A 1,153,433-nucleotide genomic window follows, 5' to 3' on the forward strand; every position below is an offset into this window, starting at 1 on the left:
AGTCTGAAGGACTTGCAGGTTAGGTGCATTGGCCATGCTAAATTCTCCTGTACCAGGCGCCGGAGTGTGGCGACTAGGGGATTTTCACAGTGACTTCATTGCAGTGTTAATATAAGCCTGCTTGTGACATTAATAAATAAACTTATCCAATTTTTTTGAAATCCACTTACAGGATTCCTCCCACAGTCCAACGATGTGCAGGGTAGATGGATTGGCCATGCTAAATTGCCCCTTAGCGTCAGGGAGACTAGCTAGGGTAAATGCATGGGGTTATAGGGATAGCGGCTGGGTGGGATTGTGGTTGGTGCAGACACAAAGGGCCGAATGGCCTCCTCCTGAACTGTAGGATTCTATGATTCGGGTACCACAGGCCCGGATACCCCTAGTTGCCCTTACAATTGTAGCTGGGTTATGGCCCGGTTTGTGCCCAGTGAAAAGCTACGCATTTCACCTCTCAAGCTGGATCTGTTCACGGTTTCATTTACTCAGAAGTATGAGGCGAGGAATTGGGTGAGGCACCGAGATATTGCGGCCTCTCTCTCCTGAGTGGAAAGGTATTTAAACTAAACCATTTCAGAAGCTTCAAACAAAGCCCTCAGACTGCACGCTTCATTCTTATTGAAATCATCTCATTAGACTGCTACCCTGTCATCCATTACAATTCTCCCTGTTATTTTGCTTCTGAGTAAACAAGTACAGCACCTTTAGTATTTTGTCTCCATAGCAACCGTGCCAGCTCACTTTGCCCGGTGTTAATCTCTCACCCCAGAACAAAGTGCCCTGGCTCCCTCTAATTAGAGCTGAACTTTACCACTGGAGAAATTAATTGGGATCAATGTTTATCCACTTTACTATGTGATTCTCTCCCTGTAGTGGAACCAAAGTGACAAGAATATGATACAGATTAGAGCTTCAGGTTGCAATCGGTAATTCAACGTTTCAGTTATCATAAAATGTGAGCACACAAGATGGCTAAATTGAGGGATCACCCCCTCCTGACACCTTGGTGCACTTAATGCATTTGTAGTTTTGAAGGTGATTTTAATCCGACCCACTTGGCGCGAGCTTTTCCCTTTTCCGCAGTTTTCTTGCCCACTCAGGAAGCAGCAAGATCTGACCGTTTTGGAATTTTGACCAGTGTTACTAATCAGGCGATAAGGACGCCCAAGGTTGGCAAGGGGCGTCTTTACATGCTCTTGTCTGGCCCTGATGACATCATTGACACCCGACGGCGATTTTAACTTAAAGGCCTGAGCGGGAAGGCCCGTTACAGCTTTCCCAGCAGGTGAAGGTGGGGTGGAGATGGAGCCATGGCCGGGAGAATCCCAATCCCATCAGGAAGGTTCATTTTGCTAAAACAGAAAACACAGAATTGCTCAAAACTCTCCACAGTTCAGACAGCACATCTGTGGAGAATAAAACAGGATTCCGGTCTGTGACCCTTCATCAGGGGTTCTCTTTGCTCCACCAAAACAGAAAATGTTGGAAAATCTCAGCAGGTCTGACAGCATCTGTGGAGAGAGAACAGAGCCAACGTTTCGAGTCAGGATGACTCTTTGTCAGAGCTATCGGAGTGAAGAGCAGTATTTCATCAGGGTTGGCATTCCTGGAAGAGAAGTGGCAGTGACTTTTCACTTTCCCCTGTGGCACTAATAGAAGCAGACCAGTGTTACTAATCAGGCGATAAGGACGCCCAAGGTTGGCAAGGGTCCTTCTTTACATGCTCATGTCTGGCCCTGATGACATCATTGACACCCAACGGCAATTTTAACTCCAAGGCCTGAGCGGGAAGGCCCGTTACAGCTTTCCCAGCAGGTGAAGATTGGGTGGAGACGGAGCCACGGCCAGGAGAATCCCAATCCCATCAGGGATGCCCCAGACACAACAAGAAAAGCTGAGGATTTCCCCAGTCACAGGGTTCACCCCCACGTCCATGAGGCCTCCAAGAGCGATCCCACCACCTGCCTGAGATCAGTGGGTACATTTTTCCACCAATCCTTCGCCATTCCAAGTAGGAAATAAATTGATGGGATTTAAATGAGGTCTGGATGTTAGAATTGACCCACCCACCAGCCAGCTAACGCTCGGGTGGACAATGAATTCAAGGCAATTACCGCGTTGGGAATGAAATTCATCACTTTATCACATTTGGCACTTTGATCTGCAGTTGGTTTTACAGCAGTTCTTCTGCATTGTCAGTGATTTCAATGGTTTTAAATGCAAGATTAAAGGAGTAGTGAAGGATGTAACGAGCACTATTAAAACAGAGGAGGTTTGTGTATGCTTTCAGGGTAAGGAAATAAATAGGACTGGAATCACTGGGCAATGAAGCTATTGCTCACATCTCTCACTGCAAGGTGTTCAGGCTTTTTAAAATTCTTCCACCGGGTGTGGGCATCACTGGCCAAGTGAGCATTTATTGCCCATTCCTAATTGCCCTTGAGAAGGTGATGGGCTGCTTCTTGAATCACGGCGGTCCATGTGGTGTCGGTACATCCACAGTGCTGTTAGGGAGGGAATTCCAGGATTTTGACCCAGTGACAGTGAAGGATCGGCGATACATTTCCAAGTCAGGATGGTGAGTGGCTTAGAGAGGAACGTCCAGGTGGTGGTGTTCCCATGTGTCTGCTGCCCTTGTCCTTCTAGGTGGAGGTAGCGGTTTGAAATGTAGCTGCCTGTCTTCTGCTGCTTCCTCTCCATCCCCATTCCTCCCATCCCATCTTCTTATCTAATGAAGACTCCTGCCGATGCCTCCTTCAAATGAGCAGGCATTTTGTGGTATGGTACACTATAGGCCCAATCCACCATGCAAACCAGCCTCCCATCCATTGACTCTGCCTATACTTCCTGCTGTCTTGGAAAAGCAGCCAGTATAATTAAGGACCCCATACACCCCAGGCATTTTTTCTCCCACCTTCTTCCTTCGAGAAAAAGATACAAAAGTCTGTGGTCACGTACCAACCGACTCAAGAACAGCTTCTTCCCTGCTGCCATCAGACTTTTGAATGGACCTGCCTCGCATTAAGTTGATCTTTCTCTACACCCTAGCTATGAGTTTAACACTACATTCTGCACTCTGTCCTTTCCTTCTCTATGAATGGTATGCTTTGTCTGTATAGCGCGTAAGAAACAATACTTTTCACTGGATACTAATACACGTGACAATAATAAATCAAATCAAATTAATTGGAAATGTGTATCAATGGTAAATACTGGACACTAAATTTGTCGGGGTGGGAAGGGAGAAGGAATTAACACAAGGCCAGAGAAAGCTTCCAAAGCTGAAGGAATACAATGGATTTTTCTAAGTAACCATCATGAAGCCCACGACTTGTTTAGCTGAGCAAAGCAATCAATGTCTGACCATGGTTACCCCCCCTGTCAACACTTTCAGAAGCAGGAAGTGGGCCTCAGAGTCAGCTTGCTTCAGTTGGTGGCACTCTCCTCGCTGGTGTAGAAGTTTGTGTTCAAGACTATATTTTTTTATTAATTCGCGCCACATGAGTGTCGCTGGCTGGCCAGCATTTATTGCCCATCCCCAGTTGGTGGAGGGCAACGGGGAAAAGGCAGGAGAATGGGGATGAGAAAAATATCAGCCATGATTGAAGGGCGGAACAGACTCAATGGGCCGAGTGGCCTACTTCTGCAGCTATGTCTTATGGGTCTTTTGGCCTTATGGCAGTTGAGAGTCAACCACATTGTTGTGGCTCTGGTGTCACATGATGGCCAGACCAGGAAAGGGTGGCAGATTTCCTTCCCTAAAGGACATCAGTGAACCAGATGGGTTCACAGATGCTCGGCTGATACTTCGGTACATCAGTGAGAAAATGCTACATTCACAAAGTGCCATCTTTTGGGTGAGAAATATAGTCAAGGCCTCTTCCTGCTCAGACGAAAGTAAAAGACCCCAGATCCTTACCAAAAGAAGGCCAACGTCACTGAAAACAGGTCATTTGTTCATGTGCTTATTCTGGTACACTGATGGGTGCAAACTGGCTGCCACGTTTGACTATGTAACAATGATTGCACTTCAGGAGTAATCCATCACTTGTAACCTGCTTTAGAATATCCCGAGGATGTGAACTGGAAATGGTGACTGAACCAGATAGACTATTTTAAACTTCAGAACGCAGGCTTCAAAAAGAAGCTTTCTTTCACTAATGCTGACAATTCAATCTTCGTGGACGAGGCACCGGCCAGGAAAGCAGCGATATTCGTGCGCACTGATTCACTCCTACTCGATCTAAATGCTGCATGAGCCTCTGAGGGCAATGACTAATGGCACAATATCGTGCTTAGCACCTGTGTAAGCAAGCAGGAGGCTAACTAACATTTCTATATTGTGAAAATAGCACAACAGAAACTGGCCTCCAACGCAGCTGGAGGTCAGTCCATTTAGCCTTGGGTAAAGCAAACAAGAAATTAATTTAAATGAGCGCCTTTGGCCTTGTCTTCCCTGCCGCATACATTTCTAATGAGCTGGAGTAATCTCTTTGCAGGTTACTCAGTACCAAGATTCTTTCACACTTTTTCCACTTTACAGAGGCTGAATCAGCAGGGTAGCTTATTTTTTATTCATCCATTGGATGTGGGCATCACTGGCTGGCCAGCATTTATTGCCCATCCCTAATTGCCCTTGAAATGATTGGCTCACTAGGCCATTTCAGAGGGCATTTAAGAGTGAACCGCGTTGCTGTGGGCCTGGAATCACATGCTGGCCAGACCAGGTAAGGATAGCAGATTTCCTTCCTTAAAGGGCATGAGTGAATCACAGGAGTTTTTACAAAAATCGACAATGGTCTCATGGTCATCATTAGGCTTTGGGTTCCAGGTTTGGTATTCAATTTAAATTTCACCGTCTCTTGTGGTGGGATTCAAATCCAGGGCCGCAGAGGATTACTCTGGGTCTCTGGATTACTAATCCAGTGACAATACCACTGCGCCTTTGCCTCCCGTGACATGGTGGCATAGTGGTTAGCACTGCTACCTCACAGTGTCAGGTACCCGGGTTCAATCCCGGCCTTGGGTCACTGTCTGCGTGGAGTTTGCACATTCTCCCCGTGTCTGCGTGGGTTTCCTCCGAGTGCTCCGGTTTTCTCCCACAGTCCAAAGATGTGCAGGTTAGGTTGATTGCCCATGCTAAATTGCCCCTTAGTGTCAGGGTGTTAACAGGGTAAATAAGTGGGGTTATGGGGATAGGACCTGGGTTGGATTGTCATCGGTGCAGGCTTGATGGGCCAAATGGCCTCCTCTGCACGGTAGGGATTCTATGGATTCTATTATTCCCCAGTGGTTCTTGCTCCTGGGAAGGACTCGCCAGAAGGACTGGACCAAATCCAACTACAAACCTCTTGGATCTTCTTTGCTTTGCTGCCTGCCACCCCGGGATTCCTGATTCAAAGTCCAGCACCAGTTCCTTGATGTGACACTGAAGTAGCCATAGTTTTGTGAAAGTGTGACAGGAGGACTGGAGCCTACGGCAAACCCCCCCACCCACACCCAGGCCCCATATGCAGTATTGCTGCACTGGATTAGCATCTCACTTGCGTAGAGCACAAAATGCTTTGGAAATGTAACGAGTCCTTCCCCGACTTCTTTTCCTCTTGATCACCTGAGGATTGCTAATTTGCCAGATGGCGCGGAGGAGTATCAAAGGCTATCTGCTGTGAGACAGAGTGTTCAAAATATAATTGGATGTTAGGCTATGAGAGTTTAAGTACGAGAAGATGTGAGAGTTAGGCTGTTAGCAAACGAGATACTCTTCCAATTTAAATAGCCAGGTCTCACGAATATGCAGTTGGCCAGTTTGGTTAGCACTGCTGCCTCACAGCGCCAGGGGCCAGGTTCGATTCCCGGCTTAGCTCACTGCCTGTGCGGAGTTTGCACGTTCTCCCCGTGCCTGCGTGGGATTCCTCCGGGTGCTTCGGTTTCCTCCCACAGTCCGAAAGACGTGCTGGTCAGGTGCATTGGCCATGCTAGGTTCTCCCACAGTGTACCTGAACAGGTTGCGGTGTGTGGCGACTAGGGGGTTTTCACAGTAACTTCATTTCAGCGTTCATGTAAGCCTTCTTGTGGCATTTAAATGGTCATTGGATAAACATATGGATGATATTGGAATAGTGTAGGTTAGATGGGCTTTAGATTGGTTTCACTGGTCGGCGCAACATCGAGGGCCGAAGGGCCTGTACTGCGCTGTAATGTTCTATGTTCTATTAATAAATAACTAAATTTAAAATGGTTAGGAATTTGATGGGAAGTGACAGAAATTTGACCAGCTTGGAAGTCCCATTCTAGCTTTGAGGTAAGCATTGCGATGGAGGGTGGGAAAATTTTCCCAATGATTAGTGCTTGACAACCAGGGGAAACCTACCTTTGCTTTGTGGGACCCCCCTGAGGTGTACTGCTTCCCCTCCTGGCCCATAAGGACATGTTTAGACATTACCTGAAAAAGCTGATGGGATTGGCTGGCTAGTTTTTGTCTGCACTGGGGGTGAGCTGCTTAATCCTAGGAAACGATTGCATCAATGTTTTAATAAAATAATTGGACCCGAAATGGGCATAAATTAACTCGACTCTCATTGACTCAGGCAGGTGGCTTTGACACCCCCAAAATGAGCAATTTTCAAATTGCGCCAATCCATTTGAACTGACCCCAGCTGGATGGGGATGGGGGGAAAGAATTAGAAATTCTCACCTCTGGTTTTGCTAATACAAAACCTTCCACATATTGGCACAACAGTTACTGATGTGCAGAGTAAGGAGGAGCATTCAGATCCACCCATTGCTACAATGTCACAGTGATGATGGATGGGAGTGAGTTGGGTGGCAGGGGCAGGTGTCTTGAAAAACTGGCTGAATGTCCCGACTTGTCGCTTTATTAGTCACAAGTCCTCAGTTGTCCGTATTTCTGAGTCTGAGCATTGCATTTTGGTCTTCGATTAGGCAATGGTAGTTGGGAAAATACCTGGGGCTGCTGGATGCTGAGGCGGGTTGTTTAAAAGGCTTGTCTTGGTGCTCTCGGTCCTAGTTATAATAAAAACAGTAAGGCCCCCACTCCCACGCTCCCTCAACCCATGCCCCTTCCATGTCACCCCATGCCCCCATCCACCCCCTTCCCCATGACTCCACAACCTCCCTCTCCACCCACATCACCTTGCTCCAATAGCCTCCATGCCAAGCTATGGCACTTACATGCCAATTCACCTAGATATCCATTAGACTGTTGAAACAGCTGAGCCCCAGGCAAAACATGGCATCTTTGACAGCTCTGTCCTAAAGAACAAAGAACAAAGAACAATACAGCACAGGAACAGGCCCTTCGGCCCTCCAAGCCCGTGCCGCTCCCTGGTCCAAACTAGACCATTCTTTTGTATCCCTCCATTCCCACTCCGTTCATATGGCTATCTAGATAAGTCTTAAACGTTCCCAGTGTGTCCGCCTCCACCACCTTGCCTGGCAGCGCATTCCAGGCCCCCACCACCCTCTGTGTAAAATATGTCCTGCTGATATCTGTGTTAAACCTCCCCCCTTCACCTTGAACCTATGACCCCTCGTGAACGTCACCACCGACCTGGGGAAAAGCTTCCCACCGTTCACCCTATCTATGCCTTTCATAATTTTATACACCTCTATTAAGTCTCCCCTCATCCTCCATCTTTCCAGGGAGAACAACCCCAGTTTACCCAATCTCTCCTCATAACTAAGCCCCTCCATACCAGGCAACATCCTGCTAAACCTCCTCTGTACTCTCTCCAAAGCCTCCACGTCCTCTGGTAGTGTGGTGACCAGAACTGGGCGCAGTATTCCAAATGCGGCCGAACCAACGTTCTATACATCTGCAACATCAGACCCCAACTTTTATCCTGATCTATTCTGTGAATCGCACTATGTTTATTTACATGATCCAGAGGTTTCAACTTGAAGTTTCTGATGCTGATACTTTAAAGTGTCTGGATGTTTGACACTTTTGTTGACTGCATTGAAAAGAGTTTTTAAGAAAGTGGAAATTTATGAATAAGTGACTGAATTTAATTTTGTGTTCAGACATCCCATCGTCACTATCAAGTTCATTTGTTCTTTAGAGCAGGGGTTCCCAAACTGGGTTCCACAGAACCTCAGGGTTCCTCAAGAGGCCTCCAGGGGTTCTGCTGAAGTTCTGGCAGCAGCTTTTTTTTAAACCCAAAATTAAATAGCACGACCTAAATTTCAACTTGATTGAAAAAGCAATGATTCGAGAAATAGCAACAAATCAAAGAAAAACCAAAAGTCAAATTAACCAATCAGAGTCCACACTCTCAGAGCATTGGTCTCTGATTGCCTCACTTGTCAGCCTATCAGCAGCCAATGATCAGAGAGGGGCGCCCGGCTCTGATTAGCCAATTTGATTTTCTTTCTGTCACTGGCCAATGAAAGCAGCTGAGTGTGCGGAGGAGTGGCCAATGCGGCGAAGGAGACCACGGGCGACGAGCGGTATTGCTCAGTGTTGATTTGCTATTTCTCGAATCTTTGCTTTTTCAACCAAGTTGAAATTTAGATCACGCTATTTTATTTTGGGTTTAAAAAAAACTGCTGCCAGAAATTCAGCAGAACCTCTGGAGGCCTCTTGAGGAACCCTGAGGTTCTGTGGAACCCAGTTTGGGAACCCCGGCTCTATAGAACAAATTAACCCGATAGTGACGATGGGATATGTGAAAAAAGTTTTTAAAAACAGCCACTTATCCACAAATTTCCACTTTCTTCAAAAGAAAACTCCTTTCAGGGCAGTCAACAAAAGTGACAATCATCCAGACACTTTAAAGTATCAGCATCACAAACTTCAAGTTGAAACCTCTGTATAATGTAAATAAACATAGTGCGGTTCGAGAAGTACAGCAGCGGGGAGATGGGAAGAGCGGAGGAATGGTGGTGGCGGGGCATTCATTTTCCTGTAGTCTCAGTGAGTTCACTCAGTGAATAGCTGAGCTGAACAAAACAGAAACTTGCTAGATTCGATGCCCGCTCTGGTGTCATGTACATGTCCCTGATGGCCTTGTCGAGGCTCCTTCCTACATAAGCAGGGACACATTGTAAAACTTAAACCAGATTTATATTAATAGGAACTGACTTCAGCAACCAAATTGCACAACTGCTCTGGCCCATTGCCAGCTTGAGTCGGCCTGATGTGGCACAGGTCAGATGCAACACAAAGTCCCTTCTGTCTCACTGCAGCAATATGTGCCTCAGCGTCAAAGTCATTTGCTCTGCGCAGTTCAAATTCTCTCTCTACAGTGCCCACGTTCCCTGTGTAAGCATAACTGCAGAGAGTGCTGCATCTGAGCGGTAATTTGATGAAGATGGTTAACAATAATTTCGCTTTTGCACCCGGATCAACTGTCAGGGAGAGGAATCATTTGTCTCCAATGACTGCACTGGAGCAGAACTCCGTTTCACAGGTGAAAGATCGTTGTTTATCCTGTAATTTTTCAACAATGTGACACTCTTTCTCCCAAACGTACAAAGCAAACTGTCAGGTCTCTCCCATTGATCTCACTGAATCTGATCACACTCACAGTCCTGATGTCCTGATTCTCACAACGGCTTGTTCTCAATATGTGTGTGTGTGTGTTTTTAAATTGTAATCTACATTCTATTTGTCACAATTGATGTATTGTGTATCACAGACAGAATGACCTTAGGACAACCCAACGTGCATGACAGCCAATGAAGTTGTTTCAAAGTGTGGTCACCCCTGTAATGTCGGAAATGCAGCAGCCAATTTGCAATGTCTCCCAAACAGCAACGAGATAATAATCAGATAATCCACTTTCATGAGGGATAATCCAGTTGAGGGATAAATATTGACCAGGACATCAAGCGCACCAGCCTGCTTTTCTCACTGCTTGTGGGATCTTTTACATCAGACAGGGCTGTGCTTTAGCTGACTGCAAACATTCATTTTTTTTTGTCACAGTGTCAGGCTAGATTTTCTGCTCAAGTCTCTAGAAATTGGGACTTGAACCCATTACTTCCCGACTCTGAGGCAAGCGTCCTACTGTGAGTCACAGCTGACTCCACACTCACTTTCTTCCACACTCACTGTATACCCTGGTTATCACAGTTGTTCAATTGAATATCCTATCTATTACACAAGTATCCTTTATTCTCTCTGTCACCTAACTATGTTCTTGGTCTGTATTTCCCTGCATTGAATATTCAGTTTCTCAGACTCATGGGCTGATGGCTAGTTTCGAATGCATAAAGTGGGGGTGGTGGGGGAAATGCGATGTTTAACAGTGATGCAGGGAATGGAAGTGCCATTGTAGTGCATCTGTGGATGTTCTTCAGAGTGTAAAGGGGAATATCATTGTGCATGTAATGTGTGGGCTTCTCAATAATTGCCAATGATTTAGGCTTGGGAATTGTAACATGGGTCATGATTCTCCCAAAAGCGCTGAATTGGCGGGAAAACTGCTCTAGATCCCGACTGTTTTCTCAGTTCAGCTTCTCACCTGAATCTGCTCGCTCTGTGCACTCAGAGGCCCGATCGTGAATCTCATTAAAAATCCAGGGGGTGGGGTCTATTTGGGCCAGAGCCTGGCAGTTCTGGAACTCTGCACGTTCGCAGTGGCCCCGATCTGTCAGTCTCCCCGTTTGCTGGCCAGCCCGATCGCTGGCCAGCCCGGAATCCCCGCGGTGCTGCCCCTCCAGCCCTCCCTCCATCCCAGACCAATCCTGTCTGCAGAGTGCCAGCGTGACCCCCCCCACCCCCATTGATTGCCCCTGGGCCCCGCCCACAATAGGCTCTGCCCCCTTGGCACTGCCCGTGCCTGCTGAGCAGTGCCAGGTACCCCCTGGGCATGGGCACTTCACCCCTTGGGCAGTGCCAGGGGCACAGGCTGGCACTACCAGGATGCCCATTCCCAGGGGGGCACCACCCCCCCACCACCTGACACCCTGGGGGGGGGTCCCGATTGCCCCCCCCCCTTCATTCCAGTGGGCTCTCCCGCTAGTTCCCTGAATGTGGGGAGCTAACCTGAACCCCGCCGGAATGAAGTACTCCTGGCGGGTTGGGAGATTCAATCGGGACAGATAAGTTCCTGATAATCACATTTAAAAGACACTTAAAACATATTTTAAAAAGATTCAAATTGCTTCCTGCTGGTTTCCAGTGCTCTAGATCTGGGAGATGCGCATGCATTCCCGGCGCATGTGCAAATCCTGGAACAAGGCCGGCGACGCACATCTCCCACCGCGACCCAACTGAAAAGTTGCGGGTCGGGATGGGAGAATCGTGGCCATGACCTCCAAATCTGCAGATGACACAAAATGTAAGTGGTTTGATAGACAGCAGAGTGAGGCATAATAGGCTTCAGAAGGACAAAGCTAGGGAAGTCGACTGGGGAAGGAATTGGTCCAATATAATTTAGAGAAATCATTTTGAGAGGGAAAAGAAGGAATGTGAATGCGGGGCACCATCTTACGGGCCATTCATGCCCCGCTGCCACAGCAGTGAGGATAGAGAACTTGACGCTCAGCCAAACCTCCGTTCACTGCAGCAGGACCAGAAAATCCCGCCGGCATGAAATCCGGGAAATTCCGCCCATAAACACAAGATAGTGGCACGGTGGCACAGTGGTTAGCACTGCTACCTCACAGCGCCAGGGACCGTGGTTCAATTCCCGGCTTGGGTCACTGTCTGTGCGGAATTTGCGTGTTCTCCCCAGTTTCCTCCAGGTGCCCCACATTCACGTTCCTCCCACAGTCCAAAGATGCGCGGGTTATGTGGATTGGCCATGCTAAATTGCCCCTTAGTGTCAGGGGGACTGGCTAGGGTAAATACATGGGGTTATGGGGATAGGGGTCTGGATGGGATTGTGGTTGGTGCAGACCAGATGGGCCTAATGGCCTCCTGCACTGTAGGGATTCAATGACTCTATGATAGTAGTAAATGTGGAGGAATAGAGAACCTGACGGGCACAAATGGATGGAAGACAGATTCATAAGGCCATGAAAAGGCCAGTGCACATTTGGGTTTCAGAAATAGGAGTGCTGAGGTCGAGATCCAAAAGGTTGTGGTAAGTTTGCACAAGGAAATGGTTAAGGCCACAGTGCTGTGCGCTGTAAACGTCCATGAATCTCTGGTAGGAGTTCTGGCATTGAAGCAGAACTCGCCTGTGCCCCCGGTATGTGCTGACACCATCACTATCTGTAAATGGGAAACATTTTTTATTGTGTTCTATACTCATCTTTCACCGAAATAAATAAATAACTTTTCAAAATTCAGAGGGAAAAAAAAACCTCCCACACTCTATGATCCGTAATGATTTGACTGACTCCAAGGTAACAGCAGCTTTGCTTCAGTCAGCCTCATAGATCAACTGGCTTCTGAGTGAAGCATAAGCAGTTCCACTGCCCTCTGACACCGTCTCAGCAATTCGTGGCTCCTTTTCCCCCCACCAACCAAACCGAGGTGGTGCCGTTTAATTATGATGAATGCGAGCCGCTTTTGTTCTTCTCTGTCCCTTCCTCCCTTCTCCTCTGACAGTAATCGTCTGGTGGTTTCACTCTGCACACTAACATGAAGCAATTAAATCTTGAATCACTAGGCATCCCTGTGGGGAATTTTTGTTCTTGTTTTTTATGACTTTGACAATACATGACACACATTGCTGAATGTTAGGGATTCTTGCCATGCTAAAGAGGCGGATGACGGTGCAGTGGAGTGATCTTAAATCAATGGATGGGGAGAATCAGACCCTTCAGGGTTCAGGTTGTCATACTTAGTTGGTGAGGGAAAAAAAAAGCCCTGTTAGTGTTCTGAGCGCTGACTGCACAGCTAATGAGGGAGAAATTGAATTGTTATGCATGGCCTGGTCTGAATTGTAATTACTTTTTTTTTATGTGGGATTTTTTTCACTTCAGCTTAACACCAGTCACTCTCTGGTGGGCATCAACATGGCACTGAATTTGATTCTAACTAATGTTCAACAATGCTGATTGGCTGTTGTTGCTTTTAAACAGAAACTAATTAAATTCCAAAGTAGAAATGGAAGCAAAAAATAGAGTTAAGGTACTCTTTGTGCCTTTAATAGGTTAGTTCCACACTGACTGCCTGAAAGTTGGGTTACCTGATTGAATATCTATCAGTCAGGTAGAACCATGTATTGAAGTGACTGATTGGATATCTTCAGCTGGGGTGGATGTGCATGGTTAGGTTTATGTGCGCAAAGAGCTCGATCAGCTACACTGTGCACAGGGCATGACTGAATAGCAATAAAGGACCGTCTACCTCTGTCTCTGAGGTATCGCTGCATTCAAATGGAGTGTGGGCGTCACTGTAGATTAGAGCGTGAATAAATGCTGCATGTACTGATGTTCATATGGTGTCATTCCAGGACCAGGAAGAGGAAGAAGAAAATCAAGTTCTGAAGATGAGTCATATTGGAATCAGAACATTTTCTGTTTCTCTGGGGCGGCACGGTGGCACAGTGGTTAACACTGCTGCCTCACAGTGCCAGGGACCCAGGTTCGATTCCTGGCTTGGGTCACTGTCTGTGTGGAGTTTGCACGTTCTCCCCGTGTCTGCGTGGGTTTCTTCCGGGTGCTCCGGTTTCCTCCCACAGTCCAACGATGTGCGGGTTAGGTGGATTGGCCATGCTAAATTGCCTCTTGGTGTCCCAAGATGTGTAGGTTAGGGGGATTAACGGGGTAAATACTTGGAGTCACGGGAACAGGTCTGGTGGGAATGCCCCTTTCGTGTCATGGGGTTTACGTGAGGTTACAAGGATAGTGCCTGGGTGGGATTGTTATCAGTGCAGACTCGATGGACCAAATGGTCTCCTTCTGCACTGTAGGGATTCCATGATTCTTTTCACGGATGCTGCCAGACCTGTTGAGTTTGTCCAGCAGTTTTTATTTCAGAGGAGACCCAAACTGTTTTACTTTGTAGAACTTGCTTTGAGGGGTCAGGAAGCGAAGTTGTGCTGTTGAGAGAGCTGGAACTGGAAGAGGTCATCGTGTAGATGGTGGCCTTTTTGCTGCTTCGCTGCACTGTCGTCACAGATCAGCTTTATGGCATTTACCAGGAACTGGAGGATGACATGAGTCCCAGGCTCCCCTGTTCCTTCCTGATTACAAGATCCCCGTGAAACTCCTTCCTTAATGTCCCAGAGTGAATACAGTCAGTCCTGGCTGCCAGTCTCCTGCCAGCTGTTATAATCCAGGGTGTTTTATGAATTCAGCCTAGACCATACATTTTGCACTTTAAATTTTTGCAAGGGTAAGCATAAGATGTTTCACTCCAGGTATGATTCAAATGACCCACGAGGGAGCTTTTATCAAACAAAGTTTATTTAAGAATACAGTTAACATATAATAAGAAAATTAGCAATAACTTTAACCAATTACAAACAAGAAAAGAAAATGATATTTTATATACTGTAACAGCTAAATGTACAATTCTAACTAAACAAACATTCTTACAAACATATGCCCGTCCTAGGTTTAGCACAGAAAATAACTTTGTTCACATGATGCTGGATCTTACAGCTTTGTAATTCCTATTGTGAATTAGTCATTTGACTAACCACTGACAGCAAAATTTCTACCCCATAGAGACAAGAAAGATTGCTTCCAGTCTGTAGCCCAAACAGCTTCTAACTAGCCAGCAGAATTTCCAATATCAGGGAGAGAGACAAACAAGGTTTTCAGTCTGGAGTCCAAACAGCTTCTACCCAAAACCGAAAGTAACTCTTGGATTTTCCTGGGAAGGAACCATCTGACCTTGACCTGCCAACCAGCCTTCCTCCAACAATTAAAATGGTTATAAACTCCAGGGCACTGCATTAGGCCCAGATTAAAATTGAACACGAGGCCCATTATAAAAGGACATCTACATGGCAGCTTGCTGCCACAATGAATAAAACAAGGCTGCTTACAACTGCAGAGGACATGCTTAAATACCTTTCTTAAAGGTACAGTGGCATCACACTCCCAGCATTCAGAGGGTCAGAGAAGATTCTGGCAGTCAGCCAAAGAGAAGTTAAGTTTAAAAAAGAAAATTCCAGAAACCAATGCAATCGTCAGCTTTTTGGGCTGCCTTGTTGAATGGCTGCACTCCTTTATCCATCCCCATTTTCAGATGTAAGATTGTGTCGATGTGTGACCAGAGGTTTTGAGTGAATCATTAAATTCAAGTGCAGCAAAGATTGGATAGATGCAAGCAGGAAAATCAGCCCCACTGGGTGGAACTGAAGATAAGTAATCCACCTGCACTGCCATTTTCCCTTTACTGATGTTGATTCGCACTAATTCATTAAGGACTATCTCAAATCTCAGCAGAGTGGTCATGTGCTAAGAACATTCAGTTCTCTCAGATCTGGGGGCCTGGGAGAGGTTCAGGGATCACACAAGTGGCATGAATAGAAAATTGTGCGTAGTAAGGCTTTAAAGGAAAGTGACATAATCAGGGGTATAAACGCTTTGGAAAAAACCTGAGAAGCATTGTCACTTATTGGAAGCCCTTGAAGAAGCTGAATGGAAAAAGGGTGAAAAGGTGATAGGCAAAAGGGAGAAGGAAAGGAGGTGCCAATGGGCAGACCTGAGTCTGCAGAGAAATAACAGAACAGCACAGCATCCATACCCTTGAATGATGGCAGCTCAGGTGGAGTTAGTGCTTGCATGGAGGGAGACCTATAGTTTGCCGCTTCACAACACCGTCCCCACAGGCTAGCTTAACAGCGATGATCACAAGGAGCTGGAGGGAGACTTGAGGCTAATCAATATTGACATTGCCTGTGCCAGGCTAAAGATGCATGTGGGTGAGTTTTTTCAGCGAGCAGTTTTGGCTCCAATGCTCTGTGGATCCGAACACAGACATTTCTCTACATTTACCGGTGGTAGCTGGGAGAATGCCTGGAAAACCTTGATGGGGGCACCTTTATGTGTGGGCAATTAAGCTTTGTTGACAGGTGATCAATCTGCCATGCCTTGATATATCCAGCACAACAGTAAGCATGACATGGCGTGTTTGAGATATGTCTGAAGATCCAATCAACATTCGAACTTTCAAATATTGCACCCGTATCCTCCGGTCCTTTGCCATGATTTATCTGGGGAGTTTTTTTATTGTGGAAAACCCCTAGTCACCACACTATGGCACAGTATACTGATGGAGAATTTAGCATGGCTGATGCACCTAACCAGCACATCTTTTGGACTGTGGGAGGAAACCGGAGCACCCGGAGGAAAACCACACAGACACGGGGAGAACGCGCAGACTCCAAGCTGGGAATTGAACCCGGGTCCCTGGCGATGTGAGGCAGCAGTGCTAACCACTGTGCCACCGTGTCGCTCCAGTGGTCATCTCCAGAGGACTATTAGCGTCCAGGCTGAGGTAGGTGCACCGCAAGTTTCTCCACATGGAGAACAGGGCGGGAGGGGGGTGGCAGGAGGGGACAGGAATGTAAGCATCGGACACTAAGCCTGGCCTTTCTTTCATCCGTCCCCAGCCCCCATTAGTCTGCTCTTCCCTCCTGTAAATAGCTGAGATGGGAGAATGTCCATTGAAAAATCAATTGGTGACAGTAATGAAGCTCGAAGAAAAACAAAGCAGCCACAAAGCAATTAACACAAAGGCTCATGAAAGTCAAAGTGACAGCAGCGAGAGAAAAGAATAAAAATCAGTGCCGAATAAGCCTTAAACTGCTAAATAAGTTTACTTACTGGGTCCTTTAAACTTTCATATACAGCTGAGTGCCACTGATCAAGCAGTATCGATCAAGCCTGGACGCCCATTATTTATGAGCATCTTCAGAATTTAGCACTGTGCTAATGCAAGGACTGGAAAATAACACTCTTGCAGCATTACCTATCATTGTAAAACATTTGTCTGCTTGTCCCAGACCTCAGTGAGAATCCGAGGGGGAAAACGGGCAGAAGGTCCATGGGGGTGCTTTTCCATCTGTCCTGAATTCTGGGATGTAGCGGATGCTAGATTCTGCCCTGGTCTCTACTGTTGGTGAGGTGTAAATAAATAATAGTAATGGGTTCTGTTACAGAGTTGGCCACCTTGGGGAGAATTTTGAGTAAAGAAATTATTAGTTTGGGTTAAGGGTGGCAGGGAAGGGGTTGGTGGGCAGGGGGGGGGCGGGTGGTGGTGGGGAAGAGTGGAGGGAGTGGGTGGGGAGGGGGTGTTAAAGTCTTAAAATTCAGATTCCAACCCAAACCCGACCCATACTTGGCTTTAACAATGCCACAGGGTGGCTGGGCTGCCAATGCACTCCAAGCAAACAAGATGGCTCTTCACATATGATAATGAGGTTGCAACATTGGTTGCTTGGTAAATCCAGGAGATGAGTACTGTTACATCCAGGTGTTGGAATGAACTTGTCTGCCTAGGCAATCCCCCACCCCATCAGGTCGAGAACCAGTCCCTGCCCTTGAGGTCTCTGGCCACCAACTCCCTGAACGTCCTCCAATTCCCTTCCTAGGTTTCCCATCACCTCAACTCCACCCCTCCTTTCCAAGGCCCCTGATCCCCTCCACAACCTACCCACCCACCTCTGACGCCTCCACCTTTTCTCAGAATCCCAGGATCATCAGTTGAGACCTTCTCCTCCTCCACCTGACCTCTTGTTACACTCACAGACTGATCTTCCTCAGTCATGGGGAAAGCAATGGCCTAGTGGTATTGTCACTATTAATCCAGAAACCCAGCGAATGTTCTGGGGGACCCAGGTTCGAATCCCACCACAGCAGATGGTGGAATTTGAATTGAATAAAAAAAATAATCTGAAATTAGAATCTACTGATGATTATTGTCGATTGTTGGAAAAACCCATCTGGTTCACTAATGTCCTTTAGGGAAGGAAATCTGCTGTCCTTACCTAGTCTGGCCTACATGTGACTCCAGAGCTACAGCAATGTGGTTGACTCTCAACTGCCCTGGGGCAATTAGGGATGGGCAATGCTGGCCAGCCAGAGATGCCCATGCCCCACGAATGAATAAAAATAAAAATAAACCACCACCGCCCCCCACCCCCAACCTGGGTGCGGACCAACCTTGTCCTACAGCCTCCACTAGCTGTTTCCTATTTGACTGGAGGTCAAGGTTGTCAATCAGTTACCTGCACAAGTTCCCTACATCTTTCCAATTCAACTCCGATGGCTCAAGTAAATGAAAATCTAGGTCACTGTCTCTTCTCCATTGATTTCGATGTTGCATGACTATCCTTTGGTTTCCATAGTAACCGGGTGGCCGGTGGCACAGTGGTTAGCACTGCTGCCTCACAGCACCAGACACCCGGGTTCGATTCCCGGCTTGGGTCACTGTCTGTGTGGAGTCTGCATCTTCTTGCCGTGTCTGCGAGGGTTTCCTCTGGGTGCTCCGGTTTCCTCTCACAGTCCAAAAGACCTGCAGGTTAGGTGCATTGGTCATGCTAAATTCCCCCTCAGTGTACTGGAATGGGCGCCGGTGTGGCGACTCGGGTATTGTCACAGTAACTTTATTGCAGTGTTAATGTAAACCCACTTGTGACTAATAAATAAATAAACTTTAAATTTATCTCCTTTGGACTGAAGTGTGGTCGATTTAATCAATAATCACAAGGCTCGCACTGTCATTTTCTCTGGTTAAATCGATTGATTCTGTGGTAAACTTTTTAGACAAAAGTAAACATTTTGTTGAGATACAACATTGGAGGAAATGAGGATAGGTGCTGATGAGATAAGCAATCTGCCTTGGGATACAGTGCTGTTGCTGGAGGTACGGGGATGGAAGTTGATGTTCCGGGGAGTATGAAAGGGTGGCCTGTGGGAAAGAAGGACTGGAAATGGGGAAGGATCGACATTTCTGGTTGAGAAAACGTACTGAAGACGTTCTGTCTGTCAAAAGGTTAAATGATCTTCAGACACGGCTGAATCATCTTTTCTTGTTCCATTGTTGATCTTCTTATCGCTTACATTTGAAGGCAACATTTATCTGGCTTACGTTACAATCTTAACACAATTCCTAAAGGTCACAATAGCAAGGTGTCAAACCTTTGGTAAGAAAATCTTCAGAATGAATGTTACAAGGATCTTCGGAAGGTTCGGGTTTGAAAGAGCAAAGAACTGTCCATCAGCACTGTGCACATGATAATCATTGCTGAGGTATTGATTTTCTGTGAGAATTCATGGCACTGATCGACACACTTAGCCTGACCTCAGTACTGACCACCTGCGACCATAGGAGCTTGGACTGCCAAAGACCCGATGAATCATTCAGGCTGGCACAATTCCCATGGCATCCTGACAACAAATTATCTGAAAATACTTTGGGTTGAAGTTCCATCTGGCTCAGGGAATGCAGCTTTGAATTGTTCAGGACCTGCTTTCAATAGAGGATGCAGTATCATTTAGCTGGAGTGATTGGAATCTGCATGGTGTGGCTGGAAGTAGGAGGGAGTCCGTCAGCTTGGATGGTGCAGTGATACAGGAAGGCTTTGTGGCACCACACTCTACTACAAAGAATGTGGCATCTACAGGGATCGCTGCCTTGGAGACCACCCTGATCCCACACGACTCCTCCCCTACCCAACAGCAGAGGTTATGCTGCCATTGGATCTCTGCTGAATATTCTTCCATGTAGACTTTCTGACTTCAACAGCATTGTGCCACCGCTGGGAATCATTCGGGGCCAACTCCCCTGACTTCATTGCTACCAGAGTTCATGCCCGTGCCGTGTCCAGTCGAAGGAGCGTAGCCAGGTTGCTACCCATGATACAGATATCACTCGAGATGACCCCGCCATTAGCCTCCCCCTTGGAAAACGGTAGTTGCTGTGCCATTATGTAGGCAGATTCAGCCAGTCACCACAGCTCCACATATGGCAGAGGCAATTGCCCAGGATGATTCAGCATAAGAAGGTACAGGACAATCCAAATCCCTGCCAGCTTCCATTCACATTGAGCAGGCAGCCAGCAGACTGACTCATTCCGCTGGGAAAGAAGATAAGGATTAGTGATGAAATGCTGCACACAGTAAACACAGCACAGATGGTATGGTCTATGTTTATCCTGGTGGTTGCACAGAGCTCACTGCATCTGAGTTCAGCTTGTGCCTGTTTGCCACACAAGGGACTATTAACCATATGGGGAGAGAAGCTATCTCTGCAATCTGTCTTGAGCGTCAAATAAAGGTGGCACCAATGATTAGGAGATATGCGTTGTGATTGTTGCCATTGCTCAGCGTGATCTGGTGTTGCTCCACCCTCACCAATTTGTCTCATGGAGAAAACGCTATGAACACTGGAGGCCCCGTGGCCATATTCATTTAATCCTCCATATTTTGTGATAACCAGCAATGCTTTGTAATTAGATATTCCTCTCAGGTTATTGCTCCTGTTCAGCGGGGAAGCCAATCCTGTTGAGCAATTACATCAGTCAGATGTTTGATAAATCTGTGGGCAGCAAATCGTTTTCTTTATAATACTGCGGATGCTGGAATCTGAAACAGAAAATGCTGGAAAATCTCAGCAGGTCTGACAGCATCTGTGGGGAGAGAAAAGAGCCAACGTTTCGCGTCCAGATGACCCTTCGTTAGAGCTGCTTGTTTTCATTTATTGAAGTATTTTCCTATTGTGGCCAGGAAACAACAGAAGGCATCAATCCTGAGCCAATGATGACTTTGAATGCCATTAATTGTGCTGTCTCTGTGGATGAGGTTATCTCCTGGGATTTTGTCAATAGCACGCCCATCCTGACATTGTAACCTGAACTGTGCACCAGTTAAGTACCTTCTCCTGTTACCCATGGGATTATCGAAATAAATTTCTAAGTCCATGTTGGGTCCATTCATTCGTTTGAAGAGACGAGAGGAGGGCACTGGTCTTAAAATGGTTTTCTTTTATTGAAAAGAGCTTAAAGAGTTAACATGACAGGCAAAGAAGCGAACTTGGAGACTGGCTTCTCAGCCAGGCCCTCTAATCTAAGAACTGAACTGAACTGAACACACACACTCTAAAATCAAAAATATATTTCAACCCTTATCTCGTTATTGGAAGTGTTTTTCGCATGCTGTCCCTGTCTACAAAAAACAATCCTCGCAGCTGCTGTTGTGGGAAACTGTTGTTTGCCTGCATTGTTTACCCTTCAGGAATGCAGCCAATTTTTAGCTAACCCATCATGCCTTCTGATTCTACATGCAGTCAAGTTAGCTACAGTTGTTCAGCTCAGCAGAGTTAGTTAACCCCTGCAGTCTAGCGTTTAAATGTAATTGTGCATAAGCAGAAATATCTTAAAATGAAATCTTCACATAGACTGAAGCAAACAGGGTGAAGCATACACAGGATCCCTCGGTCCCTGCAAATTATGTGCCATTGAGTAGCTAGGGAAGCTTTTAATTGGTCAGCTGACATCGCTCTAGCTATGGATGGGCTACAAAAGAGCCTCCTGGCGGGACAGGGAGGCTCCGCATCAACTTTCCTGCCCAATGACATTACCATTAACCTAAGATTTGAGAGCTGGTGTTTTTCAAAATTCAATTTCACTTGTAAATATTTCAAATCACTCTTGGTGATACTTGTGTCCAATCTTGTACTCGCCACTCCGTGGGATATGGCTAAACCTGCAAGCTCAGTTGGTCCTCCCTTCCATGCATTGTGAAAGACATTGTCGGAGATGAGTCACACCAAAAATAATTGAAATGTTGCAGGTGAACTCAAAGCCTTGTCAAGACTCTGCCAGCCAACATCCTGAGAAGGACACACATGTGGACAGTATAGACACCGCCATTTAGGCCCCTCATCGTTCTTACTTCGACTGATCATCCCCACCACATCACCTCATCGCATACAGGATACCAGGTCATTTGCTCTTCACTGTTCCATGCCCCTGACCCTAACCTCTATCCTCCCCTGGATCCCTCTTCCACCCTTCCATGTTCCAATCTTATTCAACAATTTTTCCTCCCATTACTGACTCACCTTGCTGCTCTTGCGTCCCCACGAAAGCTTTCTCGCTTCTGTCCCTTTATGCTGCAGAGTCAACCAAGGAAAACCACTGACCTTTGAACTACACAAAGACGACTGTTGCACGCTACATTTAAATGATCATGAACTTCGTGTAACAAGATTAATGTGGAAGATAGGAAAAAATGTTGAAAAGTTTTTCCCAATGAATATGCAAATATATTACAAGTATGAAGGCAGACTTCATTTCGGCGTCTGAACCTGCTGCCAGGAAAGAGAAATTTTGCATCTGATCTAATTAAGTCAAGCCACAACTCCCACTCTTGTGGGCTCCATATAGTTAGCCTCTTGTGTTTTCAACAAATGATGCAACGTCAATCTGCTGACAGCAATGCTGTTGTGATATTATGAGTAAGAAGTCTCACAACACCAGGTTAAAATCCAACAGGTTTATTTGGAATCATGAGCTTTTGCAGTGCTGCCCCTTCATCAGATGACTCACCTGATGAAAGAGCAGCACTCCGAAAGCTCGTGATTCCAAATAAACCTGTGGGATTTTCACCTGATATTGTGAAACTTCTTACTGTGCGCACCCCAGACCAATGCCGGCATCTCCACGTCGGTGATATAAAGAGGTGTCTATGCCCATCACCCCCTGTGCCTGCTGATCTACACTGGCTTCACCTCTCACCCTTATTTTCAGATCCATCACAGACTAGCTCCTTCCGAGCTCTGTCAGCTTTTCCAGCCCTACATTGCTCCCAAATATCTGTGCTCCTCCAATTGTGCAGTCCAGACTTTAACCATTACACCACTGATGAATGCACCTTCAGTTACTGAGACCTGGACTTTCCTTCTTAAACACTCCGTCCCTTTCCTCTCCCTTTCCTCTTTTAGGATGTGTGTTAAAATTTACCTCTTTGACAAAACTTTTTGTCCTCTGACCTAATAATACCACCTTATGTGACTCAGTGTTAAATTTTGCTTGATAATGCTCCAATAACCTGTTTCGGGGCAGCTTTTTATCTTAAAGGCGCTATATAAGTAACAAACTATTGTTGTTCAGCCTATGGGAATAGGTCTATGGGTGAGGTGTGAATAGTTAATCTCTGGTGCAATCACAACTCCCCTGGCTTTGGTTTTCTTACTCCTGTTTCATCAAATCTAGGCAAGAGGTCAGAACTGACTCCAATCCCTCTAACTTTGAAGAGAATCAAATCTAATGTACCAGTTCAATTCAGCCTTTAAGAAATCTCTTCCATTCAGGCCAAAATGTAGCCAGCATTGAATATCTAAGTTTAATGCTGAGAGAGTTTTTGCAACTTGGCCATTTTGACCTCCATTTACATAATTAAAAGCTTCAGTGAAGTTCCCGCATATATTGTTCAAAAGGTTAAAGTTTATTTATTAGTGTCACTGGTAGGCTTACAGTAACACTGCAATGAAGTTACTGTGAAAATCCCCGAGTTGCCACACTCTGGTGCCTGTTCGGGTACACTCAGGGGGAATTTAGCACGGCCAAATCACCAAACCAGCATGCCTTTCGGACTGTGGATGGAAACCGGAGCACTCGGAGGAAACCCACGCAGACACAGGGAGAACGTGCAGACTCCGCACAGACAGTGACCCAAGCTGGGAATCGAGCCCAGGTCCCTGGCGCCGTGAGGCAGCAGTGTTAACCACTGTGCCACTGTGCTGCTGGAAAGCATGGAATACTGGTGGATAGGCATGTCTGATTTCTAACAGCATTATTGGAATAAGGACCCAACAGCCTTAGTTCCCTTTCCAATTCAAACCTTCACTCTTCACTGCATATGGATGGATCAATGTGTTCTTATATATGCTACAGGAGAAGGTCCTTTTTGAAGCATATGGTCTATTGAAATACGCAACATCCACTCTTCCTCCAGCATATAGTCATAGAGCCATAGAGGTTTACAGCATGGAAACAGGCTCTTCGTCCCAACTTGTCCATGCCGCCCTTTTTTAAAAAAACACCTAAACTAATCCCAATTGCCTGCATTTGGCCCATATCCCTCTATATCCATCGTACCCATGTAACTATCTAAATGCTTTTTAAAAGATAAAATTGTACCCACCTCTACTACTACCTCTGGCAGCTTGTTCCAGACGCTCACCACCCTCTGTATGAAACAATTGCCCCTCTGGACACTTTTGTATCTCTCCCCTCTCACCTTAAACCTATGCCCTCTAGTTTTAGACTTTCCTACCTTTGGGAAAAGATGTTGACAATCTAGCTGATCTATGCCCCTCATTATTTTATAGACCTCTATAAGATCATCCCCTAAGCCTCCTACGCTCCAGGGAAAAAAGTCCCAGTCTATCCAGCCTCTCCTTATAACTCAAACCATTAAGTCCTGGTAACATCCTAGTAAATCTTTTCTGCACTCTTTTTAGTTTAATAATATCCTTTCTATAATAGGGTGACCAGAACTGTATACAGTTTTCCAAGTGTGGCCTTACCAATGTCTTGTACAACTTCAACAAGACGTCCCAACTCCTGTATTCAATGTTCTGACTGATGAAACCAAGCATGTCGAATGCTTTCTTCACCACTCTGCCCACCTGTGACTCCACTTTCAAGGAGCTATGAACATGTAGATCTCTTTGTTCTATAACTCTCCCCAACGCCCTACCATTAACTGAGTAAGTCCTGCCCTGGTTCAATCTACCAAAATGCATTACCTCGCATTTGTCTAAATTAAACTCCATCTGCCATTCGTCAGCCCACTGGCCCAATTGATCAAGATCCCGCTGCAATTGGAGATAACCTTCCTCACTGTCCACCATGCCACCAATCTTGGTGTCATCTGCAAACTTACTAACCATGCCCCCTATATTCTCATCCAAATCATTAATATAAATGACAAATAACAGTGGGCCCACCACTGATCCCTGAGGCACACCGCTAGTCACAGGCCTCCAGTTTGAAAAACAACTCTCTACAACCACCCTCTGGCTTCTGTCAAGAAGCCAATTTTGTATCCATTTAGATACCTCACCCTGGATCCCGTGAGATTTAACTTTATGCAACAACCTACCATGCGGTACCTGGTCAAAGGCCTTGCTAAAGTCCATGTAGACAACATCAACTGCACTGCCCTCATCTATCTTCTTGGTTCCCCCTTCAAAAAACTCGATTACATTTGTAAGACATGATTTTCCATTCACAAAGCCATGCTGACTGCCCTTAATCAGTCCTTGCATCTCTAAATGCCTGTAGATCCTGTCTCTCAAAATACCTTCCAACAATTTACCCACCACAGACATGTGAGGCTCACTGGCCTGTAGTTCCCAGGCTATTCCCTGCAGCCCTTTTTAAACAAAGGCACAACATTTGCCACTCTCCAATCTTCAGGCACCTTACCCGTGACTATCGATGATTCAGATATCTCGGCTAGGGGACCTGCAATTTCCTCCCTAGCCTCCCACAACGTCCTGGGATATACCTCATCAGGTCCCACAGATTTATCTACCTTGATGTGCTTTAAGACTTCCAGCACCTCCTTCTCTGTAATATGTACACTCCTCAAGACATCAATATTTATTTCCCCAAGTTCCCTAACATCCATACTTTTCTCAACAGTAAATACTGATGAGAAATATTCATTTAGGATCTCACCGTCTCTTTTGGGTCCGCACATAGATTACCTTGTTGATCCTTAAGAGGCCCTACTCTCTCCCTTGTTACTCTTTTGCCCTTTATGTATTTGTAGAAGCTCTTTGGATTCTCCTTTGCCTTATCTGCCAAAACAATTTCGTGTCCCCTTTTTGCCCTCCTGATTTCTCACTTAACTCTATTCCTACACCCTCTATACTCCTCAACAGATTCACCTCATCCCAGCTGCCTATGCACGTCATGTGCCTCTTTCTTCTTCTTGACCAGGGCCTCAATATCCCGAGTCATCCAGGGTTCCCGACTTCTGCCAGCCTTGCCCTTCACTCTAAGAGGAATGTGTTTACCCTGAACCCTGGTTAACCCACTTTTGAAAGCATGCCTCTTACCAGACGTCCCTCTGCCTTCCCACAGACTCCCCCGATTAACTTTTGAAAGTTCCTGCCTGATACCATCAAAATTGGCCTTGCCCTAATTTAGAATTTTAACTTTTGGGACAGACCTATCATTCTCCATAGCTATCTTAAAACTAATAGAATGATGGTCACTGGTCCCAAAGTGATCCCTCACTAACACTTCTGTCACCTGCCCTTTCTTATTTCCCAAGAGGAGGTCAAGTTTTGCCCCCTCTCTAGTCGGGCCATCCACATACTGAATGAGAAATTCCTCCTGAATACACTCAACAAATTTCTCTCCATCCAACCCTCTAATACTGTGGCTGTCCCAGTCAATGTTGGGAAAATTAAAATCTCCGACTATTACCACCCTATTTTTCTTGGAACTATCTGTAATCTCCTTACATATTTGCTCCTCAATTTCCCGCTGACTATTTGGGGGCCTATAATACAACCCTATCAAAGTGATTTCCCCCTTCTTATTTCTCAGTTCTACCCATGTAGACTCAGTGGCCGAACCCTCGGATATATCCCCTCTCAGTACGGTCGTGATGAAATCAAAAGTGCAACTCCCCATCCTCTCTTACCTCCTGTTCTATCTTTCCTATAGCATCTGTACCCTGGAACATTAAGCTGCCAGTCCTGTCCCTCCCTTAGCCATGTTTCAGTAATTGCTATAATATCCCAGTCCCACGTACCCATCCATGCCCTGAGTTCATCTGCCTTGCCCGTCAGGCCTCTTGCATTGAAATAAATGCAGTTTAATCTGGACTTCCCTTGCTCTCTGTCATGCTTCTGTCTGACCTGTCTGGTACTAGGATTACTGACACTGCCTTTACTAACTAATGTGCTCTCTTTAACTTCCGTGCTGTCCTCAAACTTCTCTTCTGTCTCCCTACTGCTTTGGATCCCACCCCCCTGCCAAACTAGTTTAAACCCTCCCGAGTGGCTCTAGCAAATCTCCCCGCCACGGTGTTAGTCCCCCTCCAGTTCAAATGTAACCCATCCCCCTTGAACAGATGAGCCCTTCCCCAGAAAAGATCCCAATGATCGAAAAATCTAAATCCTTGCCCCCTGCACCAGCTCTCAAGCCAAGCATTCGTCTGCTTAATCCTCCTATTCCTACTCTCACCAGCACGTGGTACCATAGTAGTCCTGAAATTACTACCTTCGAGGTCCTGCACTTTAGCCTTCTGCCTAACTCTCTATATTCACATTTCAGGACCTCATCCCTTTCTCACCATGTCGTTGGTACCAATATGTACAACGACCTCTGGCTGCTCACCCTCCCCCTTAAGAATGTCCTGCAATCGCTCAGAGACGTCCTTGACCCTGGCACCAGGGAGACAACACACCATCCTGGAGTCTCGATTGTGGCCACAGAAATGCCTGTCTGTGCCTCTAACTAGCGAGTCCCCTATTACTACTGCTCGCTTGCTCTTTGCCCGACCCTGTCCCACAGCAGAACCAGGTGTGGTGTCACAGGCCTGGCTGCTGCTGGTATCTCCCCCTGACAGGCTATCCCCCTCAACAGTATCCAAAATGGTATACCTGGTTTGAAAGGGGAATAGACACAGGAGACTCCTGCACCACCTGCCTGCCTCTCCTGGCAGTCACCCATCTACCTGTCTGAACCTGTGGTCTGACAACCTCCCTGTAACTAGTGTCTATCACACTCTCTGCCTCCTGTATGCTCCGCAGTGCATCCACCTGCCGCTCCAACCGAACAATGCGGTCTGTGAGGAGCTGCAAATGGACACACTTCCTGCAGACAAAGTTGTCAGGGAGACTAGATTGCTCCCTAATTGCCCACATCTGGCAAGAGGAGCATGCCACTGCCCTAGCTGCCATATTGCCCTTATATGGATAAAAGCATTGCAACTCACCTCTCCCTTGCTTGTGGTCCTCCTGCCGACTTTTTTTTTGGTTAGCGGAGGAGGGAGGGAAACATTGAAGTCGTCATAGAAACCCTACAGTACAGAAAGAGGCCATTCGGCCCATCGAGTCTGCACTGACCGCAATCCCACCCAGGCCTTACCCCCATATCCCTACATATTTTACCCACTAATCCCTCTAACCTACACATCTCAGGACACTAAGGGGCAATTTAAGCATGGCCAATCAACCTAACCCACACATCTTTGGAATGTGTGAGGAAATCGGAGCACCCGGAGGAAACCCACGCAGACATGAGGAGAATGTGCAAACTCCACACAGACAGTGACCTAAGCCGGGAATCGCACCCAGGTCCCTGGAGCTGTGAAGCAGCAGTGCTAACCACTGTGCTACCGTGCCGCCCCTTGTTTGGAGTTAAACTGTCCCCTCACAGCAGCTCCTCCACAAACCACCTTCTGGTCACAGTGATTCTTCTTTGCTTCCCTTAAGTTAAAAACATCCAGCACATTAAAGCTGAATCAACTTTGAAGCTGGACCTTTTCACCATATTTAACGATACCAGCATTCGTCAAATACATTTAACCATGTAACTTTATTTAATCAGTTAGCTTCACAGAAATCAAACAACTCTGCAATTCAAACAGTTAATTTACAGGTGCCAAAATGTACTCTCTTGATACAGTACATTCGACAAACACTTCAGAAGCTCAGACAGTCAGGTGCAGATTGTTAAAATTGAATAAAATGCAATATTAAGAAACATTGAGAGAAAAACCTGACACCTCAATTGAAGAAGCCTGATCTTAATTAGTCCTTTGATGAAAGAACTTCTCTGATATTCATCGGAATTCCCCAATGCTATTTCAATAAACCTGGCTGTCAGTCATCTAGGCCAGTCAATTTATGGCAAGGAAATCATTAGAAATGCAGTGTTTGTATTTATTTCTTCAATTAACAAAATAACAAGCAGGCTCACTGAAACAGCACTGGAGCCTTTGGGTCAGACTGTGACCAGAAGGAGAGAATTCTGCTCCCCTTAGCTAGAGATAGGTTTATTTATTCGTCACATGTAGGCTTACACTAACACTGCAATGAAGTCACTGTGAAAATCCCCCAGTCACCACACTCCGGCACCTGTTCGGATACACTGAGGGGGAATTTTAACATGGCCAATGCACCGAACCAGCACGTCTTTCGGATTGTCGGAGGAAACCAGAGCACCCGGAGGATACAGACACAGGGAGAATGTGCAGACTCCGCACAGACAGTGACCCAAGCCGGGAATCGAACCTGGGTCCCTAGCCTGTGAGGCAGCAATGCTCACCACTGTGCCACCGTGCCGCCTACTCCAGGTGACACGGTTACTGTCAGTGGGGAAGTTCACTGAGGAGGTCAACACCATGGAGTTTAGTCATCACATGCCTGCAATGACCTTAGCAAAGTTTTCAAAGTAAGACTTGGGTCTCTCAGCTTGATTACTCCTTTCTCACACTTGACTGCTGCAGCCACATGTTTGACAACAACCACCCTCCACCTCTTCCCTCAATCTCCAACAGCACCACACTGCACTCCACCTGCTTCTCTTTCTTACTCACACATGCTGCACCTCCTACTCTCAGGCACTTCTGCAACCCTCACACCCTTACATCTTTCACACAACATCTGATCACGACAGGTACATTTTCAAAACAGCTCACAGGGCTGTCACTAACACATTGCCTTCCTGTAGGAGTAGATTGCATAGAACATGAGACAGCAAGTGGCTGAGCCTACCTGTAACCACTGTCATGTTGTCATAATGATTCAATACCTCAGGCTTATTCATTGCACTCTCCTGAAAGTGTAATGCTGAAGCTCCCATGAAACTGCCAATTTTGTCGAAACATTCTGGATATTTCTACGTCAGGTCATGAACAGGTGTGATAGGAGTAGTTTCTGAGGTTGATCCGCCTTGTGGTATCTGACTGATTCCATGAATTGTTACTCGGATTCCATGAATCCGTCTACTCACGGATGCCAGTAGACCACCATGTGGAACATCTGTGACACTCAGGAGGACTGATTCCACTTCCACTTCAGGACTATGGAACCTGCACAAAGAATTAGTGAACTGTTACACACTGAAAGTTAGGCTGTAGTAGCCATGGCCTTCCACATCTGTGGATACGTCTTCTAGAACTCATAGGGGTAGTATGTTGGCCCTACGTCAATTTTGCCCAATAGTGAATAGTGACCAACTTTCTTAGGACAGATAACTTGAATCTTGGCAAACATTTTGGATGGTGTGACAGTAGTTATGTTTGACAGTGTGAAACATGTGTTCACCGCTCTTGGTCTTATTGGGCACAGCAATTTCTGGTTTGTCAATCACCTCATCTATATATTTCTGATGGGACACTGGATGGTCGTTCTTAATGTCTGAAGGTACTCATTGTATTTGGATCAGTTCATGGCTCTTTGTCGCTGCATCACCCTTTGCTCTAGCGCTCTGCCACTACCAATGGCCCTTTCTACCACACACTTTTCAGTATTGATAAAAAGCTGGGCATCCCCTTGGTGCATGCAGGAGGTCACATCTTCCACAGGTCTTGCTAGGTTTGGATGTTCGAGTGAATGTGTCAACAATTGAGATCGTACTTACGACCTGTAAGCTTGTTGACCTGTGAGGATCACTTGGTACTTGTGTCAATCCGTGTGTAACTCTTCAATGCTATTCATTTTGGGTTTGTCCAGCAGATCTTTCTGGAATGCTTCCTCGGCAGTGAATGCAATCACCAACTCAATAATTCTGTCTGCAAGTTCTGTGTCTGAAAAATGACAGTCCGTACTCTTACCCCTGCATCTACGGACAAAGTAGTTTATGGATTCAGCAGTCTGTGGCTGAAATGTCACGAAACCTAATCAATTATCCTGATTCTGAACAGGTCCCTCCAATGTAGTCCATATCTTTTGGGGATCCATTAACTCGACGTCTGTTAATCCTGATGGATGCAGCCTGTGTAGACCTTCAGTCCCAATTGCTAGGCAAACTTTTATGGTTTATTTGTCTGGGTCAGACAAACCTGAATTAAGAGACCAGAGCGCTGTATGCTGTTTAAATATTTTGACTGTGGATAGCAGGATAGCTGCATCCCAATTCAAACTGGGGAATTTTGTGGACACTCTCACAATACCCCCTTGACCTTCCTTCTTCTGAAGTCGTGTTGCAGTATTGGCTGTATCTGCTTTTCCAATGCTGTGTCCATGAAGATGGATTGTGTCAGGAATGCACCACAGAGTAATGGTGCTTTAGTACTCAATTTATTGGTGAGCAACTCCCGAAGCCACCCCATTACTGTGTTGAATTGACAATCTGTACGCTGCAATCTTACCACAAGGGAGGAGTCTGCTTACCAGCTCTTCACTTGAGCACTAGCTCAGTATTGTGTCTCCAAAGCTTTTCTTTGCAGACAATATGGTGAATTTTCAAAAACTCTCCAATGCTGTGATTACACTGGGGTGTTACCAAAACGCAAAGGGTCTTCTCATGCCATATAGCATGATTCAAGACTGTTCACTCTGTTGTACCTGTACTTAATCTTGCTGCCACCTATCTCACCATCATTATGTTGTTATTAGAACGATATAATATCTTGAGATTATTTACTGTACAAGACACAAGGCACTAATCACTCATGAGGGATTTGGTAAAACCATTGTGGGTTTATTTATTAAGACTAGGCATGTAAGTAGCTATATATAGATAGGAACCTTGATGACATCAGAGATGTGTGTCGGTGCTCCACACAAAGCAAAACTGAAACTAAGACTGGATTACATGACATGCTTCCCTTCTAGTGATGTAATGCTGATATCTCTTAAAGGCACATTACAACTGCTCCTTTGCTTATAGGAAGATGATGTGCTGGATGTCATGGGCAGGGAGGTGGGAGGAGGCAGCGGGCAATGAACCCTGGCTGTGACGAGTGACAGTGCTGGAGGAGATTGTTCCATATGGTGTGTAAAAATGGTTTTAACCCTCTGTTATATCTGAGATGATCTCAGAGATCACATGACTATGGCAAGCCACAGTACACAAAACGTAGCAGTGCACAAAGGCATTTCTCAAACATCCTCCTTTTCATAAAAATAAAAAAACACAATCAGTTGCAATTGCATGTTACCCACAGACCTGGACAATAAAGAAAATCATCATGGTGAACAGTAAACTATTCATTCTAGAGTGTTTCACTTTCATCTGTCTCCATGCACACAGTGCACACAATTTTTAAAGTGTTCAGGTCTTCGAATAATAAGTGTCGCGATTGTTTTTGGTTGTTCCTCTGGTTTCTGCTGGTTCCTGGGGTGGGGTTGTCTCCAGAGAATGTCATCGCCATGCTGAGTGCTGCTGATGACCCATCGAATTGGTCAAGGAGCAGTTGACCTCTGGGACTGATGGTCATTCCATTTCTTGTTCAGTTGGCATAATCAGCTCCTCCTCATCAGCTGCCTGCTGTGAAGGAGCAATTTCTCTACTTACAATTATGTGTCTGTATTTCTGATGATATATATATAAGAACTAAGGGCAGGAGTAGGCAATTTAGCCCCTCGAGCCTGCTTCGCCATTCATTACGATCATGGCTGACCTTGTCTCGGCCTCAACTCCACTTTTCTGCCCGTTCTCCATAACCATTCAACCCCATTACTAATTAAAAATCTGTCTGTCCCCTCCTTTAATTTACTCAACGTCCTGACATCCACTGCACTCTGGGGTAGTAAATTCCACAGATTCATGACCCTTTGAGAGAGATAATTTCTCCTCATCTCCATTTTAAATTTGCTCCCCCTTATCCTAAAACTGTTCTAGAATGCCCCACAAGCGGAAGCATCCACTCCATGTCGACTTTGTCATCTTAAATACCTCAATTAGATCTCCTCTCATTCTTCTAAACTCTAGACTGTATGGACCTAAACTGTTCAATCTCTCCCCATAAGAGAAACCCTTCATTTCAGGATTCAATCTAGTGCACCTCCTCTGAACAGTCTCCAAAGCAACTACATCCTTCCTCAAATAAGGGGACCAAAACTGTACACAGTACTCCAGGTGCGGCCTCACCAATGTCTTGTATAGTTGCAGCAACACTTTCTTACTTTTGTCCTCTATTCCTTCAACTATAAATGCCAAATTTCCACTTGCTTTCTTTATTACCTGCTGTACCTGTGTACCAGCTTTCTGCAAATCATGCATGGGGACACCCAGATCCCTCTGCATCGAAGCATCCCGAAGTTTCTCTCCATTTAGGTAGTAAGTTGCCTTTCCGTTTTTCCGACCAAAATGAATAACCTTACACATATCCACATTAAATTCCATCTGCCACATTTTGGCCCACTCACCTAACCTGTTGATATCCACTTGTAAATTTCTTATTTCCTCATTGCAACTTACTGTCCCGTTTATTTTAATGTCATCTGCAAATTTGGCTAGAGTACCTACTGTCCCTGCATCCAAGTCATTAATATAGATTGTAAATAGTTGGGGCCCTAGGATCGAACCCTGTGGCACCCCACTACTTACATCTTGCCAACCAGAAAAAGACTCATTTATCCCAACTCTCTGTGTTTTGCTAGTTAGCCAGTATTCTATCCAAGATAATAAATTACCCCAACCCCATGTGATCTTATCTTGTGTATTAAACTTCTGTGTGTCACCTGATCAAATACCTTCCTGAAGTCCAGATATACAACATCTACAGGACTCACATTATCCACTTGTTACATCTTCGAAGAACTCTAGCAAATTAGTCAAACACAATTTACCTTTCGTAAAACCATGCTGACTCTGATTTGATTTGATTTATTATTGTCACATGTATTAACATACAGTGAAAAATATTGTTTCTTGCGCGCTATATAGACAAAACATACCGTTCATAGAGAAGGAAACGAGAGAGTGCAGAATGTAGTGTTACAGTCATAGCTAGGGTGTAGAGAAAGATCAACTTAATGCAAGGTAGGTCCATTCAAAAGTCTGACAGCAGCAGGGAAGAAGCTGCTCTTGAGTCGGTTGGTACATGACCTCAGACTTTTGTATCTTTTTCCCCGAAGGAAGAAGGTGGAAGAAAGAATGTCCGGTGTGTGTGGGGTCCTTAATTATGTTGGCTGCTTTGCTGAGGCTGTGGGAAGTGAAGACAGAGCCAATGGATGGGAAGCTGGTTTGCATGATGGATTGGGCTATATTGGACGATCTTTTGTAGTTGGGCAGAGCAGGAGCCATACCAAGTTGTGATACAACCAGAAAGAATGCTTTCTATGGTGCATTTGTAAAAGTTGGTGAGAGTCATAGAACATAGAACATAGAACATAGAACATTACAGCGCAGAACAGGCCCTTCGGCCCACGATGTTGCACCGACCAGTTAAAAAAAAAAAAAAACTGTGACCCTCCAACCTAAACCAATTTCTTTTCGTCCATGAACCTATCTACGGATCTCTTAAACGCCCCCAAACTAGGCGCATTTACTACTGATGCTGGCAGGGCATTCCAATCCCTCACCACCCTCTGGGTAAAGAACCTACCCTTGACATCGGTTCTATAACTACCCCCCCTCAATTTAAAGCCATGCCCCCTCGTGCTGGATTTCTCCATCAGAGGAAAAAGGCTATCACTATCCACCCTATCTAAACCTCTAATCATCTTATATGTTTCAATAAGATCCCCTCTTAGCCGCCGCCTTTCCAGCGAAAACAATCCCAAATCCCTCAGCCTCTCCTCATAGGATCTCCCCTCCATACCAGGCAACATCCTGGTAAACCTCCTCTGCACCCTCTCCAAAGCCTCCACATCCTTCCTGTAATGTGGGGACCAGAACTGCACACAGTACTCCAAGTGCGGCCGCACCAGAGTTGTGTACAGTTGCAACATAACGCTACGACTCCTAAATTCAATCCCCCTACCAATAAACGCCAAGACACCATATGCCTTCTTAACAACCTTATCTACTTGATTCCCAACTTTCAGGGATCTATGCACACATACACCTAGATCCCTCTGCTCCTCCACACTATTCAAAGTCCTCCCGTTAGCCCTATACTCAACACATCTGTTATTCCTACCAAAGTGAATTACCTCACACTTCTCCGCATTAAACTCCATCCGCCACCTCTCGGCCCAACTTTGCAACCTGTCTAAGTCTTCCTGCAAACTACGACACCCTTCCTCACTGTCTACCACACCACCGACTTTGGTGTCATCAGCAAATTTGCTAATCCACCCAACTATACCCTCATCCAGATCATTAATAAATATTACAAACAGCAGTGGCCCCAAAACAGATCCCTGAGGTACACCACTTGTAACCGCACTCCATGATGAATATTTACTATCAACCACCACCCTCTGTTTCCTATCCGCTAGCCAATTCCTGATCCAATTTCCTAGATCACCCCCAATCCCATACATCTGCATTTTCTGCAGAAGCCTACCATGGTGAACCTTATCAAACGCCTTACTAAAATCCATATATACCACGTCCACTGCCTTGCCCCCATCCACCTCCTTGGTCACTTTCTCAAAAAACTCAATAAGGTTAGTAAGGCACGACCTACCTGCCACAAAACCATGCTGACTATCACCTATCAATTCATTACTCTCCAAATAACTATAAATCCTATCCCTTATAATTTTTTCCAACATCTTGCCGACAACAGAAGTGAGACTCACCGGTCTATAATTCCCGGGGAAGTCTCTGTTCCCCTTCTTAAACAATGGGACAACATTCGCTAACCTCCAATCTTCTGGTACTATACCAGAGGCCAACGACGACCTGAAGATCAGAGCCAGAGGCTCTGCAATCACTTCTCTTGCCTCCCAGAGAATCCTTGGATAAATCCCATCCGGACCAGGGGATTTATCTATTTTCAGACCCTCCAGAATATCCTGCACATCCTCCTTATCAACTGTAATACTGTCTATTCTACTCCCTTGCAACCCAGTGTCCTCCTCAGCTATATTCATGTCCCCTTGCGTGAACACCGAAGAGAAATATTGGTTCAATGCTTCACCAATCTCCTCCGGTTCCACACATAACTTCCCTCTGCCATCTATAACTGGCCCTAAACTTGCCCTAACCAACCTTCTGTTCTTGACATACCTATAGAACGCCTTAGGATTCTCTTTAACCCTATCCGCCAAAGTCTTCTCATGTCCCCTTTTAGCCCTTCTAAGCTCGCTCTTCAACTCCCTCTTAGCCAATCTAAAGCTTTCTAGTGCACTACCCGAGTGCTCACGTCTCATCCGAACATAAGCCTCCTTTTTCTTTTTAACCAACAAAGAAACTTTTTTGGTGCACCACGGTTCCCTAGCCCTACCAATTCCTCCTTGCCTGACAGGGACATACCTATCACAGACTCGCAGTAGCTGCTCCTTGAAAAAACTCCACATGTCGGACGTTCCCAGTCCCTGTAATCTCCTAGTCCAACCTATGTTTCCTAATTCTCTCCTAATAGCCTCATAATTACCCTTCCCCCAGCTAAAACCACTGGCCCGAGGTTCATGCCTATCCCTTTCCATCACTAAGGTGAACGTAACCGAATTGTGGTCACTATCACCAAAATGCACACCAACTTCCAAGTCTAGCACCTGGTCTGGCTCATTTCCCAGCACCAGATCCAATATAGCCTCACCTCTAGTTGGCCTGTCTACATACTGAGTCAAAAAACCTTCCTGCACGCTTTGAACAAAAACTGACCCCTCTAACGAGCTAGAGCTATAACAATTCCAGTCAATATTAGTCAAGTTAAAATCCCCCATAACAATTGCCCTATTACTTTCACTCCTAAGCAGGATTGACTCCGCAATCCTTTCCTCAACCTCTCTAGAACTTTTAGGAGGTCTATAAAAGACTCCCAACAGGGTGACCTCTCCTCTCCTATTTCTAATCTCCGCCCATACTACCTCAACAGATAAGTCCTCATCAAACCTCCTCTCTGACACTGTGATACAATCTCTGACCAATAATGCTACCCCTCCCCCTCTTCTACCTCCTTCCCTACTTCGACTCAAACATTTGAACCCCGGGACCTGCAGCATCCATTCCTGCCCCTGCTCTATCCATGTCTCTGAAATAGCCACAACATCGAAGTCCCAGGTACTGATCCACGCTGCAAGTTCACCCACTTCATAGCAGACAGTCGTAGCGTTGGCGGGCTTTCTTAACTATAGTGTCGGCATGGGGGGACCAGGACAGGTTATTGATGATCTGGACACCTAAAAACCTGAAGCTCTTGACCCTTTCTACTTTGTTCCCATTGATGAAGACAGGGGCATGTTCTCCTTTACGCTTCCTGAAGTCGATGACAATCTCCTTCATTTTGTTGACATTGAGGGAGAGATTATTGTTGCCGCATCAGTTCACCAGATTCTCTATCCCATTCCTGTACTCTGTCTCATCATTGTTTGAGATCCAACCCAGCAAACGTGAAAATCGAATTGGAGGGGAATTTGGCCACACAGTCATAGGTGTATTAGGAGTACGGTAGGGGGCTGAGAACACAGCCTTGTGGGGCACCAGTATTGAGGATGATCATGCAGGAGGTGTTGTTGCCTATCCTTACAGATTATGGTCTGTGAGTAAGGAAGTTCAGGATCCAGTCGCAGAGGGAGGCCACGGAGTTTGGAGATGAGTTTCATGGGAATAATAGTGTTGAAGGCTGAGCTGTAGTCAATAAATAGGAGTCTGACATAGATGTCCTTGCTGTCTAGGTGTTTCAGGGTTGAGTGCAGGGCCAGGGAGATGGTGTATGCTGTGGACCTGTTGCGGCGGTAGGCAAACTGTAGTGGATCCAGGTAGTCCGGGAGGCTGGAATTGATTTGTGCCATGACTAACCTTTCGAAGCACTTCATAATGATGGACGTCAGAGCCACCGGTCGATAGTCATTAAGGCACGTTGCCTGTTTTTTCTTAGGTACCGGGATGATGGTCGTCTTCTTGAAGCAGATAGGGACATCAGATTGTTGTAAAGAGAGGTTGAAGATGTCTGTGAATACCCCCGCCAGCTGATCCATGCAGGCCCCATTTGGGCCAGTCGCTTTCCGAGGGTTGACCTTCAAGAAGGCTGCTCTGACATCTGCAATGGTGACCCCAGGCACTGGTTCATCCAGGGCTTCCAGTGGGGAGGGCGTGCTCTCGCTGACCTCTTGCTCAAAACGGATGTCGAATGCATTGAGCTCATCAGGGAGGGGTGCGTTGAAGACAGCGATTTTACATGCCTTCATCTTGTAGCCTGTTATGTCTTGTAGACCTTGTCGGCGGGGGTCGATGCAGCTAGCCTGGGACTCTAGCTTGGTCCAGTACTGTCTTTTGGCATCTTTGATGGCTCTCCCTGGATTGTATCTGGCTTTCTTGTGTAGGTCAGTGTTGCCTGACTTGAACGCCTCAGACCTGGTCTTCAGCAAGCAGTGGATATCCCTGTTCATCCATGGTTTCCGGTTGGGGAACACACAGATTTGCTTCTTTGGCACACAGTCTTCTGCACACTTACTAATGAAGTTGGTTGCATTTTGACTTTCCAAATGTCCTGTTATTAATTCCTTAACAACGGATTCTAACAATTACCCAATAACAGAGGGTAAACTAACTGGTCTATAGTTTCCTACTTTCTGCCTCCTTCCCTTTTTGAGTAAGAGTGTTACATTAGCATTTTTCCAATCCACTGGAGCCTTGTTCACTTTCACCATGTCTGATCGACATGTATGGTGACATCTCCTTCACATAGGTTCCAAGTTGCCAAGTGGGCTAACTTTTGCTGAATGCGTTGAATGTTTGCACTCAGACTATCTCTCCAACTCCCAGCTCTGGCAATGTTATGGCCACTTTTCGAAGTGAAATTTGGCTTTGGGTGGTTTCACTTTGATTTTGTCACTCATGCCTGTTACTACTTTGGCTTCAGTATTTTTTTAACTATTGGAAGAGTAGTTTGGGTGCAACATGACATTAATCACTGGAGTGGACTACTTTCCATGTTTTCAGAAGGTAAGTTCTCCACTCTAAGATCACCTTACACACATCTGTGTTGGATCTAGTTGATTTTTTGATGATCCCTTTGGCAATTTTTATCACAGCCTCAGTCTTTCCATTTGAGTAGGGATAATGTGGATATAATATGTAGTGCTGTATCATTCATGAAATGCCTGAATTTTTCCCTTGTGAACTGAGGGCCATTGTCACCCATCACAATGTTGGGAATGCTGTGGTGGCTGAAATGCATTTTAGAATCTCACTCGTGGTCATTGGCATCAACCTGTCCAACTCCCAGTAGTCTGAATAGTAGTCAATGGTGATGAGATAATCAGTTCTAAAGCAGGTGGAGGGTTCTACGCCAAGCTTCATCCGTGATCTGTCTGGGATGTTGTGAGTAATGAGCAGTTCTTTAGCTTGTTTAGCTTGATGTTTATTCCAAGCACTGCAATGGCTGACGCGGCCTTCGATCTCTTGACATGTTTGGCCAGTACAGCACTTCTCTTGCCTTCCTCAGACTGGTCTTGATTCCTCAATAGCTTGCATGGAAGTACTTAACATCTCTTTCCTAATCTCCTAAGGGATGAAGACTTAGTTCCTTTGTACAAGATGTCACTTAATCGCAGGATTCCCAATACTCTCTTATCGCAACAGTTGTATCTTTGATGGTTTCAGGCCATCCTTTCATCACTTCTTCCTGTAACACTTGGAGATTTGCATCTCATTGTGTAGTTTGCTTGATCTGAGCAAGCTGCCTGTTTGTTAGACCCAATGGGTAGGATTAAGACCGGAAAATCCCACCTGAGGTCAATGCACCTTCGCATGGTCCGTATCCTGCCCGCTACGATTCCCGTGGTGGGCAGGATGGGAAAATTCCACCCAATGTCCCGACTGGGTCGCTTACTTCTGTGAACATGTGCTGTTGTTTCTCATAGAATCTGGGAGATTTCACACTCTGTTTTAACATCAACAACTTTGTTCAAAGGCATTGTGGCTCTCAACGGCATGTCGGTGATGTACATCTGCTTCCTCTGCTCGTGCTTCACTTCCGGGTGATATTTCTTCAAACAAACTAACATCCTTTGCAGACGCACTGCAGCTGATAGAAGTGGTTTAGGAAAGATGCCTTAAAGTGGCTGGTGGTCAGACTCTGCCCTCACTTTCTCCCAAACAAGTACTGATTAAAATGCTCAAGGCAAAGACAATAGCCGGGCAATCTTTCTCAATCAGTGTGTAATGTTGTTCAGTTTGTGTTAACCCTCTGGAGCAAACCTGACTTGTCTTGTTGTCCTTGCTGCATGAGGGTTGCTCCAAGTCCTGTTTCACCGGCTGTGGTGAACCATAGATGGTTACCACTATGGGTACTTGTACATATGTTACTCTTGTTACTGTTGGGGTTAGGGTTGGGGTGTTCCACCTGTTAGCATTGTTCTGTGGTACACTCCGTTTGGCTCCGCCTTCTTACAGGAGTATAAAGGTCACTGCTACTTCCTAGTAGCCCTTAGTCTGGGATAGTATTGTTAAGCAGTGTGCTCTATTCTTGTTGTGAATAAAAGCCTTTATTCCCGGGTACGTCCTAGCCTCCCGAGTGAATTAATCGCGCATCACCGGCATCATATTGCAGGGAGACTTCATCATTGATGTCACTGAACTTCAGCACTGGTGTTGTTATCACTGTTTGTTTGGTGTGTGTGTTCTGTGCTCCAATATCACTGAACAATCCTCACAATGAACTTGCAGAGTGGTTCACACGCTGATGACAAACTGGGCAAGAATATGGCTAGGTAGTTCACAACTCCATCAAATCGTTGAACTGCCCTCACATCTGTTGATTGCTGCACCTCTGCTCCAGCTCTCATTAGGGTGAACAGCTTTCATTATCAGTACATGACCTACATCCTCAGTCATCTTCAGCTGCAGATTTTTCTTCAAGTTCCCCTGACGAGTTCTCTCTAACAGTCTCACTAGATCCTTATCATGGTCTGCGATGGCTTCTTCCATTGTGTCTCCACATCCAGAGATGAACAGATGATCCACAATCGCTTCCAAACCTGCAAGATCATTGACTATCTCATGCGTCTGCAATATTTTTCCGGAGCAGTAGAAATGCCAAACAACATGCGCAGCCATCTGTACCCCCCAAATGGCATCCAGAACATTGTCAGAGAACTGCTGCTTTCAGCCAAATTCACTTGCTAATATCCATCCTTCACATCCAGCATGATAAAGACCTTTGCCTTGGCAAGTTGTGCCAATATATCTTCAATGGTTGGCATGGGTTAGTGAGATAGTAACATAGAAATTAGGAGCAGGAGTGGGCTGTTCAGCCAGATCGCTTCAAAGCTTTATGGAGGTCCTTTGGATCTCGGTGCTCTCAGCTTCCCATATGCTTCACAGCTAACGTGCTGCTAATCCAATCAGTAGGAGTTAGCACTTTCTTGACTACCCACATCTTTCAAACTCCTTTCTTTTGTCTTTCAGGCTGGACTTAAGAGCAGCTGGAACTCTCCTTGGAAATTGCTGTGTCAGTCTCCCTCTCATCTACTACAAGATGATGTACTTTTAGTATTATCTTTGTTCTTTTAGGATGGGAATGGAAGGATACGGACTCTGTAAGTGCATACGCTTTCAGCTTGGGCAGGCATCATGATCGGTGCAGGCTTGGTGGGCCTGTTCTTGTGCTGTATCTTTCTTTGTTCTTTGTTGAGATTCATCATAAAGGGGCCCGATACCCATGAAAACATCTTTGTAATTTGTCAGGATTGCTTCAGCAATCAATGGTTTAGTGCCATGTGAAATGTTGCAAATCTCTTCTGGTACATGGAGGGTCACCTGTCCAAAGTTTTGACTTGTTTGTGTTGAGATGAGAAAATTTTGCTTCGGATCCTCCTCTGGAGCTGTCAATCTTCTTTCTTCCCATTGCATTAGGCTCTCAGCTTCATTTGTCCATTTGGGGTGAGCATCGTTCCAGTATAAAGCCTCAACTTTACCTTTGATGGGAGGTCTTGTGATGCAGTGGGCAACATCCCTGCCTCTGAACCACAAACTCAGGTCTTCGAGTCTCACCCCAGGACTTGATGGCCAAAGGAAGGTGCGTTCGTAACGCGGCCAAATGGGTTGAGTGTGTCAACTTGCAAACCCTTCCAAACGTGCCAGGAGCTGGTGGTAAGAGTGGGAGAGACTCCTGGTCAGCCACACTTGGTGTGGAGTGGTACATCTCAAGCTCTAAGCCCCTGGTGAAAAGACTAGCGACCTGTTCCAGGAATGAACTAGCTATGGAAACAGACGGAAGTCCGTCTTAATGCGTCACTAAGTGCAGAAAGAGAATTGGATTTACATTCAATGACTTCATTTTCGGGTCACCATCTTGAGCACACAGCTCTGTGAAGCCCATGATGTTGCTTGCAGAACCAGTGTCTATCTGACATTTCACATTGATTACTTGCTCTCCTTCTGCAGCCAACATTCCAATAGTCACAAACCATTTTTTATCTTGAAATTTGACAGTGTCAACCTGTTATAGAGAATGGTTCATCAGAATCATTGTCCAGCATCTCTGCAGCAACCCCCCTTTATACGTTTGCTTTTCCTCTTTCCAGCAAAACATGTGTGTACAATGTCTCACAGCTCCTTGGAGTTAAAACACTGCTTTCCCCACGCCACACATGCTTCCTTCCTCTCACGTGGTGTCCTCCTTGAAAATAGCATCCAGTACTCTGGCCTTGGCCTTTCTGCCGGCCCTTGTGTAAATAGTTCTTCTTTTTCTCTACGTACTTAAAAGTCTGAATTGCCTCTCGGCATATTGCAAAACCTTGTCAGTTCTCTCATTAATACACTTCAGCTGATGATTAACAACCTCAGAGCTTCTACACATGCTGCTAGCTTTCTTGAGAGCAAGTAACTCTTCTCTCAATAGATGTTCCTTCATGGCAGGATCTCCTATTCCTAAGTCAATCCTATCTCTGAGGGGATCATCCTTCAGCTGTTCAAACTCACAAGATTCAGCTGGACGTTTCAGTGCCATCACATAATGATCAATGTTTTCCCCTCATTTTCTGAGCTCAGATGTTTAACTCAGAGAGTTCATAAATAACATTAGTAGAGGGTCCAAAGCAGGTCCTGAAAGCCTTGAAAATTTTGCAAGGCTGGCTGATGAGGAGATATTTCTTCACCCAAAGAGTGGTGAGCCTGTGGAATTCATTACCACAGGAAGTAGTTGATGCCAAAACATTGAATGTATTCAAGAGGCAGCTGGATATAGCACTTGGGGCGAACGGGTTCAAAGGTTATGGGGAGAAAGCAGGATTAGGCCATTGAGTTGGGCAATCAGCCATGATTGTGATGAATGGCGGAGCAGGCTCGAAGGGCCAAATGGCCTCCTCCTGCTCCTATCTTCTATGTTTTTTGCTCCTCAGCGAGGTCACGAGTAGAATCCAGCTTGTTGCACACTTTGCCCAGCGCTGATAACACTGTTGCTGCTCTTATTTGTTTAGATTTCTTATTTAACTCTGTGGTAACTTCATAGTTCTGTCAGTGGGACTGAAGGCATTTCCAATTCAGCCTCAAATCTGCCCTCACCTCCATCGGGGCCGCTACTGGAATATTCAAAGCCATGCAGACTCACCCAGCAACTAATGCCCCATGCAAAGTTGCGGACTGAAGTTTTAGTTATTCTCTGCTGCCTCTTAGGGCAGCTGGCTCTCTCACAGCTATCAAAATCCACTCATTTTCTGCTTCACACTCCTGGCACCATGTCGCACTTGATGTAAAAATAGCTTCTGCTTCACTCCAGATGACCTCCGAGGTCACATGATTATGGCAAGCCGCAGCACTCAAAAAGCAGCCTTACACCAAGGCTCTTCTCCAGAGATGTTTTTTCAGGGTTTCTGCTCACCATGTCTCCCATTTCTCTTCTCATTTCTGCCTCAGCCGAAACACTCTGCAAGGCAAACTGCAGCTGCTCTGAACGGCCACTCGTCACTCTGCTCTCTCACCACCAAAAAGTTCATTCTTGTCCGTCTCCTTCATATAAGGTGCTGAAATTCTCAAGGCAACACCTCCTGAGTATGACCACCACTCGATCTGGCCCTAGCAAGCACCAGCATAAATACTGGAGCAACGCAAATATTAAAATGTCATGAGAGGAAGAATCTTTTGCTTATTCATTCATTACCTATCCCTAAATTCCTCTTCAGAAAGTTGTGGTGATGATTGTATGGTTTGCTCCATCCCTCTCCTTGGCAACAGTCTTAGACCGTTCACAACCAGTGGTGTTAAATTGGACCCTGACATGAGCTACCAACCACATTTGCACAACTGTTCAGGAACAAGGGGAGGGTGATATGATGCTACAAGTGCCAGCACATTAGGGTCTGATGCCACATACAAGTTCTGCTTGGTATAATCCAGGTCAGAAACTCCAAGGTATTTTATGAAGTCAGCCTAGACCACATATTTTGCATTTTGAATTGTAGGAGCATACATGACGCAACCCAAGAGGATCATAGAATCCTACAGTGTAGCAGGAGGCCATTTGGCCCATCGAGTCTACACTGACCACAATCCCACCCAGGCCCTTTTCGCCATACCCCATGTGTTTTACCCTAGCTAGTCCCCCTGACACTAAGGGGAAATTTAGCATGGCCAATCCACCTAACGCGTACATCTTTGGACTGTGGGAGGAAACCGGAGCACCTGGAGGAAACACAGGGAGAATGTACAAACTCGACACAAACAGTGACCCAAGCCGGGAATCAAACCTGGGCCCCTGGTGCTGTGAGGCAGCAGTGATAACCACTGTGCCACCATGCCACCTGGGATAAACCAGCAATTAATCAACATCAAGTTCAGTCCTTTAAACAGGGCTCTTGCAGACATTTTTTTAACCATGATGTGTTGGTTGAGATTTACATGTGGTGAATCAGATGCTGGGGCAGTGAGTTCCCAGGTGTAGGCTGTTTGATTATGAAGCTTTCTAATACTTACAATGCGATGTAGGGGTGGCACGGTGGCACAATGGTTAGCACTGCTGCCTCACAGCGGCAGGGACCTGGGTTCGATTCCGGCCTTGGGTGACAGTCTGTTTGGAGTTTGTACGTTCTTCCCCATGCCTGCGTGGATTTCCTCTGGTTTCCTCCTGCAGCCCAAAAGATGTGGGGGTTAGGTTGATTGGCCGTGCTAAGTTGTCCCTTTTTGTCAGGGGGATTTGCAGGGTGATTACGGGGACAGGGCCTGGGTGGGATTACTGTCGGTGCAGGCTTGATGGGCCTCCTTCTGCACTGTGGGGATTGTGTGGGCGCCCACAGAACTATCCAATCCAATATGGCTGCCGGTGTTCTTCAGGTGCCCAAGGGCCTTCCACAATAGTGGATCCTCAGGCGTCTGTTTTGTGACGATAAAACAGGCGCAGTTGGATTTAAATTCTCAGTCGTTGCATTTTGAATGATTTGAATGGTGGTGGCTGTGTTACTTTGATATGCAAATTATTCCAAACCTCATCAAGTTTTGAATAGAGAAGTTCCTCCCGATACATTCTGAATTTACTTTTCACTGATCATTATTTACCTCCTCAGTCCTGATTTCTTGGTGCACTTTGAAGTAGTAATAATCTGAGTTTGCCTTATCTGTATCATCTGCTATAATTTGATAAGATCCGGCTTCACCGTTTGCTTTCTCAACTGTGAAGCTTAAGCTTTTTGACTTTTTCCTCATAGCTTATTTTAATTAATTTTGGGATTGGTCCTGTAGCTCACCTTTGTAATGCAAATGGATATTTTTAGTGCTGCGCAGAGCAAAACTGAATGCAGTGCTGCCAACACGGACTGCACAGCGTAAAGTGTGACTCCACTGTTCTAAACATACCTTCAAATTCCATAAGCATTTCAGATGCTTTGTCATACCAGTGCCTCAATATTAACCCCCGACGCACTACAGGTGGGTGAGGATTCACATTTTGAAATGGGAAATGTGCCCCCTCATGTATGACCATAAATCGAATTTTATGTCCTTGCCCCGAGGTGAGTTGATAGAATCCACAATGCAGTAGGAGGCCATTTGGCCCATCCAGCTTGCACTGACTACAATCCCACCCAGGTCCCAACCCCGTAACCCCACATATTTACAGTCCTAATCCCCCTGACACTAAGGGGCAATTTATCATGGCCAATCAACCTAACTTGCACATTTTTGGACTGTGGGAGGAAATCGGAGCAACGTGCCGGAAGTAGTTGTGGAGTTGCATAACTTAAGTTCATTTGAAGTTCAATGTCATTTAAATGTTATTAGCGGGCCCGGGAATGAAATCACTGGGCCCGCTAGCATCTCCCCTCCCCCCCGCCCCCCCTCCACCCTCCACCCTCCACCAGGGGTATTTCACTCCAGCGCGGTTTATGGTAGCTCCCCACTTTCAGGGAGCTGGCAGCCCGACCCCGCTGGAGTGAAGAGATGAAAATCGGGGCCCCTCAGAGGGTTGGGCGCTGAGGGGGGGGGGGGGGAAGGGGGAGTGGTGCCCGCTGGACATTGGAAGCTTGGCAGTGCATGCCTGTGCCCCCTGGCACTGCCCAAAGGGGGGATCGTAGAGGTGAGGGGTCCCGCTACCACTCTGCACTTTGGGATCACGAGCCGAGGGAGGGAGGTGAGCGATCGAGCTGGCCAGCATTTGGGAGGCCAGCAGGGAGGGGCCACTGCACATGCACTGATCTCGGCGTTGACAGATTGGCGCATGCGCAGTGGCCCATTGTTTAAAGCAATGTACATAATGCTGGTGGCTGTGATGTCACACAGTGCAGGTGGTAGGAAAAGGAAAGAGTTGAACTTTCTTACAGGAGCCATTTGGGGTTCTATTCTTTGCCGGTTTCCTGGGTAGAATAGGCCCCGCCCACTGATTTTTTACATGATTCACGCTGGTGCACTCAGCTGTGCACAGAGTGTGGGAGATTCTTCTCTGAACTCCCACTGAAAAAAACAGCATGATTTACTCCAGTTTTCACACAATTTCGACACTTAGAATTTATTTGGGAGAATCCCGGCCATTGTTTCCTGTGCGCTATACAGACAAAGCACATCGTTCATAGAGTACATAGAGGAGAAGGAAAGGAGAGGGTGCAGAATATGGTGTTACAGTCATAGCTAGGGTGTAAAGAAAGAACAACTTAATATAAGGTAGGAGGGACCTGTGATTGGTGTAAAGAGAGGTTGAAGATGTCTGCGAATACCCCTGCCAGCTGATTCATGCAGAATCTGAGTGCTCGTCCGGGTACCCCATACTGGCCAGTCACTTTCCATGGGTTAACTTTCAAAAAGGCCAGTGTGATGTCCGTGATGGTTACCTCAGAGACCAGTTTGTCCGAGGCTTCCGGGGCGGATGACATCCTCTCCCTGACCTCTTGCTCAAAATGGGTGTCGGCAATTCCACGTGCTACATTGCATAATTGATCAAATATTATTTTATAAGTCTTAGTTTCCTCTGTCTTTACTGCTCTCCCTATTGATCCCATTCTAAACAGTGATTTTCCCCACTTTGTGTATGTGTGTTCCTGCAATCCATTGTTTCCAGCCTGACACAACAGCCGACCTGCTGCTGCTGTATCTCTTTCAACGTTACTCTTGCTGCGGCCCTGAGGAGGTACGGGAAGATGGGTTGAGTTGCCCATTCACCTCCTGTTCACATGTGTAGGAAAGCACGTAGCTATTGCTCAGTTTAAGGACATCCTGAGACTGGTAACTCAGAGTGGAGAATTGCGAGCATGAATCCTATCCTGCACAGTAGTGCATGCTGCATTGCACCAGTCTGTGATTTTCCCAGAATACCAACTAATCCAGTGGCCTCAATATAATGGCTCAGAATGCACTGCGTAATGGAAGAGCCTCATATCTTACCTATTTTTAAAGGTAATATTAATTGCTTTAACGCCATTAAAGTTATTATTATGTTGATTACTTCCGAGCAATTACAAATGGTCATTTTGGGAGTGTGCATAGGTGACAAAACATCCACCAACAATTGTTTTTCAGAAATAGCAGAAAGCTTCACTTCAACTTTGATAACCATAGATCCTCAGTTCGATGGCCTCGAATGTTAGACATTAGACCGATGAAACAAGTGTTTATAAACATCAAAAAGATTCGACTCAGCGGCTGTTTCCAAGGGAACATGTGAAAAAAAAACACACTCACTTGCAATTATTTGCTGTGAGTTTGTCTAAGTACAACTGAACAGGACTACATTTGGTACATGATGTTACTGAGCACTGTCAAATTATAAAGCACCGAATGTTTTGTTTTTCCACAATCATTTGGAATGCTATCCAAAAGGGATTACTATTTAGCTATTCTGTTGTCCGTTAATAACTAATATTTCAGCATGAAACTTTTATTCAACTTTCAACAGGTTGGCATTCAAGCCTGACTTGTACCTTTGTGCTTCCTGTGGCATTTGATATATTCAACGTGTCATCTTGATTGATGATAACTTACTAAAACATATCAGTCGAGCTGGAGTCCGAGCTCCAGATACTGCAATGCATAGAGATCAGGGAGGTTACCCAAACACTGTTCCGGGAGGCAGTCATACCTCTTAGGCTAGGCACTTCCGATCAGGGACAGGTGCCAGTGACCATCAGTGAGGCAGATATGGGGACACAGAGGGCAGATACAAAGGAGCCCAGTCATTTGGCCTTCATAGCAAAAGGATTTGAGTATAGGAATAGGGATGTTTTACTGCAATTGTATAGGGTGTGGGTGAGGCCACACCTGGAATATTGTGTAAAGTTTTGGTGTCCTTATCTGAGGATGGATGTTCTTGCTATATAGATGGAGTTCAGGGAAGGTTTACCAGGCTGATTCCTGGGATGGCAGGTCTATCACCTGAGGAGAGATTAAATCGATTAGGATCATATTCACTGGAGTTTAGAGGAGTGAGAGGGAATCTCATAGAAACTTATAACATTCTAACCGAGTTAGACAGGGCAGATTCAGAAAGAACGATCTCTGCAGCTGACAGTACAAGTCCCAAAGGCTATGTTGTCTGCCGGGTGCCAAGGTTATGGACATCTCGAGGGTGGAGAGGAAACTGAGGTAGGAGGTTAAGGATCCAGTTGTCCTGGTGCAGGTACATATCAGTTAGGTCTAAGAAAGAGGTTCTGCTGATGGAATATGAGCAGCGAAGGAATAAATTAAAAAGCAGAACCACAGAAGTAACAACCTCTAGATTATTTTTGACATGTTGTGGAAGTTTTTTGTCTTGCGGTCATCGGAACAAATACAAGAATACCAAATTTTACAAATACCCGCTGGGGCTCACTATAATGAGGCTCAGCAGTGGTGCCACAGCCATTTATTATTAACTTGGACAGTGTATCTAAGGTTTCTGATGACACAAAGCAAGATGGCAAGCTGTGGAGTGGACACAAAGAGACTGCAAAGAGATAAGGGAGTAGACCAGGAAATGATAGGTCAGTGAGCCTTACGTCAGTGATAGGGAAATTATTGGAAAAGATTGCTTGGGACAGGATTTACTCACGTTTGGAAACAAATTGACTTATTAGTGATAGACAGCATGGTTTTGTGGAGGGGAGGTCATGCCTCACTAACTTGATCGGATTCTTTGAGGAAGTGACGAAGATGATAGATGAGGTAAAGGTAGTGGATGTTGTCTACATGGACTTCAGTAAAGCCTTTGACAAGGTCCCTCATGGTAGACTGGTATGAAAGGTGAAGTCACACGGGATCAGAGGAGAGCAGGCAAGATGGGTACAGAACTGGCTTGGCCATAGATGTGGAGATGTCGGCGTTGGACTGGGGTGAACACAGTAAGAGTTTAACAACACCAGGTTAAAGTCCAACAGGTTTATTTAATATTTATTTAATAAATAAACCTGTTGGACTTTAACCTGGTGCTGTTAAAACTCTTACTGTGTTGGCCATAGATGACAGGTGGTAGCAGTAGAGGGATGCTTTTCTGAATGGAAGGCTGTGACTAGCGGTGTTCCAAAGATTAGTTCTGGGACCTTTGTTGTTCATAGGAGGAAAATGTAGCTGGTCTTATTAGTAAGTTCGCAGGTGACACAAAAATTAATGGAGTTGCAGATAGTGAAGAGGATTGTCAGAGGATACAGCAAGATATGGACTGGTTGGAGGCTTGGGCAGAGAAATGGCAGATGGAGTTTAATCCGGACAAGTGTGAGATATTGCATTTTGGAAGGTCCAATGCATGTAGGAATTGTACAGTAAATGGTAGAACCCTTAGGAGTATTGACAGGCAGAGAGATCTGGGTGTACATGTCCACCAATCACTGAAAGTGGCAACGCAGATGGATAAGGTAATCAAGAAAGCATACAGCATTCTTGCCTTCATCAGTCAGGGCATTAAGTATAAAAATTGGCAGGTCATACTGCAGCTGTACAGAACCTTAGTTAGGTCTCATTTTGAATATTGTGTACAATTCTGGTCGCCACACTACCAGAAGGATGTGGATGCTTTGGAGAGGGTACAGAAGAGGTTTACCAGGATGTTGCCTGGTCTGGAGGGTATTAGCCAAGAGGAGAGGTTGGATAAACTTGGTTTGTTCTCACTGGAACGACGGAAGTTGAGGGGTGGCCTGATAGAAGTTTACAAGATTTTGAGTGGCATGGACAGAGTGGATAGTCAGATGGCCTTTCCTAGGGTAGAAAAGTCAAGTACTAGGGGACATAGATCTAAGGTGCAAAACTTTAGAGGAGATGTGCGAGGCAAATGTTTTACACAGAGGGTGGTGAATGTCTGCAACTCGCTGCCTGGGGAGGCGGTGGGAGCAGGTATGATAGCAACATTTAAGGGGAAACTAGATAAATACATGTTTAGGATGGGAATGGAAGGATACGGACTCTGTAAGTGCATGCAGTTTTATTTTAGGCAGGCATCATGATCGGCGCAGGCTTGGAGGGCCGAAGGGTCTGTTCCTGTGCTGTACTTTCTTTGTTCTTTGTTCTAGATAATAAATTAGCAAATGAAATATACTTGGGGGACATGTGAGGTTATTCACACCCATGTGAATAGAAAAGCAAAATACTCTTTAAAAACTGTGAATCTTCAAAATGTTGATTGTGAAATGAGACTTGAATGTATCATTCAAGGAACACAAAATGTTAACATGCAGGTACAGCAAACAATTAGGAAAGCAAATGGCACATGGGATTTATTGCAAAGGGATTGGATCATAAAGAAGTCTTGCTACAATTCTGCAGGGTTTATTCCAGATACATGGAATACTGCTGGGAATTTTATAACCGCCTTGTCAGCCTGCTTGAAGGTGGGGAGCATATAGACTAAAGCTGGTGGCTCGTCCACCACTTCCCTGCCCATCCCTGACCTGTCCAATGTTTTGCAATGGCAGACCACATACCCTTAGGCCTATTGAGGCCCTTCACTGGCCAAGCAATGACCAGCTAAAGACCACTTTCCACCTCTGATGGGTTGGGGAAGACAAAAGGAAAGTGGCCAGTCTGTCAGTTCTCCTACTCCAGTTACAAAGTAGGGAGGAAGGGGAGTACCTTTTAGGGAATCCCTGTGCCTATTTGGGGACAACCCTCCAAGTTGTTATCCCCCTCTGAGGCTCCCCTGGCATTTAAAACCCGACCTACCTTGCTAAGGTCTCCACTTCCTCCCTGACCAAAAAAAACCCCAGAATTAACTGTCTGGTGTCCAGTTTGTCTTCTTCCTGCAACACCCTTGTAGTTCCAGCTTTGGCCATAACTACATTCTGGCACTATTGGGACTACTGCTCTTGAGGTTTGAACTTATAAAGTTTCAACTTTATTTATTGGCGTCACAAGTAGGCTTACATTAACACTGCAATGAAGTTACTGTGAAATTCCCTAGTTGCCACACTCCAGCGCCTGTTCGGGTACACTGAGGGAGAATTTAGCATGGTCAATGCATTGTGGCACAGTGGTTAGCACTGCTGCCTCACAACGCCAGGGACCCGGGTTCGATTCTAGCCTTGGATGACGGTCTGTGTGGAGTTTGCACATTCTCCCTATGTCTGCGTGGGTTTCCTCCGGGTGCTCTGGTTTCCTCCCACAGTCCAAAGGTGTGCAGATTAGGGGATTGGTAGGGTGGGTACGTGGGGTTGTGGGAGGAGGGCCTGGGTGGGATCCTGTGTCGGAGAGTCGGTGCAGGCTCGATGGGCCAAGTAGCCTCCTTCTGCACTGTAGGGAACCTATCATTCTGTAAATTCTCAGCACACTGAATTCCTTCCCCCCCACCCCCACCACCTATCAGTCTGAGGCAGCAAAATGGAGTTACACCGAAATAAAAAGTTTGGGAAGCACTGCCTTAAAGGGTTCTGAATGCATCATCAATAAACATAGTTAAGGCTGAGATAGACAAATATTTGGCCCCTCGGAGAATCGAGGGATATGGGGTGGAGTAGAAGCCCAAGATTGGCCATGATCTGAATAATGGAGCAGGTTAGATGGGCTGAATGGCCTTCTCCTGCTCTCATTTCTCATGCTCTTATGAAGTTAGAAATATAGTTGTTGCTACTTTATTACAATCTACCTACGACTCATCACTATTGTAATATTAGGGTCAGAATTTTACACTTCTCCCACTGGCTGGATTTCCCAGTCCCACTAAAGCTGAAGGATATTTGAATGGCTCTTGGCATCTTCTGGCACCCCCACCCCACCTCTCCCCCCTCCGCGACAGGGTGGTCTTTATTACTCATGGCATTATTAAGTCTGTATTGCTACAATTGGAAGTATCTGCATCGTTCCACTGATCTACATGACTCTGGACGTTGAAGGAAATGCCCTTAGGACAAGCATAGTGGTTAGCCCTGCTGCCTCACAGCGCCAGGGACATGGGTTTGATTCCCGGCTTGGGTCACTGTCTGTGTGGAGTTTGCATGTTCTCCCGGTGTCTGCGTGGGTTGCCTCCGGGTGCTCTGGCTTCCTCACCCAGTCCGAAAGGCGTGCTGGGTAGGTGCATTGGCCATGCTAAATTCTCCCTCAGTGTACCCGAACGGGCACCGGAGTGTGGCGACTAGGGGATTTTCACAGTAACTTCATTGCAGTGTTAATGTAAGCCTACTTTTGACACAAATAAATAAACTTTAAACTTTAAATGAAGCATGATTTATTGGAAACTGCTTCTTCAAAAAAAAAATCATCTTGTGTCACTTTTATCCTGAAAAATTAACAGTTGGGAACAAGGTGACACAGAGCACAAGCGGGGATGGAATTCCTCGAAACATTACAGCTAATGTGCGTAAGTGTGTGTTAATGCGATTAATCTGGTTGGTCAGCACTAACAGAATATTAGCCCAGTTTTAGCTAATGCAGCTAAAATTCCTTGAGGGAGTAATCCGGGTTAATGTGCAGACCGTATATTAATATCTTTTTTGACTTGTTGAAGATATTTAATGCGCTAATTAAAGGGAACTGTGCTTATCTTTGCCTTGTAGCCCATTATTAAGATGATGTAATGTATGGGATGAAGAGTACAGAACAAATGGCATTTTGATGACTGTTTCATATCCACACAGCAGCGTTGGTACTAACATTTCCCCCATAATTATTATTCAGACTGAAGACAGGGCGGGATTTTCCAGCCATCCTCGCCCCAAAACTGGAAAATCCCACCCCCTCCACTGGGTGGAATCGTCTCGGAAATTGATAAAGTCCGATTCTGTGCCAGGAGAGTGGCATTTAACCCACCAGCGGCCAAGATGGCTTTTTCTGGCGTACTGTGCAGCACTTAGTGTAAAAAATGAGCAGGCACGAGTTCCACGTCCCGACACTGTGGGCGGGAGGCCTCTAATTCATCTGCCCCACCATCACCTCAGCGCTTCGATGAACGAGGCACCATATGTAAACACACACAGCTAGCTCACCTCAGAAACCATTGGGAGGTCATGGTTGCCAAACCTTGGCAGCTTGATATGGTACCACAGCTTGGCATGGCTCCTATTCTGCCCAAGACCGCAAGGAACTACAAAAGGTCATGAATGTAGCCCAATCCATCACGCAAACCAGCCTCCCATCCATTGACTCTGTCTACACTTCCCGCAAAGCAGCCAGCATAATTAAGGACCCCACGCACCTCGGACATTCTCTCTTTCACCTTCTTCTGTCGGGAAAAAGATACAAAAGTCTGAGGTCACGTACCAACCAACTCAAGAACAGCTTCTTCCCTTCTGCCATTAGACTTTTGAATGGACCTACCTGCATTAAGTTGATCTTTCTCTACACCCTAGATATGACTGTAACACTACATTCTGCAATCTCTCGTTTCCTTCTCTATGAACAGTACGCTTTGTCTGTATCGCGCGCAAGAAACAATACTTTTCACTGTATACTAATACATGTGACAATAATAAATCAAATCAAACTCAAATCAAACCTCGGAAGGAAATGGCACTGAATTTCACCGACACCTCCCTGGGGTGCCTGCTGAATGCAGTGGAAGCCCATCGCCATGTTTTATTCCCACCCTCTGGTTGAAGGCCCCGCATCCAAGGTGACAAATCCAGCATGGGAGGCACTGGCAGCCAACGTCCTGCAGAAGAGAAAAGCCATCCAATTCCATAAAAGAATGGATCCTCATCACTCACAACTCACAAACTCACAGACCCATCACACATCCACAGGGATCTCACTCACTGCCAGCTCAAGGGACACCACCACCCACTCTTCCGCACACATGTTCATCTCCCCTGTGGGTTTTGTCCTCATCACCTCGCTGCTCCCACTCACCACCCACACATGCCAGGCGTCCGTATCATCTGCCCTGGAAACGCATCCTGCTTACACTCTCTCCATCTGTCTTCATGCAGGACAAGCTGGCTCACAACAAACGGGAGAGATCCCAGACGAGCAGAGGGATGTCAGGGCTAAAGATCCTTGTGGACTTTGAGGACAGAGCCACCCAGGTGGCCAGGGAGGGTACTGACCGCTCCTGTGCTGAGGGTGAGGTTGGTGGCGAGGAGCCAGGTGAGGATCCAGCACTGCATCATTCATCAGATGACAATGCTGTGAGTCATGCCTCCTGTTTTTCAGGCTCCTGCCGTACACTAATGACCTCTCCCTTCTTTCAGAAAGCAGCACAGTGGGTCCACGAGCTAAGCCCTTGATTCCAGTCCCTGATAGAAGCAAGGAGAGGAATTCACAGATCCTGACAAAGCAGACCAGTCACAGCGCTTACCCACACCCTCCACATCACAGAGACACACACCTCATAGAATCATAGAATCCCTGCAATGCAGATGGAGGTCATTCAGCCCATCAAGTCTACACTGACCACAATCCCACCCAGGCCCTATTCCCGTAACTCCACATATTTACCCTGCTAGTCCCCCTGACACTAGGGTCAATTTAGCTTGGCCAACCAACCTAATCCATACATCTTTGGACTGTGGGAGGAAACGTGAGCACTCGGAGGAAATCCACGCAGACACGGGGAGAATGTGCAAACTCTGCACAGACAGTACCCCAGGCTGGAATTGAACCCGGTTCCCTGGCGCTGTGTGGCAGCAGTGCTAACCATTGTGCCACCGTGCTGCCCCTGCCACCGTGCCACCTCAGTGGGATGTGGTTCTAGACTATACTCAGGGTCATACTGTGGTGAATACATCACACTGTCTGATCCACGGCGAATGGAGTCAACCATCCAAGGGTGCTTGCACTCAGGGGATTGTTGGAAGCCGGGAATCTGCTGAGTCGCAGTCACATGACGAGTCACTGGATTTGGACATGCATCAGTTGCTGGAGCTCCACAGGCAAGGAAGGGAATATCAGGAAGGGATGTCTGCTATACTCCTCAGATTGTAAGGCTCGATGGAGGAGTCCATCTGCCTTCAGACTGAGGTGATAGGCCGACAGGCCAGTGCACCAAGGTCAATGCTGGTGGGGTGGTTGCTGCTGAGCAGACCTTGGTCCAAGACTCCTGTCCTGCACTGCTGCAGGAGCTGCACTCACGGCTGATGAACTTGCTGGCATCCATCGGTGTCAAGATCAGGGGAGGGGGGTATGGGGGGTGTTGCGAAGGGGCTTCTCTAGCTCACTCCAGCTGCCCCTCCCTCTTAAGGTGGTAGCCAGGGTCGCCTGGGCATCCATAGGGAGGAGGTTCAGCTAGTGCACACCCCGGGACCATCCATCCAGGTGACTCCAGGAGTGTCCTTCCAATGCCCTCTTCCTGTGATGGCTTTCACTGCAGCTGCACAGGCTGAGGAGGGTAGCACTGCCGCACTTGCAGCACCCCGATAGTAGGCCAAGGCCCCCAGTTCCAGGCCTGCCAGAGGTTGCCCGCCAAGGTCATCACAGACAACAGGGCAAGGCAGACAGCAGGCTGCCTCCACCTCCACCGTGGGTGTTGGGGATGCACCTAGACATAGTGGCAGGAGAAGAAAGGTTACGTAGGTGTTGTTGCACAGCGTGGGTGTTAATCGCGTCTACACAACATTCACTTCTGTAAATAAACTCCCACTAATTTCACCATTTCTATGGTTCCGTGTTATGATGAGCTGTGTTCCTGTCAGTCTGAAGTGAAAACTTGATTCCTGCACATGATAAAGGCAGGGTTCTCAGTCCAAGGCTTCCTCCCTGTGCTTTGTTCAAACTTCCCAGCACATTGATGGTGTTCTTTCACAACGACTGAACACATCGGCCATGCCTGCATCTCAATGGGAATTACAATGTCGGCCAGAATTTTGGTTTGATTTTATTATTGTCACATGTATTAGTATACAGTGGAAAATATTGTTTCTTGCGCGCTATACAGACAAAGCATACTGTACCTAGGGAAGGAAAGGAGAGAGTGCAGAATGTAATGTTACAGTCATAGCTAGGGTGTAGAGAAGGGTCAACTTAATGGTCAACTTTTGGCTCCTGCACTCCTTCTGTATCGTTGGAAACTCATGATGTGGAGATGCCGGCGTTGGACTGGGGTGAACACAGTAAGAAGTCTCACAACACCAGGTTAAAGTCCAACAGGTTTATTTGGTAGCAAATACCATAAGCTTTCGGAGCGCTGCTCCTTCGTCAGATGGAGCACATTTCCACTCCATCTGACGAAGGAGCAGTGCTCCGAAAGCTTATGGTATTTGCTACCAAATAAACCTGTTGGACTTTAACCTGGTGCTGTGAGACTTCTTACTCGTTGGAAACTGACAGGCTGATGTTGGATTGCTGACCTGACATGGGGGCTGGAATGGCGGGTGCACAGTGGCCTGGCCCGGCCTGCCCACTGTGCGGCTATAGAATCCAGCCCTGTGCCCCCATCTCAATGTACAGATAACAACACCATGTGGCAACATGTTCCAAGCTGCTTTGCAGTAATACCGTCAGCAGAATTTGATACCAAGCCACATAGGGAGATCTGGGGGCAGATAATGAAAAGCTTGGTTTTGAGGGATGTCTGAAAGGAGAAAAGAGAGGTGAAGGGGTTTCGTAGGGTGAATTCTAGAGCTTGGGGCCTCAGCAGCTGGAGGCATGGTCACCAGGAGCAATACAATTAAAAATGTTGGTTGCATTGCATTCAGTGCTGGAGCAGAAATAGCAGTTAGGGTTTTGCAGCATTCCCAAGATAGAGAGTGCCATCGATCCTCCCCGTGTAATCATTCAAGCAACTGTAAATATATTCTACGGTGTCCCTGAGCAGAAAATGATGTCGCTCTGTGACCGGGTGGGATAATTCTGCAACCCTGATTTTAACCCCGCTCAACACACAGTGCATGCCAGAGGTCAGTGTGGCACCAAGCCCTGCCCAATGTATTCTTCCAGTAGAACACCAGAGAAAAGTCCCGGTGAGAGCAGGTAAAAGGGGGGGGAGGGAATCCGAGCACTGAAACAGACGGTGGATCTGAATGCCACATCCTGACTAGAGCAACAATTTGATTGGATTTGATTTATTATTGTCACCTGTATTAGTACACAGTGAAAAGTATTGTTTCTTGAACGCTATGCAGACAAAGCATAACGTTCATAGAGTACATAGGGGAGAATGAAAGGAGAGGGTGCAGAATATAACATACCAGTCATGGCTAGGGTGTAGAGAAAGATCAGCTTAATATAAGGTAGGACCATCAAAAAGTCTGATGGCAGCAGGGAAGGACCTGTTCTTGAGTCGGTTGGTACGTTGGTCGGTTGGTATGGGCGGCACGGTGGCCCAGTGGTTAGCACTGCTGCTTCACAGCGCCAGGGACCCGGGTTCGATTCGTGGCTTGGGTCACTATCTGTGTGGAGTTTGCACATTCTCCTCGTGTCTGCGTGGGTTTTCTCCGGGTGCTCCAGTTTCCTCTCACATTCTGAAAGACGTGTTGGTTAGGTGCATTGACCCAAACAAGCGCCGGACTGTGGCGACTCGGGGAATTTTACAGTAACTTCCTTGCACTGTCAATGTAAGTCTTACTTGTGACTAATAAATAAAACTTTAACATGATTTCAGACCCTTTTCCCGACAGAAGAAGGTGGAAGAGAGAATGTCCAGGGAGCACAGGGTCCTTGATTATGCTGGCTGCTTTTCCGAGGTAGCGGGAAGTGTAGACAGTGTCAATGGATGGGAGGCTGGTTTGTATGATGGACTGGACTTCATTCACAACCCTTTGTAATTTCTTGCATTCTTGGACAGAGCAGGAGTCACACCAAGCTATGATACAACCAGAAAGGATGCTTTCTAGGTGCATCTGTAAAGGTTGGTGAGAGTCATAACGGACATGCCAAATTTCCTTAGCCTCTTGAGAAAGTTGGTGGGCTTTCTTAACTTTGGCGTCAGCATGGAGTGTAGCTCAGGAATAAAAGCTGAATACTCAGTTCTTTACTCGCATTTCAGTGTTTACCCACACGATTTCTGCTCTTGCCTACCCACGGGAGACAGCCCACTGAAATATAGCAATAGCAATGGGACAAGTTCACATCAGACATCCTGCTTCCATCCCAGTTGATTTTATACATATATCAGGTTGTTTATAGGATGAACGCTGCCACCAGCACTCAGACCCTGGCTGCAGGAGCACAGGCACAGAGGGACTTTTTGCAGCTTTTCCCATGGGCTATGACTGTTTATCTGCTACACTCAGAACTGAAAAGTAAAGCCTGACTTTAAGGCAACATTCCATGCCTCTGTTGAAAGCAACATTGACGGGATGCTCTGAATATAATTTGGAATGTTGTGTAGTGCCCCTGTGCAGTATATGTGTTAATGCAACTGGTCTATCTACAGTCCTGTTATGTGATGTACTGCAGGAGTGTGGAGCATTCACGAGAGGCCTGCCCGCTGGGGATATCCCTCTGATTCAGTTGACTGCCTTTCCTGCTGCACCGCAGCCTCTAAGGGTTCTCCATGCGTGCCAAAAATAATCGGTCCTCGCAACCCCCCCCCCCCAACCACCACCGACTTCTGGGCCATCTCCTGTCTCTTGTATAGTGGCAGGTGCAGGCAAGGGACTGACAATAGCTGGAGAGCCACCTGCCTATTTGTATGCCTGGCAGGCTATGTCAGAGCTAAGTTCGGAGATCAGCCCAATGATCCACTTAAGCACAGGCTGCTGCACTGCCACAAGGTCTCTGAATCCCTCGCTCATGTTGCCTACACTTGCACGGTCACTTAATCCCAGTGTTCAGAATTTGCATTGATTATTCTGTGCAAGCTCCCACCTGCGCAGGTAGGTGCCTAAAGGAGCGTTTGAATCAGGTTCACAGCAGAAAGAAATTGAAAGGGCTTAAAAAGTTAAAACCTCTTAAAACACTTTAGAAACATTTAAGCGGTTATTGGATAGGCACATGGAGCACACCAGGATGATAGGGAGTGGGATAGCTTGATCTTGGTTTGAGATAAAGCTCGGCACAACATCGTGGGCCGAAGGGCCTGTTCTGTGCTGTACTGTTCTCTCTTGTAACATAGGGGACTTGGTTTATGGAAAAATAAATCTTGCGCCTTGGAGGTACTTCACTCACGCACGGCCAATTTTACTGGTGGTATAATTAGAACTCCAGTTGGGCAATGTGAAACAAAGATTGTCATCTTTGGCACTAAGCGGCACCCCCTATCCCATAGGGTAATTGGTGGAACAGGTTTGGCATCAGATCATTCGTAAGGTGAATACTGCCACAGAATCTGATCTTAAATGCAGAACAGAGAAGACTTGGAGAAACCTCTTGAGGGGAGGTTATGCAGCAGTTCCTTTATCTCAAATACCCTATCTTAAATTCAGTTCTGGGACATGGGCGTCACTGACTGGCCAGCATTTGTACCCATCCCTAAATGCCCAAGAGCAGTTAAGAGTCAGTTCTGAAGTCACATGTAGGCTAGACCAGGTAAGGATGGCAGATTGCCTTCCTTAAAGGACAATAGTGGGTTTTCTGACAATCGACAATGCCTTTATGGTCATCAGTGGAGTAGATTCTTAATTCCAGATATTTTTTACTGAATGCAAATTCCACCATCTGCCCAGGCAGGATTCGAATCCGGGTCCCAGAACATTAGCTGAGTTTCTGGATAATAGCGATAATACCACTAGGCCATAGCCTCCCCTTAAAGCCTGCTTCTTCTTTTATCACTACTGTGCACAGAAAATTTAGATACCTAACAGCCCTTGTATATAGAGGTGGTGGCGTCATGGTTTTGTCACTGGCCAATAATCCAGAGTAAGAAGTCTCACAACTCCAGGTTAAAGTCCAACAGGTTTATTTGGTAGCACAAGCTTTCGGAGTGTTGCTCCTTCTTCAGGCGAGTGAGGAGTTGTGTTCACAAACAGGGCATATACAGACACAAACTCAATTTACAAGATAATGGTTGGAATGCGAGTTTTTACAGGTAATCAAGTCTTAAAGGTACAAACAATGTGAGTGGAGAGAGGGTTAAGCTCAGGTTAAAGAGGTGTGTGTTGTCCCCACCCAGGACAGTTAGTGAGATTTTGCAAGCCCAGGCAAGTCATAGGGGTTACAGATAGTGTGACATGAACCCAAGATCCCGGTTGAGGCTGTCCTCATGTGTGTGGAACTTGGCTATCAGTTTCTGCTCAGCGATTCTGCGTTGTTGTGTGAGACCTAGGGTCGAATCCCACCATGGCAGATGGTAAAGATTGAATTTAATAAATAACACTGCAATTAAAAATCTAATGATGACCATTAAATGATTGTTGTAAAAACCCATCTGGTTTACTAATGCCTTTTGGGGAAGGAAATGTGCCGTCTTTACCTGGTCTGGCCGACATGTGACCACATAGCAATATGGTTGACTATTAAATGCCCTTGTTCAAGAGCAATTAGGGTTGGGCAATAAATGTAAGCCCAGCCAGTAAAGTCCACATCTCATGAATCATAGAATAATAGAATTTTTACATGCAGAATGAGGCCATTTGGCCCATCATGTCTGCACCAACTGAGCATCTTATCCAGGCCCAAATACCCCCTGCCAACCCCTTATCCACCTAACCTGGGACATTAAGATGCAATTTATCATGGCCGATCCATCTAACCAGCACATCTTTGGACTGTGGGAGGAAACTGGAGCACCCGGAGGAAACCCACGCAGACACGGGGAGAACGTGCAGCCTCCACACAGACAGTGACCCAAGGCTGGAATCGATCCCGGGGTCCCTCGCACTGTGAGGCAGCATTGCTAACCACTGTGCCACCCTGCCACCCCAAATGAATGAATATTAAAAAGAATACTTGCACTAGTCGCTCTGTTTGGGTCTGATTTGCAGGTGATCAGGAGTTTCCAGGCTACGGTAAATTTGTGTGTGATACCATGTGGTTGTCGCATAATTTTTTTTTTCAGAATACCACATTCCTTAGCTGATCTGTAACTCCCAGGTGGCACTGGTGACCGTGAAGGTTTGTGGGCTCAGCTACACTGTCCCGGAATAAGTTTTCTGGCAGAGCAGCAGAGTCATGGTGGAAAATTGGCTGGGTCCAAGATACACTGGGTACCAGCCCAGGCTGCTCGTTTCTCACAAGGTGTGTTTTGTTAATTGTACATTTAATTGTGTTTAATTGTATGCAGGTGGTAAGCATTGGCTGGTGATTCACTTGAATTCCTCCATATCGACAGAGTCTGAAGCTGTGGTTGTTGGATTTGGCCGTGTAAGCTTTTTTGTTATTATTCGAGGGTCATGAGCATCAATGGCTGGCCAGCATTTATTGCCCATCCTTAGATGCCCGAGGTTGAGAGTCAACCTCATTGCTGTGGCTCTGGACTCACATGTAGGCCAGACCAGGTAAAGACGGCAGATTTCCTTCCCTAAAGGATATTAGTGAACCTTGTAATGTCTCCCTCTGTAAATAAAATATAAACATGTTGTAAAGTTTGGTTTCAGTTCGATTCTTTACCAACTGGCTTTCTGGAATATAACATGTTTGGGATGGATCGCTAACAGGGTAGTCATATCACTGGTGTTGGGGCTTGGGGGAGGAAATTCTAATCTGAAGCATTTCTTTGACCCCAGCGCCTGTTGCAGTGATTTGGAGACAGAATGCAGGTTTGGTCAGCAACTGATGCAGGGCCCATCTGGAGTCCAGGCCTGGACTTTCCATCAACCTTTAGAGTGGCATGCTGGCACAATGGTTAGCTCTGCGGCCTCACAATGTCAGGGACCCGAGTTCGATTCAGGCCTCGGGTGACCGTCTTTGCGGAGTCCGCACGTTCTCCCTGTGCCTGCGTGGATTTCCTCCGGGTGCTCCAGTTTCCTCCCACAGCCTGGAAGATGTGCTGGTTAGGTGCATTGGCCATGCTAAATTCTCCCTCGCTGTACCCGAACAGGCGCCTGAGTGTGGCGACTGGGGGATTTTCACAGTAACTTCATTGCGGTGTTAATGTTAGCCTAATTGTGACACTAATAAATAAACTTTAACTTTAACCTTAGTGTCACAAGATGTGTAGGTTAAGGGGGATTAGCAGGGTAAATGCATGGGGTTATGGATGTAGGGCCGGGGGGGGTGCGGGTTGAGCCTGGATAACATGCTCTGTTGGAGAGTTGGTGCAGATTCGGTGGGCTGAATGGCCTCCTTCTGCACTGTAGGGATTCTATGATTCTATGAACCTGCTGGTATAATTTGCCACCTTATTATTCAGAAATCCTGTTGTCTTGTTGCATTGGCTGGGATGCCAGGCACTTGCCAGTGGCATTTTTCCCACTTTCCCTCAGTGATGGGCGCCTGATCCGCGCTCATAGTGGTGTGGACACCCATTCAAACAAGACATCCTTCCCCCCCTGACTCAGGATATTTTGATGGGATCAAGATCAAAGGTCACCATGAATCGGTCCGCCGGTGACGGACTGAGCTTGTTTACCCCTGGGAAAATGGGACCTTGTTCTTCTTTAACTGAGGAGTATGGGAACAGGAATGGGTCATTCAGCCTCTTCGCAGGCCTGTACGGCCTTTCACCGAGATCACGGTTGATGTGTATTCTAAGCTTCTGCCTCTCCCTCTGTGTCCTGCCTTGAATCCAAGGACTCGCGCTATAACTTCTTCAAAAGGAAATATGGGCCTTTCCTGCCGCCACATTCTGCCTATCTGCTCATTGCCTTCTGTCACTTGCTGCTTTATTTTCCCCTGGAAGGTGAAGACCAATTACCGGATATTTTATGCTCTGCTGTTGCGGCTTCAGCGCACTTTTATCACTGTGTGCAAAAGGCTCGACAGAAGGTTTGAGAGCTAACTGATGCTTTCTAATTGTCAGCTTGTTGCAAGAATAATTACAGGCAGTCTTCGGGCTTTTGTAGCGGCATCATTCTCAGTTGTCCTTTCATTATTTCTCTTGTGTTACAACGGCAGCAAGCTACTCCTGACACTAATAACAGGAACTGCGGTCGCACTGTGGCTGACTCAGGAACAGAAATTTCAGTCCACTGGGCTCCAAAATGTTACAAGTAATTGGGGGAGCGGGGTGGGGGAGAGGAGCAAGAATGGGTGGTTTGGGTTAGGAACAGTCTTTGTGCTTGTCGGTAAAATTGAGCAGGGCGATGGCCCGGGAGAGTCGGTGAATGGACCTGTCCCCATTTTCCGGGTTGTCCCTCATTAGGTAAGCAAGCAGCCAGCAAGAAACACGTTGTTCTCATGAAGCCTGCCGATTCAGAGATGGCCAAAACAAAAACAGAAACTGCCGTGGTTTAAAGGAGGGGGTGTATTTTTGTTGCAACACAACAGGAAAGACACATTGGGCAGAATTCTCCCACTGGGAGAACTGGAACAACGGAGGTTGAGGGGCAACCTGATAGAAGTCTACAAGATTAAGAGGGGCATGGATAGAGTGGATAGTCAGAAGCTTTTTCCCAGGGTGGAAGAGTCAATTACTGGGGGGGGCATAGGTTTAAGGTGCGAGGGGCTCGGTTTAAAGGAGATGTACGAGGCAAGTTTTTTACACAGAGGGTGGTGGGTGCCTGGAACTCGCTGCCGGGGCAGGTAGTGGAAGCAGATGCGATAGTGACTTTTAAGGGGCGTCTGAACAAATGCATGAATAGCATGGGAATAGAGGGATATGGTCCCCGGAAGGGTAGGAGGTTTTAGATCAGTCGGGCAGCATGGTCGGTGAGACTTGGAGGGCCGAAGGGCCTGTTCCTGTGCTGTAATTTTCTTTGTTCTTCGTTCTTTATCCCGCCCGCCGCGGGGGTTGTAGTGGATGGGACACAGACCATGCAAAGATCCATTAACCTCAGGCGGGAATTTCTGGCCTTGGGGTGAGCGCGCCCGGAAAATCCCACCCATTGTGTGAATGCCTTCAGATGCTTGGTGGGTGGGGTTGAGGAGGCTGGATGCGAAGCCATGTGCAGGAAAAAGCACAAAGGCGGGGCTTAAAGGGTTAAATTATGGTTGTGAATCCTTGCTTTATATTTCCTTGAGTTTGGGAAAGGTTGTAGGTTGACCCAATCTGTGGTAAACCACTGTTAAGCTTATTGCCTGTGTGTGTGTGTGACATGCCTGGGCATGCCCCTGCTGGAGACTCCTCCCCAATGGTCCAGGTATAAAGGTGACTGCTCCATCCCAAAACTTTTTGCGAATAAAACTGATGCTCTATCAATCAAGCAAAGACTAGTTGGTACGCAAGAACAAATAGGCTTTTATTCACAAAAGACTTGGAGCACACCCATGCTGATGAACTGGTCCAGCAACTGAGGCAGGGGGGTGGGGAGGAGTCACCTTTATACCTGGACCAGGGGGGAGGAGTCTCAGGCAGGGCCGGCAGGGGCATGCCCAGGCATGTCACACACACACACACAGGCAATAAGCTTAACAGTGGTAAACCACTCAATCGCAATGTTTAAAATGATAAAGGCAAAAAAAAAAGGACGGCATGGTGGCACAGTGGTTAGCATGGCTGCATCACAACGCCAGGGACCCAGGTTCAATTCCGGCCTTGGGTCACTGTCTGTGTGGAGTTTGCACGTTCTCCCCGTGTGTGCGTGCGTTTTCTCCGGGTACTCCAGTTTCCTCCCACAGTCCAAGATGTGCGGGTTAGGGGGATTGGCCTTGCTAAATTGCCCCTTAGTGTCAGGGGGACTGGCCAGGGTAAATGCATGGGGTTATGGGGATCGGACCTGGGTGGGATTGTGGTTGGTGCAGACTCGATGGGCCAAATGGCTTCCGACTGCGTTGTAGGATTCTATGATTCTATGAAAAACGGTAAAAGCGGGGAAATTGGAATGCTGGTCTGAACTGCTTTCTCCTTCTGGTGAAGAAGGCAAGGCGGTAGATGTAAAGAAACTATTTCCTCCGGTGACAGAATCCCCACAGTGAGAGGGTGTCATCTTAAAAATAGAGCAAGGCAATTAATGAAATCAGGAAGCACTTGTTCACACCAACGATTGGGCAAATCTGGACTTTCTGCTCAAAAGGCCAGGGTGGATTTTGGGTCAGGTGAGGAGACCATAGGGGCGATTTTCCGACCACGCTGTGCTTGGGGCAGATTGCACCGATCCCGGAGAATAACGTGTGGTCCTAAAAACCCATCTCGCGCTTGGCACCAAATAGTTTGCGAAGTCTCCCAGCCCCTTCGTACTGGCACAACGCAGATCATGCCAGAAAGGGCGTGAGGCCGGTTCGCATATTTGAAGCAGCCTTTAAATATGCAAACCCATTCAAACCCCAGCACACAGAAGTCACACAGCCTTTTTGGGGGAAGCACTGAGGGAGTGCTGCACTGTTTTAGAGTCATAGAGTCATAGAGGTTTACAGCACGGAAACAGGCCCTTCGGCCCAACTTGTCCATGCCATTTTTTTTTAAACCCCTAAGCTAATCCCAATTGCCTGCATTTGGCCCGTATCCCTCTATACCCATCTTACCCATGCAGCTGTCTAAATACTTTTTATGTGGGGGCACTGAGGGACTGCAGCACTGTTTTATGGGGAGGCACGAGGGAGTGCTGCACTGTTTTATGGGGGGGGCACTGAGGGAGTGCTGCACTGTTTTATGGGGGGGGGGCACTGAGGGAGAGCTGCACTGTTGTATGGGGGAACACTGAGGGAGTGCTGCACTGTTTAATGGGGAGGCACGAGGGAGTGCTGCACTGTTTTATAGGGGAACACTGAGGGAGTGCTGCACTGTTTTATAGGGGAACACTGAGGGAGTGCTGCACTGTTTTATGAGGAACACTGAGGGAGAGCTGCACTGTTTTATGGGGAACACTGAGGGAGAGCTGCACTGTTTTATGGGGAACACTGAGGGAGAGCTGCACTGTTTTATAGGGGAACACTGAGGGAGTGCTGCACTGTTTTATGAGGAACACTGAGGGAGAGCTGCACTGTTTTATGGGGAACACTGAGGGAGAGCTGCACTGTTTTATGGGGAACACTGAGGGAGAGCTGCACTGTTTTATAGGGGAACACTGAGGGAGTGCTGCACTGTTTTATAGGGGGGCACTGAGGGAGAGCTGCACTGTTTTATAGGGGGGCACTGAGGGAGAGCTGCACTGTTTTATGGGGAACACTGAGGGAGAGCTGCACTGTTTTATGAGGAACACTGAGGGAGAGCTGCACTGTTTTATGGGGAGTACTGAGGGAGAGCTGCACTGTTTTATGAGGAACACTGAGGGAGAGCTGCACTGTTTTATGGGGAACACTGAGGGAATGCTGCACTGTTTTATGAGGAACACTGAGGGAGAGCTGCACTGTTTTATGAGGAACACTGAGGGAGAGCTGCACTGTTTTATGGGGAACACTGAGGGAGAGCTGCACTGTTTTATGGGGAACACTGAGGGAGAGCTGCACTGTTTTATGAGGAACACTGAGGGAGAGCTGCACTGTTTTATGGGGAACACTGAGGGAGAGCTGCACTGTTTTATGGGGAACACTGAGGGAGTGCTGCACTGTTTTATGGGGAGTACTGAGGGAGAGCTGCACTGTTTTATGAGGAACACTGAGGGAGAGCTGCACTGTTTTTTGGGGAACACTGAGGGAGTGCTGCACTGTTTTATGGGGAGTACTGAGGGAGAGCTGCACTGTTTTATGAGGAACACTGAGGGTGTGCTGCACTGTTTTATGGGGAACACTGAAGGAGTGCTGCACTGTTTTTTGGGGGGGGACTACAGAGGGAGTGTTGATTTTGATTTGATTTGATTTATTATTGCCACATGTATTAACATACAGTGAAAAGTATTGTTTCTTGCGCACAATGCAAACAAAACATACCGTTCATAGAGAAGGAAACGTGAGAGTGCAGAATGTAGTGTTACAGTCATAGATAGGGTGTAGAGAAAGATCAACTTAATGCAAGGTAAGTCCTTTCAAAAGTCTGACAGCAGCAGGGAAGAAGCTGTTCTTGAGTCGTTTGGTACGTGACCTCAGACTTTTGTACCTTTTTCCCGAAGAAGAAGGTGGAAGAGAGAATGTCCGGGTGCATGGGGTCCTTAATTATGCTGGCTGCTTTGCCGAGGCAGCGGGAAGTGTAGACAGAGTCAATGGATGGGAGGCTGGTTTGCGTGATGGATTGGGCTACATTCACGATCTTTTGTAGCTCCTTGTGGTCTTGATCAGAGCAGGAGCCATACCAACTGTGATACACCCAGAAAGAATGCTTTCTATGGTGCATCTGTAAAAGTTGGTGAGAGTCGTAGTTGACATGCCAAATTTCCTTAGTCTTCTGAGAAAGTAGAGGCGTGGTGGGCTTTCTTAGCTAGTGTTGGCATGGGGGGACCAGGACAGGTTGTTGGTGATCTGGACACCTAAAAACTTGAAGCTCTCGACTCTTTCTATTTCGTCCCTGTTGATGTAGACAGGGGCATGTTCTTCTTTTCCTGAACTCGATGATAATCTCCTTCGTTTTGTTGACATTGAGGGAGAGATTATTGTCACTGCACCAGTTCACAAGATTCTCGATCTCATTCCTGTACTCTGTCTCATCATTGTTTGAGATTCGACCCACTACGGTGGTGTCGTCAGCAAACTTGAAAATCGAGTTGGAGGGGATTTGGGCCACACAGTCATAGGTGTATAAGGGGGGTAAGTAGGGGGCTGAGAACACAGTCCTGTGGGGCGCTCGTGTTGAGGATTATCGTGGAGGAGGTGTTGTTGCCTATCCTTACTGATTGTGGTTGTAGTTTTATGGGGAGCACTGGGGGAGTGCTGCACTGTTTTAGGAGGGAGCATGGAGGGAGTGCTGCACTGTTTTATGGGGGGGGGGGGGGCGGGTATACTGAGAGAGTGCTGCACTGTTTTGGGGGGGAGCATTTGCTGCAATTCTTTTACTTATGTCCCAGATTCCTATTTTCCTGTGCTTATGCATTCTGATGTTCTTTTTCTTCAGTTGCAGTAGGGCCTACAGTGCAGGAAGTCATTGAGTAATCTCTGTTGGCAGGGTAAGGATTTCTCCAAGGATGCCTTCGCCTATTTGATGTCCCTTCACCTGAAGCTCTATTTATACCCCCACCGCCTCCCAGAGGGGAACTGGGCTGCAATGAATTCCAGACACGCCTTCCCAATCCTGGGCCTAGAATAGTAAATGATTTGCGAGCTTTAAGGACAGGCTACCAACAAACCTAGTGCAAACAAAAGCATCTGAAAGCTCACGCAAGAAAATATAGTCATCACCTCACTAAGGATTCCTCGGGATTGCTTCATATAGCATTTGAAATGGCCTAAATTGACTTTAAGCAAGTGGCATGGTCAGGAAATTGTTTTTGCATCTTATTTCTCTCACCATCCTCACTGGTGGACAGGCTTAGGGGAATCAGGAGGTGAGTTACTCACCACAGAGTTTCCAGCTTCTGACCTGCTCTTGCAGCCACAGTATTTATACGGTTGGATGTATCGATAGGATTTCACCCCGATTCAACTGCTGTCCATTTCCCACATGAGCTGCCAGGAAACTCTGTCCTCACTTAAGGAAGCCTGATGATCTCTGAAACTGATGCAAACTGGCATGGTGGCACAGTGGTTAGCACTGCTGCCTCACACCGCCAGGGACCTGGATTCAATTCCGGCCTCGGGTCACTGTCCGTGTGGAGTTTGCATGTTCTCCCCGTGTCTGTGTGGGTTTCCTCCGGGTGCTCCGGTTTCCTCCCAACGTCCAAAGACGTGCAGGTTAGGTTGATTGGCCATGCTAAATTGCACTTTAGTGCCCCAAGATGCACGTTCTCCCCGTGTCTGCGTGGGTTTCCGCCGGGTGCTCCAGTTTCCTCCCACAGTCCAAAGACGTGCTGGTTAGATGCATTGGGCCATGCTAAATTCTCCCTCAGTGTACCCGAACAGGTGGCGACTAGGGGATTTTCACAGTAACTTCATTGCAGTGTTAACGTAAGCCTACTTGTGACTAATAAATAAACTTTTACTTCAAGTTAGGAGGATTAGCGGGGTAAACATTTGGGGTTGGGTGGGATTGTTGTCGGTGCAGGCTCGATGGGCCGAATGGCCTCCTTCTGCACTGTCCGGATTCTATGAATGGCAACTTTTCTGGTTAAGTTGGATTCTTGCAGGTGCTTTCGGATTGGCCATTCCATTGTGCATTCATTTTAGTACATCCTAATACACACAGTAAGGTCAAATATTCCTGTGTGTCTGTCAGGAAAGGCAAACAATTTAACTCCCAATTAACATGCTGCCTGCGCACTATGAAGAATTTCAACTCAGGCTTAATTTAATATTTTCAGTGACATTGACCTCAATCATTGAAAATCCAGGCACAGAATATTTTATATGCACAACTCAAGGAGATTACTATCTTTTTCATCGCCTGACTGCCGCTCCTGTATTTCAGTGTGGCACTGCTGCTGTGCTGTTCCATACAGAATAGCATTAGCATCTCTTTACTCCGGGTAATTTGGGAGAATCTAAATCTTCTTGTTGACCACATTGGCGAGTTTCACCCTGCATTACAGAATCAAAGTTCTATTTTTTTTGTTTTTGGTTATATGACCGAAGATAGTCAGAATAAACTGCTTTTGAAATGAAGAAAATCAGCTTGGAAGCTATTTTTTTCTCATAAGGTGCGGACTGCCAAGCTCGCACGGATCTGTAGATGGGCCAGGATGTGGGAGTTGTGTCCCACACGCCAAAGTTACTGTATTTTATTAAAATATCACGAGCTATGCAAAGCCTGATCAAGGCACGAACCTCTACTTAATAAGTGGCTCTTTGTAGAGGATGGTGTCCTGTATTTGTTCAGAGGCTTTTTAAGCACTGCACTCTCCCCTTAATATCTTTGCTTCAATCTATGATGAATTTAAGATAAAGTATTGACTAATATGGGAATATCATGTCACCCATATACAGTCAGTGCCATGACATGAAGTGTAGACAGGCTGCTGTTCTCTAAAAGTGTTGCAAATTACCGGGCAACATGTTGCAAATGACTGTTTCAATGTCTGAGGAATGTCGTTAGAGGGGTCAGTTAGAGGGGTCAGTTTTTGGGGTCAGTTTTTGGGGTCAGTTTTTGGGGTCAGTTTTTGTTCAAAGCGTGCAGGAAGGTTTTTTGACTCAGTATGTAGACAGGCCAACTAGAGGTGAGGCTATATTGGATCTGGTGCTGGGAAATGAGCCAGACCAGGTGCTAGACTTGGAAGTTGGTGTGCATTTTGGTGATAGTGACCACAATTCGGTTACGTTCACCTTAGTGATGGAAAGGGATAGGCATGAACCTCGGGCCAGTGGTTTTAGCTGGGGGAAGGGTAATTATGAGGCTATTAGGAGAGAATTAGGAAACATAGGTTGGACTAGGAGATTACAGGGACTGGGAACGTCCGACATGTGGAGTTTTTTCAAGGAGCAGCTACTGCGAGTCTGTGATAGGTATGTCCCTGTCAGGCAAGGAGGAATTGGTAGGGCTAGGGAACCGTGGTGCACCAAAAAAGTTTCTTTGTTGGTTAAAAAGAAAAAGGAGGCTTATGTTCGGATGAGACGTGAGCACTCGGGTAGTGCACTAGAAAGCTTTAGATTGGCTAAGAGGGAGTTGAAGAGCGAGCTTAGAAGGGCTAAAAGGGGACATGAGAAGACTTTGGCGGATAGGGTTAAAGAGAATCCTAAGGCGTTCTATAGGTATGTCAAGAACAGAAGGTTGGTTAGGGCAAGTTTAGGGCCAGTTATAGATGGCAGAGGGAAGTTATGTGTGGAACCGGAGGAGATTGGTGAAGCATTGAACCAATATTTCTCTTCGGTGTTCACGCAAGGGGACATGAATATAGCTGAGGAGGACACTGGGTTGCAAGGGAGTAGAATAGACAGTATTACAGTTGATAAGGAGGATGTGCAGGATATTCTGGAGGGTCTGAAAATAGATAAATCCCCTGGTCCGGATGGGATTTATCCAAGGATTCTCTGGGAGGCAAGAGAAGTGATTGCAGAGCCTCTGGCTCTGATCTTCAGGTCGTCGTTGGCCTCTGGTATAGTACCAGAAGATTGGAGGTTAGCGAATGTTGTCCCATTGTTTAAGAAGGGGAACAGAGACTTCCCCGGGAATTATAGACCGGTGAGTCTCACTTCTGTTGTCGGCAAGATGTTGGAAAAAATTATAAGGGATAGGATTTATAGTTATTTGGAGAGTAATGAATTGATAGGTGATAGTCAGCATGGTTTTGTGGCAGGTAGGTCGTGCCTTACTAACCTTATTGAGTTTTTTGAGAAAGTGACCAAGGAGGTGGATGGGGGCAAGGCAGTGGACGTGGTATATATGGATTTTAGTAAGGCGTTTGATAAGGTTCACCATGGTAGGCTTCTGCAGAAAATGCAGATGTATGGGATTGGGGGTGATCTAGGAAATTGGATCAGGAATTGGCTAGCGGATAGGAAACAGAGGGTGGTGGTTGATAGTAAATATTCATCATGGAGTGCGGTTACAAGTGGTGTACCTCAGGGATCTGTTTTGGGGCCACTGCTGTTTGTAATATTTATTAATGATCTGGATGAGGGTATAGTTGGGTGGATTAGCAAATTTGCTGATGACACCAAAGTCGGTGGTGTGGTAGACAGTGAGGAAGGGTGTCGTAGTTTGCAGGAAGACTTAGACAGGTTGCAAAGTTGGGCCGAGAGGTGGCGGATGGAGTTTAATGCGGAGAAGTGTGAGGTAATTCACTTTGGTAGGAATAACAGATGTGTTGAGTATAGGGCTAACGGGAGGACTTTGAATAGTGTGGAGGAGCAGAGGGATCTAGGTGTATGTGTGCATAGATCCCTGAAAGTTGGGAATCAAGTAGATAAGGTTGTTAAGAAGGCATATGGTGTCTTGGCGTTTATTGGTAGGGGGATTGAATTTAGGAGTCGTAGCGTTATGTTGCAACTGTACACAACTCTGGTGCGGCCGCACTTGGAGTACTGTGTGCAGTTCTGGTCCCCACATTACAGGAAGGATGTGGAGGCTTTGGAGAGGGTGCAGAGGAGGTTTACCAGGATGTTGCCTGGTATGGAGGGGAGATCCTATGAGGAGAGGCTGAGGGATTTGGGATTGTTTTCGCTGGAAAGGCGGCGGCTAAGAGGGGATCTTATTGAAACATATAAGATGATTAGAGGTTTAGATAGGCTGGATAGTGATAGCCTTTTTTCTCTGATGGAGAAATCCAGCACGAGGGGGCATGGCTTTAAATTGAGGGGGGGTAGTTATAGAACCGATGTCAGGGGTAGGTTCTTTACCCAGAGGGTGGTGAGGGATTGGAATGCCCTGCCAGCATCAGTAGTAAATGCGCCTAGTTTGGGGGCGTTTAAGAGATCCGTAGATAGGTTCATGGACGAAAAGAAATTGGTTTAGGTTGGAGGGTCACAGTTTTTTTTTTTAACTGGTCGGTGCAACATCGTGGGCCGAAGGGCCTGTTCTGCGCTGTAATGTTCTATGTTCTATGTTCTATGAATGTGTTACAGACTGGAGGAGGATTAATTTTAACAGCCCTGATTTTTCCTCTGGCTACCCCTCCATGGTAAGAAGTCTCACAACACCAGGTTAAAGTCCAACAGGTTTATTTGGTAGCACAAGCTTTCGGAGTGCTGCTCCTTCATCAGGTGAGTGATGAAATGCGTTGGACTGTGCTTACCCCAGTCCAATGCCGGTATCTCCGCATCATGGCTACCCCTCCATAAGCAGAAAGGTGTTTTTGATTTCTGACTTTCTCCCTTTATCAGTGGTGCTGTATTTTTCCCAATCACTCGCAGAAATCATAGAATCCCTACAGTGCAGAAGGAGGCCATTTGGCCCCTAGAGTCTGAACTGACAGCAATCTCACCCAGGCCCTATCCCCGTAACCCCACATATTTACCCCACTAATCCCTCTAACCCACACACCCCGGGACACTAAGGGGCAATTTAGAATGGCCAATGCACCTCAGCTGCACATCTTTGGAGCATCCGGAGGAAACCTGCGCAGACATGGGGAGAATGTGCATACTCGACACAGACAGTGATCCCCAAGCTGGGGATTGAACCCAGGTCCCCGAAGCTGTGAGGCAGCAGTGCTAACCACTGTGCCACCATGCCACCCATTCAGTTTGGAGTATTCCAAATCTCTATGAATAAAGCATAGAATAGAATCCACAGATTCAACACAGTGCAGAAGGATGGTATTTGCCTCATCAAGTCTGCACTGACTCACTGAAAGTGCATCTATCACTATAATACCGTGCATATACCAGGGCTAATCCACCCAACCGACACGTCCTTGGACACAAAGGGGAAATTTAGCTTGGCCAATCTACCATCCTGCACATCTTTGGAGTGTGGGATGAAACCGAAGTCCCCGAAGGAAACCCACGCAGACACAGGGAGAACGTGCAAACTCCACACAGACAGTGACCCAAGGCTGCAATCGAACACAGGTCCCTGGCGCTGTGAGGCAGCAGTGCTAATCACTGTGCTGTCCCACAGTGAAATCAAGATAAGGGAAAATAAGAGGGTTAGGTATTTCACACACACGCACACAAAGCATGTCTGCCCCTTTTGCAATCATACAATATTAGAGCGATAAGGGAAAGAAAGGGGTGATCAGGGCAAGATGATAAAAATATGAGTTATGGTTTGACATAAGTCCAGAGTCCAGAATCTAAAGTCTAATTCCTTCAGAGGGTGGTTGGCTGCCTGTTGCAAGGTGATCCACCTTTCATGATAGGAGAAGGTACCTAGAGTTGAATTGGTCTTGAAGGCACAAGTTCTAATGTTCCAGTAGTTCACCATGTCGGTGAAGAACAGATTTCTTTCTGCTGCCACATGCTCGATGGTAAGATGGTCGACAGCGACAGGCTGCTTCCTTGGAGTACTGCTTCTCTTTGGAGGTCAAACAATAACTGAGGATAAGATCCAACAACTTATTAATGAAAGAACTTCACGCAGCTCCAATCGCCATCATGTGACAGGGTGGTTTTGGGTTGACTAATGAGCCCCCTGATTGAAGTGCACTGGGTGGAGTTTTCCAGCCCTTCCCACCAGTGGGATCTACTGTGGCAAGCTACGCAATATACTGGAGACACCGGTGGGACCAGAAGATTCCACTGGTAGCCAATGTTGAGCCTCCTCCGCTGCCAGAAAACAGGCTGCGGGATGGGCTGGAGAACCCAACACATTCGCCAGAACTCTATCACCTCGTCCGCCACGGCATCGAAGCGTAGAATCCATAGAATCCCACCCATTGTGTTTTGGGGCAAGTATTGGTCAGGCCGTTAACATCACATCAAAGGTTAGGAATCCCAAAGAGCTGCCTTTGTCCATCGACGTCTAGGGCAGAAACCTGATCTGCTGAACCATTGTGTGGGCTTGGCTGCAATGTTTATGTGACGCAAGGGCTTGTTACATTCCTGGAGGGGTGAGCTGTTCGCTTTTCTTCATTTTCAAACTGTTCGGAAATATCCAGAAGCCAGCACGTGACCAGCTGGAGCCATTTTATCAGCCCAGTAATTGTCCATTTCTAAAGAAAGAGAAAAACAAAACAAACTAATTTGATGATGTAGCCAGCTGACGGAGATGTATTATTTCTTCCTGTCTCCTGGCCCTGACAAGTGATTCAATCTTTATTATTTTTCAAGTAATTGCATCATCAGGTGCCTGATGTTTCTCTGCTTCTGCAGATATTTTACTGCAAACTCAATCCAATAATTGGTTCCGGCCTGAATCAAACGAGGTGAACTGATTGTCATTGGTGACAAACATGAAAGCAGAGAAAGAATTCAACATAGGCTCAAATTTTCACCATGCTGGAGAACCTCTCTGTCATGGCGAAAATGGCACAGGAGCCTGGAAATTCTAAGTCCCAACCCCAAAACACAGGAATTCCTATTTTCGCGGGATGGGGGACAGTGGGGGTGGTGGTGGGGGGTCGCAGTGCGGTGAAATGGCAGTGGGGATCAGAGTTGGACCAGGCATCACACATGCGCACTTTCCAGAGGCAGTTGACCACGGTGACACCGTGGTTAGCATCTGCCCAAGTGGTGGTGTAATGAAGTTTCTTTATTAAACCTTTTCTTTGATTTACTTTGTGAAGTTAGTTCTTTCATTGCTTGCTACTGGAGTGTCCTTACTGCTGGATAAACATGCAGAAGGAGGCCATTCGGCCCATTGAGTCTGCGTCAACTCTCCTCTGAAAGAGCACCTTACCTCAGCCCCACATCTCTGCCCTATCCCCGTAACCCCATACAGTTACCATAGCTAATCCACCTAACCTACACATCTTTGGGGCAATTTAGCATGGCCAATCCATCTAACTTGCACATCTTTGGAGTGTGGGAGGAAACTGGAGCACCCAGAGGAAACCCACGCAGACACGGGAAGAACGTGCAAACTCAGCACAGACAGTGACCCAAGGCCATAATTGAACCTGAGTCTTTGGTGCTGTGAGGCAGTAGTGCTAACCACTGTGCCACCGTGCGCCCTGTAGGTGAGGGAAATGAGGTGGCTTAGTGTGGCATGAATTGGGCACAGAGTGGCGGGGTGAGGGCTCTTCTTTGTTTTAATCTTTTTGTTTCATTCAACAAAGTGCCGGGGAACAGAGGCAGGCCTCCCAGCCTTTGCACCTGGCAGCCTCTGCACACATTCCAGTTATTATCGAATCATAGAATCCGTTCAGAGCAGAAGGAGACCATTTGGCCCATCGAGTCTGCACTGACCACAATCCCACGCAGGCCCTATCCCCGTAACCCCACATATTTACCCTGCTCATCCCCCTGACACTAAGGGGCAATTTTAGCATGGCCAATCAACCTTATCCGCACATCTTTGGACTGTGGGAGGAAACTGGGGCACCCGGAGGAAACCCACGCAAACAGAGGGAGAACGTGCAGACTTCGCACATACAGTGACCCAAGGCCGGAATTGAACCCGGGTCCCTGGCACTGTGAGGCAGCAGTGCTAACCACTGTGCTACTGTGCTGCCCCGTTGTGGCAGCTCTGAGTTCTCATCCAGCCTCCCCTCGCCCCCAAACAAAAATCTCACCAATGGGATTTTTAAAAGATCGGATTTGCAGGGCTGGGAAGTCTCTTGTTTCTGCACCTCAGCCTGGGAGTGGGAATCTGGGCCATAGTCTCTGGTTTGTCAAAATATTGGTATTTTTCAGCCTGGAATGCTGATATCATTCACGGCACACAAAAGTTTGGTTCATGGAAGAATCGGTGTGTTTTTTATATCTTTCTACTGAGCCAGTCCATTCTGGAGGGAAGTTGGAAAGCTCATCGTTACACAAAGGTGGTTGGAGTCCAGGACATTCTCCACAAAGAGAAGTAGGTGACAGCTCAATTAATAATTTGAAGTTTGAGATTGATAAAGTTTTGTTTGCTAAAGGTATTAAGGGATATGGGGGAGGGGTCGCGATTCTCCCCAAAAAGATTCTAAGTGCCGAATTTGCGTAAAAACTGGAATAAATCCCGGTTTTTCCGGCAGGATTTTCAAAATGAATCTCCCACACTCCGTGCACTGCAGAGTGCCCCAGCGTGAATCACGCTGAAAATCAGGGGTTGGGGCCTATTCCCACTGGAGAGGCCGGCAGCATAGCGCTGAGCGGACAACTGCGCATGCACCGATCTGCCAGAGCGGAGATTGGCGCATGTGCAGTGGCCCCACACTGCTGGCCTCCTGACTGCCGGGCAGCCCAATTGCTGGCCAGCACACCAACCCTGGAGTGCTGGCTCTACACCAGCAGCCACATCCCCCCGCCCCACCTCCCTCATTTGCAGTCCTGACCCCTTCCCTGGCAGCCCCGATGGCTGGCCCCCCCTCCATCTCTCACCGCCAAGTGGAGAGTGACAGCGGGACCCCTCACCCCCAATGATCATCCTCCTCCCCCACAGAGGCCATGCCACACCATTAGGTCCAGCCCCCTCTGGCCAACCCCCTTGGCACTGCCCGATGGCCAGTGGGTGGTGCCAAGGTACCCCTTGGGCATTGCCACCTTGCCCCTTGGATAGTTCCGGGGGAGGGGGGCAGGCTGGCATTGCCAAGCTGGCAATGCCCAGGAGGCAGCCCCCTTTCCCCCTTCCTGCTGGGGGTCTCTATGGCCCCCCCCCTTCACTCTAGCGGGGTGGGGCTGCCAGTTTCCCACTAGTGGAGAGCTGTTGTAAACCCTGCAGGACTGAAACACTCCTGGCCGGTGGGGAGAGGCTAATGGACCCGGAGATTTCAATCCCGGGCTCGCTAATGATAGTTAAATCCTCATCTATATAATTTATACAGATCTGCACCGATTCCTGATGACACCGGAAATCCTGCGGCTGGAGACTTGCAGAGGCCGTGACGCCCAGTGGGAAGCCTACTGCACGGCCTCTGCTTGAGTCTCCTGGACTGCTGGTCTAGCAGCACAGCGGGCTGGGAGAATTGCCCCCATGATGTCTAGTCAGGGGATTGGATACGGATCAGCCATGATCAATCTGAATGGTTGAACAAGCTTGAAAGTGTGCACGGCCTACTTCTGTTCCTACGTTCCTGTGAGTGTCAGAGGAAATTTAAACCAAAGCATTGACTTAAATGAGCAAGAATCTGGTGCTGAAATGTAATCAGCCACACGTCACCTCAAGCTTTCTGTAGTCATGTGACTATGCCATGAGGTTCTCTCTCTGGAGGCAGACATCTTCAGGCAGTTCATCAAGGACTGTCACTGAGAACACACTAATGAGGCAGTGCGGTCTTTAAACATGAAAGATGGTGTCAAGAAATGGGTGATGCAACAGATTTTTGAATCCTACGAACGCCGCAGAGGTGACACTGAGAACCCTGGCACAAGGAAATGTCTGAATTTGCAAAAAAAGCCGCTGAAAAAAGGCAAAGGGAAAACAAACAAAGTCTGCAAGTAAATTACTGAGTGAGTAAAATGGCTGTAGTGAATTTTCACATTCGCATTAACATTGAAAAGTGATTTGTGGCAGAATTGCTGTTTTTCCACTTGCAATGGCAAAATAATGAGATTCCAACAAAGTTCATTCACAAGCCGGAAGCAATAAGAATAATTATACTTGTAACGCTGCTGAGGAGAGACAACGAATCCTAAATCTGTCTGACAAATCAAGAAAAAAAATGGCGGAGATTTTGAAAGCCCTGAATGAACGCTTTGAACACAAAGTGAATATTACGTATGAACGCTATGTATTCAACACTGGAGTAAAAAATGCACAAGAAACTATTGAACGGTATGTGACTGCAGGGACATAGCTTTAAGAAGCACATGAATTCGGACAGCAAAGATGACTTGATTAAAGATGGAGTAGTCTAAGGCATGCAAGACCCCTCCATGTGAACAAGCCCGCTGAAAGATAAGAAACTGAAGCGAAATAAAGCGCTAACCATGTGTCGAAATGCGGAAGCTGCGAAACGTCAACTAAAGCATATGTATGGCAGAACAGTCGCAAAGGACGGGTGCAAATGCTGCAAATAACATCATACAAAGGAAAAGGAGGATTACTCAGCATGGGGAAAACAGTGTTTTAACTGCCAGAAGCAGATTCATTTTTGCACACCAGTGTTTGGCTCGAAAAAAAACTGAAAGGCCACTAGAGACAGTAAGAAATTTCAACACCAGGTTAAAGTCCAACAGGTTCATTTGGAATCATGATCTTTTGGAGCGCTGCTCCTTCATCAGGTGAATGGAGAGGTAGGTTTTACAAACAAGGCTTGCAAAACCTTACTAACTGCCCTGGCTTGAGACAATTCCCACCTCTTGAAACAGTGATTATCCCTCTCTCCATTTGCCCTGTCTGTACCTGTAAAGACTTGATTACTTATAAAGACTCACATTCCAACCATTGTCTTGCAATTGTGCCTTTGTCTATATATGCTGTGTTTGTGAAACCTACCTCTCCACTCACGTGATGAAGGAGCAGTGCTCCGAAAGCTCGTGATTCCAAATAAACCTGTTGGACTTTAATCTGGTGTTGTGAGACTTACTGTGCCCATCCCAGTCCAACGCCGGCATCTCCACACCATGGCCACTAGAGAGATATCAGCAACAGAGCCTGATGTAGATCTAACATCATACAACGTGCAAAGTTTTTCTGACCCACCCGCCACGGGAATCGTAGTGGACTGGACAGGATCGTGCAAATGTCTGTTGGCCTCGGGCGGGATTTTCTGGTATTGGGGTGAGCGCAGCTGGAAAATCCCACCCAACAGGTTGATTCAGTCAAGTCAACAGAAGATAAATGATTTGTGATTGTTACAGTAATGACCCCAGAAGGAGAATGTCAAATGAACACGAAATGTCAGATAGACACTCGTGCATCACGTGACATAATAACCTTGACAGACCTGTGCAAAATGGCACAACTTGGTGATCCAAAAATGAAATCTTTGAAAGTAAAGTTGAGACCATATGACAGCACAATATTCACACTGAGAGGACGAATTAGTCTGAGAGTCCAATGCAATGGCAAGGAGGATGATCTAGATTTCCAGTTCATAGATGGGATGCAATGGCCACTTATTTAATTGAACCACATCTAAAGCTTGGACTGGTAACCCTGAATATGCTAGCAGAGATTCACAATGTGTCACAGCGCACAAAAACCAGTGACGGCAGAACAAATTCTAAAACAGTATAAAGATGCGAATACAGGGTTGGGATATCTACCAGAACAATCTCATCCAAAACTGTCTGAGAGGGCAAGACTAATTCAGCATAGAATCATAGAATACCCACAATGCAGAAAGAGGCCATTTGGCCCATCAAGTCTGCACCGATTACAATCCCTCCCAGGCCCTTTCCCCATAACCCCACTGAGAAGATTTCTAGCTGCTCTCAAGTCAAGCCGAAAAGACAAGATTGAAGAGCTGGAAAAGAGGGGAATAATCAAAAATGTGACAACTCCTACTGACGGCATGGTAGCAATGAAACAACCTGGAGTGCCATGAGTATACTTAGTCCCAAAGGATCTAAATAAAGCATTGAAGAGAGCTCCCTACCCCATGCCAACCATCAAAGGGATTTTGCCACAACTTGCCAAGGCAAAGATATTCACTAGTCTGGTCACAAGCCCCTTCAAGGTTTTTTCCTCCAAACATTCTGCTCCAAAGAGTCTACAAAGAATGTTACAAGGTATCATTTGGACTTGACATAGAAGCAAGGAAAACAGATGTACATGGCAGACGTGCTGTCATGAGCAACACTCCCCATGAAGAAAGTTAAGGATACTACAACAGACTGCAAAATCTACCAGATTCAATGTTCAGCAGCAACTGGAAGCCGTCAACCCCGCAGTGACGTTGAATCTGATGAACAAATGCTTTGCTTCAATCAAGTGAACTGCCCGACAAGACGCAACTCTCCAGACACTGCAAGAAGTAATATTAAAGGATGGCTTGAGCGCATCAAGGATACACCTGTGATCACATGGGCAAACCGGGATGGATTGACAGCCCAAGATGACATCTTATACAAAGGAAATAGAGTCATTGTGCAGAATTTTACGACCTGCTCGAGGCCAACGGAGAATTCCCTTCTGCGAACCACGCCTGCTCCGATTCCGGGGCGAGCGAGGCGGTAAAATTCCGGCCAACATCTCTAAGGTGATGAGAGGAGAAATGCTGAAGCAGATCTGTGCAAGCCATCAGGGAATTGAATTGAATTTGAGAAAGGCAAGAGAAATGCTCCACTGCCCAAACATGAGCAATGAAATTAGAAATCTTATTAACCAGTGTGGTGAATGAAACAAGTACCAAGCTAAGAAAGCTAACTAACTGTTGATGATGCTTGACATCCCAGACAGACTATGGCTTTCTGCTTCAATAAATGAATTTAAAATATTCTCAATCGAGGTGTTGGGATGTCTTGGCAAGACGGTTCGCATGGGGTAGGGAGCTCTCTTCAATGCTTTATTATTAACCTTTCTGCTATCCTTTGATTTCTTAAGTTCTTGAAATAAGAAAAGTTCCTTTACTTAAGGTTTAAGGTTTGGTAACAAGATAATGGAGACAATTTCTAACCTGCAGGGGGAATCCTAGTATTTTAAACACGGTTTTCCCCTTCAACATGGAGACCTATTATTCGGGCCTCCACACAAAGAACCACTTAGGTTCCAGAAATTGTGGGACGTGCTTGTTCCTTAAGGTATCCCTCTGAATGATGCCTTTCTGAGCCTGAATACTGATGAGATAGTGTCTGAACACAGCAACTTTAGCAGAGATGACAATTATAGATAAAATACTTCTCTTTGATGCAGTCATCCAGGAATATCTTGTTGCTTCCCAAATTCATGCCATCTTTGTGAGGTCTGTGTTTGCATCTCAGACTTTCGACGTGCAATGGTACCAAACCAGCATGTATCAGTCCCAAACAACACCTTATGTGCCCTTTTGGCCTATCTGCATCCTAACCAGAATCCCATAAACCTAACGTCACTCTGTGTCTTCTGTGTCTTAATTTCTGAAAAGTCCTATTCACCGATCATCTCTGTGATTTTTGATCTGCACTGGCTCTTCCATCGGGAAAAAGATACAAAAGTCTGAGGTCATGTACCAACCGACACAAGAACAGCTTCTTCCCTGCTGCCACAGACTTTTGAATGGACCTATCTTGCATTAAGTTGATCTTTCTCTACACCCTAGCTATGACTGTGACACTACATTCTGCTCTCTCTCCTTTCCTTAGATCATAGAATAGAAACCCTACAGTGCAGAAGGAGGCCATTCGGCCCATCGAGTCTGCACCGACCACAATCCCACCCAGTCCCTACCCCCACATATTTTACCCACTGATCCCTCTAACCTACGCATCCCAGGACTCTAAGGGGCAATTTTTTTTTAACCTGGCCAATCAACCTAACCCGCACATCTTTGGACTGTGGGAGGAAACCGGAGCACCCGGAGGAAACCCACGCAGACACGAGGAGAATGTGCAAACTCCACACAGACAGTGACCCGAGCCGGGAATCGAACCCGGGACCCTGGAGCTGTGAAGCAGCAGTGCTAACCACTGTGCTACCGTGCCGCCCTTTCCTTCCCTATGAACGGTATGCTTTGTCTGTATAGCGCGCAAGAAACAATACTTTTCACTGCAGACTAATACATACGACAATAATAAATCAAATAAAATCAAATCAAATATAAGCACGATTTTGATTTTAAAAATAAATCCTAGTATCCAAATCTCTCTATCACCTCACCTCTCCCTATCTCATTAATCTTGTCTAGTCCTTCCAACCCACTGAGCTATCATCACTGTTCAAATTCTGGCTTCTTGAGCATCAAGTTTTTTAAACGCCTGCCCATTGACGGTTGTGCCTTCAGCTGCTGCAACAATAAGGAATTCCCTGCACAAATTTCTGTGCCTTTTGACCTCTTTCCTCTTTTAAGATGTACATTAGAATCTGCCCGCGTCATCCATCTTAATGTCTCCTTATCTAACTTGGTGTCAAGTAATGTTTGTATCCTGTGAAACAACATTGGTTGTTTTACTATGTTAAGCATGATGCATGTTGTTTGTTTAAAGTTTAAGGTTTTTTTATTAGTGTCACAAGTAGGCTTACATTAACACTGCAATGAAGTTAACTGTGAAAATCCAGTAGTCGCCACACTCCGGCGCCTGTTCGGGTACACTGAGGGAGAATTTAGCATGGCCAATGCACCTAACCAGCACGTCTTTCAGACTGTGGGAAGAAACCAGAGCACCCGGAGGAAACCCAGGCAGACACGGGGAGAATGTGCAGACTCCTCACAGACAGTGACCCAAGTCAGGAATCGAACCCAGTTCCCTGGCGGCTGTGAGGCAGCTGTGCTAAACACTGTGCCACCATGTTGTTTGTTGTACCCTTGTTTTGAACATCATGGCAAGGGAAATAAGGCAAAACTTTTACTCTTCGCAGATGTAATATAACAAATCAAATATTTGAGGAAGTTGTGATGGGAGACTCCAATCATTACTCCGTTAAGTAGAATTTTCTTGATCATAGATTCATAGAGTCATAGAGGTTTACAGCATGGAAACAGGTCCTTCGGCCCAAATTGTCCATGTCGCCCCTTTTTTAAACCTCTAAGCTAGTCCCAATTGCCCGCGTTTGGCCCATATCCCTCTTTACCCATCTTCCCCATGTAACTGTCTAAATGCTTTTTAAAAGACAAAATTGTACCAGCCTCTATTACTACCTCCGGCAGCTTGTTCCAGACACTCACCACCCTCTGTGTGAAAAAATTGCCCCTTTGGACCCTATTGTATCTCTCCCCATCACCTTAAACCTATGGCCTCCAGTTTTAGACTTTCCTACCTTTGGGAAAAGATGTTGACTATCTAGCTGATCTATGCCCCTCATTATTTTATAGACCTCTATAAGATCATCCCCTAAGCCTGCTACGCTCCAGGGAAAAAAGTCCCAGTCTATCCAGCCTCTCCTTATAACTCAAACCATTAAGTCCTGGTAACATCCTAGTAAATCTTTTCTGCACTATTTTTAGTTTAATAATATCCTTTCTATAATAGGGTGACCAGAACTGTATACAGTATTCCAGGTGTAGCCTTACCAATGTCTTGTACAACTTCAACAAGACGTCCCAACTCCTGTATTCAATGTTCTGACTGATGAAACCAAGCATGTCGAATGCTTTCTTCACCACTCTGTCCACCTGTGACTCCACTTTCAAGGAGTTATGAACATGTATCCCTAAATCTCTTTGTTCTATAACTCTCCCCAATGCCCTACCATTAACTGAGTAAGTCCTGCCCTGGTTCAATCTACCAAAATGCATCACCTCGCATTTATCTAAATTAAACTGCATCTGTCATTCGTCAGTCTACTGGCCCAATTGATCAAGATCCCGTTGCAATCTTAGATAACCTTCTTCACTGTCCACTATGCCACCAATCTCTATATTCTCATCCAAATCATTAACATAAATGCTAAATAACAGTGGACCCAGCACCGATCCCTGAGGCACATCACTGGTCACAGGCCTCCAGTTTGAAAAACAACACTTTACTACCACCCTCTGGCTTCTGTCGGTCACGGGCATTCGGCCTCTGATATTCGGGTAAGCGTTCTCCAAGGCGGCCTTCGCGACACACGACAGCGCAGAGTCGCTGAGCAGAAACTGATAGCCAAGTTCCGCACACACGAGGACGGCCTCAACCGGGATATTGGGTTCATGTCACACTATCTGTAACCCCCACAGTTGCGTGGACCTGCAGTGTTTCACTGGCTGTCTTGTCTGGAGACAATACACATCTTTTTAGCCTGTCTTGATGCTCTCTCCACTCACATTGTTTCGTTTCTTAAAGACTTGATTAGTTGTAAGTATTCGCATTCCAACCATTATTCATGTAAATTGAGTCTGTGCCTTTATAAGCTCTGTTTGTGAACAGAATTCCCACTCACCTGAAGAAGGGGCTTAGAGCTCCGAAAGCTTGTGTGGCTTTTGCTACCAAATAAACCTGTTGGACTTTAACCTGGTGTTGTTAAACTTCTTACTGTGGTTACCCCAGTCCAACGCCGGCATCTCCACATTCTGTCATCAAGCCAATGATCAGCCATCATTGGAAGCAAGTGAAGCCTGAAGTCAGACTGACTTCTTGAAATTAAACTTCTGTTAGCTTTCATCAATAGAACACCAAGCAATGCAATTAATACAGACAACAATATTGTCAAAGGCGTGGGTGAGGGTTTCAGCAGCATTTGAGCTGAGACTGGGAGAGAGTCAGGCAATGTTATCCATGTAGAAATAGCACACTTAGTGATGACATGGATATGTGGTCAGGAAATCATCTCAGTGTCAAATATGACACGAAGGTTGTTTGTAATCACCCTGCGTCAGCCTATGGACATTTGCCAGGGAGAAGGTTAGAGTAGATGGTGAGGGAGCAGTTTCTGGTAGAAATTGAAGGCAACTGATATTCGGGATTTATCCAAGGATTCTCTGGGAGGCAAGAGAAGTGATTGCAGAGCCTCTGGCTCTGATCTTCAGGTCGTCGTTGGCCTCTGGTATAGTACCAGAAGATTGGAGGTTAGCGAATGTTGTCCCATTGTTTAAGAAGGGGAACAGAGACTTCCCCGGGAATTATAGACCGGTGAGTCTCACTTCTGTTGTCGGCAAGATGTTGGAAAAAATTATAAGGGATAGGATTTATAGTTATTTGGAGAGTAATGAATTGATAGGTGATAGTCAGCATGGTTTTGTGGCAGGTAGGTCGTGCCTTACTAACCTTATTGAGTTTTTTGAGAAAGTGACCAAGGAGGTGGATGGGGGCAAGGCAGTGGACGTGGTATATATGGATTTTAGTAAGGCGTTTGATAAGGTTCACCATGGTAGGCTTCTGCAGAAAATGCAGATGTATGGGATTGGGGGTGATCTAGGAAATTAGATCAGGAATTGGCTAGCGGATAGGAAACAGAGGGTGGTGGTTGATAGTAAATATTCATCATGGAGTGCGGTTACAAGTGGTGTACCTCAGGGATCTTTTTTGGGGCCACTGCTGTTTGTAATATTTATTAATGATCTGGATGAGGGTATAGTTGGGTGGATTAGCAAATTTGCTGATGACACCAAAGTCGGTGGTGTGGTAGACAGTGAGGAAGGGTGTCGTAGTTTGCAGGAAGACTTAGACAGGTTGCAAAGTTGGGCCGAGAGGTGGCGGATGGAGTTTAATGCGGAGAAGTGTGAGGTAATTCACTTTGGTAGGAATAACAGATGTGTTGAGTATAGGGCTAACGGGAGGACTTTGAATAGTGTGGAGGAGCAGAGGGATCTAGGTGTATGTGTGCATAGATCCCTGAAAGTTGGGAATCAAGTAGATAAGGTTGTTAAGAAGGCATATGGTGTCTTGGCGTTTATTGGTAGGGGGATTGAATTTAGGAGTCGTAGCGTTATGTTGCAACTGTACACAACTCTGGTGCGGCCGCACTTGGAGTACTGTGTGCAGTTCTGGTCCCCACATTACAGGAAGGATGTGGAGGCTTTGGAGAGGGTGCAGAGGAGGTTTACCAGGATGTTGCCTGGTATGGAGGGGTGATCCTATGAGGAGAGGCTGAGGGATTTGGGATTGTTTTCGCTGGAAAGGTGGCGGCTAAGAGGGGATCTTATTGAAACATATAAGATGATTAGAGGTTTAGATAGGGTGGATAGTGATAGCCTTTTTCCTCTGATGGAGAAATCCAGCACGAGGGGGCATGGCTTTAAATTGAGGGGGGGTAGTTATAGAACCGATGTCAGGGGTAGGTTCTTTACCCAGAGGGTGGTGAGGGATTGGAATGCCCTGCCAGCATCAGTTGTAAATGCGCCTAGTTTGGGGGCGTTTAAGAGATCCGTAGATAGGTTCATGGACGAAAAGAAATTGGTTTAGGTTGGAGGGTCACAGTTTTTTTTTTTTTCTTAACTGGTCGGTGCAACATCGTGGGCCGAAGGGCCTGTTCTGCGCTGTAATGTTCTATGTTCTATGTTCTAACAGCTTTGGCCTTCCCAGTTTTTAATTGAAAGGAATTTCTGATTATCTAGTGCTGGACATCGCACAAGCAGTCTGACAATTTGGAGACAGTGAAAGAGTCAAGGGAAGTGGTGGTGAGGTAAAACAGGGTCAAAGGAAGCAACTTGTGCCATCCTTGACTGAAAGCTGTAGAACCTAAGGACTTGTTGATCATAAGGAACTCTCAACTAAATCCACCCCAATGCCCAATTTCTGAAAGATAAAAATGTTCATGCCAAACCGTTTTCTCTCTCTTTTTGCTTTGTATCAGAAACAACAGCTCATTTGAGTGGTTCTATAGATCAGTTAAATCCACAACGCAGCTCCTTCTTCAAACCAATGATTTCACTGCCTTCCATATTTACTTAAACTGACCAAGGTGGCCGAAACACTTGTAAATTAATTTCCATATATTAATTTAATCGACCAGACTGTGTTCCGGACATGACTGAAATAAAGATGATTTCAAATTTGCGAAAGAACAGTCTTTTTGCAACTGAGATTGTAGAAATATCATTCTATATGTGACATCAAGCATAGAGAGAACTGTATGTTTACCAAAACAATGTGCCGGCTGTTCACTGTGACCAAGTTATCCACAATGTTTGTCTATAATAGCGGTGGCTGCAACTTAACATGAACCCCCATTGCTAGTACAGCACTTTGGGAGATCTTGATGATGCGATAAGGTGCTATCTTATTCAGTTGCTTCCCCCCTCAGTCTTGTTTGTTAATTCCCGAGGAAGTTTTACAATGAATAATTTTCAGAAGTATGAAAGCTTGGAGCGTTCAGGGTGGCACAGTGGTTAGCACTGCTGCTTCACAGCGCCAGGGACTCGGGTTCGATCCCCGGCTTGGGTCACTGTCTGTGTGGAGTCTGCACGTTCTCCCCGTGTGTGCGTTGGCTTCCACTGGGTGCTCCGGTTTCCTCCCACAGTCCGAAAGACGTGCTGTTTAAGTGCATTGGCCATGCTAAATTCTCCCTCGGTGTACCCGAACAGGCGCCGGAGTGTGGCGGTTCAGGGATTTTCACAGTAGCTTCATTGCAGTGTTAATGTAAGCCTATTTATGACATGAATAATAATGAATATGATGAAATATGCTTCTGGCTTCCCAATATTTTCAATGCACTACAGCCTGTAACTGGTCCATGTTAGGCACTGAATGAGAAACCTTCAATGCTTCCTTTTCTGCTTCTTAAAATGGGATTGTGGCTTTGCCCTTTCGGTTTCAATGGGGAATGAAACGTGTGTCAAAATTTATGACTGTATATTAAGCACAGTGCTCCTGAAGTAGTATTATTCCAGATTCAGTAGAAAGCCAGGTCCCAAGCATGTTACGTTATTAGTTACGGTACTCCGAATTCACAGTTCCAGAAAGGGTGTGTACCCAGAGATGAACTGCTACTTTCAGACCCAGTATTCCACAGGACATATTCTGAAAATGGAAGGAACTCAACATTTTTTGCAGCTTTCAGATGCAGTATGTGACAAGCTGGATCTCTTAAGAATAATGGATTCCTGGTGAAGTGATATGAAGTCCTTTAAGCAGTTCCAGTTGCACCATTTCTTTAAAATTAACTGGTCCTTAATGCATACTTGGCTGACTCAATACCTTCCATCCGCATGTTTTATGACTCTTGTGAGTTGTGTGAAAAAAGGATATCTGTGGATTGTTAATGGTGATTGCTACATAGTGGCTTTGTGGAACTGCAGTGATTTATTTAATATATAGCGAACACTTGGTATAGAAAATGACAAATTAGAATCGTACTTCGGTGCACAAATGCGACTGCAATCCTTTGAGGATTAGCAGATATTCTGAGCTCATCGCAGCTATTATATACATGTCACTTCATCATGATTTATGAGAAAAGAAAGAAATCTGATGAACTGTGATGAGTAATGTCCTTTAGACACTCACCCTCAAAGAATCATTTTCTAATCATGGTATTATATAACAGGATAATTTCAAGAGACACTCAGTCTTCTGTTGTCTTCCATAACCTGAATGTTAAAAGCTATTTGAAAATAGGTATGCCCACTCCAGACATTATTGCATGCTCACGTTGTTTCATAAAATGTGCTTAAATCATCTGACTATATGGGCAGCACGGTGGCACAGTGGTTAGCATAGCTGCCTCACAGCGCCAGGGACCCGGGTTCGATTCCCGGCTTGGGTGACTGTCTGTGTGGTGTTTGCATGATCCCCCCGTGTCTGCATGGGTTCCCGCCGGGTGCTCCGGGTTTCCTCCCACAGTCCAAAAGTGTGCAGATTAGGTGGATTGGCCATGCTGAATTGTCCCTTAGTGTCCCAAGATGTGTAGGTTAGGGGGAGTTTAGCAGGGCAAATATGTGGGGTTACAGGGATAGGGCCTGGGTAAGATGCTCTCTCCGAGAGCCGGTTCAGGCACGATGGCCTCCTTCTGTACTGTGGGCATTCTCTGATTCAATGACATGTATGAACAAACTGCAGGCATATATGTCCCCTGCACACCTCACATACTGTCACATCTGTATTGGGTGAAAGATAAATGGCAGTAATATGCCTTTAAAGGACAACAGCATGCTATCACTGGAAGGGAAGTGTGTCTTGGGATCCAGCATCAGCTTCACTTTGGCCTGTGAGGAGAACAGTGCACACACAGCACAGCTCTGCTGCTGATGTCTTCAAGTTCTATATCCATGTATATCTGTTCTTACGTGCCTAGACTTAATAAATTAACCCACAATATTGTTCACCCAGTTCCTTCTGTGAGACTGGTGTTCGTATATCATTATAAAAACACAACATGGTGGGCAGCAGTATTCCTTCTAAATGTCATGGTGCTGAGCCTGAGAGTAAGATTCAGAATAGATGCAACATGATGATTTGATTTGATTGGATTCATTGTCACATGTATTAGTATACAGTGAAAAGTATTGTTTCTTGTGCGCTATACAGACAGAACATAAGAACTAAGAGCAGGAGTAGGCTATCTGGTCCCTCGAGCCTGCTCCACCATTCAATAAGATTGTGGCTGACCTATTCGTGGACTCAGCTCCACTTCCTCGCCCGCTCACCATAACCCTTAATTCCTTTACTGTTCAAAAATTTATCTATCCTTGCCTTAAAAATATTCAATGAGGTAGCCTCAAGTGCTTCACTGGGCAGGGAATTCCACAGATTCACAACCCTTTTGGTGAAGAAGTTCCTCCTTAACTCAGTACATACCGAGTACATACCGTACATGGACTATATAGGGAAGAAGGAAAGGAGAGGATGCGGAATGTACTGTTACAGTCACAGCAAGGGTGTAGAGAAAGATCAGCTTATTATATCGTAAGTCCATTCAAAAGTCTGATGGCAGCAGGGAAGAAGCTGTTCTTGAGTTGGTTAGTACGTGATCTCAGACTTTTATATCTTTTTCCTGACAGAGGACTCATAGAGTCACAGAGGTTTACAGCATAGAAACAGGCCCTTCGGCCCAACTTGTCCATGCCGCCCTTTTTTTAAAACCCCAAAGCTAATCCCAATTACCCACATTTGACCCATATCCCTCTATACCCATCATACCCATGTAACTATCTAAATGCTTTTTAAAAGATAAAATTGTACCCGCCTCTACTATTACCTCTGGCAGCTTGTTCCAGACACTCATCACCCTCTGTGTGAAAAAATTGCTCCTCTGGACACTTTTGTATCTCTCCCCTCAAACCTTAAACCTATGCCCTCTAGTTTTAGACTCCCCTACCTTTGGGAAAAGATATTGACTACCTTGTCTATGCCCCTCATTATTTTATAGACCTCTATAAGGTCACCCCTCAGCCTCCTACGCTCCAGAGAGAAAAGTCCCAGTCTATCCAGCCTCTCCTTATAACTCAAACCATCAAGTCCCAGTAGCATCCTAGTAAATCTTTTCTGCACTCTTTCTAGTTTAATGCTAGAAGGTGGAATGAAGGTGGAAGAGAGAATGTCCGGGGTGTGTGGGGTCCTTGATTATGCTGGCTACTTTTCCGAGACAGGGGGAAGTGTAGATGGAGTCAATGGATGGGAGGCTGGTTTGTGTGATGGATTGGGCTACGTTCACAACCCTCTATAGTTTCTTGCGGTCTTGGTCAGAGCAGGAGCCATACCAAGCTGTGATACATCCGGAAGGGATGAACAGCCTTATGCCATGTTACATGGCATGAGAAGACCCTCAACATATTGGTCAGACTGCAACAAAGCCACGGGGCTGGAGAGCATTGAAATTGCTGCGTTGTGACTGCACTGAAACGTTCTGAAGGCACAGTAACATAGTGCTCAAGTGAAGAGCCGGTAAGCAGACGGACCCCGCGTGGAGAGATTGTAGAGCACAGCCTATCAGCTTAGTGAGTGGGACAACACATCATGAGGACCAGCACCAGGTTTGCTTAGTCAGGAAGGCAAGTGACCAGGGTACGGATCGAAAGCAAGCAATGGCCTAGTGGTATTATTGCTAGAATATTAATCCAAAAACTCAGCTAATGTTCTGGGGACCCGGGTTCGAATCCCCGCCATGGCAGATTGTGGAATTTGAGTTCAATTAAAAATATCTGGAATTAAGAATCTACTGATGACCATGAAACCATTGTTGATTGTTGGAAAAACCCATCTGGTTCTCTAATGTCCTTCAGGGAAGGAAGTCTGCCAGTCCTTACCTGGTCTGGCCTACATGTGACTCCAGAGCCACAGCAATGTGGGTGGCTCTCAACTTCCCTCTGAAATGACCTCGCAAGCCACTCAGTTCAAGGGTGACTAGGGATGGGCAACAAATGCTGGCCAGCCAGTGACGCCCATGTCCCACGAATGAATTAAAGTGAGGGAGAGTCAAACAAAAAAAACACACAAAACCATCATAAAATTGGAGCAGAGAATGTTGTGCTTATAAGAGGTGGCTTTGGGAGTTGCTGAGCAATAAAATGAATAAAACAAGAAGGAAGATCATGGAGATACTGTCAAAATGTCCAAGGAATTCCCCAGTTTAAATTGTGAATGCAGCTGAGATGAAGCAAGTTCAGAATGTTTAAATGATGTAGGTGGTTTCTTGATTCAAATGTGACTGAACCAGGAAATCAAGCCATAAAAATTCACCTAGTAATTGGGAGTGAAGTTCTTCCCAGGCTGAACAAGTCATGATTAACAGCAGAAGAGCCAGGAACCCCCATATGGACTACATTGAAAAACCAGTTCAGAATCAAGTTAAACTTCTGCATTTATCGACTAGAGTTCATGAGATTTCATCAATAGTCTACAGAAGCTAGAGGTCACTTTGTCAGTAGATGCAGAGAAAAGGGTAGGTACTGTTACTATTCAGGCAGAGAACTACCAGACAGAATTAAACGCAAAATACTGCAGATGCTGGAATCTGAAACAAAAACAGAAAAATGTTGGAAAATCTCAGCAGGTCTGACAGCAACTGTGGAGAGAGAATAGAGTCAACGGGCCCGACTTTACCAAAACTTTGCGCCCGTTTTCGGGCGCGAAATCGCAGCAAAGTTGGGCGTCAGGCCTTTAACGCGGTGCGCACCCGATTCCTAGCAGAGTGCGGCTTTACCAACACCCGATTCGGGTGCGGGCAGCCTGCCGATTTAAATGCATTTGCATGCATTTAAGTCGACTTAATGAAGCGCGCGCCCAACTCCCACTTTACCACCGTGCAGCCCAATCCGCGTCCGCGTTTTTAACGACCTGGTAAATAAAAGTCGGAAGCCGATGCTTCCTCAGTGAGGGTTGGCAAGGAGGTAGGCGCGTTGGGTTCGGAGGCTCCCCGGTACTTACGTGTGTCTTGAGTCGCGGCCATTCCGCTGTCCCGGGTCCATGGTGTCTCTGCGAGTGTGTAGGGCGGGAGGGGGGGCTGTTGCTGTGCATGAACTCCGATGTCCGTGTGGCAGCATGGACCTCGGGTCCTGCAGTGCAGCTCACTTCAGGCTGAAGACTGAAGATGTGCACACAGTGCAGATAGCACTGCTGCAACCTTCCAATGTTACCAGGGGCTGCGACTGTGTGCTGCATGTGGCTGGGGGGGCTGGGGGGGCTGGGGGGGCTGTGACTGTGTGCTGCATGTGGCTGGGGGGGCTGGGGGGACTGCGGGGCATGGGGGGGCTGTGACTGTGTGCTGCATGTGGCTGGGAGGGCTGGGGGGACTGGGGGGGGGGGCAGTGACTGTGTGCAGCACATGGCTGGGGGGCTGGGGGGCTGTGACTGTCGATGGATCTCTGGTTGGGGGGGGAGGATGGGGGGGATGGATGGACTTGGGAGAATCTTGCAAACTGCAAATAATGTCGCATCCTCTTTGTGCTGCCTAATTATCTATGGGAAAGGTAATTAAACTACAGTGTCCTAGTGAGCAAGTAGTGGCCTGTATAATACATTTGTGATCTGTAACTGGATTGTTGATGCTCAAATGTTCAGAGTCCTGTGGTGAACTTGGCAGAATTGTCCCCGTGGTGGAACTTGGTTGGAAATAAGATTCAAGGAGATTACTACATCTGGGAAATCAACCAGAGTGAAAAGAAGTTTGTATTGGCAACTCTTCGCTCACATTCCATGGCAGATGTGCCCCTACTTATGAATATGACTTGCATGGGCAACGTTGGGTGCAGCTACTCTGCCTCTGGAACAGCCTTGGATCCTTTGTCATCTTGTTTCCATCTGAACATTGCACAGAATTAGAGGAATCCCCTTTGGAAGATAATATCAAAGTTATAATCGCAGGGACTACAAACCTGACAGTCAAAAATCTGGGATAGTATTTCAAAATGTATATCCCCCCATCCATGTTCTGGAATATTATCCCAGATTTCTGACTGTCAGATTTTCCAGCATTTTTCTGTTTTTGTAGCAGGCAGAATTGTTGAGTTGGTGATTGCATTCACTCCCATGGAAGCTTTCCAGAAAGACCTGCTAGACAAGCCTGAAATATATAGCATTGAAGATTGTCTTAAAGATGGATGTAAGTATGAAGTGATCCTCAGAGGTCAATGAGCAACCAGGTCCTAAGTGTTGGCAAATTCACTCAAACATCCAAACCTAGCAAGACTTGTTGAAGATGTGGAGTTCAGCATGAACCAGGGAAATGTCCAGCTTTTTATCAATACTGTAAAGCATGTGGCAGGAAGAGTTACTGGCAGCAGCAGTGCACTAGAGCAAAGACTGGTGTGTTACAAAGGTCTGTGCACTGATTTCACACAATGGGATCTTCAAACAATAAGAATGGCCACCCGGTATCCTGTAAGGAACACATACATATGGTGAATAATAACCCAGGAAGTGAAGATAATGTGCATGGTGCTGAGACAATGGGCAGTGAACACATGTTTCATACCCTCAATCCCATGGAAAACATAGGTACCATCACACGACCCAAGTGTTTGCCAAGATTTAAATTATCTGCCCCAGGAAAGCTGATAACTGCTCATTATTGGTCAAGATTGACACAGGAGCAAGTGTCAACATACTATCCTTATGAATTCTAAAATACATTTATCCACAGACATCAAGGGACATGGCAAAACCTCCTACTGCCTAACGTCAGCATACGACAGTTCACTAATTAATTCCATGTGCAAGATCCATAGTCCTGGAATGCAAGTAGAATCAATCCTCCTGTGTTCTACATTGTGGAGACTAAAGGCTCAGCTATTGTATGCCTACCAGCATGCTGTGACCTTGCACTAGTTTTTAAGTTTATTTAAAGGCTCATATTAACACTGCAATGAAGTCACTGTGAAAATCCCCGCGTTGCCACACTCCGGCGCCTGTTCGGGTACACTGAGGGAGAATTTAGCATGGCCAATACACCTAATCAGCACATCTTTTTGACTGTGGGAGGAAACCGGAGCACCCAGAGGAAACCCAGGCCGACATGGGGAGGACGTGCAGACTCTGCACAGACAGTAATCCAAGCAGGGAATCGAAGATGGGTCCTTGGCATTGTGAGGCAGCAGTGCTAACCACTGTGCCACCATGCTGTCCACTAGTTACAACTCATGGAGTCAGTCAGAGGCAGATCAACCTCAGAAACCTTTCCTATGACCTCGATTCATGACCTAACATTGAAATATCCAGAATGTTTTGACAACACTGACAGTTTCAAGGGAGCAGCAATGTTGCCCTTGCAGGAGAATGCAAGTTCATCAATTGATCGGGTAGATTTTGTGCAATGCAAATGCCAGCAGATACAAGAAGGAACTGTGAAGGATCCCACACTACAGAAACTATTGAAAACATCATTGAAGGGTGCCTGATTCAGTTCAGCATGTCCACAAACATGAGGCCATCTTGCCCTTACTGGGATGAGCCAGGATTCACCAGGGAGGCATTTTTAAAGGCCTGCTGGTCATCACACATGAATCTTTGCAACCTAATCTTCTTCAACAACTTCATCATGCACATAGGGACATGGATTGGATGAGAAGACTCAAAAGAGAGATGGCCTATTGACTGGGTATAAACATGTCATTGAAGTCATTGTCGAGAACTATGAAGCATGTCAAGAACATATGCCAAATCAACACAAAGAAGCACTAATTTTCCATGAAGTTCTTACCCATCTTTGTCCAAAATCACCTTCAACCTCTTTCATGCTCATGGCATTGACTTCATTGTCATCATTGACGATCTTCTGAAATACCCCATTATTCAGCAATTGCAGAATACGTCAAGCACAACTGCCATGCATGCGCAAAATGCGGTCTTCAGTTTATTTAGTGCGTCGAGAGAGATCATCACAGATAACAGTCTGCAATTTATGGGTAATCCATTTCAGCATGTGTGTGAAAGGTGAAATATTGATCACGCTACCTCTTCTTATCATCACTGTAGATCTAATGGCTTAGCTGAATGAATGATTCACAGAGTGAAATCCCTAATTCTCAAATGTAGACAGACTAAGCATGGTCCACGCATTGTTATGTTACATCTGAAAGCGACGCCTTTGAGTTCAACTATTCCATTGCCTGCACGGTTCATGTTTGGGAGATCAATGTGTCCCAACTTACCTACTCTTAACAATTCTACTCTCAGAAGCCAGGCAGCAATGTCTAGAGCTGCAAGGGAAGGTGATGCACATGCATGGTAAAAATGCAGATACAGAACTGCCATGTTAAGAGTTGGGACAACAAATTCGCATCCAGGATCCCACAGAAGATATGTGGCAACCAGCCAAGGTGACCAGGATTTGTTGAGAACCAAGATCCGATGGAGTTATTACACACAAAGGTGCAATGGTAAAGTGTAACTGAGGACAAATCAGATCAACTCAAGCTACACAATCATCATGCAGTCCTATTGCACGTAGAAGAAGTTTCAAAATGCAACCAGGAACAATATGACAACCCCACAGATCGCTGTGAGGCATTAAGGATACCTCCAGACAAGGTGACCATTATCAGATCGGGGTTTAGCAACTAGTTACCTCTCCACTTGAGACTAATATGGGTGGCACGGTCGCACAGTGGTTAGCGCTGTTGCCTCACAGTACCAGGGACCCGGGTTTGATTCCCAGCTTGGGTCACTGTCTGTGCGGAGTCTGCACGTTCTCCCGTGTCTGTGTGGGTTTCCTCCAGATGCTCCAGTTTCCTCCCACAGTCCGAAAGACGTGCTGGTTAGGTGCATTGGCCATGCTAAATTGTCTCTCGGTGTACCCGAACAGGTGCCGGAATGTGGCAGCTAGAGGATTTTCACAGTAACTTCATTGTAGTGTTAATGTCAGCCGACTTGTATCACTAATAAATACACATGAAACACAGATTCATCTGTCCTTTACATTGTGTATTGGTACTTAAACATGTATTGTAAATAGTTGTACTTCTTTGGAAGAGGGGAAGGTATCTTTAAAAAGAAAGAACAGATTGTTATGTGCCTTTAAGTATCAGCAGCATGTCATTACTGGAGGGGAAGTGTGTCATGTGATCCAGTCTCAGTTTTACTTTGGTCTGTGAGCAGAACACAGCACAGCCATGCTGCTGATTTTTTTTTTGCTTTATATCCAATCACATGTGGTCAGACCTAAGAAATGAATACCCTGACGTGTTTACGCAGTCCCTTCTGACTGATTGTTACTTTTATATCAGTATAAAAACCTGACAGTAAAAGGCTTTGATGTCATAAAGAAGAAAACAACTGTTTTGCTGCTGTGCCAGTGAGCTAGCATCTAAAATGTTCCTTGAAGTGTGAATGAGTTCTGATTTATTGCCTCTATTTCAAAGCCCTTGGTTGCTGTAAGAGGTTAACTAGACATTGAAGGAATACACAGTCTTAGATCGAGATTATTGAATTTGACAAACACATTTTATTCCCAGTTTATTAAAAAACATATTTTCACTTCAAGCATAGACAGATGAAAAACCAAATGGATTACTGCATGAATGTGAGATATTAAACTTCCTTACTATTTAGCATTTTCTTTTACCTTACTCCTGTCTTTAGTGATGTGTAGAAATTCTTCCAGGGCACATTGGCTCTTGTCTTCCTCAGTTTCTGGCTGGATTTCAATAAAACATTGTGTTTTAAACTCTCTCATTAATGTGTGGTGAGCCACGTTTAAATGTTGCCCTGAAACCAGAGGTTCTACATTTTAATGAGTGTTTTTAAAAATTTATCCATGTGACATAGGTGTTGCTAACTGGCCAGCATTTATTGTCCAGTTGCCCTTGAGGAAGTAGGCGATGGCCTAATGGCATTATCATTAGACTATTAATCCAGAAACTCAGCTAATGTTCTGGGGGACCCGTGTTCGAATCCCGCCACGGCAGCTGGTGGAATTTAAATTCAATTAAAAAAACCCGAAATCAAGAATGTACTGATGACCATGAAACCATTGTTGATTGTCAGGAAAAACCCATCTGGTTCACTAATTTCCCTTTAGGGAAGGAAATCTGCCGTCCTTACCTGGTCTGGCCTACATGTGACTCCAGAGACACAGCAATGTGGTTGACTCTCAACTGCTCTCCAAGAGCAACTAGGGATGGGCAATAAATGCTGTAAGAAGTCTCACAACACCAGGTTAAAGTCCAACAGGTCTCTAGCCAGTAAATTGGCTGGAGACAATAAACTACAGCTCTGTAGTGTCTTTCTTGCACCTCTGTGACATGCCAAAATTTTGCTTGGTCAGATATTGAACAGTTTGGTTCATTGATGACTTTAGTGTCTCATGCATTTCCAACGGTATACACTCAGCTTGAATCTTGAGTTTCAAAATCTTCCAATTCCATTCTGATACAAACTTTTTCCAACCTTATTTCACTTTTCTTTGCAACATTTGTTTATTTTGGGTTTCATCAGATAGCTGCTCACTCCACACTGTCACCTGCTGTTGCAGTTCAGATAATGGGTCAGTATTTCCAAAAATATATATTTTTGAGACCTCTGGCAAGTTCCCTGCCTCTCCAGCACCGTTGTGTGGTTTACTTGGGCATTACCTTTTTATCCTGTGGCATTTTACTAGGGGTTTTCTGTGCCTATTTTTAAGCTCATTGTGCTCCATAACTTGGAGATTAAAATATTGGTCGAAGGCTTTTAACATTTCATTGAAGCTGGCTAAGGATTCATTAAGGCATTGCATTAGGATTACTTCATCAGCAAGTTCACCAAACCAGTATAAAATGATACTAACCTTGACATTTTCTGACTTTCTACTTAGACCAGATGTACTCTAGTAGTTTAAAAATTCTCTTCTCTAAAACATTCAATTTTGCATTATGTTTGGCCCTTGGATGAGTCCTGGGATGATGTGATAAGTTGGACTTTTGATCCATGGTTAAAAAATGTTAAAGTCTTGGTTCAGCTTTAAGTAGTTGCTGAAATTCAAGATGGTGCCACTGTTCATTTGAAGACAAAGGGATCTCCTGCCCTTACCAGTTATGGTGGACTCCCATTGCAATGGTGCTTGTACTCAACCTTGGAGACATTTTAAATAATGGTTGCCTGGATTGATTAGCTGCAGACTTTTCCATTTCAGCACAATGCTTCAGGGCTGCAAAAATGTCAAATCCTGGCCTTTGCTGGTCTTTAAATCTTGATCCTTAGTTGTGATTCTTCCAAATTAATTAATTATTCCTCCCACCCCCTTTCCAGAGCAACATTGGACACCATGGAGGGAATTTTCCCATCCCGCCCACCACGGGAATTGTAGAAGACTGGGACAGGCCATTCAAAGGTCCATTGATCTTGGGCATGATTTTCTGGTTTTAGGGTGAGTGCGGCCAGAAAATCCCACCCCATGTGTTGAGGCATCAACTAGGGGACTTTGTTTTAAAAATCAAAGTTTTTAAACATTAATTTCTGACCACTCAACTATTTCAAAGTTTGCACTTGCTGTAGCCTGGAATTTAAATTTTTTTGTCTCACCTGTGCTAGGTCTGTTGACTCTGCACTCTGGGAATTGAGGCTGGACTTCCAAGAGATTCTATGGAGTCTTCTGCTGCAGTGAGGAATTTTACATTTCTGCCTTCAGCTTCCAAGCCTTTCTTTGGAGATTTTCCCTGGTGATTCTCCCTTGTGCATCTGCCTCTCAAGCTTCTCTGCAGATCAGAATGCTTCTTTGAATTTTTCTGTAGTATTGCAGGAATTTAGATTTTCTCTGCATTTTGTTTGTGAGGTTATGGGTTTGCCCATTTGCTACCACCATTTCGTAGGGCTTTAAATACCATCCAATAGGTCTTAATGAAGCCTTTGTTATCTTAAGCATTTAACTGTATGCATTTATGAACCACAAGAATTATGCACGTATACATAGTGACGTGTTCAAACTAAGAGCCGTTTCCAAGCTTGCTTGTGCACATGGATCTGTTCAACACTAGACTGACCCCTTGGTACAGGCCATGTTTTTGCTTACATCATTTAACCCTATGTATGCCAGACCCTTATAGTTAATCTCAGATTAACCCTATGCATGACTGACCCTTATAGCACAACTATAGCCACCAACCAGGAGCCTGGAAATTGAACTGCAGAGAAGGTTTGATATATAAGATCTCCTCACTTCAGTTCACTTCAGGGAAATGTTGGCTTGTGTGTATGTGTGTATGAACAAGCTGGCATATAATGTAGTAAGCTTGATTTGCAAAGCTCTTCATTAAGTCCTCAGTCTCCTGAGAAACCCTGTCATGTGTTAATTGAAGGAAAGGATTGGCTTTTGAGATTGCGGACGGCATGCAAGGGAAGAGGAAAAATCATTGAATTTCCTCTGAGAAACCTCACATTTGGTCGGCAGAAAGACTATATCCAGGTGGCCGTCTATTGAAAGCGTAAAATTGCATTTATTTGGAGTATTTGTTCAGGCCTGTAGTGACAGCAGCTCACAAAATGAATCCTCGCTGGAAACTCCATCCTACTGACAAGCACCACGACCGCACTGACAGCTACACAATACAGCAGTCAATATCTTTCACTGATCATTCGCTTCTCTAGTGTGGAAATCATCAATCTCTCATCTACAATACAACAGCTCAATGCACAAGACCAGATGTTTCAACGATCTGTACAAATTAGTCTGAGGATGGCCATTTTTAACTACACAGCCTGTGACAAACTGCTTTTCTTCAAGTTCGTTTATAGGTCTTCCGGCTCTCCTGTTTGTGCCCAGCTGGAGAGAGTAGATTTGTGTGTTTATAACAATCTTTGCAAATTACTCTTCAAGTGGCCTTTCTACTGCAATCTTTGTGACAAACTCTCTTTTTGAGTCCATTCTTGGTTTGATTCTACAGGTGTTATTGCTGACGATTGCTCATTAGAAGTAAAGGAGTTACACTGGTTCAATTGCATGGGGCAGCTTCAATTCCGGTCTATTTTTCCAGGCAGTCCCTCAGGATCGAGCTTGACTTGCTTCCACTCTGATTCGATGGGTTCCGAGTGTTGTGTTTTTATAATGATACAAATGCACCAATCACTCATAAGGGATTGGATAAATGGGGTGGCGATGGCCCAGTGGTATTACCGCTGGACTATTAATCCAGAAACTCAGCTGATGTTCTGGGGACCCAGGTTTGATTTCCACCATGGCAGGTGGTGGAATTTGAATTCAAGGAAAAAAAATGTGGAATTGAGAATCTACTGATGACCATGAAATCCATTGTCGATTGTCGGAAAAACCCACCTGGTTCACTAATGTCCATTAGTGATGAAGTCTGCCCTCCTTACCTGGTCTGGCCTACATGTGACTCCAGAGCCACAGCAATGTGGCTGACTCTTAACTGTCCTCTGAAATGGCCCAGCATGCCTCTCAGGGGACGATTTTACCATTTTGATTCTAAGTGCTGAATCTGGGCGTTATTCAGGTCCGACTTGGAAACCTGTTTTCAGGCACTCAGCCTGAAAAAAAAAATCCCGAGTCTGAATCACGCTGTGGGCGGGGCTTATCGCGCCCGAAACGCTGCAGCTCCGATCGGAGCTTTCAACTGCGCATGTGCAGTGAAAAAAAATTTGAGCAACGCTCCCCTGTCACATCGCTCCCCGGGCTGCAAAAAGCGGATAAAGCGGCCCGGAAGCAAGAAGCGGGTTCGATGGCCCCCATAGGTATCGCCTCACCCTCACAACATAGCTGTCCCCGTTATCCACCTACACCCCGCTACCCAGACCAATCACAACCACCTCCCCCTTTCCCCCTCACCGATCACCCACAGAGTGGCAGTGGACCCCCGCCGCCTTTGCCCCCCCCCCCCCCCCCACCAGAGATCCATCTCTAGCCTCCTCCTACCCTCCTCATCAGAGAATGATCGGGCCCTCCCTCCTCCTCCCCCCCAAAACCAGAGGACCATCTGACTTCCCTCCCCCCCCCCCCCAACAGAGATACATCTGACCCACTTCCTCCTACCCCCCCCCCCCTCCCCCACCAGAGAATGATCTGGCTCTCCCTCCTTCCCCCAACCCACCAGAAAATGATCTGCCCCCCGCTCCCCCTCACCACCGATCTGAGTCAGAGAGCCGCTGAAGCTCTGAATTTACCTCTTCAGAAGCTGGAGTGCCCGAAACAGACCTTTGCCGAGCCTATCTGTTTTGCGCCGAATCTGGACGTGCGAACGCGATGGTAAAGGAGGAAATGCAGGTATGATTGTGCGTCCAGCTCATTAAGTAAATTTAAATCCATGCAAATATATTTAAATTGACGTTGCGCCCGTTTTGGGTGCGGTTCCGATCGCGGCCATTTTCGGGCCTTGGTAAAGTGGGAATCTGCGTGGACACGGGCGCGGATCGCGCTATTCACCTCACCCCCGACTTTACCAAGTTTTCGCACCCGAAAATGGGCGCAGTGCAATGGTAAAATCGGGCCCTCAGTTCAAGGGCAACTAGGGATGGGCATTAAGTGCTGGCCAGCCAACAATGCCCATGTCCCATGAATGAATGACGGAAAATACGTTGTGGGTTAATTTATTTAAACTAGGCAAATGAGGACATATATACATGGATAGGAAGCCTGAAAATATCAGCAGCAGGGCTGTGTGTACACTGTTCTGCTCAGAGGCCAAAGGGATACGGAGATTGGGTTGCATGATACACTTCCCCTCTAGTGATGACATGCTACTATCCCTTGAAGGCATATTACAGCATCCTCTTTCTTTTTGAAGAAACCTGTCCCCCCGGCCCAAAGAAATATAACTATTTACAATACATGCTCATGTTTACTTCCTATTACATTAGGGTTCAGGACTAGTGAATCTATGAGTCTCTAAAGCATAGGAGTAATCTACTGCCATGCCTAGGTCTTGTAATGCTAACCTTGTTTGGAAGTTTCTAGCATTGCTCACAGTGATCTGTGGGATTACCTTTCTTGGATTTTGTTGAAGAATTCATTTTGTCCTGAAGTTCTGCTGCTTGAAGGTGGTTCTTTCTTTGCAGACTGCTGTGTGGAAGTCAGAAGGTAGGTGTCTTTCTGTTTCTGTCCAGGGAGATTAAGAGGCTGGAAATCTAGCATCCACATGAACATATCTGTTTTTGGTGCTAATTGGTTCTGAAATGGGATTTATGTCTTTGGGGATATTGCTTACATTGGAACTATAGAGACAGACAGCTGTTAAGAATAATTCTTGATTTATTTATTATTGTCCCTTGTATTGGGATACAGTGAAAAGTATTGGTTCTTGTGCGCTATGCAGAAAAAACATACAGTTCAGAGAGTACATTGGGGAGAAGGAAAGGAATACCGATTAAGTATTTTAATTGGTAAAAGTTATGCTAATTATTTTTGTTGTATTCTAACTGTGTTCTTAAATAAAGTTTGTTCTGATGAAAAAACTACCTTGGGAGTCAATAGAATCATACCTGGAGCACAACACCTTATGCTCGCACTAATGCCAAAATCAAATAAAGTTGGGCTAACTTCGTAATATACCTTGGAGTTTCTGATTTTGATTTGATTTGACTTGATTTATTTTTGTCACATGCATTGGTATACAGTGAAAAGTATTGTTCTTGTGCACTAAGCAGACAAAGCATACCATACATAGAGAAGGAAAGGAGAGAGGTCCTTAACACATGTAACCTAGTTAACCAATCAGGGATGAGGGTGAAGGATCAAACTAGCAAGCGCAGGCTTCTACGTAAATAAAAGTTGCTGTTGTGATTTACCTCACCGGTGAAAGGAATTATTGCAGACACATTTGTGAACAAATGAAGCAACGTCACTCCTCCCATTGAAAATGACAAAGAGAAGCGAAGACTAAATATTTGTTGAATACGAGAACATTTTATTTATAGTAACATATAGAAATAGAAAAGCCTTTTAACTGTTGTCGTATGCTTGTAACTATTGTGCAAAAATAATCTTTTTTTTTGTGGTTTAACTCTTCAACATGTTTCTTCTGTCAGTACTCTTGGAAGGTCAAAAGGATTCTATGGCTGGAAACGTTTGGGAAATCTTGCTTTAAATGTTGAGATGGCTGATAAATCCCATTAGTGATCTGCAGACTACCACATGCAAGGCAGGTGGTGCTTGAAGGGTTGGGTAGATGGTTTGTTTGAAGGTTGGTGCACCCCCTTTGACACCTTGACGTCACCTCTGAACGTTCCCAATGTACTCTCTTGACTTGTTCACGTCTTCCCCAATGTCCCTTCTCCATCTTACTCGGTCGCCAGCCAGGGTCTTCTTTAATTTGGTGGCAATTTCTCACCCAGGTATGCTTTGTGGTCATTCCTAAAGCTTTTCCCTCATCCTTCCAGCAAGGTTATTGCCACAACCAAATGCTGAGTAGTGCTTCAAGAATCTGGTGTCAGCCTTATGAATGATATGTCCTGCCCAGCAGAGCTGGTTTTGAGTGATTCGTGCCTTGAGACACATCAGCTTGGGATAGGACATTGCTGTTGTTGAGCCACCATTCTTGCCATCGGATTTGGAAGATTTTGCAAGGCACCATTGGTGGTGCTTCTCCAGTGTTTTGTGATGCCTGCTGTAGGTTGTCCAAGTATCTGAAGCATATAGAGAGCCCAGGGAGCACTGCGGCCCAGTAAACCATGACTTTAGTCTTGGGTTTGATATCCTTGACCTCAAATCCACTTTTCCTCAATTGGCTGAAAGCTGGGTTGGCACATGAGGAACATGATGTATTTCATCGTCTATGTCAGCCTTTATTGACAGGATGTCCCCATGATATGTAACATGATCCACATTTTCCAGGATCTCATTGTTGATCTTAAGTGACCAAGGGAATTATTTTGCTTTGGAACTGACTGGGAGGGGGTCATTAGTTTTCTGGCTGTTCAGTGAAAGGCCCATTTTCTCAGACGGTTCAGAGAAGGAGTCAACAATAAGCTGAAGTTCAGTTTCTGAGTGATCGCGTACACTAGCGTCAAGTACATTTCAAAGCTCTGATTGCTCACTCGAAGTACTGGAATTGCACTCTTTTGCCTGGCGTAGGTCCAGTTGCTGTGAACCTCCCTACCTCTTTAATTGAGCTATTTTAGGTTTAAGCAGTGGGGACAACCTGGCTGAATTTTTGAGTAGGCCTGCTTGCTTTCCTACCCTAAAGTGTTCGGGTAACTCTTTGCATTCAATTAAAATCACTACAACTATATCCTGCAAAAATAACTATTGAGTTGAACCTGAAACATTTATGTTATTCTCTTGTATTTTTGTCTTGCTACCATTCAGCTCAGTACCCCCAAGAGTCAGAGACTTTGAACAATTCAGAAGTACTTACCTGGATAGTTACCTCGGAAATGTTATACAGAAAAACCAGTGTAACTCCTGGGAAACTCCAAAACAGACTCCCCAATCACTTGTACTGACATCCTGCCTCCCACCATGACTCTCCCACAACTAATCTCCCACACCAAATCCCCAAACTGCACCTGATCCCCTTAACACTCACAAATACTGAACTGATTACCTCTCCCGAGCACCGGACTACCCAGATTACCCCCCAGGCTAATTCTGCAGACACCTTGATTAACCCCAATTCGACTACTCCATTACCTTCTGACCCCCCTCAACTACCCTCTGATCCAACCACCTGACTACCCCCACCAACCTGATGATTACCCAACTCTGGCCACCCAATATTCCCTCTGATCTCCTGACTACTCTCCTATCCTCTGACCCGGCTCCCTCTGACCCAGCTACCACCCTCCCCAACCATCTGATTACCCCACCCATCCAATGACTATCCACCCTGGCCACCAAATATTCCCTTTGATCTTCTGATTACCCCCCTGACCCACCTGCCACCTCAACAACCTACCCCTCCCTCACCCACTCTACCCACTTACCTCACACATTTGCCCACCCAACCACATTGCCCATTCACTCATTCCCCGACATTCACACTGATCTTTAATCTCACCATAAAAATGCGGAGTGCCCAATATGCCCCAGACTCTGCTGTGAACCGATGATGTTCTCCAAGGGGCGTTGGGCACCCGTGTTTCTGGGATAGCTGGACTCGGAAGACTCGACAATAAATGCGAAGCAGCGTTGGGGGAAGGGAAAGTTCGAGTGGACCAGCTGCCCAATGATAATAGCCACTCCTCAACAGAACCGGGTCATGATCGATGTATTTTCCTCACCATAAAGGTGCAATGTCTCCCTGCTTGAATAATGTTTTATCTGCCGAATAGAAAGCCATTGAAACTCATCAAGCTGAAAAAAACAGAACAGCCTTAAGGGTGGGGCTTATAGCTGCTGAGTTAGGAACTCAATGTTCAACCATGTGAGTCACTGGACAACTCAGATGACAATAATTGCTTTGTATCTCCGGCTGTGCAAATTTTAACATTACCGTCACTCTGCTATTTGCTATTGTAAAAAAATTGAATAGTACTTGCAAAAGGGGCTCTTAAAAACAGAGGGCTCCAAATCTTTGTGTCAATCATAGACTGGGTATTGATAGCTTGATAAAAGCTTTTGTTCACACACACAAAACCTCATTTAAAACATCAAAATATACAAAAAAAACTTGTGACATGTTTAGTGCTGCCTGGGATGGAGTAGCAGATTTCCCTGATTCTCCAGTATCCAGCTCTGTCCCCTTGACTTATACAACTGGAATTCTCAGTCGGCTGGATTTTCCCCTAGTCGGGATGATTCAAAGGTGTTTTAATATTCTAATAGCTGTCTGGGCTCTCAGCCAAGAATACATAATGAGGCTTGGCTGAGCGCTCAGGCATTGATAAGACTTGTTCAGACACCAAAGAGGAAATATTGCTTGATTGACAGCTCAGGCTCTCTGGCCTCTGCTGTCAAATTCACAATGTTTGTTTACACAGGTCAAGTGGTTTCAAGGGCTTATGATTTTTGCTATTGATACTTTGAAAGGTCTGGATGATTGGCATTTTTATTAACTTGTAGTGACTTTATTCAACATGGGAGAAAATCGTGAATTCATTATTTTTTATCAAAGCTTTTGTTTACACATCCCACCATCCACTATTGGGTTCATTGATGTCAAAGAGCGTATAGTGGGTAACTGGGCATGGAAACACAATAATTAAGCATAGGGGGCATTATGCGCCATGAGGGGTGGTTGGGGGGGCGGGGGGTCATGGAATGGGCTTAGGAAGTGTTGGAAGGGAGAGTGTGAGACTTAAGAGCCTTTGTGGTTTCATTTCAACTGGGACAAAATCCTCACAGTGAGGCAGGGCTTTTATACAGCCAGCCTCCACACCCAACAGCCCCTGTAGCTACCTTCAAACATTTTCCCGGGTTAACCGGTTTGATTCCAGCCTGCACCCACTCCCCCACCCCAGCATCCCCTCCACCACGGCAATGAAGGTCCTGCCTTTATGGGAAGACTGAGCTGGGAATTTCCAGACGCAAATCCAGGTCGCTGTTTATTTCCTCCCTGTGTTCATGGCTGGCTCACAAATATCTTGTTGTTGTTCTTGGGGAGGCCTGTCTTCGGAATTGTGCCATGCCTTGGGAAATAACTGGACTAGCTATGGCCGATTCCCTGATAATTTTGAGGAGTCTGATTGTTGATGGAGCCAGAACTCTGGCTTCTGATCGTCCAAATGCATGTGGGAATTGTGACCAAAGGTGGGAGCCTATTTGGCTGGGATGTCGCCAGTTTTAGATGCTTAGATGCACTTGAGGGAAATATGTATTCTATCTATTTTTCACACACATTCGCTCTTCTACATCTGTCCCACCCACCATTCGCACGTACATGCTCACTGACCCAAAATTCACAACACTGCAGATATGGGAAAAGTCTAAACACTAAGTGCTAGAAATCTGACTCTGTAGCAGAGTTGGAGCCAATGCTTTGAAAGCTGGATGCCCTCAGAACAGCAAACTGGGTGCTTCTGACTGCTTCCCTATGCTGGGGAAAAGGGCACAAGTATGTGTGTGCCACACGTGCAGCAGGAGCTTCCCAGCTGGCTAGATTGTAACATCAAACAGCTGATTTGATGCACACTCTGAAAACCTCATCACCGAGTTCGACTGAATCCATGCACTTTCCACTCACAAAAGAAAATGTGTTCAGCTGCAAGATGAAACCCCCACTGGAACTATTGTTTTAATATTCGTTCGTGGGGCATGGGCGTCGCTGGCTGTCCAGCATTTATTGCCCATCCCTAGTTGCCTGGGGACAGTTGAGAGTCAACCTCATTGCTGTGGCTCTGGAGTCACATGTAGACCAGACCAGGTAAGGGCGGCAGATTTCCTTCCCTAAAGGACATTAGTGAACCAGCTGGGTTTTTTCTGACAATTGGCAATAGTACAGCACAGGAAAAAACAGTACAGCACAGGAAACAGGCCCTTCGGCCCTCCAAATGGTTTCATGGTCATCAGTAGATACTTAATTTCAGATATTTTGTTTTTATCAAATTCAAAGTCACCATCTGGTTCAAAACCGGGTCTCTCGAACATTAGCTGAGTTGGCCATTACCTCCATGATAGAAAGAATGGACTCCGAGCTCAATGTGATGTCCTGTGCCAAGTTGGAGCTGGACCCCTCAATGGTCCTTGACAGCGACGCAACGCTCTGTGGCACGCCTGCCAACGTGCCAAGTAACTCTCAATGTGCATGTTCATCAGCCTTCTCTTGTAGGTTGCCCCATCAAAGTGCCCATCTGAATCCTCTGTTGCAGAACCCATCTGCAACCTTGCCCTCAAGTCAGCCGGCATCTGAGCTTTCCTTCCCCCCTGGTCTGCCTGCAGTCACTCATGATTGGTGACTCACCACGGGCTAATCCCGACTCTATACTACTCTCTAAAGCTCGTACTGTGCCAACCTCTGAGCTGCTGGCAGTGAGTGCAGACCAAGTAATGGAGCTTCTTCATCCATGGTATGGTGCTGATCTCTCTGTTCCCCCTGAGGATTCTAGGCCTGGGCAGGTGGAAGTTCTTGGGTAACTGACAGCATAAATTCTGAAGGAGAAAATTAATCTCTACTTGGCGAGATAAGGTTTGATCAGGGATAGTCAGCACGGCTTTGTGAGAGGGAGATCATGTCTAACGAATTTAATTGAATTTTTCAAAGAGGTAATCGGGTGTGGAGATGAGAATAGTACAGTTGATTATGGATTTCAGCAAAGCCTTTGACAAGGTGCCACGTAGGAGAGTGCTAAAGAAGTTAAATGCACATGGGATTCAGCGTATCTTGGCAAGTTGGATCCAAAACTGGTTTAGTCGCAGGAGACAGAGGGTGTTGGTAGAAGACTGTTTGTGTGACTGGAGGCTGTTGTTCAGTGGTGTATCACAGGGATCAGTGCTAAGTCACTGGTTTGTGATATATATAAATAATATAGATGAGAATGTGTTGGGGGGGAATGATAAACAAAGTTGCAAATGACCCAGAGATTGGTAGAGTGGTTAATAATGAGGCAAAAGGTATTAGGTTGCAGGAAGATATAGACGAGTTGACGTCAGATAGACAGATCAGTGGTAGATGGAACTTAACCCTGAAAAGTGCGAGGTGATGCACTTTGGAAGGAGTAACAATACAAGGGAGTACTCAATGAATAGCTGGACACGAGGAAACTCAGAATCACAGAGGGATCTTGGGGTGCTTGACCGCAGATCCTTGAAGGCGGCAGGGCAGGCTAATAGGATAGTTACAAAGGCATGCGAACACTTCCCTTTATCAGATATTGCATTGATTATAAGAACAGATAGGTTATGATGGAGCTGTGTAAAACTATGGTTAGGCCACAGCTAAAGTACTGTGTGCAGTTCTGGTTGGCTCACATTAGGAAGGAAGTGATTGCACCAGAGAGGGTACAGAGGAGATTCACAAGGATGTTGCCTGGGATGGACCATTTGAGTTATGAAGGGAGCCTGGATAGGCTTGGGTTGTTTTCTCTCGAGCAGAGAAAGCTGAGGGGGGACCTGATTGAAGTGTATAAGATTATGAGGGGCATGGACAGAGTAGATAGGAAGCAACCATTCCCTTTAGTTGAAGGGTCAATAATGAATGGGCATAATTTTGAGGTGAAGGGCATGATGTTTAGAGGGGACTTGAGGAAAAATCGTTTTCACCCAAAGTGTGCTGGGAGTCTGAAATGCACTGCCTGGGAGGATAGTAGAGGCAGGAAACCTCACAACCTTAAAATGGATGTGGATCGGCACTTGAAATGTCCTAACATTGAAGGTTATGGGCCAAGTACCAGAAAGAGGAACTAATGCCGATACAGTATAGTTTTGTCAGTGCAGGCTCAAGGAACCGAAGGGTCTCTTCTGTACTATATGATTCTATGATTATAAATTCAGAAGGGATGGGTTAGGGATGGTGGGGAGAGGGTTAGCAGTAATGGTGGTCAAGTGTAAAGCAATAATTCATGGTCAGACCATCCACAGCTTATACATCACATCACATTGCAGGACGAGGGTGAAGTAGTTGAGAAGGGCCCTGAGGCAGTAAACCTTTGCCATCATGAATGCTCTTGGTGATGCCGGACAGTACAAGGTTTTTCATCGTTGAATCTGTGATCTGGAGCACTGTCCTGACCGTCGGGCTTAATGGATGAAGGTATACTTGCAGCTTTATTCCCTTCGATTGTGGACAACCTTACCCCGCAGGGAAGAATGTCAGTGCCGCATCGCGTCTACCACAGTTCAATCGCTAAAAGTATGAGGACGTAGAAAGAAGTAGGAGTGAGGTTGGCATCATTGGAAGATGTGTTAGGATAGAGATGGAGTGTGTGAATGTTTTGCCTGAACCCATTAATGCCACCCCTGTGGTTGGGTGAGTGATGGTACTTTGGTGAAGCAGTATGTAAGTGGTACATTACCTAATCTTGACCACCCGTGCTAGTTAATTGAACTTGTTATCGTACTGCTGCATGTTTTATTTCCCTTCTTATTTTTTCATGGCACGTGGGCATCACTGGCAAGGCTAGCATTTTTTGCCCATCCCTATTGCCTTTGAACTGAGTGCCATAGAATCCCTACAGTTCAGAAGGGGGCTATTCGGCCCATCCAGTCTGCACTGACTCTCCGACAGAGCATCTTACCCAGGCCCTACCCCCATAACACCAAGTACTTAATCCACTAATCCCTCTAACCTACATACCTTGGGACATTAAGAGGCAATTTAGCATGGATAATCCACCTAACCTGCATATCTTTGGACTGTGGGAGAAAATCAGAGCACCCGGAGGAAACCCACGCAGACACAGGGAGAAGGTGCAAACTCCACACAGTCACCCAAGGCTGGAATTAAACCCAGGTCCCTGGTGCTGTGAGGCAGCAGTGTTAACTACTGTGCCACTGTGCCCACCTATATGTGCACCATACTGCCTTGACCTTGTTAGGCCATTGCAGAGGGCAGTGAAGAGTCAAATTACATTACTGTGGGTGGCACAGTGGTCAACACTACTGCCTCATAGCACCTAGCATCCAGGTTCAATTCCTGGCTCGGATCACTATCTGTGCGGAGTCTGCGCGTTCTCCCCATGTCTGCGTTTCCTCCGGGTGCTCCGGTTTCCTCCTACAGTCCGAAAGACGTGCAGGTTAGGTGCATTGGTAATGTAAAATTCTCCCTCAGTGTACCTGAACAGGCGCCAGAGTGTGGTGACTAGATTTTCATAGTAACGTCATTGCAGTGTTAATGTAAGCCTACTTGTAACTAATAAATAAACTTTAAAAATATTCCACCCTTGTTTGCGGCTGGGATTTTCCGGTGCCGTTGAAAATTAATGGAGCTTTGGCTGGAACTTCAAATTTTCTATTCTCACTGGCAATAAAGTCCCACCACGGACAAGACTGGGGAATCCCGCTCCTTGACCCAAATGGCCTGTTTCTGAGCACTGGTTAATTCAGTGCCCTCAATATTAAAGAAATCCATTGTGAAGCAGAAAGACACTCTCTCCATTGTTGTCATAAACTAGACATTTGATTGAGCGAATGATGCAGAGGGAAATTAGTTTTACCTTTTCCAGGAGGGAAATAAATATTCTGAAAAGGTTGGACTAAATGCACACACATCACCTGAAAAATGCTGTGACACGAATTTAATTTGGGGAATAGCACTTCATCGTGAGGACGAACTAAAGGTCTCCTGAGGGAAGCATTCTAAATAGCACACATATTAAAGTTTAATCCATTCCCTAATTCTTCTTAATTTCTTCTGGATGATTAGTCATTACTTCCATTGAGCACAGTGAACTTCTCACAACAACTACTTGCCAAACACGTCATAAATCAGACAGCCAGTGGTCAGTTAATCGAGCGGCAGAGACTTTCTCAGATATTGTGAATAGGTCCCTCATCCTCTGGCTTCTTATCTTCCTCCAATGCCCTAGTGCAGCTATTCAGACAAACTTGTTGTCATGACACACCAAAATTTCGGAAATCCCAGGGAATGTGAGTCGACCTTTCTGATCAGTGTTTGCTAAACCTCACGAAAATGTCAGCTGGTCATATGAAGTAGCTACAGCTGGGAGCCACAGGCTTGGGTACATCCTGGGAATTTATTTCTTAATTGAAGAGTCTTAGTCACTTTGAAGAAGCACAATGGTGAAGTGCGCAAAGTCTGACATTTGGATCTGGAAATCAAAAGCCTAACTCAGTTAAATGAGGAATTTGGTGAGAATGGGAACTCATACAGAGGGGAAAGGAAATTCTGCTTTTTACCTCCAATACTTAGAATCATAGAATCCCTGAAGTGCAGAAAGATAACGTTTATTTATTAGTCACAAGTAAGGCCCACATTAAGACTGCAATGAAGTTACAGTGAAATTCCCCTGGTCGCCACACTCTGACGCCTGTTTGGGTCAATGCACCTAACCAGCACGTCTTTCAGACAGAGTACAGGAATGAGATAGAGAATCTGGTGAACTGGTGCAGCAACAATAATCTCTCCCTCAGTGTCAATACAATGAAGGAGATTGTCATCGACTTCAGGAAGCGTAAAGGAGAACATGCCCCTATCTACATCAACGGGGATGAAGTAGAAAGGGTCGAGAGCTTCAAGTTTTTAGATATCCAGGTCACCAACAACCTGCCCTGGTCCCCCCATGCTGACACTATAGTTAAGAAAGCCCACCAATGCCTCTACTTACTCAGAAGACTAATGAAATTTGGCATGTCAGCTATGACTCTCGCCAATTTTTACAGATGCACCATAGAAAGCATTCTTTCTGGTTGTATCACAGCTTGGTATTGCTCCTGCTCTGCCCAAGACCACAAGGAACTACAAAAGGTCATGAATGTAGCCCAAACCATTATGCAAACCAGCCTCCCATCCATTGACTCTGTCTACACTTCCCACTGCCTCGGCAAAGCAGCCAGCATAATTAAAGACCCCACTCACCCCAGACATTCTCTCTTCCACCTTCTTCCATCAGGAAAAAGATACAAAAGTCTGAGGTCACGTACCAACCGACTCAAGAAGTGCTTCTTCCCTGCTGCTGTCAGACTTTTGAGTGGACTTACCTTGCATTAAGTTGATCTTCCTCTACACCCTAGCTATGACTCAGTAAGTAGGCTCACAACACCAGGTTAAAGTCCAATAGGTATCCAATGGGAACTCATACAGAGGGGAAAGGTAGCACGAACTTTTGGAGCGTTGCCCCTTCATCAGGTAAGTGAGGTAGGCACTCACCTGATCAAGGAGTGGCACTCCGAAAGCTTGTGCTACCAAATAAGCCTGTTGGACGTTAACCTTGTGAGACTACTTACTGTGCCTACCCCAGTCCAACGCCAGCAATTCCATATCATGCCTAGCTATGACTGCAACACTACATTCTTTCTCTATGAATGGTATGTTTTGTCTTATAGCACGCAAGAAACAATACTTTTCATTGTATGTTAATACAGGTGACAATAATAAATCAAATCAAATCAGACTGTGGGAGGAAACCAGAGCACCCGGTGGAAACCCACACAGACATGGGGAGAATGTGCAAACTCCACACAGAAAGTGACCCAAGCCGGGAATCGAACCCGGGTCCCTGAGGTGTGAGGCAGCAGTGTTAACCACTGTACCACCGTGCCGCCCCAGAAGGAGGCCATTTAGCCTGCATCAACAACAATCCCACTTAGACTCTATCCCCATAACCCCACATATTTACCCTGCTAATCCCCCTGACACTAAGGGGCAATTCAGCATGGCCAATCAACCTAACCTACACATCTTTGGGAGGAAACCAGAGCACCTGGAGGAAACCGACATCGACACAGGGAGAATGTGCAAACTCCACACAGACAGTGACCCGAGGCTGGAATTGAACCTGGGTCCATGGCGCTGTGAGGCAGCAGTGCTAACCACTTAATGCAAACTTTGGTCTGTAAGGATTTAAAATTTTGTCCAGTGTTTTAGTGCAAGCTTATGTGTAAAGAAAGATTATAATAGACTAAAATGTAGGTATAAATAATAGCCCAAATTTTCCCATGTCCGGATCAGTGAAACCTGGAGGTAAGCTGTGTTGTCCATCGGGACCCTGTGGCAGTCCTGGTGCACCCACATCCACTGAAATTTCCTGGCAAGTTACACTTTCAGTGGTCTGATTTACACTGCCCAAGAACTTCCATGAATGTCTCTGACCATGAATCCAGGTTGTGGAGATGCTGGCGTTGGACTGGGGTAAGCACAGTAAGAAGTCTCACAACACCAGGTTAAAGTCCAACAGGTTTATTTGGTAGCAAATACAATAAGCTTTCGGAGCACAGCTCCTTCGTCAGATGGGATCCAGGGTCAGGGAATTGGACCAGTCATGTGAGACTTACCTGGAAGCTTACCCTGGTTAATATCTGGTCTAATTCAGAGGTTAACCAGCGTGACTGAACAAAGTGTCACAACCAACCCCCCTGACAGACCCAACACTCTCTGTCCCACTACCACCCCAACCTGAATGACCCGTCTCCGACCCATCTACACCCCCTCCCAACCTGACTACAACCCTAATCTGACCTGACTACAGCCCTAAACTGACCCAACCATCCCTGACCTGACCGACCACCCTTGCCAGTCTTCCCACTCACCAACCCATTCATTCACCCACTCATTTGCTCATCCACTCACTCATCCAATCATGAGCCAACTCACTAAATGAATTGAGACGTTTAGAAACTTAGCTGAATTTGGCAGCTAATGTCCTAAAATGGAGGCATGTCCTTGTCTTTCTTTGACTCACCTGCACTCACTGGACTTATTTTGGACTGGCTTCACTGATCCACGGCCCAAAGGGCAGTTTCTTCAGGGCACAGAAAGGTTTGCAGGCTGTGACAATGTGTTCATATTGTGTGACTGGACTACCATCTGTAAGACTCTGTGGATAGTGTTACAATCCCAGTTGATGCTATAACTGGATGGTAAGATCCCAGAATGGAACACTACAACTTTTTCATCAAATGTTGAGGAACAGAATCACGGGACTGCTAATTAGTTTTAACAACAAGAAAAGGCATTTATTAAACATGGAAAAATTGATTATAATACAATAGTCCTGAACTCCCCCTTTACATTAATAAACACACACAGATGTTAAGATTAATACGGTTTACAAAGTGCACCTGAAGCTACAATAGTCTCATTGACACACAAAGTCCCTTTGACGCACACAAGATGCCTGTGGTCAAATATACATTTCACTCTGAAACCCCAAGTGAATGTCTGTAGATGCCTCTTCAGAATCCCCCCCCCCCAGTTGATTGTCATGTGAGAGTTTCCAAACTCCACTCCCAAAAACACGCTTTAAAATCTTCACTCATAATAATGCTTTCCATTGGTGGTTTGCCTTCCAAATACCAGTCCATGTTTTACAAATGACTCTTTTGAACAGAGATTCCACTCCATTTTTACCAGTGAATCCAGTCCAGGATTTTACATCAACCCTTTTTAGGATTTCTTTGTCGACACAAACTATGAGATCCAGCGACTGATTTACTCAATTGTATCAAATAATGTCTCACAAAATAATGTCTTGCAAACCTTAATCCTACTGCAGATGTTTCTGGGCTCTCATGATCCAATGCCTTTTCAACTCTCTGTGATTTTAGTGAACGGTGATCTGCTTTGGTTCCCAGTTTTTGTTCTGTTTAACTCCAGCCTTCTTAAGAAACTCTTTCTGTCCCAATTCTGGACTATAATCTGTTCTTTAGGAAGATTGCATCTTTGCAATCCCCTTTTCCTGTCCAGCTTCTCCCGGCAGGGTTAAGAGCTGTTCACTCCTCAGTGACGTGGCTCCAACTGCTCTGATTCCAGTTAAAACTAAGAACAAAAGAAGACTCTCCTCTCTGGGAAGTGGCCTCCTGTTGCTGAGCAACACCTGTTGATTTGTTTATTTTTCACCCTGTAGCCCTCTCTAAGCGCAATAGAAACCCAGTTGGAACTTAACCAACCCTCACATATACAAACATCTTTGCCCAGCATGATTCTAACTATAGTTCCCTTCCAAGTACAGAAATATTAAATTAAACCAACTTAAAACTGTGCCTTCTTTCTAATGTTTACCTATATATATCCAAATCTCTTAAAACTACCTTTGTTCGCCTAACAATAGTGTGATCGTCTTGAGTGAACACATCTGCGGTAGATATTTTTGTCTCAAATCTCTCTGGCTCAGACTCATTAAGCTGGAGTGCAAGTTTGGGGCATTCTGACATATAAGAGAAAGGAAGGGGTATTTGGACAATTTGCTCCAGATCTCTGTCACATCTTATAGAGAGGTGCAGGATTAGAATGGGCTTTGTGTGATCAATAACTACAGAGCTATGGGCCAGGTGCAGGAAGGTGGGATTAGAAAGGGCACCTGGATGCTTTTGGGCAGGCTAAAGATGGGCTAAATGGCCCCCTTCTGTGCTGTACCTTTTCTTTGGTTCTATATTGTTCAAGCTTCCACACAATCGCTCAGGTACCCAGCCATGCCAAAAAAACGCCACTGTTTAAGTTTTAAGTTTATTTATTGATTAGTGTCACAAGTAGGCTTACATTAACACTGCAATGAAGTTACTGTGAAAATCCGCTGGTCCCCACACTCCGGCGCCTGTTCGGGTGCACTGAGGGAGAATTTAGCATGGCCAATGCACCTAACCTGCAGGTCTTTTGGATCCTTCATCGAAGGGTCATCTAGACTCGAAACATTGGCTCTATTCTCTCCCCACAGATGCTGTCAGACCTGCTGAGAGTTTTCAGCATTTTCTGTTTTTGTTTCAGATTCTAGCATCCACAGTATTTTGCTTTTATCTTTCTGAATCTGCCCTGTCTAACCCTGTTAGAATTTTGTAAGTTTCTATGAGACCCCCTCTCACTGTTCTAAACTCCAATGTATACAATCCTAACTGACTGAGTCTCTTCTCATATGACAGACCTACCATCCCAGGAATCAGCCTAGTAAACCTTTGCTGTACACCCTCTATAGCAAGGACATCCTTCCTCAGATAAGGACACCAAAACTGCACACAGTACTCCAGGTGTGGCCTCACCAATGCCCTATACAATTGCAGTAAAACATTTCTATTCCTATACTCAAATACTCTCGTTATGAAGGCCAACATGCCAACTAAAATAGGTGGGAAAGCAGGCAGTGAAGAAGATGTAAAGATTTTACAGACAGATAGCTCATTGATCCACTGGAGCAAGCTGAGAGGGGTGATTGAAAGCAGCAGTGCTGGTAAGAGATTAATTGGATTAATTGAATTGTTTATTTATTTAATTAGTCAGCTAGTGTGTGTATTTTTTTGGCCTTTACTTTAACAGCAGTTTTTCAAGTTTAAAGTGAAAACTAGAAGTGGGCAGCAAAGGAGTCTGGGAAGGGTTTTTATTTTAACTTTAAAAGTCAGTTACCTGGGAGGTTCCCCCTCATTGATCCACTGGAGCAAGCTGAGAGGGGTGATTGAAAGCAGCAGTGCTGGTAAGAGATTAATTGGATTAATTGAATTGTTTATTTATTTAATTAGTCAGCTAGTGTGTGTATTTTTTTGGCCTTTACTTTAACAGCAGTTTTTCAAGTTTAAAGTGAAAACTAGAAGTGGGCAGCAAAGGAGTCTGGGAAGGGTTTTTATTTTAACTTTAAAAGTCAGTTACCTGGGAGGTTCCCCCTCATTGATCCACTGGGGCAAGCTGAGAGGGGTGATTGAAAGCAGCAGTGCTGGTAAGAGATTAATTGGATTAATTGAATTGTTTATTTATTTAATTAGTCAGCTAGTGTGTATTTTTTTGGCCTTTACTTTAACAGCAGTTTTTCAAGTTTAAAGTGAAAACTAGAAGTGGGCAGCAAAGGAGTCTGGGAAGGGTTTTTATTTTAACTTTAAAAGTCAGTTACCTGGGAGGTTCCCCCTCATTGATCCACTGGAGCAAGCTGAGAGGGGTGATTGAAAGCAGCAGTGCTGGTAAGAGATTAATTGGATTAATTGAATTGTTTATTTATTTAATTAGTCAGCTAGTGTGTATTTTTTTGGCCTTTACTTTAACAGCAGTTTTTCAAGTTTAAAGTGAAAACTAGAAGTGGGCAGCAAAGGAGTCTGGGAAGGGTTTTTTAAGCGCGTGAAGTATAAAAGGTAGGCTGCAGTATACGGCGGGCAGCGTCGGGAGTGGGCAGTGGAGTGTGTGGGAAGCAGAGTGTGAGCTATAAGACTTTGGCTCACAGGGCTTAGGCTGAAAGGGCGAGCAGGGGTGAGTTGAATTCATTTTTGCACTTTCTACCTGGTACTGGCAAGGTATCTAGAGGGGATGGGTGTGCAGGCAGTGCAATGTTCCTCTTGCACTATGTTTGAGGTGAGGGATGACGACAGTGTCCCTACTGATTACACCTGTGGGAAGTGCACCCATCTGCAGCTCCTCCAAAACCGTGTTAGGGAACTGGAGCTGGAGTTGGATGAACTTAGGATCGTAAGAAGTTTAACAACACCAGGTTAAAGTCCAACAGGTTTATTTGGTAGCAAAAGCCACACAAGCTTTCGAGGCTCTGAGCCCCTTCTTCAGGTGAGTGGGAATTCTGTTCACAAACAGAACTTATAAGACACAGACTCAATTTACATGAATAATGGTTGGAATGCGAATACTTACAACTAATCCAGTCTTTAAGAAACAAAACAATGGGAGTGGAGAGAGCATCAAGACAGGCTAAAAAGATGTGTATTGTCTCCAGACAAGACAGCCAGTGAAACTCTGCAGGTCCACGCAACTGTGGGAGTTACAAATAGTGTGACATAAATTCTGAGTCTAGGATCGCATGATAAAGACAAACAACCGCACAACCTCAAACAGACCATTGTCCGCAGCAAACTACCCAGCCTTCAGGAGAACAGTGACCAAGACACCACACAACCCTGCCACAGCAACCTCTGCAAGACGTGCCGGATCATCGACACAGATGCCATCATCTCACGTGAGAACACCATCCACCAGGTACACGGTACATACTCTTGCAACTCGGCCAACGTTGTCTACCTGATACGCTGCAAGAAAGGATGTCCCGAGGCATGGTACATTGGGGAAACTATGCAGACGCTGCGACAACGGATGAATGAACACCGCTCGACAATCACCAGGCAAGACTGTTCTCTTCCTGTTGGGGAGCACTTCAGCGGTCACGGGCATTCGGCCTCTGATATTCGGGTAAGCGTTCTCCAAGGCGGCCTTCGCGACACACGACAGCGCAGAGTCGCGGAGCAGAAACTGATAGCCAGGTTCCGCACACACAAGGACGGCCTCAACCGGGATATTGGGTTTATGTCACACTATTTCACATAAATATTTCTGCTTTTTTCCTCCTGAGTCTTTATCATGCGATCCTAGAATCAGAATTTATGTCACACTATTTGTAACTCCCACAGTTGCGTGGACCTGCAGAGTTTCACTGGCTGTCTTGTCTGGAGACAATACACATCTTTTTAGCCTGTCACACTATTTGTAACTCCCACAGTTGCGTGGACCTGCAGAGTTTCACTGGCTGTCTTGTCTGGAGACAATACACATCTTTTTAGCCTGTCTTGATGCTCTCTCCACTCCCATTGTTTTGTTTCTTAAAGACTGGATTAGTTGTAAGTATTCGCATTCCAACCATTATTCATGTAAATTGAGTCTGTGTCTTATAAGTTCTGTTTGTGAACAGAATTCCCACTCACCTGAAGAAGGGGCTCAGAGCCTCGAAAGCTTGTGTGGCTTTTGCTACCAAATAAACCTGTTGGACTTTAACCTGGTGTTGTTAAACTTCTTACTGTGTTTACCCCAGTCCAACGCCGGCATCTCCACATCATGACTACCATAGACACCGCAAACTGCCGGCTCCAAGTGGAGAGGATCGCCAAGAAGATCGCGCATATCGACACAGACATCAAGTTTCTACAAAGATGCAAGAAAGCAGACAAGATACCGAAAGGACTACAGATCACGAACCCACTCAGGTCAACCTATAACACAGACTACGCTGAGAGACTTTGCCGTCGCACCTCTCTCACCCTCCTCAACCACCTCATACACCAACTCTACAGCAAACGCCGCAGCCTGGAAACCAAGATCGAATCCATATTCTCAACTTGCGCTCAGGACGCAGACCAGCTGCGAAACTCTGCCAAGCAGACGAGACAAAGGAACTACACCATCTACATGCACACCAAGAACAGGAAACTTGAGAAACTCGGCATCACCACCAGCAGCAACCAAGCCTCCCCCGGTACCACAGTAGGAAACAGTCCCACTGCAGGGAAGTCCATTGTCAACTTGTCCGACTACACACTTCAACCAGATGAAATCGAAGTTCTCAGCCGAGGGCTTAATTTTTGCCCCACCACCAAAATAGACCCCATCAGTCTCGCAGCAGACACAGAGGAATTCATCAGGCGAATGAGGCTGAGGGAGTTCTTCCACAAACCCCAAGAGGCCAACAACGAACACAATGAGACAGCCAATGAACTGGAACAGCCGACAGAGAGATCCGCAGTGCATCCGAAGAGGAAAGAGTCGAATTGGACTCCTCCGGAAGGCCGCTGCCCTCGACTTGACATGTATGCCCAAGCCGTCAGGAGGTGCGTCAACACCAAATTCATCAGCCGCACTCACAAGACAGCCCCGAACATCACCCAAGCACAACGTAACGCCATCCACGCTCTCAAGACCAACCGCAACATTGTCATCAAACCAGCAGACAAAGGAGGGGCCATCGTCATACTGAACAGAACGGATTACTGCAAAGAAGTGTACCGACAACTCAACAACGAGGAACACTACAGACAGTTACCTGCAGATCCGACCAAAGAACACACCCGTCAACTCAACACTCTGATCAAGACCTTTGATCCGGACCTTCAGAACACCCTCCGTGCTCTCATCCCACGTACTCCCCGCGTTGGAGATCTCTACTGCCTCCCGAAGATACACAAGGCAAACACACCCGGCCGTCCCATCGTATCGGGCAATGGGACCCTGTGCGAGAACCTCTCCGGCTATGTCGAGGGCATCCTGAAACCCATTGTACAAAGAACCCCCAGCTTCTGTCGCGACACGACGGACTTCCTACAGAAACTCGGCACACATGGAGCAGTTGAACCAGGAGCGCTCCTCGTCACAATGGATGTCTCAGCACTCTACACCAGCATCCCCCATGACGATGGCATTGCTGCAACGGCCTCAGTGCTCAGCGCCAACAACTGCCAGTTTCCAGATGCAATTTTACATCTCATCCGCTTCATCCTGGACCACAATATCTTCACCTTCAACAACCAGTTCTTCATCCAGACACACGGAACAGCCATGGGGACCAAATTTGCACCTCAATATGCCAACATCTTCATGCACAGGTTCGAACAAGACTTCTTCACCGCACGGGACCTTCAACCGGTGCTATACACTAGATACATCGATGACATTTTCTTCCTTTGGACTCATGGTGAACAATCACTGAAACAACTCTATGATGACATCAACAAGTTCCATCCCACCATCAGGCTCACCATAGACTACTCTCCGGAATCGGTTGCATTCTTGGACACGCGCATCTCCATTAAGGACGGTCACCTCAGCACCTCACTGTACCGCAAGCCCACGGATAACCTCACGATGCTCCACTTCTCCAGCTTCCACCCTAAACACGTTAAAGAAGCCATCCCCTACGGACAAGCCCTCCGTATACACAGGATCTGCTCGGATGAGGAGGATCGCAACAGACACCTCCAGACGCTGAAAGATGCCCTCATAAGAACAGGATATGGCGCTAGACTCATTGATCAACAGTTCCAACGCGCCACAGCGAAAAACCGCACCGACCTCCTCAGAAGACAAACACGGGACACAGTGGACAGAGTACCCTTCGTTGTCCAGTACTTCCCCGGAGCGGAGAAGCTACGGCATCTCCTCCGGAGCCTTCAACATGTCATTGATGAAGACGAACATCTCGCCAAGGCCATCCCCACACCCCCACTTCTTGCCTTCAAACAACCGCACAACCTCAAACAGACCATTGTCCGCAGCAAACTACCCAGCCTTCAGGAGAACAGTGACCAAGACACCACACAACCCTGCCACAGCAACCTCTGCAAGACGTGCCGGATCATCGACACAGATGCCATCATCTCACGTGAGAACACCATCCACCAGGTACACGGTACATACTCTTGCAACTCGGCCAACGTTGTCTACCTGATACGCTGCAAGAAAGGATGTCCCGAGGCATGGTACATTGGGGAAACTATGCAGACGCTGCGACAACGGATGAATGAACACCGCTCGACAATCACCAGGCAAGACTGTTCTCTTCCTGTTGGGGAGCACTTCAGCGGTCACGGGCATTCGGCCTCTGATATTCGGGTAAGCGTTCTCCAAGGCGGCCTTCGCGACACACGACAGCGCAGAGTCGCGGAGCAGAAACTGATAGCCAGGTTCCGCACACACAAGGACGGCCTCAACCGGGATATTGGGTTTATGTCACACTATTTCACATAAATATTTCTGCTTTTTTCCTCCTGAGTCTTTATCATGCGATCCTAGAATCAGAATTTATGTCACACTATTTGTAACTCCCACAGTTGCGTGGACCTGCAGAGTTTCACTGGCTGTCTTGTCTGGAGACAATACACATCTTTTTAGCCTGTCTTGATGCTCTCTCCACTCCCATTGTTTTGTTTCTTAAAGACTGGATTAGTTGTAAGTATTCGCATTCCAACCATTATTCATGTAAATTGAGTCTGTGTCTTATAAGTTCTGTTTGTGAACAGAATTCCCACTCACCTGAAGAAGGGGCTCAGAGCCTCGAAAGCTTGTGTGGCTTTTGCTACCAAATAAACCTGTTGGACTTTAACCTGGTGTTGTTAAACTTCTTACTGTGTTTACCCCAGTCCAACGCCGGCATCTCCACATCAGAACTTAGGATCATCAGGGACGCAGAGATGGCCATAGACACAAGCTTTAGGAATACAGTTACTCCGAGGATTGAAAACAGATGGGTGACGGTGAGAGGGGCTGGGAGGAAGCAGTCCGTGCAGGGATCCCCGGTGGTCGTTCCCCTTAGCAACAAGTATTCCGCTTTGGATACGGTTGAGGGGGATGACATACCAGTGGGGAGCCGCAGTGAGAGGATCTCCAGCACTGTGTCCGTCTCTGTGGCTCGGGAGGGAAAGGGGGAGAGCGGGAGGGCGATAGTTATTGGGGACTCATTAGTTAGAGGGATAGATAGGAGGTTCTGTGGCAGCAAAAGAGACTCACGGATGGTATGTTGCCTACTGGATGCCAAGGTCCGTGATGTCTCAGACCGTGTTTTCCAGATTCTGAAGGGGGAGGGGAAACAGTCACAAGTCGTGGTGCACATTGGTACCAATGACATAGGTAAGAGAAGGGACGGGGATTTAAAGCAGGAATTTCTGGAGCTGGGCTGGAAGCTGAGAGCCAAGACGAAACATGTGGTCATCACTGGTACGTTGCCGGTACCACGTGATAGCGAGTTGAGGAACAGGGAGAGAGTGCAGTTAAATATGTGGTTGCAGGGATGGTGTAGGAGGGAGGGTTTCAGATACGTGGATAATTGGAACACGTTCTGGGTAAGGTGGGACCTGTACAAACAGGACGGGGTGCACCTGAACCAGAGGGGCACCAATATCCTCGGAGGGAAATTTGTTACGGCTCTTCAGGGGGGTTTAAACTAATTTGTCAGGGGAGTGGGAAAGGGAGTTGTAGTCCAGAAGTCAGTGAGGGTGGTGAGGTATTGGGGAAGGTATCAGGGTCAAGGGTGGGTACTGGTAGACAGGAAGGTGGGTTGAAGTGTGTCTACTTCAATGCAAGGAGCATCCGGAACAAGGTAGATGAACTTGGGGCGTGGATTGGTACTTGGGACTACGATGTTGTGGCCATTACGGAGACGTGGGTAGAACAAGGACAGGAATGGTTGTTGGACGTTCCGGGGTATAGATGTTTCACTAAGTGTAGGGAAGCTGGTAAAAGAGGTGGAGGAGTGGCATTGTTAATCAAGGATAGTTTAACGGCTGCGGAAAGGCACTTCGTGGGGGATCTGCACACTGAGGTAATATGGGCTGAAGTTAGAAATAGGAAAGGAGCGGTCACGTTGCTAGGAGTTTACTATAGGCCCCCAAATAGTAATAGAGATGTGGAGGAAGAAATTGCTAAGCAGATTATGGATACGTGTGGGGGTCACAGGGTAGTTGTCATGGGGGACTTTAACTTTCCAAATATTGATTGGAACCTTTGTAGGTCAAATAGTTTGGATGGGGCAGTTTTTGTGCAGTGTGTGCGGGAGGGTTTCCTGACACAATATGTGGATGGGCCGACTAGAGGTGAGGCCACATTGGATTTGGTACTGGGAAATGAACCGGGCCAAGTGTTAGATTTGGTTGTGGGAGAGCAATTTGGAGATAGGGACCACAATTCGGTGTCTTTTGTTATTGCAATGGAGAGGGATAGGGCCGTACGGCAGGGCAAGGTTTACAATTGGGGGAGGGGTAATTATGATGCGATTAGGCAAGAATTAGGGGGCATAAGTTGGGAACAGAAACTGTCAGAGAAAGGAACTAATGAAAAGTGGAATTTTTTCAAGGAACAAATACTGGATGTCCTTGATAGGTATGTTCCTGTCAGGCAGGGAGGAAATGGCCGAGTGAGGGAACCATGGTTCACAAAAGAGGTGGAATGTCTTGTGAAAAGGAAGAGGGAAGCTTATGTAGGGATGAGGAAACAAGGTTCAGATGGCTCGATTGAGGGTTACAAGTTAGCAAGGAATGAGCTGAAAAAGGGGCTTAGGAGAGCTAGGAGGGGACATGAGAAGTCCTTGGCGGGTTGGATCAAGGAAAACCCCAAGGCTTTTTACTCTTATGTGAGGAATAAAAGAATGACCAGGGTGAGGTTAGGGCCGGTCAAGGACAGTAGTGGGAACTTGTGTATGGAGTCAGTAGAGATAGGCGAGGTGATGAATGAATACTTTTCTTCAGTGTTCACCAAGGAGAGGGGCCATGTTTTTGAGGAAGAGAAGGTGTTACAGGCTAATAGGCTGGAGGAAATAGATGTTCGGAGGGAGGATGTCTTGGCAGTTTTGAATAAACTGAAGGTCGATAAGGCCCCTGGGCCTGATGAAATGTATCCTAGGATTCTTTGGGAGGCAAGGGATGAGATTGCAGAGCCTTTGGCGTTGATCTTTGGGTCCTCGCTGTCCACGGGGATGGTGCCAGAGGGCTGGAGAATGGCGAATGTTGTTCCTCTGTTTAAGAAAGGGAATAGAAATGACCCTGGTAATTATAGACCGGTTAGTCTTACTTCGGTGGTTGGTAAATTGATGGAAAGGGTCCTTAGGGATGGGATTTACGACCATTTAGAAAGATGCGGATTAATCCGAGATAGTCAGCACGGATTCGTGAAGGGCAAGTCGTGCCTCACAAATTTGATAGAATTTTTTGAGGAGGTAACTAAGTGTGTTGATGAAGGTAGGGCAGTTGATGTCATATACATGGATTTTAGTAAGGCGTTTGATAAGGTCCCCCATGGTCGGCTTATGATGAAAGTGAGGAGGTGTGGGATAGAGGGAAAGTTGGCCGATTGGATAGGTAACTGGCTGTCTGACCGAAGACAGAGGGTGGTGGTCGATGGAAAATTTTCGGATTGGAGGCAGGTTGCTAGCGGTGTGCCGCAGGGATCAGTGCTTGGTCCTCTGCTCTTTGTGATTTTTATTAATGACTTAGAGGAGCGGGCTGAAGGGTGGATCAGTAAATTTGCTGATGACACCAAGATTGGTGGAGTAGTGGATGAGGTGGAGGGCTGTTGTAGGCTGCAAAGAGACATAGATAGGATGCAAAGCTGGGCTGAAAAATGGCAAATGGAGTTTAACCCTGATAAATGTGAGGTGATTCATTTTGGTAGGACTAATTTAAATGTGGATTACAGGGTCAAAGGTAGGGTTCTGAAGACTGTGGAGGAACAGAGAGATCTTGGGGTCCATATCCACAGATCTCTAAAGGTTGCCAGTCAAGTGGATAGAGCTGTGAAGAAGGCCTATAGTGTGTTAGCTTTTATTAACAGGGGGTTGGAGTTTAAGAGCCGTGGGGTTATGCTGCAACTGTACAGGACCTTGGTGAGACCACATTTGGAATATTGTGTGCAGTTCTGGTCACCTCACTATAGGAAGGATGTGGAAGCGCTGGAAGGAGTGCAGAGGAGATTTACCAGGATGCTGCCTGGTTTGGAGGGTAGGTCATATGAGGAAAGGTTGAGGGAGCTAGGGCTGTTCTCTCTGGAGCGGAGGAGGCTGAGGGGAGACTTAATAGAGGTGTATAAAATGATGAAGGGGATAGATCGAGTGAACGTTCAAAGACTATTTCCTCGGGTGGATGGAGCTATTACAAGGGGGCATAACTATAGGGTTCATGGTGGGAGATACAGGACGGATATCAGAGGTAGGTTCTTTACGCAGAGAGTGGTTGGGGTGTGGAATGGACTGCCTGCAGTGATAGTGGAGTCAGACACTTTAGAAACATTTAAGCGGTTATTGGATAGGCACATGGAGCACACCAGGATGATAGGGAGTGGGATAGCTTGATCTTGGTTTCAGATAAAGCTCGGCACAACATCGTGGGCCGAAGGGCCTGTTCTGTGCTGTACTGTTCTATGTTCTATATAGATAGGCTAGGGTAATGGGCCAAAATCTTGCTGATGGAGTTTAATGTAGATAAGGATGAGGTTATCCATTTTGACAGAAGAAATGGTAAGGCAAATTATTATCTAAATGGAAAGCAGATTCAAAATGCATCTGGGCAGAGGGCTCTGGGTGTCTTTGATCATGAATCACAGAAAGTTAGTACGCAGATGCAGCATGTAATAAAAAAGGCAAATGGGATGTTGGCATTTATTATAAAAGGACTGGAGTATTAAAGTAGAGAAGTAGGGGTGACACTGGTTAGCACTGCTACCTTACAGTGCCAGAGACCCGGATTCGACTCCCGGGTTGTATCACTGTCTGTGTGGAGTTTGCACATTCTCCCCGTGTCTGCGTGGGTTTCTTTCGGGTGCTCCGGTTTCTTCCCACAGTCCAAAGATGTGCAGGTTAGGTGAATTGGCCATGCTAAATTCTCCCTTAGTGTGCCCAAACAGGCGATGGACTGTGGCGACTAGGGGATTTTCACAGTAACTTCATTGCAGTGTGAGTGTCAGCCTACTTGTGACTAACAAATAAACTCTACTTTTACTTTAGAGAAGTGTTGTAATTGTATAGGGTGTTGGTGAGACCCCCTGGAGTATTGTGTCCAGCTTTGGTCTCCTTATTTGAGGAAGGATGTGGTGGCATTGGAGGCAGTTCAGAGGAGGTTCACCAGATTGGTTGTGGGGATGAAGAGGTTGATGTATGAGGAGAGATTAAACAGTTTGAGTTTATACTTGCTGGAGTTTAGAAAGGTGAGAGGGGATCTGATCGAGATATATAAAATTTTAAAAGGGACTGATAAAGTAAATGTAGACCAACTGTTTCCTCTTACGGGACAATCTAGAACAAGCAGTCACGGGTATAGATTGAGAGGCGGTAGATTTAAAACTGAGATGAGGAGGAACTATGTCTCACAGAGGGTGGTGCATTTATGGATCTCACTGCCCCACAGTGCGATGGAGTCTGAATCATTGAATGGTTTCAAGAAGGAGATGGATATATTTCTAATAAAAAAGGGATAATGGGATAGAGGGAACATGTGGGGAGGTGGATTTAAGACGAGGGAGAGATCAGCCATGATCTGATTGAATGGCGGAGCAGGCTTGAAAGGCTGAATTTGCCAATTTCTGCTCCGAATTCCTATGTTCCTATTTGTTTGCTTTACTGCCTGTTGTACCTGCGCGCTCACTTTCAGCAACTGATGCACAAGGACACCAAGGTCTCGCTGAATATCCACCTCTCTCAATTTGCACTCATTCAAGTAATTATCTGTCTTCCTATCATTGCTACCAAAGTGGATAACATAATTCAGAATCAGTTGATACCTTAATAGGTCAGGAACCCTAGACTCGACATGTCCAAAGAGGTAAGAGGGTGAGAGATAACATGAAACTAAAAGAAAGTGAATACAAAAACTAGCATAGGTCCTGGCAAATGGGAGATACAAAGAACGACATCAGGTGACAAAAGAGATAGTACAAAAAAAGGAGTACAAAAAATAAACTTGCAAGGGATATCAAAATCAACGCAAAACATTTTTCCAATTATATAAGGGGAAAAAAGAGTGATCTTCACCCTGGAACTCAGCGAGTGCCTAGAACTCGCTGCCAGGGGAAGTAGTGGAAGCAGATATGATAGAGACGTTTAAGGGGCGTTTTGACAGATACATGATGGGAATAGAGGGATATGGTCCCCGGATGGGTAAGGGGTTTTAGTTCAGTCGGGCAGCATGGTCGGTGCAGGCTGAGAGGGCCAAAGGGCCTGTTCCTGTGCTGTAATTTTCTTTGTTCTTTGTTCAAATAAAGAACAAACCCAGTATCCCTTCAGCTTCCCGAAGGCTGTTCAACAATTTCAAACAATGAGTGAGTCATGACAATTTGGGACAGAAATTCCTGTGAAGTCCACGTGGGGTGCCTGCTTACAGAGTTTTATATTAATGCAAGTGCAACATTGCTGGAATTTTTCACTTTCTGTCCTGTACCACCCACCATTTCTGGGGTTGGTTCAAGAATTATCGGTGGCAACGTTGACTAGCTTGGAAATAATGTCTAGCTCCTAAATGTGCTGTTGGACTTTCAGGCAAGTAATGTTTTAATCTCCTGTCGGTTTCCTTTGTGGAAGCTGACTGTAGGATGGGGCTTTTTGAACATTGCGATAGGCAGAGCCTCTCTGGGAACTCAGCGATTTCTGATTTTTCTCTTGTGATTACTGAAAAATGAGGTTTTCGGCAGAGCAAAATTGTTCTCAGGGTTTCCATCCCATGAGCGCCAAAGTGTCGCCTGATCACAGAGGATCATTGTGACGCTGTCCAGGAAGCTTTCACTGTGTGGCATTCCACAGTGCTCACATCGCAGGAGGAGAAATGGTGGGTGGTTGGCTCATTAGGAGAACAAGGTGGACTTCTGCACGCATCGCTGCTCAAACTATTGAAAAATCCCCGACCAGCAGAAGAGCATCCCAGCCAGGATGCTCCAGCATCTGCTTCTTGTTCCTTGGCCGACACTTCTACCTTTCATGAAAAGCTTGCCATGTAGTAGAAGCAAAATAAACAAGATTGTGTGAAAGAGCAGATTGTGCGCGCTGCTTGAAATAATGTCTCCCAGAAGTTGGGGATGTTGTCAGCTGAGGTGTTCAAAATCGTGCTAATGGCCTTCATAAAAAGCGTGTACCAAACTGACAAGTACAACCGCACTCACCTTGATCCTAATTCCACCAATGATTTCTTCTTAATTCAGCCTGGTGAAAGGGAGTCGGGCGACTATAGTGACTCAGTCACCCTGCGCTTTTATTGGTAATTGCCATCAGCCCCAAATAGGAATAACTTCATTTGTTAATGATGTGGAGATGCCAGCGTTGGGCTAGGGTGAGTATAGTAAGAAGCGTTGGACTTTAACCTGGTGTTGTGAGACTTCTTACTGTTCCTTTGTTAAATCCCCTGGGCGGCACAGTGGCACAGTGGTGACCTGGATTTGACTCCCGGCTTGGGTCACTGTCTGTGTGGAGTTTGCACATTCTCCAGTGTCTGCGTGGGTCACCCCTGGGTGCTCCGGTTTCCTCCCACAGTCTGAAAGATGTGTTGGTTAGGTGCATTGGCCATGTTAAATTCCCCCAGAGTGTACCCGAACAGGCGCCGGAGTGTGGCGACAAGGGGATTTTCACTGTAACTTCATTGCAGTGTCAATGTCAGCCTACTTGTGACACTAATAAATAAACTTAAAGTCCCAAATCTTTGGTATTGAAGGCAGAAATGTCACCCACATTATGTCTGACATGTCATTGTGAACAGTTAGGCTATGCTTCAGTCTTCGCAGTCATTCCTTTTTTTTGATGAACTGTAGCCATTTAAGATTCAGCATCCTTAGTCACTCTGTGCTGCTGATTAAATGTATTCCTGGAGGTTTCATCACGTGACTTGCCCCACGATCCAGCCATTAGTCAGCCAACACATTCATCCTGATGACGCACTGCCTTCCCACACTAGCTGGAAAGCAAAAAGATTCATTACCCAACTGGATGATGATTGACTGTCAAGTTACTGCATCAAGCTTTAGCTGTGATTAACCTAGTTAAAAGAGAAGGTGGGTGCCAGACTGATACATTCAAGCCAACCCACCCCTGATGTGTGCATTGGCCCAGCATGATCTCATCCTGGTTGGTTTTGCAAACTTGAGATTTAGAAGTAAACTACTCTACATAATGGTTTCCACATGTGGATCCTAGTGCTCTGTTTCTCTTTCCCTTATTAACAAGGTGAATTACTTCCATTTGTCCCTGCAGCCCACCTACATTCGATCACAAGCAAGAACTGCCAACAATCTATAACATGCCCTTTCCGTTGGTCTCTGTTTCTGATGGCACGGTGGCACAGTGGTTCGCACTGCTACTTCACAGTGCTAGGGACCCGGGTTCTATTCCGACCTTGGGTCACTGTCTGTGTGGAGTTTGTACATTCTCCTCATGTCTGCGTGGGTTTCCTCCAGATGCTCCGGTTTCCTCCCACAGTCCAAATATGTGTAGTTAAGGTGGAGTGGCCATGCTAAAAGAGGGCATGGGATCCAAGGGGCTGTTGCCTTGTGGATCCAGAACTGGCTTGCCTGCAGAAGGCAGGGAGTGGCTGTGGAGGGGTCTTTCTCTGCATGGAGGTCAGTGACCAGTGGAGTGCCCCAGGGATCTGTTCTGGGACCCTTGCTGTTTGTCATTTTCATAAATGACCTGGATGAGGAAGTGGAGGGATGGGTTGGTAAGTTTGCTGACGACACCAAGGTAGGTGGTGTTGTGGATAGTTTGGAGGGATGTCAGAAGTTGCAGCGAGACATAGATAGAATGCAAGACTGGGCGGAGAAGTGGCAGATGGACTTCAACCCGGATAAGTGTGTGGTGATCCATTTTGGCAGATCCAATGGGATGAAGCAGCAGTATAATATGAAGGGTACCATTCTTAGCAGTGTAGAGGATCAGAAGGACCTTGGGGTCCGGGTCCATAGGACTCTTAAATCGGCCTCGCAGGTGGAGGATGCGGTCAAGAAGGCGTACGGCGTACTGGCCTTCATTAATCGAGGGATTGAGTTTAGGAGTCGGGAGATAATGCTGCAGCTTTATAGGACCCTGGTTAGACCCCACTTGGAGTACTGCGCGCAGTTCTGGTCACCTCATTACAGGAAAGATGTTGAAGCCATTGAAAGGGTGCAGAGGAGATTTACAAGGATGTTGCCTGGATTGGGGGGCATGCCTTATGAGGATAGGTTGAGGGAGCTTGGTCTCTTCTCCCTGGAGAGACGAAGGATGAGAGGTGACCTGATAGAGGTTTACAAGATGTTGAGAGGTCTGGATAGGGTAGACTCTCAGAGGCTATTTCCAAGGGCTGAAATGGTTGCTACGAGAGGACACAGGTTTAAGGTGCTGGGGGGTAGGTACAGAGGAGATGTCAGGGGTAAGTTTTTCACTCAGAGGGTGGTGGGTGAGTGGAATCGGCTGACGTCGGTGGTGGTGGAGGCAAACTCGTTGGGGTCTTTTAAGAGACTTCTGGATGAGTACATGGGATTTAATGGGATTGAGGGCTATAGATAGGACTAGAGGTGGGGATGTGATCGGCGCAACTTGTGGGCCGAAGGGCCTGTTTGTGCTGTGGCTTTCTATGTTCTATGTTCTAAAGTGCCCCTTAATGCCCCTAGATGGGTAGGTTAGAAGGGTTGGCGGGGTAAATATGTGGGGTTATGAGGATAGGGCCTCTATCAGAGAGTCAGTGCAGACTATATGGGCCGAATGGCCTCCTTCTGCACTGTGGAGCTTCTATGATTCTATTCTCTGATTCTATGAAAAGGCTCTCTGCTTCCCATCATAGATTCTATATCTATAAGTTTGTTCTCATCTTGATTACAATGTCCCCTCTATTTTTTCACCGGGGACAAACTTTGGTGGGGGTACAAAACGGGTGCCAGTGGATCGGCCATCTTCCATACACCCGGCCATTTTAAATCAAAGGCAATGAGATTCCTACTGGGCTGTAGTTCTGAATGGGTGAAAACACATAAGCAGTCCATTTTATATGCCACCAATCTTCTATTTCTCATTGTAAAATGGGCCCCCAAAGCACTATTATCTATTTTGCATCATCACCCAAGGCACATTTCACGCCCAATAGTTTTTTGGTGCGTTCCTTTCCCTATTGCTCCCTCTGTGCAAGCAGCAGGAAATTGCTGAATAAATAGTTAAAACTGCAAAGCAATTTATTTTCACTGAATCTGTTTTCCTCTGCAAGGGAGAAGGAATTTCCTGAAAATCACCAAAATCTTTTTTTGGAGCCAGTTCTATTAATGCCATGCGATCAGATCATTTGATCAAGTTAAGGGCTAGATATTTCAGTCTGACTTAGGGTTGTCAACCCTCCCGGACTGGCCTGGAGTCTCCTTAAATCAGAAATCAATCCCTCGTACACTGCTGTGTTGCAACCCCGGGGAAAAATCAAAGGCATATTGACAAAGATAGTTTCTTATTGACAATTCTTTGAACATTTCCCTTTATCAGATGTAGAGGTATTGAAAATGGGGCGGGCGCAAGGTTGTTTGGCTGACAGTCAATCATCATCCAACTGGGTATTGAATCCTTTTGCTTTCCAAGAGTCATAGGGCCCATTTTTACCATCGAATTGCACCCTTTTCGGGTGCGAAAACTTGGTAAAGTCGAGTGTGAGGCGAGTAGCGTGACCCGCACCCGCCTCCACGCTGGTCTCCCTAACCAAGGCCCGAAAATGGCTGCGATCGGGACCGCGCCCGAAAAGGTCACGACGGCCATTTAAATGTATCTGCTTGCGTTTCAATAGACTTAATGGGCTGCACGCCCTACTTTACTGGCACTCCCCCCTTTACCACCACGTTCGCCCATCCAGAATCGGCGCGAAACAGACATGCTCCATAAAAGTCCGATTCAGGCGCTCCATCAGTGAGGGTTAGTGAGGAGGTGAGTGTCTAGCCTCTGATGGCACTCTGCTGCTTACGGGGGTCCTTTAGTTGCGGTCATTTTGTTTCTTGGGTCGGGGGGGGGGGGGGGGGCTCAGCAAGTCTGTAGGGGGTTGGGGGCTGTTGCTCAGTGGGGTGTCCGATGTCTGATTTGCAAGGGCTTTGTGCAGCATCCACAAGACCCGGGACTCATCACTGACCTCGGATCTTGTGGATGCTGCTGGGTCCCAGTACACTCAGCACTCTTCCAGCTGAAGGATGTGCACAAAGCACTTGCAAATTGCACTGCTGCAGCCTCTGACCTTTTCAAGGAGATGAGATTCTGGGGAGCATGTGGGCGGGGGAAGGGAGGTCCACTGCCACTCTGCCTGAGATCGGTGGGGGGGAGGGGGTCATGATCGCTCTGGATGGTGGCGGGGTGGAGGGGTTTAAGGGGGTCAGTAATGTTAGGGGTGGCGGGGAAATGTCTGAGGGGGCCAGGGGAAGGCATTATCCGGCCCAGGAGGGAGGTGGCAGAGAAGCAGCATTCTATTCTTTATTTTTTGTACGTGCGCAGTTGAAGGCTCTGATTGGAGCTGCAGGATTTCGGGCATGTTAAGCCCCACCCACAGGCTTCTACAGCACGATTTGGACTCGCTGATATTTTTTCAGGCAGAGTGCGTCTTGGGGCGCCTGAAAATGGGCCTAAAAGTCGGATCTGAACCACTTCCAGTTTCAAGTCCGCCCAACACTTAGAATCAAAATGGTAAAATAGGGCCCACAGAGTCATACATGCAGAAAAGGCTCTTCAGCCCATCGAGTCTGCACTGACAATAACTACCACTAAAAGCATGCTAACCCCATTTTCCTATTCTGGTGGACTAGCATAGGAAGGCAGTGTGTCACCAGGATGAATGCTTTGGTTGACTAATGGCTGGACCATGGGGAAAGCCATGTGATGAATTCTCCAGGCTTGAGTCACTGTCTGTGTGGAGTCTGCACGTTTTCCCTGTGTCTGCGTGGGTTTCCTCCGAGTGCTCCGGTTTCCTCCCACAGTCCGAAAGACATGCTGGTTAGATGCAATTGCCGTGATAAATTCTACCTCAGGTGCTGGAGTCTGGCGACCAGGGGATTTTCACAGTAACTTCACTGCAATGTTAATGTAAGCCAACTTCTGACACTAATAAATAAACTTAAAGGAGGCACTGACTGGAACGGCAGGGTTGATGATATCTGATGCTTTGAATTATTTGCATTGGTCGATCCCCCCATGTATAAATGTACATACTGAGCTGAACCCTGGGAAGTTGCTGTGCATCAGACTGAACATCAAGTTGAAAATTCTCAATAAAAAGCTGGAATTCTCTGTCCGTTCATGTCCCCCCCCGCCGCTGCCAGTGGGAAGGGAGAATTTGGCGCTCAGCCAAATCTAACATTCGCAGCATCAGGACAGGAGAATTCCAGCTGTGGGTGAGGTCGGAGAATCCAAACTATTATTTTTAAAAAATTCACACAGAGATTTGTAGGGCGGGGAATGTCAACTCCATCAGCCCCATGAGTAACTAGGAAGTGGCAAAAAGAGGTCAAAAACCTTACCAGGTGAACTAAATAACAAAAAACTACAATATATTCCAAGAATAAAATAAGCATGCGTCACATAAAGTGGCCCACTCGCTATACTACGATTTTGTGTTATTTAATAAAGTGGCCAACTTCAGAAGTTGCAGCGAGACATAGATAGAATGCAAGACTGGGCGGAGAAGTGGCAGATGGACTTCAACCCGGATAAGTGTGTAGTGATCCATTTTGGCAGATCCAATGGGATGAAGCAGCAGTATAATATGAAGGGTACCATTCTTAGCAGTGTAGAGGATCAGAAGGACCTTGGGGTCCGGGTCCATAGGACTCTTAAATCGGCCTCGCAGGTGGAGGATGCGGTCAAGAAGGCGTACGGCGTACTAGCCTTCATTAATCGAGGGATTGAGTTTAGGAGTCGGGAGATAATGCTGCAGCTTTATAGGACCCTGGTTAGACCCCACTTGGAGTACTGCGCGCAGTTCTGGTCACCTCATTACAGGAAAGATGTTGAAGCCATTGAAAGGGTGCAGAGGAGATTTACAAGGATGTTGCCTGGATTGGGGGGCATGCCTTATGAGGATAGGTTGAGGGAGCTTGGTCTCTTCTCCCTGGAGAGACGAAGGATGAGAGGTGACCTGATAGAGGTTTACAAGATGTTGAGAGGTCTGGATAGGGTAGACTCTCAGAGGCTATTTCCAAGGGCTGAAATGGTTGCTACGAGAGGACACAGGTTTAAGGTGCTGGGGGGTAGGTACAGAGGAGATGTCAGGGGTAAGTTTTTCACTCAGAGGGTGGTGGGTGAGTGGAATCGGCTGACGTCGGTGGTGGTGGAGGCAAACTCGTTGGGGTCTTTTAAGAGACTTCTGGATGAGTACATGGGATTTAATGGGATTGAGGGCTATAGATAGGCCTAGAGGTAGGGATATGATCAGCGCAACTTGTGGGCCGAAGGGCCTGTTTGTGCTGTGGCTTTCTATGTTCTATGTTCTATGTTCGATATCCAAGAGAATGTCTACAGCATTCCTAAACCTGGTAACACATGCATTCATTCTGCAGAAGCTTGCATTGTTTGTTGCATACACCTATCTTTACCCTTATTGAGGCTGCAGGTTAGCTTGTAAATTTGTTTACAAGACGTGCTGGAAGACGTGCTGGTTAGGGTGCGTTGACCCGAACAAGCGTCGGAATGTGGCAACCAGTAGTTTCATTGCAGTGTTAATGTAAGCCTTACTTGTGACTAATAAATAAACTTTTTTAAAAAACTTTAAATTTTGCTGCATTTCACTGGTTCCCAATTTCGTTCTTTTTCCAAGAAATGAACTGACAGCACCAGAGAGAGAGCGAGGGAGCGAGCGGTGACAACTGATAGCCTCATGAATCTCATTGCTCTCCTCCCCTCTGAGCAACAGGCAAATCCTGTAGAGAGACGCTGCAGAAGATGTCAGAGATGGAGAGGTTGGAGTGGATGTGCCAAACGTAGATTCATTAAAAACATATGTCTCTCTTCCTCTCATCCTATCCGTGTAGCCGCTGTATCATTAAATCTTTATAGAACATAGAACATTACAGCACAGAACAGGCCCTTCGGCCCACGATGTTGTGCCGACCTTCATCTGAAACCAAGATCAAGCTATCCCACTCCCTACCATCCTGGTGTGCTCCATGTGCCTATCCAATAACCGCTTAAATGTTCCTAAAGTGTCTGACTCCACTATCACTGCAGGCAGTCCATTCCACACCTCAACCACTCTCTGCGTATAGAACCTACCTCTGATATCCTTCCTATATCTCCCACCATGAACCCTATAGTTATGCCCCCTTGTAATAGCTCCATCCACCCGAGGAAATAGTCTTTGAACGTTCACTCGATCTATCCCCTTCATCATTTTATAAACCTCTATTAAGTCTCCCCTCAATCTCCTCCGCTCCAGAGAGAACAGCCCCAGCTCCCTCAACCTTTCCTCATAAGACCGACACTCCAAACCAGGCAGCATCCTGGTAAATCTCCTCTGCACTCTTTCCAGCGCTTCCACATCCTTCTTACAGTGAGGTGACCAGAACTGCACGCAATATTCCAAATGCGGTCTCACCAAGGTCCTGTACAGTTGCAGCATAACCCCACGGCTCTTAAACTCCAACCCCCTGTTAATAAAAGCTAACACACTTTATGCCTTCTTCACAGCTCTATCCACTTGAGTGGCAACCTTTAGAGATCTGTGGATATGGACCCCAAGATCTCTCTGTTCCTCCACAGTCTTCAGAACCCTACCTTTGACCCTGTAATCCACATTTAAATTTGTCCTACCAAAATGAATCACCTCACATTTATCAGGGTTAAACTCCATTTGCCATTTTTCAGCCCAGCTTTGCATCCTATCTATGTCTCTTTGCAGCCTACAACAGCCCTCCACCTCATCCACTACTCCACCAATCTTGGTGTCATCAGCAAATTTACTGATCCACCCTTCAGCCCCCTCCTCTAAGTCATTAATAAAAATCACAAAGAGCAGAGGACCAAGCACCGATCCCTGCGGCACTCCGCTAGCAACCTGCCTCCAGTCCGAAAATTTTCCATCCACCACCACCCTCTGTCTTCGATCAGATAGCCAGTTACCTATCCAATCGGCCAACTTTCCCTCTATCCCACACCTCCTTACTTTCATCATAAGCCGACCATGGGGGACCTTATCAAACGCCTTACTAAAATCCATGTATATGACATCAACTGCCCTACCTTCATCAACACACCTAGTTACCTCCTCAAAAAATTCTATCAAATTTGTGAGGCACGATTTGCCCTTCACAAATCCGTGCTGACTATCCCGGATTAATCCGCATCTTTCTAAATGGTCGTAAATCCCATCCCTAAGGACCTTTTCCATCAATTTACCAACCACCGAAGTCAGACTAACCGGTCTATAATTACCAGGGTCATTTCTATTCCCTTTCTTAAACAGAGGAACAACATTCGCCACTCTCCAGTCCTCTGGCACCATCCCCGTGGACAGCGAGGACCCAAAGATCAAAGCCAAAGGCTCTGCAATCTCATCCCTCGCCTCCCAAAGAATCCTAGGATACATTTCATCAGGCCCAGGGGACTTATCGACCTTCAGTTTATTCAAAACTGCCAATACATCCTCCCTCCGAACATCTATTTCCTCCAGCCTATTAGCCTGTAACACCTTCTCTTCCTGAAAAACATGGCCCCTCTCCTTGGTGAACACTGAAGAAAAGTATTCATTCATCACCTCGCCTATCTCTACTGATTCCATACACAAGTTCCCACCACTGTCCTTGACCGGCCCTAACCTCACCCTGGTCATTCTTTTATTCCTCACATAAGAGTAAAAAGCCTTGGGGTTTTCCTTGATCCGACCCGCCAAGGACTTCTCATGTCCCCTCCTAGCTCTCCTCAGCCCCTTTTTCAGCTCATTCCTTGCTAACTTGTAACCCTCAATCGAGCCATCTGAACCTTGTTTCCTCATCCCTACATAAGCTTCCCTCTTCCTTTTCACAAGACATTCCACCTCTTTTGTGAACCACGGTTCCCTCACTCGGCCATTTCCTCCCTGCCTGACAGGGACATACCTATCAAGGACACCCAGTATTTGTTCCTTGAAAAAGTTCCACTTTTCATCAGTGCCTTTCCCTGACAGTTTCTGTTCCCATCTTATGCCCCCTAATTCTTGCCTAATCGCATCATAATTACCTCTCCCCCAATTGTAAGCCTTGCCCTGCCGTCCGGCCCTATCCCTCTCCATTGCAATAACAAAAGACACCGAATTGTGGTCACTATCTCCAAAGTTCTCTCCCACAACCAAATCTAACACTTGGCCCGGTTCATTTCCCAGTACCAAATCCAATGTGGCCTCACCCCTTGTCGGCCTATCCACATATTGTGTCAGGAAACCCTCCTGCACACACTGCACAAAAAGTGCCCCATCCAAACTATTCGACCTACAAAGGTTCCAATCAATATTTGGAAAGTTAAAGTCCCCCATGACAACTACCCTGTGACCCCCACACGTATCCATAATCTGCTTAGCAATTTCTTCCTCCACATCTCTATTACTATTTGGGGGCCTATAGTAAACTCCTAGCAACGTGACCGCTCCTTTCCTGTTTCTAACTGCAGCCCATATTACCTCAGTGTGCATATCCCCCTCAAAGTGCTTTTCCGCAGCCGTTAAACTATCCTTGATTAACAATGCTACTCCTCCACCACTTTTACCAGCTTCCCTACACTTACTGAAACATCTATACCCCGGAACGTCCAACAACCATTCCTGTCCTTGTTCTACCCACGTCTCCGTAATGGCCACAACATCGTAGTCCCAAGTAGCAATCCACGCCCCAAGTTCATCCACCTTGTTCCGGATGCTCCTTGCATTGAAGTAGACACACTTCAACCCATCTTCCTGTCTACCGGTACCCACCCTTGACCTTGATACCTTCCCCAATATCTCACCACCCTCAACACTGACTTCCGGACTACAACTCCTTTTCCCACTCCCCTGACAAATTAGTTTAAATCCCCCTGAAGAGCCGTAGCAAATTTCCCTCCGAGGATATTGGTGCCCCTCTGGTTCAGGTGCACCCCGTCCTGTTTGTAGAGGTCCCACCTTCCCCAGAACGTGTTCCAATTATCCACGTATCTGAAACCCTCCCTCCTGCACCATCCCTGCAACCACATGTTTAAGTGCACTCTCTCCCTGTTCCTCAACTCGCTATCACGTGGCACCGGTAGCGTACCAGTGATGACCACATGTTTTGTCTTTGCTCTCAGCTTCCAGCCCAGCTCCCGAAATTCCTGTTTTAAATCCCCGTCCCTTCTCTTACCTATGTCGTTGGTACCAATGTGTACCACGACTTGTGACTGTTTCCCCTCCCCCTTAAGAATCCGGAAAACACGGTCCGAGACGTCACGGACCCTGGCATCCGCTAGGCAACAAACCATCCTCGAGTCTCTTTTGCTGCCACAGAACCTCCTATCTATCCCTCTAACTAACGAGTCCCCAATAACTATTGCCCTCCCGCTCTCCTCCTTACCCTCCTGAGCCACAGGGACGGACTCAGTGCCGGAGATCCTCTCACTGCGGCTCACCACTGGTATGTCGTCCCCCTCAACCGTATCCAAAGCGGAATACTTATTGCTAAGGGGAACGACCACAGGGGATCCCTGCACCGACTGCTTCTTCCCAGCCCCTCTCACCGTCACCCATCTATTTTCATTCCTCGGAGTAACTGTATCCCTGAAGCTTCTGTCTATGGCCATCTCTGCATCCCTAATGATCCTAAGTTCCTCCAACTCCAGCTCCAGTTCCCTTACACGGTTTTGGAGGAGCTGCAGATGGATGCACTTCTCACAGGTATAATCAGCAGGGACACTGTCGTCGTCCCTCACCTCGAACATAGTGCAAGAGGAACATTGCACTGCCTTCACACCCATCCCCTCTAGATACCCTGCCAGTACCAGGTAGAAACAGCAAAAAATGAATTAACTCACCCAAGCCCTGTGAGCCAAAGCCCTACTGCTTTCACTCTGCCTCCTGCTCACTCTGCTGCCCGCTAACGACGCTGCCCGCTCAAAAGTGCGGCCTACTTTTAAACCCTCCAAAAACCTTCCCAGACTCCTGCTGGGCCCACTTCCTGTTTTAAAAAAAACCTCCGATTTTTTTACACAAATTTAACTTAAAATAAATAAATAAATGTAGTGAACAAACCAACTGCCTTCTCCTCAGCCTGGTCCTGTGGAACAATGAGGCTGAAAACTGCAAGTTAAGCACTTTTAAACCCTCCAAAAACCTTCCCAGACTCCTGCTGGGCCCACTTCCTGTTTTAAAAAAAAACCTCCGATTTTTTTACACAAATTTAACTTAAAATAAATAAATGTAGTGAACAAACCAACTGCCTTCTCCTCAGCCTGGTCCTGTCACTCCTTGCGCTGTAAATTACAGGTGAAGCCTCCATTATTCCTTCACGTGTTGCTGATAAAAAAACGTTTGATCCAAGCAGCATTCCAGAAGATATGGGGATGAATTATTTTTGTTTGGGGTTGGGACATTGGGATGAAATATGAGTTTCAACCCTGCACCATTTCGGGAATAGTCACCTGACAGGATTTTTGTAGAATTGACCAATTTATGACTAGCGCATTCATAGGCCACTCAATTAAGCATGGCTTTGGTTGCTGATAGGCCCAGAGGAAGTGCTAACTGGAAACATGCAGTCAACGCCAGAGAGGAATAATAATAGACCCCTTAATTGGCCCATTGGTTAACCGCTGCTTGTAATAGGGTAACTGTTCCAAACCCAACCCAACCGTCTGTCCAAAGATGTGCAGGTTAGGTTGATTGCCCATGCTAAATCGTCCCTAGTGTCAGGGGGATTAGTGGGATAAATTCATGAGGTTACGGGGATAGGGTCAGGGTGGGATTGTTGTCAGTGCAGGCTCGATGGATCAAATAGCCTCCTTCTGCACAGTAAATATTCTATGATTCTGGCAAATGGTCGGGACTCTGGGCTAAGCCGGGGAACTGGCATGCCGGTGGGAGGTGGGAAAATCTGCACCTGCCTGACTCTGGTCCCACTGCCATTCCACAATAGAATTCCTAGGCTTATACCAATCAAGGATTGGTATAAGCTGCATCAGACATGCCATACATTGGGCCTGATTTTACCATTTTGAATCCAAGTGCCGAATCTGGGCATCAAATAGATCCGAGCCTGGAATCCTCTTTGCAGCGCGCCCATATGCGTTTTGCCGGCTCCGGTCCGATTCGCACTGTGGGCGGGGCTTAGCGCTGGCGACCGATCGGAGCTCTGAACTGCGCATGCGCAGTTCAAAAAAAATCTGACAGAGCGCGCCCGGGCGCGAAAGAAAAAAAAAGCAGAAAGCGGAGAGAGCGGCTCTCTGATGGTCATCCTCTGGTCGGGGGGGCCGGGGGGGAGGGAGGGGGGGTGGGAGGAGGAGGGGGCGCAGGACCCAGATCATCCTCTGGTTGGGGGGGGGGGGGTCCACTGCCAGTCTGCGGCCGATCCCTCCTCCCAGAGTGGACGTGCAGCCATGCCATCCCACAAAACCTTCAGGATGAAGCGATTCCTCGCTAAGAAGATGAAGCAGAACCGGCCGAATCCACAGTGGATCCGCATGGAAACCGGCTACAAGATCAGTACAAGCCCAAGAGGAGACACTGGAGAAGGATCAAGCTGGGCCTGTAAAGGGATACACCATCACTGGTACACTACCAGCCACAGATTACTCTTCCCTGCAGGGGCAAGAGAGCAGGAGTGATGGCTGTGGCAGGTAGTGTACCAGTGATGGTGTATCCCTTTACAGGCCCAGCTTGGTCTCTTCTCCAGTGTCTCCTCTTGGACTTGTACTGATCTTGTAGCCAGTTTTCATGCGGATCCACTGTGGAATTGGCCGGTTCTGCTTCATCTTTTTAGCGAGGAATCGCTTCATCCTGAAGGTTTTGTGGGATGGCATGGCCGCACGTCCACTCCGGGAGGAGGGATCAGCCGCAGACTGGCAGTGGACCCCCCCCCCGCCCCCCCCCCCCACCGACCAGAAGATGATCTGGGTCCCGCCCCCCCTCCACCTCCCACCCCCCCCTCCTCCCATACCCCCCCCACCCCCCCCCTCCCCCCCCCCCCACCCCCCCCCCCCCCCCACCCCCCCCCGACCAGAGGACCCCACTCTTCGGAAGCTGCAGCGACGACTTCAGACTTTTATTTTGCAGGTCGATTAGAGCACGGATGCGGAACGGACCAGAAGACGGTAAAGTGGGATTTGGCGGTAGAGTTGGGCGCGCGGTTCATTAAGTTGATTTAAGTGCATGCAAATGCATTTAAATTGTCGGGCCGCCCGATTCGGGTGCGGGCCGGACCCGCGCCTGAATCGGGTGTTGGTAAAGCCACGATCTGCTCGGAATTGGGTGCAGATCGCGGTATAGACCCGATGCCCAACTTTACCACGATTTCACGCCCAAAAATGGGTGCGACGTTTTGGTAAAATCGGGCCCATTGTGTTGCAGTTGGTGGCATAGGCAGAAAGGACATTGAAGGGTGGCTGTATTACTCCACACATTATTTTGAGACAAATGGCAGCTTCATGAACGTCTGCAGCAGAATCCCCCATGCCAATTACAAAGGTGGTCTGTGCTTCTTTCATCATAGCTTAGACTATTGCTATAGAGGCCTGAGCTATCCCAGTGCTGGCTGAATTCAGCATGAACCAATTTAGTAGAATGGACACCAAGCAAGTCCTTTAAAGTTTCTTTATTAGTCACAAATAAGGCTTACATTAACACTACAATGAAGTTACTGTGAAATTCCCCTAGTTGCCACAGTCCAGTGCCTGTTCGGGTCAGTGCACCTAACCGGCACATCTTTCAGAATGTGGGAGGAAGCCAGGGTACCCGGAGGAAACCCACGCAGACATGGGGAGAATGTGCAAACTCCACACAGACAGTGACCCAAGCTGGGAATCCAACCCAGATCGCTGGTGCTGTGAAACAGCAGTGCTAACCACTGTGCCACCGTGCCACCCTTTTAATTTGCAAAGGTCCTAAATGCCTGTGAACCTTCAGACATCTCTGTCAAAACCAACAACAAAACTGGATGTGGCACACAGCTGATTTAGAATCTACCCATCTATGCCATCTGCCTCTAGTGGATATAGATCATTGATGACTACAGACACATTCACAGCAGTGAATCGGGCACTGCATTACTGAATTTCAAGATCGTTATCTTCAACCTGAGAGGAACTGCCTCGTTCGCAACAACAACAAAAAACGCCGAGTGCCAGACCCACCATTAAGATTGAAATAAGCTTTCAAGTGATGTCTCCATCACTGATGCACAGTTCTTAATTCGCCTAGGTCTCCTAGCAACTCTGGATACCTATTTTAAATGGGTAAAAAAAAAAGAAACTGGTGCAAATTAGTGTGAAGTATTAGAAAATCGGCAGATTATATGTGAAATTGGTTTTACCTAATTTACAAAGACAAGTACAGAAATGGGCAGACATTTCCTATGTTCCCAGGATGTGGAAATGAGTTGGTGGTTATCTGGTACAAAGAAACTCTTCTCAATTTTCTAATAGTTCCTTCTTGTTCATCAAATGTCTGAAAATCCAGAGCACAGGGCAAGATGGGAATGGCACTGATCTCATTCCCAGAAAAATGTATTTGACATTAAAATAAATAATTATGCTTCTCAACTGTGGCGAATTAATGATTCTAACTTGGGGTGGCACGGTGGCACAGTGGTTAGCACTGTAGCCTCACAGCATTAGGGACCTGGGTTCAATTCCAGCCTTGGGTGAATTTTCTTGTGGAGTTTGCACATTTTCCCCGTGTCTGCCGGAGTCCCCTGCGGGTCCCCCCACAGACTGGGGTGTGATGCACATTTGCAGAGCCGGTACAGGCTCGATGGGCCAAATGCACTGTAGGGGTTCTATGGATAAGGGATTTTATGGGTATCACTGCCTTTTGATTAATTGAAGATCTCCAAAATGGTGGATGATTGAAACTGGCAGATATTGCTACCTAGACTTTCAAAAGTGTTTTGATAAGGAAACAGATAACGTGGCCTCTCTAAGCCTTTTAACAGTTTGTTTTTGACAATCTACTACTCTAGATTGAGAACTAGTTGGAAGGTAGTTGTAGATAGACTTGGATCTGATTGGAGAACAGTCAGCAGTGGTGTCCTGTGGGGATTCGTGTTAGGAACAATGCTATTTATTATCTTCATTAATGATCTGGCTGTAGTGTTGCAGGAATGACCTGCAAATGTGCAGATGATACTAAGGTAAGTTTGAGGACTGTATATGATCCTTGATGACTGCAGATATAGACACTAGGGCTGGAATTTTATGAGCCTGCCCACCACTGGAATCGGAGCGGGCGAGGGACGGACAATGGGGAGGTCCATTGACTGTGGGTGTGATTTTACGGTTTCGGGACGAGCGAGGCCATAAAATCACACCCTAGGTGTTGTGTTTTATGTCTTGGAGGTATGCAAGATGAGAAATACCAGAGGCTGGATTTAACAGAGGTGATGGGGAAATGCCCACCAGCTGGGAACCAATGGGAACCCCATGTCAATGCCTTATCCATTTCATTGTTAAGGTTTGTTAATGTCAATTATATTGTTAAGATCAGGAAAAACAGGCAATGGATATTAATTTCCTTTGAGCTTATATAACTCGGGGATAGCTGGGACACTGGGTTGAGTTGGGGGAAAGCTGTGAGACTGAAGGGCTGGAGTTCTCCAACCGTTCACACCGGTGGGATTCTCCAGTCCCGCCGGCAACGCATCCCCACCCGCAGCTCTCCCGCCAACGTGGGGTGACGTCAATGCGAATTCTAGGCCATTTCGAGGGTAGTTAAGATTTGATGTGGATCTGGAGGCACATATAATCCAGGCCAGGTAAGGACAGCAGCTTCTTTCCCTAATTGGGTTTCTAACCCTCCAGGATTGGCTTGGAATCTCCCAGAATTGAAGGTCAATCTCCAGGACACTGCTGTGTGCAACCCTGGAGAAAGGTCATTGGGACATTGGAAAAGATTGTTTTTTTTGTCATTTCCTTTGAACTTTTCTCTTTACTGGGTATTGAAATCGGGAAAAAAGGCTGTTTTCCTGACAGTCAAACATCATCCAGTTGGTAATGAGTCTTTTTGCTTTCAAACTGGCGTAGGAAGATTGTATGTCACAAAGATGTATGTGTTGGCCAACTAATGGCTGGAGGGTAGGGGCAAGTCATGCGATGAAACCTTCAGGAATACAGCTGGTTACCTTATTCCTTAAAGGACATTAGTGAAGCAGGGGAGTTTATATAGGGGCAGGTGGTAGCCTAGTGATATTGTCATTGGATGAGTAATCCAGAGAGCCAGGCTAATGCTCTGGAGACCTGGTTTCAAATCTCACTACCTTAGATGGTGAAATTTCAATTTAATAAAAAAATCTGGAATTAAAAAGTCTAACGATGATCATGAAACCATTGTTGTAAAAACCCATCAGGTTGACTAATGCACTGTAGGGAAGGAAATCTGCCATTCTTATTTGATCTGGCCTACACGTGACTCCAGACTCACAGCAACATCTTAAATGCCCCTCTGAAATGGAAGGCAATTAGGCATGGGCAATAAATGTTGGGCCCAGCTGTGATGCCCAGATCCCGTGCGTGAATAAAAAATTGACAATCAATGATAGCTCCATGATCACCCTGACTGTGACAAGCTTTCAATTCCAGATTTTTGCAACCTGTGAGTTCTGTGCCTGTGCTCAGGAAGCATTGATCTGCACAAGTTGAAGAAAGAAGTCAACAGTTAAAATAAATATATCTTTTTAACAGTCAGTACTGAAGCTGCCTTGGTGCCCAGGGGAATTTGGCCTTTTTTGTTGAAGCCAAGCAGATACCTCCAACACCTTCAACTGAAAGCTCTGCAGCTGGTAGTGAAAACTGCCCAGTACATTATCGGCATTCTGCTGTCAGCCATCCAGGACATTTATCACAAACGCTATCTGCGGAGATCTCTTAGCATCACCAGAGATCTCACCCATCCCAGCCACAGACTGTTTGCCCCCCCTGCCATCTGGGAGGCACTACAGATGCATTCGAGCCCTTACGACCAGGCCCAGGAACAGCTTCTTCCCCAGAGCTGTTACCCAGCTGAACTCCGTCCTTTAACTTATTCCCAGGTGATGGGCATTGTGCAACATGCATGTATACACTTAATGACTAATGGCACTGTTTTAGAATGACTGCTGCATTTGCTTTTTTTTGGGAGCCTGCAAGCTCACTTCTTGTTGTATTTGAATTTGTGCACTATACAATGACAATAAAATTGAATTGAAATGAATTGAATTGAAATATAAGCTGTCTCAGGAAGGCAGTAGAGGCAGGCCTATGAATGGCAGATTAGGGTGTAGAATGGGACACAGGCTTTTTACATCAAGTCAGAGCCCCAGACATGTCTACATCAGCTGGCTTTGTAATAGAGCTATTAATTTGTACAGACACCTGCTTTACCATTTTATTCCTGTGAGCACATGATTAATGTACTCTCATCAGAATTTTTTAAAAATTCATTTGTAGGACATGGGCATCATTGGCTGACTAGCATTTATTGTCCATCCCTAGTCGCCCGGGGCAGTTGAGAGTCAACCACATTGCTGCGGCTCTGGAGCCACGTGTAGGCCAGGCCAGGTAAGGACAGCAAGTTTCCTTCTCCAAAGGACATTAGTGAACCAGATGGGTTTTTCTGACAATCGGCAATGGTTTCATGGTCATCAGTAGATTCTTAATTCCAGATTTTTTATTGAATTCAAATTCCACCATCTGCCGTGGCGGGATTTGAACCCGGGTGCCTAGAACATTAGCTGCGTTTATGGATTAATAGTCTAGTGATAATACCACTGGGCCATCGCCTCCCCTAAACAACACATTTAAAACAACACTTAATTCAAATTCCACGGCGGCACGGTGGCACAATGGTTAGCATTGCTGCCTCACAGCGCCAGGGAACCGGGTTCGATTCCAGTCTTGGGTGACTACATGGAGTTTACAGTTCCTGAGTGGGTTTCTTCCAGATGCTCCCACAATTTGCTCTCACAGTCCAAAGATGCGCAGATTAGATGAATTGGTATTGCTAAGTTTCCCCCAGTGTCCAAAGATGTGGAGGTTGGTAGATTGGCCATGATCAACGCGCAGAGTTACGGGGATAGAGTGGAGAGTGGGCCTAGGTAGAGTGCTCTTTCTGAGGGTCAGAGCGGAATCGATGGGCTGAATGGCCTCCTTCTGCATTGCTGGAATTCTGTCGATTCTATGGGTTCTTTTCTACAGTTAGAGGTGGGCAGCCAGTGGTATGGTGGCATTGTCACTGGATTGGTAATCGAGAAACCCAAGTTTGAACCCACAATGGTAGATTGTAAGATTTGAATTCAATTAGATTATATTTGATTTGATTTATTGTTGTCACACGTATTAGTATACGGTGAAAAGTATTGTTTCTTGCATGTTATACAGACAAAGCATACCATTCATAGAGAAGGAAAGGAGAGAGTGCAGAAAGTAGTGATACAGTCATAGCTAGGGTTTAGAGAAACAGTGGTTAGCATTGCTGCCAGGCACTTGAGTTAGATTCCAGCCTTGGGTGACTGTCTGTGTGGAGTTTGTGTGTTCTCCCTGCGTGGATTTCCTCTGGGTGCTCTGGTTTCCTCCCACAGTCCAAAGATGTGCGGGTTAGTTGGATTGGCCATGCTAAATTGCACCTCAGTGTCCAAAGATGTGTAGTTGGGTGGATTGGCCATGGGAAATGCACAGGGTTACGGGGAAAGGGCAGAGGGCCTGGGTGGGATGCTGTTTCGGAGAGTTGATGCAGACTCGATGGGCCAAATGGCCCCTTTCTGCACTGTGGGGATTCTATGGATTATTTTCAGGACTGAGTGGGGCGTGTTATCCGACTGCACCCTGGGGTATTCACTTTTCCCGCAGTGCGAATGGGGTGATTTTTTTTTGTTGCTGAAACGTGATTGGTTAAAATTTGAGTTATGTTTGGTACGAAGTGATGGAGGAGAAAGTTAAAAATAGAGGGGAGGTGGGGTGGGGGGGCCGGGGGACTTGTGTAGTAAGCTTAGTGAGTGATGACATTGGTCATTCTCCTTATTTACCAATAAGAAATTAGACGCTTCGATAAGACAATCCCTACAGGGGTGAGGTAGGAAGGAACTGAAACTCAAGTAGTGATACTTCCCCCGCATTCCAACCACGCCCCCCCCCCCCCCCACCCCCCACCCCCCCCACCTCCCAAATTTGGGAGAGGGAGAACACGGGCAAGCAGGCAGTTAAAATCACCCAAGTGATTTACCCACTGGCATCCCACACTGACCCTGCGGGTTATGATTTCAACTTGCTCTCCTGAACAGATGAGAGGGCCAGTATATGGAAGCTGGTGGGCTCCTTTTTAAAATATGCAGCCCAGGCTTCAGTTGGAGGTCTGACTGCTATTTTGACAGTAAGAAGTCTCACAACACCAGGTTAAAGTCCAACAGGTTTATTTGGTAGCACAAGCTTTCGGAGTGTTGTGGGAAAATCACCACTCGGAGTCAGACTTAAAGATTCAACACGCAGATTTATCGGACAAAGCTTTGGGAGAAGCGCTGGGCTCTCCGCAGTGAGCGCAGTCACCTTCTCAACTTTACAATGGCAGTTGAGCATCTTTTATGCATTTTCAAATAATGGACAAGTACGGACATTAGCCGTTAGCACATCGTTATACATAGAGTAGACAAGGATGGACATCGGCAGTTAACACATCGTTACACATAGAGTAGATACATTTATACATTTATTTCCCCCATCAAAGACTGACCTCGTTACAAAAACTAATTGTTTTGGTTCTGCTTTATCTCAAGCTAAGGTGCCTCAAGGTCTGATCTGTTTCCTGCAGCAATTTAAACACTAACAGGTTTTAACTTGCTGTGCACTGTCTGTGCCCAAGTCAGCACATCTTAATGTCTTTTCCCAGAGTCCATTTTGTGCCAGGTAACCATCTTGTGTCCTTTAATTTTGATTTCACTCCAACAGGAGTGTCACTCCTTCTTCACTCACCTGAAGAAGGAGTGACACTCCGAAAGCTTGTGCTACCAAATAAACCTGTTGGATTTTAACCTGGTGTTGTGAGACTTCTTACTATGCTTACCCCAGTCCAATGCCGGCATCTCCACATCAAACTATTTTGACAACCAGGGATCTGATTGGGAATGCAGTCATGGCTTCCCTGCCAGGTCAAGCTAGGTGAGAAATGAGTTGGGGTTGAATGAAGAGAGCTGAGAAGGCTAAGGGGGAGGCAAGATTAAGGAGTATCAGTTTATGAGGGGTATGGACAGGATGAATAGGAAGCAGATGTTCCTCCTGGTCGAGGGGCCAATCTCGAAAGGGGCATAATTTTCGGGCAAGGGGCAGGAGATTCAGAGAGGATTTGAGCAAAAGAAGTTGCACTCAGAGGGTGGTGGGAATCTGGAATGCATTAACTGGGAAGGTCGTGGAAGCCGGAAACCTTACAACCTTTAAAAAATAATTGGATGAGCACTTGAAACATAACATTCAAGGATGTAGGACAAGTGCAGCGATTAGCGCACTTTAGTGGTAGTTATTGTCGGTGCAGGCTCGATGGGCCGAAGGGCCTTTCCTGTGCTGTATCATAGAATCACAGAATCCCTACAGGGCGGAAAGAGGCCATTCGGCCCATCGAGCCTGCACCGACAACAATCCCACCCAGCCTCTATCCTGTAACCCCATGTATTTACCCTACTAATCTCTCTGACTCTAAGGGGCAATTTAGCATGGCCAATACACCTAACCCGCACATTTTTGGACTAAGTAAAATATGCACGACTGTACGACTCTAGGAAAAGGGCAGGTCTTTTTTTCTTTTTCCTGGAGGATTCAGGAGGGGAAAGAATGCCCCTTTGGGATCCACGAGGAAAGTTTTTGCCTCTCTTGTCCAGTCATCAACGCTCGGTCATGAGGCGTTCCCAGAAACCCCGTTCCAATGACTTGTCTGAGGGCTCACAGCCGACACATTGATGTTCCTGCTTCCTGACACTCCACACACTTACCTGCCAGCTGCCTCTTCCCATGACGTTTAAGCAGGATGACGGGCATGCGGATGAAGGAGAGGAGTTAAGATCTTGGTCTCCTCTTGTGTAATCTTCACCGCACGATAGAAACCAGGCTACAGACTCAGCACTAACCAAGTAAGTGATGGGCACAAAAATTATAATGATGTGGAACAAATTATAGTTTTATTGAAAGATCATACATTGAAAATGTTTCATAACAGCTTAATTATTAAAATTGAAGGTGGCTATACGTGTAATTTTAGCATCTTTGATTGCCACCGACTGTCAAATCATTGTTACAGCTCTTTTCCAGCTTGCAAGTTCCTGATAACAGCAGTTCTTTATAATAAAAAAAATGGATTGTCCTCATTTGTAGATAAGAAGCTTGGTGATGAAGCTTTGATAGAAAAACACAAGATCTTCAGAACAAGTGACAACACATGAGCTAGAATTGGAAAAGATTCACTGAAGGGAACGTATTCAGAAATGACTAATCTGTCAGAGCTGTAAAAAAAAATCATAAGGAAAGGTTAATTAGTCCATTGACTGACTGTTGTTGGAAAAGCTGCTGGGTTGGACTCAAAGCCAAAAACAGAAGATTCTCTTGAATAAGATAAGACTTCAAGCTGCTGCACCTAGTTACTCAATCATTGTGTTTTCCCCAACATTAGCCAAGAGATCATCGGGCCACCTTTGGAACAAAAGAAGCACATCACATCATTCGAAACTTCACTTTTCAAAAATTACCTTTTCCTCATACGTATTCCGCTTTCGTTGCTCAGCAATGTACGATGCCACTGAGGTACCTTTGGAGAAATTTTCTTTGGAAATCATTTGACGTTTGTCTGCGTGTGAAATCATTCTCAGCGCTGGGTTGCAATGCTCTTGTGCTTCCATCTATCCACAGTCCTTCCATTTCAGTACAAAACATTCTGCAATGCTGGTTATTACCACAGGAAAAGGGAGAATCAAAGTCGCCAGACATGATACAGACCTCACAACTTATGAGCATTATATAGGCATCATTATGATTGAACTAGAACATCATTAACAAATGGACGTTCTCCTTCAGCCCAGCATTAGAATCTCTGTTCCAGTTACGAATAACAGATTTTAAAAATTCTGACTTCTAGAAGCTTATGCAGCCTCACAGCCTGTCAGAGGATGAAAACTGAAAATTTCTGTGACACAATATAAATTAATTAGTTTGCAACCTTAGGAGGTCCCTCTTTCGAGCAGTGAAGCACTTAATCTCCAAAAGCAAGGACCTTTGAAGTCTAAATGTTGATCTATTAAAAGGTCTCACCTTTATGCTATCTGTGCTGAACATATGGTAAGCAATAATTAAACCCAGTAAACATTCATTCATTGACTATCTTTAAAATCCAGTCTTGTTCTGGCGCTGAATATTCTGTGTTATTTTGGAAATGTCCTACTGTACTTTCCTGACGAGAATGGTGTCTTAATTCAATTAATATCTGAGGAGGAGAGAAAGGCGAAGGCACAAACAATAGTTCAAATAAGCTAGAAATTAAATGTTTGATTGTATCGCATAATTGCAGAATGAAACCTCTAAAGACCAGTAAACCAATATAATTTAATCCTATTGGCATGTTACGAAAGGAGAACCCATACATAATAGTTTTAACTGGCACAGCAGGCTTTGTAATAAAAACTGATTCTTAAGTGCATTAATCCTTTTTATAACACAGGTTGTGCAAAGCCATTTTGAAACCTATTTTCAGCCTGCAATCAGGCCATTTACCAGAACAGAATTTAGTCTAATTAAAAAGTCCCTTTCACCGCCTCTGTTAAATCCCCAGTAGGATTGTTTTCATCACATTCAGTGTGTTTACAGGTTGTAGGATGAGCTGGCACGTTCTCGTGTTGGCACGCCATGCGCGAATTCCAGCCGGATGTTGAAAGGCTTATAGCGAGAACATGGCTGTTTGAGCATTCTCTACAAATTGAAAAAAAAAACGTCGTCAGGTCGTGGATTCGCCGTCTGCCGTCGTTTTGATTTTAAACTGTGCCTGTCCCAGGGCTGTCACAGTCCTCCTCACTGGGATGAATCATCACAGAATGACATAGCAAAGGTATTCTGCCCATCGTTCCCATGTAAGAGCCGTCCGACCTGCCCCAGTCCCCTCAAATCAAAGCAAAATGCCGCAGATGCTGGAAATCTGAAACAAAAAAAACCCGGAAAATGCTGGAAAAACTCAGCAGCCTAATAGTATTTGCGGACAGAGAAACAGAGTTAATGTTTCGTGTTCTGCTGCAGTGGTGGGATTTGAGCCCATGCCCCTAATCGGTGGAGAGAGAATAGAGATAAGAAACGTTGGCTCTATTCTCTCTCCACAGATGCTGTCAGACCTGCTGAGATTTTCCAGCATTCTCTGTTCTTGTTGTTGCAAACTGTCCACGGTGCTCCAATTGTGGTCTAACTAATGTTCTATGCACGTTTAATGCAATTCTTTTCGTTTTTAGTTCTCCAGAAAAAGAACCCTGGTGCATTGTTTACTGCGAAAGAAAGACTTTATTAATCTGCATCACAACATCTTGTGGTTTATAACCACATCTGGAGTGCAGTTTTGTTCTCCTTATTTAAGGAAAGATGCAATGACACTGGAAGCTGTTCAGAGAAAGTTTACGGGAGTCACACCTGGAAAAAGCAGGTTGCCTTTCGAGAAAAGGCTGGAGAATCTAGGCTTGTATCATAGAACATAGAACATAGAAAGCCACAGCACAAACAGGCCCTTCGGCCCACAAGTTGCGCTGATCATATCCCTACCTCTAGGCCTATCTATAGCCCTCAATCCCATTAAATCCCATGTACTCATCCAGAAGTCTCTTAAAAGACCCCAACGAGTTTGCCTCCACCACCACCGACGTCAGCCGATTCCACTCACCCATCACCCTCTGAGTGAAAAACTTACCCCTGACATCTCCTCTGTACCTACCCCCCAGCACCTTAAACCTGTGTCCTCTCGTAGCAACCATTTCAGCCCTTGGAAATAGCCTCTGAGAGTCTACCCTATCCAGACCTCTCAACATCTTGTAAACCTCTATCAGGTCACCTCTCATCCTTCGTCTCTCCAGGGAGAAGAGACCAAGCTCCCTCAACCTATCCTCATAAGGCATGCCCCCCAATCCAGGCAACATCCTTGTAAATCTCCTCTGCACCCTTTCAATGGCTTCAACATCTTTCCTGTAATGAGGTGACCAGAACTGCGCGCAGTACTCCAAGTGGGGTCTAACCAGGGTCCTATAAAGCTGCAGCATTATCTCCCGACTCCTAAACTCAATCCCTCGATTAATGAAGGCTAGTACGCCGTACGCCTTCTTGACCGCATCCTCCACCTGCGAGGCCGATTTAAGAGTCCTATGGACCCGGATCCCAAGGTCCTTCTGATCCTCTACACTGCTAAGAATGGTACCCTTCATATTATACTGCTACTTCATCCCATTGGATCTGCCAAAATGGATCACTACACACTTATCCGGGTTGAAGTCCATCTGCCACTTCTCCGCCCAGTCTTGCATTCTATCTATGTCTCGCTGCAACTTCTGACATCCCTCCAAACTATCCACAACACCACCTACCTTGGTGTCGTCAGCAAATTTACCAACCCATCCCTCCACTTCCTCATCCAGGTCATTTATGAAAATGACAAACAGCAAGGGTCCCAGAACAGATCCCTGGGGCACTCCGCTGGTCACTGACCTCCATGCAGAGAAAGACCCCTCCACAGCCACTCTCTGCCTTCTGCAGGCAAGCCAGTTCTGGATCCACAAGGCAACAGCCCCTTGGATCCCATGCCATCTCACTTTCTCAAGAAGTCTTGCATGGGGGACCTTCTCGAACGCCTTGCTGAAGTCCATATAGACCACATCCACCGCTCTTCCTTCGTCAATGTGTTTGGTCACATTTTCAAAGAACTCAACCAGGCTCGTAAGGCACGACCTGCCCTTGACAAAGCCGTGCTGACTACTTTTGATCATACTAAACTTCTCTAGATGATCATAAATCCTGTCTCTCAGGATCCTCTCCATCAACTTACCAACCACTGAGGTTAGACTCACCGGTCGGTAATTTCCCGGGCTGTCCCTGTTCCCTTTCTTGAATATAGGGACCACATCTGCAATCCTCCAATCCTCCGGAACCTCTCCCGTCTCCATCGACGATGCAAAGATCATCGCCAAAGGCTCCGCAATCTCCTCCCTCGCCTCCCACAGTAACCTGGGGTACGTCCCATCCGGTCCCGGCGACTTACCAACCTTGATGCCATTCAATAGTTCCAACACATCCTCTTTCTTTATGTCCACATGCTCGATCCTTTCTGTCCACCGCAAACCAGCAGTACAACCACCCAGATCCCTTTCCACCGTGAATACCGAGGTAAAGTATTCATTAAGCACCTCCGCCATTTCTAACGGTTCCGCACAAACTTTTCCCCCTTCACCTTTTAAGGGTCCTATGCCTTCACATCTCATCCTTTTACTCTTGACATATTTGTAGAAAGCCTTGGGATTCTCCTTAATCTTACCCACCAAGGTCTTCTCATGACCCCTTCTCGCTCTCCTAATTTCCTTTTTAAGCTCCTTCCTACATCCCGTATACTCCTCTAAATCCTTAACACCTCCTAGCTCTCTGAACCTTCTGTACGCCTCTCTTTTCTTATTCACCAGGTTCATCACAACCTTCGTGCACCACGGTTCCCGTACCCTACCAACACCCCCCTGTCTCATCGGAACGTTGTCATGCAGAGCTCCAGACAAACATTCCTTGAAAATCCTCCACTTTCCTTCGGTACTTTTCCCCAAGAATGCCTCCTTCCAATTTACCCATCTAATTTCCTCCCTGATGACACTGTATTTCCCTTTACTCCAGAGAAACACTTTCCTAGCCTGCCTGATCCTATCTCTTTCCAATGCTATCGTGAAGGAGATAGAATTATGATCGCTATCCCCAAGATGCTCACCCACCGAGAGATCCTCCACCTGTCCAGGTTCATTAGCCAGCACCAGATCAAGTACAGCCTCTCCTCTAGTAGGCTTATCCACATACTGTGTCAGGAAACTCTCCTGGACACACCTAACAAACTCCTCTCCATCCAAACCCCTAGCCCTAGGGATATTCCAATCTATGTTTGGGAAATTAAAATCTCCCATCACGACAACTCTGTTATTCCTACATCTCTCCAGGATCTGTTTCCCCATCTGCTCCTCCACATCTCTGTTACTATTGGGCGGCCTATAGAAAACACCCAGCAAAGTTACCGACCCCTTCCTGTTCCTAACCTCCACCCACAGAGACTCCGTAGTCAATCCCTCCACGGCGTCCACCTTCTCTACAGCCGTGACACTATCCCTGATCAACAGTGCCACTCCCCCCCCTCTCTTGCCTCCCTCCCTGTCCTTCCTGAAACATCTAAAACCCGGCACCTGAAGCACCCAGTCCTGTCCCTGAGACATCCAAGTCTCCGTAATGGCCACCACATCACAATTCGAAGCAGCAATCCACGCTCTAAGCTCATCCACTTTATTCACTACACTCCTGGCATTAAAATAGACACATCTCAGACCTTCAGCCTGAGCACTTCCCTTCTCCATCACTCGTCTAACCTCCCTCTTACCCTGTCTACATTCCTTATCTATTTGCGAGCTAACCTCCTCGCTCTCAGTCCCCTCATTTCGATTCCCTCCCCCCAACCTTTCTAGTTTAAAGTCTCTCCAGTAGCCTTAGCCAACCTTCCCGCCAGGATATTGGTCCCCCTGGGATTCAAGTGCCACCCGTCTTTTTTAAACAGGTCACACCTGCCCCTAAAGAGGTCCCAATGATCCAAGTACCCAAATCCTTGTCCCTTGCTCCAGTCTGGGATTCAAGGGAGTATGAGGCAATTTGATTGAAACCTTTCAGATCCTGAGGTGACTTAACCAGGTGATGTGGAGAGGATGTTTACTCTTGTGGGAGAATGTAGAACTAGTACTGTTTAAAATTAATGGACCACCTATTTAATACAGAGATGAGGGACAGAAAAGATCTCTTAGAGGGTTGTAAGACTTTGGAATTCACTTCTGCAAAAGATGGATGAAGTAGGGTCTTTGAATATATTTAAGGCAGACATAGATAGATGCTTGACAGAGGCAGTGAAAGGTTATCGAGGATAGGCAGGAATGTGAAGTTGAGGTTAAAATCAGATCAGCCACATTCGCATTTATTGCCCATCCCTAGTTACCCGAGGGCAGTTGAGAGTCAACCATGGCGGCACAGTGGCACAGTGGTTAGCACTGCTGCCTCACAGTGCCAGAGACCCGGGTTCAATTCCGGCCTCGGGTGACTGTCTACGTGGAGTTTGCACATTCTCGTTGTGCCTGTGTGGGTTTCCTCCGGGTGCCCCGGTTTCCTCCCACAGTCCAAAAGTGTGCAGGTTAGGTTGACTGACCATGCTAAATTGACCCGAGTGTCAGGGGGATTAGCAAGGTAAATATGTGGGATTACAGGGATAGGGCCTGAGTGGGATTGTGGTCGGTCAGACTCGATGGGCCGAATGGCCTCCTTCTGCACTGTAGGGATTCCAATCTAATCCTAATCAGACATTGCTGTGGCTTCAGAGTCACATGCAGGCCCGACTAGGTAAGGGTGGCAGATTTCTTTCCCTAAAGGATATTAGTGAACCAGATGGGTTTTCCTGACAATTGACAACCATTTCATGGTGATCCGTAGATTCTTAATTCCAGATTTTTAAAATTGAATTAAAATTCCACCATCTGCTGTGGCGGGATTCAAACCAAGGTTCCCAGAACATTAGGTGACTTTCTGGATTAATAGTCTAGCGATAATACCACTTGGCATCGCGCCCCCACCCCCCCCCCCCCCTTGAAGGCTCAACTGGCCAAGTGGCCTACTCCTGTTCTTAGTTTGTATGTATGTTCATGTGTACAACATTCCCTCCCCCAGTCTCTGCAGATTTGTTTCACCCTTGCTTTCTTCCCCTGTTTCTGCGTTAGCTTCTCTTTCCTTTTTGATATTCCTATTTATAACATTGCCAGAAGAAAGCTGAAATAAAGGGTTAGCTATTTTAGTGAAAAGCAATTACGGAAAACAATGTGACTGTTTGCTTCCTACTGTGAGAGTTTACTGTCATTTAACTACAGAATCCTGCCCACTGACACCCAGATAGATGGACAAGGACAGCTTAGTAATGGATCCTTTCAGGCCTCACTGTTCCAGGCATAGTTAGTCACTGACAGATAGACAAGACATCTTAATAAGGACTCCCTATCTGACCTTACTATTTCAGACAGTGACTCAAAGACTGATGGACAGGAAAAGCTTATCGCAGGGGCTTTTGATGCATCATGATAATTAACTCAGGTGACACAAATGGACAGGGGTAACCTGATAATAAGCCCATGCAGCTTTACTCTGAGACACACAAGGAACACCCAGTCGGGTGGAGGTGGGGCGAAGTTGCTAACATTTCCTTTTGAGGCTTTAATAGAATATATGCATCAGTACAGAATGAGTCTCTTCAGACTTTACTACTGGAGACATATTATGACAATGTTGAGTTCTCATAGGAGCTAAAAGGCCCATTTTAACCTTTTCTGCCCTTTAGATGGACTTGGGTTTGATTTGATTTGATTTGATTTGATTTATTATTGTCACATGTATTAGTATACGGTGAAAAGTATTGTTTCTTGAATGCTGTATAGAAAAGGCATACCGTTTATAGAGAAGGAAAGGAGAGAGTGCAGAATGTAGTGTTACAGTAATAGCTAGGAGGTAGAGAAAGATCAACTTAGTGCGAGGTAGGTTCATTCAAAAGAGTGATGGCAGCAAGGAAGAAGCTGTTCTTGGGTTGGTTGGTACGTGACCTCAGGCTTTTGTATCTTTTTCCCAATGGAAGAAGATGGAAGAGAGTACGTCCAGGGTGCATGGGGTCCTTAATTATGCTGGCAGTGGGAAGTGTAGACAGAGTCAATGGATGGGAGGCTGGTTTGAGTGATGGACTGGGCTTCATTCACAACCCTTTGTAGTTTCTTGCAGTTTTGGGCGGAGCAGGAGTCATGTCAACCTGTGATACAACCAGGAAGAATGCTTTCAATGGTGCATCTGTAAAGGTTGGTGAGAGTCTTGGCGGAAATGCCAAATTTCTTAGTCTTCTGAGAAAGTGGAGGCGTTGGTGGGCTTTCTTTACTGTAGTGTCAGCATGGAGGGACCAGGACAGGTTGTTGGTGATCTGCACACCTAGAAACTTGAAGCTCTCGACTATTTCTACTTCGTTTCCATTGATGTAGACTGGGGCATGTCCTCCACTATGCTTCTTGAAGTCGATGACGGCTTCAGGTGTTGAAGAAAAATAATTGTTCAAGAGGGAACTCAGCTTATTTAGTCTCATTCTAAAAACCGGTGAGATGGGGAGTTCTCGTTGTAATCATGGGAGGTTAACGGAACTGAAAGTCTTGCCTTTAAAAGTTTTAGTGAAAGGAAGTGAGTAACCAGGGATGGGAGGAGGTGGAAAAGGACCGCTCTGCTCATTCCAACCTCTTCAGAAATGGATTAGTGACCATTACCAGGAGATTGGTTCAACAGAGTTGATTGTTGCTTGTTCAAGTCATTGAATTAGGAAGTCATGCAGTATTGTGTCGATACACAATCAAATAAAAAAGTGGATCAAACAAGGCGCTAATGAGTTTACCCAAGGAAATGATTTCAAGAGGAGTAGTGGCAGGTTGGGAGCTGAAGAAGTCACTCTGTTGACCTTAAACGTATATATATATATATATATATATACATACACCCCACTTTGTCTCCGGTATCAAAGACTCATTCTTCAACTACTGTCATGCAACTCACCACTACCTTCTCAGGGGCAATTAGCGATGATTAATAAATACTGGCCTTAATTGCTAACGACACTCATTCCGTGAAAGAATACATTTCTAAACCTGGGCTGAAGTATATACACTGGGGAGAGAGGAGTAAAATAGAAATACACCGTCAATATCATTAGTAAGCTGATAATTACAACCTGCTTTTGTTAATATAAAATGTTAGCTCACATTTCTGTTAGCACAGTCATAAATGTCTGCCTGTGTGGAGTTTGCACATTCTCCCCTTGTTTGCGTGGGTTTCTTCCGCGTGCTCCAATTTCTTCCGACAGTCCAAAGATGTGCGGGTTAGGTTGTTTGGCCATTCTAAATTGCCCCTTAGTGTCAGGGGGATTAATAAGGTATACATGAGGTGACGGGGATAGGGCCTGGGTGGGATTGTTGTCGGTGCAGGCTCGATGGGCCGAATGGCCTCCTTCTGTACTGTACAGATTCTATGGTTCTATAATAATATTGGTGTCAATCAGCAGCACCTCTCCAGAAATTTGCATAGTTTTGTCGTTTGGTACAATTCCGAAGAAGTGAAAGAGGTGGGCCAAGCTTTGCTTTGATTGGTTGAATCAATAATAGGTCCGAACGGTTCAGTTACACATGAAAAGTCCCATCTGCACCTCTGTGAGAAAAAGGAGGCCGTTTTCCCAGTTCCCTAACCAATGCTGATTCCCCAATGCATAGAAACATAGAAAATAGGAGCAGGAGGAGGCCATTTGGCCCTTTGAGCCGGCTCCACCCACCGTTCATTATGTTCATGGCTGATCATCCAACTCAACAGCCTGATTCCTCCATATCCTTTGATCCCCTTTGCCTCAAGTATTATATCTAACTGCTTGATAAAAACATACAATGGGCGGGATTTTCTGGCTGCACTCGCCCCAAAACTGAAAAATCCCACCTAAGGTCAACAGACCTTTACATGGTTCACCCACCCACCCCTGCCCGCTACGATTCCCATGTTCCCATGTTGGGCAGGATGGGAAAATTCCCCCCAATGTTTTGGCCTCAACTACTTTCTATGGTAGCGAATTCCGCAGGCTGTCCACTCTCTGGGTGAAGGAATTTACCCTCATCACTGTCCTAAATGGTCTACCCTGTGTCCTCAGAGTGTGACCACTGGTTCTGGGCACCCCGCACCATCGGGAACATTCTTCTTGCATCTACCCTGTATAGTCCTGTTGGAACTTTATACATTTCTATGAGATTCCCCCTTCATTCTTCTGAACTCCAGCGAATGCAATCCTAACCGGCTTCATCACTCCTCATACGTCAGACCTGCCACCAAAATACATTAACTGATCATTCATCTCATTGCTGGTTATGGAGCTTTGTGGTTCACACATTGACTGCTGTGTTTAACCAATTAACAGTGATCATTACAATTCAATACGGTGATTCATTAGCTTTGAAGGGATATCCTGAGGATGTGAGAGCTCTCTTTAGATCTCTTCATTTCAGTTGAAATTAAGCAATTTTAACAATACATTACAGGGGTCGTTTTTGCATGATTTTAATTTAAATCAACAGATAATTAAAATTAAATGACTTTAAATTAAGAGTACACTAAATTATATTCTATTTTAAAAAAACAACTTACTAGCAACAGTGGACTTATTCATTTTTGAAGGGGGATGTGAGTAGCAATAGAGATTATTTCCCACCATGGGAATATCTCACACAAATGCATGCACAGAGGATATGGAGGCGTTGGGCTCTAATTCTAAAGTTGAGCCTTTAGTTCTGCTCCAACATGTTAGAGGATCAGACCCTTTACGCGCAGCTCTGCAAACCTCATTCGCCCCGAGAGTGCTGTTCCCACACACGTCAATGGAAATGGAACGGAAATGCCTGGCAGTGAGGGCATGGCTGCAGGGTTAGAGTAGGCATGATGACCCTGCCATCTCTCAGGATGGCACCACAATGCCCAACTAGCCCTCCCACTCCTCCTTGCACAATTAATAGGGAAACTACTGGAGAAAATTCTGAAGGAGAGAATCTATCTCCATTTGGAAAGGCAATGGTTGATAAGGGATAGTCAACTTGGCTTTGTCATGCTGAACAAATTTAATTTAATTTTTTTGAGGAGGTGACTAGGTGTGTAGATGAGGGTAGTGCAGATGATGTGGTCTATATGGATTTTAGCAAAGCCTTTGACAAGGTGGGAGACTTATAAAGAAGGCAAATACACATGGGATACAGGGTAATTTGATAGAATGGATTCAAAATTAGCTCAGTTGGAGGAGACAGTGGGTGATGAAAGGAGGCTCAATTGATACAAAGTGTGGTGGAAATTTGGCAAGACCAGGTGCCCACCACGGCAACTCTCTTTGCACCCAGACGGAAAAGACGAGTAGATTCTAGAAGACTCGGATTTTATCAAGGGGAAGTTCCAGATTGGAACATATTCTCTCATTCCCAGTGGTATGTCACTGGACACTTGCTTCCAATCTCTTCCGAAGCCAAGCTGACTATGCCTTTCCAAATGGGGACAGATTTTCACCGTCTGAATTTTCTCCAATATTTCCCTTACCACTGACATGAGACTCATTGGTCTATAGTTCCCTGGTTTATCTCTACAACGTGCACACTGTTAGCTGTCCTTTAAAGCTCCCTGCCCACTGCAATCTTAAGCGAAGTGTTAAGAATTGAGGAAAATTAAGTTTAAAACATGAAACTGGGATAAAATAAAGAAAGGGGATTGATAAGTGCAGCTCACTGAAGGGATGTTTTGATATGTGAATTAGCATACCAATGGAAAAAATATGTTTACCTATGTGCCTAGGACAAAAAAAATGGTGGAAAGAAGAGGTGAATTCAAAGTGGAGAGATGGGGGAATTGACATGCTAAAAGCCAGATCCACAAGGTGGGTAACATCAAAGGGTAAAAATATATATCCATAGAGATAACTGGAGAAAGGGACACAGTAGAAGCAGTTACATCATAGCCACAATTAGCTGTGGAAAACAGCTCTCCTGCAACAAGGTATTGCTAAAAGGTGGCTGGTTAAAATCCAAAACTTGAACATGGATGATAGGGAAGATTATTCCATTACTGAAACTGAAGCTAGATTTCCCAACGCGGACAAATAATTATCTACTAGATTTAGCTTGTAGAGTTATAAAAAATTGCGGATGTTGTTTGGGAAAAAGAGGCATTTCTCAGAGTTCAGGAAACGTAAGTTGTTGGGAAAAAGGGATAATGTCCTGGGATACTGAGTCTGTGTAGCCATCAGTGTAGCTGGGTATACTGTTGAAGTGTATGATAGCCCTTCTTGTCATTTAGAACCATAGAACCATAGAACATTACAGCACAGAAACAGGCCTTTTGGCCCTTCTTGGCTGTGCCGAGCCATTTTTCTGCCTAGTCTCACTGACCTGCACCTGGACCATATCCCTCCACACCCCTCTCATCCATGAACCCGTCCAAGTTTTTCTTAAATGTTAAAAGTGAGCCCGCATTCACCACTTCATCTGGCAGCTCATTCCACACTCCCACCAATCTCTGTGTGATTTGCCTCCTAAGTTAATAAATATTCTTTATTAATTGATCACAACAAGACCAAACTGTTCCTTCCCGGTTTGCATATCTTTTCTCACATTGTACCAAATTGAAAATATACATCACTAAGAAACTGGTGATCCAAGTTACGCTTTTGGGTTTTGGGATACCATCGCATTTAACATCAATGGGGTTCTTAAGAGTTGAAGAGCTCACCCTGCTCCCACACCCAGCCCCCCACCAGCCCCACACAGCTAGTGCTAGCTCCCACACCCAGCCCACCACCAGCCCCACACAGCTAGTGCTAGCTCCCACACCCAGCCCACCACCAGCCCCACACAGCTAGTGCTAGCTCCCACAGCCAGCCCCCCACCACCCCCACACAGCTAGTGCTAGCTCCCACACCCAGCCCCCCACCAGCCCCACACAGCTAGTGCTAGCTCCCACACCCAGCCCACCACCAGCCCCACACAGCTAGTGCTAGCTCCCACACCCAGCCCCCCACCACCCCCACACAGCTAGTGCTAGCTCCCACACCCAGCCCCCCACCAGCCCCACACAGCTAGTGCTAGCTCTCGCCTTTCTTATTGGTCTGTCACAAATCGGTCAGCAGCATGTGATTGACAGTTGGTGTTGGGCAGAGCGGGCATTACATCCACTCCTGGGAATGCTGATCAGGTACGTATGTCGAATGTAATATTATTTTTCCAGGATGCACTTTGGAAGGAGGAATGGAGGCATAGACTATTTTCTAAATGGAAAAATGCTCAGGAAATCAGAAACACAAAGGGACTTGGGAGTCATTGTTCAAGATCCTCTAAAGGTTAACGTGCAGGTTCAGTGGGCAGTTAGGAAGGCAAATGCAATGTTAGCATTCATGTCAAGAGGGCTGGAATACAAGAGCAGGGATGTACTTCTGAGGCTGTATAAGGCTCTGGTCAGACCCCATTTGGAGTATTGTGAGCAGTTTTGTGCCCCATATCTAAGGAAGGGTGTGCTGGCCTTGGAAAGGGTCCAGAGGAGGTTCACAAGAATGATCCCTGGAAAGAAGAGCTTATCGTATGAGGAACGGTTGAGGATTCTGGTCTGTACTCGTTGGAGTTTAGAAGGATAAGGGGGGCTCTTATTGAAACTTACCGGATACTGCGAGGCCTGGATAGAGTGGACATGGAGAGGATGTTTCCACTATTAGGAGAAACTCGAACCAGTGGGCACAACCTCAGGCTAAAGGGACGATCCTTTAAAACAGAGATGAGGAGGAATTTCTTCAGCCAGAGAGTGGTGAATCTGTGGAACTCTTTGCCACAGAAGGCTGTGGAGGCCAGTCATTGAGTATCTTTGAGACAGAGATGGATAGGTTCTTGATTAATAAGAGGATCAGGGGTTATGGGGAAAAGGCAGGAGAATGGGGATGAGAAAAATATCAGCCAGGATTGAATGGCGGAGCCGACTTAATGGGCCGAGTGGCCTAATTCTGCTCCTATGTCTTATGGTCTTATGGTCTAAGCCATTAACATCCAACTGACCCCAGTATGTGTATCCACTAGAATTGTTTTTTGGGTCTTAAAGGGAAAGGACGTGTTCAAACAAACCATGTGTCAAACATATATTGTGCCTTCCGCAGTAAAATGCCTTATTAAGCACTATTTTCGTGAATTTACCATGCGCAAAGTCTCAGATGGTTAACCACTATAACATGGAACAAAGTAACAAGCTCAAAATACGAATGAACAGCAGCTGAAGAGAACTATTTTCTCCCAGAGACAGTTATTTTTCCAACAATCCATCTGTAACACTGGGAGCTTCCCTCGAAAAGTAATAACGCTACTAAGGTATCTTTAATATTGTAATAATGTTACATTACTAAAACACACATTTTAAAACAATGAAGAAAAATAGAAAGTATTAATAATGTATGACCAATTTCTCCATTTTCTCACATCCCATTATTTCAATATTCAATAACTGGTGTTTTATTATTTTAACTTGTACCTTAGATCATTTCTTTTTTTTTAATGTTTGACAACAAACAATTGCCTTCCCTACTCAGTGACCATTGCCATGTGATCCATCCTATCATGAACTAAATGGCTTGGTCATTGTAAGCAGTATTTGCTTCTTTACAGTAATAGGACAAAACCTTTGACTCATTTTGCATGTGATATTTTACAGTCTGATCCCTTGCTGGAAATATTCATCTGTGGCACAGAGGATTGGACACTGCTAAAGTAGGCTACGCTTAAACTAACAGCTAAAATTCAAGAAAGCAAATAATGCACTTTATATGATATACTACCACAAAGTTGCAATGACATCTTAGAGTATCGATGTTGAGCATCTTCTTCACAATGTACACCACTAGGTTTTTTTTATTCATTTGTGGGACATGCATGTCACTGGCTGACCAACATTTATTGCCCATCCCTAGTTGCCTGTGTGCAATTAAGAGTCAACCACATTGGCTCTGGAGTCACATGTAGGCCAGACCAGGTAAAGACGGTAGGTTTCCTTCCCTGGAGGACGTTAGTGAAGCAGATGGGTTTTTCAGACAATGGTATCATGGTCATCAGTAGATTCTTAATTCTAAACTTTTTTTATTGGATTCAAATTCCACCCTCTGCCGTGGCGGAATTTGAACTGATCCCCAAAACATTAGCTGAGATTCTGAATTAATAGCTTGGCAATAATATCACTAGGCCATCGCATCTCCTGTACTCCCCCTTTCCCTCCAGAAAATACCAATTCCTTTCTGGGTTTGATTGTATAGGTGTCACTCACCCACCCTTACCTTGCCCAAGTGGTTATTATTTACACGTGATTGTTGTTAGTGTTATGGTTCAGGTCATAGAAACTCCAAAATGTTTTATGGAGCCCGCCTGGATCACAAGTTTCGCCTCTTAAATTTGGCTAGGATCGGCATGATATGTTTCACTTCAGATATGATTCAAATGGCCCACTAGGAAGCTTTTATCAAACAAAGTTTATTTAAGAATATAGTTAACATGTATAGTAAGAAAATTCACAAGAACTCTTATCAATTACAAACCACTATAATGTATAACCCTTAACAAATATATCTAATGTGTTCTAATCAAACCAATCCTGTAGACTAAAGACCCTTTTCACAGGTTTAACTGAGCAAAGACTGATGCTCACGTGATATTGGACTTGAGACTTTGGGTGGAGTCTGCAGTTCGCTGGATAGACTCAGAAAAGTTTGAAGTCAGAACAGCTTCCCAACACAAGAGGGACTCTAGGCAAGCCACCAACAGCTGATTTCCCCTTTCAGATGAGCAGCAGAATTTCCAAAACCAGGGGGAGGGAGAGAGAGAGAGACTTCCTTTCAGCTTGATGCTCTTTCTAAAACTAAAACTGAAACCTGCAGTTCCAAACTGAAAATGAAAAAAAAAACTCCTATCACCTGATCTGCCAACCAGTTTTTCTCCTAACAGCGCAGAGTCATAAACATCCCTGTAAAAATAAACAGATTCCCGTTTAAGCAGCAATAACAAGTCTCTCGTAGACAGACTAGCAACAATGAGAAAATCAAACAGAGGCTGTGAGCTGAGAAACATTGAAGCTGTGAGGGCTGCAGAGATCAGGATTTTTAAAAAAACATTTCTTAAAGGTACACTAACGTCACATCAGTGAATGCAGGTGAGTTTTTCCGCCACATCAGGCCTCACAGCTGAATCTGATATGTCTGCACCTGATGTCTACTTTGTGCATGGTGATCAAGTCGATGTTTTCCAACTTCACTCACTGTCCCAGCTAAAATAAAAAGTAAAACTTAAAAATAGGTAGCAGATTGTAAACTGGCTCCCCGCATCTGCCATTATCTTAATCTGAATGGTAATTTGCTGGAGTAGCCATGGAATAATTTGAAATTCCCTCCTACTAGAACAGTGCCAAGGCAATGGGTTTCCTGACTTCTCACTGCCCACCAATTATGCCATTTTAATGTAATTAACAAGCCATGAGGTTTAGTGTTGGATTTAACGCTCAACCCCACTCAGATTAGCTATCCCTTTGATTTAACTCTGAACTACATTTCTCACAATTAAAAAATTCAACTTTAGCTTGAACCTTACATGAGATTAACAACTTACCTTGAAATGGTCGGAGAATACTCACAGGGAAGGTTATCTTACCCATATTTTAAATAATTTCTGAATATGCTTGGTAATACTTCCATCTCGATGTAATTACTCATTTTCAACCCTATACTTCCACAGCATTACAGGAAAATGATTTTGATATTAAGGACATCTAGTTACCATAAAACCTAATTCTGTTAGATCATAACTGCCTTTGATTAAACTTAGAGGACAAGACACAGGCAACATTTTACTGTTGACTACAACAATGTTGTAGTAGGCACGGTGGCACAGTGATTAGCACTGCTGCCTCACAGTTCCAGGGACCTGGGTTTGATTCCTGGCTTGGGTCACAGTCTGTGTGGAGTCTGCACATTCTCCCAGTGTCTGCGTGGGTTTCCTCCGGGTGCTCGTTTCCTCCCACGGTCCAAAGATGTGCGGGTTAAGTTGATTGGCCATACTAAATTGTCCCTTAGGGTCATGGGATGTGTAGCTTAGAGGGATTGTCAGGGTAAATGTGTGGGGTTGTGGGGATAGGGCCTGGGGTGGGATTGTTTTCTGTGCAGACTCGATGGCCTCCTTCTGCACTGTAGAGTTTCTATAAATGTTAGGGCATCAATATTCACTGATGATCAACAAATTGTTAAAGGTCATCTCAATCTATAAACTAAAACAAGCCCAATATTAACATGGGAAGGCAGCGGTGCAGTAGCATTGTCACTGGACAGTAATCCAGAGACCCGGGGTGATGCTCTGGGGATCCAGGTTCAAATCCCACCAATAGAACTCTGGCATTAAAGGACCTAGTGAAGACCATGAAACCATTATCATAAAAACCCGCCTGATACACTCATATCCTGTCGGGGAGGAAATCTGCCATCCTTACCTGGTCTGACCTACATGTGATTCTAGATCCACAGTAATGTGGTTGACTCTTAAATGCCCTCTGAAATGGCTTACCTCTTGGTTCAAGGGCAATTCAGGATGCCCATGCCCATGACTGAATGAAAAAAATGTTCTAATTAAATAGTAACATTGGGAAGTAGCTTCTCTTTAACTGCCCTGGTAACTGCAGCGTGGCAATGGCAACCCAGTGTTTCACTGTAGGTATTTCCAATTTGGCAAGGTAGTTAAAATATAGACATCTGATGTTCTGGGTTGCAACTTCAGTCATAAAATGTACATATGTTGTGTACCATTTTATAAACAGTGGGATTAATTTTTTTCTGTGATTTGGAATTTCTGTACTTCAATCATCTGAATCCAACTGAGGTCTTTCTGAACCTTTTTGACAGCTGACTTCAAAAATATTCGCAGCTTCTGAGTCATGTCAGTAAAAACCTTGCTGTAAAAGTACCCAGTGGTAGTAATTTATGAATATGCAAAATAATTGTGAGAAATGTTCGAAATTGGCAAGCATAAAGGAGAAACTGCTCATTGTTAAACAGATGAAGAAGGAAATAATGATGAATGACAGAAAAAGTGTAAGCATGATTTGAACAAAATGATTCTTCCCAATTCATACAATGAACTTTATGAATAAGTGCATGAGGCTAGCACCGCTATCAGCATCCTGGGAACATGACTGCAAGTTGAAGATGTGCAAGGGGCGGAACTGAGAGGATGAAAGCAAAATACTGCGGAAGCTGCAAAGCTGAAGTAAAAGCAGAAAGTGCTGGAAGTACTCAGCAGGTCTGACCTGATTTGCGGAGAGAGAAACAGAGTTAACCTTTCAGGGCAATGACCTTCCCACCTCCCCTTGAACCATGTTTGTTTTCAGAGAATCATCGAATTCCTACAATGCAGAAGGAGGTCATTTGGCCCATCATGTGTGCACTGACTCACCGAAAGAGCATCATACCCCGGCCCTATCCCTGTAACCCCACAAATTTACCCCCCTAATTCGCCCCCCAACCTACACATCTTTGGACACTGAGGCATTTAGAATGGCTAATCCACCTAATCTTCACATCTTTGGGCTGTGGGAGGAAACTGGAGCACCTGGAGGAAATCTATGCAGACATGGGGAGAATGTGCAAACTCCACACAGACTGTCGCCCAAGGCTGGAATTGAACCCGGGTCCCTGGCTCTGGGAGGCAACAGTTCTAACCCCATGCCCCATTGTGTTGCCCACAATGATCCTACCACCTGTCATAGGTCAGGGCAGAAACTCTGAAGTATTTTAAGAAGCCCGCCTGGATCATAAACTTTGCACTTTGAATTTGGCTAGGATAAGCATGATATGTTTCACTTGAGGTATGATTCAACTGACCCACTAGGGAGCTTTTATCAAACAAAGTTTATTTAAGAATACAGTTAACATGTATAGAAAATTAGCAATAACTTTTACCAATTACAAACAAGAAAAAAAATCATGATATTGTATAACCCTTAACAAAATATCTCTGAAATGTTCCAATCAAACAAAACTTCCCATTGACAATAAAAACCTTTCTACAGGTTTAGAACAAGAACAAAGAACAAAGAACAATACAGCACAGGAACAGGCCCTTCGGCCCTCCAAGCCCACGCTGCTCCCTGGTCCAAACTAGACCATTCTTTTGTATCCCTCCATTCCCACTCCATTCATGTGGCTATCTAGATAAGTCTTAAATGTTCCCAGTGTGTCCGCCTCCACCACCTTGCCCGGCAGCGCATTCCAGGCCGCCACCACCCTCTGTGTAAAATATGTCCTTCTGATATCCGTGTTAAACCTCCCCCCCCTCACCTTGAACCTATGACCCCTCGTGAATGTCACCACCGATCTGGGAAAAAGCTTCCCACCGTTCACCCTATCTATGTCTTTCATAATTTCATACACCTCTATTAGGTCACCCCTCATCCTCCGTCTTTCCAGTGAGAACAACCCCAGTTTGCCCAATCTCTCCTCATAACTAAGCCCCTCCATACCAGGCAACATCCTGGTAAACCTCCTCTGTACTCTCTCTAAAGCCTCCACATCCTTCTGGTTGTGTGGTGACCAGAACTGGGCGCAGTATTCCAAATGCGGCCGAACCAACGTTCTATACAACTGCAACATCAGACCCCAACTTTTATACTCTATGCCCCGTCCTATAAAGGCAAGCATGCCATATGCCTTATTCACTACCTTCTCCACCTGTGACATCACTTTCAAGGATCTGTGGACTTGCACACCCAGGTCCCTCTGCGTATCTACACCCTTTATGGTTCTGCCATTTATCATATAGCTCCCCCCTACGTTAGTTCTACCAAAATGCATCACTTCGCATTTATCTGGATTGAACTCCATCTGCCATTTCTTTGCCCAAATTTCCAGCCTATCTATATCCTTCTGTAGCCTCTGACAATGTTCCTCACTTTCTGCAAGTCCAGCCATTTTCGTGTTGTCTGCAAACTTACTGATCACCCCAGTTACACCTTCTTCCAGATCATTTATATAAATCACAAACAATACAGAGCCCTGCGGAACACCACTAGTCACAGGCATCCAGCCGGAAAAAGATCCTTCCACTACCACCCTCTGTCTTCTGTGACCAAGCCAGTTCTCCACCCATCTAGCCATCACCCCCTTTATCCCATGAGATTCAACCTTTTGCACCAACCTACCATGAGGGACTTTGTCAAACGCTTTACTAAAGTCCATATAGACGACATCCACGGCTCTTCCCTCATCAACCATTCTAGTCACTTCTTCAAAAAACTCCACCAGGTTAGTGAGGCATGACCTCCCTCTCACAAAACCATGCTGACTATCGTTAATGAGTTTATTCCTTTCTAAATGCGCATATATCCTATCTCTAAGAATCCTCTCCAACAACTTCCCGACCATGGTCGCCAAGCTCACCGGCCTATAATTTCCCGGGTTATCCTTCCTACCCTTCTTAAATAACGGGACCACATTAGCTATCCTCCAATCCTCTGGGACCTCACCTGTGTCCAGTGATGAGACAAAGATTTGCGTCAGAGGCCCAGCGATTTCATCTCTCATCTCCCTGAGCAGCCTTGGATAGATTCCATCAGGCCCTGGGGATTTGTCAGTCTTTATATTCCCTAGAAAACCTAACACTTCCTCCCTTGTAATGGAGATTTTCTCTAACAGGTCAACACTCCCCTCCGAGACACTCCCAGTCAACACATCGCTCTCCTTTGTGAATACCGACGCAAAGTATTCATTTAGGATCTCCCCTACTTCTTTGGGCTCTAAGCATAATTCCCCACTTTTGTCCCTGAGAGGTTTAATACTGCAAAGACTAATGCTTACGTGCTTTTAGGACTGAGTCCTTTGGATTAATGCTGCAGTTCTCTTGAGGCACACGAAGACAACCTTGGAGTCAGAACAGCTTCCAAGAATACCGGGGAAAGTCTCTGGATGAGCCAACAACAGCAGATTCTCTACTCTAGAAAGGCAAGAAGCCATGCTCTCAGCTAACCATGATGTGGAGATGCCGGCGTTGGACTGGGGTAAACACAGTAAGAAGTTTAACAACACCAGGTTAAAGTCCAACAGGTTTATTTGGTAGCAAAAGCCACACAAGCTTTCGAGGCTCTGAGCCCCTTCTTCAGGTGAGTGGGAATTCTGTTCACAAACAGAACTTATAAGACACAGACTCAATTTACATGAATAATGGTTGGAATGCGAATACTTACAACTAATCCAGTCTTTAAGAAACAAAACAATGGGAGTGGAGAGAGCATCAAGACAGGCTAAAAAGATGTGTATTGTCTCCAGACAAGACAGCCAGTGAAACTCTGCAGGTCCACGCAACTGTGGGAGTTACAAATAGTGTGACATAAATTCTGATTCTAGGATCGCATGATAAAGACTCAGGAGGAAAAAAGCAGAAATATTTATGTGAAATAGTGTGACATAAACCCAATATCCCGGTTGAGGCCGTCCTTGTGTGTGCGGAACCTGGCTATCAGTTTCTGCTCCGCGACTCTGCGCTGTCGTGTGTCGCGAAGGCCGCCTTGGAGAACGCTTACCCGAATATCAGAGGCCGAATGCCCGTGACCGCTGAACGGTCACGGGCACGGGCATTCGGCCTCTGATATTCGGGTAAGCGTTCTCCAAGGCGGCCTTCGCGACACACGACAGCGCAGAGTCGCGGAGCAGAAACTGATAGCCAGGTTCCGCACACACAAGGACGGCCTCAACCGGGATATTGGGTTTATGTCACACTATTTCACATAAATATTTCTGCTTTTTTCCTCCTGAGTCTTTATCATGCGATCCTAGAATCAGAATTTATGTCACACTATTTGTAACTCCCACAGTTGCGTGGACCTGCAGAGTTTCACTGGCTGTCTTGTCTGGAGACAATACACATCTTTTTAGCCTGTCTTGATGCTCTCTCCACTCCCATTGTTTTGTTTCTTAAAGACTGGATTAGTTGTAAGTATTCGCATTCCAACCATTATTCATGTAAATTGAGTCTGTGTCTTATAAGTTCTGTTTGTGAACAGAATTCCCACTCACCTGAAGAAGGGGCTCAGAGCCTCGAAAGCTTGTGTGGCTTTTGCTACCAAATAAACCTGTTGGACTTTAACCTGGTGTTGTTAAACTTCTTACTCAGCTAACCAGCAGAATTGCCAAAATCAGGGAGAGAGAGGGAGACACTTATTTTCAACTTGATGTCCCTTCTAAGCTAACACTGCTGCCAGCCAAATCAGAAAATGAAACCTTAAATTCACTCAAGGAAATAAAAACTGTCCAAAACACATGACCTTCCTCCTAACAATGCAGGGTCATAAAAGATCCCAAAGTAAAAATAAACAAACCCCACTTAAGTAGCAATAAAAGGACTTCTACAGACAACTCAACAACAATAACATAAGCTGAGGCTGGGAGAGCTGCAGAGAACATGATTTTTTAAAAAAATTCTCACATTACATTAACGTCATGCACTAAACATCAAAACATTTTTCCAGGTCTGTCACTGACCAAATCCTGTCTGGAGATCTTGCTGCCATTGCTTATCATTTTGTTGTCACCTAACCCAGCTACCAGTTAGTACAGTAATCAGACCGTACAATGAATATATGTTCCTCTCACCGGGTCTTTAATCGCTGAAACTTTTATCATTAATGTTAAACAAGAGCATGTGCCTGGAATGTAACACTAATTGGTGACGATACCCAATCACAGCTGCCTTTCTGAATAATTGGCAGGTGTTGCCAAGAGGCAGACAGATGCAGCAAAATCCACTTCCACACATCCCAATAGTTTGAATTTTGCAAGTCCAGCCTTTTAGAAACCCTTCTTCTCAGTCTCCCTCCATTGGTAGAAAAATTCATGATCCAGCAATGAACGGCATTATGAACAAACAATTACCACACGTTCTGCTAATTTGAGAGAGAGATGAGCAATGCGTGTGCTAATTGCTTGTATGTAGTATGTGTGTAACTCTGGAGCAAATGAAACCACATTCCTGTAATAATCTCCGTGAGAACCCATCCCATATGCAGACACGTAAACATATGCTAATCACTTGGGTTCAAATAGTGGAGTGGAAAGGGGTGAATCTGTCCTTATTCCGTACAATTGTCCTCCACAAATCCCCACTGTTCGTGCCCAGAGCATTTGGAGTCTTGGCACAACTTTGGCTCAATTTGCAGTGTCTGATAGGTGGAGAGTCAGGCCAATGGGAGGCAGGGTTGACCTCCGCACCAGCCAATCAAATGCCGTACTGGTGGATGTGATGAGACCTCAATGAGAGGTGTAACAGCCAATGGAAAGATACACTTCAGGATTTTTTTATCCATTCAGGGGACATGGGGTTCGCTGGCTGGTCAGCATTTATTGCCTATCCCTAGTTGCTTTTGAGAAGGTGGGGGTGAGCTGCCTTCTTGAATCGCGGCAGGCCACGTGCTGTGGGTTCACCCACAATGCCGTTAGGGAGGAAATTCCAGGATTTTGACCCAGTGATTGCGAAGGAACGGAGATATATTTTCAAGTCAGGATGGTTTGGAGGGGAACTTGCAGTTGGTGGTGTTCCCATGTATCTGCTGCCCTTGTCATAGAATCATAGAATCATAGAAACCCTACAGTGCAGAAGGAGGCCATTCGGCCCATCGAGTCTGCACCGACCACAATCCCACCCAGGCCCTACCCCCATATACTTACCCGCGAATCCCTTTAACTACGCATCTCAGGGACAATTTTTAACCTGGCCAATCAACCTAACCCGCTCATCTTTGGACTGTGGGAGGAAACCGGAGCACCCGGAGGAAACCCACGCAGACACGAGGAGAATGTGCAAACTCCACACAGACAGTGACCCGAGCCGGGAATCAAACCCAGGACCCTGGAGCTGTGAAGCAGCAGTGCTAACCACTGTGCTACCGTGCCGCCCCTTCTAGATGGAAGTGGCCGTGGATTTGGAAAATGCTGTCTAAGGATCTTTGGTGAATTTCTGCAATGCATCTTGTAGATAGTACACACTGCTGCTACTGAGCGTCGGTGGTGGAGGGAGTGGATGTTTGTGGATGTGGTGCCAATCAAGTGGGCTGCTTTGTCCTTGATGGTGACAAACTTCTTGAGTGTTGTTGGAGCTGCACCCATCCAGGCAAGTATTCCATCACATTCCTGATTTATGCCTTGTAGATTGTAGACAGGCTTTGGCGAGTCAGGAGGTGAGTTACTAGCCACAGTATTCCGACCCTCTGACCTGGTCTTGTAGCCACTGTTTTTATATGGTGAGTCCAGTTGAGTTTCTGGTCAATGGTAAGATCAAGAATGTTGATGGTGGGGGATTCAGTGATGGTAACACCATTGAATGTCAAGGGGTGGTGGTTAGAGTGTCTCTTAACCAAGGAGTTCAAAGAGCTGGCAGAGAAGAGTTGCAGGGGAGTGATCAATGCTCTGAGATGGCAGGGTCTGCAACTTCATCCCCCATCACTCGCTCATCATTTTTGGGGTCCCCTGCATTTCTGGGTCCCTGTGCCATGGCATAGTGTGTTTCATTGTAAACCTGCCCCCCGGGGACAACCCTTCCAGTGGCAGTGCCAGTGTCGAGGGGGTGGCCTTTGCAGCTAGGGTCTCCTTTTTGGACCACAGAGCCTCCGGTTCCCTTGAGAAGCCAGAGGGACGCTGTGTCACTGCAACTGGGCAACTGGGTCACTGCAACTGGGCAACTGGGTCACTGCAACTCGTAGCCTCATGTGGATTGGGGATGGGGGGGGAGAGGGGTGGTATGGAAGGGGGGCAGAATGTGGTGTTGGATTGGGAAGGGGGGGGGGGTCACTACCCTCCTGGCAAAATGCTAGTGCCTGGAGAAGAGGGTCCTCAATGGGGGCTTTCATTCACCAAAATGGCTGGAAACCTTTGCTGAAGGGCAGCTGAGCCCCTGTTTCTGCTGCTGGGAAACCTCATGCATAGCTCTACATTATAAAGGCATCCCATGTGGCTCCCTGGCATTTTACTGCCACTGCCCTCCCCCGCATCACCTTGGGGGCTGCCCCAATTCTCACCCATTCCCTCATGCTGGACACTTTTTCAACTCTCTGCTCTGAACATTCATTTAATCAACTTCATTCCTTAATTAGTTCTTTGCTATTCTTGCCTTCTTCCTCCTTCTTATTCTGTCATGTTCCTACCGATTAGAGAACTGTCTCAGTCAATTTCATCTTGCTTCTTCGGAGGCAGAAGTTCCTTCACCAAAATCCCTTTATTTACAAACTCTAACAGCAGTACACAGAGTGCTGGCAGTTAGCAGTCTATCTCCGGGGGTGTCAGAGAAACTGATACTCCCAGTTAAGTACAAGGCCCATCAATTGGATCCTTATTCAGGGAGTTTGTCGAAACACAGAAGATAGGAGCAGGAGGAGGCCATTCGGCCCTTCGAGCCTGCTCCACCATTCATCACAATCATGGCTGATTGTCCAACCCAATATCCTAATCCTGCTTTTTCCCCATAACCTTTGATCTCATTCACCCCAAGTGCTATATCTAGCCACCTCTTGAATACATTCAATGTTTTGGCATCAATTACTTCCTGTGGTAATGAATTCCACAGGTTCACCATTCTTTGGGTGAAGAAATGTCTCCTCATCTCCGTCCAAATGGTCTACCCCGAATCCTCAGATTGTGACCCCTGGTTCTGACTCCCCCACTATCGGGAACATCCTCCCTGCATCTACTCTGTCTAGTCCTGTTCAAATTTTATAAGTCTCTATGAGATCCCCCCTCATTCATCTGAACTCCAGCAAAATATATATCCCCCCATCCATATTTTGAAATATATGTTCCCAAATTTTTGACTGTCAGGTTTTTAGTTCCTGCGATTATAGTTTTGACATTATCTTCCAAAGGGAATTTCTCTAATTCTCATCGAATCATAGAATCATAGAAACCCTACAGCACAGAAAGAGGCCATTCAGCCCATCAAGTCTGCACCGACCACAATCCCACCCAGGTCCTACCCCTATACCCCTACATATTTACCCACTAATCCCTCTAACCTACGCATCTCAGGACATTAAGGGCAATTTTAGCATGGCCAATCAACCTAACCCGCACATCTTTGGACTGTGGGAGGAAACCGGAGCACTCGGAGGAAACCCACGCAGACACGAGGAGAATGTGCAAACTCCACCCAGACAGTGACCCAAACTGGGAATAGTTTAATTCTGTGCAATGTTCAGATGGAAACAAGATGACAAAGGATCCAAGGCTGCTCCAGAGGCAGAGTAGCTGCACCCAACGTTGCCCATGCAAATCACATTCATAAGTTGGGGCACATCTGCCATGGAATGTGAGAGAAGAGTTGCCAATACAAACTTCTTTTCACTATGGTTGATTGCCCAGATTTAGTAATCTCCTTGAATCTTATTTCCAACCAAGTTCCACCATGGGGACAATTCTTCCAAGCTGGCTCATGGCTACAGGGACATCAACAATCCAGTTACAGATCACAAATGTATTATACAGGTCACTAATTGCTCACCAGGACACTGTAGTTTAATTACCTTTCCCATAGATAATTAGGCAGCACAAAGAAGATGTTACGTTATTTTCAGTTTGCAAGATTTTCCCAAGTCCATCCTCCCCCCCGCAACCAGCCATCCTTTGAGCCCGCCCCCCCCCTCCTCCGGCGGACGCCAGCGGAAGGCCAGGAAGGTGCTGCAGGCTCTCGAAGGACTGCAGGTCGGAAGGATGGTGGAGGGAGACCAGCGATCGAGGTAGGTTGGGGGTGTGCTCTGCCGGGGGGGCCTGCCTCCCAGGGGGGCCCGATCCCGCGGAGGGGGTCTGCCGAGGGGGGCCTGCCTCCCAGGGAGGTCCGAATCCGGTGCGGGGGGGGATGTCTGCTGAGCGGACCTGCCTCCCAGGGGGGTCTGATCCAGGGGGGCGGGTGGTCTGCCGGGGTGGTTAGCGGAGGGGTCTGCGAAGGATGTTCGAGGAGGATGGTGACTTCACAAGGGCAGAGAGGGCTTCGGAGATTCCCCTACAGAATAAAAATCCGCTTCGGACTTTTATTCGGCAGGTCGCTTACAGCGCGGATCCGGAACGGACCAGAAGACGGTAAAGTGGGATTTGGCGGTAGAGTTGGGCGCACGGTTCATTAAGTCGATTTAAATGCATGCTGATGCATTTAAATCGTCGGGCCGCCCGATTCGGGCGTGGACCGGACCCGCGCCCGAATCGGGTGTCGGTAAAGCCGCGATCTGCTCGGAATCGGGTGCAGATCACGTTAAAGGCCCGACTTTACCGCGATTTCGGGTGCGAATGTTTGGTAAAATAGGGCCCTGGGTACACAGAAATAATTTTAAAAAGCACAACCTATTCCAGGCTTCCTTAGCACTTAAAATCTGGACCTGTTAATCTGTAACACAAACATGTACATGTGAATTAATCACTGCCCATGGAGTCATCAGGTGGACATCTCTATCTCAATGGGCTGCGAAGATCTGAAGGGTAATAGCAAGCTGCCAAAATATATCTCTCCGCCTGAGAACTGGAGCTGTCTGTCAACTCCTCCCACAGATTCTTTTATCGACCATCAGCTGCTGTGAGAATCTGCCACTCTATATCAGTTCTCATAGGCACCTGGACGGTCAATTCGTACTGCAGATGAAATGGTGCATAGCCTGAGATACACAATAGCCCCAGACAGATGTATTTATCCTGGTCTTGAGGTACTTCATCCTTGGCTGGCTACTTCCAGGACAAAACAGACGTGGAGACAAGGGTGCAATTAACCCCGTGTCAATCTGAAGCCTTGCATCAGACATATTGTAATGTTATGCAAATGACGCTGAACCAGATTGTTTGCAACCTCGGGATATTTCATTACAGTATGTGCCGCTGCTGTTGTCTGTTACACGCATCCAGCAATACTGGACACAAAGCTGTGGTCAATTCCCCCCCCCCCGTGATCCAATCTCTCTCCGTTGCAATCTCTTTCCCTCCCCCAACACAGGATCTCACCCCACCCTACACGCTCTTCCCACATCTCTCCTCTGAAATCTCTCCCCCGATCGCTCCCTCCTTTCTCATTGTCCTCCCTGCTCACGATCCCCAATCTGCTCACTGCTGCCCACTGTCTCCCGTGGCACCTTGCCACATGTCCCACGGGCATTTCTACCCATCAGCAGGGCATCCGCTCAACCGGTCAACTACCAAGATTTAACAGCAAAAAAACCCCCTTATTTGCTCGTCTTTTGACGATGGCACAGTGGTTAGCACTGCTGCCTCACAGCGCCAGGGACCTGTGTTCGGTTCCTGGCTGAGGTCACTGTCTGTGTGAGTCCGCACGTTCTCCCCGTGTCTGTGTGGGTTTCCACCGGGCGCTCCGGTTTCCTCTCACAGTCCAAAAAATGTACTGGTTAGGTTGCATTGGCCATGCTAAATTCTCCCTCAGTGTACCTGAACAGGCACTGGAGTGTGGTGACTAGGGGATTTTCACGGTAACTTCATTGCAGTGTTAATGTAAGCCTAATTGTGACACTAATAAATAAACTTTTAAGCTTATTTTGTTCTATAGTCTATAATCCAGAAAAGGTTGACCTCTGATGCAAGGTGTCAATGTGCAATTTGCATTAATATAATTTATTTTTCACATTTCAACAGGCACTTAAGATAAAGGTTAAGAGAAGAAGGCACCTTTGCAATTGTGTAACAGCATGTTCATGCTCTGTTTCCTTTACAAATGCAATCACACAAAACTACAATGCTTGTCTTAATACGAGGACCCCTGAGAGCAACTGATTCCGGTTTTTGAATTGGCCTCAGGTGCATCTTGTGGAGTTACAACTTGCATCTCAGTTTGCTTCAAGCTCTCATCAGTACGAGTGCGGGCAACATCTGCCAAAATACTGATCTTAAACTCAAACCAACCTAGTTTCAGCTCACCTGGCTCACTTGGACAACTGCTGTCAGCTTCAGTAAGTTTATTGACTTTGATAACTTGTTTATTAAATGCTTCGACAAGACGCTCGGGAATAATTATCAGGGGCTTTGATCGTCTATTGATTTCTGCTTTGACAAACGTGTCTTAACGCATGGCGTCCTTTCATCTGTTGCTTGGCAAAAATTAAAATAGAAACTGAGGGTGCATGGCTTCACAGCTCATTAGTTTACTAATGCGGTTTGCCGGGGAGCGCTGCGATGCTGACTTTTATTTTTGATTTCTCTAATCTTAGCTAGGCTGTCAGCGAGTTTGTTGATTGGAGGCTTGTCCCCACAGGGAAGCAGAGAAAGAAAATTGGAGGGCCAGATAGCTCAAGGGTGACATTGGCAGTGGGTGGAAAGGAAATTGCTTGGCTGCTTACCCTCTCAGTCGGAAAGTGACGAGTGCTATCGGGGGGATTACATACAGAAGGAGGTAAAAAACAAAACCCCAGCAGCAAATTATTAAATTAAAAGTCCTCCTTTGCTTTGTCTAAACCACAGTTGAAAACTTTAGCCACTTAAGATCATTTGTTTCTTTAAAAAAAACACTCTTCCTCAGTTTTTGCTTTCTTCACTGGAATAAGGGAAGCATTTCCCTTTCCTTCCATGGCTGTCAAATTTTACAATACACCTGGCCTCCCTTATCTGGTGAGAACTAAATTAAAAGCAGCTTGTCAGTAAAGATGATCATACATGTGTACAACTTTGGGCCTTGTGTCGATACATCTTAGATTTAGTGAGGTTAATGACTCCTTAAATAATCTGAGTTTCCTACTTATATAGGAGTTGACTTGCACGTTTTATTAATTCATTTACAGGAGGCGGGCATAGCTGGCTACACCATGCCTAATTGCCCTTGTTCAGAAAGCATTTAAGAGTCAACCAGGTTGCTTTGAGTCTGGAGTCTCATGTAGGCCAGATGGGCTTTTGTGATAACTGACGCATGGACATAATTAGACTTTTAAATCAAGATTTTTAAAAATTCAATTCTAATTCCACCAGCTGCCATAGGATCCAAAGCAAAGTGCTTTACCTTGGGTCTTTAGGTTACCAGACCAGTGACACTATCACTATGCCACTGCCTCCCCATTGCCTGATATCTAGCTGATTTGATTTGATTTGATTTATTATTGTCACATGTATTAGTATACAGTGAAAAGTATTGTTTCTTGTGCGCTGTACAGACAAACAATTCATAGAGAAGGAAAGGAGAGCAGAATGTAGTGTTACAGTCATAGCTAGGCTGTAGAGAAAGATCAAAATTAGTGCAAGGTAGGTCCATTCAAAAGTCTGACCGCAGCAGGGAAGAAGCTGTTTGTGGTGAACCATAGATGGTTACCACTATGTCATCATAGAAACCCTACAGTGCAGAAGGAGGCCATTCGGCCCATCGAGTCTGCACCGACCACAATCCCACCCAGGCCCTACCCCCCACATATTTACCCACTAATCCCTCTAATTTACGCATCTCAGGGGCAATTTTAACCTGGCCAATCAACCTAACCCGCACATCTTTGGACTGTGGGAGGAAACTGGAGCACCCGGAGGAAACCCACGCAAACACGAGGAGAATGTGCAAACTCCACACAGACAGTGACCCGAGCCGGGAATCGAACCCGGGACCCTGGAGCTGTGAAGCAGCAGTGCTAACCACTGTGCTACCGGGTATTTGTACATATGTTACTCTTGTTACTGTTGGGGTTAGGGTTTGGGTGTTCCACCTGTTATTATTGTTTATGTGGTACACTCCGTTTGGCTCCGCCTTCTTACAGGAGTATAAAGGTCACTGCTACTTCCGAGTAGCCCTTAGTCTGGGATAATATTATTAAGTAGTGTGCTCCAATCTTGTTGTGAATAAAAGCTTTTATTCCTGGGTACGTCCTAGCCTCCCGTGTGAATCAATCGCGCATCAATTTTATTCACAACAAAATACTGAAAATTTTGTTCGAAAAAAAAATGGAGCGGATGCTAAAGCCCGATCGGCTAACCTTGGATCCGCGTGCCACTGGGGCATCGAATATTTTCGACCATTGGTTGAAGTGCTTCGAGGATTACGTTGAGGCCTCGACAGCAGTCCAGTCCGACGTCGACAGATTGCGGGTCCTCCACGCCAGGATGAGCGACACTGTGTATGCAACAATTCACAATTCCCAAAATTAGAAAGATGCTATCGAATTGCTCAAGAAACTGTACAATAAACAGCCGAACGAAATTCATGCTCATCACCTATTAGCCACTCGACGGCGGCAGCCCGGCGAAACTACGGGACAGTACCTGCGCGAACTTCAACAGCTAGCCAGAGCCTGCAACTGCAAGGAGGTGTCGGCTACTCAATACACCAACGACCTTATTCGGGACGCGTTTGTGGCGGGAATCGGCTCATCCTATATTCGCCTGCGGCTGCTAGAGCAGGGTAACCTGGACCTGGCCAAGACGGTAGAATTGGCCGATGCAATGGAAACGGCCTCCAGAAGCCTCGAAACCTACCCCACCGACCACGTGGGAACAGCGTGGCAAGCACAGCCACCGCCTCAACTGTACTCGGCGGCTCCTCGGAACTGCGCGATAATGCTCCCAACTTCAGACCTGACGGCTGCGGCAGCTCCTGGAGGCCCACGGTGCTATTTCTGCGGATTGGCGAAGCATCCTCGCCAGAGATGTCCGGCCAGGACGGTGTTTTGCTCCGCCTGTGGAAAGAAAGGGCACTATGCAAAAGTGTGCCGAGCGAAGACCCCTTCCAAGCCCAGCAGTGCTGCGTGCGACTCCCCAGGATCCATCTCCTTGTCTCCGGCCTCGTCGATGTCTTCAGCCACGTGCGATCCACGGGCGCCGCCATTTCCTATGATGACGATGCAAGCCACGTGCAACCGCCGCCGTTTTCAACATCATCAACCACGTGCGATTCATGGGCGCAGCCACTTTGGTCGATACTGGCCGCAGAAGACCAGCAGGGGTCCTCGTCGTCGGCTATCTCAGCTGCCTGCAGTTATGCTCGGGATCCAACAGTGGCGTCAATCATCCTGGACCAGGCCAAGCCTCACAGACTCGACAAGTCCATGATGGACATAGAGATAAACGGGCGCCTGGCGCATTGCCTGTTTGACAGCGGGAGCACGGAGAGCTTCATCCATCCGGATACAGTAAAACGGTGCGCTCTCCGTGTGCAAACTGTCAGGCAGACAATCTCCATGGCGTTGAGGTCCCGATCTGTCCTCGTTCTTGGGAGCTGTGTGGTAACCTAACGGTGCGGGGCACAGTCTACGAGAACTTCAGGCTCCTCGTGTTACCGCACCTTTGCGCTCCGGTACTCCTGGGGCTAGACTTCATGGTCCACCTGAAGAGTGTGACCCTGCAGTATGATGGGCCACTCCCTCCACTTTCAGTGGGAGAACAGCAGCCTCCAAATTGTCCAGCGCGCTCCACATGCGGCCTCTCAACACTCAAAATTACCCCGCCTTCCCTATTCGAAAATCTCGTGCCAAGCTGCAAGCCCATTGCGACTAAGAGCAGGCGTTACAGCACTGAGGATCGGATCTTTATTAGATCTGTGGTTCAGCGGCTCCTCAGGGAAGGGGTCATTCAACCTAGCACTAGCCCATGGAGAGCACAAGTCGTGGTGGTTAAGACTGGAGACAAGCCCCGGATGGTCATAGACTATAGTCAGACCATTAATAGGTACACGCAGCTGGACGCGTACCCTCTCCCGCGCATATCTGACATGGTCAACCAGATTGCGCAGTACCGGGTGTTCTCCACCATCGACTTGAAGTCAGCCTACCACCAGCTCCCCATTTGCCCAGAGGACCGCAAATACACGGCCTTTGAGGTGGATGGCCGTCTCTACCACTTTTTAAGAGTCCCTTTCGGCATCACTAATGGGGTCTCGGTCTTCCATCGTGAGATGGACCGAATGGTGGACCAAAACGGGCTACGGGCTACCTTCCCGTACCTGGACAACGTCACTATCTGCGGCCATGACCGGCATGACCACGACGCAAACCTCCAGAAGTTTTTACGCACTGCGTCTCTCCTGAACCTGACCTATAACAAGGAGAAGTGCGTATTTAGCAAGCACTGCCTAGCAATCCTCGGATACGTGGTGGAAAACGGGGTCATCGGCCCCGATCCAGACCGTATGCGTCCCCTCCTTGAACTTCCCCTACCCACTAGCATCAAAGCACTGAGAAGATGTTTAGGCTTCTTCTCATACTAGGCACAGTGGGTCCCCAATTACGCGGTCAAAGCCCGTCCGCTCATAAAATCTATCTCTTTTCCCCTGACAGCAGAGGCTCGCCTAGCCTTTGAAGGGATAAAAGCCGACATCGTGAAAGCCACGATGCACGCTGTCGATGAGTCCATCCCCTTTCAGGTGGAGAGTGATGCATCTGATTTCGCCCTGGCCGCCACACTTAACCAGGCGGGCAGGCCCGTCGTCTTTTTCTCTCACACCCTCCAAGGCCCTGAAATTCGGCACTCCTCTGAGGAGAAAGAGGCTCAGGCCATTGTGGAGGCCGTACGGCATTGGCGCCATTATTTGGCTGGCAAACGGTTTACCCTGCTCACAGACCAAAGGTGCGTGGCCTTCATGTTCAACAACACGTTAAAGGGAAAAATTAAGAATGATAAAATCTTGAGGTGGAGAATCGAACTCTCCACCTACAACTATGATATCATGTACCGTCCGGGGAAGCTCAATGAGCCCTCAGATGCCCTGTCGCATGGAACATGTGCCAGTGTGCAGGAGGACCGGTTACAGGCCCTCCACAATGATCTCTGCCATCTGGGGATCACTCGGTTTTTCCATTTTGTAAAGGCTCGGAATCTGCCCTACTCCATAGAGGATGTCAGGTCAATAACTCGAAGCTGCCAGGTTTGTGCAGAGTGCAAGCCGCACTTCTACCGGCCTGACAGGGCACACCTCATTAAGGCCACTCGCCCTTTTGAACGACTGAGTGTCGACTTCAAGGGGCCCCTTCCTTCAACAGATCGGAATGTGTACTTCCTCAACGTGGTTGACGAGTACTCCCGATTCCCCTTTGCCATCCCCTGTTCTGACATGTCCTCTGCCACGGTCATCAAAGCCCTGCGGAGTCTTTTTACCCTGTTCGGCTACCCCAGTTATATCCACAGTGATAGGGGTTCGTCGTTTATGAGCGACGACTTGAGGCAATACCTGCTCTCTAAGGGAATTGCCTCAAGTAGGACTACGAGTTCCAACCCCAGGGGTAACGGACAGGTCGAGAGAGAAAACGCTACAGTCTGGAAGGCTGTTTTACTGGCGCTAAGGTCTAGGGGTCTTCCAGTCACCCGTTGGCAAGAGGTACTTTCTGATGCGCTCCATTCAATCCGGTCCCTCCTGTGTACGGCAACCAACGCTACCCCACATGAGCGGATGTTTACCTTCCCTAGGAAGTCTTCCTCTGGGACCTCACTGCCGTCTTGGTTGATGTACTCAGGACCTGTCCTCCTGCAGCGGCATGTTAGGTCCCGCAAGTCCGACCCTTTGGTTGAACAGGTCCACCTCCTCCATGCCAACCCTCAATATGCCTATGTGGCATATCCTGATGGGCGAGAGGACACGGTCTCTATCAGAGATCTAGCGCCTGCAGGGGACCTGGAAACCCCCGTCACTCCCGCACCCCTGGTTAGGATTCCTTTGCCCATTCTCTCCCCTCCTGATACGGCGCGGGCAGCATCGGGACCTCAACTTAATCCTCTTACTCCCGTGTACAGCTTGCCTGAGTCCAGGAGATTGTCGCCACCTCGAGGTCGACAGGTGTGTGAGGAACTGGAGGAGTCAGTGGACACCACCTCGGAGAGAGGGTCGTCACCACGGTCACCAGAACTGGCACTGGAGCCAGTGCTGCGGAGGTCACAGAGACGGTGCGGACCCCCGACACGGCTGAACTTGTGAACATGTGGACAGTTCGTATTGTCTCCTTACCCCACCGGCCTTTGTTTTTAAAGGAGGGGTGCATGTGGTGAACCATAGATGGTTACCACTATGGGTACTTGTACATATGTTACTCTTGTTACTGTTGGGGTTAGGGTTTGGGTGTTCCACCTGTTATTATTGTTTATGTGGTACACTCCGTTCGGCTCTGCCTTCTTACAGGAGTATAAAGGTCACTGCTACTTCCTAGTAGCCCTTAGTCTGGGATAGTATTGTTAAGTAGTGTGCTCCAATCTTGTTGTGAATAAAAGCCTTTATTCCTGGGTACGTCCTAGCCTCCCGTGTGAATCAATCGCGCTTCACTGTCCTTGATTCGGTTGGTACGTGACCTCAGACTTTTGTATCTATTTCCCGACGGAAGAAGGTGGAAGAGAGAATGTCTGGGGCGCATGGGGTTCTTGATTATGCAGTGGCAGGGATGAATGAGAGCATCCCCATGTGATCTGAATTGGATACTTGTTCCCAAGGATGTTTGTTGCTTTCGAAAGGCTTACCACAATGCGAATAAAGGCCTGATATGATTTATTAAAATGCTTTATTTAAAGGAATGCGCAGAATGATAATCATGAAGATTTACGTAGTTCAACCAATGCAACTTACCTTTGCATTGCGAAACAGAATAAGGAACGTGTTATATGACCCCACATCAGTGGTTTGAATTCTACTGGATGTCTTTTACCTGAGGCTGAGGGGAGACCTGATAGAGGCCTACTAAATTATGAGAAGCATAGACAGGGTGGATAGTCACAGGCTTTTTCCCAGGGAGTAAGTGTTAATTACAAGGAGACACAGATTCAAGGTGAGAGGGGAAAAGTCTAAGGGAGATGTGTGGGGGAAGTTTTCAAGCAGAGAGTGCGGGTGCCTGGAACGCGCTGCCAGAGGAGGTGGTGGAAGCAGGCACATTAGCAACACTTAAGAGGCATCTGGATGGGTACATGAATAGGGAGGGAAGAGGGATACGGACTGAGTAAGGGCAGAAATCTTTTTAAAGTTTAGTTAGGGCATCATGATCGGCACAGGCTTGGAGGGCCGAAGGGCCTGTTCCTGTGCTGTACTTTTCTCTGTTCTTTGTTCTTTGTTCTGTTTCCACACCACATTTTACTTTCCAAGTTGCCTCAGTCAAGACCCTCACAACTTTGGGAGTAGTTGAAAGGAAAATATTGGTTTCATTCAACATGGAATCTCCACAATGCTGAAGGAGACCATTCAGCCCATTAAGTCTGCACCACAATCCCACCCAGGCCCTATTCCCGTAACTCCACATATTTACCCTGCTAAACCCCCTGACACGGGTCAATTCTGCATGACCAATCAACCTAACCCACACATCTTTGGAGTGTGGGAGGAAACTGGAGCACCCAGAGGAAACCCACACATACATGGGGAGAATGTGCAGACTCCACACAGACAGTGACCCGAGGCTGGAATTGAACCTGGGTCCCTGGCGCTGTGAGGCAGCAGTGCTAACCACTGTGCCACCGTGTCACCCATGCATGCTCTAATCGACTTGGTTAACTGCAAATTTCTAGCTTTCATGCACATTGAGTAAATTTGCTTTGCTTTTAAGACACATTGATTGGAAAAAATACATAGGAACATAGGACTTAAGAGCAGGAGCAGGCCATTTGGCCCTTTGATTGAACCTGGTCTGCCATTTGATAAGATCATGGCTGATTTGGTTGTGGCTCAACTCGACTTTCCTGAGTGACCCCTATAACCCATAAGAAATGTTATTTTTAAGCAATGTTCATAGAATCACACAGTGCAGACGAGGCCCTTTGGCCCTTTGAGTTCATACCAACACATTAGAAACACCTGAACTCCCATCTAATCCCATCTGCCAGCATAGCCTTGACCCATAGCCTTGAATATTATGACGCGCCAAGTGCTCATCCAGATACGTTTTAGAGGATGTGAGGCAACCCGCCTCCCCCACCTTCCCAAGCAGCGCATTCTAGACCATCTGGTTTATAAAGGTTTTTCCTCACATCCGCCCCCCCCCTAAACCTCTTGCCCCTCACCTTGAACCTATGTTCCCTCATGACTGATCCTTAAACTAAGAGAACAGCTGCTCCTTATCCAATCTGTCCATGTCCCTTATAATCATGCACAAAATTTGGGAACAAACCCTAAAATTGTACACCTTTCAATAACAGAATATATGAGTTTGCTAACATGGTGGTTAAGTTAATGGATTAGTAATCTTTACCCAAATTAATTGGCAACATAAGTTTGAATTTCACCATGACTTTTGGAGAATTTTATTCAGTTCATTGAAAAAATCTGCAATTAAAATCTTCTGGATTGTCGTTAAAACTATTGTCCTTTAGGGAAGGAAAGTTACCCTCCTTACCCACCCTGAATTAATGATGATTCCAGATTTGGGGTAGCATGGTGGCACAATGGTTAGCACTGCTGCCTCACAGCGCCATGGACCCAGGTTCAATTCTGGCCTTGGGTCACTGTCTGTGTGGAATTTGCACGTTCTCCCTGTGTCTGAGTGGGTTTCCTCCGGCTGCTCTGGTTTCCTCCCACACTTCAAAGATGTACGGATTAGGTTGATTGGCCATGCTAAATTGCCCCTTAGTGTCAGAGGGATTAGCAGGGTAAATAGGTGGGGTTACATGAATAGGGCCTGGGTGGGATTGTGGTCGGTGCAGACTTGATGGGCCGAATGGCCTCCTTCTGCGCTGTAGGGATTCTATGATGATGATCCACAGCAATATAGTTGTCTCTGATATGTTCTACAAGCATGTCAGTTGTATCAGAAACTACTACGGTGACTATAGTCAACACAGACCGCAGCAATTCAAGTTGATGGAGTGGAATTCTCCCAAAAAGATTCTAAGTGCCGAATTCGCGTAAACACTGGAGTAAATCCCGCTGCTTTTTTTAGCGGGATTTTCAAAATGAATCTCCCGCACTCTGTGCACTGCAGAGTGCCCGATCGTGATTCATGCTGAAAACCTGTGGCAGGACCTATTCCCGCTGGGGAGGTTGGCAGTATAGCGCTGAGCGGGCAAATGCACATGCCCCGATCTGTCATGGCGGAAATCGATGTATGCGCAGTAGCCCCGCTCTGCAGGTCTCCTGATTGCTGGCCAGCTCGATCGCTGGACAGCTCTGCAACCCCACAATGCTGCCCCTCCGATCCCCCCACCCTCCGACCGCTGGTCTCACAGATGTCTCAAGTCCAGCTCTGACCCCCTGCCCCCACCGGCCCACTTCAAACTCTACTCCCACCACCCCCGGCAGCCCCGATTTCCTGATTCCTCCCTCCCCTCCCCCCCCGCCCAACCCCACCCCACCGGCAGCCCCAACCCTCCCCACCCCGCAGTCCCGACCCCCAACCCCACCATGATCACTGTCCACCATCCTCCCTCTGCCTACAATCCCAAAGTGCAGAGTGGCAGCGGGACCCCCCCACCGCACACTAATTGCCCCCAGAGGCCTCGCCCACATTAGGCCCTGCCCACTCTGGCCACACCTCCTTGGCACTGCCTGATGCCCAATGGGCAGTGCCCAGGTGCCTCCTGGGTATTGTCACTTTGCTCCTCAGGCAGTGCCAGGAGGGCCAGGCAGCAATGCCCAGGGGCTTCACTCCAGTGGGTTCGGGCAGCCAGCTCCCCACTGGGAGCTGTTGTAAACCCTGCAGGAGTGAAACACTCCTGGTGGGGTGGGGGGATGCTCGCAGACCCAGAGACTTCAGCCCCAGGCCTGCTAATGATATGCTAATGCTTATTTAAATAATTCATACAGCTCCATGCCGATTTTTGGCGTGGAGTTAACGATGATGGAAATCCGGCAGCTGGAGGCCGTGGTGCCCAGCAGAAAGCCCGCTACATGGCCTCCGCTTATGTCTCCTGGTCTGCTGCTCTGCTAGGGTAGCCCACGCGCTGGGACAATCACCGCCATGATTCACCACAACCTTCAACTGGAGGTGGACAATAAAAGTTGACCTTGCGAGTGATGCCCACGTCCTGTGATTTAATAAAACAACAACTCAACGACAGAGACAGCAGCAGTCCTGAAAGAGAAAATAAAGATTTGCGTTTATATTAAGTTAACTTATTAGTGTCACAAGTAACTTTAACACTGCAATGAAGTTACTGTGAAAATCTCCCAGTCGCCACACTCTGGGAGGATTTAGCATGACCAAAGCACATAACCAGCACGTCTTTCAGACTGTGGGAGGAAACCGGAGCCTCCGGAGGAAACCCACACAGACACAGGGTGAATGTGCAGACGAAGCACAGACAGTGACCCAAACCGGGAATCAAACCCAGGTCCCTGGCATTGTGAGGCAGCAGTGCTAACCACTGTGTCACCGTGCTGCCTGCAGATAATGCCTTCCACGAGAACCAGACATCTCCAAGTGTTTGACAGTCAATGAAATACAAATTGCCCACAGCAATTGCCCACAGCAGCAATATGTCGGTGACCAGATAATCCTTTCTGACTGAGGGTGAAATATTGACCAGGAGAACAAGAATCTGTTCTTCTTCAAAATAGTGCCACGGGATTTTTCAAGTCTACCCGAGAAGAGGACTTAGTTTAATATCTCACCTGAACATTGGTACCTCTGTCTGTGCAGCACTCAGTCAGGATGTCAACCTAGATTTTTGCATAGCGGTCCTGGAGTGGGATTCGAACCCGCAACTTTTTGACTCAGCTGCTGGAATCAGGATCCAATTAAAAGTGTGCAGTTTGGAACTAAATTTTGAAATATGCAGCGTTTGATCTCTTGAAATATTTTTGTCAAATAATTGGACATATTTGTAAATATTAGATGAGGTGCTGCTTGTACATTCAGTCCATCAATCTTAGCTGTCAGAGCTCTGGATTCTGCTCAGGAAGTGCACATGTGTGATCATCTTCACTTAATTCTTTGATTCTGAATTTACAACCAACCATTCTGATCATGCAGAACCTTAACAGCTACCGAAGTCCATTTATAATCTGGGAATAATTTCCTCCTCTTGTTTTAATGTATTGCAATCTTTCCCCACACACGCATGCAACTGCTTCACTTTGCAAATAAATTCTCCTTTTTTTTAAAATAAAATCTCTGGTGACAGGGCATTACTTTACACTTTTATACTTTGTTCAGGCAAAATAAATAATTCGACGTCTGGGTAAAGTTGCGACGCATTGGGATTTAACGACTAGGAGAAAGCTATGTGACTGAGCGATAACATGCATTGAGGGGTTATAAAAAATAAAACAGCAAAACGATTCTAGTGTTACATGATTGATTATTCACATCTAAAGCCTGTCTGTTCGAGTATGTTGCCTTTCCATTAAAATATTTCTGTGAAATGAGAAAGACAGCTATACCAGGCATGAACCTTGCATGCTGTATTCCTCTAGGGAGCAGGTGTGAAAGGCAGCCACCTGCAACTCAGCCTTATTTGTATTGTACCTCTCGCACCATCTTAGTTTTGGTTGGGTCTTTCTTGGGCTTTGTTGAGATCTAAATGTTTGTTTTCACGTTCTACCTAAGATCTAGTTGACGCTCCCTCTCGACTGCTCAAGAAGGCAGCTCACACCATCTTCTCAAGGCCAATTCGGGATGGGCAATAAATGCTGGCCTAGACAGTGATGCGCACGTCCCACAAGGGAATGGGAAAAATATATATTTTGCCCGTCCGTCAATGAAGCCTCCTTCTGTCAGAAGGTTGGAGCAGTTGTCAAATGTTAGCTTGGTAACTGGCGAAAGCCTGTGGCTGATAGTCCTTTGGGACTGGCTGATGATCACAAGGAACATTTGCACCACACAAATGCCAGGCAATGACCATCACCAATAAGAGACACTCTAATCACCGCCCCTTGACGTTCAATGGTGTAACCATCACTGAGTCCCCCACTGTCAATATTCTTGGGGTTTCCATTAACGAAAAACTCAACTGGACTCGCCACATAAACACAGTGGCTACAAGAGCAGGTCAGGGGCGAGGAATATTGCGGTGTGTAACTCACCTCCTGACTCCCCAAAGCCTATACACCATCTAGAAGGCCAAGGGCAGCAGATAAATGGGGACACCACCACCTGAAAGTTCCCCTCCAAGCCACTCACCGTCCTGGCTTGGAAATATATCACTGCTCCTTCACAGTCGCTGGGTCAAAATCCTGAAATTCCCTCCCTAACGGCCTTGTGGGTGAACCCACAGCATGTGGACTGCAGCGATTCAAGAAGGCAGCTCACCACCACCTTCTCAAGGGCAATGAGGGATGGGCAATAAATGCTGGCCAGCCGGCGATGCGCAATAAAAATAAAATTGGCAATGTAATCTACAGGTTTTGAGGAAAAGAGTTATGGATAGATAGGTGAAGCTGAGGCTGTCCTCCTTTGAGAGGAGAAGATTAAGAGGAGATTAGTTTGAGGGGTCTAAGCAGAGAAGATAAGGAGAAAATGGGTCGTGTAGGCTGAAGGGTGAAGAACCAGAGGACAGTGGTTTATTAAGGTGATTGGCAGAAGAAGCAAAGGCGTAAGGAAAACGTGAGGTAAAGCTAATTTTACACAGCCTTGATTTAAAATTCTCATACTTGTTTTCAAATCGCAGGGCCCTACAACATTCTGTGATAGCTGTGCTCTGGTTCTGGTCTCCTGACCATCCTTGATTTTAGTGGCTGCACCATCGGTGTCCATGGCTTTAATTGCCAAAGTTCTAAGCTCTGGGATTTCCTCCCTAAACCTCTTCACATCTAGCACAGCGGTTAGCACTGCTGCCTCACAGCAACAGGGACTCGGGTTCGATTCCCGGCTTGGGTCACTGTCTGTGTGGAGTTTGCATGTTCTCCCTGTGTCTGCGTGAGTTTCCTCTGGGTGCTCCAGTTTCCTCCCACATTCTGAAAGACATGCTGGTGAGGTGCATTGACCTAAACAGGTGCCGGACCGTGGTGACTATGGGAATTTCACAGTAACTTCATTGCAGTGTTAATGTAAGCCTTACTTGTGACTAATAAATAAACTTTACTTTACTTCACTTTCTCCCTTTAAGACACTTCCTAAAACCCTTTGGTCAAACCTTTGGCCATCCGCCCTCATAAAGAAACATAGAAAATAGAAGCAGGAGAAGGCCATTTGGCCTTTCGAGCCTGCTCCACCATTCAGTATGATCATGACTGATCCTCAACACCATACTCCCATGCTCTCCCCTTGATGCCCTTAGAGTTTAGAAATCTATTTCCTTATTAAGTATATTCAGCAACTTGGCCTCCAGGGCCTTCTGTGGTAGAGAATTCCACAGGTTCACCACCCTTTGAGTGAAGAGGTTTCTCTTCAACTCAGTCCTAAATGGCCTATCCCATACGTTGGGACTGTGACCCCTCATACTAGACCCCCCCCCCAAAGAAAACAGCATCCTTTCATCCAGTCTGTCCAGGCGCTGTCAGAATTTCAATATGATCCTCTCGCATTCTTCTAAATTCCAGTGAATACAGGCAGAGTTGACCCAATCTTTCCTCACACAACAATCCTGCCATCTCAGGAATCAGTCTGGTGAACCTTCGTTGCACTCCCTCTTTGGCAACTACATCCTTTCTTAGAAAAGGATACCAATATTGCACACTGTACTCCAGTTGTGGTCTCACCATGGTCCTGTACAGCTACAGTAAAACATCCTTGCTCCTGTACTCAATTCCTCGTGCAATGAAGGCCAAAATACCATTTGTCTTTCTAACTGCTGTCTGTACCTGCATGCTTGCTTTCAGTGACTGGTGCACTGGGACACACGGGTCCCTTTGTCTGTCAACATTTCCCAACCTATCGCCATTTAAATAATGCTCTGCCATTCCATTTCTCTGTCCAAAGTGGATAACTTCTCATTTATCCACATTATACTGCATCTGCCATGTATTTTCCCACTCAGTAAGAAGTTTAACAACACCAGGTTAAAGTCCAACAGGTTTATTTGGTAGCAAAAGCCACACAAGCTTTCGAGGCTCTGAGCCCCTTCTTCAGGTGAGTGGGAATTCTGTTCACAAACAGAACTTATAAGACACAGACTCAATTTACATGAATAATGGTTGGAATGCGAATACTTACAACTAATCCAGTCTTTAAGAAACAAAACAATGGGAGTGGAGAGAGCATCAAGACAGGCTAAAAAGATGTGTATTGTCTCCAGACAAGACAGCCAGTGAAACTCTGCAGGTCCACGCAACTGTGGGAGTTACAAATAGTGTGACATAAATTCTGATTCTAGGATCGCATGATAAAGACTCAGGAGGAAAAAAGCAGAAATATTTATGTGAAATTTTTTGTGAACAGAATTCCCACTCACCTGAAGAAGGGGCTCAGAGCCTCGAAAGCTTGTGTGGCTTTTGCTACCAAATAAACCTGTTGGACTTTAACCTGGTGTTGTTAAACTTCTTACTGTGTTTACCCCAGTCCAACGCCGGCATCTCCACATCATTTTCCCACTCACTCAACTTGTCTAAATAGCCTTGAAGCCTCTTAAGATCCTCCTCACCACTCATGTTCCCACCAAGTTTCATATCATCAGCAAATTTGGAAATATTACTTTTGGTTCCCTCATCCAAATCATTGCTGTATATTGTGAATATCTGGGGCCCAAGCACTGATCGCTGGGCCCCACTGATCACTGCCTGCGATTTCAAAAAAGACCCATTTATCCCTATTCTCTGTTTCCTATCAGCTAACCAATTCTCAATCCATGCCAATATATTACCCTCAATCCCTTAATATCTCCTTTAAATGACTCAATGTCATAAATGGTGAAATTCCCTGCTGGTGAAATGGTGTGATGACAATAATCTCTCCCTCAATGTCAGCAGCACTGGTGTCAGTGAACAGCATAAGCAGCCAATTACAATGAAGTATTCTCACAGTCAGCAAACCAGGAAGTTAAAGACACAAATTATTCTTTGCCGTTAAGTTTAAGTGACACAGGAGGTGGTACGGTGGCACAGTGGTTAGCATTGCTGCCTGTCAGTGCTGGGGGCCCAGGTTCAATTCTAGCCTCGGGGGGGACTCTATGGAGTTTGTATGTTCTCCCAATGTCTGTATGCGTTTCCTCCAAGCGCTCCGGTTTCCTCCGACAGTCCAAAATGTGCAGATTAGGTGGATTGGCCATGCTAAATTGATGTCCAAAGATGTGAAGGTGAGGGGGATTAGCTATGATCAATGCGCGGAGTTATGGTGATGGGGTGGGGGAGTGGGCCTAGGTAGTGTGCTCTTTTGGACTGAGAGTCAATTGACTAAATGGCCTTCTCCTGCACTGTAGGGATTCAATGGAATAAATTAATTTGACATTTCAGCTGGTGAAATAAATGATTATGATTGAATTAAACTAAAATATCAAAAACAGACTTAAAAAAACTAAAAGTTCCACATATTTTATTGGAGAAATTTGATGGCTTTTCTGAGCCAGCGATGATGTTTAGCAGTCATTATGAACCTTAGTATACCATTAAAAACTCAATTACATCCTATTCAGAAAGATGTAACTTTTTCAAGGGTTCTCACAGCAAGACAACAGCATCAGCTCACTCATTATTTAGGAACTGCACTCTGGAGGAGTGTAGAATCCGTGACAGCAACTTAGATTTTCCACCTTATTCTGCACATATGCGGACCCACAAAGTTGCTGTTGGTTTCAGTGGAGCAATGATAGCAAAGCTGACAGATTCTGCATCATTAACACTTACAAATTCCTGCCGATTGTGCTTTTCGAGTAACGGTTTCGCATTCTTCAACAACACCATGAGAACCAATTTGGCACTTTGCGCAAGTCATGAAGTTGCCAAGCTGGCATCCTCCTGTGGGAGAACCTTTCATTAACATCATTCTACAATATGTTTTGCTAATGCTAATGAAATGTTCTTGCTTCTGGATCCTTTCAATATAAAAGTAAATGTGTGGGGATGGGAGTAACTGTGTGACTTATTCTTTCAGCTTGCATGTAATTAGAAGATATGCTTATGTATATTTGACATTAAAATAGTTAATCGCCCTATTACAAGTAATTGAGTGAATGAGAAAGTTGAGGTTTGAAACATATTAGAATTATAGAACCCCTACAGTGCAGAAGGAGGCCATTTGGCCCATCAAGTCTGCACTGACCACAATCCCACCCAGGCTCTATCCCCTTAAACCTATGCATTTACCCTAGCTAGATCCCCTGACACTAAGGGGAAATTTAGTATGGCCAATCCACCTAACCCGTACATTTTTGGACTGTGGGAGGAAACCAGAGCACCCGGAGGAAACCCACGCAGACACGGGGAGAATGTGCAAACTCCGCACAGACAATGATTCAAGCTGGGAATTGAACCCAGGTCCCTGGCACTGTGAGGCAGCCATGCTAACCACTGTGCCATTGTGCCCTTCCAAATTGAGAATATGATTCTGTCATTTGCTCAGTCTATCTATTCTTCCATGTGTTTGTGTGCAGAAGTAACCCTTCTTTCAGGATACCACAACAATAACACCATCTGCAGAAGCAAAGAAAAAAGAGTGCTCTTTCTATTAGGATACAGTCTACTTAACAGGGAGGTCAAGTCACAAAGGCCCCAAGAAGGGTTGTACGAAGACAGAGGAAGGCAGCAAGATGGCAGAGGGATGGTCAACCTCTTGTGAAAGCAACTCAAACTCAAGTTAAGAGAGACTGAGGGCAGGTCAGCGGTGAGATTGGGACCGTCCAGAGTAACAAAGGGCAGGTCTAGGGTGGCAGATGGAGGATCGAGGATGAAGCAGGTCCATGGTGCCTGGAAAGGGGCACCGTTTTGGTGATGGGGGAAGCTCTAGTGTAATGGAGAGTGGCTCATGGGTCACAGATGGAAGGGCTAAGATGATGAAAGGAACGTCAAAGGTGCCTGAGGCACGATGAGAGTTTGTAGCACCAGGGGTTCCATTGTGGCAGCAGTTTGGATTCAAAGGCTTCCTCTCTGACAGGCAAAATGATGTTGCCGACATGCAGGGAATGGACGCCTGTCCAGGTGCTTTTTTAGTATGACACCTAGAGCCATGATCTTACTGGCTGTTCACGCCACACTTCTGCTGCAGCGAGGTTGGAGAATTTGGCAGCCAGCTAAATCTTTGTTCACTGCAGCGAAATGGGAAAATCCCGCCAGTGTGAACGGTGATAAGACTCTGGCCCCAGACTTTCGAACAACATGAGGCAATGGCAGCATTCACGACTTCCTGCCCATACCCACTGCACAATTGGCTGGGCCCCTTGATTGTGCATAGCTAATTAGCTGGCCGCCTTGTGATTTTGCCATCGCCCCATTGTCAGAACACTTGCCTCTGCAACAATATTCCATTCTATACATTGACAGCAATATTCAGAGAAGATTTAAGAAGGAGCCATTAAATAGCAACAAGCCATTAAGTCAATGGTAACAAGGATATATAACGACAAGAAATAAGGGATGCCATAAAATGATGGTTCATATAATACTGCCACAATCTTCCAATTTGTGGTACCATTAGTGGCCATTTTGCACTTGCAGTAGAATGCCTATCTTGGGGCTGAAATTACCCAAGTGCTATTTATAACGACTCGTTTAATGAACTCGTAAAACTCTTATGTCACTATTTTTACAAAGTCATTAGTGCAATTAAAATAGTGCACGTAGGAATTTTATGAGCGTGCATTAACCAAATCATTAATAATAGCAGTCGAGCAATTTCAACCTCCAACACAAACATTAATATGCCAAACAGTCACAGAATCTATAATGACTGGATATAATCTCAAAACACAGAAGAAGTAGTGTTTAAATTTAACTACTTGCTGAACATATTGACTGGCCTGTCACGAGAGTTATTGGGGACTGATTATAGCAGCAATTTCAAAAGATATTTGGTTTAAAGACCAGAAGGAAAACTTGGTCAAAGATTGCTTGAAAGATTTGGGATATGATAATCCCTAATCCTTAGACCAGCCAGTTAGACTCTTCTTTGGTTGGCAATTTCCTTTCAGTATTTTTAAAATTCTTTTTCTTTATTCATTCGTTATTCATTAAATTGGCCAGCATTTTATGCCCATCCCTAGTTACCCCTGATAAGGTGATGGTGAGCTGCCTTCTTGACAACTGAGTGGCTTGCTCGGCCATTTCAGAGGGCAGTTGAGAGTCACCCGCTTTGCTGTGGCTCTGTAGTCACATGTAGGCCAGACCAGGTAAGGATGGCAGATTTCCTTCCCTAAAGGACATTAGTGAACCAGATGAGGTTTTCCGACAATTAACAACTGTTTCATTGTCATCAATTGATTGTTAATTCCAGATACTTTTTATTGAATTCAAATTCCACCATCTACCGTGGCAGGATTCGAACCCGGAACATTGGTTGAATTTCTGGATTAACAGTCTAGCGATAATGCCACTAAACCATCGCCTCCCCAAATTACCACAAATTCTAATTTTGCTTCATTGATTAATCAAACTTGATTCCATGCATTGTTGCCCAATGATCTGTTAAAATGCAGAGCTGTCCAACTGAGCCAACTGCCTTGACTTGCCAACTAAACAGTGTTTGAAATAAGGGTCTACACATACCCTGCTTCACAAATACTGAATCATAAATCTGGCATATATTCGCACAAACCTAGCATACATATTGGGCAATATACCAGAGTGCTGCGATTTATAGAACTAATAGAATTCATTACCATTAATGTGATGAAGTGATCGAGTGCTCATAAATTTTTTATCAACTAGTTACCACGAATATTGTCTCACATTTAACTATATGAGACTGTAACAAATATGAAATAAATGGAAATCACAGTCCATTGACTATTTTATTGATTCACCTGGTACATGTCAAGTCATTTTGTACATGCATAAATTAAGAAGACAAGGAGCTGGAATAAAGGACATGACGCATTTTCTAGAACAATCCGGGCCATTCCATAAGATTAACTCAATGTTTTTCTTTCTTTATTTTGAAATTGTCTTCCAACATCAAGGAAAAAAGGGAATATTCTTAAGTTTAAAGCTTATTTATCAGTGTCACAAGTAGGCTTACATGAACACTGCAATGAAGTTACAGCGAAATCTTTGAATATAAATTTTTCATCCTTGACTAAAACCCCTCCATTATTTCGGCTCTTCACAACTTTATAAGCTCCTCCATTCTCACAGATTTGTGGGACATCTGCACCTCTCTAACTCTGGCATCTTAAGCATCTCCAATTTTAATCATTCCACCATTGGTGACCCATGTCTTCAGTTGCCTGCAGGCTCTGGAATACCCTCAGTCACCACACTCCGGCGCCTGTTCGGGTACACTGAGGGAGAATTTTAGCATGACCAATGCACCTAATCAGCACGTCTTTTGGACTGTGGAAGGAAGCCAAAACACCCGAAGGAAATCCACACAGACACGGGGAGAACGTGCAGACTCCGCTAAGACATGAGTGACCCAAGCTGGGAATCGAACCCCAGTCCCTGGCGCTGTGAAGCAGCAGTGCTAACCACTGTGCCACTGAGGGAGAATTTAGCATGACATGCACATAACCAGCACGTTTTTCAGACTGTGGGAGGAAACTGGAGCACCAGAGGAAACTCACACAGACACAGAAAGAAAGTGCAGCCTCCGCACAGACAGTGACCCAAGCCGGAAATCGAACCTGTGTCCCTGTGACGCAGTAGTGTTAACCACTGTGCGACCATGCACTCGGTTAATATATTATTATTTTGTTTAAAGCAAACAAGTTTATAATTCGCTATGTTTAATGCAATAAGGAAACTTTCACCTAGCATGAAACAACATTGAGAACAAATGCCCAATTTTGTTAAGATTTTATAAAGCAAAAAAAAATCGGTCTTTTCCATAGTTAAAATGTAGGTGTTTAACTTTACTGCTGACTTGAAGGAAAACTCCAAAAATAACTTGGTAGATGACATAACAGGAATTGTCCACGAGGTCAGCTTTTGGCCAAAGTAGCACTGGAGGTGGAGATGTGCCAATGGATCTATTGTGGTGGTAGTCTAAAGACTCCAAGGAGGTCTGACTGTCGACATGCCTGTACTGGATGGCAGATGGTCTATTAATATAGTCAACAGATTAATGATAGAGACAGCCTGCTATTCTAATTGTGCCAACTCAGTTTACACGTATCGAGAAGGACACAATAGCATTATCAATAACAATAACCTCAACTTGTATCGCGCTTTTAACCTAATAAAATGTTCAAAGGCACTTCACAGGACTATTATGAAACTCAATTTGATACTGAATCAAATAAGGTCATATTAGGACGGATGACAAAGACCTCAAGGAGAGTCTTAAAAGAGGAAAGCGAGGTAGAGCAGTGGAGGGTTGTGGGGAGGGTATTCCAGAGCCTGCAGGCAACTGAAGACATGGGTCACCAATGGTGGAATGATTAAAATTGGAGATGCTTAAGATGCCAGAGTTAGAGAGGTGCAGATGTCCCACAAATCTGTGAGAATGGAGGAGCTTATAAAGTTGTGAAGAGCCGAAATAATGGAGGGGTTTTAGTCAAGGATGAAAAATTTATATTCAAAGATTTCGCTTGAGAGGAAGGCAATGTAGGTCAATAAGCACAATGATGACAGGTGAATGGGACTTGTGATTTAAAACACTGGGAGCAGACTCTTGGATGATCTTATATTTGGAGAGTGTAGAAGGTGGGAAACCACACAGGAGTGTTTTGAAATAATCAAGTCAAGAGGTAACAAAGGCATGAATGAGGATTTGATTTGATTTATTATTGTCACATATGTTAGTATACAGTGAAAAGTATTGTTTCTTGTGCTATACAGACAAAGCATACCGTACATAGAGTACATAGGGGAGAAGAAAAGGAGAGGGTGCATAATGTAATGTTACAGTCATAGCTAGGGTGTCGAGAAAGATCAACGCCAAATCTGTAAGAGATTGAAATAGAATATTATTATTTTATAAGAGTTAGAGTTTTAAAAGCATAGAATGAGAATAAAAGATAGAGTTTGAGGGTATGCTGGGGATAGCTCGCAAGAAATCGTCTCGCTCTGGCACCTTCAACAGTTGATGTGGGGGAAATGAAAAATGTCAAAGAGATGGAAATTGTTGTTCTTTGTGTTCGGAAGCTCATCTTGTGGTCAAATATGACACAAAGGGTGCCAAGGAGAATGATAGAATTGGTAGCGAGGAAATGGAGTTTGGAGTGGGGATGGAAAGAAATGGCTTAGAGGAAATTTCTGCTCACCCGGTATTTGATGTCGGATAAACAGTCTGGTAAGCCGGCAAGAGTGGAGGAGTCGAGAGAGGAAATGATGTGGAAGAGTTGAATGACATCAGTGTTTGTGTAAATAAAATTATTGTGATTTTGGATGATGTCGCAGAGGATAGAATGTAGGACAGGCCGAGATTTGACCCTTCGGCAATAGCAGAAATAATGGTTAAGGATCAGGAAGAGAAGCCATTGCAAGTGATACTCTGGCTGCAATTAGATAGATCAGCATGGAATCAGGTGAGAGCAGTTCCACTCGGCTGGATGACATTGGAGAGGCACTGCAGAAGGTGATATGGTCAAGTGTGTCAAAGACTGCAGATCGATCATGAAGAATGGGCAAAGATAATTTACCATTTTGCAGAATATGAGCATTGGTGGCTAGGCCAGCATTTATTGCCCATCCCTACTTACCCTTGAGAAGGTGTTGGTAAGTTGCCTTTCTGAACCCTGCAGATTATGTGGTGAAAGTAGACTGATGTACTGTTAGGGAGGGAGTTCCAGGATTTTTACCCAGTGACAATGAAGGAACGGCGATATAGTTCCATGTCATGATGGTGTATAGCTTGGAGGAGAATTTACAGGTGGTGGTGTTCCGATGTACCTGCTGCCCTGGTCATTCTAGGCGTAGAGTTCGCAAGGTTGGAAGGTGCTGTAGAAGAAGCCCTGGTCAAGTACAGCAATACAGCTTGTAGAATGGACACACTATTGCCACTGCCTATCAGTGGTGGAGGGAATGGATATTTAAAGTGATGGACAGATTGCCAATCTCTTGTTGGAGATGGTCATTGCCTGGAACTTGTATGTCGCACATATTGCTTGTGACTTGTCAGCCAAGGTCTGGATGTTGTCCAGGTCTTGTTGCATTTGGACATGGACTGCTTCAGTATCTGAGGAGTCATAAATGATACATTGTGCAGTCATCAGCAAACATCCCCACTTCTGACTTTATGATGGAAGGAAGGTCATTGATGAAGCAGCTGAAGATGGTTGGGCCTCGGACAATTGAAGGATGTAATTAATAATGCTCAGAAAAGATTTATCCCAGTGAGAAAGAAAAGCTCTTGAAGAAGAATGATTCATCCTTAACTAAGGAAGTTAAGGATAGTATTAATTTGAAACATTGTCCAAAAGATGTGCAGGTTAGGTTGATCAGCCATGCTAAATTGCCAAATTAATGTCCCAAAATGTGTGGATTAGGGGGATTAATGGGGTAAATACATGGGGTTACAGGGATAGGGCCTGGGTATGATGCTCTGTTGGAGAGTTGGTGAAGACTTGATGGGCTGAATGGTCTCTTTTTGCACTGTAGGGATTCTATGATTGTACAAATCTGCAAAGATTATTGTAGGCCAAAGGATTGGATAGTTGATAAGAACCAGCAAAGAATGACTAAAAAGACAATGAAGGGACAGAAAGCAGAATATGAGAGAAAGCTAGCTCGTAATATCGGCCAGGCTGGTGGAATGATCAGAGGTGTGGGGGGAGGAGTAGGGGCGGGGGGGGGGGGGGGGGGGTGGCATCCTGGCACAAATAGACTCCGTCCACGACCCCTATTGGCGCGGATCACACTTGGCCTCATTTTGTTTCCTAACTGGCATAAGATTTGAAAAAATGGGCGCGATTCTCTCTAGTTTCACGCTCGTTCGGCACTTAGAATGTTTTTGGTAAGATTGCCCCTGTGGAAACTCTTAGTGTGAGTATTTGAACAGGAAAAGAGTAACTAAGCTAGCATTGGTCCTCTAGAAAGCGAGTCTGGGCAATTGACAATGGAAATGGCAAGGCATTCTACACTTGCCTTCCTGACAGAGGACTTAGAAAACTTCCTGATGATTCTTGAAAATCAAGGGATGATAGGGAGGGATGAACTTCATACAATCGCCATCACCAGGGAAAGGGTGGCAGGAAAACTGTTAAATCTAAAGGCTAACCCTCACTCTGGTCTTAATGGCAAAGAAGCCTGTGATCTCCTCACACTGATTCATAGGAAGAAGTCTCACAACACCAGGTTAAAGTCCAACAGGTTTATTTGGTATCACGAACTTTCGGAGCATTGCTCCTTCATCAGGTGAGTCACATACCAAATAAACCTGTTGGATTTTAACCTGAAGTTGTGAAATTTCTTACTGTGCCCACCCTAGTCCAACGCCGGCATCTCCACATCATTCAGAGAATAGAATCATAGAATTCCTACAGTGCAGAAGGAGGCCATTCAGCCCATCGAGCCTGCACCGGCAACAATCCACCCTATCCCCGTAACCCCATATATTTACCCTGCTATTCGCCCCAAAACACAGGTCAAATTAGCATGGCCAATCAACCTAGCCCACACATCTTTGGACTGTGGGAGGAAACCGGAGGACCTGGAGGAAACCCACACAGATACAAGGAGAACGTGCAGACTCCACACAGACAGTGACCCAAGCCGGGAATCAAACCTGGGTCCCTGGTGCTGTGAGGCAGCAGTGCTAACCACTGTGCCACCGTGCTGCCCCAAATTGTTGGAGGTGAAGGTGGAAGTCGGAGGGATCAGTTAGGAGAAGCAGTTTACATATAGCATCAAAAGTATTTTTACTCCTCTGAGCCTTTGCAGCTCCCTCGTGCCTTGGTGTTGAGGAAGAGAAGTTGAAGAGGCTAACTGTTGCCTGGGCCCAACACAGGAAGATACCCCTGTGTGGGACCCGCGTACAAAAGGTGTATTCCACCAAGCTCTCCGATAGCTCTCTTGGCTATTGAAAAGTATTCGTGTGGGCGGCACGGTAGCACAGTGGTTAGCACTGCTGCTTTACAGCACCCGGGTTCAATTCCCGGCTTGGGTCACTGTCTGTGTGGAGTTTGCATGTTCTCCTTGTATCTGCGTGGGTTTCCTTCGGGTGCTCCGGTTTCCTCCCACATTCTGAAAAATGGGCTGGTTGGGTGCATTGACCCGAACAGGTGCCGGACTGTGGCGACGAGGGGAATTTCACAGTAACTTCATTGCAGTGTTAATGTGAGCCTTACTTGTGACTAATAAATAAACTTTACTTTACCTTGAAAAAGTATTCTTCAGTCGAAATGGTACTCAGGCTCTCTCCTTGGTCATCACAACTTAGCCCAACCCTGCTTTATAAATATTAGGTTGAGATACAGAGCTGGACACAGTTGGACATAACAAAAACAGCAATGATTACAGCTTGCATTAGGTATATCAACAGACATAATTAGACTGTTTTCTACAGGTTCCACATAATAGGTAATTAGACAGTTGGGATCAATTATTATGTGTTAGAAGGTATACAACAGCCCAGATTTCTCCCCAGCCTACAATGAGAAAAGCCACACTGAAATGAGGTACCCTGGAGTTGATCATACCCAAAAGGACATTTTCTTTTGAACTACCTTCTCAAGTAAATCCTGATTTTCTTTTCCTTAAATGTGTTGAACAAACACTTGACAGCCCTTCTTCAGGATAGCCGCTCCAATGGAAAGCATTTGAATGTACTTCTAACCTGACTTATGTGGCGTGTGTTTTGCATATAAAGAAGTTTCAGTAAATTGTAGTTCAGTTTACTTTAGTCATGGCTGCCCCTGAGTAATTGGTTTAGTTTGTGCTTCAGTCATTGTGTGGCAATTCATTAGTACCGCTGCATCACTGTCCAAAGCAGGGTTTGACTGTATCTGCTTTATTACTCTTTTTGTTTGGATTCGAAGATCTCTCCATCGTTGAAGTGACCCCCCTGTTTACAGTGTCTTACGACCAGGTGAGGAGTTGCAGGAGATGGCTTCCCTCATTTGCCACTCCATGTTTGACCGCAACAGGGCATTTTAAAAAAAGGTGTCTGCCGAGTCAGTGAGTGTTTAACTGTTTGCGCGCTGTGACCGTAAAATACACACATGGACAGGTTTGTATGAAAAGAGAATAGTGTTTATTATACTTAAATAGGTCGAAGGAAACATCATAAAATTTCTTCAACCTCTACACACGCCGAACATGCTCGAAGTTCACACTCTGACGATACTGTATCTTTAAGAAATGTATTTTAATTATGTCCCTTTACAGAATGTTTCTAGCAGGCCCTGGAAGTTGTCAGTGCCATTGTATGGGATGGGGGTAGGGCCTGGGTGGGATTGTGGTCGGTGCAGACCCGATGGGCCGAATGGCCTCTTTCTGTGCTGTAGGGTTTCTGAGATTTCTGAGATTCTGAGTATCTGTGACTAGTGTCCTTCATTGCTGCTGAGGCAATATAACTGACACTGTGTTGATTTTAATCTGGACTAATGCAATGCTTTGGAGTTTTAATGGTCCTTTGGGGATTGCTGAGTGGAGCTTGATTTGGGGATGATTGACAGGTCAGGTGATATGCATGGGGACAATTTTATTTCCACAGAAAGTCCAATTTTTAGTTTCATTTTCTCAGCTTCTGTTCGAAGCTAGTGGAAGAAGGCAGTGTTTCTGTCTCTCCAGAGGCTAGCTGGAAGTTCCAGGACTGGAGAGTCTCAGAGATTCGATCCAACATTCAAAGGACCAATTCATACCAGGTGTTAAAAAAGCTGAAAATCCAACATCACACGAGCATACTTGTTTCTGTGCCAAGTCTGAAGAGGGGTGTGTGTGTCTGTGGGATGGTGTTTGACTTGGAACAACATAGACAGCTAGCTGTTTAGGAGTTATACTGTGTTGTGTTTAGTTCTTGTAATTGGTAAAAGTTATGCTAATTTGTTTTGTTATATTTTTAACTGTGTTCTTAAATAAACTTTGTTTGATAAAAGTTTCCAAGTAGGTCACTTGAATCATACCTGGAGTTAAACACCTTCTACTTATAAAGTTCAAACAGGACTAGACAGGGTAGATACAGGAAGGATGTTCCCGATGGTGGGGGAGTCCAGAACCAGGGGTCACAGCCTGAGGATTCAGGGTAGACCATTCAGGACGGAGGTGAGGAGACATTTCTTCACCCAAAGTGTGGTGAGCCTGTGGAATTAATTACCACAGGAAGTAGTTGATGTCAAAACGTTGAATGTATTCAAGAGGCAGCTGGATATAGCACCTGGGGCAAATGGGTTCAAAGGTTATGAGGAGAAAGCAGGATTATGAGCCATGATTGTAATGAATGGCGGAGCAGGCTCGAAGGGCCAAATGGCCTCCTCCTGCTCCTATCTTCTATGTTTCTATGTTTCTTATGCTCACCCTAATGCCAAATTCAAATGTAAAAACTTCGGGCCCAATTTTACCATCACAATGCGCCTGTTTTCAGGCGCATAAAGTTGGTAAAGTTCAGCGTGAGGTGAGTAGCACGATCCACACTCCTCCGCACCGGTTCCCCCTTTACCAAGGCCCGAAAATGGCTGCAATCCAGACTGCGCCTGAAACGGGCGCAATCGGTGGGGGGTGGGGGGAGGGAGGTCCGCTGTTACTCTGCCTGAGATCAGAGGGGGAAGGGTGGGTCCGCTGCCACTGATCAGAACTGCACAGGTTTGGACGCATTAAGCCCCGCCCACAGGCTTCTTCAGGCAGAGTGCGTATGGGGATGCCTGAGAACGGGTCCAAAAGTTAGATTAGAAACACTCCCTTGCCAGAATTTAATCGACATGCCCGCTGCAAACAGCAGGCCCACCGCGAACGGCTCGCTGAACCCGCATTCTCCTTTGGCCTCGGGCAGGTGAGACGGTAAAATTCCAGCACCAGTTTCAAGTCCACCCAGCACTTAGAATCAAAATAGTAAAATAGGACCCTTAGGTTTGCTTCATGGGACACCTTGGAGTTTGTGGCCTGCGTCTTAATAACACACACAAATAGATTACAGAATGGTGGGATAGATTAAGTAATTTCAAGTCCAGTAATGTTAAAGGGCATGTGGTTGTTGAAGGCTGGTGACTGGGCTGGCTCCAGGCTGAACTCTTTGGTCCTTCTGGGGTCAATGTTGAAGTTAAAAGACGTAGATGGACAATGGCCAATGGGGTGGCACGGTAGCACAGTGGTTAGCACTGCTACCTCAAAGCACCAGGGACTTTGGTTCGATTCCTGGCTTGGGTCACTGTCTGTGTGGAGTTTGCACGTTCTCCCTGTGTCTGCATAGGTTTCCTCCCACAGTCTGAAAGACTTGTTGGTTAGGTGCATTGGCCATGCTAAATTTTCCCTCAGTGTACCCGAACAGGCACCAGAGTGTGGTGACTCGGGGATTTTCACAGTAGCTTCATTGCAGTTAATTTAAACCTACTTGTGACACTAATAAAAGAAAAAAAGTAAACTTTTAAACTTTATCTGTTCTTCTGCAGATAGCAGCTGCAGGGTTGCATTCTTTTTAACATCTTTGCTTGCGGCACACAGAGAGTCAGAAAACAGCAGACCGGGATTGGAACTTGCAGACGGTATGGAGCAAGGGAGCAAACCTACATGGGAGTCTTCATCCTTCAGCAGCTCATCGACAAGTGCTGGTCAGCAGAGAAAGTAAGTAGTGAAACGCACACAGGGTTCACTGGCTTGTCTCATGACCCTCGCTCTCCAACTGCCCTCTTACCCCACACACAGTTGTAATGTAATGGAGTTCAGGTGCATGATTTACATGATTAAATGATGTCTGGAAAAATTCCTTTCCCAGCCAGAGTCCCATTGTCCAAGTGATTATGTCTAATGGTTTGTCTGCACCCAGTTAGTTGAGTTGGCAACCCTGGAGAGGGAGTATGTAGTGTCCACAGGCACCGTTGAGGCCTCCAGCACTTGTTGGGCTCCACAAGGACTGGGGTGTATTATTGACCCCTTTAATCAGATTTTAGTTTGATGTTTTAAGTTTCCTTTACGCTTTGTTTTTTGTTTCAGGCGGTTCCCCCACCCCTCCCCCTTTAAGGGGCTGCCCCTTTTACTTTGTCCCTCAATTCATTTAATTTAGTTGATTTGATTTGCCAAAAAGAATGGCAATTGTCTGGATGCTTTGCTAATGAGTAGGAGAGGGACCCATTCCAGTCAAAGCAATTGTTCCTGGTGAGGCTTCGAAGACCAATTGTCCCCATTTCAATGGCTTTGGGATGTAGAATGTACGGTGATGCAAATGTGCAGCCATCTTTGACTGTCATTTCAAAACCTTGGAATGTGGGTTTACTCTTTTAATAAAAAAATCAATTTGTGGTTTCAAGTCAGTCAATCCATAAAATCTTATTAAATAATAAAGCATGGCTTCACAACAACTGTTAAATCTGTTTCACGTGATCTGGTGGAAGATTTGTGGATGCATTAAAGGAAGCACAATGGATCCCATGACACTATTCAATATAGAACAGGAGAGATTACCCTGGTGTCCTGACCAATATTTATCATTCAACAAACATCATTAATAGAGATCATCTGGATATTATCACATTGCTATTTGTGAGATTTTGATGAGTGCCAATTGACTGCCTCATTACCTACATTACAGGACTGACTACCCTTAAAAAGCTTAATTGACTGTAAACCATCTCAGATACCCTGGAGCAGTGGAAGGTGGTACATTCATACTATGTCTTTCTTTGTGCTTTAAGAAATGAGAATTTAACAGAACATTGACTACAACAGGTTGAGTACACAGATATTGAGTCGAGAAAGGTGCTTTTCATTCCAATTCCAAACACTGGCAGCAGTTAGGAAGATGCGGTTTAAAAATAAATGGACTGTTCTAACGGACAGTTTTTAAAAACATGATAAGTCCACCATTGGGATTTCCATTGGCTGCACATGCTCCTTCCTTTAGGAGCTAATGGCTTTAGCTCGGTGTATAAGTTTCTGAGCAGTCCTTCGTCATGTGTAGGGGATTATGTTGAAGGTTCATGAAGGAAGCTGCTCACAGCTGTTGGACATGGCAATGCCATTTTAAGCTTGCGTGTTCCCTTGGCATTTCAGGTGTTTGCCTTTTCAAGCTGTCCTGTCCAGGCAGACGAATTTCGTTGCCTGTTTAGATGATGGCACTTAACACTTTAAAAACGGAAACATTAGCCCTCTGTTGTGGATCCTGTAAGAAGTTTAACAACACCAGGTTAAAGTCCAACAGGTTTATTTGGTAGCAAAAGCCACACAAGCTTTCAGAGCTCTAAGAGCTCTAAGAGCTCCGAAAGCTTGTGTGGCTTTTGCTACCAAATAAACCTGTTGGACTTTAACCTGGTGTTGTTAAACTTCTTACTGTGTTTACCCCAGTCCAACGCCGGCACCTCCACATCGTGGATCCTGTGTACAGTTTGCTTCATTTATGTAAAGACTTCATTTTAAGATACTTCTGCCAATGCAATTACATTTAAATGCTAAGCTTTTAAAGTTAACTTAACCATATTTTAAACTCAGCAGACATGCTGGGATTAGCTTGAAAAATTGACTGCATTCTTTGAAAGTACAATGCTCGCAGAAACGGCTTTCTCACAGGCCAAAACAAAGCTTTTCATGGCCACAGCTGGAAATTGTTTATGAAAGTTAGAGAAAGCTTGTACCAAACAATTTCAACACCAGATAACGGAAAACCCTACAATTCTGTATTCAGCCGTATGTTTTTCAGTTAGTTTGGATCAAGTCTGTTTTCAAGACCAGTACAACACTGGCTTTTGCTAGTATTTCTTTTCTCTCTCTCCCAGTTTTTTCGCTCTCTGTAATTTGTTAATTTTAAATTCTGCTCAATAAAAGGAACTCAGCGTATCAGTGCCGTCTCCGTCTATTCTGAGGAATGAATGAACTCTGTGCCCTCTATTCTCAAAGGGCAGTTTTATCTCTAGCATTTTCTCCAACATTTTAATATACCCTGGCCTGTAATTCAACCAGGCCACACCTGTTTTATTCAGTATTCTGGACAGGAAGCACATATTCAGGAAAAATATATTGACGTGAGATAATGTGTCATGCTGGTAAGAAATAAATATTTGTAAGGTGTGGGTTGTCGATAATAATGGCAACACTGAGAAAGGAAAAGATAAAATTGATGGTTTGATAACCCCAATGACTTGCATGGGGGGTCACTGATTGACCTCCCATTAGGACTCGTTGAGTGGTAATTAACTCACCAGGTGGAGCTTGTATACCGAGCCCTATATAAAGCAGGCCCCTGAGTGGGTCCATTATTTATTTTGTCACCACAAGCTTGTGATTTTTGTTTTGCTTTATTTTGTGCAATAAAAGCAGTGTTCATAGATCATAGAAACCCTACAGTGCAGAAGGAGGCCATTCGGCCCATCGAGTCTGCACCAACCACAATCCCACCCAGGCCCTATCCCCACATATTTACCCGCTAATCCCTCTAACCTACGCATCTCAGGACTCTAAGGGGCAATTTTTAACCTGGCCAATCAACCTAACCCGCACATCTTTGGACTGTGGGAGGAAACTGGAGCACCCGGGGGAAACCCACGCAGACATGAGGAGAATGTGCAAACTCCACACAGACAGTGACCCAAGCCGGGAATCGAACCCAGGTCCTTGGAGCTGTGAAGCAGCAGTGCTAACCACTGTGCTACCGTGCCGCCCCGTGTTCCTTTGCAGCCGACTCCTTCAGCGGGATTTTCCGGCCGTGCTCGCCCCAAGACCAGAAAATCCCACCCGAGTTTAACAGACCTTTGAATTGTCCTACGATTCCCGTGGCGGGTGGGATGAGGAAATTCCGCTACTGGAGTTATTACTGATGGTAACCTACACAGTCGCTTAGCGTCCACTACATTATTTAATGGAACAGAAATGCCAATTAGTTTAAGGCCATTGAAAATTATGGACAGGGAAAAGAACAGGACATTTATTATGGTGAAAGACACAGTGCAATTGGTAAGAGTCTGGAATTTGCTATCATAGGGAATATTTGAGGACAATAGCATAGGTGCGCTTATGAAGAAGCTAAATAAATACTTTAGGGAGGACAAAAATACAAAGATATGCTTCATTGTGTTAACTGAAATAGGGTGGAAGGAGGCACCAACTTAGACCATTTCGGTCGAATGGCCATTGTCTGTGCTGTAAATTCTATGTGACATGAAAACAAAAAGCCCCGAGCAAAGGAATATCAATAGGGTATAATGTATGGCAAATAATTAAGGGTGATATTTAGAATCAGTCACATACATTGAGAGATAGACAAATAAGATTAGATAAATTGTGTACTTTAGGTCTACCAGGAGTTAAAGTAATCTATTATAGACTAAAGCGTACATTGAAATAAGGTGAAAAGTAGCTTGTGCTCCCTGTCTATGTGTTAAAATGAATAATATGAATAAAAATAAATGAATAATAATTGGGTGGCACGATGGCACAGTGGTTAGCACTGCTGTCTCACAGCTCCAAGGACCTGGGTTCAATTCTGGCCTCGGGTCACTGTCTGTGTGGAGTTTGCACATTCTCCCTGTGTCTGCGTGGGTTTCCTTCGGGTGCTTCGTTTCCTCCCACAGTCCAAAGATGTGCAGGTTAGGTTGATTGGCCATGCTAAATTGACCCTAGTGTCAGGGGGATTAGCAGGGTAAATATGTGAGGTTATGGGAATAGGGCCAAGGTGGGATTGTGGTCGGTACAGACACAATGGGCCGAATGGCCTCCTTCTGCACTGTAGGGATTCTACATAAACAACATCCAATCTGAAATTTGAGAAAAGGATTGTCAAAAAATTCTGAGGAATTTCCAAAATAGAGGGAAACAAATTTTTATTACCCGAGTTACTTTCAGTGTGAGGAGTAATAATGTATGCCTAGGGAAACTAGCTTTGAGTTAGGGCTGGTGGGGATTCTTAAATTAAGGAAGGAAGATTTTCCATTCTCAATTCTCTTCCCACACCTACTGGCGCGCTAAGGCAGACTTTCACCAGTTTCCATAGCTAGAAATTCCTGGAAAGGTCGCTAGTCTTGTTGCCGGGGGCTTCTAGCTTGAGGAACACAACTCCGCATCAAGCGTGGCTGACCAGGAGCCTCTCCTGCTCTTACCACCAGCCATTGGTGTGTTTGGAAGGGTGTGCAGGTTGGCCCACTACGAGGTTGACCGCATAATGAACGCACCTTCCTTGGCCATCAAGTCCTGGGGTGGAACTCGGAACCGGAGTTGTTGGCTCCGAGGCAAGGTTTTTGAAGCATACAAAACTCAGTAAATCAAAATAGCCAGGAGACTGTATGGAAACCAAAAGACTTAAAGACCCTCAATCATAATGATTGCCATTTTAACAACATGCATGGTTAATTTGCTCAATAATCTTTTTGGATTGGAATACCTTTCACTACCATCCTGTAGTGAAGTTTAGAATGTGGCCTCTACCGAACAGAAGGGTCCTAATTATATCATAATTATAATCTCCACATATTCATGCCAGTTCAGATTTCGGAGATTTGCATAATTGTTATCAATGGGCCTCATTTGTTAATTATCTTTTGTTTCTACATTTTGCATAATAATGTGATGAATTAGGCTTCCATTTAACGTGATTTAAAACTTTACGAGGAATAATTTTCTCCGGTGAATGACAAAACATTCCATAATTTCATTGACATACTGCTGACATGATGAATTAAGATGCAGGGTAATTTTTTTTCACTGGCATTGTCTGCTGCATGGCTGCGTGGAGCTCCTGAGGCTTGTTGAGGGCAACCCAGAACTCCAGTGCTGTAGTGACAGTAAAGATTTATGATTAGAATTCTTTCAGAAATGTTCTTGCTGCTATATAAAGCAGCTGGATGCCAGTCCCAATAAGCTACTCATTAGTAGTACACCAAGTTTGTACATTGAGAATCAGCAGCTCATTTTGACGCGGGATCTTAATGTAAGTTCTTTTTTCTTCTCTCATTAAATAATAAATGAAGAAATTAAGAGACTGCACCACTGTGCAGGGGGGGGGGGGGGGGAGGGGGTGGCAGGGTGGCACAGTGGTTAGCACTGTTGCCTCACAGGGACCCGGGTTCGATTCTGGCCTCGAGTCACTGCCTGTGTGGAGTCTGCATGTTCTCCCCGTGTCTGCGTGGGTTTCCTCTGGGTGCCCCGGTTTCCTCCCACAGTCCTAAGATGTGTGGGTTATGTTGATTGGCCATGCTAAATTGACCCTAGTATCAGGGATGTCAGCAGGGTAAATATGAGGGGTTATGGGAATAGAGTCTGGGTGGGATTGTGGTTGGTGCAGACTCGATGGGCTGAATGGCCTCCTTCTGCACTGTAGAGATTCTATGATTGTGCAATAAGTGGTTCCTGCTCAGCTTTGTGTGTCTGAGATAGGCTTTCTATGCTGAATACGTGTTAAAGTTCCAAATATTTAGCACTTCTGGTTTGAGAAATATGTATATTAAGCAAAACGAATACAAAATTAAAATCTAAAGCTTTCCAGCATTCATGATTATTGTTTGCATTGCATTCCATATTCTTGCATTTATTGTTTTGTGACTGTGCAGAGCCTGTGGTAATTGTGGAATAGAGAGCAATTCCATTACTTTTTAAATATTCTTTCACGGGACATGGGCACCATTGCCTCAGTCAGCACTTGGCTATTGAAGGAGTCTTGGTGAGTTGCTGCTGTGCATGGTACGCATTACTACTGCTATTGTGTGACACCAGGGCAGGGAGTGAATGCTAAGGTGGCAGTTTGGGTGCCAATCAAGGGCGCTGCTTTGTCGTGGATGGTGCCGAGTTTCTTGAGTGTTGTTGGAGGCACTCTCACCCAAACAACTGGAGAGTATTCCATTGCATACCTGACTTGTAAATGGTGGACAGACTTTGGAGAGAAGTGAGATGAGTTGCTCACCGCAGAATTCCCAGCCTCTGCATTTGGACAGTATCTGAGGAGATGCGAGTGGTAGTGAAAATTGTGAAACAACGATGGAGATCTCCATTTCTGACCTTGTGATGGAAGGCAGGTCATTGATGAAGCAGCTGAAAGTGGTTGGGCCAAGGATACTACCCTGAGGAACTCCTGCTGTGATGTCCTGGGACTGAGGTGATTGATCTCCAACAAGCATAACCTTGTTCCTTTGTGCCAGGTATAACTCAAACCAGTGGAGAGTTTCCCCTGATTCCTGTGACTTCAGTTTTGCTAGGGCTGCTTGACACGACACTCGGTCACATGCTGGCCTTGATGTCAGGCCCAGCCAGTCTCACCTTCTATGTTTGGTGCGTTGTATAGTGGTTTCTGTTTGCCAAAGTCTACAGAGACTGCAATGGTAAGTGCTGAAGAAGTTTCTGCTGATTTTAACCTTGATTCTGCATAAGTTACTTGCTCTCAGATAGGGGTGCACAAGTAACCATTCCCTTTAAAATGCACCATGACTTAGAGAATGAACAGAGGTCAAGCAGAGCAGGACATGTTACCGGAAGAGGGAGGAGGGGGGGCGGAGGAAGGACTCTCAGCAGGAGCCTATATCCACCCAGCATTTCCATGGAGCATGTCTCCAACCTGAACATCTGCAGGGAACAACATGTGAGATATTGGGCCCGTAACTTCCGGATCAAATGCTGACTTTACCAGATTGTGGCCTGCACATGCGTGTCAGGACCACACGGAAGTCCCAGTGCAGGCGCATGTGTGCTGAAAGAACACCAAGTTTGAACGTCTGATTTGGGTTCAGAACGCTGCAGGTATGGAAGCACTGAGCTGCAGTCTCGCCATAACTTCCGTCACTTGCGCTGAGGATCGGTGAGTTTTTGCCCTTATTTATTTGCACACTTATTTTTTGGTCTCGCTGCAGCAAGTAGAGGCAGCAGATATTCATTGGATGGGTTATTTTTAAGATATTTAACATATATTTAATGCACAGAAAGTGAAAGAAAGATTTATCTTTAAGTTTACAACTTTGTTATAACAACTAATCCCGGTACAAAGTGCATCCATATATAACAAGGTGGATGTTAGTGGCTGGAATAAATTTCTGGTGAAGTCCATTTGGATTTTGCGATATATTTTAAGCAGTGTTTCACCCAATTTTAAGAGTCTCCCTGATGTAATGTTGATCCTGATGCAAATTGACCAGTTCAAATCTTTTAGGTAAGTATATTCCTTAAGATGACATATGCAAGTCTCCTGGGAGCTGAGGTGAACTATCTCTCTGATAGACAAGACAGAGTACAGGAATGAGATCAAGAATCTGGTGATCTGGTGCGGAGATAATAATCTCTCCCTCAATGTCAAAGGAGATTGTCATCGACTTCAGGAGCATAGTGGAGAACATGCCCCTGTCTACATCAACGGGGATGAAGTAGAAATGGCCGAGAGCTTCAGGTCTTTTGGTGTCCAGACCACCAACAACCTACCCTGGTCCCCCCAGGCCGACACTATAGTTAAGAAAGTCCAACAATACCTCTACTTTCTCAGAAGATTAAGGAAATTTGGCATGTCCGCTACGGCTCTCACCAACCTTTACAGATGCACCATAGAAAGCATTCTTTCTGGTTGTATCATAGCTTGGTATGGCTCCTGCTCTGCCCAAGACTGCAAGAAACTACAAAGTGTCATGAATGAAGCCCAGTTCATCACGCAAACCAGCCTCCCATCCATTGACTCTATCTACACTTTCCGCTGCCTCGGAAAAGCAGCCAGCTTAATTAAGGACCCCACGCACCCCAGATATTCTCTCTTCCACCTTCTTCCATTGGGAAAAAGATCCAAAAGTCTGAGATGATGTACCAACCGATTCAAGAACTGCTTCTTCCCTGCTGCCATCAGACTTTTGAATGGACATACCTCACATTAATTTGATCTTTCTTTACACACTAGCTACGACTGTAACCCTCCATTCTGCACTCTCTCCTTTCCTTCTGTATGAACGGTATGCTTTGTCTGTATAACGTGCAAGAAACAATACTTTTCACTGTATATTAATACATGTGACAATAATAAATCAAATCAAATCAAATGATAGATATTGCAGAATCCAGTGAAGATTGAAAATATGGTGAATATTTTCCACCAGCGGTGATACATCATGCTATTAGCTTGGCTTCTTAACTGAAGTTCTTTTTGAGGCTTTGCTGTAGGTACGGAAGAGTCAGGCTACCTAGAAAATCCAAACCCTTCCCTCCGTCCCTCTCCCTCCTCTTCCCCTCCTTCCCTCACCTTCCCTCCTTATCCCTCCTCATATCCCTCCCTCACATCCTTGTTTAGAGACAACAGAACTGTTGTGTTAATGCATAAAAATATTTTAATGATTGTTGTGTTCGGGAAAAGTATATTTTGTAAGAAATTTGAAAAGATGAGGCAATTAAATAAAATGTCATGGTGCAGCTGCTAAAGTAAATGTTTAATTAAATGTTAACATGATATCAATGTTTTGTATTTATAACATTTTTATTAATAACTGTGTTCCATCAAACTACAAAATTCTACGAATGCTTTATTGAAACAAAACATTTAAATAAAAAATAATGCAAATGTTTTATTGAAACATACAGAACAGTTAAATATGAGAATTATAAATGAAGTAAGCAAGGCAGAAGAATACTAACGATAAACATATTTAGATTTTCCACCGCCCAAAATGTGAACTCTCCTTTGCTCAACCTCATGCAGGTATCCAAATCATTGTCCGAGATGTTCTGGCCACTTAAATTTTCGGTTTCCATATTCAAAATTAAAACATACAACACGGCTGCATGGTGGCACAGTGGTTGGCACTGCTGTCTCACAGCGCCAAGGACCTGGGTTCGAATCCCGGCTCAGGTCACTGTCTGTGCAGAATCTGTACATTCTCCCCGTGTCTGCATGGGTTTCTTCCGGGTGCTCCGGTTTCCTCCCTCGGCCCGAAAGATATGCTGGTTAGGTGCATTGGCCATGTTAAAGTCTCCCTCAGTGTGCCCGAACAGGTGCCGGAGTGTGGCAACTAGGGGATTTTCACAGTAACTTCATGTAAGCCTACTTGTGACACTAATAAATAAACTTAAAAACTTTAAATGAACTTATAAGCATGCCACACGTAAAGTTATATAATAATTTAATGCAGATTTAAATAATGGTTTCACAAAGTTAGAACAAATAACAAAACTGTGTGCATTTATACATTAAATAATACTCATCTTCAATCATAAGAAAAATAAAAGTTACATGTCAAATGAGCCAGTAACAATAGGATTAACTACTTAAAATAAATAGCAAAAAAAGATTTAAAAAGGCATCGACTTTCCTATTATAACAGCAGGGAAATCCTTTCAGTGCAAAACTGCTATTTCCAAGCTGGACCTCAATGGGCAGTCTCAGTCTGGCCGCGTCTTAAGAGGCCATAGTTAAGGTCCTCCTGCGTTGTGCTGGAGCCTGCGGAAATGGCTCTGCTGAAGGCCAAACGCTGCTGCTCCCATCAGAAGTTCAGGTGCCATTTCTCAAGGTGGATAAGTGCGCATTAATTTTTTTATTTCTGGTGGCCCGTGGCTTTCTGCCACTGACTGGAAGTTATGGGCCACTAACACTTCAGCAAGGCTGTCTTCCCTGAAATCTGCCCCTGCAGATACAACTCCAACCTCACGACAGGACAGGGACTGCACTACCAGTGGCTGTGTAGGTTAACCATGGTAGAAATGCGCAGGGTTAGGGGGATGGGCCTGTGTCAGATGCTCTTTGGGAGAGTCGGTTCTCATGTGATGGGCTGAATGGCCTCCTTCTGCACTGTAGAGATTCTATGATTCTATGAAATACAGGATATCACTCCTCCTTTGCAACTCCTCCACCAATGCTTCCGGTTTGTCACCTGCAAAGAATGGAGCCTGCTCTCTCCCATGCTGTGCCATTCCTCTGTCTTTCCCAGGTCAGAGTCAGCTCACCTGGATCTCCCAGCACCTGCTGCTTCCACATCCCCTCTAAGAACTGCAGGGTACCTGTAAGCAGATTAGCTTTAACTTGAGCTAGTCACTCATGATGTTGGCTCACGCACTCATGTCAACTAATCAACATCGCAGTTAGCAACGACATATACTGCAATCATTTAAAACAGCTCAGATTTCACATGCTGACTATTTACAATCAACTGGCAAGGGTTAATTACCCATAGCAATCCTGTGCACAGTCTCACAGGTCACTGAATTGAGCTAGCAACCAGTCTGAACAGAGGCAAGAGATTAGAGAACCTTTTTTATTGGAGGGATTGTACACGAAGCAAAGTCCTTGTTGACGCTCTGCTCTGTTGCTTAACTTCACCAGAAAAGGAGCAAGGTTGGAATTAGACCCAGTTTCCAGGAGTAGCTATGGATCAGAATAATCGGAGACAGGGTGGTTTGTGTGCAGCTGAAGATAAGTTAGGGGTAATGTTATCTGGCAAGCACAGTCGGCTGATGTTCAATAATGGAATTAAAATGAAAAGGAAAAGTAGCAAATCTTAAATAAGACCATAATATGCTGGAAATATGCAGCGGATTAGTCAGCACCTGGAAAGGACAAAGGCAGTTTATGATCCACTAAATATGTACCCCTCATCCTTACAGTGTGTAATATAACCATGTCATGGTGTGCATGGTATCTGAGATGTACAGTGCATCCACACAGATAAACCTCTTTTTCACTGTGTTTGGGTGGCTGGTTCAGTCTAAAATGACATTATACCAACAATTTGAAAGGATGGACTATGATTACATTGTGTCCTGGCTTTGAAACACATATGCAGTTTGATGCTAGTGTGAGGGGTTAAGGCCTCACCCTGTATATTTTTATTAAATTATATATAGATACCCTCCTCATTGCTATTTTGTAAGTTTAAAAACTGAACAAAGATCCTTAAAGTGGCTGAGCCCATGTCTGCCTGTGATCCCTGATAAAAAGAAGCCACTTTGCAGTTTCGGGGAATCCAGCGCCTTGTTATCTCTGAGAAGCTAAGAATGGTCACCTGTGGACTGTGCAGTCCAACTTCAAACAGAACTATACAAAGGCCATCTGTCTTTAATAACCCAGTCTGGCAGGAGACTTCTGATCTGCGAAGACAATACATACTACAACCGCTCTTTCAATTCTTAATGGCTGAGATATTTAGTAATCTTCAAAGCCCTGCTGTATTCCAACCATTGGATGCACATCTTTTGTCCGAGACTGGGTGGAGAAGTGGGGGGGGGGGGTCATGTGAGCTAGACTTCTGAATTGTTGAATAAATTAATATTGCCTTGCTGAGCTGAATGGCTCAGTTGCTCTTTATTATCTGACTAATGGCCTTACAACTCTGCCCTCATGACCCCATCCACACCACTTCTGCTGAAACTTCCGTACTATCACCTACCAGACTGATTCATCTTTGCATGCCTATCTCACCTTGTGAAGTCAGCCCCACCGGAAAAGTGAATTGTACAGCATCGGTTTTCAGCTGCCGACCTCCGTGAAGAAATACCTCATTGGAGTTTGATTCTGGATTCTGGAACGCACATGAAACAATATTCATTTTCTCTGTGGTCTTTTACTGTGAAACCTACTTCTTTCTGTCCATATTTTTACTGTATGAATGCAAAGTGTTGATGTTGCCACCCTCCTTTTTGCGTTTTGAGTGTGCAAAAATAAACTAACCCTTTGAGCTCATCCTATCTTGCACTTGCTATGGGATTAGTCCTAGTTCTGTTTTTGAATGGGTGGCGAGAGGAGAAATCAATGCTGTTTAAGTCAACCCTCCTCCTGTCCATAACAGTAGAATAGGCTTAACCCTAAATAATCATTTTAAAAATTCATTCGTGGGACATGGCCGTCGCTGGCTGGGCCAGCATTTATTGCCCATCCCCAGTTGCCCTTGAGAAGGTGGTGGTGAGCTGCCTTCTTGAATCGCTGCAGTCCATGTTCTGTGGGGTTGGCCCATGATGCCGTTCGGGAGGGAATTCCAGGATTTTGACCCAGCGACTGCGAAGGAATGACGATACATTTCCAAGTCAGGATGGTGAGTGGTTTGGAGGAGAACTTGTAGGTGGTGGTGTTCCCATGTATCTGCTGTCCTTGTCCTTCCAGATGGAAGTGGTCATGGGTTTGGAAGGTGCTGACTAAGGATCTTTGGTGAATTGCTGTAGTGCATCTTGTAGATAGTACACACTGCTGCTACTGAGCGTCAGTGGTGGAGGGATTGAATGTTTGTAGATGTGGTGCCAATCAAGTGGGCTGCTTTGTCCTGGATGGTGTCAAGCTTCTTGAATGTTGTTGGAGCTGCACCCATCCAGGTAAATGGGGAGTATTCCATCACACACCTGACTTGTGCCTTGTAGGTGGTGGATAGACTTTGGGGAGCCAGGAGATGAGTTACTTGCCACAGTATTCCCAGCTTTGACCTGCTCTTGTAGCCATTGTGTTTATGTGGTGAGTCCAGTTGAGTTTCGAGTCAATGGTAACCCCAACGATGTTGACAATGGGGGATTCAGTCATGGTACACTATTGAATGTCAAGGGGTGGTGGTTAGAGTGTCCTTATTGGTGATGGTCATTGCCTGGCATTTGTGTGGCGCGAATGTTACTTGCCACTTGCAGCCCAAGCCTGGATATTGCCCAGATCTTGTTGCATTTGAACATGGGCTGCTTCAGTATCTGAGGAGTCGCGAATAATACCCCAAACTTGACTTTAATTGAATCCAGCAGATACTGTGTATCAATATGGCTGATTTGAGGCCATGCGGGTCTTATCAATGCTCTACTGCAGCAACTTGGGGATATTGCAATACTGACAGATGCATTAAGTGTAACCTACTTCCTGTTTACCAATGCTGCCTTTGCAAAAATGCATCAGTCAAAGCTAGATTTGGCCCTCACAGCACCTCACAGAAAGATGTTTGATTTCAGGTTGTTCAGGACCAAGCAATTCCCATAACAATACGTCTGACTTATGGCAATTTGGTGTGTGTGTCTCATTGCATTGATTGGTACAGTCAGTTGCTATTTGAGTTGCAGTGAATACGTGGTGGAAAAATAATTGAAAAACAACACACAGAACGTGTTCTGATTCTACAAAACTTCCATATGGAAAATATTTGGAACTCTTGTCAATTATGGGCTGTACAGTCAAGTCATAATACCACAGTCAGTCAGCTGACATCTTCTGTTCATTTCACAGAAATTAAATAGAATCGCTCCAAAACGACCTTTCACACAGAGTGATTGATTTTTCCTTAAGATGGTTTTCTTTGGTAACTCTGTCGCAATTTCACGTGTCAATGTTTTACTGCTTTTTTTTCTTGAATCATTAAAATCAGGACAAACTTGATCGTTCTGAATCTGATCATTTTGAAGGCCTATCACCTTCAGAGAAAAAGCATTTAATATTTCCTCCTTTGGCTATATTTTGGATTTTTTCTGTGGTAATGTTACATTCAAGCAATGCGGAGATATGATTTTGGCTACTCTCCTTCAATATTTCCCTCCATGACACTGCTCTATCCTGTCCCAGCAATAGGAACGCTGGGCGTCACCAGCTGGGCAGTGTTTATTGCCCATCCCTTGTTGTCTTTGGAGGGCAGTTGAGAGTCAACCACATTGTTGTGGCTCTGGAATCGCATGTAGGCCAGACAGTGTAAGGACAGCAGATTTCCTTCCCTAAAGGACATGAGTGAACCAGATGATTTTTTTCCTGTGGTCATCAGTAGATTCTTAATTTCATATTTATTTTATTGAATACAAATTCCACCATCTGCCGTGGTAGGATTCGAACCCGGGTCATTAACTGAGTTTCTGGATTAATAGTCTAGCGATAATACCACTAGGCCATTGCCTTCCCCTAATTGGTGTAGCACTTTTAACATAACAGGACATCCTGAGGGGATTCACTGGAGCATTATAAAATAAAATATTAATGTTAATTAAAATAAGAAAAGACACATATGGCGGGACTTGCTCGATGTTGACAATTATCTGATTTTGGGGCGAGCATGGTCGCATATGGCGGCCATGTTCGCCCCAAAATCAGATGATCCCACCTGAGGTCAATAGGCCTTGGTCCGCCCCTCGCCTGCTCCGATTCCCATGGCGGGCGGAACCATAAAATTCACCCCCACAGTTTAAGTTTATTTATTAGTGTCACAAGTACACATTAACACTGCAATGAAGTTGCTGTGAATTCCCCCAGTCGCCACACTCCGGCGCTTGTTCAGGTACACTGAGAGAGAATTTAGTATGGCCAATAAACCTAACCAGCACGTTTTTTGGACTGTGGGAAGAAACTGGAGCACCCGGAGGAAACCCACACAGACATGGGGAGAATGTGTAGACTGCGCACAGACAGTGACCCAAACTGGGAATTGAACCCGGGTCCCTGGTGCTGTGAGGCAGCAGTGCTAACCACTGTGCCATTGGGTCAGATAACCCAGTTTTTGTCAAAAAGGTAGGTTTGAAGGAGCGTCTTAATGGAGGAAAGCAATGTAGAGAAGCGGAAGGGTATAGGGAGGGAATTCCAGACCTCGGGATCTTGGTAACTGGAGGCTTGGCCACCATTGATGGAGAGATTAAAATTGGGAAAATGCAAGATACCCGAATTAGAGGAGCGCAGGGTTGTGGGGCCACAGGAGACTACAGAGAAAGGGAGGGGTGAGGCCATGTGGGATTTAAAAACAAGGATGGGAATTTTAAAATCATGACTTTGCTTGACTGGGATCCAATGTAGGTCAGCGAATACATGAGTGACAGGGGAACTGGACTCAGTGCTGGTGAAGACACAGGCAGCAGAACCTTGGATGACCTCAAGTTTATCAAGAATAGAATGTGGGAGACCAGCCAGGAGCATATTGGAATAATCAAATCTGCAGATAACAAAGACACAAACAAAGCTTTCGGCTGCAGCTGAGCAGGAATGGGCAATGTTGGGTGACCCAATGGAGGTGGAAATGGACAGTCTTAATGGCAGCATGAATATGAGGTCCAAAGGTCAAATAAGACCCCAAGATAAACAAACAATCTGGTTCAGTCTTGGCTTGTTGCCGGGGAGAGGGACAATGCCAGTTGTTAGGAAAAGGAATTTGGAGCGGGGTCCCAATACAATGGCTTCAGTCCTCTCAGTATTTAATTGGAATAAATTCCTGCTCATCCAGGACTGGATGTCGGATAAGCAGCCTGATATTTTGAAAACATTGGACAGGTCGAGAGAGGTGAGGGAGAGAGCGGAATGGGCAGTGTACATGTGAAACTAACATTGCCAGGGAGCAGCATACAGATAAGAAATAGGAGGGACCAAGGATAGATTCTTGGGGACACCAGAGGTGACCATGTCGGAGCAGGAAGAGAAGCTAATGCGAGTGATAGTCTGGCATTGATTAGATAGATAAGATTGGAGGAGAGAGCAGTCCCACCTAACCAGATGACAGTGGAGAGGTGTTGGAGGAGGATGGTGTGGTCATCTGTGTCAAAGTCTGCAGACAGGTCAGAAAGGATGAGGAGGGAAAGTTTATCTTTGTGATGGTTAAATAGAATGTTATTTGTGGCTTTGATTAGCACTGTTTTGGTTCTGTTGGCAGAAACCTGATTGGAGGGATTCACTCCTGTAGATATGGGAAAGATGGGAATGGATCTGGTAACTCACTCAAGGACTTTGGAATGAAAAAGGACTTTGCTGATGGGATGGTTATTTGCAAGGATGGCAAGGTGCAGGGTTGAGTTTTTTTTGAGAAGCGTGATGATGGCAGATTTAAAGGAGAGAGCGGAAACACACCGACAGAGAGAACTGTTAACAATACTGGCTAACATGGGGGTCAAAAGGGGAAATAGGATAATCAGCATTTTAGAGCGGATGGGGTTGGGGGAGTAGTGGTGGGTCTCATGGATGAGGTGAGGTTGAAGAGGGAAAGAGGGGAGTTTGGAGAGAAACCTGGGAAAGATGTGAGTTCAGAGCTAGGAAAGGAGTCTATTGGAGAGAGTTAGGTCAGATAGGCTAGTGGAAGGGAGGAACAGACCAGTGGACACTCATCAAAAGTTCTGAGGTAATGACAAAGAAGTCCATGAGATGCTCGTACTAATTGTTGGATGTGAGAATGGAGGGACAGGGGAGAGGGGTTTAGAAGATAGTTTGCATTACAGCAATGAAGCTGAGGGCTCTGTTTGCATTCCAGGATGATCCTGCTATAGGCAGCAGCTTTAGCAGATGAGAATTTTTGGGACATCGAAGGATATCCCTGGTAGTGTTTTAAGTGGTCTAACCAGGTCTGCTGCTGATTGGCTAAACCAATTGTTCACCATATCCTTTCAAGTCTGAGTACCTTGGACATAAGAGATTGAGGATGAGGGCAGTACCAAGGGGAATGGCCAGGGGGGGAAGAAAGTAGAATCATAGAATCATAGAAACCCTACAGTGCAGAAGGAGGCCATTCGGCCCATCGAGTCTGCACCGACCACAATCCCACCCAGGCCCACATATTTTACCCGCTAATCCCTCTAACCTACGCATCCCAGGACTCTAAGGGGCAATTTTTTTTTAACCTGGCCAATCAACCTAACCCGCACATCTTTGGACTGTGGGAGGAAACCGGAGCACCCGGAGGAAACCCACGCAGACACGAGGAGAATGTGAAAACTCCACACAGAAGTAACAGATTTATTCAGGGCTAGGGCATCAAAGATGGAGATGAGGACCTGGTTCAGAAAATCAGTAGCTGCAGAAATGTTACGATCAAAGACTGGACAGTTTTTTTTAAAGTTTATTTTATTAATGTCATAAATAAGACCTACATTAACACTGCAATGAAGTTACTGTGAAAATCCCCTCGTCGCCACACTCCGGCACCTGTTCAGGTGCACTGAGGGAAAATTTAGCGTGGCCAATGCACCAACCAGCATGTCTTCTGGACTGTGGGAGGAAACCCATGCAGACATGAGGAGAACATGCAGACTTCACACAGACAGTAACCCAAGCCAGGAATCGAGCACAGGTCACTGGCGCTGTGAGGCAGCAGTGCTAACCACTGTACCACAGTGCCACCTTTAATTGGGATTTTGCTTGTAGATGTGCTGGGGGTAGTTTTTTTCCAGGGCGATGTAGGAGATATAGATAGAACATAGAACATAGAACATAGAAAAGCTACAGCACAAACAGGCCCTTCGGCCCACAAGTTGCGCCGAACATGTCCCTACCTACTAGGCTTACCTATAACCCTCTATCTTACTAACTTCCATGAACTTATCCAAAAGTCTCTTAAAAGACCCTATCGAATCCACCTCCACCACCACTACTGGCAGCCGATTCCACGCACCCACCACCCTCTGAGTGAAAAACTTATCCCTAACATCTCCTCTGTACCTACTCCCTAGCACCCTAAACCTGTGACCTCTTGTGGCAACCATTTCAGCCCTGGGTAAAAGCCTCTGAGAATTCACTCTATCAATACCTCTCAACATCTTATACACCTCTATCAGGTCACCTCTCATCCTTCGCCTCTCCAAGGAGAAAAGACCTAGCTCTCTCAACCTATCCTCATAAGGCATGCCACCTAATCCAGGCAACATCCTTGTAAATCTCCTCTGCACCCTTTCTATGGCTTCCACATCCTTTCTGTAATGAGGCGACCAGAACTGGGCACAGTACTCCAGGTAGGGCCTGACCAGGGTCCTATACAGCTGCAGCATTATCTCCCGATTTCTAAACTCAATTCCTCGATTGATGAAGGCCAGTATTCCATACGCCTTCTTAACCACAGCTTCCACCTGCGACGCTGCTTTGAGATCCTATGAACCTAGACCCCAAGATCCGGGTTCATAGGATGCTCAAAGCAGATGATCTGTGAAAGGTGGATGTGTTTGATGTGTGATATAAGGAAGTGCTGAGAGATGGTCTTATCTGTAATTGATACAATGAGGTTAGCAAGACCCCATAAATAGCAAGGTCAAGAGGATGGCCAACAATGTGGGCTCCATTGCAATCTGTCATGAGCAACCATCTGGTTTCAAGAACGTGTAGCAAGAGGGGAGAATCCAATCACACATATGCCAACCATTGGCTTTTAAACTGGCATCGAACCATGTGTCAGATTGTTAGCCTATCCTGAGGAAAACTAGCTTTGGCTCCTCCCTGCCATTCACCACCAGGGATCAAGGGTTGCCAATGTGAACCAATCAGACACAACTGGAGGCTGCCACAGTCAGTCTGGTCAGTTGGAGGTGGTGTGGATTTGAGGAGCCACTTGCTGCTTTCATAGTTGAGTAACTTGGACGTAACTCCTCAAAATCTGAAAAGAAGAATCCGTCGCTTCGTGCCTTGCATGACTGTTGATTTTCTTCAAGACTGGTCGCAGCTGCTCTTTTGAGATAAGCAGGACATTCTCTGATGTGAATGCATTAACCGGCTTTATTTAGCATCCTGTCCCCACAGATTATCAAGGTTGAAAAATAAAAGACCTGACTTTCACTGGGGATAGGGGGGAAGGGATGGTGGTGGTGGTGGTGTCAGTGGGTGACCCGTGGGAAGGGTCCCCAGCAGTCAGTTAAATGACCTGGGGGTGAGGCTAGGCAATTTGTTTTTTATGACATATTTTTGGGATGTGAGTGCCACTGGCTAGGCCAGCATTTATTGCCCAGCCCAAATTGCCCCTGAGAAGGTGGCGGAGCAGCCTTCTTGAACAGCTGCAGTCCCTGTACAGCTACAGATGCCTTGTGTGGAAATCATAGAAATCATAGAAACCCTACAGTGCAGAAGGAGGCCATTCGGCCCATCGAGTCTGCACCGACCACAATCCCACCCAGGCCCTACCCCGCACATTTACTCACTAATCCCTCTAACCTACGCATCTCAGGACTCTAAGGAGCAATTTTTAACCTGGCCAATCAACCTAACCCGCACATCTTTGGACTGTGGGAGGAAACCGGAGCACCTGGAGGAAACCCACGCAGACACGAGGAGAATGTGCAAACTCCACACAGACAGTGACCCGAGCCGGGAGTCGAACCCAGGTCGCTGGAGCTGTGAAGCAGCAGTGCTAACCACTGTGCTACCGTGCCGCCCATTGAATACTGACTAATTGGTTCCTCTCATACGCCGGAATTCTAACGTCCCACCCGCCACGGAATTGGAGCGGGCGAGGGGTGGACAACGGAAATGTCCGTTGACCTGGGGCAGGATTTTCCATTCTCGCTCGAGCGAGGCCACAAAATCCCTCCCATAAACTCAGAATAAAGGGTCACTCATTTAGTACAGAGATGAGGAGAAATTGCTTCTCAGAGGGTAGTGAATCTATGGAATCCTTCACTGTAGGGGGCTGTAAAGGCAACATTGTTAAGCGTGTTCAAGACAGAGATCAAGGTTGAGGATTATCAGATTTCATTGAATGGAGGAGCAGACTCAATGGGCTGAATGGCCTACTTCTGCTCCTATGTCTTATGGTCTCATGGTCTTGTGGTCGAAAGAGCAAACTAGAATTGCTGTTGATAAATGTGATAATACTCAATGGCCGGAATGTCACCATCCCGCCCGCCATGCGAATCGGAGCGGGCGAGGGGCGGACAATGAGAAAGTCCGTCGACCTCGGGTGGGATTTTACAGTTTCAGGATGAGCGAAGCCATACAATCCTGCCCAATATCTCTATCTGATATTCCTCTATCCATTATGTTAAAAGCGGGGCCATAACCCATTCATTTCAACTTTACCACGTACCAGATTAATGTCCATTTGGAATCATAGAATCCCCACAGTGCAGAAGGAGGCCCACTGAGTCCATATCATTCTCCGAAAGAGCATCCCACACAGGCTGTCCCTCGGTTCCACCCCCACAAACCTGCACAACTATCATGGCCAATCCATCTAACCTACACATCTTTAAATATTGAGGGGCAATTTAGCATGGCCAGTCCACCTAACCTGCACATCTTGGGAGGAAACCGGAGCACCCGGAGGAAACCCATGCAGACACGGGGAGAACGTGCAAGCTCCACACAGACAGTTACCCAAAGCCGGAATTGAACCCGGGTCCCTGGCGCTGTGAGGCAGCGGTGCTAACCACTGTGCCACCGTGCCGCCCTAACTATTTTGAGGAAAAAATGCTTGCATTTGGAAGGTAGCATTATGGTAAGCTGCCAGAAAATGCAGCAAACAAAGTATCATTGGTCCAAATCTCCCAGGATACAGTACTCAAATCCCCAAGAAATCTCTCACCTTCAGCCATTGGTTCAGCACCTCAGTGATTTCTAAATTCACTATTGCTCCAAGCAGTCCTTTTTTATACTCTTGAGGGTTTTTAGAACAAAGAACATACAAAGAAAATTACAGCACAGGAACAGGCCCTTCGGCCCTCTAAGCCTGTGCTGGAGATCATAATGCCCTAATTAAACTAGAGAAAACCTTCTGCCCTTACTCGGTCCGTATCCCTCTATTCCTTCCCCGTTCATGTACCCATCCATGTACCCATCCAGATGCCTCTTAAATGTTGTGCTTCCAACACCTCCTCTGGCAGCGCGTTCCAGGCACCCACCACTCTGTGCATGAAAAACATCCCTGCACATCTCTTTTAAACTTTCTCCCTCTCACCATGGACCTGTGCCCCTTGTAATTGACACTTCCACCCTGGGAAAAAGCCTCTGACTATCCACCCTGTCTGTGCCTCTCGTAATTTTGTGGACCTCTATCAGGTCTCCCCTCAGCCTCCGTCTTTCCATTGAAAACAATCCTAGTTTATTCAACCTCTCCTCATAGCCAATTCCCTCGAGACCAGGCAACATCCTGGTGAACCTTCTTTGCACTCTCTCCAAAGCTTCCATATCCTTCTGGTAGTGTGGTGACCAGAACTGCACACAATACTCCAAATGCAGCCTAACCATGGTTTTATATAGCTGCAACATGATTCGCCTTGTACTTAATATTCCATTTTCTATTACAATGAAACGATGAAAGGTTAGGGATACTCAGCAGCTTAATGTATAGCCTTCCTATGATTAAAAAAAGCTTCTGATGTCACCTCTTGTGTCATGTGATCTATACTCCGGACTATTTTCGAACTGTCAGGCATTCCAGGGCTGTGAAAACCTTTATTGAACTGTTGGTTCATTTTTGTTAGTTTTCTAGGTGACATGTATGCAACATTGAAGCTATGTTCCTGGTCTCTATTCTTGGCCTCTTTATTAACAAAACACTATCCTTTGGCAACATCATCCACAAGCATTGAGCTGGCTTTGAAATACATACCTATGACATCTAAATGTACCTTGCAACATCATTATGGCATAGTGATTAGCACTGATGCCTGACAGAGCCAGGCACCCGGGTTTAATTCCAGCCTTGGGTCACTGTCTGTATAGAGTTTGCACGTTCTCCCCCGTGTCTGCGTGGGTTTCCTCCGGGTGCTCCGGTTTCACCCCACACTCCAAAGATATGCAGGTTATGTTGATTGGCCATGCTATATTCTCTCTGTGTCAGGATGATTAGCAGGGTAAATATGTGGAGTCATGGGGATAGGGCCTGGGTGGGATTGTTGTCAGTGCAGGCTCGATGGGCTGAATGGCCTCTATCTGCACTGTAGGGATTCTATGATTATTGACTCTTAAGATATTACCACACTATACAACTGTTCCTGAGCTATGGAGCAGATGATTTTAACCCCAGTGATGGAAGCATGGTGAGTGGGCAATTTAATTGTCTGCGTTACTGACACACCATGGAACTGCCAGGAGCAGTTTCCGATCTGAACATGCTCCACTGAGCAGCCTGCAAGGCCACCTGACCAAAGCTGACAGGATCCCTTGTTTATCTTTGCATGTCAGATTCTGTTGCGGATATCAGGACTTTCACTTAAACTCACCAGCTGAACAGGGATGTCACAGTGGCTTTCACGCCTATTGAATTCACTGGAGTAGAGGATCCAAGGCCAGCAGAGGCCACACAGAAGTGAGCTTTGTGACTTTCTGTTTGACGCCAGGGGGACTGTGAATGCTTCCTGGCCCTACAGCATAGCCTTCCACTGGCTGTCACAGACTCACGCCACCACTTTTCCAGGTCTCTCCAAGGAATGGCTCCAGCCGTTGGTCCTGTTGCCAATGGATGACCTCCAGATTGCCTGCCATCACCCACCGTTGTTCTGCCTAGAACAGATGGGAAGTTGGCTGGCTTGTTTTCACTGCTGCCCACCAATTAAAATAACATGGGCTTCCTTTCTTCAATAGGAGCAAGAGTCCCTATTCTTTTTCATTTAGCGAATTACAAACTTCAAAGTTTATTTATTAGTGTCGCAAGTAGGTTTACATTAACACTGCAATGAAGTTACTGTGAAAATCTCCTAGTCACCACGCTCTGGTGCCTGTTTGGGTACACTGAGGGAGAATTTAGCACGGCCAATGCGACTAACCAGCACGTCTTTCGGACGGTGGGAGGAAACCGGAGCACCCGGGGGAAACCCACGCAGACACGAGGTGGACGTGCAGACTCTGCACAGACAGTGACCCGAACTGGGAATCGAACCCCGGCGCTGTGAAGCAGCAGTGCTAACCACTGTGGCACCGTGCCGTCATAACAATAAAATCCAACTGCACTGCATAAACATCAGCATGCCTTCGAGTTTTCAGAACTGCAGCTTTATCAGTCCACGGAACATTTTCAATTGCTTAGTGCATTTATGGAGACTTTTGTTGTCATTCCACAACCAGCTCTTGCTTGGAAGACCAAGACGTAATTAATGTGAACAATCTGTCAGAGCATTTTCATATGTTTCAGATGTTACCGGTTGAATTAGTCAGTTAGAAACCTTGATGAGGGATTAATGCCGCATCAGTTTTGCTGCCTTTATTTGTTTGTCAGTCATTCCACGTCGAGTTTAGTTGGGGGTAAGGGAGTTAGTAGCAGATTTTGCATTTTATGGAGAAGATCAAATCTCATCTGGAGCAAATCTGTGATCCACTTTATTGAGATTATCTCCCAAAGGAGAGTGAGCTTGACAGTCAGCATGAGAGGATTGGTTTCCAAGCATCAGAGTTTAATGCTTTTGCAAACCACGGAGAGCATTACCTTTAAAAAATTAATGAGGTTATTTAATTTCATTTAAGGGAAAGGGTGACTCTGACACATGAATGTTCAATTCCCAGGAGACATGAATTCCACCACCATGCAAAACGCTGTAAGAAATTTTATTCCAAAGATCCTGCAGTGCTGGACCCTCCTTTTCAAACACTAAGTGGCTAAAGGCAGTTTGTACCACAAAGGATACTGATTAGACAGGCCGATTTATAAAATACGTTTCCAAAACTAAACATGCACTAATGTTACGGTAATAATTCCACTTCAATCGCCTCCCTCTTATTTCTGTAATTTGAATCATTTCTGTGTTTAATTGACCCCCCCTCGCTTTTGTTTGAAAGAGAACTTTTCCCACTCTGCCTCTTTCGCCGCTGCCATTATTTATTGTGAAGATAGCAGCCAAAATTCCCCAAAAATACAAAGGTACGATCGATCATATGAATTAGAAGCAGGTGTCGGCCATTCTGCTCCTCAAGCCTGCTTCACCATTCAATCAGGTCATGGCTGATCTGATTGTGGCCTCAGCTTCACATTCTGCCTACTATCTTTGACTCCCTTGTTAGTCAAGCATCTATCTACCCCTGCCTTAAAAATATTCAATGACCCTACCTCCGCCACTCCCTCGGGAAGAGAGTTCCAAAGACCCTCTGAGAGATAAACGCCGGAATTCTATAGCCTTGCCTGCCACGAATTGCAGCAGGCCAGGGGAGGGTAATGGAAAGATCTGTTGACCTCAGGATGGAATTTACAGACTCGCTCGAGCAAGGCCGTAAAATCCCGTCCAAAATGTCTCCTCAACTCCATCTTAAATAATGGAAGACCCTTTAGTTTTAAACTTTGTCCCAGAGTTCTAGTTAAGGGGAAACATCCTTTTACCAGCCACCCTGTCAAATCTCATCAGGATCTTGTATGTTTCAATAAGATCACCTCTCAATTTTCTAAACTCCAATGGATATTGACCCAGCCTGTCCAACCTTTCCTCATATGAGATAACCCCTCCAGTATCAGTTGAGTGAACCTTTTCCGAACTGCTTCTAAAGCATTTATGTATTTTCTTAAATAAGGCGGCCAAAGCTATGCACAGTATCCTGGATGTGGTATCACCATCACCCAGAGGAAAACATCCCTACTTTCATATTACATTTCCCTTGCAATAAATGACAATGTTCCACTTGCCTTCCCAATCAGATGCTGTACTTACAAGCTAATGTTTTTGTGATCATGTACCAAGACAGCCACATCCTTCTGTACTTCGGAGTTCTGCATTCCCTCTCAATTCCAATAATATGCTGCTTTTTTGCATTCTTCCTGCCAAAGTGGAAACGTTCACATTTTCCCAAAATTTACTCCATTTGCCAAATGTTTGCTCATTCACTTAACCTACTTATGTCCCTTTGCAGTTCATAATATCCATCTCACAACTTAATTTCTTACCTATCTTTTGGAGTTTAGAAGAATGAAGGGGGATCTTATTGAAACTTACAGGGACACTGTGAGGCCTGGATAGAGTGGACGTGGAGCGGATGTTTCCACTAGTAGGAAAAACTAGAACCAGAGGGCACAACCTCAGGCTAAAGGGACGATCCTTTAAAACAGAGATGAGGAGGAATTTCTTCAGCCAGAGAGTGGTGAATCTGTGGAACTCTTTGCTGCAGAAGAATGTGGAAGCCAGGTCATTGAGTGTCTTTAAGACAGAGATAGAAAGGTTCTTGATTAATAAGGGGATCAGGGGCTATGGGGGAAAAGGCAGGAGAATGGGGATGAGAAAAATATCAGCCATGATTGAATGGCTGAGCAGACTCGATGGGCCGAGTGGCCTAATTCTGCTCCTATGTCTTATGGTCTTATGGTCTTAAACGTGGGCGTGAAGCTAAAATGAAAGCAAAGGACTGTGGATGCAGGAATCTGAAACAGAAAATGCTGGAAAAACTCAGCAGGTCTGGCAGCATCTGTGGAGAGAGAAAATAGAGTTACTGATAGAGTTACTGGGTGAGATTCTACAGCCTCCCTGCAGTGTGTTTCTCAGCGGCAGGAGACAGCACGCCATTGGCCATTGGCAGGATCTTCTGGTCCCATTGGTTTCACTGCTCACTAATGGGAAACCCCTAGCGGGGGGGGGAGGGGGGGGAGGGGTGGGGGGGGGGCATTGGGTGGCAGTGGTGGGACCAAAAGCCAAAAGATCCCACCAGCCTGAAGAGCTGAAAGATTGCGCCCAATATTTCGACTCCATGTGATTCTTTTTCAGAGCTCAAGAGAGTGAGAAATGGGTCGGATTTTATACTGTACAGGAGGGGATGGAGCAGCTGGAACAGAACAAGATCAGTGACTGGCGGGAGCTAGGAGAGATGTGCAACAGAGATGCATAAGTCACGTCTTTCTGGGCATTTCTGCCTCTGTCCAGGTGGCAAATGCACGGCACAATTCAACCACAGGGTAGTTGTCATGGGTGACTTTAACTTTCCAAATATTGATTGGACCCTTTATAGGTCGAATAGTTCGGATGGGGCAGTTTTTGTACAGTGTGTGCAGGAGGGTTTCCTGACACAATATGTGGATAGGCCGACAAGAGGTGGGGCCACATTGGATTTGGTACTGGGAAATGAACCGGGCCAAGTGTTAGATTTGGTTGTGGGAGAGCACTTTGGAGATAGCGACCACAATTCGGTGTCTTTCGTTATTGCAATGGAGAGGGTTAGGGCCGTACGGCAGGGCAAGGTTTATAATTGGGGGAGGGGTAATTATGATGCGATTAGGCAAGAATTAGGGAGCATAAGATTGGAACAGAAACTGTCAGGGAAAGGCGCAAATGAAAAGTGGAGCTTGTTCAAGGAACCAATACTGGGTGTCCTTGATAGGTATGTCCCTGTCAGGCAGGGAGGAAATGGCCGAATGAGGGAACCATGGTTCAGAAAAGAGGTTGAATGTCTTGTCAAGAGGAAGAAGGGAGTGTATGTAAGGATGAGAAAACAAGGTTCAGTTGGGTCCATTGAGGGTTACAAGGTAGCATGGAATGAGCTGAAAAAAGGGCTGAGGAGAGCTAGGAGGGGGCATGAGAAGTCCTTGGCGGGTCAGATCAAGGAAAACCCCAAGGCTTTTTACTCTTATGTGAGGAATAAACGAATGACCAGGGTGAGGTTAGGGCCGGTCAAGGACAGTAGTGGGAACTTGTGCATGGAGTCAGTAGAGATAGGCGAGGTGATGAATGAATACTTTTCTTCAGTATTCACCAAGGAGAGGGGCCATGTTTTTGAGGATGACAGTGTGATACAGGCTGATAGGCTGGAGGAGGCAGATGTTCTGAGGGAAGGTGTATTAGCAATTTTGAAAAACCTGAGGGTCGATAAGTCCCCTGGGCCAGATGAGATATATCCTAGGATTCTTTGGGAGGCAAGGGATGAGATTGCAGAGCCTTTGGCTTTGATCTTTGGGTCCTCACTGCCCACGGGGATAGTGCCAGAGGACTGGAGAGTGACGAATGTTGTTCCTCTGTTCAAGAAAGGAAATAGGAATGACACTGGTAATTATAGGCCGGTCAGTCTTACTTCGGTGGTCAGTAAGTTAATGGAAAAGGTCCTGAGGGATAGGATTTATGACCATTTAGAAAGATGCAGCTTAATCCGGGATAGTCAACATGGATTCGTGAAGGGTAAGTCTTGCCTCACAAACTTGATTGAATTTTTTGAGGAGGTAACTAAGTGTGTCGACGAAGGTAGAGCTGTTGATGTCGTATACAAGGATTTTAGTAAGGCGTTTGATAAGGTCCCCCATGGTCGGCTCATGAAGAAAGTAAGGAGGTGTGGTATAGGGGGAAATTTGGCCGATTGGATAAGTAACTGGCTATCTCATAGAAGACAGAGCGTGGTGGTGGATGGAAAATTTTCAGACTGGAGACCAGTTATCAGCAGTGTACCACAAGGATCAGTGCTGGGTCCTCTGCTATTTGTGATTTTTATAAATGACTTGGAGGAGGGGGCTGAAGGGTGGATCAGTAAATTTGCGGATGACACCAAGATTGGTGGAGTAGTGGATGAGGTGGAGGGCTGTTGTAGGCTGCAAAGAGACATTGATAGGATGCAGAGCTGGGCTGAAAAATGGCAGATGGAGTTTAACCCTGGTAAATGCGAGGTGATTCATTTTGGGAGGACAAATTTGAATGCGGATTACAGGGTCGAAGGTAGGGTTCTGAGGAATGTGGAGGAACAGAGAGATCTTGGGGTTCATATCCACAGATCTCTGAAGGTTGCCACTCAAGTGGATAGAGCCGTGAAGAAGGCCTATAGTGTGTTAGCGTTTATTAACAGGGGGTTTGAGTTTAAGAGCCGTGGGGTTATGCTGCAACTGTACAGGACCTTGGTGAGACCACATTTGGAATATTGTGTGCAGTTCTGGTCACCTCACTATAAGAAGGATGTGGAAGCACTGGAAAGAGTGCAAAGGAGATTTACCAGGATGCTGCCTGGTTTGGAGGGTAGGTCTTATGAGGAAAGGTTGAGAGAGCTGGGGCTTTTCTCTTTGGAGCGGAGGAGGTTGAGAGGCGACTGAATAGAGGTTTATAAGATGATAAGGGGGATAGATAGAGTGGACGTTCAGAGACTACTTCCTCGGGTGGATGTAGCTGTTACTGGGGGGCATAACTATAAGGTTTGTGGTGGAAGATATAGGAGGGATGTACGAGGTATGTTCTTTACTCAGAGAGTGGTTGGGGTGTGGAATGGACTGCCTGCTGTGATAGTGGAGTCGGACACTTTAGGAACTTTCAAGCGGTTATTGGATAGGCACATGGAGCACACCAGAATGATAGGGAGTGGGATGGCTTGATCTTGGTTTCGGAAAAGGTTCGGCACAACATCGTGGGCCGAAGGGCCTGTACTGTGCTGTACTGTTCTATCTTCTATCTAACTCAGCACAGCAATGAATACGACTAATCCAACTCAATCTGGTGCAACTTTCCATAGTAAGACACATCTCTGCATATTGGAGTGAAAATTAGCAGAGAAAACATCACTGCCCAGTGTTGCCTCATACAAATCATGCATGAACGAGGCTCAATTTAACTCATTTACATTGGCACCTGAAGGCTGCTAAGTTCAAGGAAGAGATTCGGGAGGGTTGCAAATCAGTGCAATCCTTTAAAACAGGGATGAGGAGGAACTTCTTCAGCCAGAGAGTGGGGAATCTGTGAAACTCTTTGCTGCAGAAGGCTGCAGAGACCAGGTCATTGAGTGTCTTTAAGACAGAGATAGATAGGTTCTTGATTAATAAGGGGATCAGGGTTTATGGGGAAAAGGCAGAAGAATAGGGATGAGAAAAATATCAGCCATGTTTGAATGGCGGAGCAGACTCGATGGGCCGAGTGGCCTAATTCTGCTCCTATGTCTTATGGTCTTTTGTATCATTAACAAAGTTAGGAACCAGTTATTTGGTTCCTTCATCTAAGTAATTGATATAAATTGCAAATAATTGAGGACCCAACACTGGTCCTAGTGGTACTCCACTTGTCACATCTTGCCAATCTGAAAAAGACCACAAGATCAAATGACCATAAGATATAGGAGCAGAATTAAGCCATTCAGTCCATCGGGTTTGCTCTGCCATTCAATAATGACTGATAAGTTTCTCATCCTCATTCTCCCACATTTTCCCCCATAACCTTTGATCCCCTTACCAATCAAGAACCTATCTATCTCTGTCTTAAATACACTTAATGACCTGGTCTCCACAACCTTCTGTGCCAATGAGTTCCATAGATTCACTGCCCTCTGGCTGAAGAAATTCCTCCTCATCTCAGTTCTAAAGGTTTGTCCCTTTACTCTGAGGCTGTGCCCTCGGATCCTAGCCTCTCTTAATAATGGAAGCACCTTCCCCCACACCCACTCTATCCAGGCCTTTCAGTATTCCCTAAGTTTCAAAGAGATCCCCCCCATTTATTCCTGCTTCCTGCAGGCTAAGCAATTGATTATTCATCCTCCATCGTGAGTTCGTAATTTGCGTGGTAACCTTTGAAGTGGCACCTTGTCAAATGCCCTCTAAGTACAGCACATCCACATGTTCCCCTCTTAACAATTACTCTGATTGGCTGTAAACAGACTTCTTCACCTAAATGCCAATGACTGGTTCCAGCCAACAAACAATGATCTCTGCCCAGTCAGTCACGCGTAAGCAAGATGGCACACCGATGAGAAAGCTCATCGGCTGCTCAGGAAAAGCTTTTGTTTGAAATAGAAGCTCTGTAGGGGACAAATGCAAGCACATCATCCACATAAAAGACATTCAGTCAGCCAAACAAAAAAAAAATGATTGTTAGAAGCACATTCTCTGATCCTTTTATGCTGATAGTATTCATTGGTTCTTCTTAAATTTACGAATAAATGAGATATAGCAATGTTCAGAGTGTTCTATAATGGCATGCCATTATAGCATTTTGAAAATCCCATGTGCAATGCCCTTTTATCTATAATTGATATCCTTGAAGTAAATAAATTACTTATTGTTTCTCTGACAGGAGCATTCTAGTTATTAAGAAAATTGAATATTTTAGGTGATATAAAATATTCCAAAATGTAATTAATGACTTTCATGTCTCTCCAGATGATTCCTTTCAACCCAGTTTCTCTGAGTTGCACGATGATGATCCCCATGGAGAAATGGAGAGAACTATTGTGAGATGCCTGCTAACACTTTGCTTGCTCCAGTTCAAATATATAATTTCGTGCGTAAACATTGCAGATCTGAAATCTTTTAGTGTCTATTGTAGAACAATGTGGTAAAGACTAAATAATGCAAAGATGATAATTGCACATAATTGACTAAGTGACAGGGTTTGTTAAAAGAAATCACTGTTATTGGTTCACAATCCTTCAGAGTGTACTGGCAACGTTTTAAAAACCCATTTATATCAGAAATGCTGTCATATTTAAAGGAGAAAAAATGGTAATGAAATCTGGTGCCTTAAGTTTGTCAACGCAAATAACATTTCAACTGTGATTTACCACATTAGTATCAAAAAAAGCGTCTGCGATATTTAAATAACAATTCTTATTTGTGTTAATTATGTTTGCCTTATGAAAATGGGACAAGGTGCTGTTTTAGCTTTTTCAAACAAATATTCAGGGGTGCAGACTATGCTCGCTGGGCCAGCATTCATTGCCCCTTCTGATTCGGTACATTGGCCATGCTCAATTCTCCCTCAGTGTACCCGAACAGGAGCCAGAGTGTGGCTGTGGTCACTGTCTGTGCGGAGTCTGCACGTTCTCCCTGTGTCTGCGTGGGTTTCCTCCCACAGTCCAAAAGACGTGCTAGTTAGGTGCATTGGCCATGCTAAATTCTCCCTCAGTGTACCTGAACAGGTGCCGGAGTGTGGCAACTCGGGGATTTTCACAGTAACATCATTGCAGTGTTAATGTATGCCTACTTGTGACACTGATAAATAAACTTAAACTTAATTGCCCTTGAGAAGGGCTTCCTAACAGCAATCACATACTAATGCGTTAATCCTATGTTGGAATGTCTGAAGTAAATTCCCCAATGTGTACCAGCCTGTAATATAATTCCCAGCATTCAGAATATCTGCCCCTGAGTTTAAGAAAAAGAGTTCTGGTGGTGTATCTCTCTCATTCAGGACTTGCGGCAAAGGGACAGGTAATGTTTGATATGCTTGTATGCGGAACACATAGCCATTCTTGTGCTCACCTTCTACTGATATACCCAGATGAAAAATGACAGAATACTCTATGGCGACTGTCACAGTCTGGTCCTCTTATGCACTGGAATAGGACCCACTGACATGGGAATATGGACAATTACAGATAAAGGGAGATGTGCACTTAAATATTAATATTTGCACCAACCTTCTGTATTCTGGTTGTGGCTTTATGCTGCCAATCATCAATATTTTCACTTGCAACAGGAGATAAAGGTTCATGAATAAAATGGACTAAAGGCTTCTCAGAATAAGGATAGAGCCATTCACCAAGTTCAGGCAGCACAATATGCTTAAGTAGATAACAGTTTTTCATTATTCACTTCAAAAGATTACACATAACTATTCAGAGAATTTAAAAATGAAGTAGAAGAATAGAAGTCGATGGAATGTCATGAATGTCTCCATTGCTTTGGTGAAGTTGCTTATGTTAGGTGAGACCTACCTTAGCAGATTAAATGAGCTACTCTCCTTCCATCGTCAGGAATGACAATGTTGCACGCTCAATATCAACCGGTATTTTTTGTGTTTAGGTATTTCATTGTGAGCAAGAATTATAATCCTTTGAGTTTGCCAATATAAACTGTGATCTGGCACAATGTTTCCTTTAAAGTTTAATTGTTGTGTACAGCTCCTGTTTTTAGTGCGCGGTCCGTTAAGTTATTTTTTTAACACAGTCACACGGTGCATTATCTATCACAGAACAAGGCCTGCGCAGTATCTGTCAGACTGCTGTGATTTTTTTTTATTATTCACTCGTGGGACATGGATGTCACTGGCTGGCCAGCATTTATTTACCATCCTTAGTTGTCCGAGGACAGTCAAGAGTCAACCACATCGCTGAGGCTCTGGAGTCGCATGTAGGCCAGGCCAGGTAAAGATGGCAGGTTTCCTTCCCTAAACGACATTAGTGAACCAGATGTTTTTTTTTCCAACAATCAACAATGGTTTCATGGTCATCAGTAGATTCTTAATTCCAGATTTTTTTTATTGAATTCACATTCCACCATCTGCCAGAGCAGGATTCGAACCCAAGTCCCCAGAACATTAGCTGAGTTGGATAGTCAGATGCTCTTTCTTAGGGTAGAAAAGCCAAGTACTAGGGGACATAAGTTTAAGGTGCATGGAGAAAAGTTCAGAGGAGATGTGCAAGGCAAGTTTTTATAACAGAGGGTGGTGAATGTCTGGAACACACTGCCCGGGGAGGTGGTTGGAGCAGGTATGATAGCGACATTTAAGGGCAACTAGACAAATACATGAATAGGATGGGAATGGAAGGATACGGACTTCGTAAGGGCATACGGTTTTAGTTTAGGCAGGCATCATGATCGGCGCAGGCTTGGAGGGCCAAAGGGCCTGTTCCGGTGCTGTACTTTTCTTTGTCCTTTGTTCTTTGTTGAGTTTCTGGATTAATAATCTAGCGATAATACCACGAGGCCATCACCATCCCTGTGATGGCCACATATGTGCGCAGCCTAGTGAAAACATTGGTCTTGAATTTATATTATTGGTTACTACCAATACACCCACACACCTATTGCATTTATAGGTAAATCTTCTCTCAACTACTTTGATAAACATAAAAGTCTGGCGCAAACAAATGAGTCGATACTTGTGCGAAAATAGTGAAAGACGAACTTGGAAAAATCCATAAAATATTTGTTCATTGGTATTGAGGGTATGGTGGACTATCTGTATATTAAGGGATTGACCTGAATGCTAGAGAGTGCCGCTGGGTGGGTGATGAGAGTGTAGCGCATCAGGCGACATGAGAAATTGGTTTTGTGGTCGGTGCGAGATGCCATGTGAGGCTGCATTCACTAACTTTGATCTCTTAAGTGAGGCCATCAGATTTCTTGTAGCACTTCTGCCAAGTCCCCAGGTATTCTAGCAGTATACCTTCCTGCTCCACTCCCTTCTGATGGTGATCCTCGAGGGTCCCTTGTGCCACCTCCTCCATCCCATGACTATGAAGTCACTGCTCCTGCTCACCTCCATCACCAATGCTTCCAGGACTGCATCTGTCAATCATCTCTCTGCCCTGTTGATTGTTTTGCCATTATTTAAACTCTACCACTATTACTCAGTGCAGCTTCTCTTGAAGAGGGACAGCATGCCTTTAAGAAGAGCAGACTGGTTGGACCATGCAGTTTCTGATCAAGACGACTGGGCTCCCCTACTGAGCATGGCGGCGGCTGGCAATGTTAGGAAGTGGACAAGAGTGAGATCTGTTTGCCCAGATGTGACAAATTACACCAGTGAGGTGGGTGCATCCGATTTAGATGCCATCCACTTCAACCTAGGCAGATGGGGGCGAGTCATTAATTGTGAAGACCCTGCTTGAAAATCAAGGTAATCCAAGTTCTAGCCCTGGGTCTTTTAGTTATAGTTCACTTAAAGTAAGAAAAAGATTCACTAAGAACAAGCACATACTGGATCTGTTGGTAATGGTCTGCTTATTGGTGTGACTGGGAAATCCAGCACAGTGGTAGTTCTCAGCACAATTGATATGCTATTGTCTGGAATATCAGTAAGTGCATTTTGCGAAGAGTATTTTTTTAAGTCACAGTTTATGGGCAGAATCTTAGCACCTGGTCCCTACCAGAACAGTGAGACCATTTGCTTACTGAATGGCACACCCAGCCTTTATCCAGCGTATGTCATCCCTTCTCCAGGCTCCTCAACTAAATAGGGAGAGCGGGCCAGTTGACACATTCATTCTGTCAAAGAAAGGATCTCTAATTAAAAGGATCAAGGCAGTTTTCAGAAATGCGAACCAGCACTTGGGTTTTTGAGGTTGCAGCAGCCACAGGAATGGCGAGGGGACTGGGGAAGGCTGTTTCCTCCTAGAGGGAGGTTCTTAAGGGGCTGCTGTGAAGTGAGAAGTCCCAAGGCCTGGAAGAAGACGGCAAATCTGTTCAATCAAGCATGGATGGATGGAAGTGGCGGAGGATGTAAGCTGCAGGAAAGTGATCCCTCAACCGAGAGACCTTAGAGTAAGAGGTTCGAGGAGCTAGGGAATGCATGGCTGGTGGGCGGGAGGACAATTTTTGCCCACACTCTGAGAATCTCGGCATTCTCCTGTCCAGAATGCCTCCAGATCAACCCCCCTTGCAGCGCCATTCATTCCTCTTCCTCCAGGCAACTCACATCCGCATTTGAGCAGCAAAAACTCACACTCGCTTTGATCCTAATGGCTTCTCACAACCGTTTCCTCTTCTCGGAAATATAGAAAACATAGCAAATTGGTGCAGGAATAGGCCATTCGGCCCTTTGCACCTCCGCCACCATTCAATATGATCATGGTTGATCATGCACTTTCAGTATATCCCACTCCCGCTTTTGCTCCATACTCGCTGATCCCTTTAGCCACAAGGGCCACGTCCAGCTCCCCCTTGAACATATCTAACAAACTGGCCCCAACTGCTTTCTGTGGTAGAGAATTCCACAGGTTCACAACTCTCTGAGTGAAGAAGTTCTTCCTCATCTCAGTCCTGAATGGCTTACCCCTTATTCTTAGACTGTGACCCCTAGTTCTGGACTGCGCAAACATCGGGAGCATTCTTCTTGCATCTACCCTGTCCAGTCCCATCAGGATTATATATGTTTCTATGAGATCCCCTCTCATTCTTCTAAATTCCAGTGAGTACAAGCCCAGTCGATCCAATCTCTCTTCATATGTCAGTCCCGCCATTCCAGGAATCAGTCTGGTGAACCTTCGCTAAACTCCCCCAATAGCAAGAATGTACTTCCTCAGACTAGGAGAACAAAACTGCACACAATACTCAAGGTGTGGCCTCACCAAGGCCGTGCAGCAAGACATCCTTACTCCTATACTCAAATCCTCTTGCTATGAAGTCAACATGCCATTAGCTTTCCTCTCCACCTGCTGTACCTGCATACCAACTTTCAGTGACTGTTCCATTGTGACACCCAGGTCACGTTGCACTTGCCCTTTTCCTAAAGTGCCACCATTCAGGTAATAATCTTCTTTCCTATTTTTGTCACCAAAGTGGATAACCTCACATTTATCCACATTATATTGCATTTGCCAAGTATTTTTTGATTTGATTTGATTTATTATTGTCACATGTATTAACATACAGTGAAAAGTATTGTTTCTTGCGCGCTATGCAGACAAAACATACCATTCATAGAGAAGGAAATGAGAGAGTGCAGAATGTAGTGTTACAGTCATGACCAGGGTGTGGAGAAAGATCAACTTAATACAAGGTAGGTCATCCAAAAGTCTAATGGCAGCAGGGAAGAAGCTGTTCTTGAGTCGGTTGGTACATGACTTTTGTATCTTTTTCCAACAGAGGAAGGTGGAAGAGTGTGTGTCTGGGGTGTGTGGAGTCTTTGATTATGCTGGCTGCTTTTCCGAGGCAGCGGGAAGCATAGACAGTGTCAATGGGTGGGAGGCTGGTTTGAGTGATGGACTGGGCTTTGTTCATGACCCTTTGTAGTTTTTGTGGTCTTGAGCAGAGCAGGAGGCATGCCAAGCTGTGATACAACCAGAAGAATGTTTTCTATGCTGCATCTGTAAAGGTTGGTGAGAGTCGTAGCGGACATGCCAAATCTCCTTAGGCTCCTGAGAAAGTAGAGGCGTTGATGGGCTTTCTTAATTATAGTGTCGGTATTGAGGGACCAGGACAGGTTGTTGGTGATCTGGACACCTAGAAATTTGCAGGTCTCAACCATTTCCACTTCATCCCCATTGATGTAGACAGGGGCATGTTCTCCACTATGCTTCCTGAAGTCAATGGCTATCTCCTTCATTTTGTTGACATTAAGGGAGAGATTATTGTCATCGCACCAGTTCACCAGATTCTCTATCTCATTCCTGTACTGTGTCTCGTCATTGGTTGAGATCCGACCCACTACAGTGATGTCATCAGCAAACTTGAAAATCAAGTTGGAGGGGAATTTGGCCACGCAGTCATAGATGTTTAAGGAGTATAGTAAGGGGCGGAGTACACAGCCGTGTGGGGCACCAGTGTTGAGGATGATCGTGGAGGAGGTGTTGTTGCCTATCCTTACTGATTGCGGTCTGTGGGTAAGGAAATCTCGGACCCAGTCGCAAACAGAGGAGCCAAGCCCCAGTTCATTACATTAGCTACCCTCCAATCCATTGGAACTCTTCCAGAGTCTATAGAATGCTGGAAAATGGTCACCAATGCATCCACTATTTCTCGGGCCACTTACATTAGTACTCTGGGATGCAGAGCATCAGGCCCTGGGGATTTATCGGGTTTTGATCCCAGCAATTTCCCCAATACAATTTCCTGACTAATAATGATTCCCTTCAATTCCTTGTTCATGCGAGGCCCTCTGTCCCCTAGTATTTCTGGAAGGTTATTTGTGTCCTCCTTAGTAAAGACAGATCCAAAGTATTTGTTCAGCTGGTCTGCCATCTCTTTGTTGCCCATTAAGAATTCGTCTGATTCTAACTGTAAGGAACCTACATTTGTCTTCACCAGTCTTTTTCTCTTCACATATCTATAGAAGCTTTTGCAGTCAGTTTTTATGTTTTCTGCAGGCTTACTCTTGTATTCTATTTTCCCTTTCTGAATTAAACTCTTTGTCCTCCTCTGCTTGATTTTAAATTTCTCCAGTCCTCAGGTTTGCTGCTTTTTCAGGCCAATTTATATGCCTCCTTTTTGGCTTTTAACACTATCCCTGATTTCCCTTGTTAGCCATGGATGAGCCACCTTCCCCATTTTACTCTTACACCAGACAGGGATGTACAGTTGTTGAAGTTCATCCATGTGTTCTTTAAATGTTTGCCATTGCCTATCCACTGTCAACCCCTCAAGTACCCTTTGCCAGCTTATCCTAGCCAATGCATGTCTCATGCCATCAAAGTTAGCTTTCCTTAAGTTCCGGACCCTCGTCTCAGACTTAACTGTGTCAATCTCCATTTTAATGAAGAATATGGTCACTTTTCCCCAAAGGATCTCGCACCACAAGGTTGCTAATTAATCCTCTCTCATTACACAATACCCCAATCTCGGATGGCCTGCTCTCCAGTTGGTTCCTCGACATATTGGTCGAGAGAAGCATCCCTTATACATTCCAGGAAACCCTCCTCCATCGCATTGCTACCAGTTTGGTGAGCCCAATCAATATGCAAATTGAAGTCACCCATAATAACTACTGTATCCTTACTGCACGCATCTCTAATTTCCTGTTTGGTGACATCCCCAACTTCACTACTACTGTTTTGTTGTCTGTGCACAACTCCCACTAGCGGTTTTTGGCATTTGCTGTTCCGCAGCTCCACCCATTCAGATTCCACATCGTCCAGACTAATGTCCTTCTTTACTATTGCGTTAATCTACGCTTTAACCAGCAACGCTACTCCACCCCCCTATCCTTTCCATCTATCTGTCCTAAATATTGAATACCCCTGGATGTTCCTTTCCCATCCTTGGTCACCCTGGGGCCAGGTCTCTCTGATCCCAATTATATCATATCCATTAATGACAGTGCAGTTAATTCATCCACTTTATTGCAAATGCTCCTCATACAAACCATCATGATTATTCACACCTCTCTGTTTTCTCTCCTTGCAGGAGAAGAGAGCAAAAAGCTAAAAAAAGGTTTAGAGGCTGAGGGGTAGGGAAAGTGGGAGAGTATTGTCCTCCAGTGACCAAAACCTTGTCAGTCATTGGTGATGTGTGTCCACCAGGAAGGGGTCTTGTTTCTGAAGGCTGTGATTGTGAAGAGGACATAAGGAGGCTACAAAGGGATACAGATAGGTTAAGTGAATGGGTAAAAATCTGGCAAACAGAGAGTAATGAAAGCAAATGTGAAATTGTAGGATAGGGTAGACAGTCAAAGGCTTTTCCCCAGGGTGGGAGGGTTGACTTCAAGAGGGCACAGGTTTAAGGTGGTAAGTTTAGGTGAGACATATGGGGAAAGTTTTTCACACAGAGGGTGCTGGGTGCCTGGAATGCACTGCCAGTGGAGGTGGTGGAAGCAGACACATTAGCAAGGTATACCTTGATAGACGCAGGAACAGGAGGCGAACAGAGGGATAGAAGCCACATAGCGGCACAGGCTTGGTGGGCCAAAGCGCTGTATTGTTCTTTACTCTTTGCCCATTTTGCCAGGTGGAATAAAAATGAAGTTGATTACCTAAATGGGGAGAGATTCAAGAGCTTGTAGTTTTTCTATGTTTCTATAGGAGACCTAATAGAGGTGTATAAGATGTTGAGAGGCATAGATTGGGTGGACTCTCAGAGGCTTTTTCCCAGGGTGGAAATGTCTGCTATGAGAGGACATAGGTTTAAGGTGCTGGGGGGTAGGTACAGGGGAGATGTTCGGGGTAAGTTTTTCACACAGAGGGTGGTGGGCGAGTGGAATCGGCTGCCATCAGTGGTGGTGTAGGCGAACTCAATAGGGTCTTTTAAGAGACTCCTGGATGAGTATATGGAACTTAATAGGATGGAGGGTTGTAGGTAGGTCTATAAGGTAGGGATGTGTTCGGCACAACTTGTGGGCCGAAGGGCTTGTTTGTGCTGTAGTTTTTCTATGTTTCTATGTTTCTTTTAGCTCGGAGGTGTAGAGGAATCTGGGTGTCTTAGTATATGAATTACAAAAGGCTAGTCCGCAGGTACAGCAAGTAATTCAGAAAGCCAATGGAATGTTGCCATCTATTGTGTGAGGAATTGATTACAAAAGTAGGGAGGTTATGCTTCAGCCGTACAAGGCGGTACCATATCTTCAGTCGTACCATATCTATAGAGTGTACTGTACTGTGTACAATATTGGTTTCCTTATTTAGGGAAAGACGTAAATGGATTGGGAGCAGTTCAGGGAAGGTTTATTAGACTAAACCTGGAATAGGTGTGTTATGAGGAAAGGTTGGATAGACTAGAACAAAGAATAAAGAACAGTATAGCACAGGAACAGGCCCTTTGGCCCTCCAAGCCCGCGCCAATCACATTGTCCTATTTAGACCAACCACTTATATCCTTCTATTCCCCATCTGTTCATGTGTATCTCCAGATAAGTCTTAAATCATAGAATCATAGAAACCCTACAGTACAGAAAGAGGCCATTCGGCCCATCGAGTCTGCACCGACCACAATCCCACCCAGGCCCTACCCTCATATCCCTACATATTTTACCCGCTAATCCCTCTAATCTACGCATCCCAGGACACTAAGGGCCAACTTTAGCATGGCCAATCAACCTAACCCGCACATCTTTGGACTGTGGGAGGAAACCGGAGCACCCAGAGGAAACCCACGCAGACACGAGGAGAATGTGCAAACTCCACACAGACAGTGACCCAAGCCGGGAATCGAACCCAGGTCCCTAGAGCTGTGAAGCAGCAATGCTAACCACTGTGCTACCGTGCCACCCACACATAAATGTCGCTAACGTATCTGCATCAACACCTCACTTGGCAGTGCATTCCAGGCCCCCACCACCCTCTGTGTAAAAAACTTTCCCCCGCGCATCTCTACTGAATCTATCCCCCCGAACCTTGAACTCGTGCTCCCTTGTAGTTGTCATTTCTGCCCTGGGTAAAAGCTTCCAACTGTTCACCCTGTCCATACCCCTCATCATTTTATAAACTTCTACCAGGTCGCCCCTCAGCCTCTGTCTTTCCAGGGAGAACAATCCCAGTTCATTCAATCTCTCCTCATAGCTAATGCCCTCCATATCAGGCAACATCCTGGTAAACCTTTTCTGTACTCTCTCCAAAGCCTCCACATCCTAGGCTTGCATAACTGAAGTTTAGAAGAGTAAGAGGCGATTTGATTGAAGAGCTTGAGGGGCATTGACAGGGTTGATGCAAAAAGGATGTTTCCTCTTGTCGGAGAATCTTGAACAAAAGTCACCATTTAAAAATAAGAGGTCGCTACTTGAAGACAAAGGTGAGGAGAAATATTTTCTCTCAGAGTTGAAAGTCTCTCGAACTCTCTGCCTAAGGAGGCAGTGAAAGCACAGTCTTATTTTAAAGATTTTTTTAAAGTCAGAGCTAGACAAACTCTGGATTAACAAGTGGGTGAAAGGTTATCGGGGTAGGCAGGAATGTGGAGTTGTGATTACAGTCAGATCAGCCATGATCTTATTGAATGACGGAGCAGGCCCACTGGGCCGAGTGGCCTACTCCTGCTCCTAATTCATATGTTTGTATGTAGGAGCCACCCCTCTCCCCCCCCCCCCCACAGTCAGGGAAAACATCATCCTTGTGAAGTGGGGAATTCTGTTTCGGTGGCCAGATATCTTTAGAAAAGTAAAGTAATTCTGAAAGTATAAACTTCGCAAAGGTAAAATGACTCCGTTTTTAGAGCGTAACAGAATTTATTTATTTAAAACTAGTTTATTAAAACATAGAAAAATCAAATAAGACGTACGGAACAACTGAACTTTAATGTTGGCGGAAGGGAGACCTCAGATATGCCTCGCAGTACAAGAAGGACCACAGAGCTTTCTCAAAGGTCCCGACTTTCGTGCCAAAATTCAATGCAATTATACCTTTCTGTCATCTTTAGTTCATAGTAAGGAGTCTAACAACACCAAGTTAAAGTCCAACAGGTTTGTTTGGTAGCAAATGCCACGAGCTTTCGGAGCGCTGCTCCTTCGTCAGGTGAGTGGGAGATCTGCTAACAAACAGCAAACAGGGCATATAAAGACACAAACTCAATTTACATGAATAATGATTGGAATGCGAGTCTTTACAGCTAATCAAGTCTTAAAGGTACAGACAATGTGAGTGGAGAGAGCATTAAGCACAGTTTAAAGAGATGTGTATTGTCTCCAGACATGGCAGCCAGTGAGATTTTGCAACTCCAGGCAAGTTGTGGGGGTTGCAGATAGTGTGACATGAACCCAAGATCCCGGTTGAGGCCGTCTTCATGTGTGTGGAACTTGGCTATCAGTCTTTGCTCACCGACTCTGCACTGTTGTGTGTCGTGAAGGCCGCCTTGGAGAATGCTTACCCGAATATCAGAGGCCGAATGCCTGTGACCGCTGAAGTGCTCCCCAACAGGAAGAGAACAGTCTTGCCTGGTGATTGTCGAGCGGTGTTCATTCATCCGTTGTCATAGCATCTGCATGGTTTCCCCTATGTACCATGCCTCGGGACATCCTTTCCTGCAGCGTATCAGGTAGACAACATTGGCCGAGTTGCAAGAGTATGTACCGTGTACCTGGTGAATGGTGTTCTCACGTGAGATGATGACATCCGTGTCAATGATCCGGCACACCTTCCAGAGGTTGCTGTGGCAGGATTGTGTGATGTCGTGGTCACTGTTCTCCTGAAGGCTGGGTAGGTTGCTGCGGACAATGGTCTGTTTGAGGTTGTGCGGTTGTTTGAAGGCAAGAAGTGGGGGTGCGGGGATGGCCTTGGCGAGATGTTCATCTGCATCAATGACATGTTGAAGGCTCCGGAGAAGATGTCGTAGCTTCTCTGCTCCAGGAAGTCCCCAAGCGGAGAAGCTACGACATCTTCTCTGAAGCCTTCAACATGTCATTAATGAAGACGAACATCTCACCAAGGCCATCCCCATGCCTTCAAACAACCGCACAACCTCAAACAGACCATTGTCTGCAGCAACCTAACCAGCCTTCAGGAGAACAGTGACCACGACACCACACAACCCTGCCACAGCAACCGCTGCAAGACGTGCCGGATCATCGATATGGATGCCATCAGTTCACGTGAGAACACCATCCACCAGGTACACGGTACATACTCTTGCAACTCGGCCAACATTGTCTACCTGATACACTGCAGGAAAGGATGTCCCGAGGCATGGTACATTGGGGAAACCATGCAGACGCTACGACAATGGATGAATGAACACCGCTCGACAATCACCAGGCAAGACTGTTCTCTTCCTGTTGGGGAGCACTTCAGCGGTCACGGGCATTCGGCCTCTGATATTCGGGTAAGCGCTCTCCAAGGCGGCCTTCACGACATACGACAGCGCAGAGTCGCTGAGCAGAGACTGATAGCCAAGTTCCGCACACATGAGGATGGCCTCAACCGGGATCTTGGGTTCATGTCACACTATCTGCAACCCCCACAACTTGCCTGGACTTGCAAAATCTCACTGGCTGTCCTGTCTGGAGACAATACACATCTCTTTAACCTGTGCTTAATGCTCTCTCCACTCACATTGTCTGTACCTTTAAGACTTGATTAGCTGTAAAGACTCGATTCCAATCATTATTCATTATTCTGTAAATTGAGTTTGTGTCTTTATATGCCCTGTTTGCTGTTTGTTAGCAGATCTCCCACTCACCTGACGAAGGAGCAGCGCTCTGAAAGCGAGTGGCGTTTGCTACCAAATAAACCTGTTGGATTTTAACCTGGTGTTGTTAGACTCTTTACTGTATTTACCCCAGTCCAACGCCGGCATCTCCACATCATCTTTAGTTCATCCCATTCATTAGCTAAATGTGATTTCATTTATTATTAATATGTCAATCCAATCATGACAGGATTGCTTCAATCAATTGCAATCTGCCACCTTAAATAATGATTTTCCATTAGTCCATTCCAATTAGCGGAAGTCCACCTCTTGGCATGGGTTTCTTCCTTGTTGCTGGGATATACAAGAAGCTATGTTTTATCCAGCTCAGCACTGGCTAAATGCCAAGCCTTGGTCTAATGGCAAAGACTTGGTCTAATAAGAACAAAGAACAAAGAACAATACAGCACAGGAACAGGCCCTTTGGCCCTCCAAGCCCGCGCCGCTCCCCGGTCCAGGATTGAATCCTGAATCCAGGATCCCCGCCCAATTTTCCAGCCTATCTACATCCTAATATCCTATCCACCGAGCTGTCCCTCACAGCTACGATGCTTTGTTCATCACAACCTATTAACTCACCCCCACCCCCCCATTCCAGACCATGTGATCTCCAGGGAGAGGCGAAAACCCAGAGTGAAAACCACAGGGCCAATATGGGGAAAAAAAATCTGGGAAATTCCTCTCCGACCCCCTGAGGCGATCGAAACGAGTCCAGGAGATCACACTGGCCCAATGTGGGCCCAACACCCGGCACCAGTCCAAGCCTGGACAGCTTGATTCTTCTACATGTGGTGAACCATTGTTGGTTACCACCAGGAGTGCTGAGCCATGGTTTGGCCAGCACTATGAGTCTGTAGATATGTTACTGTTGGGGTTAGGGTTGGGCTGTTCTACCTGTTAATATAGTCCTATGGTACACCCCAGTTGGCTCCGCCTTCCGGGAGAGGTATAAAGGTCACTGCTCTGCTTGGTGACCCTTTAGTCTGGGATTGTATATTGTATATAGTAGCTCCGTTATTGTTGGCAATAAAAGCCTTTATTTCCCGGGTACATCCAGCCTCCCGTGTGATTTATCGCGCATCAATTTTATTACCAACAATAATTTTTTTTTTGACAAAAAAAGCAAAAGAAAACCATGGAGCAAATGCTGAAACCCGAGCGGCTTACGTTGGACCCACGTGCGGCGGGAGCATCGAACACTTTCGACCACTGGTTGAAGTGTTTCCAAGATTACCTCGATGCCTCCACAGCGGTTCACAACGACGCCGACAGACTGCGGGTCCTCCACGCGAGGGTAAGCGACGCTGTATACTTGGCGATCCGTGAGGCCCAAGACTACAAAGGGGCCATCGAGCTTCTCAAAAAGCGATACAACAAACCGCCGAATGAGATCCATGCTCGACACCTTCTAGCCACTCGACGGCGGCAGCCCAGCGAAACGACGGAACAGTACCTGTGTGAACCTCAGCAGCTAGCCAGAGCCTGCAACTGCAAGCCAGTGTCGGCGGCCCAGTATATGAGCGACCTAGTTCGAGATGCGTTCGTGGCGGGAATCGGCTCGTCGTACATTCGCCTTCGGCTGCTGGAGCAAGGTAACCTCGACCTCACTAAAACCGTAGAATTAGCTGACGCTCTAGAAACGGCCTCCAAAAGTCTGGAGATGTACCCCGACGACCGCGTGGGGACATTGTGGCAGGTGCAGCCGCAGACTCCACTTTATTCAGTGGTTTCGAAAAACTGCGCGATTGCGTTTCCAGCCTCGGACCTGACGACGGCAGCAGCTCCAGGTGGCCCGCGGTGTTACTTCTGTGGGGGGGTGAAACACCCTCGGCAGCGATGTCCACCCTGACACTGTGAAGCGGTGCGGTCTCCAGATTCGGACTGTCAAGCAGACAATTTCGATGGCGTCAAGGTCCCGGTCTGTCACCGTGCTAGGGAGCTGCGTGGTCAACCTGATGGTGCAGGGCACGGTTTACGAGAACTTCAGGCTCCTTGTGTTACCGCACCTTTGCGCGCCGATACTCCTAGGACTAGATTTTATGGTCCACCTGAAGAGTGTAACCCTGCAGTACGATGGGCCACTCCCTCCGCTTTCAGTGGGAGCACTGCAGCCTCTAAATTGCCCAACGCGCTCCACATGTAGTCTCTCGACGCTCAGGATTACCCCTCCCTCCCTATTCCAGAATCTTGTGCCAGGCTGCAAACCCATCGCAACAAAGATCAGGCGTTACAGCGCTGAGTATCGGATCTTCATTCGATCTGAAGTTCAGCGGCTCCTCAAGGAAGGGATCATCCAAGCTAGCGCTAGTCCATGGAGAGTGCAAGTCGTGGTGGTTAAGAATGGGAACAAACCCCGGATGGTCATAGACTATAGTCAGACCATTAACAGATACACGCAGCTGGATGCGTATCCCCTCCCGCGCATATCTGACATGGTCAATCAGATTGCGCAGTACCGGGTGTTCTCCAACATCGACTTGAAGTCTGCTTACCACCAGCTCCCCATTCGCCCAGAGGACTGAAAATACACGGCCTTTGAGGCGGATGGTCGTCTGTACCACTTTTTAAGGGTTCCCTTTGGTGTCACGAATGGGGTCTCGGTCTTCCAGCGTGCTATGGACCGAATGGTGGACCAGAACGGGCTGCGGGCTACTTTCCCGTACCTGGATAACGTCACCATCTGCGGCCATGACCAGCAGGACCACGATGCCAACCTTCTTAGATTCTTACGCACTGCATCTTGCCTGAATCTGACCTACAACAGGGAGAAGTGTGTATTTCGCAAGCGCCGCCTAGCTATCCTCGGATACGTGGTGGAAAACGGGGTCCTTGGCCCTGATCCAGACCGTATGCGTCCCCTCCTCGAACTCCCCCTGCCCACTAGCATCAAAACACTGAGAAGATGCTTAGGCTTCTTCTCTTACTATGCACAGTGGGTTCCCAATTACGCGGACAAAGCCCGTCCGCTCATCAAGTCTACCTCCTTTCCCCTAACAACAGAGGCTCGCTTAGCCTTTGCAGGAATAAAAGCCGACATCGCGAAAGCCACGATGCACGCTATTGATGAGTCCATCCCCTTCCAGGTGGAGAGTGATGCATCTGATTTCGCCCTGGCCGCCACACTTAACCAGGCGGGCAGGCCCGTCGCCTTTTTCTCTCGCACCCTCCAAGGCCCTGAAATTCGGCATTCTGCGGTGGAAAAAGAGGCCCAGGCCATTGTGGAGGCCGTTCAGCATTGGCGCCATTACTTGGTGGGAAAACGGTTCACTCTGCTCACGGACCTGCGAGTCTGTGGCGTTCATGTTCAACAACACGTTACGGGGTAAGATCAAGAATGATAAAATCTTGAGGTGGAGAATCGAACTCTCCACCTACAATTATGATATCATGTACCGTCCAGGAAAGCTCAACGAGCCCTCGGACGCCCTGTCGCGTGGAACATGCGCTAGTATGCAGGAGAATCGATTACAGGCTCTCCACAATGACCTCTGCCATCCGGGGGTCACTCGGCTCTTCCACTTTATAAAGGCCCGGAGTCTACCCTACTCGGTGGAGGATGTCAGGTCCATAACCAGAAGCTGCCGGGTATGCGCGGAATGCAAACCGCACTTCTACCGACCTGACAGGGCACACCTCATTAAGGCCACTCGTCCTTTCGAAAGACTGAGTGTGGACTTCAAGGACCCCCTTCCCTCGACAGATCGGAACGTGTACTTCCTCAACGTGATTGACGAGTACTCACGATTCCCTTTTGTCATTCCCTGTTCTGATATGACCGCTGCCACGGTTATCAAAGCATTACGGGATCTTTTCACCCTGTTCGGTTACCCCTGTTATATCCACAGCGATAGGGGCTCGTCGTTCATGAGCGACGACTTGAGGCAATACCTGCTCTCACATGGGATTGCCTCTAGTAGAACCACGAGCTCCAACCCAAGGGGTAGCGGACAGGTTGAACGAGAGAATACTACAGTCTGGAAGGCTATCTTACTGGCGTTGAGGTCCAAAGGTCTTCCAGTCTCCCGTTGGCAAGAGGTACTCTCTGATGCGCTCCATTCCATCCGCTCACTCCTGTGTACGGCAACCAACGCTACTCCTCATGAGAGAATGTTTTCATTCCCTCGGAAGTCTTCCTCTGGGACCTCATTACCGTCTTGGTTGACGTACTCAGGACCTGTCCTCCTGCGGCGGCATGTTAGGACCGGCAAGTCCGACCCTTTGGTTGAACAGGTCCATCTCCTCCACGCCAACCCTCAATATGCCTATGTGGCATATCCTGGCGGGCGAGAGGACACGGTCTCGATTCGAGATCTGGCGCCGGCAGGGGGCTTGGAAACCCCAGTCGCTCCCACACCCCCAGTTAGGGACCCTCCGACCATTATCTCTTCTCCTGACACGGCGCGGGCAGTATCGGGACCACCACTTAACCCTCTTCCTCCCGTGTACAGCTTGCCTGAGTCCAGGAGATTGTCGCCACCTCGAGGCGTGCTCGAGTCCAGCGGATTGTCACCACCTCATGGTCTACCGGCCCGTGAGGAACTGGAGGAGTCACTGGGCACCGCCTTGGAGAGAAGGTCACCGCGATTGCCTGAACCGGCGTCATCGCCGGTGTTGAGGAGGTCGCAGCGACGGTGCGGTCCCCCAAACCGTTTGAACTTATAGACAGATGAACAGTTGTTCTGTTTTTTTTGTGCCCCGCCGGCCTTTGTTTTTAAAGGAGGGGTGAATGTGGTGAACCATTGTTGGTTACCACCAGGAATGCTGAGCCATGGTTTGGCCAGCACTATGAGTCTGTAGATATGTCATGCTTGACGAACATGTTGGATTTTTATGAAGATGTGACTAGGGCGGTTGATGGAGGAGAACCGGTGGATGCGGTGTTTTTGGATTTCCAAAAGGCGTTTGATAAGGTGCCCCATAAAAGGCTGCTGAAGAAGATTAGGGCACACGGAGTTGGGGGTAGTGTGTTAAAGTGGATTGGGGACTGGCTATCCGACAGGAAGCAAAGAGTCGGAATAAATGGGTGTTTTTCCGGTTGGAGGAAGGTAACTAGTGGCGTGCCGCAGGGATCGGTACTCGGGCCGCAACTGTTTACCATTTATATAGATGATCTGGAGGAGGGGACGGAGTGTAGGGTAACGAAGTTTGCAGACGACACAAAGATAAGTGGAAAAGTGAATCGTGTGGAGGACGGAGAAGATCTGCAGAGAGATTTGGACAGGCTGAGTGAGTGGGCGAGGATATGGCAAATGGAGTATAACGTTGATAAATGCGAGGTTATACACTTTGGAGGAAATAATAACAAATGGGATTACTATCTCAATGGAAACAAATTAAAACATGCTACCGTGCAAAGGGACCTGGGGGTCCTTGTGCATGAGACGCAAAAGCCCAGTCTGCAGGTACAACAGGTGATCAAGAAGGCAAATGGGATGTTGGCCTATATTGCGAGGGGGATAGAATATAAAAGCAGGGATGTCTTGATGCACCTGTACAGGGCATTGGTGAGGCCGCAGCTGGAATACTGTGTGCAGTATTGGTCCCCTTATATGAGGAAGGATATATTGGCATTGGAGGGAGTGCAGAGAAGGTTCACCAGGTTGATACCGGAGATGAGGGGTTTGGATTATGAGGAGAGGCTGAGGAGATTGGGTTTGTACTCATTGGAGTTTAGAAGGATGAGGGGGGATCTTATGGAGACTTATACGATAATGCGGGGGCTGGATAGGGTGGAGGCGGAGAGATTCTTTCCACTTAGTAAGGAAGTTAAAACTAGAGGACACAGCCTCAAAATAAAGGGGGGTCGGTTTAAGACAGAGTTGAGGAGGAACTTCTTCTCCCAGAGGGTGGTGAATCTCTGGAATTCTCTGCCCACTGAGGTGGTGGAGGCTACCTCGCTGAATATGTTTAAAGCGCGGATGGATGGATTCCTGATCGGTAAGGGAATTAAGGGTTATGGGGATCAGGCGGGTAAGTGGTAGTGATCCACGTCAGATCAGCCATGATCTTATTGAATGGCGGGGCAGGCTCGAGGGGCTAGATGGCCTACTCCTGCTCCTATTTCTTATGTTCTTATGTTCTTATGTTACTGTTGGGGTTAGGGTTGGGCTGTTCTACCTGTTAATATAGTCCTATGGTACACCCCAGTTGGCTCCGCCTTCCGGGAGAGGTATAAAGGTCACTGCTCTGCCTGGTGACCCTTTAGTCTGGGATTGTATATTGTATATAGTAGCTCCGTTATTGTTGGCAATAAAAGCCTTTATTTCCCGGGTACATCAAGCCTCCCGTGTGATTTATCGCGCATCACTACAATGTATCATCAAATGCTCTCGTTTTCAAGATATATTTTGAATATATCTGTTTGCAGTCTTTGCTTTTCTTACTGCTGGTTACATAAAGTTCATCAAATGTTGCAGAGTCTGTATTCTTTTCATTAATGTTGCTAATTCTTTTGCCATTCTGCTGAAATACTGCACGTTTGCTTTTTATAAACTTGATTGATACAATACAACGGATCATTTCAATACAACAGATTATTGCAAGATCATTATAATCGATTTTGTTCATATTAAGCACATAGATCATAATTCAATTTCATTACAAACTCTTTCACATATAATCAACTGCTTAAAACTGGGCGGCATGGTGGCACAGTGGTTAGCATTGCTGCCTCACAGCGCCAGGGACCTGAGTTCAATTCCTGGCTTAGGTCACTGTCTGTGTGGAGTTTGCACGTTCTCCCCGTGTCTGTGTGGGTTTCCTCCGGGTGCTCCAGTTTCCACCTTCAGTCTGAAAGACATGCTGGTTAGGTGCATTGAGCCGAACGGGCGCTGGACTGTGGCAATGAGGGGAATTTCACAGTAACTTCATTGCAGTGTTAATATAAGCCTTCCTTGTGACTAATAAATAAAAAATCATTGTGTTGGGTAAGATTGATTTATTTAATTCTCTCTTTCCAAATTGTTAGCTGTTAATGTCCATTAACTCGATCTGATTAGAATCCCTTTTCATATCCTGCAGCCAGTCTATCTAGCCCTGTCAGAATTTTATATGTTTCAATGAGATTCCCTCTCATTATTCTGAACTCCAGTGAATATAAGACTAGTCGACCCAATCTCCCCTCATATGACAATCCTGCCGTCCCAGGAGAGTCTTGATGTAGACCTCAAGGGATCTGTCTCGAGGCTATCTACACTCAGTGAGATATTGAGAGTGACAAGGGTACTGTTTGAACGCAATTACATGAAGTTTGTTACCAACAACAACTATATACAGCTCGGCACAAGCCTTGATCTAGCCTGGGTCCTAACAGCTACGTTGGCTGATTACGTGACTGTATGCCTGATTCATAAAGTATACATGAAGCCTTAATGATACAGAGTCACAGGCAACAGTGAACACCTGCAGTCAGGCTCATAGGCAATGGTGAACATGGAGGTTGTCTGTACCTTTTATCTTTGAGCCTTACACACGGTGATGACAAAATGATGTGACTGCGCAGTTTCTTAAAGGTCTCATCTCATTGTCTGCAATGGTATGTATACAATGAGCCATAACTTCCTCAGAATGACAATCAGTGTTGGATTACCAGTCCGTTACCCATTTACCCATGCTAAAGTTCTTCAGTGCCTGCCTTGCCCGACCTTCCTGACTCAGGCCGGTCTAAATTAGGCACCACAGTGCCTCCCTGCCTCCAGTGTCAAAGTGCAAAAGAAGAGGAGTGAAGGAGGACCAGCTGCAGGTAAGTAAAGCAGGTGAGTTTTTAAAGGTCCCATTGAAAATAACAGGCCAGGGAGAAGGTAAGTGTCTAAGGTAAGCAGAAGGGACGTTGGGTAGGGTGTTCAGAAATGGGAAGGGGTTTTCGGACAGCCGGGGGTGGGGAGCAGGGGAGGGTTTGGACATTGGGGAGAGTGGGGGTAAGATATTGGGGCGTGGGGGTCAGACATCAGGACATGGTGGTCAGCCATTTGAGGGGATGGGGGTGGAACATGTGGGTTGGGAGTTCAGACCTTCGAGGGGGGTCGAAAATTTGAGGGGTGTCATACATTGGGGGTGAGGAGGTCGAACATTGGGGGTGGGATTTGGGGGGTTTGGACATTTGAGAGTTGGGGACGTTGGACATCACAGCAATGGAGAGTCAGACATTGGTGAGATTGGGGTTGGGCATTGGGAGGGTTGGACATTCCAGTAACATTGGACATTGTGGGTGTGAGGTTCAGGCACTGGGAGAGTCAGAGTTCGGGGGTGGGTGTTTGGATGGGGGTCAGCACAGGTCAGGGTGGGTGAAGGTCAGGTTTTGGTGGGGGTGCAGGTATCAGGTCAGGTGGGGTTCTAGCCAGGTCGGCGGGGGGTGTCAGGTTGTGGGGGTTGGGAATCCCATATGGATGAGGTGTCAGGAATATCATGGATTGGCTGCTTAGTGTGGGGTTGTGGGGGTCCCCTGGGGAGTCAAGGGTATTGGTGGGGGGGGGGGTGGGGGGGGGTGGGGTCCCGTGTGGGGTTGGGTTTGGGTCGTTGAAGTCGCTATACTGAAGTTAGAAGTGTTTTTGTTTTTTCTACCTCTTTCAGAGTAACTATTAACGTGTTACTGGCAGAATCCAAAGTCAACAATTTAAATTGCTTTGTTGGGTGGTTCTCAGTGCATTGTAATTGCCCTGGGAAGTTCGCCATTCTGGACAATTGACTTGGAACTCCTTACCTGGGAACTTCCCAGAGGGATTCCCTAGCGCATCTTTACGGTACCCCCCAAATCCAATGCTGGGGAGCCAGAAAGTTATAGGCCAATGTCACAACATCCCTCTCTTTCCCTTTTGACTGAAGAAAACTCTGTGAGAACAGACATAACAGTGAATATAAAGCATAAGAAGATTGGGTCACACTATACAGTCGTTACGCATGATAATATCGTATTTGTGGGTATATGAGACAACCACATCTTGTTCTCATGTAGTTCACATGGTGTTGTGTGATGTTTTGTTATTCTACATTCTCAGTTGGGGTTTTTGATTTATCATTTGCGAGATTATGTGTTGATTCAGTTTATGTGCACTCTGTGTTAACTATTTTGGTCTCTGGTCATAATGCTGGGACATCCTTTTACTCCTTTCTAATAGAAAGTCATAAACTTCCATATGGATTGGGTGTGATTGGGATGGGCAACCTCCAATGCCTTCTTTAAAGTAATCTCTGCCTCCACTAATAATTTCTTATATTCTTATAGTTGTGTTGTTAGCACCACAGACTAGCCTGTCTCTCAACATGTCATTGAATGCAGACCTGAACTTGCATTGTTCAGCTGTTTGTCTAGGTGTGCCATGAATGCTGCTATCGACTCCTCTGGAGCTCTTGTCATTGAATTAAATTTGTATCGCTGCATTATCATCAAGGGCTTTGGGTGATAATATTCCTTGACTAATTCCACAAGTTCCTTGTAAGTTTTGGAGTTGGGTGCATCTGGAGGAGTCAGACTTCTTATCAGCCTATGCATTGGGACTCCATAGACTGTCAATAGGATTAGCCGCTGTTTATCTCACCCCCTCCCCTTCCCCGATTTCATTGGCATTAAAAAAAGCACAGGTTTTCGATATATTGCACCCACTGCTCTGTGATAGGGTCAAATGAGTCCAGTTTCCCAAAAAGGAGCATTTTAACACTCAGACTGCTGAATGAATTGGCTTCTAAAAGGATTCCACATGAGGTCTGCTCTCTTGATTCCTACAGCAATAGGAAGGCACTTCAATTGATTCTCATTGCCAAATGTGGTATCTTGCAAAGCTGGGTGACCACCAAGCCAATCAGTGAATAGATGATTTATGATGTACAGAGTGATATAATGGTGACCGTACTCCACAACTCCAGACTCCTAACTGGGAAGGAAAACCCGTGTTCAGCTCCAGGATTTGCGCTCTCCAGCCCGATTGTCCGAACAGGTCACGGGAGCTTGCCCGTTAAAGTGACACCATACCACAGTCAGGACAAATTCTGCAAGAGGACCTGCTTGCCAGTTCATGGTTAAGTTTCTGTTCGCCACTGCGATGTTCTTGGTTCTTAGCTGCACTGGGTGTTGCACAAATGTCATTGCTGTTTGCTGTGCCTCTTTGGACGAGAATTTTCACTTGCTGCCTGTCTAAAGAGCTGCTGTCATAATTAGACTTGCCAGTAGCAGTCTGAGGTGGAAACCCCACCATTCAAAAAAGCCTTCCCTCCCTAACTAGTCAGTTGTCACGGCACACTCATCCTGCTGAATACAGTGAGTTACTGAATGAACCACTTCTCATTATTCCTTGGGAAATCCAAGATTCATGTTTAAACAGCTCATAATTGGCTTCTCAATGACCTCAACAATTTCTATATTCCTTCATTGACAGGGCCAAGTTAGTTCCTCTCCCTCCTTCAATCCAATCCAAGGGAAAGTCAGATATTTAAGGGGAGGCGATTGCGTAGTGGTATTACTGCTTGACTATTAATCCAGAAACTCAGCTAATGTTCTGGGGACCCAGTTCGAAACCTGCCATGGCAGATGGTGGAATTTGAATTCAATAAAAAGTATCTAGAATTAGGAATCTACTGATGACCATGAAACTATTGTTGGAAAAACCCGTCTGGTTCACTAATGTCCTTAAAGGAAGAAAATCTGCCATCCTGACATTGTCTGGTATACATATGACTCCAGAGCCACAGAAATGTGGTTGACTCTCAATTGTCAACTAGGGAAACTAGGGATGGGCAATACATGCAGTGCAGCCAGCGACGCCTATATCCCACAAATAAATTAAAATTTGATTTGATTTGATTTATTATTGTCACATGTATTGGGATACAGTGAAAAGTATTGTTCCTTGTGTGCTATACAGGCATACCATTCATAGAGTACATAGGGGAGAAGGAAAGGAGAGGGTGCAGAATGTAGAGTTACAGTCATAGCTAGGGTGTAGAGAAAGATCAGCTTAATATATGGGCAGCACGGTGGCACAGTGGTTAGCATTGCTGCCTCACAGTGCCAGGGACCTGAGTTCGATTCCTGGCTTGAGTCACTGTCTGCGTGGAGTTTGCACATTCTCCCTGTTTCTGTGTGGGTTTCCTCCGGGTGCTCCGGATTCCTCCCAGTGTCCAAAGATGTGCGGGTTAGGTGGATTGGCCATGGTGTCAGGGGCACTAGCTAGGGTGAGATTGTGGTCAGTGCGGACTCGATGGACCAAATGGCCTCCTTCTGCACTGTAGGATTCTATGATATGATATGCATGGATGGGGACTGCAATGCACGGCATTGCAGAGGTGGGGTGGAGCAGGGTTTGAAATGTGTATACTTCAATGCCAGGAGTATTCGCAATAAAGTGGGTGAACTTGCAGCGTGGATCAGTACCTGGGACTTCGATGTTGTCGCTATTTCAGAGACATGGATAGAGCAGGGGCAGGAATGGATGCTGCAGGTCCCGGGGTTCAAATGTTTTAGTCGAAGTAGGGAAGGAGGTAGAAGGGGGGGAGGGGTAGCATTATTGGTCAGAGATTGTATCACAGTGTCAGAGAGGAGGTTTGATGAGGACTTATCTGTTGAGGTAGTATGGGCGGAGATTAGAAATAGGAGAGGAGAGGTCACCCTGTTGGGAGTCTTTTATAGACCTCCTAAAAGTTCTAGAGAGGTTGAGGAAAGGGCGGCACGGTAGCACAGTAGGGCGGCACGGTAGCACAGTGGTTAGCACTGCTGCTTCACAGCTCCAGGGTCCCAGGTTCGATTCCCGGCTCGGGTCACTGTCTGTGTGGAGTTTGCACATTCTCCTCGTGTCTGCGTGGGTTTCCTCCGGGTGCTCCGGTTTCCTCCCACAGTCCAAAGATGTGCGGGTTAGGTTGATTGGCCAGGTTTAAAAATTGCCCCTTAGAGTCCTGGGATGCGTATGTTAGAGGGATTAGCGGGTAAATATGTGGGGATAGGGCCTGGGTGGGATTGTGGTCGGTGCAGACTCGATGGGCCGAATGGCCTCCTTCTGCACTGTAGGGTTTCTATGATTCTATGATTCACAGGATTGCGGAGTCAATCCTGCTTAGGAGTGAAAGTAATAGGGCAATTGTTATGGGGGATTTTAACTTGACTAATATTGACTGGAATTGTTATAGCTCTAGCTCGTTAGAGGGGTCAGTTTTTGTTCAAAGCGTGCAGGAAGGTTTTTTGACTCAGTATGTAGACAGGCCAACTAGAGGTGAGGCTCTATTGGATCTGGTGCTGGGAAATGAGCCGGACCAGGTGCTAGACTTGGAAGTTGGTGTGCATTTTGGTGATAGTGACCACAATTCGGTTACGTTCACCTTAGTGATGGAAAGGGATAGGCATGAACCTCGGGCCAGTGGTTTTAGCTGGGGGAAGGGTAATTATGAGGCTATTAGGAGAGAATTAGGAAACATAGGTTGGACTAGGAGATTACAGGGACTGGGAACGTCCGACATGTGGAGTTTTTTCAAGGAGCAGCTACTGCGAGTCTGTGATAGGTATGTCCCTGTCAGGCAAGGAGGAATTGGTAGGGCTAGGGAACCGTGGTGCACCAAAAAAGTTTCTTTGTTGGTTAAAAAGAAAAAGGAGGCTTATGTTCGGATGAGACGTGAGCACTCGGGTAGTGCACTAGAAAGCTTTAGATTGGCTAAGAGGGAGTTGAAGAGCGAGCTTAGAAGGGCTAAAAGGGGCCATGAGAAGATTTTGGCGGATAGGGTTAAAGAGAATCCTAAGGCGTTCTATAGGTATGTCAAGAACAGAAGGTTGGTTAGGGCAAGTTTAGGGCCAGTTATAGATGGCAGAGGGAAGTTATGTGTGGAACCGGAGGAGATTGGTGAAGCATTGAACCAATATTTCTCTTCGGTGTTCACGCAAGGGGACATGAATATAGCTGAGGAGGACACTGGGTTGCAAGGGAGTAGAATAGACAGTATTACAGTTGATAAGGAGGATGTGCAGGATATTCTGGAGGGTCTGAAAATAGATAAATCCCCTGGTCCGGATGGGATTTATCCAAGGATTCTCTGGGAGGCAAGAGAAGTGATTGCAGAGCCTCTGGCTCTGATCTTCAGGTCGTCGTTGGCCTCTGGTATAGTACCAGAAGATTGGAGGTTAGCGAATGTTGTCCCATTGTTTAAGAAGGGGAACAGAGACTTCCCCGGGAATTATAGACCGGTGAGTCTCACTTCTGTTGTCGGCAAGATGTTGGAAAAAATTATAAGGGATAGGATTTATAGTTATTTGGAGAGTAATGAATTGATAGGTGATAGTCAGCATGGTTTTGTGGCAGGTAGGTCGTGCCTTACTAACCTTATTGAGTTTTTTGAGAAAGTGACCAAGGAGGTGGATGGGGGCAAGGCAGTGGACGTGGTATATATGGATTTTAGTAAGGCGTTTGATAAGGTTCACCATGGTAGGCTTCTGCAGAAAATGCAGATGTATGGGATTGGGGGTGATCTAGGAAATTGGATCAGGAATTGGCTAGCGGATAGGAAACAGAGGGTGGTGGTTGATAGTAAATATTCATCATGGAGTGCGGTTACAAGTGGTGTACCTCAGGGATCTGTTTTGGGGCCACTGCTGTTTGTAATATTTATTAATGATCTGGATGAGGGTATAGTTGGGTGGATTAGCAAATTTGCTGATGACACCAAAGTCGGTGGTGTGGTAGACAGTGAGGAAGGGTGTCGTAGTTTGCAGGAAGACTTAGACAGGTTGCAAAGTTGGGCCGAGAGGTGGCGGATGGAGTTTAATGCGGAGAAGTGTGAGGTAATTCACTTTGGTAGGAATAACAGATGTGTTGAGTATAGGGCTAACGGGAGGACTTTGAATAGTGTGGAGGAGCAGAGGGATCTAGGTGTATGTGTGCATAGATCCCTGAAAGTTGGGAATCAAGTAGATAAGGTTGTTAAGAAGGCATATGGTGTCTTGGCGTTTATTGGTAGGGGGATTGAATTTAGGAGTCGTAGCGTTATGTTGCAACTGTACACAACTCTGGTGCGGCCGCACTTGGAGTACTGTGTGCAGTTCTGGTCCCCACATTACAGGAAGGATGTGGAGGCTTTGGAGAGGGTGCAGAGGAGGTTTACCAGGATGTTGCCTGGTATGGAGGGGAGATCCTATGAGGAGAGGCTGAGGGATTTGGGATTGTTTTCGCTGGAAAGGCGGCGGCTAAGAGGGGATCTTATTGAAACATATAAGATGATTAGAGGTTTAGATAGGGTGGATAGTGATAGCCTTTTTCCTCTGATGGAGAAATCCAGCACGAGGGGGCATGGCTTTAAATTGAGGGGGGGTAGTTATAGAACCGATGTCAGGGGTAGGTTCTTTACCCAGAGGGTGGTGAGGGATTGGAATGCCCTGCCAGCATCAGTAGTAAATGCGCCTAGTTTGGGGGCGTTTAAGAGATCCGTAGATAGGTTCATGGACGAAAAGAAATTGGTTTAGGTTGGAGGGTCACAGTTTTTTTTTAACTGGTCGGTGCAACATCGTGGGCCGAAGGGCCTGTTCTGCGCTGTAATGTTCTATGTTCTATGTTCTATGTTCTAGATCCATTCAAAGGTCTGATAACAGCAGGGAAGCAGGGAAAAAGCTATGGGTGGGATCCTGATCGAACATCAATTTCCGAGTCTTTCCCATCCCACTTTTCCCTGGAATCAGCCTCCTAAGAAAGTTCGGTTTCTGGAGTTTGAGAGATGCAGGAATGTACATTTGAGTTTATTTCATTGCTAGTTTCCACATTCTAAGCAGCCAGAGTGGCCTGTGTTCATTTTGATGGTGTTTGAAATCAAGGGATATGTTGTGGAAAAAATGCACTAGCTTGCAGCCTTTCATTCCTGTCATGTTTTCACACATATTTTATTGGGGACATGCATCACACGGTTAGAAAGTTCAGCTAGCTCTGCAACAATGAGAAATAGGTGAGTTAAATTTCAAACAATGTGGCTCATTTAATTTAGACTTTGAAAAGCAAACATTTCACAGCTGATAAGACCCTGCTGCTGATTAATTGTCAGGGCTGATAAACAAGAGGAAACCAATTTCTTTTCCTCCAGCTCTCAACATCACCACAATAAAGATCTCAAACATATCTGAAGGTTTGTGCTTTGAGTAGCAACCAATGATATAGCCTTAGCCATATTCAGATCGCATCGAATAAACATTCACTCCTCAATAAGTGTACTTAAACCTCGGCTTGATATGTGGAATAAAATGGTGTGTAACCTAAAAGAATCCTCCAAAAAATAAATTTCAAATGAAATCCGCAGTTTCAATTGATTTGTACATAGGAAGTAGGAGTAGGCCATTCAGCCCCTCAAGCTCGCTCCGCCATTCAATAAGATCATTCTGGTCTGTGGCCTAACTCCATGTACCTGCCCTAGGCCCATATCCCTTGATACCTTGTTAGAAGCAATCCTAGACACTAATTCCAATGTAAGTTTACACAGAATCACAGAATTTTTACATGGGGCAGGATTTTCCGAATGCGTTCGCCCCTCAACTGGAAAATCCCACCCAAGGTTTCCATGGTCCGCCCCTCACCCACTCCAATTCCTGTGACGGACGGAATGGGAAAATTCACCCCATTGAGTTAGGCCACGCCCTAGGTCCATATCCCTTGACACCCCTGCTCAGTTTTGTTAAGATCCATTTGTCACAGCTTGGCCCATTCACCCAATCTAGAATCGTAGAATCTCTACAGTGCAGAAAGAGGCCATTCAGCCCATTGTGTCTGCATCGACAACAATCCCTCCCAGGTCCTATTCCCGTAAACTCACGTATTTACCCTGACACTAAGAGGCAATTTAGTATGGCCAATTAACCTAATCTGCACATGTTTGTACTGTGGGAGGATACCGGAGCACCCAGAGGAAACCCACGCAGACACGGGGAGAATGTACAAACTCCACATAGACAGCGACCCGAGGCTGGAATTGAACCCAGGTCCCTGGCGCTGTGAGGCAGCAGTGCCAGCCATTGTGCCTCCCACAATCAATATCCTGTTGTTGTTTTATGCTGTCCTCAACACTATCTACAATACTGCCCAATTTTGTTTCATCTGCAAATTTGAATATTTGTCATTTTATGCCGTTATCTAAGTCGTTAATGGATATGGTAAACAAAACAGACTTCTGAGGGACACAACTAGTCACATCTATTGTGCAAGCTGAACATAGTACTCCGGATTGTCTGAGACTGGAGGCATGATCCAAGATGCGTGTCAGGATCCTACGGAAGTCCCAATGTGGGAATTGCCTGGAGGTCTGAATTTCTGACAGAAAACTCCCCTGTTCCTTGGAACCTAATGCAATGTCTCAGAGTCTAAGCTAAATTCAGAAACTTTGGACAATTCCATGGAACTTACCGGAATAGTTATCTGGGAAATGTTGACAGAAAAATCCCAGTCGCAATCCTGGGTAACCACAGAACTGACCCCCCCACCCCCGGCACCCCCACTCTTCCCCCCCCACAACCACCACCCCATCCCACCAATTACTCTTGCTGACACCTTCCGAATACCTCCTCTTACACCCGGCTACCCTTGGCCCGACTCCTCCCCTCACTCACCTGTACCACCTCACTTACTTGCCACTCTACTCCCTGAGACCCTACCCACTTGTCCCTCTAACCACCTACATCCCTACCCAGCTGCCTGCCACCTTGCCCGCCTGCCACCTTGCCCACCTCCCATCTTGTCCACTTGCCACACGACTAACTCATCCACTTACTTCACTCACCCATAAACTTATGGCAGCTAATGCCATAAAAAGGAAGCATGTCGCATGCCTTCCCCACCTCGAAGCTACAACACAGATCCAGCTCTCTAACGGATGCTGCATTTCTCACTTCTGCAGAAGATCCCTTGGAACAAAAGAACATTGAATATAAGAACTGGGAGCAGGAGTAGGCAATTCAACCCCTTGAGTCTACTCCAGCATTCAATAAAAGTTTCAAGTTTATTCATTAGTGTCACAAGTAGGCTTACATTAACATTGCAGTGAAGTTACTGTGAAAATCCCCCCAGTCACCACACTCCGGCGCCTGTTCGGGTACACTGAGGGAGAATTTTGCATGGCCAATGCACCTAACCAGCATGTCTTTTGGAGTGTGGGAGGAAACCCACGCAGACATGGGGTGAACGTGCAGACATCGCACAGACAGTAACCCAAGCTGGGAATCGAACCCAGGTCCCTGGCAACAGTGCTAACCATTGTGCCACTGTGCCACCCACAATATAATCATGGCTTGGGGTAGCATGGTGGCATAGTAGTTAGCAATGCTGCCTCACAGTGCCAGGGACCTGGGTTCAATTCCAGCCTTGTCTGTGCCAAGTCTGCACGCTCTCCCTGTGGCTGCATGGGTTTCCTCTGGGTGCTCCAGTTTCCTCCAACAGTCCAAAGATGTGCAGGTTGGGTGGATCAGCCATGTTTAATTGCCACTTGGTGGGGTGGATATTTCCCATCCCGCCCGCCATGGGAATCGTAGTGGGTGGGGGGGGGGGGGGGGTGGACCATGCAAAGGGCAATCGAAGTCGGGCGGGATTTTCCTATTTTCGGGTGAAAATGGCTGAAAAATCCCACCCTTAGTATCCAAAGGTGTGTGTTTAAGTAGATTAGCCATGGTAAATAGATGGGGTTATGGGGATAGGCAGGAGCGGAGCGCTGGGTCTGATGCTCTTTCGGAGTGTCGGTGCTGACTCGATGGGCTGAATGGCCTCTTTCTGCAATGTAAGGATTCTGTGGTTTTATGGCTGATCTCATCTCGGCCTCAAACCCATCTTCCTGCTCGTTCATGATAGTTCTTCATCCCGCTACTAATTACAAACCTATCTATCTCCTCAATTTTTTTAGTGTTCTGGAGTCCAATGCACTCTGGTGTAGAGAATGGGTTCTGGCCCAGGTAAATTGGAATCAAAAGTGGCAGGCAAAACTGGAACAGAACAATGCCTTTGAGGGATCGTCTACGTCTAGTCCAAGTTCATTTCCATGGGGGCAAGCTGGGGAGGGATGGTAGGCCAAACAAATCCAGAGCTCCCTGGATGATGAAATAGATAGAGAGTAAGGTAAGGAGAAAAAGGATGCCAATGACAGATGTCGGGTGGATAATACAAGTGAGAACCTGACTAAATATAAAAGAAATAAAGAGGGAGTATGAGAAGAAAGTGACAGCTAACATAAAATGGAAGGTAAAAGTCTTCCATAAGTATTTAAACAATAGAACTAAGAACAAAGAAAATTACAGCACAGGAACAGGCCCTTCGTCCCTCCAAGCCTGCACCGACCATGCTGCCCGATTTAACTAAAACCCCCTACCCTTCTGGGGACCATATCCCTCTATTCCCATCCTATTCATATACTTGTCAAGATGCCCCTTAAAAGTCACTACCGTATCCGCTTCTACTACCTCCCCCGGCAATGAGTTCCAGGCACCCACTACTCTCTGTGTAAAAAAAATCTGCCTCGTATATCTCCTTTAAATCTTGCCCCTCGCACCTTAAACCTGTGCCCCCTAGTAATTGACTCTTCCACCCTGGGAAAAAGCTTCTGACTATCCACTCTGTCCATGCCCCTCATAATCTTGTAGACTTCTATGAGGTCTCCCCTGAACCTCCGTCGCACCAGTGAGAACAAACCAAGTTTCTCCAATCTCTCCTCGTAGCTAATGCCCTCCATACCAGGCAACATCCTGGTAAATCTTTTCTGTACCCTCTCCAAAGCATCCACATTCTTCTGGTAGTGTGGCGACCAGAATTGAACAATATATTCCAAGTGCGGCCCAACTAAGGTTCTATAAAGCTGCAACATGACTTGCCAATTTTTAAACTCAATACCCCAGCCGATGAAGGCAAGCATGCCGTATGCCTTCTTGACTACCTTCTCCACCTGCATTGCGATTTTCAGTGACCTGTGTACCTGTACACCCAGATCTCTCTGCCTATCAATACTCTTAAGGGTTCTGCCATTTACTGTATATTTCCTATCTGTGTTTGACCTTGCAAAATGCATTAGCTCACAATAGAATGAGGAGTGGGGTCAATTAAGGGGGGCATGGTTGAGGTATTAAATGAGTACTTGGGGCCGCACGGTGGCACAGTGGTTAGCACTGCTGACTCACAGCCCTAGGGACCTGGGTTCGATTCCCGGCTTGGGTCTGTGTGGAGTTTGCACGTTCTCCCCGTGTTTACATGGGTTTCCTTCGGGTGCTCCGGTTTCTTCCCACAGTCCGAAAGATGTGCTGGTAGGTGCATTGGCCATGCTAAATTCTCCCTCAGTATATCTGAACAGGCGCCGGAGTGTGACGACTAGGGGATTTTCACAGTAACTTCATTGCAGTGTGAATGTAATCCTACTTGTGACACTAATAAATAAACTTTACTTTACTTTGTATTTTGCTTTACCAAGGAAGGAAATGCTGTCTCAGTCGTAATGATAGAAAAGGTAGGTAAGACACTGGATGAGCTTCTGTACTTAAAGTTGATAAGTCACCAGGATCATATGAGATTCACCTAAGGATACTAACTGAGAGCAGTAAGGATGGGAGCTGGAGAGAACTGACCATAATCTTACAATTCTGGATACAGAGATGGTGCCGGAGAACTGCAGATTTGCAATTATTATATATATTTTTAAAATCCATCAACCTGGGCTGTTAAAGCATTTAAAAATGATAGTTTGAGACAAAATTAATAGTCACTTAGGCAGATGTGAATTAATTATTGAAGGCCGGCATGGATTTGTTAAGGGAAAATTGTGTTTAACTAACACAGTTGAGTTTTTGAAAAGGTAATAAAGGAAATTGATGAGAGTAATCCAGTTGAACTGGTGTGCATGGACTTGCAAAATCATAGAATCCCTACAGTGCAGAAGGAGGCCATTCGGCCCATCAAGCCTGCACTGGCAACAATCCCGCCCAGCCCCGTCCCCGTAACCCCTGCTAATCCCCCTGGCACTAAGGGCAATTTAGCATGGCCAATCCATCTAACCCACACATCTTTAGACTGTGGGTAGAAACTGGAGCACCTGGAGGAAGCCCATGCAGACATGGCGAGAATGTGCAAACTCCATACAGATAGTGGCCGAGGCTGGAATTGAACCCGGGTCTCTGGTGCTGTGAGGCAGCAGTGCTAACCACTGTACAACCGTGCCATCTCAAAAGGCATTGATAAAGTGCTACAGAAAGGATTTATCAATAAAGTTAGAACTCATGGAACAAAAGGGTCAGTTATCAAACTACGTGGATGCAAATTTGGCTTACCAACAGGAAAAGAGAATAGTGGTGAACAATTTTGTTTCAGATTGGAGGCAGGTGTTACTGGAGTTTCTCAGCAGTCACTGTTAAGATACCTGCTTTTAATAGACTTGGGGATACACAGGACGCAACTTCCGAATTTGAAGATGATACAAAATTTGGAAGTATTGTGAACTGTGAGGAGGATAGTGATAAAGTTCAAGAGGACATAGACAGGAGGGTGGAATGGGCAGATAAGTGCCAAGTTAAATTTAATGCAGAGAAGTGCGAAATGATTTGTTAAAGAATGAGGTTAAATAATGTAAAATAAGGGTTGTGAATGAAGCCCAGTCCATCACGCAAACCAGCCTCCCATCCATTGACTCTGTCTACACTTCCCGCTGCCTCAGGAAAAGCAGCCAGCATAATCAAAGATCCCAAGCACCCCGGACATTCTCTCTTCCACCTTCTTCCATCGGGAAAAAGATACAAAGGTCTGAGATGACGCACCAACCGACTCAAGAACAGCTTCTTCCCTGCTGCCATCAGACTTTTGAAGGGACCTACCTCGCATTAAGTTGATCTTTCTCTACACTCTAGCTATGACTGTAGCACTACATTCTGCACCCTGTCCTTTCCTTCTCTATATACGGTATGCTTTGTCCATATGGCAGCAAGAAACAATACCTTTCACTGTATACTAATCCATCTGACAATAAGAAATCAGATCAAATCAAAAATACAGAGCACAATTGTAATTGAGGTAGAGAGGCAGGGGGATCTGGGTATATCTCATTGGAGGTGACAGGGTAGGTTATGAAAAAGTGCAATAAAACAAACAAGGTGCAGGGCTTTATAAATAGGGCCATAAGGTACAAAAACAAAGGAGGCTGTGAAGTACACATATAAAAGTCTAGTTCAGCCTCAACTGGAATATTGTGGCCAACTCGAGGTACCATAATTTGGAATGATGTGTAGGAATTAGAGCAGGAGAGGAAAAGATTCATAAAAATAGCTCTGGGGTGAGGAATTTAAGTAACGTGGATTGGAGAACTTGGGACTGTCTTCCTTGGAGAAGAGAAGATTAAGACGAGATTTGATAGAAGTGTTCACAATCAGACAGTGCCAACCATAGGACACCAATTTAAAGTGATTGGCACAAGAAGCAAGGGCGAATGGGGAAAATCTTTTTAAAACTTCGAGTGGCTAGGATCTGGCACTGTCTGAGAATGTGCCGGAGGCAAGTTCAATTGATGCTTTCAAAAAGGAATTGGATAATTACCTGGAGAGAGAACATTTTCAGGGTTATGGGGAAAAGGTAGTGGGAGTGAGGCGTGATGATCTGCTGTTCCAGAGAGAGCTGGCATGGTCACAATGGAGTGAATGGCCTCCTTCTGGGCTGTAGCCGTTCCACAACTCTATTCTCAGTAATTATATAGACTGAAGCTGTTGAAATGAGATTGTAGAGACATTTGACTAGATCTTAGGAATTTTCCACTATTATGTTTAGTTAGCCCTTGCCTACATTCAGCATCATCCTTGGAGTATTCAAAGGAAAGAAGAACAAAGAACAAAGAAAAGTATAGCACAGGAACAGCCCTTCGGCCCTCCAAGCCTGTGCCGATCATGATGCCCTAACTAAAAAAAATACTTTCTGCTCTTACTCGGTCCTCTATTTCCTCTCTATTCAGGTTCCCATCCAGATGCCTCTTAAATATTGCTAATGTGCCTCCTTCCACCACATCCTCCGGAGTGTGTTGCAGGCACCCAACATTCTCTGAGTGCAAAACTTCCCCCGCACATCTCCCTTAAACTTTCCCCCCTCACCTTGAACCTGTGCCCCTTTGTAATTGACACTTCAACCCTGGGAAAAAGCTTCTAACTATCCACCCAGTCAATGTCTCTCATAATTTTGTAGACCTCTATCAGGTCTCCCCTCAGCCTCCGTCTTTCCAGTGAAAACAATCCTAGTTTATTCAACCTCTCCTCATAGCCAACACTCTCAAGAACAGGCAACATCCTGGTGAATCTTCTTTGCACTCTCTCCAAAGCTTCCATGTCCTTCTGATAATGTGGTGACCAGAACTGCATGCCATACTCCAAACGCGGCCTAATCAAGGTTTTATATAGCTGCAACATGATTTCCCAACTCCTGTATTCAGTGCCCTGGCTGACAAAGGCAAGCATGCCATAAGCTTCCTTAACCACCTTGGCCACCTGTGTTGCCACTTTTAGGGAACTGTGGAACTGCATGCCCAGGTCTCTCTGTATGTTAATGTTCCTAAGCTTTCTGTCATTTACAGTATAATTCACACCTAAATTTCATCAAGGAGGGAGATAATTGCTGGAATTCTTCCGTCCTGCCCGCAATGGGAATTATAGCACGTGGGGGAGCGGACCATTGGAAATTCCATCGATCTCAGGCTGAATGCTCCGGTTTTGAGGCGAGCGTGGCTGGAGAATCCCGTCCCCCATCTGACCAATAAGGTTCTTCTCAACAAGTATCCCATTTTATATGTCATTAATGCCGGAGGAAGAAGAATAGTTGGAGATGGTAAGGAAAGCCTGATTAATCAGGCAGAACCATAGGGAAGCCAGACTCTCCCAACAGCACCCATCCAGAATGATCTATTAGACAAGGAACATGTTCCAAACCCTTTCCCAGAAATTTGATGTCAGAAGGCTGCTCTACGAGGAGCTCTATTCATTGTTGCAGCCAGATTTTAACAACAGCTCACAGGGCGGATGTCACTGATGGTGGCTGAGAAAGTGTAAATAAGAAGTCACAGACTGATTTCGGGGAACCATAGCAGAAGTCAGCTGCACAATTCTTTAATAGGCAAGTTATCAAAGCCACATTGCCCGCCATATAATTTGACAGTGGTTCCAGACTGTGATTTTTCAGAATTGACGGATTCCCCAGGGTCATCAGGACTATGTTTTTTTATTCATTTGTGGGACATGGGTTTTGCCGGCTAGCCCGCATTTATTGTCCTAGTTGCCCTTGGCTAGGCCATTTCCAAGGGCAGTTGAGAGTTAACCACATTGCTCTGGCTCTGGAGTCACATGTAGGCCCGATCAGATAAGAACAGCAGATTTCCTTACCTAAAGGACATTAGTGAACCAGATGGGTTTTGCCGACAATTGACAATGGTGTCATGGTCATCAGTAGGTACTTAATTCCATATTTTTTAAATTGAATTCAAATTCCACCATCTGCCGTGGTGGGATTCGAACCCAGGTCCCCAGAAAATTCGCTGAGTTTTTGGATTAATAGTCTAGCAATAATACCACTAGGCCATCACCTCCCCTTGCACCTATGGGGACATTGTGTGTCCCAAATGTAAATCCCCAAATTATTATGAACCGCAAAGGATTCCTATCCTCAAATGTGCAGTTTATGTACAACAATAAGCACAGCTGCTTGCAAATGAATTTCTGATCTATTCTGGGAATTGTCATGTTGTCTCCCTGCTCCGTTTCAATGATAGCAGCAAAGACAGGATGGTTGCTGGGTGATGAAGGATGCACACTATTCCTATGGTTGATTATGCTAAATCATTGCACCAAGGAGGAGAATTGAACAAATTGTGAAAATGCTCAAAGGATGTACAGAGGGACCTGGGTGTCCTGGAACATGAACCAGGAAAGGTTAGTACGCAGGTACAGCAAGTGATTCGGAAGATAGGTGGAAGGTTGCTGTTTATTGGAAGGAGAATGCAATATATAGGTAGGGAAGTTTTGCAACAGCTGTACAGGGTGTTAGTGAGATCATATCTGGAGTACGGTTTTGGTCTCCTTATTTAAGAAAGAATCCCGACAGTACTGAAGGAGGCTATTCGGCCCGTCAAGTTTGCACCAACTACAATCCTACCCAGGCCCCATTCCAAAAACTGCACACATTTACCCTGTTAATGCCCCTGACACTAGGGCCAATTTAGCATGGCTAATCAACCTAACCGGCACATCTTTGGACAGTGGGAGGAAACCGGAGCACCCGAAGAAAACCCACGCAGACACAAAGAGAATGTACAAACTCCACACAGACAATAACCCAAGGCCGGATTTGAACCTGGGTCCCTGGCGCTGTGAGGCAGCAATGCTAACCACTGTGCCACCGTGCCACCCTTAAGGACATTAAGGACATAATTGAATTCAGAGAAGGTTCACCCGACTGATTCCTGGAATGAGGGGATTATCCGATGAAGAAAGTCTGGATAGGCTGGGACTGTACCCATTGGAGTTTAGAAGATTGAGGGGTGATCTTATTGAAACATATCAGATCCTGAGGGGACTTAACAAGGTGGATGCTGAGAGGATATTTCCCTGTGTGGGAGAGACTGGAACTAGGGAACACAGGTTAATAATAACGGGTGACCCATGTAAGATGGCGATGAGGAGAATTCTTTTCTCTCTGAGGGTTGTTAGTCTGTAGAACCTTCTTCCCCAGAGAGAGTGGAGGGCGGATTAATTGAATAGTTTTAAGGCTGAGTTTGATTTGGCATGCTGTTTATGAAGAACTTCTTTTATGAAAACTCTTTGTTTCAAAAATAATAAGCTGTACTCTGAGGATTTACTTATATTCCACACGTTCCACTTGTCTTGGCAATTGTTTCCATACAATATGGTGACATGTTCATAGTTTAGTCAATTAACACATTTAAATGTTTTCTCCTGCTACATTAGTCATTGGGCTCACTTACGGACTCACCATATTTTCCGCTTTTAAATTCCAATATAAAATGCTATGCATATCTCAGCATTAACTTTATTTGCTGTTTACTTGTCAGTTGCCATCGCCCCCCAAATTGATGGTGCAAAGAATGTATCCTGGTGATTTGTGTTACACCATCAGTAACAATGGCACGGTGGCACAGTGGTTAGCACTGCTGCCTCACAGCGTCAGGGACCCGGGTTCAATTCCAGGGTGACTGTCTGTGTGGAGTTTGCATGTTCTCCCTGTATCTGTGTGGGTTTCCTCCGGGTGCTCTGGTTTCTTCCCACAGTCCAAAGATCTGGATTGGATTGGCAATGCTAAATTGTCTCTCAGTGTCAGGGGATTAGCAAGGTAATTATGTGGGATTATGGGGATAGGGCCTGGGTGAGATTGTTGTCAGTGCAGGCTTGGTGAGCTGAATGGCCTCCTTCTGCATTGTAGGGATTCTATGATTCTGACGGAATCGTGTTAGTTGATGGATTTGAATGCAGTTGACTGCAAGGTAACTTGTGACCAGGACAATGTGTGTATTATGGAATGGTGGAAGTTAGCAAAGGAAGTGAATGAAACATTCTGGGTGTAATTCTTGCTCCCATATTGAAAATGTGTTAGTTGAAAGTGTTGTCAACAAAGCAAACAAAATCCTCTCATATATCTTGAGTTTTACCTACAAGTTTTAAAATGTGTTATCCAACCATGTTCACCGGAAAGGCCATATTGCTCTTGAATTTCAGAGCTTCTTACTTCCTACTTTCAAGACTTTAACAGGAATTTAATATCGGTGATGGGGTTGTAGTGGGCAGCAGGAGAGCCAGCGAAAGCCCGGTGTCGCCTCTTTTCGGGAAGGAACACCGCATTAAATGCCAATCAGGCACTTAACAAGCCTTCCCTGGGATCAAGGACCCCAGAGGGGAAACCGCGCTTGCTGAGAGCTAATAGCCAGTCAGAGATCGGAGGCTCTTCATTGGCTAGCAGCGCCACCTAGGAGGTCACAGGTGAGCGATAGCAGATGGGGAGTCATGAGGTGGGAGCCATCGGGCAGTGGTGGGAGCAGGGGTGTCGTCAGCAAGGGTAGGAGGGTGGCACTCAGCAGGCGCCTCATCTTCAGGCACTGAGTGTCGTTGAATGAGGGAACTACCCTTCATGAACACCCACCTCGTAAGCAACAGGGAGTGTTGCTTTTCAGGTTTCCCGCATGGTGAGTTCCCTTGGATGAGGCCATTATGTGGGCATTACTTTCCCACTTCGGGGCCTCAGTTGGCAGTGGGGTGAGGGGGCTCTCCTCGAGTTTTCCCAGGATGGAATTAATTGGGGCGGAGGTGGGTGCAGCATGATAGCACAATGGTTAGCACTGCTGCCTCACAGCTCCAGGGACCTGAATTCGATTCCTGGCTCTGTGGAGTTTGCACATTCTCCCCGTGTCTGCGTGGGTTTCCTCCGTGTGCTCTGGTTTCCACCTACAGTCCAAAGATATGCAGGTGAGGTGCATTGGCCATGCTAAATTGCCCCTTAGTGTCCCAGGATGCGTAGGTTAAAGGGATTAGCGGGGTAAATATGTGGGGATACGGGGATAGGGCCTGGGTGGGATTGTTGTCAGTGCAGACTCAATGGGCCGAATGGCCTCCTTCTGTACTGTAGGGATTCTATGGTTTCTATGGAAAGGTGACATGGTTCTCATCCTCCTGCCTAATCAAACCCCCCACTAGCACCAAACACACTCAGAGGGAGGGCATTAAATTCTGCCCTCTGTTTCTGACACAGAGTGAGTGGCTTGCCCAGCCTCTTCTGTTGCTTGATTGAGGATTTCTTGCCAAATATGACGGCAGACACTGAATATGGGGGTGGACATGTTCACAATAAAGGCTGATTTGGAAATGCTTCATCCATCAGAAGACTTAGCAACATTGGGCTAGCAAGATTGTTGTTGTGAAACCGCTATGTAAGTGATTGATTACAGTACACTGCCTGGTAATTTTTTTTGTTGCAAGAAATGAACTAAAATTTTTATTTTGCAGCCCTCCACCCCCTCCTCAGTAGCTCATTGTCCAGCACAGCCAGTCACTGTAGCATGTGTGATACACAACTTCTCTCCATTCCCCTGAATTCTGAGAAAAATGGACAGGTTGCCTTTTATAACTAGTACAAATAATTAGTTCACCTAGACATCCACCAGGGCCAGAGTGGGCTCAGATAGGAAGTTATTGAAGGCATCAACACAGCGTGACTCCGAGTGATTTAGCAGGTTTTGTCCATCCTGCATCATTTCAGCCACCCAGTGCCAAAATTTCCAGTTTAACAACTGGAAACATCAACCAGAAATGACTCCACCCTTAATGAGGAGAGACAGTGGCGGAGTGGTAATGTCACGGGTATAGTAATTCTGGGACTCAGGTTAAATCTTTGGGGGACATGGATTGAAATCCCATCTGGCAGCTAGAGCGATTTCAATTTAATTCACTAGGCGGCCTGGTGGCACAGTGGTTAGCACTGCTGCCTCACAGCGCCAGGGACCCGGGTTCAATTCCCAGCTTGTGTCGCTGTCTGTGTGGAGTTTGCCCATTCGCCCCGTGTCTGTGTGGGTTTCCTCCCACAGTCCAAAGATGTGTGGGTTAGGTTGATTGGCCATCCTAAATTGCCACTTAATGTGGGGAACTAGCAGCGTAAATACATGGGGCTACCGGGATAGGGGCTGGGTGGGATTGTGGTCGGTGCAGACTCGATGGGCCAATTGGCCTCCTTCTGCACTGTAGGAGTTTGAAATCTGGAATTGAAAATTCATCTCAGTGTGGTGACAACCATGAAACCTTCATCAATTGTAAAAACCCAACTGGTTCACTAAAGCTCGTTATGGAGGGAAATCTACAGCCCTGACCCAGCCTGGCCTACATGTGACTCCAGATGTGGTTGACTCGTAATTGCCCCATGGAATGGCCTGGCCATTCAGTTCAAGGGCAATTAGGAATGGGCAACAAGTTCTGGCCTTGCCAGCGGCACCCAAATCCCATGAAAAAAAAAGCACCAACATCTGGAATGGAGACATGTTTGTGTCAAATGTTTCCGAGCCATCGTGCTACTAATTATCCACCCAGTGAGGGCCCCGGATTTGTGAAACAACACCTTGTCACTGCATCTGTGTCTGACCAAAGAGAAAATCGTTTTGTGCTTCTGTAATATTTGCTCTTTTCCTTATAACAATGTGTCCAAGTGAGATCAGTTGCCATTGGGAAATGCCATCATGGGTCTTATTTATCACTGTCGCATTCCATGTTGGGCAGATCTGATGGAATTCCTGGGCAATCCTAAGTCTTCCAGCCCTACTTCCAAATGCTGTCGTGATGGTGAGGTTAGGTGAGAAAAGGCAAGATACATAGAATCATAGAATACCTACAGTGCAGAAGGAGGCCATTTGGCTCACTGAGTCTGCACCAACCACAATCCCATTCAGGTCCTATCCACATAACCCCATGCATTTACTCTAGCTAGTCCCCCTGACATTATGGGGCAATTTAGCATGGGCAATGCACCTAACCCGCATATCTTTGGACTGTGGGAATAAACCGGAACACCCGGAGGAAACCCACGCAGACACAGGGAGAATGTGCAAACTCTGCACAAACAGTGGCCCAAGCCGAGAATTAAGCCCGGGTTCCTGGCACTGTGAGGCAGCAGTGCTAACCACTGTGCCACCGTGCCGCACTATTATTGCACACTGTCATTGCTCATAACATGTGAATGTATTTCACTGCTTCCTCCTTTTTTAGAAAACCTTTTTAATAAACCATTTTTGGGCGGCACGGTAGCACAGTGGTTAGCACTGCTGCTTCACAGCTCCAGGGTCCCGGGTTCGATTCCCGGCTCAGGTCACTGTCTGTGTGGAGTTTGCACATTCTCCTTGTGTCTGCGTGGGTTTCCTCCGGGCGCTCCGGTTTCCTCCCACAGTCCAAAGATGTGCAGGTTAGGTTGATTGGCCAGGTTAAAAATTGTCCCTTAGAGTCCTGGGATGCGTGGATTAGCGGGTAAAATATGTGGGGGTAGGACCTGGGTGGGATTGTGGTCGGTGCAGACTCGATGGGCCGAATGGCCTCCTTCTGCACTGTAGGGTTTCTATAATTCTATAATTTCCAATTTCACTAATTAGACAACTTCAACCGTAAAAATCAAATAAATAATTCTTTGTGAATTTGCAAACTTGATAACAACGTACTTTTTCTAACCTACATGTACAAATGGAGTTTCGTAATTGGTCTCCTTGCGGTTTCTGGTGTAGAATCAGGTTTTGGACTGTTTGGGCGCGATCTTATCGGCCGTTCATGCCACATTCCCGCTGCAGCGAGGCGCCCAGCCAAATCTCTGTTCACTGCAGCGGGATGGGAAAATCCTGCCGGCGTGAACGGTGGTAAGATTCCGGCCTTTGACTTTGGTTCACTGGTCACAGAAAACCTTGCGTCCTTTAATCTCAGACACTTGCTCTGTTTGTTTTCTTTTAATCCAAGTCTACATCTTTTGTGGTTCTTCATTTCAGCAAGATTATTAACGGCCCGTGTTATCAGTTCCTGGTTAATTATCTTTTGATGATTAGCTTTCATGTTGTTTAGGTCTCCCTCCCACTCCTGGTTGAATTCCAGTTGCCATCTTTTGTTTTTCCTTTTTTTTTAACAGAAGTCTTCACGAGCTCTTTAAAATGGCCATGACCGCGGCTGCGAAGGAGATTTTGGCAGCTTATTTCTACTGTTTCTGCACATCGTACTTTAGCTTGCCATTGATTCTGGATCAGTGACTACAACAGACCAATGATTGCTCGCATCTGCCAACTTCTTCAGTACGAGCTGCAGCTGCAAGGACTCTGTCGGAGTAAAGCAGAGCTCCTGGCCTACAGTGAGTGAGTGTCTGGCCGGGTGCCTATTAAATATGGTGCCAGGATCTTACCATACACTAACCTGCTGCCTGCCCCCACCATGAGATTCACCAAGCTCCTGACAGATACTTAGTCAATGAGCTGAAAAGCAGAAGAATGTGCGTCAAAAACAGAAAATGCTGGAAAACCCCAGCAGGTCTGACAGCATCTGTGGAGAGAGAATAGAGCCAATGTTTCGAGTCTGGTTAACCCTTCATCAGAGCTTTTATATTATTACAGAAGAATGAGTGTGTTCACCTGCACGGCCGCCCAACAGGAATCATGCCGACTCTCCCACCGGAACTCCAGATGGAAAATTGTGCCCAGGGTTTCAATTGAACGGTGTTCTCTCCCAGAGGTTTGACCTTGAACTTTCTCTTGTAGGTGCCTCTACTCATGAGGGAGCAATCTGCCGTCGTAACGATGCTCATGGTGATGTACTGTGATTTACGCGTACCTTTGTAGAAAAGTCTGTCATTTGAATGATTGCGAGTGGCGTATGCACGTACACAACCCGAGCTCCTCTTCATTTCAGCAACTTTGAATTCACGTTAAGCTTGCGAACTTCGCCCTCGTGACATCACTGTTTTCCATTCCCTCTGGAATGCGTTCTCGTTGCTGTTTTGACCTTTCTTTGACAAGCAGCTGCAATATGGCTCATCTTTTGGCAATTAAAGCATTTGACGTTTCTGTACTAGTTGCCATTACAGCAATAAAAGTCACTAAACTGCTATCACCAACACTCATCTGACCAGGTCTCCCTATGCTTAAGGCTTGGCCGTCTATGAACAGAAGTTGTAGTTGTCGCTTGCCTCAGTCAGATTTGCCGAGTATTCTTTGAAGCTTCTCCACGTTAAAGACAATCTTACACAGCAGTTCCAAAGTAAGTTTCCACAGAATCACAGTATTGTTACAGCGCAGGAAGCGGCCATTTGGCCCCTCGTCTCTGCACCAGCTCTCTAAACGAGCATTATGGCTTAGTGCCATTTTCCTGCTTTTTCCCTCTGCCCTTGCACATTGTTACTATTCAAATAATCATCCAGTGCCCTCATAAATGCTTCAATTGAGCCTGCCTCCACCACGCTGCCAGGCAGTGCATTCCAGTCCCCCAACCACTTGCGATTCAGTAAATTCAATTAGATTATTTTGTCCACTGACACACACACAAATTTGTCTCGTAATGTACAGTGTAAGAATATGGTGAAGTTGATCAATTCTTCAGTGCCACTTAGCACCCACAAGCTGTTTCACTACTTTGAGAAAATACTGGAAAATCTCAGCAGGTCTGGCAGCATCTGGCAGCATCTGTAAGGAGCGAAAAGAGCTGACGTTTCGAGTCCAGATGACCCTTTGTCAAAACTTGTTCAAAGACTCAAAACGTCAGCTCTTTTCTCTCCTTACAGATGCTGCCAGATGCTGCCAGACCTGCTGAGATTTTCCAGCGTTTTTTCTTTCGGTTTCAGATTCCAGCACCCACAGTAATTTGCTTTTATCCAGTGCTTCACTACTTTTCTGGTTTCAGGTTCCAAATTTGTCGCTTTTTGCTATATCAAAGAACAAAGAACAACACAGCACAGGAACAGGCCCTTTGGCCCTCCAAGCCCGCACCGCTCCCTGGTCCAAACTAGATCAGGCAGCTCCAAAACGTAAAAGAGGAAGACCTCCAGGGTTGCAGAAAAATAAGTCTGAGGGAGCAATCACAAAACGAGGCAAAACAGAAGGGAAATCAGGGGGGAAGCAAGAAAAAATCACCATTGCTTTTAAAGTTACGAAAAGAAAAATTGATCGATTCAGTGGAACAACTGAAGCTGAGCTTTTAACAAAAACCTTACCGGATATATTGACCTATGGTTTAGACATTGTGATTATTGGAATTAACCCAGGGTTGATGGCAGCATACAAAGGACATCGTTACCCAGGACCAGGAAATCGTTTTTAGGAAAAAAAATCTGGTAACATGGGGTTGAAATGTATCCCACAGTTGTTGTTTGTTTTGAACAGTCCATGAATTGTTTTGTTGGGAGCAAGAAGCTTTGTTAGTGGGGAGGCGATGGCCTAGTGGTATTATCGCTGGACTATTAATCCAGAAACTCAGCTAATGTTCCGGGGATCCGAGTTCGAATCCTGCCCATGCCGTTGGTGGAATTCGAATTCAATAAAAAATATCTGGAATTTAGAATCTACTGATGACCATAAAACTGTTGTCGATTGTCGGAAAATCCATCTGGTTCACTAATGTCCTTTACAAAGAACAAAGAACAAACAAAGAACAAAGAACAAAACAGCACAGGAACAGGCCCTTCGGCCCTCCAAGCCCGCGCCGCTCCCCGGTCCAGGATTGAATCCTGAATCCAGGATCCCCGCCCAATTTTCCAGCCTATCTACATACCAATATCCTATCCACCGAGCTGTCCCTCACAGCTACGATGCTTTGTTCATTACAACCTATTAACTCACCCCCACCCCCCCATTCCAGACCATGTGATCTCCAGGGAGAGGCGAAAACCAGAGTGAAAAACCCCAGGGCCAATATGGGGAAAAAAAATCTGGGAAATTCCTCTCCGACCCCATGAGGCGATCGAAACGAGTCCAGGAGATCACAATGGCCCTGATCGGAAAATGCTTCCCAACCCTAGTCATTTCCACTTCCACGAACACCATATGAATTCCCTGCCCCCGAGACAGGTTCCCAACTATCCGCAGTCTCGCTCTGTACTGGCACCAGCAAGATGATCATAGAATGAGGCCTTGAAACGAGAAACAAGGAACAATTAGCCCGCGCCGCTCCCTGGTCCAAACTAGACCACTCTTTTGTATCCCTCCATTCCCACTCCGTTCATATAGCTGTCTAGATAAGTCTTAAACGTTCCCAGTGTGTCCGCCTCCACCACTTTGCCCGGCAACACATTCCAGGCCCCCACGACCCTCTGTGTGAAATATGTCCTTCTGATATCTGTGTTAAACCTCCCCCCCTTCACCTTGAACCTATGACCCCTCATGAACGTCACCACCGACCCGGGGAAAAGCTTCCCACCGTTCACCCTATCTATGCCTTTCATAATTTTATACACCTCTATTAAGTCTCCCCTCATCCTCTGTCTTTCCAAGGAGAACAACCCCAGTTTCCCCAATCTCTCCTCATAACCAAGCCCCTCCATACCAGGCAACATCCTAGTAAACCTCCTCTGTACTCTCTCCAAAGCCTCCACGTCCTTCTGGTAGTGTGGCGACCAGAACTGGACGCAGTATTCCAAATGCGGCCGAACCAACGTTCTATACATCTGCAACATCAGACCCCAACTTTTATACTCTATGCCCCGTCCTATAAAGGCAAGCATGCCATATGCCTTCTTCACCACCTTCTCCACCTGTGACGTCACCTTCAAAGATCTGTGGACTTGCACACCCAGATCCCTCTGCGTCTCTACACCCTTTATGGTTCTTCCATTTATCGTGTAGCTCCTCCCTACATTATTCCCACCAAAATGCATCACTTCGCATTTATCAGGATTGAACTCCATCTGCCATTTCCTTGCCCAAATTTCCAGCCTATCTATATCCTTCTGTAGCCTCTGACAATGTTCCTCACTATCTGCAAGTCCTGCCAGTTTTGTGTCGTCCGCAAACTTACTGATCACCCCAGTTACTCCTTCTTCCAGATCATTTATATAAATCACAAACAGCAGAGGTCCCAATACAGAGCCCTGCGGTACACCACTAGTCACAGGCCTCCAGCCGAAAAAGACCCTTCCACTACCACCCTCTGTTTTCTATGACCAAGCCAGTTCTCCACCCATCTAGCCACCTCCCCCTTTATCCCATGGGATCCAACCTTTTTCACTAGCCTACCATGAGGGACTTTAGGGAAGAAAATCTGCCATCCTTACCTGGCCTGGCCTGCATGTGACTCCAAACCCACAACAATGTGGTTGACTCTCTTTTGGGTGGGATTTTCAGGCCACGTTGCGCCTGGTGCAGATTGCACTGGGGCTGCATGAGGTTGAAGAATCAAGGGGGAGAGGACTAACACGTTTAGCACTGCCGAGAACCCCCTGTGGAATTCTCCCACACCCAGGCATGAACTGGTTCCCACTCAGAAAGGGCAAGAATCAGATTAGCATATTTAAATGTTCACTCATGCATATTTTTCTCTTCAAGCTGCATCCTCCCTACTCCTGGGATTCTCTAACCCTCGGGTGCAGGGGGAACCCGGCGAGAATCATAACTGGTCTCTACAAACAGAGACCAGGCATGATGGCTACACTGGGGAAGGGGTGGGGGGGGGATGAGGAGGGGGGGAGAGGGGGTGGTGGGGGGCGGTGGCTCGGAAGGCTTTGAAGCCCCTGGATGGTGGAGGACACGGCTGGGCAGTTGCCACCTGGCTTTGCGCCCTGGCATCCAGGTAGTGCTCACCTAGCAGTGCCAACTGGCACCTGGGCAAAGGCCACCTGGCAGTGCCAGACGAGTTGGGACCTGGGGAGGTGGGGACTGAGGGGGGTGCATGAAGAGGGTGAGGCATGAAGGGGGAGTCATAAAGGGGGAGCCCGAAGGGAAACCCATTGGGAGAGCCTTAAGCCCCGATGCTGGTTGCGGAGGCAGGGGTGGGGTGGGGGTGGGGGTGGAGGAACATGCCTTCAATGAGGGGTGGTGGGGGGGGGGGCAGGTCTCAATGTCTGTTGGAGGAGGGAGGGGAGTATTTAATTTCACTTTGAGATCAGGGAACCTTTTATAAATGAGGTCCGATCCCTGTGAAGCTGTGGTTGCCAGCGTGTTTAGGCCCTGCTCCTCTCAGAACCGGTGTAAAACACCCCACTGCCACAAAATGGCAAAGTGCTGGAAGATCGCCATCCGATTTGCGGCGGCCATGCCTTGGTTTTTTCGTCCGAAATGGCACCATTTTGGGAAATTTCTGCCAATTGACTCTGAAAATCATATATATTCTTTCAATGTATGAAGCGAAAGGTTTATGAGCTCTCTCATATGTTCCTAGCCTTCCTGCGTATCCTGCGGGCACAGCCACATTTGAGTGGAGCAGGGACACAGCACTGTGGTTGTCTGTTACAGCGGTACAGAAGCGAACTCAACCTCATCAGAGCAAACTCACCCAAAGCCAATGCCACGGGTAACTGAATCCGATGGACCCAAGGAGTCTGCATGAATGAGCGTGACCACACACCGTCAGGAACAGTGGGGCTCAGCACAGCGTCCAGTTGAAATCTTCAACATGCTTTAGGCGACATTCTCTTTTCAGCTGTTTAAAAAATGTTTTGTTACAGTTTAGTTTGCGGTTCAGCCCCACGCCCCTGTCAGGGCAGAGACGGGTGGGGAAGAAGGAGGGGGACCCTCTCATAAACCTGCTACTAGGCCTGAATAAACTCATCCAGGCAAAGGGCGACCGAAGGGGTTGTCCAACCCAATTGTCTGCCCCTCTAATGCTGGGTGTCCTTGGACAGGGAGCATGCAATGTCTACTGGCACCGTTGAGGCCTTCCATGCTCGGTGGGCACCGCAGGGACTGGGCTGCCTTATTGACCCTCTTAATCAGATTTTGGTTTGATAATTTGTTATTTGTTTTTGATGAAGGCAGGATCCCTTTAAGGGGCCACCAGTTTTATTTTTTTCCCTCAGTTTGTTTGAGTTGGCTGATACAAAAGAGTTGAAATCTTCAACATCCGAGCAGGTAGGCATCAGGAGCCAACGGATCTAATTCATCACAATCCCAACTGCTGCTTGATGCTAATATTTTTGCACTTTGATTCCATCGCATTGCTAAAATCTTGCCGCTCACCAAGATGACCAATTCATGTATTTAAGGATAATGTCATGTCCATTAAAGACATGCCATAAATACCAAATTTATTCAACGTGGGATCTTTGAATTGACTTTTTCCTTTGAAATGGGCAATGCCCTCTGACAAAATGGCTGCTGGAGGTCAGAGGTCAGATGTCCTGGTGTGTGTTTTCTCACTCGCTGGGCTGGATTCTACAGCCCCCTGCTGGGTGTGTTTTCAGCAGTGCGGGGGGATCGGCACACTAAATATTTAGGTGCTTAGCCCACCAACTTCACACCCATCTCTGAGCAGACCCTCACAATAGGCTAAGTGGGCGGACGCAGAAAGTGGCAGCTCAGCCACCATATTTAATTGAATAATTACAGGACAATTCGGGTTGTTAGCAAACTATTGGCTGAGACAATATGCTGCCCATGTCAGAATCTGGTTGAAATGGGCAGCCAGTGGGGAGTGAGCAGGCCATTTTCTATGGCCCTGATGAAAAATGCAGGAAGAAGCGGTGGTGCCGGGGGGAGGAGCGAGGGTGTAGTACTTTGTGTGCAGCAGGGGAACCTCCCCTCACTTCCTCTTCGTCCTTCTTGATCTCTGAGTTTCCCCCCCGCCGTTCGAGCCTGGAACTTACCATTCTGCGACAGCTATTGATTTGATTTGATTTGATTTATTATTGTCACCTGTATTAGCATACAATGAAAAGTATTGTTTCTTGCGCGCTATACAGACAGAGCATACCATTCATAGAGAAGGAAAGGAGAGAGTGCAGAATGTGGTGTTACAGTCATAGCTAGGGTGTAGAGAAAAATCAACTTAATGCAAGGTAAGTCCATTCAAAAGTCTGACGGCAGCAGGGAAGAAGCTGTTGAGTTGGTTGGTACGTGACCTCAGACTTTTGTATCTTTTTCCCGGCGGAAGAAGGTGGAAGAGAGTCTGTCTGGTGGGGGGGGGAGTGGGGGGGGGGGGGGGGGGGGGGAGTGGGGGGGGGGGGGGGGGGGGGAGTGCGGGGGGGGGAAGTGGGGGGGGTGACGTGGGGACCTTAATTATGCTGGCTACTTTGCCAAGGCAGCGGGAAGTGTAGACAGAGTCAATGGATGGGAGGCTGGTTTGCGTGATGGATTGGACTACATTCACAACCTTGTGTAGTTCCTTACGGTCTTAGACAGAGCAGGAGCCATACCAAGCTGTGATACAACCAGAAAGAATGCTTGCTATAATGCATCTGTAAAAGTTGGTGAGAGTCATAGCTGACATGCCAAATTTGCTTAGCCTTCTGAGGAAGTAGAGGCGTTGGCGGGTTCTGCATCATGCTCCATCAGTCCCCCTGAGCTCCGGTGTTGCCAGGACAACTAATCGCAACAGCTGAGAGAGCAGTGGTGGAATGTGAGTTTCGCATTTTGAGAAGTTAAATTTGGTAATGAAGAATGAGCTATACTGAGCATGTGGCAGCAGTCACATCTTCCAGCGGCAACAGCGATCTTCCAGGAGCGGTTTCCACACGGACTGCTTTCACAGCAAAGAGAGAAACAACACCTGGGGAGGGGTGGGGGGGAGTGGGGTGGGGGGGGGGGGATTTAGGGCCCATGTTGGCCATTAGCATAGACAGCACTGCCAGAGGTGCAGACTCTGGGAAGCCCCATTGGGGGAGGGTTCCCCATGTGTGTGTGTGTGTATGTGTGGAGAAGGGGGAGGGCAGCTTGTTGCTTGTGCTTGGGGGCGGGGGTTACTCAGATGCTTGTTGTTGTGGGGGGAGGAGGGAATTTCCTATGTCCATGAAGGTGGGGGGGCGGCGGGGGGGGGGGGGGGGGGGGGGGGTGGGGGGATGGGAGGAAGCTCATCTCAGACACAAATCGGGGCCCCTTTTAAAAATGGCCCCACCAGAGTAGTGTCCGAAACCACAACCCCGGATTCCCTGTGCACAGAGAAGCTGGAAAGAAAACTCGGCTGTGAAGCTGGAGAGCTACATTGCGGTTTTCCCACTGAAACTGATGCTGACAAGCTTATGAGAAGATTCCATCCGTGATGTGTGCCTGAGAAAGGTATGAAGACTACAACATCGTAAGATATTCAAGCTTGTTGCATTTCAGATCTCCACAAAAGAGCTCACCAACCCCCTGGTAAATGAGACTACGAGAGGGCGGCACGGTAGCACAGTGGTGAGGGCGGCACGGTAGCACAGTGGTTAGCACTGCTGCTTCACAGCTCCAGGGTCCCAGGTTCGATTCCTGGCTCGGGTCACTGTCTGTGTGGAGTTTGCACATTCTCCTCGTGTCTGCGTGGGTTTCCTCCGGGTGCTCCGGTTTCCTCCCACAGTCCAAAGATGTGCAGGTTAGGTTGATTGGCCAGGTTAAAAATTGCCCCGTAGAGTCCTGGGATGCGTAGATTAGAGGGATTAGCGGGTAAATATGTGGGGGTAGGGCCTGGGTGGGATTGTGGTCGGTGCAGACTCGATGGGCCGAATGGCCTCCTTCTGCACTGTAGGGTTTCTATGATTTCTATCTATGAAACTGACTTTGTAACTACAGTGTCCATCACTTAAAGGAAATCCTGCCAACAATTTCTGCAGATGACATAGCCTGCTGAGCTCACCAAGACTGCATTACAGGTGTGAAGAAAGCCTGCCGTCAGAATTGCAACAATACTTCTTCCAAAATAAAACATCCATTATGAAATTTTCTGTCAAAACTCATACACAAAGAACAAAGAACAGTACAGCACAGGAAACAGGCCCTTTGGCCTTCCAAGCCTGTGACACTCATTGGTCCAACTGGACCATTCGTTTGTATCCCTCCATTCCCAGACTGCTCATGTGACTATCCAGGTAAGTCTTAAACGATGCCAGCGTGTCTGCCTCCACCACCCTACTTGGCAGCGCATTCCAGGCCCCCACCACTTTTCTTGAGCGTGTCTGTGGGTGTGAATATGTGAGCTGTTGCTGTAACCGAATCTAAGAATCCCTACAGTGCAACCTGCATCGACAACAACCCACCTCAGCCCTATCCCTGTGACTCCACGTATTTACCCGAGCTAGTCCCCCTGACACTAAGGGGCAATTTAGCATGGCCAATCCACCTAACCCACACATCTTTGGACATTAAGAGGCAATTTAGCATGGCCAATCCACCTAACTTGCACAATTTGGAGTGTGGGAGGAAACTGGAGCACGGGGAGAACGTGCAAACTCCACACAGACACTGGCCCAAGTGAGGAATCAAATCTGGGTCATCGCACTGTGAGGCAGCAGTGCTAACCACTGTGCCATTGTGCCGCGGTGAAACGCCTGCTGCTGGTGATTCACATTGTTCACACTCGGGTAAAACATACATACCTCTTCCTCTCAAAAACTTACTGATTGCAGTCATTTGAGAAGGCGGCAAGGATTTCTGCAGTCCTCGCTCACCCAGTCCATCTCAATGTCGGTGTACACTGTACGCGCTCATAACATAGCAATGTATCACACCCTCTTGGCACAATTGTTACAAGTGGCCAGAATCCCAGCTGAGAAATTATTGGGCTTCAGTGCTTTGCCATCAGAAAAGTCGGAGATTTGAGCTCGGTGATTTCCTGAGCAGTATTCTCTTTGGGCGCTGTTCCTTTCTGGGAAATTAGTTTTTTCATGTTGGAAGGATGGATTTTCTTTTTCATTCATTTTACAGGTTGAATGTTCCCAAATTCTTCTTAGGCTGATCTAAGCCTTTTGTCAAGGAATGAAATTGTGCGGTTTGATGCCATCATTTTATTTTAATAATTCATGCGCCATAAAAATTGTTGGATTTTGTAGAATTAAATAACAGTGTTTGGTTTTTATTCTGAGTACTCTCTGTTCAACAGCAAGTATCTTAGAGGTTTAAGCTATAAATAATGAATAATGTAATAGACTATATATTGTAAGATATATTTATATATATATGAGTAGGCAGTACCTATAACCAAATATTTAAATTTTCTATTCCGCACTGATTTGCAACCCTCCCGAATCCCTTTCTTGAACTTAACAGCCTTCAGGTGCCAATGTAAATGAGTTAAATTGAACCTCGTTCATGCATGACTTGTATGAAACAACACTGGGCAGTGATGTTTTCTCTGCTAATTTTCACTCTAATATGCAGAGATGTGTCTTACTATGGAAAGTTGCACCAGATTGAGTTGGATTGGTCGTATTCACTGCTGTGCTGAGTTGAATTGTCCTGTGCATTTGCCACCTGCACAGAGGCAGAAATGCCCAGAAAGACGTGACCTACACATCCCTGTTACACGTCTCTCCGAGCTCCCGCCAGTCACTGATCTTCTATTCCAGCTGCTCCATCCCCTCCTGTAGAGTAGCAAATACAACCCATTTCTCACTCCCTTTAGCTCCGAAAAAGAATCACATGGACTCGAAATATTGGGTGAAATCTTTTGGCTCTTCATGCTGGCGGGATCTTTTGCCTTTTGGTCCCCCCATTGCCGCCCAACCACCACCCCTCCCCCTCTGCCTCCCACACTCCCCACTACGGATTTCCCGTGAGTGAGCAGTGAAGACAATGGGACCAGAAGATCCTGCCAATGGCAAATGGCTTGCTGTCTCCTGCTGCTGAGAAACACACTGCAGGGAGGCCGGAGAATCTCACCCAGTAACTCTATTTTCTCTCTCCACAAATGCTGTCAGACCTGCTGAGTTTTCCCAGCATTTTCTGTTTCTGTTTCAGATTCCTGCTTCCGCATTCCTTTGCTTTCATTTTAGTATCACGCCCATGTTTAAGACCATAAGACTTAGGAGCAGACTTAGACCACTTGGCCCACTGAGTCTGCTCCGCCATTCAGTCATGGCTGATATTTTTCTCATCCCAATTCTCCTGCCTTTTCCCCATAGCCCGTGATCCCCTTATTAATCAAGAACCTATCTATCTCTGTCTTAAAGACACTCAATGACCCGGCCTCCACAGCCTTCTGTGGCAAAGAGTTCCACAGATTCACCACTCTCTGGCTGAAGAAATTCCTCCTCATCTCTGCTTTAAAGGATCATTCCTTTAGCCTGAGGTTGTGCCCTCTGGTTCTAGTTTTTGCTATTAGTGGAAACATCCTCTCCTCATCCATTATATTCAGGCCTCGCAGTATCCTATAAGTTTCAATAAAATCCCCCCTCATCCTTCTAAACTTCAATGAGTACAGGCCCAGAGTTGTTGTCAAGGTGCACACTTTTCTAAACTGGAGAGCTTATCACGTCAAGGGATAAAACAGGAAGATGCCTTTACACTTTATAGAGCTGGCAATACATAGACGTACAGCAAAGAAAACACCCTAGCACTGGAGAACTGTCCATGCTCAAAGATCACATAGCAAGCACAATCAAGATTATACGTTTGCTTCAGAAAGCTGCCTGCTGACACAAAGTAATTGCAGCAGTGTGGGGATCTCTGGGCTATAAGACTTGTACATTGATAATGCGGCAAAAATTGAGGCAGATACACCTCAATCACAGAACAGTCAGGGCCTGTCCAGCTAGCATCAGAGATCTCTCTCATGTAGATGGCCAGCAATAACCCCCGATGATCAAATCGACTTGGCTACATGGATGAAAACTCAAAAAGGTAACACAGGGGTAGCGGACGCTGTTGATGGACGACATAAATGTGAAATACTCAGCAGGGATTGTTAACTGCAAATGCACTAAGGAATGAAAGTTCGATCTGAAACCAAAGTGCAGACCACAGGACCAAAATATATTGGTGTCATTCTGTGCTTCCTCTTAGTCCCGCAGTTATTAGAGAATTGTAAGGCTGGAAGGTGCTATGTGCTTCCAACCAATGGTATAACATTATAAGAATCATTAACACAAAGTTTAAGAGTGAACAGCTTAGACATTTACTGTTGAGTATCAGTAATATTTGAACGATGAATCTTGCCTCTATCCAAATGAACTGTGTGGCAAATAGAAAGCTATAATTTCCACTCTAATCATCAGTAAGTCTATTAATTTTAATACTGTAGGAAATTGGAGGTTACATTAAATTTTAGTTGGTGCTCCCATCAGTATTCAGCTCAAAATACACAACGCCCGCTAATCTGCAAATGAGATCAGACTTTCATATTCAATTGAACAGATAGGATGTTCTTCCTATGCAAATATATTTGTAAAACTTGTTAAGGGGCAGATTGCTTTTTGCTCTGGTACCAATTATACAGATATTGCAGACAGTTTGTGTTTTTAAAAATGTTTTTCTTTGGGGACTTAGTCATAGAGTCATAGTCAGAGAGGTTTAAAGCATGGAAACAGGCCCTTCAGCCCAACTTGTCCATGCTGCCCTTTTTTTTAAACCCCTAAGCTAATCCCAATTGCCTGCATTTGGCCCATATCCCTCTATACCCACCTTATCCCTGTAACTATCTAAATGCTTTTTAAAGGACAAAATTGTACCCACCTCTACTACTACCTCTGGCAGCTTGTTCCAGACACTCACCAACCTCTGTGTGAAAAAAATGTCCCCTCTGGAGACTTTTGTATCTCTCCCCTCTCACCTTAAACCAATGCCCTCTAGTTTTAGACTCCCCTACCTTTGGGAAAAGATATTGACTATCTAGCTGATCTGTGCCCCTCATTATTTTATAGCCCTCTTTAAGGTCACCCCTCAGCCTCCCATGCTCCAGAGAAAAAAGTCCCAGTCTACCCAGCCTCTCCTTATAACCAAAACCATCAAATCCCGGTAGCATCCGAGTAAATATTTTCTGCACTCTTTCTAGTTAATAATATCCTTTCTATAATAGGGTGACCAGAACTGCACACAGTATTCCAAGTGTGGCCTTACCAATGTCTTGTACAACTTCAACAAGACGTCCCAACTCCTGTACTCAACGTTCTGACCAATGAAACCAAGCATGCCGAATGCCTTCTTCACCACTCTGTCCACCTATGACTCCACTTTCAAGGAGCTATGAACATGTACCCCTAGATCTCTTTGTTCTGTAACTCTCCCCAACGCCCTACTATTAACTGAATAAGTCTTGCCCTGGTTCAATCTACCAAAATGCATCACCTCGCATTTGTTGAAAGATAGCTTTTGGATTTATTTTGTTACTTGCTGAAGTTCAAAGGGCCCCATCCCAGAAATTGTACTCTTATCCACCCATTCCTCTTCTTCCATTGGAGCAAGCGACTCTGTGGCCGCTGTTTTACCATTTTTTGTCTAAGTGCCGGGTTGTCTTGAAACTGGGAGAATTTCAGATCCGTGTTTTGGGTGTGTTTTTAGCGCCCCCCCCACCCCTCCCCACCGCCGCTGCCCCCTCCCACACCCCCCCCCCCTCCCCCACCCCCCACCACACGCACTCTGCCTGCAAAATTCTAAGCAAGCCTGTTGCTCGCTGCAGAAGCCTGTGGGCGGGGCTTATGCGTCCGAAGGCCTGCAGAGGGAGGTAGTGCGCATGTGCAGGCCTGTGATGCTGCACTGTGCATTAGCAGTAGCGGGGGTCTGACAGGCAAAGAGAGGGCTGTCATGCCTCTGCTAGTGCAAGCAGCCTGAAGCAGCTCCCCCCGCCCCTGCAAATGCGGAGGCCCATGGTCCAAGATACAACCCCTGCCGACCTCCCCGCCACCCAGACCGATTACAGACCCTCCCCCCCACTGATCGCTGCAGAGTGGCAGAGGGCCCCCTCCCTCCATTAACCCCATCCCCAATGGTCCCATCCCCAATAGCCCCCATTGGCCCCTCCCCATTAGCTTTCCCCATTGGCCCCTCCCCCATTAGCCCCACCCCCTGCCACTGCCCGGTGGGCATTGCCCAGGTGCCCAGTGGGCATTGCCCAGGTGCCAGGGTGGCACTGCCAGTTTGGCAGTGCCCAAGGGGCACGCCCTCCTTTCCCTCGGCCTCCCTGGGGGGGTTCCACCAGCAAGGTCAAGTCGGCTGCTCCCCATTCATGGGGAGCATGTCTATTCCTCGCTGGCGCAAACCTTTCCTGGAGAGGTCATAAAGGCAAGCGAGCCTGGACGATTGAGTGCCGGGCTCACTAATGACATGTAAATGCTTCTTCAAATAAATTTAAATATGCTAACCTGCCTCTCACCCATTTCCGGCGAGAGGCTGACTGCGCCGGAAATCTGGTGCTCATAAAATGGCGCCGGTCGTGAAAACCAGCGCCAGTCGCGCTAATTGCTTTACGCCCCACTTTACAACTGCGTCACGCCCAAAAACGGGCTCAATGCGATGGTATAATTGCTCCGAGTCCAACAAAATGCACAGATGGTTTCGCCCAGTGTGCCTTCAGTATCTGTGGAGTTTTCAAAGTGCAGCGTGCTTGTGTAACTCTCATTTTTACAAACCTTCTCTGTAATTTGTAGCCTAAGGGTTTGTCATGGTGTTTATTCTGCCATTTCTGAAGTCTCAGAGATCACACAGAGATCATAGCATTTCTAAAGATACAATAACAAGGGTATCAGTACCAGCCCTAGCTTAGCTCCAGGAATTGGCCATTTAACTGTACATTTTGCTTCAGTGGCTATGAGAGCTTCCTTACAGGATTGGCCTTTGATGTTAAATATGTAGAAAATACCTGAGTTAAAAACGTGATATACTGTTACGAGGATTTTCAGCTGTGAAGTACGTTACTGACAGACTTGTGGGATGGGATGTTTCAGGAAGCACTGTCTACACTATATTCATTGAAGCATTGCAGATACAACTCTGGCTCTCAAGAGGATAATATATATGAAGGCTTCAGCGGTCCTACTGGTTTGAAATGGCAACATCTTCATTACCTGGGATGGTTCGAAAACCCTTGCTGTGTCCTAAATTTGCACAAAAAAAATAAGCAGCTAATATAAGCAACAACATTTGTTAAGGTTGTTATTTATGAACAGGTCTGTGACGTGGGATAAGCTGCTTTTTATGCTGCTTTTGAAGGAACTTTAGGTGGACCATGTATTGACTAATGTTGAAAAGGACAAGCGTGCCCTAAGTATTCATGAATGTATTAGTCAAGCATATATTAATTGTAAAGGAATATCGTTTTTCCAATGGTACTGTGGGATACTGTGAAGCAGAATTGTGGGGTTGTATGCATGTTTGTGTGCATGTGTGTATGTGTAACTGAATTAATTAAACTGAAGACAGTCAGGCTGCAAGTTTTAAATCATCAAAAGTGTTAGGTGTTGTGAATGGAGAAAGAACGGCTGCAACAATAATTTAACGACAATAATGGCAATAGTGGCTTTAAAATGGCTATTCTGGCTGAGAGTGAAGCATGCTGAGAATTTTGGTCAACTTAGAGGTTAAAACCAGACACAGGTCGTAAAGAGGCTCTGGCCTGGGAGCTGTGACCTGAAGCTTCCTGTGTTGGTCAGATCAGGGAAGTTGTTTACATTAACTGAGACATTGTGGCTCCGAGTTTTATGGCTGCTATGCATGGGACATGTAAAATGAACTAAGCATCATGGCGTCGTTCAAAAGTAGTTTCACTGGATGTTCGAGCCATGTGATCAGTTTCTGGTTGCACAATTGGCTGGGTGACAGAGAATCTTCCAGAAGCAAGTGCAGAATTGTGGATAAAAGACATGTAAGTTCTTTGTTTGGCAGCGATAACTCGGAAGAGACCAACAAAGCTTGTACCCTGAAGAATGCTTCAGAGAGAAGGAGATAGATTCTACATCGAGGATATTTCTTGGCCAAGGTTTTCCTAAACCCGGCAGTATCTATTTTCAGTTAAATAGTTAAAATTGATGTCCAGTTAGTGTTAAAGTGCAGTTTAAGAGTTAATGTTTAGTTGAGAATTGATGTTTAGTTCAAGTTAAAGTTCAGTAAAGAGTTAATGAGTTGCAACTGTTTATGTTTGAGTTGATGCTAGAAGTGTTAAATAAAGAAATAATTGAATTACTTTCCTTGTTTGTCTCATTAAACTGGAATGCTTTGAAAGTGTTTAAATTAAAGCTGTATAACAGTGTAAACACAGATATTTGAACTGGAGATGAGCAAAGCTAGATTGGATTCAAGTGAACAACATGGATAGAAATTTGCATGAGGGGATAATTCATTTGTTGAGTTTCAAAGATAAATGAAAGAGATTTACAACCGGCAAAGATCATAAATGAATAAAGCAGAGTTATTAAATTTATTTTTCCCAGAAGTAGTGGCCATGAGGACAACATGAAGAATTTTATATTTTTGGAAAGGTAACTTCCGAAGGAAGTTAAGAACAATGGGTTTAAAGATGAAAGATAAAAACATTTTAGAGGAAAGATTGAGGAATGTATTGCAGGAGTGGATATGTGATGTCTTGCTGTGCCTTGACGGACTTGTGAAGTAAGCACCCCAGAAGAGAAGTGTTTATTTGTTCCAGAAAGCAAAGTTTTGTTACAAGCCTTGGATTTTTATTGTCAAGTGAGAGGGACAGAGAAGCCCTGTGAAATGCCATTCCTATAGACAGTCTGTGTCTTTCAGTTGTATTACTAGAGGTTGTATAGATTAAGAATCTATAAGAAATGTTGCCTGGAAAAGGGTGTTTATTTGTGGGTCAAGCTATTAGAGATTCTTCAGGAAATGTTGTAAGGTTAAATTTAACTCTGTAACTGCAATCTTGTGTGTTTAAGTTTTCCTTTCTTAATGAAGGTTTTAATTTAATATTTCAAATCTCCAAAAGTGATATTGAAATCTTTGCTTCTGATTTTAGTGCACATATCTTCTCGTAACAGATTACAAATTGTTGTGATGGCTTGATCAAGTTTCTCTTTGGGATTTGTCCAGCCCAGCATTTATCACCTGCCATATCATAAAATGACATATTGATATATTAGTCTAAAGCTTTAAGAGAAGTTGATTGAATACCAGTGCATTTTGAGTCTCTTTTTTGTTAAGAACAAAATGATCACAAGCTGTCTGAAGAAGGGTCATTCCAATATTTTTGGAACAATTTCAAATAATATCTGCGGAGTGTAAGTTGTTGTGATTAATGCTGCTGATTAATTCTGAGTTTTGAGTTTCAAGACCTTTAAAGTCAGAGAGCAATTTCAAAGGGCATGGAAGATTTGCTGTTGATATTTACAATACTGAAAAGATAAAACTGCACAGAAAGCCTGCCAATGCAGATTTAGCATGACCCAGTGAAAGGCGGATGCATAATAAGTTGAAAGTCTCTTTCATATCCTGTCTTTTCTTGTATTGTTCTTATGTCATATACACTAAAGTGGTTTGGCAGATAGCTGCAAAAAGAAAGACATGTATCTATGTAGTACCTCACGATCTAAGGATATTTCAAAATGCTGGACAGGTGATGAAATACTTCTGGGATATAAATATTGGAAACACAGCAGCCAATTTACACTGAACAAGCTCCACAAATAGCAAAGAAATAAGTGACAGGATTGTCTGTTTCAGCTGTTGGTTGAGGGGTTAGTGTTAACTGGGACCCTGCCCTCCTTTGAACAATGCCATGGGCCCTTGTATGCCCACCTGTTAAACTTGGCCCCCTTCGTTCAAGCATCACATCTGAAAGAGACAACCCTAAAATTTCGCACTTCCCAGCACTGTCCTGAAGTGATAGCCAGGACAGTGCCACCGAGACAATGCCTCCGGAATGGGATTTGAACCTCTGACTTTTTAAGTTAAAGATCGTTTCACTTGGCTCAGGACTGATATCACTCTTCTGATGATATCTCCTGAAGACTGTTCCAGAACAATTCACAGCTTCACTGGAGGAAATGGGGAATTTCCAATATCAAAATGGATCACCACGATGAAATTTTTGATCTTTAGAAATTTTTCTTCCGAACTAATGGTGAGAATTCTACTTCGTTAATAAACCCTTTGGTTTAATTGCATAAATCCATTCTGTTTAGAGAGGGTATTATAAGTGAGAGTGAACAGTTTCTTTAGAAATTTGGGACTGAAATATCCCGTTGCCGGCCAATAGTGGGCTATTTCTGCTGCCTCGAAACACGCTGTGTGGTAACGGAAAATCCCTCCAGAATTTTGAAAACTGATAATGGTGATATTTTGATGAAAATAAGGAAATTTGCACATTCTTTGTGCTAGTGTTGACAGCAGCAGATGAGGACATCTTGTCAGACATCCCAAGGGGCTAACACTGAATCAGGGACAACTTAGACTTATCACAATTAACATCAGCAAACTAACAAAAAACAATACAGCACAGGAACAGGCCCTTCAGCCCACCAAGCCTTTACCAATTCCTAATCCTTATTTAGACCCACTACTTATTGCCCATATGTGGTTGGTTTCTATCCCTTGCCTCCCATTCATGTGTCTATCAAGATAAGCCTAACGTGCCTGCTTCCAACACCTCCTCCGGAAGTTCATTCCAGGCACCCACCACCCTCTGTATGAAAAACTTTACCCACACATCTCCCCTGAACTTTCCCTCTCTCACCTTGAACCTGTGCCCTCTCGTAGTTGACCTTTCCATCCTGGGAAAAAGCCTCTGACTATTCACCCTATCCATGCCCCTTATACTTTTTTAGACCGCTTTCAGGTTGCCCCTCAGCCTCCATCTTTCCAGTGAAAACAATCCGAATTTATCCAACCCCACTTCATACCTAGAACCCTCCAGACTAGGCAACATCCTGGTAAACCTCTTTTGCACCCTCTCCACAGCATCCATGCCCTTCTGGCAATGAAGAAAATAATGGCACCCAAGAGTGAGTGACGAATCCCCATGTCCAGATGGTTTCCATCCCACTCAAAGGAAGTGGGTGAAAATATTGTCGATAACTGTAATGATCCAAATTTGGGAAAAGTTGCGTTAGATTGGAAAATTGAATATATCAACATCGTTCTGCTATTTAAGAAAGGTGCAAGAGTGAAATCCAGAAACTGTAAATCAATTTGCCTGGTATCATTGTTGTTGGGAAATTACAAAATTCTAACGAAGGATAGATTGACCGAGCACCTTCAAAATATTCAGTCAATTAGAAAGAGTTAGCATGGATTTTTAAAGGGGAGATCGTGCCTGACTAATTTGATTTTTTTTGTGTAAGAGGTGACTGAAGTAGCCGGCAGGGGAATGTCTGTGGGCGTTAATTATATAGACTTCCAGGAAACATTTGATTATGTTCTTCACAAGAGATTGTTAGCTAAGGTTCAGGCTCATGTAATTTGTGGCAAATTATTGTCCTGGTTATGGGAAACTAGTTATGTGACAAGAGATGAAAAGTAGGTATAATTGGCAGGTACTCTAACGGACTGGATGCAACATGCAATGTCCCACAAGGATCTGTGATGGAGCTCAACTATTACCATATTTATTGATAATTTAAATGATCGGTAGAAAGCCACATATCCAAATTTGGCAATGACACAAAGATAACATGAAAAGCAATGTAGATGTGTTATAATCCAGGTCAGAAACTCAAAAGTGTTTTCTGAAGTCAGCCTAGATCATAGGTTTTGCACTTTGAATTTGGCTAGCGTAAGCATAAAATGTTTCACTCCAGGTATGATTCAAATGACTGACTTGGGAGCTTTTACCAAACAAAGTTTATTTAAGAATACAGTTAACGTATAATAAGACAATTGGCAAAATCTTTTATCAGGTACAAAAGCATAACTATAACATTGTATAAACCTTAACAGTTAAGAATGCTGTTCCAACACAAGCATCCCTATCAACATACGTCCCCGTTCTAGGCTTAGCACAGGAAGTAAGTATGCTTACATGATGCTGGATCTTGCAGCTTTCCAACCCCTGCTGTGGATTATTCCTTTGGATGTTGAATTGAAAACACTGAGTCCTTCCGGCCCTGGAACTTTCAGCACACTTCGAGAGATAGCGACACTCAAAGAACAAAGAACAAAGAAAATTACAGCACAGGAACACACCCTTCGGCCCTCCAAGCCTGCACCGACCATGTTGCCTGACTTAACTAAAACCCCCTACCCTTCCGGGGGCCATATTCCTCTAATCCCATCTCATTCATGTACTTGTCAAGACGCCCCTTAAAAGTCACTACCGTATCCGCTTCCACTACCTCTCCCGGCAACGAGTTCCAAGCACCCACTATCTCTGTGTAAAAAATCTGCTTGTACATCTCTTTTAAACCTTGCCCCATACACTTTAAATCTATGCCCCATAGTAATTGACTCTTCCACCCCAGGGAAAAAGCTTCTGACTATCCACTCTGTCCATGCCTCTCATAATCTTGTAGACTTCTATCAGGTCTCCCCTCAACCTCCGTCACTCCAGTGAGAACAAACCAAGTTTCTCCAATCTCTCCTCATAGCTAATGCCCTCCATACTAGGCAACATCTTGGTAAATCTTTTCTGTACCCTTTCCAAAGCCTCCACATACTTCTGGTAGTGTGGCAACCAGAATTGAACACTATATTCCAAGTGCGGCCCAACTAAGGTTCTATAAAGCTGCAACATGACTTGCCAATTTTTAAACTCAATACCCCGGCCAATGAAGGCAAGCATGCAGTATGTCTTCTTGACTACCTTCTCCACTTGCATTGCCACTTTCAGTGACCTGTGTACCTGTACACCCAGATCCCTTTGCCTATCAATACTCTTAAGGGTTCTGCCATTTACTGTATTTTTCCTATCTGTATTAGACCTTCCAAAATGCGTTACCTCACATTTGTCCGGATTAAACTCCATCTGCCATCTCTCCGCCCAAGTCTCCAACTGATGTATATCCTGCTGTATCCTCTGATGATCCTCATCGCTATCCGCAAATCCACCAACTTTTGTGTTGTCCGCAAATTTACTAATCAATCCAGTTATATTTTCCTCCAAATCATTTATATATATTACAAACAGCAAAGGTCCCAGCACTGATCCCTGAGGAACACCACTTGTCACAGCCCGCCATTCAGAAATGCATCCTTCTACTGCTACCCTCTGTCTTCTTTGACCGAGCTACTTTTGTATCCATCTTGCCAGCTCACCTCTGATCCCATGCGACTTCACCTTTTGCACCAGTCTGCCATGATGGACCTTGTCAAAGGCCTTTCTGAAGTCCATGTAGACAGCATCCACTGTCCTACCCTCATCAATCATCTTCGTCACTTCCTCGAAAAACTCGATCAGGTTCGTGAGACACGATCTCCCCTTCACAAAACCATGTTGCCTTTCACTAATATGTCCACTTATTTCACAAATTATAAATAAACAAAAGGCCCATTATATGGCTGCAGCAACATTAAACAGACATCGGCTCAGAGAGCTCGGTGCCAATAACAAAATAAAAACACCTGCTTAAAAAACTGTAGAGAACATAATTAAAATAAGTTTCTTAAAGGCACAGGAGCATCACAGATGGATGCATAAAATTGCAAAGAGATATTGTTACATTATGTAAATGGGCAAAACTATGTCAAATGGATTCAATATAGACAGATGTGAGGTCATCCAGAATAGGATAGAATAGAATATTTCCTAAATATGGAACAATTCGAAAGAATGGAGACCCAAAGAGATTTGAAGGGCCAGGTCCATAGATTGTCAAAATATTATGAAGAGGTGCAGGAAATAATCAAAAAGATGAATGGAATTCTAGCCTTCATTCCTAGGGCCCAAGAATACAACAGGGTAGAAGCCAGGCTTCATCTATACAAAGCCCTGAGACCAAACCTAGAGTATTGGGAGCAATGCTGTTCACTACATCTTAGGAAGGATATATTGACCTTGAAGGGAGCACAGTGTAAATGTACTACAATTGTCCCTAGATCCCAAGGAGAGATTATATAAGACAAGGAAGTATTCCCTAGAATTTAAAAGGTTAAGGGTGATTTGCTTGAATTTTTCAATAGTTTAAGGGGAACAGAGAAGGTAGATAGAAATCAACTATTTCCATTGGTTGGGTAGTGTAGTATGAGGACTAAAAATTAGAGGCAGACCTTCGAGGAGTGAAATTCGGAAATGCTTCTACCCTCAAGAGGCAGCAGAAGTTTGGAACTCTCCTCTGCAAATGGTAATGATGCTAATCAACTGTTGCATTGAAATCAGAGATTGATAGTTTTTTGTTAGCTAAAGGCTAATGAGGAAAAGGCAAATACGTAGTTATATCGGCCATGATTTCATTGACTGGTGAATAGGCTTGGAGCGGGGGAACATTGCTGTTCCAATTTTCCTATAAATTTGTCAGAATGTTAGGACTTGCAGTCATAGAGGTCTACAGCAATAAAAAAGCCCTTTGGCCCATCGCATCTGCACCAGCCATAAACAACCACCTATCTATTCTAATCCCAGTTTCCAGCACTTGGCCCATAGCCTTGTATGCCTTGGCATTGCCAGTGCGCATTGAATAGTTCTAAAAGTTATGAGGGTCTCTGCCTCCACCACCCTTTCAGGCAGTGAGTTCCAGACACCCAACACCTTCTGGATGAGAAAGTTTTCCCTCACATCCCCTCTAAACCCTTTGCCTTAAATCTATGCCCCCTGGTCATTGATCCCTCCACCAAATAGAAACGTTCCTTTCTGTCTACTCTACCTATGCCCTTCATAAATGTGTATATCTCAATTATGTCCCCCCTCAGTCTCCTCTGCTCCAAGGAAAACAACCCCAGTCTACCCAATCTCTCTTCATAACGAAAACTCTCCAGCCTAGACAACATTCTGGTAAATCTCCTCTGCGCCCTTTCCAGTGCTATCACACCCCTCACATAATGTGGATTCCAGAACTGCACACAATACTCTAGTTGAGGCCTAACTAACATTTTATACAGTTCCAGCCTGCTCTTAAACTCTAAACCTTGGCTAATAATGGCAAGTATATAATAAGGGTGGCATGGTGGCATAGAACATAGAACAGTACAGCACAGAACAGGCCCTTCGGCCCACGATGTTGTGCCGAGCTTTATCTGAAACCAAAGTCAAGCTATCCCACTCCCTATCATCCTGGTGTGCTCCATGTGCCTATCCAATAATCGCTTAAATGTTCCTAAAGTGTCTGACTCCACTATCACTGCAGGCAGTCCATTCCACACCCCAACCACGCTCTGCGTAAAGAACCTACCTCTGATATCCTTCCTGTATCTCCCACCACGAACCCTATAGTTATGCCCCCTTGTAATAGCTCCATCCACCCGAGGAAATAGTCTTTGAACCTTCACTCTATCTATCCCCTTCATCATTTTATAAACCTCTATTAAGTCTCCCCTCAGCCTCCTCCGCTCCAGAGAGAACAGCCCTGAAGGAGTTAGCATTGTTGCCTCACAACGCCAGGGATCTGGGTTTGATTCTGGCCTTGGGTGACTCTGTAGAGTTTGCACATTCTCCCCTGTCTGTGTGGTTTTCCTCTGGGTGCTCCGGTTTCCTCCCACAGTCCACAGATGTGCAGGTTAGATGACTTGGCCATGCTAAATTGCCCCTTAGTGTCCCAAGATGTGTCGGTTAGGAAGAATAGCCGTCGGAAAAACAAAGTGTTACCGGGGTAGGGTGGGAGGGTGGGCATGGATAAGATACTCTGACAGAGAGTAAGCGTAGACTCGATGGTCCAAATGGCCTCCTTCTGCACTGTGATCCTATGGATTCTATTCCATGGTAAACCATTGTTATGTGTTTTGTTTTCAACTTTAGATTAATCCTCCAGGAACATTTAAGTGGTTCGCTTACCGTCATGTTAGTTTTTGTTTCAGCATCACAGTGCCCGAGGTAAACCTTAAGAAGCCAGCCAGTCGAGGGAGACAGACCCTTTGGATGGCTCTGGAATCTAAGGATTAATGGGAGTGTGTCAGACACAGTAATTATTGGATTACACCAGGAATAATGGATTAAATTGCCCAAAAAACAATGAATGCTAAAAATGAGTTACATGAAAATAATGGAAGGTTGAGCGTTGGTCAATGCCTTGTTAGAAAGATTGGCAATAACAGAATCAATGTAGATAAATAAGAATAAAACTGAAAGAGAGCTGTGGTCAGCAATAGGTATAATAAGAATCAATAATGCTATCCATTAGGTTTGACCATGATGTTATCTACTTCGATTCCGGATTCTCTTTAATCGCACATGTAATTTTAGCAGATGTAACTATATTCCAAGCAGCACCGGGGTAAAGAAGTGGAAAACAAGAAATGAACATTGGTAATGCTAGACCTATATTCGAAGATCAGCTGTTTCTGACGGCACGGCAGCACAGTGGTTAGCACTGCTGCTTCACAGCTCCAGGGTCCCGGGTTCGATTCCCGGCTCGGGTCACTGTCTGTGTGGAGTTTGCACATTCTCCTCGTGTCTGCGTGGGTTTTCTCCGGGTGCTCCGGTTTCCTCCCACAGTCCAAAGATGTGTGGGTTAGGTTGATTGGCCAGGTTAAAAATTGCCCCTTAGAGTCTTGGGATGTGTAGGTTAGAGGGATTAGCGGGTAAATATGTGGGGGTAGGGCCTGGGTGGGATTGTGGTCGGTGCAGACTCGATGGGCCGAATGGCCTCCTTCTGCACTGTAGGGTTTCTATGAATTATTGGCTCGAACAGGTTTCATGAAGCAGGCTTAGCTCTCACGGAGCAAAAGAAGGAACTTTTTAAGTATTTGTTAAATACTTGCCTGGCAGCCATGCAGCACATCATTTTCCATTTGTTAAACTTAATGGATTCCCTCCTCCCTTTCATTTCTTATTGTATGGCAACAATAACCATGACAACATGCAGCTCCCATGGATAAATACTGCCTTTAAGGCAGGTGTCAGTACCTTTGACAACAAAGGTTTATTTTGGGCCATGGACCGTGTATTCAGTCTAATGCTAATAATCTCTTTCCTCTCTTTCTCTCCGTTTCCTTCTCTTTGCTTTTTCTCTTTCCCTGTTCCAGATTGGACCAAAAAACACAATGTTAGACTATGCTCCCAAATTTCAGATCAATGACTGGGCTTCTCCAGCAACGCTGTGGGCTGGGAGACACCAGCAGGGGGACCAGTCTCCGAGGTGCTTCTTTGTAACGTAATCAACTCTGCGTCAAGTTCCGGTGCAGAGCTGATTATCATATGGAAATGTCATGAAATTCTCCAGGCCCTCTTACTGTCTCCCCCACTGCCGGGAGTGGTTCCCACCATTGGGATTTACAACTGCTCCCCACTAACAGGGAACAAGCGTTCCCACCTCACCAGTGGGGACAGAGGCCAATGAGGCCCCCCCCCGGGAGGTCGGGGGCAAAGTGGAGTGCCTCTTGGGCAGCACCAGCCTGGCAGTTCCAGCCTGGCACTACCCAAGGGGCAAATTGGCACTACCCATCAGACACCTTGGCACTGCCCACAGGGCACCGGGCTGTGCCAAAGGGGAAGGGCCAGAAAGGGCAGGGAATTCTGGGGGGGGTGGGGCTTGTTTGGGGAGTGGGGGGGCGATTGGTGGGGGGGGGGGGGGAACCAGCTGCCACTCTGCAAGCGGGATCGGTGAGAGGAGGCGGTCGGACCTGGCCATGGGGGATGTATCAGGCCTGGTCATCGGGGTGGGGGTTGGGGCTGGCCATGAAGTAGGGGGCGGTGATCGGGGTGGGAGATTGGGGCTGGCCGGGGAGGGTCTGGTAGGCCAGCGGTCAGGGGGTGGAGGAGGTCGGTAAAGACAGCGATCAGGGGAGTTGTGGGGAAGGCCAGTGATTGGAGGCCAGCGATTGGGAGGCAGGCATTAGGGGCCAGTGCATGTGCGCCAATCACCGCACTAATGCTGACGGCCTATCGGGCAGGAATAGGCCCCACCCACCTCTTTTCAGTGTGACTCACTCTACGGCATTCTGTATTGTTCAAAGTTTCGAAGATTCGTTCCGATAAGTATGCCCAAAAAGCGGGAAGGAAACTTTCCCGTCTGTTGTCACTTAGTTTTGGCTCGGGAGAATCCCGGCCAATGTACCTCGGTATATATTTGGCCTGGACCCTCCGTGGTGCATCAAGCAGAATTGAGCTGCCATTCCGCTCCTACTTACTGATCTGCAAATGAAGCCGTTCCTTTCTTAGCGCGGTGCAGCACTTTCCCAACGCCTGGTGTTGAGGCAGTTGAATCGGAGATAAGGAAGTCATGCATCCTTTCAAACAGCACTAGCTGCCATAAAAGAGGTACGTTTAAAGGTCCAGCTGCTTTGAGAAGCGAGGCAGAAGGTAAGATTGTGAAGTAAGTGGACAGGATTGGGGGTGAGGTGATCTGAGGGTCAGAAAAAGGGGGGTTAGGGTGGTCAGTGGGGGGCTGTGGCCTGCTGGCTGGTCAGGGGTATGGTCAGTAGGATTGTAGGGGGCATGCGCTCGTGGGGGATGGTCAGTGAGGGAGGGACAGTTGATCAGTAGGTGGATGTTGAGTGGTAATTGGGGTTGGTCAGTGGTAGAAGTTTGAGTGGTCAGTGGGGGGTGGCGGAGTGTTGGCTGGTCGGGGTATGGTCAGTAGGGTTGTGAGTGTGGGTGGTCACTGGGTTGTTCAGTGGCGGGGCTTTGGGTGGTCAGTGGGGGAGGGACATTTGGTCAGTGCGGAAGAGGGTTGGAGGTAGGGTGGGGGTAGAGTGATCAGTGGGAGTTGGTTAGTTATCGGAATTAGAAGTGATTTTAATTCTTTCAACTTTTTCTGGGTAACTGGGTACTAACTGGGTACTGTCAGAAGAAATAGAGGCAGAGGTTCCCAATCTGAAATTGTTGAGCCCAGTGTTGAGTTCAGGAGGCTGTGAAGTGTCTAATCAGAGGAAGAAATGCTGTCTCTTGAGTTTCTGCCAAGCTTCATTCGAAGGGACGGTGGCACACAATAGCTAGCACTGCTGCCTCATAGCCCCAGGGACCCGGGTTCAATTCCTGGCTTCGGTGACCGTGCTGAGTTTGCATGTTCTCCCCATGTCTGGGTGGGTTTCCTCCGGGTGCTCTGGTTTCCTCCCCATAGTGAGAAGCAGCAGATTGCAAGATAATATGAAATCAAATATTTTGACCCATAACCTCCAAGCTCCAGCGCATTGTAACAGGGGGCCACCTCAAATATGCACTGGTGAACCCCCTCCACCCTGGAATGATGATTACCGAGGGAGCTGAAACTTCCAGTGGGCAAATCCCTATCTGTAAGTACAATATAAAGCATTGATTTCTTTGGCTTGATGTTTTAAGTTTCCTTCGCAATTCTATTTCTTTTGTCACAGCATCCCTTTAAGGGGCTGCCTTTTTGTTTGCCAAAAATAGGATAAACTGCAACTTTTAAACAGTTTTGACTCTCTTGAAACAATAGTTCCAAAGAAAATTTTAAAGAACAACCTACATCGTGGCAAATCCACACAATATTACTTTATTTTGCGCTTACAATGGCCATTGGGAGTTATCAGAAGGATCTGCTCAAAGTTGTCCTGTTACAGACATCTTTTATACAGATCATATGAGTATATTAAATTCTGTACAGATCTAATCATATGGTATATTTAATTCTGTACAGATCAAATCACATTCCTCAATACAATGGATTTCCTACCTTGTTTACCCAACAGGTCTTTACCAGAATACAATTACACCCATAGCTAAATCACTTATGTGGTTTTAGCTTTCTTCCTAGAGCATTCCATTCTTTGTATGCCTTCATTTTATTTGAGTCATGCTATCCTCTTTAACCACTGTCAAGTCGTGCTAACCCATATTTTCTGAATTAACCCTTTATTTATATTCTACTTTCTCAGTCCCTCCGTTTGTGCTTTACAAGCATAACTTTACTTACTTAGTCCCTTAATAGCATCCTTTCTCTCGCCCTCAAAGTACCACTTAATTATCATTACTGAGTTTACGAGGTGTCGAATTTTACACCATTAGCAATAATCCAGTCACTATCATCATTACAACAATAGGATGCACAAGCAAGGATAATATTGCAGAGGCCGTTGGGGACCATCCCTTAAAACATGTCACACCAGTGAGGTACCGTCAGTGAGGATATTTCGTCAGACAAGCGTATACAAGTTCATTTTGTGAGTGGATGATTATAGTTCTGACTTCACTTAATTGTTTTCTTCTTTGTTGCAAGGCTTTGTTGATCTTTGCATTGCTCTTGAGAAATGTCTGTAGTCTGTCTCGGTTAACTATTGGTGGAAACATTTCAATCTGAGCTGCTATGCGATAGAGTTCAACATTCCTCCACCCACCAAGCCTGCAGGCTTGATCATCAAACGTGCCAAAAATAGTGTATATTTCATCGCAACATTCATTTATAGGTGGTTCTCATCGTTGTCCGTCCGTGTATATTTCATGCAAGCTGATGCAGGTTTTATTTTGTCTAATTTCCTAGACGGTGGCCTGGGGGTATATTACCCTGATCCATAAACAATTTCCTTCAGACTGATTAAAACTACATGGTTCATATACAGGAGAATATACAGGACACAGCATACAGTTAGGCCATTTCACACAGTCTTTTCCAATTTAAGTATTATTTTTCTCATCAGTCCAGTTTCCCTTTAAACTCAGGACTCCAAAAGGTTTCTCCAAACAAGTGAGGTAGAACTACAAACTCACACCATGTAGGAGCTTTTGTACCATTCACAACTTGCATAGTAAAATTACATCTTGAGGTATCACATCTTGTGTAATTAGACATAGCTCTAGGGGCTAAAGGGATCAAGGAATATGGGAGGAAGGGGGGAATCAGGATACTGAATTTGATGATCGGCCATGATCAAAATGAATGGCGGAGCAGGCTCGAAGGGCCGAATGGTCTACTCCTGTTTCTAGTTCCTATGTTTCTATGATTCTATGTAATGCCCTGGTGGGTAATCCAATTTTCGTTAGCTTCTCTTCTTTGGGGATTGACTGGGATCCCAACAGTGACCACCGCTTGATTCTGGCCCTGCTGGGGCAGCCAGTATCAATGGGGATGCTTCCCCGACTGACTGTTCAGATGGTGGAGCATCTGGTTAAGATGCTCTGTCAGAGAGTTGGTACCGACTCGATGGGCCGAATGGCCTCCTTCTACACTGTGAGGATTCTATGAAGGGTTCTATGAAAAGTTATTCTGCACCTGATCTGAAATTTACAGAAGTTGTTTTTGGAAACACTGACTGAATTTAGCATTAATGATTAAATTAGTCATGTTTTAAAAAGCCAAATCTTCTTTCTTTTCTGCAAACCTTACATTTTTTTTTAAAGATAATGGCTCTCAGCAAAGCTAAAGATATATATATATATTAGTGATAAGTCTCTGTGCTTCATTGTCTGCTGCCTGTTTTTGGCTGACATTGGTAAACACAGCAACTTGGAGCCTCAGATTTTGTCTATTGCGTGTTGTGACCAGAAAGCGATAATTCAGCTTCCAATATCTGAATCCATCTTTGTGAAAAAAATTGAGTCTGGTGAAGCAGGCCTGAAACAGCTTATTGTAAAATTGTCCACAGACTGATCCTGGTGCTACTGAAGCCAAGAATCGCGATAATGGTCAGTGTCTTGCTCAGGGACTACAGAGCCACAAACAACAGCAGGTCTGTTTAAGGGCCAGAGCTGAATGGAAGGCTGGTAGGAAATAAGGTCCAGGCCATGCTTTTCATGGTTGCAGTAAATGATTGGCAAATGAGCATGTTGTCATTGCCATACACCATGTAAAAACCTGCCATCCTTATGGTTTAGACCGACTGTTCAACTTGTTTGACATTCAAAGGTGGTAAAGGAGTGAAGGGAGGGGTCATAATCGGTGTGAAGCTATGGAAGGGGACTGTGTCGGTCCTAAATCATACAAAGTTTAAAGTTTATTTATTAGCGTCACGAGTAGGCTTACATTAACACTGCAATGAAGTCACTGTGAAAACCCCCTAGTCGCCACACTCCAGCGCCTGTTCGGGTACACCGAGGGAGAATTCAGCATGGCCAATGCACCAAACCAGCACGTCTTTCGGACTGTGGGAGGAAACCCACACAGACACGGGGAGAATGTGCAAACTCCACACAGACAGTCACCCAAGCCAGGAATCAAACCCGGGTCCCTGGCGCTTGCCAGGGTGTGCTAACCACTGGGTCACCGTGCCACCCCAAAGGTACATGCACTTATCTGTAATTTGGTCCATGTGCGTGAGTGGTGCACACTTAGGACTCTTTGCAGAGGTGCGGAGACTGGAAACTTGCAACAAACTTGAAAAGCAAAGCTGTTGCGTGCTGGCTGCTGCCTCCGATACAGAGGAGACTGCTGCATTATTCTTTGCGCTGTGCTTTCAGTGCTGCCAAATGGGCTGATTTGTTGTTCCTACCCATCAGGCACAATGCCTCAATGCCAGGCAGCATGTTGACGATTGTTATTAAACATTCTGTTCACTGCTCAGAGTGCCTCCCAGCTTGGCAGCGACAGGAGGTGGGTTCTTGAGGAATTCGACTGCACCAACAGCTGAGGCAAAGCAGAAGATTGCTTCTCTGTCAGGAACATTCAATTTTTTGGCAATGGCGCTTTGATGTTTAATCCAGGATGTTTGTTTCTGCATTTTGGGAATTAGGGTACTTGTAATTGAATGGAGCTATTTACTGGTGGAACTTTGTGCGCAGTTTTTACTCAATTCTGGAATACATTATGGTGACAGTTCTCTGCTCAGCATTTCACAAAGTGAACATCTGCTTAAAAAAACATGCAATAATTTTCTCCCATGCTGGTAATTCTTGCATCAGAGATCAATTTCACTAGAGGGTAAGACTTTACAATCCAAATATATTTGTGGTTGTATTTATTTTAACTGTACGTGATTGCCTTAATGTTAAATGTCCAATTTCTCTCCAGAGTTGTAAGGTATTTTAAGTTAAAATCATAGAATCAGAGAATCCCGACAGTGCAGAAGAGGCCATTCGATCCATCAAGTCTGTACCAACTCTCTGACAGAGTATCTTGCCCAGGCACTCTCCCCTGCCCTACCCCTGTAACCTCACATTTTTACCATGGCTAATCCATCTAACCTAAGTTGAAAGTTTATTTATTAGTGTCACCATTAGGCTTAAATTAACACTGCAATGAAGTTACTGTGAAAATCTCCTAGTCACCACACTCGGGTGCCTGTTCGGATACACTGAGGGAGAATTTAGCATGGCCAATGCACCTGACCAGCACATCTTAGGGACTGTGGGACAAAACCGGAGCACCCGGAGGAAACCCACGCAGATACGGCGACATTCTGCACAGACATCGACCCAAGCTGGGAATCGAACCCGGGTCCCTGGCGCTGTGAGGCAGCAGTACTAACGACTGTGCCACCGTGCCGCCCTACACATCTTGCAACAGTCAGGGGCAATTCAGCATGGCCAATTCACCTAAGACTTTACAATCAAAATATATTTGTGGTTGTATTTATTTTAACTGCATGTGGTTGCCTTAATGTTAAATTCCAATTTCTTTCCACAATATTTCAAGTTAAATTAAAACTTCCAACACTCATGTCCAAGGGTCACAGGTGTAAGTATATCTGGTGCCCACTTGATTTACACATTCATCCATTCTTGAATGTATTGTACTTTCCAAACTTGTGCATTTAATATCGAGACACTCACGTTCAGTTAAAATAAATACAACCACACCTATATTTGGATGTTAAAGTCTTCCCAGTGGTAAGATTCTGTGAAATCTCCTCTGCACCTTCTCAAGGACCCTTGTATTTTCCTAAATTATAGTGACCAGAACTGAACGCAACTGTGGCCTAACCACAATTATACATCGTTATACAGGTTCAGATCAACTTCCCCGTCTTGCACAAAATCTTCATTTATTAAGTTCAAGACCCTATATGATTTGCTAATGTCCTGCCACTTTCACGGATCTATGCACATGAACTCACCTATCCTACTGTCTCTGTACAATCTTTAGAATGGTGCCATTACCTTACCCTATCACCAGCCAAAATACCTCACCTCACGCTCCTCTGTACTAAATTACATCTGTCACTTGTCTGCCTATTCTGCAAGCCAATTCTGTAACCTCCTCCCCAAACTCCCTGATCCTGACTTGTGCCTTCAACCACCAAGGCTCCATGCTGTGGAATTCCCCCCCTGAACCCTTCTGCCTCCATCTCTCTCTCCTCGTTTAAGGCTTTCTTTAAAACCCACATTCTTGACCTACGTTGAGTCAGCCTGCTAATGCCTCCTACTTTGGCACAACACCATTTGTTGTCTGGTTATTCCCCTTAATTAACTTGGGCTGATTTTCACCCATAACAAATTCACATTACTGCCAGTTCTTGGTGTGTTGTCATAGTTGGCTTCATTGTGGTCATAGTTGGCTTCAATGTATCGTGCTGGTTGGAGTCATACCTAACACAAAGGAAGATGATTGTGGTGTCTGGTAGCCAATCATCTCAGTTCCACGACACTACTACAGGAGTTCCTCAGGCTAGTGTCCTCAGTCCAGCTATCTTCAGCTACTTTCTCATAAGGTTGGCACAGTGGCACAGTGGTTAGCACTGCTTCCTCACAGCACCAGGGATCCGGGCTCAATTCCCAGCTTGGGTCACTGTCTGTGTGGAGTCTGCATGTTCTCCCCGTATCTGCGTGGGTTTCCTCTGGGTGCTCCGGTTTTCTCCTCAGTCCAAAGATGTGCGAGTTAGGTTTATTGTCTATGCTAAATTGCCACTTAGTGTCAGGGGGACTAGCTAGGGTGAATGCGTGGGGTTATAGGGATGGGGCCTGGGTGGGATTGCGGTCGGTGCAGACTCGATAGGCCGAATGGCCTTCTTCTGCACTGTAGAGATTCTATGATCTATGATTCTATGATCTATGAGGTCAGAAGTGTTCAAAGTTAGTTTGAGCACTTCAAAGTTTATTTATTAGTCACAAGTAGGCTTACATTCACACTGCAATGAAGTTACTGTGAAAATCCCCTAGTCGCCACACTCCAATGCCTGTTCCGGTACACTGAGGAAGAATTTACCATTGCCAATTCACCTAACGTCCACATCTTTGGACTGTGGGAGGAAACTGTAGCACCTGAAGGAAACTCACACAGATACAGGAAGAACGTGCAAACTCCACACAGACAGTGACCCAAGCCGGGAATCGAACTCAAGTCCCTGGCATTGTGAGGCAGCATTGCTAACCACTGTGCCATCATGCCTCCCAAGTGACGATGTTTGCTGAAGATTGTACAATGTTCAGCACCATCCATGATTCCTCAGTTCCTGAAATAATCTATATCCAAATGCAGCAAGACCTGGACAATATTCAGGCTTAGGCTGATAAGGCAGTAGCATCCTGTCTGCATTTGTCCAAAATATTTTCATATTCCACAGACACTTCAGGCATGTAACAGAGAATAAGCATTTAATTGTGTAGCTATATCTATTTCATTTCAGTTTTAGTCATCAGTTATGAAGACTGACTATCTCCCACATGAGCAATGCTTCTTTCAGTGGCATCTAATCGAAAAAGACTTTGTTCTGTTTTACAAATCAGTCTTGAGTTGTTACCAATTTAAAACTGTTCCTAAGAGAGTGAGGAAAGGAATAAAGAGAACTTTATTGTCATTCAGGGAATGATAGCATGATAGTAATATTACTGGTAATATTCAGAGGCCAGGTCTAATGATCCTGAGATGGAGGACTGGATTTTATGGCCCCTCTGCCAGGCATGTTTTTGACGGTGGCACAAAAAATATGAGTTGGCAGGTCCAGTGCCCTTCTGCCCACCATTTTGAATAAAACAAATTATTGGGCAATTGAACTTGAAAGCAAGCCAACTGGCCCAGATTTCATGTTGCCCATTCCATAAAATGGCACTGACTGCTGGGAGGGTGGGGACAGGAAAGGTAGTGGGGAGAGAAGTGCTGGCTCTGATCGTGGGGCATGTATTCCAGCTCCAGTTGCTGGAGTGAATGCCGGCTCTGATCACGGGCTGGAGGTGGGATGGGAGCACTTGAGAGCTCCATATGGGATGTGAAAGTGGGGAGGTCATTTTTTGATCTGAATGGGGTGCCTTTTAAACATGACGTCCCAATCTCAGTGCAGCCAGACTTTGTTGGCTTGTTGAGGCCCCACCCCCCTACATGATGGCATGAAACACCCCCACCTGTTTTTTTGTGACAAAGTGTGATAAGACCTGGAGAGGCAATTTTTTCGCTGGAACCAACACTCTGCAAATTTTGTGGTAAGATTTCGCCCAATGAGGCTACAAGAGCAGGTCAAAGTCTTGGAATTCTGTGGCAAGTAACTTGGTTAGATTCTCTCTTGTTGGAGATGGTCATTGCCAGCAACGTGTGTGGCACACATGTAACTAGCCGCTTATCAGCCTGAGCCTGAATATTGTTCAGGTCTTGCTGCACATGGATACTTCAGTATCTGAGGACTCATGGATGATGCTGAACGATGTGCAGTCATCAAAAAACATCCTTACTTCTGACCTTATGATGAAGCAGCTGAAGATGGTTGGGCCTTGGACACTAACCCGGAGGAACTCCTGCAGTGATGTCCTGGAAGTGAGATGATTGACCTCCAACCAACACAATTGCCTTCCTTTGTGCCAGGTATGACTCCAATTAGTGGAGACTTGTCCCCCCGATTCCTATTGACTCCAGTTTTGCTCAGGCTCCTTGATGCCACACTCAGTTAAATGCTACCTTGATGTCAGGAGCAGTCACTCTCACCTCACCTCTGGAGTTCAGCTCTTCTGTCCATGTTTGAATCAAGGCAGTAATGAGGTCAAAAGCTGGGTAGCACTAATGGAGCCCAAATTGCATGTCAGTGAGCAGGTTATTGATTAGTAAGTGCCTCTTGTTAGCACTGCCGATGACAACATACATTACTTTGCTGAAGAATGATGTGGAGATGCCAGCGTTGGACTGGGGTGGGCACAGTAAGAAGTCTCACAACACCATATAGGCACAGACACAATTGCAAGATAATTGGCCATGCTAATTGCCCTATAGTGTCGGGGGAGATTCCAACCATTCTTCACATTCCAATCTGTAATTATCTTGTAATTGTGTCTTTGCCTGTATATGCCGTGTTTGTGAACCTAACTCTACTCATCTGATGAAGGAGCAGCGCTCTGAAAGCTCATGATTCTAAATAAACCTGTTGGACTTTAACTTGATGTGAGACTTTTTAACTTTGCTGATGAATGATAGTAGACTGATTGGTGGTAATCGGGTGGGCTGGATTTGTCTAGCTTTTTGTGTACAGGACATACCTGGGCAATTTTCCACATTGCTGGTTAGATGCCAATATTGTAGCTGTATTGGATAAACTTGAGTCGAGTGTGGCAAGTTCTCTGGAGCACAAATCTTCAGTATCATTGCTATAACGTTGTCAGGGCCTTTATCGTATCCAGTGATGTCAGCCATTTTCTGATTAAGCGAATCAAATTGGCTGAAGACTGGGATCAGTAATGCAGGGGACCTCAGGAGGAGGCCGAGATGGATTATCCACTCGGCACTCCTGGCTGACGATGGTTGCAAATGCTTCAGCCTTGTCAAAACTATGGGATTCATGCTTTAGCAAACAGTCGGTCTAAACACAATCATCCAGAGTCCTCTATGCTGTAAACCTCTATGTTTTATATTTTAGACTTATTTGGAAACACTTCTAAAGCCATCCAACCCTGGAAAAAAAATCACTGAGAAGTTACTGCTGAGCAATCTGCCAAACAAGTCAACAGTTCAATGGGCCTGTATTGCCTGTAGTTTAGGAAAATGAGAGTTGATTTAATTTTACTGTATGAACATCTTGGAGGGCTTGAAGGTGGATGCTGAGGGCTGGAGAGTCTAGAACCAGGGATCGTAGTCTGAGGATAAAGTGTTGGCCATTTAGGGCTGACCTGAGGGAAAATATCTTCCTTCAAGAGGGTTACAAATTGTGTTAACTTCACAAAGGTAGACAAATGTGTTTTGATGCTTATTCTTCTTTACTTACAAATATATAAAATAAACAGTACAGCATGGATGCAGAACCTGACAGCAGCCATGCACTGGTCCCTTGTGACTACAACAATAACCTGCGCGAGCCCACGCCCCTGATGAGGTTACCCGCGTGTGCTCACACTCACTAAAGACATCAGTGTACATATTCAAAGAGGGAGATTCTTAGTGTACCCACTATAACACTCTATATCACAAATCATTAGAATTTGTTACCTCAGAGGGTTATGGATGCTCAGTCAAACATATTCAAGGTTGAGGTTCACAGATTATTGGACACTAAGGGAATCAGGAATGTAGGAATTCTGCAGAAAAGTAGAAGGTCATGTAAAAATGTAGCCATGACCTTATTGAACATTGGAGCAGGCTCAAGTGGCTGGATGGTCTCTCCCGCTCCTATTTCTTAAGTTCTTATTCTCATGTACAGTATACAATCCTGTACCTAGCTATCTGATTACTTTTTTGTTTGGTAACACTCGTATCTCAGACCCATTTGGTCGTGGGCTGAAGCCACATTCCAGGAACTGAACAGATGAGATAAGCTGGTGCTTCATTGCTGATCTCTGAGGGATCGCGGTGTATCGGGAACCAACACTCTTTGAGCCAAGATCCATCAGTATGTACCATTGGTTCCTCTGGGATTTTAACATTCTGTGGCACTAACTGGAAAAAAAGTTCTCTCACTGTCGTAGTCAACCTATTCCTTCAGCTAAATATTAACTCATCATTCATCTCATTACTGCTGCTCCTCTGTGCAAAATGGCAGCTGTGGTCCTCTTTTCTGCTGTACTTCAGAGAATGCTGAGCTGAAGATGACTCCCCAGGAGCTGACAGGTTCTGGAGAGAACACCTGTACACATTCCTGCCCATACCACTCACGGGTAAAGGGTTATATCTGCTGCGGGTCATGGGGCATCATATCGTTGCCATCTCAATTCACTGTAGCATTGCATTCTCGGCTAGCCAATCATTTGAACCGCCTCAAGGGGCAATTAAGGCTGCAGCAAGATGCCTCAGACTCACTTTCCACTGACAAAGATTTTCGCCACTGTCTCTTGTTGGCGTACTTAGCATGGAAAGATTTACCTGCAATTTTCATCGCTTCATAGCTATGGGTGCCATAGCTGCTGCAGAGCAAACAATTGGATCCCAGGTTCATTCAAGTCATAGTAATTATTCTAGCAGACATTGGAAAAAAAATTACATGATAGTTTTAGGCCATGTCATGGGCCTTGCCCGCAGCTGGGATTCTCTGATCCCCTTGCAGTGAACGGCGATTTGCCTGAGTGCCAAATTTTCCGTTCTCGCTGGCAGCAGCGGCGGGGCGTGAACGGCCGGAGAATTCCAGCTCACACCTTTACAAGGCTGTCAGCCAGGGAAGTGGAATATCACCTAGGTACAACCGACGATAATGGGCAGAATTTATGATCAAAGATGTACTTTTATGTTATCGCGGAGCTCCATCTCTCGCAGGCCCCAGCCTTCCCCACATTACCAACAAAAGAGCATCAGCTTACAGATTTTATCTGGGAGCACATTAAACTTGAAGGAGTTGCACACGCCAACGTCTATTGTGCGGCCCAGTGACATTTCAAAATAAGATTACTGCTTGTCTGATCAGCAGCCTTGACGTACAAAGTGCTGCACCAAAAGTATAATTCCTTTTCCAAGGGGGAATTATTATTTTTTTATATTCGTCAAAGTAATAGGAGTGGCAGCATCAGCGAGCAACAGCGCCGAGTGCCTCCCAATGGATCAATTACACCCAGATACAGAGTCCACTGCTTTGCTGATGAAATATGTCACAATACAACTATCTTGTAGAACCTGATGGATCAGTTCAACTTTTAGCTTATTTTCCAGAACAACAGCCCTTGACTGAATGAGAATATGTCGAGGTGCAGTTTTCCTCTGTGGCCGCATCCCTGTTAAAGTAATGGATTCATCCGACACAACAGCTTTCATGTAGGCCTCGTACGTCCACCAGAGAGAGACTTTCAACACATCAGCACATTTCTGTGCAGCGTTTAAACCATATAAACTACTTGTGGCAAATTGTTCTTTTCGGAAAAGAATACGTTGATTACCCAGTCAACTGTAGGTCTCACAATCAGCAATTGAAATGGCAGTGTGTATGATTTTACTGTGGCCGCTCTTATACAAAAGTAATTTTGGTAATGATGATAATAGTACACTGGCGAGACACGATACGCCCCATACTTTTCAGACCACTGTCACGCCACCTAATTGGGGAAAATTTAGTTCAGCGAGCCGTGGCATGTGAAAATCTTTTCAGTCGTGGCTCAACATAAATTTTAAAAAGCCTTCTTTGCCAACCAGACCAGAGTGATAAAGCAGCGGGGGGGAGAAGTAAACATTCTGAGGTGGAGCAGAGCAGTCCATGGTGTTATAATCCAGGTCAGAAACTCCAAGCTGTTTTATGAAGTCAGCCAAGACCATAAGTTTTGCACTTGCAATTTTGGCGAGGGCAAGCATGAGATGTTTCACTCCACGTATGATTCAAATGACCCACTAGGGAGCTTTTATCAAGCAAAGTTTATTTAAAAACGCAGTTAACATATTATAAGACAATTAGCAATAACTTTTACCAATTACAAAAACACAACTATAACATTGTATAAACCTTAACAGCTAAGAATACTGTTCCAATACAAACACTCCAACAAACATACATCCCCGTTCTAGGCTTAGCACAGAAGGTAAGTATGTTCAGGTGATGCTGGATTTTGAAGCTCCGCAACACCTGCTGTGAATCAGTCCTTTGGATGGAGAATTGAAAATGTTGAGGCCTTCTGGCCCTGGAGCTCCCAGCACACCACAAGACAGAGATAGAGGCTGGGATTTTACTGGCTCGCATTGATGGACAGAGCAACCCGATAAGATTATGAGAGCTGAGAAATCAGGATCAGGCCTGATTTCTTGGCTTTCGTGATCTTATGAGAGCCAGACGTCCTGCAAGGTCAGCCTCTTGCCAGAAATGGGCGAGAGGCTGAATAAGTTATTTAAATACATTATAACATTAATTTACATGGCATTAGCAAGCCCAGTGCTCAATCGTCCGGGCGCACTTGCCTTTACGGCCTTGCCAGGAGAGGTTCCCTCTGGTGAGGAAAACACCTGCTCCCCATGAACAAGGAACAGTCAGATTGGCCTTGCCGGTAGAACCGGAGACCATTGAGGCCCCCGAGGAATGTCAAGGGGAAAGAGGTTGCCCATTGGCAGTGCCAGCCTGGCACCCTGGGATTGCCAGCCTGATACCTCGATAATGCCCAATGGGCACCTTGCCACAGCCCGTTGGACAGTGCCAGGTGGAAGGGTCTATGGGGGCGGGGCTTATAGGTGGCAGGGCCTATGAGGGGCAGGGCTTGAAGGGGCAGCCCAATCAGGGAGGGAGGGGAGCCCACTGCCACTTCCTGATCATGGGGGGGGCATGATTGGTCTGGGTGGCGGGGGGGGGGGGGGCAACATTTCGGGTCATCATAGAATCATAGAAACCCTACAGTACAGAAAGAGGCCATTTGGCCCATCGGGTCTGCACCGACCACAATCCCACCCAGGCCCAAACGCCATATCCCTACATATTTACCCGCTAATCCCTCTAACCTACCCATCTCAGGACTCTAAGGGGCAATTTTTAGCATGGCTAATCAACTTAACCCGCACATCTTTGGACTGTGGGAGGAAACCGGAGAACCCGGAGGAAACCCACGCAGACATGAGGAGAATGTGCAAACTCCACACAGACAGTGACCCAAGCCGGGAATCGAACCCAGGTCGCTGGAGCTGTGAAGCAGCAGTGCTAACCACTGTGCTACCGTGCCACCCGTGATGTGGGGCTTGCAATCGGCCACATGCCCCTGTGATTGTGGGGGTGGGGGGGAGTTTTCTCTGCTGCTGTTATTGCACATTTGCAGAATCAGAGGTCTGCGCGTGCACAATAGCTCCCTCTGCAGGCTGGCAGGTGAATTAAGCCCAGCCCACTGCCTGTCGCAGTTAGAAACAGTCTAGATCATTTTGTATGTGTGCATAAGATTGGGCATGAAAACCCGCCCAAAAAATGGATCTGCGACTCTCCCATTTTCATGCTAACTGGAGTGGAATGGTCTGCCACATGGAGGGGGACCTCAACATTTGGTGGCAGAGAGGCTGTCTATGGAGTGATTGAAAGCACCATGAAAAGCTGGCTGGAATCTTATGCCTCGCCCCAGGCTGCTGGGGGGGAGAATGGCACTGTGAGGTGCTATATCTGCCATCTATCTGCCTTGACTGGAATTTTATCAGTGTTCAACAGATGTCAGGTGGCCTGCCCACCTTTGTATCGATTGTGGTCGGCCACTTTAGGGCCAGTTCTTTCCACCTCTGGCATTTTACCAGTGGTGGGAGGGGGGGCCCACGTCACATGGCAGTGATTCAAAGGTAAACCCTGGGGCCCTGGCTGTGGTCTTTGTGGGGAGAAAGGTCTTCCATTTGGGAAGCCTTTGCCGAATGGAGTAATGGCCATTTCCATTTGTTCCCTTCTAGCCTTCCAGTCATGGCACCCCAGCCATTGGCCAGGGTTTGCCTGACTGCTTGGCCAGGGGAAGCTGCCCCAACTTACCATTCTCCTATATTTCTCCTTGTGAGGTACTGCCGCAGTGCCGCCTGTGACCACCGCTTCATGGTGGTGCTTCTGGGACTGTAGAACTGTCAGTTCTCTAACTAGCCAACAGCTCTCGGTGGGGGGAGGGGAGGGGGGGGCACCTTCCCAGATGGGAGGTGTAGCCACGGTCTCAGGAAGTTAACAGCCTGTGGATCATTAAATCTGGTCATGGCTTCCCAGTTGGGTGGAGGTGGGCTCACCCCCAGATGTTCAGCCAGAGATGGAACCACCACTTCGGTGGAAAACTCTGGCCAACATCTGGACATTGGTGCACATTAAGGATTAATTGTTTCTCATTTATTATGAGTGAAGATAGTTAGTTGAAAAGATGAGGCAATTTGAGGGCGGCATGGTGGCACAGTGGTTAGCACTGCTACCACACAGTGCCAGGGTCCCAGGTTCAATTCCAGCCTCAGTCACTGTCTGTGTGGAGTTTACACTTTCTCCCTGTGTCTGAGTGGGTTTCCTCCGAGTGCTCTGGTTTACTCCCACAGTCGAAAGATGTGTGGGTTAGGTTGATTGGCTGTGGTAAATTGACCCTAATGTAGGGTTACGGGAATAGGGCCTGGGTGGGATTGTGGTTGGTACAGACTCGATGGGCTGAATGGCCTCCTTCTGATTTGTAGTGATTCTATGATTCAGGTAGACCACAAGGTATGAATATTAAACTTGCAGTGATGTGGTACTGTGACTTTCTTCACAGTAACCTTTTTAGCTTACACCTCATCACGATGGAGCTAAGACATGACATGAAATCTAAAAACATTCACCTGATCTGACACATGAAAAAATACTTTTTTCTTCATGTTATCAGAAACACAACTTCATGTATCTATTATCTTTGAATTAAAAGGATCAATGAATTTGAGTCACACATTTCTAATAAACTTTCATACCCCTTTTACCTTAATAGCAGGATAACATTACCTATTGAATTCATATAAATGCCAGATTATTGTGCAAGAGTGCGGTAGATGAAGACCGTATTGATCTTAGCTACAGAGCAATCCATTGATACACTCCGCATTTAGTTATTAGGGAGACATTTGATCGCCACTTACCTTCACTGGAATGGATTGGTTTAGGCACTTTGATTGACATACAAGCGCCATGCAGTAAAGAAAATGAAGATTTACAGCAAGCCTTTCTTTGGTTCCTTAATCACCATGGTTTGCAGTCAGTCAGCTGGTGTTTCATTGTTATTACGTGTGTAGAGTTACAAGCTTAACCAGGTGAGGATATGGAAGTATTGAAAAATGAAACCTTTTCAATGTTGTACCCATCAGTGATCAGGTCAAATGCAATGTAGCAATTCTCCCACATATCCCCAGTTGTGCGTTCCTCCTTTACCTGATGCAAAAGAAAAAAATATATACAGCTTGCCTTTTGTGGCGATTGTGCCTTTAAGGGCAACACACCAGAGTGAGGGGTCACCCGGCCTGCGTGACCAACTGGGACTCAGAGTAGGGAATCACCCCAGGGGAATGGGTTCTCTTAGGCAAGAGGCATTCCAAGCAGACATGCCGCTACTCTTGTAGATCCTTCACTAATGAAGTCTCTGACAGTGCATCATTACATATGGCAACGAGGATAAACTATCCTGACACTGCCTTTGGCCCAACACCTGTGATTATCCTGAGAGAGAAAATGCTGGAAAATCTCAGCAGGTCTGGCAGCATCTGTAAGGAGAGAAAAGAGCTGACGTTTCGAGTCCAGATGACCCTTTGTCAAAGCCAGCATCTGCAGTAATTTGCTTTTATCTTGTGATTATCCTGTTTTGATCCAAGTCTGAGCAAAAGAAAAAAATATATACTCATCAGACGGCCTCTTTTTGTCGATTAGACCCATTTGACACCTTCATGATGGACTGGACACATTGGGCAGGATTTTACAGCCTTGCTCCTCCCAAAACCATAAATTCCTGCCCGCACGGACATACCCATGTTCCGTTCCGATTCCCATGGTGGGCTGGCCGGCAAAATTCTGGTCAATACATCGAGTGTCTTGGGTATAATTCCCAAGCAAACAAACTAGAAGTGGAGGCGAAATGCAAAGCAATTCTCCGAAGTGTTTGTGGAACTCAGACCTATAACTTTATTTGCAGTCCTTACAGCCCTAAGCACACCAACTCCAAACCATTTCGCGAGCTCATGGATTTAGCGAAGGCTCAATTACAAACTCAGCCATCAGCCATACTCCAGAGATTCAAATTTAATTCAAGGGTGAGAGCCACAGGCAAATTGATCATGACTTCCATTGCTAAACTGAAGCAATTATCAGAGTATTGTGATATTGGAACCACCATAAATGACATGTTACAGGATAGATTAGTCTGTGGCATTGGACAACGATGCTGTTCAATGCCTGCAGAGGATGACAGAAATGTTAAGCAAGCAATGGAGATAGCCCTGGCCATGGAAAATGCTGAAAAGGGTAAATAAGAGCGGCAGAGTGCGCACATTGGTGCTGGTTATCAGTTAGGGCAAGAACCTGGAGTCAGCCATGAGGGCAAAACTGCCAAAGCAGCCCTGAACTGGGGAACAATTTCAGCCATAAACAAAATATAAAGGTACAGAATAGGCAACCAGTCAGTAATGCTTATTGTGGAATGTTACAATTTAGAGGTAACCACAATCCTGAATCGTGTCGGCTTAAGAAGGGTGAGTGTTTTTATTGTCACAAAAGAGGACATTTGGTAAAGCAGTGCCAAGCTGAGTCAAGATCGCCGAGTATTTGATCAACCAAGATCTTACAAGCATACAATGTGGAAGAGCCTGTCACCAGTGATTCGAGCAGTCACGCTGTGTTTAATGTAAAAACAGGCAAGTCAGGCCCCATTACGATAATTCTCTGCGTAAATGCGAAGCCTCTTAAGCTGGAAGTGGATACAGGGGCATCAGCCACTTGTGATGAATGAGCATATATTTCAGTACCTGAGAGAGGGCACCCAACCATTGAACCTGAAGAGCACTTCTGCCAAGTTGAAGACTCATACGAGAGAAATGATAAAGTAAAAGGCACCGCAATGGTACCTGTAGGCTATGGGCAGCAGTCTATCCAATTCCCAGTGAATATAATGACGGGTGAAGGACAAAGACTTCTCAGCTATGATTGGCTTAAGGAATCAAGTTGAATTGGGCAGAGGTCTTTCAAGTGCAGGAAGGGGGATTGCCCGAACTGACAAGAAAATATCGCAACGTCTTTCTTGATGAATTAGGCAAAATCAAAGGGCTACAAGTTAAGATTTACATTCACCCAGCGGCGAATCCCAATTCTTTAGGCCAAACCGGTACCATATGCCTTACAAGAGAAAGTGGATACTGAGTTAAGCAGGTTGGAAGAGCTAGGCATTATCCAGCCGGTTCAGTTCTCAGAATGGGTAGCAGCGGTAGTCCCCGCATTGAAACTAAACACAAACATTCGCATTTGCGGAGATTAAGAGCTAGCAGTTAATCAGGCCGGCAAACTGGATAAATATCCAATCCCGACAATTAAAGGCCTGTATGCAAAGCTGGCTAGAGGTCAATCTTACACAAAACTAGATATGAGTCACACGTACCAACAACTTGAATTCGATACTGCTTCCCAGGGGTACGCTACGCTTCGTGGGGTACGCTATGATAAGCACACACAAAGGCCTATTCCAGTCTATAGGCCTGCCTTTTGGTGTGAATTTGGCATGTGCAATATTCCAAAGAACAATGGAGATTCTGCTACAGAGGCTACCATGGGTTGCAGAGCACCTTGGTATTGTCCTTAGAACTGGATCGACAGAGGTCAAGCATCTAGCAAACTTAGAAGAGGTGTTAAAGAGATTTCAGGAGGCTGGGGTTGACCTTAAGAAAGGTCAAGCCACTGGCCTTTCTGGGGCACCGCATAGATGCACAAGGATCACACCCCATGGAAGACAAGCCAAGTTGATAAAGGAGGTGCCTGCCCCCACAAACACAACTGAACTCAAGTCGTTTCTGCGGATGGTAAACTACTATGGATGATTTTTACCAAACTTATCAATGGTATTGACCCCGTGAATATTCCACTATAGAAAAACCATTGTTGGTCTTGGAAGATTCCTCAGGAAGAAGCTTTCAATAGAATGAAACAATTTCTGCATTCCTCAAACCCGTTAGTACACTTTGACCCATCTAAAGAACTGGTATTGACCTGAGATGCCTCTCCAATTGGCACTGGTGCAGTGTTGTCCCATGAGGTGGACAGCGGCTCAGAAAGGGCAATAGGATATGTGTCAAGAACCCTCTCAGAGGCAGAAAAAGGCTACTCACAAATCAAGAAAGAAGGACTATCAATAGTGTTTGGCATCAAGAAATTCAACCACTATTTGCATGGTAGACACTTTACCATCATTTCTGACCACAAGCCACTTTGACCTCTTCAGAGAGGACAAGGTTCGTCCGCCGATAGCCATGGCAAGAATTCAACAATGGACATTAATTTGGTCCGCTTATGAATATACTTTCAAGCACCGACCTGTCAACAATGGCAACTGCAACAAAGGCTGCCTGCTATAGGCCCTTGCACCCTTTGGAATGGCCCGGCCCACCATGGATACAAATCCATATCAATTATGTTGGTCCATACCTGGGCATAATATTTTTGCTTGATCCACACTCTAAATGGATTGACTTTTTTGAGGTGGAGTCACCTACATCACATACTACCGTTGAGAGATTACACCAATGCTTTCCAACTCATGATCACCTGAAGCCATGGATTCAGACAATGGAACCGTATTCACAAGTGCTGACTTTCAAAACTTCACCGCTCTCAATGGTATTAAACACATCAGAACTGTACCTTACAACTCAGCATCAAACGGACTAACTGAGAGAGACATCCAAACTTTCAAGTCTGGCCGAAAGAAAGTGGCAGAAGGAATCTTGGAACCAGGGTCTCATGATTCCTCTTCAGCTATTGTACCACTCCACATGCAACAATGGGAGTTCCACCAGTAGAACTGTTAATGAAGCAATGACTCGACTCAGAACGAGTCTGACCTTCATGTTTTCAAATTTGCTGTGGAGGGTGGAAGCCAGGCAAAGTAATCAGAAAGCAAACCACTATTCACCTAGTACAGCACAATCATTTGTGGTAAATGCAGACATATGCATGAGAAACTTCAGTCGTGAATCAAGTTGGATCCCAGCAATTGTTATCTCTAAGACCGGACTACCGCCCTATCATTCAGTGTTGCCAGTGTTCCCGAACCTGTAAACACCAGAGTACCTGATTGACCTGTTAGCAACATTACTGATGTCTCCATGGAAACGAGTAGTGATGCGCCTGAAGTTCCTGTTAACGTCGATCCTGTGGAAGCATCTCAAACTACAGAATTACACCACTCTTCAAGAAACAGAAAATCCCCTCAAAGGCTCCAGTTGTAATTGTCCAACTCATGTGCACAATGTCTAGTTAGAATTTAGGACTGAATAAATTAGTTACTGAAGATTGTATAAAGGAGTTAAAAGGAGAGAGATGTGGTGATTGTCCATTTAATGGAAATACAGCAGAGTAAGAGTCACCTGGCCTCAGTGACCAATCGGGGCTCAAGAGTGGTGAATCACTCCAGGGGAGGAGTTCTCTTAAGCAAGGGACATTCCAGAACTAGCTGCAGATATGCTGATGCTCTTGTAGACCATTGTAAATAAATCCTTTATTGTTCACTAATGAAGTCTCTGAAAGTGCATCAATATGCTTTTCTACATCTCTTACCACTGCCATGGGATTTCTCAAATCGGTTTATATCTAGTGAAATGCAGTCGCTGATTTTAATGCGGCAAATATGACAGTTAATGTGTACAGAGTGAGAACCCAAAAAGGCAAATGGCTGAAAACACCAATATCCTGTTTATTTTCTGGGGTTGGTTGGGGAAGAAATGTTTGCCAGAACACAAAGGAAAACACTTGGGTAGAATGTTATGGCCCCTCTGCTGGGTCATCTCATAGAGTTATATAATCATACAGTGCAGAAGAGGCCATTCGGCCTATCAAGTCTGTACAGACACGTGAGAAACACCTGAACTCCCACCTAATCCCATCTATAATCACTTGGCCCGTTGCCTTGAATGTTATGGAGTGCCAAGTGCTCTTCCAGGTACTTTCTAAAGGATGTAAGGCAACCCGCCTCTACCACCCTCCCAGGCAGCGCATTCCAGACCATCACCACCCTCTGGGTAAAAACGTTTATCCTCACATCCCCTGATTTTCCAGTCCTCACAACACTAAAGGACGTTGGAAGGGGTGCTGCATTATACAGTCCTGCCCCCGCCACAACAGACACATAAAATTCTGCCCTTTGTCCTCTTTCAAATAGTGCCACAGGCTCTTGTCCTCCACCTGCACAGGCTGACTTGAGTTTACAATCTTATCTGGAAAATGGCAACTCAGATAATGGAGCATATCATCAATGTTATTGTGTATTATTCGCTAGGGTGTATAATTCTCCATCTCACGAGATCTTCTCATGTTGCTTTGACATGATACCTTCAACCTAATGTTGTAACTACCCTTATTATTTCTGTGTTACCCTGGCAGTAGAGGGAGGATTTATTGCCTCCTGGTGAAATGTTAGGAGGGGAGGCTTTCTGCCTGATACAGCTTATTCACCCCAGCCTGACACATGGAACCCTACAGTGCAGAAGGAGGCCATTTGGTCCATCGAACTTGCACAGACAACAATCCCACCCAAGTCTTATCCCCGTAACCCAAAGTATTTACCCTGCGAGTCCCCCTGACGCTAAGGGGCAATTTATCATGGCCAATCAAGCTAATCCGCATAGTTTTGGAGTGTGAGAGGAAACCTGCGCATCCGGAGGAAACCCACGCAGACATGGAGAGAACATGCAAACTCCACAGTCACCCAACCCCTTCCTATAAAACACTCCCCATTCCCTGCTCACACCCCACATATTGTCCCCACATTGTGGCTTCCACCTTCTTCTTCGTGTCTTCAACACCCTTCCTTCATGTCTTCAACACCATCCCCCCACTCTCCACTTTGTGCCTTAAACATCCCTTTTCCTTTGAGCCTTCAACACCTTCCCCCCTGCTTGTTTACCATCTCTTGTGGCCGCCAATGGTGCAGATAGTATTGAGTAAGTCCAGTAAGTCTCCCTCATCGGGAGCACATCACGTTTACCAGCCGGGTAACTGAACGGCGTGAATTCCCACTGGCGGAGCGGAAGATTTGATGGGGCCACAAGATTCCCATCTATTGGCCTGCTAGTGAGCATTCATGAGACGCAAAATGCGTTCCCAATGACCTTCAGCAGGAATGTTGACTTGCCATTCACCCGCCATGGAAGTCGGGAGAACGCGATTCAGACCTGGCTTTTGAGCTCCCACCACATCCAACCCCACCCGCTATGATTCCTGCCTGATGGCAGGTGGGGAGGATTCTGCCCACTGTCACGTCTTTTAAAGTTTATTTATTAGTCACAAATATGGCTTACATTAACACTGCAATGAAGTTACTGTGAAATTCTCTCAATTCTACTTCTCTCAAGATGAAATTTTGAAATGTTGCAAGCCTGCAATTCACTTTAGATCCTCTGAGGAAAGAGAGTCTGAGGTTGATGAAGATGGATTGGCAATGGTTGCCCGCCTGTGGTAGTGGGTTTCTTTCGTTTTATTCTGGTTAAGATGCAGTTGAACCTCTGGAAGAAAAATCCTGGTTTCGTTCTTTAAGCAGGAAAAAGCAGCCCACATTCTGTGCTGATTGTCCTTCGTAAGAAGTTTAACAACACCAGGTTAAAATCCAACAGGTTTATTTGGTAGCAAAAGCCACACCTAACAAAAAGCTACCAAATAAACCTGTTGGACTTTAACCTGGTGTTGTTAAATTTCTTACTGTGTTTACCCCAGTCCAACGCCGGCATCTCCACATCCTGATTGTCCTTAGGCAGGATGCTGTATGGAACTCTTTCTTTCTTGCTTGTTGTTCCAAAATGTGCCTTATTAAATGTCCGCTAACGAAACCTGGGCCAGAATTCTCCCACCCTGCCTGCCACTGGAATTTTAGTGTGTGGGTTGCAGAGAATGTGAAACACCATTGACAGAATTCCGCCCCTGGTTTCTGTCATGTGACCATAGGAACTGTTTTCAATTGTCCCCATGAATGACTTCTGATAACCAGGCCATTGACAGATGATAGGGTCTAACTTTCACCCATTGGTGTCTCATTGTGATCGAATAGGATTCTTTCACCACTATTCTTTGATTTGATTTCATTTCATTTATTATTGTCGCATGTATTATTATACAGTGAAAAGTATTGTTTCTTGCACGCGATACAGACAAAACATACTGTTCATAGAGAAGGAAAGGAGAGGGTGCATTGTCACATGTATTGGTATACAGTGAAAAGTATTGTTCCCTACTCACTATACAAAGCATATCATTGATAGGACACATAGAGGAGAAGGAAAGGAGAGGGTGCAGAACATAGTGTTATAGTCATAGCTAGGGTGCAGAGAAAGATCAACTTATTAAAAGGTAGGTCCATTCAAAAGTCTGACAGCAGCAGGGAAGAAGCTTTTCTTGAGTCGGTTGGAATGTAACCTCAGACTTTTGTGTCTTTGTCCCGATGGAAGAAGGTGGAAGAGAGAATGTCCGGGGTGCGTGGGGTCCTTAATTATGCTGGCTGCTTTTCCGAGGCAGCGGGAAGTGTAGACAGAGTCAATGGATAGGAGGCTGGTTTGTGTGATGAATTGGGCTTCGTTCACAATCCTTTGTAGTTTCTTGTGATCTTGAACAGAGCAGGAGCCATACCAAGCTATGATACAACCAGAAAGGATGCTTTCTATTGTGCATCTATAAAAGTTGGTGAGAGTCATAGCTAACATTTCCAGAGTCTCCTGACGCTGAAGCCGAGAAGTTTGTAACTCTTCTATGAGCCAGTTTCTATAATTATTTGGAAAAGAATAATTGGATTATTCGGATAACTTCCTTCAAGTTTGCAATTACATTAATCCACAGGAAAGGTATGTCAGTCACATTTTAATGATTCCTCAGTGAGATGTTGCAAAGGTTCATTTACATTTTAATGTCTTGTCCAGGCATGCAGGCTAGTGCCAGAGACTTGTGTAATCCCATGCATATGACAAGAAAGAGAAAAGGTCACCTGACCTCACAACTCCATTTTGTTTTAAATTTAAAGTGCCCATTCTCCATCAATGCATGAGTCAGAATTGCATGAGTTTGACAGCAGTACAGAGATAGATAAACTGTGCAACCCAGAGATGAAGAGACACTGTGCAAAAAAACCCATTAGGCTTACCTGTTGCTTCATGTTATTTCTTCTATCATTTCATTGTTACTTGTGTCCAGCTGCCAATAAAGCAGGCAGGAGGTCCCATGTTAAATTATTTCACAGCGTTGATCGTTGAGTCTTTCTCGCTTCTCCAGATCAAAGTAATTTTTTTTGCACCTGCACTCCAAGTCAGGGTTGTCCATTAAGAAGAAAGCAGTGGCTGAAGTATAAACCTTTGGCAAGACATTGTCCTTGATCACAGTGATGGGAAACATGAATCGGCTTCTTTATCAGAAGTCTGATGGCTGTATAGTTTTTCCTCTGACCCTGCTAGTTGGTTCTTTTCCTTGTCAGAGTATATTGCAAAAAAAACTATCTTCACTGATAAGCCCAAGCAGAATGGTGGAAACAGTACATTTTGAGCAGCTTAGATCAGCCCTGCGTGAAATTGTCTTTTTTTTTCCCTCCTCTGTTTTAATTCTGTGGGCCGAAGAGTAGAAAGCGACATTTCCTAACATTCACTATTATAATATTGTGGGGGATTGAAATCTCTTCACAACAATGCTCTTGAACTGACGGGAATCACAGTCCTGAGGAACATTAAATGCAACAGCCCTGCAATGCCATTTTCCAATTTTAATAGGATCTTACAAATCTTATTATATAGATAATGTTTATATTTTTATTTCATGCTCATTGGAATAAAACCTGACTCAATTTAAGTGAATTAAACATTATCCCTCACCAGTAAATGTGAAATGAAATGTTCCACACAATTTCGACCCCCCCTAAGAATTGAAGCCATTGCACACAGCTGCTTTTGCATTTCAACTTACAGAGCTGTTTGGGGAAGGAAGTTGCGCTTTTTACAATGAGAGTACACGCACGCTTTTGAGTCTTTTTCATTCAGAAAACAAAATATGGATTAGTCCCCTCACTGTGACAGATTCAGCTGCCAAATAATTTGTTTACCTTTTACACAAAAAATGCCATAATTAAATGGTTGTGAAACTGTTACGAAATTATTATCACTCTCTGCAGGGTTCTCAGACTTTGGAAATGCAGGCTAGGTGTATGTGAATGCGCGACAGCATTTAGTTTTGGCATCTGCAGCATTACAACTTCTTGTCGTCGCGCTCAGAAAATCAATGAAGGCGGATGCTGGAAATCTGAAATGGAAAAAGGAAATGTTGGGTGCATTCAGCAGGTCTGGTGGCATCTGTCATACGGACTTCTAATGTTAACTCCGTTTTTCTCTCCCCCCTCGGTGCTGCCAGTCCTGCTGGGTTTACCCAGCATTTTATTTCAGCAAATGACTAAGTCAGTTCGAATGAGCACAAAGACGTTCCACTTTGCAGAACATTTAGCAGTCTACTCGCCTGCTCCTCTCTCCCCAGTAACTGGAGGAGACAGCCCCTCTAAACCTTAGGAACCCCATCTTAGAACGTGTAGTGAACTAACATAACCCTGCACCATGAGAACTCAGTGCCTGGGTTATCGTGAGAGGAAAATACTTACTGTATTTTCATTTGTAAATCCACTCGACAATATAGACTATGATATTGCAAATATACAGTTCTTAATGTTTTTAATCAAAGCAAGAAGTGTATCAGTAGAAATTTGAAATGTTATGGAAAGATCAGAACTTGTGTTGCAGAAAACTAGGATAGAAATTAAAATGTACTTAAACATAGAACACAGAATATGGAACATAGAACATAGAATATAGAACGTAGAACATAGAATATGGAACATAGAACATAGAATATAGAACGTAGAACATAGAATATAGAACATAGAACATAGAACATAGAATATAGAACGTAGAACATAGAATATAGAACATAGAACATAGAATATAGAACGGTACAGCACAGGACCAGATCCTTTGGCCCATGATGTTGTGCCAAACATGACGCCAAATTAAACTAATCTCTTCTGCCTGCCCTTGGCCCATATCCCTCTATTCCTGGTATATTCATGTGCTTATCCAAAAGCACTTTAAATGCCCCGATCATATCTGCCTGCACCACCACCCCTGGCAACGCGTTCCAGACACCTACCACTCTCTGTGTAAAAAACTTGCCCCCCACATCTCCTTTGAACTTTCCCTCTCTCACCTTAAGTGCATGTGCCCTAGCATTAGACATTTCAACTCTGGGAAAAAGATTTTGACTGTCAACCCGATCTATGCCTCTCATAATTTTATAGATTTCTATCAGGTCTCCCCTCAGTCTTTGCTGCTCTAGAGAAAGCAACCCTTGTTGTCCAGCTTCTCCTTATAGCTTATACCCTCTAATCCAGGCAGCAACCTGGTAAACTCTTCTGCACCCCCTCTGAAGCCTCCATATCCTTCCTATAATGTGGTGACCACAGTTGAATGCAATACAATTGAATGCAATAAATGCGGCCAATGCCCCGACCAATAAAGGCAAACATGCCATATGCTTTCTTTGCTACCCTATCTACTTGTGTGGCCACTTTCAGGGAGATATGGACTTGAACCACAAGATGCCTCTCTACATCAATGCTGTTCAGGGTTCTGCCATTAACTGTATAATTGCCCTCAACATTTGATCTCCCAAAGTACAGCCCCTCACACTTGCCCGGATTAAACTCCATCTGCCATTTGTCCACCCATATCTGCAACTGATCTATATCCCGCTGTATCCTTTGGCAACCTTCTACACTACCCACAACTCCAGCTATCTTTGTATCATCTACAAACTTACTAACCCACCCATTTACTTTTTCATCCAAGTCATTTATATATATCTCAAACAGCAGAGGTATAAGTACGGATCCCTGCGGAAGACCGCAAGTCATGAATCTCCAGCTGGAAAAACACCCTTCCACCACTACTGTCTGTCTTCTATGGGCAGAATTGTGGTAAGGGGGATGTCTTATGATGAAGTATATGGATTGATACTAAGAAACCTTTTCTAAAAGTGATTTCAGGTATCGTTGCTTGACTAAGGATCAGGATTCTATGTTGGATGGCTGAGGGAGATGTAGTCTTATTAGTGTTGGGTAACAAACATAGAAACATAGAAAATAGAAACAGGAGTAGGCCGTTTGGCTCTTTGAGCCTGTTATGCCTTTCATTTTGGTCATGGCAAGAGACAGTAACCATATCAACTAACTGATGGGGATTCACCAAAACCAGCATCCTGTGGGTTTGGAAACAGTAAGAAGTTTAACAACACCAGGTTAAAGTCCAACAGGTTTATTTGGTAGTAAAAGCCACACAAGCTTTCGGAGCTGCAAGCCCCTTCTTCAGGTGAGTGGGAATTCTGTTCACAAACAGAGCATATAAAGACACAAACTCAATTTACATGAATAATGGTTGGAATGCGAATACTTACAACGAATCAAGTCTTTAAGAAACAAAACAACATGAGTGGAGAGAGCATCAAGACAGGCTAAAAAGATGTGTATTGTCTCCAGACAAGACAGCCAGTGAAACTCTGTGGGGGTTACAAATAGTGGGACATGAACCCAATATCCCGGTTGAGGCCGTCCTCGTGTGTGCGGAACTTGGCTATCAGTTTCTGCTCAGCGACTCTGCGCCATCGTGTGTCGCGAAGGCCGCCTTGGAGAACGCTTACCCAAATATCAGAGGTCGAATGCCCGTGACCGCTGAAGTGCTCCCCAACAGGAAGAGAACAGTCTTGCCTGGTGATTGTCGAGCGGTGTTCATTCATCCGTTGTCGCAGCGTCTGCATAGTTTCCCCAATGTACCATGCCTCGGGACATCCTTTCTTGCAGCGTATCAGGTAGACAACGTTGGCCGAGTTGCAAGAGTATGTACCGTGTTTGGAAACAGGACAGGACAATAAGTCACAGAGGAGTGAATGAAGAGAAAGCAATGATGCAAGAGGATGGGACATGAAGTCATTGGTCTGAAACGGTTATCAACAACACAGCAAAGAGAACTGAACGCTGGTATGAGAGTGCTCAAGGAACCACAATGTGGCTCGAAGGTCATGGAATTTGGTGCAGATCTTAAAAGACCTTGTAGGATTTTCCGGTCCCCCCACAGCGTATTTTCCCGAGGCGGCTCACCATTGCCTGTCGCTGAGATCTTCCAGGACCAGCAAAGTTCCGCTGGCAGGAAGGGCCAGAAAATCCCACCCTTACTGATCTTAACAAGAAACAAACAGAGGGGCTATGTGCTGTGAATATTTTCTGACATCAATGCACTCATTTCTGGGAGGGGGGCAGGAGTACACACATTGTTGATATTTTGGAGACTGATATGTACCCGTAGCCAAAATGTGATGACAATACTCATTTTGGACAATGGTAAACAAGTAGGAATTTTAGTATAGTAGAAGGAGCTCATTCAGCCAATCGAGTCTGCACCGACCACAATTCCACCCAGGCCCTATTCCTATAACCCCACATATTTACCCTGCTACTCCCCCGGCACTAGGGGAAATTTAGCATGGCCAATCAACCTAACCCGCACATCTTTGGACTGTGGGAGGAAACTGGAGCACCCGGAGGAAACCCACGCAGTGACGGGGAGAACGTGCAGACTCCACACAGACAGTGACCCAAGGCCGGAATTGAACCCGGGTCTGTGGCACTGTGAGGCAGTGGTGCTAACCATTGTGTCACCGTGCCGCCCCTATTATGATTGAAGTATGATGCAATGATAGGGAATGATTTCAATATTACTATCTCGATTCTCCATGAGGTTACGACACAGGGCTGTAAAACTGAGCCAAATCACTGTAGGATCGACAAAACCATGGAGTCTGGTGGCCTTGAGTTGGGGCAGGCTGGTCACTAAGGTCAGCCTAGTCAGGAGGCAGGAGACATGTTGCATTAACTCAAAGCACAGCAAGGACAGATGCTGTCATTTGGGACTCAGTTGCTCATGGAAGCCTGAGATGTACGAAGGGAAAGGGATTTGTTTGGTGCAGGATGCTGAATCTAGATTAGAGTCCAAGTAAAGGCAGAATGCTGATCATAGGACTGTCTTATTTCAGTCAAGTTCATTTGCGACATCCAATGCGGCACAATAATGCGGCACAGAAATAGGCGTACACTATACCTCATATGCAATCAAGCACTCTTGTAATGTTACTTCTTCAAGTAGGGGATGTAAGAAATCACATAATTGGTCCATTACCTGAAAGTAAAGCAATTTTATCGGTGGGGCATGCTTTAGACAGACAGCTTAAGTATAGACACAGGCAGTGTGATGTGGAGTTCTTGCCTAGTTTTCAGCCACTATCACTGGTCATGTTTAGTTATATAAGGCTATTTAACTGAAGGACAAAAAACAGACATTTTGGCTCCTGTTCAGAAGCACTGACATCCCATGCTATGTGGTGTATAAGGCCATTACAAATGTAACTCAGAAGAGGTAATGATGATGGTAAAAGTGTACACTCAGGGCCATTTTCACTTGTGCACAGGTAGAAAACCGATTGTTGCGAATTATGCACTGAGTAAATTGGCTCAGGTTTCTAATGGGTGGCCAATCCAGCTTTCTGTAAATCCACAAGAAAACATCAGCTCATTTATGTGTCCTATGGTGCATTTTAACTGGAAAAAAATGTACCTTTTTATTTCACTGAAGCAAGATACTGGACAGATTCAAGCATTCATGCAACAACCCAAATTATTTACATTTGCCTATTATTGTGCCACTTTGAGTGATGAGAAGGGTGTCATCTTGACTGTCTTACATATGCAACAATTTCTCCTTAATCTGTAGCTGTAGTGAATTCCAGTTGATCATCTGTTGCTAATGCGATTGACTTCTGCTTGCGCAGAAAGATGCAATTTGAACCTCCTAGTAATGAAGGAATAATTAAGACTGATTTGCTTTGCCTATCCCTTCACTGATCTAATAAATTTGCCAGTGTTTGGTATGGATCCACATGCACCCGGTGCTAAGTCTTCTTGTTTACACTTTTGGAATCAGATTCTTAGAATCATGTAATCCCTACAGTGCAGAAGGAGGCCATTTGGCCCATCGAGCCTACACCGACAACAATCCCAGCCAGGCCCCTTCCCCGCAACCCCACGTATTTTTCCTGCTAATCCTCCTGACGGAATCGGGGCAGCTGCGACGCACATAATGGAATTCTCAGTTGGCCTCAGGCGGGATTTTATGAGCCTCGCCCGAGCGAGGTCGTAAAATACCAGCCTAAGGTCAATTGAGCATGGCCAATCAACCTAATCTGCAGCCTTTCACACAATTCTTCAGATTCCCTCAGGACTATCACATGAAGATTTTATGTACCAGAGATACCTAGGCTGGAATTTTACCGCCACACCTGCCACGGGAATTGGAGCAGGTGAGGGGCGGACAATGGAAAAGTCCGTTGACCTCGGGCGGAATTTTATGGTTTCGGGGCGTGAAACTCCGCCCATTGTTTATGCAGCGTACAAGGTAACTCGGAAATTGTGCTACCAGCAACATTGAAATGACTCATATGGAAGAAGAGGAAGACAACTTCAACCGAGACTGCGCCTGAGTGAGACAAAGATCGAGTGAGGAGTTGGCAATTCGGTTCAAGTGAGAACATGGGGCCGAGGTAGTGGGGAAAGAGGTGCTCCTTTCTCCACATTTTTTCAGCCTTCGGTAAATGGTGAGCCTCCTTCCTTGTCTCCAAGTTAGATGAGTGCAACTTTCTAGCCTGGATAAGGAATTCAAAGAATGTTTTAGGGATAGAACAGCACATTCTGGTGTCAACCAAAGAACAGGCTACACTCGGTAGTGCAGCAAGATAGAGGTAATTAATGACCTCATTGTGAAAGTGCCCCTCGGTAACATTGATCCCAACATTATTAAATTTTACATTCAGTTTAAGGGAGGTATGAGTGGGCCTAAGGATTTTAAACTTAAATTGGGGCAATTGTTAGGGCATGAAAATAGAGCTAGCTAAAGTGCGATCAGAATTAGGTTAAGGGATAGATCAACAGAGATGCAGCAACAATCTTTAAGTGGATATTTAGAATGAACAGTATAGGTGCTTTTCAATAAGAAAGAAAAATTCCAAGGAGAAGAGTCATGATTAACTAAAAAGGTTACAGATAGTTTCAAACTTATATAATTAACTTATATAAATAACTTAGAAAAAATATAATCATGCAAAAATTGGTGAGAGCTCAGAAGATTAGATGGAAATAAAAAACAGCAGAGAATGACTAAAAGATTAATAAGGAAAGAAAATTAGAAAATGAGAGAATAAAGCAGGTATTTCACATTGGTCGTCACTGTAAGGGTTAAGAGTAACATCCTGGAAATAGTTATAAATCAGGAAGCGGAATGGAGGGAGGACCTTAGGAAAATTACAATGATCAGCGAAGTGGTACTGAGCAATCCTTTGGAGCTATGGGCTGACAAACCCCTGGGCCTGGTAGACGCCTGATGGACAATGGTTAGCACTGCTGCCTCACAGACCAGGGACACGAGTTCGATTTCCGGCTCCCGGGTCACTGTCTGTGTGGAGTCTGCACGTTCACCCCATGTCTGCGTGGTTTTCCTTCGGGTGCTCCGGTTTCCTCCCACAGTCCAAAAGATGTGCTGATTGGGTACATTGGCCAGGCTAAATTCTCCCTCACCGTACCCAAACAGGTGCCGGAGTATGGCGACTAGTGGATTTTCTCAGTAACTTCATTGCAGTGTTAACGTAAGCCTACTTGTGACACTAATATATAAACTTTAAAAACGTCATCATAGGGTCTTAAAAGAATTGGCTCATGAGATAGTTGATGCTGGTTTAAATTTTTCAGAATTCCCTAGATTCAGGGGAGGTTCAATTAGATTGGAAAATAGTGAATGTAACTCCTTCATTCAAAAAGGAAGACAGAAAATGGGAAACTACAAGCTAGTTAGCTCAGCATCTGTCCGAGGGAAATGTTAGAAGCTATTATGATAAAGTGTTATTATGATTGTGTACAGTTTTGGTCACCTAGTTACAGGGAGGATGTAAATAAGATTGAAAGAGTGCAGAGAAGGTTCACAAGGATGTTGCCGGGACTTGAGAAGCTGAGTTACAGAGAGAGATTGAATAGGTTGGGACTTTATTCCCTGGAGCGTAGAAGAATGAGGGGAGATTTGATAGAGGTGTATAAGATTTTGATGGGTATAGATAGAGTGAATGCAAGCAGGCTTTTTCCACTCAGGCTAGGGGAGAAAAAAACCAGAGGGCATGGGTTAAGGGTGAAAGGAGAAAAGTTTAAAGGGAATATTAGGGGGGGCTTCTTCACGCAGAGAGTGGTGGGAGTGTGGAATGAGCTGCCAGATAAAGTGGTAAATGCGGGGTCACTTTTAACATTTAAGAAAAACTTGGACGGGTTCATGGATGAGAGGGGTGTGGAGGGATATGGTCCAAGTGCAGGTCAGTGGGACTAGGCATAAAATGGTTCGGCACAGACAAGAAGGGCCAAAAGGCCTGTTTCTGAGCTGTAATTTTCTATGGTTCTATGGTTCTAAAGGCGTTATGGCACAGCGATTAGAAAGGTTTAAGGTCATCAGTCAGAATCAACATGGTTTTGTGAAAATGAAATCATGCTTAACCAATTTATTGGAGCTCTATGGATGTACTGTACTTAGATTTCCAGAAGACATTTGATTAGGTGTGATATCAAAATCATTGCGGGAGATAAAAGTTCATGGTGCAGGGAGTAACATATTGGCATGGACAGAAGATTGGTTAATTAACAGAAAGTGGAGTTTTGATTTGATTTGATTTATCAGTGTCACATGTATTAGTACACAGTGAAAAGTATTGTTTCTTGCACGCTATACAGACAAACATAGCGTACATAGAGAAGGAAAAGAGAGAGTGCAGTATGTAGTGTTACAGACATAGTTAGGGTGTAGAGAAAAATCAACTTAATACAAAGTAGGTCCATTCAAAAGTCTGATGGCAGCAGGGAAGAAGCTATTCTTGAGTCGGTTGGTATGTGACCTCAGACTTTTGTATCTTTTTCCCAATGGAAGAAGGTGGAATAGAGAATGTCCGGGGTGCGTGGGGTCCTTGATTATGCCGGCTACTTTTCCGAGGCAGCAGCAAGTGTAGACAGTGTCAATGGACGGGAGGCTGGTTTGCGTGATAGACTGGGCTTCATTCCCGATCTTTTGTAGTTTCTTGCGGTCTTGGATAGAGCAGGAGCCATACCAAGCTGTGATACAACCAGGAAGAATGCTTTCTATGATGCATCTGTAGAAATTGGGCAAGAGTTAAAGCGGACATGCCCAGTTTCCTTAGTTTCCTGAGAAAGTAGAGGCGTTGGTGTGCTTTCTTAACTATAGCGTCCAGGACAGGTTGTTGGTGATCTGGATAGTAAAAACCTGTAGCTCTCGAATATTTCTACTTCAGCCCCATTGGTGTAGACAGCAGCATGCCCTCCACTATGCTTCCTGAAGTTGATGACTATCTCTTTCATTTTGTTGACATTGAGGGAGAGATTATTGTTGTCGCACCAGTTCACAAGATTCTCTATCTCTTTCCTGTACGCTATCTCTTTCCTTATTGTTTGAGATCTGACCCACAATGATGGTGTCATCAGCAAACTTGAAAATTGAGTTGGAGCGGAATTTGGCCATAGTGTCAAATGTGTATAAGGATTATAGTAGGGGGCTGAGGACACAGCCTTGCAAAGCACCGGTGTTGAAGATAATCATGGAGGAGGTGTTGTTGCCTATCCTTACTGACTGCAGTCGGTGGGTTAGGAAGTCTAGGATCCAGTTGCAGGGGGAGGAGCCAAGCCCCAGGCCATGAAGTTTGGAGATGAGTTTCTTGGGAATAATGGTGTTAAAGGCTGAGCTGTAGTCTATGAATAGGAGTCTGATATAGGTGTCTTTGTGTTCCAGAGTTGAATGTAGGGGCAGGGAGATGGTGCCTGCTGTGGACGTGTTGCGGAGTGTAGGCATCAATGGATCATTTTCTGATATGCAGAGTGTAATGTCTGATGTGCCACAGGGATCAGTGCTGAAGCCTCCACATTTTATAATGACTTGGCTGAGATGCAGAGGGATCTGGGTGTCCTGATGCATGAATTGCAAAACTTTAGTTTGCAGAAAGCAATCAGGGAAGCTAATAAAATGTTATCATTTATTATAAGGGGAATTGAATACGAAAGTCATGAGGCTATGCTTCAGTTATACAGGACATTGGTGAGATTGTATCTGAAGTACTGTGTACAGTATTGGGCTCCTTATTTAAGGAAGGATGTGAATCCATTGAAAGTAGTTCAGAGAAGATTTACTAGACTAATACAAGGAATGGGCAAGTTATCATATGAGGAAAGGTTGGACAAGTCAGGCTTGTATCCCCTGGAGTTTAGAAGAGTGAGAGCTGCTTGACTGAAGCATATAAGATCCATTCAGCCTATCGAGTCTGCATCGATTCTCCAAAAGAGCACCTTATCCAGGCCCACCCCTACCCTATCCCCATAACCCTAGTGTGGAGATGCCAGCGTTGGACTGGGGTAGGCACAGTAAGAAGTCTCACAACACCAAGTTAAAGTCCAACAGGTTTATTTGGAATCACAAGCTTTCGCAGTGCTCCTTGCTCAGGTGAGTGAGGAAGGAGCGGCGCTCTGAAAGCTCGTGATTCCAAATAAACCTGTTGGACTTTACCCTGGTGTTGTGAGACTTCTTACTGTGCCCATAAGCCTAAGCATTCACCATGGCCAATCCACCTAACCCACACATCTTTTGGACACTAAGGGACAACTTACCATGCCTAATTCACCTAACCTACACATCTTTTGACTGTGGGAGGAAACTGGAGCATCCGGAGAAAACCCACACAGTCATGGGGAAAACGTGCAAACTCCACACAGACAGTCACCCGTGGTTGAAATTGGACCTGGGTCCCTGGCGCTGTGAGGCAGCTGTGCTAACCACTGTGCCACTGTGCCTCCCCATTTAAAATGGAGATGAGGAGAATATTTTCTCTCAGTGGGTCATGAGTCTTTGAGACTCTTTTCCCCTAAAGATGGTGTGAGCAGAGCCTTTGGATAGTTTTAAGGCAGATAGAGATAGATTCTTGATAAGCAAGGGGGAGTGAATGGTTTATCAAGGGTTAGGCAGGAATGTGGGAGTGAGGTTACAATCAGATCAGCCATGATCCTATTGAATGGCGGAGCAAGCTGGAAGGGCCGAGTGGCCTACTCCTGCTTCTAATTTGTATGCTTGTGAGGACCTGTCTGAGATTGAACTAATTCTACAGTTTAGTGGAGGTGAAATGCTACTCAAGTGGTAACAGGAAACAGGTGATTATGAGTTGACAACCAGTTTTACAGATTTAATTATCCACAGAGAAGAAAATGGACCAGATGGTAAAATGGCCTGCTGACTCAGTGACGTACATTTTGCAATGCTGGCCAAGATTAATTTCCCCTTCACGTCTCTCAGTGGCATTATTTCTTATAAACCATGGTCAATAAAAAGTTACCCCTTTTCCTGTTCTGTGTATCAAGTTTAGAAACATTTATGCTTGAATATTTTTAATCTTATGCTTGGATTAGGGGTGGCACGGTGGTTAGCACCACTGCCTCACAGCGCTAGGGACCCGGGTCCAATTCCAGCCTCGGGTCACTGTTTGTGTGGAGTTTGCACATTCTCCCCATGTCTGCGTGGGTTTCCTCTGGGTGTTCTGGTTTACTCCCACAGTCCAAAGATGTGCAACTTCGGTGGATTGGCCATGCCCCTTAATGTCCAAAGGTGTGTTGGTTAGGGTGGATTAACCATGGTGAATGCATGGGGCTACGGGGATAGAGAGGAGAGGAGGGCACAGGTGGGATGCTCTTCCGGAGGGTTGGTGCAGACTTGATGGGCCGAATGGCCTTTTTCTGCACTGTGGGGCTTCTATGCTTCTATTCAATGATAGTCAATCAAGCAGAGGTTGAGTTAGATAGAGAATAAAATTTCCTTTGCAGTATCTGGCAACACCATCCTGCATCTAATTGAAAATCATCTTACTCCTGTTGGGTGGTTTGAATGAGCCTATCCAATTAGTGCTGAATAATACACAAATTGGTACTGTGAACTAGCTTGGTTGAGGTTGTCTCAATTCATGCCACTTAAAGATCCCCAACAGCAATTGGAAAGGAGAGACTTCCAATCCACCTAGCTGATTTCATTTCAAATCAAAGTGCAAGGGGGTTAAAGGACAGGCTGTACCCATTGTAAGTTCTCCGGATGGTTCGGCAGTGTAACATTACGATTATTAGCAGTCTGTATTCCTGGAAGTCCCTTGTCTGTTATCCTATTGCAACGTCAGTATATTTTGTATTTCAGATCATTGTGATAAAGCATAATGTAAGTATTACAAATTAAACATTCAAAAGCTTAAAATTCATATACCAAATGGTACAAAATGTCTGGTATTTTAACTCGCATGAAATCCAAATGGATTAAATTGATATCCTTTTACATAGCGTACTTTGATTTTCATTGGTAAGTTATTTTAATATTTTGTGCATTAGACATGATACAGTGACCTTGTGTCACGCATCATCTAAAGCAAGGAAGCAACCTGCCAATGATGCTCTGAAACTAGTCAATAATAGTTGCCTAGGAACATGTTGCTGATGGGTCCTTCTTCCCTGAGAAAAAATATCATACTTCTCCATTTATCTTCCCTGTGATTGGAAGTTAGCATGTGGGAAATATTGTCATGATTCTGGTGTCCTATTATTTGCTGCGACAGAATGTTGGAACTACAACATATTGCATCCTAATTCATTGAATGAGCCACAGGTCTCCCGCACCTTGAACTATTTTTTAAGATGGGTGAGCACCATGGAGGTAAAAAACAGAAAACCGGAGAGAGAGAAGCAGCTAATGCAGCAGATACCTGGGAACGCCACCACCTAGAGGTTCCCCTCCAAGTCACTCACCATCCTGACTTGGAAATGTATTGCCGTTCCTTCACTGTCACTGGGTCAAAGTCAAGGAACACCCTCCCTAACAGCACTGTGGGTGTACCTGCACCACATGAACTCCATGGTTCAAGAAGTCAGCTCACCACCACCTTCTCAAGAGTGAATAGAGATGGGCAATAAATGTTGACCTAACTGGCAAAGCCCACATCCCATAAATGGATTTTAAAAAAACTTGTACCTTTTTCTATCTCTGTTGAAGTATTGTCCCTGGGGCTGTTAAAGGATGTGGAGATGCCAGCGTTGGACTGGGGCAAGCACAGTAAGAAGTCTCACAAAACCAGGTTAAAGTCCAACTGGTTTATTTGGTAGCACAAGCCACAAGCTTTCAGAGCACTGCTCCTTCATCAGGTGAGTGGGAGTTCTGTTCACAAACAGGGCATATAAAGACACAAACTCAATTTACAAAATAATGGTTGGAATGCGAGTCTTTACAGTTAATCAAGTCTGGGCTTGTAAAACCTCACTAACTGTCCTGGCTGGAGACAATACACACCTCTTTAACCTGTGCTTAACCCTCTCTCCACTCACACTGTCTGTGCCTTTAAGACTTGATTACCTGTAAAGACTCGCATTCCAACCATTATTTTGTAAATTGAGTTTGTGCCTTTATATGCCCTGTTTGTGAACAGAACTCCCACTCACCTGATGAAGGAGCAGCGCTCTGAAAGCTTGTGGCTTGTGCTACCAAATAAACCTGTTGGACTTTACCCTGGTGTTGTGAGACTTCTTGCTGTTAAAGGAGTCGTAAGCTGGGATTCACTAAATAATCTTCCATTGAAAAATTAATGAAATCCCTGTTCTGGACAAATAATGCACATGCTACCTATTGACACAGCCTTGCCTTATGAGTAAGCAGGTCTAAGTTATCACTTGCCAATGACTCCTTTTATGTGCTTTTTACAAACTACCTCCCTACCTATTTTTGTGTCATCAGCATAATTAGCAATCACTTGCCATTGTTTGGAATGACCCAGTGGCATAAAAATCTCAGTAGTAGGTTTAGTGCAACAGGGCCGTTCTCTGTTATTGAATTGGTTTCAAGGTGAAACCATACCATTCTGCCAGGGGTTCTTTGTGAATTGTTGTCTCTGTGTGATGTGTGTGATCATATCAGACAATGGGTCACAGTACACTGGCAAATCTTTTAGAGAGAAGTGTGCTGAATAGAACCAAGACCATGTCATTACTTCACCATACTGTCCCAGATCCAACAATCTGGTCGCCTCACTATAGGAAGGATGTGGAAATGATTGAAAGGGTGCAGAGGAGATTTACAAGGATGTTGCCTGGATTGAGAGGCATGCCTTATGAGGATAGGCTGAGGGAGCTCGGTCTTTTCTCCTTGGAGAGACGAAGGATGAGAGGAGACCTAATAGAGGTGTATAAGATGTTGAGAGGCATAGATCGGGTGGACTCTCAGAGGCTTTTTCCCAGGGTGGAAATGTCTGCTACGAGAGGACACAGGTTTAAGGTGCTGGGGGGTAGGTACTGGGGAAATGTTAGGGGGAAGTTTTTCACACAGAGGGTGGTGGGCGAGTGGAATCGGCTGCCATCAGTGATGGTGGAGACAAACTCAATAGGGTCTTTTAAGAGACTCCTGGATGAGTACATGGAGCTTAATAGAATGGAGGGTTATAGGTAGGTCTAGAAGGTAGGGATGTGTTCGGCACAACTTGTGGGCCGAAGGGCCTGTTTGTGCTGTAGTTTTTCTATGTTTCTATGTAATAGGATGGAGGGTTATAGGTAGGTCTAGAAGGTAGGGATGTGTTCGGCACAACTTGTGGGCCGAAGGGCCTGTTTGTGCTGTAGTTTTTCTATGTTTCTATGTTTCTATGATCTGGCCGAACAAATGGTTCACATTTTAAGTCATTAATCATAAAATGCAGGCAAACAGAGCAAGGTCTCCATATTGTCATGTTACATTTAAGAGCAACATGCTTGGATATGAGCTTATAGTCACCAACAAAAATTATATTCATGAGACAGGTTAGGGCAACCTTGCTAAGTCATCACCTATCCCATTTCTCAGAAGCACAGGAAAAACTGCTTGAAAAACAAGGGAGAATGAAAACAGAATACAACTGATGCTGGAGCGGAACTGCCCATCCTGCACCTAGGACAGAAGGTTTGAGTCGTAACATCCTACCCAGGGAACTTGGGTACCTGCAGAAGGATCCAAAGTTTGCAGTAAGCCTGGATCCTATGAAGTCACAACACTGAATAGAATGGTGTGAAGAAGGGACAAGCTAGCTAGGGGAATTGTACAAGTACACAACACCAAGCAGTCCAAATGTGTCTAGAACACATCCAAACATGGACTCAGAGAGTGAAATTGTGGAAGACCACTGTGAAAACAATCAGCACTCTGACAATACTGGAGGTAATGGCCTAGTGATATTATCGCTAAATTATTAATCCAGAAACTCAGCTAATGCTCTGGGGACCCGGGTTCAAATCCTGCCACAGCAGATGGTGGAATTTGAATTCAATAAAAAATATCTGGAAGTACAAATCTACTGATGACCATGACACCATTACCAATTGTCAGAAAAACCCATCTGGTTCACTACTGTCCTTTAGGGAAGGAAATCTGCTGCCTTACCTGGCCTGGCCTCCATGTGACTCCAGATCCACAGCAATGTCATTGACTCTCAACTGCCCTCGGGCAACTAAGGGATGGACAATAAATGCTGGCCAGTCAGCGATGTCCATGTTCTACGAATGGATAAAAAAACATAAGATACCAAGACACCCACAAGTCAAGAATACCCAAATGATAAGGCTAGAACTCAGGAAGGTCAAACTATTATGAGATTCATGAGGATTGTTAAACTGTTATTATGCAGTTATATTATGCAGACTCCTAAACTCCAAATTTTTAAATTCTTGAACAGAGATTTATTTTTTATGTAAACAGTTATTGTAACTACCTTAACGTATATATATATTTTCACTCTTAATGTATGTATTGCTATCCTGGAAAAAAGGGGATGTTATGATATCACTTTAAGAGACAATATGCTAATTGGTAAGAAATCAGGGGTCTTTGCGAATTGTAGTCTCTGTGTGATGTATGTAGGTGACTCGGCCTTTGTGATATCGCTTTAAGAGATAATATGCTAATAAGTAAATAGCCAGGATGAAAACCATGTGATCAGCAGACATTGTTCAGAGGCATTTTCAGTTTCGCTAGCAGCATGTGGGATGAAAGCGTTGCTGCTGTACTTTCCTCTTAACAATAACTGTTGAATCTTTGCAGTAACTCTGTCTGCTGAGCAATCCTGCACTACATCTTCCAATAAACTAAATTACATTTACGTTACCAGTCCTGCATGAGATTGGTAAGCCTGTATTAAGTATACATCGAAATACACCAGCCTTCATGAACAATTGGCAGTGTCTTAATGACTCCAGGCAGGACTCTCTGATCTCGTCCGTACCCGCCCCGCGAGAATGGAGAATTTGGCGCTCAGCCATTCACTGCGCAGCACTGGAGAATCCCAGCCATGGATGATTTCAGAGGTTTTCAGTGTCTTTCTTTTGTGCCGAGGATGTGAATGTCATTTACCGTTTTTTAATATTGACTGATCAAAGAACAAAGAACAGTACAGCACAGGAGACAGGCCCTTCGGCCCTCCAAGCCTGTGCCGCTCCTTGGTCCAACTAGACCAATCGTTTGTATCCCTCCATTCCCAGGCTGCTCATGTGACTATGATCCTCCTCTCCTTCCGCTGGAATCTGCATATAGACAAGGTAGACTTTGGTACATTTATAGATCCTTTGCAGGAGCTTTATAATCATTTGTAGGAGCAATGTAAGGGTGGCACGGTGGTTAGCACTGCTGCCTGACAGCGCCAGTTCGATCCCCGGCTTGGGAGACTGTCTGTGTGGAGTTTGCACATTCTCCCCACATCTGCGTGGGTTTCCTCCGGGTGCTCTGGTTTCCTCCCACAGTCCAAAAGATGTGCTGGTTAGATGCATTGACCGTGTTAAATTCTCCCTCAGTGTGGAGTGTGGCAGCTGGAGTGTGGCAACTAGGGGATTTTCACAGTATCTTCACTGCAGGTGTTAATGTAAGTCTCCTTGTGACACTGATAAATAAACTATAATAATTACAGTTCTCTTGGCACTTGCCAATGACTGATATGGTGCAGTTTTAAAGAGATGCACAGATTTAGCCATTGGTAAGCAAAAAGCATGTAACAATAAGTTACACAGGGAGAAGTCATTGGGTCAAATTACAGCTACCAGCCACGACTACCAAGTTAAAAATGAAGAAGCAACATTATTGACTTTAATCATTTAATATAGAGAAATATAGCATACAGAAATCACAGGGCACTGTGCTCAGAATCCTCATGTGTACAAATATCAGCTATCTTGGATTTGTGGACTCAGTTTGAGGATTTTTATTGCACTGTATTACCATTATTGCTCAATTCCCTCCACTCTACATGGCAGATTCAGCACAACACGAGTGATAAATGAATTTGGGAGCCTCTCTAAGCATCTTATTCAAAAATGCAGACAGAAGATAAAAGCAGAATGTCGGTGAACCAGTGAGGAAGAGATAATGAAAAGCATCATCAATAAAGGCAATTCAGAATTCTACAAGCTGCTGGCAAACAAGTGAATTAATTGCAAAAGTATACAGAAGTTTCGATCCATACTTCAGGCCATTGACTGCAATTTATATTTACAATAAGGATAGGCATTTATATTTTCAAATCAATTTTTTAGCAAGTCATGAGAAAGTTATAACAAAACAGTTGCAAAATAAAACTCCTTGTGCCGTAACGTCCAAGCTCCCCAATGACACATGGGAGAGGGGGCGGGGGATTGGGGGAGTGGGTAGGAAGCAGGGCACAACCTAGTGGAGTACTGGGGAATCCCCTTCGCAAGTTCCCAGGTAAGATTTGCATGGTAATTGCCGAGAAGTGCAAACCTCCCCTGGACAATTGCCCTGCACTGGGCACCATCTAAAATTGCAATTTAAGTTGCAAAGCTCGGATGGTTCCAACCAATATTTAGACCCATATTTAGAACAAAGAACAGTACAGCACAAAACAGGCCCACAAGCCTGCGCCAATCACATTGTCCTATGTGGACCAACCGCCTGCATCCCTCTATTGCCTGTCTGTTCATGTGTCTATCTAGATAAGTCTTAAATGTCACTAATGTGTCTGCCTCAACCATCTCACTTGGTGTTCCAGGCCCCCACCACCCTCTGTGTAAAAAGCTTCCCTTGTACATCTCCACTGAACCTTTCCCCCCCTTACCTTTGTAGGAGGGCAAACCCAGGAGTGAGAGCTGCAGCAGGAGAGGAATGAATGGAAAGGGTTAAACAGACAGCCTGACTATAGTATTCACACTCACTGTGGGCAGAGAGGACAAATTACCATATCCCAGATGGCAGTAACATGGTCACACCCTAGGTGAGATCTTTCCGAGGTTACAGCAACAATAAGAGAATCGATATCTTATCAAGGCTCCACAATGTCTAGAGGAGTTTCGTGCCTCTGGAATACTAATCAAGTATCAGGGAAATGGGGACAATAAACACACCATCGAAATCGGCCTGACAAACACGATACTTTGATTTTGTAAACAGGTAAACAGGGATGTCCAGAAAACAATTAAAGTTAAAACACACAGGGCAATGGATCCGTATAATATGATCAAAAACAGAACTGTGACCAATTTAAAGTAACAATCTGATGACCCAATCGAAATGTAGCATTTTGTAACAGGAAGGATTATAAGAATATGCAAGAACCTATGATTGGCAGAGTAGCTCGGACGCAAGCTGGAATTACAACCACAAGTTCTGATCTCCCTCATGCATGTTGAATAAAGCCATTTTTGTTGAAGTTATACACGGTCTCTGAAGACTCAGTTTGTTCTTTCCCCCAACACCTTGGACTTGTGCTCCCTTGGAATTGTCATTTCTGCCCTGGGAGAAAGCTTCCAACTGTTCACCTTTTTTATGCCCCTCATAATTTTATAAACTTCTATCAGGTCGCCCCTCAGCCTCCGTCTTTCCAGGGAGAACAGTCCCAGTTTATTCAATCTCTCCTCATAGCTATTACCCTCCATACCAGCCAATATCCTGGTAAACCTTTTCTGCATTCCCTCCTAAGCCTCCATGTCTTCTGGTAGTGTGGCGACCAGAATTGGACACAGTATTCCGAATGTGGCCTAACCTATGTTTTATACAACTGTAACATAATTTGCCAACTTTTATACTCGATGCCCTGGCTGATGAAGGCAAGCATGCCATATGCTTTCTTCACTACCTTTTCCACCTGTGCTGCCGCTTTTAAGGATCTGTACTCCCCAATCTCTCTGTGTGTCTATGCATGGTTCTGATGGATCTGCCATTTATTTTATAGCTCCCACCTGAATTGGATCTACCAAATCACCTTGCATTTGTCCAGATTAAATTCGATCTTCCATTTCTCAGCCCAATTTTCCAGTCTATCTAAATACCCTGCTGTATTCTCTGACAATCTTCATCACTATCTGCAATTCCAGCAATCTTAGTATCATCCACAAACTTGGTAATCAGATCAGTTATGTTTTCTTCCAAGTCCTTTATATATATTACAAACAACAAAGGTCCCAGCACTGATCCCTGTGGAACACCACTAGTTACAGACCTCCATTCAGAAAAACACTCTTCCACCACTACCCTCTATTTTCTATGGCCAAGCCAGTTCTGGTTCCATCTAGTTAGTTCACCTTTGATCCCGTGTGATTTAACCTTTTGTACCAGCCTGCCATGAGGGACCTTGTCAAAAGCTTTATTAAAGGCAACATCCACAGCCCTTCCTTCGTCAATCGTTTTTGTCACCTCTTCAAAAAACTCAATCAAATTAGTGAGATATGACCTCCCTCATACAAAATCATGCGTCACTAATGAGATTATTCAGTTCCAAATGTGTATCGATCTTATCCCTAAGTATCTTCTCCAACAATTTCACTATCACTGACATCAAGTTCACTGGCCTATAATTATCTGAGTTATCCTTGCTACCCTTCTTAAATAATGGGACAACATTGGTTATCCACCAATCCTCTGGGACCTCACCTGTGCTAACAAGGAAACAAAGATTTCTGTTAGAGGCCCAGCAATTTCTTCTCTTGTCTACCTCAGTAATCTGGGATAGATGCCATGTGGCCCTGGGGATATATCTATCTTAATGCTTTTTAATACACCTACCACTTTCTCCTTCGTAATGGAGACTTGCTCTGGGCGATTACATACCGCTCCAAGACACCATCAATCAACGTGTCCTTCTCCTTTGTGAATACTGATGCAAAGTACTCATTAAGGATCTCACCCTTACATTGAAGCAAATGCACTCCAGACCTTCAGGCCCACTGAGTTCAACCTCCCCCAGCCTGCTCTTCCTCTTAGCTAGCCTGGCCTTGGTCCCATGCTCATCTCCAGTCTCTACACTTGCTGACCTACTGTTCTGATTTTCACCCCCCTGCCACACTAGTTTAAACCCACCCGAAATACACGAGCAAATCTCCCAGCCAGGATATTGGTCCCCCTCGGGTTCAGGTGTAACCCGTCCTTCTTGTACAGGCCTACCTTGCCAGGAAGACATCCCAGTGATCCACAAATCTGAAGCCCTCCCTCCTGCACCAGTTCTTTATCCACGTGTTCAGCTGCACTATCTCCCTGTTCCTAGCCTCACTAGCACGTGGCACGGGAACTAATCCTGGGATTACTACCCTAGAGGTCCTGCTTTTTAATCTTCTACCTAACTCCCTAAATTGCCAATGCAGGACCTCGCTACTCTTTCTACTTATGTCATTTGCGCCAATGTGGACAATGACATCTGTCTGATTTCCTTCCCATTTTAGGATGCTTTGTACCCATTCAGAGACATTCAGGCCCCTGACACCAGGGAGGTAAACTACCATCCTGGAGTCTCTTTCGCAGCCACAGAAGCACCTATCTGTGCCCCTGACTATTGAATCCATTACCACTATTGCTTTTCTACGCTTTATAACCCCACTCTGTGCAGCAGGGCTCGCTGTGGTGCCTTCACTCTGGCCATTGTTGTTGCTGTCCCCTGATGGACCTTCCTCCTCATCAGTATCCAAAGCAGCATTCTTGTTAGATGGGGGGACAGCCATAGGGGACTTCAGCACCGGATGCTTACTCCAGCTGTCGGTCATCCATCCATCTTCCTGCACCTTGTGTGTGACCACATCTCTATCGCTATTATTTATAACAATTTCAGCTAATTGCGTGCTCCTCAGTGCTGTTGCTCTAACCAATCCATGTTTTCGATGAGCATCTGCAACTGGATGCACTTCCCACAGATGTATGCCTGAGGGACACTCGAAGTATCCATGATACCCCACATCTCACAGGAGTAGCACACAGCCCCACCAATTGACATCTCTCTCCTTCTATTGGTTGTTAGATTAAACTGAATACTAGTTAGGCACTTGAAAATTACTGCTTCTGCTCTCACGAATAGGCCCCCTAAAGTTAGTGTGTCTCCTGAGTAGTACAGGTTGGTATAAATATTAAGTCTAGCTTGCTACCCTCTAGTAAGTGTAAAAAAAAATTCTTGACTTACAAAGATTAGCTCAGATTTTACTCCTGTGAACCTGGAAATGAACCTGGTCAAGGACATGGATCACCTGCTTAATAAAGAACCAATCTCTCTCTTTTGAAAGTCTGATGTCAGCAGGAAGTAATCCTGAAGGTTCTCCCGGTGCTGCTGAAAATGAGGATGTCGATTCAGGTCTCGCAGGCTGCTCCTCTCAGCTAGGCCTCCTGGAAAAGACTAGGCCGCGAATCCACCTCGAGCTCTATTTATACACTTACCACTCTCAGTCTCTGCCTCCTGGGTCTGACAGGCTGCTTCTCTCAGCTAGGCCTCCTTGCTTTTACTTTGCTTGTCCTCCTTTTTTTCGGTTAGAGGAGGAGGGAGGGAGGGAGGGAAACAGTAATGTAGTGTTTCGGGCTGAGCTGCTCCTTGATATCAGTTCTTCCACTACCCACAGTACAATTGAGGTGACTGAGTTGACTTCTGTCAGAATCCTCTTCTGTGCCTCTGCTGGATTTACCAGAAAACTTAAAAAAAAATAAAACCTCTTCGACCTTCTGGTTAAGTATTGTACAGACCTAGACTGACTCCCCCCACTTGACTCACTCCACACCCCTTCAACTCTCCCGGGGGACACCACCCACTCCCTGACTATCCCAGCCCCACAGGACATGCCCACCACCCAACCACCCCTGAGGTCTCCCCCAATCGTCAACTAACCAGCCCATAGGATTCCCTCCCAACCCACATGGAACTCCTACCCCCGGCACCTTCCCCATCCGGTGGGCCCGACTCCTGACTCTCACCCCCACCCACCACCCCGTGCTCACCGAACCCAATCTGGGGCCCTAACTGCACCTTCCCCGACACTGTGGCCAACAATTCCCTCACCCCAAACCCCTCCCCCAGGCTTGGCCAGACTCACAACATCCCTCTGACCCCCGATTTCGCCCCCCCCCCCAAACTCCCTTATATCCGAGCCGACCTCCAGACCTCCAATCACCTCCTTCGAACTCTTACTCCCCCACTATCCCCCAAATTCTATTCATTTACCTGAGACATTGACCTTCTCCCTGGCCTGTCAAACACCTTTACATTTCAATGGACCTTTAAATGTATCTGGTTTTACAAAAGTTAGTTTCGTAAAAAATACAGGGTGTGGCCCCCTTCAAATCGGCCCTGATGGACATATGAGGAATGTTTGAGGACTCTGGGTCTGTGCTCAGTGGAGTTTAGAAGGATCGGAGTGGGGGTGGGATCTTACACCCAACTTACAGAATACTGAAAGGTCTGGATAGAGTGGATGTGGGGAAGATGTTTCCATTAGTAGGAGAGATTAGGATCCAAGGACACAGCCTCAGAGCAAAGGGCTGGTTCCCTTTGGACCCAAAGTGAGGAGGAATTTCTTCAGCCAGAGGGTGGTGAATCTGTGGAATTCATTGCCACAGAAGATTGTGGAGGCCAGGTCATTGAGTGTATTAAAGACAGAGATAGGTTCTTGATTGGTAAGAGGAGCAAGGGTTATGGGGAAAAGGCGAGAGAATTGAGTTGAGAAATATATCACCCATGATCTAAAGGCCCAGCATACTCGATGGGCTGAATGGCCTAATTCTGCTCCTATATCTTATGGTCTTATGGACTTCAAGACTGGGCTCCGGGGACGCACTGTACTGCCTGGGTCTCGTTCAGCCTGAGTTAGTCGGATGGGATAGGAACGGGAAAAAAATTAAGGTAACAGATTCGGCACGGAACGGCAATCCACTGCTGATTGCCACTCCAAGGAAGGTCAGCCTCCTTGATTTCACATTTATTCTCTTCGTGTGAGGTGGTGAGTCTTGGCATATCATCCAGTTTTATAGCAGTTAAATCTGCTGGCTGCTAAATTATTGATTCCTCATCTGTTAGGTTGTTACTCACCAATTGCTTGTTACAGTCAAGATATGGACACAGGAAGAGCATTTAGTGGGAATCTCTTTGGGGCTAATTGGATAGATCTGACATGACCACGATGGTTTGAATGTCTATGGGGATAATTTTAACTGCCCAAGAATGTGGGTGTTGAAATGATGAATCTAATCTGGACTGAAACATCCCAACTCCAGTTTTAAAATTTGACAGGATAAGGGGAGGGTGACCAAGCTGCCCTCAGGATTTGTGCTTCCACTGTACAAAGCTCTGTTTAGCTCACACCTGGAGAGTTGGCCCTATTTTACCATTAAGTACTGGGTAGACTTGAAACTGGGAGTGTTTCAGATCCGATTTTTAGACCCTTTCTCCGGCGCCCCCATACACACTCAGCATGAAAAAATAGCAGCAATTCCAAATCGCGCTGCAGGAGCCTGTGGGCGGGGCTTAACGTGCCCAAAATGCTGCTGCTCCAATCGGAGCCTTCAACTGAGCATGCGCACTAAAAAAAATAGAAAAACACTCCTCTGCCACAAGGCTCCCGGGCCGGATAATCCCTCCCCCTACTTCCCACAGACATTGCCCCACCCCCATAACATTAATGACCCCCTTATCCCCCCACCCAGCTCCCTGCCCCTCTTCCCCCCAACTGATCACATGCAGAGTGGCAGCGGACCCCCCCATGTCCTCCCCCGCCCATCGATCTGAGTGGAGCCACTGACCCGCCTTCCTCCCCATTCTCCCCACCATCAGTCTGAGTCAGGGAGCCATCTGACCCCCCCCCCCCCCCACGATCTGAAGCAGAGAACCACCGGAAGCTCGGAACCTACTTCCTCAGAAGCTGGAGCGCCCGAACAAGATCTTTGCGGACCATATCTGTTTCGCGCCGAATTTAGACGGGCGAATGCGGTGGTAAAGGGAGAAATGCCGGTAAGTTTGGGCGTGCAGCCCATTAAGCCAATTTAAATGCATTTAAATTGACGTCGCGCCTGTTTTGGGCGCGGTCCCGACGGCAGCCATTTTCGGCCCTTGGTAAAGGGGGAACCGACGCGGAGGCGAGTGCGGATCGCACTACTCACCTCACGCCTGACTTTACCAAGTTTTTGCGCCTGAAAACAGGCGCAACCCGATGGTAAAATCAGGCCCACAGTGTGCAGTTCTGGACTCCACAGTTTAGGAAGGATATGTACACACTGGAGGAGGTGCAGGTAGACTTACTAGAATGACATTTAGACTCTAAGGGTTAAATTTTGAAGGGAAGTTACATAACCTCGCATTGAATTGAATTGATTGTCACATGTATTGAGATAAAGTGTAAAGTACTGTTTCCTGTGCGCTATACGGACAAATCATACCATTCATAGAGTACAAAGGGAAGAAGGAAAGGAGAGAGTGCAGAATATAGTGTAAGAGGGCATTATTAGAAAGTTTAAAAGAGTTGGAGTACAGTTTGAAGAGCGTAGGATAAAAGGTGGTATTAGAGGGCTTGCTGGCGACAGCTCGCAAGAACTCGTCACACTCCCACTTGTCGGTCTCAGTGCTTTTAGCGTCATATTCCCCAGAATTTAGAAGTTTGGTGTGATTTGATCAAAACTTCTAAGATATTAAGGGGATTAAGATATTGGAGATATGTAAAATAGAAAGAAACAATTTCCTATCATTGATTAGTCTAAAAATTCAAGCCAGATATTTCAGAAGTTAGATTTTAAAAATACATCGACATACAAAGGGTGGTAGAAGTTTGGAATTCTCCCCACAAACTGCAATTCAGGCAATTTTAAATTTAAGCTTGATTGGTTTTAGATTGATTAATTTAGGTTGATTGATAGACTACCCACAAAGCGATCAATACTTTTTAATATAGAAATTGTTATACATGTAATAGTGTGGTGAGGATCAGAGGCAGAAACACCAATGACATTTCAATGATGCTACTCATCTACCTAAGCATTTTTACTATCAGTAAGATGCTCCACTCGGTCCTTCTATTGCAGAAATTGTTGTGTGCAGGTTTCCAGGTTCAAAGGCATGGTGATCCAAGGGATCTGAGTGCCCTGGTACACAATCACAAAAAGTTAGTATGCAGGGACAGCAAATGATTCAGAGGACACAGAGAATGTTGGGGGTGATTCTCCCCAAACAATTCTAAGTGTCGAATTTGTGTAAAACCTGGAGTAAATCCCGCTGTTTTTTCAGCGGGATTTTCAAAATGAAACTCCCACACTTTGAATGCACCAGGGGGATCATGTGGAAAATCAGTGGACAAGGTCTATTTCCACTTGAAAGGCCAGCAGCATAGCGTTGAGTGGATCACTGTGCATGCGCGAATCTGTCAGAGCCGAGATCGGCGCATGAGCAGGGGCCCCGCACTGCCAGCCTCCCAATTGCTGGTCAACTCGATCACTGGCCAGCCACATGAACCCAACATCGCTGGGTGTGCAACCTCCCCGCCCCCACAGCCCGACCGTTGGCTCCCTGAACATGTCCGGGCCCAGCACCCTCCCCCCGCCCCCCAGATCCTCCCCAGCCCCCAGCCCACCTCGATGTTCCCCTCCCCCCCCCCCCAACCCACGCCTGCAGCCCCAATCTCCGGATCCACCCACTGGCTGCCTAGTAGCCCTGACCCCCCCTAACCCCCACCCCAAGCAGTCCCAACCCCCCGCCCCTGCAGCCCTGACCCCTCCCTCAGCAGGCTGACTCCTCCCCCCCCCCCCCTACCCAGCCCCGATCGCTTGCCTTTCTCCGTCTGTCACTCAGCCCAAGTACAGAGTGGCAGCAGAACCCCGCACCCCCACCCCCACTAATCACCCCTAGAGGCCATGCTCCCATCAGGCCATGTCCCATTAGGCCCCATTCCCTTGACACTGCCTGATGCCCGATGGGCCATTACTGAATCCCCTACTATCAACACTATGGGGGTTGCTATTGACCAGAAACTGAACTGGACGAGCCATATAAATACTGTGGCTACATGAACAGGTCAGAGGCGGAGAATCTTGTGGCGAGTAACTCACCTCCTGACTCCCTAACGTCTGTCCACCATCTACAAGGCACAAGTCAGGAGTTTAATGGAATACTCTACATTTTCCTCGATAAGTGCAGCCTTAGCAACTCTCGGGAAGTTCGACACTATCCAGGGCAAAGCAGCCCGCTTGATTGGCACCACATCCACAAATATTCATTCTCTCCACCACCAACAGACAGCGGCTGCAGTGTATGCCACCTATAAGGTACGCTGCATAACTCTCCAACTCACCTCCCAAACCCTGACCACTACTATCTAGCGGGACAATGGCAGCAGACACATGAGAGTACCAGCACCTGGAGGTTCCCCTCCAAGTCACTTAATTGGAAATATATCGCTGTTCTTTCACTGTCGCTGGGTCAAAATCTTGGAATTCCCTCTCTAACAGCACTGTGGATGTACCTACATACAGGGATGGCAGTGATTCAAGAAGGCAGCCACCACTATCTTCTCAAGGGCAGTTAGAGATGGGCAATAATTGCTGGCCAAACCAGCAGTGCCCATGTCACAGAAATGAATTTTAAGAAAGATTATAAAAGTAGGTATGTTTTGCTGCAGTCACGCAGGGTGTACTTAAGACCACATTTGTATTCCTGTGTAGTTTTGGTCTCCTTATTCAAGAAAAGAAAAGTGCATTAGAAACAGTTCAGAGAAGGTTCACTTGAGTGATAACTGGGATAGGGAAATTATCATCTGTGGACAGCTGGCAGAGACTAGAAAGAGGGCACACGATTTAAAAATAAGGGGTCTCCCATTTCAAATGGAGTTGAGGAGACATTTTTTCTCTCAGAGGGTTGTGAATCATTGGAAATCTCCTCCTCAGAGAGCGATGGAGGCAAGATCAATGAATTATTTAGGGCAGTGGAAGATAGATTCTTGACTAACAAGGGAGCCAAAGATTATTGGCCGATGGATGGGAATGTGGAGTTCGGACCTGTTATATATTTAAAAGGGTTGCATGATTGCTTTAAGGGCTGATCACATGACTTGTTGCTGATGTCATTAGGGTGTTGCCACAGGCTGCTGTTTTACATTCAGTTTGTACACAGTGCAGAGAACATTTCTTTCAGTAAAATCTGTTGTGTATTAGTTTGAATCGACATGTGCAAGTAACGGCTTTTCTTTCTGTTTAAAACCAATAACCCCTAACAGAGTTAGGATATTACAGAGCCACAATCAGATAAGCCATGATCCCATTGAATGGTGGAGGCTTGAGTGTCCAAATGGCCTATTTATTTTTCCTAATCAGTATATTCGTATATATTTCCATTTCAATGCCTGTCACATTGATGTAGCTTGAGCTATTGCTTGGTGCATTGCAGGAGATTCACATTCACTCTCGCCCTCTTCCTGGAGCCTTGTTCAAAGGCACATATTGTGGGATGCTGCATAAAACAGCTAATCGGTTAGCTCATTCTGGCTGTTGCTGTACAGTGCCACCAAAAGCAGTCAAAATATGGAAACGTTGCTCCAGGAGATCGAGTCACTTTATGCTCTGTTCTTGGGAGGGACTTGCTTGTGGGGCTCACAAGTACTGCAAACCTGTCATTGGCCCTTGTGCCCCTGAGGTTAAAAAATATAATCTTAATTCCTCCTTGAATAGTTCTGGAACCTTTGATGTCTATGTGATGAATAATCCCCAGACAACTCACTTTAACACACACAACTATTTCCACTTACGCCACACTATTCAAATCTTAAGGAAGCAGTAGTCCTTTATGTGATAAAAGGGAAGAATCCTGGCACATAAATATTAATGGTGGCTTGAGACAATTCACATCTCTTTAAGCTGTACTTAACACTCTCTCCACTCGCATTGTCTGTACCTGTAAAGACTTGATTACCTGTTAAGACTCGCATTCCAACCCTTATCTTGTAATTTCCTGTGGGAGGCACGGCATGGTAGCACAGTGGTTAGCACTGCTGCTTCACAGCTCCAGGGGGACCTGGGTTCGATTCCCGGCTTGGGTCACTGTCTGTGTGGAGTGATGCACCATCAATCGAGCAAAGACTAGTTTGTATGCAAGAACAAATAGGCTTTTATTAGCAAAAGACTTGGAGCACACCCATGCTGATGAACTGGTCCAGACTGAGGCAGGGGGGTGGGGAGCAGTCGCCTTTATACCTGGACCAGCGGGGGGGGGGAGGAGTCTCGGGTAGGGCTGGCAGGGATGTGTCCAGGCATGTCACATATACAGGTAATAAGCTAATAGTGGTTTACCACATGGAGTTTGCACATTCTCCTCGTGTCTGCTTGGGTTTCCTCAGGGTGCTCCGGTTTCCTCCCACAGTCCAAAGATGTGCGGGTTAGGTTGATTGGCCATGCTAAAATTGCCCCTTAGTGACCTGAGATGCGTAGGTTAGAGGGATTAGTGGGTAAATATGTTAGGATATGGGGGTAGGGCCTGGGGGGGGGGGGGGGGGGGGGGGGGATTGTGGCCGGTGCAGACTCGATGGGCCAAATGGCCTCTTTCTGCACTGTAGGGTTTCTATGACTCTCTATGATTCTATGAATTGAGTTTGTGTCTATATATGCCCTGTTTGTCAACCCAACTCCCACTCATCTGATGAAGGAGCGGTGCTCCGAAAGCTTGTGCTACCAAATAAACCTGTTGGACTTTAACCTGGTGTTGTGAGACTTCTTACTGTGCCCACCCCAGTCCAACGCACGCATCTCCACATCATAAATATTAATATGAGTACAAAGACACCTTTTATCCAGAGAATTCCAAATGGCTCATATCCTTTGGGGTTTAGAAGAATAAGAGGTGAACTTACTGAAACGTTTATGATTCTGATGGGACTTGAGAGAGTGGATGCTGAGAGAATGTGTGGGAGACTAGAAATAGCTATAAAAATAAGGAGTCTCCCACTTAGAATGGAGATGAGGAGAAATCTTCCCATCTTCATTCTAGATGGGAGACCCCTTATTTTTTTCTCGTTAATATATGGAATTCTCTTCCTGAGATAGCAGAGGGTCATTGAATATTTTTCAGGCTGAGTTAGATAATTTCTTGATTAACAAGTCAAAGGTTTTAGGAGGTAGGCAGGAAGGTAGTTTGGTGGGCATAATCAGATCAGCCATGATCTTATCAAATAGCAGAATAGGCTCAAGGGGCTGAATGGTCTTCTCCAGCTTTTCATTCACCTGTTCATATGACTGATAAAGTTCAGCCAGCCTGATCAGCTGTCGATGAGCTCCGATTGAAATTGACATACTCTGTCACATGACTGAAAAGACCACCTGCTACTCCTAGCAACGTGGGGATGAATGACCTTCTGGCTGATGTGACTGCTGTCTACACTTTGTTCCAGGAACCACCCAGTGCTATGGAAGTGAAATATACTGGCCACTTTCATTTCCGCTAAGAGAGTTGTATCCATTTTTTCTCCCTGTGGCTGATAGCTAAAGGCCAAAGTTTATTATAGTGCAGCCTCCTCACCGTTTACCACTGAGATTCAGATGGGTGAAACACTGGTGTTGCCACATTGCATTGGGTGACAGTGAGTCAGGTAATTCCAAACTCTTACTATCTCAAGCCTCCTCGATGGTGGTTTTTCTGGGACAGCCCCATTCACCTCCAAAGTACCTGGAAAACTTAATTCAACAAACGTCATTCAAGTCTCCTTGGGCAATACCTCTTGATCTAAATGCTTTTAGATCCCTCCAAACCTGAAATGGAAGAAATTAATACGATGTGGGAATAAAGGAAATCCTGAATAAATTTGTGCATTAATTCCTCATTAATTGCTTGTTAACAACCAAAATAACACATTGGGTGCATTAATATGCATTGCAACTGTTTGCTCCCAGGAGCAGGCTTAGAAATGCAGGTAGAAATATGTTAATAAACTATTAATTATAACACACTGTATTACGATACATTAGTGCACAATTAGTTAGTCATTATGCTTGGGGAAAATTAAAACTTGAATAGAGTCTTCTGCCACGTCAACTTTCAAATTTCCTTTGGTTATTATTGACTAAAAAAGAAATATGAGTTTGTGGTGAAGTCAGACCAAGTAGAAGTGGGAAGAGATTCTAAGCCATTAGGACTGCTGCTCTGAATCTTATTCTCAACCCAAGATGTGAGAAAGGATTAGAAAGGACTCGTGTTTATATACCGCCTTATCACATTCCTCAGAAGCATCTGTGTGTAGAATGAATTGCTTTGAAGTGCAGTGAATGATGTAATGTAGGTGTATGGCAACTGCTTTGCACACAGAAATATTCCTCAAAAATCACGGAAGTGGATGACTATTTAATCTGTTCTTGGATGGCATTAGTGATGGAGCAACGTTGGTGAGGACATCAGAGAACTCAAATAATGCCTTGGAATTTGTAATGTCCACCCAAACAGACGGGACTTTGGTTTAATGTCCCACCTAAAATGGCAGCATCTCTCTGACAATTCACTCGTTTCTAGTGCGGCACAGTGGCACAGTTGTTAGCACGGCTGCCTCACAGCGCCAGGGACCCGGGTTCAATTCCGGCCTCAGGTCATTGTCTGTGTGGAGTTTGCACATTCTCCCGGTGCCTGCGTGGGTTTCGTCCGGGTGCTCCAGTTTCCTCCCACAGTCCAAAGATGTGCGGTTAGGTTGATTGGCCATGCGAAATTGCCCTAGTGTCAGGGGGATTAGCAGGGAAAATGAAGGTTACGGGAATAAGGCCTGGGTGGGATTGTGGTCCGTCCAGTCTCGATGAGCAAAATGGCCTCCTTCTCTACTGTAGGGATTCTATGATTCTAAGTACCGCACTGGAGTAGATTACGGCTAGGACTTTATATCCCCACCTTGGCATGTTCCCTCCTCACCTCCCCCAGGGGATATGGCAGGACTGTAATACACCGTAATATCCCACTGGGCAGGAGAGGGCTGTAAAATCCTGGCCCATGTGTTCCAGTTACAGACTGGGGCCAGAATCTTATCACTGGCCACACCGGTGGGATGGTCCCATCCCGTTGAGGTGAACGGAGATCTGGCTGCCAAATTCTCCAACCTCGCTGCAGCAGGAGTGTGGCGTGAACGGCTGGTAAGATCGCAGAGGCTTTTGCCTGTAACTTCCTAACAAGTGTGAAAGTGATACAAACTTAACCAAACGTAATTAAAAATATTGTTAGTTATTAACTATAGAAACCTTAGTAAAAGCCTCCCTGGATAGACTCGAACAGATTTGCGATGGAAGGCAAACTAACCATGATCTAATGGAATGGAAGTACTGGTGGAGGAGCTGAATAGTCTCTCTCCCACTCCAATGCTCATAGTTAGCTACAAACTGATAATGGTTGAAATTAGATTGAACACAATGCAACAAAGGAATCATAGCTTGTCACCTTGAGCGCCAAAGCTTTCGAGCAGAATGCACTCTCAAGTGAAGACTAACCAAAGGAAGGAAAATCTTTCAAAGTAGCAACATTCCTAATGTTTTCTCTATCAATGTAGCCTAAATAGAGCACTGTCAGTTAACTATGATGCAAAAATATATTAATTCAGCTGGTTCATAATCACATTAATGTACTGAACATGTGCTTTTAGAACAGGCAATGCAGTTCTTATGTACTTCGTACATTGTAAAGGTTCAATTATATGTTGATGAAAATGTATGTCAGTTGGACTTGTGTTAAAACGCACTGATCTGATATAATAATCAATTGATTGCATTGGACGTGATTTGATTTCTAAATATTGCAAGCAATTATTTTTTGCTCGATGTTATGGTTAATTTCTAAGACCCAGCGACTGTTCATTGAAGTGGTCACTTTTTGCAAAGAAAAGAAAGGAATCCTGCACTTTGCTAAATAGGAACTGGGCTGATTCTGCTGGATTCCACATAGCGAGGGATAAAGCCCTCACACCATTCAGCACTATAACTTCACCCTCCAACACCATTAAGCACAGGAACCGGGGATACAGTTTCTGTCATTCTGTAAACATAATGAAAAATTCGATGTGAAAAAGATTAGAAGCTGTATACCCAGCAGTGTGCTCCACTTTTAATTCACATCAGCTCTTTTGCTGAAATTAGCAGACAGAGGAGGATATAATTTTATGTTCCTTCGCATTGTCAGGCTCAGTAATTCTTGAAACCAGGTTCTTGACAATTCCATTAGTCCTCACTGCTTGAGCTAAAATATTCAGAAAAATCAACTGAAATAGGGTGAAAAACGAGAGAAAGGATGAAGTTAATTATCATTCTTTGAATCAATTGTGGAAGCATAGAAATTTAATATACAGCAGGAGGCCATTTGGCTTATTACTATGCTCTTTGTAAGAGTCACCTACTTTGCCCTATTCCTGTGCACTTTCCTTTTCCTTTCTTATATTTTTATCTCCAAAATATTTATTCACTTCCTTTTTAGAAGTGATTATTATGGATTCTGTTTTCACCAGTCCCTCTGGTAGGAAATTACCCTCTGCATGTAAACAATTCTCCTCACCTCTCCCTCATCAGTTTAAGCTTATAAAGTTAAAGTTTATTTATTGGTGTCACAAGTAGGCTTACATTAACACTGCAATGAAGTTACTGTGAAAATCCCCCAGTCGCCACACTCTGTTCGGGTATACTGAGGGAGAATTTAGCATGGCCAATGCACCGAACCAGTACGTCTTTTGGGAGGAAACCAGAGCACCCGGAGGAAACCCACATAGACACGGGGAGAACGTGCAGACTCCGCATACACGGTGACCCAAGCCGTGAATCGAAGTCGGGTTGCTGGTGCTGTGAGCAAGTAAGAAGTCTCACAACGCCAGGTTAAAGTCCAACAGGTTTATTTGGTCACAAAAGCCACTAGCTTTCGGAGTGCTGCTCCTTCCAATCTAGCTAAATTGTACATCTTTGGGCGGTGGGAGTAAACTGAAGCATCCGGAGGAAACCCACGCAGACATGAGGAGGATGTGCAAACTCCACGCAGACAGTCATCCAAGGCTGAGAATTGAACCCGGGCCTCTGGCGCTGTGAGGCAGTAGTGCTAACCACTGTGCCACCATGCCGCCCCCATCATTGGATGATCTTAAATTTTGTGATGGAATACTTTCCACTTGCCTGGATGAGTGCAGCTCCAATAACACTCAAGAAGCTCAGCACCATCCAGGAAAAAGCAGCCCATTTGATTGGCACTTCATCCATCACCTTCAATGTTATATCCCTCCACCACCGATGCTCAGTAGCAGTAGTGTTTACCATTTACAAGATGCGCTGCAGCAACTTACCAAGGCTCCTTATGCAGCACCTTCCAAACCCCTGCCCACTACCAACTGGAAGGACAAGGGGAGCTGACACATGGGAACACCACCACCTGCAAGTTCCCCTCCAAGTCACCCACCATCCTGACTTGGAAATGTATCACCGTTCCTTCACTGGCATTGGGTCAAAATACCTTCACCTCAGAAAATGCAGCGGTTCAAGAAGACAGTTCACCGCCATCATCTCAGAGGCCTTTAAGAATGGGCAATGCAAGCCTAGCCAGTGATGCCCAGATCCTGTAAAATAATTTTTTTAAATTATGACGCTAATTACTGACAAGTGTCAGTCGATCATGGAGTCATACAACTGGATTTTCCATGCCCCCTGCTATGTATTTCACTGGCTGGTGGAGGGATTCATCTGGTCCAGCCATTATCACCTGGGTTTCTTGCCGAATGCACCCCCTCCCCCCCCCACCACCTGGAAACCCGCAGCAGGGCATGTACCGTTGATAGGACCGCAAGGTCCAGCTGGCGTGAATGGCCAGAAAAGTCCAGCCATAGAGTTGTACAGCACAGACAAAGGCCCTTTAAGCCATCATGTCTGCGCTGGCCATCTATCTATTGTAAGAAGCCTCACAACACCAGGCTAAAGTCCAACAGGTTTATTTGGTGGCACGAGCTTTCAGAGCGCTGCTCCTCCATCAGGTGAGTGGGAGTTGGGTTCACATACAGGGCCTATATAGACACAAAATCAATTATCAGATAATGGTTGGAATGCGAGACTTAACAGGTAATCAAGTCTTTACAAGTACAGACAATGCGAGTGGAGAGAGGGTTAAGTACAGGTTAAAGAGGTGTGAATTTTCTCAAGCCAGGACAGTCAGTGAGATTTTGCAAGCTCAGGCTTGCAAAATCTGGGGGTTACAGATAGTGTGGCACGAACCCAAGATCCCGGTTGAGGCCGTCCTCATGTGTGCGGAACTTGGCTATCAGTTTCTGCTCAGCGATTCTGCGTTGTCGTGAAGACCGCCTTGGAGAACACTTACCCGAAGATCAGAAGCTGAATGCCCATGACTGCTGAAGTGTTCCCCGACAGGAAGGGAACACACCTGCCTGGTGATTGTCGCACGGTGTCCATTCATCTGTTGTCGTAGCGTCTGCATGGTCTCCCCAATGTACCGTGCCTCGGGACATCCTTTCCTGCAGCGTATCAGGTAGAGAACATTGGCTGAGTCGCAAGAGTATGTACTGTGTACCTGGTGGATGGTGTTCTCACATATTTCAGCATTGCCTCAATCTCCTTTCTAAAGCTGGTCTTATTTGCTAAAACTTCCAGCCACTGAATTTCCATTTCAATGTTTTCAATTAATGAATTATTGAAATCAATAGTCAGGGAGGTCAGACAGGCGACTGATTCAATATCACCTGGTTTAGGAAGTTCACACAATATCCTATCTGTGCTTTAAACAGTGGTTTGCATAGTTGAAGCTTTGCCACTTTCCTTTTTTACTTGATGTCCTTATTAATAAAACCTAAAGTGCTGTATGATTCTTTGACAGGCTGCTATAACTTTTCCTCCCACTTTTAAAGGTCTCTGTAATTCATCAATGATATCTCTTTGCTTCCTCTTATTCTGTTAAAGCTCTCATGCATACATCCTCTCCTTATTCTTCTCCTCAAGATACACCATTTCTGAAATCTGCACATATAATGCCAATAGACATATTGATATATTTGACTAATCTGTCTCTATCCTCCGAAAGTCACCTTGGATGGGATTCTTTGGACTGGAGGAGGAAAACCAGAGCACCCAGAGGAAACCCACGCCGATGTGGGCAGAATGTGCAAACTCCACACAGACGGAAACCCAAGGCTGGAATCGAACCCAGGTTCCTGGTGCTGTGAGGCAGCAGTGCTAACCACTGTGCCACCGTGCCGCCCTGCCAGGGAGAAGGGACCTCACCAGCTTTATTGAGTACAGAACTACCATCAACCCCAGAGGTGAGTCCCTAACAACCTAAATGGAACAACAACCATCACCAAGGAAACAAACGCCATGGGAACGATAATTCAGGGGTAATATCCTCTTTCTGAGAGAAGGTGCAGATTCGATGGGCCGAACGGCCTCCTTCTGCACTCTGCATTATGGTGGCACAGCGGTTAGAACTGCTGCATCACAGCAGTGTTCTCTTCCTGTCAGGGAACACTTCAGCAGTCACGGGCATTCAGCCTCTGATCTTCGGGTAAGTGTTCTCCAAGGCGGCCTTCACGACAACGCAGAATCGCTGAGCAGAAACTGATAGCCAATGGGACACATGAGGACGGCCTCAACCGGGATCTTGGGTTCATGTCACACTATCTGTAACCCCCACAACTTGCCTGGGCTTGCAAAATCTCACTAACTGTCCTGGCTGGAGACAGTACACATCTCTTTAACCTGTGCTTAACCCTCTCTCCACTCGCATTGTCTGTACTTGTAAAGACTTGGTTACCTGTTAAGACTCGCATTCCAACCATTTTTGTGCTACCAAATAAACCTGTTGGACTTTAACCTGGTGTTGTGAGACTTCTTACTGTGTTTACCCCAGTCCAACGCCGGCATCTCCACATCATGCCTCACAGAGCCAGAGAGCTGGGCTTGATTCCCGGCTTGGATCACTGTTGGTGTTCCATTGAGGTTGTTAGGGACTCACCTCTGGGGTTGATGGTAGTTCTGTACTCAGTACAGCTGGTGAGGTCCCTTCTCCCTGACAGGGTGGCACGGTGGCACAGTGGTTAGCACTGCTGCCTCACAGCAGTCTGTGCAGAGTCTGCACTTTCTCCCCCTGTCTGCGTGGGTTTCCTCCGGGTGCTCCGGTTTCCTCCCATAGTCTAAAGATGTGCAGGTTAGGTGCATTGGTCATGCTAAATTCTCCCTCTGTGTACCCGAACAGGCGCCGGAGTGTGGTGACCAGGAGATTTTCACAGTAACTTCATGTGGTGAACCATCATTGGTTCCCACTAGGTAGTACTGAGCCAGGGTCTGGCCAGTACTACGAGTATGTATATATGTTGCTGTTGGGGTTAGGGATGGGTTGTTCTACTTGTTGCTGTTGGGGTTAGGGTTGGGCTGTTACACCTGTATTGTAGTTATTATGGTACATCCCAGTCGGGCTCCGCCTCCTGGGAGAGGTATGAAGGTCACTGCTCTGTCTGGGATCCCTCAGTCTGGGATCGTGTACTATACATGGTAGCTTCGTTGTAATAGTAAATAAAAGCCTTTATTTCCTTGAGCATCTCAAGCCTCGGGTGTGATAACGCGCATCACTTCATTGCAGTGTTAATGTAAGCCTTATTTGTGACTAATAAATAAACTTTAACTTTAGCGATTCATAGGTTCAACTGGTACCATTGCCCCAAAATAATATATTCTGGGCATTTATTTAATTGCTATCCACTTTTCTATGCAAATAGAGAGCTTCATTGGTCTACATAACAATAGTGATTGCATTTCAAAAAGCAATGCATCAGCTGTAAAGCCAGAAACACAGCCAATAATAGTCGAGTCAGGGATGTTGAGAATGTACCTGAGAGATTGACAATGTCAACAGCTTGTGTATGATTCGACCTGTACTGGATCATTGTCTCAGATACTTGACTTCATCTGTGGTTCTGCAAAACAAGAAACCTTATACTCAAAGGGAATGAACATTTTCTAATCCATATCCATAAAGACTGGTTATCAGGGCATTTGCAGCAAGCTTCAAAACTGAGAGTTATGATCCTTATATCAAATCCATTGTGCCAAATTATAGCAACTTAGTGATTTTAAACATTTCATGTCGCAGAGATGCCCAATTCTACTTGTGATGGTTTTGAATTATATGCTTAACCTTCCAAAAATAAATATTCTGTAAAATCAGAAACCTATAGTTGGAGTTGGTGCTGCTTTCATAGAATCATAGAAATCCTACAGTACAGAAGGAGGCCACTCAGCCCATCGAGTCTGCACCGACAACAGTGCCACCCAGACCCTGTCACCCCATATATTTACTCCACTAATCTCTCCAACCTACACATCCTGGGACACTAAGGGTCAATTTTAGCATGGCCAATCAATCTAACCCGCACATCTTTGGACTGTGGGAGGAAACAGGAGCACCCGGAGGAAACCCACACAGACATGGGGAGAACTTGCAAAGTCCACACAGACAGTGACCCAAGCCGGGAATCGAACCCAGGTTCCTGGAGCTATGAGGCAGCAGTGCTAACCACTGTGCCACCGTGCTGTCCTTATCATAATTTTGTTGCATTGAGTTCAGTTTAATGTAATCCATTCTCAGGTTATAGATAGAATTTGGCAGAAACCTATCCCTCGTTTTCAGTTACAGCAAAAGGGAAACACGGAAGTTACATGGAATTCCTGGTGATGATAGTCTGGAAATGTCGTCTTGGTTACAGATACCCTCACCCTGTATTACACTGTAAGAATCCCAGTACCGAATGGCCCATCAGTAGTTCAATCCACAAACCTGCTGTAGGATGGTGACAGTCCGAATCTCTCTCTAGCTGTAGGATGGTGACAGTCTGAATCTGTCTCTAGGTGTAGGATGGTGACAGTCTGAATCTCTCTCTAGGTATAGGATGGTGACAGTCTGAATCTCTCTCTCGGTGTAGGATGGGGACAGTCTGAATCTCTCTCTAGGTGTAGGATGGTGACAGTCTGAATCTCTCTCTAGGTGTAGGATGGTGACAGTCTGAATCTCTCTCTAGGTGTAGGATAGTGACAGTCTGAATCTCTCTCTAGCTGTAGGATGGTGACAGTCTGAATCTCTCTCGAGCTGTAGGATGGTGACGGTCTGAATCTCTTTCTAGCTGTAGGATGGTGACAGTCTGAATCTCTCTCTAGGTGTAGGATGGGGACAGTCTGAATCTCTCTCTAGGTGTAGGATGGGGACAGTCTGAATCTCTCTCTAGGTGTAGGATGGTGACAGTCTGAATCTCTCTCTAGGTGTAGGATGGTGACAGTCTGAATCTCTCTCTAGGTGTAGGATGGTGACAGTCTGAATCTCTCTCTAGGTATAGGATGGTGACAGTCTGAATCTCTCTCTAGGTGTAGGATGGGGACAGTCTGAATCTCTCTCTAGGTGTAGGATGGGGACAGTCTGAATCTCTCTCTAGGTGTAGGATGGTGACAGTCTGAATCTCTCTCTAGATGTAGGATGGTGACAGTCTGAATCTCTCTCTCGGTGTAGGATGGGGACAGTCTGAATCTCTCTCTAGCTGTAGGATGGTGACAGTCTGAATCTCTCTCTAGCTGTAGGATGGTGACAGTCTGAATCTCTCTCTAGCTGTAGGATGGTGACAGTCTGAATCTCTCTCTAGCTGTAGGATGGTGACAGTCTGAATCTCTCTCTAGGTGTAGGATGGGGACAGTCTGAATCTCTCTCTAGGTGTAGGATGGTGACAGTCTGAATCTCTCTCTAGATGTAGGATGGTGACAGTCTGAATCTCTCTCTAGGTGTAGGATGGTGACAGTCTGAATCTCTCTCTAGCTGTAGGATGGTGACAGTCTGAATCTCTCTCTAGGTGTAGGATGGTGACAGTCTGAATCTCTCTCTAGGTGTAGGATGGTGACAGTCTGAATCTCTCTCTAGCTGTACGATGGTGACAGTCTGAATCTCTCTCTAGCTGTAGGATAGTGACAGTCTGAATCTCTCTCTAGGTGTAGGATGGTGACAGTCTGAATCTCTCTCTAGCTGTAGGATGGTGACAGTCTGAATCTCTCTCTAGCTGTAGGATGGTGACAGTCTGAATCTCTCTCTAGCTGTAGGATAGTGACAGTCTGAATCTCTCTCGAGCTGTAGGATGGTGACGGTCTGAATCTCTCTCTCGGTGTAGGATGGTGAGTCTGAATCTCTCTCTAGGTGTAGGATGGGGACAGTCTGAATCTCTCTCTAGATGTAGGATTGTGACAGTCTGAATCTCTCTCTAGGTGTAGGATGGTGACAGTCTGAATCTCTCTCTAGGTGTAGGATGGTGACAGTCTGAATCTCTCTCTCTAGGTGTAGGATGGTGACAGTCTGAATCTCTCTCTAGGTGTAGGATGGTGACAGTCTGAATCTCTCTCTAGGTGTAGGATGGGGACAGTCTGAATCTCTCTCTAGCTGTAGGATGGTGACAGTCTGAATCTCTCTCTAGGTGTAGGATGGTGAGTCTGAATCTCTCTCTAGGTGTAGGATGGGGACAGTCTGAATCTCTCTCTAGCTGTAGGATGGTGACAGTCTGAATCTCTCTCTAGGTGTAGGATGGTGACAGTCTGAATCTCTCTCTAGCTGTAGGATGGTGACAGTCTGAATCTCTCTCTAGCTGTAGGATGGTGACAGTCTGAATCTCTCTCTAGCTGTAGGATGGTGACAGTCTGAATCTCTCTCTAGGTGTAGGATGGTGACAGTCTGAGCCTCTGCCAAATTGTAGAATAGGAAAAGCCAAAATTAGCAAGCAGACTGTGCTGTGTTTTGTGTCTTTGGAATATATGGAAATATAGAATTTATGGGGGGGATTCTCCCAAAAGTGCTGAATTGGCGGGAAACTGTTCTAAATCACGACAGTTTTCTCAGTTCAGCTTCTCACCTGAATCTCCGCACTCTGTGCAATGCAGAGGTCCCAGTCGTGAATCTCATTGAAAACCCGGGGAGGCGAGGCCTATTCACACCGGAATCCGATACTTCTGGAACTCTGCGCATGCGCAGTTGTCCCGATCTGTCAGACTCGGTTTGCTGGCCAGCCCGATCGCTGGTCAGCCCGGGACCCCTGCAGTGCTGCCCCTCCAGCCCCCCCACCCACGGCCCGATCACGTCCCCCACAACAATTCCTGGGCCAGCCCTGTCCGCCCCTCCCTGCCCCAATGTCTAGCCCAGCCCCCCAGTGGTGGCGATCCCCACACCCTCTTCACCCCGCTGACCTCCCAGGAGGCAGACCCCCTCCCCACCCCCCGGCAGACCACCACCCTCCCAGCCAACCCTAATCGCTGCCCTCCCTCCATCCCAACCGATCTCAATGCAGAGTGGCAGCAGGACCCCCCACCCCCACCAATCACCCCTAGGCCCTGCCCACTGTAGGCCCTGCCCCCTTGGCACTGCCCAATGCCCGGTGGGCAGTGCCAGGGTGCCCCCTGAGCATGGAGACTTTGCCCCTTGGGCAGTGCCAGGGGGCATTGGCTGGCCCTGCCAGGGTGCCCTTTCCCAGGGGGCACCACCACCCCCCCACCGCCCGATCCCTTGGGGGCCCCCGATTGCCCCCCCACTTCATTCTGGCGGGGTCTTCCGCTAGTTCCCTGAACGTGGGGAGCTAATCTGAATCCCGCCGGAATGAAGTACTCCTGGCGGGGTGGGAGATTCAATTGGGACCGGCAAGTTCCCGATAATGAAATGCAAAATATATTTAAACTATATTAAAAAAAGATTGAAATGACTTATCTGTTTTACCGCTGGTTTCCAGTGCGGTCTCGACTGTGTTCTCCGGCTCTGGGAGATGCGCATGCGTTCCCGGCACACGTGCAAATCCCGGAAAAAGGCCGACGACGCGATTCTTCCGACCGGACCCACCAGAAAAGTTGCGGGTCACGATGGGAGAATCGCCCTCTATATTTCTATAATGCTCTGCACATCCGTAGGATATTCTAAAGGACTCCACTTGACAAAGAGTCAGTATTCTTACTTAAGCATACACACACACCCTATTTGCACACAGCAAGGCCCCATGGATGGCAAATGACCCATTTACTCTGTTTTGCTTCAGGTATAAATGTTGCAGCAAAGAAAGTTCCTGTTCCTTTCCTCAGTAATGTCAAGGATATTACACAAAATTACTTAAGGCTATTTGGAGTGGAGTGTTATTAGTTAGACTTTTTCTTTCCCCTCCAGATTTTGACCTTTTTATGCCTTAACTTGTTGGAAATCTATGCTGATAAATTATAACTGGGACTTTTGTTAACTAGAGTCCATCTAATACTTGTTGAAATGAGACTCAATAGTTTCAGTTGCTCTTTTTCTGGGCCAACGAGATTGATTTGCCGCATTTTGAGGAAATATTATTTCATTAAAAGGTTCCTTCCATTAATTATGAATGTAACTTCCTGCAGCAAGTTTAATGAGCAAATTATGTACAAATCACAGTGGTTAGCACCGCTGCCTCACAGCTCCAGGGACCTGGGTTCGATTCCCGGTTTGGGTAACTGTGTAGACTCTTCACGTTCTCCCCATCTAGAACATAGAACATAGAACATAGAACATTACAGCGCAGAACAGGCCCTTCGGCCCACGATGTTGCACCGACCAGTTAAAAAAAAAAAAAAAAAACTGTGACCCTCCAACCTAAACCAATTTCTTTTCGTCCATGAACCTATCTACGGATCTCTTAAACGCCCCCAAACTAGGCGCATTTACTACTGATGCTGGCAGGGCATTCCAATCCCTCACCACCCTCTGGGTAAAGAACCTACCCCTGACATCGGTTCTATAACTACCCCCCCTCAATTTAAAGCCAATCTCTGAATGGGTTTCCTCCCACAGTCCAAAGGTGTGCGGGTTAGGTGGATTGGCCAAGTTAAATTGCCCCTTAGTGTTCCCAGATGCGTAGGTTAGAGGGATTAGTGGGGTAAATATGTGGGATTATGGGGATAGGGCCCGGGTGGGATTGTTGTCAGTGCAGATTCGATGGGCCGAATGGCCTCCTTCTGCACTGTAGGGTTTCTATGATTCTATGAAATCCAGCAATTTCCTAAAAATGATGAGGAGGCTCAGAGTGAGATGTTGTTTCTGTGAGAGGAAAATCCAGCAGCAAGCTCGAGAGATTCATAACTCATTGAGTATGTCTCTATTCCCTAAATTTGCTGGTTATAGAGTCATAGAGTCATATAGGTTTACAGCATGGCCCAACTTGTCCATGCCACCCTTTTTTTAAAACCACTAAGCTAGTCCCAATTGCCCATGTTTGGCCCATATCCCTCTATACCCATCTTACCCATGGAACTGTTGCTTTGTGTATCCACAATGTGTGTCATATAACACACTTTTATTTTGGAAACTTGGCTGTAAGAATTTACAGCACAGAGAAAGGTCATTTTTCCCAACTGCCCTCTGCTGGTGTTAATGCTACATGTGGATCGCCTCCTACCCTACTTCATCTAGGCCTATCTGCATAACTTTCTGTTTCCCTTCCCCCACATGTGCTATCTTCTGCACCTACAGACACAATAGATGGATCCTTCGTTCAATATTTCTTCTACAATGTGGTGTGGTATTCTTCCTGTACTACACTGACATCTCAGCAAAGATCATGTCCTGGAGAGAAGCATGAACTCATTTGACCCAGAGCAAAGGTGACAATACAGAAACTGTTCCAGGTCCTGATTTTAACTCTTGCTTTCTTTAACTTCCACCAATGAAGGTGGAAAGTGAATTGCCTAGATATTGTTGATCAATATTCATCGCTTTGATCTCACTCCCCATCACCCAACAGTCAGATGAGAAAACCGTGAAAGGGAAGAGAAGAAGAATTGTGCATTGATAAACTTGTTTGAGAAAGATAAACAAAAGAATTAGATAAAAGAGATCAAAAGACAGAAATATGTCTCCAAAAATGTGCGAGATAGGTTGATTTGCCAGGCTAAATTGCCCTTTGCTGTCCCGGGTTGCATAGGTTAGAGGGATTAACGGGGTAAATATGTGGGGTGATGGGGATAGGGCCTGGGTGGGATTGTTGTCGGTGCAGACTCTATGGGCTGAATGGCCTCCTCTGCATTGTAGGGTTTCTATGATTCTATGATGCTAATATGAAAACAGAACGATACCAACAGGCACAAACTATGAAGGGGTGTGTAAGCCGCGATTGCTCCAGCACACCCCTGGCTGATCTTTCACATTCTGCCCTCTGTAACTGGAAGTCACCTGAAACTCCACTGCCCCTGGCTTAATTCACACCAAGTCCCATTCCCCCAGCCACACCCTGTCCTGACTGACACACAGTGGTTTCCGGTCGCGCAACATTTTGATTTAAAAATTCTCATCCATTTTTTGCAGTTCGCTCCATCACCCTTCCTCTCCCCGGCTCTGCAATCTTCTTCAATCCCGCAAGCCTCTGGGGTGTCTGCACTCCTCCTGGCCACCAGTGGATCCCCAATTTTAATTACTCCGCCAATGGTGGGCATGCTTTAAGCCTGTGGTTCCCTCCCTATCCCTCTCTAACTCTCTATCCTGCTTTCCCCTTTAACATAGAAAATAGAAGCAGGAGTTGGCTCTGTGGCCCTTCGAGCCTGCTCCCCCATTAATCATCATGATGGCTGAATATCAAATTCAATACCCTGATCTCGCCTTCCCCCCCATTTCCCTCGACCGCTTCAGCTCCAAGAGCTAAATCTAATTCCTTCTTGAAATCAATTCAAGGCATTCCTTAAAACCTACATTTTCACCTGAAGCTTTTGGTCATTTGACCTCCTACCTTGCTTTGTCACTTGGTTATCATACTTTGTTTCATGATGGTGCCATGAGGCACCTTGGGACGTTTCAGTACATTATCGCTGTTTTATAAATGTTGCTGTTGTGAAAGTAGTACCTGGTGTAGTACTAAGTCAACATTTCCCAGCCTTCGCTGTGTGCGTTGAACTCATGTCAGGAAGCTGTCAGGTCAATCAAACAAGAGCCAGTTGATGTGTCTTTGAATCTACGAAGGCAGCTGTGGTACTACAACTTGTTCAGCAAACCCTTGACTAGTGTCAGAGACATTGGTCCACTTCTAATTCGGCTGTTGAATGGCGATGCCTTGTGGGAATAGGATTTAATTTGCTTGTGATACCGTCAAAACTTAAATTGCCAGAAGATCATCATTCCCTGGGCTTCCACATGAAGAAGAGTTCCCGGGTCAAAGCACTGGAAAGACGGGTCAGTGCCTGTAGAAACAATCACCAACCAATGTCAGTGCGAAGGAAGACTGAAGAGGGACAGTTATACTATAGAATATAAAGTGGTTTCACCTCAAATTAAGAGCACTTGGCATCTTTACAGAAAAGCTAGATCAGGAATTGTTGAGAAGGGGAATTGCTTATTCAGATTTTAATTATATTGCCTAATATTTTTCAGAGGGCAGGGCCAAAACCTCGAGATCCTAAAAGATTTTTTTTTCAGTTTATTTATTAGTGTCACAAGTCAGCTTACATTAACACTGCAATGAAGTTATTGCGAAAATCCCCGAGTCGCCACACTCGGGTGCCCGTTTGGGCACACTGAGGGAGAACTTAGCATGGCCAATGTATCTAATCAGCACGTCTTTCGTACTGTGGGAGGAAACCGGAGCACCCGAAGGAAACCCACGCAGACACGGGGAGAACGCACAGACTCCGCACAGACCCAAATCGGGAATCGAACACGGGTCCCTGGCACTGTGAGGCAGCAGTTCTAACCGCTGTGCCACTGTGGTGGTGAAAAAATGAATGGAAATCCATGACAGAGCGATCATATGTGGATTCCGAATGGAGTGGGTCTGAATGATGAATTGCCTTTTTCTCACTCGAGGCTTCAGTCTGTCTTTTATCAATCATGCCTAACTTTTTGTATTTTTTAAAAGAAGAGTTCCTGTCTCTTTAAGCTTGTGGAATGCCAGATAATACAATCATTCTCTCGCTAGCTGCGCTTCAGTCTAATGAACACCTCTTCTGCACAAGGCTCAACAATGGACAATAATGGACTTTGCAGACACAAAGATGGATCAGCAAGTCACTTGTTTAATCGACCAGACAGCAGGACTTAAAAGCTGCTGCTTGATGTCCAATCACGCTGACATTATTGCTACTTAATTGTACATTCCTCTTCTTTATCATTTTAATGAAGTGGTGTGCACGCTGTGTGTGGCTATTTATGGGTGTGAGTCTAGTGCGCGCCTGCATCTGTTTATTCTGAATGTGAGAGCATGCCTGCTCAAGTGCACAGCATTCACGTTCCTATTTTCTATTCACTGAATCAGTCTCCAGTTATTGCAAGATATTAATGCTGGAAGCTTTCTTTTCTTTAACAAACTAATCACCAATCTCGACAAGTCATTAGAGGGTAATAGCAATGCACCCCGTTTATAATCCTCACTGAAAGGTGACTCACTCACAGTTAAAGCCAATGATTCGTTAGAGCAAACATCTACTCAGAAACGTCCAGACCTTTTTTTTTTACAAAATAGAACTATAGAACCACGCAGCACAGATTTTAGCCCATTGTGTGGTGCCGGCTTTTCGCTGGGTTAATCCAAAACTAATCCCCTTGTCATGCTCTCTTCCCACAGACCAGTATCGCTCCCTGTATGCTTCAAATATTTATCCCATTTTCCATTAAAAGATGTAATGGTATATCCATCAGCCACTTCACGTGGCACAGTATTGTCCGCATCAACAGCCTCCTGGTAAAGATATCTTTCAGTGAGGATTTTAAATTGGTGATCTCTCATCAATGCGTTAATAGAGGTTACTGTAACCCCTTAGCACAGGGAAAAAGTAAAAAAGTTTATTTATTAGTGACACAAGTAGGCTTACATTAACACTGCAATGAAGTTGTTGTGAAAATCCCCGAGTCGCCACTCTCCGGCGCCGGTTCTGGTGCACTGAGGAAGAATTTAGCATGGCCTATCCACTATACCAGCATGTCTTTACGACTGTGGGAGGAAACCGGAGCACCTGGAGGAAACCCACGCAGACACGGGGAGAATGTGCAGACTCCACACAGACAGTGATCTGAGGATGGAATTGAACCCAGGTCCCTGGTGCTGTGAGGCTGCAGTGCTGCCACAGATGCTGCCAGACCTGCTGAGCTTTTCCAGCACTTTCTGTTTTTATTCCAGATCTCCAGCATCTGCTTTTATTTTTAAACCCACCAACTTGTGGTTTTAATGGAAGGGGATTTGGAACCAATTTGCTCTTAGTGATGCTGTCTCCAGTTTTATATACTGTTCATTTTTCATCCGTCAGCTGGATTCTTTTCAGGGAACCTGGCAGGTAAAAGGGGGCAAATAGGGCTGGATCCATTTAGTAAGTACCATTCCAGCACTGCGTCTACTTGAAGATGCAAAAATGCCCCTTCCATGGCAGCCATGCGTACCTACTTCCTTTCCCCTGATTGGCCGATCCCCTTCCACGACATCCAACAATAATCCCCTTCCCCTCCCGCCCACCACCTGATCTCCCTTCACACCCCAACCCTACAATATCCCCCCCAGATCGCAATCTCTCCACCCACAATCTCTCCACCTCGACCACAATCCACACCGATCTCCTCGCCGCCATCTCTCCATCTCCATTGACACTCTCTACACTTCCCGCTGCTTCAGAAAAGCAGCCAGCTTAATTAAGGACCCCACGCACCCCGGACATACTCTCTTCCACCTTCTTCCGTCGGGAAAAAGATACAAAAGTCTGAGATCATGTACCAAACGACTCAAGAGCAGCTTCTTCCCTGCTGCCATCAGACTTTTGACCATACATTTAAGTTAATCTTTCTCTACACCCTAGCTACAACTGTAACACTATATTCTGCATCCTCTCCTTTCCTTCAACGTATATACTCTATGAACAGTCTGAATAGCGCGCAAGAAACAATAATTTTCAGTTTATCCAATACATGTGACAAAAATAAATCAAATCAAATCTCAACCATGCAGACCCCAATCTGCCCTGCCCTGAACGCAATCTCTTCCCTCCAACCCGCGGTATTTCCTCTCCAACTGTAATCCCTCCTCCACACCTCCCTGTGACCGCAACCTCTCTACCCCACGATAACAAGGCCCTGCCTCCACGTCATCCGTTCCATGATATTTCCTGGCGCAAAGCCTGCCAATCAACTGGTGAGAAAGCTTAAGGTGGTTCCCACAATTAATTTCTGCAGCTTATCTGGGAGACTTGTACTTGAAACTCTAGGTCTGTCTGTTTTTATGGTCCTTTCAGCATCTTTTCAACAAATGTATAAAACCTTGCCTTGCTTTTGCTACTGACAAATATTATTTCATATTTAACCAGACTGGGTTGGAAGTCAAACCTGGTTTTCCCATTCTACTTATCCGTTGGCTCCTTGCAGTACTTTTTCCAGCCCTTCTCACTCAATCTTTGCTGCTCTCAGCAGATTTTCAACTTTTGCCAGCGGCCAAATATTTTTCTGTGTGGAAGACAAAAGTAGACCCATCGGTGGCCTTTGGGATGTATACTTTCAACCCAGCGTCAGTCTGAGCAACATCCATTAACCCTCATTTTTTATTCCCTATCTTCTTTCAAACGGTTTTCTATCCATTTCTTCTCATACCATACACTTGAGTTTTCCTCTGTTGATTACCTTCTGAAAATCAATTTAAGCAATGTCTGCTGCATTCCTTTTATCTGCTTGTTCTTTTCATAAAGCTCGATTAAACTTATCAAACGTGGCTAACCTTTAAAAAATTCCAAGCTGGCTCTCCCAAATTAAGTAACAGTTTTAACAACACCAGGTTAAAGTCCAACAGGTTTATTTGGTAGCAAATACCATTAGCTTTCGGAGCGCTGCTCCTTCGTCAGATGGAGTGGAAATCTGCTCTCAAACAGGGCACAGAGACACAAAATCAATATCCCAAATTAACTCATGCGTTTCTCAATGCTGGCTAATTTTATCTTGACTGCTCTCTGCCAAATCAATCCCATCCTCTCGAATATGGAGCCTCATTGACTGGTATCCTATTGTCGTTCACAGGCCAGAGAGCCAACGAGAACCCTTGTGGGGGAGGGAAACGGGTGGAGGTAGGGTGCAGAGCCAACAAAACCAAATGGCCTTCAGGCGCTAGTTGACCAGTGAAATTATGGCATGGAATGCCATTTGTCTGTTGCTGACTACAAGCCTAGGCAAAATGCTTTGGTCATACTGCATCACATCATTTGACACACGTACAGGGTTTGACAATAAAAGCAAAATACTGCGGATGCTGGATATCTGCAATAAAATTTATGACAGGGACTAACAACTTCTGTCTGATGGTTTTAACTACAACAGTTTGCAGAAAAAAGCTAAAAAGTCAACCATTGAAACAAAGCATCTCCTGGAGCATGGAGGTTTCATCAGCAGTTCAAACAGATGCAAAGGTTAGTAGGGTAGAAATTGGCTCATGGTGCAACCTTGCACCTGAACCCAGAGCCAGGGGAATCACATGGATTTGGCTGCATGGCAAGGGTGCTCAAGAGGCAGTCAACAGTACTGATGTGCATGTAGGTCAGCTGTTGGGGATGCCAGCACTAGACCCACTGTAAGTCCAGGGCAGGGGATAAGGTGGCTGGCAGCAGATGACAGTTTCAATGTGGAGCTGTGTAACAGCAGCCTCCATTTTAACAGCTGCTGCAATGGTTGCATCAAGGACAAAGAATGGCACATGTCAATCTAAATTGGCATAGAGGCCTGGGATGTATGATCCTCCCCTTCATTTCCTGAAGCAATGGGTTGAATATTCATTTCAGGTTAGTTCTTGGGGCAGCCAGCAGACAACTAACCAACAAGCTGAAGAGTGCACTTACTATATATTTTGACCACAAAAATTGATATTGTTTTCCAATCAAAAATTAGCCAAAGCAAGATGCAATTTCAACCCTAGTAACTGTCCAGGAGATTGGATCAATTAAACCATCTTGGGTGGGATTTTCCTGCCGCGCTCGCCCCAAGACCGAAAAACCCTGCCCAAGGTCGACGGACGTTTGCACGGTCCGTGTCCCGCCCGCTATGATTCCTGTGGCAGGACGGGAAAATTCCACCCCTTGTGTTTGAAATGCTCTTCCATCGTTGACATAATTTGTTTTACTCGTCTCTCTTTCTTGGTAGATTTACAATCATTTTACAATATGTGCGCACAACTGTATGAACCACGTTGTACTAGTTATGAATCAATTGCTCATTTTTTTACATGTTGTGAAGGATGCATGGACAGCTGCTGCAATGGTTGCATCAAGGACGAAGACATGCCAATCGAAATTGGCAAAGAGGCCTGGGAGGTATGATCCCCCCCATCATTTGCGGGGGCAATGGGACTGGCATGTACATGAACTCTACAGATCAGGTGTGAGTGAGTTGCCAGCTACTCTTTGTTATTTGTTCGTGGGACATGGGCATCACTGCCTGGCCAGCATTTATTGCCCATCCCTAGTTGAGAGTCAACCACATTGCTGTCACATGTAGTCCAGACCAGGTAAGGATGGCAGATTTCCTTCCCTAAAGAACATGAAATATGTTTCATTCCTTTAATTGGATGTGGGCGTCACCAGCATTTTTTGCCCATCTGGGAACTGAATGGCCATTTTAGAGTCAACCACATTGGTGCTATAGATCTGGAGTCAAATGTAGGCCAGACCAGGTAAGGATGGCAGATTTCCTTCCCTAACAACAATGATTTCCTGATCATCATTAGACTTGTCATTCCAATTTTTGTTGAATTCAGATTTCACCATCTGCCATGGTGGGTTTCGAACCCAGGTCCACAAAGCATTACCCAGGGTCCCTGGATTACAAGCCCAGTGACAATACCACTACGCCACCGCCTGCACATAGATCCCTATTATAACAGATTAAAACCCGAGAGAAAGATTTCTCTTGCTCTTGCAGGATCTTGCGATTGTCAGTAAAGGAGCTAGCACCAAGCTTAGATACACCTCTCATAAAGAGGAGAATTTTGTAAAATAATCAGGTTTAAGTGCACAATAAATTTAAATCCAGACCATATCAATCAATAGACACAGCTGCACAGCTATGGCTCCGTTTGTCAGTTGAGTTTCTTGGCCAATTTGCAGCACTAAGTACAATAATCACAGTTTATTATCCATCTGCTAGATCTGCTTTGTAAGATATTACACTACAAGCTTTAAATTAGCCCTGGGTCAGATAGCATCACAACAAACAAATCTGTGGATAATAAGGTAGTTTACTAGAGCACATTAGATGAGTACCTGACTGATGATGTGGCAGAATAATTTGATGTGAATAAGCATGCTAAGAATCTGGTTATGTGTAAATTCAGTGCTAATATCATGCCAGATATTATTCGACAAAACGATTCCTCAATTAATGGAATGATTTGTTTTAGAGAGATGATGCTGTGCATTTCCCAGAATGAATTCTCCATTTCTGGGGTATGACAGCAAATGATATTTCAGTCCATCTATGGTACTGAAACATTCTGGTAGGATCTTCACCACTACACATAGCAATAGTGTCATTTTGGTTCTTGTAGTCATTGTTGCGTGTTGGATTATTTTATAATGGTTGTTAATGGTATGACACAGATTTAATGTATGCTCCAGTTACACTCGAGGTGGTGTCTAGTGGAATGGAGAAGCATGATTACATGATTATCAAGATTCATGGCAATTCTTTTCAACACTCAGAGATGTCATTAAGGATTTGGGGGCCTCAGCAACGTTTGTCAACGTGTTGTCCTTATCCAATGTACCCCCATTGACTCCAAACTGTTACACACTGCTTACATGTAAAGTTCTCAGCACTTACCTATCATGTAATCATTCCTGAAAGGAGGGACTGTAACACTGTCAAAATAGAGTGTAAGGAACAATATTAAGGTACTAATAATGAGTATCTCAACTTCCAGAAGGTATTTTAAGATACTTTCTTATCTGATATGTGCCACTGTATAAGGAAATAGAGCTAGACTTTGTAGTTTGTTTCTTTTAAAACTTTTGAACGGATTGATAAAGTAAATGTAGACCAAATGTTTCCTCTTATGGGGCAATCTTGAACAAGAGGTCACAGGTATGGGTTGCGAGGTGGTAGATTTAAAACTGAGATGAGGAGGAATTACTTCTTGCAGAGGGTGGTGAATTTGTGGAACTCGTTGCCCCATAGCGCGGTGGAGTCTGAATCATTAAATGGTTTCAAGAGGGAGATAGCTTTATTTCTAATTTTAAAAAAGGGATAAGGGGACATGGGGAACAGGTGGAAGGTGGATTTGAGACCAGGGAGAGATCAGCCATGATCTGATCGAATGGCAGAGCAGGCTCAAAGGGCTGAATTTGCCTACTTCTGCTCCTAATTCCTATGATCCTATGTTCTCATGAAAAAGCAACTTTGATTCCCACATGGGATGATGTTAGCCTTCAATAAAGTAATTTCTAGTAATTGGAAGCCAGGTCATTTTTTTTTTGAAAATGCACCATGCTTCTGTTGGCAAACAAATCATGATTCAGAAACCAACTGAATATCCATGTCCATCATCATTATTTTATTCTCTCCTAATTCTCATCATTTAAGAGGTTTGACACGGGTTCATGTCTGTAGAGATTACTGGGAAGCGGTGATAGACGTGCCTTTGCATTGTGAATTATGACAGGTCTAACTCTAGATAATCCTGCAGAGGCCAAATAAAAAGGCCCAGGAATGGTGAGGTGAAGGAATGATGCTGGCCACTCACCTCATGGACAACTTCTCACAAAGTATTTGAGGGGTTTTGAGCAGAGATTTGTTCTAAATCGGCATCTGGTCCAATGCATTGTCCTTTAAAGAGGATCTGTGGGTGTCTGTGAGCAAAGCAAGAAACATCCATGCTTTCTAACTAATCAGATTGAAGAATCTTCACTGAGACACGCAGAGTTTCAACAAGGAAGTATTAAGATGGAAGTAAAGATTAGATTTAAATCATTTACAGAAAGTGAAATAAAAATTGGGATTAGGATTAAGTGGGAAAGACAAAGAGAAAGATAAAAGGGACAGGCAGAAAAATATACATATTTAATACATCTCCAACACTTATTAATTTATAGAGGGTTGAGACTCCATGCTTGTAAAATTACATGTTGAGGGTTTAAGAGATTGCTTGGCAGTAATTATCATTTATTGTCCTGTTAATAATTCAGTTACTCCTGAATGCATAAGCCCAGCCTTTTCTGTTTTAAGTTTTAAGCTTATTTATTAGTGCCACAAGTAGGCTTACATTAACACTGCAATGAAGTTACTGTGAAAATCCCCTAATCTCCACACTCCGGTACCTGTTCGGGTACACTGAGGGAGAATTTAGCATGGCCCAATGCACCTAACCAACACTGGATCAAAGCATGATGCCACCACCAAACACATCTTCCCTTCACTCCCTCTGTCAGCATTCCACAGAGACCGTTCCTTCCAGGATAACCTAGTCCACTCCTCCACTATACCCAACACCTCTCCCGTCACTTATGGCACCTTCCCATGCAATCACAGAAGGTGTAACACCTGCCCCTTTACCGTTTCCATGCTCACCATCCAAGGCCCAAAACACTCATTCCAGGTTAAGCAGCGTTTCACTTGCACCTCTTTCAATTTGTTCTATTGCATTCGCTGCTCCCAATGTGGTCTCCTCTATATCGGAGAGACCAAGCGTAGACTGGGTGATCGCCTTGCTGAGCACCTTTGGTCTGTGCACAATCAGGACCCTGACCTTCCGGTTGCTTGCCATTTTAACACATGATTCTGCTCCCATGCCCACATGTCTGTCCTTGGCCTGCTGCAATGTTCCAGTGAAGCTCAACGCAAACTGGAGGAACAGCATCTCATCTTCTGGCTAGGTACATTACAGCCTTCCGGTCTCAACTTTGAATTCAACAACTTCAGATGATTAGCTCTACCCCACCTCCACCCCTTTGTTTACATTTTATTTAATTTTTAGCTGTTCTCTACCTTTTACTTCTTTATTGTCTTTCTTTATTCCCCCCTCACTCTTCCCCCTATTTTATCCCCCTTTCCCAACCTTTTCTCCCCCTTTGCTTCCCCTTTACCTCAATTTTATCTCTCTCCCACCCATCTCCTCTCCCACCCCCCCCCCCCCCCCCCCCCGCCACCAAATCTTCATCTGCCACAGTTTACCCTCTGATTTCAGCTTCCCTGCCGTTTGGCCATTCACACCTTCTATTCTCTCTATGGACTGCCAATAGCAGCCTTTCACCTTGTTTTTGTGGCTGTGACTCATCTTTCACGGCACGGTAGCACAGTGGTTAGCACTGCTGCTTCACAGCTCCAGGGTCCTGGGTTCGATTCCCGGCTCGGGTCACTGTCTGTGTGGAGTTTGCACATTCTCCTCATGTCTGCGTGGGTTTCCTCCGGGTGCTCCGGTTTCCTCCCACAGTCCAAAGATGTGTGGGTTAGGTTGATTGGCCAGGTTAAAAATTGCCCCTTAGAGTCCTGAGATACGTAGGTTGGAGGGATTAGCGGGTAAATATGTGGGATAGGGCCTGGGTGGGATTGTGGTCGGTGCAGACTCGATGGGCCGAATGGCCTCCTTCTGCACTGTAGGGTTTCTATGATTCTATGATTCCCTCACACTGCGGTATAAATATCTCCCACTTTCTATGCCCTTGAGCTTTGACAAAGAGTCATCTGGACTCAAAACATCAGCTCTTTTCTCTCCTTACAGATGCTGCCAGACCTGCTGAGATTTTCCAGCGTTTTCTTTTTTGGTTTCACCTAACCAACACGTCTTTCGGACCGTGGGAGGAAACCGGAGCACCCGGAGGAAACCCATGCAGACACGGGGAGAACGTGCAGACTCCTCCGCACAGGCAGTGACCCAAGCCGGGAATCGAACACGGGTTCCTGACATTGTGGGGCAGCAGTGCTAACCACTGTGCCACTTTGATAGCAACCCCCCAGATTTCCATATTGAACTGTGCACGTGAGGACTCTGGAAGTTGTATTTAGATTTATTCTACAATAACGATGAGCATTGTTAGTCTCATAGTTATTACCTATACAAATGCGGGCAATTGAAATGCATTGGCTGATTAGAAATATTGGATATGACCTCTGGTAGCACTAGAATACAGCATGACTGCCTTGATTGATTTGCCAGTGGTCTTTCGCATCATTTTCAAACTGCATATTACATGGCTCACTATAAGCTGTTCATTAACATTTATCATGAAGGTCAATTCCTCATTCCACATCAGAAATTTGCTTCCCCTTATGACAGCAACTACCAGTGACCATTGTTTCAAGTTGAAGAACTAAATAGAAAGCTGTTTAAGGTAAGTTAGAAAGGTCTGTAGGAAATTGTAATGTGATAAACATACAGGATTTCTAATACACTGAGCAGAAACAACCAGAAGGCAGGAATGAAAGTACAGGTAATTTAATGGAGGTTTTTTAATAAAGCATATAAAAGAGAGCACTAGAGCAGATGTAATATGAAATATTGTTTCAGCAGTTTATCAGAATTGACTGATGTCCTGCAAGTAGATGAAGATTTGAGCTGTAGCAATCATGCGATTTAATTTGATGTTCTATTAAAGGCTATGATAAAAGATATCAAAATAGAGGTACACAATGTAAGAAGATCAAATCTTGAAGGCACAAATAAATCTCTAAGAATGATTAAGTTAGAAGTTGCGTTAAAGTAAGTAAGGCAGCTGAAGAAAAATGAGCGGTGTATAGAACTTTTGATGCACCGTCTTTAATTGGATTCATCCCCAGTTAACATGGCTAATTTGTATTTATAAAGCAACTTGCATGTCAGAAACTGATGATGCCTGTCCACAGCAAATGGCATTACAACAGCAATTCACTGGGAATCTTGAATAAAAGCTAAAAAATCTGGAAATACTCAATAGGCCTAGCATCTTCGCAGAGAGAAAGAGGCTGAAATTTCTCTGCAGGCTTCAGAGTCTTGTCATCAGGCTGAAATGGGTGTCAGGAACCAACTCTGTGATTTTCCCCAAATTGGTCAATTAATGGTCAGAGATCGGCAGGTTCAACATTCAGTAATGAACAGTAAGCTGTTCAAGCTAGAGGGCCAATCCAGTTTGAAAACTGCAGCAGGATATTTTTAAAAATTCATTTTAGGAACTTGAGCTTTGCTGCTCGGCCAACATTTATTGTCCATCCCTAGTTGCCCTTGTTCAGAGGGCAGCTGAGAGTCAAACACATTGCTCTGGCGTCAAATGTAGGCCAGACTGTAGATTTCTTTCCTTAAAGGACATTAGTGAATCAGATGGGTTTTTATGACAATCGATTCAGGATCATCAGTAGATTCTTAATTCCAGATTTTTTTTTATTGAATTCAAATTCCACCATCTGCCGTGGCGGGGATTCGAACCCGGGTCCCCAGAACATTAGCTGAGTTTCTGGATTAATAATCTATCGATAATACCACTAGGCCATCGCCACCCTGGATCCACTCGGATGCCACGTGAGGTAAGTGATGCATCCTGTCTCTGAGTTTTAAAACATTTTAAATAACAGAAGATCACCATTGTGGGGAGTGAATCCCTCCATGGGTCGGCCTGTGATTGCAGCACAGGCAGCTGGAGGGCATCTAAGCCTGCCTACTGGGAGGCCTTCTCCAGGCAGATGCCCTGATCCCCCGCCACTTGAGGTGACATAGATGCTGAATGGAAAATCCCAGTCGGCCTTCGACCGCAGCTAATGAATTGGCTTCAATCGGTACCGACTCAAAAGACGAGGGGTGAAATCTTGTGGAGGAGCTCTGGGGGTTCTTGTCACCTCTTTTTGGGAAGGCCTGCTGCTTCCTGTGCCAATCAGGCCTATAACAAGCCAGCAGTGGGCCAGGATGAAGGCCTGAGAGCTGCTAATTAGTGGGTCCTCTGTACTCAACAGTGCCAGTGGGAAGACAATGGCTGCAGCCAGTACTACACCCACCCAAGGTCTCAGATCAAGGAGGGACCCAGATACAGGTGAGTAACTGTGGGAAGGGCTCACAGGATGGCAGGGGGAGGGGGGGATGGAGGGTGGATGGGCGGGGGGGGGGATGGGGGGTGGATGGGCGGGGGGGGGATGGGGGGTGGATGGGCGGGGGGGGGATGGGGGGTGGATGGGCGGGGGGGGGATGGGGGATGGATGGGCGGGGGGGATGGGGGGTGGATGGGCGGGGAGGGATGGGGGTGGATGGGCGGGGGAGGGATGGGGGATGGATGGGCGGGGGTGGATGGGCGGGGGGGGATGGGCGGGGGGGTGGGGGGTGGATGGGCGGGGGGGTGGGGGGTGGATGGGCGGGGGGGGATGGGCGGGGTGGGTGGGGGGTGGATGGGCGGGGGGGTGGGGGGTGGATGGGCGGGGGGGAAGGGCGGGGGGGTGGGGGGTGGATGGGCGGAGGGTGGATGGGCGGAGGGTGGATGGGCGGAGGGTGGATGGGCGGGGGGTGGATGGGCAGGGGGGTGGGGGATGGGAGGGGGATGGGAGAGGGATGGGGGCATGGGGGGATTGGGGGGATTGGGGGGATGGGGGATGCGGGGGGGCAATGGGGAGATGGGGGGAGATGAGGGAGGATGGGGGCGATGGGGGTGATGGGGGGGAGGGGATGGGGGATGCGGAGGGGATGGGGGATGGGGAAGGGATGGGGAGAGGGGATAGGGAGAGGGGATGGGGGGAAGGGATGGGGGAGATGAGGGGGAAGATGGGGGATGGGGAGGGGATGGGGGGTGATGGGGAGTGGATGGGAGGGATGGGGGGATGGAGGGGGGTGATGGGGGGAAGGGGGAAATGGAGGGATGGGATGGGGAGGGGATATGGGGGGAGGGGATATGGGGGGATGGGGGAATGGGGGGATGGGAGGGGGTGGTGGGGGATGGGAGAGGGTGGTGGGGGATGGGAAGGGGTGGGGGGGATGGGAGGGGGTGAGGGGGATATGGGGGGGATGGGGTGGGGGGATGGGGAGGGATATGGGGGCAATGTGGGGGGAATGTGGGGGGATGGGGGGAACATGGGGGGATGCGGGAGGGGAGATTTGGGAAGGATGGTGGGAACTGTGAGGAGTAAGATCAGCGGTGTGGCTCTCAGTAGCCTCCCTTCTGATCTTGAGTCCCTCAATCAGGCTCTGTTAGCACCAAGGTTTGCTTGTCATGCTCCTTGCATGGTGTGTCCTCCACCCATCACTGGGTTAATACCAGTGAGTATTAATTGTCCATTTGAGGGTCTCAATTGATGCTAGCATGGCAAAGCTGTCCATGGGTCTTCCTGTCAGGGAGAGATGGCTGAGTCCCCACCTGTCACTCCCCTCACCGGATCGAATGCCTCCCCACAACCAAACTCACCATGGTGGATGAGGTGGGCATTAACCATAACAGTGGATTCCATGTGAGGCGCTGCTCCTTGAGCTTCCATTGAGCTTCAGTGGAGGAGGCTGAAAGCACTGAGGGAGTGGGATTGATTGATGCTGAGGATTAGGCCTGCAGACTGAATGGAGGTGTTTAACAAAGGAAGCTGTGTTTGGCCTCCTCTTTGTAGAAAATCCCAAATCCTGAGCAGTGAATATAGCAAAGTAAATGGAAAGAAATACGAGTAAAACAAAGCTTTACCTGTACTGGATAAATGTATTGGACCTTGCACTGTGGGAAAGGAGGAAGTTTTATAAAACTTTAGTTGGGCCGTACTTAGAGTATTGTGTAAGATTATACAGGGATATTATCTGAGCCCAGAATTAAATGATAGCCATACTCTGTAATTACTAGCATCTATTGTTTTCCATATGAACCAATTCATAGTCTAGTAATTGCTATTCTTACATTAGGGTAAGAATTTCCTGTCTTCAATGGTAATGGAGTGATGGCCTATTTTTCCAATTTAAGGACAGGATTTCATGTCAGTTCTTGTGCTATCATGACATCGATTTTGATAAGATTTCTTAACCAGAAAACCATTTTGATGAACTGTGAAGATTTCCCAGAAGAGAATTAGTACTGGAGGAACAACAAGTGGCTGGCTACTGTAACATCACAGCAACTGCTTATATGATGATTTTAACGTTAAGAGCCATTTTGGAGAGTTGGACAATGATCAGGTAGCAAAAGAATTTTGGGTAATGGTATAGAAATCAAAATAAGAAGTCTCACAACACCAGGTTAAAGTCCAATAGGTTTATTTGAAATCATGAGCTTTCGGAGCACTGCTCCTTCATCAGGTGAGTGGGATCAGCACTGTGCTTGGATGGGTTGGAGAGAAGTTGGCCAATCACCCACTCACCTGATGAAGGAGTAGCGCTCCGAAAGCTCGTGATTCCTAATAAACCTGTTGGACTTTAACCTGGTGTTGTGAGACATCTTATTGTGCCCACCCCAGTCCAACACCAGCATCTCCTCATCAAAGAAATCAAAGGAATGGTGCAAGAGATACATTTGTTTTGAAGCAAGGCAGCAGACAAAAAGTGGTTTCTGAAGAGGTTTCTGGTGGGAAGCTAGGTGGGCTCCCAGGATGGGGTGGAGGGAGCAGGGACAAGAAGCAATCTAGAAGAGCAGAAAGTATCTGTTGGGACATAATGGTTGAAGCATGTTAGCTAAGTAGTGTAGGATGTGTGGCAGTAGAAGAATTAGATCCTGAAATTAACAGGACAGCAGATCCGCATGAGGGTGGCTATGAACAGTGTGTTAGGGTAGACTTGGGCTACAATGTTTTGGACAGACTAACATTTTTGAAGTGTGGAATGTGGGTGGAGTTCAAGGACTTAGGCTGGGAAAGCATCAGGGAAGCTCAGTCCTCATGATTACAGAGGTTTGACAATAAAGGGAGTGAATGAGAAGTATAAACAGACAGTACTGTGGATATTGAAAGTGACAATTGTTAGAGTCAAGTGCATTGGTGTCAGAACAAATTCACATATAGGCCAGGCTGCACAAGGAAAGTAGGTTTCCTTCCCTAAAGCACATTGAAGGACCAGTTTTTTTTCATATAAGAATCTGACAGCTTTGTGGTTACATTTACCTAGATCAGCTTTTCATTTTCACATTTTTAAACCAAATTTTAATTCCCAAACTGCCCCAGTAGGATTTGAAAACATACTTGTGGGTTTTTGGGCCTAGTCTTCTGTTTCCAAGTCTATTGTCAGAACCACTACACTACCATGCACGGAATTTTTATGATATGTGAAGATATATAAGAATTGAGGCAGGATTTTTCAAATGGTGAGGTTTCCCACCCATCCGTTCATCTGGGACTGCGGCCCATAGAATCCTTACAGTGTGGAAGGAGGCCATTCGGTCCATTGAGCTTGCACCAACAACAATCCCACCCAGGCCCTATCCCCATAACCCCACATGTTTACCTTGCTAATCCACCTGATGATAAGAGGCAATTTAGCACGGCCAAATCAACCTAACCCAGACATCTTTGGAAATAGCCAGAGAAGGTTGGGTTTCCATCCACCCATGAGAGCTGTTAGCTAATCTGATTGGCCAACTTCTCTCCAACCCATCCAAGCACAGTGCTGCAGTGGCTAGAAGAGGTACCCATGATGTGGAGATGCCGACGTTGGACTGGGATAAACACAGTAAGAAGTCTCACAACACCAGGTTAAAGTCCAACAGGTTTATTTGGTAGCACAAGCCACTAGCTTTCGGAGCGCTGCCTCTTCATCAGGTGAGTGTGAGTTCTGTTCACAAACAGGGCATATAAAGACACAAACTCAATTTACAAAATAATGGTTGGAATGCGAGTCTTTACAGGTAATCAAGTCTTAAAGGTACAGACAATGTGAGTGGAGAGAGGGTTAAGCACAGATTGAAGAGATGTGTATTGTCTCCAGCAGGACAGTTAGTGTGATTTTGCAAGCCCAGGCAAATCGGGGGGGATTACAGATAGTGTGACATGAACCCAAGATCCCGGTTGAAGCCGTCCTCATGTGTGCGGAACTTGGCTATCAGTTTCTGCTCAGTGACTCTGTGTTGTCGTGTGTCGTGAAGGCCGCCTTGAAGAACGCTTACCCGAAGATCAGAGGCCGAATGCCTGTGACCGCTGAAGTGTTCCCCAACAGGAAGAGAACACTCTTGCCTGGTGGTTGTCGAGTGGTGTTCATTCATCCGTTGTCGTAGCATCTGCATGGTCTCCCCAATGTACCATGCCTTGGGACATCCTTTCCTGCAGCGTATCAGGTAGACAACGTTGGCCGAGTTGCAAGTGTATGTACTGTGTACCTGGTGGATGGTGTTCTGACGTGAGATGATGGCATCCGTATTGATGGTCCGGCACGTCATGCAGAGGTTGCTGTGGCAGAGTTGTTGGTGTTGTGGTCACTGTTCTCCTGAAGGCTGGGTAGTTTGCTGCGTACAATGTCTGTTTGAGGTTGTGCGGTTGTTTGAAGGCAAGAAGTGGGGGTGTGGGGATGGCCTTGGCGAGATGTTTGTCTTCATCAATGACATGTTGAAAGCTCCGGAGAAGATGTCGTAGCTTCTCCGCTCCGGGGAACGTGTCGGACTACACACTTCAACCAGATGAAATCGAAGTTCCCAGCCGAGGGCTCAATTTCTGCCCCACCACCAAAATATACCCCATTAGTCTCGCAGCGGACACAGAGGAATCCATCAGGCGAATGAGACTGCGGGAGTTCTTCCACAAACCCCAAGAGGCCAACAGCGAACACAATGAGACAGCCAATGAACCGGAACAGCCGACAGAGAGATCTGCAGTGCAGCAACCGAAGAGAAAAGAGTCGAATTGGACTCCTCCGGAAGGCCGCTGCCCTCGACTTGACATGCATGCCCAAGCCGTCAGGAGGGGTGTCAATGCCAGATTCATCAGCCGCATTCACAAGAGAGCCCCGAACATCACCCAAGCACAACGCAACTCCATCCACGCTCTCAGGATCCCTGGGGGAATCCTGTCAATTCAATTTTACCCTTCCCCCCACCTCCCAGAACCCACCTTAGGGGGAGGGTAAAATATGTATTTACAGCACGCAAAATGAACATTCAGCCAGCAGATCTGGGCTGGTGTTAATACTCCACATAAGCCTCATCTTATCCTGCCTCGTTCCGCCCTATCAAAATACCCTTGCATTCCTCTCACCCTCATGCACCTATCTGCTTCCCCAGGATTGAGAGGATGCTGTATACTTTGTTGTATCTATGTGGATTTTGTTCCCCCTCTCTGGCAGAGCATGTTTCATTTACATGTTATTCATATTTGCCACAACGTCTTTGTGACACCAATGGAGCATTTGGACCATAGTCTACAGATCTTTTCTCTTTGCTGTGTCTCAGCCTAAGAATGGGATTTCTTGAAAAATATGACTCTCAAAATGGCCTCTGCTCTCTGAGGGAGGAAGCCTCTATCTGTTTGCCATTGCGCACAGTATATAAGAATAAGGGAAAAGCAGTACAGTTGAATTTTAATATATGCATGCATCTGGGTAAGCAGTCACCAACCGCAGACATGCACTAAAAATAATGAATGTGTATTACTGGGCTATTAATACAGAGATCAATAAAAAGATCAAGTGGCCATTAGCATACTTTTGCCTATACGTAGGGAACTTTTAAATCAGTTTTTTAATTACCAAATATAAAAATAAAGCTTCTTATTTATCATGTGAAATAATGAGAGGATAATTGATGGAAGATAAAGCTCCATGCCGATAAAACCTCCTAATTTTCAAAGAAAATCAGTAAAGTTCATTTTTAAAAAAATGTAACCATCATTACATGTCAGGAAGGCAAGAAAACTATATGGTAGGATCGTGATCAATCTCTCACTTAGTACCTAGATTGTTTATTTTTAATTGGAGGTACGGCCGAAGGAAGCTGTGCTTATTTTTGTAGTTTGGTTGCCACTACGATAGTGAGATAATAAATATTTTTCAAGCTTATGCAGAGGAGAATAGTTACAATCTCGCTTTTAGTAAACGGGATCTTGATGTGTGATCTGAATCATCCTTTGATTAATGGTATGTCTTCAGGGAACTATTAGTGCAGTGACTGTTGGCAGCTCACCACTGTCCTTGTCCCATAACTAACTAGAGAATGACAAACTAACATTTGCCGCAGCATAAAGAGTAGAGTACTCACAGCAAAGACCCGAAGAAGATCCATGTCGCTGTAAAACAAAATCTAATTTGCACAGCCTTCATTTCTTTTCCGTCATAAATCAGATTCCGATCATGCGCGCACATCACCTCTTTGACACCAACACAGCATACTCAGCACAGATCCGAGGGTTGCTGAGTCTGGTTGGATGCATTCCTGGGAGCGACATTACATGAAATCCTGCTTTCTACCGCTGCATATTTGTTCCATATCCAATATAATGAATGAGTGCTGGTGGTCAAAAGAAAATGAAAACAGAAACAATAGGTGGAATTTTCCCGTCCCGCCCACTATGGGGATCGTGTAAAGGTCTGTTGACCTCGGGCATTATTTTCCAGTCTTAGAGTGAGCCTGGCTGGAAAATCCCGCCCACTGTTTTCAACACCAATTTGACACGAGTACTGCTGCTGAAACCTCCAGTCAGTGGCCCCTGAATCTACAGCAATTAACAGTAACATACATCTATACATACAGTGCAGAAGAAGGCCATTTGGCCCATCGAGCCTGCCCCAACAACAATCCCATCCAGGCCCAATCCCCGTAACCCCATGTATTTACCATGCTCGTCCCCCTGACACTAAGGGGCAATTTAGCATGGCCAATCAACCTAACCCGTGCATCTTTGGACTGTGAGGGGAATCTGGAGCATCCGGAGGACATCCACGCAGACAGTCACCCGAGGTCGGGATTGAACCTGGGTCCCTGCCATTGTGAGGCAGCAGTGCTAACCACTCTACCACCATGCTGCCAGGTCTGTTTAAAGGGATCAGTAACTACTTACAGATTAATTGCTGGTTTATTTCTCCTGGCTGTTGCTACGGTTCTACATGGTTTCTGCAGTGCTTTCTGAAGTTCTTTCAAGTTTCTGCAATTCTTTCAAGTTTTAAAATTCTCTCAGGAGTGTGTGGTACTTGTGGAAAGAGTGTTTAACCATCAGGGCTTCTGAACAAGTCAATTGCTCCATCAATTGGATGAACTGGTAGGCCTTCCTCTAGGGGTCAAGTGTCACTGGGTGAATGAGCAGAGGTTGTGCAGAGCATGATGAGTTGCTGGAAGAGGGAGGTGTAAGCCAACCTATTATTAACCTTTTTAATGTACAATCATGTAACCATCACATTGTCTTCTTAGACACAATGGAAACATAAAAGTCAACATAAAATATGCATTCCTGATGTGCCCAAAAGTGAATTGGAGACAGATTTAATTGTGACTTTCTGAAGAGAATTGGATCATTATCTGAAGAGGAAGACGTTGCAGGACCACAGGCAAAAGCAGGTGAATTGCACTAAGTGAATTGCTCTTGCGTGAGCCAGTACAGATACAATGGGCCAAATTGCTTCTTTCCGTGTCGTAACCATGCTAGGATTCTATGATGTTCTCACAAAACCTATAGATCAAATCGTGCTAAATCATAGCATCTCGAGGAGAATGTAAGAGGAGGACATTAGGACAGACAGTCAGCAGCACATTGAGGAGAGTGTGAGAGGAGGACACTGGGGCAGGTAATCAGCATGCAAAATTAAATTGATCACCTTTGGGTATTTCCTTAGTACCTGCTGTCCTTGGTGGAGGAGACTGCAGAAAGCTTTGGAGAATGACTTGGAACAGCTTTTGGCCGAGAAGGTCCAACTTCACATGCAGCACCCTGACTTGAAAGGCAGCAATCTGGGCAGGCTGGTTGATTGGCAAGGTGAGGGCAGTGTCAGTGTGACAGTGGTGGGAGGAAAAATGGTCTCATCCTGAGAGAGGACAGCAAGTTCACACTCTTCAAAGCCAATACCAGCTTCCCAGGGCAGCACCTCAGTAATCTTAATAACCTGTTGGAGGAAAAAGGTTGCTGGACTGCTTGAAGCCTTGCAGGATAATTTGAACACTATTATCCAGATAAATTGAGAGGAGAGCGCGAGAGGTACTGTGCAGCATGGTGGCACAGTGGTTAGAACTGTTGCTTCACAGCACCAGGGACCCAGGTTCAATTCCCGGCTTGGGTCACTGTCTGTGTGGAGTTTGCACATTCTCCCCGTCTCTGTGTGGGTTTTCTCCGGGAGCTCCGGTTTCCTCCCACAGTCCAAAGATGTATGGGTTAGGTTGATTGGCCATGCTAAATTGCCCCTTAGTGTCCCAGGATGTTAAGGGGGGGGGGGGGGCCTAAGCAAGGAGTCAGAGGAAGGACACACAAGGATAAGAGCAAAAGCCAGAAAGGGAAATCAGAAAAGGGGTTGGCAGAGAAACCAATGGCCAGAATCAAACAGGGCCACATTGAAAGTAATGGGAATAGGACAAGGAATGCTAAAAAGACAAGTCTTAAGGCTTTATGACAGGCCATTTGCAATAAACTGGACAACTTAATTGTGCAAATAGATGTACTAGTGCTGGTGGCCATGGCCTCACCAATGGCCCTTTCTCTATTGTCCTGTATCACATTCACTCTGGCTGTTAAGTCATGCAGGTGTGCCTTTGTCCATCCTGATGCCTCCAATTGTGCCTCACCTTCTCCTCCTGCACTGCAGGGATTCTATGATTCTATTCTATGATTCAACGATTCCTGTAACTGAGAGGGAAGTCTGTCTGTGAGGATGGCGTGATAAGCTTGAGTGATGTGGCTGTCATAGTTGAATAGCTGGTAGCATGTGCAAACGGCGAGATGTGGGTGTGAGCTTGCCACCGCATAAGGGGGTGAGGGAAGCTAATGAACATCAGGTATGAGTCCTAACTGATAGAGGTTAATGGTAGCTGAGTGATGGGTCTATGGTTAATTGAACATTGGTTCAGGCTCGTGGTGGGATATCTGAATGTGTGTTTGTTGACCTTGATGATACATGTGAGGTTATTCAAGTTCTTGTGGCACTATATCCGGGGCCTTTAGGCTGAATTCCTGGCATTGACCTAGGCTCCCACTGTCTTCCCCTTAGTTGAAGGGTCAGTCACAAGAGAAATAGATTCAAGATGAGGGGCAGGAGGTTTAAGGGGGATATGAGGAAATATTTTTTACCCAGAGGGTGGTGACAGTCTGGAATGCGCTGCCTGGGCGGGTGGTAAAGGCGGGTTGCCTCCCATCCTTTAAAAAGTATTTGGATAGGAACTTGGCCCATCATAACATTCGGGGCTATGGGCCAAGTACTGGTAAATGGGATTAGATGGGAGGTCAGGTGTTTCTCACATGTCAGGCGCAGACTTGATGGGCCAAAGGGCCTCTTTCACACTGTATGATCCTATGATTCATCATGTGCCTCGAGAACCTCCTGCCTCCCTTCAGATATAGGACATCTCCTTTTCACCTCTTCCACCAATATGACCTCCGGTACAGCATCTGGAAATCTTGATGTATGCAGTCGCCCGCGGTGAGTCATTGTTGATTTTGAATTCATTCTCAATGATCTCAGCACCTCCAGCAGCCTTCTCTTTAGGAGGTACAGGCTGGTTTTAACTACAATTAGAAAGTAATTATATCAGACCTCCTGCTGCTACCTGCAGACAATAACAGCGCAGTTAGTGCTGACTGCATGCAGAAATCCCAATAATGAGAGGCTGCATAAAGTTGGTGTGCTGCCCTGCATTACACTGAAAGAACTTGGGTTAATCATGCATTACGATCCCTGCGCCTGTTTTCAGGGGCTATACAATTTAACCCCGTGTCTTCATTCTTGATCAGATAGCTCCCATTCGACAAAACAATTGTCTTGTCTTTTTCAAAACAAAAGGCACCCTAATCAAAGGATAGGCTTTACCTGTTTAACCCTTTCATCCTCTGATTCATAGCTGCCGCTTACTATTAGAGTCACTTGCAAAAGTGAGTGGGTAACTCTTTGGAGAATTATTGCTAACTCCTGTAAATGACTTAACCTGCTTGACAGCTTAGTCTGTTATGTAAGTGCATGATGTGACTGGAATTAACCACCTCTGGCATAATATAGATGAGCAATGGAAAACCTTATTCATGATCTGAAGGCAGGAAACTTGTCTATTGTTCATATGTTCCAGGATACTTTGTCCTCAAGGCACTTGCAGTTCATAAGAAGCACTGACTCGGGAGCTGGCTTTGTGTTGGACCTTTTGTAAAGCCTTCATAGTTTTTTAAAAATACTTTTTGAGCTTAAGTTTATTTATTGGTGTCATAAGTAGGCTTACATTAACACTGCAATGAAGTTACTGTGAAAATCCCCTAGTCGCCACACTCCGGATACACTGAGAGAGAATATTTTTCAGCATGGCCAATGTACCTAATCAGCACATTTTTCAAAACGTGGGAGCAAACCGGAGGAAAGCCATGCCAACACAGGGAGGGAGTGCAGACTCCGCGCAGACACTAACGCAAGCCGGGAACTGAAGCCAGGATCTGAACCCGGGTCTCTATTGAGGCAATAGTACTATTGCCACCATGATGCCCCCAACCCTGGACAACACTGTCTAGCAACCAGATAAAACCAGTCTCCCTCTTTCGTTTCACCGAACATGAGCAGTTGATCCTTCGCCCCATTTCACCAGCAATTTGTTCAATTCATAATTGAGTTCATTTCTTTGGCTAATGCACCTCAAGAAACTCTTAGCTGCAGACACCGTTGAAGAATAAGGAGAGAACTTTACACAGACTGATGTAATTTCATCAGATGTTAATCGCAGAATCCTGCTGTTTTCTGATCGGAGGTGTTGGAATAATAGGGCAATTCTGTTGATAGCACCTTCAGGGCCCTGCTTAAAATTCTAACCCTTTATAAAAGTCATTTGAACAGCAGATTGTAGATTGTATAGACTGTGGATAGGGTGTGATTAAGATTCAGATTGTCAGAACATATTAGTTGTTCCATATTTGAATATGAAATAAAGCAAATGAGGTTGAAATAAATTAATGAAACGGATGACGCACTATGAGCCTGCGGCTGCTTTTTAACATCGCTCAGATACAAATCATCATCTCTGCACATGTGCATAGACTGAATAACTGATGCTTGTATTTTGTGGCGATCTTACTGTCAGGAGTTACGCAGCATTCTTTAATTCATTGTGTATATGAGTTTGTCAGAATGAGGAATGACTGTACTGGGAAATGAGGCATTTGTTCCACTTTCTGCTCACTAACAGTATCTATTAGTGTTTGGGAAAGACATCATCTTTGGAGCTGTGTGCATGGGTGTTTGATGCTTTGAGGCAGATGTGTGACTTTGCAGATCTCTGCATTAGATCTGTGTTGGCACTGGAGCAGTACGAGTATAAATGTTATAGGGCTGAGTTTATGAATAAAAGACTCCCAGCATTAAGCCTTGTTGACTTGAAGCACTAATTGACATATCGGCACATACCAGCTCTTTGCTAGTATTGTCGTGTGCCTTTCGAAAACTGGCCTTGCCCTCAGGACATGACTGTAAGGTAGGTTGTTATTGCTTTACGATTGTAGGATTGCAGGGCCACTGAAGCTTTGGTCTATAAATTCTAGCTTCCACTTCAGTATCACAAGTACAGCTCTGTCCTCCTGTGAGACCATCTCCTTAAAGCCGAATGTTAGAGGTTCCAACTCCCAAATTGTTATCGCCTGCTACCTGCAAAGGCTATGCGGTTTCCCTAATTCCCATTCTCCAATGGCGGGAATGCTATCCAAATGAAGCAAAATCCCTCTCATTCCATGTATGGCTGGGGTGAGAGGGTTAAGCTAGGTGTGTCTTTATAACTCTGAAGAGACAAATCGTGGCTGTGTAGCACAGTGACAATTTGGATAAAAATCGTCAGGGGGGAAAAGAGATGACAAAATATGACCCTGTAGTACCCGTTTATTTTGACACCACGATATTATTTTGCCTCCAAAATGGCGGCCGTGATGCATGTGCACACTTCTGGTGTGAGCTGCAACAGATACCATTTTGGTGAGTGTGTATTGGTGAGTGTGTATTGTCTGCATTGCGCAGAGTAGGCAGATTGTGGTGTCGGATAATATGTAACACTGATTCGACATCAGTGTCGCCATTTTGGAATTCAATGCTCCAGTTAACATTCTCCCTTGAACACTTACGACTGAACATGCTTTCAGGAAGGACACTACCCCCCCCCCCCCCCCCCCACACCCCCCCACCATTTAAAGGAATCATCAGCTACTTTTAGATGAGTGTTTCTTTCTGCAATTGTATTTTTAGTGGTTTTTAACAGTTCTTTGAAACTGTTAGAATCTACAGGGAATAGCGTGGCACATGCTGAAGGATGGTGAAAACTAATTGCTCCCAGTCGTGGTTGGTAGGCATTCTCTTTCGACAAGGATGGGGAGAGCCGGAAAGGGACAAGCTGCTGGAAGAGGGAGGAGGGGAAATGGGATCATGGTTCTCAACGGGAGACCTTATCTGTCCAGGGTGTCCAGGTAGCAATTCCTCTACTGGAACCTCAGCAAGGAACGGAGTGCCACATGTTTCAGTAAGGGTGTCCCCACGGAAACCGGCCACCAGCTATGACCTCAGAGCAGGGCAAGGGCAGCAGGTTGAGGAAGTGACAGTGGACATGCATTTTCATATTTCTAGGTGCTTCCACATCTGTACGTCGACCGGTTTAGGAGGAAGAGGAGGAAGGGACAAGGCAAGAACATGGAAGACACCACGGTAAAAGAATGTTTGAGTCCACTCTAACATTCTCTTCAGAAGGACTGAGATGAACCTTCAGTGTCTGGAAAAAGCAGACAAGCTGTTAACAAAGAGAAATGCAACTCAACCGAATGCAAAAGTGAATCGAATGGAAATATCCAAGTAGCACTAGCATTCCTCCAAACACATCACCTCACATTTGTTCGGGTTAAATTCCATCTGCCATGTTTCAGCCCAAGTCTTCAGCTGATTTATATCCTGCTGTATCCTCTGACAATCCTCCTCACTATCCACTACTCCCTCAATTTTTGTATCTATCATCTGCAAATTTACTAATCAGACTACCTACATTTTCCTCCAAATCATTTTACATATATTACAAACAACAGAGGCCCCAGCACTGATTCTTGTGGAACACCGCTTGTCACAGACCTCCAGTTAGAAAAGTACCCTTCCACTGCTACTCTCTGCTTTCTCTGTCCAAGCCAGTTTTGTATCCATTTTACCAGCTCACCTCGGAACCCATCTGACTTCACCTCCTGTATCAGCCTGCCATGAGGAATCTTACCGAAGGCTTTACTAAAGTCCATGTATACAACATCCACTGCCCTGCCCTGGTCAATTTTTTCTTGTCACTTCCTCAAAGAACTCAATCAAGTTTGTGTGACATGACCTTCCCTTCACAAAGCCAGGCTGCCTATTGCTAATAAGCCTATTCTCTTCCAGGTGTGAGTACATCCTGTCCCTGAGAATCTTCTCCAATAATTTCCCCACCACTGATGTAAGGCTCACAGGCCTGTAATTTCCTGGATTGTCTCTTCTGCCCTTCTTAAACAGAGGAACAATGTGAGCTACTCTTCAATCCTCTGGTACCTCGCCCGTGGCTAAAGAGGATACAAAGATTTTGGCCAAGGCCTCAGCAATTTCTTCCCTCATCTCAATAAATTTTGAATTCAATAAAAAATCTTGAATTACAAATCTAATGCTGACCATGAAACCAACATCGATTGTCGTAAAAACCTATCTGGTTCATTAATGTCCTTCAAGGAAGGAAATCTATCACTCTTACCTGGTCTCGCCTACATGTGACTCCAGACTTACTGCCCTCTCAAGAGCAATTAGGGATGGGCAATAAATGCTGGCCCACCCAGCCAACTCATTCTGTATTTCAATGCATCATTTCATTGCTACTGATATTTCCAATGCAGCTTTTTCTAAAGTAATATTCAATGTTCTTTTTAGCTCCTCAGGTTGTTCCATGGTGATATATTGATTCTTCAAGTAATCTTCCAGTGTCCTAACTTCTTTGCGTGCCTTTCTTGCCACTGTTTTGCCTGACTCTACATCTGGTTGAGTTTCCCAATCTCCTGCTTTGAATTGCCAAATGTAAAACCAAGGGTCATTATTTCCCACTGCTACTTTTGTGTTGTCTCTGAAGTTTCTTTGTTCAGATCTTGAACAGCTTGGTTGATTGAAGGTTTCAGTTCATTGTGCCTTTTCAAAGGTATATACTCCGCTTGAATCTTGTACTTTAAATCTTCCAGTTCAGCTCTGATGTGAACATTTTTCTGTAGAACAACTTAATTTACATTTTGCACCTTTTGCTTCTTTTGAGTTAACTCAGATAGCTTTCCTTCCCTCACAGCAATCTGCTCACTCCGCACAACCATCTGCTGTTGCAGGTTGGATACTGTCAGCATTTTCAAAAGATCTCTATTCAGCTTTTGATTGCATTTCAGTCACTTATTTTCTTCTGCACTAAACACTTCAGCTCATGTGTGTTGTTGCACTGATATGGTCTATAGCCATCTTGAGGTTTAATTGGATATTGTCTCCCGCTCTCTGGGTTTTTCTTTGCTTCCCTTTTGCTGGGGTTTTCTGTTGTCCTTGTTCTGGAGTCTTTATTACCCTCTCTCTAGAGTATTTTGCTGCTCTGCCTCTGTGATCTTTTGTTGCCTTTGGAGTTTTAACGGGGTTAAAACCGATAAGACACCAAAGGTGTGCTAAATTTCCCTCCAGGGTCTGCGGTCTCCACAACTTGGAGTTTAAGATATCTGTCAAAGCCTTTAATATCTTGCCAAATATTGTTGAATATTGATCTATACGTTGGCTGTTGAGTACTTCACCTGCAAATGAACCGAAGATGAACAAAAACTTATCAGCTTGTGTGTTTCCTGATTCCTGTAAGCTAAATGTTGTTTTTGGTCTGGTTGAGTTATTTCTTTATCCAAAATTAAGTTGGCTCATCTAATTTTCTGCCCATTGCTATTTATTTATCTTGTGGGCACAGCTTTAAAAGTCATTGCCCCTTTAAGGCTATCAGTGCAGTCACCATTTTATTTACCTCAGTCTGTCCGCAGCCTATTGATTTCACTCTCTGAGAGTTTTCCACGCATCTATGATTTTGGCAGGCTCCCTTACGATCGGCAGTTTAGTTTTTCTTAAGCTTTCTAAACTTTTAAATCTTCTCCTTTTAAGAAGGAAACTGCAGTAATTTCTTACATTCTACTCTGCAGGTTTCTTTCTTTTTTTTAATATTTCACACTCTGGGAGATTTGGCAGCCTTGCGTTCCGATGGGAACCCTTTTATTTATTAAACTTAGAGCAGCTGTGTTTCTTGTTGTTAGCTCTGCTTGACGGAAAGGGCTTTTTTAAAAACTGTTTTTTTAACAAACTGCATCAAGTTTTTACACAGCGGCAATTCATTCCAATAAGGTAAGAGCGAATGAAAAAGGTTTCCTTCCTCTTAAACACTGCAGGCATTTTCATTTTTTCTTCACTGTGCTTTCGTTAATTCTGCTGTTTTTCTTCTTAAACTTTAAACGTTCTTTAACTTCAGCCCGGCCACCATGTATTATGCTGCCACTGTGCAATATTCTGAGTGGCATGGACAGAGTGGATAGTCAGGTGCTCTTTCCTAGGGTGGAAAAGTCAAGTACTCGGGGAGACAGGTTTAAGGTGCGTGGGGAAAAGTTTAGAGGAGATGTGCGAGGCAAGTTTTTTACACAGGAGGGTGGTGAATGGCTGGAACATGCTGCTCAGTGAGGTGGTGGGAACAGGTACGATAGCGGCATTTAAGGGGCATCTAGACAAATACATGAATAGGATGGGAATGGAAGGATACAGACTCCATAAGTGCATACGGTTTTAGTTTAGGCAGGCATCATGATCGGTGCAGGCTTGGAGGGATGAAGAGCCTGTTCCTGCGCTGTACTGTTCTTTGTTCTTTCTAGATCCATTCTGCTCTTTCAGCTGCCCTCTGGGTGTTGAACACTGGAGCTACTGCATAATCGAAAATTATGCACCTTTCTTGTAATTTTGCTCACCCTCTTGTGAGCTGACCTGTTTCTTTGACTCTTCGTCACTTGGAGTCTTCAATTTGTTTCATATTTTTGCTCACTCAGCTTTGTGATCTGACCAGGTTTTTGTGCTTGCATCACTCTGGAACTTGATACTTCATTTGTAGTTTTCTCGCACGTTCTGTGATTTGACCAGATTTTTTTTAAACTCGGCATCCTTCAAGGGCCTTGCAATGGACTTCCGCTCACTCTGGTGGATTCCCCAACTTCTAATTCTGTAACAAAACTTATTCAACTGTATCTTCAATTTTTCTTTTTAGGCACACTTCTCTCTGGTCTAGCATCAGTGCTTTTAGTCTTTCTTATCTTGGGATTCTGTTTTTCTTCACTGTGCTTTCCTTCGTTAATTCTGCTGTTTTTCTTCTTAAACTTTAAACATTTTTCAACTTCAGCCCAGCCACCATGTATTATGCTGCCACTGTGCAATATTATGAGTGGCATGGACAGAGTGGATAGTCAGATGCTCTTTCCTAGGGTAGAAAAGTCAAGTACTAGGGAATATAGTTTTAAGGTACATGGGGAAAAGTTTAGAGGAGATGTGTGAGGCAATTTAAAATGCAACCTTTCATATCAATGCCAATCTCCATGTTGTGACATGATGCCACCACTGAGCACCATACAGCATACTGAATTTGCTTGTAGTGTCTCAGTGTTGAGATCTTGAAACTTGTATGGTTAAACATGAACCATTTGTTGTTAGTCTTTCACTTTAAACCATTCCAAGTTAATGCCATGATTGGTGCTACCTCTCCCATGCCCGTTGCTATTGCAGTATCTTACCATGTGATGCTATACATCATACAATGGGCAGTGCTATTTTCCAGTGCCATATTAATCCTTGCTCTGCTGAGCATCTTTTAATTAAAATAACATGCAGATATATAATAAAACAATGTCCTAGACCCAACCATCTTCAGCTGCTTCATCAATAACCTTCCCTTCATCAAAAGGCCAGAAGTGGGGATGTTCTCTGATGATTGCATAGTGTTCAGCACCATTTCTGACTCCTCAGATGCTCAAGCAGTCTGTATCAATATGTACTATGACCTGGACAATATTCAGGCCTAGGCTAACAAGTGGCAAGTAACATGCATGCCACATCAGTGCCAGTCAATAGCCATCTCCAACAAGAGAGTATCCAACCATTTACTCTGGACGTTCAGTGGCATTACCATCGCTGAATTATCAGCAATCAACAACTGATGACCTCGGAGCATAGTCCGAGGCCAATGATGGCCTTGAATTATGCTCCAACTTGTCCTGCAAGAGAAAGGGAAGTGTGTTGGTGGGATACGACATTTGAAAATAAATTAACTGACCTTGACCATTTACGCAGGCCATTCAATATTTTACAGCATTGTATCCAGATCCTCAGGACTTGACTCCTGCCATTGACCACTTTGGCTATCTTTGCCCAGTGCCTTTACAAAATTTATCTGGAGGACATTCTGGTCTGGCCCCCTGTGGATAGATCACCCTTTTCCTCCTCCTCTCGACCTTGGAGCATCCTCTTTTCCTGTTGCACCATAATTTGCTCTTCCTCCTGATCAGATTCTCTTCCGCAAACTGTTCCAGCACGTTCTCCAGTGAGAATGCATCTTCCCTTTAAGAGATGCAGTCTGACTTTAAATCCAGTCTAGCTTGAAATGGTGCCAACTGTGCACAAAAATGGACCTCCTGCTCAGGTGGGCAGCTATTCAACATTATATTTAGCACATTGCACCAAGCTGGCAGGCTGCCTGTATCAAAGGCAACGGTCACGGTGTAATCACGCAACATCTTTCCGTTCACCTTTCTGGGGGTTAATGAATTTTGGGCAGTACTGACTATGGGAGCATTGGCGAAAACTAATAAAATGTTAAAATTGAAAGCATGATACTTGAATGCACCGAGTATCCGCAAGGCAAACTGGAAAATGAGGGGAATAATCTTATACATCCCTGACATGTTTGCAGTCTCTGTCTCTCTATTGAAATGTTAATGTAGGGCAGCAATCCATTGTGCAAGTTGCTGTCTTTATTTTTCTTAGTTCATCTTCAAGTTTTATTTCTTTCCCCACTGGTCGTGTTTCATTAATCCACAAAACAACACAAGGCTCTAAATTAAGTTTAAGTTCATTTATTAGTGTCACACATAGGCTTACATTATCACTGCAACGAAGTTACTGTGAAAATCCCCCAGTCGCCACACTCCGGCATTTGTTCGGGTGCACTGAGGGAGAATTTAGCTTGGCCAATGCACCTAACCAGCACGTCTTTCAGACTACGGGAGGAAACCGGAGTACCCGGAGGAACTCCACTTAGACGTGGGGAGAACATGCAGAGTCCACACAGACGGTGACCTAAGCTGGGGATGGAACCTGGTTCCCTGGCATTGTGAGGCAGCAGTGTTAACCACTGTGCTACCGTACAGCCAAATATATGCAGCCAGTCCCCGCAACACAGGGAGTGAGGAGCGAATGGGGATGTAGTACTGATCTCACCGTGGATTCACCATATCCATGCTTCAAGATGGCGCCGGTGCATGGCGCCTCTTTGCGAGCTACGTATGGTATGATTTGTATGGCTAGCACACAAAACAGTACTTTTCACTGCATATCGATACATAGAACATAGAACATAGAAAGCCACAGCACAAACAGGCCCTTCGGCCCACAAGTTGCGCCGATCACATCCCCACCTCTAGGCCTATCTATAGCCCTCCATCCCATTAAATCCCATGTACTCATCCAGAAGTCTCTTAAAAGACCCCAACGAGTTTGCCTCCACCACCACCGACGTCAGCCGATTCCACTCACTCACCACCCTCTGAGTGAAAAACTTACCCCTGACATCTCCTCTGTACCTACCCCCCAGCACCTTAAACCTGTGTCCTCTCGTGGCAACCATTTCAGCCCTTGGAAATAGCCTCTGAGAGTCTACCCTATCCAGACCTCTCAACATCTTGTAAACCTCTATCAGGTCACCTCTCATCCTTCGTCTCTCCAGGGAGAAGAGACCAAGCTCCCTCAACCTATCCTCATAAGGCATGCCCCCCAATCCAGGCAACATGTGACAATAATAAATCAAATCAAGTCAAATAAAGGATGAGGTGAAAGTTGTATGGAGAAAGGTTCTTAGCTCAAATATCAGAATGTAAAAGAATGTCAGTCTGAAAAAATGAAGGGCAGAAATCACCAAGCGTACAAATTAGGAGCAGGAATAGGCAATTTGTCTCCTCAAGCCGAATGGTAACCAGAGTGTTGGACATAAATCGGGAAAATAGGAGTGCATATAACAAGGTTAATGCAGTAGTCAGAGTCAGAGATTTGCAGCATGGACACAGGCCCTTCGGCCCAACTTGTCCATGCTGTCCTTTTTTTAAACCATTAAGCTAGTGTCAATTGCCCGCACTTGGCCCATATCCCTCTATACCCATCTTACCCATGTGACTGTCTAAATGCTTTTTAAAAGACAAAATTGTACCCGCCTCTACTACTACCTCTGGCAGCTTGTTCCAGACACTCACCACCCTCTGCGTGAAAAAATTGCCTCTCTGGACCCTTTTGTATCTCTCTCATCTTACCTTAAACCTATACCCTCTAGTTTTAGACTCCCCTACCTTTGGGAAAAGATGTTGACTATCTAATTGATTTGTGCCCGTCATTATTTTATAAACCTCTATAAGTCCTGGGGAGTTTTAGCCTCCAAACAGACTGAACAAGCCAAAATGTGCAAAAGTGGATTGGAGGATTGTCATGCATGGGTCTAACAAGCAACACCCAGAATGTAACAAAACTAACAGGTAGAAGCCACCAGCATTTAAAAAGGCATTTCAGAGAATGTGAATCCCCCCCGAGATTAGCAGTTTTCGACAGACCAGGAGAATACAGCATGGTAGCACAGTGGTTAGCAGTGCTGCTTCACAGCTACAGGGACCTGGGTTTGATTCCCGGCTTGGGTCACTGTCTGTGTGGAGTTTGCACATTCTCCTCGTGTCTGCGTGGGTTTCCTCCGCGTGCTCCGGTTTCCTCCCACAGTCCAAAGATGTGCGGGTTAGGTTGATTGGCCATGCTAAAATTGTCCCTTAGTGTCCTGAGATGCATAGGTTAGAGGAATTAGTGGGTGGGATATGGGGGTAGGGCCCGGGTGGGATTGTGGTCGGAGCAGACTCGATGGGCCGAATGGCCTCTTTCTGTACTGTAGGGTTTCTATGATTCTATAATACATCATCCTGCTCATTAGAAACACCTTCATTCGACGATTGAACCATCAAGGGGAGGCATGCACATATGTTCATCTTTTTAGAACCACAGAAGCTGAGGGGACAGATAGCAAATATACAGAGAGAACCATCAAAGGGAAAAATTGCATAAGTGCCAAATTTTTATGGAATCAGAGAGGCAGTTTCTATCCAGCAGCTTGTAAGCTGGTTCTAGCTAACAGACCAGAAACACAAGTGCAGAAACCTTCATGGAGGCAGTTTCAACCATATATTCGCTCGCCTTTACTTATAGACCTATCAAAGTGGATGTTGTTTGGGAAGAGGGAAGTCCTGAAAGAGTTCAGATTTCATAAATGTACTTCAAAAGGGGTAATGTCTATATACACTGTGTGAGTCTGTTTAGTAGTTCTATACATAACTGTCTTAGATCGTTATAGTCCTGTTTGTGTATGTTTGATTTGATTTGATTTATTATTGTCACATGTATTAGGATACAGTGAAAAGTATTGTTTCCTGCTCGCTATACAGACAAAGCCTACTGTACATAGAGAATGAAAGGAGAGAGTGCAGAATGTAGTGTTACAGTCATAGCTAGGGTGTAGAGAAAGATCAACTTAATGCAAGGTAGGTCCATTCAAAAGTCTGATGGCAGCAGGGAAGAAGCTGTTCTTGAGTCAGTTGCTACATGACCTCAGACTTTTGTATCTTTTTCCCAACAGAAGAAGGTAGAAGAGAGAATGTCCGGGGTGCGTGGGATCCTTAATTATGCTGGCTGCATTTCCGGGGCAGTGGGAAGTGTAGACAGAGTCAATGGATGGGGAGGCTAGTTTGCATGATGGAGCAGCTGGTTCGCGTGATGGGGAGGCTGGTTTGTGTGATGGTGAGGCTGGTTTGCATGATGGAGCGGCTGGTTTGCGTGATGGAGCGGCTGGTTTGCGTGATGGAGCGGCTGGTTTGCATGATGGAGCGGCTGGTTTGCGTGATGGAGCGGCTGGTTTGCGTGATGGAGCGGCTGGTTTGCATGATGGAGCGGCTGGTTTGTGTGATGGTGAGGCTGGTTTGTGTGATGGGGAGCTGGTTTGCCTGATGGTGAGGCTGGTTTGCCTGATGGTGAGGCTGGTTTGCGTGATGGGGAGGCTGGTTTGCCTGATGGAGCGGCTGGTTTGTGTGATGGAGCGGCTGGTTCGTTTGATGGGGAGCTGATTTGTGTGATAGGGAGGCTGGTTTGTGTGATGGAGCAGCTGGTTTGTGTGATGGGGAGCTGATTTGTGTGATGGGGAGCTGATTTGTGTGATGGAGCGGCTGGTTTGCGTGATGGAGCGGCTGGTTTGTGTGATAGGGAGGCTGGTTTGTGTGATGGAGCGGCTGGTTTGTGTGATAGGGAGGCTGGTTTGTGTGATAGGGAGGCTGGTTTGTGTGATAGGGAGGCTGGTTTGTCTATGTGTGTCTTTTCCTTATTGTAATAAATAGTTTTTAATAAGTGATATACTACAACTGGGCTGGTTACTTTCTCACTGAGTCTTGCACGTGACCCCTCACACCATTCCTGTAAACTGCATTATACGCCGCACGAACCAGTGATCCAGGTTGGGACACCCTGGCAGGTGAAATCAGCTGGGTTCATGGCAAGGCTGGATTCACTGAATGATTTCAATTGCTCCACCGTTAGTGGTTGTACCTGAGCCTTAACCTCTGGAATTCCTGCCCTAAACCCCTCCACCTCACCTTCCTCATTGAAGATATTCCTCGAAACCTAATTCTTCGAACAAGCTTTTGGTCATCTCATCTGTTGAATATCTTCTTATGCGGCTTGGTGTTTTATTTTGTTGTACAATGGACCTGTGACGTTTTAATTGCATGGAAGTCGCAACATAAACATGAATTGTCGTTGGCTGCAGAAAATTTCCAGCCGTCTAGCCCTTGATTCTTAAGTTAAAGGACTGATTTCCAGTACATATTTAATTTCTTTCCCCCAGCATGTTCCTCTGATTCAGAATCATCGATACAGCCTGTACCTGATTAGAATGCGAAAATCAGGTTATTTTTGCATATTTGAATTTACGAGAAAGATGTGCGTAATCTTTTTTTAATGATATGAACAATGAACACAGTGTCAGGCCTGAGGGGCAGGTCATCAGTTCACCAGGTGTCCTGACTGCAGTTGCTACCATAACGTACAATAATGACATGCACAATACTGCTCTTCAACTAATTTACAAAGTTAGCGATGTGGTGATGAATTTGAATAGAAGTGAAGATGTAAATTTTATTAAGGTGATTAGATCTTGTTAAACAATGATGGACTCGCGCTGCCGAGGAGAGTATTAAATGCCGGGAAAGACACTATGATGTGCATCCATAACTTTGCCATAATATGCATCATAAAGTTAATACGATTTTACCATATATCCAACTGTACAAAATTAAATTGCCACAATCTAAAGCTTCAGCGGTTCATTAACATAAATTATTGGGGTTCATTTCTTGCTGCTGGTACTACGTTGTAGCTGGTAGCAATTTACCAGTTAGTTTAATTTAAAGCATTAATAATGTAAGTTTGCACATTCCACCATCGGTTTCACGTGGGCACATGTATTGCGATAGTGATAACTGCAAAGTGGTCAGTGGTCATTACTCCTCTGAAATAGACAGCAACTTCTGGAGTCTGCAGATGCAGAGTTAAATCTAGGAACTGCTGTCTGTGATTCTACGTGTCTCCGCAGAGTGTACTGTTGAAATTGCCTGTTGCCCTTTCAAGTCAGAGGAGAAACTTCTGCCGGATCAGCCGTTCTGCGGAGCACACATCTATCAAGCAAGTGCCATATGAAAAGCCTGCAAAGGACAGCACGATCATCAGTTTCCCCGAGGAAAGGATACATCAACTGGACAGGGCACCGAGTTTTTATCCAGCTGGCAGGGTTGTCTGGAGACCAGTGATCATCGATGGCAACGGTGGGATTAGAGTTTCTTTTATCAATTCCCCTGCTTTCAGAAGGAGATGGATTTCCTTCTGCTAATGTTCATAGGTTATCTGACCATATAAACATTATTATGTCCAGTGAAAGCCTGTTATCCAGAAACGGCCATGAGGCTTGTTTCTCTGCAGTTTGAAATGCGCAAGTACTGAGTGGTAGTATGAAATCCTCCAAACTCTCTTCACTGCCCTTTCCCCAGATTCCTGGCTTGAACCACTAAGAGCCATCCCCTACAGTCACCCCGGTACCCGCTCTCTCTTTAATGTTAGCGGTTATGCGCTCGCTTTGATTCCTCTTAGATAGCCAACATCTTTTCCAAAGGTAAGGGAGTCTAAAACTAGAGGGCATAGGTTTAAGGTGACAGGGGAGAGATACAAAAGGGGCAATTTTTTCACACAGAGGGTGGTGAGTGTCTGGAACCAGCTGCCAGAGGTGGTAGTAGAGGTGGGTACAATTTTGTCTTTTAAAAAGCATTTAGACAGTTACATGTGTAAGATGGGTATAGAGGGATATGGGCCAAGTGCAGGTAATTGGGACTAGCTTAGTGGTGAAAAAAAGGACGCATGGACAAGTTGGGCCAAAGGGCCTGTTTCCATGCTGTAAACCTCTAGGACTCTATGACAGAGCAGATATCCAGCTGTTAGAATTGACAGAGCATTCAGGGGGGCTGTTGCTTTTGGTCACTTAACAATCCTCCTCGTGATCATTCCAATGCAGTATGTGGACTGTTGCACTTGCCCCAGTCCTGGTTCTGTGAACTCTTCAGAATTCTTCCCTCTCGTGGTGCAAGCTATTTTGTTCCCAGCAAAAAGCTTTTCCGCAATAAGTTATTATGAATTATTATGAATGAGGGTAGCAGGCCTGGAGACTTCAGTCCTGGGCCCACTCATAGGGTGTAAATCTTCATTTTGATAATTTATTACTCAGCACGGAGCTGATGGCGCCGGAAATCACGGAGGCTGTGGCGCCCAGCGGGGAGCCTGCTAAATGGCCTCCGCTTGAGCAGCGGAGAATCTGGGAGAATCGCCCCCATTCTAGTTCATGATTCTTTTACTTTTACCATCTGTACTATATTTCAGTAATAATGGGCTGAATTCTTCATTTTTTGGGGCTAAATGTGGTGATGGGCAGTTCTAGCGGGGTCATTCCCTCTGGCTGGAATGGAGTGAACCCGTGCCCAATTCCGTGCTTGGAGCCTAATTGTGACGCTACTGTGCCTTTAAGAAATGTATTTTAATCATGCTCTCTGCAGTTTTTTTCAAGCAGGCCTGGAATTTTTGGTTTTGATGTTGTGCTGCCTGTGCCAGTATCTTTTATTGTTGCTGAAGCAACATAATGGGCATCTTATTTATTTTTAACCTGACCTAATGCAGTGTCCTGGAGTTTTATAACCCTTTTGGGAATTGTTGATTTGTGACCAATTGGCAGGTCTTTGGACAGTTTTCTTTTCTCACAGGAGAAATCCAAAGTTTTTACTTTCATTTTAAGTTTCTTTTTAAAGTTTAAAGTTCATTTATTAGTGTCACAAGTAGGCTTACATTAACACTGCAATGAAATTGCTACGAAAATCCCCTCGTCGCCACACTCTAGTGCCTGTCCGGGTACACTGTGGGCGCATTTAGTATGGCCAATGCACCTAACCAGCACGTCTTTCGGACTCTGGGAGGAAATCGGAGCACTCGGAGGAAAAGCCAGGCAGACACGGGGAGAATGTGCAGACTCCGCACAGACAGTGACCCAAGCTGGGAATTGAACCCAGGTCCCTGGTTGTGTGAGGCAGTAGTGCTAACCACTGTGCTACCATGCCAGCCCCAACACATTGATGGAACGGTAGCCTTTGTGGTTTATAAACATTAGGGGCTGCTGCCATGGAGCCCATAGAGCCACATGGCTGCAGTCTGTTGCTCTTGGGAAGCCTGAAAAGGCAGCAGAGCAAATGAATCCTACAGCCTGGCTATCGTCATCCGGAACAAACCTTACACAATGATGGGCGTTGATCACCTCCGTCATGCAGCAATGTGTTGCAGACTGAAAGATAATGCACAAGTCCCCTGTTGACCCCGAGGCAACATCACCTTCAAAGCCACTGGCAGGGGATAACCTCCAACCTGATGTGGCACCAGGTCTTCACAAAACATGTCACATATGTGATGAATCAGGTCTCTGGACAATCGCAGGCATGTCTGCCGCTGCCTCTCATCATTTGTAAGTAAGATGCTCTTCAATGATAAACCGTCAGCCTGGTGAGTTGCCTCCGCTGTCCGGGTCTCTCCTGCTCATCCTCCTGTTCATGTTCAGGCTCACGTTGGCCAAGTCCCCCAGGCCGTGCCATGTGGTGATACCTTGCCCTCATTTGCTTCCTCCATTGAATGAGGACTCTGTAAAATGTAATATTGAGCCCTGGGATCCATTAGTCCTTGCGCCTTTTCCTTATTTTATACATCAAACACTGCAATGGTTAAAGGACCCAGAAAGGGAACCTCTGATTGCGAGTCCTAGGGGAGTTGTGGGGGGCCCATATCTTTGGGTGCCTTGATTGCATTGTGTCTGATGCAGCCTTACCCCTGAGGCAGAAGCAACAGATATTCCACAGATATGACATCTGGAGCCTTCTGGGGAGTGAGAAGGTGTGAATAAAAAGATTAAAGCAAAGTAGGTCTGTACTTCATTCTTTAAAGTGACATACCAATGACCTTTCAGTTGTTGATGGTCAATGAGTGGAATCCATTTGGCCACTGATGAATGACATTCATTGTTAACCCATGACTCCCCTTCACTGATATGATGTAACTGTGCCCCTTTAATTCTAAGGCTGCATTCATACCTTAGATTCTGTCGATGTTGAAACTTTAATGTGACGCTTTTGAGTTCTGCCTTTCCCTTTAACAGCACTGAATGAAATTACTGACTTACTGCTGTTTACTGTGCAGCGAGATTCTCTCTTTTGTAACTGACCTGAATCCTATCCACTGTGGTGGCATCAACAAGTCAGTGCCCAGCCAAAATAAGAAGCCCCAAAACCCAGTTTAATGGTCCCCCCATACTGCCTCATATCCCTCCTGGACAAAACCAATCTTACTTTCAGTTTTGCTCAGTACCATTGTTTAAGATAGTGCTGCTGTACCTGTACCTACCCCTGTACCTCAGGACCCAGTTAAAGTTAAAGTTTATTTATTAGTCACAAGTAGGCTTACATTAACATTGCAATGAAGTTACTGTGAAATTCCCCTGATTGCCACACTCTGGCGACTGGTCGGGTACACTGAAGAAGAATTTAACACGGCCAATTCACCTAACCAGCACAGCTTTCAGACTGTGGGAGGAAACTGGAGCACCCGGAGGAAACCCACACAGATACAGGAAGAACGTACAAACTACACACAGACAGTGACCCAAGCCGGGAATTGAACCCGGGTCCCTGGCGCTGTGAGGCAGCAGTGCTAACCTCTGTGCCACCGTGCCACCCACTCTCTCCCTCACCCTCACTGGAGCTTCATGATGTTCAGGTAGAACTGTTTTCTCTTATTCTCCAACCTCCCCAACTGATACTAGCTCTGCTCATTGTTGTGGTGAACACTCCGATGCTCACCTAAACCCACCACCTGCAAGGTGCCCTATACCCCACGTAGACCCTTACCCACTCCATCTGGAGGCTGTGTGTACCATTAACTACAGAGTGAACCCCTCCACGAGCGCTTTACATACCTACCCCTGTGTTATGTCTTCCCTATCTACAGGCTGTAGATTCTCCAGTGACCATCACCATTCCCCCTGCAGTTCAGTACAGAGGCTGCCAAGCCCAGGGACTATGTGACCTTGCACATCAAGCAATGCTTTTCCCTTATGGAGTACACAGCCCTTGCCCCTCCCTGGGGTCCACCATGCTTCCAATGATTGCCCCTGCTGTCTGCCCGCTGCTCACCCGCACTGCCTCCTATCTCTGACTGTGAAGTTCCCATGGTCTCCTGGACTGCCTGTCATCTGTGAGTCCTTTCCATTTCACAGGTAGAATGTCTATACTCTGTGACCCCGTTGTCTGTCAGCCCCTGAACTTAAACGAGTACATAGTTCCCATTTCCAAAGAGGAGTAAGGACAATGGTTACTGTCCCAACAGCCCTGACTTCTGTGCTGGTGTGAACTATCCCCTTATTCTGCAGTCTGCATCCCCTTCCAGTAAACAGTGCAGTATCCCTTTGACTCCCTTGTTTGTCAAGGTTTCATGCAGCCTTGTTGAGGCTCAGCTTCCCAGCCCTCGGCCTTCCCCCTATCCTCTGCTGTTCGTTATCCTCATCCACCTCCTTGTTCCTCCCTCTGTTGGCAGGCCTCCTCACTCTTCCTCCCTCGCCTTTGCCCAGCCATCCCTTTTTTTATTCATTCATGGGACACAGGTGTCGCTGGCTGGCCATCCCTATTGCCCATCCCTTGAGATGGTGGTGAGCTGCCTTCTTGAATCGCTGCAGTCCATGTTCTGTGGGTTGACCCACAATGCGATTAGGGAGGGAATGTTAGGATTTTGACCCAGCGACTGCGAAGGAACGGAGATATATTTCCAAGTCAGGATGGTGAGTGTCTTGGAGGGCAACTTGCAGGTGGTGGTGCTCCCATATATTTGCTGCCCTTGTCCTTCTAGATGGAAGTGGTCATGGGTTTGGAAGGTGCTGTCTAAGGATCTTTGGTGAATTGCCGCAATGCATCTTGTAGATAGTTCACACTGCTGCTACTGAGCATCGGTAGAGATGGTACCAATCAAGCGGGCTGCTTTTTCCTGGATGGTGTCAAGCTTCTTGAGTGTTGTTGGAGTTGCACCCATTCAGGCAAGTGGGGGGTATTCAATCACACTCCTGACTTGTGATTGTAAATGGTGAATAGGCTTTGGGGAGTCAGGAGGTGAATTACTTACTGCAGTATTCCTAGCCTCTGACCTACTCTTATAGCCACTGTGTTTATGTGGTGAGTCCAGTTGAGTTTCTGGTCAATGGTAACCCCAAGGATGTTGACAGTGGGGGATTGAGTGATGGCAACACCATCGAATGTCAAGGGGCAGTGGTTAGAGTGTCTCTTATTGGTGACGGTCATTGCCTGGCATTTGTGTGGCACAAATGTTACTTGCCACTTGATAGCCCAAGCCTGGATTTTGTCCAGATCTTGTTGTATTTGAACGTGGACTGCTTCAGTATCTAAGGAGTCGCGAATGGTGCTGAACATTGTGCAATCATCGGCGAACATTCCCACTTCTGACCTTATGATGGAGGGAAGGTCATTGATGAAAAAGCTGAAGATTGTTGGGCCTAGGACACTACCCTGAGGGACTCCTGCAGAGATGTCCTGAAGCTGAGATGACTGACCCTCCACAACCACAACCATCTTCCTATGTACCAGGTAGGACTCCAACGAGCAGAGAGTTTGCGCCCTGATACCCATTGATTCCAGTTTTGCGAGGGTTCCTTGATGCCACAATTGGTCGAATGCAGCCTTGATGTCATGGGCAGTCACTCTCACCACACCCTCTCACCTTTGTCAGCCCCATCCTCACCTCGCACCCCACCCTTTCAGTCTGTCATCTGAGTCCCACAGCAAAGTACTGTCTAGATATACAATGGTGTCAGGCACCAGGAGCAGAAGATCCCTGCACTCCCCAACCCCAGGTGCAGTACTGATGCAAGTCGGTAAAATGGGAAGATCCATGAGTCCAGCAGTTTGATGCTGCCCATCAAGACCAGATTAGCGTGGAGCTGGAAGGCATGAGTTAGCCTGCCCCAGCAGAGTGGCATTCAGCACAACAGGAGTGGTGCAGTACTACAGCAGGTAAGCTATGTCTGTTGCACTCACCTTGAAGTCTTGGTCCGTCTTGGGCACTGTCACTTGTTTTCAAACTGGTTTGAGGCTGACGTAATTTCCCACTGGAATTAGAAGGCATGGAAAGATTCTGGAAAGCGACTGTTTCAATGAACATTGCTAAGATGCAAATAGCAATCACACCAACAGGCAGTGGGAAAGCCAAGCCATCATTAACCCGCCGCTGGGAGAATTGAGTGATTTTATGCCGGCAGGTTTTTGCCTTTTTGACTCTTGTTAGATTCTCCACTCCGACCAAACTCGCCGCAGGCGAGATGGAAGAATTGGTAACCCCAAAGATGTTGACAGTGGGGGATTCAGTTATGGTAACACCATCGAATGTCAAGGTGCAGTGGTTAGAATGTCTCTTATTGGTGATGGTCATTGCCTGGCATTTGTGTGGCATGAATGTTACTTGCCACTTGATAGCCCAAGCCTGGATTTTGTCCAGATCTTGTTGTATTTGAACATGGACTGCTTCAGTATCTAAGGAGTCGCGAGGTGTCAAGGTGGGTGTGTTTGGAAGTCAATCTCATATCATACAACTCCATTATTTTGATCCTGAGTGCAGCAGAAATGCGAGACTTTTGATCTGATTTGATTTATTATTGTCACATGTATTAGTATACAGTGAAAAGTATTGTTTCTTGTGCGTTATACAGACAAAGCATACCGTTCATAGAGAAGGAAACAAGAGAGTGCAGAATATAACGTTACAGTCATAGCGAGGGTGTAGAAAAAGATCAGCTTAGTGCGAGGTAGGTCCATTCACAAGTCTGACGGCAGCAGGGAAGAAGCTGTTCTTGAGTCAGTTGGTCCATGACCTCAAACTTTTGTATCTTTTTCCCGACAAAAGAAGGTGGAAAAGAGTATGCTCAGGGTACGTGAGGTCCTGGCTGCTTTTCCAAGGCAGCGGGAAGTGTAGAGGGAGTCAATGGATGGGAGGCTAGTTTGAGTGATGGATTGGGCTACATTCATGACCTTTTGTAGTTCCTTGCGGTCTTGGGCAGACCAGGAGCCACACCAAGCTGTGATACAACCAGAAAGAATGCTTTCTATGGTGCATCTGTAAAAGTTGGTGACAGTCGTAGCTGACATGCCAAATTTCCTTAGTCTTCTGAGAAAGTAGAGGCGTTGGTGGGCTTTCTTAACTATAGTGTTGGCATGGGGGGGGGGGGGGGGGAACCAGGACAGGCTGTTGGTGATCTGGACACCCAAAAACTTGAAGCTTTTTCCCGATGGTAGAAGGTGGAAGAGAGAATGTCTGGGGTGCGTGGGGTCCTTAATTACGCTGGCTGCTTTTCCGAAGCAGCGGGAAGCGTAGACAGTGTCAGTGGATGGGGGGCTGGTTTGCGTGATGGACTGGGCTTCATTCACAACTGTAAACACCAGTGGGCCACTTCTTTCTAAACAGTTAGCTCAGTGAAAGCCATGTCCTTTAAGGCAGTTCAGACAGCATAATCTCCAAAGTGTCATGGGAAAGTTGTGCTTTCATTTTTCATTGCCTCCATTATACTAGCAGCTAAAGTGGTTCCGAGAGGAAAAAAAAGTACACTCTCCTTTAAAGGCCAGCAATAAATACACTCTCCTTAAATACCATTAATACTATTGGATAAATGTGCTGCTCTAAAAGGGCGACACGGTGGCACAGTGGTTAGCACTCACAGTGCCAGGGATCCGGGTTCGATTCCGGCCTCGGGTCACTGTCTGTGCGGAGTTTGCACATTCTCCCCGAGTCTGCATGGGTTTCCTCCGGGTGCCCCGGTTTCCTCCCACAGTCCAAAAATGTGTGGATTAGGTGGATTGGCCATCCTAAATTGCCCCTTAGTGTCAGGGGGACTAGCTAGAGGAGTTATGAGGATAGGACCTGTGTGGGATTGTGGCCGGTGTAGACTCGATGGGCCAAATGGCCTCCTTCTGCACTGTAAGGACTCTATGATTCTATTGTGAGAGTTGTTCGCTTGGCTAAATTGGTGGCATTTCTGTCTTCTGTGTTCCGTCCAACAAGGATATAGAAGATATTTAGCGTATGAGATTCGGCATGGGGGAGGGACAAGAGAAACCTCTTCGCACCAAGTGACTCTGGAATTCATTTCCAGCTTCAGTGTCCGAGGCAGAAACTATGTCAACATTGAAGATTAGATTACATAGCCATGAAATTGGACAGGGCCAAAGTGCCGTGTTGCCTGCTAATTTAAATGTGTGCAGCAAGCATAAAGCCCACTGTTGAATGGTTAAATGACTGAGCAGAGAATGTAAAAAACTAGTACAAGTTCATAGAAATAGAGTTAAAGCGTGATTGAACTACTTAAAGAGCGATGTGATGCGGCTGGATGGAGCAGATGCTGGAAGTCATTATAAAAGGTGGATAAAGATAAAGGGGTGAAGAGATATGGGTATGTGGTGGCAAATAGTATTGGAACTAATTGCTCCCATGAATGGTAAATGCTAACATGGCCTGGGTTGCATGAAATGTTTGTTTCTATGTTGTAACCTTTACGTATACTACAGGCTGCTCCTCCAACATTGCATTGAAGGAATGTTATATTGTCTCAGATATTGCCCTTAGATTGAGGATTAAATTGAAGTCTTCTATAAGCATAAATTAAATATTCTGCATTATATTGTCATCCAAACTGCTACTGGCCATGTCTTACCTTGCACCAAGTCCCTGGTCAAGCAACAATTGGGTGTCATGATGGTACAGTGCTTAACACTGCTGTTTGACAGTGTCAGGATTCGATTCTGGTCTTGGGTGACTGTGTGTGGCGTCTGCACTTTCTCTCCATGTCTGTGTGGGTTTCCTCTGAGTGCTCCAGTTTCCTCCCACAGTCCAAAGATGTGCAGGTTTGGTGGATTGGCCAAGCTAAATTGACTCTTCGTGTCCAATGATGTGTAGGTTGGGTGGAATAGCCAATGGTAAATGCGTAGAGTTACAGGGATAGGGGTGGAGGGTAGGGCCTGGGTGGGATTTTTGCTCTTTTGGCGAGTCGATGCAGACTCAATGTGCCGAATGGCCTCTTCCTGCACTGATTCTATCTTGACTTTACAATTCTTGTCCTTGTTTTCAAATCCTTCTGTAGACCGAGTGACCACATGATGAATTGATGACATGGCTACAAAAAGGGTCACCTGATGTGAGTGCGGGAGTTCTCTCGCAGCACGGGCAGGAGCTTGGAGAAACTATTCAGCTGCTGAATAAAGTATTGTTTGTTACAAGTCTTCGTTTGGGAACCCAGTAACTCTACACCCTCCATGGCCTCGCCCTTCCCAATTTCCTTTAATCTGGAGCTTCTGACCCAGAGATAGGGATGTTACCACTACGCCGCAAAACCTTTCTTCTTTTCTGCAAGAACAATAAATGAACTGGCCACTGATCATCTCGTTGTTTCTGGGATGTTGTTGGGGCTGAGTGGCTGCTGCATTTGCTTACACAACAATGATCATAGAATATAGAACATAGAAAAAATACAGCACAAACAGGCCCTTCGGCCCACAAGTTGCGCCGGTCATGTCCCCACCTACCTAGGCTTATATATAGGCTTACCTATGACCCTCAATCCTATTAAGTCCCATGTACTCATCCAGAAGTCTCTTAAAAGACCCTATCGAGTTTGCCTCCACCACCACTGACGGCAGCCGATTCCACTCACCCACCACCCTCTGAGTGAAAAACGTACCCCTGACATCTCCTCTGTACCTACTCCCCAGCACCTTAAACTGTGTCCTCTCGTAGCAGCCATTTCAGCCCTTGGAAAAAGCCTCCGAGATTCCACCCGATCTATACCTCTCAACATCTTGTACACCTCTATCAGGTCACCTCTCATCCTTCGTCTCTCCAAGGAGAAAAGACCGAGCTCCCTCAACCTATCCTCATAAGGCATGCCAATCAATCCAGGCAACATCCTTGTAAATCTTCTCTGCACCCTTTCAATCATTTCCACATCCCTCCTGCAATGAGGCGACCAGAACTGAGCACAGTACTCCAAGTGGGGTCTGACGAGGGTCTAATAAAGCTGCATCATTATCTCCCGACTCCTAAACTCAATCCCTCAATTGATGAAGGCCAGCACACCATACGCCTTCTTAACCACCTCCTCTACCTGCAAGACCGATTTCAGAGTCCTATGGACCCGGACCCCAAGGTCCTTCTGATCCTCTACACTGCTAAGAGTCTTACCCTTGATATTATACTCCTTCATCCCATCTGACCTGCCAAAATGGACCACTACACATTTATCTGGGTTGAAGTCCATCTGCCACTTCTCCGCCCAGTCTTGCATCCTATCTGTGTCACGCTGCAGCTTCTGACATCCCTCCAACCTATCCACAACACCACCAACCTTCGTGTTGTCGGCAGACTTACCAACCCATCCCTCCACTTCCTCATCCAGGTCATTTATGAAAATGACAAACAGCAAGGGTCCCAGAACAGATCCCTGGGGCACTCCACTGGTGACCGACCTCCATTCAGAAAAAGACCCATCTACAACCACTCTCTGCCTTCTGCAGGCAAGCCAGTTCTGAATCCACAAGACAACAGCCCCTTGGATCCTATGCCCTCTCATTTTCTCGAGAAGTCTTGCATGGGGAACCTTATCGAACGCCTTGCTGAAGTCCATGTAAACCACATCTACCGCTTTTCCTTCATCAATGTGTTTAGTCACATTTTCAAAGAACTCCACCAGGCTCGTAAGGCACGATTGGCCTTTGACCAAGCTGTGCTGACTACTTTTGAGCATACTAAACTTCTAAATCACTGAATTCCAGCACGTAATTAATTGTTGGTGGCAATTTTAGAAATTCAGATGATATGATTAGATATTGCATTAATAGTCTTTTCTTTGCATACTTTTTTCATTTTGGAATCCAGCACTTCTAAGTCTCTCGTTCAGTGATGACTGGCATTTTAAAGGAGTTTATAACCTAATCCTTAATTGGCATACATTAAAAACAGTTCATTCTCATTACCATACTAATAGTTTTATCCGACAAAACAAATGGAATCTCTTCTCCCTCATGGTAAAATGTACCTTGCTCTGAAAAGTGAAGAGATTTTTGCCACTATTTGTTAACTGGTTCACTGACATTCAGCTAAAAATACTTGCACTGTACTTCAATTCACTTCATTAACCAATCTTGTGCGTTGACTGTAGTAATGATTTGATTGTATTAGCACAGTCAATCATTGATATGGCTGTACCTTCATTCTGCACATTACAAGGTGAGATTAGCTGCTATGATACAAGATGCATTGGGGCAGTTATGCCAGGATAGTACCCATTCCCCCTCCGTGAACTCTGTAGTGGATTCCACACAAAGTTCACTGCTTCTCCACTTAAAGTTTAAAGTTTATTTATTAGTGTCACAAGTAGGCTTATATTAACATTGCAATGAAGTTACTGTGAAAATCCCTTAGTCGCCACACTCCGGCACCTGTTCGGGTACACTGAAGGAGAATTTAGCATGGCTAATGCACCCGAACCAGCACGTCTTTCGGACTGTGGGAGGAAACCAGAGCACCCGGAGGAAACCCACACAGGCACGGGGAGAATGTGCAGACTTCACACAGACAGTTACCCAAGCCGGGAATCGAACCCAGGTGCCTGGCACTGTCTTGCAGCAGTGCTAACCACTGTGCCACCGTGCTGCCCAATCAATTCACTTCCCAGGAATCATTCTTGTAATTTTTTTCGACATCCTTTTAAAGCCTTTACATTCTTCCTAAAGTGCGGTGCCCAGAATTAGGCACAATACTCAGCTGAGGCCGAACTAGTATTTTCTAAAAGTTCAACATGACCTCCTTTCTTTTGTACTCCGTGCCTCTATTTACAAAACTCAAGGTCCGGAAGACTTTTTTAACCACTTTCTCAACCTACCTTGTCACCTTCAATGACTTGTGTACACCATGCCCCAGGTCCCCCTGCTCCTGCACCCGCTCTAGAATTGTACTCTTTAGTTTAAATAGCCTCTTCTGGCTCTTGAGACTGAAATGTATCACTTTATATTTCTCTGAATTCAATTTCATCTACTTTGTGTCTGTCCATTCTGGCTATGTCGTCTTGAGGTCTATCACCATCCTTCTCACAGTTTTGTGCCATCTTCGGTTAGGTTAGGTGGATTGGCCATGCTAAATTGCCCCTGAATGTCAGGGGGGATTAACAGGGTAAATACGCAGGGTTACGGGGATAGGGCCTGAGTGGGATTGTTGTCAGTGCAGGCTTGATGGATTGAATGGCTTCCTTCTGCACTGTAGGGAATCTATAATTCTATGATCTGCAAACTTTGTTATTGTGCCCTATTTAACAAGTCAAAACATTAATATGTATTTTAAAAAGCAGCTGTCCCTGTACTGACCCCTGCAGAACCCCACTCTATACCTTCCGCCAGTCTGCAACCAATCATTCATCACTGCTCACCGTACTTTGTCACATAGTCAACTTCTTATTCATGCTGCCCCTGTCCTCTTTATTCCAAGGGTTTTAGCTTTGCTGACAAGCCTGTTATGTGGTATTTCATCAAATGCCCTTATGAAAGTCCATATATACTTTGATTCAATGAGATGTCACTTCAAAGCTACACAATGTAAAAGCTCATGGTGGAGGGAGTAACATTAGTTTGGATAGAGGACTGGGTTAGCTAACAGGAAACAGAGTAGGCATAAATGGGTCACTTTTTGGGTTGGCAAAGTGTAACGAGCAGATTGTCACTGGGATCAGTGCTGGTGTCCGACTATTTAAAATCTATAGCTAATGAAAAGAAGGATAAGGGCATATGGGGAACAGGTGGGGAGGTAGAGACCAGGGAGAGGTCAGCCATGCCCTGATTGACTGGCAGAGCAGGCTCGAAGGGCACAATTTGCCTATATCTGCTCCGAATTCCTATGTTCCTATATCAATGACTTAGATGAAGGCACTGAATATACAGTTACTACATTTTCTGATGACACAAGATACGTAGAGAAGTAATTTATGAAGTGGACATGAACGCCGGAATTCTCCAGCCGTTCATGGCCCATCACGACTGCCAGCAAGAACGGAGAATTTGGCGCTCAGTTGGGGCAGTTATCCTATGAGTAAAGCTTGGACCAATTGGGCCTGTATCCACTGGAGATCAGAAGAATGAGAGGTGATCTTATTGAAACGTAAGATTCTGAGGGGACTTGATGGGGAGGGTGCTGAGAGGATATTTCCTTCCTGGGAGAGACTAGAACTGGGGGGCACAATTAGAAATAAGGGGGTCTCCCATTTAAAACAGAGATGAGGAGATTTCTTTTCTCTCAGGTGGTCATGGGTTGTGGGTGGCACAGTGGCACAGTGGTTAACACTACTCCCTCACAGCCCCAGGGTAACATTGTAAGACTGAAACACTACATTCTGCGCTCTCTCCTTTCCTTCTCTATGAACGGTATGCTTTGTCTGTATAGCATGCAAGAAACAATACTTTTCACTGTATACTAGTACATTTGACAATAATAAATCAAACCAAATCAAATCAGGAACCCGGGTTCGATTCCCGGCTTGGGTCACTGTCTGTGTGGAGTTTGCACATTCTCCCCGTGTCTGCGTGGGTTTCCTCCAGATGCTCCGGTTTCCTCCCACAGTCCGAAAGACGTACTGGTTCAGTGCATCGGCCATGCTAAATTCTCCCTCAGTGTATTCAAACAGGTGCCGGAGTGTGGCGACTAGGGGATTTTCACAGTAGCTTCGTTGCAATATTGATGTAAGTTTACTTGTGACAATAACAAATAAACTTTAAAACTTCATGGAAGTCTCTTTTCAGAGCACGGTGAATGTTGAACATTTTTAAGGCTGAGTTAGATAGATTTTCAATTGACAAGGGAGTCAAAGGGAACTGGGGAGGGGAAGGAAAGTGGAGTCAAGGCCACAGCCTGATCAGTCATGATTTACTGAATGGTGAAACATGTTTGAGGGGGCATATGGTGTACGCCTGCTCCTAATTCATATGTGGGTATGTATGCCACATCAACTGCGTTACCCTCATCAACGCATTGCTGTTACTGCATCAATAAACCCAGTTAGTTACAGTTAAACACGATTGGCCTTTTACAAACCTGTGCTAGCTTTCCTTAATTATTCCACTGTTCTCCTGCATTATTGTTTCTAATTATTTTCCCATCATGGAGGCTAATCTGACTGGCCTGTGGTTTATAATGTTATCTTTACACCTTCTTTTGTACAAGGGTAGAATATTTGCAGGAGAGGCTCTTAAGAAGCTGGATTGTATTTTTTTCCCCAGCTGGTCATATTGAAGGTATTGTGTATTGCAGAATCATAGAATAGAATCATAGAATTCCTTACAGTACAGAAGGAGGCTATTTGGCCCATCGAGTCCGTACCGACCACAATCCCACCCAGGCCCTGTTCCCGTAACCCCGCATATTTACCCTGCTAATCCCCCTGACACTGCAGTCAATTTAGCATGGTCAATCAATCTAACCTGCACATCTTTAGACTGTGGGAGGAAACTGGAGCAGCCGGAGGAAACCCACGCAGACCTGGGGATAATGTGCAGACTTCACGACAGATAGTGACCCAAGCCGGGAATTGAACCCGGATCCCTGGCGCTGTGAGACAGCAGTGCTAACTACTGTGCCACTGTGCCCTGATAAAAATTTGGGAGTAGGTTTCATCAAGCAGCATGAATGAAAGATTTATGAGTTTGTTTAAGCCTTTTAAGTAAGGCACATTTGTGAAGGAAAATCTAAGCAGGATATTAATGCTGTGGGCACATTTCCAAGTTAAATAATTCTGTATGAAAACTTGCCAACAACCTTTTGTGGCTTCCATCTGATTTCTCGCCCCTTCAGGTTCCTCCTGCTCCTTTTTCTCATTCTCTTACTCTTTTCAAGCCTAGCCAGAGCTTCCATCATTTGGCATCATTTCGGGGTGAGATTGTGCGCAGTGCACAAGTGCTATCCTTGCATGCCCTACACAAAAGAACAAAGGACAGTACAGCACAAGAACAGGCTCTTCGGCCCACCAAGCCTGCGCCAATCACCTTGTCTTATCTAGACCAACCGCTTGTATCTCTCTATTCCCCGCCTATTCATGTATCTATCCAGATAAGTCTTAAATGTCGCTAACGTGTCTACCTCAACAACCTCACTTGGCAATGCATTCCAGGCCCCACCACCCTCTAGATAAAAAAACTTCCCCTGCACATCTCTGAACCTCTCCCCCCTTATCTTGAACTTGTGCCCACTTGCAATTGTCATTTCTGTCCTGGGAAAAAGCTTCCAACTGTTCACCCTTATTTATGCCCCTCATAATTTTATAAACTTCTATCAGGTCGCCCCTCAGCCTTCGTCTTTCCAGGGAGGACAATCCCAGTTTATTCAATCTCTCCTCATAGCTAATACCCTCCATACCAGGCAACATCCTGGTAAACTTTTTCTGTACTCCCTCCTATACTGCTTCATGTGTCAGTGGTTAGCTATATGAACACTTGGGTGGGCACACATACCTCTTATACCTGCATTCAGCTGTGATATTGAGATACTAAAGAGGCATTGTGAGGCACAGTTCCAGCAAAATCTAACTGAGTGAATAAGAACAAAAAATCAAGGGGTTGCCAGCAGTAAAGAAGACCAAGTAATTTTAATAAGCAAAGGAACCTCAGTCCCACTTTATTCATCCAGGTACTGCCATTTAACTATTGTGCACGATGTTATCTGTGACATCTTGCAATGATCCAGGGATGTGGAAGTTAAGGGTGGTTGTGGCCTTTATAGTTATTGGCAGCAGGGGTACAGTGGATAAAATCCATCATGCAGCTGAGATGTCAAACCATACGACCATAAGATATAGGAGCAGAATTAGGCCATTTGGCCCATGGAGTCTGCTCCGCGATTGAATCATGGCTGATATGATTCTCATCCCCATTCTCCTGCCTTCCCCCTGTAACCCTTGATTCCCTTATTGATCAAGAACCTATCTATCTCTGTCTTAAAGACACTCAATGGCTTGGCCTCCACAGCCCTCTGTGGTAATGAGATTCTTACTGTGCTTACCCCAGTCCAACGCCGGCATCTCCACATCGTAATGAGATTCCACAGATTTACCATTCTCTGGCTGACGAAATTCCTCCTCATCTCAGTTTTAGAGGAGCGTCCTTTCACTCTGAGGTTGTGCCCTCGAGATCTAGTCTCTCCCACGAGTGGAAACATCCTCTCCATGTCCACTCTATCCAGGCCTCTCAGTATTCTGTAAATAAACCGAGGAGCCGTTTGCTCTCTGACATGGATATTAAATATTTCATAGCACCATTTCGAAGAAGAGCAAGAGAGTTTTTTCCCAGTGTTCTGGCTAATAGTTATCCAGTCAACAGCACTAAAGAACATCATCTGGTCCTTGTCCCACTGCTGTTGATAGGAACTTTCTATGCATAAATCAGCTGTCACATTCTTACATTTCAGCGACTGCATAAGAGTGAAAGAAAATTGTTGACATTGTGTATCAATTATTTTTGTTATCTTCAAAAAAGGCTTTTTAAAAGTACACCCTGAACCCAGCACCCAGCTCATCAATTTCACGTGGGCAGGTAGCGTAGAACTCAGTTGGCATTTGAAGCTTTTAAAAACCTTCCAAAAAATGGGGTTGACTTTTATGGCGAGTATAAATGTGAACAACTCGTGTTGTTGCAGCTGGGACCCATTTTGAAATGTGAAAAAAAATAACTTAACACTGGTACTTCAAATTAAATCATCATGGCACATTTTATAGATTGAATTAATTCTACAACAATACTGTGATGACCTTTGACTCCAAAGCAGTACAGTAAAAAAAAATAGTAATTACTTTAAAATATCTGTGGAATCTATCATTGTTTTTAAGATCATTCAAAAGAACAAAGAACAAAGAACAAAGAAAATTACACACACAGGAACAGGCCCTTCGGCCCTCCAAGCCTGCACCGACCATGCTGCCCGACTTAACTAAAACCCCCTACGCTTCCGGGGACCATATCCCTCTATTTCCATCTCATTCATGTACTTGTCAAGACGCCCCTTAACAGTCGCTACTGTATCCACTTCCACTACATCCCCCGGCAACGAGTTCCAGGCACCCACCACTCTCCGTGTAAAAAATCTGCCTCATACATCTCTTTTAAAACTTGCCCCTCGCACCTTAAACCTATGCCCCCTAGTAATTGACTCTTCCACCCTGGGAAAAAGCTTCTGACTATCCACTCTGTCCATGCCTCTCATAATCTTGTAGACTTCTATCAGGTCTTCCCTCAACCTCCGTCGCTCCAGTGAGAACAAACCAAGTTTCTCTAACCTCTCCTCATAGCTATTGCCCTCCATACCAGGCAACATCCTGGTAAGTCTTTTCTGTACTCTCTCCAAAGTCTCCATATCTTTCTGGTAGTGTGGCGGCCAGAATTGAACACTATATTCCAAGTGCTAAGGTTCTATAAAGCGTCAACATGACTTGCCAATTTTTAAACTTAATACCCTGGCCGATGAAGGCAGCAAAACTTGAAAGGGATCAATTGTAATTTTATTGAATCATCAGAATCATAGGGGCGGCACGGTGGCACAGTGGTTAGCACTGCTGCCTCACAGCGCCAGGGACCTGAGTTCAATTCCGGCCTTGGGTCACTGACTGTGTTGAGTCTCCCCGTGTCTGCGTGGGTTTCCTCCGGGTGGTCCGGTTTTCTCCCACAATCCAAAGATGTGCAGGTCAGGTTGATTGGCCATGCTAAATTGTCCCTAAGTAGGCTAAATACATCAAGTTACGAGGATAGGGCCTGGGTGGGATTGTTGTCAAGTTTCAAAGCAGTTAGAGTTATAGAGGTTTGCAGCATGGAAACAGACCCTTCGGCCTACCATGCCGTCCAGTTTTTACCACTAAGCTAGTCCCAATTGCCTGAGTTTGGCCCATATCCGTCAAAACCCATCTTACCCATGTAACTGTCTAAATGCTTTTCAAGAGACAAAATTGTACCCACCTCTACTACTGCCTCTGGCAGCTGGTTCCAGACACTCACCACCCTCTGAGTGAAAGAATTGCCCCTCTGGACCCTTTTGTATCTCTCCCCTCGCACCTTAAACCTATGCCCTCTAGTTTTAGACTCCATCTGCAGTGAAATCTTTAAGGAGTCCAGAGGATATGAAAGCTACTATTCAAATGCAAGATCTTGCTTTCCGTTACTGAGCACTCATACACATATGGAAATTAGTGGACACAGCTGCCAGTAGAAGGGAGTGGTGGCAGATACTTGCAGGGGGTAATCAATTGGAAAGAGGCGGTATGATTGCTCTCAGATTTGCTTTATTGTTGCCAACGCTCGACATCTACTTGTTTTTTGGGGGGGAAAAGTGTTTGGAAAATCTATGATTCATTTGCACATTAACACATCAAATTCAAAGCTTTAATAGAATAACACATTAATAATAATACTAATCAGAACTAAATTTTTCACTGTTCCAATAATCCTCACAAATGATGAGAGGAATAGAAGAATTGGCTGCTGCATTCATTCCAGTTACTGTGTTGCAAAGTAAGGCACTGCATGAAGGCAAAGTGTCATTCGGAATTATCAAAAAAAGAATTACAAAATACAACCATCCCGATGTACAAAGTAAGAAATAGGTGGTCCCTTACTGTAACATAGAATAAATAGACAGCCAGTCAGATGTCTGTACTCCATTTGGTATGTCAGCTATGACTCTCACCAACTTTTACAGATGCACAATAGAAAGCATTCTTTCTGGTTGTGTCACAGCTTGGTATGGCTCCTGCTCTGCCCAAGACCACAAGGAGCTACAAAAGATCGTGAATGTAGCCCAATCCATCACGCAAACCAGCCTCCCATCCATTGACTCTGTCTACACTTCCCGCTGTCTCGGCAAAGCAGCGAGCATAATTAAGGACCCCATGCACCCCAGACATTCTCTCTTCCACCTACTTCTGTTGGGAAAAAGATACAAAAGTCTGAGGACTTTTGAGTGGACCTACCTTGCATTAAGTTGATCTTTCTCTACACCCTAGCTATAACTGTAGCACTACATTCTGCACTCTCTCATTTCCTTCTCTATGAATGGTATGCTTTGTCTGTATAGCGCGCAAGAAATAATACTTTTTACTGTATGCTAATACATGTGACAATAATAAATCAAATCAAATCAAATCCAAGCTTTGAATTCCTGATAGTAACTTCTGAAATTCTTCTAAATTGCTTTTGGAATTTTGACTCAAAGAACAAAGAACAATACAGCACAGGAACAGGCCCTTCGGCCCTCCAAGCCCGCGCCGCTCCCTGGTCCAAACTAGACCATTCTTTTGTATCCCTCCATTCCCACTCCGTTCATATGGCTGTCTAGATAAGTCTTAAACGTTCCCAGTGTGTCTGCCTCCACCACCTTGCCTGGCAGCGCAATCCAGGCCCCCACCACCCTCTGTGTAAAATATGTCCTTCTGATATCTGTGTTAAACCTCCCCCCCTTCACTTTGAACCTATGACCCCTCGTGAACGTCACCACCGACCTGGGGAAAAGCTTCCCACCGTTCACCCTATCTGTGCCTTTCATAATTTTATACACCTCTATTAAGTCTCCCCTCATCCTCCGTCTTTCCAGGGAGAACAACCCCAGTTTACCCAATCTCTCCTCATAACTAAGCCCCTCCATACCAGGTAACATCCTGGTAAACCTCCTCTGTACTCTCTCCAAAGCCTCCACGTCCTTCTGGTAGTGTGGCGACCAGAACTGGACGCAGTATTCCAGATGCGGCCGAACCAACGTTCTATACATCTGCAACATCAGGCCGCAACTTTTATACTCTATGCCCCATCCTATAAAGGCAAGCGTGCCATATGCCTTCATGTTCCGTGATAATTCCTGCACCTTTGAAAGAATTAATAGATAAGAAAAAAGGGAGTTAAAATCTCATTTTGGCTGTTTAACATCATTGCCAAAGAGAGCTGTGGGGCAGAGTCCTTGTGTGTATTTAAGGCTGAGATAGATAGATTTTTGATCAGTAAGTGAATCAAGGGTTATGGGGGAAGAACAGGAAAGTGGACCTGAGGAATGTCGGATTAGCTATGATCCTATTGAATGGCCGAGCAGGCTCGAGGGGCCGAATGGCTTACTCCTGTTCCTGTTTCTTATGGTCTTAAAATATTAACTCTGTTTTTCTCTCCCCAGATGCTGCCTGACCTTTTCTGTGATTCAGATTTTCAGCGACGGCTGTAAATGTTTACCTGATTTTTTTAATTAAAAAGTTTTTACAATGTCCGTTCATCCAAGAATATTCTAGAGGCACCGCTTGTTATCGAAAGTTCAACTTTCTGTGCGTGGTCTGTCCAATATTAAGTAAAATATAGAAAGACTTTGAACATAACAATCAAAGGATTGTTTGATTTCCCCCTGAACAAATCTGGGGGAATTAATTGATTTTTAAAAAAGTTTATTTATTAGTGTCACAAGTCAGCTTACATTAACACTGAAATGAAGTTACCGTGAAAATCCCCTCGTTGCCACACTCATGCGGCTGTTCGGGTACACTGAGGGAGAATTTAACATGGCCAATGCACCCTAACCAGCACGTCTTTCGGAGCACCCGGAGGAAACCCACGCAGACACGGGGAGAATATGCAGATTCCGCGCAGACAGTGACCCAAGACGGGACTCGAACCTGGGTCCCTGGCACTGTGAGGCAGCAGTGCTAACCACTGTGCTACCGTGCCGCCCCATGCAATGACTGAAATGACTGAACATCCAAGCCTTATGGGTCTGTACAGCGATCGTCATTCTTCTAGATCTTCCCATTGTCTAACCTAAAATTAAATAGTCAATTTTCAATTTGACAGTGCAGTGCAGCTGCACAAGTTCATCATTAGCAACCTTTAAAAGACCTTGGATGGGTGAGGAATCCTGATATCAGCACTAAGGACAGACAAATATTCCATTAGCACCTCCTAGCAACATTACATGCCTTTTTACTCAGATCTATATTTTTTGTTAAAATTAATGATGAATCAAAATAAGGTCCTAAGCAGGTTAATATGTCAGTGTGAGCGTGTATTAAGGTTTCCATTACTAAGACTTTCACATTGCCACATGTTAATATATATATATTTGTGTCGTTATGTATTAATGTGGTCATTTATTTTGTACAGTAGATGATGGAACAACAGGATGTCAATGTATTAATGAGGCAGTGAAATAATAGGGAAGCGTGTATCCGTATATAATGGGTTATGATGCCATAGGAGCGAGTTACCATGTTTATATTTTTTATATTCACCCGTGGAACATGGCTGGCCAGCATTTATTGCCCATCCCTAGTTGCCCGAGGGCAGTTGAGAGTCAACAACATTGCTGTGGCTTTGGAGTCCCGTGTAGGCTAGACCGGGTAAAGATGGCAGATTTTTTTCCCTAAAGGACATTCGTGGACCAGATGTGTTTTTTCCGACAATCGACAATGGTTTCATGGTCATCAGTCGATTCTTAATTCCAGATATTTTTGATGGAATTCAAATTCCACCATCTGCCGTGGCGGGATTCGAACCTGGGTCCCCAGAACATTAGCTGAGTTACTGGGTTAATAGTCCAGCGACAATATTAGACCATCGCCTCCCCACTGTGAGTTTAGGTTTTGCGTGGCATGAAAATATGTTGATCTGGTAATATATAAATAGCGTATCTGTTAGCAGCGTTAGGAACTGTGGCAGGGTTATGTGGGCTCTGATGGTTGTCCCATATGGGTGGCACAGTGGTTAGCACTGCTACCTCACAGCGCTAGGGACCCAGGCTTGATTCCTGGCTTGGGTCTGTGCGGAGTCGGCACGTTCTCCCCGTGTCTGCGTGGGTTTCCTCTGGGTGCTCCGGTTTCCTCCCACAGTCCGAAAGATGTGCTGGTTAGGTGCATTGGCCATGCTAAATTCTCCCTCAGTGCACCCAGACAGGTGCCGGAGTATAGCAACTAGGGGATTTTCACAGTAACCTCATTGCAGTGTTAATGTAAGCCTACTTGTGACTAATAAGTAAACTTTACAGTGTGTAACTGGCATACAGCGGAGGCTGGTCAGATAGGGTGCAGCCGAGTATGACAGGCAAAGTTGAGGGATAGGTCGATATTAAGGCGAGATTGAGGCTGCATTCAAAGATGGCTCAGTGAGCACCTGATATTACACAGGAAGACATATTTGGTGAAGGGGAAGAGAACAAGGCAGCGAAAAAGAATACAAATCAAGCGACAGCTTCGAGCATGTAATTCAGAGGAAAGGAATCTGAGGGAAAATTTCTGTCAGCAGTGATAAAGGCAAAGTGAAGAGAAGAGAAACCGGTAGAAAATGGAAGGGGGTTAAGCTGGTAATTGAGAACCAATAGGAAATAACAGAGAGCGAAGGAAAATCCTATATGTGTCTAAAATAGGAAGGAGGTCATCAGTGACAGCTAACAGGAAGGCAATAAGTGCTGGAGAGCAAAGGGCAAAAGAACCAGAAGCAAAGGTTTGAAAAACATGCCTGTGCTCGGGACAAGCTGACACTTCAGGGAGAAGGTAAATAATCACTAACAACAGTAAATAAAGAACCAGAATGCAAGGAAACTGTAACGTTCTAAAGAAGGATTGCATGAGAGGACAGGAAACAATTTCAAGAGAAAAGCCATCACAAATCGAAGCAAAAAAAAGAGATTGAGAAGAAGTCGGAAGGTGTCGTTGTGTTTCCTGCACATTTTTTTCCATCTAGCTTTCAGACATAAATAATACCTTTCAATAACTTGTCCTTCATTCTTCAACCTGACAGCACGCATGAACATAAGAGAACATGCAGCTGTATTTAATAACGTAAGCCTGCCTCTTGGAACTCTCTAATGTGCCTTGATTAACAACTCTAATTGCAAAGTATATTAAACAAATCTTCTGAACCCTATCTTCAATCGATTCTTTCACAATGCGTTGAACATGGAGGAAAGCTTCCCCCTACATTTATGATACCATTAGTGTGTGGCAGTGTGAGATGCTTTCCCTGGTTGGTTTAAGATAAAACAGGGAAACAAAAGAAATGTAAATGTTATCTTAACACATGCTCTATTGTGACTGAATTGGCAGTAATTGATTGCAGTGTAGTTCAGTGGAAATTATTAAACTTTTAGCGACCATTCATCATGGTGTTTTGTGTATTTTATGTTCGTGTCAATGTACGTGTATGTTGACATAAACTCTTCTCCAGTGATTTTGGTCATGATTGTCTGGGAGCTAGAGGGGTGCGATCGCAGTGCTGGAGTAGGGAAGAACGTTAAAATGGGAATTTCAGAGGCAGTGAACCATACTCGTTTATTGGCATCAGAGATGGAATAACCTTTTATAGCAGCATTGCTGAGAAAGTTTGCGCACCAAATTCACACGGAGGACTACGGCTAGAATTTTACCGGCACGCCCGTCCTGATTCCAGGGGCGGGCGCGTTTTGGAGAACAGCATTTTCCATTGGCCTCGGGCGGAATCGTATGAACCTTGGACGGACGTGCCGGTAAAATTCCGCCCTACGCCTGGGAGAATCCTATCAAGCTAAATTACGTTTGATAGGATTGGCTTGTGGCTGCAGGGATTACAATGCGTGATTGCACCCTGAGCAGTCGAGGCAGAGTAAGCAGCACACAGACTTTGTGTTCATCACTATAATTGCAGCATTCAATGCAATGCTAAATGCCCCACCGACTGACTGCAGACTCATAAAGAGGGCCCAGGTTTCTGCAAGACTACAGTTTGCACCTGATAAACACGGATGCATTCTGGCTGCAGCAGTGGCTGGACCTGTCTCTGTAAGCATTTCTCACAGTAAGAAGTCTCACAACACCAGGTTAAAGTCCAACAGGTTTATTTGGTAGCAAAAGCCACTAGCTTTTGGAGCGCTGCTCCTTCGTCAGGTAAGTGGGAGTTCTGTTCACAAGCAGGGCATATGAAGACCCAAACTCAATTTACAAAATAATGGTTGGAATGCGAGTCTTTACAGGTAATCAAGTCTTAAAGGTACAGACAATGTGAGTGGAGAGAGGGTTAAGCACAGGTTAAAGAGATGTGTATTGTCTGCAGACAGGACAGTTAGTGAGATTTTGCAAGCCCAGGCAAAGTCGTGGGGCTTACAGATAGTGTGACATGAACCCAAGATCCCGGTTGAAGCCATCCTCATGTGTGCGGAACTTGGCTATCAGTTTCTGCTCAGCGACTCTGTGTTGTCGTGTGTCGTGAAGGCCGCCTTGGAGAACGTTTACCCAAAGATCAGAGGCCGAATGCCCGTGACCGCTGAAGTGTTCCCCAACAGGAAGAGAACACTCTTGCCTGGTGATTGTCGAGTGGTGTTCATTCATCCATTGTCGTAGTGTCTGCATGGTCTCCCCAATGTACCATGCCTCGGGACATCCTTTCCTGCAGCGTATCAGGTAGACAACGTTGGCCGAGTTGCAAGTGTATGTACCGTGTACCTGGTGGATGGTGTTCTCACGTGAGATGATGGCCTCCGTGTCGATGATCCGGCACGTCTTGCCGAGGTTGCTGCGGCAGGGTTGTGTGGTGTCCTGATCACTGTTCTCAGGATGCATTTCTCATATACAGCAATGGAGCTGCAGACCAGAGAAAGGTCTTCCTGATTCTCCAGTGCAGCACTGGAGACCTTAGTTTAGGAGATGGAGAGGAGGAGAGCTGTTGGGCGGAATTTTCTGGCCATTCACGCTGGACTGATTGTCTGGTTCCACTGCAGTGGACAAAGAGTTGGCCGAGAGCCAAATTCTCCATCCTCACTTGTCGCGGCGGCAGGGCGTCATTGATGCGCTATCAATAAGGCGAAAGACTACCGATATGCCAATATAAGTGTAGGCTTTTATTCACAACAGAATCAGGAGCAGATCCCAACATATAACCAACCTGGACTGAACAAGGGGGAGGAGACAGCCACCTTTATACTAGGTGCTGAGGGGAGGGCCCAAACTGGAAGGGGATGTGTCCAGGTATGACAAGCACACACAATGGTGGTCCATATAGGACAAAGGCACAACTGAGGTCCACCACAGTCATCTTTCTGCAGGGTGCTAAGTGGCATGCCAGGCTCATACTGTGAAGGGATTTTAAAAAATTCTTTCATGGGATGTGCACATCAATGCCAGCATTTGTTGCCCATCCTTATTTACCCTTGAACTGAGCGGCTTGCTTGGCCACTTCAGAGCGCAGTTGAGAGTCGACCAGATTGCTGTGGGTCTGGAGTCACATATGCACCAGACCAGGAAAGGATGGCAGATTTCCCTCCTTAAGGGGCATTAATGGATCAGATGGGTTTTTATGACAATCAAGATAGTTTCACATTACTGAGACTAGTTTCCAATTCCAGAGTGATTAATTGAATTTAAGTTCCATCAACCATGGTGGGATTTAGCAATACTCTTACAATCCTCTCGGGGGCCACAAATGGTGTAAGTCTGGGATGGTAGGTCAATTTGTTGAGGAAAGCAAACTGGCATTCAACTAACTTGCCAGAGCTTTTTGATGAGATAACAGAGAGGGTTGATGAGGCTAATGCCGTTGATGTGGTTTACATGGACTTCCAAAAAAAGGAAAGTGATCAAGTGCCACACAAAACCTTGTAAGTGGAATGAAAAACCATGGCGTGGTGGCATGAATACCAAATTGACTGAGTAATAAGAAAGAGAGAATAGTGATGCACGATTGTTTTTCAGACTGGAGTGAGTGATATAATGCTGCTCCCCAAGGGCTGGTGTTAAGAATTGGACACTTATCTAAAAAATATTTTTTAATTGCTTAGGTTCTTGGGAAGTGATAACCTGAAGCTACATTCTGAGAGTTGGAGTTCTCCAGGGTGACTTCTGCAGTGACAGTAGTGGATTCAGGAAATCAGTTAGCAAGTTCAGCCTCTTTATTCATGGTAACGTAGAATTGATACAGCCCAGAAAGGGGCCATTTGGCCCATTTTGTCCATGCTGACCAAAGGATAGGGGCAGCACAGTGGCCCAGTGGTTAGCACTGTTGCCTCACAGTGCCAGAAACCCAGGTTCAATTCCAGCCTCGGGTCACTGTCTGCGTGGAGTCTGCACGTTCTCCCCATGTCCACGTGGGTTTCCTCCGGGTGTTCTGGTATCCTCCCACAGTCCAAAAATGTGTGGGTTAGGTGGATTGGCCATGTTGTGTTGCCTATTAGTGTAAGGGGGACTAGCTAGGGTAAATGCATGGGGTTATGGGGATAGGGCCTGGGTGAGATTGTGGTCAGTGCAGACTCAATGGACCAAATGGCCTCCTTCTGCACTGTAGGATTCTATGATTTCTATGACATCCAACTGCCCTTTCTAATCCTAACGTCCTGCACATGGCCCATAGCCCTGCAAATTACAGCACTTAAGATCCAGGTACTTCTTAAACGAGTTCAGGATCTCCGCTTCCAACACCAAGTCAGGCAGCGAATTCCAGACACCCACCACTCTGTGCATAAAAAGGTTTTTTCCTCATGTCCCCTCTAAGCCTTGTTCCACTGAGCTTGAATCTATGACCAGTCAAGTAAGTAAGAACAACCACTGAACCCAAAGCAATATGACAGACCCAGCTGGTGGGATTTTTTCAGAAGCATTTTCTTATGGCTGGGAAAGTTTAATAATATGCAGAATAATTCAATGTTTTATAGATTTGTGACATTAATGTTAAGAGTAGGATTTGTGGGGAAACAAAATAGCTAAATCAAAGTAACTGGGGATTTTTTGAGGCATTTATAGGCTGGTTTAATGTTAAATATTGTTTCCTCTATGGCAGTCTTGTACTTACTCTTTGAAGGGTTTGATGAATAAATTCCCCATTGGTTGTTGGTTCCTCGGTGGTCATGGTACTTGAACCCAAGCATTAACATTTGATGGATAATTTATAAAGTTTTCGACAAACTTAAATTATGGAAGTTTTAAATGTATCAAGAGTAGTCCATCAATGTGTTAGTCTGTTGGTGATTCCAGAGATAAAGAAGTGTAGCTATGAAGTAAAGTAAAGTTAAAGTAAAATTTATTTATTAGTGTCACACGTAGGCTTACATTAACACCGCAATGAAGTTACTGTGAAAATTCCCTAGTCGCCACACTCTGGCACCTGTTCGGGTATACTGAGGGAGAATTTAGCATGGCCAATTCACCTAATCTGCACACAAAACTTAAGATAATCTAGGGGCGCACGGTGGCACAGTGGTTAGCACTGCTGCCTCACAGCACCAGGGACCCGGGTTCGATTCTGGCATCGGGTGACTGTGTGGAGTTTGCACATTCTCCCTGCATCAGCGTGTGTTTCCTCTGGGTGCTCTGGTTTCCTCCCACACTCCAAAGATGTGTGGGTTAGGCTGATTGGCTATGCTAAATTTCCCCTTCGTCTTAGGGGGATGAGCAGAGTAACTACGTTGGGTTACGGGGGTACGGCCTTGGTGGGATTGTTGTCGGTGCAGGCTAGATGGGCTGAATGGCTTCCTTTTGCACTGCAGAGATTCTATGATTCAACCAAGAAAAGATTAGAAGGTTATTCATCTCATTTGCTGATGGTGGAATCTGACTGTGTAGAAATTAGTTGCTGTGTTTACAACACAAGTTTGCATTCATATATCCCCTCGAACATAATAAAACATCCCATGCACTTTTCTGGGTGTTATCAGACATAATTGGACACCAAATCACGTGAGGAGGAAAAGCTTGGTCCAAGAGGTATGGAATGTCTTAAAGGAGGAATATGATGTGGAGAGATGGGCCAAACATGGGCAATTGGACTAGCTTAATGGTAGAAAGTGGGTGGCATGGACAAGTTGGGCCAAAGGGCCTGTTTCTATGCTGTAAATCCCTATGACTCTAGATGGAGAGGTTTAGGGAGAGAATTCCAAAGCTTATGGCCTAACCAGCTGAAGGAATATATGTCAATGGTAGAACAATTAAAATTGGGAATGCTGACTGAATGCAGAGATCTTGGGAGGTGGGGTGTGGGGGGAAGCAGTGTATTCAAGTGTATCCAAGAGGCGGCTAGATATAGCACGTGGGGTGAATGGGATCAAAGGTTATGGGGAGAAAGCAGGATAAGACTATTGAGTTGGACGATCAGCCAGGATCTTAATGAATGGCGGAGCAGGCTCAAAGGGCCAAATTGCCTCCTCCTGCTCTTATCTTCTATGTTTCTATGTTATTGCAATAGATTGCAGAGATCGAGATGGGCGAAGCCAAGAAGGGATTTGAAAACAAGGGTAAGAATTTTAAAACTGAGGTGTTGCTTAGCTGGGAGCCAAAGGGCAGCGCACGCAGGGGAGATGGCTGAGCAGGGTTTCATACAGTTAGGACATGGACAGATGAGCTTTGAATGACCTCACACTTAGCCACAACGATGGTGCACTCCAATAAAAAGAAGTCATTTTTTTGGATGTGAAGTTCTTTTGGACATTTTTGAGAAACGTGTCATGGCAACAGCAAAGGGTGAATTTGTTTATTAATTTGGTTTATGCTAATATGTTATGATGCTAATATTGAAATAATGTGTTCTGTTTTGTGTTAATGTGTTACCGCGTTAATATGTTATCGTGTTTTCGTGATGGCTTGCTTTTTTATTAGGATTAGATGATAAGGGTGTTACAGTGGGTGACTGCATGTTGTCAGCAAGGGGGTTATCAGAGTGTCACAGTTAGTGAGGTGAAATGTTAAAAAAAGTGACATTGCAGTGGAGAAGGTGTCAGAGCATTGTACCGAAGAATTACTTGCTATGGTTTTGCTTGCTTGCTTGCGACATTGTCCCCTTACCAGCAGAAAATCCAGCGCAAGTCGGAACTTTCACCTTCATGTGAATATCGAGTTGAATGGTTTGATGGAAAACCTGATTGTGTCTGCTGGATTTCCAGGAGTGACAGCGAACCGTTACAGCGAGAAGATAACTCACATCTCCAGGAGGAGCACTTGTTCATTTTATTCTCTTAAATATTTGATGTTAATTAGACAGTTGGATTCACTCTTCGATCTGTCACACATCACAAGCCAGGACAAACCAATGAACTGTAAGATCCAACAGCGGCTATCAAGTGAAATTAAAAAGCGTTTCGGAACTGGCGTGCAGTCTCCTGGGGGCAGGCAGAAAGTTATTTTACCAGCAAATAAATGAGTCAGGGGACAAATATGAAACATTCCGACCACCAAACCAAAGATCCTTATGGATGCAGTAATGTAAAAGTGTTTTCGGCGAATTGTTTTGCTGGTTTTCAGATAATTAGTTTTCTTTTAAATTCACTTGACGCTACACTTAATGCAGAGCCAACTGAAAGAAATGTACCCTTTTGGGAACAGCTCGTCTCCGTGAATACCTCAAACAACAGGAGCAGAATACAAAATCACTGAGCAGAATCTCAGTTAAAGTAATCCTCAACCTAAATTACAGACTACATAGTTTGAATTCTGAAACATAATGGAGCTCTAATTGAAATGGTAATGTTCAAATTACTGAACATGCCTTTAATTTATCTTCCACCTTGTTCCTTGGCTGTTGATGCCATGCTCCTTCAGTTATTTGTTCAAAGAATTATTTTATTAATAGAATATTTCATTTGAAATAAAAGAGAAGAATTAATTTGGGGAGTAACACTGAAACTCTCAGAGAGAAAATGCTGGAAAATCTCAGCAGGTCTGGCAGCATCTGTAAGGAGAGAAAAGAGCTGACGTTTCGAGTCCAGATGACATACAACATAGAAAAACTACAGCACAAACAGGCCCTTCGGCCCACAAGTTGCGCCGGTCATGTCCCTACCTACTTAGGCTTAAATATAGGCTTACCTATAACCCTCAATCCTACTAAGTCCCATGTACTCATCCAGAAGTCTCTTAAAAAACCCTATCGAGTTTGCCTCCACCACCATTGACGGCAGCCGATTCCACGCACCCACCACCCTCTGAGTGAAAAACTTACCCCTGAAGGAGAATCCCAAGGCATTTTATTCATACGTTAGGAACAAAAGGGTTGTCAGGGAAAAAATCGGACCTCTCAGGGACAAAAGTGGGGAATTATGCTTGGAGCCCAAAGAAGTAGGGGAGATCCTAAATGAATACTTTGCGTCGGTATTCACAAAGGAGAGGGATGTGTTGACTGGGAGTGTCTTGGAGGGGAGTGTTGAACTGTTGGAGAAAATCTCCATTACAAGGGAGGAAGTGTTAGGTTTGTTAGAGAATATAAAGACTGACAAATCCCCAGGGCCTGATGGACTCTATCCAAGGCTGCTCAGGGAGATGAGAGATGAAATCGCTGGGCCTCTGACGCAAATCTTTGTCTCGTCACTGGACGCAGGTGAGGTCCCAGAGGATTGGAGGATAGCTAATGTGGTCCCGTTATTTAAGAAGGGTAGGAAGGATAACCCGGGTAATTATAGGCCGGTGAGCTTGACGTCCGTGGTGGGGAAGTTGTTGGAGAAGATTCTTAGAGATAGGATGTATGCGCATTTAGAAAGGAATAAACTCATTAACGATAGTCAGCATGGTTTTGTGAGAGGGAGGTCATGCCTCACTAACCTGGTGGAGTTTTTTGAAGTAGTGACCAGAATGGTTGACGAGGGAAGGGCCGTGGATGTCGTCTATATGGACTTTAGTAAAGCGTTTGACAAAGTCCCTCATGGTAGGCTGGTGAAAAAGGTTGGATCTCATGGGGTAAAGGGGGAGGTGGCTAGATGGGTGGAGAACTGGCTTGGTCACAGAAGACAGAGGGTGGTAGTGGAAGGGTCTTTTTCCGGCTGGAGGCCTGTGACTAATGGTGTTCCGCAGGGCTCTGTATTGGGACCTCTGCTGTTTGTGATTTATATAAACGATCTGGAAGAAGGTGTAACTGGAGTGATCAGTAAGTTTGCGGACGACACAAAATTGGCAGGACTTGCAGATAGTGAGGAGCATTGCCAGAAGGTACAGAAGGATATAGATAGGCTGGAAATTTGGGCAAAGAAATGGCAGATGGAGTTCAATCCTGATAAATGCGAAGTGATGCATTTTGGTAGAAATAATGTAGGGAGGAGCTATACGATAAATGGCAGAACCATAAAGGGTGTAGATACGCAAAGGGACCTGGGTGTGCAAGTCCACAGATCCTTGAAGGTGACGTCACAGGTGGAGAAGGTGGTGAAGAAGGCATATGGCATGCTTGCCTTTATAGGACGGGGCATAGAGTATAAAAGTTGGGGTCTGATGTTGCAGATGTATAGAACGTTGGTTCAGCCGCATTTGGAATACTGCATCCAGTTCTGGTCGCCACACTACCAGAAGGACGTGGAGGCTTTGGAGAGAGTACAGAGGAGGTTTACCAGGATGTTGGCTGGTATGGAGGGGCTTAGTTATGAGGAGAGATTGGGTAAACTGGGGTTGTTCTCCCTGGAAAGACGGATGATGAGGGGAGACTTAATAGAGGTGTATAAAATTATGAAAGGCATAGATAGGGTGAACGGTGGGAAGCTTTTCCCCAGGTCGGTGGTGACGTTCACGAGGGGTCATAGGTTCAAGGTGAAGGGGGGAAGGTTTAACACAGATATCAGAAGGACATATTTTACACAGAGGGTGGTGGGGACCTGGAATGCGCTGCCAGGCAAGGTGGTGGAGGCGGACACACTGGGAACGTTTAAGACTTATCTAGACAGCCATATGAACGGAGTGGGAATGGAGGGATACAAAAGAATGGTCTAGTTTGGACCAGGGAGCGGCACGGGCTTGTTCTTTGTTTGTTCTTTGACATCTCCTCTGTACCTACTCCCCAGCACCTTAAACCTGTGTCCTCTCGTAGCAGCCATTTCAGCCCTGGGAAAAAGCCTCTGAGAATCCACCCGATCTATACCTCTCAACATCTTGTACACCTCTATCAGGTCACCTCTCATCCTTCGTCTCTCCAAGGAGAAAAGACCAAGCTCCCTCAACCTATCCTCATAAGGCATGCCTCTCAATCCAGACAACATCCTTGTAAATCTTCTCTGCGCCCTTTCAATCATTTCTACATCCTTCCTGTAATGAGGCGACCAGAACTGAGCACAGTACTCCAAGTGGGGTCTGACGAGGGTCTTATAAAGCTGCATCTTTATCTCCCGACTCCTAAACTCAATCCCTCAATTGATGAAGGCCAGCACACCATACGCCTTCTTAACCACCTCCTCTGCCTGCGAGGCCGATTTAAGAGTCCTATGGACCCGGACCCCAAGGTCCTTCTGATCCTCTACACTGCTAAGAGTCTTACCCTTGATATTATACTCCTTCATCCCATTTGACCTGCCAAAATGTACCACTGCACATTTATCTGGGTTGAAGTCCATCTGCCACTTCTCCGCCCAGTCTTGCATCCTATCTATGTCACGCTGCAGCTTCTGACATCCCTCCAACCTATCCACAACACCACCAACCTTCATGTTGTCGGCAAACTTACCAACCCATCCCTCCACTTCCTCATCCAGGTCATTTATGAAAATGACAAACAGCAAGGGTCCCAGATCCCAGATCCCTGGGGCACTCCACTGGTGACCGACCTCCATTCAGAAAAAGACCCATCTACAACCACTCTCTGCCTTCTGCAGGCAAGCCAACTCTGGATCCACAAGGCAACAGCCCCTTGGATCCCATGCCCTCTCACTTTCTCGAGAAGTCTTGCATGGGGTCCTTATCGAACGCCTTGCTGAAGTCCATGTAAACCACATCTACCGCTTTTCCTTCGTCAACGTGTTTAGTCACATTTTCAAAGAACTCCACCAGGCTCGTAAGGCACGATTTGCCTTTGACCCTTAGTCAAAGCCATCTGGACTCGAAAGGGCACAACCTCAGGCTAAAGGGACGATCCTTTAAATCACAGATGAGGAGGAATTTCTTCAGCCAGAGAGTGGTGAATCCGTGTAACTCTTTGCCGCAGAAGGCTGTGGAGGCCGGGTCATTGAGTGTCTTTAAGACAGAGATAGATAGGTCCTTGATTAATAAGGGGGTCAGGGGCTATGGGGAAAAGGAGAATGGGGATGAGAAAAATATCAGCCATGATTGAATGGCAGAGCAGACTCGATGGGCTGAGTGGCCTAATTCTGCTCCTATGTCTTATGGTCTTATTTTCCAGCATTTTCTCTTTTGGTTTCAGATTCCAGCATTCGCAGTAATTTGCTTTTAATACTGAAACTCTACCCGAAGGAGTTGCCTTTCAAGTCTGGGTTTTTTAAGAATAATTTTTCCTTCCATTCTGTTAGAAATGCAGGGGTGAGATACTCCGGCCTCCCAGCTGTGTGTTTCCTGCCGGCGCGAGGTGGCGCGTTGTCTGTTAGTGGCGGGATTCTCTGGTCCTGCCACTGTCAATGGGAATTCCCGTTGACATCACCCCACGCCAGCAGGAAGCTTACGGGCAGGGGTGTGCTGCCGGCGAGACTGGAGAATCCAACCAACGTGAATGGCTGGAGAATTCAGGCTCAGATCTCCATAAGAGTAAACCAGGACTCGCTTCACAGTGAATTCAGAGCAGCTGAACCTTGTATTTAGGAGCTGGGTTTTTCCTGCAGTGGCTTCTAAACAGGGAGAGGATCCAGAAGGGCGAGTAGATATCAGTGTTGTGTGCTGAACTATTGTATCACAATAAATCTGCAAACCTTTCCTGCGGCCTAATTTGATGAATGGGTATTAACGTGTTTGAAAACATCTCTTGATGGAATTGACTCCTTCAGGGATGGTTCTATGGGCATCAGTCACCCTCGCAGGCCCTGCCAAACTGGTTTCCTTCATACGCCAATCTTGATGATCAGTGTTTTCCTGCCATTTGACTGTGGAGCACCACTGTTTGATCCTAATCCCACAATGTCCCCTTTCATCACATTATGATCAGAGACTGGAAACACTGTGGCATCAGGGAGGTTTGAGGGCAGCACGGTGGCACAGTGGTTAGCGCTGCTGTCTCACAGCGCCAAGGACTTGGGTTCGATTCCCGGCTTGGGTCACTGTCTGTGTGGAGTTTGCACGTTCTCTCCGTGTCTGCGTGGGTTTCCTCCGGGTGCTCCGGTTTCCTCCCACAGTCTAAAAGACGTGCTGGCTAGGTGCATGGCTATGCTAAATTCCCCCCCTGTGTACCCGAACAGGTGCCTGAGTGTGGCGACTAAGTAACTTCACTGCGGTGTTAATGTAAGCCTACTTGTGACAATAATAAATAAACTTTAAAAACTTTAAATCCCACCTGACAAAAACGTTAACGCTGTTTCTCTCCCCACAGAAGCTGCCTGACCTTCTGATTATTTCCAGCATTCTCTGTTTTTATTTCAGATTTCCAGTATCTGCAGTATTCTGCTCTTCGAGTCGCAGTACCTGACCAAGATCTAACAAGGTGAAGACCTCTCAACCTTATGGAATGTAAAATCTAATACCAGTGTCTTGTGTTTAAACAAAGGAGACTACAACGGGATGAGGGAGGAGTTGGTTAAGGTGGACTGGGTGCAAAACCTTTATGGTGGGACAGTTGACAAACAGTGGAGGACTTTCAAAGCGATGTTTCTCAGTGCTGAACAAAGATATATATACCAGTGATAAGGAAGGACTGTTAAAAAAAGGGATAATCAGCCATAGATATCTAAGGAAATAAAGGAGGGGATCAAACTGAACGAAAATGCATACAAAGTGGCAGGGGAGTTGTTTCCACTGACAGGTGAAATTAGAACGAGGGGACATAGCCTCAAAATAAGGGGGAGCAGACTTAGGACTTAGTTGAGGAGGAACTTCTTCACCCAAATTGCTGTGAATCTGTGGAATTTCTTGTCTAGTGAAGCAGTTGAGACAACCTCATTGAATGTTTTAAGGCAAAGATAGATAGATTTTTGAACACTAAAGGAATTGAGGGTTATGGTGAGTGGGCGGGTAAGTGGAGCTGAGTCCACGAAAAGATCAGCCATGATCTTATTGAATAGCGGAGCAGGCTCGAGGGGCCAGGTGCTTCTTATGTTCACCATCCTGACTTGGAAATATATAATCATTCCTTCACTAGCTTTGGGGCAAAATCCTGCAACTCCTCTAACAGCACTGTGGGTGTACCTACACCACAGGGACTGCAGCAATTCAAGAAAACAGTGCACCACCTCCTTCTCAAGCGCAATCAGGGATGGACAATAAATACTGGCCTAGCCAGCAATGCCCACATCCTGTAAATGAATTTTAAAAATCATAAGGTCAAAATAGGGATGTTCACTGATGATTGCACAATATTCAGTACCATTCACAACTCCTCAGATCCTGAAGAAGTCAGTGCCCATATGCAACAAGATCTGGAAGACATTCAAACTTGGGATAATAAGTAGCAATTTGTTCCACACAAGTGCCAAGCAATCACTGTCTTCAACAAAAGAGAATCTAACCATGTGGCCTTGATATTACCATCGCTGAAGTCCCGCTATCAATGGGTGATTACCATTGACCAGAAACTGAACAGGACTAGCCATATAAACACTGTGGCCACCAGAGCAGATCAGAGGCTGAGAATCATGAAGTCTGTGACTCACCAAATCGTGTCATAGAAATCATAGAAATCATAGAAATGACAATAATAAATAAACTTTAAAAACTTTAAATCCCACCTGACAAAAACGTTAACGCTGTTTCTCTTCCCACAGAAGCTGCCTGACCTTCTGATTATTTCCAGCATTCTCTGTTTTTAGTCCACCATCTACAAGACACAGGTCAGGATTGTGATGGAATACTCTTTGTTTGTCTGGATGAGTGTGACTCCAACAACATTTAAAAAGCTTTACAACATCCAGGATAAAGCAGCTCACCTGATCGGCACCCCATCCAACAACTTAAATATTCACTCCCTCCCCTCTGATCCACAGCAGAGGTAGTGTGTACGATGTCCAAAATACAGTGCAGCAACTCACCAAGGATCTTCCCCCCAGACCCAGCACCTTCCAGAGCACAGCAGATGCATGGGAACATAACTACCGGCAAATTCACATTTAAGTACACACCATCCTGACTTGGGAAATATATCGCTGCTCCTTCATTCTATCTGTGGTCGGGTAAAAATCTGTGGACTCCCTGCCTAACAGCACTGTGGGTATGCCTACACCACATGGGCTGCAGTGGTTCAAGAAGGTGGCTCACGACCACTTTTTCAAGGGCAGTTAGGAATGGGCAGCAAATGCCAACCTAGCCAGCGACACCTACGTATCATGAAAAATTTAAATAATAAGATAGATGTAAACCTGGGAATGTTGAAATTCAATGCAAATCAACCCAATTTCAGTGCCCGCTTGAACCATATCCATTCGAGTGGGTTGATTTAGACACTGTTGCAATAAACAAGGCATGGATCCACATCCAGATCCCTCATGTCCATATGAGTGTACATTCTGTTTTTAATGTTCATTTGTTATTGCCACTAGTCGGCTTATCTTATCACTGCAATGAAGTTACTGTGAAAATCCCCTAGTTGCCACACTCCGGCACCTGTTCGGGTACACTGAGGGAGAATTTGGCATGGCCAATGTACCTGACCAGCACGTCTTTCAGACAGTGGGAGGAAACTGGAGCATGCGGAGGAAACCCACGCAGACATGGGGAGAACATGCATACTCCACACAGACAGTGACCCAAACTGGGAATCGAACCCAGGTCCCTGGCGTTGTGAGGCAGCAGTGCTAACCACTATGCCATCGTGCCGCACGTCTGCTCAATGTATCAGCTGTGTTTTATAAGATGTCCATTTTATTGTCAAGAGCTAAGGTGTGGCAAAGATGGGAAATGTTGTAGTAAAATAAATAGGTGGGTTCTGTGAGGTGAGGAAATAGAGTTTGAAAAATCACTTATTGTTGAACAAGACATCAGTGAATAGGATTGAGTTTACTAAAGGGCTGTGTCAGAGGATGGAGTTGGTGGTGTGAATATCTAGTTCATGGTTCATGTTAATATTTTAGAGATGTTTAGTTCTTGGAAGCCCGAAGGTAAGGTAACAAAAATGCTGGGCTTTAGAGATTGCCAAAACACCAGTGCCCGACAAGGCTGTGTCCTCAGCCCCCTACTATAGTCCTTATACACTAGGACTGTGTCGCCAAATTCCTCTCCAATTCCCATTTCAACTTTGTTGACGACACCACCATAGTGGGTCGGATCTCAAACAATGACGAGACAGAGTACAGGAATGAGATAGAGAGTCTGGTGAACTAACTACATTAACAGGGATGAAGTGGAGACATGGCATTGAACCCGGCTGCAGAGCACTTGGGTGAAGGTTTGCAAGGGTGCCCCGAACTCACAGTACACTGGGAAACCTCTCTTTCCCATGGACATTGGGAACCCCCACCCCTCCTGGTGGCATGTTCACTGACCCCTTCCCCAATTCGGGTCACTGGCATTGGGACCCTCATGATGGGTCCCCCTGCCATGTTCCCCATCATGACCCCCAACATGCCTCCCCGTCATAGCCCCCCCTCAGGCCCCACATCTACCCAAGCCCCACCCCATTGGCACTGCCCCAGCACAGTGGCAGTGCCAACTGCCACTACCAGGGTGTCCAGTGGGGACTGCCAGGGTGTCCAATGGGCACCGCCTGGGTTCCTGGTGGGCAGGGCCAGGTGGCGACAGCCTATGGGTAATGCCTGGCCATGCTCCCAATCACTCTGGTGCTTTAATGGCCTCCACACCTGCCCCCTATAGCGTGGTATCATGCCTGGTCTCCACTAGTGGGGACGAGTAGTGATTCTTGCTGTTCTCGCGCCCCACCTGAAGGTCAGAAGATCCCGGGAGCTGGGAGAATCCAATGCCAAATCGGTTGAGCATATTTTAAATATGCTAATAGACCTAGCACCCTTTCTGGGTGCCATTAGAAAGAGACTGGGGCGATTGCAAACTGTTTGGCCCCAGGCACAAAGTGAATTTTTAGGCCCATATGCTATTTTTGGAAAATTGCTCCCAAAGTCTTTTGACGAACTAGTTGAATTGGTGAAAAATCATTTCAACCCCCGACCCTCAATCATTACGTTGACATACAAATTTCATTCAGCAATCCGGAAACCAGGGGAGAAAGTCTCAGACTTTGTGGCCGGATTGAGAGGGTTAGCAGAGCACTGCGGATTTGGTCCAGCTTTCGGAGAAATGTTCAGAGACTGTTTGGTCTGTGGTATAAGCAGTCTCATCATACAGTTGCTGGCGAGACCAAACCTTCTTTAGAAAAAGCTTTGGAGTTGGTGCAGGTGACTGAATGCGCTGAGCAGGGTGTAAGCGAGTTACAAAGCGTGCCCAACGAGGGAAACCATTTCTGGTGAGAATGGGCTGCTGTGAGGAACAGGCCGAGTGAGGGAGCAGCAGAGCCTGAGAAGGAGTGTAGCAATGAGGGCAGAAGCTTGTTCTCGATCGAGGGAGAGCACTCCCAAGAAACATGGGAGTTTCTTGGGAGTGCAGAAATTATGTATGTTACAGGTGCAAGAAGAAGGGTCATTTACAAGCATGGGGTAGAGAGCAGGAATCAGGACAAAACATGCAGGGAAAAAACCCACAATGGTTAGAATCATAGAATCCCTACAGCGCAGAAGGTGCCATTCAGCCCATTGAGTCTGCACCAACTCTGACAGATTGTTTTACCCAGGCCCTTTTCTGCACCCTATCCCCATAAACCCAATATTTACCATGGCTAATCCATCTAACCTAGACATCTTTGGACACTAAGGGACAAGTTACGATGGCCAATCCACATAATTTGCACCTCTTTAGACTGTGAGATGAAATCAGAGCATAGAACATAGAACATTACAGCGCAGTACAGGCCCTTCGGCCGTCAATGTTGCGCCGACCAGTGAAACCAATCTAAAGCACCCGGAGGAAACTCATGCAGTAACAGGGAGAATGCGCCAACTCCACACAGACAGGCACCCAAGGCCGGAATTGAATTCGGGTTCCGAACACTGTGAGGCAGCAGTGCCAACCACTGTGCCACTGTGCCACCCTTTAACTCCTTTAGAAAAACTAGATGAGGTGCCCGATAAGGGACCCAAGTCAATTTCCTAACCAGGTCCAACAAAGTAAAGTCCCCCATATGGAGATAGCTTTGATGGTAAATATCAGATCTGTTAAAATGGAAGTTGACACAGGGGTTCTGGTCAGTTGTAGGGAAGCTGGCTTTTTGTTACCCTCAAAAAGGCCTCCAACCACTGAGGCCGAGCGAGTCAGGAGCCATATTGTCTACATGTACAGGAGAGACATTGAAGACAGTAGGGTCAGCAATAGTTGCTATGTCCTACAATAACCAAACGGTGCAATGAACTGTCCTGGTAACTGAAGGTTACATACCTTGCCTAATGAGCTACGAATTGGTTCAAGCAGATGAAAATAAATTGGTTGGAAATATTAAACCTACGGAATGGAGGTTTTCAGGAGCTGTTGTGTAAATATTCCAAAGTTTTCCAAAAAGGTTCGGATGTATAAGGGTGGCTAAAGCCAAAATTTATCTGAATCGTGCTGCAACACCTACATTTTTCCAGAGCCCGCCCAGTGCCCGATGCACTTCATCACAAAGTTAAGTCGAGCTCAGGAGATTGGAAGATTATAAAGCCAATACAGTTCTCCAAATGGACTGCACCCACAGTCCCTATCCTCAAACCGGATCATACTGTAAGAAGCTGTGGGGATTATAGACTAATCAAGGAGCTCAGATAGACAGAGCCCATTCCGAGAATCAAGGACCTCTGCGCCAAACTAGCCGGGGGCCTAAAATACACCAAGTTAGATCTCAGTCACGCCTAGCAGCAGCTGGGGTTGGACGAGGATTCACAGAGGTTGGTTAACATCAATACCCACAAGAGTTTATACCAGTACACACATTTACCTTTTGGAGTCTCATCAGCCTGTGCCATTTTCCAGCGTACGACGGAAAGTTTATAACAGGGCATCTCTAACGTTGTGGTTTATCTGGACGATGTCCTAATGACAGGAACCTCACCTGAGGAACACAGGTCAAACTTCGAGGAAGTTTTGAGAAGATTTAAAGAAGCGGGTGTCAGGTTAACATGGGAGAAATGCACTTTCCAGGCAGATGAAGTTACATATTTGGATTTCAGGATAGATGCTAAAGGCTTACATCCTTTGGAGGATTAAAGTTGAAGCCATTAATGAAGTTCCACAGCCAAACAAAACAATCAGAGTTAAAATGATTCCTAGGAATGGTGAATTGTTATGGTAGATTTTTACAAAATGTGCCTCCCACTTTAGCCCCACCACCAGCTGTTAAAGAAAAATCAGCATTGGCGGTGGGAAGGAGAACATAAAGAAGCTTTTACAAAAGAAGAAACAGGCTTTGAAGTCGTCGGCACTTTTGGTGCACTTTGATCCAACCCAGTAGTGACCTGCGATGCATCACCATATGGAGTGGGAGCAGCTTTATCCCACAGGCTGCCCGATGGAGTAGAAAGGCCAATTGCCTTTGCGTCGAGGACATTATCTGATGAGTAAAAAAAGGGATGAAGAAAACTTGGCAGCCATTTATGCGATCAAAAAGTTTCATCAGTATATTTTTGGATGACATTTCACAATCTTATTAGATCACAGACTGTTGTGAGGTTTATTCAGAGAAGATAAGCCAGTGTCGCTAGTTGCCTCTGCGAGGGTACAGAAGTGAGTTCTATTGTAAACAGCAGGCAATTATACATTCCAGCATCACCCAGGGACACAACGTCTCAAATGTGGATGCACTCAGCCGTTTGTCCTTGCTGCAGACAGTACCATCACCACAAGAGATAACTCTTGCACTCCACCTGACACAGACTTTGCCCGTCTCAGCTAAACGCATAAGGATGTGGACAGAAAGAGACCCAGTGTTATCAGCAGTTAAGATGATGGTGATGCAAGGGTGGTGATCTGATAAGTCAGAGCTACTAAACCCCTACCAACAAAGAAGAATGGAGATAATGGACAGGAATTTACGGCCTCGCTCGGACGAGATCGTAAAATCCCACCCGAGGCCAATGGAGGTTTCTGTCCTGGGATTTTGGCCAACATGTGAAGATGGTGTGTTGTTGTGGGGGTTCATGTTACAGTTCCACCGCAAGGCACATGACTTTTATTACAAGAATTACACAACTCACATCTAGGACAAAGCAGGATGAAAGCACTTGCCCAAAGTTATGTTTGGTTGGCTGCTCATCAATAAAGAAATCAAAAGAATGGTCTGACAATGCCCCAGTTGTGAAAGCCAACTGGGGAGAATATGCATCCTTGGGAGTGGCCAGGTAGTCCCTGGGCAAGAATACATATAGACTATGCAAGACCATTCATGGGCCACATGTTACCTATATTAGTAGATGCACATTCTAAATGATTGGCTGTCCAATTGAGAAATTCCACAATGGCCACTGTCACCATTGACAAATTGAGGAGAATTTTTGCTATCCAGGGCATCTCAGAGATCTTAGCGTCAGACAATGGCACATCATTCACAGCAGAGGAGTTTTGAAAATTTGTCAAGTCAAATGGTACTCACCATAAAAACATAACATAGAAGATAGGAGCTGGAGGAGGCCATTTGTCCCTTCGAGCCTGCTCCGCCATTCATTCCGATCATGGCTGATTATTCAACTCAATAGCCTAATCCTGCTTTTTCCCCATAACCTTTGATCGCATTCCCCCCAAGTGCTTTACCCATTCAATGTTTTGGCATCAACTACTTCCTGTGGTAATGAATTCCACAGGCTCACCACTCTTTGGGTGAAGAAATGTCTCTTCACCTCTGTCCTAAATGGTCTACCCTGAATCCTTAGACTGTGACCCCTGGTTCTTGACTCCCCCACCATCGGGAATATCCTCCCTGCAAACACCCTGTCCAGTCCTGTTAGAATTTTATCAGTCTCAATGAGATCCCCCCTCATTCGTCTGAACTCCAGTGAAAACAATCCTAACCTAGTCAATCTCTCTTCATACATCAGTCCCGCCATCCCCGGAATCAGCCTGGTAAACCTTCGCTGCACTCCCTCGAGAGCAAGAACATCCTTCCTCAGAAAAGGAGACCAAAACTGCACACAGTACTCTAGGTGTGGCCTCACCAAGGCCCTGTATAATTGCAACAACACATCCCTACTCCTGTACTCAAAACCTCTCGCAATGAAGGCCAACATACCATTTGCCTTCTTTACCGCCTGCTGCGCCTGCATGCTTACCTTCAGTGACTGGTGCACAAGAACACCCAGGTTCCGCTGCACACTCCCCTCTCCCAATTTACAGCCATTCAGGTAGTAATCTGCCTTCTTTTTTGCTTCCAAAGTGAATAACCTCACATTTATCCAAATTATATTGCATCTGCCATTGATTTGCCCACTCACCCAACCTGTCCAGATCATTCTGAAGGATATCTGCATCCTCATCACAGTTCACACTCCCACTCAACTTGGTATCATCTGCAAACTTTGAGATGTTACATTTTGTTCCCTCATCCAAATCATTAATATATATTGTGAATAGCTGGGGTCCAGCACTGATCCCTGTGGCACCCCAATAGTTACTGCCTGCCAATTTGAAAAGCACCCATTAATTCCTACTCTTTGTTTCCTCTCTGCCAACCAGTTTTCTATCCATCTCAATACACTTCCCCCAATCCCATGCGCTTTAATCTTGCACAATAATCTCTTGTGCAGGACTTTGTCAAATGCTTTCTGAAAGTCCAAATGTACCACATCGACTGGTTCCTCCTCGTCAACTCTACTAGTTACCTCTTCAAAGAATTCCAACAGATTTGTCAAGCATGATTTCCCCTTCATAAATCTATTCTGACTCTGTCTGATCCTGCCACTGCTTTCTAAATGCTCTGCTGTAAAGTCCTTGAGAATGGATTTGAGAATTTTCCCCACTACTGATGTTAGGCTTAATGATCTATAATTCCCTGTTTTCTCTCTACCTCCCTTTTTGAATATTGGAGTGACGTTAGCTACCCTCCAATCTGCAGGGACTGTTCCAGAGTCTATGGAATCCTGAAAGATGACCGCCAATGCATCCACTATTTCTAGAGCTACTTCCTTAAGTACTGTGGGATGTAGATTATCAGGCCATGTTCAGTTAGCACCTTACCACCCAGCCTTCAATGAGTTAGCAGGATGCGCTGTACAAAGGTTCAAATCATTAATAAAAACAAGTTAATAGGCCTCCATCTCCACTGGCCACCATTAAATTATCATTGATTGTTGTGGGAACAAAAATACCCATTTGTTTCACTAATGTCCCTTTAGGGAGGGAAATCTGTCACCCTTACCTGGTCTGGCCTACATGCGACTCCAAAGCCATTGTAATTGACTCTTAATTCCCCTCTGAACTGGCTCAGTGGGCCACTCAGTTCATGGGTAATAGATGCTGACCTAGCCAGTGATGCTCCCATCCTGTGACTGAATAATTAAAAGTAAAGGTTGGATGCTGCTCAAGCATTCTGACAGCGCAGAGAGTCAGGGAAACAACAGAAAAGTAGGATTAGATTTATTAGGTTGATGTCTGTAAATGATGTGATGGACAGGCAACACATACATGAGAAAAGCATAGGATCCTAGAATGGGTTCCTGGGGAATCCAGATTTCAAGAGCAATTTGATATTAACATGTCAAGTATCATGACAATAATAGGCTGGGTCTTACTGTGATAATGACAATGAAACTATCAGCATTCACTGTCACTATCCCACTGAAACTGACAGCAACTCCAGAAGCTCAGATCTGCACAGAACAATGTGGAAACCCAAAAGCTGCCACCAGCGAGACCATGCATCACCGTAGGGAGCATTGTAGAGCAAAGAACAAAGAACAAAGAACAATACAGCACAGGAATAGGCCCTTAGGCCCTCCAAGCCTGCACCGATCATGTGTTCCTAACTAGACCATCCGTTTGTATCCCTCTAGTCCCAGTCCGTTCATGTGGCTATCTAGATAAGTCTTAAATGATCCTAGTGTGTCTGCCTCAACCACCTTGCTTGGTAGTGCATTCCAGGCCCCCACCACCCTCTGTGTAAAATACATCCCCCGCATATCTGTATTGAACCTTGCCCCCCTTACCTTGCACTTGTGACCCCTTGTGTTTGTCATTTCTGACCTGGGAAAAAGCTTCCAACTGTTCACCCTATCTATGCCCCTCAACCTCCGTCTTTCCAGGGAGAACAACCCTATTTTACTCAATCTCACCTCATAGCTAATACCCTCTATACCAGGCAACATCCTGGTAAACCTTTTCTATACTCTCTCCAAAGCCTCCATGTCCTTCTGGTAGTGTGGCAACCAGAACTGGACGCAGTATTCCAAATGTGGCCTAACCAATGTTCTATATAACTGCAACATCATATGCCAACTTTTATACTCTATGCCCCGTCCAATAAAGGCAAGCATGCCATATGCCTTCTTCACCACCTTTTCCACCTGTGCTGCCACCTTTAAGGATCTGTGGACTTGCACACCCAGATCCCTCTGTGTGTCTACACTCCTGATGGTCCTGCCATTTATTGTATAGCTCCCCCCTGCATTAGATCTACCAAAATGCATCACTCCGCATTTATCTGGATTAAATTCCATCTGCCATTTCTCCGCCCAATTTTCCAGCCTATTTATAACCTGCTGTATTCTCTGACAATGTTCACCACTATCCGCAACTCCAGCAATCTTTGTGTCATCCGCAAACTTACTAATCAGACCAGCTACATCTTCTTCCAAATCATTTATATATATCACAAACAGCAGAGGTCCCAGTGCAGAGCCCTGCGGAACACCACTAGTCACAGACCTCCAATCAGAAAAAGACCCCTCCACTGCTACCCTCTGTCTTCTATGGCCAAGCCAGTTCTGTACCCATCTAGCTAGTTCACCTTTGATCCCGTGAGATTTAACCTTTTGCACCAGCCTGCCATGAGGGACTTTGTCAAATGCTTTACTAAAATCCATGTAGACGACATCCACGGGGCCCTTCCCTCGTCAATCAGTTTTGTCACCTCCTCAAAAAACTCAACCAAATTTGTGAGGCATGACCTCCCTCGTACAAAACCATGTTGTCTATCGCTAATGAGGCTATTCAGTTCTAAATGTGTATAGATCCTATCTCTAAGAATCTTCTCCAACAATTTCCCTACCATGGACGTCAAGCTCACTGGCCTATAATTACCCGGGTTATCCTTGCTACACTTCTGAAATAACGGCACCACATTTGCTATCCTTCAATCCTCTGGGACCTCACCTGTGTCCAATGAAGAAACAAAGATTTCTGTTATAGAGGCCCAGCAATTTCATCTCTTGTCTCTCTCTCAGTAACCTAGGCCAAATGCCATCTGGCCCTGGGTATTTGTCTACCTTAATGCTTCCTAAAACACCTAACACTTCCTCCCTTGTAATTGCTATTTGCTTTAACAGGTCTACACATCCCTCTGAGACACTACCAATCAATGTGTCCCTCTCCTTTGTGAATACTGATGCAAAGTATTCATTTAGGATCTCACCTACTCCCTTGGGTTCTAAGCATAATTCCCCTCCTTTGTTCTTGAGAGGTCCGAAGTTCCCACAAACTGCTTGAAATCATGAATTGACAAAGTTTTCACTCCAATTCTGTTAATCTTGTTGCAAAATCCCTGGAAGAAGTAGAATGAGATGTAGCTTCATTTTAAAGGGTGCACTAACTTCATAATTACTGATAAACACCCTCACTGGCCCTGAACATACTATATCTGTGGATTGTGAACTATCTGCACAATGGTTAAAAATTTCCGATACCTTCAAAACCATAAAATAATTTAGATGACTGTTTATCATTCAGAAACTCATTGAATCATAGAATGGTTACAGCACAGAAGGGAACCATGCAGCATATTATGGATATGACCAGAGGGTCAACTAAACAATGATTTCAGTAACAATAATGTCAATATTAGCTTTAAGAGCAATTGTGAAAATGAGAGTCAAGCATGCTGGGATTTTTGATTGAGTTATAATCAAAAACAGATGCAGGCCATAAAGGTGCTGCAAGCAGTGACCTGGCCTGTGGACTGTGACTTGACACTTCCTGAGTTGACCAAATAAGGATAGTTATTTGGACCAAGCTGGACATGTCGGAATCATACTCACATACGGGTTAAGGCTATGTGACCTACATGCCATATCAACTAAGCATTATGGAGTTGTTTGTAACTCTGTTGGTCTGGTCAAACAATGTGATCAGTTTTAGGTTACACCATTGGCTGAGTGCCAGAGTACTTTCTGGAAGATTGAGAAGTTTAGGATAAAGACATATGTTTCAGCCTTTGTCTTCAGGGAGACCAACCATCGCAAGTGCGCCCTGAAAGAACATCTTCAGAGAAGACAAAGAACCACATGGGAGAATCTGCATCGAGAACAGACCTGGCCAGTCCGCTCAAGAAACTGGATAGTATTCATTTCAGTTAAAGATTTAAAGTTCAGTTAAAGAGTTAGGATGGAAATTTTCCGTCCCGCCCGCCACGGGAATCATAGCAGGTGGAACGGGCATGCAAAGGTCCGTTGACCTCGGGCGGGATTTTCTGGTCTTGGGGCACGCTCGGCAGGAAAATCCCACTCTTAGCATTTCAGTTAAGAGTTAATGTTGAAGTGTAAGAGTTAAAGGGTGGAATTTTCCTCCCGCCTGCCACGGGAATCGTAGCCGGAGGGACAGGACCATACAAAGGTCCATTGACCTCAGGTGAGCTTTTCTGGTCTTGGGGCGAGCGTGGCCAGAAAATCCCACCCAAAGTGTTGCAACGGTTGTGAGTTTGAGTGGTATCTAAAGTGTTAAATAAACAAAAGTTTGTTTAAGAGAATTTGCGTCGACTGTTATCCTTTGGTTTTGTATTACTAAACACCTGAAAATTCAGAGCCAACAAACAGTGGGTATTCAGGATCTCTGCAAGATCAACTCTGCTAGTCACACTCCCTCCACACTTACCCCAAAACCCAGCATGTTTTTCCTTTATTTGATGTTCGATCTCAAAACAGTCATACATTTACAAAAAATAAAAAAGGACAAAGAACAATAGAGCAAATGAACAGGCCCTTCGGCCCACCAAGCTTGCACTGACATGCGGTTTCTACCTTTCTGTTTGCCTCCCGTTCATGTGTCTATCGGGTACACCTTGAAGGTTGGTAATGTACCTGCTTCCTCCACTTCCACTGGCAGTGTGTTCCAGGCACCCAACACCCTCTGTGTGAAAAACTTTCCTGCACGTCTCCCCTAAACTTACCACCTCTCACCTTAAATCTGTGCCCTCTTGTAGTCGACCCTTCCACCCTAGGAAAATGCCTCTGAATATCCACCCTATCTGTGCCTCTCATAATTTTGTAGACTTCTATTGGGTTGCCCCTCAGCCTCCGTACTTCCAGTGAAAACAATCCAAGTTTATTTAACCTAATACCTAAAGCCCTCCAGACCAGACATGTTGCCTGGTAAATCTTTTTTGCACTCTCTCCAAAGTATCCACATTCTTCTGGTAGTGACCAGAATTGCACGCAATATTCCAGATGTGGACTAACAAAATTTTATACAGCTGTAACATAACTTGCCAACTTTTATACTCAATGCCCTGGCCATTGAAGGCAAGCTGTGCGCCTTCTTGGCCACCTTATCCACCCGTGTTGCCACTTTTGGGATCTGTGGACTTATACACCCAGATCCCTCTGTATGTCAATGCTCCTAAGGGTTCTGCTATCTGAAAACATAAAATTGACGATTATTAAGTGCTTTAAACTTCCTGGTGTGCTGTCTATGAATACTTCAATGTGATTGTTGACATCATCGCTGCGGCACGATCTGATATCCAGTTGACTTGGTGATGGAATTAAACGGCCTTCAGGTAGTCCACTCCACAGAGAAGGCGAGATCCCTCTGGCCAGATTTGTTCAGGATCAATGGCAAGTGACCATACTTCACCACTGACAGAGAAACCCAGCCCATTGTCGAAAGCTTAATTGAAAGGCTATGCAGTTTGCTCAGAAGATAACTTCAGGAATGATGGGTTGTCTGGAAATTCATGGCCTGAAGAGAACAAATTGCCAATGGCATCACAGTAAAAGGAATTTGAGACAGTAAGAATAAGAACCATCACAACCATTAATTACCCTGTTGCTTTGACCTAACTGGAGGACACAGACAGACATTATGTTACCTTGGCATCAATGAATTAGGAACCTGTCACATTTTCACAGTTTGAACAATCATGGTGGCACAGCGGTTAGCACTGCTGCCTCTCAGTGCCAGGGACTCGGGTTCAATTCCAGCCTCCCTGTCTGTGCGGAGTTTGCACGTTCTCCCCATGTCTGCGCGGGTTTCGTCCGGGTGCTCCAGTTTCCTCCCACAGTCCGAAGGACGTGCTGTTTAGGTGCATTGGCCATGCTAAATTCTCCCTCAGTGTACCCGAACAGGCGTCGGAATGTGGTGACTAGGGGATTTTCACAGTAACTTCATTGCAGTGTTAATGTAAGCTCACTTGTGACCCTAATGAATAAAAGATATGTCAGCATTGACCATATTAGGTGGTAACCTATTCCATAAATTGAAAGATCCCAACAACCTTATGCTTACTAATCTTGGTAATAGAGCGGGCATGAGCAAAACATGATCATAAGTCAGTGGAAATAACAAATGGATGATGCTTCCGTACTTAGCAATGTTCTGAGCATTCTGACTCTTCCAGAAACACAAACAAAAAGATGAGACCTCAGGTAAGTATTTTACTTGATATTGCCTTAAGGTTCTAAATAATAAACCTGAACAACATTCAGCAGCTCCGCAATCACATCAAAACCTTAGGGTTCATTGCAGGAACCAATTTGGCTTTTGGACAACTGATACCTTTAATTTCCACAAAATGAAAGGAAGTAAGGTATCGTAAAAACAATTTAATTTTATCCGGTTGTGCAGTGCTAATCATGCTTTTATTTAATTAGTTTGGCTCATGTATTTGTCCCCGGTGTATCATTAACTTCCCAGTGTTTGGTTAGCAACTATTAACTGTCCCCTTAGCCGGAAGAGCAGTAAATGGCTAAATCCTTAACTGTGATAAAGAAGGCTATTTCTATATCAATGATTAACACTGACAGGCCTGTATCAATATAAATTATCTCCTTTGCTCAGGTCATTCGGAGCTCACTGCTTGTGAGAGCATGGCTCTGTGACACCAAGGAACGATTGCCAGCTCCTGTACTCCGAAAGGCATGTTTCTTTCTCCAGAAATACCCACTGATCTGTACAAGCCTAAAGAAATGGCCATCTATGAAGTTTTGGAATCCCTCTGTCATGAGTGCCTGTAACCATTCTCTGAGCAAGTTCGAACCAGTCAGAGTAAACATTCCTGAGAGCTGCCTTATTGAGCCTAATGTCTACATCAATGCAGCCTCTACTATCGAGGTCCCTGGCATTGCCATGGGCTTGATGCTGGATCGCAATGCACATGCTCTGTCTAGAACATCACTTATGAAGTATTTTGCAATGCATAACTGAGTGTTCCCCATTCCACACAGATTATCTTCCAATATAGTTAGTGTGGATACCATAGAATCCCTACAGTGCAGAAGGAGGCCATTCGGTCCATCACACCTGCACTGACAACACCCTCATCCACATAACCCCTCATGTTTACCCCCTGATGCTAAGGGGCAAATTAGCATGGCCAATCAACCCAACCCACACATCTTTGGAGTGTGGGAGGAAACCGGAGAACCCAGAGGAAACCCACACCGACACGGGGAGAACGTGCAAACACCACACAGGCAGTCACCCGAGGCCAGAATTGAACCCGGGTCCCTGGCGCTGTGAGGCAGCAGCACTAACCACTGTGCCATCGTGCCGCCCAATAGGCCCACTGTGTCGCCCACTGTGCAATCTGATGCAGCTGCTGCAGTAGCCTTTTTTAAAGGTAGATCCACCATGGTTTGTATCCTGGTACAACACAGTAAATAAACCTAACATATTGCACCCTGTTCTAGTCACAAACAGTACAGCAACAACACAATAACCACTCTCTTCTCCATCCTGGCATGCATAATACAGGATATATCATCCTGAAAGCTGCACTCCAACTTACTTTCTTGTCACGCTTTTACTAACATTTCCATGAGCTAATACAAAAATCTTGTTGCATACCAGTCAATCCTCTGCGGTATTGAGAGTTAGCAGTGGAGCCAGAATACCACCTGCCTGTGAGATTTCGCTACCATTAATCAGTGCTGCTTTGCTTGCTCCTCCTGCTGCAGTCCAGAGAGTGATGGACAACATGGACGAGGCTGACAAGGCATAGTGATGATATACCTCCGCTCTTTCATTCCTTTGCTGTGACTCGGCATAATTGTTTCACATTGAGGACAATAAGATTCAAATAAATAAACTAATCTTTGAAAATCAGAGCGGTAACAGTTGTTTGTGCTCTCATTGTCATCCGATATCACGTACTAGTTCCCCTTTACACCTCTGTTACTGTCCTTGCTTTACATATAACGGGGGTACGTATTCATCCCTGATCAATATTGGGTAGTTCATAGAATTATAGAAACCCTACAGTGCAGAAGGAACCCATTCAACCCATTGAGCCTGCACCGCCAACAATTCCACCCAGGCCTTCACCCCATAACCTCAAGTAATTACCCTGCCAGATGAAGAAAGATTAAGTCAGTGAGGATTGTATTCATTGGAGTTTAGATGAGTGAAAGGGGTCTCATAGAAGCTTATAAAATTCTAACAGGGTTAGACAGGGTGGATTCAGAAAGAATGTAGGGGAGTCCAGAACTAGGGGTCATTGCTTGAAGATAAGGATAAGTCCTAAACCTTTTAGGACTGAGGTGAGGAGAAATTTCTTCACCCAGAGAGTGGTGAATCTGTGGAATTCATTCCTACAGAATGTAGTTAAGGCGAAAACACTCTGTGATTTCAAGAAGAAATTAGATATAGTTCTTGGGGCTAAAGGGATCAAGAGATCTGGGGAGACACGGTAGCACAGTGGTTAGCACTGCTGCTTCACAGCTCCAGGGACCTGGGTTCGATTCTCGGCTTGGGTCACTGTCTGTGTGGAGTTTGCACAATCTTGCAGAGGTTGTTGTTCAAACAACCGCACAACCTCAAACAGACCATTGTCCGCAGCAAACTACCCAGCCTTCAGGAGAACAGTGACCACGACATCACACAACCCTGCCACAGCAACCTTTGCAAGACATGCTGGATCATTGACACGGACGCCATCATCTTACGTGAGAACACCATCCACCAGGTACACAGTACATACACTTGCAACTCGGCCAACGTTGTCTACCTGATACGCTGCAGGAAAGGATGTCCCGAGGCATGGTACACTGGGGAGACCATGCAGACGCTATGACAACGGATGAATGAACATCGCTTGACAATCACCAGGCAAGTGTGTTCTCTTCCTGTTGGGGAACACTTCAGCGGTCACGGGCATTCGGCCTCTGATCTTTGGGTAAGTGTTCTCCAAGGCGGCCTTCACGACACACGGCAACGCAGAGTCGCTGAGCAGCGACTGATAGCCAAGTTCCGCACACATGAGGACGGCCTCAACTGGGATCTTGGGTTCATGTCACACTATCTGTAACCCCCACGACTTGCCTGGGCTTGCAAAATCTCACTAACTGTCCGAGCTGGAGACAATACACATCTATTTAACCTGTGCTTAACTCTCTCTCCACTCACATTGTTTCTACCTTTAAGACTTGATTACCTGTAAAGACTCGCATTCCAACCATTATTTTGTAAATTGAGGTTGTGTCTTTATATGCCCTGTTTGTGAACAGAACTCCCACTTACTTGATGAAGGAGCAGCGCTCCGAAAGCAAGTGGCTTGTGCTACCAAATAAACCTGTTGGACTTTAACCTGGCGTTGTGGGACTTCTTACTGTGTTTACCCCAATCCAATGCTGGCATCTCCACATCATAAGAAAGAGAGTACCAGACATGCTTCCAGCTTAGCCAGGCCATAGCTAAGGACTCCAATACTGTGGATAATGATCTCCTTCAAGCTATTCCACACTTACCTTGTGAGTGAGCTGTGGAAGAAATAGTAGCAGCACTGATTAGGATATAAATGCCTCTGGGGATTGGCTGACAATGTCCTCACCTGATCCTGGTGGGTACACTGGCCGCCTAAGTCAAGCTCCCGATGAAACATCAGAATGCACATGCCTCCAGTGGTAAGGGAGCAATTTATTTTGCAAAAACTAGGGATCATTATCAGGAAAAGGGACCCATCAGTGTCTTTAGAAGTCGATACTGCAGAAGGCCATGGATGTTCAGTCATTGAGTACTCTCAAAACTGAGACAGATAGATTTTTGGAAACTATGTGAATCAAGGGATATAGGGAGAGGACAGGAAGGCAAGGTTGAGCTAGAAGATTGGTCATGATCTTATTGAATTGTGAAGGAACCTCTGTATAGCGCGCAAGAAACAATACCTTTCACTGTATCCAAATACATGTGACAATAATAAATCAAATCAAATTAAATTAAGTCACCCTCTGCTTTTTCCCCATTCCCCTGCAAAACCTTTCCCCTTTGGATATATATCTAATTTGCTGTCGAAATTTACTTTCAATCTTCCACTACCCTTCCATATCATAACAACCAGATTGTCAAAATAAGTTTATTCTGCTGGCCACTCAGTTCAACGGCTAGAAAAGGCACAGATTTTAGATACATTCTCCTAATGAATGAGCCTTTCTGCTGAGACAGTCTAGGAACTAGTATTACCCTTGGCACGAATGGATCTTTATTATCTTTCAATAAATGAAGCAAAGTGTTTCTAAAACTAAATCTCCTCAAAAAGTGCCTTCCTGAAAATGTGAGTAATTTCTTCTTCATAAAGTACAGCAGCCTTTACGTGAGGGAAGAACATCAACACCATGCATGCTGCAATAACATCTTTTCTCCTTAATTATATAACATATAGTCCACCCCGTTCAATTATGTAATGTAGGTCATTCTTTTTTGTTGTACATCCCTTCCTTAATTATTTCAATTACACATTGCACAGCATTTTAATTTTAATTTTACAATCCATCCCCTTCAATTATATAATTCACAATCCTCCTTTTCAATTGCATGACATTTAGCCTTGAGCTCTCTGCCAATGTTTATATAGATTGCGAGATGATTGACTTCGATTTGAAATGATGGATGTTGAGGTTCTCCTCATAATCGCTTAGTACAGCTACTTCCGTCTCTGCATCAGGTCCATTCAAAAAGAATTAACACAAAGCTTCAGAGGCAAGGCGGTTCTTTCCTTCTTGGGGGGTTTCTTCTTAGAACCATAGAACCATTGAAAATTACAGCTCAGAAACAGGCCTTTTGGCCCTTCTTGTCTGTGCCGAACCATTTTTCCCCTAGTCCCACTGACCTGCACTTGGACCATATCCCTCCGCACCGCTCTCATCCATGAACCCGTCCAAGTTTTTCTTAAATGTTATTTAAATTTACCACTTTATCCGGCAGCTCATTCCACACTCCCACCACTCTCTGCGTGAAGAAGCCCCCCCCTAATATTCCCTTTAAACTTTTCTCCTTTCACCCTTAACCCATGCCCTCTGGTTTTTTTCTCCCCTAGCCTCAGTGGAAAAAGCCTGCTTGCATTCACTCTATCTATACCCATCAAAATCTTATACACCTCTATCAAATCTCCCCTCATTCTTCTACGCTCCAGGGAATAAAGTCCCAACCTATTCAATCTCTCTCTGTAACTCATCTTCTCAAGTCCTGGCAACATCCTTGTGAACCTTCTCTGCACTCTTTCAACCTTATTTACATCCTTCCTGTAACTAGGTTCTTCTCTGACCATGTGAAACTTTTCTACTGTTATCAGGGCTTTAGGGATTTTGGCTGGTATGTGTTAGATGAAATGGGTAAGGTGAGATGAAATATGTATGGTATGACCCAAGACCTTAGACACACCTGTTTGCAATGTGCAAACCTCATTTTAAAAATGACCTTTCGTTGGTTGGCTTGTTGGCACAATAGTTAGCTGTCACAGGTAAGCATTTACAATGAAGCAACCAGGGCATTAGGCAGCACAAACTAATAGGCAAAGCCTCGTACAAGCTGCATAGTGGTGTGCCAATTCGAATCTGCTTCACCTGGAGAACAATGGCCTGTGGACAGGCAACTTCTCCTTGAAGATGTCTGCACATGCAGCCCATGTCAATCTTAAAGAGACCATACAGTGCAACAAACTGGCTGTGCATAACAAATAGAAGCTGGAGGGAATGCTAAATAAGTGCATTTTATAAGTGGAATGAATAAGTGTAGTTTAAAATTAAATGGCACCGGAGTGAGGCGACTTCTTGCAAGCTGTCCTCAGCATCCCCTCTAATTCCATCTTTTACTCCCATTCTATGCTTTTAAAACTGAACTCTGGCTCATTTAAATGTTCTGATAATGCTTTATAACTACAACACTTATTGTGCACCCTATCCTTTCCTTCTCCCCTGTGTACTCTATGAACAGTATATTTTGTCTGTATAGCGCGCAAGAAACAACACTTTTCACTGCTACATGTCCCAATACATGTGACAATAACAAATCAAATCATATCAAAAGTGGAATAAGACTGGAACCTCAAGTACCTGTAAAGGAGCAGTTCTAAAAGTAAATGCATTCAATTAACTAAGGTTCATTTCATTAATTATGTAAAAATATCAGGTATTGGGCTGAATAGTGCCTGCACTTTAAATGTAACACAGTCACCAAAGATTTTATAATTGTGTTCAGATACTGATCAAATTGTATGCATGCTTTAGAGGCTTTCTAGACTATAAAATATGTGGTCCATATCATCTTGCAATCTTGCTTGTGTCATTCATAAGAACATAAGCACTAGGAGCAGGAGTAGGCCATCTGACCCCTCGAGCCTGCTCCGCCATTCAATAAGATCACGGCTGACCTATTCGTGGACTCAGCTCCACTTCCCCGCCCGCTCACCATAACCCTTAATTCCTTTACTGTTCAAAAATGTATCTATCCTTGCCTTAAAAACATTCAATGAGATAGCCTCAACTGCTTCACTGAGCAGAGAATTCCACAGATTCACAGCCCTTTGTGTGAAGAAGTTCCTCCTCAGCTCAGTCCTAAATCTGCTCCCCCTTATTTTGAGGCTATGCCCCCTAGTTCTAGTTTCACCCGCCAGTGGAAACAACCTCCCAGCTTTATCTTATCTATTCCCTTTATAATTTTATATGTTTCTATAAGATCCCCCCTCATTCTTCTAAATTCCAATGAGTATAACCCCAGTCTACTCAGTCTATCCTCATAAGCCAACCCTCTCAACTCCGGAATCAACCAAGTGAATCTCCTCTGCACCCCCTCCAGTGCCAGTATATCCTTTCTCAAGTAAGGAAACCAAAACTGTACACAGTACTCCAGATATGGCCTCACCAGCACCTTATACAGCTGCAACATAACTTCACTGTTTTTAAACTCCATCCCTCTAAGAATGAAGGACAAAATTCCATTTGCCTTCTTAATTGCCTCCTGCACCTGCAAACCAACTTTTTGTGATTCATGCACAAGGACACCCAGGTTCCCTCTGCACAGCAGCATGCTGCAATTTTTTACCATTTAAATAATAGTCCATTTTGCTGTTATTCCTACCAGAATGGATGACCCCACATTTACCAACATTGTCCTCCATCTGCCAGACCCTCGCCCACTCACTTAGACTATCTATACCCCTTTGCAGACTTTCAGCATCCTCTGCATACTTTGCTCTGCCACTCATCTTCGTGTCGTCTGCGAACTTTGACACACTACGCTTTGTCCCCAACTCCAAATCATCTATGTAAATCGTAACCAATTGCGGCCATTGATCCCTGAGGCACACCACTCGTCACTGACTGCCAACTAGAAAAACACCCATTTATCCACACTCTTTGCTTTCTGTTAGTTAACCAATCCTCTACCCATGCTAATACATTACCCGAAATGCTGTGCACCTTTATCTTATGCAGCAGCCTTTTGTATGGCACCTTGTCAAATGCTTTCTGGAAATCCAGATGCACCACATCCACCAGTTCCTGTTATTCACCACATACATAATGTCCTCAAAGAATTCCAGTAAATTAATTAAACATGACCTGCCTTTCATGAACCCACGCTGCATCTTCCCAATAGAACAATTTCTATCCAGATGTTTTGCTATTTCTTCCTTGATGATAGATTCAAGCATTTTTCCCACTACAAAAGTTAAGCTAACCGGCCTATAGTTACCCATCTTTTGTCTACCGCCTTTTTTAAACAGTGGTGTCACATTTGCTGTTTCCTAATCTGCCAGAACCTTTCCAGAGTCCAGCGAATTTTGGTAAATTACGAATGTATTTGCTATTTCCCCGCCATCTCTTTTAGTACCCTGGGATGCATTCCATCAGGGCCAGGGGACTTGTCTACCTTTAGCCCCATTAGCTTGCCCAACACTACCTCTTTCGTGATAATGATTATTTATAGGTCCTCACCTGCCATAGCCTTCTTGTCATCAATTTTTGGCATGTTATTTGTGTCTTCCACTGTGAAGACCGACACAAAATGCCTGTTCAATGCCTCGGCCATTTCCTCATTTCCTGTTATTAAATCCCCCTTCTCATCCTCTAAAGGACCTTAGCCACTCTTTTGCATTTTATACATTTGTAGAAGCTTTTGCTATCTGCTTTTATATTCTGAGCTAGTTTGTTCTCATAATCTATCTTACTTTTCTTTACAGCTTTTTACGTGGCTTTCAGTTGACATTTAAAGATTTCCCAATCCTCTCATTTCCCACTAATCTTTGCCACTTTGTATGCATTTTCTTTCAATTTGATACCCTCCCTTATTTCCTTAGATATCCATGGCTGATTATCCCTTTTTCGACTGTCCTTCCTTATCACTGGTATATACTTTTGCTGAGCACTGTGAAAAATCGCTTTGAAAGTCCTCTATTGTTCCTCAATTGTCCCACAACAAAGTTTTTCCTCCAAGTCTACCTTAGCTAACTCCTCCCTCATCCCAAAAGAGAAAATGCTGGAAAATCTCAGCAGGTCTGGCAGCATCTGTAAGGAGAGAAAAGAGCTGACGTTTCGAGTCCAGATGACCCTTTGACAAAGCTAAAAGGTATTGAAAATGGGAGATATTTATGCTGTAGGGTGAGGGAATGAAAGATGAGTCATAGCCACAAAAACAAAAACTTTTTTCCTCCCTCATCCCATTGTAGTCTCCTAGGATACCTAACTGAAAGATCATTAATTAGGGTACCTAACTGAAAGATAATTAATTATTCCTGTCTCATTCTTGTCTCAAAGACCTAGGGTAGTTTGCTCCCTTGAAGCTTCCATTACATATTGTTCGAGGAAACTATCACAGATACTTTCCTCAAAGCTGCCTTGACCGATCTGGTTTGACCAGTCGACATGTAGATTAAAATCCCCCATGATAATTGCTGTACCCATTTTTACATGCATCAGTTTTTGCTTTGTTTATTGCTCGCCCCACTGTGATTCTAATTATTCTAGTGAGAAAAGAAGCTGATTCAGACTTGGGTGCCCTTGTAAGGGCTTCCTTTGGGAATTGAGTATGGCTGAGAGACTAAGAAAGATCACACAGAGTGGGGCAAGCTCCTAGAAGAGGTTGGAGAAGGAGAAGGAGAAGAGCTTTCAGCAGGAGGCCTGAACCACAGAGATCTTCAGGGAGAAATTTTCTGCCCTCAAGTTCAGAGATGATACGTGAATGAGACGCCTTTACTTCACGAATGAGGTTGTGATAAAAAGATGTCGGCTGCCAAACCCACAGCAGGACAGGAACTGTATTATCAATTGCTGTGAAGGTGAGCAGGGCTGTTAACTTTCACGGATCTGCCTCCTTCCAGGCTGCTACTGAAAATATCAGCAACATATCACAGCTCACAATGCACTGCTGCATAAGGAAGGTGAAGGAGGCTCTCAATGCAATCAGAAACATATATCACATTCCTACATGCCAGAGACTCACAGAAATGAGCACTCATTCCACCCATACACACTTATTGATTACACACACATTGCCTTGTGCAAACCTCATGTGAACTTTGCAATCTTTGTCAACAGAAAGATATTCCATTCTTTAATGTGCTTCTGACCACAGGCAGTACACAATGAAGGCCAATGCCTGATGTCCTGCAGGCAGTCATGCTTCTTCATTCTGCAATAATCCTCTCTCACCTGTATTTGAACCACCATTATGAGTCAAAAGCTGGCTACCGGGCGACAAATGATATGGCTTATGACTCTTATCCCCTCATGATATGGCTTAAGATTCTGATCAGGAACCAGCACACACATCGCAGCAGAATTCCAATTTGTTCCATGTTGCCCACGAGGAACATTGAAGAACAGACCATCAGCATCTTCAAACAACACTTTCACTGCCTGGACTGCTCTACAGGAACCCTGTGATTCTGAGTGGAGTGGGTATTGAGGTATCTGACAGTATGGTGAATGTTGCACAATCTGAACATTATGAGGGAACAGCCTTTGCCATCACCAATCTGGTGACTGGCTGAGGAACAGAAGCATGAGGAAGAGGATGTGGAGGAGGGAAGAGGAAGGAGGCTCCAATGTAGGCAGCCTGTTTCTGCTCGGTCTCTACATGACCAGTTTGTTCATGAACAATGCCAGTAACATCAAGCACACCTGCCCATTCACCAGGTCCCTCAGTTTTACCTTTGCATTCTCTCTGACCATCATCTTGTCCACTGTCTGATAAAAATTACTGGCACCTTCCTTGGTTCAGTATGGACATAAAAGCCAACACCAAATGTAAAGTCTGAGGATGCACTGGAGTTTGGAGGAGTGAGAGGGGATCGCATAGAAACTTATAAAATTCTAACAGGGTTAGACAGGGTAGATTCAGAAATTCAATGGTGGGAGAGTCCAGAACTAGGGGTCATAGATTGAGGGTAAGGGGTAAACCTTTTAGGACTGAGGTGAGGAGAAATTTCTTCATCCAGAGAGTGGTGAATAAGTGGAATTCACTACCACAGAAAGTAGTTGAGGACAAAATATTGTCTGATTTCAAGACGAAATTAGATCTAGCTCTAAGGACATCAAGGGATATGGGAGGAAGGGAGCATCAGGATATTGAATTCAATGATCGGCCATGATCAAAATGAATGGTAGAGTCGGCTCGAAGAGCCTAATGGCCAACTCCTCCTATTATGTGTCTATGAGGGTTTTTATGGCCTCGATGGGCAGCCTCAAGCTGCTCTGAGCCTTGAGATCCTGGATTCAGACAGCTGAGGTTGGGCTGTAGCAGTCTAGGCAAGCTGACTGACAACAGCAAGGACAAAGTGATAGGAGTGGGAGCAGGAATGCTGTCATCCTGAGAGTTGTGTGGATGGAAGTAATGACCTATTCAATGCTGGAAAGAATGGGCTCCAAGCTTTGTATAAAGTCCTGTGTTGAGATGGTGCTGGACTCTGTGTACATGGGGCCTGATTTTACCAAACCTTCATGCCCGTTTTCGAGCGTGAAATCGCGGTAAAGTTGGGCGTCGGGCCTTTCACGCGATCTGCACCCGAATCCGAGCAGATCGTGCCTTTACCGACACCCGATTCGGGCATTTAAATTGACTTAATGAACCGCGCGCCCAACTCTACCGCCAAATCCCACTTTACCGTCTTCTGGCCCGATCCGGGTCCGCGCTGTAACCGACCTGCAAAATAAAAGTCTGAAGTCGCCGCTGCAGCTTCCAAAGAGTGGGGTCAGAGACTGCAACGGCTCTCTGACCCAGGTCATCCTCTGGCCGGGCGGGAGGGGGGTGGGAGGAGGAGAGGGGGTGTGACGTCTCATCCCCTGGGTGGGGCGGGGGGGGGTGGAGGGGTGTGACGTCTCATCCTCTGGGGAGGTGGGAAGAGAGGGGGTGTGACGTATCATCCTCTGGTCGGGGGGGGGGGTCGGCTGCCAGTCTGCGGCCGATGTCTCCTGGCACCATCACTGGTACACTACCAGCCACAGATTACTCTTCCCTGCAGGTGCGAGAGAGCGGGAGAGATGGCTGTGGCTGGTAGTGTACCAGTGATGGTGTATCCCTTTACACTGTGGAATCGGCCACTGTGGAATCGGCTGGTTCTGCTTCATCTTCTTAGCGAGGAATCGCTTCGTCCTGAAGGTTTTGTGGGATGGCATGGCCGCACGTCCACTCCGGCAGGAGGCATCGGCCGCAGACTGGCAGCCGACACCCCCCCCCCCCCCACACCCCCCCCCCCCCCCCCCCCCGTCCCCCGTCCAAGGGGATGATACATCACACCCCATCTCCCCCCACCCCAGGGGATGATCGGTCACAACCCCTCCCCTCCACCCCCCCCTCCCCTCCCCCCCCCCCCGACCAGAGGATGAACGTCAGAGAGCCGCTCTCTCCGCCTTCTGCTTTTTCTTTCGAGCCCGGGCGCGCTCTGTCAGATTTCTTTCGAACTGCGCATGCACAGTTCAGAGCTCCGATCGGTCCGCCAGCGCTAAGCCCCGCCCACGGCGCAGATCGGACCGGAGCCGGCAAAACGCGTGTGGGTGCGCTGCAAAGAGGATTCCAGGCGTGGATCTATTTGACGCCCAGATTCGGCCCTCAGGCTCAAAATGGTAAAATTCCCCCCATGGTGTGCAAGCTGCTCAGGGAGCTTTCCAGTGCACCAAGCATTTGGTTATGTAAATCTATGAGCCTTCTTCTGTAGCCTGGCCCATCCAAGACATCACATAGCTAACATGCACCCTCACTCTCTGGCAAGCTGGTACCTCTGTTTTAAATTTTATTTATTAGTGTATCAACTAGGCTTACGTTAACACTGCAATGAAGTTACTGTGAAAATCCATTAATCGCCACACTCTGGCGCCTATTCGGGTACACTGAGGGAGGATTTAGCATGGCCAATGCACCTAACCAGCATGTCTTTCGGACTGTGGGAGGAAACCGGAGCACTTGGAGGAAGCCCACACAGACACAGGGAGAATGTGCAAACTCCGCACAGACAGTAACCCAAGCTGGGAATCGAACCCGGGTCCCTGGCGCTGTGAGGCAGCGGTGCTAACCACTGTGCCACCGTGCGGGCATTCGATGGTATCTCTTATCAAGTCATTAAACCTCTTCCTGCACTACATCCACGTTCTTGACAGTGACCTTTGATGTTCTTTCTTCCCATATGCCTCGAGGGACTTCTACCACCCCCATGCAAATACAGGACATTCCTCCATCTCTCCACTTCCTGCACCAAGATCTGCAATACATTATCAGACAACACTGGCATGTTGAGGCATTCTGTGTAATATTAAAGCACAGATTCAGTTCACCAAGGAAGTTCCTCCACTTCTACAGTGAACATATTGCCTTTTAATAGCAGAGTGCACCCACAATATGGGATGGCAAGCTGATGTGTGCTGTCTATCAGCAACACTGACTGCTCACATCAATAAGTCAATTCAGTAGATTTGATGTGGTACAATGAATAGGCATCAGTTCCTTCCATAACATGATCTCTGTGCCCATTTTCGGGAGTTATCCACGTGATTATGAATAATTAGAATGATCTAATTGCCACAATTAAGTAGACAGTGTGTTTGCATGTTGTATGGTGAAGTGGGTATTTATAAAATTCAGCCGGTCAATGCATTCCAGTGTTTTCTATTTAAAACGATCTTTCACTGCTTTAGGCTATTAGATAATCACCAGAATTCTACCACCCCACCTGCCACGGAATCAGGGCAGGCGAGGGGCGGACAGTGGGAAAGTCCATTAACCTCGGGCGGGATTTTCCGGTCTCGGGTCGAGCAAGGCCGTAAAATCCAGCCCTACGTATATTGTACTCTAAGGCAGGCTATGCATTTCTGAGCTTAAGCAGGCAATGAATTTTGTATGTCATGTAATATCCTGCTCTGTGCACTTATTTGCTGTGCAACTGAGCAGGTTAGATATTTATATATTAAGTATTAGGCAAGTCATGCATTTATACATCTTGTGCAGTGGGCCATTCAGAAGGTATGCAATTAAGTGGCTTCTTAGGTTTCTGTGCTCTGTTATATACAGTTTGCATCATTTAGCTGATACATGTGTGTGTTATGCAACTCACTTTGCCATTTAAAATGTGAAAGAGGGAAACGGGGGAATTATAGACCAGTTAGCCTAACATCTGTTGTCAGGAAATTACCAGAGTCTATAATTAAGGATTAATTATTGCCTGAACAACATGAACATTTTCAGCTGATCAGAGACAGCCAGCATGGATTTAGAAAGTATAGGGCACGTTTGACGAACTTGGATTTTTTTGAATAGATGAGTTAAGTAGTGGTCAGGGGAATGGCTATAAATGTTATTCTTATGCAACAAAAACAGAAACTGCTGGAAATTCTCAGCAGGTCTGACAGCATCTGTGGGGAGAGAATCGAGCCAATGTTTCGAGTCTAGATGACCCCTCATCAGAGCGGTTATTCTTTGTGTAGAATGTTATTCTTATGGACTGCTTCATAAAGTCCCTCGTAAGAGATTGTTAGTTAAAGTTAAAGCCAATAGAATTGAAGGCAAGTTATTGATCTTGTTAGGAAATTGACTGAGTGGCAGGAGACAGAGATGTAAATATTGAGATTGATCATCTTTTCAAGGGATAATGGACAGGTGGTCGAATTCACAGGATATGACTAGTAGGAAGTGTCTAGTGGTGTCCTACAAGGATTTGTTAGTTTCCTTCTGTGGTCCAGAGGTATAGCTTACTGTAGTGGTAAACCGCAAGCCTAGGGTAATGCTCTGGGGCACCAGGTTCAAATCCCATCCTTGGTGAACGGTTAAATTTGAAGTCTGAAATCAACCTACAAGGATCTGTGTTGGGTCCCTGGAGAGGGAGCACATGGTGTCCGAGGGCACAATGGAGGCCTTCCATAACTGCTAGGCACTGCAGGGGCTGGGATGTATTATAGACCCCTTCAATCTCATTTTAGTTTATTATCTATGCATTACAAGCATAGATAAAAGCATATTGTTACAAACTGCTAATGAGAAGATTAAGTGAATGAGCGAAACTGCAGCAATTAATTTTAATGTAGGCAAAGTTATTGATCATGCTTGAGGCTGAGATTGATTGACTTTTGAATTTCAAGGAATTAAGGCATCTGGGATCAGATGGGTAAGTGAAGTTGTGATCGAGGTCAACCATGATCTTACTGAACGGCAGAGTAGGCTTGAGGAGCCGTATGGTCTACTCCTGCTCCTATTTCTTAATGTCCCTGAATGTGGAGTCATCCGCTTGAGATTAAAAATTATGAAACAGAATACGTTCTAAATATTGCTGAGAAAGAGACATGAGCTGGAATTTTACCAGCCCACCCGTCATGGGAATCGGAGCGGATGAGGGACAGAGCATGGGAAGGTCCGTTGACCTTAGGTGGAATGTTACAGTTTCGGGACGAGCAAGGCTGTAAATCCCACCCATAATGTCAAAGAATTTTGTACTGCGCTCAGCAGGATAGATGCAAGAATACCAAATTTCAAAGGGAGAAAGAACTTATACTGCATGAGGAAAGGGTGCTGATTGGTTCACAGGTTGACTCTGATCAAATCGAGGCACTATCGAGCTATATAATTTCGAAAAGGTGAAATGCTCGAGCCGTGGAGGCTGAAGGAGACTTTTAGGTCCAGGTACATGGATCATTAAAATGTTATGAACAGGTATATAAAATAATCAGAAAGGCTAATGGAAGGTTGCTTTTATATTTAGAAGACAAGGAAGTAGAAGTTGTTCAGCTACACGAAGTCTTATATTGGATGACACCTGAAGTGCTGTGAACTGTTCAGGGCACCACATTTGAGGAAGAATTCCATGGATTTTAGATGGTTAAGATGTGATTTGATTGAAATTTTCAAGATATTAAGGGGAAGACACGGGGTAGGTCGAGGTAAGTTATTCCCACTGGTTGGTCTAGGCCAAAGGGGAAAACGCTAAAGATTAGAGCCAGAATTTTCAGGAGTAAAAGTCAGAAATACACAAGGAGAGGTAGAGATTTGGACCTCTCTTTGGCCAATGACAATTGATGCTAGATCATTGTTAATTTTAATTTCTGAGGTTAATGTCTCCGGTTAGCAAGAAGCTATCAAAGGATTGGGGTAAAAGTGGATACATGAAGTTAAGTTACAGATTATCCATGACCTCATTGAATGGTGAAACAGACTCAAGGAACCAAATGGCTGCCTCCTTTTCCTTTAGGCTGGGATTTTCTGTTCCCACCCGTGGCGATGCCAGCTGCTGGCAAGACTGGAGAATTCCGCGCTACATTGCTAACTAACCTTGCAGGCACGGTGGCACAGTGGTCAGCACTGCTGCTTCACAGCGCTTGGGACCCGGGTTCAATTTCAGCCTCAGGTGACTGCCTGTGTGGAGTTTGCACGTTCTCCCCGTGTCTGCGTGGGTTTCCTCCGGGTGCTCCTGTTTCCTCCCACACTCCAAAGTTGTGCAGGTTAGGTGGATTGGCCATGCTAAATTGCCCCTCAGTGTCAGAGGACTAATTGGGTAAATACAAGGGGTTACGGGGATGGGGCCTGGGTGGGATTGTTGTTGGTGCAGGCTCGATGGGCCGAATGGCCTTCTTCTGCACGGTAGGGATTCTATGATTTACCTAGACAATCTGTGGCTTAATATGTGGTGAAATGTCAATTGCCTCGATCTGTTATCTATTTCCTTCGCTTTGTCCTTTATAACACCCTAGTACTATTAATGAGGGAAATGTTAAAGAGTGTTTTGTAAGATGTTATCAATCTTCATCTGGAGAGTGTGGAGTCCATAAGGAGCATTTTTGTATGGATCCAGAAGTGATTGCACTGCATCATGAATCTACTCCTGAGTGGCCTGACGACTAGTGTGAGAAAACATGACAAGTAGTGGATAAATTTAATGGGGAGGCGATAGCCTAGTGGTACTATCGCTAGACCATTAATCCAAAAACTCAGCTAATGTTCTGGGGACCTGGGTTCGAATCCCACCACGGCAGATGGTGGAATTTGAATTCAATAAAAAATATCTGGAATGAATAATCTACTGGCAATGAAACCATTGTTGATTGTCGGAAAAACCCACCTGGTTCACTAACATCCTTTAGGGAAGGAAATCTGCCATCCTTATCTGGTCTGGCCTACATGTGACTCCAGAGCCACAGCAATGCGGTTGACTCTCAACTGCCCTCTGAACAAGGGCAACTAGGGATGGGTAATAAATACTGGCCTGACAGCTATGCCCATGTCCCATGTATGAATACAAAAAAATGGATGACTTAAAAAATATTTTAAATATGTGAACCAATGTAAGATGTTGGGCATTGGAATGGGAAACATTCTGCACAATGAATGGGTGTCCATTGGCTATAGTAGTAAAGGGTACAAGTGATGATTGAACGTTAACTGACCTTATCGTGTAAGCTAATCATGTGTTGGAATAATTCTTAATGGTATTTGATTATACAGGTAATTTTACCCCTGTCTTATTCATTCCTGAGGCTGCATTTAAAATATATTGTACAATTTGGAGAACCTTAGTTACAGAAGGATGTTACTGAATTGGAGATCATAGAAATCATAGAAACCCTACAGTGCAGAAGGAGGCCATTCGGCCCATCGAGTCTGCACCGACCACAATCCCACCCAGGCCCTACCCCCACATATTTTATCCGCTAATCCACACATCCCAGGACTCTACGGGGCAATTATTTTTAACCTGGCCAATCCACCTAACCCGCACATCTTTGGACTGTGGGAGGAAATCGGAGCACCCGGAGGAAACCCACGCAGACACGAGGAGAATGTGGAAACTCCACACAGTCAGTGACCCGAGCCAGGAATCGAACCCGGAACCCTGGAGCTGTGAAGCAGCAGTGCTAACCACTGTGCTACCGTGGATAATCCAATGATTAGGATGATTTTGAAATTGACAGGTGCCCCTCATGCAAAGCAACATAAAGAGCTGAACTTTGTTTTAATTGGAGAAGATAAATCCGCGAAAAGAAACTCGTGTCTTTGTTTAATGCCTTGTGCAAGAGCCAGACCAACTCTGATTGAGAACAGGTTAGAAGATTACACGGATAAATGCGGGTATAGCCTGCCACACACTTTCCTGGGCTGCTGGGTAAAATTGAAGTGGCATTTGTAGAATGCAACTGGTCAAAGTGTACAATGAAGATTGTGAATTCACGTTAATATCCTCAAGTTTTACTGGGAACCCAGGGAGTAGAATATTTTGTAAAGTATTATCTTGGAAATATTGCCGATGGTTAATGACCTTTAACACAGTAAATAGAGTGGACGCTATAATAGTGGAAATAATAAAAGGAGCTGCAGGGAGAAGATAAGTCATTTTCTCATAACTATGACTGATGGATGATTGCACCCAAACAGTTACTCCCCCTGAGCTGACAAAAGTAATTCAGGTATTGTAAAGGCATTAAGCATTAAAATCAGTCATTATTTTTGATTTACCACCAGATTGTAGCATGCAATACTGATCTCTGTTCATAATGCCCATGTGGGCAGCACGGTGGCACAGTGGTTAGCACTGCTGTCTCACAGTGCCAGGCACCCGGGTTCAATTCCATCCTTGGATGACTGTCTGTGTGGTGTTCGCACGTTCTCCCCGTGTCAGCATAGGTTTCCGTCGGGTGCTCCGGTTTCCTTCCACAGTCCAAATATGTGCAATTTAGGTGTATTGGCCAAACTAAATTGTCCTTTAGTATCCTAAGATGTGTAGGTTAGGAGATTAGAGTGGAAAATATATGGAGTTATGGGGATAGGGCCTGGGTGGGATTTATTGTCGGTGAGTTGGTGCAGACTTGACGGGCTGAATGGCCCCCTTCTGCACTGTAGGGATTCTATGAAGAACCTCCTCTCCTCCTTCTGTCCATGTCTAAAGACATTCTGTAGAAGGGTCATATCGACTCGAAACAATTAACTCTCTCTCCATAGATGCTGCCAGACCTGCTGAGTTTATCCAGCATTTTCTGCTTGTATTTCAGATTTCCAGGATCCACAGTATTTTATTTTTATCCAAAGACAGTTCATCGATCTTACAGGAATGAAAAGACTAAATAAATCATTGGAATTCCAATCAAGAGTTCTCGAATGTTCAGCCTACATATAACCAGCCAGCTAAGTTACCTGTGCTAGTGTCATCAATGAATGACAATACAATACCCATTCATAGTTCTAAAGTATGGCCTCTTGGCAATGATGTTATGTGCTTTATAGCTTCCAATTAGAACTATTTTTGTGATTGTTGTGTTGTTATAATGATATAAAGGCACCAATCACTCATCCGGGTTCATTTCTTTAGACTAGGCACATAGGAACATAAGTTTAAAGTTTATTTATTACTATCAACAAGTAGGCTTACATTAACACTGCAATGAAGTTACTGTGAAAATCCCCTAGTCGCTACACTCCAACATCTCCATGCACTGAGGGAGAATTCAGCATGGCCAATGCACCGAAACAGCACATCTTTCAGACTGAAGGAGGAACCGGAGCACCTGGAGGAAACCCACGCAGACAAGGGGAGAACGTGCAGACTCTGCACAGACAGTGACCCAAGCTGGGAATCAAACCTGGGTCCCTGGCACAATGAGGCAGCAGTGCTAACCACTGTGCAACATATAGATAAATATAAAGCGTGAAGGCACCAGCAGCAGAGCTGTGTGCTGTTCTCTGCTAAAGAAAAAGTAAAACTGAAACTGGATCACCTGACATGCTTCTTTTCAAGTGATGTCTTGCTGAAATCCCTTAAAGGCATATTACAACAGTGACACACCGGCATAATGTTATAATATCTCCAGTCACCGGATACAATACATTTTAAACCTGTGACGCCAAGGCCAATTACGTTGCAAACATGACAATCACATTGTATTTGTAATTATTCCCATTCCCATTGGCTCACTGGAGTTCTGCTGTATTGATGCATGCACTGGAAATGATGTAACAGACTTAGCACGGGAAACAGAGAGAGAAGCAGCAATGGAAGAGATCACACACCATGAATAAAGCTCCGTTCATTCTTAACCATTGTCTGTTCCGAGTATCACATCTCCCAATACACAACAAGGATGGAACTGCAGAAGTCTTCTAAGACTGAGAGAGAGACTGAAAATCAGGTATTGCTCAGGAGTGGGATGCTCTATCAGAGGGTCAGTGCAGAGTTGATGGGCCGAATGGTCTCCTTCTGCACTGTAGGGATTGTATGATTCTATGAAGTTTAGAATTCCAATTTTGCAGGGCGGGTTGGCATTTGCCTTTCAACCCAGATGATTTGAAGAAAATAAAGCTTTGGTTTAGACTTTGAATAAGCAACAAACTGAAAGAGTCAAGATTCAACTTCCATTGAGATGTGATGACAGGCAGGATCATAACACATGACCAAACAATGTGTATAAATTCACAAGGGAAGGCAGGAGCAAAATGTGTGGGGTCAATAATCTTAGCAAAATTAAAGGTGAGTATATGCACATCTAACTCTTTTTTGTAATATTTCATATTGCACTTATACATTATACACATTTACACAGACACACACAAAGACACACACACACACAGACACATACACACACACAAAGACACACACACAAAGACACGCACACAGAAAGACACACACATACATACACAAAGACACACACACGCACAAATACAGGCGCATACACATAGCCATACACAAAGACACACATGCAAAGACACACACACGAACACGCACAAAGGCACTCACAAAAACACATATACGCAAACACTCAAAGGAGCACACACAAAGATACACACACACGCACCCATACACAAAGACCCATACACACAAAGACATGTACACATGCATGCACCCACAAACAAAGACACACTCACAAAGACACACACGCACACACACAGACACACACACACAACACACACATAGACACACACACGAGTATCTATGCGTCAGGGTATATCTTATGTTATATCAGTTCTCAACGTATTTTTTACAGATTTATACAGGGTCCCAGTACCTTGTACTACTTCAGTAGGCTAGTTCTGGTCCAGTCAGGAACTTGAATGAAAATATAAAATGAGCCCATTTATTCTTTACAGAACTAATTGGAGGAAAGAATTGATTTTTAAGGAAAATTAGCTTTCTTATAGGAGTGTCACGGACAGCAATTCTTTAAGGCAATGGACCCCACTTCTTCCCTGATGACAGTGTGAAATATGTGTTGTATTATAGGGTCAAGTGTTCAACAGGAAGCAGCAGAGAGAAATGGACAAACCATATTCCACATGAATGGTGGGTGATGAATTGAGCAAGTGCCCGTACTTTGTAACTGATGAAAATGGGAGGTTATGTACTATAGCAAGGAGCACTACTTTGCTGGTGTCATGGCTGTATGGTAGGGGCATAATGTCTGGTGACTTGTGGCTGTATAATAATTCAGGATCATTGTCTGTGAAGCAGGAATCACTCCAACACACCAGCTTCATATAATGGTGTTCGCAAAGCTATAGGAAAACATTTATTAATTGAATTATTTATTTTCTTTGTTACACTTCAGTGGAGAAAGAAGAAGAATTTCTCAATAAGTAACTGCTCATGATGGTACTTACCCTTCGAGTAAATCACAGGATATCCTTGCCACAGATCGTGATCCAATGATTCTGGTTAGTTTCACCTATCTTGTCAGCAGCTTGCTAAAAATGGGTTATGTTGTTCGCAAGCCCAAGGGAGCCACAAATAAAATGGGTGAAAACAGAGACTCTTGCTGAATCTGCTATTTCGCAACCATGGAGCTGGGAAAATAATATTGCCGTGTGTGCTAAAAAGACGTCAAGTTGACGATGTCAAACACAATTATTTGGCTATGCTGTGTACATTCCAAGAGTGCTGCGCATCTTCTGAATGTGTTGTAGACTATTGAGTTGTTTTGTACGTTATTGTGATTTATCATTAACAAACATAAAGGAGAAAATGAGAAAATGTTGGAAATTCTCAACAGGTCTGGCAGCATCTGTAAGGAGAGTTCAACAACTTCAGATGATTAGCTCTACCCCACCTCGATCCATTTGTTTCCATTTTATTTAACTTTTAACTGTTCTCTACCTTTTATTTCTCTATTGTCTTTCTTTATTTTTCTCCCCTCCCCACACTTTCCCCCCTTTTTTATCCTCCCTTTTCTTACCTTTTCTCCCCTTTTGCTTCCCTTTTCTCCCTTTTTCTCCATTTTATCTCTCTCCCACCCATTCCACCCCTCCCCCGCATCTTCATCTGTCACAGTTTACCCTCTGATTTCAGTTTCTCTGCCTTTTGGCCATTCACACCTTCTATTCTCTCTATGGACTGCTACTAGCACCTCTTAGCCTTTCCCCTTGTTTTTGTGGCTATGACTCATCTTTCATTCCCTCACCCTACAGTATAAATATCTCCCACTTTCTATGCCTTTTAGCTTTGACAAAGGGTCATCTGGACTCGAAACGTCAGCTCTTTTCTCTTCTTACAGATGCTGCCTGACCTGCCGAGATTTTCCAGCTTTTTCCCTTCTCGTTTCAGATTCCAGCATCCAAAGTAATTTGTTTTTATATAAACGTGAAGGATAATTGGTGTCATTTCATCATTTAAATCAGTAATTCTCCAACTTGTGTGGAGTTTGCACATTGTCCCCCATGTCTGCATGGGTATCCTCCAGGTGCCCCAGTTTCCTCCCACAGTCAGAGAGATCATAGAATCCCTACAGTGCAGAAGGAGGCCATTCGGCCCATCGAGTCTGCACCGACAACAATCCCACCTAGGCCCTAGGCCCGTAACTCCACATATTTACCCTGCTATTCCCTCTAACCTACGCATCCCAGGTCACCAAGGGACAATTTAGCATACCAATGCACTTAACCTGCACATCTTTGGACTGACATGTTGGTTAGGTGGATTGGCCATGCTGAATTCTCCCTCAGTGTACTCGAACAGGCGCCGTGCTGTGGCGACCAGGAGGTTTTTATAGTAACTTCATTACAGTGTTAATGTAGGCTTACTTGTGAGACTGATAAATGGGGTTGAATGTAAATTCTGAAAAAATATCCCCTAGTCATCTATTGCCCACTATCAGCCTTGATAACTGAGGGTCTATCTGATGATCTCAGTGCTGCTCTCGGTGCTGCACTTTGAGGTGAGGCAGCCGCCCCTCTCCTCACTGCACATATTGTACCTGCAATCCACTGCTGCCTCCTGGTTTGGACCAAGCCCGCATCTGGCTGTTGTTGTTATTTTTGCAGCCCTTCTTAAATGTCTCTACGGAACCTCAGTCACCCTCAGGCACCAGTTGGACCACGGATTTTTCAGTAGTCCAGAAATCCTGTCAAATTGGTCAGAAATTATCATCTACGAATAAGGACATTTTCTGAGAACAGTGAAAACAATCATCAAAGGCAGGCAGTTGATTCACTGCCATCATAAATTGCTCTGACTTCACTGATTATTTAATAGGAAAATGAATGTGGACAAGCCTGAGGGATTCTGGCAGGCTCTGGATAGAGTTAAATAATTGTGACAGGCAATTGGTATGCCTTGGGGTCTGACAGACTGTGGCCAGCATTCAGAGTTTCGAGCAACTGTAAGAAAGCTTAGGGGAAAGACAGGTTTGGGGCTTGATCCAAACTGTAAATAAATCCTCGTTGGTATCATTATTAGGAATTGATCAAAGGTTACCAGCAGCGACCATGAATGATGGCACATCTGTACAGCCCCGATAAGCTTTTTGAGTGGTCTGCCCAAAGACAGGTCCAGCCCACAGCACTGCCACCTCCCACCATGGGTCAGGCAAGGAGGCAGGTCCTGAATCCAACCCAACTAGAATGGGATCAAACCTCGTGCTGACCCATACTAGCCATCCAGCCAACTGAGCCAATCACTACCACAAAGAAGTCCTTCCCACTCTTGCCTCCTGCCATTGGTGCGTGTTGGAAGGATTACAAGTTAATACTCAAGCTGTTTGGCCACGTTATAAATGCACCTTCAAGTCCTGGCGTGGGACTCGAACCAGGAGCTTCTGTTTCTGAGTGCTGTCCACTGGAACACAAACTTCCTCAAATCTAACAGAGATCATTAATGGTGAGACCCCCGGGTGATCCAAGTTTTCTTTGGCTGGGGGCAGAATGTTTTGTCACTGCTCACTGCCCGACCACCCAGTCCTGCCAAAATTCAATGCTGACCCGCAGCATCCCCCCACGGCGGGTCCCACCACGTCGGGGCTGGAAAGTCCCAGCCTAGGAATTTGCTAAAACGCTACCTGGAACCTTCTTGGAGGGGTTTCACCTTTTAGCTGGAGACGGGGCACCTGAAAGCCAAGGAAGGCCATTATGCCAATATTATACAGCAATCACCTTCAACAGACTAGTTATTGCAGACAGGAACATAGGAATTAGGAGCCTGCTCCACCATTCATTCAGATCATGGCTGATCTCTTCCTGGTCTCAAATCCACCTCCCCACCTGTTCCCCATATCCCTTTTTAAATCAGAAATATATCTATCTCCTTCTTGAAACCATTTAATGATTCAGACTCCACCGCACTATGGGGCATCGAGTTCTACAAATTCACCACCCTCTGTAGTTCCTCCTCATCTCAGTTTTAAATCTACCACCTCTCAACCAATACCTGTGACCTCTTGTTCCCTACATGGGGAAACAGTTGGTCTACATTTACTTTATCAGTCCCTTTTAATATTTTATATACCTCGATCAGATCTCCTCTCATCCTTCTAAACTCCAGCAAGTATAAGCCCAAACTGTTTAATCTCTCCTCATACGTCAACAGTTTCGTCCCTGGAATCGATCTGGTGAACTTCGTCTGAACTGCCTCCAAAGCCACCACATCCTGCCTCAAATAAGGAGACCAAAACTGGACACAAGACTTCAGATGTGGTCTCACCAACACCCTATGCAATTGCAATAACACTTCTCTACTTTTATGCGCCAGTCCTTTTGCAATAAATGCTAACATTCCATTTGCCTTTTTTATTACATGCTGCACTTGCATACTGACTTACTGTGGTTCATGAGCAAAGACACCCAGATCCCTCTGCCCAGATGCATCTTGAATCTGCTTTCCATTTGGATAATGATTTGCCTTAAAGCCAGCTTAGAGTCATCGGGTGGGATTTTCCGGCCATTCTCGCCCCAAATCCGGAAAATCCTGCCTGAGGTCAACAGACTTTTGCATGGACCCACTACGATTCCCATGACGAGCGGGACAGGAAAATTCCGCCCATAGAGTCACAGAGGTAGGCAGCACAGAAAAAGGCCCTTCAGCCCATTGCGTCTGCACTGGTCAAAGACAAGCGTCTTCGCCTCCTTCCTGCTTATATAGCCACTCTGTCTTCTGATTGGAGCTGCTCACCATCATGGATCTCCTCCTTATTTTCCCAACTTTAGTTTGTCCCTCCATATTCTTTGCCTCCCCCTTGCACATCCAGCACTATTTTTCTGCATGATTCTGGAATGCAAGCTGCATGAAAAGTGAATTAACTTTGCGCATGTAGTGTGTGAGTGTATGTGCTGCACACGCTCAGTGCAGCTTCCTCTATTCGATTTAGCCCACGCAGGTTGTAAGCTTCTGCATACCATTTCTCAGCATCCTGTTCCTGAGTGCTCCTTTTGCTCGGAGAATAGCAGTGCTGGATGATTGTTTACCTAACTGGAATCTGCTCCTAATATCTGTGTTTGACCTTGTTCCACTTGCATCAGTATCAAGAGCCTCTTTCTCCCGACGTGTTGAGGGCTCACTGTTTCAGAGGCAGTACTTGCAGTTACACATACACGATGGAATAGAATTGTGACTGACATGAGTGTCAAAAGACTGTTCCAATCATCCCCATGCATGCCAATGCTTATGCCTCCTTATGTAGCCTTCTGATGAGTCTGTGATCCGGAAATTGTTTTGATTTTAGTTACATATAATTGCATAACCTTTGATTTATGCAATTTTCCAATATTCAGTCCCAATGTCAGTGCTACCCACTTTTCCAATTAAATTGACAAGTATTCCAGAGCGTTTCCAGTTATTTTTCTCCACCATCTGTTTGATTCCATTCCTCTTGCTTATTTGCATATATTGCTTTTCAACATGTTAGCAGCGTGGGGTTACGGCAAATTGATTTAATTTTATTTCGTGTTTGCATGTAGTGTGTCAGCACATGGAGCGTGCAGGCTCACTGTGATTTTCCATTCTATTGAGCACAGACCATGTGGCAGAGTCCACACTGGATTCATCAGCCATTTAAGGTCTGCTTGAACCCGAGTGGAAGCAAGTCACCCTTGGCTCCGAGGGACTGGCGAAGGAGAAAAAGGTTAGTGGTGTGCCCAGAGGTGGGATCTTATGAGAATTGGTCAGGCAGCCTCCATGCTCACTGACCAATTAGCAACATGGGTGGGGTGGGTTGATGGAGGTGTGGCACTGCAGTGTGGGGAAGGAAGGAGGTACAATCAGTCGCCATTATGTTGGCATGGCAGCAAGCTCCATTTTGGGAGTGCGGGTACAGTGACTGAAATAGAGCATCATTACCAGGAGAACATGAGGAGGAAATGAGTGCAATGATTGTCTTCAGCCCCAGTGAGTTCAATGGCAGCAGGCATTTTGCACAAACCCCATAGAATCCCTACAGCGCAGTAGGAGGCCATTCGGCCCATCGAATCTGCACTGACTCTCCAACAGAGGGTGAGATTTTCCCATCCCATCCCCCCACAGGAATTGTAGCGGGCAGGACATGGACCATGCAAAGGTCCATTAATCTTGGGCAGGATTTTCCGACTTTGTGGGGAGTGCAGCTGGAAAATCTCGCCCAGACTGTCTTAACCAGGCCCTCTCACCCGCTCTATTCCCATAACTGTGCACATCTATCATGGCTACTCCATCTAATTTACCCTTTTTGAGACACTGAGGGGTGGTTCAGCACAGCCAATCCACCTAATCTGCACATCTTTGGAGTGTGGGAGGAAACTGGAGCACCCAGAGGAAACCCGCACAGATGCGGGGAGAACGTGCAAACTCCACACAGTCACCCAAGACTGGAATTGAATCCTTAGTGCTATGAGGCAGCAGTGCTAACCACCGTACCATCGTGCCACCCATTCCCCTGAATGCAGAAATCCATTTTCATGAGATGAATCCCAGCTGTGAAGCCATTGTGCACTCGCCGCCTTGCAGCCAGTGACGCATGCACACTGCGGGCATCCACGTTAGCTCTGGGAAATAAAAGTGTGGAGGGAAAATCCAGCTCAATTCCCTACTCAACTGTCGTAACTGGGTACTTGCCACTGCCGGGCAAGTTGCCAACAGCACCCTGATGCAACCCCACCAAAAGTGCACAGAAGAAGGGACATGTTGCACAGGCCCAACACATAGAATCATAGGATCCTTACAGTGCAGAAGGAGGCCATTCGGTCCATCAAGTCTGCATCGACCATAATCCCACCCAGGCACTATTCCCGTAACCCCAACATGTTTATCCTGCTAATCCCCTGACACTAGGGTCAATTTAGCATAGTCAATCAACCTAACCTGCATATCTTTGGTCTGTGGGAGGAAACCAGAGCACCCAGAGGAAACCCACGCAGGCATGGAGAGAATGTGCAAACTCCGCACAGACAGTGACCCGAGGCCGGAATTGAACCCGGATCCCTGGCACTGTGAGGCAGCAGTACTAACCACTGTGCCACCATGCCACCCCTGCGCACCTTTCCCACCCTCCCTCGCCCCTCTTTTTCTTCACCCTATCTGTAACTGCAACACTACATTTTGCACCCTCTCCTTTACTTCTCCCCTATGTACTCTATGAACGGTATGTTTTTGTCTGTATAGTGCACAAGAAACAATACTTTTCATTGTATAAGTTTATTTACTTGTGTCACAAGTAGGCTTACATTAACACTGCAGTGAAGTTATTGTGAAAATCCCACTGTATCCCATGGTGATCAGCCATGATCAAAATGAATGGCGGAGCAGGCTCAAAGAGCCTAATGACCTACTCCTGCTTCTATGTTTCTAAGTGACAATAATAAATCAACTGAAGATGCCTGAAAATGTGTGCAATGTCTGAGGAAAAAACCTCCTTCAGGTCGGCTCGGCAAGAGAGGTGACAGGTAGAGTCTGAAGCATTAAAAACAGGAAAAGTGTGATTCTCAGGGGTGAGGAGGGTGTTTAGGTAACATTGGGAAATAATTGACTTTGACTTTATTGGCTTGGATTGGCTTCCGAGGTGTGAAAGATAGTAAGGGAAAAAGTAAATATTTGAGGAAGAAGATCCCTTGTGAGGATTTGGGAGGTATTTAAATCTGAGCTCCGGGAAGACTCCTTTTGGAGATGTCAGGCTGCCTGCGTGAAGTGATTTTTTTTCTGATGGTGCGATATATTTCGATGTTAAGAAAGAGTCATCAGTGTTAATATAGGAGGCAGAAGCGTCTGTCTGGAAATGCTGGGTGTTCTTGGCATATCCTGCATACATTAATATCCAATTCCCTGTAACTTGCGCTGAAAGAAAACCTCACGCTACCATAAATCAAAGCAAGAGTCACAAAGCAGTTGATGTGAACATGGGTCCCTATCAACAATTACTGTCCATCAATGCACCCAATTCTAGGAAAACAAAGATAGCCATATATGGAATGAAGCCACACTGCTGAACCTGAGTCGTGTGCCCTTGTAATTAAAGTTACGCTATGATTGTTGTCGAATACATTATGATCCTCAAACCTGTCTTCGGTCCTTTCTCCCTCCATCTTCCTTTTTTTTTTCTTTTCCTTCTTTTTGTTTACTTTCAGCGATCAAATTCCTGTCGCCGCTATTTCAATTTTTCACCCCGATCACATTCCACCAAAAAAAAATAACATTCTACCTTCCTGATGGGAATGCTGGAGAGACAAAAAAGCATATTGCAACAAAAACTAAGATACCGCCACCACGGCATTTCCTATCAGGTTCAGATTTAGATGGAAGCTTCAGATAATATTGCTTGACATGTGAATTCTGAGCTGAGTGGATTCTCGTATGCTCCGAGGAATAAACTGGCAGAGGAATCTTCTGCAGAAATCTTTAATTCCATTTGCAGCATACTGATGTCGAAATGTTGAGCCTCCACAAACTTCGTACTTGACTTCGGAGTCCATGCTGCTCTGCCCTCACCTCCATTATATTTTACCGCTGAGAATGCCTGCATTCAATTTAATTTAATTATCCAAAATTGACCTCCCTCTTTGTGATGACTTAAGCCAAGCTAATGAGGTTGGCTTGCTACAGTATGAACTATCTAATGAGTCTTAATTGATGGCTAAGTCAGGGAGCCTCAGGCTCCCTATTTAAAGCAGGTGTGTCATCTCCCAGTCTGCAGTCAGCAGGGAGCAACTGGAAAGCTGGCTGTGTACAGATGTCTGCTGTAAATAAAGTAACTTGGTGACGGGACTTTCGCCTCCGTGGAATTATTACACTCTTCAAAAACTCAACCCCACCACCTGAACAACCCAAACTTCAACCCAGATCTCAACCTCAGGCTAGGCCCTGGTTCCAACATTCCACTATCATCGACGCCAGGAAGTGTAGTGGAGGACATGCCCCTGCCTAAATCACAGAGGTGAAGATGGTCGAGAGCTTCACGTTTCGAGGTGTTCAGATCACCAACAACTTGTCCTGATCCTTCCAGGCTGACGCTATAGTTAAGAAAGCTCACTAACGTCTCTACTTTCCCAGGAGGCTAAGGAAATTTGGCATGTCCATGACAACTCTCACCAATTTTTACAGATGCACCATAGAAAGCATCCTTTCCGGATATATCACAGCTTGGTATGGCACCTGTTCTGACCAAAACTGCAAGAAACTACAAAAAGTTGTGAACACAGCCCAGTCCATCACACAAACCATCCTGCCATCCATTGACTCGGTCCACATTTCCCACTGCCTCGGGAAAGCAGCCAGCACAATCAAAGACCCCACGCACCCTGGATATACTCTCTTCCACCTTCTTCTGTTGAGAAAAAGATATAACAATCCGAAAACATGTATCAACCGACTCAAGAATAGCTTCTTTCCTGCTGCCTTCAGTCTCTTGAATGGTCCTATCACATGTTAAGCTAATCTTTCTCCTCACCCTTTTGCTAACTGCAACATTATATTCTTCACCCTCTCCTTTACTCTCCCCTATGTACTCTATGAATGATATGCTTTGTCTTTATAGTTTGCAAGAAACAATACTTTTCACTGTATTCCAATACATGTGACAATAATAAATCAATCAATCAACTCAGGTTTGCCTCCCGATAGGCATATTTGATCTCCTTAGTCTGGTAGCCATGTGAATATACGAATTGGAAGCAGAGATAGGCCATTCGGCCCTCCAGCCTGTCCCTCTCATTCAATAAGATCCTGGCTGATCTGATTGTAACTTCACCCCCACATTCCTGCCTAAACCCGATACTCTTTCATCCCCTTGTTAATTAAGAATCTATCAACCTCTGCCTAGAATATTCAAAGGCTTTGCTCGCACTGCCTTTTGAGGAAGGGTATTCCAGAGACTCACGGCCCTCTGAGAGAGAGAAATTGTCCTCATCTGTCTGAAATAAGTGATCCCTTATTTTTAAAAAGTGATCCCTAGTTCCAGGTTCTACATGTCATTGGAAACTGTTAATGCAGAAAACTCACATTCCTGAAAAGCCCACTCATGGTCAGAACAGAAGCTAATCTAGAAAAACTCAATCCAAATAAAACATTCCCACTCGTGGAATACGCCCATACCAATTCTGATCTTCTGATCTTATAAGAACAGAAGAACATAAGAACTAGGAGCAGGAGTAGGCCATCTGGCCCCTTGAGCCTGCTCCACCATTCAATAAGATCGTGGTTGATCTTTGCGTGGACTAAGCTCCACTTACCCGCCCATTCACCATAGCCCTTAATTCCTTTACTGTTCAAAAATTTATCTATCCTTGCCTCAAAAACATTCAATGAGGTAGCCTCAACTGCTTCACTGGGCAGGGAATTCCACAGATTCACAACCCTTTTGTGTGAAGAAGTTCCTCCTCAGTTCAGTCCTAAATCTGCTTCCCCTTATTTTGAGGCCATGCCCCCTAGTTCTAGTTTCACCTGCCAGTGGAAACAACTTCCCTGCTTCTATTTTATCTATGCCCTTCATAATCTTATATGTTTCTATAAAGTCTCCTCTCATTCTTCTGAATTCCAATGAGTATAGCTCCAGTCTACTCAGTCTCAACTCATCAGCCAATCCTCTCAACTCCGGAATCAACCTAGTGAATCTCCTCTGCACCCCTTCCAGTGCCAGTATATCCTTTCTCAAGTAAGGAGACCAAAACTGTACACAGTACTCCAGGTGTGGCCTCACCAGCACCTTATACAGCTGCAACATAACCTCGCTGTTTTTAAACTCTATCCCTCTAGCGAATGAAGGACAAAATTCCATTTGCCTTCTTAATTACCTGCTGCACCTGCAAGCCAACTCCTGGTAACACTCCAGGCCCATATGAATTCCTGTATGTAAAGGGTGAGAATTCCCAATGGGATTATAATTCCCCTTTGCCAATAAAGGCAATGGATATGGATTGGTTGGAGACTTGGGCGGAGAGATGGCAGATAGAGTTAATCCGGACAAATGTGAGATAATGCATTTTGGAAGGTTTAATACAGATGGGAAATATCCAGTAAATGGTAAAACCTTGAAGAATATTGATAGGCAGAGGGATCTGGGTGTACAGAAAAAAAGGTCACTGAAAGTGGCAACGCAGATGGAGAAGGTAGTCAAGAAGGCATATGGCATGCTTGCCTTCATCGGCAGGGGCATTGAGTTTAAAAATTGGCAAGCCATGTTGCAGCTTTATAGAACGTTGGTTAGGCCGCACTTGGAATATAGTGTTCAATTCTGGTCGCCACACTACCAGAAGGATGTGGAGGCTTTGGAGAGGGTACAGAAAAGATTTACCAGGATGTAAAGTAAAGTTTATTTGTTTGCACTGCAATGAAGTTACTGTGAAATTCTCCTAAAATGTTGGCTGGTATGGAGAGCATTAGCTATGAGGAGAGGTTGGAGAAACTTGGGCTGCAATTCTCCCAAAAGTGCTGAATTGGCGAGAAAGCTGTTCTAAATCCCAGCTGTTCTGACAGTTCAGATTCTCACCTGAATCTTTGCACTCTGTGCACTGAAGAGGTCCCAGTTAGGAATCTCATTAAAAGCCCAGGGGGGCAGGGCCTATTTGTGCCAGAGTTTGACAGTTCTGGAACTCTGCGCATGCACAGTTGCCCCAAACTGTCAATCTCCCACTTGCTGGCCAGCCCGATCACTGGCCAGCCCGGGACCCCCGCAGTACTGCCCCTCCAGCCCCCCCACGGCCCGATTGCGGCCCCCACAACAATTCCCAGGCCAGCCCAGACCCTCTCCTGCCCCGGAGCGCCCCGATGTCCAGGCCCCACCCCCACCCCCAAGCTTGGCAATCCCCTCACCCCCCTCACCTCGGCAGAACCCCCCCACCCGCCGACCCCACCCCCGGGATCAGAACCCCCCCGGAGGCAGGCCCCCCCCCCCCCCCCCCCCCCCCGGCAGACCAACCCCCCCTCCCCCCAGCCCGCCTCAATCGTGCCCTCCCTCCATCCCAGACCGACCCCAGCTGGACCCCCCACCCCCACCAATCACACCTAGGCCCCGCCCACAGTAGACCCCGCCCCCTTGGCACCGCCCAATGCTCACTGGGCGGTGCCAAGGTGCCCCCTGGGCATGGGCACTTTGCCCCTTGGGCAGTGCCAGGGGGCACAGGCTGGCACTTCCAGCATGCCCATGCCCAAGGGGCACCACCCCCCACCGCCCAACCCCCTGGGGGGCCTCGATTGCCCACCCTTCATTCTGGCAGGGTCTCCTGCTAGTCCCTCGAACATGGGGAGCTAGTCTGAACCCCACCAGAATGAAGTACTCCTGGCGGGGTGGGAGATTCAATCAGGACCTGGAAGGTGCTGGCCAGCGACTGTTCGCCGGCTCTGGGAGATGCGCATGTGTTCCTGGCACATGCGCAAATCCCTGTTCAAGGCCGCAGACACACATCCCCCACCGCGACACGACAGAAAAGTTGCGGGTCGCGATGGGAGAATCGCAGCATTGATTTGTTCTCACTGGAACGACAGAAGTTGAGGGGCGATCTGATAGAAGTCTGCAAGATTATGAGGGCATGGAAAGAGTGGATAATTAGATGCTTTTACCCAGGGTGGAAGAGTCAATTACTCGGGAGTACAGGTTTAAGGTGCGAAGGCAAGGTTTAAAGGAGATGTACGAGGCAGGTTTTTTACACAGAGGGTGGTGGATGCCTGGAACTTGCTTCCGGGGGAGATAGTGGAAGCGGATACAATAGTGACTTTTAAGGGGCATCTGGACAAATACATGAATTGGATGGGAATAGAGGGATATGGTCCCCTGAACGGTAGGGGGTTTTAGTTCAGACGGGCAGCAGGTTCGGTGCAGGCTTGGAGGGCCAAAGGGCCTGTTCCTGTGCTGTAATTTTCTTTGTTCTTTGTTCTTTGGCTGTTTAATTCCCCCAAACCAGCAAAAACAAACCACTCTTTTATTTTAGGGAAAGTAGGATGGCACAGTGGCACAGTGGCACAGTGGCTCGCTCTGCTGCTTCACAGCTCCAAGGATCTGGGTTCAATTCCCGGCTTGGGTGACTGTCTGTGTGGAGTTTGCACTTTCTCCCAGCATCCTTGTGGGTCTCCGGCTTCCTCCCACAGTCCAAAGAATCATAGAATCCCTACAGTGCAGAAGGAGGCCATTCGGTCCATCGAGTCTACGCCAACCACGATCCCACGATGCACAGATTAGGTGGATTGGCCGTGCTAAATTGTCCCTTAATGTCCCAGGATGGATAGTTAGATGGATTAGCCATGGGAAATGTGTGGGGTTATGGGGACGGGGTGGGGGGTAAGGTACTCTGGCAGAGAGTTGGTGCTGACTCAATGGGCCGAATGGCTTCTTCTGCACTGTAGGGATTCAATGATTCTATGATAAAATAAAGCACCTACTTTTTAGAAAATACAAGAACAGAGGGATGTAAGGATGCAGGTGAATACATCATTAATAAGAGCAGACCAGCAAAACAACTGAAAATGCTAATAAAGCCCTGGGATTTATTTCTAGGGGTATAGAATTTAGAATCATAGAATCCTACAGTGCCAAAGGAGGCCATTCAGCCCATCATGTCTGCACCAACCACAATCCCACCCAGGCCCTATCCCCATGTATTTACTCTCGCTCGTCCCCCTGACACTAAGGGGCAATTTAGCATGGCCAATCCACCTAATCCGCACATCTTGGACTGTGGGAGGAAACCGGAGTGCCCAGAGGCAACCCATGCAGACAGGGGAGAATGTGCAAACTCCACACAGACAATGACCCCAGCCGGGAATCAAACCCAGGTCTCTGGCTCTGTGAGGCAGCAGTGCTAACCACTGTGTCACCGTGCCACCCCAAATTTGGAAGTAGTAAAGTTATGTTAAGTTTGTAGAGACCACTGACCTGGCTGCATTTGGAGTACTCTGCACAACTCGAGTTGCCACACTGTAGTAAGGATGCAGAAGCACAGGATAAATTTCAAAAAAAGATTTACCAGGGCGGGTGGCAGAATCAAAAGATTGTAGGCACCAGGAAAGATGGAAGAGATTATTCATTTGAAAGAAGAAGTGACCTGAGAGCATTCTTTAAAATTATGAATAGGCTGAACTGGATAGATATGGAGAGATTTGTGGGGGAATATATATACAAGACAGTCATACAATTACAAGTCCCCGAGAAGTCTAATAATTCACACGAAGCAGAAATGTGTTTACTCAGAGAGTAAACGTGGGACTCACTACCACAACACGGGCGGCACGGTAGCACAGTGGTTAGCACTGCTGCTTCACAGCTCCAGGGACCTGGGTTCGATTCCCGGCTCGGGTCACTGTCTGTGTGGAGTTTGCACATTCTCCTCGTGTCTGCGTGGGTTTCCTCCGGGTGCTCCGGTTTCCTCCCACAGTTCAAAGATGTGCGGGTTGGGTTGATTGGCCAAGTTTAAAAAAAAATTGCCCCTTAGAGTCCTGAGATGCGTAGGTTAGAGGGATTAGCGGGTACATATGTGGGGATAGGGCCTGGGTGGGATTGTGGTCGGTGCAGACTCGATGGGCTGAATGGCCTCCTTCTGCGCTGTCGGGTTTCTATGTAGTTGAGGTTAAAAAGCCGAAAATGCTTTCAGAAGGAAATCGGAGCGGGAATGAGAGAACGGAAGGATGAGCTGAAAGGTTGTGATGATGTGGATGGAATGGAAGGAAATTGGTGTTGAATCATCAGCGCACACTAGCTCGGCTGGATGGTTTCTCTCTGCGCTGTACATTGTTTTTGATGATGGAGCTGTAATGGGTACCAGAGGACCGAGCTTCATCGGATTGTGCCCCTTCCTTACTGTGCTGAATCTGTTGAGGCCTCGGGTTAATGCAGCTGGCTTTAAAAAGCGATTTTGCGCTTGAAATTTCCTGAACCCTGAACGTCCTTGGAAAGTTTGGAGGCCGAATAATGTGTTCAGCAGACCCTGGGAAAAGCACAATTTGGAATCACCGGAATGGAGCGCCTCTGTTCAACAAAGCAAATTTGAATGAAATAACTAAATGAACTGCGCTGCTGCTGTATCCCAGAGGTGGTTGGCTTGTACAAATGGATGTATTAGCTGTGCTGATTCTGTAAGTAGTACACAGCAGGAGCATCATAAATGCAGCAGAAACATGTTTGTTCCACGCTATAATCGCAGCTTTGCAAGCATTGCCTCACTCTCCTGGTCCCGTTCACTGGTCCCAGTGCACAAAAGACAAGGGAAAGAGAAAATGGAGAGATTTGATTTTGCATCGGGGGAATGGGCCCTGACTGGGAAGCTGTTTGGTGGAAGTACGCAGACTCTGATGCTGGAAATTTATGTGGCAAGAGCGATCAAAAGAAAAGTCAAAGCCTATTCTTCCTTGTTCAAGGTGCTTTTCAAAATACCACAAGAATATTTGCTGAGGCCGCAATTTGACTGCAGGTCTTCAGCCCACAGTATTGTGTTCAATAGGGGAGGCAGTGGCATAGTGGTATTGTGGTTGGCCTCGTAATCCAGAGACCCCGGGTAATGCTTTGGGCTCCCGGGTTCGAATATCGCCATGGCAGATGGTGAAATCTGAATTCCATAAAAATCCGGAGTTCAAAAGCCTAATGATGACCATGAAACCGTTGTCGATTGTTGTAAAAACCCCTCTGGTTCACTAATGTCCCTTTAGGGAAGGAAATCGGCTGCCCTTACCTGTTCTGGCCTACATTTTGGTAGGAATAACAGGAAAATGTACTGTTATTTAAATGGTAAAAAATTGCAGCATGCTGCTGTGCAAAGGGACCTGGGTGTCCTTGTGCATGAATCGCAAAAACGTTGGTTTGCAGGTGCAGCTAGTAATTAAGGCAGCAAATGGAATTTTGTCCTTCATTGCTAGAGGGATGGAGTTTAAAAACAGGGAGGCTATGTTGCAGCTGTATAAGGTGCTGGTGAGGCCACACCTGGACTCCTCGTGCTCCTAGTTCTTATGTTCTTATGTGGCTCCAGATCCACAGCAGTGTGGTTGACTCTTAATTTCTCCTCAGGAATGGGCAATAAATGCTCACCCAGCCAGCGACACCCATATCCCATGATTGTATTAAAAAATAAATCATAGTGTGTCTAAAGAACCTTCTGCGAACTTCTTAAGTAACACTAAAGAGATGTTTAACTCATTTGCGCATTGCCATGTTAATATTTGCCAACCAGATGTTCTAGTTCCTTGATTGGCTACTGGAAGTGCTGAGCAGGATTGTCAACTCTGGTTGGATGGATTCCTGGAGGATTCATCACATGACTTCCCACCTTCCTATCCGGTCAGCCTATTCCCATCTACAATATTTTTCAATATTTTTTCCAATGCTCCTATGTTTTGTTTTCCCCTTGCGGGCGATGGCCCAGTGGTATTATCGCTAGACTATTAATCCAGAAACTCAGCTAATGTTCAGGGGACCTGTGTTCAAATCCTGCCACAGCAGATGGTGGAATTTGAATTCGATAAAAAAAATCTGGAATTAAGAATCTACTGATGACGATGAAACTGTTGTCGATTGTCAGAAAAACCCACCTGGTTTACAAATGTCCTTTCGGGAAGGAAATCTGCCGTCCTTACCTGGACTGGCCTACACATGACTTCAGAGCCACAGAAATGTGATTAACTATCAACTGCCCTCCAAGGGCAACTAGGAAAGGGCAATAAACGCTGGCCAGCCAGCAACGCCCATGTCCCATGAATGAGAACTAAACCTTTACTTCCTGGAGCCTCCAGGAGAGTTCCGGGAGTTCCGGGAGAGTTGACAACTCCAGTCTGTAAGAGTGAGAAGGTTATTGACAAGGAAGCCAATCTAGTGTTATAATCCAGGTCAGAAACTCCAAGGTTATGAAGTCAGCCTAGACTAAAAGTTTTGCACCTTGAGCTTTGGCACGGGTAAGCATAAGATGTTTCACTCCAGGTATGATTCAAATGATCTATTAGGGAGCTTTTATCAAACAAAGTTTATTTAAGAATACGGTTAACATATAATAAAACAATTAACAATCACTTTTACCAATTACAAACAAGAAAAAAAAGCAACCATGATATTGTATCAACCTTAACAGCGAAAAATGCTGTTCCAACAAAAACAACTCTACAAACAAACACCCCTGTTCTAGGCTTAGCACATAAAGTAAGTATACTCACATGATGCTGGATTTTGCAACTTTGCAACTCCTGCTGTGGATATGAAATTGAAACTCTGATTTCCCCATCCTGGAACTCCCAGCACACCTCGAGGTAGAGGTAGAGCCACTGCTTGCCTCTAGCTTTTAGCTAGCAAACCATCGACAGCAAAATTTTCCCTCCAGAGACAAGAAAGACTGCGTCCAGCCTGCAGTCCAAACATCTTCTCACCAGCAAGCAGCCAGCAGAATTTCCAATACCAGTAAGAGAAACACAAACCGTTTTCAGTCTGGAGTCCAACAGCTTCTGTCCCAAACTGAAAGTAAAAAGCTCTGGATTTTCTCCAAAGCACCACCTGACCTTGACCTGTCAATCAACCTCCCCTAACAATTCAAATGGGTTGTAAAACTCTAGGAGATTGCATTAGGCCCAGATAAAAATAAACAAAAAGCCCATTCTATCATTTTAGCAGCAATAAAAGGACATCTACTCAGGCAGCTCATTACCACAATGGAAAAAAAAACAGGGCTACTTATAACTGCAGAGAACATGCTTAAAATACTTTTCTTAAAGGCACAGTAATGTCACCCGAGTCACTCATATAAACCTGAATACAAGACGATCAGGAGTCCTGCCAATAATGCAGCGGAATTGCTCAGGGAGGCCCAGAAAAACTAAGGGTGTGAGCATAGGAAAGTATATTGCATCATCAATACACTTAACCATGAGTGTTCTTATGCCTGAACTGAACATAGCAGAGTTGGGTAGAATTTTATGAGCCATTCAAGACTCCATCGACTTATTCCGCCCATTGAGTTTGCACGTCTCTTAAGCGAGGTGTCTGAGGAGAGATGAATGTTTGGTGTTAGATTGAAAAAAAGCTGCAACTTGTGCAGCAAGAGCATGCTGGAGAGATGAATCAATAGTTGCTAATGGAACCTTACTGACCACAAGGACACTCACTGTAATATAGAAAGAGGCTCAGCCTCGGGGCTTCTAGATAATGAGTCTATCTTCAAAACTAATTGGTGAGATGCTCTTTTGATGAGATAGTGCGGACTCGATGGGCCAAGTAGCCTTCTGCGCTGTAGGGATTCCATGGTTCTATGGTTCAAAGTACCTGCTATTGCTTGGTTCAACTCTAAACTAATTGGCTGTAACCAGGGCAGCTCCAACAATAGTTTATCTTCCCACCCCACTCTTCATTGACTTTTGGAGCATCCCGAGGATTCATCCTCCACACCTCCTCCTACTCTTAATCTGGATGTTGCCAGGTGACAACAGCATTTGCAAGTATTGGCGGAGGTGGTGGGGGGAGTCGGATGGTAGTTCACAGATGACACCCAGCTCTTAAAGGTGTTATGCAAACACAAGCCCTTTTGAAGACCTTAGGGTGCCCCAAAGCCCTTTGCAAGCAATAAAATATTTTTAAATTGCAGTCACTGTTGGGATATAGGACGTGTGGCAGCCAATTTGCACAGAGCAAGTCCCCATAAAAGATAATGAGATAATGATGAGGCATTGACAATGGTGGAACTCCCCTATTCTTCATTGAATAGTGTCATGGGATCATTTACTTCCATCTTGGATCAGAAAGGTGGCGCCTCTAACAGTTCAACATTCCCTCAGTGCTACAATTCAGTTTGAGCCTTTATTATGGGTTTCACTATTTCTCATGGCAATCAGAGGTCATTGTGACCTTTTAAAACACGGCAACCAATTTACAGAAAACTAAAATCTGACAAACTGCAATAAGATGAGTGATCAGTTCTTGGTGATGGTGTTGATAGAATCATTGAAAATAATCATAGAATCCTACAGTGCAGAAGGAGGTCATTGGTCCCATTGAGCCTGCACCGACCACAATCCCACCCATGCCCTATCCCCATAACCCCATGCATTTACCCTGCTAACTCCCCTGACACTAAAGGACAATTTATCATGGCCAATCCACCTAACATGCACATCTTTCGGACTGTGGGAAGAAACAGTAGCATGCAAAGGAAACCCACGCAGACACGGGGAGAACGTGCAAACTCCACACAAGACAGTCACCCAAGACTAGAATTGAACCCAGGTCCCTGGTGCTGTGAATCAGCAGTGCTAATCACTGTGCTACCATGCCACCCTATTAGTTGAAGGATAAAGTTAGGCCAAGACATGATAAAAATTCCTGAGCTTTTCTTGGAGCAGTGTCAATGGATCTTTAATGTCCAGTTGAAAAGGTAAAGGAGCTTCACTTTAACATCTCACCCAAAAGATTAGGATTGATAAATTAGGCTCAGTGGCCGTTGTTTTGTTGATGTTAGCAGCACCAATAGCAATCCAAAATGGTGTCCATGGTGTGCGCATACACTTCTGATGTGAAGTGCGTTAGATCAGGTGATCAGCATATTTATTTCCCATCAGCCATGATCGTATTGAATGGTGCAGTAGGCTCGATGGGCTGAATGGCCTATTCCTGCCCCTATGTTCCCATGAGAACTTGGGTAAAGATGTTAGCGTACATGCAGCATGTAATGCTCATTTGATGCCAGCGCTGTTCACACTCCAGCTGACATTGGGTCATAAACCCACACAGCTGAGCATGGCTCAAAAAGCAGGAAGGATCCCCAATCAGTACCATTTTAAAAGGCTCATCAACCAGATTAGTTGCTGGCTGATTTTGTCTGGCTGTTGTTATGATTCTACACCATTTTGATAATTTCCATATTTATTTCAAGTTTCATGCGCCTACAGAGAGTGAGTGATTTGGTTGTTCATAGAATCATAGAATCCCTACAGTGCTGAAGGAGGCCATACGAACCATCGAGTCTGCACCGATCATAATCCCACCCAGGCCCTATTCCCGTAACCCCACATATTTACCCTGCTAATCCCCCTGACACTAGGGTTAATTTAGCATGGCCAATCCACCTAACCCACACATCTTTGGACTGCTAGTTAATGAAGAACTTGTTGCTGACTTCAAGGTTTCTGCCCAAACTAATTGTTCCCAGACATGGCTGCATGAGTAATTCTCTCTCTAAGGAAGGCCACACAGAGTGAGACAAGCTTCTAGAAGATAGAGGGAGGAGGAGGAGAAGGGCTCTAATAAGGTTGCTTTATTCATCCAGTGTGTTCAAGGACCATTAATCCAACTTGAACCTCAGCAACACCCAATGTTTGAGATGCCTGTGTTTCACTAAGATTCTCACTGAAATCTGTCAAGGAGTATTACGTCTAAGAAAATAGTCGCCTTCAGTGGTTTCAACCCCACTGTAGAAAGCATCCTTTCCGGCTATATCACAGCTTGGTATGGCTCCTGCTCTGACCAAGGCCACAAGAAGCTACAAAGGGTTGTGAATGTAGCCCAGTCCATCACGCAAACCAGCCTCCAATCCATTGGCTCTATCTACACTTCCTACTGCCTCGGAAAAGTAGCCAGCATAATTAAGGACCCCACGCACCCCGGACATTCTCTCTTCCACCTTCTTTCATCGGGAAAAAGAAACAAAAGTCTAAGATCACATACCAACTGACTCAAGAATAGTTTCTTCCGTGCTGCCATTAGACTTTTGAATGGACCTATCTTACATTAAGTTGATCTTCCTCTACACCCTAGCTTTGAGTGTGACATTACATTTTGCACTCTCTCCTTTCCTTCTCTCTTATGTACTATATGAAATGTATGTTTTGTCTATATAGTGCGCTAGAAACAATACTTTTCACTGTTTACTAATACATGTGACAATAATAAATCAAATCAAATCAAAATTACTGCTGAACACAGTTTCAGCAATGACACCTCTAATAATGACCAGCATTGAGCCCTCTGGTGGGGGGGAGGGGAGTGGTCAGAGCTCAAAGGGCCATTCTCCCCTGTCCAATTAGTTCCCCCTGCCTTGATTCATGCCTCACCTCGTCCAGCAAGAAAGAAGAAGGCGTGCGAGTGACTGTGCTGCAGTCTGTTGTGTGAATGTGGCTGCCATTATTGAATATCTTTCTGCGTAACATTGCAATGAGCATGAGGTGATCTTGGAATCAGATGTCCCCCTCCCCCACCGCAATGCTCACATGCTTGTTTTCATGGTTTTAAAGTGAGGGGGGAGGGGAGAACGCGCACTATCAAATTTAACCTCCTTAACTTTGTCACTGCTCTCTTCAGCAGCTTTGAATGAATACAATTGGAAAATTAATGGGCAGGAAAATACTGTGGTACTTCAAATCTGCCCCACGCCATGTTGGTTGGAGCATTGTGAAGAAACAGCCCATGTGTCGATACCGCCCCCCCCTCCTTACCCGACTTCCACAGCCATGTTAAAGTCACGGAATCTATTGGGACAAGCATGAAAAGAGAAAACAATTACAGGCAATAAGGGAAAGGATTCCTCTCCAACTCCCTTGGCCAAAAAGAATCCCAAAAGTACTGGCCCATTGAGCCTGTACCGATAACAATCCCACCCAGTTGCTATTTCCATGACCCCACATATGTACCCTGCTAATCCCCCTGACACGAAGGGGAAATTCATTAAGGCCAATCAACCTGACCAGCACATCTTTGGAATGGACTAAGCATCATCTTTAAGGATACTTACCTTCTATGCGATATGTTCTCTGCCCCAGTCACAAGAACAGATCCAGCTCCATCTTGAATGCAGCGAGTCAGCATCTCTGACACCAGCTGGCATTATATTTTCACTACTCTCTGGGAAAAATGAAAGTGCCGAACATCCAGTCCATTCCTGCTCTTACATAGATTAAACTTGTAACACCAGGTCCTCCAGAGTCTGTTAAACTGGCATAATCTCTCAATAAGTATGCTATCTAGCCCTGTAATTATTTTATAGACGACTATCAGAAAATCCCACATTTCTATCTCACTATTCTTGCCAAGTCCCACTGGCTGCCTGTGCCCTATTGAATTGCTCTTAAGAACTTCATCCTCATTTTCTTAATCTCTTCCAGCCATACATCTCCATAAATGTCCTCTACTTATCCGACAGTGAAATGTCTCACATTAATTGGCCCCTGTGCTCTATCGCAATGATTCACAAATCATTTGCCGTAGCAACTTAGGTTAACAAAGTCATAAAAAGTGCAAACAAAGCACTTGGGTTTATTTCTAGAGGAGTTGAATTCAAAAGCAAGGAACTTATGTAGAACCTTGTTTGGACCAGACCTGGAATGTTATGCACAGTTCTGGTCTTCACACTGCAAAGTGATACTGCACAAAGTGCAAAATAGATTGACTGGGGTGAGATCTGGCAGTGTACTGCTAGGTGGAAGGACTGAAAAGCTGAGGCTCTTTACTGAGAAAAAGAGAAAACTTTTTTAAAATTCATTCGTGGGACATGTTGCTGGCTGGCCAGCATTTATTGCCCATCCCTGTTTGCCCTTGTCCGGAGGGCAGTTGAGGGTCAACCACATTGCTGCAGCTCTGGTGTCTCATGGAGGCCAGACCAGGTAAGGACAGCAGATTTCCTTCCCTAAAGGACATTAGTGAACCAGATGGGTTTTTACGTCAACAATGGTCGATTCATGGCTATCAGGCGATTCTTAATTCCAGATTTTTTAAAACATTGAATTCAAATTCTACCATCTGCTGTGGTGGGATTTGAACCCGGGTCCCCAGAACATTAGCTGAGCTTCTGGATTAATAGTCTGGTGATAATACCACGAGGCCATTGCCTCCCAGTGACAGGGGAATTGAGTCATAGCCCGGAATTTTACCGCCTCGTCCTCCCCAGAATTGGGGTGGGCAAGGCTCGCAGAACGATATTCTCCGTTGGCCTCTGACGGGATCTTACGAGCCTCGGGCGGGTGAGGCGGTAAAATTCCAGCAATAGAGTCATACAGCACGGAAAAGGCCCTTTGGCCCATTGCATTTGCACTGACAATATCTACTACTAAGGCACGCTAATCCCATTTTCTTGAACTTGCCCCATATCCTTGAATGTCATGATATTTCAAGTGGCCATCCAAATATGTTTTAAAGGTTTTAAGTTTCCGGCCTCCACCACCTTCCCAGGCAGAGCATTCCAGATTCCCACCACCCTCTGAGTGAAAACGTTTTTTCTCATGTCCCCTCTGAATCTCCTGCCCCTTATAGAGTCATAGAGGTTTACAGCATGGAAACAGGCCCTTCAGCCCAACTTGTCCATGCTGCCCTTATTTTTTTTTAAAAACCCCTAAAGCTAATCCCAATTAGCCTCATTTGGCCCATATCCCTCTATACCCATCGTACCCGTGTAACTATCTAAATGCTTTTTAAAAGATAAAATTGTACCCACCTCTACTACTACCTCTAGCAGCTCATTCCAGACACTCACCACCCTCTGTGTGAAATAAATTGCCCCTCTGGACACTTTTGTATCTCTCCCCTCTCACCTTAAACCTATGCCCTCTAGTTTTAGACTCCCCTACCTTTGGGAAAATATATTGACTATCTACCTTGTATATGCCACTCATTATTTTATAGACCTCTATAAGGTCACCCCTCAGCCTCCTACGCTCCAGAGAAAAAAGTCCCAGTCTATTCAGCCTCTCCTTATAACTCAATCCACCAAGTCCCGGTAGCATCCTAGTAAATCTTTTCTGCACTCTTTCTAGTTTAATAATATCCTTTCTATAATAGGGTGACCAGAATTGCACACAGTATTTCAAGTGTGGCCTTACCAATGTCTTGTACAACTTCAACAGGACATCCCAACTCCTGTATTCAATGTTCTGACCGATGAAACCAAGCATGCCGAATGCCTTCTTCACCACTCTGTCCACCTGTGACTACACTTTCATGGAGCTATGAACATGTACCCCTAGATCTCTTTGTTCTGTAAATCTCCCCAACGCCCTACCATTAACTGAGTAAGTCCTGGCCTGGTTCAATCTACAAAAATGCATTACCTCGCATTTGTCTAAATTAAACTCCATCTGCCATTCGTCAGCCCATTGGCCCAATTGATCAAGATCCCGCTGCAATTGGAGATAACCTTCCTCACTGTTCACCATGCCACCAATCTTGGTGTCATCTGCAAACTTACTAACCATGCCCCCTATATTCTCATCCAAATCATTAATATAAATGACAAATAACAGTGGGCCCAGCACTGATCCCTGAGGCACACCGCTGGTCACAGGCCTCCAGTTTGAAAAACAACTCTCTACAACCACCCTCTGGCTTCTGTCAAGAACAGTAAGAAGTTTAACAACACCAGGTTAAAGTCCAACAGGTTTATTTGGTAGCAAAAGCCACACAAGCTTTCGAGGCTCTGAGCCCCTTCTTACCTGAAGAAGGGGCTCAGAGCCTCGAAAGCTTGTGTGGCTTTTGCTACCAAATAAACCTGTTGGACTTTAACCTGGTGTTGTTAAACTTCTTACTGTGTTTACCCCAGTCCAACGCCGGCATCTCCACATTCTGTCAAGAAGCCAATTTTGTATCCATTTAGATACCTCACCCTGGATCCCGTGAGATTTAACTTTATGCAACAACCTACCATGCAGTACCTTGTCAAAGGCCTTGCTAAAGTCCATGAAGACGACATCAACTGCACTGCCCTCATCTACCTTCCTGGCTACCCTTTCAAAACACTCAATCAAATTTGTGAGACATGATTTTCCACTCACAAAGCTATGCTGACTCTCCCTAATCAGTCCTTGCACCTCTAAATGCCTGTAGATCTTGTCTCTCAAAATACCTTCCAACAATTTATCCACCACAGATGTGAGGCTCACTGGCCTGTAGTTCCCAGGCTTTGCCCTGCAGCCCTTTTTAAATAAAGGCACAACATTTGCCACTCTCCAATCTTCAGGCACCTCACCCGTGACTATCGATGATTCAAATATCTCGGCTAGGGGACCCGCAATTTCTTCCCTAGCCTCCCACAATGTCCTAGGATATACCTCATCAGGTTCCGCAGATTTATCTATCTTGATGCGCTTTAAGACTTCCAGCACCTCCTTCTCTGTAATATGTACACTCCTCAAGACATTAATATTTAATTCCCCAAGTTCCCTAACATCCATGCTTTTCTCAACAGTAAATACTGATGAGAAATATTCATTTTGGATCTCACCCATCTCTTGTGGATCCGCGCATAGATTACCTCGTTGATCCTTAAGAGGCCCTAGTCTCTCCCTTGTTACTCTTTTGCCCTTTGTGTATTTGTAGAAGCTCTTTGGATTCTCCTTTGCCTTATCTGCCAAAACAATTTTGTGTCCCCTTTGTGCCTCCTGATTTCTCTCTTAACTCTACTCCTACACCGCCAATACTCTTCAAGAGATTCACTTGATCCCAGCTGCCTATGCACGTCATGTGCCTCTTTCTTCTTCTTGACCAGGGCCTCAATATCCCGAGTCATCCAGGGTTCCTGACTTCTGCCAGCCTTGCCCTTCACTCTAAGAGGAATGTGTTTACCCTGAACCCTGGTTAACACACTTCTGAAAGCATGCCACTTACCAGACGTCCCTTTTCCTTCCCACAGACTCCCTCAATTAACTTTGAAAGTTCCTGCCTGATACCATCAAAATTGGCCTTGCCCCAATTTTGAATATTAACTTTTGGGACAGACCTATCATTCTCCGTAGCTATCTTAAAACTAATAGAATTATGGTCACTGGTCCCAAAGTGATCCCTCACTAACACTTCTGTCACCTGCCCTTCCTTATTTCCCAAGAGGAGGTCAAGTTTTGCCCCCCCTCCAGTCGGGCCATCCACACACTGAATGAGAAATTCCTCCTGAATACACTCAACAAATTTCTCTCCATCCAACCCTCTAATACTATTATATCCTATAATATATCCTAAAACTATGCTCCCTTGTGATTGAAGGGGTTGAATAAGGTAAATGTAGAGAATGTATGTTGCAGGATCCAAAGCTGGAGTTCATAACTATCAGATGCAGGTCCTGGACCCCTTATTCAGCCTCCCAAAATCTGGAAGCCCCCCAAAACAAGCTGCATTGAAGCTCGGACCCCGGATAGAAATTTGAATAAAGCCTTTTCTTCTTTACTTTTCATATTTTATTTTACGTATTAAAAGTACACGCTGGACCTAGGATCCAAAATCCTTAAATTCCCCAAATCTGGCATCATTCCAGCCTGGAGCTTCCTGGATATGGGGGCTGGTATCTGTAGTACATTTAATTAACAGCAGAGAAACAAATCATTCTGCCCAACCGGTCTAAGACAATGTTCATGCTCCACAGGAACAGGGCTGCATTTAATCCAAGATGAGAATTTGCCAGTACATTGCACTTTCTCTCTCCGCGTTTTTCAATCTCACGACTGCCTCATTTTTAGGTACAAAACACTGACTGACTGGGACAATACTGGGACAATACTGACACAAAAGTTGTCCCGCAAATCTTACATCTCTCTTTTCTTACCATAAACATACCAGTTTCATAATATCTCCAACTTCTAAATTAATCTGTCATTTCAATCAACGACAGGTTTTCATTTGTAAATTGGCCTCTTGTTATGATCCCAATGGAGACACAATAATGGTGAAAGAATCAACCGCCCATCATCCCAAGGGCACAACCCAACTTCACTTTTAAAAAATTTTACTGTAACAATTAAATCCAAAATCAACATAAATTAAACATGAATGCTGGTCGATTTTAACTGTAAATTATTCGGCACATTAGATAGCAGATACAACATAGACAGATCTCATAGACTTATTCGGCAGTTCATTTAATTGGCATAAATGGCAGTAATTTCAACCACAAAGTTCTTCAAAGCTCTGAACTTTCTCCAGTAGAATTCCAGTTCCTTTTCTTCAAGGATTTAGCCCGATCCCCAGCCAACTGCAGCACCCAGCCAGCCAAAGTTTCACAGGCATGGTCTTCAACAAAATGGCACGCATGTGAATAACTTCCTCTCCCTGATCAAGATGCATAAATCTACCAATGTTGCCATCAAATAACAGAAACAGCTGCAGCAGCTGTGCATTCGCTCATTCCCAGGCCCTGGATCCGGCCTCCATCTTTTTCAATGTACATGTATTGCACCACTGAGTACAAATGGCCTGGGTGCTTTTTTATGTGACTTCATTTTCAACTTCATTTCCCCCAAAAACCTACAGTTTCCCTTTCTGTTTCTGTTTCTGTTTCAATGGTAGTTCTTGCCAGAAACCTGAAGGCTCGGTTTCCCTTTGAGTTAGGTGAGGTTTCCGTTTTAGATCCAGTTTGAGTCCATCTCAAAACAAATACAAGCGTTTAAACCATGGAATCCATCGCAATGTAAGTAAATCCTTCATTTGTTTTGGAAAAGCAGAGCAATTGCACCTTCCAGCCTTAAACAAGATGTCGGCAATCCCTTTTATTCCATCAGCTTTAACTTTGCTCATCAGTCTGTTATGTGACATTGTGTCAAATGCATTTTGGAAGTCCATGTACGCCACATCAACAACACTGCCATCATTAACTGCTCCCATTCCCTTATAAGGGTGGTCCATCAGAGCCTCCTCCCCACCCACTCCCAGAAACGTGATCAAGGCGGCACGGTGGCACAGTGGTTAGCACTGCTGCCTCACAGCGCCAGGGACCTGGCTTCGATTCCTGGCTTGGATCACAGCTTGTGTGGAGTCTGCACGTTCTCCCCATGTCTGAGTATGTTTCCTCCGGTTGCTCCGGTTTCCTCCTACAGTCCAAAAGATGTGCTGGTTAGGTTGATTGTCCATGCTAAATTCTCTCTTTCTGTGTGGGTTTCCTCTGAGTGCTCTGGTTTCCTCCCAGAGTCCAAATATGTGCAGGTTAGGTTGATTGGCCATGATAAATTGCCCCTTAATGTCAGGGGGATTAGGAGGGTAAATATGTGGGGTTACGGGGATATAACAGGACCTGGGTGGGATTGTTGTTGGTGCAGACTTGACGGGCCAGATGGCCTCATTCTGCACTGTAGATTCTATGATTCTCAGTGTACCCAAACAGGTGCCGGAGTGTGACGACTCGGGGATTTTCACAGTAACTTCACTGCACTGTTAATGTAAGCCTACTTGTGACACAAATAAACTTTAAACTTTAAACTCTTCCCCCCGTCCACCTCCACCAACAAAACCTCCAGTGCTGCATCCGTGAACCTTGGAGCCTTCTGTTTTTTAATCTTGCGATCCACTTGCATGCAGCCAGTGTCAGTGCAGGCAGCCAGCAGTCACTCTCTTCCACTGATTGCAACTCCCCTTTTGAAGAGGACAGACTGCCTTTAAGAGGAGCAGGCGAGTTACACCACCTGCTAACACTGCAGGCTGCTCAACCCTCCTGCTAAGCGCCCCACTTTGACCAGTACTACAACTGGGTAAGTGAAGGGGGGCAGCACTGAGTTTGTGTGTTGCCTGTCACCCCAAAAATGTGCTTGGGCAGGCCACAACTCAAGACCTCCATGAACCAGGTCCAAAGGACGGGTGTAACTAAACTCATCTGGACTTAGAAGTAAAATCTGCTGATTTGAGAAGGTGAGAATGATCTGTGACTTGATTTCCGAGAATTGGTAACTCTGTGTGACAAGCATTGTGACAAAAATAAATAAGAGAAAATAGGGGCAGCTGCAGTTCTGTTCCAGCAGCCTTTCTTTAATTTCCCTGCATTCCAAGATTAAATCTTGGAATTAACGTCTCAAGAAAGGCTTCCTTGTGTTGAGCATATTAAGATTATGAAACCATCTAGTGGCTGCTTGTTTTAAGGTATCGCTCTTTTCCCCCTAAATTTACATTCAGTACATCTAGTTTTTCACCTTTATATTCTCTTTGTGGCTATATAAGTTAAATTTCTCCTTCTCATTTATATGTCGTAGGTTGAATTTCCACTTTAACGCTTTTACTTAAAAAGATCGTAAACATCTCTGAGAAAAAACACAATGAAACAACAACCTCACTGGTGCAAAGAAAAGGTGGAAAATGCATTGGGAGAATTGAGCATCACAGATAAATGAATAAATTGTACAGCAGTAAACATAACCATGGAAACTATGGCAGATTTCAATTTGTGTCTCAGCTCCAGCCTTGCATAAAACTACAATGAGATCACAACACATCTAATTCCCCCTTAAGGTGGTGCACAGTAACTTGGCCTAGTCTGCCTTCAGGGACAATTGCAATTCAGCTCCGTCTGAGTCGGAGAGCGTCCGCGCAATCATTCAACAGGGCTGGTTCCGCTGGATATTTCGCTCAACAATATTTTGCTTGCCTGAGAAATAGATCTATTGGTCAGTCTGTTCAGAGAACAGGAATTTAAACCGGCTCCTTTGTCAATGGCTAAGAGCAAAGCAGAAGGAGAGAAGAAATTGCCCGTATAGTAGGAAGTCCATCCTTCAGCCTCAGAGATACAGACAATCCTTGGGTGCTTTCTTTTATACGTATGGCTGGGGAAGCGGCAGTGGTTCGATGTTAAGGTTAATAATCCATTCAGTGGCTTCAGCTGGTGAAGTGTGAATGGTTGTGATGTCACCAGGAATGAATCCGTCAGGGTAGAAGTTCCGTATAAGTTTTATGAACATATTTCTGCCCGGTTTGTGATCCGGGGGCCTACCATGTGTGAAATGAACGTGCTCGCCACTACACTACAGAAACACTGCAACTATTTCTCCCAGGCAAGCACTGAGGTGCGATCATCCACGTGACAGACGGGGGTACTAACCATCATATCAACAAGGAATAAAAGTTGAGTATTTTTGCAATGGTCTGATTTAGATAGCCACAGTCATAATTTGAGCTGCACCTCATTTCCCATTCATAGACATAGACACCCTACAGTGCAGAAGGAGGCCATTCGGCCCATCGAGTCTGCACCGACCACAATCCCACCCAGGCCCTACCCCCCCATTTGTGGAGCAAATGGCCACCTCTTCCCTGACCCATCTTCAAGTGGTTTCCGGATTGTCCAGATTGTTAATGGAAGGTTGAAACCTGCGATGTCACTACTCAGGTCAACTCCCAGGTTGTGGTTGCTGATGTTAGCAAAGAATCAGGAGGACATGCGCCAAGGAGTGGTGGAGCTGTTGTTGGTTTCTGGGTGTGGAGTGTGTTCCAGAGTGGGATTTCAAATGAGTGTGTGGCTTTTTTTGAGGTCCTATGTTAATGGGAGCTCTTCATCAGCTGTCAGTGTTCTTTGAGGAGGCTGTTTTCTCTGTGGACATTAAGAAGTTTCATGTGTGCTGACACAGGAAGCCACTTGAGCTGTGTTGGTCCAATGTCCCAGAAACAATCGTCATGGCTTTCCAGAGATGAATATCTACGATGTTTGGCAGCTCCTGAGCAACAATACTCTGCTTTTGGGTAGAACAGGTTAAGTGAAGCAGTGTGTAGTCTGTTGGTTTTGCTGCCCAGGTGGTATTCCAACAGTTTCCATATGAGATTCAGCTTAACTTGCTCTTGGCTTTGATGTGCTGGAGCTGTTGCTGGTAAGTCAATGTATGCTCAAGAGTGATGCCAAGATAGTTTGGCATCAGTCAGCCACAGAACTGGACATGAAACTCTTCTCTCGCCTTTGAGTTGTTTAGGACAGACCCCCAGATGTGATGTTGGCAGTTGAAGTTACCAGTGCATAGAGTCATAGAGTCATTGAGGTTTACAGCATGGAAACAGGCCCTTCGGCCCAACTTGTCCATGCCACCCTTTTTTTTTACCACTAAACTAATCCCAATTGCCTGTGTTTGGCCCATATCCCTCGATACCCATCTTACCCATGTAACTGTCTAAATGCTTTTTAAAAGATAAAATTGTACCCGCCTCTGCTACTATCTCTGGCAGCTTATTTCAGACGCTCACCACCCTCTGTGTGAAAAAATTGCCCCTCTGGACCCTTTTGTATCTCTCCCTTCTCACCTTAAACCTATGCCCTCAAGTTTTAGACTTCCCTACCTTTAGGAAAAGGTGTTGACTATCTAGCTGATCTGTGCCTCTCATTATTTTATAGACCTCTATAAGATCATCCCTAAGCCTCCGATGCTCCAGGGAAAAAGGTCCCAGTCCCAGTGCAGGTGAATGGGTGTGATTCAGGTCGTATTACAATATCGGGTTACAGGTCATTTGACATTTGTTACTGTCAGGTTGCCGAAATTGATGGGAGGGGGTTATCTGATTTTTAGGTCTTCTGCACCTTTGGTAAGGCCTTCCTTGATGTAAGTGGCTAGGCGTATGCTCTGGGCCCAGGTAATCCAGCCTGAAAGTCCAGACAAGTATGCACTATTGTTTTTAGATTGCTTATTTGATTGTTTTGGGCTGTTTGGAATTTAAGGTTTGGAAAAGGCTGTTTTTGTACAATTACTTCATTTGGTACATACATCCTAATCAAAACACGTTTCCATTAACCTCCTCCATTAAGCTCCTTTCCCTCAACACTTTCACATGAAAATACTGGAGATGACCACACCTGCCCTTCCAACTCCTCATTCTTCATCATCCAGGGGCTCCAACATTCCTTCCAGGTGAAACTGACTTCAAAATGCATCCTTTTCGATATAGAATCATACAGTAAGGAGGCCACTGAGCCAATCATACCTGTGCCAGCTCTTTGAAAGAACTATTGAATTACTTCCACTGCCCCATTCTATCTCACTATACATTTTTCCACCTCCAACATTTATCCAAGCTCTTACTGAAAGTTAATATTGAATCTGCTCCCACCATCCTTTCAGGCAGTGCAATGTGGATTGTAATTGATAACATTCTATTAGCTTTCCTGGTTACTTGCTGCACCTATATACTAGCTTTTTGTGATTCATGCACTTGGCACCCAGATCTTGCTACATGTTGCACGTTGGCCTTCACTCTGCTGGTCTCCAATGATCAGACCTGCATCCCTGGGGCTGGAGCCTTCTCCGTCCCAGCTCTCTACCCCTCTGACCCGGAGAGCTGCAACCTCTTGCAGGCCCCAGGCGTTCCCCCCACTCCCCCCTTCTACAATCACCTCACACTCCTAAATATCAACTCCCATTGCTAAAAATCACCAACATTGCTCTTTTGAATTTACTTGCAGGTCTAGCGATCCTCCAACATCCGAAGGAAGACCCAGACCTGGCAGTGACCCTAAGTTCCCCAACACGTAGACTCGGCCATCGGCTCATCCACAATCACCATCCCAGAGACGTCATCCACTCACCGGCCTCCGACCCATCCACGCCGGAGCGTGGTCTGGCATCCACTGACCTCCAAAGCCAAACCGCAGCCCGACAGCAGCCCGGAATGCCCGGCCACACAGACCCATCCACCAACGCAGGAATCACAAACAAGACAACAAATCCTCCATCCACACATCGACCAGAGAGAAGAACTTCATTGGACACAACCATACCCTTAACACCGCAAACTACCCTCACCATCTCCCAGGCTTGAAAAGAAGCAGGAAGTGTGAGAAACATGCACGTTTGCAGGTCGCCCCCTCCCCAGCTTACTCCTGGCAAATGTCCGATCTCTGGAAAACTAGCTAGATGAACTTAAAGCCAGACTCACCTTTCAAATAGAACTGAGGGACAGCTGTGTGCTCTGTTTCACGGAGACGTCGCTCACTCCTGCTTCACCAGACTGTGCTCTACAACCAGATGGCTTCTCAATCCAATGAATGGACCATACAGTAGTCTCAGGCACGGCTAGGAGAGGTGGGGTCTGCCTCCTAATCAACACCTCGTGGTGTCTAAACATAGCAACACTGGTGAGTTTCTGCTCCCCGGACCTCGAAAACCTTACGCTAAAATACCACCCCTACTACTTTTAGTGGGAGTTCACCTCTGTTATCCTGACAGCAGTTTACATCCCACCCCACGCAGACGTGAAGACTGCGCTGGACGAAATATACACCATTACAAATAGCCTTGAGACGAAACATCCTGAGGCCTTGTTCACCGTGGCCGGGGCTCAAGAGCATCCTACCAAGTTACCACCAACACGTCTCCTTTTCCACCAGAGGCCCAAACATTCTAGACCACTGCTACATAAATATCAAACATGCTTACCGCTCTATCACTCACCCACACTTTGGCAAATCAGACCACAAGGCTGTGCTCCTGCTCCCGGCTTACAAGCAAAAACTAAAATGGGAGAATCCGCTAAAGAAAGTCATGCAATGTTGGTCTGAGGAATCAGATGATCTCATACGGGGCTGCTTAGAGTCAGTAGACTGGTCAGTATTTAAAAACTCTGCGACCAGCTTGAACGAGTACGCCACTACAGTAACTGACTTCATTAGTAAGTGTGTAGAAGACCGTGGGCCAAAGAAGCAAATCCGCGTGTTTCCCAACCGGAAACCATGGATGAACAGGGCTATCCACAGCTTGTTGAAGTCTGGGTCTGAAATGTTCAAGTCAGGTGACCCTGACTGATATAAGAAAGTAAGAAGTCTCACAACACCAGGTTAAAGTCCAACAGGTTTATTTGGTAGCAAATACCATAAGCTTTCGGAGCAATGCTCCTTCATCAGATGGAGTGGTCTCTGTTCTCAAGCATGGTGTATATCGAGAACAGAGACCACTCCATCTGACGAAGGAGCATTGCTCCGAAAGCTTATGGTATTTGCTACCAAATAAACCTGTTGGACTTTAACCTGGTGTTGTGAGACTTCTTACTGTGCTTACCCCAGTCCAACGCCGGCATCTCCACATCATGATATAAGAAACCCAGATATAGGCTAAGGAGATCCATCAAAGATGCCAAAAGACAGTACCGGCCAAAGCTAAAGTCCCAGGCTAGCAACATAGACCCCCGCTGACTGTGGCAAGGTCTGCAAAACATAACAGGCTACAGATGAAGGCATGTAAAATCACCGGCTCCAACGCACCCCTCCCCATTCTATACATGTTTCGAGCAAGACGTCAGCGAGAGCACGCCGGCAACCCTGGAAGCCTCGAACAAACCTATATCCGAGGTCACCATTGCAGACATCAGAGCAGCCTTCTCAAAAGTCAACGTACGGAAAGCGACTGGCCCAGATGGGGTACCTGGACGAGCAATCAGATCCTGCATGGATCAGCTGGCGGGGGTGTTCGCAGATATCTTCAACCTCTCTTTACAACAAGCTGAGGTCCCTATCTGCTTCAAGAAGACGACCATCATCCCGGTACCAAAGAAAAGACAAGCAGCGTGCCTTAATGATTATCGTTCCATCATTATGAAATGCTTTGAAAGGTTAGTCATGACACGAATCAATTCCGGCTTCCCAGATTGCCTGGATCCACTACAGTTTGCCGACTGCCGCAACAGGTCCACAGCAGATGCCATCTCCCGGGCCCTACACTCAACCCTAGAGTACCTAGATAACAAAGACACCTATGTCAGATTTCTATTTATCGACTACAGCTCAGGCTTCAACACTACTATTCCTATGAAACTCATCTCCAAACTCCATGGCCTGGGGCTCGGCTCCTCCATCTGTGACTGGATCTTGAACTTCCTAACCCACAGACTGCAGTCAGTAAGGATAGGCAACAACATCTCCTCCACGATCATCCTCAATACTGATACCCCACAAGGCTGTGTTCTCAGCCCCCTACTATACTCCTTATACACCTATAACTGTGTGGCCAAATTCCCCTCCAACTCGATTTTCAAGTTTGCTGATGACACCACCATAGTGGGTCAGATCTCAAACAATGATGACACAGAGTACAGGAATGAGATAGAGAATCTGGTGAACTGGTGCAGCAACAATAATCTCTCCCTCAATGTCAACAAAATGAAAGTGATAGTTAGTGACTTCAGGCAGTGTAGTGAAGGACGTGCCCCTGTCTACATCAAAGGGGACGAAGTAGAAAGGGTCGAGAGCTTCAGTTTTTAGGTGTCCAGATCATCAACAACCTGTCCTGGTCCCTCCATGCCGACACTATAGTTAAGAAAGCCCACCAATGCTTCTACTTTCTCAGAAGACTAAGGAAATTTGACATGTCAACTACAACTCTCACCAATGTTTACAGATGCACCATAGAAAGCATTCTTTCTGGTTGTATCAAAGCTTGGTATGGCTCCTGCTCTGTCCAAGACCGCAAGAAACTACAAAGGGTTGTGAACGAAGCCCAGTCCATCACTCAAACCAGCCTCCCATCCATTGACTCTGTCTACACTTCCCGCTGCCTCGGAAAACTGCCGGTATAATTAAGGGCCTCATGCACCCCGGACATTCTCTCTTCCACCTTCTTCTGTCGAGAAAAAGATACAAAAGTCTGAGGACAAGTACCAACGGTTTTAAGAACAGCTTCCTTGGAAGGTGCTGGTTAGGGAACTTTGGTGCGTTCCTCCAGTGCATCCTGTAGATGGTACACACTGCTATCACTGTGCATCAGTGCTGGAGGGATCGAATGTTTGTGGCAGGGATAGCAAGCTTCTTTGTCTTGGATGGGTGTCGAGCTTCTTTCGCATGGTTGAAGCTGCAGCCCAGGCAAGTGGAAAGCACTCCATCACATTCCTGACTGGTGCCTTGTAGATGGTGGACAGGAAGGGTGGGACATTGATGCACAACAGCCCAACGTCAGAGGAATGGTGAATTTGAGGGGAATGGTTGTAAGATGATTGAGGTATACAGGGGTGAGGACATGAAAAGATTGGCATTTCTTTATTTCTACGCTGCATACGATTTCAGCATTTGCTAGTATATTACTTACAAACTGCACATCTAATTATTATGCTGGATATTTAATAATTCTCTCACAATAATTCACAATATATACCAACAAATGCTCCTGCATACACTTTCACTTTAATCAGCCTTCTGTGAATTAAACTGGTTTTCCAGCCATCCTTCTGTGTATTTGCATTCTCCACATAGAATCAACTCAAAATCTGTTTTTTTTGTGTGTTGTATGTTTAATCTACTTGCTATTTATTTATGCAATGCAAAGTGAATATTATTAAAGTTATTGCAAATATAAAAATCTGAGGGCTGTTGTTCAGGGGTGTTTCACGAGTTCCATTTATCGTGGAGTGGGAAAAATCGCAGGGAAAGTTGAACTCGAAGAAATGGGATCGTTCAGAGGAAATCAGGAAAGATTACTTCTTTTATTTATGAATTAAGGGCAGGAGTCGGCCACTCGGGCCCTCGAGTCTGCTCCTCCATTCAATAAGATCATGGTTGATCTGACTGGGTTTTTGGTTCGGTTTGGATTATCATTTACTTTGGAGAATTCACTCAAAACTCAAGAACAAGAAAGCAAGAAGCTAAAGAGGGGAATGATAAAGCTAAATGGTAACTCACAATTATTTAGCCAGATTATGGGCACAATGGCCCCGATTTTCACGTAGAGCGAGAGGCAAAAATGACAGATGATGCCCAGATCAGAAAGTGGGCTTCGTTCATGACCCTTTGTAGTTTCTTGCGGTCTTGGGGCCCCTGACCCCCCCCCCCACCCACCACCCCCCCCACCCCCCAATTTATTGGAGGAGTGAGGAAAGTGGGCAAGTTCTAATTTACACATTCATTGTTCATGGAGGTGACTATACATGTTATAATGTTGCTGCCTCAATAAGATTTGATCTTGGCTACTGGAATGTCCACAACACGATGGATGAGATTCTCCTGCCTCCCAGCCACGTGTTTCCCGCCGGTGGGAGGTGGCGTGTTGTTTGCTGGCAGCAAGATTTCCCGCCGTTGTCAATGGTAATTCCCATTGAAGTCACCCCAAACCGGCAGGAAACTTACAGGCGGGTGTGCGCTGCCGGCAGGACAGGAGCATCCCGCTGGCGTGAACGACTGGAGAATTCCGGCCAAATCATGCACTTTAGACCATTTAGGAGAAGATCCTGCAATTGTCCCTGAAGATCTAAAGCTGCTGGAGTCCTTTTGAGAAGTGGGGTACTTTTGGAGAGGTAGGGTATCCTTCTGGATTTGGTTCCAATGCGCCTTTGGGAGAGATAGGATCTCCTTGGAGAATAGTAAGGCACCCTTTCAGAGTGGTAAGGTGCCCAATTGGGATTGTTAAAATTAGACATGACTGTGCATAAAAAGCGCATAAACTCAATGGAATTGTCAAACTCAATGGTACAAAGAGAACTGTCATGAGAAGGCTCTAGATAGCTATCAATCTGTCAAGGAAGTTAAATCTCCTGACCTTTAAATTTCAAAAGTAGTCTGCAGTGTTCAAAATTTCATGCTGTCTATTGAAATTGCCTGAGAGTTATTATTACAAAGTTAGCGCTGCATGATTGATTTCACAAACTTTCCTTATCAAGGTGGAGTGCCTATCAGTTCACAGTTTAATTGATAGCTTCAAGTGATTATAAACTTTTTGCAAGTGCAAATGCTTATGTTCAAAAGGGACTAAAGAAATGTATATGTAGTGAATGAGTTTTTATCACTGGGAGTATTTTTTCCAATTCATCATTAGACATTGGAACTTTATTTGATCTCAACATCGGTCCTGAGCTCTGCCCATGATGGATTCTGGGTGAGTTGGCATGATAGGTATAAGGGGAAAGGGTGGTGGGTGGAAAGCATGAGGTGGCATCAGTTGGCACTCTTAGCAGTTCATATGGACTAAAAAGTGCCAGAGGGGCCTATGTTGACATGGATGGTATGAAGGGCCATAGGGATGAGTGGAAGGGCATTGGTTGGCATGGGCGATATGAGAATGCATGGGGGGGGTGGGTTGGGGCATGATGTGGCATGGGTTGAGCATGGGGAGTGTGTGAGTGTGTGAGGGGTGAGGACTGGAAGGCTGTTTTTGTATTGTTGTTTATTTTCGTAACCTCAAATTCTCTCCTGAACTGCAAGCACACTGATCCGGCATGGACTGCCGCAGTTCAGGTTGGTCGCTCATCACCAACTTCTGAAGGCCAATTAGAAACAGGCAATAAATTCTGGCCTTGCCAGCAATGTCCACATCTAATAAGACAATTTAAAAAAGTATGGAGTAGAGTTTCTGCTAAGGATACAATTGGCAGTATTGGTTTAAATTGTACCCACAATTGCACCGACTTCAAAATGTACTTTTTTTGTGGACTTTCCAATCAAAGTATTCGCATATTGCTGAATGCAGAATCTGTCATAAACCAGCAAAATTGAGCAGCTTTACAAAAGTTTTTTTTTAAATGCCTTAAAATATTCATTGATGTATTTAAGAATGGTTAAGTGGTGAAGTTTGATCAATACCACCAGAAATGCAAAACAATAAACATTTTCGATCACTATCAGTGAGTGTAACCCAATTTTAAATGGCTGAAAGTATCCTTTGAAAAATATTTTCTCGTTACATTGGGTAGATTAGGCCTTTTATAAATAAATTGACAAAGAAACAAAAAGCAATGTCCTTGCATCCAAATGTTTCAGCTTAATGTTTCGAGTCTCCTCAAAGTGGATTTCCTCCGGGTGCTCCGGTTTCCTCCCACAGTCCAAAGATGTGCAGGTTGGGTGGATTGGCCATGCTAAGTTGCCTTTTAGTGCCCCTCGAAGTGTAGGTTAAATGGATTAGCCACGGGAACTGTGTGGGGTTACAGGGATAGGGCGGGGAAGAGGGCCTGGGTAAGGTACTCTCTAGAGATTCGGTGCAGACTCGATGGGCCGAATGGCCTAATCTGCAGTGAAGAGATTCTAAAATTTAAAGATGAGCGTAATTAGTGGAAACCTCCCAGTGGCGATCGATCCACTCGGGCAGTTTTGTGGATGAGGACTGCATTTGATGAGATTGATTCTAAAATAACCCTGGAAATACAAGTCGCATTGAACAACAATCTGTGCTTAAAATTCCAAGGTCCTTTTCACGGATTGCACCAATTTCAGGCACTGAAAACACCAGAGCAATTGGAAGGGAAACTCTTGTGCTAATAAATTAATAAGCCGACAAGTATATTTTTAGGCACCGTTGGTGCTCAGAATATTATCCGTCAGCACATATTTGCTTGTTAGTTGATCGTTAAAAACACATCGATTGGAAGTCTGAGATCTTGAATGGAAGTATTTATTTCCTGCAGAGGTGACCACGAGCTTTCAGAGGTCACCGTGGCTGAGATGCACTTGTGGAAGTAAATGCAGTGAAACCATCCCCCAACATTATCTCTTCATTATCGTCAGCAAACACTTGACCACAATGCCATTAGCAGCGTTTCAGTTGTACCTGGGCTTCTTCACATTCTAATTCCTCACGTTCGTACAAAATGTATTTCTGAAACCAGGGGATATTTTAGACCTATTTTTGCCTCATCTGATCAGAATCAGCAGCTCATTCATTCACCACTGAAGGAGAATAAGAGAACAGTTGAACAGTGGGTTTCCTCTGGGTGCTCCGGTTTCGTCCCAAAGATGTGCGGGTTAGGTGGATTGGCCGTGATAAATTGCCCCTTAGCGTCAGGGAGATTAGCAGGGTAAATACGTGGGGATAGGGCCTGGGTGGGATTGTTGTCAGTGCAGGCTCAATGGGCTGAATGGCCTCCTTCTGCACTGTAGCGATTCTATGATTCCATGATTCTATGAACAGTTGCTGCTTCAACTCAGTATTCACTTCAATTTGCCATTAAATGTAATGTTAAAAGGCAGGTCCCCAAATGAGTAGGCATGCTGGAACATGGTTTTTCACGCAATGAGTAGAAAAGAACTTCAGGGAGGATGTTGGCGATTGTTGCCAACAAACGGTGGCTGACAATCAGCTTTTATGATTCAAAAATTAATGGAATCATAGAATCCTACAGTGCAGAAGGGGGCCATTTGGCCCACATTCGCACCCAGGCCCTATCCTCCCAACTCCATGTATTTACCCTAGCTGTTCTCCCTGACACTAAAGGGTAATTTACCATGGCCAATCAGACTAGCCCACACATCTTTGGACTCTGGGAGGAAACTGGAACACCCGGAGGAAACCCACACAGACACAGGGAGAACGTGCAGACTCCACACAGACAGTGACTCAAGCCGGGAATCAAACCCAAGTCCCTTGTGCTGTGAGGCAGCAGTGTTAACCACTGTGCCACCCTGCCGCCCAAAAATTGTACTCTGGCAAAAGGTTGATGACCTGAAATGTGAACTCGTTCTCTCATCACCTGATTAGCTGGATGTGGCTGCCATTTTCTGCTTTCATTTCAGATTTCCAGAATCTGCAGCATTTTGTTTTTGGTCTATTTTAGTATTCCATACTTCATCTCACTTTCCTTTTGAAATGATTGCATATGGTGCATCTAATTATCCTTCTGTACAATTTCAGGTTGTGCTCCCAGTCATTCATTTTGTATTTACGCGATCAACATCTAATCATCCATTCTGTACATACTGTCAAGGTAACGGCATGGTGGCACAGTGGTTAGCACTGCTGCCTCACAGCGCTAGGGACCCGCGTTCAATTCTGGCCTTGGGTCACTGTCTGTGTGGATTTTTGCACTTTCTCCCTGTGTCTGTGTGAGTTTCCTCTGGGTGCTCTGGTTTCCTCCCACAGTCCAAAGATGGTTAGGTTGATTGGTCATGCTAACTTGCCCCTTGGTGTCAGGGGGATTAGCAAGGTAGATACGTAGGTTTACAAGGATAGGGCCTGGGTGGGGTTGTTGTCGGTGTTGACTTGATGGGCTGAATGGCCTCCTTCTGCAGTATCGGGATTCTATAGCAATTGTAGTAGCGTGTCCCTCTAAGGGGGGAGGGGGGGTTAGTCCCCGGTGGGTCATGTGACCCATTTTGCTCATTGGAGGGAGCGCACAAATCCTGTGGCTGAGCGCAGGTTAAGAGTCTGGGATCGTGGAGTACAGTAGCCTTTATATCGCTCTCTGTAAGTAGCAGATTTCCTCTAATAAATAGTTTATTAGTCAATCTGCTTGGTGGTCGCCCATCTTTGAAGATATTACAGCAATAATGTTGATTATTAAACTGTACTTTACAAGTCTATTCTGCAGTGGTGTATGTACATACCTCTAACGTGGATGGTTATGATAATTTACGCTTCATTTATACATTCTACACAGGGAGGTGAAATTTGATTACATTTCAAAAATACCCCATTGGCTGTAAAGTGCTTTGAGAGGGCCTGTGGTCATGAAAATGCTATATTAATGCAAGTCTTTCTTCTTTTAAGCAATTAAATGGGAATTCCCCTGTTTTCCTCTGCAGTTATCAATTCACTCGTAAAAGCACCATGGTGGGAAACTGCACATTTCAAAGCTACAGGATTTCATGGGTTTATTGACCTTTCTACTCAATTTCAGAATGTAGATTTTGATTGATTGCATTTATCAGTAAGTTGATACTGGTATGTTTTCGATTTATATTTCAGTTGATTCAATGCATGTAAGTGTGGTGCAGATATTCCGCAATGTTGATTTCTATTTTTTTAATTCATTCGTCGCTGGCTGGTCAGCATTTATTGCCCATCCCTAGTTGCCCGAGGGCATTTGAGAGTCAACCACATTGCTGTGGCTCTGGAGTCACATGTAGGCCAGATCAGGTAAGGATGGCAGATTTCCTTCCCTAAAGGGCATTAGTGAACCAGATGGGTTTTTCCGACAATCAACAGTGGTTTCAAAGTCATCAGTAGATTCTTAATTCCAGATTATTTTTTATTGAATTCAAATTGCATCACCTGCTGTGGCAGGGTTCGAACCCAAATCTCCAGAACATTAGCCGAGTTTCTGGATTAATAGTCTAGCGATAATGCCACTAGAACATAGAACATAGAACATAGAACATTACAGCGCAGAACAGGCCCTTCGGCCCACGATGTTGCACCGACCAGTTAAAAAAAAACTGTGACCCTCCAACCTAAACCAATTTCTTTTTGTCCATGAACCTATCTACGGATCTCTTAAACGCCCCCAAACTAGGCGCATTTACTACTGATGCTGGCAGGGCATTCCAATCCCTCACCACCCTCTGGGTAAAGAACCTACCCCTGACATCGGTTCTATAACTACCCCCCCTCAATTTAAAGCCATGCCCCCTCGTGCTGGATTTCTCCATCAGAGGAAAAAGGCTATCACTATCCACCCTATCTAAACCTCTAATCATCTTATATGTTTCAATAAGATCCCCTCTTAGCCGCCGCCTTTCCAGCGAAAACAATCCCAAATCCCTCAGCCTCTCCTCATAGGATCTCCCCTCCATACCAGGCAACATCCTGGTAAACCTCCTCTGCACCCTCTCCAAAGCCTCCACATCCTTCCTGTAATGTGGGGACCAGAACTGCACACAGTACTCCAAGTGCGGCCGCACCAGAGTTGTGTACAGTTGCAACATAACGCTACGACTCCTAAATTCAATCCCCCTACCAATAAACGCCAAGACACCATATGCCTTCTTAACAACCTTATCTACTTGATTCCCAACTTTCAGGGATCTATGCACACATACACCTAGATCCCTCTGCTCCTCCACACTATTCAAAGTCCTCCCGTTAGCCCTATACTCAACACATCTGTTATTCCTACCAAAGTGAATTACCTCACACTTCTCCGCATTAAACTCCATCCGCCACCTCTCGGCCCAACTTTGCAACCTGTCTAAGTCTTCCTGCAAACTACGACACCCTTCCTCACTGTCTACCACACCACCGACTTTGGTGTCATCAGCAAATTTGCTAATCCACCCAACTATACCCTCATCCAGATCATTAATAAATATTACAAACAGCAGTGGCCCCAAAACAGATCCCTGAGGTACACCACTTGTAACCGCACTCCATGATGAATATTTACTATCAACCACCACCCTCTGTTTCCTATCCGCTAGCCAATTCCTGATCCAATTTCCTAGATCACCCCCAATCCCATACATCTGCATTTTCTGCAGAAGCCTACCATGGTGAACCTTATCAAACGCCTTACTAAAATCCATATATACCACGTCCACTGCCTTGCCCCCATCCACCTCCTTGGTCACTTTCTCAAAAAACTCAATAAGGTTAGTAAGGCACGACCTACCTGCCACAAAACCATGCTGACTATCACCTATCAATTCATTACTCTCCAAATAACTATAAATCCTATCCCTTATAATTTTTTCCAACATCTTGCCGACAACAGAAGTGAGACTCACCGGTCTATAATTCCCGGGGAAGTCTCTGTTCCCCTTCTTAAACAATGGGACAACATTCGCTAACCTCCAATCTTCTGGTACTATACCAGAGGTCAACGACGACCTGAAGATCAGAGCCAGAGGCTCTGCAATCACTTCTCTTGCCTCCCAGAGAATCCTTGGATAAATCCCATCCGGACCAGGGGATTTATCTATTTTCAGACCCTCCAGAATATCCTGCACATCCTCCTTATCAACTGTAATACTGTCTATTCTACTCCCTTGCAACCCAGTGTCCTCCTCAGCTATATTCATGTCCCCTTGCGTGAACACCGAAGAGAAATATTGGTTCAATGCTTCACCAATCTCCTCCGGTTCCACACATAACTTCCCTCTGCCATCTATAACTGGCCCTAAACTTGCCCTAACCAACCTTCTGTTCTTGACATACCTATAGAACGCCTTAGGATTCTCTTTAACCCTATCCGCCAAAGTCTTCTCATGTCCCCTTTTAGCCCTTCTAAGCTCGCTCTTCAACTCCCTCTTAGCCAATCTAAAGCTTTCTAGTGCACTACCCGAGTGCTCACGTCTCATCCGAACATAAGCCTCCTTTTTCTTTTTAACCAACAAATAAACTTTTTTGGTGCACCACGGTTCCCTAGCCCTACCAATTCCTCCTTGCCTGACAGGGACATACCTATCACAGACTCGCAGTAGCTGCTCCTTGAAAAAACTCCACATGTCGGACGTTCCCAGTCCCTGTAATCTCCTAGTCCAACCTATGTTTCCTAATTCTCTCCTAATAGCCTCATAATTACCCTTCCCCCAGCTAAAACCACTGGCCCGAGGTTCATGCCTATCCCTTTCCATCACTAAGGTGAACGTAACCGAATTGTGGTCACTATCACCAAAATGCACACCAACTTCCAAGTCTAGCACCTGGTCTGGCTCATTTCCCAGCACCAGATCCAATATAGCCTCACCTCTAGTTGGCCTGTCTACATACTGAGTCAAAAAACCTTCCTGCACGCTTTGAACAAAAACTGACCCCTCTAACGAGCTAGAGCTATAACAATTCCAGTCAATATTAGTCAAGTTAAAATCCCCCATAACAATTGCCCTATTACTTTCACTCCTAAGCAGGATTGACTCCGCAATCCTTTCCTCAACCTCTCTAGAACTTTTAGGAGGTCTATAAAAGACTCCCAACAGGGTGACCTCTCCTCTCCTATTTCTAATCTCCGCCCATACTACCTCAACAGATAAGTCCTCATCAAACCTCCTCTCTGACACTGTGATACAATCTCTGACCAATAATGCTACCCCTCCCCCTCTTCTACCTCCTTCCCTACTTCGACTAAAACATTTGAACCCCGGGACCTGCAGCATCCATTCCTGCCCCTGCTCTATCCATGTCTCTGAAATAGCCACAACATCGAAGTCCCAGGTACTGATCCACGCTGCAAGTTCACCCACTTTATTGCGAATACTCCTGGCATTGAAGTATACACATTTCAAACCCTGCTCCACCCCACCTCTGCAATGCCGTGCATTGCAGTCCCCATCCATGCATCCCTCACTTTCAGCCCCACTACTCAGGATCCCTCCCCCCCCCCCGAATCAGTTTAAACTAGGCCATCCTCTCCCCACATGCACATTAATGCTCACGGTCGGTGGCTACCATAGATCTTTTATGCTATAGTTGGCCAGTGATTATTATAAATGCCTATTGACTTGGCTTGTCAATGCCAAATGTACATCTCAATTAACCTCTCTGATCATTGCCAAATTTAGATGACAATTGTCCCAGTCGATTATTGCAGGATACAGAATGCGATTGATTCATCCATGCAACACTAGGTATCCATTTGGTCAGAGTCAGAGATGTGGATGTTTCTTAAGCTCACTGAGCTGTGCTTGTTTTTGAAGTTTATAATGTTTACAATGCATAATCCTATTCAATCATTTAATGTAAATCTAATAGATCATTAATGATCAGTAACCTGAACACTTTATCCTTACCCAATTGATGAATGTTCAACAGAAGGAGGCAAAACTGTTTGTAAAGAAACACGTTTAGAAGGAAATTCCACACTATACGATTTGATAAACTATTTAAAGCAAAGTCAGGGCTAGCAAATGCATTAAAATAGCATCTAAAGGAATTTCACAACATAGACTTCAGTGTTAGTTTCAAATCCCGCTGAGAGTAATTTCACCCTCCCAAATTGTCGAATAAATTTTAGTCGGACTAACTGATTGATGTTTGCACTTGCTATTTATAGCTCTGATCAATATTCATGAAGTCTTGTCCTATTAGGTTCCCATTAGTAGCGATGGCCAGTGTCTGCGTGTAGACTGCTATTCATGTTGTTGCTTAATTTCCTCATGTAAATTTTAACAGATGTGGATTTCTGTAAATCAGTTTCTTGACGTTCATTCCTAACCATTCTTCGATCCGCTTTTGTGGCAATGCATTCAATTGACTCCCCTGTGGCCAAGATCTGTGAAGTGGATCTCTGTTAACTTCATGATCCAACTAACTGTAGTCCATGTAATGATCTATTGATCTGGTAGATTATTTTCCGATCAAGATTTGAATATCCATTCTAGAATGGAAATGCATTTCAAGAAGGAAAGACCAAGGGAGGCAATTTTCACTAAGGTGGCAAATGGGGTTTAAAGCTATAGCACCGGTTTAATCCATGTGCAGGCGGCACGGTAGCACAGTGGTTAGCACTGCCGCCTCACAGCGCCAGGGGCCCGGGTTCAATTCCAGCCTTGGGTCACTGTCTGTGTGGAGTTTGCACGTTCTGCCCGTGTCTGCGTGGGTTTCCTCCGAGTGCTCCGGTTTCCTCCCACAGTCCAAAGATGTGCGGGTTAGGTGGATTGTCCGTGGTAAATTGCCCGTCAGTGTCAGGTGAGCTAGCTAGTGTAAATGCATGGGGTTATGGGAATAGGGCCTGAGTGGGATTGTGGTTGGTGAAGACTCGATGGGCCGAATGGCCTCTTCTGCACTGTAGGATTCTATCTATGAACTTGTGCATCTTCCCCTCAATCCCTGAGCCATTCTACAATGCACTGCAATGTACCAGTCAGAGTATTCCACACTTTCAGTGGAATTGGGTGTGAGGAGCCAGCTTTAGTTTATCTCCACCTTTCCCAAGCCCTCCACTATCTCAATATTAATTGTAACACTTGGACATCCAGTACAGGCTGAGCAGGTACTTACTCCAATTGGATATTGGAAAGTCCTTTGTCTTCAGTCTCCGGCCCATTCTCCACTTCCTCACCACTGACTCCATCCCTCTTCCTGGAATCTGTCTGAGGCTGATCCAAACTGTTTGGTATCGTATTTGGCCCTGAGTTGAGCTTAGGACCATTTATACATAGCATGACAAAGACCACCTATTTCCAACTCTAACACTGCCCGACTGTACCCTGTGTCAGCTCATCTGCTGCTAAAACCCTCATTCATGCCTTTGCTGCCTCCAGACTTGACTATTCAAATGCATTCCTTGCTGGTCGCTGTCGCTGCCGGGGCGGCACGGTGGTGCAATGGTTAGCACTGCTGCCTTACAGCGCCAGGGACCCGGGTTCGATTCCCGGCTTGGGACACTGTCCACACGTTCTCCCCGTGTCTGTGTGGGTTTCCTTCGCATGCTCCAGTTTCCTTCCACAGTCCAAGGATGTGTGGGTTAGGAGGATTGGCCATGCTAAATTGCCCCTTAAAGTCAGGGGGACTAGCTAGGGTAAATGCATGGGGTTATGGGGATAGGGCCGGGTAGGATTGTGGTCAGTGCAGACTGAATAGGCCGAATGGCCTCCTTCTGCACTGTAGGATTCTATGATTCTAGCCTCTGTAACCTTGAGTTCATCCAATACTCTGCTGTCTGTATCCCTGAGCTCACTGACTTAGATTGGCTCCAGGTTAAGTAACACCTCAACTATAAAATTATCATCCTTGTTTTGAATCCTTCCGTCGCCTGTGTCCTCTCTATCTCTGTAATCTCCTCCTACCCTACAACCCTCTGAGATATATCAGTTCCTCTAATTCCGGCACCTTGAGCATCCCTGATTTTAATTGCTCCACCATTGATGGCCTTTGGCTGCCAAGACCCTAAGCTTTGAAATTCCCTCTCTAAACTTTCCTGACCTTTGCCTCACTTTCCACCTTTAAGACAATCCTTAAAACCTACTCGTTAACCAGTTCAGCTTCTGGTCATCTGCCCTAAGTGCTACATTTGATTATATAATTCCTCTGTGAAGCAACTTGGGGCCGGAACAACTTGGGGCCATACACTCCGCCACCGCTGCCGGTGAGAATAGGGAATTTGGCCCTCAGCCAGACCGGAGACTCCCAGCCATGGGCGAGATGGGGGAATTCCGGCCGGAATGTTTTAATATATTAAAAGCATTATATGATTACAAGTTGTTATTTAATTTCAGCAAATGTATATGCTGCACAAAAGTTGTGTCAGCACTTAATTGCTAAACCTGCAATGTTTTGGAGGAGCTCCTGCAGGTGATTTTAAACTGTGCTGATCAATGGGTAGGATTGAAAATTGCGTGCAAAATCCAGACAGACCTTACTAGACCTGCACCCGTTCAGTGCCAATTTTCACCCTTTGGCCAAAATAATCTCTTTTACATTTATAAAGTACCTTTCATGACCTTAGGATATACAAAAGCCCTTTAAAACCAATTAACTACTTTTGTTGTGAAGTTGAGTTTGTAAAAATATAAAGAATGTTTATAAAGATATAAAAGAATTGGAAAAGAAAAATTCGAGAGGGAAAGAAAACAGTGCGTGGTCCCTTTAAAAGCTGTTTTTGAGTTCTGTACTGAAATGCAGAGTACACACAGACTCCAGGTGGCAACACTTGTTTCAAAAGGACCAAACATCAGAGTTGCTTTGGCAAGCGGCCCTGCAAGGTTTTGCATTTTGTTAGCCGATGAATTTAAAGAAAACGCTGAGTTAAAGGGGGCCTATCAGATTTGAATTTACTGCTGCTATCAACCTCAGGCCAATCTGAGTACAGGGAATGCTGATAGGTCATAAGGATTATTAAAATAGAGCTCAACTGCTTTGAGTTCAGTTCCACCGGGGGTTGAGTTAGGAGTTCAACCAGAAGCAGGGCCAGACCACCTGAAGCAGTTAAGGACGGTTAGGTTAACTGGAGCAGTTGGTTCTGAACTCTGCCAGCTTCAGACAGGCCTAAAGATAAATCACCTCCTTACCAGTGAAAGGTACAAAATCAGACAGTGCTTACAGACAGCGGATAACTACCGAAGAACTCCAAATCTTTTCCAAGCCATCACACCTGGTTGTATATAATTCTTTGAGAGTGACTAAGATTCTGTTATTATTGTTTTGCTACTGTATGGTCTTTGTCTTTATTTGAACAGCATTTCAGTCGAACCATCTTTTAGTTAAAATGTTACTGGTTTAGTTAAAGTTCCCGGTTGGTTGGATAAAACAATTTGTTAATTATTCACTCAAAGCGAGTGTCAGGTCTTTATATCAATGAACCTATAAATGTTAAGGTAAAACAGTTAACACTTTCCCAAACACTTTAACAGATTACGAAGCGAGGGAAAGGGGATTAGTCTCTGCGTCGTAACACTGTGAAGTGTCGTCATTGTTGTAGTGTCGGAAATGTGGTGGATAAATTGTACACAGCAAGCTCCCATAAACAGCAGTGTGATAATGATATGGTTTAGTGATGCTGGTTGGGAGATGAATACTCGCCAGAACACAACGGAGACATCCGCAGCTGTTTTTCGGAAAAGGCGCCATGGAATATTTTGCATCCAGTTGGGAAGGCAGACCTTGCCCCTAAAAGATGAAAGCTCCGACAGTGTTCATCACTGCACTGATCTATCAACCTGGAATTTTGCACTGAATGGGGCTTGAACGCAATGCCTCTCTGCCTCAGGAGAGAGAACCATCACCGAGTATTAGCTGATGTAAATAACTACTGATGTGGTAGATTTGTATTGAACTCAATCGCTTTCGCAGTGTGGCCAATAATGCCTGTAGTCAGATATTGAGCCGTAAACTCAATAGAAATCTGCAACCGCCACAGAATTAGATGTGCAATTTGCACCTCGAATCAGTGTTTGATGTGCTTTTCTATTCATTTACCTGATGTGGATTGTAACTGCTCTCCAATAACACTTGATTTATTTCTGTAGTTGCATTTTGAAGTAAATAATGATCTCCCAGTGGTTGAATGGATTTCTTGGAGCAGGGAGTCATAGAGAGCAGAGGATATCAAGTTCCACCATACTGTGCTGGTGTCAATCAGGGCAGCGGTATAAGAGCCACGCTGGCATTTCAGCAAGATAAGGAATCAAACATGAATTTTGCCTCAGATCTCTCTATCGAATGATCTCAGCTGGAAAGTATGATATGATAGGGCGGCATGGTGGTACAGGGGTTAACACTGCTGCCTCACAGCACCAGGGGTCCTGGGTGTGCAAGTCCACAGATCCTTGAAAGTGACGTCACAGGTGGAGAAGGTGGTGAAGAAGGCATATGGCATGCTTGCCTTTATAGGACGGGGCATAGAGTATAAAAGTTGGGGTCTGATGTTGCAGATGTATAGAACGTTGGTTCGGTCGCATTTGGAATACTGCGTCCAGTTCTGGTCGCCACACTACCAGAAGGACGTGGAGGCTTTGGAGAGAGTACAGAGGAGGTTTACCAGGATGTTGCCTGGTATGGAGGGGCTTAGTTATGAGGAGAGATTGGGTAAACTGGGGTTGTTCTCCCTGGAAAGACGGAGGATGAGGGGAGACTTAATAGAGGTGTATAAAATTATGAAAGGCATAGATAGGGTGAATGGTGGGAAGCTTTTCCCCAGGTCGGTGGTGACGTTCACGAGGGGTCATAGGTTCAAGGTGAAGGGGGGGAGGTTTAACACAGATATCAGAAGGACATATTTTACACAGAGGGTGGTGGGGGCCTGGAATGCGCTGCCAGGCAAGGTGGTGGAGGCGGACACACTGGGAACGTTTAAGACTTATCTAGATAGCCATATGAACGGAGTGGGAATGGAGGGATACAAAAGAATGGTCTAGTTTAGACCAGGGAGCGGCGCGGGCTTGGAGGGCCGAAGGGCCTGTTCCTGTGCTGTATTCTTTGTTCTTTGTTCAATTCCGGCCTCGGGTGACTGTCTGCGTGGTGTTTGCACGTTCTCCCCGTGTCTGCGTGGGTTTCCTCCGGGTCCTCCCACACTCCAAAGATGTGTGGGTTAGGTTGATTGACCGTGCTAAATTGTCCCTTCGTGTCAGGGGGGGATTGCAGGGTACATACGAGGAGTTATGAGGATAGGGCCTGAGTGGAATTGTTGTTAGTGCAGGCTTGATGGGCCAAATGGCCTACTTCGACACCAGGGATTCAATGATGTCCATTGGAGGAACTTGATCAAAGATAGTTAAATTGCTTATCTAGCCACGTTAGATTCCCTAACCACAGCCAATTAATGAGCATAGAGTTTGCACAACTAGTCAGAAAAATGGACACAAATCTGCTGCCCCAGCTTTCTTTCAATTTAATGCCCCATCCAATTTTCCTGTAGAATTTATACTGACACAAGAAATAGTTAATTGTATTAGCGCAAGGTTCCAGTAATGTTAATGCAATTTCCCAGTACTTGCTCCTAACATAATGGCCAGTTCTTTAAAATTCTGGTGATGGGGTTCTATTTATGGAGTCATAACAAGATTTGCAGCAGCTTCTTAGAGGCTATTTCTGAATTTACTTTCTTGCTTATTCTCTGTTTCCCCTTTTTCGGTCAGCACTCTTGGTGTCGAATATTCAGGTAGACTTTTTTTATGAACAATAAACTGTCGGTTATCTGGCACTCTACTGACTGGAATTTCTGATCTTCACCTCATATAAATTGTCACTTTACCAAACAGAATTATTTAGAAGTTATGTGGAATCCGTGCCTGTAAAAGAACATTGTTCTTTACTGACTGAGTACTTGAATAGTGGTTCATGCTACAGCTGTAATGATAAAAGCAATCCCCCATTAACTAGCACCACCCATTCCCTGCACTTTTAAAGCATTCCTTTATGGGATGTGGGCACTGCTGGCAAGGCCAGTCATTGTTGCCCATTCTTAATTGCCCTTGGAGGTGGTGGTGATCTTCCTTCTTGAACCACTGCAGTCCTTGTGTTGTAGGTACACCCACAGTGCCCTTAGGGAGGGGCGATCAGGATTTTGACCCAGCCACGGTGAAGGAACGGCTGCGATATATTTCCAAGTCCGCTTGCAGGGGAACTTCCAGGTGGTGGTGTGTCTGCTGCCCTTGTCCTTCTAAATGGTAGTGATCATGGATTTGGAAGGTGCTGCCTTAGGAGGCGTGGTGAGTTCCTGCAGTGCATCTTGTCGATGGCATTCACTGATACTACTGTGCGTTGGTAGTGGAGGGAGTGAATACTTGTGGATGGGATGCCAATCAAGCAGACCGCTTTGTCCTGGATGGTGTTGAGCTTCTTGAGTGTTGCTGAAGCTGCACTCATCCAGGCAAGTATTCCATCACATTCCTGACCTGTGTCTTGTAGTTGGTGGACAGGCTTTGGGAGTCAGGAAGTGAGATTCCTGGCATAGCATGCCGAATAATTAAGATTTGACTGTATCTGTGATATTAGGAAAAATGTTTTCCAAATAGGATTCCCCTTTCAGACTTGCGTTTTGTGAAGGGAAAATGGCAGGAGTAGTGGAAGGATGTCTATAGATCAGGTTTAACCAAAGGCAAGCTTTTCCTATCTGCCAGTGTTCTCCCACCTACATTTATGGCTAGAAATACACCATAGCATCATAGAATCCCAACAGTGCAGAAGAGGCCATTTGGCCCATCGAATCTGCACTGACTCTCTGACAGAGTATCTTACCCAGACCTTGCCCAATCCCTATAACCTCACACAGTAACCATGGCTAATCCACTTAAACTACAGATTCTGGCAGTGACTGTGCATAAGACCATAAGACATCGGAGCAGAATTAGGCCACTCGGCTCAATGAGTCTGCTCCGCCATTCAATCATGGCTGATATTTTCCTCATCCCCATTCTCCTGCCTTTTCCCCATAACCCCTGATCCCCTTACTAATCAAGAACCTATCTATCTCTGTCTTAAAGACACTCAATGACCTGGCCTCCACAGCCTTCTGCGGCAAAGAGTTCCATAGGTTCACCACTCTCTGGCTGAAGAAATTCCTCCTCATCCCTGTTTTAAAGGATCATCCCTTTAGCCTGAGGTTGTGCCCTCTGGTTCCAGTTTTTCCTACTAGTGGTAACATCCTCTCCATGTCCATTCTATCCAGGTCTCACAGTAAACTGTAAGTTTCAATAAGATCCCCCCTCATCCTCCTAAACTCCAACAAGTACCGACCCAGAATCCTCAACCGGTCCTCATATGACAAGCTCTTCATGCAGAGATGGTTCTGCAGGCGATGGGTCAGCAGAGGGCCAGACATAAGGATAGTGATGGCTGTAGGGCTGTCATTCCCAGTGGCAGTAATGGCCCACCTTGTTCTCAGATTCTTTGACCCTGACTTCCTCTCGTTTTATTGCTCAGCTGGATTAAAGGCAGAGCTGGAATCCCTTTCTTTCTACTAGCTCATTCTAGACCACCTCCAGTTCACCAGCTATCAAGATGTAGTTGGAGTGTTCTCCTCCCCTCCTCTTCCTCCTGCCCAGTTAGCCCTTGTGGCAATGGCTGCATCTTCCTAATAACGAGGTGATGGAGGACGCAGCCAACCACCAAGAACTTGAAGACACACTCCAGCATGTAGTGTTATTCCCACCATCACCCAACCCCTCAATTCCACTCCAGTGGTCCAGGCAGTGAACTGTTCCTTAGGAATGCTGATCCACAGGGTTTCAGGTGGCAACATGGCTTTTATTGTTTCCCTGTTGTCCTCACATGGTTGGCTGGCAGAGGTGGAGTCATGAGTTACGGGCACAGGGTGATTCACAGAGCTAGTCTTTGTTGTCCAGCGATGACAGACTGCCCCAGGATGAAGGCATCAGAGCCGCTGCCAGGATAGCGGGCATTCAATCGATATGATGGTTTGGTGTGGTGGTACATTGACTGCACACTAATCGAGTTGAACCCTGTGTGATTCCTGTACCTCTCCCCATTGAGATGTGGAGCTTGCAGAGACACATGAATACAGTCAAGTGCGCCCGTCACCAATGGGCATCTCTCCTGGGTAAATCAGGATGCCCACCCAGCCTGCTGCTCTTTGGTTAGGGACTAAAGGATGAGTTTTGCTCTCCACGCATACATGAGCATCGCCACCTCTGGGATGTAGTGACAGATCGTGTGGACATATTCCAGTACGCTATGTCAGCTGCTCCCATTGGAAAGCATCTGGTCACGTAGAGGCTGACAGCGACAGTGACTGGCAGTGCCATCTCTGCCCGTTCTGTGGCTGCAGCTACTGTTGAGGGAGGTGGCACCATTCTGCTGTTGCTTTAATTGGCGGCCCAGACGTTGTTGCTGGGTGAGATGGAGGTAGGAGAAGTGCACCTTGAAAAGCCTCAGTGGGCTATGGCTGTGGACAGCCCTCCAACCCTTCCTCCTACACAGCGTTTCTCTCCTCTACAGCCTCTGCTCCATTTGCTTATTGTGTTGCCCAGAGGGACGGCAATTACAACCTCCTCAACTGCCGCAGCTTTTGTGTACAGATCATAAAACTCCTCTGCCCTCCCTGCGAGGATACAGCAGCACTCCCTGCCAAATCCAACATTGCAGAAAAACACGTCCCTAAACACCCCTCAGCGCTGCCATAAATTTTACAACAGCAGGAGTAAGTCAAAAGCACCTCAGTGCAAGCTGGATGGCTGCCCTTTAATTAACAATAGTGGCAGGTCCCTTATTCAGCTAAATACATCTTTAGCCATGTGTAATCAGCACAGACTTTCACTGGACCTGCACACTCCGAACTTTCCACAACATGTTTCAAATCGATCTCAAAAGCTGACTAACTTCGCCATCTTTTTTTAAAAATTGTTCATTTAGTTTTGTAGACCCAACACAACAATGTGTATCATCTCAGCTGCCCTCCAATCAACTCAACTCCCCGGGCTGCCAGTCCTGAGAAACCCTCGCGTAAGGAGAGAGATTGCAACAAGAAAGCTCCTGAAGAAGGTTTACATCAATCCCAGCTGGCTACAACACAAGGCCCTGACCAAACCGCCTGCTACTCACCTTCCAGCACGCCAGCCTGTATGTCGAAGGCCACTGTGCCAAGGAATAACAGCGCAGGCCCTATGGCAGCAGGAATGAAGAGGTTGGATAGACTAGGACCTTTTTCTCTGGAGCATAGGAGGCTTAGGGGTGATCTTATAGACGTCTATAGAATAATGAGGGACATAGACCAGGTAGATAGTCAATATCTTTTCCCAAAGGTAGGGGAATCTAAAACTAGTGGGCATAGGTTTAAGGTGAGAGGGGAGCGATACAAAAGGGTCCAGAGGGGCAATTCTTTCACACAGAGGGTGGGGAGTGTCTGGAACAAGCTGCCAGATGTGGTAGAAGCGGACACAATTTTGTCTTTTAAAAAGCATTCAGACAGTTACATGGGTAAGATGGGAATAGAGGGATATGGGCCAAGCGCCGGCAATTGGGACTAGTTTAGTGGTTAAAAAGTGTGGCATGGATAATTTGGGCCAAAGGGATTGTTTCCATGCTGTAAACCTCTATGATCTCATTAAAAGCCACTTCTTCATCACCTTTCCCACAGCCTGACCACCCAGCTTCAACCTGCTGCGCCAACATTGGGCACTCCTCAACCATTTTCGCACTGGCCAAGGCCTTTGTGCAGCAAATTGGCACAGGTGGGGCCTTGCAGGGAACCCAGACTGAAGCTATGATGCACCCCAATCAATGACTCACATCATTGAAAACTGCCTCCTGACAAAATTCAGTGGAGCGCTCATGGAGTTCCATTTAGTCACTGCAGAAGCTATTACCTGGTTTATTACTGCACACAGTAATAAACTGCACACACTGATAATAATATATTCACTCATAGGATCTGGGCATCACTGGCTAGGCAGCATTTATTGTCCACCCCTAATTGCCCTTGAGAAGGTGGTGGTGAGCTGCCTTTTTGAATCGCTGCAGTCCATGTGGTGTAGGGACACCCACAGTGCTGGTAAAAGAGGGATTTCCAGGATTTTGACCCAGCGACACTGAAGGAACGGCGATATAGTCCCAAGTCAGGATGGTGGGTGGCTTGGTGGGCAAGATTCATGTGGCGGTGTTCCCAAGAATCTTCCCCTGTAAAAGCTCCTTACATATGCATGGCATGCCCGCAGCTGGTGCCCCTGTCAGCATTACGTCTGTTCCAGAAGTGGTCGCATTTTCCCAGCCAATATTTGCAGCCGTGGATGTCACCAGAACTCGGACCCATAAATAAACATGTCCCAGAAAGTGACTAGGATGTGGAACTTACTACCATAGGGAATAACTGAGTCGAATAATATGGATGCATTCAAGGGGAAGTTAGATAAATCCATGAGGGAGAAAGCGGTGGAACGTCATGTTGATGGGATTGGGAAGAGGCTTGTGGGGAACATTAACACCGCGTGGGCATGTATTGCCAATTGGCCTATTTCTCTGCTATAAATACTTTGCAACACTTTGTAACACTTGGGGACTCCAACAAAATCAATATTGAGGATGTGAATCCTTAGTAAGAGCAATTTAATGCAGCACTATGTTATGTAGTATCACATGGTGCTATGATTTATTGATGTCTATGTAATGTATGCCATGTACTGTTATCCTATTCCATTAAATTGTGTTTTGCTGTATTATGTTATGCTACGTCGCATATTGAACAGCCATGTATTCAAACCAAATTTCTATGAACTCCTATCATCAGTGTCTGGAGTTGAGTTCTGTTGATGTCTGTAGGCAGTGCTGAATTGAGATGTGGCGCACTGTTTATTCTGTTACCCTGTGTTGTGTTGCTTTCAGCCGTATTCAGCATTGTACTTGGCCCAGAATCTGTGGAGCCACTGAACGTTTGCCAGGAAGATTGTCTCCCTCACCCTTCACCTTCGATTATTGTTCTATCGCGAGTTACTAAAAATGAAAATGTGTAAGTGGGTTAAAATGGCATCTGGGACCAAGGTGAATGATGGGACCAATATCTCCTTAACCAATTAGATTTAAGGGTAGGGAAAGAAACATAGGAAGAAGGAGAGAGATAGGGTGAATTAGCCTCAAATTGGATGAGGAAAATGAAGAGAAGGATCAGATTACGAAAGAGAGAAAAAGAGAAAGAAGGTTTAAAAAAAAATCAAAACACTCTGGGAGTTATTGTGGGAAAAGGTGTGAATACAGGTGTTAAATGGACACAATCCAAAAAGACACATGTTTGAAAGTCTCTTGATTTTGGGGCTTAATTATCATGATTTCTTTCCCGGAGCAACTCAAACACACACTAAACTCCACACTCAACGGTCAGTGCTGATTAGAAGCAACTTTCTCGGAATAGTAAATGTAGACTTCACACGTGCACTTTAAATGAAGGTATGGAGTGACAGACAACAGCACATACTAGAATGGCTCAGGGAATGAAGGAGAGGGCACACAGGTTTCCAGTGGCAATGGTACAGAGGGGGAGGGATGTCTTATACCTGTGCTGGGGTTTGGGAAACAAGGAAAGAGGGAAGGGAGGTGGGGGAGGAGGGAAGCAAGGAACCACATAAGCAAATATTGTAGTGAATGTTGGAGGAGACTGGCGAGTGGTGAGAGTCAAAAACAATCCCCCAAGGATATGTCTTCAATGATACAAAACAAATTGATGATTTGACATACGTGTCCGAAGTATGATCCCATCACACAAACACACTTCTTCATAACAGCACAACTAGCAGCATCACAACCTCAACACATTTCATCCAGCATCTCAATATACACTGACATTCACACACCCTTCAATCAACCTTCTAAAGCATTACTTCCACTTCACATTCCACAGCTCTTCAAACATGAGACATCATACACGCACACACATACATACATACATACACACACATACATATGCACACACACACAGATACATACATGTGCACACACACACTCACACACACACATAGATACATGCTCATACAACATACCTCTAAATACATCCACTCAAAATTACTGCTCCTTCTTTTCCAGGACAGGATAGCATGCAACAGGTGACAGCAGGACCTGACAGGGGAGGGGAAGCACAACTGCATGAGATCTCTTCTCCTGAGGAACAGAGATGTCAGTGACCGGGAAGTGGGTGACAGACAATGCTGTCACAAGCTGTGTTAAGGATATCTCGCCCAGAGGTAAGCGGCCACTCAAATTTCCTTACAAGTCAACAACTACTTCTGACCCTGAACACCCAAAACTATCTTGCTCCCAACTCCATTTGATATCATCACACACACCCTCCTTTAGTAACTACACACACTGCATTCTAACCCTCCTTGCAGCCTCCCAGGAGCAAGATCCACTTCACTACACCCAAAGAGAAAGTGGAGGAGTAGGCGAAATAGCCACCTTGCCCCTGATAAAAAGGAGAGTGAGGAAGAAAGTTACTAACATAGCTCAGAGACCGGCATCACATATAACTTAGAAGTTAGGCTGATCATGGGTCCTCATAGTGACATGCATCATCGGACACTAATGGGCAGAAGCCAGCTGGGTAGAAAGGACATTATGGTTACCACCTTGCTGGGATGCTAGGCTGCATATTATTTCTGCAGTAGAGGAGATGGATGAAGATTTTGCAGTGCCAAGCTTCAGAAGAAGATGATGGATTTAACAGAACCAAATGCACAAAACAATGGAGAGCCTGCTGTGGCCAGAGTGAAGGAGAAACCTGCTTCCTGTTTGGTCCAGGGCTTGATCCAGAGCCCAGAACCTATCCTCCATTATGGAGAGGCTAGTCAATTCCATTCAGTGACTTGTGGAACCCAATATCATGCAGTGTCTGATGACTGGGATAAAAAGTTGGGTTGTGGTCAGAACAGCTCCAATGCAATGGCAAACAGCTTCCATGGAACGGCACACTGCTGTCATGGAAGTTCAGGCAGCTGGCACGGTGGGTCTAAGCTCCTCGTTGAAAGGGGTTTCAGTGTTTTACTGACCAGTGATCTGATCTCCACCATCCCACAGTCCAGTATGAACAGATGCTCTGAGGTGATGGTGGGAATCATAGAGTGGGAAACTACTGGCCTCTCTCCAGATACCGGCTGCCTCTCTGCCACTCCACTGCTGCCCTTGCAGTTGCTTGACAGCCCAATGGGCAAGACTACTGCAAGCCAGGCTGAAATGCTGCAACCTGGACATGGAGAGTATCTGAACTGCCCTCGTCAGATTCTCAGCACTCAGCTACCTTGTGTGTGGCTGCTGCTGCCACTTGGGTTACACATCACAAAACACTTAAAGAAAAGCAACTATGGCTAAACACCAGGTGAATAGTTTAATGTGCTTGTGTCACATTTTCATTGTTTTGCTCTAGATAAAGAATGATTAAGATAATTGGCTACTTGTGGAATTGGTGGTCTACTTCTTGTGTTCTTTATGAAGAAGACATTGAAAGAATTGTGTGGAGATGATGGAATTCTCAGCTGTAGAAGGTAAAGCACGAGGCAACAGTGCTCCCAAGTCTGATGGTGGAGGACGTCTCTCAAAGTTGGTCTTCAATTAGACGGCAGCGAGCGCTCTTCTAGCTGCAAGCTGACCACCTGGAAACATCTGGTGCTCTCCTTTACCTCCTCATCTTCCTCTGCCTTAACCTCCTCCTCATCCTGTGGCTCGGGAGATTGGTGCCCTGGCACAAGTGCTGGTGGGAATGCCTGTTCTCTCACGATCTCAGATCATGTAATCATGTTAAATTTGGAAATCATGTTGAATTTGGAAACCTCCTCAGTCCCTGGTCTTTCTCTCCCCTGCAGCAACTGCTGTTCCTCTGTCTGATCCCAACTACTCCTCCTGACCACAGGGGACCCCGAGTAGAATCTCCACATCCAGGCTCCCACTTCCTCCTGCTGACTTCTATAAGATCTCCAGTGAAGTATAGTAACCCAGCACTCACTCTCTTTACATGAAGCCCTCAGATAATTTCAGGAATAAACATTGGTAAGAATGTTGATGATGTTTTGACAAAAAGCTCCAAAATCTCCCAATGTGCATCAGAAGTCCCTGTTTTGTTTTATTCAGTCATGGGACATGGGCGTCGCTGGATGGCCAGCATTTATTGCCCATCCTTTGTTGCCCTTGGAGGGCAGTTGAGAGTCAACCACATTGCTGTGGCTCTGGAGTCACATGTAGGCCAGACCAGATAACGATGGCAGATTTCCTTCCCTAAGGGACATTGGTGAACCAGAAGGGTTTTTTCTGACAATCAACAATGGTTTCATGGTCATCAGTAGAGTCTTAATTCGAGATTTTATTTATTGAATTCAAATTCCACCATCTGCCGTGGCGGGATTTGAACCCTGGGTCGCACAGAACATCAGCTGAGTTTCTGGATTAATAGCCTAGCGATAATACCACTAGGCCATCGGCTCCCTCACAAGTGGAATTTAAATGGAGTGTAGTCAGCCCATCTCAATCAGCAAGTGAACAGTCAAGGCTGAGCATGGCTTTAATTTGCTGCTCAATCTCACCAATGATTTCTTTACTCCTGTTCACTGGTCCATTCTTAGAAGAGTTTATGAATTGCATCTGTAGCCAGCAAAATATTAATGCCCTCTTTCATGAGTGCTGGAAGCTTAGTTAATCGGCCTCCAGAGTCTCAATCACCCTTAGCATATTCTCATGTGGTGTCCTTCTTTCCCAGGAAAGCATCTTTTGCTAATGGTGTGCCAATCAGTCAATGCAACTCAAGATCCCCATCTTGGCTCCTGTGGATATTCTTTAGTGCTTTAAAGTATGCTCTAACTTTTAACACCCTCTGACCTTAAACAAAAAATCTCTAAGAACAATTTACTACCAACAGGAGTGAGGCTCCATGGCCATGTTTTTACCAGCTCGCCCCACCCGATTTCTTGCTTCTTGCGATAACTGGCGCCGGTTATCCGGCACGTTTATGTAAATATATTTAAAACAGCATTAACATAGAATTAACAAGCCTGGGACGCAACCTTCCAGGATCACTTGCCTTTGTGGCCTCACCAGGAGAGATTCTCTTCAGCGAGGAAAGCACCTGGTCCCCATGAACGGGGAAAAGTCATGTCGGCCTTGCCGGTGGAAACGGAAGCCATTGAGGGCCTCCGGGGAGGTTGAGGGCAAGGGTAAGGTTTCCCCTTGGGCAGTGTCAAGCTGGCACCCTGGCATTGCGCAAAGGGCACTTTGGCATTGCCCACCAGGCTCCGATGGGACCTGAAGGGGTTGGGGCCTGAAGGAGGTGGAGCCAGGCCAGGGCGGTCCGGTCAGGTAGGGAAGGAGCGCCCCACTGTGCATTCTGCTTGCAATCAGTATGGGAAGGGTGAGGGGGCCCCGCTACCACTCTGCAGGTGAACGGTGGGTGGGGGGGGGAGGGGGGGGAGGGGACGCGATTGGTTTGGGCAGCAGGGGGGAGGCAGGGGCAATATTTCTGGGCGTTGTGGGGTTTGTGATCGGGCGCGGGACCCTGTGACAGCTGCGGGGAGGCTGGCTCGAGGCCTTCTGCAACAACAGAGGCCTGACAGATCTCTCTCTCAGACCTGTCTGGCCTCTGTTGTTACAATTGCGCATGTGCAACCACAGAGGTCTCCACATGCACAATGGCTCCCTCTCCTGCTACAGCAGGCTGACTGGCGAGTTAAGCCCCGTACACTCCATGTAGCGGCTGGAAACTATCTAGCCCATTTTTCACTTGTCTAAGTGCATAAGATTCAGAGAAAAGACCGCCCAAAAAATGGATCTGAAAGTCTCCTATGTTCATGCTAGCTGGGCACTTAGTGTTTTTCATGTAAAATGTCCCCCCATGATTTCAATTGTTTTGTTCCTGGGCCTCCAAGAGTGAGTTTGAGATTGGAACCATCATTGACTCCATTAACGGAGTATTTATGCCTCAAGAACAATCATTAATTGACACTCATGAGGAGGCTGATGGTGCGAGCTGCCATTTTGCAAGTCTATAGAATGGCACAAATTATCCAGCAATTTGTGGAGATTCATGATTTAAAAAATAGAAGCAACAGTGTGTACTCACCATAATCACAGCAAATTCTGGGCCATTAGGTTTTTCTCAGCTGTGCCAGAATATGGCACCAGTATTATCGAATTTTCTTATGTTGTGCTATCGAATAGAATCATTGAATTCCTACAGTGCAGAAGGAAGCTATTCGGCCCGTCGAGCCTGCACTGACCACAATCCCCGTAACCCCATGTATTCACCCTGCTAATCCCCCTAACAGTCAAGGGCAATTCATAGTCATAGAGTCATAGATTCATAGAGGTTTACAGCATGGAAACAGGCCCTTCGGCCTAACTTGTCCAAGACGCCTCTTTTTTTAACCCGTAAACTAGTCCCAAGTGCCCACGTTTTGGCCCATATCCCTCCAAATCCATCGTACCCATGTAATTGTCTAAACGCTTTTTAAAAGACAGAATTGGACCTGCCTCTACTCCTACCTCTCGCAGCTTGTTCCAGACACTCACCACCCTCTGTGTGAAAAAACTGCCCCTCTGGACACTTTTGTATCTCTCCCCTCTCACCTTAAACAGGAAAGCACCTGGTCCCCATGAACGGGGAAAAGTCATGTTGGCCTTACCGGTGGAAACAGAAGCCATTGAGGGCCCCCGGGGAGGTTGAGGGCAAGGGTAGGGTTTCCCCTTGGGCAGTGTCTCTAGTTTTAGACTCCCCTACCTTTGGGAAAAGATATTGACTATCTAGCTGATCTATGTCCCTCATTATTTTATAGACCTAACCCTCTACAACCACCTTCTTCTGTCATCAAGCCAATTTTGTATCCATTTGGCTACCTCACCCTGGATCCCATGAGATTTAACCTTATGCAACAACCTACCATGTGGTACCTTGTCAAAGGCCTTGCTAAAGTCAATGTAGACAATATCAACTGCACTGCCCTCATCTACCTTCTTGGTTACCCTTTCAAAACACTCAATCAAATTTGTGAGACATGATTTTCCACTCACAAAGCCACGCTGACTGTCCCTAATCAGTCCTTGTGTCTCTAAATGCCTGTAGATCCTGTCTCTCAAAATACCTTCTAACAACTTATCCACTACAGATGTGAGGCTCACCAGCCTGTAGTTCCCAAGTTTTTCCCTGCAGCCCTTCTTAAACAAAGGCACAACATTCGCCACCCTCCAATCTTCAGGCACCTCACCTGTGACTACTGGTGATTCAAATATCTCTGCCAGGGGACCTGCAATTTCCTCCCTAGCCTCCCACAATGTCCTGGGATACACTTCATCAGGTTCCAGGGATTTATCTACCTTGATGCGCTTTAAGCCGTCCAGCACCTCCTTCTCTGTAATATGCACACTCCTCAAGCCATCACTATTTATTTCCCCAAGTTCCCTAACATCCATGCTTTTCTCAACAGTGAATACAGATGAGAAATATTCATTTAGGACCTCACCTATCTCTTGTGGATCCAAACATAGATGACCTTGTTGATCCTTAAGAGGTTCTACTCTCTCCCTTGTTACTCTTTTGCCCTTTATGTATTTGTAGAAGCTCTTTGGATTCTCCTTTGCCTTATCTGCCAAAATAATCTCATGTCCCCTTTTTGCCCTGCTGATTTCTCTCTTAACTCTACTCCTACACCCTCCATACTCTTTAAGGGATCCATTTGATCCCAGCTGCCTAGGCATTTCATGTGCCTCTTTTTCTTCGTGACCAGGGCCTCAATATCCTGAGTCATCCAGGGTTCCCTACTTCTACCAGCCTTGCCCTTCACTCTAAGAGGAATGTGCTTACCCTGAACCCTGGTTAACACACTTTTGAAAGCCTCCCACTTACCAGCTGAGTCTTTGCCTTCCCACAGACTCCCCCAATCAACTGTTGAAAGTTCCTGCCTAATACCATCAAAATTGGCCTTGCCCCAATTTAGAATTTTAACTTTTGGGCCAGACCCATCATTCTCTATAGCTATTATTAAAACTAATGGAATTATGGTCACTAGTCCCAAAGTGATCCCTCACTAACACTTCTGTCACCTGCCCTTCTTTATTTCCCAAGAGGAGGTCAGGTTTTGCCCCCTCTCTAGTCGGGCCATCCACATACTGAATGAGAAATTCCTCCTGAATACACTCAACAAATTTAGCATGGCCAATCAACCTAACCCGCACATCTTTGGAGTGTGGAAGGAAACTGGAGCACCCGGAGGAAACCCACGCATTTATGAGGAGAACGTGCAAACCCCACATAGACAGTGACTCAAGGCCAGAATTGAACCCGGGTCTCTGGCGCTGTGAGGCATGATGTGGGGATGCCGGCGTTGGACTGGGGTAAACACAGTAAGAAATCTCACAACACCAGGTTAAAGTCCAACAGGTTTATTTGTAGCAAACGCCACACAAGCTTTCGGAACTGGCTGTTCCTTCGTCAGGTGGGTGGGAGTTCCGGAACTTCGTTAGGTGGGTGGGAGTTCCGGAACTCCCACCCACCTGACGAAGGAACAGCCAGTTCCGAAAGCTAGTGGCATTTGCTACAAATAAACCTGTTGGACTTTAACCTGGTGTTGTGAGATTTCTTGCTGTGAGGCAGCAGTGCTAACCATTGTGCCATCATGCCGCCCAAGTTATGTTTTGTTTACTGCACCTATGGCTTTCCTGTGATATACTTTGTTGAGGCAAGCAGTACTGAACTGTGTTGTATTGTACTGTGCTGTACTGTGTTAAAGTATGTTGTTTTATATTGGAATACAGTAAGAGCTTTAACAACACCAGGTTAAAGTCCAACAGGTTTATTTGGTAGCAAATGCCATTAGCTTTCGGAGCGCTGCTCCTTCGTCAGATGGAGTGGAAATCTGCTCCATCTGATGAAGGAGCAGCGCTCCGAAAGCTAATGGCATTTGCTACCAAATAAACCTGTTGGACTTTAACCTGGTGTTGTTAAAACTCTTACTGTGTTTACCCCAGTCCAACGCTGGCATCCCCACATCACATTTTATATTGGACCATACTGTGCTATGCTGTGCCACATTACAGCAGACTGTTCTGCACGCTCTTTCATTCATTGTCATTGCTTGCAGTCTACATATGCAAATTCCGGATATGTCATGAAACAATGTCCTGGTTCAGCAGCATTTTTAATTTTACACTAATTACATTTGCTACAGGCTTATTGCATCCTAATGAAAAGATATTTGTCTTGACACAGTCAAGCATTTTATGGTTGGAGAATTTTTTTAAATCCCAATCAAGAGCTTGGCACAAACCATGTAGCGGGCGTATTGCACACAACACATCAAATCACCAGCCCCAAAATTCCACACTAGAATTGACACTTAAATCCTGACTCAGCAGAAAAAGATGGATGGAAGCTGTTTGCACTGGTCTTCCTAAACAAAGGATCGTGGAATCTCTACAGTGCAGAAGGAGGCCATTTGGCCCATTGAGCCTGCAGCGACCACAATCCCACACAGGCCCCATTCCCATAATCCCACATATTTACCCTGCTGATCCCCTTGACACGAGGGTCAATTTAGCATGGCCAATCAACCTAATCCGCACATTTTTGGACTGTGGGAGGAAACTGGAACACCCGGAGGAAACCCACGCAGACACGGGGAGAATGTGCAAACTCCACACAGACAGTGACATGAGGCCGGAATTGAACCCAGGTCCCTGGTGCTGTGAGGCAGCAATGCTAACCACCGTGCCACCCAGCAATGTGTCAGAATTTATCAAAGCTATTTAGCCCTTCTTATAACCTGTCCACCAAAAATGAGGATCACTGATGCTCCAGCTCTGAATTGTCCACATTGTTTTTGTGAGCACGAGGTTAGATTGTGGAATATAAGTTTTGGCTGCAGCCATGCTCAACTGAGATTCGCCAAAGTGAGGGGATTTTGAGCCTGAAGGTTCAACCAGAAATTATTTCTAGAATGATTTTTTAAATTCATTCCTGGGACATGTGTGTCACTGGCTGGTCAGCATTTATTGCCCATCCCTAGTTGCTCCTGTTCAGAGGGCAGTTGAGAGTCAACCACATTGCTGTGACTCTGGAATCACATCTACGCCAGACCGGGTAAGGACGGCAGGTTTCCTTCCCTAAAGGACATTAGTGAACCAGATGGGTTTTTCCGACAATCGGCAATGGTTTAAGGATCATCGGTAGATTATTAATTCCAGATATTTTTTATTGAATTCAAATTCCACCATCTGCCTTGGAGGGATTCGAACCCAGGTCCCCAGAACATTAGCTGAGTTTCTGGATTAATAGTCTAGCACCAAGGCCACTAGGCCATTGCCTTCCTATTTCTGTCACTTTATAAGTCTAGACCGTCTTAGGCATGTGAGTGCCTGTGGGACTGTTGCCTATTTTGTCCCTGTTCCATTTGAAGTATGTTGGATCCTGAACAGTACTGACAAGATGGACATGAAAATGATGTTTCCTCCTGTGGGTGAGTCCAGAACTAGGGGGCATTGTTTTGAAATTAGGGGTCGCCCTTTTGGAACAGAGTTGAGGAGAAATCTTTTCTCAGAAGGTCGAGGACTTTGGAATTCTCTGCCTCGAAGGCAGTGAACCCCCCGCCCTCCCAGAGCTGGCTGCAGCCTTCACTACCTATCAAACTGGCCCCTGCGACAAGGAACCAGTCCAAAGATGTGCGATTAGGTTAATTTGGGCCTCTGTTGTTTGTAGTATAGATAAATGATTTGGAGGAAAATGTAGGTGGTCTGATTATAAATTTGCAGATGATACAAAAGTTGGGGGAAGTAGCAGATAATGAGGAGGATTGTCAGAGGATATGGCTGGATATAAATCGGCTGGAGACCTGGGCCAAAAGATGGCCCAGGACAAATGAGAGGTGATGCGATTTGGAAGGTCTACTGCAGAAGGAAAGTATACAGTAAATTATGGAGCCCTTAGAAATATTAGCTGTCAGAGGAATCTAGGTGTGCAGCTCCACAGTTCCCTGAAAGTCAGAACTCAGGTGGACAAGTTGGTGAAGAAGGCATATGGCGTGCTGGCCTTCAGCGGTAGGGGTGTTGAATATAGGTATTGGAAAATCAAGTTGCAGCTGTATAAGACTTTGGTTAGGCCACATTTGGAGTATTGTGTACAATTCTGGTCACCACACCACTGGAAGGATGTTGATACATTGGAAAGGGTGCAGAAGAGATTTACCAAGATGTTGCCTGGTTTGGAGGATATGGACTATGAAGAAAGATTGAACAAACTTGGATTGTTTTTATTGGAGCGTCAAAGGATGAGGGGAACCTGATAGAGATTTACAAGATTACGATAAGCTTGGATAGAGTGGATAATCAGAGTCTTTTTCCCAGGGTCGAAGGGCATAGGTTGAGAGTGAGAGGGGGAAAGTTTAAAAGAGATGTAAGGGGCAAGTTTTTCACACAAAGGGTGGTGAATGCCTGGAAGGCGCTGCCAGAGGAGGTGGTGGAAGCAGATTCCATAACAGTGTTCAAGAGGCATCTGGATAGATACATGAATAGGTCGGGAATAAAAGGATATGGACCAAGAAAATAGAGGCAAGAAAATATTAGATTAGAGAGGCATCTGCGTCGGCACAGATTTGGTGGGCCGAAGGGCCTGTTCCTGTGCTGTACTGTTCTTTGTTCTAAATCACCCCTTAGTATCAGGGGAATTAATAGGGTAAATATGTGAGGCTACGGGGATCGGGCCTGGGTGGGATTATTGTCAGTGTAGGCTCAATGGGCCAAAGGGCCTCTTTCTGCACTGTAGGGATTCTATGATTCTAACCAACAGGTGACATCACTGACTCACTGCAGAGTGAAATGTACATTGGAGATTCCTGACTTGCAGGTTCCATTTGACTTGATGACCAAGCCTGCTCCCTGCAGGTCAGTTCGGTAAATATTGCCATTCTCTTTTTCTGGGATTTACAGATTATTCGCCTGTCTTTGAGTATGAAACCAATCACACGTTTGAGGTTTAAACTCTGTGAAAATAGCCTGTGAAGGTTAGGCTATCATTAGGCTGCACTGGAACTGATTTATGTGAAGGAAAATTAAATCTTTATTTCAAAATGTTAAACCATAAACTCCTTTCAATTAGAGTGTATTAAGTCTGTGGAAAACTTAATTTAAAAGAAAACTGTCAAACTGTTAAAGCAATGAAACGTTCAATTAGCTTGTGGTGCCACCATATACCCCGCGGTATTGTTCGACTCTGACAAATGGATGAGACAGACAGATGTTTAGTCAGTTTTGTCTGTGTATTACCTCATTGTTGGGACTTTTTTTGAAATAATTGTACTAGGTTCTTTGAGTTCTTTCTCTTCTCATTTTCTTCTATTACCCGGGTTCCTGATAGAAGTCTATAAGTTTATGAGGGGCATGGACAGAGTGGATAGTCAGAAGCTTTTTCCCCAGGGTGGAAAAGTCAATTGCTGGAATGCATAGGTTTAAGGTGCGAGGGGCAAGATTTAAGAGATGTATGAGGCACGTTTTTTACACAGAGGGTGATGGGTGCCTGGAACTCACTGCCCAGAGACGTAGTGGAAGCAGATACGATAGTGACTTTTAAGGGGCGTCTGGACAAATGGATGGATAAGATGGGAATAGAGGGATATGGTCCCCAGAAGGGTAGGGGGTTTTAGTTCAGATGGGCTGCATGGTCGGTACAGGCTTGGAGGGCTGAAGGGCCTGTTCCTGTGCTGTAATTTTCTTTGTTCTTTGTACCCTACTGAAGGAGAACATTCCTGGTGGTGCTACATTCATCTTTCAACTCTGAGTTTGATCAGGAAGGCAACTTGGGCTGTCCAACCATGGGACGTTGTCAAAATTAAGCCTGATCCTGCCCTCCATGACAACCCACTCATACTAACTCTCCAAAGGATTCACTAGATAGAAGATAGAAATAGAATACTTCATCCTCCTTCATTTGGGATCTTGGGAGGAATTCAGTACAAACGGTGGAGGGCTCTCAACCTTCAGAAGGACAACTGGTGGCATCCTCCCCTGCCACCCCCCCGCACCCACCCCCCCCCCCCCTCCCATCTCCCCTACCAACCAAGTATCTGGGAGACCCAATGGAAAAATGAGCCTAGAGCAGATACTCAGCCATCAGGCCTTCCCGATGACCTGGAGGCATTATCGCTGGACTATTAATCCAGAAACTCAACTAATGTTCTGGGGACCTTGGTTCGAATCCCACCATGGCAGATGGTGGAATTTGAATTCAATAAAAAATATCTGGAATTAAGAGTTTACTGATGACCGTATTGTCGATTGTTGTAAAAACCCACCTGATTCACTAATATCCTTTAGGGAAGGAAATCTGCGGTCTTTACCAATCTGGCCTACATGTGACTCCAGAGCCACAGCAATGTGGTTGACTCTTAACTTCCCTCCAAGGGCAACTAGGGGTGGGCAATAAATGCTGGCCAGCCAGCGATGCCCATGCCCCATGAATGAAAAAATAATTTAAAAACTCAGGACATTAAATCGCCATTTCATTTAGGGTGGGGGCAGATAACCCACCCTCTGACAGTTGCTGGCTAATCCAAGGCTGGCAGCTCCCCATTACTCCCAGTGCCACAGGGATCGTTGATGAAGCCCTTACCCTTGCCTCTCCCCCGAACTGAGCATAATGGGGGGACTTGTGGAGGCGGTGGGAGATGGAGTTTCCTTCTTACCCAATAATACTGATCTCCCCCCATCGCCCTCAATCCTGCCTCCAGGGGAGCATTAGATTCCCACCCCTATAATTAACTGTCCTGTTCTCATTTGCCCTTGACTAACTCAGCAGAGCCCACAATTCTAAGCTAGGACCTTCCTAATCTGTAATTCATGCTGAAGTCCTGTTGTGTTCCTCACGTGTCAGTTCTGGATGTCAAAAGGTCTTTCAATCATCAGAAGCAGTAGAGCAGAGAGTACAATGATGCTGATTGTGGAGGTTAGAGGAGTGGACCATGAGATACAATTCACTAATAAAGCAGTCTTCCAAAACCAAGCAGATTTCAAAAGCGGGGTTTGTGACAAAAGCAATAGAATAATGAATGGGTTAGAAATATGTCACTGATTCGGTTTCTCTTCCTGATTACTTGCACAGTTTGAAATAAACAGTGTACTTCCCTGAAGCTTTGTTCAAGCTCCATATTCATAGAATCAGAGAATAGAATTATTGAATCCTCACAGTGCAGAAGGAGGCCATTCAGCCCATCGGGCCTGCACAATCCCACCCGGAACCTATCCCCGTAACCCCACCCATTTACCCTGGCTAGTCCCCCAAACAGGAAGGGAGAATTTATCATGGCCAATCCACCGAACCCACACATCTTTGGACTGTGGGAGGAAACCGGAGCACCTGGAGGAAACCCATGCAGACACGGGGAGACCGTGCAAACTCCACACTGACAGTGACCCAAAGCCGGAATTGAACCTGGGTTCCTGGCACTGTGAGGCAGCAGTGCTAACCGCTGTGCCACCGTGCCGCCCGCACTGCACTGAATTTCATTCACTGTCCAGAAACTGAGCTGAACCATTCACAAGATCGAGTCAGAGGCTGGGAATTCTGCAAAGGCTAACTTACCTCCTGACTCCCCAAAACCTGTCCACCATTTCTAAGGAGTTTGATGGAATACTCTCCACTTGTCTGGGTGAGAGCAGCTCCAACAAAATTCAAGAAGCTCAACCACACAGGACAAAGCAACCAGCTTGATTGGCACCCGTACACCACCTTCAGCATCCATTCCCCCTCACCACCAATGCACAGTGGCAGCAGTGTGTACCGTCTATAAGATGCACTGCAGCAACTCAGCAAGGCTCCTTCGACAGCACCTTCCAAAATCGTGACCTCTACCACCAAGAAAGACAAGGACAGGAAACACATGGGGACACCAGCACCTGCCATTCCTTCACTGTTGTTGGGTCAAAATCCTGGAACTCCATCCCTAACAGCACTGTGGGTGTACCTGCACTGCATGGACGACAGCGGTTCAAGATGGCAGCTCCCTACCAACTTCTCAAAGGCAATTTAAGCATGGGCGATAAATGCTAGCCTAGCCAGTGATGTCCACATCCCATGATAGAGTTTAAACAAATTCAAGCAACTATCTTGCATCTTCAGCAATTATTTCACCTGCCCCAGGCTTTCCTCATGATGTTTATGAGAGATGTAAAGATGAATCTCATCAAGTTTTAATCGATGATCTGTCTTTGTTAATTTCTTTGCACAAGTTCATCATTTAAGCATTTCAAGTCCTCTTATAAGAATTCTACTTCCTGTGGGTGACATTCCAGTGTTCTCATCAGTTCTCATCTTTCCTTATCAGACACATCTCTCAGATGTGGAAGCTGATCCTTTCCTCTGATCAGTTTTTCTTTGGCAGAGTATAATTCCTCTGTGCTATCCTTCAAGTTCACATTCAGTAACTGCGTTTCTGCCAATTGTTTTTGAATGACATCGCACTGTTTAGTGAGCTCTTGATTTGATTTGATTTATTATTGTCACATGTATTAGTATACAGTAAAAAGTGTTGCTTCTTGCCTGCTGCACACAGCATACCATTCATAGCAAAGGAAAGGAGAGGGTGCGGAATGTAGTGCTACAGTTATTGCTAGGGTGTAGAGAAAGATCAACTTAATGTAAGGCAGGTCCATTCAAAAGTCTGATGGCAGCAGGGAAGAAACTGTACTTGAGTCGGTTGGTACGTGACCTCCGACTTTTGTACTTTTCCCCGATGGAAGAAGGTGGCAGGGTGTATATCCGGGGTGCGTGGGATCCTTGATTATGCTGGCTGCTTTCCTGAGGCAGCAGGAAGTGTAGACAGAGTCAATGGATGGGAAGCTGGTTTGCTTGATGGACTGGGCTTTGTTCATGACCCTTTGTAGCTTCTTGCGGTGTTGGACAGAGCAGGAGCCATATTAAGCTGTAATACGACCAGAAAGGATGCTTTCTGTGGTGCATCTGTAAAGGTTGGTGAGAGTTGTAGCGGACCTGCCGGATTTCGTTAGCCTCCTGAGAAAGTAGAGGCGTTGGTGGGCTTTCCTAACTTTGGTGTCAGCATGGGGGGGCCAGGACAGGTTGTTGGTGATCGAGAAACCTAGAAACTTCAAGCTCTCGACCATTTCGACTTTGGCATCATTGATGTAGACAGGGGCATGTCCTTCACTACGCTTTCTGAAGTCGATGACTATCTCCTTCATTTTGTTGACATTGAGGGAGAGATTATTGTCATCGCACCAATTCACCAGATTCTCTATCTCTTTCCTGTATTCTGATTCATCATTGAGATCCGACCCACTACGGTGATGTCATCAGCAAACTTGAAAATCAACTTGGAGGGGAATTTAGCCGCAGTCAAAGATGTATAAGGAGTATAGTATGTGGTTGAGGGAACAGCCTTGCAGGGCACTGTTGTTGAGGACAATCGTGGAAGAGGTGTTGTTGCCTATCCTTACTGATTACGGTCTGTGGGTTTGGAAGTCTAGGATCCAGTCGTACAGGGAGGAGCCGAGCTCTCGGCCACAGAGTTTGGAGATGAGTTTTGTGGGAATAATGCTGTTTAAGGCTGATCTGTAGTCAATAAATAGGAGTCTGATATAAAAGCAAATTACTGCGGATGCTGGAATCTGAAACCAAAAGAGAAAATGCTGGAAAAGCTCAGCAGATCTGGCAGCATCTGTAAGAAGAGGAAAGAGCTGACGTTTCGAGTCCAGATGACCCTTTGTCAAAGAAGTGTCTTTGTTATCCAGATGTTCCAGGGTTGAGAGTAGGGCCAGGGAGGTTGCATCTGCTGTGCACCTGTTGCAGCGATAGGTGAACTGTAGTGGATCTAGGCAATCTGGGAGGCTGAAATTGATCTGTGCCATGACTAGCCTTTCGAAGCACTTCATGATGATAGATGTCAGATCCACCAGATGGTAGCTATCAAGGCACAGTGCCTGGCTTTTCTTTGGTACCAGGATGATGGTCATCTCCTTGAAGCAGGCAGGGATCTCAGGTTGGACCCCTGCCAGCTGGTCCATGCAGAATCTGAATGCTCGTCCGGGTACTCCATCGGACCAGTTGCTTTCTGTGGGTTGACTTTCGAGAAGGCTGATTTGGCGTCTGCGATGGTGACCTCGGATACAGGTTCATTTGAGGTTCTCTTGGCAGAAGGCGTGTTCTTGTTGATGTCTTGCTCAAAACAGGCATAGAATGCATTGAGCTCATTGGGGAGGGGTGCATTGTTACTGGCGATTCTACATGCCTTCATCTTGTAGCCTGTTATGTCTTGCAGACCTTGCCTGGGATTCTAGCTTGGTCCAGCACTGTCCCTTGGCAATGTTGATGGCTCTCCGTAGATCATATCTGGATTTCTTGTATAGGTCAGGGTCAGCTGACTTGAATGTCTCAAACCTGGACTTCAGCAAGCAGTGGATATCCCTGTTCATCCGTGGTTTCTGGTTAAAAACTTCTGCATTTGCCATTCCATGTTCTTGATTATTGTCTCTTTGTATACCTCCTTCAGGAATATAATGTTTTTCCAAGGTTCCTTCCAAATGTGGAACTGTTTCCTCCAGTGCTGTGGTCTCTTTCTTTGATCTCTTGACTTTCCACTGGAATATTGAACATTCCTGAGTCTTCTCTGTAAACTAATTGGTCAGTTCTTTCAGAGTGGCATTAAAATCATTTTGTTTCACTTTGTAATGTCTCAAGGGAACAAACTCTGGCTTGAGGGATCCTTGTGGCGTGTGAAGGTCTTTCAACAGGTTTTCCTTTTCATTGCAATGCTCAAATAGTTTATCTTGTAACTTATCCAAATCTCATGAAGTTTGGTCTGCTGTTGTGCCATCCTTTTGCTCAAGGTATTCTTTACTCCATTGTGTCACTGAAGGATGATGGACTCTTTTTGAACCTGATCTTGAAGGACAATTAATTGTTCTTTCAATTGTTTATTTTCTTGGTCAGGTCTTGGCCAAGATTCACCCAAATTGGAACTAAGTGCCCATGCCAGCGGGAAAACTGGAATGTTTCCTGTCGGTGCTGGAAGTGTCTGTAAGGTGGGATTCACCCTATGCAAATGAATGCTAATCAGGCCGGCCAGTCTGGCTGTTCAGAGGTTCGAGACCCATTTTTATAGGGTGCTCTGATCTCCGTGTTTGCACATCGGCACCTTCCTCCCAAAAATGGAAATGTTGCCCCCCCCCCAACCCCTCCCACCCCTCAAAGGGGAGCACCACCAACCCCTCAAACAGGAAGGGTATGCTCCCCGCACTACTGAAATGATGGGTTACCTTCCCTGACCACACCCCCCCACCCCCACCCCCGCCCTGACCCCCAACACACCATGAGGGTCTCGTAGCTGGCCTGCCCCTTCTACCTCAGTTCCAAGATGGTGAATTCAGACACCATCTTGGGGTAAATTGCTCATTTTTGTCTCTGTCCTCTGAAACCATTCCAATTCCCGGGTAATTTAAATCACCATTCTCCCTGGACAGCCCTGGACACCACAGCACACCATTCAGCAGAAAGGATTCCCCTTTCTCTGTCTCAGAAGCTGCAGGTGTGAGAAGATCCCTTTCATATCCTCTGACTGTCAAAAGACAGTCACTTTCGCTGGGGGTGAGGGAGTTGCCCTCTCCACAACTGTTTACTTAGCCCCATAACGCAGCATTTATTTCAAGTCTTCAAGCCTTTGAGGTTCTACGTTTTATTCTGGACCCTGACTCCTCAAACCTTCGTTGTAGACCTTCATTCCCAGTTCTACTTTGGTTCCAACATGAACGATGATGACTGAATCCTTGCCCTCCCACTCCAAGTGCTTTTCAAGCAAAGAGGAGCTGTCTTTGACCCTGGCACTGGGCAGGGAACGAAACCTCCCAATCATGGCAACAGACAGCAGTATCTATCTCCTTGATTATACCATTCCCATCACTACCACATTCCTTTCCACTCCCCCAAGTTGAATGAGCTCCTGCACCGTGGGTCTATGGTCAGTTTTTCCAATCATCCTGCTGTCCTTATTTTCATCTACACAGGTAGCAAGTACCTGTTAGTCAGTGACCAAGGCTTCCCCATCATTGCATCCTATATTCCCATACCATCCTGACTCACATCGCAACCCACCTGTCGCTGACCATTGGTTAACTCTAAAGTTCCACTCAACCTTAAGGGGTGTGACTGTCTCCTGGAGTGACATGTCCAGTTAACTCCCCGCCTCCTATTCCCCTCCCCCCCCCCCCCCCACCCCCCCTCCCCTGCAATGCCAATAATGGATGCAATCATCCCAAACATTCTTAGTGTGAAGCAGATTGGGCTGGAAAAACAGGGCTAGGAAGATGCCTTTCAGCGGGGGACCAGTTCACGTCCGGTGCAAAAACCTCGCGTGCTATCTTCCAGGCTCGCTGCACCGATCGATCAGTGCAGTGGGCTGGAAAGATCGCGGCCAGAACTCTACCTCGCCCACCAAGGAATTGGAGTGGGCGAGGGTCTGACAACGGAAATCTCCGTTGACCTCGGGCGGGTATTTCCGTTCTCGCCTGAGCAACGCCATAAAATCCTGCCCTGCATCTGCAACTTGGACTCCAGCTCAACAATTTGGAGCTTAAGTTCGTCCCACTGCAGATACTTATTGTAGATGTGGCTGTCTGGGATCTGGCACTCCACCAACTCCCACACCTTGCAGGAATGGCACATCAGCTGTCCGCCATGCCCATTCAACTCTGGTTACTTTTTTGATCAGTTAATTAGTTGCCAAACTGGTAAAGTAATAGAAAGTTACCATTCCTGAACTTAGAGATAAAGGAAAAGCATTCACCGGCTACTGGAGATAATTCATAAGGAATAAAATGGAGCACCTCCTTTCCCATAATTTGCTGGGCAGGATTCATTGGTTCACAAAGACCTCTGTTGAAAAACTAATTGCCGCAGCCTTGCCCAACCACTAAAATTGATGACAATTGCAAACTTGCTGCATTTTAAGCCCGCGTTTAAAACACCACCAGCTAAATTGAAAAATCATGGTGTTGGAGGCCGAGCAGCAGCCTGATTTATATGTTTATTTAAGACGGTTGCTTCTGATGCCTCATTATCCACACTTAAAGCAAACAAGATCAATCCAAAGAGAATCCTAGACTGGTCCTCATCAATCAACCTCAAAGCTACTTTTCGGAATATGCCACGAGACGTTAAATAAATATAAAGCTTTTATAATCCACCTTCTCATAGGTTTCTAGATCTCACAAGTAATGACAGAGAGTCATAGAATCACTACAGTGCAGAAGGAGGCCAGTTGGCCCATCGAGCCTGCACTGATAACAATCCCACCCAGGCTCTATCCCCATAACCGCATGTATTTACCCTACTAATCCCCCTGACCCTAAGAGACAATTTAGCACGGCCAATCCACCTAACCAATATATCTTTGGACAAAGGCAAGAGTTAAATTATGCATTCAGAGAAAGAGAAGAAAACACGCCCTTCGTTTAAAAAAAATGCATCAGATGCAACCAGAGACCAAGTTAGATATGGGTCACTGTCTGTGTGGGGTTTGCACATTCTCCCCGTGTCTGCGTGGGTTTCCTCCGGGTGCTCCGGTTTCCTCCCACAGTCCAAAAATGTGCGGGTTAGGTGGACTGGCCATTCTAAATTGCTCCTTAGTGTCAGGGGAGTAGATAAACTAGGAGGCTAAATATGTGGGGTGACAGGGATAGGGCCTGGGTGGGATTGTTGTCGGTGCAGACTCGATGGGCCAAATGGCCTCCTGCTGTACTGCAGAGATTCTATGATTCTAGTTGCATCCACCTTTTGAGTTTGTCGAGTTTGGAATATTTTTCTCACTTTCAGAAATGTAATTAAATGCCAGCAATATGTGTAGAATTGAAAATGAACTATTATCACTCGTAGAAATGCCACACAGCCATGTTTCACAGAGACTGCTCTCACCGTCGATCAGTTGAGTATTTTCCAATTATAATTTAAGCCTTGCTTAGCAAGTGGATTTCAGGGTTGCATCAGCAAAAAGGTGCCCGGTGGATAATTCTTGAACAATTACAATAATTTATCATGTGAAAGACCTCTTGGTGCCATGTAAAACATTTACAGGTGAGCATGGTTACAATCGCTGCATTTATATTATCATTTCATCTTTTAAACATAATAAGTAGATGTTGAAGTGGCAACACATTCTGCTGACCTGGAAGCAAATGATCTGCAAAAATCTAGTGATCTTTATGATCTTTCCTTACCTTTTCTCCCCCTTTGCTTCCCCTTTCTCCCTTTTTCTCAATTCTACCTCTCTCCCACCCATTCCCCCCTCTCCCCCTCATATCTTCATCTGTCACAGCTTACCCACTGATTTCAGCTTCTCTGCCGTTTGGCCATTCACACCCTTTATTCTCTCTATGGACTGCCATCAGCAGCCTTTCGCCTTGTTTTTGTGGCTATGACTCATCTTTCATTCCCTCACCCTACAGTATAAATATCTTCCACTTTCTATGCCTTTTAGCTTTGACAAAGGGTCACCTGGACTCGAAACATCAGCTCTTTTCTCTCCTTACAGATGCTGCCTGACCTGCTGAGATTTTCCAGCATTTTCTCTTTTGGTTTCAGATTCCAGCATCCGCAGTAATTTGCTTTTATCTAGTGATCTCTGTTCCAGGATTTTCCCTTTCTCAACATTAATTTGAACCTGTGTCCGAGTCATGGGGATCTCCCGACATCCAACGACACTGATGCCATCAAGCAAATCATATTGAAGAATTCTCACAGACAGCAAACCAGGAACAAAAATTATCCTTCTTGTTCAATTTTAGAGTGACATAAATAATGTTTTTTTTAATTCATTCAAGGAACAAGGGCGTCGCTGGCTGGCCAGTATTTATTGCTATCCCTAATTGCCCTTGTTCAGAGGGCAGTTGAGAGTCAACCACATTGCTGTGGCTCTGGAGTCACATATAGACCAGACCAGGTAAGGATGGCAAATTTCCTTCCCCAAAGGACATTAATCTGACAATCAAAAATGGTTTCATGGTCATCCACAGATTCTTAATTCCAGATTTTATTATTGAATTCAAATTCCACCATATATACATATTAGTAGCTGAAATATCAAACACATCAAACACATTTTTAAGAAAATTATAAGAAATCTGTGGAATTATTATCATAATGGAAAGGCATGATGCGGAGATGCTGGCGTTGGACTCGGGTAGGCACAGTAAGAAGTCTCACAACACCAGGTTATTTGGTAGTACGAGCTTTCGGAGCGCTGCCCCTTCATCAGGTGAGTGGAGGACTAGATTCACAAACAGGGCATATATAGACACAGACTCAATTTACAAGATAATGGTTGGAATGCAAGTCTTAAAAGGTAATCAAGTCTTTGCAGATGCAGACAATGCGAGTGGAGAGATGGTTAAGTACAGGTTAAAGAGGTGTGAATTGTCTCAAGCCAGAACAGTTAGTGAGATTTTGCAAGCCCAGGCAAGTCGTGGGGGTTACAATTAGTGTGACATGAATCCAAGATCCCGTTTGAGGCCATCCTCATGCGTGTGGAACTTGTCTATCAGTTTCTGCTCGGCGATTCTGTGTTGTCGTGTGTCTTGAAGGCCGCCTTGGAGAACACTTACCCGAAGATAATGCTCTTGACTGCTGAAGTGTTCCCCGACAGGAAGGGAACACTCCTGGCTGGTGATTGTCGAGCGGTGTCTATTCAACTGTTGTCGTAGCGTCTGCATGGTCTCGCCAATGTACCATGCCTCGGGACATCCTTTCCTCGAGCATTTAAGGTAGACAACATTGGTCGAGTCACAAGAGTATGTACCGTGTACCTGGTGGATGGTGTTCTCAGGAGAGATGATGGCATCCGTGTCGATGATCCAGCACGTCATGCAGAGATTGCTGTGGCAGGATTGTGTGGTGTCGTGGTCACTGTTCTCCAGAAGGCTGGGTAGTTTGCTGCAAACAATGGTCTGTTTGAGGTTGTGCGGTTGTTTGAAGGCAAGTAGTGGGGGTCTGTGAATGGCCTTAGCGAGATGTTCGTCTTCATCGATGACATGTTGAAGGCTCCGGATAAGATGTCGCAGCTTCTCCGCTCTGGGAAAGTACTGGATGACGAAGGTACTCTGTCCGCTGTGTCCCATGTTTGTCTTCTGAGGAGGTCGGTGTGGTTTTTCGCTGTGGTCCGTTGGAACTGTCGATCGATGAGTCGAGCACCATATCCTGTTCTTATGAGGGCATCTTTCAGCATCTGTAGGTGTCTGTTGCGATCCTCCTCATCTGAGCAGATCCTGTATATATGGAGGGCTTGTCCATTGAGGATGGCTTCTTTAACGTGTTTCGGGTGGAAGCTGGAGAAGTGGAGCATTATTCGTGGGCTTGCAGTACAGTGAGGTGCTGAGGTGACCGTTCGTGATGGAGATGCGTGAGTCCAAGAATGCAACCGCTTCTGGAGAGTAGTCCATGGTGAGTCTGATGGTGGGATGGAACTTGTTGATGTCATCATGTAGTTGTTCAGTGATTGTTCGCCGTGAGTCCAAAGGGAGAAAATGTCATTGATGTATCTAGTGTATAGTGTCAGTTGAGGTCCTGTGTGGTGAAGAGGGCTTGTTCGAACCTGTGCATGAAGATGTTGGCATATTAAGGTGCAAATTTGGTCCCCATGGCTGTTCCGTACGTCTGGATGAAGAACTGGTTGTTGAGGGTGAAGACGTTGTGGTCCAGGATGAAGCGGATGAATTGTAGAATTGTATCTGGAGATTGGCAGTTATTGGTGTTGAGTACTGAGGCAGTTGCAGCAATGCTGTCATCGTGGGGGATGCTGGTGTAGAGTGCCGAGACACCCATTGTGATGAGAAGTGTTCCTGGTTCAACTGCTCCATGTGTGCTGAGTTTCTGTATGAAATCCATAGTGTTGCGACAGAAGCTGGCGGTTCTTTGCATGATGGATTTCAGGATGCCCTCGACGTAGCCGGAGAGGTTCTCACACAGGGTCCCATTGCCTGATACGATGAGATGGCCGGATGTGTTGGCATTGTGTATCTTCAGGAGGCTGTAGAGATATCCAACCCGGGGAGTACGTGGGATGAGATCATGGAGAGCACCTGATATAGGGGCAGCGCTCCAAAAGCTCATGCTACCAAATAAACCTGTTGGACTTTAACCTGGTGTTGTGAGACTTCTCATTTTAAGATATTTACTGTAACCAAAAGACTAAAAGCTCTATTGACTAAACACTGGCGGATGGAGTTTAATGCGGAGAAGTGTGAGGTAATTCACTTTGGTAGGAATAACAGATGTGTTGAGTATAGGGCTAACGGGAGGACTTTGAATAGTGTGGAGGAGCAGAGGGATCTAGGTGTATGTGTGCATAGATCCCTGAAAGTTGGGAATCAAGTAGATAAGGTTGTTAAGAAGGCATATGGTGTCTTGGCGTTTATTGGTAGGGGGATTGAATTTAGGAGTCGTAGCGTTATGTTGCAACTGTACACAACTCTGGTGCGGCCGCACTTGGAGTACTGTGTGCAGTTCTGGTCCCCACATTACAGGAAGGATGTGGAGGCTTTGGAGAGGGTGCAGAGGAGGTTTACCAGGATGTTGCCTGGTATGGAGGGGAGATCCTATGAGGAGAGGCTGAGGGATTTGGGATTGTTTTCGCTGGAAAGGCGGCGGCTAAGAGGGGATCTTATTGAAACATATAAGATGATTAGAGGTTTAGATAGGGTGGATAGTGATAGCCTTTTTCCTCTGATGGAGAAATCCAGCACGAGGGGGCATGGCTTTAAATTGAGGGGGGGTAGTTATAGAACCGATGTCAGGGGTAGGTTCTTTACCCAGAGGGTGGTGAGGGATTGGAATGCCCTGCCAGCATCAGTAGTAAATGCGCCTAGTTTGGGGGCGTTTAAGAGATCCGTAGATAGGTTCATGGACGAAAAGAAATTGGTTTAGGTTGGAGGGTCACAGTTTTTTTTTAACTGGTCGGTGCAACATCGTGGGCCGAAGGGCCTGTTCTGCGCTGTAATGTTCTATGTTCTATGTTCTATGTTCTATTTATGCTTTAAGCCACAGAGCAGGATTTTCCACATGATCTGCCACATGTTTCACGGAGGTGGAGGTAGCCTGCCAATTCCTGATGTTGGGATCCTCTGGTCCCACCATTGTCAATGGAGTTTCCCGTTGAATGCACTCCTCATTGCTGGGTAAACCGTGGTTAACCGGAAAATCCCATCAATGTGAATGGCCGGAAAATTCTGGTCACAGAACGGACTATTCTTTCTTACTTTTGGCACAACTGACAAAACCTTATTATCAGGTTACACTGTCCTGTAGGAAGGCTTTCAATCTTCCTCAAAGCATTCTGAAATGATTATTAGCTCCCAGGGATTTACCTCTGTTCCTTTACTTTCTCAGCCTGGTAATTTCTATCTCCAGAACTGTCCAACAGTGGAGATTACTGGAGATCGTCCTTCTAGTACAAGCAAGGTGAACCTTACAGATTTATTTTAAGCTCCGTAAAAAATTGGTCTTTTCAATCAGAGTGTGAGCTTCATCCTGCTTTCTAGCATGGTGAACAGGAGAGACTTTTGGTCTCGAGCTGCTGTCTCCATCCCGAACCCTGGCAGATAGTCTGTCCGTGATATACGGTGATATTTTAGGAAAGCCTGTTACTTGATATCATAATAGCTTCCTCTGTACTCTTCCCATTTCAAAACCCATTACCATGGCATGGGCCTTGTATCCAGATGCTGATGAGTTATTCTTGAGAACTCAAGTCTCTTTTATCTTCACTGCTTACAACTGTTACGATGTGGAGATGCCGGCGTTGGACTGGGGTAAACACAGTAAGAGTTTTAACAACACCAGGTTAAAGTCCAACAGCTGCTCCTTCGTCAGATGGAGTGGATATCCACTCCATCTGACGAAGGAGCAGCGCTCCGAAAGCTAATGGCATTTGCTACCAAATAAACCTGTTGGACTTTAGCCTGGTGTTGTTAAAACTCTTACTGTGTTTACAACTGTTATGACCAGCCTCAGGTGGAGTTCCCCAAAAGATATTGAACTGGATGAGATCCCTCGATTTGTCACCATCCACCTGGGATACGCCCTAAGGGTCGCAAACTGATGTGAGGAGGGATGACTGGCTGTGTTTTTATTCAATGCATCCTCTGCTGGTAGCATCAAAAGTTTAATCTAACCAAGTTCTCTTTCCCTTGGATACCTTTTCAAATCATTATAGTTATGCTTAAAAAGGAATTAATTCAACCAGGCTTTCTTGAGTTAAGATAGAGTGAGTTTATTAACTATTAAAAGACAAAGAGAAATGGCAAAACAGATGCGTATATCGATTAGAAATAAAAATTGAATCTAATAGGATGTAGCAATATTAAAAAGTGACACTGAACAGTCTTTGAGTTGCAACGAGTAGATGATGACATGTTGCGGCCATTACAATAGTTGGATGCTGTTGGCAAACTGTTGATTCTTTGGTTCAGGTGTCCTATAGTTTGGTAGAGATTTCAGTTCTATTCCAGTTGTCATCCATAAGATAAGACCATAAGACATAGGAGCAGAATTAGGCCACTTGGCCCATCACGTCTGCTCTGCCATTCAATCATGGCTGATATTTTTCTCATCCCCATTCTCCTGCCTTTTCCCCATAATCCCTGATCCCCTTATTAGTCAAGAACCTATCTATCCCTGTCTTAAAGGCACTCAATGACCTGGCCTCCACAGCCTTCTGCGGCAAAGAGTTCCACAGATTCACCACTCTCTGGCTGAAGAAATTCCTCCTCATCTCTGTTTTAAAGGATCGTCCCTTTAGCCTGAGGTTGTGCCCACTGGTTCTAGTTTTTCCTACCAGTGGAAACATCCTCCCCACGTCCACTCTATCCAGGCCTCGCAGTATCCTGTAAGTTTCAATAAGATCCCCCCTCATCCTTCTAAACTCCAATGAGTACAGACCCAGAGTCCTCAACCGTTCCTCATACGACATGCTCTTCATTCCAGAGATTATTCTTGTGAACCTCCTCTGGGCCTTTTCCAAGGCCAGCACATCCTTCTTTAGATCATTCTGCTGGCTTATTGATTTCCACAGAAAGAGATCATTTAGATGATCCTGCAAGAGCTGGCTATCTTTGCAGGGGTCCTGCCTCAGTTATTGTATTCCCTTCAGTGTGGCAAACCTTCGGCTGCTTTTCTCACAGCACACACTGTGGCAAGAATTCTCCCATCCTGCCCGCCACTGGGATTTTAGTGAACGGGTTGCAGACCGTGTCAAACCCCATTGACAGGCGGACCAACCTTGCTGAAGAATTCCACCCTGTGAGACTGACACATGCACAGACAGTCAGAACAGCACAGGCTGGTAGCAAGCTGGTGGTAACCCCCAGATGTGTATATTCCAAGAGGAGCTGAATGTACTAGCCTGTCAGTAGGCCATTATACCCAGGATCTTGGAGATGAGAAGCCCAATATATCCCTTTGTCCTTACCGGAGATAGTAATCAGTATTTGGATGGTTTTACAAGTATCTTGTCTGGAAACGCGGGGAGGGGTTCCATTTTTCTTTAGTGAAAAATTTCCAGCTTTTCAACAAGGATCAGTGCAAAAATGCCAACACTTGACATCATTACAATTACAAAATCTTGGGCCATAGAATTTTGGGGCAGAAATTTGCAACCCTGTCACAGTGATGGTGGGGCTGGAAACACTTCTAGATATTCCTAAATGTCAGATTTACTGAATGACAATTTAGAAAAGCAAACACCATCCCTACTACTTTGGACTGGTGTCAAACATTGGTTGCTTCCGCTTGGTTCACTGTAGCTTATTCTAATTAATTCTCCAGAAAACTGTGGAATAGATTTGCCTTTGGAGGGTCAGGGAACAAAACAGCCGAACTTATGGCATTCATCAATCCCTCTTTCCTTTGTTTTTGAACACCAGTTCATTTTGCAAACTAGCCTCCCATCCATTGACTCCGTCTACACTTCCCGCTGCCTTGGAAAAGCGGACTGCATAATGAATGAGCCCTCGCACCTTAGACATACTCTCTTCTACCTTCTTCCGTTGGGAAAAAGATACAAAAGTCTGAGATCATTGACCAACTGACGCAAGAACAGCTTCTTCCCTGCTGCCATCAGACTTTTGAATGGACCTACTATACATCAAACTGATCTTTCTCTACACCTATCTGTAACATTATCTTCTGCACCCTCTCCTTTCCTTCTCCCCTATGTACTCTATGAACGGTAATGTGTTGTCTGTATAGCGCACAGGAAACAATACTTTTCACTGCATCCCAATACATGTGACAATAATAAATCAAATCAAATCAAGCCATACCTGGTTGTGTTACTCACAGCTAAACAAATTTGTGTCAAATGTATGCAGTTTAAGATGTATTCTGAAAATATTTGGGTGTATTAAAATTACTCATGCGCCAGAAGCAGTTTAGAATGACAGGCTCCCTGAGTCACACCAATGTGCTAATATGTATTTTAGTGGTGTTTTGCAAATCCGTTGCAATAATTCTACTGGGAAATATGGATGAGCAGTAATTACCTTGGGTGTTAAGTCATTATCAATGGAAAGACACAACTATACATGTTCTAAATATATAATTCCAGTACAGGTTTAATTATGAATTGCTGCTGAATTATAGAGTGCTAATTCCAGGATTTATATTCCTGAATATTGCTGAAAAAAGAGGCATGCTATCGGAGCTTTTCATCTTGCACTCATCAGGACAGAATTGCAAGAAGGGGCTGGCACGGTGGCACCTTGAGTATGCCACTGCTGCCTTACAAGGCCAAGGTCCCAGGTTCAATTCTGGCCTTGGGTTATTGTCTGTGTGGAGTTTGCATGTTCTTCCCAAGTCTGCGTGGGTTTCCTCCCACAAACCAAAGATGTGGATTCGCCATAGTAAAGTCATGATGTGGAGATGCCGGCGTTGGACTGGGGTGGTCACAGTAAGAAGTCTCACAACATCAGGTTATAGTCCAACAGGTTTATTTGGAATCATGAGCTTTCAGAGTGTTGCTCCTTCATCAGGTGAGTTGCCTGATGAAGGAGCAGTGCTCTGAAAGCTCATGATTCCAAATAAACCTGTTGGACTTTAACCTGGTATTGTGAGACTTCTTACTCTGGTAATGTCACCTCTTAGCTTCAGGGGGATTATCGATGGAAATACATGGGATAGGGCCTGGGTGGGAGTATTGTCGGTGCAGGCTTAATGAGCTGAATGGCCTCTTTTTGTGCTGTAGGGATTCTATGATTCAAAGGGAACAACAACTTACAGTGCATGAGAAGAGACTGCTGATTGGTTGGTGAGTGAACTCTGATTGGTAGAGGCATTGCCATGGAGAATGCACCAGGGAACTGTTAACTTCCAAGCTATTGTTTAAATTCAAACCAGTCAAATCGATTCTGATTGGTCAAGACATGGGGAATGAACCAGGGAATAGCTGTTTACTTTAGTTGAAATGTGTGCAGTGCATGAACATGTTAGTTCAGTTTGAAAAGGACAGGGCCTGTGAATGAATATATGCACCATCTAACACGTGTAAATGAGCCACACTGCGAGACTGACTGATAATCTTAAATTTGTTATTAGTGTAACTCTTAGTGCAAACAGGATTATTTAATAAGTGTTGTCTAACTGCACAATCACACTTAATGTTAAACACTGCTCTGAGTTTTGCAGGCAGAGGCTGGTCGAATATTGTCAGTACTTGGCTTGTTGTGAGCAGCCGACAGAAGGTTCTGTTTGATATAATCTATCAGTCACTGGGACATATGGCTTACATACCTGGCATCACACTGGCACTGAAATTAATCTATCACATTATTCATCTGTGTGATAGGAAGAATTTTGGGCTTGATGACGGCTACCAAACAGAAGAATATGTCCACGATTTGTACCTTTTTTTTAACTAGACAAAAGCTTGGCAGACAGCTATTTCTTGGTTCATTACTCATGATAATGCCTTGACCAGTCAGAGTCGGATTGCCGGCTTTGAATTTAAGCCTGGCCGTTACTGTTCCCTGGAGCGGCACGGTGGCACTGCTGCCTCACAGCGCCAGGAACCCGGATTCAATTCCGGCTTTGGATGACTGTCTGTGTGGAGTTTGCACGTTCTCCCCGTGTCTGCGTAGGTGATGCACCATTGATTGTGCAAAGACACGTTGTTGCGAAATAACTGGCTTTTACTAACGAAAGAATTGGAGCACACCGGACCCGATAGCTAATCCGAACTGAGGCAAAAGGGGCGGAGAGCAGTCGCCTTTATACCCAGAGAAGGGCGGAGTCCCGGATTGAGGCAGCAGGGGCGTGTCCAGGCATATCACACAAACAGACAATACTACAGTGGTTCACCACATTCACCCCCTGTTCAAAAAAAGGTTCGGCGGGGGCGAGGTGGTGGAACGACAGTCACAGAGTTACAAGTTCAGTCTCTCCGGGGGCTTGATCTGCCGCTGTGACCGCCGCAGCGTCAGCCGTGGTGCTGGTTCAGGAGGTCGCGGTGGTGAGTCAGACACCAGTCCGTAATCGGTGAAGCCGTCTGTAGCCCCTTCAGACTGGCGGGTGTGTGGAGACTGCTCTTGGGGCTCAGGCGTGCCGTACACGGGGGCTAGATGAACTTGCTGCGACCCTGGTGCACCATGGGCAACGTTGGGAGCTGGGGGTGAGGGGCCGTGGGACATAGTACCTGTGGGTGCCAGGTCGCGTATTGGGGGTTGGCGTGGAGGAGTTGGACCATTTCGACCAGGGGGTCCGATTTATGGGTCCGCACGTGCTTCCGGAGCAGGACAGGGCCTGGGGATGTCAGCCATGACGGTAGTGAGGTCCCCGAGGAGGACTTCCTGGGGAAAACAAACATTCGTTCATGAGGGGTGACGTTGGTAACCATGCACAGTAGTGACCTAATTGAGCGTAGCGCATCAGGGAGGACCTCTTGCCAGCGGGAGACTGGAAGACCCTTAGACCGGAGAGCTAATAAAACGGCCTTCCAGACTGTCGCGTTCTCCCTCTCCACCTGTCCGTTCCCCCTGAGGTTGTAGCTGGTGGTCCTACTCGAGGCTATACCTTTGGAGAGCAGGTACTGGCGCAGCTCCTCACTCTTAAAAGAGGAACCCCGGTCGCTATGAATATAGCTAGGGAAACCGAGCAGGGTGAAGAGGCTGTGCAGGGTCCTGACGACCATGGCCGAGGTCATATCCGGGCAGGTAATAGCGAAGGGGAACCGCGAATACTCATCGATGAAAGGAATAATTTGATTAGGGATAGTCAGCACGGTTTTGTGAAGGGTAGGTCGTGCCTCACAAATCTTATTGACTTCTTTGAGAAGGTGACCAAAGAGGTGGATGAGGGTAAAGCGGTTGATGTGGTGTATATGGATTTCAGCAAAGTGTTTGATAAGGTACCCCATGGTAAGCTTTTGCAGAAAATATGGACACACGGGATTGAGGGTGATTTAGTGGTTTGGATCAGGAATTGGCTAGCTGTAAGAAAACAGAGGGTGGTGGTTGATGGGAAATATTCATCCTGGAGTTCAGTTACTAGTGGTGGACCACAAGGATCTGTTTTGGGGCCACTGCTGTTTGTCATTTTTATTAATGACCTGGATGAGGACGTGGAAGGATGGATTAGTAAATTTGCAGATGACACTAAAGTCGGTGGAGTTGTAGACAGTGTGGAGGGAAGTGGCAGGTTACAGAGGGACATAGATAAGCTGCAGAGCTGGGCTGAGAGGTGGCAAATGGAGTTTAATGCGGAAAAGTGTGAGGTGATTCACTTTGGAAGGAGTAACAGGAATACAGAGTACTGGGCTAATGGTAAGATACTTGGTAGTGTGGATGAACAGAGGGACCTGGGTGTCCATGTGCATAGATCCCTGAAAGTTGGCACCCAGCTTGATAGGGTTGTTAAAAAGGCGTACGGTGTGTTAGCTTTTATTGGTAGAGGGATTGAGTTTCAGAGCCAGGAGGTCATGCTGCAACTGTACAAAACTCTGGTGCAGCCGCATTTGGAGTATTGCGTACAGTTCTGGTCACCGCATTATAGGAAAGATGTGGAAGTGTTGGAAAGGGTGCAGAGGAGATTTACCAGGATGTTGCCTGGTATGGTGGGAAAATCGTGTGAGGAAAGGCTGAGGAGCTTGAGGTTGTTTTCGTTAGAGAGAAGAAGGTTAAGAGGTGACTTAATCGAGGCATACAAGATGATCAGAGGATTAGATAGGGTGGATAGTGAGAGCCCTTTTCCTCGGATGGTGATGGCTAGCTCGAGGGGACATATCTTTAAATTGAGGGGTGAGAGATATAGGACAGATGTTAGAGATTCTTTACTCAGAGAGTAGTGGAATGCCCTGCCTGCAGCAGTAGTGGACTCATCAACATTAAGAGCATTCAAATGGTTATTGTATAAACATATGGATGATATTGGAATAGTGTAGATTAGAGGGGCTTTAGATTGGTTCCACTGGTCGGCGCAACATCGCGGACCAAAGGGCCTGTACTGCGCTGTAATTTTCTATGTTCTATGTAGTCGATAACCATGCGATGTTTCTCTCCAGTCTTAACAACCACCACTTGGGCTCTCCAGGGGCTGGTACTGGCCTCCATGATCCCCTCCCCCAGGAGGCGTCGCACCTCGGACTTAATAAACGCTCTATCTCCAGCGCTGTACCATCTGCTTTTGGTGGCAATGGGCTTGCAGTCGGGGGTGAGGTGTTCAAGGAGCGAGAGAGGGGCGACTTTAAGTGTCGAGAGACCACAGGTGGTGCGTGGTGGCTGGTCTACTAGCTGCAGATTGCGGACGGAGATTGGGGGAAAAGGCCCATTATATACCATGGTGACGCTCCCAAGGTGACACATGAAATCTAGCCCCAGTAGTACGGCAGCGCAGAGTTGTGGCAGCACGAGGAGCCTGCACTTATCGTACACTGTGCCCCATACAGTCAGAGTTGCCACACAGTAGCCGAGGACATTCACCGACTGGGACGTCGAAGCCATGGAGATTGATTGCTGCATTGGCAGTACTGACAGTGCGTAGCGACTCACTGTGTTAGGGTGGATAAAACTCTCCATACTCCTGCTGTCAAATAAACAGTTAGTAGTGTGACCGTTTACCTTGATGTCCATCATAGACCAGGTGAGTTGGTGAGGCCTGGACTGGTCCAACGCGACCGTTGGCCATCGTCGGATTAGGCGAGCAGCCGCATGCGGTGGACGGTTCCCAAAATGGCGGCCCGCGTGGCTCGCACGTGGCTGACGTCATCCAAGATGGCGGCCCCGTGGGTCGCACACGGCTGATGGCATCCAAGATGGCGGCCCCCGTGGGTCACACGTGGTCGATGGTGTCCAAAATGGCGGCTCCCGCAGATCGCACGCGGCCGATGGCGTCGAAGACGGTGCCTCCCGCGGATCGCACGCAGCCCTGCTGGGCCTGGAGACCCTCGTGGTCGGGGGTATAGGCCTCGAGATTCCGAAAAGCCACCTCCAGCAAGCCGGCAAGCTCCACAGTCTTCTGCAGGTCCAGCCCACCTTGTTCCAGCAGACGCTGCTGGATATAGGTCGACCTGATGCCCGCGACAAAGGCATCTCTGATCAGGTCGTCGGCGTTTTGGGTGGCACCTGCAGGCTCTGCCGAGTGCACGCAGTTCGTGCAAGAATTGTTCAGTCGATTCCCCCGGCTGCTGTCTGCGAGTGGCCAGCAGATGTCTGGTGTAGACCTCATTCGGCTGCCGGTTGTACTGGCCCTTTAGGAGATCGATTGCCTCCTGGTAAGTTTCTGCGTCTCGGATTATCGCGAAGACGTGAGCGCTGACGCGGGCGTGGAGCACGTGTAGTTTGTCGATGTCGGTTACAACGACGGCGGAGGAGGAGGCGATGAAGGTCTCGAAGCAGCGCAGCCAGTGATCAAAACAGTTTGAGGCCCCAACAGCCTGGGGATCCAAGTCCAGTTTATCAGGTTTTAAGAGTTGCTCCATCCCAAATACTTTCGTTAATAAAATTGATGCACCGTTGATTATGCAAAGACTCATTGTTGCGAAATAACAGGCTTTTATTAACGAAAGAATTGGAGCACCCGAACCAATAGCTAATCCGAACTGAGGCAAATGGGGCGGAGAGCAGTCGCCTTTATACCCAGAGAAGGGCGGAGTCCCGGATTGAGGCAGCAGGGGCGTGTCCAGGCATATCACACAAACAGACAATACTACAGTGGTTCACCACAGTAGGTTTCTTTCGGGTGCGCTGGTTTCCCCAACCATGTGCGGGTTTGGTTGATTGGCCATGCTAAATTGTCCCCTGGTGTTGGGGGATTTGCAGGGTCAATATGTGGGGTTACGGAAAAAGGGATAATGTGGGATTATTGTTGGTGCAGGCTCGATGGGCCGAATGGCCTCCTTCTGCACTATAGGGATTCTATGATTCTCCATGGCTACCAACCAGATTTCACTTACCAACCAATTAGCACCCTTTTCTCATGCAATATAAATTGTTGTTCCCTTTGAGATTTGGCGTTCTTGCGATTATGTCCTGATGAGAGCAAGATGAAAAGCTTCGACAGTATTTCTCTTTTCTCAGTGATATTTAAGCTCAGCGGTACCAAGCAACCGTTTACATTCCTGCTTTCCTTTCTACCCGAGATGAATACCTGTTTGTTTGACCAGCGTCAGAAGAGTGACCTACCATAGATAAAAGAGGTTATGGGTGACTGCAATCACATAATAGCCACACAGTTCATGCACAACTGCACTTGGCACAGACCTGCTCCGATGCCCACCAATACCTGGCATTTCAAAGCCTGAAACCATTGTGTAAATTGTTTATGTGTCTCTAGCTGTTGATTGCTTCCGTGCCGTGTGCTGCTTTGAATCAAGCCTGTGGGTGTGCTTATGGAGAAACAGGAATGAGGAGCAAAATTGTGGCTACAGGCATTGTAAAAGCTTTGCAATAAAGCTCCTGTTCTCACACGGAACCTGGCCTGTCATCTTTGTATATCTCTGAGGCACAAAATACAATAGAAATCACCCAAGATCAGAGATGTATATCTATTAAAATTATCTCTACAGAAACTCAAGTCCTTTTGACATTATGTTGGCTCCAACAGCAAGCGGTTTATCACAGGGCCTTCTGTAATGTAAACGGTCTGATGTCAAAGGAAGCATTGAAAATTCTCTTTGAATTGAGTGATGTCAAGAAAGTTAATTAGAATTATATGGTTGCAATTCTTATCGGAACTAACATCTTTGATCCCTTCTGTAAAAATGATTTCCACTGACAAAATTACTTAACAGAGCTTATTAAAACTGATTGCCTTGGCAATAATATTTACAAGCACAGTCCGACTTCACACTGCCATTCAATTAGCAGATTGTCCACGTGGAGGCACTTCCAATGCCCAGTACATCCTTGGGCGGCACGGTGGAACAGTGGTAAGCACTGCTGCCTCACAGCACCAGGCTCCCAGGTTTGATTCCTGGCTTGGGTCACTGTCTGTGCGGGGTCTGCACATTCTCCCCGTGTCTGTGTGGGTTTCCTCTGGGTGCTCTGGTTTCTTCCCACTGTCTAAAAGATGTGCTGGTTAGGTGCATTGGCCATGCTAAATTCTCCCTCAGTGTACCCGAACAGGTGCCTGAGTGTGACAACTAGGGTTTTTTACAGTAACTTCATTGCAATGTTAATGTAAGCCTACTTGTGACACTAATAATTAAACTTTAAACTTTGATTTGATCGTCACACTACTGCTGAAATTAGATGTACATCCCAACCCTTGTTTCACGCTCACTTAGTGAAGACAACATCAATTCTAAGTACAGTATCATGGAATTATACAGCATAGAAGGAGGCCATTCAATCCATCCTTTCGTTCCAACCCTTAGAAGGGGCTATTGAATTTGTCCTGCTGTGCCATGCTTTCCCCGATAGGCATATTCAATTCCCCCTTTGAAAGTTATTGCGTGATCCATGGTGGAAAAGATGGCACGTTGGCATAATGGTTAGCGCTGCTGCCTCACAGCGCCAGGGACCTGGGTTTGATTCCCGGCTTGGGTCATTGTCTGTATGGAGTCTGCACGTTCTTCCCGTGTCTGCGAGGGTTTCGTCCGGGTGCTCCAGTTTCCTCCCACAGTCCAAAGATGTGCAGGTTAGATTAATTGGCCATGCTAAATTGTCCCTTAGTGTCAGAGGAATTAGCAGGGTAAATACAGAGGTCTGCAGGGATAGGGCCTGGGTAGGATTGTTGTCGGTGCAGGCTCGATGAGCCGAATGGCCTCCTTCTACACTGCAGAGATTCTATGATAGACTTGCCTTCCAGGACAGTAGGCATAGCATTGCTGAGTGCAGCAGGCTGTGTCTGAGTGAAATCTATTGTGTAACACAATAGCATTCCTTTATTTTGAATCACCTTGTATGTATAATTTATCTACAATTGTTGCTGTTGCTGCATGGTTTAGTTGCTTGCATTATAATGCTAATGATGAGATCCATCTATCATAATTTAACTGAGTAATGGCAATGCCCCAGAATTCATCCCTGATAAAATACTGATCCAGGATATCAAACATAATAGTATACACATCAATCTATATTCCCCGTCAACAGACTGAACCCTCTGTAAATACCCGGAAAGCCATGGTGGAGCCACAATGTCAATGTTGTCTCTATCTGAGCTATGTTGGCTCCAGAAGTCAAAGTGAGTTGGACACAGGTCAGAAGCATTTATCACTAGAATTGAGCTGTTCTTTGGCTCTGTACCAGGGAGGTTCCTGCTGCCTAATCTGACATCTCTCCCTCTGTTCAATGGGAGCCTTCTGATTGATGGCACAGTTATACATATACTTGGAAACATTTATCAGATTGTTTAGGCTCCAGACACAGTAAATATCACTGTCTCCAAAGTAACTGACAGCTGGCACTTTCCAATTTTTTGTTTGCCCAGAAGTAGTTTACCCTCAGCGCACCCTTTTGGTTGCCACGCTACTTTTGTTGTGCCTGTGTCCAGAAAACCCATTTGTAATGCAGGGCAGAATAAATTATTTCTCCCTCATTTCATTTTCTAATTTACGAAAAAGACGCGACCAAATTGTACTAACTTTTTAACAGAAAATACATATTTAAAAATGACATTAACATGGATTTACCAACTGGTCTTATTTAATGAAAACCAGTCACCTTTATCAAAGTCAATTTTCAGAAAAACACTCTCTCGTGTAAGGTCTGTTGGGTCCAATTTTCGTGTTTACAGAGTTGAAATGAATATGAGTTGGCTCAGCAACAGTGTTTACTCTGAAAGGCCTTTATCAAAGTGTGTTAATATGATATGACATTCTGGGGTCAATGCTGCTCTGTTTATTACCTCCTGTTTTTGGTCTAAACAGGACTTTAGGGGAGTAAAATTAAAGAAAAGAATACTAGAGTAGGGATGTCCTTCTGAAGCTGTATAAAGCTCTGGTCAGACCCCATTTGGAGTATTGTGAGCAATTTTGGGTCCCATACCTAAGGAAGGATGTACTGGCCTTGGAAAGGGTCCAGATGAGGTTCACAAGAATGATCCTTGGAATGAAGAGCTTGTCATATGAGGAACAGTTGAGGGCTCTGGGTCTGTACTCGTTGGAGTTCAGAAGGATGCGGGGGGATCTTATTGAAACTTACAGGATACTGCGAGGTCTGGACAGAGTGGACGTGGAGAGGATGTTTTCATTGGTAGGAAAAACTAGAACCAGAGGGCACAACCTCAGGCTAAAGGGATGATCCTTTTAAAACAGAGATGAGGAGGAATTTCTTCAGCCAGAGAGTGGTGAATCTGTGGAGCTCTTTAATGCAGAAGGCTGTGGAGGCCAGGTTGTTAAGGCAGAGATAGATAGGCTCTTGATTAATAAGGGGATCTGAGGTTATGGGGAAAAGGCAGGAGATTGGGGATGAGAAAAAAATCAGCCATGATTGAACGGCGGAGCAGACTCGATGGGCCGAGTGGCCTAATTCTGCTCCTATGTCTTATCATAGAAATCATAGAAACCCTACAGTGCAGAAGGAGGCCATTCGGCCCATCGAGTCTGCACCGACCACAATCCCACCCGGCCCTACCCCCACATATTTTACCCGCTAATCCCTCTAACCTACACATCCCAGGACTCTAAGGGGCAATTTTTTAACCTGGCCAATCAACCTAACCCGCACATCTTTGGACTGTGGGAGGAAACCGGAGCACCCGGAGGAAACCCACGCAGACACGAGGAGAATGTGCAAACTCCACACAGACAGTGACCCGAGCCGGGAATCGAACCCGGGACCCTGGAGCTGTGAAGCAGCAGTGCTAACCACTGTGCTACCGTGCCGTCTAAAGTAATTTACTAACAGATACCGGGTTATTGAGCGTTTGGGGAGGCCTTGATATTTAAGACTGCAATGCCATTTTTATCAAACTCAGCATTGCCACCACTACTTCTGTGGTGATTGTTCCATTAAGGGTCCATCGGCAGGGTAATGGCCACGTGACCCGGAAAATCAATCTGGGAGCATGGTTGAGGGAATCACCCTGGTAAACGTGGGCTTTTGTACTCTGAGCCATCTCAGGAGCTGATTGCGGCCACGAGTCTGCAAACCTCTGTATTGTTTTACCCTGTAAATAAACAAACTGTGTTTTCCCTAAACTGGTGAACGAGCATTTTTACAAATTTTCAAACCCAACTACAACTCTTTGTCAGTAGAAGCATAGGACGTGACCAATTCCAGCTCTGCTGAAAGGGGATACTCAAGGCTGGCCTCCTGTCGTCAATCCTCCAGAAATCTAATCTCATTAAATCTGCTGCCCATATCCTAACTTGCAGCAAATCCCATTCCTCCTTCACTCATTATTTATGGTGGTCTCCAGTCCAACATTCTCATTATTGTTTTGAAATCCCACTAAGCTTGCCACTGCCTATCTCTGTTATCTCCTCCAGCCCTACAGTTATCCAATGTCTCCATTCTAGCATCGTGTTTAACCCCCATTTTAATCGTTCCATTATTGCCAACTATGCCTCCAATTGCCTGGGTCCCAGATTCTGACATTTTCTCCCTAAACTTCCCCACCTCTCTCTAAACACTTCTTGACATCTACTTTGGTCAAGTTTTTGATCACCTGTGCTCATATCTCCATGTCAAACAATGCTCCTGTGAGATTTGCGATATTAAAGGCATTATGGAAACATCCACTCACCTGCTCTCATTTAAATCATTGCCAACACATTACTCGTCAGTTTACTGTCGGACATCATGCTTGCAGAGTCATCTCTGTGTGCAGAATCATTGCTTTTGTCTTCGCAGTGGCTGAACAATCTTCAGCAAGGTTAAGGGGACGCTGGCGATTTCTGAAAATAGGATTTTGTTTGGCCATTCCATTCCGCCTGGAAGAAAAGCAGCAGCAACAGGTGGAAGGGCCAGAGGCCGGAGCTATAGAAACATGAAAAATAGGAGGAGGAGGAGGCTATTCGGCTCTTCGAGCCTGCTACGCTGCCATTCATTACGGTCATGGCTGATCATCCAACTCAATGGCCTGATCCCACCTTCGCCCTGTATCCTTCGATCCCAAGTGTTATATCTAACTTCTTCTTGAAAACTATTTTGGCCTCGACTACTTTCTGTGATAGTGAATTCCACAGGCTGACCACTCTCTGGATGAAGACATTTCTCCTCTTCTCTGTCCTACTCCATCTGCCCTGTATCCTCAGACTGTGACCCTTGGTTCTGGGCACTCCCACCAATGGGAACATCCTTCTTGCATTTACCCTGTCTTGTCCTGTTCGAATTTTATATGAGATCTGCCCTAATTCTTCTGAACTATCCACCGTAATCCTTTAAAGTAAAGTTTCCCAATCTATCGTAGCCACCTCAAACCCCCATATCATTGTAGTTTCCTTTATTAAGATTCAGGAGCCTAGTCTCAGAATCAACTACGTCACTTTCCATCTTGATGCAAAATGCTATCATGTCACAATTGCTCATCCTCAAGGGGTGTCGCACAACTAGATTGCCAATCATTCCTTTCTCATTACACAATACCCAATCTAGATTGGCCTGCTCTCTATTGGTTCCTCAACATATTGGTCCAGAAAACCATACCATATGCACTTCCAGGAATTCCTCCTCTATGGTACTGTGACTTGTCCAATTTGATTTGCCTAATTTCTTTGCAGACTAAAATCACCCATAACTTCAGATGTTCCTCTATCTCTAATTATCTGTTCAATATCATTCCCAACATCACAACTGATTTGATTTGATTTATTATTGTCACATGTATTAATATACAGTGAAAGGTGTTGTTTCTTGTGCGCTATACAGACAAAGCATACCATTCATAGAGAAGGAAAGGAGAGGGTGCAGAATGTAGTGTTACAGACATAGCTAGGGTGTAGAGAAAGATCAACTTAATATGAGGTAGATCCATTCAAAAATCTGATGGCAGCAGGGAAGAAGCTGTTCTTGAGTTGATTGGTACTCAAACTGCAGTTTGAGGGTCTATAAACAACCCCCCCAAAGTTCTTTTGCTCCTTGGTGTTTATTAGCTCGACCCATATAGATGCCACATTGCCGGTGCTAATATCCTTTTGATTTTGATTTGATTTGATTTGATTTATTATTGTCACATGTATTAATATACAGTGAAAAGTATTGTTTCTTGCGTGCTATACAGAAAAACATAATGTTCATAGAGAAGGAAACGAGAGAGTGCAGAATGTAGTGTTACAGTCATAGTTGGGGTGTAGAGAAAGATCAACTTAATACAAGGTAAATCCATTCAAAAGTCTGACAGCAGCATGGAAGAAGCTGTTCTTGAGTCGGTTGGTATGTGACCTCAGACTTTGTATCTTTTTCCCGAAGGAAGAAGGTGGAAGAGAGAATGTCCGGGGTGTGTGGCATCCTTAATTATGCTGGCTGCTTTGTCGAGGCAGCTGGAAGTGTAGACAGAGTCAATGGATGGGAGGCTGGTTTGCGTGATGGATTGGGCTACATTCACGACCTTTTGTAGTTCCTTGCGGTCTTGGGCAGAACAGGAGACATACCAAGCTGTGATACAACGAGAAAGAATGCTTTCTATGGTGCATCTGTAAAAGTTGGTGAGAGTCGTAGCTGACATGCCAAATTTCCTTAGTCTTCTGAGAAAGTAGAGGCGTTGGTGGGCTTTCTTAACTATAGTGTCAGCATGGGGGGGACCAGGACAGGTTGTTGGTGATCTGGACACCTAAACACTTGAAGCTCTCAACCCTTTCTACTTCGTCCCCATTGATGTGGACAGGGACGTGTTCTCCTTTACACTTCCTGAAGTCAATGACAATCTCCTTCATTTTGTTGACATTGAGGGAGAGATTATTGTTGCCGCATCAGTTCACCAGATTCTCTATCTCATTCCTGTACTCTGTCGCGTCACTGTTTGAGATCCGACCCACTATGATGGTGCCATCAGCAAAATCAAATTGGAGGGGAATTTGGCCACACAGTCATAGGTGTACAAGGAGTACAGTACGGGGTTGAGAACACAGCCTTGTGGGGCACCGGTGTTGAGGATAATCGTGGAAGAGGTCTTGTTGCCCATCCTTGCTGATTGTGGTCTGTGAGTTAGGAAGTTCAGGATCCAGTCACAGAGGGAGGTGCTGAGGCTCTGGCCATGGAGGTTGGAGATGAGTTTCATGGAAATAATAGTGTTGAAGGCTGAGCTGTAGTCAATTAAAAGGAGTCTGACATAGGTGTCCTTGTTATCTAGGTGTTCCAGGATTGAGTGCAGGGCCAGGGAAATGGCGTCTGCTATGGATCCAGGTGGTCCGAGAGGCTGGAATTGATTTGTGCCATGACTAACCTTTGGAAGCACTTCATAATGGTGGAGAATGATGTTCCTCAGTATGGTGTTAATTGCTCCTTTAACCAACAATGCAACTCAACCACCTTGAACTTTTGCCTGTCCTTCCTAAATATTGAATACCCCTGGATGTTCAGTTCCCACCCTGGTGACCCGGAAGCCATGTCTCCGTAGTCTCAACTGTATCACCCCTGTTACATCTATCTGCATGATAAATTCATCAGCTTTATTGAGAATGCCCTGCGCATTAAGGCACAAAGCCTTTAGGCTGGTCTTTTTAACATTACTGATCTCATTCCCATTATTGTTCACTGGGATCTAGGTTGAATCTGGCATTTGGTTTCTTATTTCCTTTTCTATCTTTGGTTTTTGTCCTTGATTCCCGCTCCTCAGACTCATTGCATAGGTTCCCATGCCCCTGCCATTTTAATTTAAACTCTCCCCAGCCACCTTAGCAAATATTCCCCTGAGGATCTCAGTCCAGTTTGTACTGGTCCCAACTCCACCAGACCCAGTCCTAATGCCCCAGGAATCTGAAACCCTCCCCCTCACACCATCTCTTCGGCCCCGTATTCATTCGATATATCCTGATATTTCTACACTGATTAGCGCATGGCACCAGTAGTAATCCTGAGATCACTACCACCGAGGTTCAACTTTTCAACTTTCTTTCTAACTTCCTATATTCTGCCTTGAGGGCCTCATCCTTTTTTTTAACCGATGAGTACCACGACAACTGGCTGTTCACCCTCCCTCTCCAGAATGTTCTGCAACCGCTCCAGGACATCCTTGATCCGAGCGCCAAGGAGGCATCATACCATCCTGGAATCTCATTTGTGGTCCCAGAAATGTCTATCTATCCCCCTGACAATTGAATCCCCTATAACTATTGCGGGGGCACTTCTCCCATCGGGAGGTTACAGCAGCGCCTGATCCACAGGATCCGCGCTGGGCATCCCACTCTGATAGCGTCTCCCAGCGCTAGATTTCCAACCCCATGCCGGAAAACAGCGGGAAGGTGCATAAATTATGAAAATGAGCATCTCCATATATTTGAAATACAATTAACGGACCCAGGACTGAAGTCTCCAGGCCCGCTAGCCTCTCCCCCCGCCACCAGAGTGGTTCACTCCCGCGGGGTTTAGAGTAGCTCCCACTCTCGAAGCGCTCACGACCTGACCCACTGGAGTAAAGGGGGGTAATTGGGGACCCCCAGAGTGTCAGACAGCCGGGGGGGGGGGGGGGGGGGGGGGGTGGTGCCCCCTGGACAAATGGGGGGGGGGGGTGCCCCCTGGACAAATGGCACCTTGGCTGTGCCAGCCTGTGCCCCCTGGTACTGCCCGAGGAGCAAAGTGCCAATTCCAAGGGGGGCTCCTTGGCACTGCCCATAGGGCATAGGGTAGTGCCAAGGGGTGGGGTCTAATAAGGGGTGGAGCCTGATGGGGATGGGTCCTAATAGGAGTGATTGGTGGGGGTGGGGGACATCCCGCTGCCACTTTGTACATTGGGATCAAGCAAAGGGAGGGAGGCCAGTGATCAGAGTGGGGGGCAAACTTCTGAGGGGTTCGGGTCTGCAGGGGGTGTCAGGACTGCGCAGGAGTCAGTATTGCAAAGGGGGGTTCAGGACTGCCAGTGGGAGGGGGGGGGTGGGGAGATCGGGGTTGGGGGTGGTGGCGGGAGATCGAGGCTGCGGGACGGTTCAAGGCTGGGCCCAGGCGTGCTTGGGGGCCAGCGATCGGGCTGTGGGGGGACAGAGGGCCAGCATTGCGGGGATCATGGGGCTGGCCAGCTGGCCAACAATCAGCAGGCTGGTAGACAGGGGCCATTGCGCATGTGCTGATCTCAAAACCGGCAGATCGGTCCTGTGGGCAGTGCCAAGGTGTCCCCTTGGAATTGGCACTTTGCCCCTTGGGCAGTGCCAGGGGGCACTGGCTGGCACTGCCAAGGTGCCATTTATCCAGGGGGCACCACCCCCCCTGCTGTCTGACCCTTTGGGGGTCCCCAATTATCCCCCTTCACTCCAACGGGTCAGTAGCCTGCTCAGCGCTATGCTCCAGCCTCTCCAGCGGGGATAGGCCCCACCCACTGAATACTGGAGTAATTCACGCTAGTGCACTCAGCAGTGCACAGAGTGTGGGAGATTCTTTTTAAACTCCCACTGAAAAAAAAGTGTGATTTACTCCAGTTTGCACACAAATTCAACACTTCTAATTTTTTTGGGATTCATGGAGGTGGCACGGTGGCACAGTGGTTAGCACTGCTGCCTCACAGTGCCAGGGACCCAGGTTCGATTCCTGGCTTGGGACACTGTCTGTGGGGAGTTTGCACATTCTCCCCGTGTCTGCGTGGGTTTCCCCCGGTTGCCTCCCACATTCTGAAAAATGTGCTGGTTAGGTGCATTGGCCGTGCTAAATTCTCCCTCAGTGTACCTAAACAGGCACCGGAGTGTGGCGACGAGAGGATTTTCACAGTAACTTCATTGCAGTGTTAATGTAAACCAACTTGTGACACTAATGAATAAACTTTTTTAAAAATTCCCACACTTTCTACTCCTACCCTTTGCAGCAGGACCAACCATGGTGCCATGGATTTGGCTCTTGCTGTTTTCCCCTGGGAGGCCATTCCCCTCAACAGTTTCCAAAACTGGATATTTGTTTTTCAGGGGAATGGCCATAGGAGATTCCTGCATTGCCTGCCTGGTCCTCTTGTTTTGCCTGGTGGTCACCCATTCCCTTCCTGCCTATGGAATCTGAGCCTGCGGTGTGACACTCTCTGTACATGCTATCCATGATACTGTCTGCCTTGCAGATGCTGTATAGTGTCCCCAGCCACCGCTCCAGCTCCGAACCCTGGGCTTCCAGGAACTGCAGCTGAAGACACTTCCTGTGCACATGCTGGCCCCAGGCACTGGAAATGTTCCCAGCTTCCCACATGGAGCACAAGGAGTACACCGAAACCTGGCGATCCCCTCCCATGGTTTACCCCTTTAAATTAAACCTTTGAAAGATGCTTGATATCGGATTATATCAAATTCTCTGGGGCTTGTTACTACCGAATATAACCTTTACGCACTATAAACCACTAAAGACCTCTGAAATCATAAGTGATAAAAGTAGCAAATACTCACCCCACTTTACCAGTCAGCTCTGTCCCTTGTGTCTTCTACTGCAGCAGGGCAAGACCACTCTCTAAAGATCTAAAAGTAAGAAAGCGAGGAGAAAAAGCAAAAAGCGCCTCTTTCCCCTCTGCAGCGAATTCCCACTCAGCTCCAAATCCCTGATACCCACAATCACTCTGGTTGTGTCCCACTCCGGATGGATGTCCTCTCCCACTGTTCGTGCGCATATAGCTCACTGTTACAACCAAAGTCACCATGTGTTGCCTCGTTCGTTGCCTCTGGAGGATAGAGGATACAGGCAACATCAGTCAGTCTACATTTTCTAAATGCATAAAGTGGATGACTGATGTCAAGTTGCTAAATCAAAAGAGTTCATCACATTCTCCATGGAAAGTCAGAAACAGCAGGACAATGCTTTGTACTTCACACATACTTCCCCCAAGTATACGGTGTCATTGACTGCCCACTGATCAACTTGAGCACTCCTGCAAATGAGCCTTCGCCTCATGGACTGCAGAAGTTGTTATTCCTGTAACTGGTCTGTGATTCCAGCAGCAGATCAGACATTTCAGCGTCCATTCTGCAGTGTTGCTTTCATATTGTACAATTCCTCTATTCCCTAAGACTCTGACCCTGCATAATCAGTGAGAGTCTGACTCCTTTGCTCTGCGCACTTGTGATTTCACGAAGGGAACTCATGATTACTGTCCGAACTATACTGCGAAGAGAATCGTACGTTGTACAGATACTAGGCATATTCGAAAGGCACTTTTGGCTGCCTAGGTTGCTCTGGTGGGGTGATGGAATGAATCGCTGAGTGGGTGTCGCGTATAATTGGTGATTTGCTGTGTACTGCACAACGTTTTCCTGCAATGGATAGCCAACATGCGTGACGATCGCCAACCAGATGACAAAGAGGACTCAGATGACTTCAAGGATGGTGAAGGGCACGAAGACCAGCCTGTAGCCTCTTTGGTAGCAACGCATTGAACAGTGCTTCAGTTGAACAATCCCTGCAAGGCAATAGCCGTCATATCTAACATCTCTGCTAGTCCTTCCATCCTCCTGCAAAGAACTTCCAAAATTGATACAGATATCTTTTGACATTGCAGGGTCAACAATTCCTGCATCAACACCCTGCACACAAAAGGGGCTTGTAATATTCCTGGCTTACACATATTACTGTGAACATAATTATTACCCAGGAATTATCGCATAATGCCCACCTTAAGTGATTTATATCGCTAAAGAAATTTTGATAGCATAAAGAAGAAGAAACCATTTCATTTGGCAGAAGGGTCAGCAGGCAGAGGACAAAGATTTCAGGTCATCGAGGAAACCTGACGTATAGGCCAAAATTTTCCGGCCGTTCCCACCGACGGTGACCCCTGCCGCAGGTTCCCTGATGTTGGAGGGCCAAGCAACGGGAAGACCCGGTGACAGAGGCACGAAGTTCATGACCACAAAGTACACCACAGTGGGGGAAATGGGGAGGGGGATAGGGAATGTAAAACCCACCTAACATGAAGAAAATAATTTTACACGGTGAGTTGTTATGCTCTGGAATGTGCAGCCTGAAAGCGTGACGGAAGCAAATTCAACAGTATCATTCGAGAGGGAATAGAAGTATTAGCAGGGTTATGGGGAAAGAGCAAGAGAGAGGGACGAATCAGAAAGTGCTTTAGAAGAGTTGGCACAGGCATGATGGGCTGAACAGCCTCCTTCTGTTCCCTGATTCTGTCAAGTAACAGGGAGGTGGAAAGCTGCTGTAGATCAATTAAGGGCTCTTGTGATTGTGGCTGGCAGACACTAGGAGTTCATCCCCAAGATCGCTCAGGGGCAGACTGAACTATCTCAACAGCTGCTGGGTCATTCTGGCCCAGCTGGCTGTTTGGCACCAGAGCTAAGGAATAGAGCTTGCCGCCATCTCTCAGGACGACAGCATATCTCTCAGGACGGCAGGTGTTGTTTGAGGTGGTAGGAGCTGGCGGGGGGAGATAGGCGTTGCGGGGGGTTCAAGTGCACAGTCGTCCTGAAAATGGCAAAATGTTCTATTCCCTCCATCAGTGCGCCAAGCTTTGACCCTTTGTCATTGAGATGAGACTTTAAACCGAGGCTCCAGCTACCCACTCAGGTGAGGTGAAAGGTTTCACAGCACCATTTGCAGCACAGCAAGAGTGTTCTCTCCTGGCCAACACTGTCCTGCATGCAACCAACATCACTAAAACTTCCTGGAATCGTAGAATCCTACAGTGCAGAAGGAGGCCATTTGGCCCATCGAGTCTGCACCGACTACAATCCCACCCAGGCCCTATCCCCTTAACCCTATGTATTAACCCTACTAATCCCCCGAAACTTGGGTCAATTTAGCGTGGCCAATCAACCGAACCCCCACATCTTTGGAGTCCTATCTGGTCATTGTTCTTTGTGAGAGCTTGTTATATCCAAATTGGCTGCTGTGTTTCCTACCGTTATAACAGTGACTACACTTCAAGAATATTTAGTGGCTGTAAAATACTTTGGGACATTCCAATGTTTTGTGTATAAACTCAAGTCTTTCTTTCTATTTGTATAGTCAAGGTAAGTAAGTACATTGTGCCTGAGAGGGGGTTTCAGTGGTGTCCACTCTGAACTTTAGAAAAATACCTCCCCACTCTAATGGCAGAAAAGAGGCCTGGCAAAGCCTGAGGAAATCCTCTCCACATTTACGCCCAAAAGAACAAGTGGGCCTCTAGGTGAGGCTAACTAGCTTGAGGTGGCATGGTGGTACAGTGGTTAGCGCTGCTGTCTCACAGTGCCAGGGACCCGGGTTCAATTCCCGGCTTGGGTCACTGTCTATGCGGAGTCTGCACATTCTCCCCGTGTCTGAGTGGGTTTCCTCCGGGTGCTCCGGTTTCCTCCCACAGTCCTAAAGATGTGCTGATTAGGGGCATTGGCCATGCTAAATTCCCCCTCAGTGTACCTGAACAAGCGCCGGAGTGTGGCGACTAGGGGATTTTCACAGTAACGTCATTGCAGTGTTAAGGTAAGCCGACTTATGACAATAATAAATAAACTTTAAAACTTTGATCTGAGTTCAATTACCTTCCCGGCCAAACATTTAGAGCCTGCTTTAGGCCCATCAGGATCATGTAAATGAATCTATCGAGAGGATTCTGGGAAAGTTTTCTTCAACAAACCAGGCCCTGGCTCAGACATAGCCCAGTAATGTAAGACAGGCGGACGGAAGATTTGCCTTACTGGAATTATAGAAATAGGGGACAGCACGGTGGCACAGTGATTAACACTGCTGTTTCACAACTCCAGGGACCCAGGTTTGATTCCAGCCTGGGGTGACTCTCTGTGTGGCGTTTGTACGTTCTCTCCGTGTCAGCGTGGGTTTCCTCCCACAGTCCAAAGATGTGCAGGTTAGGTGGATTGGCCGTGCTAAACTGCCCCTTAGTTAGATAGATTAGCAATAGGAAAGATGTGGTGTTACAGGGATAGGTCGGGGAGAGAGCCTGGGTAAGATACTATGTCAGAGAGTTGGTGCAGACTCGATGGGCTGAATGGCCTCTTCTGTACTGTCGGGATTCTATAATTCTATGACTCTTAGAGAAATTACAAAATGGGTGGAAACATGGTATAACTAAGTCCCATCGCAAATCCCAGGCCCAGTGGGCACAACTGGATCTTCCATTGCTTCAGGCATCAAGAGTCATGTAGCCATCACGTTTTGTAGTTGATTAGTAGCGACCACATCAAGAGCAGCAACAGCAAATTGCACAAAAGCAAAATGCTGAGGATGCTTTGAAAACAAAGCAAAAAAAAGTGCTGATCGCAGCTGGTCGGGCAGCGTCTGTGGAGAGAGAGAATTTCAGGTGGATGACCTTTCAATAGAACCGTTCTGCCAAAAGGTCATCTACTTGAAACAGCAAATTGGATTCATATGGCACTTTTAACAAAGTTCACCAATGGTGAACCCGTTGAAGTTTGGGGTGCTCATGAGGTCAGAATGGGAGGAGCATGGATATCTCAGAGGTTCTAGATCTGAAGGAGGTTGCAGAGATATTGAGGCAAATGAGGCACTGGAAGGATTTGAGAATGAATTACCTATGGAATAGATGTGAGATGTGTTTTCAGTCGTGAAGGACTGCAATGTGACTATAATCCAGCACAGGTTCTGGGTGGGGCACGGTGGCACAGAGGTTAGCACTGCTACCTCACAGCGCCAAGAACCCCGGGTTCAATTCCAGCCTTGAATGACTATCTGCGTGGAGTCTGCACATTCTCCCCATGTCTGCATGGATTTCCTCTAGTGCTCCGGTTTCCTCATCGCTCTAAAGATGTGTGGGTTAGGTTGATTGGCCATGCTAAATTGTCCCTTAGTGTCAGAGGGACTTGCAGAGTAGATTTGTGGGGTTACAGGGATGGAGCTTGGGTGGGATTGTTGTCGGTACAGACTTGATGGGCCCAGTGGCCTCTTTCTGCTGTAGGGATTCTATGATCTACACCTGTGTAAGTGCCATAATTGGTCAAATGCTGAAGCACCATTATTGCCAAACTACTTTTACCAGAACGTTAATTCTATTGAACGGGCTTTGAATTGTTTACAGGAATGCTGTAAAAACTCCAGTCTGATGACTAAGCCATAAAGATTGCTTTAGTCCCAAGCTGAACTGAATTCTAAATTCCTTCCAGGTCAATATTGTACTACTAGAGAAAACAATGAAGAACAAATTCTCGTGAGGCAGTATCTAATTTCAAATGCAGATCAGCCTTACTCTGCAGTGCTTTAATATTCTGTTTTCCCATCCAATACAACACATATTGTTTACAGCTCCCTTGCTAATGGGATAATAAGTTATACAAAACACAGACTCAGCCTCTAATATGCTGTCTATATCACATCATGTACCTTGGTGTGATGTATACACTTCCGCCTCTAATGTGAAGCATATTAATAATGGATTCCAAATTCACATTCATTTTGTTTCATGGGGTTGGATTATGTGCTGAAGTCAGGCTCCTCTCACCCGAGTGTAAAATGTCAGGGGCAAGCCCGCCTCTGCTTGGCCGACTCACTCCGCTTTAATTTTTTGGACGATGGCCCTTTAATTAGCATGAGCAGGGTACAGCAGGCGGTAAAGAAGACTAATGGTATGTTGGCCTTCATAGCGAGAGGATTTGAGTATAGGGATAGGGATGTTTTGCTGCAATTGTATAGGGCGTTGTTGAGCCCACACCTGGAGTTCTGTGTGCAGTCTTGGTGTCCTTATCTGAGGAAGGATATCCTTGCTATAGAGCGAGTACAGTGAAGGTTTACCAGGCTGATTCCTGGGATGGCAGGTCTGTCATATTGGGAGAGACTCAGTCGGTTAGGATTATATTCACTGGAGTTTAGAAGAGTGAGAGGGGATCTCTTAGAAACTTATAAAATTCTAACAGGGTAGATTCAGAAAGAATGTTCCCAATGGTATGGAATCCAGAACTGGGGGTCATAGTTTGGGGATAAGGGGTAAAACTTTTAGAACTGAGGTGAGGAGAAATTGCTTCACCCAGAGGGTGGTGAATGTGTGGAATTCACTACCACAGAATGTAGTTATGGACAAAACATTGTCTGATTTCAAGAAGAAATTCGATATATCTCTTGGGGCTAAAGGGATCGAGGGATATGAAGAGAAAGGGGGATCGGGATATTGAATTTGATCATCAGCCATGATCAAAACGAATGGGGGAGCAGGCTCGAAGGGCCGAATGGCCTACTCCTGCTTCTAGTTTCTATGTTTCTATGAGGCGGGTTTTCTGTCATTCCCCAAGAGGAAGCCCTGCCTCTCAGAGTTAACGGCTAGCTGGATGCCAGCAGCTCTGCACATCAACAGTGCCAGCCAAAGCAGCAACCACTGCTCGTGTTTCAAGTCAGCCGAGAGGGTGTTGTTCAGTGGGAGCCACTCACCTAAGAAAGGAGCTGCGCTCCGAAAGCTCGTGATTCCAAATAAACCTGTTGGACTTTAACCTGGCGTTGTGAGACTTCTTAATGTGCCCACCCCAGTCCAACGCCGGCATCTCCACTCATGGCAGGGGCAGGGGCAGGTGGGCCAGTGGTGGGCAAGCAGGCCGTAAATTAACCTGCTTTCCTGCCCTCAAGTAACCCGGAAAATTTAGCCCATGAGGTTTAGATTTAGTGAGGAACATCAATTTTTCGTGTCCAATCAGGTCATGTTGTGTTAGATGAACATCAGATCACAAACTAAAGGCACGACACGTATGCAAGAGGACACCTTTATCAGTTGTCTTCCTCTGTGACTATGTGGCTTCATGACCAATGCCAAATTATAAGGCCATTGCTGTCACTTATCCATTTCCATGGTATGATTAGAAAAGGAATGCCTCATATTCTTACGATTATGATGAGTCAGAGGCTAAAGCTCTTTCTCTACTACCCTTGCACACTCCACCCCCCTGCATCCTTACTAACACAAAGCGAACAGGAGGGACACACACAGTAGCTTGCACACATTTGCCCTGGGGTTAATATGAAGTTCTGCATGATATACAAATGACAGCATTGCCAGATGGGAAACTTAACTGCGGCAATGCTGTTTTGCCTCAGGGAATTGCAACCTCTGAATACCGAATGTCCTTTGCAGCTTTCAAAGTGCAGACATGGTTTCTAACGCAACATCTGTTTGTTCCATTTTCTAGACTTTCAAAAAAAAAATGTATCGCATTAATATTTTTCGATCGTTTGAGATTTCTCTTGACCCTGTTTGGCCGTTCTCTCACTCTCTCTGATGGCCTCTTCCACCCCAGACTGTAACATTACATTGGATATCCTTGCTGTTTCTGTAACTATGTGAAGATTGATTAACATTGTGTACCAGCTCGGAAAGATAGGCAACGTCAGCTTCCTTTCTCCTGCTGCTCCTGAACTAAAAAAAAAACCTCCTCGACTGAGGTAAGCGAGTTTAAGCGAGAGCGAGCTCCATTATTGCTATTATTAGCAGATATTTTACTAGGGCAACCGAGTGAAAATCTATATTAGGGACAGAAAGAAAGTCAGGAGACTGGAAGCTTTCTAGGGAATTATTATCCAGCTTGTCGGCGGGTCTTTGTTTTCTGTTTCCTGGGGGCGGGGGTACAACCAAAATGCCCTGAGAACTTTTAAGTCTGTCCCCAAGATGGGATCACTGGTAAGGCTGAAGGCAAGGTAAGGGCTAAGGCTAATCAAATCACCAAGACTCTTACAAACAGAACATTACTTGCAAGGACTGAAAAATAGCCATTAAGGGCACAGACAGTGTGTTAAGGACATATAAAGATTACTTGGACAGTATGTTACCTCTTTGTTTCAGTCAAATCCCAGGAAGCTTTGATTTGATTTGATTTGATTTATTATTGTCACATGCATTAGTATATAGTGAAAAGTATTGTTTCTTGCAGGCTATACAGACAAAGCATACCACTCATAGAGAAGGAAAGGAGAGAGTGCAGAATGTAGTGTTACAGTCATAGCTAGGGTGTAGAGAAAGATCAACTTAATGCGAGGTAGGTCCATTCAAAAGTCTGATGGCAGAAGGGAAGAAGCTGTTCTTTAGTCGGTTGGTACGTGACCTCAGACTTTTGTATCTTTTTCCCGACGGAAGAAGGTGGAAGGGAGTATGCCCGTGTGCGTGGGGTCCTCAATTATGCTGGCTGCTTTTCGGAGGCAGTGGGAAGTGTAGACAGAGTCAATGGATGGGAGGCTGGTTCGCCTGATGGATTGGGCTACATTCACGACCTTTTGTAGTTTCTTGCGGTCTTGGGCAGAGCAGGTGCCATACCAAACTGTGATATAATCAGAAAGAATGCTTTCTATGAACAAAATGAATAATCTACTAATGTTGCTGGTTCAATAATGTGGAGGTCATTCAGATTACGAACAGAACTGTGGCAGGCACCGGAAAGACTAAACCAATATACACATCACAGGGGATGGTTAATACAACTGAAGAAGTTCCTTTGGAAATTACAGATATTCATGGAAGTATTTTTGACACTAAAGTGCAGACATCAGTCATTTGCTTTAGTTGAGTTTCAGTTGTTTTAGTAACTTTTGCAGTCATTTGTGTAATAGATGGTGAGGCCACTTTGCAGTAGTTATTCCCTTCAGACCGAGTTTCATTGCCATGATTTTCAGGAGGCTAACACCATTGCACCATAGGCAACCATGTGAACATTGCTAACTTCAAGTAAATGGACCTTAATCTGTTCAGTAGGCTAGCTATCTTGAAGGATTGGAGTTTTCACCAGGAAATACAGAAATGTGACTTTGTAAAATCGGGGGAAGTGCCTCTCTGACAGATAGAAAGGTTTACAGAAGTTAAGATTGTACGGCCAAACCAACAATATGCAGAGATGGTTAGCACTGCTGCCTCATAGTGCCAGGAACCAGGCTTCAATTCCTGGCTTGGGTCACTGTCCGTGCAGAGTCTGCATAGGTATCCTCTGGGTGCTCTGGTTTCCTCCCACAGTCCAAAGAGGCGCTGGTTAGGTGTATTGGCCATGCTAAATTCTCCTTCAGTGTACCTGATCAGACGCTGGAGTGTGGCGACTAGGGGATTTCCAAAGTAACTTCATTGAAGTGTTAATGTAAGCCTACTGTGACTAATAAATAAATGTTACTTTACTTTAAATGTATATGTTTCCTATAATCAAGGAAAGCTAGATTAATGCCAGCTATTCCATCTATAGCTACTAGCGTAGAGGGTAAATCTACCCAGGAATAGAGGATCTCGGAGGAACAGCTAGCACAGGAGAAAGTTCATCATTTTGGTTTCACAGAAGACAAACAACATTGATCCATGGACGACCACTTCATCCACACCAAGTGGGTGGAATTCTCTCACCCAGACCATTGCTGCAATGAATCTGGCGGGAACCAAAAAACCAGAAACCTGCCCGTGTAAAATTATGTCGCAATTCTCCCAGTGACGGGTTAATGGGATGCCAGCCATCCCACTGGCAGGTGGTGTGAATCCATTTGCATTCATTTGCATCTCATGAATGCTCATTAAAACAGCTGCCCACCAGTGTCCCGTCAGACCTTTCAATCTTGCCTCAGGCCAGCGGGTATTTATGTTGACGTTAAACCCGATTGCTAATGGGTGGCGTGCACAAGGCATTCTTCAGTTCACCAGCGGCTTTGGGGCGTTGGACAACTGATGCGCTATTCACTACCTGCCAAAGCAGACTGGTTCCTGTCTCATAGAAATCATAGAAACCCTACAGTGCAGGAGGCCATTCGGCCCATCGAGTCTGCACCGACCACAATCCCACCTAGGCCCTACCCCCACATATTTACCCGCTAATCCCTCTAACCTACACATCCCAAGACTCTAAGGGGCAATTTTTAACCTGGCCAATCAACCTAACCCGCACATCTTTGGACTGTGGGAGGAAACCGGAGCACCCGGAGGAAACCCACGCAGACACAAGGAGAATGTGCAAACTCCACACAGACAGTGACCCGAGCCGGGAATCGAACCCGGGACCCTGGAGCTGTGAAGCAGCAGTGCTAACCACTGTGCCACCGTGCCGTCCATCCCCATGTTGAGTTAGTCTTCATTGACAACACCGTGCTGCTGGACCTTTAGGCTCTACTGTGTCACCAAGTCAGATCAGTACTGGGCCTGGGGTTAGAGAGTACAGGTGTCTCTACCCCTCCCCCCCGCCCCCTCACCGTTACTTCATACCAGTGTCTGTCTGGATGGGACTGTGATATGGGACTCATACAGCCAATGCAACAAAGGTCTAAAGTTCGACTGGGGGTAGGGTGCGAGGTGAGACTGGTGGGGGGGGGTGGGAGGTGGGTGGGCAGGGGGTGGGCGGGGGTGTGACCTAACAAAGACAAGGGGGTCAATGTGAAAGGAAGGTTGTACAAAGGAGTTGGGAAGGGCAAAAGATTCACAATGGCAAGCAGAGGGCAAGGAGGTGGATGAAGAAGTTGAACGATGGAAGGCAGAGGGAAGACTGAGGGGAGGGAAGCTGGATACCAACAAGGCTGCATGAGAAGCTCACAAACACTGGGGGTCAAAGGGATATCACATCGTTTACTGGAAGGGGATGCATTTGGAATACTGCGTCCAGTTCTGGTCGCCACACTACCAGAAGGACGTGGAGGCTTTGGAGAGAGTACAGAGGAGGTTTACCAGGATGTTGCCTGGTATGGAGGGGCTTGGTTATGAGGAGAGATTGGGGAAACTGGGGTTGTTCTCCTTGGAAAGACGGAGGATGAGGGGAGACTTAATAGAGGTGTATAAAATTATGAAAGGCATAGATAGGGTGAACGGTGGGAAGCTTTTCCCCGGGTCGGTGGTGACGTTCACGAGGGGTCATAGGTTCAAGGTGAAGGGGGGGAGGTTTAACACAGATATCAGAAGGACATATTTCACACAGAGGGTCGTGGGGGCCTGGAATGTGTTGCCGGGCAAGGTGGTGGAGGCGGACACACTGGGAACGTTTAAGACTTATCTAGACAGCTATATGAACGGAGTGGGAATGGAGGGATACAAAAGAGTGGTCTAGTTTGGACCAGGGAGCGGCGCGGGCTAATTGTTCCTGGTTTCTCGTTTCAAGGCTTCATTCTACGATCATCTTGCTGGTGCCAGTACAGAGTGAGACTGCGGATAGTTGGGAACCTGTCTCGGGGGCAGGGAATTCATATGGTGTTCGTGGAAGTGGAAATGACTAGGGTTGGGAAGCATTTTTCGATCGGGGCCATTGTGATCTCCTGGACTCGTTTCGATCGCCTCAGGGGGTCGGAGAGGAATTTCCCAGATTTTTTTTTCCCCATATTGGCCCTGGGGTTTTTCACTCTGGGTTTTCGCCTCTCCCTGGAGATCACATGGTCTGGAATGGGGGGGTGGGGGTAAGTTAATAGGTTGTAATGAACAAAGCATCGTAGCTGTGAGGGACAGCTCGGTGGATAGGATATTGGTATGTAGATAGGCTGGAAAATTGGGCGGGGATCCTGGATTCAGGATTCAATCCTGGACCGGGGAGCGGCGCGGGCTTGGAGGGCCGAAGGGCCTGTTCCTGTGCTGTATTGTTCTTTGGAAGAAGACTCCAGATGCTGTGGATAGAGGTCCAAGAGGGGCATGGGAACCTCGCAGGTGATGGGTTCACTGGGGGGGGGGGGGGGGGTGGCAGCGAATCATGAAACAGACTTCCTCGTGAAGTTGCTAGCCTTTTCCCTCTGGGTTGCTGACATCCCGCACGGTCTGGTGAAGAGAGGTGGGCTGGAGAGAGTGATAAATGAGTGTGCTGGGCTGGTATTTAAATATGACGCTGTGACCTTCAAACCCACCAGCTGCTGACCCGCAAGTACTCGGAGGGGAAAGCGCTTCTGCGTCATTAATGAGGTTCCAAGTACTGAATCTGGCGCAGGATCCTGCTGTTCTGGTTGGGCTTCAGAGCCGTCCACTGCCAAATTTAGACCGGAGTTCCCCGGCTGTTCGCCAGTGGCCGATTTTTTGGGACCACCGGCAGCGCATCCGCGCCATGGGTTTCCTGGCGGTGTGTGTGTGTGTGTGTGTGTGTGGAGGGGGGTGGGGGGGGGCAACAATGGGAAATCCCATTGACAGCGGATGGACCAGAAGATCCTGGCACTAGCAAACGGGGTGCCGCCTCTCACTGCCGAGAAGCCCGCTGATGGGAGGCCAGAGAATTCTGGCCTCAGTCTCAAAATGGTCGAATTTTGCCCCAACTCACAAGGATAAGCTTGCTAACATTCTGAGAACATTGCTAATCCCAAATATATGGACACTAATTTATTCTATAGGCCAGCTATCTCATGAGTTTAACTTGTCAGTTTAACTAAGGATTCTAATCCTAACGTAATCTCGTCAATTTATGTCAATTTCAGACACAATTCTCAACTGTAAATTAATAACCAGAAAGTAATCAGTGCTGAGTTATTTGAACATTGATTTGAATCCCCGTTATTAATTATTAACATACTCAGTATTTTAAGTGCTGTTAACTACGATTCTAATGCTAATAAACAATTGTTGGTTCATGACTTTGTTGTTTGACTTCTTTGTTAATTGGCAACAAAGGTTAATTAATTCACTTAGAAGCTTGTGCAGATCCTGCTGGGAGGCCGGTTACATAATCTGAGTTGTAAGAGGATTTTGAGCCACATTTCAGCACCATTAACTCCTAAATATAAACTGGTCACAGAATCACAGAATTATAACTGCACAGAAAGAGGCCATTTGGCTCATTGTGTCTGCACATGCTATCCAAAGAGCATTGTGACTTAATGCTATTCCTTTGCCTTTTCCCCATACCCTTCCACGTTGTTTCTATTCAAGTAATCATCTAACGCCCTCTTGACTGCCTCCATTGAACCTGCTGCCTCCACTGCTATTCCAGGCAGTGCGTTCCAAACCCGAACCACTCGCTGTGTGAAAACATTTTCTCACATCACAGATTGCTTCTTTTGCAAATCACTTGATCCTTTTATGAGCAGTTTCTCACTGTCACCTCTAGTGAACTGGTGCGATGACAAAAACCTCTCCCTCAATGTCTGTAAAACGAAAGAGATTGTCATCAACTTCAGAAAGTGTAGTGGAGGACTTGCCCCTGTCTACATCAATGGGGATGAAGTGGAAATGGTCGAGAGCTTCAAGTTTCTAGGTGTCTAGATCATCAACAACCTGTCCTGGTCCCTCCACGCTGAAGCTATAGTTAAGAAAGCCCGCCAACGCCTCTACTTTCTCAGGAGGCTAAAGAAATTTGGCATGTCTGCTACAACTCTCACCAACTTTTACAGATGCGCCATAGAAAGCATCCTTTCTAGTTGTATCACAGCTTGGTATGGCTCCTGCTCTGTCCAAGACCGCAAGAAATTACGAAGGGTCATGAACGAAGCCCGTTCATCATGCAAACCAGCTTCCCACCCATTAACTCTGTCCATACTGAGGAATATTCCTTCATGAGTACGTGTTTGAGTCTTGAGACATTGAGGTACTTCTGGAGGGAAAGAATTTATTGTTTAACCTTGAAATAATAAGAAGGTGATTAGTCCTGCAGTCAGTGCCTCACATGGCTTTCGTTACAGCACACCATGCCTGTCCCTCTAGAGCATTCATTGCCTCTGCTGAAGCCTGTTTGTCTTCTTATGTAGTTTCATGAATAGTTCATTCAATTTTATATTCCCTCCACTCAAAATTCTGCTGTTGGTCTAATTGTTGCAGCGACCCCTGATCCTCACCTGGATTGGTCCAGCCATCAAAGAGATTTACTGGAGTGTCGCTGCTGGAGCATGTTAACAACTACTTGGAACCACAGCTGAGAGCTGGGTAGAGGTGGGAACCAATACAACAAATGCGGCAAACCCACCTGTGAGAGGTGCTGCCCTTCCTTTATCCGTAACTTAGACTATGGAGGCATTGAAGATATAATTTATTCTACATATGTAGGGAGATGGATACTGGTCGGTCGGTCTTAATTAAATCTTCATAATCTAAGTAGGTTAACACTATGTATTCATTAACTCCATGAACAATGCACATATATACAGTAAAGTGTTCAAGCTGGGAGTTGTTTCCATTATTGCCCGTACCCACAGCTCTTGTCCAACACTAGACTGACTCCTAGATGCAGGTCATGTTTTCTCTCACATCACTGTGTGGGCGTTACTGTATTCAGTGTCACATTAACCCGATATGTGCCAGATCCTCATACTACAACACCATGTGTGGTATTAGTTCAATACTGAGAGAACACTAAGTTACATATTGTTTTTTCTTGGAGCACCAATTAGATGTACCTCTACAGAGCAACCAATTACAATTGATCCAAAATGCCACTTTAATACCGAACATTTTCAAAACAGAAACTGCGGCATTGCAAAGTTGAAGGTGCTGCCAAGAACAAAACTTATCCTCCACCTGGCAGCTGAATATGATGCACAGTTGATAAAGCGTAGAGTTTCATTAGTTTATCTCCTTATTTTGTACATCCCAAAAATGCTGTAAAAATAAACAGCAACGACACATCCCTTTTAGCCAGTCACACTTTCTTTCGTACTTTCATTGTCAATACCATCTTTTTCTCTTTTTCCTGCTTCCTGCGCCATTCAGAATCTCACTTAACACCTGCTAAGTCAAAACATGGCAAACTTTTCAATAAGAATTGGTAAGTAAAATTCTTACTTTCACCCGAGCATCCTAGTTTCTTCATGAACAATTATTTTAAGTCTCTGATGATTTTAAATTAACTTTGAATAGCAAGGCCTTGGCAACCAAACTCATCCTTATATTAACATGATTTAACAGAGCTTTTTACCGTTGTAGCTTCAACATTTTCATCAGTAAACTTAAATGTGAAATAATTTAAATTAAAAAGAGGAAAAATAAGGCGAGAATTTAATTGGAGTTCTGACATCAGTGAGGGCAGAATCCCTCGATTCAATTATTACACTGTATCTCAATATTATCTCTGACCTATCTGACATTAGGTATTGATTTTAACCCTGAGAATATTGTGTGCTGTTCTGGTCGCCACACTGCAGGAAGGATGTGATTGCACTAGAGAGGGCGCATCGGAGATTTACCAGGATGTTGCATGGGATGGAATATTTCAGCCGTGAAGAGAGGCTGGTTAGGCTGAGGTTGTTTTCCTTAGAGAAGGAAAGGCTGAGGGAGGCCTTGATCGGAGTGTACAAAATTATGCGGGACTTTTCCCCTCAGTAGAGGGGTCAACAACCAGAGGGCAGATTAAAGTTAAGGGGCAGGAGATTTAGAGGGGCTTTGAGGAAAAGCTTTTTCACCCAGAGGGTGGCGGGAATCTGGAACTCACTGCCTGAAAGGGCGGTAGAGGCGGGAACCCTCACAACATTTAAGAAGCATTTAGATGAGCACTTGAAACACCATGGCATACAGGGGTAAGGATCAAGTGCTGGAAAATGGGATTAGAATAAATAGGTACTTGATGGCTGGCACAGGCATGATGGGCCGAAGGGTCTCTTTTTGAGTTGTAAAACTCTTCTGTGAGATGTGGTGGAGCGAGAGCGAAACACACCAATTCATCTAAGTTTGAGGCCCACCCTTTATCTCTGTAGCCTCATCTATATGCTGCTGGCCCACTGCGCATCAGGAATGGCAGAAACAGTAGTTAGCTGATGGGTGGAGAAAGACTAAACACTAAAAAGAAAGATCACTGACCAGCAAGTTCTTCATGCTGAAAGGATTTTGGGAGTATCTTGCAGAGGCTGGGGAGGCTGTGGCTTTCCTCGTGGCTTAGAGGAGCATTCAAACTATTCTTTGACCCACAAAACAAAGTCTTCCATTTACCTTGGAAAGGCTCTTCTGTGCAAAAAGACATAATGAGGACTTGGAAGAGCAAAGCTTGTTGCAGCAAAGACAGTCATTGCAAAGACTGAGTTGAGTGATGACTGGAAGTGAACACTGAGCGTAGCAAGGACAGGCATTTCTTCCTCTTTTTCACATGACTTGCACAAGGCAACAGTCACGAAGATCAGGAGTCAACTTACTCTGTCAATGATGTTACTTAATGATATTCTGACAGTGTTCCCCTTTAGCAGAAATACCAAGTCCCCATTGGTCAGGCTGCAATTAGAAAGGCATTTGAATTGGTTTTAGCCTCCTTTATTAAGGAAGGACACTATTGCATTAGAAGCAGTTCAGAAAGGATTCACTCAACTACTTCCTGGGATGAGGGGGTTATCTTGCAAGGAAAGGTTGAACAGGTTTGGGTCTGTATCCACTGGAATTTAGAAGAATGAAAGATGATCTTATTGAAACATACAAAACATTCTGACGGGACTTAACAGGGTGCTGAAAGGGTGTTTCCCCTTGTGGGAGAGACGTGGTGTGGAATTGTCCAGCTGTTCACGCTGGGGGGATTCTCTGGTCCTGCTGCAGTGAATGGAGATTGGGTTAAGTGCCAAATTCTCCGTCCTCGCTGTTAGTGGTGGCGGGGCGTGAATGGCCGGAGAATTCCGGACGGGAACTAACAATTTAAAAATAATGAGTCTCCCATTGAAGAGGGAGATGAGGAGAATTGTTTTTCTCTCAGAGTCTTTGGAATTCTCTTCCCCTGAGTGTGGTGGAGGCAGGGTCATAAATATTTTGAAGGCGTTAGATAGATTATTGACTAACAAGGGGGGGTCAAAGCATATAGAGGGTATAGGCAGTAAAGTGGAGTTGAGGCTACAATGAGCAATGATCATATCAAATAATAAAGCAGGTTCAAGGGACCAAATTGACCTACTCCTGTTCCTAATTCGTTTGTGAAAAATCAGGTGTTCAAATTTGTATATTCATTGTACAGAGTCTAGTAGCATCAATAAGGATTGCAACGGGGTCTTGATCAATTGGGCCAGTGGGCTGACGAATGGCAGATGGAGTTTAATTTAGGTAAATGCGAGGGGATGCATTTTGGTAGATTGAACCAGGGCAGGGCTTACTCAGTTAATGGTAGGGCATTGGGGAGAGTTATTGAACAAAGAGATCTAAGGGTACAGGTTCATTGCTCCTTGAAAGTGAAGTCACAGATGGACAGAGTGGTGAAGAAGACATTCGGCATGCTTGGTTTCATTGGTCAGAACATTGAATACAGGAGTTCGGACGTCTTGTTGAAGTTGTACAAGACATTGGTAAGGCCACACTTGGAATACTGTGTACAGTTCTGGTCACCCTATTATAGAAAGGATATTTTTAAACGAGAGAGAGTGCAGAAAAGATTTATTAGGATGCTACCGGGACTTGATGGATTGAGTTATAAGAAGAGGCTGGATAGACTGGGACTCTTTTCTCTGGAACGTAGGAGACTTAGGGGTGACCTTATAGAGATGTATAAAATAATGAGGGGATAGATCAGTTAGATGGTCAATATCTTTTCCCAAAGGTAGGGGAGTCTAAAACTAGAGGGCATAGGTTTAAGGTGAGAGGGGAGAGATACAAAAGTGTCGAGAGGGGCATTTTTTCACACAGAAGATGGTGAGTGTCTGGAACAAGCTGCCAGAGTTATCATAGAAACCCTACAGTACAGAAAGAGGCCATTCGGCCCATCGAGTCTGCACCGAACACAATCCCATCCAGGCCCTACCCCATATCCCTACATATTTACCCACTAATCCCTCTAACCTACGCATCTCAGCACACAAAGGTAGTAATGGAGGCGGGTACAATTTTGTCTTTTAAAAAGCGTTTAGACAGTTACATGGATAAGATGGGTATGGAGGGATATGGGCCAAACACGGGCAATTGGGACCAGCTTAGTGGTTAAAAAAAAGGGCAGCATGGACAAGTTGGGCCAAAGGGTCTGTTTCCATGCTGTAAACCTCTATGACTCTATAATTACTCTATAATCTTGCATAGTGGGCGGCACAGTGGCACAGTGCCAGGAACCCACGTTCAATTCCAGCCTTGGATGACTCCCCGTATCTGTGTAGGTTTCCTACGGATGCTCTGGTGTTCTCCCATACTCCAAAGATGTGCAGATTAGCTGGATTGGCCTTGCCAAGTTGCCCCTTATTGTCCCAGGATGTGTAGGTTGGGGGGATTAGCAGGGTGGGGTTCTGGGGATAGGGCCCAGGTGAGATGCTCTGCTTGTGGGCCAAATGGCCTCCTTCTGCACTGTAGGGATTTGATGATATGTTAGAATGGCCAATAATAATATTTTCATCAAAGAGTTAAACAGAGGCAATGGTTTCAACCTTCATCAGTACGAGGTTCCTTCCTTCCGCACAGAAATGAGAATCTCTGTATCTTGGAAAACTAAGATGTGTTTTGCGAATGTTAAGTCATAAAATAACTGAGCTTTCTGTTGGATTCATAAAGTACCACACTGTTATGTGTCATGTTCCTGACAAAACGTTTTGATTGGCAATGACCTTATAATAGTGGGAATAAGAAAACATCTCCAAAGATCAAGCCTGTCATTATTTCATTGGGTCAAACATTCTTTTCAAATGTGCTTGACCACATGGTTCTCGGTTCGTAAATCGTTGAAGCTTCAGAATGTTATGCATCATTCGTGAAAATTTCACTGTCAAACTCATTCCATGATTCATGGTATGGATCAAATTTGATGTGTTATCAAAATTGCTTATTTATTTCAATGCAGGTAAACAGTTATCAACAGAAAACATCCAGTGTAGCTAATAATCACCTCTCGGAATGACTGAGTCACTCATGCAGGTGATAGTGATTAACTCTGAGGCAAAAGTTTCAGGATTCGAACCTGCTCCAGGCAGTTCCGGTGAGGGAGACTGATGTTCATTTACCATCTGCGAAGTCAAACCATGGCAAACCTTTTGATTTGATTTGATTTGGTTTATTATTGTCACTTGTATTAGTATACAGCGAAAAGTATTGTTTCTTACGCAGGATACAGACAAAGCATCCCATTCATAGAGTACTTGGAGGGAAGGAGAGGGTGCAGAATGTAGTGTTACAGTCATAGCTAGGGTGTAGAGGAAGATCAACTAAGTGCGAGGTGGGTCCATTCAAAGGTCTGGTGGCAGCAGTGAAGAAACTGTTCTTGAGTTGGTTGGTGCATGTCCTCAGGCTTTTGTATCTTTTTCCCAATGGAAGAAGGTGGAAGAGAGAATGTCCGGGGCATTTGGGGTCCTTCATTATGCTGGCTGCTTTTCCAAGGCAGCAGGAAGTATAGACAGTGTCAGTGGATGGGTGCTGGTTTGCGTGATGGACTGGACTGCATTCACAAACTTTTGTCGTTTTGTGTGGTCTTGTTCAGTGCAGGAGCCATACCAAGCTGTGATACAACTAGAAGGGATGCTTTCTATGGTGCATCTGTAAATATTGGTGAAAGTTGTAGCAGACATGCTGAATTTCCTTCGCTTCCTGAGAAAGTAGAGGGGTTGGTAGGTTTTCTTAACCATAGCATCAGTGTTTTGATTTGATTTGATTTATTATTGTCACCTGTATTAGTATACAATAAAAGATATTGTTTCCTGCACGCTATACAGACAAAACATACCATACATAGGGAAGGAAAGGAGAGAGTGCAGAACATAGTGTTACAGTCATAGCTCAGGTATAGAGAAAGATCAACTTAATGCGAGGCATGGGATGGTGGCACAGTGGTGAGCACGGCTGCCTCAAAACGCCAGGGACCTGGGTTCAATTCCGGCCTCGGGTCACAGTCTGCGTAGAGTTTGCACATTCTCCCTGTGTCTGCATGGGTTTCCTCTGGGTGCTCTGGTTTCCTCCCACAGTCCAAAGATGTTCAGGTTAGGTTGATTGGCCATGCTAAATTAACCCTAGTGTCAGGGGGATTAGCAGGGTAAATATGAAGGGTTATGGGAATAGGGCCTGGGTGAGATTGTGGTTGGTGCAGACTCGATGGGCCAAATGGCCTCCTTCTGCACTGTAGGATTCTATGATTCCCTGATGACAGCAGGGAAGAAGCTGTTTTTGGGTCAGTTGGTACGTGACCTCAGACTTTTGTATCTTTTTACCAATGGAAGAAGGTGGAAGAGAGAATGTCCGGTGTGCGTGGGGTCCTGTATTATGCTGGCTGTTTTCCCGAGGCAGCAGGAAGTATAGACAGAGTCAATGGATGGGAATGTGGAGGGAGCAGGACAAGTTGTTGGCCATCTGGACACCTAGAAAGACACCTTAATAAGAATTTTTAAGTGAAATTCTCGTTTCTCTTGCAGAGCAAACTGTTTTCTTCGATGATTGTTTGGTATAATTGGCTTTTGTAAATTATTTCTAAATGCAAACTTGCATTGCCATGGCAACCACACTGACTTCAGATCAACATGATCAGACCAACAGAGTCTCTGACTGTTGCAGCCACTTTGAACATTTTGTTGATAAATGTAAACAGGCTACTCACATACCCAACTCCACACTCATTGTACACGTTGTGGGAGACCATGAAACACACTTGCTGTTGAGGATGCTCCAATTGACTGGAATAAAGATAGGTACAGCCATAGGAGGCATGTTCTTGCCCTCGCCTGTCAGGCAGCTAATCAGTCTTCAAACCTGGCCATTACTTTCAACTACCTTCCAAGGGATAAGCGTGAAGGCATGAAAACAGCAAGCTCATGGAATGGTGACAGCGTGACACACTTGTAATTTAAGCTCTTGTATAGAATTGGCTCACAATATTGACTGAGCACTCCATCTTGTCCAATCGTAGAGGCACGCGTATGCCGTAAGTTAGGGCAAACTCTATAAACTACCAGAGTGTGTGAGACTGGAATATACATCCACAGAAAGCTTTTTGAAAAAGTGAACATCCATTAGCATAGCCTCACAGCGCCAGGGACCCGGCTTTGAGTCCCGAGTTGGGTCACTGTGTAGAGTTGCATGTTCTCCCCGTGTCTGTGTAGGTTTCATTCGGGTGCTCCAGTTTCCTCCCACAGTCTGAAAGACGTGCGGGTTAGGTGAATGGCGGCACGTTGGCACAATGGTTAGCACTGCTGCCTCACAGCATCAGGGACCCAGGTTCAAACCCCACCTTGTGTCTGTGCGGGGTCTGCATATTCTGCGCGGGTTTCCTCCGGGTGCTCTGGTTTCCTCCCGCAGTCTGAATGACGTGCTGGTTAGCCATGCTAGATTCTCCTCAGTCTACCCGAACAGACACTGGAGTGTGGCAATCAGGGGATTTTCACAGTAATCTCATTGCAGTGTTAATGTAAGCTTACTTGTGATACTAATAAATCAGACTTAAAAAAAACTTTTACTCCTACACAAACTTACAAATACGCACAATGGGGAGCTTTTTCCAACAGTGGGGAGTCAACCTCCAAGTGTGTTTACCAGAAATTCAAACCCTACATTGATCATTTAAATTAACTTTAGGAAAATCAGGCACTGTGCACACACATATCATAGCTTTCATTGTCGATGGACTGTGGGAGCATAAACATGGAAACTTATTCCAATCGAGCCAACCTGAATTGCACTTGAAGATACTTCTGTTCCGTTTGAACTCTGAACCTACTGCCTCCCTATTCTGCTGCAAGGTACACACCATTCTGACATACATCGCAGAACCTTCACCCTTGCTGGGTCAAATTCTGGGAATTACCCACTGAACACTGTCATGGGAATGTCACTTCCACAGGGAGCAGATCCACCAACATCTCTTCATAGAAACATAGAAACATAGAAACCCTACAGTGCAGAAGGAGGCCATTCGGCCCATCGAGTCTGCACCGACCACAATCCCACCCAGGCCCTACCCCCACATATTTACCTGCTAATCCCTCTAACCTATGCATCCCAGGACTCTAAGGGGCAATTTTTAACCTGGCCAATCAACCTAACCCGCACATCTTTTGGCCCATTCAGGACAGGAATGGGCAATTAATATGGTCTTGGTAACGTGGCCGACATCCCGAGGAGGTTTAAAGCAATCCTGGAAACACTCACTTTGTACAAACTGTAGCTGTCTTTAAAAGGGACATCATTACCATATCCTACTGCATTTCAGTAACACGCCATCTACTTGTTCCATATTAGACTCATTTTGGCAAATATCATATTCTATCAAATAGCTACAGAACCTTTCTTCTTTTAACAACAATTTCCATCAGAGGAGCACCCGATAATGTACGGCCTGAAACGGTAATTGCAGTCCTTCTAAGTCAGGTTTATTCTCCTGATTCAGTGATACACGCTGAGGCTCGCTTCAGATGGTTCACACAGTTTTCTGTTAGCCCAACGAAGTGGCCATCCTTCATTGGAAGAGCTGATCGGGAACAATCATTCCCAAGCCGGAAGTCAAACCCGGGTCCCTGGCGCTGTGAGGCAGCGGTGCTAACCACTGTGCCATTGTGCCGCCAACAGTCAGCGATCGGGCTACTACCTCAGAAACACTCAGGCCAATTATTGTGCCTTTGCTGTTTTCCTGTTTGAGATCAGACAACACTGGCACAAACTTTCCTGGTCCGTATGGACAATTGCTGCACCGCACAATCCATTTACCCGTTGCCAACATCATGGTGAGCGACACGGTAGCACAGTGATTAGCACTGCTGCTTCACAGCGCCAGGGACCCAGGTTCGATTCCCGGCTTGGGTCACTGTCTGTGTGGAGTTTGCATGTTCTCCCTGTGTCTGCGTTGGTTTCCTCCGGGTGCTCCGGTTTCCTCCCACGTTCTGAAAGATGTGCTGCTGAGGTGCATTGACCCGAACAGGTGCTGGACTCTGGTGACTAGGGGAATTTCACTGTAACTTCATTGCAGTGTTAATGTAAGCCTTACTTGTGACTAATAAATAAACTTTAACTAATCATAGAATCCCTACAGTGCAGAAGGAGGCCATTTGGCCCATCGAGTGTGCAATAACCACAATTCCACCCAGGCCCTATCCCCATAACCCCATGCATTTACCCTAGTTAGTCCCCCTGACACTGAGGAACAATTTAGCATGGCCAACCCACTGAACCCACACATCTTTGGACTGTGGGAGGAAACCGGAGCACCCGGAGGAAACCCACGCAGACATGGGGAGAACGGGGACATGGGGAGCCAGGAATCAAACCCGGGTCCCTGGCGCTGTGAGGCAGCAGTGCTAACCACTGTGCCACCGTGCCGCCAACAGTCAGTGATCAGGGCTACTACCTCAGAAACATTGAGGCCAGTTATAGTGCCTTTGCTGTTACCCTGTTTGAGATCAGACAACACTGGCACAAACTTTCCTGGTCCGTATGGACAATTGCTGCACCGCACAAGCCATTTACCCATTGCCAACATCACAGTACTGTTCTCAAACAAAGCGCACCGCCCTTTCTCTGCATATTCCAGTTGCACAGAACCTCATGAATTTACATGGCGGTCTGTCTGGCGTGCAGTTGCTGCGTAGCTGGGATTGTGCCTCACTGAAAAGAACTGGTGAAGTTACAGTTGAATTCATCGTGGGGACTGGCAAATTGGATCCAAGCAAGCTGCTCACTCTGGAGATGGTTCCAAAACTATTGGAAGGCAGTTTAAATATTAGTTGGAATTAAAAAAGAGAAGTCAAGCGGATAACCTTAATACACAGAACTCGTGGAGTAAGTTCCGCATGGAGGCGGAGAACAGGTGCGAGGCCCCGGGAGTGTTTAAATTAAGGGTATGGTACCTGTTAGAGGCCTTCCTTCAGACATTAGTCACCTCAGGAGTGGGGGCAGGTGTCAGATTGGCCCCTCTCAGGAGTTTTCAGCAGCTCCTGTGGCCAGCAACGACGCCAGGTTTTTTCAGAAACCCATTCCCCCCGGAGGAGTGTTCCCCCCAACTCCACAGTGGGAACCAAACCAGTCAATTATTTCTTTCTTTGTCGGTAATGTACTGCAGACTGCTCGAGCACACGGAACCAGAGCAGCATTTCCAGCAGGGCTCAGTAGAAAGAAAACACAAAGGGACTGATTTTGTGCGACAGCGTAGAACGGCTGTTGGCAAATTGACATCCCATTTTACATCAAATAAAAATCCATCGCGCCTTTGTACAGTCACAGACTTCAAGTTACCCCTTGTTTATTAGCTTTGTAACAAAGTACTACATTTGCAGGTAATTCGGGACATGTCGCATATAGAACAGAAACATTTGATTTTAATTGCCTTTCCGACAGAGGAGCTGTCTCACAAGGATCCTGATTCCTTCTAGTGAGGTGATGACACCTTGCTTGGCGTTGCAGACTGATCTGTAACCTTTCAAGTGGGTCTTGATGTCACAGTGCGAGTGTAAGCTGATATCCTTTTATTTTAATAAACGGCCTTCACTTTGTGGCCACTGGTGTTCAGCTTCATACCTGAACGGATGGCCAAAATAAGAGTGGCCTCTGTTTCGCATTCATTGTTTGACAGATTGAATGAATTGCTTTTTTAAAAAAAAATCCAAAAGTGCTTTCATGGCGGCTAGTGAAAACAGTGGCTGGTTTACAATGATTCAAATGTGGTCACTTGCAGTAATATAGGTTAAATGGTGCTGTTACCTATTGTAATGACTTTAATCAGGCAATTGAGGTGGGCCTGTTAGAATATGAACTCCCTGATTAAGGGCCAAATTGATGGGGGCAATCAGGGAGCCTCTTGCTTTGTACGTAACCAGGAGTGTCAGTTTCTCTGGGACTCTGAGTGTAGATTGAAAGCACTCTGTATGCTGTTGTCAGACTTGTAAATAAAGGGATGTTGGTGAAGGGACTTCTGCCTCTGAGAGCTTATTACACCTATCTAGCTTCCTTTTATGAAATGATGACAGAAATCGGCTCAAGTACAGCAAAACAATTAATCGCGTCTCCACGAAGTTTTAGGAGGAATATTTAAACTTAGTGTAAAGCGATAACACGTTTGTTGTTTGTCAAACAGACGGATGGCAGTAACTGATAAGGGAATATAATGCCCATTTACAGCTTATAACATCATCATTTACAATGTGTCCGAGTTAGTTGGCTCTCTTTGTATGACAGGTCCCTTCTCCACAGCACTAACCACAGATCTCAGCATTATCCACAGTCTATATAGCAACAGTGCCACACTTTCTTTGCACCATCTGTTCAGGGCACTGATGCAGAATGAAACGACCAGGGTAAATGCCAAAGACTAAGTAGATTTGTGATATGAGCCATGTTCGTCCCGAAGGAGTAAATAGAAGGATAAATAATCTTGAGTTATTCATTTGGATCTGAGTTGTCTCTTGGTACCCCGGCGAGGCTGGTGTGTTTTTTTTTGCACTGCTGAAGCAGCTTTACATTGATAATTCCCACTGCTTGTTCAAGTTCACTCACCATGGCAGGATTCGGCGATGACAATCCAGCTCGTTGTAACAGGGAGGTTCTCGAAGAGGGAAAAGCATTAAATACAGGCGGCTGGTCTCTGCAAGTTCCGATGCCACATTTACAGAAATAGGTTGGGGTTTCAGCGGATGCTGCGCCCAATCGGCACAAAGGCGATGGGCCCGTGTTGAAAGCACAGAGGAGTCTGCAAGGAATTGTGCGCATGTTCTGTTGGAGTATGTGGCAGAGCCTGTGTAGCAGGTTCTGTTGATAATCAAAAGAGAAAATGTTTGGAAAGGAAGCATGTGTGGAGAGTGAGAATCAGTTAACATTCCAGATCTTTCCTCAGAATTGGAAAATGTAACAGATTTTAGTCATGTACAGAGACAGGGAATGTGGCTAACAGGCCCACGATTCTATATGTCCTGTTTCCTGCCCTTCTACTTGCATCCTTTCCCCTCCCTCCCGGAACCATGATGGAGTTCTCCTCAATCTCACCTTCAACTGATCATCCTCCACAATTTCCTCCATTTCAGGGCAGCACGGTGGCACAGTGGTGAGCACCGCTGCCTCACAGTGCCAGGGACCCGGGTTCTATTCCAAGCTTGGGTCACACTCTGCGGAGTCTGCACATTCACCTCATGCCTGCCTGGATTTCCTCCGGGTGCTCCAGTTTCCTCCCACAGTCCAAAAGACGTGCTGGTTAGGTGCATTGGCCATGCTAAATTCTCCCCCAGTGTACCCGAACAGGTACCGGAGTGTGGCGACTAGGGAATTTTCACAGTAACTTCATTGCAGTATTAATGTAAGCCTGCTTGTGACACTAAAAAATAAACTTTAAACTTCAACTTCCAAACATACTTTTCTCTCCTCCCCTTGTTTTGAAGGAACTGTCCCTTGAGATACCATGTCTCTTCAGTCACTCCCAACACCCATTCCCCCTTTCCCATGGTATTTTCCCATACAAGCACAGGAGATACATAGAATCATAGAAAGAATCATAGAAACCCTACAGTGCAGAAGGAGGCCATTCGGCCCATCGAGTCTGCACCGACCACAATCCCACCCAGGCCCTACCCCCACATATTTTACCCGCTAATCCCTCTAACCTACACATCCCAGGACTCTAAGGGGCAATTTTTTTACCTGGCCAATCAACCTAACCCGCACATCTTTGGACTGTGGGAGGAAACCGGAGCACCCGGAGGAAACCCACGCAGACACGAGGAGAATGTGCAAACTCCACACAGACAGTGACCCGAGCCGGGAATCGAACCCGGGACCCTGGAGCTGTGAAGCAGCAGTGCTAACCACTGTGCTACCGTGCCGCCCCATGCCTGCCTGGATTTACAATGATTCAAATGTGGTCACTTGCAGTAATATAGGTTAAATGGTGCTGTTACCTATTGTAATGACTTTAATCAGGCAATTGAGGTGGGCCTGTTAGAATATGAACTCCCTGATTAAGGGCCAAATTGATGGGGGCAATCAGGGAGCCTCTTGCTTTGTACGTAACCAGGAGTGTCAGTTTCTCTGGGACTCTGAGTGTAGATTGAAAGCACTCTGTATGCTGTTGTCAGACTTGTAAATAAAGGGATGTTGGTGAAGGGACTTCTGCCTCTGAGAGCTTATTACACCTATCTAGCTTCCTTTTATGAAATGATGACAGAAATCGGCTCAAGTACAGCAAAACAATACAGCTCCTGCCCTTTAACCCCTTCCACTCGTCTTGTCCTGAGCCCCAAACTCTCCATGCAGGTAAAACAGTGGTTTACTCATTTCCGGTTGGGTATACTGTGTTCTCTGCTCATGCTACGATCACTTCTACATTGGGGAGACTAAATGTGGCTTGAGTGATCACTTTGGGGTGGCACGGTAGCACAGGGATGGCATGGTGGCACAGTGGTTAGCATTGTTGCCTCACAGCGTCAGGGATTCGAGTTCAATTCCCAGCTTGTGTCACTATGTGTGCAGAATCAACACGTTCTCCCTGTGTCTGAGTGGGTTTCCTCCGGGTGCTCCAGCTTCCTCTCACAGACTAAAAGATGTGCTAAACGGCCTCCATTGATATCTCCTGGCCCGTTGCACTGCTAGAGCCGCTCGGTGGGCTGGAAGAATCGCCCCCATAGTGTTCCAGTCATAGCTAGGGCGTAGAGAAAGATCAGTTTAGTATAAGGTAGAACCATCAAAAGTCTGATGGCAGCAGAGAAGAAGCTGTTCTTGAGTCAGTTGGTACATGATCTCACACTTTTGTATCTTTTTCCCAATGGAAGAAGGTGGAAGAGAGCATATCCGGGGTGCGTGGGATCCTTGATTTTGCTGGCTGCTTTTCTGAGGAAGCGGGAAGTGTAGACAAAGTCAATGGATGGGAGGCTGGTTTGCATGATGGACTGGGCTATGTTCACAACCCTTTGTAGTTTATTGCAGTCTTGGTTAGAGCAGGAGCCATTATTAAGCTGTGACACATCCTCTGTCAATCACTTGTTCAACCCCTTCTAACCCAGGTACCCAACATGTCAAGATGATCGCCTCTCCCCTTGCTTCCCTCAGACAAGAGACAGAGCAAGGAGGATAGAGGAAGACTGGGGGAAGAGATTTCCAGCATTTCAGCTGGAGAGCAGAATGCTGCCAATAAGATACAGAGATCAACACACTGTACAATCCATCGGTTTGTCCTCGTGGGGACTGGCAAATTGGATCCAAGCAAGCTGCTCACTCTGGCAATGGTTCCAACACTTAAACCATTCTCAACTGTCACGGGTCATGTGCTTTTCCCATCCCTTTCCTACTCCATCACTTTCGCTCGAGGTAACCTTTCAGCTTACCCCATGCTGATGCCATTGTTAACCATTATCAAGCACTGGGAAAGATGAGGGAGTACAAGATGCCATCCTAGCATCTTTGAAAGGTCAACGTGGGACTCTAAATCAGCAGATTAACATTTCCACATAGAAAAAAAACAGATTCTCCGTCAAGTTGGCCTTACGCTCTGCCTACCAATTCCATAAGAATCCCATAGTTTTTCTGAAAAGTCTCATTTGTCAAAGCTCCTGTTTCTCCTTACACCAATATAACTTGCAAATTGTTCTGTATCATTTTTAAATACAGTCCCAGTTGTTTAAAATCAGATTACCCACAAGTGCTGGATTAGACATGAATTAAAAAGAATTATTTTCATAAATCCAGTTTCAGCTGGTTGAAATCCAACATTAAAGCCTTGAGAACTCATAGAAACTCATAGAATCCCTACAGTGCAGAAGGAGGCCATTCAGCCCATCGAGTCTGCACTGACAACAATCCCACCCAGGCCCTATTCCCATAACCCCTCGTATTTACCCCTCTAACCTACGCATCCCGGGATGCTAAGGGGCCATTTAGCATGGCCAATCAACCTAACCTGTACATCTTTGGAGGGTGGGAGGAAACCGGAGCACCCGGAGGAAACCCACGCAGACACGAGGAGAATGTGCAAACTCCGCACAGACAGTGACCCAAGCTGGGAATTGAACCCAGGTCCCTGGAGCTGTGAGGCAGCAGTGCTAACCACCGTGCCACCCAGAATGTCAAGGAATATTTTGTTGACAAACTAACATAGGATGAACTTTATGTTCAACTGCTCTACTCAGCTCGGTAAGATCTGGCCAAACCCTGATAAGGTTTCAGAACCTGGGCCATCCCCTAGCATCATTCTGTCACAGGCGAAATAACACATTGCTTCAAAGTCAATTTCCTCCTTTGCTTTGGCAAGAGTGGATGGAAGTTTTTCTGGGTGCAAACGGACCACAGGTTTCATTTCAGGATTGAGGTGGCGTACGTCTTTAGCTTTCCTAGTCCTGTGAGCAGCTGTGGGTGTTCAGCTCTGACGTTTCTGGCTGTTCTTCTCGGCCTTCCAGTTTCTCTATTCCAAAAATCAGATGCAAGTTGATACAGGCTTTCCTGCTTAAGAGTCATTCGCACTGTTTCAGTGTCACATGAGGTTTGGGGCATTTTTCTCTCCCCACGTTGGAGTGTTGCATTCAAATTGTTCCGTGACCTTGAGTTCCGTGCCTCCTGGCCTGCATAGTTCTCTTCAACCAACATGCAGAGAAACCTTTCTGCAGCCACAATAAGGTTTCAGAAAGAACTGAAACTGCTGCACCTGCGTCTAAAGTGTGTCACGTTTCCCACCACTAGGATATCAGCACTCCAGCAGTATTCACTTGGATCCTGGGTCTCTCCAAAGCAAGGCTTCTCAATATCATTGGTATCTTCTATTTCATGGACTTTACATCTTTCAAAGGATTTTCTTTTTGCTTATCCCGTGCAGACTTCTTGCTGTAACACATAATCTGAAAGGGATCCTTCTTTCTGAAAAAATGGGGCAGCACGCTGGCACAGTGGTTAGCACGGCTGCCTCGCAACACTTGTGACCTGGGTTCAATTCCTAGCTTGGGTCACTGTCTGTGTGGAGTTTGCACGTTCTCCCCGTGTCTGCGTGGGTTTCCTCCGGGTGCTCCGGTTTCCTCCCACTGTCTGAAAGGCGTTCTGGTTGGGTGCATTGGCCATGCTAAATTATCCCTCAGTGAAACTGGACAGGCGCCAGAGTGTGGCGACTAGGGGATTTTCACAGGAGCTTCATTGCAGTGTTAATGCAAGCCTACTCGTGACAGTAATAAATACATTTTTTTCAAAACTTTAAATGGCATTCAGCCACCTTGGCAGGACAATTTTGAAGCTTGTGTTTTATTTCCCCTACTACACCAGCAACAGTTAGCTGGGGGGGGTTGATGGATGGATGCGGCCACCTCACTGCTATTAAATTTCACATACAGCACAGTATCTTTCATTTTTGGATTATGCTCCTTACTATCACCCCGAATCGCTGCTCAGTTTTGCTCCCTGACCTCAGCTTGTTTTCTCAGTTGAATTGCCTTTGTTAAGGCTGAATAATTTACAGACTGCAAGCAGTCAGACAGTGCTTCATCCAAGACTCGGGGAAACAATTCTGTCTTTAATTATTTAATCTTTTTAAGCTGCCATATTCACAGTTGACACATATATGAATCTTTCCCCTTGTATCTGGGTACGCCTGTTAAGTTTAGTCCGTTCGACAATTGTTACACCCAGGTGAGGAGGAATGAACTATCCAGCCTTCCCTGGCTGGTCACAACAAAGATTCTTAAATTCCTTTCCCTCATGGATGCTTTTTCCAAATCCAAATGTATCTCTTTACCATCTATGCAGTGAACAATAAAGGAGTTGTAGGAGGGAATGAACGAAGTGAGTCTTCCGAGACCACTAAAACGTCAACAAAAATGGCTTTATTCAACATGCACGAGGGAGAGCAGAACTCGTAGCTATAACTACAGCTTGCTTCCAAGCTACTCTACTGAGCATTGGCTCTTACAGATTCTTATACTTCTTTCTTGACATTACAAAGCATTACATTAACAACAGGTCATCATATTGTTACTTTGAATTGATTACAGTTCTGTTTTTGATTACATTGTATGGTTCCATTGTCTTGTGTGCTTTAGTTTTAATCATTTTTCCGGACATCTCCTGTCTACCTGTTTACAATATCAAAGCATTGCGTTTGTCAAACTGATTTCGATGGGGTGTTAATTGTCCCATCTCCTGGATATTTGGTTAAGTTTTCAGAGGCACAATGGTTCCTCTAGACCTTTTGGAGCCTTGATAACTGATATCAATTCTCAGATGGTTGTTGTAACCTTGGAGTGATACCCACCTAGGATTTGGCTGTCTTAGTCTGAGATATCGTCATTTGTATTTTGTCCTGAGTGTGGATGCTACAGTGCTGTCTGTTTAAGCCTTTCCATACATTCCTCTCCTGCTGCAGCCCACACTCCCTGGGTTTTGTCCTATTACAGAGTCAATCGCAAGTTTTCCTCATCTCAAAGCAAGAGCAAAGTTATTAGTCACTAAACCCGAGAAAAATAATAAAATATGCAACATTGCAAACAAACACAGAGGAATCAGAAATAAGGAACGTTAGAGTCCAAATTAAACTTAAAAGAATATATTGTTTAAACTTGTCTTTGAGGCACAGATTATTAAACATTGTGACTTGATTCAAGTTATTCCTTTGAGTAGGTAGGTGTAGAAAATGTTACAATTCTAACAAGATCTTGGTTTGTTGGTAGGTCTGAGGTTTGTGAATTTCTTGAACCCGGGTCTTGCGCTTATTCCCAGGGAGAGGGAGAGGGAGCAGCCTGTTTCTGTGCCAAAGTCCTTTTCCAAAATCTCTCCAATGGTGTCAGGCTTTGGCTTGGTAAAACATAGAATATAAGGACATAAGAAATAGGAGCAGGAGTAGGCCATCTAGCCCCTCGAGCCTGCCCCGCCATTCAATAAGATCATGGCTGATCTGATCGGGCACGATCTTACCGGCCATTCACGCCACGTTCCCGCTGCATGCAGCGAGGTTGGAGAATTTGGCGCCCAGTCAACTCTCCGTTCACTGCAGCGGGAGGGGAAAATCCTGCTGCCGTGAACGGTGGTAACACTCCGACCACAGTTCTTAAAGACTGGATAGCTGGTTCATGATGCAGAGTAACATCAGGTTCAATTCCTGAGGTTATTAGAGTCGTAGAGATATACAGCAGGAAACAGGCCCTTCGGCCCAACTCGCCCATGCCGACCAAGCTTGCTAAACTGAACTAGTCCTATTTGCCTGCATTTGGCCCATATCCCTCTAAACCTTTCCTATCCCTGTACCTGTCTGAATGTTTTTTAAATGTTGTAATTGATTTGATTTGATTTATTATTGTCACGTGTATTGGGATGCAGTGAAAAGTATTGTTTCTTGCGCGCTATACAGACAGAACATACAGTATATAGAGTACATAGCGGAGAAGGAAAGGAGAGGGTGCGGAACGTAGTGTTACAGTCATAGCTAGGCTGTAGAGAAAGCTAGGGTGTACCCGTCTCGACCACCTCCTCTGGCAACTCATCCCATATACGCACCACCCTCTGTGTGAAAAAGCTGCCCTTCAAATCTCTTTTAAATCTTTCTCCTCTCATCTTAAACCTATGCCCTCAGGTTTTTCACTCCCCTATCCTGGGGAAAAGATATGACTTGATTTGATTTATTATTGTCACATGTATGAACAGACAGTGAAAAGTATTGTTTCTTGCGCGCTATACAGACAAAGGGTACCGTTCATAGAGAAGGAAACGAGAGAGTGCAGAAGGTAGTGTTACAGTCATAGCTAGGGTGTAGAGAAAGATCAACTTAATGCAAGATAAGTCCATTCAAAAGTCTGATGGCAACAGGGAAGAAGTTGTTCTTGAGTCGGTTGGTACGTGACCTCGGACTTTTGTATTTTTTCCCGAAGGAAGAAGGTGGAAAAGAGAATGTCCGGGGTGCGTGGAGTGCTTAATTATGCTGGCTGCTTTGCCGAGGCAGCGGGAAGTGTAGACAGTCAATGGATGGGAGGCTGGTTTACGTAATGGATTGGGCTATACATGAAGGCCCTGCCTTCTCAACCTTGCCCCTCATCTGAAGTGTGATGATCCTCAGGTTAAATCACCACCAGCCAGCTCGCCCCCTCAAAGGGGACACCAGCCTATGGTCATCTGGGACTATGGCGACTTTACCTTTACCTGTAGATGTATATTCCAAAGGAATTTAATTGTCATGTTTGCTATCGTCATTGTTGTAGAACAAGTTGTGGAACATTTTTTGCTGTTTCATGTCAGAAACTTTGAGACACATTTCAATATAGTGAAACAAACAAGATGATGTGGTCTTTCATCCTCCACAGGGGGTTTGCTTGACTTAGAGTCATAGAGGTTTACAGCATGGAAACAGGCCCTTCAGCCCAACTTGTCCATGCCGTCCCTTTTGTTACCACTAAGCTAGTTCCAATTGCTCACGTTTGGCTCATATCCTGCTATACCAAATTTATCCATGCAATTATCTAAATGCTTTTTAAAAGACAAAGTTCGTTCCAGACACTCACCACCTTCTGAGTGAAAAAATTGCCCCTCTGGACCCTTTTGTATCTCTCCCTTCTCACCTTAAATCTTTGCGCTCTAGCTTTAGACGCCCCTACCTTTGGGAAAAAGGTGTTGACTATTTACCTAATCTCTGCCTCTCATTATTTTATAGGCCTCGATAAGATCACCCCTAAGCCTCCTACGCTCCAAATAAAAAGTCCCAGCCTACCCAGCCTCTCGTTATAACTCAAATCATTAAGTCCTGGTAGCATCCTAGTAAATCTTTTCTGCAATCTTTCTACTTTAATAATATCCTTTTTGTAATAGAGTGACCAGAACTGTACACACTACTCCAAGTGTGGTCTTACCAATGTCTTGTACAACTTCAACAAGACATCCCAACTCCTGTATTCAATGTTCTGACCATTGAAACCAAGCATGCTAAATGCCTTCTTCACCACTCTGTCCACCTGTGACTCCACTTTCAAGGAGCTATGAACCCGTACCCATAGATCTCTTTGCTCTGTAACTCTCCCCAAGACCCTACCATTAACTGAATAAGTCCTGCCCCGGTTCGAGATGCATCATCTCCCATTTCTTCTGCTAGTTGTATATCTTGGCTGCCAAGCAGTTCTCCTTTGTTTCAATAGAATTACAATGATTAAAGTCCCAGTTCTCAATATTTTTAATATCTTTGTCAGCGTTGAGTATCAAAGTTTGCAGATCACCAGAAGTCTCTCTCTCTCACACTTCCTTGTTGGGGTCTTCTTTGTTTGGGGCGAATGGGATCAAAAGTTATAGGGAGAAAGCAGGATTAGGTATTGAGTTGGACGATCAGCCATGATCGTGATGAATGGCAGAGCAGGCTCAAAGGGCCAAATGGCCTCCTCCTGCTCCTATCTTCCATCATTCTATGTTTTTCACCTTGGAAGATGGCCTCCCGTTTTAAAGCAGTTTCTTCAGTCTCATTTCAAATTCCAGCATTTCAACTGAAGATTTTGTAAAAAGGATTTTTTTTCCAATAAAAGCTGCAATTTCATAACACAATGGCATTCTTTCACAGATTGAAGTAAGCATCAAGTGCTTTGATTACTTCAACGCATGTGGCTTTATCTTCATCAATCTTTTACCTGATTAGGATATTGTGTTCACAGCCACCCATTGCTTATAATATCTAACTGACCTGCTCATTGCTTGGCTTTGCAGCAAGGCCACACGTGGTACAATATCTGGTCATTCTTTCGCACTACTTCTGCCAGGCTTCTGCTTGATTGAGGCCTGTGACCTGTTTAAAGTCTTCTCATAATGGCAGAGACATTTTCATGTGGGTTCTTTCACTCGCTGCCACCATGTAATATTCTTGGTCTCACGACAACCCAGATTATTTACAGTCTGCTGAGGTAAGGAAAACACCAACTTCGAGAAACAATTTACAGTGACTTTATCTCAGCATGGGAGAGCTGGATCATGAGACAGTGCATCACTTCCTGTGATGAAGTATAAGTTAAGTTTATTTATTAATGTCACAAGTAGGCTTACATTAACACTGCAACGAAGTTACTGTGAAAATCCCCGAGTCGCCACACTCTGGCACCTGTTCGGGTACACTGAGGGAGAATTTAGCATGTCCAATTCACCTAACCTGCACCTTTTTGGACTGTGGGAGGAAATCAGAGCACCCGGAGGAAACCCACGCAGACCCGGGGAGAATGTGCAAACTTCACACGGACAGTGACCCAAGTCGGGAATCGAACCCGGGTCCCTGGAGCTGTGAGGCAGCAGTGCTAACCATTGTGCCACCGTGCCACCCACGGTGTATACTGTGTACACTGTGCACTGTGTCTCATTAGCAAATCACAAAGTTAAAAGTAACCCTTATTCTAAAATTATTTTTAAATTCATTCGTGGGACACGGGTGTCGCAGGCTAGGCCAGCATTTATTGCTCATCCCTAGTTGCCTAAGGGCAGTTGAGAATCAACCACCTTGCTGTGGCTTTGGAGTCATGTGTAGGCCAGACCAGGTAAGGACGGCAGATTTCCTTCCCTAAAGAGCATCAATGAACAAGATGGGTTTTTCTGACAGTCGACAATGGTTTCATTATCACCAGCAGATTCTTAATTCCAGATATTAGCTTTTTACTGAATTCAAATTCCACCATCTGCCATGGCAGGAATTGAACCCGGGCCCCCAGAACATTAGCTGAGTTTCTGGATTAATAGTCCAGCAATAATATCACTAGGCCATTGCCTCTCCTAAATACTTGAGGATTACCCATGTCCAAGGAAGACTTTACTTTGTGCCACGTCAAATGAGTGTGAACGGAACCTGGAAAATAAGAACAAGAAGAAACTTGAAACAATTTGCCCCTAGATTGCCAATTATGCCCCAGCATAAATTCTGTCCTGCAATCAGCAATGGAGATGGGAATGGTGTCAACTCCGTCCAGTTGGTACCTCGACCCCCCCCATTGCACAAGAGAGGCACTTCGATATGGGGGGGAGGGTTAGGGGATGGACAGTCTCGCCCCTTTCAGCCCCCTCAGGCCCAGGGGCAGGGCCAACCTGGCACTTCCCCTGTCACTCTGGTAGTGCCATCCTCGCAGTAACACCCTAGCAACACTGCCAGGGTGGCATGAGGTAGAGCCAGGGCACTCTCCAGCCATGTACCTGACCTCCCAGGGACTCCAAAGGCCCCCAGCGTGGTCATAATCTCTATTCAAAGAAATAAACGGTAGCCGCTAGAAAGTTCTCATGAAGGACCTCTTAGAGGACAATCTCTGAGCTGTGCCAGCTCCTCCTATGGCTGAAAGCAACCTCCAGTGCAGTAAGCTGTTCCAGCATTAGAGGTTGTAAAAGACCCACTAAGAAATAAAAGCAATCAGGCTGTCTATCTGGTATTTTCAGAAAGGTCTTCAGAACAAAAAGAAATCCTGTTTGAAAAACTTGTGGTTAGAACCAGCAGCTGCTCAAACAAGACAGCACTCCAGTTCAAAGAGAAAGCCTGTTTAAAAATATTACAGTTAAAAACCGCAGCAGTTCAAAAGAGGAAGCACTTCCAATTTGATCGACCATGAAGGGGAAAACAAAACAAAGCTAATGCCTACTGTGAAATAGCCTGGGCCTGTCAATCAAGAGGCTTGTAAAAGATACTGAAGCGTGAAGTTGAATGCAAACAATCCAGTTCAAGGTTTTCAGGCTTCTAAGCATGGCCAGAGGCTTGGAAAACTTAAAGGAGAATGAAATTGAATGTGAAATAAGCACATCAAAGATTTCCAGCACATCAGAGGGAAGACTTTCACTTTCATCTGACAGATCTTTGAACTTTACAAGCTGGGAGGCACATCAAAGGATCTTGGGGATAGAGAGGGAAGACTTTTAACCACAACTTGAAATGCTAAAAGAGCCTTTAGTTGCTTTCATAGCTACAGAAGGAAGGCCTGACACCTGAGCCCCGACACCTGAGCCCCATCCCTTACACACTCAACGTGAGCCCCTCCAACCCAGCCTGATTCCTCCCCTGACCCCCACCTGCACTGAAGGAGCCATCTCAGCACCCTGGATATGAGTGTTGAGAGAGTACTCACCTCCTTGCTCCCCCTCAGTGTCCATGGCACCCAGTTCCCGTTCTTCAAGACCTGCACTAATTGACGCCCGTGTGACTTCCTGCTGTGGCACTTGGAGCAATCCAGGAGCTGGTGAATCTCGCTTCCAGCCTGGCAATTTAGTAAAATGAATTCAAATAGTAGTGGTCAGATTTTTGCCCGCTCTGGATGAGAACCTGATCGGGCTAGGGGCAGCAGGCTGGGAGATTCACAATGGGTTTGGCGCCCAGCAAAACTCCCATCATGACCTTCACGCTCGATGGCACAGTGACACAGTGGTCAGCACTGCTGCCTCACAGCGCCAGGGACCGGGGTTCAATTCCCGGCTTGGGTCATTATCTGTGTGGAATTTGCACATTCTCTCCGTGTTTGCGTGGGTTTCTTCCAGGTGCTCCAGTTTCCTCCCACAGTCTAAAAGATGTGCGGGTTAGGTGGATTGGCCATGTTAAATTGCCCCTTAGTATCAGGAGGACTAGCTTGGGTGGATGCATGGGGTTGTGGGGATGGGGCCTGGATGGGATTATGGTCGGTGCAGACTCGATGGACCAAATGGCCTCCTTCTGCACTATAGAGATTCTGTGATCCAACGAGCCATCGTGAGTGCTGACTGGGGCTAGCGACTCCAGAGAAATGCCCTCCTTGGTGTCAAGATTCTGTCCCCCAACCAGCATAAACAAAACAGAATTATTTGTTACTTGTGTAGGATCTCACTGTATGAAAATTGACTCCCTTATTTGTTGTACGTAATAATCCAGGCATTTTCAAAGAGATCATTGTGCTCTGGCAGCTGTACAAGTTGCTTATTCTGCTATTGGACTCAGGGGATGTAGGTGCTCCAGTCTGAGACAGGCGCACTGATTCAGTTTGTTTGAAAGAATGCCATTCTTTATATCAGTTCATGTTACAAATCTAGCGTTAAACTTCCGATGCAAAGTTTAAAGTTTATTTATTAGTGTCACAGGTAGGCGTACATTAACACTGCAATGAAGTTACTGTGAAAATCCCCTAGTCGCCAGCCTGTTCGGGTACACTGAGGGAGAATTCAGCATGGCCAATGTACCTAACCAGCATGTCTTTCAGACTGTGGGAGAAAACCAGAGCACCCAGAAAACACACGGGGAGAACGTGCAGACTCCGCACAGACAGTGACCCGAGACGGGAATCGAACCCGGGTCCTGGCGCTGTGAGGCAGTGCTAACCACTGTGCCAACGTGCCATCCACAAGTGAAGAAAGCCAGGATTTGTTTCTGTGAGAAACGTGCTTTGGCCCCAAGAAGTGGAGAGAATTTAAAATAACATTAAAGTCGCAGAATCACACAGGGAAAGATGCCTGGTTTTCCTCCGTAACAGTCAGGAGTTCATAACCTGCAGTATTAGTTGACTCTGTCTAACAAGCCAGGAGTCAACAGTGGCAGCTTTTATTCGAGTGGTGGTGTCAGGGGTCGCAGAGTAAAGAAGAAATTCAAGGTCTGATGGTTTCCACAGAGAATTTCACTCATCAATCAAACAGAGGTATAAATTGCAGTGGATGCTTTGTTGAAATAACTGACAGAAGGGGTAGAGGAGTGTTGTCGAGGCATTGTGGTAACCTGGAGTTGACAGCGTTTGTAAAGAACGTTGGAATTTCATCCTTCCTGCATTGGGCCCACATGGGACTGGAGAGGGGTTATAACTGGTGCAGCAATCTGCAGAGAGGTGAAGACAGGTTTTGGAGAGAAGTGTATCAGAACTTTCTCCACTGGCCTTTGAGAATTGACCCGAAACATTAATTCTGTTTGTCTCGTTACATAAAGCTGTCAAACCTGTTGAATATTTCAGGCATTTTTTTATTTTTATTTGAACTGAGCCAATTCCTTCTAAGTTTACATCAATGCACAATAACAGACTGACATCTGCTTTATTATCTCAGGCTTCCCTCCCTGTTTCACCCTGCACTTCTCAAAATTAAAGAGTCGCTTTTTTATTATAACTAACAACAGGTGAATTAACTCCTCAGTGGCTGGTGTCCCTTCACCAGATTCCCTTTATTTACAAACTTATTTCCACTCCTAAGAGAGCTTCTGATACAAAGTCAGGACCCGGAGTGCCAGTAAACCTGACGCTCCCATACTTATACACAGGTGAGGCTCCCTGACAGGCAATTACGGCATCAATGGAGGAGCTCATACTCCAAGAGGCCAATCCCACGGTCCTCGTTTAAGTTATTACACCTGGGATCCAGATATGGTGACTTAACCAATGGAATGTGTTTCCTGCAACAGCTCTCATCTAGGTGCACATGAAGTAATTTGCATAATTTTGGCATATTCACTTCTAAAACCTTCCTTCTGACATCCTTGCAAACATTCCTCTGCTGGTACAGCTTCTTTTTGCATCTTTCTAGCATGTACTTGTCTTTCATTCTGCTGGTTTACAGTATTTTTCTGGACTAATGTTCTTTCTTTATCTCATTCACCTACTTTCTCTCTTCCATGTGTTTTCATTCAGCAGTTGCTCCCAGGTAACATGGAGTCTGGCATCAGTACTACCTGGCCTTGTGAGCCTGTACACTTTTGTTACTCATTGCTTTGTTACTGTCCACCATCTACAAGGCAGAAGTCAAGGGTATGAAGGAATATTCTACACTCGCCTGGATGAGTGCAGCTCCAACAACACTCAAATAAGTTCAGCACCATCCAGGACAAAGCAACCCAGTGATCCGTTCGCTAGCTGAAACATTTACTCCTTCCATTCCAGTGTACAGTGACAGCACTATCAAATAGTACAGAGACACCTTTCCTGAAATTTGAGGATAAATTCTTGTCAATCATGGTACAATAGTCTAGACTTAAGAAGGAAAAGCCAAGAATGGATAAATACTGTATTCATTGAATTATAGGTGAGGGAAAAGCAAAACATTTTTTATTATTTCACGGGATGTAAGCATCACTGGCAAAGTCACCATTCGATGCCCATCCATAATTGCCCCTGAGGCGATGGTGAGCCACCTTTTTGAACTGTTGTAATCCATCTGGTGTGGGTAAAGCCACAATGATGTTAGGAAGTGAGTTCCAGATTTTTGACCCAGTGCTAGCGAAGGAACAGCAATACAGTGGGCGGCACGGTAGCACAGTGGTTAGGGCGGCACGGTAGCACAGTGGTTAGCACTGCTGCTTCACAGCTCCAGGGACCTGGATTCGATTCCCGGCTTGGGTCACTGTCTGTGTGGAGTTTGCACATTCTCCTCATGTCTGCGTGAGTTTCCTCCAGGTGCTCCGGTTTCCTCCCACAGTCCAAAGATGTGCGGGTTAGGTTGATTGGCCATGTTAAAATTGCCCCTTAGTGTCCTGAGATGCGTAGGTTAGAGGGATTAGTGGGTAAAATATGTAGGGATGTGGGGGTAGGGTCTGGGTGGGATTGTGGTCGGTGCAGACTCGATGGGCCGAATGGCCTCTTTCCGTACTGTAGGGTTTCTATGATTCTATGACAGTTGGAAATCAGGATAGTGTATCTTGGATGGGAACTTGCAGGTGGTGTTCCCATGTGCTGTTGTCTTCTAGGTGGTCGAGGTCGCGGGTTTGGAAGTTACTGTCGATGGAGGCTTGGCAGTTTGCAGCAGTGTATCTTACATATGGAGCACACTGCTGTCACTGTACGCTGGAGGTGGAAGGAGTAAATACTTCAGCTAGCGAATGGGTGCCAATCATATGAGTTGCTTTGACCTGGATGGTGCTAAACTTATTTGAGTGTTGCTGGAGCTGCACTCATCCAGACAAATATGACCTATTCCCTCACACTCCTGACTTCTGCCTTGTAGATGGTGGCCAGGCTTTAGGGAGTCAGGAGGTGAGATACTCTCCTCAGAATCCTACCTGCTGTGGTAGCTACAGTATTTATATGGCTGCTCCAGTTCAGTTTCTGGTCAATAGTAAACCCAGAATGTAGATAGTGGGAGATTCAGAGATTCAATGCCATTGAATATCAAAGGGAGATTATTAGAATCTCTCTTGTTGGAGATGGTCAATGCCTGGCACTTGTATGACATGAATGTTATTTGCAACTTGTCAGCCAAAGCCTGGATACTGTCCAGAGCGTGCTGCACTGGCCAAAGGCTGTTTTAGTATCTGAGGAATCAGGAATGGACTTTAACTCCACAGTCAGCAGCAAACATCCCCACTTCTGATGGAGGGAAGATGCAGCTGAAGATGATTGGGCCTAGGACCATGTTGGGCCTGAGGAACTCTTGCAGTAACTTGCTGGGGCTGAGATGATTGGCCTCCAACAACCACAGCCATCTTCATTTGTGCTTGGTATAACTCTAAGCAGTGAATGGTTCATCCCTGCTAAATAAATCTGGGCTGGGATTCTTCCAGCCCGCTGTGGCGCAGTGAGCCGGAAGACATTAACGGGGGGCCTCTAGCGGGACTCGTGACTGGCGTCTGGCTGATCATAAATCTCCCAGGCTCTTTTTTACTGCGTAATCAGCTCAGTACCGGAAATCTCAATTTCCCATGCAATTAGCGAGACTGTTAGGGGGTCTTTTACTCCACATGCGGTGGTCTCCGCTCCACCCGTGGACGTGTGTGTCTCTCCTGTAGGTGGAGGAAATGGTGGAAGTGTCACACTGGGACGACTTTGCAGGAGAGAGAGAAAGTGAGCCACTGTTTATGCCTGACCGCTGAACGCGCTTGAGTTAGTGCTTTCGAGGCGTTCAAACTCCTACAGTTCTAGACTTCGGGGAATTATGTTGTAGCTCCGTGATCCAACAGAATGAAAAGAGAGACACAAAAGGCCAAATTTTATTCAGGAAGGAATGTCAACATGCACACATAACCAGTTACTGTGCTCTGGAAGGAAGAGACTATAGCCACACAACGGATGTTTTCAGGTTTACACAATTTTATACAATTCCCAACCACCCTTCCTCAACACTTGGAGGTGTTGGAGGTGGAGGTGTTGAGGAACACTGGGCGGCACGGTAGCACAGTGGTTAGCACTGCTGCTTCACATCTTCAGGGACCTGGGTTCGAATCCCAGCTCGGGTTGCTGTCTGTGTGGAGTTTGCACATTCTCCCTGTGTCTGCGTGGGTTTCCTCCGGGTGCTCCGGTTTCCTCCCACAGTGTGGTGAACCATCGTTGGTTCACCACTGGGGGTTGTTACTATGTTACTGTTGGGCTAGGGTGTTGTTACTGTGGGGGTTGTACAATGTTGTTGGGTTAGGGTGTTTACCTGTTATAAGAGTTATCATGGCACATTCCAGTGGGGTCCCCCCTCCGGTGGCGAGGTATAAGACCCCCTGCTCCGGCAGGACCCCTTCAGTCTGAACTGGTGTATTCGTGTTAGTAGTTCCATTGTTACTCTATTAAAGCCTTCAATACCGAAGCCTTGGTTCCATGTGCTTATTGTCGCGCATCAATTTAATAGAGTAAACAGAAAACTCACAGCTGTACAACAAGAAAAGAAAAAAAACAGAGAGTATGGAACAGATTCTAAAACCGGATCGTCTGACACTGGACCCACGTGCGGTCGGTGCAGCTAACACATTCGACCATTGGTGGAAGTGCTTTGAGGACTACCTGGCAGCCTCGGTAGCTATCACTACAGACAGTGATAAACTCCAGGTCCTCCACGCAAGGGTAAGCGACACGATTTACCTAGCCATTCGTGCAGCTCCCACTTACCTGGGTGCCGTCGAGCTCCTAAAAAAAAGATACACTATGCCACCCAACGAGATACGTGCTAATTGGGGACTCTACGGTGAGGGGGTCAGATAGGCGTTTTTGCGGACACAGACGGGACTCTCGGATGGTGGTTTGCCTCCCTGGTGCAGGGGTCCGGGATGTCTCTGGTCGAGTCCCAGAAATCCTGAAGGGGGAGGGAGAGGAGCCGAAGGTCGTGATGCATATAGGTACTGCTGACATAGGTAGGAAGAGGGAAGGGGTCATGAAAAGAGAATATAGGGAGTTAGGTAGACAGCTGAGAAAGAGGAATGCAAAGGTAGTAATCTCGGGATTGCTGCCTGTGCCGCGGGAGAGTGAGAACAGGAATCGGTGGAGAATGAATGCGTGGCTGAGGGACTGGAGCAAGGGACAAGGATTTGGGTACTTGGATCATTGGGACCTCTTTAGGGGCAGGTGTGACCTGTTTAAAAAAGACAGGTGGCACTTGAATCCCAGGGGGACCAATATCCTGGCGGGAAGGTTGGCTAAGGCTACTGGAGAGACTTTAAACTAGAAAGGTTGGGGGGAGGGAATCGAAATGAGGGGACTGAGAGCGAGGAGGTTAGCTCGCAAATAGATAAGGAATGTAAACAGGGTAAGAGGGAGGTTAGACGAGTGATGGAGAAGGGAAGTGCTCAGGCTGAAGGTCTGAGATGTGTCTATTTTAATGCCAGGAGTGTAGTGAATAAAGTGGATGAGCTTAGAGCGTGGATTGCTGCTTCGAATTGTGATGTGGTGGCCATTACGGAGACTTGGATGTCTCAGGGACAGGACTGGGTGCTTCAGGTGCCGGGTTTTAGATGTTTCAGGAAGGACAGGGAGGGAGGCAAGAGAGGAGGGGGAGTGGCACTGTTGATCAGGGATAGTGTCACGGCTGTAGAGAAGGTGGACGCCGTGGAGGGATTGACTACGGAGTCTCTGTGGTGAGGAACAGGAAGGGGTCGGTAACGTTGCTGGGTGTTTTCTATAGGCCGCCCAATAGTAACAGAGATGTTGAGGAGCAGATGGGGAAACAGATCCTGGAGAGATGTAGGAATAACAGAGTTGTCGTGATGGGAGATTTTAATTTCCCAAACATAGATTGGAATATCCCTAGGGCTAGGGGTTTGGATGGAGAGGAGTTTGTTAGGTGTGTCCAGGAGAGTTTCCTCACACAGTATGTGGATAAGCCTACTAGAGGAGAGGCTGTACTTGATCTGGTGCTGGCTAATGAACCTGGACAGGTGGAGGATCTCTCAGTGGGTGAGCATCTTGGGGATAGCGATCATAATTCTATCTCCTTCACGATAGCATTGGAAAGAGATAGGATCAGGCAGGCTAGGAAAGTGTTTCTCTGGAGTAAAGGGAAATACAGTGTCATCAGGGAGGAAATTAGACGGGTAAATTGGAAGGAGGCATTCTTGGGGAAAAGTACCGAAGGAAAGTGGAGGATTTTCAAGGAATGTTTGTCTGGAGCTCTGCATGACAACGTTCCGATGAGACAGGGGGGTGTTGGTAGGGTACGGGAACCGTGGTGCACGAAGGTTGTGATGAACCTGGTGAATAAGAAAAGAGAGGCGTACAGAAGGTTCAGAGAGCTAGGAGGTGTTAAGGATTTAGAGGAGTATACGGGATGTAGGAAGGAGCTTAAGAAGGAAATTAGGAGAGCGAGAAGGGGTCATGAGAAGGCCTTGGCGGGTAAGATTAAGGAGAATCCCAAGGCTTTCTACAAATACGTCAAGAGTAAAAGGATGAGATGTGAAGGCATAGGACCCTTAAAAGGTGAAGGGGGAAAAGTTTGTGCGGAACCGTTAGAAATGGCGGAGCTGCTTAATGAATACTTTACCTCGGTATTCACGGTGGAAAGGGATCTGGGTGGTTGTACTGCTGGTTTGCGGTGGACAGAAAGGATCGAGCATGTGGACATAAAGAAAGAGGATGTGTTGGAACTATTGAATGGCATCAAGGTTGGTAAGTCGCCGGGACCGGATGGGATGTACCCCAGGTTACTGTGGGAGGCGAGGGAGGAGATTGCGGAGCCTTTGGCGATGATCTTTGCATCGTCGATGGAGACGGGAGAGGTTCCGGAGGATTGGAGGATTGCAGATGTGGTCCCTATATTCAAGAAAGGGAACAGGGACAGCCCGGGAAATTACCGACCGGTGAGTCTAACCTCAGTGGTTGGTAAGTTGATGGAGAGGATCCTGAGAGACAGGATTTATGATCATCTAGAGAAGTTTAGTATGATCAAAAGTAGTCAGCACGGCTTTGTCAAGGGCAGGTCGTGCCTTACGAGCCTGGTTGAGTTCTTTGAAAATGTGACCAAACACATTGACGAAGGAAGAGCGGTGGATGTGGTCTGTATGGACTTCAGCAAGGCGTTCGATAAGGTCCCCCATGCAAGACTTCTTGAGAAAGTGAGAGGGCATGGGATCCAAGGGGCTGTTGCCTTGTGGATCCAGAACTGGCTTGCCTGCAGAAGGCAGAGAGTGGCTGTGGAGGGGTCTTTCTCTGCATGGAGGTCAGTGACCAGTGGAGTGCCCCAGGGATCTGTTCTGGGACCCTTGCTGTTTGTCATTTTCATAAATGACCTGGATGAGGAAGTGGAGGGATGGGTTGGTAAGTTTGCTGACGACACCAAGGTAGGTGGTGTTGTGGATAGTTTGGAGGGATGTCAGAAGTTGCAGCGAGACATAGATAGAATGCAAGACTGGGCGGAGAAGTGGCAGATGGACTTCAACCCGGATAAGTGTGTGGTGATCCATTTTGGCAGATCCAATGGGATGAAGCAGCAGTATAATATGAAGGGTACCATTCTTAGCAGTGTAGAGGATCAGAAGGACCTTGGGGTCCGGGTCCATAGGACTCTTAAATCGGCCTCGCAAGTGGAGGATGCGGTCAAGAAGGCGTACGGCGTACTGGCCTTCATTAATCGAGGGATTGAGTTTAGGAGTCGGGAGATAATGCTGCAGCTTTATAGGACCCTGGTTAGACCCCACTTGGAGTACTGCGCGCAGTTCTGGTCACCTCATTACAGGAAAGATGTTGAAGCCATTGAAAGGGTGCAGAGGAGATTTACAAGGATGTTGCCTGGATTGGGGGGCATGCCTTATGAGGATAGGTTGAGGGAGCTTGGTCTCTTCTCCCTGGAGAGACGAAGGATGAGAGGTGACCTGATAGAGGTTTACAAGATGTTGAGAGGTCTGGATAGGGTAGACTCCCAGAGGCTATTTCCAAGGGCTGAAATGGTTGCTACGAGAGGACACAGGTTTAAGGTGCTGGGGGGTAGGTACAGAGGAGATGTCAGGGGTAAGTTTTTCACTCAGAGGGTGGTGGGTGAGTGGAATCGGCTGACGTCGGTGGTGGTGGAGGCAAACTCGTTGGGGTCTTTTAAGAGACTTCTGGATGAGTACATGGGATTTAATGGGATTGAGGGCTATAGATAGGCCTAGAGGTGGGGATGTGATCGGCGCAACTTGTGGGCCGAAGGGCCTGTTTGTGCTGTGGCTTTCTATGTTCTATGTTCTATGCTCGTTACCTCCTCGCTACACGACGTCGGCAGTCGGGCGAAACCATGGAGGACTATGCCAATGAGCTCCTGCAGCTTGCCAGGGGTTGCGATTGTAAGGACGTATCAGCCGAACAGTATATGTACGACCTCGCCCGAGACGCGTTCGTAGCAGGGGTAGGGTCCTCGTACATCAGGCTTAAATTGCTGGAAAAGGGGAAACTCAACTTGACCCAGGCAATGGAGATGGCCGTGAGGTTGGAGGCGGCGTCGAAGAGCTTGGCGCTGTACCCCGAGGACCACGTGCAGTCAACGTGGTTGGAGCAAGCTCAGCTCCCTCCTCGCCCCGCTAACCCGCGCTCCCAGATCGATTCGACGACGGCGGCAGCTCCAGGTGGCCAGCGATGCTATTTTTGTGGTGGGGCCAAGCATCCACGGCAACAGTGTCCGGCAAGAACGGCAATCTGCAGCCAGTGCGGTAAAAAAGGCCACTACGGCAAAGTCTGCAGGTCCAAACCTAAAAACGGCAGTGCAGCTTGGTCTAAGTCTAAAAACGGCAGTGCAGCTTGTAACCCTCCAGAACGGAGACAATCTCCTTCGGCATCGCAGTACCCACGAGGTCCGACCACGTGCGAATCCAGGACGGCGCCATTGTGGCTGACGGAGGAGGAGGAAGACCACCAGGAGTCGCTGCGCTTGGCGCCCTCGCCCACGTGCGATTCATGGGGGCGGCCATCATGGTCCACGACGACTAGGAGCGACCAGCAGGGGTCCTCAGCATCCACATCGGCAGCATGCAGTGGCGCCCAGGGGCCAACGGTGGCGTCGATCTCCCTGGATCAGACCAGGCACTACAGACTCGAACATTCTATGATGGATGTAAAGGTTAGTGGTAGAACTGTGAATTGTCTGTTTGACAGTGGGAGCACCGAAAGTTTCATACACCCTGAAACTGCTAAAAGGTGTGGACTCCGGGTTCTCCCTGCCAAGCAGACAATTTCCATGGCATCACGGTCCCGGTCTGTACCGATCCAAGGACGATGTATGGTGACTCTTGAGGTACAGGGCACAATTTACGAGCAATACAGGCTCCTTGTGTTACCTCACCTTTGCGCGCCAATTCTCCTCGGACTAAACTTTATGGCCCACATGAAGAGTGTGATCCTACAGTACGGTGGGCCACTCCCTTCACTGGGAGTAGGGAATCAGCCGCAGCCTCCAAATTGCCCAAAGCGCCCCGCATGCAATCTATCCACCCTGAAAATTACTACACCATCCCTTTTTAAAAATCTGGTTCCTGGCTGCAAGCCCATCGCTACTAAAAGTAGGCGTTACAGCGCTGAGGACCGGATCTTTATTAGATCTGAGGTTCAGCGGCTCCTCAAGGAAGGGATCATACAGGCCAGTGCTAGTCCGTGGAGAGCGCAGGTCGTGGTAGTTAAAAGCGGGAACAAACCTCGGATGGTCATCGACTATAGTCAGACCATTAATCGTTATACGCAGCTGGATGCGTATCCTCTCCCGCGCATTTCTGATATGGTCAATCAGATTGCGCAGTACCGAGTGTTTTCTACCATAGACCTTAAGTCTGCCTACCATCAACTCCCCATCCGCCCAGAGGACCGACAATATACGGCTTTTGAGGCGGATGGTCGTCTATACCAATTCCTCAGGGTTCCATTTGGTGTCACCAATGGGGTCTCGGTCTTCCAGCGTGCTATAGACCGAATGGTGGACCAGAACGGGTTGCGGGCTACCTTCCCGTACCTGGATAACGTCACCATCTGTGGCCATGACCAGCAGGACCACGACACGAATCTCCAACACTTTCTGCGCACTGCATCTCGCCTGAATCTGACGTATAACAGGGAGAAGTGCGTATTCCGTACGCGTAGGTTAGCCATCCTCGGATACGTGGTGGAAAACGGGGTCATTGGCCCTGATCCAGACCGTATGCGCCCACTCACTGAACTTCCCTTGCCCGCTAGCACGAAAGCACTGAGGAGATGCCTCGGGTTCTTTTCGTATTATGCACAGTGGGTCCCCAACTACGCGGACAAAGCTCGTCCGCTCATTAAGTCCACGACCTTCCCACTTACGCCGGAGGCCCAATTGGCCTTCAAGGTTTTGAAGAGCGACATCTCGAAAGCCACGATGCACGCGGTGGATGAATCCATTCCTTTCCAGGTGGAGAGTGATGCATCTGACTTCGCCCTAGCCGCCACACTAAACCAGGCAGGCAGGCCCGTCGCGTTCTTTTCCCGCACCCTTCAAGGCCCAGAAATTCGGCACTCAGCAGTGGAGAAGGAGGCTCAGGCCATTGTGGAGGCAGTCAGACACTGGCGCCATTACCTGGCAGGGAAGCGGTTCACCCTGATCACGGATCAACGATCCGTGGCGTTTATGTTCAGTAACACGCAGAGGGGCAAGATCAAGAACGATAAGATCTTGCGGTGGAGAATTGAGCTCTCCACCTATAATTACGATATTATGTATCGTCCAGGGAAGCTCAATGAGCCCTTGGATGCCCTCTCGCGTGGAACATGCGCCATCATGCAGGAGGACCGCTTGAAGGCTCTCCACAATGATCTGTGTCATCCTGGAGTCACCAGACTCTACCACTTCGTCAAAGCCCGCAACCTGCCTTACTCGGTGGAGGATGTCAGGTCAGTGACTAGAAGCTGTCGGGTTTGCGCAGAATGCAAACCACACTTTTATCGACCAGACCGGGCACAATTGGTCAAGGCCACTCGCCCTTTTGAGAGGCTGAGTGTGGATTTTAAGGGCCCCTTCCCTCAACGGACCGGAATGTCTATTTCCTCAACATAATAGACGAGTATTCCCGGTTTCCGTTTGTTGTCCCCTGTGCGGACACGTCGACTGCCACCGTCATCAAGGTTTTCAGTGAACTTTTTACCCTGTTCGGGTACCCCTGCTACATTCATAGCGACAGGGGCTCGTCGTTCATGAGCAACGACTTGAGGCAATTCCTGCTCTCATTCGGGATTGCCTCTAGTAGAACCACGAGCTACAACCCTAGGGGTAACGGACAGGTGGAAAGGGAGAATGCTACAGTCTGGAAGGCTGTCCTACTGGCACTGAAATCCAGGGGCCTTCCAGTCTCCCGTTGGCAGGAGGTCCTTCCAAATGCGCTCCATTCTATCCGCTCCCTCCTGTGTACGGCAACCAATGCTACTCCCCACGAGAGGATGTTCTCATTCCCTCGGAAGTCGTCCTCGGGAACCTCATTGCCAGCCTGGTTGACGTACCCAGGACCCGTCCTTCTGCGGCGACATGTGAGGGCTCGCAAGTCCGACCCCTTGGTCGAACCGGTCCAACTCCTCCACGCCAACCCTCAGTATGCCTATGTGGCATATCCTGACGGGCGAGAGGACACTGTCTCCATTAGAGACCTGGCGCCCGCAGGGGACGTAGCAACTCCTGTCGCTCCTATTCCCCCAGTCACGAATCCACTACTCCTCATTACTTCCCCAGACGTGGCGCGGTCAGCACCGGGACCAGTGCATAACACTTTTACTCCAATGTACAGCTTGCCTGAGACTCGGAGATCGGCGCCACCATCATCACCACCACCACTACCACCAAACGTTCCAGGATCCCCTGCACCATCGCCTCACCAGGGCCGGCCGGCCCGGGAGTCCTTGAGGGGACAGCCAGACGTTGCTTTGGAAAGAGCGCCACCACAAGCACCTGCTCCGGTTTCGCAACCCGTGTTGAGGAGATCGCAGCGTCGGTGCGGTCCTCCAGACCGTCTGGACTTGTGAATCCTGTGATTTGTCTGTTTATATGACCTGTTTTTCGTGCACCCCGCCACCTTTTGTTCTTAAAGGAGGGGTGAATGTGGTGAACCATCGTTGGTTCACCACTGGGGGTTGTTACTATGTTACTGTTGGGCTAGGGTGTTGTTACTGTGGGGGTTGTACAATGTTGTTGGGTTAGGGTGTTTACCTGTTATAAGAGTTATCATGGCACATTCCAGTGGGGTCCCGCCTCCGGTGGCGAGGTATAAGACCCCCTGCTCCGGCAGGACCCCTTCAGTCTGAACTGGTGTATTCGTGTTAGTAGTTCCATTGTTACTCTATTAAAGCCTTCAATACCGAAGCCTTGGTTCCATGTGCTTATTGTCGCGCATCACACAGTCCAAAGATGTGCGGGTTAGGTTGATTGGCCACTCTAAATTGCCCCTTAGTGTCCCGGGATGCATAGGTTAGAGGGGTTAGTGGGTAAAATATGTAGGGATATGTGGATAGGACCTGGGTGGGATTGTGGTCGGTGCAGACTCGATGGGCCGAATGGCCTCTTTCTGCATTGTAGGATTCTATGATTCTATAATTCTTCACTTGGCTAATTGGGGAATTTCTGGTGACTGTAGATTATACTCACCACTCCTGGGGTCAAAGAGGCAGGTCTGCCTTAAGAAAAGGTCAGGGCCATCTTGCCTTCAAGGGACACGCACCTTGGTCGTGTGGTCAGGTGGGTATAAAATTCTTTGCTGTGCAACCCCAGGCCTTCAGTCCGGGATTGTATCCAAAAATGCAGTTTCTTGTATCCTGGATCCTTGCTGGTAAATACTTGTTGAATTTCTTTCTTTGGTGGTTGAAGAGTAATTTTTGAGTCATTTCAATTATTGGAGCTGATAAGGAACTAGGCTGCGGCTCAGTCAGAGTTGGCTAGGTTTTCTTGGAGAGGAGTCCCTGGCAGTAGCTGCGGAGAAGTGAACCGCCTGTGTGCTCTGGCTAAGAGTCTCTTGTCCTTTGTCTTTATCCAATTTTAAAAAGATGCAGCCTTTGAATTTCTGGCAGGCTTCTTCCAACAGTCGGTTGAATTTTGATGTGTGCTTGGAGCTGGTGAGGTGCGAAATGGATTTTGATGGACCTCAGGAGGTGTTGATCGCTTTCCCTTCGAGATGGTTTTGCAATACACAGCTGGGCCCAAACTTGTTGGATTTCGCAGACAACTTGGAGTCTATAATGTGTGCTGTCCATAGATGCTGTAATACAAAGAACAAAGAAAATTGCAGCACAGAAACAGGCCCTTCGACCCTCCAAGCCTGTACCGACCATGCTGCCCAACTTAATTAAAACACCCTACCCTTCCGGGGACCATATCCCTCTATTCCTATCCTATTCATGTACTTGTTAAGATGCCCCTTAAAAGTCACTACCGTATCCGCTTCCACTATCTCCCCCAGCAACGAGTTCCAGGCACTCACTACTCTCTGTGTAATGTGTGGCTTTGTTAGCCAGGTCTAGCAGGGCCAGTTTTTGCATAACTGGCAGGCTAGTTTTGCCATGACTCATCGTCCTTTGTCTGCTCAAGAACTTCCAGATGGATTTGATAAGGCTGTGTATCTCTGTCTGTCGATGTCTTGCTTGCAGCCATTTTAAGTCCATGTGTTTTGAAACACAGAATTTTAAGTTTGTCAGTACTTCAGCCAGTTTTGTCCATGTCCCACATATTGTATTGATGTCCATTAAAAGGTGGATTTACCTCATCTTACAAGCCCAAGATGGCAGTCCCCGGGTCCCACCAGTGGGGTTTTTAACAGCTCCTCACCAACGGGGAACAGGCGGTAGGGACAGAGGCCATTGAGGCCCCCCAGGAAGATCAGAGGCAGGGGATGCCCCTTGGGCAGAGGCACCCTGACATCACCCAAGGGGCATTCTGGCACTGCCCACTGGGCACCAGGCAGAGCCAAGGGGCCGGCGGATCCAGAGGGGGCAGAGCATACTGGGTGGGTGATCGGCGGTGGTGGTGGGGACCCATCGCCACACTGCAATGGGATCAGTGGGGAGGGGTGAGGGGGCACTTGGGGCTGGCCGTCAGTTGGGGGGGAGAGGGGGGTGGCCATGGGGGGGGGGGGTGTTTCGGAGCTGGCCATGTGAAGGGCAGGTCAGGGCTGGTCATGGTGGGGGGCTTCGGGGCTGGCAGGAAGGTGTCAGGTAGGACAGCAGTCACAGGAGCAATCCGGTAGAGGCCACTGATTGTGGGGGGGGGGGAGCTGCCAAAGAAATCGGGAGGCCAGTGATGGGGGAACAGGGTGCGGGGGGGGGTGGGGGGGGGGAGCGGGGAGAGATGCGGGGATGCAGTGCACATGTACTGATCTCCCCACTGGCAGATCAGTGTAAGCGCAGTGGCCCACTCAGCGCACTGATTTCAGCCTCTCCAGTGGGATGAGGCCCTGCTCCTCAATGCCTGCATGAATCCCCTTGAGGCACTCCATGACGCGCAGTATGCTGGAGATTCGTTCAGCTAAGTGAGCCCAAAAAAACGGGTGGGAAATTCTCCTGTTTTCCCCCTCCCTGATTTAAGCCAGGATTCTCCCAAAAAAGTTCTAAGTGTTGAATTTGTGGGAAAACTGGAGTAAATCATGGTGTTTTTTTACAGGGAGTTCACACTAGAATTTCCCACACTGCAATGCAGGGGCCGCCAGTGTGAATATCATTAGATTTCAGGGGGCGGGGCCTATTCCCAGTCAGGAGATTGACAGTTCTGGGTCTCTGTGCATGCGCAGTGGCCCCGATCTGTCAGTCTCCTTCTTTGCTGACCAGCTCGATCACTGGCCAGCCCCGGGACCCCCGCAGTGCTGCCTCCCCAGCCCCCCCCACACAGCACGATCATGGACCCCCCAACCATTCCCGTCCTGGACCACCCGATCTCCAGCCCTTCCCCCTCAACGTGACGATCCCCCCCTACCCCTGGCAGACTCCCCCTCCCCCCGGGAGACAGATCCCTCCCAACAGATCCCCCCGGCTGAACCCCCCCCTCCCTCCCACCAGCTGACCACCCTCCCAGCTTGCTCCAATCGCTGGCCTCCCTCCTGCCCCGACCAGATCCCAATGCAGAGTGGCAGCGGGACCCCCCCAACCCCACCCCCACTAATTGCCCCTAAGGCTTGCCGCCAGCAGGCCCTGTCCCCCAATAGGCCCCACCCCCTTGGCATTGCTCCATGCCAGAAGGACAATGTGACGGTATCCCCGGGCATGGGCATTTTTGCCCCTTGGGCAGTCTGAGGGGGCACAGGCTGGCACTGCCAGGGTGCCCATTCTCAGGGGGCACCACCCCCGGCTGCCTAACCCCCTGGGGGGTACCCGATTGCCCCACATTCACTCCAGTGGAGTCGTCCCACTAGTTCCCAGAAAGTCTGAACCCTGCTGCAGTGGAACACTCTGGCGGGGTGGGAGATGTTCGCAGGCCCGGAGAATTCAGTCCCAGGCCTGCTAATAGCATTTAAATAGTATGCTAAATACGATTTAAATGCTGACACCGCCTCCCAGCTGATCTCCGGCGCCATGCAGATGCTACCGAATATCCACCCTGGGAGACGCAAGCACGGATCAACCACTCGTGGGAACCCCGCGAATCGGCCGACACGCGATTCTTGCGGCCCACTGCGCTAAAAAATTAGTGCATCGGGATGGTAGAATCACCCCCTTAGATTTTTTGGGGAGAATCGCGGCCCTTGACTTTGGGATGTATGAACGGTGCCCGATTTGATATCACCCACCGTACAGTGTAACTCAATGTCAAAATGCCCCCAACATAACCCGTTTCATAAGAATTTTCCAGTCAAACGATGGCATCAGGATTCCAATGGAAGATAATCGGATCAGGAGTGTAACTGAAGTCAGGTTGCTTGAAATGAGAATGTCCGTCATCAGTTTAAAATGATCAGTGATTATGATTGAGAATCAATCGAAATGAACTGGAGTCAGTCTCATGAAGGAAAGGAATCAAGATAAATAATGCTTGGAAACAGTAGGGGAAAACAAATCTGTGCCAATTAGAAAGCACCCATCAGTGATATGTTCAATAGCTATCAAGGATTAATATGAATCCGGTGTTATTCAGGAAGCATCAATTTGAGGACACTATCAGTCTTCGAGATGTAGCATGCAAAATTGAAATGATTGGTGTCTAATTTTTAACAACCGAGGATGCAGGAGCAGTTGCAGGCCATTCAGCCCTTTGAGCCTGCTCCTCTATTCAATAAGATCATGGCTCATCTAGCTGTGGCCTCGGCTCCACTTTTCTGTTTGCCCCCTCAACTCCCTTGTCTATCAAAATCCTGGGGGAATTTTCCTGTCCTGCCCGCCATGGGAATCGTAGTGGGTGTGAGGCAAACCATGCAAAGGTCCGCTGACCTTGGGTGGGATTTTCCGGTTTTGGGGCGAGTGTGGTGATGGAAAATTCCACCCTCTGTCTTACTCTGCCTTGAATAAATTCAATGAGCAGCCTCTATTGTTCTCTGGAAGAATATTCCACAGACAAACGACCCTGTGAGAGAAAAGAAATTCTCATCATCTCCATCTTAAATGGTGGATCCCTTATTCTTAAACCATTTCCCCTAGTTTCAGTCTTTCCCACAAGTGGAAATATTCTCCTGCTATCTACCCTATCAAATCCCTTCAGGATCTGATACGTTTCAATAAGATTACCTCTCATTCTTCTAAATCCCGATAGGTAGAGGCCCAACCTTTCTTCAGAGGCAAGACCTTCATCACATTAATGAGACAAGTGAGTCTTCTCCAAACTTCTTCGAACATAATTACATTATTTTTCAAATAAGGAGACCAAAAGTGTACGCAGTATTCCAGATGTGGGCCGAGATTCTCCCATCTTGTTCACCCTGCCACCAAAAATGGAGAATTTGGCACTCAGCCATCTCTCCATGCACAGCAGCGGCACTGGAGAATCCCAGCCGCGGGCAAGATCGGAGAATTCCAGCCGTGGTTTCACCAATGCCCTGAACAGCTGCTATAAGACCTCCCTACATTTATAAGCCATTCCCTTTTCAATAAATGCCACCAGTTGGCTTCCAAATCACTTGCTGTACCTGCATGCTAACCTTTTTGTAATTCATGTACCAGGACACCTGGATCCCTCTGTAACACCGGCTTTTACAATCTCCCTCCTTTTAAATGATGCGCTGCTTTTCGATTCTTCCTTTCAAAGTGCAGATGGGCTCGATGTTTGTTCTTAAAAGCTCCAAAATGGTATCCTTTCTGGTAAATCACATTGGATGACATGGTGGTGAGGCCATTAGTACGGTCGCAGTTATTGTCCCCAGGAAATAGGCAGAGCAGGCAGATGATATCAATGTTGTTACGATCCAGGCCAGAAGGAGTTTTATGAAGTGAGCCTACACCCTAAGGGCTGAATTTTCCCGTCTCACCCATCACAGAAATTGTAGCGGGCAGGGAGCGGACCATACAAAGGTCCCTTGACCTTGGGCGGGATGTTCTGTTCTTGGGCCAGAAAATCCCAGCCTAAGTTTTGCACTTTGAATTTGGTACGCGTGAGCATAAGATGTTTCATTCCAGATATGATTCAGGTGATGCACTGGGAAACTTTTATCAAACAACGTTTATTTAAGAACACAGTTGAACTATAATAAAAAGGTTTAGCATAAATTCTACCAATTACAAGCTTCAAGCATGATACAGTATAAACCTTAGCAAGCTAACTATGATGTTCCAAGTCTAACAACACCCGACAAATGTACACCTCTTCCTAGACTTGGCACAAAAAAACTACTATGCTCACGTGACACTGGGTTACGCAACTTTTTAACACTGGCTGTGAATTGGTCCTTTGAAATGTTGGGATGTACTCTCTGGACCTTCCCAGTCCTGGAACTTCCAGCGCACCTCTGGACAGAGAGACAGAGGGGCGAATTTTCCCATTCTGCCCACCACGGGAATTGTAGCAGGCGAGGGGCAGACCATGGAAAGATTCATTGACCTCGGGCGGGATTTTCCAGTTTTGGAGTGAGCACGGTCGGGAAATCCCAGAGACACTGCCTGTCTCCACCAACTTGTAGCGAGCAACTCACAGACAGCAGAAGTTCCAAGTCTGGAGAGAGAGAGGAACAGGAAACAATGCTTTCTGTCTCAAGTCCAAAGGGCTTCAGAGCAAAATTAAACTAAAACCTTGGACTTTTCTGTGGAATAAACTGTCCTCCAGGCATCAATTGATCTGTCAATCATTCCCTAATCAAGGCCCAATCAGCAATCCCAAGGGATCATTAAAACCCCAAGACACTGCATTAACCCAGATTAAAATAACCATGTTGTCCGTTATATTGTTTCAGCAACTATTAGAGATCACTAATTCCATTCAGTTTGCAACAATAAAATACCAGGGCCTGTTTAAAAAACCTGCAGAGAAACATGATGAAAATACATTTCTTAAAGGCACAGTAGCGTCACAGTGTGTGCTGTTGATTTGATGTCAGTGCTCCAGCTAACACTTCCTTAACCTCACATGGTTGAACACACACTGAGGAAGGACCACCCCACCAGCACTATTTAAAGAACCGTCAGATACTTATAGGTGAGCTGCTGATGCTTCCTATAGCTGGGTTAAGCTTGCAAAAATGTACAGCGGGTGGCATGGTGAGTACTGAAGGAGCTTTTTCTGACTACAAGGTCACTTCACTAACCAGTTGCTCACAGATATGATGCACTTGGTAGTCATTCTCCTTGAGAAGACAAGCTGCTGAAAGAAGGAGGAGCAAGAGAAATCATACCTGCCCAGGGTTAGCATTTCTCCTGCCTGAATCTTTGCAGAGATCCTCTTGTGAGAGATCTACCAGTTACTGCTGGCACAAGTGTGTAATAACTCAGGAGCCAGCTGTAGATGAACGGTGCTTTATTGCACAATGTAAAAGTGAAGCAAAACCACAAGCCTGTGGTGAACACAAACAGGTCCCAACCGGGATGTAATAACAATGGAGCCACTCAGGGGCCTGCTTTATAAAGGGCTCAGGATACAAGTTCTATCTGGTAAGGTAATTACCAATCACCCAGGAACTCATATTCTATGAGTCGTACTGGGATTCAATCAGGATTCCCCATGTAAATTCTGGGGCTTATCACAAAGTACAAACTCAGAGCAGGACAGGGACTGCACTGCCAATGGTTGTAATGAGTGGCAGTGACAATGAACAAGTCTGACTCCTCTCAGTGTGGATCAGGAGATATTTAGGGTTCGCTGTTCATTGTTGCACAAGTCACTGGGTGTCTCTCTCTTCTTGAGAGCCAACTACGCTTCATTCCTTCTTATCAAAGAGAAGTAGCCATGGAGACCACAGTCTCCACAGAATAGAAATCCCCACAGTGCAGAATAAGACCTTTTAGCCCATCAAGCCTGCTCCGGCAACAATCCCACCCAGGCCCTATCCCTGTAAACCTACTAGTCTCCCTGACACTGAGGGACAATTTAGCCTGGCCAATCAACCTAACCCACACATCTTTGGACTGAGGGAGGAAACAGGAGCACCCAGAGGAAACCCACGCAGACACGGGGAGAACCTGCAAACTCCACATAGCTAGCATTGCAGGCTTCACCAAGGTGCAGGGTAGCATTACTGGATGCACATTACTTTGTGATTAACACCAGTCAAGTCCGCCCTTTACTGGAACTGGAAGGAATTCCATTCCTTCAATATCCAGCTAGTGGGTGATCACTGGCAGAGATTCATGTAGGTCAGTGCTGGTGGCCTGGCTGCAGTCTTGATGCCTTCATTCTGCAGCAGTCCACTGTACCATTTGAGCACTATGCTAAACCACATGGTGGCTGTTGAAGGACAAGGGTTATCCACTGGCCACATGGCGCATAACTGATGCCCAACACATTGCAGATGGGCGGCAAGGAAGTATGAAGATCGGGCATCTGAATGGTCAACTGCCAGCATGAGGGAAAGACTGTTGGTAGCAAGGTGTATCTGGATATAAAACAAAACAAAGAATAAAGAACAATACAGCACAGGAACAGGCCCTTCGGCCCTCCAGGCCCGCGCCCCTCCCTGGTCCCAACTAGACCATTCTTTTGTATCCCTCCATTCCCACTCCGTTCATGTGGCTATCTAGATAAGTCTTAAACGTTCCCAGTGTGTCCGCCTCAATCACCTTGCCCGGCAGCGCATTCCAGACCCCCACCACCCTCTGTGTAAAATATGTCCTTCTGATATCTGTGTTAAACCTCCCCCCCTTCACCTTGAACCTATGACCCCTCGTGAACGTCACCACCAACCTGGGAAAAAGCTTCCCACGGTTCACCCTATCTATGCCTTTCATAATTTTATACACCTCTATTAGGTCTTCCCTCATCCTCCATCTTTCCAGTGAGAACAACCCCAGTTTATCCAATCTCTCCTCATAACTAAGCCCCTCCATGCCAGGCAACATCCTGGTAAACCTCCTCTGCACTCTCTCTAAAGCCTCCATGTCCTTCTGGTAGTGTGGCGACCAGAACTGGACGCAGTATTCCAAATGCGGCCGAACCAACGTTCTATACATCTGCAACATCAGACCCCAACTTTTATACTCTAATATATCTGGGGGGAGGGGGGCTTGTATTTTTAACGTGGGCAAGAGTACAAGGTAACTTTCTTGCTTCTTTCAAAGTGAAATGGATTCCCCTCTGTCCAAATGAATAGTGCACAGGAGTTTGATATAACATCTCATTCGAAGGATTGCACATCTGGCAGTGGAGGATACCTCGGTCAGAAGTCTCACAACACCAGGTTAAAGTCCAACAGGTTTATTTGGTAGCACAAGCCACATCAGTGGAGGATACTTGCCAGTGCTGAGCTGAAATGTCAGTCTATATTGTCACAGCTTGACATGGGGCTTGAACCCATAACTTTCTCTCTTAAGGTGAAAAGTCAAGCTGACATTTAAGTGTTTACAGTCTTGAACATATCTCATGTTAAGCTGGAAGTAAAGTATATTTACTTATTAGTGTTACAAGTAGACTTACATTAATGTACTGCAATGTGGCTGACTCTCAGCTGCCCTTGGGCAACTGGTGACAGGCAATAAGTGCTTTCCAGCCAGCGACGCCCATGTCCCACGAATAAAAAATAAATTAACACTGCAATGAAGTTGCTGTGAAAATCCCCTAGTCATCACACTCCCAGCACCTGTTCGGGTACACTGAAGGAGAATTTAGCATGGCCAATGCACCTGACCAGCACGTCTTTCAGACTGGGAGGAAACCGGAGCACCCTGAGGAAACCCACGCAGACATGGGGAGAATGTGCAGACTCCGCACAGACAGTGACCCAAGCCGGGAATCAAACCTGGGTCCCTGGCACTGTGAGGCAGCAGTGCTAACCACTGTGTCATCATGTCGTCAAGTCTAGTACAGGAAATCTGCATAATAGAAATCAATCAGCACTGAATTCACCGTCAAAAAAAGCAATAGGTAAAGATACAAGGCTGCCTAATGGCATAAATGCTCCACTTTCCCCAAAAGATATTCCCCAAAACACTCCTTTGACCAAGCTTTGCCACCTCTCCAGATATCTCCTTATGAGGTTTGGTGTCAATCTTTATTTGCTTGCGGCAATATGGCTCAGTGGTTAGCACTGCTGCCTCACAACACTAGGAGCACCAGGGGCAATTCCACTCTTGGGTCACAGTCTGTGTGGAGTTTGCACATTCTCCCTGTGTCTGCGTGGGTTTCCTTCGGGTGCGCTGGTTTCCTTCCACAGTCCAAAGATGTGCAGGTTGATTGGCCATGCTCAATTGCCCCTTAGTGTCAGGGAGACTAGCAGGGTAAAAACATGGGGTTACAGGGATAGGGCCTGGATTGGATTGTTGTCGGTGCAGGCTCGATGACCTCCTTCTGTGCTGTAGGGATTCTATGATTCTGCGATTAAGGTGCTGCAAAGCACACCGGTATGTTTTCCTGTGTTAAAGGTGCTATATAAATGTAAGTTGTTTTGTTATTAGGAAAAAAAAACAGATTAGAAATTGTCAATACAGTGTCCAATTTAAAAATGTGTTATGGCGCATCCGTGGTAGGAATATTGATATGGAATTTTTCCCAGTGGCCTGGGATTGGAGGCTTGATAAAGCAAAAAACCTATTTTGGAACTGGTTCACTCATTCCTTGAATCATTAAAAATAATTTAAACGAGTCTGAGAATTCAATTTGCTATCAATACACAGGTGACATAGTCATTGAAATGCCTTAGCCTGAACTTTCCTTGCTGGTCACAGTCATTGTCAAATATTCGGAGTGTAGTTAGCAAAACATATGGGATTCTGGACTCCATAAATAGAGGTATTGAGTACGAAAGCAGGGAAGTTATGCTGAACCCATATAAAGCTCTTGTTAGCCCTCAGTTAGAGTACTGCAGCCAGTTTGGGTCACCACATTTTGGGGAGGATATAGAAACATAGAAAAACTACAGCACAAACAGGCCCTTCGGCCCACAAGTTGTGCCAAACACGTCCCTACCTTTTAGGCCTACCTATAACCCTCCATCCTATTAAGCTCCATGTACTCATCCAGGAGTCTCTTAAAAGACCCTATTGAGTTCGCCTCCACCATCACTGACGGCAGCCAATTCCACTCGCCCACCACCCTCTGTGTGAAAAACTTACCCCGAACATCTCCCCTGTACCTACCCCCCAGCACCTTAAACCTGTGTCCTCTCATAGCAGCCATTTCCACCCTGGGAAAAAGCCTCTGAGAGTCCACCCGATCTATGCCTCTCAACATCTTATACACCTCTATTAGGTTTCCTCTCATCCTTCGTCTCTCCAAGGAGAAAAGACCGAGCTCCCTCAGCCTATCCTCATAAGACATGCCACTCAATCCAGGCAACATCCTTGTAAATCTCCTCTGCACCCTTTCAATCTTTTCCACATCCTTCCTATAGTGAGGTGACCAGAACTGAGCACAGTACTTATGAGGGCCCTTAAGAGGGGGCAGAGGAGATTTACCAGAATGATTCCAAGGAATGAGGGTTTTAGCCTCAGGTTTATTTTGGGGAAGCTGGGTTCGTTCACCTTAAAGTAAAAAAGTAAAAGAATCGTAGAGTCCCTGTGGTGCAGAAAGAATCTGCACCGACCACAATCCCACCCAGGCCCTATTCCCATAGCCCCATATATTTACTCAAAGGTAAAGTAAAGTTGATTTATTAGTCAGAAGTAAGGCTTACATTAACAGTGCAATGAAGTTACTGTGAAATTCCCCCAGTCGCCACACTCCGGCACCTGTTCGGGTCAATGCACCTAACCAGCACGTCTTTCAGACTGTGGGAGGAAACCGGAACACCGGGAGGAAACATGCGCAGACACAGAGAGAACGTGCAAACTCCACACAGACAGTGACCCAAGTCGGGAATCGAACTTGGGTCCCCGACGCTCTGAAGCAGCAGTGCTAACCACTGTGCCCACATATTTACTCTGCTAATCCCCTGATACTAGGATCAATTTAGCTTGGCCAATCAACCTAACCCACACATCTTTGGACTGTGGGAGGAAACCGGAGCACCCGGAGGAAACCCATGCAGACACAGGGAGAAGGTGCAGACTCTGCACAGGCAGTGACCCGAGGCTGGAATTGAACCCGAGTCCCTGGCGCTGTGAGGCAGCAGAGCTAACCACTGTGCCACCGTGCTGCCCCAAATATTTGATAGAGATGTAAAAGATTATGACAGGCTCATAAAAGATGGATAGAGAAAGGCTATTCCCATTAGCTGATGGTGCAAAGACTAAGGAACACAGCTTTAAGGTTTTGGGCAAGAGATACAGGGAGTTGTGTGTGGCAGAGTGCAAGGAAGAATGATTTTGTGCACAACTAGTGGTAACAACTAGGAAATGGATGCTTAACATGGCAATGGAAGTGGAGACAATCAATGATTTCTAAAGGAAATTGGGTGGGCACCTAAGGGAAATAGACTTGAATGACCAGGGGGATCGAATAAGGCAGTGGGACTAATTGGTTGGCTCTACAAAGACTCGGTAGGGATTTGATGGGCCGGACCACCTCCTTCTGTGCTGTAGTGACTTCATGTGGGATGAGATGGACTTCTCAACAGCACTAGGTCTGACTCCCATCCCCATCCCACCACTCCACCCCAGACCATTCCATCCCACAATTGTATTTTTCTGGATCAGCTTCAATGCACAATGATGTTAAAACCCAAATGTTGGAAACGCTTCTGGGCCGGAAACTCATCTGATTCTCGCCGTGGGATGATTCGACAACCTGCAGCAGGTTACAAATACATTTCACTGTAAGCCAGGAGTTTAATTGGCTGTAAAATGTCAAGTGTGTTTGCTGCAATATTCAGAGCCCTTACAACCTCCCCCCCCCTCCTCAACCCCTCACCATTCCCCTCCCACCCACCTCATGGGGAAGTGTTGTAGATAGATGGTTAGGGACACTTTCCCTCTCTGACACATTATACCTCAGAGACAGCGGCAACAGAAACGTGGCAAAGCTGGTTTCCAATGCATGGTGTCTCAAAGCTGAAAACATTTGAATGACTGTCAGTGAATGTACAGGGAGCCAGGTACATCTTTGAAGAATGTACTATAGTCAGCATGTCAATCATAGATGCCCCGCCTCCTTATTTAAATATATTAAAAGGTTCGAATTGCTTACTCATATCCGTGAGGTGTCAGTGTTATTTCGACAGTGAGCCTTCCCCTCCAGACGTTCCTTCTTTCTTGCATGCAAATAGCGTGGAATGTTGTTTTTTTTTGCATTGGTCTGTCAGTTCATTCATTATGTGTTTCTGTTTTTTCACCACTTTACATGGCTACAGAAGCAATCCTGAGTCTCCTCGCTGCTGCTTCTGACAGCGTACTGAGATTTTGTGGTCAAGGCACTGGAGTGGAACTTACAACTATGACTTTCTGGCTGAGACAAGCTGACACCTTGAAGGCACAATACGTTACACAGCCACCAGACGTACAGGCACGAAACAAGCAAGGCTGATGAGTGGGCATGGAATCGGAGCCTCTGTATCCTCTTCATGTTGCCATTACCTCTTCAGCCAATTCTCTGGCTTCCTCTGGGTGCCTTCTCTTTGAGTTCACCTTGATGCATGGTGACACAGTGGTTAGCACTGTTGCCACACAGTACCAGGGACCCAGGTTCGATTCCTGGCTTGGGTCACTGTGTGTGTGGAGTTTGCACGTTCTCCCCGTGTCTGCATGGGTTTCCTTCGGGTGCTCCGGTTCCTTCCCATAGTCCGAAAGATGTGTTGGTTAGGTCCATTGGCCATGCTAAATTCTCCCTCAGTGTGCTCGAATAGGTGCCGGAGTGTGGCGACTAGGGGATTTTCACAGTAACTTCATTGCAGTGTTAATGTAAGCCTACTTGTGACTAATAAATAAACTTTTTTGATATTTGTACCGCAGTCAACTTATTGTCATGATTCTGTAGACTCTAGTTGCACTAGAATGAAGGGAACCCCCAGCCTCATACAGGCACAGGTAATATGTTAAGCAGTTTGATCGGATGCTGAATGGCAAATCTGATGGATGAATGGACCTCAGCTGTTGACTTAGGAATGTGTAAAAGTAATCAGGCATAGCTGCAGAGGGTTCCCCCATCTTATTACATATCCCGCTGCCTTTGAAAAAGCAGCCAGCATTATCAAGGCCCCCATGCACACTGGGCATGCTCTCTTCCACCATCTTCCATCGGGAAAAAGATACAAAAGTCTGAGATCATGTACCAACCGACTCAAGAACAACTTCATTTTTTATTCATTCATGAGACATGGGCATCACTGGCTAGCCAACATTTATTGCCCATCCCTAGTTGCCCGAGGGCAGTTGGGAGTCAACCACATTGATGTGGCTCTGGAATTACATGTAGGCCAGACCAGGTAAGGACAGCAGATTTCCTTCCCCAAAAGACGTTAGTGAACCAGATGTGTTTTTCCGACAATTAACAATGGTTTCATGGTCATCAGTAGATTCTTAATTCCAGGTTTTTTTTATTGAATTAAAATTCCACCATCTGCATGGTGGGATTCAAACCCAGGTCCCCAGATTATTAGTAGTCACATAACAGACTATTGTGTAAAATTAAAGCACATGGGATTGCAGGTAATGTCTTGAGATGGATAGAAAGCTGGTTAGCAGATAGTAGCAGATAGCAGATGGTAGCAAAGAGTTGGCAGAAATGGGACTTTTTCTGATTGGCAGTCAGTGACTAGTGGGGTTCCACAGGGATCTGTGGGAGAACCCCAACTGTTCATATTATATATTAATGACTTGGAAGAGGGAACTGAATGTATTATCTCCAAATTTGCAGATGATACAAAGTTGGGTGGGAGGGTGAGCTGTGAAGAGGTGCAGAGATGCTTCAGTATGGACAGGCTGAGTGTGTGGGCAACTGCATAGCTCTTACAGTATAATGTGGAAAGACGTGAGGTTATCCACTTTGGTAGCAAAATAGGAAGACAGATTATTACTTGAATGGGTGTAAATTGAGGGAGGTAGATATTCAATGAGACTTTGGTGTCCTTATGCATCAGTCGCTGAAAGTTAGCACGCAGGTACAGCAGGCAGTAAAGAAGGGAAATGGTATTTTAGCCTTCACAGCAAGAGGATTTGAGTATAGGGATAGGGATGTTTTGTTGGAATTATTTAGGGCATTGGTGAGGCCACACCTGGAGTATTGTGTGCCGTTTTGGTGTTCTTATCGGAGGAAGGATGTCCTTGCTTTAGCGGGAGTACAGCAAAGGTTTACCAGGCTGATTCCCAGGGATGGCAGGTCTGACGTCTGAGGAGAGTTAGTTAGGATTATATTCACTGGAATTTAGAAGAGTGAGAGGGGATTTCATAGAAACTTATAAAATTCTAACAGGGTGAGACAGGGTAGATTCAGAAAGAATGTTCCCAATGGTGCAGGAGTCCTGAACTAGGGGACATAGTTTGAAGATAACCTTTCAGAACTGAGGTGAGGATAAATTTCTTCATGTGTGGAATTCACTGTCACAGAAAGTAGTTGAAGCCTAAACGTTGTCTGATTTCAAGAAGAAACTAAATATAGCTCCTGGGGCTAAATGGATTGAGGGATATGGGAGGAAGGGGGAGATCAGGATATTGAATTTGATGATCAGCCATGATCAAAATGAATGGCAAAGTGGGCTCAAAGGGCCAAATGGCCTATTCCTGCTTCTAGTTTCTATGTTTCTATTAGCTGAGTTTCTGGATTAATAGTTTAGCGATAATACCATTAGACGATCGCCTTCTTCCCTGCTACCACCAGACTTTTGAATGGACCTACCTTATGTTAAACTGATCTTTCTGTACACCCTAGCTATGACTCTAACACTATATTCTGCACCATCTCCTTTCCTTCTCTATGAATGGTATACTTTGCCTGTATAGCGCAGAACAATACTTTTCACTGTATATGTGACAATAATAAATCAAATCAAATCAAATATATCCGACCACCAACATGGCCACGGGATAGAGGCAGACAGTCGGCTTGACGGACCCTGGTCCCCCCCTCCCCCTGTCGATGTAAGTGATGGCAGTGACGCAGGGAAAACATAAATTCATGCGAGTGAAATCTGTGACTGCTTGGACTTTGGGGAAATCTCTCTTTCTGTAAAATTGAAATGCTCCATCTTACTGTCATTGGCTGTCAATGAGGGTGTAAATTAAATCACTCCTGGCAAATAATACGCATATGAACAACTTAATGCATTTATGCATAGCTGATTTACTAAAGTTGCTGATGTTTTTAGAGGCAGACTAAATGCTTTGGTAGAATAAAAGGTCAAGATATAAAAGAAATGTAGGGACAGCGGAATGGTTCCAGAACTGAAAGGTTATATCCATCAGGAAAGATTGAGTCTCTTCTTTCGAAAGGATTAACTGAGTAATGACCTCAGAAATGTTTAAGATTTTGGAAGGATTTTTTAGGGGAGACACAATGAAGGTGCTTCCATGTGTGTGAGAGACCAGAATGAGAGACATAAATATGAGACATTTATCAAGAAAACCAATAAGGAACTCCGGAGAAACCTCTTTACCTGGAGAGTGAACAAAGAACAAAGAAAATTACAGCACAGGAACAGGCCCTTTGGCCCTCCAAGCCTGCACCGACCATGCTGCCCGTCTGAACTAAAACCCCCTACCCTTCCGTGGACCATATCCCTCTATTCCGATCTTATTCATGTATTTGTCCAGGCGCCCCTTAAAAGTTATTGCCATATCCGCTTCCACTACCTCCCCCGGCAGCAGGTCCCAGGCACCTACCACCCTCTGTGCAAAAACTTGCCTTGTACATCTCCTTTAAACCTTTCCCCTCGCACCTTAAACCTGTGCCCCCTAGTAATTGACTTTTCCACCCTGGGAAAAAGCTTCTGACTATCCACTCTGTAGTGGTTAGGATGTGGAATTCATTGTCATGTGCAGAAATCCTGAGGCCCTCCAGGAACTGGAATTCTTGGCATCCAACTTGCTCCACTTCTCCCAACACCAGTCTTAGCCATTGTTTATCTCTCTAATATTATTTACCCTATGCCAATTATTACTCAGGTAATTATTACCATTGAGGTCCTTTTTTTTTAAGTTTAGTGCCTATCTGCTTATACTCCCTGTGCAGAACCTGTTTCCTAGTCTTACCTATGTCATTGGTACCTACATGGATCATGACAAGTGGATCCACCCCCTCCCGTTCCAAGCTTCTCTTTAGTTCCGAGCCCACATCCCAATTCCAGGCACCAACAACACAAGCTTCTGGCTTCTTGCTCTCAGCTGCAGAGAACAGTGTCTATTCCCCTGACTAATACATTCCCCTGTTACATCTACATTGCCCCCAATTTGAATGGATTCTTATACCATGGTCAGTCTGCTCATCCAGATCACAGTCTTTGCTCTTGTCCATACAAGCTCCAAGAACCTTAAAGTTGTTCCTTAACTGGAAGGGCTGTGGTTCCTCCACTCCCAACGTCTCAATACCCTTACCTGCCTGACTCACAGTCACACCATCCTGTCCCTGACAACTGACCAAATCAGATTACACTAACTTTACAGATGTAACTGCCTTCTAGAACAAAGTGTCCAGTGAACATTCCCCCTCCCCAATGCATTGCAGCGTCTGCAGCTCAACCTCCAGCTCATCAAATCTGAGCCAAAGCTCTTCAAACCACAGGCACTTGCTACAAATGTGGTTGCCATGGATTGCTGTGGCATCCAGGAGCTCCCACACGCTCCAGCATGTGGCACATCACTCATCCTGAAATCTTTACTGTGTTAATTAGATTTATTTCTCTTAATCAATTTATAGTTCCCCTCTTCACCAAACTCCGTCACTCACCAAACTCCCAGCTTCACACTCTGTGCACTCAGTGTAATTGAGGTCCACAGCATTGGCTCAAGGGACAGCTGGAAAAACACAAGAGGGAGAAATGAATAAAAGTTTTTATTGGTGGGGCTAGGTGAAGAAGGGTGGAAGGAGGCAGTATGTCATAAGTTATCAGCTTTCTTTCCTATTTGACTTGTACCTTGATGTTAATACTTGATCGCGCACAAATTAACATTATTACAAAGCATATTACAAACATTATTACATTACAAATGCTAGTATATTAAAACAATAAAGATAATCAGATTTTAAATTGCAGCCCAAAATGAACATGAGAGAAGCAGATTTCTTCCTAACATTCAGTAGTTTGTAAGTGGAAATGGCAAATATAGTGTGATTATGGCCAAACTATCAGGGAGATGATGGCCTCGCGGTATTATCGCTAGACTATTAATCCAGAAACTAAGCTAATGTTCTTGGGACCCGGGTTCAAATCCCGCCACGGCAAATGATGGAATTTGAATTCAATAAAAATAAATATCTGGAATTAAGAATTTAATGATGACCCTGAAACCATTGTCGAAAAGCGGATCTGGTTCACTAACATCCTTTCGGGAAGGAAATCTGCTGTCCTTACATGGTCTGGCCTGCATGTGACTCCAGAGTCACAGCAATGTGGTTGACTGCCAACTGCCCTCTGAACAAGGGCAACTACAAATGCTGGCCAGCCAGCAACGTCCATATCTAATGAATAAATAAGACAAAAACCCCCCTGCATATTCAATGGCAAAGGTTCAAGCTCACCAGTATGGACCTGTTTGGCTGAATAGCTTGTTTCCATGGGATAAATGCTATGTAGAATGATTGTAAACTTTTACTGTCACGAGCAAAAGAGTGTCCATAATGGAACTGGGTTTATGAGAGGGTCTAATACATAACTTATTAATGTCATCCGTTGAAAAGCACAACCTTCACAAGCATTGCTCCAGGGATTACCTCCGCAATTATTGCACCTGGACAGTTAGACGTAGAAAAGGTACCTTGTTCTGTATAATCACTAGTGCTGTCTGAACAACCTGATGTCTTCTTGCCCCCAAATCAATAATAAGGGAGATTCCCCAGTGGTAATCAAATCTACCCCTCCCAGCAACTGGGGTTGGGTAGAAAGGTAAGCCAAGAAAAGGACAGAAAAAACAAATAGTTAGGAACTCACAGGGAAAAATTCATTCATTCACCTTCGCTGTAATGTACAGCAATGCTGGACACTAATTGCTGGCTTATTTAATACTCCCAGCCATTTTAGATCAGGCACTTCTGTCACCTGCCAAAAAATTAGAACAGAAAATTAACCAGATGTTAAAATGGCAAGGAATTTAATTTTTAATTATTCATTTTCAGAATATCACTTACAAGGCTGGCATACATTTCCCATCGAGTTGTCTTGGTTTGATATGATTCAATGGCTTCCTAGGCTACTTCAGGGAGATGCTCAGTGCCAAGCCCACTGGTTCCCTGCTCCAGTGCTAATTCGCCATTGCAGAGTGATGTGTATGTGTATTTCTTACCCATGCTGGTACCCCACTGTTCAGTTATGGAGAAGACATGATCCAAGCGACTCACTGGAAGTTGTGAATGTCCGATCCCCAGCTGATCCCAGCTCAAACTGTGGATTAAGTTGATCCTAATCTTCATCGAGGTTTCAGTACTTGCCGGATGTTATGGGAGACTGCAATCCTGCAGTAATTTGTGTAGTCCCTCTGCCTGTGTGTGATACCACAGAACGAAACACTTGCAAACGCCCTGGTGTGGCCCTAGACGCACGGTGGGTATAAGTGCATGGCGCGAGCCATGACATTTTCCATGTGATTCATCAGGTGATTTTCTATTTTCTATTTTCTCTCTCTTTCTCCTCCAGTTTTGAGACAGTAAGCAGCAAAAACAGTAGCTCCCAGAAACTATTCTGAGTATTAGTGTTAGTTTATATTCTTAAATAATACGTTGATATTCTTTCAAACAAATCAAGGTTACACCTGCAATCTTATAGAGGTATTGAAGCGATTGTGGTGATTATTTGGAGTGATTTTCATTTTCTTTTTGTTTGATCATCAGCATATTTTTTAAAAGTTAAACAAAAACTGAAGTGTGTATGAATTGGGAGGTGTTGTACATAACAGTGATACAGATGGGTTGTGTCCAGTAGTGCCCACCTCACAAGAAACATGTGATCAAAGTCATATGATGCTGAAGGGTCCAAGTTCAACAGTATAACACAAGACTCACCTGTGTCTGGAATTGTGGATTCAAGGGTGAAAGTGCTTAGGGCTGGGGGTCTGGACGGGGAGGAATTTGTAAAATGCGTACTGGAAGGTTCTTTGGAACAGTATGTAGATAGCCCAACTAGAGAGGGGGCTATACTGGATCTAGTTCTGGGAAATGAGCCCGGTCAGGTCGTCAAAGTTTAGGTAGGGGAACATGTGGCAAATAGTGACCACAACTCTGTTAACTTTAGGATAGTAATGGACAAGGATGAGTGTTGTCCTAAGGGTAGGGTGCTAAATTGGGGGAAGGCTAACTATAGCCGGATTAGGCAGGAATTGGTGGCCGTTGATTGGGAGAGGCTGTTCGGGGGTAAGTCCACGTCTGGCATGTGGGAGTCTTTTAAGGAACAGTTGATAAGGCTGCAGGACAGGCATGTGCCTGTAAAAAGGAAGGATAGGAAAGGTAGGATTCGAGAGCCGTGGATAACCAGGGAAATTGAGGATCTGATCAAAAAGAAAAGAGAGGCGTACGTTAGGTCCAGGCAACTGAAAACAGATGGAGCTCTGGAGGAATACAGCGAGAGTAGGAAAGAACTCAAACGGGCAGTTAGAAGGGCAAAAAGAGGTCACGAAATGTTCTTGGCAGACAGGATTAAGGTGAATCCTAAGGCATTTTATTCATATGTTAGGAACAAAAGAGTTGTCGGAAAAAGTCGGACCTCTCAGGGACAAAGGAGGGGAATTATGCTTAGAACCCAAAGGAATAGGGGAGATCCTAAATGAATACTTTGCATCGGTATTCACAAAGGAGAGGGACTTGTTGACTGGGAGTGTCTCAGAGGGAGGTGTTGACCCGTTAGAGAGAATCTCCATTACAAGGGAGGAAGTGTTTGGTTTTTTAGGTAACATTAAAACTGACAAATCCCCAGGGCCTGATGGCATCTATCCTAGACTGCTCAGGGAGACAAGAAATGTAATTGCTGGGCCTCTGACGGAAATCTTTGTCTCTTCATTGGACACAGGTGAGGTCCCTGAGGATTGGAGGATAGCGAATGTGGTACCGTTATTTAAGAAGGATAGCAGGGATAACCCGGGTAATTATAGGCCAGAGAGCTTGACGTCCGTGGTAGGGAAGTTGTTGGAGAGGATTCTTAGAGACAGGATGTATGCGCATTTAGAACGGAACAATCTCATTAGTGACAGACAGCATGGTTTTGTAAGAGGGAGGTCGTGCCTTACAAATTTGGTGGAGTTTTTTGAGGAAGTGACAAAAATGGTTGACGAAGGAAAGGCCGTGGATGTCATCTCTATGGATTTCAGTAAGGCATTTGACAAAGTCCCTCATGGCAGGTTGGTTAAGAAGGTCTAGGCTCATGGGATACAAGGAGAGGTGGCTAGATGGGTGGAGAACTGGCTTGGCCATAGGAGACAGAGGGTAACAGTCGAAGGGTCTTTTTCCGGCTGGAGGTCTGTGACCAGTGGTGTTCCGCAGGGCTCTGTACTGGGACCTCTGCTATTTGTGATATATATAAATGATTTGGAAGAAGGTGTAACTGGTGTTATCAGCAAGTTTGCAGATGACACGAAGATGGCTGGACTTGCGGATAGCGATGAACATTGTCGGACAATACAGCAGGATGTAGGTAGGCTGGAAAATTGGGCGGAGAAATGGCAGATGGAATCTAATCCAGATAAACGTGAAGTGATGCATTTTGGAAGAACTAATGTAGGGGGGAGTTATACAATAAATGGCAGAGCCATCAAGAGTATAGAAACACAGAGGGACCTAGGTGTACAAGTCCACAAATCCTTGAAGGTGGCAGCACAGGTGGAGAAGGTGGTGAAGAAGGCATATGGTATGCTTGCCTTTATAGGACGGGGTATAGAGTATAAAAGCTGGAGTCTGATGTTGCAGTTGTATAGAACTCTGGTTAGGCCACATTTGGAGTACTGCGTCCAGTTCTGGTCGCCGCACTACCAGAAGGATGTGGAGGCTTTAGAGAGAGTGCAGAGAAGGTTTACTTTGCCTGGTATGGAGGGTCTTAGCTATGAGGAGAGATTGGGTAAACTGGGCTTGTTCTCCCTGGAAAGACGGAGAATGAGGGGAGACCTAATAGAGGTGTACAAAATTATGAAGGGCATAGATAGGGTGAACAGTGGGAAGCTTTTTCCCAGGTCGGAGGTGACGATCACGAGGGGTCACGGGCTCAAGGTGAGAGGGGCGAGGTATAACTCAGATGTCAGAGGGACGTTTTTTTACACAGAGAGTGGTGGGGGCCTGGAATGCGCTGCCAAGTAGGGTGGTGGAGGCAGACATGCTGGCATCGTTTAAGACTTACCTGGATAGTCACATGAGCAGTCTGGGAATGGAGGGATACACACAAATGATCTAGTTGGACCAATGAGCGGCACAGGCTTGGACTGCCGAAGGGCCTGTTTCCTGTGCTGTACTGTTCTTTGTTCTTTGTCTGCTTCGAGAGGCCAATCTAACATTGGTCATGACCGACAATGCCTTTCATGTGGCTGAGAGCATGGGTGGTGTAAATTGAAGTCATCTGGGAATTAAAATGACAGAATGTGAGTGAGGTACATATATAGTCAAGGAAACCCTTTAGTGTGACAGAGGCATGCTTTGGAGAATGTTAATGTTTGAAAGTGCTGGAACTGTGGAAAGAAACACGAGTTCCATAAAGGGAGAGCCATACCTAGCCTTTCAGAAGGTGTGTCGCAAGAGTAGCCATTTTTGCTTCAAGGTGTCATGGGAAACAAATTGCACACTGATGAACAATGAGAGCAATTGATGAAGAATCAAGGGAAAGAAACGGGTCTTTGTTATCATTAAGATCAGTGGATGGCTTGAAGCATGTTACTCATATTGGATTCTGGCAACTGATTTCAGACTGACATGGACACACAGTGTAGTATAATTCTGCTCCACATATTAAAAAGCAACAGGTGGGATTTTCCAGCCATGCTCACTCCAAAACTAGAAAATCTTGCCCGAGGTCAACGGACCTTTGCATGGTCCGCCCCCCGCCCGCTACGATTCCCGTGGCAGGTGGGATGGGAAAATTCCGCCCAACATATTTTAGGTCAGCAATAGTGGAACAACTTAAGCCAGCGATTATAGCTTACAGTGGATCAAATCTCTCTTACAGACAAGTATGAATTTTGTAGTTGTAAGTGTAAGTTGGACGGTAAGCTCATTGAAAGCAAGACAATAGGATCTCTACTGTTCATGAACATTATTAAGTATGCTGATAATGATGAAATGAATAGAATATAATTTACTCGAGTAATGATATATGCAAATCATTTCTACAAGCCACTGACCAATGAACGTCCAACATAGAAACATCCACAGATATGGAGTGATGAGGTAGGGCAAGCTGAAGGAGAATACCAAATCAGGTTTAACAAGGTTCTGGTCAACATGTCCTCTGCCATGTACAAATAGCTTTAAGGGATAAGTTAAGGAAACACAGATGATCTGATCAGTTCCTTTAAGAATAGCAACCTCATGGATCAGTTGAACGGTAGCCATACATAAGAAGGCTGGCACACTAAATAGAAGCTTTTCTATATAGAAACAATAATTATGATGTGATATTAAACATTAACAAAATGAATCACCTCAGGCAAGCAGTTCCATTTATAGCACATGTTGCTATGGATCCAGCTAATGTTAAAGTGGTTTTGCAGATGCCTACACTGACTGTGCAGTGATCCAGCAACTGCTTGGACTTACTCAACATCCAAGTAAATTTCTCCTGCATCTGTCTGACATAATAAAACATGATGTGGAGATGCCGGCGTTGGACTGGACTTACATAATAAAACATCTCAGAAGTTTAATGCAAGATGGTTTTGAGTCTCAAGAACAGGGGCTGCAAAGACACAAAGAAGACATCACCAACATCCCTATCCTGGTGTATTATAATGTGGAGATGCCGGTGTTGGACTGGGGTACGCACAGTCAGAAGTCTCACAACACCAGGTTAAATTCCAACAGGCTTATTTGGAATCACGAGCTTTTAGAGCGCTGCTCCTTCCTCAGGTGACTCATTTGATGAAGAAGCAGTGCTCCGAAAGCTCGTGATTCCAAATAAACCTTTTGGACTTTAACCTGGTGTTGTGAGACTTCTTACTTGTATATTCTAATCTTAAGGGAAAAGTTGCTCTACAATGGATCTTGGACTTAGAGCATGCAGCATGGATAACTGGACACATTTATATTGAGCTTCATGAGCAGCACAGACAAGATACTCATGGATCGAGAAAGAGCTTTTAGCAACATTGTTTGTCTGTGCTTATCTTGAACATTACATCTGTAGCCAGAATGTGCAGAACATTGAAATGAGGCAACCTCTGTCCATGTGCAGAGAAACATGGACAACTTCCAGGTTGGGCTGATGAGAGATATGTGATATTCACAGCATGTAAGTGCCAGACAATAGCCACCTCCATCAAGAAAGAAATGCCATCTCCTCCTCTGGCAGTAACATCCTGGGGGGCGGGGGTTGCCAGAAACTCAACTAGACCAGCCAAGTACATGCTGTAGTAACAGATCAGAGACTGAATATTTAGTGGCTCCCCAAAGCCTCTCCACGACCCACACAAGTCAGGAATATTATGAAAAACTCTCCACTTGCCTGGATGAATGCTGTAGTGTTTAATTATTCTGTGTTTGATTATGCAAGTCTAGTAATTAATCTATGCTCACTGCACTTGATTGGTTCGGCCTGGGTGTGGACTTAGAGCAAAGTTAACATACACCACAAAAGCGGAGATGTCAGCCTGAATGCAGACATTTTGTGATTGCAGAGAGATATTTTAAAACTTTCACAAATCATGTATTGCCCAGTTAGAAACCAGTGCTATTTCTGCATTGCCCTGATATATATAAAAGAAATAATAGCTTTAACTGCAATGACACTCAAAGTTCAATAGGATTCAGGACAAAGCAATCAACTTGATTAGCTTGCTATACCAGCTCAGACATCCAATCCATATATCATCAGTTTCCAGTAACTATGGTGGACAATTTGCCACATTGTTTTGTCAGCAGCAATTCCCAAATTTGCAACATAGAAACTAGGGACAGGAATAGGCACGTCATCCCTTCGAGCTGACTCCACCATTCAATATGATCATGGCTGATCCTCTCTTGCAACACCAACTCCTGCACTCTTCACATACCTCTTGACAATTTTAGAGTCTGGAAATCTATCTATTTTCTTCTTAGATAGTGACTTGGCCTCCACAGCCTTCAGTGGTAGAGAATTCCACAGGTTCACCATCCTCTGAGTGAACAAGTTGCTTCTCATCTCATTCCTAAATGGCCTACCCTGCATCCCAAGACTGTGCGCCCTTGTTCTAGACCCACCAGCCAGAGGAAACAACATCTCTGCACCCAGTCTTCCCAGCCCTGTAAGAATTTTATACGTTTCAATGAGATCTCTCATTCTTCTAAACTCCATTTAATACAGGCCCAGTCGACCCAATCTCTCCTCATATGACAATCCTGCCACCACAAGAATCTGGCTGGTGAGGCTTCACTGCACTCTCTCTTTGGCAAGTCTTCGATAAGGAGATTTCTACTCATAGATGGACAAGGGCAGATGATGAATGGGAACACCATGTCCTCCATATTCCCATTTAGGTATCCTGATTTGGACATATGCCATCATTCCTTCATTGTCACTGGGTCAAAACCCCAAAAACTTTCCACCTATTACTATCAAAGAGGCACTTACATGAGACAGATGACAATAATCTCTCCCTCAACAAAACAAAGGAGATAGTCATCAACTTCAGGAAACGCAGTGGAGGACATGCCCCTATCTACATCGATGGGACAAAGTGGAAATGATCAAAAGCTTCAAGTTTCTAGGTGTCCAGATCACCAAAACCTGTCCTGGTCCCCCCAGGCCGACGCTATAGTTAAGAAAGTCCACCAACGCCTCTACTTTCTCAGGACGCTAAGCAAATTTGGCATGTCCACTATGACTCTCACCAACGTTTACAGAAGCACCATAGAAAGCATTCTTTCTGGTTGTATCACAGCTTGGTATGGCTCCTGCTCTGCCCAAGACTGCAAGAAACTAAAAGGGGTCGTGAATGAAGCCCAGTCCATCACGCAAACCAGCCTCCCATCCATTGACTCTGTCTACACTTCCTGCTGCCTCGGAAAAGCAGCCAGCATAATCAAGAACCCCATGCACCCCGGACATTCTGTCTTCCACCTTCTTCCATTGGGAGAAAGATACAAAAGTCTGAAGAAACGTACTGACCGACTCAAGAACAGCTTCTTCCCTGCTGCCATCAGACTTTTGAATGGACCTACCTCGTATTAGGTTGATCTTTCTCTACACCCTAGCTATGACTGTAACACTACATTCTGCACTCTCTCCTTTCCTTCTCTATATACAGTATGTTTGTCTGTATAGCGTGCAAGAAACAATACTTTTCACTGTATACAGTAAAAGTCTCACAACACCAGGTTAAAGTCCAACAGATTTATTTGGAATCATGAGCTTTCGATACACTGCTCCTTCTGTGCCCATCCCAGTCCAATGTCGCTATAGAGTCGTAGAGGTTTACAGCATGAAAACAGGCCCTTCGGCCCAACTTATCCATGCCGCCCCTTTTTTTAACCCCTAAGCTAGTCCCAATTGCCCATGTTTGGCCCATATCCCTCTATATCCATCTTACCCATGTAACTGTCTAAATGCTTCTTAAGAGACAAAATTGTACCCGCCTCTATTACTACCTCTAGCAGTTTGTTCCACACACTCACCACTCTCTGTGTGAAAAGATTGCCCCTCTGCACCCTTTTGCATCTCCCCCCTCTCACCTTAAACCTATGCCCTCTAGTTTTAGGCTCCCCTACCTTTGGGAAAAGATATTGACTATCTAGCTGATCTATGCCTCTCATTATTTTATAGGCCTCTATAAAAGTTTAAAATGTATCTCCACATCATGGCTTTCACTTTATACTAATACATGTGACGATAATAAATCAAATCAAATTAAATAGATTGTATTGTTTCAAGGGCAACTAGGGATGTGTAATAAATGCTGATATTGTCACTGACAACCACAATATAGAAGCTGAATGTCATGCCAATCAGAGCATTATATTCCCCGCACATTTGAAGAGGAATGGAATTATCTTTAATTGATCTGAAAAAAGTCAGACATCACACATTTCAATTGAAATCCACGGGTAGAAGGGATGTACTGCACAGAAGCTAGCACCCAGGAAGATTACATGGATGAGTGTTAAATATTGCTCAATGTTTGTTTTAAGTTACTATTCTGATTAACATTATTCTGAAATATTCCAGCTTGCACCAGCTATGATTTATAAAATAATTAAACTTAATCATTACAATCTTCAAATGCAATGTTGATCCGTGTCCACACTAATTAGATTTACATGTTCAGAGCTACCTTCTCCAAAACACAGCTGTGTTTACTTCCGCACACAAACAGTGACTTCATTAGCAGTGTAGAAATGACTGTTTGGGGTTACTGTCTACTCATTGGCCTTGAATGCATTGGGATGGTAATTAAATTTCAAAATACAGATTCAAATGGCATCTCCCTTATTTTGAGTCTTCAACTCCTATGTTAGAAAACAGAAAAAAGCACACACAGCACCACAAGGACGCCCGACAAATATTTATTATGTTTAATTGATAAGGCAAAGTTCAAAATGTCTCAATATTAGTCATCTGTCAGCTCTTGAAGGAATGATTTTTCAGCCATCGATCACCTCTCCAGAGCAATGGTCTATTTAATTACAAATGTAAACAGTTCCCGGACAAAAAGGGTCAATGAATGTTAACATACATCACTCTGCTACAAAAGCAAATGTTCAGTTCCCTCTTCCTCCACCTCAGTAATAACAATACCTCTCTCCTCCCTTCAGGCAGCTGTTGACTTCGCTTGCACAGCCCTTCATTGGAAAATGACATTGAGAGTTCCAGGTCTTGCCTGCATCTAACATTTCGCTTCTGAACAGCACCATTGGTACAACACACTTTACATGCTAGCTTTTCATCCGAGCAGATTTTACCTGCAGCTGGAAAGTGTCGCATTTGTGTTCAGACAGAATTGTGGAGTCTTATTTGAACACCATGGGCTTGATTTCACGCCCCCCCCTCCCCCTCTTGCTGTTTGAAGGTGAGGAGCTTGCAAAATGCAGCACGTGGCCTGCCTGATGACTTCCTGCCTGACCCCCAACCTGTCTCTCATTTTAGGGGGCATGGTGGAGGCATCAGGAGGCCACCCACCCACCCTTGGGCTTATTAAGTGTATCATTTTGATTTGATTTATTATTGTCACATGTATTGGGATACAGTGAAAAGTATTGTTTTTTGCCAGCTATACGGACAAAGCAAACCGTTCATCGAGAAGGAAAGGAGAGAGTGCAGAATGTAGTGTTACAGTCATAGCTAGGGTGTAGAGAAAGATCAACTTAATGTGAGGTAGGGAGTTTAAAAGAGTTAGAATAGAGTTTTAGAAACATAGAACAAGAGTGGAAGATAGAATTAGAGGGTATGCTGGCAAGAAGTCGCCATCTTGAACTCGTTCATCCTATCTTTGCCACTATTTTACCCAGGGCAGGGTGAGTGGGCAAGTGGCTAGTCCAGCAGCCCATTGTTGCATGGGATGGTGTTGGGTAAGGGGATGGTTCCTGCTTCTAAGGGCCCCCGGTACTCATCATAGACACTCTGTCCCAAGGGTCGATGCATTGTTCATGCTAAATTCTCCCTCAGTGTACCCGATCAGGCGCCAGAGTGTGAAGACTAGGGGATTTTCACTATAACTTCATTGCAATGTTAATGTAAGCCCACTCATGACACTAATAAATAAACTTTTTAAAACTTTTTTTGCCTCCTCCTCCTCCTCCTCCCCCCCCGCCCCCCCCCCCCCCCCCCCCCCCCCCCCCCGCAACCTAATTTTCCCATGTGACTTCTCAAACCCAGCCAATGTCCTCTTCACTCCCCCCTTGCTAGGGTCTGCCAGTCAGGCACTATCGACGCCATAGAGTTATCTGAAATCCAGCCTCCATCACCTCCTCGTGATTGGGGACTGGCTGTAGTACCAGCCGTGTCTACTGTTCAAACCTGGAACTGCTCAGGCTACAGAGTTGCTGGCCAATCCAGTTGGCTGGGAGTCTTAAAGGGGGGACTTCCTCCCCAGATTGGGTGGCAGTCTCACTCTGAGCCAAGTAATGACCCTCCAGCCTCCCAAATAGCATTTTAATCAGGCAGGGGGAATATGGCGCCCTGTAAAACCCAGGCCCGTGTAAAAATATCCCAAGGACGAACTTACAGAATTGTTTGGTTTCAAACATCAAGGTTAAATGTAAACAAGTTAATATTTTCTCTCTCAGTACAATCGGAGGCAAACAGAGGAATGGACTAAACCACTGTGACGCTTTTAGTAATGCCACAATACTCCTCAGCAAGTATTTAGCCACTGTTTCAAACAAATGTGTCTACAATTTTATTGGACATACTGAATAAAGCAAATCTTCACAAGTAGTTCAAACAAACTCCTTGCCCAGGAAACAAGAGCATTTGAACAGGTAATTTCAACAATGGCTGAATAGATCAAGGCAACATTCCCTGGAGGCAAAATAAAACAAATCCCCTACAGTCGGCTTTTTTCTTCATGTTCCATAGATAAATCATTTTAGCCCTCAGGCAATTTCTGATCCATCCAAAATAAGCACCAGCTCAGCTCCAAACCTTGTTAGTTCTGTCCCTACAAAATCACATGGCAGGATCAGTGGTGCCAAATAGAATTAATAGCGAGGAATGTTTGTCAGTTGACTCATAAACTTGTGGATTGTAAGCTCGATTCGGGGGATCAGTGGAAACATGCCCTTTGCCAATAAACTGAAAAGCACAGATAACCCAGACAATGTTAGTGCTCAAGCCTTTGCTGGGATTTCAGAACAGAAGTCAACGTTCGATGCTATGGGCTTCGATACCAGCCAGAAGTGGGAATCAGGTAGCTGGGTTGAGAGGTTAGTTGTCAGCTCTCCACCAACCCTGGCACCTAGTTGAATCAACTAGGATTGTGTTCACTGGAAAGACAGAGGGGAGACTTGATCGAGGTCTCCAAAATTATGAGGGGCAAAGATAGCCAGAGGCTTTTTCCCCAGGGTAGAAGTGTCAATGACAAGGAGGCACAGGTTCAAGATGAGAGAGGGAAAGTTTAAGGAAGATGTGCGGGGGAAGTTTTTCACGCAGAGAGTGGTGGGTGCCTGGAACACGCTGCCAGAGGAGGTGGTGGAAGCAGGCACATTAGCAACATTTAAGAGGCATCTGGATGGATACATGAATAGGCAGGGAATAGAGGGATACCGTCTGAGTAAGGGCAGAAGGTTTTTTTTTAGTTTAGTTAGGGCATCATAATCAGCGCAGGCTTGGAGGGCCAAAGGGCCTGTTCCTGTGCCGTACTTTTCTTTGTTCTTTTCTCTTTATTCTTTGGAAGGCCTGCCTGACGTTAACCCCCGGCTCATCTGCATCTTGTCAGTGAAGTGACCACACACCAACCCTTACCACCACCACCCCTCCCATTCCACTCCCCATCCCCTCAAATCCAAAAGGACCAGGAAGCTCCTGCTGGATGGCGGGACGCAGAAGGGAAAAAAGAACAGTTCAGACCAATATTCTTATTTCCCTGTTTTTCCCTTCTGAGGATGTGAGTAGTTTCAGCAACAGGCAGGGAATCACAGGCCAACACCAGAGAGAATGGTCACTAGTGAAAAGAGAGGGCCTCCTGGGAGTACTCCCAACTTCACCTTTGGACCCCGGTCTGCATAGTTAAAGAATGAACCTGCCCCTTTAGAGTGTACGTCCTTCCTACCTGCTCAGAAGAGCAGAGGAGAGCCACAGGACAGCTCGGACTAAAATGGTCTCATCTCTCTTTCAACAAAGTTGAGACCGAGATAGAAAATGCGGCAAACATGATTCACCATTGCTGCGTGATCATCTGCTGTCAAGGCATCATGCAATTGACCATTAAGGGGCGTCTAGACAAATACATGAATAGGATGGGAATAGAGGGATATGGTCCCTGGAAGGGTAGGGGCTTTAGTTCAGTCAACATGGTCGGTGCAGGAGGGCCGAATGGCCTGTTCCCATGCTGTGATTTTCTTTGTTCGTTGTTCTAATTGCTACCTACTAGAAATTCAAGGGTATGAGTCAAATGCCTGATCTGCAAAGGGGTTATCTCTCTGGAGCCTTCCACACAGAGAGCTTAATAGAAAAACAAAATGCATTGAATTGAATTTTCTGAATTATTACTTATATTTAAATAAGCACATTAAGCAATATTGAAACAAGCTTTCTTTTGCATATTTGAGCTGTCTTTTTTAGTAAAACCTCATTCTGTTGTTAGCACTATTAAAATCTCAGTCTTTCTCAACTGGCCAATATTCAGGTCATCAAGTGCAAAGCAGAACTAAATACTGGTGTTATGAAATGATATGATCGCAGCAGCAGTACGCTGTTAAACTAAAATTTACACTTATGCCACAGTTTTAATCAAACATAAAACTTATGCAATGAATGACGGCAGATCGGGAAATAAATCACTGCTAACAATACCTTTGGTGTTCATTACTGTAATTTCTGACATTCACATTCATCATTCGTGCATTATGCAACTGTTGACATTCCTGAACTTATCGCTATATGTTCATTAGTTTAAAGGCTGCTCTTACACTCCTAGCAAACTGCATTAGGAACATTTCTGAGGCTGTTTCTCACTGTGAAATAACCTGGTTAGTGCAAGTGTCACAAAATAATACTGAGGTATTTGGAAGCAACCATGAGGGGAATTGATGCGATAGATTGGAACGATTATTTTCACCTTGGTTGATGGTGCTGCACCCGGCTCTGTAATCGGGTCAGCTCCAATGAAGTTCAAAACCCAATTAAGCCATGGCAATCCGCTGCAATATGACAATGCACGGCCATTTCATCACTGTCAATCATATTAGATTGAAATCTACTGACTATAAATTTGGTTCCTGTTTACTTTAAATTCAGACGGACAGCAATGACTAGTTAATGAAATTGCTGTTTGAATAGATTCCTCAAGGTGGCCAATCAAGCCTCAATCACATCTGATCAGGTTCCACGGAAATATTGCTGCCGTGACATAAGCCCCAGTGATAAATCCTTCCCTCAAGATCATTACTCGTGGCCTTGTTATTTGAACATGGCTTCTGGGCATTTTTTTTTTGCACCACTTTCTGAAGATTGATTTTAGCCCCTGCAATCTATTTGCGGCTGCACTGGGCATCAGTGTCAAGTCAGAAGAATTGCCAAGAACAATAAAATTCAGGAGTATCTCAATCATGTTCCAAATCAGTCCCGCAAAGACACAAAGTCCAGTCCTCTCATGGAACAGAACTGCTGCAAATGCAGCATCAGAAATGATTACCGGCGACATGCTTGCACATTGTTATAGAGTGACAAAGGCTTCAAGTGTTTCTTCATCGATTCTGATTTGCAATGATGTTAAATATGTACAGGAGAAAGAGATTTCACGGGCAGTGAATTACTTTTTAAGAGGTAGTCAGTGCTGTTTGTAGAAAATGTGGCAGCCAATTTACGCATGGCAAAGACCCATAAACAGCAAATGAGACAAACAACAAGTTAATCTTTTTCTTCCGTTGTTGGGTCTGTGATGGTTGAATATCAGTCGCAGCATTGCTGATACACAGAAAATTGCTTGCGATCTTTTAAACTGACCTGGAACAGAATGATCTGCATAACACCCATTCTGACACTTCCAACACTGGAACACAGAAAATTGAAGGCACGAAGGGAGGCCATTTAGTCCATCATATCAGCCATGAAGGACCTCTCCAGTCTAATGCCACATTCCAGCTCTTGTTACGTACCCCAGTAAACTATGATACCTCAAATACCAATCCAATATATTTTGAAAGCAATGAAGAATTTTCTTTTGCCTCTACCATCCTTTCAGACAATGAGTTCCACATCCCCATCACCCTCTAGGTGATTAATTACTCCTCAACTCCCCTCAAATCCCTCAGCCTTATTTGTTTACCTGTCTGCTAACAGATTCTTCCCAGCCACTCTATCTAGATACCTCACAGTTTTATGCATCTCAATTGAATCTCCCCTCTGCCCCTTCTGTTCTGAAGAAATCAACCACAGCATATTCAATCTTTCCTCGTTGTTGAAATTCCCCACACCTCACTACATCCTGGTAAATTTCTCTGTGCCCTCTGTCGTGCACTTGCATCTGTCCTGTAATATGGTGACCAGAACTGTATGCAGCACCCTAACTTTTTAAAAGTAAAGTTTATTTATTAGTCACAAGTGAGGTTTACATTAACACTGCAATGAAGTTACTGTGAAATTCCCCTAATCGCCACACTCCGGCGCCTGTTCGGGTCAATACACCTAACCAACACATCTTTCAGACTGTGGGAGGAAACTGGAGCACCCGGAGGAAACCCACGCAGACACAGGGAGAATGTGCAAACTCTATGCAGACAGTGACCCAAGTCAGGAATCGAACCTGGGTCCCTGGCGCTGTGAGGCAGCAGTGCTAATCACTATGCCACCATGCCGCCCAGAGATTAACTATGCCATTATTTCTTCAACTATGGGCTAACCAGTGCTACCCCTCTCTTATTTGCCTTAGCTAATAAACGGGGTAGCCCACATACCACCTTAGCCATCATATTTACCTGTTTTTTGACCTTTGGGGATCTATGGACATACAATCCAAGATCCCTCCGTTCCTCTGCATTTCTTAAAATCCTACAAATGCCTTGCTTTCTTTTCCCTCCCTGTAAGGGGAAAATACAAGGGGGGCACACTTTAAAATGGCAGCACAAGAAAGCACACTCTGAAATGGCTGCCTGGCACACACAGGGTTAACTGTGAAAGAAGCCAGAAAAACAGCCACAGGCTCCCGCTTTTCAGAAATAACGTCAAGCCAGAATCCTGACAGACAAACCACTTACAAAGTACAGACAGTGACTCATAGCAAACAAACACCTCAGGAAGCCAAAGCCAAGGGTCGAAACATCTCTAAGATAAGGAAACCCCTAAACAAAGAGCTTAGATTAATGCTAGAGGAAGGCGGGAAATATGAATGCGAGGGAACCGATTAGCACCCGCACAAGACGAAACTAGCCATTGATAGACCCATTCATAAAATGCTAAATGTCTATACCTGTTTGTATTCTTGTAAATATGGGGAAATGTACCCATTCATGAAATGCTAAATACTTGTAAATGTGATAATCTTCGAATCACCGGTCTAACCCATTGTGTAAAGGGTATAAATTTGAACCGCTCCCGGTATACAATTGAGAAAAAGTGTTCTATGAACATAGCGCTTTTCTCCACGGAGCTCCGTTTAATAAATCGTATTTTCTGAATCTCGAAGTCTGACTACTGGTGGATTTTTCCCACAACAATTGGCGTAGTCGGCTAGGATCCTATTACTGGTGAGATCGATTGGCCACGGTCGCAACCGGGGTAGAGATCGCGGAATCTGTGACAGTCAGACTGGATCAGGAAATACGGTTTACAAGGGGGAAACATTTGTACTGTTTATTTGTGATAATATTTGTTATAGTGATAAGTACTAACTGCTGATAGGAATAAGAATTACTGTGATTTGTGCTGATCAACAAAAGGACAAGGTAGTGCCTGTCTCAAAACCTCTGCCTTAGACTGGCTATTAAGAGCAGAAATCTGCCACGTGAAGGTCAGGAATTGAAGTGAGTGAGAGACACCAAGGGCACTAAAGGATTGTGAAGCACAAAAGGGCAGAAGTCGGTTTAACATCACCCTCTGTAGTGGCGAACAGACGCAGAGGTGCCAGCTGATTGCATGAAAGTTATTGAAAAGTTGGAAACTGTACTGTCAATGTGGTGAAAAGCGGGGCGGAACAGGAGTTTGATCAACTCTGACCTAAACCGAAATCCGGTGGAGAAGCACATTGCCGAAGTGGTAATCGTGGAAGCCGTGAGTATAACTTAAAACCCTGTAACGGCAGTAAAACATGGTGTGAGAATAGCAATAGTGGCCGGGGGTAGTGAAGTCCCTACGGTAGTTAGCACACTTTGCTAAGAGTAGTAATAGTGGCCGGGGGTAGTGAAGTCCCTACGGTAGTTAGCACACTTTACTAAAGAATAATCGTGGCCGGGGTTAGTGAAATCTGCGAAATGGCAGATAGTGAAGTTAAAAGGGGATCTGCAGGTTCCCTGATTGAAATCTACATGACAGACAGGAAGGAGTTAATAAAGAGAATGCAAAAGGATGGCTGAAATACTTCTCAAACCTTAGAGCAGCAGAGAAAGTGGATAGATAAAGTAAAAAGAAATAGAACGAAGAAAATAGGAATAATGTTAACACATCAGTTAGCAGGTCTAATTGAACAAACAATTGCCTCTACAAGGAAATGGAGAGAGGACAAAGAAAGAATTAGAGAACTAGAATCCCAAGTGAGGGAATTGGAAAAACGAAATCAGGTTTTAGAAAGGCAAGGGGGAGGAGAAACTGATCCTCTACCTTCTTATGAGTCCACCCAGCAAGGGCCAACGGCACCCTCAGGAGAGTGGGAACAGCTGGAACATAACTAAGTGCCCATAACTAGAGGGGGGACCGCAGCGCGACCCAAGGCAAATTATAAACCCTTTACCCCAGGGGAAAGACAGCAGATAATGGCTTCCCTGGGCAAATTACAAACCAGAAGCGCGAACACCACATTCTGGGAGGAATTAGACACAATCTGGGTAGGACATCAATTACACCTAAGAGACATACACCAACTGGTCAGGGCAGCCTGTCCAGCGGATAAATGGAGACAGGTAGTAGGTGGACCCGCTTCCCCTATAGCGCAGGATTATAGTGGGGGACGGTGGACACATGTAATCCCCCTAACAGCAGAAATAGATACCCAACAACCACCCTTCTTACGGTTTAAGGAAGAAATTCAGAGGGTCTTAGGGAATGCCCCCACTAATTGGAGCAGAATCACCACCACAAAGCAGCTTAAAGGGGAAGGAGCCTCTGAGTACGGGGAACGATTGTTCCGAATATATCAAGAGTGCTCAGGACAAGTGGACCCAGGGCGAGGAGATCGAGCATTCATCCAAGCTTTTAAGGATGGACTCTCTAGTGCCCACCAGATCATCCTAAAAATGGGAGTGATCATGTCCCAAAATTACGATGAGCTGGTGGAGTGGGCTGGCGGCGTCCCAGCGGAAGAGAAACCACAGGCAAGAGCAAGGTTAGAAAGGGTAGCAGCCTACAGTAATGAGAGTGAAACAAAACCCAGATTGATCTGCCACAATTGTGGACGACAGGGGCACTTTGCGAGGGATTGCGGGACTCCACGGAGAAAGAGCAAAACTAGGAACAGTGGTAAGCATTGCAGCCACTGTAAAAGACACGGACATACGGAAGCCGTATGTTGGCATAAGCATGGGAGACCCCCAGCCCAATCCACGTCCCCAGCCGAACCCCAGGAACAAAAGGACACCCAGGGTCAGCAAGATTGACCGTCTGCAGCCCCCGTCCACAAGGGTAAAAAGGAGGGAAGGATTTATGTGTCAGCACTGGTAGGGGGCAGACAATGCGAGATGCTAGTGGACACAGGGCATCCATATCCGTTACCGACCTACCCTTACCCACTACGAATAAAATGATTTATCTGACCGGGATAGGAGGGAACAAAACTCCCGCCTACCTTAGCGAGACCACGTTAGTAGAAATAAACAATCTATATATCCCAATGAAGTTCTATGTGTGCAGAAATAACGAGGGAACCATAATGGGGAATGATTTAATGAAAGAATATGAGATCTTGATAGATTGTGGGAAGGGAGAATTGATTTGGCCAAGACAGGACGGTCGAAAAATTAAAATAGGGAAACTCACAAGCCACCTCGAGACCATTAAGGTGGCCACAGTCACCACCAGAAAATGGGAGTTAGAGACAGGAGGGTTCGGAGCCATTTGTGCTTCCGTTCCCGGAGTATGGGCTGAGACAAAGTTAGATACCGGGTTAACCAAAACAGACCCAATAAAGGTACCGGGACCAGAGCATAAGCCACACAGGCAGTACCCAATTAAACCAGAAGCAGAGGAAGCTGTAGTAGAGATTGTGAAAGGGTTAGTGAAAAAGGGGATCCTGAGAGAAGCCACGAGCACCACTAACTCCCCAACATGGCCAGTGAGTAAACCTGACGGGAGCTATAGGCTCACGATAGATTACACTGGACTTAATAAAGTCACGTCCAAACTGCACCCCATTGTAGCAAGCCCTTCGACAATCCTGAATGGACTGTCACAGGAGCATAAAATATTTACAGTACTGGACATAGCTAATGGATTCTGGTCCTTACCCTTGGATCCTGAATCCCAAGACAAATTTGCATTTACAGTAGGGGACAAGCAGTACACCTGGACCCGTTTACCACAGGGATTCCACAACAGCCCCGCTATATTCCATCGAGTGATGAGTGACATCCTAAATAGGGTAGAACTGCCAGAGGGTAACACGACCTTACAATATGTAGACGACATCCTAATAGCTTCAGAGTCCAAGTCAGGACATCAAGAAGCCCTATACCTAGTCCTGAGCGAATTAAAAGCCGCAGGGTTAAAAGTCAGCCCCAAAAAGGCGCAGATCGGGAAGTCACAGGTCCTATACCTAGGGCACCTTATATCCCAAGGACTTAAAGAAATGCCGGCGGACAGGAAAGAGGCAATACAACAGATGCCGCGGCCGGTTAATATAAGAGGGGTTAGAAAGGTGCTAGGACTATTCAACTACAGTCGGAGTTTCATCCCAGGGTTCACAAAACTCGCAGAACCCATACAAAGACTCGTTAAAGGGGGGAAGCCAGCTTTAGACCCCGTAGAGTGGGGACCCGAGCAAGAAGAAGCTTACACTAAATTAAAAACAGAACTAATATCAGCCCCCGGACTAGGCTTACCCGATCTTAACAAAGACTTCCACATTTATTGTAATAATGAGGAAGGGTTCTATTCCGCAATAGTGACACAGGACCATGGTGACAGAAGGAGACCCATAGGGTATTATTCCACCGCAGAGGGGCCGGTAGTCACTGGACTGCCAAGGTGCATAGCCGCCTTGGATTGCGCCGCATGGGCTGTAAAGGTTAGCGAGCCAGTAATCATGACAGGGAACATAATCCTCCACACCAAACACACCTTGGTGGAAATGTTAAACACAGGAAAACTAAAGTCAGTCTCCAACATGAGAAGGGCTAAATGGGAAGCTGTCCTCTTACCTCCCAGTAAGTCCGTAACAATAATAAGGGATACGGGAAATAACCCAGCAGAAGGAATCTTAGATGGAGGAGAACCCCACAATTGTGGGGATGTGGATGCAGGAGAAGGAGAAGGAAGGATAAAGGACATGCCCCTGGTAACAGCGGAAGAGACCCTCTTTGTGGATGGGTCACGTAAATATGTGGAGGGATCACCCCGAACAGGATGGGCAGTCGTAAATAGTAAGCTAGAAACAGTGAGGTCAGGAAGAATTGACGGAAGCTTGTCTGCACAAGTGGCAGAACTGGTGGCACTCACCCAGGCACTTGAGTTGTCCGAGGGTAAAGCGGTAAACACTTATTCAGACAGTCGCTATGCCTTCGGAGTCATACATGATTATATGACAGCTTGGGGAAGGAGGGGGTTCATAACGACAGGGGGAACCCCTATCAAGCACCAACAGAGAATTGAGGCGTTATTAAGAGCTAGCGAGAGACCTAGAGAAGCCGCAGTAATAAAAATTAAAGCGCACCAGAAGGAACCCGGAAGAGATAGCCCCGACTGGCTAAATTTCAAAGGAAACCAAACCGCAGATAGGGCAGCACAGATAGCCCTAGAGCAGGAAACGATTGATGAATTACCCATAGCAACAATAGAACCAACAGAAGCCGAAGTAGACATTCAGGGTTTACATGAGGATACCCCAAAGGAAGAAAAAGAGAAGTGGGAAGCGCAGGGAGCAGTCAAGGGGACAGATAACATTTGGAGACGAGAAGATAAGGTAATAGCACCAGAGTGCATACAAAACACCCTATTGGGATTACATCATGGACTCTCACATGTGGGTAGAGAGGCCATGATCACTAATATCGGAAAGGAGTGGTGGTGGAAGGGAATGGGAAAGGATATTGCCCGACACTGTCACCGATGCGTGACGTGCGCGCAACACAACCCTGGCAGACCCATAAAAATTAAAATGGGACACCAGCCGAGACCCAAGGGACCCTGGGAACATCTACAACTGGATTTTACAGGACCACTGCCACAGTCCCATGGCAAAACTTACTGTCTGGTCATCATAGACCAATTCACCCGGTGGGTGGAAGCATTCCCAACTTCAAACTGCACGGCCACCACAGTGGCCAGAATATTGGCAGAAGAGGTAATCCCAAGATGGGGGGTACCCCTACAAATTGATTCGGACCAGGGAACGCACTTCACTGGAAAGGTAATAAAAACAGTATGCCAATTAATGGGGATAAAACAAAAATTTCACATCCCCTACCACCCGCAGAGCTCTGGAATGGTAGAACGTATGAACAGAACACTAAAAAATGCACTTGCTAAGGCCATGCAGACATCAGGAAGAAGGTGGACAGAGGTATTGCCCACCATACTAATGAAATTAAGGGCGACCACGAACCGGACCACCGGATTAACCCCTTATGAACTAATGACAGGACGGGCGATGCAGTTACCAGAAAGCATCATAACAGGTGGGACCGATGTCGGTCCACTAAAAGATAAAATCAAGAGATACGTTCTGGACCTGAGCACCCAGCTAAAAGGGATGCGCAAATTGGTAAAAGATAATCAGGAAATAAAAGACGCAGAGAGCTGGAAACGCTCCCTGACGTCCCAACAGTGGGAAGTCGCGTCCTGGTGAAAACACTACCCGACAAACCAGGGTTTGCACCAAAGTGGAATGGGCCATATGAAATTATAATTAGTGGGGACACCTGTGCCTGTATAGACATAAGAGGGAAAGGTGTCTGGAAGCACTGGACGCAGCTGAAATTATACAAAGGAGATAAGTAAGCTAAATTGATGAACTAACAGAACTGCTTTCCTCGACACAGGCAAAGACTGCAAGCAAGAGCCGGCGTGCGCGGGTTAATAAACGAAATAAACTGTAAAAGATTAAAAGTGTAATATTAAGTTACAACTGTTGCGAAAATGTATGTAATCGCGTATGTAATTGTATTATTCTGTGTTGTGGTAACCGTAAATCTGACTGGGCTAGAAGACAACTTGTTTTACAAAGCCCACATACATTTACATGGGAATCGAACTGTATGTTACCCATTAACACAATCTGTAGAAGCCCTATTTGTAGCCACCCCTGGGTGGACCCCTCATGACTTATATACTGTAGATACATCAGAGACACCCTGTAAGGGACAAATTGGCAAATATAAAAGAGGTTTACAGGGGAGATGTGTGGGACTTGTAAACCCCACAAATCCTACATGCGAGGGGTCCCAACAGGAGGGAGGAAAAGCTTGCCCAGACACTGCAAGCTATCCGCTTTGTTTCACGGGGCAGGGATGGGGGTGTGCCTATGCCTTAGTCCCTAAGAATGATTCTTGTGTACAGACACAGTGTGTCCGTCGACATTGTCGGATCAACAAGGGACGGATTGTTTGTATTTGTGACAAACGAAAATGTTTGGATATAACCGCGGGAAGACAGCTTATTTGCGGGCAATGTAATGGGACTCACGTAAGCTCAGCCAAATGGACATACCCCTTTGATACTTACCAGGTGGTGGGATCAAACGGGAAGCTAAGTAACCTGAACAATTGGCAGTATGAGCAAACTCACAATTGGGACACTAAATGCTACCGGGCTAAGAAGGGGTATGTATTCCTCTTCAATGGTACCTACATGACAGAAACCCCAAACCTCCCAAACCGTTTTGCGGTAGGAACAATCGGGCCACTGACTGTTCCATGCCCTCAGAAGGGGTACATTAGGAGGAGAATAGTGACACGGGCTATTAGCAGGGAATTCTGCGCTAACTGGGAAACCCCGAATACATTGGGATCCTCACTGGGGTATGGGTTCCTCGGAACTTTATCTCTAGGAGGGTCAGCCGGGGTAATTGGAGCTAAGAATAGAAACCATATTGTTTGTGGGCTAACAATCCTGGGAAACAGCACTTCAAAAGCATTGGAGGCTGTCAACCAAGAAATGGCTGAGTTAAGATTGTATGCGCAGCAGACACGATACGCAGTGGACTACCAGTTAGCACAACAAGGGGGAGTATGTGCCATCATAGGCGACAAATGCATAACCCATGTCACAGATGAGTCTTACAATATTACACAAGTCATCAATGACATCAGGACGCAACTCGATAACTTTAGACAGGGACCCACAAGAGGAGGTAGTTGGCTGGCTTGGCTGGTGGGAGACTCCTGGGAATCGTACCTGTTACATGGGTTGATTATACTCATTGTCATTATACTTGTCTGTTGTCTGACTGTGGGATGCCTTAAAGCCTGTTTTAAAATAATGTTGACAAGAATTGTGCCAGGAGCCAGTGTGTACATCGAAGAAGAACCCCTAATGAAGATCCCCGAAGACGTCAGAAGAAATGAAGACACTGGAAGAAATAAAGACATCAAAAGAAGCAAAGAAGAAGAGAAGAAAGAGAACCTGTATATGTGAATGTATGATTGGTGGTCTGAGGATTGTCCAAGCTAGAATCCGACCAACAGGAGGGACTGTAAGGGGAAAATACAAGGGGGGCACACTTTAAAATGGCAGCACAAGAAAGCACACTCTAAAATGGCTGCCTGGCACACACAGGGTTAACTGTGAAAGAAGCCAGAAAAACAGCCACAGGCTCCCGCTTTTCAGAAATAACGTCAAGCCAGAATCCTGACAGACAAACCACTTACAAAGTACAGACAGTGACTCATAGCAAACAAACACCTCAGGAAGCCAAAGCCAAGGGTCGAAACATCTCTAAGATAAGGAAACCCCTAAACAAAGAGCTTAGATTAATGCTAGAGGAAGGCGGGAAATATGAATGCGAGGGAACCGATTAGCACCCGCACAAGACGAAACTAGCCATTGATAGACCCATTCATAAAATGCTAAATGTCTATACCTGTTTGTATTCTTGTAAATATGGGGAAATGTACCCATTCATGAAATGCTAAATACTTGTAAATGTGATAATCTTCGAATCACCGGTCTAACCCATTGTGTAAAGGGTATAAATTTGAACCGCTCCCGGTATACAATTGAGAAAAAGTGTTCTATGAACATAGCGCTTTTCTCCACGGAGCTCCGTTTAATAAATCGTATTTTCTGAATCTCGAAGTCTGACTACTGGTGGATTTTTCCCACAACACTCCCCCCCAGAAATTGAATTCCATTTGTCATTTTTTGGTGCATTGATATAGAGTCATAGAGTCACACAGCACATCGAGTCTGCACCGAAAATAGCTACCACTAAAGTCGCACTAATCCCATTTTCCAGCACTTGTCCCATATCCTTGAATGTTATGATGTTTGAAGTTCCCATCCAAATACTTTTAAAGGTTGTGAGATTTCTGGCCTCCACTACCCTCCCAGGCAGTGCATTCCAGATTTCCACCACCCTCTGAGTGAAAAAATGTTTTTTCAAATCTCTGAATTTCCTGTCCCTTATCCCAAAATTATGCCCCATCGTGATTGATCCCTCAACCAAGGGGAACAACTTCTTACTATTCACCCTCTCCAAACCCCTCATAATCTCATATACCTCAATCATGTCCCCCCTCAACCTTCTCTGCTCTAAAGAAACCAATCCAACCCTATCCAGTCTCTCCTTTTAACTCTGATGCTCCATCCCAGGTAGCATCTTGGCGAATCTCCTCTGCACCCCCTCTGGTGCAATTACATATTTCCTAAAGTGAGGTGAACAGAACTGCACACAGTACTCCTGCTGTGGAGTACTTATCAATGTTCTGTACAGCTCCAACATTACCTCCTTGATCTTATACTTTATGCCACGACTGATAAAAGCATGTGTCCCATATGCCTTCTTAACTATCTTGTTCACCTGCTCTGCTGCCTTCAGGGATGTGTGAATAAGTACCCCAAATTCCATCTGTCCCACTGAGCTTCCTAGTGTCCTGCCATTCATTAAATACTCCCTTGTCTTGTTACTTCTTCCAAAGTGCATCACTAGGCACTTCCTGCAGTCTATAACTTTCTTCCTCAGTATCAATCACTGGACTACTTTTCTTATCATCTGCAAATTCTTAATTGTGCTCAATACATTCAAGTCTATTGGTGCATATACCAGGAACAGCATGGGACACAGCACTGAGCCCTGCAAAACTCTGCCAGAAACAGTGCTCCAAAAATGCCTGTCAATCCTTCACTTCCTGCTAACAATGCAATATTCCCTCAGTACAGCACTGAAGAATCACCCAAATGTGCCATCGCTGGATCAAGGTAGAAAAAACTTGAAAGTCAGACTGAATGTTGAGTAATCAATTTACATCATCATCCTTTAAAGGTTAGCACAGCTTTAATTAACAGCCAGCAGTCGTGTCTTTATCAAACTTACTTTTATTGTTAAAGGAAAACTGTGGGGAGATTCTGATGAGATTAAATCTTCTTTTGGGTCAATCAATTCCTTTTCCAAAGAGAAATTCACTTAACTGTGACTCATTAGCCATCTCTACTGAAGCAAAACATGATACTGGCACTAACATTATTATTCAGTTATCTAATCAAATCTAATTGTTTATATAATTGTTTTAAATATAGTTTATATGTTTATTAGCCACTTGCTTATGAGCTCACAATAAAGCATGGGAGGAACAAGAGCTATTTAGCATATCAAATCTGCTCCTTCCTTAATGCCACATATAATTTGTACTGAATTTGCACTGGAATTTTATCGCCCCACCCGACATGGGAATCGGAGCAGGCGAGGGGCAGACAATGGGAAGGTCCATTCACCTCAGGTGGGATTTTACGGTTTCGGGGTGACTGAGGTAGTAAAACCCCACCCACAGGATGAGATTCTCTGGCCTCGTAGCCACATGTTTCCCGCTGACGGGAGGTGGAGCATCGTTTGCTGGCGGCGGGGTTCTCGGGTCCCGCCACCGTCAATGGGAATTGCCATTGACGTCACCCCCCCGCCGGCGGGAAACGCGCGAGACCCGGAGAATCCCACCGGGATGAACGGCCAGAGAATTCCGGTCAGTCTTGCAAAGATGTGCGTGCTTGTTTGATTGGCCACATTCAATTGACCCTAGTGTCAGGGGGATTCGCAGGGTAAATTAAGGTTACGGGAATTGGGCCTGGGTGGGATTGTGGTTGGTACAGACTTGATGGGCCGAATGGCCTCCTTCTGTACTGTAGGTATTCTATGATTCTAAATTCATAAAGAACAAAATCTGGGCTTTCAGTCCAACTCACTAATCCACATGAGCCTATATTCCCATCCTACTTCATTGAATTCTATCAACAGGATCTTGTATTCCTATCTCCTTATCCACCTTTCCCTTTAAATACATCGACTCACTCATTTAATTCCTTGATGGAAATGAATGCTCACAGCAAAAGTATCCAAGTAAATGGTGGAATTTCTCCCTGACCTCCAAAACTAATCAAAAGAGAACTCCAGGATATCACTGCATTATTCACCTTTAAGGAGTTACATTGAGCGAATGACATTCCCATAGTCCCTACAGTACTAGAACTGTGGTGTTCCATAAATATTTGAACATCCATCGGATACTTAATCCTATAACCTTCAGCCTCTTTCATACCCGGTATTCATCCATCTCATTTTTAGTTAATTGAGAGAGGATTAACTGCTTTAATGGAAGCTATTCCACACACACTCTGGGGAAAAACAATCTTATGTCACTTGAGGCTGTCCGAGTCTGTGCTTGTGTTCTCCAGACCTTAGATAAATTAAATTAAATAACACGGCTACATTCATATCATCTGTGCCTTTCAGCATCTTAATAACTTGGTTAATACATCCCCTGACTTACATTTAGTCAGCATATTCTCATTACTTAGTTTTGAGTCCCTGAACATTATATTAAAAAGCATTGATTTGCCACCTCTTGGAAATTACAATTTCACTCCTCCTCCTTGGTTGATCTGTCTACTTTACCATTTAAACGGTGCATGTTCTTGCATGGTATTAGTGAATTAATCAGCATTGTTGATTAAAAGACAATCTGAGTGAATGCTACTGTGGGACTGATAGGCACAGTGAATGGCCACCAGTCTCGGACTGAAAGACAATACTGCTTGGTTGCCAGGGTAAGACTAAGAGACACAACTAATAGCTAGGAGCCTGCTTCTGGCAGGCAAGAGAAGTGAGTCCTCTCTTACTGGGAGCTCCTGTTAACAGCTGAATGTTTGGCACCAGTAACCCCTGCATGTACAGCTGCTTATTTCTGAAACAGCAAGAAGTCTCACAACACCATGTTAAAGTCCAATAGGTTTATTTGGTATCACGAGCTTTTGGAGCGCTGCTCCTTCGATGAAGGGGCAGCGCTCCGAAAGCTCGTGTTTCCAAATAAACCTGTTGGATTTTAACCTGGTGTTGTGAGACTTCTTACTTTGCTCACCCCAGTCCAATGCTGGCATCTCCACATTTTTTCTGAAATGGAGATGTACCATATACAGCCATCAAAGTGAGATGGAGAAGATAGTCATCAATCTAGCCTTTAAAAAATGTTATGTATTGTTACGCTATTAAAGCCACTTCATACTTTATTGTGTGCTAACCCAACAATGGAATTGGACGATAGAGTGTGCAAGTGTCTACAAAGGAGTTATAGATGTACTCAAGCAATCCGAGGTATTGATCCACTTTAATCCAGAGTTGAAAATTCAACCAGATTGTGACGCATTGTTCTGCGGGGTGGGTGCTGTTGTACCTCACATTATGGCAACTGGGGAGGAGTGGCCAACAGCATTTACATCACATTCACATCACATTATTTTTGGCATTGAACAATTTCACCAGTATGGCAGACGATTTACTTTGCTCACCGAACTCAGGCTGTTGACAACCATTTTTGACCCATACCAGGGAATTCCATCATTAGCCCCAAGTCATCCACAAAGATGGGCATTGATATAATCAGCACATAATTGTGAAATCAAGTGTCGGTGATCAGAACAGTATGCCAACACAGATGCCTTATTGAGATTGCCACTTCAAGACAAAACGGAATCACAAGACAGATACATTAACACATTATGCTTCTCCCAGATAGAGAATGTCCCAAACACATTGGCTCAGGTGCAAAGGCATACGAGGAATGACCCGGTAATGGGTAGAGTCATGGACCTGGTTTGAAGAGGAACATCACTGGGCAAGCTAAAGAAGAGTCCTGAATTCAGACATTATAAAATGAATTAACTGTCCAAAATCTAGTACTGCGATGGGGGATCAGGGTGATCATCCCTCCATGTTTACGAAGCCAAATCCTAAATCAACTGCACAAAGGTCATCCAGGGATGGAAGAGCTTGCACAAAGGTATTTTTGGTGTCCAGAACTTGACTTACAAATGGAATAGAAACTGGGGCAATGTCAATCATGCGTTAGAATATGGGATACTCCACTCCTACAACCGCTTCACTCGTCGGATTGGCCAAAACAACATTGGCAGAGGATACATAACGACTTTGTGGGACCCGTTGAAAGCTACATGTTTCCTAGTGGACGCACATTCAAAGTGGCCCAAAGTCAGGATTATGAAGTCTACCACCACAGAAAGAACCATAAAGGAATTGGATGAGTTGTTCTCAAGATTTGGACAGCCTGAGCAATTAGTCAGTGATAATGGGACACAATTCACATCCCAGCAATTTGTGAATTACTTTAAGAACAATGCTATACAACACATAAGGAGACCCGGGTTCGATTCCCGGCTTGGATCACTGTCAGTGTGGAGTTTGCACATTCTCCCCGTGTTTGCGTGGGTTTCCTCCAGGTGCTCTGGCCACAGTCCACAGATGTTTGGGTTAGGTTGGTTAGCAGGGTAAACGCATGGGGTTAGAGGGATAGGGGCTTGGTGGGAATTACCTGATCACTGCCTGGCCATGTCCCTCTCCCCTGGGGGGAAATACTCACCTTTATACACCCGGGCAGACTCCCACGACAGGTTCACATCTGGGTGAACCTGTTGGATGATCGTGGTCTTCACCAACTTGCACAACACAGCAGGAGGAAGATGCTGAGTGCTCTGTATCTTCAGAGGTGGGTGGAGGAAGAAGAGGATAAATCACAGGAGGTGGAGGAGCCTGATGTAGCCAGGGTATCTGCAGCCACAAACCTAACCACCAGGGATACCTGGGGCAGCACGTTTCAGCTAATCTGAGGCAGTGCAACATCTGGCACACCAACTCTGAATGCACTGTGCAACACGGCAGCCCAGCACAAAGCAGGCGTGCAATCAACCATCCATCCCTCTCACTGACACCCCTTGATCATCTGCACCTTTCAAACGAATGGTTGAAGACCATTTGACGTGCAACAGACACAATGGGATGAGTGGACAATGGAGATGTCTAACAAAGATTATGATGCACAAACCATTGAAAATAAAAATGACACTTGCAAAATTTTCAGAGGACGGGCGGCACGGTAGCACAGTGGTTAGCACTGCTGCTTCACAGCTCCAGGGTCCTGGGTTCGATTCCCGGCCCGGGTCACTGTCTGTGTGGAGTTTGCACATTCTCCTCGTGTCTGCGTGGGTTTCCTCCGGGTGCTCCGGTTTCCTCCCACAGTCCAAAGATGTGCGGGTTAGGTTGATTGGCCAGGTTAAAAATTGCCCCTTAGAGTCCTGGGATGCGTAGGTTAGAGGGATTAGTGGGTAAAATATGTGGGGATAGGGCCTGGGTGGGATTGTGGTCGGTGCAGACTCGATGGGCCGAATGGCCTCCTTCTGCACTGTAGGGTTTCTATGATTTCTATGATTTTAAACACCCAAATTATTTCCTTTGTGAAACTACACCTGTTTTCTCTTTCTGTTCCTATTAGTTCCGTGTGGGACTACCCCTGGCTTCAGCTGAGCTAGAGGTAGGCTGCTCGGTCCCTTGCTCTGACTGCTGAGCTGATGATGGTCACAACCTCAGGGTTTTGGAGCCCATTAAGGCTCCACAAAAGACTGCCCCACCTGCAACTGTACAGGGGCAGATGCAGTCATCGGGACAAGAAGCAGGATGGGGTGGAGGGGAAGTGGGGGAAGAACACAGAAACACTTTGAGTACAGACCCTTTTCTCCATCTTTCCCTTCATGGCCCACCCACGTATCCCTACTGCTGGAGAGCTCTTTACTGTAATTGGTAAAGCCTTGAAAAACCAACATGACGTTTTCCTCCGTCCTATTAAGCTGACAGACTGAGTGTGCAGGCCATTTTTCAGGACCAGCATGCATTTGATTACCTGCCCAGTCTGATGCTCCATGTAGGTGGCCACTCTTTCCATGGAGTGGGATGTCAGCACAAAGGCTTGAGACATCACGGTGCTCACGGAACTTGGTAACGTGCTAGAACAAGGAACAGAAACATGTTTCCTTTGCAGACACAAAGGGTTTGCCCTTGGCCACAGTTAAATTCTTTGATTTGAATGACCTAAATTTTTCCTTCAATGTTGATGACCTGATCAGTAGCTTGGTAGGCCTGAAGATCACAGACAAAGATAGTCTGCTCTTAGATTCCTCCTTCAATCTCTCTCCATTGGTGTGCAGGGCGATTGGAGATACTGACAGAATCTTACCCATGTTCTGCTGCTGCTTGAGAATTGACCTCTTCATCAATGGCCCCTGAGCATTGGCATCCAGCTGAGCGGAGCTTTGAGTATCCTTCATTCCTTGCTGGGGACTCTCCACCGCAGTCCCTATCTCCAACATTTGTTTGCACTCACTTGTGATGGGTACTTCACCATCTGAAACCCCAACTACACCATCTGAAACCTCAACTACCTGCCTTGGAGGCCCCTGAAAAGCTGTCGCATGGGGCGCATGAGTCATGTGACACTGTTTGCTCAGAGTATGTTACCTCCTCTGAGAAGTCTCCCTCCTCCTCTGGCACTGGTTCCTGTCTGCCGCTCGAATATCCTGTGGGAGATGAAAGACATGAATTAGAACTGATAAGGTGAAAGGGTTCAAAGTTAACATTGTGCAGGTCATATCTTACAGTGGCTGCTGATACCTATGATGTGGAGTTGCCGGCGTTGGACTGGGGTAGGCACAGTAAGTAGTCTCACAACACCAGATTAAAGTCCAACAGGTTTATTTGGTCGCATGAGCTTTCGGAGCAGTGCCCCTTCATCAGGTGACTCACCTGATGAAGGGGTGGTGCTCTGAAAGCTCGTGCTACCAAATAAACCTGTTGGACTTTAATCTGGTGTTGTGCTGATACCTAGGCAACATGAGTGGCTGTATTATAGCTAATTCTGTCATCAAGTATCTGGGAGATCCCCAACTCTCCATTTCCAAAGATTGTGCATGCCAAGACTCTGTTTATCTCCAATACATTGTCCTCCAAAGCAGTCAGGGTGGCTGTGTTTGGTGGACCATCCCTCAGTTCCCAGTCTCTCCCTGGTGTTCTGCGGTCTCTCCTTCAAGCAGAGAAAGAAGAAAGCTGCGAGTTTGAGAAATGTGCTGAGAGGATAGGATGGCAACATTACTGGAGGATGGCTGTGAGGGATGGGTGTATGATGGCAATAAGGTGACTGCGAGTGTCAGTGACATCTGTTCCGATGGGGATTTGAGAAAATGCCCTGGAAGAGAGGAATGGGTGTACTTGCAAGATGTGAGGAACAAAACGACACTGTGCACAAAACTTCTGAGGAAGTCAGAGAGTGGAGGGTTGGCACTCAAATGTGAAATGTCACTCAACTCTCCTGCGTGGGCGAGGCCATTAAACTCTTGAGACACGTTTACCTATGAGCGGAGGACCGCATTCCTGATGCTCACAACCTTGGGGAACTTCCAGCCATGCCTGCTCAGTTTCCAAGGCAGGCTTTCTTCTCATGTCCACTGAGAACAAAACTTCTCCATGGGCCCTTGGAGCTCCAACAGTCCTCAGACAATAGGGTGGGGCAGATGGAGGCAGAAGTCTTCCCTCATTAAGGCTGCAACTTTCAAGTTGCTGCCTCTCACTTGCCAGAAGTGCAACTGGTTCAATTCTGTTCCTTGTCAGGGTCCCTTTGAATACTGAAATTTCAGCAATCAGGTATAGGTCATGATCGTTTGGTCGGGAAACCCAGAAGCTCACTTAAAGAGCCACTGAAATACCCACTCCAAGGTGTACAAGATTATGAGGGGTACAGACAGAATGGATAGGGAGCTGCTGTTCCCCTTAATTGAAGGGTCAGTCACCAGGGGGCATAGGTTCAAGGTGAGGGGCAAGAGGTTTGGGGGATGCAAGGAAAAACATTTTTACCCAGAGGGTGGTGATGGTCTGGAATGCACTGCCTGGAAGGATTGTAGAGACGATTGCCTCACATCCTTTAAAAAGTATCTGGATGAGTACTTGGCACATCATAACATGAGGGTAAAGCAGTTGATGTGGTGTATATGGATTTCAGCAAAGCATTTGATAAGGTTCCCCATGGTAAGCTTTTGCAGAAAATACGGACACATGGGATTGAGGGTGATTTAGTGGTTTGGATCAGGAATTGGCTAGCTGTAAGAAAACAAAGGGTGGTGGTTGATGGGAAATATTCATCCTGGAGTTCAGTTACTAGTGGTGTACCGCAAGGATCTGTTTTGGGGCCACTGCTGTTTGTCATTTTTATTAATGACCTGGATGAGGGCGTGGAAGGATGGATTAGTAAATTTGCGGATGACACTAAAGTCGGTGGAGTTGTAGACAGTGCGGAGGAAAGTGGCAGGTTACAGAGGGACATAGATAAGCTGCAGAGCTGGGCTGAGAGGTGGCAAATGGAGTTTAATGCGGAAAAGTGTGAGGTGATTCACTTTGGAAGGAGTAACAGGAATACAGAGTACTGGGCTAATGGTAAGATACTTGGTAGTGTGGATGAACAGAGAGATCTGGGTGTCCATGTGCATAGATCCCTGAAAGTTGGCACCCAGGTTGATAGGGTTGTTAAGAAGGCGTACGGTGTGTTAGCTTTTATTGGTAGAGGGATTGAGTTTCGGAGCCAGGAGGTCATGCTGCAACTGTACAAAACTCTGGTGTGGCCACATTTGGAGTATTGCGTACAGTTCTGGTCGCCATATTATAGGAAAGATGTGGAAGTGTTGGAAAGGGTGTAGAGGAGATTTACCAGAATGTTGCCTGGTATGGTGGGAAAATCGTATGAGGAAAGGCTGAGGGGCTTGAGGTTGTTTTCGTTAGAGAGAAGAAGGTTAAGAGGTGACTTAATAGAGGCATGCAAGATGATCAGAGGATTAGATAGGGTGGATAGTGAGAGCCTTTTTCCTCGGATGGTGTTGGCTAGCACGAGGGGACATAGCTTTAAATTGGAGAGATATAGGACAGATGTTAGAGGTAGGTTCTTTACTCAGAGAGTAGTAAGGGCGTGGAATGCCCTGCCTGCAGCAGTAGTGGACTCGTCAACATTAAGAGCATTCAAATGGTTATTGGATAAACATATGGATGATATTGGAATAGTGTAGATTAGAGGGGCTTTAGATTGGTTCCACTGGTCGGCGCAACATCGAGGGCCGAAGGGCCTGTACTGCGCTGTAATGTTCTATGTTCTAACATTCAAGGCTATGGGCCAAGTGCTGGTAGAAGCAATTAGGTGGGAGTTCAGGTGTTTCTCGGGTGTCGGTGCAGACTCTATGGGGCGAAATGCATCTTCTGCACTGTATGATTCTATTGCCGGAATTCTACCATCCTGCTCGCCACGGGAATTGGAGTGGGCGAAAGGCGAACAATGGAGAGGTCTGTTGACCTCAAGTGGGATTTTCCGATCTCAAGTCAAGCGAGGCCGTAAGATCCCACTCTATGATTCTAACTTGTAGTCTTCTGACCTGCTGCTGAGTCCCAAACATAAAAAATGAATTTGATTCCTTTCACCACTGATGCTGTCTGACCTACTGAGCGGGTTCAGCATTCCCTGTTTTTTTTATTTCAAGTTTCCAAAATCTGCCATATTTCGCTTTTGTTTTGACCTTGGGTTTAATCTTTTTCTACAATGGTGACTAAAGTTCTCCATTTTATTTGACAAGCAAAGACCCCAATGGTTTGGAACGAGTTAAGAGACAACAAAGCTGGAAGAACTTGTGTGGGAAAAATACTCTCAGATTTTAATGTCAGTTCCTTGACAGCAAATAACATTTTCCAAGAAGCTGGTTATTAATTTAAGTGAGTATGCTGTTACTTCAGTCATATTCAACCCCAGCTGTTATTTTGTTTCGTGATTTATAAGGAGACAGATTATTAAATTGGGAAGACTTAAGAAGCATATAATATCATGATCAACAATATATTCTACAAAGGGTATCCAAGATACAAGAGATTATTGATTTTTCACATGCCTATTTATAAAAGGAACATTCCAGATCTGGTACTGTTCAGATTCATCATGTGCCTATATTTCCTCTTTAGATTTTCTATGTACAGAACAAAGATTTTTATATCCATGTCTCTTGTGCCAATATTTATGGTTTACGGTGTATTATAAATTGCTAGCATTTTAGCTGTGGATAGCTCAAGAATCGTGACGGAATCCTTTTTTATTATTCATCAAAAACTTAAAGCTTTTTCAACCAATAAATAAAAATAATTGTGAAGGCATCTGACCTTGTCTTAAGCTGTGTGAAATTTTTGCACTCAATTTCTTAACATCTGGAAAATGGATATTCCCTTTGTTTATTCAATGGAAAGCTAGTGGAGTGGCATTGTATTTATTATATTCACATATTGTAATAATAATACGAACAGAGAATCTCTACAATGCAGAAGGAGGTCATTCGGCCCATCAAGTCTACACCGGCCACAATCCACCCACGCCCTAACCCCGCCTATTTACCCTGCTAGTCCCCCAACACTAAGGGGCAATTTAGCATGGCCAATTAACCTAACCCGCACCTCTCTGGACTGTGGGAGGAAACCTGAGCACCAGGAGGAAACCCACACAGACACGGGGAGAATGTGCAGACTCTACACAGATAGTCACCCGAGGCCGGAATTGAACCCATGGCACTGTGAGCCAGCAGTGCTAACCACTGTGCCACCATGCCGCCCATAACATATGATTTAGGAGCAGGAGTAGGCCACTCAGCCCCTCAGGACTGCTCTGTCATTCAATAAGATCATGGCTGCTTTAATGTTAGCCTGAACTTCACATTCCTGCCGACCCCCAGTTAACCTTTCACCCCTTTGTTTCTCATGAATCTACAACTTCTGTTTTGAAGATATTCAGAGAGTAGGATTTTTCAGCCCCGCCCACCACCAGGATTGTCCAGTCCCGCTGGGAATCAATAGATTTTCGGCTGAGCTGTCGACTTTTCCGTGGTGAGTCATCACGATGGGGCCAGAAGATCCCAGTCAAAGACTGCCTCAACCATCTTTCGAGGAAGAGAGTTCCAAAGCCTCATAACCCTCTCAAGGGAAAAAAAATCCTTATCTCTAAGTGGATGACCCTTTATTTTTAAACAATGGTCCCTGGTTCTAGGTTCGCCACAAGAGTAAATACGAGCAGGAGTATGCCATTCAGCCCTTCGAGTCTGCTCCAGTATTCAACATGATCACTGAGTCATAGAGGTTTACAGCATGGAAACAGGCCCTTTGGCCCATACTTTTGTCTATGCTGCCCCATTTTTTAAATCCCTAAGCTAGTCCCAATTGCCTGCCTTTGGCCCATACTCCCCTATACCCATCTTACCCTGTAATGGTCTAAACACTTTTTAAAAGACAAAATTGTACCCGCCTCTACGACTATCTCTGGCAGCTTGTTCCAGACACTCACCACCCTCTGTGTGAAAAAACTGCCCCCCTGGACCCTTCTGTATCTCTCCCCTCTCCCCTTAAACCTATGCCCTCTAGTTTTAGACTCCCCTACCTTTGGGAAAAGATATTGACTGATCTATGCCCCTCATTATTTTATAGACCTCTATAAGATCACTCCTAAGCCCCCTACGCTCCAGAGAAAAAAGTTCCAGTCTATCCAGCCTCTTCTTATAAGTCAATCTATCAAGTCCCGGTAGCATCCAAGTACATCTTTTCTGCACTCTTTCTAGTTTAATAATATCCTTTCTATAATAGGGTGACTAGAACTGTACACAGTATTCCAAGTGTGGCCTTAACAATGTCTTGTACAACTTTAACAAGTATTTAACACGTCCCGACTCCTGTATTCAATGTTCTGACCAATGAAACCAAGCATGCTGAATGCCTTTTTCACCACTCTGTCCACCTGCGACTTCACATCAAGGAGCTATGAACATGTACCCTAGATCTCTTTGTTCTATAACTCTCCCCAAGGCCCTACCATTAACTGAGTGAGTCCTGCCCTGGTTCAACTGACCAAAATGCATCACCTCGCATTTATTTAAATTAAACTCCATCCGCCATTCGTCAGACCATTGGCCCAATTGATCAAGATCCTGTTGCAATCCTAGATAACCTTCTTCATTGTCCACTATGTCACCAATCTTGGTGTCATCTGCAAACTTACTAGCCATGCCTCCTATATTCTCATCCAAGTCATTAATAGAAATGACAAATAGCAGTGGACCTAACATCAATTCCTGAGGCACATGGCTGGTCACAGGCCTCCAGTTTGAAAAATAACCCTCTACAACTACCCTCTGGCTTCTGTCATCAAGCTAATTTTGTATCCATTTAGCTACCTCACCCTGTATCCCGTGAGATTTAACTCATGCAACAACCTACCACTTGGTACCTTGTCAAAGGCCTTGCTAAAGTCCATATGTAGACAACATCAACTGCACTGCCCTCATTACCTTCTTGGTTACCCCTTCAAAAAACTCAATCAAATTTGTGTGATATAATTTTCTACTCACAAAGCCATGCTGACTGTCTTTAATTAGTCCTTGCGTCTCTAAATGCCTGCAGATCCTGTCTCTCAAAATACCTTCTAACAACTTATCCACTACAGATGTGAGGCTGACTGGCCTGTAGTTCCCAGGCTTTTCCCTGCAGCCCTTTTTAAACAAAGGCACAACATTTGCCAATCTTCAGGTACCTCATGGCTGATCCTCTACTCAACACCATACGCCAGTGCTCTCTCCATACCCCTTGGTAACTTTAGAGTCTAGAAATCTGTCTATTTCCTTCATCACTATATTCAGTGGTTTGCTCTCCACAGCCTTCTGTGGTAGAGAATTACATAGGTTCACCACCCTGTGAGTGAAGAAATTTCTCATGTCAGTCCTATATGGCCTACCTCATATCCTGAGACTGTGACCCCTTGTTTTATGCCAGAGGAAACAACATCCCTTCATCCAGTCAGCGCCAGCCCTGTCAGAATTTTATAGGTTTAATGAGATGCCCGCTCATGCTTTTAAATGCCAGGCCGAGTCAATCCAATCTCTCCTGATACAACAATCCTGCCATTTCAGGAATCAGTCTGGTGAATCTTCGCTACACTCCCTCTATGGCAAATATGCCCTTCCTTAGGTAAGGAGACTAAAACCGCACACACTACTCCAGGTGTGGTCTCACCAAGGCCCTGTATAGCTGCAATTGCAACCCCCTTGCTCCTGTACTCAAGTCCTCTTGCAATGAAGGTTACTATACCATTTGCTTCCTTAACTCCTTACTGTATCTGCATGCTTGCTTTCAGTGACTGCTATACTCGGGCACCAAGGTCCCTTTGTGCATCAACAATCTATCACCATTTAAATAATACATTCTGTTTCTCCATCTGAAGTGGATAACTTCACATTTATTTACATTATACTACATCTGCCATTTACTCAACTTGAAATCACCTTGAAACCTTCAACATCCTCCTCACCACTCACCTTCCCACCAAGTTTCATGTCATCAGAAAACTTGGAAATATTACCTTTGGTTCCTTCATCCAAATCATTGATATATATTGTAAATAGCTGGGGCCCAAACACTGACCCCTGCGGGATGTCACTAGTCACCACCTAACACTTCAAAATAGACCCATTTATTCCTGCTCTCTGTTTCCTGTCTGCTGACCAATTCTCAATCCCATGTGCTTTAATTTTACACACTAACATCTTATGAGGGACTTTATCAAAAACTTTCTGAAAATCCAAATACACGACATCTACTGGTTCACACTTATCAATTCTACTAGTTACATCTTCAAAAAACTCCAGTAGGCTTGTGAAATATGATTTTTATTTCATAAATCCATGTTGATTTTGTCTAATCCTGCTGATAGTTTCTAAGTGTCCTATTACCACAGGCTTTATAATAGACTCTAGCATTTCCCTACTGCTGATGTTAGGCTAACCAATCTGTAATTCCCTGTTTTCTCCCTCCTTCCTTTTTTAAGATAGTGAGGTTAAATTTGCCATCCTCCAACTTCCCCAATCTATCTCAGCCAACTCACACCTCATACCTTCGTAGTTTCCTTTGCTTAGATTTAGGACCCTAGTTTTAGATTGGACTTCTTCACATTCCATCTTAATGAGGAATTCTTTGGTCACACTTCCCTAAAGGACCCTGCACAACAAGATTATTCATTAACCCCTTCTCATTGCGTAATACCAAATCAAGGATAGAATATTCCCTAGTTGGTTTAACATACTGGAGAAAATCATCTCGTTCACACTCCAGGAATTTATCTGCCACAGTATTGTTACTAATCTGATTTGCCCAATCTATATGTAGATTAAAGTCACCTATGATTACTGTAGCACCTTGTAACGTGCATTCAAATTTCCTATTTCATGCCATCCCCTACCTTACCACTACTGTTTGGAGGCCTTTAGACAACTCCCCCTCATGTTTTCTGCCCCTTGTTGCTTCTTAACTCCACCCAGACTGATTCTACTTCTAGATTTTCGGAGCCAATATCCTCTCTCACTATTGCACTGATTTCATCCTTAACTAACAATGCCACCCCACATCCTTTCCTTTTATGTCTGTCCTCCCCAAATATACAATACCCTTGGATGTTCAGTCCCCACCTTGGTCACCCTGTTAGCCATGTCTCCTTAATCGCAATCATATTCTATCTTCTATCCCTACCAATATGTTTCCCCTAACACCATGAGTTTTTATTTTCCACAATAATCTTCGATATGGTATCTTGTCAAATGTCTTCTGAAAATCTAAGTACAGTACATCTACTGATTCTGCTTTATCCACAGCACCTGTCCCTTCTTCAATAAATTGGTTAAACATAATTTCCCTTTCACAAAACCATGTTGACTTTGCCTTATTACCTTGAATTTATCTGAGTATCCCGTTATAATGCATTTAGTAATAGCTCTGTGCCTGAATGGAGTTTTAACTTTTAATATGCTGAAAGATCTTCAATCAAGCAAACCTGATTGTTTTTGGTTAAAGGTGTTTTTTCGCTATGCTGCAATTTCTTGTGGCCAGTGGCCTGGAATTTGTCAAAGGACAGAAGGTGTCAGATTCAACAGCTTGTCCTTGTCAGGGAAGAGTTCTTTATAGACTTTTGGAGCCAGTGTTCCTTATCTGGGCATTGGAATGTAAGCAATATGCACTTAAGAAGCCGAGAGATGATGAGGTCTGGAGTGACTGCTGACATTATTCTGGCTGTATTTGATTGGTCTAATCGAACAATGTAATTGGGCTTTCTGATCAGTTCATTGGCTGGTTACCAAGGAACTTTTGGAGTTTTAACTCTGCTAACACGAAGAGCTTGTTCAGAAAGGCAGTGTGAAGAACCTGGGAACCAAGCTCACAAGGAGAGACAACATCTGGAAGAAGAAGAGGACAAAGGACTGATTCCATGTGACAACAAAATCCTGGCCAGGTTTTATTTGCAAGTGGAAATCAACCTTAAGTTAAGTGAAGTAACAGATAAAGAGTATTTGGTTTATGGATTGCAAGTCTTTACTGTTGTTTAAGTAGCTACAGAATAAAGGAAATTGTGTTGAAGTATTTAAAGTCGACTTTGTGTCTTTATTTGCTACAGAGGTTAAAAGACACAAGTTTGTGCAACAGCTGCTAGCAATTTCCTTGTGACGGATGTTAAGCTAACTGCCCAATAGTTTCCTGCTTTCTGTCTCCCTCCCTTTTTGAATAAAGGAGTTACGTTTGCTATTTTCCAATCTGATGGAACATTCTCTGAATCTAGGGAATTTCAGAAAACTAAAACCAATTCATAACTATCTTACGAGCCACTTCTTTTAAGTCCCTAGGATGAATTTCATCAGGACTTGAAGATTTGTAAACCTGCAGTTCCAACGACTTCCCCCTTCCCTGGTGATGATAATTTGCTTCAGTTAATCCCTCCCTTCTATTTCCTGGTTTACAGCTATTTCTGGGATATCACTTGTATCCTCAGTAGCGAACATCGATGCAAAATATCAGTTCATGGTAGCTACAGGGGGAACATGGTGATTGTGGGAGAGAAGGGGGAATCTGGTTCCTGGTGTTAGCAAAGGCCAAAGTGGCTGTGTGCAAGATGGGGTTGGGGTTGCAAGGGGTGTCCGAGGGGGTCCAGTAGGAGACTGTGCATGATTAACGTTACCCTGTCTGAGCAAAGAGTATCATTCATTTGCTTCCAACACTGCTGCCCAATCCTCTCCTGGAGTGCACTTGCACTGACTGATGATGATTTAACCTGAGGATCACTGCACCTCAGGCGAGGTACAAGATTGAGAAGGCGGGGCCTTAGCCAGTACAGGAATTGAACACACACTGTTGTCATCACTCTAAGAAGTTTAACAACACCAGGTTAAAGTCCAACAGGTTTATTGGACTTTAACCTGGTGTTGTTAAACTTCTTACTGTGTTTACCCCAGTCCAACGCCGGCATCTCCACATCGTCATCACTCTACCCAGCTATCCAGCCAACTGAGCTAAATGTCTGGAAGAAAAGTCAGAACTTTCAGCTGATGAGGAAATTTGGCATGTCAGCTACGACTCTCACCAACGTTTACAGACACACCATAGAAAGCATTCTTTCTGGTTGTATCACAGCTTGGTATGGTTCCTGCTCTGCCCAAGACCGCAAGAAACTACAAAAGATCATGAATGTAGCTCAATCAATCATGCAAACCGGCCTCCCACTCTGTCTACACTTCCCGCTGCCTCGGCAAAGCAGCCAGCATAATTAAGGACCCCATGTACCCCGACATACTCTCTTCTACCTTCTTCCATCGGGAAAAAGATACAAAAGTCTGAGGTCACGTACCAACCGGCACAAGAACAGCATGCTTTGTGAATGGTATGATTTGTCTGTATAGCACGCAAGAAACAACACTTTTCACTGTGTGCGAATACATGTGACGATAATAAATCAAATCAAATCAAATGATGAGGGATATCTTGCTTTTCAGGAAGTTCTACCAGAATTCTTTATAAAGCGACCGCGACAGTACTCAAACCTGTAATCAGGGGTCTTATCCATTTGGCCACACGGACAGCACAAAAAGCAACACCCGGACAGGGACTTTAACCCTGGACTCTCAGGTTAAAAGTTGAATGCTCTGCCAACTGAGCTATCCGGGCCCATGTATGTAAAATGTAAAGTAATTTGGTGCTCACTGCAAAAATGGACATCATTTATTTAATGTCGTGAATGTATAAATATATGTATTTTATTCCAAATACAGGGCACAATGCCAGGACTGATCCTTGCAAATACAAAGTGAGAATACAAAACAGCAGTTCGATTGAGTCTCTCTGAAGAAATTATTTTAACAATTTATTTTGAATTGGGTTTTAAAAGTACAACTATTTGAAAATGCAGCCTCCTACAATGTCCATGTTTCGTTAATCCGCCATGTTAATCCTCGATGGAGTCGATTCCAACATGGTGAATGTTTGATCCCATCTTGGTATTCAGGAGAGATCCTGCTCCCCCGCAGGGATGGAGGGCAAATCTGCAGATACTCCCAAATATCAAATCAACCAGCAGGTGATGGTTTGAAAGATGGGAAGAACTTGGATTTATGCAGCACTTTTCCTCACCTCAGGTTGCCCCAGAATGTTTTACAAAGCACCCTGTAAATCGTAGTTAGTGTTGTAAGCAAAGTACTGACAGTAAACTGCCACAAACAGTAATGCAATAAATTTGCTTTAGTGATGTTGGTTCAAGGGTAAATATTAGCCAGGACAGCCGGGAGAACATCCTTGTTCTTTCAGTTGATGTCATGGGACCCCTTTATATGCACTTCAAAGGACAGACAGGTCCTTGAATTAACCTCCCATCTGAAAATCAGGTTACCAGCCTGCTGTCTAATAGGCACACAACAATGAATGTGAAACATATATTTAGAATCATAGAATCCCTGCAGTGTAGGAAGAGGCTATTCGGCCCATGAAGACCGCACCGATAAGAATCCCACCTAGGCTCTATCCTCGTAACCCCAAGTATTTACCCTGCTAATCTCCCTGACACTAAGGGACAATTTAGCATGGCTAATCAACCTAACCTGCACATCTTTGGACTGTGGGAGGAAACCGGAGCACCCAGAAACAAACCCCATGTAGACACGGGGAGAATGTGCAAACTCCACACAGTGGAGAGTGACCCAAGGCCGGAATTGAACCTGGGTGCCTGGCGCTGTGAGGCAGCAGTGCTAACCACTGTGCCACCGTGCCGCCCAATAAAAAATAGGTTGAAGTATTTTCATTGCAAGCATTGTTGTGCATTGGCGATTTCACGTCCTTTTGACCCATCTCGGATTTGCTATTTTGAAGTTTTGTTGAGATGTAGCAACAAAATAAAGAAAAATGCCAATCCTCAATCTTCAATATTAGACATGTTATGACTTGTCATAAAACTATGTTGGGCAAACTGGTCTCTAATTGCAAGCTTTACAATCGCAAATATGAAAATATCATTTTGGCAGCCTGCGCCCATGGAAAACACACATACCCAGTGTCAGGATTTTGTTATAGCTAAAGTCGTTTTTTTTCACACAAGTAGCCAATTATACTGCGCAGTCATGAGGAATATGCGCTGGAGGAGAACCGCAGCTTTTTGCATTTCAAATGATGATAAAAGGCTGGAATAAATCAAAGGTACAAAGGCAGCTGAAAGTATTGTGATAACATTTATCTATTGAGATCTGCGGTGTTAAATTAGTTTATAAAAACTTCTTAATCTCCAGATTAGGGCTTTAATGTCAAGAAAATCTACATTTAAATGCAACTCTACTAAACAGCACCTTATGGAAATGAATTGGAAAAGATTTGGGATTTAGTGGTTTCCAAACATGCAAGGCTCTTCTTATCATAGATTCCCTACAGTGCACAAGAAGGCCATTCAGCCCATCGAATTTGCACCGACAACAATCCCACCCAGGCCCCATCCCCATAAACCCATGCATTTACCCCACTATTCCCCCGGACACTCATGCCGGAATTTTACCGCCCCGCCCACCATGTAGATCGGAGTGGGCGAGGGGTGGAACATGGAAAGGTCCTTTAACCTTGGGCTGGAATTTATGGCCATGGGAGAAGCGAAGCCGTAAAATCCTGCCCTTAGGGTCAATTTACTATGGCCAACCAACCGAACCCACACATGTTTGGAGTATGGGAGGAAACCAGAGCACCCGGAGGAAACCCACGCAGACACAGGGAGTGGGAATTTACGGCCTCACTCATCCCGAAACCGTAAAATCCTGTCTGTAGTCAATGGACATTTCCATTGTCTGTCCCTCGCCTGCTCCGATTGTGTGGCTGACAGGGCGGTAAAATTCCAGCCGGGGGGTTTGAGTGGGAACTTGAACTTAAAGAATCATCTCTGAAAATTAGCTCTACTTCGAGTGCATTTTAAAAATTTGGTCTGGGGAATGTGGGTGTTGCAGGCTAGGCCAGCATTTATTGCCCATCTCTAATTGTCCATGAGAAGGTGGTGGTGAGCTGACTTCTTGAACCGTTGCACTTCCTGTGGTGTAGGTACACCCAGAACACTGTTAGGAAGGGAGTTCCAGGATTCTGACCCAGTGACAGTGAAGGAACGGCAAAATAGTTCCAAGTCAGGATGGTGGATGGCTTGGAGAGGAATTTGCAAATGGCTGTGTTCCATTGCATCTGTTATGTCCTTCTAAGTGGTAAAGGTCATGAGTGTGGAAGGTATTGTCGAAGGAGCCTTGGTGAGTTGCTACCGTGCTTCTTGTAAATGGTACACACTGTGAGTCAGTGGTGAAGGAAGTCGATGTTGAAGGTGGTGCAAATCAAGCAGGCTGCTTTGTCCTAGATCGTGTATGTATACCCACAATGCTGTTAGGGAAGCAGCTTCAGGATTGTTGTCCAGTGAGAGTGAAGGATTGGTGAAGTAGTTCCAAATTAGTATGGTGTTTGACTTGGTGGGGAATTTTCAGGTAATGGTGTTTCCTCGCACCTACTGCTCTTATCCTTTTAAACAGTAGAGATCATGGGGTTTGAAAGTGTTGTCAAAGGAGCCCTGGTGAGTTGCTGCAGTGCATCTTGTCGATGGCACACTCTGCTGCCACTGTGTGGAGGGAATGAATGTTTAATATGGTGGATGCCATTGATGGTGTTCAGATCTGCACTCACCGAGGCAAGTGGATGGTATTCTATCACTCTTCTGACATGTGCCTTGTAGATGGTGGAGGGGCTTTGGAGAAGCAGGTGATGCAGTACTTGTCGTAGAACTCCCAGCCTCTGACTGGGAACCACAGTATTTACATGGCTGGTCTAGCTAAGATTCTGCTCAGTAACAACTACTCCCAGTATATGGATCAAAAACCAAAAAGTTTGGAAAATCACAGCAGGTCGGACAGCATCTGTCTCGAGTCTGGATGGCCCTTCAGACTCAAAATGTTGGCTCTATTCTCTCCCCACAGATGCTGTCGGACCTGTTGAGATTTTCTGGCATTTTCTGTTTTTGTTTCAGATTCCAGCATCCACAGTATTTTGCCTTTATTCCAGTATATGGATGTTGGGGCTTTCAGCAATAATGCCATGGATGTTGGAACGATTCTTTCACTCAATTAACATCTGCACCCAGATCACCCATTGTGAGCAAAGTGGGAATTCTTGGCCATAGATACCCACCTGACAATCTCCAACATTGTAGTTAATTATTTGAAATGTGTAATTTGAGGCTAATATGATAGAACGTCTGACATTGCACATTGACAATGTTTCTTCATTAGTAACTTTCAAATACAATTAGGAGCTAGTTTGAGCAGAATTATGACGTCCGTGCTATATCAATTAGAACTATGATTGTATGAATCATTGATCTCTTGATATAAAATAAAAGAATAATTTGCATTTTATTGTCCCTTTCTGGGTGACCTCATTGCTTCATAGCCAGTTGGTTACATTTGGAATTAATGTCACTATTGTATGTGGGTAAATGCACAGCCAATTTGATTTTTTATTTATTCACAGGATGTAGACCTTGCTGGCTGGGCAAGCATTTATTGCCCATCCTTAATTGCCCTTGAACTGAGCCCATTCCTGTGGGCATGGAGGAGTCGACCACATTGCTGTGGCTCTGGAGTCACATGTAGGCCAACCCAGGTAAGGACGGCAGATTTCCTTCCCTAAAGGACATCAGTGAACCAGATGGATCTTTACAACAATCAACAATGGTTAATGGTCATCATTGGGCTTTTAACTGCAGATTTCACCATCTGACTTGGTGGGAATCGAACCGGGGTCCTCAGAATGTTAGCCTGGCTCCCTGGATTGCTAGTCCAGTGACAATACCTGTACAGAGCAAGGCACCACAAAGACAGGCAAATAAACAGTTGAGAGGTTCAAAAACATACAAGCAATCCATCCCACCATTAGTGCTAAATTCCATCCGCCTTTGTTGGCCTTGTATGTGGTGTCACAGATAGATCACCTCATTTGAATGAAGCAGGTGCCCACCTGAGGAGGGTGCAAAAATGTGTCAATGGGCGGCACATACACAGAGGAGCTGCTAAATCTGAGGAAAATCTCTCAGTTTGTCAGGGATAGCGAGTACTTGAGGGATAATGGGCAAGCATACTGCTCCCATAATCCACTCATCTGCTACTACCCTGCCAGCTCAGCGATGTAGATGATATCATCCTTTGAGTTGCATCCTTTAGCTACACGTTAGATGAGCACACTTAGATTGAGCATTGGTTCTGCAAACAAAATCAATAGGAAACTCCTGAGGAAGTAGCCCTGTCCATCACACAAACCAGTCTCCCATCCATTGACTCCGTCTACACTTCCCGCTGCCTCAGAAATACAGCCAGAATAATAAAGGACCCCACGCACCCCGGACATTCTCTCTTCCACCCTCTTCCGTCGGGAAAAAGATACAAAAGTCTGAGAACACGTACCAACCGACTCAAGAACAGCTTCTTCCCTGCTGCCATCAGACTTTTGAATGGATCTACCTTATATTAAGCTGATCTTTCTCTACACCCTATCTATGACTGTAACACTACATTCTGCACCCTCTCCATTCCTTCTCCCCTATGTACTCTATGAACGGTATGTTGTGTCAGTATAGCGTGCAAGAAACAATACTTTTCACTGTATTCCAATACATGTGACAATAATAAATCAAATCAAATCAAGGAATGCCAGGACGTGGCTTAATTTCTGGCCCATTGACCACAAATATGACAGGAGTAGGTAAAAATTTTAATTCCTAATTTGACTTGGCAGGATTGGTGAATTTTGATCAGGGCATAGAGAGGATAGTGTGATTGGATCTTTGACATCAAACTAAACAGGCAGGCAGGAGCAATAGTTCAATATCGCACCTGAAGGCAGGATCTTTGACCATGCTGCACTCCTTACTTTTTGCATTGAAGTGTCAGCCTAGGTTACGGGCGGAATATTCCAGCCATTCACGCCGGCGGGATTCTCTGCTCCCACTGCAGTGCATGGAGATTTGGCAGAGTGCCAAATTCCCCCGTCCTCACTTGCAGCGGCAGCAGGGCATGACTGGCCAGTAAGATCACACCCTATGTGTTCGAAGCCCTGATATGAGGCTTGAACCCATGACTCTGCCTCAGGAGTTAAGATTGCTGCCATTGAGCCAAGCTGACAAGCTATGATGATGGTAATGTGCTAAATAAATGTATAATTTTGGAGATTTCGAGAATGACAAAAGAATTGCCCTGAGATCAATGGCATTGCAGTCCATTTTCTGACCATTTTTCTCTTTTTCTGTGTTTGGTCTGTATCTCTTGTTTTTTAATAAACACCTGCATGATATTTTCAGTGCGGTGGGGAATAGCAAGTGTTCATAGCCTGTTAGAATTAAAATGAGAGCAGGTCAGCATTAATCTGGAGCTGACATAATCACCACTAAAGACTGAAACGTGAGCTCTGTCCAAAAAGACCCGTGAAAACATCTCATTTCCAAACATTTTCACTTCAAGGATCCGGCTGCTTCTCAAACACACATCATGCTGGCTGATGCCGTCTTATATACCAATTTTGTTTTAAATGTCACTGGGAATAAATGCTCAGAGTCTTGTCCTGTGACTACCATGTTCAGCATTATTGCTTCTCTCCTCCAAATCAGAGAAGAGGTCACACAGCATGTTTCAATAGGTTATATTATAGTTGGCGCTTATAGGAACAGGTTTTTTTCTCCTTCTTGACATGAAAGGGATCTGCAATGATATTAAATCCGATGTTTATTTGTTTTATGATGGAGTGCCCTAGCTGAATCAGACTTTGAGGGAAATAGGTTGTGTGTGGCTCAGATCACTCACTATATGTAGGGATATGGGGGTAGGGCCTGGGTGGGATTGTGGTCGGTGCAGACTCGATGGGCCGAATGGCCTCTTTCTGTACTGTAGGGTTTCTATGATTTCTATGATTTCTATGATATGCCCTCATTTCTTCAAAGATATGCAGGATCGATGGATTGGCCATGCTAAATCGCCCCTTAGGGTGGGATTTCAATGGCTGCACTCGCCCCAAGACCGGAAAATCCCTCCTGAGGTCAACAGACCTTTGCACGGTCCTCTCCCGCCCGCTACAATTCCCATGGCAGGCGGGACAGAAAGATTCCTCCCTTAGTGTCCCAATATGTCTAGGTTAGATGGATTTGCCATGGTAAATGTGTGGGGTTACAGGGATAGGGCAGGGGAAAGGGCCTGGTTAAGGTACCCTGTCAGAGAGTAGGTGCTGACCCGATGGACCGAATGGCCTCCTTCTGCACTGTAGGGATTCTATGATTCCTCCAAGCTATCTTGGAAATGTATTATGATTCTGAGTATTGCAATATTGAGTTGGGCATAAATTGAAAAGTGACGGGTGATTTTTAATCTACAGCAGTCCATGAATAAGTTATGAAAAGCTCAATGGGAGTGACTTAAAACTTCCGCTCCTGTCCAGCGTGGGAATCACCGCAGGTCAGATGGATAATTTAATGGACTAACCAAAGATCCGTTGACCTCGGGTGGGAATTTCAGGTCCCAAGGCGTGTGGGGATTGGAAAGTCCTGCCCACTTATCCAGTATACCATGTGGGTATGCTGGCTGCTCAATAATCCTCACTAATATAACACCGATAGGCGTGCCGACTGTGTGAAGCCCATCGATTTTTTTGCACAGCGAAAATATTTCACACATTTCATTGTTTCCGTCATTTGCTCCACATTTCATTCTTAACATTACATAATTTCACGAAAGGTTCTGGCAGCAGGGGTTTGCCATCCAGGATGTATTCCGCTACAGATGAAGATTTCCACGGAGAGGCAAAACCCCACTTGTGCCTTTAGAACTGTGAAGCCAGTGGCAGATATTAGCAAATCAGGCCTGAAGCCACAGAAACCCAAACTGCAGCTTGCAAAGTTATCCAACTGGCAATTTCTTTGGAGCACAAACGTAACCACGCTACTGACATGTGGGATCTAATTTAAATTGAATGTGCATTTAAATTAGCTCCTTGAATCAGTTCCCTACTAGCGGGCAAGGTACTGCTTGTGATATGCAGTCCGTCCATTTTAAATAGGCACAACTAAGGTGCTGGGTTACTCCTCAAAAATAATACTGCCAGTTCTCTGAAAGTGCTACCAATTAGACCCACTCTTCTGTAAGTCTTTACTTTTCTAGTACATGTCCAATTTGCTTTGAGAAGCTTCTAACAAATATGCTTCCACCACCCTTTTGGATAGTGTGGTCACAACTCACTGAGAACAACATTTCTTTTCACATCCCCTGCTGGATTTTTTATTGGCCAATTATCTTAATTTGTGTCCTCTGATTACTGACCCTGCTGTCAGTGGAAAGTTTCTCTCCGCCTTCCCTTATCAAGACTTCATATAATTTTTGAAAGCTTCTATTAAATCTCCCTTTAAACTTTCTGTTCCATAGCAGGCCTTTTCAAAGGTGAGGGGGGATGCGCGCGAATTGCAGGTGGGTTGTGGGATGTTGCTGGGTAAATTCTCACTGCTCTGCTCAGAAAAACATGTTTCGATCCTGTTAAAAATAAACACAGGGTTTTCTGTTAAAAAGTCATGGGATGTTCTGTTTAAAAATAACACGAGGGGCAGGGTTTTCCAGCCACATACAACCCGAGACCAGGAATTCCCCTCCGAGCTTAACATATCGTCAAATTTTCTGTCTTGCCTGCTACGATTCCTGTGGTGAGCGGACGGGAAATTTCCAGCTGTGATGTTCCGTATTCCTGTTAAAAAAAACACAGGGTTTTCTGTGATCCTGTTAAGAAAATTTTAAAGTTTATTTATTAGTGTCACGAATAAAGCTTACATTAACACTGCAATGAAGTTACTGTGAAATTTCCCTAGTCGCCACACTCCGACGCCTGTTCAGGTCAACGCACCTAACCAGCACGTCTTTCAGATAGCGGGAGGAAACCGGAGCACCCAGAGGAAACCCACGCAGATACGGGGAGAATGTACAAACTCCCCACAGACGGTCACCCAAGCCAGGAATCGAACCAGGGTCCCAGGCACTATGAGGCAGCAGTGCTAACCACTGTGCCACCGTACCACCCATGTGGAAGGTCCTGTGGGATGTGGGATGTCCTGTGATCCTGCTAAAAAACACGGGATGTTGTCTATAGCACACATTTTGTCAAATGCGGTGTGATAGCGAGGGCCTCTCAGATAATGACACAGCCAGCATGAGGACTTTTGATGTGGAGGAAAAGCTTAGCATTGCCTGATACAATTCAAGTTTCCTGCACTTTATTAATGGAAATGGTAAGAATTAGGAGAGAGGTATATGTATAAATGTACAGTGAATCCCATTTGATTTGATTTATTATTGTCACATGTAGTAGCATACAGTAAAAACTATTGTTTCTTGCGCGCTATACAGACAAAGCATACCATTCATAGAGAAGGAAATGAGAGAGTGCAGAATGTAGTGTTACAGTCATGGCTAGGGTGTAGAGAAAGATCAACTGAATGTGAGGTAGATCCAGTCAAAAGTCTGATGGTAGCAGAGAAGAAGCTGTTCTTGAGTCGGTTGGTACGTGATCTCAGACTTTGGTATCTTTTTCCGACGGAAGAAGGTGGAAGAGACTATGTCCGGGGTGCATGGAGTTCCTGATTATGCTGGCTGCTTTTCCGAGGCAGTGGGAAGTGTCAATGGTGTCAATGGATGGGAGGCTAGTTTGAGTGATAGCCTGGGCTACGTTCACGACCTTCTGTAGATTTTTGTGGTTTCTCTGTAATTTCTTGCAGTTTATATTGGGACTGTAGCAGCAGTACTGCAGCTTGCCTGGTCTGTGGACTCTGCCTGAGTCTTGAATTTCCTGCCGTGAAGGCAGGCTATAACTTCAGAGTTTGACGAGTACAGTCATTTTCTCACAGTCCAACTCATTATTTTTCCCCAGTGCACATAACAATATTTTGCTGTTGAATCAATTTCAAAACAAGATGACATCTGAAAAACAGGAAAACCACTGAAACGTTTTATTTCTTTTTAAATTATGCCTGCATGTGAGAAAGGATAATCGACACTTTAACCACGGACTTCAACGGATGCTGCAAAATGTAGTTATTGATGTGACACCTTCCAGAGAGGTTTATTGATAGGATGGTAACAGAGAGAGATAATTGGTAACTGCCCTATTAAGTTTCTACCTGATATCAGAACATTAAGCTCGTGAGCTCCACATTCCAAAGGTGCATCTTAAACAAGAAATGTGTCACAAATAGCAGTCAATACGTGGATGGTTGATTCACAGTGTATTATCTGATTTTGAACATTTATTTTGAATGCAAAGTTGACGAAAGGAGTTTGCAAAATACTGACACTAATTTCCTTTATGCCAGAATATGGCGCAAATAAATTAGCACATGGATCTGAAACTGGCCCCCTGATTTTATGTAGTTAAAAGGGTCACAAGTAGGATTATATTAACACTGCAATGACGTTACTGTGAAAATCTCCTAGTCGCCACACTCCGGCGCCTGTTCGGGTACACTGAGGGAGAATTTAGCATGGCCGCTGCACCTAACCAGCACGTCTTTCAAACTGTGGGAGGAAACCAGAGCACCCAAAGGAAACCCACTCAGACACGGGGAGAACCAGACTCCACACAGACATTGACCCAAGCTGGGAATCAAACCCAGGTCCCTGGCGTTGTGAGGCAGAAGTGCAAATCACTGTGCCACTGTGCGCCCAAAATATACGGTATAATGTTAGTGCAAAGTGAAAAGATTGTATTTCATTACATATCCCACTTGATGTGGGTCATGAGGGATGGTCATTTGGTAAAAGTGGATCATCGGAAATAATGTTTGAAAGACACTGCTCCACAGAGAACAACCCCAGCTTCCCTATTCAATTCACTTCATTGTATTCCCCCGGTATTGTTCCAGTAAACTCCCTCCGGACTGTTTCCAAGATCTTGATGTCCTTCCTAAAGTGCCATGTCCAGAATTGAACTCAAACTCTGGCTGAAGTCAGACAATGATTTATGAACCATAGAACCATAGAACCATAGAAAATTACAGCTCAGAAACAGGCCTTTTGGCCCTTCTTGTCTGTGCCGAACCATTTTTTGCCTAGTCCCACTGACCTGCACTTGGACCATATCCCTCCACACCCCTCTCATCCATGAACCCGTCCAAGTTTTTCTTAAATGTTAAAAGTGACCCCGCATTTACCACTTTATCCGGCAGCTCATTCCACACTCCCACCACTCTCTGCGTGAAGAAGCCCCCCCTAATATTCTCTTTAAACTTTTCTCCTTTCACCCTTAACCCATGCCCTCTAGTTTTTTTCTCCCCGAGCCTCAGCGGAAAAAGCCTGCTTGCATTCACTCTATCTATACCCATCAAAATCTTATACACCTCTATCAAATCTCCCCTCAATCTTCTACGCTCCAGGGAATAAAGTCCCAACCTATTCAATCTCTCTCTGTAACTCAGCTTCTCAAGTCCCGGCAACATCCTTGTGAACCTTCTCTGCACTCTTTCAACCTTATTTACATCCTTCCTGTAACTGGGTGACCAAAACTGTACACAATACTCCAAATTCAGCCTCACCAATGCCTTATATAACCTTACCATAACACTCCAACTTTTATACTCGATACTCCGATTTATAAAGGCCAATGTACCAAAGGCACTCTTTACGACCCTGTCCACCTGTGACGTCACTTTTAGGGAATTCTGTACCTGTATTCCCAGATCCCTCTGTTCAACTGCACTCTTCAGAGTCCTACCATTTACCCTGTACGTTCTACTTTGGTTTGTCTTTCCAATGTGCAATATCTCACACTTGTCTGCATTAAATTCCATTTGCCATTTTTCAGCCCATTTTTCTCGTTGGTCCAAATCCCTCTGCAAGCTTTGAAAACCTTCCTCACTGTCCACTACACCTCCAATCTTTGTATCATCAGCAAACTTGCTGATCCAATTTACCACATTATCATCCAGATCATTGATATAGATGACAAACAGCAATGGACCCAACACCGATCCCTACGGCACACCACTAGTCACAGGCCTCCACTCAGAGAAGCAATCCTCCACAACCACTCTCTGGCTCCTTCCATTGAGCCAGTGTCTAATCCAATTTACTACCTCCCCATGTATACTTAGCGACTGAACCTTCCTAACTAACCTCCCATGAGGGACCTTGTCAAAGGCCTTGCTGAAATCCAGGTAGACAACATCCACCGCCTTCCCTTCATCCACTTTCCTGGTAACCTCCTCTAAAAACTCTAATAGATTGGTCAAACATGACCTACCACGCACAAAGCCATGTTGACTCTCCCTAATAAGTCCCTGTCTATACAAATATTTGTAGATCCTATCCCTTATCACACCTTCCAATAACTTGCCCACCACCGACGTCAAACTTACTGGCCTATAATTTCCCAGATTTCTTTTGGAACCTTTTTTAAACAACGGAACAACATGAGCCACCCTCCAATCATCCGGCACCTCCCCCGTGAATACTGACATTTTAAATATGTCTGCCAGGGCCCCTGCAAGTTCAACACTAGCTTCCCTCAAGGTCCGTGGGAATACCCTGTCCGGTCCTGGGGATTTATCCACTCTGATTTGCCATGAACGTTTACCATAACAACCTTGTTTATGTGCTTTTCTTCATTCATTCATGGAATATGGGTGTCATTGGCAAGGCCCACATTTATTGTCTGCTTCTCAATGCTTTTGGTAAGAAGGTGGAGAACTACCTTCTTAAACTGTTATAGTTTGTGATAGGCAGCCCACAGTGCTGCTATGGAGGGGGTTCCAGGATTTTGAACTCGCAATGACGAAGGAATGGTGATACATTTTCAAGTCAAGATGGGTTTCAAGGGGAACTTGCAGGTAACGGTGTTCCCAAGCATCTAATGTTCTTGTTTTCTAGGTGGCAAAGATTGTGGATTTCAAAGGTGCAAACATTACTTTCCACTTAACAGCTCAAGCCTGAATGATATCCAAGTCTTGTTGCATACAGGCATGGACTACTCCATTGTCTGAGGAGGTATGACTAGAACTGAACATTGCAAACACATGCAGGGATCTCCACTTTTGATCATAGTGGTAGGGTCATAGGATCATAGAATCATAGAATCCCTATGGTGCAGAAGGAGGCCATTCAGCCCATCGAGTCTGCACCAACCACAATCCCACCCAGGCCCTATCCCCATAACCCCACCTATTTACCCTGGCCAATCAACCTAACTTGTACATCTTTGGACTGTGGGAGGAAACCGAAGCACCCGGAGGAAACCCACACAGACATGGGGAGAATGTGCAAACTCCACACAGTCACCCGAGGCCAGAACTGAACCCGGGTCCTTGGCGCTGTGAGGCAGCAGTACTAACTGCTGTGCCACCGTGGGTCATTGATGGTTGAGGTAGGGTCAGGATGGTTGAGCCTAGGAACTCCTCAGTGATGTAGTGTGGGGCCTCTAACAACAACAGCCATCTTCCTATGTGCTAGGTATGACTCCAACAAATGGAAAATTTCCCCTGATACCCACTGACTTCAATTTTACTAAAGTTCCTTCATGCCACACCCGGTCAAATGCCACTCGCACCTTGCCTGTTGAACTCATCCCCTTTGTGTATGTTTGCACCAAGGAGCCATCTGGCCTTGGCAGAATCTAAATTGAACATTGGTGAGCAGGTTATTGGTGTGTGAGTGCCACTTGATGGCACTGTTGACAGCACCTTCCATCATTTTGCTAATGGTTGTAAGTAGACCGATGGTGCGGTAACTAGCCAGGTGGCATTTGTCCTGTATTTTGTGGATAGGACATGCCAGGGCAATTTTTCACTTTGCCAAGTAGATGGCAGTTTCTTAGCTATCCTGAAACAGCTTGGCTCGATTTGCAGCTAATTCTGGAGCGCCAGTCTTCAGTACGACTGCCAGGATGTTCACAGACCCATAGTATCTGCTTTACCCAGTGCACTCATCTGTTTCTTGATATCACATGGATTGCATCAAATGGGCTAGAGACTTGTGTCTGTAATGTTGGTGACCACAGGCGGAAGCCAAGTTGAGTCGTCCACTGGGCATTTCTGGCTGAAGAAACTTGCAGATGATTCAGCCTCATCTTCAGCACACACGTAATGGGATCCACCATCAATGAGGATGGGGTGTTCCTGGAGCTTTCTCTCCCTTTAGTCATTTAACTGTACACCACCACTCACAATGTGGCAGGACTGCAGAACTTTCATCTGATGCCTCTAGTTATAAAGGGAAAGATTGCGTGTTCATTTTAATAACCTATCCTACCGGCTACAAGTGTTTGTAAAACCCCAAAATCCCCAAGGTATCTCAAGTTTGAAACCTTTTTTGAAATTTTACTATTGCTTCTCCTCAGTTTTCCTTCCAAATAATCAAGATACAGGGGGGAATTTTCCAGCCCTTCCACACACAACATTTTGGCCTCAACTATAGATTACGGGTGGAATTCTCCAGCCTCCCAGCCGCATGTTTCCCATTGACGTCATCCCCATACTACGGTGAAACCCATAGGAGGGAGTGCGTTACCAGTGGGACCAGAGACGTCAATGGGAAATCCCATAGACAGCAGCAGGACCATAGAATCCCACCACCACCAAACACTGCGCCATCTCCCACCGCTAAGAACCACACGGCTGGGAGGTCGGAGAATTCCACCCATAGTGTATAGCTGTGTGATTTCAAGAAGAAATTAGATTTAACTCTTGAGGCTGAAGGGATCAAGGGTTATGTGAGAAGGGTGGGATCGGGGTATGATCAAAGTGAATGGCAGAGCAGGCTCGAGCGGCCACATGGCCTGCTCCTGCTTCTAGTTTCAATATTTCTATATGTTTCTGTGTCTTGGATTAATTCACACCGCTATTGGTGCTCTGTTACATTAGAGCACCAATAGGGGTATGAATTAATCCGAGGCAGCCAACAATTTCAGGAGTGGGTGGTCATGATTGACTAATTTATTGGATTTCTATGAGGTAACAAGGTCTTACACAGTGGATGTTATCTGCCGGGATTTCAGGAACAGTCACACATAATTGACTATGATGTACTGTTCCTATCCATGGGATGAATGGGAATGCATTAATATGGATTACAAACAGTTGGTTGTTAAGTCACAATGAGTAGTCATGCACGGACAGGTGTCTGATTGTCAGCCAGTGGCCAGAATACCTCATGGTTCAGTGGCAAGTCTTTTGTTGTGTTTATTTTTGATTTAGAGGCAAGAATTGTGTCCAAAGTATCCAACTTTGACAGTTGCTGCCTCAACCACTAACACTGGAGGTGACTTCCACAGCCTCACAGCTCTTAGTGTTGTCACCAGGCTGTGCCTCCTTATTTTTGAAAATATGGGGCCGGATTTTACCAATAAGTTGCGCCCATTTTCGGGCGTGAAAACTTGGTAAAGTCGGGCGTGAGGCAACTAGCGCGATCCGTGCCTGCCTCCACACCCGTTCCTCCATTACCCAGCGGCTAAAATGGCCGCAATCAGCACCGCACCTGAAATGGGCGCAACATCAATTTAAATGCATTTGCACTTCCCCCTTTACCACCGTGTTCGCCGTCCAGATTCAGTGCGAAACAGACATGGTCCACAAAGCTCTGTTTCGGGCGCTCCAGCTTCTGAGGAGGTAAGTTCAGAGCTTCCAGCAGCTCTCTGACTCAGATTGGTGGTGCGGGGGTGGGGGGGGGGGGGGGTGGTGGGGGGGGGGAGAGGAGGGAGGCAGGCCAGATCATTCTCTGGTGTGAGGGGGAGGGAGGCGGGCCAGATGGATCTCTGGGGGTGGGGAGAGAGGTGTGTCAGGTCATTCTCTGGTGGTGGTGGGGTAGGGGGTCCGCTGCCACTCTGCGTGCGATCGCTGGGGGGCAAGTGAGGCAGGGGGCTGCGATCAGTCTGGGTAGCAGGGTGTTGTGGGCAGATAAGGGGGACAGTTATGTTTTGGGGTGGGGCAATGTCTGTGGGGGCCAGGGGGGAGGCATTATCCGGCCCGGGAGTGATGTGGCAGGGGAGTGTTTTTCAAATGTTTTTTACTGTGAATGTGCAGTTGAAGGCTCCGATCGGAGCTGCAGTGTTTTGGGCATGATAACCCCCGCCCATAGGCTTGTGCACCACGATTCAGAATCGCTGCTTTTTTTTCAGGCTGAGTGTGTATGGGGGCCTGAGAACGGATCTACAAGTTGGATCTGAATCACTCCCAGATTCAGTCCTTAGAATCAAAATGGTAAAATCGGGCCCATGATCTTTCAACTGACTGGAAATGTCACAGTTTCAAATGAGACAGAGCAAACTACTGAAAAATGCATGGCCATCTTCCAAGGTGAAAGTGACAAAGCAAACAAGACACCCTCAGGGGAGTATGAAGAGAGGGACATTTCCTCTGATTCAAAGACCCATGGAGACTCATCACTGCCTCAGAAAGAGACATTGCAATGCAAAGTGATGGATATTGAAGCAATGGCTGCCACAGATATACCCACCCAAAATGTCTTGGATGTACACAATGGGTGAAGTATACAGGATGTGGAGATGCCGGCGTTGGACTGGGGTAAACACAGTAAGAAGTTTAACAACACCAGCTTAAAGTCCAACAGGTTTATTTGGTAGCAAAAGCCACACAAGCTTTCGGAGCTCTTAGCCCCTTCTTCAGGTGAGTGGGAATTCTGTTCACAGAATTCCCACTCACCTGAAGAAGGGGCTAAGAGCTCCGAAAGCTTGTGTGGCTTTTGCTACCAAATAAACCTGTTGGACTTTAACCTGGTGTTGTTAAACTTCTTACTGAAGTATACAGACCAGGCTGCAGAGAGATTGTCAGATATCTTTCAGCAGAGGAAAGAGGCTGAGATTTGCTATTCCCTCCCTCTCTCTCTCTTTGAACAAGTGTATTACCCACTTTATTAGAAATCTACCAGTGAACCAAGATCTTGGAACAATTGCAACATCTTCTACATCTGACCACACGTTAAGACAGTAAGAGTTTTAACAACACCAAGTTAAAGTCCAACAGTTTATTTGGTAGCAAATACCATTCGCTTTCGGAGCATTGCTCCTTCGTCAGATGGAGTGGAAATCCATTTTCATGTAGATTTCCATTCCATTTGACGAAGGAGCAACGCTCCAAAAGCTAATGGTATTTGCTACCAAATAAACCTGTTGGACTTTAACCTGGTGTTGTTAAAACTCTTACTGTGTTTACCCCAGTCCAACGCCGGCATCTCCACACATGTTAAGACCCAGGCAGAGACTATTTATACAGTAAATGGCAGAACCCTTAGGAGTATTGATAGGCAAAGGGATCTGGGTGTACAGGTACACAGGTCACTGAAAGTGGCAATGCAGGTGGAGAAGGTAGTCAAGAAGGCATACTTGTCTTCATCAGCCAGGGTACTGAGTTTAAAAATTGGCAAGCCATGTTGCAGCTTTATAGAACCTTAGTTAGGCCGCACTTGGAGTATAGTGTTCAATTCTCGTTGCTACATTACCAGAAGGATGTGGAGGCTTTGGTGAGGGTACATAAAAGATTTACCAGGATGTTGCCTGGTATGGAGGGCATTAGCTATGAGGAGAGGTTGGAGAAACTTGGTTTGTTCTCACTAAAATGACGGAAGTTGAGTAGAACTTGATAGAAGTCTACAAGATTATGAGGGGCATGGACAGAGTGGATAGTCAGAAGCTTTTTCCCAGGGTGGAAGAGTCAATTACTAGGGGGCATAGGTTTAAGGTGGGAGGGGCAAGGTTTAAAGGAGATGTACGAGGCAGATTTTTTACACAGAGAGTGCCTGGAACTTGTTGCCGGGGGAGGTAGTGGAAGCGGATACGGTAGTGACTTTTAAGGGGCATCTTGACAAGTACATGAATGGGATGGGAATAGAGGGATATGGTCCCCGGAAGGGTAGGGGGTTTTAGTTAAGTCGGGCAGCATGGTCGGTGCAGGCTTGGAGGGCCGAAGGGCCTCTTTCTGTGGTGTAATTTTCTTTGTTCTTTGTGCTTTGTTCCAACGTGTTTTGTGAAGTTAGCTTAGACCCTAAGATTACATTTGAATTTGGCATTACGGTGAGCATAAGGTGTTTCGCTCCAGGTATGACTGAAGTGACCCACTAGGAAACTTTCATCAAACAAATTTTATTTAAGAACACAGTTAGAATATAACAAAAAGAATTAGCATAACTTTTACCAATTACAAGACTTAAATGTGACACTATAATTCTTAGCAGCTAGCTATTTCTGTTTTTCCAATGTAAAGCAATATCCAATAGATGTACCCAAGGAGAGAAAATGCTGGAAAATCTCAGCAGGTCGGGCAGCATCTGTAAGGAGAGAAAAGAGCTGATGTTTCGAGTCCAGATGACCCTTTGTCAAAGGTAAAAGACATAAAAAGTGGAATATTTGTACTTTTTTTAATTCATTCATAGGACATGGGCATTAGTGGCTGGGCCAGCATTTATTGTTCATCCCTAGTTGCCCTTGGAGGACAGTTGAGAGTCAAGCACATTGCTGTGGCACTGGAGAAACACGTAGGCCAGACCAGGTAAGGACGGCAGATTTCCTTCCCTGAAGGACATTAGTGAACCAGATGGGTTTTTCTGACAATTGACAATGGTTTCATGGTCATCAGTAGATTCTTAATTCCAGATTTTTTATTGAATTCAAATTTCACCAGCTGCTGGGTAGGATTCGAACCCAGGTCCCCAGCACGTTGGCTGAGTTTCTGGATTTATAGTCTAACGATAATATCACTAGGCCAATGCCTCCCCTTTTATACTGTAGAGGGAGGAAATGAAAGATGAGTCATAGTCACAGAAACCAGGGGAAAAGACTGCTAATGGCAGTCCACAGAGAGAATAAAGGGTGTGAATGGCCAAATGGCAGAGAAGCTAAAATCAAAAGGTAAGCTGTGACAGGTGAAGATGTTGGGGGAGGGGGGGAATGGATGGAACAGAGGTAAGATTTAGAAAAGGGGAAGCAAAGGGGGAGAAAAGGGAAGGGAAGGGGATAAAGTAGAGGGAAAGAGTGGGGGGAAAGGAAAATGAAGAAAGACAATAAAGATATAAAAGGTAAAGAGCAGTAAATAATTAAATAAAATAGAATGAAAACAAAGGGGTGGAGGTGGGGTAGAGCTAATCATCTGAAGTTGTTGAATTTGATGTTCAGACCGGAAGGCTGTAAAGTGCCGAGCCGGAAGATGAGATGCTGTTCCTCCAGTTTGCGTTGAGCTTCACTGGAACATTGCAGCAGGCCAAGGACAGACATGTGGGCATGGGAGCAGAATCATGTGTTAAAATGGCAAGCAACCGGAAGGCCAGGGTCCTGATTGTGCACAGATCAAAGGTGCTCAGCAAAGTGATCACCCAGTCTATGCTTGGTCTCTCCGATATAGAGGAGACCACATTGCGAGCAGCGAATGCAATAGATCAAATTGAAAGAGGTGCAAGTGAAACACTGCTTAACCTGGGATGAGTGTTTTGGACCTTGGATGGTGAACATGGAAACGGTAAAGGGGCAGGTGTTACACCTTCTGTGATTGCATGGGAAGGTGCCATAAGTGACGGGAGATGTGTTGGGTATAGCGGAGGATTGGACTAGGTTATCCCAAAGGGAACAGTCTCTGCGGAATGCTGACAGAGGGAGTGAAGGAAGATGTGTTTGTTGGTGGCAACAAGCTGGAGTTGGCGAAAATGGTGGAGGATGTACACCTTTCTTCAGAATTAGTCAGCATTAAAATAAGTATGCTCAAGTGATGCTGGGTTTTCAGCTTTTCAGACCTCTGCGCAGAGATCACAACAGCAGTTTTCAGAAAAGGTTATATTCCCAAAACAGCAAAACACAGGTTAATGAAACCAGCTACTCCAAATAGCAGCAACGTTTAAAAATCTAAACCTCAAGTACAATCAAATGACACTTTACCTTATATTCTTCTAACTTTTAAAAGCTTAATAATTTATTTTTGTTTGTGTGTACGTGTGTGCCTGCGTGCATGTGTATGCGTACATGTGTGTGCACGCATGCACGGGTGTGTGCATGTGTGTGTGCACATGCATGCTTGCATGCGTGTGTGTGCATGTAAGCGTGCATGTGCACAGGTGTTTGTGCGTGTGAGCGCGCATGAACGTGCATGTGCCTGTGTGTGTGTGTGTGCATGTTTGTGTGCATTCGTGTATGTGTATGTGCATGTGCGTGTTTGTGCATGCATGTGTGTGTGTGCACACATGCTCACATGCATGTGTGTGCGTGTGCATGAGCATGTGTGTGCGTGTGCATGTGTGTGTGTGTATGTGTAGCTTTTGGATCCGGAAAACACATCCTCCTGAAAGGAGATCCTTAAACAAATGTTGTGACCAATCCAGGAGATCGGACAGTCAGTTCATCCTTTATTGTCTGGCTATAACAAAATGAAGAAGTTTCTCCTGCTCTTTCATCTAAATATTTTACATTTAATCTTTTATTTACAGCCCTTTATTCTTGAACTCTCAACCACTGGAAACAGTCTGCTTTTATCTATCTTGGCATGTCCTTTCATTATTTATAAACATTTCTCTCATATTACCACAGAATCTACATTTTTGGAACAAAAGTAAGAATTTTTCTTTGCGTTGGTCTTTCCACATACCAGGCAGCATGCTAATAAATCGACTTTGTCTCACTAAAGCCTCAATATCCATCCCATTGTGTTGAGCCAACACTCCACACAGTACTCTAACTGAGCTCTTGTTAAGACTTTGCACAGGTTCAACATTACCTGTTGACTTATATGTTCATGTTCCATGCCTCTGGAGATAAAACCTAGAATTCTAGTGACTTTTTATTACAACCTTATCCATCGGAGCATTGCCTTTAATGTTCTCTGTACATATTCTTCAAAGTCCCACTGTTTCTTTAACACATCGAGTCTGCTTCCAGTCATATATATTTAAGGCTGCTATCTTCTTGACTAAAATGTATTACCTCACACTTACTACATCAAATTTCTTCCGTTGCTCTTCTTAATTGATTCCCTCACCTCGGGTGAATGGAGCGGTAACTAGGGGGCATAACTATAGGGTTCATGGTGGGAGATATAGGAAGGATGCCCGAGGTAGGTTTTTTACTCAGAGTGGTTGGGGTGTGGAATGGACTGCCTGCAGGGATAGTGGAGTCAGAAACTTTAGGAACATTTAAGAAGCTATTGGATAGATACATGGAGTACTTCGGGATGATAGGGAGGAAATAGCTTGATCTGGGTTTCAGACAAAGCTCGGCACAACATCGTGGGCCGAAGGGCCTGTTCTGTGCTGTACTGTTCTATGTTCTATTATTGTGAAGTCCCAGGCCAGAAACACTAAAGTGTTTTATGAAGTTAGCCAAGACGCTAAATTTTACATTTGATTTTGACACGGGTGAGCATAAGGTATATCACTCCAGGAATGATTCAAGTGACCACTAGGAAGCTTTTATCAAACAAAGTTTATTTAACAACACAATTAGAATATAACAAAAAGAAATTAGCAAACCTTTTACCAATTATAAAGCTTATCCATGACACAGTATAAACCTTAACAGCTAGCTATCCATGTTGTTCCAAGTCAAACACCATCCCACAAAAGATACAAAAGTCTGAGGTCATGTACCAATCGACTCAAGAACAGCTCCTTCCCTGCTGCTGTCAGACTTTTGAATGGACTTACCTTGCATTAAGTTGGTCTTTCTCTAGACCCTAGCCATGACTGTAACACTACATTCTCCACTCTCTCGTTTCTTTCTCTATAAACGGTATGCTTTGTCTGCATAGCGCACAAGAAACAATACTTCTCACTGTATATTAATACATGTGACAGTAATAAATCAAATCAAATCAAACCAAACAGTCATACACCCTTCTCTAGACTTGGAACAAAAACAAGTATGCTCACATGATGCTGGGTTTTGCAACTTTTAATTGGTCCTTTGAATGTTAGATCAATTCTCTGACGCTTCCCAGTCCTGGAACTTCCAGCAAGCCTCTGGAGAGAGAGTCAGAGACACTGTCTTCTTGCACCAGCTTCTAGTAGCAGCTGAGAAAGTGAAACTAAAACCTGGACTTTTCTGTGGAAAAAAAACTATTCCCAGGCATCTCACCTGACCTGTCAATCATCCCCAGATCAAGCTCCACACAGCAATCCCCAAAGGACCATAAAACCCCGGAACACTGTATTAGTCCAGATTAAAATCAACATGATATCAATTACACTGCCTCAGCAGCAATAAAGGACACTAGTCACAGATATCACAGGGCCTGCTAGAAACATCCTGTAAACGAACATGATTAAAATACATTTCTTAAAGGCACAGTATTGTCACATTATCAACATTTGTTACCGTTTCCTTCAATCTTTGGGAGAATGAACTATACCTCCTATTATCTGCAAATTCTGATAGCACTTTCTCTGGGCCTAGATCCAGGTCATTGATTCACACAACAAGCAGAAGGACTCCTGGAACTGAACTCTGAGGAATGCCACTGACTGCTTCCAATCACTCAATCAATTCACAAATATAAATATTGCACTCATTCCAACAACTATCACCACCCATCCAACACTCACAATCTGATCAACGATACAGTAAGTTAATTAGCCATAGTCCATGAAGGATCATAGGCATCCCTCTCCATTGGAGAGAGAGAGAGAGAGATAGAGAATTGGTTGTATAGCTTGAGGGATCCCACTTCACATCAAGGATGGGCAAAGTAAGGATACAGCCTCTATGAACTACAACAGCCAACACAAGAATTGAACCCACACCAGTACTGTCACTTTGCTCTGTACTATAGCCATCTAACCAGCTGAGCTAAAACCCAGATTCAATGTTTCACACCTCAGGCCAGGAAGCTGAAGCTGGGCAATTTAAGCCCAGCATCGTACCCATCTAAACCCATTGGCAGGTTCAATTGATATTTTCATGTTTACATAAAGAGTGCAATGATATGGTGATATAAGCCATATATCACCATATCACTTTATAGGACCCTGGTTAGACCCCACTTGGAGTACTGCGCGCAGTTCTGGTCACCTCATTACAGGAAAGATGTTGAAGCCATTGAAAGGGTGCAGAGGAGATTTACAAGGATGTTGCATGGATTGGGGGGCATGCCTTATGAGGATAGGTTGAGGGAGCTTGGTCTCTTCTCCCTGGAGAGACGAAGGATGAGAGGTGACCTGATAGAGGTTTACAAGATGTTGAGAGGTCTGGATAGGGTAGACTCTCAGAGGCTATTTCCAAGGGCTGAAATGGTTGCTATGAGAGGACACAGGTTTAAGGTGCTGGGGGGTAGGTACAGAGGAGATGTCAGGGGTAAGTTTTTCACTCAGAGGGTGGTGGGTGAGTGGAATCGGCTGACGTCGGTGGTGGTGGAGGCAAACTCGTTGGGGTCTTTTAAGAGACTTCTGGATGAGTACATGGGATTTAATGGGATTGAGGGCTATAGATAGGCCTAGAGGTAGGGATATGATCGGCGCAACTTGTGGGCCGAAGGGCCTGTTTGTGCTGTGGCTTTCTATGTTCTATGTTCTAAGCCAAATAACCAAAGCGGAACTCTCAGATTGCCCTATTTCCTTCCTCCAGCCTAACCTTCACATTTTACTACTCCTTCCTGATTGCTTGAACCAAATAGCTAATCTTCAATTCAAAAATGAAATTAGTCCACTTTTGAACCAGTAATTTGAAAAGAAATTAAAACAAAGTACAATCTCTCCCTCAATGTCAGTAAAACGACTTCAGGACGCATAGTGCCCCTTTCTACAACAACAGGGATGAAGTGGAAATAGGCAATAGCTTCAAGTTCCAAGGTGTTCAGATCACCAATAACCTGTCCTGGTCCCTCCACGCCGACACTATAGCTAAGAAAGCCCACCAATGCATCTACTTTCTCAGTAGGCTAAGGAAATTTGACATGTCTGTACAAATCTCACCAACTTTTACAGATGCGCCATAGAATGCATCCTTTCTGGACATATCGTAGGTTGGCATGGCTCCTGCTCTGTACAAGACCGCAAGAAACTATAAAACTCAGTCCATCACGCCAACCAGCCTCCCATCCATTGACTCTGTTTACACTTCCCGCTGCCTCAGAAAAGCAGCCAGCATAATCAAGGACCCCATGCACCATATTCTCTTCCACCTTCTTCCGTCGGGAAAAAGAAACAAAATGTACCAAATGTACTCAAGAACAGCTTCTTCCCTGCTGCCATCAGACCTTTGAATGGACCTACCTTATATTAAGTTGATCTTTCTCTACATCCTAGTTATGACTATAGCACTACATTCTGCACTCTCTCCTTTCCTTCTTTATGAAAGGTATGCCTTGTCTGTATAGCGTGCAAGAAACAATACTTTCCACTGCATACTAATACACATGACAATAACAAATCAAATCAAGCCAAAATCAATTAAGAGATAATAGAGCGGATTATGTTTAAACTTCTGCTTATAAACATATTACAAATTATGTTTAAACTTTTTGCCATTCTGAAGTCAGCCATTTTGTGAAATATGTAAAATTAGTGAAGAACTATCTTTGTAAAACAGAATAGTTGTTCAGAACAAGTTTTGTGTGCCATATACAACAGCCAGGGAATCAGTAATAGGAAATAGTAATTCTATGGAATGTCATTAATGGAATAAAATGCTGAAGCATGTGCCCAAGATATAATATCTGAGAATAGTTTTGGATTATGTAACCATAACTGATCTTGTGTTAATAAAACCATCCCAATTTCTTGAGACTTGTAACGTTCCCCTATCTCTGTTTTTCTCTGTGTAACTTCTCTACTTTTTACCATTCTTCCAGTCTGGTATTTTCTAGATGGTTCAATGTACTGTGTGTTAGAGCCAGTGTGTGCCTATTAAGTGGGGATTATCTTTTTCTCCTGCTCCAACACGATGTAAGTATTGCTTGCAAATGCACAGACCCAGTAACAATGCTCTTTTCATTTGCAAACTGCTCAGTAAGCAGCAATCCTGAAGCAATGGCTGTACTCGGAACTCTGTCACAACAGCAGGCTCCCAGCAGAAACTCTTTAGTCTTCAAACCAATCCAGAAGAGATCAAACACCCCACCAACTCATGCCTGGCTTGTGACTGATCAAAATAGAGAGGATTCTTTCGGAAAGGCACTGAACACATTGGAGGTCATCGTCAGGAATTTGCAGAGGGGAAAATCAAACACTGGGTAAAATAGGCTGCTGATTCATTTTAATTGGGCTCCTGCCATGACCAATTTCATCCCTAAAAGATCTCATAACATTTTATGTGGAGCCTCAGCAAGTTCTCTCTACATCCTGCTCAATACTCCTCCTGCAATCAACACCATCCGATACAGGATGAAAACTGTCAGTGCAACTTTGGCCGTCTCAATTTCTCTACCCCTCTCACCCATTCCAATCTGTTTCCCTCTGAATCTCCCTTAGGCCCAACACTGACCTGGTGATCAAACCTACTGACAAAGATGGTGCCATTGTTGTCTGGCGTACTGACCTCAACCTCACAGAGGTTGAGCGCCAACACTCAGGCACTTCCTCCTAACTCCCCCTGGACCAGGATCCCACCATCAAACAAGATCACTGACCTCATCGCCATTGGAGATCTTCCCTCCACAGCTTCCAACCTCATAGTTTTTGCACAGCCCACTTCTACCTCCTTCCCAAAATCCGCAAACAGGACTCCCCTGGTAGACCCATCTTATCAGCCTGTTTCTGCCCCATGGAACTAATTTCCTTCTATCTTGACTTTCACTTGTTCAGTTTCTTCCCAGTTACATACGTGATTCCTCTGTCACATCAACAATTTCAAGTTTCCTGGTCCTAACTGCCTCCTCTTCACTATGGATGTCCAATCCCTCTATGCTTCCATCCCCTGGCAGGAGGTTTTGAGGCCTCGCCACTTCTTCCTTGAATGGCAGCCTGAACAATTCTCATCCACCATTACTCTCCTCCGCCTGACTGAACTTGTTCTTTCATTAATTCCTCCTTTAAGTTGTCTCAATTACTGCAAAGAAGAGGTGTGACTCTGGGAACTCGCATGGGCCCAGTTATGTCTGTCTTTTTGTGGGTTATCTGGCACATTCCTTGTTTTAGTACTACTCAGGCTCCCCAACAACTCTTCCTGTTACATCGATGATTGTGTCAGTGGGACTTCATGGTCTTGTCTAGACTTGGAAAAATGTATCAATTTTGCTTCTAATTTCTACCCCTCTCTCACCTTCACATCATCCATCTCCGACACTTCCCTTCCTTTCCCCTCTTTGACTATTTTCTCTCAATTTAAAGTGATAGAGTGACCACATATGTTCATTACAAACCCACCAACTCCAATTCCCACAGCTCCTCACATCCTGCTTCCCCATCTCCCAGTTTCTCCATCTCTTTGCATCTATTCCGATAATGTCACCATTGAAAATTTTGATTTGATTTGATTTATTATTGTCACATGTATTAACATACAGTGAAAAGTATTGTTTCTTGCGCGCTATACAGACAAAGCATACCATTCATAGAGAAGGAAACAAGAGAGTGCAAAATGAAGTGTTACAGTCATAGCTAGGGTGTAGAGAAAGATCAACTTAATGCAAGGTAGGTCCATTCAAAAGTCTGATGGGAACAAGGAAGAAGCTGTTCTTGAGTCGGTTGGTACATGTTCTCAGACTTTTGTATCTTTTTCCCGAAGGAAAAAGGTGGAAGAGAGAATGTCGGGGGTGCGTGGGGTCCTTAATTATGCTGGCTGCTTTTCCAAGGCAGCGGGAAGTGTAGACAGAATCGATAGATGGGAGGCTAGTTTGCGTGATGGATTGGGCTACATTCACGACTTTTTGTAATCTCTTGCGGTCTTGGGCAGAGCAGGAGCCATACCAAGCTGTGATACCAACCAGAAAAAAATACTTTCTATGGTGCATTTGTAAACGTTGGTGAGAGTCGTAGCTGACATGTCAAATTTCCTTAGTATTCCAAGAAAGTAGAGGCTTTGGTGGGCTTTCTTAACTATAGTGTCATCATGGGGGCATCAGACAGGTTGTTGGTGACCTGGACACCTAAAAACATGAAGCTCTCACCCCTTTCTGCTTTGTCCCCATTGATGTAGACAGGGGCATGTTCTCCACTATGCTTTCTGAAGTCGATGACAATCTCCTTCATTTTGTTGACATTGAGGAAGAGTTTATTGTCGCTGCACCAGTTCACCAGATTCTCTATCTCATTCCTGTACTCTATCTCGTGATTGTTTGAGATCCGATCCATTACTGTGATGTCGTCAGCAAACCTGAAATTGGAGTTGGAGGGGAAATTGCTCACACAGTCATGGGTGGATAAGGAGTACAGTAGGGGGCTGAGAACACAGATTTGTGGGGCATCGGTGTTGAGGATGATCGTGGAGGAGGTGTTGTTTCCTATCCTTACTGATTGTGGTCTGTGGATTAAGGAGTTCAGGATCCAGTCGCAGAGGAAGGAGCTGAGGCCCAGGCCACAGAGTTTGGAGATGAGTTTCGTCAGAATAATGGTGTTGAAGGCTGAGCTGCAGTAATAAATAGGAGTCTGACATAGGTGTTCTTGTTATCTAGGTGTTCCTGGGTTGACTGCAGGGCTGGGAAGATGGCCTCTGACATGTCTGTTTTTTTTTCTTAACTGAGGATTCTCCAAACTGTGGTTGACAGGGCACTCAACTGGGTTCAACCCATCTCCCACTCCTCTGCCCTCACCCCATTCTCTCCCTCCTAGAGCCAGGATAGAATCCCCCTTGTCCTCACTTTGCACCCCACCAGCCTCCGCATTCAAAGAATCATCCTCTGCCATTTTTGCCAGCTCCATGCTGCTACCACGAAACACATCATCACCTCAGTCCCGTTGGCATTCGCCAGGGAGCACTCCCTCCGTGACACCGTGCTCCACCCTTCCATCACGGCTAACCATCCCCATCCCACAGCACCTTCCCCTCCAACCGCAGAAAGTGCAACACCTGCCCCTTCACCTCCCCCTGCCTCACTGTTCAAAGCCCCAAACATTCCTTTCAGGTTAAGCAGTGTTTAACTTGCACTTCCTTCAATTTGGTTTACTGTATTTGCTGCTTCCAATGGGGTCTCCTCTACACTGGGCAGACTGAATGCAGACCAGGTGACATTTTGCCGAACAACTTTGCTCAGTCCACAAGCCTGACTCCAACTTTCATGTTGCTTACCACTTTAACTCAGCACCTTGCCATCATGTCCACATGTCTGTCCTTGACATGCTGCAATGCTCCAGTAAAGCCCGACAGAAGCTGGAGGAGCAGCACCTCATCTTTCGATTAGGCATGTTACAGTCTATAGGACTCAGCATTGAGTTCAACAACTTTAAACCATGACCTTTTTCCTCCATCTTAAGCCCCCTTTTAAGAAACAAATCCCAAGTACCCTCCATTTCCCTCCTCCCATTCACACACCAGGCCATCTATCTTTTGTTTCTTTTTCATTAGTGTCACAAGTAGGCTTACATTAACACTGCAATGAAGTTACTGTGAAAATCCCCTAGTCACCACACTCTGGCACCTGTTCGAGTACATTGAGGGAGAATCTAGCATGGCCAATGCACCTAACCAGCATGGTATCGGACTGTGGGAAGAAACTGGATCATCCGGAGGAAACCCACGTAGACACAGGGAGAACGTACAGACTCCACACAGACGCAAGCCAGGAATCAAACCCGGGTTCCTGGTGCTGTGAGGCAGCAGTGCTAACCACTGTGCCACCATGCCACTTTTTCCTAAGTTTGCTACATCTTATTGCAATCTCTCACAGCTACAGTTTAATATCCGACGCATTACTTCCTCGTTTTAGTTCTGACGAAGAGTCAAATGCAATTGAGATGTTAACTTTGCTTTCTCTCCTTACAGATGCTGCCAGAACCGTTGTGTTTTTCCTGCATTCTCCGGTCTAGTTTTGGAATCATTGCTTGTTTATATCATTTTATTTTTTAAGTTGTTGTCATGAATTGAGTGGTGCTGGAAACACACTATTGATTGCCTAACCCTAGTTGAGAAAATGTTACTGGTGGTGACAAGCCTTCATTCATAGCAATTGGCTTGAGTGATTTGCTACAACAGAGTCCAATAAAAGTCAGCCCCATTGTGTAGGAGAGGATTCCCATTGAGCCCAGTCTGGGTTGAAGTGCTTTGGAAGGTCATAGGTGAATTTGTTGGGGTTTTACTACAATTCAGCGTTGCCATCTATTTCCTTGCTGCTGGACGACAAATTGTCACACTTAATATATTCAATTTCATAGCATAACATAGAGAACTTTGCACTCACAGCTCGAGGTTACAACCCAATGATACAACCACCATAGGGAATTGTTACATAAAAATGTGGGCGGCACGGTGGCACAGTGGTTAGCGCTGCTGCCTCACAGAGCCAGGGACACGGGTTCAGTTCCAGCCTCGAGTCACTGTCTGTGTGGAGTTTGCACATTCTCCCCATGTCTGCGTGGGTTTCCTCTGGGTGCTCAGATTTTCCCCCACACTGCAAAGATGTGCAGATTAGGTTGATTGGCCAAGCTAAATTGACCCTCGTGTCAGGGGTTTAGCAAGTTAAATGTGTGGGGTTATGGGAATAGGGCCTGGGTGGGATTGTGGCCAGTACAGACTTGATGGGCTGAATGGCCTCCTTCTGCACTGCAGGAATTCTATGATTCTGTGAAATTGGCTGAATATCAATAGTGATGGTGGATGACAAAGTAACTCATAGGTTGAAAGTACCTTGTGATATTTTAAGGATATGAGAGGATGCTTTATAAAGGAGGTTATACTTAACCTAACTCCCAGTGAGTAAATAGCCAGCAGCTGATGCTCTGCCACTTTGATTCAACTTGATTCATTATTGTCACATGTACTGGGATATAGTGAAAAGTATTGTTTCTTGCACGATATATGCTCAAAACATACCATTCACAGAGTACATAGTGGAGAAGGAAAGGCGAGGGTGCAGAACGTAGTGTTACAATCACAGCTAGGATGTAGAGAAAGATCAGAGAACATTATTAGAAAGTTTAAAGGAGTTAGACACTTGGCAAAAGTGCGAAGATAACTAGATTTTCAAAGTCATTATGGAAACAGGGATTGCCAGAGCTGCAAGGATCTGTATGCATCTAAAAGGTGCACAGGGTACTTGCAAAGAAAGACAAGTTTGCCTCTTACCCCTGTGGAACAATCATCTACACAATGTCAGCTTCTCGACCTTAGTTCCTTGTATATAAAAACCCAAACATACGGTTAGGCATCACTTGCTTTACAGGCTTTGGGGTGAACATTGTTCACCAAAGAGGAATCACAGCCTGTTCCTTTTCTCAACCAATAGCTACATATGTTTGACCTGTTGCCGTGGGACTTCATGGGCTCCTGAGCTGGTGCTGAGAGCTCCCAGGGCAATTCCCTCCCAACTGTATACCACTGTGTTACCACCACCACCTCTGCTGGATCTGTGCTGCTGGTGGGACAGGACATACCCAGGAGTTGTGACGGTGGTGTCTGGAGCATTATCTGTAAGGTATGTTTCTGTCAGTATGACTACATCAGGCCATTGTTTGACTAAGCTGTGAGACAGCTCTCCCAATTTTTGCACAAGCCCTCAGATGTTAATAAGGAGGACTTGGCAAGGTCGACAGAGCTGAGTTTGCCTTTTTTGTTCCCGATGCCTCGGTCGATAGCGGGTGGTCCATCCAGTTTCATTCCTTATTGCCCTTCTAGTAGTCTGATACAACTGAGTGACTTGCTAGGCCATTTTAGAGGGCAGTTGAGAGTCAACCACACTGCTGTGGCTCTGAAGTCACATGTAGGCCAGACCAGCCAATGACAATAGATTTCTTTCCCGAAAGGACATTAGTGTAGCAGATGGATTTTAATGACAATTGTTCCGTGGTCGTCGCTAGATTTTTAATTCCAAATTATAATTCCACCATCTGCCATGGTGGGATTCGAACCCAGATCCCGAGAGCAATACCCTGAGTCTCTGGATTACTAATCCAGTGCCAATACCACTATGCTACGGCCTCCCCATATTGGTTTGAGATTTAACTATTACAATGTAGCCAACTGTCTCACCTTTAACCTTCCGAACGTGGTTAACTCGGGCTGGCCCGGCTTCCCAGGTCTCAGGAAACCCAACAGCTCAAGGGAGGTGAGGACAGCTTGAAGGAAAATGTTACGTGCCCTTGCACCACTGCCCATGAGGCAGGTGGAGCAGGAATGCTTCCACCCTTCCCCCACTGTCGAAGTGCTGGGTTCCAATAACTGGTGACTAAAGGATTTAGAACAATAGCTTATTCACTGGTCTGAACAGCTCTACATGCTTGTACTCTGCACAGAGAGAGAACTCCAGCACTCCCTTCACGTGACTCTTTAAGTAGCCATGTCATCAAGCCAACATGTGACCACTCGGCCACACCCACCAAGTTTAACTTCTTCCCTCGGGTCAGACTCACGTTCCTATCAAACCCTCTCCCCCCCTCCCCTGCCCCCCCCCCCCCCCCCCCCCCGCAACCAGACCTCACCACAATCGGGAATCATAAGAACATGGAACTAGGAGCAGGAGTAGGCCATCTGGCCCTCCAGCCTGCTCCGCCATTCAATAAGATCATGGCTGATCTTTTCGTGGACTCAGCTCCACTTACCCGCCTGCTCACCATAACCCTTAATTCCTTTACTGTTCAAAAATTTATTTATCCTTGCCTTAAAAACATTCAACTGCTTCACTGGGCAGGGAATTCCACAGATTCACAACCCTTTGTGTGAAGAAGGTTCCTCCTCAACTCAGTCCTAAATCTGCTCCTCTTTATTTTGAAGCTATGCCCCTTAGTTCTGGCTTCACCTGCCAGTGGAAACAACCTCCCTGCTCCTATCTTATCTATTCCCTTCATAATTTCATATGTTTCTGTAAGATCACCCCTCATTCTTCTGAATTCCAATGAGTATAGCCCCAGTCTATGCAGTTTCTCCTCATAAGCCAACCCCCTCAACTCCAGAATCAACCTAGTGAATCTCTAAGTCTACCTTAGCCAAGTCCTCCCTCATCCCATTGTAGTCTCCTTTGTTTAAACACAAGACACTGGTATTGAATTTTACCTTCTCACGCTCCATCTGTATTTTAATTTCAACCATACTGTAATCGCTCCTTCTGAGAGGATCCCTAACTGTGAGATCATTAATTATTCCTGTCTCATTACACAGGTAGTCATGATGTGGAGATGCCGGCATTGGACTGGGGTAAGCACAGTAAGAAGTCTCACAACACCAGGTTAAAGTCCAACTTTAGACTTTAACCTGGTGTTGTGAGACTTCTTACTGTCATTACACAGGACCAGATCTAGGATAGCTTGCTCCCTCATAGGTTCCATTACATACTGTTCAAAGAAACTATTGCGGATACATTCTATGAACTCCTCCTTAAGGCTGCCTTGATCGACCTGGTTTGACCAATCAACATGTAGATTAAAACACCCCATGGTAATTGCCGTACCATTTTTACATGCATCAGTTGTTTCTTTGTTTATTGCTTGTCCCACCATGATGTCATTATTTGGTGGTCTATAGACTATGTCTATCAGTGACTTTTTCAGCACTCCATCCCCAACAAAGAACAAAGAAAATTACAGCACAGGAACAGGCCCTTTGGCGCTCCAAGCCTGCACCGACCAGAACATTCGCTGAGTTTCTGGATTAATAGTCTAGCGATAATACCACTTGGCCATCGGCTCCCCTAAGTATATGTGGCAGGGATCTGAACCCCTCCCAGGGATCAGACTCCCAGGATCAGGGACCAGACCCTACCCCTCCCCCAACACCTCCCCTACCACCTTCCCTCCAGCACCTCCCTCCCACACCACCGTACCACCAGCTCCTACTAGGGGCTGTCAACTCCTTACTGCCACCTGCATCCAGCTCTGGAGCACTCCATGCCTGACTGGAAACAAGGCCTGAAAATCAGGCTGGGAATCCTGTCATACAAAAGTCGCTCAGAATCAAAATTCCCACCACAGACCAGTCTAGGGGATACTAGCTCTCCATGTTGTGCAGCCGGAGAGAAGGCCCTGCCTCCACCTAGCTGCTCCCCAAACTCATCCCTGCTAATATTGCAGCCTTCAGATCTCAGTCTGATTCTTCAGTCTGATTAGTTTCGAAAATAGGCAATTGCTGGCTGCTGATCACACAGAATGCAGGTGCAGATTGCTGTGGAGGGTGACGCACCTTTCTGGGCAGTCGGTTGACCGTTAGTTCCAATAAAAAAGCCGATAAAAATTCTTTGGGCAATTGTAATTGTAATGGATGGCTGGTGTCATTCATTCGATACTGCCCATCGGTTAACTTTTATCTGCTACAGAGCAGATCGGTATTTAGAGGGAGGAATTGTTGTTTGTGTGGACTTGTACAGATTCACCTGTACATGAATGCAACTATGTTTGAGATTACACTGGAATCTATTATTTTATCTTCAGTCATTCTTTATTCAGTCCTACTCGAAGGATTTACTCTTTCCTATTATGCCGCTTTTTTTCTCTCTCTGTTCAACGCTTGTGTTGAAAAATATGTCATTAATCCATCCTTTCAGTAGAATGGCTACAAAAAAAAATGAAAATCAAGGCTGCTGTTAATTTTCCCTTTGCATCTCTGTGTGATTATCCAAAGTGCTGCTGCTTTCACCCGGAGACGAGATATTAAAATTCTACTCCACTCCTGTCTGCTCGCAATACCCACTGCATATTCACTCAGAAAATTAATCTGCCTTTGGGAGCGGTTCAGACGATCTCGCAACTAACCAGAAGGTACTGTTGCTTTTGGTGCCTGTCTCCTTTAGCTTCACATCTCAGCTGAAGGAGGGGGTGATAGTTGAAACGTTATGTCGTTGAAGCAAAGAGGAAAGGCATTGCTTATAAACACTTCAAGCTTACACACTGACTTCCTTTCACACAACTGAAACCGGCACTGTAACGCGTGCTGTACTTTGTCAATTTCTCCCCTTTCACTCCTACAAGGAGTTGAGCTGCCACGTGCCATACGTATTATTACCGTGGGCTCCAGGGTGTGTGAGCGAATGCTGAAATTGATTCCGGGTACGGTCGAGCTTAAGTGAGCAGAGTTTCTGTGGTGATGGAATCACATGACACGCGATCAAAGAGTAAATTGCGCTGAGTGGCCATACGCTGCTGCATAAATTGTAGGCGATACTTTCAAGTGCTATATCTCGAGAGTCCTTGCTAAAAGCAGAGGTAGTTGTCAAGCAAAACAAAACCCCAAAATAATGCAGTGCGAAAGTGTAGTAGAAAGTGGATTACTCGGGCTTGAAGTGTCATTTAATTTAAAAGTTGATGTTAATTCTTCTCCTGCGTGTTAATTTTTTTTTGCTGTCTTTATACAGCATCATTGGTGCTGAGTGCACACCACACTTTCTGGTACGTTGGTGTTAAAAGGGGAACGTAAATCTCCTGATGTGGCCTGGAGGTGTAGGGGTGCAGTTGAAAGGCTATTAGTTCACACTCAATCACACTCACACACAAGAACAATTAGTTCACACTCTTATCAGGGCACAGGGGGTCACAAGTTGTTATCTGCCCATGCCCGCTGAGGTTGAAGTAGGCAGTACATTATTTTGGTTGTGCCACATCGTTTGTCTCAAACAAAGGGCTGAGCATCGGCCACACTGGCTGCCTCTGCGCTCAGCAATGATACAAGCAGTGTGGGCTAATTGCCCATGGTGCAGTCTGCCTTCTGTTCTTAAAGGCAATCTATCCCTCTTAACCTGCAATAAGCTACAGAGGGCTGTTGAATACCGTTGCTGCAATCCTAGACAAGGAACTGGAATATCAAGGCAGAGAGGGAGTTCGTGCCAGAGACCTTAGTGGTTGAAGTAAACAGGAGGACAATTTCCATGATTCTGCAGGGAGCCAAGAGGCCCTCAAGCGATTGGATGCAAGTGGCCACCAAAGTCAATTTGCAACATCCATTGCTGAGGAACTGGCAACAGTGCCACAAGAACGCTAATTACCTCATGTGGTGGAGAAGGACAGCGAACATATTTTCACATCACATCTCCTACCCAATGCCCCATCAGTTACACACATAAGTGAATGCACCACACTTCCATTACTCAGCAGCACCACCAGGCACTCGGCACACACACCTAACATTCTGATACTCCACCTCACCTTCACATGTCTACCAATGCTGCCAGCCTCATAGCCCCGTCTCGATGGAAGTTGCATCGTCCAAACACAGTGCTACACAATCACTGACATTCTGCCCTCTCTCTCTTGCAGGGCAATAGAAGGGAACAGAACAGAACTGGTGGGGACAGGGATGCCTGCGTCCCCTGAGCCCTGTGGAGGCGATGACCCTCAGAGGACATGGTATCTGGCATCTCTGAGAACATTGTGGATGATGGTATGTCCCTACCTTATGCCCCTTTTGAACTCTCAGCTCCCTGTCATCCTTCTATCCAGCATGAAAAACAAGCTGTAGATGGTATGAGCATGAACCTCGTGCTTCTCATCCCACTGCCCTTCCTTACTACCCCTTTGATTTTCTGATGTCAGACACTCAAAAAAGCCACAGCAACACTGGAAGGAGAAGGGAGAACAACAATGCTGATGAACAGGGTCCACACTTGTTCCGACACTTGCCTCACCATCTCAGATACTTTGTACTTTGGAGGCTGATACAGGGTTGGGATCAGAGAAACGTAGAATCCCTGCAGTGCAGAAGGAGGCCATTCGGCCCACCGAGTCTGCACTGATCACAATCCCACCCAGGCCATATTCTCGCAACCCCACATATTTACCCTGCTAATCCCCTGACACTAGGATCGATTTAACATGGCCAATCAACCTAATCTGCACATCTTTGGACTGTGGGAGGAAACCGGAGCACCCGGAGGAAACCCACGCAGAAACGAGGAGAATGTGTAAACTCCACACACACAATGACCTGAGGCTGGAATTGAACGCGGGTCCCTGGCACTGTGAGGCAGCAGTGCTAACCACCGTGCCGCCCTGCCACCCGTCAGCATGTCTTGCGTCACCAAGGACATGCGGGGCTGCAGCCAGACCACCCTGATCCTCGTGAGCTGAACCAGCCTGTGTCTGCTGAGCCAGATGGAAATCATTTAAGACGATATATGCTCGGGATTCAGAATATTAGTATCATTTGTCTTTATCATTCTAACTCAGTTGGTTGCGCTCTCACCTTGGAATCAAAAGGTTGTGGGTTTTAAAACTTCACTCAAGGACCTGCAAACGTAGCACTTTTGAGCTGGACTGCATTGTCGGATGTGATAGTCTCTGATTAAAATGACAAACAAAACTGCCAGTTCAAGTGAATATCAAGGATACCACACAGTATTCAAAGAAGAACAGGGAGATAATGCAACCAACAGTTACCCATGGACTAAAATAGATCAGCTGATTATTTGTTGACTTTGTTGTTTAGGGATTGTCCCGAGCTGGCAAAAGCTTCCATGTTAACTTCTATCACAATCATGGCTCCAATACAAAGGTTATCTATTGGCAATGAGGTGCTTTTGGTACATAAAAGGTGCAGTCTAAAAGCAAGTCTTTTCTTCTTCGCTTATTCTCTTCAGATGTACGTTTTCAGGAAAGCTCATTTATCAAGTAGCAGCGGGGAGTTGGCAAACGGTGTGACTGGCAAATAAAGAACAACAGACGGGTTGATCTTATTTGTATGGCCCTGCTGCATGGCCCCACCAAGATACACAGTCACACGCATATCACCGCCCATGCACACAAAGAATAAAACTCTTGTCAGAAATCAGAGTCCTTAATCAACAGTATTGGGATGGTGTGTTCTTGCCCAGTGCAACGCACACACTAAAAAGCTTAACTGAATACATTTCATTCCAGCTTACATTTCACATGGGATTACACTGTCCATTGTAAACCTCACGCATTGTGAATTTGAGCTGCTATGCGTCGTTACTGAGATTAATCTAGTTCGACAACTAGAACTTTGCATAATTCAGCTTCTTTCCATGAGGGCTATTTTCGAGCAATTAAGATTGCCTGGGTGGTACGGTGGCACAGTGGTTAGCACTGCTGCCTCACAGCGCCAGGGACCCGGGTTCAATTCCGGCCTCAGGTGACCGTCTGTGTGGAGTTTGTACGTTCTACCTGTGTCTGCGTGGGTTTCCTCCGGGTGCTCCGGTTTCCTCCCACAGTCCAAAGGTGTGCAGATTAGGTGGATTGGCTCTGCACAATTGCCCCTTAGTGTCAGGAGACTAGCTAGGACAAATATGTGGGGTTACAGGGATAGGGCCTGGGTGGGATTGTTGTCGGTGCAGGCTCGATGGGTCGAATGGCTTCCTTCTGCACTGTAGGAATTCTATGATTCTATGGGTAGGAGTTTATGGCCTCGCTCGTTCCCTAAACCGTAAAACCCCACCCGAGGTCAACGGACCTTTCCATAGTCTGCCACTCGCCCGCTCTGATTCCAGTGGCGGGCAGGACGGTAAAATTCTGGCCTATGATTCTATGATGATTGGCAATGGAGATCACAAGACAGCCTACAAACACTGCAGGGATTAAGCTCCACACTTAGATGTGGACCTGGACAACCACAGCTTTCACTGAACAGTGTCAATGGAACTGGCCAGGAAATATTGAAAATGTTGGAAACATTCAGCAGGTCAGGCAGACTGTGTGAAAACAGCAACGCAGGGTTAATGTTTAAGGTCAGATAATCCTTTCTCAGAAACTATTTTAGGTTCAAAAATATAGATTTTCTTTAAACTACCCACTTGTAGTACTTCTCTCAACGGTTTACAAATATCTTCAGTCAAAACCTAAAGCCTTTGAGGGACCTGGTGCATCTTTGGAGATATGGCCTTCAGCGTTCCCAGAATCTGGAACATCTCCAGTCATTTCCCAGTGTCTCATTGCGAGGTGTGAAACATCTTTCAATACAGTCATCTCTTAATTCAGGAAGGAGGACGGAACAACTCAAACATTACCAGCAGCAGTGACTGTAACAGCAACAACAACATGAGTTACTTTGACACGTTTAATTCAAAACATACCTACAATTCAGAAGGGAAGAGAAAATATACAAAAGGCTTCAAGGGACCAGGCGAGTGCACTGACTTTGATTAGTAGATCACAGATCCTGTACAGTTTCAGATACAGGTTAACAATTATAGAAGGAAGGGCAATAACAGTAGTCATGCAGTCATAGGCTGGAATTTTACCGGCACGCCCGTCCGTGGCTCGCAGAACGGCATTCTCCGTTGGCCTAGGGTGGGATCTTATGAGCCTCGCGTGGGCGAGGCGGTAAAATTCCGGTAATAGAGTCACAGAGGTTTACAGCATGGAAACAGGCTCTTTGGCCCAACTTGTCCAGTTTTTACCACTAAGCTAGTCCCAATTGTGTGCATTTGGCCTATATCCCTCTGTACCCATCATACCCATGTAACTGTCTAAATGCTTTTTAAAATACAAAATTCCCTACTGCTACCTCTGGCAACTCGTTCCAGACACTCACCACCCTCTGAGTGAAAAAATTGCCCCTCTGGACCTTTTTGTATCTCTCCCCTCTCACCTGAATAATAGTAGCATGCATTTAATCAGCTCCTGTAACATAATGGGCTAAATCTCCCGAGGAGTGACAATCACCATTGTGTATTCCACTCCTATTATCTTCCCTTATGCTGCAACACCGTGGGGGCGGGGTGGGAAAACTGTTCTAGATCGCGACATTTCTGTCAGTTTAGCTTCTCACCTGAATCCCCGCACTCTGTGCTCTGAAGAGGTCCCAGTCATGAATCTTATTAAAAACCTAGGGGGGGCGGGGCCTATTCACACCGGAGTTCGACAGTTCTGGAACTCTGTGCATGCCCCAAACTGTCAAACTCCTGTTTGCTGGCCAGCTCAATCACTGGCCAGCCCAGGACCCCCGCAGTGCTGCCCCTCCAGCCCCCCCACAGCTCGATCGCAGCCCCCACAGCAGTTCCTGGGCCAAGCCTGACTCCAACCCATCCCGGAGCGCCCCGATGCACAGCCCACCTCCTCCCCCCAAGCAGTGGTGATCCCCCCACCCCCCTCACCCTGGCAGGCTACCCTCCCGCTGACACCCCCGGGGTCAGACCCCTCTGGAGGCAGCCCGCCCCGGCAGACCACCCTGTCCCCCCACCGCCCCCCCCCCTCCCAAGCCCACCCCAATTGCTGCCCTCCCTCCATCCCAGACCGACCCCAATGCAGAGTGGCAGCGGGACCCCCCTCACCCTCACCAATCGCACCTAGGCCTCACTCACAAAAGGGCCTGCCCCCTTGGCACCGCCCGATGCCCAATGGGCAGTGCCAAAGTGCCCCCCAGCATGGGCACTTTGCCCCTTGGGCAGTGCCAACGGGCACAGACTGGCACTGCTAGGGTGCCCATGCCCAGGGGGCACCACCCCCCATCACCCGATCCCCTGGGGGGTCCCGATAGCCCCCTCTTCTTTCTGGCAGGGTCTCCCGCTAGTTCCCCGAACGTGGGGAGCTAGTCTGAACCCCGACGGAATGAAGTACTCCTGGCGGGGTGGGTGATTCGATCGGGACCTGAAAGGTCCCGATAATCAGCAAATCTACATATTTAAAATAGATTTTAAAAGATTTAAATTACTTACCTGCCCTCCCATAGGTTTCCAGTGTGGTCTGACCAGTGACTGCTCGCCAGCTCTGGGAGATGCGCATGCGTTCCCGGCACATGCACAAATCCCCATTCAAAGCCACAGATGCACGTCTCCTGGCCGGATTCGCCAGAAAAGTGGTGGGCGCGGATAAGAGAATCGCGGCCCACATTTCTGGCCTGGACAGCCGAACCAGGTCTCTTCAGAAATGCAGTGGGCACCTGTTCTCGGTAGCACAGTGGTTAGCACTGCTGCTTCACAGGTCCAGGGTCCCAGGTTCGATTCCCGGCTCGGGTCACTGTCTGTGTGGAGTTTGCACATTCTCCTCGTGTCTGCGTGGGTTTCCTCCGGGTGCTCCGGTTTCCTCCCACAGTCCAAAGATGTGCGGGTTAGGTTGATTGGCCAGGTTAAAAATTGCCCCTTAGAATTCTGAGATGCGTAGGTTAGAGGGATTAGCGGGTAAATATGTGGGGGTAGGGGCTGGGTGGGATTGTGGTCGGTGCAGACTCGATGGGCTGAATGGCCTGCTTCTGCACTGTAGGGTTTCTATGTTTCTATGTTTCTTCCTCATATTGCAGGAGCTTCAGGGAAAGCCAAGGCACACCCCCTTTATATGGCACCAGCTGCTGTCAATGAAACTTGTAAGTTTTCATTCACTGACAAAGTGAGCAGCTTTGGGACATTTAAATAGCTTTTCAATCTGTTAGTGAATGAGGGTGAGGGAGGTAAGTGGATATAGAACATAGAACATAGAACATTACAGCACGGTACAGGCCCTTCGGCCCTTGATGTTGCGCCGACCAGTGGTACCAATCTAAAGCCCCTCTAATCTACACTATTCCAATATCATCCATATGTTGTTATCATCCATACGGTGTTAGGGTGGGTACAGTGACAGGGATGGCGGGGTGTCACGGTTGGTAGAGTGGCTGGGAGAGTAGGGTGACAGTGTGGGTAGGGTGATGAAGTTGGGGGAAATTTGGAGTGAAGGGGAGTTGGAGGGTCAAGGGACAATCACAGGTCCGGGGCAGTCAGAGGTCAGGGAGTGTCCGGAGGATTGCGAAGGTGTGGAGGGTTTGTGGGGTGGGGGGAGTTGGAGCACTGGGGAGAGTTGGAAGGTCTCGGTGGAGTCAGAGGATTGACGGGGCATCAGAGGGTCGAGAGGGGGTTGAAAGGGTAGCAGGAGGGTCAAAGGTTTCAGTTAGAAGGAGACAGAGAGTCCAGGGGTGGGGTCAGAGGGTCGGGAGCTGTCAGAGGGTTGAGTGGACAATGGATGACCAGGGGTGTAAGAGGGGTGGGGATAGTTGAAGGTCAGGAAAGTAGGAGGTTCGGGAAAGTAGGAGGTTTGGGGTGGAGTCAGAGCACCAAGGGGGTCAGAGGGTCATGGGAATTGAAGGGTTGGCGGGGCGAGTCAGATGATTGGGGTGGAGTTGGAGAGTTGAGGGAGGTTCAGGCTTGGAGGATTGTGGGAAGCTGGAGGATCAAAGTGTGGGGGTGGGGGGGGGGGGGGGGGGGGGTGTGGAGGGAGGGGTGGGGTGTGGGGGGGAGGGTACCAATGGGGAGTTGGTGGCTGTCAGTTGTATAGTTACCCAGGAGTTATACATGGTTGTTTTCTGTTTTTATTTTCTGGGTAACTAGCCAGGTAAGTAACTTAAAACCATTCAAAGTCTCCGACTCTAGCTGAGAGCTGGAGACTTTTTCAGAGGGTCGAAGGAGCAGGGGAATTGCTCATCAGAAACTCAGAATTGAATCGTATTATGCGCTGGATCAACTTGTATCTACAGAATTTCCCAGATAATATAGTGTGCATGATTTAGGGAAGGATTTGCGGATGATGGTATTCCCATGTGTCTGTGGAGTCAGGTAGTATATCAATTCATGGAATACCCAGCCTCTGGCGTACTTTTGTGTACACGGTATTTATTTTTCTCCTTCAGTTAAATTTCTGGTCCATAGTGACACCCCCCCCCCAGATATTAATGGTGAGGGATTCAGTAATGGCATTCCTGCCAAAAGACAAGGGGAGATGGTTAGATGCTCTCTTATAAGAGATGCTCATTGCCTGGCACTTGTGTGGCATGGATGCCACTTATCAGCACAAGTCTGAATCTTGTTCTTGTTGCCCGCAGGCATAGACGACTACAGAGTCCGAGGAGTTGTAAATGGAACTGAACTGTGGAATCGTCAGCAGACGTCCTTGGTTCTGACCTTATAATGGAGGGAAGGTCAGTGATGGAACAGCTGAAGATGGTTAAACCTACAACACTGCTCTGAGACACCTCTGAACCAACGTCAAAGATTGAGATACATTGTTCAAACATCCGAATTTGAGCGTAGTTGGAGAAGAAACCCTTTCCAAAACGTGCTTCTCAAGATTCGGCCAGTGTCTGGTCCCTGTTTTCAAGGCTTATTTAGTCTTGGGCATATTATTCCTGCTGCACGTATCAAATTCATCTCCAACTAAATCAAGCCCAGAAACTGCACCCGGTTTGCTTATTGAATCTCCCCACAGATGAGTGGAGTTGAGATGAGTCTACATAATGCAGAGGAACAGCACTGTGAGGGCATTTTAAATGGTAGGTACTTTTGCAAATATTTTGCAGTGTCGGTATGCTAATTCATAAAATTACTGAATTGAAAATCTACCTTCATTATACTTAGAAGCATTCCATTGATTAAGTACTTAAGTGTGTGCTTACATAAGACATTGATTTAACGAGAGAATGTTCCTGATCTAATTGAAAATATTTCTTAATTTATCCTGTGTTTGCTGAGTTGCTAATTTCTCAATTGAATTTTAATATTTTGAAACAACTGTACAATTAAATTTCTAAACTGATTGTTTAATAGCATTGCTTAGCTGATAGATTCATTCCAATGTGCATTAAGCATGAGAGAAGGACAGGGTAGATCCTTGTGAAGTGGGGTCTTGGTCATTAGTTGGGGAGCTGGAAACGTCCCTGCGTCGCCTCTTTTTTGGGAAGGCCTACCACATTTTTGTGCCAATCAGGCACTTAACAGCCAGCAGTCATCCTTACCCTGGGATCAAGGACTTCAGGGAAGAAGTCCCATCTGCTTGTGTTGTTGGCCGATCAGGCTGGTAGCTCTTCTGTACTCAATAGTGCCACTGGCGAGGAGGTGGCTGCTGCCAGTACATAATCCAAAGAGGTCCCAGATTGAGGTGTGACCTTGGGACAGTTGAGCGATGGTGAGGGTGGCTTACAGAGTGAGGCTCATGAGGGAGTGGGGCAAATGGGGTCAGCAACAAGGGCAGGAGTTTTCAGGCTGCCTGATTAAACGCCCTCCCTGTAGTGTATTAAAAATTGAAATATAGATTTTGCTTACTTGAAGCTAACATGCACACACATACCAGCAGAGGGAGTCTTCATAATAGCAATAGATAGATAACCATTGTCTGCTCATATAGTTATAAATTGTGAGTGCTTCTGGCTATTTCTGACCTAAGAACTACACAACAATGACACGGCTGATGAAAAGTAAGAAGCATTGCTTCCAGGTACGAATCTTTTTGGAGGATTTTGCCTACTTTCTGCAGTGAAAGCTGCATTTTCAGTTACGTACACAGAGACACACTCAGGCTGTGTTAAATGCACACAAGCTTGGATCTAGCAAACAGGCAAGCTTGCATGGTGGACACATATACAGTGACCTTGCAAAAATAACACTCCTGATTAAAAACACAAATCTCATATCATTTCAGAGAAGCTTCATCATTATGTTGATGATGAATATGGCATTGCCAATGCCTTATCAATCACTGTTTGATGCGCTTTTGGAGCCATCATTTGTACTCTCACGTTGGAAAAAGTGGCTGTGATGTTTCAAAGGCGCAATGGCAGGTCTTGCAATCGACAAAAGGTAAAAGACGGTGAAGAATTGGAAGATATTTTTGAGACACTTACGCTTGAGCAACAGGCCTATGAGTCATAGAAACATAGAAACATTGAAACTAGAAGCAGGACTGGACCATTTGGCCCTTCGAAGCTGCTCCACCATTCATTTTGATCATGGCTGATCATCGAATTCAATATCCTGATCCCCCCACTTCCCCACATATTCCTTGATCCTTTTAGCCCCAAGAGCTATATCTAATTTCTTCAGTTAAAATGTACTAAGAGCCTTTTTCACACCCAAGAAAAATGCAATACAATTGTCTTCCACACTCTGAGCAAGAAGCAGAAAATTGGCCAATGTTGCACAATGTTTAGGACAACTAGAAACCAAATGTGAGTTTGGTGATAACAAAAGCAAAAACAGAAAAAGTGGGAAAATCTCAGCAGGTCTGACGGCATTTGTGGAGAGAGGATTGAGCCAAAGTTTCAAGTCAGGATGACCCTTTGTCAGAGCTCCAACAAAGCTCAAGCTCTGACGAAGGGTCATCCAGACTTGAAACGTTGGCTCAATCCTCTCTCCACAAATGCCGTCAGACCTGCTGAGATTTTCCCGCTTTTTCTGTTTTTGTTTCAGATTCCAGCATCCACAATAGTTTGTTTTTATCATTTTAATCTTCACTTTGGTGATGTTGAACGAGAAAGCAAAATATAAATGAAGCAAATTTGGTTCCTCAGTCAACTACACCAAAAAACACTCAAGAAAGGCACTTCAAGGCACGGGGTGGCACGGTGGCACAGTGGTTAGCACTGCTCCCTCACAGCGCCAGGGACCTGGGTTCAATTCCCGACTTGGGTCACTGTCTGTGTGGAGTTTGCACTTTCTCACCGTGTTTGCGTGGGGTTCCTCCGGGTGCTCCAGTTTCCTCCCACAGTCCAAAGATGTGCTGGATAGGTGCATTGGCCATGCTAAATTCTCCCTCAGTGTACGCAAACAGGCGCCAGAATGTGGCGACCAGGGGATTTTCACAGTGACTTCATTACAGTGTGAATGTAAGCCGCCTTGTGACTAATAAATACATTTTTAATCTTTTCTTTTGAGGACAAAATTTGCCACCAAGCCACCTAAAGAGATCCTGGAACAGATACCAAAAGCTTGGTCAAAGATGTAGATTTTAAGGGGCATCTTAATGGAGATGGGAGTACAAGGAAGGGTAAAGAGATGGATAAGTTAGAGAGAATTTCAGCATTCAGCTATTTTAATGCTTCCATTGATTTAGCTCCAGCTGGGTTTGAATTGGCAAACTCAATCAGAGCCGCCAAAAAGGATGATTGGTATGGAAAATTGAATTGTCACACGGACTCAGTTAGAAACTCTTCTGTCACTGAGTTTAAGATACCTCTTGAGACCCTTAAGTTATATCACACACGATCCGAGACACCTTGACGAAGTAGTTTACTTAAGAAAACGAGGCAGTGAATTTCCATGGCGATTCTCCCACTGAGCTGTTGTAATTGCAGCTGAGACATGTGGAAAGGATGGCAGAACACCATTTATGTCTTTTTTAATGTGGATTAGCAGCCCTACCACTGAACTGCTGGATGATTTGATGATCCTGTAAATCTGCTAGACAATGGGGAGATGGAATGGGAATGGGACTAATTAGGTAGCATGTTCAAAGAGTTAGCGCAGACACAATGGCTCAAATGGCGACCTGTGCTGTAAGATGTGATGATTTTAGGGTAAAATGGAGAATCCCTGTGAAGTTCATTCAGCTCTTTGAGCCCACCCGTCACCGTAGATCAGGCACAATTTGCAGCATCGTCCAATTCTATTTAATCTTTTAAACTGTTCTCTCTGGAGCGGAGGAGATTGAGGGGAGACTTAATAGAGGTTTATAAAATGATGAAGGGGATAGATCGAGTGAACGTTCAAAGACTATTTCCTCGGGTGGATGGAGCTATTATGAGGGGGCATAACTATAGGGTTCATGGTGGGAGATATAGGAAGGATATCAGAGGTAGGTTCTTCACGCAGAGAGTGGTTGGGGTGTGGAATGGACTGCCTGCAGTGATAGTGGAGTCAGACACTTTAGGAACATTTAAGCGGTTATTGGATAGGCACATGGAGCACACCAGGATGGTAGGGAGTGGGATAGCTTGATCTTGGTTTCAGATGAAGGTCGGCACAACATCGTGGGCCGAAGGGCCTGTTCTGTGCTGTACTGTTCTATGTTCTATGTTCTAAACCTTCATAGCCTGCCATAAAGTCACAAACTTCACTTTGACAGGCCAAAAAAGTCTCATTCTCTGTCCCACCCTTTAAATCATGGTAAAGGGTCTTTTAGCCATCAAACCTGCCCCAACCTTCAAATGGCATCACAGTGGCACAGTGGTTAGCACTGCTGCCTCACAGTGCCAGGGATCCGAGTTTAATTCTGGCGTCAGGTGACTGTTTGTATGGAGTTTGCACATTCTCCTCGTGCCTGCATTGATTTCCTCCAGGTGCTCCTGTTTCCTCCTACACTCCAAAAATGTGCAGGTTAGGGGGATTGGCCATGCTAAATTGTCCCTTAGCATCCAAGGATGTGCAGCTTAGGGGGATTAGCGGGACAAATATGTGGGGTTGAGGGGATAGGGCCTAGGAAGGATGGTCTGTCGTTGGTACAAGACACGATGGGCCAAATGGCCTCATTCTGCACTGTCGGGATTCTATGATTCTATGATCCTCCTTCAAGCCAGTTCTAAAAAGGATAAAGACTAGCATTTCAATTGTGCCTTTCGTTAGCTTGGGACTTCACAGGGCACTTTACAAGCCTTGAATTACTTTTGGAGGGAAGTCACTATTGTGGTGTACCTCAGCATGAAACCCATTTCCTCCTTTCATACATCCACTGCGAAAAATAATTGCTCGATCACCAATACTCTTTCCACATAGCTCTGAACATGATTATCTTCCCCAGATCCCAACGCTGAGGACAAGTCGCTGTGTGACGAATGAGAAATTTCCATCGTACAGGCACCAATTGGGAGAGACGCAAACCAGTTCAGACTCTGTTGTTTGGAAAGCTGGCCTTAAAAGGAGTCCAACATATCGCAACAGAAGTTAAAAGATAGATTTTGAGTTTTGGGTAGTTTGATAGATCAGCATCAGCAATGTGTTGATAATGCCACTCGCCTTGCTCATTTACATTTTAATAGAAGCTTTCCCACAAAATGTACATCAATAGATATAGTTGCTATTTGCAAGAATACAAGGAGCTTATTCAAACAGCTAACATGATCTTTGTGTAAAGCGTACTCACTGGAGTTCGGTAGGCGATAAAAACGAAACCAACTCTGCACTATAGTGATGAATCAAGCAACTGAATGTTGATCTGGCTTATTATAAACATAAACTTTTGGTAATTCTGTCAAGGGATGATTCGTCATACACAAACCTGGATAATGAGTTTTGCTGGACTTGTTGACCTTGGAAAAGCAGCACAGCTTAGATTTTTTAATTTATTCGTTCATGGGATGTGGGCATTGCTGGCTGGGCTAACATTTATTGCCCATCTCTGAGGGCATTTAAGAGTCAACACATTGCTGTGGGTCTGGAGTCACATGTAAGCCAGACCAGATAAGGACAGCAGATTTCCTTCCCTAAGGACATTAATGAACCAGATGGGTCCTTACGACGATCAACAATGATTTCACGGTCATCATTAGATTCTTAATTCCAGATTTTTATTGAAAATCAAATTTCACCATCTGCCCTGGTGGGATTCGAAACCAGGTCCTCAGAGCATTAAGCTGGGTCTCTGGATTATTAGTCCAGGGACAGTATCCATACGTCAGTGAGAAGTAACCTGAACTGTTTGTTTATCCGCCCCCCACCAGCCCCTGTCCTCGTCCCCCCCCCCACCGTCCTCGTCCCCCTTCCCCTCCCCCGTCCTCGTCCGTACCCCCCGTCCCCCCGCATCCTCTCGCAAACCCCAAGGGACACTTACCAAATATATCTCCTTTTCTATCTTAACAATCCCCATCCAACTGAAAGAAACATTACTCTGAATGCACCGAAACGGGAGACAGGGTTTTTGGAGGCCAATGAAAGTTGGTACTGAGGTGAACAAGTGAGCTAATTGCCAGCCCTGGCTGACTTGCCTGTTTTCTGGCAGCACCTCGCCTCTTTTCCAAAAGGCTGCTCGCTTGGTGAGTTCATTATGAGGCAGAATTAAGTCCAATGGTTAGAGGCCGATTGTAAAATTATCTGGGCCCCTGGTGGCAGCAAATATGACTGGAGGATGGGGTGGGTGAAGCCACCATACGTGACCACCTTGAAGATCCCCCAACACCCTGGCCACAGGCCACCCTGCAGTTTCCCCTCCAAAATGGTGACCTGGCGTTTGTGGCAAATTTATTATTTAAAATATTTTTTAAATACTGAGGAAGCACCTCTCGATGGAAGCGACCTCTCTTGCCCTTAGCCCCAACACCAGGGTGCAGTTCCTTTCAAGATGTGATGGTGTGCCAACGGGCTTCTCATTGAACCACCAGCTACCTGAGTCCACTCACCTCAATGGCAAATATGCCTTTTGGCCAGGAATTGGCTAAGACAGCTAAAATCAAGTCCAGTGAATTACTGATGTGGTGTGGGGTCGGGACCTGAAGGGCCTGTTCCTATGCTGTACCTTTCTTTGTTTTAAGTCCGCCTCTCAGTTTGTTAAGGCCACCCGCAGCATGTTATTGTTGTGGGTCAGTCTTTTATGAAGTTTACAACCGACCTTCCTAATGGGGTGGGGGCGCGCAATGCAACTCCACCTCTCCCGTCCCACGCACCCCACCCTCTATAAAATTCAGCTCTTGAGCTGTGAATATGTGTGGAGTCATCTTGTAATTGCTGAGTTTGTTAAACTACAATAAATAAATCTGTTGGAGATGATCTTTGCATCGTCGATGGAGACGGGAGAGGTTCCGGAGGATTGGAGGATTGCGGATGTGGTCCCTATATTCAAGAAAGGGAACAGGGACAGCCCGGGAAATTACCGACCGGTGAGTCTAACCTCAGTGGTTGGTAAGTTGATGGAGAGGATCCTGAGAGACAGGATTTATGATCATCTAGAGAAGTTTAGTATGATCAAAAGTAGTCAGCACGGCTTTGTCAGGGGCAGGTCGTGCCTTACGAGCCTGGTTGAGTTCTTTGAAAATGTGACCAAGCACATTGACGAAGGAAGAGCGGTGGATGTGGTCTATATGGACTTCAGCAAAGCGTTCGATAAGGTCCCCCATGCAAGACTTCTTGAGAAAGTGAGAGGGCATGGGATCCAAGGGGCTGTTGCCTTGTGGATCCAGAACTGGCTTGCCTGCAGAAGGCAGAGAGTGGCTGTGGAGGGGTCTTTCTCTGCATGGAGGTCAGTGACCAGTGGAGTGCCCCAGGGATCTGTTCTGGGACCCTTGCTGTTTGTCATTTTCATAAATGACCTGGATGAGGAAGTGGAGGGATGGGTTGGTAAGTTTGCTGACGACACCAAGGTAGGTGGTGTTGTGGATAGTTTGGAGGGATGTCAGAAGTTGCAGCGAGACATAGATAGAATGCAGGACTGGGCGGAGAAGTGGCAGATGGACTTCAACCCGGATAAGTGTGTGGTGATCCATTTTGGCAGATCCAATGGGATGGAGCAGCAGTATAAAATGAAGGGTACCATTCTTAGCAGTGTAGAGGATCAGAGGGACCTTGGGGTCCGGGTCCATAGGACTCTTAAATCGGCCTCGCAGGTGGAGGATGCGGTCAAGAAGGCGTATGGCGTACTAGCCTTCATTAATCGAGGGATTGAGTTTAGGAGTCGGGAGATAATGCTGCAGCTTTATAGGACCCTGGTTAGACCCCACTTGGAGTACTGCGCGCAGTTCTGGTCACCTCATTACAGGAAAGATGTTGAAGCCATTGAAAGGGTGCAGAGGAGATTTACAAGGATGTTGCCTGGATTGGGGGGCATGCCTTATGAGGATAGGTTGAGGGAGCTTGGTCTCTTCTCCCTGGAGAGACGAAGGATGAGAGGTGACCTGATAGAGGTTTACAAGATGTTGAGGGGTCTGGATAGGGTGGACTCTCAGAGGCTATTTCCAAGGGCTGAAATGGTTGCTACGAGAGGACACAGGTTTAAGGTGCTGGGGGGTAGGTACAGGGGGGATGTCAGGGGTAAGTTTTTCACTCAGAGGGTGGTGGGTGAGTGGAATCGGCTGACGTCGGTGGTGGTGGAGGCAAACTCGTTGGGGTCTTTTAAGAGACTTCTGGATGAGTACATGGGATTTAATGGGATTGAGGGCTATAGATAGGCCTAGAGGTGGGGATGTGATCGGCGCAACTTGTGGGCCGAAGGGCCTGTTTGTGCTGTGGCTTTCTATGTTCTATGTTCTATGTTCTATGTACCTCTACCGTATACAGTATACAACAAACTGGTGAACACGCAACACCGCCCATTCACATACAATGAATGGGTGAGTTCATTGGATTGTAATCGGCAGAGGGATGTTTTATTCCAAGGGACACAAAAGTTATTTGCAACTTATAAACAAGCTCAGACAATGTTGATCATAGATTTATGAGAGAATTATGCCCCATGCTTTGCAAATTTGTATATGTCATTCGTACCTTCTCAAATCCATTGGCATTAGTAGCTGGGATGGTTATTGAGTACTGCTTTAGGTTCCTCCATGGAATCATAGAGTACCTACAGTGCAGAAGAAGGCCATTTGGCCCATCGAGTCTGCACAAGCTCTCCAACAGAGCATCCCACCCAAGCCCTATTCCCATAACCCCAACGCATTTATACCACTAATCCCCCTAACCTACTCACCTTCGTTCACTAAGGGGCAATTTAACATGGCCAATCCACTGAACCTGTACACCTTTAGACTGTGGGAGGAAACCCACACAGACACGGGGAGAATGTGCAAACTCCACACAGACAGTTAGTCAAGGCCAGAATTGAACCCTGATCCCTGGCGTTGTGAGGCAGCAGTGCTAACCACCATGCCAAAAGCTCACCGTGGGCTAGCTCTGACCTGTTCACCCACCACGGAGAAGAGTTAGTAACCAGATGGTGGACTTCATGGCCTCCTTTTTTTACCCCCTTCCCAGGAATCTGATGAGCGCAGCCCTGTCCAATTGCCCAATTCTCTTGGCTTACTCTGGTGGGCTCCATTACATACTTCTCTATGTTTTCACTTCCACCACCTTTTGCATAAAGATGTGTTCCAAACATCTCGCCTGCATGGTCTGACTCAATTTTAAGATTATGCCCCCTTGTTCTAGATCACCAGCCCCCATCACTCCCCCCTCCCTCCCCCCAACCCCCACTCCCAACCAACAGAAAAGGTTCCTGGCTGGGAGTCTCCAACCTCGCCTGTGCCTGGGGTTTCCAGTCTCGCTGCTGTGAACTGAGATTTAGCTGACAGCAGTGGCCAGGTGGATGAGACTAGAGAATTCCGGTCTCCATCTTTCTATTTAACCAGCCGTTTTCAAAGTCCCAAAATCTTCAGGCAAATTATCCATTAACCTTCCATATTCCAAGGAATACAATCTAGTTTCCATATCCCTCCTCATAAAGTTTTGAAATTCTTGTAGCAATTTGGTGAATGTGTGCTGCACTCTTTCCGAGGCCAATATATTTTTTCTGAAGCGCAGTGCCCAGAACTAGACATAATTCCAAATGTGGTCTAACTAGGGTTTTGTGTCACCACGTCCTCCTCTTTGGTGTCACTTAGTTCTAAAGCCTCATCTTCTCTTAGTTATATTGATCATATTTGCAGCTGACTTAATCACTTTGTCTATAATTGTCTGTGATTTCTTTGAACCTTCACCGTATGAAGCTATTTAACATTTAAGTAAAACTCTGATCTATCATTTTTGGTTCCAAAAGAGATTATCTCACACTTCTTTGTGTTGATATCCATCTTCCGCAGTTTCGCCCACTCAGTTAATCTGTCAATGCCTTTTTGCAATTTTATGCTTCTGACTACACTATTTACTATATCACCAATCTTTGTGTCATGTACAAGCTTGAATATATATATATATTATATATATATACTGGGTGGCATGGTGGCACAGTGGTTAGCACTGCTGCCTCACAGCTCCTGTGACTCGGGTTCGATTCCCAGCTGGGGTCGCTGTCTGTGCGGAGTTCGCACGTTCTCCTTGCGTCTGTGTGGGTTTCCTCCAGGTGCTCCGGTTTCCTCCCACAGTCCAAAAGACGTGCTGGGTAGGTGCATTGGCCATGCTAAATTCTCCCTCAGTGTACCGGAACAGGCACCAGAGTGTGGCGACGAGAGGGTTTTCACAGTAACTTCACTGCAATGTTAATGTAAGCCTACTTGTGACACGCATAATAAACTCTATACGGCTCTTTGTTGCATTACCTAAGACATTGATAAATATGGGGCATAGTTGAGGCCCCAGCACAGATCATTGTGAGTACCACTGGGTGTCTCCTTCCGCTCTGTGTATACGCACGTTATCCCTAAATCTTCTGTAATCGACTAGTTTACTTTGCATGACAGAACCTACTCTCCCTGCTCACTCCTGTCTCCACCGCCCCCACTTTTTCTGCCTGACTACCATCATGCTTCCAAAAGCGAGATTGCCCCTTTTGCTGATCATGGGGATATTTTCATGCTTCCGCAACAAGTGGGAGAAGGTAGTCGCGGGAATTAAATTGGCAAACTGCTGTGAATGCACCTACATATGTTTCAACCATGGAATGTTTTGGGTTGAGTGAGTAAGCCGCTCTGGAGAGGTGGGCCAATGAATATAATATTGTAAATGACGCTCTGCGGTGATTTTGTCAATGAACTGAGTTTAACATCTCCTGCTGGAGTTTCCTAGGGTTCAAGAGATCTGGTGGATAAAAGTAGAGGGAAGCACCGAGATCCTTAGAACCTTAGTTAGGCCGCACTTGGAATATAGTGTTCAATTCTGGTCGCCACACTATCAGAAGGATGCGGAGGCTTTGGAGAGGGTACAGAAAAGATTTACCAGGATGTTGCCTGGTATGGAGGGCGTTAGCTATGAGGAGACATTGGAGAAATTTGGTTTGTTCTCACTGGAGCGATGGAGGTTGAGGGGAGACCTGATAGAAGTCTACAAGATTATGAGAGCATGGACAGAATGGATAGTCAGAAGCTTTTTCCCAAGGTGGAAGAGTCAATTACTAGGGGGCATAGGTTTAAGGTGTGAGGGGTGATGCACTATCAATAAGGCGAAAGACTACCGATATGCCAATATAAGTGTAGGCTTTTATTCACAACAGAATCAGGAGCAGATCCCAACAATTAACCGACCTGGACTGAACAAGGGGGAGGAGACAGCCACCTTTATACTAGGTGCTGAGGGGAGGAACCAAACTGGAAGGGGATGTGTCCAGGTATGACAAACACACACAACGGTGGTCCATATAGGACAAAGGCACAACTGAGGTCCACCACAAGGGGCAAGGTTTAAAGGAGATGTATGAGGCAGATTTTTTACACAGAGGGTAGTGGGTGCCTGGAACTTGTTGCCGGGGGAGATATTGGAAGCGGATACGATAGTGACTTTTAAGGGGCGTCTTGACAAGTACATGAATAGGATAGGAATAGAGGGATATGGTCGCCGGAAGGGTGGGGGGTTTTAGTTAAGTTGGGCAGCATGGTCGGTGCAGGCTTGGATGGCCGAAGGGCCTGTTCCTGTGCTGTAATTTTCTTTGTTCTTTGTCCTGCTGTTAACTACTTTTACAATATGGAGATGCCGGCGTTGGATTGGGGTGGGCACAGTGAGAAGTCTCACAACACCAGGTTAAAGTCCAATAGGTTGATTTGGAATCACGAGCTTTCGGAGCACTGCTCCTTCATCAGCTGAGGAGGACACTGGGTTGCAAGGGAGTAGAATAGACAGTATTACAGTTGATAAGGAGGATGTGCAGGATATTCTGGAGGGTCTGAAAATAGATAAATCCCCTGGTCCGGATGGGATTTATCCAAGGATTCTCTGGGAGGCAAGAGAAGTGATTGCAGAGCCTCTGGCTCTGATCTTCAGGTCGTCGTTGGCCTCTGGTATAGTACCAGAAGATTGGAGGTTAGCGAATGTTGTCCCATTGTTTAAGAAGGGGAACAGAGACTTCCCCGGGAATTATAGACCGGTGAGTCTCACTTCTGTTGTCGGCAAGATGTTGGAAAAAATTATAAGGGATAGGATTTATAGTTATTTGGAGAGTAATGAATTGATAGGTGATAGTCAGCATGGTTTTGTGGCAGGTAGGTCGTGCCTTACTAACCTTATTGAGTTTTTTGAGAAAGTGACCAAGGAGGTGGATGGGGGCAAGGCAGTGGACGTGGTATATATGGATTTTAGTAAGGCGTTTGATAAGGTTCACCATGGTAGGCTTCTGCAGAAAATGCAGATGTATGGGATTGGGGGTGATCTAGGAAATTGGATCAGGAATTGGCTAGCGGATAGGAAACAGAGGGTGGTGGTTGATAGTAAATATTCATCATGGAGTGCGGTTACAAGTGGTGTACCTCAGGGATCTGTTTTGGGGCCACTGCTGTTTGTAATATTTATTAATGATCTGGATGAGGGTATAGTTGGGTGGATTAGCAAATTTGCTGATGACACCAAAGTCGGTGGTGTGGTAGACAGTGAGGAAGGGTGTCGTAGTTTGCAGGAAGACTTAGACAGGTTGCAAAGTTGGGCCGAGAGGTGGCGGATGGAGTTTAATGCGGAGAAGTGTGAGGTAATTCACTTTGGTAGGAATAACAGATGTGTTGAGTATAGGGCTAACGGGAGGACTTTGAATAGTGTGGAGGAGCAGAGGGATCTAGGTGTATGTGTGCATAGATCCCTGAAAGTTGGGAATCAAGTAGATAAGGTTGTTAAGAAGGCATATGGTGTCTTGGCGTTTATTGGTAGGGGGATTGAATTTAGGAGTCGTAGCGTTATGTTGCAACTGTACACAACTCTGGTGCGGCCGCACTTGGAGTACTGTGTGCAGTTCTGGTCCCCACGTTACAGGAAGGATGTGGAGGCTTTGGAGAGGGTGCAGAGGAGGTTTACCAGGATGTTGCCTGGTATGGAGGGGAGATCCTATGAGGAGAGGCTGAGGGATTTGGGATTGTTTTCGCTGGAAAGGCGGCGGCTAAGAGGGGATCTTATTGAAACATATAAGATGATTAGAGGTTTAGATAGGGTGGATAGTGATAGCCTTTTTCCTCTGATGGAGAAATCCAGCACGAGGGGGCATGGCTTTAAATTGAGGGGGGGTAGTTATAGAACCGATGTCAGGGGTAGGTTCTTTACCCAGAGGGTGGTGAGGGATTGGAATGCCCTGCCAGCATCAGTAGTAAATGCGCCTAGTTTGGGGGCGTTTAAGAGATCCGTAGATAGGTTCATGGACGAAAAGAAATTGGTTTAGGTTGGAGGGTCACAGTTTTTTTTTAACTGGTCGGTGCAACATCGTGGGCCGAAGGGCCTGTTCTGCGCTGTAATGTTCTATGTTCTATGTTCTATGAAAGCTTGTGATTCTAAATAAACCTGTTGGACTTTAACCAAGGATTTTTACAGCATTGCTTGTTGGCCTAGTGAAGCAAGAATACTTCCCCCCACCTGCACACTAGCTTCCTGGCAAATCTCGGTGGTCAGTCTACCATGCCCCATATTTGTGTTCACCAGTGTCTCCTGGTGTTTGGGACTTTGCCCAGTGGAAACCTTCTCCTGTTGGCTTTCCCATGGAGTTATACAACGAAAACAAGGTCATTAGGTTAAATTGGCATTTTCCCAGGATTTCCTGGTTTTCCCACTGAAAACACACTCCCCTGCCTCCCTGTCAATACTGGAGCCCATGTTTCTCTTCTGAGCCTCGTTTCACTAATTGAGATCAAAGAATTTTTCAACACAGTGGTAGAGAAGGCATTGTCCAGTTATTTCAACAAACCAACAAATTGTTTGTGCTCTGGGGAGTGGGGAGGAACAGGGTGTTCAGAAGCAAGATCCCCCCCAACTGAACCCCAACAGGGTACGATGCATGCTTCACTAAGACTATCCTCACTGTTAGGACAGCTGTCATACATGCAGCAATCATTGAAATGAGTAGCAGCAAAAGGTGGTGTGCTTCTTGCACAGTGGCACAGTGGTTAACACTGCTGCCTCACCGCGCCAGGGATCCGGATCCAATTATGGCCTCGGGTTACTGTCTGTGTGGAGTTTGCACATTCTCCCCGTGTCAGCGTGGGTTTTCTCCGGATACTCCGGTTTCCTCCCACAGTCCAAAGATGTGCGAGTTAGGTTGATTAGCCATCCAAAATTGCCCCTTAGTGTCAGGGGGATTAACAGGGTAAATACATGGAGTTACTGGGATAGAGCCAGAGTGGCCCAGATGGCCTCCTTCTATACTGTAGGGATTCTGTGATGCTATGAATCCCCATGCTCATTTTCAAGGACTATCCAACTGCATCCTCCACTGTATCTCCATCCTTAGCTACTGAAGAGGTTTTTGTCATGAGCACAACCTTGGGAACTAAAGCTTTGTCCCTCAAGAGCACAGCCTCAGCTCTCAAAGAAATAGTATCTTTCATGAGAATTGTCTAGGGAATTGAAGTTGTGCCCCTCATGAGTACAGACATGAGAACTGCTGCTGCATCTTCTAGATAATAAATGAAAAGAATAACTTCACTCAACCATTCTTTGCTCAATATATTCAAATCTTGTTATTTAACACCCATTTATCAGGTTTTTCTTAGGTAGCTGTCCTCTTTCTTAATTTAAATTTAATTTTTATTGAATTTCTTGAGAACAAAACGCAGGGATAAGTAAAGATGTATTTCCCTGAAAGTTCACATTCAGTACCTTAGGAGAAAATGGAATTAACTGATGGAATCACAGCCACCCATATTCACTGGGTACGTGATACAGAAAGGGAAAAAAAAAAGCGTCTCTCATTAGCATAGTTCCATTTAATTACAAATACCATGGCTTAAACATAGTGAACAATGCAGACTGGATTGAGAAAAAATGGTTGAGTGTCAGGATAGAATTTATTTTCTCCCGAGTTGTGATGTTATCGCGCTTGAGTCTGCCAATCAAATTCACGTGTGCCCTGGGAGTTAAAATCGCTTGGGACTCGGGCTGGCTACATCAGGAGTATTTGATACTTGCTCTCTCTCCTACCTGCCTGACTTCAGCTCTCAGTTAAAATTGGACTTCACAACTTGCATTTTTTTTTTCACTTGCAGTCTGTTTAAACCCTCGTGATTTCTCAAGGAACTATGATGGATTTACGTAAATGATAATTACCGCTGCCTTCCCATGAACGTCATTGTTAGTATTAATGGCGGTTAAAGAAAACACACTATCGTGGTTGTTTAAAATTAAACATCTATAAAATGGCAGCTTTAAACTTACTGGGCTAGGCAATCCTTTTCATAGAATCGTAGAAGCCTTAGTGCAGAAGGGGCCATTCGGCCCATCGCATCTGCACCAACTCTCTGAAAGAGAACTGTGCCGAGGCCTAATCCCCTGCTCTAACCCCACAACCCCATAACCCTGCACATTGATCATGGCCAATCCACCTAACCTGCACATCTTGGTCACTAAGGGATAATTTAGCATGGTCAAGCCAACTAACCTGCACATCTTGGAAACTAAGAGGCAATTTACCATGGCCAATCCACCTAACCTGGTGATTTTGACAGGTTTACAATAGGTTGCACATTAGACGCATCTTATATTTCAAATTTACAAATTTTAGGTGAGGGGCCAGTTTGCTCAGTTGGCTGGTGGTTAGCGTGTGGATCAGATTGACACCAACAGCACAGCGTTTCAACCCATTCTGGCTGAGGTAAACATCGGGGCTGTCTCCTCACCCTACCTATTTCAAATAGATTTCATCACTTTTCCACAGTTTGGCAAAAAATTGCCAATGGTCTGGCTTCAGGCAGAGAACTGAAGGAGAAGAAGAAATTTTAAGTATCAAATTCCAGTGAGAGAACTTTTGTGTGTTAGGGGTCGTTTTCAATGGTGAGTAGCAATGAGAATATATATGCACTTTGTCATGGGTTTTGAAAACTGTCTTTTAAATCCAATGTCTTTGAAAGATGAAAAACATAAAACGTGCATGTTCATAACTCAAGCTTAGAGGAAATGTCAGAGAATAACTGATCTGCAGCACAAAATATGGCCAGCATTCTGTTGAGTGATGACCTACTTTCCTTCTGCCTCAATAAACTGCTTTTGTTTCTACCCAGCTATATTCAACATTTCACCCAAGTATGATAATAAAAAGCGGGGGTTCAAGGCCTCCCTGGACTACACACCTTTAGACACTAGGGATGGAATTTTACCGGCACACCCACCCCGATTCCGGGGACGGGCGAGGCTCGGAGAATGGTATTCTCCGTTGGCCTCAGGGGCGGGATCGGACGAACCTCGGGGCGGACGTGTCGGTAAAATTCCCCCCCTAGACAATAAAAAGGGGACCAAGGCATGCACGATATACATTTAGATGGAGAAAGAGATTGAATTCGGCACTTTCTCTTTCACGAGAAGGTGTTTAGTTCATTAACTCTTGTTGTGATTTGACATCTCACCAGATGTTCCATTTTCCAATGTCTGGCAGAAAAGTTAACTTGCGTAAGCATAAGTGAGCCAAGATATAACCTGAGTGAACGTTACATCTGCTTATTGTCTCTGGATTCATTAGAAAAATTCCCACCACGTACACTCTTTACTTCAGAGAGTGATTAATAACAGTCACATCAGACACTTTTATACCAGACTGAATTATGAAACAGTTTAATCAGCAGTTGCAAAGCGCTTCTGGACATCCTGAGGTTATGAAGTACACTGTGCAAGTGCAAGGTTGTCTCTCTTTCATTTATTCATAGAAAGGAATGGGCAATTATCGAGAGTCGATTTGTTGTTGATCCCATTGTTCCTCCAGCAAATGTCCGAGGTTGAATCAAACTCCTCACGAGCTTTGTGTTGTATTTGAATCAGAAATGACCACATATATTGTGTCATCACAGGGCCCACCTGATTCAACCTCTGTAACATCACCAAATTCCCCACCTCAGCTCCTCTGCTGCTCAAATCCTCACCCAAGCTTTATTACCTCTAGACTTATTTTTATTCATTCATGCGATAAGGGCATCGCTGACTGTGCCAGCATTTGTTGCCCACCCCTAAATGATTGCCTTGAACTGAGTGGCCAAGCCATTTCAGACTCAACTAAAGGACATTAGTGAACCAGTTGGCTTTTTACGACAATTGACAATGGTTTCATTGTCATCATTAGACTTTTAATTCCAAATTTTTTAATTCAAATTTCTGTGGTGGGATTCGAACCTGGGTGCCCAGAGCATTACCCTGGGTCTCTAGATTACTAGTCCAGCAATAATACCACTATGCTATTGCCTCCCCTGAATATTTGAGTATCCCAATGCTCTACTGGCCAACCTCCTCCCATCATACACTCCCCATAGACTTGAACTCACCCTACTGCATGTACCCTAACGATGGCCCATCACTGTGTCCATTCATCTCGTCAAGCAGTGCATCAATTTCAAAGCTCTCATCCTTGTTATCAAATCCCTCCATGGCCTCCTCTCTTCCTATCTCTATAATTTCATCCAGCCCTATAACCCTCCTCGATATGTGTACTCCTCAAGTTCTAGCCTCTAGCACATCTCTGGTTTTAATTACCCCATCATTTGTGGTTGTGCGTTCAACTGCATAAAACCTGGGCTCTGAGAATCCCTCCTAAAATCTCTCCATCTCTCTACCTGTAACGTTTGGTCACCTATCCTAATATCTCCTGGTACTTGGTGACAATTTCATCTGATAATGCTCAAGCAAAGCAGCTTTGTGATGTTTACTACTTAAAAAGCATGTCATAAAGGCAATGGGGATGATTTTACCGGCTCGTCTCGCTGGTCGATCGGCGAGGTGAGCCGGTAAGATCAGGTGAGAGGCAAAAACTCGGGTTCAGAACTGGAAGATCGGGGCACCTGTGCAATGGAGCCCCTAGATCTCAGCAGCCGGCACACTGGTGAGATTAGGCTCCGCCCACTCCCCTTGCTGGCGAGAATTGCATCCTGGCACTTTATTTTTGATTATCTTTGCTGATAGGCTGAGGGAGCTCGGTCTTTTCTCCTTGGAGAGACGAAGGATGAGAGGAGACCTAATAGAGGTGTATAAGATGTTGAGAGGCATAGATCGGGTGGAGACTCAGAGGCTTTTTCCCAGGGTGGAAATGTCTGCTACGAGAGGACACAGGTTTAAGGTGCTGGGGGGTAGGTACAGGGGAGATGTTAGGGGTAAGTTTTTCACACAGAGGGTGGTGGGTGAGTGGAATTGGCTGCCGTCAGGGGTGGTGGAGGCGAACTCAATAGGGTCTTTTAAGAGACTCCTGGATGAGTACATGGAGCTTAATAGGATGGAGGGTTATAGGTAGGTCTAGAAGGTAGGGATATGTTCGGCACAACTTGTGGGCCGAAGGGCCTGTTTGTGCTGTAGTTTTTCTATGTTTCTAAGATTGCCATAAGATTGCATTTCTCAACTCGCCAAAAAAACGAGTCTGAAACTCTCCCGTTTTCTCACACGTTCAGCACTCAGAATGTTTTTGGCAAGATTGTCCCCAACATTTACATTCATCTGTCATCAGTGGGATGGTAACAACCTGAAAATGGATCATTATCCTTAGTTCCCCGAAAACCCTGGATGCGGCCTGCTTCATTTTGGACGAGGCCTATCTCCCGATGTCCAAAGTGCCAGCCTATTTTGAGTGATAATCCCCTTTAAAGTAGGATCCTGTCTCTTAAAATAGAACCCCAATTGCCATTTTAAGTCTGGCGCGATGATCCAAAAAATTCTGAGTGATGAAACTGAAAATCCTTAGCCAAGGGTAAGTTTAGAATGTCCCTTTGGGCCCTAGTAAAATAAACATGTCCCAATTGTTTAATAATACCTTAATCCTTGTCAGTCATACCTGTGTTGGGAATTTAAAGTGTTTGCACTCACACAACTGAGTCAACAGTAACAGAAATGTGATGGTCTGAGAGGTAAGTGCAGGGAATGTTGCTTTGGAGATCAGCTAACATACCGTTCATAGCTGTAGAAAAGAAAATGGTTCTGAAAATTGTTGTTGAATTGAAAGTGGATGAGTCACCGGGCTCTGATGGGAGTTGCTGAAATGAGAGGAAGTAACAGAGAGTCCAACCACAATTACAAGTCCTTCTCAGAGATTGTGTCAGGAAATTGAAGGTTAGCCAATATAACACCCCTGCTCAAGTGGGACCGGTGAATTAAACCAGGTAACCAAAGAACAGATTGTTCAATACTATTTGTGGGAATGTTAGAATCCACGATGTAAAAAGGAATGAGCATTTAAAGTTAATCATAGAGTTATTGAAGGCAAGTCATGTCTGACAATTCTAAGAACTAAAAACTAGAACAAACATTAAGTTTAACGTGTTTGTCATAGTTAAGTTCATGGTAAGCCCAACAGCCACTCTTAATCTACTATAATAATAACTAATTTACTTTTATTTTACTTCTGGTTTCCAGAAAGTTACTAGTGGTTTTGCACTCCAGCGTGCATTTGGGACACAACTTTTATCACCATCCACCAATACCCTGGAGAGCAAGGATATCATTTCCTTTCTCAATGATAAACTGTCTCCTAAACTGTCTCCTCCCAGACCCCACTGCTGCCTTTTTAAAATCTCTCGATTACAGCCATCTACATTGTTGTCTTCACAGACATCTCATCTTCCTCCTCCCACTGCCCAGGTGCGAACCACTTCACCACCATTACCGATTGTAGCCATGCATTCCTCCCATATATCGACTACTATGCCCAACGTTTCCATGAGACTCATTTTATGTCTCCATGACACTTCACCATCAGGTCAGAGGCTGGGAATCTTGCGGCGAATCCTCCTGACTCCCCAAAGCCTGTCCACCATCTACAAGGTACAAGTCAGGAGTGTGATGGAATACTCGCCACTTGCCAGGATGTGTGCAGCTCCAACAACACTCAAAATGATCCACATGCAAGACAAAGCAGCTCACTTGATTGGCACCCCTTCCACAAACATTCACTTCCTCCATCACCGGCACATAGTTGCAATCGTGTGTACTATCCGCAAGATGCACAGTAGGAACTCACTAAGGCTCCTTATACAGCACCTTCCAAACCCATGACCACTAACATGAGGACACCACAACCTGGAAGTTCCCGACCAAACAGCTCACCATCCTGACTTGGAAATATATCACCTTTCCTTTACTGTTGCTGGGTCAAAATCCTGGAATCCCTCCCTAAGAGGACTGTGGGTGTACCTTAAACAGTAGTTTAAGAAGGCAGCTTACCATCATCTTCTCAAGGACAATTAGGGTTGGGCAACAATGCTGGCCTCGCCAGCGACATCCACCCTATGGATAAATAATTTTTTAAATCTTCTAACACATTGCTTGCAATGCCATTAAAGATTTTATCTATTCATCCGTGGAGATTTTTTGCATCAAAACTGCTATCACCCTCTCACAAAAATAACGCGTATTTTATGAGTCCATCTCTTTCACATACTGCTCAGTCTCTAAACCCCCCTATTCACCATCTTTGTAAGGGTATTAGCGCAGTAGCGCACTACTCTCTGAATCAGCAGGCTGTGAGCTTTAGTCCTATCGAGGCTTGAGCACAAAATTCAGACTGATGTTTCAGTGCAGTACTGAGGCCATGCGGCACTGCTGTGAGTGCAAAACCATGAGGCATTAGATGAGACATTAGACTGAAGACCCACTGCCTTGTCAGGTAACCATAATTGAAGGTAATATTTATCACTCAAGCATCAGGTCATTATGGGTATTCCAAATCCTTTTTTTCATATTTGTTCATGGCTGTATGTGTCACTGGCAAGATCATTTCCTAATTGCCTTTGAGAATGATGATGGTGAGCCATCTTCTTCAATGGGGAATATTAATGATATCATCGCTATACTATTAATCCCGAAACTCAACTAATGTTCTGGGGACCTGGGTTCGAATCCTGCCACAGCAGGTGGTGGAATTTGAATTCAAAATATCTGGAATTAAGAACCTACTGATGACCATGAAACTATTGCCGATTGTTGGAAAAACCCATCTGGTTCACTAATGTCCTTTAGGGCAGGAAATCTGTGCAGTTCTGGTCACCACATTATAGGAAGGACGTGGATGCACTGGAACGGGTGCAGAGGAGATTCACCAGGATGTTGCCTGAGATGGAATATTTAAGTTATAAAGAAAGGTTGGATAGGCTTGGGTTGTTTTTTCTGGAGCAGAGAAGACTCAGGGGTGACTGATTGAGATGTTCAAGATTATGAGGGACGTGGACAGGGTGGATAGGGAGCAGCTGTTCCCCTTAGTTGAAGGGTCAGTTACAAGGGGACACAAGTTAAAGGTGAGGGGTGGGAGGTTTAGGGGGGATTTGAGGAAAAACCTTTTTACCCAGAGGGTGGTGATGGTCTGGAATGCACTGGCTGGGATAGTTGTGGAGGCGGGATGCCTCACATCCTTTATAAAGTATCTGGATAAGTACTTGGCACACCATAACATTCAAGGCAATGGACCAAGTGCTGGCAAGTGGATCAGATGGGCAGGTCAGGGCCTTTCATGCATTGGTACAGACTCGATGGGCCGAAGGGCCTCTTCTGCACTGTGGTATTCTGTGTTTCTGTCATCCTTACCTTGTCTGGCTTTCATGTGAATCCAGAGCCACAGCAATATGGTTGACTCTCAACTGCCCACTGAAATAGCCTAGCAAGCCGCTCAATTCAAAGGCAACAAGGATGGGCAATAAATGCTGGCCTAGCCAGAGATGCCCATAGAATCATAGAGGTTTACAGTATGGAAACAGGCCCTTCAACCCAAAATATTCCACAAATGAATAAAAGAAATCAGTGTGGTTCATGCAGTCTAAGTACATCCACAGTTCTACATCTGACTTGCAATTGTTCAATAAATAAAACCACCAGTGTCAGGAGAAAGCGTTTCCTTGATGTCCTTTGTGTAAATTGTAAATGCGCTCTTTACAAATGTCTTCAGAATTTTATTACACATTACCCATCAAGAGAATTTCCAGTGAGGCCTCAGGTGGTGTGTAGCTGGAGGGTGGAAAGCTTTTGAAAATCGTTTGGTCTTCTGCTCTTCAAGTCAGAATAATTGGTAACTGTGAAGACAGAAAAATCAAATCAAACTCCTGGCAGTCTTTGATTAATGAGTTGCAGTACACAGTTAAGACAATCACTCTCACCGACCAAAGATGGCATTGGCTGGTGCCGAAGGATAAAAAAGGAATTAAAAACACTCTGATAATTTTTAATAAAAGTTGTGAAGTATCCATCATGCCAGCTGGAGGTAGGAATCATTTCTGATGATACGTTGAGGATGAAATTATAGCATTGAGCATTTAGGAAAAGCAAATTAGTACCTCACTGTGGTATTAGCAGTTAAACACAGACTGCTGTCTTATCATTTATTCATGGTATATTAGCTAGTAATTTAATGCCAACTGAAAAGGCTGTCAGTGCATTCTCAGAGATAAATGATACACAATTATCTTGTCCCCAGAGAGAGCTCCACCACTGATCAGCAAATCCTACACAAGGCAAATGTGGCAAGGAGGAATAGATGCACTACCCCTTCTCGGCCAAACAGGCCCACACTGGCTGGGAATCTGAAACATCAGTCACGATCATTTTTCCACCCATTTCCAATCTTCGAAGAGCCAGTCGATGTTGCCTCATCATCTCCCGATTGAAACAAGAGTTGAGATAGAAGAGATTGGATTGTGTGTTAATTTCTGTGTGTTTTTCCCTTGAATGTCGTACAGTACTTCTCTGTTGCTTTGTAAGGCGATAAATCTGGACTGTGATGGAGTCATGAGACTGATTAACTCCCTCAGTGCTGAATTTTCACAGACCCTTAATCAGAAGGTTTTATCGCTGTCAAATCGGTGGAAGGTTTCTCTGTAAATTTGCAATGCTCAGCAAAGTCTTAGAAATATGTAGATGAATATTCTACCGTGTGCACTAATTGCACAATGCTGCCGTTCTTACAACACCCTGTGGACCATTAGACTAAAGCTGGTTTTTAATTCCCATCTGGTACTGGATGGGCCACTTTGGATGATGATTAGGGTTTGTCACGTGGGTTTCAATTTCACCCTGGATGTTTGAATTTCAAATATTTGCAAAAGAAAAAGACAAAAACCCAGACTTAAAGCTGCGTGTTAAAGTACATGGTTCAAAACAGCAGCAATTTTAATCCACGCTGCTAAATGTACGTAAGATTAGAGAACCTGTTGACTTGCACTAAAATACAGAAAATAACCAATGGTACCGTGATCTCTGCAGCCCTCCAATGATAGTCTCTTGAGCATCCCCAATTTTCTTTGTTCCACCATTGGCGGCTAAATTTCTGCTTAGCTTCTAAGCTCAAGCATTCCCTCCCTAAACTTACCTGCTCTTCTGCCTCTGTCCCCTCCTATAAGACTCTCTTGAAACCTAACCCTCAGGTCAAGCTGTTGGTCACTGCCTTAATATTCCTTATGTTGCTCAATGATAGTTTTGTTTGAAAATGGCTCCAGGAACCCACCTTGAGACATTTTGTCATGTGGTGCTTCGTAATGTAAGTTGTGGGGTGGGATATTCTGGCTGCATGTGCCCCAAGACCAGAAATAAATGCCTGAGCTAAACGGACCTATAAATGGCCCGCCTAATTTAAAATTTAAAGTTTATTTATGAATCACAAGTAGGCTTACATTAACACTGCAATGAAGTTACTGTGAAATTCCCCAAGTCCCACACTCCAGCGCCTGAGGGAGAATTTAGCATGGCCAATCCATCTGACCAGCACGTGTTTCGGACTGTGGGAGGAAACCGGAGCACCCAAAGGAAACCCACGCAGACACGGGGAGAACATGCAGACTCCACACAGGCAGTGACCCAAGCCAGGAATCAAACCCAGGTCCCTGGCGCTATGAGGCAGCAGTGCTAACCACTGTGCCACCGTGCCACCCATATTCTGTCTCACCCACTACGATTCCTGTGGCGGGCGAGGCAGGAAATTTTCAGCCTTTATTTTAAGAGTTACGGATCATTGATTGTAACTTTTTGAAAATCACCTCATGCATGATGCACCAGGCAACTAGCCACTGAATAAATAATGTTGACAAATCTACAAACATCGCCTGACAATTGAGGCAGAGGATGACCACTGTCTCCAGGAGGTCGATTAACACACTGCTCAACTAGTGTTCAGACTGTATGGGAGGCGATGTCCTAGTGGTATTATCACTAGACTATTAATCCAGAAACTCATCTAACATTCTGGGCACCAGAGTTCAAATCCCACTGCAGATGGTAGAATTTGAATTCAATAAATAAAATCTGGAATTAAGAATCTATTGATGACCATGAAACCATTGTCAATTGTCAGAAAAACCCATCTGATTCACTCATGTCCTTTAGGGAAGGAAATCTGCCATCCTTAGCTGGTCTGGCAGCATGGTAGCACAGTGGTTAGCACTGCTGCTTCACAGCTCCAGGGACCTGGGTTCAATTCCCGGCTCGGGTCACTGTCTGTGTGGAGTTTGCACATTCTCCTCGTGTCTGCGTGGGTTTCCTCCGGGTGCTCTGGTTTCCTCCCACAGTCCGAAGATGTGCGGGTTAGGTTGATTGGCCATGCTAAATTTGCCCCTTAGTGTCCTGAGATGCACAGGTTAGAGGGATTAGTGGGTAAAATATGTAGGGATATGGGGGTAGGGCCTGGGTGGGATTGTGGTCGGTGCAGACTCGATGGGCCGAATGGCCTCTTTCTGTGCTGTAGGGTTTCTATGATTTCTATGTGACTCCAGAACCACAGCAATGTGGCTGACGCTCAACTGCCCTCGGGCAGCTAGGGATGGGTAATAAATGCTGGCCAGCCAGCGATGTCCAACTCTCACCAATTAATAGAAAAAAACCTCAGAAAGATCATCTTCACAGAGCTACATAAATGAATTTCCACAGCTCTTTCATTGAAGATACAGCAACTGAGAAGGACAACTGCATACATGGCATGTTATATCTACCAGGTCACATTCCTCCCACTTCCCAAACACATACATGCTGGAGCATAAGGGATGGTGCCAACATTGATAGGTACAATGAAATAGATATTTCAGAGTGAAGGAATGCAAAGATCTCTCTGTCTCTGTCTCAGTTTCCTAGCACTTTTATGTGCATGAAACATCTTTGCCTGGGGTTAAGATCACATGGTGAGTTGTTCATAACAAAGTTGTTACTGCATTTGTATGAGAATCCTTTGGCTGCTGTCTTAGTGAAAGCATAAACGTGTTCATCTTCATTAAAACACCAGGCATTTTTTTTGTAAATTAACACATGAATATGTTCATTATTAATTACTACACAGTGCATTTTCAACCCCAGAGAGAGAAAAAATTGTGCTAAGCAAAATGCAGAGGGAAACCTAGTTGCACAAAGATAGACAGAAAATATCAAATATTACTTCCTTCAATTGTGCTTTCCCTCTAGGACTGGGAGAGGAAAGAGACATAGGTTAGTGAGAGAGCAAGAGGCATGCAATGAAAATATTTAAAATTCACTACTTTTACATAAATAGAATTCTGCTACATTTTCTGCGATGTGTGAAAGAACAAAGCAATTATGCAATTATCTGGGAAGTGGATTGGGATATTGAGGTAGAACTAGCTTCTCATAGAATCATAGAATCAGGCAATTCGGCCCATCAAGCCTGCACCAACAACAGTCCCACCCAGGCCCTATCCCCATGTATTTACCCTTTTAATCCCCTGACACTAAGGGTCAATTTAGCATGGCAAATCCACCTAACCCGCACATCTTTGGACTGTGGGAGGAAACCGGAGCACCTGGATGAAACCCATGCAGACACGAGGAGAACGTGCAGATTCTGCACAGACAGTGACCCCACCTGGGATTGAAACCTGTGATCCCTGGCTCTGTGAGGCAGCAATGCTAACCATTGTGCCACCATGCTTCCTTCTGCTGGGATTCCATTCCTTTCTAGTGCTGGACAATGGAATGGAATGGAAAGGAGAGTGGCTACATCTTTGCCGTTGGAGGATTGATTGGAAGGATCCAGAGCATTCTAGGTTATTGGTTAGTATGCCTGCCTGAAACAAGAATTTGCTACAGAGATGTGAGCTCTGCTATACCCCATTCAAAAAGGACTCAATGCAAGAACGGTCACTATTTGGTTATACTGCCCACTAATGAATTGAGGTAATCTGAAACCTTCTAAACCTTCATCCGGATCAGTCATCCTCACCCCCAGGTAAAGTGGCCTACATGGGACAGGCATCCCAATTATTCCAGTACTGATATGATTTGACATTTGTGTTACTTGGTTCTATTTGGTAATCCAGTTTTGCCTAGTTCTTGCCAATATATTCCTTCATCACACTTCCCGCTGTTATTGAAACTGAACCATATAGTGAAGCTGGGAATTCCTCTGGAGGTTTTAGATGCACTGCAAATATCAATATCAACTGTGACAATTATTGGTTCTGGTGCCACCAGATAATACACTTCCTTTCACCATATTTAACTGTTTTGACAATTTTTTAATTCATTCATGGGACATGGATGTCACTGACTGGCCAGCATTTATTGTCCATCCTTTGTTGCCCTTGGCGGACAGTTGAGAGTCAACCACATTGCTGTGGCTCGGAGTCGCATGTAGGCCAGACCAGGAAAGGACGACAGATTTCCTTCCCTAAAGGACATTGGTGAACCAGATGGGTTTTTCCGACAATTGATAGCAGCAATGTTCCATCATCTCATACAGAGAAAGAGTACCATGGGTGCATGGTAAAAATGCTCAGTCCTCTATGCCTTGGTTTATGTGGTCAGGAGGTCTTGTAGCACAGTGGGTAGTGTCCCTGCCTCTGAGCCAGAAGCTCTGCATTCGATCGAGTCCCGCCTCAGGACTGCATGGTCAAGGAAAGTTTTTATACTGTGGCCAAATGTGTTGTACGTCAACCTACAAATCCTCCCAACACACACCAATGGCAGCCAGTAAGAATAGGAGAGCTTCCTGGAGCACCTACCATCACCATCTGTATCTTCGGATGACAAGATTTAAGTTTAAATCTTGGGGTGGCACAGTGCATAGCACTGCTGCCTCACAGCACCAGGGACCTGGGTTTAATTCTGGCCTTGGGTCACTGTCTATGTGGAGTTTGCACGTTCTCCCCATGTCTGTACGGATTTCCTCCGGGTGCTCCGGTTTCCTCCCACAATCCAAAGATGTGTGGATTAGGTTGATTGGCCATGCTAAATTGACCCTAGTGTCAGGGGGATTAGCAGGGTAAATGTCTGGGGTTACGAGGATAGGGCCTGGGTGGAATTGTGGTCGGTGCAGATTCGATGGGCTGAATGGCCTCCTTCTGCACAGTAGGAATTCTATGATTCTGTGATTCTTAAGTTTACTTATTAGTGTCACAAGTCAGCTTACATTAACACTGCAATGAAGTTACTGTGAAAATCCGCTAGTCGCCACACTCCAATGCCTGTTCGGGTACACTGAGGGAGAATTTAGCATAGCCAATGTGCCTAACCACCACGTCTTTCAGACTGTGGGAGGAAACAGGAGCACCCAGAGGAAACCAACGTAGACACAGTGCAAAACATATGCTGCCACATTAATTCGAACTTGCTGAGTGAACTGTAACATGTATTGGAGGTGGTTCAGAGGAGATTTACTGGATCGATATCTGGGACAAGCGGGTTATCTTGGGAATAGAGGGATATGGTCCCCGGAAGGGTAGGGGGTTTTAGTTCAGTCGAGCAGCATGGTTGGTGCAGGCTTGGAGGGCCGAAGGGCCTGTTCCCGTGCTGTAATTTTCTTTATTCTTTGTTCTTTGTTATGAAGAAAGGTTGGAAAGGCTGGGCTTGTTTCCACTCGAGTCTAGAAGAGTGAGGGGTGACTTGATTGAGGTACACATATGATCCTGAAGAGTATTGGCAAGCTGGATGTGGAAAGGACAATTCTTCCTGTGGGTGAGTCCACAGGGGGTGGGCGGCATGGTAGCACAGTGGTTAGCACTGCTGGGTGGGCGGCATGGTAGCACAGTGGTTAGCACTGCTGCTTCACAGCTCCAGGGACCTGGGTTCGATTCCCGGCTTGGGTCACTGTCTGTGTGGAGTTTGCACACTCTCCTCGTGTCTGTGTGGGTTTCCTCCGGGTGCTCCGGTTTCCTCCCACAGTCCAAAGATGTGCGGGTTAGGTTGATTGGCCATGCTAAAAATTGCCCTTAGTGTCCTGAGATGTGTAGGTTAGAGGGATTAGTGGGTAAATATGGAGGGATATGGGGGTGGGGCCTGGGTGGGATTGAGGTCGGTGCAGACTCGATGGGCCGAATGGCCTCTTTCTGTACTGTAGGGTTTCTATGATTTCTATGAACTAGGGGGCACTGTTTTAAAATTAGGGACCGCCCTTATAGGACAGAGATGAGGAGAATTGTTTTCTCTCAGAGGGTTGTGTTACTTTGGAACTCCGCCTCAGAAGGCAGTGGATGTGGGGTCCTGAATATTTTTAAGGCAGAGGTCAAGGGGATCAAAGGTTATCGGTGGGGGGCGGGGGGGGGGGGGGGTGGTGGTGTCTAAGTGGGGAATGCCGAACTCAGCCAAGCAGATCAACTGTGATCTTACACCCAAAGAAAAGTTACAGCACAGAAAGAGGCCATTTGGCCCATCTTGTCCTTGCCAGCCCAAAGACATCCAGGTGTCCTTTCTAACCCCATCTCTTGGCACCAGGCCCATTGCCCTGTATCTTACAGCACTTACGGTGCAGATCCAGGTACTTTTTAAAAGAGTTTGGGTTCTCTCTCTCCATCCCCAATTCAGGTAGCGAATTCCAGCCAGCCACAACCGACCATCTGCGTAAAAAAGTTCTTCCTCATGTCCCCTCTACACCTTCTGCCACGTGAATCCATATCTCCTGGTTCTGGAATACTCCATCGAGGGAAACAATTTTATCCTGTCCACTCTTTCTCTTCCCCTCATAATTTTGTCCACTTCAATCAGGTCACCCCTCAGCCTTCTTTGTTCCAAGGAAAATGACCCCAACCTACCCAATCTCTCCTCGTAGCTACACTTTTCTAGCCCTGGCAGGATTGAATGGAGGAGCAGACTCGAGGGGCTGAATGGCCTACCTCTGCTCCTACTTTGGATCTTCGCATGTTCATATACCTGGAACTCCCTTCACAATAGTGCTGTGGGTGTAACTACACTACATGAACTGATGTGATTCAAGAAACTGGCTCACCACCACCTCCTAATGAACAGTTAGGCATGGGCAATAAATGCCAGCCTAGTGATGGCCTCATGCCGTGAATGAATTTTTAAAAAGACCACCAACACGTGAGGTTCAGCAAGACTGGATTTTCAATTTCCCGCGGGGGTGAAGCTGCGTGTGGGCATGGTTTAGTAACAGCACTCTCAGAGGGGACGGTTGTCTTCTGATGCCTCCGTGACTATGCTGAAATTTTTAAAGAGAGAGGAGGAATGAGGGAAGCAGGCAGCCCACAGCCCTCCAATTAACTTGCTGCCCCGTTCAGCGAAGAGCTTGTTAACAAACCGCAGAAGGACATAATCCGATTTTCAATGCTAATAATAGGAAATTGAACTGCCTGGAGGGGGAGGGGGAGGGGGAGGGGGAGGGGGGGTTAATGCACAGCTGCCAGGGGCACAACGGAGAGCCACCTTTGATTGTGGCTTTAGAGTGTTGTGGGATAAAAGGGATTATCAAACTGAGGTGCTCATGCCAAGGTACAAAGTTGCCAGTGCTTGAACAGTGTGGATTAAGTACCTGAGGAGTGTGAGTTTGGTTACTTGTTTGGACCATGAGGCTCCTGGTTCAGTTGTCCTGAATGATTGTTTTTAACTCAATCATGGCTGCCACCTGCCTTCGGAAAACACCCTTTAGGGTGAGGTTCCACCTCCAGGCAGCACCCGGTGTCACTAATTAGACATAAAATTCGCCTCCAGCCTTACTAAGGGCCTATTAAGCTGTGGGAGGATGAAAAATCAGAACAGTGACACTGTGATGATTGTCCCTTTAAGAATCAATCTGCAGACTAAAGGTCATATATCTGGGGAACCAATTGGGGAGCGGGGTCAAGGATCACCATGGTGAGCAGGGTTCCAGATCCTTCTCGGGAGCTGATTGCAAGCTTCGATATAAACTTTACCTGTGAATAAATGCTGTTTTTTTCTCTCAACTGGTGAACAAAAATCATTAAAGACTGAAAAGGAGGAAATTGAAAAAAAACAAATGTTTAATGATCAAGAAAAAGAAAAAAAAACAAACAAGTCACAATGTCTGGACCTCAAACCATTGAATAAAAGCACATTACTGCAGACGCTAGAATCTGAAACCAAAAGAGAAAATGCTGGAAAATCTCAGCAGGTCTGGCAGCATCTGTAAGGAGAGAAAAGAGCTGACCTTTCGAGTCCGGATGATCCTTTGTCAAAGCTCAGAAGTCCCCTTTATGGAGGGGACAGGACTGTATTGGTCTTTATGGAGGAGGCAGTACTGTAAAGTTTCAAAGTTTATTTATTAGTGTCACAAGTCGACTTACATTAACGCAACAATGAAGTTACTGTGAAAATCCCCTGGTCACCACACTCTGGTACCTGTTCGGGTACACTGAGGGAGAATTTAGCATGGCCAATGCACCTAACTTAAAGTTTAAAGTTTATTTATTAGTGTCACAAGTAGGCTTACATTAACACTGCAATGAAGTTACTGTGAAAGTCCCCTAGTCGCCACACTCCGGCGCCTGTTCAGGTACACTGAGGGAGAATTTAGCATGGCCAATGCACCTAACGAGCACATTTTTCGGAATATGGGAGGAAACCAGAGCCCCTGGAGGAAACCCACGCGGACACGGGGAGAATGTGCAAACTCCACACAGACAGTGACCCAAGCCAGTAATCGAATCCGGGTCCCTGATGCTGTGAGGCAGCAGTGCTAACCACTGTGCCACCGTGCCCCCAATTAGTCTTGTATTGGTCTTTATGGAGGGGACAGTACTGTATTGGTCTGGAAATAACTATGAATTTATACTCAAAGAACATCACACCTTAGTGTCTGTGACACTCAAGGGAGTTCAGCACACATTCATTGTACTGCCCGGGATATAACTGTGAAGCAATTTAAACCCATTAGAAGGATGTAACCTCACACATTATAGTTCAGATTATCAAGGGAGAGATCCTTCAAAATCGTTGAAGATAGCCTAAAGCCCATAAATAAAGATGACGTGCAAAAGCCATACTCGCCCCCTCTGTATCACACCAAGCTTTTATACAGCTTGAGGTCAGTACACTGTGTGGAACTGTGACATAGGTTCTGTTCTCCCTAATGGTAAAGGTTCTTTTAAGTGCATGTTTGCTCCACGAGATTTGAGATGACAGGTTAGGAAGTGAATTTTTCACTTTATGTATCAAGGGACAATGACAACAACACTTTTGATTCTGGGATGGCACTGGTAATACTCTTCAGTTGTCTGTGTTGTGAGCTTGGAATTGCTGCTTAGGTCAGGAAAGAGTCCTCGATAATAGTTGATCACTCATTAAAAGTGCATGAGAAGTCTGGGGTGAGTATATAGAACGGAAATAGGTTATTAAGATGAATTGTACTCTACTCAGTCTATAAACTTGCTACAGTTACACAGGGCCTTGGTGAGGCCACACCTAGAGTATTGTGTGCAGTTTTGGTCTCCTTGTCTGAGGAAAGACATTCTTGCTATTGAGGGAGTCCAGCGAAGGTTCACCAGACTGATTCCTGGAATGGCAGGACTGACATATGAAGAGAGATTGGATCGACTGCGCTTGTACTCACTGGAATTTAGAAGAATGAGAGGGGATCTCATGAGACGCAAAAGCCCAGTCTGCAGGTACAACAGGTGACCAAGAAGGCAAATGGGATGTTGGCCTATATTGCGAAGGGGATAGAATATAAAAGCAGGGATGTCTTGATGCACCTGTACAGGGCATTGGTGAGGCCGCAGCTGGAATACTGTGTGCTGTATGAGGAAGGATATATTGGCATTGGAGGGAGTGCAGAGAAGGTTCACCAGGTTGATACCGGAGATGAGGGGTTTGGATTATGAGGAGAGGCTGAGGAGATTGGGTTTGTACTCGTTGGAGTTTAGAAGGATGAGGGGGGATCTTATGGAGACTTATAAGATAATGCGGGGGCTGGATAGGGTGGAGGCGGAGAGATTCTTTCCACTTAGTAAGGAAGTTAAAACTAGAGGACACAGCCTCAAAATAAAGGGGGGTCGGTTTAAGACAGAGTTGAGGAGGAACTTCTTCTCCCAGAGGGTGGTGAATCTCTGGAATTCTCTGCCCACTGAGGTGGTGGAGGCTACCTCGCTGAATATGTTTAAAGCGCGGATGGATGGATTCCTGATCGGTAAGGGAATTAAGGGTTATGGGGATCAGGCGGGTAAGTGGTACTGATCCACGTCAGATCAGCCATGATCTTATTGAATGGCGGGGCAGGCTCGAGGGGCTAGATGGCCTACTCCTGCTCTTATTTCTTATGTTCTTATGAAATATATAAAATCCTGATGGGGCTGGAGAGGCTAGATGCGAGAAGAATGTTCCCAATTTTGGGGAAGTCCAGAACTAAGGGTCACATAAGGGGTAAGCCATTCAGGACTGAAATGAGGAAGAACTTCTTCATTCAAAGAGTTGTGAACCTATGGAATTCTCTGCCACAGAAAGCTGTTGGGGCCAGTTCGTTCCATATGTTCAAGAGGGAGCTAGACGTGGCCCTTGTGGCTAAAGGGATCAAGGGGTATGGAGAGAAAGTGGGAGTGGGATACTGAAAGTGCATGATCAGCCCTGATCATATTGGATGGTAGTACAGGCTCAAAGGGCTGAATGCCCTATTCCTACAGCTATTTCTATGTTTCTAAAAAGATGTTGTGCAACAGCAGGGGAGCCCCTGCGTCTTTTGCTTATAGTCATGCTGGAGAGGGAGATAGAAAGCCTGAAATCATAGAGTCCCTAAAGTGCAGAAGGAGGCCATTCGGCCCATCGAGTCTGCACCAACCACAATCCCACTCAGGCCCTATCCCCATAACCCCATGTATTTACCCTAGCTAGTCCCTCTGACACTAAGGGGCAATTTAACATGGCCAATCCACCTTATCTGCACATCTTTGGACTATGGGAGGAGACAATGTGGAGGAAACGCACGCAGACACAGGGAGAATGTACAAACTCAACACAGACAGTGACCCAAGCCAGGAATCGGACCTGGGTCCCTGGTGCTGTGAGGCAGCAGTGCTAACCATTGAGCCACCGTACTGCAGGAAAACCAAATGGAATCTATTATTTGTCAACCTGGTGCACCTATTCACAGTGTAAAGAAGCGGAATGATGGACCTTTACAAAACACTAGTTCAGCCTCAACTGGAGTATTATTTTTATTCTGTCATGGGGTATGAGTATTGCTGGCAAGACCAGCATTTGTTTTCCATCCCTTATTGCCCTTGAACTGAGTGTCTTGCTTGACCATTTCAGAGGGGCAGTTAAGAGTCAATCACATTGCTGTGGCTCTGGAGTCACATGTAGGCCAGACCGGGTAAGGATGGCAGATTTCCTTCCCTAAAGGACATGAGCGAACGAGATGGGTTTTTCCAACAATCGATGACAGTTTCACGGTCACCATTACTGAGACTAGCTTTATATTCCAGATTTTATTAACTGAATTCAATTTCCATTCGCTGCCGTGGTGGGATTTGAAGCCATGTCTCCAGAACCTCAGCCTGGACCTCTGGATTACTAGTCCAGTGACAGTACAGCTATGCCACCATTTCCCCTTTTACCAATGTTACCATTTTTGAACACTGCACCCTGGAATGAAGTTTTAGAGAGGATGCAGAAGAGATTACCAAGAATGATTCCAGGGATGAGGGGGTTCATATTAGATGGATAGATGTGAGAGGATTGGCAGGGGGACGGCGGGGGGCAGTGGAGGTTGAGAGGAGATTTGATTGAGGTTTTTAACATATTGAGGGGTCTGGATGGAGTAGACAGAGAGAACAGGTCAAGAAACAGAGGATACAGTTTGAAGGTGATTGGCAAAAGAACCAAGGATGACAGAAGGAAGTTTTTTTTAATTCAGAGAGTGATTAGAATCTGGAATACATTGCCTGAGAGTGTGGTGGAGGCAATTTCAATCATAGCTATCAAAAGGGAGTTGGATAAGCACTTGAAGAGAAAGTTTGCAGAATTACAGGAAATGGGGAAGCACTGGTGCAGTGGTATTGTCACTGGACTAATAATCCAGAGATCCAGGGTAATACTCTGGGGCCTGGGTTCAAATCCCACTCTGACAAGTGTTGAAATTTGACTTCAATAAAAATCTAGAATTGAAACCATTGTCAAAAAAACCCATCTGGTTCACTAATGCCCTTTAGGGAATATAATCTACTGTCCTTACCTGGTCTGGTCTACATGTGACTCCAGACCAACAGCAATGCGGTTGACTCTCAACTGCCCACTGAAATGGCCTAGCAAGCCATTCAGCTCAAGGGCAATTAGGGATTGGCAATAACATTGCCAGCCACACGCACATCCCTCAAATGAATTTTTTAAAAGGGTTTGGGAATGGGGCTTGCTAAATTGCTCCTGAAGAGAGCTGGCATGCAATTCCTGACAGATCACGTTGCCTTCTCTGCCCTGGAACCATTCTCGAATTCTCTGACTCTGTAAAGAATCCCTGCGACTCACTGAGAGCTCTGTGCCCAATTCCAGATAGCCAGGCAGTGAAGGATAGAACTGGAGCCTAATCCTTACATGCTTATAAACTTTTATTTACAGAGACTCACGTTACAAACATGTATCTCTGTACCCAACAAACCACAGTTTCAGTCTGCTCCACCCTGCAGAAGCAAAAGTGAATCCCGAGTTAATGTCCCCCACCTGAATATAATTAAATACTCAATTAGCGTACAATCATTACTAGGGACACTCAGCAGAGGTTGGGCAGGCTTGGATTGTTTTTGTGTGGCTTTTGTGTGGCTTTTGCTACCAAATAAACCTGTTGGACTTTAACCTGGTGTTGTTAAACTTCTTACTGTGTTTACCCCAGTCCAACGCCGGCATCTCCACATCATGTTTTTATTGGAGCAGAGAAGACTGAGGGGTGGCCTGATCGAGGTGTGCAGGATTATGAGGGACATAGACTGAGTGGATAAGGAGCAGCTGTTCCCCTGAGGTGAAGGGTCAGTCACGAGGGGACATAAGTTCAAGGTGAGGGGCAGGATGTTTAGGGAAGATGTGAGGAGAAACTTCGTTACCCAGAGGGTGGTGAGGTCTGGAATGTGCTGCCTGGGAGGGTGGTAGAGGCGGGTTGCCTCACATCCTTTAAAAAGTACCTGGATGAACACTTGGCACATCATAACATTCAGGACTATGGGCCAAGTGCTGGCAGTTAGGATTAGGTGGGAGTTCAGCTGTTTCTCACATGTCGGTGCGGACTCGATGGGCCGAATGGACTCTTCTGTATGTATGATTCTATAAGAGTCCCTGTTCCTGGCCTGATCCCTCTTGCACTGACGGCCTTGTTTGAAGTGAATGGACACCCTTCCTTCAACATGAGAGATGCGGGTACCAGGCTGGAGCCTGGCATATCTTCTAGTGCCCTTACGGCAGGCGTGTGTTGCAATGACTGCAGAGTTTCGGCAGCAAAAAACTTTTATTCATATCTATTTTTTCTATCATTTAGCAGTGCTATTCATCTGCTACTTGAGCCATTACGACCTGACAGCTGAGTAATCTCTTTTTAAAACCTTCCTCTGGGCTACTGGCAGCACATTTCATTCTGAAGATGTTCTTGTTTTCTATCACTATATAAAATGTCACGGCAACATAAAATGTCAGATTTCATTGCCATCAGATGTTAATCTAACACGTCAATACAAAAACAGCAAAAACAAAAGTCATGGGTTTCAGCCAATGAAAAGTTTGCTTTGCCGTTTGGTGGCCGAATCACAGTGGGAGATCAATGTGGGAGGGACAGTTCCATACCTTCACTGAAGCCACCCAACCCACCCCCACTACCACCCCCCTCCCCCCAACCCCCCCCCCCCCCCCTCCCCCCACACCGATACTGCGGCTAACAGGGACAGGAGGTGGGATTGAATGAATGCTCACAAAGGCGTATTGCCAAACTCAGTGCTATCACTGCGAGTGTAAGCCATTTCCTGCCACACGCGGGGCCAAGTGAACATTGGATCAATCAGTAAGGAGTGGTACTGCAGAGTGCATGAAATAAGCTGTTAGCTCGCGGAACAGGGAGGGCAGAAAGAAGCCAAGGTGATGAAAAACGTTGGCATCAGATCTTAGCCGGGGGCCACGCCATATTTGGAGACTGGAGCAATCAGTTATGCAATATGTGTTGTAAGGATGTTGGAAAGGTTTATTCAGCAGTCAGTGCAAGAAATGAGGCCCTGGAATGCACTACTACTGGTTAGAAAAACTATCCATGGAACCATAGAAAAGTTACAGCACGGAAGGAGATCATTCCTTGGTGATGGCATAGTGGTATTATCCATTGACTATTAATCCAGATATCCAGCTAATGTTCTGGGGATTCAGGTTCAAATCCCACCACAGCAGATGGTGGAATTTGAATTTAATAAAAAATATCTGGAATTAAGAGTCCATGAAACCATTGTTAATTGTCAGAAAAACCCATCTGGTTCACCATTGTCCTTTAGAGAAGGAAATCTGCCATCCTTATCTAGTCTAGACTACATGTGACTGCAGAGCCACAGCAATGTGGTTGACTCTCAACTGCCCTCCAAGGGCAACAAGAGATGAGCAATAAATGCTGGCCATCCAGAAACACCCATGCCCCATGAACGAACAAAAAGATTCAGCCCATCTTGTCCATGACAGCCCAAGGACACCCACGTGCCTTTTCTATTCCCACCTCAGTGAAGCAGTTGTGTCTCTCCATGGGCCGCCAGTTGTATCATCCAACTTGCTTTTCTTCTCTGCAGGAATTCCTCTTCCTCCTTCAAACCCAGGCAGCCATTGGTAGGATAGTTAAAACTATCATCCTTAATCCTCAAATCCCTCCAGGATATCACCCCTCTCTTCATCCCTAACTCCCTCCAATCCTACAATGCTCCCCCAATTCTAGCCTCATATGCATTCCCAATTGTGAATACCTTTGGTTGCTTAAATCCTGAGCTCGGGAATTTCCCCCTGCAAACCTCTTTACCTAATCCCTTTGTCCTTCTCTCAGACACGCTTTAAAACCCTTCTGCTTGTTAATTGGCTGCGACCATTCCAACTTTGCTCTCGCACATGGTGTGGTTTGAGCTTCTGATCACATATTTGCACCACCACCAGGACTAACTATTCCCTCTCTGTAACATTGCTCAGTGCTGCCCTGCTTCAACTTATTCACAGCTGAAATCCTCATCCATGCCCTTTTCCTACCACTAGACTTGATTATTCTAGCATATTCTAGCACTCTGCTGGCTGACCTCCGTTTGCCACCCTCCATAAATCTGAGCTCATTCAAAACTCTGCTATCCATATCCTAACTGGCACTGAATCCTAATCACCCATCTGTGCTTGGTGGCTTACATTGATACCCTGCCTGGCGATTTAAATTTAAAATTTTCACATTTTAATGCCTTCATGGCCTTCCTCCTCCCTATCTTCCTAATAATCTCCAGCCCCACAACCACCTGAGATGCCTGCTAATTGAGGCCCCTTGCTCATTCCTGATTGTCATTTTTCCATTATTTACCTTGCTTTCAGCTGCCTGGGCTTTTAGCTTTGGAATTCACTCCCTAAACCTTTCTCCTTCTTTAACTGTCTCACTTTCGACACTTCTTAAAACCCTAAAAAGCTTTATCCTAAAAGCTCGGTATGAAAATTTGCTCCTCTGCAGTGTGTTGGGATGTTTTCCTATCGTAACGACGTTATTATGGAAACACTGATTGTTATTCACGAGCAGTACTACTGCAGAAGGTGTGCACCATGAAGGTGGCTGGATCGCACCACAAGCGAAACAAAATCCTTGTTATTATGTATAAAGTTCAGTTAGTTTAACCAACCCCGGAATCCACAAATCAAGCTCTTTAGAAACAGACCCTGCAACCTGCACATGGGTGGCATGGTGGCACAGTGGTTAGCACTGCTGCCTCACAGCACCAGCAACCCGGGTTCAAGTCCAGCCTTGGGTCACTGTCTGAGTGGAATGTGCACATTCTCCCCGTGTCTGCGTGGGTTTCCTCCGGGTGCTCCGGTTTCCTCCCACAGTCCGAAAGATGTGCTGGTGAGGTGCATTGGACCATGCTAAATTGTCCCTCAGTGTACCCGAACAGGCGCCGGAGTGTGGCGACTAGGGGATTTTCACAGTAACATCATTGCAGTGTTAATGTAAACCGACTTCTGGCACAAATAAATAAAATAAAGAATCCTTCAATGGCAATCTCGCAACACCCAATCACTGCGATGGCACAAGACAGCACGGCGATTTTAGAGGGACACCACTTTGCATCAATTACCATAATTTTCAAAGGACCGGTGAGGCCAGTGCACACACAAAATAGTGCCACAAAACCTTCAAACATACTTGCTTCAAGAGAATGGGGAATTGTGCGCCAGTGCCTATTTGCTGATTCCACAGGCCTTGGTGCCACATACTCCAGGCCTGGGGGTGCAGATGAAGCACACCTCCATACAGTGAGACAAAAGCAGCCCACTTACCTGGCACCCCATCAACCTTAACAAAGAAACTGGGAGCAGGAGTAGGCCATTCAGCCCTTCGAGCCTGCTCCACCATTTATTATGGTCATGGCTGATCATCCAACTCAGTAACCTATTCCTGCTTTCACCTCACATCCTTTCATTCCTTTAGCCCAAGAGCTACATCTAAATCCTTCTTGAGAACATACAGGGAGTGATCTTACCAAAAGAATTCTAAATGCTGAACGAGTGTGTACATGGGAGAGAGTGGTGCCCTTAAATTTGGGCAAGCTCCCAGATGCAATTGCCTGGGATTTGGAAAGAAAATGAGGCAAAGTGTGATTCTCGCCAGTAGGGGGAGTTGGCGGAGCCTATTCACGCCAACAAGCCAACTGCTGAGCTGGAAGGGGCTCAGTGTACACAGTGTACTAGGAGGTCTGTCACTCCTGCCCAACCCCCTGGACGTCACCACTCCCCTGAACCACTGATCATGATTGCCCTCCCACCGGCCGATTCCCGATGCAGGTTTCACCCATTCCCCCAGCCAATTGCTGCCTCAGCCAATCCGCAATGCAGAATATCCACCATGGCTGATCGTGATCTTGCCCAATCCCCGATGCAGAGAGTACGACCACCCCCTTTCACCGGGACACGGCCCCACCCCCCCATCATGGACTTGCCCCCTTCAGGCCCCACTCCCTTGGCACAGCCCAGTGCCCAGTGCGCAGGGATGTCAGGCTGTCAGTGCCAGGCTGGCACTGCCCGAACATCATTGCCCACCCCTTCGTCCAACAACTGGCTTTAATGGCCTCCAGTCCCATCAGTGAGGCCACCATGACAAGTCCCCAGCGGTGTGAACTATACGTCATCCTGCCGGGCGGCATGGTGGCACAGTAGTTAGCACTGGTGCCTCACAGGACCAGGGACCCAGCTTCGATTCCCGGCTTGGGTCACTGTGTGGAGTTTACACATTCTCCTCCTGTCTGCATGGGTTTCCTCCGGGTGCTCTGGTTTCCTCCCACAGTCCAAAGATGTGCCAGCCAGGTTAATTGGCCATGCTAAATTGCCCCTTAGTGTCAGAGGGACAAGCAGGGTAGGTAGATTGGCCATGCTAAATTGCACTTTAGTGTTAGGGGGATGTCAGGTGGATTAGTAGGGTAAATATGTGGGGTTACGGGGCCTGGGTGGGATTGTTGTCAGTACAGACTTGATGGGCCGAATGGCCTCCTTCTGGACTGTAGGGATTCTATGATTCTATTCTCTGATTAAGGCGAGTGAGCCCTGACGATTGCATCTGAGACTCACTAATCATATTAAAATCAGCTCATAAATACTTAAATCATAAATATTTTTGAAATTATTACGCCAGCAGATCAGGGCCGGTAACATCGCGAGAAGCGAGAAACAGGGCGCGAACCAATTTCCTGCCTCTCGCCCAATCTTATCAGCTCGCCACACCAATTGACCAGCGTGATGAGCCAGTAAGGTCATCCCCACAATGTTTTGGCCTTAGCTGCTTTCCATGGTAGTGAGTTCCACAGGCTCACCACTCTCTAGGTGAAGAAATCTCTCCTCATCTCAGTCCTAAGTGGTTTACCCTGTGTCCTCAGACTGTGATCCCCTGGTTCTGGACTGCCCTGCCATTGGGAAGATTCTTCCTGAATCTATACTGTCTAGTCCTGTTAGAATTTTATAGGTTTTAATGAGATCCCCCTCATTCTTCTAAACTCCAGCGGATATAATCCTAACCGACTCAATCTCTCCTCATATATCAATCCCGCCAACGCAGGAATCAGTCTGGTAAAAATTCACTCTCTCCACTCAGAGTGGCAGCAGTGTGTACCATCTACAAGATGCACTGTAGCAACTCAACAAATCTCCTTATATGACACCTTGCAATCCCGTGATCTCTACCCACAGAAGGATAAGGGCATGAAACACATAGAAACATGAACATCTGCAGGTATTCCTACAATTCACACACCATCCTGACTTGGAAACATATCCTTCACTGTCATTGGGTCAAAATTCGGGAACACCTTTACTAACAGCACTGCAGGTGCACCTACACCACATGTACTGCAGCAGTTCAAGAAGGCAGCTCGCCACCACCCACCTTTTCAAGGACAATTAGGGATGGACAATAATTCCTGGCCTAGCCAGCGAAATCCACATTCCACAACTGAATTAAAGCACAATTTCATTTGTCCATCTAACATGCTATTTTGATAGAATACCAAATCAGCATTCCCTAATTGACAGCTTAACAAGAGTTGTCAGGGTGCTAAGGCCTGACTCTTTCAGGGGGCACTGGAGTTTATTTACATGGTGTGCAGGGAACAACTGGGTGAAAGAAAACCAAGGAGCTACAGAAGGCAAATTTTCAATCTGTAGAGAAGGCTGCAAACTGTTTAGAAATGATACGTAAAAGAATATGTATAGTTAGGCCTATTTTGGCATGTTTCACTTCTTATACATTCACCCAATCTGTTAAATCGCTTAGTACTGAGGTGCCTTCTCAATAACTACTCCACAGCCAGACATCAGGGATCATAGATCTTTTATTCAGTCTACTTGCTCCACACTCCAAACGATAACTGCCCACTCAGGGCGGTTCCCAACCAACTCACCCCACATGCCAGGTCCCATTCCCATAAAGGGGCTATGCCCCAACATACATAACACAATCTTCTTTAAATCAAGCATTTTAAGGATTAGATGGCCATGCAGCCTGAAAAAACTAGTTGGGCAGCACAATATCCATCAAGGTTTAACAATTTTCCTAAAATTGGTGTACAAAGCTCATTACAATGTGGAAATGAAGCCTGCAATGCATTCAGGCAGGAGCCAGGGTGTCAAAAAAAAAAATAACGCTTACAATTAAGCAGTGGCCGAAATGCACATGAAAATTATAACGTGGGCCTGTTGTACGACTTAAACTGAGCACATAGAGGTTTAAATTGGGCCTAACTGAGCAGAGAATAGTTTACCTAATTAAATCCGGAACTTTACCCATTGGTGAATTAGAGGCTGTATATTTATTCAGTTAGTCTCTCACTGTTTCCTCCTTAGTTACCAGCTCCATACCAGCTTTCAACCTATTAATATCAGTAAGGTATGCATAGAATAATGATAGGTTCACAGCTGTAATGCAGAGAAATAGGGAGGGTGACATCTTTAGAACAAACTCCGCATTTTTGACTGTCAACAGAAAGGAAGCAGAATAAAAATGATTACTGGAAATTAGTGAAAAGGTTGTCTCACTTGAACCGTTACTAATAGCCAGAGTTCATGCTCGAGTAGGTTCGGCTAGCGTCTGGCATCGAGAACTTCAAACAGATTAAATTGGTTATGGCTCTCCCTTATTTAAACACAAAACCTATTCAACGTTAACTGAACAGCACCGTATCTGAGAGCAATTTGGAGTTTCGCAATCTTCCTCACTGGGATCTGAAAAGAAACTCTTGCTTAGAATCCCCAACAGTCAGAGTATAGAGCCTTTCATCCCTTCTGCCTGAACTTGATTGAAATTTGAAGCCCTAAAGGACAGTGTCTAACTTACTGCATTATCATCAGAAAAAATATATTTTCTCCCCTACTGTCTGAATTGGATTAAGCTCCAGATCTCAGGCAGACAGGACCATTGCCGAGCTCACTGAAATAACATCAAAGAAGCCAAAACTTGATGTCCCCCTTTGTTAAATTGGATTGGAAGTTAGACCAGTGGGCAGAATAGACAGCTTGGCACCATTTTCATTGGACAAAATTGCTTTGAAAACCTGCTGCTTCCCCAAATACATTCCTCTGCAAACAAAATTGGCTCTTTAGTATAGTTGCAGGTTAGTTTTGACTGTCGGTGGACCAAAAGTGGGATTAGAGAGGAATGTCAGTCACCAAACTGACAATCAAGGCCTTATGACATGACGACTGCCAATAGTCCAGTGCTTTGAGTCTGAGGACTAGTGGGCCTGAGTTATAGGGAGAGGTTGGCCAGGCTAGGACCTTATTCCTTGGAACGTAGGAGAATGAGGGGTGACCTTATTGAGGTGTATAAATCATATGGGGCAGAGATAGGATGAACACACATAGTCTTTTTCCCAGAGTTGGGGAATTGAAAACTAGAGGGCATAGTTTAAGGTGAGAGAGGAAAGATTTAAAAGGGACTTGAGGGACAACTTCTTCATGCAGAGGGTGGTACGTATATGGAATGAGCTGCCAGAAAAAGTGGTTGAGACAGTTACAATAGCAACATTTAAAAAGCATTTGGATTAGTTAAATGGATGGGAAAGGACTAAAGGCATATGGGCCAAATGCAAGCAATTGGGACTAGCTGGGAGGGCATCATGGTTGGCATGGACTGGTTGGGCCGAAGGGCCTGCTTCCATGCTGTATTGCTCTCTGACTCTATGGCCAGAATTCTCCCATCCCGCCCGCCGCTGGAATTTTAGCGGACGGGTTGCGGAGAATGTGGAACGCTATTGACGGTCAGACGGGAATTTCCGGCTTTTAGACCAGCGCGGCCGGAGAATTCTGCCCAAAGACTCTATGACTATAGAAGCCAAAAGACCAGCCTGAACTCTCTGTCAAGCTTAGGCAGGGCCGTGTTCTTTCATTGGTCTGGATATTTCTCCCTTTCTGCTGCAAAATCATTAGATTTCCCAATCAGAAACCACAATTCTGTCATCTGGTCAAAGTATTCCTGTCCCTTGTCCTCACAAATGATGTCCAGTTCATTGTCAAACATTTTAGCCATTGACAAACCATCAAGATGGAATAGAGGTCCTTCACATCCATTCCCTTGGTTTCAACCCTGAAGACGAATTGTCTGCAAGCGGTATCGTGAAAACAGCTTTTTTTCATTATTTGGAGGGCAGCCATTGACCTTTCGCGTTTTAATGATTTTGCAAAGATATATCCTAAAGTTTGAATGTGTTTTAATAATTTATCCAGATATGAAATTAACTCAGAGGTTTTGTATGTATATTGATAGGAAAGGAAAGGTCACCTGCCCTTCCAACTCCATTTTATTTTAAAATCAAGTGTCCATTTCAAATTTTTACTGCATAAGTCCATCAGTTCTTACTGTCTGAGCATAACAGCTGTGAACTATGAAGAACTCTATGAAATCCTGAGTATGTGGAAGGTGCTACATGAGTACAAAACTCTTACTTTTCTACAAGTACACTTTACCTTGTTCCTAGGAAATTCCACAAGGTTTAATATAAGAAGGAAGGTGGGTTATAGATACAGTGCTCGCAACATTGGTAGTTAGCACACCCTCAGCTGTCGAGAACATGGGGTAAAAGCAGGGGTCACCATGCAGAGGAAGAATGTTTGAGCTTCCATTATTTGGACTTTGGGACCTAGAAGCCGGAAGATGGGTATTATTTCTTCACTGACATCTTTTGTACAAAGGAGGCTGGCTCATTGTGTCTCAGGGTCATTTGGAAGGATCAGGGAATGGCAATCACTTAACATCCGGTGGCACAGTGGTTAGCACGGCTGCCTCACAGCGCCAGGGATCCGGGTTCAATTCTGGCCTCGGGTGACTTCTGTATGGAGTTCGCACATTCTCCCCATGTCTGCGTGGGTTTCCTCCGGGTGCTCCGGTGTCCTCCCACAGTCCAAAGATGTACGGGTTAGGTTGACTGGCAATACGAAATTTCCCCCTAGTGTCAAGGGGGCTAGCAGTGTAAATATGAGGGGATATGGGGATAGGTCCTGGGTGGGATTGTTATCGGTGCAGGCTCGATGAGCCAAATGGCCTTTGCACTGTGGGGATTCTATGATTCTATTTTATGATTCTGTAACTGTCCTCTGCCCTCTCAGGGCAGCCACCTGTGTCACCCCATGTACCCTACATGTCCCTACCTTGGTACCAATGGTCTGCTTTTCATGGCTCTTCCCCTGACCTTACAAACATTACTGAGATCATTGTTGGCACACACCCACCCACACCAATCCCAACCCCCCCCCAGATGCATATTTTCAGGTCAGTTATTTATTGATGCCCAATTGTTTGTCTATTGTAAGTTGTTGATGGGGCAACACAGATCTAATATTCTGATTGTTCCTATATGCACAGAATCTTGCAGCACAAAAGGAGACCCTTTGGGCCATCGTGCTTGTGACAGTCCTTTGAAAGATCAATCCAGTTAGCCCCATTTGCCTGTTCTTTCCTCTGTAACCCTGCAATTTTTCCCTCCTCCAAATATTTATTCAAAGACATCCATATTTTATTGCTGGTTAATTGGTATCAGTGTGTTGTATATGACGTGAGATTACAAATGCGCAATTAAACAAAGCTGGTTAATGTGGTCGCATTGGAAATTCTATCAGTTAGAGTACGGAGCATTCAGTCAGATTGCTGTGGAGCCTTTATTATCAATTCTAGGGCATCACCCTTGGAGAAGGCTGTCAACTGTTTCTCTTCATCCATAGCCAGGGCATAAATCTTTTCTTCAATAATGTCAAAGTGGATTCCCCTCTGGATGGTGATGTTATTAAGAATTCAGCAAGTTGCAAATAAATTGGAATCTGTGTTCAGCTCATTTTCCAAGACAGCGGCAAGCCGATCAAAGTCTGGATCGTTTTCTCAGCGACTCCAGAGTTTGTTTTACAACAAGCTTGCATGCGAAAGTGTCTCTGGCCTGTCAGCATTTTAGGCACACAGCCAGCGATCGTGGTCTGTGTCCTCAAACAAAGCCCAACAAACAAGTTGGTTATCAAGATACGCAAGAGTTTTCCGCTATTTACAGCAAAATCGTCAACGCGTCCGTTCTGCGCAAATTTATGATTTTGGTTCAAAATAGCACACAGGTAAGAGTTCCCCTTGAAATTAGATAAGACGACAGGAGTCACTTGTTGACACCTCAGCCCCTGATTTATACAAGTTATCGCTGCTCATTGTCCTTGGACCTGTCACCAAAATCTGACCAATGACTTCAGCCCTGCAGTGCTGAAGGAGGCTATTTGGCCCATCGAGTCTGTACCGGCCCTTCCACAGAGTATCTTACCCAAGCCCAACCCAGCCCCATCACCACCACCCTACACATTTACCCCATTGATCCCCTTAACCTACACTTGGGACACTAAGGGGCAATTTTGCATGGCCAACCAACCTAACCTAAACATCTTTGGAGTGTGGGAGGAAACTGGAGCACCCAGAGGAAACCCACGTGGACACAGGGAGAACGTGCAGTCTCCACACAGACAGTGACCCAAGCCGGGAATCGAACCCAGGTCCCTGGTGCTGTGAGGCAGCAGTGCTAACCACCATGCCACCATTCGTGCCACCACTTGTTACGGTCGAGTGGACTATGACAGTGCCCCAAAGTTCATCCATTTTGGTAGGAATATCAGCAAAATGGACTATTATTTAAATGGTAAAAAATTGCAGCATGCTGCTGTGCAGAGGGACCTGGGTGTGACCTTGTGCAAGAATCACAAGGAGTTGGTTTGCAGGTGCAGCAGGTAATTAAGAAGGCAAATGGAATTTTGGCCTTCATGCTAGAGGTATGGAGTTTAAAAACAGCGAGGTTATGTTCCGCTGTATAAGGTGCTGGTGAGGCCACAGCTGTAGTACTGCATACAGTTTTGGTCTCCTTACTTGAGAAAGGGTATACTGGCACTGGAGGGGGTGCAGAGGAGATTCACTAGGTTGATTCCGGAGTTGAGAGAGTTGGCTTATAAGGAGAGACTGAGTAGACTGGGGCTATACTCATTGTAATTCAGAAGAATTAGGGGAGATCTTTTGGAAAAATATAAAATGATGAAGGGAATAGATAAGATAGAAGTAAGGAAGTTGTTTCCACTGGCAGGTGAAACTAGAACTAGGGGACATGGTCTCAAAATAAGGGGGAGCAGATTTAGGACTGAGTTAAGGGGGAACTTCTTCACACAAAGGGTTGTGAATTTATGGGATTCCCTGCCCAGTGAAGCAGTTGAGGCTATCTTATTGAATGTTTTTAAGGCAAGGATAGATACATTTTTGAACAGTAAAGGAATTAAGGGTTATGGTGAGCGGTCGGGTAAGTGGAGCTGAGTCCACAAAAAGATCAGCCATGATCTTATTGAATGGTGGAGCAGGCTCGAGGGGCCAGATGGCCTATTCCTGCTCCTAGTTCTTATGTTCTTATGTTCTTATGTCCCCCACATTCAACAAAGTCATGCTTAGGCATCTGCCAGGGCCCATTTGCCAAGGCTTGAGACAATGGCTGATTGGCGACTGTGACAGGCCTGAGAACCTGGTATTCCCTGGTCAAGAACATGCGTACAACGAACAGATGCATGAAGATCATTGGCACTTGAGGCCTATCTTGTATCATGGGCATCTGTGACCGAGCAGCCCTCCTCAAGGTGTCCTCTGGTCACGCCAAATGTGAAGTTGGTTAGAAAAGGTGCCCCAAAAATAGGATGCCCCATTTTTCCCTGGTTAGGAAACTGCACACTGCAGGATTAGCATCTTTGTGGTAAAGAAAGAAGTCTAAATTTTGTAATGTGGAACATTGGGAAACTCATAGATAATCTCAACAGTGACCACCGGAAAGAAGAACTGCAATCATATCAGATGAATGTTCAAATTGACTTCACTACCCTCAGTGAGACTCATGTTTCTGGGGAGGGGCAGCTGAAGGAACAGGCAGGGGATACACTTGCTACTGGAAAGGGAGGACTGAAATGACCCTCCTGTCCACTGACTGAGCTTTGCCAGGGATGTATTGGATACACTGCCAGAACTCCCCAGTGTACAAATGAAAGATTCATTACACTTCACTTACAGCTCAGCTGTAATCAATATCCGTCATCAGCCTTCTCTTGATTCCAATGAAGATGTTAAGGAAAAGTTTTATTCTGACCTTGATGAAGTTCCCGCTGCCATTTCAAAAGAAGAAAAGTTCATACTTAAGGGGGAACCTTAATTCCTGTCAGAGCTGGCCGTGACTTTGAAGCCAGGAGTGGAACCATTGGAAAAACCAGGATGGGCAAAGCCAATGCAAATAAACTTCTGCTAAGAAAGTGTGCTCAGCATAGTCTCACTGCGTAACAAACACCCTCTTCTACAGGAGGCATGGTGGCACAGTGGTTAGCACTGCTGTCTCACAGTGCCAAGGACCCAGGTTTAATTGCAACCTTGGGTGACTGTGTGGAGTTTATACTTTCTCCCCATTGTCTGTGTTGTGGATTTCCTCCGGTGCTCCAGTTTAGAATCATAGAAATCATAGAATCCTACAGTGCAGCAGGAGGCCATTCGGCCTATCAAGTCTGCACTGACCACAATCCCACCCAGACCCTATCCCTAAATGCATGCACCCCATGCATTTACCCTAGATAGTCCCCCTCACACAAAGGGGCGATTTAGCATGGCCAATCCACCTAACCTGCACATCTTGGACTGTGGAAGGAAACCGGAGCACCTGGAGGAAACCAACACAGACATGGGGAGAATGTGCCAACTCCACACAGGCAATGACCCATGCCAGGAATCGAACCTGGGTCCCAGGGCAGCACGGTGGCACAATGGTTAGCACTGCTGCCTCCCACAATCCAAGGATGTGCAGGTTCGATGGATTGGCCATGCTGAATTGCTCCTTCGTGTCCAAACATATATAGGTTAGGTAGTGGGGTAAATACGTGGAGTTATGAGAATGGGCTTGGGTAAGATGCTCTGTCAGAGAGTCGGTGCAGACTCAATGGGCTGAATGGCCTTCTTCTGCACTGTAGAGATTCTGCCTGAAGGACAAATACAAAGCCACAGAGAGGCATCCTAAATCAAAACATTGGCACCTCCTGGATTATGCCATTGTTCATGTCAAAGATCAGAGTGACGTCTGTATCACCCTGATATATGTGGGGGAACTAATGCCTGCTGGGCTGATCATTGACTTGTTCAGCTAGTGATGAATGTTGCCTAGCAACTACCATCAAAAGGCTCAAAGATCCAAGTGCTAGGAAAACAAAGTTAATTTTAAGGGATTTGCATGTGTACTGGTTAACATTAGAAATAAGGTATAGATTTAAATGGCTTTAATTTAATGTTTCTGTGCCGAGTAAAACTTATGGTTAGATTCATGCACGTCAAAGGTGTTTGTATGTGTGGGGGTTGGTTTCAATTCCAACTGTGTTGCTATTGTGCTTAGAGAGGGTTACAGCGTGAAAAATAAATAAAAGGCATAAACACATGAAACTGTATTGGTGTTCCTTCACTGTCATTGGGCCAAAATCCTGAAATTCCCTTCCTAATCTTCCTTTCTGTGGGTGTACCTACACTGGGGTCAAGTTCTAGTTCAAGAAAGCAGCTCACCACCAACTTATCAAGGGCATTTACGAATGGGCAACAAATGCTGGGACTGCTGTAGTCATATTTGAGAAGGAGGAATTCCCGGTACTGATTCTGTTATTCAATCCTTTGACAAGGTGAGCTGGATTTGATGGATACGCAGTTACTCTGAGAGAAAGTTATTTCCGTTTGACACTTCTCCTAACATGCTCTGAGGTCTGGGCACCCCTGCGGAATGACCAATGATCTGTACGTGAGCAGATGATTGGGGCGTGAAGCTTTTCATTATGTTTCACTGGAGCTGTTTCCTCAACAAGTTAAAACGGACATGACTATCTGCAAACGTCGGTGGCCGTAATGTCGTAAAGAGGTTTGTGCCTGGCTTTGGTTTCACTGTCTGCAGTTTCTCTGTCCTCAGACATCCTGCATGTGACCAGTAAGTTTCCACAAGCTTCATGGGTCAGGACTGCGGAAGACTTTCTCTCATTGCTAATGGTTGGAGCTGCCCTATTTTGCTGATAGTACAAAAGTGGGACATTAATAATTCAGTGTCCCAGGTGTCATCCATGGTTCAGTAGTCGCATTTTCACCTCTGATTCAGAAGGTTATGGGTTCAAGTCCCACTCCAGAGACTTGAACACGTTATCCAGAGTAACACTTAGTGCAGTGTTGTTAAACTGTTGCACTGTCAGAAGTTCTGCCTTTCAGATGAAATGTTACCCAGCGGTCCTACCTGCTCACTCGAGTGGCTGTAAAAGATTTGGGATTCAAAGAAAATAAAGAGTTATCTTCCGCACACTGATGACTATTTTTCTCTCAACCTACTAAAATTGATCAACTGGTTATTGCCTCAATACTGTCTGTGGAGCCTTGCGAAAGCACAAATTGCTGGCTTTTCTACATTACAACAGAGACTACACTTCAAAAAAAGTACTTCACTGGTTCTAAAGTTCTTTGGGATATCCTGATCTCAAGGAAGACACTATAAATGAAAGTTCTTTCTTTCTTGGGTTACAGGCTATTCACGTAAACAAGGAAAATGTCAATAGTTGAAGTAGGCCATTGAGTTGGGGAGAATCTACAACATCCATAGGACTCTTAAATCGGCCTCGCAGGTGGAGGATGCGGTCAAGAAGGCGTACGGCGTACTGGCCTTCATTAATCGAGGGATTGAGTTTAGGAGTCGGGAGATAATGCTGCAGCTTTATAGGACCCTGGTTAGACCCCACTTGGAGTACTGCGCGCAGTTCTGGTCACCTCATTACAGGAAAGATGTTGAAGCCATTGAAAGGGTGCAGAGGAGATTTACAAGGATGTTGCCTGGATTGGGGGGCATGCCTTATGAGGATAGGTTGAGGGAGCTTGGTCTCTTCTCCCTGGAGAGACGAAGGATGAGAGGTGACCTGATAGAGGTTTACAAGATGTTGAGAGGTCTGGATAGGGTAGACTCTCAGAGGCTATTTCCAAGGGCTGAAATGGTTGCTACGAGAGGACACAGGTTTAAGGTGCTGGGGGGTAGGTACAGAGGAGATGTCAGGGGTAAGTTTTTCACTCAGAGGGTAGTGGGTGAGTGGAATCGGCTGACGTCGGTGGTGGTGGAGGCAAACTCGTTGGGGTCTTTTAAGAGACTTCTGGATGAGTACATGGGATTTAATGGGATTGAGGGCTATAGATAGGCCTAGAGGTGGGGATGTGATCGGCGCAACTTGTGGGCCGAAGGGCCTGTTTGTGCTGTGGCTTTCTATGTTCTATGCGGACTACACGATATAAAAATTTTATAACGTGACTATTTCTCATCAGTTTTAGAAAAATTGATAAGCATGCCAATGTGCCAATCATGTACTTGAAATTAAATCCAAAGAGTAACATAGAAACATAGAAGATAGGAGCGGGAGGAGGCCATTTGGCCCTTCGAAACTGCTCTGCCATTTCTTACGATCCTGGCTGATCATCCAACTCAATAGCCAAATCCTGCTTTTTCCCCATAACCTTTGGTCGCATTCGCCCCAGGTGCTAAATCCAGCTGCCTCTTGAATACATTCAATGTTTTGGCATCAATTACTTGCTGTGGTAATGAATTCCACAGGCTCACCACTCTTTGGGTGAAGAAATGTGTCCTCAGCTCAATCCTAAATGGTCTACCCTGAATCCTCAGATTGTGACCCCTGGTTCTGGACTCCCCCACCATCGGGAACATCCTCCCTGCATCTACCCTGTCTAGTCCTGTTAGAATTTTATGAGAGTCTATGAGATTCCCCCCTCATTCGTCTGAACTCCTGTGAAAATAATCCTAACCTAGTCAATTTCTCCTCATACATCATTCCTGCCATCCCCGGAATCAACCTGGTAACGATGCTTTGACCAATATTATCTTGGAACGACCCATGGTGATATCGTAGCACAGTGGTTAGCACTGCTGCTTCATAGCACGAGGGACCCGGATTCAATTCCAGCCTTGGGTGACTGGCTGTGTGGAGTTTGCATATTCTCCCCATGTCTGCATGGGTTTCCTCTGGGTGCTCCGTTTCCTCCCACAGTTTAAAGATGTGCAGGTTAGGTGGATTGGCCATACTAAATTGCCCCTTAGTGTCCTAAAATGTGTAGGTTAGGATGTTTATGGGGTAACTACTTGGGGATAGGGCAGAGGGTGAGCTTGGGTAAGATGCTCTGTCGGAGAGTCGATGCACACTCGATGGGCTGAATTTTTTTTAAATCCATTTGTGGGACATGGGCGTCGCTGGCTGGCCAACATTTATTGCCTATCCCTAGTTGCCCTTGAGAAGGTGCTGGTGAGCTTCCTTCTTGAATCGCTGCAGTCCATGTTCTGTGGATTGACCCACAATGCCATTAGGGAGGGAATTCCAGGATTTTGACCCAACGACTGAGAAGGAACGGGCGATATATTTCGAAGTCAGGATGGTGAGTGGTTTGGAGGGGAACTTGCAGGTGGTGGTGTTCCCATTTATCTGCTGCCCTTGTCCTTATAGATGAAAGTGGTCGAGAGTTTGGAAGGTGCTGCCTGAGGATCTTTGGTGAATTGCTACATTTGCGGCTTGTAGATAGTACACACTGCTGCTACTGAGCATTGGTGGTGGAGGGTTTGAATGTCTGTAGATGTGGTGCCAATCAAGTGGGCTGCTTTGTCCTGTATGGTGCCAAGCTTCTTGAATGTTGTTGGAGCTGCACCCATCCAGGCAAGTGGGCAGTATTCCATCACACTCCAGACTTGTACCTTGTAGATGGTGGATAGGCTCTGGGGCGTCAGGAGGTGAGTTACTCGCCGCAGTATTCCTAACCTCTGACCTGCTCTTGTGGCCACTGTGTTTATGTGGTGAGTCCAATTGAGTTTCTGGTCAATGGTAACCCCAAGGATGTTGACAGTGGGGGATTCACTGATGGTTATACCATTGAATGTCAAGGGAGGATGGTTAGAGTGCCTCTTATTAGTAATGGTCACTGCCTGGCATTTATGTGGCGCAAATGTTATTTGCCACTTGTCAGCCCAAGCCTGGATATTGTCCAGATATTGTTGCATTTGAACAATGACTGCTTCAGTATCTGAGGAGGTGCTGAACACTGTGCAATTATCAGTGAACATCCCCACTTCTGACCTTATGACGGAAGGAAGGTCATTGATGAAGCAGCTGAAGATTGTTGGGCCTAGGACACTACCCTGAGGAACTCCTGCAGAGGTGTCGTGGAGCTGAGATGACTGACCCTCCACAACCACAACCATCTTCCTATGTACCAGGTATGACTCCAACCAGCGGAGAGTTTGCTCCCTGATACCCATTGATTCCAGTTTCGCTCGGGCTCCTTGATGCCACAATTGGTCGAATGCAGCCTTGATATCAAAGGCTGTCATTCTCACCTCACTTCTGGAATTCAGCTCTTTTGTCTATGTTTGAGCCAAGGCTGTAATGGCCTCCTTCAGCACTGTAGGGACCCTATGAAATTTGCTCTAGATTTTTCACCCACTGGAAGAGCATCTTGAGTCACAATTGAAATGCGAAGCTTGCATTTCGTATATTATAGTTATGATATCTCTGACACAATTCTCCACAGATAGTTAGGAGGTGCTAATTTCCACTCCACCAGTGATGGAAGGGAGGGTAACGAGAGAGGGAAGTCCCAAAATGGTTTTTGCACCAGCGGATTTCCCCACTCGATATCCTCCCCACCCTCCCCTGCAAATGACGGGAACCGCATTATAATACAATAGAATCTAATTAGTAGGTATCCCCACTGTAACATCCATCCACTTAGTCATTTCTCCTCCCTTCCACCCCCCTCCCCCAACCCTGCCCCCAACCACCCGGCAGTGTGGCATCATACTGACGGAGTTTACAACAGATTTTTTGAAATGGGGAACTGACGAACAGAATCCACCACTTTGCCATGAGTGTCTAAACTGTAAATGTATAAATATTGACGTCATTTTCAGTGCTCATGTTAGGAAGGAACAATTGAGAGGATAGTGGTGGCGCACAGTTGATCCAAGTGTCTCCTGCAAAGGCAAGAAAAGCTGGATAGGAATCCTGGTGTTTGCCATTACACTTGCTGGAAGTATATGCGAGGCGAGGACCTCGACTGGCGAGGGGTTAAGTACAAGTGAGCTCAGATAGCGTTCGGGACTCACTACTGACATGCAAAGCATGTCATGCATATTTAAGTTGCCTTCCTGCTCAGAAAGGGCATGAAGCTGCTTTCACCGGCAAATCAATGCCGGTAAGATCACAAGAGGCGAGAAACCAGCTACAATTTTGATTTTTCGCCTGTTGTGATATCGTACCTGCTTGCCCTGCCAATCAACCGGTGGGAGGAGCCGGTAAGATCACACCCATAGAGTTCAGCAGCACAAAAAGAGTGCCTTTGGTCTATCGTGTCTGTGCCAGCCATCTAGAACCTATCTATTCTAATTCCATTTTCCAACACTTGGTCCATAGCCTTGTGTGCTATGGCGTTTCAAGTGCTCATCTAGATGGAGTGTGGGAATGGAGAAAAGTTGAAGGGAGAAACTGGAGGCTAAAAATAGAAGAGAAAAGGATGTTGAATTCGCTGATCAGCCATGATCAAGATGAATGGCGCAGCAGGCTCAAAGGGCCGAATGGCCTCCTCCTGCTTCTAGTTTCTATGTTTTTATTTCACCTCCTTTTGCCACCCCACATGTTTCAGTGCAAATTTTATATGTATACACTGTAAACATGAAAAATTATTTAATCAAAAATTAATATTTGAAAATAGTAGCTGATATGGTAATAGTGGTAAGGAGATTTCCATGGCACAGTAGCACACTGGTGGCACGGTAGCACAGTGGTTAGCACTGCTGCTTCACAGTACCAGGGACCCGGTGTTCGATTCCCGGCTTGGGCCACTGTCTGTGTGGAGTTTGCATGTTCTCCCCGTGTCTGCGTGGGTTTCCTCCGGGTGCTCCGGTTTCGTCCCACATTCTGAAAGATGTGCTGGTTAGGTGCATTGACCCGAACAAGGGCCAGACTGTGGCAACTGGGGGAATAACACAGTAACTTCATTGCAGTGTTAATGTAAGCCTTACTTGTGACTAATAAATAAACTTTTACTTTATTAGTTTGACCATCATTTTACATTCGCACAATTATCTCACAAATGTACATTGTACAAATTAATGTATTGTTCCTGCACAAAAAGTGTATAATTCCCATGTGAAAGAAAAGAAAGGCTTGCATTTATTACTAGTGATTTTCATAATCTCAAGGCTTCCTAGTGTGGAATAAGGCACTTTTGAAGCATTCCTGCAAATCTGGAATAAAGCAAACTATGGAATATGTAGGGGTGTTAGTTTAATTGCAACACAATAGGAACATGGGGTGGAATCTTGTGGTGTTGGGGTTTCTGCCTGCTGCCTGGAAAGCCAACGAGAGACCAACACTGCCTCTTTTCAGGGAGGTCTGCCAAGCAACCTGCCAGTCAGGCACTGTCATAACATGGGTTATTATGTTGCTATAGTTGTGATTGACAGGAGAAGTCACTTTCACTGGGGGGCGGGGGGTGGTTCTCTTCTCCACAGCTGCTCACGCAGCCTCATTTTTCATCACTGCATTTATTCCTGGTCTCAGATCCTTCCTAGGTAGCACAAATGCTTGGAAATCCTTTGAAGTCCTTTGCTTTCCGTTCAAGTCCTTTGATTTCCTTTGAAAAGCTTTGCTCCCATTCAATTTCATAGTGCAGTCTAACAAGACATTGACTGACAGCTGAGGGGTTTTTGCACAGCATGCAGTGCTTATTTTCCCTTCCTGGTTGAATTACCCCCCAGTGTTCCTAACCTCAATGTTTACACTAAAAAGGAACTGAGAGCACTCAGCTGCAGTTGACTGCAGCTATGTACCAGCCTGAAAGACTTTCTTGAAATTTAAACACAAATTAATAGTATTTGTTGAGCTAAAAATCCATCCAGATGAAGATATCAACGTATCTTTTAAGAAAGCAAATCCATGTGCCTACCTTCGCAACACACAGACACGCACAAGCATGCAGAATAATATGATATATAGCAGAGGTTACTTTTTGGCCAAATTTGAGATTCAATGATAGGAGGTTAAAAAAAGAAAGTTCAATGTTTATGAGTCTTTCGCTGCATCTGTGGTCTTGAAATTTCATTGGTATTGAAGTCAATGTAAACTTACTCTCTTTTTAAAATATAATTTGCCAATTCCAAAAGTTGATGATATTGCGCCCAATATTCCGATTGATGGAAATTCTCTATCTCTGTGTTGGATCTCAAACTGTAATATGATGGGGGTTTACGTCTGGCAGACCATGGCTATTGTTTTATAGCTAAGGTGATTTGTTTCCTTAATATCCCAGACATTAACTCCTGAATGATCCATCCTCCATCTTGATTAGAAGGTCAGCTTCTACATAATCATTGTCCTTGGAGGCTTTCTGCCTCCACATGTTTTATAAAAACACAAATGGTAAAAGCCCTACAGTTTCAGTTCACCTTTTGAAGTGGTTCTTGAGATCAGCAGGTTTAAAATTCTGTAGGACGATGCCTTGGCATATCTTAATTGTAATCCACATTGGAACCTTCCACATTGGTAACTAGTCAACTTGTAACACCGGACGTTAGGTGACTTGTGGCAGCCATCACAAGTCAGTGTCATTTCTTGCTTTTTAAAGTTATTTTCAAGCAGTTAAATATATATTTGATCAGCCAATGAAATTAAAGATTAATATCACACAGGCAGATTAGCTTCGCTTCTGAAATTAGTGTTGTCCAATACATTATTCTTAGCTTCCCCAATTTTGCTGTGAAATCTTCTGATTGACCTACATCAGTCTTTGTTTCTTCTATTCTGTGAATTATATTCAATTCCATTCATGCCTTTCTAGTGGAGAGTGCACAACACTGATCTTAAATGGATCACGGTACTTCAATAGTTTCTTTTTCTCTGTGCTTTTAAGTAGCTGATAGATTTCCCAGAATCTTCAGTTCTGTTCTCCCTGGTCCATGTAGCTTCTGCAGAATGATTAATGAACTCATGGTTCAGCATCTGAAAGAACTGAAACCACTGCTCCAGCATCTAATTCAAAGTGTGTCCTGTGACCTGCTACCGGGGCCTCTGCACTCCAATAGTTTCCACTCACTTTTCTAGTCCCCCCCTAAGGTTATCTGAAACACTCATCCATTTCATGGACTTTGTTTCCTTTGCAAACTTTTTCTTTTTGAGTGTTCTGTCCATTGCATCCACGATGACAAATTGCCTGAAAATGCACCATCTTATTGCACCTATGGTATTGAATGTCTTTGCTGGGACAGTTCCACTGTCCAAGCCTTTCTCTTCTGCACTGACAAAAGCTAGTCTACGCTGCTGCTATTGATTTCTTCTCACGCATACATAGCACCTTCCCTCTATTTTCCCTTATATTTTAATCTCTGACAAATTCAGCTGCATTTGTTACTTTGGGATTTGGGCTGTATCTCTCTATCTCTCTCTCTCTCACTCCTTCTCCCCCCTGACTATTAATCAATTCTGCCTTCTGATCTCCCCACTTATTTGAATGGGCCTTTGCCAGCATCAAGTCTTCCGAAGACTGCAATTGATCTGATCATGCATCATCCATTACTTCAAGAACTATTCTGGCGTGAATTTGCTCCTCTTTCAGATTACTATGTTCATAGCTTTCTGCTAATTGGTACAAATCATTAATAAATGCATCAATGCTTTCTCTGTGTCTCTGGGTGCGTTTATTGAACTATGCATGTTTCACGAAGATTGAGCTACGTCTGTAATGAATCAATGACTTTGGCATATGCTTTACCCTCATCGATCCCCAATTATGGCCAAAAGGCTGTTCACACAGTCGCTCCTAGCATACAAAACTGTGATAATCTGCTGACAGTCAGGCTTTGCTGAGAGACCCATGGGGCGATTCTCCCCAAAAGATTCTAAGTGTCGAATTTGTGTGAAAACTGGAATAAATCACGCTGATTTTTCAGTGGGAGTTTAGAGAAGAATCTCCCACACTCTGTGCACTGCAGAGTGCATCAGCGTGATTCACTTCAGAAATCAGGGGACGGGGACTATTCTCGCTGGAGAGGCCGGCAGCATAACGCTGAGTGGGCCATTGCGCATGCGCAGTGATCTCTGTCTGCCAGCCACCTGATTGCTGGGCAACCCCACGCCCCCTGCAACGCCAGCCCTCTGCCCTCCCTCCCTCCCCCCCCCCCAGCACCCCCCACCCCCCCCCCCCCCCCCCCCCCCACCATAGAAACATAGAAAAACTACAGCAAGTTGTGCCAAACACATCCCTACCTTCTAGACCTACCTATAACCCTCCATCCTATTACGCTCCATGTACTCATCCAGGAGTCTCTTAAAAGACCCTATTGAGTTCGCCTCCACCACCACTGATGGCAGCCGATTCCACTCGCCCACCGCCCTCTGTGTGAAAAACTTACCCCTAACATCTCCCCTGTACCTACCCCCCAGCACCTTAAACCTGTGTCCTCTCGTAGCAGACATTTCCACCCTGGGAAAAAGCCTCTGAGAGTCCACCCGATCTATACCTCTCAACATCTTATACACCTCTATTAGGTCTCCTCTCATCCTTCGTCTCTCCAAGGAGAAAAGCCCGAGCTCCCTCAGAATATCCTCATAAGGCATGCCACTCAATCCAGGCAACATCCTTGTAAATCTCCTCTGCACCCTTTCAATCTTTTCCACATCCTTCCTATAGTGAGGCGACCAGAACTGAGCACAGTACTCCAAGTGAGGTCTGACGAGAGTCTTATATGGCTGCATCATTATCCCCGGACTCCTAAACTCAATCCCTCGATTGATAAAGGCCAGCACACCATACGCCTTCTTAACCACCTCCTCCCCCTGCGGGGCCAATTTCAGAGTCCGATGGACCCGGACCCCAAGGTCCTTCTGATCCTCTACAGTACTAAGAGTCTTTCCCTTTATATTGTACTCCTTCATCCCATTTGACCTACCAAAATGGACCACTACACATTTATCTGGGTTGAAGTCCATCTGCCACTTGTCCGCCCAGTCTTGCATCCTATCTATGTCCCTCTGTAACTTCTGACATCCCTCCAGACTATCCACACCCCCACCAACCTTTGTGTCGTCGGCAAACATACCAACCCATCCCTCCGCTTCCTCATCCAGGTCATTTATGAAAATGACAAACAGCAAGGGTCCCAGAACAGATCCCTGGGGCACACCACTGGTAACCGACCTCCATTTAGAAAAAGACCCATTTATACCCACTCTCTGCCTCCTTTGGGCAAGCCAGTTCTGGATCCACCGGGCAGCAGCCCCTTGGATCCCATGCCCACTCACTTTTTCCAGAAGCCTTGCATGGGGGACCTTATCGAACGCCTTACTATAATCCATATAAACCACATCTACCGCCTTCCCTTCGTCAATGTGTTTAGTCACATTTTCGAAGAACTCCACCAGGCTCGTAAGGCACGATCTGCCCTTGACAAAGCCATGCTGAGTATTCTTGAGCATACTAAACCTCTCTAAATGCTCATATATCATGTCCCTCAGGATCTTCTCCATCAGTTTACCAACCACTGAGGTTAGACTCACCGGTCGGTAATTACCTGGGCTATCCCTATTCCCCTTCTTGAAAATAGGAACCACATCTGCAATCCTCCAATCCTCCAGCACCTCTCCTGTCTCCATCGACGACGCAAAGATCATCGCCAGAGGCCCTGCAATCTCCTCCCTCGCCTCCCACAGTAACCTGGGGTACATCCCATCCGGACCCGGCGACTTTTCTATCTTGATGCCATTCAAAGATTCCAGCACAACCTCTTTCTTAAAGTCCACATACTCAATCCTTTCAGTCCACCGCACGCCCGCAGTACATCCACCCAGGTCCTTCTCCTCTGTGAAAACCGAGGCAAAATACTCATTGAGCACCTCTGCCATTTCTACTGGTTCCGTACAGACTTTCCCGCCTTCACCTTTTATAGGCCCTATTCCGTCACGTCTCATCCTTTTACTCTTCACATATTTATAGAACGCCTTAGGGTTCTCCTTAATCCTACCTGCCAGGGCCTTCTCGTGACCCCTTCTGGCTCTCCTAATTTCCTTCTTTAGTCCCTTCCTACAAGCCGTATACTCTTCTAAATCCCTATCTTCGCCAAGCTCTCTGAGCCTTTTGTACGCTTTCCTTTTCTTTTCGACCAAGTCCCGCACAGCTTTCGTGCACCACGGTTCCTTTAACCGACCAACACCTCCCTGTCTGCTCGGAACGTTGTCCTGTAGAACTCTAGACAGACATTCCTTGAAAAACTGCCACCTCTCTTCAGTACATTTCCCCGCGAATACCTCCTTCCAATTTACTCCTCTAATTTGCTGTCTAATGTCTTCATATTTCCCCTTACTCCATATAAATACTTTCCTAGCTTGCCTGATCCTCTCTTTTTCCAATGCAAGCATAAAGGAGATAGAGTTATGATCACTATCCCCAAGATGCTCTCCCACTGAGAGATCTGACACCTGTCCAGGTTCATTGGTCAGTATCAGATCAAGCACAGCCTCTCCTCCTGTAGGCTTGTCCACATGCTGTGTCAGGAAACCCTCCTGAACACACCTAACGAACTCTTCCCCATCCAATCCCCTTACCCGAGGGATATTCCAATCTATGTTTGGGAAATTAAAGTCTCCCATCACAACAACTCTGCTATTACTGCATCTCTCCAGGATCTGTTTCCCTATCTGCTCCTCCACCTCCCTGTTACTATTGGGCGGCCTATAGAAAACTCCCAGCAAAGTGACCGGCCCCTTCCCACTCTGAACTTCCACCCACAGAGACTCGGTGGACAATCCCTCCATAGCATACACCTTCTCTACAGCTGTGACACTATCCCTGACCAGCAGTGCCACTCCACCCCCTCTCTTGCCTCCCTCCCTGTCCTTCCTGAAGCATCTGAATCCCAGCACCTGTAGTATCCAGTCCTGTCCCTGAGACATCCAAGTCTCCGTAATGGCCACCACATCACACTTCCAGGCATCGATCCATGCTCTGAGCTCATCCCCTTTATTCACTATACTCCTGGCATTAAAGTAGACACATCTCAATCCTTTGGCCTGACCTCTCCCCTTCTCTATTCCCTGTCCATCTGCCCTCTTGTACTGCCTATAACCCTTCTCTGTTTGCGAGCTACCTTCCTCATTCTCAGTCACCTCATTTTGATCCCCTCCCCCGAACCTATCTAGTTTAAACTCTCCCCAGTAGCCTTTGCCAACCTTCCTGCCAGGATATTGGTCCCCCTGGGATTCAAGTGCCACCCGTTTTTTGTGTACAGGTCACACCTGCCCCTAAAGAGGTCCCAATGGTCCAGGAACCTGAATCCCTGCCCCCTGCACCAGTCCCTCAGCCACGCATTCATCCTCCACCTTACTCCATTCCTGTCCTCACCTTCCCGTGGCACAGGCAGCAATCCTGAGATTACTACCTTTGCTTTCCTCCTTCTCAGCAGTCTCCCTAATTCCCTATACTCTCTTTTCATGACCCCTTCCCCCTTCCTACCCACATCAGCGGTACCAATATGTACCGCTACCTCCGGTTCCTCTCCCTTCAACCTCAGGATTTCTGGGACTCGCCCAGCGACATCCTGGATCCCAGCCCCAGGGAGGCAGACCATCATGCGAGACTCCCGCCTGCCTCCGCAAAATCGCCTGTCCGTCCCCCTGACTGTCGAGTCCCCGATTAACACTGCCTTCCTCCTCTTTTCCTTAGCCCTCTGAGTTACAGGGCTGGACTCCACCCCGGAGACACGGCCACTGCTGCTTCCCCAGATGGGCTGTCCCCCCCAACAGTACTCAGACAGGAGTACTTGTTGTGTAGGGGCACACCCACCGGGGTGCTCTCAATCACCCGAGCTTTACCCTTCCTGGCCGTCACCCATTTGGCCTCCTCCCGTGGCCCTGGTGTGACCACCTGATGATAGCTCTTGTCTATCACCTCCTCATTCTCCCTTAACAGCCTAAGATCCTCGAGCTGCAGTTCCAGCTCCCTAACACGGGCCCTCAGGAACCGCAGCTCGACACACCCCTCACAGATGTGGATGTCCGGGAGGCCAGGTGCCTCCAGGACCTCCCACATACTGCACTGTGAACAACACACTGGCTTAACACTCATATTTCACCCTTTCTACCAAGGTACACAGAAAAAAGTAATTTAGAAATAAAAAAAAAGAAACTCACCCCTGCTCGCCCTTTCCCCCGAAGCCCTGTGAGCCAAAGCCTTTACAGCTCACACTCTGCTTCCCACTCACTCCCTGCCCACTCCTGATGCTGCCCGCTCAAAAGTGTGGCCTGCTTTTATACCCTCCAAAAACCTTCCCAGGCTTCTCCTGGGCCTACTTCCTGTTTTGGATTAAAAAAACTCTGATTTTTTTACACAAATGTAACTGAAAAATAAATAAATCACATGCACAAACACACTGCCTTACCCTCAGCCTGCCCCTGTGGAACAATGAGCAGGAACCATGGCCCAATTGCTGGCCCCCCAAGCATGCCCGGGCCAGCCTCAACCCCCCCATAGCCCCGATCTCCCTCCCCTCCAATTCCCCCCCCATTGGCAGTCCCAAACTCCCCCTGCCCCTAAAGTCCCGACCCCTCCCATTCAGTCCTGACCTCCCCCCATGCAGTCTCGACCCCTCCCCCTACCCCCCTCCCCCCCAAAGCAGGCTGCTCCCACCCCCCCACCTGGATGGCCAGCCCTGATCGCTGGCCTCCCTCCATCACCCACTAGTCCTCACTGCAGAGTGGCAGTGGGGGGGGGGGCATTAGGCCCTGCCCCCTTGGCACTGCCTCATGCCCAATGGGCAGTGCCAAGATGCCCTCTGGACATTGGCACTTTGCCCCTTGGGCAGTGCCAGGGGACCCAGGCTGGCACTGCCAAGTTGGCAATGCCCACAGGCACCACCCCGCAATGCCCGCCCCTTGGGGGGCCTCAATTGCCCCTTCTTCACTCCAGCAAGGTCGCTGGGCTGCTAGCTCCCTGAAAGTGGGGAGCTACTGTAAACCCTGCTGGAGGGAAACACTCCTGGTGGCGGTGGGGGATTAGTTGCAATAGCCCTTGAAAATTAGTAGCGTATACTCTGACTTTACAGTAACATGGTAAATTTTTAAGTTTATTTATTAGTGTCACAAGTAGGCTTACATTAAAACTGCAATCATAGAATCCTACAGTGCAGGAGGCGATCACTCAGCCCATTGAGACTGCGCGGACAACAATCTCACCCAGGCCCTATCCCCATAACCCCACATATTTCCCCTATTAGTCCCCCTGACACTAAGGGGCAATTTAGCGTGGCCAATCTACCTAAGGGCAGCACGGTAGCACAGTGGTTAGCACTGCTGCTTCACAGCTCCAGCGACCTGGGTTCGATTCCTGGCTTTGGTCACTGTCTGTGTGGAGTTTGCACCTTCTCCTCGTGTCTGCGTGGGTTTCCTCCGGGTGCTCCGGTTTCCTCCCACAGTCCAAAGATGTGCGGGTTAGGTTGATTGGCCAGGTTAAAAATTGCCCCTTAGACTCCTGAGATGCGTAGGTTAGAGGGATTAGCGGGTAAAATATGTGGGGGTAGGGCCTGGGTGGGATTGTGGTCGGTGCAAACTCGATGGGCCGAATGGCCTCCTTCTGCACTGTCGGGATTCTATGATTCTATGACTTAGTTTAACATACTCCATGATATTACAGTTAGTTTGTCTGTCACTGCAGCAGCAATAGAGCAGACCTGCTGCTGTCTCTACTTGCTGTATTTGCCCTCCATCGTTTGAACCACCTTATTAAAAATTCAGAAAACAATAGCAATTCACATTTGCGTAAGAGCGCTGATTAATTTGATTGCTACCCTTGGCATTTGCTTGCCAAGGCACCAACCTCACCGGACAAGATCACATGCAGCTGTTTAATCCACTCAATCCGTCTGCAGCTAAGTAAAGGAATGTTATGATTTTTGAGGTAATAACATGGCTGATCTGAAGAGATCCTAAAGCCATCGCTGACTCAAATTCACTTGCTTCAGACTGCTGATTATGATCAGTTGTCAGCGTGCCGTGCTGTGGAAGAACTGCAACTGATCCAGGAATGAAGGAAACAGTGACAACTGCGAAACAAGGGCTATGTTAAGGCACGTGCGTGTCTTTGCTTTTAACAGAGATCGCACAGCCTCAGTGAAGTCTTTTGCCTTTTCTTGCTGACTTTGGATGCAGCACAACGGTCAGCTGAATAAAAAAGAAGTTCATTTAGATTTGTCAGAAAAACGATGCTAAAATATGTTAGACAACGTAGGTGACAATTTCAACTTGACCCTCTCAGCAGAAACCAGATGCCCAGCAATTAAAATCGCCCAGGTTATTTACTGTCAGAAAGACGCCAGTGACGCAATCCTACGAAAAAGATTCTAAATGCCGAACGAGTGAGAAACCGGGAGAGAATTGTGCCTGTTTTTTCAGCGAGTGGCAAGTCACAATCTTATGGCACTTTGTGCGATAATAGTGCCAGGATTGCGATTCCCGCCAGCGGGGGTAAGGGGAGCCTAAGCTTGCCGGGGAACCTCCCCCCCCCACCGCACAACAGACATTGGGACACCAAGCCCCACACCACCCCCTTCCGCCGCTGATTGCCCCTCACTCCATGTGCCATTTTCCCAGACCCCCACTGATCACGCCCATCTGCACAGTTCCCTCCCTCCCCAATGACCACCCCTGCTATACTTACCTTTACTGATCACCACCCCTGCTATACTTACCTTTACTGATCACCACCCCTGCTATACTTACCTTTACGTTCCTGAGAAGATCCCCACGGCAGTTTCATGTCTGGGTGAACCTTTTGTAAACCGCACTGATGTCATGTCACATCGACGACGAGTCAATATATCGCAGGGTGATGGGATCAATATCTGGTGAGGGGGTGGGTTAATATCATTGAACCTGGTAATGTCGCTGGTGAGGGGCAGGGGAATGATCCAAGATCATGATCTTCCCGGCGAGATTTGCGCCTTCCGGATCTTCGGCATTCACACGGATGGTGAGCGTATGCTCAAGATCACCCCCCCTTAACTCTATTTCCTCTCTCCACAGATGCTGCCAGACCTTCTGAGCTGTTCCAGCATTTTCTGCTTTTGTTCCATATCATCATAACTCAGATTTTTTAAAATTGGCTCTTGGAGCTTGGGCAATATTAGAAGACCTCATTTATTGCCCATCCCTAGTTATTCTGAGAAGGAATTAGCGGTTGGCTTTCTACTGATCATTTTTCTTATATTACTGAGGGCTTTCCTGGGTAGTTCAGAGGCTTTTAGTGATTCAGGCCGGATGGAATAGAGCCACTTGCGGGTCTAACTGCATCGGGGTAACACTTCCCCTCCCTCCAGGACGTTAGTGAATGATTTCCATTTTACAACAATCCCACAGGCACCATGTTTGTCTTCTCTGGTACCAGCCTGTAAATTATCATCATGGAGGACATTGTGATGTTCTCCAATCTCTCCCCTTGTCATATTCTCCATTCAATGAAAATCTCCCCACCATTATTCTAATCCACATTCTTCCCTGTCCAAAACTTGACAAATCTCTTCGGTGATGAGCCACTAATATTATGTTGCCCCTGTCATAGTAATTGGAAACAATTTGGAGAGAAACTGAAAAGTCCAATTTGTGTGGCACACTTATTTTGTACACTAATTTTTCATAGTTAAATCTTGTCAGAAGAGCTAAGGCATCTCTAAGCCTCTGCACAGGAAGGAGAATGTAATCTCATGAAAGTGTGATCAGCATTATCTTAAGTGGCACGGTGGTTAGCACTGCTGCCTCACAGCACCAGGGACCCTTTAGGCTGGGATTTTCTGTTCCCGCCCGTGGCGATGCCAGCCGCTGGCAAGACTACAGAATCCCGTGCTACATTGCTAACTAATCTTGCAGGCACGGTGGCACAGTGGACAGCACTACTGCCTCACAGCGTCAGGGACCAGGTTCAGTTTCGGCCTCGGGTGACTGCCTGTGTGGAGTTTGCACGTTCTCCCCGTGTCTGCATGGGTTTCCTCCAGGTGCTCCGGTTTCCTCCCACACTCCAGAGATGTATGGGTTAGGTGGATTGGCCATATTAAATTGCCTCTTAGTGTCAGGGGGGACTAGTAAAAGTAAAGAAAAGTTTATTAGTCACAAGTAGGCTTACATTAACACTGCAATGAAGTTACTGTGAAAATCCCCAGTCGCCACACTCCGGCACCTGTTCAGGTACACTGAGGGAGAATTTACCATGGCCAATGCACCTAACAAGCACGTCTTTCAAACTGTGGGAGGAAACCCACGCAGACATGGGGAGAACGTGCAAACTCCACACAGACAGGTAAATGAGGGCAGTGCAGTTGATGATGTCTACATGGATTTTAGCAAGGTCTTTGACAAAATACCACATGGGAGGTTGTTGCATAAGGTTAAATCTCATGGGATCCAGGGCAAGGTCGCCAAATGGATACAAAATTGGCTTGATGACAGAAGACAGAGGGCGGTTGTAGAGGTTTGTTTTTCAAACTGGAGGCCTGTGACCAGCGGTGTGCCTTAGGGATCGGTGCTGGGTCCACTGTTATTTGTCATTTATATTTATGATTTGGATGAGAATATAGGAGGCATGGTTAGTAAGTTTGCAGATGACACCAAGATTGGTGGCACAGTGGACAGTGAAGAAGGTTATGTCGGATTTCAACAGGATCTTGATCAATTGGGCTAGTGGGTTGACGAATGGTAGATGGAGTTTAATTTAGATAAATGCGACGTGATGCATTTTGGTTGATCGAACCAGGGCAGGACTTACTCAGCTAATGGTCGGGCGTTGGGGAGAGTTATAGAACAAAGAGATCTAGGGGTACAGTGGAGGAACAGGTGGACAGAGTGGTGAAGAAGGCATTCATCATGCTTGGTTTCATTGGTCAGAACATTGAATACAGGAGTTGGGATGTCTTGTTGAAGTTGTACAAGACATTGGTAAGGCCACACTTGGAATACTGTGTACAGTTCTGGTTACCCTATTATAAAAAGGATGTTATTAAACTAGAAAGAGTGCAGAAAAGATTTACTAGGATGCTACCGGGACTTGATGGTTTGAGTTATAAGGAGAGGCTGGATAGACTGGGACTTTTTTCTCTGGAGCGTAGGAGGCTTAGGGGTGATCTTACATAAGAACATAAGAAATAGGAGCAGGAGTAGGCCATCTAGCCCCTCGAGCCTGCCCCGCCATTCAATAAGATCATGGCCGATCTGACGTGGATCAGTACCACTTACCCGCCTGATCCCCATAACCCTTAATTCCCTTACCGATCAGGAATCCATCCATCCGCGCTTTAAACATATTCAGTGAGGTAGCCTCCACCACCTCAGTGGGCAAAGAATTCCAGAGATTCACCACCCTCTGGGAGAAGAAGTTCCTCCTCAACTCTGTCTTAAACCGACCCCCCTTTATTTTGAGGCTGTGTCCTCTAGTTTTAACTTCCTTACTAAGTGGAAAGAATCTCTCCGCCTCCACCCTATCCAGCCCCCGCATTATCTTATAAGTCTCCATAAGATCCCCCCTCATCCTTCTAAACTCCAACGAGTACAAACCCAATCTCCTCAGCCTCTCCTCATAATCCAAACCCCTCATCTCCGGTATCAACCTGGTGAACCTTCTCTGCACTCCCTCCAATGCCAATATATCCTTCCTCATATAAGGGGACCAATACTGCACAAAGTATTCCAGCTGCGGCCTCACCAATGCCCTGTACAGGTGCATCAAGACATCCCTGCTTTTATATTCTATCCCCTTCGCAATATAGGCCAACATCCCATTTGCCTTCTTGATCACCTGTTGTACCTGCAGACTGGGCTTTTGCGTCTCATGCACAAGGACCCCCAGGTCCCTTTGCACGGTAGCATGTTTTAATTTGTTTCCATTGAGATAGTAATCCCATTTGTTATTATTTCCTCCAAAGTGTATAACCTCGCATTTATCAACGTTATACTCCATTTGCCATATCCTCGCCCACTCACTCAGCCTGTCCAAATCTCTCTGCAGATCTTCTCCGTCCTCCACACGATTCACTTTTCCACTTATCTTTGTGTCGTCTGCAAACTTCGTTACCCTACACTCCGTCCCCTCCTCCAGATCATCTATATAAATGGTAAACAGTTGCGGCCCGAGTACCGATCCCTGCGGCACGCCACTAGTTACCTTCCTCCAACCGGAAAAGCACCCATTTATTCCGACTCTTTGCTTCTTATAAAGGTCTATAAAATAATGAGGGGCATAGATCAGCTAGATAGTCAACATCTTTTCCCAAAGGTAGGGGAGTCCAAAACTAGAAGGCATAGGTTTAAGGTGAGAGGAGAGAGATACAAAAGTGTCCAGAGGGGCAATATTTTCACACAGAGGGTGGTGAGTGTCTGGAACAAGCTGCCAGAGGTGGTAGTAGAGGTGGGTATAATTTTGTATTTTAAAAAGTGTTTAGACAATTAGATGGGTAAGATGGGTACAGAGGGGTATGGGCCAAACGCAGGCAATTGGGACTAGCATAGGGGTTTAAAAAAGGGGCGGCATGGACAAGTTGGGCCAAAGGGCCTGTTTCCATGCTGTAAACCTCTATGACCTATGACTCTAAGACAGTGACCCAAGCCGGGAATTGAACCCAGGTTCCTGGCGCTGTGAGGCAACAATGCTGACCACTCTGACACCGTGCCCGTAAATAAATGAGGTTATTGGGGTTGGAGTCTGGGTGAGATTGTTGTCGGTGCAGGCTCGATGGGCCAAATGGCCCTCTTCTGCACTGTAGGGTTCCTATGATTCTATTCTGTGAGAAGTAAATGTTCCCAGATCGGCTAGGGGTTATCAATCAGTTCCTGCAAACACGTGTCAAGCTCATAGACAGTTCATTTTCAAAGGGTCATCTGGTTCCTTCTTTCAGTCTGAAGCAGGTTTTAATGTCACTACTGGAAATGGATGCACTCAGGTCTGCTTGCCCCTCAGCGTCTCTTTCTCAGCTGCTCACTTTGCACAGTGCAGACAAATTGGACAGTAACTGTACTCGGAACAGTGGTCACATCCTGTAGGGCAGCCCGGCCAAACTCATGACAGTTGTGAGCGGAAATGGATGACTGATACTGTCTGCAGAATGGCCCAGCACAGAGAAATCAAATGGTTCTCCAACCTGAGGCAGCCTCTGAGTCCGTTAAACTTCCCCTCCCCCCGTTCCATTGAAGTTTAAAAAGAAATCTAAAGAGGAAACAACTGGAGACTCAGGGGAACAAACAGAAATTATCCCAGTGTCAAAGAGACAGTGAGGAAATAGGAGTGATTTATGGGTAAATAGAAAATGCTCTCACGATAAATTTAAACGTCAGTTCTGATGAAGGCTCACACCCGGGACACTAGTTTTTGATGCTGCTTGACTTGCTGTCAGTTTCCCTGCATGTTCTGTTTTGATTTGAGAAAGTATGGGAGCAGGTATTCAGTGACTCAGGAGCAGAACTGTTGGCGGGTTGGCAAACAAACTCATTAAGCCGTCTGCAATTTAATGGAAACTGACCACGTTTGCACAAATTCACCTCACTGGAACCCTGAACAGTGTAGAAGGAAGGAGGCTCCCATTAACCCACACGCCTGCAGCTCCATTGTATGGTGGTCCTTATCTATTAATTAATCTGGCATTGCAGTGCAATCCACTAATGAGTAGCAAGCTACATTATTCAAATCACTGGATGCTTATTCTGGCCACAGTTAGAATTTAATTGATTAACATGCTCATGGTAAACTCGAAAAGTTTATGATGGTGACTCACATAATGACTTGGCAATCGTAAGATGCCATGTAGGAATGCATCACTTTTGGTTTGCTTTTGCGACTAAAATGATTTTAGTGAGCGATGGCATTGTTGCAAGTTTCATTATATGTAGGGCCGGTGTAACCACCACGTAACCTAGGCAGTCACTGAGAGTGACAACATTTTATAGGCAGTGTGAACCAGTGCAGGCCTCCTTCTGCACTGTAGGGATTCTATTCTATTAGTCATATCAAAGAACATAATTTAATCTAGGCCGCTGTATTGTAATGATTATTGGTTGTCTAAATTGCACATAAAATCATCCAGCGACAAAGTTGCCTCAGGTTGGAGGCAAGTCGTGCCTCAAAAATTTGATTGAATTTTTTGAGGAGGTAACTAAGTGTGTTGATGAAGGTAGGGCAGTTGATGTCATATACATGGATTTTAGTAAGGCGTTTGATAAGGTCCCCCATGGTCGGCTTAGGATGAAAGTAAGGAGGTGTGGGATAGAGGGAAAGTTGGCCGATTGGATAGGTAATTGGCCATCTGATCGAAGACAGAGGGTGGTGGTGGATGGAAAATTTTCTGACTGGAGGCAGGTTGCTAGCGGAGTGCCACAGGGATCAGTGCTTGGTCCTCTGCTCTTTGTGATTTTTATTAATGACTTAGAGGAGAGGGCTGAAGGGTGGATCAGTAAATTTGCTGATGACACCAAGATTGGTGGAGTAGTGGATGAGGTGGAGGGCTGTTGTAGGCTGCAAAGAGACATAGATAGGATGCAAAGCTGGGCTGAAAAATGGCAAATGGAGTTTAACCCTGATAAATGTGAGGTGATTCATTTTGGTAGGACTAATTTAAATGTGGATTACAGGGTCAAAGGTAGGGTTCTGAAGACTGTGGAGGAACAAAGAGATCTTGGGGTCCATATCCACAGATCTCTAAAGGTTGCCACTCAAGTGGATAGAGCTGTGAAGAAGGCCTATAGTGTGTTAGCTTTTATTAACAGGGGGTTGGAGTTTAAGAGCCGTGGGGTTATGCTGCAACTGTACAGGACCTTGGTGAGACCACATTTGGAATATTGTGTGCAGTTCTGGTTACCTCACTATAAGAAGGATGTGGAAGTGCTGGAAAGAGTGCAGAGGAGATTTACCAGGATGCTGCCTGGTTTGGAGGATAGGTCCTATGAGGAAAGGTTGAGGGAGCTAGGGTTGTTCACTCTGGAGCGGAGGAGGCTGAGGGGAGACTTAATAGAGGTTTATAAAATGATGAAGGGGATAGATAGAGTGAACGTTCAAAGACTATTTCCTCGGGTGGATGGAGCTATTACAAGGGGGCATAACTATAGGGTTCATGGTGGGAGATATAGGAAGGACATCAGAGGTAGGTTCTTTACGCAGAGAGTGGTTGGGGTGTGGAATGGACTGCCTGCAGTGATCGTGGAGTCAGACACTTTAGGAACATTTAAGCGGTTATTGGATAGGCACATGGAGCACACCAGGATGATAGGGAGTGGGATAGCTTGATCTTGGTTTCAGATAAAGCTCGGCACAACATTGTGGGCCGAAGGGCCTGTTCTGTGCTGTACTGTTCTATGTTCTATGTTCTATTATGTGAGCTATATTAAACATTGAAATACGTATTTCTTCCAGCACATATCCTGTGACAAGTGTAGAACAATGAGAATGCATAATCAATTTCATAATCTCCTTTCTGTGTAAAATAAATCTGTAATTGTAAATGCAGAATTTGAGTTCATACTAATGCACAATATTAAATTTCAACAGTTCCCTGTGGGGGGAGGGTGGTGGGTGGGTGTGTGGGGCTGGAAGTTCACTGAAGGAGCCTTATGCTCTCGCACCAACCCTGATAATGTGTGCTCTTATTTCCAAAAGCTTTGATAAGCTTTGACTGTGTTTTTTTGTCCTCGGAGTTGAGTTCTTTGTCAGATGGCAATGCCTCTTTAAATAGCCACACTTCATCCTCTTGGACGTTATTCCAAGTCCAAAAAAGACATGTTTTCGTTTCCATCCCTCAATCTCCTCAAAACTCTACCCTTTCAAACGGCTGCCAATGACTTGTTCCAAGTATCTGTTTATCATTGAAAGTGGAGGCACATGAGTGGCCTAATTTGACTAACCTTCTATCTTCTCATGAAGGAAGCTTCTCTCCAAGCCTCCCGAGGCAGCCTGACTAACATCATGGATCAACCTACTTAGACACTGTTTTGGGGAGGAATTTGAATGCATGTTACTGCTCTACACATTCCGAATGTACATTGAAATCTGGTGCCCCCAGGCTGCCCAAGGCCAGCAACTTGTTCCAAAAGGTCTTTGAAATTGGACAACAGGAACTGCAAGATGCATGTTCAAAGATACACACAGCAGTTGGCATTTTCTCCTGCATGGCAATGTACAAAATAATTGGAAATAATAAACACTGACTGCAATCTTAATGTTAATTAGTTCTCATTAAAGCATGGCTGCTGGCTGATAACAAAGGTGTCATGATACACAACACAACAGTAGATGTAATTTGCTGGTGTAAATATTGTTGATGTGTAAATTCTAGCCAAAGATTAAAAATTGAACAGAAGGTATAGACTGAATGCAGTGGATCAGGCAGAATCCTTGTGGTTTACTTGCTTAAGTAAGTCTAATTTTGACAGTGAATGACCTGGGTGATGTGCAGCATTCTGTTGATTGCTTTAATTGTTTTAAAGTTTGGAGAATATCAAATTAAATATTCATTGTATAGCTAATGAGAGTGATACCAGATAGGGTGGCACAGTATTTAGCACTGCTGCCTCACAACGCCAGCGATCCAAGTTCGATTCCCAGCTTGGGTCACCGTCTGTGTAGAGTCTGCATGTTCTCCCGTGTCTGCGTGGGTTTCCTCCAGGTGCTCCAGTTTCCTCCCTGAAAGACGTGCTGGTTAGGTGCATTGGCCATGCTAAAATCTCCCTCAATGTACCCAGACAGACACTGGATTGTGACGACTTGGGGGTTTTCACAGTAACTTCATTGCAGTGTTAATGTAAGCCGACTTGTGACACGAATAAATAAACTAAACTTAAAACTTTAGAATATGCTGATCTGCAACCTACCTCCTTTGTTTTATAACCAAGAAAACCTATCAACCTCAAATTTAAAATTAGCAATTGATTTAGCATCAGTTACCTTTTGTGGAAGAGAGTTCCAAACTTCTACCATCCTTTGTGAGACCTGGTTTTCAAAGTCCTGGTTTTTATTTTCCTAGGTTCTGGACTGGCTAATCGGTGGAAACTGTTTCTGCCTCTCTCTCTACCCCCTCTCTCTGCCCTATCTGCTCCAATTACTATCTTGAGAACCACAATCAAATTGCCCCTTAAACTTCTAAATTCCAGGGAATAAGAACATAGGACAATGCATCACGGGAACAGGCCCTTTGGCCCACCAAGCCTGCGCTGATACGCAGCTTCTAACCCTCTATTTGCCTCCCCTTCATGTGTCTATCAAGATACACCCTGAACGTTGCTAACATGCCTGCTTCCACCACCTCCACTGGCAGTGCGTTCCAGGCACCCACCACCCTCTGTGTGAAAAACTTTCCCCGTAGGTCTCCCCTAAACATACCACCTCTCACCTTAAACCTGTGCCCTCTTGTAATTGATCCTTCCACCCTGGGAAAAGCATCTGACTATCCACCCTACCTATGCTTCTCATAATTTTGTAGACTTCTATCAGATCGCCCAGCCCTCAGCCTCCGTCTTTCCAGTGAAAACAATCCAAGTTTATCCAACCTCTCCTTTACCTGAAGCCCTTTGGACCCAGCAACATCCTGGTGAACATTCTTTGCACCTTCTCCAAAGCATCCACATCCGTCTGGTAGTGTGATGACCAGAACTGCATGCAATATTCCAAATGCGGCCTAACGAAAGTTTTATACAGCTGTAACATAACGTGCTAACTTTTATACTCAATGCCCCGGCTGATGAAGGCAAGCATGCTGTGTGACTTCCTGACCACCTTATCCAACTGAGTTGCCACTTTCAGGAATCCGTGGACTTGTGCATTCAGATCCTCTCATCCCTAATTTGTGTAATCCCCTTTGCAATTTGAACCTTGGAGTCCAGGGTATAATGCTGATAAATCCATATCATTCCAAAGTCATTATATCCTTCCTAAGATGTTGTACCCAATATCACGCACAGAGTGCTAGGCATTGTCTATTCAGGGTTCTCTATACATGAAGCATGATGTGCACCATCTTGTATTCTAGCTCTTAAGATACAAAGCCCAATGATCCATTTATCTTTTTGATTATTTTATGCACCCATTCATGACATTTTAATCAAAAACAGAAAATGCTGGAAAATCTCAGCAGGTCTGACAGCATCTGTGGAGAGAGAATACAACCAACGTTTCGAGTCTGGATGACTCTTCGTCTGACCAGAAACATTGGCTCTATTCTCTTTCCAGGATGGCACAGTGGTGCAGTGGTTAGCACTGTTGCCTCACAGCGCTAGGGACCTGGGTTCGATTCCTGGCTTGGGCCACTGTCTGTGCGGAGTCTGCACGTTCTCCCCGTGTCTGCCTGTGTTCCCTCCGGATGCTCCGGTTTCCTCCTACAGTCCAAAAGATGTGCTGCTCAGATGCATGGGCCATGTTAAATTCTCCCTCAGTGTACTCGAACAGGCACTGGGGATTTTTACAGTCACTTCATTGAAGTGTTAATGTAAGCCTACTTGTGACAATAAATAATAAAGAGAAGATGCTGTCAGACTTGCTGAGATATTCCAGCATTTCCTGTTTTTGTTTCAGATTCCAGTATCCGTCATATTTGCCTTTATCATGACATTTTAATGATCTTTTGACCTGCCCTCTCAGGTTTCTTTGGACTTCCTGCTGTTTCTAGGTTTTCACTATTTAGAAAGTAGATTTTTCTTTATTTTTTTAGGACCACAGTGGAAAACCTCTCATTTGCCCACATTGAGATCCATTTGTCACAGTTTTGCTCAGTTAATCTTTCGATATCTCTCTGTAATTTCACGCTTCTATCTACACAGCTTACAATTTTCCACCATGCTTTTTGCCATCGGCAAATTAGGATACATGACTTTCTGTTCTATCATCCAAGCTGTTAATAAAAATGGGGAATAATTGAGGCCCCAACTCAGCTCCTGCCAATTAGAGTGCACCTCTACACTCTTCCTGCAGCCACTCAGCCAATTATGCAAACAAGTCCTAAATTTGCCCTAAATTCCATGAGTTTTAACTTTAGTGAATAGTCTCTTGCGAGGGACTTTATCAAATGCTTCCTTGAAGAGAATACAGATGGCCGCCATGAATGTTTCTCGGTATATTACTTTGGACACCTCTTCAAAAAACTCAATCAGCTCATCAGTTGTGATCCATCTTTCACCAATCCATGCTGGCTTTCTCTGATCAGCTAAATATTTTTCCTGGTGTTCAATCATCCTATCCTTAATTAGAGTCACAGAGTCATAAAGGTTTACAGCATGGAAACAGGCCCTTCATCCCAACTTTTTTTTAAACCACTAAGCTAGTCCCAATTCCCCGTGTTTGGCTCATATCCCTCTATACCCATCTTACCCATGTAACTGTCTAAACGCTTTTTAAAAAACAAAATTTTACCCACCTCTACTACTACCTCTGGCAGCTTGTTCCAGACACTCACCACCCTCTGTATGAAAACATTGCCTCTTTGGAACCTTTTGTATCTCTCATCTCTCACCTTAAAGCTATGCCCTCTAGTTATATACTCCCCTAGTTTTGTGAAAATACATTGACTATCCAGCTGATCTATGCCCCTCATAATTTTATAGACCTCTATTAGATCACCCCTAAGCCTCCTACGCTCCAGAGAAAAAAGTCCCAGTCCATCCAGACTCTCCTTATAGCTCAAACCATCAAGTCTCGGTAGCATCCTGGTAAATCTTCTCTGCACTCTTTCTAGATTAACAATAAACTTTCTATTATAGGGTGACCAGAAATGTTCACTGTATTCCAAGTGTGGCCTTACCAATGTCTCGTACAATTTCAACAAGATGTCCCAACTCCTGTATTCAATGTTCTGACCAATGAAACCAAGCATGCTGAATGACTTCTTCACCATTCTGTCCACCTGTGCCTCCACTTTCAAGGAGCAATGAACCTGTACCCCTAGATCTCTTTGTTCTCTAACTCTCCCCAAACCCCTACCATTAACTAAGTAAGCCCTGCCCTGGTTCGATCTACCAAAATGCATCATCTCGGATTTAACTAGCGGGCTTTCAGAGTAACTTCATTGCAGTATTAATGTAAGCCTTGCTTGTGACTAATAAATAAACTTTAATCTAAATTAAACTCCATCTGCCATTCGTCAGCCCATTGGCCCAATTGGTCAAGATCCCGTTGCAATCCTAGATAACCTTCTTCACTGTCCACCATGCCACCGGTCTTGGTGTCACCTGCAAACTTACAAATCATGCCTCCTAAATTCTCATCCAAATCATTAATATAAATGACAAATAACAGTGGACCCAGCGCTGACCCCTGAGGCACACCGCTGGTCACAGGCCTCTAGTTTGAAAAACAACCCTCTACAACCACCCTCTGTCTTCTGTCATCAAGCCAATTTCGTATCCAATTGGCTACCTCACCCTGGATCCCGTGAGATTTAATTATAGACAACAGATGTTCGGCTAACTAGTTTATAATTTCCTGGATTCCCTCCGTCGCCCTTCTTAAATAGCGGAGTGGCAACTACATTTTTCCAACCTAAAGGAACGGTTCCTGAATTCAGAGAATCTTGGCACATCCTGAGGCGTGAAATGACTATATAATTGCAAGTTATTTTTTTCTTTCTGTCAATTTGATCCTCTTTTAATTTCTTTGATGTATCAGGTTTAAAATGAAATATAAAGCCCGTTGTTTTGCAACAGCACTTTGTTTCAATTATGCCTGGATTAGTAGCATTGTGATGCATTTTTTTCTTGTTTTCATTCATTCTCTCACTGATCAGTCCCTGCCTAGTTTAACCCTGATACAGTAATACTGCGATGAGTCAAACTCGATTGATACAAAATTCGGGAGATGCCGCTCATTCCCACTGGCAGAGTAGGACATCCCATTGAACGATGCCCATGATAAGCTGAAATGCTGCATTTGTAACTCTAGATTAGCCAAACTTGTCAAGGTTTCTCATGTACGATCGTGCCGACCAATCACAGCAGAATCAGGGGCGGCACATGGTGGCCCAGTGGTTAGCACTGCTGCCTCACAGGGCCAGGGACCCAGGTTCAATTCCAGCCTCAGGTGATTGTCTGTGTGGAGTTTGCATGTCTTCCCCATGTCTGCGGGTGCTCTGGTTTCCTCCCACCGTCCAAACGTTTGCAGGTTAGGTTGATTGGCCATGCTGGATGGCCCCTTAGCAAGCCAAGATGTATAGGTTAGGGGGATTATGGGTTACAGGGATAGGGTGCGGGGTGGGCCTGGGTAAGTTGCCCTTTCAGAGAGTCGGTGAAGACTCGATGGGCTAAATGGCCTCCTTCAGCACTGTAGGGATTCTATGAATTAGACCACACAGGAAAGTTAAATCATAGAGTCATTGTTTGACATCGAGATATCTTCCTGTGAAAGGATTTGGCAACATCTGCAAATGTGGCTTAACCTGTGTGGTGAACCATCGTTGGTTCCCACTGTGGGATTGTTCTAATGTTATTGTTGGGTTGTTCTAATGTTGTTGTTGGGCTAGGGTGGGATTGATACACCTGTGGTTGTTACTGTTGTGGCACATCCCAGTCGGGCTCCGCCTCCTGGGAGAGGTATAAGACCCCCTGCTCGGGCGGGACCTCTTCAGTCTGGGATAGTGTGTTAAAGTTCTGTTAGTTCCATTGTTAGTTAATAAAAGCCTTCTTTTACCGAAGCTTCGTGCCTCGTGTCCAATTGATGCGCATCAATTTTATTAACTAACATTAAACTCTCGACGGAAGAAAAAGGAAAGGAGAGTATGGAGCAAATCCTAAAGCCAGAACGTCTGACGTTAGATCCACGTGCGGTGGGCGCTTCTAACACCTTCGACCACTGGCTGAAGTGTTTTGAAGATTACCTAGCAGCCTCCGCAGCGGTCACCACAGATGATGACAGACTCCGGGTCCTCCATGCGAGGGTAAGCGACACAGTCTACCTCGCGATCCGTGCGGCCACCACTTACCTGAGGGCCCTCGAGCTTTTAAAAAAGCGCTATACGAAACCTCCCAACGAGATCCACGCTCGTTACCTCCTCGCTACACGACGTCGGCAGTCGGGCGAAACCATGGAGGATTATGCCAATGAGCTCTTGCAGCTAGCCAGGGGCTGTGACTGCAAAGCTGTGTCGGCTGAGCAGTACATGTACGACCTCGCCCGAGATGCGTTTGTGGCCGGGGTCGGGTCTTCATACATCCGTCTCAAGCTGCTAGAAAAGGGAAATCTCAACCTGACCCAAGCTATGGAATTAGCTGAAATGCTTGAGGCGGCTTCGAAGAGCTTGGTCCTGTATCCGGAGGACCACGTGGAAACAACGTGGCAGGAGCAGTCGCAAATCCCTCCTCGCCCCACGGGCTCGAAGTGCAGTGTTATGGCGTGCTCCCAGGTGGACCAGACGACGGCTGCAGCCCCATGCGGCCCGCAGTGCTACTTCTGCGGAGGAGCCAAGCATCCACGACAAAAGTGTCCCGCTAAAGCGGTAGTCTGTAACCTATGCGGTAAAAAGGGGCAATACGCGAAGGTGTGCAGATCGAAGCCCAAGAACGGCAGTGCGGCCTGTGACCCTTCAGAACGGGGATCATCGCTATTGTCGTCAAAGTACTCACGGGGTTCGTCCACGTGCGAGTCCAGGACGACGCCATTGCGGTCGACGGAGTCGGAGGAGGATGACCACCAGGAGTCGCTACGTTTGGCGCCCTCACCCATGTGCGATTCATGGGGGTGGCCATTTTGGTCGACGATTACCATGAGCGACCAGCAGGGGTCCTCAGCATCGACCTCAGCTGCCTGCAGTGACGTTCACGGACCAACGGTGGCGTCGATCACCCTGAACCAGGCTAAGCTCCACAGGCTTGACTGTTCGATGATGGATATACAGGTAAATGGTCGTGCAATTTATTGTCTGTTTGACAGCGGGAGCACTGAGAGCTTTATTCACCCTGACACTGTAAAGAGGTGTGGACTCCAGATTCAACCTGCCAAACAGACAATCTCTATGGCATCAAGGTCCCGGTCTGTCCCTGTGCTAGGACGTTGTGTGGTAACCTTGAAAGTGCAAGGCACAATTTACGAGCGATTCAGGCTCCTTGTATTGCCGCATCTTTGCGCACCAATTCTCCTCAGACTAAACTTTATGGTCCACATGAAGAGTGTGATCCTACAGTACGGTGGGCCACTCCCTTCGCTGACAGTAGGGGAACAGCTGCAGTCTCCAAATTGTCCAAAGTGCCCCGCATGCAATCTTTCTACATTAAAGATCACCACACCCTCTTTATTCAAGAATCTGGTACCAGGCTGCAAGCCCATCGCTACTAAAAGTAGGCGTTACAGCACTGAAGATCGGATCTTCATCAGATCTGAGGTTCAGCGACTCCTCAAAGAAGGGATCATACAGCCCAGTGTTAGTCCGTGGCGAGCACAGGTTGTGTGGTCAAGAGCGGGAACAAACCCCGGATGGTCATTGATTACAGTCAGACCATTAATCGATATACGCAGCTGGATGCGTATCCCCTCCCGCGCATATCTGATATGGTCAATCAGATTGCACAGTACCGGGTGTTCTCCACCATAGACCTTAAGTCCGCCTACCACCAACTCCCCATTCGCCCAGAGGACCGACACTACACGGCCTTTGAGGCGGATGGTCGTCTGTATCAGTTTCTTAGGGTTCCATTTGGTGTCACCAATGGGGTCTCGGTCTTCCAGCGTGCTATGGACCGAATGGTGGACCAGAACAGGCTGCGGGCTACCTTCCCGTACCTGGATAATGTCACCATCTGCGGCCGTGATCAGCAGGACCATGACACAAATCTCCAGAACTTTTTACGCACTGCATCTCGCCTGAATTTGACCTACAACAGGGAGAAGTGTGTATTCCGTACGCGCCGGTTAGCCATCCTGGGATACATGGTGGAAAACGGGGTCATTGGCCCTGATCCAGACCGTATGCGCCCCCTTGCTGAACTTCCCTTGCCCGCTAGCGCAAAAGCACTGAGAAGATGCCTAGGCTTCTTCTCCTATTATGCGCAGTGGGTCCCCAACTACGCGGACAAAGCCCGTCCGCTTATTAAGTCCACGACTTTTCCACTCACGCCAGAGGCCCAATTGGCCTTCAAGGCATTGAAACACGACATCGCGAAAGCCACGATGCACGCGGTAGACGAATCCATCCCTTTTCAGGTGGAAAGCGATGCATCTGATTTCGCCCTGGCCGCCACACTAAACCAGGCGGGCAGGCCCGTCGCGTTTTTTTCCCGCACCCTCCAAGGCCCCGAAATTCGTCATTCAGCGGTGGAAAAGGAGGCCCAGGCCATTGTGGAGGCCGTCAGACACTGGCGCCATTACCTGGCGGGGAAGCGGTTCACCCTGATCACGGACCAGCGGTCCGTGGTGTTCATGTTCAACATCACGCAGAGGGGCAAGATCAAGAATGATAAGATCTTGCGGTGGAGAATTGAACTCTCCACCTATAACTACGATATCATGTATCGTCCAGGGAAACTCAATGAGCCCTCGGATGCCCTCTCGCGCGGAACATACGCTACTACGCAGGAGGATCGCTTGAACGCCCTCCATAATGACCTGTGCCATCCTGGGGTCACTCGGCTCTACCACTTTGTCAAAGCCCGCAACCTGCCTTACTCGGTGGAGGACGTCAGGTCGGTGACAAGGAGCTGTCGGATTTGCGCAGAATGCAAACCGCACTTTTACCGACCTGACCGGGCACATTTGGTCAAGGCCACTCGCCCCTTCGAGAGGCTGAGTGTGGATTTTAAGGGCCCCCTTCCCTCAACAGATCGGAACGTGTACTTTCTGAACATAATAGATGAGTACTCCCGGTTCCCGTTTGTTGTCCCCTGCGCGGACACGTCGACTGCCACGGTGATCAAGGCATTCTGTGATCTTTTTACCCTGTTCGGGTACCCCAGCTATATCCATAGCGACAGGGGCTCGTCGTTCATGAGTAATGACTTGAGGCAATTCCTGCTCTCATACGGGATTGCCTCTAGTAGGACCACGAGTTACAACCCTAGGGGTAATGGACAGGTGGAAAGAGAGAATGCTGCAGTCTGGAAGGCTGTCCTATTAGCGCTGAAGTCCAAAGGCCTTCCAGTCTCCCATTGGCAGGTGGTCCTCCCTGATGCGCTTCACTCCATTCGCTCCCTCCTGTGTACGGCAACCAATGCTACTCCCCACGAGAGGATGTTCTCATTCCCTCGGAAGTCGTCCTCGGGGATATCTTTACCAGCCTGGTTGACGTACCCAGGACCCGTCCTTCTGCGGCGACATGTAAGGGCCCGCAAGTCCGACCCCTTGGTCGAACAGGTCCACCTCCTCCACGCCAACCCTCAGTATGCCTATGTGGCATATCCTGATGGGCGAGAGGACACAGTCTCGATCCGAGACCTGGCACCCGCAGGGGACATAGCAACTCCTGTCGCTCCCATACCCCCAGTGACGAATCCCTTATCCCTTATTTCTCCCCCGGACGTGGCGCGGACAGCACCGGGACCAGTGCTTAACAGTTTTACTCCAATGCACAGCTTGCCTGAGCCCCGGAGATCGGCGCCATCGCAGAATGTATCGGGATCCCCTGCACTACCGCTTCATCAGGGTCAACCGGCCTGTGAGTCCGTGGGAGAACAGCTGGACGCTGTTTTGGGGAGAACGCCACCGCAAGCACCTACTCCGGTGTCACCGCCAGTATTGAGGAGGTCACAACGATGGTGCGGTCCTCCAGACCGTCTGAACTTATAATCTGTTGACATTTTAGTCTGTTTTCGTACCCCGCCGGCCTTTGTTCTCAAAGGAGGGGTGAATGTGGTGAACCATCGTTGGTTCCCACTGTGGGATTGTTCTAATGTTGTTGTTGGGCTAGGGTGGGATTGATACACCTGTGGTTGTTACTGTTGTGGCACATCCCAGTCGGGCTCCGCCTCCTGGGAGAGGTATAAGACCCCCTGCTCGGGCGGGACCTCTTCAGTCTGGGATAGTGTGTTAAAGTTCTGTTAGTTCCATTGTTAGTTAATAAAAGCCTTCTTTTACCGAAGCTTCGTGCCTCGTGTCCAATTGATGCGCATCAACCTGCGAGAAAGTTAAAAGTGTTTGTGATCCGAGAGAAGGTGAAGTTGATACAATGGCCAATATTTCTGGCTGTTCCCGGATCCTGCCACCGGCAATCTGCCACCGGGGACCCCTGCGTGCAAATAACGGGAAACCCATTGACAGCAGCAGGACCAAAAGACCTTGCCGCCAGCCAATGACGAGCCACTTCCACCACCACAAAACATTAGCTTAGCTTATTTATTAGTGTCACAAGTAAGGCTTACATTAACACTGCAATGAAGTTAGTGTCAAAATCCCCCAGTCACCACACTCCAGCGCCTGTTCGGGTACACTGAAGGAGAATTTAGCGTGGCCAATGCACCTAACCAGCGCGCCGATCAGACTGTGGGAGGGAACTGGAGCACCCGGAGCAAACCCACACAGACACGGGGAGAACGTGCAGACTCCGCACAGATAGTGTCCCAAGCCGGGAATCGAATCTGAGTCCCTGACAGTGTGAGGCAGCAGTGCTAACCACTGTGCCACTGGATGCCGAGGGGGGCAGAAAACCCCGCCCATAAAGTGGAAAATCAATGTGAAAAATGAACATTGTGAAGAAGCAGGATTGATTGAATTGAATTGATTTATTATTCTCACGTGTATTGGGATACAGTAAAAGGCATTGTTTCTTGTGAGCTGTTAGTCACAAAACATACCGTTCATACAGTACTTCGAGGAGAATGAAAAGATAGGGTGCAGAATATAATATTGCAGTTACCAATAGGGTGAAGAGAAAAATCAACCCAATGTGGGATAGGACCATTCAAATGTCTGATGGAAAGGAGAGGGGGCAGAATATTGTGTTGCAGATATAGCCAGGGTGTAGTGAAAGATCAATTTAATATAAGGTAGATCCATTCAAAAGTCTGATGGCATCAAGAAAGAAACTGTTCTTGAGTCAGTTGGTACATGATCTCACGCTTTTGTATCTTTTTCCTGATGGAAGAAGGTGGAAGAGAGTATGTCCAGGATGCGTGGGTCCTTGATTATGCTGGCTGTTTTTCCGAGGCTGCGGGAAGTGTAGACAGAGTCAATGGCTGCGAAGCTGGTTTGCGTGATGGACTGGGCTACGTTCACAAGCCTTTGTAGTTTCTTGCGGTCTTGGTCAGAGCAGGAGCCACACCAAGCTGTGATGCAATTGAAAGGGTGCTTTCTATGGTGCATCTGTAGAAATTGGTGAGAGTCGTAGTGGACTTGCCGAATTTCCTTAGCCTCCGGAGAAAGTAGTGACGTTGGCGGAGATTACACCATTGAGCTTGTCCACCTTTATGAAGCACAAGGCGAACATATTGGAACAGTTCAACGAGCAGGAATTCTCTCCGGCGAGGATGAGGATAAGAAAGACTGCCCCATTACCATAAGGGCTGTTGTAATGCTCCGTGAATTCACACCACAGGACAAAAACACGAAACACATGTTTGACCTCATTAAAGATCCGGTGGACGGTATCACACACATCTGAAGACAAATCACGAAGTGGAAAAAGATTGCAGAGCTTTTCTGGAGCTGACATTTTTCATTGAAACGCTCCAGCCTTTTACAAGGTCAGAACATTGTAAGGTGTGAACAAATTGAATGAAGTTTTATTCACACCTTTGCTGCTTTACTGTGTTTGCTTTCGGCATTTGAATCCATGTTTTTGACAGAGACCTTTCTGGTCGGCATATCGAGGTTACATAGAGACGTAGTCACATGGGAATGGGGCCATGGCCCCAAAGCTCCACTTGACATTAACTTGTGGACAAATCCCCTGGGATTCAACTCATTGGGATTTTACTGTAATTCTTTAATTTTATCCTTTCGTAATTTTGATACGTGATCACACTGCAATAGCTGTTTGACATACAGACTCAGTTTATCCAATATATATATATAGAGATGGAAAATGTAATTTGCGGTCAATTTTGAATAAATCACAAGATAGAGGGCAAGATTGAAAAGTTGTGAAGTGCAGCTTTTGCTGCCAGTATGGGTTTGTGTATACATACAACATAAAAACAGCAACTTGAATGGAAACTGATACTGAATGAATAAGCAATAGAATTTACTTCAAGGTCCTGCCTCTCTAATCAGCCTATTTGGCTCTCTGCTCTGCAGCTTAATGCCACCGGGTACGGCCATCTCTTTCCTTGCTCTCACTGCTGCAGTTTCTAAATTGAGGGAAACAAACTCAGTTGGAGGGAATTATTAGAAAGAAGGAGTCACCAAGTGAAGGGAACTCGAAACTGAGGGATTCAAGATGCGGTGCTGAAGTTTGCATACAAATCAACCAATACGAACTCAAAGGAATTGGTCACGTTAAATTGTCTCACTTAGTATTATATACGGTAAGAAATCTCACAACACCAGGTTAAAGTCCAACAGGTCTATTTGGAATCACGAGCTTTCGGGGCACTGCTCCTTTATCAGGTGAGTGGAGAGTTGGGTTCACAAACACGGCATATATAGCCAGAGACACAATAGCAAGATAACGGTTGGAATGTGAGTCTTTACAGGTAATCAAGTCTTTACAGGTACAGACAGTGGCAGTGGAGAGAGGGATAATCACAGGTTAAAGAGGTGTGAATTGTCTCAAGCCGGACAGTTAGTAGGATTTTTCCCAGGGTGGAAGAGTCAATTACTAGGGGGCACAGGTTTAAGGTGCGAGGGGCAGAATTTTTACAGAGGGTGGTGGGTGCCTGGAACTCGCTGCTGAGGTAGTGGAAGCAGATACAGTCGTGACTTTTAAGGGGCGTCTTGATAAATACATGAATAGGATGGGAATAGAAAGATATGGTCCCCAGAAGCGTAGGGGGTTTTAGTTAAGTGGGGCAGCATGGTCGGTACAGGCTTGGAGAGTTGAAGAGCCTGTTCCTGTGCTGTAATTTTCTTAGTTCTTTTGTTTTTTGATTTTGCAAGCCCAGGCCAAATGGTGAGGGTTACATGTAGTGTGACATGAACCCAAGATCCCGGTTGAGGCCATCCTCATGCATGCGAGACTTCTTACTGTGCCCACCACAATCCAATGCCAGCATCTCCACATCATTAGTATGTTATGCCAGTTCCTGAATGTGACTGAGATGTCTTCACCAGCTGCGGCAGGGGATTGTTAAGTTTGTGCATGTATCACAGTTTCATGGACGAGGGTGATGATCAAGTCAATCTCTAAGGCCACCTCAAGCATTTTGTTTTATTCATTCATGGGATGTGTTCGTCACTGGCTCGGCCAGCATTTATCACCCATCCCTAATCACAGAATCTTAAGAATTACTATGGTGCAGAAGGAGGCCTTTCGGCCCACTGAGCCTGCCCCAACAACAATCCCACCCAGGCCCTATCCCCATAACATCAATTATTTACCCTACTAAACCCCCAGACACCAAGGGGCAATTTAGCATGGCCAATCAATCTAACCCGCACATCTTTGGACTGTGGGAGGAAACCCATTGTCTTTGAGAAGGTGGTGGTGAGCTGCCCTCTTGAACCGCTGCAGTCCATGTGGTGTAGGTACACCCTCTCCCTGATGTTAGGCAGGGAATTTTAGGATTTTACCTCCTCGTCAGTGAAGGAACGGCGATATATTTCCAATTCAGGATAGTGTATGGTTTGATGGGAAACTTTCAGATGTTGATGTTCCCATATGTCTGCTGCTCTTGTCCTTCTAGATGGTAGTAGTAGCTATGACGAAGGGTCATCGAGACTCGAAACGTTGGCCCTAGTCTCTTTCTACAGATGCTGTCAGACCTGCTGAGATTTCCAGCATTTTTTCTGTTTTTGTTTCAGATTCCAGCATCCGCAGTATTTTGCGTCTATGTAAGATGGTAATGGTTGTGGATTTGGAATGTCTATGTAACAATTATGCAAAATAAAGAAAGATTTGTATTTACTTGACACCTTCTCATGACTTCAGGGCATTCCAAGACATTTCAGTCCATGAATTACTTTTCAAAGTGTATTCACTGTTTTAAAACATGCAGCTGAGTTACACACAGCAAGTTCCAACAAACAGCAATATAATCATGGCCAAATAATCTACTTTTAGTGATAGTGATTTAGAACCATAGAACCATAGAAAATTACAGCTCAGAAACAGGCCTTTTGGCCCTTCTTGTCTGTGCCGAACCATTTTTTGCCTAGTCCCACTGACCTGCACTTGGACCATATCCCTCCACACCCCTCTCATCCATGAACCCGTCCAAGTTTTTCTTAAATGTTAAAAGTGACCCCGCATTTACCACATTATCCTGCAGCTCATTCCACACTCCCACCACTCTCTGCGTGAAGAAGCCCCCCCCTAATATTCCCTTTAAACTTTTCTCCTTTCACCCTTAACCCATGCCCTCTGGTTTTTTTCTCCCCTAGCCTCAGCGGAAAAAGCCTGCTTGCATTCACTCTATCTATACCCATCAAAATCTTATACACCTCTATCAAATCTCCCCTCAATCTTCTATGCTCCAGGGAATAAAGTCCCAACCTATTCAATCTCTCTCTGTAACTAAGTTACATTTAAAACAAATGTTACCCGAATACTGGGGAATAATTCCCTTGCCCTCCTTCCAAACAGTGCCAGGGGAATTTGACCTCCACCAGGCAGAGCTGGAGTTTACATTCACAAATCGAGACTGCTGCAGTCCCACACATGCCTGAGATTCTTGTCAATGGGTGTCAAGATGGCCATGTTGGGGAGAGCACCACTTACCCTGTTTCTCTCGAGGCTATTGTGCACTCACTTCTGCAAATAGAGGGAAGTTGTAATGATGATGCTGTGCTACAATCATGCCTTTAAATGTGAGGTCAACATGTACCTCGTCTGGCTTCGTGGAACAGTGGTTAGCACTGCTGCCTCATGGACTCAGGTTCAATTCCCAGCTGGGGTCTCTGTCTGTGCAGAGTCAGCACATTCTCCCCGTGTCTGCGTGGGTTTCCTCCGGGTGCTCCAGTTTCCTCCCACAGTCCAAAATTTGAGCTGGTTAAGTGCATTAGCCATGCTAAATTCTCCCTCAGTGTGCCCAAACAGGTGTCGGAGTGTGGCAACTCGGGGATTTTCGCAGTTACTGCATTGCAGTGTTAATGTAAGCCTACTGTGACTAATAAATAAACTTTAAAATTTAACTTTATCTTGTCGGTGGCCAACATTTGTCAATGCTTTCTGCCAAATAACAGGTGTTGCAGTTCACCACAAGTGCCCATCTTCACCCCACAACCCCTGTTTCCAGGTCTCATGTCTACATCACGCAAACAGCTTAATGAAAATGTTCTTTCTTCATTGGTAAAGGTCATGAATGCTTCAAAACTGGCAGAATTGTGATCCACATTTAAATCCAAGCTCTTACCTCCTGCAGTAATCCACGTGTTTTAAACTCTTCCTCTTCGTCAGAAACAACCTCAGCCTCCAAAGAATGCTTTCAGGTGCAGCTCCCACATTGCTGTGCGAGGTATGTGTTTAAATGAGTGGCCATGACCGAGTTCACAGCCTGCTCCCTTTCTCCCTTGAGGCTTTCCTATCATGGATTGGATGTGCTGCCCACCCTTCCTGCTGACCAGGTTTCTGCTGGGTAGCCATTAATTGGGTGCTATATGGATTATTTCAAAGGCAAGAGGACTTCTGGGTTGGGCCTCCACCCATTGGCAAGCAGCGTAAAATTTGTTTACTAACTCATCCAAATGATATAACCTCCGACAGTGCAGCATTCCCTTAACTGCAGCCATCAGTCAATATTTTTGTGATTCTGATTCAGAGGTGTAAGTCCTAACAACTGAATATACAAACATACCAATTCGGAACAGGAGTAGGCCACTTGGGTCTTTTAGTCTTTTTTCTTTATTCATTCATAGGACACGGGCATCGCTGACTGGCCAGCATTTATTGCCCACCCCTAGTTACCCTTGGAGGCCAGTTGAGAGTCACCCACATTGCTGTGGCTCTGGAGTCACATGTAGGCCAGACCAGGTAAGGACGGCAGATTTCCTTCCCTAAAGGACATTCGTGAATCAGATGTTTTGTTCCAACAATCGACAATGGTTTCATGATCATCAGTAGATTCTTAATTCAAGTTATTCTATTGAATTCAATTTCCACCATCTGCCATGGCGGGATTCGAACCCAGGATTTCAGAACATTAGTTGAGTTTCTGGGTTAATAGACTAGCGATAATACCACTGGGCCATCACCTCCCCCTGCTCTGCCATTTAATCAGATCATGGCTGGCCTGGTCGCAACATCAAATCCACATTCTTCCCCACTCCAGATAACCTTTCACCTCCTTGCTTATCAAGAATCTACTTCCCCATCGCCCTCTCAAAGTTTAAATCTTTTCCTTCAGCTCTGACAAAGAGTTGTCCAGAGTCAAAACGTCAGCTCTATTCTCTCTCCACAGATGCTGTCAGAGCTGCTGAGATTTTCCAGCATTTTTCTGTTTTTGTTTCAGATTCCAGCATCTGCAGCATTTTGCCTTTGTTTATATAATCTATCTCCATGTGCCTTAAAAACTTTCAAAGATCCTGCTTCCACCACCTATTGAGGAAAATTCTACAGACACACAACCCTCTGAGAGAAAATAATTCTCCTCATTTCTGTCCTAAATAGGCAACTCCTTACTTTTCGACAATGGCCACTCGTACTATATTCTCCCACAAGAGGAATCAAGCTCTCCACACAATATTAACTTAACAACAATAATGGCAATTATAGCTTTAAAACGGCTTTTCTGGCTGAGAGTTAAGCATGCTGGAATTTTTTGGTCAACTTATAGATTAAAACCAGATGCAGGTTGTAAAGTTGCTCTGGTCTGGGAGCTGTGATCTGAAGCTTCCCAGATAAGGGAAGTTGTTTACATTAGCCGAGACAGTGTGGCTTCGATTTATATGGCTGTTATGTATGGGATATGTCAAATGATCTAAGCGTAATGGCATCATTCAAAAGTAATTTCATTGGATGTTCAAGCCATGTGATCGATTTCTGGTTGCACAGTTGGCCGGATGACAGAGAATCTTCTGGAGGCGAGTGGAGGATTGTGGATAAAAGACACTGCAGGCCTTTGTTTGCCAGCTCGAAGAGACCAACCATCGCAAGAAGAAGTGTACCCTGAAGGATGTTTCAGAGAACAGAAAGATAGATTCTACATCGAGGATATTTCTTGGCCAAAGTTTTCCGAAACTCGGTAGTATCTATTTTCAGTTATAATAGTTGACAGAATCCCTACAGTGCAGAAGGAGGCCATTTGGCCCATCAAGTCTGCACCGACCACAATCCCACCCAGACCCTATTCCCATAACCCCATCCATTTACCCCCTGACACTAGGGTCAATTTAGCATGGCCAATCAACCTAACCCTAGACTATGGGAGGAAACCGGAGCACCCGGAGGAAACCCATGCAGACACGGGGAAGACGTACAAACTCCACACAGACAGTGACCCGAGGCTTTAATTGAACCTGGGACCCTGGCACTGTGAGGCCACCGTGCCACCCAGAAACATTCAGTTAAAGTTAAAGTGCAGTTTAGGAGTTAATGTTCACTTGAAAGTTGATGTTCAGTTAGAGTTAAAGTTCAGTAAAGAGTTAATGAGTTGTAACTGTTTATGTTTGAGTTGGTACTCGAAGTGTTAAATAAAAGAATAATTGAATTACCGTCCTTGTTTGTCTCATTAAACCGGAATGCTTGCAAACTCTTTAAACCAAAGCTGTATAACAATACTCACCCAATCAGTGAACCTAATTCACTGGAAAGAGTCAAATAAAGGGGAAACTGCTCTTGCTCTGAAATTGCTTCTGTTTAAAAGTGATTCTTATTATTGAAACACGTCCACTCATCTATGGTAGCTGGGACAGGGGAATGAGTAACAGTGCAACAAAACCCCACACATTTCCACAGATACTTGCATCACGATTTGCACCACGACCTCGCATTAAGTTGATCTTTCTCTTCACCCTAGCTATGACTGTAACACTACATTCTGCACTCTCTCGTTTCCTTCTCTATGAACGGTATGTTTTGTCTGTATAGCTCGCAAGAAACAATACTTTTCACTGTATGTTAATACATGTGACAATAATAAATCAAATCAAATCAAAAAAACGATTTGCAGGTTTGCATGATAGAGTCCTGGAAGCAACCCAAGTGTCAAAAATCTAACCCGATCTCAGCAATAACCCACCACTTGTCACAACTTTGCTTAATCATAAATCATGATTTTGTTTTGGCTTGATAGAGAGATGCTTCATCCACTGAATCAAAGTACGTTTTAGAACAATCCACATACTTAAATTATATCCTTAAAGTCAGAATGGTTTGAAATTCAAGGAGTTATTTTTTAAAATTTTGATGGATCATCTTGACCTTTCATTAAAGGCTGTCCATGCACAGCTGGGATACAGTATTAAAACTGCTATCCATCTCAATTACAAGCACGCACGTTCAGACAGATGGGATGTTACTAATGTCAATTCCTCACAACTCTCATTGAAATGCACCCACTAGATATCAGTGTCAGTCCTCGGAATCCTTTAGTTTTACTCTTACAGAATTGTACAGAGGCAGACCCGGAACGTACTGCAGAGAAGCATGCAGTTCAAGTGCTCAATGACTGACGGTGATGCAAAAGCTGCGTAAGTACGTCTGACAAAGGAAAGAGGCCGCGGGCGTCTTTCGCAGGGGTTTCCTTTCTGAATGAAAATCAGGAAAAGAGAACAGATCCTAATGTTGTGTTATTTGATGGTTTGACAGCGGCATTTATGCATCTGGTTCTAAGGTGTCTCGCTGCAGCCCAGCACTACGCAGGAAACCCAATGAAATCAGCCCTCAGAAGGTTTAGGGATTCAATTACTGAAGCATTATTATTTCAATAGCTGTTCCAACTCCATTACGACTGACTCACGACTGACACATGAGATTTTTTTATTCTCAAAGCACAGAACGTCAAGTGACTGTGAAGCAGTCTCAAAACTCTCCACTTAACAGAAAAAAAAGGAAGAGATGGAAATACCTTAAAGGCAAAAGTGGATGATATTTTTTAAGTGTACATGCATTTAATCTGTTGGGATATTACTTGGAATGATTTAGTGGAACAGTTAACAAGGATACAATCATTCATAAATGGAATGAGTTGGTGAGCTGAAACCTCCTCGTGCAAGAGCACCATAACAGCTGGTTACTGAAGTTTAAAAGAATGTTGTTGTTACGAAAATTGGCAGGGTCCACGCTGTCAATATCCAGGAAGTAACTACCAAGCAGTCAGAAGTCTCACAACATCAGGTTAAAGTCCAACAGGTTTATTTGGAATCACAAGCTATCAGAGTGCTGCTCCTTCCTCAGGTGAGTCTCACCTCAGGAAGGAGTGCTCCGAAAGCTTGTGAATCCAAATTAACCTATTGGACTTTAACCTGGTGTTGTGAGACTTCTTACTGTGATGTGGAGATGCCGGTGTTGGATTGGGGTGAACACAGTAAGAAGTCTCACAATACCAGGTTAAAGTCCAGCAGGTTTATTTGGCAGCACGAGCTTTCGGAGAACTGCTCCTTCATCAGGTGAGTGGGAGTTGGGTTCACAAGCAGGGCAAATATAGACACAAACTCAATTACAAGATAATGGTTGGAATGTGAGTCTCAACAGGTAATCAAATCATTACAGGTACAGACAATGCGAGTGGAGACAGGGTTAAGCACAGGTTAAAGAGGTGTTTATTGTCTCAAGCCAGGACAGTTAGTGAGATTTTGCAAGCTCAGGCAAGTCGTGGGGGTTACAGATAATGTGACATGAACCCAAGATTCCAGCTGAGGCCGTCCTCATGTGTGCGGAACTTGGCTATCAGTTTCTGCTCAACGATTCTGCGTTGTCATGTGTTTTGAAGGCCGCCTTAGAACGCTTACCCGAAGATCAGAGGCTGAATGCTGTGACTGCTGAAGTGTTCCCCGACAGGAAGCGAACACTCCTGCCTGGTGATTGTCGAGCAGTGTTCATTCATCCGTTGTCAGTGTCTGCATGGTCTCGCCAATGTACCATTCCTCGGGACATCCTTTCCTGCAGCGTATCAGGTAGACAACGTTGGCCAAGTTGCAAGAGTATGTACCGTGTACCTGATGGATGGTGTTCTCACGTGAGATGATGGCATCCGTGTCGATGATCCGGCATGTCTTGCAGAGGTTGCTGTGGCAGGGTTGTGTGGTGTCGTGGTCACTGTTCTCCTGAAGGCTGGGTAGTTTGCTGCGGACAATGGTCTGTTTGAGGTTGTGTGGTTGTTTGAAGGCAAGGAATGGGAGTGTGGGGATAGCCTTGGCGAGATGTTCACCTTCATCGATGACATGTTGAAGGCTCCGGAGAAGATGTCGTAGCTTCTCCATTCCAGGGAAATACTGGACGACAAAGGGTACTCTGTCCGCTGTGTCCCGTGTTTGTCTTCTGATGATGTCGGTGCAGTTTTTTGCTATGGCGCATTGGAACTGTCGATCGATGAGTCGAGCGCCATATCCTGTTCTTAAGAGGGCATCTTTCAGCATCTGTAGGTGTCTGTTGCGATCCTCCTCATCCGAGCAGATCCTGTGTATACGGAGAGCTTGTCCGTAGGGGATGGCTTCTTTAATGTGTTTAGGGTGGAAGCTGGAGAAGTGGAGTATCGTGAGGTTATCCGTGGGCTTGCGGTACAGTGAAGTGCTGAGGTGACCATCCTTGATGGAGATGCGTGTATCCAAGAATGCAACCGATTCCGGAGAGTAGTCCATGGTGAGTCTGATGGTGGGATGTAACTTGTTGATGTCATCATATAGTTATTTCAATGATTGTTCACCGTGAGTCCAAAGGAAGAAAATGTCATCGATGTATCTAGTGTATAGCATCGGCTGAAGGTCCTGTGCGGTGAAGAGGTCTTGTTCGAACCTGTGCATGAAGATGTTGGCATATTGAGATGCGAATTTGGTCCCAATGGCTGTTTGATGGCTGGATGAAGAACTGGGTGTTGAAGGTGAAGATGTTGTGGTTCAGGATGAAGTGGATGAGTTGTGGAATTGCGTCTGGAGGTTGGCAGTTGTCTGCGTTGAGTACTGAGACATTGCAGCAATGCCGTTGTCGTGGGGGATGCTGGTGTAGACATAAGCTGGGGGTTGAGGATAAGCTATAACTGAATGCGACAGAAGCTGGGGGTTCTGGCGTGCAGATGTTGGGATTCACCTGAACAGTGCCTGGAGCTGCTTCCAGAGTTCGGACTGGAGGTCATCCGCAACTCTGGAGCCCAGAACACCACAGCAGTGTGTGGTGGGTCATCTACAGGTGGATCTTCCAGATTCAGTGTCATTGAAGAGGTCAATCTCCCAGTCTCAGAGTTCTCAGGAGCTGCATCTTTTCTTCATTGGTTGATCAGTGATGTTAGGTACCTTTTCAATATGGCACCTGGATATGACAGCGGACTACATGCTATCAGGCCTGCCCCTGCCATGGAATACAGTGCAGAACACCCTGTTGCATAATTAATGAGGTCCAGGAAGATATGACATGGATTCCCATCCCCAAGCCACAGACTTAGTCCTACTTGGGAAAATTCTGCCCAGTCTTTAAGTCTTAAGTTTTAATGAAAATTCCCACTAATGCATCTTCTGGGATGTTCTGATAGAATTGCAATTAAGACACATTGGACAGAGAAGGAAAGCCTGCACTCTGTCTATCTCTCATAGGAACATACGAACAGGAGCAGGCTATTCAGGCCATCAAGCCTGCTCCACTATTCAGGGCAGCTCAGTAGCACAGTGGTTAGCATTGCTGCCTTGTGGTGCCAGGGGCCCAGGTTCGATTCTCAGCTTGGGTCACTGTCTGTGCGGGGTCTGCATGTTCTCCCTATGTCTGCCTCCGGCTGCTTCGGTTTCCTCCCACCGTCCAAAGAAGACGTGCTGGTTAGGTGCATTGGCCATGCTAAATTCTCCCTCAGTGTACCCGAACAGGAGCCGGAGTGTGGGGACTGGGGGATTTTCACAGAATCCTAGCTCAAGTCACTGTCTGTGTGGAGGTTTCACATTCTCCCTGTGTCTACGTGGGTTGGTGCTCCAGTTTCCTCCCACAGTCCAAAGATGTGCGGGCTAGGTTGATTGGCCATTCTAAATTGCCCCTTAGTGTCCTGGGATGCATGGGTTAGTGGGTAAATATGTAGGGATATGTGGATAGGGCCTGGGTGGGATTGTGGTTGGTGCAGACTCGATGGGTCGAATGGCCTCTTTCTGCACTGTAGGATTCTATGAACTTCATTGCAGTGTTAATGTAAGCCTACTTGTGACACCACTAAGTAAATTTTAAAAACTGAATACAATCATGGCTGATCAGACACTTCAATGTCTTTCACACATTATCCCTATAATCTATCAATCTCTGCTTTAAACATACTCAATGACAATGACTTCCACAGCCCTATGAGGTAGAGAGTTCCAAAGATTCGCAACCCCCTGAGGGAAGATTTTTCTCCTCATATCAGTACTAGGTGACACACCCCTTTTTTGAAATTATACCCCTTGGTTCTAAACTCCCCAACCAAGGAATCACCTTAACTGCATCTAACCTGTCTATTCCTTTAAGTACGCTGTAGGTTTCAATTCAATCACCTCTTATTCTTCAAAACTCTGGAGAATACAGGTCCAGTTTGCCTAATCTCTTTTCATCAGACAGTCCCGCCATCCCCAGAGCAAGTCTGGTGAACCTTTGTTGCAGTCCCTCGGTGGCAATAATATTCTTTCTGAGATAAGAGGACCAAACCTGCACTCAATACTCGAGGTGAGATCGAACCGAGCTTCTATACTATTGAAGCAAGACCTCATTACTGTACTCAAAACCTCTTGCGATAAAGACTAACATTCCATTAGTCATCCTAATAGCTTGTTGCACCTGTATGTTAGCCTTAAGAGACTTATGGACAAGGACAGTCAGGTCCTTTTGTACATCCACACTTCCTAATTTCTCTCTCTTTGTAGCATCCTTATTGCCTAAGGGTTGCTTATCATGGCTTTTGCCATGATCTCACTATGGGGCAAGGCAAAGAGGCTGGCCCCAAGGACTCTGCCAATTGAACCCACACTGTTGATGTTATTGTGCATCACCTTCTGACCATTTGAGCGAATGATCCTACACTCTGTCACAGTCAAAACCATTGATGTGTACTTCTCTGAAAACAATTGATAGAATTGCTCCACATAGTCCTCATATCTTTTCATATCAGAATAAAATTTAACATATTTAAAGGTCTAGTTAGAAATGCTTGGAGTTGCAAAATGGAATCCTCAAAACATAGGAAACATAGGAAATAGGAGCAATAGGCCATTCAGCCCTTCGAGCCTGCTCCACCATTCAATTTATCATGGCTGATTCTCTATCTCAGCACCATACTCTCGCTCTCTCCCCATACTCCTTGATGCCGTTAGAGTCTAGAAATATCTCCATTTCCTTCTTCAATATATTCATTGTAAAGATCTCAGAATTCAATGTAATAAAATTGGAATTTGATTCAATGACCATGATCATGGCATTTCTACCCTGGGAGGCATTGAGGTGAACACTGATACTTAGGGTGGGAGTTTTCAGCCGCACTCGCTCCAAACTGGAAAATCCCGCCCGAGATCTACGGACATTTGCGTAGTTTCCCCCCGCACTCAAAACTCACGGGTACATAATAGATGGAGCCTGAACCCCAACTGGGAGGCCCAAAGATCATCTCAAATTGGGCCCTAGACCTCATTTCCATCATTCAAGCATTTCTGTCATGATGTTTTCATAAACAGCATGCCTTTTGCCATCATTCCAAAGTTGAGGTGCCTGCCTCCGTGGGTGGTAGCTCTCAGCTACGTCCTAGGAAGGTGAATAGGTTTGGAGAACAATAGAGTGGCAGCCATTGTGGATCAGCAGCAACTCAGGATTGCTGTTGGGGTCAACTTCATGGTGCTCGTCCATGAGAGTAGCAGCAACTGGCAGATCTATACTGTGGTCCCTTTAATGTTGTAAACAATCTCTAAACATGTTACGGGATGAAAATTAGAAAGGAAAATAACATTTCAACAAGTTTGCCAACTATTCTCTGTGATATCCCAACGAACCTTTGGAAGTACAACCCAGCTAATTGGCTTTTGCTGGTTGAAGAAGATGACTGGCTGGCTCTGGCATATGTGTGTTCTGAAAAGTGATCAAAGGCACTTTAAAAGATTTCTTTGCCACATACTTTAGCTGGTGAAGATGGGACTTTAGGCTAAATGCCAGTTTAGTCGATGTTTAGTCCAGCGCATCGTTTGGTAATGGAGTTGTAATCAGTCTGAGGAGAGCCATTTGGAGGCTTGTTTATCAGCTAATTGCCAATTAGAATGCCTGCTACCAGGGCTCTTGGATTTCTGAGGAGGAATCTTTGGTGTTGCAACATAAATAAGAGAGTTATAGCTCAACAAACAATTGTTCATCCAGTCATGGAATATGCAAGTTGTGTATGGGATCCTTATATAATGAGAAATCAATAATAGAATCAGAAATCACTACAGTGCAGAAGGAGGCCATTCAGCCCATCGAATCTGCACCGACTCTCTGACAGAGCATCCCACCGAGGCCCCATCCCCACAAACCCACTTATCCACTCCACCATCCCCCCCAACCTATATATCCTTGAACACCAACGGAAAATTTAGTATGGCCAATCCACTTAACCTGCACATCTTTGGAATGTGGGAGGAAAACGGAGCACCCAGAGGAAACCCACGCAGACACAGGGTGAATGTGATAGTCGCCCAAGGTTGGAATCGAACCCGGGCCCCTGGCATTGTAAGCCAGTAGTGCTAACCACTGTGCCCCCAATATCAATAGGATGGAAGTGATCCAAAGATGTGTTACATGATTCTGCACAAATTGGTCTGGAAATACACCAGCGTCACATCCTTGTTCAAAGATTTTGATTTGATTTGATTTATTATTCTCCCATGTATTAGTATACAGTGAAAAGTATTGTTTCTTGCGCTACACAGACAAAGGTAGGTCCATTCTGATGGCAGCAGGGAAGAAGCTGTTCTTGACTTGGTTGGTACGTGTCCTCAGAGTTTTGTATTTTTTTCCTGACGGAAGAAGGTGGAAAAGAGAAGTGTCCAGGGTGCGTGGGGTTCTTGATTATGCTGGCTGCTTTGCCGAGGCAGCGGGAAGTGTAGACAGAGACAGTGGATGGGAGGCTGGTTTGCGTGATGGATTGGGCTTCGTTCACTACCCTATATAATTGTGGTCTTGGGCAGAGCAGGAGCCATACCAAGGTGTGATACAACCAGAAAGAATGCTTTCTATCGTGCATCTGTAAAAGTTGGTGAGAGTCGTAGCGAATTTCCTGAGCCTCCTGAGAAAGTAGAGGTGATGGTGGGCTTTCTTAACTATCTCGTCAGCATGCAGGGGACCAGGACAGATTGTTGGTGATCTGGACACCTAAAAACGTAAAGCTCTGGACCATTTCCACTTTATCCCCATTGATGTAGACAGGGGCATGTCTTCCACAACGCTTCTTGAAGCCGATGACAATCTCCTTCGTTTTGTTGATTTGGAATGGGAATCACTACTACAGCAAAGGAAGGAGGAAACTATCATAGAAATCATAGAAACACTACAGTACAGAAAGAGGCCATTCGGCCCATCGAGTCTGCACCGACCACAATCCCACCCAGGCCCCACCCCCACATCCCCACACATTTTACCCACCAATCCCTCTAACCTATGCATCTCAGGACACTAAGGGGCAATTTAAGCATGGCCAATCAACCTAACCCGCACATCTTTGGAATGTGGGAGGAAACCAGACCACCCGGAGGAAACCCACGCAGACACAAGGAGAATGTGCAAACTCCACACAGACAGTGACCCGAGCTGGGAATTGAACCCAGGTTCCTGGAGCTGTGAAGCAGCAGTGCTAACCACTGTGCTACCGTGCCGCCCCAGACTAGACTGACCATGTTTTGCAACATGTCCCCCTTATGTAGCTGTTGAAGCCCAAACTGATCAATGTCCAGTGAACAGAGAAGGGGAGAGGGAAGAGCTTCTTCAATAAACAGTGTAGAAACTTTAAGATAAAATGATTGATACCTGTTCTAACATGGCAAGACAGTTTAGCTCATGGAATAACATTCTCTGGACACTGAAGTATAGAAATATTCCAGTCATGGACCTTATTTCTTCTGGGAAAATGATTTAAGTGATTCACAAGTTATTTGGCTCCAACATTTTTTTTGAGCACATGCAAACCATGTATATATTTGATAAGAATGTGAGCAGGTTATCCTGAAGCTGTGTAATATCAATCACTGCGCAAATTGCAAATTGAGAGCATTTTAGGAATGGAAAAACAGAACCACATTTCAGCAACATTTAGTTGAGTATCTGGAATAGAAATTAGATTCCCTTGTACCCAAAGAGAAAATGCTGGAAAATCTCAGCAGGTCTGGCAGCATTGGAAGGAGAGAAAAGAGCTGATGTTTCGAGTCTAGACAACCGCTTTGGGGTCGTCTGGACTCGAAACGTCAGCTCCTTTCTCTCCTTACAGATGCTGCCAGACCTGCTGAGATTTTCCGCATTTTCTCTTTTGGTTTCAGATTCCAGCATCCGCAGTAATTTGCTTTTATCCTTAGATTTCCTTGTGCTCATTCTACAGCCAAAGAACAGATGGAACAATCTTCAAAGGATCAAAGGGCTGGATCTCCCAGCTGCATGCGCCCCAAGACCGGAAATTCCTGCCCAAGGACAACAGCGCTTTAAATGGTCCACCACATTCTCTGTCCCGCTCACTACGATTCCCATGGCGGGCAGGACGGGAAAATTACACCCAATGCCCTGCACAGCAAGGATGCCTGAAGGACATCTGACCAGATATTGGGTCAAGACTTTTTTTGACATTACTGATGGCTGCCTAAACAAGGGGCCATGCACTTTACATACAGGTGGGGGCTTAATTGAGAGAATCCTCTACTAAACTGGATTCTGCAGAATCAGGCGAAGTAGAAGTGTTTCCCCCTCACTCTCCCTCATTCCACAGCACTTGGTGTTATCGCTGCATTGCTGTTCCAAAGAGATTGATATTGATTTTATTTTTGTTTTGTTTTGTGTCTTCTCACACACTTTTCCCTTTTGGGGAATACATGGAGAAGTATCAGAAAAATTAGCAGGCCAATTATCAACTTGTTGGAATTGCATCATGAATGGTCCTTCCATAGCCAACAAGTCTTGGAGTGGGACTTGAACGTGGAACATTTGGGTTCAGAGGCAGGGACTCCACTCGCTGCGCCAGCAGCTCACTCAAAGCTATAAGTGACAACCCAAGGCCTAAATTCAGACTGGCCTTAGGCCTCTCAGTTTGAATAGGAACTGATGGTGCATCATTGACTAAGTTTTAAGGTTTATTTATTAGTGGCACAAGTCGGCTTACATTAACATTGTAATGAAGATACTGTGAAAATTCCCCAGTCTCCACACTTGGTGCCTGCAATAAGGGAGAATTTAGCATGGCCAATGCACCTGGGCAGCATGTCTTTCAGACTGTGGGAGGAAACTCACACAGACACAGGGAGAATGTGCAAACCCCCGCATGGGCAGTGACCCAAGCTGGGAATTGAACCTGGATCCCTGGCGCAGTGAGGGAGCAGTGCTAACCATTGTGCCACCAAGTACTGGGTACTCAAGCAAGCCCTAACAAATTTATATACCTTTTTTTTGTAGGTTACAATTTTACCACTTGATGGAACATTAAATAAGAAGCAATTCCTTGATCTGGAGCAATTATCATTGTGCTCTTTATATTTAAGACCCTCAGTGAGGAAGGAATATCAAAGCTGCTAATTATCAATTTTTAAGTTGAATCTGACAAAAATAATTTACCAAAAATGTTCCTTTTTTGCATACTAAGCCAGTGAATTTTATGGTTCTCATACTTAACTAGAAATCTCTCCTGCATGTTCAACTGCTGTGATTTATAATCTGTGACCATTAATAATCATTGGCTCTGGTGCAATCTTGGTGAACTTCTAGTAGTAAATGATGTTTGAACATTTTGAACTAACTACAATTATTCTAACATAATTTATTAATAGGGGTAGTTATAGAATAGGAAATAAATGGAAATTCAATTCTCAGATTCAGTTCTGAATTTAATTGGCAAAAGGCAAAGCAACTTTTTGAACACATACTGTGATAAGTTAATGACTAGGATCCTGAAGGCGCAGGAACTAAAAGTAATAGAAATATTGGGGACTACATCGTTTGAATTTGAAATTGGCAGGCACAGGGTTGGGTCCAATTAGATAGCCTGATAGATAATTGCAGGCATGGCGATTGACAACTTTGTGCTGCCTAGTCATTTGAATAATTGCTGCATGTAGCCAGCACTAACCGTACTGTTTATTGGCTGCACACATCAGCAGGGGACCCAAAACATCTCTTAAAGCTGGCTTGCATCTCCATTGTGGCTGGAACAGGTGCTGGCAGTTCTGCAGGAAATGAACTTGACCTGGTACACAGTGAAGAATGATACAGCATGTATCTCAGCTTGGTATGGCTTCTGCTCTGACCCAAGACCACAAGAAACTACAGGGGGTCATGAACAAAACCCAGTCCATCACGCAAACCAGCTCCCCTCCATTGATTCCGTCTACACTTTCCGCTGTCTCAGAAAAGCAGCCAGCATATTCAAGGACCTCACGTGCCCCGGACATACTCTCTTTCACTTTCTTCTAGTAAAAAAGTCTGAGATCACGTACCAGCCAACTCAAGAACAGTTCCTTTCCTGCTGCCATCAGACATTCGAATGGACCTACGTTATATTAAGTTGATCTTTCTCTACACCCTAGCTATGACTATAACACTACATTCTGCACTCTCCCCTTTCCTTCTCTATGAATGGTATGCTTTGTTCGTATAGCACGCCAGAAACAATACTTTTTGCTGTATACCAATACATGCGACAATAATAAATCAAATCAAATCAAATCAAAAGCATGAGAGAAAGCGAGTTCCAAGTTTCTTGAACATTTTAAAGGCCTTGACAGAGGTGGTGGAAAATGAGGGAAGTGTCCTGTACCAGAGGAGGGGTCTGGGCCCAGTCACATGCCAAAAGGCAGTCAGAGCAGATCACCTTGGAGGTCAATGCCAGGGGCTTAGCTCAGAGGATCTGGCTGCAGTGACCACAGATGAAAGCTCTCTTCAAATGCCATATCATACCAACTGCATCACTGGCTTCAAACACTGAAAATAGAGTCATAGAGGTTTATAGCATGGAAACAGGCCTTTCGGCCCAACTTGTCCATGCCGCCCTTTTTTTAAAGACCCCTAAGCTAATCCAATTGCGCGCATTTGGCCCATATCCCTCTATACCCATCATACCCATGTAACTATCTAAATGCATTTTAAAAGATAAAATTGTACCTGCCTCTACTACTACCTCTGGCAGCTTGTTCCAGACACTCACCATCCTCTGTGTGAACAAATTGCCCCTCTGGACACTTTTGTATCTCTCTGCTCTCACCTTAAACCTATGCCCTCTAGTTTTAGACTCCCCTACCTTTGGGAAAAGATATTGACTGTCTACCTTGACTATGCCCCTCATTATTTTATAGACCTCTGTAAGGCCTCCGATGCTCCAGAGAAAAAAGTCCCAATCTATTCAGCCTCTCCTTATAACTCAATCCATCAAGTCCCGGTAGTATCCTAGTAAATCTTTTCTGCGCTCTTTCTAGTTTAATAATATCCTTTCTATGATAGGGTGACCAGAATTGCACACAGTATTCCAAGTGTGGCCTTATCAATGTCTTGTACAACTTCAACAAGACGTCCCAACTCCTGTATTCAATGTTCTGAACGATGAAACCAAGCATGCCGAATGCCTTCTTCACCAGTCTGTCCACCTGTGACACCACTTTCAAGGAGCTATGAACATGTACCCCTAGATCTCTTTGTTCTGCAACTCTCCCCAACGCCCTACCATTAACTGAGTAAGTCCTGCCCTGGTTCAATCTACCAAAATGCATTACCTCGCATTTGTCTAAATTAAACTCCACCTGCCATTCGTCAGCCCATTGGCCCAATTGATCAAGATCCCGTTGCAATTGGAGATAACTTTCTTCACTGTCCACTACGCCACCAATCTTGGGGTCATCTGCAAACTTACTAACCATGCCCCCTATATTCTCATCCAAATCATTAATATAAATGACAAATAACAGTGGGCCCAGCACTGACCCCTGAGGCACACCACTGGTCACAGGCCTCCAGTTTGAAAAACAATTCTGTACAACCACCCTCTGGCTTCTGTCAAGAAGCCAATTTTGTATCCACTTAGATACCTCACCCTGGATCCCGTGAGATTTAACTGTATGCAACCTACCATGCGGACCTTGTCAAAAGCCTTGCTAAAGTCCATGTAGACAACATCAACTGCACTGCCCTCATCTACCTTCTTGGTTACCCCTTCAAAAAACTCAATTAAATTTGTGAGACATGATTTTCCACTCACAAAGCCATGCTGACTGTCCCTAATCAGTTCTTGCATCTCTAAATGCCTGTAGATCCTGTCTCTCAAAATACCTTCCAACAATTTACCCACCACAGATGTGAGGCTCACTGGCCTGTCGTTCCAAAATCCCCATCACTCACCTACCAACAATATCCATCAGTCAGTCTCTTTCAATTAATCTCAATAGGCAGAGACCTTTTGGCCCACTGGGCAGTGTCCCTGCCTCTGTAACAGAAGTTCAAGGTTCTAGTCTCACTCCAGATCTGTGGAATTTGCTACCCCAAAATGTGGTGGATGCTGGGGCAGTGAGTAAATTTAAGGATGAGTTAGACAGATTTTTAATTGGTAATGGATTGAAGGTTTATGAGGAGAAGGCAGGAAAATGGGGATGAGGAGCATATCAGCCATGATCAAATGGTGGAGCAGAATTGATGGGCCAAATGGCCTAATTCTGCTACTATATTCTATGAACTTATAAACTTATGAACTTGTTGGTCGTGGAAGGCAATTCATGATGTGGTTCACCACATTGATAAATCAGCCTGCTAATTTTTCTGACACTTCCCCATGTATTCACCAAAGGGAAAAGTGTGTGAGGAAATACAAAAAAAATCAATCTCAATCTCTATCAATGTGCACCACTACAACTTGATCCATGGTTCATGGGTCTGCTACCGCTGTAAATAAATTTAGGCTCATTGGATGGGTATGTGAATGTTCTGGTCAACTGAAGGTGTTGTGATTTTGAACTTTCTCTTTCCCATACCTCGAGGTTTAATCACCTCCTCCTCACTCAGTTATAGTGTCCCACTCTGAGATTTCCATTCATGTGATGACAACCTCAGTGCAACCGGTCTCCAGACACTGGTTTGTTGTCATGGAGATGTGTTTAAACCTTTATCAGAAGTGTGTGATGGAGTTGTTTCTAACCCTTCTTCCTCAAGGGATACCAATGAGTGAGGGCAGCACATCATCACTGAAACTCTGACAGCATTTGGATCTCCTCAGTGCTGGTGCCCGAACCCAAGACGTGCGCTTTGGGATGAGATTCCCAGGTTGCTTCACATCTCAGTTGTGGCAGTGTTAGCATCACACAGAGTCCGGTACAGGGGAGGCATTGACATGTGCTGTCTGCAAAATTATGTGAAGGCTGTCAGTGACATCCTGCAGCAGTCTTCGCCCTTCCTTAGTTCAGAGAAGACATGTACTCGCTGGTTGAGACAGAAGGTTAGTTAGCTCTCATTTAATAGAAAGCCTCAGTTTCTTTTATTCATTTGTGGGACATGGGCGTCACTGGCTGGCCAGCATTTGTTGCCCATCCCTATTCGCCCTTGGAGAGCGGTTGAGTATCAACCACATTGGTTCTGGAGTCACATGTAGGCCAGACCAGGTAAGGACAGCAGATTTCCTTCCCTAAAGGACATTAGTGAACCAGATGGATTTTTCCAACAATTGACAATGGTTTTGTGATCATCAGTAGATTCTTAATTCTAGATTTTTTTTTATTGAATTCAAATTCCACCATCTGCCTTGGTGGGATTCGAACCCAGGTCCCCAGAACATTAGCTGCGTTTCTGGATTAATAGATAATACCACTAGTCCATTGCCTCCCCAGTGATCTCCGTTATGAAACAGTCGATAGCAAGCTGGAAGATATTATAAATATATTCAGTTCCACCTTGGAAAGAGCCAGACACCTGACAGCTTATCCCCACAGTCCACCTTCAAAGTCACTGGCAATGCTGTCCTCGCCCTGCTCCAAGGCTTTTTTAATATTCTTTCATGGGACATGGGCATCGCTGGCTGGCCAGCATTTATTGCCCATCCCTAGATGACCTTGGAGGGCAGTTAAGAGTCAACCACATTTCTGTGGCTCTGGAGTCACATGTAGACCAGATCATGTAAGGACGGCAGATTTCCTTTCCTAAAGGACATTAGTGAACCAGATGGATTTTTCAGACAATAGTTTCATAGTCATCAGTAGATTCTTAATTCCAGATATTTTGTAATGAATTCAAATTCCACTATCTGCCATGGTAGGATTTGAAGTCCGGTCCCCAGAACATTAGCTGAGTTTCTGGATCAATGGTCATTGCTGTTGTCTCCACGGTTTTCAGTCCACTGATACAAAGGCTGGAATTCTCTGACCTTGTCCGTGACTGGGATTCTCCAGTCCCGCTGCAGGGAATGGAGATTTGGTCTGAGCCAGACTCTCTGTTCTCGCTGGCAACTGTGGCGGGATTAATTATCTAACGATAATACCACCAGGCCATCGCCCGCCCTGGTTGCTGTTGTGGGGATGGCAGATGGAAGGTTTCAGGGAGGATGTCCTTACTGATTTGTGTACTTCACACATTATTCTTCGCTGCGGTACGGGTGGGAGAATTACACTCTGAACAGCCTGAACAGATATGTCCGTTCTTCCTTGTTCTGCTTTGCATTAGCTCTGTCTATTCTCCAAGTTATGTTACATTATGAGATGAATTCCCACCAGTGTGCCCGTGTCTGTGAACAGTTGCTTTGTGCAGAAGCCGTGGGGTCAGTAAGAATTCCTTCAGCGCCTGCCACACCGCTCCCTGTAGACTCCTGCAACTTGAAACAAATGTAGAAAGCACCAAACACTCAAAGCAACAGCCAGAAGAAATCAAACAATGACTAACCTGCAAGTAGTCGGTAATTCTTTAAATACTGCAGAGCCTTTTCTGTTGCTGCAAGTGTCTTCAACTGTGTGAGGTTAATAGCTGGAGCACTGAGCTCCAAAATGACATCTCTGGTGTAAAATCAGTGTTACATACTGATTAATGTCAAATCTTCCTTCTCTTCATACATTCGCTGCATGTGTGCTAATGCCCTCATCAATATGACTGCCAGTGTAATACGTGCACATCGCAGACACAATTTGGAACTCTAAGGACACTTTACAGCATCCAAACATCAGATACTCATGGACCCAATTTCTCATCCATGGTTCTTAATGTTTGCTTAAGCTGTATTGGAGCTAAAGCGGAGGGGATGGCCTCGTGGTATTTTCACTAGACTATTAATCCAGAAACTCAGCTAATGTTCTGGGGACCTGGGTTCGAATCCTGCCACAGATGGTGGGATTTGAATTCAATAAAAAATATCTGGAATTAAGAATCTACCGATGACCATGAAACCATTGTCGATTGTCGTAAAAGCCCATCTGGTTTACTAATGCTCTTTAGGGAAGGAAATCTGCCATCCTTGCCTGGTCTGGCCTACATGTGACTCCAGAGCCACAGCAACGTAGTTGACTCTCAATTGCCTTCGGGCAACTCGGGATAGACAATAAATGCTGGCTACCCTTTTGCTCGTTATGTATATATAAAAAGCCTTGGGATTTTCCTTAATCAGGTTGGCCAATGAATTTTCGTGACCCCTTTTAGCCCTCCTTACTCCTTGCTTAAGTTTCTTTCTACACTCCTTGCATTCCACACTTGCTTCTTGTGTTCCCAGCCTCCTAGCCTTGACAAATGCTTCCTTTTTCTCCTTGACTAGGCTCACAATATCTCTTGTTATCCCAAAACGTGCCTGTGGTGAACCATAGTTGGTTACCACTATGAGTGCTGAGCCATGGATGGTCAGCACTATGGGTGTTTGTAGATATGTTACTGTTGTCACTGTTGGGGGTTAGGGTTGGGCTGTTCTACCTGTTGATTTTGTTCTGTGGTACACTCCAGTTGGCTCCGCCTACCTGGGCAAGTATAAAGGTCACTGTACTGCCTGGTGACCCTTTAGTCTGGGATTGTATTGTATATAGTGTGCTCCATTCTTGTTAGTAATAAAAGCCTTTATTTCCCGGGTACAATCTAGCCTCCCGAGTGATTTAATCGCGCATCAGTGCCATACTTATCCTTCATCCTTACAGGAATGTGCCGGTCCTGAATCCCTATCGACTTACACTTGAAAGCCTCCCACATGCCAGATGTTGATTTGCCCTCGAACATCTGCCCCCAATCTACATTCTTCAGTTCCTGCCTAATATTGTTGCAATTAGCCTTCCCCCAGTTTAGCACCTTAACTTGAGGACTACATTTTTCTCTATCCATCAGTACCTTAAAGCTTACTGAATTGTGGTCACTGTTCCCGAACTCCTCCCCTACTGAAATGTCGACCACCTAGCTAGGCTCATTCCCCAATACCAGCTCCAGACAAGGTCAGAGAATACCAGCCTTTGTGTCAATGGACCTAAAACTGGGGAGGCAATGGCAATGACTATTAATCCAGAAACTCACCTAATGTTCTGGGGACGAGAGTTCAAATCCTATCATGGCAGATGATGGAATTTGAATTCAATAAAAAATATCTGGAATTAAGAATCCACTGATGATCATGGAACCATTGTTCGAAAAACCCATCTACTTCACTAATGTCCTTTAGGGAAGGAAATCTGCTGTCCTTACCTGTTCTGGTCTACATGTGACTCCAGAACCACAGCAATGTGGTTGACTCTCAACTTCCCTCCAAGGGCAACTAGGGATGGGCAATAAATGTTGACCAGCCAGTGACTCCCATGTCTCAGGAATAAATAAAAAAAAAACAGCTATGCCAATTTTTAGAGAACCTGTCCATTATATTAGGTAAGGCATTGTTTAACAGTATGATTTACCCGTGATGTTACATGCACTAACTGTCACACGCAGATTTGCTCTCAGGCACGGTGGTTAGCACTGCTACCTCACAGCACCAGGCACCCGGCTTCAAATCCGGCCTCGGGTCACTGTCTGTGTAGTGTTTGCACATTCTCCCCGTGTCTGTGTGGGTTTCCTCCGGGTGCTCCAGTCTCCTCCCACAGTCCAAAGATATGCGGGTTAGGTTTAATAGCCACACTAAATTGACCCTTGTGTCAGGAGGATTAGCAGGGTAAATATGTGGGGTTACGGGAATAGGACCTCGGTGGGAGTGTGGTCGGTGCAGACTCAATGGGCTGAATGGACTCTTTCTGCACTGTAGGGATTCTATTCTATGGTTCTGTGGTATCATTTTGCATTAAATTCTGTTGGTTTTATTGTGACCCGATGTGAAAGGGTGGATCGTTCAGTCATTACATTTGATTTTGTTAGATGCAAGATATGGTGAAAGGATAATATGATAATAGTGGAGGAGGTCAAGGATGTGTGATTGTGTGAGGAAGTCACATCTTAATTCCCTTGATGAGTCAGGAGGCCAGTTGCTTCGAAGATTGAGGTTAAGCTATAACTGAACGATAACAAACACAACCCCTAATTTGGAGATGATTCCAACTGTCTTACTGTGAGCTGTGAACTGAACTGCAATCATTAATGTAGTGGTTACTGATTTCTTCTCATTAAGGGGGAGATTTTACTGGCAAAGGGAATTTCGCCCACTCACACTCAGAGGGTGGCGGATGCTCATTCCAGAGGCTGGTACAAGTTCATCGACTTCGCCAAGAAAACGAATAAACAATTTATCAAGGAGCAAAGAGGTTTTCTTTTGCTATTGTCACCATACCCTGGTGGTACCCATGTGAAGATGTAAGTGCATCATTCAACCTGTACTTCATCCGTGACCACTTGTTCCCTCGATTTATAAGTGGTATGCTTGAAAAAAGGACTCTGCAGATAACTGCCAAGATAGTTCAAGGCACAACTCATTCCTTTTGAATTAACTGTGTTCTCTCAGTTTATCTGAACAGTGCAACTGACTGCAAGATTATTGAGAGGCTATGGTGACCACTGAAGGTATAGCTGGTACACCAGTAACAAGCTGTCACTCAGTATGACCAAGCACGCAAACACATTTGCTCTGAATTGGAACAAATCTTGAGTTTGTTCAGAACAAAACTGCTGTGGCTGTTGGTATGAGTCACCTGAAGTCTAATCATTTTGCTGTGTTATATGTTGCAAGGTCTTTGAATTATTAGGATTGTCTGCACATACATCACTGGAGAATAAATACATCTGTTGCCTGGCATTGGAAGAAGAGGAATAGCATTTAACAACATGTATACATTTCTGGGAGTTGCTTTGCAGGTTCTAGGGGGACCAATATCCTGGCAGGAAGCTTGGCTAAGGCTACTGGGGAGACTGTAAACTAGAAAGGTTGGGGGGAGGGAATCATGATGAGGTGACTGAGAGCGAGGAGGTTAGCCTGCAAATAGAGAAGGATTGTACACAGTGTAAGAGGGAGAATAGATGGGTGATGGAGAAGGGGAGAGCTCAGACCAAAGGTTTGAGATGTGTCTATTTTAACGCCAGGAGTGTAGTGAATAAAGTGGATGAGCTTAGAGTATGGATCGATGCTTCAAAGTGTGATGTGGTGGCCATTACGGAGACTTGGGGACAGGGACAGGACTGGATACTTCAGGAGCCGGGTTTCAGATGTTTCAGAAAGGACAGAGAGGGAGGCAAAAGAGGTGGGGGGAGTGGCACTGCTGATCAGGGATAGTGTCACAGCTGTAGAGAAGGTGGAAGCCGTGGAGGGATTGTCTACGGAGTCTCTGTGGGTGGAAGTTCGGAGCGGGAAGGGGTCGATAACTTTGCTGGGTGTTTTCTACAGGCCGCCCAATAGTAACAGGGATGTTGAGGAGCAGATATAGAAACAGATCCTGGAGAGATGTAGGAATAACAGGGTTGTCGTGATGGGAGACTTTAATTTCCCAAACATCGATTGGAAAATCCCTAGTGTAAGGGGTTTGGATGGGGAGGAGTTTGTTAGGTGTGTTCAGGAGGGTTTCCTGACACAGCATGCGGATAAGCCTACAAGAGGAGAGGCTGTACTTGATCTGGTACTGGCTAATGAGCCTGGACAGGTGTCGGATCTCTCAGTGGGGGAGCATCTTGGGGATAGTGATCATAACTCTATCTCCTTTACGCTAGCATTGGAAAGAGATAGGATCAGGCAAGCTAGGAAAGTGTTTATCTGGAGTAAGGGGAAATATGAAGCTATCAGGCAGGAGATTAGAGGCGTAAATTGGAAGGAGGCATTCTCGAGGAAAAGTACTGAAATAAGGTGGCAGATTTTCAAGGAATGTTTGTCTGGAGTTCTGCATGACAACGTTCCGAAGAGACAGGGAGGTTTTGGTAGGTTACGGGAACCGTGGTGCACTAAAGCTGCGCTGAACCTAGTGCGAAAGAAAAGGAAAGCGTACAAAAGGTTCAGAGAGCTAGGCGATGAGAGGGATTTAGATGAGTATACGGCTTGTAGGAAGGGACTTAAAAAAGAAATTAGTAGAGCCAGAAGGGGTCACGAGAAGGCCTTGGCAGGTAAGATTAAGGAGAACCCTAAGGCGTTCTATAAATATGTGAAGAGTAAAAGGATGAGATGTGAAGGAATAGGACCTATAAAAGGTGAAGGTGAGAAAGTTTGTACAGAACTGGAAGAAATAGCAGAGGTGCTTAATGAATATTTTACCTCGGTACTCATGGTGGAAAAAGACCTGGGTGGTTGTACTACAGGACTGAGGCGGACTGAAAAGATTGAGTATGTGGACATTAAGAAAGAGGATGTGTTGGAAATTTTGAATAGCATCAAGATAAATAAGTCGCCGGGACCGGATGGGATGTACCCCAGGTTACTGTGGGAGGCGAGGGAAGAGATTGCAGAGCCTCTGGCGATGATCTTTGCGTCGTCGATGGAGACGGGAGAGGTTCCGGAGGATTGGAGGATTGTGGATGTGGTTCCTATATTCAAGAAAGGGAATAGGGATAGCCCAGAAATTACCAACCGGTGAGTCTAACCTCAGTGGTTGGTAAGTTGATGGAGAAGATCCTGAGGGACAGGATTTATGAACATTTAGAGAAGTTTAGTATGCTCAAAAGTAGTCAACACGGCTTTGTCAAAGGCAAATCGTGCCTTACGAGCCTGGTGGAGTTCTTCGAAAATGTGACTAAACACATTGATGAAGGAAAAGCGGTAGATGTGGCTTACATGGACTTCAGCAAGGCGTTCGATAAGATCCCCCATGCAAGACTTCTCGAGAAAGTGAGAGGGCATGGGATCCAAGGGGCTGTTGCCTTGTGGATTCAGAACTGGCTTGCCTGCAGAAGGCAGAGAGTGGTTGTAGACGGGTCTTTTTATGAATGGAGGTCGGTTACCAGTGGAGTGCCCCAGGGATCTGTTCTGGGACCCTTGCTGTTTGTCATTTTCATAAATGACCTGGATGAGGAAGTGGAGGGATGGGTTGGTAAGTTTGCCGACGACACGAAGGTTGGTGGTGTTGTGGATAGGTTGGAGGGATGTCAGAAGCTGCAGCATGACATAGATAGGATGCAAGACTGGGTGGAGAAGTGGCAGATGGACTTCAACCTGGATAAATGTGTAGTGGTCCATTTTGGCAGGTCAAATGGGATGAAGGAGTATAATATCAAGGCTAAGACTCTTAGCAGTGTAGAGGATCAGAAGGACCTTGGGGTCCGGGTCCATAGGACTCTTAAATCGGCCTCGCAGGTAGAGGAGATGGTTGAGAAGGCGTGTGGTGTGCTGGCCTTCATCAATCGAGGGATTGAGTTTAGGAGTCGGGAGATAATGATGCAGCTTTATAAGACCCTCGTCAGACCCCACTTGGAGTACTGTGCTCAGTTCTGGTCGCCTCATTACAGGAGGGATGTGGAAATTATTGAAAGGGTGCAGAGAAGATTTACAAGGATGTTGCCTGGATTGGTTGGCATGCCTTATGAGGATAGGCTGAGGGAGCTCGGTCTTTTCTCCTTGGAGAGACGAAGGATGAGAGGTGACCTGATAGAGGTGTATAAGATGTTGAGAGTTATAGATCGGGTGGATTCTCGGAGGCTTTTTCCCAGGGCTGAAATGGCTGCTACGAGAGGACACAGGTTTAAGGTGCTGGGGAGATGTCAGGGGTAAGTTTTTCACTCAGAGGATGGTGGGTGAGTGGAATCGGCTGCCGTCAGTGGTGGTGGAGGCAAACTCGATAGGGTCTTTTAAGAGACTTCTGGATGAGTACATGGGACTTAATAGGATTGAGGGCTATAGGTAAGCCTATATATAGGCCTGGGTAAGTAGGGACATGACCGGTGCAACTTGTGGGCCGAAGGGCCTGTTTGTGCTGTATTTTTTCTAAGTTCTATGTTCTATGTTCTAACATTAGTTGTATATTGTAGGGCAGAGAATAAATCAGGATATTAGAGGCACATGTAACAATTATAGTGGGGGAATTTTAAACTTCCTATAGATTGGGCAAATTAAATTTGCAGCAATAGTGTGGAAGATGTGTTCATAAAATGAATAAGAGTTCCAAATTAGTATGTCGAGAAAGCAACTAGGCCTCAGGCTATTCTGGATCTAGTATCCCTGTACATTCTTCCTTTTCGGATAACAGTTCAATTCCCTTTTGAATGCCACCACTGAACTTGCCTCCACCTCACTCTCAGGCAGAGCATTCCAGATCTTAAGCCCTCACTGTGTGAAAAAGCCATGTGGTTTCTGTTGCCAATTATCTTCAATACTGGGCAGCACGGTGTTACAGTGGTTAGCACTGCTTCCTCGCAGCACAAGGTCCCGGGTTCCATTCCTGGCTTGTGTCACTGTCTGTGTGGAGTCTGCGCGTTCTCCCCGTGTCTGTGTGGGTTTCCTCCGGGTGCTCCGGTTTCCTCCCACAGTCCAAAAGATGTGCTGGTTAGGGGCATTGGTCATGCTAAATTCTCCCTCAGTGTACCCGAACAGGCGCTGGAGTGTGGCGACTCGGGGATTTTCACAGTAACTTCATTGCAGTGTTAATGTAAGCCTACTTGTGACACTAATAAATAAACTTTAAATCACAGAATCCCTACAGTGCAGAAGGAAGCCATTCAGCCCATCGAGTTTGCACCAACAACAATCCCACCTAGGCCCTGGCCCCGTAACCCCTCATATTTACCCCACTAATCCCTCTAACCTACGCATCGCAGGACACTAAGGGGCAATTTAGCATAGCCGATGCACCTAACCCGCACATCTTTGGACTGTGGGAGGAAAGCAGAGCACCCGGCGGAAACCCACGCAGACACAGGGAGAACGTGTAAGATCCACACAGACAATGATCCAAGCCAGGAATCGAACCCAGGTCCCTGGAGCTATGAGGCAGCAGTGTTAACCACTGTGCCACTGTGCCGCCCTCTCTCACTCACTTCCTGTCTTTGGCTCTTCCAGCAATGAGAATAGTCTTCCCTGTCTACTTGATCCAGACTCCTCATGATTTTGAATACTTCTATCAAATCTTCTCTCTGTCTTCTCTTCTCCAAGGAAAACAGTCCTAATTTCTCCAATCGATCATTGAATTTCCTCATTCCTGAAACCATTCTCATGAACATTTTCTGCACTCTCTGTGCTACCATGTTCTCACCTTAAAGATCAAGGCTGGGATTTTCCAGCCGTTCGCGTCCCGCTGCCGCCGCAAGCGGGGACGGAGAACTTGGCGCTCAGCCAAATCTCCGTCCTCTGCAGCGGGACCAGAAAATCCCGGACGGCTATGGACGGCTGGAAAATTCTGTGCCATGTCAGTCAAAAGTACCCCTGGTGCCAATGCAGCTACCATCTTACTGTGATTACTGATAGGCTGTGTGTACAACATTTCAACATATCAACAAGATCGTCAACGTCTGAGATATCTGTCCTGGGCGGCACGGTAGCACAGTGGTTAGCACTGGTTAGCACTGCTGCTTCACAGCTCCAGGGTCCCGGGTTCGATTCCTGGCTCGGGTCACTGTCTGTGTGGAGTTTGCACATTCTCCTCGTGTCTGCGTGGGTTTCCTCCGGGTGCTCCGGTTTCCTCCCACAGTCCAAATATGTGCGGGTTAGGTTGATTGGCCAGGTTAAAAATTGCCCCTTAGAGTCCTGGGATGTGTAGGTTAGAGGGATTAGCGGGTAAATATGTGGGGGTAGGGCCTGGGTGGGATTGTGGTCGGTGCAGACTCGATGGCTGAATGGCCTCCTTCTGCACTGTAGGGTTTCTATGATTCTATGATTCTATGATTCTACATGATGTTGCCACTTTATCAGCTGTGCAAATTGGAACACAGTGAACAGCAGGCACCTGAACTGCCAGTACGTGCTGCCAGGTGGTGAAACACTCTGCCAGCCTTGCAGATACTGAAAGCTGACCTGAAATGCAACCTATATAATGGACCAGAATCTGTTGTAATGGAGATATTGTTAAATAATAGCACTGTTGCAAAGCAAAAGAGTGCAGATAGTTTATTGTCCAATACTTGCGTGATCCCATTTTGTGGATGAGTAAACTAAGTTAGATCGATGGACATTGTTTTGTATTCCAACATAGAAGTAACAAGATTGAGGAAAAATATTCCATTAAGGAAAGTTTGGGAGCCAAGGAGATCAGTTTTGTGAAACAAACATAAGTTTAATCTATAAACCATTGTTATAGCGTTATTCACACATGACTTATTCATTTATATACTACCAAAACTCACATGACCTTTTTGCTAGCTCCTTTTTGTCAACTGACCAAGTTGTAGACAAATTGGTTTTGTTTATTTGCATTTTTAACTCATGTGTCCCTTGTACCTCACTGTGGTGAGTAAATACATGTTCCTGTCTGACTCATGCAGTGGCCTTATAGCTGCAGTATCAAAATGAGAGTGAGTCACATCCACATGCAAAGTATATTGATCGAGGTCTCAGCTACACTCAATAATTTCTGGCTATCAATGAATAAAGTGACTTGTCCCAGAAAAGATTAATTTGTATTTTGGAGGAAAGGTTACATGGCCCTCCATTAAATAAAAGAAGGGAAAAACAATGTCACATGGTCGCACCAGATGTGGAGACACAGTCAGTAGGGAGTTACCCTGGGAGTCCTCAACATTGACTCTCGAGTTCACAAAGTCTCATAACATCAGGGCATTAGGTCATACAGGAAACCTCCTGCTGAATACCAACTACCACTACCCCTCACACCCCGACCACCACCTTCAGCTGGTGAATCAGTATTTCTCCATGTTAAACACTACCTCAAAGAAGCACTGAGGTGACAAGTGCGCAGAACGTACTTTGGGTTGGGGATTTCAATGTCCATCATCATGAGTGGCACGGAAGCGGCACTGCTGACTGACCTGGCCAAGTCCCCTAAGACTGGATCTGGCAGGTGGCGAGGGAACCAAAAAGAGGGAAAAACCTACTTGGCCTTGTCTTCACCAATCCACCTGTCACCGATGTATCTGCCCATGACAGTTTGTTAGGAGTGACCACCGCACAGTGCTTGTGGTGACAAAGTCACATCTTCACATTGAGGATACCTTATGCCATGTTGTGTGGCATCATCACCGTGTTAAATGGAATAGACTTTGAACAGATAAAGGAACTTAAATCTGAGCAACCATGAGGCACAGTGAGCCACTAGTATCAGCAGCAGAACTGTGTACAGCCACAATCTGTAATCTCATGGCCCGGCATATCCCCACCGTACCAATACCATTAAGCCCTGGCTCGATGAAGAGTGCAGGAAGGCATGCTGGGTGAAGCACCAGGCATACCTCAAGATGAGGTGTCAAGGACTGAATCTATGACACAGAATTACTTGCGATGCCAAACAGCAAAAACAGTAAGTGACAGACAGAGCTAAGTGATTCCACAACCAATGGATCAGATCTAAGCTCTGCAGTCCTGTCACATCCAACCGTGAATGTGGTGGGCAATTAACATCTCACAGTTGGAGGAGGCTTCACGAATCTCTCCATCTTCAATGATGGAGGAGTCCAGCATATCACTGCAAAAGGTAAGGCTGAAGTATCGCAACAATCTTTAGCCAGAAATGCTGAGTTTAATCTCTATCATGAGCAAAGTGATGGAAAGTGCCATCGATGGTGCTATTAGGTAGCACTTACTCATCAATAACCTGCTCACTGATGCTCCGTCTGGGTTGTGCCAGGGTCACTCAGTTCCTGGCCTCATTACAGCCTTGGTCAAAACATGGACAAAGCAGCTGAACTCAAGTGAGGTGAGAGTGAGGTGGGAGTGACAGTCCTTGACATCAAGGCCACATTTGGCCAAGTGTGGCATCAAGGAGCCTTAGCAAAATTGAAGTCAATGGGAATCAGGTGGAAAATTCAGTGCTGGCTGGAGTCATACCAAGCACAAGGGAAGATAGTTGTGGTTGTTGGAGGCCAATCATCTCAGTGCCAGGACATCTCTGCAGGAGTTCCTCAAGGAACAATTATCTTTAGTTGCTTCATCTATGACCTTCCTTCCATCATAAGGTCAGAGGTGGGGATGTCCGCTGATGATTGAACAATGTTCAACACCATTCGCAACATCTTCAGATACCGAAGCAGCCCATGTCTTTATGCAGGAAAAGCTGGGAATAGACAGGTTTGAGCTTTTCTTAATTTATTCATGGAATGTGGGCTGGGCCAGCTTTTATTTCCCACCCCAAGGGCAGTTGAGAGTCAATCACATTGCTGTGGCTCTGGAGTCAGGACAGTACCCTAAAGGATATTAGTGAACCATATGGGTTTTTATGACAATCGACAATGGTTTCATGGTCACCATTGGATATTTAATTCTAGATTTTTATTGAATTCAAATTTCACTATCTGCCATGAATCCCCCACGATCAACAACCCGGGTGTTACCATTGACCAGAAACAAACTGGACTGTGGCTACAAGAGCAGGTCAGAGGCTAGGAATTCTGCCCAGAGTTTAATTGCAGACTCCACAAAGCCTGTCCACCATCTGTAAGGCACAAATCAGGAGTGCGCTGGAATACTCTCCACTTGCCTGGATGAAGGCAGCTCCAACAACACTCAAGAAGCTCGACACCATCCAGGACAAAGGAGTCAGTGAGATTGGCACCCCATCTGCCATCTTCAATGTTCACCCCATCTGCCATCTTTAATGTTCATTCCCTCCACCACCAACACACAGTGGCAGCAATGTATACCATCTACAAGATGTACTGCAGGCGCCTTCGAAAGCATTTTCCAAACCCACAACTTCTACCATCTAGAAGGACAAAGCCAGCAAATGCATGGGAACACCACCCCACCACCTGCAATGTTTTCTCCAAGCCACACACCATCCTGACTTGGAAATATGTCATTGTGACTTCACTGTCACTAAGTCAAAATCCTAGAATGCCCTCCCTAACGACATTGTGGTGTACCTACACCACATGAACTGCAGTGATTCAAGAGGCAGCTCTCCACCACTTTTTCAAGGGCAATTAGGGATGGACAATCATAACCCACATCCTATGAATGAATAAAATAAAAAAGTACTTTTGAAGTATAATCCCAGTTCTAAAGTAGGGAATGCAGCAGCCAATTTGTGTACACAAAGTTCCCAACAGCTTTAGTTAATTGTAACCACACAGGCAGATCTCTCGAAGAATTTCATGTGTTTGTTGACTTCATAGGCAGACATACAGAATGCAGGCATTAAGCTGACTGGGACAAGACTCACTTCTGTCTGACCTTTCCTTAGTCATTGACCTGAATGTCTCTCAATTATTGAACATTGTTTCTTGTTGAGTAGCTTGTTAAGTTAATCCGATGCCCATTGTGGTTTTCATGCTTGGTTGCTCTCAGTAGAATGACCAAGAATTCCCCTACACCAGTCGTTTGATGAGAATCATTGTCTGTTGGTTTGCAACCATCCTATTATGCAATTTGTGACTTGAAGGTAAATTGATGTAGTGAATTTCCAACTAACTTATTACATGGGGCGGCATGGTGGCACAGTGGTTAGCACTGCTGCCTCACAGCATCAGGGACCTGGGTTCGATTCCCAGCTTGGGTCATTGTCTGTGTGGAGTTTGTACGTTCTCCTCGTGTCTGCGTGGGTTCCCTCCAGGTGCTCCAATTTCCTCCCACATTCTGAAAGATGTGCTGGTTAGGTACATTGACCCGAACAGGTGCCAAAGTGCGGTGACATGGGGAATTTCACAGTAACTACATTGCAGGGTTAATGTAAGCCTTACTTGTAACTAATAAATAAACTTTACTCCTTACATTCTAGAAATTGACATTTCCATATACATCAGGTATTCCAGTAATACTTGAGGACATGGTTACTCATTCTATCACCTTTACACCACAAGCACATGTTGTCTCAGGCATTGTAGCACAGACATGCGTATTCCATAATGAGTAAAACAGTCATTAAGAAAGTCTGGGATGTTGTTTCAATAGGTCAGAGCTCATAGTTATCTTTCAACCTCATAAATATATGTTGCAGTTTGGTCATTCTTGACAAGTGTCAGTGTTTTTTTGCACAGATGGCATGAGGCACATTTGGACCAGGAAAAGCATGTCTCACCTTGCAATGTCACATTCTACTCACCTTTAAAATCCTTAGAAATGTCGGATTGCATCAATTATTGTGCACTGCGAGCGCGCTTCAGAATAATTTTAATGTGTTGCCTTCTGCACAATATTGCCAATGAAAAGCACGTGTCGAAGAGACGCAGCACATGCCAGACCTCAGGAAGAGAATGATGGGACTCAGTCCACTAACCATGACTGAAGTGACAGTGGTGGTATAAGCACTGCTTATGGCAAGGTGATCCAGTATCAGAACTATGGGGCAGAATTTAACGGCTGGTGGGGTTTCCTACCCCACCATCACAGTAGCCCGCAGGGAAACACCTTCACCCTAGTCAGCTGCCTTGTGACCATCATATGCTCTGTGGGGAAGTTAGTGAGCAGGAGGTGGGCCTTCCACCCCTGGAGGATTGTCTCCAGCTAATTAAAACTCTTCATAATATTCAGTAGCCGCAAGGCAGCTGTCCAGATCAACGGTGCTTCCCCTGCCTCCAATAACTGCTAACCATCTGACTGGCCATCCACTCTCTGGTTTCAGTGCCACCACGTGCAGTGCTGCCCCTGCTCGGTCTGCCTTCAGTCTTAGCAAACAAAGATGTGGGAGAGGGATGAAAGTTTAGTCTGGGACAGGAGGCCTTCATAGGTTGGATGCAGGGAGTGGAGAGGACAGGGAGAAGGCCACGAGCGATGACCATTTTGGGTTTGGCCAAAATGAGAAAATGAAGCCCGTGAGGAAGGCCCTTTCCCACCCAAGGCCTGGACACGCCAACCTGCTGGGTTTCCCATCCGTCGCTAGCCTCCAGCTGCCAGCCGAAAAGGTGTGAACACGGCAGTAAATGGCCATTAAATGATCATTAAATGGCCACAAGGGCCTCAATTGGGGTGAGGGTGGGTGGGCCATCCTAGGCCTCACCCGCCGCCTGTGGAATTGTGGGAAGGTAAGTGGGAAGGTAAGTGGTGGCAGGAAAGTCACCCACAGAATTTTATAAGCTCCCTATACCTGTCTGCAACCCTGCCTGCAGTGGAACATAAAATACTACCCGTTATCTTGGCAAGTCAGAGCTCCAAGATATATACTTCAGCCTCATAAATACATGTTGCAGTTAGATCATTCTTGACCCGTGTCGAGGTTTTTCTGCACAGATGGCATGAGGAACATTTAATTGCATCAATTATTGTGCAGTGTGAGCATGCTCCAGAAAGCAAGCATTCACGATCTTACAAATTGTGAGTTCGTGGAGCATTAATTCATTTTCTTAATAAGAGAGGCGGCATTGCCCACAAATCCACAGATGGTAACATGGGTGAACATCCTGCTAAGTGATGGCAGAGCATCATGCGTCCCTACATCACTACAAAGAAAAAAAATGTTGCCAAATAAGTCAAATATATATCCGAGGCTGACTGTCTGGTGCTCTGGAACTGTACTGAGTTCTAGTTGCTAAGGCTCTAGAAATTATGTCAGAGGACTGAGACTGAGGAAGGTTACAAAAATTTAAACTTGTCAAATTTACAATGAGAGGTGGCATTACAGGGATGCCAGGAGTGATTCTCCCGGGTCTGAATTAAATAAATGGAGGAAAATCAGACAAGTTCCTTTTTCATGCATATCTGTTCTGAGCTGCCCAATTTCCTAATATTCTGATATCTGGTGTACCTGAGTGATTCAATGCATGTAGCGTCCGAAAGACATGCTGATTAGGTGTATTGGCCACGCTAAATTCACCCTCAGCGTACCTGAACAGGTGCCAGATTGTGGCGGCTAAGGGATTTTCACAGTAACATCTGCTGCCTCACAGCGCCAGGGGCCCAGGTTCGATTCTTAGCTTGGGTCACTCTCTGTGCGGAGTCTGCATGTTCTTTCCGTGTCTGCGTGGGTTTCCTCCAGGTGCTCCGGTTTCCTCCCACAGTCCATAGATGTGCTGATTAGGTGGATTGGCCATTCTAAATTGCCCCTTAGTGTCAGGGGGACTAGCAGGGTAAATACATGGGGTTATGTGGATAGGGCCTGGGTGGGATTGTGGTCGGTGCAGACTTGATAGGCTGAATGGCCTCCTTCTGCACTGTAGGATTCTATGATTCTATTCAATGATTGTAGTGTTAATGTAAGCCTTCTGTGACACTAATAAGTAACTTAAACTAAACCTAAAAGAACATCTCCCACAATGTGGAACACCAAAGCTTAATCTAGCTGTTAAATATGGTAACTTCAATACTTCAAGAAAGCATTGGTGCCAACTACTATGTCAAGAGCAAAGCAAAGAAATATTATACATAAACAATGATCAAAATCTAAAATAATCTTTGGATAGTGCAGTGGACATAAAAATGCTGAATTCATTGAACATGACATTAGATGGGGGAGCTGGGGGTTTGTGTAGAGGGCTGAACGAGTGAAAAGATGAAGGGATTATCCTATGAGGAAAGTTTGAGTAGGTTGGACCTTCACCCATTGGAGTTTAGCAGAATGAGAAGAGATCACATTGAATCATATAAGATCCTGAGGGGCCTTGACAGGATGGATGTTGAGAAGATGTTTCCCTTCGTGGGGGAACCTCCAGAGAAGGTTCACAAGAATGATCCCAGGAATGAAGGATCACCCTTGTTTGTCATATGAGGAGCAGTTGAGGAGTCTGTGCCGATACTCGATGGAGTTTACAAGGATGATGGGTAATCTAATTGAAACTTACAGAATACTGAGAGGCCTAGATAGAGTGGGCGTGGAGAGGATGTCTCCACTAGTGGGACAGATTAGAACTCGAGGGCACAACGTCGGAGTGAAGGGACGCTCCTTTAAAACTGAGATGAGGAGGAATTTCTTCAGCCAGAAGGTGGTTAATCTGTGGAACTCATTGCCATAGAGGGCTGTGGGGGCCAGGTCATTGAGTGTCTTTAAGACAGAGATAGATAGGTTCTTGATCAATAAGGGGATCAAGGGTACGGGAAGAAGGCAGGAGAATGAGGATGAGAATTATATCAGCCATGATCGAATGGTGGAGCAGACTCGATGGGCCAAATGGCCTAATTCTGCTCCTATATCTTATGGTCTTATGGAATCTAGAATGAAGGATCACTGTTTAGAAGTTAGGGGTCTCCCATTTAACACTGAAATGCAGAGAACTTTTTCCTCTCAGAGGTCGTTAGTCTCTGCAATTCTGTTCCGCAGAGAGCAGCAGAAGTTGGTCAATGAATATATCCAAGGCTGACTTAGATAGATTTTAGATTGACAAAGGAGTCCAGGGTTATGGGGGAAGACAAGAAAATGGCGCTGAGTTTACATATTGGAGGTCAGCTAGGAGTGTGTTCAAATGGTCAAGTCTAGAGGTAACAAAGGTAGACAGAGAGTTTCAGCAGCAGAAGATCTGAGGCATGTTACCCAGCATCCGCAAACACTAGCCATTGTAAATTGAAACATGCTTGTGAGGTTGTTCTCTATTCAGATTTCACATAGAAAACAGGAGCAATATAGTCAGCAGGACTACTCCATATTCAGAGCCCAAGTCTTTGTTTCGCTGTCTATTTCTATCGTGCTCTCTTTCTCATTTCTTCTCTTTATTTTTGTTTCGTCTATTTTTTAGAACATAATTTAAAGGAAATTGGGCATCATTTTATTCATCCCTTGTATTTTTGGCCGCCATTTCATTTACAATTTCATGCATTTGCGTGATTGCAATGTCACAGAGTTGGAAGCAGGCGGCCTGAGTAAGATCTGCAGTCAAAAACCCAACTGGTGGTTTATATGACAGCGAGATTGTAAACAGCCTGGTTCATCCTCAGGCAGTTGCCAGGGAGAGGAATGGTTAGGGAGTGGAGTTTGTGGCAGGGCCTAAAGGCAATAGCTTCAGTCTTCCCAGTAGTTAATTGAAGGATATTTCTTCTCATCCATACTGAATGCAAGTCAGGCAGTCTGACAATTTTGTAACAGAGAAGGATTCGTGGTGAGGTAAGCTGTGTGTTGTCAGGGTACATGTGGGGACTCATGTTATTTTTGGGTGATATCTTTAAGGGACAGCATGTAGATTAGAAATAGAAGGGCTCCCAAGAGTAGATCCTTTGGGGGCAGCAGAGGTAACTGTGGATGAAAGGGAAGAGAAGCCATTAATGGTGATTTTCTGGCTACGATTAGAGAGATACGGACGGAAATAAGTGAGTACAGTTCCATCCAGCTGGACGATGCTGGAGAGGCATTGGGGGAGGATCGTTTGAGGGCGGGAAGTTTGCTATATAGATAACGGGAAAAGAAATAGGAGGAAATGTTGACAGAATTAGACGAGAAAGAGTGAGAGGAGGGTCTTGCAGAACATAAACAACACCATGGACCAGTTGACTCGAATGCCTGTTTCTGATATCTGTACAGTCTATATAATATTACAAAGTCTGTGATATGTGCAAATCAATAAAACTTGAGTTAACCTGTACTTACTGCATATAATGCTGACATGCACTAACCTTGTTTGCTCCCAGGGGCATGTCAAGGTACAACAATAAACATTACTGAGCAGTTTAACGTACAATATGATGACATTTTGAACCACAATTACTGCAAATGCATAACTCTCAAACACATCAGACCCAGGTAAAAGCACTTGCCATAAGTCCATGGGGATATCACAGGCACATATTCCTCAATATCAGCACCAAAATAACATTTTCCTAGATTATTGTAGACTGCAATAATGACAATGACAAGTTTTTGAAGTTTATTAGTCACAAGTAGGGTTACATTAACACTGCAATGAAGTTACTGTGAAAATGCCCTAGTCGCCACACTCCGGCGCCTGTTCAGGTACACTGAGGGAGAATTTAGCATGGCCAATGCACCTAACCGGCACGTCTTTCGGACTGTGGGAGGAAACTGGAGCACCCGGAGGCAACACACGCAGACACGGGGAGAACATGCGGACTCTGCACTGACAGTGACCCAAACTGGGAATCAAAACCCAGGTCCCTGACGCTGTGAGGCAGCAGTGCTAACCATTGCGCCACCGTGCCGAGTGAAAGTTGCAATCACGCAAATGCATGAAATTGTAAATCAAATGGTGGCCAAAAATACAAGGGGTGAATAAAATGATGCCCAATTTCCTTTAAATTAAGTTCTAAAAAATAGATCGACGAAACAAAAATAAAGAGATGAGAAAAGGAGCAGAATAGAAATAGACAGAGAAACAAATACTTGGGCTCTGAATATTGAGTAGTCCTGCTGACTGTATTGCTCCTGTTTTCTATGTGAAATCTGAATAGAGAATAACCTCACAAGCATGTTTCAATTTACAATGACTAGTGTTTGCGGATGCTGGGTAACATGCAGCTGTAATGCTGCTGACCTCTACTGCACTAAAATAGCTTTTACAGCTGAAACATTCAGAGCACAGGGTCGCAAAGAACCTTCTCCTCTCTCACTCCAGTGGCATAAACATTCAGAGCACAGGGCCATACCAGAGAACCTCCTCTATCACTGCAGTGATACCAATATTCAGAATCCAAGGCCACACTAAATCAAAAATCTAATGGGTCCGCTGTGAAGCCAAGCTAGAAGCAATGGCCCGAATATTAAAGCACATGGGATTGCAGATAATGTCTCGAGATGGATAGAAAACAGGTTAGCAGATAGGGAGCAAAGAGTTGGCATTAATGGGTCTTTTTCTGATTGGCAGGCAGTGACTAGTGGGGTGCCACAAGGATCTGTGCTAAGACCCCTACTGTTCACATTATATATTAATGATTTGGGAGCTGAATGTATTATCTCCAAATTTTCAGATGATACAAAGTTGGGTGGGTGAGTGAGCTGTGAGGAGGATGCAGAGATGCATCAATGTGATTTGGACAGGCTGAGTGCGTGGGCATATGCATGGCAGATGCAGTGTAATGTGGATAAATGTGAGGTTATCCACTTTGGTAGCAATAATAAGAAGACAGATTATTATTCGAATGGTGAGAGAGACGGATTCTCAGCGAGACCTTGGTGTCCTCATGCATCAGTCGCTGAAAGTAAGCGCACAGGTACAGCAGGCAGTAAAGAAGACAAATGGTATGTTGGCCTTCATACGAGAGGATTTGAGTATAGGGATAGGGATGTTTTGCTTCAATTGTGCAGGGCATTGGTAAGGCCACACCTGGAGTATTGTATGCAGTTTTGGTATCCTTATCTGAGGAAAGATGTCTTTGTTATAGAGGGAGTACAGCAAAGGTTTACCAGGCTGATTCCTGGGATGGCAGGTCTGTCATATGAGGAGAGACTAAGTCAATTAGGAGTCACCTGGAGTACTGTGTACAGTTTTGGTCTCCTTACTTTAGAAAGGATATACTGGCATTGGAGGGGGTGCAGAGGAGATTCATTAGGTTGATTCTGGAATTGAGAGGGTTGGCTTATGAGGAGAAACTGAGTGGACTGGGACTATACTCATTGAAATTTAGAAGAATGAGGGGAGATCTTATAGAAACATATAAGATTATGAAGGGAATAGATAAGATAGAAGCAGGTGAAACTAGAACTAGGGGGGCATGGCCTTAAAATAAGGGGGAGCAGATTAGGACTGATTTGAGGAGGAACTTCTTCACACAAAGGATTGTGAGTCTGTGAATTCCCTGCCCAGTGAAGCAGTTGAGGCTACCTCATTGAATGTTTTTATGGCAAGGATAGATACATTTTTGAACAGTAAAGGAATTAAGGGTTATGGTGAGCCAGAGATAAGTGGAGCTGAGTCCACAAAAAGATCAGCCATGATCTTATTGAATGGCGGAACAGGCTCGAGGGGCCAGGTGGACTACTTCTGCTCCTAGTTCTTGTGTTCTTATCTTGCCAAACATACTCTATCACAGCACTCCTCACATCCGGGGTGGATTTTCCGGCAGCGCTCGCCCCAAGACTGGAAAATCCCATCCAAGGTCAATGGAGCTTTGCATGATCCTATCCGGCCCAACATGATTCCCGTGGTGGGCGGGACGGGAAAATTCCGTCCAAAATATGTAATCAATGCACCACCCCTTTTTTTGAACTAGCACTTGAAACTTGTACAAGTTGAATGCTGAGGAAACAATTTTGTTGTCTGTTTTGAAAATAACAGCAAGAAACTGTGCTGCTGACAGAGTTCCATCAGAAAGCCATCAAATCAAATGCAAGTCATCCAAGCAGCCAATAGAGAGGAGACCTAATAGAAGTATATAAGATGTTGAGAGGCATAGATCGGGTGGACTCTCAGAGGCTTTTTCCCAGGGTGGAAATGGCTGCTACGAGAGGACACAGGTTTAAGGTGTTGGGGGGTAGGTAAAGGGGAAATGTTAGGGGGAAGTTTTTCACACAGAGGATGATGGGCGAGTGGAATCGGCTGCCGTCAGTGGTGGTGGAGGCAAACTCAATAGGGTCTTTTAAGAGACTCCTGGATGAGTACATGGGACTTAATAGGATGGAGGGTTATAGGTAGGCCTAAACGGTAGGGATATGTTCGGCACAACTTGTGGGGCCGAAGGGCCTGTTTTGTGCTGTAGTTTTTCTATGTTTCTATGTAATAAACAGAAAAATCTCAAAAGTGGAAGGACTCCCCCAACCTGTTCACCTCTGGAAATCCAACTACAAGAAGCCTCACAGCTTACTGAGAAGCCCCAGTTTTACAACGCTCTCACTTCACCTTAACCATCAACTTATCATAGAATCCCTACAACGCAGAAGGGGGCCAATCGGCCCATCGAGTCTGCACTGTCCGTCTGACAGAGCATCTTACCCAAGCCCATCCCCCCTTAATCTATCCCTGTAATCCCACGTATTTACCCTGGTAATGCCCTAAACCTATACATCTTTGGACACAAGAGGAAATTTAGCATGGCCGATCCACCTAACCAGCACATCTTTTGGACTGTGGGAGGAGACTGGAGCACCTGGAGGAATTTCATGCAGACACAGGGAGAATGTGCAGACTCCACACCGACAGTCACCCAAGGCTGGAATTGTACCTGGGTCCCCGGCATTGTGAGGCAGCCGTGTTAACCACTGTATCACCGTGCCGTGGTGCAGCTAAAGCCTGCTACAAGAGGAATTGAAATAATCATAGACTACAATTGCATTAATTTATCTTTATCTGTATCTAATCTTTGTGTGTGTGATAGTTTGGACGAGGCAAGTGAGTGAAATATTGTATGTTAAATTCTTAAGTGAGTATGTGCTAATTTATAACATCCTTTATTTTTAACTTACAAAAGGCTTGCTGCTGGAAATCACTTAATTGGGATTCTCACTCGGAGAGTGTGGAAACACACATTTTTAACACAATAATATGTTGATCATGGACAATAAAAAGGAACACATAAATTCTGTCCTTGACACTGCTCTCACTTCTTTCTGTTCTACAGGTCATTGACTCATAGAACCCCTACAGTGCATAAGAGGCCATTTGGACCATCGAGTCTACGCCAACTCTCTGAGAGAGTATCTGACCCAGGCCTTTTCCCCTGCCCTATTCCTGTAATTCCACACATTTACCATGGCCAATCTACCTACCCTGCACACCTTTGGCCTATGGGAGGAAACGGAGCACCCAGAGGAAACCCACACAGACACAGGGAGAACATGCCGGAATTGAATCCAGTTCCCTGGCGCTATGAGGCAGCAGTGCTAACCACTGTGCCATTATGCTGCCCAAAGGTGAGAGAGGTGCTATCAAAATAGTCTTAGTCACTTGCTGTTGTGAATGCCGTAGATGGTTCATACTACAGCACAATGTGCTGGTGATGGAACAGATAGGTACTGAGTCCATTTGCATGGGTAACAATCAAGCAAACTTCTTGAAACTTCTTGATTATCTTATTTGCTGCATTCAACCAGAGAAGTGGCAAATGTTCCACCAGATTCTTGACTGACGTATTATAGATGATGCGCAGACTTTGATGTATCAGTTGTTGGGGAACCACTTATCACAGTATACCCAGCCTCTGCCCACATATCCCTCAATTCCCATCCTATTCATGTATTTGTCAAGATGCCCCTTAAAAGTTACTATCGTATCTGCTTTCACTACCTCCCCTTGGCAGTGAGTTCCAGGCACCCACCCCACTCTGTGTAAAAAACTTGCCACGTACATCTAACCCTGGGTTGACCTGGGTTCAATTCCAGCTTTGGGTGACTGTCAGTGTAGAGTTTGCACGTTCTCCCCGTGATTGTGTTGGTTTCCTCTGGGTGCTCCTGTTTCTTCCCACACACCAAAGATGTACAGGTTAAGTGGATTGACCATGCTAAATTGTCCCTTAGTGTTCCAAGATATGGATGAGCCATGGGTAAATGTGAGTTACAGGAACAGGGTGGGGGTAAGGTACTCTGTTAGAAAGAGTTTGCGCAGACTTAATGGGCCAAATGGCCTCCTTCGGCACTGTAGGGAATCTATGATTCAATGATTTAACATCAGCAGCTAAAACATGGCCAAAAAAAAAGAAAAATGACAAGGTGAATTGAAGGCCTATTCCATCTCACTTTTATGTGCCCCCAATAAAGTACTTCATGTATTACACAACCTGCTCATCAAAAATGTATGTTTTCAAGCTATGTGGAAATGTACAGACTTCTTAATTAGTTGGCTTTTAATGAACCTAGCAATTTTCTTTGATGGTTCAGATGTCTTCAAAGTTGCCTGAATTTCCTTTTGTCCTTTCTCCATTATTTATTTTTGTATCATCTTTCAATCTATTTATAATTAATGAATGAAGAAATATTATTTTCCTACATCTCTGCAGAGATGTATCAACCAAACCTTCATCTCCCATGGGTCAGATGAGCAGCAGGCTATTACAGCCTTGGCAGGAGAGGTGTACTTAAAGACAAGGTACGAGGGAGAGTCCTTGGGGAGAGATAGGAAACACACATGAGCATCAATTCATGCAATAGAAGGTAATTTGTCAGATGGCCATGTTTGCAAAGGCTTTGCATATATAAGAGCGGCTCATCTCTGCAGTCTACAGGGAAACAGGAGAAGGCTACGTGTGCTTGTGGTCGCACGCTCATTCTGGTAAGAACCAAATTCACAAGGTCAGAAGTACAACATAAAATGTCTTACAGCATCTTGGAGCTTAGTTATTACAGCTTGTCATCTTTTTTTTTCTAATGTGATTCATGCAACAGTCATCCTCCACCCCATGCCAGGATACTGTCATTTAGATCTACACAGATTTAGCTGAAGATCATTTGAGGGGAATGGTGATGCATTGCTGGGTGTCACTGCATCTAATGTGTCAGTCCATTTTAATGGCAGGCCGTGGAAAGCATCTCAACTGAGGATTTCTTTCAGCGCCGTTTGCATAGTGGTGCTTAAGATGCATGGAAAAGGTTCAGTAAAATAAAATTATATCCTAAAGTTTTACTGTTTTACATTTATACTCGCAGTTCATTCTTTAAAATAATTTGTTTTACTATCACAGATTGCATTACTTTAACACACTTTACATTTACTGCACACTAGGGAATTAACAGTGGTGGGGTGAATAGAAATTCATGCACTTTTTAAACGGTGTCAAGTCAAATAATATTAATGATGTGGAATCATTGACTATTACAGCACAGAAATGGGCCTTTTGAGTTACATATCAGAATACTATTGCTCACGCTTTCCAACTGTTCATATCCATCGTGCTCCTATTTGTTACATCGGGACTTTGCAAACATGGGATGTGTGTGTCACTGGTTACACTGGTCACGCATCCCTAATTGCCATAGAATTGATTGGCTTGCCAGGCCATTTCAGAAGGCAGTATTTCAGACTGAGTAAAGATGCCAGATTTCCTTCCCTACAGAGCCTTAGTGAACCGGATGAATTTTTACAACAATTAATGAGTTTCATGGTCACCATTAACCAAGACTAGCTTTCAACTCCAGATTTTATTAACTGAATTTCATATCCACCAGCTGCTGTGGTGGGATTTGAACCCATGTCCAGGAGCATTAGCCTGTGTCTCTGACTCAGTGCCATTATCACTATGCCGCCATGTCCTCTAAGGTTATCAGTTCCTTGCGTCATCTGGAATATTTCTTCACATCCAAGGTTATAAGTTCCTTGAATCGTCTAGAATGCTTCTTCTGAAACTCCTGTTGAAATTGGAGAATGGCAAACAGCCTCCGCCTGCAACCTCCAGTACAGTGAGCTCTGACAATCAAACAGCGTAAGAAGTTTAACAACACCAGGTTAAAGTCCAACAGGTTTATTTGGTAGCAAAAGCCACACAAGCTTTCGGAGCTCCAAGCCCCTTCTTCAGGTGAGTGGGAATTCTGTTCACAAACAGGGCATATAAAGACACAGACTCAATTTACATGAATAATGGTTGGAATGCGAATACTTACAGCTAATCAAGTCTTTAAGATACAAACAACGTGAGTGGAGAGAGCATCAAGACAGGCTAAAAAGATGTGTATTGTCTCCAGACAGTGAAACTCTGCAGGTCCAGGCAGGCTGTGGGGGTTACAGATAGTGTGACATGAACCCAATATCCCGGTTGAGGCCGTCCTCGTGTGTGCGGAACTTGGCTATCAGTTTCTGCTCAGCGACTCTGCGCCGTCTTGTGTCGTGAAGAACGCCTTGGAGAACGCTTACCCGAATATCAGAGGCCGAATGCCCGTGACCGTAATCCTAACAGCCCCAGCATGTTAACAAATCTTAAAACCATGTAGGTAATACCTAAAATCTATTCATGTCTGTAAATGGTTATTTTGCTAGTCAGCACTTCAGCAATGGTGGGCAATTTAATCCATGATTTAGTTCCATTAATATATCCACGCATACAGAACCTTTGCATTTCTCCCTGAACTCTGACATTTCTTCAGAGCGGATTAAAGTTTAAGGGTGGAGTTTTATTGGCTTGCCTCGCCCATTGATGGGCGGAGCGAGCCGGTAAAATCAAGCGAGAGCCGAGAAATCAGGATCATGCCTGATTTCCCGCTCTCGCAATTTTATAAGAGCCGGATTTCCGGAGAGGTCAGCCTCTCATGGGAAATGGATGAGAGGCTGAATAATTTATTTAGATATATTGTAATGTTAATTCACATGTGTACAGTGAGCTCGGCGCTCAGTCGTCTGGGATCACTTGCCTTTATGGCCTCGCTGGGAGAGGTTCTCTCCGTCGAGGGAAACACCTGCTCCCCATGGACGGGGAACAATCGTGTTGGCCTTGCCAGTGGAACTGGAGGCCATTGAGGCCCCCCGGGGAGGTCGAGGGCAAGGGGGGTTGCCCCTTGGGCAGTGCCAGCCGGGGTAAGGGCCTGAAGGGGGCTCCTGAAGGAGTATGAAGGGGGCAGGGCATGAAGGGGCAGCCCAATCAAGGTGGTGGGGGAGGGGGCTCCTGCTAGATATCTGTGAGTTGTGGGGCTTGCAATCAGCTGCGGGCCCCCATGATTGCAGGGGTGTGGGGGGTTGGTTCAGGCTGGCTTCAGCAGCAGGGGCCTGACAGCTCTCTCTGCGTCTGTCAGACCCCTGCTGCTGAAACTGCGCATGCGCAGCATCCATCAGAGGTCTGCACATGCACAGTGGCTCCCTCTACAGGCTGGCTGGCGAATTAAACCCAGCCCAGTGCCTGCAGCAGCTCGAAAGAGTCTACACCATTTTTTCAATGACTAAGTGAGGAAGATTGGGCGTGAAAACTCACTCAGAAAATGGATCAGGAACTCTCCCGTTTTCACACTAATTGGACACTTAAAATCATTCTTGTAAAATTTCGCCCTAAATTTTAAAGTTTATTTATTTGTGTCACAATAGGCTTACATTAACACTGCAATGAAGTTACTGTGAAAATCCCCCAGTCACCACACTGCGGCACCTGTTCGGGTACACTGAGGGAGAACTTAGCATGGCCAATGCACCTAACCAGCACATTTTTCGGACTGTGGGAGGAAATCCACACAGCCACAGGGAGAACGTGCAGACTCCACACAGACAGTGACCCCAGCCGGGAATCAAACCCGGGCCCCTGGCGCTGTGAGGCAGCAGTGCTAACCACTGTGCCATCCCCCCCCCCCAGATTATAGGTAGGCTGAAAATCCTTTGCATGCCTGGGACCACAAGACCTATCGTTATGAGTTCCTAGCTGCTGATGCAGAGCTATGTATTAAATTAGGAAAAAAGGCAATAAGCTTTAAGTCCTTCTGAGCTATCTGTTCAATAGATCGAAGGTGACTCCATGTTGGTAACATTTAGGATTTTATTCACACATAAGCAAGATTTAAAGCATTGCAATATTTAGGCAAATGTTTACAAATAACATTTGAGAATTCTACCTCTTATTGTCCTTTGGATAGAATGTGTGGTCCTTATGTCTTATCTTCTACTCACATACCCATCCACATCTGTCTGGGGTCCTTTCTGACCTTTCTGTATTGACAGTGACACAAACCTACTGGGATATATCCCCAAAAGAAAAGGAACTGCAGAAAAATCCATCCAATCTTAGATAGCAGGTTGTTTGGTCAGGTATACGCCTTGGGCCTCATGCCATTTAATCTTAGCACTAGCTTTCTCTGTGCTTGTTTCCATTTCCGTGGTTGATGATACTACCCAGACCTTGAGGAGAGTAAGTGTCTTCACTGTAAATAAAATCTATATTTTAACATGCATTCCTGACAGATGACAACAAATCTACAGACTAGCAATCTTACTCTAACTTGTGTTTTTTTTATTATTTGCAGGGATGTGAGTGTCATTGCCAAAGGCCAATGTGGCTCTTGAGCCAAAGTCTAACAAAGCTTATTGATGAGATATAGGGAAAGGAAATTACATCTGATTATATTTCAATAATTTGGGTGGCACAGTGGTTAGCACTACTGTCTCACATAGAACATAGAACATAGAACATTACAGCGCAGAACAGGCCCTTCGGCCCACGATGTTGCACCGACCAGTTAAAAAAAAAAACTGTGACCCTCCAACCTAAACCAATTTCTTTTCGTCCATGAACCTATCTACGGATCTCTTAAACGCCCCCAAACTAGGCGCATTTACTACTGATGCTGGCAGGGCATTCCAATCCCTCACCACCCTCTGGGTAAAGAACCTACCCCTGACATCGGTTCTATAACTACCCCCCCTCAATTTAAAGCCATGCCCCCTCGTGCTGGATTTCTCCATCAGAGGAAAAAGGCTATCACTATCCACCCTATCTAAACCTCTAATCATCTTATATGTTTCAATAAGATCCCCTCTTAGCCGCCGCCTTTCCAGCGAAAACAATCCCAAATCCCTCAGCCTCTCCTCATAGGATCTCCCCTCCATACCAGGCAACATCCTGGTAAACCTCCTCTGCACCCTCTCCAAAGCCTCCACATCCTTCCTGTAATGTGGGGACCAGAACTGCACACAGTACTCCAAGTGCGGCCGCACCAGAGTTGTGTACAGTTGCAACATAACGCTACGACTCCTAAATTCAATCCCCCTACCAATAAACGCCAAGACACCATATGCCTTCTTAACAACCTTATCTACTTGATTCCCAACTTTCAGGGATCTATGCACACATACACCTAGATCCCTCTGCTCCTCCACACTATTCAAAGTCCTCCCGTTAGCCCTATACTCAACACATCTGTTATTCCTACCAAAGTGAATTACCTCACACTTCTCCGCATTAAACTCCATCCGCCACCTCTCGGCCCAACTTTGCAACCTGTCTAAGTCTTCCTGCAAACTACGACACCCTTCCTCACTGTCTACCACACCACCGACTTTGGTGTCATCAGCAAATTTGCTAATCCACCCAACTATACCCTCATCCAGATCATTAATAAATATTACAAACAGCAGTGGCCCCAAAACAGATCCCTGAGGTACACCACTTGTAACCGCACTCCATGATGAATATTTACTATCAACCACAACCCTCTGTTTCCTATCCGCTAGCCAATTCCTGATCCAATTTCCTAGATCACCCCCAATCCCATACATCTGCATTTTCTGCAGAAGCCTACCATGGTGAACCTTATCAAACGCCTTACTAAAATCCATATATACCACGTCCACTGCCTTGCCCCCATCCACCTCCTTGGTCACTTTCTCAAAAAACTCAATAAGGTTAGTAAGGCACGACCTACCTGCCACAAAACCATGCTGACTATCACCTATCAATTCATTACTCTCCAAATAACTATAAATCCTATCCCTTATAATTTTTTCCAACATCTTGCCGACAACAGAAGTGAGACTCACCGGTCTATAATTCCCGGGGAAGTCTCTGTTCCCCTTCTTAAACAATGGGACAACATTCGCTAACCTCCAATCTTCTGGTACTATACCAGAGGCCAACGACGACCTGAAGATCAGAGCCAGAGGCTCTGCAATCACTTCTCTTGCCTCCCAGAGAATCCTTGGATAAATCCCATCCGGACCAGGGGATTTATCTATTTTCAGACCCTCCAGAATATCCTGCACATCCTCCTTATCAACTGTAATACTGTCTATTCTACTCCCCTGCAACCCAGTGTCCTCCTCAGCTATATTCATGTCCCCTTGCGTGAACACCGAAGAGAAATATTGGTTCAATGCTTCACCAATCTCCTCCGGTTCCACACATAACTTCCCTCTGCCATCTATAACTGGCCCTAAACTTGCCCTAACCAACCTTCTGTTCTTGACATACCTATAGAACGCCTTAGGATTCTCTTTAACCCTATCCGCCAAAGTCTTCTCATGTCCCCTTTTAGCCCTTCTAAGCTCGCTCTTCAACTCCCTCTTAGCCAATCTAAAGCTTTCTAGTGCACTACCCGAGTGCTCACGTCTCATCCGAACATAAGCCTCCTTTTTCTTTTTAACCAACAAAGAAACTTTTTTGGTACACCACGGTTCCCTAGCCCTACCAATTCCTCCTTGCCTGACAGGGACATACCTATCACAGACTCGCAGTAGCTGCTCCTTGAAAAAACTCCACATGTCGGACGTTCCCAGTCCCTGTAATCTCCTAGTCCAACCTATGTTTCCTAATTCTCTCCTAATAGCCTCATAATTACCCTTCCCCCAGCTAAAACCACTGGCCCGAGGTTCATGCCTATCCCTTTCCATCACTAAGGTGAACGTAACCGAATTGTGGTCACTATCACCAAAATGCACACCAACTTCCAAGTCTAGCACCTGGTCTGGCTCATTTCCCAGCACCAGATCCAATATAGCCTCACCTCTAGTTGGCCTGTCTACATACTGAGTCAAAAAACCTTCCTGCACGCTTTGAACAAAAACTGACCCCTCTAACGAGCTAGAGCTATAACAATTCCAGTCAATATTAGTCAAGTTAAAATCCCCCATAACAATTGCCCTATTACTTTCACTCCTAAGCAGGATTGACTCCGCAATCCTTTCCTCAACCTCTCTAGAACTTTTAGGAGGTCTATAAAAGACTCCCAACAGGGTGACCTCTCCTCTCCTATTTCTAATCTCCGCCCATACTACCTCAACAGATAAGTCCTCATCAAACCTCCTCTCTGACACTGTGATACAATCTCTGACCAATAATGCTACCCCTCCCCCTCTTCTACCTCCTTCCCTACTTCGACTAAAACATTTGAACCCCGGGACCTGCAGCATCCATTCCTGCCCCTGCTCTATCCATGTCTCTGAAATAGCCACAACATCGAAGTCCCAGGTACTGATCCACGCTGCAAGTTCACCCACTTTATTGCGAATACTCCTGGCATTGAAGTATACACATTTCAAACCCTGCTCCACCCCACCTCTGCAATGCCGTGCATTGCAGTCCCCATCCATGCATCCCTCACTTTCAGCCCCACTACTCAGGATCCCTCCCCCCCCCTGAATCAGTTTAAACCTCCCTGCATGGCCTTAGCAAATTTACCCCCCAGGATATTGGTCCCCTTCTGATTAAGGTGTAGACCATCCTTCTCATAGAGGTCACACCTTCCCCAGTATGAGCCCCAATTGCTTAAGTACCTGAACCCCTCCCTCCTGCACCATCCCCTCAGCCATGAATTCAAACCTTCCCTCTCCCTATTCCTCTCTAAACTATCCCGTGGTACAGGCAAGAGTCCAGAGATAACCACTCTGTCAGTCTTGGCCTTTAGTTTCCACCCCAACTCCATAAATCCCTGCCTAATATCCCCTTCCCCTATCCTCCCTATGTCGTGTGTCCCCACATGTACAATAACTTGTGGTTTATCTCCCTCCCCCCTAAGAGTCCTGAATACCCTGTCAGACACATCCCGGACCCCAGCCCCTGGTAGGCAACACACCAACCCTGAGTCCCTACCTTTAGTTCCGACCCTCCTATCTGTCCCCTTAATTGTGGAGTCCCCAATCACCAGGCCCAGTCTTTTACAGCCCCTAACCACCTGAGCTTTCTCACTCGGCTCACCCCCAGAGATCTGCTCTCTATGCTCAGTTGATTCCTCCTCAACTGTAGCCTCCAGCACCGAAAACCTATTATGGAGGGGAACCGCCCCAGGGGATTGTCTTCCCGATTGCTTCTTACCCCTCCTCCTGGCATTGACCCAAGCCTCATTTCTAGGAGTTACTATTTCTCTATAACTCCTATCAACTTCCACCTCCGCCTCCCGAATTATGCGGAGTTCCACTAACTCCCCCTCCAGCTCCTTTACACGCTCCTCCAGAAGCTGCAATCTAATGCACTTCTTACAACTAAAATCTCCTGAAACACTACTGGATTTCCTCACCACATACATCCCACAGGAGATGCAGCATACTGCCTGAACTGCCATCCCTGAAGCCATTACCAGCAAGAAAAAAAGAAAACAAAAAACTTCCCCACACTTATAATTAGGTTAGAGGAGGATGGAAGGGTGGGATCCTCTACCAGTGTAGAGGATCGGGTATCTCCTCTGCACCAATTTATAGGGCTAGGGGCCCGAGAGAAAAAAAAACTACAGCACCAGGGACCCGGGTTTGATTCCGGCCTTGGGTGTATGTCCATGTGGAGTTTGCAAGTCCTCCCCGTGTCTGCGTCGGTTTCCTGCGAGTGCTCTGGTTTCCTCCCACACTCCCAAGATGTGCAGGTTAGGTGGATTGGCCATGCTAAATTGCTCCTGAGTGTCCCAAGATCTGTATGTCAGATGGGTTAGCCATGGTAAATGTGTGGGGTTACAGGGATAGGGCAGAGTGAGGGCTTGGGTAAGATACTCTGTCAGAGAGCTAGTGCAGACTCAAAGGGCTGAATGGCCTCCTTCTAAACTGTTTGAATTCTATGATAATTTACAAAACTCTGTGCTTTTCCACAGACATGGAAAGAGATTTTTAAAACGTTTGTAGACAACCTTTAAAACGTATTTGGTTGAGCACTTGAAATTCAAGGATATGGGACAACTGGGATTCGAGCTACTTTAGTGGTAGTTATTGTCAATGCAGATTGGATGGGCTGAATGGCCTTTTCTGCGCTATACAATTCTATGGCCGGAATTCTACCAGCACACCCACCCCGATTCCGGGGGCAGTCGACACTCGGAAAACAGCATTCTCCGTTGGCCTCAGATGGGATCATATGAACCTCAGGCCGACGTGTCGGTAAAATTCCGTCCTATGACTCTATGACAGCTTTAAGTCTCATTCTGTTCCTTCCCCTCTTTTCTGGCAACAATACATCCGCCTGCGATACTGCAGTTCCCAAAAACAAACAGCTGGTCCAAAGTGGTGCATTTTTGCGTAATATTGATTGTAGATAAAATTGTAGGGTTTTTAAAAAAATTATGCATAGGACATGGGCGTCGCTGGCTGGCCAGCATTAAGCCCATCCCTGGTCTCCCTTAAGAAGGTGATGGAGTGCTGCCTCCTTGAAACGCTGATACAACTGAGTGGCTTTCTAGGCCATTTCAGAGGGCAGTTGGAGTAACATGTAGGCCAGACCAGGTAAGGACGGCAAATGTCCTTCCCCAAAGGGCATTGGTGAACCAGATGGATTTTGCCCACAATTGGCAATGGTTTCATGGTCATCCTGACACTCCAAATATTTTTTATTGAATTCTAATTCCACCATCTGCTGTGGCAGGATTCGAACCCAGATCCCCAGAACATTAGCTGAGTTTCTGGATTAATAGTCTCATGATAATACCACTAGGCCATCACCTTCCCAGCTCTTCAACTCTTAAAATGCTTTATCCCACAAAATGTCCCCAAAATCTGATATTCTTACAATAAGGGTGACTAATAGAGTTTGTTATAAGGTGATTTTAGCGAAAAAAGGTTTATTTATTAGTTGCAAGTAGGTTTACATTAACACGGCAATGAAGTTACTGTGAAAACCCCCAAGTTGCCACACTCCGGCACCTGTCCGGGTACACTGAGGGAGAATTTAGCATGGCCAATGCACCTAACCAGCACGTCTTTCAGAATGTGGGAGGAAACCGGAGCACCCGGAGGAAACCCACGCATACATGGGGAGAACGTGCAAACTCCACACAGACAGTAACCCATGCTGGGAATCGAGTCCAGGTCCCTGGCGCTGTGAGGCAGCAGTGCCAACCACTGTGCCACCGTGCCACCCTGTAGAAGGTGACTTGTCAAATACCAATTAATTTTACAATTTAAACTACATTGGCTAGTCACCTATTAAATCAATGTAATCGTGGGCAACAGTTTAAAATAGTTGCAAGTTGCTATTAATCTTAAAAAGTAGATTACAACAATGTTGACCATTCCCTATAATTGGATATATCACAGCATATTTATACTTATCTAAAAAGATATGTAGCATATCTGATGATGTTTCAGTATGACAGAATTGAAGATATTAAACGTTATCTTAAATGTGAGATTTAGCACAGAAATGGCAGATTGCCTGAACTTAGTCAGATATGTCCCCTATAATTGATTTAATTGGTGGTTAGTCACCCTACAATAATCCATTATGATGAGTGCAACTCCATGTTAAACTTACAGGTAATTGTATTAAGTGCTGCATTATTTTCAGTGGAAAGACCACTGTATTTAATAAGACAGTACATTATTGTGCATATAATTGTAGAATGATATAAAACAGGAGATTATTCGGAACAGTGCGCCAGTGCCTGCTCTAGAGTTATCCAATTATTTTCACTCACCTGCTTTTTCCCCATAGACTTTTGTATTTTTTCCCCTTCAAGCATTTATCCAGTTCTTTTTTGAATATTACAATTGAATCTACTTCCTTCACCCTTTCGGGCAACGCATTCCAGATCACAACAACTCGCATCTTTAAAAAGAGAATTCCACATGTTGCTTTTGGGCTTCTCTGTGTCCTATGGTTACTAAATCTTCTGTCAGTGGAACCAATCCCTCTTTATTTACTCGATAAAAACCGTTCATGGTTTTTAACAACGCTATCAAATTTCCCTTTTCCTGTATCCCCTCTTACGAGAATGACTCCAGCTTCTCCAGTCTCTCCATAATTGAAGTCCCTTATCCCTGCTACCAATGGAATAAATTTCTTCTGCACCCTCTCCAAGGCCTTGACATCCTTTCAAAAGCACAGTGCCTAACTAAAATTGAACACAATGCTCCAACTGGGGCCTATGATGAAAGTTGAGCTGAGTGAAGTGAACTGGGATACTAGGCTAGAGAATAGATCAATAGAAAAGCAGTGGCAGCCATTTGAGGGGATATTTCAGGATACTCAGATTAAGTATATTCTTGCTGTATTCCTGATGGGATACCAGCCATGTTTAACTAAAGAAGTTAAAGCAAGTATCAAACTTAAGGGAAAAAATATATAACTGCACAAAGGTGAGTGGCAGGTCAGATGATTTGTCAGAATGCAAAGAACAGCAGAGGATGACTGAAAGGTTAGCCAGGAGAAAGGAATTAGAGTATGAGCAGAAACTGGTTAGCTTTTTGCATATTCTGATCTCTTAATGGGCCACCATCAAAGTTTATTTATTAGTGTCACAAGTAGGCTTACATTAATACTGCAATGAAGTTACTGCGAAATTCCCCTAGTCACCACGCTCCAGCACCTGTTCAGGTCAATGCACCTAACCAGCACGTCTTTCAGACTATGGGAGGAAACCGGAACACCCAGAGGAAACCCGGGGAGAAAGTGCAAACTCCACACAGATAGTGATCCAAGTGAGGAATTGAACTCAGGTCCCTGGCTGTGAGGCAGCAGTGCTAACCACTGTGCCACCATGCAGAACCCTTCTTAGCCATGATCACCACCATTTACATTCCTTTTGTCTTTTTGTCTATGACGTCTTTGTCAATCCCCCCACACCCCACCCCCCCCCCCCCCCCCACCCTATAAACATCACCCTATTTTCTATTGTCTTCAGCTCTGACGAAGGGTCATCCTGAGTCAAAACGTTGGCTCTATTCTCTCTCCATAGATGCTGTCAGACATGCTGGGCGGGATTTTCCCATCCTGCCCGCCATGGGAATTGTAGTGGGCGGGACAGGGCCATGCAAAGGTTCATTGACCATGGGTGGTATTTTCCAGTCTTAGGGCGAGTGCGGCCGGAAAATCCTGCAGACTGAGTTTTTCCAGCATTTTCTGTTTTTGTTCCAGATTCCAGCATCCACAGTAATTTGCTTTTATTCCATTACTTTGTACCCTCTTCCCCTACTAATAAAGGCAAGAATCCCATATGCTTTTATAACAGCCTTTTCAACTTGTCCTTCCACTTTCAATAATTAATATTGTGATGACTTCAATCAGGCCGTTGAGTTTGGCCTATTGGAGTATGAACTCCCTGATTAAGGAGTCAATTGATGGGCCAATCAGGGAGTCTTTGCTTGTATCTAACTGGGAGTGTCAGTTCCTCTGACACCCCCAGAGGTAGATTGCTAACTGATAGCACTCTGTGTACTTTAGGAGGATGAGGGGGGAATCTTATTGAAACTTACAGGATACTACGAGGCTTGGATAGAGTGGACGTGGAGAGAATGTTTCCACTAGTAGGAAAAACTAGAACCAGAGGGCACAACCTCAGGCTAAAGGGATGATCCTTTAAAACAGAGATGAGGAGGAATTTCTTCAGCCAGAGAGTTGTGAATCTGTGGAACTCTTTGCCACAGAAGGCTGTGGAGACCGGGTCATTGAGTGTCTTTAAGACAGAGCTAGATATCTTCTTGATTAATAAGGGGATCAGGAGTTATGGGGAAAAGGCAAGAGAATGGGGATGAGAAAAATATCAGCCATGATAGAATGGTGGAGCAGACTCAATGGGCCAAGTGGCCTAATTCTGCTCCTATTTCTTATGGTCTTATGGTCATACTGCTGTTAGAGTTTGTAAATAAAGGGATTTGGTGAAGGGACTTCTGCCTCTGCAGACTTATTACAGAGGTACATTCATCCACAGATTTCTCTGTGTCCCCGTACCCTCTTTAAAGTTGTCCCATTTAGTCATTTGTCATTCTTCACCCACCTCTGCATTCAATTTTGTCTGGCTACTCATTTTTACCAGTCTATCTATCCTAAGATCTGTCACTGTCCTCATCGTTTGAAACATTTTCAAGTTCCGTGTCATCTGCAAATTTTGAAATCATGCTGTGTTTACACAAGTCTAGGTCATTAACATATATCAAAAAGAGCAGTGATCCTAATACCAGCCCCTGGGGAAGGCACTGTGGCCTGAAAAACAACCACAAATCTCTTCTTTCTGTACCTTGGCCAATTTAATATCCATACACCCGCTGTCCCTCTAATTCCATCGGCTTTAACTGACAAATCCATGCTTATTTTATTTGCCTGTCCTTCTCTAAATGTCTATTAATTTTCTCCTGGACCATTGTCTCTCAAAGTTTCCCCAGTACTGATTTTAGTTTTGATGTGGAGATGCCGGCGTTGGACTGGGGTGGGCACAGTAAGAAGTCTCACAACACCAGGTTAAAGTCCAACAGGTTTATTTGGTATCACGAGCTTTCAGAGCGCTGCTCCTTCATCAAGTGGTTTTAGGTTAACTGATCTGTAATTTGGGGTTGTTTTTGCTTCCCTTCTACAACGTTTTCAATCTTCTAGCCCCCCTTGGAACTACATCCATATCCGAGGAATGTTGGAAGTTTATGGCTGGAACCTCTGACTTCCGTCGCTATTTCCCTCAGTATTCTTGAATACATTCAATCCAGACTGGGTGACTTTGCCACTTTGAGGACTGCCAGTCTATTAAGGATGACTTTGTCATCTATTATTACCCTATCCAATATCACCACTATCTGCTTTGCATTTACAGCAGCCTCTTTTCTGGTGAACCTAGATGCAAAGTACTCATTTAAAACAACTCAGCTATGTTCCCCATTATATTCTTCAAGAAAATCTCTTTTGGTCCCTCACTGTTCATTCCAAAACAATTGATATTAATTATTAGTGGCCAATCTCTCAGGATATTGCACATATGAACTCAAAACCAACTGTGAGTTGAGATTAGCAAGTGGGAGACGATTGTGAAAGGTTTGTTCAGTTAATATGTTAAGGTCATACATTCTGACTTTTAAGTAATATTTTAATGTTACATAATAGTTGATACTTGAATCCCATTTCTTACAGCAATTTGGGAAGCAGACAAATAGGCCGGAATCTTACCACTGCTCACTGCAGCGGGATTTTCCCATCCCACCACAGTGAATGGAGATTTGGCTAGCCGCCAAATTCTCTGACCTTGCTGCAGCGGGAATGTGGTGTGAACGGGTGGTAAGATCGCACCCACATAGAGTTAGTCAGAATTTGTTTGCAGTGCAGGCTAAAAAGTTAGGAGGTCTCAACGGGCATGCTGCACTGCTCCCTCTGGTGGGAGGGTGTAACTACAGTGTGACCATTTTATGTTATCGTTTTTCATTACATATATACACATAAATTTATGATAGAAAGAATTGACAGTAAAATGTAACATAAGAACAGGTTGTATTAAATTTTGAAGAAAGGAAGTTCATGGTGATATAGGGTTTATATTATTTATGGAGAAGGAAATTGCAAGAATTCAGGGAAAAGATAGGGGAGTTTTTTTTATATTACTTCATGAGATGTCGGTTTCACTGGCTTAGGGAGCTTTTATGGGACTCAAAGACCTTACAGAGACATGATGGATATGATAGATTCTACAAAGTTATAGATAAAATCCACCTGCAAACAAAATATTGGTCCAATCCCAAAAGGTCAAAGCTTCATCAATCTAAATGTTTGTGATCCAGAAACATCATTAACTTCTGACATTTTGCCATTTTTCAGAAATTCCCCAAATTCTAAACTATGACTATGTGGGAATTTTTCGTATCTGTAATCTTGGTAGATTTAAAAGCCTAGATAGAACTGCCAGATTCGCATGAGCAAAACCACTTTGGATACAGTTATAAACATTCTAAAACATTTATTTTAACTCAGGGCATGAAGTTAGCATGAAGTGGTGAAGTCCAGAATCATAGAATCATACAGCGCAGAAGAGGGCCTGCGGCCCATCAAGTCCCACACTGAAACATCAGAAATGACTCAACTCCCACCTAACCCTATCTACCAGCACTTGGCCCAAAGCTCTGAATGTTATGACGTGCCAAGTGCCCACCCAGATACTTTTTAAAGGATGTGAGGCAACCCGCCTCTACCACCCTCCCAGGCAGCACATTCCAGATCGTCACCACCCTCTGGGTAAAAACGTTTTTCCTCACATCCCCCCATCCCCCCTGCTCCTCAGCTTGAACCTATGTCCCCTCGTGATTGACCCTTCAACTAAGGGGAACAACTGCTCCTTATCCACTCTGTCCATATCCCTCATAATCTTGTACACCTCGATCAGGTCGCTCCCCAGTCTTCTCTGGTCCATCGAAAACAACCCAAGCCTACCCAACCTCTCTTCGTAACTTAAATATTCCATGCCAAGCAGCATCCTGGTATATCTTCTCTGCACCCCCTCCAATGAAATCGCATCCGATAATGTGGCGATCAGAATTGCGTACAGTACTCTAGCTGTGGCCTCACCAAATTTCTAGACAACTCCAACATGACTTCCCTGCTTTTGTTATCAATGCCTCAATTGTTAAAGGCAAGAGTCCCATATGCCTTTTTCACCACCCTACTAACATGCCCTTCTGCCTTCAGAGATCTGTGGGCAAACACATCAAGGCCCCTTTGTTCCACAAAACTTCCTAGTGTCCTACCATTCATTGAGTGCTTCCTTGTCAAATTACTCCTTCCACACTTTTCAGGGTTGAATTCCATCTGCCACTTATCTTCCCATTTGAGCATTCCATCTATATCTACTTGTAGCCCAAGACACTCCACCTCACTGTTAACCACCCGGCCAATCGTTATGTCATCCGCAAACTTACTAATCCTACTCCCCCACATAGTCATCAATGTCATTTATATAAATGACGAATAATAGGGAGCTCAACACAGATCCCTGTGGTACACCACTGGACACTGGCTTCCAATCACTAAAGCAGCCTTCTGTCATCACCATCTGTCTCCAACAACTGAGCCAATTTTGAACTCACAAAATCAAATTATCCTGTATCCCATGTCCCCTTCTTTACAAGTCTCCCATGTGGACGTTGTCAAAGGCTTTGCTGCAATCCATATAAACTATATCGACTGCACTACCCTCAACCACACACCTGGTCACCATCTCAAATAATTAAATCAAATTTGTTAGGCATGAGCTCCTTCTGATGAAGCCATGCTGCCTGTCCCTGACCAAGCTTTGCCTCTCCAAGTGGAGATGGATGCTCTCCTTCAGAAGTTTCTCCAATAGTTTCCCTACCACTGACGTGAGACTCACTGGTCTGTAGTTCCCTAAGTTTATCTCTGCAACCCATCTTAAATAGCGGAACCACGTTAGCTGTTCTCCAGTTGAATGGCACCTCCCCCGTGGCTAGAGAGGAATTGAAAATTTAGGCCAGAGCCAGTGCAATCTGCTCCCTTGCTTCCCACTGCAGCCTAGGGCACAATTCGTCTGGACCTAGAGATTTATACACTTTTATGCTATGAGCACCTCCAATACCTTGTCCTTCCCTTTGTCAATTTGTTCAAGAACCTCACAGTCTCTCTGCCTGAATTCCATATCATTGCCCTCATTCTCTTAGGTAAAGAGTATTCATTCAACACTCTACTAATGTCCTCTGCCTCCACCCACAGATTGCCCCCTTGGTCCCTATTGGATCCTACTCTTTCCCTGGTTATCCTCTTCCCATTGATATACTTATAGAATATCTTGGAATTTTACCTACTTTTGGCAGCCAGAGCATTCTCATATCCCCTCTTGCATTCCTAATTGCTTTCTTAAACTCCATCCTGCACTTTCTGTACCTCACTAAAGCCTCCACTAATTTGCTCTCCTTGTACTTTTTAAAAGTTGTTCTTTTCCTTCTCATTGTATCCTGAATATCTCTGGTCATCCATGGTTCCCTGGGCTTGTTACTCCTACCTATCACCTTTAAGGGAATATGCTGGGCTTGCACCCTCCCCATTTCCTTTTTGAATGCCCCTCACTGCTATTCTGTAGATTTTCCCATTAGTAGCTGTTCCCAGTCTAACTTGGCCAGATCCTGTCTTATTTCACTAAAATCCGCTCTCCCTTATGTGACTCTAACGTATCTTTAAAAAATATATATTTAAAATCATGTTCTCTGCAACTATAAGCAGCATTTCTGCCGGGCTGTCTGGTTAGAAGTCCTTTCATTGCTGCTTCAATGGTTTAAATGGGGTTTTATTTACTTTTACTCTGGGCCTCAGATACTTTCTGGGATTTATTTTATGACCCTGCATTGTTCGGGGGAAGACTGGGTGGCAGGTCATGTGTTTTGGACAGGTTTTTTCTCTTCATAGTGAATTTAATGTTTCACTTTCAGTTTGACTTCTAGCTGTGGTTTTAGCCAGAAGCTGCCCTGGTTGTCAAGTGGTATGATGTGGAGATGCCAGTTTTGGACTGGGGTAAGCACAGTAAGAAGTCTCACAACACCAGGTTAAAGTGGTAGGCATGTTTTCTCTCTCTCTCTCTCTCCCTGGTGTTATAGATTCTGCTGGAAGTAGGTCTCATGGCCTTCCTCGAGTGAAAGTTCTGCTGTTGGTGGGTTGCAACTTAGTACATAGAGCCTCTCTCTCTCTCTTTCTCACTCCCTGGTGTTTTGGGAAACTGTTCTGACTTCAAGTTTGTCTGTGTATGCATCAAGTGGGCTGCTGGAAGTTACGAGGCTGAGAAGTCAGAGTTTCAATTCCCCAACCAAAGGGCTAAGTTCCAGCATCATGTGAGCTTTGTATTTTCTGTGCTAAACCTGTGGCAAGGGTTTTGTATAGGGAAGAATGTCTGATTTGAACATTTCATATACTTGTTAAAAGTTAGACAACATCATGATTCTTTTTCTTTGTAATTGGTAAAAGTTATTGCTAGTTTTCTTTCTGTACATGTTAACTGTACAATTAAATAACCTTTGTTTGATAAAAGCTCCTTAGTGGGTCAGTTGAATCATACCTGAAGTGAAGCATCTGATGCTCACCCGAGCCAAATACAAATTGCAAACTTATGATCCAGGTGGGCTTCATAAAACGCTTTGGAGTTTCTGACCTGAATTATAACACCCCAATTCAAAACTTTTTTTTTTGCAGCTTATCTATTTCCTTGTCCATAACAAGCTCAAATTGTACCATGTTGTGATCGCTATCACTAAAATGCTCCCCCACCACCACCTCAACCACCTATCTGGCTTCATTCCCCAGAATTAGGTCCAACACAGCTCCTTGCCTTGTTGGACCCTCTACATATTGATCTAAAATGTTCTCCTGTACACATTTCAAAAAATCTACTCCTTCCAAGCCTTCAACACCAATTCTCTATTTTTCATTTTTTCTCTCAGAGAGTCAAGCTGTTGTACCAAAAGCAGATGAAAGGCTGTTTGTGCTCGGCCCGAGAAGTTCTACTCTAACTTAAAAGAAAAGCTTCCCAAAATCTTGATCAATTGGGCCAGTGGGCTGACAAATGGCAGATGGAGTTTAATTTAGACAAATGCAAGGTGATGCATTTTGGTAGATTGAACCAGGGCAGGACTTACTCAGTTAATGGTAGGGCGTTGGGGAGAGTTGCAGAACAAAGAGATCTAGGGGTACATCTTCATAACTCCTTGAAAGTGGAGTCACAGGTGGACAGGGTGGTGAAGAAGGCATTCGGCATGCTTGGTTTCATCGGTCAGAACATTGAATACAGGAGTTGGGACGTCTTGTTGAAGTTGTACAAGACATTGGTAAGGCCACGCTTGGAATACTGTGTGCAATTCTGGTCACCCTATTATAGAAAGGATATTATTAAACTAGAAAGAGTGCAGAAAAGATTTACTAGGATGCTACCAGGACTTGATGGATGAAGTTATAAGGAGAGGCTGGATAGACTGGGACTTTTTTCTGTGGAGCATAGGAGGCTAAGGGGTGGTCTTATAGAGGTCCATAAAACAATGAGGGGCATAGATCAGCTAGATAGTCAACATCTTTTCCCAAAGGTAGGGGAGTCTAAAACTAGAGGACATAGGTTTAAGGTGAGAGGGGAGAGATACAAAAGTGTCCAGAGGGGCAATTTTTTACACACAGAGGGTGGTGAGTGTCTGGAACAAGCTGCCAGAGGTAGTAGTAGAGGCGGGTACAATTTTGTCTTTTAAAAAGCATTTAGATAGTTATATGGTTACGATGGGTATAGAGGGATATGGGCCAAATGCGGGCAATTGGGATTAGCTTAAGGGTCTTAAAAAAAACGGTGGCATGGACAAGTTGGGCCAAAGGGCCTGTTTCCATGCTGTAAACCTCTATGACTCTATGGCTCTAAAAGCAAATTACAGTAACTATTGGCTGGATTTGACTCCTAGTGGTTAAAACCTATGAGATGTTGTTCTGGGGAAAGTGTATTCTTGAAGTTTAGGAAAGTAGATAGATTAGACTGGGGGAAGGAGGTATACGGCCTGTGTAACTATTATTGAAGTTAATTGTAAATGTTGTTCTTTGCTGTTTCCTTTTCTGTTGTACGTTTTAAAGTTTAACAAACATCTTGTTATTTGAATAATTTACTGACAAGAATTGTTTCCTTTCCTCACTGGGTTTCAACTCTTTTCTCACATTTTTCCAAATCACTAAAAATAAACTGAAATAAGCATTCCAAGTTTATCTTCTGGGTAAAACAGCTCCAATAAAACAGCATACGGATCTGTTAAATCCAGCAAAGCATCACCAATTCAAAAAGAAATTGATTATTTGCTCCGAAATGATTTCACTGAATTAAGTTCCAGTGACTGGAGTTCACCCATTGTAATGGTGCTAAAGCTGGGTAGAACGCAAAGACTTTCTGTTGACTACTGTGAAGTGAAATTCATCATCAAGATGTATTCATTTGCTATTTCACGTTTAGAGAATGTTTTGCCCACATCTGGGCAGCACAGTGGTTAGTACTGCTGCCTCACAGCGCCAGGGACCCTGGTTCAATTCCTGGCTTGGGTCACTGTCTGTGCGGAGTCCGCACGTTCTTGTCATACTTGGGTGCTCCAGTTTCCTCCCGTAGTCCAAAAGGCATGCTGGCTAGGTGCTTTGGCTATGCTAAATTCTCCCTCAGTGTACCCGAACAGCATCAGAGTGTGGTAGTAGGAGATCTTTACAGCAACTTTGTTGCAGTGTTAATGTAAGCCTACTTGTGACAGTAATAAGTAAATAAATTAAGTGAATAAATACCTCCTATAGTTACCACCATTCTGCCGAACTTATCTCCACAAATACAATTAATGGAGTGCAGTAGCTTGGCTTATATCTGGACGATAACAGCAAGTTGTCTAAATTTTTTAGCATTTTCTGATTACCCAATCGAATTCAAGGAAAGTTACTCTCAGAATTTAACCCTTTGTTTTCTCCCTGCTTCATTAGTATTAATACCTCTTGTTTGTCCTCATTCTTTCCATCAAAATATTTCTCAAGCATGTTAATGTGACATGCCTTGTGCTATTTGCATCTATCTTGAGTACGTACTAGATAATTTACTTTGCTAAGTTTTTTTCTCAATTTGGTATGGTCCACTAAACTCAGTTTTCAATGGTTCACCCGATACTGGTAATGAAACTAACACTTTCTCCCCTGCTACCAAATTACGAGTCTTTGCTTCCTTATCATCCTGAGTTTTCATGTCTTGCTGTGACACTTTTAAATGCTTCCTCATCAATTCACATTCACAATCCCCATTCAGCCTCTCGCTAAATTTTGACATATAATCTAGGAGTGTAATTTCCGATTTCTTACTCAACTTTTTCCTGGATTATTTTTAGTGGTCTCTCACTTCATGTCTGTAAACTCATTCAAAAGGATTACATGTCATAGAATCATTTGGTGCATTCCTAATGGTAAATAAGACAAGTGAAATGCCTTTGTCCCAGTCATGTAGGTACTCTGACTACACACTTTCATCATCATTTTCAAACTTGATGCCATCTCTCTAATGCTCCTTGTTACCCTGAATGATGGGCTGATGAGTTATATTGTTTTGTCTGCGGGATATTCATAACATCCTTAAATAATCCTGACATAAAGTTTAACCCTTGGTCCAATTGTATTTCTTTTGGTAAACCATATCTAGTTTATAGTTTAGTTTATATATGTCCCTCAAGGACAGACTAGAGATCTTTCCAGCATTCCCCCTACCAAGTCCCCTCATGACCTTATATGTTTCAATAAGATCACCTCTTATTCTTCTAAACTTCAATGTATACAGGCCAAAACTGTCGAATCTTTTCTCAAGGGATAATGACTTTGAGGGAAGGAAATCTACCATTCTAACCTGGTCTGGCCTACATGTGTCTCCAGACTTACAGCAATCTGGTTGTCTTAAATGCCTTTGGAAATGGCCTAGCAAGCCACTCAGTTCAAGGGCAATAAATGCTGACCCAACCAACAGTGCCCGCATCCCATGAATGAATTTTTTAAAACCCTCATCCTAAGAATCAGTCGAGTAAACTTTCTCTAAACTACATCAAATGCAATGAAGTACTTTCTTAAATAAAGAAACCAAAATTATCACAGAACTCTAGAGGTGGTCTCATCAATGCTCTATACAACGTGGATGGCATGCCCCTGTCTACATCAATACAGATGAAGTGGAAATGGTTGAGACCCTCCATGCCAACGCTGTAGCTAAGAAAGCTCACCAATGCCTCTACTTTCAGGAGGCTAAAGAAATTTGGCATGTCAGCTACGACTCTCACCAACCTTTACAGATGTACCATAGAAAGCATTCTTTCTGGTTGTATCACAGCTTGGTATGGCTCCTGCTCTGTCCAAGACTGCAAGAAACTACAAAGGGTCGTGAACGAATCTGAGTCCATCACGCAAACCAGCCTCCCATCCATTGACTTAATTTACACTTCCCACTGCCTTGGGAAAGCAGTCAGCATAATCAAGGACCCCACGCATCTTGGACATGATCTCTTCCACCTTTTTCCGTCAGGAAAATGAGACAAGAGTCTGAGATCATGGTTGGAATTTTACTGCCCCGCCCGCCATGGGAATCGGAGCATGTGAGGACAATGGGAAGGTCTGTTGAACTCAGGTGGGATTTTACGGTTTTGGGAGGAGTGAGGCCATAAAGTCCCACCCCATGTACTTTGATTTGATTTGATTTGATTTGATTTACTATCACATGTATTAGCATACAGAGAAAAGTATTGTTTCTTGCACGTTATACAAAGTAAAGAACAAAGAAAATTACAGCACAGGTACAGGCCCTTCGACCCTCCATGTCTGCACCGACCATGCTGCCCGACTGAACTAAAACCCCCGACCCTTCCGGCAACCAAAGGAACAAAGAAAATTACAAAAGAACAAAGAAAATTACAGTTAAAGTTTATTTATTAGTCACAAGTAAAGCATACATTAACACTGCAATGAAGTTACTGTGAAATTCCCTGAGTCGCCACACTCCAGCGCCTGGTCGGGTCAATGCACCTAACCAGCACATCTTTCAGAATGTGGGAGGAAACCGGAGCACCCAGAGCAAAGTCACACAATCACAAGGAGAACGTGCAAACTCCACACAGACAGTGACCCAAGCTGGGTAGCGAACCCGGGTCCCTGACACTGTGAAGAAGCAGTGCTAACCACTGTGCTACCATGCCACCCCGTTCATACCGTTCATAGAGAAGGAAACGAGGGAGTGCAGAATGTAGTATTACAGTCATAGCTAGGATGTAGAGAAAGATCAACTTAATGCAAGGTAAGTCCATTCAAAAGTCTTTAAGAAACAAAACAACGTGAGTGGAGAGAGCATCAAGACAGGCTAAAAAGATGTGTATTGTCTCCAGACAAGACAGCTGTAAGTTGATTAGCTGTAAGTATTCGCATTCCAACTATTATTCATGTAAATTGAGTCTGTGTCTTTATATGCCCTGTTTGTGAACAGAATTCCCATTCACCTGAAGAAGGGGCTTGGAGCTCCGAAAGCTTGTGTGGCTTTTGCTACCAAATAAACCTGTTGGACTTTAACCTGGTGTTGTTAAACTTCTTATTGAACTAACTAAACATTGATCTGTCTACAATAGAACTGAATACTTATGTGAATAACGAGTTGGGTACAAGCAGTCTCGAGCTGCATCAAAACACTTGCAGATGCGGCCATGGAAGCTTCTGTTTACCTTATGAGCAAGCTTGTTTATCTTACATTGTACTTTCAGAGAATGTAGCTAAGGTTCGAGGCTGGACCCAGAATTCCAAGCTGATGTGGCCAAATTAGTTTAAGTTAGCTTAAAGCATAGCACAATTAGTTACATTCAGCAAAAATACCTTAGAATTAAGCCTTTTAATTGGGTAAACCATACAGAGGATCCCAAACCAATGGACCTTTGTATGGTCCCCCCCTCCCAGCCTGCGACGATTCCCATGATGGGCAGGACAGGAAAATTCCACCGTTTATGACCCCTTCACAAATTACTTTCCTACCTATCTTTGTGTTACGCATGATCATTGATGCACTATCAATCAAGCAAAGACTAGTTTGTATGCAAGAACAAATAGGCTTTTATTCACTAAAGACTTGGAGCACACCCATGCTGATGAACTGGTCCAGAGACTGAGGCAGGGAGGTGGGGAGGAGTCACCTTTATACCTGGACCAGGGGGGGAGGAGTCTCAGGCAGGGGCATGTCCGGGCATGTCACACACACACAGGCAATAAGCTTAACAGTGGTTTACCACAATCATCAGAACTGTGGCCTGCAGGTAAATGCCAGGGTAATGACTTCAATCAAGCCATTGAGGTTGGCCTATTGGAGTATGAACATCCTGATTAAGTATCCAATTGATAGGGCAATCAGGGAGTCTTTGCCTTCTACTTAACTGGGAGTGTCTGTTCCTCTGACATCCCTGGAGATAGACTGCTAGCATTCTGTGTACTGCTGCTAGAGTTTGTAAATAAAGGTATTTTGGTGAAGGGACTTCAGCCTCCGCAGACCTATTACAGCCAGCTGTTGTGAACGTTGTCAGGAATCACTAATCTTACACTAGTCCGCAGCTGCACCCGTGTTTCAAGATCATTCTACCACCAATATAGATTCTTGAAGACCAAGAGAGGTTTTCACCATGTTTCTGGTTGGTGACTCTGGTGTAAGACGCTGGAGCTCTAGCTGAAAGAAAATAAGAGTTACATGCCCCCACCAGCAGCTAAATAAAGTTGCTTTGTCAGATGGCTTAAACACCAATTCTTCTGAATGGATCCATCCAGAGGCTTTATGCTGTATGCTGAACAATCTTTCTACAGCTTCACTCCCTGCGGTGTGAAAGCAGCGTTCAAAGTGTTTCAGTGACCGGAGCCAGTCAGTGTGAGATTTTCCTATCTCTATTTCCTTGGATTATGCCTGGTCACAGCACACCTCTATCCCCAAGCCTCTGAAAGAACTCCGAACACCTACATGCCTCGCACCACATGTCCTTCCCCTGATCCTCAGTGTTTAAGAGTGTACCAGTTCTCCTTTTCATCCAATCACACACTCACTGATTACTGCTGCCCTCACAACAGGTACTAACAGCTTTCTGCTTTTACGTTGTAGCAACTGCTGAGCATTTCGCTTCTCTGCAAGCTGCTTTCTCATTTCACAGTGGATCCAATTTCTGGCACATGACCATCTCCCCATTGTGCTCACAACTTGCTGCCTCTCTCCCTCAGTGTGCACCCTACATGAAGCTGACCCTCAGGTCTGTACAGTCTTTCTCAACAGTCACTCATTAACTCTTTCGCTCGGTTTTCTGCAGGACAAGCTGGCTCCAAGTAACCAGGAGATGAGTAGCTCTGAGGAAGTAGGTCAGTGGTCGTGGCGAGGAAAGTATCCAGGCCCTCCTGTAGATGGAGGATAAAGCCATAAAAATCATCAGGGCAGGTAGAGCAGGAAGTATCAGTGAGGGTAAGGCTGATGACTGAGCTCAGCAAGTTCTCTGCCTCTGACTGGAACCTGTCGTGTTGTGATGTGCATGCACCTTTAAGGGAGCATACCTTAAACTGCTGTTAGTTACATACGCTGAAAGGATATGATGTATTAACAAAGAACAACAAAGAACAAGGAACAGTAGAGCACAGGAACCGGCCCTTCGGTCCAAGCCTAAGCCAATCATGATGCCTGCCTCAACTAAAATTGTCTGCACTTACGGAGCCCATCCTTCCATTCCCATCCGATTCATGCATTTGTCTAGTTGCCCCTTAAATGCCGCTAACGTACCTGTTCCCACCACCTCCCCGGGCAGCGCGTTCCAGACATTCACCACCCTCTGTGTAAAAAACTTGCCTCGCACATCTCCTCTAAACTTTCCCCCACGCACCTTAAACCTATGCCCCCTAGTATTTGACTTTTCTACCCTAGGAAAGAACATCTGATGATCCACTCTGTCCAATGACTTGCTGTCAATCGACAAACAGTAGGTTAGCGATCAAATGTACAATACTTAGCCACCTACTAAACCTATCTGTATATAATCTTATCTTCAAATAAAGAACACCCGTTATTGTTTCACCAATCCTTGTGTAGACTCTTGAGAGATTAGAAACATGCCTAGGAGCTAAGTGCCTACCCTGTGTATGATTGGTACGTTTACACCGAAGAAGAAGAAAGAGTACACTTGCTCTTTCCTCAAGCAATCACTCAGCAGGCAGATTGGCAATAACTGTAGCATCACTCCAGGCATGGGTTCAGTACGGGGAGAGTTTTGATAACCTAACTCAGACAGCAAGGCAGATCTGGGCAAAATACTGCAGATGCTGGAATCTGAACCAAAAACAGAAAATGCTGGTAAATCTCAGCAGGTCTAACAGCATCTGTGGAGAGAGAATAGAGAGAACATTTCAAGCCTGGATGACCCTTCGTCAGAGCTGGCTGTGTGAGCAAGGGAGATCTTCCTAGCTCTAGTTTTCTCCATTCCACCTAAGCACAGCACTTCTCACCATCATCCCCCCTTCCACTAGCATGCTAAACACTTCCCACCCAACCCCTTTCCCTCCACCCCACCCTCTCCTGCCCCCTTCCTCCGAGTTTGTCCCTTTCATTCCCATCCCACACTCACCCTCATTGCTGCCCTCACAATAGGCACTAACAGGCTGATGCGCTACAGTGCTGACTAATACCTGCTGCAGTCTGGCTTTCCCATGCCATGCGGACACTGGTCCTTCCCCCCTTTCTCTATGCCTATCTACAGACATAGAAACATAGAAGATAGGAGCAGGCAGAGGCCATTCGGCCCTTCGAGCCTGCTCCGCCATTCATTACGATCATGGCTGATCGTCCAACTCAATAGCCTAATCTGCTCCATCGTTGGTTCCCACTGGATAGTACTGAGCCAGGGTCTGGCCAGTACTACAAGTATGTACATATGTTGCTGTTGGGTTAGGGATGGGATGTTCTACTTGTTGCTGTTGGGGTTAGGGTGGGGTTGTTACACCTTTGTATTGTAATATTGTGGTACATCCCAGTCGGGCTCCGCCTCCTGGGAAAGGTATAAAGGTCCCTGCTCTGGCTGGGACCCCTCAGTCTGGGATCGTGTATATAATTGGTAGCTGCTTCGTTACAGCAAATAAAAGCCTTTATTTTCTGAGCATCAAGCCTCGTGTATGATAACGCGCATCAACTACTTCCTGTGGTAATGAATTCCACAGGCTCACCGCACTTTGGGTGAAGAAATGTCTCCTCACCTCCATCCTAAATGGTCTACCCTGAATCCTTAGGCTGTGACCCCTGGTTCTGGACTCCCCCATCATCGGGAACATCCTCCCTGCATCTACCCTGTCTAGTCCTGTTAGAATTTTATAAATCTCTATGAGGCCCCTACGACCTGCAGAACAGCACTATGAGTAGCATAATCCCCCCAAAGAAACACTGTCACTTGTTCTATCGCTCCATACAAGCAAATAAATCAACGTCATTGTACTGGAGGTGATTTGATGGGTCACATAAGCATGGAGTCAGTGAAAAGGACAGCCCAGGAGATAGCTCTCCAGAGTTAATTTCAACTTCCAGCTCTGCTGTGGAAGGCAGAGAGAGGCACTGACCTCTGCACATGCAGGAAGTATTGGAAAACCTTTCTTGAACCTGTTTCACCATGTCTGAGTGTGTCGAATAGTTTGCTTTAACCTGGTATGATGTTCTGCCACAGGGCCCCAGCATTCAACATCTACACATGGAGTGTGCGTGACCTCTGTGACCACTGCAGCCAGGTTCTCAGACCACACAACAGTATCATCTATAATGAATGAAGCTCAAACCAGAGCCATTCTGGTATCTTCTCCATTACCTTTGGGTTACAGTCACCTCATTCTTATCCTTGATCTCTTACAGTCTGCTCTCCTTCTGTTTATGCAGAGCTGTGCACTGCCACAGGGCAACTACTTACCTCGCAGGGATGGCAGCATACTGCCCCCCCCCTCTCAACACCTTCTTGGTCAATGCTCACCACGACGTTAGCTTCAGGGCAGCAGTAGAAATGCTGCAGTCAGCAGCTGAACATTCTCAAACCTGAGCCCCTGGGGGTTAGTGACCATATGTCTGAACATCAATGGCTCTCCACCAGCCATGCTGAAGCCACTGGGATGACATTTCATAGGAGTGGTAGGAAAGGCACTTAAGAGAAGGATTACAGATTGACAATATCCTATAAGGGGCCGCACCATCATGTGAGAAGGGAGATTTGTAAGGTCAGCTTGCCCTCATGCAGCTTCTATCAGAGTTGAGGGGCAACCTGATAGAAGTCTACAAGATTACAAGGGGCATGGCCAGAGTGGATAGTCAGAAGCTTTTTCCCAGGGTGGACGAGTCAATTACTAGTGGGCACAAGTTTAAGGTGCGAGGGGCAAGGTTTAAAAGACGAGGCAAGGTTTTTACACAGAGGGTGGTGGGTGTCTGGAATTTGCTGCCGGGGAAGATAGTGGAAGCAGATACGATAGTGAGTTTTAAGGGGCGTCTGGACAAATACATGAATAGGATGGGAATAGAGGAATATGGTCCCTGGAAGGGTAGGGGGTTTTAGTTCAGTCATGGTCTAGACAGCATGGTTGGTGCAGGCTTGGAGGGCCGAAGGCGCTTATCCTTGTTCTTTGTTCTTAGTATTACTATACAGCATTGATAAAGGCTTAAAATAACATAATGGGCTTCAAAGAATCATAGAATCCCCACAGTGCAGAAGGAGGCCATTCAGCCCATCGAGCCTGCAGCAACAACAATCTCACCCAGGTCCTATCCCCGTTAACCCTATGTATTTTACTGCTAATCTCCCTGACACTAAGGGGCAATTTAGCGTGGCTAATCAACCTAACCCGCACATCTCTGGAATGTGGGAGGAAACCGGAGCGCCCGGAGGAAACCCATGCAGACACGGGGAGAACGTGCAAACTCTACACAGACAGTGACCCAAGGCCGGAATTGAACCTCGGTCTCTGGAGCTGTGAGGCAGCAGTGCCACTGTGCCACCTTGGTCTTAGTGGGGAAAGCTTTACCAGCAGCAAAAAAAAAAGTGCATCAATCTCTAAAACAATCATTGTCCACTCGATGCCACAGCAATATATGGCCATATGCAATTTGGAGAAAATATTGATGCTCTCCATGAATTCACACCCCACCAAGAGTCTGGCCCTGCCAAGGTCAGAATCCGGCCATTTCACGTGACAGAACGTATCTCTACCAGGAATCATTTCAGTTAGGGGGCGGAGCAGTGATAAGGACTCCTCTCATATCCCTTGATATCGCACCCGATTTTAAATTGGGAGTCACGAGTAATTACCATGGGTGACCCATCACCACCCTATTAACATAAGAGTCATACACTACCCACCAAAAAAATAGGACAGTGTTACCAGCGGGGTAACGGCCTTGGCTGGCTGAAAGATTCAGGGAGAGAAAATTAAAAATAAATGAAGTAAAGTTCAGGGAAGTTCTTGGATTCAATTCTCCCTTTCCCCTCAGTAAATGAAGCATTAATATTGTGGGTCACATTTTGGTTGATTTGTTGCTGCAGCACTCGCAGGATGACTAGACTGAGATGGGGAAAGTTTAATCAGTTTAAATTTAGCAGCAGCCGGCTGAAGATTGCAAGTCCCTGGTGACTAACGCTGGGGAGAATGCCGTGAGTGGTACAGCTGCCACGCGCTGAATGGCAAAGGGAAAGAGCGTAATTAAGCAATAAACTGAAGCGTCTCAGAAGAGCAAATGAGAAAAAATTCTCCCAGGCAACCAAACAAACAATTTTTAACTTTGAAGTGTCTTTAATCATTCATCTATCTGAGTATACATGCTTGTTGCTCTCTGTGTGTGTGCAATATTAGAGGTCAGTCTCTATGGAATAAAATCCCTACTGTGCAGAATGAGGCCATTCAGCCCATCGAGCCTGCACCAACAGCAATCCCGCGCAGGCCCGATCCCCGTTACCATACGCATTCACCCTGCTAATCCCCCTGATACTAAGGGTCAATTTAGCATGGCCAATCAACCGAACCCACACATCTTTGGACTGTGGGTGAAAACTGGAGCACCCAGAGGAAACCCACGCAGACACGGGGAGAACGTGGAAACTCCACACAGACAGTGACCCGAGACCGGGATTGAACTCAGGTCCTGGAGCTGTGAGGCAGCAGTGCTAACCATTATGCCCCCGTTTCTGGCGATATCTGGACCTGTATCTATGTGTGTGTACTTGTGTCTGCATATAGGTTTACACATACATATTAAACCACGTGAATCAGTACACAACTGGATTTGCATCTCTTTAAGTGCAGTAAGAAGTTTCACAAGACCAGGTTAAAGTCCAACAGGTTTATTTGGAATCACGAGCTTACAGAGCGCTGCTCCTTCATCAGCTGACTCACCCAGGCAGGGTTAACACATGTGTGATTTGTGGAGGCAGCTGGCCATTTAAATCACCAGTTGAGATTTTGGAAGAGCAGGAGTGTGAAGCCTGGAGTGTACAGATTAGAACAGGAAAAAGGCTGAAGAACTTGATAGTTTAATTTAGATAGCCAGTGTACCCCTTTGGATAGGGGCCCCACGACATCCTTGGGAGAGGTAAGGCACCCTCTGGAGTTGTTAAAATTAAACATGATTGTGCACTTTTTCCACACAAACTCATTGGAACCGTCAAGCTGTCATGGAGCTGTCCAGCAATCAAAAACTGTCAAGGAAGTGTCAGAGCTGTCAAAGCTGTCAAGGAATTGTCCAAGGATGCTCGGACCAGAATTTTAAATTCAGGGGTCAGGCACGACGGCTCAGAGGAAGAGCCTGAGGAGGTGGAGGGTGAGAACTTTGATGCTGCAAACCTGCAGCTAAGCAGCCAACGCATGCATGTTCACTTGAGCCAATGGCACAGTCTCCTTTGCAAATAGTCACTAAAGGTGTGCTCAATCCAGAACATACAAACATACGAATGAGGAGCAGGAATAGGTCACTAAGCCCTTCGAACATCCGCCATTGAATAAGATCACGGTTGATCTGACTGTAACCTCAATTCCAGTGGCACAGTGGTTAACAATGCTGCCTCACAGCGCCAGGGACCTGGGTTCGATTCCCAGCTTTGGTGACCGTCTGTGCGGAGTCTGCACGTTTTCCCCGTCTCTGCATGGGTTTCCTCCGGGTGCTCAGGTTTCCTCCCACAGTCCGAAAGATGTGCTGGATAGGTGCATTGGCCATGCTGAATTCTCCCTCAGTGTACCCAAACAGGCCCAGAGTGTAGTGTTAATGTCAGCCTACTTGTGACATTAATAAGTAATCTTAAAAAAAACTTAAACATTTCTACATTCCCCGATAAACTCTCACCTCTTGTTAATCAAGAATCTATCTCACTCTGCCTTAAAAATATTCAAAGGCACTGCTTTCCTTGTGTCTGAAGACTTTTTCTAAAATAAAGTATACTTTATTTATGTAAGTAAGGCTAACATTATCACTGCAATGAAGTTACTGTGAAATTCCCCTCGTTGCCACACTCCGACGCCTGTTCGGGTCAATGCACCTAACCAGCACATCTTTGGACTGTGGGAGGAAACCAGAGCATCCAGAGGAAACCCACACAGACACGGAGTGAATGTACAGACTTCGCACAGACAGTGACCCAAGCAGGAATCGAACCTGGGTCCCTGGCACTGTGAGGCAGCAGCGCTCACCACCGTGCCACCAAAACGTCTGACTTAACAGCAAAACCCAGGAGCTTGTTTTCATAATGGTGACCAATTTAAAACACACTGAAATCATGATTAGATTCTTGATGTTCACAATGGCAGTCAGATATTTGTTCCTGAATATAGAAGAGTGAATTCACAAGAATAGACCTGAACCAACAAATATAATTCCCATTAGAAAAGCTATTGTAACAATGTGATTGTGGTGCATCCAATGCACTAGGAACATTACAGTCTGTCAAGAGCTATTATTCTAAATAGAAAGGAGAAGGAACTTCAGCACTGGGTACATTGTTCTCATTCATTCACCCAATATTAATATTGCAATGGAACTCCGGCAGTCAAAATTGTTAGCTGTTGTGCAATGGAGTAGACACAGCTTTGGCCTGGATTTATCAGCTGCCGGAGTCTCTGTCCCTCATCCCAGCAAAACGTTCAGGGGCAAACCCACCCCACAGGGATCTAACACTTGGAGGGATGTTCCGTCCTCAGCTGAGCGGACAGTCTTGCCTTGCAGGCCACATTTTGGATTACAATAGCCCCCAACACCAAGGAACTGGAGTCAGAGTTCGAGGGGTGTGATATCGCCAGTGTCTAGTTAGAAGTCTCCGGCAAGGGGAGACAGGGTTTTTTTATACATTCATGGGTCATTGACATTGCTGGCTAACCAGCATTTATTTCTCATTCCTAGTTGCCTGAGGGCAGTTGAGAGTCAACCATATTGCAGTGGCTCTGGAGTCACATGTAGGCCAGACCGGGTAAGGATGGCAGATTTCTTTTCCTAAAGGACATTAGTGAACCAGATGGATTCTTCTGACAATCGAACATGGTTTCATGGTCATCAGTAATTAATTCCGGATATTTTTTATTGAATTCAAATTCCACCATCTGCTGTGGTTGAATTTGAACCCGGGTCCCCAGAACATTAGCTGAGTTTCTGGATTAATCGTCTACCGATAATACCACTAGGCCATTGCCTCACCTCGAGTTGCAGAAGGCCTTGGTAGACAGGCTGAGGAGGGATGGATTGAACAATCTCTCCCCACCTTACCTGCTACCAGACCACAAAGTGAAAACCGCCAGGCTGGGCGCTTGGCATAGGCCTCATCTGCTGCTTGTTAAACTCCAACGGAAATGGGATGAGGGCCTTACATAAGGGCTTCAATTGGTCCGCAGGCCATGATGCCAGGGCCCTTGTAATGTAGCAGCTTTGAAATCTCTGCATCCTGCTGAACAGTGAATCCATGAGGAATTCTCTCTCTCTGCTAACGACAGATTATAGTTTTGCAAATTTCCTTTCAATTCATGTAAATGGGTCATTTTTCTTTAAAGTCAAAGAACAGGGATGACACGGTGGCACAGAGGTTAACTCTGCTGCCTCACAGCGCCAGGGATCCGGGTTGAATTCCTAGCTCGGGTCACTGTCTGTGTGGAGCTGGCACATTCTCCCCATGTCTGTGTGGGTTTCCTCCGGGTGCTCCAGTTTCCTCCCACACTCCGAAGATGTGCAAGTCAGGTTGATTGGTAAAGCTAAATTGCCCTTAGTGTCAGGGGGACTAACTATGGTAGGTACATGGGGTTATGGGGATAGGGGCTGGGTGGGATTGTGGTCGGTGCAGACTCGATGGGCCAGATGGCCTCTTTCTGCACTATAGGGATGCTATGATTCTAGGGGCTCATCAGTAATATTTCAAGAACTATGCAAAATTAAGTAGACAGTGGGCAGAATTTTATGGCCCCTCCCACCAGCGGGATTTTCTGGTCCTACCAAAGTTGATAGGCTTTTGAACACATTGCTGCTTTTTATAACTTGCCTCCCACCGCCACAGAACTATAAAATTCCATCCGGTGTTTTTCAAGGGTCTAAGAATACAGGAAGAGCTAAATATCTGCCATGTGCCTAACTCTTAACACTAATCCTCAGGTAAGTTTGTGGCACGGGCTGAGGCTGGCCGTGTGCATGGCATCAGTGGCATTTTATTGTCCCATCCAGCTGCACATCTGTCACCAGAGGACCATATAATCCAACCCCTTGTAATGCTCTCAGCACCTTGTGAATTTCTCCATTCATCAACCCGAGAGCAGGTCCCGGCTCAAGTCTCGGCATGATATTCCCCTGCCACTTACCGGGGAAGGAGAGAATGACTGAACTGCTTTCCTGTAGCCTTTAGTGCCATTGGGGAGGCGATAGCCTAGTGGTATTGTCACGAGACGATTAATCCAGAAACTCAGCTAATGTTCTGTGGAGTCGGGTTCGAATCCTGCCACGGCAAATGGTGGAATTTGAATTTAATAAAAAATATCTGGAATTAGGAATCTACAAATGACACCCGGAGTGTGGCGACTGGGGGATTTTCACGGTAACCCCATTGCAATGTAAGTCTATTTGTGACACTAATAGATAAACTAAAAATGACCATGAAACCATTGTCAGTTGTCAGAAAAACCCATCTGGTTCACTAATGTCCTTCAGGGATGGAAATCTGCCGTCTTTACGCAGTTTGGCCTTAATGTGAGTCCAGAGCCACAGCAATGTGGTTGACTCTCCGCTGCCCTCTGAAATGGCCGAGCAAATCATTCAATTGTCACCATCACCTTCTCAATAGACAATAAATGCTGGCCAGCCAGTGACGCCCATGGCCCACGAATCAATCAACAAACTTTTATCATCATAGTAGTAACTACCATCTCCTAGTCAACCTCCATCAAGACTAAATTGTCCTTTTTTTTCCCTTTATGATTGGGAGGCATTTGTCTCCATTGGAAGTAAGCACCCATGTTGGATGTCACTCAGTTGGTGCTTTGGACTCCACTCAGCAGGGCTGACAAGTGATGACTGAACCCTATCATTCTAGCTCAGAGTCTCACATACTATCACTGTGCTAATCCTCAATCTGTCTGGTTCCGAGTGTCTTGTTAGCCCATTTTAACCCAGTGGCAGAGACCATATCGGGGCCTCCAAACGCTGCCTAATGTCTCAGCTTTGGAATCAATGCATCCTGCCAGTCAATCTATGAGATATTTGTTTCCTCGAGCTCTCTGATATCAATTATTTATAGCTTTGTAAAATTTTGTTCTCAATTTGTGTAAATAGGACATTTTTTCCCCCTGAAATGAAAGATACGCGGGATCATTGATAATGTTTCCAGAACCAAGCAAGGATGAAGTAAATGGTGTTTTTTGAAGGATTGTGGAATACATGAAGGGCTAAATATCTGTCAAGAGCCACAGTAACATAATCCACTGCCTGTTCTACAGCAAGCGAATAGTGTCTGGAGCACTCATGTACATCGTTAAAGAAAGTTGTGTCCATTTGATTACTGCACCTAAATTGAAAATCTAAATACTCTATCCGAGAAGTAGATTTGCTCCAGAAAGCAAACTGCTGCAGGCACATTAATCTTATCCCACTTTATAAGCAAACTACAGGAGCAGAAAGGCCCATTGACAGGCTGTTGTTAAATCATCTTACACAGCTAAAGAGCCCACAGACTTCAAAGAGATTTACATAAACTATTCCTCTCTTTCCCTTCTGCCCCTATGGGTGGTTTGCTAAGCTGTGTGACCATTTCCAATCTCTGTCAAGTTTTCATCCTCAAATGAGTCAAAACCTGAAGGGATTCTTGTAAGACGGGGCTGAGGGACAGCAGGAATGAATCCGTAAGGTGAAGTTTGAGTGATTTTGCTCCTTATTAGCTTAAATTTATAGAGTTGTTTTGCTAAAGTTCTTCTGATTACACATCTTGTGTCATAAACAGGATTTTAATCTTTTGACCTCTTTCAGATTAGCTAATTAAATATTTTGGATGAAATTTGCTTTTGAAATGCATTATGCTTTGCTAATGACAGGCTCAAGCATTGCCAAGGGCAGATATGCACTACTCACTGAATTAACCAAAAGCCCATTGCGATTTGTTGAGAACGTTTAATTTGCAGTCGCATATCTTTAGCGTTGCTGGGCAGTGGGAACAGGGCCTGAACCGGCCAACAGTAGCTCAATGCCATCTCTGGATCAGACTATAGAAACTCCATCGCCTGGTAGTTGGTGACCCAACCTGGCGATCGGGAAACAGTGGGTGGAATTTTTTGATTTCTTTTTCCAAGTGTTCCGGCGGGAAAAGTGGAAGGCAGCCATTGTTTTCCCAATTGAAAGAGCCTGCCTCACAAGCAGCTTTTGCTCTGAGAACTCCAAAGGGTTCGTGATCAAAAAAAATTTGTAAAAGAACCCCCCGTCCCTCCCTATTCCCAATGGATACTGAACAATGCCCCCCCGACCCCACCCGCAAGGAATGCCCCCCCACCCAGGGACAAAGCACTCCCCCAACAGAAGCCCAATGGGAACACGGAACCCCCCCTCCCCCCAACGAATGCACCCTTCCACAGACATGGGACCCCCTCCCCGTGAACCCTCCGCCAATGGCCCTTCCCAATGAAAGCCCCTTGGGACACTGCCCCCTGGCACTGTCTCTACAGTGCCCGTGCAGTGCCTCAGTCAGAGCCAGGGAGGCAGTGGCAGGACGCTGCCCAGGCATGACCCTCTCCTCCCTGACAGCTGTGTTGACCTGTGCGTTCCAGGTGGCGACCATTCGCCAGATCCCCACTTATCAGGATCTGCAATGAGGAAATAATAAATTTACAAATGGATATGGATAGATTAGGTGCATTGGTGAAAATTTGGCAGATGGAATTTAATGTGGATATGTGTGAGGTTATCCATTTTGGTTGGAGCAATACAAAGGCAAATTATTATCTCAGTGGAGAGAAACTTTGGGGTGCTTTGGCGCAGAGGGATCTGGGTGTCCTCATGCATGAATCACAGAAATCTAGTATGCGTGTGTAGCAGGTAATAAGGAAGGCAACTGGAATCTTGGCATTTATTGCTAAAAGAATAGAATATAAAAATAGTGAAGGCTTGCTGCTACTGTACAATGCAATAGTGAGACACCGCTTAGAATATTGTGTACAGTTTGGTCCCCTTGCTTGAGGAAGGATGCAGTTGCATTAAAGGTGGTTCAGAGAAGGTTCACTAGATTGTTTCCAGAGATGAGGGGTTTGTCTTACAGAGAGAGATTGGGCAATTTCAACCTATGGTTCCTGGAGTTCAGAACAATGAAGGGGAGATCTAATTGAGGTATACAAGATGGTGGAGGGGATTGACAAAGTAGACGTGGAGAAGATGTTCCCTCTTGTAGGGAACTCTAGAACAGAAGGTCATAATTTTAGGATAAGGGGTGGCAGATTTAAAACAGAGATGAGGAGAAATGACTTCTCTCAAAGGGTCGTGAGTCTGTGGCATTCACTATCCCAGAGCGAAGTGGATGCTGGAACTTTTGAGTAAATTTATGGAAGAGGTGGACAGATTTTTAATTAGTAAGGGTTTGAAGAGCTATGGTGAACAGACTGGAAAGTGGAGATGAGGCCGGGATGAGGTCAGCCGCGATCGTATTAAATGGCGGAGCAGGCTCGAGGGGCTGAATTGCCTATTCCTGCTCCTAGTTCTTATGGCTCTAATGATCTTTCAGCTGAAATGTTAAACCGAGGCCTGCTGTACCATCTCAGGCATATGGAACTGATACAGTGGCACTATTTCAGAGGAGAACTAAGGAGTTTTGCCCAGCACCCTAGCCAATGTTTGTCCTTGAACCAACACAATTAAAAACAAATGATCTGATCATTGTTACGGTGCTCTTTCGGCCACACTTCATTCCTTATCGAAGTACTTCATTGACTGTGAAACGCTTGTGGAGTTATGGAGTCATTTATGACACAAAGGAAGCCATTCATCCCATAGTGGCTCCCCATGGAGCAATCCTGTCAGTTCCCACTCAAGCTTTGTAACCCCCCCTCAGGCTTCTGTTCTTCAAGTAGCCATCCAACATCTTTTGAAATTGTTGATAGTCTTTGCTTCCACTGCCCTCAGTAGCAATGAGTTCCAAGTCCTTACCACTTGCTACGTAAGAAATCTTTTCTCTACAGCCTTCCTGCATCTTTTGCTCAAAATTTTAATTCCATGTTCCTTAATATTGTGCCAGCAACTAATGGGAAGAGTTTTTCCTTTCCTACCTTATCTAAGTCTTGCGCATCTCTATCCAATCTCCCTTTGGTCTCCTTTTCTCCAAACAGAACAAATCCAGCTTCTCCAACCTAATCTTGTAGCTAAAACACCTCATCCATGGCACCATTCTGGTGAATCTCTTTGCACCCACTTAAGGACCCTTACATCTTTCCTGAAGTGCCATTACCCAAATTAGATGCAATCCTCCAGTTGGAGCCTAGCCATGGCTTCATAAGGGTGCAGTATGCCTTCCCTATTTGTACTTCATGCCTCATTTAAGAAGCCCAAAATCCCATATGCTCTGCTGAACACTTTCTCCTGCCACTTTCAACTATCGATGCACATGCACCCCTCGGCCCCTCGCAGGCTAATGCATGTTCAAAACTCACTGATAAATTAAGTGTTGAAATCAACAGCAAGATAAATGCTCCCAAAGCTGCCATGACTTGGCTTGGAAGTGGAATCAGCGCGTGGGATCGTTTTGGTCTGTATAGCCCAGAATCATACCACACATACAAATACAGAGGCTGTGAGGAATTTTAATGCGTTCCATTCCGCAAGACTGCATGGTAATCTGGAACAGCATTTGAGTGCAAATTTCAGACCAAAGGGATTTGTGCCATAGCGATGGAAGGTAAGATGAATGGCCTCCTTCTGTACGACTCCGTGACACTGTGATAACCTGTAAGAAGAGAAATGCCCTAGTGATTGGCCAACTAATTTCAGATTAGTTTGATTAAGAAGCATTTTTCTTGATATGGCATCAGTGATGAGCAGAAAATGAGTGGCGCCACCAACCAGAAATTAGCCGGGACAAAAGGATGGCTGTGATCCAAAGCTACACCTGGTTGTTAACTTACAATTAAAATTCATGTTCAAGTTGTCATAATGTAACGTCGCCAAGATGGGAAAGAAATTGTGCTCTGCAGCACCTGCTGTTTAGGCACCATGCTTAAATGTTCAAAAATGGAATCCAAGATGTGCCCGTGCACTTCCTGAGAATTACACTGGACACCATCTTGTTAAAAATGGCTGCACCTAGCAACCATTAGCAGCATTATGCCCATCAGGGTGCCATGCCAACAGTGCCATTTTCAAACACGCAGGCTCTGCCTTAACATTTTTTTGTTCTTTCATGGGTTGTGGGCTTTGCTGGCTGGGCCAGCACTTTTTGCCCATCCCTAAATGCCCTTGAGGGGCAATTAAGGGTCAACCATATTGGAGCCACATGTAGGCCATACCAGGTAAGGATGACAGATTTCAGAAGTGGAAAAACTTAAGATCATGAACTCTCCCCTTCACCTCCATTTCCATTTAATTTATTTCATTACTTCTTTTCACTATATTCATCCATTTTTATTTTTCCACTTCTTAAATCTCACTCTCTGTCTTGTCTCCAACCGCACCCCCCACCCCCCCAAGACCGACTGTCACATTCCTCAGGTTGTCCCCTAACAATCTGTACTTTTGTTCTGCCATTCACACATTCCGATCACCTAATGGGTGTTTTTAGTGCCTTTCTCAGCCTTTATCGTCACCATTTACATTCCCTTTAAATTACAGCCAGTTACAGCCTCCCTCCCATCCTCATAGTATGAATCTTGTCTGATTTTCTTTGCCTTTAGCTCTGACGAAGGGTCATCCAGACTCGAATCATTGGCCCTATTCTCACTCCACAGATGCTGCCAGACCTGTTGAGTTTCTCCAGCATTTTCTGCTAAGATGTATACATATTTGTATACCTGATCTTCGTTGGATTTCAAAATTCCGTCAATATTTTCACTTCATAAAATAACCATAGTTGTATGTGTCAACATGAGGAGTGTCTGACCAAGTCCATACCTGGTAGTGTCAGCTGTGGCTACGTTGCTAGCACTCTCACTTCTAAGTCACAAGGTTCGAGTCCCACTCCAGGACTTGAGTGCATAAACCAACACTCGCACTCTCGTACAAAGCTCATGGCATGCTGCACTCTTTTAGGTGCCTTCTTTCAGAAGAGACGTTAAACTGAGGCTCCATCTGCCTGCTAGGGCAAATGTAAAAGATTGCGTGATGCCGGGCAGGATTTTTCGGCCATGCGCACTCCAAGGCCAGAAATTCCCGCCCAAGGTCAACGGACCTTTACATGGTCTGCCAAATTTTCCATCCCTCCCCCCCCCCCCCCCACCAAGATTCCCATGGCAGACAGAACAGGAAATTTATGGTCACTATTTCAAAGAAGGACAGGGGAGTTATCCCTGGTGTCCCTGCCACGGTACAGCAGTGATGCGCGATATAACACACGAGAAGCGTGATGTACTCGGAAAATAAAGGCTTTTATTGCCAACAATAACAGAGCTACCATATACAGTACACGATCCCAGACTAAAGGGTCACCAGGCAGAGCAGTGACCTTTATACCTCTCCCAGGAGGCGGAGCCGACTGGGGTGTACCATAACAACTATATTAACAGGTAGAACAGCCCAACCCTAACCCCAACAGTAACATATCTACAGACTCATAGTACTGGCCAGACCATGGCTCAGCACTACCTAGTGGGAACCAACAATGGTTCACCACATTCACCCCTCCTTTGAAAACAAAGGCCGGCGGGGTACAAAACACAGAACAATTGTTTGTTTGTCTATAAGTTCAAACGGTCCGGGGGACCGCACCGTCGCTGTGACCTCCTCAACACCGGCGATGACACCGGTTCAGGCAATCGCGATGACGTTCTCTCCAAGGTGATGTCCAGCGACTCCTCCAGTGCCTCACGGGCCAGTAGACCCCGAGGTGGTGACAATCCGCTGAACTCGGGCACGCCTTGAAGTGGCGACCATCTCCTGGACTCAGGCAAGCTGTACACGGGAGTAAGAGGGTTAAGTGGTGGTCCCGATACTGCCCGCGCCGTGTCAGGAAGGGAAAAAATGGTTGGGGGGTCCCTAACAGTAGGTGTGGGAGCGACAGGGGTTTCCAAGTCCCCTGCTGGCGCCAGATCTCGAATCGAGACCGTGTCCTCTCGCCCGTCAGGATATGCCACGTAGGCATACTGAGGGTTGGCGTGGAGGAGATGGACCTGTTCAACCAAAGGGTCGGACTTGCGGGTCCTAACATGTCGCCGCAGGAGGACAGGTCCTGAGTACGTCAACCAAGACGGTAATGAGGTCCCGGAGGAAGACTTCCTAGGGAATGAAAACATTCTCTCATGAGGAGTAGCGTTTGTTGCCGTACACAGGAGTGAGCGTATGGAGTGGAGCGCATCAGGGAGTACCTCTTGCCAACGAGAGACTGGAAGACCTTTAGACTTCAACGCCAGTAAGACAGCCTTCTAGACGGTAGCATTCTCTCGTTCGACCTGTCCGTTACCCCTTGGGTTGTAGCTCGTGGTTCTACTAGAGGCAATCCCATATGAGAGCAGGTATTGCCTCAAGTCATCGCTCATGAACGACGAGCCCCTATCGCTGTGGATGTAACAGGGGTAATCGAACAGGGTGAAAAGATCACAAAATGCCTTGATAACCGTGGCAGCGGTCATATCAGAACAGGGAATGACAAAAGGGAATCGTGAGTACTCATCAACCACATTGAGGAAGTACACGTTCCGATCTGTCGAGGGAAGGGGGCCCTTAAAATCCACACTCAGTCTTTCGAAGGGCCTTAACGAGTTGTGCCCTGTCAGGTCGGTAAAAGTGCGGTTTGCATTCCGCGCATACTTCTGGTTATGGACCTGACATCCTCCACCAAGTAGGGTAGATTCCGGGCTTTTACGAAGTGGAAGAGCCGAGTGACCCCCGGATGGCAGAGGTCATTGTGGAGAGCCTGCAATCGATTCTCCTGCATACTAGCGCATGTTCCACGCAACAGGGCATCCGCGGGCTCGTTGAGCTTCTCTGGACAATACATGATATCATAATTGTAGGTGGAGAGTTCGATTCTCCACCTCAAGATCTTATCATTCTTGATCTTATCCCGTAACGTGTTGTTGAACATGAACGCCACGGACCGCTGGTCCGTGAGCAGAGTGAACCGTTTTCCCGCCAAGTAATGGCGCCAATGCCGAACAGCCTCCACAATGGCCTGGGCCTCCTTTTCCATTGCCGAATGTCGAATTTCAGGGCCTTGGAGGGTGCGAGAGAAAAAGGCGACGGCCTGCCCGCCTGGTTAAGTGTGGCGGCCAGGGCGAAATCAGAAACATCACTCTCCACCTGAAAGGGGATGGACTCATCGATAGCGTGCATCGTGGCTTTCGCGTTGTCGGCTTTTATTCTTGCAAAGGCTAAGTGAGCCTCTGTTGCTAGGGGAAAAGAGATAGACTTGATGAGCGGACGGGCTTTGTCCGCGTAATTGGGAACCCACTATGCGTAGTATGAGAAGAAGCCTAAGCATCTTCTCAGTGCTTTGACGCTAGTGGGCAGGGGAAGTTCGAGGAGAGGACGCATACGGTCTGGATCAGGGCCAAGGACCCCGGTTTCCACCATGTATCCGAGGATAGCTAGGCGGCGCGTGCGAAATACACACTTCTCCCTGTTGTAGGTCAGATTCAGGCAAGATGCAGTGCGTAAGAATCTAAAAAGATTGGCATCGTGGTCCTGCTGGTCATGGCCGCAGATGGTGACGTTATCCAGGTACGGGAAGGTAGCCCGCAGCCCGTTCTGGTCCACCATTCGGTCCATAGCACGCTGGAAGACCGAGACCCCATTCGTGACACCAAAAGGAACCCTTAAAAAATGGTACAGGCGACCATCCGCCTCAAAGGCCGTGTATTGTCGGTCCTCTGGGCGAATGGGGAGTTGGTGGTAAGCAGATTTTAAGTCGATGGTGGAGAACACCCGGTACTGCGCAATCTGATTGACCATGTCAGATATGCGCGGGAGGGGATACGCATCCAGCTGCGTGTATCTGTTAATGGTCTGACTATAGTCTATGACCATCCGGGGTTTGTTCCCATTCTTAACCACCACGACTTGCGCTCTCCAGGGACTAGTGCTAGGTTGGATGATCCCTTCCTTGAGGAGCCGCTGAACTTCAGATCGAATGAAGATCCGATCCTCAGCGCTGTAACCGCCTGTTCTTTGTTGCGATGGGCTTGCAGCCTGGCACAAGATTCTGGAATAGGGAGGGTGTGGTAATCCTAAGCGTTGAGAGGCTACATGTGGAGTGCGTTGGGCAATTTAGAGGCTGCGGGTCTCCCACTGAAAGCGGAGGGAGTGGCCCACCGTACTGCAGGGTTACACTCTTCAGGTGGACCATAAAATCTAGTCCTAGGAGTATTGGCGCGCAAAGATGCGGTAACACAAGGAGCTTAAAGTTCTCGTAGACTGTGTCCTGCACCGTCAGATTGACCACGCAACTCCCTAGCACGGTGACAGACCGGGACCTTGACGCCATCGAAATTGTCTGCTTGACAGTCCGAATCTGGAGACCACACCGCTTCACGGTGTCTGGATGAATGAAGCTCTCCGTGCTCCCGCTGTCAAACAGACAATAAATCAGGCGTTTGTTTACCTGTATGTCCATCATGGACTTGTCGAGTCTGTGAGGCTTGGCCTGGTCCAGGATGATCGACGCCACCGTTGGTTCATGGGCGCAACTGCAGGCAGCTGAGGTGGTTGATGACGACCCCTGCTGGTCATTCGCGGACGGTGCCGACCAACATGGCTGCCCCCATAGGTTGCACGTGGACAATGGCGCCAAAACCTGCGGCCCCTGCAGGTCGCACGTGTCTTGCGACTCCGTCGTTCGGAATGGCGACGTCCTGGAATCGCACGTGGTAGAAGACCTTGAAGATGCAGAAGACAAGGAGGCCGGCTCCGGGGAGTCACACGCCGGACTGCTGGTCTTGGATGGAAGTTTGGACCGGCATACCTTGGAATAGTGCCCCTTCTTGCCGCAGGCAGAGCACAACACCGCTTTAGCTGGACATCGCTGCCGAGGGTGTTTCACCCCCCCCACAGAAGTAACACCGCGGGCCACCTGGAGCTGCTGCCGTCGTCAGGTCTGAGGCTAGGAATGCAATCGCGCAGTTTTTCGGTCCCGCTGAATGAAGTGGGGTCTGTGACTGCCCCTGCCACGCTGTCTCCGCGTGGTTGTCGGGATACATCGCCAGACTTTTGGAGGCCATTTCTAGAGCATCAGCTAACTCTATGGATTTAGTGAGATCGAGGTTACCTTGCTCCAACAGCCGAAGGCAGCTCTACGACGAGCCGATTCCCGCCACGAACGCATCTCGAGCGAGGTCGTTCATGTACTGGTCTGCCGACACTGCCTTGCAGTTGCAGGCTCTGGCTAGCTCGCACGCGTACTGTTCCGTCGTTTCGCCGGGCTGCCGCCGTCGAGTGGCTAGAAGATATCGAGCATGCATCTCATTCGGCGGTTTGTTGTATTGCTTCTTGAGAAGCTCGAGGGCCCCTTTGTAGTCGGTGGCCGCACGGATCGCTAGGTATACAGCGTCGCTTATCCTCGCGTGGAGGACCCGGAGTCTGTCGGGGTCGTTGTTGACCGCTGTGGAGGCGTCGAGGTAATCCTGGAAACACTTCAACCAGTGGTCGAAAGTGTTCGATGCGCCCGCCGCACATGGGTCCAACGTAAGCCGTTCGGGTTTAAGCATTTGCTCCATGTTTTCTTTGTCGTTTTTTTTTAAAAAGAATTTATTTGTTGGCAATAAAATTGATGCACGATATAACACACGAGAGGCGTGATGTACTCGGGAAATAAAGGCTTTTATTGCCAACAATAACAGAGCTACCATATACAGTACACGATCACAGACTCACGGGTCACCAGGCAGAGCAGTGACCTTTATACCTCTCCCAGGAGGCGGAGCTGACTGGGGTGTACCATAACAACTATATTAACAGGTAGAACAGCCCAACCCTAACCCCAACAGTAACATCTTTACAGACTCATAGTACTGGCCAGACCATGGCTCAGCACTACCTAGTGGGAACCAACAAGCAGCACTATGGCACAGTGGTTAGCACTGCTGCCTCACAGCGCCAGGGACCTGGGTTCCATTCCCGGCTTGGGTCACTGTCTGTGTGGAGTTTGCACGTTCTCCCAGTGTCTGTGTGGGTTTCCTCCGGGTGCTCCGGTTTCCTCCCACAGTCTGAAAGACGTGCTGGTTAGGTACATTGACCCGAACAGGCACCGGAGTGTGGCGACTCGGGGGTTTTCACAGTAACTTTATTGCAGTGTTAATGTAAGCCTTACTTGTGACTAATAAATAAACTTTAATTTTAACTTTTCAATAGTTATCCCTCCATCAATTTCACTAAAAGGTATCTGATCATCAGCACATTGCTGTTCGTAAATACGCTTCAAATTGATTGCCTGTATAGTGCTTTGGGACATCCTGTGGTCATGACAATTCTTTCTTTTCTATCTTGGATACTAATGATAGTTGGTCCTGGTGTCCTATTTGAATGGCTTGGCATTTACTGTTGAGGCTAGCAAAACTTTGCCATGGAATCTTGACTGCATAAGTTTGTAGGTTCATATGGGAGGTATGTATCTTGTGGAATCCATGTATTTCCCTGGGGTTGCTATTAAGGAAATACTTCATGCAGCAAATATGAAGTGCTCACAGTCTGCCCTCATTACTTAAGTCAAGTTTCTTCATGGAGTCTGTACTGTGTGACCATAATGGCCTGAGGTACATCGTGAATTTTGAAAGCACAAAAGTTAGAGCTGTCAAATTTACTGTCTGGGAAAAAGGAAGTATTAGTTTTCCAAAAGAGATTGTCAATTGGATGTAACGAGCCAATTAGCAGCAAATGGGAATAAAATGATGGCAGTGCATTAGAGCTCAGGAGAAGGCAATTAGCGAAACCAACAAGACCCAATAGCATGAGGTAGTCACTGGCTGGTCTGCTGCAGACAGGAAATATGCCCACCATTCCCATGATAAGAAGGAGGTTGAAAATGATCCAATTATTGATTAGGGAATAGTGACGGGAGAAGCTCTAATTGGTTGACTTTTTAGAAAAACTGCTTATGTTTCCAGGTACTCTGAAATCTTATGGGGGAAGATTTAGAAGTATAGTTTTTAAATCAGCCTTATTTGCAATTCAGCTGCAAATTAGGGCCTAAGATTTTACTGTCGTAGGTTTTCAGTGACTTAAAATCTGGACCTAACCCCTTCACTGTGACAAAAGGGTGGCAATTTGCCTGTATATTTTGGGTAATGTTAATAAATTGCACTGCAAGAGTGATTTTGTCATTATTTAAGTAGTTGCTTGGTTGCTTTAAGAGCTGGTCACCTGATTTGATGGTGCTATCATTGGGGTGCTTCACAACCTACTGTTTAGCTTCAGTTTCTGTTCTGTGCAGAGAATATCTCTTTAAATAAACCTGTTGTGTGTTGCTTTGAATCTATGGGTGGGATTTTACAGCCGTGCTTGTCCCGAAACCGCAAAATCCTGCCTGAGGTCAACGGACCTTTCCGTTATCTGCCCCTCACCTGCTCCGATTCCCGTGGTGGGGGTGGGGGGAGGTAAAATTCCACATTTTTTTCTTTTTGTTTAAAATCCACAACATAGGACATTACAGAAAGCATTCATAGATCATAGAATCATAGAATCCTACAGTGCAGAAAGAGGCCATTTGGCCCATCAAGTCTGCACCGACCACAATCCCACCCAGGCCCTGTCCCCATAACCCCGTGCATTTACCCTAGCTAGTCCGCCCTGACACTAAGGGGCAATTTAGCATGGCCGATCCACCTAATCTGCACCTCTTTGGACTTTAAAAGAAAAAACATTGCGGGTCCTCACACTTTGAATATTAGGAGGCTGGGGAAAATCATCAACAAGATTAAAGGTTGAAGTGGCAGCGTAGGGAGACCAAGTAAGGAAAAAGAGGGCAGAAGCTCTCTGTGTGGTTTTAAAAGAGTTTTGTTTTCAATCAGAAAATTCCAAGCAGTATCTGGCATATTTGTAAAGAAGGGGTGATTTGCTATATGGCTGGGGTCATTTGAGAACAATGCATTATGTCAACGGTCTCCAGAGTAAAAAGGGAGGAACTGGGAGGACAATAAAAAATATACTTGAGCAGTCTCGAATCATTATTGCCTACAAGAGATTGGTGGGTCATTTCGGACCTGTGAGTCATGTCAATGAAGAAAATGAATCATGGAGTTCCTGTGTAGAACATTTTCAATACTTTGTACAAGTGAATAAAATTGAAAATGAATTGCTCGTACCAACTTTTCTCAGTACAATAGAAAGTAAAATTTTCAATTTGCTCCGGAGCTTGGTCCATCCAGGAAAACCAGGAACCAAACATTAAAATGATTTGACAAAGATCCTCGAAGAACGTTACTCTCCAAAGCCATTGATCATCATGTAATAGTTCAGGTTCCACCAAAGGAATCAAGTGGAATGCAAAAGCATTGCTCAGTGTGTGACAATCTTAAAAAGGCTGGTACAACATTGTGAGTTTGGTGAATGATTGGAAGATACTCTTCAAGACCGTCTAGGTTGTGGTCTCCAAAATGAGGCTATCCAAAGAAGATTGTAGTTCAGAATTTTTGGTCTTTAAGTCGAAACATAGGAAGATGCTTACTGCACAACAATGAAAAACAAAATCTGAATTTGGAATCAATTAACAAGTACCAGTGAGCTGGTCTTACAAATCTTCCAAAGTGGTCTCTGCTCCAAGTTGGGAATTAAACCCTGGTCTTCCATGCTTGACTTTAAAGGCAGCAATAGAAATTGCAGTGTCAACAAAACTGGCTGCTAAAGAGGCTTCACAATTTGGTGCAGGAATGTAGAGCCACAAGTTGGGAACTTCCCATGAGAAGTCAAAACAGCAACAAACATGTCACAGATGTGCCAAAATGGGCCATTCAGTGAGTGACTGATGGAGCAAGGGTAGTTAATGCAATAAGTGTGGCAAAATGGGTCACATTGCAAAAGTTTGTTGGGCTAGACCAGCTTCCCCTGAGGAGAATATTCAGAAGAAGAATCTGGGGATCTTCAAGAAGAAGAACAAGTTGCATTGTACAAAAGAAATTACAACATTGCAGAAAATAATTATGAAGAAGAGAATGTCCAGAAATATGATGAAGAGCTCAAACTGAACGTCTTATCTATACAGGGTGAATCTCATAGATTCTGGGTGATTCAGAAGTTAAGTGAACAATCTATTCGGATGAAGGTTGATACTGCTGCGATAATGTCTTTAATTCCTGAGACTACATAGCAACAAAAGCTGAAGCAGCTTCCTTTAAAACCAGCTGATGTGATTTTTAAGGACACACATGGAATAAGTTATGCTGTTAAACGGTTACATCATGGTCAATGCAATGCTGTGTGGTCAAACAATGGAGCTGCCTCTCCATGTGGTCCATGGTAATTTTCCAGCTCCATTTGGGAGATCATGGTTGGAGAAGACAAAGCTTAACTTTGTCGACAAAAAAGACCTTTATGAGTAACAATGGTAAGCAATGGTTGAGATTCAGTGGCTACATTCATCTGCAGATATGCCAAAACACACCTACAGCACTTTCTGGATAAATAGAAGAATGTATTTGAAGTGACAATTGGCTCATTGAAGGGAGTTCAAGTGAAACTCAAAATAAAGCCTAATAGTCAACCAAAAAGTCTCAAAGAAAGAAAATTCACTTCAAGTTCAAAAAAGAATGAGGGTGACTTAATAATACTGGTGTGTTAGAGTCGGTAACAATGAGTGACTGGGCCATCCCCATCATACCTGTCATGAAACCAAATGGTTCAGTTCATCTTTGTGGTGATTTTAAAACAACCATTAATCCAGTGTTGTGTGCTGATTAACATCTGCTTCCTTTAATTAAAGATTTGTGTGCTGGGTTATCAGGTGGACAAAAATTCAGCAAGCTTAATCTTTCACAAGCATATCTACAGATGAATGCAGCCACTGAATCTCAACCATTGCTTATCATTGTTATTCATAAAGGGCTTTTTTGTTATAAATCATAGAAGAATCATAGAATCATCGAATCCCGACAGTGCAGAAGGAGGCTATTATCCAGTCCTGCCCTCGCCCTATCCCCGTAACCCCATGCATTTACTCCACTAATTCCCCTAACTTACACATCTGGGGACAGTAATGGGCATTTTAGCATGGGCAATCCACCTAATCTTTGGACTGTGGGAGGAAACAAGAGTACCCAGAGGAAACACACGCAGAGACAGTGCAAGCTCCACACCAATATTCACCCAAGGCTGGAATCGAACCCGTGTCCCTGGCGCTGTGAGGCAGCAGTTTCCGTTATATGCAGAGAACATCTCTTTCAATAAATCTGTTGTGTGTTACTTTGAATTTACGCGTGCAAGCCATGTCGTTTTTGTTTGAAACCCACAACCCCGAAAATAGTTAGCAGATTACAGGTTCATTATGTATTTGATTTACAATGACAACAGTATAATGATTATATATTTGCCAAGTGCATATTGTGAGAATAATAGTGGGTCAAAATTTTGTGAACAATTTTGAAGTTTGCACATAAAAAGAAATGGACTCCAAAAATGGTGTTGAAATAGCTAAAGATGAAGAAGAATCTTAGCTTTCCTGGTATAAAATCTTTTTTTTTGCTGCGACACACTATCATTGTGATGCCTCTGTTTGTGTCCAACTCTATTTGTGCCTCTTTCACTTATTGTACAAGTCTGTCTTTCCATGTCGATGCCCTCTCTGTAAGTCTCCCAATTTTTCTTCATGGTTCCAACACATGTTTCTTTATTAAGCTACAAATCTCTCCTCTAACATTTTTTTAAACCTCATGATGTGCAACAGGATGGCAGCCACTGTATCTATCAGCCCAGATTTCTGCAGTCAGCAGCAACATTTCACCGACACCAAGTAACTCTCCAAATGAACCCACCGCCATGGCGATGGCGAGAATCCCGACTGCCTTGAGGGAGAATTCCCTCCCAGCATGGGTTGCAGCGAGGTCCAGCATTGCAGGCGAGCTGGGGCACATGACAAGATGCTGCGAGCACGGCTTACGTTCACTGCATCACCAAAAGTGAATTTAAAAAGCTGCCGCAATAAAAAAGCATTGAAAACCCCCAGTCAACAATGGAGAATGACAGTTTTAAGAAACTTAATTTAAAATGCAAACATACCTTTAGAAAGTACAATAAGTTTGATCAGATAAATCGTTTAAAAATGTGAAGTTTGAGAAATCATACTAAAAAGTCATAGATTTTGAGAAAGCTTCAAGTTAAGAAATGCTTTAAAAAAATCAACCCACTTTAACTTCAAAAAAGACGTGGGTCCCATTAAGTATTTGTGAATTGAGAGAAGGTCGCTTATGCCTGAAAATTCAGGTGTAAAATTTAACAATGTAATTAATTCATAATTAGTGAACAATTCAGGCAAAATTCATATGGTTTCCTGATTTGTGGAGATTGTTGTAACTCAGAGGTACTGTTGTTAGACGCCCCACAGCAACTTTCAGATTAGTGCACTATACTGTGCGTGTGTACATTCCAAATGCCTCTCCAATGACCAGTACAAAGAACAAAGAACAGTACAGCACAGGAACAGGCTCTTCGGCCCTCCAAGCCTGCGCCAATCACATTGTCCTATCCAGACCAATCGCTTATATCCCTCTATTCCCCATCTGTTCATGTGTCTATCTCGATAAATCTTAAATGCCGCTAACCTACCTGCCTCAACCACTTCAATTGGCAGTGCATTCCAGGCCCCCAACACCCTCTATGTAAAAAGCGTTCCCCGCATACCTCCACTGAACCTTTCCCCCCTTACTTTGAACTTGTGCCCCCTTGTAATTGTCATTTCATTTCTGCCCTGGGAAAAAGCTTCTAACTGTTCACCCTATGCCCCTCATAATTTTATAAACTTCTATCAGGACGTCCCTCAGCCTCTGTCTTTCCAGGGAGAACAATCCCAGTTCATTCAATCTCTCTTCATAGCTAATACCCTCCATACCAGGCAACATCCTGGTAAACCTTTTCTGCACTCCCTCCAAAGGAAGTGAAAGCTGAACAATTTTCCGATACTGCTCTGCATAATCCGGTCCATCGTTTTGGAGGTTGACAGCAGGCTCAAGAGGACAGAGAAAGTGATGTACTGGCAGCTGGTTGGAAAAGGGAAGATTTGGGAAGAGGTTATGGGCCGTGCCTGGATTTGGTGCGTGGAAGATATCAGACAGAGGGAGCTGAGGAGAGAGAAACCTGCTGGGGAGTACTGCGAGGAGAAGCTGGCACATACATCAGGGATGGGCAGCCATCAGGAAAGGCTCCCACAAGCAGGAATAGAGGTCAAGGTCACTAGAAGAGGTCAAAGCATCTGCAGGCAAAGGGAAAAGAGTTATCTCGTGTAGATAACTCTTTTTAAAGAGAGCAATCAAAGTCATGAATTGTTGGGAAGAGCATCATCTTCTCATTTATCAATGAAACTTAGAAGGGTTTTAGGAGCAGGAAGGTTAACATGTTAGGTGGGAACAGAAAGTGGAGTTGACGCCAGTGGGGTTCCTGGGAGTGTTTGATGTTAGCACTGGACAAATGACAAACAGCAATCTACACGGCTGACATCATTGTGGGAGGCAAGACATCATTGGGGGATGTCACCCATTAGAAAGTCCACTAGCTTCGACCCTTTTGACCCCAGGTATGATGCACCAGCATGATGCAGACATTGGTCCAGGCTAAAAATAGACTCTGGCAGAAGTAAGGCAGGAAATATTGATTCATTTGTTGCAACTGTTAAATTTTGTATTTCATAAAAACAACCTTACAATTCTTCTATCCAGAGTAGCTGAGTTCCAGTAACAGAGAAACATCGGGTCACAGAGTCATTACGACACAAAAAATATTAGCCATTCGGCCCAGTGAGTCAGGGCTAGATCTCTGGAAAAAATCCAGTCAATCCCATTATCCCCATAACCCTGCTAGTATGTTTTCCTCAAGTAGCCAGCTAAAGGTATTCTCCTTGGTACAAGGGACATTGAGGGGAGATTTGATAGAAGTGAACAAGATTATGACAGGTTTGGATAAGGTAGATAAAGAAAATGTATTCCCATTAGTTAATGGTGCAAGATATGGGGTTAGATATTTCAGGATTTGGAGAAGAGATGGAGGGGCATATAAGGAAGAACTTTTTAGACAATGAGTGGTAATGACCTGGAACTTCCTGCTCACAAGGATGGTGGACAATAAATGATTTCAAAAGCAGTGTGTGTCCGTGAGAAATGCCTGACCCCAGATAGGGCTCAAGGAATATTGGAATGTTGAGATGATTGCTCCCCACTCTTTGACTCTAACTCCAGATATTTGGGTGGAGTCAATCTCAGAACCCAGAAGACTGACAAGCAGATATCCCATGATGCTGCACTTCCTGCAGTGGGGCAACAGCCCTCAGGATTTGCAGGTCCTCTCAGGAAAATAGTGACTCTCTTTCGATTGGGCTTTCCAATAGTTGGGTTTGAGCTGCTCAGAGAATTCGACAGGATTTTTAATGTCAGATAGTTTTGAAATATTTTTACTCCACCATTTGAACCATCTGGACCTATTAGAATCATAGAATCCCTACAGTGCAGAAGGAGGCCATTCAGCCCATCGAATCTGCACCAACTTCCTAACAGACCACCTTGCCTAGGCCCACCCCATGACCTATCTCTGTGACCTCACGCATTTACCCTGCTAATCCCCCTAACCTACAGATTTTGGGGCAATTTAGCATGGCCAATTCACCCACCTGCACATAGAACATAGAACATAGAACAGTGCAGCACAAGAGCAGGCCCTTCAGCCCACGATGTTGTGCTGAACATGATGCCAAATTAAACTAATCCCCTCTGACTGCCCTTGGTCCCCATCCCTCCATTCTTTGCACGTCCATGTGCTTATCTAAAAGCTCCTTAAATGCCCCAATCATAACTGCCTGCACCACTACCCCTGGAAGCCCGTTCCAAACACCTACCACTTTCTGTGTAAAAAACTTGCCCCTCACATCTCCTTTGAACTTCCCCCCTCTCACCTTAAGTGCATGTCCCCTTGTATTAGACATTTCAACTCTGGGAAAAAGATTCTCATTGCCAACCCTACCTATGCCTCTCATAATTTTTGGATTTCTATCAGGTCTCCCCTCAGCCTCCGCCGCTCCAGAGAAAACAACCCTAGTTTGCCCAGCCTCTCCTTATATCTCATACTCTCTTATCCAGGCAGCGTCCGGGTAAACCTTTTCTGCACCCTCTCCAAAGCCTCCACATCTTTGCACATCGTCTTTCTGAGACAACAGTTGCACAATTGCCTTTAAAGAGTTTAAAACTGTTCCAGGAGAATGTGGAGGATCTGGATTCTTTAGATGCAAATGATTTTCATGACTTCCCTTGTTGTAAGAGAACCTGCTGCGAGCATGCCGTATGTTGCCAGGATGGTAATGAGGTGTCGTGTGCAAGACATTCACAGCAACCGGATGGAACTGAATGCTTCTCTTTATGTCATCAATGAGCAATGGAATTCATCCAATTCCCAATATACTGTGTCTTTAAAAACACTGTAGTTACTTCATAAAAAATTGCTGTCACGCTGTATTGTGGGTGGGTTGAAAGTACATCTCCACGTTTATTATTGCTCACTATCCATCTTCTGCCATTTTAGCGCTGTGAGTGCACACCTGCCCCATTCAAAGTCAAGATTCAGTGCGCAGTATGTGTGCTGTGGCTGGCTACCTTGCTTATGCCTCTGGATCTGAGCTTTGGCTGGACCTAACTCACAATTGCCAAATCAAAGAAGCCACGAATTAGTGAATGATTCACCGTTGACATTGAATGATGGGCGAAGAGTGAATTAATACTATCACGCACATTCCAATTTCATCCAGAATGAAATGAAATGCGATGGGAAGTGTTGTGTAGAAATCTTCCTCCATTCTTTATCATTCTGAACAAATGATCACAGATTTTAGAATTCCAATAGCATGAATAAAACCAGGGACTTTAAAAATATTATGACCATATCACTCTAACTGGACTGCTTTTGAATTACAGGCCAAGCACTATCATAAAATGAGTTCTTATCTATTCTATATTCACTTACCTTTCCTTAAAATTCTCCGGTGAATATATATCCCTTTCCAAGAGCTTGTTTGTGTTCTGTTATATTGAAAGCAAATTGCTTCCAATATATTTTCTTTATAATGCCTGCAGTTGACAAATTTTCCCTTATTCACTGGTTCAGATAAATTTTATTGCAAGATGAGATTCAATGTGTTTTCTGCATGAGGTGCAACGTTTTATAGGAACCGGTTAAGTCTGTCTTATCACTCAAAGGAACAATAAAATTCATCCGGCCATAGAGCTATCACATTACACTGGAGTACAGAAAGACCATTTTAGCATTGAGCAGGGCTAACTGTAAGGAAATAGCCGCTCGGGTCCTTCTTAGTTTATGTAGATGATTATTAAAGCACCTAATTTTCCTTGCAGCTTTACGTTAATTGCTTCTAAACAACATAATAAGATACATAATGCACAGGCATCCATAATTCACAAATAATTCACATCTTTGATGGCTAATTGTGAATTAATCCTACGGAATTTTAAGGATGGCAAGCGATTGGCACTCATCAACCCAAGAGTCGGTGCCTAATGCGCAGCCGCCAACTCTTGAACTCCCTCTATCACTTAACGCTTACTTGAGCATTGATTGGCAGTGGGCGGGATTTCTGTCCACCTTTGGATGGAAGTCTTGCCCGTGAGAGCTGTTGACCAATCTGTCGTGGGGGTGGGGCGGTGGAGCTCTTAAAATAGAGCCCCCATCCAAGTCCCACCTCCTCCACATTGAAGGCCTTTAAAGGTAGGGAGGAGTCTTTGTCCCCACAAAAATAAGGAAGTTGAGGACTGCATCAAGTCCCAGTTCTATTCTGGCCTTTCCAGCATACTCCCACTGTAGTTATAGCGGCAGCATGGCAGAGGAGCTAAGACTTCGGGGGCCAATAATCCGGGCAAAAATTTCATTATTTTAATGTTCATTCTTGAGACATGAGCTTTGCCAGCAAGGCCACCATCTGGAGCCCATCTGTAATTGTCCTTGAAAAGATGAAAGCCTCTTGAACTGCTACAGTTCATATGGTGTAGGTACACAAAGTGATATTAGTGATGGAGTTCCAGGTTTTTCACCCAACAACAGTGAAGGAATAGCTCCAAGTCAGGGTGGTGTATGACTTGAAGGGGAACTAGATGTCGTGGGGTTAAGTGCATTTGTTGCCTTTGTCCCCAAGGTGCTGGAGGCATAATTGAATGACAACTTCTGACTGGAAGACAGGGGAAATTTTATCAGTGTAAAAAATTTCCAGCAAACATTTTCACGTTTAATAATTTGGTTAAATTGACTGATTATATATATTAAGACCCAAGCCAGATACGCCTTGAGCCAAGCCAGATACGATCTTGTTCCTTGAGCTGCATGTTCCCTGAATTCACGGCAGCCATTTAAAATGGATGAAAGCCACCAGATTATAACATGTCAGGCTCTGATCCCATAAAACTATAGCATTCGTATCTATTTTTTGATACGCACATGCTGAATGAGGCTGAGTGGCAGAGGAATGAGGATATCAGATGGCACCAAGGTAGACGGGGGCAACCTTCAGGATGCTAGCCACTGGATCTGTAGATCTAGATCAGGTTCAGGTGTGAGGTGATGCACTTTGGAAGGAGTAATTTGACAAGAAAGTATACTATGAAAGGCCTGACACTGGGAAGTTCTGAAGAACAAAGGGATCTTGGCGTGTTTGTCCATAGATCTCTGAAGGCGGAAAGCCTGGTTCATAGGGTAGTGAAAAGGGCATATGGCACATTCGCCTTTACAAATCGGGATATAGATTACAAAAGCAGAGAGGTCATGATGGAGTTGTATAGAACTTTAGTGAGGCCACAGCTGGAGTACTGTGTGCAGTTCTGGTCGCCACATCATAGGAAGGATGTGGTCGCACTGGAGAGGGTGCAGAGGAGATTTACCAGGATGCTGCCTGGAATGGAACATTTAAGTTATAAAGAGAGGTTGGATAGGCTTGGGTTGTTTTTTCTGGAGCAGAGAAGACAGAGATTGAAGTGTTCAAGATTATGAGGGGCATGGACAGGATGGATAGGGAGCAGCTGTTCCCCTTATTTGAAGTTAAAAGGGGACACAAGTTAAAACTGAGGGGTGGGAGGTTTAGGGGGGATTTGAGAAAAACCTTTTTACCCAGAGGGTGGTGACGGTCTGAAATGCACTGCCTGGGAGGATGGTGGGGACGGGATGCCACACATCCTTTGGAGAGTACCTGGATGAGTACTTGGCACATCGTAACGTTCAAGGCTATGGGTCAAGTGCTGGCAAGTGGGATTAGGTGGGCAGAACAGGGCATTTCATGTGTCGATGCAAACTCGGTGGGCCGAAGGGTCTCCGCTGCACTGTAGTATTCTGTGATTCGTGAGGTTACCTGGCAGTGATGCAGAAGCAATGTCACTGCAGGCTCAGTTAACAGGGAACAGTTACAGAGTTACAGACCTGCAGCCAACTTCCACCTGAGCGAAGGAATTGCCTGTGGCAGTTAAGAGATGAAAATGACCCAGAGGTTTCACAGCTCTGCCTGCTTTGCAGCTGGCACGGGAGACATCTGCAAAATCAGCCAATTTGTTGTCGAAGGTGATAGAAAACAACTTCATCTTTTTTTAGCAGCACCAATACCATCTTCAGCTTTAAAGAACAAAGAACAAAGAAAAGAACAGCACAGGAACAAACCCCTCAGCCCTCCAGGCCTGCACCGATCATGATGCCCGAGTGAACTAAAGCTGTATGCACTTACAGAGTCCGTATCCTTCCATTCCCATCCTGTTCATGTATTCGTCTAGTTGCCCCTTAAATGCCGCTATCGTACCTGGGCGTCATAATAATAAATAAACTTTAAAGTTTATTTATTAGTGTCACAAGTCGGCTTCCATTAACACTGTAACGGATGGACCGTTAATGAGAACCATATGGTTGTTATAGACCCCAAGGTGTCAAAATGTTGATCTATCTGAGGGGAAGGGGCTTCTACTTCAGCAATCTACAACATCAATGAAGCACCAACGCAGAGTAGTAGCAATTCTTCCATCTTCAACCGTGCCAGGTATGAGAAAAATTTAACTTTTATGTCTGCAGTGCATTGTATTTGTTATGAGTTCAAAGGCTGCATTGTTTCTAGTATGATGTCTTTATTGAACTCAGTGTAAGATGGCTGCCCCCTCATGGCAGAGGTCACATGACTAGAGTGAACCAGATAGGATGTGCAGTAATAATTGCATTTCAAAACACCAAAAATATTATTTGCTCCTTTCTTTCTTGTTCCATATGTGAAGAAATAACTCGGTCTGCTGTATATATCAGTGTTCTTTATGATGCATCTGTAGGCTGCTGTGATAGAGCATGACTTTAACACACTAACACCTGTGAAATGTAAAGTCACTAACTGGATCTAGCCAGAAACATCCCTAATATCTATATTTCCATGGGCATATAATACGGACTATCATATCCTGGGAAAAACAAATCACAGTTGGGATTAAGATCGATTAAAAACTGATGTACCTAAGAAAATGTTTTCTGCTGCTTTATTTTGAAAGCTTTCTCCAGATTTGCTACCTTCTTGTTTATTTCCTTCTGGGTGATACCAACAACACTGACCTTGTTCGCTTTCTCCAGGAAGGTCATTCTTTTGGAGGTTTGTGTGCCAAAGAGGATCTGCCTCCTTTATCTCACGTTGTGCCACATCAACTCCAACACAGCTTCATTAGATCTAGGGGGATGTGGACAAGAAGTTTCAGTTGCCCATTACCTAAGCAGGAATATTTCAGAATATGGCTGTTGGGGGGACCACTTCAGTGGTGTATGATATTGTCACTGGACTAGTAGTCCAGAGAGCCAGAGCAAGCGTTGGTGGACCTGGGTTCAAATCCCGCCACGGCAGATGGTGAAATATACATTTTTTTAAAAATCTGGAATTAAAAATCTCATGATAACCATGAAACCGTTGCCGATTGTCATAAAAACCCATCCAGTTCGTTAATGCCCTTTAGAGAAGGAAAACTGCTGTCCTTACGTGGTCTGGTCTACATGTGACCCCAGATCCACAGCAATGTGGTAGACAAGCAAATGCCTCCTGAGGTGTCATAGAGTCATAGAGGTTTACAGCATGGAAACAGGCCCTTCGGCCCAACTTGTCCATGCCACCCTTTTGGAGGGCAGTTAGGGTCAGGCAATAAATGCTGGCCCAGCTAGTGATGCTCTCATCCTGTAAGTGAATTTTAAAAAGCTTGAATCAGCTTTAACTGCTGAATCCATTACAAATGGTCCATTACTCAGTGTGGTGGACCTCAGTTGTGCCTTTGTCCTATATGGACCACCGTTGTGTGTGTTTGTCATACCTGGACACATCCCCTTCCAGTTTGGTTCCTCCCCTCAGCACCTAGTATAAAGGTGGCTGTCTCCTCCCCCTTGTTCAGTCCAGGTCGGCTATTTGTTGGGATCTGCTCCTGATTCTGTTGTGAATAAAAGCCTACACTTATATTGGCATATCGGTAGTCTTTCGCCTTATTGATAGCGCATCACTCAGGCTGCTGTGAAGCCAGAAATTTGCACGAGTTGGGAATCCAGAAATTGGGAGGTTTTTTTCATTCTTTCAGAAATTTGGGCTGTCCACCCTAATTGCCCTTGAACTGAGTGGCTTGCTCGGCCATTTCAGAGGGCAGTTGAGAGTCAACCACATTGCTGTGGGTCTGGAGTCACATATAGGCCAGACCAGGTAAGGATGATAGATTTCCTTCCCTAAAGGATATTAATGAACAAGGTGGTTTTTATGGCAATTGACAATGATTTCATGATCACCATTACACCACTTGTAATTCCAGATATTTTTTAATTGAATTCAAATTCTGCCATAGTGAGATTCAAACAGGTTGTCAGAAAATTAGCCTGAGTCTTTGGATTATTAGTCCAGTGACAAAACCATTTTACAACCACTTCCCTCATACCAGCAGCTGTACAAGAATAATCACAGCTAAAAAAAATCAAGAATGTTCATGGAGCTGACTCAGGATGCACTATTTTTCCCCAATTTGCATATGAGTAGAAATTTTCAAGCTTAGGTTATTTGCAATTGGTTATGTCCTCGCAGTAGGGCAAACCCAGGGAGTGTAGGCTGTAGCAGGAGAGGAAAGGGTTAAACAGACAGCACTGTAGTATCCACACTCACTTCAAATCACACATAACTACATCTCAGATGGCACTAAAACATACCCCAGATGGGATTTTTCCAAGGTTACAGCAACAATAAGAGAATTGATATCACTTATCAAGGTTCCAAAAAGTCTAGAGGAACCATTGTGCTTCTGAAAAACTAATCAAGTATCAGGGAGATGGGACAATTAACACAGCATCGAAATCGGTTTGACAAACACAATGCGTTAATATTGCAAGCAGGTAGACAGGTGATGTCCAGAAATGATTAAAGCTAAAGCACACAAGACAATGGAACCACATAATGTACTCAAAAACGGAATTGTAACCAATTCAAAGTAACAATATGATGACCTATTATAAATGTAATGCTTTGTAATTTAAAGAAATGGGTATAAGAATGTGTAAGAACCAATGATTAGTAGAGTAGCTCAGAAGCAAGCTGGAATTACAGCCATGAGTTCTGCTCTCCCTCATGCATGTTGAATAAGCCAGTTTTGTTGCAGTTACAATCAATCTTGCCAATTCTCCTTAGGGAGACACGATATTAGCATTTATTTAAAGTAACCAGCTCTCACAGTATAGAAATTAAGAATGGGAAAAAAACAGTCAGTAATTTAAGTTTCATCATCATTCAGCGTGGAACAGCCTTGGCCAATACTTACTTAAGTTTAAGTATTAATGTCACAAGTAGGCTTACATTAACACTGCAATGAAGATACCGTGAAAATCACCGTGTCGCCACAATCCAGCTCCTGTTCGGGTAAACTGAGGGAGGATTTGGCATGGCCAATGCATCTGACTAGCACGTCTTTCAGACTGTGGATGAAACCGGAGCAAACCCACACAGATGCTGGTAGAATGTGAAGACTCCACACAGACAGTTTCCCAAGTCGGGAATCGAACCCAGGTCCCTAGCGCTGTGAGACAACAATGCTAACCACTGTGTCACCATGCTGCCATTTCCCAATGATCGCCACCAAAACAGATTACCTGGTTATTATTACATTGCTACTTGTGGGAGCTTGCTATTGTCTCCTGTGTTTCTTACATTATAATGGTCACTACATTTCAAAGATATTTCATTGTCTGGAAAATGTTTTGGGACATCCCGAGATTATGACAGACACTGTATAAATGTAAGTCTTTCCTTTTCTTTTCTATACAGAAGAGCTCCTGAGACCTTTTTCTCCTCCCCATTGTCTTGGTTCCATATTTGTAAAACTGCAGACAGTATACTTGTGGTTTAATTGATTTCTTTCTTGGTTCCGTTGAGGTTTTCTGCTAGCAGTGCATATAAGGGAAAATTTAAGCACTAACTCTGTCATTGTGATCTATACATGCCCTTCTCCCAAGTAGTCCACCAAAGGTAAATGACAAAACTGCTAATCAGAATTTTATTTGCAATTATCATAGAATCATAGAAACTCTACAGTACAGAAGGGGGCCACTTGGCCCATCAAGCCTGCACGGACAACAATCCTGCCAAGGCCCTATCCCTGTAATCAAGGGGAAGCGATGGCCTAGTGGTATTATTGCTAGACTATTAATCCAGAAACTCAGCTAATGTTCTGGAGCTTGAACCTGGGTTCAAATCCTGCCACAGCAGATGGTGGAATTTGAATTTAATTTTTTTTAAAAATCTGGAAATCAAGAATGTACTGATGACCATGAAACCGTTGTAGATTGTTGAAAAAACCCACCTGGTTCACTGAAGTCCTTTAGGGAAGGAAATCTACCGTCCTTACCTGGTCTAGCCAACAAAGCCACAGCAATGTGGTTGACTCTCAACTGCCATTGGGAAACTAGGGATGGACAATGAATGTTGACCAACTAGCAACTTCCATGTCCCACAAATGAATTTTAAAAACCCACGCATTTACAAAAACTCTATGCTGGTACCTTAATAGCCGACTGAATTGGCATCCAATATTGCTCAGAAAGATTGTGCAAGAACAAAACAGTTGATATAGTGGGAGATACACTAAGACTGTTGGAATATGAGAGGGAAAATACAGGTTTAATATTCAGCATGAGGCCACTCCATCAAATTTTAGCCTCTTTCTATATTTCCTTAGGCTTTAGAGTACTTCGTAGCTTTTCCTTGTCAAGGTTAATCACTCCACAATGCAGCATGCTGTCCTGAATAATTAATCCTTTTATAACAGAATCACAGTGTGGTGGACCTCAGTTGTGCCTTTGTCCTATATGGACCACCGTTGTGTGTGTTTGTCATACCTGGACACATCCCCTTCCAGCTTGGTTCCTCCCCTCAGCACCTAGTATAAAGGTGGTTGTCTCCTCCCCCTTGTTCAGTCCAGGTCGGCTATTTGTTGGGATCTGCTCCTGATTCTGTTGTGAATAAAAGCCTACACTTATATTGGCATATCGGTAGTCTTTCGCCTTATTGATAGCGCATCAATTTTATTCACAACAGTTACTAGTATGGAGCAGTTTCTAAAACCCGACAAGTTAGCATTAGACCCTCAAGAGGTTGGAGCCTCTGATAAATTTGATCATTGGTTGGACTGCTTCGAAGCATTCGTCGACACCGCTACGGCCATCGACACCGACGCTGCTAAACTCCACGTGCTCCGCGCCCGGGTAAGCGAACCTGTCTATGGAATCTTCCGGGACGCTGCTACTTACGCGGACGCTATCGAACTCCTAAAAGGGCAGTTCCGAAAGAGCCCTAACGTGGTTTACGCCAGACACCTCCTAACTACCCGCAAACAGCAGCCAGGAGAATCGTGCGCCCAATTTCTGCGCGCCCTGCGAGTCCTCGCCCGAGCATGCGACTGTAAGGCTGTTTCAGCAGCTCAGAACACGGAGGATCTGATCCGCGACGCCTACGTTGCGGGCATTGAGTCTACATACATCCAGCAGCGTCTGCTGGAACAAGATGACCTAGACCTCCGGAAAACGGCCACGATGGCTGAAACGTTAGAAGCAGCCTCCCATAATCTCGGGTCTTACCTTGGATCCCGTTCCACCGACGGCTCCACTGCGACGGCTGCTCCAGCAGGGCCCAAATGTTACTTTTGTGGCCTCCCTAAGCACCCTCGGCGTCACTGCCCGGCAAAGGACGCGATTTGCTCCGGATGCGGTAAGCTAGGCCACTTTGTTAAAGTCTGCCGAGCAAAGCCGCTTCTGAAGACTCGTGGAGCCATGTGTGCTCCGAGGGCGCGGCCATCTTTGATGCAGGCGGCGGCTGCGCGCGAATCGCCATCTTTGACGCGGTCACCGGAAGTGCGGGAATCGCCATCTTTGATGCGGTCACCGGAAGTGCGGGAGTCGCCATCTTTGAGACTGGCATCAAGGCAAGCTGAGCAGGAAGCTTCATCCGTGACGTCATCAGACGGCGACGAAGATGGATTCTTCTTTAATTCAACAGTGGCATCGATTTGCCTGGACCAGTCGCAGCCACATCAACTCTCCAAGTCCATAATGGAGATCAAGGTAAATGGTTATGCAGAAAACTGCCTGTTTGACTGTGGGAGCACGGAAAGTTTTATACACCCTCGCACAGTGCGTCAATATGCCCTTCCCGTGCGACCCTGGAGCCAGACCATCTCCATGGCCTCGAATTCTCACTCAGTGGAGGTCCTCGGGTGCTGCTTGGTGACGCTGACGGTACAGGGCACAGTCTACGAGCGTTTTCAGCTCCTCGTGCTGCCGCGACTCTGCGCAGCTGCACTGCTGGGGTTAGATTTCCTCAGCCATCATAGAAGCGTCATCCTGCAGTACGATGGCCCTTATCCCCCACTCTCCGTCTGCAAGGCGCCGTCACGGCAGCGCCCCTCGCGCACCACCTGCAGTCTCTCGACCCTCAAGATCACCCCCCCCCCCCGTTATTTGATAACCTCACCCCGGATTGTAGGCCTATAGCCACCAAGAGTAGGCGCTATAGTGCGGATGACCGGGCCTTCATTCGGTCCGAGGTACAACGTTTGCTCCAGGAAGGGATTATCCAGGCCAGCACCAGCCCCTGGAGGGCGCAAGTGGTCGTAGTTAAATCGGGGGAGAAACACCGCATGGTGATTGACTACAGCCAGACCATAAACAGGTATACCCAACTAGATGCATATCCTCTTCCCCGTATCGCGGACATAGTCAACCGCATCGCGCACTATAGGGTTTCTTCAACGATCGATTTGAAATCGGCTTACCACCAGCTCCCTATCCGCTCGGAGGATCGCCCATACAGTGCCTTTGAGGCGGATGGCCGCCTCTACCAGTTCCTCCGAGTCCCCTTTGGTGTCACCAATGGGGTCTCAGTCTTCCAACGGGCCATGGATCAAATGGTGGACCAGCACGGACTACGGGCCACTTTCCCGTATCTGGATAACGTCACCATCTGCGGCCATGACCTGCAGGACCATGATGCCAACCTACAAAAATTCCTTCGTACGGCCACTCTCCTGAACCTCACATACAATGAGGCGAAGTGTGTTTTCCGGACACGCCGCCTCGCCATCCTTGGGTACGTGATAGAAAATGGTGTCCTTGGCCCCGACCCAGCCCGTATGCGTCCCCTTATGCAGCTTCCCCTCCCTACTACCCTCAAAGCACTGAGGAGATGCCTGGGCTTCTTCTCCTATTATGCCCAGTGGGTTCCCCGTTACGCAGATAAAGCCCGTCCGCTCCTAAAATCGACCTCTTTTCCCCTGGCGGAGGAGGCCTGTCGGGCCTTCGATGACATCAAAGCGGACATCGCGAAGGCCGCGATGCACGCTGTGGACGAATCCATCCCATTCCAAGTGGAAAGTGATGCGTCTGACTTTGCCCTAGCTGCCACCCTTAACCAGAGGGGCCGTCCGGTGGCCTTCTTTTCCCGGACCTTACAAGGCCCTGAGATTCGACACTCCTCGGTCGAGAAGGAGGCCCAGGCCATCGTGGAAGCCGTCCGGCACTGGCGCCATTATCTCGCGGGCCAACGATTCACCTTAATTACGGACCAGCGGTCAGTTGCCTTCCTGTTTAACACCAGGCAAAAGGGCAAGATTAAGAATGACAAGATCTTGCGGTGGAGGATTGAGCTCTCCACCTACAGATATGACATCATGTACCGGCCCGGGAAGCTCAACGAGCCCCCAGACGCCCTGTCCCGTGGATCATGTGCCAGTGCCCAACTAGACCAGCTACAGTCCCTCCATAACGACCTCTGTCACCCGGGTGTCACCAGATTTTTCCATTTTGTCAAGTCCCGTAACCTGCCCTTCTCCCTTGAGGAAGTCCGGACGATTACCAGGCAATGCAGGGTCTGCGCTGAGTGCAAACCGCAGTTCTACCGGCCAGGTAGGGCGCACCTTGTAAAGGCTACTCGCGCGTTCGAGCGCCTTAGCGTTGATTTTAAAGGCCCCCTCCCCTCCTCTAACCGCAATGTTTATTTCCTGAATATCATTGACGAATACTCACGTTTCCCTTTTGCCTTCCCCTGCTCGGACATGACCACGGCTACAGTGATTCGGACCCTGAACAAGCTCTTCACCCTGTTCGGCTTCCCAGCCTATATTCATAGCGACCGTGGGTCCTCTTTCATGAGTGACGAGCTGAGGCAGTACCTGCTCGCCAAAGGCGTTGCCTCCAGCCGCACCACTAGCTATAACCCCAGGGGCAATGGTCAAGTAGAGCGGGAGAACGCAACCGTCTGGAAGGCCGTTCTATTAGCGTTACGGTCTAGGGGCCTTCCAGTCAGCCGTTGGCAAGACGTCCTTCCGGACGCATTACATTCCATTAGGTCACTCTTGTGCACAGCAACCAATACGACCCCTCACGAGCGGATGTTTTCATTTCCCAGGAAGTCCTCCTCGGGTACTTCGCTCCCGGATTGGCTGATGTCCCCGGGACCCGTCCTGCTTCGGAAGCATGTCCGGACCCATAAGGCAGATCCCTTGGTCGAGGAGGTCCAACTGCTCCACGCTAATCCCCAATATGCTTATGTAGCGTACCCTGATGGGCGGGAGGACACGGTTTCTGTCCGTGACTTGGCACCCGCGGGTGCCCCGGAGGTCACCACGTCCTTCCGCTCCACGGTCCCTGGTGTCGTCCATTCGGAGACTGCTACGCCTCTTCCTCCCTCAGTCCCTGTCCCCAATGTAGTGCGCCCTGAGCCCGTGGCGGCCCCCCCACCCCCCAGCTCCGGTTCCCACTGTTCCCCATACGCCACCAGGGCCACTGCTCATTCCTCTCGCCCCTATGTACAGCTCGCTTGAGTCGCCGGAGCCGTCGCCACGCAGTACCCGACGACTGGACGGGACGATGGATCGGTCCGCTTCACACCACCCAGCGCCTTCTCTCGACGCTCACTGTACGGAGCCTGGGCCGACATCGCTCCCTGCTCGGACGACTCTGCGACCTGCACTACGACGATCGCGACGACGGATCAAGCCACCGGTTCGTCTGGACTTGTGATATTGTTTCCACTTCACCCCCGTGTTGTTTTTTTAAAAGGAAGGGGTGAATGTGGTGGACCTCAGTTGTGCCTTTGTCCTATATGGACCACCGTTGTGTGTGTTTGTCATACCTGGACACATCCCCTTCCAGCTTGGTTCCTCCCCTCAGCACCTAGTATAAAGGTGGCTGTCTCCTCCCCCTTGTTCAGTCCAGGTCGGCTATTTGTTGGGATCTGCTCCTGATTCTGTTGTGAATAAAAGCCTACACTTATATTGGCATATCGGTAGTCTTTCGCCTTATTGATAGCGCATCACACAGAATACTACAGTGCAGAAGAGGCCCTTCGGCCCATCGAGTCTGCACCGACACATGAAAGGTCCTGACCTGCCCATTTAATCCCAGTTGCCAGCACTTGACCCATAGCCTAGAATGTTATGGCGTGTCAAGTACTCATCCAGATACTTTATAAAGGATGTGAGGTAACCCGCCTTCACCACCCTCCCAGGCAGTGCATTCCAGACCGTCACCACCCTCTGGGTGAAAAAGATTTTCCTCAAATCCCCCCTAAACCTCCCATCCCTCACATTTAACTTGCGTCCCCTTGTAGCTGACCCTTCAATTGAAGGGAACAGCTGCTCCCTATCCACCCTGTCCACGCCCATCAAAATCTTATACACCTCAATCAAGTCACCCCTCACTCTTCCCTGCTCCAACGGAAACAACCCAAGCCTATTTAACTTCTCTTTATAACTTAAATGTTCCATCCCAGGCAACATCCTGGTGAATCTCCTCTGCATCCCTCCCAGTGCGATCACTAATTCTAACCTGTTTGCCTTCGCAGGTTAAAAAAAACTACTTCTTTAAAGATTTTGGCTGGAATCAGGCGGCTGGGAGGGCGAAGAATCTCCCCCAGCAAACGTCACCTGCTGAAAGCAAAATTAAAGATTTTTTAAGATGATGAAGGCTCATCCAGATTCAAAACATTGACTCTATTCTCTCAACAGATTTTCCAGCATTTTCTGTTGTTTGTTTATTATAAAGATGTTTTTGTTTGCCACATCCAGTTCCAACCCATTGAACCTTAGACTTGCCTCTGCACAAAACGCAGTTTATTTCCACAATTTAATAGTCTCACCGTTTGGCAATGCCCAACACGTTTAGCAGAAGCTGTTGACACATCCGTGAAGTTCTCATCCTAGGTATGACACTGTGCGCGTTTGAACGGAGTTAAGTAATTACAGGACAATCTCCAAGTAAACAAGTTCTTTTATTTTCCAATGTACCTTTACCAATTGTGTGTCCTAGAGATGTAGATTCTGACAATACTCCATCTTTTGCAAATATATGGATCAGTGAATCGTACCAGAAAACTGACAGAATTCTGTTAGTCATGAGGATTACTTAATGATGCCTGTGACAGGGGTCTGTTAGTCATCTGGATCGTTTGATGCCTGCAGCTAGCATATTTAACACCACTCCTCAGTAATAATCTGACAGCACATGGATCCTTTTAAACCATTAGCCTTGAATCCATCTCACACTGAGTACCTACTCAAGGTAATTTTCTACTCTTCTTAAGCAACAGCATCTCTCGCTTTTCCAGATTCATTACTTGACACTCTCTGAAACTCTTATCTATCAGATCAGCTGTAGAACTTATTGGTCACATTTAGTGCTTGGTAGGTGGACTGGCTCTCCATGTGCACTGTTCATACCCAGTATGTACAAAACCAACATAATGTTAGAAAGTTCTCTGGTAAAAGCACTATTTGTATGTAATATTACTGTTGGCTTACCACATAATGCACTGTAGAATCTTAGAGTCTTACAGAACAGAAGGACACCGTTTGACACATTGCGTCTGTGCCAGCCACTGATCTCAGGTTTTTCCCTGTATGCTGTTGCCAATTTCTTAAATGTGGAGCTCCATTCCTGCAGAATTCAATAATAGATTGCCATTTGGATTTTCAGAAGACCCTAGAATCTGAAAATATAGGATTCAGAACGAGGTGACAAAATCATATCGAAGTTATATCATAGACTCATTAGGGGAGGCAATGGACTACTGGTATTATCGCTAGACTATTAAACTCAGCTAATGTTCGAGGAACCTGGATTCGAATCCTGCCATGGCAGATGGTGGAATTTGAATTCAATAAAAACAAAATATCTGGAATTACGAATCTACTGATGACCATGAAACCATGGTTGATTGTCGGAAAAATCCATCTGGCTCACTCAATGTCCTTTAGGGAAAGAAATCTGCTATTCTTACCTGGTCTGGCCTCCATCTGGCTCCAGAGCCATAGCAATGTGATTAGAGTCATAGAGGTTTACAGCATGGAAACAGGCCCTTCGGCCCAATTTGTCCATGTCGCCTCTGTTTTTAACCCCTAAGCTAGTCCCAATTGCCCGTGTTTGGCCCATATCCCTCTGTATGCATCTTACCCAGGTAACTGTCTAAATGCTTTTTAAAAGACACAATTGTACCCGCCTCTACTACTGCCTCTGGCAGCTTGTTCCAGACACTCACCACCCTCTGTGTGAAAAAATTGCCCCTCTGGACTCTTTTGTATTTCTCCCCTCTCACCTTAAACCCATGCCCTCTGATTTTAGACTCCCCTACCTTTGCGAAAAGATACTGATTATCTAGCTGATCTATGCCCCACATTATTTTATAGACTTCTATGTGATATCCCCTAAGCCTCCTACTCTCCAGAGAAAAAAGTCCCAGCCTCTCATTATAACTCAAATTATCAAGTCCCAGTTGCATCCTAGTAAATCTTTTCTGCACTCTTTCTAGTTTAACAATATCCTTTCTATAATCGGGTGACCAGAACTGTACACAGTATTCCAAGTGTGGCCTTACCAATGTCTTGTACAACTTCAACAAGATGTCCCAACTCCTGTATTCAATGTTCAATGGTTGACTCTCAACTGCCCTCTGAAATGGCCTAGCAAGTCACTCCGTATCAAGGGCAACTAGGGATGAGCAATAAATGCTGGCCAGACAGCGATGCCCCTTTTCCACAAATGAATATTTGAAAAAAAAACGCGTTGATGTTTATCTGTCAGCTGGTCAGTGGTCTCAACCCTACACACACGTTCTGTTTCTTTTTTCCCCTGCCTTCAACGACTTATCCAATGTTATCACGGTGTCACCTTCAATCAGTAGCTATAATTGCATAGTACAGCGCCTCACAGACCTCAGTGTGCAAACATTTTGCCCTGCTCCATGCCCTAAATCTCTTACATTTAATTTGATGTCTATTACTGCTCATTTTAGACCCCTCAATCACCGATTAGTTTCTATCCATTCTGTCCCACTCCTCCATACTTCTCAATTCCTGTGTTGAATCATCTTGTTATTTCCTCTGTTTGAATGAAATTTTATCTGTTCCAGCAATAAGAGCTGTATTGTCTTCAGGACAATGGACACAGGTTTCGAGTATTAATGAGAAAGACGCTGGGCAGTTTAATGAAGAAAGATGCATTTCCCGATTAAAATGGTATTTCAACTTTGCTACTTATTTTTAATGAAATAATAAATGACTCACGTTGAGCCGGAATCTTCAACATCAACTTTTATGTTAACATCAGTCACACTGACATTCAAAAGCATATCAACCCCCAACATAGGCTTGTGTTCAAAAGACACGATGCACATTAAATCTTCAAATATCGTGTGATGTATAAGTGTGGTGAAGAGATTGACAATGCATTGGGCTAACTCTACCCTACCTGCTTAACTGCTTTAGTATAAGGATGTTTTGTCTCTGTGTAGCTGAACTAATACAAATTGCAGGATGTTTATATTGTCAGCATCAACACAAACCTTTCGTTCCTTTGCTGTTTTTGTTTAGATATCTATCCACCGCCAGTCAACCACTTCATGTTGAAAAACGATTTGGATCTAGGGTTGGAGGAAATTTTCAGACACCGCGACAAGATTGGAAGTTTGGAAGTTTATTTACTAGTGTCACAAGTAGGCTTACATGAATACATGTGAAGTTACTGTGAAAATCCCCCAGTCACCGCACTCCGGCACCTGTTCTGGTATACTGAGGGAGAATTTAGCATCTAACCAGCACGACTTTCTGACTGTGGGAGGAAACCGGACACCCAGAGGAAATCCACGCACACACGGGGAGAATGTGCAGACTCCGCAGGTACAGTGACCCACGCTGGGAATTGAACCCGCTGACCACTGTACTTCCGTGCCACTCTACGGTGAGGCATGATAAATAATCTTGGAGATCCAAAGAAGCTGGAAGGGCATAATTGATAAGATGGCGCGGAAGGCAATTGTTGATAGACTGTTGTCAGTTTAATGTGAGGAGGTGCATATTTTTTTATTTATTCATGGGATATGGGTGTCGCTGGCTAGGCCAGCATTTATTGCCCATCCTGAGTGCCTGAGGGCAGTTGAGAATCAACCACATTGCTGTGGCTCTTGTGTCACGTGTAGGCCAGACCAGGTAAGTTCAGCAGACTTCCTTCCCTAAAGGAACCAGAAGCATTTTTCCGACAATGCTTCCATAGTCATCAGTAGATTCTTAATTCCAGATTTTTTTAATTGAATTCAAATTCTACCATCTGCCATGGTGAGATTCGAAACTGGGTCCCCAGAATGTTAGTTGAGTTTCTGGATTAACATTCTAGCGACAATACCACGAGGCCATCGCCTCCCCTAAAATCACAAAAAGGATTTGTATGGGAGAAGACACCCAAAACAAAATCAGTATTTAACACAGTGCATTCAACATTGTTTCCTATGACATTACAGAGCAGAGAATTAGATTTCATTTGCATAGAAAACACTTTTATATCTTAGCAAATGAGTGCAATGAATCACATTTGAGATAAGAAAATTTGTGTGTATTCACTGAAGCAGTGATCTGTATTTTACATCAGCATTGTGATGCTATTTGAGAAAAACATTTTGTGTCCCATTGCTGTTTCCCAGCGGAGATGAAAATAGGATCAGGAAACCAAGAAGTGTGAGACAGAATACAGGAATGAGAAAGAGAATCTGGTGAACAGGTGCGGCAACAATAATCTCTCCCTCAATGTCAACAAAATGAAAGAGATTGTCATCGGCGTCAGGAAGTGTAAAGGAGAACATGTCCCTGTCTACGTCAATAGGGACAAAGTAGAAAGGGTTGAGAGCTTCAAGTTTTTAGGTGTCCGATCATCAACAACCTGTCCTGGTCCCCCCATGCCGACACTATAGTTAAGAAAGCCCACCAATGCCTCTACTTTCTCAGAAGGCTAAGGAAATTTGGCATGTCAGCTACGACTCTCACCAACTTTTAAGATGCACCATAGAAAGCATTATTTCTGGTTGTATCACAGCTTGAACAAAGAACAAAGAACAAAGAAAATTACAGCGCAGGAACAGGCCCTTCGGCCCTCCAAGCCTGCACCGACCATGCTACCCAATTTAACTAAAACCCCCTACCCTTCAGGGGGCCATATCCCTCTATTTCCATCCTTTTCATGTACTTGTCAAGACGCCCCATAAAAGTCACTACCGTATCCGCTTCCACTACCTCCCCCGGCAACGAGTTCCAGGCACCCACTACTCTCTGTGTAAAAAATCTGCCTCGTAAATCTCCTTTAAACCTGTGCCCCCTAGTAATTGACTCTTCCACCCTGGGGAAAAGCTTCTGACTATCCACTCTGTCCATGTCTCTCATAATCTTGTAGGCTTCTATCACGTCACCCCTCAATCTCCATTGTTCCACTGAGAACAAACCAAGTTTCTCCAACCTCTCTTCGTAACTAATGCCCTCCATACCAGGCAACATCCTGGTAAATCTTTTCTGTACCCTCTCCAAAGCCTCCACATCCTTCTGGTAGTGTGGCGACCAGAATTGAACACTATATTCCAAATGCAGCCTAACTAAGGTTCGAAAAAGCTACAACATGACTTGCCAATTGTTAAACTCAATGCCCTGGCCAATGAAGGCAAGCAGTCTTCTTGACTACCTTCTCCAGCTGCGTAGCCACTCTCAGTGACCTGTGCACCTGTACACCCAGATCCCTCAGCCTATCAATATTCATAACAGTTCTGCCATTTACTGTATATTTCCTATCTGTATTAGACCATCCAAAATGCATTACCTCACATTTGTCCAGATTAAACTCCATCTTCCACTTCTCCGCCCAACGCTCCAACTGATCTATATCCTGCTGTATCCTCTAATGGTCCTCATCGCTATCCGCAAATCCACCAACCTTTGTGTCATCCGCAAACTTACTAATCAATCCAGTTATATTTTCCTCCAAATCATTTATATATATATTACAAACAGCAAAGATCCCAGCACTGATCCCTGAGGAACGCCACTTGTCACAGCCCTCCATTCAGAAATGCACCCTTCCACTGCTACCCTCTGTCTTCTTTGATCGAGCCAGTTTTGTGTCCACACGTAGCCAGCTCACCTCTGATCCCATGCGACTTCACCTTCTGGGTATGGCTCCTGCTCTGCCCAAGACCGCAAGGAACTACAAAATGTCGTGAATGTAGCCCAATCCATCACGCAAACCAGCCTCCCATCCATTGATTCTGTCTACCCTTCCCGCTGCCTCAGCAAAGCAGCCAGCATAATTAAGGACCCCACGCACCCCGGACATTCTCTCTGCTACCTTCTTCCATTGGGAAAAAGATACAAAAGTCTGAGGTCACATACCAACCGACTCAAGAACAGTTTCTTCCCTGCTGCTGTCAGACTTTTGAATGGACTTACCTTGCATTAAATTGATCTTCCTCTCCATGCTAGCTATGACTGTAACACTACATTCTGCACTTTCTACTTTCCTTCTCTATGAACGGTATGCTTTGTCTGCATAGCGCGCAAGAAACAATACTTTTCATTGTATGTTAATACATGTGACAATAATAAATCAAATCAAATCAAATTTATTTGACCACAGCATCAATGACAGAGGTTTGAATGAGAGTTTGATTAGATTTTTACATGTTGGTTTTTTTCCCACCTGCAGCCATTGCTGTAGCTTGGCTCCTGAAGATTGTACATTGTGGAAACTGGGTGAGTGGCTATGGGATGGGATGTATTCCTCATGCTAATTAGTGCATGTTCAGCTGTGTGAGGTTAGAATGTGGTCATTGGCTGGAGTGTGGAGCTCCAAAATGGCTACACTAGTGTCAAATCATGTTCCACGCTGATTGATATCATGATCTGCTTGCTCTGCATATTTCCAGCAGATGTTAATTGATCACACTTTAATAACTTCGCCAAAATGGTATAAGGTATGGTTCACAGTGGAAGAGTGAATGTACAGTGACCCCAGAACAGCACTCTAAGCACCCAAACAAGGGGTGCTCACTGAGCCCCATGTCATGTTCCCTGTGTCTGAATGAAGGGCTTTCATTGTAATAAGCTGAAGAGCTATGTTGTTGTTCACACTTTAAGAAGTTTAACAACACCAGGTTAAAGTCCAACAGGTTTATTTGGTAGCAAAAATTGTTCACACTTGGCAGAGATCCCTCCTGTGGGCACTGCATTGAAAAGGATTTCTAGGAAACGGAATTCCACAGTCACATCATTGCAGTGTTAATGTAAACCTTACTTGTGACACTAATAAATAAACTTTACTTAGAACTTTACTTTACTGTGGAAAGTCTTTGGTCAGCTGTAAATGTGATGAACATTGTCCATCCGGTCAGTTGTAAGTGTGTTGAGAAGGGCACTGTTAGCTCAGTTGGCTATAGTGTGGTTTAGAATGATGCCAATGGTTTGGATTCAATCCATATACAAACAATGGTAGTTCATGGAGGCTTGCTTCCTTCCCTTACTCCATGCTTGATGCAGAGTGTTTCCCTTCAAGCTATATAACTCTTCATCTTTCTCTAATAGAGAGCAATGCTTTGGTCCCTTGTAGACTATGACTAATTAACAAACGTGATTACCAAGTGTGGTTAACATTATTCCTTTGGTGATGTATATGTGTGATGAATGCAGTTCCTTCACATCTGAGTATTTTGGGGGGAGTTTTCACTTAGAGTCATAGAGAGTCATAGAGGTTTACAGCATGGAAACAGGCGCTCCGGCCCAACTTGTCCATGCTGCCCTTTTTTTTAAAACTCCTAATCTAATCCCAATTGCCTGCATTTGGCCCATATCCCTCTATGCCCATCATACCCATATAACTATCTTAATGCTTTTTAAAAGACAAAATTGTACCCGCCTCTACTACTACCTCTGGCAACTTGTTCCAGACACTCACCACCCTCTGTGTGAAAAAATTGCCCCTCTGGACACTTTTGTATGTCTCCCCTCTCACCTTAAACCTATGCCCTCTAATTTTAGACTCCCTTACCTTTGGGAAAAGATATTGACTATCTAGCTGCTCTATGCCCCTCATTATTTTATAGACCTCTATAAGATCATTGTTCGACCCCTTGGGAGTAAATGAGCAGAAGTGCAGATGGAAACATGGAAATCACCAAGCAATGTGCATATGTGTTAGACAATCTCTCCCGTGCGACAGCCTACTTGACAGGCTTGGTTTCCAGTCCAGTGGGGAGAAATCCAGCAGAGGCTACGGAAGTAGGTAGGTCCAAGCTCCAACAAGATTGGGCAGGAATTTAATCCCGGGATACCGTGGGTTGATCAGAGACTCTGGGAGACAGTGGGAGGCCTGTTGGTGGGAGATCAGAGGCTGGGGGCAGGAGAGGGAGGGTGGGGAAGAAATCAGAGAACTCAGTGGGGTAAGATTAGAGGAGGATCAGAAGGGGAAGAGCGGTGTCCATTGGAGGGAGGGTATTGGCCAGGCAGACACACTGGGTCCAGTAGGTAAGTGGAAAGGCACCTCACCTCCTGGTTCAGCAGTCCCTCACCCCAGGTTAGCTGGTGTCATCCCCAAGACCTGGTAAACCTGACCAACCAGAGTAATATTTCAAATGGAGAGGACAAATGAGGAAGAGTCTCATTATAATATTTAAAGTGCCAACCCCACACAGTGGAGTGGATTGGCTCCCCCATGTCCTGACTCTGTTTCAACCAGAAATGGGTGCGTTGGAGATGGATAAGGATTGGGATTCAGACTATTAACACCCCCTCTCCTATCCAACCTGACCCAAATCTGCCCATTGTTTGGAGTTAAAATTCCCCTCATTAATTAGGTCCAGTTTAGTTCTTACTGAGCCACAATGAATTTGATTAAACTTTACAGTGCGATTGCACTATGCTTAAGACTTCCCTAACAAGATGTGTTGGACAATAATTACAATGAATGAAACGTGTCAGTGTAATAGCATTTCAGTCTTGGACAGGTTGGTAAGGAAAACAGAACCAGTCGATTAACAAACTTGTAGCTCTTGTTTAGACAATAAGATATAGGAGCTGAATTAGGCCATTCAGCCCATTGAGTCTGCTCTGCCATTCAATCATGGCTGATATGATTCTCATCCCCATTCTCCTGCCTTCTCACTATAACCATTGATCCCTTTATTGATCAAGAAACTATCTATCTCCATCTTAGGGACACTCTGTGGCAATGAGCTCCACAGATTCATCACCCTCTGGCTGAAGAAATTCCTCCTCATCTCAGTTTTAAAGGAATGTCCCATCACTCTGAGGTTATGCCCTTGAGTTCTAGTCCCTCCCATTACTGGAAACATCCTCTCCACGTCCACTCTATCCATTCCTCTCAGTATTCTGTAAGTTTCAATTAGATCCCCCCTCATCCTTCTAAACTCCATTGAGTATAGGCCCAGACTCCTCAACCGCTCCTCATATGACAAATAGTCATTCCTGGAATCGTTCTTGTGAACCTCCTCTGGAACTCCTCCAAGGCCAGTACATCCTTCCTTAGGTATGGGGCCCAAAACTGCTCACAGTATTCCAAATGGGGTCTGACCAGAGCCTTATACAGCAGTTGCCTTATCCTCTCAGCAGTACATCCCTGCTCTTGTGTTCTAACTCTCTAGAAATGAATGCCAACATTCAATTTGCCTTCCTAACTGCCAACTGTCAACTGTTTTATTTGAGGAAAAAGTGCTCAGTGAATCAGAACTTCTGATTAGTAGTTTTGACTAAATGTTATATGCCTCCGAGCAATTTTGTGTACACAGGATGCCTGCTGTTAACTGCATTTGGTTTGTACATAGCTGATGGGAAATGTGATCTGTTAAGTTGATATCCATTAACACCTCCGTCCTGAGTAAAATTCTTACCAGCATTGGGTGAAAATGAATATTACAAATACTATTTTGTTCTTGCATCTCTTAATTTCTTCTGGAGTTGGCAGGAGCAGCTCGACCGTGCCTTGTCTGTGAGGTAGAAAGCACCAGTCTGTCCCACTGTTTCGTTAAGTGTCAAAGTAATCAACTTACTTGATTACACAGAGGCAACTGATGAACAGCAGAGAGTTCAGTGTAGAATGCTTGATTTACCTGCCATTATAAACAGTTTCCGAAACCAAAAAAAATATTGGCTTCAAATCTTGGTGGGGCCACACTTGGAATATCGTGTACAGTTCTGATCACCATATTATAGAAAGGATATTATTAAACTAGAAAGAGTGCAGAAAGGATTTACTAGGATGCTACCGGGACTTGATGGTTGGAGTTATAAGGAGAGGCTGGATAGACTGGGATTTTTTTCTCTGGAGCGTAGGAGGCTGGGGGGTGATCTTATCGAGGTCTATAAAATAATGAGGATCATAGATCGGCTAGATAGTCAACATCTTTTCCCAAAGGTAGGGGAGTCTAAAACTAGAGGGCATAGGTTTCAGGTGAGAGGGAAGAGATACAAAAGGGTCAGAGGCGGCACGGTAGCACAATGTTCAGCACTGCTGTTTCATAGCACCAGGGACCTCGGTTCGGTTCCCGGTTTGGGTCACTATCTATGTGGAGCGTGCACGTTCTCTCCGTGTCTGCATGGGTTTCCTCCGGGTGCTCCAGTTTCCTCCCACATTCTGAAAAACGTGCTGGTTAGGGTGCATTGACCCGGGCAGACGCCAGACTGTGGCGACTAGGGGAATTTCACAGTAACTTCATTGCAATGTTAATGTAAACCTTACTTGTGACTCATAAGTTAACTTTAACTTTAGGGGCAATTTTTTCACACAGAGGGTGGTGAGTGTCGGGAACAAGCTGCCAGAGGTAGTAGAGGCGGGTACAATTTTGTCTTTTAAAAAGCATTTAGACAGTTACATAAGTATAGAGGGACATGGGCCAAACACAGGCAATTGTGACTAGCTTAGTGGTTAAAGAAAGGGCGGCATGGACAGGTTGGGCTGAAGGCCTGTTTCCGTGCTGTATGACTCTGACTCTCGAGCATCCTTTACAGAATTTTTTAAAAGTCATAAAATGGCATGTTTCTGTCCCATGGACCAAGTGAAACGATGAAACTGCAGAATAAACATAGAAAATATAAGTAGGAGTAGGCCATTTAGCCCTTCGGGCCTGCTGCATCACTCACTTTGATCATGACTGATCATCAAATTCAACGCCCTGATTCCCCCCTTCCCCCCATATCCCTTGATCCCTTTAGCCCCAAGAGCTATATCTACTTTCTTCTTGTGTACACAGGATGCCTGCTGTTAACTGCATTTGGTTTGTACATAGCTGATGGGAAATGTGATCTGTTAAGTTGATATCCATTAACACCTCCGTCCTGAGTAAAATTCTTACCAGCATTGGGTGAAAATGAATATTACAAATACTATTTTGTTCTTGCATCTCTTAATTTCTTCTGGAGTTGGCAGGAGCTGCTCGACCGTGCCTTGTCTACCAGGCAAAAAGCACCAGTCTGTCCCACTGTTTCATTAAGTGTCAAAGTAATCAACTTACTTGATTACACAGAGGCAACTGATGAACAGCAGAGAGTCAGTGTAGAATGCTTGATTTACCTGCCACTGTAAACAGTTTCTGAAACCAAAACATATATTGGCGTCAATTCTTGGTAAGGCCACACTTGGAATATTGTGTACAGTTCTGGTCACTCTATTATAGAAAGGATATTATTAAACTAGAAAAAGTGCAGAAAAGATTTACTAGGATGCTACTGGGACTTGATGAAATCAGACAACGTTTTGGCCTCAACTACTTTCGGTGGTAGTACGTATTAATGAGGAAAAATGTGAGGTCATGCATTTTGGAAGGAGGCATGGAGGCATAGATTATTTTCTAAATGGGAAATGCTGAGGAAATCAGAAACATAAAGGAACTTGGGAGTCATTATTCAAGATTCTCTTAAAGTTAACGTGCAGGTTCAGTCGGCAGTTAGGAAGGCAATGCAATGCTAGCATTCATGTCGAGAGGGCTTGAATACAAGAGCAAGGATGTACTTCTGAGGCTACATAAGTCTCTGGTCAGACTCCATTTGGAGTATTGTGAGCAGTTTTGGGCCCCATATCTAAGGAAGGATGTGCTGGCCTTGGAAAGGGTCCAGTTGAGGTTCACAAGAATGATCCCTGGAATGAAGGGCTTGTCCTCAACTGTTTGTTGAGGGTCTGTACTTGTTGAAGTTTAGAAAAATGAGGGGGAATCTTATTGAAACTTACAGGATACTGCGAGGCCTGGATAGAGTGGACGTGGAGAGGATGTTTCCACTGGTGGGAAAAACTAGAACCAGAGGGCACAACCTGAGGCTAAAGGGACGATCCTTTAAAGCAGAGATGAGGAGGAATTTCTTCAGCCAGAGAGTGGTGAATCTGTGGAACTCTTTGCCGCAGAAGGATGTGGAGGTCAGGTCATTGAGTGTCTTTAAGACAGAGATATATAGATTCTTGATTGATAAGAGGGTCAGGGGTTATGGGGAAAAGGCAGGAGAATGGGGATGAGAAAAGTATCAGCCATGATTGAATGGCGGAGCAGACTCGATGGGCCAAGTGGCCTAATTCTGCTCCTATGTCTTATGGCCTTATGGTAGTGAATTCCACAAGTCCACAACCCTCTGAATGGCATCGCACACTGAGACAGGATTTTCCCCTCCCATTCGTGGCAGTGACATGGTGGGCGATGACGGAAAATATCATGGGAAGCCAAAAATCGGTTTTCTATCATCGTAAAGCTAGGTCTCAATTGTGCGCTCCAGCTGCCAATGGCAGTATATCCCACTGTCAGGAAAGTCTCTTCAATATTTTTGCACCTCATTGTAAGGACTCCTCAACGGAATCATCCCCCACGTTGGATCTTCCGGGCACTTCGGCAGGCAACTGGAACGATGTGTTTTGCAATGTTATGTAAGCAACGTGCACCCGATGACCTGCACTCTGCTCATGACTTGGAGTTTGGTTTGCCCGCCTTGCACCATGCAGCATTCACGATAATCAGCACCAGGTTTCTCAGGCAGCACCACTTCCATTCCAGGGCATTGTCACAGGAAAGTCTCCACCGACCAGACCAGCTGTATGGTGCGGGTGGCTTTTCATTAACTGCAAGGCTAGGGTTGTACTGAGGAAGTAGGGACAGAAGAAGGGCTGCAGGGCTAGGCCTGTATCAGTGCTTACGAGTCAGGCGGGGGGTGGGGGGGGGGGGGGGCGCGGCGGGGGCGAGGGGAAGGTTTCACTCGGACACATGACTGGGAGGAGGCGGGAGAAGCATACATGTTTTACAATGTAAGTGGCCTCAAGCTGGGGTCGTGTGAGACCCATATGGGACATCGGTGCATCCACTTCAAAATGTTCAGAGGCTAATAAATGCACATCCACCAGAAGCATGTGGGGTGAAGGAATACAGAGAGGTAACTTGGGTGCTCTGTGAGGGTGGGAACCCGGAATGTGAAACTCCTCCAGGATAAAAGTAAAGTTTATTTATTAGTCACAAGTAAGGCTTACATTAACGCTGCAATGGAGTTATTGTGAAATTGCCCCAGTCGCCACTCTCCGGCGCCGTTCAGGTTAATACATCTAACCAGCATGTCTTTCAGAATGTGGGAGGAAACCGGAGCACCCAGAGGAAACCCACACAGACACGGGGAGAATGCGCAGACTCCACACAGACAGTGACCCAAGCCGGGAATCGAACCCGGGTCCCTGGCGCTGTAAGGCAGCAGTGCGAACCACTGTGCCACCGTGCCAGGAGGGGAGGGGTTTCCAGACTCACACAGGGAGGATCCAAGCTGGTCTGGCAGTGAGCGATGGCGCAGTGCAAAAAGAAACTGAGGAGAAGCTCTGCTGGCGAGTACACGGAGGGTGGATTAGAAGGAAGCTGCATGCACTGGGGGAGCTGATTACATTGGCATGCATCTGAACTGTGCACTCCCAGATGAGGAAAGAGGCATGGCTGAGACAAGCTAGGAGCCTTTTAATGACAATGCAGAGAATCAGGAAAGTGAATCAATGATGCCCATTCAAGCGAGACTATCCAGCAAAGTGGTACAAATCGATCTTGTTGCATTATGGAAATTGTGGAAATTCTTAATAACAAACTGCAGAGCAATTGGGCAAATGGACAACTTCCAAAGCCTGTGAGAAAGTTGGTGTTGGATGGTTCACTGAAGAGAAGCCTCAGGCCCCCTTCAAATCATAGAAACCCTATGATCTAATAATAATAAATAATCTAATTTCCTGAAGAAACAATTAACCTCATATTTATTCCAAAAATGTGTAGTAGTGAAGTGCAGTGAATGAGGTTCCCAGCACCTGGGCTGGAAGCAACACATCCAATTTCCTGGCCAAAATAATCTCACGGCAATCAGTCATGTTGGGGCAGGATCTTTATATGTACTGCCCATCATTTCAGGGGTGTGTATTCCACAACATGGGAACAAAGCCCTTGAACCCACATTCACTGATGAGTCATTGACTTAAAGAGGACCTTTGAAGACTAATGTTGACTCTTGTCTGTTTCTCATTGATGCGGCAGAGAGGAGACCATCAGGAAGATGGAGGCTGGATTTATCGCTGCCTGCAGTATAGCTTACAGGCACAAGAGACAAAGATTGTGACAGAGGCTGTTGGATCACCAAAGGGAAGAGCAAGAGCCTCAAGACCATGGGCAGGCAGGGCCCCCTCTGGACACAGGGGATGAGGTTCTCTGGGATGTTATGTGTAGGTGGCTCGCAAGGCCTCGGGTCTACAGAACTCGCATGTCTGATCTGCAGATAAGCAAGAACCAGTGTCAGCAGTGGCTTCACATGTTCAGACATCTCCTTACTCACATTTGCCAGCAATTCTCCAGGAATTGTTGCCATGTACACTGCGTCTTTTCATAGAATCATAGAATCCCTACAGTGCAGAAGGAGCCCATTCAGCCCGCACCGACAACAATCCCACCCAGGCCCTAGCCCTGTAACCTGATATATTTACCCTGGTAAGGCCCTACCTTCATAACCGAACACATTTACCCTCCCAGTCCCCCTGACACTAAGGGACAATTTAGCATGGCTAATCAACCTAACCCACGCATCTTTGGAGTGTGCGAGAAAACCAGAGCACCCAGAAGGAAGGCATGCAGACACGGGGAGAACTTGCAAACTCCACACAGCCACCCAAGGCCGGAATTGGACCCAGGTCTCTGGTGCTGTGAGGCAGCAGCGCTAACCACTGTGCCATCGTGCCTTTCAAGTATGCAGATGAGGTAGGAGAATACCTCTGTCTCATACTTACACACAGTAAGGAGTCTAACAACACCCAGGTTAAAGTCCAACAGGTTTATTTGGTAGCAAACGCCACTAGCTTTCAGAGCGCTGCTCCTTCGTCAGGTGAGTGGGAGATCTCCCACTAAACCTGTTGGACTTTAACCTGGTGTTGTGAGACTCCTTACTGTGTTTACCCCAGTCCAACGCCGGCATCTCCACATTATACTTACACAGCCAAGACTAAAGATGATATCTCCCTGCAAAGCATGTTTTGTGAACTTGATCACGTCTATTAAATCTTTCCATAATATTCTCTGCTTTAAGAAGACCGTTCCCAACTTCTCTAGTTTCTCAACATAACTGAAGTTCCTCATTTCTGGTACAATTCTAGTAAATCACCTCTGCGCCATCTCCAAGGCCTTGTTATCCTTCCTAAAGTGTGCTTGCCAGAATTAAACGCAATGCTCCATCTGAGACCTAACCAGTGATTTGTATTGGCTGAGCATATTTTCGTTAATTTTGTGCTCCCTGCTCTCCATTCACAAAGCTCAGTACCTGATTTTAAAAAAAAATCTCTTATTAAATTACCCTGCCATCTTCAAAGAGTCCCAGCTGACTAATTAGGTGGCCACAAGCAATTGTCAAAGAGGAGGGTATTGCCCCAGTGTCCTCGCCTCATCTTTCCCTCAACAAACACCATCCGAAATAAATGAACTCATCAATTATCTTATTTCTCTGTCTAAGGGACCTTGCTAAGTGCAAAGCGACTGTTCCACAGGCCTATGTGGCAATTCAAAGACAATTTGTTGGACATGAGGTGATTTGGTCTGCCTGTGATTCCTGATGAGGTGTTGTTTAAATGCAAATACTTTGGGGGCAATTCTCCCCAAAAAATTCTGAGTGTCGAATTTGCGTAAAAACTGGAGTAAATCCCGTTGGTCTTTTTCAGCGGGATTTTCAAAATGAATCTCCCACACTCTGCATTGCAGAGAGCATTAGTGTGAATCCCATTGAAAATCAGTGGGTGGGACCTATTCACGCTGGAGAGGCCAGCAGCATAGTGCTGAGTGGGCCACTGCACATGCGCCAATCTGTCAGCACCAAGATCGGCGCATGCGCAGGGGCCCATGTCTGCCGGCCGCCCAGTCACTAGCCAGCCCTGCGACGACTCATCGCTGGCCATGCAAACCCCCCACGGCCCAATCGCTGGCCCCCCGGATGTGTCCAGGCCCAGCCCCGGCCCCACTTCCCCTCCCAGCAGCTCCGATCTCCAACCCCAAAGGCAGTCCCGACCCCTCCCCCACATAGTGCCCATCCCCCTGAAGCCCCTCCCACATCCCCCTGCCCCAATGGCCAGCCCCGATCGCTGGCTTCCCTCCCTCCCCCACTGATCCCACATGCAGAATGACACAGGGACTCCCCCCAACCCCACAGATCACACCTCAGAGGCCCCTCCCCATCAGGCCCCACACCCATTAGGCCCCAGCCCCTTGGCACTGCCCCATGCCCAGTGGGCAGTGCCAAGGTGCCCCCTGGGCTTTGGCACTTTGCCCCTTGGGCAGTGTCAGGGGGCCCAGACCGGCACTGCCAAGGTGGCAATGCCCAGAGGGCACTCCCTCTGGGGGGGCCTCTATGGTCCCCCCCTTCACTTCAACAAGGTCAAGCCGCCAGCTCCCCGCAAGTGGGGAACTGTTGTAAACCCCGCTGGATTGAACCACTCCTGGGGGGGGGGAGGCGGGGGGGGGGGGGGGGGGGAGACGGGCGGTGGCAGGAGGAGAGGCTAACAGGCCCAGAGATGTCAGTCCCTGGCCTGCTAATAGCACTTAAATTATATTAAAATGAGCTGTTGAAAACATTAGGCAGCTCTGCATCAATTTCTAGTATGGAGCTGACAGGGCCGGAAATCCGGCGCTGGGAGATGCGCTGAGGGCGTGACGCCCAGCGGGGATCCCGCGAAACAGTCTCCGCTCGAGTCTCCCGGCCCGGCCCGCCGCGCTGCTTACGTAGATGTATGGATGGGAGAGGCGGCCCCTTTATTTTGTATCTGGCATCGTCCTAATTTTATCCAGTCAGTTGTCCCAAAGGAGTGTGCACATGTGTTCAGAGCAGGTGAATCCAAAATGAAACTGAATTTGGAACTGGATGGTTCTGACTTGAGAAGTACAATACACGAAATGGTCACAGGACAGCAATTTATTAATTGTCCCTTGGAGGTTTCTTGAAGTAACAAAGGGGTTGCTGACCTGTAAAGTGCTGACATTGCCGACCAGAACTGGCCCACTGCCCGGTGAATGTGAAGAGCAGCGTGTAATGTGCGGAATTGTCAGTATAGCTCATATGTCAACCTTCAGTGTAACAGGGTGTAACTTTTATTATCGAGTGCTACGGTGAGCGCACACTGACAATAATGCATTCTTGCAAATATTTGTCCTCTTAGCAGCTTCTGAAATAATGTTTTAGAAAGTCAACAGAAGACATAGTACAATGGAACAATTAATCTTTGGTAACAATTTAACAGTTCATGGCTGAATAGAAAGTGATGGCAAACATAATTTGTATAATATGACACGGTTTTGCAAATGGAGTGCAAGAAGGAGAAGGCGTCAGTTTTGTACTTTGCCTGGAGCCAAATAATCCAAGCCTGAGTCTCATCTTGGAGGGTTACAGTGTATTGAGAGCACTGACTGTAGCGACATTCACTTCAAGGGGTGACTTTGCCCCATTCAGTGGAGGTGGCACAGTGGTTAGCACTGCTGCCCCACAGAGCCAGGGACCCAGGTTTGATTCCCGGCTTGGGCCACTGTCTGTGCGGAGTCTGCACATTCTCCCCGTGTCTGCATGGGTTTCCTCTAGATGTTCCGGTTTTCTCCCACACTCCAAAAGACGTACTGGTTAGGTGCATTAACCATGCTAAATTCTCCCTCAGTGTACCCGAACAGGCGCTGGAGTGGCCGCCGGGGGATCTTCACAGTAACTTCATTGCAGTGTTAATGTAAGCCTACTTGTGACATTAATAAATAAACTTAAAAAAGTAGAGGGGGGCAATTGCATTCAGTTGGAAAACGAATCTGAATGAGAGTAAGGTTTGACTTTTTTTTTAGTCAGATAACCTGATATGCATTCCCTCAGCCATCATAACGTTCCATCTTTTCCCGTGACAGCAACATTTTGTGAGATTGAATTATGTTGAGGTACAAGGTAATGGTGGATTAAACTTCTGCACCAATCAAGCGGTGTTCTTTATCTGTGCTGCTGCAAATGTCAGAATAAAATTGATGCTGTTGACATTTCTGCGTTTGATTCTGCTCAAAGCAAGATCCGGAGAAGTGAATCTTTAGAAGAAACCTAGCTTGTGTTGCCTATCAAAAAGGGATCTGGTTGAATTAAAGGTCACATTTAGTGGTTGTCCTTTGGAACAACCAGGAGAGAGGGAACAGGTAAGCCTGATTAAGCATTGCACAAAATCAATCCGTACATTCAGGAATGCTTCAATTCAGAATGACCCACAACTCTGAAGTGAAAGATGGAGCGCATCCCTCTCCAGCAGCCAATCCATAAGGAATGTTGCCTCACATCCTTTAAAAAGTACCTGGATGAGTACTTGGCATGCCTTAACATTCAAGGCTATGGGCCAAGTGCTGGCAAGTGAGATTAGGTGAGCAGGTCTGGACCTTTCATGCATCAGTGCAGACGTGATGGGCTGAAGGGCCTTTTCTGCACTGTAGTATTCTGTGATTCTGGGAGGCAATGGCCTAGTGGTATTAATGCTAGACTATTTATCCAGAAACTCAGCTCATGTTCTGGGGACCCGGTTTCGAATCCCACCACGGCAGCTGGTGAAATTTGAATTCAACAAAACATATCTGGAATTAAGAATCTACTGATGACCATTGTCAATTGTCAGGAAAAACCCATCTGGTTCACTCATGTCCTTTAGGGAAGGAAATCTGTCGTCCTTACCCGGTCTGGCCTACATGTGACTCCAGAGCCATAGCAATGTGGTTGACTCTCAACTGCTCTCTGAACAAGGGCAACTAGGGATGGGCAATAAATGCTGGCCAGCCAGCGACGCCCATGTCCCACGGATGAATAAAAAAAAGTGCAGCTTGAGAATTCAGCTCTATATCTGATGCTATAGGTGCCATTCAGCATCCAAAAAGGTATCTGCGCCACATGTGCACGCTTCTGGTGCGGACCACACTGGATGCCATTTTGAGTAGACTAGTAACGTTGACGCTTGGAGCACCCAAATGATGCTGAGCAGACAAATGTTGAAGGCAGTCCCACTCTGTAACACTGAGTTGACCGTAGCAGTGCCATTTTCTACTTCAACACCACAACAAAAGCTTGCTTTTAATTTTGCACAGCTAAACATGTGTTCAGCAGTAGGAAACGGAAACACGGAAGATAAGAGCAGGAAGAGGTCATTCAGCCCTTCGAGCCTGCTCCGCCTTTCATCACGATCATGGCTGTTCATCCAACTCAATTCCCTAATCCTGCTTTCTCCCCATAACCTTTGATCCCATTCACCCCAAGTGCTATATCCAGCCGCTTCTTGATAGAAACTAGAAGATAATAGAAACATTGAAGGACAATTTCCCCCAGCAGCGCTATTTAAAAAGATTGTCAACCACTCTCAGATTAGTTGCTAATTAGTATCTATGAGCTGCTACTGAGTTAGTGTTCGCGAGTTTTCACTGCCATTTAAAGTTGACAAATTCTTCAGGGAGTGGTGTAGGTCATGGTTCTAACTTCCAAAGTTCTGCTTAGAACAATTGCTATCAGTCATGGGTGTCGTAGTTTCCATCATTTCCCTGTTGATCTGTAGTTGAGAATAAATGGAGGTGACACAGAGCAGGGCAAGCTGCTCAAAGATAGAGGAGGAGGAGGGGGAGATGGATCTTTAGCAGGAGACCCATATCCAACCAAGGCAATCAGGGAAAAATGGTCCTACCTCAGCATCAGTGCGTGCGTGATGTCTGCATTTCACTAAGAAACAACTTATTCAACTCTGGCATGTGTTTCAGGTAGGCCTGTAGCTTTGCAACAGGGTGACGTTGTTACAGTGAGTATTTGGAATGTAACAGCGGCCATGGCATTGGGCTACTTTCAGGCAATGGGGGTGATCTTACCAGAATTTGGCAAACTGTCAGTTCTGGTGTGAAAACTGGTATAAAACTCTCCAGCTCCCTTGCTCTGTTTTCCCCCCAGATCAAAAAGAAAGAGTGGGCGGGGTTTGCACCATCACTTTGGCAGTGGGGCGGGGACACTGAGAGGCGAGAAATGATTCTGCAGAGATCATGTCGCCATTTTCAAAGGGCGCCTCAATCATAATAAATCTTCCCTACCGGAGTGGTATCTCATTCGCTCCCCCACCCCCACAGCATGGAGGTATCTGGGTATCTAGGGCCTCACTCCCAATCCTCCCTGGCATCCCAATCCCCCAACCCCCAATCATCCCCATCACCTTGCCCCCCCCCCCCCCGCCCTCATCATCCTGGCATCCCCCATCTACCCCCCATAATCATCCCAGCATTCCCCCCCTCCCCAAATCACCCCAGGCCAACCTCTATTCATGAACGTACGGATTGATTTTGTGCAATGCTTACTCGGTGCCAGGGGACATTGCCGGAGGACTGCCCGGCCATGTCATCTTCCCCGGGCCAGGGTGGAGGTGGGGGGGGGGGGGGGGAGGAGGGGGGGGTGGTGGGATGGGTGGGGGGCAGTGGGGCTATACTGACCTTTGCGTCCCTTTGACAGGTTTACGTTTGACCAAAGCCATCGTAAACCTTGCCAGACGTGATGTCACGTTGACAAAGTATGAATGTTTAGTGAGGGGAGATACTTTGGCGAAGGAGATGGATAATAAGATTAAAATTTGGGCGTGAGCCTCATTACTTCGCCTTTGAGGGGCGGCCAAAATCGAAAATCGTGATCTTGCCGGCGAGATTTGTGATTTCTGATTTTGGCTGGATTTTGCGCACACTGGTGACCCCACGCACGGAGTGTGTGGACTCGAGGTCCCGCCAATATCTCCAGAATCTCCCTGTTTGCAGTTAACAGCTGTAAAAAGGAGCTAACGGACATGCCGTATTCAAAAGCAAGAGGAATTTATTGACTTTTCCCTTTCCAGAGACAGGCTGATAAAGTGGCTTTACCAAGGTAGTAGCCCTCTCCATGGTGCAGGGTGCCATTGGCACTTGTATATGTTGCTTTGTGAGTTTTGCATTTAAATTCAAAGAGGTACCACAACCACAGGGGGTTCCACTCCCTCCATGTAGAACTGTTTGAGACCATACTCAATGTATCATGCAGCCCCAGTATCCTAGCAACCGTATATAAAGATGCCTCTATTCTGCACCAGTCCACTAGTTCAACAGCAGATAAGCCACCGCAAGAGAGCAAAGGATGTAAAACTAAGCAACAAGGGCTATCTGCTGACCATTTGAGTTAGGACTCCACCCCAGGCACACGGAGGCAGCACGCAACACATGTTGTCACGCGGAATTTTGTCAGGCAGACCATTGAGATGCTGAAGCATGTGTGGCATCGCAACATGGCACCAGGTTGCTGTGCTGCCTCTATGTGTGATTTCTTGAAGAAAGAGAGAAGAGAAATAGGTAAACACCCCTGCTGTACTTGACATCCAGCCATCTCATCGCCCCCCCCCCCCCACCCCCCTCCTTTGCTCCTTCTAATCCCTGACCCAATAATTTCCGAGGTTGCTGCCCCTTTCATTCAAGTGAGGGCTGATACGCAGACTAACCCTCCCGCAACACTGGCCCTCTCGCCAGTGCCGTGAGCCAGCTTGTCCATCAGGAGGGACAGCGCGGTCTGCACTTGCGGTGAAGGATTGTCGCAGATGCATGAGGCAGCTCCACAAAGTCTGCTCACTGCGGGGAAAGCAGCAAGATGCCAGGAGGATCGATGTGCAAGGGAATAGCTCCACTGTGAAATGTAGCAGAAATGAAATGCTTTCTGGCTGCGACTAGATTAAAGCAGAATTCTGCATGTTCTGAGAATGTCAGAGAAATTGGTGATTTGAATAAGAAGGGCTGTTGCTGTGTCCCATATTGTAATTGGAGAATTGTTTCAATTGCTAGGGTTGGAGGCGGGATTGGGCTGGGGAGAGGAATACTGCAGCAACATCTTACCCTGACTGAGTTGAAGTCATGACAAACGTTTTCATTGGTTATTGGATAGGCACATGGAGCACACCAGGATGGTAGGGAGTGGGATAGCTTGATCTTGGTTTCAGATGAAGGTCGGCACAACATCGTGGGCCGAAGGGCCTGTTCTGTGCTGTACTGTTCTATGTTCTATGTTCTATGTTCTATCATGACTGGTAAGGCTACTGAACATCTGCTGGAATTATCCTGGAATGTTGCTTCCGGCATTGACATTCTCAGGATCTTCCTTACAAACCAGAGACCTCATCAGCTCCAGAGGAGATGCAGAAAGGAACATCTAATGGCAGGGAGGAACTATGGGGTGAGATGTTGAATAAAACCATGGGGAGAAAGGGTTGAGGTATGAGGAGAGATTAAACAGTTTGGGCTTGTACTGGCTGGAGTTTAGAAGAATGGGAGGGGGTCTGATCGAGGTACATAAAATTTTAAAAGGGATTGATAAAGTAAACATAGACCAAATATTTCCTCTTATGGGGCGATCTAGAACAAGCGGTCATGGGTATAATTTGAGAGGCGGTAGATTTAAGACTGAGATGAGGAGGAACTAGGTCTCACAGAGGCTGGTGAATTTATGGAACTCGCTGCCCCCTAGTGCAGTGGAGTCTGAATCACAAAATGGTTTCAAGGAGATAGATATACTTCTAATTAAAAATGGGTTAAAGGGAAATGGGCTACAGGTGGGGATGTGATGGCCTAGTGGTATTATCACTAGACTATTAATCCAGAAACTCAGCTAAGGTTTTGGGGACCCGTGTTCGAATCCCGCCACGGCAGATGTTGGATATCTGAATTCAATTTTTAAAATCTGGAATTAAGAATCTACTGATGACTATGAAACCATTGTCGATTGTCGGAAAAACCCATCTGGTTCACTGATGTCCTTTAAGGAAGGAAATCTGCCATCCTTACCTGGTCTGGTCTATGTGTGACCCCAGAGCCACAGCAATGTGGTTGGCTCTTTACTGCCCTCTGAGATGGCTGAGCAGGCCACTCAGTTCAAGGGCAACTAGGGATGGGCAATAAATGCTGGCCCAGCCAGTGAAGCCCATGTCCCACAAATGAATAAATAAAAGAAGAAGAAGCCAGAGAGTGGTTGTGGAGGATTGCTTCTCTGAGTGGAGGCCTGTGACTAGTGGTGTGCCGCAGGGATCGGTGTTGGGTCCATTGTTGTTTGTCATCTATATCAATGATCTGGATGATAATGTGGTAAATTGGATCAGCAAGTTTGCTGATGATACAAAGATTGGAGGTGTAGTGGACAGTGAGGAAGGTTTTCAAAGCTTGCAGAGGGATTTGGACCAACTAGAAAAATGGGCTGAAAAATGGCAAATGGAATTTAACGCAGACAAGTGTGAGATATTGCACTTTGGAAGGACAAACCAAAGAAGAACGTACAGGGTAAATGGTAGGACTCTGAAGAGTGCAGTTGAACAGAGGGATCTGGGAATACAGGTACAGAATTCCCTAAAAGTGACGTCACAGGTGGATAGGGTCGTAAAGAGTGCCTTTGGTACATTGGCCTTTATAAATCGGAGTATCGAGTATAAAAGTTGGAGTGTTATGGTAAGGTTATATAAGGCATTGGTGAGGCCGAATTTGGAGTATTGTGTACAGTTTTGGTCACCTAGTTACAGGAAGGATGTAAATAAGGTTGAAAGAGTGCAGAGAAGGTTCACAAGGATGTTGCCGGGACTTGAGAAGCTGAGTTACAGAGAGACATTGAATAGGTTGGGACTTTATTCCCTGGAGCGTAGAAGATTGAGGGGAGACTTGATAGAGGGGTATAAGATTTTGATGGGTATAGATAGAGTGAATGCAAGCAGGCTTTTTCCGCTGAGGCTAGGGGAGAAAAAAAACAGAGGGCATGGGTTAAGGGTGAAAGGAGAAAAGTTTAAAGGGAATATTAGGGGGGGCTTCTTCACGCAGAGAGTGGTGGGAGTGTGGAATGAGCTGCCGGATAAAGTGGTAAATGCGGGGTCACTTTTAACATTTAAGAAAAACGTGGACGGGTTCATGGATGAGAGGGGTGTGGAGGGATATGGTCCAAGTGCAGGTCAGTGGGACGAGGCATAAAATGGTTCGGCACAGACAAGAAGGGCCAAAAGGCCTGTTTCTGAGCTGTAATTTTCTATGGTTCGATGGTTCTAAAAGGTGTATTTGAGGCCAGAGAGAGATCAGCCATGATCTGAATGAATGGTGGAGCAGGCTTGAAGAGCTGAATTTGCCTACCTCTGCTCTTAATTCCTATGTTCCTATGTTAGAGGAGTCAGAGGCTACCTTGAGGCTTCAAACCTGCAGTGATACACAAGCCAATATGAAGAACCTGCCCATTGACAGGGGTATTCGCTTTTCCCAGTAGAAGCTGGTCCATGCAGTTGAGTGGAACCTGGCAATTCATGTGTGTTCAGCTGCACTCCATCTTAGTGGTTTAGAAAAACATCCACCACCTGACTATCTCCGGAGCAAAGGGGGATGTGGAAAATCAGCTCTCATTGTCTGGGTTTCATCAAAGATAAGGCAACGTTACCAACTATTTCTCACTACGACTGCTCACCAGAAGACTGGGCATTGCTGAAACTTGAAAACCAAACACATTTGTCTCATGAAAATAACATCCACCACTCAGTAAATTATATTCTCTCTGGCAACAAAAGCAGTTTAGAAGTTCTGCTAGTGCAGCTAAATTGCCCTCTGGTGGATGGTAGCATTGTTTGCAACTTGTGGCCTTTACAGTGGATGCGGCAGTTCAGTAAGATTGAACCATGGCTGGTGACTGTGGAGTAAAGGGTTAACTCTAACACTACTCTAATAATGGCTGCTGAGCACGTGCGTAAGGCATTATGTCATAACCATGCCACTCATGAGTGAGAAGAACCTAAGAGACTTTCTGCAACCTTGCATATAATTAGTTATGTTAAAAAAGTACTTTTTAGGAAAGACCTTTGCCTCCAACCACATCTCTTAGTCGTGTAAGACACCTATGTCTTCCAAGAAAACCTAATAACAGAGCAACCATCTTCAGAGCTCCAAAGTGTCATTGTTTAGAAATGACAATCATTGAAAAAAGGGAATTAATACCAAACCATTGTGGTAGAGTTGGGATAGGTCAAATTGGGAAGGACTTTAAGGTGTGGAGATGCCGGCGTTGGACTGGAGTAAACACAGTAAGAAGTTTAACAACACCAGGTTAAAGTCCAACAGGTCTATCCTGTTGGACTTTAACCTGGTGTTGTTAAACTTCTTAAAGGACTTTAAGAACAGAGATAGGCAGGGAGTTTCAGGGAGCAGATTTGAGACATGGAAAGGTGCCACCAATGGTAGGCTGGAAGAAAGTGGCTATGAATGAAGATATAAAGTGGAAGACCAACGGTGTAGGAAGTGGGGCAATGCTAAGAAAACTGTGGGTTAAGCCACAGAGGAGTATGTGGATGAAGACCCAGATTTGAATTACACTTTGGGGCTCCTGTCTAGAGCATTGAAGCAAGGAAAATCTGCAAAGTTTTGGGGTTTTTTTCTTTATACTAGATATTGATGGTTATCACAAATCAAATTATTATTATAGGTGACCACTAATTCTAGCTCTCTGTCCCAGAGGGCAGCACAGTGGCAAAGCGGTTAGTACTTCTATCTCACAGCGCCAGGGACCCTGGTTCAATTCCGGGCTCGGGTCACTGTCCGTGTGGAGTTTGCATGTTCTCCCCGTGTCTGCGTGGGTTTCCCCGGGTGCTCCAGTTTCCTCCCACACTCCAAAGATGTGCGGGTTAGGTGGATTGGCCATGCTAAATTGCTCCTTGGTGTCAGAGGACTAGCAGGGTAAATATGTGAAGTTACGGGATTAGGGCCTGGGTGGGATCGTTGTTGGTGCAGGGCCGATGGGCTGAATGGCCTCCTTCTGCACTATGAATCCAGCATTCTACAAGTGATTAATTAGCTCAGATATTGAAGGAAATTCATGTTGTGCCCCCAGAACGAATGGAAAACCGTCTGCAGGTTAGTGGAGCTTCTAATTTTATCACATGATCTCATATCATCCTCTTTTTCCTCAGGATCCATATGGACAGAATTTGTTCAATATTTGTTCAATTGCAGCTTTCTGTTTTCAGTTCAATAGACAGCTATTTAGATCTGCTTGGTTGCAGAAAAATAACACTGCATTGACTCAGAGCTTAACAGCCAAACAAGTTCATGGAATAGTAAAAGGACATGTGAGTTATAATTAACAAAATATATCTTACAGTAGCTAGTAAGCTTAGCTCCCTGTCACGTCCTGGCAAATAGCTGTTGTACAAAAATAGCACATAAGTAATAGGTTGACAGAACAGTTCTTCTCCTTGCCTCATCATCTAAGAAAGCTATTTGACCTCACTCAATGATTTAAGGCAGACTGTCCAATTTGAACCAGAAAGAAGTCTCACAACACCAGATTAAAGTCCAACAGGTTTATTTGGAATCACGAGCTTTCGGAGCGCTGCTCCTTCATCAAGTGAGAAGGAGCGGCACTCCGAAAGCTTGTGATTCCAAATAAACCTGTTGGACTTTAACCTGGTGTTGTGAGACTTCTTACTGTGCCTACCCCAATCCAACGCCAGCATCTCCACATCTTGAGCCAGACAGATTGGTAAATAATTTCAAAATGGTGATCAGAACCAGCCAGATTTAAACAACCCTGTTATTTTTTTTAAATTGTGAATTAAAAATAGGTATCACAACTTAGGTAGCTGGGAAGCCACGCGTCTGAAGGTGTTTATTTCCATAAAGAAAACAGGGCTAAAATATCAATGGCAAAGAATGCATTCCCCAAACATAAAGAATAGGAGTGGGTACAGATCTTAAGAAAAGAGTTATAAAGACTGACTTGGAGTGCGAAACTGAAATGTGGACCTTGAGAAAGGCGGATATCTAAAGTTTAGAAAATTATGAAATGTGGTTCTGCAGAAGCATGGGGTGGGTGAGTTGGAGAGAACACAAGGGCATTGAAGACTTTCTCTGGATAGTGGAGGAGGAAAATTGTTAACGAATATCATCAAGAAAAGGCGACAAAGTTGGACTGACCCATATTCAAAAGCATGAGAACTTCCCGAGGGAGGTGATTGAAGGAAGCTTGCCTAATTACTTGCTGTAGCTAGATACTACCTGTTGTGATTCATGCACTAGAACACCCACATCTCTCTAAATCTCAGAGCTCTGCAATCTCTCACCATCTATATTTCTTCTTTATTCTTCCTGCCAAAATGGACAATTCCACAATTTCCCACATAATATTCCATTTGCCAGATCTTTTCCCATTCACTTAAACTATCCATGCCCTTTTGTAGTCTCCTTCCATCCTCTTTTCAACTTGCCTATTTTTGTGCCATCGGCAAATTTAGCAACCATGCCATCTGTTCTTTCATCCAAGTCATTTATATAATTTGTAGAAAGTTGAGGCCCCAGCACTGATCCCTATGGAACACCACTCATTACATCCTACCAACTAGAAAAGGACCGATTTATGGATAACCTTTGTTTCCTGTTAGCTATCCAATCTTCTATCCATGCCAATATGTCACCCACGACACCAAAAAGCTTTTATTTTCCACAGTAACCTTATCAAATGTCTACTGGAAATCCAAATACAATACATTTACCAGTTCCCCTTTATGCACAACACATCAGGTGGGCTTGCAACATGGCTCACTACGCTTACTTGAGGCTACATATGTTCATACGCAGAGACCTATCTTCTGCAGGCAAAAGGTACATGTTCAAGCATTGCACCTTTTTGAATTAAACAAAAGCATGGGGGACAACGGCTCCCTTTGCATCCCCTGATAGCAATATTCCAATCAGAGCAGTTTGCCATCCAATCATCATCCTTTTCTATAGCAGTATAAATTGTTGCTCTCTCGTGTCTGTCCTGATGAGTGCAAGATCAAAAGCTTTGACAGCATGTCTCTTTTCTCAGCAATGTTCAAGAGTTAAATATCTTTCATTTATATTGCACATTACACATAACTCTAAAACCTTGTAGTCAATTATTTAGTTTTGAATGGTAATTTCTTTTGGTGAGTAGCCAGAATCCATGAGGAACAATAAGCTCCTCACTTTATTAGAGAGTGACAATTGGTTATAGAACATGAGCTGCACCATTCCACATCAAGCATGGTGTTAGGCAAGGAGATAGGCCTCGATAAACCACCACAGCAGTAATGAACCTGCACTGCTGGTATAATTCTGCACCACACTCTAGCCGTCTAGCCCAAGGAGCTAATCAAGCCCATTGGATTGAGATCATTGTTATTTTTTTCAGATAAACATGGCAGCCTATTATTCTCAAGTAATGTCTCACAGGCACTGAGAAGATAATGACAAATTAACCTTCCTTAATCATGACACTGGGAACACCTCCCATCCCCGATTATTTTTTAAATAGTGCTGCCAATCTCTACATCCATCTCGATTTAATATTTCACATGCAAGACAAGTATCTCCATAGTCCAATTCTCGCTCATTACTAAACTAAAATGTCAGCCTGGATTATGAGCTCAATTCCAGGAAAGAGGCTTGAACCTATAATTCAGGGGTGACACTGCTATCATAGACCTTAAAAGAAGCCAATACTATGTTTAATCAACAAACCAAAATGCTTCCAAAAGAGAAAATGCTGGAAATCTCAGCAGGTCTGGCAGCATCTGTAATTAGAGAAAAGAGCTGACGTTGAGTCCAGATGACCCTTTGTCAAAGCTAAAAGGCATGGAAAGTGGGAGATATTTATACTGTAGGGTGAGGGAATGAAAGATGAGTCATGGCCACAAAAACAAGAGGAAAGGCTGCTAATGGCACTTCACAGAGAAAATTTGTGGCTATGACTCATCTTTCATCCCCTCACCCTACAGTATAAATATCTCTCACTTTCTATGCATTTTAGCTTTGACAAAGGTCATCTGGACTCGAAACGTCAGCTCTTTTCTCTCCTTACAGATGCTGACAGACCTGCTGAGATTTTTCAGCATTTTCTCTTTTAGTTCCAGATTCCAGCATCCGCAGTAATTTGCTTTGAACCAAAATGCTTCCTTTTTTTCGCACCATGAATTAGTTGATTCCATTATTACGTTGCTATTTGGCAATCCGTGAAATTGTTTAATTGTCAGTAATTTTGGGCAGAAAATAATCCTTTTGATTAAATTGCATGACATGTTTCTTCCAAAACAATGTGAAAATTGTCATAATTGAACACTGTACAACTCTTGCAAACTGGCAGGTATTACTTAGGCTGTTGCCCTAATTAACCTAGAGAATGAAGGACTGTAGCTTTAGAAAGTGCGAGATGGGCATGATCACAGAAAACTAGGGTGCTGCACATAATGAAGGAATGAAAATCATATTGTTAAATGCAGCTAACCTTTGTGCTATTGATTAAGAAATGGTAACTGTCTATCTGTGTTTAACAAAAAAATCAAGGGATGTTGATAACCAATAGCTTAATTAATAAGTGTTCAAGTAAAAGTAGTCAAAAGCAAAATTTAACATTGCTTTCGAAGTCTGATTTTGTTGTCATCGAACCACTATTTCTTAATATATTTAAGCTCTTGCCCTACTCTTTTCAACCTTGACTATGCCGTGTGCTTTGTCCCTTGGTTGTCATCTGGTTTTCTCAGTAATAAAAATAAATCATTTATCATAATCGGTCGAGTGGAACAGTAATGTATTATGTGCTATGGCCTTGAATATCAGAGAGCCCCACACTGCAATCCTGGCCTAATCATCGATGTCCTCCAATGTTGTTTCTGTTGTCTTTTCAGAGATCACAAGCAGGTCACCTCATGTACATGAGGCCAGTGATCACCTCAGAAACTCATATCCATGCCAGCTGGAACATATGATGCCTGCCCACCACTTGAGTGACATAGTTCAAAACACTTTTCCCCCCCACAAGGCACCACAATGAAACACAACCAATCCAATATTATTTTCTTAAACGGAGATTTGGTGCAGGGGTCCAAGTTGATCTCCTTATCTGGAACCCACCCAAGTGGGGTCAACTTACAGAAGTCAGGAGACCTTTAACCTGGGAGCCTCTTCCTTTGATGTAGCATGAGGACCTCGAATCATTCACTCAGATGAGTTGAGGAAGTAGGGCTGCCCAATGTCGGCAGACATCACCTCCACCTCTGCCCCTCTATGACATTGATCATGAATAGGGTAGAGAGAGGTTCTGCCACCTATAAGGCTATAAGAGTTTAGGGTAAAAATTTCAATACGATAACATTGCTGGAGCCAACACTGAAGAAACCAAAGGTCTTCCAATGAGGGCACACAGCACTTAGGGTTGCTTCTAGTTTGGCCCACATGGTCCACTACATTGGAAAGGGCACTCATGCAGACTTAGAACCATAGAACCATAGAAAATTACAGCTCAGAAACAGGCCTTTTGGCCCTTCTTGTCTGTGCCGAACCATTTTTTGCCTAGTCCCACTGACCTGCACTTGGACCATATCCCTCCACACCCCTCTCATCCATGAACCCGTCCAAGTTTTTCTTAAATGTTAAAAGTGACCCCGCATTTACCACTTTATCCGGCAGCTCATTCCACACTCCCACCACTCTGTGTGAAGAAGCCCCCCCTAATATTCCCTTTAAACTTTTCTCCTTTCACCCTTAACCCATGCCCTCTGTTTTTTTTCTCCCCTAGCCTCAGCGGAAAAAGCTGTTTGCATTCACTCTATCTATACCCATCAAAATCTTATACCCCTCTATCAAATCTCCCCTCAATCTTCTACGCTCCAGGGAATAAAGTCCCAACCTATTCAATCTCTCTCTATAACTCAGCTTCTCAAGTCCCGGGAACATCCTTGTGACCCTTCTCTGCACTCTTTCAACCTTATTTACATCCTTCCTGTAACTAGGTGACCAAAACTGTACACAATACTCCAAATTCGGCCTCACCAATGCCTTACATAACCTTACCATAACACTCCAACTTTTATACTCGATACTCCGATTTATAAAGGCCAATGTACCAAAGGCACTCTTTACGACCCTATCCACCTGTGACGTCACTTTTAGGGAATTCTGTACCTGTATTCCCAGATCCCTCTGTTCAACTGCACTCTTCAGAGTCCTACCATTTACCCTGTACGTTCTTCTTTGGTTTGTCCTTCCAAAGTGCAATATCTCACACTTGTCTGCGTTAAATTCCATTTGCCATTTTTCAGCCCATTTTTCTAGTTGGTCCAAATCCCTCTGCAAGCTTTGAAAACCTTCCTCACTGTCCACTACACCTCCAATCTTTGTATCATCAGCAAACTTGCTGATCCAATTTACCACATTATCATCCAGATCATTGATATAGATGACAAACAACAATGGACCCAACACCGATCCCTGCGGCACACCACTAGTCACAGGCCTCCACTCAGAGAAGCAATCCTCCACAACCACTCTCTGGCTTCTTCCATTGAGCCAGTGTCTAATCCAATTTACTACCTCCCCATGTATACTTGCCAAGCTTGTGCTGGAACTAATCAGATTTTGATACTAAACATTGACTGCTCTGGTCCACTGAATGCATCCACTTGTCATGCACCAGCGATCTGTTTTTAAAAAGATGTAGACAAAAGGCGGGTAACTATAGGCCGGTTAGCTTAACTTCTGTCGTAGGGAAAATGCTTGAATCTATCATCAAGGAAGAAATAGCGAGACATCTGGATATAAATTGTCCCATTGTTAAGACACAACATGGGTTCATGAAGGGCAGGTCATATTTGACTAATTTGGTGGAATTCTTTGAGAACATTACATGTGCAGTGGACAGTGGGGAACTTGTGGATGTGGTATATCTGGATTTCCAAAAGACATTTGACAAGGTGCTGCACCAAAGACTGCTACATAAGATAAAGGTGCACAGTGTTACGGGTAATGTATTAGCATGGATAGAGGATTGGTTAACCAACAGAAAGCAAAGAGTGGGGTAGATGGGTGTTTTTCTGGTTGGCGATCAGTGACTAGTGGTGTGCCTCAGGGATCAGTGTTGGGACCGCAATTGGTTACGATTTACATCGATGATTTGGAGTTGGGGACCAAGTGTCGTGTGTCAAAATTCGCAGATGACACGAAGATGGGTGGAAGAGCAAAGTGTGCAGAGGACGCTGAAAGTCTGCAAAGGGATATAGATAATCTAAGTGAGTGGGTGAGGACCTGGCAGATGGAGTACAATGTTGGTAAATGTGAGGTCATCCATTTTGGTAGGAATAACAGCAAAATGGACTATTATTTAAATGGTAAAAAATTGCAGCATGCTGCTGTGCAGAGGGACCTGGGTGTCCTTGTGCAGGAATCTCAAGGAGTTGGTTTGCAGGTGCAGCAGGTAATTAAGAAGGCAAATGGAATTTTGTCCTTTATTGCTAGAGGGGTGGAGTTTAAAAACAGCGAGATTATGTTGCAGCTGTATAAGGTGCTGGTGAGGCCACACCTGGAGTACTGTGTACAGTTTTGGTCTCCTTACTTGAGAAAGGATATACTGGCACTGGAGGGGGTGCAGAGGAGATTCACAAGGTTGATTCCCAAGTTGAGAGGGTTGGCTTATGAGGAGAGACTGAGTAGACTGGGGCTATACTCATTGGAATTCAGAAGAATGAAGAGAGATCTTATAGAGACATATAAGATAATGAAGGGAATAGATAAGATAGAAGCAGGGAAGTTGTTTCCGCTGGCGGGTAAAACTAGAACTAGAGGGCATAGCCTCAAAATAAGGGGAAGCACATTTAGGACTGAGTTGAGGAGGAACGCAGGGCCTGGAACTCAGGATCCCCAGGGCCTGATGGAATCTATCCAAGACTGCTCAGGGAGACGAGAGATGAAATCGCTGGGCCTCTGACGCAAATCTTTGTCTCGTCACTGGACACAGGTGAGGTCCCAGAGGATTGGAGGATAGCTAATGTGGTCCCATTATTTAAGAAGGGTAGGAAGGATGACCCGGGAAATTATAGGCCGGTGAGCTTGACGTCCGTGGTAGGGAAGTTGTTGGAGAAGATTCTTAGAGATAGGATGTATGCGCATTTAGAAAGGAATAAACTCATTAATGATAGTCAGCATGGTTTTGTGAGAGGGAGGTCATGCCCCACTAACCTGGTGGAGTTTTTTGAAGAAGTGACTAGAATGGTTGACGAGGGAAGGGCCGTGGATGTCGTCTATATGGACTTTAGTAAGACGTTTGATAAAGTCCCTCATGGTAGGTTGGTGCAAAAGGTTGGATCTCATGGGATAAACGGGGAGGTGGCTAGATGGGTGGAGAACTGGCTTGGTCACAGAAAGAAGTTTAACAACACCAGGTTAAAGTCCAACAGGTTTATTTGGTAGCAAAAGCCACACAAGCTTTCGGAGCTCTAAGCCCCTTCTTCAGGTGAGTGGGAATTCTGTTCACAAACAGAGCTTATAAGGACACAGACTCAATTTACATGAATAATGGTTGGAATGCGAATACTTACAACTAATCAAGTCTTTAAGAAACAAAACAATGTGAGTGGAGAGAGCATCAAGACAGGCTAAAAAGATGTGTATTGTCTCCAGACAAGACAGCCAGTGAAACTCTGCAGGTCCACGCAACTGTGGGAGTTACAAATAGTGTGACATGAACCCAAGTTTACCCCAGTCCAACGCCGGCATCTCCTCATCTTGGTCACAGAAGACAGAGGGTGGTAGTGGAAGGGTCTTTTTCCGGCTAGATGCCTATGACTAGTGGTGTTCCGCAGGGCTCTGTATTGGGACCTCTGCTGTTTGTGATTTATATAAACGATCTGGAAGAAGGTGTAACTGGGGTGATCGGTAAGTTTGCGGACGACACGGAAATGGCTGGACTTGCAGATAGTGAGGAACATTGTCAGAGGCTACAAAAGGATATAGATAGGCTGGAAATTTGGGCAAAGAAATGGCAGATGGAGTTCAATCCAGATAAATGCGAAGTGATGCATTTTGGTAGAACTAACGTACGGAGGAGCTTTACGATAAATGGCAGAACCATAAAGGGTGTAGATACGCAGAGGGACCTGGGTGTGCAAGTCCACAGATCCTTGAAGGTGATGTCACAGGTGGAGAAGGTAGTGAATAAGGCATATGGCATGCTTGCCTTTATAGGACGAGGCATAGAGTATAAAAGTTGGGGTCTGATGTTGCGGTTGTATAGAACGTTGGTTCGGCCGCATTTGGAATACTGCGCCCAGTTCTGGTCGCCACACTACCGGAAGGACATGGCGGCTTTGGAGAAAGTGCAGAGGAGGTTTACCAGGATGTTGCCTGGTATGGAAGGGCTTAGTTATGAGGAGAGATTGCATAAACTGGGGTTGTTCTCACTGGAACGATGGAGGATGAGGAGTGACCTAATAGAGGTGTATAAAATAATGAAAGGCATAGATAGGGTGAACACTGGGAAGCTTTTTCCCAGGTCGGTGCTGACATTCACGAGGGGTCATAGGTTCAAGGTGAGGGGGGGGGAGGTTTAACACGGATATCAGAAGGACGTATTTTACGCAGAGGGTGGTGGGGGCCTGGAATGCGCTGCCGGGCAAGGTGGTGGAGGCGGACACACTGGGAACGTTTAAGACTTAACTCGATAGCCATATGAACGGAGCGGGAATGGAGGGATACAAAAGAATGGTCTAGTTTGGACCAGGGAGCGGCGCGGGCTTGGAGGGCCGAAGGGCCTGTTCCTGTGCTGTATTGTTCTTTGTTCTTTGAACTACTTCACACAAAGGGTTGTGAATCTGTGGAATGCCCTGCCCAGTGAAGCAGTTGAGGATCCCTCGTTGAATGTTTTTAAGGCAAGGATAGATAAATTTTTGAACATTAAGGAATTATGGGTTCTGGTGAGCGGGCGGATAAGTGGAGCTGAGTCCACAAAAAGATCAGCCATGATGTTATTGAATGGTAGAGCAGGCTTGAGGGGCCAGATGGCCTACTCCTGCTCCTAGTTCTTATGTTCTTATGTTTAACATGTATTCAGCAGCAAGGAGGATTTCCCCTTCCCACCACTAGTGTTGCCTAAAGGGTCAGGCACCCATATTGCAGGATAGCCAATTTAGACCAATTCTTTTGGAATGTTTTTGGAGGCGTGTATTCCTGGATTTCCAGGGAATGTTACTGTATCTTCACAGAGAGGATGATTTATAATTTTACTGATAATTAAGATGTGGTGATCTTTCAAGGTTACAATAGATAAGGGTGCAGCAGTGGCAATGCCACTGGATCCTCAGAACAGCAAGAAGGTGCAGCTAATGCTGTAGAGAGGGTAAGCACTTCATAATGCCCTTTGCAAGTTAAAGTCAGACTCCTCCATTCTCCTTGTCAGGCAGAGCAGGCGTGTGTACATGTGTACATGTGTGCATGGCAGCCTTAATTGTACAAAAGACACAACGCAATTTTCAATACACCACAGGGCAGGAATTAGTTCCTGGGTGTCTCAAAGCAGACACTCAGAAAGGGTAAGGTTGAGGTGAGGGAAGGGGTGTGGGACGGAATGTTAGAAGTCCATGGCTGCACCATCTGCAGATTGTGCATCATGCCAAATAGCAGGATACAGGCGAGGTAAGTGTAGAAAAGGAGATTAAGGCAGGAATATAGCATCGACCTCAAAGTTTGCACTGATGTCAGGTGCCAGGGCTTTGTTGCAACCAGCCCCTTGGTGATGAGAACTATCTTCTACGTGGGGCTCAGGAAATGCAGGTGTCCTTGTCCCCCATTGCTTCTGTTGGACTTCCAGTGGTCATGAGCCATCTTGTTCTGCAAAGGAGAGGAAGAATGTCACAGAATGTATTGCAGTGTGCTTGGGTGATGTCCCTGCCAGAGCTGACAAGCTGGAGAAATACAGCAGCTGGAGGAGCTGGGTGTGAGGCTGGCATCTTTGGAATGTGTGTGAGGCTGAGCTGGAGTCCTGAGTGCCAGGGACTGCTATAGGGTGAGCAACGGTTGTGTGTGGTATCTTGCTCAGCTTGAAAGATTAGCGGTGCAGCGGATAGGGTACTAGGCACATCGATCTTACAATCTTGTCTCAGGAGTTGAGCTCAATATCTCAAGACTTTCAGGTTTCCTTCCATTTTATACACTTTCCTGAATTATGACAGGAAAATCATCACTTTTGGGTTGAAAGTCTGGAATTCCTATCCAAAACCATCATTGGAGCACCATTAGCTCAAGGACTTCAGCAGTTCAAAGGGAAAGACTACAAACATTTCAGGGCAAGTATAGTTGGGCGGTAAGTGTGGACGAGTCAGCATTGTCCATAGAATCTTACAGCGCCAAAGGAGACCTTTAACCCCATTGTGCCTATGTGGGTTCGTTGAAAGAGCTATTGTAATACTCCCATTCTCTTACTCTTTTTTTCAAAGCCCTGCAATATCTTTTCCAGCGTTTATTCAACTTTTGAAAGTTACTCTTGAATCTTTGTTCACAGTCCTTCAGTTTTCAGATTTCAGGTCATGATAACCCACTGTAGCCTCTGATTGTGGAATCAGTTTCTCACTATCTACTCTCTATCAAAATCTCTCATAGTTTTGAACACCTCTATTAAATCTCCCCTTAACTTTTTCTGCTCTAAGAAGAACAATCACAACTTCTCTAGCCTCTCCACAAAAGAATAACTGTACATGACATAGAATTTAGGAGGTCTTGTGGTTCAGTGAATAGTGTCATTGCCTCCAAGACAGAAGCTTCAGGTTCAAGTCCCAATTCAAGACTTGTTGGCCAAGGAAGGTGCGTTCATAATGTGGCCAAATAGTTTGAGTGTCAATCCTGGCAATGGCAGGCAGTAAGAGTGGGAGAGATTCCTGGTCAGCCATGTGATAGAAAGTAAGTTAGAGCTTCTAACATCTCTACCCATAACTCCAGACTACAACATGCATGTAAAAAGCAACTGGGACTCCCTGAGTGAACTGGAGCACACCACGACCACCAGATAGAATTACAGCACGGAAACAAGCCATTAGGCCCAGCCAATCCTGGCCCATATGAGCCTCCACCTAAATCTTCATCCAATCCTATCACCAAATCCTTCTGCTTTATCCCATTACTATGTTTTGGAGGAGGATCAAGCGTTAGTCCCCACTCAAATCGCATTATAATAACCTTTAATATACAATTGGTGCATATATTAATTAGTTCTCCCACACAGAACTAATGAAATTCCTTGAGGTTGCTTAGATGATTTCCTATCCATTTTCAGAACTGTGGAAATTGCAGACTTGAGATTGTCTAAGACCTGACAGATCTTATGGGCTGTTGTATCCTCCTGGGAAACTTCCACACTTACTTCTTAGAACTTTCTTTTTTTCCCACCTTTTTCAAGTGAAAAGAGACATCCATTATTTTAAGAGGTACACAAATCATCGCTGAAGAAATAAAAATTGGATGGTAAATCTGATAGTCTATCTGTTTTTAGGATTACTACATTAATCACTATTCAAAGACCACAGATACAAAAAGACAATGGGGCAGCACGGTGACACAATGGTTAGCACTGCTCCCTCAGAGAGCCAGGGACCCAGGTTCGATTCCCAGCTTTGGGTCACTGTCAGTGCGGAGTCTTCTCCGGGTGCTCCAGTTTCCTCCCACAGTCCAAAGATGTGCTGGTTAGGGTGCATTTGCTATGCTAAATTCTTCCTCAATGTACCCAAACAGGTGCCAGAGTATGGCAACTAGGGGATTTTCAAAGTAAATTCATTGCAGTGTTAATGTAAACCTACTTGTGACACTAATAAATAAACTTTAAACTTCAAAAGGGACATCCATTTTTAAAAGAGGTAGTTAAATCATCTCTAAATAAATAAAAATTGGATTGTAAAAATGATTGCCTGTTTTTAGGATTGCCGAATTAATTGCTATTCAAAGACCAAGAAGACAGGACTAGACAGGGTAGATACAGGGAGGATGTTCCCGATGGTGGGGGAGTCCTGAACCAGGGGTCACAGTCTGAGGATTCAGGATAGACCATTTAGGACGGAGGTGAGCAGAGATTTCTTCACCCAAAGAGTGATGAGCCTGTGGAATTCGTTACCACAGGAAGTAGTTGATGCCAAAACACTGAATGTATTCAAGAAGTGGCTAGATATAGCACTTAGGGCGAATGGGATCAAAGATTATGGGGAGAAAGCAGGATTAGGCAATTGAGTTTACAATCAGCCATGATCGTAATGAATGTTGGAACAGAACTGGAAGTGCCAAATGGCCTCCTTCTGCCCCTATCCTCTATGTTTGTATGTAAGACAATATGTTGCTGCCTGCATCAAATGAACTTAGATGATACCGAGACAATGGAAGAATATATATATCAACATTTCATACCAATTTACCAGAAACAAGGGCTCGTCGCTACCCTCCTTTCAGCAGCTTTTGGAGGCAGCACAATTCCACCCTTGGGATGTTCTTGAACGCGGCTGACATTGCACATCCCTCAATGCAACCACCCATTTCCCCAGTCAATGAAATGGATTTGACAGTCTTCCAAATAGAGCTAATTACTTAGAATATCTTGTTGACCTTTCTTTCGTCATTTCTGCTCAGGTTTTCTAAAGAGGTATTGACTCTTTTAACAAGCCCAATTGTTTTTTTTAAAAAAATCTGCGACTAAACCTTTAATTCGGTTTTCCAGAAGAATTACTTCTTTGTCAACTTAATTGGGCTTGTAATTTTTTTCCTTACCTCAAGGAGAAACACAGTAAACCAGACTCATTAATAAAGGTCGTTTGGTTCATTTCTAGTTGTTGAAGTTTTGAACCAGAATAATTGCATCTGGCTTGCCGCTGAATTACTTAACTAACCACCGGCGCTGAAAATAATGCCGATGTGGATGAGGTACGTGGGATCACTTTCACGCAGCTCAAAACAGTACTTTGGTGGCTGTGCAGCGCTTTGGGATGTCCTGAGAAAATGATAAGGTACTATATAATTACATCCTTTATCCCTATGTTCTTTATCTTCAAACTAGCATTGACACATTGGGGAGAACTGAAAAACGATTTCTGGACAGCTTGTCAGAGTTATACGTCTTAAATTGCAGAAAGGAAGATTGAGAAGGGACATGATACGGGATTTTAAAATGCAGAAAGGCATGAATAATGTAAACAGAAGCTGATTGTTTAATATAAACTGCGGGACTAAGGGACAGAATTGGTTGACTTCAAGGCTAAGAATGAAGGATTTCCCACAGTAGATATTGGAATATGGTCCGGTCAAAAATGTATAATGCTTTGGCGTTAAATCTATTTAATGACATCTATTTGATTGATTTGATTGTAAGAGGCTGGAAGAACAGAGAGGAGAATAAATCAAACACGGCATGGAGCACTGTGACTCCAGTCTAACTCGGAGATGTCATCAGTGGAATGTGTGGCAGACTGAAATTAATTCCCTCCGATTGATTTTTTTTCTGAAGCTTTGGTTTGTTTTCACTTGAACGTCGGAGGCTGAGGGGCGACCTGATAGAAATTTATAAAATTATGAGAGGCATGGATAGGATGGCTTGTCCGAGCCTTTTTCCCAGGGTAGAAATGTCAATTACTAGGGGACGTAGGTTTAAGGTAAAAGGGGGAAAGTTTAAAGGAGATGTGAGAGGCAAATTTTTTATACAGAGGGTGGTAAGTGCCTGGAATGTGCTGCCAGAGCAGGTGGTCGAAGCAGATATAATAGCAACGCTTAAGAGGAATCTTGACCGTTACATGAATAGGCAGGGAATGGGGGGATATGGACCACGTAGAGGCAGAAGGTCTTTAGTATAGAACGATGTCATGTGTCAGCGCAGGCTTGGTGGGCCAAATGGCCTGTTCCTTTGCTGTAAGACCATAAGATATAGAAGCAGAGTTAGGCCATTCGGCCCATCGAGTCTGCTCCACCATTTAATCATGGCTGATATGATTCTCATCCCCATTCTCCTGCCTTCTCCCAGTAATCCTTGATCTCCTTATTGATCAAGAACCTATCTATCTCTGTCTTAAAGACACTCAATGACCTGGCCTCCACAGCCCTCTGTGGCAATGAGTTCCACAGATTCACCACCCTCTGGCTGAAGAAATTCCTCCTCATCTCAGTTTTGTACTGTTCTTTGTTCCTTGTTCTTTTCACTCAGGTACTTTAAGGTCAAGAAGCTTTATCTCCCTGGTTATCTCCAATTCTGGAGTTCCAACATAATGGCAGCTGGACCCAGTTCCTTGTGCTAAATGCACGTCACAGCACATTGACCTGCCCTTGTCTGGGTTTGAGAAGTCATAATTTAGATTGATAGCATACTTCCCCTGGAAATAATGGCCCAGGCACGGATGAAAGGGCATAATACCCTGCACTTGGGGCAAAACCATGCAGGTGAAACATCTGCAGGAAATATGCCAATTGGACAAGGTATTGTACGAACTGGCATGGGACTTGGCATGTGATCAGATCCCCTTTCTGGCATCCCCAGTGAGTCATGCCCCATTATTCAGCCCGTGGTTGGAATGGGAACACATACTAAAAACTAACACTTACTATCCCATAAAAGGCTGTAATTCTGTGCTGCAGGTAAATGAGACCCTTCAAATATTCCTTACAATCAAACCTCACTCATCTGCCAGAATTAATTATTTATTTATTAGTGTCACAAGTAGGCTTATACTAACACTGCAATGAAGTTACAGTGAAAACCCCTAGTCACCACATAGGCAACGCCTGTTCGGGTACACTGAGGGAGAATTTAGCATTGGCCAATGCACCTAAACAGCACGTCTTTCGGACAGTGGGAGGAAACCAGAGCACCCGGAGGAAACCCACGCAGACACAGGGAAAATGTGCAAACTCCACACAGACAGCGACCCAAGCCGGGAATCGAACCCGGTCCCTGGCTCCATCAGGCAGCAGCGCTAATCAAACGTATGGAGTGTGGTGACTGGGGGATTTTCACAGTAATTTTATTGCAGTAAGCCTACTTGTGACAATAAATAAATAAAGTTTAAACTTTTAAACTTCAAAGTCACTGCTACTGGTACTTCTCCAGTGTTTTAAGGTGACTGCTGTAGATTGTCCACGTTTCCGAAGCATCTTAGAGTTTGGGAAGCGCTGCTGCCTTGTTAGTCTCAGGTTTGAGATCCTGATCCTTAAATATTCTTATCCTTCGTCAGCCAAAGGCTGAGCTGGTACATTGGAGGTGATGTGCCCTGAGTGATTATTAGCAGCGTGTAGCAAGAATAGTACTTGCTTCCTAAGTCAAACCATCGCCGACATACTGAACCCAGACACTTATTTCTGCATGCACCCTAATTTCTAAAAGACAATGAGTGACTCATGCAACCATTACAGTCCATGCACAGGTACCTTTGATATAATAGTTGCCTATTTGACAGGAAAACTGTGTTGACTTCCTCCCACTGTTTAACTGATTTGGGCTGTGTATGTTGCAAGAATAAATAGTTGCTGATGAGAGGTAGATTATCTTAATTAATGGTGACTGAGTCTTCAAGTGCATGAGGAAACGACATGTAATGCAAATACCTCAACTCAACGCCATCAGAGTTAATTACATAAATATTTTGAAATAAGTGATGAAGTGATGTTTAATTACAGTTGGTAAATAAAGTAATTGGTCATTAATGAAAAGGGCGACCTTGATTCTTTTGTAAGTGTAGATAAAGGTGCACTCCACTTTCCAAAATCGTTAATGCATTTATTTAAGAAAGATCAAAATACTACCAGCAACAAAGCCATGCTTTGTGACGAATGTATCTTGACAAACTACTTGCCTCACTTGTATATCACATTACATTGTTCCAGTGAAATCAAGAGGAGGCGATGACCTAGTGGTATTATCGCGAGACTATTAATTCAGAAACTCAGCTAATATTCTGGGGACCCAATTTCGAATCCCGCCACGGCAGATGGTGGAATTTGAATTCAATAAAAGAAAATCTGGAATTAAGAATCTACTGATGACCATGAAACCATTGTTGATTGTCAGGAAAAACCCATCTGGTTCACTAACGTCCTTGAGGAAAGGAAATCTGCCGTCTTCACCTGGTCTGGCCTACATGTGACTCCAGAGCCACAGCAATGTGGTTGACTCTCAACTACCTTCTGAACAAGGGCAAGTAGGGATGGACAATAAATGTTGGCCAACCAATAACGCCCATATCCCACGAATGAATAAAGAAAAGTGTTTTGACTTATAACTTGACCCGAGCTGTTAACATCCAAGATGGCTCCCATTCTGTTTTCTTCTTTCATGGGATGTGAGTGTCACTGAAATTTATTTCTCATCCTTAATTTCCTTTAAGAATGTGGTGGCGAGCCGCTTTCTTGAACCACCACAATCCACGTGGCATTTGTACACCTTCAGTGCTGTTAGGAAGGGAGTTCTAGGTATTTGATTCTGCAATAGTGAATGAACAGTGATACAACTCCAAGTCAAAATGACATGTGGTTTGGAGGAGAATTTGCAGATGGTGGTATTCCCATGTATCCGCAACCCTTGTTCTCCTAGCTGGTAGCGGTCGTGGGTTTGAAAGGTTCTGTCAGATGAGCTTTGGCAAATTGCTGCAGTGCATCTTGTGGATATTCCAATGCCACTGTGCATTGATGATAGAGGAGGGACCAAATGTTTTGGGTGGGTTGCCGATCAATCGCCCTGGATTGGTTTTGAGCTTCTTGAGTGTTGTTGGTGCTGCATCCATCCAGGCAAATGGAGAGTATTCCATTGCACTCTTGACTTATGCCTTGTAGATGATGGGAATGTCTTGGGGAGTCAGGAGGTGAGTTACTTGTCACAGAATTTCCAGCCTCTGACCTGCTCCTATGGCCACAATGTTTATTAGGTTGATCCAGTTCCAATTCTGATCAATGGTAGCCCCAGGATATTGATAGTGGGGGATTCAGCAATACTGATGCCATTGAATGTCAAGAGAAAGTGGTTAGATTCTCTCCTGTCGGAAATGATCATTTCCTGAAGCTTTAAATTGGGCAATATTACTTGCCACTTATCAGCCCAGTCTGAGTATTGTCTAGCTCTTGTTGCATATAGACATGGATTATTTCAGTATTTGAGGAGTCATGAGTGCTTCTAAACATTGTGCAGTCATCAGTGAAAATTCCCACTTTTGATCTTCCAATGGAGGAAAGGCGATTGAACAGTTGAAGATGGTTGGACCTCGGACGCCACCCCGAAGAACTCCTGCAGTGATGTCCTGAGGCTGAAATGTTCAACCTCCAACAACCACAACCATCTTCCTTTATGCCAGGTACGACTCCAATCATTGGAGAGCTCTTCTCCCTTGCCCATTTATTTCAGTTTTGCTAGGGTTGCTTGATACCAAAGTAGGCTAAATTCTGTCGTGATGTCAAGGGTGGTCACTATCACCTCACCTCTTGAACGCAATTCTTTTGTTCATGTTTGGACCAAGGGTATAATAAGATCAGGAGATGAGCAGCCCTGGCAGAACCCAAACTGAACATCAGCAAGAAGATTATTGCTGTTCAAGTGCCACTTGATAGCGCTGTCGATGACACCTTCCATTACTAATGGTCAAGAGTAGAATGATGGAGTGGTAATTGGCTGGATTAGATTTGTCCTGCTTTTTGTAGAAAGGCTGTATCTAGACAATTTTCTACATTGTCAGGTAGATTCCAGTATTATCGCTGTACTTTTGTGTAGAACTGAGTAGCTTGCTCGCGAGGCCATTTCAGACAGCATTTAAATGTTGACTACATGGTGTCACATATAAAGCAGGCAAGAATGACAGAATCCCTTCCTTAAAGACATCACTGAGCTAGGTACTTTTGTAAAACAGCAATCCAATGGTTTCATGATCACCATTACTAAGACTGGCTTTTTATTCTAGAGTTATTAATTAATTGTATTTAAATTCCAGCAGCAGCCATTTTGGGATTTGAATCCAAAGCATTAGCCTGAGCATTTGAGCCTAAAAATGGAGGCTGGGCGGGAAACTGGCTTTAAGTGTTCAATAATTAAGTGGGCGTAAAATCACTGTGACATCGGGTGGGCAGGTATCCAGCAGGAATCCCATTCCTTCTACTTAACACTCCCTGAATCCTGCCTAAAAATTCAAGGGTGGGGGAGAGTAAGATTCAGGACTAAAAGTTGCTAATAGTGATGCCCCACTTCTCCACATGGCCCACTGTTGAAATCCTTGTAGATGGAAATCAATTAGACATCATTGTATTAGGGTTAACTTTTACATTTTACACTATTTTCTCATCAAAATCCTTGAATGAGTTATAATTGGAATTTTTACAAATGGACTTCGTTAAATTCATTTTTTAAAATTCATTTATGGGACATGGGCGTCACTGGCTGGCCAGCATTTATTGTCCATCCCTAGTTGTCCAAGGGCAGTTGAGAGTCAACCACATTGCTATGGCTCTGGAGTCACATGTAGGCCAGACCAGGTAAGGACGGCAGATTTCCTTCCCTAAAGGACATTAGTGAACCAGATGGGTTTTTCTGACAATCAGCAATGGTATCATGGTCATCAGTAGATTCTTAATTCCAGATATTTTTTATTGAATTCGAATTCCACCATCTGCCGTGGTGGGATTCGAACCCGGGCCGACAGAACATTAGCTGAGTCTCTGGATTAATAATCTAGCGATAATACCACTCAGCTATCACTTCCCCGATTATTGAACAACCTTACTGGACTTGAAATTATGTCATATTTGTGGAATGACAAATTTCTCTATTCCATGATCAATATTCCATAGATTTTGAAAACGGTAAAACAATATTTTATTTTAAAGTTTATTTATGATATTTCAGCTGCAAAATTAATCCCTTGTCGGAATTTTACCGTCCCGCCCACCAGGGGAATCGGAGCGGCCAAGGGGCGGGACATGGAAAGGTCTGTTGACCTCAGGCACGATTTTACGGTTTCGGGACAGGCAAGGCTGTAAAATCCCGTGTCTTCCCAGCCTTTATTTTGCTCTCTCTAAAGTCATAAAAAGTGAATGGAATTAAATTTTTAAACATCTGGAATTAAAAGATGGTGACCATGATACCATTGCTGATTGTTGTAAAAACCCATCTGGTTCACTAATATCCCTTTAGGGAAGGAAATTGACAAACTTGCTCGAGTTATTTGAGGACATAACCAGCAAGGTGGATAGTGGGGAGCCTATGGATGTGGTATATCTAGACTTCCAGAAGGCATTTGACGAGCCGCATAAAAGACCGATCCAGTAGGTGAGATCACAGGGGATTTGGGGTAGATTGGATTGAGGATTGGCTGACTGACAGAAAGCAGAGGGTCGGGATAAATGGGTCCTTCTCTGGCTGGTGAGCTGTAACTAGTGAAGAGGAGATAAAGATTTTACAGACGGATATAGATAGACTGAGAGATGGGCCAAAATTTGGCAGATGCAGTTTAACATGGATAAGTGTGAGGTTATCCATTTTAGCTGAAAAAATAAAAAGGCAAATTATTATCTAAATGGGAAGCAGATTCAAAATGCGTCTGGGCAGAGGGATCTGGGAGTCTTTGGGGTGATTCTCCCAAAAAAGCTCTAAGTGCTGAATTCCGGGAAAACTGGTATAAATCACGATTGTTTTTTCAGTGGGAGTTCATATTCAAATCTCCCACACTCTGTGAAATGCAGAAGTTACAATTGTGAATATTATTAAAAGCTCGGGGGGCAGGGGCTATTCATGCCAGTCTGACAGTTCCGCAATTCTGCGCATGTGCAGTGGCCCCGAGCTGTCAGCCTGCAGTTTGCTGGCCAGTTTGATCACTGGCCAGCCCGGGACCCTCCCAGGGCTGTCCCCCCTGACACTCCCACAGCCCGATCACAGACCCGGCAACCATTCCCGGGCCAGCCCCGACCCCCCTCCCAACCCGGAGCGCCCCAATCTCCAGCACCCCTCCCAGCAGTGATAATCCCTCTCATTCTCCCCACCCCATGGGATGCAGACCCCCCCCCAGGAGGCAGACCCCCACCCCCTGGCAGATCCCACGCCACAGGTGGCAGACCACCCCCCCCCAGTCCGTCCCGATCGCCGGCCTCCTACAGCCCTGAACAATCCCAATGGCAGAGTGGCTGCAGGACCCCCACCCCCACTGATCACCCCCAAGGTCCTGCCCCTACAGCCTTGCCTGTAGACCCTTCCCCCAGCTGGCCCTGCCCCTGAGACCCTGCCCCCTTGACACTGACCCATGCCTGGTGGGCAGTGCCAGGGTGCCCCATGGGCATGGTCACTTTGCCTCTTGGGCAGTGCCAGGGCACAGGTTGGCACTGCCCAGGTGCCCATGCCCAGAGGGCACCACCCCCTGCTGCACAACCCCCTGCGAGGGCCCGCTTGCCCCTCCTTCATTCCGGCGAGGTCTCCCGCTAGTTCCCCGAAAGTGGGGAGCTGCTCTAAACCCCGCCAGAATGAAATTGTATGGCGGGTGGGAGATGCTATCGGGCCAGGAGAATTCAGTCCCAGGCCCAATAATGACAATTAAATCACATTAAAATAAGATTAAAATTACTTACCTGCTGGTCCCGTCGGTTTCCAGCATGGTCCCTGGGAGATGCATGCGTGTCAGGATGAGTCGCAGAAAATTGGTATGCAGGTACAGCATGTAAAAAGAAAAGACAAATGGAATGTTGGCATTTATTGCAAAAAGACTGGAGAAGTAGAAAGGTGTTGTTGCAATTGTATAGGGTGTTGGTGAGACCACATCTGGAGTATTGTGTCCAGTTTTACTCACCTTATTCTACGAAGAATGTGATGGCATTGGAGGCAGTTCAGAGGAGGTTCACCAGATTGATTCTGGGAATGAAAGGGTTGATGTATGAGGAGAGATTAACAGTTTGGACTTGTACTCGCTGGAGTTTAGAAGGGCGAGAGGGGGTTTGATCGAGGTATATAAAATACTAAAAGGGATTGATAAAGTAAATGTAGATCAAATATTTCCCCTTGTGGGGCAACCTCGAACAAAAGGTATAGGTTGAGAGGTGGTAGATTTAAAATTGAGATGAGGAGGAACTACTTCTCACAGAAGATGGTGAATTTGTGGAACTCGCTGCCCCATAACACGGTGAAGTGTGAATCATTAAATGGTTTCAAGAGGAGATAGATGTATTTCTAATGAAAACAGGTTAAAGGGATATGGGGAATAGGTGGGGAGGTGGATTTGAGACCAGGAAGAGATTAGTCATGATTTGATTGAATGGTTGAGCAGGCACGAAGGGCTGAATTGCCTACTTCTGCTCCTAATTCTATGTTCCTATGTCCTCACCTGGTCTGGCCAATATGTGACTCCAAAGCCATAGCAATGTGGTTGACTCTTAAATGTCCTCTGAAATGGCCTAGCAAGCCACTCAGTGATGCCCACAGCCCATGAATAAATAGAAAAAAATATAAAACTTCCAGGAATTCAACACTCGTACAACTTTAAGGGTGCTCAGGCATCAGTACCAGATATTGCTAACTAATTTGTACTACTAACAATATTCCATTTCCTTCAAAAGAATGGTGAAATGAATGACCATAATCAAAAAATATCAACTCAGGATCAACTATTTTTGCCATCCTCCTTCACTTCATGAATGCCTCCTATTTTTCATTGCATGGGAGGAAAAACATTTGGAAAATCCAACTCCATTTACAATATCATAGAATCAGAGAATCCCTAGAGTGCAGAAGAGGCCATTCAGCCCATTGAGCCTGCACCAACTCTCTGACAGAGTATTTTACCCAGGCCCTCTCCCCCGTCCTATTCCCGTAACACCACACCTTTCCCATGGCTAATCTATCTAATCTAAGGGGTAATTTAGCATGGCCAATCCACCCAACCTGCTCATCTTTGGACTGTAGGAGGAAACTGGAGCAGCCGAAGGAAACCCACACAGACTCAGAGAGAATGTGGAAGTAAAATGAAAATGTCAACCTCTTAAACAACTTATACTTAATGTGCTGATGAAGGTTTGATTTCAGACAGGAATTTATTTTAAGGATTCATTTGACAGAGGGAAACAAATTTAGAAATGATTATTAGAGAATCTATCAACAGCTCTTTAGAAATGATTAACAAATTATTGTCATTTGATTATCTCACATGGATTGTTTCTCCAAGGGAAAGCATAAATGTCAACTTGGAGGGAGGAGGAGATGTCAGAAAAACAGTCTTTCTCTTCTGATTAAATAGAAGAGGATTTTTCTGTGGGTCAATCCAGTGATCAGAAAGACGGATTTTTCAGCGTTTCATGATAAGAACATAACATGACATTAGTGACCCATTAAGAAAGGTTTATTTTAAAATCATGAACTCTACAGTTCTCACGGTCAGTGTGTCTCATGCTCACAGCCTTAGGTGATGTCATTGTTGGGAGGTGAAAAAAACTGTGGGCAGGTCAGGTGACCGAAGTTTTTCAGATCTTGGTTTTGTTTTGGCTGCAGGATTAGAGGCAGTCTTCGAAGCAAGCTGGAAAAGAAGTCTCTTTCTCTCTCTGTTTTGCTTTGAAGATTTTACCAGTTAGCTGAAAGAAAGGGTTGTTGCCATTCTGCAGTAAAGAATCTGTGCTCTGGTGTTTTGGAAAGTTGTCTTGCCTTCAAACTATTCTGAGTCTCAAGAGCATTGGACGCAGAATTCAACTAATGGCCTCAATCCCAGTATCAAGTCAGCATTAGTCTGTGCTGTGTTAAACCTGTGAAAAGAGGTTTTTTTCATTGTCTATCGGTTTTGGTTTTAATTGGAACACACCAGAGATATTCATTAAGAGTTATACATTATAGTGGTTGTTTTGTTTCTTGTTTGTAATTGATAAAAGTTCTTGCTAATTTTCTTACTATACATGTTAACCATATTCTTAAATAAACTTTGTTTGATAAAAGCTCCCTCGTGGGTCTTTTGAATCACACCTGAAGTGAAACATCTCATGCTTATCCCAGCCAAATTCAAGATGCAAAACATATGGTTCAGGCTGGCTTCATAAAACACTTTGGAGTTTCTAACCTGACCCATAACAATAAGATCATAAGAACTAGAAGCAGGAGTAGGCCATCTGGCCCTTTGAACCTTCTCCGGCATTCAATAAGATCATGGCTGATCTTTTTGTGGACTCAGCTCCACTTACCTGCCCACTCATCATAACCCTTAATTCCTTTACTGTTCAAAAATCTATTTATCTTTTCCTTAAAAACATTCAACAAGGTAGCCTCAACTGCTTCACTGGGCAGGGAATTCCACAGATTCACCCTTTGGGTGAAGAAGTTCCTCCTCAACTCCCCCTTATTTTGAGGCTATGCCCCCTAGCTCTGGTTTCACCCACCAGTGGAAACAACCTCCCTGCTTCTATCTTATCTATTCCCTTCATAATCTTATATGTTTCTATAAGATTCCCCCCTCATTCTTCTAAATTCCAATGAGTATAGTCCCAGTCTGTTCAATTTCTCCTCATAAGCTAACCCTTTCAACTCCGGAATAAGCCTAGTGAATCTCCTCTGCACCCCATCCAGTACGAGAATATTCTTTCTCAAAGGAGACCAACGCTGCAGTTCCAGTAACTGTGTGACTTTCCAGTAAATGGAGAAAAGCCACTTTCATGTTGCCTGAATATTGCAGAATTGGTTGCAGTAACCATTGCTGATGAAACAATCTCATTTACATTGTGGGGCAGTGCTTTCAGATTTAAAGTATATGAGCTCCCATATGAATACCCAGATGCAAACACTTCACGTGCAACTGTTTCAAAGGGTCTACCAGTGTTCCAATGAATGGTAGAGGGTCAGCACAAAGAACAACAAATATGCAACAGCAATTCTTCAGGCGCTTCCAAAAATGTGCGGGTTATGTTGATTAGCCATGCAAAGTTGCCCCTTAGTGTCAGGGGTCTAGCAGGATAAGTATGTGGGGTTACAGGGATATGGCCTGGGTGGGATTGTTGTTGGTGCGGACTCAATGGGCCAAATGGCCTCCTTCTGCATTGTAGAGATTCTATGATTCCTCTAAAACGCAATCTATTGCTTCTTCTGCCATTTGTAGCCATTTCTGTCACATAAGTAAAAAAGGAACAGAAGGAATAGGAGCAGGAGTAGGCCATATACCCCCTGAAGCCTGTTCCGCATCGCAATAAGATCATGGCTGATCTGTTCTTGTCCTCAACTCCACTTTCCTTTCAAATATATTTTCAAATACCTGACAGAAGTAATATCATATCATACAAGGCACTTTAGACTCTTTCCAACACTTTAAAATCTGTTATTAAAAGGCGGTTATGCCTATCGACATGTTCTTTGTGAAGATAAACTGTATGAAAGCCAGCTCAACAGGCCCAGAGAATGGTGATAGAAAATAGACTTCAAAGCACTGAAGCTAAAGCTAAATGAATCGAGAATAAAGCATGCTCCAGAAGAAATCAAGAAAGAGAGGAGCAAGAGCTTTGAGTTAAAGAAGCCATTCTATTTAACTAGATTTATGGTTGGAAGAAGACTTTCAGACGCAACTGAAAGTTTTGAAGTAATTCTATCAAGAAGCTGGGATTTGAAAGTTAAACAGTAAGCCAGTCGAGGCAGAGGAAACCGAAAGGGGTTGGTCTGAAGTCCTGACAGGAATTACTGCTAAAAATGAAGTGAAAACTCCCCCATGAAAATTATCTGGGAAAATTCTGAGGAAGAGGTTAGGTGGCTTGGTCATGCCAAATTGCTCCTTAGTCAATGTCAAACTTTTATTCATTTATTAGTCACAAGTAGGCTTACATTAACACTGCAATGAAGTGACTATACAAGTCCCCTAGTCACCACACTCCCACGCCTGTTCAGATACACTGAGGGAGAATTTAGCATGGCCAATACATCTAACCAGCACATCTTTCGGAGGAAACCGGAATACCCAGAGGTACGCAGACACGGAGAGAACATGCAGACTCCACACAGATAGTGACCCAAGCCAAGAATCGAACCCGGGTCCCTGGCACTGTGAGGCAGCAGTGCTAACCACTGTGCCACCATACTGCCCCTGTCCAAAGATGAGTAGATTAGGTGGATTAATCATGGTAAATGCACGGGATTATAAGGATAGGGCCTGGGTGGGTTGCTCTTTCGGAGATTTAGTGCAGATTCGATAAGCCGAATGGCCTCTTTTTGCATTGTAGGGATTCTATGGTTCTAAGAATCCACAAACCACAATCATGTGTGATAATGAAGCCATTGTAGCTTTGAATGTACTTTTGTCATCCATGTTAATCTTAAAACCTGTGTGTATTTGTGAAGCTAAGGGAAGAGAGTACAGATGTATTATAATCCATTTCTTTCATGTTTAATTAATTTTTTCATTTGTTGGTAAAAACTAATTAGCAGTGACTCAGTTTCCTCCACCTTGCCATCCAGTTTAAGCACCAACTGGTAACACCCTAAAGGGACAATCACCACAGAGGGTCCAGGGTTTGGTGTGAGGGTGGGTATCAATGCGTGCAAGGGATTAAAACATCAAAAAAACTGAGGTGTTGAAACCCAACGTTATCCTGCTCACTCCTGTGTTTAACCGGTGCGCATTTAGAGACACACAGGTAATCTCCATGGCCTTACCTGGTCAGAGTTCATAAGATGAAAAGTGGCAATCAAATGAGGATTTGGCCTCAGATTCCAACCTTAACTGTCAACGCAGGGATTTCCAGGACTCTCTGAAACTTGCTGAGTGAACAAGACGAGGGCACAGCAAAGATTGACAGGGCTGTGAAATGGTCAGGCTGGGAAGTATTTAATCATTGATTTGGTCTGATTTGATTTGATTTGATCTGATTTATTGTCACACGTATTAACATACAGTGAAAAGTATTGTTTCTTACGCACTATACAGATAAAACATACCGTTCATAGGGAAGGAAACGAGAGAGTGCAGAATGTAGAGTTACAGTCATAGCTAGGGTGTAGAGAAAGATTAACTTAATGCAAGGTAGGTCCATTCAATAGTCTGACAGCAGCAGGGAAGAAGCTGTTCTTGAGTCGGTTGGTACGTGACCTCAGACTTTTGTATCTTTTTCCCGAAGGAAGAAGATGGAAGAGAGAATGTCCGGGGTGCATGGGGTCCTTAATTATGCTGGCTGCTTTGCTGAGGCAGCAGGAAGTGTAGACAGAGTCAATGGATGGGAGGCTGGTTTGAACCTGGGCAACTGCTTCCTTGCCTAAGTGAAAGATTTTTCCTCACAGAATTTGTTCTGCAAGTGTCCTTTCACTGCTTTAGAGACGATTTCGAAGGTTTTGGGGAGGGTCATTGCTGTTCTTTTTTAACTTTGACCCACAGTTCTTAGCTGTCAGTCCTCAGAGCTTGATGGGAGCAGTTTATGCATCTTTACCTTGGACACCCGGTGTGGAACAAGAGGAGCAGCATTAGCCACAGTGCGAACTAACATCACGTCCACTTCCTCTCACAACCATCACAATTTAAGCTAATTAAGCGCTCCATTAAATTAGCAAACTGAACTATCTGCTGCAAGCTCTTTAAGTGTTGGTGTGGGATCACCAACTGCAGCATCCGCAAACAGAAAATCAGCAAGTTAAAGGCAATTAATTTAAATTTTCTGACAGCAAAGTCAGTAATTAGGGCACAAGCTAAAATAAACAAACATGAAGAAAAAATGTATTGCAAACTTTATTATCGCTGAGCAGAAAGTTGACATTCCACAAATATAAACTGAGCTTTGCAGGTGCTCGGAGAATGTTTAGCAATAGTTGTACGCTGTTAAAGACCCGGTCACATCTCACTCGACAAAGCGTGATGTTTTTCAAGGGTTTTGCAGTGAGATTAACAGTGTAAGAGTGGAAGTTCCTGTCAATTCAATTGATTTCCTTTGATTGCAGTCTGGGGATACCTCAATATCCCGCACTCCCTGGAGTAGCATAGAAGAATCTGGATGTCTTTAGAGATGTCCTCAATGTCAAGTTTCTCAACAATGATAAAACAATTCACATTTTTCAAATACCTTTTATTTTCTTCTTAGTATTTACTTTGCATTCAGGAAATTTAAATCAAAAGTGATGGACATCCATTGCCTTTAACTTCCTAATTTTGTGTATGTGAATACTTCCTTATGATTGGCTGCTTAACCTGTTTGTTGCCATCACCGTTGCTGTACACCAAGATGTCCCCCTAACTTGACGCCGGCTTTAAACTACAGTCAGGAGATGGGAAATCCACACCTCAGAGAGTCCGCACGTAAGGACTCCAGAAGTTGCTGTCAGTTTCCATGGAGTATCGACAGTGTGTGCTGACAGTTTCATTGCCATGACAATCCCAAAGCCATTGCTTTGGACTACAGTATAATCAACTTTTAATTTTGACTCAGAATCATTGGTGGGAATTTTACTGCCCCACCCGCCACTTGAATCGGGGCGGACCATGGAAAGGTCCATTCACCTCGGGCAGGATTTTATGGCCTCACTTGTTCCGAAACTGTAAAATCCTGCCCCTAAAATCCCTCCAGTGCAGAAGGAGACCATTCGGTCTATCGAGTCTGCACCAACTCTCTGACAGGGTCCTCTCCCCCGCACATATATACCATAGCTAACCCTCCTACACATTTTGGGAGACTAGGGGGAAATTTAGCATGGCCAATCCACCTAAACTGCACATCTTTGAACTATGGGAGGAAACCGGAGCACCCAGAGAAAACCCAGGCAGATACAGGGAGAATGTGCAAACTCCACACAGACAGTCACCCGAGGCCAGAATTGAACCCGTGTCCCTGGTGCTGTGAGGCAGCAGTGCTAACCACTGTGCTACCATGCCGCCCATTTGCTACAATGGTCACTGATTAATCAATAGTGAAAATGTAACAGAGGCCTGAATTTGATACATTGTTGAAGCGAGAAAGATAAAGTCGTCTAATTACGCTATAAATCGGCTTTTACCTTCTGTAATTGAGATAAATTAAAAATGGAGAAATAGCTCATGTTGCCAAGCTGTGATGGTAACTGGACACTTGTTATGCCCTAGAAAGTTAATTAGGACAGAACCTTGTGGTATGATTTGACTTGACCTGTTAATTGGCCATTTTTTTAAATCTCTAGTTCCTGCATTGGTCTAATTAACAAAAACTGTTAGTATGTTGCTGACCTACACAGTCCCAACAGGCCTGGATTTCTCTAAAGTCAAAGTTGCTTGCTGAACTAATGCCAGGACTGCTCTTAATTAGAGCAGGAGCATACAGAGAGTTTATAGGAAAGGTCACCTCGGGGCGCTGCTTCTCACCCTGCCTCTACACAAGCAGCACTCATTAGGGGAGATGGAGGTGCAATGGAACTATAACTGGAATAGTAATTCAGAGGCCTAGGTCAATGCTCTGGGGACATGGATTCAAACCCCATCACAGCAGCTTGTGGAACTGAAAGTTGGGGAGGAAATTTTCCCATCCCGCCCATGGGGGGTGCGAATCATACTAAGGTCCATTGATCTCGGGCAGAATTTTTGGGATGAGCGTGGCTGGAAAATCCTGCTCCTAATCTCAATGGTGGCACAGTGGTTCGCGCTGCTGCCTCACAGTGCCAGGGACCCGGGTTCCATTCCCAGCTTGGGTCACTGTCTGTGTGGAGTCTGCACGTTCTCCCCGTACCTGCGTGGGTTTCCTCCGGGTGCTCTGGTTTCCTCCCACAGTCCGAAAGACGTGCTGGTTAGGTGCATTGACCATGCTAAATTCTCCCTCAATGTACCCGAACAGGGGCCGGAGTAGGGGAATTTCACAGTAACTTCACTGCAGTGTTAATGTAAGCCCACTTGTGACTAATAAACTTAATGGTGACCATGAAACTATCACCAATTATTGTAAAATCCCATCAGTTCACTAATGCCCTTTAGAGCAGGAAATCTGCCATCACTACTCAGTCTGTGACCTACAGGTGACTCCAGATGCACAGTTGAAGCTTAGGCCGAAACTCTACCACCTCGTCCGTCCAGAACGGAAATCTCTGTTGGCCTCAGGTGGGATTTTACGATCTCACCCAAGCGAGGCCATAAATTCCCACCCTTAAATTTATTTATTAGTGTCACAAGTAGGCTTACATTAACACCGCAATGAAGTTACTGTGAAAATTCCCCAGTCACCACACTCTGGCGCCTGTTTGGGTACACTGAGGGAAAATTTAGCATGGCCAATGCAACTCTTTTGGACTGTGGGAGGAAACAGGAGCACCCCCGGAGGAAACTCACACAGATATGGGGAGAACGTGCAGACACCACGCAGACAATGACCCAAGCCGGGAATCCAACCCAGGTCCCTGGCGCTGTGAGACAGCAGTGCTAACCACTATGTTACCGTGCCGCCCCAGGACTCTTAACCACCCTCTGAAATGGTCGAGGAAGCCACTCAGTTCAAGGGCAATTAGAACATAGAACATAGAACATTACAGCGCAGTACAGGCCCTTCGGCCCTCGATGTTGCACCGACCAGTGAAACCAATCTAAAGCCCATCTAACCTACACTATTCCAACATCATCCATATGTTTATCCAATGACCATTTAAATGCCCTTAATGTTGGCAAGTCCACTACTGCTGCAGGCAGGGCATTCCATGCCCTTACTACTCTCTGAGTGAAGAACTTACCTCTAACATCTGTCCGATATCTATCACCCCTCAATTTAAAGCTATGTCCCCTCGTGCTAGCTATCACCATCCGAGGAAAAAGGCTCTCACTATCCACCCTATCTAATCCTCTGATCATCTTGTATGCCTCTATTAAGTCACCTCTTAACCTTCTTCTCTCTAACGAAAATAACCTCAAGTCCCTCAGCCTTTCCTCATAAGACCTTCCCACCATACCAGGCAACATCCTGGTAAATCTCTTGTGCACCCTTTCCAATGCTTCCACATCCTTCCTATAATGCGGCGACCAGAACTGTAGGCAGTACTCCAAGTGCGGCCGCACCAGAGTTTTGTACAGCTGCAACATGACCTCCTGGCTCCAAAACTCAATCCCTCTAAAAGCTAACACACCGTACATCTTCTTAACAACCCTATCAACCTGGGTGCCAACTTTCAGGGATCTATGCACATGGACACCGAGACCTCTCTGCTCATCCACACTACCAAGTATCTTACCATTAGCCCAGTACTCTGTAATCCTGTTACTCCTTCCAAAGTGAATCACCTCACACTTTTCCGCATTAAACTCCATTTGCCACCTCTGCAGCTTATCTCTGTCCCTCTGTAACCTGCAACAACCTTCCACACTGTCCACAACTCCACCGACTTTAGTGTCATTAGGGATGGACAACAAATGCTGATCTTGCCAGTGATACCCAAGTCCCATGAAAGAATAAAAAGAAAATCATTTTATTTCTAATAGCCTTTTAGCCAGTTCTTGATATCTTTGGTCTGCTACCAGAGGACCATAGGTTTGGGATAATCACAACACAAAATTCTTAATGATTTCCACAAGTTTATGCCAACATTTGGCACAAATGAAGTAGGAACATGATAAGAAACCTTGGAGTGAGGTGGGATGTCTAAATTACAAGACTTTGATTCGACAACAAAACGAGGTGTATCCTTAGACACATCATTGATTGACATGACCCCTACCTTTAACAGAGTTGTTTAAAGCCAAGTCATGGCTCAATATCCCATGAATTTCATAGGCCCAGCTACTGATATTCACAGTTCCACAGATTAGAATTGGATTAATATAGTTTTGCTTAAACACTATTCTAATCTTGTCAACAATACAACACTCATGGCTTGAAGATGTGCTTACCAAAACTCTGTATATATCTCAGTCAGAGACTGAGAATTGTGATGCTTGCAACTAATGATATTCATCATAGTGCACTATGATATAATATTGGGCCCTAATTTCCGTAGAGTGGCAATCACAGTTGGACCGCCACTCCACTCACAAAAATGCACCCATTCCTTTCTCATCCGACCTTCCAACTTGGGCCGAGTGAGAATAGTGCAGAGGATTCCCAAGGCCTTCCATTGAGTGCAGGGGAGTCGGAGGAGAGGAAGACATGTCCACATCTTCATGGCAATAGCTGCAGTAACACTGGTAAGTTCAAAGGTCCTAGATGCATACGCAACAGGCTTCTCTGTTCCATCTCTGCAGCAGTGTGTCAGCACTGCCCCAACCCCATAAGGGGAGGTATCACATGTCAGATAAGGTCCTTTTTGGGGTCAAAATGAGTCATTAAATTTGAGGATGAAAGTTGTTGTTGACCTCTCTTGAAAGCCTCCAGCTGTGCCACCCCCAAGATCATCTTTGATATTTCCATAGTTGGACATGCAGGAGTGCAAATTAGCTAAATTAGAATAAACTTCCTGTAATAATTCATTAATCGCAGGAAGAATTTCAATTCCATGGGACCTCTTGGAGTTGGCACTGCCTTAATGGCACTCACCTTGTCTTCCTCGGATGAAGCTGCGTGCCATCCACCCGATAGCCTAAATAGGTCATGGCACTTGCTTGGAAGACACACTTTTGCGTTTTCAGACATACCCCAACCTCTGAAAATCGCCACTTCCAGGTTCACTAGGTGTTCATGTTCTGAAGTTCCTGTAACCAAGGCATCGTTTGGATACACCACTAACTGAGGTAACTCTTGGAGTATGTTCTCCATGACCATTTGAAAAATAACACATGCAGATGAGCCCTCAAAAGGCAGGCAAGTGTACTTGTATAGGCCCTTGTGCTTATTAATCATTACGTACTTTTGGGAAGGCTCGTCCAATTCAAGTTGGAGATATGCATGGCCCATGGTGGTCGTAGAGGGTTGTTTTTCAAACTGGAGGCCTGTGACCAGCGGTGTGCCTCAGGGATCAGTGCTGGGTCCACTGTTATTTGTCATTTATATTAATGATTTGGATGAGAATATAGGAGGTCTGGTTAGTAAGTTTGCAGATGACACTAAGATTGGTGGCACAGTGGACAGTGAGGAAAGTTATCTCCAATTGCAATGGGATCTTGATCAATTGGGCCAGTGGGATGACGAATGGCAGATGGAGTTTAATTTAGACAAATGCAAGGTGATGCATTTTAGTAGATTGAACCAGGGCAGGACTTACTCAGTTAATGGTAGGGCTTTGGGGAGAGTTACAGAACAAAGGGATCTAGGGGTACATGTTCATAGCTCCTTGAAAGTGGAGTCACAGGTGGACAGACTGGTGAAGAAGGCATTCAGCATGCTTGGTTTCATCGTTCAGAACATTGAATACAGGAGTTGGGATGTCTTGTTGAAGTTGTACAAGACATTGGTAAGGCCACACTTGGAATACTGTGTGCAATTCTGGTCACCCTATTATGGAAAGAATATTATTAAACTAGAAAGAGTGCAGAAAAGATTTACTAGGATGCTACCGGGACTTGATGGATTGAGTTATAAGGAGAGGCTGAATAGACTGAAATGTTTTTCTCTGGAGCGTAGGAGGCTGAGGGGTGATTTTATAGAGGTCTATAAAATAATGAGAGGCACAGATCAGCTAGATAGTCAATATCTCTTCCCAAAGGTAGGGGAGTCTAAAACTAGAGGGTTTAAGGTGAGAGGAGAGAGATACAAAAGTGCCCAGAGGGGCAATTTTTTCACACAGAGGGTGGTGAGTGTCTTGAACAAGCTGCCAGACGTAGTAGTGAAGGCGAGTGCAATATTGTCTTTTAAAAAGCATTTAGATAGTTACATGGGTACGATGGCTATAGAGGGATATGGGCCAAATGCGGGCAATTGGGATTAGGTTAGGGGTTTTAAAAAAGAAAGGGCGGCATGGACAAGTTGGGCCGAAAGGCCTGTTTCCATGCTGTGAACCTCTATGACTCTATGTCCAACTTTGAAAATGTTAACCTGGCATACAGGTCTTCGATCCAGGCCATGGGGTATCTGTTAAATTGAGAGCCCCTATTGACCATAAGCTTATAGTCTCCATAAAGTCGGACTGACTTATCCGGTTTAAGGACTGTACAGGTCTTATTATGACCAGCTTTTCCAGATGTTCCAGATCTGACTCTACCTTTTCCAATAGGGAGGATGGAACTGGTCTCACTCTAAAATACTTAGCCGTGGCATCGGTGTTGGCATAAATCCTAGCTTTGGCTCCCCTTATTTTCCAAAGTCCTCCTTGGAAGACTTCAGGATAGTTATTGATGAGTTTGTACAGGACCCCCGTGCCCAGCCTGAAGATCTCCAGCCAGTTCAATCTGATGTGTTGGGGCCAATCTCTTCCCATAAGGATTGGTCCTTGTCCCCATACAATGAGGCGTGGAAGTTGAGCCAACTGCTGCCTGAAGTCAACAGGGTTGCCAAGGTGCCCCTTATCTGCAATGGTTCCCCTGTGTAGGTGCTTTGTGCTTTCTAATTTCAGGAGCTGAAACGGAGACCACAGCCCCCATTTCCACTTCCATTTTTAAATAGGTGTTTATTTGCTAATAACTCCACCAGTTTGGCGGCAACCTTTGTCATGGCAATGCCATTTAATTACATTGCCTCAGCAGGATATAGTCCTGTGCCAATGTTGGCCTTTTCTCAAAATAGCAGACATTTTGACAATCCCTATATCTTAGCTTCGATTGTTGTCTTCTGCAGCTCCTGCAATAGTCCTCTGTCTGGTATCTAGAATCCCTAGAATATGCTCCCTAGGAATCTGAAGGCTGTCTGTGACTTCCTTTGACTGCCTGGTCATGCGACTCAGATTCCAGCACTGCCAGGGAGGCTAGGATATTTTACTGATACCATCGCTCTCAGTGGAGGGATGGACTTTGCATGTGGCCCCTTCCCTCAATCAGAGGATACTGCTATCTGATGTTCCCTACAGTTCCTGATCCCCGTTCTCTGCCTTTTGCAATGATAGAGCTATGTCAATGGGCTTTTTTAGATCCAAATTGGGTTCCACCAATAATTTCTTTTGGACTGTCGCATCGTTAATTCCACAGACCAGCCTATCTCGCAACATGTCATTCAGCGGTGGCCCGAATTCACAGTGCTCTACAAATTTTCGCAGCCTGATCAGAAATTCACTGACAAATTCCCATGTGTTCCCCTGCTGTGTAAAAGTGTTATCGCTGCAGTATCATGGAAGCTTTTGGGCCATAATAGCCTTTAACCAAGTCCACCAATTCATTAAAGGTTTTGGAGATGGGGCATCCGGGTAGGTCAGGCTTTTTATTACACTGAAGGTCGGGACTCCACACGCCATCAACAGAATCACTTTCTCCTTCTTGTCCCCCTCAGTACTGTTGGCCCAGAAAGAATAATGCATGTGCTCTGTGTATTGGGCCCAATCTTGGATGTTTGGATTATAGGCTTTATGTTTCCCAAAGAGAGGCACGTTTCTTACCAGAGAATTACTTGCCTCGATAGTAAAGATGGTCTGGATGGAAAAAACTTGCTTTACTCCTCATCGCCAATGTAATACTCTGACTGAGGCCAGTCTTCTGCCACCAATCATTTTTTTATTTATAGAGCTATGGGAACGGCTTTCAATAGCTACAGAGTGCAGATCAGTCCTGAGTCTATCGACTGCTGGCCTGGGTGGGGCCAGCTGGTTTTAAACTCCACCCCCTCCCCACTTCTCCTTCCCTATTGGACGAGCCTCCACTCATCTATGAGGGGAGTTCATTTTCAATAAGGCCCAAGGGAAGATTTACTGATGATCTCCTATGGCCATCATGGCAACAAATCTCTAGATCTTGGGTATCAACTTTTATCAAGATCCATGTGTCAGCCCTATACAACCAGGTATTATAAATAGGAATTTGATTTTTTTTAAATCTTTATTTATTTCTATGCTGAGAAATTATTTTTGTTTGGAGTCTGCGTTCTTTGCTGTTGATGTTCTGGCTCTGAATTCTTATTAGCAATAATCATCTTTTGATAAGGTGCATCCTAGATAGTTAAACTGTGAAACCTGATCCAGCTATTGATCGCTTATCTTGGCCTCTACTCTCCCAATTATTTGTTCCAAACTTCGTAACGCCAATCTTTTTCACATTAACTTTTATTGCAAAGCTTTCACCACTTCATCTATTCTATCCATTAATATCTGTCGATTCTCTGCTGTGCTAGCCAACAAGGCCCAGGCATCTGCAAATTTCAGTACCTTCACTAATTGGCCTCCTACTTTGGCATCACTCTGTACATCACCTAGTGCTTCTTTTCTTGGCAGCGCATAGACGTGAAAGGGCAATGATGATAGTAGGCAACCTTACTTCATCCTACGCCTGATTACACCAGTTTCAGTCTTGCCTGAAATTGTTTTTTTATTCATTCGTGGGACATGGGCGTCGCTGGCTGGCCAGCATTTATTGTCTATCCTTAGTTGCCCTTGAGAAGGTGGTGGTCTTGCCTTGGTGAATTGCTGCAGTCCATGTTCTGTGGGTTGACCCACAATGCCATTAGGGAGGGAATTCCAGGATTTTGACCCAACAACTGCGAAGGAACGGTGATATATTTCCAAGTCAGGACAGTGAGTGGCTCGGAGGGAAACGTGCAGGTGGTGGTGTTCCCATGTATCTGCTGCCCTTGTGCTTCTAGATGGAAGTGGTCATGGGTTTAGAAAATGGTGTCTAGGGATCTTTAGTGAATTGCTGCAGTGCATCTTGTAGATAGTACACACTGCTGCTACTGAGTGTCGGTGGTGGAGGGATTGAATGTTTGTAGATGTGATGCCAATCAAGCAAGCTGCTTTGTCCTGGATGGTTTCAAGCTTCAAGTGTTGCACCCATCCAGGCAAGTGGGGAGTATTCCATCACACTCCCGACTTGTGCCTTGTAGATGGTGGATAGGCTCTGGGGAGTCAGGAAGTGAGTTACTCGCTGCAGTATTCCTAGCCTCTGACCTGCTCTTACAGCCACTGTGTTTATGTGGTGAGTCCAGTTGAGTTTCTGGTCAATGGTAACCCCGAGGATGTTGACAGTGGGGGATTCAGTGTTGGTTACACCATTGAATGTCAAGGGGTGGTGGGTTAGGGTGTCCTTTATTGGTGATAATCATTGCCTGGCATTTGTGTGGCATGAATTGTGTGCCCCCTGTCAGTCCAAGCCTGGATATTGTTCAGATCTTGTTGCATTTAAACTGCTTCAGCATTTGAGAAGTCGTGAATGGTGAAGGCTATTGCGCCATCACATTGATTACACACACATCCATGGTAATGTTAAAGATCCTAGCAAATGGTTGGAAGGCAAAGTAAGCATTTACAGTGGCTAAGATGAATTCAAATTCAAGGGTTTTGGAGCTGGAGGGGCTCGAGCAGCAAGGAGAGTGTTAAATGGAAGAAGTGTGGAATACCATTGAGAAGTGTGTACATCTGCTTTATGGATCATGAAAAAGCTTTTGACCAGGTCAACTGACAGAAGCTGTTGAAAGTGCTGGAGGCACTGAGAGTTGACTGGCAAGGTAAAAGAATGATCATAGCTGTGTACATGGGGCAGACCACTATAATTAGGACAGTATTTTGGGTCATTGTCCAGACAGGTAAATCCAAGTAATTGTATCTCCTTCTACAACTGCACCTAATTAAAGGACAATTGCAAGTGCTTGCAAGTTCCAGATTGCAGATCAATGCCTGACTTCCTTAAGAAAATTCTGCATCTGTAAAAACGTACACTACTAGTGTGTGCCATCCATGGTTATTTATGTTGTTACGAATAGGGCAGAGATTCTAGGAGTTAATTAGTATAGCAGGAGGTAACTCATCTTACCAAGGTTCAAGAACATTTTTTTTGCTTACATGAAGGTAAACTGCCTCTTATTTACTTTCCTGATAGTGTATTGATTTTTCTCCACTTCACAAAGGAGGGAGAGCAGCGTTAGAGAATACACAAAGCGCACCAATGGAAATAAAGAGTCAACTCTGACAATCTCATAGAAACCCCCTGGATAACGAGTCTGGTAAAACATTGCTTATGTCGTGTGGTCTTATTTACCTCAAGGACAATTTCTTTCTCTCTTAGTTTGTTTAAAAATGCCCTTGGAATAAAACCAAAGGCGGAGTTATTTATTGACAAGAATCACATTCTAAATAAGGGCTTCTTTGTCGCGGATTGGCCAATGACGTTAATTATGATGTATCATTTCTCGCAGGCGAGTATTCTCAGGTCAAGGTGACGCATCGTTTAATCCTGTTTTCTGAAAGAGGAGAATTTCTTGTGCCTTTGGATACGATGACGGTCGGCAGCAATTCTAGTCACAGGTTAAGGTACCCTGTATTAGATAGTGTGCAGCATTAAGTCAATCTCCCTTTTTATTTTCCTGTCAAACTACAGTCTTGTCCATCATGTCAGATAGCCCTGATCCCTGTGACCAACTCTTATCCGTCAGTGTATTGAAAAAGTCAATTTATTTTTCTTTTCAGAACAATATTTGAAAGGCTGGATGATTGTGCTAAACACTAGCATAGTGGTTAGCGTGTAACATTTGTCATCAAACTGTGGGGGGTGCATAAGGCCATCAGATTTCTCTCCATCTCATCTCCCTCCATCTGTTATCAGATTTCATTTATTTGTTGGCTTACAAGCAGCTTAGCTTTGCTATTCTATACAAACAACAAGCCTTTTCTTCTGGATAACTGACTCAGCTTTTTTCAAAATTAGGACGGCGTCACCAGTGAATATTTCCTGTATTTCCTCTGTATTTCCAGGGGTTTGCCGTGAATGTGCGAATATTTGCAGAATCATAGAATAGAATCATAGAATCCTTGCAGTACAGAAGGAGGCCATTTGGCCCATCGGGTCTGCACCAACAACAACCCAGGTCCTATTCCTGTAACCCCATATATTTACCCTGCTAATCCCCTGACACAAAGGGACAATTTAGAATGGCCAATCAACCTAACCTGCACATCTTTGGACTGTGGGAGGAAACCGGAGCACCCGGAGGAAACTCATGCAGACACGGGGAGAACGCGCAAACTCCACGCGGACAGTTACCGAGAGTTGAATTGAACCCGGGTCTCTGGGGCTGTGAGGCAGCAGTGCTAACCACTACCATCGTGCCGCCCAGAAAGGCTCCACTCAGAAATGTTTGATGACCACCGTTACGTTGGACACTGATAAGTCTGTCAATTCACCACAAAGCTGGAAAGACATTGTTATTGTGGCAAACAGCTTTAGTGAACAGCACATTATTACCACAGCCTCTCTAGCCAACATAACATTGGATAGCACAATCTGTCACACAGTTTATGATCTGCCTCAGTGGTGTGAGGACAAGGAAGAGTAGCAATTCCTTGTTTTTCATCACGCTAGTTAATTGAAAGCATTGTGACAGCTCCCCTGTTAACCAATACGTTGGATGACACAGAACTTTTTAGTGGACATCTGTTATCCATGACATTGTTCAGGGAAGTATTGTCTCATTATCCACAATAGTTTTAGGTATTGTATCATGGTAGAGAATTCACATAGCAATGGCGGTCACTCACTACTAGTTAAATAACATAATGCACAGAGACCCACAGGCCCAGATTTTTGCTAAGTTGGAACAATTCTTGAGTCATTAAATAATGGTGGGCAGGACTGAATTCCAGGATTTGTTCCCCAACACCCCCCCCCCCCCGGACCCCCCCAACTCCCCATTCCTGCTGGCCCCAATTTTCTGTTGCCATGGGACAGGAATGTGGGTAGTGAGCCTGAACCTTATACTCATGACTTTTGCGGAGGTAGGCATATCCTTGGCCCTTGTAATTTTCGTAACTGGGCCAACTTATCTTTGACTCATAGTTCACGGATCTCAAAAGTGTTGTGAACCATAGTCTGGATTCGGGAGACTTTTAAAAGGTATGTTCAAGCGATCTTACCCATTACACCCCCCCCCCCACCCCCGCATTCCCCCCTCCATGTCCCCCTTACCCCTTCATGTCAATTCATACTAATTCATGCTTCTTACCCATCTCATGGCTCCTTATGGCCCCCCCCCCTACCAACTTAATGTCAATTCATACCCCACCCACTCCAATGACTCACTCATACCTTCATGCCAACTCCTGGACTTTCCTTGTCCATTCAGCTGGTATACATTATGTACAGAATCAATGAACCTAATTGTAACAATAGCTTGTGTGGAACTGATAAAAAATACATATTCACAAATTTTCTTTTGACAAAAGCTGCTATTTCTACAACCTACAAAATGTACCAATCAAACAGGATTTTAAAGTATCACTGATACAGGCTTCAAACACATCACACCCCTTAATCTCGTGCAAACAAACATTGAGACATTGACAAAAGGAATTACAGGAAAATAACTTACTATAACCATATAAAAATGTCAATCAAACACAGTCAACAATTCTTCCCAGCTGTCAAAACAAAACCCACTGAGAAAATCATTTGATGAGTCTGGACTCTCATGGAGAGAACTGTTGATTTTGCTTATGTAGCAAATTATTTTTCCATGATCTCTTTTGTCAATGTCTTAGTGTTTATTTGCATAAGAATAAATGGTGTAAACATAGAACATAGAATCCTACAGTGCCGAAAGAGGCCATTTGGCCCATCGAGTCTGCACTGACCACAATCCCACCCAGGCCCTACCCATGTATCCCTACATATTTTACCCGCTAATCCCTCTAATCTACGCATCTCAGGGCACTAAGGGGCAATTTTAGCATGGCCAATCAACCTAACCCGCACATCTTTGGACTGTGGGAGGAAACCGGAACACCTGGAGGAAACCCACGCAGACACGAGGAGAATGTGCAAACTCCACAGTCCACAGTGCTTGACGTTTCTGTTATTGATAATTTAATGCTCTGTTTTATTGACACTTTTATAGGTTTGGACAAACAGCAGTTTTTTTTTTAACAATTGTGAATGGATTTTTTTTAACAACTTCATCTATGTCATATTTACAATAAGGTTCACTGATGTGTACATTGTGTATACTGAGTAAATGGGCATGGAAGGGCCATGATTTAGAATGGCAAGTATGAGGAGCCATAGTGAATGGGTGGGTGGCATGAGATAGCAAGGAACTATAGTGTGCAATGGTGATTGGTGAATGGGCATGAGTTGGCATGGTGGCCATTGGGTTGGTGGCGGTATCAGTTGGGATGGAGTTGGCATGCAGAATGGGGGCTAGAGAGCCTAAAATGTCATAACTGGCGTGAAGTGTTAGAGCACTGAGATAGGCCTATTAACCAACCTGCCCCAGCACTCGGCTGTTCCTGTGGCCTTCTACACTCCACTTCTGGATGGTGGAAGGCACAACTCTATCTTCAGCTACCCACCACATGAGCGAAAATCCGAGCTAGATTCTTTATCTATCTCCGTACCAGATAGCACAGATCCCATACCCCTTATAGAGTGACTTGACTCATAACACAATTCGCTATGATATTGAGCTGTATCTGCTCATCCCCAAAGTGGGTACTGCAGCAAATTCCCATTCATTGCAGAGTAGAGAGAAGACAGTCTAACTTTCAGAAAATTCCCCTTTTGTCGAGTCATTTTCTACCGCTTGCTCTAGCCAACATAGTCAATATTGTATTGCTTTCAGAAAAAAGTCCCTTGCTTCATCCTGTGTCCTTAATCAATGCAATGGCGAGCCATTAAGATAATAAGTGGGACACCTTTAGGATGGGAGAACTGAGAAACTGAGGCAGTGAACAGTATGCCAAAGCCTTTGCATTCCTCCCAGGAAATAACCTAAGTTTATGGAGAAAACCTGCACAGCACTGAAATTATCATGAGGAAAGCAAGGTACTTGGAGGTCCATAAAACACCAGTGCCGATTCAATGCATTTGTGATACTAATTAACTGGAGTAGAATTGAGGGGTTGGATTGAAAGTTTTGCAAAGGTTATTAGAGAAGGAGGTGTTCGCAGAGTTTGCAAAATAGCTAATATAATCTCAGTCTTATATGTATGATCCTGGGAATGATAAATGTTTCCGTTTTATGGTTGTGGTGGGAAAATATTGAAGTCGATTAGGAAGAAAGCAATTCAATAACATTCAGTGAGAGTTAAGGCTATAAAAGCAACTCTGTGTGGGTTTATTAAAGGAATGCCACTTGTAACAAACCTAATAGAATTCTAGGAGGATGTAACATAGTTTGGGGATAAGAGTAATTTTGCTAAATGTGATATATCTTGACTCTCAGAATGCATTTTGTGTGGGGTCCTTGGTGGGGACGAAATGGCTTTCGTGAAAACTGATTGGGTTATGCTGATAGGGTTAGATGAAGCAGGAAGCAAGGAAGCTCATGTGGAGTATTAAAGCAGTTTCGCCAAATGGCCTGTTTTGATGTTATAAATTCCATGTGAAATAATGTTAGAAACTGGGCTATTAATCGGCTAGATAAGAATATAGCAGTTAATTATGAATAGCGATTGTTCTAAATTGACCATAAATGATCAATGGAGCCCTCCGAAGGCCAACCAAGACATAAGCATTTAAAAGTGGAGAGATAATCCACACACCACTGGAAATAAATGTCGAAAGCACAGATTCAGTCATTTTTGCAATACTGGAGATCTTTTGAAGCATTGGAGCTACCCACTTCATTCAACCTCTCTGCTCTTTCCTCATATTCTTTCGCAATTCTCTTCAAGTGCTTATCCCATTCTTCCTTAAATGTTGTAATTAACTGACTGAATTTTGTGCCATTAGCAGGCTGGAAAGTTAGGGTCAACTCCGCCTCAACTTTTCCAAGTGCCCACATCCGATTGCCAGGATTGGAGCTCACACCCCCTTAAGGGTGAAGATACCACTTCCAAGAATCATTGATTCCCTACATTGCAGAAGGAGACTATTCTCCCCATCAGGTCTGCACCAACTCTCTGACAGTATCTTACTCAGGCCCTCTCCCCTACCCTATCCCTGTAACCCCCATGCTTCCCATGGCTAATTCATCTAACCTACACATCTTGGAACACTAAGGAGCATTTTAGCATGGCCAATGGGGCGGCACGGTAGCACAGTGGTTAGCACTGCTGCTTCACAGCTCCAGGGACCTGGGTTCGATTCCCGGCTTGGGTCACTGTCTGTGTGGAGTTTGCACATTCTCCTCGTGTCTGCGTGGGTTTCCTCCGGGTGCTCCGGTTTCCTCCCACAGTCCAAAGATGTGCGGGTTAGGTTGATTGGCCAGGTTAAAAATTGCCCCTTAGAGTCCTGGGATGTGTAGGTTAGAGGGATTAGCGGGTAAATATGTGGGGTGGGATTGTGGTCGGTGCAGACTCGATGGGCCGAATGGCCTCCTTCTGCACTGTAGGGTTTCTATGATTTCTATGATTTCAATCTAACCCGCACATCTTTGGACTGTGGGAAAAAACTAGAGCACCTGGAGGAAACCCATGAACTTAGGGAGAATGTGCAAAATCCACAGTCACTCAAGGCCAGATTTGGATCCAAGTCCCTGGCGCTGCGAGGCAGCAGTGCTAATCACTGTGCCACCAGTTACTGGTGTTTTCACAGGTTCAGCCTTTTTCACTGGAGTGGAGGTGTGTCCAATCAGGAGAGCCCCCCACCATCCACGTCAAGATTGCAGGGAGGCCTCCAGGTTAGAGATGGCGAGAGGAGGTCCTTAATTGGCCATGTTAGAGCCCCAGAAGCCCTCAAAGCAGAAAGGCCATCCTTGACCTTCTCCATTGCTGAGCGAGAATTTCATGGTGTCAGCAATACAATGGATACTCCAACCCTCCTCTGCCTTCCGTCCCAAATATCTGCTTGTCTTCCAATCCACAACCGAGGGCGCCATTAAATTCCATCCTTTGTTTCAGTAAACATATACAGTAGTATTTTCCATTTTCTAATAATACTGAGAGTGAATTTTGTTTTGGTATTCAATTTACTTATATATGACTAATCCTAATTGTATAAAAGCAAATTACTGCGGATGCAAAATTGTCTCGCTTTGACAAAGGGTCATCTGGACTCGAAACAACAGCTCTTTTCTCTCCTCACAGATGCGGCCAGACCTGCTGAGATTTTCCAGCATTTTCACTTTTGGTAATCCTAATTGTACGCTGTCTTATTGCTAATTCATCAACCAATGTAAGTGATCTTACACAACGTATCTCCTGGAATCCCTTTCCTACCGCTAAACACATCTATCAGAGAGACCTTTTATGGGCGGCATGGTAGCACAATGGTTAGCACTGCTGCTCCACAGCTCCAGGGACCTGGGTTCGATTCCCAGCTTGGGTCACTGTCTGTGTGGAGTTTGCACATTCTCCTCGTGTCTGCGTGGGTTTCCTCCGGGTGCTCCGGTTTCCTCCCACAGTCCAAAGATGTGCGGGTTAGGTTGATTGGCCATGCTAAAATTGCCCTTAGTGTCCTGGGATGCGTAGGTTAGAGGGATTAGTGGGTAAATATGTGGGGGTAGGGCCTGGGTGGGATTGTGGTCGGTGCAGACTCGATGGGCCGAATGGCCTCTTTCTGTGCTGTAGGGTTTCTAAGTTTTGTGGTCCAGTGAATACAGCCATAGTTTTCGAAGATTCTCATTATAATTGTATTCTATTACCTCTGGTGTCATCCTAGTAAATCAAAGTTGCACATTTTAAATGGACCCCAAAACATTTTCTGTTATGGGAATACTCGAAATTGACTATGTGCTGGAGCCAAAGATGCTGTGTTTGTTTTCCTTAGAGCAGAGAAGGGCAAGGAAAGATTTCAACAGAGTTGTTTAAAATAATGAAGGATTTTGATACAGGAAATAAGGAGCAACTTGCAAGTGAATCAATAACCAGAGGACAGATTTAAAATAGTCAACAACTAAAGACAAGAATGGCAAGAATGTTTTTGCGCGCTGAAAGGCAAATGGAAACAGATTTAATTGTGAGTTTAAAAAATAAGTTCGGTTTTTCTTGACAGGAATGTGCTGAAAGGTGTCAGCCTGGGCTCACTGGTAGCACTCTCGTCTCTCCATCCACAGATTGTGGGATTAAGCCCTCCTCCTTCGATTTGAGCACCGAATCCATGGTGGTACTAAGGTGCAGCATTGAGGGAGTGTTTCATTTTCAGACATATCACTTTTCCAAGTCAGACTGGAGCGGTGGCACAGTGGTTAGCACTGCTGCCTCACAACACCAGAGACCTGGGTTCGATTCTGACCTTGGCTGACTGTCTGTGTGGAGTCTGCACATTCTCCCCATGTCTGTGTGGGTTTCCTCCGGGTGTTCCGGTTTCCTCCCACAGTTCAAGGATATGCGGGTTAAATTAATTGGCCATGCTCAATTGCCTTTTAGTGTCAGAGGGATTAGCAGGGTAAATACCTATGATATCAATGGCCATAAATGGACCTTAATTACAAGGGGGCACAGGTTCAAGGTGAGAGGGGGGAAGTTTAAGGGAGATGAGCGGGAGAGGTTTTTCACACAGAGTGGTGGGTGCCTAGAACGCACTGCCAGGGGAGGTGGTGGAAGCAGGCACATAAGCAACGTTTAAAAGGCATCTAGATGGGTACATGAATAGGGAGGGAATAGAGGGATATGGACTGAGTAAGGGCAGGAGGTTTTATTTTAGTTTAGTTAGGGCATCATAATCGCCACAGGCTTGGAGGGCCGAAGGGCCTGTTCCTGTGCTGTACTTTTCTTTGTTCTTTTTGGGTTGTGGGAGGTCTTCTTGGGTGAATGCAACAGATCCCATGGCACTTTCTGAAGAAGAGCTATAGAGTTCTGGCCAATATTTATCCCTCACCCAATTCCATTAAGAAAGATTATCCGACCATGTATCTCATTGCTGTTTGTGGGGCCTTGCTGTGTGAAAATTGGTTGCTGATTTTCCTACACTACATTTCAGAAATACTTAATTAACTGTAAAGCACATGTTAACAACCCAAGGTCATGAAAGGTGTTATATTAATGTAAACTCTTTCCTTTCCATTCCTTCAAACACCAGATTGGTATGGGCATTGCATTCCATCTGCCATTGGGCATCCACATGACAACATGGGTGGGATTTTCTGGGGACACTTGTCCCAAGACCAGAAAATCGCACCTGAGGTCAATGGACCTTTGTATGGTCTGCCCCCCCACCCGCTACGATTTCCGTGTTGGGCGGGACATAAAACTTCCATTCCATAGCTTGTTGATTCACGAACCCAAAACCTTTTACTGAAAAAATTGATTTGAAACACTACATTGCATGTTATCTGGTTTCAATGAGAAATGGGCTTAACTTTATAGGAAGTTGGGGTTAATTAGGAACATGGGAATAGTGAAAGTACAGAGAATTGGGAGTGTTGATTATGGAAGGGTGGATAACTGAGGTCTAACTACAAACAAAATCAAGAGGTTAAATTCCATATACCTACCTTAAAGAAAAATAGTTTTCCTGCTATTGTGCTAAGAACCGACACATGGGCGAACACATAGGGCCTGATTTTACCATTTTGATTCTAAGTGCTGAATCTGGGTGCAATTCTGATCCGACTTGGAAATCTGTTCTCAGGACCCCCATATGTACTTAGCCTGGAAAAAAAATTGCAAGTCTGAATTGCGCTGTGCGCGGGACTTATCACGCCTGAAACGCTGCTGCTCCGATTGGAGCTTTGAACTGCGCATGCGCAGTGAGAAAAAAATTTAGAAAAACGCGCCGCTGTCCTATCGCTCTCAGGCCGCAAAAAGCAGATAAAGTGGCCCGGGAGCGATGGCCCCTACAGACATCACCCCACCCCACAACATAACAATCCCCCTTATCCACCCACCCCCCCATTACCCAGACCGATCGCGATCCTCTGCCCCCTTTCCCCCTACTGATCATCCGCAGAGTGGCAGCAGACCCCCCTAACCCTCCCACCCCGCTAGAGATCCATATGGCCGCCGCCGCCCTCCCCCCCCCCCCCCCCCCCCACCAGTGAGTGATTGGACCTCTCCCCCACCAGAGAATGATCAGGCCTTCCCCACCCCCCCCCCCCACCTCCCGCACCCCCAGAGAATGATCAGGCCTCCCTCCCCCTCTACCACTGATCGGAATCAGAGAGACGTTGGAAGCTCTGAACCTACCTCTTCAGAAGCTGGAGCACCCGAAACAGAGTTGAGCATGTCTGTTTCGTGCTGAACCTGGATGGGCGAACGCGATGGTAAAGGGGGAAATGCTGGTAAGTTTGGGCATGCAGCCCGTTAATTCAATTTAAATGCATGCAAATGCATTTAAATCACGATTGTGCCCATTTCGGGCGCAATTCAAATCGCGGCCATTTTCGGGCCTTGGTAAAGTGGGCATCTGCGCGGACAGGGGCGCAGATCACGTTAATGGCCTCATGCCCAACTTTACCAAGTTTTCGCACCCGAAAATGGGCGCAATGCAATGGTGAAACTGAGCCCATAGAGTTACTATGATAAGCTAATCAAGGTCCACCTTTTATTAAAAAGCGTAAGTGCTGGAAATTGTCAGCAGGTCAGGGAGCATCTGTAGAGAAAGAAAGCAGAGTTACTGGGCAGAATTTAGTGTCCTCTCTTGAGACTAGTTTGGAGGCAAAGGGGCATTTATTAGGGAGGGGAAACGGCAGGTGAGGACCCCGCCACCTTCCCATACCCACTCCGATTTGGTCTGGGATGGGAAGGCTTGTGGATGGCCTCCCCTTCCCACCATCAATTGAGGCCTTTAAGTGGACAATTGATTCATACAGTGGCAGGCAGGGTAGTCATCAAGCAGGAACCTTAAAGGCGAGATCCCACAGGAGGAGGGGGTCCCTCATTCAAATGCACTCAGTGCCTGATCAAAGGCCAACATCGGGAGGTGGCGGAGGGAAAACGATCCACCTCCCTTCTCTCCTGTGACTTCCACCCCATGACACCCATCCAGCCCTCCCTCACCTGTGGCCTGAATCCCTTGCTGATCTGAGGCTTCTCCCTGGGTGCGCTTCCAGCAGCTGCCATTGTTCCTGCTGGTACTGCCTACAATGGACTGCTGCCAGCCTCTGACTAGTCAGTAGCTCTCAGGGGTGGGGGCCAGGATTTCCACCCCTGGTATCCTTGACCCAGAGAAGGGTCACTGTTGGCCACTTAAGCGCCTATTAGTAGGCTTTTAAAGAGTTTAATTAGTGATGTATCACAGATTTGTTAATGTGCAATATATATGATTAATTAGTTGCTCCAAATCCAAATTAGTGGTAATTATATAAAAGCAGTTTAATGTCTAAATAACTATTCTGCTGTGAATTCTAAATGGCATTAAATGTACTGCTGACAGGTGTTCCTACCCATAACAAGTAAAATTAAACTCAGATTAAATACTAAATTTAATACATACTAAGAAAGATCTGTTATAAGATTTGGTTGGGAGCGCAAGGTTGACACTCTCTAGGTCTCGACGGTTTTGCGACTGTAATGTGCTATTGCACTGAAAATGGTCAAGGAAGTTTGATTTTAGCTCAGTGATGGTGCAGATGCAAAGAGTGCTTACTTCAGACATCAGCCTATTTTTGGCAAGATCCAATTAGAAGTGTCTTCAATTGGGGAACTCATCTATTTGCAAATAGAACATAGAACGCAGAATCCCTACAATGCAGAAGGAGGCCATTGGGCCCATTAAGCCTGCACCGACAACAATCCCACCCAGGTCCTATTCCCGTAACCCCACATATTTACCCTGCCAATCTGCCCTGATGTGGAGATGCCGGCGTTGGACTGGGATGGACACAGTAAGAAGTCTCACAACACCAGGTTAAAGTCCAACAGGTTTATTTGGAATCACGAGCTTTCGGAGCGCTGCTCATTCATCAGGTGAGTGGAGGTAGGTTCACAAACGTGGCATATATAGACAAAGACACAATTACAAGATAATTACAGATTGGAATGTGAAGAATGTGAAGAAAGGTTAGAGTCTCCCCTGACACTAAGGGGCAATTTAGCAATTTAGCAAGGCCAACCAACCCTCACATCTTTGGACTTTGGGAGGAAACTGGATCACCCGGAGGAAACTCATGCAGACATGGGGAGAACGTACAAACTCCATGCAGACAGTGACCCAATATCCTGAGAATGAATTATTAAAAATCCAGCTGTATATATTGTACAGAATAACCAAAGTTTTGTGTCTGGGGGACATGGGCCATAATTTTAATAAGTTGATAAACAGTTCAAACTTCATTCATATGATTAATGATGCCCAGTCCTCCAACACTCTCCAGTCAAACCTTGTCTTACATTTAAGATATTCTACAGGTATATCAATGGGAAGAGGATAACCATGGAAAGAGTAAGGTCCATTAGGGATGAAGGGGGCAATCTGTGGGTGGAGCCAGAGAACATTGATAGTATGTTGAATGAATACTCCACATCCATCTTCGCCCAAGAGAATGAGGATGATGGTATAGAATTCAGGAGGAGAGATTGTGAAGTCTGAGGAAATTGATACAGGGGAGGACAAGGTATTGGAGATGTTGGCAGCCTTAAAAGTGTATACATCTTCAGGTCCAGATGAATTGAGTCCTAGACTGCTGTGGGAGGCAAGGGAGGAGATTGCAGATGGTCTGACCGTGTTTAGGGTGGAAGCTGGAGAAGTGGAGCATCATTAGGTTATCCGTGGGCTTGCGGTACAGTGAGGTGCTGAGGTGACCGTCCTTAATGGAGATGCGTGTGTCCAAGAATACAACCGATTCCAGAGAGTAGTCCATGGTGAGTCTGATGGTGGGATGGAACTTGTTGATGTGATACTGCAAGCCCACGGATAACCTCACGATGCTCCACTTCTCCAGCTTCCACCCTAAACATGTTAAAGAAGCCATCCCCTACGGACAAGCCCTCCGTATACACAGGATCTGCTCGGATGAGGAGGATCGCAAATGACACCTCCAGACGCTGAAAGATGTCCTCATAAGAACAGGATATGGTGCTCGACTCATCGATCGACAGTTCTGACATGCCACAGCGAAAAACAAAACCGACCTCCTCAGAAGACAAACACAGGACACGGTGGACAGAGTACCCTTCGTCGTCCAGTACTTCCCCGGAGCGAAGAAGCTACGACATCTCCTCCGGAGCCTTCAACATGTCATTGATGAAGACGAACATCTTGCCAAGGCCATCCCCACACCCCCACTTCTTGCCTTCAAACAACCACACAACCTCAAACAGACCATTGTCCGCAGCAAACTACCCAGCCTTCAGGAGAACAGTGACCATGGCACCACACAACCCTGCCACAGCAACCTCTGCAAGATGTGCCAGATCATCGACACGGATGCCATCATCTCACGCGAGAACACCATCCACCACGTACACGGTACATACCCTTGCAACTCGGCCAACGTTTTCTACCTGATACGCTGCAGGAAAGGATGTCCCGAGGCATGGTACATTGGGGAAACCATGCAGACGCTACGACAACGGATGAATGAACTCTGCTTGACAATCACCAGGCAAGACTGTTCTCTTCCTGTTGGGGAACACGTCAGTGGTCATGGGCATTCAGCCTCTGATCTCCGGGTAAGCGTTCTCCAAGGCGGCCTTCACGACACACGACAGCGCAGAGTCGCTGAGCAGAGACTGATTGCCAGGTTCCGCACACATGAGGACGGCCTCAACCGGGATATTGGGTTCATGTCACACTATCTGTAACCCCCACAACTTGCCTGGATGTGCAAAACCTCACTCGCTGTCCTGTCTGGAGACAATACACATCTCTTTAACCTGTGCTTAATGCTCCCTCCACTCACATTGTCTGTACCTTTAAGACTTGATTAGCTGTAAAGACTCACATTCCAATCATTATTCATGTAAATTGAGTTTGTGTCTTGGTGCCCTGTTTGTGATCAGAACTCCCACCCACCTGACGAAGGAACAGCCTGTTCCGAAAGCTAGTGGCTTTTGCTACCAAATAAACCTGTTGGACTTTAACCTGGTGTTGTTAGACTTCTTACTGTGTTTACCCCAGTCCAACGCCGGCATCTCCACATCATGCTTTCGTTGGAGCAGAGAAGACTGATTGGTGACTTTATCAAGGTGTGCAAGATTATGAGGGACATGGAGAGAGTGGATAAGGAGCAGCTGTTCCCCTTTGTTGAAGGGTCAGTCACAAGGGGTCATAGGTTCAAGGTGAGGGGCAGGAGGCTCAGGGGGGATCAGAGGAAAAACCTTTTTGCCCAGTGAGTGGGGACGGTCTGGAATGCATTTTCTGGGAGGGTGGTAGAGGCGGGTTGCCTTACATCCTTTAAAAAGTATCTGGGTGGGCACTTGGCACATCATAACATCCAGGGCTATGGGCCAAGTGCTGACAGATGGGATTAGGTGGGAGTTGAGGTGTTTGTAATGTGTCGGTGCAGACTCGATGGGCCGAAGGGCCTCTTCTGCGCTGCATGATTCTATGATTTACCATTCCATTTGTCCATCTTAATAGTGACTACATTGCCCTTGGTCAAATTCATTTTATACATCAATCAAAGATAATTGCAAAATAAACAGAAAAGAGAAAATAACTTAGTACAAAAACATTTTTATGGGTTGGATTTAATACAATCAGTTGCAGTGGGAGGCATGGCCACTGAATCCATTTAATTGTGGGAGAGGCCTCACATCAGTCTCTTGGCAGCAGTCGAAACTTCCCTGATTTAGATAGAGGACAGAAAGGGTTGGCTCATGATTCCAGGCTGGCGGGATGTGAATTAGGCTCAATAATGAACAATTGGCACTAATTATCCCTAAACCCACTTTAATTTAGCAATGCCTCAGGGATTTAACAGGAGCCGCACTGCTTTCTCACACCCTCAGAATGCTGTCTAGGGAGAGTGGTCCCTGTTATCAAATCAGGGGAAAGGGAAGCCCACTGAAAGGCAAATCTTGCCCCCTCCCACTTTCCCATAACCTCCACACTGCGACCCCACCACCCCCCCATCCCATTCCCACTCATCTTTGGTCTAGGCACCCAAAATATTTGTGGGTGACATTGCCACCAGAAGCCACCATACACGTTGGTGTTGGCTGCGATGAACAGCTGGCCTCTGAACGATCTGGCCTTTGCATCATATTGACAACTTCCAGTTCGCAGGCTCTAACTGCCTCCTATTCACTATGGATGTGCAATCTCTCTGCACCTCATTCCCACACCAGGATGGCCTGAAAGCTCTTCGCTTCTTTCTTGAAAAGATGCCTGAACAATTCCCATCTACCGCCACTCTCCTCCGCCTGGCCAAACTTGTCCAATCTCTCAACAACTTTTCCTTTAACTCATCCCACATTCTCCAAATCAAAGGAGTAGCAATGGGTAACCGCATGGGTCCTAGCTACACTTGTCTTTTTATGGGGTATATGGAACATTCCTTGTTCCAGGCCTACCCTAGTCCTCTCCCACAACTCCTTTACCGGTACATCGATGACTATTTTGGTGCCGCTTCATGCTCTCATCTGGAAAAATTCATCAACTTTGTTTCCAGTTTCCACCCCTCCATCACCTTCACCTGGTCCATCTCAGTCTCCATTTCCGGCAATAGACTTTCAACCAATATCCATTACAAACCCACTGACTCCCACAGCTATCTGAACTACAGCTCTTCGCTCCCTACAGCCTGTAATGACTCCATCCCTTTCTCTCAGCATCTTCACCTCCGTGGCGTTTGTTCCAATGATGCCACTTTCCAAAGTGGTTCTTCTAATATGTGCTCCTTCTTCCTCAACCATGGTTTCCCATCTACAGTTGTTGACAGGGCTCTCAACAGCAAGCAGTCCATCTCCCACACCACGACTCTCACCCCCTCCCCTCCCTTCCAGAACAAGAATAGAGTCCCTCTTGTTCTCACATTTCACCCCACCAGCCTCTGCGTGCAAAGCGTAATCCTCCACCATTTTCGCCAACTCCAGCGTGATGCCACCACCAAACACATCTTCACTTCACTCCCTCTGTCAGCATTCCACAGAGACCGTTTCCTCCGGGATAACCTAGTCCACTCCTCTACTATACCCAACACCTCTCCCGTCACTCATGGCACCTTCCCATGCAATCGCAGAAGGTGTAGCACCTGCCCCTTTACCGTTTCCATGCTCACCATCCAGGCTCCAAAACACTCATTCCAGGTTAAGCAGCGTTTCACTTGCACCTCTTTCAATTTGGTCTATTGCATTCGCTGCTCCCACTGTGGTCTCCTCTATATCGGAGAGATCAAACGTAGACTGGGTGATCGCTTTGCTGAACACCTTCGGTCTGTGCGCAATCAGGACCCTCACCTTCTGGTTGCTTGCCATTTTAACACATGATCCTGCTCCCATGCCCACATGTCTGTCCTTGGCCTGCTGCAATGTTCCAGTGAAGCTCAACGCAAACTGGAGGAACAGCATCTCATCTTCCGGCTAGGCACTTTACAGCCTTCCAGTCTCAACATCGAATTCAACAACTTCCGATGATTTGCTCTACCTCACCTCGACCCCTTTGTTTTCATTTTATTTAATCTTTAACTGCTCTTTACCTTTTATTTCTTTATTGTCTTTCTTTATTTTTCTACCCCCCCCCCATTCTTTCCCCTTATTTTATCTCCCCCTTTCTCAATTTTACCTCTCTCCCACTCATTCCCCCCCTCCCCCCACATCTTTATCTATCACAGTTTACCCTCTGATTTCAGCTTTTTGGCCATTCACGCCTTCTATTCTCTCTGTGGACTGCCATCAGCAGCCTTTCCCCTTGTTTTTGTGGCTATGACTCATCTTTCATTCCCTCACCCTACAGTATAAATATCTCTCACTTTCATTGCCTTTTAGCTTTGACAAAGGGTCTCCTGGACTCAAAACATCAGCTCTTTTCTCTCCTTACAGATGCTACCAAACCTGCTGAGATTTTCCAGCACTTTCTCTTTTAGTTTCAGATTCCAGCATCCGCAGTAATTTGCTTTTACTTATTTGACTGGCCTCTGATTGACTGGCAGATCTCAGTGGGCAGTTTCGCAACCCCTGCGAAGGCTGATTGGCAGGGGGGGCGGTCCGTTAAATGTGGCACGGTGGCACAGTGGTTAGCACTGCTGCCTCACCAGGGACCTGGATTTGATTCCAGGCTTGGGTCACTGTCTGTGCAGAGACTGCACGTTCTCCCCGTGTCTGTGTGGGTTTCCTCCAGGTGCTCCGGTTTCATCCCACAGTCCAAATGACACGCTGTTCGGTGCATTGGCCATGCTAAATTCTCCCTCAGTGTACCCAAACAGGCGCCAGAGTGTGGCGACTAGTGAATTTTCACAGTAACTTCATTGCATTGTTAATGTAAACCTACTTGTGACACTAATAAATAAACTTAAAAATGTAAACTTTAAATTTTTAAACTTTAAATGCCTGAAGGGCACTTGATTCCATTGAACCTCCACTAGATAACTGACGGGGTACATTGCCAGTTCTCTGACTGATGGGCAAGAATCCCTTTGGCCCCACAGGCCTCGCTGAAACCATAAAATCCCATCTGAGGTCAACAGACCTTCCCATTGTCCGCCCCTCGCCCGCTCTGATTCCCGTGGCGGGCAGGGGGGTAAAAGTTCAGCCATAATTTCTGGGGCCAGATGCTATTTATATTTCGTAGCCTTCCTTGTTAAGAATTGACAGCAGACTATGTGGAAATTCACATGAACACAGTTAACTTTTCAATATTGAGACACAGTTCCAATCAGGCAAGCTGTCCATTCCAATTATGTCCACACCAGGAAATATCACCATCAACATGCTTCAGGCAACAGGCTCACAGGCAAACACATCACTGAGTGAGGGGATGTCTGTACAAATCGTCTGCAGTGCCCATGGCACAAAGTTGATTTTTACTTTCTCTCCTGCCAGCAGTTTTCTTCCACTGAGCCCTGCTATTCTATTTTCATTTTCCAGTAATATCTCCAACAAGCAGTAAGTAATTTATGGAATGCACAGTGTTTCCAATCTCCCTGAATAATTGAATATTTTACCTTGCAAACCACATTTGCAGCAAGTAGGTTCAAGTGACTGGATGGCTCCTACACATTGCCTGCATCAGGGTTCCCAGTGGCCCCTGTGTGACAGCAATGTGGCAAAGCACAATCAGTTACTACAGATCCAATAATATTTCCCCCAAAATACAGACTCAGTCACTTATCGAGGTAAAGATGGAATCAGGCAATATTTCCTCTGGCTCAACCAAAATTATTTGCTTTCTTTATTTGTTTTTAGTCTGGTCAAAGGCCGGAAATCCCGAGCTGAACTCAGCACTAAACACCATCTAAAATTGAGATAACAGCATGATGCGCGATATAACACACGAGAGGCGTGATGTACTCGGGAAATAAAGGCTTTTATTGCCAACAATAACAGAGCTACCATATACAGTACACAATTCCAGACTAAAGGGTCACCAAGCAGAGCAGTGACCTTTATACCTCTCCCAGGAGGCGGAGCCGACTGGGGTGTACCATAACAACTATATTGACAGGTAGAACAGCCCAACCCTAACCCCAACAATAACATATGTACAGACTCATAGTACTGGCCAGACCATGGCTCAGCACTACCTGGTGGGAACCAACAATGGTTCACCACATTCAACCCTCCTTTGAAAACAAAGGCCGGCGGGGTACAAAACACAGAACAATTGTTCATCTGTCTATAAGTTCAAACGGTCCAGGGGACCGCACCGTCGTTGTGACCTCCTCAACACCGGCGATGACACCGGTTCAGGCAATCGCGGTGACGTTCTCTCCAAGGCGATGTCCAGCGACTCCTCCAGTTCCTCACGGGCCGGTAGACCCCGAGGTGGTGACAATCCGCTGAACTCGGGCACGCCTTGAAGTGGCGACCATCTCCTGGACTCAGGCAAGCTGTACACGGGAGTAAGAGGGTTAAGTGGTGGTCCCGATGTCATGTCAGGAGGGGAAATAATGGTTGGGGGGTCCCTAATAGGAGGTGTGGGAGCGACAGGGGTTTCCAAGCCCCCTGCTGGCGCCAGATCTCGAATGGAGACCGTGTCCTCTCGCCCGTCAGGATATGCCACGTAGGCATACTGAGGGTTGGCGTGGAGGAGATGGACCTGTTCAACCAAAGGGTCGGACTTGCCGGTCCTAACATGTCGCCGCAGGAGGACAGGTCCTGAGTACGTCAACCAAGACGGTAATGAGGTCCCAGAGGAAGACTTCCTAGGGAATGAAAACATTCTCTCATGAGGAGTAGCATTGGTTGCCGTACACAGGAGTGAGCGTATGGAGTGGAGCGCATCAGGGAGTACCTCTTGCCAACGGGAGACTGGAAGACCTTTAGACCTCAACGCCAGTAAGACAGCCTTCTAGACTGTAGCATTCTCTCGTTCGACCTGTCCGTTACCCCTTGGGTTGTAGCTCGTGGTTCTACTAGAGGCAATCCCATATGAGAGCAGGTATTGCCTCAAGTCATCGCTCATGAACGACGAGCCCCTATCGCTGTGGATGTAACAGGGGTAACCAAACAGGGTGAAAAGATCACGAAATGCCTTGATAACCGTGGCAGCGGTCATATCAGAACAGGGAATGACAAAAGGGAATCGTGAGTACTCATCAACCACATTGAGGAAGTACACGTTCCGATCTGTCGAGGGAAGGGGGCCCTTAAAGTCCACACTCAGTCTTTCAAAAGGACGAGTGGCCTTAACGAGTTGTGCCCTGTCAGGTCGAAAGAAGTGCAGTTTGCATTCCACGCATACCCGGCAGCTTCTGGTTATGGACCTGACATCCTCCACCAAGTAGGGTAGATTCCGGGCTTTTATGAAGTGGAAGAGCCGAGTGACCCCCGGATGGCAGAGGTCATTGTGGAGAGCCTGCAATCGATTCTCCTGCATACTAGCGCATGTTCCACGCGACAGGGCATCCGAGGGCTCGTTGAGCTTCCCTGGACGATACATGATATCATAATTGTAGGTGGAGAGTTCGATTCTCCACCTCAAGATCTTATCATTCTTGATCTTACCCCGTAACGTGTTGTTGAACATGAACGCCATGGACCGCTGGTCCGTGAGCAGAGTGAACCGTTTTCCCGCCAAGTAATGGCGCCAATGCCGGACGGCCTCCACAATGGCCTGGGCCTCCTTTTCCACCGCCGAATGTCGAATTTCAGGGCCTTGGAGGGTACGAGAAAAAAAGGCGACGGGCCTGCCCGCCTGGTTAAGTGTGGCGGCCAGGGCGAAATCAGATGCATCACTCTCCACCTGGAAGGGGATGGTCTCATCGATAGCGTGCATCGTGGCTTTCGCGATGTCGACTTTTATTCTTGCAAAGGCTAAGCGAGCCTCTTTTGCTAGGGGAAAAGAGATAGACTTGATGAGCGGACGGGCTTTGTCCACGTAATTGGGAACACACTGTGCGTAGTATAAGAAGAAGCCTAAGCATCTTCTCAGTGCTTTGACGCTAGTGGGCAGGGGAAGTTCGAGGAGAGGACACATACGGTCTGGATCAGGGCCAAGGACCCCGTTTTCCACCACGTATCCGAGGATAGCTAGGCGGCGCGTGCGAAATACACACTTCTCCCTGTTGTAGGTCAGATTCAGGCGAGATGCAGTGCGTAAGAATCTAAGAAGGTTGGCATCGTGGTCCTGCTGGTCATGGCCGCAGATGGTGATGTTATCCAGGTACGGGAAGGTAGCCCGCAGTCTGTTCTGGTCCACCATTCGGTCCATAGCACGCTGGAAGACCAAGACCCCATTCGTGACACCAAAAGGAACCCTTAAAAAATGGTACAGGCGACCATCCACCTCAAAGGCCGTGTATTGTCGGTCCTCTGGGCGAATGGGGAGCTGGTGGTAAGCAGATTTTAAGTCGATGGTGGAGAACACCCGGTACTGCGCAATCTGATTGACCATGTCAGATATGCGCGGGAGGGGATACGCATCCAGCTGCGTGTATCTGTTAATGGTCTGACTATAGTCTATGACCATCCGGGGTTTGTTCCCATTCTTTACCACCACGACTTGCGCTCTCCAAGGACTAGCACTAGGTTGGATGATCCCTTCCTTGAGGAGCCGCTGAACTTCAGATCGAATGAAGATCCGATCCTCAGCGCTGTAACGCCTGCTCTTTGTTGCGATGGGCTTGCAGCCTGGCACGAGATTCTGGAATAGGGAGGGTGTGGTAATCCTAAGCGTTGAGAGACTACATGTGGAGCGCGTTGGGCAATTTAGAGGCTGCGAGTCTCCCACTGAAAGCGGAGGGAGTGGCCCAGTGTACTGCAGGGTTACACTCTTCAAGTGGACCATAAAATCTAGTCCTGGGAGTATTGGCGTGCAAAGGTGCGGTAACACAAGGAGCTTGAAGTTCTCGTAAACCATGCCCTGCACCGTCAGATTGACCACGCAACTCCCTAGCACGGTGACAGACCGGGACCTTGACGCCATCGAAATTGTCTGCTTGACAGTCCGAATCTGGAGACCACACCGCTTCATGGTGTCTGGGTGAATGAAGCTCTCCGTGCTCCCGCTGTCAAACAAACAATAAATCGGGCGTTTGTTTACCTGTATGTCCATCATGGACTTGTCGAGTCTGTGAGGCTTTGCCTGGTCCAGGATGATCGACGCCACCGTTGGTTTGTGGGCGCAACTGCAGGCAGCTGAGATGGTTGATGACGACCCCTGCTGGTCACTCGCGGTCGGTGCCGATCAAAATGGCTGCCCCCATAGGTCGCACGTGGACGATGGCGCCAAAACCTGCGGCCTCTGCTGGTCGCACGTGTTTTGCGACTCCGACGTTCGGAATGGCGACGTCCTGGAATCGCACGTGGCAGAAGACCTTGAAGATGCAGAAGACAAGGAGGCCGGCTCCGGGGAGTCACACGCCGCGCTGCTGTTCTTGGATGGAAGTTTGGACCGGCATACCTTGGAATAGTGCCCCTTCTTGCCGCAGGCGGAGCACAGCATCGCTTTAGCTGGACATCGCTGCCGTGGGTGTTTCACCCCCCCACAGAAGTAACACCGCGGGCCACCTGGAGCTGCTGCCGTCGTCAGGTCCGAGGCTGGGAACGCAATCGCGCAGTTTTTCGGTCCCGCTGAATGAAGTGGGGTCTGTGACTGCCCCTGCCACGCTGTCTCCACGTGGTCGTCGGGGTACATCGCCAGACTTTTGGAGGCCGTTTTTAGAGCGTCAGCTAACTCTATGGATTTAGTGAGATCGAGGTTACCTTGCTCCAACAGCCGAAGGCGGATGTACGACGAGCCGATTCCCACCACGAACGCATCTCGAGCTAGGTCGTTCATGTACTGGTCTGCCGACACTGCCTTGCATTTGCAGGCTCTGGCTAGCTGCTGAAGCTCGCACGCGTACTGTTCCGTCGTTTCGCCCGGCTGCCGCCGTCGAGTGGCTAGAAGGTATCGAGCATGCATCTCATTCGGCGGTTTGTTGTATCGCTTCTTGAGAAGCTCGAGGGCCCCTTTGTAGTCGGTGGCCCCACGGATCGCTAGGTATACAGCGACGCTTACCCTCGCCCGGAGTCTGTCGGCGTCGTCGGTGACCGCTGTGGAGGCGTCGAGGTAATCCTGGAAACACTTCAACCAGTGGTCGAAAGTGTTCGATGCTCCCGCCGCACGTGGGTCCAACGTAAGCGTTCGGGTTTAAGCATTTGCTCCATGTTTTCTTTGTCGTTTTTTTTTCTCAAAGAATTTACTTGTTGGCAATAAAATTGATGCGCAATATAACACACGAGAGGCGTGATGTACTCGGGAAATAAAGGCTTTTATTGCCAACAATAACAGAGCTACCATACACAGTACACGATCCCAGACTAAAGAGTCACCAGGCAGAGCAGTGACCTTTATACCTCTCCCAGGAGGCGGAGCCGACTGGGGTGTACCATAACAACTATATTAACAGGTAGAACAGCCCAACCCTAACCCCAACAGTAACATATATACAGACTCATAGTACTGGCCAGACCATGGCTCAGCACTACCTGGTGGGAACCAACAATGGTTCACCACACAGCAGAAAACGCTGGAAAAACGCAGCAGGTGTGGTGGCGTTTGTGGAGAGAGAGAGAGAGAGACAGAATTAATGTTTTGACTCTACATAATTCTTCTTCAGAGTTAAAGAGAGGGAGAAATATTTAAAGTTTAAGTTTAAAGTTTACTTATGAGTGTCACAAGGAAGCTTATGTTAACATTGCAATGAATTTACTTTGAAAATCCACTGGATGCCACACTCCATCGCCTGTTCGGGTACACTGAGGGAAAATGCAGCATGGCCAATTTAGCATGTCTTTCAGACTCTGGGAGGAAACCGGAGCACCCGGAGGAAACCCACGCAGACACGGGGAGAACGTAAAGACTCCGCGCAGACAGTGACCCAAGCCAGGAATCGAGCCTGGGTCCCTGGCACCATGAGGAAGCAGTGCCAACCACTGTGCCACCCTCAAAGAAAGCCAGCATGTGGGCTTGTGCTGAAACCCGAGATTGAACCGGGGACCTTTAGATCTTCTGTCTAATGCTCTCCCAACAGACTTGTTTCAGCTTGTAATGGATTTTATAGGGTTGAGCAGGAGATGGTGCAAAATAGATGGTCAGGGATGGGGAGATTGGACAAAAATGGTATGGAACACTTCAAAGGAAGTGTAAGTGTAAAGGAAGTGTACCATCTAAATTTGCTTTGAGAATACAACAGAGGCAAGGATGATCTCTTCTCATCCATGGGATGTGGGTGCCACTGGCGAAGCCAGCATTTATTGCCCATCCCTAATTGCCTTTGAAAAGATGGTGGTGAGCTGCCTTCTTGAACCACTGCAGTCTCTTTGAATTGACGCTAGTGGTGATCAGTAAATTGGTGGCACGGTGGCACAGTGGTCAGCACTGCTGCATCACAGTGCTAGCGAACTGAGTTCGATTCCCGGTTTGGGTCACTGTCTGTGCGGAGTCTGCACGTTCTCCCCATGTCTGCGTCAGTTTCCTCTGAATGTTCTTGTTTCCTCCCACAGTCCGAAAGACATGCTGGTTAGGAGCAATGGCCATGCTAAATTTTCCCTCAGTGTAGCCGAACAGGCGCCGGAGTGTGGCAACTAGGGGATTTTCACAACAACTTCATTGCAGTGTTAATGTAAGCCTACTTGTGACACTGATAAATAAGCTTTAAGCTTAAAGGCTTAAAACTTAAAAGTGGTCAGTCTCTTTGTATTATGCCATTGAGGGATGATCAGCTGATAGATGTTTTTAAAAAGTTACAAGGATTGACTGGATAAATGAGAAACTAATTCCACTGGTGGGGGGGAAGTCCAGAACAAGGGACATCATTTTAAAGTTAGGGTGAGGCCAATCAGGAGTGGAATCAGGGAATGTCGGCATACAAAGGGGAGTAGAATACTGAAATTCTCTCCCTCATGAGGCGAGGAGAATTGGAACTCTCAGGACCGAGATAGGGAGAATTAAACTGAGTAGAGGTGTTGTGGGATCTAAGGGGTAAATGGAATTGAGGTGCAAATCAACCAGGATCTCATTGAATGACAGGACAGCAGGTTAAACATGCTTGAATGGACTGCTCCTGTTTCTATTTCCAGTCTTCCCTGAGATAATTTTGAAGCTTTCTACCACTTGTGAGAACTAAACGGTATTTTCACTATCCTAGAAATGATATCTGATTCGCAATGTCCTCCATAATTCTCCCACCTTGCCTGCCATTTAAGTCAGAGTCATGACTTGAGCTCAAAATGATTACTCATTGAGTTCTAAAGCTGCTATACATTTAAGTGGTTGCATGATTTGCTGGTGATGTCATTGGGATGTTTTGCAGGCTCCTGTTTTGTTTTATTTTCAACTCTATACAGTCAACAATTCCTTCAATAAACCTTGTTGTTAGTTTGAATCAACATGAGCAAGCCACATCTTTTTCTTTTTGTTAAAAACCCACAACCCCTTCATAGTTAGGACATTACAAAAGCGCAGGCAATGATAGTTTGCAATCGGAAGTCAATATCAAAGAACAAAGAACAGTACAGCACAGAAAAAAGAACAAAGAACAGTACAGCACAGGAAACAGGCCCTTCGGCCCTCCAAGCCTGCACCGCTCATTGGTGCAACTAGACCATTCGTTTGTATCCCTCCATTCCCAGATTGCTCATGTGACCATCCAGATAGGTCTTAAACGATGCCAGCGTGTCTGCCTCCACCAGCCTGCTTGGCAGCGATTTCCAGGCCCCACCACTCTCTGTGTAAAAAAAGTCCCTCTGATATCTGAGTTATACCTCGCCCCTCTCACCCTGAGCCCGTGACCCCTCATGATCGTCACCTCCGACCTGGGAAAAAGCTTCCCACTGTTCACCCTATCTATACCCTTCAGGAACAGGAACAGACCCTTCGGCCCACCAAGTCTGTGTCGGCACAGATACCTCACTAAACTAATATTTTCTTGCCCCTATCTGGTCCATATCCCTCTATTCCCTACCTATTCATGTATCTATCCAGATGCCTCTTGAACATTGTTATAGAATCTGCTTCCACCACCTCCTCCAGCAGTGCGTTCCAGGCATTCACCACCCTCTGTGAGAAAAACCTGCCCCTTACATCTCTTATAAACTTTGCCCCTTCTCACTTTCAACCTATGCCCCCGAGTAATTGACTCTCCGACCCTGGGAGAAAAACTCTGACTAGCCACTCTATCCAAGATTGTCATAATCTTGTAAACCTCCATCAGGTCCCGCCTCATCCTCCGACGCTCCAATGAAAATAATCCAAGTTTGTTCAACCTTTCCTCATGGTCCATATCCCCCAAACCGAGCAACACCCTGGTAAATCTCTTCTGCACACTTTCATCATCCTTCCAGTGGTGTGGTGAGCAGAATTGTACACAACACTCCAAATGCGGCCTAACCAGTCTTATACAGCTGCAACATGATTTTCCAATTCCTATACTCAATGCCCTGACCGATGAAGGCCATACGCCTTCTTATCAATATCTCTATAATAGGTTTTTTTATTCATTTGTGGGACATGGGCATCACTATCTGGCCAGCATTCATTGCCCATCCCTAGTTGCCTGAGGACAGTTGAGAGTCAACCAAATTGCTGTGGCTCTGGAATCACATGTAGGCCAGACCATGTAAAGATGGCAGATTTCCTTCCCCAAAGGACATTAGTGAACCAGATGGGTTTTTCCAACAATTGACAATGGTTTCATGGTCATCAATAGATTCTTAATTCCAGATTTTTTTTATTGAATTCAAATTCCACCATCTGCCAAGGCAGGATTTGAACTCGGGTCCCCAGAACTTCAGCTGAGTTACTGGATTAATAGTCTAGCGATAATACCACTAGGCCATCGCCTCCTGTGGAAGTTAGGTTCCAAAGATTCCGACAGTGTCCAGTAAGGTATGGAATCACGGGGTGGGACATATACTTCTGGCAACGCTTCAGAGGCAATGCCCTGTGCGTGTCGCAAATCTTGGAGTAGGTCAGACAGGAGGAAGCTAAGGCTCACATGGAGCTGAAGACTGAGGCAAGCCGTTCTGAATATTTATTTTCAGCCAATTCATGGTACTCCATTGGAACAGCAGGAAATTATTCTGGGACCGATTGTTGTTTGCCTTTGCAGCTGCTTTAGAGTGGGACCTATGTCTAAATTCCATCAAGTGTGTTAGGGGAGCTTTCAGAATTCACACAAAAGCCTGGGAATCTTCCTGACAAGTTCTCTCAATCAGGTCCTTCCTCTTCCTGTGTGCTATTCCTTAAGTCTATCACCAATGGGGTAAAACCTGGATTCCGTGTCAAATTGCAAATCCCCCTCCTATACTGAGCTTCCACTTCCCACTCCCACCCCCCCCCGCCCCCCACCCCCACCACCACCACCCCCCCGCCCCCCACCCCCACCATCACCACCCCTGCCCCCCACCCCCCCTTCTCTCCCCCCACCCCCCCGCCCCCCCGCCCCTCCCCGCCCTCCCCCCCCCCCCCATCCACTCCTGAGCTGTCAACCATTGCCCGCAATGTCAGACCTATATCAACATTGGGTGGACCTCAGGCCTCCTTTTCTGGTCAGGGATCTTAGGCTGGAACAAACCAATTACTGGGCCCAACTTTGGTTTATTCTTGAAGGTGACTGCTTTACTACAGTTTATTGAAAAGTTACATCGGATCAAATCTCATTGAGGCGGAAGGCCCATCCATCAGCATGCAATCACAGAAGTGGCAATAAACATTGCCGGCAGCACCGAGCAGAAAGAGCCGGTGGTGCAGAAATTGTTTTAGATTTAATAGCGCTGGGAAATCCCTGGTCTTGCAGTTGGCTGTCAGTGGCAGGGAGTTGATTTGCTCCCAAGATTTGTGTACCTACTCATTGTTTGGAGGTTACTTGCTGCTTTAAGAGTACTTTCTCAGCCTGATTAATGACACAAATTTCCCTTTGCTTCCTCACCGGACAGTGAAACAGTCTGTCACTCAGTTACAAGCAGCACAATATATCTACAGTGGCAGCTCAATAATCGGGAACTCTGTAAAACTAAGTAGCCCTGCCTGACACATGGTTATCTATGAACATGCTTGCCTTTGTCCTCAGCTCCATGTGGGCCTTAGCATCCTCCTGACTGACTTACCCCAAGATTTGCCACAGGCACAGGGCATTGCCTCTGAAGCATTGTCAGAAGCGTGTGTTCCACCCCATGATTCCATACATGGCCCCATCGTCATGGCTTTCCACAGTGACAGCAGTGGATTGACAGACAGGGCAGAAACCCCAGTTTGCCCCATAATCTAGGCTTACACTTAGGCGCAGAGCTGATGCTACCCTTCAGATGAATCATTAAACAAAGGCCCCAGCTGCCAGTCTGAGTGGGTCAGCTGGTTAGTAAAGATTTCATGACAATATTTGAAGAGTAAGATGCTCTTCCAGTGCCTTGACTAAAATTTTTCCCACAACCAATTTCACCACATACTCATCCTTAGTCCTAAACCACATTGCCGGTGGCAGCATTTTGAAGTGTGCTAAATGGCTGCCAGATTGGCACACATACCAAGAGCCACTGTCTTCCAGCAGAATTCATGGTGTACGAAAGTGCTTTGAGATGTTTTTGAAGAGATGTACAAGCTAATCCAATCCATTGGGTGGCATAGTGGTTAACACTGCTGCCTCACAGCGCCAGAGACCTGGGTTCGATTCCGACCTTGGCTGACTGCCTGTGTGGAGTTCGCTCCCATTGTCTGCGTGTGTTTTCTCCAGGTGCTCCAGATTCCTCCCACAGTCCAAAGATGTGCAGGTTAGGTGGATTGGCCATGTTAATTTGCCCCTTAGTGTCCAAAGATGTGCAGGTTAGGTGGATTGGCCATGTTAATTTGCCCCTTAGTGTCCAAAGATGTGTAGGTTAGGTGGTTTAGCCATGGTAAATGTGTGGGTAGGGCATGGGTAAGATGCTCTCTTGGAGAGTTGGTGTAGACTCAATGGGCCGAATGTCTTTCTTCTGCACTATAGGGATTCTATGATTATCCAGAATAATTGGAATCGAGTTTAGGGGAGGCTCAGAAAGTGTGTAGATCTTGCAGCCTCTGTACAATTTCTGTGCGTGCTGGACATTTGTCGAATTTTGGTGCAGCTGGTGATTGTAAGGTATTGTCTTTCCCCTGCTCTTTTTGTTATCTGGAAAATATATCAGGAATGACTCCAGGGTGAAATCCTGAATGGAAATGTAGCAGAGTTCCAATTTGTATCCATCTGACCAGAGGTGCGCTGACTACCAAAGCTTCTGGAAATTTAAAACAGGGTAGAGAGCTTTGATTTTTGATCTGATTTATTATTGTCACTTGTATTGGGATACAGTGAAAAGTATTGTTTCTTGCGCGCTATGCAGACAAAGCATACCGTTCATAGAGTTCAAAGCGGAGAAGGAAAATGATAGGATGCAGAATATATTGTTGCAGTCATAGCTAGGGTGTAGGGAAAGATCAGCTTAATATATGATTTCGTCCATTCAATAGTCTGATGGCAGCAGGGGAGAAGCTGCTCTTGAGTTGGTTGCTACATGATCTCAGACTTTTGTATCTTTTTCCCAACGGCAGAAGGTGGAAGAGAGTTTGTCTGGGGTGCGTAGGGTCCTTGATTATGCTGGCTGCTTTTCCAAGGCAGAGGGAATTGTAGACGGAGTCAATGGGTGGGAGGCTAGTTTGCATGATGGATTAGGCTACGCTCACAACCCTTTGTAGTTTCTTGGGGTCTTGGTCAGAGTAGGAGCCATACCAAACTGTGTTACATTTGGACAGAATGTTTTCTACAGTGCATCTGTAAAAATTGGTGAGAATCGTGGCAGACATGTCGAATTTCTTTCGTCTCCTGTGAAAGTAGAGGCATTGGTGGGCTTTCTTAACTATAGCATCACTGTGGAGGGACCAGGACAGGTTGTTGGTGATCTTGACCCCTAAAAACTTGAAGCTCTCGACCATTTCCACTTCATCCCTGTTGATGTAGACAGAGACACGTTCTCCACTATGCTTCCTGAAGTCGATGACTATCCCCTTCGTTTTACTGACATTAAGGGAGAGATTATTGTCATCGCACCAGTTCACCAGATTCTCTATCTCTTTCCTGTTCTCTGTCTCATCATCTCCTGATCTTATGTATGCCAATCACTGACAGATCACCGTTTGGAAGGCGGACACTCGAGTGCATCCTCTTAAGGCCTAGCTGCTTAAAGGAGCAATCCCAGTAGAAATGGTTTTAGAAACAATTTACCCACATCAAGATCGTATCTCAGGCCTGTAACATCTGCGGAAAAGCACAGAGCCTCCAAGGTTATTGGTGAAAGTACTGAATGAAGTCAGACAGAGAGAGGAGCCTGTTGGTCTGAAGTGGCACTGGCCTGTAAGGAAAAGATAGTCGGAAAGTAAGTTGTGAGGAGGCTACGAAGAGTCTGCAAGGAATTATAGATAGGTTAAGTGAGTGGGTAAAAACTTGGCAGGTGGGGTACAAGGTGGGAAAACATGAGGTTGTCCAATTTGAAGAATCGAAAAGCAGAATATTATTTAAAAGGAGAGAGACTGCAGCATGTTGCTGAATAGAAGGATTTGGGTGTCCTTGTACATCACAAAGAGTTAACATGCAGATGCAATAAGTAGTTAGAAAGGCAAAAGGAATCTTGGCCTTTATTGAAGGGAAGTCTTGTTACACCTTTACTGGGCATTGGTGAGACCCACACCAATAGTACTCTATACAGTTTACTGAAGGAGGATATACATGCATTGGTAGTAGTTCAGAGGAGGTTCACTACACTGATTCCTGGATGAAGGTACATCCTACAAGGGGCAGCAGATTCAGAGGAGATTTGAAAAAAAACTTTCTCTCAGAGGGTGGTGGGAATCTGGAACGCACTGCATGGGAAAGTAGTGGAGGCTGGAAATCTTACAATCTTTAAAAAATATTTGGATGAGCACTTGAAATATCATAAATATTCAAAGATATAGGACAAGTGCAGGAAAAAGGGATTAGCGCGCCTTTAGTAGTAGATATTGCCAGTGCAGACTTGATGGGCCGAAGGGCCTTTTCTGCACTGTATGACTCCATGATTCTATGGGCAGGATTTTCCGGCCACGCTCACCCCAAGAACAGAAAATCTCGCCCAGAGTCAACAGATCTCTGCATGGTTCCCACCCCCGCCCAGTCCTGCTACAATTCCCGTAGCCGGTGGGATGGGAACATTCCGCCCCATGACTCTATAAGGAAAGGTTGAGCAGGCCAGGCCTTTGTTTATTGGAGTTTAAGAATAAGAGATGATCTTATTGAAACATACAAGGGGGTTCCACAGGGTTTAATGTTGAGAAGATGTTTCCGTTCATAGGGGAATCTAGAGCGAGGGGGGCACATTTTAAAAATAAAGAGTTGCCAACTTAAGGTGGAGATGAGGAGGAATCCCTTCCTTTAGAGAGTCTCCAGTCTTTGGAATTCTCTTCCACAGGGAGCAGTGGAGGCTGGTTCACTGAATACGTTCAAGGTTTTGGTCAGATAGATTTTGATCAGTATTTTAATTCATTCATGGGATGTGGGCATCGCTGTTTGGGTCAGATTTAGTGCCCATTCCTAGTTGCCCCTGAACCAAGTGGCTTGTAGGTGGCAGAAAGGTGGATTTAAGGCCACAGTCAGACCAGTCAGACCATTCTTATTGAATGACAGAGCAGACTCGATGGGCCAAATGTCTACTCCTACTCTTATTTCTTAAGATCTTATGAAAGCAACTCAGTAACAGTGGCAGGAAATGGTCAGGGCAGTCAGCATCAGCCTTCCCTCCTCCTGCATGGCCCAACCTCATGCTGGAAAAATAGTGTAACTGTTACATTGAAGGTAATGCATTTCATTAATCATGTTTACCATTTACATTGATCTCCCTTTCACATTGTAAAGTGCTTAAATTTAACCAGACACATGAAGTATATACCTTTGCCGTATCTGTGAGGTGGTTTTAATGATGTTTCTGGGGGATGAATGGGCTGTTACAGTTGGGTCATAGCAAAGTACCCTTTGTGTTATCACTGGCTGAATTAAGCCTTTACTTCCAAGAATTCCAGCTTTGTCTTTCCGTGTTAAATATGCTGGCACCATGGAATTCATCAAAAGTCGCAGCCTTGTGGCACTTGCCAGTGAAGTAGATGTCCATCTACATGTTAGTGTTCTGCTGGTCCCAAACTCCAGTGTATTGTTTCTTGTCGATGTACATCTGGCCATTGGTGGAGGGAGCATGTATTGCCGCAAAGCTACGTTAGACTCTGACGAATCCTGTCACTCAGTGAAATTGCAGTGCTCTGTCATGTTGGCACCACTGTCCATGGGGATAGCAGGCGTAATTGCTTCCTCTACAGAACAATAAATCTGTGGCTTGCTTGATTCACAAGTGTTTGCCGTATGTTGCAGACGTCCCCAATGACAGCCTGAAATTCAGCCGCTGTGTAGGAGTCAAAAAGCATGACAACCTGAGCTGCAGCAAGCAGATGAGCACATATGGTGGGTGTGCTTGTCTGCTTGTAACATGTGGATTGCAGCTCCAACAACTTCTCTTGTAAATGTCTTTGGTGGATTTGAGCTCATCCAAAACTTTGCTGCCTAAATCCTAACTTGCAACCAAATCCTGTTGCCCATCATCCTTCTGCTCACTGACCCACCTTGACACCTGGTCTGGCATTACCTTGATTTTAAAATTGTTCCCCTTGTTTCCAAATCCTTTCTATTTCTGTGACTTTCAATATGTAACTCGCTGCCTCGGAAAAGCAGCCAGTGTAATCAAGGACCCCACACACCCCGGACATACTCCACCGGGAAAAAGATACAAAAGTCTGGGGATACATACCAACCGACTCAAGAACAGCTTATTCCCCTCTGCTCACCAATTCCTACAGATGTACCATAGAAACCATCCTTTCAATTGCATCACAGCTTGGTATGGCTCCTGCTCTGCCCAACACCGCAAGAAACTACGAAGGGTTGTGAACGAAACCCAGTCCATCACACAAACCAGCCTCCCATCCATTGACTCTGTCTATACTTCCCACTGCCTCGGAAAAGCAGCCAGTATAATTAAGGACCCCACGCACCCCAGGCATATCTCTTCCACCTTCTTATGTCGGGAAAAAGATACAAAAGTCTGAGGTTACATAACAACTGACTCAAGAACAGTTTCTTCCCTGCTGCCATCAGACTTTTGAATGAACCTACCTCGCACTAAGTTGATCTTTCTCTACACCCTAGCTATGACTGTAACACTATATTCTGCACTCTCTCCTTTCCTTCTCTATGAACAGTATGCTTTGTCTGTATAGCGTGCAAGAAACAATACTTTTCACTGTGTACCAATGCATGTGACAATAATAAATCAAATCAAACCAAAATAAGTTCAAAACTTTTGCGCTCCCCCAAATGCGACTGGTTGAATATTCTCAATTTTCATCACACAGGGGCTGAAGCTGCCTAGGCTCTAAGCTCCAGAATTCCCTGTCCAATCCTCTACTCATCTCCAGAATTTCCTCTCCAATCCTCAATATAGCTCCAGGATTCCTTCTCTAACCACTACACATCTCCAGAATTCCCTCTCCGATCTTCTGTTCATCTCCGCAATTCCCTCTCTAAACCTATGTCCGTCTCTGCAATTCCCTCTTTAATCCTCTGGAATTCCTTCTCTAAACATCTGTTTATTTCCAGAGTTCCCTCTCAAATCCTCCACATCTAACTACTTCTGTCTCCTCCTTTCAAAACTGCTGGAAGGTTGTAGCAGCAGTCTGGAAGGGAAGCAGGGAAGAAGGAAAGTGGCTGACACATTGCACTGAATTTCAGGGAACTGTGATTGATGGCTCATGTGTGATTTTGTATCACTTTTAAAGTATGTCTTCAAATGGAATTTCTGAGGAGGTCATAGAGCCATAGAGTCATAGAGGTTCACAGCATGGAAACAGGTCCTTCAGCCCAACTTGTCCATGCCGCCTTTTTTTTAAACCCCGAAGCTAATCCCAAATGCCCGCATTTGGCCCATATCCCTCGATACCCATCTTACCCATGGAACTATCCAAATGCTTTTTAAAAGACAAAATTGTACCCGCCTCTACTACTACCTCTGGCAACTTGTTCCAGACACTCACCACTCTCTGTGTGAAAAGATTGCCCCTCTGGGCACTTTTGTATCTCTCCCCTCTCATCTTAAACCTATGCCTCCTAGTTTTAGACTCCCCAACGTTTGGGACAAGATATTGACTATCTAGCTGATCTGTGCCCCTCATTATTTTGTAGACCTCTATAAGATCACCCCTCAGCCTCCTACGCTCCAGAGAAAAAAGTCCCAGTCTATCCAACCTCTCCTTATAACCCAAACCATCAAGTCCCAGTAGCATCCTAGTAAATCTTTTCTGCACTCTTTCTAGTTTAATAATATCCTTTCTATAATAGGGTGACCAGAATTGCACACAGTATTCCAAGTGTGGCCTTACCAATGTCTTGTACAACTTCAACAAGACGTCCCAACTCCTGTATTCAATGCTCTGACCGATGAAACTAAGCATGCCGAATGCCTTCTTCACCAGTCTGTCCACCTGTGACTCCACTTTCAAGGAGCTATGAACATGTACCCCTAGATCTCTTTGTTCTGTAACTCTCCCCAAAGCCCTACCATTAACTGAGTAAGTCCTGCCCTGGTTCAAGCTACCAAAATGCATCACCTCGCATTTGTCTAAATTAAACTCCATCTGCCATTCATCAGACCACTGGCCCGATTGATTAAGATCCCATTGCAATCGGAGATAACTTTCCTCACTGTCCGCTGTGCCAACAATCTTGGTGTCACCTGCAAACCTGCTAACCATGCCTCCTATATTCTCATCCAAATTATTAATATAAGTGACAAATAGCAGTGGACCCAGCACTGATCCCTGAAGTACACCGCTGGTCACAGGCCTCCAGTTTGAAAAACAACCCTCTACAACCACCCTCTGGCTTCTGTCAAGAAGCCAATTTTGTATCCATTTAGATACCTCACCCTGGATCCCGTGAGATTTAACTTTATGCAACAACTTACCATGCGGTACCTTGTCAAAGGTCTTGCTGAAGTCCATGTAGACACCATCAACTGCACTGGCCTCATCTACCTTCTTGGTTACCCCTTCAAAAAACTCAATCAAATTTGTGAGACATGATTTTCCACTCACAAAACCATGCTGACTGTCCCTAATCAGTCCTTGCGTCTCCAAATGCCTGTAGATCCTGTCTCTCATAATACCTCAAAGATGGAATGAGGTGGACAGGAAAAGCAGAGAATTTCAGTGAGACCCCCGATGCTTCTGGCTGACATCCAGAAAAAAGGAGGAAGTCTCACTCCCGCTCAGACCTTAGTGTTAGGGAGACGTCAGGGGGATTAACAGGGTAAATATGTGGAGTTAGGGGGATAGGGTGGGATTGTGGTCAGTGCATTCTCGATGGGCCGAATGGCCTCCTTCTGTGCTGTAGGGACGCTATGATTCTATGACCCTGGTCTAAACATATGCTTATCTTTGTTTAACATGGGGATCTTGGCGCATCATCATTGTACAGATGATCTTGATGAGTTGGTGATCAGATTTTGGTGACTTGCCAAGCCACCTTTCCGGTGCAGGCTTCTTCCGTTGTCACAACTGGGGAGAGGCCTGGTCTTCCCTCATCTGTTCTACTCTTTGGACGTTTTAGATTTCACCCTGTCTTACATCTCTCCCCTCCAACGACCTTGCCAGAATGGGTGGCCCTACCAGGAGCAAAGAGCTCCTGACGGCCTCATTCAAGTGATCGTCAGAATGCACAAGCCTCTCCACCACATCAAAGTGACAGTCCATGGAGAAGGCCCATGGGTAGAAAGTGTCATAACATATCTCACCTGCAATGTGGAAGGAGATGGAAGTGGCACTGAGTGCCACTTTCCTGACCATGAAGATATTAGACCAGTGTTGCAAAAAGTTCAACAGCCAAACTAGGGCAGACAAGGGAACAAATATACCAGTTTCCCTTTTCTTCCTTGAACACATTGGACATCCATGCACTGTTCACCCTCCAAAATAGATAGCTGTAACGATAATCTTTCATATTGCTCTGTGACTAAAGGATGGGTCACAAGATCAGGATTTTCCATTGCAATTTACCAAGTCCCTTACAGCATGCGAGACTTAATAACCCCTTCCTCCACTTTAACAGGGTGATTGGTGCCAACAGCTCCCTCACATCAGCACTTCAGTGTCACCTGGAAGGTGTCTTTCAAAGGCTAACCACCACCTTATTGTTCAATCTGTCTTCCTGCAGGGGAAATTTGTGCACAGTGCCTAAAAAAGCCTACGAACCAGAGACGACACATCGGAAAGCTGACTCCCTGTGAGGAACTGCCCAAAAATAACAGGTTCAGCATATGTAATCATCCACTATCAGGCTACCTGTGCTAGACCTAGACCAAACCTGACCTATACCAAACCTGGAACTCTCTCTGCTCATGCATCCCGGCCAGATGGAGGAGAAAGGTCCAATTTAAGAAGTAATGTTATTTATTTTGGAAGTATTATCAGTTACATGCCACCACAAGTTCACACAACCCAATTTCAGCTTAGCATAAGGTGAGATCGTTCCCAATGCATTCAGAGAGCAGATTTTTGCTTTTCAAATTCAATGAAAGCTGCATTTCCTGGGGTGGCAAACAGAAGAATTTCCCAGTTTCACCGGCAGCCTGACAGTCCCTTCCATGAACTGATTAAATTAGAAAATGCTGAAAAGTGTCCCACTGAGATTGAAATCTATTTGCTCCCACAGCCTGGTGTAGTCCATGAATAATACAGTGTCTGTGCATCCATGTGAAAAGAGACAGTTATCTGAGAATACAGTGTCAGGAACAAGTCTGCATCTTGTAGTGAGTCGGATTCACCATTAACTATTATGACACTGAGCACCACAACACGGGTTACTCCTGGTGTTCCATAGCAACCTGTTTGCCACAGAAATCAGGTCTGCTTCCAGCAGAGTTATTAAAGCTAATTGAAAAATAAATCTCAACCAATTTGACAGCAGTGAGCACTAAAACAACTCCGAATAACTTTCCTATAGGTACAATCCTGCGTTCTGATCTCCTCCTTTACTGTTTTGGGAATAGATCCAGCCTGTAGCTATTTATTTCTTTAAACTGGGGGCTGGAGGAGTGGAGTTAATGGTGTTGGCTCTTGTTCCTGTGCGATGTTTTTTTTTGGAAGACTGGTATCATCATACATATCAACCACAGAGAACTGCCAAGAGCTCCAAAAATATCACACAATCTAAAAACATTGAACAACTCCACAACAGCTTCAGATATAGGTTGACAGCATGTAGTTAAATTGTTGTAGTGTTGTAGTGCAGGGCTTTCCCGATGCACGGTGCCACAATGGTTAGCTAGGCTGCCTCACAGCGCCAGGGACCCAGGTTCGATTCTAGCCTCGGGTGACCCTTTGCGAAGTCTGCACATTCTCCCCGTGTCTGCATGGGTATCCTCCGGTTTGCTCTCACAGTCCAAAGATGGATTGGTTACGTTGGTTGGCCATGTTAAATAGCCCCTTAATATCAGGGGGATTAATAATGTTGTAATAAGTCTTTGGAGGCAGAAGTCCCTTCACCAAAATCCTTTTATTTACAAACTCTAACAGCAGTACACAGAGTGCTAGCAGTTAGCAGTCTACCTCTGGGGGTGTTAGAGGAACTGACACTCCCAGTTAAGTACAAGGCAAAGGCTCTCTGATTGGCCCATCAATTGGATCCATAATCAGCGAGTTCATACTCCAATAGGCCAACCACAATGGCCTGATTGAAGTCATTACGAATGCCAGGGTAAATATGTGGGGTTATGGAGATAGGGCCTGGGAGGGATTGTTGTTGGTGCAGGCTCGATGGGCCAAATGGCCTCCTGCAGCATGTAGGGGTTCTATTCTATTTTATGATTCACCAACACTTGAGGTGGAAAAGCAGCAGAAACAGACCAGGCATTGAGTTAAAATTTTAACTGTACACGTTATTTAATGAACTGAAATGTCTATCAGAAAAGGCAACCCTTGCAGCATGCGATGTTACTCATTGGGCGAGGGGTGCGAGGGTGAAGATGAGGGAGTAGCAGCTGAAGGTGGGAAGCCTGTCAAGGCCTTACAGCTAGGGAACAGTTCATTGCGCAGTGAATCCAGTCACCCGCTCATTCCCATGGTCTGCAAACCTACACAGAACCCCTTTGAATTGACAGCCATCCTTTATCACTCCCTTACTCCCATATTAAAAAGCAGCAGAACCATTCAACCAACATCTAGATAAAATTCAGCCACCACCTATGTCATTGACAAACTTACAATGCTGACTTCGGCATTGCTAAAACACCACACTTATAGACCAAAGTGCCAAATATGAATATCACCAGAACTTGATGCACCAAAACCACTCTGACTCAGGCCTCGATAAGGGTGGTTAGCTTCAACGTCCATGTCCACATTAATGTCTACATCTTCCACTGGGGACATGGTGTGTTTTGTGAGAAATATTTTTCTCTCCCATAACTGACAGCAATGGAAGTTTAACAAGGGTCATGAATGAGTTGACCCATGTCTGATGTAACAACATTGATAAATTTAACATGCCACGTGTTCATTCATCACTCAAACATTATATATTTATTATGATAGAATCATATAGTGCAGAAGGAGGCCATTCGGCCCATTGAGTCTGCACCAACAACACTCTCACCCAGGCCCTATCCCTGTAACCTCACATATTTACCCTGCTTGTCCCCCTGATGCTAAGGGACAATTTAGCATGGCCAATCCACCTAACCCGCACATCTTAAAGTTTAAAGTTTATTTATTAGTCACAAGTAAGGCTTACATTAACACTGCAATGAAGCTACTGTGAAATTCCCCCAGTCGCCACATTCTGGCGCCTGTTCGGGTCAATGCACTTAACCAGCACGTCTTTCTGAATGTGGGAGGAAACCGGAGGAAGCTGACGCAGACACGGGGAGAACGTGCAAACTCCACACACACTGTGACCCAAGGCCGGGATTGAACCATTACCCTGGCATGGTGAGGCAGCAGTGCTAACCACTGTGCCACCATGCCACCTCTTAAATTACTGCACCTGATATTCCCAGGTGGTCTCCCATCCAAGAACTAACCAGGCCAGAGCCTGATCTCGCTGTAGATCTCAAGGAATCGATCTTTGTGCTATGCCTGCAAAGCAAGATGTTGAGAATGACAAGGGTTCTGGTTGAACATAATTACATGAAGTTTATTACCAGCAACAACTATATACAGCTCAGCACAGGTCTTGATCTAGCCTGGGTCCAAACAGCTATGTTGGCTGATTACTTGATTGCATGCCCGATATATAAGGTATACATGAAGCCTTAATGATACAGAGTCACAGGCAATGGAATGGATGAAAGCTCCATCCAAGTAGGATGTTCTTCTCATGATTTTTCTCCTCTCCCTGGCATTTTGTGTTGTTCTGTTGCGTGAGTGACTAATGAAAAGTGAAATGGAGTAGTGCAGTTCTGAGTACAATGCGTCCCCCAAGAGCTGGAGGAGAAAGAAGATGGAATGGGGAGATGAGGAGTATAAAGCCACGTCTGTGGAATGTGAAGTGAGGAGGAGCCCTGAGGGAAGCTGCTGGGTTCGGCAAGTGAGGGGCAGTGTGGGTAAAGTCTGTTGTGAAGACAGCACAGGAGGAGGTGACTGTGTTTGGAATCAGAAGGATCAGTCGTGTGGTATGCCCTTGTGGTTGGTTAGAGTGGAGAGGAAAGGACCATCCAGCGGGCCAGAGGAGGAGGTGAAACGAATATTGCTAAGGGCTGCCAAGCTAGATGAAGAACATTTGCTGCTCTTGTTAGGGGGATTTTCCACTCGTGTTTTTGGGGAGGTTGGGGGAGGAATTGGCAGTGGGGCAGATGATGCCGCAGGATTCCCAAAACGCAATTCACGGTGGTGTGATTTCCCGTTGAAATAGACCGACCACCACCCCCCCCTCACCCCCACCGCCGACCCCCCCCCCAACCCACCACCGCTGCCACACCACTAATGACATCCCAACATTGAACGTCAGGCTCTCTAAGGGGCGGAGCCTAAGGGGAGGGGTGGGGCCTGAAGATGCAGAACCAGAAAGGGAGAGGCTGGAAGCGGAGAGACCTGAAGGGAAGGCAAGCATTGGGAGCTCCATAGGGGCTGCGTACTCTGCATTGGGGATCGCAGGGGCAACAATCGGCCAGGGGCTGAACAAGAGTAGCGATTATCCAGTGCTCTACAACTAGAGAGCTGCTCAATCCACCAAATGGACCATACAGCAGCCCCAGGCAAGACTAGGGGAGGTGAGGTCTACTTTCTAATCAACACCTCGTGGTGTCTAGACATAGCAACACTGGCGAGTTTCTGCTCTCCGATCTATAATACCTGATGCTAAAATGCTGCCCTATTACCTTCCGCGGGAGTTCACCTCTGTTGTCCTGACAGCAGTGTACATCCCAATCCATGTGTATATGAAGACCATGCTGGACGAAATATACACTACCACAAATAGCCTTGAGACGAAACATCCCGAGGCCTTCCTTGTTCATTGTGGTCAGGGACTTCAAGAGCATCCAACCAAGATCCACCAACACATCTGTTGTTCCACCAGACACCCAAGCATCCTAGACCACTGCTACACAAATATCAAACATGCCTACCGCTCTATCGCTCGCCCACACTTTAGCAAATCAGACCACAAGGCTGTGCTCCTGCTCCCGGCTTACAAGCAAAAACTGAAACAGGAGAATCCATCAAAGAAAGTTGTGCAATGTTGATCTGAGGAATCAGATGATCTCCTATGGGACTGCTTAGAGTCAGTGGACCGGTCAGTATTTAAAAACTCAGCAACCAACCTGAACAAGTATGCCACTACAGTAACTCACTTCATTCGTAAGTGTCTAGAAGACTGTGGGCCAAAGAAGCCAATCTGTGTGTTTCCCACCAGAAGCTATGGATGAACAGGGATATCCGCTGCTTGCTGAAGTCTAGGTCTGAGGTGTTGAAGTCAGGTGACCCTGACCTATATAAGAAATCCAGATATGATCTACGGAGATCAATCAAAGATGCTAAAAGACAGTACCAGACCAAGCTAGAGTCCCAGGCTAGCCATATGGACTCCCGCCAACTATGGAAAGGTCTGCAAGACATGACAGGCTACAAGATGAAGGCATGTGGAATCGCCGGCACCAACGTACCCCTCCCCAATGAGCTCAACGCATTCTATGCCCGTTTTGAGCAAGACGTTAGTGAGAGCACGCCACCCACCCTGGAAGCTTCAGCCGAATCTTGGTCGTGGATGTTGAATCAGCCTTCGCAAAAGTCAACCCACGGAAAGCGACTGGCCCGGATGGGGTACCCGGAAGAGCACTCAAATCCTGCACAGACCAGCTGCAGGTGTATTCACAAACATCTTTAACCTCTCTTGACACCAATCTGAGGTCCCTAACTGCTTCAAGAAGACAACATCGGGCCCGATTTTACCAAACGGGCGCGAAATCGCGGTAAAGTTGGGCGTCGGGCCTTTAACGCGATCTGCACCCCATTCCGAGCAGATCGTGGCTTTACCGACACCCGATTCGGGTGCGGGTCCGGTGCGCGCCCGAATCGGGCGGCCTGACGATTTAAATGCATTTGTATGCATTTAAATCGACTGAATGAACCGCGCGCCCAACTCTACCACCAAATCCCACTTTACCGTCTTCTGGCCCGATCCGCGTCCGTGCTGTTACCGACCTGCAAAATAAAAGTCTGAAGTCACCGCTGCAGCCTCCGAAGAGCAGGGTCAGAGACTGCAACGGCTCTCTGACCCAGGTCATCCTCTGGTCGGGGCGGGAGGGAGGTGGGAGGAGGAGAGGGGGTGTGACATCTCATATCTCATCCCCTGTGGGCGGGGGGGGGGTGTGTGACCGATTATCCCCTGGGGGTGGGAGGGGGCGGGAAGAGGGGGTGTGATGTATCATCCCCTTGGGGGGTAGAGGGGGGGGGGGGGGTGGAGAGGGGGTGTGACCGATCATCCTCTGGTCGGCGGGGGGGTTCCGCTGCCTGTCTGCGGCCGATCCCTCCTGGCACCATCACTGGTTCACTACCAGCCACAGCCATCTCTCCCACTCTCTCGCACCTGCAGGGAAGAGTAATCTGTGGCTGGTAGTGTACCAGTGATGGTGCCAGGAGGGATCGGCCGCAACAGGCAGCGGAACCCCCCAACCAGAGGATGAGTCGTCACACCCCCTCCCCTCCCACCACCCCCCCCCCCCCCCCCCACCCCCAGAGGATGAGACGTCACTCCCCCTCACCTCCCACTCATCCCCCCCAAGAGGATGAGACGTCACACCCCCTCCCCTCCCACCCCCCCCCCCCCCCCCCCCCCCGAGGATGAGACCCATACATTCTGCACCCTCTCCTTTCCATTACTATGAATGTTATGCTTTCTCTGTTATGCGTGCAAGAAACAATACTTTTCACTGCATACTAATACATGTGACAATAATAAATCACAATCAGATCTTGGGAGGATCAGGGGCGGCGATCTGAGAGAGTGTCACAATTAGGCACAGCAATCGGGGGGCTCATGGTCAGTGGAGTGATCAGGGGGGTGGGGGTGCGATTTCCGAGGGGGTAGAGAGTGACAATCTCCCAGTGCACTGTCTATTCTTGTACACAGTGCACTGGGAGATCAGTGCGCATGTGCAATAGTGCCCCCTAGCAGTCTACAGCCAGCTTCCTGACGTGAATAGACTCCATCCATCCCCTCTAAAGGCAAGAGTCACACTTTGCTTCATTTGTTTTTCTAAGTGCCATATGATAGCACCTGGGATCTCATTCGGCACTTTTACATTCATTTAGCACTTCGAATTTTTTTGCTAAGGTTGCTCCCAATATTTCCCTCTGTGCACAGAACAACTCTATGTGTCAGAAAACCTTTGAATAGCTTTGGGTTCACTGGACAGAACATTAGTTTAAAGCTTCATATGATGGACTGTAACTCTGACAATGCAGCACTCGCTCAGTAATGCACTGGAATGTTAGCTCCGGTTACATACAACAAAAACTTGAAGTGGGGCTTAAACCCATAAACTTCGCCCTCAATTGGCACATGCAACAAGTTTTAGATGCATTTCTCTTTTCCTTAGGATTTTCCAGGGCTCCCTCCCAATACACAACCGAAGAGGATGGATAAGGAACCCAATACTAGACCCTTCCCAACAACAGTCTGTAACCAGAGATTGAATAAAGTGTGATTGACGGAGGCTGAGGGGGCAACCTGATAGAAGTTTATTAAGTTATGAGGGTCATAGATAAGGTGAACATTTGGAAGCTTTTTCCCAGGACAGAAATGACAATCACAAGGGGACACGAGTTCAAGGTAAGGGAGGAAAGGTTCAGTGGAGATGTGCAGGGGAAATCTTTTACATGGAGGATGGTGGGGGCCTGGAATACTGCCAAGTGAGGTGGTAGAGGCAGATACGTTCGTAACATTTAAGACTTATATCAGGCGGGGTATAGAAGGATACAGGTGGTTTGGCTAGATAGGACAACGTGATCGGTGCAGGCTTGGTGGGCCAAAGGGCCTCTTCCTGTGCTGTACTGTTCTTTGTTTGTTTAGCTACAAGAGGATGTGTGCAAGAGTTAATCAGACCAATGTTGTACTCTTCATTTTAATTGAAGACTGCTCAAGTTGCAAAATTTGTACTTTGTCCATTGATAACTGGCAATTGCAAAGTAATTATCCATGAAACTTAAATATAAAATAAAGCTCAGAAAACAACAACATGCAACAATATTAATAAAATATTCATAAACAAAAGGTACTTGGGATGATTGCACCATGAACACAGTCTGCCAATTAAAGCTACCAACTTAAAATGAATTAGAATTCACCCAGAGGGACCGACAACCAAGTCAGGCTCAATCCATCAAATCCGCGGCAAGTTAAGGGCCTGAAGCACTTCGTCATCTTTCTCCAAAGGAGCCACCTACAGTTAATTGCTCATCTATGTCCTCTAAAACACAAGAGACCAACAGGAATGTAGTCAATAAGCGAACTGTCTGAGAATCACTGTAACTGCCAATGTCAAATTAACTACATTGCAAGGGTTAAAAAAAATGAAGATGCAAAATAAATTCTCTGTAAATACATAGAAGTTGTAAAAAAAATTAAAAGAAACCTGTTTCTGCAAATAGAATTCTAATTTCATTTCCCTCTTCCCTCATCTGTCTGAAGAGGAAGATTCTGACACCAGTGTTGCCCATCTCCTAATAATGAGAGGGATTCAGCACCTACACAAAGCTGGAGAGACTCCCAGGAGCACTGCCCAAATGAGAACCCTCCATTATGAAGCTGACAGTTATGCTCCAGGATAATTCTATCTGCAGGCACTGAACATCTGCCTTCGCTGAGCTCCCCATAGCAATCCAACAAAAGTGATGAGTGGCATCCCAACAGGCAGGGAGCACCCTAGGGCAGGACAAGGCTGTTGCTGCAACAAAGAAAAACTGACGTGCGACACAACAAGCGGGGGATCAGCGTACATAACAAACCGCATATCATGTAAAAGTGTTGCACATAGACACGCAAGCACAGGAATCATAGGATCCCTACAGTGCAGAAGGAAGCCATTCGGCCCTTCGAGCCTGCACCAGCAACAATCTCACCCAGGCCCTATCCCACATATTTACCCTGCTAATCCCCCTGCAAAAAAGCGGACAATTCAGCATGACCAATCCACCTAACCTGCATATCTTTGGAGTGTGGGAGGAAACCTGAGCACAGGGAGGAAACCCATGCAGACACGGGGAGAATGTGCAGACTCCACACAGGCAGTGACCCGAGGCCAGAATTGAACCTGGATCTCTAGTGGTGTGAGGCAGCAGTGCTAACCACTGTGCCACCATGCCCCCCCAGGTTGTAGCAAAAAGGCCACAGTCTCAGTTTTGACTCAGTGATTGTACTCTTGCTTCTTAGTCAGATGGCTGTGGGTTCCAGCCCCCTGCTATCTCCCTACCCCCAACCCCTTCCCCAAAGACTGAACACTTAATCTATGCTGACTTTCAATGCAGTTTACAGGGAGTGCTGCATGGTTGGAGGTGTTGTCTTTCAAATGAGACTTTAACTCTTTCAAGCGACTGTAAAAGATCAGTCTCGAAGTATAGCAGAGGTGATCTTCCCCATTTTCCTGGCCAATAGTTATTGCTCAGTCAATATTTAACAGATGTTGTAGTCATTTAGCTCATTGCTTTTGGTGAGATCTTGCTGTGCTTAAATTGGTTGCACATTTTCTTACATTTAAATAGTGACTACACATCAGAGGTGCCTCATTGGCTGCAAAGGGCATGGTTTCCTGGCCGCACTTGCCCCCATGGTCCCCCCCTCCCCCCCTCCCCCACCCCCACCCCCCAGGCAGGATGGGAAAAATCCCCCCCAAGTGTTTGATTGTGAAATATATTTTCACAATCCAGGTTCAATTCCGGCCTGGGGTCACTGCCTGTGTGGAGTTTGTATGTTCTCCCCGTGTCTGTGTGGTTTTCCTCCGAGTGCTCCACCATCCTCCCACACTCTAAAGATGTGCGGGTTAGGTGGATTGGGCATGCTATATGGCCAATTTGATTGATTGCTACGTAAATTCAAGTTTTTTCCTTTCATTCACAATTACACAAATTACGAACAACATTCAAACCACCGGTCTGCATTAACATTTGATTTGATTTTTGATTTGATTTATTATTGTCACATGTATTGGGATACAGTGAAAAGTATTGTGCACGCTGTACATACAAAACATATCGTTTATAGAGCACATAGGAAAGAAGAGGGTGCAGAATATAATGTTACAGTCATAGCAAAGGTGTAGAGAAAGACCAGCTTAATATATGGTAGGTCCATTCAAAAGTCTGGTGGCAACAGGGAAGAAGCTGTTCAGTGGCACACGTTCTCAGACTTATGTATCTTTTTCCCACCGGAAGAAGGTGAAAGATAATATTGTTAATTGACACAAAGCACCTAGATTATCCTGGCAAACCCTGAGGAGTTTTTAAATACATTCGCTCACAGGGTGTGGGCATCATTGACTAGGCCAGCATTTATTGAGCATCCTTAATTGAGTAGGGAGATAGGGTGTAGATCCAAGGAAGTCAAGGTGGGAATTTTAACTGCCGGCAGGCTACCAATGGCAAAGCATTATATTCAGTTGGAATCATGTCCACCCCGGGTAGATTCAAACCATGACAATTTTAATAATCAGGCTGCATTAAAATGTCATTGCCCAACATCTTGGTCAGACCTGTGGAGAATGAAGAGAACTGAGCCACTGGTCTTGACAACCTGCTGATGCTCAGGTAAGTGTGAGGGACTAGGGCGATTCAGGTTGTCTTGAAGAATGATGGCATGTAAAAATGTAACAAAGGAATAAAATGCATAGAACTCACGTAAAAATGAAAGCAAAGTGTACAGGATAATCATAGAATCCCCACCATTCAGAAGGAGGCCATTCGGCCTATTGAGTCTGCACTGACTCTTCAAAAGAGCATCCTACCTCAGCCCTATCCCCATTAATCCCCCTAACCTACATATCTTGTGACACTAAAGGAAAATTTAAAATGGCCAATCCATCTAACCGGCACATCTTTGGACTGTCGGAGGAAACCCATGCAGACACGGGGAGAACGTGCAATCTCTACATAGACAGTCACCCAAGGCTAGAATCAAGCCCAGGCCCCTAGCACTGTGAGGCAGCAGTGCTAACCACTGTGCCACCGTGAACAGATCTTGTTGGGGAGAATGACTCCAGACAGTCCTTAACAACCAAGGGTAAATCTACCAATGTGACAATGTTCCACAGAGTATTCCTTGAACCCCGAACGTAATTGAGTAAAACTCCAAGATATCAGTCTAAGATTGCAAACAATGTTATTAGGCCTTGACCAATTAAATTTCAAGTACAAGATTTCTCTGGTCCCAGCAGCCCACAGAACATGCTTGATCTGTGCTTATATCGGCAACCTTAAATTCCATCCTTAACCAGTTATCCATCTCCTTGAACGAAGTGGTGTTGTGCCTGACTCATGGTTCATGCTCAGTTGACTGACTGGATGTGCATGATCCAATATCATAGAATCATTTATTTTGAATAGATAATCTCAGCCTTTCCTCTATTTGTTGCACTCGGCTGCAATCGAGGAGAAACACTGTATAAAATCAACATGTGTGGGTTATTCGAGGCACACAACTCTCTTATTAATGCAGCCCAAGAGCAACTAATGAGCTCTGATGGTTGGTGATTGTTCCAGCAGTAACAGGAACTACTTGTAAATCAGAACAAATAGTCATAGCTGCAGGAGGTGTATTAATAATGAGTAACCCACTCTTCCAGAGAAAACAACGCAGCTACACATCATTGAGTTTGACTCGAATTTAACTCAAAAAGGCCAGATTTTTACTGAAAAAGTAAAGGGGGTGACCCTATAAAGGGCTCTTAAATTTATAAAAAGTTAGTCTAAGACGAATCATGATTTTTACTGGTGAATGAAGCGATGAAAAGAGGCTAGAAATTTTAAGATAATTAGCAAAAACATTAAAAGGTGGCAAGACAGATGAGCCTGCACAATCTCCCACTTTTCAGCTCATTAATTATGAATCAACAAGGAATTCGTCAAATCTTGTGGCGAACCGGGCTGGGATTCACCTCAGATGAGGATGCAGAACAACCATCTGATGAAGACTGTGTTCACCTGCAACCTCCTCGGCCTGATCTGCTGGAGTTGATGGGGTCACTGACAGAGGGGATTTGGAGCAGCAGCAAACTCTTGGAGTATCCTGAGTGGACGTTCCTGGACTGTCCGGCTGGTGCTCCTCTGCCCTTTCAGTGCCCGAGGGCCTGCTTTGTAGTAATCCTTGATTACTACAATCTCCCTCCACGTTCCCCATCCTTGATGAGATGGGGCACGTGGAGGGAGATTGAGGTGCCCTGACACCCTCTTGTCTAGCCACTGCTGAAGCTTGCTATGACTAGTGCGATCGGTGTACAGATCCCGGTGTAAATCCAGCAGACACTGTTGGACCTGGGTCTGCAAAGCGGCCATCACCCTTTCCAGGTAGATTTCAATGTGCTTACATGACAGGGCCATGATATCAGACAGAATGTGGATGGACTTCAATATCCTTTGCTCCAATTTGGTTATGGGTCTCTGACAACTTTGTCTGATGTTCCCCTGCATGTCTCTCAGGGCCGTTCGCGGAGTCTCAACATCTGACTCAGACTCAGCAGGGGCTAGTCTTCAACAGCCCTCTGAGTGCCAGAGACCTCAGCTATCACTGCCTCCTCCTGCTGCGGACCTCAGAGCAGAAGACCCTGAGCAGGCTGGGGCCTGTCAGGCTTCAGATCACAAAGTCATCTCAGACAACAGGAAATAGCAGTCAGCTGGCTGCCTCCATCTCTGCTGTGGATGTTGGGGCTGCACCAGATACAGCGATAAAGTAAGAAAAATCAAGTTGTTCTGACTGCACACTGGTGGCACAGGGTGTTCATTCAATGTATATACTCCTCACTATTGTAAGTATATTTTGCATTTATCCCACTCCAAGTCTCAGGTCTTCAATGGCTAATCGACGTGATGTGAGGTCCTGTATTCATTCAAGCATCAAAATGTACACCCTTACAATTAGCTCCCATCTGAATCCTCATTTGCGTTAACTCTCAATCAATCTCAACACACATTTAACCTTTATTTTCATATCTGTGACACTAAACAAAGGTGCTTATTACTAATTAATACTAATTAATTACTATTCACTAAATTAATTAATACTTATTACTAATAAATAAACTTTACTTTAACAAAGGTACTTCATATGTGAAAATTATGGTTGGACAATACACTTGTGACCATGGAATTTACTGCCCCATAGTGCTGTGGATGCCGGGACATTGAGTAAGTTTGAGGAGATGGACAGATTTTTAATTAGTAATCATAGAATCATGGAATACCTATAGTGCAGAAGGAGGCCATTCAGTCCATCGAGTCTGCACCGATCACAGTCCCACCAAAGCCCTATTCCCGTAACACCTCATATTTACCCTGCTAACCCCCCTAACACTAGGGTCAATTTAGCATGGCCAAACAACCTAACCCTCGCATCTTTGGACTGTGAGAGGAAACCAGAGCACCCGGAGGAAACCGACGCAGACATGGGGAGAATCTGCAAACTCCGCACAGACAGTGACCCGAAGTCAGAATTGAACCCGGGTCCCTGGCGCTGTGAGGCAGCAGTGCTAACCACTGTGCCACGGTGCCGCCCTAGTAACCCGTTGAAGGGTTGTGGAGAATGGACAGGCAAGTGGAGTTGAGGCCAAGACAAGGTCAGCCATGATCGTATTGAGTGACTCAAAATGTATGAGCCATGTGAGCTCCCCGGGTGCCGAGCCCAAAATGCTGGATCTGCTTTCTGTGATCACAAATGAGCTGCACATTCAGAGACTGAAACCCTTTTCAATTAGTAAGTCTCACAAGCAGCTGCCAGGGAGCTCTCAAAGCCACATGATTGCAGTAGATGGCACCCTGCATTTGCAGGAAACTTGAGATCGCTGCGAATCGGACAGCTCCGGCAGTCTGGCTTGCCTCATCCATGCGGAACTGCACAAAAGGGTGAGCTTTACTGAAAAGGGCATCTGTCACCTTCCTTCTTCATTTGTGTGTCGCCAATTGTAAAATTCCACAAAGGTCCTCAGTGGAGCCCTGGGAGGATCCACTGGCAAAATAGTTTATTGAGGTGGTAATCTTCAAAGCCAGGATGCCTTTCCAGTCCGTCCGGCTTGAGCTCCTCATGGAGAATGCGGCAAATATGAGCTAACACATCCCTAGATAAGTGAAGGTGCCTGTAGCAATGTCATGTTTATCTTCAGGTATCAGCTGCATCTGTTGTAGATCCTTGGCCGTAGCAAATGTCTGTGGATTTCCCCCCTTCCCCACAGCATCTTGATCCTCACGGTGATGGTCTTCCCTGAGCTGTGCCAATCGAAGACAGGCCCTTCCTCCCCTCATTCTAATCATAACTGTTAACAGGGCAGCATTGTCTATGGCCTGAATTTTCCACTCCTCCTTGTATCTGTGAATGGACACAATTGAGCAGTCAATGGTCATTCCTGTGGAATGGTCTCCCTCCATATCCAGTCTCTAGCCCTTGATCTGCCCTCAGTCTGCGTTGTGACAAATCAAGGCCACCACTTGCGGGATGATATTATCCCGGAGGATGACAGGGCATTCCCCCCAGATGTGACTGACAGTTCACAGGGAGGGTCTTAATTAGAGTCAAAAGACCCATGTCTTGTAATTCAGTCAGACTTCTGGTAGTTAGCTTCCAAAGGCCTTGACAATAACTATCATTACCCAATCCTTGCAATTATGTCACAACTCCAAACGTGAATGCCACGACCAGTGCCATGGGAATATTGTAGGCTCCATGTTCTTCTGCACAGCAGCTGTAGCCCTTGAATATTTGACCTTCCATCCATTCTGACCCCCTGAGTGTTACTGCGCACTCTGTCCCCCTGAGTGTTGCTGCGCACTCTGTCCCCCTGAGTGTTACTGCGGACTCTGTCCCCCTGAGTGTTACTGCGCACTCTGTCCCCCTGAGTGCTACTGCGGACTCTGTCCCCTGAGTGTTACTGCGCACTCTGTCCCCCTGAGTGTTACTGCGCACTCTGTCCCCCTGAGTGTTACTGCGCACTCTGTCCCCCTGAGTGTTACTGCGCACTCTGTCCCCCTGAGTGTTACTGCGCACTCTGTCCCCCTGAGTGTTACTGCGCACTCTGTCCCCCTGAGTGTTACTGCGCACTCTGTCCCCCTGAGTGTTACTGCACACTCTGTCCCCCTGAGTGTTACTGCGGACTCTGTCCCCTGAGTGTTACTGCGCACTCTGTCCCCCTGAGTGTTACTGCGCACTCTGTCCCCCTGAGTGTTACTGCGCACTCTGTCCCCCTGAGTGTTACTGCGCACTCTGTCCCCCTGAGTGTTACTGCGCACTCTGTCCCCCTGAGTGTTACTGCGCACTCTGTCCCCCTGAGTGTTACTGCGCACTCTGTCCCCCTGAGTGTTACTGCGCACTCTGTCCCCCTGAGTGTTACTGCGCACTCTGTCCCCCTGAGTGTTACTGCACACTCTGTCCCCCTGAGTGTTACTGCGCACTCTGTCCCCCTGAGTGTTACTGCGCACTCTGTCCCCCTGAGTGTTACTGCGCACTATGACCCCCTGAGTGTTACTGCACACTCTGTTCCCCTGAGTGTTACTGCGCACTCTGTCTCCCTGAGTGTTACTGCGCACTCTGTCCCCCTGAGTGTTACTGCGCACTCTGTCCCCCTGAGTGTTACTGCGCACTCTGTCCCCCTGAGTGTTACTGCGCACTCTGTCCCCCTGAGTGTTACTGCGCACTCTGTCCCCCTGAGTGTTACTGCGCACTCTGTCCCCCTGAGTGTTACTGCGCACTCTGTCTCACAATACCATGATGTAAACGTCCTGGACCAAGTGTCTGAGGTAACCCTGCACATAATAACGTGAACAATCATCAGTGCACAGAGAGGCCTTACCTCACCCAAGACCGGGACCAAGACATGTGGGCCACACAGAGCCATCTATTACAATACATCTAATAATGTCCCAGGACAGTCTGATCAACATGACCCCCTCAGTGCCGCCTCAGCCCCGGGACAGTCTGATCAATATTCCCCCGACAGTGCGGCCTCAGCCCCAGGACAGTCTGTTCATTATGAGCCCCACAGTGTGGCCTCAGCCCCCGGGGGACAGTCTCGGATTCTTCCATGGACAGTCTTGTCTCTGGACACTCTCACTACTCCACTCTGTTCCTTGACCACCCCCTACTCCTGTTTCCATCCCATCCCTCATCTTTTGTGTACACCCCAGCGTCCTGCCTCTGTCTACCCTTTCCCCTCTCATGCTTCCCCCTACTCCTGCTTCCATTCACTCCTCCCAGCTCATGTTTCCCTCCTAGTCTTGCTTCAGTCTCACTCCTCCCCTCTCGTGTTCCACACCGCCGTCACTCTACGGTGTACTGCCTCTGCCTGCTGGTCCTGCCTCCAGTGCCAAGCCTTGGCACAGCTTGTGCTGCAGGCACCTGACATTTTCCAGTTACAAACTTAAAGGAAGATGAAAGCAACATCTACTGACCTCTGAGACCTGGATGAAGTGAGGCTTGCCAGGTGCACGGCATTCATAAAGAGGCATAAAAGAGACCATTCGAATTATCCATTGGGCGGGGCACTTAATTTGGAGGGAAACGGGATCCCAACAAATTTGCCTTTTAATGAACAGTGAAAATATGTTAATGAAAGCACATGTGGTTCCTGACATAGATCAGTGGGAAAATTGACCCGTCTTTAACCAGCCATCAGATTGAGGCAACTTCTTGCAAGTTGTGCCCAGCATACCTTCTAATTCTATCTTTTACTCTCATTCTATACGTCTGAAACTTCATTCTAACTCTTTTAAACTCTTTAGCAAAGCTACCTTTCTCCACCCTAGCTATGACTATAACACCACATTTTGCACTCTCTCATTTCCTTCTCTATGAACGGTATGCGTTGTCTGTATAACACGCAAGAAACAATACTTTTCACTGTATACTAATACATGTGACAATAATAAATCAAATTAAATCAAATCAAATTCTGCTGACTGGATTCTCATTCTTAGTCCCAAAAGAGTGGGCGGCATGGTGGCAAAGTGGTTAGCACTGCTGCCTCATAGTGCCAGGGATCCGGGTTCAATTCTGGCCTTGGGTGACTGTCTGTGTGGAGCTTGCACTTTCCCCCCTGTGTCTGCGCAGGTTTCCTCCAGGTGCTCTGGTTTCTTCCCACACTCCAAAGATGTGTGGGCTAGCTTGTTTGGCCATGTTAAATTGCCCCTTAGTGTCAGGCAGAGTAAATATATGGGGTTACGGGGATAGGGCCTGGGTGGGGATTGTTGTCAGTGCAGACTCGATGGATCGGATGGCCTTTTTCTGCACTGTAGGATTCTATGATTCAAAGTCTTGAGAACAAAATTCCGAATGAATCTTCCACCGGTGGAAACCAAACTGTTTCAATCACACCAAACTCAGCGCCCTGTCCGCTACACTTCTCGCTGCTGGCAGGGGCGGAAAATTCCACCTTATTTTTCACTCTCACCTTGGTTATTGGGGTAATTGCCGTACAGAGACAATCCACTACTCCACAAGGAAAACCGGAGGCTGTGCAGAGCTGGCTCACACTCACACCGTCAGTAAATGGGAAGTAGCTTGTCTCTCAGGCATGGTACAGGGGAGTGGGGGGGATGCGGGTACAAAACAGATATTTGGAAAAAGGTTAAATATGATCAGATATTGATTACTTACCACTGTCAGAACATGGGGAATACCCAAAATGTAGAGAACTTACAATCCGACGTCTTTTATTACATTAGTCACTGCATAACAATTTCCAATGCACTGCCTGTGATTGCCTTCATTTTCCGCTTCACTGTTTTGTAGCTATGCACGGTTGGTGCAGTGTGTTCTACAGAGGAGAGTAAGCGTTATTAAATGTTCCAGGTTCCTGACGGTGCTGATGTTCTGTGCACCATTAACTCAGCCTGTTAGACATACTGCCTCATGCTGATTTGACTTGCAGCTCATCAGCACACGCAGGCAGCAGACAGCACCAAGCCTCTCCTCCATCTACTCTTTTTTTCTACTGGAAGATCCTAAGGAAGAAATGAAATGAAAGATATGGGATATCTTTCATCCACTTCCAAAAGTGCAAGGGACACACAAACTCTTTTGTCATTAAGAATGAGAATCCAGTCAGCAGAGTCTGCCATTATTTTCCCTTCCCGTAGGCCACCAGGCCTAGCTTCTTCTAAGTCTCTCTCCTGCCGCCGCATCTTTCTCCATGTTGTCTTTATCTCCCTACTGGCCCTCTCTGAACTCAGCTTGCGTGTGAGACTAACCGTACGCCTCCAACAAAAACAGAAAACTGCTGGAAAATCTCAGCAGCTCTGACAGCATCTGTGGAGAGAGAATAGACATGATGGGGAGATGTTGGACTCGGGTAAGCACAGTAAGAAGTCTCACAACACCAGGTTAAAGTCCAACAGGTTTATTTGTCAGCACAAGCTTTCGGAGTCTCAGGCTCCTTCTTCAGGTGAGTCAGCCTGAGACTCCGAAAGTTTGTGCCGCCAAATAAACCTGTTGGACTTTAACCTGGTGTTGTCAGAGAGAATAGAGCCAACGTTTCGAGCCTGGATGACCCTTCATCAGAGCATACTCCTCCGACCCCATTCCCACTAAACTTGATTTGATTTGATTTATTATTGTAAGAAGTCTCACAACATTAGATTAAAGTCCAACAGGTTTATTTGGCACCACAAGCTGCCCCTTCAGTAGGTGAGTGGAGTCCAACCACAACAGCACTCAGAATACAAAGCAATAAAGCTTAAAATACTATTTTCCAGGCTCAACCTGACTGAGATCTTAATCAAAGAGAAGAGGACAGCAGTCTCTCGCTGGGGATGTAGGATATTAGGTGCGATATTAATACATGTTGCTTTTGTTTTTATTCATTTGTGGGAAATGGGTGTCACTGGCTGACCAGCATTTATTGCCGATCCCTAGTTGCCCTTGTTCAGAGGCCAGTTGAGAGTCAACCACATTGCTGTGGCTCCGGAATCACATGTAGACCAGACCAGGTAAGGACGGCAGATTTCCTTCCCTAAAGGACATTAAAGTTAAAATTAATTTATTAGTCACAAGTAGACTTACATTAACAATGAACACTGCAATGAAGTTACTGTGAAAATCCCCTAGTCACCACACTCCATCACCTGTTCAGGTACACTGAGGGAAAATTTAGCATGGCCAATCCATCTAGTGAACCAGATCGGTTTTTCCAACAATTGACAATGGTTTCATGGTTATTAGTCGATTCTTAATTCCAGATATTTCTCTTTTTACATTCAAATTCCACCATCTGCTGTGGCAAGATTCGAACCCAGGTCCTCAGAACATTAGGTAGTTTCAAGATTAATAGTCTAGCGATAATACCACTAGGCCATCACATTGCCGAGTGGTATTCATGACATTTGTGCGAGAAGTTTTGTTCTTTGCATGTGCTAAAAACAGTGCCTGCCACTTTATTTTAATTGGTACAGTTCTGGAGCTAATAAAGTAAAAACGCGTCCTCGTATTCTGCCCTTGGGTTACAGCATTGCAGTATCAGAGGTATTTCCCTACACTACTCCCTCCACTTAACGCAGGTCACAGCACTGTCTCTAGATGCCGCTCCCAGAGAGGTTATCCTTGTGACTGCAACTCCCTTCAGGACCTGTCTAAGCTGCCTTTGCTGCTGCTGGATTTGAGAGGGAAAAGTTGTACCTTCTTGCACTATCTCAGGTGGCTTCTGTCCTGTGGCAGGTGGGTTTCTAAACATCTTGACATATTTTTCAGCGCCATCTTAAATCGCTTATCTTGTGACCTGCAGGCTGGTTAATGTGTTGTTTTAATGCCTGCAGAATAACATCCACCTGTAGCAGCCGGAAAGCATAATCCACTATAATATAGTTCCGCAACAGTCAACCTGGTATCAAGGGAGGTGAGAGAGTGATAACATTTCCCTTTGAATATTGAGCATCTGCAGGAGTTTCTTACATATTCACAACCAGATTTTATACACACACAAATAATGTCTCAAGTATTATTCTGATAAAGTGCAATAAGAAACAATTCAAGGATAACATTGAACTTATGAACATTTCCCCATTCACAGTATTTGCTGAATAAAGCAGCATCTAGTAATTACATTTTCCATCTTGCTCCATGTATATTTCTGCCTCTCTCAAAATGGAAATGAAGGTTTTCCCCAGGGTGGATGGAGAAGCATAACCAGTTTGTGATTGACTAGTAACCAACTACATGTTGGTGATTGATGGAAGTACTGAAGTTATTGTGGCAAATCCGCACTTCTTAAAGGGGACCTGTGGCTGCTGCATTATGTTGATACCACAAATAATGGAACACCTTTGCACAAGTGATTATGGTTTGATGAATGCCTGTTGGTAAATACGTTGACTGATTTCCTCAATGAATAATTTATCAATAAACAATGACAATCCTAAGTAACCATTGAGATGAGAGTATTTGTTACCATTTGCTATTTGTCCTTGATGCAGGTAATTAAAACTTGTACAAAAACATTGCGTTGACAAATAGTGGGAATTAGTCACTGAACTAATTAATATTTTTCTTCTGAAAGCCTTTAATTGACAGGATTTTGGATTTCTCAGTCAACATTTTATATTGAGCCCTATATTTTTATAGGGCGGCGTGGTTAGCACTGCTGCTTCACAGCTCCAGGGACCTGGGCTCGATTCCCGGCTTGGGTCGCTGTCTGTGTGGAGTTTGCACATTCTCCTCGTGTCAGCGTGGGTTTCCTCCGGGTGCTCCGGTTTCCTCCCACAGTCCAAAGATGTGCGGGTTAGGTTGATTGGCCATGCTAAAATTGCCCCTTAGTGCCCTGAGACGCATAGGTTAGAGGGATTAGCAGGTAAAAATATGTAGGGATATGGGAGTAGGGCCTGGGTGGGATTGTGGTCGGTGCAGACTCGATGGGCCAAATGGCCTCTTTCTGCACTGTAGGGTTTCTATGATTCTATGATATCTATTTCAAAATGTTGCTGAAACATTAAACCAAGATGTAAAAGGGTTAGTTCAACCCTGAGCTGAACTTCAAACCCCAAAACCTATTTATTTCCAAAACTATTTATTTCCCCTCACTGATTTGGAGGAAAATGTGGGTGGTTTTGCAGATGATGACATGGAGAACTGTCAGAGGATACAACAGGATATGGAGGCAGATGGAGTTTAATCTGGACAAATGCGAAGTGATGCATTTTGGAGGATCAAATTTAGGTTTGAAATGGCAGAATCCTTAGGAATATTAACATACAGAAGGATCTGGGCGTGCAGGTTCACAGTTCCCTAAAAGTGGCAACACAGGTGACCAAGGTGATTAAGAAGACATGGCATGTTTGCTTTCGTCAGCCAGGGCATTTAGTACAAGAGTTGGCAAATCATGTTGCAGCAATATAAAACCTTTGTTAGGCTGCAATTGAAGTATTGTATGCAGTTCTGCATGCCACACTACCAGAAGGATTAGGAAGCTTTGGAGAGAGTGCAAAGAAGGTTCACCAAGATGTTGCCTGGTTTCAAGGGTGTTGTCTATGAGGAGAGGTTGAATAAACTACGATTGCTTTCACTGGAAAGACAGAGGCTGAGGGAAGATCTGATAGAGGTCTACAAAATTATGAGAGGCATTTACAGGATGGATAGTCAGAGGCTTTTTCCCAGAGTGGAAGTGAGTTGGCGAGAGGTCAAGCAATAAAATGAACAGTTGAAAGAACTGTTGATTGTTCTTTGACATCAAATTCAAAAGGAATACATAACTATTCAGCAACACAAAGAAACAAAGACGGTCTTAAACCACAGAGTGGAAGCACAGCAGAAGAAACTCGAGGAGCGTCACAGGGAAACTCAAGATGAAGCAAGTGAACCTTTGCGAAAAGTAAAACCTATTGAAGGACATTCACTTGCTCTCCCTCAGGTCGAAGTTTGTTTCACTAGAAAATTACAAAGTGAAGCAAAATGAATTTAACATCACTCTGAACAAACTGAAGAACTGGTTGGCAGTGCAGACTCAGCAATGTTCCACATTCCAGAACATAGCCAAAGGCTACAAGAAACAGACTAAAGAGCTTAAGAAGCAGCTGAATGCCAAAGAGGGCGCATTAAAAGGAAGAGTCATAGAACTTTACAGAAACAAATACCAAAAATAAGATCAAAAACTAAGTTTGACCCTGAAGTGCAAGGCACTGGTAGAAGATAAAACCATGAGTGCCTTAGACGTGCCAAGAATGGTTGAGCTGAATGAAAAGATTCATAAAGCTGCCAAACGATTTGAAAGTAAAACAACAAATCCAGGTTTGGCTGAAATTGTGAGACAAATGGAAATGAAGGTTTCATTTGCAAAACATATACACCCAGCAATAACCTGGTGGACACCATGGAGAAAGAAAATTTGAGTCGACTCTAGGGATGAGCGTAGTGCACATTCCCTTTGGAAGGAATGGGACAAACACACTCAGGGTGGGATTTTCTGGCCATGCACGCCCCCAAGACCGAAAATTCCTTCCCGTGGTTAATGGACCTTTAAATGGTTCGCCAAATTTTCTGTCATGCCTGCTGCGATTCCTGCAGTGAGCAGGATGGGAAAACTCCACCCATAGGCTGGAATTTTACCGCCATGTCAGCCCCGGAATCGGGACGGGGCACAGAACGCAATTCTCCATTGGCCTCGGGCGGGATTTTACGAGCCTCGCCCAAGCGAGATCATAAAATACCAGCTATAGTGTCTGAATAAAGTAGATGAATTGTTAATAAAGAGAAATACAACTTGAAGAAGTGTAAAGAATGAATCAGATGGTGATAACAAAGGACCAGAAACACAGAGCGCTATGGCACGGTGGCACAGTGGTTAGCACTGCTGTCTCACAGCGTCAGGGACCCGGGTTCAATTCCGGCCTTGGGTCATTGTCTGTGTGGAGTTTGCACGTTTTCCCAGTGTCTGCGTGGGTTTCCTCTGAATGCTCCGGTTTCCTCCCACACTCCAAAGATGTGCGGGTTAGGATGATTGGCCATGCTGATTGTCCCTTAATGTCAGGAGATCAGCAGGGTAAATATGTGGGGTTACATGAATGGGGCCTGGGTGGAATTGTGGTTGGTGCAAACTCGATGGGCTGAATGGCCTCTTTCTGCACTGTAGGGATTCTATGATTCTATGATACTATCATTCCTCCAAATGTGACAGACCACGATTTGGAAAAACTGTCAAGCCTCAAGACAATCTGAATTCATAAAGGCAGAGTCTAGGGGTGGGGCAAAGGATAGCAAGTAAAGATTATATGGTAATACTCTGTTGGAGGGGAGAAACGTTTTCTATTCAAAAGGAAGAAAGATGTTGTATCACGCGCCTGCATGCCATGGTCATGTAAAGGTGCTCAGCAGAGCAAATGTTAACATGGGGCTTGAGAGTAGCATTCCCCAAGGTATGATGTATAGAGTTTCATGGTGAGTGATTCAGAGAGAGATCTTTGGAAGCAGCCTGCATGGGAGAAACATGCCTGTATGATAGTAATCTGAGATCTGTAAGTATTTAAAGATTAAAAAGAAAAGGTTCCTATTTAAATATACAAATTTCAAATCTCATCATTGAGACATCTAAAGAACACATAATACAAGATAAATCACCCTTCATTCTCACTTATCTACATTGGGTCTCAGTTTCCGAACATTTTAAATGAAGAATTCTTTATATTCTTGTCCCAACCTACCTCTGGAACATTATCCAGCCTTATAGAGTCATAGAGGTTTACAGCATGGAAACAGGCCCTTCGGCCCAACTTGTCCATGCCACCCTTTTTTTTTTAAACCCCTAAGCTAATCCCAATTGCCCACATTTGGCCCATATCCCTCTATACCCATCATACCCACCTAACTATCTAAATGTTTTTTAAAAGATAAAATTGTACCCGCCTCTACTACTACCTCTGGCAGCTTGTTCCAGACACTCACCACCCTCTGTGTGAAAGAATTGCCCCTCTGGACACTTTTGTATCTCTCCCCTTTCACCTTAAACCTATGCCCTCTAGTTTTAGACTCCCCTACCTTTGGGAAAAGATATTGACTATCTACCTTGTCTATGCCCCTCATTATTTTATAGACCTCTATAAGGTCACCCCTCAGCCTCATACGCTCCGGAGAAAAAGTCCCAGTCTATTCAGCCTCTCCTTATAATGCAATCAATCAAGTCCCGGTAGCATCCTAGTCAATCTTTTCTGCACTCTTTCTAGTTCCTCTTATAATTCCTCTCACAACTTTTTTCCTTGGTGCTGGGTTTGGCAGCATTACCCCTACCTTTCTCCACCATTGCTGTCCAAGCCTGCAGCCACCTAGATACTACTATTCCTGAACCCTTCGAATTCTCCTTTTCTTTGCCTGTTTTAAAAGCCTTTCGCAACTCTTCTTTTTTTCAGATGAGCATGGCAGCAGCCTACTGCAAGTGTTGGCTTACTTCAATGTGCAGATGAAGAGACTAACACCAGTTTTGGCTTCCCTTCACAGAAATTGGTCAGAGATGGGGGTACATGGCAGGCATCTGTTTGGCTGGGTTTGCGATCCTTAGGGTACTAAAGAACTGCAGTGAAAAATACAAGCTAGAGAAATTCAAGAGGGCAGATGAAGTCAATTACATTACTGCATCTCTTTGCCCACCACCATCATACAGCTCCCCATCTCACCTAAACCGTGCCCCCAAAATTGTCTTATCTCACTGACCAAAAGGAAAAAAAAGATAAGCCGGCAGGAAAATGGAAAATACTGATAGAGTTAAATGAGGAAGGATGGTGGGGGAGGGTAAATAAGGAAGGATGATAAGTAAGGGGGGGTAGGGGGGAAAATGTTCGATTGTAAATGTCTACATGAACTGGTAAGTGCCTGCTCTAAACTTTTCTATGTCAAAAACAACCAGTGGCTAAATATATTAAATTAGTTTCATTTGATGGCCTCATGCACCATTCATTCATAGAATCATAGAGTCCCGACAGTGCAAAAGGAGGCCATTTGGCCCATCAAGTCTGCACAGGCTCTCCAACAGAACATCCTACCCAGGCCCTATCCCCGTAACCCCACATATGTACCTCACTAATCCCCCCCCATACATCTTGGGACACTAAGGGGCAATTTAGCATGGCCAATCAACCTGACCTGCACATCTTTGTTTTTGCCTTTTTACTTGAGTAGAGCAGATCAAACATTTTGTCTTTGCGAACATCCATTACAAAGGAGGCGAACCATCTATCGTTTGATAGGACTCCCATTTCTTTGTTAATATTAATTTGTTTTCTATGCTCATTATAATTGTCCTAACAAAAACAGCCAAATAAACATAGAATCATGGAATAGAATCGTAGAATCATACAGCACAGAAGAGACTCTTTGACCCATTGAGTCCACACCGACACATCAGAAACACCTGAAGTCCCACCTGATTGGAACTGCCAGCACTTGGTCCATTGCCCTGAATGTTATGATGTGCCAAGTGTTCATCCAGATACTTTTTAAAGGATGTGAGGCAACTCTCCTCTACCACCCTCCCAGGGAGTGCATTCCATACCGTCAATGCCCTCTGGGTAAAAAAGGTTGTCCCCACAACCCCCCTAAACCTCCTACCCCTCAGCTTGAACCTATGTCCCCTCATGACTGACCCTTCAATTAAGGGAACAGCTGCTCCTTATCCACTCTGTCCATGTCTCTCATAATCTTGTACATCTCGATCAGGTCGCCCCTCAGTCTTCTCTGCTCTAATGAAAACAACCCAAGTCTACGCAACCTCTCTTCATAATTTAAATGTTCCATCCCAAGCAGCATCCTGGTGAATCTCCTTTGCACCCCCTCACATCCTTTTGATAATATGGCGACCAAAACTGAACACAGTACTCTTGCTGTAACCTCACCAAAGTTCTATGCAACACCAACATGACTTCCCTGCTTTTGTAATCTATGCCTCAATTGGTAAAGGCAAGTGTCCCATATACCTTTTTCGCCAAGGTACCTTTGTTCCACAGAACTTCCTGGTATCCTACCATTCATTCAGTATTTTCTTGTCAAATTGCACCTTCCAAAGTGTATCACCTCACACTTTTCAGAGTTAAATTCCACCTGCCACTTATCTGCTCATTTGACCATTCCATCTATATCTTCTTGTAGCCAGCCCATGACACTCCGCCTCACTGTTAACCACCTGTCCAATCTTTGTGTCATCTGCAAACTTACTAATCCTATCCCCCAAATAGTCATCAATGTCACTTATATAAATGATGAATAATAGGGGGCACAACACAGATCCCTGTGGTACGCCACTGGACACTGGCTTCCAGTCACTAAAGCAGCCTTCTGTCATCACCCTCTCTCTCCTACAACTGAGCCAATTTTGAATCCACTTTATCAAATTACCCTGTATCCCATGTGAATTTACCTTCTTTACAAGTCTCCCATATGGGACCTTGATGTGAAGATGCCGGCGTTGGACTGGGGTGGGCACAGTAAGGAGTCTCACAACACCAGGTTAAAGTCCAACAGGTTTATTTGGAATCACGAGCTTTCGGAGCACTGCTCCTTCACCAGGTCTTTGCCTGCATATGCTGTGTTTGTGAACATACCTCTCCACTCACCTGATGAAGAAGCAGTGCTCTGAAAGCTCGAGATTCCAAATAAACTTGCTGGACTTTAACTTGGTGTTGTGAGACTTCTTAATGTGGGACCTTGTCAATGGCTTTGCTGAAATCCATATAAACTGCATTGACTGCACTACCCTCGTTGACAAACAGAAGAAGGGGAAAACCTATTTTCTACAACAATGTCAACAAAAGTTTGCAACTGTGCGCCTCTGATTAATGTTCTCATTTTTCATTTTGGTCTCATGAGGATTGTAGAATTGCTTATTTAAACCACTGTGGTGTCAGCGTGTCATCACACAGTTCAGTGGTTCACTGTAACTATGCAGAAACATTTGGCTCCATGAACTGGGAGACAGCAAACCTGGACAAGTCGAGCCATAGGTAACAATCTAATAACAGCTATGAAGATCCCTTAAATAATAAATGAAATTCTTTCAAACAAATTTGCTGCTCATAGTTACAGTTCCTGGAAAACAACGATGCACAACTAAAAGATGCACCGAGATGCAGGGTGTGATGCAGAGTCAATTAATACACATGGGGGCGGTACGGTGGCACAGTGGTTAGCACTGCTGCCTCACAGCGCCAGGGACCTGGCTTCGATTCGCGGTTTGAGTCAATGTGCGGAGACTGCACGTTCTCCATCGTGTCTGCATGGGTTTCCGCCGGGTGCTCCGGTTTCCTCCCACACTCCAAAGATGTGCAGATTAGGTGGATTGGCCATGCTAAATTTCCCCTTAGTGTCAGAGGGACTAGCTAGGGTAAATGCATGGGGTTATGGGGATAGGGCCTGGGTGGGATTGTGGTCGGTGCAGACTTGATGGGCCGAATGGGATTCTATGATAAATAATTACTAATGACGGGAACTTCAACTTTGATTATGGGAACAGTAATGCAAATACATATTCAGAACCCCAAAGAACAATTTTCCAGACAGATTATTTACTACTGATGGGTCATGAGTTCACAAACCATTTTGTTCCGAAGAATCGCAAAAACATCATTCAGAGGTAGGAAGACAAAGTGTTCGGTTAAATGATGCTAAGACAGAGATTATTCTGAATATAAATTTGGGCTTAGTTTTAAGTTTATTTATTAGTGTCACAAGTATTCTTACATTAATACCGCAGTGAAGTCGCTGTGAAAATCCCCTATTCACTACACTGCGGCACCTGTTCAGGTTCTTATGTTTGATTTGATTTATTATTGTCACATATATTAGTATACAGTGAAAAGTATTGTTTCTTGTGAGTTACACAGACAAAACATACCGTTCATAGAGAAGGAAAGGAGACAGTGCAGAATGTAGTGTTACAGTCATAATGTAGTGTTGCAGGGTACACTGATGGAGAATTTAGCATGGCCAATGCACCTAGCCAACACGTCTTTTGGAGTGTGGGAGGAAACTGGAGCACCTGGAGGAAACCCACGCAGACACAGCGGAGAACGTGCAGTCTCCGCACAGTGACTCAAGCCGCGAATCGAACCCAGGTCCCTGGCACTGTGAGGCAGCAGTGCTAACCACTGTACCACTGTGCCACTTAACAATGCAAAATCAAAGATGTTATTGGCCATGCTAAATTGCCCCTTAGTGTCAGGGGGATTAGTACAGTAAATACATGGGGTTACGGGGTAGGGCCGAGGTGGGGTTATTGTCAGGGCGGTCTCAATGGGCCAAATGGCCTCCTTCTTCACAGTTGGGATTCTATGATTCTGTCGCTTCAACCAACGGGTTTTGCAGTGACATTTAAGGGATGACGTGGAGGACAGCAGAGTAGTGGAAGTTCTGTAATAATTTATACCTTCAGTCATTGCCTGATGAATGTTGGTTCCCTTTCATACTTCACTCCTATCACACTAGATAATGTAAATGCCGATTAAAAGTCAGCCTTTGTAAAGAGCTGCTTTTTTTTGGCAAAGCTTTGTGCATGATAATGCAGCCTTACAGCGGTGCGCAGTGCGTGAGAAGAGCAGGGACAGATGGTGCCTGTCCTCGACTATAAAACACCACGGAAACATCAATATCCACAGACACATCTAATCTCGAATAACTAGTTTCACACTTGACCTTGGTGGGGTTTGTCTTTCTCTCGCTGACAGCAGCTGAAGGTTATGTCACAGATTTGAAAGTTATGGAGGTGGCATTACAGCAAATCAAATTTTGATCAAATGCTGAACTTCTGAGTTCTCGTTGACATCGGTTACAGTTCAACGTCAGCGCGGAATTTATTTTCCCAAATGGGGACTCGGGAGGGGGAGAATTTCAGGAACGGAAAATTAAATTCATACTTGCTTTAACTCCGTGATCTACTTTAGGTTTCCCCTTTTTTGTCTGTGCGGAGTCCGCACGTTTTCCCCAGGTGGGGTCTTCCAGCCTGGCTCACCCCAAAACCAGAAAATCCCACTCAAGGTCAACGGACCTTTCCATGGTCCGTCTCTCGCCCGCTCCGATCCCAGTAGCGGGTGGGACGTAAAAACTCCCCCTCCCACCGCGTGTGTTTCCTCCGGGTGCTCCGGTTTCTTCCCACAGTCCAAAAGACATGCTGGTTAGGTGCATTGGCCATTCCAAATTCTCCCTCAGTGCATCCAAACAGGCACCGGAGTGTGTGGCAACTAAGGGATTTTCACAGTAACTTCATTGCAGTGTTAATGTAAGCCCACTTCTGACACAAATAAATAAACATAAACTTTAACTTTTAGACTATTGCTTTTGATCCTCTCAATCGTGCTCACTTCTCAATGAAGTGGGAGAGATGGTCGATTCCCAAGTCTCAGACTCTCCCAGTGCAAACTTCCAACTTTTCTATTTCCATCACCAAAACGTAGCTACTTTCTCTTTATCCCTGTACTTCACAGAAATGGATGCCCTGATATTGTCACTCCGTGGAACATAGGGAGTAGGGATATTGCATGGAAAAGTCTAGAATTAAGTTCATTACATCTGTGGAATTTGAATGCAGGTCCCTCAATATCATTTCACTTCTGAGTTTGCCGTTGGGTGCAATATGGGTGTAATGAAGTCCAGCATGATGTGGTTTCAACTCCAGTATCTAAAGGACCAATCCAAAGGTGTAATTTGGAGGAGTTGCCAGTTGGAAGCAAAGGAGGAAGAACTTTGGCATTGGAACATTTAGGTTATAAGTGAGATTGGGTACGCTTGGGTTGTTTTCATCGGAGGAGAGAAAACAGAGGGGCGACCTGATTGAGACGTACAAGGGGGCATGGACAGAGTGGATAAGGAGCAGCTGTTCCCCTAAGTTGAAGGGTCAGTCACGACAGGACTAGGTTCAAGGTGAGGGGTAGGAGGTTCATAGAATCATAGAATCATAGAATCCCTACAGTGCAGAAGGAGGCCATTCGGCCCATCGAGTCTGCACCGACCACAATCCCACCCAGGCCCTACCCCCACATATTTACCCGCTAATCCCTCTAACCTACACATCCCAGGACTCTAAGGGGCAATTTTTAACCTGGCCAATCAACCTAACCCGCACATCTTTGGACTGTGGGAGGAAACCGGAGCACCCGGAGTAAACCCACGCAGACACGAGGAGAATGTGCAAACTCCACACAGACAGTGACCCGAGCCGGGAATCGAACCCGGGACCCTGGAGCTGTGAAGCAGCAGTGCTAACCACTGTGCTACCGTGCCGTTCAGGGGGGAGGTGAGGAAAAACTTTTTTACCCAGAGGGTGGTGACATGCTGGGCCATGCTGCCTGGGAGGGTGGAGGAGGCGGGTTGCCTCACATCCTTTAAAAAGTATCTGGATAAACACTTGGCACATCATAACATTCAGGGCTATGGGTCAAGTGCTGGTAGATGGAATTAGGTGGGAGTTCAGCTGTTTCTCATGTGTCAATGCGGACGCGATGGACTGAGGGGTCTCTTCTGCGCTGTATGATTCTATGATTCTCTATGATTCAGGATGGACAAGGGCTGATCCTCACTTTAAATACCTCCCTTGGTGCACTGTTGGATGCAGTGAGAAGCAGTGGAGAGTTACTCCCCCCATCAATGGGAGGAAGAAACCTTCGACTGCCACAAAGAAGACATGGCTGCCGATAGCCCAGGAAGTCGGGAGCACTGTGCCATGCTGCTGAAAGCACTTGAATGATCTTACTAAGTCAGGAAAGGTGAGGACAGTTCACATACGTCCTGATGTGCACATCAATCAACACCACCCTGCACCTCGCTTTGCCAAGACGACTCCACCATATCATTTCTCACACTTACTTACTTTGCCAGTACTCCCGTCATTCTCTTTCTGTGCACTTCCTCACATTCCTACCAATCCACCCATCTCAATCCACTGCATCTCATCCTAAGCCTTATGCAATTTGATGCCTCTCCACATAGCCACCCTCAGCCAAGGCACTCCAGCCAGTGAGCACACGCTATTACAGTCAATCCTTGGCCTGTTCTTTCCCCCATCGCAGGAGAAAAGATTACAGAACACGAGGTTAGAAGGAGAGAGCCAGAGATAGCTCTCCACAGACTGGAAGCATTGGATCTCAGAGGTATCTCAGCATTGCTGGCCATCAGTGACAGGAAGATGGGGGCCTCCCGCCTATCTTGTGACAGAATGGAATACAGTACAGACACATATCACACAACACTGTCATGTTGTCTTGATTTCAGCAATGAGTGAAATAAATCATCTTCCTTATAATGAACTGTAATGTGCTTAACTTACCGGTGCAAATTGATATTGTTTATCTCTGGCAGGCCTTTCATTGCGCGTAGCAGAGTGGTAAGGCTGTAGATGCTGAATCCTCAGAGGAGGTGATCACTACTGAGGGTGCATTGTCACAGGACTCTCTCTCACCATCCACCAGCTCAAATACTCGCGCTTTGGTGGAACCAGTTAGACCAACAGTTGGGTTTTCACCTGGTGATCCATGTTTCATGAGTGAGCAAGAACAGAGAGTTGTGGCAGGGACAGTTGTGGATGTCCATGTTGCAGCATGCAGATCTCGTCAAGCTCTGCTCAACCCAGGAGAAGTCAATGAAAAGGATAATCATTGAAGAGCAGAAGAAAATCTGTACTGCACTAAAATACCTTCCAAACACACTACCTATGCTTGCATGGAGACTGGAGGAGTCTATCACACGCATGAATAGAAACATAGAAACATAGAAACCCTACAGTGCAGAAGGAGGCCATTCGGCCCATCGAGTCTGCACCGACCACAATCCCACCCAGGCCCTACCCCCACATATTTACCCGCTAATCCCTCTAACCTATGCATCCCAGGACTCTAAGGGGCAATTTTTAACCTGGCCAATCAACCTAACCCGCATATCTTTGGACTGTGGGAGGAAACCGGAGCACCCGGAGGAAACCCACGCAGACACGATGAGAATGTGCAAACTCCACACAGACAGTGACCCGAGCCGGGAATCGAACCCGGGACCCTGGAGCTGTGAAGCAGCTGTGCTACCGTGCCATCCCCTCTATCAACTAGGTCAATGTCACAGGGCATCGTTGATGATGTGCTCTTCCCTGGGTAGAACTCTAAAGTTTATTTATTAGTCACAAGTAAAGCTTACATTAACACTGCAATGAAGTTACTGTCAAATTCCCGTCGTCACCACAGTCCTGCGCCTGTTTGGGTCAATGCTGCTAACCAGCACGTCTTTCAGAATGTGAGAGGAAACCGGAGCACCAGGAGGAAACACACGCAGACGCAGGGAGAACGTGTAAACCCCACACAGACAGTGACCCAGGCCAGGAATCGGACCCGGGTCCCTGGCACTCAGAAGCAGCTGTGCTACCGTGCCATCCCCTCTATCAACTGTGCTAATCAAATGACCCCATGCAGATCCTGACCATGGCTATATTTACTCTGAATGCCAACATGTCATAGAATGGCAGAGACATTAACCTTGGCCTTATAGCATCTCATTGATTTTCACCAAGCTGCCATCTGGATGATTGACAGAAATGAATCACACACATGCCATGAGAGGCATGATGGTGAATAGAGACATGGAAGTGAGGACCCCATTCAAAGCACTCTCACTTCTCACCTGTTGCCCCCAGCAGTATCCCAAATGCTGCCTGCCTTCCGTCCGAGTGGTTGAATCTACCCCAGCACAGGGACAGCTGGAGAAGTCTTTGACTGAAGTTATAGAGGGCCTCAGCAGTTAGGATGGCAATCTCAACAGCCTGCTTCTAACTCTGCTGAAAACGGCGGGGTCACACCAGGACAGGAGCTGCGGCAAAAGGAAGAGGAAATCTTTATGGTTAACTGAGGGTATACACATGGGTGTATGATAAAATGTTATGTTGCAAAAGTTTCCATTCTCTAGCAGAATCCATACAGCGTGGCACGGTGGCACAGTGGTTAGCACTGCTGCCTCACAGCTCCAGGGACCCGGGTTCAATTCTGGCCTCAGGTGACTGTGTGGAGTTCTCCCTGCGACTGCATGGATTTACTCCCACACTGCAAAAATATGCAGGTTAGATTGATTGGCCATGGTAAATTGCGCCTTAATATCAGGGGGATTAGGAGGGTAAATATGTGGGGTTACGGGGATGGGGCCTGGGTGGGATTGTTGTCGGTGCAGGCTCGATGGGCCAAATGGCCTCCTTCTGCACTGTAGATTCTATGATTCTTTTATCCATCTTTGCCACTTCTTCATGTTGTCCATTCTTGGTTGCTTGGTGTAACTCGCCTTTTCTCTTGCTTAGTGATGAATGGAAAGATATGAATTGATAGGGACCAATGGAGGGGTGTACAATGGGTAAATGGTTGATTGCATCACCATTTTGCATAAATGGTCTTGATGGGGGCAGGGGTGTGAATATGGGGAATGTGGCTCTGACCTCAGTCTAGTGATGGCAACTAACTGAACCTTGCATTAATAAGGGCACCCTTGGCACCCTGGGCAGCAATGATATGAGCAACTGATGCTGAATTGGCATCATTACCTTCCTCCTCCTCACCTTTCTCATTGGAATCATCTGCATGCCATGTATGCTCCCCATCTACAGCTTCACATCTCACAGCCACACAATGGGGTGTTGAGTGCAACACGCTATGACCCTACTGGAACCATACTGTTAGAAAGAAGGGCATCTTCATATCTATCTCGGCAGCTGAAAAGCATTTGTGCAGACTGAATGACACAACTGATGGTCACCTGACTGTCGTTGCAACCCTCTTATGCTTCATTGACGAGGTTGCTCATGGCTGTCATTAGCCACGTTCACAGGGGATATCCCTTTTTGCCACCTAGTAGCCACCCCAAGTCCAAAGACAACAGCATCTTGGGCTGTCACAGGATCCTGGCAGCTGCTGAGAAATAATGGACACACCTGCAGAAATATCTTTCTGTGTTCACACACCCATTGCACATTGATGCAATGGAGGCCGTTGCAGTCCACAAATATTCTCAGTTGGTTCAGTGGTGCCCCAATTGCCACAAGCGTGCAATCGATGGCACCCTGAAACTGTGAGGAGCCGGTACTGCAATGCAGAGCTCCTGCTGACTGGCTGGCATCATCACAGACAAATCTGATTCAATGACTGTCCCTGAAGTACAAGCTGTCAGCCACTCATCATGCATTTGTGGGCCGCTGACTAGGAGGTTCCCTAGAAAAATCACTGCCAGAGCCCTGGAATGATCCAGAAGGCAAAAGCATGGTAGAGGAGGACTGGTTATGTTGACAGCCACTGGTGGCAGATGGACACCTTTTCCACTCAGCAGAAGATCTTCTTCAAGGAGATTTTTGCCACTACGGGACATGACATCCTGACCCCCTTAAAGCACCTCTGTCCAGACAGGTCAAGGAAGCTCAGCTTCTCTTTGTCCATCTGGAGGTATGGCTATTGTCCAGAAAGCTGCTCGCTAAAGCAGCAGAGTGATGTTACTGATAGTCATAGAGTCATCGAGTTTTACAGCACAGGAAGAGGCCCTTCGGCCCATTGTATCTGTGCCAACCATCAAGTACCTATCTATTCCAATCCCATTTTCCAGTACATGGCCTGTAGCCTTGTATGCAATAGAGTTCCAAGTGCTCATCTAAATGCTTCTTAAATGTTGTGAGGGTTTCTGTCTCGACCACCCTTTCAGGTAGAGAATTCCAGTTTCCCACAACCCTCTGGGTGTAAAAGATTTTCCTCAAATCCCATCCAAATCTCCCGACCCTTATCTTAAACTAAAACTAGCTTTTAATTCCAGATTGAATTCAAATCCCACCAGCAGCTGTGGTGAAACAATGATATAATTTTCAACCTTTTTGTTGAAGCAGCAACCAATATCCATCTGGCAGCCTGAGGCACAGAGTCGAGCTAGCAACCTGTAAGCCAGTTCGAGCTAGCAGACAAGAAGCAAGAGTGCAGAAAACCTACATGGAGGCAGTTAAAGCCCATACCTTCACTCACCCAAGATGAGACCTTCTCCAGAATAACCACTCAATCCTATAACTTGTCTTTACTTATAGATGTATTGGATTGGATGTTGTTTGGGCAGAGGGAGGTCCTAAAAGAGTTCAGATCTTGTAAATGTACGTTGGATAAGATGGCTAATTCCTACTTAAACTGAGTGGGTGTGTTTAGTAGTCTTGTCCATAACTGGTTTAGATTATTATCGTCCTATTCATATATATGTGTCTTTTCTTCATTGTAATAAATAGTCTTTAATAAGCGTTATACCCCGACAGGGCTGGTTCCTGTTCTCACTGGGTATCACATGTGGCCCCTTGCACCATTCCTGTAGACAAAACTACACATGACCACAAACCAGGGTTTCCAAGTTGGGGCACCCTCACAGTTAACATCAGCCGGGTTCAGGACACTATTAATTGCCTTGTTTTCATTGGCATGAAGCCCAAGATATCTGTGGATTCACCCTCATATATAAATATCTGTTGAAACATTGGTCCAATTAAGCGATTAATATATGTTAATAGGTAATCTACCACTCTGGAGGGGGTTGGGTGCAACAAGTTAACATGCCTAAGTTAAACGTGGAAGTTGGAAGGCTGAAGCCAGCTTTCAGAAACACTCGGAGGTTTTGCCAACTTTTACACCTAAACTCATCCACTGCTCAATGCCAAAATTCCCTCTGGAGTCTTGGTCCATAAGCCCTTCCTACACCCAAACTCATCCACTTCTCAATGCTAAAATTCCCTCTGGAGTCTTGGTGCGTAAGCCCTTCCTACACCTAAACTCATCCACTGCTCAATGCCAGAATTCCCTCTGGAGTCTTGGTGCATAAGCCCTTCCTACACCTAAACTCATCCACCTCTCAATGCCAAATTCCCTCTGGAGTCTTAGTCCGTAAGCCCTTCCTGCACCAAAACTCATCCACTTCTCAATACCAAAATTCCCTCTGGTGTCTTGCCCGTAGGCCCTTCCTTCTTTAGGCAGGTCAGGGAAGTTCCAGTGACACTCGCTGCAGGTGGAAGAGTTTAACTGTGGAGAGACCATCCTGGCTCCCACTCAACTGCAGTGTTTTACACCTCCAGCACTTGAATTCAAACCCACTCAAATGGCTTTCTCCAGTTTATACCGGGACCCGGGCTGCCTTCCGGTGTCCTTGCCTTTCACCAAAAAGAGGGATAAATCCACCAACTTCCGATTCCACTCACAGCAGAGCACAGCTGCAAAATACAGCTGAGCTTAGTTAGTAGTTCCACGGCAGCAGGGAGTCAGTGACAAGTAGCACCGCAGGAGAATGCCACGCTGATTGAATACTGGCTAACCCTGTGCATCTGTCACTGTGTTGAATTATGCATCTTCAGCATATTCTGTCTGTCTCTGCAGTTTGAGGTTGATTCAGGTTGATTCCTCCATGATGGAACATTGGCACTCAGCAGCAAGGTCAGAAAAAGTGACATTCAGTAAATTAGGAACATATGTGTTTGCGCTTCAATCAAAAGGCAACTCTGTATTTAACAGCACCCTAACAACACCCTGTCCTTATTCCAAATTGAGTGCACGCTTAATGGGCAGGAGAATATTAACATAAACAGGTATGTCCTGAAACACAAGACAATAACCAATTCGGGACTGATTTTTCATTGTAACCAGTGAGAAAGGAGGGTCAGACATTGCTGTTGCCATGAGCAGGAAGATACTGACATTACCAGGAAATGGTACGGGGCACCCAGGATAGCTTCAGACATGGTGTGGCACAGGTGGAAAACCTGTCTGAGTCTTATATACATTTTCAAAGGTCACTATGAAAATCTGTGAGCCGGAATCTTACCACCATTCATGCCGAAGGGGTTTTCCCATCTCGGATTCGGCTGGCCGCCAAGTTCTCCGGCCTCGTTGCAGCAGGAGCATGGCCTAAACAGGCGGTAAGATCGTGCCTCGAGGGTCTGTTTTGACTTTCGGGTTAGCCAGCCATTCCGGGTGCCAGTAAGTGGGGGCTTGCGATCGCAGCAATGATCCACGTTGGTTTTTTTAAGGTTTCCCAGAGAAACAGTCTGTCTCTGTCAATGATGAGCAAAATAATTCAAGGACATATCTTTGCTGGTTTCTTCTCTTCCTTCACCCGTGGAAGTGGGGCCAAGCTGTGCAGGCTGTATGACCAATTCAGACATAAAGTGGCAATCGTTCTTCTATTTACATCACAGGACTCTGATTTACATAGCCAAAGTGATCTATTGCCTGAGTCAGGCTGGCCTGTTGGACATCTGAGGCAAGACACAAGAGAAATGGTGCCAGGCACCCCGCTGGTGCCCATGGGGGGGGGGGGGGGGGGGGTGATAAGACCACCTAGCCCGTGTTTGCAGTCATTACCATCCCATGAACTCCGGGTGAAGGGAGTGAAAATTGACCACCTGCTGGTCTCTAAACACATCAGCTGCTTCCTGCGATGTTCACACTGCTTTTTAAGTCATGAGTTGAAGAACAGTCACTTGGCTGCTCAGTCATTTCGTGAGCAGGTCTGCATTACTCAACTCTGATTATGAATTACTGTCTTTCCCCAACAGACAACTGCTGAGTCTGCAGATTTGTCAGCCAGAATTACGACTGATCAGAGCGGCAATAAGCCTTTTACTCTCCCAGTGCAAACATCTTCCAATCAATGATTGATTTCTCGATGATCCTAAACATTCAAGGACGGCCAAATTCAGGACATCATTTAAGTGTAGTTTAAGGAGACCTTTATGTCGAAAGAGATTAGTGCCATTGCCTCCGAATATTCTCCGCTGTATTCACCGCTGGTGGTTTAGAACAAAGAACTAAGAACAAAGAAAATTACAGCACAGGAACAAGCCCTTCGGCCCTCCAAACCTGCACCAACCATGCTGTCTGACTTAACTAAAACTCCCTACCCTTCCGGGGACCATATCCCTCTATTCCCATCCTATTCATGTATTTGTCAAGACGCCCCTTAAAAGTCACTACCGTATCCGCTTCCACTACCTCCCCCGGCAACAAGTTCCAGGCACCCACTACTCTCTGTGTAAAAAATCTGCCTCGTACATCTCCTTTAAACCTTGCCCCTCACACCTTAAACCTGTGCCCCCTAGTAATTGACTCTTCCACCCTGGGAAAAAACTTCTGACTATCCACTCTGTCCATGCCTCTGATAATCTTGTAGACTTCTATCAGGTCACCCCTCAACCTCCGTCGTTCCAGTGAGAACAAACCAAGTTTCTCCAACCTCCCCTCATAGCTAATGCTCTCCATCCCAGGCAACATCCTGGTAAATCTTTTCTGTGCCCTCTCCAAAGCCTCCACATCCTTCTGGTAGTGTGACGACCAGAATTGAACACTACATTCCAAGTGCGGACTAACTAAGTTTCTATAAAACTGCAACATGACTTGCCAATTTTTAAACTCAATACCTCGGCTGATGAAGGCAAGCATGCCATATGCCTTCTTGACTACCTTCTCCACCTGCATTGCCACTTTCAGTGACCTGTGTACCTGTACACCCAGATCCCTTTGCCTATCAAGACTCTTAAGGGTTCTGCCATTTACTGTATATTTTCTATCCGTATTAGACCTTCCAAAATGCATTATCTCACATTTATCCGGATTAAACTCCATCTGCCATCTCTCCGCCCAAGTCTCCAACTGATCTATATCCTGCTGTATCCTCTGATGTTCCTCATCGCTCTCCGCAAATCCACCAACCTTTGTGTCGTCTGCAAACTTACTAATCAAACCAGTTACATTTTCCTTCAAATCATTTATATATATTATAAACAGCAAAGGTCCAACACTGATCCCTGAGAAATGCCACTTGTCATAGCCCTCCATTCAGAAATGCACCGTTCCACTGCTACTCTGTCTTCTTTGACCGAGCCAGTTTTGTATCCACCCTGCCAGCTCACCTCTGATCCCATGCGACTTCACCTTCTGCACCAGCCTGCCATGAAGGACTTTGACAAAGGCCTTACTGAAGTCCATGTAGACAGCATCCACTGCCCTACCCTCATCCATCATTGATGCGCGATTAAATCACTCGGGAGGCTAGATTGTACCCGGGAAATAAAGGCTTTTATTACTAACAAGAATGGAGCACACTATATACAATACAATCCCAGACTAAAGGGTCACCAGGCAGTGCAGTGACCTTTATACTTCTCCAGGTAGGCGGAGCCAACTGGAGTGTACCACAGAATAACATCAACAGGTAGAACAGCCCAACCCTAACCCCAACAGTGACAACAGTAACATATCTACAAGTACCCATAGTGCTGACCATCTATGGTTCAGTACTCATCGTGGTAACCAACTATGGTTCACCACAATCATGTTCGTCACTTCCTCAAAAAATTCGATCAAGTTCGTGAGACAAGACCTCCCCTTCACAAAACCATGTTGCCTCTCACTAATACATCCACTTATTTCCAAGTGGGAATAAATCCTGTCTCGAAGAATCCTCTCCAATAATTTCCCTACCATTGATGTAAGGCTCACCGGCCTGTAACTACCTGGATTATTCTTGCTACCCTTCTTAAACAAAGGAACAACATTAGCTATTCTCCAATCCACTGGGACCTCCCCTGTAGCCAGTAAGGTTTCAAAGATTTCTCTCAAGGCCCCAGCAGTTTCCTCCCTTGCCTCTCTCAGTATTCTCGGGTATATCCAATCAGGCCCTGGGGACTTGTCTACCTTAATGTTTCTCAAGAACCCCAAGACCTGCTCCTTTTTGATCTCAACATGACTCAAACTATCTAGACATCCTTTCCTAGACTCATCATCCACTAAGTCCTTCTTGTTGATGAATACTGATGCAAAGTACTAATTTAATACCTCACCCATTTCCTCTGGCTCCACGCATAGATTCCCTCCTTTGTCCTTGAGTGGGCCAACCCTCTCCCTGGCTACCCTCTTGCTCTATATATATGTATAAAAAGCCTTGGGATTTTCCTTAATCCTGCTGGCCAATGCTTTTTCGTGACCCCTTTCAGCCCTCCTTACTCCTTGCTTAAGTTTCTACTTTCCTTGCTTCATGTGTTCTCAGCCTCCTAGCTTTGACAAATGCTTCCTTTTTCTCTTTGACTAGGCTCACAATATCTCTCGTTATCCAAGATTCCCAAAACTTGCCATACTTATCCTTCATCCTTACAGGAATGTGTCGGTCCTGAATCCCTATCAACTTACACTTGAAAACATCCCACATGCCAGATGTTGATTTGCCCTCAAACATCTGCCCCCAATCTACATTCTTCAGTTCCTGCCAAATATTGTTGCAATTAGCCTTCCCCCAGTTTAGCACCTTAACTTGAGGACTACCCCTATCTTTATCCATCAGTACCTTAAAGCTTACTGAATTCGGATCACTGTTCCCGAACTGCTCCCCTACTGAAACATCGACCACCTGGCCAGGCTCATTCCCCAATACCAGGTCCAGTATGGCCCCTTCCCTAGTTGGACTATCTACATACTGTTTCAAGAAGCCTTCCTGGATGCTCCTTATAAACTCTGCCCCATCCACGCCCCTAGCACTAAGCGAGTCCCAGTCAATATGGGGGAAGTTAAAATCTCCCACTACAACAACCCTGTTACTTTTACACAAAATCTGTCTACATATCTGTTCCTCTATCTCCCGCTGGCAGTTGGGTGGCCTATAGTAAACCCCCAACATTGTGACTACACCTTTCCTATTCCTGAGCTCTACCCATATTGCCTCGCTGTATGAGCCCTCCATGGTGTCCTCCCGCAGTACAGCTGTGATATTCTCCTTAACCAGTAGTGCAACTTCCCCCACCCCTTTTACATCCCCCTCTCTCCCGCCTGAAATATCTGTATCCTGGAATGTTAAGCTGCCAATCCTGTCCTTCCCTTAACCAAGTCTCTATAATGGCAACAACATCGTAGTTCCTAGTACTAATCCAAGCTCTAAGTTCATCTGCCTTACCTGTTACACTTCTCGCATTGAAACAAATGCACTTCAGTCCACCAGACCCTCTTTGATTAGCAACCTCACCCTGCCTGCTGTTTCTCTGAGTCTTACTGGCCCGACTCTCTGGTTCCCCTTCAGCTAATTCATCTTTGCTTTGGTTCCCATCCCCCTGCCAAACTAGTTTAAATCCTCCCGTGTGACACTAGCAAACCTCCTGGCCAGAATATTTATGCCCTTCCAGTTTAGATGCAACCCATCCTTCTTGTACAGGTCCCATCTGCCCCGGAAGAGACCCCAATGGTCCAGATATCTGAAACCCTCCCTTCTATACCAGCTGTTTAGCTGCACTATCTTCCTATTCCTAGCCTCCACTTTAACACAAGAGAGATGCACTCAGCAAACATCTGACGACCTTTGCCCATCCTCAGATTCCCCTCTGCTCCTGATGACAATCCCATTTCCGATTCTAGCTTGGCTGCTGCCCTTTTGAGGATTGCAAGGCTGAGAGGGGAAGTTCAGCAATCAGAAATTGTAGATAAATACAAACAAGAACAAGAACAAAGAACAACACAGCACAGGAACAGGCCCTTCGGCCCTCCAAGCCCGCGCCGCTCCCCGGTCCAGGATTGAATCCTGAATCCAGGATCCCCGCCCAATTTTCCAGCCTATCTACATCCTAATATCCTATCCACCGAGCTGTCCCTCACAGCTACGATGCTTTGTTCATCACAACCTATTAACTCCCCCCCACCCCCCCATTCCAGACCACGTGATCTCCAGGGAGAGGCGAAAACCCAGAGTGAAAACCCCAGGGCCAATATGGGGAAAAAAAATCTGGGAAATTCCTCTCCGACCCCCTGAGGCGATCGAAACGAGTCCAGGAGATCACACTGGCCCTGATCAGAAAATGCTTCCCAACCCTATTCATTTCCACTTCTGCTTTACGAACACCATCTGAATTCCCTGCCCCCGAGACAGGTTCCCAACTATCCGCAGTCTCGCTCTGTACTGGCACCAGCAAGATGATCATAGAATGAAGCCTTGAAACAAGAAACAAAGAACAATTAGCCCGCGCCGCTCCCTGGTCCAAACTAGACCACTCTTTTGTATCCCTCCATTCCCACTCCGTTCATATAGCTGTCTAGATAAGTCTTAAACGTTCCCAGTGTGTCCGCCTCCACCACCTTGCCCGGCAACACATTCCAGGCCCCCACGACCCTCTGTGTGAAATATGTCCGTCTGATATCTGTGTTAAACCTCCCCCCCTTCACCTTGAACCTATGACCCCTCGTGAACGTCACCACCGACCCGGGGAAAAGCTTCCCACCGTTCACCCTATCTATGCCTTTCATAATTTTATACACCTCTATTAAGTCTCCCCTCATCCTCCGTCTTTCCACGGAGAACAACCCCAGTTTCCCCAATCTCTCCTCATAACCAAGCCCCTCCATACCAGGCAACATCCTGGTAAACCTCCTCTGTACTCTCTCCAAAGCCTCCACGTCCTTCTGGTAGTGTGGCGACCAGAACTGGACGCAGTATTCCAAATGCGGCCGAACCAACGTTCTATACATCTGCAACATCAGACCCCAACTTTTATACTCTATGCCCCGTCCTATAAAGGCAAGCATGCCATATGCCTTCTTCACCACCTTCTCCACCTGTGACGTCACCTTCAAAGATCTGTGGACTTGCACACCCAGGTCCCTCTGCGTCTCTACACCCTTTATGGTTCTTCCATTTATCGTGTAGCTCCTCCCTACATTATTCCCACCAAAATGCATCACTTCGCATTTATCAGGATTGAACTCCATCTGCCATTTCCTTGCCCAAATTTCCAGCCTATCTATATCCTTCTGTAGCCTCTGACAATGTTCCTCACTATCTGCAAGTCCTGCCAGTTTTGTGTCGTCCGCAAACTTACTGATCACCCCAGTTACTCCTTCTTCCAGATCATTTATATAAATCACAAACAGCAGAGGTCCCAATACAGAGCCCTGCGGTACACCACTAGTCACAGGCCTCCAGCCGGAAAAAGACCCTTCCACTACCACCCTTTGTCTTCTATGTCCAAGCCAGTTCTCCACCCATCTAGCCACCTCCCCCTTTATCCCATATAAGACACATCGACCACTCATAGAAAATAGAAGCAGTAGTAGGCCACTCGGCCCTTCGAGCCTGCTCCACCATTCATTTTGATCATGGCTGAACATCGAGTTCAATATCCTGATCCCACCTTCCCCACATATCCCTCGATCAGAAGGACTAAATAGGGAAGCCTGTGACTTTTAATGTTAAATTCTCGTATATTAACGTGTAGCTGATGGAACCACATATACTCAAGATATTGGGAAGACCGCATAAAGGAGACAAAGAAAAGATTAGAGTACTTTGGAGAGGGGAGAGAGATAGTAATTTATTGTTACCTCCTCCCTTACGTGTTTTCCTGCAACTCCCCTACAATGCCTTACTGCTGCTCAAGAAAGGCAGCTTGGATCCAACACATCTCAATTACAAGGGCCGGATTTTCACAGAGGGGGCAAAGGGTTGGTTTCTGGATTCCAAACCGGGAACAAATCAACATTTTCATTGTAGTGGAAGTCTATTTGAAGAGGGGACAATTAGTAACTGGTGGTGGTGGGTGTGTGGGGGTGTGGCTGGGAATGAAGGCAGGACACCAAGGGAGTGGGCCGCATTCTGGCCTGACGTGGCAACCATTGCTGTCTGCGAATGGCTTAAAAAAAGAAAATAATCTGCAATCCTGGAATTGGCCAGGGAAGCTCGAACCTGTGATGGGCTGCGGAAATGTTCATTTTATTTAAAATTTCACTGATGTGCAAGAGGATTTCATCAAAACTTCCACTTTTTAAAATCCCATAAAACAATTCAGCGCTGCCAAAACTGTTGGGGCACAGGCAGCTCAGTGGCACAGTGGTTAGCACTGATGCCTCACAGTGCCAGGGACCCGGGTTCGATTCCCGGCTTGGGTCACTATCTGCACGGAGTGTGCACGTTCTCCCTGTGTCTGCAATGGGTTTCCTTCGGGTGCTCCGGTTTCCTCCCACAGTCCAAACGACGTGCTGGGTAGGTGCATTGGCCATGCTAAATTCTCCCTCAGTGTACCCGAACGGGCACCGGAGTGTGGTGACTAGGGGATTTTCACAGTAACTTCATTGCAGTGTTAATGGAAGCCTATTTGTGACGAATAAATAAACATTTTAGTTTGTTCTCAACAGACTGCTTTCCTTCAGCTTTACACAGCTTCTATGGCCATCACCATGTTGTTGCTGTGCTTTAGTGAGGTTTTACCATTACTTTGTCTTTGTTGTCTTACCAGTCCTCTGATGAGGCTTTGCTTCTCCTATGGGAGACTTGAGAGTGTCAGTGTAGGTTAACCTCAAACAATTTATTTAAAGCCGTTTACAACGACCAAACAGAGTGAGAACATGGCTTCCAGGATGCAGTCTGTTCTTCAACTTGTCCTCCCGATGGTTCTTGAGGATCTTCTGACCCCTGATGTTGCATCACCATGATCATCATGGTCTCATTAGCATAACCATTAACCCATTACTCTTCACCCATCCCCACAAAAATCTTGGGACGTCATGTTCTTAACGCGATCCTTAAATGTACCCAATTAACAATGTTGCTTTCCCATACTCGGGAAAATTGGCAGGGCATGGAGTGGAGGCCACAGTCCACATGGTGAAGGCAAACCCAGAATTCTGTCAGGATTTCCATGATGTTGACCCAGAGATGGTGAAGGAGCAGAGGTACTTGTCCAAGTTAAGATGGTAAGAAATCTCACAACACTAGATTAAAGTCAAAGAACAAAGAACAGTACAGCACAGGAACAGGCCCTTCGGCCCTCCAAGCCTGCGCCGATTATGATGTCTACCTAAACTAAAATCGTATGCACTTACAGAGTCCATGTCCTTCCATTCCCATCCTATTCATGTATTCGTCTCGATGCTCTTAAATGCCACTTTCATACCTGCTCCCACCACCTCACTGGGCAGTGCGTTCCAGATATTCACCACCCTTTGTATAAAAACTTGCCTCGCACATCTCCTCTAAACTTTTCCCACGCACCTTAAATGTATGTCCCCTATTACATTACTTTTCTAACCTGGGAAAGAGCATCTGACTATCCACTCTGTCTGTGCCACTCATAATCTTATAAATCTCTATCAGATCACCCCTCAACCTCGTCGTTCTAGTGAGAACAAACTGAGTTTATCCAACATCTCCTCATCAGCTGATACCCTCCAGACCAGGCAACAGCTGGGTAAAGCTGTTCTGTATCCTCTCCAAAGCTTCCACATCCTTCTGGTAGTGTGGCAACCAGAATTGTACACAATATTCTAAATGAGGCCTAACTAAGTTTCTGTACAGCTGCAGAATGGCCTGCCAATTTTTATACTCAATGCCACGACTGATGAAGGCAAGCATGCCATATGCCTTCTTGACTACCCCCCCTTATCCACCTGCGTTGCCATTTTCAGTGATCGGTGGACATGTACACCCAGATCCATCTGCTATCAATACTCCTAAGGGTTCTACCATTTACTGTATAATTCCTACGTGCATTTGACCTTCCAAAATGCATTATCTCACACTTAGAGTCATAAAGTTATAGAGGTTTACAGCATGGAAACAGGCCCTTCGGCCCAACCTGTCCATGCCGCTTCTTTTTTTTAACCACTAATCTCGTCCCAATTGCCCGCGTTTGGCCCATATCCCTCTATACCCATCTTACCCATGTAACTGTCTAAACACTTTTTAAAAGATGAAATTGTACCCGCCTCTACTACTACCTCTGGCAGCTTGTTCCAGACACTCACCACCCTCTGTGTGAAAAGATTGCCCCTCTGAACCTTTTTTTATGTCTCCCCTCTCACCTTAAACCTATGCTCTCTAGTTTTAGACTCTCCTACCTTTGGGAAAAGATATTGACTATCTGGCTGATCTAAGCCTCTCATTATTTTATAGATCTCTATAAGATCACCCCTAAGCCTCCTACGCTCCAGAGGAAAAGGTCCCAGTCAATCCAGCCTCTCCTTCTCACTCAAACCATCAAGTCCCAGTAGCATCCTAGTAAATCTTTTCTGCACTTTATCTAGTTTAATAATATCCTTTCTTTAACAAGGTGACCAGAACTGTACACAGTATTCCAAGTGTGGCCTTACCAATGTCTTGTACAACTTCAACAAGACGTCCCAACTCCTCTATTCAATGTTCTGACCAATGAAACCGAGCATGCTGAATGACTTCTTCACCAGTCTGTCCACCTGTGACTCCACTTTCAAGGAGCTATGAACCCGTACTCCTAGATCTCTTTGTTCTATAACTCTCCCCAACACCCTACCATTAACTGAGTAAGTCCTGCCCTGATTCAATCTACCAAAATGCATCAACTGATATTTATCTAAATAAATGTTGTCTACATAGACTTCAGTAAGGCCTGTGGCAAGGTTCCTCATGGAAGACTGGTGCAGAAGGTGAAGTCGCATGGGATCAGAGGTGAGCTGGCAAGATGGACACAGAACTGGCTGGGTCATAGAAGACAGAGGGTAGCAGTGGAAGGGTGCATTGCTGAATGGAGGGCTGTGACAAGTGGCATTCCTCAGGGATCAGTGCTGGGACCTTTGCTGTTTGTAATATATATAAATGATTTGGAGGAAAATGTAACTAGTTTGATTAGTAAGTTTGCAGATGACACAAAGGTTGGTGGATTTGCGGATAGCAATGAGGACCATCAGAGGATACAGCAGGATATAGATCGGTTGGAGGCTTGGGCGGAGAGATGACAGATGGAGTTTAATCTGGACAAATGTGAGGTAATGCATTTTGGAAGATCTAATACAGGTAGGAAATATACAGTAAATGGCAGAACCCTTAAGAGTATTGATAGGCAGAGGGATCTGGGTGTACAGGAACACAGGTCACTGAAAGTGGCCAAGCAGGTGGTAGTCAAGAAGGCACATGGCATGCTTGCCTTCATTGGCCGGGGCATTGAGTTTGAAAATTGGCAAGTCATGTTGCAGTTTTATAGAACCTTAGTTAGGCCGCACTTGGAATATAGTGTTCAATTCTGGTTGCCACACTACTAGAAAGATGTGGAGGCTTTGGAGAGGGTACAGAAAAGATTTACCAGGATGTTGCCTGGTATGGAGGGCATTAGCTATGAGGAGAGGTTGGAGAAACTTGGTTTGTTCTCACTAGAACGACGGAGGTTGCGGGGCGACCTGATAGAAGTCTACAAGATTATGAGGGGTATGGACAGAATGGATAGTCAGAAGCTTTTTCCCAGGGTGGAAGAGTCAATTATTAGTGGGCATAGGTTTAAGATGCGAGGGGCAAGGTTTAAAGGAGATGTACAAGGCAAGTTTTTTACACAGAGGGTGGTGGGTTTCTGGAACTCTCTGCCAGGGGAGGTAGCCTCCAACCGACCTATATCCTGCTGTATCCTCACGATGGTGACTTTTAAGGGGCTTCCAGACTAATACATAATTAGGATGGAATAGAGAGATATGGTCCCCGGAAGGGTAAGGGGTTTTAGTTCAGTCGGGCAGCATGATCGGTGCAAGCTTGGAGGTCCGAAGGTCCTGTTCCTGTGCTGTAATTTTCTTTGTTCTTTGTTCTTTAAAACTCCATCTGCCATTCATCAGCCCACTGGCCTAAATAATCAGGATCCCACTGCAATCCTCGAAAACCTTCTTCCCTGTCCACCAATGCTATGCCACCAATCTTGGTGTCATCTGCAAACTTATTAACCATGCCGACTAAATTCTCATCCAAATCATTAATATAAATGACAAATAACAATGGACCCAGCACCAATCCCTGAGGCACACCGCTGATCACAGGCCTCCAGTTTGAAAAACAACCTTCTACAACCACCCTCTGTCTTCTGTCATCAAGCCAATTTTGTACCCATTTGGCTACCTCACCCTGGATCCCATGAGATTTAACCTTATGCAACAACCTACCATGTGGCACCTTGTCAAAGGCCTTGCTAAAGTCCATGTAGACAACATCAACTGCACTGCCCTCATCGACCTTCTTGGTTACCCCTTCAAAAAACTCAATCAAATTTGTGAGACATGATTTCCCATTCACAAAGCCATGCTGAATGTCCCTAATCAGTCTTTGCGTCTCCAAATGCCTGTAGATCCTGTCTCTCAGAATACCTTCTAACAACTTACCCACTACAGATGTGAGGCTCACCGGCCTGTAGTTCCCAGCCCTTTTTAAACAAAGGCACAGCATTTGCTATCCTCCAATCTTCAGGCACCTCACCTGTGGCTGTCGATGATTCAAATATCTGTGCTAGGGGACCCGCAATTTCCTCCCTAGTCTCCCACAATGTCCTGGGATGCACTTCATCAGGTCCCGAGGATTTATCTACCTTGATTTGCTTTAAGACTTCCAGCACCTCCTTCTCTATTATATGTACACTCCTCAAGACATCACTATTTATTTCCCCAAGTTCTCTTACAGTGAATATTGATGAGAAATATTCATTTGAGATCTCACCCATCTCTTGTGGATCCGTACATAGATGACCTTGTTGATCCTGAAGAGGACCTACTCTCTCCCTTGTTACTCTTTTGCCATTTATGTATTTGTAGAATCTCTTTGGATTCTCCTTTGCTTTATCTGCCAAAGCAATCTCATGTCCCCTTTTTGCCCTCCTGATTTCTCTCTTAATTCTACTCCTACACCCTCTTTAATCTTCAAGGGATCCACTTGATCCCAGCTGCCTATGCATGTCACGTGCCTCCTCCTTCTTCTTGAGCAGGGCCTCAATATCCTGAGTCATCCAGGGTTCCCTACTTCTACCCAGCCTTGTCCTTCACTCGAAGAGGAATGTGCTTACCTTGAACCCTAATTGATACATAATTGTCTGGATTAAACTCCATCGGAGTGCTGCTCCTTCATCAGGTGAAGGAGCAGCACCCAAAAGCTCATGATTCCAAATAAACCTGTTGGACTTTAACCCAGTATTTTGAGACTTCTTAGTGTGCCCACCCCAGTCCAATGTCAGCATTCCCACATCAAGTTAAGATGATGTGTGATTTGGAGTGGAGCTTGCAGGTGGCGGTGTTTCCTTGCGAATGCTGTTATTGTCCTTCTAAGTGACAGAAATTTCTGGGCTTGAAAGTGCTGTCAAAGAAATCTTAGGCATTGCTGCAGCCCATTTTGTGACTGGCGTACGCTGCTGCCAAGGTGTACACAACATCCATCTGAATTCGATAAAAGTAAAACACTGCAGGTGTTGGAAATCTGAAATAAAAACAGAATATACTGGGGAAAAAAACTCAGCAGGTCTTTCAGCATCTGTGGAGAGAGAAACCAACTTAATGTTTTGAGTCTGTATGAGAAATGTGATGGATTTTATATTGTTGAAGAGGGGGTGGAGCAGGTGGAGCAAAATAGAAGGTCAGGGAGAGATGGGAGCTCAGGAGAGATTTTAAAAAGGTGTCATGGGCACAAGACAAAGGGGGTGTTATTGGTAGTGTTGAAGACTAAAGGTGTTGATAGTGGCTGTGACATTACTGTGCCTTTAAGAATTTTTTTAAAAATCATGTTCTCTGCAGTTTGTAAGCAGGCCTTTTGGTTTCATTGTGGCACTGGCTGCCTGCTTAGATGTCTTTTCACTGCTGCTTCAGTGGTTTAAATAGAGTTTTGTTTATTTTCTTTCTCTGGGCCTCAGGTGCTTTCTGTGATTTGTTTTATGACCCTGTATTGTTAGGGGGAAGAATGATTGGCAGGTCAGGTGACAGTAATTCTTTCATTTTCAGTTTTGAGCTGCTGTTTTAGTTTAGAAGGTGGTTGGACATCGGACTGAAAAGCAGTGTTTTTCTCTCTCTCTCTCTCTCTCCCTGATATTGGAAACTCTGCTGGTTGGCTGGCGGCAGGTCTCCTTGCCTTTCTAGAGTGAAAATTCTGCTGTTGGTGCTTTGCTAGCCAGTAACTAGAGTCTCCCTCTCTCTCCCTGGTGTTTTGGGAAACTTCAAGCTTGTCTGTGTGTGTATCAAGAGAACTGCAGCATTCAACCAAAGGACTAACTATCAGCATCATATGAGCATTTGTATTTTCTGTGCTAAACCTGTGGCAAGGGTTTTGTTTATGGGATTTTGTTCTTTGATTTGGTATTTAGCTTTTAAGGTTTTTTTTTCTTGTTCGTAATTGGTAAAAGGTATTGTTAATTTTCTTTCTATACATGTTAACTGTATTCTTATTTAAACTTTGTTTGCTTAAAGCTCCCTACTGGATTATTTGAGTCATACCTGAAGTGAAACACCTCATGCTTACCCTAGCCAAATTCAAATTGCAAAGCTTATGATCCAGGCAGGCTTCTTAAAACACTTTGGAGTTTCTGAACTGAACTATAACAGTGGCATAATGGTAAGGTAACAGAATGTGTTAATACCAGAACAGGAGTCAGTGTTCTGTGAAAACAAAACTTAAGAACAAGTTTCTGATGGGCCTGTGTGGAGGTAGGGGTGTGGGGGGGGGGGGGGGGGGGGGGAGAGGCAGGAGGCAGTGGTGTTGGGACTAAAAGATCGGATTAAAAAAGCGATCAAGATGGAGGAGAAAGGTCGCAGTTCAAAGTTTTGAATTCAATGTGCCGAATCATAAGGTTAGATTAATCTTGGGAAATTAAGATGGGCAAGTGGGTGAAGTGACAATGGACCAGAAATAAATCAGCAGTAAAAGTTTTAAGCTGGGGAATGGCAAGTTTTACAAAACTGAGAAGTGATTTGGCTGAGGTGGACTGGACCAGACTGCTAAAGGATAAATCAACGGTAAACCAGTGGGAAGCACCAAAAACTGAGATCCTTAGGGTACAAGGCAAACATGTCCCCTCCAAAAATAAGAATGGTATTGCCAAATCTAGATCCCCATGATTGGCCAGAAAAATACAGGGGAAGATTAAACAGAAAAAGAAAGCTTATGATAGTCACAAAAAACTCAACACTGCAGATAGCCTGGAGGAATATAGAAAGTACAGGGATCAAGTAAAAAAAGAAATAAGGAAATCAAAGAGTGGGCATGAAAAAATATCAGCAAGCAGGATTAAGGAAAACCCAAAGATGTTTTGCCAGGATAGTTAAAAGGATAGTTAAATAAAAAGCGGCATCTATCAGAGATGAAGAAGGGAACTTGTGTGAAGATGTGAAGGACATGGGAAGAGTTTTAATTGAATTTTTTGTCTCCATACTCACAAATGAAAGGGATGATGAGGATATAGTAATCCATGAGGAGCTGTGTGAAATATTGGATAAAACAATCATGATGAGAGAGGAAGTGTTAGAGGAGTTAGAGTCCTTGGAAGTGGACATGTTGCTTGGGTCAGATGGATTGTTCCCTCGGATGTTGTAGGAGGTCAGTGAGGAAATAGCAGATGCTCTGTGGATTATTTTCCAATCTCCACTACATGCAGGGGAGGTGTTGGAGCACTGGAATGTGGTTCCATTGTTTAAAAAGTGTACAAAGGAAATGCCAAACAATCATAGGGCATGAGTCTTACATTGGTGATGGGCAAATTGTTAGAATCAATCCTAAGAGGTCAGATAAACTGTCACTTAGAAAGGCATGGACGAGTCAGGGATAGTCAGCATGGTTTTGTTAAGCGAAGATCATGCCTTACAAGTTCGATTGAATTCTTTGAGGAAGTGGCAAGAATCGATGAGAGGAGTGCAGTGGATGTTGTCGATGCAGATTTTAGTAAGGCACTTGCCAAGGTCCCACATGCAGACTGGTCAAAAAAATAGAAGCCCATGGGATACAGGGTAATGTGGTGAATTTGATCCAAAGTTGGTTTAGTAACAGGAAACAAAGGGTAATGGCTGTACTTGAGAACGGAAAGCTGCTTCAAGTGGTGTTCTGCAGGGCTTGGTGTTGGGACCCCTGCTTTTTTTTTTCTCTATTAACAATTTGGACTTGAACGTGGGGACACAATTGGGAAATTTGCAGGCGACACAAAAATTCGCCGTGTAGTGGATAGTGTAGAGGATAGCTGTAAGCTCCAAAATGATACAGCTGAGTTGGTGAATTGGCAGGAAAGTGGCAGATAAAGTTCAAAACTGATAAGTGTGAGGTAATGCATTTGGGAGGTCAAACAGTAAAAGGAAATACACAATAAATGGGAATATACTGAGAGGGGTAGATGAAGTGAGAGATCTTGGCGTGCAAGCACTGGTTCCTAAAAGTAGCAGCACAAGTAGTTAAGGTTGTAAAGAAGGCATCTGGAATGTTTTCCTTCATTGGCAGAGGTACAGAATACAAAAGTAGGGATATAATGATAAAACTGTACTGGACACTGGTGAGGCCACAACTAGAGTATTGTGTGCAGTTCTGGTCACCACATTACAGGGAGGTTAGAATTGCTCTGGAGAGAGTGCAGAGAAGATTTACTAGATAGTTGCCAGAGAATTATAGCTACAAGAAGAGATTGGATAGGTTGGAGTTGTTTTCCTTCGAATAGAGAAGGCTGAGGGGTGACATGATTGAGGTATACAAAATTGTGAGGGGGAGAGATAGAGTAGACAGCAGGAACCTATTTCCCTTGACAGAGAGTTCAGAAAGCAGCTCACCCTCCCACCCAACTTTGCATCGTCAAAAATTCAGGGATAATATATTTAGCTCTCTCGTCCAAATCATTAATATATATATATATATAATATATAATGTGAACAGTTGGGGTCCTAACACAGAACCATGCGTTACCCCATTCACTGCCTGCCATTCAGAAAAAGAAACATTTATGCCAACACTTAGCTCCCTATCTGCTAACCAGCTCTCTACACATCTCAAGATGTTACCTGCAATCCCACGCACTTTAACCTTCCATAGTAGTCTGCTACGTGAGACCTTGTCGAAAGTTTTCTGAAAGTCTAAATAAACCACATCCACTGGTTTGTCTCAGTCAACCCTACTAATTACATCACACAACACAATGGAGAGCATCCTCATTGTGAAGACAGGACGTGGTCACCACAAGGAGAATCTAGTGGTCACTCCAAGCATTAATGTTCCGGACAGATGCATCTGCGACAGATAGATTGATGAGGATGAGGTCAAGCATGTTTTTCCCTCCTGTTGGTTTCACTAGCTGAAGACCTAACCTAGCAGCTTTTATCCTTTGGAACTCAACCAGCAGTGATACTACGTAACCGTGGTGATCAACATTGAAGTGCTCCACCCAGAGTTCATCCTTACCACACTCAATGCTTCTTCTAACTGATGTTCTGATTCATGTACTGGGGAGGTGATGGCCTAGTGATATTATCACTAGATTATTAATCCAGAAACTCAGCTATAATGTTCTAAGGACCCAGGTTCAAATCCCACCATGGCAGATGGTGGAATTTGAATTAAAGTGTTGTAGGGAAATATCCCTTTACCAGTGCAGAATAGAAGTTGAGTCGCAAATCAAGGTTCAAAGCGTGTCTTTATTGTACAATTACTGGGATCCCAGGGAGACCCCCGTAGCCAGCTCAGAAACAGTGGCTTGGCCACGTTGATCTCAATTAAATCACATCAGCGGTGTATCTTTATAGAGTTTCAAATTCGAGCGGGAACATTTGATTATGCATTTTTACAATATGTATAAAGTGGTCTGTCAGTTTAAAAAGTCCCTAGGAAGTTTCATCGATTAGCATTTGTATGGTGTGTGTTCGTGTTAATGGGATTACTTGGTCCTGCCCCGGTGTCTAAATGCGTTTCCCATTATCTTCTCTATGTGTCCTCTTATCTGAATTGATCTTATTGTTTCGTGTCTGTGTTTCCTGCTTGTGAGATTGAGTGTTAATGTCATCCTGTCCTGTTGGATGTCTGGAGTATTTCATTCTAATCTTTTATTCTTATATCTTAGTTTATCAGATTTTTATGTCTGCCTTGGCCGAATTGATAATATTTCAGTGATAGCTTGGTTTTGATAACCCACTCTATGTCTCGTTTCGTAGGGATCTTGATCGTCCTTGGCCAGTTTAAAATGCAGCTGCGCGCTGTTGCTAGGCAGATTAGGGATCTTCCGTAGTCTTTGAAATTCGCGAGTCTCTCAGCTGTGCAGGGGGGGACCCGATCGAATATCCATCCGGGGGTGCCCCTCTGCATTGTTGGCCCGTTATGAGTGGTGCCAATTAGTCCAATAAGTAAATATGTTTGATGATGCAAAATATGGTTTTCTGGAAAATTTTCTCCTTCAAAAGAAAAAGAAAATATCTGGAATTAAGAATCTACTGATGACCATGAAACCATTGTCGATTGTCGGAAAAACCCATCTGGTTCTCTAATGTCCTTTAGGGAAGGAAATCTGCTGTCCTTACCTAGTCTGGCCTACATGTGACTCCAGAGCCACAGCAATGTAGTTGGCTCTCAACTGCCCTCTGAACAAGGGCAAGTAGGGATGTGCAATAAATGCTGGCCAGCCAGCGATGCCCATGAGGTGGAAGTGCACAGAGGGTGGGTTCCTTGTCGTTGTTTAACTTGATGCCATAAGATTTCATGGGGCTCCAGATCTCTGTTGGGTCTGTCCTGCCTATCGGACAGGATATATCTGGAAATGGTGATGGAGCAGTCTGCAACATGGTAACTCATTTCATGAGTATGGCACTTTCAAGCTGTTACTTGACGAGCCTGTAGGACAGCTCTCCTAAGCCCCTAGACATTAGTTAGGAGGACTTCGCTGGGTTAATAAGGCTGGGTTTGGTGCTGCTTCTGGTGCATATGTTGATACCAATTGATGTCCATTTTCATTCCTTTTTGAAGACTTTATAGCAGTTCAGAGGACATTTAACCATATTGCTGTGGATATAGTAGTGTAGGCCAGACCAGGTGAGGACAATGAACCAGATGGGTTTTCACAACATGGCCATCATTACTGAGACTAGCTTTGAACTCCAGATTTATTAATTGAATTTAACTTCCGCCAGCTGCCATGATGGGATTTGAACCCATGCCCCATGGAGCATCAGTCTGGTTCTTTGGATTACTCGTCCAGTAATTACCACTATGCCACCATCTCACTGTAAATAATGTCTCTAATAACCTCCACACATCCCAAAGAGCTTCCGAGCAAGTGAAATAGTTTGGATAAAAGCAAATTAATGCGGATGCTGGAATCTGAAACCAAAAGAGAAAATGCTGGAAAATCTCAGCAGGTCTGGCAGCATCTGTAAGGAGAGAAAAGAGCTGACGTTTCAAGTCCAGACGACCCTTTGTCAAAACTCAAATAGTTTGGAAGTGTAACCGTCAATGTAATGTAGGAAATGCAGCGGTCAATTTATTCCAAGCAAGCTTGTGCTGGTGATGTGAGTTGAAGAAAAATATTGGCCGGGACTCTGGAGAAAAATCCCCTGCTCTTCTATGAATCTTATCACGGGATCTATTACATCCATCTGAGAGGATAGGTTATTGATTTAATGCCTCATCAGAAAGACATCGCCTCTGATAGTACAGTACTCCATTGAAGTGTCAGCCTAGATTACACGCTTAAGTCTCTGAACTTGTACCCTCCCAAATGACTCCACTTCCATCACTCTCAGTGCAGCTGCCTCCCCCACCAGCACCCTACACGGCATTGGTGTCAAGAGGAGCCTGTAAGCAGGTAAGTCCAAGCTGATCCCTCAGAAGCAGATGGCATGCAGCCGGAAGCTGGTCCATCTGGCTTATGATCACAAGAGCCACCTTGGGACATGCAACTGCCCTCATCCTGCCCCTTCCCTGTCACTGGAGAACTATTTCGATGCAACTCACACATTTATGCCCTATATAAAAGGCAGCCACTGTTAAAAAGGGAAAGCATAATAATGGAAAGAATTATGTTGACAGAGACAAATAGATTTCTGTGTGTAAGTATGTTGGTGACCGATGTTGTTAGGGTTTTGAGAGAGTCGTAGGAGGTTAAATAATGATGGTAGGGATTGTAGTTCAGTGTGAGTTTTTCAGTTATGCCTTTAAAACAAAGGGGTGGTGCGGTGGTGCAGTGGTTAGCACTGCTGCCTCACAGCACCTGGGACCCGGGTTCAATTCCGGCCTTGGGTGACTGTGTGGAGTTTGCATATTCTCCCCGTGTCTGCGTGGGTTTCCTCTGGGCGTTCCGGTTTCCTCCCTTGTCCAAAGTTAGGTTAATTAGCCATGCTAAATTACCCCTTAGTGTCAGGGGGATTAGGAGGGTAAATATATGGGATTACAGGGATAGGACCTGGATGGGACTGTTGTCGGTGCAGGCTCAATGGGCCAAATGGCCTCCTTCTGCACTGTAGATTCTATGAAATGGAATCTCTGTCATTTATATGTCAAAGAAGCAGTGATAGGATCTGGAGATTGCCTGGATGCCAGTGTCAGGAGAAGAGTTCCAGCAGGAGGAGGCTCTGGATATCCTGGCCTGTAACAGCTTCCCTGGATCCCAGTATGTCTTGCATTTTCACTTCCTCATCCACCATCTCCTCCTGCTTCTTTTTAAATCTGATTTATTATTGTCACCTGTATTGAGATGCAGTGAAAAGTATGGTTTCTTGCGCATTATGCAAACAAAGCATACCGTTCATAGAGTGCATATGGGAGAAGGAAAGGAGAATATAGTGTTGCGGTCGCAGATAGGGTGCAGAGAAAGATCAACTTAATATATGGTGGGTCCATTCAGAAGTCTGATGGCAGCAGGGAAGAAGTTTTTCTTGAGTCAGTTGGTACGTGTCCTCAGACTTTTGTATTTTTTTCCCAAAGGAAGAAGGTGGAAGACAGTATGTCCAGGGTGCATGGGGTCCTTGATTATGCTGGTTGCTTCTTCGAGGCACTAGGAAGTATCGACGGAATCAATGGATGGGGGGTTGGTTTGTGTGATGGACTGGGCTACGTTTACAAACCTTTGTAGTTTCTTGCAGTCTTGGTCAGAGCAGGAGCCATAGCAAGCTGTGATATATCTGGAAAGGATGCTTTCTATGGTGCATCAGTAAATATTGGTGAGAGACACTTCCCACCCCACCTTTTGGGTCCCCAAGTGAATGGTGCAGGAGCACTCAGCAGGACATTTTGTTCCTGGATCATATTGCGGGACCCTCAACCATGTACCGCCGCCATCCCCTTTCCCCCCAACCACCACCTCGGAATAATCCAGGAACCAGAACCCTTGCTTCAGTTTGTGTTTTTAATTGTGACTCTGATGAAAGCATAAACTTCAGTATATCTGCTCCGCATTGGAACAGAGAATATAGGAATAAGAGTAGGCCTTCAGCCCCTCAAGGCTGTTCTCCTACTTAATTAGGTCATAGCTGACCTGCATCCTAAATTCATTTACCAGATTGATTTTGGAATCTTTAATTATCTTTTGTAACAAAAACCCATCAATCTCAGTTTTCAAATTTTCAATCGATCTTGTCTCAATGTCTGTGCAGGAATCACCAAATTTGCACTGAATTTCTGAATCCAATGTATTACTGTAAATCATAACCATCAAGTGATAGGATCCACACTGGCTCATGAGCTACTCTATTCAGTATTCCCCACCCCTACACCCCACCAACATCATGCTCTTAAAAATATAATCACTGCATTTCAGTGACTTTATCTTGATAGGCATATGAATAAATGGGGAATGGACTGATATAAGCAGTTGGTTTAGATAGGTAAATGTGATCTGCACAGGCTTGGAGGGCCGAAGGGCCTGTTCCTGTGCTGCTCTGTTCTTTGTTCTTTGTTCATCTGCCACTCACCTGGTGAGGTGAGAGTGACTGCCCTTGACCCACATTTGCCCAAGTGTGGCATCAAGGATTCCTAGCAAAACTGGAGTCAATGGGAACCAGGGGGAAAACTTTCTGCTGGTCGGAGTCACACTGAGCACAAAGGAAGATGATTGTGATTTTTGGAGGCCAATATTTTCTCATACGACAACACCATGCCATCAACCTAATGAACCTTCTCTGAATGGTTTCCAATTCAATATCACCCCTCAAGTGAGGAGACCAAAATTGTACACAGATATGGTGTTACCAATGTTCCACACAGTTGTGACAAGTCTTCCCTATTTTCATATTCCATCCCCCTTGCAATAAACACCAACAATCCATTTGCTTTCCCAATTACTTGTTATACCTGCATGTTACCTTTGTGTGATCTATGTATGGGTACACCGAGATCCTTCTGCACTGCAGCATTCTGCAGCCTCTTTCCATTTGATTTGATTTGATGTGATTTATTATTGTCACATGTATTAACATACAGTGAAAAAAGCGCGCTATACAGGCAAAGCATACCGTTCATAGAGAAGGAAATGAGAGAGTGCAGAATGTAGTGTTACAGTCATAGCTCGGGTGTAGAGAAAGATCAACTTAATGCAAGGTAAGTCCATTCAAAAGCAGCAGGGAAGCTGTTCTTGAGTCGGTTGCAACCTGACCTCAGACTTTTGTATCTTTTTCCCGACGGAAGAAGGTGGAAGAGAGAATGTCCGAGGTGTGTGGGGTCCTTAATTATACTTGATTATAATTTAAATAATATTTTGCGGTTTCTATTCTTCCCATTAAAGTGGACAACCTCATCTTTTCCCACATTTACTTCATATGCCAAATTTTTCACAGGTCATACTCCATCTCTCACAGTTTTTCCCATCATTCTACCTCTCTTTATCCATTTGCAGACTCTTTTCATCCTCCTCACAACTTGCTTTCCTACCGCTCTTTGTATGATCAGCAAATGTGGCTACAAAACGTCGTCCAAGTCTTTCATAGAGACTGTAAATAGTTGAGGTCACACTGATTCCAGTGCCATTGTAACAGTTGCTGTTTGTCAACTTATGCTCACAATAGCATGAGCTCTTATCCTGCGTAGTAACCTTTTATTGAAAGCCTTTTGGAAATCCAAATAGACTACATTTATTCATTGCCTTTTATCCACCTTGCTTGTTACATCCTCAAAGAACTCTAATAAATTTGTCAAACACGATTTCCCTTTCATGAAAGCAAGTTGACTCTGCGCATATCTCACGTATAATACACCAGGAAGCTGACTGTTCCTCCCCAAAGCAAACATTAAGCACTCTCACATGAAGACAGTGCTCGCTTTATAATGACTATCCTTGAAAGTGACACAGCAGGAGTCAGTCTCTTTTATCATTGATTAACTGTGAGGCTACATGTTAGCTCTGATCTGAGCATCAAATTTCGACATTCTTGCTAATAAAAACAGAACCTAAAAATTAAATGTACCTCAATGGGGCACATCCAAACTGATTGGTTGCTATCTTTGCTGACCCATAATGCTCAACTTTGGTTGCCAAAACCAGGATTTTAATGGATTGCAATCACAATCTTGTGGCTTACATAAGAACATAAGAACTAAGAGCAGGAGTAGGCCACCTGGCCCCTCGAGCCTGCTCCGCCATTCAATAAGATCATGGCTGATCTTTTCGTGGACTCAGCTCCACTTACCCGCCCACACACCATAGCCCTTAATTCCTTTACTGTTCAAAAATTTACTTATCCTTGCCTTAAAAACATCCAATGAAGTAGCTTCAACTGCTTCACTGGGCAGGGAATTACTTAGGTTCACAACCCTTTGTATGAAGAAGTTCCTCCTCAACTCAGTCCTAAATCTGCTTCCCCTTATTTTGAGGCCATGCCCCCTAGTTCTAGTTTCACCTGCCAGTGGAAACAACTTCCCTGCTTCTATCTATCTATTCCCTTCATAATCTTATATGTTTCTATAAGATCTCCCCTCATTCTTCTGAATCCCAATGACTATAGCCCCAATCTACTCAGTCTCTCCTCATAAGCCAACCCTCTCAACTTGGGAATCAACCTAGTGAATCTCCTCTGCACCCCCTCTTGTGCCAGTATATCCTTTCTCAAGTAAGGATACCAAAACTATACACAGTACTCCAGGTGTGGCCTCACCAGCACCTTATACAGCTGCAACATAATCTTGCTGTTTTTAAACTCCATCCCTCTAGCAATAAAGGACAAAATTCCATTTGCCTTCTTAATTACTTGCTGCACCTGCAAACCAACTCCTTGTGATTCTTGCACAAGGATACGCAGGTCCCTCTGCACAGCAGCATGCTGCAATTTTTTACCATTTAAATAATAGTCTATTTTGCTGTTATTCCTACCAAAATGGATGACCTCACATTTGCCAACATTGTACTCCATTTGCCAGACCATCGCCCACTCACTTAGACTATCTATATCCCTTTGCAGACTTTCAGCATCCTCTGCACACTTTGCTCTGCCATTCATTTAAGTGTCATCTGCGAATTTTGACACACTACACTTGGTCCCCAATTCCAAATCATCTATGTAAGTTGTTAACAATTGCGGTCCCAACACTGATCCCTGAGGCACACCACTAGTCACTGATCGCCAACCAGAAAAACACCCATTTACCCCCACTCTTTGCTTTCTGTTAGTTAACCAATCCTCTATCCATGCTAATACATTACCCGTAACACTGTGCACCTTTATCTTACGTAGCAGTCTTTGGTGCGGCACCTTGTCAAATGCCTTTTGGAAATCCAGATACACCACATTCACAGGTTCCCCATTGTCCACTGTGCATGTAATGTTCTCAAAGAATTCCACCAAATTAGTAAAACATAACCCTCCCTTCATCAACCCATGCTGCGACTTACCAATGGGACAATTTATATCCAGATGTCTTGTTATTTCTTCCTTGATGATAGATTCAAGCATTTTCCCTACTACAGAAGTTAAGCTAACCGGCCTATAGTTCCGCCTTTTGTCTCCCTCCTTTTTAAAGCAGTGGCGTCACATTTGCTGTTTTACAATCTGCGGGGACCAGCGAATTTTGGTAAATTACCACTAGTGCATTTACTATTTCTCCCGCCATCTCTTTTAGTACCCTGGGATGCATTCCATCAGAACCAGGAGACTTGTCTACCTTTAGCCCCATTAGCTTGCCCAACACTGCCTCTTTCGTGATAATGATAGTTTCTAGGTCCTCACCTGCCATAGCCTTCCTGTCATCAATTTTTGGCATGTTATTTGTGTCTTCCACTGTGAAGACCGACACAAAATACCTGTTCAATGCCTCAACCATTTCCTCATTTCCAGTTATTACATCCCCCTTCTCATCTTCTAAAGGACCAATGTTTACTTTAGCCACTCTTTTTCATTTTATATATTTGTAGAAACCTTTGCTATCTGTTTTTATATTCTGAACTAGTTTACTCTCATAATCCATCTTACTTTTATTTATAGCTTTTTTTGTGGCTTTCTGTTCACCTTTAAAGATTTCCCAATCTTCTAGGTTCCCACTAATCTTTGCCACTTTGTATGCAAAGTTTGGTGGTGGGCCTAAATAGGATGCGCTTTTGGAGAGTTGGTGTGGACTAGATGGGCTGAATGGCCTCCTTCTGCATTGTAGAGCTTCTATGGCTTAACTGTTCTCTGAAATGGCGTGGCATGCCACTCAGGTCAAGGAAATTAGAGATGGGCAACAAATGCTGGCCTTGCCAGCAATGTCCACGTCTCATGAAAGAATGAAGAAAATAAAATTGCAGCAGCCAACTTGTGAAAAGTTTTGCTCGGGGTCCCCCTTCTAAAACACCTTCACTTTCTTCTTGGCGCCCATTACTTCCCATTGTAAAACAACCCAGCACCTATGTGAGGAGGATAATATAATTGTAAGTCATATTTCACACTGCAATCCCTGCTGCTTGCGGAGTAAACCATTGAATGTGCAGTTTGATGAAACAATCAGTGAAGTCTCCACAGCTCAGTTCTTGTGCCCTCCAGTGTCCTTGAAGGTTACATAGCCCCGCGTGATAGTTGAGTGATAGGGGCCTCACCATCAGGCAACCTTACTTAATCCAAAAATAAAATTAGTAACAATATTTCTTGGTCATGGATGCAGGCTTTCTGTTTATTACATAAATATTACAAGCCCCATGTGTTTGCCTCTGTCAAGGATGTTCAGGCTTCAAAGGGTTAATCTTGCCTTTCTACAGAAAGAAAAATCACTTAGTATGTCTGAGCCACACAGTCTTTTGCATCAAATCACTCAGAGGAATTGAGAGAAGTAGTGATTTAAAATCAGATTCAAACTGAGTATAAAATCCACTTCTAATCAGTCCTTTCATTTACTTTTATTTTTCTGCCCATTAGTTCATCAGGTACATGAAAAGACCCACCTCCTTCCTATAATCAGAATCAAGACAGGACGCTAAGCTGCAGCAGAGTTTTACAAGGTGTCGCTAGCCATTTTCCAGTACTGAGCCGCGGCTGGGAGGCTGGTGATTACTGAACTCCTTAACCGTGGCTCGCATTCCCATTATAGTGAGAAACCTTTCACTCCAGTCAACTCTTGAGATCTGCAGCAAACATTGAGAGCTGACCTTATCAAAGCGTAATGGGATTCTGATTGTGTTACAGCTGCAGGATGCGGTTAGGATATTCTCCAGGATCTCACCAAGTTTATCCAGTCATTGGTCGTGCCAAACAGCTCCACAAGAGTCTTGTTTTGGGACGTTCTGAAGTAGCAATAAGACTGTTGCCCTTGACCTCAATAATCCTAGGAACATTGACCAGGGCCTCACTTTGATTCTGACTGCTACCCAGTGACCCGTCCACAGCCAAATAGCGTACCAGTTCTTGTAGCCTGAAACTTACACATGGCAAGGTAGCGTAAACTGATCTGGACCAATGGGAATGTTTCCCAGCAAGGGATCTCATAGAAATGCATAAGAATCGAACAGGACTAGACAGGGTAGAGATAAGAAGGATGTTCCCGATGGTGGGGGTATCCACAACCAGGAGTCAAAGTCTGAGGATACACTGAAGACCGTTTAGGACAGAGAAGAGAAGAAATGTATTCAACCGGAGACTGGTCATACTATGGATTTCGCTACCACAGGAAGTAGTTGAGGCCAAAACATTGAGTATTTTCAAGAAGCAGTTAGATATAGCACTTGGGGATGAAGGGGGATCAAAGGATATTGGGGAAGGCCGGATCAGGCTATTGATTTGGATGATCAGCCATGGTCATAATGAATGATGGAGCAGGCTCGAAGGGCCAAATGCCACAACACACCAACTACCGCGCCCCCCCCCCCCCCCCCCCCCCCCCACACACCCCCGGCTCCTATTTTCTATGTTTCTATCTAAGCCGTTTCAGGAAAGGAATTGTTGAAGAGAATGAATAAAAGGGCCCAAGGCCATGACATTGCTGCTGCCTGGCCTCTCAATAGCTTGGTAAAAACAAATTAACGGATGAAGTTAGGGTTGCCAACTGAGATTAAATGTATTCCTGGAGGTTCCATCACATGGCTTCTCCCACTAGTTGACCAATACAGCCATCCTTTGATGTACTGCCTCACTGCACCAATTGGAAAACAAAAAGTTACATCACCCAATCGGGTGATGCTTGGTTGTCTGCCAAACATCCTTTATTTCATAAGAACATAAGAACTAGGAGCAGGAGTAGGCCATCTGGCCCCTCGAGCCTGCTCTGCCATTCAGTAAGATCATGGCTGATCTTTTCGTGGACTCAGCTCCACTTACGCGCCCGTTCACCATAACCCTTAATTCCTTTACTGTTCAAAAATGTATCTATCCTTGCCTTAAAACATTCAATGAGGTAGCCTCAACTGCTTCACTGGGCAAGGAATTACACAGATTCACAACCCTTTGTGTGAAGAAGTTCCTCCTCAACTCAGTCCTAAATCTGCTTCCCCTTATTTTGAGGCTATGCCCCCTAGTTCTAGTTTCACTCGCCAGTGGAAACAACTTCCCTGCTTCTATCTTATCTATTTCCTTCATAATCTTTTATGTTTCTATAGATCTCCCCTCATTCTTCTGAATCCCAATGACTATAGCCCAGTCTACTCACTCTCTCTTCATAAGCCAACCCTCTCAACTGGGGAATCAACCTAATGAATCTCCTCTGCACCCCCTCCAGTGCCAGTATATCCTTTCTCAAGTAAGGATACCAAAACTATACACAGTACTCCAGGTGTGGCCTCACCAGCACTTTATACAGCTGCAACATAATCTCGCTGTTTTTAAACTCCATCCCTCTAGCAATAAAGGACAAAATTCCATTTGCCTTCTTAATTACCTGCTGCATCTGCAAACCAACTCCTTGAGATTCCTGCACAAGGACATCCAGGTCCCTCTGCACAGCAGCATGCTGCAATTTTTTACCATTTAAATAATAGTCCATTTTGCTGTTATTCCTACCAAAATGGACCTCTCATTTACCAACATTGTACTCCATCTGCCAAACCCTCGCCCACTCACTTAGATTATCTATATCCCTTTGCAGACTTTCAGCGTTCGCTGCACACTTTGCTCTTCCACCCATCTTAGTGTCATCTGTGAATTTTGACACACTCCACTTGGTCCCCAACTCCAAATCATCTATGTAAATCGTAACCAATTACACATGGCAAGGTAGCGTAAACTGATCTGGACCAATGGGAATGTTTCCCAGCAAGGGATCTCATAGAAATGCATAAGAATCGAACAGGACTAGACAGGGTAGAGACAGTCCCAACACTGATCCCTGAGGCACACCACTAGTCACTGATCGCCAACCAGAAAAACACCCATTTACCCCACTCTTTGCTTTCTGTTAGTTAACCAATCCTCTATCCATGCTAATACATTACCCGTAACACTGTGCACCTTTATCTTATGTAGCAGTCTTTGGTGCAGCACCTTGTCAAATGCCTTCTGAAAATCCAGATACACCACATCCACAGGTTCCCCTTTGTCCACTGCGCATGTATTATTTGTTCTATCCGATAAAGGGAAATGTTCAAAGAAAATGACAATAAAGAAGCATTTTTTAAAACATCCCCATGGTTTTTCTCCAGGGTTGCACATGGCAGTGTCCTGGAGATTGATCTTCAATTCCTGGAGACTTCAGGCCAATCTTGGAGGGTTGGCAACCCAAGATGAGATTTTTTTTTATTCATTCATGTGAAAAGGGCATCGCTAGCTGGCTAGCATTTATTTTTCTCCAAGGCGGCCTCCACGACACACGACAACGCAGAATCGCTGAGCAGAAACTGATAGCCAAGTTCTGCACACATGAGGACGGCGTCAACCGGGATCTTGGGTTCATGTCACACTATCTGTAACTCCCACGACTTGCCTGGGCTTGCAAAATCTCACTAACTGTCCTGGCTGGAGACAATACACATCTCTTTAACCTGTGCTTAACCCTCTCTCCACTCGCATTGTCTGTTCCTTTAAGACTTGATTACCTGTAAAGACTCGCATTTCAACCATTATCTTGTAAATTGAGTTTGTGTCTATATGTGCCCTGTTTGTGAACACAACTCCCACTCACCTGATGAAGAGGCAGTGCTCCGAAAGCTTGTGCTGCCAAATAAACCTGTTGGATTTTAACCTGGTGTTGTGAGACTTCTTACAGCATTTATTGCTCATGCCTTGTTTCCCTTGCACTGAGTGGCTTGCTAGGCCATTTCAGAGAGCAATTGAGAGTCAACCACATTGCCGTGGCTCTGGACTCACATGTAGGTCAGACCAGGTTAGGACAGCCGATTTCCTTCCCTAAAGGACATTAATGAACCTGATGAGTTTTTCCGACAATCGACAATGGTGTCATGGTCATCAATAGATTCTTAATTTCAGATACTTTTTTATTGAATTCAAATTCCACCATCTACTATGGCGGGATTCATACCCAGGTCCCCAGAACATTAGCTGAGTTTCTGGATTAACAGTCTAGCGATAATACCACTAGGCCATGGCCTCCCCTTCTGAAGTCAAGCCAGGTTTCATTTAGCACTTGTTCTGCGTTTGAGAGTTCATTAAGCCTAAATAGCAGTGTTTCCAGTAGATTTGGTTATGAAATGGGAATATTTTCCCATTAGACTATACTAGCTCACAAATACTCATTCAGTTTGTTGATGTTTTCATGCTTCATATCACTATTGTCCTGAGTATAATGCTATTCACTGCAGGCAAACACCAATATCTGTCCAGTATCAGGTATATTGATGTGCTACCTATGCATGTGCAAGTTTACATAGGGGCCTAGATTCAACTTGGTACCACAGGCATAGAATAGGCACAGCGATAATGAATCTAGCTGGGCTGAGATCCACACTGGCACTCAGGTCACTGCTAAACATTTCTGGACAAGTGTGAGGTAAGGCATTTTGGAAGTTCCAATGCATGTAGGACTTATATAGTAAGTGGTAGAACCCTTAGGGGTATTGACAGGCAGAGAGATCTGGCCGTACATGTCCACCGATCATTGAAAGTGGAAACGCAGGCAGATAAGGTAATCACGAAGGCAAATGGCATGCTTGGCTTCATCGGTCGGGGCACTGAGTATAAAAATTGGCAGGTCATGCTGCAGATGTACAGAATTTTAGTTAGACCTCATTCAGAATATTGTGTACAATTCTGGTCGTCACACTACCAGAGGAATCTGGGTGCTTTGGACAGGGTACAGAAGAGGTTTTCCAAGATGTTGCCTGGTCTGGAGGGCATTAGCTATGAGGAGAGGTTGGGAGAAACTCCAGAGGTTGGATAAACTGGAACGATGGAGGTTAAGGGGTGACCTGATGGAGGTTTACAAGATATTGGTGTTTGCCTGCAGTGAATAGCATTATACTGTGACGTGGACAGAGTGGATAGTCAGATGCTCTTTCCTCGGATAGAAAAGTCAAGTACTAGGTGATATAGGTTTAAGGCGCATGGGGAAAAGTTTAGAGGAGATGTGCGAGGCAAGTAATTTACACAGAGGGTGGTGAATGCCTGGAAAGCACTGTCTGGGGAGGTGGTGGGAGCAGGTACGATAGCGGCATTTAAGGGGCATCTAGATGAATACATGAATAGGATGGGAATGGAAGGAGACGGACTCCATAAATACACGGATTTAGTTTAGGCAGACACCATGATCAGCGCAGGGCCGCAGGGCCTGTTCCTGTGTTGCATGGTTCTTTTCCTTTGTTCTAAACAGATTGAGGACCTTTTTCAGCCAGCCATGAAAAGCATTCGAAATGAACACAGGCCCCATTTCAGACCCCAGCTCCTAACTTCATATAGACTCACCACAGCTTGCAATCCACAAATTCACTCAAGTTTCCGGGTTTTGAGTTGCCAAAACAATGGTCCTTAAATAGACCGCGAGGACCAGCTCAAAAGAAAGGCTCCAAACTTGGCGAAATTTATATTTTTATGCAGTCGGAAGGCACAGCAGAGGTTCTTTTGGCTTGATAAGTGTGATCTTCCCTCACTTCCCCTGCAACTCCCCCACAAGGGGACTTCAACCAAGGGACCATAGTGAAGTAGGGGGGTGGGGGCAGGAGTGAAGGGTACGGTTCCTGGTGACCATGAGAAGGGGCGCTGGTGACTGTGAGAGCGGTGAGTGGGGGAGGGTGACAAAGAGCAGGGTGTAGTTTGGTAAACATGAGAGTATGGGGGTAGGGGGCTTTCAACATAAGGGTGTGGGGAGGTTTATCTTGAGACCTTAATGGCGAGACAGGGCCAGGAGGTGGGGGAGGAGGCAGGAGAGGCGGGCTGGTGGTTATAATCAACTCAACTGTACATTTTATCTTGTCCATACACTTCGCTGGCTGACTCACTCTCTTGCTCAAATCACTTAGGCTGCCCTAGAATTTGAATTCAATAAAACATCTGGAATTAATGATGACAGTGAAGTTATTGTCGATTGTCATAAAAGCTCATCTGGTTGATTAATGTCCTTTAGCAAAGGAAATCTGCCATCCTGACCCAGTCTGGCCTACATGTGACTCCAGAGCAAGCAATCTGGTTGACTCTGAAATAGAACATAGAACAGTACAGCACAGAACAGGCCCTTCGGCCCACGATGTTGTGCCGAGCTTTATCTGAAACCAAGATCAAGCTATCCCACTCCCTAGCATCCTGGTGTGCTCCATGTGCCTATCCAATAACCGCTTAAATGTTCCTAAAGTGTCTGACTCCACTGTCACTGCAGGCAGTCCATTCTACACCCCAACCACTCTCTGCGTAAAGAACCTACCTCTGATATCCTTCCTATATCTCCCACCATGAACCCTATAGTTATGCCCCCTTGTAATAGCTCCATCCACCCGAGGAAATAGTCTTTGAACGTTCACTCTATCTATCCCCTTCATCATTTTATACACCTCTATTAAGTCTCCCCTCAGCCTCCTCCGCTCTAGAGAGAACAGCCCTAGCTCCCTCAACCTTTCCTCATAAGACCTACCCTCCAAACCAGGCAGCATCCTGGTAAATCTCCTCTGCACTCTTTCCAGCGCTTCCACATCCTTCTTATAGTGAGGGGACCAGAACTGCACACAATACTCCAAATGTGGACTCACCAAGGTCCTGTACAGTTGCAGCATAACCCCACGGCTCTTAAACTCCAACCCCCTGTTAATAAAAGCTAACACACTATAGGCCTTCTTCACAGCTCTATCCACTTGAGTGGCAACCTTTAGTGATCTGTGGATATGGACCCCAAGATCTCTCTGTTCCTCCACAGTCTTCAGAACCCTACCTTTGACCCTGTAATCCACATTTAAATTAGTCCTACCAAAATGAATCACCTCACATTTATCAGGGTTAAACTCCATTTGCCATTTTTCAGCCCAGCTTTGCATTCTATCTATGTCTCTTTGCAGCCTACAACAGCCCTCCACCTCATCCACTACTCCACCAATCTTGGTGTCATCAGCAAATTTACTGATCCACCCTTCAGCCCCCTCCTCTAAGTCATTAATAAAAATCACAAAGAGCAGAGGACCAAGCACTGATCCCTGTGGCACTCCGCTAGCAACCTGCCTCCAATCTGAGAATTTTCTATCCACCACCACCCTCTGTCTTCGATCAGATAGCCAGTTACCTATCCAATCGGCCAACTTTCCCTCTATCCCACACCTCCTCACTTTCATCATAAGCCGACCATGGGGGACCTTATCAAACGCCTTGCTAAAATCCATGTGTATGACATCACCTGCCCTACCTTCATCAACACACTTAGTTACCTCCTCAAAAAATTCTATCAAATTTGTGAGGCACGACTTGCCCTTCACGAATCCGTGCTGACTATCCCGGATTAATCCGCATCTTTCTAAATGGTCGTAAATCCCATCCCTAAGGACCTTTTCCATCAATTTACCAACCACCGAAGTAAGACTAACCGGTCTATAATTACCAGGGTCATTTCTGTTCCCTTTCTTAAACAGAGGAACAACATTCGCTATTCTCCAGTCCTCTGGCACCATCCCCGTGGACAGCGAGGACCCAAAGATCAAAGCCAAAGGCTCTGCAATCTCATCCCTTGCCTCCCAAAGAATCCTAGGATATTTTTCATCAGGCCCAGGGGACTTATCAACCTTCAGTTTATTCAAAACTGGCAGGACATCCTCCCTCCAAACATCTACTTCCTCCAGCCTATTAGCCTGTAACACCTTCTCTTCCTCAAAAACATGGCCCCTCTCCTTGGTGAACACTGAAGAAAAGTATTCATTCATCACCTCGCCTATCTCTACTGACTCCATACACAAGTTCCCACTACTGTCCTTGACCGGCCCTAACCTCACCCTGGTCATTCTTTTATTCCTCACATAAGAATAAAAAGCCTTGGGGTTTTCCTTGATCCGACCCGCCAAGGACTTCTCATGTCCCCTCCTAGCTCTCCTCAGCCCCTTGTTCAGCTCATTCCTTGCTAACTTGTAACCCTCAATCGAGCCATCTGAACCTTGTTTCCTCATCCCTACATAAGCTTCCCTCTTCCTTTTCACAAGACATTCCACCTCTTTCGTGAACCATGGTTCCCTCACTCGGCCATTTCCTCCCTGCCTGACAGGGACATACCTATCAAGGACACCCAGTATTTGTTCCTTGAAAAAGTTCCACTTTTCATTCGTGCCTTTCCCTGACAGTTTCTGTTCCCAACTTATGCTCCCTAATTCTTGCCTAATTGCATCACAATTACCTCTCCCCCAATTGTAAACCTTGCCCTGCCGTACGGCCCTATCCCCCTCCATTGCAATAACAAAAGACACCGAATTGTGGTCACTATCTCCAAAGTGCTCTCCCACAACCAAATCTAACACTTGGCCCAGTTCATTTCCCAGTACCAAATCCAATGTGGCCTCACCTCTTGTCAGCCTATCCACATATTGTGTCAGGAAACCCTCCTGCACACACTGCACAAAAACTGCCCCATCCAAACTATTTGACCTACAAAGGTTCCAATCAATATTTGGAAATGACCTCTGAAATGGCCAAGCAAGCTATTCAGTTCAAGGGTAATTAGGGATGGTGAATAATGCTGACACAGCCAGCAACACCTGCATCCCATGATGATAATTGTTACCTTCACAGTTTTGCCTAAGCGAAGACCAGAACTGGACCCCCAATGAGTAAGAAGCAAAAAGTATCTTGGGAAGAGTGGGTGGAGGGGCTTGGAGAAGCCCATTTTTACTTGGGACCTATTTGGGCCTGTTTCCTAGGGGACATTGGGTCCAGCATTTGATTTGATTTGATTTGATTTATTATTGTCACATGTATTAACATACCATGAAAAGTATTGTTTCTTATGCACTATATAGACAAAGCATACCATTCATAGAGAAGAAAATGAGAGAGTGCAGAATGTAGTGCTCCAGTCATAGCTAGGGTGTCGAGAAAGATCAACTTAATGCAAGTTAAGTCCATTCAAAAGTCTGACAGCAGCAGGGAAGAAGCTGTTTTTAAGTTGGTTGGTACATGACCTCAGACTTTTGTATCTTTTCCCAACGGAAGAAGGTGGAAGAGAGAATGTCTGGGGTGCGTGGGGTCCTTAATTATGCTGGCTGCTTTGCCGAGGCAGCGGGAAGTGTAGACAGAGTCAATGGATGGGAGGCTGGTTTGTGTTACATTCATGGCGTTTTGTAGTTCCTTGCGGTCTTGGACAGAGTAGGAGCCATATCAAGCTGTGCTATAAGCAGAAGGAATGCTTTCTATGGTGCATCTGTAAAAGTTGGTGAGAGTCGTAGCTGACATGTCAAATTTCCTTTGTTTTCTGAGAAAGTGGAGACGTTGGTGGGCTTTCTTAACTATAGTGTTGGCATGGGGGGACCAGGACAGGTTATTGGTGATGTGGATTATCCTAGCCCCATTATAACCACACCCTCCCAAAGAACAAAGAACAGTACAGCACAGGAAACAGGCCCTTCGGCCCTCCAAGCCTGTGCCGCTCCTTGGTCCAACTAGACCAATCGTTTGTATCCCTCCATTCCCAGGCTGCTCATGTGACCATCCAGGTAAGTCTTAAACGATGTCAGCGTGCCTGCCTCCACCACCCTACTTGGCAGCGCATTCCAGGCCCCCACCACCCTCTGTGTAAAAAACGTCCCTCTGATATCTGAGTTATACTTCGCCCCTCTCAGCTTGAGCCCGTGACCCCTTGTGATCGTCACCTCCGACCTGGGAAAAAGCTTCCCACTGTTCACCCTATCTATACCCTTCATAATCTTGTACACCTCTATTAGATCTCCCCTCATTCTCCGTCTTTCCAAGGAGAACAACCCCAGTTTACCCAATCTCTCCTCATAGCTAAGACCCTCCATACCAGGCAACATCCTGGTAAACCTTCTCTGCACTCTCTCTAACGCCTCCACGTCCTTCTGGTAGTGCGGCGACCAGAACTGGACGCAGTACTCCAAATGTGGCCTAACCAGCGTTCTATACAGCTGCAACATCAGACTCCAGCTTTTATACTCTATACCCCGTCCTATAAAGGCAAGCATACCATATGCCTTCTTCACCACCTTCTCCACCTGTGTTGCCACCTTCAAGGATTTGTGGACTTGCACACCTAGGTCCCTCTGTGTTTCTATACTCCTGATGACTCTGCCATTTATTGTATAACTCCTCCCTACATTATTTCTTCCAAAATGCATCACTTCGCATTTATCCGGATTAAACTCCATCTGCCACCTCTCTGCCCAATTTTCCAGCCTATTTATATCCTGCTGTATTGCCCAACAATGCTCTTCGCTATCCGCAAGTCCAGCCATCTTCGTGTCATCCGCAAACTTGCTGATTACACGAGGTGGGCGAGCCAGCAATGGCAGACAGTTCCAGGGTCTTCAGCTCAGGCAAGTTGGCCTACACCCCTTAAATTGTCCACTTCTACAGACGCTGACCCCTTAGCCCTGAGAACTTCAGCTGGGGTTGGTGACATAACAAGGCCAATTTGCAAGGTAATTTGCAAGGTTTCCAGGCTGTGTTCTGTAATGTTAACAATGACAATCAAAGCTTTGAGAAAGAAAGGACATTTTCCACAGTAATACATAGTACTGCGAATGTTATCTGACCTGCAATATTAGTAAGTTGTATATGTTTACCTCTCATCAGTGGGATGTTGTCAAGAAAAGCCCAATGTCGCTTTTTCATTTGATTTGATTTGATTTATTATTGTCACATGTATTAGTATTAAGTGAGAAGTATTATTTCTTGCACACTATATAGACAAAGCATACCGTACATAGAGAAGGAAAGGAGAGGGTGCAGAATGTAGTGCTATAATCATAGCTAGGATGTCGAGAAAGATCAACTTAACATGAGGTAGGTCCATTCAAAAGTCTGAAAGCAGCAGAGAAGAAGATCTTCTTGAGTTGATTGGTACGTGAGTTCAGACTTTTGTATCTTTTTCCCGATGGAAGAAGGTGGAAGAGAGTATGTCCGGGGTGCTTGGGATCTTTGATTATGCTGGCTGCTTTTCTGAGGCAGCGGGAAGTGTCGACTGTGTCATTGGATGAGAGTCTGGTCTGCGTGATGGACTTGGCTTTGTTCACAACCTTTGTAGTTTCTTGCGGCCTTGGGCAGATCAGGAGCCATATCAAACTGTGATACAACCGAAAAGAATGCTTTCTATGGTCCATCTGTAAAAGTTGGTGAGAGTTGTAGCCTATATAGGAGAGGCTGGAAATGCAAACCCAGAAATACTATGCTGCTGATTAGCACAGATGAATCTAATGATGCTGCATTAACTGCAATAGAGGGAGAGGAAACAAATGGAACTCAACAAGTTCTCTCAACAAAGCTGAGAGAAAACCTGAATGTAATGAATTACATTTGCCAGTTACTGCCTGAGATGCCACAAAAGGAATTGACATTTGCTTTAAGTGTCCATCACAGTTAATAGCGCAATATCCTTCCCCTATTATGCCCAAAGACCCTTATGAGAATTTTAAATGTATTAGGAGCTGAACTCTAATCAATATGTTGATACAAGAGGTGTTTGTTTCAATTAGTTTTATTGATTCGTCTGATGATTTGAAATGAATTCGGCCAAACAATCATGATATAAAACCAGTGCTACTTTACTAAGCCTCAGTGAAGGTTAGAAATAATGGGGATGCCAATATTTAACAGAACCCATACTATTAGGACGGCCTTATTAATGTTGACCCAGGAAACCCAATAGCAATAAAGCTATCAATAGGAAATGTTGATGATTGGCCTAAAAGAAATATAGTCAGCATGCAAATTGTCAATGATGCTGTATGGTTACTATCTGTTAGGTGAAAGAAGAATATTGTGTAATTATCACTGTTATGGGCATTCCTCATTAGAATCTAAGAATCCCATATATTACACAAGTGATGGAGTTTTACGCTTTGTGGATTCACATTTCATTTCCCTGCTTCTCCATTATCTATTGCCATTAAATTTTCCATCCCAGAATAAAGGGTTTGGCAGCACATCAAGTTCATGAACTTATATCAGCACAGCGCCAGCAACTGGCAGCCAATCAGGTGTAAAGTTAAAAGGTCATTCTTCAGAGCAATGCAAGGTGTGAACAGGTAAGAATGAATTAAACTAATCTGTTGAGTTTTTCTTCACTTTGACAAGTTTAAAATGTATTTTTGTTTAAGGGTATTCGGCATTTCGGAAGGATAGGCCAAAAGAACAAAGAACAAAAAACAAAGAAAATTACAGCACAGGTACAGGTCCTTCGGCCCTCCAAGCCTGCACCAACCATGCTGCCCGACTTAACTAAAACCCTCTACCCTTCCAGGGACCATATCCCTCTATTCCCATCTCATTCATGTACTTGTCAAGACGCCCCTTAAAAGTCACTACCGTATCCGCTTCCACTACCTCCCCCGGCAACAAGTTCCAGGCACCGACCACTCTCTGTGTAAAAAATCTGCTTCGTACATCTCTTTTAAACCTTGCCCCTCGCACCTTAAACCTATGCCCTCCAGTAATTGACTCTTCCACCCTGGGAAAAAGCATCTGACTATCCACTCTGTCGATGCCTCTCATAATCTTGTGGACTTCTATCAGGTCTCCCCTCAATCTCCGTCGTTCCAGTGAGAACAAACCAAGTTTCTCCAACCTCTTCTCATAGCTAATGCCTTCCAGACCAGAATTGAACACTATATTCCAAGTGCGGCCTAACTAAGGTTCTATAAAGCTGCAACATGACTTGCCAATTTTTAAACTCAATACCCCAGCCAATGAAGGCAAGCATCCCATGTGCTTTCTTGACTACCTTCTCCACTTGCATTGCCACTTTCAGTGACCTGTGCACCTGTACACCCAGATCCCTTTGCCTATCAATACTCTTAAGAGTTCTGCCATTTACTGTATATTTCCTATCTGTATTAGACCTTCCAAAATGCATTACCTCACATTTGTCTGGATTAAATTCCATCTGCCATCTCTCCACCCAAGTCTCCAATTGATCTATATCCTGCTGTATCCTCTGATGGTCCTCATCGCTATCCGCAAATCCACCAACCTTTGTGTCGTCCACAAACTTACTAATCAATCCAGTTACATTTTCCTCCAAATCATTTATATATATATTACAAGCAGCAAAGGTCCCAGCACTGATCCCTGAGGAACACCACTTGTCACAGCCCTCCATTCAGAAACTCACCCTTCCACTGCTACCCTCTGTCATCTTTGACCGAGCCAGTTATGTATCCACCTTGCCAGCTCACCTCTGATCCCATGCGATTTCACCTTCTGCACCAGTCTGCCATGAGGGACCTTGTCAAAGGCCCTACTGAAGTCCATGTAGACAACATCCACTTCCCTACCCTCATCAATCGTCTTCCTCACTTCCTCAAAAAACTCGATCAAGTTCGTGAGACATGACCTCCCCTTGACAAAACCATGTTGCGTTACACTAATACGTCCACTTATTTCCAAGTGGGGATAAATCCAGTCTCGAAGAATCCTCTCTAATAATTTCCCTACCACTGATGTAAGGCTCACCGGCCTGTAATTACCTGGATTATTCTTGCTACCCTTCTTAAACAAAGGAACAACATTAGCTTTTCTCCAATCCTCTGGGACCTCCCCTGCAGCCAGTGAGGATACAAAGATTTCTCTCAAGGCCCCAGCAATTTCCTCCCTTGCCTCTCTCAGTATTCTCGGGTATATCCAATCAGGCCCTGGAGACTTGTCTACCTTAATGTTTCTCAAGAACCCCAATACCTCCTCCTTATTGATCTCAACATGACTCAAACTATCTACACATCCTTTCCCAGACTCATCATCGACTAAGTCCTTCTCTTTGGTGAATACTGACGCAAAGTACTCATTTAATACCTCACCCATTTCCTCTGGCTCCACACATAGATTCCCTCCCTTGTCCTTGAGTGGGCCAACCCTCTCCCTGGCAAACCCTCTTTACATATGTATAAAAAGCCTTGGGATTTTCCTTAATCCAGCTGGCCAATGCTGTTTCATGACCCCTTTTAGCCCCCTTCTTACTCCTTGCTTAAGTTTCTTTCTACTTTCTTTGTATTCCACACTTGCTTCATGTGTTCCCAGCCTCGTGGCTTTGACAAATGCTTTCTTTTTCTCTTTGACTAGGCTCACAATATCTCTCGTTATCCAAGGTTCACAAAACTTGCCATGCTTATCCTTCATCCTTACAGGAATGTGCCGGTCCTGAATCCCTATCAACTTACACTTGAAAGCCTCCCACATGCCAGATGTTGATTTGCCCTCAAACATCTGCCCTCAATCTACATTCTTCAGTTCCTGCCTAATATTGTTGTAAGGAAAAAGAGTTGGGGCAGTTTTTACCCAGAGGGTGGTGACGACCTGGAATGCGCTGCTTGGGAGGGTGGTAGAGGCGGGCTGCCTCACATCATGCATGAGCACTTGGCACATCATAACATTTGGGGCAATGGGCCAAGTGCTGGCAGATGGGATTAGGTGGGAGTTCAAGTATTTCTAATGTGTCGGTGCAGACTCAATGGGCCGAAGATCCTCTTCTGCACTGTATAATTCTATGATTAACTGTTAATGAAGGATAAAATCAGTACATTAGTGAGAAGATCTTGGATTGGAAGATCAAAATGTAGAATCAGTCTGGGTGGAGCTTAAAAACAGCAAGGGGCAGCAAACATTTGTGGGAGTTGTTTATAGGCCACCAAACCACAGTGGTAATGTAGAACACGGCGTAAATCAAGAAATCATAGCTTGCATGTAACAAAGGTAATACAGTAATCATAGGGGAGTTCAATCTACATACAGACTGAGTAAACCTAATTAGCACTATTGCTTTGTAGGATAAGTTCCTGGAATGTATATAACATGGCTTTCTAGAAATGTTTGTTGAGGAACCAAGTATACAATGCAACGAGAAAGGGCGAATTAATAACCTCATTGTCAAGGAAGCTGTAGAGAAGAGTGGACACATAGCAGCTGGACACAAGGTAAGGCAAACAACCACATTTGCCATACTGAAAGTCATGTCTGGTCAGCGAGGCTCGTGTTGGCTCAGGTCACAGACCTCTGCGCAAAAGACATTTCTGGATGTGTTTGGTTTTCAGGTGCATGGATAAGAATACTCAACCTGTAATATGGTAGAATTTTACCTTAAGTTTGGAAATTATATTGTTGAGTATCCTTTATCTAAAACCTCTGGGTCAATTGTATTTCTGTGTGGGGGGGGTGGGGGGGGGGGGGGTTTCGGATGTGAGAAACTCTCCTACCATATTGAATATAGTTAGGATGAATAAGTAGCGCCTTTTGGAAACTGAGTTAGTAACAAGGAGTTTGAGAAAAGATTTAGTGTCCCTCAGTGGTACGATAAACAGTTTGCAAGAGATGTTAGAATGTAACTGGTAACAGCTTTGTATTGGATGTAATGTGACCAATGGTAACAAGTTGTAAGCGTCAGCTGACCCAGTAAACCATGGAACCAATTACAGAATGATGTGATGGTCAGCTGACTCACTATAAATAAAAACCTGTTGGGAATTGTGGGGAACTTGGAGTGGCCCAGGGCGAGGCCCCAAGTTTGGAGTAATGAAGTTTCTTTATCAAACCCTTTCTTTGATTTATAAGTTGGAGTAAGTTTTGTTTTATTTTTATTGTCTGCATTTGAAGAGTTCCTTCCAAAGAAACAAGGGAAAGCAGCCTCTGGCAGGATGGACCTGGCTTCCAAAGACTTGCTAATTCCATTTGGATCAGATATTGTTATTTGGCTGAAGGGTAGCATTTTCCTGATTGAACTTAGTTGCCATGTTGAGGTTATGGTCAGAAACAAAAACTCTCAAAGCAGCTGGACACAAGGTAAGGCAAACAACCACACTTGCCATACTGAAAGTCACATCTGGTCAGCGAGGTTCGTGTTGGCTCAGGTCACAGATCTCTGTGCAAAAGACATTTCTGGATGTGTTTGGTTTTCAGCTGCATGGATAAGGGTACTCAACCTGTAATTTGGTAGAATTTTACCTTAAGTTTGGAAATTATATTGTTAAATCTGAAACTAGGGTCTAGTATACTAGAGTATATTAAAAAGTGTAAGAGTAGACAGGCAATTAAAGAATTAATACATGGTTTATAACAAGCATACATTCCTTTGAGGATTAAGACCCTAACAAGAAAAGTGACCCATCCAGGGCTAAAAAAAAGAAATTAAAGATTGTGTTAGATCAAAGGAAGGGGCTCATAAAGTTGCCAAAAAAGTAATAAGCCTGAGAATTCAACAAAGGAGGACCAAGAAACTGATAGAGAAATTCAACAATCCAGAAACAGAAAAATGGACTGCAAACACTTCAATAGGTATGTAAAAGATAAAGGTTTAGGAAAGACAAATGTTGTCCCATTCCAGGCAGAAACTGGAGAATGTATAATGGGGAATGAGGAAATGGCAGAGAAACTAAAGAAATACTTTGGCCTGGATTTTCATCCTTGAAGCAGGGGGTGAGAGGCAGGAAAATTCCTAGCTCGACCTGCCCATTTCGGGAGACAGTACCATGCCAAGCTATGCCCTTCCACATATATGAATATAAGTTAGGAGCAGGATTAGGCCATTCAGCCCCTCAAACCTGCTCTACCATTTGATAAGATCATGGCTGATGCGATTGTGCCTTCTACTTTTCTGTCTATCCATTTCACCTTTTGTCAGTCAAAAATCCAGCCAACTCAACCTTTAAAATATTCAATGAACCAGCCTCCACCACTCTGTGGGGAAGAGAACTCTATAGACTAATGACTCTCTGAGAGAAATATATTCTCTTCACTATGTCAGACAATGGCACTTCTATACTTACTAACCCACTGGACATTTTCTAGATCTGATGAACCCTGACTTAATGAGCACAGTTGGTTGATGGCTGGTTAGTGATGCGGAGTGACACCAACAGTTTGGGCTCAATTCCCATACCAGCTGAAATTATTCATGAAGGCCCTGCATTCTCAACCTTGCCCCTCGCCTGAGGTGTGATGATCCTCAGGTTAAATCACAACCAGCCGATGGTCATCCAGAACTATGGAGACCTTACCTTTATGGGTGGCATGGTGGCGCAATAGTTAGCACTGCTGTCTCACAGCGCCAGGGACTTGGGTTCAATTCCAGCTTTGGGTGACTGTCTGTGTGGAGTCTGCACATTCTCCCCGTGTCTGTATGGGTTTCCTCCGGGTGCTCCGGTTTCCTCCCACATTCCAAATATGTGCAGGTTAAGTGGATTGGCCAAGCTAAATTGTCCCTCAGTGTCCAAATATGTGTAGGTTGGGGGGTTAGCCATGGTAAATGCATAGGATTACGGGTTAGGGTGGGAGTGGGGTGTGTGGGGGTTGGGGGGGCCTGGGTAAGATGCTGTTCTGGAGAGTTGGCGCAGGCCTGATAGACCAAATGGCCTCTTTCTTCCTTGTAGGGGTTCCATGGTTCCATGGTTCTATAGTGTATAGTGACATGTATAAAAGAGGCTTTGAAGAAAATACAATCCAATCATTACTTTCCCCTATGTTTGAAAAAAAAGTCTTCACTGCAAGCTCATAAAAGTGTCAATTATACTTCAAAGTATAGAATCCTTACAGTGTAGAAGGTGGCCATTCGGCCCATCAAGCCTGCACTGACAACAATCCCATCCAGGCTTTATCCCCAAATCCACATGTTTACTCTGCTAACCGCCCCCCCCCCCCCCCACCCGACACTAAAGGGCAATTTAGCATGGCCAATCCATCTAGCCTGCACATCTTTGGACTATGGGAGGAAACTGGAACACCCGGAGGAAAAACACACAAACACAGGGAGAAAATGTGCAAACTCCAGACAGATAGTCACCTGAGGCCGGCATCGAACCTGGATCCCTGGCACTGTGAGGCAGCAATGCTAACCACTGTGCCACAGTGCTGCCCCGAATCAAAAACCACAAACCCAAGAAACTATTTAACTTATGTAAACAACATAGTCACTTTGGCAGCAGAGATCAGAAAGTCTGAGCTGAGAATCAAACAATGTTTCCTCTGGGGAGCAGCTCTTTCAACAAAATTAATAGATTTCTGGGCTCTCAAGCATGCTTCATTATGTTTACTAGGCTGAGAGCCCAGACATTTATTATCGTAAAAAATCTGCTCATTCGAGGAAACATTGATCCGTGATCTAGCTGAGTGACTGACCAGGCTTTAGGGGCCAAATGGCCTGCTCCTATTTCATATGTTCCTATGCACAGCCTTTTGCTGCACGGTATCTAGGTTAGCTTATTGTTGGCCTCCTCACAATCTTTCTCCCTATCCGCACAAGTGTTCAGTACATTATATCTTTTGCACACGGTCAGTTTCTGCAGAACTCCTCCTTTATATCCCCATAGTTTTCTTTGAGATGTGGCTTTGCTCTGGCAAAAACTATCTAGAAATCCCTCTCCCTCTCGTGTGTTGGGGTGTCTCTAACTTTCATTCCAACTCATGAGTGTCTCAAGAGACATGTCTCAGAGACATCTCATGACGATGTGACAATCTGAGAAGGTTTTATTCTTCACAAGATCCCAGCATGGATGTAATGGTCCGAATGTCTTACTTATGTGTCATTACAACTGTGCGATATCTAATAAATCACAAACCCGACACTCAGCACCTACTGTCATTTCCATGCTATATTTATTTACTTGTTAGTGGTAATTTAGCAGTAGTAACATAGAAACATAGAAGATCGGAGCAGGAGGAGACCATTCGGCCCTTCGAGCCTGCTCTGCCATTCATCACGATCATGGCTGATCATCCAACTCGATGGCCTAATCCTGCTTCCTCCCCATAACCTTTGACCCTGTTCGCAGGATGTGCGAAAGATGTGCTGGTTAGGTGGATTGGCTGTGCTAAATTCCCCCTCAGTGTACCCGAGGAGGCACCGGAGCGTGGCAACTAGGGGATTTTCACAGTAACTTTATTGCTCTGTTAATATAAGCCTACTTGCGACACTAATAAATAACTTAACTAAACTAAACTAATTCGAAACATAATAGAATTACTCGAGATATAGATTTTATTTATTGGATGAATTTAACTTCAGGTTAACTAATTATTTTTGCTTTTAGATTATTAACTTCTGTATTTCAGCGTCCTCATATCTTGTATTTATTAGATATGAATACCAGATTTTTATTTAATCCAATTTTGATCCTTTAAATGTCACTATTGCCTGTTTCATTCATTTTAAGTTAATTCCCTGAGGTCTAATTATGAACATGAGGAATAGGAGTAGGAAGAGACAATATAACCCTTCGAGCCTGCTCCATCATTCAAGGCTGATCTACTGCCTCAACCACACTTTTCTGCCCAGTCCCCATATCCTCAGATTCCTTGAGATGTCAAAAATCTATCTCAGCCCCGAACATCAACAATGGAACTTCCACAACCCTCTGCGTAGAGAATTCCAAGGATTCACAATTCTTTGAGGCTTCTCATGTCAATCCTAAATGATTGACCCTTTTCCTAAGGCTGTGTCCCCTTGTTCTACATTCTCCAGACAGGGAAACAACCTTTCCATGTGTACCCTGTCAAGCTCCTCCAGAATATTGTCTCATTCAATGAGATCCTCTCTCATTCTCAACTTCAGGGAATATAGACTTATTCTCTTAACTTGTGACAACCCTCTCATCCCAGGAACCAATGTAATGATCCTTCACTTTACTGCTTTCGATGCAAGTATATCCTTCCTTCCTTAAATATGGAAGCAAGACTGCACATAGTATTCCAGCTATGTTCCCATCAAAGCTCCGTATAATTGTAGAAAGACCTATTTATTTTTGTACTCCCATCCCCTGGCAATAAAGGCCAATATGCCATATGCTTCCTTAATTGCCTTCTGTTAACTTTGATTTCCTCACACAAGTACAGCCCGGTCTCTCTGAACATCAACATTTGGAAATTTTAGCCTTTTTAAAAATATTCTGCTTTTCTGTTCTCTTCACACATAACCTCAGACTTCCCCACATTATACTCCATCTGCCTCCTTGTTGTCCTCACTCTTACCCTGTCTATAGCTCTTAGCAGCCTTTTTATGTCCTCCTCACAGCTTACATTCCTATCGAACTTCGTATGGTCAGCAAACCTCAAAACTCCATCAAGTTAGTTAAACACGATTTGCCCTTTGGAAATCAATGCTGGCTCTCCCTAATCAACCCACATTTTCCCACGTGGCTACTCATTCTAGATCAGAGTTTGTTCCTCTAGAACATGATGAAGTAAAACAAAATTAACTTAGAATCCTACAATGCAGAAGGTGGCCACTCGGTCCATCGAGGTCCACACTGACCACAAACCCACCCAGGCCCGATCCCCATAACCCCATGCATTTACCTTAGCTAGTCGCCCTGACACTAAGGGGCAATTTAGCATGACCAATCCACCTAACCCACTCATCTTTGGACTGTGGGAGGAAACCAGAGCACCCGGAGAAAACCCATGCAGACATGGGGAGAATGTGCAAACTCCACACAGACGGTGCCCCAAGTCAGGAATCGAACCCGGGTGCCTGGTGCTGTGAGGCAGCAGTGCTAACCATTGTGCCACTGTACAGCCAAATCCTTGCAGCCAGTCCCCGCAACAAAGGCAGTGGGGAGAGAATGGGGATGTAGTACTGATCTCACTGTGGATTGACCATAACCATGTTTCAAAATGGCGCCGGAGCGTGGTGCCTCTTTGCGAGCTATGTATGGTATGATTTGTATGGATAGCACACAAAACAGTACTTTTCACTGCATATCGATACATGTGACAATAATAAATCAAATCAAATAAAGGATGAGATGAAAGTTGTATGGTGAAAGATTCTTAGCTGAAAGAACTGACAAAAAAGTTTACAGAGAACACTCTGGAATGTTCACTATTCTGGGAGGAAGCTGAGAGATCAAAGAAAGAGACCACAATGCTGAAGGAAGTCGTTGCACATTTGGAAGGAACTTTGGAAAAACATGACTTTCCCAAAGAGGTATAGGAAGAGGCAAAAATCTAGAACATAGAATGACAAGCAAAGGTAGATGTTCTCACTAAACAGCGTGAGGTCTTTCAAGTACAATTGGCAGAACCACAATTACAGAATGTGAGCTTGACAGATAGCACAGGGGGATTACACTTTGCCAAGGAAAAGCTGAACAGTGGAGAGAACACAACATATGGCAGCAGACAGACCTTTGAGCTGACGTATGTCATCTGTAACCAGCCTTTCTCTCTCCCGCACTGGGATGAGTGCCTTGCCCTGGAATTCCTCCAGATGGTGGAGGATGTAAAGACGATCGCTGTCTTTAACAAGACAGAACAGCACAGTCTTGAGCACTCAAACACTAAAGAGTGTTTCAATTCGGATTTTCCATTCGATGCCTCTTCTCTTTTGGCAGAGCAGGTTTGTCTATTCTCATTCCAGGTCCTGGAAAGTCTCCAATGGTCAGATCAATCTACAGCCCACAAGGTGACCGTGATGCTTCGAGTAGAAGCTGTACCAGAGAATGATTAGCAGTCTGAGAAGCCTTTACCTCCAACTACCTCCACACTGCAATTTCCAGCCAGCATGCCAAACCTGGTACCAGCCTCTCACCATCGACAACAAAACACAGTGTACCACTGAACCTGCTTCTTGTCATAGGAATGCTCTTCCTCCGCCTCAGAGGGATTCAAAACATTTCATACGGAGAAAGAAGAAGCGCCAAGGAGACGACTACCATGTTTCAAAGATAATCCAGCCTGAGGATGTGTATCACTCCCCAGAATCAGACACATCACAGCCAAGGTCTGAGATGCTGACTCTTGGCCTGTGAATCCTGGGCGCTGGGCATGGTTTTTGGCCATTAGAGGCCCCATTTCCATTCGCCATGACTGCACATGCTTTCATCCCTGAGACTTCCCTGCAATTGTTGCTTCTTCCTGAGTCCTGCACTAGTTGCTGTTATTCCTTCCCTTCCTCCATTCCATGCAGTGCAGCTAAAGCTGCTCCTTGCCACTGTTTATCTGGCTACAGTTGGGTAGGGATGCAGAAAAACAGTTGAGAAATCCAATACATTACATGAGAGTATGGGAACTGGGTTGGATCATTCAGACCTGCCCTGCCATTCAAAGAGATTATGATGGATCTGCCTCTTAACTCCATCTACCTGTCTTGGCTCCTTACTCTTTATATCGTTGTCTAGCAAAACAAATTGATGGATCTCAGATCTACAGTGATTAATTCAGCTGGCCTCTATTGCTTTTTGTGGAAGAGACTTCCACCCTTCCATCACACTTTGAAGAAGTGATTCCTAACTTTTCTCCTCCATGGCTAGGCTCTGTGTTTTATGCTACATCCCCTTGTCCTGGATTCCTCAACCAATAGAAGAGGTTTCTCCCCATCCATAGCTCCTTTCAAAATCCATAACACCTCAATCAATAACCCATTACTCTTTCATATTCCAGGATTACAAATTTGGCTTTTGTAATCTCTCTTTGCAATCTAACCCTTACAGCCCTGACATCATTCAGGTAAATAAGATAGTAAGAAATAGGAGCATGAGTAAGCCCTTCAAACTTATTCAGCCATTTGAAAGGATCATAACGGATCTGATTATGGCTTCAATGCCATGCTTCTGCTCACCCCCCTATCCCCACCTCCCCACCCCACCCCAACTCCCTTAACCATTGATTCCCTTGTAGATCAAAACTCTGTCTAACTCAGCCTTGAATCTATTCATTGAACTGGCCTCCACTGTTCTCCAGGGAGGAGAATTCCAAAGATTAACGGCTCTCTGAGAGAAGAAATTCCTCTTCATCTTAAATGGGAGACCGCTTTTTTAAAAACTGTTCCCCCTAGTTCTAGATTCCCCCAGTGGAAACATCCTCCCAATATCTACCCTGTCAAGTCTCCTCAGAATCTTACTTGTTTCAATACATCTCGTTCTTCTAAATTCCAATGACCATAGGCCCACCCTGCTCAACCTTTCTTCATAAGATAATTCCTTCATGCCAGGAATTACCATAGTGAACATTCTCTAAACTGCCTCCATTCCACGCATATTCCTTCTTAAATAAGGAGACCAAAACTGTACACTGTACTCTCAATACAGTCTCATCAATGCCCAGTACAGTTGTAATAAGTGTTAAGGCCCAGACCAGAAACTCCAAGGTAGTTATGAAGTTATCCTAGTTCCTAACGTTTACATTTGATTTTGGCATTAGGGTGAGCATAAGGTATTTCAGTCCAGGTATGATTCAAGTGATCCACTAGGAAGCTTTAATCAAAACAAACTTTACTTAAGAATGCAGTTCAACTATAACAAAAATAATTTGCATACTTTTTACCAATAATTAAAATACTTAGACGTGGCAAATTATAATCCTTAACAGCTAGCTATCTCTGTTGTTCCAATTTAAAGAAATACCACATAGATATACAGCCTTCTTCAGAATTAGTTAGCACAAAAACAAGTATGCTCACATGATGCTGGATTTTTAGCCTCTGGAGAGAGATCCAGATGACAGTTTTAGAGAAAGATATATCCTCAAAACAGCAAACCTTCAAAGAGGTAAACTTTAGGAGACTGATGGCCTTGTGGTATTATCGCTAGACTATTAATCCAGAAACTCAGCTAATGTTCTGGGACCCAGGTTCAAAATCTGTCACCCTTACCCGGTCTGGCCTACACGTGACTCCAGACCCACAGCAATGTGGCTGACTCTCTGAATGCCCTCTGGAATGGAGGGCAGTTAGGGACCAGCAATAAATGCTGGACACAGCCGGCGATGCTCACATCCCGTAAAATGGATAAAGGAAAATATGTGGGGCTGACGGAGATCACAGAGATAGGGAAGGATTTGAAAACAAGGATGAGAATTTTACCAGCATCTTATTAACAACTGGAAGTGAAGAATGAAGTGGAACTCTTCTTCAGAAGTGCACAAGTAGACTGGAAAAATAGCACACAAAACATTCATCTCCTTCTTTCAAATGCTCATCAACTTGTCACGCATCTTCAGAATTTTCTGTTTTTATATTGTAGTGGAAACAACAAGGTTCAATTGTTCATTTCTCATTATTAATGAGAAGATATTCCCAAATAATAGTTAACTTGGTTACTTGGCACTTACTGAAGTCTGGTGAATTCAAATTTTTGATGATTTTTATGCCTGTGGGCACCCTGAAGAGGGAGAGTTGGTAAAAAGCATCAAATGAAACAAAACCTGAACCAAAGAGAAATTGACAACATTTATAACACGTAACTATGGAAACTGTGCTGCTGACAGGTGTACCATCGCTCTGACTGGCATGTGGAATTGGTTATTCTGGGAGGGGTAAGAATCATATATCTGTCATTAGTGCTGCTGAAAGGAATGGTTTGGTTGACACCTCACCCTCCTTGACATGCACAAGTGCTCAAACTCAGGCTCTTAACCCTGCAGGAAGCACCAATTTTGTATGGATTAGCATATACAACAATTCACACTCATGCTAGCTGTGGGTTCCTCTGGAATTTGTGTCAGATTTTTGTGGCAATGTTTAAAATTAGAGGCGGCTGTTAGCAGTAAGTTGCAAATGAACAAATGTTGTGAGATCTTAGAGATTCCCTTATTATCTCTGAACAGTCACATCCAGACGACAACCCTGCTGACTTCCTGTAAGAATGAACCAATGGAAGAATGAATCAATGGCACTGGTATCAAAAGCCATTATTATGATATTAATGAAAGTACTGACAAAATACTGGAGAATTGCCGAACAGATCAGGACTATTATGCTCCACCAGTAAAGAAAGCTTATCTTTGGCTTCACTCCATGGTGAGTAGTTAATGGAGTCAATTGGTTCTCACCTATCAGCGGAATAGCCAGCAAGAGCCCCAATTTGCCTCTTTAAGGGAAGGCTGTATATTAAATGTCTCCCAGGCACTTAACTGGACAGCAACAGGCCACCGTGGGCATCGAGGACCACAGGGTCAGATGTCCCACCTACTAAGGGTCGTCAGCCAATCAGAGCCAACAGCTCTATTGAATGACAGCGCCACCCGAGAGGTGATGGCTGCTACTGGTATAACACCCACCTTGGGCCTAGTATTGTCACTGGGTCCAAGGCCACAGTGAATGATGGCAGTTTGGGGATCACAAGATGGGGATTATGGGGTGGGAGGTTGGCAGCAATGGCGGAGATGAAGGTGGAGATCCCTGCTTCTCAGTGCTAGGTCCCTCAAACAGGCACTGTGCCTTTGAATGAGGGACCACTCGGGAACCCATAAACCAATCCAGCATGGGTTTACTTGTAATGCTCCCCATTTGGCAAACACACCCCCTGCCCTTTGCTGGGGCTAAAACCAGCTGTGGCAGAATGAAACCCTTATGTAGGCATTGGTTGTCCACTTAAAGGCCTCAGCTAGGAGCCAGGCAGCAAGGTCATCCATTGGCTTTCTGAGCAAGGACTTAATAGAGGTATTTGCACATTTACTCTTTCAATGTGCCTAGCAGGGGGCCCAACTAATCATATAATGTAACTACCATGGCTCCCCACATGGGCTAGGGTTTCATATTCAACCTCATGATGTTGATTAATAGCCTAACTGTCCTCAAGCCATACAGAGGTGGAAGTGCCAGAGGTCAGCATCTCCCCACTGATTGGCTCTACTAACCAGAAGTATCTTCATTTGTGCTAGGTATGACTCCAACCAGTGCAGACATTTCCCCCTGTTTCCCATTTTGCCACCGCTGCTTGATGCCACACTCAGCCAAATGTGTTTAGTTCCATTGTCCATGTTGCAATGAGGTCAAGAGCTGAGTCACCAACGCCCTATATAATTGCAGTAAAACATCCCTAACCCTATTCTCCAATCCTCTCGCTATGAAGGCCAATATACCATTTCATTTCTTTACTGCCTGTTGTACCTGCGCGCTTATTTTTAGCAACTGATGCATGAGGACACCAAGGTCTCACGGAGTATCCACCCCTCTCAATTTCCACGCATTCAAGTAATAATTTGTCTTCCTATTATTGCTACCAAAGTGGATAACCTCACATTTATCCACATTATACTGCATCTGCCTTGCATATACCCACACACCCAACCTGTCCAAATCACGCTGGAGCATCTCTGCATCTTCCTCACAGCTCACCCTCCCACCCAACTTTGTATCATCTGAAAATTTGGAGATAATACATTCAGTTCCCTCTTCCACATCATTAATATATAATGTGAACAGTTGTGGTCCTAGCATATATCGCTGCGGAATCCCACTAGTCACTGGACTACCAATCAGAAAAAGACCCATTTCTGACAACTCTGCTTTCTATGTGCTAAGGGATTCCATGAATCTATGAATCTTCAGCCCAGAGTACTTAAGAAATGGCCTGGAAATAGTAGATTTATTGGTGGTTATTTTCCAAAATTATTTGGACTCTGGACGGGTTCCTACAGATTGGAGGGTAGCTAATGAAGCTTGCTGTTCTGTTTGTGAACAGAATTCCCACTCACCTGAAGAAGGGGCTAAGAGCTCCGAAAGCTTGTGTGGCTTTTGCTACCAAATAAACCTGTTGGACTTTAACCTGGTGTTGTTAAACTTCTTACTGTGTTCTATGTGCTAACCAGCTTTCTATCCATCTCAAGACATTACCTGCAATCCCATGTGCTTTAACTTTACATAGTAGTCTGTTATGTGAGACCTTATCGAAAGCCTTCTGAAAGTCTAAATAAACCACATCCACTGGTTCTTCCTGGTCAACTCTATTAGTTACATCCTCAAAGAATTCCAATAGATTCGTCAAGCATGATTTCCCCTTTGTAAATCCATGCTGACTTTGTCTGATTATACCACTGCCTTCCAAATGCTGAGTTCTGGAATCCTTGATAATGGACCCTAGCAACTTCACCAGTATTGACGTTAGACTCACTGATCTATAGTTCCTTGTTTTCTCTCTACCGCCCTTTTTGAATAGCAAGCTTCATTAGCTACCCTCCAATCTGTAGGAACCCGTCCAGAGTCCAAATAATTTTGGAAAATAACCACCAATAAATCTACTATTTCCAGGCCATTCCTTAAGTACTCTGGGCTGTAGATTCATAGAATCCCTACATTTCAGAAGGAGGCCATTCAGCCCATCGAGCCTACACCAACAACAATCCCACCCAGGCCCTATCCCCACAATCCCATGTATTTGCCCTACTCATCTCCCTGACACTAAGAGGTAATTTACCAATCAATCTAACCGCACATCTTTGGATTATCAGGACCTAGAGATTTATCCACCTTCAATCCCATCAATTTCCCCAAAACCATTTCTCTATTAATGCTGATTTCCTTCAGCTCCTCACTAAAACTTGTTTTATAATTCACCAACCAATCATTGCTGTCCTGTGACCTATGCTTTGCTTCTTTTCATTGATATGTTTCCCACGGTGTTCCATCTATCACTTTATATTTCTCTCTACCACTGCGTTATCCTTGCTATGCTCTCAGATCTCAGGATGGCATGGTGGCACAGTCGTTAGCACTGCTGCCTCAAAGCACAAGGGGCCTGGATTCGGTTCCCAGTTTGGGTCACTGTCTGTGTAGACTCTACACGTTCTCCCCATGTCTGCATGAGTTTTTCAGTGTTAATGCAATTAGGGAAGTGTTCTGTTTCTGTGCGGAGTCTGCAGGTTCTCCCCGTGTCTGCGTGGGTTTCCTCCAGGTGCTCTGGTTTCCTCCCACAGTCCAAAAGACATGCTGGTTAAGTGCAATGGCCGTGCTAAATTCTCCCTCAGTGTATCCGAACAGGCGCCGGAGTGCGGCGACTCGGGAATTTTCACAGTAACCTCATTGCAATGTGAATGTAAGCCTACTTGTGACACTAAGAAATAAACTTTAAACAGATCCCCCGTGCATTCCCGCAATGCTCTGTCTCTCTCCTCTCTCTCCGCTGCTGCTTTATCCCCTTTGTGATCTCAGTGCTGGCCAGCTCTGGACACTGGCTGGCCTACATTCAATCCTGCCCGTAGGATGACCATAGGAAAACAATGACTGAAGAGGAAAGGAATGAAGGAAGGAACGAGGGGAGACCACAGAGAAGGGATGAAAGGGTCAGTCTAAAGAAATGAAATGGAATGAAGGAAGAAAGCAGGACATAATGAGATGGTCAGAGAGGCAAACAAAGTGAGAACAGGAGAGGAATGGGTAAATAGTCTGGTAAATGAAAGTCAATAGTGATGCCAAAGAGAGAGGGAACTGATAAGGGAAGAACACGATAAAGGAGGCTAGGGTCCAGGATCATGATTGTTACTCACACAGATAAAATAACTATACTTGAACAGTCACCGTGGGAATGAGATGGAGACTGCAGGTTTTGCTCACAGCCTTGTTAGCGGACGTGTCCCGGACCTCTCATGATTATTCCTTTAAGTGAAAACTGCAGGAAAATGCACACCCTCCAACAAATGCACTCCAGAATTCACCTCCTGCCACTACCCAGCATCCGACAACTTCAGTCTTAACGCAAGGCCCATAAAAGCTGCATAATCAGCAAAGCAATCATTCCCTTGACATCCTGTGACATTTTACAGGGGCGTAGATAGCAACAGTAATGAGTTACCTGACGCAGATTCAGAGTCGTGCTTTGAAATAGTTCAGATTAGCAACTGTCTTTTTCTTTATTGCTGAGCGCAGCTTGAAGAGTCTTTAATGGGTTCGGCCAAATGGAGGGGGTGAGAGAGAGAGAGCAAAAGAGACCTGGAAAAATTAATTAAGGGATAGCAACTCCAGTACTTCCTAGATTTATGGGGAAGGTTAGACTTGTCTTGAGTTTGTTGAGCTGTGAGTTCAGCTTAACCTGTGATTACTGGAACAATTTTCAACACCAAAGTGCAAGTAAATAAAGTGTAAAATAATTAGGCATATTCAAGAAATAATGGCCTTGAAATTTCACTGTGATACTAATGTCTGACTGTTTAGTGCATTCATCTGAAGCTCTGTTTATGTTAATAGGGTTAATGAATGTTAAAACAACAGACGATTGATCCATTAATTAGGGAGACGCTCAGACTCTTTCCTCTAATCACTTGGATCTGCATCCCTGGAACACCAAGAAGCACCTAACTCATGAGTATTGTAGCTGATCTCAGCTCACATAAGGACCCTTTCTACTGTGTGAAGGGCCAAGGACTACCGGAGGTGATGATGTATGGTCCACCAGCCAGCATTCAAAAGGAGCTTGCTGCAATGATGATGATAAAATGGCAGGGAGTGAAACGTGAAATTGCAAGATAATATATGAAGCATTCATTTGTTTATATCCCACATGAGAATTTCAGGATTAATGCAATTAGGGAAGTGTTCTGTGTCTGTGCGGAGTCTGTACGTTCTGCCCGTGTCTGCGTGGGTTTCCTCCAGGTGCTCCGGTTTCCTCCCACAGTCCGAAAGACGTGTTGGTTAGGTGCATTGGCCATGCTAAATTCCCCCTCAGTGTACCCAGACAGGCGCCAAAGTGTGGCGACTAGGGGATTTTCACAGTAACTTCATTGCAGTGTTAATGTAAGCCCACTTGTGTCACGAATAAACTTTTTTAAAAAAACTTATTTCTACATTGCAATCTTCAATCTATACAAAGGTCTTGGCAGACGCAATAATTCTTAAAATAGGCCTGATTGTCTGTCTCATATGTAAATATAAATTTCATCCCTTTTCAATCCTTTCAAAGTCTATGGGCGGAATTTTATGACCTCATTGTGCCCATTTTGTGGGTGGAAAATGTCGTAAAATCAGGTGTGATGTGACCAGCGGAAATAGTCCCCCTTTTCCGTGCCCATTCCCAGCTTACAAATTTTTTTAAAAATCAACATGATCGGGAGCCCGCCCAAAATTGGCGAAACGTCAGTTTGCATTTTTTTGCATTCATCACAATGTCATTACTGAACTTCACTCCCAATTGTCCCAGCTCACCTGCCTTAACCACCTCGTTCATTGCAGCCGAATCATTCAGGAAAACACCTCGATAAAAGTCGCATTCAGGCACTTGAGCAGAGAGATTGAGCGAGGTGAGGTAAGTCTCTGCATTCAAACTGCTCCGTGATGCTCGGGGGAGGGGAGGGTGGTTGTCGCGTGGCGGCCATGTTGCGTTTCAGGTCAGGGGGAGGCCTGCAAGTTTGTACGAGGGTGAGGGGTTGCTGTTGTTTACATGGTCCGACTTCGGACTGTTGAGGCCCTCAGCTGTGGCCCGCTGTGGTTCGGCCAACGCTTAGATCCTGCCACTCATGATGAGGATTTCCTGCTGTGGAGATGCCGGCGTTGGACTGGGGTGAACACAGTAAGAGTTTTAACAACACCAGGTTAAAGTCCAACAGGTTTATTTGGTAGCAAATACCATTAGCTTTCGGAGCACTGCTCCTTCGTCAGATGCCCCAGGCTTTCCAGCGCAGACGCCACCCTTGCAGTGTTGGTCTTGGAACCACACAAGTCAGGCAATAGCTGGTCCGCCTGAAAGTTTTGGGACTCCTCCCAACAGCCTCGCAGTCAGTCCAGTGTTGCTGTCAGCCTGTCCTGCATTCCCTGGCTCTGTTGCTGCATCTCCAGCAGCTGAGGGAGAAGTGATCTCAGAGGCCCAGCATGTAGCCTGGGGCCAGCTGAGTCCTCACCTCCAGCAGGCCCCTGCGCGCCAGAGGTCTCGGACGTTCCCTCCTCGACTGGATGTATGTCAGCAGATGTGTCGTGCACACCAGAGAGTGACCCAGATGCCTCGCCACTAACTTGACCCACTGATGTGAGAGTCTCTGGGATGGTGAGTTGCGAGGTGGAAGCTGACGCCAAACTGGTGTCGGCCTCGGAGGTCCCTTCATCCGCTTCCTCTGAAGAGTCTTTCTTTGCTGTCAGGGGCAGGATGGGTGGGGGACTGTGATGCCAGATGGCCCAGGCATGTTGGGGTCTCCTCCTGCAACACAGGACCCAAGGTTAAGTGCAAGGGAGGGAGAGGAATCTGGGCTGCATGCAACTTACTTGAGATTTCTCCAACAAGTGGCGGATTGGCTCCAGTCCGTCCATGCTGTTGCTAATGGTTCACATCCCCTCCTCTCCCCGAAGCTCCAGTGCCCACTCCTCAGTGGGGGTGAGGACCTGGATCTCAGGCAGACCACCTCCTGTCTTTACCCTCTCCCAGCGATTATGGGTATTCTTCTCCTGTGGGGACAGAACGAGCCATGTAAAATCTGATGGCATGAGTCCTGCAGGGAATCAGAAGATGGCCCTCAGAGGGCAAGGGTTGTGATACTCTTGGGTGAGAGAAGGGAGGTGCTTGGGGGGGCAGGGACTGAAAACATGCAGGGTGCTGGGGGTGGGGAGGTCTGGGGGTTATTTAGGGGGAAGATGCTGGTTGAGATTAAACACTCATCCTTGCTGCCCGGATTAGGTGATTCCGTTTTTTGCGGCACTGCTTCCTGGTTCTCCAGGCCAATGCCCTGGCACCAACGCATGCTGCCATCACCTCCCAGGCTGTGTTTCCATTCCTTCCGCAGGGGCACCACCCTGCTGGGGGGAAGAGGGTGTCCTGCCTTGCCTCCGCCGCCTCCAGCAACCTGGCCAGATCAGCTTCTAAAAGCCAGGGAGCTTTCTTCCTGGAGGCCATTTCTTTCTGCACTGCCTGCCTGTCTGTCCATCCTTGGAGTTTTTATGAAGCTGTCCCTTGTTAGGGCAGATCAGCTGCAGGCAGTCTGGGTGAGTCACGCATGCATTAGAGCATTCATAAGGACATAAGAAATAGGAGCAGGAGTAGGCCATCTAGTCCCTCGAGCCTGCCCCGCCATTCAACAAGATCATGGCTGATCTGAAGCGAATCAGTTCCACTTACCCGCCTGCTCCCCATATCCCTTAATTCCCTTATCGATCAGAAATCTATCTACCCGTGATTTAAACATATTCAACGAGGTAGCCTCCACCACTTCAATGGGCAGAGAATTCCAGAGATTCACCACCCTCTGAGAGAAGAAGTTCCCCCTCAACTCTGTTCTAAACCGGCCCCCACTTATTTTGAGGCTGTGCCCTCTAGTTCTGGTTTCCCTTCGAAGTGGAAAGAATCTCTCTACCTCTACCCTATCCAGCCCCTTCATTATCTTATATGTCTCTATAAGTTTCAGCAAGTTTAATGCAGCGTGCCTTGTTACCATGGAGGGGAAGCCAAGTCAGCACTTGCCGGTGTGCTGATGGGACGGGGGTTGAGGGGGGGATGGAGGATTTGTGCCTCTGCGAAGACCAGGGGCAGGGGAGAGAGAAGGTCAGTCATATCTGTCAGCCATTGGGGCGAGGGAGGGGGAATGAGAGGGCCTTTTGCAAAGCGGTCTAGTGGGGGCAGGGGGGGAAGGGGGTCAGTAATGTTGGGGGAGGTCTCTGATTTCTGTGGGGGGGGGGGAAGGCTGTATCTGGCCCGTGGGGGTTCTGTCAGCGGAGCTGTTTTTTCTCCGTTTTTCCGCTCATGCACAGTTTGTGGCTCCGATCTGAGCTGCTGGCCGTCTGGTGAATTAAGCCCCATCCACTGCTGCCAGTGGCTAGAAACAGTCTAGCCCATATTTTCGAAGACTAGACTGCATACGGTTGGGCGTAAAAACTCACCTGAGAAACGCTTCAGGAACTCTCCCAATTTCACTCGTAAAGTTCTGGCCAGTGTGATCAGTCCCTTTAAAATAAAAAGTGCTCTCTCTCCATGTAACAATTTGCAATTTGTATGCACACTACCACTGTGTGAATCCGAACTTTCATTCACAGTTTCTAATAGAAAGCAGAGCCAGCATTGATTGCTGTAGCCCACAGCAGCAAGGGGATTTTGTTGTAAATAATTTAAGTTTACAAAGTAAGGTTTAAAAAAAAATGCATGTACTGATCATGTAATTCAAGACCTGAGGTTCCCAGCGTATAATTTCCACAGTCCTCACTCCCAGCAAAGGAGATAGAGTTCCAGACTTAGGGCTAAGGTGACTGAGGGCTCTGCATTTAATGATGGGGTGTATACAGAAGATGATGCACAGCTAGTCAGATCAAAGCACCCAGTAGCGTATAGAGCTGGAGGAGACTGTGGAGTTAACCAGAACAATGTCCTGAAGGAACTTTTAAATGAGGAGGACAATTTTGAATATAATCCCTAGTAAAAAAAAACCCAGTGCAGGCAAGCAAGAATAAAGAATGTAAGTGGGCAGGAGCTAATGTGGGATGTCGATGGCTGTCTTTCAGACTGTATGTGGTGGAGTTTGGAAGGCTGGCTGAAAATATATCAGAGAAGTTAACAATTGGATAAATAAGGGTTTCACTATCCGTTGGGCTTGGTTAATGGGATCGCACAAGTACTTAAATGTACAATTGAAGTGCTGCAATCTATAATGCTGCCAAGAGCTGAGACTGGGATGGATAGCCCTTTATCGACCAACATGGACACAATTTCCTCCCTCTGTGCTGTAATTTTGGATGATTCTACCACGTGGGTGAACACAAGAAATAGAGGCAGGAGCAGCCACCAGCCTCCTCAAGCCTGCCCCACCCTTTTTAAAGTAAAGTAAAATTTATTTATTAGTCACAAGTAAGTCTTACATTAACACTGCAATGAAGTTACTGTGAAATTACCCTAGTCGCCACACTCCGGCGCCTGTTCGGGTCAATGCACCTAACCAGCACGTCTTTCAGAATATGATCATGGCCGATCTGTGCTGGCCTCAGCTCCTTTTCTGTGCCGTTTCCCCCACATCCCTCTAATCCTCAGTCTATCAAATGTTTATTGACCTCCACTTCAAATACTTCGAATGATCCAGCCTCCACCACCCTTTGGGGCAGAGAATTCCAGAGATTCACCACCCTCTGCGAGAAGAAATTTCTACGCACCTCAGTTTTAATTAACTGGCCCTTTATCCTTGTTCCAGACTCTCCCAATAGTGAAATGACCTCACCATCCACCCTGTCAAGCCCCCTCAGGATCTTAGATATATTTTGGTGCATGATGTTGTGGAGGCGGAGGTGGTGTGAATATAGGTTGAGCTGAGAGTGTTTGACGAGACAGATCAAGACAGTTTTACTCAGCGGCAACTGTATTTTACGGCCATCTTGGAAGAACCATAAAAGGGGCAAAATGTGGCATCCAAAACAGTGAAAGATGAGAGTGACCATTTGACCGATCTTAGTTGATCCAATTAGAATACCTCTGCATTGCCTGATGCAACAAACATTTTCTTAAATGATTTTGACCTTCATTACACCATTTAGAAGCACTTTTCAAGTGTTGGTTATTCTGTAGCCTAGATATTTAATGGGGTAATTACATAGTCAATAGGAAGGGGAAAGAGTTTAGCATGGAAACCTGGAAGTTTGGTTTTCCCCACAGGAGCGGCGGGGTGGGGGGGGTGGAATTTAACTCCACAATCTGTGTTGCCAGGGTCTTACAAATTCCCCACCTGGAAGCCGACCCGATCGACAGGTTTGATTTCCAGTTGGCCCAAGCAGGTGACAATGCCATAGAAATATAGATGGCGGGGAGCGAGGGGACGTGTATGATCCTGGTTAGCAGTTGAAGGTTGTTTTGGTCTGATCCCATGTGGGGGTCTGATCTAGAGGGGGAAAGGTTCTGTTTCCCTATCTTGGTGTGGTGGAATCTGGGCCCAGGTGCTCTTTGTATGGGTGGGGTGATAGTAGGGGAGCTGGGAGTTGTCGGGGGTTTGTGGAGGGTACCGGAGGGCAGTTGCAGGTTCAGGGAGGGGAATTATAGTCCCCAGTGCTCTGCTGATTTTCTGATTCCTTATCGTCTTTTGCCGCATCCCTACCCCCAATTTAACCCTCCCCCTCACATCCTTCAGGTGCCCTGAATTGGGAGCCATAGTTACATTTGGGCCCAACTCTTATATATAGCTTTAGCAAAGCTTCTTGGCCTTTATACTCTATGCCTCTATTTATAAAGCCCATCTGGGTGGCATGGTAGCACAGTGGTTAGCACTGCTGCCTCACAGCGCCAGGGACCAGGTTCAATTCCTGGCTTGGAATTGTCTGTGTGGAGTTTGCACGTTCTTCCCATGTCTGTGTGGGTTTTCTCCGGGTGCTCTGGTTTCCTCCCACAGTCCAAAGATGTGCGGGTTAGATGAATTGGCCCTTAGTGTCAGGGGGACTAGCTAGGGTAAATGAATAGGGTTATGGGGAAATGGCCTGGGTGGGATTGTGGTTGGTGCAGACTCGAAGGGTTGAATGGCCTCCTTCTGCACTGTAGGATTCTACAAAAACTAAGGTTTCAAAATGATACACTTTACAACAATGGTATTTTCAGACAATTACTCACAACTTACCCGTTCATATTCCGCAACCACTTCTTTGAATAAAAGCAAATTACTGTGAATGCTGGAATCTGAAATCAAAAGAGAAAATGCTGGAAAATCTCAGCAGGTCTGGCAGCATCTATAAGGAGAGAAAAGAGCTGACGTTTCGAGTCCAGATGACCCTTTGTCTTTGAACCTGGTCCTATTTAGTATCCAGACAGTAACATCCAAAAGACTTAGAGTCATAGAGATTTGCAGCACGGAAACAGGCCCTTCGGCCCAACTTGTCCATGCTGCCCCTTGAATATCACAAGCACTGCAAACAACAATCATATGGACAAATGTAAATATCTTGAACTAACAGGGACATATTCTATTGGTGCATGACACCTGGGTTCACTTCCAAATCTAAAATGGCAAAATGTTCCAGTAGATTAACACCAATCAATTCACTGGCAATAATGTGCTATTTTCATCCTCACAAATGGGCTTTGTTAACAGAAAAGTTACACTTTGCATTGAGTGCTTAATATTTTCTCATTTTAAATTGGAAACTAACCACACTTACAAAGATTCAGCACGGAGCACATAATAGGAGAGGAAAGTACTGCAGGTGCTGGAAATCTGAAATGTAAACTAAAATGCTGGAAAGTCACAGCAGGCCAGATAGCATCCAGGGAGAAAAAACCAGAATCAACTAACACAGTCTGTGTTAGTTCTGATGAAGGGTCTCTGACCTATGTTTCTCTCTGCACAGATGCTGCCAGATGTGCAGAGCATTTCCAATACTCCCCATTGCTATTGGAGCTAAGATAACTCCTTTCGACAGCCTTCTGAAAAGCAATTAGACTTCTTTTGAACCTCTGAGTTGCAGTCAGTTTCCTGACACACTCAGAATTCTTCCCCCCCCCCATTTAACCCCCAACTAACACCTGAAACCCCCACAGTCATCCATGTTAAAATTCTCCCCTATATGGAAAAGAAGTTCCTAATATCAATTATATTACTGCGCCTCCTTGCCCGAACATAGGAAGAGGAGTAGGCCATTCAGCCCCTCAAACTTGTTATTCCATGCAATCAGATTATGGCTAATCTGTATCTTAATTCCAACTCCATCCACATTGGTTCCATATTCCTTAAGATCCCTACCTAACAAAAAAGCTACCAAACTCAATTTTGAAAATTTCAATCAGCCTAGCCAATTGCCCTGCTCGTGCAACAGTTTTGATTAATCACTTCCATAACTATTTATATACGGCAACAGTAACTTGCATTTATGTCAGGCCTTTAATGAAGTTAAATGTTCCAAGTTGTAATGTTCCAGGATGAAAACCTCAGGTACGTGAGACCTCCAGTCTTCCCTCATACCTCATGGCATTTTAGGTAATGTGGAGGTGATGGCCTAATAGTATTGTCGCTAGATCATTAATAGAGAAACTCAGCTAACCTTCTGGGGACCCGGGTTCGAATCCCGCCACGGCAAATGGTGGAATTTCAATTCAATAAAAAATATCTGGAATTTAGAATCCACTGCTGACCATTGTCGATTGTCAGAAAAACCCATCTAATTCACTTAGGTCCTTCAGGGAAGGAAATCTGCCATCCTTACCTGGTCTGGCCTACAAGTGACTCCAGAGCCACAACAATGCAACTGCATTCGGGCAACTAGGGCAATAAATGCTAGCCAGCCAGAAACATCGATGTCCCATGGATGAATAAAACAAATTAGGCAAGTACAACTCAACAAGACAAAAGGGGGAACCATCCAGAAAAACTCATCACACATTAATTCTGTCTGGAAGTTGGTGGCACGGTGGCACAGTGGTTAGCGCTGCTGCCTCATAGCACCAGGGACCCAGGTTCAATTCCAGCCTCAGGCGACTGTCTGTGTGGAGTTTGCATGTCTGCATGGGTTTCCTCCGGGTGCTTCAGTTTTCTCACACTCCAAAGATGTACAGGTTAGGTAGATTGGCCATGCCCCTTAGTGTCAGGGCATTAGCATGGTAAATATGTGGGGTTACAGGGATAGGGCCTGGGAGGGATTGTTGTCAGTGCAGGCTCAATGAGCCGAATGGCCTCCTTCTGCACTGTCGAGATTCTAAACAGACTTTTGACTTTTCTCTGCATTTCCTTCAGCTCTTGAATGCCTTCTCCTGTCTCTTGATAAGGTGGGCACAATACTTAAGATGCACTCTGACCAGAGCACCACACAGTTTAACCATAACCTTATATTCCATTGTTTTAACTATACGGTTCAGTATTCGACTGGTTTCATTGCTGCTCTGTATTCAGTGTATATGTTGGATTTGTTAATCCTATCTCAGGGCCTGCTAACCAATTTAAAATGAATGGGTTAATGTTTTTGTTAAAGCAATGTACTAAGCATTTTATGAAAAAGCGTAAGCACGCAGCACAATTTCAATGTATTAGTCCCACTAATTTATTTGTTTTGAACATCTCTGACAATTTATGACAGTTTTTCACTTTGCCACTTTATGGATTATATCATTTATTTTTGTTGAAGCCAGCATTTTCACGAGCTGCAATAAAGGATGCAATTCAGTTTTTATTAACTGAATTGTAAGAGACTTGTTAAAAGATGCTGAGGAGTTTCTATCATTGTGCAGCGTGACAGAGTGCTAAATATTTGAGCTATAGCCTCATGTTCCAGTCTCCTTCTGCATTCCCACAGAGACTGCCGAGTCACTTAAACAGGTAACGCTGGCTGAACTTTATGCAGTAAGCATAATTACATTGGGAATGTGGCACCAGAAGTGATAAACTGTTTTCTAATTAATACGTCCACATTTTCTTCCATGATCTTTAGCAGCAGCATCACTGGGACCGCCGAGATGAGCACGCGACTTGGAGTAAGTTCACTGCAGAGGGAGATCAGGATGTTTTCCATTGTGTGCTGGATGCAGTCAAACATATTAAGGATATTATTAAACTAGACAAAGTGCAGGGAAGATTTACTAGGATGCTATCAGGTCTTGATGGTTTGAGTTATAAGGAGAGGCTGGATAGACTGGGACTTTTTTCCCTGGAGTGTACGAGACTTGGGGACGATTTTATAGAGGTCTATAAAATAATGAGGGGCATAGATCAGTTAGATAGTTAACATATTTTCCCAAAGCTAGGGGAGACTAAAACTAGGGGCCATAGGTTTAAGGTGAGAGGGGAGAGATATAAAAAGATCCAGAGGGACAATTTTTTCACAGAGGGTGGTGAGTGTCTGGAACAAGCTGACAGAAACAGTAGTAGAAGCGGGTACAATTTTCTCTTTTCAAAAGCATTTAGACTAGTTGCATGGGTAAGCTGGGTATAGAGGGATATAGGCCAAACACGGGCAATTAAGACTCGCTTAGTGGTTAAAAGAAAGGGGCAGCATGGACAAGTTGGACCGAAGGGCCTGTTATCATGCTGTAAACCTCTATGAATCTATGATATTTATAAAGAATACATTTACAATCTGTGCGGAGTCTGCACGTTCTCCCTGTGTCTGCGTGGGTTTCCTCCAGATGCTCCTTTTTCCTCCCATAGTCTGAATTACTGGTTAGAGGTGCATTGGTCAGGCTAAATTCTCCCTCAGTGTACTTGAACAGACACCGGAGTGTGGCGACTAGAGGATTATCACAGTAACTTCATCGCAGTGCTAATGTAAGCCTACTTGTGACACTAATTAATACATTTTTAAAAAACAATCATGAAAGGAATCGGGATATCGGGAAGCCAAATATAAATTGGTATCTGGTAGGTAAACTGTACAGTATATGTGCAGAGTATTAACATCAGTTTTGCGACTGATGTAATAACTATATTGGTTCCAAATATATGTAGAGCTGTGGGTGTGAGTTTAATCTAATAAATACAGTGGGGTCAGATGGAATAGAGAAATAGAGCAGAAGTGTTAGAGACTCTTGTCCTTGGGGTACTCAGGTCCAAGAGGGAGTAGGCAAATGGACTTCCATGGATTGGCCCATGATTGTGCTTGACAAAGAACTGAAGCAGTTTGCCATTGCTTTCTGCTGTTCAAGCATATACTAAGGATTTACAGATTGATACTCAACCTGTGTGACCACATTAGGGCGGTATGGTGGCACAGTGGTTAGCATTGCGGACTCACAGCTCCAGGGACCCAGCTTCAATTCCGCCCTTGGTTAACTGTCAGTGTGGAGTTTGCACCTTCTTCCTATGTCTCCGTAGGTTTCTTCTGCGTGCTCTGGTATCCTCTCAAGGTCCAAAGATGTGCAGGATAGGTGGATTGGCCATGCTAAATTTCCCCTTAGTGTCTCAAGATGTGTAGGTTAGATGGATTAGTCATGGTAAACGTGTGGGGTTACAGGGATAGGGTGGGGAGATGGCCTAGGTAAGATACTCTGTCAGAGAGTCAGTGCAGACTCGATGGGCTGAATAGCCTCCTTCTGCACTGTAGAGATCCTATGGTTCTATGACTACAAACACACCTTCCATGGCCATCAAGCCCTGAAGTGGGACTTGAACCTGGAGCTTCTGGCCCTGAGACAGGAACACTACCACTGCACCACAAGACCTCAATGGGGCCAAGTGTATTGAAGGGTGGCACAGCGGTTAGCACTGCTGCCTCACAGCTCTAAAGATTAAAGTTTATTTATTAGTGTCACAAGTAGGCTTACATTAACACTGCAATGAAGTTACTGTGAAAATCCTCTAGTCACCGCATTCTGGTGCCTGTTTGGGTACACTGAGGGAGAATTTAACATGGTCAATGTACCTAACCAGCACGTCTTTCAGACTGTGGGAGGAAACCAGAGCACCTGAAGGAAACCCACGCAGACATGGGGAGAACGTGCAGACTCCACACAGGCAGTGACCCAAGCCAGGAATTGAACCCGGGTCCCTGGTGCTGTGAGGCAGCACTGTTAACCACTGTGCGGGCCAACATAATGGATTCAGTCTTCCAAATGTTTAATTGGAAGAAATTTCTGCTCACATCACTAGTGCATGTTGGGTAAACATCAGACATGACGCATTGTACTTAAGGCATTTAAATACAGATTATCATCAATACCTTTTCCATGTCATAAAGCCATCATTATTGTTGACCTGGATAATATAAAACTAGGGTTACCAGCATTAACCTTGAAGAAAGGCCCACTGAAAGATCTGGCGATCTTTGTGGTGAATTCAGTAAATCAACATAAAATCACATTATTTAATGGGGATTCTCAGCACGGAGCTGCAATGCTATCATCAACTGCCCAAACAGCCAATTGCATTAAATAATTCTCATAGACAGCTAGGAAACAAAAAGCTCTAATAATGAAATTATATTTTTTTAATGGCATGGAGCAAAATAAAGATTGGAGCGAAGATAGAAGCTATAATACTATAACTAAGAATCATTAATGAAAAAAGTTTAGTTTGAAAAAGTTAAGTAATCATGATAGAAATATTTGTCAATCCTGCACAAATATAATATTTTTCAGCACCAAATATAGCATTAGTTATTGCACAGACCTTGATTAAAAACCCAATTACAACTAGCTGAAGAAGGTGTAACTTTTTAATGGGTCGTCTAAAGGTAATGAGAGAGTGGAAGAGAGCAATTTCTCATCACATCAATTGATTTCACCAATTGTTGGTTCTGACTGGGGTTGGTCCACACCTTCAGGATTTCCATGTCAGCCTGCTTAATCCTGCACTCAATCCTGGACTCAATCATGGAGTAAAAGTCAGCTTCAGAGTTCTTAGTCCTCCAATGTTTGCCTGAACGGAGTCTGGAGACTGCCCTGTAGCAATGACATTATGATAAATGTCAAGTTATCCATTTCGGTAGGAAAAACAGAATGGCAAAGTGTTATTTAATGGTGTTAGATTGGGAAATGTTGATATAGAAAGGGACACAGGTGTCCTTGTACACCAATGACTGAAAACAAGAACACAGGTACAGCAAGCAGTTAGCAAGGCAAATGGTATATTGATCCATTACAAGAGGACTTGAGTACAGGAAGTAGGATGACTTACTGCAGCTGTATAAGGACTTGGTGAGGCCACACCTGGAGTATTGTGTGCAGTTTTGGTCTCCTTACTAAAGAAAAGGATATACTTGCTACAGAGGGAGTGCAGCAAAGGTTTACCAGTCTGATTCCTAGGATTGTTGTATGAGGGGAGATTGAGTTGATTGGGCCGATATTCACTGGAGTTTAGAAGAATGAGAGGGGATCTAATTGAAACATTAGGGGGGGGATTTTCCCGTCCCGCCCGCTATGGGAATCGTAGTGGGCGGGGCGCAGACCATGGAAAGGTCCGTTGACCTCAGGCGGGATTTTCCTGTTTTGGGGCGAGTGTGGCCGGATAATTGCGCCCATAAAATTTTAACAGGGTTGGACGGACTTGGTGCAGTGATGTTTTCTCTGGCGGGGGGTGATCTAGAACAAGTGGTCACAGTCTCAGGATATAGGATAGGCCATTTAGGACTGAGATGAGGAGAAACCTCTTCACTTGATTTGATTTATTATTTTCACATATATTAGCATACAGTGAAAAGTATTGTTTCTTGCGCGCTATACAGACAGAGCATACCATTCATAGAGAAGGAAACGAGAGAGTGCAGAATGTCGAAGGTGGTGAACCTGTGGAATTCTCTACCACTGAAGGCAGTAGAGGCCAAATCACTGAATATATTTAAGAAGGAATTATATAGATATCTAGGGAGGAACACTCCTGTACTGCCTGCCGCAGGAATCGTAGCGGGTGGGGCGGGGGGGGGGGGCGCGTGAGTGGGCTGGGGATGGGGGGGGATAGTGGGATGGGGGCATGCAAAGGTCCATTGACCTCGGGCGGATTCTCCGGTTTTGGGGGGAGCGCAGCCCTAGACTCTAAAGTCATCAAGGGGTATGGGTGCAGAAATATGGCATTGAGATAGAGGATCAGAGATAATCCTACTGAATGGTGGAGCAGGCTCAGAGAGCTGAGTGGCCTTCTCCTGCTCCTAATTTGTATTCGCGTGTACCTTCATATTGTATTGAATTTCAGGTCTCCTGCGTTTGAGTCAGCACTGCGAAGGTGAATGGGCAAAGGAAAATTATTTAAATTGTTTTTGCAAATTCACTTCCTGCAGGAGCTTGCAGCTGTATCTGACGGTACCAAACTTCAAATCACTTTTCCACCCCCCCCTCCCCTCCCCTGGCGCCCAAAAACAAAATGCCAGCGTACACCGCCCTCCAGAGAGGATTTACAATTCATCCACGTTTCTGTACTTGTAGAATAGACCAGCATTTCTTTCATTATTACAATAATAGCACTTGTGGTTCTCTGCTGGGATTGTGGATATCACAAGTCTAATTACATCAGCTGAAAAGAACACTCAAGTGAAAAAATGGAGGTCAGAAGGTTCCTTCCATTAGACACTCTTCCCATATGATTTATACTAGTCTCCCAGTGCCAGAGAAAATTGCGCGGCACAATTCAGGGTCAAACTGTAAATGAGAAAGACCATTAACACACTGCAGCACTTAATAGCCCTTCATCTTACTGTGCTATCCCATTGGCTACAGCTGTATACTAATAATTATTTCAGTGAAGCATCAGTCACGCACAGGGTGAGCTCTGCCAAGCTGCAGGACAATGGCGATCATGTTTAGTAAATACTTCTACCGCAGGCAGAAACAGCGCAAGCAAAGAAAAAGGAAAAGAACTGAATCGCAATCATTCTAATCCGAGTAGATGGTTTGAATTTTAATTTGCAATCGTCGTGAACGGATGAGGCGGCACGTAACTTAAATATGACCCAAAGAAAGTGAGGGAGCAACACAACTGCTTTTGATGGTGGCATCTGTTCTGCAGAACGAAGGGAGCAATTCAAAATTCCAAAGGAGTGGACTTTGATGTGAAAATCCCTGCTTTAGGAAGGTGAATTGATTTGATTTAAAGAGAGCAATCCACATGGGACTCAGCAGTTTCAGAAACACGTTTGTTCTCACTGCAAAGAGCTTTCTGATTTATAAGACAATATGAAAATGAGATTGTATGTACTTTCTGCACTGACATTGTAAAGGCGAAACAGAACAATGCTCAGAGTCCCACAGCATTTATAATTGACAGTTTTAAAACAAATATAAACCTCTTCAAACAAGATTGAGCGCAAAGAACACTTGGGAGATTTGGTTTTGATATTAAATTAAGTAAAGGATGGCATTGTAGGGAGAAAACTGGGAACTATGCAGAGAAAACTGAGGATGGGTAGACACTTAGAACAGACCCTTGTAAAAGTTTGGGTGTCCATTTGTCGATCTGTATTTTCACTGCCAAGTTATTGACAAGCACAGTATTGCAACCAAAATAATAAATGCGTTGATTATCTGACTATTCACTCTTTTGCTATTCATGGGACCTTGTTGTGCAAAAATCAATTGCCTACGTGACAGCGCTTGCTGCACTTCAGAATTGATCCATGGGTTGGAAAGTACTCTGAGACATATGCAAGCTCTTTAAAATTACAATGTTCGACTTGTATAGAATAACTGCATGCAGGAGAGATGAAGAAAGAAATCAAAACATTGGTCAGAACATTGAATACAGGAGTTGGGATGCCTTGTTGAAGTTATATAAGACATTAGTAAGACCACACTTGGAATACTGTGCACAGTTCTGGTCACCCTATTATAGAAAGGATATTATTAAGAGTGCAGAAAAGATTTACTAGGATGTTACTGGGACTTGATGGTTTGAGTTATAAGGAGAGGCTGGATAGACTGGGACTTTTTTCTCTGGAGCATAGGAGGCTTAGGGGTGATCTTTTAGAGGTCTATAAAATAATGAGGATCAGCTAGTCAAAGTATTTTCCCAAAGATAGGGGAGTCTAAAACTGGAGGGCATAGGTGAGAGGGGAGAGATACAAAAGGGTCCAGAGGGATAATTTTTTCACACACAGGGTGGTGAGTGTCTGGAATGAGCTGCCAGAGGTAGTAGTAGAGGCGGGTACAATTTTGTCATTTAAAAAGCATTTAAATAGTTACATGGGTAAGATGGGTATAGAGTGATATGGGCCAAATGCGAGCAATTGGGACTCGCTTAGTGGTTCAAAAAAAAAAGAGGGCGGCATGGACAAGTTGGGCTGAAGGGCCTGTTACCATGCTGTAAACCTCTATGACTCTATGACTAAAATATAAGTTTGCTATGGAGCCAGGAGCAGTTGGGGAGACACTCTCCTACTCCCCTGCCACTCCACTGTTCCCCCATCCCACCATTTCCACCCCACATGTTTTGTCCCAGGAAACACACCACAGGATCATGTAAGTGAGGAAATGCAAAATGGGAGCGCCATTTCTCCAAATAACATGAGGCTCGAAGCCCAATTCTGAACAGGCCTCAGGCCTTCTGCTTTGGGCGCATGTTGTCTGAGCACCACTGATTATGTGCTTGAAAACAGGTCTTAAACACTTTCCCGATCCCAATGCCGGGCGGAATTCCCAGTCAGAATTCATGGGAGGAGATTTTCAAGCTGGTGGCTAATTAAGAGGCCACCTCTCGGAGTTGAGTCCAATTCTGGAAAATGGACAGGTTCCACAGCTGGGGGAGACCAATGGGAGTTCTGGACAGCCAGCAGGCCCAGCAGGTGAGGTGGGCATTGTTGCTGTAGGTGGGGAATCTCTGAGAGCATCTCAAGTCTGAAGACTTGTCCATGGTACAACATAGACTCTGGCCATAGCGGCCAGGCCAATATTGTGGAGAGGAAACATAATTCTGCGATAAATACACACTAAACAGCAAAGAGACAGGACCTGAGATGTTTTTTGTCATAGCATGGCCCCTTTAACGGGGTAATCCCTGAGCGCCACGCGATTGGGCTAGACACTATGGAGAGCTAATGTGGGAAGCCAAGCCAATTGGGAACAAGGGGTCATGGGTCTGGGGTCAGAAAGAAACCTTAGTTGAAGGCTGGGAGCAAAGAGTATAGTCGTGTCTTTAGTTATGTCTGACCAATACTTGTAGATACATATTTATACTGTTGGTAATAAACCCTTCTTAACTTGAAGTCACAACAAGTTGCCCTCAAGTTATTATACTGGTGACAAGAACATTTCTTTCAATAGTCGTTGTGAGTTCGCAGTGTGCAGCTAGAGGGGGAGGAGACTCAGCATAGAAGTTATGAAGGAGGAGGTACAAAAACCACATAAAATGCCTTTAATTGGAAAAATCGAGTCGTTTGACACAGAGTTGGAAAACTGGGGGCAGTATATTGAAATGCTGCATTACGTCTTTGAGGCAAATGTGATAACAACAGAAGGAAAATGGAAGGTCATAGAGTCATAGAGGTTTACAGCTTGGAAACAGACCCTTTGGCCCAACTTGTCCCTGCTGGTGATTCTCCCAACAGTTTGCGGCCCACAAACATACAGCCTAGTGAGGAGTTTAACATCAAAAGAAGCTCCAGATGCAAATGGTGGAACTTTCTCAAAAACATTCTGTGTCCAATGGGCATGAACATGATAGATTTTCTCACTGTTTTTGCCAGCGAGGTAAGTAATGGGAATTGACGGCACTCTGTGCAATACAGAGCCGTAATGTGAATCTCGCCAGTAAGGGGGAAGAAGGGGTGGAGAGGAGTCTCAGCCCACCTGAGAAGCCGGCTGCTGAGCTTTAGGGGCGCCACTGCGCGTGTGTCCCCATCTCCCCGTATACTGTGTACACTCGGGGATATGCCAATCCCCGCCACATCCCTCCCATGGACATCGCCTCCCCTTCTTGATCTTGCCATCCCGGACTTGCCTCCACACCCAGTCGCCGCCCCGGCCGATTGTCTCCCTCACCCCCCCTCACCCCCCTCGTTCGTCGCTCTGATCGATTGCAGCCCCCCCCCCTCCCCACCCCGCTGATTGCTGCCCATGCCCTCCGATCTCCACCCTGGCCGATTTCCTCACATACCCCCATCGCCACCCCCACCCCGAGATCACCGCCGCCACCAATCCATCCTCCCCTCTTCAGAGTTCCCCCCTTCACACTCCCCCAATGGAGCTCCCCCCTGCCTTTCCCCCCATCAGGCTGCACCCTCTCAGACCTGTCCCCCTCAGGCTTCCCCACCCCCAGGTCCCATAAAACATGTCATTATTATTGAATTCAGTCGAGTGCGAGGTTGATTTCACCGGTACAATGAGGCCGGCAAGATTGCGGGAGGGAGGAACCCAGCACACACCCTGGCTCAACCATACCGATCGACCAGCATGGTGAGCCAATAAGATCGTGTCCAACGTCTTTTGACCAAATGGTCGAATTGGTCAAAAATCATTTTAACCCCTGACCCTCAATAATAATGCTGCAGCATAGATTTCATTCTGCCGCCCGAGAGCCAGGGAAGTCAGGCCCTAGTTTCGTGGCCAGATCGAGAGGGTTAGTGGTGTACTATGAATTCAGTGTTAAGCGACCGTTTGGTCTGTAGAATAAACAATCATGTAATATAGAAGAGGACGCAGGCTGAGACCAAAATCTCTTTAGAAAAAGCTGTGGCCCTGGCCCAGGTGACTGAATGCATTGAGCAGGGCGTAAGCGAGTTACAAGGCGTGCCCAACAAGGTGAACAGTTTGTGGCGGGAATTGGGTGCTGTGAGGGACAGCCCAAGTAAGGACACAGTACTTCCCGAGAACGGGAGTACAGCACTGGGGTGGAAGTTTATTTCCGATGTGGGAGGAGAGAATTCCCAAGAAAGTGCCAGTGCAGGAATTAGGTGTGCTTCCGATGTAATCAAATGGGTCATTTACAAGAGCCATTTACAAATGCAAAAAAAACCTACAATGGTTAGTGCAGCTCCATTAATATAACTGGATGTGGAGCCTGACAAGGGATCCAAGGTGTATACCTTAAACCAGATCCAGCTAAACCAAGTGCCTCCTATAGAGATATCTCTGACTGTAAACGGAAATTGTCTTAAGATGGAGGTTGACACAGGAGCCACAGCCACAGTCATAGGGGAGCAGGCATTTCATTGCCTGCAAAAAGGTCTTCAACAATTGAGATTGAGTGAGTCAGGAGCCATGGTGTCTGCTAATGCAGGAGAGACATTGAAGACAGTAGGGTCAGTAATAGTTACTGACTATTTTGCTCATCCCGAAACCATAAAATCCCGCCCGTGTTCAACGGACCTCTCCAAGTTCTGCAACCCTCCCGATTCCTGTGGCGGGCAGGGCGGTAAAGCTCCAGCCAGCTTGACTACTTGCTCTAGTCATTGAGGGTCAGAGACCCTGTCTAATGGGTGTGGATTGGCTGAAGCAGATAAAATTAGATCAGTTGGAAATATTAAACTACGGGATGGAGGTTTCCAAGCGTTATTGTGTAAATATTCGGGGGACTTTCAAAAGGAACTGGATAAATGAAAGGAGTCAAAGCCAAAGTTTATCTGAATCGCGGAACAGCGCCAAAATCTTTTCAGGCTCACCCAGTGCCGTATGCGTCACAAGGTTCAAGTAGAACTTGGGAAACTGTAAAATTTAGGTGTTATAAAACCGGTGCACTTCTCGGAATGGGCTGCATCAATAGTTCCAATCATCAAACCAAATCGTATTATAAGAATATGTGGGGATTATGAACTAACTGTTAATCAATGATACCCTATTCCAAAAACTGAGAACCTCTACATCAACTTAGCAGGGGGCATGAAGGACACTCAGTTCGACCTCAGTCACACCTACCAGCAGCTGGAGCTGGATAAGGACTCTCAGAAGATGGTGTCTATCAACACCCATAAAGGACTATACCAGTACACACGTTTGCCTTGTGGAGTCTCATCGGCTTGTACCATTTTCCAACGTACAATGGAAAGTTTGCTACAGGATATCCCTAACATAGTAGTTTATCTAGATGACATCCTGATTATGGGATCCTCACCTGAGGAACACAGGTTAACCTGTGTGAAATTGAGGTGTATTAAGGAGGCAGGAGTTCGTCTGAAACAAAAGAAATGCACTTTCAAGGTGGATGAAGTTATACATTTGGATTTTAGGGCAGACGTAAAGGTTTACATCCTTTGGAGGATAAAGTTAAATGCATTCAGGAAGTAACTCAGCCTAAAAATGTGTCTGAGTTAAAATCATTCCTTGGAATGGTAAACTATTATGGCAGATTCCTGAAAAATGTATCTACAATCTTAGCCCCACTGCACCAATTTAGAAGAAGCATCAGTGTTGGAAATTGGGGCAAATCCAGATCGAAGCATTTAGTAAAGCTGGCTTTACACTCTCCAGCACTGCTTCTACACTACGATCCAACCAAACCATTGCTAGTTACATGTGATGCCGCACCTTATTTTTACAAGATATTGAGTGGCATGGACATGGTGGATAGTCAGATGCTCTTTCCTAGGGTAGAAAAGACAAGTACTAGGGGACATAGGTTTAAGGTGCATGGGGAAAAGTTTAGAGGAGATAAGCAAAGCAAGTTTTTTATACAGAGAATGTCTGGAACGTGCTGCCTGGGGAGATGGTGAGAACAGGTACAATAGTGGCATTTAAGGGGCAACTAGACAAATACATGAATAGGATGGGAATGGAAGGATACGGACTCTGTAAGTGCATACGGTTTTAGCTTAGGCAGGCATCATGATCGGCGCAGGCTTGGAGGGCAGAAGGGCCTATTCCTGTGCTGTACTGTTCTTTGTTCTTTGTTATGGCGTGGGAACAGTTTTGTCCCACAAGATGCTGGATGGATTGGAAAGGCTGATTGCATTTGCCTCCAGGACACTGTCCAACGCAGAAAAAAAAAGTATTCTCAGATAGACAAGGAAAGCCTTGCAGTAATTTATGTGGTGAAGAAGTTTCATCATATATATCGTAGCCATTTCACCATAGTGTTAGATCACAAAGCTTTGTTGGGGTTATTCTGAGACTATAAACCTGTGTCACCAATTGCCTCTGCTTCTGGCAGAGATGGGCTTTATCGTTAGCTGTGCGCAGCTACTCCTTTCAGCATCGTCCAGGAATGGAAGTATCGAATGCGGATGCACTGAGCCAGGTACCCCTTCCTCAAACAATCCCTACTCCACCAGTACCAGAAGAAATTGTGTTGGCTTTACACTTGATAGAGACTTTGCCAGTTTCAGCAAATCACATAAAACCTTAGACCGAAAGAGACTCTGTCTAAGGTTAAGGGGATGGTGCTGCAAGGAAGGCGATTTGAGATGTCAGAGCAATTTAAACTATTCCAACAACATAGAATGGAGATAACATGTTACAACATCGTGTTAATGTGGGGGGCTCGTGTTATAAAGCCACCTCAGGGGCAATGGCTTTTATTAACAAGAATTATATGACACACACCCAAGACAAAGCAGGATGAAAGCACTCGCCCAAAGTTATGTTTGGTGGCTGGGCATCGATAAAGAAATTGAAAGAATGGTCAGCGGTGCCCAAATTGTGAAGCCCAACAGGCATTGCCGCTACCACTGGTGAATATGCACTCATGGGAACACCTTGGGTAAGACTACACATAGATTTTGCAGGTACCTTCATGGAGCATATGTTTCTCATCTAGGTTAATGCGCATTCTAAAAGGTGGAATGTCCGATTGTCTACAATGATGCAGCCACCATTGGCAAGTTGAGGCAGAATATTGGACTCTGTGGCATTCTAGAGATCTTGCTGTCAGACAATGGGCACAGCATTTACAGCAGAGGAGTTTTGGAAATTTGTTAAGTCAAAAGGTATTTGCTATATTCCTGCAGCACATTATCACCCAGCTTCCGATGGGTTAGCAGAAGGAGCTGCACAAACATTCAAATCATAAATGAAGAAGCATGCTCATAGGCCATTGCCTTTATGTTTAGCATGTTTCTACTGTCATACAATACTGCACCACACCAAATGCAACCACACGGGTCACACCAGCTGAATTACCGATGGAACATTACCTGCGGACCCGGGTGGATTTAGTATTTCCAGATTTGGCGCAGAGCGTGGAGGCTAGGGAAACCCTCCAGAAGCAAAACCATGATTCAAGGGAGGATAGAATTTCCTAAATTGATGATCCTCACTGGCTTAATCTCTCCCCATGTGACAGTCCTGCCACCCCAGGAATCAGCCTGGTAAACCTTCGCTGCACTCCCTCTACAGCAAGGACATCCTTTCTCAGGTAAGGACACCAAAATTGCACACAACATTCCAGGCGTGGCCTCACCAACGCTCTATACAATTGCAGCAAAACATCCCTATCCCTACACTCAAATCCTCTTGCTATGAAGGCCAACATACCATTTACCTTCTTTACTGCCTGCTCATCAGATACTGCTGCAGGGATCCCTGTTATAAGTGTGGATCCAGGACACTCAGTGATTTGATTTGATTTGATTTATTATTGTCACATGTATTAGCATACAGTGAAAAGTATTGTTTCTTGCGCGCTATACAAAGCATTCCATTCATAGAGAAGGAAATGAGAGAGTGCAGAATGTACTGTTACAATCATAGCTAGGGTGTAGAGAAAGATCAACTTAATGCAAGGTAAGTAATGCAAGGTGATTGCTGAAAATGAGATAACAGCGACTGAAGATGGGCATGACCCCGGGCTGATGAGTTTACCATTTACAACAGCCTGCCCAGATGCCTTACTCACTGAGGATCGGAGTACCAAATTGAGATGTTCCTCCAGAGTCAGGAAAACTCCAGACAGATTGAATTTGTGATGAGTTTTTCCTGATGGTTCCCCCTCTTGTCTTGTTGAGTTGTGCTTGCTGAATTTCTTTTATTCACCCATGGGACATGGGTGTCACTGGCTGGCCAACATTTATTGCTCATCCCTTGTTGAGGGCAGCTGAGAGTCAACCATATTGCTGTGGCTCTGGAGTCACTTGTAGGCCAGACCAAGTAAAGATAGCAGATTTTCTTCCCTAAAGGACATTAGTGAACTAGATGGGTTTTTCCAACAATTGGCAATGGTTTCACAGTCTTCAGTAGATTCTTAATTCCAGATATTTTTTATTGAAATCAAATTCCACCATCTGCCTTGGGGGATTCGAACCCGAGTCCCCAGGACATTCGCTGGGTTTCTGGATTAATGATCTAGCGACAATACCACGAGGCCATCGCCTTCCCAAAATGATGTTCCTTCTGCTTCATTCATAGCTGAACTTTAAAGTTAGGGGGGAATGAGTGTGGTGGCGTGGCTCCTTTAAGGGGGTGATTCCTGAGGGCCAAGTGATGGGGAGTGGAACCAATTGGGAATGGAGGGGCGCATCAGGGGCCAGGGTAACCTCAGTTGGAGCCAAGGAATAGAGAGTGTCGTCATGTCTTTAATTCTGACTGACCATTTCTTGTAGATATATATCTATATTGTTGATAATAAACCCTTCTTAACTTGAAGTCACAACGAGTCACCCTCAAGTTGTTACATTTATGTTACAAGCTGGACGAGGCTACAAGAACTCACATGCTCTGAGAGAAGTGACAGAAATGACCTGACATGATGAATGACAAACAGACCCACAAATGGAAGCAAAGCACAGATGAATAACTACAGTCCCTTGCATGCTGGAAATATCAACAGCACACAGGGAAGAGACAAGGCCTGATAAAGCAGACATAAACAGATTTGCACAGTGCAAAGAGGGATGGGCACAAAGCAACCATGCACTGTCGTTCGATATGTTTCCATCTCAGCTTTTTATCCTCTTCCAACCACAGACCTGGAGCCCTACAAGCAATGAAATGCACAGCTTCATAAAATCAATTATTATGGGTTTCAGCAGAGGATTCCGAAACCAAGGGACCTATTCTTAAAATTAGAACAAAATCGATTTTTTTAAAAACACTCTGGTAAGGAAATCCTCATACGATCTTTTAGGAACCCAGAGAGGATAGGGGTGGCACGGTGGCACAGTGGTTAGCACTGCTGCCTCACAGCGCCAAGCACCCGGGTTCAATTCCTGCCTCGGGTCACTATCTGTGCGGAGTGTGCACGTTCTCCCCGTGTCTGCGTGGGTTTCCTCCGGGTGCTCCGGCTTCCTCCCACAGTCCGCAGATATGCTAGTTAGGGGGATTGGCCATGCTAAATTGCCCATATTGTGAGGGGAATAACAAGGTAAATAGGTGGGGTTATGGGGATAAGTGCTGGGTGGGATTATTGTCAATGCAGACTCGATGGGCTGAATGGTCTGCTTCTTCACTGTAGGGATTCTATGAGAGGGGGGAAACCTGCTAAAGATGGAGATGTTGGAGAGAACATGGCTGCTGTGGATTGGTCAATAATGTTTTTAATGAGGTGCCATCGATTGCTGTCATTCAATTGAAATCTCCAGAATAATTGACTGTCAAATTGAAACTATTCAGATTGTTTGGAAAATGCTTTCAATATTTTCAGTTTACGAAACCCATGCTAACCTTCCACACAGTGAAGAGCAGCTGCCATAAGAAAGAGGCCTCTCCTCTCACCCAGCGTGTCATCATTTTTCCAAAATATCAGCCCAGTGACACTCATGGCGAAGGTTTAGTGAGAACAGATCTCTGGTGAGGTAAGAGGGCAACTGATGAGGAGGGTGGCAAACTACTAATGAGGAGAGTGTCATAGTTGTCTTGAGGCACCTGTCCTGTCCTGAGACACCACCAGCTATGATTGTAACATTATATTCTGCACCCTCTCCTTTCCTTCTCCCCTATGTACTCTATGAACAGTATGTTTTGTCTATATAATGTGCAAGAAACAATACTTTTCACTGTATCTCAATTTATAGGGCGGCATGGTGGCACAGTGGTTAGCACTGCTGCCTCACAGCGCCCGGAACCCAGGTTCAATTCCAGCCTCGGGTCATTGTCATTGCACATTCTCCCTGTGTCTGCGTAGGTTTCCTCTGGGTGCTTCGGTTTACTCCCATGGCCTGAAAGACGTGCTGGTTATGTGGATTGACCATGCTAAATTCTCCCTCAATGTACCCAAACAGGTGCCTGAGTATGGCGACTAAGGGATTTTTTACAGTAACTTCACTACAGTGTTAATGTAAGCCTACTTGTGACATGAATAAATAAATATGTGACAATAATAAATCAAATCAAATCAACCCAGATATTGAAGGACATAATACTTAAAAGAAGGAAGTTTGCCTTGTAGACCGAACTTGAGGGTAGGAAAGTGAGTGCTGCATACTGCACACTTATACAAGGATTTTAAAAGCAGGTTTGAATTTTTGACAGATAGAGTTGGAGTCAAGGTTAAAGCAGATCAGGAGTTAATACCTAAGCCCCAGAGTTCATAGTAGCTCTGATAACGAGAAGTGTTTTTTTCAGTTTAGTATCAATTGTATCTAAAAACAAAAGGCTTTGAATAGGCGACTGCCTAGATTAGCACATGAGCAATGGACATTTCGTTGAGGTACTGGAGTGCCATTGACATACATGGAGTCCACCCCACTTTGAGTCAGCACCTTCAGGAGAGGAAGGGAGATTGCAGTTCAGCTGATTAAACAGCAGTGTGGAGTGGGAGCAGCTCTGAGGAATGTCCTGGAGTTTGTTTAATTTATTAGTGGCAGCTTTTTCAATATGTCTCGGGGTTTGATGAAGGAGACGAGTGGCTACAATCTTAAATAACCCAGTCTACTCAATATTAACTTACAGGAGGGAATTGGATATATATATATACTCGTAAAGGAAAAAAATTACGGTCAGTGGAACTAACTGGATAGCTCGTTCAAAGAACCGGCACAGACACAATGGAAGAAACGGCTTCCGTCTGCTATGTGATTCCATGATTTGCTTGATTGAAAGCAGTTTAACCTTAGCTGCGTTAATGTGATATCCTGTGTGACTGACAAATGACACTGCAGAAGATGGGAACCAATGTTGTCCCTGGGGTGCTATCTAGGGTGCGTCAGATGATCTAAGGTTGACATTGCTACATTTTACACAAACTTTGAACTGAAGGAATTTCACTCCGCTGCACATTTTTATGCGAACTTTGAAGAGGGGGGAGAGAAAAAAACAATTTGCAATGAAACAAATGAAAAATGCCAGAGTCACTTTCCGTGAGTGAGCCACTCACTCTGTTTGACAAAATTCATTTACAAAAGTGACATGGGGATATGATGGGGACCAATAAAGCTGCGAGTCCTCAGCTTTCTTGACAACAGGGTCAGCGTTGCTTCTAACAACAGTTTCTGGCTTAGGTCCTAAAAAACCGGTAAATTTCATCGGTGAAGAGGGAGCCGCTCAGAATGGCTGAGGGGATATATCTTTCAAGTAACCACAGAGTTTTTTTTTGTGTGTTCCAAATTCTTCTGCCCCGGAGGAGCTGATTTATAGTGATTGGTGGAAAATGTGGGGATTCATTCCTTTGCTTATTAAACCTCCAGCGGCCTACAGGGAATGGTGAGCTATTCAAAACACAAGTTACTTCAAAGGTGTTTCCATTTTCCTTCATGATTGACTTTCCTCCTTTTCTGGTTCTTTAACTATAATTAAATTCAGTATGTTATGCTTCTTCTGCAAGCTCAGTCAGTCTGGAGTTCTAATCCCCTTATAATCAAATGATTTTCAGGGTTTCTTTTCTCAGTTTGATGTGCTGTGCGCATGATTGTATCTAACAGAAGTCTAACCTGTAGCCCTGTAACTGACAGTGCGAGCATGTTTCAATTTATCCTAATGCCAGTGCGTATGCATCACACTTTATATGTGCGTCTGGCTATATATATGGGACTGTTTCGCTGGATGATTGCATCTCAGTGAATATGTATTTTTGTATAATATGTATAATTTGGGGGAGACGATGGCCTAGTGGTATTATCGCTGGACTATTAATCCAGAAACTCAGCTAATGTTCTGGGGACCCGGGTTCAAATCCCGCCATGGCAGGTGGTGGTATTTGAATTCAATTTTTAAAAATCTGGAATTAAGAATCTACTGACGATCGTGAAACCATTGTCGATTGTTGGAAAAACCCATCTGCTTCACTAATGTCCTTTAGGGAAGGAAATCTGCCGTCCTTACCTAATCTGACCTACATGTGACTCCAGAGCCACAGCAAATGTGGTTGACTCTCAACAGCCACCGGGCAACTAGGGATGGGCAATAAATGCTGGCCAGCCAGCGACGCCCATGTCCTGCGAATGAATATTTTTTAAAATGTGTGTCTCTCACTGCATATTGTGTCGACAGAGGAATGGCATGGTAGCACAGTGGTTAGCGGCACGGTAGCACAGTGGTTAGCACTGCTGCTTCACAGCTCCAGGGACCAGGGTTTGATTCCCGGCTTGGGTCACTGTCTGTGTGGAGTTTGCACATTCTCCTCGTGTCTGCGTGGGTTTCCTCCGGGTGCTCCGGTTTCCTCCCACAGTCCAAAGATGTGCGAGTTAGGTTGATTGGCCATGCTAAAAATTGCCCTTAGTGTCCTGAGATGCATAGGTTAGAGGGATTAGTCGGTAAATATGTAGGGATATGGGAGTAGGGCCTTGGTGGGATTGTAGTCGGTGCAGACTCAATGGGCCGAATGGCCTCTTTCTGTACTGTAGGGTTTCTATGATTTCTATGATGAGGAACCCGGGAGCCTGAGTGAGCCTGCCCTGTCAATCAATAAGATCATGGCTGATCTGTGATTAACTCCATATGCCTGTCATATGCCCCATATCCTTTAGTACCATTGGCGAACAATAACAGGTATGTTATAGCAATACAGGCATGTCATATTGTGAACTATTAAAAAATGGACACAAACAAGGTGGCTGCTGCAATTCATATGACCTTTGACATTTGGAGTACAGGCAGTATCAAGTCTCCGGTGAGTACCTAATGAAATGTTTAGATAGATGAGGGTAACTCTGTGGAATTCACACATTTCCTGACCTCCTGGGCAAGATTCTCCAGCTGTTCACGCGAACAAGATTCTTTGGTCCCGCTGCAGTGAAGGGAGATTTGGCTGAACTGGATGGTCTGGCAACGGCAGCAGGGCATGAACAGCTGGAGAATTCCAGCCCCTGACTCCATGATTCATATTGGACAAAAGGGGAGATTAACTTTGGCCTCCCCCAGCAGAACGAGACTGCCTGGGCCTCAGAGGTGTGAACCCAGCAGCCATGTGATCGAAAATGGGGACTGCACCCTTGTTACCCCAGGTTCCAACTGATCATCAAAACCATCAGAGGTCAGCTAGTCTGAGAGCAAGACTCTGAAACTAGCTGCAAGTCATCAAGAAGCTGAAGTACTTAACCTGTTACAGATTCATCTAGTTTACCTGAGAACCCCAACCTCTGAGATATTTGACTACAAGACACTTCACAACTTGCTGTGAACCCTTTGCTTAACAAGACGTCATTTCAACTTTAAATTATTGAATCCATTCAGGAAACCATAGGCCTGCCATGTGACACACCAGAAGTCATAAATCAGAGACTGAGGTAACTATAATCTGTGGAAATGCACTCTCTATCTATCTTTATCCGTACCCGTGTGTGCAGGTGCGTGTGTGTGTGTGTGTGAATCCCCACAGTGCAGAAGGAGGCCATTCAACCCATCGAGTCTGCACCAACCACAATCCCACCCAGGCCCTATCCCCATAACCCCATGCATTTACTCTAGCTAGTCCTCCTGACACTAAGGCGCAATTTAGCATAGCCAATCAACCTAACCCGCACCGTGGGAGGAAACCGGAGCACCCGGAGGAAACCCACGCAGACACAGGGAGAATGTGCAAATTCCACACAGACAGTGACCCAAGCTGGGAATTGAAACTGGTTCCCTGGCGCTGTGAGGCAGCAGTGCTAACCACTGTGCCACCGTGCCGCCCAAGTTAGACCAATTTATCTTGATGCGCCTTCACCTCAAAGAGTACAGACTCAATTTAAAATTTCAGAAAATAGAGCAGGTTTAAAACCAGTTCACCATCCACAATCAGCTCATAAATAAGATTCATCAAGGTGCAGGAAACACAATTATCTAACCCATGGTTTGTAGAAACAACCATCAATGAGTTAAAGCATGTTCAAGGCGGACAGCAATGCAGTAACAGAAATATAAGGATTTAAGGATTGTACTTCGACAGGCTGTGAAATCTGATTCTTTACAGAACTGCAGAAATATATTTGACAGTCCACTAACCCCACCGCTCTCCAAAAGTAATTTGTCTGCTGTTCGTAAGGTTTCCCAAACACAACCATCACCACCACCCCCTGACATTCAATAGCATTGAATGCCACCCTATCAACAATTTGGGGTTACCATTGACCAGGAAATGAACTGGACTAGCCATACAAATAGTATGGCTACAAGACCAGGTCAGAGTCCGGGATTCCTGTGGGGAGTAACTCACCTCCTGGCTCCACAAAGCCTGTCCGCCATCTACAAGGCACAAGTCAGGAGTGTGAAGCAATACTCGCCCATTTGCCTGGATGGGTGCAGCTCCACCAACACTCAAAAAGCTTGACACCATCCAGGGACAAAGCAGCCCACTTGATTGGCATCCCATCCACAAATATTCACTCCCTCCACCACTGATGCACAGTAGCTTTAGTGTGTCCCATCTGCAGAAACTCACCAAGTCCCCTTAAACAGCACCTTCCAAACCAATGACTACGATCATCTAGAAGGACAAGGGCAGCAGATGTATGAGAACACTAGCATCTGGAAGGTCCCCTCCGAATCACTCACCATCCTGACTTGGAAATATATAACCATTTCTTCACTGTTGCTGGGTCAAAATCCTGGAACTCATTCCCAAACAGCAATGTGGGTGTACCTACACCATGTGGACTGCAGCAGATCCAGAAGTCAGCTCCCCACCAATTAGGGGTGGGTAATAAATGCTGTGCTAGCCATCGATGCCCATATTCCATGAAGTAGTTTTTAAAAACTACAGCCTCATATTAATAAAAATCCTAGCTCACTAGCTGAAACATAACTAGGATTTTTTGAAAGAGAAAATCAGATAGAAGACACCAGAGCTCTGAATACAAGACTTCTTCAAGCCAGACACTAACACCTGATGAAAATTCGATTACATCTGAGACTCTTCCCAAGAGAGATGATGCAGAACCTAAGCTGAAAAGAAAACGTTTACAGACAATTGCAGTATAAGATTAATGTATGGATGGTAGAATGAGTGCAGAGTGTGTGATCCTATTTCTGTGGCTTTACCATGAAAGCAATGTAAAAAGAAGTATTGAAAAGTTGATTATTTTTTCTGTGCATGTCAGGGTTAGAATAGCCATGTCATATTATGAACTTTCAGACAATACTTTTAAAAATTGGACAGACAATGCTGTTCAGATGACCCCCGCAAATCATTTGATTTTTGGTATTTGGACTACGGACAATATCAAGTCTCTGGTGTATACCTAATTAATTATGAGCATAGATGGCGAAATCTCACAGCCATCTGTGGAACTCACACAGCTCATTGTTTGAGAATGGGCCAACATCTAAAGACTTAACGGGTGGGATTTTCCAGAGCGCTCGCCCCGAAACTGAAAAATACCACCCGAGGTCAACAGACCTTTACATGCTCCGTCTGTCGCCCGCTACGATTCCCGTGGCGGGCAGAACGAGAAAATTCATCTCAGTAAGTTGGTATTTTTAGTTCCCAGTCCTGACCATCTTACAACCATGTCTCAGTAAATGCTAAGATGTTATACCTTCTAAGTTATTTAGGCCAGCAGTTCATTCAATTTAATCCTGTACATTTGCGTAAAGAACACATATTTGAGCCAAACAGCCTTACCTGTCCCTCTGCTGTAATGTTTTACTCATGTGATTCTTATTTCTCTTACCTGGTTTCATCTCTCATTTCTCTTCCCAGGTTTAATTATTTTATATAATTTAATTTTCCTTTTGAGCTGCGGCATCCAAAGCACAATTTGTAACTATTACTCTATTTTCTTCACTTGCATTTGATTTAGAACTGAAGGGGGAAAAATATACAGATGGGTACACATAAGATGGCTGCCTGGCACACAAACAGTCACCTGGGAAAGAGACATAAAGGACAGACAGCTATTCAAAGTTAAACATGCAGGAATCAAATCCTACGGGAAGCCAGCCAGGGCTTAAGGATAAGGACAAAAGGGGTAGGTAATGAGATTAGGTACAGGTGGGATCGGGAATACATAACTGCAGGAAAACCAATTACTGTAAATTACTATATGAATAGGCCAAAACTAAAACCTTTGATAGCCACTGACGTAGGAAATGTATCCATTCATAAGACAATGCGATGTTAACATGTTCATGTCTGTATCTGTCTGTATTTGTCTATAACGATGTGTTAACGATCGATCACCTACTTGATTACAACGATGTGATAATGGCTAGATGTCTGGTCCATCTATTGTGTAAAGGGTATAAAGATGGACTGCTCCTATTGTCTCATTGAGAGAAGGTTTGCTGCTTGTTAGTGCCTTTTCTCCACGAAGCTTCATTAAAGTATAACTGTATTCTTGAAACCTTCAAGCCTGACTCAGTGGTACATTTCCCACAACAGAACTATTATTTATTTAGCCTTTTCCACCTCAGCCCTCCCTCCTTCTCTCCTGGGGTATTAGTTTAAAGTCCTCACGATCACCCTATTTATCCTTTCTGCTTGGATTTGAGTTCCAACCTGGCTTAGGTGGAGCTGCTGCAAATGATTCCTTCCTGTCTCAGTGCTGGTACCAGGGTCCCCTCTTTCCCACGCCACTCCTTCAACTACATGCTCACCTTTCTAATCTGCTGATTCCTGCACCAAATTGCACATGGGCTGGATAATAATAACCCAGTTCTGGAATCCACGTTATAGGTGGGATGTGATAGCACTGGAAAGGATGCAGAGATTTACCAGGATGTTGGTTGGGCTGGAGAGTTTTAGTTATGAAGAAACCTTGGGTAGACTGGGGTTGTTTTTCTTGGAGCAGAGGAGACTGAGGGGGGGACATGATTGAGATGTATAAAATTATGAGGGGGATAGATATAGTAGACAGGAAGAAACATTTCTCCTTGGTAGAGAGATCAGTGACTAGGAAAAATAAATCTATGTTAGGGGTCGGGAGGTTTAGAGAGGATGCGAGGAAATACACTTTCACCCAGAGGGTGGTGGGAGCTGAAAGAGTGGTGGAGGCAGAGACCCTCATAACATTTAAGAAGTATTTAGATGTGCACTTGTAAAGCCAAGGCATACAAGGCTATGGACCAAGTGCTGGAATATGGAATTAGATTAGTCAGGTGGTTTGTCTTTAATTGGTGCCGACTTAATGGGCCGAAGGGTCTTTTTCTGTGCTGCATACCTCAATGACTCTATGAACTATAACCATTGGGATTCTGTTCTTTAATTTAACTCCAAGTTCCTGGCACTCTCTGAGTAGGTCCACTTGTCTACTTTCCCCTTCGTTTCAATCCTAACTTGGATCAACTGTGGTTATGTGGCCCTTTAAGGGGCAAATTCTCATAGGATCATGTGACTCATTCACTCAATCAGGCTGGAGCGTGCAAATCCTGGAGCTGAGCGCGAGTTTTCTTTGCCAGTTAGGAGTCTGGAGTCATGGAGCACGGTAGCCTTTATATCACACTCCCGTACATAGTTATTTATCTTAGTAAACCATTCATTCGTTAATCTCCTTGGTGGTCACCCATCTTTGCAAGACACTAAAATCACAGTGACTGAATCCTCCGCCTCCCTCTCCAATATCCTTTCAAATCATGTAGCTCACATTGTAGCACATATATCTGCGACTCACCTTTGTGTGCACAATTCATGTGTTGTCTTACTGTATATGTATGTGGCTCATTATATATATATATATGTGCGAGTGTCTCACGGAATGGGCGGGATTTGCCAACCTTGCTCACCCCAAACCTGGAAAATCCCACCCGAGGTCAACGGACCTTTTCATGGCCCACCTCCCGCCCGCTCTGATTCCCGTGGTGGGCAGGACGGTAAAATTCGCTCCCATATGTGGGCATCTTTCATAGCATATGCTTCACAATGCTCGCAAATGTATATAACTCGGTCTTTCCCGATTTTTCAGGAATTAAACCACTGACTATTATTAGAAGCAGCGTTGGAGAGAAAGCTGGAGACTTGCAGCTTTATAGCTTCTCATCATATCACTTGTCACGTTGTAAATGGCTTGTGGCAAACAGAGTGGGGTTGGTTTTGACTTTGGCAGTGGCGTAAATCAGATTTTGGACTGACTGGCCATCCATCATACACCTCTCACCAGTTTCGCTCCCATTGACGTCAATTGAAAAGAAAATGGAAGATGGGATTCTGCTGATCTAATATCAGCTGGTTTACACTTATCATCCAAAATTAAAATTAGTGACTCATTCACTGGAAGTGACTCTGGTACATCTGCATATTGATATCTACCACATGTGCCTCAGTATAGACATAGAACATAGACATAGAACATTACAGCACAGAACAGGCCCTTCAGCCCACGATGTTGTGCCGAGCTTTATCTGAAACCAAGATCAAGCTATCCCACTCCCTAGCATCCTGGTGTGCTCCATGTGCCTCTCGAATAACCGCTTAAATGTTCCTAAAGTGTCTGACTCCACTATCACTGCAGGCAGTCCATTCTACACCCCAACCACTCTCTGCGTAAAGAACCTACCTCTGATATCCTTCCTATATCTCCCACCATGAACCCTATAGTTATGCCCCCTTGTAATAGCTCCATCCACCCGAGGAAATAGTCTTTGAACATTCACTCTATCTATCCCCTTCATCATTTTATAAACCTCTATTAAGTCTCCCCTCAGCCTCCTCCGCTCCAGAGAGAACAGCCCTAGCTCCCTCAACCGTTCCTCATAAGACCTACGGTAGCACAGTGGTTAGCACTGCTGCTTCACAGCTCCAGGGACCTGGGTTCGATTCCCGGCTTGGGTCACTGTCTGTGTGGAGTTTGCACATTCTCCTCGTGTCTGCGTGGGTTTCCTCCGGGTGCTCCGGTTTCCTCCCACAGTCCAAAGATGTGCAGGTTAGGTTGATTGGCCATGCTAAAAATTTCCCTTAGTGTCCTGAGATGCGTAGGTTAGAGGGATTAGTGGGTAAAATATGTCGGGGTAGCGCCTGGGTGGGATTGTGGTCGGTGCAGACGCGATGGGCCGAATGGCCTCTTTCTGTACTGTAGGGTTTCTATGATGATTCTATGATTCTACCCTCCAAACCAGGCAGCATCCTGGTAAATCTCCTCTGCACTCTTTCCAGCGCTTCCACATCCTTCTTATAGTGAGGTGACCAGAACTGCACACAATATTCCAAATGTGGTCTCACCAAGGTCCTGTACAGTTGCAGCATAACCCCACGGCTCTTAAACTCCAACCCCCTGTTAATAAAAGCTAACACACTATAGGCCTTCTTCACAGCTCTATCCACTTGAGTGGCAACCTTTAGAGATCTGTGGATATGGACCCCAAGATCTCTCTGTTCCTCCACAGTCTTCAGAACCCTACCTTTGACCCTGTAATCCACATTTAAATTAGTCCTACCAAAATGAACCACCTCACATTTATCAGGGTTAAACTCCATTTGCCATTTTTCAGCCCAGCTTTGCATCCTATCTATGTCTCTTTGCAGCCTACAACAGCCCTCCACCTCATCCACTACTCCACCAATCTTGGTGTCATCAGCAAATTTACTGATCCACCCTTCAGCCCCCTCCTCTAAGTCATTAATAAAAATCACAAAGAGCAGAGGACCAAGCACTGATCCCTGTGGCACTCCGCTAGCAACCTGCCTCCAATCCGAAAATTTTCCATTCACCACCACCCTCTGTCTTCGATCAGACAGCCAGTTACCTATCCAATCGGCCAACTTTCCCTCTATCCCACACCTCCTCGCTTTCATCATAAGCCGACCATGGAGGACCTTATCAAACGCCTTACTAAAATCCATGTATATATCTCATCCCTTGCCTCCCAAAGAATCCTAGGATACATTTCATCAGGCCCAGGGGACTTATCGACCTTCAGTTTATTCAAAACTGCCAGGACATCCTCCCTCCGAACATCTATTTCCTCCAGCCTATTAGCCTGTAACACCTTCTCTTCCTCAAAAACATGGCCCCTCTCCTTGGTGAACACTGAAGAAAAGTATTCATTCATCACCTCGCCTATCTCTACTGACTCCATACACAAGTTCCCACTACTGTCCTTGACCGGCCCTAACCTCACCCTGGTCATTCTTTTATTCCTCACATAAGAGTAAAAAGCCTTGGGGTTTTCCTTCATCCGACCCGCCAAGGTCTTCTCGTGTCCCCTCCTAGCTTTCCTAAGCCCCTTTTTCAGCTCATTCCTTGCTAACTTGTAACCCTCAATCGAGCCATCTGAACCTTGTTTCCTCATCCCTACATAAGCTTCCCTCTTCCTTTTCACAAGACATTCCACCTCTTTCGTGAAGCATGGTTCCCTCACTCGGCCATTTCCTCCCTGCCTGACAGGACATACCTATCAAGGACACCCAGTATTTGTTCCTTGAAAAAGTTCCATTTTTCATTAGTTCCTTTCTCTGACAGTTTCTGTTCCCAACTTATGCCCCCTAAAGACAGCAGATATCCTTCCCTGAAGGACATTAGTGAACCAGATGTGTTTTCCAACAATCAACAATGGTTTCATGGTCATCGGTTGATTCTTAATTCCAGATCTTTTTTGTTGCTATGGCGGAATTTGAACCCAGATCCCCAGACATTAAGCTGAGTTTCTGGATTAATAGTCTGATGATAATACCACTAAGCCATCATCAAGGGCCTCACAGCTAATCAATTACAGTGTAGTTGCTGTTCTTATGTAAGGGAACATCGCGTATATGCCAGGCTCCAAATCTCATTACAGCCTTTGTTTAAAATAAACAAAAGAGATGAGGAGAAAGTGACTACCTTTGACATCAAGGCAGCATTTGACCATTGTGGCATCAAGAAGCCCTAACAAAATTGAAGTTCATTGGAACCAATGGAGTGGGGAGGAGGAGGAATTTTCCACTGGCTGGAACCACACGTAGCACAAAATAAGAGTTGTGGTAGTTCAAGGTCAATCATCTCAGTCTCAGGGCAATGCTGCAGGACCACCTCAGGGTAGTGTCCCAGGACCAACCATCTTAAGCTGCTTCATCAATGACCTTCCCTCCCACATAAGGTCAGAAGTGGGGATATTCACTGATGATTTTGTATGCAACAAAAATATGTTAACATGAACTTGAAATTATACCAATGTACTTGTAGGAGGATAGCATCAGATTGGTGATAGGGGTTAAGTGTAACATCATATTTGGAGGTAGGCAGTACTTAGGAGGAGAGGGTGCAATGCTTGGATTTTTTTTTAACCATACAAATGTCCTTGGATACAGAATTGTATATTTTAATGTTTAAAGTCTATTTATTAGTGTCACAAGTAGGCTTACGTTAACACTGCAATGAAGTTACTGTGAAAATCCCCTCGCCGCCACACTCTGGTGCCTGTTCGGGTACACTGAGGGAGAATTTAGCATGGCCAATGCACCTAACCAGCATGTCTTTCAGACTGTGGGAGGAACCGGAGCACCCATATGAAACCCATACAGACCCAGGGAGAACGTGCAAACTCCTCACAGACAGTGACCCAAGGCAGGAATCAAACCCAGGTCCCTGGCTCTGTGAGGCAGCAGGGCTAATGTGACAATGTGCGTAGTAGAAATGGATGATGCAATTAATGCTTTGCAGAAGGGGCTAAATCTTCTTTGCAATTGGGTAGACAAATGACAAAACAGAATGAACACTGACAAATACAAAGCACTGCTCATTGGGAGAAAGATGGAGCAACATAGATACGGAACGGGGGAATGGAATTAGTACAAGGAGACTCTGAAAGGGGTATGGAAGTGCTTTCAATGTCAACACAATGTGGTAAAGCAATTTAAAACACAAATAGAATTTTGGGAGACAGTGGAGTTTTGCTGACGCTTTATAAAACACAGGTTAGACCTCAGCTACAGACTCTGCAACTTTGGTTGCTACACTTCAACAGGAACACACATTTATTGGGCGGGGTGCAGAGAACTGAGCCATAAAGGGGATAAGCTGTGAGAAAAGATTTTAAAAGCTTAAGCTCAGCAGTCTAGAAGGAAGGAGGTTAAGATGACTTCATTGAAGGTACATAAAGTATTAAATGACAGAGATAAGGTAAACTCAGTATATTACTTTAAGTTCACACTGTGGACAACAGATTATAAATTTAAATTTGCAAAAAGCAAATTTTAAATAGATTGACTTTAAGAATGACACACCAGCTGGAGTCTTGCTAAGAAGGTTTTAGAGAATTACACACAGCGAGGACTTAATTGGGGTTCATTTGCATCCAGAAGAGATAATTGGGTAAAGGGATTTTCTCTGATTAATGAATTTCTTGATATGATTCTGGCAGGAATCATTCAATGTGAGAGTCCCTGTTTTACAGTTTGATTTTCCATTATCCGACACCATTTAATCCCTGCAAGTAAATCACAGGAGCTCAGAAGGAGACTATTCAGCCCACTTTGCTGCCTAATTAATCCAACTCTACTGCTCTTTCACCACAGCAATTTTTTTGAATGATTTATCCAGTAGTCTTTTATAATTTACTATTGAATCTGCTTTGACCAACTTTTCAGGAAGTATGTTCAACATTGCAACAACTCGCTGCACAACTATATTTTCCCTCATCGAGTTCTTTCACCATTTAAAATGACTGTAGCTCCTGTTGCAGACCAGAAAGGCATCATTGGGGCAGCACGGTGGCACAGTGGTTAGCACAGTGCCTCATAGCGCCAGGGACCCGGGTTCGATTCCCGGCTTGGGTCACTGTCTGTGTGGAGTCTACACATTCTCCCCGTGTCTGGGTGGGTTTCCTCCGGGTGCTCCGGTTTCCTCCCACAGTCCATAGATGTGCAGGTTAGGTGGATTGGCCATGCTAAATTGCCCCTTAGTGCATGGGGACTAGCTAGGGTAAATGCATGGGTTTATGGGGATAGGGGCCTGGGTGGGATTGTGGTCGGTGCAGACTCGATGGGCCAAATGGCCTCCTTCTGCACTGTAGGATTCTATGCTTCTAAGCAAAAATTGCACCTGTGCATTTGGTTCATGCTGTGGCTACCGGTGTATGATACCTTTCTGGTCAGTGGCAGGAATTTGGATTGGCATCAATTTCACTGTAGCACATAGAGTAACATCATTTGCCAGCAACAATTGATCCCAGTTCCCAAACTTTGATGAGATCTCAGTCTCAGCGTGAATGCCACCGCCTTAAACTAGATTGAGTGCATTAAGGCTTTGTGCAGGGAGTTTCCATACAATCTATGTAGCTCAGTTAACAGATCAAGGGACTCTTAACATAGAAACATAAAAAATTGAAGAAGGAGAAGGCCATTCGGCCCTTTGAGCCTGCTCCACCATTCATTTTGATCATAGAATCTTACAGTACAAAAGGAGGCCATTTGGCCCATCGAGCCTGCACTGACCACAATCCCACCCAGGCCCTATCCCCATAACCCCATGCATTTACCCTAGCTAGTCCCCATAAATGGGCAATTTAGTATGGCCAAACCACCTAACCCACACATCTTTGCACTGTGTGAGGAAACCCAAGCAGACATGGGGAGAAGGTTCAAACTCCACACAGACAGTGACCGAAGCCGGGAATCGAACCCGGGTCTCTGGTGCTGTGAGGCAGCAGTGCGAACCACTGTCCCACTGTGCTGCCCCATTTTGATGATGGTTGATCATCAAAATCAATATCATGATCCCCCCTTCCACCCGCCCCCCCACATATCCTTGATCCCTTTAGCCCCAAGAGCTATATCTAATTTCTTCTTGAAACCAGACAATGTTTTGGCCTCAATTACATTCTGTAATAGTGAATTCCATACATTCACCACTCTCTGGGTGAAGACATTTCTGCTCACCTCAGCTCTAAAAGGTCCTCAAACTATGACCTCGAGTTCTGGACTCCCCCACCATCGGGAACATTCTTTCTGAATCTACCCTCTCTAACCCTGTTAGAATTTTATAAGTTTCTATGAGATCCCCTCTCACTCTTCTAAACTCCAGTGAAAATAATCCTAACCGACCTAGTCTCTCCTCATATGACAGACCTGCCATCCCACGAATCAGCCTGGTAAACTTCGCAAGACCATTATTTGAAGTCCTACTTTAATCAATTAATTTGTTCTTAAATATTTTAGTCAAAATAATTTTATTATTGATTTTTATCAAGAAGCATCCGTAAACTAAATATTACAGTGAATTGTTCTCATTGAAAGCTGTGTATCTCATTTACTGATTTGATTTGATTTATTATTGTCACATGTATTAACATACAGTGAAAAGTATTGTTTCTTGCATGCTACACAAACAAAGCATACCGTTCATAGAGAAGGAAACGAGAGAGTGCAGAATGTAGTGTTACCGTCATGGCTAGAGTGTAGAGAAAGATCAACTTAATGCAAGGTAGGTCCATTCAAAAGTCTGACAGCAGCAGGGAAGAAGCTGTTCTTGAGTCGGTTGGTATGTGACCTCAGACTTTTGTATCTTTTTCCCGATGGAAGAAGGTGGAAGAGAGAATGTCTGGGGTGCGTGGGGTCCTTAATTATGCTAGCTGCTTTGCCGAGGCAGCAGGAAGTGTAGACAGAGTCAATGGATGAGAGGCTGGTTTGCGTGATGGATTGGGCTACATTCACGGCCTTTTGTAGTTCCTTGTGGCCTTGGACAGAGCAGGAGCCATACCAAGCTGTGATACAACCAGAAAGAATGCTTTCTATGGTGCATCTGTAAAAGTTGGTGAGAGTCGTAGCTGACATGCCAAATTTCCTTAGTCTTCTGAGAAAGTAGAGGCGTTGATGAGCTTTCTTAACTATAGTGTCAGCATGGAGGGGCCAGGACAGATTGTTGGTGACCTGAACACCTCAAAACTTGAAGCTCTCGACCCTTTCTACTTCATCCCCGTTGATGTAGACAGGGGCATATTCTCCTTTACGCTTCCTGAAGTCGATGACAATCTCTTTCGTTTTGTTGACATTGAGGGAGAGATTATTGTTGCTGCACCAGTTCACCAGATTCTCTATCTCATTCCTGTACTCTGTCACGTCATTGTTTGAGATCCGACCCACTATGGTGGTGTCATCAGCAAACGTGAAAACTGAATTGGAGGGGAATTTGGTGACACAGTCATATGTGCATAAGGAGTATAGTAAGAGGCTGAGGACACAGCCCCTTAGTATACTGATTATGTACCGATTATATATCTTCATCATTTACTGAATAATCAGACACATGCTTTATGGAGAAAACTGTTGATAGGTGTGTCAGATATAAGAACTTACAATTGGTTAACTCTGAACTTTATTGCTAGTCTGTATCAAGCCAACTTGTTTGTTTTAATTCACACAGCAGGCATTCTGACACTGACACTGAGGGCATGATCTTACTGGCTGTTCACGCTACGCTCCTGCTGTAGCAAAGTCGGAGAATTTGGCGCCCAGCCAAATCCCTGTTCACTGCAGCGGGATGGGAAAACCCCGCCGCCGTGAACGGTCGTAACATTCCAGCCCGAGACTGCACCTGCACAGTGGGAAGTATTCCCCCTACTGCCGTGCCACAAATGAACTCTTCCCATTTGCCATTGTTTCTATTCGTTCTTTGGTTCAGGTTTCTCTCTGATAGGCTAGAGATTTCCACCATGCCATCCAAAGTGCAAGAAATTATGTGGCTTCATCGTGGCTTTTTTAACCTTGTGCAAGTTGATTGTGAAGTGCGTATTTATTATTTCTGTACTAACTTTCTTCACCAGGTGCTCGATCTCTGCAGAACAGAATACACTTAACCCCGAGTACCCGGAGGAACTGCTTGCTGTCAGTGTGCTTGCTCTGACGTTCTACAGTCACAGCATTGCCTGCTTCAGCAAAAAAGAGATCGCCATTGCTATCTATTTTGAAAATGAGCAATTTGTTTGCTTTCCAGGTTGCTCAAAAGCGAAGTGTAAGAAGTAAATGTCACCTGCACAAGCAGCAGCATCACTGAAAGGCAATCAGACTTTAACATGTCAGCACACTTTACCATATGCTCGTCACTACAAATTTCTTTCTCTTGGAGTGATCGGTTACAAGGTACAGTCCCTTGTCACTGGAGAACTCCCTTCTAATCCAGAGGCAGCCTGTTCAGTCAGTGACGGTCTGTCTATTTTCTTTTTGTAGCATGTCAGATGTACTTTGCATTATAACTCAGACCTGCGTGTTATATTGAAACAGCATTGGGAATAGCATGAATGATGCTGAATTTTAAATCTTTTAGCTTAAGAGCGTGTTTATTTACTTGTACATGATGGGCATGTTTTACAGACACAAAAAACTTTGTTGTAGATGCAAATCATTGTTTTTTTAAAAATAAATGTACTTAAGGAAAGATAAAGTCAATAACTTAATGTAGTTTTCTGACCTTGAGAAAGAGGCAAGAATTTACCAGCGTTTGTCAAAGAATCAATACTCCTCTGTTTACACAATCTTACATATCTTAATTACCTATTCACCACAATTAATTTTATGTTCCACTTTAACTGTCCTTATAATAAAATGATGTTCTCTAGTTTACCATGAGCAAACACTTCCAATCTTCTAATATATGTTTGTACAGTCAGTGTACAGCTTCTCATACAGGACTTAATGGAGGATACATTGACACTTTGACAATATGTTTACCCATCCAATGGAAACAACATATTAATAAGATAATGATAATTAATGTCAATCCCTGGTGATTAACTGGGCCAGAAAATACCATACGCCCTGCCCACGTAACAAAGAGCCTATATTGGCTTGTGTTGTTGTACTTTGTTAGTTGTTATAGAACATTACAGCGCAGTACAGGCCCTTCGGCCCTCGATGTTGCGCCGACCAGTGGTATCAATCTAAAGCCCCTCTAATCTACACTCTTCCAATATCATCCATATGTTTATCCAATAACCACTTGAACGCTCTCAACGTTGACGAGTCCACCACTGCTGCAGGCAGGGCATTCCACGCCCTTACTACTCTCTGAGTAAAGAACCTAGCTTCTGAATTTGATGGTAGGTGAAGAGGTTTGAGAGCTTCCTGGTCAAATAGGCTTCCAGCAAAGAACTCTAGAATAGCTAAGCACTGACAATAATTCCAAACAGAGGGTTAAATGTTATTTAATATGGACCATTTTATGGTTCTCGGCTGCGGATTATCATTTGGCAAACTTTGGTGCCGAGACTGACTATGTCATAGATGTTAATTCTTGGTAATTAATACCATTTTTTCAATTACAACAATGCAACTTAAGAAGGAGTCGTAGATATGCTTCCTGCTCCTTAAAAAAACATTGCACTGTTTGTGGTTACAGTTATCGTTCATAGAAATATAGAATCACTACAGTGCAGAAGGAGGCCATCCGGCCCATCGAGCCTGCACTGACAACAATCCCACCCAGGCCCTATCCCTGTAACCCCATGTATTTACCCTGCTAATTCCCCTGACACTAAGGGGCAATTTAGCATCGCCAATCAACCTAACCCGCACATCTTTGGACTGTGGGAGGGAACCGGAGTACCAGAAGGACCATGAGATTTTTGGAACGATGCATCCCTAACAGCTTTAAAATGTAGAACATTTCAATTATGTGACAGGGACCCCCTCCCCCCCCCCCCTCCCCGCCTCCCCCCCCCCCCCCCCCCCCCCCATTCTCATGTCCATCAGCCACTGAGGAGCATTTCAGCTGGGTCTGTGTGGAAATCAGGTTCCCTACAGGTTTTCTCCAAAGCAGAATCCATATCACATTAAATTCAGTACAGATAGGATGACTGGAAAACGAACAGGTTGGTGATGCGAAATGGCTTATTAAGTGTATTTGGCTTGTGACTACATCCGTCACAATAAGATGGATACTAGACAGCGCAAATATATTGAGAAATGAGCCCGCCTTGGCTGGTTTTGTTAAACACAACATATCTTTTAGAAAGAGTTTCTCCTTTTGAGGCTCTGCTTATCGAACCGGGAAATTGAAAAAGGCTGCAACATTTATTGTGCGTTGTTCCTAATAAGTTCTGTCATACACTGACAGAAACATACATAGTTATTGATTTCTACTTGGCGTACACCTTGTAGGGAGCCTTTCATCCAATGATTATGAACAGTTAGCAACAAAAGACATGGATGGCTCCTTTTAAAAATGGCTGAACGTCCTGTGATCCGAGTGATCGAATATTATACTGAAATAACCAGTGTGATAAACATGTCCGATGACTTTGGATCAAGCAAGTGTCAATGGTCTCCCACTCACTGCCTCCCACCACTCAACTATAACAGGTCAGAAATGTTTGTGGATGGGATTGTTTGCACTAAATCTCCTTTGGTTAGTGATCACAGCTGTTAATAAAGAGAAGCTTACATTTAAAGTTTATTTATTGTCACAAGTAGGCTTACATTAACACTGCAATGAAGTTACTGTGAAAATCCCCTAGTCGCCACACTCCGGCACCTGTTTGGGAGTTGTGCCAATTTGTCATGTCAAATGGGATACGCCATGTCCGGTAGGCACCTTCCCCCCCCAGCCTCGAATGGTTTGGGAGAGCAAGTGCAAACATTTAAAGCTTCGATGAAAAAGCAAGCTCACAAGCCACTGTCTTTACACTTGGTAAATTTCTTGTTATCCTATACTGCTACGCCGAAAGCTATCACCGGGGATATGCCAGCTGAATTATTAATGGGGCGACGTTTACGAACCCGCTTGGATTTGGAGCTTCCAACTTTGTCAGGGAGGGTGGAGATTTGGTAAGCCTCCCAGAAAGAACACCAGACTTGAAGAAAAGGGACAGAACGTTCAAGATTGATGCCAAAGTCACGACAAGAAACTTTGGTGGTTGACCGGCCTGGATGTCAGGGGGAATTGCACAGAGGACAAAGAACAGTACAGCACAGGAACAGGCCCTTCGGCCCACCAAGTCTGTGCCGACACAGATGCCTCCCTAATCTAATATTTTCTTGCCTCTATGTGGTCCATATCCCTCTATTCCCTGCCTATTCATGTATCTATCCAGATGCCTCTGGAACGTTGTTATAGAATCTGCTTCCACCACCTCCTCCGGCAGCGTGTTCCAGGCATTCGCCATCATCCGTGTGAAAAACTTAACCCTTACATCTCTAGATGAAGAGGAAAGGACCAGTTACATACATGTTGGAAGTGCAAGATTGCCCTTTGAAAAAACATGTGGATCACTTGAGGGAGAGAGCTGTGTCTGATCCAGGGGACCAACTGATTTGTCCTGCTGCAGACGCAAGAGTGCCAGCTCCGGAAGCAGGAACACCTGTGGCCTTTCTGGAGCCTAGGCAGCCCCTGGCTTCTGTAGCCGAGGATGAAGAAGCCACCGGGGAAGATGTCGAACCTGAGCAGGTGAGTTTGCCATTTTCCTCTGCCGGACCGGATTCATTGCTTGCTGAAGGACCCTGTGTTAAGTTGCGGCACTCTGCAAGAGTCCGGAAACCTCAGAACCGATTGACTTTGTGAGTGGACTTTCCCTTGGTGAGCCTAATGTGATATTGTATATGTGCCAATGTATAATGTTGTTTCCCTTTTCTTTTCTCTCATAGGTGGACTCAAGAGTTGGGCGGGGGGGAGGGGGTGGTGGGGGGTGGGGAAGAGTGGGGGAAAGAGTGTGGTAATGTGGATGAGTTTTGGATGAGTTCTAGTATAGAGCAGGTGGGAGCTGAAAGGCTGGTCAGGAGAATTTTGGAATAACTGAGTCTGGATGTAACATGTGATAATGTGGCCCCTTTAAGGGGTGATCCTTTGCGGGCCATGTGATTGGCACCAGCCATAAGGGAAGCTGGGCCGATCGGGAATGTCGGCATGCATCCTGGAATGGGGAGGAGCAGAGAGTAGACCTGTACATGTGTTCTGTCAGACAGACCCTTATCTTGTATACAGTTATGTTAGTCGACTGAACCCTTTGTTGTTGGAACTACCTCGAGTTGCCTCCAGTTACCACATAACAGCAGCAAAATGCATGTTTAAGATTGCGAGTGGATTGAAAAGTGATGCTTTTGGTGGAATCATTCCAAATGCAGGCTAATAATATGAAGCATGTCCTAACGATTTGATCTTATCATTGTAAGGGCGTCGTTGTACACCAACGCTCTAATAGACAGATTCAACCTACGAGAAATGACATGAGAGCAGCTGTGGAATCCATTATAAATAAAAACAGAAAGTGCTGGAAACACTCAGCTACGTCTGTGGAGAGAGAAACAGAGTTAACGTTTCAGACCGATGCCCCTTTGTCAGGTTTCCAGCATCTGCAGGGATTTATTGATGCTTTAGCGTGGGGCGCATTCATCTGTTGTGCATAGTAGATGACTTTAAAATGCAGGAGAGAAGCAAAACACTGAAATATCACAAGGCGAAGTGATGGGGAAGCTCTTTCGATAACATACATAATAGATGTCACTGTGAGAGAAGCGAGAGCTCTTGCTACAGCTTATCTAACAAATGTGCACTTTACTTGTTGAAGTAAGAAGCTGAAATACATATGATCGGATTGTATGTTCACCTAAAGACAAACTCCAAAATAGATTTGGAGCATTTTGAGCTCAAAAGCAAATGCAGTAAGTCGGTTCAGAAATCTATCACAGCACTGTCCCGAGCATTGTGTGTAGCCTTTGGAGGGCAATGGCATTTCAGTGTAAAACAGCTGGAGGCTGCAAATTAATTGGTTTGATCTGCTTACGCTGCATCTTTCGCTTACAGCTTCTACTGTGAAAGCATCCTCCGGTGGTGAGAATTTCAGCCTTTGCCTGATAAGCTGACATGGCTTTTACCAAATTCACCATGACAGTTCTGTAGCTCGTGATCTTGTCACCTCCACCTTTGATGCCCTTATTCCCATTAAATCCATTTCTCTCTCTCACCCTGGTACGGTTCTTATCTCTGCTCCCTAAGTCCATAACTATAACATCGTTTCAAGTTATTGTTATGATGTGGAGTTGCCGGCGTTGGACTGGGGTGGGCACGGTAAGAAGTCTCGCAACATCAGGTTAAAGTTCAACAGGTTTATTTGGAATCACAAGCTTTCGGGGAGCGCTGCCCCTTCATCAAGTGACTCCACTCACCTGATGAAGGAGCAGTGCTCCGAAAGCTCGTGATTCCAAATTATTGCTGTTGTTGATTGTCAGATGACAAAATGGGCTCCTGATTGGGAATAAATGATGTCTCATCTACATTATGCTTACACTTGCCTGGAGACTTTCTAGGCTTCTCGCACCGGAACTTATCATAAGTAAAAAAGCCCGTTCAACCCCCACACTCTTCCCACCTGCAGGCGTTCCAGGATCTGTATGAACTGGGTAAGCTCCTGTGTATCTCCTGCACCGCATGGAAAGCAGCGATTCAAGCATGCAGATCACCACCACCTTCACAAGGGCAATTCGGCATGGATGATAAATGCTGGCCTAGACAGTGATGCCCACATCCTGTAAATTAATTTTAAAGGGGGATTTCCAGAGCTTCGGGCCTAGGCAGCTGAAGGCATGTCTGCCAATGGTGGAGTGATTAAAATCAGCAATGCGCATGAGACCAGAATTGAAGAATGCAGATATTTCGAAGAGTTGTAATTGCTGTGGGAGGTTATTGAGATTTGGAGAGGTGAGGCCACGGAGGGGCCTGAACACAAGAATGTGAATTTTAAAAATGATGCAGAACCAATGTACGCTCACTCCAAAAACCACCTAAATTATCCCATTTTCTTGAATATTTTCAAGTGAAATACTTTTTGTAAAGATGCTCATTCACTAGTTTAGGGAAAAATTTGTTTATTTACAGGTTAAAATTATATAGAGGCTTGCAGCCTTGTGGCTGCATTCAGCTCCCCAGGTGACTCTGAGAGCAGCAGCCCTTGCTTACTACGGTGATCCCCTATCCTGCTCCCTGATTCACTTTCCAGATCATTTTCTGTGCAGATTGATCCTTAAAGGGACAATCACCAGATCCCCTCCTCCTCCCCTTCCCCAAGTCCTTTATACAAATATCAATACTCAATGTACACAGTCCAAGATAATTAAACATGCATTACGCAGACTTAGTCAATTATAAATGAAGTCTTTCAGAGTGTTTCCGAATCCTGTGGAGAGGTGTAACTCTTCTGTCTGGGGTGCTTCCATAGGATTGCCATCGGCTGGAACCACAATGACAGATGCCTCTTCAGGCACAGGCAGTTCAGTTCTATCTGTTTCCATGGAGATGTCCATTGTGCCTGTCACAGGATGACCAGGTACTTTAGTGCTAAAACAGTCAACAACATTTCTTGATGACAATATACCTCCTGCTGGCAAAATTTACTGCTGGAGCACCGTTTCTCAACTTCGATGTAAACCGGATACTCACAGTTCAAAGATCATATTTTTTATCCTTGTCGCCAAATGTAAAGATGCTCATTCACCAATTTAGGGAAACCACAACTCATTTATTTACAGGTTAAAACTATACAGAGGCTTGCAGCCTCGTAGCTGCATTCAGCTCCCGAGATGGCTCTGAGTACAGAAGCTTAGCAGGATGATTCCCCCACCCTGCTCCCCAATTGGATCCCTGGGTCACGTGACCCGCACTCTGTAGATTGATTCCTAAAGGGACAACCACACTTGCATTCAACTTTTGTTTGATTTTATTCCCCACAGAAAACAGAGATAAAGCTTAGCTTTAAAGAACTGAAGGTCTATTTCCAACCACCATTCTCTAATCTTGGCAAGGTGTGCTAAATGAGGAAACTATACTTCATCAAGAAAGCAACATCTGAGTTCTGTCACCTCGTAGAGCCAGATCAGCAGCCAAGGAGCAATGTTAGCATAAGTCCAGTCAGTTAAATTGATGATAGTATCAACTTTCTTCAGACACAAGCTCTGTCCAGGTAATGACTGGAATATGAACAAGGTATAAACAAAGTCACATTCATTCTCAAGGGCAATTAGGAATGGGCAACAAAGGCTGGCCTAGCCAGTGACACCCACATCTTGTGAAGGAATAAAAAAAATAAGTTGCCCTCCTTTGACTTGACGGTAATATATTCCGGGTCACATGAATATGAAAGTTTTTTTTAGAAGATATGTCGTTCCCTGGGCACAGAGGATTGGGCTGTCCAGATTGTTGTTTACCAAATAAATATGTCTAATGACATTATCTTGACCACTTATTGATAACCTATTCCATCTGTTCATTAATTCTCTGTGCAAAAGAATTTCTGACTCAATGACCTAAATTTACCTTCT

This window comes from Mustelus asterias, chromosome 8 (assembly GCF_964213995.1).
Source record: "Mustelus asterias chromosome 8, sMusAst1.hap1.1, whole genome shotgun sequence".
In the NCBI taxonomy this organism is placed as follows: domain Eukaryota; kingdom Metazoa; phylum Chordata; class Chondrichthyes; order Carcharhiniformes; family Triakidae; genus Mustelus; species Mustelus asterias.